At 44.4% G+C, this 1,153,433-nt stretch overlaps 3 protein-coding genes, 1 long non-coding RNA gene and 1 other non-coding gene across 15 annotated transcripts in view; 1 reads left to right on the top strand and 4 right to left on the bottom strand.

The window, feature by feature from the left end:
• Nucleotides 1-92,519: 92,519 nt before the first annotated feature.
• Nucleotides 92,520-121,146, bottom strand: LOC115098080. The gene is made up of 4 exons (XR_003858413.1): nucleotides 121,011-121,146; nucleotides 120,722-120,907; nucleotides 109,829-109,864; nucleotides 92,520-92,938 (listed from the first exon to the last, which is right to left on the bottom strand). It is a non-coding gene; the product is annotated as an uncharacterized LOC115098080 (long non-coding RNA).
• Nucleotides 121,147-215,070: 93,924 nt separating this feature from the next.
• On the top strand, nucleotides 215,071-587,009 carry SULF2 (sulfatase 2). 6 transcript variants are annotated; one of them, XM_029611055.1, is made up of 24 exons: nucleotides 215,071-215,222; nucleotides 300,952-301,000; nucleotides 382,667-382,736; nucleotides 402,732-402,868; nucleotides 455,867-456,122; nucleotides 465,694-465,933; nucleotides 473,889-474,040; nucleotides 500,124-500,293; nucleotides 516,367-516,517; nucleotides 520,459-520,634; nucleotides 522,475-522,603; nucleotides 526,120-526,176; nucleotides 527,198-527,327; nucleotides 543,660-543,858; nucleotides 552,610-552,853; nucleotides 554,164-554,260; nucleotides 555,748-555,842; nucleotides 568,673-568,729; nucleotides 569,841-570,010; nucleotides 572,731-572,873; nucleotides 574,752-574,875; nucleotides 576,556-576,589; nucleotides 585,008-585,061; nucleotides 585,742-587,009. In XM_029611055.1, the coding sequence occupies exons 5-24, from the start codon at nucleotides 455,909-455,911 to the stop codon at nucleotides 585,770-585,772; spliced, it is 2,667 nt and encodes an 888-aa protein (XP_029466915.1). In that variant the 5' UTR covers nucleotides 215,071-215,222; nucleotides 300,952-301,000; nucleotides 382,667-382,736; nucleotides 402,732-402,868; nucleotides 455,867-455,908; the 3' UTR covers nucleotides 585,773-587,009. The 6 variants fall into 6 exon arrangements, with proteins under 6 accessions (XP_029466915.1, XP_029466914.1, XP_029466919.1 ...); XM_029611054.1 differs by lacking the exon at nucleotides 402,732-402,868; XM_029611059.1 differs by lacking the exons at nucleotides 402,732-402,868; nucleotides 585,008-585,061.
• Nucleotides 264,047-264,128, bottom strand: TRNAL-UAG. The gene has a single exon. It is a non-coding gene; the product is annotated as a tRNA-Leu (tRNA).
• Nucleotides 587,010-594,952: 7,943 nt separating the features above from the next.
• On the bottom strand, nucleotides 594,953-928,119 carry NCOA3 (nuclear receptor coactivator 3). Of its 6 annotated transcripts, XM_029613912.1 has the most exons (24): nucleotides 876,686-876,895; nucleotides 812,469-812,556; nucleotides 691,750-691,885; nucleotides 671,322-671,430; nucleotides 669,400-669,572; nucleotides 668,969-669,069; nucleotides 668,310-668,484; nucleotides 657,865-658,053; nucleotides 657,028-657,129; nucleotides 653,765-653,905; nucleotides 652,227-652,374; nucleotides 650,332-650,717; nucleotides 649,122-649,984; nucleotides 647,710-647,845; nucleotides 646,027-646,218; nucleotides 644,327-644,566; nucleotides 634,445-634,571; nucleotides 632,773-632,944; nucleotides 630,924-631,223; nucleotides 617,778-617,882; nucleotides 615,721-615,940; nucleotides 614,233-614,407; nucleotides 605,653-605,794; nucleotides 594,953-598,626 (listed from the first exon to the last, which is right to left on the bottom strand). In XM_029613912.1, exons 4-24 carry the CDS (start codon nucleotides 671,408-671,410, stop codon nucleotides 598,615-598,617), a joined length of 4,188 nt encoding a protein of 1,395 aa, XP_029469772.1. In that variant the 5' UTR covers nucleotides 671,411-671,430; nucleotides 691,750-691,885; nucleotides 812,469-812,556; nucleotides 876,686-876,895; the 3' UTR covers nucleotides 594,953-598,614. The 6 variants fall into 6 exon arrangements, with proteins under 6 accessions (XP_029469772.1, XP_029469771.1, XP_029469776.1 ...); XM_029613911.1 differs by lacking the exons at nucleotides 812,469-812,556; nucleotides 876,686-876,895 and adding an exon at nucleotides 927,833-928,119; XM_029613916.1 differs by lacking the exon at nucleotides 812,469-812,556 and having other exon boundaries at nucleotides 615,721-615,934; nucleotides 876,686-876,896.
• A 74,364-nt stretch (nucleotides 928,120-1,002,483) lies between these two features.
• The window catches only part of LOC115097484 (translocating chain-associated membrane protein 1-like), a 233,511-nt gene continuing 82,561 nt past the window's right edge, over nucleotides 1,002,484-1,153,433 (bottom strand). The window contains exons 3-11 of the mRNA XM_029613374.1: nucleotides 1,124,245-1,124,363; nucleotides 1,075,199-1,075,315; nucleotides 1,075,037-1,075,095; nucleotides 1,025,390-1,025,474; nucleotides 1,016,449-1,016,519; nucleotides 1,016,260-1,016,364; nucleotides 1,014,358-1,014,501; nucleotides 1,004,501-1,004,661; nucleotides 1,002,484-1,003,317 (exon numbers count right to left, since the gene is read on the bottom strand). Coding sequence (XP_029469234.1) covers nucleotides 1,003,244-1,003,317; nucleotides 1,004,501-1,004,661; nucleotides 1,014,358-1,014,501; nucleotides 1,016,260-1,016,364; nucleotides 1,016,449-1,016,519; nucleotides 1,025,390-1,025,474; nucleotides 1,075,037-1,075,095; nucleotides 1,075,199-1,075,315; nucleotides 1,124,245-1,124,363 — 935 coding nt within the window. The 3' untranslated portion in view covers nucleotides 1,002,484-1,003,243. The remainder of the gene's footprint in view (nucleotides 1,003,318-1,004,500; nucleotides 1,004,662-1,014,357; nucleotides 1,014,502-1,016,259; nucleotides 1,016,365-1,016,448; nucleotides 1,016,520-1,025,389; nucleotides 1,025,475-1,075,036; nucleotides 1,075,096-1,075,198; nucleotides 1,075,316-1,124,244; nucleotides 1,124,364-1,153,433) is intronic.

The following is a 1,153,433-nucleotide window of genomic DNA, read 5'->3' on the forward strand; positions in this document are numbered from 1 at the left end:
CCATTGTGAGTAGCATCGATAAAGCTGTAAACTCCCTTGGATCTATGGACTCTATACGGCGATTAATGCAGAACATATACGTCACAAATAATGCACTGTCATAAAACTGCCAGGCACAATAGAAGTGTTTTAGTGGCTGCCGTAGGCTCGTTAATGACTTTCTTGATGGGTGTGTAACTATTTCAGAGGCTAATGAAAAAAATGAGAATTCACAAAAACTAACCACTTAGGTGAAAAAACTAATTTCAGATCAGCAAGTGTGGAGAATTAAGGACCATCACACAGAAAGCACGAAACCATTTATCTTACGTTATATTCAAGCTTTTGTGCAAGTTATAATCATCGGTCCAAAACTGGCCTTTTCCTTTTAATTTCCTACCATGCATTAAAAATCCCTCTTCTTAGCCAAATGCACTTCTTCTCAGAAACATAACATGGCAATAGTATAATTAATATAATTGTAGAACAGGATACATTTCCATTTGCATGAACTGAATGAAAAATTCTTTCTGTAGAAGACCTTGGAACCAGGTTTTAAAATGAGAAGCTTCTTAAACAGCAAATACAGCTTAACACATAAACAGAAGATGAATCCAAATATAGAAGTCCGACACAGTCCCACGTTCTGAGATTAACTTATCTCTGCATCAGGAAGACATTGCTGCATGCATCAGGATGCAAACGGTTCAAAGCTGGTTCATTGCTGCTCTAAAGGGACCTCATCTTCAAACATATAATGAAGAAACTTTCAACAAACGCTGCCAGGACATGCCCTGTTACATGGGTGAAGGTAAGTCACAGAATTTGAAATTAGGTGCTTTGCACTGTTTTTCAGCACTTGGCTCTTAACAAGGTGGCTGAAATATTAATCTGTGGCAGTTTATACAAATGCCACATTAAAGAAATGCTATGATGTGAAATCATGCAAAGCAGGTCATTAATATGGTATTTTGTGAAAAAAAAGTATGCGAGAAAGCTTAATGGGCTTGTTTTTGCAGAAAAGAAGAAATAACTACACATTAAGAAGATGCAGGGTTTTTTTTTGTCCAGGCCTAGAAATTGGCGATTTGTATGAACTGCAGCAGGGATTTAAAGGGGTCTTGTGGCCTGTGTGAGCAACTCTCTACACCCTCCCCAAGTGTAAGTGAAAGTGGAACCTCCACTCCTACCCCCAAAGCCCCTCGTGGACCTTAAATGTAAAGGTAGGACCCAATAGGGAAGCCCTGTCCCTTCTTCCCCAAATTTAATTAAAATCTCCATTAGGATGTAGTGCAGTGCCTCTATTTCCCCCCTTAAACCTGTGTAGCTTCCACTTTAATTCCCCTAAAAAGAGAGAGCTCTGTGGGCGGGGCCCAGCAGGGGAGGAATAAGAGTTGGGACCCGGGTGGGTTAGTTAGTCAGACCAGGTCCGGGTCTCCAGGAGGAAGACAGCTCCTGCAGAATAATGCTGTCAAGCACTGAGCTCTAATGAAGCTGTGAGAACTGAGGGAAGCGGCGCTAAACTGCGAGTAATGAGAATACACTGTTCTGAACATAAGACAGGCTACTAATGTTTGCTTGCTGTAATTACCCAAATAAAGATAGAAGTTCCTTTATTCAGGCTGGAATAAGATTAAGTTTGTGCCTCCAGGCCTGAGGGATCACCATTCGGTCCCACATTTAGGGGTAGATTTTCAAAGGGTTATGCATGTAACTTACACACGTAACCCCGAAAACCTGCCCCTGTGCGCGCTGAGCCCTGGGATGTGCGTATGTACCGGGGCTTTGAAAAAGGGGTGGGAAGGGGGCGGGGTCGTGGGCATGGTGCCGATCTGGGAGCGGTCTAGGGGGGGGACCGAGGCCTCCGGCACAGCGGCTGTGCCGGGGGGTTGGCTCGCTGGCAGCCGGCTGGTGTGCGCAAGATATGCCTGCCAGAGGCAGGCGTAAATAAGCAAAACAAGGAGGGGGGGAATTTAGGTAGGGCTGGGGAGTGGGTTAGATAGGGGAAGGGAGGGGAAGGTGGGGGGAGCAGAAGAAAAGTTTGGAGCAGCCTTGGGAACGGGGAAAGCCATCGGGGCTCCCCTTGGGCTCGGCGTGCACAAGTGCGCAGGCCGACCCCAGATTTTATAACATGTGTGTGGCAGCGCGCGCTTGTTATAAAATTGGGTGTACATTTGTGCGCGCCAGGTAAAGCGCACAAATGCACCCCACACGCACTTCTTTAAGATCTACCCCATAGTGTCATGCATGAGATTTTTTTTCTTTTTTTCTTTTCTATTTATTCATTTTACAAACTTTATCAAGTATTAATTTGAAAGGAAATACATGCATTTTGCAACATTGTCAACATATAAAAAGGAAAAATTACACTTCCAGATGGAAACTGATATAGGTAAATATCCTTACCCACCTAAAGAGGTTATAGTCAAAATTACAAAGTTACAAATCATGCATCAAGCCCACAATAGAGATCCAAGATTTACCCAACCCAAAGAATTGATACATTACTAAGGTAAATTGGCTACAAATGGGATACAGCATAATATAATAAAGATCTTTAGTTACAGCTTATGGAGTTTCTAAGCTAGCAGATGATGAAGAGCTAAACGGAGTTTTCTTTTTATCAAAAAGAAATTATATTAACTGAGTAGTCTGATAGAACAAGTATGAAACCCCCTGATGTTAAATCAAACACTTGCACGGAGATTTTAGTAGAAATAATAAACCCAAATCAATCATTTTAGGCTTCAACATAAGGAATTGTTGTCTTCTTTTCTGGGTTTGCCTTGCTAAATCAGGAAAAATTTGTATCCTATGATTCAGAAACAACTCTGTTCGATGCTGAAAGTATCGTCTGAAAACCCATTCCCTATCAGCTTCAAGTAGGAATGTAACCACCAATGTTGATGATACCTCTAAGTTCTCATCAGGCTGATGAGAAACTGTGGAAATGTCCAATTTAGGAGATTCTCTCAAAGTTAATACCTGGAAATTATTAGTTTCCATTTGACCTTTCATCATAGGGGGAATATAATATGCCCTTGAAATTATTGGTAGCATTGCTTCTGTAATTTTTTTTATATCTCGATTATATGTCTTCTCCAGATATCTTTAGGTGCAGTATAAGGTAGTTTTGGAGAAGGGATTTTTTTTTCTAAAGCATTGAACAGAGAAAAAAACAAACCCCAAAGCCTCCAGAAAGAAGGAAGAAAAATGTTGTATGTGTGTGTAGCCTACTAAATGTTTGGAAACTAGGCAGCCTGCAGAAGAGAGATAGGAACAGTGTCTATGTGAATTACAGAGACCTCTGAAGAGGACCTGTGGTTCTAAAACAAGGTATAGAACCTAGGGGGCCTGTGGCTCTAAAATCAAGTATAGAGCACAGGAGTTTAATGAGCATAGAGGCCTGTGAAAGGGTATGGCTCAGAAAGTGGTAGTGAAGAGAAAAAAAAACACAGTCTAAAGGTTCCAATAGAGAGGAAACCAATTCATGGGTCTGGATGCAGGGTCAACTAGAAAGTGGTAGGTTTAAACTGGCTAAAGACAGAAGCTCTGCTGGAGATAGTGAGGGAATAAACAGTGAGCAAGTTAATGCTGGTTAATGCAGGCTTTTTAATTACTTTTTTGTCTTGGAAAAAGAAAAGGGAATGAAATAGTGGTGCACCAAGGCTGTGCTGAGCAGGGTGTGGCCCTAAAAAAGCTACCAGAGTGGGCTGTGAGTGCTGAAAATGGGAATAGCACAGGGCCCTCTTCCCGCAAGCAATCTAGTTTGCAGTTCAAGGAGTGCAATCACAGGAAAACCTGGAATAGAGCAGTCGGTACTGCAGCAACAGGTGAAGCAAAAGTAGCCAGAGGGCTGGAAGGAAGGAAGAACCATGTATTTCTGTGTAGTGGGAATTCCCCAGACCCAAGAGCCCGGTCAGATGGAGAACCTGAGGCTTGAGGTTGGCAGCTGGAAAGGCCAGTCAGAGTAATGGAGCAAGGGAACCCACTCCCATGAGTCCAGGCCAGGCAAGAGAATACCTAGACTGGCTGGAAAAGGAGTGCCACCAATTCCTGGAGGAACTGGATTAGTTGCTTGCAGAGATATCCCTTGGGGTTACTGAATGGTGGCAACAGCCTAAGATTGGCACTACAGGAAGTCCTGACAAAGTCCCTGGGTGCCCAAACATTACAGGGAGTCCAAAAACTGCTCCCGTGAGAAGCCAAGAGAAGGGGACTGTGAAGAACCCTGACAGAGGGGTCACAGAGAGCCCTGGGGAGGGCAAAACAGACTGCTCAGAAGGAGGCAGTATTGAGAAGTCTAGAGTTTCTTGGCTCCCAGTAGTGTTTGGGCACCCTGTAGGGTGCCCAAACACTACCGGGAGCCAAGAAACAATTCCCATGAGAAGCCCAGAGAGAGAGGGCATGGAAACTCAAGAAAGAGATGCCATAGAGTGCCCAGTGAAAGGCACCATTAAGATTCTGAAGAGAGGTGCGGCAAAGAGCCCAGACGGTGATGCTGCAGAAACCCCAGCGAAAGAGGCTGTGGAGGAACCAGTGACCAGTGTAGGTGAGTGGCCAGAGAATGCCATGAGGATATCAGAGAAACCATCAATGGAGGCACCATAGCCAGTCTAAAAGGTTCTGCTGGGGTGGAATTCAAACCCGGAGCCAGCAAGGGACTTGGTTAAAGGACTGGGGGTACACACTGCACAGTAAGTGGTAACTATAGTGCGGTCTAGGGTAACCCTGGTAGGTGGGGTTGAGTTTAACCTTAGGACCCCCAACCTCAAGCCTTACTGGCAAGAGGCCAGTTAAGAGGGAGTGGGGAGATGAGGCACTTCCCTGGATGGGATCCAGGGGGGAGTGAAAACACTCAGATCAATGGGTCCAAGCTGTGGGGGGGTATGTGACACAGTGCCCCTATTTTTCCCCTTAAACCTGTGCAAGACCAGGCTGGATGCCTGGTCAACCTTAATTCTCCTAAACAGAGAGAGCTCTGTGGGCGGGCCCATGAGCGGAGAAATAAGAGTTGGGATCCAGGTGGGTTGGTCAGACCAGGCCTGGGTTCCCAGGAGGAAGGCAGCTCCTGCAGAATAATGCTGCCCAAACATTAAGCTCTAACGAAGCTGTGAGTACTGAGAGAAGCGGAACTAAGTTGTAGGGGTGTGCATTCGTATTGAACATAATGTAAAACGCTACTTTTTTTTTTTTTTTTTAACTTAAAAAAGTGATAAGACATAAACGATCGGATTTCCAACTTATTCAACATAGCTATGTTGAATAAGTTGGAAATCGCGATTGTTGATCCAAAATAAAAATTTAAACCCCTCACCTTCCTTAATCCCCCCCCAAAGACTTACCACAACTCCCTGGTGATCCAGCGAGGAGTGAGGACGCCATTTCTGAAAGCCTTTCCGAGGAGCACGTGACGTCGGCGTCATGTGATTCCCCGCGGGTTCGCGCCGGCACCCTCGTTCGGCCCAAAAGGAACTTTTGGCCAGCTTGGGGGTGTCAGGAGGCCCCCCCAAGCTGGCCAAAAGTTCCTTTTGGGCCGAACGAGCGTTCCGGCGCGAACCCGCGGGGAATCACGTGACGCCGCGTCACTCCGACGTGATGCCGACGTCACGTGCTCCTTGCAAAGTTGGTCAGAAATGGCGTCCTGACCCCGCTGGACCACCAGGGAGTTGTGGTAAGTCTTGGGGGGGGGGGGATTAAGGAGTGTGAGGGGTTTAAATTTTATTTGCACATATGGACATAGACTCAACTCATTGAATTCTGTTTATGTCCATATTGACCGCAAATGGGACCCCCTTTGGACATATGGACATATGAACTTAAACTTTTGCTCTGCACATCCCTACTAAGTTGTACGTAATGACAGGATGCTGTTCTGAAGATAAGACAGTCTACTAATGTTTGTTTTCTGTAATTACCCACATAAAGATAGAAATGATTTTAAACAGGCTGGAGTCAGACTAAGTTTGTGCCTCCAGGCTTGAGGGATCACTGCTCGGTCCCACATAGGGGCTGACCCCCATCATCCTCCATATCGCTTCTGCCCCTAAAAGCTTATCGCATTGAAGGGGTGAGCTTCTTGGGGGCAGGAGCCAACAAGGACAAGGCCTGGTTTCAAAATGGCGTTGGTTGACCTCAGGAGCTCCTTTGTACTTGTTCAAGGAGCTTCTACAGTCAGCGCCATTTTCAACCCTGCTGGTGGCAGGGAACTAGCCCCTGGGGTGGGTGTGGGGGTGTGGGTGGGACTCGATCCTTGGCTTCTTTCTTTTATAGTTTGATATGATGCAACAAAATCTGTCAAAAGAATGCTGATATTATTCAAGAAGTCCCATCTAGTTCACCAATAAAAATAATTACTTTTTTAAGAAAAAAAAAATCCCTCTGTCCGGGATAGACTACATGAAGAATTTCAAAATAGAAGTTCATTTTTCAAAAATGAAAATGGAAAATCAATGTTGCAGCCTTGCTAAGAGCAAATGTTCCAGTTTCATAAGCAATTATTGGCACATTCCTCCATCATTTAGGACTTTTAAATGCATGGCCATGGTAATTCACCGCAAACCAGCTGATATTTCACTAGACAATGGCAGTTACTATTGTGAAATCCAATGAATTTCAAATTAGTGTATTAATAGATAAAATATAAATCACAGTTGCCTATAACTCATGGAAGAATGGATATAGATTTTTTTTTTTAAATGAGATGTATAAGGAAGATAGTCTCACGGATTGTTAACAGAACTGGGGAAAATAGTCTTACAGGATGCAATAGGAATATCTGGGGGGGGGGGGGAGGGGTGTGCTGCTTCACAAAATGTTCAGTTAATAATTTATTTCAGTGTTTTTATACAGCACTGTACAAAAAATGTGAAATCCCTGCCCCAAAGTATTCATGCTCAAAGTGGGAAGCTGAGACCCTGAGAAATACTGTAAATCTTGCTGCTCCCATCAGGGGGAGAAGGAAGATCTGAACCTTCTTGGACCTTAGTCCTTTGCTCTAACTGGGGTGCAAATTCTTAGCAAGAGAGCCTCTATGATACTTTTCTTATAATAAACCCTTACAAATTGGCTCCAGTACATTGCTGATGGGGCACAGGTTGACCATCACAGTACGTCTCGTGTGCTCTGAATGGTACCGAATACTGACGAGTGCCAGAAGTATGCACATAAGCACCAGACTGGGTCAGACCAGTGGTCTGCATCTCCAAGAATGGCCAGTCAGGGTTGCTTGGAAGATGTACCGAGCAGATACCAATGGGGAGATCCATTCCCTTCCCTTCACGCTCGCTGCGTGCAAGTTAAGAGGCAGCAGTGTTGCCCAAGTTTACCTGGCTAACGGCGGTTAATAAAACTGTCATCGAGAAACTTGCTTAAATCTCTTTTTAAACACAGCTATAACCACTGGCCTTGACCACATTCTTCTGCAACAAATTCCACCACTTAATTGCATGTTGCCTGAAAAAAAACAAACAGTTTTCAAAATTTGCTTTACATCTGTAACCAGTTAGTTTCAAAAATGTCCCCTAGTCTGAGCACTGTTTTAAAGCATAAATAATCGCTTCCTATTTCCTTGTTCCACCCCACTCATGATTTTATAAACTTCTATCCTACCTCCCCTTCTCTGCACCTTTTCTAGCTCCGTTACATATTTTTTGCGATGGGCAACTGAACTCCACATAATACTCAAAGTGAGATCACACCGTGGATCAGCACAGAGGCATTATGATATTCTCAGTTTTATTCTCTCTTCCTTTCTGAATAATTCCTACTATGGAGTGGATGAGTAGCCTAGTGGTTAGAGCAGTCAGCTACAACCCAATAAACCAGTGTTTGAGTCCCACCGTTGCTCCTTGGGCAAATCCATTGCCTCCTGTACAAAAACTTAGATTATAAGCCCTTTGGGGATAGGGAAATACCTATAGTACCTGCCTGTAATCTGCTTTGAAGCACTGAAAAAAAGCAGAATATAAATTTAAAAAAAACATTCTTTTTGATTTTTTGACCACGGCTGCACACTGAGCTGAGGATTTAAATATTTTGCATCCAATGACAGTAACTTCCAAACTGGCATGTAGGCGCCCATTTCCGCATTTAAGACGGCCCGCACCCCTGGGGATGTGGCCATTTCATAACATATGTGCGCCCGCTATAAAACAGTCTGGCCGTGCGCACATATGTGCCAGGTTTTAAGTGGGTGCGTGCACGAGTGCACAAATCCCACTACGGGGCGTGTGCCAATGCCATTCCCAGCATTACTAGTTCATCCTCAAAAAGATAGGTCCTCCAAGCCTCCCTAGTTTAATCGCCTTCACTCCCCCCGTCAGTCCCGACCCTTAAAACCCTGCCGATCTGCCTAGTTTACCTTATTTTAGAACTTACGCCTCCTCCACAGCAGAGGTAAATTTATGCGGAAGGGAACCTCGGCGTGCACCGGGGTGCGTAAGTTCTTATGCGCACATCTCTGGTCCGTGCGCTGAAGTGCCCATGCTCCACCCAGACCATGCCCACACCTCGCCCCTTTTCGAAAGCTTTTTGAGATATGTGCGCTGCGGGAGATATGCGCGTATCCAAGCACTTTTTGAAATCTGCTCGGCGCACGAGCCTGGCTTATTCGTGCATCCCCTAATTAATCCCCAGGCCGGGCCGTTAAAATTCACATTCATGACTTCAAGGTTCTTTTCCTGAGTGGTGACTCCCATTTTTGGAATCTAACATTCTGTTCGTATACTTGAGATAACTTTTCCCCATGTGCATCCCGTTGCACTTGTCATTAAGTTTCATCTGCTAGTTAAATGCCCAGTTCCCCAGCCTTGCAAAGTCCTCCTACAGTCCTTCATCACCTGCTCTTCTTTTAACTACTTTTTATAACTTTGTATCAACTGCATATTTCTTTACCTCTCTCTTTACTTCATTTTTCAGATTAATGAATAAATGTAGCACTTTTTTTTTTTTAAATTGGAGCTACATTGGATGCCCTCCAGTCTTCAGGTACCCTGGCAGATTTTAAGGATAGGCTACAGATTGCCAGTAACAGGTCTGCAATTCATATTTGAGTTCCTTCAGAGCTCTGAGATGAATGCTGTCTGCGCCTGGTAATTTGATAGAATTTAGTTTGTCAATTTGCTCTAGCATCTCTTCCAGCTTCACATTGATTCGTGTCACTTCCTCCAAGTCATCATGTATAACATATAGTTCTGGTACGGCGATGACCCTAGCATCCTCTGCAGGGAAGGCGAAGGACACATTTTGTTTTCAAACATGAGCTGTTTCATTGCACGTCATTTGAAGACAACAGGAGACAAATCGCCAACAAAATTTCATTTTAGTTTTGCTTAAGTTTTGTTTTCATTTTTTTTTAAGAGAAGAGAGGAAGCACGGGCCGCCGAAAGCCCCGTTATGCCAGTAGCCAAAGAGGAGATAAAGAAGGTCCAGGCTGCTGGTGGACTCCTTTCTGCCGGCAGCCAAAAGAGAAGGAGAGAGTTCCAGGCCACGGGCAGATCCCATCCCTCCGGCAGCCTAGGCCACTGCTGGAGGCCATCCCCATCTCACCAGTGGCCGAAGAGGAAGGGAGATGGCCTGGGCCACTAGCAGAAGCCTTGCTGCCCAGCAGCCGAAAGCAGGGCAGAGACGGTCTGGGCGAGTGATGGAGCCCATCCCTCCAGTGGCCAAAGAGAAAGAAAGGGGCCCCGAACTGCCATGGTGGAGGGCTGGAGGAGATAGAAAGGGATGCGGTTGGTGGCAGGTCAGCAGCCGTGGCACAAGCTCCAGTGGTAGGGGACAAATGCTGGGGAGGGAGGTATCCCTTTGTTTCTGTTACAGTCGTAGAGGAGGGAGATGCTTATTGACTGTAATAGAAACGAAATGGCTGAAACATTTTGAACAATACCACTTAAATTAAAAAAAAAAAAATAGAAAGGGAAACAAAAGAATGAAGGAAATAATTCATTTCATTTTTCTGTGCTGATCTTATACTCCCTGAGTGCCTTTTTATCACCAGGTAATTATTGTCCAAGCAAATTACCTGGAGTACCTTAATACTAATTCCAAAAGGAGGAAGTCATTTGCTTGAGGTTATTTGGAGCGGAACATTTTTAATTCACATTATCTAACTTGTACCTGAGGCAAGAGAGGGAAAGTAACTACCCGAGGTCACAAGGAACATCTGTTGAAGAAGGAGGGGTTCATTCTTCATTCCCGTGGTTCTCAGCCTACTGCCCTAACCTATAGGCGACTCTTCCACTTAACGATGCAGGAGGCACGAGGAGCATCCCTTACCAGATTCTTACAGCCTTGCGCTAGCTTGCTCTGTGTAGCTCACTTCTGAGATATAAAGCAGCTCATCCTAGAAGGGGTGGTGAGGAGAACAAAGTTTCGGGCTGATACAGTAAAGTCCGCGGGAGAGCGGACAAACGCCCGCTCTCCCGGCGAGCGCACCGGCCCCTCGCCGGTGCGCTCGATTCACTATGCAAATTAGGCGGCACGGTAGAAATGGGGAAAAGGAGGCGCTAGGGACACTATCGCATCCCTAGCGCCTCCTTTTTGACAGGAGCGGTGGCTGTCAGCGGGTTTGACAGCCGACGCTCAATTTTGCCGGCGTCGGTTCTCGAGCCCGCTGACAGCCACGGGCTCGGAAACCGGATGCCAGCAAAATTGAGCATCCGGTTTTCGGCCCGACAGCCGCGGGCTGAATTCAAATTTTTTTATTTTTTTTTTTACTCTTCTGGACCTCCGACTTAATATCGCCATGATATTAAGTCGGAGGGTGCATAGAAAAGCAGTTTTTACTGCTTTTCTGTGCACTTTCCCGGTGCCGGAAGAAATTAGCGCTGACCTTTGGGTCGGCGCTAATTTCTGAAAGTAAAATGTGCGGCTTGGCTGCACATTTTACTTTCTGTATCCCGCGCGCATACCTAATAGGGCCATCAACATGCATTTCCATGTTGAGGGCGTTATTAGGTGCCGCGGGTTGGACGCGCGTTTTCCTCCCCTTACTGAATAAGGGGTAAGGGAAAATGTGCGTCCAATAGCAGGCTAACAGTGCGCTCCGACGGAGCGCACTGTACTGTATCGGCCTGTTTGCAAGTAGCACAAATCTGCCACATTGACACTGTTGAGGCCAGGAGGGCACAGGGAAGTGGATTAAGAGGATGAGTCATTGATTTTTTTTGTGTGTGTCTGGTTTTTGCATGTATATTCAGTCTTTCCTAACTGCTGTATTGCAAACTTTTACTTCTTTCTAATTATGATCATTTTTTTTTCTACCAAGAAAGGCAGAGTTCAATTTTTGTTATTCCTTCTTCTGTTGTTTCCCCATTGATTCCTGTGGAGTTGGGCCGTTTAAGTATTTTTGATGATACTTATGTATCCCCTGCTCTGGGAGGGTGCTTGACTCTGATGGGGCCATAAAAGAATTTAAGTCTCTGGGGCTAGATACACACACACAATTAACTCTTGTCACAAGACTCTCTTCCCAGGGCCAGGATTTGTTGCTGGATGGGGAGAAAGAATATTTCATCCAAGGCCCTAGATGGCAGGGGTGGCACTGTCTCTTTTCCCTGGGAGAGGTGTACTTTTTCTTTCTCCGCTGTGAATGCTGAGTGCCAATAAACCACGTAGGAGACTCTGGGTGGGTGTCCAAAATTAAACTTCACTGATGATAACTCTTGTTTGTGAAATGGCACAAACAAATCCTCAGTTCCACAGATTATCTTTTTGTTCTTTACAGTCTGAGCAAGGGTTTCTCTCTCTCTCTCTCTCTCTCTCCCTCTCTTCTCCTTTCTTAGGCAAGGGTAACACTCACCATCCAGGGTTTGGATAACTTAGGTTCCCAGGTGGGTAGGGGTATCCTTGTTGGGATGGAAAACTCCCCCTTCAAACTGGATGGAAAAATCTATATCGCAGATTCCAAAATCCCTTTCTCCCAGGGGGTGATGACTCCAAGTGGGTGACCTGAATAGATCTAAATTTGGTCTTACAGTTTTTTCAATGTCTCTCTCGATCTCTTTAAGTTTTTTGAATCCCAAGTTGGAAAGAGATCCCCCTAGAACACACAGCTCTTGCTGCTCTTTTGTCAGGGCAGGAAGAAGGTGTTGCGATCCCCCCTGCTGCTGCGCTACAGGAGGTCTCTTACCTTCCTCCAGAGGCCGCTCTGAAGCCAGGGCCTCGCCTACGTTCCATCCAGGACTTGCTCCAGGGCCTGAGAGGCCTAGCTGTGCCTGTGGCTTGCATGCCTCTGCGTTTGGACTTCCTGGTTTCCAGCCACGCCCATTTCCCTAGGGGCTGGCCCGCAGCTCTCTACCCCAGTTATAGGACCAGCGGTGGGCGGTCCTGGCAAGCTCCTCCCAGGGAGTTGCCTTCTACCTCCAGTATTTAAGGACTTTCTGTTCACTTGCAACGGGCCTGCGGATCAAGCTCTACAGTTGTCTGTAACCGTGCCTGATCCAGGTCTACCGTGGTCTGTCTTGCTTAGATGGTACCTTGTCTCAATGTCTGTTTCTGACCTTGCCTAAATGTTTGTTCCTGTTCCTGCCAGCCGTAAGGACTTCGGATGTCAGTATCCCAGCATCAGAGTTCCTGTTCGCCTGGGTCTTCCCCGCACCCTCCTTTCCTCAGCTTGGTCCGCGACCAGCCTTCCTGGGCTGTGTAGGGCACGTCTGGGATGGGGTGGTCCGTGACCAGTCTAGCTGTGCTGGCTGAGTAGGGCGCCCTGATGGACAGTGCCATGTTTCCGTCCAGCCTTGTCTACAGTGTCTTGCTTCAGCCCTTGCCTGCATGTCTTCGTGTCTCTGCCTTGACCTTTGTCCTCATCCGGTTCCTGAGCCTTCTGTCCTGTTGGGCCCTGGAGTGGCCAACAGGAGGGATTCGTCCCACGGGCTCTTGAGCTTCTGCCAGCCGAAGGGGCTTCGGATGTGAGTATCCCAGCATCGGAGTTCCTGCTCGCCTGGACCTTTCCTTCTTGCTTCAGCCCTTGCCCTGATGTCTTCAGTGTCTTGCTTCAGCCTGTCTTGGGTGTCTGCTTCAGCCCCCGTCTGACGTCTTCTGTATAAGGACTCTGTCTGCCCTCGCCTCTGTCCGGCCTGCTGCCCATTGCCGTTCCCTGCGGCGGGTCTGAAAGGGCCGGGAACAGTCGGAGGACCGTTCATTAGTCAACTTCCCCGTGTTGGCTACCATGGGCATGCAGGTCCGGCTGAGGGTCGGACTCCCTGCTTCTGTTCCTGCCTGCCTGGCTCACCATGCCTGCTCAGCTCACCTCCCACGGTGTGGCTTGGGGCTCCTCCTTGAGTCCTGCCGTGGCCCAAGGGCTCACCACCAGCTCGAGACGACCGCGCCCGCGCGCGCTCGTAACAGAAGGGGCAGAAATACTCTTCCTCCCAGTCTTCTTACAAAAGTGCCTTTTTCCCAAGAACTGATCCAAACCCCAGAGGGAATCTGCTGCGGGTCACCACCATTCCTCTGTCCTCATAGAGGGTGCAGTGAGGCAGGTCTTCCTTATCCTGGGCACCCCAGGGAGAGGGTTCCCCAATGCTCTCACCCCAAGCAACACCCAGGAGTCTCATTGGCGTCATACAAAGAAAATATTCAAAAATCACAAAAAAAAGAACCCAACATGCCAACCCAAGCAGCCAAGCCACGACCTTGCCCAGAAACTACAGGCAGGATGGTGCCTGAGTCAAAGGGTAGGCCAAAACCAAGTGAGGCAAAACTCCAACACCTCTTCTAATTTACAGAACTAAACTGCACTGCACCCAGAGCTTTCAGGAGGGAGCTGTTTTTATTAACCACCAGGGGGACAGCCATCACAGTTCTCTCAAAGGGAGGGGCTGCACATAAATGGTGCCTCCCCCTAATTACTAGACTGTCACTCTCTATCCTTAGGTAAATGGAGTAAACCCCAGGGCACTACTGGTAATGAACCCAAAGGGTCCATTATAGATAGCTTAAGGAGCATTGGCATTGCAGTGTAGGCAAACACTTTTGGCTTCTTGGTGTGAGATCACAGTAAAAACCAGCTTGGTGCAACTCCTCCACTCAAATGTTGATGGCATCAGGAAGGCAGTTCTGCAGAGTAGGAAAGAGATAACGAGTCATACTGAAGTGAAAATGATGATGTGTTACGCAGTTTTGTGTAGAAGATGGTCTAAAATCTGAATATCAGGGGGTCTGTATAGTTTATTACAGGTTTACAGGGTCTCTGAACTGCTTTTTCTAATGGAGGATTTGAATATTTGTATTCATCTTAATCAACAAGTTTGTAAGTCCCAAATTTGATCAAAGTGAACCCAGAGGCTTCTGTGGTTTTCGTAAGGTATATTACTTTGTGAGCTGCTTAAATATTACTGTGCAGTATTTTTCCAGAGACCGTAACATAGCCAGCCATGTGATTTGTCTAACCGTAACTCTCTCTGGTGCCAGAAAACTGCCCAAGAAGCTTGAGCAGTGACATTATAGCACATCACATGAGTTTTCAGTTACTAGGCACAATCTACTCTCATGTTCTTGCCTATTCCCCAAAGTGCCTGCCGTTCTTTCCTGAAAAATACTGTGCAGATCAAAGGAACCCATCTGTGGAACATGCTTTTAATAACATCGTATAAAGTTATGTAGGTCAAATACCTGGAGACATGAGAGAAAGCAACGGGGTTCTCCTTGGAGGACATTGCAATAGAGACCAATGTAAGGCATCTGCTATGAGCTAAGGGGCTGATTTACTAAGCCATAATACATTATTAACGGGCCGATTTTATCGCACCTTCCGTTAAATCTCAGTGGAGTCTATGTAATAACAACATGCATTACTGGGCGTTAGCCCCTTAATGCCCTATTGTAGGTGAGCCCTTTAACCAACTATCCTCTGAGATAATTCAGCATGGAACAAAAATACATCTTCCCTTGAGGATTAATAATTAAAGTCATAATATGTCTACTGCTAAGTAATTTTTAAAGCCAGTTCCAGGGGTAAAACCGTGCTTATTCCCAGTGCGCAGGTGAGGTTCCATGCATAGCGCCACCACACGCACAACTTTACTCACACTGTGAACAGGCGTTCCAGGAGGGAGAGGGGGTTACTGTTATGCATGCATTTTGTTTCTTAAAAATTGAAAATTAGCAGGTATAAATGTGTACGGGCAGTTTTCCTGGGATAATTTTCAAAGTGAAAGTACATGCGTAAAAGATGCTTACAGACTTTGCATCACTGCAGGCCATTATAAAATTACCCTTTAGTAATTACCTTATTAAAGTCTGGATTTTCTAAGGTCACATCTTAGAGAATCCAGTGGTAACAGGGGGCAGCGAAACGGGGGGCGGATCTGCGAAAGCGTTGGCGATGACACCACCGCGGTGTAATCACTGCCGGTTTTCGCACCCAATAGTGCCACAGTGAAAGGCGGTGCTATTGGGCACGCTACTGGCGGCGATAAGGGGGTCTTAATTTTTTCACCACCAGCGAAGTTTCTGCCATGTCCGCCCCGACAACGCCCCGACTCCTCCTCTTCCGGGGCCGACTCCGCCCCAATCTAGCTACGCTACACATAGAAAATGACCCCCTTAGAGAATATTATTTTACGCACTTTGGGACAGATTTTCAAAGGGTTACGCGCCAAGCTGCCCCTGCGCGCGTATGTCCCGGGGCTTCGAAAAATGGACTGTCCGGGGGTGGGGCCATGGGTGGGGCTGTGGTCCGGGGGCGGTCCGGGGGCGTGGCTGGGGGCGTAACGGCGGTGCAGGGGCGGGGACAAGCACTCCAACACAGTGGCCTGTGCCGGGGCATGGTGGGCTGGCAGCAGGTGTAACTTTTGGAACAAAGGTAAGGTGGGGGGTTTAGGTAGGGCTGGGGGGAGGGTTAGGTAGGGGAGGGGAAGGTGGGGGAGGCAGAGGGAATGGAGGAAGGCTGCGCGGCCTAGCATGCGCAAGTTGCACAATTGTGCACCCCCTTGCACGCGCCGACCCTGGATTTTATAACATGCGTGTGGATTTTATAACATGCGTGTGGCTGTGCATGCATGTTATAAAATCGGGCGTAGATTTGTTTGCGCCGGGTTGCATGAACAAATCTACACCCGATCGCAGGTTTTAAGATCTGCCCCTTTGTCTTTTTTAAATTCAATTTTGGAAGGTTTAAATAATTTGATTTAAAATTATGATCCTATAAATCCCAACCACAGGTAAACACCCAAGTTAATGTCTGGACTTAAGATCTGCTTGCAATTTTTTGGTCCCATTTATAATAGGTAGAGAAATATCTGAAAATTCTTTTCAACATTTCAAATGTGAAATGTTGCAAATTATTAATGAAAAATACAATTTTCCCAAGCTTTTCATGTAGCTAAAGTTATAAAAATATTTTATAAATGCCCTATTGTTTTAAATGACTTTTTTCAAGAAATTCCCATACTTCTCCAGTTCTTCATTTGCTGGGAAATTATACAAATGTTTTTCTGCAGTTTCAAGAAAACGTTTGCTGAATATTGACTGAGTGAAGGTTCTGCATAAAATACAAAGCTGAAAGTTTTCAGAAAAAAGGAGAAAAATAATCAAATCATTGCGAAACCTAGTGACAATTGCAAGACACTTATTTTTCACACGTTCTTAGACCTTACTCGATTTGTGACGCAGTGTCAAATGAGTGTATCAAACTGTGGTCACCTTTCCTTGCAGACACTCAGGCCATGAGTCCGGTAAATCAATGTTTACATTTAATCACTTGGAGGCTCCATTACTGTTGAACAAGGAAGTGCAAGTCAGCTGGGATCCAGAACCCATTCACTTGGTCTTAATCAATTTAGCTTGTTGAACTTCAGCTGAATTAGATAGCGGGGATGCAATGTGACTCTGACTTGCTTATGACATTAGTTATGACAATTACCAAGAAGAGAGTAGTTGCCATGGCAACTGTCACATCAGGGAGTGCTGTTATTACTTCTGTGATAAAAGCTCCTTTTTAACTAAATAGCCATGTATCAGGGGAAACGTTTGAAATGTGCACCACGAGAAACAAACAACTGGACTTCTCAAGGCTGAGACATTTTTAAAGATTGCAAAGCACGCATTTTTATGGTCTCAAAACTCTTGTCGCAAGTAGGAGTGGTGACACATGGGGAGCATTTTTCAAACCTATCCGGGAAGGTGCAAAGTCAGTGGGTGCCTTTCCCCATGAAATTTGTACCAGTTTTCAGAGGGAAACTGCAAGGGGTGTGTCGCCACAAAATTGTTGTTTTGTTTGGTTTTCTATTTGTTGCTTTGTTTCCATGTTTTAGTGCGTACCAAAACCATTTAGCATATTTTAAATGGGTTAGGGAATGCTGAATGGTTTCAAAATGAGGGAATGACACGAAACAGACATTTTTTGGCTTTATTAGTTGCAAAATTACATGAAACTCAACATATGTCATTAATGCTTTCCTGTCCATTTCAAGTAACTGCACATCCCTAATAACTGCACGAGTCTCCAAGCTGATATCGTGAAATTATTCAAATGTGGCCTGCATACAGTCTGGAAACCTAAAATTGGTAGCATAAATTGGCAAATACTATGGAAAGGAAGAAGACTGGCACTGTGGATTTTCATCATACCAGAATTTCAGCTTCCACTCTCCATTTTTATACTTGCAGGTATCCAAAACCTTGAGCTTAATTTTTTCATTAGAGCAGAGATAGACTTTGAAGTCATGTTGCAGGCATTTGGCAGCTTTATAAAAGATCATCTCAGTGCCACAGTACTTAATGCAAAAGTGGGACATTCAAGGTTATGGTCCCAGCAGTACAGACATTAGGCAGTAGAAAGCAAAGAGCCTTTTCAAATCCACAGGCCAAGGGGTAGCTAAGTTGGAACCAGCAGGCTACGACTCCACAAGAAGCAACCAGCTGAATGCACCATGCAGCAAGCCAATGGGACTTAGGCAGCTGAATGTTTAGGCAACCGTCTCATTAGGTTTTGGTAGCTGTTTAGATTGCTACTAAAATTTGTGGTAAAAGACATGGTGGGGAGGGGAGGCTGGATGGTGGATTAAATATTGCAACTTGTATGGTCATCTGCCCAGGATGGCAGAGAATCAAAGAAGAAGACAAAAACCCCCCAAAACAAAACCCAGATTTGGACAAGGAGTGATAAATGGTCACGCTTCTACAATTGGCAGCTAAGACATATCCTTAGTGGGATTTGCACAGATATGTTTTTCATTTGTTTGCTTTTTCCTTTTTTTTTTTTATATTGTTTGTTGTTTGTTTTATTTCTTTAAAAGTAAAAAAAATTAAAAAAACAAACCAAACAAAAAAGCAAAAGTAAGAAAAAGTTGTCAACGCCACTAAAAAAACCAAAAACAAACTCCCACTCCCAGGTCCTTCACCAGTTCTCCTCAATCTCCATTCCCCTGAACCTTTTTACTGAAAAATTTCTTCCAGGGGGAGGAGCGATTCCTGGTTGTTCCTCAGGACTGTATGTTAGTATTGAAATGTCTAAAGTTTTAGGAGTTATGCTTGGTGTTTTGGCATTCCTCCCTGGGTAGAGCTTTGAAGTTTTTCTGTAATTATTCCCTGCTGATTGGGTATGAGGTATTGCCATGGATGGGACTGAGCCCTCCTACCCTGAATCAATTAAGCCTGATACTTCACTTGGAATACTTATCCAGCGCAGCTGAGCTCACTGCTTCAATGGCAGGGGGAATAAAGAAAAGAGGATTTATATTCAGACAACAACCAACAAGGACTGAATTGCACGGGCTGGGTAAACAAATAAGTGTGGGAGTAGCTTGCTTATTGCAGCAGTTACTACCCCTAACCAATTAATACTTCACTTAGATGCAGCTCCAGCATTGCTCTCTACATTAATGGCGGGGGTGGAAGGTAACTAGAACCAAAAAGTTACTAATAAGGGCCAAGAGTAACAGATAAGTATGAGAAAAAAAAAGTGTGAAAGCTTGCTGGGCAGACAGGATGGGCCATTTGGCCTTCTTCTGTCGTCATTTCTATGTTTCTATAATCCTTGGTGCTCCCTGTATTAGGTCAGTGGAAGGGAATTGAGAGCCTATTGTTCTCCACTCTTTTGGGTAGAAGAGGCCAATGGTGCCTGATTTGGGTGAGGTTATCCCCAAGGAGACCTGGTTTAGGTGCTTCTGATAGAAAATACGTTTTTGAAAATTTCTCGGCAGTCACTGCTGCCATGCTGTAGTATTTAAATGTTTTGGGATGGCAATGTGGTAAATGTCTTGAGAAATGTTGTCTATTGTATGTGATGTAATGTGTAAAATTGAGTCTAAAGTCTATGCAGATCACAGGCTTCACTGGGGTTAGTGGACCTGCATGTGGTTAGACCAATGTGTGGTAACATCAGTTGTTATTGTTCTAAGTATTGTACCTTTCTGTCTGAAATATCTGTGGACGTCTCTCATCCCCATATTTTTTTTGGGGGGGGGGAGGGGGGAGTGTAGGGACCCCCTTGGCTCTCCACTTCATGGCCCTAGCTCCCAGCCCTTGGGTTAGCTAGCAGTAGAGGGGTGAACCTTTCTAAACAGCACCTCCTCAGAGCCTTGCTGGACTGCAGAGCTCCTGCTGCACAAGGGCAGAGAAGAGTGTGGCAGTCTGGAGTTTTAGTTCTGAGAGTCAGTTTTAGGTCCCAGCCTGGATCAGGAGGGGAGAGGCATTGTCTTGCCAACTCCTTGTTTAGGGCTGGGAGGGAAGCTGAGAGAGGAAGAGGGGTTTTTTTTGTCTCTTTTTTCTGAGTTTGGTTGTTTTTCTGGTGAAGACCTGTGCCTTTCTGGAAGGTTGTTCCTCTGCACAGGGAGGCTAGCAGGGAGCTGTATACTTCTTTGTCCCATCCAAGAGAGGGTTACAGTGACCATAAAGATGAAGAGAGATTTTCCTGTTTTGTCAACCTGAATTTGGGAAGGAAGTTTTTTTTTCCTGCCACCCTTCCTTTCCCTATTACCAACTGACTTCCAGAGAAGGTTTTTCCTCAGGAGAGGCCACCTACTAAAGAGAGTTTGGAGAGGACACTTGAAGGATGGGGGAAGACAGCTGGAGACCCCCAATGGAGTTTCCATCCCGGGGCAGGACGCTGCTGGCCTGGAGATCAGGAGTTACCTTGGACCTCAGGTACTGTGGGAAAGGGATTCATCCATACCTAGGACACCCCAGACAAATTGGGACCATTAGCATTCCACCCCATGGAGGTTAAGCAATTCCCAAGCCCCTATGCTGAGTGACATCTCCACAGAGTAGAGCGACTTTAGATCTGTACTTCTATACAGCAGAAGAACCTGGATGTAACTGGACACTTTATTATTTATTCATCTTAATTCCTTGGAAAACAATCATAGTAAACTTTTATTTGAACATCCATCCAGTGAGTCCAGTGTGTTTTGTTGGTGTACTTGCCCAGAAGAGCCATAATGAGACACACAGAAGGGAGTTCCACCCATACCCTAGGCCTTGAAGGAGTACCTTCCCCCCAAGAGATAAGGAACCCATACCCCAGGGCGAAAGGAACATGGACTGTAATATTGGGGCTTAGCCCTGGGATTTTTATGGCCCTGTCAAAATTCAGCCCATCCACTGAACTGGAGTTACACTGTTCCTGTAGTATAAAGGTTTATCCTTACACATGCTTTTTTCACTGGAACAATATTCTGCTCTTCTGGGAAAAAATAGGGAAGATAATAATTAACAGCTATTTTACAGCTTGAATACAACTTACCTTTTCATATTGTAACATTGAAGTTGTGTGTATATAGAAACCAATTAGCATATAACCATTGTATTCTGATAGATGCATTATTATATAATGCAATTAAAATGATTCTTTAATAGAGATGTGAATCGTGTGCCAGATCGTCTTAATGATCAGATTCGGCTGGGGGGGGGGGGGGGGAATCTGATCGTTAAGATATGTGAATTGGAATCGTTTCCGATTCCAGTTCACATCGCTAATTTTTTTTTTAGGGAGGCCCGCGCCGCTAAAAAAAAACAACCCCACCTGACCCTTTAAATCGACCCCACCCTCCCGACCCCCCCAAAACCTTTAAAAATTACCTGGTGGTCCAGGGGGGCCTCGGGGGGCCTCAGGGAGAGATCCAGGGGGGCGTCGGGGAGAGGAGAGATCCAGGGGGGCCTCGGGGCCTCGGCGCCATCCAGTGCTCCTACCATGTGACAGGGGCCGGCCAATGGCACGGATACCCTGTCACATGGTAAGGGCAAAAGGGCATCGGCACCATTTTTTTTTAGAACAGCTGATGCCTGGGAACGGGAAATCTCTCCCCGAGGCCCCCCTGGACCACCAGGTAATTTTAAAAGGTTTTGGGGGGGGGGGTCAATTTAAAGGGTCGGGTGGGTTTTTTTTTTTAGCAGCGCGGGCCTCCCTAAAAAAAAAAGGGTCGGGAGGGTGGGGGAGGCTAAGGGGGGTCGATTTAAAGGGTCGGGTGGGGTTTTTTTTATCGGGCCATCGGCGCCATTTTAATTAGTGGCAGCCAAAATGGCGCCGATGGCCCGAGAGCGGGAGATCGCGCCGGGACCCCTCCCACTGGACCACCAGGTAATTTAACATTTTGGGGGGGGTTTGGGAGGGTGGGGGAGGGTAAGGAATTGGTTATAAAGGGTCGGGGTGGGTTTAGGGGTTGTTTTGGTGTGCCGGTTTTCCCGCCCTCCCCCAAATAATTCCCGTGCCCTATTTAACGATACAATACAAATGCCCCTGACGATAAATCGGGGGCATTTGTATTGTATCGTGCACTCTAACGATTTAGGACGATTTTAAAATTATCTGACGATAATTTTAATCGTTCAAAAACGATTCACATCCCTATTCTTTAATAGCCTCATAAGAATTAGGGTTGGATGAGGGTTGTTGGATGAGCGGTTGTTTGTTTGTTTTTTTCTGTGTTAAGCTGTTTGTTATACATTGAAGTGCATTTTATTTGTATTGCTGTTAAGAACATAAGAACATAAGAAAATGCCATGCTGGGTCAGACCAAGGGTCCATCAAGCCCAGCATCCTGTTTCCAACAATGGCCAATCCAGGCCATAAGAACCTGGCAAGTACCCAAAAACTAAGTCTATTCCATGTAACCATTGCTAATGGCAGTGGCTATTCTCTAAGTCAACTTAATTAATAGCAGGTAATGGACTTCTCCTCCAAGAACTTATCCAATCCTTTTTTAAACACAGCTATACTAACTGCACTAACCACATTCTCTGGCAACAAATTCCAGAGTTTAATTGTGCGTTGAGTAAAAAAGAACTTTCTCCGATTAGTTTTAAATGTGCCCCATGCTAACTTCATGGAGTGCCCCCTAGTCTTTCTATTATCTGAAAGAGTAAATAACCGATTCACATCTACCCGTTCTAGACCTCTCATGATTTTAAACACCTCTATCATATCCCCCCTCAACCATCTCTTCTCCAAGCTGAAAAGTCCTAACCTCTTTAGTCTTTCCTCATAGGGGAGCTGTTCCATTCCCTTTATCATTTTGGTCGACCTTCTCTGTACCTTCTCCATCGTAATTATATCTTTTTTGAGATGCGGCGACCAGAATTGTACACAGTATTCAAGGTGCAGTCTCACCATGGAGCGATACAGAGGCATTATGATTTTTTCCGTTTTATTCACCATTCCCTTTTTATCCCTAAATACCTTTCACCACCTTGAGCAGATTATATTCTGATAAGGTGGTATATAAATATGAAATGAAATGAAGGATAATAATCTGTTGGATGAAAACTTTTGCTGAAATGTAACAGAACAGCTTGACTGCATAAAATATGGAAACCAGAAGTTCTGAATTTTGGATTACAAGGAATGCTTTTTATACAGTTTTGATTCAGCCTTTTTCTTGTAACCTTAATTTTAATATTTCCTGAACTAGTATGCTGTTTTCTTTTTGGTTATTGTTATGCTTTTGCTCAATGAAAAGGCTTGAATTAGCACTCCAGGCTTAAAATAAATTCATATATTGCATGATGTGCTGGTATCTGATTGGTCCATATGGTACACATGAAGCCATTTTTGACATCACAGGCAATGATGTAAAGTCTGATTTATCAGGTCCAGTGCAATTTGCAACATTGTTCAAAACCTGATCGCTCCCAGGGCTTCAAATGAAATAACATTCCAGCTGATAGCATCAGTAATTTTAATAAATAAGAATATCTGAATCAGAATTATTACTTAATTGTCCACTAAATGAAAGAGGTCTGTGCACAGTGCTGGACCTCGAGCGTGGCAATCCTTTTTGGTTTCCCAGGTAAACACGCTCCATAAATTAACTTGGTTCTCATTCCAAATTATATGCAAACATGCCAGTGGAATATTTATTGTGGATATGCTGAAAATAAGGCCTGTTTTCAGCCATTGAGGACTTGGGTTGTGTATCTCTGATATTAAGAATCAACTATTTTTATCCCTTTAATGAAAGTTCCTAAGCATAGAGAAAAAAGTATAATCAGTGCTGCCCCCTACTGTGCACAGGTAGTTATTCCCTTTCTTACATCCTGTTTGCCTAGAAAAACTGACATTTCCTCTTAAAGTAGAAGCTGTTCTCTCTCTCTCTCTGCAAACCACAGCTGCTGCTCAGAGGAGATTCACAGCAAGATCTCCCGCTCCCTCCATGGTTCACAGCTGTCACTTGAAAATAACTTCCTAGATTACAATCATTGATGGAAATCAGTTGCCAATGAAAGGTATTTAAGTATAGAGATCAAATATTCTTTTTAATTTGTGTCCCCCGCCTTTGGAATGTCCATCCTGAGCAGGTTGTACCTGCTCTTGCAGCCTTTCCGGTGTCACTCCTGTTCCTGGGCATAGAAAGGGACCCTGTTCTCACTCAGAAAGCTGCACTCTAATTTCCTTTTAGTCTCTCTTGATGTGGACTTGCACTTAATTATTCAGATTTTGATGCATATTAATTCATAGGTTTTAACTTATAACTTAGTATTGCTTTCTTATCCATTTGAATGTAAATGGCATAATTAATAAACATGTAACTGAAAAAAAAATAAAAAGAAAGAAAGCTGCATTCTCCAAGAGGAATGTGACTTCTCTTCTTCGTTCCAAGGTGGACCCCAATTTAGTTCACGGAAGATTGAGCTCTCAGCCCGAAGCTTGACAGAATATTGCATATTATGGATGAACCCCAAGCACAATAGAGGAGCAAGGCACTACACACCAACTATTTTGTCCAAACATCAAGGGAATGCAGAAGTATTAAATCAGTCCCATACTTCAGATTGCATAAAGACACATCTTTATTTCATCATCACGGCATACTCCATTGCTTAAAGAGGCACAAATTTCAAACACAAGGGGTCCCCCGACACGGACCCGTGTTTCGCCAAACGCGGCTGTGTCGGGAGGGACAATAGATTTTTGCGGTATTCAAAAGCTTTAAACTTTAACGTCTTAATGTAGTTTTTGTGCAAGGAGAGCCTCTCCTTGGCGAAACACGGGTCCGTGTCGGGGGACCCCTTGTGTTTGAAATTTGTGCCTCTTTAAGCAATGGAGTATGCCGTGATGATGAAATAAAGATTTGTCTTTATGCAATCTGAAGTATGGGACTGATTTAATACTTCTGCATTCCCTTGATGTTTGGGCATATTATGGATGGACATTGTAATATGGAATCCTAGAGCAACTCAGAAGAAGCTTATTTATATTTTAAGAAAAAAAAAAAAAGACATTCAAAGCGCTCAGATTCGTTACTAATGGCGATGCCGATTCATCAAAAAAGTGCCCTCTTCCTCCACTGCCATCTACCGATTCCTTGCCTTCCGCCTCACTGTGTGTGTCACTCCCTTCCTGGCCGCATTCAAATCCAGTCTAAAAACTCATATTTTTGAGGCTGCTTGTAAATCCTAACCACTTCTGTACCATAAATTTGCTTCCCATAGACTCTTGTTTGCTGTGTACGTTTGTCTTGACTTGATTGTAAGCTCCATGGAGCAGAGACTGCTGTGCATGTACAGCAGCACTGTGGAGTGATAAATCACAGCAGTAAGCCGAAGACTCAACTCACACATCTCTGTCGCATCTGGTAGGAAGATCAGATCAGCCCTCTCTCCTGCCTAAAATATTTTGGTGCTGGAAAGAATTCCAGAAGGGCCACAGCAGAGAAATGCAGGAAAACTGTTGTTTAATGATTTTATATATAGTCGGTAAATCAGTAAAGCCCTTAGAGTCAGCTGAGACATTTCATTATCTTTTGCTGGCAGTCACTCTGAATGTGTTAAAAAAAATTTCTACAGCATACAGATTGTAAATGAAATGCTTAAACATTTTGATGGGTGAACTCTATTCTGAGAACAAGAAGAACTGCCAGCTCTTATCACTAAGGGGATGTTTTGTGGCTCTGTCAAACACACTCTCTCCAGAAGCTTCCATAACTCAGTGAAATATATGCTTATGCAGAGATCTAGGTCTTGGATATAAGATCAAGGATAATGTAGTAGAAACAAAAACATCTTTCCCTGCTCCATGAGCATTTATTAAGGGAATCCGTGACCAAATGTAGCCACAACATCCATTTAACTATATAAGACCACAGAGCAGAACCAATATCAAATTCCAGGATAAGCACTGAATAATAGGGAAGTGAATCGGGCTTCGGATGATTGAAAATATCGGAAGATATTTTCAAAATCGTCAAAAATCGGGGGCTCCCCCAAAATGATAGGAAAACCCCACAATATTGATCGTGGGGGTTCTCTTATTGTTTTGGGGGAGGGCGGGAAAAACAACACACAAAAATAACCCCTAAACCCACCCCAACCCTTTAAAACTAATCACTTAGTTTCCCCACCCTCCTGACCTCCCAAAAAACTTTTTACAGGTACCTGGTGGTCCAGTGGGGATCCTTGGAGCGATCTCCCGCTCCCGGGCCATCGGCTGCCACTAATCAAAATGGCGCTGATGGCCCTTTGCCCTTACCATGTGACAGGGTATCCGTGCCATTGGCCGGACCCTGTCACATGGTAGGAGCACTGGATGGCGTGTGCCATCTTGTGCTCCTACCATGTGACAGGGGCTGACCAATGGCACCGGTAGCCCCTGTGGCATAGTAAGGGCAAAGGCTATCGGTGCCATTTTGAATACTGGCAGCTGACGATCCGAGTGCAGGAGGTCACTCCCGGACCCCTGCTGGACTTTTGGCAAGTCTTGTGGGGGTCAGGAGGCTCCCCCAAGACTTGCCAAAAGCCCCTGATGGTCCAGCAGGGGTCTGGGAGCGATCTCCTGCACTCGGGCCATCGGCAGCCAGTAATCAAAATGGCGCTGATAGCCTTTGCCCTTACTATGTCACAGGGGCTACCGGTGCCATTGGTCAGCCCCTGTCACATGGTAGGATTACAAGATGGTGCGGGCCATCCAGTGCTCCTACCATGTGACAGGGTCTGGCCAATGGCACGGATACCCTGTCACATGGCAAGGGCAAAGGGCCATCGGCGCCATTTTGATTAGTGGCAGCCGACGGCCCGGGAGCGGGAGATCGCTCCAGGGACCCCCACTGGACCACCAGGTACCTGTAAAAAGTTTTTTGGGGGGTTGGGAGGGTGGGGGAAGCTAAGCTATTAGTTTTAAAGGGTCGGGGTGGGTTTTTTGTTTATCGGCTTGGGCACAGCCGATAAACAAAACCGCGATCGGGCCCGATGAAAAAAAACCACATGTGAATCGGAACCGGAATCCGAACCGATTCCGGTTCCGATTCACATCTCTACTGAATAATATTCCTTAGGCAACCCCACCTAAGATCTAGGTTTAGAAACTTTATTACATTTTAATAAATAAATACTGACAGGTTTATGGGTAGTACAATGATTTGCCCCCATTTTTATTGTTTTGTTAGTTTTTCAAATCATTTTACATGTATCTGATTGTTTACAGCAGTCATATTAGTTGTCTATATTTTTGTCAGCATTTTTATGAATGTATCATTGGAACTGATTTAAAGAGAGAAAAGTGAGAGTAGGGCTAAATGGTCAATCTTTTCAATGGAGAAAGATGAATAGTGGAGTGCCCTAGGGATCTGTACTGGAACCGCTGCTTTTTAGCATTTAGAAATGACCTAGAGATGGGAACAGCGGAAGAGGTGATCAAGTTTCTGACGATACAAAATTATTCAAACTTGTTAAATCATACAAGGATCATGAGAAATTTCAAGAGGACCTTGTGATACTGGGAGATTCGGCAACCGAATGGCAGATGATATTTATTTACTGTGGACAAGTGCAAAGCGATACCTGCAGGGAAGAGTGACCCAAATTATAGCCACACAGTCACCACCCAGAAGAAGGATCTAGGTATCATTGTGGATAATATTTGAACTCTTTTGGCTCAGTGTGCGGTGGTGAACAAGAAAGCAAATAGAATGCGAGGGATTATTAGGAAAGGAATGGAGGATAAAATAGAGACTATGATAAGGCCTCTGTATCGCTCCATTGTGTGAAGTTCTTATCACCGCATCTCATAAAAGAGGTTAGGGCTCTTCAGCTTGGAGAAGAGATGGCTGAGGAGAGATAAGATAGAGGTCTATAAAATAATGAGTGGAGTGGAACAGGTAAACGCTTGTTTAATCTTTCAAATAGTCAGACTAGGAGATACGCAATGAAGTTACTAGGTAATATATTTAAGACAAATGGAAGAAAATATTTTTTTACTCAATGTATAATGCAAATTTGGAATTTATTGCAGGAGGATATAATAAAAGCTATTAGTGTAGCTGGGTTTAAAAAAAGGTTTGGACATGTTTCTGGAGGAAAAATCCACAAACCTTTATTAAGGTGGAGTTGCAGAAATTCACTGCTTATCCTTGGGCTAAGCAGCTTTGGAATCTATCTATGCCTTGGGATCCTGCTGGGTACTTGTGACATGGCTTGGCCACTGTTGGAAACAGGATGCTGGACTTGATGGACCTTTGGTCTGACCCAGTGTGGCATGTTCTTATGTTCTTATGAATATGCGATGAACAGTTTTTTATAAATAATAATAATAAATAAATCAAGGAACAGCAACAAAGTGTAACATTTGTACAATTGCCAGGATCAATTGGCCAGTCTGAATTCCTCTGTTGTCTTCCTATCAAGCGCAGTGTGTGTGTGTGTGTGTGGTGGGGGGGGGGGGGGGGGGGTAGGGGCAATGATTGAGTTGTATTTACATGGTTCATGCTTTATGTATCCCCCACCATCTACGGGATCACTCTCCCCCACTTCAGGTCACAGGGCAAACTACTCAGATTCTCCTTTGATCTCGCAGGTTAATCATTCTTCCTTGTGGCGTGTCAAACTTATGGAGCCTGCTGCAGATGAGGGTATGGGCCAGTGTTTGCTAACTAAAAACATCATGGATATCCAAGAATCTGGCTTTGCTCCATTGTCCAGCCTGCAGATTATTTGCACAGTTTTTACATTGTTCTTGGGATGAGATTATAGTAGCCTGCTTGCTGCATTTCATCTTCATATGCACCACAGAGACCACAACAGAATCCCACCATTGCAACTAAAAGAAAGCCATTAGCCGCTGAGGCTCATGGCAACTCATGAGACAGGCCAAAACATCGCATAAGATGGACATTCCTGTTGCGCTGGAGGTGGACCCTTGGCCTGGTGCAGGATTGGTACGGCCCTCTGGTCGGTCCCAGAGAACGCCTGCCATCAGGAGGCGGAGCACACGAGGAGACAGAGACTAGCTGGAGCTTCGCCAATAACAGTCCGGGGTTTCCTCAGGTTGAGCCCTTGGGTACCCGGACTGCCTGGACTTAGGTGGGCCTCGGATGGTCTCCTGGAGAGGTAGCGGAGAGGTGTGCCCACTACGAGCAAGGGTGCGCGGCTGATGTAGAGGTGATGGACCAGACCCGAACTGGAAGCTCCGGAGACCTCAGGGAGGTAGCAGTTCAGGAAGGTTCTCCAGGCGAGGCAGGCAGTGCCTGCGGGTCTAGTCAGGTGAAGGCCGTGGGTGGATTCCAAGCAGATTGGTCTGGTATCCTCAGTAGGCCAGAAGAGAGTGTTTGAGTGAAGCGCAAGGGTCAGAGCCAGAGCATCAGTCCAGAAGTGGTCAGCCAAAGCAGGGGTCAAATACCAAGGTCAGTCTGAGCGTAGTCAAGGCAAGCAAGGGTTGGTTCCAGGCAGCAAAGAGAATGGTCAGGCAGGCAGTGGTCAGTTCCAGGCAGCAGACAAGAGAGTAGTGAGACAGGACGAGGTCAGTACCAGAGATCAGTCCAAGTTGGTACTACCTGAGTAAGGATACAGGAACACACAGAGACTCAGGAACAAGGAGACGCTGGAACAAGGAGACGCTGGAACAAGGAGACGCTGGAACAAGAAGACACTTGGAACGCAGGGTTAGGCAAGCTTACTACACCACGGTGTCAACCCGATTGCCAAGGCAAGGTCCTGGGGACAGGGCATCACTATTTATAGTCAGGTTAAGTGATGTCATCACTTCATGTCCAGATCGGGTTTCCCGCGCTTGGCCCTTTAAATAGCAAGACGTTGGCCGCACAGTGAGGCCTGTAGTGAGGAGGAGGCCGGAGAGGGCCGTGGTGAGCGACGGGGATGGAGGGAGCTGGCACTAGCAGCGAGACTGGAGCTAGTCGAGGGCAGCGCGAGGTGAGCAGGCCTGGTCGCGGCACCTACGCAGCCGGGATGCACAACAATTCCCAGGAGACTAGAAACTAAATGGTCAACTGAGATCACCATCCCACAATAAACAATAAATGAAAATCAAAGCAAAATAAATAAAAATGTTGCTTTAATGAAAGCACAAAAAATAAACATAAAGATACACATCAAAGCATGTCTTTAATTCTAACATACACACGACACTACCGGATAGGTATTGGGGTAGATTTTTTAAAAATATGCGCGCGCGCTTCCTGGTGCACACACATGGACGTGCGATTTTATAACATGCGCGCGCCGGCGCACACATGTTATAAAATTCTGGGTCAGCGCGCGCAAGGGGGGGATATACTTTAGCAAATTTGCACGGCGATGCCTCGGGGCCTTCCCCAGTTCCCTCCCAGTCCGCTACAATTAAGGAGCAGACTGGGAGGGAACTTCCCAACCCACTACCCTTCCCTTTTCCCTATCCTACCCTCCCCTATCCCTATCCTGGCTACCCCTATTTTTATTATTTTACCTTTAGTTGCATGCGCCGGTACAGCGGCAAATGGCCACTGTATTGGGCGCCTCTAGCCCTGCCCTGCCCAGAAAACGCCTCCCGGCCTGCCCCTTTCAGGAAGGCCCGCACTTATGCACGTGCCGGCCTTTACGAAAATAGGCTCGTCACGTGCTAGGCCCGGCCACGCACATAAAGGCCAGATTTTACGCATGTGGCCTTTTTAAAATCCTCCCCTAAATGCGTTAAATTATTTAGCTGTTTTCATTATGCATTTTTTTTATTTGACTTAATGTATACCAATAGCAATGATACACTGTATATTTTCGTGTACATGGGAAGGCTTGCACAATAGGCAATTTGTAAAATTTGGCAACTTTTTGTTGCAATGCCAGAATTTTAGACACTTTGTCACGCACAAAGAGAAACTGCTTGAAGTCTGAAACTCGCCAGCAGTAGCGGCGACAGTCAGACCTCAGGCTGAACGCTTGATGATTTGTTTTCCTGCTGCTGGGGTTTCAGACTTCTGCCACATCATTCTTTTTTTTTTTTTCTGTGAGGTCTTCAAGATGGAATTTCTAGGACCTGATTCAGATCCCTCCCCCCTCCCCCCCCCTTTTTTTTTTTGAAAATTATCTCGTGCCTTTTTCCTTGGTGGCTCAAGGCAAGTTACATTCGTATTCGGTAAGTATTTCCCTGACCCCAGAGGGCTCTCAATCTAATTGCCCCGATGTAATAATCTCAGCGCACTGTTCTTATTTTAACCTACGCAGCAGGAAAAAAAAAAAAATAGAACTCCTGATGCAGTAAGCAAATGTTACGCGAATGCATCGGGATTTTTAAAAGTACCGAAATTTGAATGGTGCCGGGCTCATGCCGGCACCATATTGAACAGCAAAGATGAACAATGGCACCTCCCTCAGTCTGCCAACGCCATTTCCAGCAGCAGCAGCAACGCAGGCGCGACAGGGGATAATGCCTGCCCCATGAAGAAATTTCCAACTGCGGGTTTAGAGACTAGGAAGGCCTTGGAGTAGGGATAACCTTTGCAGCGGCGACAGTGTTAAGTTGCTTTAAAAAAAACAAAACAAAAAAACAAAAGAAAGCAAACATTTCTTTTTGTTTCATTTTAAAAAACTAATTGAAATGAAGCAAATTCACATCCCTACCAATCACTAATCTACTCCTTCACTGGTAGGCATCGTATTTCTAATGCATTTTTATTTTATATAGTGGAGCGTTCTTGTAAGCCATAGGGGTCCTGGAGAAAACTGGAGGCCAATATTCGAGAGGCCATTTATGTGGACAAGTTATCCGGCTACATGTAGCCAGATAACTTGTCCCATATAGAGAACGGGATAAACGTCCTGCTAAATATACTTGCTTAAAGTTATCCAGCTACATGTAGCCAGCTAACATAAAAACCTAAACAGCTGTGTTTGAATATATATCTACCTTATAAATGGCCTGTGACCGACGGCCCGCAAATGCGCAGTAGAGCGCAGCTCTACTGCGCATGTGCGGGCAAGGATGTCGATCAGAAAAAAAAAATGGCGGTGGGGCCGCAGGAGCGGGAGGAGAAGCAGCGGCGCCGCGCGCGCGCGCGGTGCCGCTGCTTCTCCTCCCCAGATCTGCCGGCAGATCTCGGGGGGGGTCACTCCCGCGCCCCCCCCCCGAGATCTGCCGGCAGGAGCGGGAGGAGAAGTAGCGGCACCGCGCGCGCGCGGTGCCGCTACTTCTCCTCCCCAGATCTGCCGGCAGATCTCGGGGGGGTCACTGCCGCGCGCGCGGGAGTGACCCCCCCCGAGATCTGCCGGCAGGAGCGGGAGGAGTTAATGAAGCCGGGTGAGGGTTGCGGGAAGTCGCGCTTACGGCGCCGGGAGGAAATGGAGGTGGGTGAAGGGAGGGAGGGAGAGGGGGACTGAGTGAGTGGGAGGGAGAGGGGGACTGAGTGAGTGGGAGGGAGGGAGAGGGGGGACTGAGTGGGAGGGAGTGAGGGAGAGGGGGGACTGAGTGAGAGGAGAGGGAGGGTGGAGAGGAGTGGGTGGGGGAGGGGGGTGGTGAAGAGTGAGGGGAGAGAGAATGAGGGGGAGGTGAGAGACAGAGGGATGTAGCCCGTTTTAACGGGCTTTACGGCTTGTATACATATATAACGTTTAAGTTATCCGGCCTTGTGTGGCTTGATTCCCTCTCTCCCCCACCCCATTAAAGATGGCAAACGCAGACAAACAGTCACCTTCCTAAGAGCAACTGAGGCCTTCTAGTGCTGCAGGTGTAAATAGTGGGTGGGTGGGGGGGAGAAGGTCAGGGGAGCAGAAGGGGGCACGTTTATATTGCAGGTGGGGGGATGGGTGGGCCTGGACTTTGTCGGGGGCGGGGAAGGACGGGACGGCAGCAGCAATCCCAGAACATTTTTATATTTATGTGCTGGGGGGGGGGGGGGGGGGGGGGAATGCAAGGCCTGATAGGGCGCCTTTAATGGTTTGCGGGAGAGAGGAAATCAGGCCATAGGCTTCTTTCTTTATTTATTTATTTTGTATAAGAAAATTAAGATATCCAGATAAGTAGCTAGCTATCCGGCCACACAAGGCTGGATAATATAGCCGGATACATGCGATATTGGCAAAGTTAGCCGGATAGCTCAACTCCTCCCAGGAAGGCCTCTGTAATGCCCCGTTTTTTATCCGGCTAAATTATAGCCAGGCAAGTGACTGAATATCCCTATTTTGCCATTTAGATGGATAGCTTTTGAGTTACCCATCTAAACGGCTTTTGAATATGGACCTCTTGGAGACTTTGCAGTATGGGCCGGATTTTAAAAGGGTTACGTAACCCTTTTAAATCCCCCCTGCGCGCGCTGAGCCTATTTTGCATAGGCTCGGCGGCGCGCGCAAGCCCCGGGACGCGCGTAAGTCCCGGGGCTTGCAAAAAGGGGCAGTCAGGGGCGTGGCAAGGGGATGTGGTTTAGGATTGGGGGCGTGTTCGAGGGCATGTGGGCGGTCTGGGGGCGTGGCCGAGTGCCCCGACACAGCGGCTTGTGTCGGGGCCTGCTGCGCCGGCACGCGCAAGTTACTACTGCCCGGAGGCAGTAGTGAGGGGGTTTAGATAGGGCCGGGGGGGTGGGTTAGGTAGGGGAAGGGAGGGAAAGGTGCGGGGGGGGGGGGGGTGAATGGAAAGTTCCCTCCGAGTCCGCTCCGATTTCAGAGCGGCCTCGGAGGGAACGGGCAGCGTGCGCAGGGCTCGGCGCGCACAAGGTGCACAAATGTGCACCCCCTTGCGCGCGCTGACCCAGGATTTTATAAGATACACGCGGCTACATGCGTATCTTATAAAATCCCGCGTACGTTTGTTCGCGCCTGGTGCGAGAGTGAGAGAGAGTGAGAGAGAGAGCATGTGTGTAATTGTGTGACTGAGAGTCTATGTAAGTGAGAGAGAGAGCATGTGTGTAATTGTGTGACTGAGAGCCTATGTAAGTGAGAGAGCTTGTGTGTAATTGTGTGACTGAGAGCCTATGTAAGAGAGAGAGCATGTGTGTAATTGTGTGACTGAGAGCCTATGTAAGTGAGAGAGAGAACATGTGTGTAATTGTGTGACTGAGAGTCTATGTAAGTGAGAGAGAGAGCATGTGTGTAATTGTGTGACTGAGAGCCTATGTAAGTGAGAGAGAGAGCATGTGTGTAATTGTGTGACTGAGAGCCTATGTAAGTGAGAGAGAGAGCATGTGTGTAATTGTGTGACTGAGAGCCTATGTAAGTGAGAGAGAGAGCATGTGTGTGATTGTGTGACTGAGAGCCTATGTAAGTGAGAGAGAGAGCATGTGTGTGATTGTGTGACTGAGAGCCTATGTGAGAGAGAGCATGTGTGTGACTGAAAGGAGAAATTTGCAAACAACCCCCCAGCCCCCCCCCCCCCCCCCCCCTCCTACTTCACAACAATCTCCAGTCATCTGGAAATCGAATGTTTCCAGGTATGGAGAGCAGAGCATTTTTTATCCTTATTGTTTTTAATTACTGTGTCTTTGTGTCTGCTGTTTTGAAATATTTTATGTGTCTAGAAATTTTTTATATGATTTTTTAAATTATTGGATATTCCATTCATCAGCTGTTTTAAAATAATCTGTTCTTTTTATTAGTATGGTTCCACAGCTATTGATTTTATATTTCTTGCTTTATTTCATGAGGACTGGTTATTTCTCTTTTTTCCTTTGTTGCACTTCATATAGAGACTTTGGCTTGTTGTGGTTTCCAGTTCAGTTTTTGTCTGCATGTTTCTGTTTATGCTTTATGGTCTCTTTATTCCTTGTTAGGTGAGGGTCAGCACATGTGATTTAGGTGAGGTTTTCTGCTGGTGTGTAGTTTCTGTGTAGGGCTCAGTCTAAAGCAGCCTGGCTTGTCCCATTTTCCTAATAGGAGAAGCACTGGGGTTTTAAGGCCTGGTGTAATATTTTCAGTGTTGCCTTTTCTTAGGTAAGATGGTTACCATTTGAGTGCTGGAAGTTGGTATGGGAGTTTTACTATTTATATAATTTATTTTCAGAGAGAGTACTCTTATCTTTCCCTTGTGTCATTCTTAACAATAAAAGTAATACGGGGCCTTTTCTTTTTTATTTCCGCCGTAGATTGTAATGAGCAGTGAGTCACGCATGTAAGAACCATCTGGCAGGTGTGTTCCGACTGAAAAGAGGTTGAGAGAACCACTGCTCCAGATGCATCAGGGAACACTGCCCTGTATTCTTAACGGGAAATATATCAGGGCAAAGCCAGAATTAATTCTGCACTGGGGCAAAATTTTTAATAGACCTGTTCCATAAAACAGAAAATGCATCACTATTTTTAATCAGTGACAAAATGCATCCCAAAGGCAATGATCACCTGTAAAAAATTATATTGCAGGAAACTAACTAATACATAAACAGCATCAGGATTCATGTATTGTATCCCTCGAGGTCCAGTGCATCGTTCTTTGCCCGGAAATTCATTTCCTCTACTTTATCTGCCTTGTTTCTTTCCAAGTAAAACTTGTAACAATGCCTCTCTAGGGCAATTTTTTTTTGTCAGTTTGTTGAAATAAGCTATTGATTTTTTTTTTTTGCACAGTAATTTAAGGTCGCAATACAATTCCTATTTGATAACTGCCAGCTTAATGTGCTCTGGGTAAACTTAATTTTATTATTTCAAATTTGTTATTTTTTTGTCATCTGGGATTTTATGAAGGAGAAGTTCACAATGAAGAGCAAAAAAAAAAAATAGTTATTTTATGAGTATTTGATATTTCTATTTATATGAAGAAGATATCTTAAAGCTATCTGGAGTTTAAAGATTTCCCTTGCAATGTAAGACCTTTTTATTCATATTGCACTGCAGCTCACATTTTCCAGTAATTTCCAGTGGAAGATTTGCCCTTACAATGTCTCCTGCCAGAATTTCACCCACTTGGAAATGACCATGTAATGTTCAGTGTTTGTGTGGGTGGGGACATTGGTTAAAGACTATTTTGGAAAGCAAAAAGTAGCATTAATAATTGTAAAATGTCTTACAGAAAACCCGAATAATTAGTGAATTCTAACATTATCTACTGTGGTGTTGTAAGATATGCATGGTGTTGGGATGCTCAACTAGGCAGACTGGATGGGTCATTTTGATCCTTATCTGCTGTCATTTACTGGTTTACTATGTTAAGCTAGACGCAGTGATGGCAAACTCCAGTACTCAAGTGCCACAAACAGGCCAGATTTTCAGGTATTTCCACAATGAATATGCATGAGATAGATTTGCAAACAATGGAGGGAGTGCGTGCAAATATCTCTCATGCATATTCACTGTAGATGGCCTAGCCTGTTTGTGGTACTCAAAGACTGGAGTTCACCATCACTGAGCAAGATACTGATTTCTGGAGAAACTGGTGAGGAGCTCCAGGTAGAGCAAAGGCATTTCATGCCAGTGCACATAGATAGCTCTCAAAGACCTGGATCTTCTTCAGGGTTTTCGGGGCAGATGGTTTTCCTAGCTATATAAAAATAAAGGTCAACAAGTTGAAGGTAATACATTTTGATTGGACTTACTCAGGGAAAGACAACTCCAGTCATTGACTGCAGCAAACAGGTCTGGTTTTCAGAATATCCACAATGAATATGTACAAGATAGATTTGCATGCACTGCCTCCATTGTAGGCACATTTATTTCATGCATATTCCTTATGGATATCCTGAAAACCTGGCCTATTTGTGGCTCTCAAGGACTGGAGTTGGCCATTTTGGATTAACTTAATGTAGGGGTGCTCAAACCGGTCCTACGGGCCCCCCTCCCACCCAATCAGGTTTTCAGGATATCCCTAATGAATATGCCTGAGATTATTTGCATGCACTACCTCCTATGGAAGCACTGAGAGGAGAGGATCACCTTGCTGGTGGCTGAAAAGAATCGGTAAGTACTGCTTGGTGAAATTTTTAACACTTAAAAGTATTGGGGAGAAGTAAACTATTGGGGTATATTAATTAGTGTGTTTTGTATTAAACTGGTAGTCAGAAAGGCAGGCAAAAAACAGAAGTTTGTGTGTTTTGTATTAAATAGGTAATCAGAAAGGCAGCTAAAAATCAGAAGTTTGTGTGTTTTGTATTAAATAGGTAGTCAGAAAGGCAGCTAAAAAAACAGAAGTTTGTGTGTTTTGTTTTAAATAGGTAGACTGGCAGGCAAAAAACAGAAGTTTGTGTGTTTTGTATTAAATAAGTAGTCAGAAATGAAGGCAAAAAACAGAAGTTTGTATGTGGTGAAAATGACAGTAAAATGCTAAGAGAAATTAGGGAAGCTAACCAAATTTGTAGTGCAGTAATAATGGGAGATTTCAGTTACCCCAATAATGAGTGGGTAAGTGAAACATCAGGACATGAGAGAGAGATAAAGTTCCTGGATGGAATAAATGACAGTTTTATGGAGCAATTGAAACATTGAAACATAGAAACGGCGGCAGAAAAGGACCAAATGGTCCATCCAATCTGTCCAGCAAGCTTATGGTAGCATCAGCCATACCATACAGGTCTCCCCTATAATGGTAGCATCAGGGGTCGCCATACAAGTTACCCCATACTTAGTTTCCCAAACCATTCAAGTCAAGGGCCCTTGTTGGTTGAGTCCAATTCCCTGTTACTTCTTGCAATTGAAGCAGAGATCAATGTTAAGTTGCATCACAAGTATAAGGCTTATTGCTTAAGGGTAGTAACAGCCGCATCAGCAAATTACCCCCATGCTTATTTGTTTTCCCACACCATAAAATTCAATGTCTTGTTGGTTTCTATCTGAAACAAATTCCCCCTGCCATTAAAGCAAAGAGTAATAATGGATTTGATCAACAGTATGAAGGCTTATTGGTTAAGGGTAGTAACTGCCACACCAGCAAGTTTGCCCCCGTGTGCTCTTTTCTTCAAGAATGATGAGAGAGGGAGCAATTTTAGATCTAATTCTCAGTGGAGTATAAGATTTGGTGAGAGAGGTAACGGTGGTGGGGCTACTTGGCTATAGTGATCATAATATGATCACATTTGGGGACAGTAAATAAATCCATGGTTCTAGCACTAAACATTCAAAAGGGAAACTTTGATAAAATGAGAAAAATAGTTTTAAAAAATTGAAAAGTGCAGCTACACAGGTTAAAAAGTGTGCAACAGGCATGGACATTGTTAAAAAATACCATCTTCCCATAGCAACCTAAAACTTAACTAGGAACTGATCAAAATTGAGATGAAGGCAGCAGTCCAGCAGCAAGAGGGGGGCTTCCCAGTCTTTTGCATCGAGTGTCACATGTGTGATATTTTACCCACCGTTGAGAAGTTGTACATGTGCATGCGATGCAAAGAGCTCCTGGCTCTCAGAGAACGAGTCTGATCTCTGGAGGCTAGAGTGGCAGTCCTGGAGGAGCTGAGGCATACAGAGAGGTATATAGATGAGACCTTCAGGGACATAGTAGCCAAGTCCCAACTTCAGACTGGCAGCCCTGGTGCTGCCTTGGAGGAAGAAGGTCTCATGATTGGAGAGCATCAACCGGGTGCAGCAGGAAAGGATCTTATAGCAAGGACCTGCTCTCCAGGTGATGCATTGTCCTTTCGCTCTGAGGATATCTACCCAAGGCCTACTGCCCAGGAGGGAAGGGTTAGGTTGGCCGTCATAGTTGATGATTCGATTATTAGGAATGTAGATAGTTGGGTGGCTGGTGGGCGTGAGGATCGCCTGGTAACATGCCTACCTGGTGCGAAGGTGGCAGACCTCATGCATCACCTAGATAGGATTTTAGACAGTGCTGGGGAAGAGCCGGCTGTCATGGTACATGTGGACACCAACGACAGGAAAATGTGGGAGGGAGGTTCTGGAAGCCAAATTTAGGCTCTTAGGTAGAAAGCTTAAATCCAGAACCTCTAGGGTAGCATTCTCTGAAATGCTCCCTGTTCCACACGCAGGTCACCAGAGGCAGGCAGAGCTCCAGAGTCTCAATGTGTGGATGAGATGATGGTGCAAAGAGGGATTCAGTTTTGTTAGGAACTGGGGAACCTTTTGGGGAAGGGGGAGTCTTTTCCAAAGGGTGGGCTCCACTTCACCAGGGTGGAACCAGACTGCTGACGCTAATCTTTAAAAAGGAGATACAGCAGTTTTTAAACTAGAACAAAGGGGAAAGCCGACAGTCGCTCAGCAGCGCATGGTTCGGAGAGAGGTATCTTCAAAGGATACTAATGATGCATTAGAATTAGGGCATCCCGACAGTGAGGTTCCAATAATAAGAAAAGTAGTCCAAGTGCCTGTAACTAAAAACTCACCTGAGCTAAAAAATTCTAACTTATCCCTATCAACTAAAAAGCAGAATGAAAATACAAACAAAAAACAAACTTTGAAATGTTTGTATGCTAATGCCAGAAATCTAAAAAGTAAGATGGGAGAATTAGAATGTATAGCATTGAATGATATACCAACCTATTATCAATAGGCACCAATACAATTTAAGAAGGATCCTTACAATACTATGAAAACCTCAAAACAAATCCTTCATGATACTTCTATAACTGTTCTCTGTTCAACTCCCAGATCCTCATGTAAGAGTGCAAAAGATTAACTATTAACAAAACAATTTAACAAAAAAAATTTTTGTAGGAAGGAGCGGAACGTTTCATATGCATTATCATAAATCCCCACCAGGGGTAATATGACTGTTAATTGTAATCATAAACGTCCCACCTCCGACCATTATATGTGATGAATGTGCAAAATGTGCTACAATCCACAAGCTTTTTGTTAGATCATTTTTTATCTATTACTATAAAACATTATGCATAATTAATTACTGTGAAATAAATCACTTCAATTTTAAGTGCTGTCAATTTTAAGTGCAGTCTTGTGTACTAATCCCAACGAAGGGTAAAAAATCTCCACAGCCGCTGATGACACAACCTAGAACGGCTTAATCGGCAGTCTCTTATGGCTTAGAAATAAGCTCATACAACACCCCGACTTATCTGGTGGTTGAGCGGGTCACCGACGTAGCCACGTTTCAGGTCCACATTGAGACCTTTCATCAGGGAGTTTGTCCTCTTGCGATGTGTCGTCGGTCAGTGTTGAGCCATGCCTGCTAGGTTCCTGGCGTGAGTCTGTAGACTCTATCCAAGGCTGACAACGCTCTGGGCTAACGGAAGCGTCAATTTAAACTCCCGGTTAGGCTAGCTGAGCAACCAATCTCCATCAAGCTCTGAACAGATGACGTATACGGCTATGTACCCAATCAAAAGGGCAAACACTCACTCCATTCAATGTGCGGTGGAATGAAAATCATGAAATTGAATTCCAGTCTAAAAGATTTCAGTGGTGAATTTCTTAACCTGGCCTACTATCAATAACATCAAGTCAAGCGCACATTTATTAAGAATGGCTGTCCATGTCTGCATAAATGATTTGTCATCGGTGAATAATAAGGGTTCCTTCTGAACTCGTAACCCACGGGGAATGAGTTGATGTTTTATATATTCTACTAGAGTGGTGCCGTGCAATTCAGCACGGATGCTCTTCTTGCTCAATCGAAGAAACTCATCCCATGATGTATTGATAACGTGTTCATCTGTATCAGAGAGCAATGATGGAAACGTTTTAACATCAGCTAACTGTGCTTCAGAAAAGCTGAATACTTGCTTCCACGTTTCCATATGGAATGGTATGTAAACTGGGTGCCAAAATCTGTGAAATACCAACCTATTATCAATAGGCACCAATACAATTTAAGAAGGATCCTTACAATACTATGAAAACCTCAAAACAAATCCTTCATGATACTTCTATAACTGTTCTCTGTTCAACTCCCAGATCCTCATGTAAGAGTGCAAAAGATTAACTATTAACAAAACAATTTAACAAAAAAAATGTTTGTAGGAACATCAGCTAACTGAAGCACAGTTAGCTGATGTTAAAACGTTTCCATCATTGCTCTCTGATACAGATGAACACGTTATCAATACATCATGGGATGAGTTTCTTCGATTGAGCAAGAAGAGCATCCGTGCTGAATTGCACGGCACCACTCTAGTAGAATATATAAAACATCAACTCATTCCCCGTGGGTTACGAGTTCAGAAGGAACCCTTATTATTCACCGATGACAAATCATTTATGCAGACATGGACAGCCATTCTTAATAAATGTGCGCTTGACTTGATGTTATTGATAGTAGGCCAGGTTAAGAAATTCACCACTGAAATCTTTTAGACTGGAATTCAATTTCATGATTTTCATTCCACCGCACATTGAATGGAGTGAGTGTTTGCCCTTTTGATTGGGTAAATCGCCGTATACGTCATCTGTTCAGAGCTTGATGGAGATTGGTTGCTCAGCTAGCCTAACCGGGAGTTTAAATTGACGCTTCCGTTAGCCCAGAGCGTTGTCAGCCTTGGATAGAGTCTACAGACTCATGCCAGGAACCTAGCAGGCATGGCTCAACACTGACCGACGACACATCGCAAGAGGACAAACTCCCTGATGAAAGGTCTCAATGTGGACCTGAAACGTGGCTACGTCGGTGACCCGCTCAACCACCAGATAAGTCGGGGTGTTGTATGAGCTTATTTCTAAGCCATAAGAGACTGCCGATTAAGCCGTTCTAGGTTGTGTCATCAGCGGCTGTGGAGATTTTTTACCCTTCGTTGGGATTAGTACACAAGGCTGCGAGGAGCGTTTGACAGCACTTAAAATTGAAGTGATTTATTTCACCGTAATTAATTATGCATAATGTTTTATAGTAATAGATAAAAAATGATCTAACAAAAAGCTTGTGGATTGTAGCACATTTTGCACATTCATCACATATAATGGTCGGAGGTGGGACGTTTATGATTACAATTAACAGTCATATTACCCCTGGTGGGGATTTATGATAATGCATATGAAACGTTCCGCTCCTTCCTACAAAAATTTTTTTTGTTAAATTGTTTTGTTAATAGTTAATCTTTTGCACTCTTACATGAGGATCTGGGAGTTGAACAGAGAACAGTTATAGAAGTAGCATTGAATGATGACATAGACTTAATTGGCATCTCAGAGACATGGTGGAAGGAGGATAACCAATGGGACAGTGCTATACCGGGGTACAAATTATATCGCAATGACAGAGAGGAGCACCCGGGTGGCGATGTGGCGCTTTATGTCCGGGATGGCATAGAGTCCAACAGGATAAACATCCTGCATAAGACTAAATGCAAAATTGAATCTTTATGGGTAGAAATCCCTTGTGTGTCGGGGAAGACTATAGTGATAGGAATATACTACCGTCCACCTGGTCAAGATGGTGAGAAGGACAGTGAAATGCTAAGAGAAATTAGGGAAGCTAACCAAATTGGTAGTGCGGTAATAATGGGAGACTTCAATTACCCCAATATTGACTGGGTAAATGTAGCATCAGGACATGCTAGAGAGATACAGTTCCTGGATGGAATAAATGATAGCTTTATGGAGCAATTGGTTCAGGAACCGACGAGAGAGGGAGCAATTTTAGATCTAATTCTCAGTGGAGCACAAAAATTGGAAAAAGGATCCATCAGAAGAAAATAGGATAAAGCATAAACATTGGCAAGTTAAATATAAGACATTGATAAGACAGTCTAAGAGAGAATTTGAAAAGAAGTTGGCCACAGAGGCAAAAACTCACAATAAAAACTTTTTAAAATATATCCGAAGCAGAAAGCCTGCGAGGGAGTTGGTTGGACTGTTAGACAATTGAGGGGTTAAAGGGGCACTTAGGGAAGATAAAATGATTTCTTTGCTTCGGTGTTTACTGAAGAGGATGTTGGGGAGATACCCATTCCAGAAACGGTTTTCAAAGGTAATGATTCAGATGAACTGAACCAAATCACAGTGAACCTGGAAGATGTGGTAGGCCTGATTGACAAATTGAAGAGTAGTAAATCACCTGGACCTGTTGGTATACACCCCAGAGTTCTGAAAGAACTAAAAAATTAAATTTCAGACCAATTTCAACTAATTTGTAACCTATCATTCATTGTACCTAAAGACTGTAAGATGGCCAATGTAACCCCGATATTTAAAAAGGGCTCCAGGGGTGATCCAGGAAGCTATAGACTGGTGAGCCTGACTTCAGTGCCAGGAAAAATCATGGAAACTGTTATAAAGAATAAATTCACAAAACATTTAGATAGACATGATTTAATGGGACACAGACAGCATGGATTTACCTAAGGGAAGTATTGCCTCACAGATATCCTACATTTATTGAAGGGGTGAGTAAACATGTGGACAAAGGTGAACCGATAGATGTGGAGTATTTGGATTTTCAGATAGCGTTCAACAAAGTCCCGCATGAGAAGCTTCTAAGAAAACTGAAAAGTCATGGGATAGGAGACGATGTTCTTTTGTGGATTGCAAGCTGGTTAAAAGACAGGAAACAGAGAGTAGGATTAAATAGTCTGTTTTCACAGAGGCAAAAGGTAAACAGTGGAGTGCCTCAGGGATCTGTACTTGGACCAGTGCTTTTTAATATTGAAACCCCCCTCCCAAGGGAGAGAGGGGTAAAAAGAATGCTACTATTTCAGTGAACTGCACAGAGAAAAAAAAGAGGCAATGCAGCTATGTAACATGAGCCGCCAGCCCAGGAAATACAGAATGAGATTGAAAAGGTTCCCAGATCATTACTGTGAAGGTGTTTAAATGACCACTGAATAGATGAGTCAGAGGTTTGAGTAGGGAAATTTGCATATCACAGCCCCCTGGACTACTGCTTGTAACTTGGCAGTGAAATATCACTTTAAATCATACAAAGCTGTGACTGGAAAAGTCCTACATTGGAGAATTTTAAATGAGAGAGGGATTTATGAGAGAAATGTACAAAACAACAGTCCTAGAAACCAGACAGATTCTTACCCTGACTAACAAGGGGAATCAGACACTTTGGAAACCCAGTTCTCAGACAACTGAGAAAAAAAAAGCCAGACAGAATGGAAGTGTATGCATACATTCTCTTTTCACAGTCCTGCCTGGGACTTGGCCTTTTGGCAGAGAGAAGGTGACCCATTCAGGATCTGACAATAGAGAAAGAAATAGCCAGGTAGGATGGAAAAGAGTGTACATATGCTTTTTCCATGGTCCTGCCTGGGTCTTGGCCTTTTGGCTGAGAGAAGGTAACCCATCCAGGCTGGGTAACAATGAATGACTGGCCATGAGTTTAACGGAGCTAAAATCACTGAAAGCTGAGATTGTGGAGGGCCTCACTGAGCTATAAGCCCAAGTCAGGAAAAGGCCTCCTACCAAGGGAGAGGAACAAAAGGTCAGCAGCGGAGGTGGAGTGGTCCATCAAGAGGGCAGCGTCCCCAGTGGCAGATTGCGAGATGAATCTGGGTCCCCCTTGAGCAAAGGGATCCCAGTGGCAGATCGAGCGGTTCCCCAGGTGGTAGGGGACCCCAGCAGCAAATCAGGAGATGACCCTGAGTAGATTGAGCAGTCCCCAACAGGGCACGGACTCCAGTGGCAGATCAAGCGGTCACGCAAGAGGGCGTGGACTCCAGCGGCAGATTAAGATGTCCCCAAGAAGGCGTGGACTCCAGCAGGAGATCTAGCAGTCCCCCAGAGGGTGCGGACCCGAGCAGCTTTCCAGGAGGCGGAGGCGGTTCACCAGGAAGGTGTGGACCCCAGCGACAGACCAGGAGGTGGAGTCAGGTTCCCAGGAGGGCGTGGACCCCAGCATTATCATGGACATTTATGCGGATCAGAAGCAGCGTCGAGGAGATGGCAGCAGTTTAGGTAGAAAGGACCACCCCCAGGCCAACACTGCTCACCAGCCCAGTTGCATCTTTACACATAGGTGAGACTTTGTAAAAAAAAAAAAAAAAAGGGGGAGGATAATAATAACACTTGATTAAGCAGGAACTCAAGAGGTCTCTTCTATTCTATATGGTGGTGTACTGTTGGGGCCAACAACCCCAAATTGCCAAACATATAGGGGTAGATTTTAAAAAGCCCAAGTGGGCGTCCATATGCATGCAGTTTGTGGCATGCACACATGGCCGTGGCTATTTTATAAAATGCATGCATCGGCGAGCGCATGTTATAAAATGCTTTTCCTTCACACATATGCACGCCGGATTCTAATGTCCACTTGCGCATGTGTGGGTGGGTGGCCTCCTCCGCACACGGGGGGGGGGGGGATTTTAAAAGAATTGTGCGACGATGCAATCAGGCCTTTGCCCAGTTCCTTCCCAGTCTGCTCCAATAAAGTAGTGGTCTGGGAGGGAACTTCCCTAACCCTAACCCTATCCTTCCTCCCTCTTTCCCTCTCCTCCCCGACCCCTAAACCTACCTTAGTTATCCCCTATATTTTTGTTTTTATACTTACAGTTCCTCCGGAGCAGAAGCAAACTCTGTGTGTCAGCTGGCTGCCAGCGCATGCTTTCCCAGGTCAGCATCTAATGGTGCTGTCCCGGCCCACCCTCCCCCACCCTGACCCCACCCCCTGGCCCTCCCCTTTCTTCATGCCGTGCACTTCTGTTCATATGGGGAGTGGCGAGCCATTTTTAGAATGCGCTCAGCGTCCACAGGACAGAGCCACGTGCTTAACCACCGAATTTTACAAATGCAGGGCTTTTAAAATTCGGGCTTAAATGTTCTTGATATCTTTTAGAAATGTATCTAGTTGTGTGGCCTGAGACTATTAACCACAAGTAGATTAGTGTGCTGTTTGACATCCTAATAGCGATGTACATAGTCATGTAGAAATCTATATACTTATATAGTCTAATAAACTTGTATATATTTCTACATTCTGCCAGCCTTGTTCACAGTCCCATTTGTTTTCCTTGGGTGAAGGGAGGGAAATCCCACCCACTAACACCTTTTTCCCCAGGTGGAGGCACCAGGTACCAAGAATGTGAGGACCAACAGAGTCTGCCCTAGGGGGGGCTCCTGCAAGGTTGGTCCCGGATCCAGGAACGCCGCACGAGGTAAGTGGTCAAGGGGGCATTACAATATATTTATAAATGATCTGGAAAGGGATATGAAGAGTAAGGTGATCAAATTTGTGGATGACATAAAATTATGCAGAGAGGTAAAATCTCAAGCAGATTCTGATAAATTGCAGGAGGGCCTTGCGAGACTGGAAGATTGGGCTTCCAAATGGCAGAGGAAAGTTAACATGGATAAGTGCAAAGTAATGCATATAGGGAAAAATAACCCTTGCTGTAGTTACACAATATTAGGTTCTATCTTAGGAGTTACCACCCAGGAAAGAGATCTAGGAGTCATAGTGGATAACACATTGAATTTGGCGGCTCAGTGCGCTGTGGCAATAAAAAAAGCAAACACAATGTTAGGTATTATTAGGAAGGGAATGGCAAATAAAACAATGGATTTCATAATGCCTCTGTATTGCTCTATGGTGAGACCACACCTGGAATACTGTGTGCAGTTCTGATCACCGCATCTCAAAAAAGATATAATTGCACTGGAGAAAGTGCAGAGAAGGGCGACCAAACTGATAAGTGGCATGGAACAGCTGCCCTATGAGGAAAGGCTAAGGAAGTTAGGGCTTTTCAGTTTGGAGAAGAGATGATTGAGGGGGGATATGACGGAAGTCTACAAAATCATGAAAGGACTTGAATATGTAAATCGGTTATTTACTCTCAGATACTAGAAGGACTAGGGAGCACTCCATGAAGTTAGCAAGTGGCTCATTTAAAACAAATTGAAGAAAATTATTTTTCACTCAGCACATAGTTAAGCTCTGGAATTCATTGCCATAGGATGTGGTTACAGCAGTTTGTGTAACTGGGTTTAAAAAAAAGTTTAGATAAATTCCTAGAGGATACTGGACTTGATGGACCCTTGATCTGACCCAGTAAGGCATAACTTATTTTCTTATGTTCTTATGACTCTGGTTCAAATCCCCACTGGCAACTTTGAGCTCGGCTTATTCAGCATTCTATAAAGCGAGAGCTCCAATGTAAACTGTTGATGCAGAGCCACCCCCCATCTCACATCCCAACCCCTTCTCACAGTCCCCAATCACAGCCCCCACCTAGTCTCAAGCCCCTTAATCCCTTCTTGTTACGATTCCTGCCCGCGGAGCTACTCTCCGCAAGCAGGCCTGTCACCTTCCATGTGGCTGGGACCTCCGCGGCAGGCCACTGCCGCTGCCATCTTCATGCGGCATGGAGGCCACACAAGCCAGCTCTTCTTCCGGCAGGGAAGCCGCAAACTTTCCTGCTCATCGCGGCTTAGGCGCCGCCGCAGACACCACCCACGCGCAGCCTAGGAGGGGCTGCATAGGCCGCGTCCATCTTCGGCCCTGCATGGCAGGGCTGAACACCCGGGAGCCTCCCCTCGCGACCGATGCCGCTCCTGCTCCCCGACGCTCCTCCTGGGGTCCTCAGATGGCAAGGAGCCGTCCTTGCTGCAGCCGGGGTCTTCGACCGGCAGGGAGGCTGTCCCTGCCGGTGCCTGCAGCCAGCCTGCCTTCCCTGCGTCAGTCTCAGCGTGCAGAGGATGCCGCTGACCATGGTCCTGCTTCTCTTCTTGCTTCAGCCTCCTTAGGCACCGGCATGCACCTCTTCTCTCTATTTAAAGGGCCAGCCACAGGACGTGCTCCTGGCTCCTCCTGATGATGACTTCCTGCTTCAGCCCTATAAAAGGGATTCTTCTTCAGTTTCTTGTTGCCTTCGGATTGAGTCTCACAGTTGTCTGTGCTCCTTCATCGGTCCAGGTCCTCCGTGGTCCTCTTCTGTCTTGATGGCTTCGTCTTCATGTCTCTGATGTCTTTCGTCCAGGTCTTCAGTTGTCTCCATGTTCCAGATGTCCTTCGTCCAGGTCTTCAGTCGTCTTCATGTTCCAGATGTCCATTGTCCAGATGTCTTCAGGTTCCTGACGGCCTCTGTCCCTGTTGTCCAGATGTCTCTGTGTCCCCGGTGCCTGATGTCCTGCTCTTCCGTTGTCCCGATGTTCCTGATGTCTTTACCTTCGTCTCTTCCTCCACGCCTTGGTTCCTTGATGTCCACTTTCCTGGCGTACCGTTGTCGTGGTCCGTGACCAGTCCCGCGGGTGGACTGTGTAGGGCACCTCACGGTACAAGGCCATCCTCATCTCCGCAGTGCAACCCTCTGGAAGACCTCTAGCTTCAGTCCGTTGTTTTGAGAATCGAATCCTGCTTCAGTCTTGTCCCGGTCTTCAGAGCCTATTGCAACCTGCGTGATGTCCATGTTAAGTCTCTGTTTGAACTTGCCCTGAGTCTGGCGTGGTCCGCGAGCAGTCTTGCGGGGGGTTGTGTAGGGTGCGCCCCAGTGCAGGTCTCTGCAATTGCTTAGTCATGTTCCGGTATCAGCTTCCACTATTCCTCCTGGAGTACTGCCTCAAGTCCAGCATGGTCCGCGACCAGTCCCACGGGTAGACTGTGTAGGGCGCGCTGCATCGCAGACTCGTCCCAGCTCTTGATCTTGCTTCAGCCCTCATCTACAGTGTCTCACTTCAGCCCTCATTTATGCTCGCTTCAGCCCTCGTCCATGATGTCTCCGCTCCATCCCTCGTCTATGTTGTCTTTCTTCAGTCCTCGTCTAGGATCTCTTCCTCCAGCCTTCGTCTACAGTGTCTTCACCTCAGTCCTTGTCTACAGTGTCTTCGCTTCAGCCCTAGTCCAATGTCTTCTGTGTTCCAAGGACTCCATCTACCCTTGTCCTCTGTCCGGCCTGCCGCCCTTTGCTGTACCCAGCGGCAGGTCTGAAAGGGCTTGGAACGGTCGGAGGACTGTTCATCAATTAACATTGTGTTGTTGGTTATCCTGGGGCGTGCAGGTCCGGTTCAGGGTCAGACCTTATACCCTAGTCTTTGCTTCAGCCTTGTCCTGCTTTCGCTACCCATGCTCGCACCAGCTCACCTCCCGCAGTATGGCTTGGGACTCCTCCCTGGGTCATGCCGTGGTCCAAGGGCTCACATCTCCAGCTATAGAGATGACCGCGCCTCCGTGCCTCGGAGTGTAACAGCTGCTGGTGGTCGTACTCCTAACAGGACCCGTAGGCCGCCATGCCCGTGGGTCATAATGGGATTCGAAGACCCCAAGCCCTCGGTACCTACATCTGCCGGAGGTCTCACTCGTAACACTTCTCTTCCCACCCTACAAGGGGGGCTCTCTTCCTCAGTTTCCTTACCATCCTGGCTGGCAGGAAAGTGGTGCCAGCAGCCTGGCACATCTAACTTACTGCTCCAGTTGCTAATGTCTTTTTCTACAGCACAGTACACACATAGGTTTGAACTGTGTGGCGCTTGGTAGTGATTCAAGCTGCTGATTATGAGCTGCATGAGAGAGAAAGGTGCTGTTGGCAGGAGGAATAGATTAGAAGTTCCAGGCCACTGGCATTGCTGTCTTACTAGTTGGGGGCTGGCCAAGACATGAGAGATGTCTTGGGAGACATGAGGGATTTTGAGCTGGGAGACATGAGGGATTTTGGTAGAGCAAGGTACCTTTTGGTCATTTTGTATGTGCCGTGCAGCAGAGGCTGAGGTGCAGGGTTTACCTGTAGCCAGGGCTAGGCCCCTGATCCAATACCACCAGGTGCGGCAAAGGGGCCAGTAAAGAGTAAAGGGTTAGGAATGCATTTTGCACTGTGCTGGGACTCCAGAGCACCCACTGATCCAAAATCCACGTGCAGTTCTATTTCCGGGAATCTCACCTCCCTGCACTGAACTAGACAATTGTGAGTACCTGGACCCTTGGCTCAGAAGGAAGGATGCCATCGTCCTCTGAATGGTTGCCACCACCACCACCACCACTATAAATCGCCTACCTCTAGTATGACCCTCACCCTGGGGCACCCCTGGATCTCCAGTAGGCCCAATCTGTTTCTGCACCACAGTAACTGCTATATATGTATGTACATCTTGCTTAAATTCCTTTCATAAGCTCTAAAATCTTCACCAAATATTGTTGGTTTAGAAGAGAAGGGGGAAAGTATTTCCATAATTGTGGATGCCAGATCTGTTTTATCTGTGATTTCTCATGCTGTGATTGGTTGCAATGAAAATGCACATTCTATCAGTCCTTCAGTACAGCCCAGCCCCGTCCCACGCTTTCCACTTCTACTGCTTCCCTGCCGCTTTCATTTTACGTCCTGCATGCCAAAGGTTGATGCCGAATTATCTTTCTGTACAAAATTCACCCAAAGAATTTCTTCTACAGGGAAACATAAAAAATAAGAACATGGCACTTCTTGTGTCCTTATGTTCCTCCATAGAAAAAATTGTTAAGGCACATTGGTGCAGAAACATCTGCACCAAACTTTGGCATTGCATGGCAAGAAAGGAAGTTTACTAACCAAAGCACAGCAAGGCAAATAGCCTAATGCAAGGTTAGGCAACTCCAGTGCTCAAGAGTGGCAAATAGGGATGGTTTTCAGGAAACTAAACAACAAAATGCAAATTAACCAAGCTCTTTGAACAAAAGCATGCACATTTGCCTGATGAATATTTTGGATGGATAGTATGGAATATTCCAAAATCTAGACTTGTTTGCAGCCCCCAAAGACCAGCACAGCCTACCAGCAGAACAGTAACATTCATATATCATCATTGCACAATTACAAGCACTGGGCTTTAAGCACTGAAATATGTGACAGCTGTATAGTAGCTTTTCCTGTCATCTGAATCTGTGTAACCATAAAATCAGGAAATTGCAGGTTGCATGTTAGAAATAGATGCCCAACCGTGTACAGTGCACCAAAAAGAATAATCTATGTTCAACTATACAAAATAGAGCTGTAATTTTGTCATAAAACTCGGGTAATATGCTAACACCATAATAACAATCATCAAGCAGATCAAATTGTGGCATGAAATTGCTACACTGCATTCCATTTTTATTGCTAGGATTGTATAGAGGAGACTTAAGTTTGTTCAAGCAATAATCTCAGATGAAAAGGACATGGACTGAAAGTTAATGATCTCTCTAAAGAAGCATAGCTTATGATCTATAATGCCCAGAAATCCTTACTAATGTCCTGAAGATATCAAAACTCTTTTAGGAATCTAGCCTCCGAAGACTGTGGACTCCAGTTGAGCACTTGTTTATTAATTTAATTTTTGTTCTATAGAAAAGAAACTTGGGGCTCCACAGTTACTATCTGGTTTTCCTGGCCAGGTGAAACCAACCATCTGCTGGAGGCACGAGATGAGCAGCAGCCTTTTGCATGCAGGTCCCCACCAGCATGAGAAAAAGAGAGAATTCTTGCTGTCCCAGAAGTTGCTTTTCTATGCAAAATGGACCAGCTACAAACACTCCTGCTCATGCCAGCCTTGCTTTAATCCTTTGCCCTTCTGTTCAGTTGACAAAAAATGTCATGTTGTATCTGTTCCGACAGCTGATTATAGCAGTATTACTATTTCCCAACCAAGTCTTGGAAGCACAACAAACTGGTCAGGTTTTATAGTATTTGTAATGCCTATGCATGAGATACATTTGCATACATTGAAGACCCTCATGATTCAAGTATATCATGGGCATATTCATTGTTGGTATCCTGAAAACTAGACCAGTTAGATATGCTTTCAGGACTGAATTGGGAAACACTGGTTTAAAGATCTGTTGTATATGGCGGGGGGGGGGGGGGGCGCAATATTAAAGGTATTTGCCCAGGTTAATAGACCTTCACCCAGATAACATGGCCTGACTGAAAATTACTTTCCTCAAATGCAGTGCTCATTCATTCTGCAGCATGCATGTTTTTATCCACATTAAAAGGAACCATTTGGGAAACTGGTTAATTCTAGAGAACAAATTGGTAAAGTTTTTAATGATTTTTATAGTACTTTAAACTCTCAAGGGTGTATTGATCATGAAGCAATGTACACCCATTTACAAAAACCTCATCATCATGAAATCACAGGGTCACAAGTGGATGCATTATATATGCCTATATCACTCCAGGAAATTAAAACAGGAATTAATTAGCAAACTTATATAAGGTACCAGGGCCTGATGGGTTTAGTGTAGAGTTCTACAAGGTTCTACAGCAGGGCTGTGGGGTCCCCAGGATAGGTTTGGGAAGCCCTGTTCTACAGACTCATTTCCTACTATCATTGCGGGGGTATGTATGATCTGGTGATCGAACGAGAAGTATTTCCTTATGCGTCCTACAGAGGCTTAATAACAGTATTCCCAAAAGTGGGAAAGACACTTTGAAGCCCTACAATTCTTCTTGTTCCTGTTGTAAATACTTTCAACTGTCTATTCACATCCATCCAATAGAAGTTGGTTGGCAATTATCAATATAGTTCACTACTCTGCCTACACCTCTTTGATAGCAAGATAATTACTATTATCATTCTTAGTCTCGTAACAACTCAGATTCAAAACAAGTTAAGAAAAGTTTCTTTTCTGCACAATCTTCATTTTTTTGTGCATTTTTATATTCTGCTGTTTGGCAATTCAAGATGGATTATTTACAGGTACTGTAGGTATTGCCCTATCCCCAGAGGGCTCAACAGAGTAAACTGATTTGTCTCAGGTGACAAGGAGTGGTAGTAGGATTTGAATCCTACTCTCCCTTGCTTGTAGCCTGCTGCTCTAACCACTAGGCTAGTCCTACTTCCAACTCAAAGCTTTAGACCAAGTGGTTGATCCTTACCTGGCCACACTGAGTACTTTTGGCTTTTCGCGCCTCCCACACAGATCAGGAATGCAGGTTCTAAGCTGGAAGATACTCAGAGATTCCACATCCTGGTATTCTCAGTACTTCATTTACAAGTGACTCTTTTTTCTCCTTTATATTCTACAGGGGATACTATAGCTCCTATTATTCCTCTTTCCAGAGGGAGAATTTCTCTAGCCCCTAACTCTTCTAACAGGGCTGGAGTTACCATTTTTTTGCTGCCCTGTGCAAATAATTACAGTGCTGTCTTGCCCCCTCTTTGTTCTGGTTTTTTATATTACAAATCTTTTTATTAACTTTTCCATACTTAATAATAATACAAACAGTATATAAGAAAAGCAAGCGGGTACTCTGTTTTTATTTTTTAATGCTTAGGGGTAGATTTTTAAAGAAGGGCGCACGTGTCCATGTGCACATGCTACCCGGCGCGCACACATGGATGCACTGATTTTATAACATGTGCACACCAGCACACGCATGTTATAAAATCAGTGGGCTGCGTGCACATGTGTGCTGGATTTTGTAATCCACGCACATATGTGCAGGCATAGCACGCAAGGGGGGGTAGATTTTAGCAAATTTTGCACAGCGATGAGAACGAGCCTCTCCCAGTTCCCTCCCAGTCTGCTGCAATTAAGGAGCGGACTGGGAGGGAACTTCCCTATCCCCCTGCCCATACTCCCTCCCTCTTCCCCTATCCTTCCCACCCTCTAAACCCTTTACCCTACCTTTTTTAAATTTTATTTCGTTGCTTACTGCTCCATTGGAGCAGTAGCAACTTGTGCTTGCCGGCAGTCCCTTCCCCGGTACAGCGGTAAATGGCTGCTGTACCGGCCGCCTCCAGCCCCTCCCCTCCCCACCCCCTGGACCACCCCTTTATCTGGGCCCAGCACTTCAGCACGTAACTGGGGTTATGCGCATGGCTGGGCCTTGACCGCACCGCACGCATCTTCAAAGGGGCCCGGCCACGCACGTAACCCCCATTTTTTACGAACATGGGGGATTAAAAATCAGGCCGTTAATGTGTATGGTTTTTCCACTCAGGGCCAGTGCAAGGATGTTAGGCACCCTACATGAACCTTACAGCTTTGTGCCCTGTCCTCCTCTCACCCACAGCCCTCTCCATACACAATTAAAAATTATGCTTTTATAATGAAAGAATTTACATGTAAAAGGGCATGCGAAGTAAAGTCATTTTATGTAAAATTATCACAACAGCATGTATATTATATTTACATGCACTGTTGTGCACTGTCAACCAGAAAAGATGCTTGGAACATGTATGGTATTAGCTGTATTATAATGCATTTTGAGAGTGGGCTTGGTTCTCAGAAAGCCATGAATAGACTGAACTATAATTACAATATAGTAAACCTCCCATTCCAAAACAGCACTAGCTGCCGGCACAAACAGTAATTACCCTACCTATGAAAAGGTGACACTGCAAATATTACACCAAGTCCTAAATCAGGGGTGGACAACTCTGGTCCTCAAGAGCCTCACAGGCCTGTTTTTTAGAATATCCACCATGAATATGCATGAGATATATTTCCATACAAAGGAGGCGGTGCATTCAAATCTACCTCTTGCATATTAATTATGAATATCCTGAAAAACCTGCCTGTTTGTGGCTCTTGAGGACTGGAGCTGGCTACACTGCCCTAAATCAATGTGCCTTCTATTAGAAAAACAGACCAAGCCAGGCTGCTATAGATCCCTACCCAGAAACTACATGCTAGCAGAATACCTCATCTTGGTCACAGATGCAAAAAACAAACAGACCCTCACCAAATACAGTATAAAAGCACCATAGAATATAAATAGAAATGTGCAGAGAAAAACTGAACTGACTGATGAATAGAACATCCAATAATTAAAAACTCATATAATTTGGGGAGCAAGATGGCCGCACTATGAGGTAGATGCGAAAGAGGTGCTCTCTGCACGATTACCTTTCTTTATATTTCTACTGCCAGTTGAGGCATTAAAATGCCACATACGAAGCGTAAAGCAAAAGTAAGGGAGATAATCGACATTATCTTCCTTACCGGAGAATTCTCAGATGCGGATTTCTACTTTTGTTGCGCCAATGTCTGGGAACTCGCCGGAGGAGAAGGCCGCTGATGGTGCCGGCCCAGAGCGGGAGTCAGTGTCCTTGGCCGAAATATCTTTGAGCCCCGGCGCTCCGGGTACCGCTCCCCCGCCTCAACACTTGATTTCCTCGGGCCGTGAGAGAACCAAAGACGGCAGAAAAGAGGAAGGTACACCTGACGTTTCGAGTGAAAATGCTCAAAAAGAAGTCAATGTTACAACTCAGGTGAGGCCTCCTTTACCAGCAATAACCGGGGACTCTATTGAAGTAGGAATGCCGGTGGAAGGGAGGAGGGGAGGAGGGGACAATTCCAGGCTGCAGCGGGTGAGGCTGAATCTGAGTCTGCAAGGAGCAGTTTAATTTCTTCCTGCAGTGATATCGTTGGAATTGTTATGGACTGCCATAAAATCGCAAGAGGTAGCGATACTCAGTTTGACTAAAGTAACAGTAGATTCCAATCAGCGTTTTTTGAACATTGAATCTTCTATTTCAGTAAATAATGTTAAACTGGAACAATTGGAAAATCGTATGGGAAATTTGGAAATGTGGCAACAAAGATTTGCCCGTGCAGATATTCTCAATGAGAAAAAATTTGAAGCAGTTGAGAACTCTTTGAAATATTCTAATCTTAGAATTCTTAATTTCCCAAAGATAGACATACTATCACCATAGGATATGCTTAAAGAATACTTCTTACAGATTCTAAAAATTCTTCAACAAGCAATTCCAGTTGTTTCTAAAATGTATTACCTCCCCTCAAAAGTAAATGCTGTAACTGGGAGTAATCCTGCGGAGGAATTAATGAATCTGACAGATATAATTGAATCTACATCTGAAACTGTAATATCAAATAGAGCTACGCTGCATGTTACCTTCTCCTTTACTTCGAATCAGGACACAGTACTCCATCTGTTTATGAGATATCGAACTGAGTTATTTCATGGAGAGGATATTTGGGTTTACCCTGACTTATCCAGAACAACTCAGGAAAGGAGAAGAACATTTTTGGGCCTGAGATCTGAGGGAGAAATTAAGGGAGGGAAAATGCTTCTAAAATTTCCATGCAAATGTGAGGTAACCTATTTAAATCAAAAATATGTTTTCTTTGATACATCGCAGCTCGGAACATTCCTAGAGTCACATATCCAAGAGGCTACAGCATTAGGTCCAGAGGTAGTTTGAAATGTACCAGATGATTATCCCTCATATTTTTAAGTGTGTATAAGGGGGAAGTAGATCCTCCTTGTTTTTCCTCTGTTATCCGCTTTTCTTTACATCTACTCTCCAAGTATTACCTTTAGGCTGCAGATAAACATTTATGTTGATTTGTATTTCATGAAAATTTAAGATAATCTGCATTTTTTAACTGTAACTGGATTGTATTTGGGAAATGCATAAATAAAAAAAACAACCCTCATATAGGGGTGGATTTTAAAAGGGTTACGCACATAACCCTTTAAAACCCCTCCTGCACGCGCCGAGCCTATTTTGCATAGGCCCAGCGACACGCGCATAGGCCCGGGACATTTTCCGTTTTATTCGCCATTCCCTTTCTAATAATTCCTAACATTCTGTTTGCTTTTTTGACTGCTGCAGCACACTGAGCCGACGATTTCACTGTGTTATCCACTATGACACCTAGATCTCTTTCTTGGGTGGTAGCTCCTAATATGGAACCTTATAGCATGGGTTATTTTTCTCTATATACATCACCTTGCACTTATCCACCTCATACACTTAATGCATTTTTCTTTGCTACTAATGAGTGTTGCTTGAAGCTATACAGTGAAACATTACCTTAAATAAAACTTGCTTAGACTAATTTTAGCCTGAACCTATACAATAAAACATTACCTCAAATAAAAGCTTGCTGAAAAAGATATGCCTTGACTAGCTTGCTAAATTAAATTTTAACAGAGAACCCTCATCTTTGATCTTTTTTGGGCAACATATTACATAAGAAAGTTCCTTGTACATAAAAAAGACATTCTTGGAACTCATCTAGTCTTGTTTTTCTAAATGATGGAACAGATAAAAATCTCTGAGATGCAGACCTAAGATTTCTCGTTGGTCAATAAAATTTAAGGGCAGTCTTAAAATTTGGAGAGACTAGACCATTAATACCTTTAAAAACAAGCAGCAACACTTTAAATGTAATGCACCAGATAACTGGCAACCACTGCAGTTCTAACAATACCAGTGTGATATATTCTTGTATAGATTTTCCAGAAACAAAACGAGCACTCTGTATATATTGAAGTGCACTGTGAAGGTAGCGAGTATGCGAGCCCTTGGTACTGTGGAGTAGTTGATGCAGTCTCAAGGGCAAACACTGGAGCCTCACTTACCAGCCGCTTCCCATGCAGGTTCAGCTCTTAGGTTCTGACAGCTGACAGGACTTAGATGGGTCCCTAGGTTGGTAAAACAATAGAAGTCCAAGAGCACACCAGGGTCAGAGCAGGCAGTAGACTAACAGAGTCAGAGACAGCCAGAATCAGGGGAGGCAGCTAGCAAGAATGATCAGATCCAGGCGGCAGGCAATTGTGGTCAAATCCAGGCAAGGGGGTCAAGTCTAGGTGGCAGGCAATCGTGGTTGGGTCCAAGTAAGCAGTCAAGATCTGAAGATTCAGGCCAAGGGTGGATGAAGACACGCTGAAAACACTGGACAAGATGCATAGGAGAAAATGAGGCTGGACAAGGCAAAGTTGGAAGACAAGGCTGGCTGAGGCACAGGATTGCAAGAAACAGGAACGCTAAGCAACACACATTGCAAGGAAGAAGACTCATTGCTGAACCAAGATAGTGCTGCAGGGCCCTTGCTTAATTATTCCATTTGGGCTGTCATCATCAAGAGGCACCACTCAGTGTTTCCCACTGTGGGGCTTCTATTATGCATGTGCAATGGCATGTACCAAAGGGAAAGCAGTGATCTGGCAGTACCAACAGCAGTGAGCAGCGACGGTGGCATTCTGCCACAACAGGAGCCCCTTGGCGGGGGGGGGGGGGGAAGAGAGAGGGGGGGGGGGGGGGGGGAGGGAGAGAGAGAGAGAGAGAGCGAGAGAGAGACTAGCTATAAGGCCCTCATACTAAGTAGGTAGTTATACCTGTATATGAGGCCCACCTAGTTATTCGAGGTGAGGTTTAGCTAGGAATGTAGGGCTTAGGGGCATCTTTGACATTCAAAGTGAGATGTACGAACAGAACAGTGCTCTCTTGTGAAATCCAATTGGCCTTCAGTGCTTCATCTACTCTTGCATCTATTATCTTTTTGATCTCTTTTGTAGGGTCTTCATTGAGTCTTTGATAGTATTCACTATCATTCAATTGACGTTCCACTTCATTGATATATGCTGACCTGTCCTGTACCACTACTGAGCCACCTTTATCTGCTGGTTTTACTATTATTTCTGAATTTTCCCGGATTTCCTTAAGTGCCTGTGCTTCTACTAATGTAAGATTGTGTTTGCGTGATGGATAATGGATCACTCTGTTAAAACTTTCTTTGCGTACCACCTCTGTGAACGTGTAGATCACTGGATCAATGGGTCCAGGAGGCACCCATGTGGAACGGGGTGCCAGTTCATCCTTTTGTTGTATTTGGTCAGCAGATAAAGGTGGCTCAGTAGTGGTACAGGACAGGTCAGATAATAGATGCAAGAGTAGATGAAGCACTGAAGGCCAATTGGATTTCAGAAAAAGAAGCATGGTTCCTCACAGTGAAACATCCAATCTGCCCGGTCTTTTACACAGTACCAAAGATCCATAAATCTCTACAGCAGCCACCTGGACGACCCATAGTATCTTCAAAGGGATCACTTTTAGAACCTCTCTCACAGTTTGTGGATCACTCATTACGCCAATTCATACCACACATAACTTCTTACATACGTGATTCAGCACATCTTATGACAATTTTACAAGAACACAATCCAAATCCAGCATCGACATTGTTGGTTACTGTAGATGTTACAGCATTGTACACCTCGATATCACAAACTGAAGCCATAGAGGTGATCATGAACACCCTTACAACAGCACAGACACCACAAAAAATTCCAAATGCTTTCGTCACAGAACTGGCTAGTATAGCATTGCAAGAAAATTATTTTATGTTCCTAGGGAACTATTATAAACAAATCAAGGGAACAGCAATGGGGGCCACTATGGCCCCCGATTTGGCAAATTTATACATGTCAGCATTTGAACAGAAGTGGGTGTATCAAAGCCCATATTACACTCACATAGAGGTGTGGAAGAGGTTCATCGACGACATATTTTTTATTTGGCAAGGTGGAGAAGAACTGAATGAATTCATCAGATGGTTGAACAGCTGTAACCCACATCTGCGGTTCACGAGTCAACATGATCCGCACAGTATTGCGTTCTTGGACATTCAGATTTCATTAACAGATGAAGGTTTCCGTTTCACCATTTTCCGAAAACCAACAGACCGCAATCATTGTTACATTATTCCTCATTCCATCCCAATCACCTTAGAGACAATTTACCAGTAGGTCAATTCCTGCGATTAAGAAGACTATGTTCTACAACGGCAGAATTCAAGACTCAGTCAGAGGATATGACCAATACATAGGTTCCTACAGAGAGGATACCCGGCCCCTGTAGTGAGGAAAGCATACAAAAGGGCAAGATGGGCCAACAGAGATCTACTCCTAAAACCTAAGATTAAACAGAAAAATGAGAGGATGGTCTGTGTTCTCCCGTATACACCGCAAACACAGATGCTAAAAAGGAGTATTTTAAAACACTGGTCCATCTTGCAAATTCACCCCGGTTTTCGGGAGAAACCAATGTTTGCTTTAACAAAGGCCAAAAATTTGAAGGATTTAACGGTCCACTCTAATTTGTTACCTTCAAAAGTAGGACAAGACAATCAACAAGGAAGTCAAAAGAAATGTGGGAAATGCAGTGCATGCTGTTATTTGTATGAAGGTACATCATTAAACATACCAGGAAGAAGGATGTTTTACTTCAAGCATGAATATACCTGTGATTCAACAAAGGTAATATATGCATGATGGTGCCCCTGCTACAAAATGTATATAGGCAAGACCATGAGAAAGTTCAAAAATAGAATACAGGAACATGTGAGCCGTCTAAGACATCAAGTAGAAGGGGCGCCTCTCACTGACCATTGGCGAGAAGTGGGTCACTCACCGGAAGACTTTCAAGCAGCGGTTATCTTCCAGTTACAAGAACATCCGAGAGGTGGAGATTTGAATTTAAAGCTGACACAAATGGAACAGAAATTCATTTACACCTGGGACACTATAGCCCCCAATGAGCTAATCTGTGAAATTGATTGGACAGTATTTTTATAATCGGAGGTACACATAGCAGAAGTCTATAATTCACAAGCTACGTTTACACCTGATTACAGCGTTTGAAAAAATATCATTTATTATTATAGGCAGGACATATAGGCAGTATATAACAAAGAAAGCATACACACGCACACACACCAACAGTAAAAAGTATAAATCATATAATTACGGTAATCGAGGGGAGGGAGTACTACCGGGCAGTGGAGCCACATATTCACATAACATAAAATTTTTAAGAGCTTCGGCACCAAAGAGAACGCGGGGCTTTACCCAAAAAAGATAATACCAAGAAAACTTAGAATTAGAACCTCATGGGCACTCAGTATTTACTGAGACAAGAAGATCATTTGGTATCTGGACATATAGGCTTCTGCTGGGTCCGCTCCCCGGACAGTCAGTCCATTTTCACATACTATTTTCAAGACTGCAAGCGGACGTGGGAGTGCTCAGTCTCCCATCAGGTCCACACCACAATAGAATAGGGAAAGAACCCATTAATTAATAGGCTAAGTTCACATCTATTTACAGAGTTCGGCGAAACTTGGTGAAAAAGTAATTAATAGGGTCAAAACTCATGCGGTCAGGGTATACAGTAATAACTAAGAATAAGTGCCTTTTGACACGATTACAAATACACACACACCTCACAAAAGTAATATACAGGCATAGGATTATCTTCATTAAGTGCACCGGAGATAGCCTCGGTTTGGAGAAGGCAGGGGGTGGGAACCTGCGGTAAGTATAAAAACAGACAGAATAGGCATAGGCGCCCCAGACATGGAGGTAAGGCGTCGTCCACGCGCAGACATAGAACGGCAAAAGTAAGTGTTATTAACTTGAAAGTGGTATATTACTAATAAGCTTTTTAAATTGCAATTAGGCACAAGTAAATTCTTTTTGATTTTACATAGCTGAAGATACATCGATACTAGAGGTGTGAATCGTGTGCCCTATCATCTCAACGATCGAAATCGTCTGGCAGGAGAAGAAAATCGTGTTTGGCACGATTTTGTAGTTAAAAAATCATTTTTTCCGATTAGTGCGCACTAACAGGAGTTAGTGCGCACTAACCATTGTTAGTGCGCACTAACCTACCCTGATACCAGTGCCCTATCCCTGGTATCAGGGATAGGGCACTGCATGCAGGAAGATCACAACACCCCTGGTATCAGGGATAGGGCACTGTGTGCAGGAAGATCACAACACCCCTGATATCAGGGTTAGGGCACTGTGTGCAGGAAGATCACAACACCCCTGGTATCAGGGTAGGGCACTGTGTGCAGGAAGATCACATCACCCCTGGTATCAGGGTTAGGGCACTGTGTGCAGGAAGATCACAACACTCCTGGTATTAATAGGGATAGGGCACTGCATGCAGGAAGATCACAACACCCCTGGTATCAGGGATAGGGCACTGTGTGCAGGAAGATCACAACACTCCTGGTATTAGGGTTAGGGCACTGTGTGCAGGAAGATCACAACACCCCTGGTATCAGGGATAGGGCACTGAGTGCAGGAAGATCACAACACCCCTGGTATCAGGAATAGGGCACAAGTTCTAGTCACATTGACTGATCACATTACTTTTTTTGTCAACTACCAACAGTTTCCATTTCCCATCCCCCCAACCATCACCTCAGTGGGAACCTTGGTAACATCAATAGATAAGGGGGCAGCCAGCCAATAGGAATACATACATATTCATTCCTAACTGACCTTTACTGACCTGGAAAGTGTCAATTTGTATCATTTTCTGTTAGTGCGCACTAACACGATTTAACGATTTTTAACGATAAATCGTTAGAATTTCTATTGTATTGTGTTCTTTAACGATTTAAGACGATATTAAAATTATCAGACGATAATTTTAATCGTTGAAAAACGATTCACATCCCTAATGTGTACCTGGTTCGGACACAGTAGATTTCTCTCCCGTAGCCCCTGAAGCAGGCACTCAGTGCCGAAACATGGCCCATGTCAGGCAGGCAGATCCGACCCCGTGAGAAGGAATAGAGACGGCAGCCTTGATAAGTATTTATTTACAAGAACACACAAACGGGTCGGATTAGCAAACAGGGAGGTGGGATTTTATGAAGCACAAAATACACGATTAAAAATTTGAAAAATAAAAAAATATTGACAATAAAGAGTAATACACGGGGCGAATGAAAGGACAGCCACAAATTGGTTGTCCTTGAACAGAGCCACCGTACAGAAGAAACACCACAGCACAAGTATTCCCTTGTATTGGTGAATGTTGGAGAATTACTATTGGAAGGGAAGAGGTTGGCTGTTGCATAGTGAACACTGATGCAATTAATAGCAGTGGCTATTCCCTAAGTATAATTGATTAACAGCCGTTAATGGACTTCTCCTCCAATAACTTATCCAAACCTTTTTTGAATCCAGCTACACTAACTGCACTAACCACATCCTCTCGCAACAAATTCCAGAGCTTTATTGTTCGTTGGGTGACAAAGAATTTTCTCTGATTAGTCTTAAATGTGCTACTTGCTAACTTCATGGAATGCCCCTAGTCCTTCTATTATTCGAAAGTGTGAATAACCGATTCACATCTACTCGTTCAAGACCTCTCATGATCTTAAAGACCTCTATCATATCCCGCCTCAGCCGTCTCTTCTCCAAGCTGAACAGCCCTAACCTCTTCAGCCTTTCCTCATAGGGGAGCTGCTCCATCCCCTTTATCATTTTGGTTGCCCTTCTCTGTACCTTCTCCATCGCAACTATATCTTTTTTGAGATGCGGCGACCAGAATTGTACACAGTATTCAAGGTGTGGTCTCACCATGAAGCGATATAGAGGCATTATGATATTTTCTGTTTTATTAACCATTCCCTTCCTAATAATTCCTAACATTTTGTTTGCTTTTTTGACTGCTGCTGGGACTGGGATGTTTTACCACAGGTCTGTGAGGGGAGAGGTGGGGAATGACATCCCCCATGCTAGCTGACTCTTTAACTTTGGGCTTGTTGGCACAAGGCAGGTAATAACTTTCAGGGTGGGCATGCATGAAATAGCAGATGGAGGAGAGCATAACATTCTCATTTGAGTGTACCTCATTTGTAACCGATGCTGCCCAATTTAAATGCAGGTGCATGGTGAATTTCGCACATACCTATGGCCTTGCTAAGCCATTAGTGACTAGCATGCTATTTTTTTATGCATGCCCCTTAGGGTGCACATTAACATTTAGACTCCATATTCAGAGGCATTTAGCCCAATAACTCACAAGTTATCTTACTAAATACCATCTTTTGAATCAATATTTTGGGCACTTCTCTGGCTAAACCTGAGCCTGATATTTCGTTATCCAGCTAAAATTTAGATGGATAACATAGGGGCATTCTGTGCACACTTCTAGGAGGAATTAGATTAGCCCAATAAGTTATCCAGCTAACTCTGATATTCATAGTTAACCAGGTAATATTTCCAGCTAACTCTGGTCGTGCCGTGAAACAGTCCTAGAGTTAGCTGGCTATATTCATTCAATAGTGTGGCTGAACCACGAAATATAAGTTTGCCTGGCTACCTTTGCAATCTGGCCAATGACTGAATATGAACCTCTTAGTGCTTAGGACCCTTAAGCATCATTTTTGCACAAGGGCTGGGTCCTCTTTCCTCACAGAAGCTGTGAAGTCACTGCCTCCTCAGCAGCCCCAGCCTATCAGGGAGGAGGGATATGTATTCCTTTAAAACAAATCTGTATTCCAAGCTGAATGAGACCGTTTTCATTTAGTTTCATTATATCTGAAACAAATCAAAAATACCTCTGAAGGTTTGGGGGTTTTTTTCGTTCTTTTTTTCGTTTTCATTTTGGCAAATAGCAGATACTATTTGCAAAATGAAAACTCCAAATAAAACATATCAACAACCCCTCCCCCCCTCCTGAAAACATTTTGCCTGTGTATTCCTCTCAGGGGAGGGAGAGTGTAACCTGAGAATGAAACCCATGTTCTCTGCATAGTAGTAGTAGATTCCACCACCTTTGAACAATCAGGCCAGCCCAGAATAATAGCGTCCACCCACCCAGCCTGTCCTTGAAGACTGTTAAGTAAACAATGCATTATTCATGAATAACTGATCAAATCATGAATATATCTGTTTGCACAGATTTTTTTTTTCCCCACATTTTGTTAAAACCGCTATCCTTTTAAAGTCTACATCCAAAACAAAAGCTCTTTAAGGGCTGGTAATAATAGAAGTCTCGGTTCACACATTTCTTTATCCCCTCGTAATGGCTGGATTTTAACAATGTTTAGCAGCCTTTCAAAAGTGAGCAAAACATTTGTTTTGAAAATTATGTTAGCCCTGCAGAACAGAATCGCACTTTTGTGAAAATAAACTACCTCTTCATATCAGTTTATTTCAGCACTAAATTAGTGAGTAACTTGTTACATGATTTCATGATGATACCCTTTTTTATATAGTTTTCCTCTAGAATACCATTCTCTGTTAATATATTGTACCTTTAGGATTACAAAAAGTTGGTGTTTATTTTCTGTGTGCTAAGTCCTTTGCTATATATTTTTAAATATTGAAAAACTTGAGAACCTTCAAAATCAATGGCACAAAAACTGGATGCCCAGAAAAATAATCAGAATCTCTAAAAATAGAACAACATAGCAAAGAGTCTTAAAATGAGCATCATCAGGGGGAAGAGTCAAGATGGCCGAGGTTTGAGGACGCCAAGTCTAACTGCTCCACTCTCCGTTTTTCTTGATTTTGTATTGCATGTAAAGTTTTTCTCAGAATGCCTCATAAGTGGAAAGGCAAGGTGAGAGTTTACACACCAGACTCACCCGGCCCTGTGGGACAGCGTTACATCACTGACTTTGCGACTCCTGGCTCTGTTGTGGGGGCATTGAGCGCTACTGCGGAAGTACCGAGAGGAGCGGTTCTCTCGCCTGACGAGATCACCTTAATCCCGCCAGACCCCCAAGGACCGCTGTGCAGCTCTCCACTCCGCATTCTCGATGGAGTTGGACTTCCCGACGCAATAGCAGTTGGGCAAGCGCAGCATGGTGGTTCCATCAACCAGGTAGTAGCTGGAACAGCCCCGCCACTCCCGATAGCTGGTCGAGAAACTCCAGCGAGAGGGATTTTTGGAGCAGGAGTTGAATCTCTAGGAACAACGAGTGAAAGACCACGACAGGAAGAGGTAGGAGAAAACATCTTTGATCCCTTGGAGTTTGAGAAACCGGCGTGGATTACATTAGAATCCATTTGGGATCTAATGGCGGTCATGGCCCGTACCCTTAAAGTCCAGTCTCAACAATTGGGCAACTTTGAAAAGAAACTGGATTCAGTGGATAAAGAGCACACACACACAGAAATTGCAAGACCATGCAAACCTTATACAAGATATATCTGGTAAATTAAATCAGACTCAAGCGCTTAATACAACCCTGATGAAGGATTGCATAACATCACAAAGGAGACTTGAGTCTATAGAAAATTATCTTCGACATTTGAACGTTAGGATGGTTAATTTTCCTAAAGTACTAGGAGAACCAGTTCTGGTGACTTTCAAGCGATATGTGACTGAGACCCTAAAGATACCAACAGAGATGGTGCCACCTGTAAAGAAAATACTCTTTCTGCCACCTGGAAAGAACAACCCCCAGATAACATCGGGGGGAAACTTAACACAATATTTGGAAAATTCAGACAGGGAAGTCTCAGAAAGGGCGACCCTTTTTATTTCTTTTTTCACAGAATCGGAAATGGGGCAGTTGATGAAAGCTTATTTCAAAAATATTAATAATGTCTTTATGGGTGGGGTGGTGAGGGTCTTTCCGGACCTTTCGAGGTCCGCCCAACAACGAAGAAAAATGTTTCTCACTATGCGCCCAGAGGTCTTGGCCAAGGGAGTGAGCTTTCTATTACGTTTTCCTTGTAAATGTTTTGTAAAATCAGCTGGAAATACATATATTTTCTGTATGCCAGAACAATTGAAACAGTTCTTAGATGGGGGGACATAGACCATGTTTAATCAGGGTAAATAACAGAATGCAGAGTGTTAAAAAGCCATAATAGTTGTAATTGTGTTGCCTTAAAAATTCTCCTTTGTTATTTCTTCTTTCTCCTCTCCCCTCAAATTTCCAATGAAAAACTATAGAAAAGTTTCAAAAAGTATTATATACATGAGTGTATGCATGTATAATTTCCTAGATATTTCTGTTTCTGTATTTCCATGCAAGGTTCTTCCTTGTCATGTATTTGGAAAAACTTGATAAATAAAGAATTAAAAAAAAAAATGAGCATCATAATATTTAAGGCAAAGCACCAAAGCCAGAATGGATGCATGAATGAAGAGCCGGGATGGAAAAGAGTACACGTGTCCTCTGTCGTGCCGTGATTTGCTGCGCCCATCAAATTATCCACATCAGTTGAGGTCATTGAGGTCGTTGAGGGCTCAGTTTCCAAAGATCCATTGAGCAGCAAATATAAACGGATTACTTTTGGCAAGTTAGTTTCAGGAGTATTTTCAGCTGAGCCTAAACAGCTTGGTTTGCAGCTGAAAATTCCCCTAAATCCAGCTGGTCCAAATGTAATTAGTTGATTTAAGCCTGCAATTCATTCACCTGATTTACTAAGGCTTTTCTCCCATTCTATGTCTATGGGAAAATTGTTTAGTAAAATGAGATCCCTAAGTGAGTTGTTGAGCGCTGAAAATGCACACTAACCAGCTAACTTCTTAACTGCAACCTAACCACACCCATTTTTTAAAAAAAAGTTGTATTTCATTGGCATGAAACACAAACAGAGTTAAAATCAAAAATGCATTATAAAACTTACAAAGATAACAAGCTTGTTGCAACAATACTAAAAAGCAGGAGAGTAATGTGCACAAATTAGAGACCTTACTTAAGGCCATTTGCATAATCCCAGTACTTACTCCATATTTTGTCATATTTGTCCAATTTCATTTTTAATACATATGTCATTTTTTAAATGTGAGATATTTCAAATAACTGTTTCCTCCAATGAAGTAGGCAGGCGGCCTCTTGCCAAAACAAGGCCACCCTAGGGTGCATATTCAGCCACTGAGCAATCGGATACACTTATCTGGCTAATTTAAGCGGGATATTCAGCGGTGCGGTTGTGCCATTCAATAATACCTGTCTATGTTAAGGTTAACCGGATATGGATATCCAGCCAATTTTAGACCAGCCCAATGGCGTGGACAGAGTTACTTAGGTTAACTAGCTAAATCCAAATATCGGTGTAAGCCGATTAATCTATCCAGCTAACTCCGCTCCTCCCTGGATCACCCCCAACTTATCCAGCTAAATTCTAGCCAGATAACTCCTTATTTGTCTAAGCCATTTAAATGCCATTTAAATTATAATGTCTAAGCCATTTAAATGCATAACTTTTCAGTTAATGCTAAATTTATAAACCCAAACAATATAACATGAAAAAATTATGAATTCAAAAAAAGACCTGTTATATGGATGTCAATAATCTGAGTGTACCTTCATACGATGCTGTAAAAAAATACAGCTATCGTAACTGTGAAGCCTATGTGTAGGCTTTAAAAATCATTAGGTACCCCAGTGTTGGAATGCAAACTTTTGTAGTGCTCACTGTCCACTGTGCAATTGTTGCTAAAATGATCACGTGGATACTGTTGCAATATTCACTTATCTCAAAATTGTAGTCGGTCTTGCCTCAGCCGACATCCTGATGTTTCGGAGGCTGGCTCCTTCTTCAAGGGCTGGATATGCGCAAGAGAGACCGGTATTCCAGTGAAACATTAGATGTTGTGACAGTGAATCTGGTGGAACACAGGTAAAGTGTGCAAAAAAAAGACATCTTTTAGTTATTGAAAAAACAATTAACTTAGGCTGAAATGTAGAGAGATACATACTTGATTACTGTGCCAGCAATGTTCAACTTGTTAAGTTTGTTTAGCGGTCTGTGAAGTTTGCATTCCAACACTGGGGTACCTAATGATTTTTAAAGCCTACACATAGGCTTCACAGTTACGATAGCCGTATTTTTTTACAGCATCGTATGAAGGTACACTCAGATTATTGACATCCATATAACTTTTCAGTTATCCATCTAAATGACTTTTGAATATCTGCCTCCATATGTCTTGCTGCATCCATGCACCAGGTTACAAGAGCCTTATTCAAAGAAACTGACTAAATGTATGTGCCTTATGTATTTAGGGGATTAAATTTAGCTGACCAAAGATGCTGGGGAGGGGAAGCTCAAATAAAATAGTTTAATCAGCTGATTCTTGTTTTTAGCCAGTTAAATCATTTGAAATGTCCCCCTATTTGTGATGCACCTTTTGACTATCATGCAGTTCCTTATCAGAAAGATAAATTTAGTGTTCACTGAGAGTTGTACAATCCAGAAGAAAGACTTCAAAATGAACATTAACACCTGTAGAAGTGATAAAGGTTGGAATTTATGCTTCAGAAGGGCCATTATTATAGCACGTTTATTAACCCAAAGGGCAAAAGCAGAAATTGAAATAATCACCAACCAGAGCTTCATACATCTGTAGTCCTCTCAATGGTGTGACCTTAAATCAGTTTCCAAGAAAACCTTTACTCTAACATCCTGCAGTAAATCAAACGGATTGCTACCTGGTGAAAGAGAGCTATTCATCCTAATATTCAGAGTGTGGATTATAGATGATTCAATATCCTCTTTTAACATCTATGGAAGCTTTCCATAAAATGTTTTACACTTAACACTTGCATCCATTTCTTAAGTTCATATCACAGCAAAATGACTCGTCCAGTCTGTCCAATTGAAATTCATCTGCTTTGGGTAGAAGATCGTATAAATTCCCATGTGCACCCCCAACCCCAGCTCCCCCTGCCTCCTTCCGTATTATTCACGGTTTTACAAATCAAACCAACTCAAAGTTCCAGAGAGAAGAGTGAAAACAGGGGATCAAGTTTTGTGCTGAAGGTTTCACGAAGGGCGACGGCCTGGACCTCTGCCAAGAATATGCATTTGCTCACATCATCACTGAATTCTAAAGAGGAAGTTATAATGTTTTCCATTCGTCACAGTTTCTGCCTTCTACCTACTCAAGATGCTTCAGCAAAGACCAACATGCGCAAATCGTTCCCATTTTCCGGCTGCTTTCCATCCACTAGTTATAATGTGAAAGACACTTATTCCATTGAGCAGCTCTCTGTGCTTTAATTCAATTGGCATATTGGATTAGCTCTTTTTGTGTGGGTAACATTAGTCCGCCCTAACATTTTCCTCCTCTACATTAAGTATTATATCCTCTAGCTCTCCTAAAATTGGATCGTGCATTTTTTTAGCTTATCTCTACGAAATTAATCTATGCTTTTTCTGTCGTTTGACAAACTGCTCTGATAATTCATATTCTCCTTTTGTTAACACATTTCTTAGTTATGGCGACTTGTATCTGCAGAAAAATCCGTATGCGTTACCAAACGCCCTTTTTAAAATAATTGCACCATCAGTTTGAAGAGAAATGAAGACTTGCTTTCAACTGACTTACACTGGCGCTAAAGCAATAGCTGCAGCACCAAAACTGAAGTTGTATTTACAAGCCCGTGCTAACAGAGCACTTTACATGAGGTTTAATTTAGAGGAGGCTGCAAACAGCAACTCATGTGCAGGCCTCACAGGTGGTTCCCCCCCGCTCCTTTGGCCTTCCAGCTCAGTTGGAACCAGCAACCACCTGGGGATCTTTTAAACTATTTTTTATCTAACCCGTCATACCTACTCTAATCAGTGCAGTGATAGTCTGGGCCAGGAGCCATTGCAGGGACAGTCTCGGGCCCCGTGGAACCCTGCAATCATGGCCCCTGAATCCGACGCTTCAGCAATGACCACCACACCCCCCTCCCCCCCATCCCCTGGGGACTGTGCACGTATGTTAAAATCAAGATGGACTGAGCAGGCTGGCTGCATAATGCAATTTACTAAAAAGAAACAAAGGGCCTCATTTTCCAATATCGCATGCGATACCAAAAAGGGGTGTACCTTATGCTAATAAGCATGTGTATCACAAATTGCAATTTCTGGACAGGCCTGTTTCAGTATGCTGCAGGAGAGAGAGAGAGAGAGAGAGAGAGAGAGAGAGAGAGAGAGAGAGAGAGAGAGAGAGAGAGAGAGAGAGAGAGAGAGCACATTGCTATAGCTCTTACTCCCTAGACAGGTATTTGTATCCCTATGGGAGGCCCACCTAGTAACTCGAGCTGAGGCTTAAGTATTAGTGTAGGGGGGTAGGGGCCACTTTGACATTCAACGTGAGACGTACGAACAGAACAGTGGTCTCTTGTGAAGATTTGCTGGCCTTCGGAGTGAGGAAACTCACTCCAAGATGTGATTTGGGCAATGTTCTCTCCACCTAGCTTGATGGACTCTCTATCTGGGTAACAACAAGCTAGGTGGAGAGAACATTGCCCAAATCTCATCTTGGAGTGAGTTTCCTCACTCCGAAGGCCAGCAAATCTTCACAAGAGACCACTGTTCTGTTCGTACGTCTCACGTTGAATGTCAAAGTGGCCCCTACCCCCCTACACTAATACTTAACCCTCACCTTGAGTTACTAGGTGGGCCTCCCATAGGGATACAAATACCTGTCTAGGGAGGAAGAACTATAGCAAGGTTCTCTCTCTCTCTCTCTCTCTCTCTCTCTCTCTCTCTCTCTCTCTCTCTCTCTCTCTCTCTCTCTCTCTCTCTCTCTCTCTCTCTCTCTCTCTCTCTCTCTCACAGCATACTGAAACAGGCCTGTCCAGAAACATCATGAACTACAATAAACCTTTACTGGCCTCTAGCACACAAATGAAAGAGGTGTAGTTATTGGCCACTCTAACACTGTGGCTGTTTCATGGCACACTATAAATCCTCCCTACTTTACATTTACTCCACCCCCTGAATACACAAATCACGTAAACGGCTGTTAGCGCGATTTGTGGAATTATCACCCGCGGTAACTCCTTGGAAAATGAGGCCCAAAGTCTTTCTCGTTGCTGTCTTGTGTTCCATGTTTACTGCTGCTAAAAAGCAGGAACAAACTTGGTCACAATTTTTCAACAAAAAAAAAAAATCCTCGACTTCAAAAATGTTTTTTTTCTCATCGTTTGAAGGTTGCTATATAAAAGTTTTTATAGTAAGATAATAACTGATGGTGGTCCATCCAGTCTGTCCAGTTGAGATTTTTCAATTTGGGGGTAGATGAGCATATCAAGAACCAAACACCAACTTCCCCCATCCCTCTCAAGACTTGGTGGGGCAGAAGTGACTGTGGATTACTCTTGCCCTTTTCTACTTCACAGATCACAGAAGATATTAAAACACTTCTGGATAAGGGGGGAGGGGCCTATGGGGAAAGAACCTGGAAGGGGTTAATTTTGCTGTTTTGGCACTGGGGGTGGGGCAGTTTCCTTTCATTTTTTGCTTTTGTGAGATTTTCTTTTTTAATAGGGAAGTCAATTTTCAACCAGCCCAGGTAACGGTAAAGTTTGCATATACATTACACTAGCCTATTGGGATTAGCGTCAGTAATTGATTATACTAAATATCGATAAGTGTTGGCACAGTTTTTGAAGCATTTCATTACCAATTCTTGTCATTGAAAATACCTCTGAATCCTGCCTTTGTTATATATTAAGTTCTGTCTAGCTTAATTCTGTCCCAGAACACTCCTGGAATGCCTCTGTCTTTTCTGGCTAACTTTTATCTGGCTAAACAGTTACCTCCAATATCAATAGCTTGTAATCTCCTAAGAAAACACTCATGGTCTACTTTATCAAACACAGCCGACAGATGCAAAAGAACAAGTAAAATATTCCTACCCCTGTCCGCCTCCATTTGAATAGCATTGATGACAGACAGCATTGACAATTTAGTTCCATGTCTCTTTCGAAACCCCAGTTGCTGTGAATGGAGAATCAGCCAATAGTCCACAAAACCTCAAGTTTTGTATTCCCTTTTTGAGCTATTGGAAGAGAAGTTTATAAATGTGAAATTACATTTAAAAATTAAATTAAGCAGCATTTGAAAATTGGACAGCTTACCCTAGAATCTTTGGCAGGCCAATGGAAAAATGTGTCCACTTTGGGATCACTTTCCAAAGGGTTTAGTTTCCTAACTTTGAAGACTTTGAAAACTCATTATGTTTGAACTCTTAAATTTAGGCACATATTTAGTGGGTGGCTATGGGAGAGAAGGGGAAAAGGATTAGGTGCTTAGCACTGATTTTCAGCACTAGGTCTAAATTTAGCCTCTAAATGTAGGCAAATGAATTGCAGGCCTAAATTTAGGGAACATTTCAGTTGAAAACTTAGGTTCCTAAGGGGGTCATTCCCTAACGCTATCGCACGCGAAAAGTCCCTTTTCGCATTCGATAGCTAGCTCGGGGCGGAGTCGGGGTGGAGTCGGCCCCGGAAGAGGAGGAGTCAGGACGGCACTGGGGCCGTCGCTGCAGACACATCGCTGGCGGCGAAAGGTAAGATTCCTTATCGCCGCCAGTTTCGCGCCGAATATTTCCACGGAGGTGCGATCGCTGCCGGCTATCGCAGGACCGCCGCCTCCCCCCTCCCGCTTAGCGCTCCCACCCCCATTACCTCTGGATTCTCTAAGGTCTACAACCTTAGAGAATCCAGGCCTAAATCTGGCTGAAAATCTCCCTAAATTTAGGTGCTTAAAACTTAGGGCCCTAGTTTGGGCATGGAGCAGTTATCGAAAATTGACCTCCAGAGCATCGGTGTTTTTTGTGGCGAGTAACACATGCAGATAGCACACATTTCCCATGGAACATCTGTGATTAAAATAGCTCCAGTATGGGGTATCAGCCAAGAAAGCCTCATCTGGTAAGTTCTCCACGCCTGTGATCTGGTGCATGGGCAATGAGGCTAATGAAGAAAACAATTCTTGAACTTAATTTGCCTCCGTATGGAGGACATGGCATTTGTGGGCTTTGAATGTCTTAATTTTTTAAATATGCCAGAAGAAATAAAGGTTAACAAATTAGTTGCAGGTGATACCTTTTTATTGCGACTAGCTTTCGAGAGCTGTGCTCCCCTTGTCAGGTCAATGCAAAACAAGCTAAGCTAAATATTTTTGTATTCCTCCCCCTACTCATGCACCATACACTAAATGAAATTTATTGGATGGATTTATTGTTGCTACAATAAAGGCCTCTGTGGCTGCCAGGTTTTTTATCTCATTTGTTTGCCCAATAAATCAGTGGTTAGTCATAAACAGTGGTCACTCTTAATAACAGCCTTCAGTTCATTATGTGTGTTTTAGGATAAGAATCTGTTCTTTGAAGACAAAAAAAAAATTCAAGTTAAGGGGATATGTGGTGGAAATGAGATAGTTCTAAACAAAAGGCAAATTTGTCATTTGGGGTCAAGTCATGGAATGGAATGGCCAGATTACCTGGAATACAGTTGTGTTGGAAGCCTGGCTCCTTGTTATTGTGTTATCCCGGTCCCAGATTCCGTAAGATTAATCATACAATGGAGGCAACTATAAAGCTCTAAATGGTACACAGTGTAGTATCTGAAAGCATACAATGTACTCATTACTAATAATGATTTTCAATGAAGCCTTCTCAAACGCATTCCATTCCTCTGCAATAATAAACTATTCTTTTATTTTCCTTTTGAAGCAGCCCTTCAGGAAAAGGTGTAGCAGAGGATCAGAGAGGAGCACACTCCTTGACTCATGCTAGCTAGCTTCCATATTATGAGGGAAAGTGATTTCTATTTAAATATTTATTTTTACTTGCATTGCTACATGGAACTTGACTACAGCATTGTCTTCCACAATGTTTGTTAGAGAGAAGTAGTTTATTTTGACAACTGAAATCAGAAAAAAAAATGGGCATTTTCCAGGCTGCAGAAAACCAATAAAACTCAACTCAACTCAACTCAACCCAACCCAACAAAACTTTTCCAGAAGTAGAATATAAGATCAATTCAGCAAACACCAAACTGTTACTATTACGGAGCTCAGACGCATGCATTAATGACGGAGTCAGAGTCATAGCATATTATTATCACTCACCCATGCATTGTCACATATCATTAAGATCAGATTTGACAAACATCTATCTGGGACAATACAGGTACAATGCATCCTGCCTAGAGGGATTTATGCCCCTTTCAGCTCTTTTTATCCATTATTCTACGGCCTAAGTAATGTTATATATATGTGTAACCACTTTTGCCTGTCACTAATACTTTTCCTTACAGTTTCCATCCAAAGAGGGGTTTTGCAATTTTGAAGCCCTCCCCTTGCTTTATCCCCACCTTTTTGTGGGCAGTGTCCCAGGGATATAAATCCCCCCCCCCCCCCCCACAGCATATGCAAAGGGTCATTGCCTGTCCCCAGGAGGACTGATCAAGAAGCGGTCTCTGCTGCTTGACTGTGAACTGACTAAGAATTGGAGGGGAGAAGAGCTTGGAGATTTTTGGACAACTTTTTATTTTGGACCAAATATCTGAAAGAAGGTATCTCAAAGGGCTGGCTTCTGGATCTTTTGCATTTGAGACCATCTACAGCAGAGGCTGAAGACTGAGAATATTGGAATTTTTCAGACTTTGAGATTTTTTTTATAGACTGTTGGAGTTATCTAGTTTTTTGGGTTTTTTTTAAGAGCTATTTTTGAACAAGGGGTTTTGTCACCTTTTTACTGCCCTCATTTCACTCTCCAAGGTGAGAGGGATGCTAGAAGTGGGCGTCGTGAGAGAAAGACGCGGCCGGATGGTCTCCTGACTCGTTAGTATTTTTTCTGCTGAAATATGCCGCATACAAAAAGAAAAGGTAAGGTGAGGGAAGGTACCTCGACCTCCCTGACACCTACCTTACAACAAACGAGAATTAAGGAGTTCTTCGCCACTGCAAGAAATGCTCCGGGAGAGCCGGCTGCAGCGTTAGAAGGGGAGCAGGCTCAAACACTGCTCGGCGAAATATCTCTCAGCGCCGGCAACTACCTCACCTCCTGTCCATTCCAGCCCAGTGGGACAGGCCTTGAACCACGGACGGATTCCGTTTGATGGGAAAGTGGCCATCGAGGGGGCCCCAGCCGTTTGTCTGATGGAGTAGCCCCAGGGCAGAGCTGTTTTAACTGCCCTGTGTGAGGCTAACATCGGAGGATTAAGTAGCGCTGGTGGAAGCTTTCCAGCGTGGTCTGTACAAGGAGGGAGTCCGACGGAACACCCCAAAGATCCCACGGAACAACAAGAAGGTTTGCCTTTAAAATTACTTGAAAAGCCTTCGGTAGTGACTTTGGAAACAGTGTGGAGTGCTTTAACTTTACTTGAAAATGCGATTATATCTTTAACCACTGTGATTAAAGACTCACAAACTCAACTAAACGCTGTAAATCTGGTGGTATTAAACCATTCAAATAAGATTCAAGAAATGGATTTGCAGATTCAGCAAATCAAGACTGTTCAAACTAATCTACGGTAATTCAAGGAGATTTAAGAATTGAAAAGTGGATGGAGAATTTGGAAAATAGTGTACACTATAACAACTTACGTATACTTAATTTTCTGAAATGCAAGTTGATTTCTCTTCAAGAGCAATTTAAAAAGTATCTACAGGATGTTCTGCTTGGCCTATTGGAGAATTACCAAAAATTATGAAAATGTATTTCCTCAGTGATCAAAGACTAGGCAGTATGAATGTGAATACTCAAGTGGAATTACCACAGACGGATTCCCCATTAAGAGATCTATGTGGTTTCCTCAAAACTACACAAGAAGAACAAGTAGAAAGAAGAGGGACTTTAATAGTCAGATTTATGACACCTACAGAGAGAGACAGTGTATTAAGATTGTTTCTTAGAAATCGCAATAAAACGTATTTGGGCGAAAAAATTTGGGTCTATCCCGACATAGTGAGATCCACCCAAATATGTCGTAAAAGGTTTTTGGCATTGTGTTCCTGAGCTCGCCAGTTGGGAGCTTTAATAACTATAAGATTTCCTTGTAAGTGTATTATGAAAATGAATGATGTACGGTATGCCTTCATGGATCCTCTTCAGTTAGAGATATTCTTAAACTCACGTGGGAATATTGGGGAGGAATCCATTAGAAATGCCCATGTGTAATAAGCACTGCAATTTCTCTCTCTCCTGATTTAATAGATATTTTTAGTTTGATTGCTCCAGTTCCCTTTTGTTCTCCCTTATTTGCATAGTAACTACAGGGATAGACTAAATACATATATATATATATTGCTTTTGTTAGTTAAAGATGTTCTTTATTGGAGAAAATATTTGTAATGACCTTCCCTGGAAATTCCATAACATGTTTATACTGCCTTTAAATATTATAAAACTTAATAAAGATTAAATAGAAAAATAGAAAAAAAGAAGTGGTTCAACTGGGAGAAGAACAACTTGGGGGGATTTAGCATGGACAAAGAGACTACAGTGTTTTTTTTTTTTCGATTCCGCTGAAGCTGTTTCCAATTTTTTTCTGTACGGGCTTGGATTCTTATTTTCAAAATCCAGTAAACTTTTATTTTGAATACCATCACTGGACTCTTGTTTTACCCCAAGTGGAAAGAGGGTTGTGCCCTCCCCCACTCCCCCAGGAGGACTCCCCTGAGCAGTGAGAGTGAAGCTGAGAGAGAGAAGAATTTCCCCACGACTGCACCAAGGGCCCAGGAGGTTATCCCTCCCCCTGACGGATGAACCCCGGCATTGGAACTCCCCAGTATGAGCCAGCAAGCCAGCCGGGGGCCCCGCTAGATAATGATATGTGTTTTTGTGGTAACATTATATTGTAGGGGCACAGGAAAAAAAATCTGAAAACTAGAATTCATGCCTTCATAAACTCAAAGCAAATTCTTCCAACCTGCTTTGTTAGTGTTTTTTCCTATCCTCATCTCTACCCATTGCTGGGTGTTCAGTGATCATGGTCTCATCACACAGTGTCTGTAACCTTTTCTTGGCAGACTATCATTGACTTCTACTGCCTAGAGCACCTGGTCCTCCGTGGTGGCCAAGTAGCTGCTGCCTCAGGAGCGGGTTTAAAAGGGTTACACGCGTAACCCTTTTAAACCCGCTCCTGCGCGCGCCGAGCCTATTTTGCATAGGCCTGGCAATGCAAGCAAGCCCCGGGACGCGCGTATATGTCCCGGGGCTTGAAAAAAGGGGCAGGGAGCGGGTGGGGAGGTCTGGGGGCGGGGCAGGGGCGGGACTGAGGCCTCCGGCACAGCGGTCGTGCCGGGGGATCGTGCGCTGGCACTCGGCCGACGCCCACAACCTACACCTGCCCACAGGCAGGCGTAAATAAAAAAATAAAGGTAGGGGGGTGATTTAGGTAGGGCTGGGGGGCGGGTTAGATAGGGGAAGGGAGGGGAAAGTGGGGGGCGGAAGGAAAGTTCCCCTCAAGGCCGCTCCGATTTTGGAGCGGCCTCGGAGGGAACGGGGAAAGCCATCGGGGCTCCCCTAGGGCTCGGCGCTCGCAAGGTGCACTATTGTGCACCCCCTTGCGCGCGCCGACCCTGGATTTTATAACATGCGTGCGCAGCTGCGCACGCATGTTATAAAATTGGGCGTAGATTTCTGCGTGCCGGGTTGTGTGCACAAATCTACGCCTGCGCGTAGGTACGAAAATCTGGCCCTTAGCTTTTAAGATGCATATTCAGGTTCTCCCAGGCCAGTGTTCTCAGTGTCTAAGTCACTTAAAGCCTTCAAAGAGAAATAAATCTACTAAAAATATAAAAATGTAGTTACATCTACCTTGGATAGAATGCGTAAGTGGCATTCTCTCCCGCTTTCTCTTGGGGGTCGTATACACTTATTTAAGATGGTCATACTGCCCCAGTGGTTGTATGTTTTCCAGAATTTGGTACTGCGTCTTAAATTCAAGGACTGCAACCGTCTGGAGAAGGGGATGCGATGTTTCTTTTGGAAGGGGAAGAAACCCCGCATAGCATTAGGCCGGGTACAGGGCAGGTGGGGCACAGGGGGTTTGAGCGTCCCGGACTTACGCCTTTACAACTTAAGCCAGTAATTGCAGATTGGTAAGGGAATGGCTGCTGGGAGAGGGGCATTATTTCCACTTAGAGGCTGAGCGCACTGTTTTGGGGGATAGTGCTCTGAGTTGGGTCCTTCAAGCGGATGGGCCTAAACTGGGTTTGCCAGGGCTCCTGATGAACTTAGTATCTCCGGTGAGGAATGCCTGGGCCCGGCTCCGACAGTTGTTACAGCTACCATACGGCTGTGCCTTCTTCCTACCTTTACAAGGTAACTTAGATTTTACGCCGGGCTCCACCTCCAGGGTGTTTAGGGACTGGGCGAGACAGGGGATCACTCACATAGGCCACGTCTTTGATGATACCGGTCAACTTTTTACCCCGCAGCAGCTGTCCCAACAATATGGCTTGCGCAATCCCTCGGTGTTTGCATATCTTCAGCTTTCCCATTATATCAAATCCCTGCCGAAGGAGAGTCTCACGACCAGTGGCCTACAGGGGGTGGTTGATTTTTTTCATTTAGCTCAGAGGGGAGTGCCATCGCTTTCCCAGTATTATCAGCAATTGCGGGCGGCCACTTTTCAGACTCCCTGTTTGGACTTAGCCGACCGCTGGACTAGTGAGGGGGCATTCAGGATTACGGCAGAGCACTTGCGGAACGCTTTCCGGCGCATTGCCCAGGTGTCCTCGAACTCTTACTATAGGGAAATGCAGTACAAATTTCTTTGGAGGGCTTATGTCTCTCCCCAGGTGGCATTCCGCTCTATGTTACTGCCAGCGGCTACTTGTGGGAAGTGTAGCATGGCGATTGGCACACTATCTCATATGTTTTGGAGCTGTCCGATTATTCAAAGGTTTTGGGAGCGTGTCATGTTATACCTAGGTCGTATCTTGGGGATTTCATTGCCTGTCTCCCCCCTACTGATACTTTTTGAATGTATTCCTATATTGCGCATCCGGGAGGTGGGCCCCCGTCGTTTATTTATGAAAGCTTGTTTTGTGGGGAAGAAATTGATTCTCTTACAGTGGAAGGAAGCGGCGGGCCCTTCTTTTTGGGCCTGGAGGAACCACTTTCACCTACTGATGCAGATGGAGCGAATGTCGGCTCAAACCTCACCCAAGTCACATCGCATCTTCCTACAAGTTTGGGATTCGTACATACAGACACTACCTCATAAAGTTCATAGAAACATAGAAACATAGAAACATAGAAATGACGGCAGAAGAAGACCAAATGGCCCATCTAGTCTGCCCAGCAAGCTTCACACATTTTTTTCTCTCATACTTATCTTTTTCTCTTAACTCTTGGTTCTATTTCCCTTCCACCCCCACCATTAATGTAGAGAGCAGTGATGGAGCTGCATCCAAGTGAAATACCTAGCTTGATTAGTTAGGGGTAGTAGGGGTAGTAACCGCTGCAATAAGCAAGCTACACCCATGTTTATTCCCTTTACCCAGACTATGTCATACAGCCCCTATTGGTTGTTTTTCTTCTCTCCTGCCGTTGAAGCGGAGAGCCATGCTGGTTATGCATTGAAAGTGAAGTATCAGGCCCTTTTGGTTTAGGGTAGTAACCGCCGTAACAAGCCAGCTACTCCCTGCTTTGTGAGTGCGAATCTTTTTTTTTTTTTTTTCTTCTCCCCTGCAGTTGAAGCTATTCTGGATATGCGTGAAGCCTCAGCTTTTCTTATTCCCCTGCTGTTGAAGCAGAGAGCTATGCTGGAAATGCTTGATGTATCAGCCTTTCTCCCATGCCATGAAGCAGAGAGCCATGCTGGATATGCATCGAAAGCGAAGTATCAGGCACATTTGGTTTGGAGTAGTAACCGCCGTAATAAGCCAGCTACTCCCCGCTATGTGAGTGCGAACCCTCTTTTCTTCTCCCCTGCCGTTGAAGCAGAGAACTATGCTGTATATGCTTGGAAAGTGAAGTATTAGGCTTATTTGGTTTGGGGTAGTAACCGCCGTAACAAGCCAGCTACTCCCCTCTTTGTGATTGCAAATCCTTTTTTCCACATTTCCTCTTGCCGTTGAAGCTTAGAGCGATGTTGGAGTCACAGTAAGCATCTGTATGTTTATTTAATAAGGGTATTGTCTCCGGGCAGTAGCCATCGTTCTGGTGAGCCACCCACTCTACATTGGCGGTCTCTTGACTTTATGGATCCACAGTGTTTATCCCACGCCCCTTTGAAGTCCCTCACAGTTCTGGTCTTCACCACTTCCTCCGGAAGGGCATTCCAGGCATCCACCACCCTCTCCGTGAAGAAATACTTCCTGACATTGGTTCTGAATCTTCCTCCCTGGAGCTTCAAATCGTGACCCCTGGTTCTGCTGATTTTCTTCCTACGGAAAAGGTTTGTCGTTGTCTTTGGATCATTAAAACCTTTCAAGTATCTGAAAGTCTGTATCATATCACCTCTGCTCCTCCTCTCCTCCAGGGTGTACATATTTAGATTCTTCAATCTCTCCTCGTACGTCATCCGATGAAGATCCTCCACCTTCCTGGTTGCCCTTCTCTGTACCGCTTCCATCTTGTCTTTGTCTTTTTGAAGATACGGTCTCCAGAACTGAACACAGTACTCCAGGTGAGGCCTCACCAAGGACCTGTACAGGGGAATAATCACTTCCCTTTTCTTACTCGATATTCCTCTCTCTATGCATCCCAGCATTCTTCTGGCTTTTGCTATCGCCTTGTCGCATTGTTTCACAGACTTCATATCATTAGATACTATCACCCCAAGGTCCCTCTCCTGCTCCGTGCACATCAGCCTTCCCCCCCCCCCATCGAATACATTTCATTCGGATTTCCACTCCCCATATGCATGACTTTGCATTTCTTTGCATTGAATCTCAGCTGCCATGTCTTCGACCACTCTTCCAGTTTCCTTAGATCCCGTCTCATTCTCTCCACTCCTTCCGGCGTGTCCACTCTGTTGCAGATCTTAGTGTCATCCGCAAAAAGACAAACCTTACCTTCAATCCCGTCCGCAATGTCGCTCACAAAGATATTGAACAGGACCGGTCCCAACACCGATCCTTGCGGTACACCACTTATAACCGCTCTCTCCTCAGAGAAGGTTCCATTTACCATCACACATTGTCTTCTGTCCGTCAACCAATTTGCAATCCAGGTCACCACATCGGCACTCACTCCCAAGCTTCTCGTTTTATTCACCAGTCTCCTGTGCGGAACCGTATCAAAAGCTTTGCTGAAATCCAAGTATATGATATCGAGTGCTCTTCCTTGATCCAATTCCTTGGTTACCCAGTCAAAAAAGTCAATCAGATTTGTCTGACAGGATCTTCCCCTGGTGAATCCATGTTGCCTCTGGTCCATCGATTCTCCGGACTGTAGATTGTTCACTATTCTCTCTTCAGCAGTGACTCCATTACTTTTCCCACCACCGAAGTGAGGCTAACTGGTCTGTAGTTTCCAGCCTCCTCCCTGTTGCCACTCTTGTGAAGCGGGACCACCACCGCTCTTCTCCAATCACTCGATACTGTTACCTGCAGATTTTAAATGATTGACACCTACTTCGGTCTTCGAGCGTGGGATTCCCCCTTGCTGAAGTGAATCGGAACCCATATCACGGACTTACTTAGTTGATGTCTTTAGGGTCGGGGGAGGGGGGGAGAAGAGGGGGTGGGGGGAGGGGAAGGGGTGGTCAACAGACAGCTTCTGGTTACTATAGGTTTTGTTCAGTGGGGTGGAGTGCAGAAGGAACACTGTATTCTCCCTGTTGTTTGTACTATGTTGTGTTTTACTGGGAAAGCAATAAAAATTGTTTCAAACTAAAAATATAAAAATGTTTGCAAGGACAACAGTTGTTGAACAGCAAGGTTTTTGTTTGAGTTGTTGGCTTCATTTGCTAACCATGTATTAAGAAAGAAGCCACAATAGCTAGGCGGAGGGTAATTTAAAAAGCAGTTTGCTGTATGCAGGTAACAGTATCTATTTATTTATTTATTTTAAAATGTTTGTATACCTCTTTTACAACTTACATCAGTAAAAACGGTTTACAGGTTAAAATAACATACATAATTTAAAAACATAAAAAAGCGCTAAAGGACATAAAAGCATATAAACAAAAATAACAGTAACATTAAAATAGAGTCATTGTGCCATAATATCCGAGAATAGTCAGTATGGATGTGGGTTAGTGCTGTTTAAGTAAGCACGTATGCCCCATGGACTTTGCACTTATGTAGACAGTCTTAAAATTGCCCTCATATTGGCTGCTTTCCAGTTGATTGACAGTACTGCTCTCTGTGGTTCAAGCAATGAAACATGGAGAGGAACCTGCATGTTCTATTATTTTTCATGGCTTATTTTCTAGGTTTAATATCTAACAAGTATTAATTGAAAAAAAAATCAAACAAACATTGCACAGTTACTGACCGTTCAAGACTAAACCGGGGGTTTTCACTTCTAGTCCCCAGGGGGCTGTAACTGATGTCTGGTTTTCAGTGTAACTGTAACATGCAGATGAATCCAGTTCTTGAGTCAGGACAGGTGCGTGCAAACAGATCTGAGGAACATTCACTGTGGATATCCAGAAAACCAGACCAGTTAGATGTGCCTCCAGGACTGGGCTGGGAAAGAATGAGTTAACCTCAGGCCTGGATTTCCCACTAGGCAGAGCAGGCAGCTTCCTAGGGGCACCAAATTGAATATGCATGAGAGATATGCATGAGAGATACAGCTTCAATTGTATGCACATCTGCATCGTGCATATTTATTAGGGATATCCTGAAAATCTGAGCAGATTGGTAGCCACGGAGCTGAATTTCATGGGCGGGACTGTACATCAAAATGCAGGACAATAGGTGTGATTATATAGGGGCAGATTTTAAAAGCTGCGCATGCGCGTCCATGTGCGCGCGCTTCCTGGCACGCACACATGGACGCACCGATTTTATAACATGGCTTGCACATGTTATAAAATTGGTGGGTCGCACGCACATGTGCGGGTGGTGCAATCAGGGGGCCTAATTTTAAAAACGTACGCGTGACGACGAGTCAGGGCCTCTCCCAGTTCCCTCCGAGCCGCACCAATTAAGGAGCGGACTGGGAAGGAACTTTCCAACCCACCTACCTAACCTCCCTTCCCTTTCCCCTCTCCGCCCCGCCCCATCCCTATCCTATATAACCCCCGATTTGTTATTTTACCTTTCGCTCCTCTTCTGGAGTAGTAGTAACTTGCGCGCGCCGGCGGGCTGCCGGCGCGCGCTTCCCCGGCACAGTGGCAAATGACCATTGTACCGGCCACCTCCAGCCCCGCCCCCTAGACCTCCCTTTTCTCTGGGTCTGGCACTTTGGCGCGTAATGGGGATTACACGTGTGGCCGGGCCCCTTTGAAAATGCACGCAGCGCGCGCAAGGCCCGGCCACGCACGTAACCCCCCCCCCCCCCCCCGTTTTTTTACGCCCGTGGCCCATTTAAAATTCACCCGATATTTATTAATCATAATTAGAAACTGGGCCTGGACGAGAATCCCAGGATGGATCCTATCAGGGCTACAGTTTGATTTGTCACAGGCAAACTCCGCATCCGTCAGCGTCTACAAAAGACCTAATTGGTGGGGTTTCCCATGAAAAGCCAACGAGATGGAGCTGAGAAGGTCAGAGGCAGGGCTGGTGCAAGAGCATTTGGTGCCCTGAACAAATCCTTGGCCGTGCATCCCCAAGCCCTACCGGCGGCCGCTCCAGCACAACGCTTCCTGCTGATTTTCTATTTGAAGTCTGGCCTTTGTGACACTTCAAAATCAGATCTCCCCAGTGGGCTCACTACCAGCAGCAGTGGCTCCAGCACAGCGCTTCCTTCTTTTGCGGTTTTGGCTCGGGGCCCAGCACCCCTTTGGACCTCGCCCTGACAAAATGTTGCTGCCTCCCAAAAACTTTGGAGCTCTCTAGGCAGCCGCCCAGTTTGCCTAATGGAAGCACCAGCCCTAATCAGAGGGGCGGATTTTCAGGGTCCTGCTCACCTAAATCCGCCCAAAACCGGGCGGATTTAGGCGAGCAGGGCCCTGCGCGCCGGTGAGCCTACATTCAAAGAGGCCTACCGGCGCGTGCAGACCCCGGGACTCGCGTAAGTCCCGGGGTTCTCGGAGGGGGGCATGTCGGGGGCGGGCCTGGTCATCATGGCGTTTCGGGGGCGTGTCGGCAGCGTTTTGGGGGCGGGTACAGGGGCGTGGCTATGGCCTGGGGCGGTCCGGGGGCGTGGCCGCGCCCTCCGTACCCGCCCCCAGGTCGCGTCCCGGCGCGCAGCAGGCCCGCTGGCGCGCGGGGATTTACTTCTCCCTCCGGGAGGCGTAAATCCCCGGAGAAAGGTAAGGGGGGGGTGTAGACAGGGCCGGGCGGGTGGGTTAGGTAGAGAAAGGGAGGGGATGGTGAGGGGAGGGCGTTAGAGGATTCCCTCCGAGGCCGCTCCGATTTCGGAGCGGCCTTGGAGGGAACGGGGGTAGGCTGCGCGGCTCGGCGCGCGCCGGCTATACAAAATCAATAGCCTTGCGCGCGCCGATCCAGGTTTTTAGCAGATACGCGCGGCTCCGCGCGTATCTACTAAAATCCAGCGTACTTTTGCTTGAGTCTGATGCGCAAGCAAAAGTAGGCCAAATCGCGCTGTTTAAAAATCTACCCCAGAGGAAATAGATTTTTAAACAGATCTCTCTCTTCAGGTTTTTTGGGGGTTTTTTTTTTGCTGGTTTTATACTTTTAAAAACACATTGAGCAGAGCAAGTTTTCCTTGCTCTCTGTGCAGCACCTGTCAGGTGCTTTAGCTGCTCAAAGTTTCAAAGCCATAACAGCACTCAGAGATAATTCTTAATGGGTTGGGGGGTTTTTTTTGTTTGTTTTACTCTTTTTGTTGCCCTCTGGATTATTGTGTCTGAAAGCGAGCGAGTTTGCACTGCTGAATTTTTCAAGAGAGGTTTTGGATTATTTACTTCCCAGTAGTAAACCGACTTGCAAGGCTTGAGGGCGAGGCAGGATTTAACCTCAGATAACAGCAAGCTAGCGGGGGAAACAGTCACCTAGGAGAATAACAAATTTTATATGCTGCACGTATCACGCACACCACAAAGATTCTTCCAGTGCCTGTGACAGTTTATTACAGATCCATGTCGCTCTGCCACAGCACTTCACATTCATTATAATTTTATTTTTTAAGCCCATGAATGAAAGAAATCGTTTCGTGAACATCCTCTTTTGGCAAGGGTTTCCTCGCTGCTTGCATGAGTTAGCTGTGCCGTTTCTTCAAACCGGGTGCGGGCACAAATGGGATCTCCCTCTTTTCATACCATCCCTTAGCTTTTATAGCATAATATCCTGTGTTCTTTGTGCAGACTGGTGTTAAAAAAAAAAAAAAGAAAGCCATTTATTTAAAATACGTAACCCGCTTTACGTTAAGTCTCAGCAGTGTTGTAGCGGGAGAATGTAGTGCCCTGTGCTGAAACAACCACCTCGCCCCCCTCCCTTTTGGACTAGTGGGTAGAGGACCGATAATAGGCGTGCCAGTGCGTGCCATCTTTACTCAGTCTACAGCCATATCAAAGATGGGCCTTGTGCCGCTTCCCGGGGAAGTATCCCTTTTCCACCGCACCCACCCAAGGCCCTGAGTCCTTGAGTAAATGCTTTGAGGGATTTGGAATGGTGGTTAGAGTAGCAGGCTGTGAGCGCAGGGTTCAAATCCCACCGCTGCTCCTTGTGACCTTGGCCAAGTCACTTTACTCTCCATTGTCCCAGGTACAGACTTAGGGTGTGAGCCCTCTGGGGACAGGGAAATACCTACAGTACCTGAATGTAATCCACCTTGACGTGTCCGAAAGGCAGAATGTGAAGTAATATTTAAATTGTAGGACATGCTGTAAAGTAACAAATACCAAAAAAAAAAATAAAAAAAATCAATAACCTTTTGATTACATCTCCAAGGTCCTGAATTTCCTGTTTCACTTGTGAATTCCTGCCTCCAGCTACTCCTGCTGCTCTCCCAGTTTACCTGCTCTCTTTTGAACGGATCTCTCATTTTACTGACTTTAGCCGGGCTTCTGGCCTTCCTTTGGACTGTGGACTGCTGATAGATACTGACCCTGTTTTTCCTAACTCTTCTATTGAAGCTGCTCGTGTCTTGGCTGAACATAATGAGTGCAATTCTCAAACAGTCAATAAAAGGAAAGGAGAGACAGGAAAATGATTTTTATATAGAACTTCTTGAACAAAACATATCACAAAGCAATTTGTGGACCACGGAGGCGGAAAGCGAAATGTGAAAAGGCAGTAAGAGGAACATGCAACCACTAGGTAGTTAGGTGACTTGTGAAAGTCATTAATTAAGAAAGAGGTGGGAATGGGATTCACAATTAAGTCTTGACCTTTTTCCTATATTTGATAATCTTAGCTTAAGGCTTCCCTGTTGGTCTCAGATGTCAGTGGATCTCAAAGAGCTTGGAGCTCCTGCCACGTGTCCTTCCGGGCTGACATCAAAGCTGCAAGGAGATGGAGGTCTCGGTTGGAACTAGTACCAATCACCTGGTTTATTTATTTCTAAAATGTAAAATATTTCATTTTCTGGCCCACGCTATCTTGAATCCTAGGCGGGTGGAGGCAGCAGATCTGTGGCAGACAGCGGATGGTAATGGAGCACAGGGTAACCTGCAGGCAGTAGCAGATCAGGTCCATAACAGCAGTGGTACGACTGCTTTGTGCTTCCAGAAATGCACTGGGACAACCTGCACAGAACTGCAGGTTCTGAATGGGGATTGGTCTAGTCACTGAATGCAGTGAATACATGAATACTTAAGTGCTGGGAGTTGTCTGAATGGGGATTGGTCTAGTCACTGAATGCAGTGAATACATGAATACGTAAGTGCTGGGAGTTGTCTGAATGGGGATTGGTCTAGTCACTGAATGCAGTGAATACATGAATACGTAAGTGCTGGGAGTTGTCTGAATGGGGATTGGTCTAGTCACTGAATGCAGTGAATACATGAATACTTAAGTGCAGGGAGTTGTCTGAATGGGGATTGGTCTAGTCACTGAATACAGTGAATACATGAATACGTAAGTGCTGGGAGTTGTCTGAATGGGGATTGGTCTAGTCACTGAATGCAGTGAATACATGAATACTTAAGTGCTGGGAGTTGTCTGAATGGGGATTGGTCTAGTCACTGAATGCAGTGAATACATGAATACTTAAGTGCTGGGAGTTGTCTGAATGGGGATTGGTCTAGTCACTGAATGCAGTGAATACATGAATACTTAAGTGCAGGGAGTTGTCTGAATGGGGATTGGTCTAGTCACTGAATACAGTGAAATCATGAATACTTAAGTGCAGGGAGTTGTCTGAATGGGGATTGGTCTAGTCACTGAATGCAGTGAATACATGAATACTTAAGTACTGGGAGTTGTCTGAATGGGGATTGGTCTAGTCACTGAATGCAGTGAATACATGAATACGTAAGTGCTGGGAGTTGTCTGAATGGGGATTGGTCTAGTCACTGAATGCAGTGAATACATGAATACTTACGTACTGGGAGTTGTCTGAATGGGGATTGGTCTAGTCAATGAATGCAGTGAATACATGAATACGTAAGTGCTGGGAGTTGCCAGAGCTACACCCATAGCCTTCAGCTGAGGCAGAAGGAGCTGAGGGCCTCTCCTTCTCCTGGTTCATCTTGTGGAAGACAAAAAGGTGCCAGGGGATGCCAGTGAGGGTATCCTCCAGTACATACTTTTTTGTATCGCTGGAGACAAGGGGACGATGGCAGCCAGATTTAGGCCTTCTCTGGCAGTGCCTAGATTTGGCTGCCCAACTTAGGTGCCTGGTAATGAAAATCAGAGCTCGGTGTCTGACTTCCTCCTCCTGACCTGTCCTCATACTTAGCGATGCTCACAGGCCTAGATTTGCCAGTAGGCGCCATAGCGTGTGCATAGGGCAGCAAAAATCGCGGTGGGGCAGTAGGGCCAGTTAAGGATTTGCTGCCGCCCAGCTGGCTTTCTATTTTCTGCTCCAGCCTTCCCCCTCCCAGAGCAGAGAGCTCTGCTCCCTATTTTGATCCCTCTTGTCCTGTCATTCAGGGACAAGTGAGCCTAGAGCAAACAGAGCAGAGCAAACAGAGCAGAGCAAAGAAGGCTGTGGCTTAAACCTTCTGCTCTGTCGTCCCTTGTCCGGGGGAGAGGTGGACAGAGGGGGGCAACAATGTCAACAGTGCCTAGGGGTGGCAAACTCCCTAAATCTGTCACTGCGTGCACACTTTTCAGGAACCTAAATTTAGGCGCTCAGCCCAGGAACATTTTTAAAGAGCCGGATCTTGTTCCTGTCTCTTAAATGGGCCAATAGAGTAAAGTGCGCTCAGGCCGAGTGCACCGTTAGCCCCCATTTGGACGCGCGTTTTCCACGCACTATTTTTTTCCTTATACAGTAAGGAGTAATACCACGTGGAACAGGCGTGGCCAACCTCCCCGAAATTAATAGTGACCATAACATGCAAATGCATGTTGATGGGCCTATTAGTCATTCCCACGCGATACAGAAAGTAAAATGTGCAGCGAAGCCGCACATTTTACTCTCAGAAATTAATGCCTGCCAAAGTAAAGGCAGGCGTTAATTTCGGCCAGCACTGGGAAAGTGTTCAGAAAAGCAGAAAAAACTGCTTTTCTGTACACCCTCCGACTTAATATCATAGCAATATTAAGTCGGAGGCCCCAAAAATAAAAAAAATAAAAATTCTTTAAAAATAATCTGCCCGCGGCCCAAGAGTTGGAAGATGGATGCTCAATTTTGCCAGCGTCCGTTATCCGAAACCGTAGCTGTCAGCGGGTTCGACAATCAATGCCGGTAAAATTAAGCGTCAGCTGTCAAACCCGCTGACACCCACCGCTTCTGTCAATAAGGAGGCGCTAGGGACGCGCTAGTGTCCCTAACGTCTCCTTTTTACCGCGGGCCCTCATTTGCATGCTCTTGCTTACTGAATCGCGCGCCCAGGAGAGTGGCCTGGGCGCGAGTCAGGAGAGCGGGTGCTCGCCGGCACTCCCTCTCGTTTTACTGTATCGGGCCGAAAGTTAGGTGCCTAGATCTTCTGAATATTGAGCTCTGTTTTACTATAATGATCCAAATGGATGTCCTCTAACTGGTCAACAGCTACAAGTTCTCTTATTTTTCTCTTTCTTCAGCATCTGGTCTTATGCTATCTCTCACTAGTAGAGGGAAATGCACAGATGCTAAAGGTATGAGGTCAGAGAGAGTGGGAGTGGGAGTGCTCCCTGACATTCTCTAGTGGGAGTATGTGTTTAATAAAACTCATATGCCCACATTAACTCCTGTTCTGGTCCTTCAGTCTTCAGTCCTGAGAGGGTGGATGGGATCTACATATGGGATTCCCAGACCCTAGGACTTGGGAGATTTTCCTTGGGTCAGAGGAGGATCTTAAGAGTGAAAAGGACCGAGAGGTAATCCAAAGGAAGAGGAGAGTTATTCCTATATTCCTTATACCCCATGGAAGATTACCTAAGAAGATTTCTAGTTTGAGTCAGCTTGAGGACTGCCAGATTGAAAAAATGTACTTGCGGAGTTGCTGTTGAAGGAAATTGTCAACAGAGACTCAACTTAGATTGTATGAGGAGTCTCCTACTGGGAAGGAGTCTACATCCAGTCTGCAGGAACCATACAGGGAAGTGCCAAGGAGGATCCCTTGTCAAGTGCACTTGCTGCCGGGGAGTGCAGGGTTACCAGTGACTATCTGATTTCTTGGATTTTTCATTCCATATTGAAGTGCAGTATTCCAAAGTGTACATGCTGTGAATCTGCAATCAACAAACTAGTACAAGGATTTAATTTTTGAACAACCCCCAACTCGGAAGGTTGTGTCTGGGTTTTTGGGTTTTTTTTTACTGAGACTTGGCAGAAGACCTCCAGACAGCCTAAGGGCTTTGAAACACTTTACCTTTCCACCCCTGTTGGTAAAAGTACCCAGGATCACGGGTCAGAACATGTCCCCAGCACTCCCAGGCAAGCAGACTCTGAGGGTGAAACAGGGCTACATACAAGTTATACATGAATAACAACATAGCAATGGAGCTTATTACCAGAATATGTATTTTAAAAAAATGATAGCGTGGCCTGCCACTATTCTGAAAGAATCTATAGATATAAAGATCTTGGCATTAAACTTCAATGAAATATGTAAAGAAAATTTTTGTAGGCCCGTCAATATTAAACAATGTATATTTTATGTATAATGTATAACTTAAGGTCCACTTTTATTTAATTTTTGAAGTACATTTTTTGAATGTATATAAAAAATATTCCTCATCGTTCATAATTCCAAGCAAGTAAAGAGAACTAGTAATGTCATTACTGCTAACATGAACGAACCGCAATGCCATTACTTATCTCAATGTGTAATCAAACCCCGACATGAATTCATGTTTCAGACTGTACGTATGTATCATACACTGTATAACCTTAAGTTATACGGTGGATGATACATAAAATACACATTGTTTAATACTGACAGTTCTACAAACATTTTCTTGACATATTTCATTGACGTTTAAGACCAAGATCTTTCTATCTCCATCACTACATTAATGGTGGGGGTGGAAGGGAAATAGAACCAAGAGCTAAGAGAAACAGATAAGTATGAGAGAAAAAAATGTGTGAAGCTTGCCGGGCAGACTGGATGGGCCGTTTGGTCTTCTTCTGCCGTCATTTCTATGATAATTGTGGATCTTGGAATACAATTGTTGGCATCAGGCTTTTTCTTGGGATACCGTCACTATTCTGGCCATTTGAGCATGGCTTATATCTTGCCATCGTGTGCTGTCTATGTAAGAGGTTTGCTCTTCATTCAAAGAGTCAAGCTGTCAGTTTCAATCAGCCAGTCAGTGATCCCAATTAGATCAAAGAAATTATTTTATCTAGAGATTAGGGGCCAGGGAGAAGCATTTAACAATGCTAATGTCATGAAATCTGACAGTCTTCTGCTAGAAAAGGGATATTAAAGGAAAGTCCCTGCTACATTTCAATAGTACAAAGAAATTCATCATTAATGGTTATCTAGTTCATGTTATATATTTTTTTTCAAATTTCTCTTCCAGAAGTGTATAGAAATAGTGTTACAGCTTTTCACAAAATATTTTCCCAAGATGAACATGCCTGTTAATTAACTGTGTGCTATTTCTGTAAGTTGGTTTGCAGTTTGGACCATGGGAAGCCATAATTAGAACAATTGTTGTCATCATTTTTGTCATCACTGGAGCTAAAATACTATTGCTTTTAATACTGTTTTCAATTCTTGATGCTTTTCTGAAAAGGAAATTTAAAACATTAGAGGGAAAACCCCTATAGAACATCATAATTATAATAATGTTCATTTCATGACCGGATTAATATTAAATACATCTAACGAACAAAAGGAACATTTCATAGGTTCAGCAGTGGGCAAAAATATTAAGGCAGGAGTGTAACAGAAACAGGGGCGGATTGGCCTATCGGGGGATCGGGCATCCCCCGGTGGGCCGGTCGCGCTAGTCTCGTGGTCTGCCGAGCGCGGCCATGACAGAGAGTGTATTATGCATCCAGAAATGTTTTTATTTCATCAAGCCGTTGCATTATACCTTTATTCTTAAACTCCGCAAGCAGTATGTGTTTAAGAATAAAGGTAGGGACCACACAGGACACTATTTTGTTCATTTCTCCTGACCCCTTGACTCACGGATTGATTTAATGCCAGCTCCAGTGCTGGAGTTAAATTTTCCACGTTAAAAAGTGCATGTTAGGTGCATAGCAATTTTCTGCGACGGGGTAATAGCTAATAGCCTCATCGATATGGAATTTAGATGTGATGAGCGCCAACAGCTATGCATTTGTTTGGGCGCGCATTTTGGATGTGATAATCTCCTTATTGCATTGGGTGCTAGTCTAGCACGCCCAAAATGCGCGTCCAACCACACGTAAACCTGTGCGCTAGGCTGAGTGCACTTTATTGCATCAGCCTGTCTGTCTCTAGCATTTCCTAACCATTTCCTTAAGGTATCCTGAAACTAATGTAATTAGTTACAGTGCAAGAAAATTTACACTTTCAAAATGAAGATAGAGGGCCAACTACCCCAGCAATGCTATCTCAGTCCAAAAGCGTCACGGGTCTAAACAAACCAGATGCCCCTTCCTGCTTCACCCATCCCCCTGTAATCCCCATATTTCAGCAGATGTTTTAAATATTTATTTATTTATTTATTTATTTATTTTATTATTTTCTATACCGGCTTTCATGACCAGAGGTTGCATCAAGTCGGTTTACATTTAACAAGTTGTGCATTGAACATAGAACTAGAGGTATTGAACTGGTGCGGAAAATAATAGTTACAATGAACGGGGAAGTTAACAACTGGGATAGGAGGAAAAGAGAGAGGGACAGGAATATTTACATAGTAAAAATGCATTTACAGTTAATATTTACATAGTAAATATTATTTACATAGTATTTACATCCCCTCCTTCCTCTTAACAATACGTAGGCGGTGTCAGCTACATTCAAGCAAATTTTCGGGTTAGATTTTGCAATGTCTAGAATTCAAGGACAGATATGTTAGTATAATTTAGGCAAGTCTTGCATAATATCTTACTATATGTTGCACGTGTTAAACACGTGACAGGCGTTTAGGACATTTGTTGTGCATTGTATATTGGGTAAAAAAAAAAAAAAAGATAATTAATTCTTATAAGTTTGTTAATTGAGGGTCCACATTCTTTGGCACCGTCGCAGATTTTTGAGTGCTGAAGAAAACCGTCAAGTGCTTTATTATGTGAAGCATATCTAGAGCTGACTGGCAGGACAATCATTAATAAGAGTAATATTAATTTATAGAGTTATTTCCTGGCTAGCAAAGTTGTGGGCTTTTGATGTAATAGGTCTAATGCATTCCTGTAGTTCCTTGCACAGCTTAAAGCGGCGGTGCCATTCACAGATGTGGCAACTCTGTCTCATCTAGGATTGTCTTTTAATTAATTTGTACCATCCAAAGCTATGTTCCTACACTCTTGAGGATATTTTCCCACAGTACCAGTTTCCTTGTTGTTCCTCTCTCCTGCACATTACAGCACAGTTTTATCGTCCTCAGTTTTGAAGGTGCTGAGTTCATTCCGTATGGCTTAAAACCCAGTATACCTGTAGTATCACTGGATACTTTCCAAATTGTGATGTCTTTCATTGGGCTAGCACAAAGATTACCCGGAGACGTTGTGCACGATCGTTCAAGACCACAGAGCTTCCTTCTTTAGACTTACTATTGCCTTGTCCTACCTACATTAAAAGAAATGTAGCTATTAGCATAATTCATAAAGGAGGATTTTCTCATCTCATTAATATTAAATACATCTAACAAACAAAAGGAACATTTCATAGGTTCAGCAATATGAACCTATGAAATGTATGATGCACACAGTATGAACACAGAAACAAAGATGGAAATATAGAGCTGGAGGTAGCGTCATCCTACAGAAAGTCATGCCACCCCATCAACATTTCTGCCAGAGTACAATAATTTCCTTCGTATTCTTAATGCTCATTAGAAGACTGCTTCTGATTTACGGATACTAAACTGGTACATCACTCCTGGGTCACTGGCTACCCGAAAATGTTCAGACATGCTTTAACTCCTTTTGCTCCTGACAATTTCTGAAATCACTGTGACACAGATTGTTGTTAAAATTATCCCCCCGAAGCAGCCGGACTGGCCAAACACGGGTCCGTGTTGGGGACTGTGGTTCACTGGAAGGAGTTACCGTGGTGGAATAAAAAAAAACTTATAATGCAACCCTTGACCAAGTAAAGGTTTATTTGCGCTTTTGGTGTATTCAGCAGATGTGTTAAGTGCATCTTTGCTCCTGTGCGATATTGGACAGACCTGCTTTAACTAAAATAACTACGAGCAAGAGGAGCTCATTCTGTACTGTATCTCAAATGGTCGGTGCTTGGGGAACAGAAAACCTAATAGGAATGGCAGCTAAGAGTTTTGGGGAATCTTTCTTTGTCGGTTGTAATATCTGTCAAAGGAGACCAACAAGACGGGCATTGGGCATGAGCGTTCCCCACCTCGCAGGCCTCTTCTTTAACTAGCTGTCACATCTGAAGGAGAGGCCTACAAAACTTCTCCAAGGCTCTTAGCAGTCATTCTCGTTACATCTTCCATTATCTCTCTATGCTACTGAGAAGCTCTCATATTACATTTTCCCCAAAGTAATGGTGACTATATTATTATGTAACCTAGAAACATAGAAATGATGGCAGAAAAGGTCCGATGGTCCATCCAGTCTGCCCAGCAAGCTTCCCATGGTTGTATCTGCAGCACTGTGCAGGTTACCCCTATGACAACAACCCCCTCGCAAATAATGCTAGCACCCCATTAGCAAACCAGGTCAGAGATCTTGGGGCCACCCTTGACTCTAGAATGAATTTCAAAAAATTCATTAACGCCACAACCAAAGAATGCTTCTTCAAGCTACAGGTCCTGAAGCAACTTAGACCGCTCTTACACTTCAAGGATTTCCGTTCGGTGCTTCAAGCCATACTGTTTTCAAAGATCGACTATTGTAACGCTCTATTACTTGGTCTCCCCGCTTCGTCCACCAAACCTCTTCAGATGCTGCAAAACGCAGCGGCTAGGATCCTTACAAACACTCGTCGCAAGGACCATATCACACCAATCCTAAAAATCCTACACTGGCTGCCCATCCAATATAGAATACTTTTCAAGGCTCTCACCATCATCCACAAATCCGTCTACCAGCAATCCACTCTCCAACTCACCTTCCCACTCGAATTACATACTTCAGCAAGACCGATCAGAACTGCCTACAAAGGTTCGCTCAAGGCCCCCCCCAACAAATCATCTGTCCACAACTCTATTCACAAGCGTGCTCTTTCAACAGCAGGTCCACTACATTGGAATTCACTTCCCCAAGACTTACGCCAAGAACAATGCCATTCAACATTCAGAAAGAAATTGAAAACCTGGCTGTTCGCAGAAGCCTACCGCTGAAGGATCTCCTCAACCATCACTGTCTCTCATTCTCCCACCCCTCCTTAATCCCTACCCCCCCCCTCTTTTCCCTCTCCCCTTCCCCCCCACCCAACCTCACCCTTTCCTTCTCCCACTGGACATACCATGCTAATAACTGCCTAGGATAAATCTATGTTTACGTATCTTATAGTTTTTGTTGATTATATATATATATTTATCTCTCTCTAATTGTTTCTTAGTTTAAATTCTGTACTGTCTTCCATTGCCCAGGTTTTACGCTCCCTGTTTAATGTAACTTTACTTTCTACCTTGATGTTAATTGGTTTCCCCTCAGTTACATTGTAAACCGGTACGATAAGACCTAGTCTTGAGCATCGGTATAGTAAAAGAAATTAAATAAATAAATAAATAAATAAATAAATAATGTATCAGTCAGTGCTGCTTTACGTGCTTTACTCATGGACTTGGCCGGATAAACAGGCCTGGATTTTTTCCTTATTGTCTGCACATCATGCACCAGACTGTAAAAAAGTCATGGCTCGTGTTGGCTCATGTTGATTCTCTCTGAATCCAAACTCCTCTTTCCCTCCAACCCCCACCTCCTCCTATGAAGCAGAAAGCAATGTTGCACTTGCATCAAAAGCATCAGGGCCTATTGGTTAAGGGTAGTAAAGCCTTGCCTTCTGTTAAAGGTAGTAATTGTTGCTCTACGCAGGTTACCCCCATGCTTATTATTTCCCCAAACCATAAAAGTCAGGGCCCCCATTGGCTGCAGTCTGAATCCAATTCCCCCTTACCTCTTGCCATTGAAGCAGAGAGCAATGTTGGAGTTGCATCAAAAGTATCAAGGTTTCTTTGGTTAAGGGTAGTAACCCATGCCCCAGCAAGTTACCCCCCATGCATTTTTTTCTTCGTTTCCTTTTGGACTTGGCCATAGAAGCAGTCCTGTGCTTTTTCCCTTATGTCCGTGTAACAGTATCCCAGACCATGGAAGTCGGGGCCCTCAGTTGTCGTCTGAATCCAATTCCTCTTATCTCCCTGCAGTGTAAGCAGGGAGCAATGTTGCAGTTGCATTAAAAGCATCAAAGCATATTGGTTAAGGGTAGTAATCTCCATGCCTTCTGCTAAGGGTAGTAACCGCCATACCAGCAAGTTACCCCCCTGCAGGCTTATCTCATTTCTGTCTTCTAGCCTTTAGAGATCCATAGTGTGTATCTCATGCCCCTTTGAGTCCTTCGACTGTTTTCATTTTCACCACCTCCTCTGGAAGGGCATTCCAGGCCTCCACCACCCCCTTCGTGAAGAAATATTTCCTGACGTAACCATATGGTTGAGGATGGAGGAGAGGGGAGCAGGGTGTCCTGAGTGGTTTGAGGGTTTTTTTAGTCTGAGGTCAGTCAGATGTTGTAGTGGAGTATGGGTGAAAGCACTCAGCATCAGGGATGACCACTCCTCTCTGTGGCAGCACACTTTCTCTTGTTCAGAACCTGGAATAATTGCAGACAGCTCCTAGCATGGGTTTCTATGATAGGCAGAATATAAATTGTTTTAAATAAATAAACAAAGCTGTGCTTTCAAAACTGGTCTGACTTTATTTACACAGGAAATGGAAAACTAGTTATACGCTTTGTGCACAGACACAAAATGAATGTACGTGCTTCTTACTTAGCTGTGCTGAGCATATAGACTTAACATTCACAGAAGCCACTGGGATCCCTGGGTTTACTGAATGCATCACCACATTTCTTCTAATAGAAATGATCCAAGGATCTTAAAGGTGTGCTGCCTGCTCTTGGCATTCTTTGAGAGCTTTGGATCCCTTTCCTCCTCTTACCTTAGGGTCCATGACTCTCACAAGAGAATTACAATGTTCTGCACCATTGGAAGGGGGACTCTGACTACTCAGGGTGCAGTTTAGTTCAGCAATTGTCCTGCCCCCAAGTAGACTTTCTTGTTAGACCTTTAAGAGCTATTCCAACCTTCAAAGATTCAAGTTTTCTCCTGGACCAATACAGCTACTAGTACCTTGCAGTAAGCAGGCCAGGCACCACCGGGTGTGCAAACCGTGCAGTTGCACAGGAGGGCACACCCAGTGGGGCAGCATCGGGAGCAGGGAGAGGCCCATGGTGCCATTGGTGGACCCAATCCCACCAGCGGCAGAAGAAGCAGAAGGCCACCGTAGAAGAAGAAACCCGTCCAGCAACTGCTCCTCACGTGCTGACCCCGCAGTTTTCAATGCTAATGGTGCTAGCACTTCCTGTATTCTCATCTCGCGATGCATGGGAGGGGAATATAGCACTGCGAATGTTGAATTACCTCAGAGCCAGCACATGAAGAGGAGCTGCAGAATTGTTGAGGATTTGCTAGGGAGTTAGCAATCTGTTGGAAATCTGATGCTTGATGGGAGGAGCAGTCAGATAGGAGGAGCAATCTGTAGAGAGAGCTCTATATAGCGGGCTCCTGGAGAGGGAGGAGTCAGCAATCTTGTAGTGTCTCAGATATCGTCTTGCTAAGGAGTAGCAATCTGTAATGAATCTGATATAGTTGTGGGTGGATCCCTGGGCCGATGGCAGATGACTATGCCCTCGGGAGGATACCCTGAGAGGGACCCTGAGAGGCTAGAGTATGGAGACAGACACACATTAGTTCTTTTATTAAACAGGCTATTAGAAACCACCAGAGGTGGCAGTAGTGAGCTGATATGCCCGGCAGGGCTGTACTCCCTCAGGTACTGGAACAATGATCCCAGGATGGCTGAGCTGTTGAGAAACTGTAGAAAGTAAGTAGGCAGAGTAATCAGAGTTCATGAACAGAACTAGATGACAAAACTCACGAAAGGTCTCAAGTAAGCTCGGAAGCTGGAAAGGATTAGGCCCTCGAGGAGCGAGTACCTGGTTCCAGGGAAAGCTCTGAGAGAGCGATGGTAACTCACAATTGTTTGTAGCAGTGATAGCTTCCAGGCAGTAGAGAATCTTCAGAGTGTCCAGGAACATGGGCCCTAGAGGAGCGAGTACTGGTTCCTATCTGTAATCTGAAAGTAAAGAAAAGAGCGAGGCCCCCGAGGAGCGGGTACCTCTGGTAAGTCCAAGGAGGCAGAGTAGCTTGGGAGTAAAGCCGAAACAATCCCCCTGTTAACTCAGTTTGTTAACGTTTTCAAAGACCTTTAAATATTGGAAGCAGATGATGTCATCTCAGGGGGACGCACAGATGATGTCATCTCAGGGGGACGCCCCTGAGGTTCATGCCCTTGCTGGTACAAGAGTCGGGACGCGCACGCCCTAGGCAACAGGACAAGATGGCGGAGATGCAGCGTTGAACTGGTCCGGGGACACCAGAGGGAGGCGGCATGGAGATGCAGTGGCAGCCAGCCGTCCATCAGACCCGGAGGGAGTCACCACAGAGGTAAAGAGGGTGGTGTGAGGGCGTCGAGCAGCGACGGTCGCAACAAGAATGGCTACTCTCCACAAAGAAGAAGGTACAGGCTGGCAGCAGCAGCGGAGGAGGATTAACCAGAGAACCCTCATTGCCTGGTGTGTGTGTGTGTGTGTGTGTGTGTGTGTGTGTGTGTGAATGGAAGCCCGCCTGGGATGAGTGGATGTATGAATGGGAGCTTGACTGGGTTCATATGTATATATGTGTGTGAACTGGAGCCTGCCTAGGATGGGTGTGTGTGTGTGTGTGTGTGTATGTGTGTGCATACATATGCATGCATGGGAGCCTTCCTGGGATGGGCAGGGGGTATGTATATGAGTATGGGTGCCTGCCAGTGATTTGGGTGGATGTGAATGGGAGCTTGCCTGGGGTGTGTGTGTGTGTGTGTGAGAGAGACAGAGAGAGACAGAGAAAGAATGGGAGCTGCCTGGGTTGTGTGTGTGTGTGTGTGAGAGAGAGAATGGGGGCTGCAGGTGGATCCCAACCTGCCAGCAGCTGAAATGAAGATGAGGGCCTGACGCTGCTGGTAGATCCCAATCAAAGAAGAGCTGGAGACGCCTGGGGGTTTGTCTGAGAGGGAGCGTATGTGCGTATGAGCTTGTGTGTGTGTATGTATAAGAAAGAGAGGAGAAAGTTTGTGCATCCCACTCACAGTAAGCCACGATAATCTCAGGGTGACTGGAAATCAAAAATTGCCAGGCATGGAGAGTGGGAATTTTTTAAAATCCTATTTAGTTTTATTTTTCAGGCATTATTTGCTGTGTCTCCTGTTTTGAAATATTTTATTGGTGTTTGGGACATTTAAAAACAACTTGTATATGAGTTTTTAATTATTTGATCTTTTATTCATCAGCTTTTTAAAAAATAATATTATCAGTATGTTTTTAGTATTGGGGTAGATTTTAAAAACAGCGCGCAGCCGTCCATGTGCGCGCGGTTCCCGGAGCCCGCATGTAATAAAATCTGATGGCCACACGCACATACGTGCCGGATTCTAAAGACTGCACACGCATGTGCGGGCGGTGCACGGGGGGGGAGGGATGCAATTGGGCCTCCCCCAGTTCCCTCTCAATTCGCTCCAATTAAGGAGCGGACTGGGGGGGAACTTCCCTACCCCCCTACCTAACCTTCCTCCCTCTTCCCCTCTCCTCTCCTCCCCACCCTTAACCCCTTCCTATCTATTAACTTTTTTTTTTTGTTTCATTACTTACTGCTCCTCTGGAGCAAAAGTAATCTGCATGCGCCGGCCGGCTGCCAGCGCGTGCTTCCCCGGGACAGCGTAGAATGGCGCTGCCCCGGCCCCCACCCACACCCACACCCCGCTCCCCCTGGCCCGCCCCTTTGGAGAGGCCCGGCACTTGTGCGTGTACCGGGGTTTATATGCATGGCCCATTTTAAAATGCGCGTAGTGTACGCAAGGCCCAGCCACGTGTGTAAACCCTGGTTTTTAGTCGTGCTGCCTTTGAAAATCCAGGCTGTTATGTTTATGTATTTAATTTATTTCTTGATTTTATTGATTGATGTTTGAGGAATGGTGATAGTTATGCTTTTTCATTGTTGCACTGCATAAAGAGTCTGGCTTTTTGTGGTTTCCAGTTCAATTTTTGTCTGCGTGTTTGTATTTCTACTTTATGGTTGCTCTATTCTGTATTTGGTGAGGGTCTGTTTATGTTCTCCATGTGTGACTGAGGTGAGGCATTCTCCTAACAGGAAGTGTATTCGGGCTTTCAGAGGGTGAAGCCCACACCCAACACACATCACAATAGGCCTAATACCATAGGGGTTCCAAGTGTCTTTTTTGCAGGGATTTCTGGTTGGCGTCACAGCAGTGCATGTAAATATAATGTAAGTGATATTTTTACCTCAGAATTCTGTACTTTGATATTTTTCATGTAAAATATAAATGCACAACTCTTAACAGTGTGTGGAATAGGGCGGGAGGGGACGCATTGTGCAAGGCTATAAGGTTCGCCTGGGGCACCTAATACCCTTGCACCAGCTTTGGTTTCGGGGGGGGGGGGGAGGGTGGTGGTGTCAGTTTTAAAAGTTTGTATCACTGAAGGGAGCTGGGCATTTTTTTTAGTGGACCTGGGACAGAGAATGAATGAAACGGGGGGGGGGGGGGGGGGGGGGGAGAGAGAGAACAGTAATTATTCGCACAGGACAGCAAAAAAAAAAAAACCTAGCACCAGCCCCGGCAGTAAATTTAGGGAAAATACCACACAAGAAAAAAAAAAAAAACAGCGTATAAATGGCAAATGCTGGATCTCCCTATGATCCATCAGAGTACAAGAATATCTAGCACATTACCAGGAGAGTTTGATGGACGTGAGATAGACCTTGTCATCTTATCCTTATCACATTTCTTTCTCTCTCTTCAGGATAACATAATGCATGGATTTCGTGCCGTTAGCATCAACAACTGAAGGCATTGCACCCAAAAGCCAATCTAATCCTGACAGATTTTCTCCCTTTTGTTTGTTCTTCTTTGTTCTTTTCAAAGACTGGCAATCTTTCAGCAAAACGTTTTTTTTTTATAATACCTTTTGCGCTACACTTGTTGCATTCGTAAGGTAGCTCCCCAGTCACACTTAATTCTGATGCTTGCTTGGCTTATTTTAAAGTAAAAGTGTCATGCCTATCTGTAAAGCTAATCTCAGTTTTTCCTACCTTTGGACTGTATGCCAATGCATAATTTATTGTAACAATTATGGGGAGAGGGGAAAGAGCTGCATCAGATAATCCATACCCTTACTGAAAGCAAATAAATTCCTGTATTAGGATAGAAACCAAATTGCGTGTTGGAATATATGTGTTTATGGGCTTCTGGTACATCAAATTTACATATCAGCACATATAGTCAGAGTCTCTGGTGGCAAAATTAGCTAACCTAGTTTTGGAGAGCATTGCAGAGAGGGCAAGAGGGGTAGAAGAGGACGATGTTTAAAAATGGTCACGATCAGGAAAAGACAGGAGAAACAGAGAGGGAAACCCAGCACAGAGAGGACTGGTGCACCTTTGATGGAAGATGATGATGATGACTGAAGATGAAAGATCTCACCATCGTCATGTTTTATTTTTCATTGCTCTGCGTTTCAAGTCCGCTGATTCAAACCAATTTGGTTGATGCATTTCACTCATGCAGAAAGAGGAGATTTTATGCTCAAAAAAGCTGAATCAGATCTCCAGGTTCACAGATCCATTAGCCACTAGCTATCACCCCATCCTGCTGGGCCAGCACGGCAGCCGGCTGGGAGTCTGATTGGTGTGGCAGCCACCCATGAAGCACCTATGGAAATCGGCAACTTTTTTCATTCTACCTTTACTGTTAGACAACACACAGGGCAACTTCAAGAGCATTTAAACTTGACATTCACAGACGCCACTGGGATCCCTGGGTTTAATGAATGCATCACCACTTTTCTTCTCCAAGGATCTTAAAAAGTATGCCGCTGCCTGCTCTTGGCATTCTTTGAGAGGTCTGGTTCCCATTCATCCTCTTACCTTGGGATTCAAGGTATCAAATTTACATATCAGCACATGAAGTCAGAGACTGGTGGCAAAAATTATCTAACCTAGTATTGGAGGGAGGGCATTGTGGAAGGCAAGAGAGAGAGAGAGAGAGGAAAGCAGCGAACAATCTGGGGTGATGACGTTTAAAAATGGTAAATTAGCCTGGTTGAAAACTGCTCTCCTCTATCCAGTTAAAAATATATAGGGCTTCTATTGCCCACCTACTTTCAGCCAAGTTTTAAAAAAGGCATTCGGGGGGTCACATTTTTAAACAGCCCACAGGGTTTGCTGACTGGAAAGTGCATTCTACCCACGTGAATACAAGTTTGTTTTCAAAGAAACTCCCAACACAGTTTCCCTTTGAAAATGTAGGCCAGTAGGGGAATGTGGGGACTTTGCATCTGTGACTTTGCACCTGCTTTGAAAATATGTATGAGAAGGTGCACTCAGGAATTTAGAAATGAAAACCCCATGCATATTTTTCCCTCCCCCTGATCTAATCCCACCCCTTTTTATTTGGCAGATAAAAGTAAACTTGCTGTTAAATAAAAATATCACACACACACACTTTGCAATTATGTGGGCTACTCAAAATTTACTCTATAATATGAGGGCCTGCACTAATAAGGAGGCGCTAGGGACACTAGCGCATCCCTAGCGCCTCCTTATTGGCGAAAGCGGTGGCTGTCAGCAGGTTTGACAGCTGACGATTAATTTTACCAGCATCGGTTGTCAAACCCGCTGACAGCCACAGGTTCGGAAAATAGACGTCGGCAAAATTGAGCATCCGTTTTCCAACCTGAGGGCCGCGGGCAGATTTTTTTTTTTTTTTTGCGGGGGGCCTCTGACTTAATATTGCTATGATATTAAGTCGGAGGGTGTACAGAAAAGCATTTTTTTCTGCTTTTCTGTACACTTTTCCGGTGCTGGCTGAAATTAAATCCTGCCTTTGGCAGGAGTTAATTTCTGAAAGTAAAATGTGCGGCTTGGCTGCACATTTTACTTTCTGTATCGCGCAGGACTAATAGGCTCATCAACATGCATTTGCATGTTCAGCAAGCTATTAGTTTCCGGGGGGGGGGGGGGGGTTGGACGCGCGTTTTCCACGTGCTATTACCCCTTATTGTATAAGGGGTAATAATAGCGCATGGAAAACGCACGTCCAAACGGGGGCTAACAGTGCACTCGGCCTGAGCTCACCATACTGAATTTATTTTTATTTATTTATTTAAAAACTTTTCTATACCGTCGCTAAGTTATATACCATCGCAACGGTTTACAAATAGGCACATAGACTAAGGTAAGTAAATGTAGGATATCGTACATTCTAACAGGTGCCAATAAAGTTCAGTTACAATTTCATAAATAAAATCATTATTTGAGTAATGTTGGTCAAGTCCAGGTATATTATTGAGTTACTATCGCTTTGAAATATTACTTCTTAAATGTAGAATTGGCCTGATATTGCATTCTGCAGAGGTTCTCTCTCTCTCTCTCTCTCTCTGTCTCCTGCCCCCTGCATTTGTGATTAAAAAAAACGTTTCTTTTTTTATCGCAGGTGCTATTTCCACTATATTTATAGCATTTTGATAAATCTAGGTCAAAGTATGGCGGGCTAAAGAGCTATCCTAAATTTAGCTAGCTATTGAAGAAAATACTGCTAAATATATATTTTTAAAAATCTAATTTGTTGGTAAGGAAATGGGTCAGGCAAGTGAGATGTGAGCTAATAGAAGAACCTTTGGAAAAAAAAGTCAACACATCTACATCAATAATTGTGTGATTCTCATTGAAATGCATTTTTCTCTGCTACGAGAGTCACACAAAGGGGGTTGAATTAGCACTAATCTGAAACTTGCGAGCAGTAGTGCCACTCATCAAGGGATCAACCCAACTCTACCTACTGTTGAAGCCTTGATGATTTCTGCTACTGCTCACAAGTTTGAAATTTGGTCTGTTTCATTCATTTGTTTTGTCTGTTGTCATGTGTTCAATATATGAAATGCAAAATACATTTGCATGAAGATCCCTTTTGAAATGCAGCGGGCATTGTATTATTTCATTGTAGCAAAATGAGACAAACATAAAAACAGAGTGCCTGTGGATATTTAATTTATTTACAGCCAAGTGGCAGCTTCCTTTTTATACAGTATGCAAACTGAATTTAGTTCTTGCCACGCAAAAACTTTAATGCAGATTAAGTGTTGTAGCTACTTAAAAAGTGTTTGAATTACAGTACTTTACCACAGTCTGAGAGAGCTGAAGCCTTGACAATTGGTAGAACTGCTCACAAGTTGCAAACTTCTACAAATTCAACCTCTTTATGCATAATGCCAGAATTCTCTGAAATCTAATTTGAGAAGCTGGCTATAGGATATTTGATCAAAGACTCCCAATAGGATAGCAACAAGCCTGCCTTTCTTATTGGAATTACCATAACTTTTTAAATTGTAGCCATTTCTTTCAATGCATGAACTAATTAGACCATGATTTCCACAGATCAGAACACAAATTGGTTTATAAACATCCCCAGAGGATTTCTATTTCATACTTAAATACATTCCAGCCTCATAGAAGACAGATAACTACTGTGCTGGTCTTGAAGAACATAGCTGAGACAGATAACTGAATAGATTTTCTAAAAGTGGCGCCGATCAGGAATATGATTCTGCATTGTCTGCAAAGTAGTGATCGTGCCTTTTACTTTGCTTATCTGTTGGTCTGCGGGTTCCTGGATGAACCATGCACATTGAACCATGGATTACTTCTATAAGGATACAAACTGGGTCAAACCATGCACGCCACACTGAAGATCCTAAAATTATGCTACCAGGACATGAGAAGAGTTTCTTTGTTTATCAAGATACGTGAAGTTATCCAAGTGTCGACATCCTAATCTAAAAGTGTTTTTAAAGTCTTCTCATAAATGTATTCTTTAGCTGTTGATCTCACTTATTGTATAGCTTGGAAAAACAAGCTATCACTAATAACTAAGGTCCTGATGCATATAGAGATTTCCCTAATGACACTGCGTGGGAGAACATCATTGCAGACTAGACTTCTGAATTAGAACTAAGCGAGCTATTGCATAATTGCTTTGAATTTTTTCAAACAGTAACCTTTACTTAGGAATGATGTTTGTCTTGATTATATAGAAATTTTTTTTTTAAATTGTTCATATGCTTTTAACAAATTAATCTCAATCAGCCTTCATATGCTCATAAAATCAGCCACAAACAGAACCGTAAGAAAAGGTGATTCTTGATTACATGCTTGCAGTGCTGAAATGTAAATCTTTGTATATATTTAAGTAACGATTGTCATGAAATGGCAACTTTTTGTTGCACTGGAGGTGGATGCTTGGCCTGGCGCAGGATTGGTACGGCCCTCAGGCAGATCCCAGAGGGTGCCTGCCACCAAGAGGCGGAGCACACAATGAGACAGAGGCAGTCCGGGGGTTCCGCAGCTTGAGCCCTTGGATACCCAGACCACCTGGGCTTAGGTGGGCCTCAGAGAGTCTCCCGGAGAGGTAGCGGAGAGGTGTGCCCACCAAGAGCAAGGGTGTGCGGCTAGTGGGGAACAGTTGAGCTAGACCGGAACAGAGTGTACCGGAGACCACTGGAAGGGAGCAGGAACTGAAGGTCCTCTGGGCAGGATAGGTAGCGCCTAGTGGTCTAGCTTGTAGAAAGCCGCGGACAGCATCAGAGCAGGCAGACCTGCTGGTCACAGGAGAAGCGAAGAGAGTGTCCAAGTGAAGTGCAAGGGTCAGTTCCAGGTACAAGTCCAAGCGTAGTCAGTGGCAAGCAGAGGTCAGTTCCAGGCAGCGGTCCAAACGTGGTCAGTGGCGAGCAGAGGTCAATACCAGGTATCAGTCCAAACATGGTCAGAGGCAAGTAGAGGTCAATACCGGGTATCAGTTGAAAAATGGTCTGAGACAAGCCAAGGTCAGTACCGTGAATCAGTCCGAGAAGGTACAACCTGGGAAGCGGAGCAGGAATCAGGGACAGACGCTGGCACACAGGGAGGAACACAGGAATGCAGGAGCACTGGAACAAGCACAGGATCAAGGAAGCAGGAACACAGGACGGCAACTAGCTTCTCACGAATGAGACGACCCGTTTGCCTTTTATGCAGGGCTCAGGTGACGTCATCGTCGTGCGCCGCGGAGGAGTTTCCCCGCACTTGGCCCTTTAAAGGGCTGGGCGATCCACGCGCGTTTGGCTAGGGGCGGACCCAACCCCGAACCCCGACGTGATGAGCTGCGCGAAGTGGAAGGCCCCAAAGGGTCTGGGGACGCCGTGGGATGCCACAGACGCAGGGGGCCGGCTGCGGCTGCGAGGGAGGACGGCCTGGGCCTCGAGAAGCGGAGCCCAAGGTAAGCAGGCCTGGCCATGGCACCAGCGCGGCCGGGACGCGCAACACTTTTTTTGATGGAGGCTCATTTCCTATGTATCGTTTTAGATTTGCTCTTATACACCCTAGTTAATTACCCCCTGATTAAATTGCACACTATGCCTTATAGTTTGTAAGATGGAATGGTGTTGACTACAGGAGGCCTGCTGCACTTACAAAGAGAAACCTTCCATCTAGTAAAACCAACTATCCCTAAATTCAAAATTATTATATTTCCCTTGTGCTGGCAGCCATTTCAGTCCATCTCAAACCCATTCCAAAGTGTACAGGCCTCATGCCAAACTTACTTAGGGTCTCGCTCAGTTAACAGAGCCTCCTGTCAGTACCAACAATAAGATCTGCCCGCCTAAGCAAAGTGAGAGATCGCTCTATTTCAAAAGCAGGACCGAAACTCTGGAATCGACTGCCACCAGAATTGAGACTTCAATCCAATAAGAAAAGGTTTAGGAAAGAATTAAAAACATGGCTTTTCCAACAGGCATATTCGATTGACAACTAGCCCCAAGCAGAAACCTATATTCTTTTATGATTTCTACTTTTTATCTTTTTAATTAATTAATGGAGTTTTTTAGTTAGTTCTAGTTTATCTTGCTTTTGATAATGTATATTGGATAATTTTGTGAACAGTATGTATTTTATCTATTCTTCTTTTAATATAATTTATTGTAAACCGTTGAGATAGAATTTTTCTGTGCAACAGTATAGAAAACTGTATAAATAAATAAATAAAAATTACTATATAATATACAAATAAATATAGAGAACACTCATGTAGTAAGATATCCAAGTGAAACTCTACTAAATATTTTTTTTATTTTTTAATCAGTCTAATAAACATTTATTCATAAAATTTTATAGAATTGCTGATCAACAATTAAATGTACAAATCCAATACATCTAAAAGCCATTAATGGATGAAACAGGGGCCTTGGTCAAGGAATGAATGGCCCTTGCAGTGCAACTTTCTTGACCCCATTTTGGGTGACCTGCCTTCCGATTCCCAAAGGAACTGATTTATTCCTCAGCATAGAAGTCATTTGGGATGTGAATCGTTTTTTGACGATTTAAAATATCGTCCGATATATTTTAAATCGTCAAAAATCGTTAGAGGCGATATTTAATAGGAATTCCCCCGATTTATCGTCAAAAATCGTAAATCGGGGGAAGGGGGAGGGGAATGGGGAGGGCGGGAAAACCGGCACACTAAAACAACCCTAAAACCCACCCCGACCCTTTAAAATAAATCCCCCACCCTCCCGAACCCCCCCAAAATGCCTTAAATTACCTGGGGTCCAGTGGGGGGGTCCAGGTGTGATCTTTTACTCTCGGCCCTCCGGTGCGTTGTAGAAATGGCGCTGGCGCTACCTTTGCCCTGTCATATGACAGGGCAAACGTATGGCCGGCGTCATTTTGTACGGCAAAACGATTCGAGTGCAAGAGGTCGCTCCCGGACCCCCGCTGGACTTTTGGCAAGTCTTGTGGGGGTCAGGAGGCCCCCCCAAGCTGGCCAACAGTCCCTGGGGGTCCAGCGGGGGTCCGGGAGCGATCTCCTACGCTCCTGACATCGGGGCTGTTAGCGCGATTTGCGGAATTATCTCCTGTGGTAACTCCTTGGAAAATGACCCCCATGGTAACACCCCTTTTTGGTATCGCATGCGATACCGTGCGATATTGGAAAATGAGGCCCTAAGTCACAAGTACCTGGCAAGTACCCAAACATTAAGGGATAGATTTTATAAATCTACGCACGAGCGTACTTTTGTTCGCGTACCAGGCACAAACAAAATCCGGGGTTGGCGCGTGCAAGGGGGTGCACATTTGTGCACCTTGCGCACGCCGAGCCCTGCGCGCACTGCCCGTTCCCTCCACCCCCCGCACTTTCCCCTCCCTTCCCCTACCTAACCCCCCCCCCCCCCAGCCCTTTCTAAAAACCCCCCTACCTTTATTCGAAATGTTACGCCTGCCTCCGGGCAGTAGTAACTTACGCGCACTGGCTGTCTGCTGGCAAGGCAGGCCCCGACACAGTGGCTGTGGCGGGGCACTCGGCCACGCCCCCGGACCGCCCACACACCCCCAAACATGCCCCCAACTGCCCCTTTTTGCAAAATAGGCTCGGCGCACGCAGGGGCGTTTTAAAAGGGTTACACGCGTACCTTATGCACGTAACCCTTTTAAAATCCGGCCCTAAATGAATACATCCCAAGCTACTAATCCTTATTGATTAATAGCAGTTTATGGACTTCTGCTCTAGAAACTTATCCAAACCTTTTTTAAACCCAGCTTCACTAACTGCCATAATCAAATCCCCTGGCAATGAATTCCAGAGCTTAATTATGCATTGAGTGAATGCCTCTGAAAGAGAAATTCTAGCTAAAATTAATGGCATCAACAATTTTTAATCTTTGATAGCATTTATGGCAGAGAGATACTAGTGAGTTCAGAATATCATAAATATAACTTTAGAGTACTTCTTAGGCACTATTTTTTTCAGATGACATCACTAGTGCAAGGATATCTTTGTAACAGATATGTTGTCTGTCAGTTTTAGAATTATTGCGAGAGAGACGGTGTGATAGCAGTGCTTATCTATAGTGCTGTCATCAGATTCTGCCTTGGAGGCAGAAATAGTGTGAAAAACACTTTAGAAACTGAAGGAACATTGTTAGGCACCCAGAAATGAGTGATACTTGTGTGAGTGGAAGTGTTTAAATATTTTTTAAAAGTTGTAAAGATGGAAAAAAGTAAGCAGCAGAGTAGTCTTAAATATAATCATTATAGCTGGTCTGCAGAAAATAGTTGCCAGCTTTTACAGAGAAGTGTTAAATGGTTGAAAGTCTAAAAAGAAGAATAAATTGTTGTGCAGCTTATTATTTCCAGTTACAAACCAGAACCATACTAACTTATTTTATTGAAAGAAAAAGATTTCCTCATAAAAGGGAACGTTTTTGTTTCATTTTAAGATTCCTCTCAGAATGTGTCAGACTTATTGTTAACAACCTGTTTGCACAGTCAGTATCAGCTTGTTGGCTTATCTAATATAAATGACTAAAGAAAATTAAGTTCAGAAGGCATACATTCCAACAGTAAATTTTAAAAGGAGCACTGAAGAGGATGACATAGAGAATCCAGGACACAATACAAAGGAAAGGAGAATCCATTTTCATCTTGAACACTCACACATAATCTTCAAAAAACATTCTCAACTGCATACTGAATGGTGTGAGAAAGACAGAGAGAGAGAGAGAGAGAGAAAGTGTGAGATACATTACAGGAAAATTGTTCCTTCAATGTTGAAAATTAGGGACACCTAATTTAACTTTTATTTGAATTAGTTAGAACCACAATTCCAACAAGACTTCAGGACAATAATAAGGGAACATTTAGAGGTGTAAAGATCTACCATACCAGAGTAGATGGTATCTCTCCTATTATGTTAATTAAAGTACAGGATAATAGATCATAAGAATTAGAGAGGGAGAAAGAGTCAGGATGAACATCACATTTGGGAGATTGGAAGGAGAGGTGATGGTGGTCCTCAGCCACTCAAGCAGCACATACCAGCAGCAAAACACCAGCTATACACACTAACAGCAGTGAGGAGGTGAGCCAGCACTCACTCGCTACACTCACCAGCCACGAACGCAAGCTCCATGTTCATTAAAACAACAGCTAAGTACACAGAAACTAGTGAAAGACAGAAGAGAGAAATACAGATTCAGAGACAGAGAAAGAGGAAACTGAGAGGAAAATGGACTAAAACAAACACAAAAGAAAAGGATAAAGACAGAGATAGACAATAACATAACACATACTTATCTTCTATTCCTTTCAGCAAAATCCAGTAATATCTACAAAAGAAAGTTTACAGAAAGAATCAAATTATTTTACAACTTTTAGCAGGTTACATTATTGTAATTGCACAGACCTAGTAAAAAAAAAAAAAAGATAAAACAAAAACTATATTTATTTATTTATTTATTTATTTTGAATTCTTATATACCGACATTCCTGTAAAGTATACAGATCATACCGGTTTACAGTGTAACAGAACTGTCGCGGCGGGGCGATTACAAGGAACATAAAACATTAGCAAATCTATCTATCTGATAGCTCATTCTTCCAGGTTGAAGAACCAGTTCTGAGTAAATTCTAAGACTTATAAGAAAGTAAAGTCCTCAAAAACTCATGCTTCAATAAATTGGTTAGTCTATCAGGTGCCTTCCACCTCTTGTTATAAGAAAGTAAAGAGTTCTTTATCAATTTAAAATTGTCTCCTTGATATTATAAATACATGCTATTTATTTACTAACAGTTGTCTGTGTTTATCACATTTGGTTGAGGAAATACTTTTTTTTTTGCAGTTGTAACAATCTACCTTGATTTTATCTGATTTATTGAATCCATGCCTTCTTTCTTAACCCCAGGGAGACTTTTCAGGAGACTTGGTAGGAAGGAGAACATTTTGTAACTGCCACCCTTGTGCATAACATCTAGTGAGCAGTGACTCGACCTATATAACATTAGAAACCCTACTTGCCATCCTTAGCCACTGTTAGCAGGCGGGTCACTGCCCACAGAGGAGTCAGGTTAGACATAGTTTAATTGTGAAGCCGAAATCCATGGAAGTAAAGACAAACTCAATATAAAATTTGAATACCAAACTCGGGTCTCCATGTATTACTGAATTAGTATTACATAATCAGATCTCAGGATGCACTGCAGATAGGTTACAGATGCATTAAGGCTTAGGTATGGATTTTAGTCTTATTTATTACTTACTGCAGCAGGATGGAAGATTTTCAGAGTCTGAGCCTTCCAATGCTAAAGATCCTGCTTATCATTCAGATGCATTCTTCTTTCCCTGCTTTTGCTGCTTCCATTGTTATATATGAGCCAGCACTTAACATGATCCGAGCAGCATTTCAAAAGTTCACATGGCAATTACTAGTATCCCATCATGTCTACATTGTGCTTCTCTCCTGTAAGCTTTTTTTTTTTTCTCAGAGTAATTAATAGCCCGTGCAGCTTCATGGAAGAGCTGGAGTCACCCGAGCAGAACTATGACGATGCCACTTGTGACACTGTGCTGTGGTTTCAGCCTTGCTAATTATAAAGTGGTTCCCTGCATGTGGACTCAAAATCTTTCTTGCCCAAAATAGCTCCCACTAAATGACAATAATTACAAAAGTTTGGAAGCCAATTAAAACATCCACAGTCAAGCAGGGAGCCACTTAACTATCTAACACACAAAGTCCTTGTGCAGCATGTGTCACAAACTGACATCACATTTGTGACAGGAGGGTTGCTCCTGGGGGGCAAATGGAAAAACTTTGAAAAGTGGAGCCTGGAAAACATTTCTTTTCACTTTATACCTGGTGAGTAAAGTACTGTTGTACCTTAACACATATTTCAAATTGTTGGCAGAGCACTCTTCTACAGCTGAAGCTGTGGGATATACCATATAAAAGCACTTCTGAAATCATAGTCTGTGAGTAATCAAAGCTCCTTCTAGAACCTTTTGTCTAAAGACTGATTGAGCAAGGGTCTATAAACTAGTGAATTATTTCCTGCTTGGGATGGGTTTATAATAGGGGCAAATTTTCTGCCTCCACAGAGCGGTAAACCAACAAGCTACATTATGGCTGGATCGATTGGAGTGAATTTCAGACACAATCTAGGCTACCTATTGCTGAATATCCTGTTGAATCTAGCCTGTGATATCATCATGCCTAGGAACTTATGAGTTGTCACTCTGAGATTGCTGTTAATTAACAAGGGGGGTAAATTATATGTTTCAGCTTTCTCTCTTCCACCACCACCCTGAGAGGTGAGGATCATCTTGCTGGTGGCTGAAAGGAATCAGTAAGTTTTTGCTTGGGAAATTTTCTTTTTTAAAAGTATTGGGGCGAAGTTAATTATCTGGGAATATTATTTAGTGTGTTTGTGCTTTTAATAGTCAGTAAGGCAGCGAATCAACAGAAATTAGACTGTATTTTTAAATAGTCAGTAAGGCAGCTAATAAGCAGTAGTTAGTGTGTTTATTTTTAATAGTCTGTAAGGCAGCTAATAAGCAGAAGTTAGAGTGTTTGTATATCGGTTTATCATGTTTGTATATTGGTTTGTATATTGGTTTACATTCAACATGCACCACTCATGTTGAATGTAAACTGATGTAATATGTAAAATCGAACACCAGTATAGAAAAAAAAACAGATAAATAAATAAATAAATAAATTAAAATGAAACAAAAAAAAAATAGTCAGTCAGTAAGGCAGCTAATAAGCAGAAGTTAGAGTGTTTGTATATCGGTTTATCATGTTTGTATATCGGTTTGTATATTGGTTTACATTCAACATGCACCACTCATGTTGAATGTAAACTGATGTAATATGTAAAATCGAACACCAGTATAGAAAAAAAACCCAAATAAATAAATTAATTAATTAATTAAAATGAAACAAAAAAAAATAGTCAGTCAGTAAGGCAGCTAATAAGCAGAAGTTAGAGTGTTTGTATATCGGTTTATCATGTTTGTATATCGGTTTGTATATTGGTTTACATTCAACATGCACCACTCATGTTGAATGTAAACTGATGTAATATGTAAAATCGAACACCAGTATAGAAAAAAAAACAAATAAATAAATAAATAAATAAATTAAAATGAAACAAAAAAAAATAGCCAGAAGCTAGAAATAAGCTAGGAGCAGTGTATACCTAAGTAAAAAGGTTGAAATGTTCAGTGCAGTTACTCACCTTGGAAAAGTGTTAAGGTAGTGTGATTTGGTTTGATTAGGTACCAACATTTGTTAATCAAGAGAGTAGTGAGTCACTCTGGCTGACTAACTGTATTCCACACATTAAGAAAGGTGGAAAGAAGGCAAAATGATTACTGGCATGGTTAAAAGGGGAGGTGAAAGAAACTATTTTAGCCAAAAGATCTTCATTCAAAAATTGGAAGAAGGATCCGAAAGAAGAAAATAGGATAATGCATAAGCGTTGGCAAGTTAAATATAAGACATTGATAACACAGGCTAAGAGAGAATTTGAAAACAAGTTGGCCGAGGGGTTAAAGGGTCACTTAGAGAAGATAAAGTCTTCGCAGAAAGATTAAATGATTTCTTTGCTTTGGTGTTTACTGAAGAGGATGTTGGGGAGGTAATGATTCAAATGGACTGAACCAAATCACGGTGAACCTAGAAGATGTGGTAGGCCTGATTGACCAGCTGAAGAGTAGTAAATCACCTGAACCAGATGGTATACACCCCAGGGTTCTGAAGGAACTAAAAAATGAAATTTCAGACCTATTAATAAAAATTTGTAACCTATCATTAAAATCATCCATTGTACCTGAAGACTGGAGGGTGGCTAATGTAACCCCAATATTTAAAAAGGGCTCCAGGGGCGATCCGGGAAACTACAGACCATTTAGCCTGACTTCAGTGACAGGAAAAATAGTTGAAAGTGTTCTAAATATCAAAATCACAGAACATATAGAAAGACATGGTTTAATGGAACAAAGTCAGCATGGCTTTACCCAAGGCAAGTTTTGCCTCACAAATCTGCTTCACTTTTTTGAAGGAGTTAAACATGTAGATAAATTTGAACCAGTAGATGTAGTGTATTTGGATTTTTAGAAGGTGTTTGACAAAGTTCCTCATGAGAGGCTTCTAGGAAAAGTAAAAAGTCATGGGTTAGGTACTTTTCAATATATTTATAAATGATCTGGAAAGAAATACGACGAGTGAGATAATCAAATTTGCAGATGATACAAAATTGTTCAGAGTAGTTAAATCACAAGCAGATTGTGATAAATTGCAGGAAGATCTTGTGAGACTGGAAAATTGGGCATCCAAATGGCAGATGAAATTTAATGTGGATAAGTGCAAGGTGATGCATATAGGAAAAAATAACCCATGCTATAGTTACACAATGAGCCTCATTTTCCATCCGGATCGCACGCAATAAGGGACGTTTCGCACGTGAAAAGTCCCTTATCGCATGCGATACCAAAATGGGGGCGGGGTCGGCCCCGGAAGAGGAGGAGTTGAGGTGTCACCGGGGCCGACTCCGCGAAGACGCCGCGGACGATGAAAAGGTAAGGCCCTTTTCACGTCCGAGTTCATGCCCAATAGCTACACCTTCTATGGTGGTGCTATTGGGTGCGAAACCGGCAGCGATCGCACTGTGACGGTGCGATCGCTACCGGCTAGTGCAGGCCCGCTCCCCGTTTCGGCCCCCCGCCCCTCATTCCCTAAAGTATCGCAGGCCTGCAATACTTTAGAAAATGAGGCCCAATGTTAGGTTCCATATTAGGAGCTACCAGCCAAGAAAGAGATGTAGGCGTCATAGTGGATAACACATTGAAATCATCGGTTCAGTGTGCTGCGGCAGTCAAAAAAGCAAACAGAATGTTGGGAATTATTAGAAAGGAATGGTGAATAAAACGGAAAATGTCATAATGCCTCTGTATCGTTCCATGGTGAGTACCTTGAATAGTGTGTACAATTCTGGTCACCACATCTCAAAAAAGATAAAGCTGCAATGGAGAAGGTACAGAGAAGGGCGACCAAAATGATCAAGGGAATGTAACAACTCCCCTATGAGGAACGACTAAAGAGGTTAGGACTTTTCAGCTTGGAGAAGAGACGGCTGAGGGGGAATATAATAGAGGTGTTTAAAATCATGAGAGGTCTAGAACGGGTAAATGTGAATCGGTTATTTACTCTTTCGGATAGTAGAAGGACTAGGGGGCACTCCATGAAGTTAGCATGTGGCATATTTAAAACTAATCAGCGAAAGTTCATTTTCACTCAACGCACAATTAAGCTCTGGAATTTGTTGCCGGAGGATGTGTTTAGTGCAGTTAGTGTATTTGTGTTTAAAAAAGGATTGGATAAGTTCTTGGAGGAGAAGTCCATTACCTGTTATTAATTAAGTTGACTTGGAAAATGGCCACTGCTATTACTAGCAACAGTAACATGGAATATACTTAGCTTTTGGGTACTTGCCAGGTTCTTATGGCCTGGATTGGCCACTGTTGGAAACAGGATGCTGGGCTTGATGGACCCTTGGTCTGACCCAGTATGGCATGTTCTTATGTTCTCCCACAGCCACCACTTTTCCCCCCTAGGCATAATCCCAGCATTCTCTTCCTTTCTTCCTCCCAGAACCCCTGCCCTTTTTCTCCCACTCCCTTTAAGTCACAGCTCTTTGACATTGCTCCTTCATTCTAGCTGTTACGATTCTGCTTGCGGGCCTAGCCACAAGCAGCCTCTCACCTTTCCAGTCACTTGCCTGCTTCCCGAGGCCATTGTCCTGCGGCTTGGGCTGCCATCTTCCCCTCGCGGCCTGGAGGCCGCTACCATCACCACCGCTGTCTGCTGCAGGGAGCCTTGCCACCGTGCCTCCTTGCGGCCCGGAGGCTGCGGACGTTCTCCTTCTACTCGTGCGGCCTGGAGGCCACCGACACCATTTTTCTGCCTCTGCGGCATGGAGCTGCTCTCGCCTGGGCCCTCCCGTGGCAGGGAGTGCCGCCTCCAGCTTTTCCTTTTGCGGCAAGGAGTGCCACCATTGTTGCTCCTCTTCACGGCCCGGAGGCCACCGACGCCATCTCCTCCCCTGTAGGGGAAGTCTCTGCGTCCTGTCTTCCTTCTTCGTGGCAGGAGCCGCCTTCATCGCCTCAGGCCTGCTTCCCTGCTGCACAGCATGGCTGCTGTTCCTGGTCCTGCCTCCTTAGGTGCGGGGACATGCCTCTTCTCAGGATTTAAAGGGCCAGTCCTCCTGGCTCCTCCTCATGATGTCATCTTGGGAGTTCCTCCTCAGACCTACAAAAGGGCTCAGTCTTCAGTTCCTCTTCGCCTTTGCAAGGAGTCAGTTCTGGAGTTGGACTGCTCCTGGATCCTCCTTTCCAGCTCTTAGGTCCAGGAGTCTCCGATAATGTCCTCCTCCGCTTCTTCAAGACACTGTTCTTCGTGGCAATTCCTTTGTCTTCCTTTGTGGTTCCTGATCCTTTGTCTCATCTTCATTCCATGTTTGGTCTCTCGCTGGATCCTAAGTCCTTGTCTTCAGATGTCTTTGTCGTCTGACCCTCCTGATGTCTTCACCTTCAGATCTTCCTGAAGTCCTCATCTTCTGATATCCTGTCCTTCCAGAAGTCCGTCATCCTGTTGTTCTGCCTCTCGGAGCCTCCTTGCTGCTCTTGGCTGGGTGACCTGGGTGTCCAAAGTCCAGATGTCCAGATGTCTCAGATGTCTTGTTCTTCAGTTCACTCGACACCTTCCGGAATGCTCTTGACTGAGTATCTTAGGGGTTGAAGCCCAGATATCCTGATGTGCCTGATGTCATTGTGTCAAGTTGTCTTCGTTTTCAGAATCCTTTGACGTTTCAGACTTCAGTCCTTTTCACTGTCAAGCGTTCAGACCCTTTTGGCTCCTACGTTTAAGAAGCCTTCTGACTCTTTGGCACCCTCATCAGGGTAGCCTCCTTCTCGGATGTCATGGTTCTGGAGCTACCTCCTAGTAGCCATCCTCTGATGTGTCCTCCACGCCGGGTCAGAAGTTTCATCTTCCTTCGATTGACCTGTCAGGTGCGTCAAAGCTCAGTCTAGGATGGATGCTGCTATGAGTCATGGCCAGATACCTTCATTCTGAGTTTTAACTCTTCTGTTGTCTTTCCACTCAGCAAGTGTCTTCATCAGTGTCCCTGATGTTCTTCTCTTCAGCCTTGCCTCATCCTTATCAAGTCCTTGTCGGATCCTTGTCTTCAAGTCCTCGTCTGATCCTCGTCTTCAAGTATCGTCTGATCGTCTTCAGTCTTCGTCTCAACTTGTTCCAGTTCCATCATCTGCCCTCGACCTCTGTCCATTCTGGCGCATTTGCCATTCCCGTAAGGTGGGTATGAAAGGGCTAACAAGTGGCCGGAAGGCTACCCCAGAGACCAGCATTGCATTGTTGGATCTCTATTGATGCGTCAGGTTCGGCGAAGGTGTGAGTCCCTGGTCTTCTGCCTGTCTGCTTATGCTGGAATACGTCTCACCTGCCTCGGCACTTCTAAGGAGCTCCTCTCTGTAGTCGTGTCGTGGTCCAAAGGCATACCACTCTCCCCGAAAGTAGGATTTCTCCCTAGCGCTCCTGCAACACTAGCCTCAGCTAAGTGAGTCCCAAGTCCTGGAATCATAGCTGTTGACTTGCATTTTGTGTGTTGCAGCTCCTCTCCAGTTTCTCCCTGCATTCTGCCTGCAGTATCTGCTCCAAGCTCACCCCACTTCTCCTGTACCCTACAGGCTTACTAAGGAAGGGGAGTGGCTGGAGCTATAAATAGAGAGGCCTGGAGTATTTCAGTGTTTTCCCCGGAGACCCCGCAATTGATGCAAATTCCTTGAGTCTCCAGGCAAAATCTGGAGAGGTATGGTTATCCTAGCCAGGTGGATTGTGACTTTTATCCACGCGGACAGGACAGCCATGGGACTTAGCTAGTGAGTGCAGATTTTTGCCCCTTTCCATCTCTCCTCCCACCCCTTTGACTTAGCTCTGCCCAGTTGTGATCTGTTAAATATAACTGCTTGTTGAGTGATGGAACATTTTCAAGACAGAGATCTGGCTGCCTAAATTACTGGTTAAGTGGGTAGAACCCCTTTTGAAAACTGCCCTGTAAACTCAGCTGTAGCCTTGTTAAGAAATACCATGTGGGCATACCTGGGAACTTTTGGCTTCCAGTCACCCTGAGATTACCATGGATTAGCGGGGAGGGAACAGGGGGAGGGCAACTGCACAGTGGGACCAGATGCTCACAAATTTGCTCTCATAAACACTCTTACATGTTCACTAGAGATGTGAATTGTGTGATCGATCGTCTTAACGATCGATTTTAGCTGGGGGGGGGGGGGAATCTGATCGTCGCGGTTTTGTTTTTTTAAAAATCGTTTAAATCGGGGGAGGGCGGGAAAACCAGCACACTAAAACAACCCTAAAACCCACCCCGACCCTTTAAAATAAATCCCCCACCCTCCCGAACCCCCCCAAAATGTTTTAAATTACCTGGAGTCCAGTGGGGGGTTCCCGGTGTGATCTTCCACTCTCGGGCCACGGCTGCGTTAATAGAAATGGCGCCGGCACTACCTTTGCCCTGTCATATAACAGGGCAAAGGTAGCGCCGGCGCCATTTTGGTTCCTGTCCCCTGATGTCACGAGCGCAGGAGATCGCTCCCGGACCCCCGCTGGACCCCCAGGGACTTTTGGCCAGCTTGGGGGGGCCTCCTGACCCCCACAAGACTTGCCAAAAGTCCAGCGGGGGTCCGGGAGCGACCTCCTGCACTCGTTGCCATATTGCAAAATGGCGCCGGCCGTATGGCCGTATTGCCGTATTGCAAAATGGCGCCTGCCATACGGCCATATGGCTGGCGCCATTTTGCAATATGGCAATACGGCCATACGGCCGGCGCCATTTTGCAATACAGCAACGAGTGCAGGAGGTCGCTCCCGGACCACCGCTGGACTTTTGGCAAGTCTTGTGGGGGTCAGGAGGCCCCCCCAAGCTGGCCAAAAGTCCCTGGGGGCAGGAGCGATCTCCTGCACTCGTGACGTCGGGGGACAGGAACCAAAATGGCACCAGCGCTACCTTTGCCCTGTCATATGACAGGGCAAAAGTAGCGCCGGCGCCATTTCTATTAACGCAGCCGTCTCTCCCGCTTCATACCCACTCACTTTCACACCCATGCTCACTTGCACTCAGCTCTCTCCTACTCACCTACGTACACTCTCAGATCTCTTCCTATACAAATACATACTCACTCACTCTCACAGACATGCTCATTCATTCTCTTTCCCCCCTCCCCTTTCAAAACACACTAGCAACAGCAGACTCTAACTTGGGCTCCTGGAGCAGCAGCAGCCTCTTCCTTCTCCTCCTATGCTGCAGAAGTGGACATTGTCTGTTTCTTACTCCTCATTTGATGCACGGGCAGGAAATCGCAATGTCAATTGGCCGAGGCAAACAGGATGGGGCGGGCAAGTGGCTGGATACAGGAAACAGGCTGTGCAGGAGCAGGTGGTGTCATGAGGAAGCAAAATTAAGAGTTAAAAAGCTCCGGAGATGGTAGAAATCACTGTCGAGTTTCTCCTTTTTCAGCGCGCAAGACCAATGACGTTCCTTTCTTCTTTCCGGGTCCAAGCAGATTGGTTTTGCTGCAGCACCCAGAGATTTCCAGTATTGGCCCGGAGACCCAGTAATTCTTTTAGAATTCCAGAGTTTCCAGGCCAAATCCGGAGAGTTCCCAGATATGCATTTGGGCCACAACTCTATAGCTCATTGTATGGCACATATGAGCAAATAATTCAAAAAACATTCACTCAAGAGAAAGAAAAACGCATGCATGAGTTAAGGATTTCTAAATCGCAGCATCAAACAGAACATTTGCTTAAAAGCTGCTCAGAAGCTATTTTCAGACGTTAGATAGGATCTATCCATACCTGTTAGCAGGGCCAGATTACCCATCAAGTATAGTAGGCACATGCCTAGCAGGTGCTCCTTTGCTCAGGGGGTCTCAGCTCAGGCTGGGCAGCCCACTGTCAGATGGAGTGCTAAGGCTCAGCTGACTAAACGTTGCATCAGAGAGAAGGCCGTCTGAACAGAGGCACCCTTTCATTATGACAGAGAAAGAGAGAGAGCGTACCCATATGATATGTAAATCTGGCCCCTGCCTATTAAGAAAACAAATTCACCAGAGAAAATTAACATACTGGAGTACAAGAGAGAATTAAATAGATATGAATTTTACATTTTTTTATTTTTTTTTACCAGTGGACAAAGATGGTCACTCTTCTACTGTAGCTGCAGGTGCACAGGTGAGTGGTTATTGCGGCATAAACATATGCTGCCCTGTGTTAGGCTTTACAATGCATACAGTATATGTGTCCAGTGGTAATCTTCTAATAAATAAATAAAAAATAATGGGTCGGGGTCAGCAGCAGCCTTCACTTCCTACTCTAACTGCAATGGGAAAAGGCAGCAAGATTAAAAAGGTTCCAGGTCAGTGAGCTGGCCAGACGTGGCAGAATGGTTACTGTTGCAAGAATGTTCTTGTTTTCTAGGTAATGGAATACACAGGTACTATAATATGTCAGATGATTAAGTATTACAAATTTAGTTAATGCCTGCTTGGAATGCTTTGTGGAAATGGAAGCTGGTCTAAAACACTAATTTGACATACTTTAACGACTCTAAAGTGTTTTGTATTTAACTTCACTGCTCTGTTGTCTTGAGGCACGAAGGTGCGTCACTTCGCTGCTAGAAGATTGGATTGGCGCCATGGTCCAATGAAATTCTGAAGAAGTTCCCTTGAAGCAGGCAATCATGTTACCAAAACACTGGCCCTGGACTCATCTGTTTCTGGACTCATCAAGTTCTTGTTGCTGTGCCCAAATTGGGTCAGTGCGTGTTCATGACAATTTGTTTTCCCTAGTTTTGGATTGAAATGTTGGTTTCGATTAGACTTGGGGTTGGACTATGAGTGATCTTATTAAACGTTAACCATTTTTTGAGGTGAATGATCATACTTTCTGCATTAATGCTCGTTCAGTGCAGTGCAAGTCGGTACTTCTGTGCAAGCCTTCTTTCTCTTTCTAGATATTTTTAACATTTTTTTGCTGATATACTTTAAAGCCTGCCATTTCATTTCAGAAAAGATTGTCTATATAGGCAAATACCTTATGGCAATGTCTGTTTAATGCACATAATTTTCCTCTGTCAGAAAAACATGATGCTTGTAGGTTGAAGACATGGAGGGAACTTGCACGGTCTTTTTCATTTTGCGGCTGACATTGAAGATGGCGAATAGGCCTTCTCTCCCGCAAAGCAGCCCATTTTCCCTGCTGCTGCTTCCCCTTTCTCCCCTGGGGAAAAAATAAGTTTATGGGTGGTAGTAAGATTGAAGAGAAGAGAGAGAGAGCAGCTTCGTCAGTTTCACACCACAAACACAAAAAGCCTCCTTCTTACCAAAGAACCACTCCGCAGCTCGTGCTTCTTTGCCAGAGGCACAAACTCGTGGATTTGGGAAATTTTCACTCGATGAAAAAGAATGCCTCTGGAAATTTTGCGGAGAACGCCTTTTCACTCTTGTTCTCGTTACCTTGCAGATCCTGACGCCTTTTGCTGAAGCAACTGAAAAGTTAGTGCAAGCTTCATGCCAAGCTATTCTCACTCTGCGCTGTTTGAACATTGTTTTCTGTTTAAATATTTATATCATTTTAATGATTGGCAACATTTTTGGGACACTGACTAAAAAGTTAATGTGAGAGCATGCTGTAAAGTATAAGCCATGCCTTCAAAACTGGGAGGTCCTTGACACATGGCGATTAAAATGTCTTCTTTCACTACCATTGATATCCTTAAAACATCACCTCATCATGCCATCAGCCTCTTCTTTGGGCCTCTGCTGTGATTAGACTGACCTCCCAGGCTGAAGTGCACTGCACTGTACATCTAATTGGACTGCAGTTACAAGGGCCTGTCAGTTCAGCTTCTTGAATCTCCTCCAGAAGGTTGCCGCTCAAGCAATACAAACAAGCAACATGTTCGCCTGCAAGCAGCACAGCAGGGCAACATGCAAATGTTTTCTTTCTGCCAAAAATGATTTTGTAGACAATCTGCCACAGCATTGAACAGTAGAAATGTGGTACAATAGAACCGGATTGTAATGAATGTCTTGACCTACAGCTGTGATTTTTTTTTTTCCTAAAACCAGTTTTGGACTATTCAAAGGACCAAACACCCTGTTCGAATGTATTCATTGCAATTTATTCTAAAGTGAACAATTGCAGACTAATACAAGTTATCTTAAAGGAAATATGACTTTTAATTGAGCTTCCATATCTATTCTGAAGTCAAATTATTTATAGTTTGCATTGCAGCACGGAAGAAGAAATATGTAAATCATTACAAACTAGGTTTAAATCTGATCCCAGAAAGCTGTGGAAAATCCTACAAGTTCGTCATATGGATCCAACATGCTTTTATGAGAAAAAAATATCCAAGGCAGGTCACCGCAACCTCGGCCTAAGCTCTATGCAAGGCTGCGTTTTGGAGGCCTGGACCCGATGCCTTGGCTTAGGCTAGATGACAGGGCTCTGCCTCGGCTTAAGCCAGGGTCCGGTCCAGAGACCAGGTCCCGATGCCTAGTCCTTGGCCTAAGCCCAGGCCCAAAGCCGAGACCCAGCCTGGAGGCCGGATCCTGATGCCTGTGTCTCTAACTAAACAAGAGCCCAGATCCAGGCCCATCGCCAGGGCCCAGTCTGGAAGCCGGGTCCTGGCACCTGGGCCTTGGCTTAAGTCAGAGCCCAGGCTCAGTCCCAATGCCGGCATTAGCCCAGATGCCGGGTCCCATTGCCTGAGCCTTGGCCCAGGTCCAGGCCCAACACCGGAACCCAGCCAGGAGGACGGGACCTGATGCCGGAGCCTCAGTCCAGGGTCAGGCCCAGGCCCAGAAGCTGGAGCCCAGACCTTATAGGAGTCTTCTTTCTTTTGACTTCTTCAAATGACACTATCTATCTAGTGGGGATGCGATGGAGTAAATTAACTCCGGTGCATGCTCCTCAGCGGAGGGCACCATTTTGCTGTACGGCAGTTAATTGAACTACTGTACAACAAAATGGCACCCTCTGCTGAGGAGGATGCACCGGAGTTAATTTATTCTGGTGCATCCCCAGCAGACGGAATCATTTGAAAAAAGAAAGTAGATAGAAGAAAGAAGACTCCTACGAGGTCTGGGCTCTGGACTCTGGGCCTGGTTCTGACTCTGGGCTGAGGCCCCGGTGTTGGGTCCCATGTGTTTGCACCCAGTCTCCATAAGGGTCATGGCATCAGGTCTGGACCCAGGCTTTGGCCCAAGTTGAGGCCCTGACATTGGACCTGGCCACAGCCCAGGCATTGGGCATGGTCTTTGGAATGGGTTCTGGTATCAGGTCCTAAGCCTGGGCGCTGGCCTAGGTTGAGGTCCAGGTGTTAGGATGCAGCCTTTGGGCTGGATCTTGGTGTTGGGCATCAGGACTCAGGCTTCAGACTGGGCCCCATATTGGTGGGTGCCACTTAGCAGGATAAGTATTTATCTGCTCCCTCAATTGCAGGATAAGTATTTATCTGCTCCCTCGATCGCTGCAAGGTAGGCCTGCGCAGTCGGCGCCCCAGACCCGCCAGGGTAAGGCTACCTTTTCTGCACACCTCCCCCAGCGGGGCTGCCGCCGACCACGAGCCCACAGCTCCGATCAAGCCACTCACCTCGGAGACGCTCGCAGGCAATTCAGCCGGCCTCCGGGAGCCAGCCAATCGCGGCAGCTCCCCCAGCCAGCCAATCAGGAGCAACACAGAGGGGTTTTAAATTTCTTCTCTCTCCGGCACCATTTCCTTTGTGCTCCCTCGATCGCTGCAAGGTAGGCCTGCGCAGTCGGCGCCCCAGACCCGCCGGGGTAAGGCTACCTTTTCTGCACACCTCCCCCAGCGGGGCTGCCGCCGATCACGAGCCCACAGCTCCAATCAAGCCACTCACTCACCTCGGAGACGCTCGCAGGCAATTCAGCCGGCCTCCGGGAGCCAGCCAATCGCGGCAGCTCCCCCAGCCAGCCAATCAGGAGCAACACAGAGGGGTTTTAAATTTCTTCTCTCTCAGGCGCCGCGCGCCGAGCATCGCGCGCCGAAGGAGCACAACAAAGGGGCTGGCCCCTTTGTGCGCCCCTTAGTGCAGCCCTGCAGGGCAGCCCCTAAGCTAGATATCTCATCCTGAATGGTCTCTAGAGTTAGGCCCAGCAGAGCATTTAGCTGCCTATTTAACCAGAGCCCGGATCTCCGGCCGCTATCATTGACCCATAGGCCCATCAACATATCTTCCACACTCTGCAGGCCTACACACTTGACTCCAGTTCCCCACAGGGTTAGGCCCGCGCCGAGACCTCCACGTCCATCAGGATACCGACAACCAAGAGACTCCACCTATTCCTCACTGCCATCTGGCTATCTGCCATCTCTACCTACTACCATGCACTCTCTCACAATTCCCATCATCCACAACCACATGTGGAGAGCACCTAAGCCCCCCACTCCCCCTCACAACCGCCAACAGAGGCTCAGGCCCATACTGCTGACACCCGTCACCCAGCTACTCGGCCTGGCCCTCTTCTTACTCACTCTCGTCAATGCACAATCCATCTCCAAGAAAACTCATATACTCAACGACTTCCTATCCGATGCAAAACCTGACATCTGTGCCATCACAGAAACCTGGTTAAAACCTACCGACACAGTCCTAATAAATCAGCTTCCCATCCAGGCCTACGATATCCTCTCGATTCCCAGACTCAAAAAAAGAGGAGGAGGGCTACTCCTGGCAGCCAAAAAAGGGCTAGGTCTGACATTACAGGCCTCCAATAACCTAGCAAATATCGAATTTGCTCTATTTAACTCTAAACACCTGGCAATCGGATTAATTTACGCTCCTCCTGGACTTCTGAAAGCAGACCCATCCCCAATCATTGAACTAACAGCAAAACATCTAAATTCCGGAAAACCAGCCATCCTGATGGGAGACTTCAATCTTCACGTGGATGTCCAACCTCATTCTTCCAACTGCAAAACCTTTCTCTCCTCTCTTAGCCATATGGGCTTTAGACAAATTGTGAAAGAACCCACCCACAAAGCAGGTCATACATTAGACCTTATCTTCATTAACGAAGGAATTTCACCCTACACCAGCCCAACCTGCCTTCCAGTACCATGGACAGACCACCGAATCATTTCCTCCGTGTTAGAGATCAAGGAGCTTCCTCCACAATCAACACAATCAATTACAATATCCGTCAGGAAACAGTGCTCAGGAGATCGCCTCAGCGAACAGCTGGCCAAGGAACTAGTGCATCTGGACCTCTCTGATGCCAACTCAGCCACGTCATCATGGATCAACATCACCAACAAGGTTGCAGATCAAACGTGCCCCATGACAACAAAATCTCTTAACCCAGACAAAGACAACAGGAAACCTTGGTTCACCCCGGAGCTGAAATCACGTAAACAGGAGCTTAGATGTAAGGAGCACAAATGGCGAAAAAGCCCATCTACAACAACCCTCCTCACCTACAAATCGTGCCTCAACTCATATAGAAACGACATCAACAAAACCAAGAAAGAATTTTTCTCCAAAAAGATACACCATTTCATATTTGACTCAAGAGCCCTATTCTCTTATGTATCAGCCCTCACTAAACCACCCGCACCCGTCATACCAGATGAACAAGCTCTCACCAAAGCTAATGAACTGGCAGACTTCTTTGATAATAAAATCACCACACTCGTAGCCCCCCTCAAGGGGCCATCTCCGCACCCAAACGACTCAATCATCCACAGTTCTCAATCTGTGCACACAACCATTCAACAACCCAACACAACCCCAGCAGCGCTTGACACCTTTGAGCCCACGTCCACCTTAGAAATTGAGAACATCCTTAGGAAGATAAAACCATCCTCCCATCCTTTAGATCACATTCCATCCAATCTGCTGAGATCAATTCCTAGCATCATTGCCAAACCCGTTGCTGACATCATTAACTGCTCTCTCGCCCAAGGCCAAGTCCCTAACCAACTCAAGTTGGCAATGCTCAAGCCGCTCCTCAAAAAACCCAACCTTCCCACCTCAGACCCAGCTAACTTCAGACCCATAGCAAACCTTCCTATGATTTCCAAAATTATGGAGAAAGTTGTTAACAGACAACTTTCAGAATTCCTTGATGAAAACAACATCCTCACCACAAACTAATATGGTTTCCGGAAGACCAGGAACACCGAATCGCTATTAGCCTCATTATCAGACAATATTATCTTTAATCTGGAAAAAGGCCAACCTTGCCTCCTCGCACTTCTGGATCTCTCATCAGCGTTCGACACTGTGAACCACTCGTGCCTCCTTCAGCGTCTAACTGACATCGGCATCACAGGAGCAGCACTCAACTGGTTCAAATCGTTTCTCGAGAACAGATCTTACAAGGTCAAGATAAACAACAAAGAGTCTCACCCCATTGAATCCAAGATGGGGGTACCGCAAGGATCATCTCTTTCACCCACTCTTTTCAATATATATCTTCTCCCACTCTGTCATTTACTTACCAACCTCAAGCTAACACACTTCCTATATGCGGATGACATACAAATTCTCATCCCTATAGCGGATTCTCTACACAAAGCTATGTCATTCTGGAATAATTGCCTCTCAGCAATCAACAACCTACTCGCCAACCTCAACCTGGTGTTAAACACAAACAAGACCGAAATCCTCCTCATAGCTCCTGAAAATTATGCCCCACCCACCTCTCCCACCGCTAGCCAGTGTCCGGATACCTCCATGAACCTCACTTCGCCTTATGTAAGAGACCTGGGTGTACTTCTAGACAACAGACACAGCCTCAACAAATTCATAAATAACACCACAAAAGAATGTTTCTTTAAATTACAAGTATTAAAGAAATTAAAACCACTTCTAGTCTACAGAGACTTCCGCATGGTGCTACAATCCATCATACTCCCGAAACTGGACTACTGCAATTCTCTCCTTCTGGGCCTTCCCGCTTGCACCACCAAACCACTTCAAATGGTCCTGAACGCTACGGCAAGAATTCTCACAAACGCCAAAAAAAGGGATCATATCACCCCTATCCTCCAGCATCTCCATTGGCTACCGGTTAAATACAGGATTCAGTTTAAAACCATAATGATGATACACAAGGCCCTACATAACATCTCTCCTCTCAACTTAACTTTTCAACTCCAGCTACACACCTCCAAGAAATCGACTAGAAGTGCGTACCAGAACAGGCTAATCACCCAGCCGGCAAAATCCTCCCTGAGGAAACGTGCACTATCCACAGCGGGCCCTTCACTCTGGAACTCGCTACCTCCAGACCTTCGCCTTGAACCCTGTCATAATACTTTCAAAAAGAAACTTAAGACTTGGTATTTCACACAAGCATTCCCTGAGAGCTAGGAGCAGGAAGAAGGACAATACAAGCATAGTCGTTATCCCCCAGTTCCCCTTGTACACGAGTTCCACAAGAGTTCATTATTGAAATGTAAATAATCATGTTCTTTTTGTTCTATATAAGTTACACTAAGTTTCCTCCTTGCATCTTCATGTTCTTGTTAATTGTTCAGCAAATAATCGTTAACTGTTAACTGTTTCAATGTAAACCGCCAACGAGGCGACAGTTTTTTTTCCTTGTAAACCGGTGTGATATGTATATTATACAGGAACATTCGGTATATAAAAACCAAAAATAAATAAATAAATAAGTAGATATCTTGGGGGCGAGTAATGGATGAATGAGGCTGGGGCTTCTTATCTAGTTACTTTAACTGGATAAGAGCTGATATTCGGACTTATCCGGTTAAGATAACTGAATAAGTTAGACATGCTTAACAGCAGGTCTGAAGTTAGCCAAATATAACTTACCTGGCTAACTAGAACTTATCCTTATCAGTCATGCTGCTGAATATCCCTTCTAAGTTAGCCAGATAAGTTATATTCGGCTAACTTAGTAGCCAAACACCTTTGAATATTGGGCCCTAAGTGTTTTAGATCAAGTATTGCTAACTCATAGTTCTTTGAAATGGCCCATTGTATACCCTGACCTTTTAAATGGTTCACTCCTGCCTGACTCTTCTCTCTAGTACCAGTAGTGGAGACAAGAAAGATTCCATTTCTCCCAACATAAGTTGCTTTCTTTATAAGATGATGTCCATGTACTGAGTGCTATACTCTTGGCCATCATCTGCCCCCCCCCCCCCCCCCCCCGATGAAGTCTAGCAAAAAGCTGCTTACAGAACAGTTTTTGATACAATATACCCAGCAAAGGGAAGAGAATAAAATGTATCGTGATATATATATTAGTCCCCAAATTATGGGAAAATAACTTATCTTCTCAAAAAGTTTTTTGTGAAAAAACACAGAGAATTTAACATGTTTTTGTATTTATGCTTCCTGCTAAAAACTCAGATTCTTCAGTGGGGAAGGAACGACATAATGAATTAACTCAGTTTATGGGACATAGATAGAAAGATCTGAGGGGGAATGGGATAGTGCTTATTAACTTCAGCAAGGAATGCTGTGCTTTTGATGGATGTAGAAAACAATGCTTCTAAATTTATCATTATCGTTCACTTGGCTCATAACATTGGCAAGCACCAGTGGCAGTCAAGGCTACCATATATCCAGGTCCTGCTCTGACAGAAACACTTCCGAGGGAACAATTAAGGAAAACAGATGGGTACACCAGCGTGTGGAGCAAAGCAAAAGGATCGAAACTCACCCCCTGCAAACATAAAATATTCTCTCTGAGGAATATTGCACAAATTATCTCTATTGATATGTCAACTTCACCCAGAAAGAACAAGGATGCAGTTCCCTCATTTTAACAGAGGCTCTTCTGCATGCGGCTTTCATTCCTACAAAGATCATATAAAAGAGCCAACAGTTTGAGGATTTTGTTTTATACATAGCCCTTTCAAATGAAAACAAACAATGTTGGTCGGAGAGAGAACTGGCTGCCCCTTTAGCCCGTTGACATATCTTTAATGTCACCTTTTGGAATTTATATAAAACGAATGGGAGCAGCTGTCTTTGGCTTTTTAAATGCTCCTTTGCCAGGGAGGTGAGGGTGACCTGCTAAGCTTTGCACAAGGAACAGCTTAACATCCTTTTGCAGCCAGAGGATCAAATAAAACCAAGAGCTCAGCCTGGAAGGTTTCTACCAGCAGATCTTTGTATAGTAGGAAGTAATTAACCCTTTTGAATAACTTCATAGGTTATGATGAAAGACAAGGAACATTATTAAAAATCTGCCATGTTGCATACTGCAGAACATTTTTAAAAAATAGCTTTATTAAATTTCTGCTATATAATGTATTCATGCATTCATTCTTGGATTCACAAGCCTTCCTGAATTAGCTAAGTGAACTTTTACTGATTGTTTCATATATATATCATTATCTACCTTATAAATGGGCTCTGACCGACGGCCCGCAAATGCGCAGTAGAGAGCAGCTCTACCGCGCATGTGCGGGCGAGCACGTCGGTCAGAGCCGTGAGTGCCCGAAAAAAAATAAATGGCGGTGGGGCCGCAGGAGCGGCGGTGAAGGTGAAAAGCTGGAGCGGCGGCGGCCGCGAAGCAGGAGGAGCAGTAGCGAAGACGAGCGGGAGGAGAAGCAGCGGCGCCGCGCGCGCGGGAGTGACAGCCCCCCCCCCCCCCCGATATCTGCCGGCAGGAGCGGGAGGAGAAGTAGCGGCGCCGCGCACGCGGGAGGGACACCCCCCCCCCCCCGAGATCTGCTGGTTGTGGATGATCAGAGAGGGGAGGGGATTGAGAGAGGGGGAGTGACTGAGGAGAGGGAGGGGGAAAGGTGAGAGAGAGAGAGAGGAGGAGAGAGAGGGAGGTTGTGAGAGAGAGGGGGAGGGAGGTGTGAGAGAGGGAGGTGAGAGAGAGGGGGAGGGAGGTGAGAGAGGGGGAGGGAGGTGTGAGAGAGGGAGGTGAGAGAGAGGGGGAGGGAGGTGTGAGAGAGGGGGGAGGGGTGAGAGAGGGAGGGAAGGTGAGAGAGAGAGAGAGGGAGGTGTGAGAGAGGGGGAGGGAGGTGTGAGAGAGAGGGGGAGGGAGGTGTGAGAGAGGGAGGTGAGAGAGAGGGGGAGGGAGGTGTGAGAGAGAGAGAGGGGGGAGGGGGTGAGAGAGAGAGAGGGGGGAGGGGTGAGAGAGAGGGGGTAGGGGGTGAGAGGGAGGGAGGGGGAAGGTGAGAGGGAGGGAGGTGAGAGGGAGGGGGGAGAGAGTGAAGGAGGAGGGAGAATGAGGGGGAGGGAGTGGGAAAGAAACGGACCGAGCCCGTTGTTACGGGCTTAACGGCTAGTATATATATATTTGAGCCTAGTATAGGAGTGGTATATAATTGCATAATTGTGTGCCTTGGTTTTTAGGACGGGGCAGATTTTAACTGAAACCTAAAAGTGTGCAATCCAGACTGCTTTTCTGGGTCTGAGAAAAAAATAAATAAACCCTTTACTTCTAGCCACTGTTTAGGTTGGGGTCGTGTATGGAGCAGTGAAAGACTTTATGGTAGAGAATGTCCTACATTTGTCTGTAGCAGGAAGGAGGATGATAAGTGAGAAATTCAGATCATATATTATCAGACATTTAAACTAGAGAATGAGGGTGGCAGGAGATGGCCAATGATCATGACATGTCACCCCCAAGCAATACAGGAAGTGGGAGGAGAAAATAAAATCAATCAGCTCAAAAAAGCAGAAAAGGTTTCTAGAAAGTGCAACAAATCAAGGGCTAGATTCATTAAGGCTTCTCTCTCATTTTGTGAATCAAGTATCAAGAGAGAAAAATTGGAAAGCTATGACTACAAATGCTAGTACTTTGGGCAATAAAATCCCAGACCTGCAGGCTCTAATGGTGGAGGCAGACTTGGACATTGTTGCTGTCATGGAGACGTGGTTCACAGATTCTCACGCTTGGGATACGGCCATACCGGACTATAACTTGTTAAGGAAGGACAGAGAGGTCAGAAAAGGGGGAGGAGAAGCTCTTTATGTCAAAAACAACATCCAAGCAACTGAACTACAAGAAATGTGTGGTAGAAAAGAAGCATTATGGGCTGTCCTAAAAAAAGATGATGTTGCATCCATTTTTACTGGAGTGGTTTACAGGCCTCTGACTCAAATGGAAGAATTAGACAGCGATCTGGTTGAAGACATCCAAAAGGAGAGAAAGAAGGGAGAAGTGTTGATTGTTGGAGATTTTAATCTACTGGACGTAGACTGGAGAATCCCTTCTGTGGAATCTACCAGAAATAGAAAGATAGTGGATGCCCTGCAAGGGGCTCTGTTCAAACAAATGGTAATGGAACCCATGAGGGAGGGAGCTATACTCGACCTATTGCTCACTAATGGGGATAATGTCTCTAATGTCCAGGTGGGTACCCACCTCAGCACCATGATCCTCAAACGATATGGTTTGATATCGCAAATAGGATACAGAGAAGTCACATGAAGTCCCGGGTTTTGAATTTCAAAAATACAGACTTTGTCAAAATGGGGACCTGTTACGGTTCTGGCAGCGAGCGCCACGACCAGACCCTTACCTCCGTGCTCCTGGACCTGTTCCCGCTTCTGGAGGCCTGGTTTGCGGCCTGTTCGGCGGCATCCCCGCAGGGGCCGCACCACCGGGGAGCCTCCCATGAATGCCCTGCTTCTAGGCGCACGCGCGCGCCACTTGGGCGCTTTTCTAGGCCGTTTCCCACCAGAGGTGACTCCGCCCAGTTCCTGATGTCAGACGCCGCGGCCTTGATAAGCCGGCCATGGACACTCAGTCTTTGCCTTGCAACGGGTTTACCTCCTGGTTCCCTGTTGCTTCGTGCCCCAGAGTGAACTGCCTTGGTACTCACTCCGTTCCTGCTTGCCTGCTACAGTGCATGCTTGGTTCCTGCTTGCCTGCTGCAGTACCTGCTTGGTTCCTGCTTGCCTGCTACAGTTCCTGCCTGGTTCCAGTACCCGAGTCCTACTACAGTTCCTGCCTGGTTCCAGTACCCGAGTCTTGCTACAGTTCCTGTCTACTGTTCTAGTCTGGTTCCAGTTCTCAGTCCTGATCATCAACCCGCCTAAGTCCCAGTGTCCGGGCCCCTACGGGCTCCTCCCGGGGGGGGGCTTCGGCTTCCAAGGATGAAGCCGCCTAAGTCCCAGCGGCTGGGCTCCTACGGGCTCCTCCCGGGGGAGCGACAGCTTCCAGGGTGAAGAGCACCTCTACGTCCTGCCTGAACATCTGCCTCCCGGCCTGCCACGTACTAGAGACATTGAACATCTATCCTAGTCTCCTGCAGGTCAGCCCAAGGGTCCACTAAATTGAGACTCCATAACAGGGACGTACCTGGAGGTAGAACTAGAAGACTGGGAGAAAATGAGAGAGGTGGAACAACAGTGGGCCAAACTAAAAGGAGAAATTACTAAGCCAACAAATCTATATGTGAGAAAAGTAAACAAAAGTAAAAGAAATAAGAAACCGATCTGGTTCTCAAAGGAGGTGGCTGATAAAATAAAAGCCAAAAGCACAGAGTTCAAGAAATATAAAAGATCCCAAAATGAGGAACACAGGGAAGAATATCTGGTGAAACTGAGGGAGATGAAGAAAGAAATCAAGCAAGCTAAAAGTCAGGTGGAAGAAAGGATTGCCAAAGAAGTAAAGAGAGGTGAGAAAACATTTTTCAGATATATCAGAGAAAGGAGAAAGGTCCGATGTGGTATAATGAAACGGAAAGCTGAAAAAGATCAATGTGTGGAGAGAGACGAAGAAATGGCTGAAATATTAAACAAATTCTTCAATTCGGTGTTCACTAAAGAAGACCCTGGAGAAGAGCCGCTGCTAATTAACAAGACTGTGGGTGGGGGTGGAGTAGACGAAGAAGAGAATGTATGGGACGAGCTAAGAAAACTGAAAGTGGACAAGGCCGTGCGGCCAAATGAGGTACATCCCAGGATAGTGAGGGAGCTCAGAGATGTACTGGTGGCACCGCTGAAGGACCTGTTCAATAGATCCCTGGAAACGGGAGTGGTGCTGCAAGATTGGAGAAAAGCGGTAGTGGTCTCGCTTCACAAAAGTGGGAGCAGAGAGGAATCTGAGCCTCACCTCAGTGGTGGGAAAATTAATGGAGACTCTGCTGAAGGAAAGGATAGTGACTTACCTACAATCCAGTGAGTTGCTCGATCCGAGGCAGCATGGATTCACCAGGGGAAGGTCCTGTCAGACAAATCTGATTGATTTATTGATTGGGTGGCTAGAGAATTGGATCAGGGAAGAGCGCTCAATGTGATTTACTTGGATTTTAGTAAAGCTTTTGATATGGTCCCACATCGAAGACTCCTGAACAGAATGAGAAGCTTGGGAGTGGGAGCTAAGATAGTAGCATGGATTGCAAACTGGTTGACTGACAGGAGACAACGTGTAATGGTAAATGGAACCTACTCCAAAGAAAGAACGGTGTTAAATGGAGCGCCACGGGGATTGGTTTTGGGACTGGTTCTGTTCAATATCTCTATGAGCGACCTGGTGGAAGGGATAGAAGGTAAAGTGTATTCATTTGCAGACGATACTAAGATCTGCAACACAGTGGACACATCTGAAAAAGTAGAGAAAATGATAAGTGATTTAAGGAAACTTGAAGTGTTGTCAAAGATTTGGCAGCTGGGATTCAATGCCAAGAAGTGCAGTGTCTTGCATCTGGGGAGCAGCAATCCAAAAGAACTTTACATGATGGGCGGTGAAAGACTAATGCACACAGATTGTAATAGGGACTTTGGGGTGATATTATCTGATTTATTTATTTATTTATTTATTTATTGAGTTTTATATACCGTCATTCGGTAGAGCCATCATAACGGTTACAGATTATGTATTTATCTTAGCAGTTGTGTAACAGTAAAACAATGTGAACATTTTCAGATGATCTGAAGATGGTGAAGTTATGTGACAAGGCGATAACTAAAGCCAGAAGAATGTTGGGCTGCACAGAGAGAGGAATAACCAGTAAGAAAAAAGAGGTAATAATGCCTTTTACAGGTCCTTGGTGAGGCCTCACCTGGAGTACTGCGTTCAATATTGGTGCCCATATCTCAAAAAGGATAAAGACAGGTGGTCCAAAGAAGAGCGATTAAAATGGTGAGAGGTCAGTATTGGAAGTCTTATGAGGAAAGGCTGAAGGATTTGAATATGTATACCCTGGAAGAAAGAAGGAGAAGGGGAGATATGATACAGACCTTCACGTATCTGAAAGGTTTGAATGATGCACAATCATCAAACCTTTTCCGTTGGAAAGAAATCAATAGAATTAGGGGTCATGAAATGAAACTCCAGGGAGGACATCTCAGAATCAACGTCAGGAAATATTTCATCGCGGAGAGGGTGGTGAATGCCTGGAATGTCCTTCCAGAAGAGGTGGTGAAGACAATAACAGTCAAGGAATTCAAAGGGGCATAGGATAAACACTGTGGATCCCTAAAGGCTAGAGGTTAGAAATAAAGAAAAGAGTGCATGGGGGTAACAGGGAGTAACTTGCTGGTGTGGCAGTTGCTACTCTTAACATATAACAGTATCAAGGCTTAATGCAACTCCTAGGGATGTGCAGAGGGACTGCATACATTGCATTCGGTATTCGTATTCATGGGGGGGCAGATACATTGCATTCGGCAAGGGGGGCCCCCCGATACATCTTGCGTTCATTCTTATTCGTTTCCTGGCTAAAATTTAATTAACTACAACCCCCACCCTCCTGACCCCCCCCCCCAAGACTTGCCAAAACTCCCTGGTGGTCCAGCAGGGGGTCCAGGAGCCATCTCCTGCACTCACACCATCGGCTGCTGGTATTCAAAATGGCGCCGATAGCCTTTGACCTTACTGTGTCACGGGGCTACCGGTGCCATTGGCCGGCCCCTGTCACATGCTGGGAGTAATGGACGGCCGGAGCCATCTTGTGCTCCTACCATGTGACAGAGGCTGACCAATGGCACCAGTAGCCCCTGTGACATAGTAAGGGCAAAGGCTATCGGCGCCATTTTGAATACTGGCAGCCGACGGCCCGAGTGCAGGAGGTCGCTCCCGGATCCACGCTGGACCACCAGGGACTTTTGGCAAGCCTTGTGGGGGGTCAGGAGGGTGGGGAGTTTGTTTAAATTCGCTCCTTTAGACGGCCGAATAATTTGGTGAAGATTCGTTGTATTCATGGGGAATGGCGATACTTTTCGCTTCCCCATGAATACAACGAATATGGCCCTATACGTTGCAGATGAGATTACCAATACGTTGCAAACAAATGCACACCCCTAGCAACTCCATCATTGCTCTCTGCTTTAATGGCAATGAGTGAGAAAAGGGGCATTGGATTCAGACAGCAACCAACAAAGGTCCCGACTTTTATGGTTTGGGGAACAAATAAGCATGGGGGTAACTTGCTGATGCGGCGCTTACTACCTTTAATCAATAAGCCTGATACTTTTGATGCAATTCCAACATTGCTCTCTGCTTTCAAGGCAATGATTAAGGGAATTGGATTCAAACAGCATCCGAGGGCCCTGACTTTTACGGTCTGGTAAACTGATAAGCACGGGGGTAACCTGCACAGTCCAGCAGATACTGGCATAAGCTTGCTGGGAAGACCTGGTGGCTCATTTAGTCCTTTTCTCCTGTCATTTCTATGTTTATGTTTATTTATTTCATGTTGCTCTTTCAACAAAGTCCAGAGCGGGTTACAATAAAAAACTAAAAGATATTCCAAACTTACAAAAATAGCAGTCTTTGTTCTACAATATATTTTATAATAATAGCAAAAGCTAAACTGTTTTGTTTTTTTTTACTAAACTTTCATCACTAATACTTAATGCTACTATAGAATCTTTTGAAATTAGGGACCTAGTTTTCCAAGCACTACAAATCTGTGAATGTTTGCATCTGAGCTGGGTGAATTTGGAGAATCATGTTGAACCAAGAACAATCCAGAGTTATGCAAATCGAGCCGGGACTGGCTTGAACATATCCTAACTGATCCACAAACTGTCTGGTACCGCTCTGACTGTCTAATCCTCCAGGGTTTAGATTCATTCTGAATTACTTCACCAGTTCCTATATAAAATGCAGGACCATGCTCTCAGTGTCAGGACAGAGGACTACTCTCTAAGTCCTGTTTTAGCAAACCTTCTCCTCTCTTGTGCATTGATACAAAGGGGGGGGATGAAGGGCGAAATACAGACATTCATGGTCACTGGGATGCGTTTTCAAATAGCCTGCTTCATTGCAAACTACACAGATGATTTCAGCACACATACTTCATGCACAAGCTTCAAAAAGAACCGACAGGTGTTTGCTTCTGCTGGAAATGTAGCCAGTGCGAAGTACTTTATCGGCAGTGGAGGGAGGGAGCACAACAATAGCCTGCACGTTTGAAAACTGAATGCACATGCTGGTTTTCTCCTCCTCCCTAAACATGCTCACAGGAAATCATCTTTTTCCAAGGGGATAAACATATGCACCCTATGGAACTCACACATGCTTTTAGCCACATTCAAGGAGAAGAATTTTCTATCAGATTCTTTTGCCCAAGTTAAATGCCTTTGAAAAGTGCCCTCTTTATCTGTTACGGTTACCTCCTAGCTATTTTTGGATGTTGAATATGGAGAGTCCAATAGGGAACTGAGCAGAGATGTTCTCTGATTTTAAGCAAGGCAATCAGCAATTCTTCAGGACATATGGAACTCTGACCTTTTATTCCATTCCTTAGAACAAGCTGAAAGCAACATTCAGGTAACTATAAATAATTAGCAGGATCTCTACCTGTTCAATCAGATGCCCCCACGGCTGCATGCAGGAAGCAGTTTTATTCTTGTAACAGTGCCTCTCCCAATCTACAGCGATGAGCACATCATCAAGTGCTTTTGGCGCTCAACCTTGCACAGTCCAGCACAGAGGCACTGAATCTACTACTAATACTATTTAACATTTCCATATGCAGTACTACAAGATGTATGTAGCACTGCACAGAGACATAAAATAGAGACGGTCTCTGCTCCATTGAGCTTACAATCTAGTTGAGTCACACAGACAAAGCAAACAATTTTCTGGTAATCACGTAACTATTACAATAAAACAATTTTAATGTGAAAGGGCCAAAGCCAGAAAGAGTTGGGGGGGGGGGGGAGGGATTTAAAAGGAATCTCAAAGAGCTGGGTCTCACTCTGTAAAGCGAAATTTGAATACAGCTGGAGATGGAAAAGGATGCACCAACTCAGGAAGGCTCTTCCAGGCACACAGGGCCACAAGACAGAAAAAGTAGTTCTGGAGTTAGCATGAAGGAGAAGGGCACAGATCGGAGCATCTTACCTGACAAATGGAGGTCACAAGGAGGGATATAGGGGGAGAGGAGAGGAGAAGAGCGTGGAATGCTGCAGAGTTTGTAGATAAGAAGTGGTAGTTTGAACCCAGTCTGTCGGATTTATGATGATGCATGTGATGGATGGGCAGTGCATGTGAATCTAGAAGCATTTTTTGGTAGAGACCCTTTGGGTCTCCATTAGATGGCCCTAGTTCCACCCTGCCGTTAGAGAGCTTAGGGAAGGGAGTGTACTATTCATAAAAGCATCTCCAGTGATGAGGTCTGGAGTGGGTAGCCCCTGTAACATAGGGGAGGAGGAGTTTAGGTACTAGTGTGGTAGATTATGGTTTCTTTTGGAAGGATCAGGAGCATTGTGTGTTTCCTCTCCAAGTTTAGGCCCCCACCTAGATCAGAAAGGGAGAGGCACTGCCCTGCCAGTTCCTTTACAGGACTGTAGGGAAGAGTTGAGAGTGAGAACTTTTTTTCCCTGAGTTTATCCTGCCTAAGATCTGTGCCTTTATGGGAGGCTGAGTCCCCTGCCTAGGAAGGCCAGCAGGGTCCTGCATATCTCATCACCCAGATCAAGAGGGGGCAGCAGTGACCTCAAGGTGAAAAGAGAGAGACCAAGAATATTTTTCACAAGTCTTTGCTTTTATCTGAGTTTCGGGAAGGAAGTTTCTTTTCTGCCACCTTTCCTTGCCCTACAGCTGGAAAGATTTAAGAACCATCTTTACCTTGTAGAGGTCTTTCCTCCAGGAAGATCTTCTACAATTTATTTTTGGAAGAGAAGATCAAGAGAGAAAAGAGGAGCTGTGACATCTTCTAGAGACACCCAAAGGAGCTTTCACCCAGGGACACAGGATACTTGACAGTTTTTGACGAATTGAGGCTATATTTAAAAATAAAAAGCTACTTAGTGTGCACCTTTAGTTTGAAAGAAAAGTTCTCCTCATGGCTTTTAATGCAAACCAAGCACAGGAGTCCCTCTTGTAGTTCTTGCTAGGTTTAATCATTACCTTCTTCCAGTCTGCCTATTCCCCAATGCTCAAGAACGCCCAGAGCAGTTACATTTCAGAAGAGAGGAATCAATCAAGGAGGTGCCCTTGTCACCTGGCCAGTGAAGTCTCATAAGTGTTAGCAAATGACCTCACAATCAAATTCATAGGCGTGGCCTAGGAGAGCAGCGGGCTGCAAGCCAGGGCTCAACTGCCGATGCTCCATGCAATCTTGGGCAAGTCACTTCCCCCCTCCCTTGCCTCAGGTACTAGCTTAAGACCTGATTCACTAAGGCTCTTCTCCCATTCTGTGTCTATGGGAAAAATGCTTAGTAAATGAGGCCCTTAGATTGTAAGTCCTCTGGGGATTGGTACCTAAAGATAATCTGCTCTGAAATGGCACAAAAGGTGGAGTATTAAAATTATATATATAAATTCTCAATTTCATGCTTTCTGAAAAATCTGAGTGTTTGCTGTTTTCCCCCTTCTAATAGGTTGGTAGGGGAATGAACGCGATCTCTTCTGCTGTTGAGATATATATCACCTCTCACGTTGTCATGGTATCTCAACTACTCAGGTTTGCTTTGTTTGATTCTGTGCTCTTTTCACTGTGAGCGTGCACATGGCATCGTCTCTCATCAGCATTCAAGACAACTTCGGTGCACCTAAAGGCAGCTTCTCTGCATTGCATACCAAGAACTAAATATTCTTAGACTCATTTTAAAGGATGATTCATAATAAGTTGAAAGGAATGCTTGCTGGAAATGCCATTAGACTATGGTGTATGCATATGTAAATATGTATCACAAGAAATATCTCCTCTTAATAACCTAAAACTTTACACTTATACTCCTGCACACTATAGGACCTTCATTCTTGTGGCGTGTTTTATGCCAATGAGCTTTCAGTGATGCTTCAACCTTGTTTTGCCCTTGTAGCTATCACAGATCCATTATATTTTATACATTTGTATCTTGCGACTAAAAGCAAAATTTAATGTCCAAACTTAACTGTAGCTGTTAATAGATGTAACTCTGACATGGCTCATGTTTTCCGAATTCAGAAGACTTCCTGCAACAGGGGAGCTTGCTTCCATTCATAGAACTAGCTTTGCTTTTTGCAGAGAGGCTGAAACAGATGCTATGGTTATTTAAAAATTGCATCATTCCAGCCAACACAAATCTGTGACACATGATTATAATCCAGGCAATGTTGTACCATGGGTGTTTTTTATCTTACTTGTCGCGAGACAACTTCGATGTTCATGTAATCTCACTCTGATTGGTCTCTTATAGATTAAGTCACATGGGCAGATAACTGCATAGGCTGCCCATGCGGTAGTGCAATCCGTATGATGTTATAACTCAATATACTCCGTGAAAAATTCACTGGTGCCCATTCCAAACCTCTAATCGTCTGACTACAATGTGAACATCTGCCACATGGAAAATGCCCCCTAATTTGTGCTATATCTTCTTGCCTTCTAGACAACAGTGCTTGAGTGACATACTCCCTGAAGGTTTTACAGGTGCAGGCGAAACATGGCATATCCTTGAACACACAGTGCTATGCCAATATATTCCAATGCTTTCTAATAACGGTCATAATAGTTTGTGATTTTTCAGGATGTCTCAAAACACATTTTAATCTTGTGTCCACTTCCTTTGATGAATATTTAAGTAAAAGGTCTCTATTTGCATATTTTGCCCCCTTCTAAGCCTGTTTGACCACGTTTTGTGGGTAGCCTCTGTTTAGTGGTGTTGCACCTTATATTTTTACTGATGCACACATTGAAACATATTAGCATGTGTTTTAGCGCACAGGGCCCATAATCAATTAGATGTACATCATTTTCTAGTAGTGTGTGTTTCTGATTTCTTTGTTATTCCTATTCCTCACAGCAATTATGACCAGGTACTATGCATTCCACTCCAGTTTGACTTCTTTCCTAGCCAAGTAGATAATGACTGAAGAATCAAGCAGAACAGAGCCCCAGCTGCATCTGCAGTTGGAGAGATGACCTTGTAACTTAATCAAACATTAGGAAAAGGAAGGGAGAGCACGAAGATCTGAGAAGAAGGGGCAGACAATGGAGATGGGAAAAGTAATAAACTGTGGACAGCTGATAAATAGAAAAGGAAAGACATATTTGTTGATCTACAGTACAAGAAATGGGTATATATTGAAAAGTATATTAAAAAAAAAAAAAAAAGCTTACAATGTCTTTCCATCATAGTAGTGGCTTTGAGAAATGAGACCCTTGAGTTTCGTATAATGGTGCCACATATGGAAATGTGTTGAAACGTAGAAATCGCAGGCAGCCCTACTAAAACTGATGGTTCTGTCCATGCCAGTGCCTGCTCACCTCATTTGAGGCAGGTGGCACTGCGCAATGCAGATAGTCCATGTTGAATTTGCTTGTTTGTTTTTTTTTATTAAGAATTATTGTTTTGTCCCATTAGTCACAGCTCAGCCATTGAAGATTGCTCAGCTCATGTGTTCTCCTTAGACCCATCCTACATTTGCCACTCCCCCTGTGAGATGATGTCATGAGCAGTGCTACCGCACTCTGTAGTTGACTCAGAAGGTGGCCGTTCATTTGATAGCGGGCATGCTGCTTCAGGAACATATATCACCCATACTGCAGTCACTGCAATGGCTTCCCGTTATCTGGCATATTAAAGTTAAGGTCGTGTTGATGATTTTTAAAGCCTTGCTTGTGCTTGGCAAGATGCTACCATCTATTACCTTGACTTTAAATTATATGTTACCATCTGCCAGCTTCGATCACAGGGTTGAAAATTACTGGAGATCCTGTCATTTCACCACATTGGATTGTGCAAAACGAGAGAGTGACTTTTTGCTGTTGCCGGCCCCGCATTCTGGAATTCTCTGTCTGAAGACTTAAGGGCTGAGGTTTGTATAAAGACATAGAGGAAAAGACTGATTGAATAGGCATATAGAGAATGTTAATTTTAATTGCATCAGATCAGCATTCTAATCACAAGTCAGTGAATCCCATCATGTTTTATTTTGTGTTTGGCCAGTGTTAGTCATATTGTGTTTTGTTGATTGTATGTCTGATTTTATATGATTATGTATATTTTATTGTAACCCACCTAAAACAATAGATAGGTAGGATAGAAATATTTGAAAATAAATAAATAAATAAAATGTGACAGACCTCCAAACTGGGCCCTGTGACACTATATGTGGCCCTGAGAAAGAGTCCAGGTGAAGGAATTCCTTGACTTCTTTTCTGGGGTTTTGCAAATGACTGACAATGTTTCTGAATGTCTGAATGAAATCTTTGGCTTCCTGGGAAAGGATTGTTGCAAACAGTTACCCTCTGAACAGCCACCAGCTGCCATTATATGGCAGAAGAAAATTCTGCATGTTAACTAATAGGAAGTTTATGAATGGAATTTGTATTGAGTGTTCTACAGGTGTCTCTTTAAGTGCCTACAGGAGAAGGTTTCATGAGAGGGAGATTTCTGAGAACCATATAAACCTGAAGTCAAATTGTGGTGGAAGAGATTGAAGGGACCCACAAGAAGAGCTAGATTGCCCAGGGTGCCTCTCCTCAAGGAGAGGACTCTGCAGAGACTTTCCTTCTCACGGTCAAAGGCCCGATGCTGGAGGAGTGTTTCTCCTCAAACGGAAAACAACAGAGGAAACAGAATATGATCCTGAAGACTGAGGAGTGATCAGACATCTCACCATGTGGGGAAGACCAAAGAAATGCAGTGTTTCTTCATGGGTATAAGCTCAGGATGCCAGAGAATCCCTTGCAAATGTGCTGAGAAGGAATCCAGAGTCTGTCTGGGCAGGAAAGTAGGTTGCAGCATGTGGCGACACAAGTTATATGACCAACTGGGAGAGTAACGAAGTGTTTATAGGTGACGTGAGCAATGAGAGAAATATGGATAATCTCGTCTACCGAAGAGAAGAGTTGGAAAGTACTGTCAGAGCTTTCCTATACAGGATAAGAGGTATACAGTTGGTAAGAGACATTCTGTTTATGTTTATAGTTTGTGGCCTTGTTATAGAAACCCGTGAACCCTGATCAAATCAGTGTCCTTTAAATAGTTTATCATCTCTAACTGCTAGAAACCCCGGAAATAACATTTTTGTTTGTTTGACAATATGTCTTCTCACATGAGACACTCCTTTATCCCAAGGTATGGGTTTTGGCAGAGACTGCTCTGAGTGTTGAAGGAACGTGGAGAGCATGTCAGAGGGGCATCAGGAATGTTTGGGTTTCCCTTTTCAGCACGGTGAATATTGCCCGTGCCTCATCCATGGCTCCGCTTGTTTGGCCATTTTTTAAGTGAATCCATAGAGAGACTGGTGCTCAGCTCATAAACAGGCACCAGACACTTCTCACATTGTTATGTGCCCTGGTAGGCGGTTACAGATAATAAGAGGATCATGGACTAGTTACAGAAGAAAGGCATAACTTTGGAACCCAAATATATTTTCATAAAGTGACTTTTATCAGTGTGCAGACAGTTGAAATAATCAACCATTGTAAGTACAGTATTTCAGCAATTAGGACTATTGTTAGGCTAAATGGTGCCTCAGGCAATTGAGGGAAGATGAAGGGTTCCCTTCCCCACGTCTCAACCAGCCCAGGATGCAGGGGTGGGGATGGGGATCCCCTCCAATGGTGCAGCCATCTGGTCAGTCCTTTTCCAATGAAGAAGCTGTGAGGGTGCTTACTGCTCACTTCCACTACTAGATTGACTGGTGGCATAGCACACTGGCTCCCGCCTGGGCAGGTGCCCATCTTGCCCACTTTTCCCAGTGGCCCTGACAATTTCAAAACCATCCTCTACCAAATATGCCGTTCAATTTTTGTGCCCTGTATTTTTGCCATGATTTGGAGGAAAAACAGTGTTTTTGTTTCTGTAAAGATTTAGAGGCAAACATTAGAAGCAGAACATTGACAAATATCAGCTGTCAGATGACTAGAGTGTTTTCCATTTCTTGCACCTGTATTTCGGCAAGTGTTGTCGCTCACACAGTATGCAGGAGCTGGAACACTCTGCCAGCTTTGAAAAGTGCAAACCTATTAAACTCTATGGGATGTGAGATGGTTGCAAAAGGTTTCAGTTCAATCAAAATTCTGAATCTAGCTTCAGTTCCATTTCAATTTACTAACACATTTCGAGTCCAATGCAGGCACTTGCAGCCAGTTTCCAAATATGAATAATAGTTTTTGTCCTTTGTTTATAAATAGAAATTGAGAATTAAATAAAGCCATAATCACAATTCACATTTCTTATATTCTTTTTAAGAGCTGTTGTTCAACACCTGGCATCATTGTGTGCATGGTCGTTTAAGCCAATTGCATTGTATGTATACAAAAATATGGACATTTCCAATCCCAGAATGCATAAAAGTTTCATAGGAGTCATAAAAATCCCTCTAGAAGAATAAAATCTCTCATTTATATCACAATATCATGATCACAATAGAGAAGGCATACAGATAAACATTTAACATAGTGCTTAATGTTTCTGCCCTCTGATCACTGAGTTCCTATAACATGTTGCGGTCATTTGTTTTTCAGCCATGGCATTAACATTCACTATCTTTATTTTCAAGCAGCATGCATGTAGCACTTGATTGTTTTGATTGAGTGCAAATTAAAGTGGCTATAGAAAGTCTACACCCCCTTGAATATTTTCACATTTTGTTGTAGCTATGCATAAGACCTGTATACACTTAAATAAGGATTTTTTTTTTCCAGGCATCAGCACACTATATGCCACACATTTCATGGCAAAAATGTTCTATTGGGGAACAAAGCATATAAGAACATAAGAACATCAGACTTGCCATACTGGCTCAGACAATAGGTCCAACAAGCCCAGTATCCTGTTTCCAACAGCAGCCAATCCAGGTTGCATGTAATTGACAGGATCCCAAGGGGTAGATAGATTCCATGCTGCTTATCCCAAGAATAAGCAATGGATTTCTGCAACTCTACGTTAATAATGATTAATGGACTTTTCCTCCAGAAACTTGTCCAAACTTTTTTTAACCCAGCTACGATCATAGCTTTCACCACATCCTCTGGCAACAAATTCCAGAGCTTAATTATGCGGTGAGTAAAAAAAAAATTCTCTTTTTAGTTTTCAAGTATCACCTAGTAACTTCATTTAGGATTCCAGAAAACAAAACTGAAATCTAATTGATAAGTCTCCAACTCCCTTGAGTCAATAATTGGTGGAGGCACCTTTAGCAGCACTTATAGCTGTGAGTCTGTTGGGATAACTTTGTACACCTAGATTTTATTTATTTATTTTATTTATTTTTTTATCGAGTTTATACCGTCGTTCAGTTTCACCATCACAACGGTTTACAAAGTTTCAATGTTTAACAGAGTGTTCAAAATTCATATGCTATAAACATAGGCCTGGATTTATCAAAATGCGGTAAGTATCGCATGCGATAGCAAAAGGGGCATGGTTTATGCAAACAATCATGTTATCGCAATTTGCGGTAGTTACCTATGCGAAGAGCTAAGTTAGTGCAAATTTCGATAACATTATCAGACTTTGCGATAGGAGCCAAACCTGTTGTTTTTCCCACATATAACCACGAGAGAGAGAGAGTCCATCAAGCTAGGTTGAGAGAACATTGCCCAAATCTCATCTTGGAGTGAGTTTCCTCACTCCGAGGGTCATGAAATGTTCACAAGAGACCACTGTTCTGTTCGTACATCTAACATTGAATGTCAAAGGGGCCCCTAACCCCCTACACTGATACCTAACCCTCACCTCGAGTTACTAGGTGGGCCTACCATAGGGATACAAATGCTTATCTAGGGAGAGGACATTATGGCCTGGTTCTCCCTCCCTCTCTCCCTCTCTCTCTCTCTCAGTTCATCAAAATAGGCCTTGCAGGAGGCAAGGCAACAAAACCTTACCACCCAGTCAAAAGCTGCTGTTGTTAAATCTGTGCAACAGCTCTTCACAGACAGGCAAACCCTGCACCTAACACCTCCTATTTGCATCACACCATACAATATGGTGTTAACAGGGCTTTTCACATGTGCTAAGCCCTTAACACATGCAAAAAAGCCTTAGCACATTTTGATAAATGACCCCCCCATAGTTTGGTTGTAACTTGTACAGGTTAATTTACGTGTTTTGGTTTGGATCTGCATGTTTATATGGGCCGATAGGGGGGAAGTTGTAGCATATAGGATGTTATGGTAGGCTTTATCCAAATTTTTAGTTCTTTTTTGAAGGTTTTTAGATTTTCTTGTGTTCTCAGTTCAGTTGGGAGGGAGTTCCATAGTTCGGGGCTTCCTAGGGATATGACTGTCTTCCAAATTGAGGTAAGTTTGTGACGAGCAGGTGGAATTTTTAATAGACCTTTGTTAGCTGATCAGAGATTTCGGTTTGGTGAGTGGAATTTTATGGATGCACTTAGCCAATTTGGTTTTTTTCATATATTATTTTGTGTATTATGGATAGTATTTTGTATTCAATCCTGAATTTTATTGGGAGTCAGTGTAGTGAAATGAGGGTTGGAGTGACGTGATCATATTTTTTCATTCCTGTGAGTATTCTGGCAGCTGTGTTTTCAAGGATTTGGAGCGGTCGGATGGTGGTGAGAGGTAAGTTGAAGAGCAGGGAGTTGCAGTAATCTAGGTTGGAGAAGATGAGTAGTTGGAGGACTGTTCTGAAGTCATTGAGGGAAAGGAAAGGTTTTAGGTGTCATAGGGTTAGGAGTTTGTGATATCCATCTTTAATTTTTGTGGAGATGTGGTTCTTAAAGGATAGTTCCTTGTCTCTTATTACTCCTACATTGTGGGCATGGGTGACAGGGGAGATTGCCGACTTTTGATTCGTTATGTTGAGTGGTGGTATGTGCATAGGGTTCTTCTTTCTATCCAGCATGATTTTATTTCTGTCTTATCAATGTTTAGGATAAGTCTCATGTGGGTTAGATTTGTCAATATTAGACAATTCTTCTCTGCAAAACTTCCCAGGCTTTGTCAAGCACTTGGGGCATGTTCAAAGACAGTCATTTTCAAGCCATGCCACAGACCTGTGATTGGATTGGGGTAAGGGGTCTGACTGGGCCACTCAGAACATTTACATTTTTGTTCCTTAGCCACTCTAGTGTAGTTTTGGCTATGTGCTTCATGTCATTGTCATGTCAAAGGTCAACTTCTTTCCAAATTTCAACATTTTTTTTTTTTGCTGAGGGAAGCAGGTTTTCCATAAGATCGTTTCTGTACTTTTTTCCATTCATTGTCCTTTCTATCCTGACAAGTGCTCCAGTCCCTGCCAACAAGAAACATCTCCATAACATGATGCTGCCACCACTGTGTTTCACAGTATCGATGGTGTTCTCTGTGCAATGTGCTATGTTGCGTTTGCACCAAAATGTAAAGCTTTGCATTCTATTTTAGTTTCATCATACCACTAAACCTTTTGTCATACGGCTACTTGTATGTTTCTTTCAAACAGGATTCCTTCTTGCCTCCCTACCTTACAGGCCAGATTTGGGGAGTGCTTGGGATACTGCTGACGCATGCACACTTCGACCAGTCTTGGTAATGGAAGCCTATGTCTCTTTCAAAGTTACCATGAGCCTCTGGGTTTCCTCCCTGAAACATGGAGTGGTCTAGGCAGGGTCTTGGTGGTGCCATACATCTTCCACATTTTAATAATGACCTTGACCGTGCTCTGAGGAATATTCAAGGACTTTTCAGTTCTTTTATATCCATCTCCAGAACTGTGCCCTTCTGCAACTATTTATATCCTGGAGCACCAAAAATGCTCCTCATTCTGATCTTTCACACAGCAGTGCAATGCACAAGTAAGTCACATGACAAAATGATTTCTCCACCTTCTGAGCCAGTGATACTCTCCTTTAGTCACTCAGAAAATCTCATTAACAATGAGTTGAGTCTCAGATAGTCACATTCATTGGTCCTCTTACTTTTTAACGTTAAATGCAGACATTGGTTCCACTTCCAATTCTGTGGTATAGACCAGCCTTAATAAAGATCCTTAAGGGCCACTAGTGGGTCTCAAGCCATTGAGTACAGCCTCTCTGGGCATTGTGCTCTTTCAGGTACACAGTCTGCATAGGTGATACATTACGTGTTTGACATCTCTGGATTATTAGGCAATCATGTGTGAACTTTGAACAACAAACTAATCCTCAGAGCATTCTTGGTAATCAATGCAAAAATTGCCTGAGGCTAGATATAAAACTGAACAAGAAAAGCAAATAGCTTTCATATTTATTTAATCCATGTTTTATGAATGCATGTTTTAGATTTAGGTTCTGTATTTGAGTCATTAAAGTGTGTTACTTTTTGAGAATCTTAACTATTTGATAAGATTTGTGCAATTACACAAGCAAATTTGCAACTGCAATTTCAACTCATAACATCTTGATGGAGAATTGAGTTTGCTGATTAGTTTTGCTTTGAAAAATGCTGATGTGTCACAGTGTGAGCTCTCTCTCTCTGAATAGCTGCTTGTTTTGAAAAGAGAACTATTTCTCAGTCATCTTTTCCTGAAACAGTATTCTGCACTAGCCATGATTACCCATAAATAACCAAAACTACCGCTCTACATAAAATATTGTTCTTTGTGCCCCTGCAGATACAGCATTTTAGGCATAAAACTCTATTTCCTGGGGGAGGAGGGGGGAGGGCCTGCCTCACGGCCTAGACCAGTCTTTCCCAACCTCTTCAAGTCCAAGGCACACCCTACGTTAACAAAAATGTTGTGTGGCATATCAACCTTCACAGAGCAGACAATGCGGACGTGGAGAGGACTATTATGGCCAAAAGAAGAGATACGGAAGCATTGAAAGCCCCACTAGTCTTTTCAAAATGTTAACACAAACAGGTCGATCCAGTAAAGTGTGCTCCGTCGGAGCGCACTGTCACCCTGCTCTGGACGCGTGTTTTCCCTTACCCCTTATTCAGTAAGGGGAGGAAAACACGCGGCCCACCCGCGGCACCTAATAGCGCCCTCAACATGCAAATGCATGTTGATGGCCCTATTAGGTATTCCCGAGCGATTCAGTAAGTAAAATGTGCAGCCAAGCCGCACATTTTACTCTAAGAAATTAGCGCCGCCCAAAGGTCGGCGCTAATTTCTTCCGGCGCCAGGGAAGTGCACAGAAAAGCAGTAAAAACTGCTTTTCTGTGCACCCTCCGACTTAATATCATAGCGATATTAAATCGGAGGTCCCCAAAAGTAAAAAAAAGTAAAAAAAAAAAAAAAAAAAAATTTGAATTCGGCCCGCGGCTGTCGGGCTGAAAACCGGACACTCAATTTTGCCGGCGTCCGGTTTCCGAGCCCGTGGCTGTCAGCGGGCTCGAGAACCGACGCCAGCAAAATTGAGCGTCGGCTGTCAAACCCGCTGACAGCCGCCGCTCCAGGCCAAAAGGAGGCGCTAGGGACGCGCTAGTGTCCCTAGCGCCTCCTTTTCCTCGTTTGCACCGCGTCGCCTAATTTAAATACTGGATCGCTCGCACCGGCGAGGGGCCGGTGCGCGCGCCGGGAGAGCGGGCGTTAGTCCGCTCTCCCACGGACTTTACTGGATCGGGCTGTAAGAGAGGGAGGGATGGAAACTCACATAGGTTCACCACAGTGGACCAGCTCCCTCTCTCTATATATAAGTTCAGGAGAAGGGAGAAGTCAAGGTGGTGCAGGCAGCTGGCTTGGTCGGCTGCCTTGCCTGCCAGAGCTCTTCTGCTGCTGCTAACACTCAAAGTGAGTCACTTCCAGTGATCACCACATCTACCTCAATTTGGGGATAAGACAGCAGCTGGAAGAACCCAAAGGAGGAGAAAGGTGAGGAGGTGCTGTGTGCAATGTGTGTGCTGCACAATTGGGGTCCCAGCTATCCAGACCCTGCAAGCTGCCCATTAATTACCACAATCCAGGGCTCTTGCTGAAGCTATGAGGAAGAGGCACATGTGTCTACACAGATTCAGAAAAAGGAGCTGCTACACATTTAAGGGCCACTGCTGGTGTCTCTTCTCCCTGTGAAGTACTTAGAGCAGAGCCAGGTGCTGGCCTGGATCTGACTTTTCCGTGGCACACCCGGTCAGGTCCGAAGGCACACTGGCTGGGAAACACTGGCCTAGACCACAATGCCATGAACTGCAGCACAGGAGATCTGGGTTTGGATCGCTTGTCCCAGGGAGCCGGTCAGGCCTGGGTGTGGTACACTGTGGGCCAGATATTAAGAGTTACGCGCGGATGTAGATTTGTGCGCGTTACCCGGCGAGCCCAAATCTACACCTGATTTTATAACATGCGTGTGCAGCCGCGCGCATGTTATATAATCCAGGGTCGGCGCGCGAAAGGAGGTGCACAATTGTGCAACTTGCGCTCGCCGAGCCGCACAGCCTTCCTCTGTTCCCTCTGCCCCCCAACTTCCCCTCCCTTCCCCTACCTAACCCATCCCCCAGCCCTACCTAAACCCCTCCCTTACCTTTAACTTAGAAGTTGTGCCTGCCTCTGGGCAGGCGTAGGTTGCGTGCGCCAGCCAACGGCCGGCCCGCGATCCCGGGCACAGCAGCAAATGGCCGCTCTGCCTGGAGGCTCCAGTCCCGCCCCTGCCCCCAGACTGCCCCACCCATTCCATGCCCCCTTTTTCAAGCCCTGGGACATACGCGCGTATGAGCTGCCCCCAGTGCATGCTGTCTGGAGAAGAGGAGGAGTTTGCAGATACTGTACTATTAAGGAAGAAAAAGATGGGAAATATAGAAACTCAATGGCAAAATATATCCATTATAGCCTATCTAGTCTACCTATCTAAACTAACTATTCAGCTTTACAATCCCTGCCATTCCCCCAGTGATTCTCTGTATTTATCTCAGTTGGCTTGCTGGTTGAAACCGGGGAGCCACAATGCCAGAGTACATCTGGCAAGGGGGTAGGCTTAACCTTCTGGACCCTTGGCGTTGTCCTCATTAAATCCCAATCCATTGGTTTGGTCAATGGGCAGGAGAGTCCTTAAGGAGAAAGAGAGGGTACAATTATACTTACACTCTCCACTCAAGCCTCAGTGTCCTCTGGAGAAGGAATCACAGAGTTCAGCAATCGTATTCAACAAAAAGGTTTACTTGAGTTTGAAAATCAAGATCCAAGCCAGAATAGAAAAAATGAGAAGCAGCATCAGAAAAATCAAAGTTATCTTTGTCTCTTTATCTATAACACTCCTCCTAGATGTTCCACTTGCTCCTGCACCAGAATCACTTCCCCTGGGAGGGTAGGGTAGTCTCTTTGTAACTCCAGTGTAGACAAGAGCTGGAAAAAAGGTGACAAAATCCTTTGTTCAGAAAACACTAGCCTTCAGAGCAGATGAATCTAAAAACGTTCTCAGCAATGTTACAAATCTCAAGAAATCTTCACACTCTTTACCCTTTCTGTTGACCAAAGCAAAGGCAAAAAGAAATAGAACCCAGCCTTTCCAGATCCTGGGGGGGGTTCCCTTTTCTTTAGGAACTGGTTCAACTCAAAAGTACAACAATCCTCCAATCTTCAAAACTCCTCTCTTGGTCAGTCTACACTACTAGCAGCAAAGGCCACATCCTGATCACTCCTCTTGGGGACAGGCAATGACCATCAGCACAGCAACTCCTTGCTCCTTCCAATTCTTCTCAAGTCCTCCTTCCCTCTAACATACGACCGTGTTCCAGGGAACATTTATATTCCCTAGATACATCCCACAAAAAGGTGGGGATAGAGCAATGAGAGGATTCAAAAATACAAAACCTCTCTCTAAAAATGTACAGGGAGCTAGGTAAAGCCAGATCATACCATGCTGTCTCTCATTCAGATGTTGCCAGCACCATTGTCAGTAGCAACAGGAATCAAACCTATAGGCCCAGGAGTTCAAGTTCAACGTATCATGCAGTGGAACCACAGTGACTCCAACTCAGGAACAATCCGGGAGAAACCATGAAGCTAAAATAGCATTAGAGAGTAGGGATGTGAATCGTTTTTGAACGATTAAAATTATCGTCAGATAATTTTAAAATCGTCCAAAATCGTCAGAGTGCACGATACAATACAAATGCCCCCGATTTATCGTCATAAATCATCCTAAATCGTTAAATAGGGCACGGGAATTATTTTGGGGAAGGCGGGAAAACCGGCACACCAAAACAACCCCTAAACCCACCCCGACCCTTTAAAACCAATTCCTTACCCTCCCCCACCCTCCCGAACCCCCCAAAATGTTAAATTACCTGGTGGTCCAATGGGGGGGGGGGGTCCCGGAGCGATCTCCCGCTCTCGGGCCATCGGCGCCATTTTGGCTGCCACTAATTAAAATGGCGCCGATGGCCCGATAAAAAAAACAAAACACCCGACCCTTTAAATCGACCGTTCCCAGGCATCAGCTGCGCTAAAATAAAATGGCGCCGATGCCCCTTTGCCCTTACCATGTGACAGGGTATCCGTGCCATTGGCCGGCCCCTGTCACATGGTAGGAGCACTGGATGGCCGGCGCCATCTTTAAAGATGGCGCGGCCTCTTTACTCATCAGCCCCTATTTATTTATTTACTGGAAAGTGTAAATAACCGATTCACATCTATTCTTTCAAGACCTCTTATGATTTTAAAGACCTCTATCATATCCCCCCTCAGCCATCTCTTCTCCAAGCTGAACAGCCCTGACTTTTTCAGCCTTTCCTTATAGGGGAGCTGTTCCATCCCTTTTATCATTTTGGTTGCCCTTCTCTGTACCTTCTCATTCACAACTATATCTTTTTTTGAGATGCGCTGATCAGAATTGTACACAGTATTCCAGGTGCGGTCTCACCATGGAGCGATACAGAGGCATTATGACATTTTCCGTTTTATTAACCATTCCCTTTCTAATAATTCCTAACATTCTGTTTTCTTTTTTGACTGCTGCAGCACACTGAACCGACAATTTCAAAGTATTATCCACTATGATGCCTAGATCTTTTTCCTGGGTGGTAGCTCCTAATATGGAACCTAACATCCTGCAACTACAGCAAGGGTTATTTTTCCCTATATGCAGCACCTTGCAATTGTCTACATTAAATTTCATCTGCCATTCGGATGCCCAATCTTCCAGTCTTACAAGGTCCTCCTGTAATGTATCACAATCCACTTGTGATTTAACTACTCTGAATAATTTTGGATCATCTGCAAATTTGATAACCTCACTCGTCGTATTCCTTTCCAGATCATTTATAAGTATATTAAAAAGCACCGTCCAAGTACAGATCCCTGAGGCACTCCACTGTTTACCCTTTTCCACTGAGAAAATTGACCATTTAATCCTACTCTTTGTTTCCTGTCTTTTAACCAGTTTGTAATCCATGAAAGGACATCGCCTCCTATCCCATGACTTTTTAGTTTTCTTAGAAGTCTCTCATGAGGGACTTTGTCAAACACCTTCTGAAAATTGAAATACACTATATATACCGGTTCGCCTTTATCCACGTGTTCTTTAACCCCTTCAAAAAAATGAAATAGATTTGTTAGGAAAGACTTCCCTTGGGTGAATCCATGTTGACTGTGTTCCATTAAACCAGGTCTTTCTATATGCTCTATGATTTTGATCTTTAGAATAGTTTTCCACTATTTTTCCTGGCACTGAAGTCAGGCTCACTGGTCTATAGTTTCCCGGAACGCCCCTGGAGCTGTGGAAAATGAAGAGGCCTTGTCCTAATACACTAAAGGATACCTTATCAGCTGTGCCTGTTTGTCAGTTCTGTGCAAAAATAAAGCAAACAGTGAGGTAATGACTTAAGATCCTAAGCAAGTGTCAGAGTCAGCCAGGAAAGCAAAGGTCAGAAAGCCCCTCAACCTTAGAGGGAGGGGCAGCCTGAGATGGAGAAAACACTCTGACACACAGCTTGGCATACAGACGTGGCAGTTCTCCCCCCAAAGGAATCGGAGGAGGAAAAAGGATCTGCAATGTGGCAGGACCCCTCCCGAAGTAATGGGGAGGGGGGAAAAGACCTGCAATGCTGCAAAAGACCCTCAACCCACCACGAGGTTAGGCATGAGCTTATGCATATTTATCAGCTGGGAAGTATAAGACAGGGAGGACAAGGAAGGAAGAAGAAACCCTCTGGGGGAGAGGCGCAGCCCTGATAGAAAAAAAGGAAAGAACAGGACCCCTGGGAGAGCGACCCTGAAACCAAAGAAGGATAAGGGAAGAATGGACCCCCAGAAGAAGAGGAGGCACAAACCCTGAACGCAAACCTGGGGAGAAAACCCAGAGAGTGAGAACCTGTGCTGAGATGTCCCTGGAAGCGAAAGGGGGGCCAGAGGCAAACCAACCCTCCCAGCTATCAAGAAGGGAGAAGACCCAAGGTGATCAGAGAAAGAGAGGAGACCCCGGCTCAGGTGTGGAGAATGACACAGAGTCATAGACGAACTTTTGGCCAGCTTGGGGGGGCCTCCTGACCCCCCCAAGCTGGCCAAAAGTTCCGTTTGGGTCCAACGAGGGTCCGGGAGCGGACGCGCGGGGAATCACGTGACATCGCGTCACTCCGACATGACGCCGACGTCACGTGGTCCACCGCGGTTCTGCTCCCGGACCCCTCATTGGACCCAAACGGAACTTTTGGCCAGCTTGGGGAGTTTTGGTAAGTCTTGGGGGGGATTAAGGAGGGTGAGGGGTTTAAATTTTTATTTAGGATCAACAATCACGATTTCCAACGTATTCAACATAGCTATGTTGAATAAGTTGGAAATCCGATCGTTTTCGCCTCATCACTTTTTTAAGTTAAAAAAAAAATTACGTTGCGTTTTACATATGCGTTGAAAATGAATGCACACCCCTATGGTTCTCCTCCTATCTCGATAACAGGCAATTCACTGTGAAGATAGGCAATGCTGAGTCCACTTACTACGCTCTCTCCCAGGGAGTCCCCCAGGGCTTCTCCTTATCTTCGACTCTCTTTAATATCTACCTCGCCCCTCTTTGCCAACTCCTTTCAGAACTCAACCTCAAATTTTTTCTTTATGCTGATGACGTGCAAATCGTCATACCTATCCAAAGCTCTCTATCCAACGTTCTTGAATTCTGGGGAAGTTGTCTTGCAGCCATCAATACCCTACTCACCAACCTTCAACTGGCTTTAAACACTTCCAAAACAGAACTGCTCCTCATATCCCAACATCTTCCTATTAAACCCTCACTCGCAAATGACCCCGCCTACATGACCCTTCACGCGCAGCACTGCACTAGAAACCTTGGGGTTCAGATTGACCAGCAATTGAACCTCAAAAAACACATCAATGCTATCCTTAAAGAGGGTTTCTACAAACTAAATGTCATGAAAAAACTGAAACCGCTACTTCATGCCAGTGATTTCCACACTGTCATCCAGGCCACTCTGGCGTACAAAATGGATTACTGCAATTCCCTCTTCCTAGGCTTACCCTACACCTCCATAAAACCCCTCCAAATGCTGCAGAATGCAGTAGCCAAAACTATCTCCAACGCACATAAATATGATCGCATCTCCCCTATCCTCAAGGACCTGCACTGGCTCCCCATCCCATCTCGTATCCTCTATAAAACCCTCACCACTATTCACAAAGCCTTATATGCACACAATTCCAATTGGCTTGACAAGCCCTTCCGCCTCACATGCCCTAATCAACCTACCAGGACCTCTAACAAAGGGTCCCTCCATGTGCCCTCATTAAAGAAAGTTCACCTCACATCCACGAGGGAACGGGTGCTCTCCATTGCTGGCCCCATGCACTGGAACTCACTCCCGACCTACCTCAGGCTAGAACCATGCATCATAAAATTCAGATCCCAACTAAAGACTTGGCTTTTCAAACAAGCCTTCCCCCAAAACCCCTAACAGCCCCTCCCCTGCAACCCCCTCCGTGTTGTATAATGTTATAATGTTTGAATTGCCATTGTACTTGTTTTCAATGTTTCTAATCTGCCTGTTGTTTTTGCCCCTCCACATTCCATTCTTTCCTATTGGTTTAATTTGTATCCCCTCCCCTTTCCCCTGTTTTTTGTAACTTTCCACTCTTTAGTTCAATGTAAACCGAAATGATGCTTTTACTAATATCGGTATAGAAGATGCTTTAAATAAATAAATAAACAAACAAATAAATAAATAAATACTAGTGTAAGGGGGAGGTTACTATTCAAATGCAGCCCCTCCCTTTGAGGGGTCTGGAATGGCGTCCCCCTGAGAGAGTCTATATTGCAGCTCTGTACAGAGAGCTCGGGAGGCAGTCCCTTTAGATTTGCCGAGAGGTAGGAGGTAGAGAGGATTTTTTTACTTAAGTTGTTTTTCTGGCCCAGTCAGAGGAGCCAGGCAAACCCTGCCTTATGCAGTCCACTCCCTGGCTGGTTAGGATTTTCCCTCTGGGCGTATTTTTCAGGTTTAAGCTTTTAAGTGGTAGGAGCCCTGTGGGAGCCTGCACACCACCTGGGCTCAGGGCACGGGGAACCCTGGGTCTGGGGCTGTGCAGGTTAGGGAAGACCTTCCCTCCATACCCTCCATGAGGAAGGAGGTGTTGGAGATCTCTGCAAGGAGCAACTCCGGTGCTAACTTCAGTTGAAGGGGAAGACTTTGATTTCAAGATCCAGGAGGAAGTTTTGGCTGCCCCTTCCTTCCTGTTTGAAACAAAAGAGAGCTGCTTGCTTCAAGAGGATCCCTCCCATCAGGGATCCAGAAAGAAGAAATAAAGAGACTGTGCAAGAACCAAAGAGCTCCGGAAGATCTGCTACCCTATGAGTAAGGGAAATCACAAATCACTGGGGACACCCATCCGGAGTTTCCTCTACCCTAGGGAGAGAGAGAAGAGTTACTCTTTGTGTCCTACACTCTTTGCCATTTTTACCAGATTGGGAGGGTTTTTTTGACCAAGCTAAAGAGACCCTGCCCGTCTGGGAGCCCCACTTAACCAAGCCCTAGAGGGTGGGATGTTTCCCTGGCCCTGGTATGCGAGTCCTGCATAGACAGAGGGATAGAGACTGAAAGACAAGGAAGCAAGAGAATTCTGTGGTGCTGCAGTTTGAGTTATTGTGCCTTTCATCATCACTGTTTGACCACCAGTAACGACTTTAATTTTGGACAGTAATTCAGTGACTCCTTTTGTACTCACTGCATCCACCATGAGGCAAGTCCTCTCTCCCAAGGGAACACAAAGGAAAAGGGAATGTATATCAAGGACACCCCATCACATTGGGCCCTGGAAGTACATTATCCATCCCCCCCCCCCCCCCCTCCCCTCACCCCGCACCTACAAAGGATCCAGCCCTGGGAGTAAGAGAGCTTGTGAGATAGATAGCTGGTGAGAGGTTCCAGCCTCGAAGAGAAATAACATTTTATGGCCTTACCCAGGCAGGATAGGCACACCAGGATGGGAGTTACATGCATTATTTTTCAAAGCACTTGGTTAGGTTTTGTTAATAATTTTACATTATTTTTTTCCAGGAGGATTCAGCGGATTTCTCTTTATTTTTCACAAAAACACACCATAATCTGTCTTGTCCCAATTTTTCCTATTGTAATCATGGGTTTTCACTTTTCTGTACAAGCTGCCATGGACTCATTTTTGGAGTATTCTTATGTTGGTCCAGTATAACAGCACATAAAGAATCCTCAATGCAGTAATACCATGCTAGTGGTTCACATAAGCCTTAGAAGGTAACAAATACTGCCTGGGATCAGAACCGCTCATTGCAGATTTCAGCCACCATCATTCATGAGCATGCTGTAGTTCAAATCATCATCTTTGATGATCCTCACTGAAAAAAACAATTTCTGCTAAGTGTGTACATTTTTGCATGGAGTTAAATATAACAGAATTGGTGCCGGAGCTATACTGCACCGAGAAATTTGGTGAATTATTTCCCTGGCCCCAGTATTTATTTTATTTTTTATTATTTATTTATTTATTTTATTGTTTTATTTACAGATTCTTTTTTTTAATACCGTCTATATGGGAGAACCATACTAAGTGGTTTAAGAGAAAATAAAAAAAAATCACAAGCAGGGGTTAATGTGAAGAGTATCTTTGCCCTTAAAGCTATGTCCTGCCGCTGTATTTCATGGCAGTAAAGCTGTCTGTGCCCTAGACGATTGGACAGCTAATTGAAAATCCTTGAGTGGTCAGCTACAGACCGTTTCAAGGACCTTATGCTTTGTGCTGCTGGCTTCGTAAAACAAAGAACTCTATTTATTCTAAGTGTAGCACAGGCTCTAATTCAATGATCTCCTAATAAGACAGGGCTTCTAAAATTAGAGGAAGTTCCTATTTTGGCCTTCCACTTGCTTTATGAGTTTTCCATTTCATGTCTTTGACAGACCGTTAATGGTTACCACTGGTACCAAATATTGATTTACTGTTTGTTATAAGTCACCGATTGTGATCTAGAAATTGGGTCACGCTGACCTTCATTTTCCTAAGAATTTTGTCTCCGGGGCCATGAATAATTGCATCCTGAAATGTTTCCCCTTGCTGTGCGCCACCCAAAAAAAAAAATCACATTCCGGTGCAGCTAGAGGGCAGCCGGTAAATCTGGAACATAGAGGTCCATATTCTAAAGAAGTCTGTCCGGTCAAATTCAGAACTAGCCCGACAAACCTCCGAGTTTTGAATTTCCCACCCTGAACAGGGTTAAATAATTACCCCGCTAGAACTTGCCCAGTATAAAAAAAAGGGTGGTGCAGGGGCATTCTGGGAGCTGGGCTTAACTTTAGCTGGGTAGCACCGATATTCAGCATTACCCAGCTACGCTTTTCTGAATAAGTTCGGTCATGGTCGAGAGCAAGGTCTAAAATTATTGGAGCCGAACATTCCCAAATAACATTAAACTTCCCCAGAAATATTCAAACAGAAGCAGCAACGGCTGTCTGAGGAAGTCCAGCAGGGCAACTTGTCACCTGTCTCCCCGCTTACTAACCTCTTAGTACTTACCCTCTACGAACGACAGATGGGGTGGACTGGGGAAACCCTTGCATATTTCCTTGAGTGCAACGTAAAAGGAACTCACGCCTGAACTTAATAAGCTACGCTAATGTTATCTATCTAGGAGCGCAAGACGATAATATTTTTAATGCTTGTGCTCAGATCAAATCCAGTTAATAATACACTAGTTCTTCTGTCTGTGGTAAGGGGCTGAAATGTGAGATGGGATCAGGGCCAGTGCTAGCTTTTTTTGCTGCCCTGTGCGAACAATTTTACTGTGCTGTACCCCCCCCTCCCCCCTTCATTTAGTCTCTGTCCCAGGCCCATCCAAAATAGCCCAGCTCCCTCCTGCAATCTATATTTTTTTTAAACTGACATCCCTCCCCCCCCCCAGAACCAATGGATAAGAAAGTGTATTAGGTACCCAGGCAAAACATATAGCCTTGCATACACGCCACTCCCCAACACACACACACAATTAAATTATGCTTTTATAATAAATTTTACATGAAAAAGAGCATTCAAAAGCACAGCCTTCTGAGGCAAAAATAACACAGCATGCAGATTATATTTACATGCACTCCTGTAGTGCCAACCAGAAAACTGCAAAAAAGACTTGGAACTCCTATGGAATTAGACTTTTTGTAATGAGTGTTGGGTGTGGGCTTAGGGTTGTCAGCTGGCTCTAGATTTTCAGGTCAGCTTGATCCAGCCAAGGTTTTACCCCATTGCATGCTGGGACTTATTCTGATTTCCCTATTGCATTCCTAAGAAAAGCAAGACTTATAAGTACCTGCATGCTGAGGAGTAAAACCAGGACTGGATCAACCTGTCCTGAAAATCTGGAGCCAGTTGACAACCCTGTGTGTTCTTGGCCCTCAGAAAGTCATGAATAAACAGAATTCCCCATACAATATAGTAAACCTCCCATAACAAAACAACCCTAACAACCTTACCTATGAAAAGACAACACTGCACACATTATACCAGGCCCTAGAACACCAATAAAATTTTTATTGTGAAATCAGCCTGCTATAGATCCCTATACAGAAAGTACATGCCAGCAAAATACTTCACCTCGGTCACAAATGCAGAACACAAAGAGAACCTGACCAAATACACAATAAAGAGATCAGAAAGTATCAACAGAAACGTGCTGACAAGAACTGAACTGGAAGCCACAACAAGCCAGCCTCTATATGCAGAGCACCAATGGAAAAACAGGCTCATTGTCATTCTTCATAAAACATTAAATAATAAAATCAAGAAATAAAAAACATCAACCATAATTGTAAAATCATATTCATAAAGCCAGAAGGATGCTGAGCTGATTAGAGAGAGGAAAAACCAGTAAGAAAAAAAATGTGATAATGCCCTTATACAGATCCTTCGTGAGACACCACCTGGAGTACTGTGCGGATGTCTGGATTGCTCGCCTGGAAACAGTAAATTAATTAAAAAAGACTTGGGAATCCTAGAGGTTGGAAATGAAGAAAAGGAGCATGGTGTTAACCGAAGGCTTGGGGGTAACCTGCACGGAGCAGCAGTTTCTACTCTTAGATATTTATTTATTTGATTCTTTTTTATACCGATATTCATGACAGGTCATATCACATCGGTTTACATCAAACATTAGAAGATAAGGAAATTACATTTAACAGGGAATAATAACTTGGCCGGAAACACGGAGGAGTACCCTGCTGAGGGCAGCCTAGAGTTGAATTACCTCGCACGGGGAGGTGCCAAGTAACCAACTAGGGTAGAAGAGAGAATGAGAATAAACCAGAACAACTTATATCTAATGTTACTCATGCTATGGTATCAACTGGGGGTAAGGGAGAAAGGGGGGCAGGGAGGGTAGGGAAGGGTAGGGGGAGGAGTAACCACAGGGTAACATGGGAGCAGTCAAGTCCGTGAAAGCCTGCAGTTTTTTTAAGAAAACGCTTGTTTAAAGAGCCAAGTCTTAAGCTTTTTCTTAAAGGTCAGCGGGCATTGTTCTTGGCGTAGATCTGGGGGTAAAGCGTTCCATTGAGAGGGTCCAGCTGTGGAAAAGGCACGTTTCCTAATGGTAGCTTGTAGGGAGGACTTGGTGGGAGGAACGTGAAGGGTGTCTTTGTACGCTGCTCTAACCGGTCTGGTGGAGGTGTGGAGGAGAAGAGGAATAGCGACTTGGCAATAACCATAAGCCGCTTGCTGGGCAGTCTGGATGGACCATTTGGTCTTTATCTGCTGTTATTACTATGGTACTATATATATAAAAAGAATAAATACTTCAAACCAGTTAATGAATAGAATATCCAAAATTTCCCAAACATCAATAAAATATTTTCACTGATGAATAAAAAATCCAATATTTAAAAATGTTCTATTTCCTCCTGATAAATTAAATAATTCAAAAGAGCAGAAACATCAAATTACACACAATAATTAAAACTAATAAAATTTTAAAAATCTCCTGCTCTCTCCATACCTGGGATCTTTTGATTTCCAATAACCCTGAGATTGTTGTGGATTGGGAAAGGTAGGACAGCTCAAACTTCATCTTGTCTCTGACACACACACACAATAACACATTCATTCTCTCACACACTCTCTCTCTCATATACATGCTTATGCTCTCACACACACTCCCTCTTTCATATACACAAGCTCCCTTTCCCAAATAGATACATTATGGGCAGGATTTTTAAAAGGTTACGCACATAAATCCAGCTTTACACGCCGGGCCTATTTTAAAAAGGCCCACGATGCGCGTAAAGCCCCGGGATGCGTGTAAGTCCCGGGGCTTGCAAAAAGGGGCGGGGCGGGGTGGGGCGTGAGTAGTCCGAGTTGGTCCGGGGCGGGGGCGGGGCCAGTGGCTCCTGGCACAGCGGCCATTTGCCACTGTGCCGAGGATCATGTGCCGGTAGTTGGCCGGCGCGCACAACCTTCGCCTACCCAGAGACAGGCGCAAAAGGTAAGACAAAAGTCAGGGGGGGTTAGAGTAGGGCTAGGGGGGGGGGGAAGTTTAGGGGAAGGGGTGGGAAGGTCAGGCTAGGGGGGAGGGAATGGGGGAAAGCAGCGTGGCTTGGGCGGTCAAGGTGCACAATTGTGCACCCACTTGCACGTGCCGACCCCTGATTTTATAACATGCACGCACCTGCACGCGCATGTTATAAAATTGGGCGTACATGTGCCCGCGCTGGGTAGTGTGTGCTCTTTTTAAAATCTACCCCTATGTGTGTGTGTGTGCCTGTGAGAACCTATATGTGACACATATGTGTGACACATATATGGCAGATTTTCAAATGGTTACACATGTAACTTAAGCGTGTAACCCCGAAAACCCGCTCCTGCACGCGCCAATCCTATTTTGCATAGGCTCGGCGACACGCGCAAGCCCCGGGACGCACGTATGTCCCGGGGCTTTGAAAAAGGGGCGGGAATGGGGCGGGGCCATGGGCAGAGCGCCGGTCCGGGGGTGGTCCAAGGGTGGTCCGGGGCAGTCCCGAGGCTTCCGGCACAGCGGCCATGCCAGGGGATGGCGCATCGGTAGTCGCCTGGCATGTGCAAGTTACACCTGCCAGAGGCAGGCATAAATCATGAAATAAAGGTAGGGGGGGATTTAGGTATGGCTGGGGGGTGGGTTAGATAGGAGAAGGGAGGGGAAGGTGGGGGGGAGTAGAAGGAAAGTTCCCTCCGAGGCCGCTCCGATTTCGGAGCGGCCTCGGAGGGAACGGGGAAAGCCATCGGGGCTCCCCTAGGGCTCGGTGCGCGCAAGGTGCACAAGTGTGCACCCCCTTGCGCACGCCGACCCTGGATTTTATAACATGTGCGCGGCAGCGCACGCATGTTATAAAATCGGCTATACATTTGTTCGCGCCGGGTAGCGCATACAAATGTACCCCATGCACGTAGATTATAAAATCTGCCCCATAGGCTCTCACAAGCACACAAATATACACAAACACACACAAGCACAAAGGCACACAGACACATCCACAGGCACACAGGCTCTCACAGATACACTGTTGTCTTTGGGCCATGGTAGGATGAATTCCACCACTGCCCACCGGCCTTCCTGTTTGGAGAGGGGAGAGGAAGCTATGTGCGCTCATGGGAAAAGTTGTGTGCGGGCACATGCACTTGCACACAAATAAAAGGTAGCATGGGCTCTCATTTTTAGCCGCGGTGGGTTCAGCTCCGCCAGCAGACAGCGGCCTCTCTCCTTCTTCAGCCGCCAGCAACCCTGCAGCCTCTCCTGCTGCTGCCGGCCCACACCCCCCTCCCCCCAGGTGTGCCACCCCAAGCAAATGCACGGCATGCACACCTGCTCGCGCTGGACTTGGATGGGATCCAGGAATCCTCGAAGCCTGTTTCACTAGGCAATGATAGTAATTCCAATTTTCATACTAAGTTTGTTTCAAATTCATAGACGCACATTATATTAAAATGATCATCTAATTTTGCATTATTTTTGAAAGCACTTGTGACATTTTGATAATAATTTCACATTCTGTTTCCTGGAGAATTCAGAGAGGATTCCTCTTTATTTTTCCCCAAAACACATCATACTCTGTATCGTCCGGGATTTTCCTTTTGTAAACCATGGTTTCCACCTTTCTGTACAAACTATCACCAGATTTTGACTTTTCATACTGCATATAGATTCACAAAGTGATAAAAACAGACAGCTGACACAATTATTCAAAAAGTAAGAGGTCCATATTCAGAGGCATTTAGTCGGATAACTCACAAATAAGTGTCGAATTTTGAAAATTTGGGGCTTTCCAGCTAAACTCATTATCTAGCTAAAATTTAGCCGAATAACATAGGAACCCCAGGGGCATTCCAGGTGTGTTTCTAAGAGGAGTCAGCTGAGCCAGACAAGTTATCTGTCTAACTGATATTCAGAATTAGCCGGATAACATTTCTGCTGACTCTGGTCATACCACAGGGCAGCCCTAAAGTTAGCCAGATAAACATAACCAGTTATCTTTAAGATAGCCGGCTGTATTCAATGGTGCAGATACGCGATTGAGCATCCCTATAAAGTAAGGTGGATAAGTTTGACCAGCTAACTTTGTAATCCAACAGTGAGTGAACAAGAAATTAAATTTTTATTCATTGTTAGTTTCTAATAATGGATACGCAAGAGGCACAATCAAGTCCATTAGCTCAGTACTTTGTAGTCAGAGCAGCAGAAACTGCTTTATTTAGGCTCTGATTTACTAAGGCTTTGCTCCCATTCTGTATCGATGGGAAAAAAAAGGTTAATAAATCAGGCACTTAATGTTCTTTCTGCTACATATATTATGACATTTACTAGACCTCTCCTAGGAAAATAATTCCTTCCATAACACACATAGTAGGCAGCTGTGCCTAACTTTTTATTTAATATTCTGGTCTGGTAGATCTCGCCTCCTCTTTCGGTCTTCCCGCTCAATTGGAACCAGCCTCTTCCACGCCTATTGCACCATGAGCCCGTATGCAAAGCTATCTGAGGTTTCCACCCATTTTTAACCCACTTCCATCTAGCCCAGCCACATCAGTGTTATTGTAATGTTTGTAAGGTTTTGGGTGGACCCTTGGACACTGTGGCTGCTGACCACGCCCACGGGGGGAAGTCCCGAGAGGGGCCACAGGTCAGGCTCAGCTTTAGGACACACAACACAGATAGATCTTTTATTAACAGTATTGAGGATCCACCAGAGGTGGCGGTAGTGAGCAGAGATGAAGCCCGGCTGGGCTTGCAGTCCCTCAGGGCTCTGGAACAGCAATCCCACAATGGCTGTGCTGTAGTGAAGAGAAACTGAGATAGTGAGTACAATGAAGTATACACAGGGTTCTGGAATAGAGCCTCGTTGGTTGAGTACTCACACAGCGGTTTCTCTCGGTAGGAATCACAGGAGCTGGAGTAAAGGCAGGCCCTCGAGGAGCAAGTACCTGGTTCCAGGGAACAGCTGTAAGAGAAGTAGATTGTAACTCACTGATGCTGTAGGCAGCGGTATCTTCCAGGCAGAAGTGAAGTCCAGGCAGCGAGTCCAGGAACATGGGCCCTCGAGGAGCAAGAACCAGTTCCAGACAGCGACCTGAAAGAGAAGAGAGAGGCCCCCGAGGAGCGGGTACCACAAATAGAGTAGGTCCAATAATGGAGGGGCAGAGTAGCTAGGTATGGAGAGCGAATCCCATCCGTAAGGAGTTCACCAGTATGAATACCTGTTGCTGACTCGATTAGCTAGCAGTAGCGTAGGCTTTTTGTATCTGGGATGTGTGACGTCATCACAGGGGGACGCCCCTGAGATTCGCGCCAAAGAAAGTATTTGAAGCAGGGCCACGCGGCGTGTGTGCCCTAAGGCAGCTGGACAGCATGGCGGGAGGCAGCGCCCAAGCCAGACCGGGTCGCCGGAGAGGATGGCAGGCAGACGCCGCGGGAGCCAAATGTCCGTCAACCGCGGGAGGAGTCGCCAGAGAGGTAAGGAGGGCTGAGTGGAGTCGTCGGGCAGCGACAGTCGTAACAAAATGAGCTCTTAGCCAGAAGATGTTGCTGTTGCATGACGTCTGGGAAACCATCCTCCTTGGGGGCTGTGAAAGTGGCCTCCTGAGCATCACCAGCCCCCTGCTAGCCTGAGGTGCACAAGCTGGGCTTGGGAATTGAACCTGGATTCTCTGCACCATATTGCCACTAAGCATTGGACCAGCCCTAGTGCCTAACATGTATTGTAAGAGAACAGATGATAGCTATTAGCTACTACTGAAAAAGGCTCCTTTTTATAAGCAACAGGTCCAGCACAATGCATTGAGACCAAACCATGAATCTGGGGATGGATGACAGGTTATCAGGGAAAGGCAAACTAAAGCAGAGGCTAAGCAACTAATTGAACAACATTGAAACCCCATTAGGACTGGGTTCTCAATATGCACTGATAAAAATGATTCATTTACTATCTAGAACCCAAAGTGGAAATGAAGAATCGGAACCATCAAACACACACATCAATGGGATAAAGCAGACAGTGTAGGATAGTGGTTCCCAAACCAATATTACTGACCTCCACTGCCAGTCAGGTTTTCAGGGCATGCAATGCAAATAGGCATGAGATCAATGTGCAATATGCAAACTAGCTGTAGGAACAATCAATAGGATAGTTTTGGGAATCGCTGGTCTAGAACAAAACTGGAACAGCTGAGAGAGCTGGAGAAGTAGAGGGGAAGGCCTTGAATGCAAAGTGAATCCTGAATGTTCTGATCTCTTAACAGCGCCCATAAGTATGAGACTCACTGAGGGAAGAGGCCCAGAGGGAGAGAAGCGCCATGAGCTCTAATCATTCAAAGCATCCCTTCTTATGAATGTTATATTATGTTTTCATCTAGAGAGAGACTGCCCTCCTTCATCGCAAAAGAACAATCAAAGTGGTATACAACAAATAAATAAATAAAAGTACATCATGATAGCACATTACATAACGATAAATTAATCATATACACGCCCGGCACCACCAGTGTGCAAACCGTGCAATTGCACAGGGCAGCACACCCAGAGGGCAGCATCAGGAGCATGGACAGACCTGTGTAGCTGCCAGTGGACCCGATCCCACTGGTAGCAGAAGAAACTGAAGACCCAAGTGGCCGCCAGTAGACTCCCTTCCCACCAGTGGCCGAAGAATCAGGAAGACCATACTCCCCTTCCCATAGTAGAAGAGGAAGCCCATCCTGCAGCTCCTCATGCACCGGCTCTATAGTATTCAACACTTGCGGTCATGATGCTAGCACCTTTTCTATACTCACCTCACGATGCATGAGAAGAGCATAGAGGAAGTGCTAGTACCACGAGTGTTGAATACCGCGGGGCTGACACGCAGGAGAAGCCACAGAATGGCTGCTTTCCCCAACGAAAGAAAAGCATCGCCATGCAGCAGCAAGAGTGGAGGAAGAATAGGAGGTCCTGCGGACTCTGCCTGCCCAAGGAAAAGGATCAAGATGAGTTTTCTTGGGGGTTTATTTGGTCCCATTTGTGAGACTGACATTGTTCTCAATGATGCAGAAACAAGGAAAATGGCAAAAATCGAAATTAAGGATGGGAAAGTAGAAAATCATTTTTTATTTTATGATGGAGAATCATCAGTTGCAGGAAAAGTTGCAAGAAAAGGTCAAAAGGATGCATATGTGTACCTGGGATGGGTGAGTGTGTGTGAATGGGTGCCTGTCTGTGATTTCGGTGGATGTGAATGGGAATTTTCCTGCAATTTGGGTGGGTGGGTGTGAATGGGAACCTGCCTGGATTGTGTGTGTGTGAGAGAGAGAGAATGGGAGCTTGTCTCGGTTGTGTGTATGTGTTTGAGAAAAAATGGGAGCCTGCCTGGGTTGTGTGTGAGAGAGAGAATGGGGTGGCAGGTGGATCCCAACCTGCCAGCAACTGAAATGAAGATGAGGGCCTGACGCTGCTGGCAGATCCCAACCAAAGAAGAGCTGGAGACGCTTGGGTATGTGTGAGAGAGGAAGCCTGTGTGTGTGAGCTTGTGTGTGTGTATAAATAATCCACGACAATCTCAGGGTGAATCAAAATCAACAGTCATGGAGAGTGTGAATTTTTAAAATCCTTTTTAGTTTTAGTTTTTTGGTGTTAGTTAATGTGTCTGCTGTTTTGAAATATTTTGTTGGTGTTTGGGACACCAAAAAATTGAATATGAGTTTTTAATAATTCGATATTTTGTCAACTGTTTTTGAAATATTATTAGTTTGTTTTTAGTATTATGATTATGTATTTATTTTATTTCTTGATTTTATTGTTTGATGTTTGAGGAATGGTGATGGTTCTGTTTTTTCATTGTTGCACTGCATAGAGAGTCTGGCTTATTGGGGTTTCCAATTCAGTTCTTGTCTGCGTGCTTGTATTTCTACTTTATAGTTGCTCTATTCTGTATTTGGTGAGGGTCTGTTTATGTTCTAGGGATGTGAATCGTTTTTTGACGATTTAAAATATCGTCCGATAAGGCACAACTTAGAAGTTAAAGGTAAGGGGGGGGTTTAGGTAGGGCTGGGAGGCGGGGAAGGGAGGGGAAGGTGGGGGGAGGCGGAAGGAAAGTTCCCTCTGAGGCCGAACGGAGGAAGGCTGCGCGGCTCGGCGTGCACAAGTTGCACAATTGTGCACCCCTTGCGTGCGCCGACCCTGGATTTTATAACATGCGCGCGGCTGCACGCGCATGTTATAAAATCGGGCGTAGATTTGTGCGCGCTGGGTTGCACGCACAAATCTACGCCCGAGCATAATTCTGAAAATCCAGCCCTAAATGAATTCTTTGCCTTTGTCTTCACTGAGAAGGACGTCTGGTGTCACCCACATCGGAAACATTTTTTGATGGTGATGACTCTGAGTAACTAGATGAAATCACTGTGAAACTGGAGGACTTAATAACTCAGACTAACAGACTAAAGAATAAAAAAAATCACCAGGACCAGATAGTATTCACCTCAGACTTCAGAAAGATTTCAAACATAAAATTAAAGACCTGTTTCTGGTGATTTGCAACTTGTCATTTAAAACAGCAGTGGTTCAGAAGATTGGAGAGTGGCCAATGTGATGCCAATTTTTAAAAAGGGCCCCAGAGATGATCTGGGAAACAAAAGACTGGCGAGCTTGACATTAGTGCAAGGCAGAATGGTTGAAGCTTTTGTTAAAGACAAAATTATTGACCACATAAATAGACATGGTTTAACAGGGGAGAGTCAACATGGTTTTTGTCTTATCAATTTACTAAATTTTTTGGAGGGGGTAAACTGTATTTGGATTTTCAGAAGGCATTTGACAATGTCCCTTATAAAAGACTCCTCAAGAAACTGGGAGGTAATGGGATCAAAGGCAGTGTCCCATTGTGAATTGATAACTGCATAAAAGACAGGAAACAGAGGGTAGGATTAAATGCTCAGTTTTCCAAATGGAGAAAACTGCAAAGTGGAGTGTCCTAAGGGACCTGTGCTATTTAGCATATTCATAAATGATCTGGAGAAAGGAAGGATGAATGAGGTGACCAAATTTGCAGATGACACAAAAAATGTTTTCAGTTGTTAAAACGGCAGCAGATTGTGAAGAACTGCAGAAGGACCTTGTGACACTAGGAGACTGTGGGGTAGATTTTCAAAGGGTTACGCGCGTAAGATACGCGCGCAACCCCCGAAAACCTACCCCTGCGCGCGCCAAGCCTATTTTGCATAGGCTCGGCGGCGCGCGCAAGCCCCGGGACGCGCGTATGTCCCGGGGCTTCGAAAAAGGGGCGGGGCTGGGGGCGGGGCCAGAGGCAGGCGTAACTTGACAAAATAAGGTAGGGGGGGATTTAGGTAGGGCTGGGGGGTGGGTTAGATAGGGGAAGGGAAGGAAAGTTGGGGGGGGACCAAAAACAAAATTCCCTCCAAATCGGAGCGGCCTTGGAGGGAATGGGGAAAGCCATCAGGCCTCCCCTAGGGCTCGGCACGCGCAAGGGGGTGCACAAGTGTGCACCCCCTTGCGCACGCCGACTCTGGATTTTATAACATGCGCGCGGCAGCTCGCGCATGTTATAAAAGTGGGTGTACATCTGTGCGCCGGGTGGCGAGCACAAATGTACCCCGCGCTCGTAACTTTTAAAATCGGCCCCTGTGTTTCTTATTGGCTGATAAAATGTAATGTGGACAGGTGAAAATAAGGCACAAAGGGAAAAATAATTCCAACTGCATGTACACAACGCTGGGTTAGGAGTTAGGAGTCACCACCCAGGAAAAGGCACTAGGAGCTCATGTGGTCAGTACCTTGATCTCTTTGGCTCCGTGTGTGCTGGTGGCCATAAAGGCAAATAGAATGTTAGGAATCATTCGGAAAGGACTAGAAAATGAAGTTAAGACTATCATAATGCCCTTGTGTAGATCCATGGTGCGACTGTATCATGAGTACTGTATGCATGTCCACTCGCCTCACTCAAAAAAGGCACAGCAGGCAGAGAAAGGGTAAGAAAAATGGAAAAGGGGATGGAAAGGCTCCCTTATGGAGAAAGGCTAAACAGATTATTTATTGACTGATTGATTTAATATTTTTTTACAATTTTCATCTACCGCAATCTACAATAATGCACAAAGCTGTTCACAAAATACATACATAACAATTAAAACATTGAAATCGCCAACAAATACACTTATTCTCAACAATGCAAAGAACAACTACCTAAAAATAGTCAATTCCTATCTGTGCCTTCCTGACACATGCAGCACAGCTATGTGTTGTGAGGTCATTCGCAGTTCACCATGACAAACTTGCGGATAATGAATTACTAAGCGCCTGTTTGAATAATTAGGTCTTAAGATCACTTTTAAATATCTTCACATCTGTAATGTTTCATAGACTTTCTGGTACTCAGGTAGTGATTTCTACAGCTTGGGTGCAGCCACTGAAAAAGCTTGATTCCTTGTCACACTAAGGCTCTTAGGGCCTGATTTTCAGGGACGGTAACTTTCAAAGCTCCACGCGGGCGCACGTGTGCACACATTTGCCGGTGCGCGCACATCGACGCACCGATTTTATAACATGCGCACGTTTATGCATGCATGTTATAAAATTGGCAACCCATCTGCACATGTGAGCACAATTCAACATCGATGTGCACATGTGCGCACAAATCCCCTCTTGATCATGTAAGGGGTGAAGTTTAGTTGGTATGAGCGGTGACGCGATAGGCCAGTTTCCCCGTTCCCTCCCAGTTCGCCCCTGTGAAGGAACGAACTTCGTAAACCCTCTACCTAACCTATCTCTCTTTTACCCTACCATCCCCAACCCATAAAATCCCGCTGACTTCCCTAGATTTTTTTGTTTTAATACTTACCCACAACCTATAGCAGCAGCAGGTTACGCGGTCGTCCAAACCTGGTGCACGCTTCTTCGCGAAACTGACTCGCTGGTGCTGTCCCAGTTTTCCCATGCCCGCCCATGCCCTGCCCACAACCTGCCCATGACACACCCAAATCCCACCCACCCCTTTTCCCCAAAAGCTTCATTATTCGCCTACCAGGAGATACACGTGTGGTTATGGGCCTCTGAAAACCCTTGCGGCCCAGTCACTTGCGTATCTCCTGGATTGGCCACTCGTAGGGCTTTTAAATTTCGGCCTTAAGGTTTTTTTCCCATTCTGTGTCTATGGAAAAATAACTTAGTGAATCAGGCCCTTAACCTGGAGAAGAGATAACTGAGAGGAGATATGAGTGAAATTTATATAATCATGAATGGGTGGAATGGGTAAATAAGGAATGGTTTTACCCTTTCAATCAACACTAGGACTAAGGGACAATGCATGAAACTAGCAACAAGCAGATTAAAACAAATCATAGGAAGTATTTTTTCACTCAGTGCACAATCAAGCTATGGAATCCGTTGCTGGAGGATGTGGTTAAGGCAACTAACACAGTGGGGTTCAAAAGAGGATTGGACAAGTTCCTGAAGGAAAAATCCATAAATGGTTATTAGCCAGGCAGATAGACATCAGAAATCCAGAGCTTTACTCTGGGAGTGCGATACAAGAAATAGATCAATTAATAGGAGTCTGATGGATACTTGACCCGGGCTGACCATTGTCGAAGACAGAATGCAGGGCTGGATGGACCTTTGGTCTGAGCTAGCATGGCACTTCTTATGTTCGTATGTCGAAGACAGAATGCAGGGCTGGATGGACCTTTGGTCTGAGCTAGCATGGCACTTCTTATGTTCTTATGTCGGAACATTATGCCATGCAGTATCCAAATGGTTGCCAAGCAAATTAGGTCAGAATGGATCTTTTTTTTTTTCAAGCTATAAAACACTGAAACTGGAAAATTCTCTGGACAGTTTGAGTTGCCTCCACGTGATTTACATGCTAACCTACCTCTTACGCTGTAAAATATGCTCCCTGCTTACCTTTCCTCTCCCTCCCTCCCCCGCATGCACACACACTGAACTGTTTTGCATTTTACAGTTCAGGTTATAAAGGAGATTGATGAGTTGTTCCACAGTAATTCACTAGAGCAGCAACGGCAAAACTGTAAAATATGCTATAGCTACCCAATCCCACACTATTAGCAAAGCAGCTCCACTCAGCACATTTCTTAAAGAGATAAGAGAGAAAGCACAAATAGCAAGTGCTCACAGATTTGTGGTGGCAAACTTTCAAAACTTTCCGAATCCGGTTACATTGCCACCTTAGTTGCATCCAAATTAACAATATATATATGTTGCATTCGGCAGTCCACGGGGCTGCCCCCGCAAACTGCCGTCCTTACCTCCAGGGCCAGGCCGGCCATGCTGCTCCCAGGGCGCGGTGAGACGCCACCAGCACATCACGTGGCAGGGACGCCTACGGCCTCAATGTGCTGTGCCCTTCCATACGTGTGCGCGCTCACGGCATCTCCTCATTTAAGGGGAGCGCGGCGGGAAAGTCCCTAAAACCCCTAGTAATGACATCACCAGCGCTGTCCCTATATAAGTGCAGCTCCCCAGAAGCAACTCGCTCCCAGCCTGTTCCAGTCCTCATCTGCCCAACCTCTTCCTCCCATGCCTGATTGCCTCTGCCCTGTCTGCCCCGTTTCCTCTCCTTCGGACAGATACGCACCTTGACCTTTGCCTGGACTCTGGATATGCCTGACCACTGCCTGCCTTGACCCTTGCCTGGACCTTCATCATGCCTGAACGCTGCCAGCCTACGGCTGTAACCTGGTCTTGGACCACATCCCCAGTCATTAGCAGAGACCCTCTCCTAAGCCCTGCTGGCTCCTCCCTGCAGGTAGCGCCAGTCTTGCCTCAGCCAAGAGTCTACGAACACAATGTAATGCAATCATTTTGTCAAGGTCCCAGGGACGCTTTGAGGATTTTTTTCACGCCATACAACAAGGCTAGCAGCAGTACGCAACACCTGGCTCCTTTTTGCATGGAACTGAGCTCTGGTGATGATGTGGCAGTCTTAATTAAAATATGCAACCATTAGTGAGGCAAGGCAATAATACTCCCTCGTGGTTTGTACTTCACTTAAACATTTGTAAGCATATGCTTGTGCTAAAATATTTGAAATAAATAAATGAATAGATATGTGGGGGGGGGGGGGGGGGGAGGCATAACGTTTCTCCTCTAAACACCCCGTTCATTAATACATCAGTTGTAGTGTAATGGTAGACATATGTAGCAGCTCGTTCTGCATGTTCTGGTCGAGAGATTCGTTTTAGCACTGTTTTTCCAGATTAATGAAAAGCTTGTCCCCTTTTAACAGATAGGAAATGCTGTGTCTGACAATTGTCTTTCCACTCAACCTTTTTCCTTTTTCTTATTTTGGGTACTGTAAATGCATAGTTGCTAAGAAGGAGTCCTGTGTCTACCAGCAGCGGCTTCGTCCTTTATCCTAAGCACGGTAAACAATGGAACTTGCAGGAAAAGATGAGCCATCAGAATGGGTATTATGCCTGGCAGGACTATGCATGAAGGGGTTGGTGAGTGAATTAAGTAATTACTTTCACAGAACTGTGGAAGGTCCCCTTGGTCATAATGCAGACATAACCGAGACAAATTGCAATCGGCAAGGCAACGAGAGCAAAGCAGATCTATTATTTTGAGTTCACTAGAGCAGGAAAAAAAAGGCTAACAGTAAAGAGTCATTTTCCAGATCCAGGAACACTGCATTTAAAGAAATGAAAAGCAACAATTATGAAGCAGGTCAAGAGAAAACATTTGGTGGATTTAAGTGCACAGCGGAAATGTTTGGGGTTTTTTTTTTTTTTTAATGATAAGTCAGGCCTGGATTTCGGCACAGGAAACAAATGGCAACCACCTAAGGTGCCAAATTTGGAAGGCACAAAGAAAGGAGCCTGCTTCTGCTTCCTTTAGGACCACGTGCCGGCACGGCTTCAAAGAAGTGTTGCTGTGGCATTCTGCCTATGGGCACCAAAATCTTAAATCCAGCCCTGTGGCAAGTCCAAATGGTTTGGTATCCCGCAGTGGGACTGAGTGACAGGGAATAAAATTCACCTTTCCCCCTCTTCCCATTTTATAAAGGTTCTTAGTCTCAGGCATGGACTGTCCTCCACTGATGAGTCAGACCTTCGACGTGACGGTAGCCAAAAACGAAGCCACGACTGCAAAGAAGAGCTTTGCCCCAGGTGCCTCCTTTCTGAACGTCTGTATCCTGACAGATAGGCTGTATCTGAACCAGCAAGAGGCCAACATCCAAAAACATCAACTTTTATATAAAGTTACAAGTACGGAAGTGATGATCTTTAAAAAAAAAAAAAAAAAAAGAGGCTTTCGTACGCCTTTCAATGATTCTGCAAACAATTCTTCAGGTTAGCTAAATCAGTTTGATAGAAATTAAAAAAAAAAAATCATGCACTCTTGCAGCACAATCTGCTTCTGCTCTATGGCACATCTGAAGCAGGCTCAAGGAAAACCAGAGTGGAATCTAATAAAAAAGGTATCAGCTACAGCGTGTTTGTTGACCCTTAATTCTACTTAAATAATAAAATAGAAGTTGCAGATACTGCCACATGCATTATTGCATCAACAAAGCACATACTTTGAATCTAATTAAATATCTAGTTTAAGCTAGCCGAAAATCCCCATTGGGCCTTGTACTTATCAAATAACAGCAACTTAAGCTTTAAACCCCCTTCATCAGGAAAATCGCTTGGAATCGACTTTCCTGTTCCAGAAAATGAGCCAAGCAGCAGTTCAAGCAGAGATATGATGGAATTACACTTTCATAGACACAGGAATGAGCAAAGCGGTTTCATGCCTGCCAGAGTATATCATGGCATGCCATGTCTTGTGATTTTGACCAGTGCTAAATTAACTCAGCTCTGCAATCAGCAGATGTCTCCAACAAAGCACAAAATGCTATTGAGGTTTTTTTTTTTCCCCTCAGGCTGAGACTTGTTGAGCGGTGAATTGGTTCTTGATAAGACAGTTTTTTTTATTATATGGATATTAGTCATTTTGATATATTTACCTTTCATGTTCCCTTTTTTTGTGCTTAGGATAACCAGTTGTCTCCATGTTTTTACGGGCTAATCCAGTCCTGCTTTTACCCCACCATCATAAGAACATCCAAACTACAAATTCATTTATGCAATGGGATGAAATCAAGATTGTCTCAGCCTATCCTCAGAAAATGGAGCCAGCGTGGAGCCCTAGGTGTGTTTGATTTAATTACTAGATGAGTGCAGATGGTGTCTTTTTCATTGATTTTGAAATTCCAAGTTGATTTCCCTAGAAATGCAGCAGTCGCTCTAAATTCTGTAATCATCCGGTTCAGGTTTTCTTGAGTTTTTCTAGCATTGCTTTTTTTTTTTCTTTTCAGTAACTTTAATTTTCAACAAACGTTCCTTGAAATGTACAAGAACTAGAGAAAATGAGCAGATGAAACAAAATGGCATCTCACTGTGGGGGAAGGCATCTCATGACGCAATTCTCAAGACACGAAAGGCTGTTCAGCACAGATTACATGATAACATTCATAAATACAGTCACACATAAATGCATTAAAACTGTAACCAAATACAAACATAACCATCATTAAAACATAATACTGTTAAAATAATGTGTCCTATTGATTAAAAGCTTCCATAAAATAATGAGCCTTAACCCTTTTTCTGAAAGTTTGTAATTCCTTCTTCTGCTGCCGCAATCCAATCGGTAATGCGTTCCGTAATGACGGTCCAGTATGTGAGAAACCACAGGTGTGAGCCTATGGGGCTTAAATTCCAGTCACGAGGGAGTAGCTACCAAGAGAGCACTCCCTGACCTCAAAGTTCTAGGTGGCTGGTACACTTTTACCTTTTCTTTCAAATTACACGCATAATCCACATACACTAACTTATGAGCAATAATCAATAACTTAAAATGAGAGCGCCATCACATTGATATCCAATGAACTGACGATAGCACAGGCGAAATATGCTGCATGCGCTTAAACCCAGTGAGCATTCTAGCAGCCAAGTTTTGGATCATTTGCAATACCGGGCAGTGGATAGTTGGTAGGCCAGCATACGAGCCATTACAACAGTCGACTTGTCCAAAACAATAATGACTTACAGGTCCTATCTACTCAGTTTAATAAAATCCACATTTTATGTAAATGCACAGATACACACATTTAGTTACTGCAGAGTAAAATGCATTAGGAAACAGGATGATTCTTTTAAGAACTGATATCATCAGACAATGCCGACCTTCTGTTTGATGGTGTCAACTACTGAAATTATCTTCCTGACCTATGCACTCTACTACTGGCACTTTTATCAGTAATTGCTTCAAAAAGAAAGCTAGCTTCTCAGCACCAGCATCTTGCATCCATTGAACTGAAAATTTTAAGTCTTCTTTGATTTCTCCCCTTTTTTATTGCTAGATAAATCTTCTTGATGAATAAGCATTAAAACCAGACTGGCAGGGCTTTGGGGGGGATGCGGATTGTGCGATGACAGAATACATCTCTGTGAGGGGCATCGACTGAGCTGTCGGAGATGGCACGCCGCCGTGGTAGAACACTTACAGCCACCAAACTGGCGGAAGGGGGGCGCTTCCTGTTGTTTCAGCGGCCACTGCTAAATTCTCTATGGCACCACCACCTAGCAATTCACTTCCCATCTCCACTGCTCACTCTTTGAGAATGAACATGCCGCTCAGTCTCTCTGTGCTTGCACCTGGATTCTAAGCTCTTAATGGGATTCTTAAAATAATGTGAGGTATTTTTACCCAGTACAGAATATCATCAGGGTATAGAGCAAACAACAGACGAAATGCAAAGTAAGGCTTTGTGCTGCAGGAGGAAAATGGGGGGCTTTTTCCAAATGTCAATAGCAGAGCAGAAGAAGAGCCCAAAATCTGAGATGGCCAATCAGACTGAGCAGTTTGAGTTGAATGCGAATATTTCACTCTGCCTGGCTCAGAAACTGTCTGGACCTGTCTCTCACTGAATAGGGCAAAGCGAAGAGGACAGAGAAAATGACAAAGGAAAGCAGGTTCTCATTTGCTCTCAGCGGAAATGTTTTCCCTTAAAAATGTTTCTCAACATTTTCATTATTTTTCTGCTCCTATTTTTCATGGGTTGTCAGCTAGTGGTTGCCTCTGCCTCTGGGCATGCACTTTCCTGACAACACACCAACAGATCAAGGAGCCATCTTTGAGGCTCACTGAAATGACAAAAGACAAATGACTGCTCCTGCTTCTCAGGCCTTTTTACTCTTCATCTCCGTTTCCAACGCCTGCATCACGCGTCCATTCAAATAGCACATTTGAGAGCTGATGCTTATAGGGCAGTTTGCCATCAAAAGCAAAAATTTAAGCCTTTTTCCTTAGCTGATCATTCTTTCTTTGCTCTATAGAATATTCTACAATTTTTGTCTTTTGGACATTATTGAAATCCTTACAAATCACACCACAGATACAAACATTTCCAACCACAGTGAAGTTATCAAGCAATTAGATGCTTTCATCACCAAACCAGTGTATGATGTCACAAAGGCATTCCAAGAAAGAAAAACAAAACACAATTATTTCAGATTTTTAGAGAAACAATGACTGGCCTTCACCCTGTGCATAATGAATCAAACAGGAGGCAATTTTCAAAACAGCCCGCCCAGGTGTGTACTAGCATTTGCTGACTTTGTACAAATTTTTAAAAGGAAAAGTCAGTGCGAACTTTGCTTTTGAAAATACTTGAGGACTTTGTACCCGCTTTCTGCGCAGGCTAAATTGATCTGGGAAACATGTAATGCTTGACGTTTTGAAAATGCAATGTGAGCACGCTGTTTCCTAACCCTGTCCAGTCCATGCCTCCCGCGAACTCCCCCTTAACCCTACTACGAGCACGCATGCTGTGGAACCCGGCGTGTGCTTTTACCCAGGGTAGGCAGTTTACCCAGGCTTTTGAAATCTCACTCCCATAAAGTTGGGCTCTCACTCCAGTTGGTGATCCCACTCGCTGTCTTCCGACTGGCGGCCGCTCAACCATACAAGGCTTTTGCTTTACTTCCCAACATCAAAATGAGCCCTTGTGCCCAGCAGAATGCAAGACCGTCATGCTCTTGACTGTTTAACAAGGAATCTTTTTTTCTGTCTCCTGATATCCAGAGGGCAGTCGGTTTATTGCTGTGATAATGGCTTTGTATATGGTAACTGGATGGTCAGAGAATGCAGCGTGTCCTTCTGCTCGTGGGCCTACAGAATTCATGCTGGCAAGAGAAAAAGATTTTAAATTGCAGTTAGCTCTGGCATTTTTTTTTTTATGTATAGCATTATGCTTCCAGATATCACAAACTAACATGCTGTAGCCAAAGTATCTCTACGCATGGATGGCACAGAATAACCTGGCTGCCCGTCTTTATCAGTGCAAATGTATATGCAGTATAGTGAGCTTGCTCAACGGTTTGATTATTCACTGTGGTTTCTTTTGTACGGGGGGAGGGGGGGCAGGGAGAGTAGAAAAATGAGAAGTTCTCTGTGATAAATGTATTGTTCCATTTTCATCAACAGAACATCTCGGCACTTGAGCTGTGAGTAAACACACACAAATTCATGGAAGCATACTGCAGTCTTCAGAAACCAAAAATAAGGAAGAATCAGAGGATGCAAATTCAGGGAAACCGGCCAAGCGCTTTGGTTTTGAGGGGGTCTTGTCTTATATAATAAATTCCATCAAGCTATTTGAGAATACAGAAGTAGAATCCAAGCACTGTAGTACAATAATATTGAAATTACGTACTTAGCTTCCACTTTTTCTTGGCTAAAATGCTCTCTAAGGGAGGGTTGTTTTTTTTTAGTCTGCTTGACAGTTATCCAAATTTGTGCCAGTAAATAACAAGGAACCCATTTTCCTGGGCTCAACAACTTTGTGTCCCCTTTGCAAAAGTGCAGTGACCCAGCTAATGCTGATGTAGATGTGATTGGCAAGTCCTCAAATGTACACTGTAGTGTTATTACGAGCACACATGCTCTTATTGTCCTTCTCTCCCCAAAATGAGTCTCTGTGACCTGTTTCATCCCTTCCTGGTCCTCTTATATTTCCAAGTATTGTTTAAGAGGTGAACTGAAGGAAATGGCTCTCTTTCTTAATCTGAACCAATAAAAACCCAAAATGCAAGAAGCACCATCCCAAATGTCCAAGAATTAGCCATAAATAGCATCAGAGTTGGAACACGCCATTCAGTATCTTCAGGGGGCTTTGTGCTTCCTCTATCAAGATTACTGCCCTTGAGCTGGATCCTCCCCCCCATCAGTCCATGGAGCAGCTGATTCGTAGTTCTGGTCTTCAAATACTGCCACCCCTTGTCAAGGAAGATACAAACATAAGATGTGCCATACTGAATCAGACCAAGGATCCATCAAGCCCAGTATACTGTCTCCAACAATGGCCAATCCAAGTCCAAGTACCTGGCAAGTACCCAAACATTAAAAAGATCCTATGCTACTAATACCAGCAACAAGCAGTGGCTATTCTCTATTGATTTATAGCAGTTTATGGACTTTCCTCCAGGAATTTATCCAAACTTTTTCTAAACCTAGCTAAGCTAGCTGCTATTAAGTTCACTTAGGGGCGGATTTTAAGAGCCCTGCTCGCCGGTAAGCCTATTTTACATAGGCCTACCGGCGCGCGCAGAGCCCCGGGACTCGCGTAAGTCCCGGGGTTTTCGGAGGGGGCGTGTCGGGGGCGGGCCCGAACCGCGCGGCGTTTTCGGGGCGTGTCGGGGCGGGCCCGGGGGTGTGGCTACGGCCCGGGGCGGCCCGGGGGCGTGGCCGCACCCTCCGGACCTGCCCCCAGATCGCGTCCCGGCGCGCTAGCGGCCCGCTGGCGCACGAGGATTTACTTCTCCCTCCGGGAGGCGTAAATCCCCCAACAAAGGTAAGGGGGGCGTTTAGACAGGGCCGGGCGGGTGGGTTAGGTAGGGGAAGGGAGGGGAAGGTGAGGGGAGGGCAAAAGAAAGTTCCCTCCGAGGCCGCTCCGATTTCGGAGCTGCCTCGGAGGGAACGGGGGTAGGCTGCGCGGCTCGGCGCGCGCCGGCTATACGAAATCGATAGCCTTGCGTGCGCCAATCCCGGATTTCAGCGGATACGCGCGTATCTACTGAAATCCAGCATACTTTTGTTGGCGCCTGGAGCGCCAACAAAAGTACGCCTATTCGCGGTTTTTGAAAATCTACCCCTTAGAGAATAGCCACTGCCATTAGCAATGGTTACATGGAATAGACTTAGTTTTTGGGTACTTGCCAGGTTCTTATGGCCTGGATTGGCCACTGTTGGAAACAGGATGCTGGGCTTGATGGACCCTTGGTCTGACCCAGTATGGCATTTTCTTATGTTCTTATGTTCTTATCCTCTGACAATGAATTCCAGAGCTCAATTGTGCATTGAGTGAAAAAGAATTTTTACTGATTTGTTTTAAATGTGCTACTTGTTAACTTCATGGAGTGCCCCTAGTTCTTATATTACCCAAAAGAGTAAATAACCATTTCACATTTACCCATTCAAGTTTTTTCATGATTTTGTAGATCTCTATCATATCCCCCCTCAGCCATCTCTTCTCCAAGTTGAACAGCCCTAACCTCTTTAGCCTTTCCTCATAGGGGAGCTGTTTGATGCCCTTTTCATTTTGGTCACCCTCCTCTGTACTTTCTCCAGTGCAACTATATCTTTTTTCAGAATTGCACACAGTATTCAAGGTGTGCTCTAACCACTGAACGATGCAGAGGCATTATGACATCCTCCGTTTTTATTTACCATTCCGTTCCTAATAATTCCTAACATTTTTTGACCACCACAGCACACTTAGTTGTCTACCACATCACACTGAGCCAATGATTTCAAAGTAATATCAGCTATGATGGCCCACATCATTTTCCTGGGTGATAGCACCTAAAATGGAACCTAACATTGTGTAGCTACAGCAAGGGTTATTTTTCTCTATATGCATCACCTTGCACTTGTCCACATTATATTTCATCTGCCATATGGATGCCCAATCTTCCAGTCTCGCAAGATCCTCCTGCAATTTATCACAATCCTCTTGTGATTTAACTACTCTGAATAATTTTGTGTCATCTGCAAATTTGATCACCTCACATTTTGTACTTTTTTCCAGATCATTTATAAATATATTGAAAAGCAGTGGTTCAAGTACAGATCCCTGAGGAACTCCACTGCTTACCTTTTTCCAGTGTGAAAACAAACCTTTTAACCATATTCTCCGTTTCCTGTCTTTTAACCAGTTTGCAATCCACAAAAGGGTATCTCCTCCTATCTTACGACATTTTAGTTTTCTTAGAAGCCTCTCATGAGGGTCATCTGAAAATCCAAATACAGCATATCCATTGGTTCACCTTTATCCACATGCTTACACGCCTCTTCAAAAAATGTAGCAGATTTGTGAGGCAAGACTTCCCTTGGGTCCCATTTAATTATGTCTTTCTATATGTTCTGTGATTTTATTCTTTATAATAGTTTCCACAATTTTTCCCAGCATTGAAGTCGGGCTCACTGGTCTATAATTTCTTGGATTACTTCTGGAGCCATTTTTATATATCACGGTTACATTGGCCACTTTCCAGTCCATTTTAATGATAGGTTACAAATTACTTATAATAGGTCTGTAATTTCATTTTTGAATTCTTTCAGCCCCTGGGATGTATACCATCCGGTCCAGGTGATTTGCTATTCTTCAGGTTGTCAATCTGGCTTACTACATTTTATAGGTTCACCATGATTTGGGTCAGTTCAATTGACTTGTCACCCTTGAAAACCATCTCTGGAATGGGTATTTCCCCAACATCCTCCTCAGTAAACACTGAAGCAAAGAATTAATTTCATCTTTCCATGATGGCCTTATCTTCCCTAAGTGCCCCATTTTACTCCTCGATCATCTAACGGTCCAACTCCCTTGAAGGCTTCCTGCTTCTGATATATTTTTTAAAGTTTTTATTATGAGTTTTTGCCTCTGTGGCCAACTTCTTTTCAAATTCTCTTTTATCCTGTCTTATTGTTAATATTTAGGAGAGTTGTGGGTGGATCCTTGGACCGGTGGCAGATGACCACGCCCCCAGGGGAAGATCCTGAGAGGGACCACCGGTCAGGCTCAGAGTTAGGAGACAGACACACACTAGTTCTTTGATTAGACAGTATACTGAACCACCAGAGGTGGCAATAGTGAGCTGGAATGCCCGGCTGGGCTGTAGGCTCTCGGATACTGGAACAGCGATCCCTGGAGGCTGAGCTGTAGAGAAACTGAAATAAGGTGAGTAGGCAGGGTATGCAGAGTTCATGGACAGAACCTGATGGTAACACTCACACAATGTCTCATAGAAGCCCAGGAGCTGGAATGAAGTAGGCCCTCGAGGAGCGAGTACCTGGTTCCAGGGAAAGCTCTGAGAGAGCGATGGTAATTCACAGATGTAATAGGCAGCAATGACTTCCAGGCAGAAGTGAATTCGAAGAAGTCCGGGAACGAGGCCCTCGAGGAGCGAGTACCGGTTCCAGACTGCAATCTATAAAGTAAGAGAGAACGAGGCCCCCGAGGAGCGGGTACCCCTGGTTTGTCCGAGGAGGCAGAGTAGCGTGGATAGAACAAATCCATATCCGTTAACCTTATCCGTATCCTTGCTAACTCGAGTTGTTAGCAATTCAGAGACCTTTAAATATCTGAAGCAGATGACGTCATCTCAGGGGGACGCCCCTGAGGTTCGCACCACTTCTGGTACTTGAGACGGGGCCGCGCCGCGTGCTCGCCCCTAGGCATCAAGTCAACATGGTGGATTGCAGCGTCGGGCCGGTCCGGGGATGCCGGACGAGGACGGCTGAAAGACGCCGCAGCAGTCAGCCTTCCATCAACCCCAGAGGGACTCGCCAATGCGGTAAGGTGGGCGGAGTGGAGACGTCAGGCAGCGATGGTCGCAACACTTAGCAATGTTTTACATTTAACTTGCCAATGCTTATGCTTTTTCCTATTTTCTTCAGATGGATCCTTCTTCCAATTCTTGAAGGAAGATCTTTTGGCTAAAATAGCCTCTTTCACCTTACCTTTTAACCATTCCAGTAATCCTTTGGCCTAACTTCCTTCTTTCTTAATGTATGGAATACATCTGGATTGCACATCTAAGATGGCATTTTTTAACAATGTCCATGCTGTTGCGCTCGGGGGTGGACCCTTGTCCTCGAGCAGTAGAGAACGGCTCCCTGGTAGGGACCAGGAAGCACCTGCCCCCAGGGGGCAGAGCACTGGAGGAGACAGAGGCTAGGATGAGCTTCATCACTGGAAGCCCGCGGTCCCCCTGGGTGGAGCCCGTAGGGACCCGGGCCGCTTGGGCTTAGGTGGGCCTCGCAGGGTCTCCTGGAGAGATGGTAGACAGGTGTGCCCACAGACAGGAGAGGAGCACGATTGGGTTCAAGACTGGAGGTCAGATGGAGCAAGGAAGACCAGAACAGCGAAGGCGATGACAAGGCAAGGGACAGAGCCAGAATCAGAAGACGTGGTCAATCAGGCAGAGGTCAAATCCGAAGGTCAGTCCGAGGAGAGGTCAATCAGGCAGAGGTCAGGTTCCGGAGGTCAGACAAGGTCACAGGCAGGCCAAGGTCAGAAGGCAGGCAGCAGGCAGAGGAGTCAAGGATCAGAGGAGTCAAGGATCAGGTCAAGGTCAGTACCCGAGAGACAGTCCGAGGGTACTACCTGGGGAGACGGACAGATGAACACTGGAACAGAAAATGCTGGAACAGTAGGATGCAGGAACAAGGCTGGAACAGTAGGATCCTGGAACAAGGCTGGAATGAGACTGGAACAAGACTGGAACAAAGCTTAGCCGCAGTAACAATCTAGCAACAAGCCGACCCGATTGCCAAGGCAAGGAAGTGCAGGCAGGAATTTCCTTAAGTAGTTCCTTCAATCAGGGTGCGCCACAGAACTGGGACCTGCACCTGACCCTACAAGAGGCTGGGCGGTCTGCGCACGCTTGTAGGGGCATGGACAACGCCACGGAAGGTGCCGAACTCCGGCATGAGGCCTGGTGCGCAGTGGAAGGCCCAGCGACTGCCGCCGTGGGATGCCGAGGCCTGGAGGAGCTCGCGGCCGCCTCCAGGGATGCCGACCCTGGACCTGCAGTAGAGCCAGAGAGGTGAGCAGGCCTGTGCAAGGGCCGGACGCAAACGGGGCGTGCAACACATGCCTGTTGTACTCTTAACCTTTGTAGCTGCACCTTTCAGTTTTTTCTATTTTTCTCATTTTCTCAAAGTTTCTCTTTTTAAAATTTAGTGGTAGAGCCATGGATTTACTTATTCTCCCCATTCCAATCATTAATTCAAATCTGAACATGTTATGATCACAATTGCCAAGCGGCCCCACCACCATTATCTCTCACCTAATCCTGCACTCCACTAAGAATTAGATCTAAAATAGTTCCCTCTCTCATTGGTTCCTGAACCGATAGCTCCATAAATCTGTCATTTATTCCATCTAGTAACTTTATCTCTCTAGCATGTCCTGATGTTACATTTACCAGTCAATATTGGGATAATTGAAATCTCCCATTTTACTACACTACCAATTTGGTTAGGTTTCCTAATTTCTCTTAGCATTTCATTGACTGTCTTATCATTTTGGCCAGATAGATGCTAGTATACTCCTATCGCTATACTCTAGAGATGTGAATCGTATGATCGATCGTCTTAATGATCGATTTCGGCTGGGGGGGGGAGGGAATCGGATCGTCACGGTTTTGTTTTTGTAAATATCGTGTAAATCGTAAATCGGGGGAGGGCGGGAAAACCGGCACACTAAAACATCCCTAAAACCCACCCCGACCCTTTAAAATAAATCCCCCACCCTCCCGAACCCCCCCAAAATGCCTTAAATTACCTGGGGTCCAGAGCGGGGGTCCCGGTGTGATCTTTTACTCTCGGGCCTGCGGTGCGTTGTAGAAATGGCGCCGGCGCTACCTTTGCCCTGTCAGGGCAAAGGTAGCGCCGGCGCCATTTTGTTTTTTGTCCCCCGACGTCAGGAGCATAGGAGATCGCTCCCCGGACCCCCGCTGGACCCCCAGGGACTTTTGGCCAGCTTGGGGGGGCCTCCTGACCCCCACAAGACTTGCCAAAAGTCCAGCGGGGGTCCGGGAGCGACCTGCACTCGAATCGTTTTGCCGTAAGGCCGGCGCCATTTTGTGCAAACTAATACGTTAAATTTCAATTGTGCTAAAAGTTCAAAATTCAATGTTCAACCCCAGCGTTGCTCAGTATATGAAAAATCAGCTCTTGCATAAAGTAGTTGCAAGTATCATCCGGATACGATAACGATTGAACTTATCTGAATGCTGAATATAATAACGCTAAGGTAATGCCGGATGTATGCTCAGTCCATTCTTTTTCTTTAAGCCGACATCAGCTGATGTTTCACTGTAACCTTTTGAAAATCTGGCCCTTGGTGCACACTAAATCATTTTGGCGCATTCTAAATGACCAAAACAAAGTAAAGTTTCACTTTTTGTGTTGTTTCATTTCAGAAATAACACAAAGCAAAACCCCCAATGTCATTATTTTTGTGTCATTTATAAATGACAACCCATCCCTATTTGCAACTTTATTTATTAATATTTGATTTCCCACTTTTCGTCAAACATCAAGGCACTTAAAAAGCAAAGCAATCCCTCTCAAATGCAACTCCTGTTCTCTTATCACCTTTACTTCTTGGAAGGCCCTTTCTTTTGAATTTCAAAAAAACGTCTCCAAAGTATAGTCAAAGTTGCAGCGGTGATCAAAAAAAGCAAATATAATGTTAGAAATGATCTAAAAAGGAATGGAAAATAAAAGGGAGAATATTTCATTGCCTCTGTATCAATCCATGGTGCGACTGCACCTTGAGTATCGTGTGCACTTCTGGACACCCCATCTCAAAAAAGAGATAGCAGGACTAGAAAAGGCGCAGAGGAAGGCGACAAAAATGATAAATGGGATAGAACGGCTCCTCCATGAGGAAAGGCTATGCAGGTTAGGGCTCTTCAGTTTGGAAGAGAGATGGCTGAGAAGGGGCACGATAGAAATTTATAAAATCATGAGTGGGGTGGAACGGGCAAATAAAGTACGGTTATTTACCTTATCAAATAATACTAAAACAAGGGGACGTGCCATGATGCTAACAACCAGCAGATTCAAAACAAATTGTAGAAAATGCCTTTTCACTCAGTGCACAATCAAGCTGTGGATTCCGTTGCCAGAGAACACGTGAAGGTGACTAGCACAGTGGGGTTTTGAACAAGTTCCTTAAAGAAAAGTCCATAAAATATTATTAGCCAGCTAGGCGTGGGAAAGTTATTGCTATCCCTAGCATAAGTAACCAGAAATGGATCTAATTTTTGGAATCTGCCAGTACCTGTGACCCGGATCGGCCACTGTTGGAGACAGGATGCCGGTTGGGTGAGTGGACCTGGGTCTGACCCAGCATGGCACTTCTTATGTCCTAAGGTCCCTTTTCTTTTCTTTGTCTCCAGTTTCTTTCACCCATGCTTCCTTTGCGGTGATAAAGGATTATGCTAGACTGCTAAAGCCACTTGAATTATGCTTTCACTTACAGGGAACTGGGAACAGTAAGGATTTATTACACGAACTTTATCAGCAAGTCTGCATTATGACTGCAATAAGTACTAGCATCCCTTGTTTTTCCAAGGATGCTCTTTTCTAGAGAATTTCAATTTTGTTATTGCTGTGTAATGACAAATAGATCCTGAACGTTTTGTAATTAATTACATTACATGTGTAGTATAGATGACTTTGCTCATTTATTGTACGTTGTAAAGAAAAAAAAGTCAACATCCAGCGAGACCAGAGGTAGAAAAAGCAATAGCATTGTTACCAATAACAGCAAATCAAGACAATAGATTACCCTCATTCCTCCACAAGCACTTGCAGATCAGACTCCCTCATAGCTGCTGTTCATGCTAACCCTTGAAAGCTATTAACAGGGGAGATCTGGTGAGAAGATATCTTTAATATTGTGGTCAGAGGGACTGGGGGAAGATAAGAGCATTGTTAGAAGTGAAACAGTGGGAAAACGGAAACATTGCTGATCTAAGAGACTGCATCAAATCAACCCATGATCAAGTTCCTGGAGGAGAAGTCGATTACCTGCTATTAATCAAGTTGACTTAGAAAATAGCCACTGCTATTACTAGCATCAGTAGCATGGGATCTACTTTAGTTTTTGGGTACTTGCCAGGTACTTGTAGCCTGGATTGGCCACTGTTGGAAACAGGATGCTAGGTTTGATGGACCCTTGGTCTGACCCAGTATGGCAATTTCTTATGTTCTTAACTAGAAGAATCAGACAATAGCTACAATTCCCAATCTTGGAATTCTTTGTCCAAACTGCATAGAACCTGGAAGATGGAAACCTCTTTTTATAGTTCTATAATTTCAGACTATATATTATAAAAATTCACCTTTTATCCTCTAAAACTTCTCCAGATCTTAGCACTCTGCAATATGTTGCCAGCTCAAGAGACACAACACCAGTCCAGCAGTGTAAAAGCCCTTCTGCACCATCTGCTCCAAGGTCCATTGCAAGAATGGTGATGAAGGCCTCTAACCCATTTAAGATGTTCAACAACCTTATTAAAGTAAAGTTGCAATTGCCCTCAGAATGAAAGTTTAATAGGAAGAATTGTAGACATGCATTGGCAGAAACTGATACACTGACTAACTGGCACACTTCCAAATAATGCCTTCAGCCCATAATGCATTGCCAGTATCACAGCTTGGTTACCAGTTTATGGGTACTGAACACGTTCTGGAACAGCGATATCACTGCTAGTGCAGTAGGCCAAATAGTGAAGAAGCCTAAATTATTCTAACAGTGCTTCAGCATTTGGCCTACAGCAAAGGGGCCAGCATCAGATCTGGAAAGTGACGGCTGAAAGGATGCACATGTTTTGGATTGTTTTTTGTACAATCTCAAGAATGTGATTTACAAATTGTTCTCTTGCAGTGGGTGGGGCTTAGGATCTCAGTCTAATACCAACTTTTGAAAATTCCTAAGAGGGAGACTTGAAGCAGAAAGGTTTTCATTTTCCCAATAATATGGATTAACCTGAGATTATTTTTAGAAGGGAAACTGGGGGGGGGGGGGGGGGGGAGGTATGTTTTATGCAAAATAATGACTCAATGCAAACTAGATAGCATTAGAAAACATCAATAATATTGCAGGGTCTATCCTACCCCTCCTATCCATCCCCTTCCTCTGCAAAGTTGATGCTAGGCCATCTAATAAAGCCAATTCTATATAAATTTCCTATTTCGAAACTTGCTGCCCCAGAATACAAAATGATTAAGCTGTCAGGGAAAAATATTGCTTGATCATGTGCCAGTTTTGCTGCTAGATAAGTGGAAAGCAAGACTCAGGGGCCAGTAGAACTCCCTGACCTTTCTCTATTGACCTTCTCCCATGATCAAGATTTGTCCCAGTGCAAACTGCCTCTCTGCTGATGGCAGATCTCATCCAGCTATGCTTGTTGCAAATGGAAATGCAGTAGGACCTATGTTTTCTATCCAAATTTATGACCCGCTCTTGATCATCTGGAGTAATGTGTAAATAAACATGAAAGGGGACTTTAAAAAACTGGAAGAATGATCAAAAGTTTGGAAAAATTAGATTTGGTGCAAATATATATATATAAAACCATGCACCTGGGATGCAGAAGTATGTTAGCCACATATCAATTAGAAGAACAAGGATTGGAAATTGTCAAACAAGTAGGAGGGGGAAGTGGAGATAGACTGTGACAGAATTCAAGAAACATAAGAACATAAGAAATTTCCATACTGGGTTAGACCAAGGGTCCATCATGCCCAGCATCCTGTTTCCAACAGTGGCCAATCCAGGCCATAAGAACCTGAAAAGTACCCAAAAACTAAGTCTATTCCATGTTACTGTTGCTAGTAATAGCAGTGGCTATTTTCTAAGTCAACTTAATTAATAGCCAGTAATGGACTTCTCCTCCATGTTGGGGAGATACCGGCTCCAGAGATAGTCCTCAAGGGTGATGACTCAGAAGAACCAAACAAAATCACTGCGAACCTGGAAGACGCAGTAGGCCAGACCAACAAGCCAAAGAGCAGCTTAGGATTAGCACAGAACATTCCTTGTTATAAAGAAATGAGAAAGTGGCATTGCAGCAGGAATGGAGTTGGGTAAACTAGATGGACTTTGAGGTTCTTATCTGATGCCATATTCCAGTGTTTCTCAAGCCAGTCCTAGAGTAATTCCCTAGCCTGTCTGTGTCTTAGGATATTCTCAGGGTACATCCGGTTGCTAATGAGTGGTATGTTAGGAAGAGGCTGGATAGTTCCATGCAGGTTGAAGCCAAGCAAACAAAAATAATCAATGAAGAATCCAACAAGGAAGGACAACAAAATTATTAATGGCCTTTAAAACTTAAAATATTTTTATTGTATGTCAGGCAAATGTGTCAGTGTACCAACGAAGCTTCACGGTCCCCCGACACTGGCGGCGGCAAATCCTGTTAGCGTTTTCCCACATTCCTGATGAGATTAGTGCTGATTTATCTTGAATTAAAATTCTAAAGAGTTGGTGAAGCTGATGGATTAACAAGTATTCTTTTACATTTTTAATCCTTGCCTGATTTTGAGGATTTTCAGCCTCAACATAATTTGTCTCCTAAACACTTTTTGATCCCTGTTGATTATCCTGGGTTCCCTCCCGATGCAGTTTTTCAAAATATGGCCCATGTTAGGGGACCGTGAAGCTTCTGTTAACTACGTTGGTATGCTGACATATTTGCCTGAAATACAATAAAAATATTTTAAGTTACAAATTTGAACTAATGACAGGAAGGGGGACAGTAAGTAAATCTAAGTCTCTAGCGCTAAACTTTCAAAAGGGAAACTGATAAAATGAGAAAAATAGTTTGAAAAGAGCTGAAAGGAGCAGCTACAAAGGTAAAAAGTGTGCAAGAGGTGTAGACATTGTTAAAAAAAAAATACCATCCTAGAAGCACAGTCCAGATGTATTCCACACATTAAGAAAGATGGAAGGAAGGCAAAACGATTACCGGCATGGTTAAAAAGTGAGGTGAAAGAGGCTGTTTTAGCCAAAAGATCTTCATTCAAAAATTGGAAGAAGGATCCAACAGAAGAAAATAGGATAAAGCATAAACATTGGCAAGTTAAATGTAAGACATTGATAAGACAGGCTAAGAGAGAATTTGAAAAGAAGTTGGCCGTAGAGGCAAAACTCACAGTAAAAACTTTTTTAAATATATCCGAAGCAGAAAGCCTGCAAGGGAGTCATTTGGACCATTAGATGATCGTGGGGTTAAAGGGACACTTAGAGAAGATAAGGCCATCGCGGAAAGATTAAATGATTTCTTTGCTTTGGTATTTACTGAGGAGGATGTTGGGGAGATACCTGTTCTGGAGAAGGTTTTCATAGGTAATGATTCAGATGAACTGAACCAAATCACAGTGAACCTAGAAGATGTGGTAGGCCTGAATGACAAACTGAAGAATAGCAAATCACCTGGACTGGATGGTATACACCCCAGGGTTCTGAAGAACTAAAAAATGAAATTTCAGATCTATTAGTAAAAATTTGTAACCTATCATTAAAATCATCCATTGTACCTGAAGACTGGAGGATAGCTAATAGAAACATAGAAATGACAGCAGAAGAAGACCAATTTTTGAGTAGCCACTGCTACTCAATAATGTAACCCCAATATTTAAAAAGGGCTCCAGGGGTGATCCAGTAAACTACAGACCAGTTAACCTGACTTCAGTACCAGGAAAAATAGTGGAAAGTGTTCTAAAGATCAAAATCACAGAACATATAGAAAGATATAGTGTAATGGAACAAAGTCAGCATGGCTTTACCCAAGGCAAGTCTTGCCTCACAAATCTCCTTCACTTTTTTGAAGGGGTTAATAAACATGTAGATGTAGGTGAACTGGTGGATTTAATGTATTTGGATTTTCAGAAGGCATTTGACAAAGTTCCTCATGAGAGGCTTCTAAGAAAAGTAAAAAGTCATGGGATAGGTGGCGATGTCCTTTCATGGATTACAAACTGGTTAAAAGACAGGAAACAGAGAATAGGATTAAATGGACAATTTTCTCAGTGAAAAGGGTAAACAGTGGAGTGCCTCAAGGATCTGTACTAGGACCCATGCTTTTCAATATATATATAAATGATCTGGAAAGGAATACGACAAGTGAGGTAATCACATTTGCAGATGATACAAAATTATTCAGAGTAATTAAATCACTATTTTTATATATTGCAGGAGGACCTTGTGAGACTGGAAAACTGGGCATCCAATGGCAGATGAAATTTAATATGAATAAGTGCAAGGTGATGCATATAGGGAAAAATAGTCCATGCTGTAGTTACACGATGTTAGGTTCCAATTAGGAGCTACCGCCCAGGAAAGGGATCTAGCTGTCATAGTAGATAATACTTTGACATTGTCAGCTCAGTGTACAGTTAGGAATTATTAGAAAGGGAATGGTGAATAAAACGGAGGATGTCATAATGCCTCTGTATCGCTCCATGGTGAGACCACACCTTGAATACTGTGTACAATTCTGGTCGCTGCAACTCAAAAAAGATATAGTTGTGATGGAGAAGGTACAGAGAAGGGCTACCAAAATGATAAGGGGAATGGAACAGCTTCCCTATGAGGAAAGACTAAAGAGGTTAGGGCTTTTCAGCTTGGAGAAGAGACGGCTGAGGAGGGATATGATTGTTGCAACCGTCCCTTCCCAACGGCTTCACTCTACCTACCTTTCTCTCTTTGCACCTCCTCTCGCTATGGATGGACGTCTGGCTGCCGCGGCGTCTGCCTGCCGTCCTCTCCGGTGTCCCCGGACCGGCTTGGGCGCTGCCTCCCACCATGCTCTGCTGGTACCTTAGGGCGTGCGCGCCACGCGGCCCTCACTCTTATTTCCTACTTGGCGTGAACCTCAGGGGCGTCCCCCTGTGATGACATCACACTGCCTGGATATTTAAAGCCTACGATGTTTGCTAGCCTTTGAGTTAGCAAGGGGGAATCTTACGGATGAGATTCGCTCTCCATACCCAGCTATTCTGCCTCTCCAATCTTCCATTGGACTCTTAATGCTAACAGGGTACCCGCTCCTCGGGGGCCTCACTTGCTTTTCAGGTCGCTATCAGGAAACTGGTACTCGCTCCTCAAGGGCCCATGTTCCCTGACTCGCTGCCTGTTCCTACCTTCTCTTCTGCCTGGAAGGATTCACTATCTTCAACACCAGTGAGTACTACCATCTTCACCTCAAAGCTGTTCCCTGGAACCTGGTAATTGCTCCTCGAGGGCCTGCCTCCGTTCCAGCCCTAGTGCCATCTCCTACGTGGAACCGCTGTGTGAGCTCATTACCTTCAAGCCTCTCAGCACTCAGGGATCAGGTACTCGCTCCTCAAGGGCCTGCTGTCCCTATCCTGGGGTTCTCCATACTGGGGCTTTGTGCATATTCCACTGTACTCATTATTCTCAGTTCTTTCCACTACAGCACTGCTACCAGAGGAGTCGCTGTTCCAGCGCCTGAGGGATACTAGCCCAGCCGGGCTACTTCTGCTGCTCACTACTGCCACCTCTGGTGGCTTCATCACATTGTCTAATAAAAGATCAATCTCTGTGTTTGTGTGTCCTGAGCTGAGCCTGACCTGTGGCCCCTCACAGGACTTCCCCCCATGGACGTGGTCAGCTGCCACAGTGTTCAAGGGTCCACCCAAACCTCACTAATTATAACAGATTGCTAACACCATGGATCCGGCACAGCTCAATGCCTTTCAGGCCATTCCAGGCCTGGCCCTACACACTGCTGAACTGCAAGACACATTGGAGAAACTCACTTCAGTGTTTCATCAGCTACAAGCACAGAAGACGCAAGGCGCTACTTCCAGTAATGAAGGTCAGTTACCTGAAGTAACTATAAAGACTATGGTACCTCTGGCTGCTCCAGTTTGTTTCTCTGGAGAGATTCAAAGAACTAGAGGGCTCCTAAACCAATGCTGCATGCATTTCGCATTGCAGCCTGCACACTTCCCCACAGCCTATGCCAAGACTACTTATATTCTATCTTATCTTGATGGAAGGGCCTTGTCTTGGGCTTCAACGCAGTGGGAACGTAAGGATCCAATCCTGAAGGATATTGATGGATTTCTAGAATTATTTAAATCCGTTTTTGATGATCCTGCTCGAGTGACTGTTGCTGGTTCTGACCTGGTGGACCTGAAGCAAGGCAACCGACCACTGGCTGATTTTGCAATAGAGTTCAAGACTCTTGCTACAGAATTATGCTGGGAACCTAGATGCCTGAAAACTCTCTTCTTCAGAGGTCTGAATACCCGCTTGAAGGACGAGCTTGCCGCTCGTGAGACACCTGACTCGCTGGATGAACTAGTGGCTTTGGCTACTAGAATTGATCACCGGCTTTGTGATAAGGTGAAAGAACTCAAGCCTACTAAAGGACCACTTCAGAAGGAGACTTGTGCTAAACTTGCACTTCGAATGGTCGCAGTCATTTGACGTCAAAAGACAGAAGACTTCAGAAGAGGCATGGCTTATGTATGTACTGTGGACAAGCTGGTCACGATGTCCCAACATGCCCTATTCATCTGGAAAATGGACGGGTCTAAGTCATGCAGGAGGACTATTCTTAGGCCTTACCATGCCTTCTCCTCCGCTCTCTCTACCAGTCTCCCTGACTTGTGGACCATCTACAATCCAAACTCTTGCCCTTGTGGATTTGGGGGCAGGAGGCAACTTTATACTTCGACACCTAGTGGAACATTTGAGGATTCCCCTTGTTACCTTAGAAGCTCCACTACTCTTGTCCTCTATCCATGGAGAGCCTTTGCCCGGTGATGTGACTTGTCGCACTGAACCAGTGACTCTTCGCACCGGAGCCCTCCATACAGAGACAATTCCCTTCTTTGTGTTAGAGAAGGCCATGCACCCTATTGTTCTGGGGTTACCCTGGTTGCAGTTGCAACCAGGGTAACACAAAGAAGTAGGGAACCAGGGTAACACAAAGAAGTAGGCAACCAGGGTAACACAAAGAAGTAGGGAACTCCTGGCTATTAACCCTTGGAACTCTCCCACTGGGACCCAGATTGTCATGGCAGTTGCCTCAAGGAAGTTTCTCCTATTCTCTGCATGCCTACAATTCCAGTGATGGCAGGACTTCCGCCTCAATACGCATCATTCAGTGATGTGTTTTCCAAAGAAGCTGCTGACATCCTCCCACCACACAGATCTTATGACGTGCCATTCAGCTGAAACCAAACACTGAACCTCCTAAAGGACGTGTCTATCCACTCTCTGTAATAGAGAATAAGACTATGTCTGAGTACATTGAGGAGAATTTACAAAAAGAGTTCATTAGACCTTCAAATTCGCCAGCCGGCGCAGGATTCTTCTTTTTGGGGAAGAAGGACGGAACCTTACGTCCTTGCATCGACTATCGAGGTCTGAACGAGATTACGAGTACAGACCGTTACCCCCTACCTTTAATCTCAGAGCTGTTTGACCAGCTTCAGGGGGCCAAGATATTTTTGAAACTTGATCTGAAGGGGGCCTACAACTTAGTCCGGATTCACAGTGGTGACGATTGGAAAACGGCTTTCAACACTCGAGTCGGTCATTTTGAGTACTTAGTAATGCCCTTCGACCTGTGCAGCGCACCTGCTGTGTTCCAGAACATAATGAATGACATTCTGCGGGATTTGTTGTACAAGAGTGTCGTAGTGTACCTAGATGACATTCTGATATATTCTCAGAATCTGTCTACTCATCTAGAAGACGTCAAGCAAGTTCTACTAAGACTCTGAGAATACCGACTCTATGCCAAGCTATCCAAGTGCGAATTCCATAAAGACTCCGTGCCTTTTCTTGGCTATATTGTGTCTAAAGATGGCTTCCAGATGGATCCCCAAAAATTAGAAAGTATCAAGAATTGGTCCCAACCTACTAGCCTGAAGGCCCTGAGACGATTTTTGGGGTTCACCAATTACTATAGAAGCTTTATAAAGAACTATTCTTCTTTAACTGTGCCCTTGACTGCTATGACCCAGAAAGGGGCCAATGCTTCTAAATAGTCTGCGGAGGCCATTTCCGCATTCGAAAATTTAAAGACTGCCTTTTCCACGGAACCATGCCTACATCATCCGGACCCAAACAAGCCATTCATCGTAGAGGTCAACGCCTCTGACATCGGTGTGGGGGCTGTTCTGAGCCAGACTGGAGATTCCAAGTCCTTACGTCCCTGCTCTTTCTTCTCACGATGTTTCTCTCCAGCAGAGAAGAATTATGGGATCAGTGACAAACAGCTCCTGGCTATTAAGTTGGCATTCGAGGAATGGCGGCCTTGGCTCGAAGGTGCTCAACATCAAATTACCATGTTTACGGACCATAAGAATCTAGAGTATCTCCGTCATGCGCAACGTCTTAACCATAGACAAGCTAGATGGTCCTTATTTTTCAACCACTTTGACTTTGTGCTCAAATATTGCCCCGGAGACAAGAATACCAGAGCTGATGCCCTATCACACTCCTTTCTCTCGAAGGATATTCCAGAAGAGCCGCAGCACATAATCGACTCGAAGAAAGTCATCTTAGCGGCTACTCATTCTGTGCCCGCTGGTAAAACCATCGTGCCAAAGCATCTCAGAAAGAAAGTGCTCTATTGGGCGCACAATTCCAAGCTGGCTGGCCATCCTGGTCAACGCCGTACCCTGCTGAAGCTACAGAAGTATTATTGGTGGCCAACTATCAAGGAAGATACACTCTCCTATGTGGCATCTTGTGCCAACTGTGCCAAGCACAAACCTACTTCTGGCCAACCGTGGGGATTGCTGCAACCGCTTCCAGCTCCGGAACAGCCCTGGATGCATATTGCTACTGATTTTGTAGTTGATCTACCCTTTCTGGAGGTATGAATACCATCTAGGTCACAGTCGACCGCTTTAGCAAGATGGCCCACGCAACTCGCCACTTATAAAAAAATGATTCTGAACACTAAACGTGACTACTATAATCAAAAGATCAAAAACTCCACCAACAACACCAAATCTCTTGTTGCGGTCCCAGTCGCGGCAGCCGCAACTAAGCCCTTACCTCCTTGGTCCTGGCCCGCTCCGAGGGTCTGCGACCTGTTTCGTGGCATCCCCGCGGGGGGGACGCCGCCGAGAAGCCCTGCCTGGATGCCTTCTCCCTAGGCGCGCGCGCGCAAGCTGCGCTTATGAAGGCCGTTTCCCGCCACTGAAGGCTCCGCCCTATCCGCAACGTCAGACGCCGCAGCCTATGTAAGGCCACCACGGAGCCCAGGACTTTGCCTTGCAATGGGGTTCCTTGCGGTTCTCTGTTGTGCCATGCCCCGGAGTGTGCTATTGCATTAGCAACTCCGTTCCTGCCTGAGACTTGTTTCACTCCGTGCCCAAGTCTTGCTTCTGTCTGGCTTGTTTGCAGTAACCTGTTCTGCTTCAGTTCCAGCTTGGTTCCAGTAGCCAGTCCTGCTTCAGCTCCTGTCTGGTTCTAGTAGCCAGTCCTGCTTCAGCTCCTGTCTGTTTCTTGTGGCCAGTCCTGCTTCAGCTCCTGTCTGGCTCCAGTGGCCAGTCCTGCTTCAGCTCCTGTCTAGTTCCAGTAGCCAGTTCTGCTTCAGTTCCTGCTTGCTTCGGTCCCAGCCTGCTTCAGTCCCTGCCTGCCCGCTCCAGTTCCAGCTTCCGTGATCTCCTAAGTCCTAGCGGCCGGGCTCCTACAGGCTCCTCCCGGGGGAGTACCGGCTTCCAGGGTGAATCACCTAAGTCCCAGCGACTGGGCTCCTACGGGCTCCTCCCGGGCGAGTACCGGCTTCCAGGGTGAAGCTCTTGTCCAGCTCCTGCCTGGTACCCGCCTCCCAACCTGTCATGCACTAGAGACTATAGTACACCTCTCCCCAGTCTCTCACAGGTCGGCCCAAGGGTCCACTAAACAGCTGACTCACAACATCTCTATTCAACATCGTAAACAACCTCATATCTGAAAACAACAACTCCCCCACAACCGAAACCAAAATTTTAAGCCAAGACCTTGCCATGTTTTTCAAAAACAAAATAAGCAAAATAACTTGTGCCATGAACAAATCCTCAAGCACAGAAGATCAAATATTCACAACAAATATAATACATGGTCTAATTTGAACCAGTCTCAACCACTGAAACAGAAAAAATGCTAAGAAAAATAAACGCAGCTCGCTATGATCTAGACATAATCCCAACACGAGAGCTAAAGGAAATAGCTCATACCATAGCCCCAACCATAGCAGCTATTATAAATAAATCTCTCAAAGAAGGCGAGCTACAGTCAAATTAAAAACCGCAACGATCAAACCAATAATAAAGAGGAAGAACCTAGACCCAAACGATCTGAACAACTACCGTCCAATCTCAAACCTACCCCTACTTGCAAAACTGACAGAAAAAGCAGCCTTGAAACAGCTCAATGAACACCTCGAAATCAACAACATCCTACATCCCACCCAACACGGTTTCAGGACAAACCACAGTACTGAAACCCTGCTACTCAACTTATAAAACAATATATTAAGAGGTTTCAATAACAAACTAAGCCATTTACTAATCCTACTTGACCTCTCTGCCGCATTCGACATGGTAGACCACAAAAGCCTTATATCAAGACTAGCAAACATAGGTCTCTCAGGCAAAACCCTAGACTGGTTGACATCATTCCTCAAAGACAGATATTTCAAAGTCAACCTCAACAACATCTCATCTGAAGCAATACCCCTTGAAACAGGAGTGCCACAAGGGTCCGCGCTCTCGGCCACACTCTTTAATATTTACCTACTCCCACTCTGCAATTTCATCTCAGGTCTAGGCGTTACATACTATATGTACGCCGACGATATACAACTCCTCATACCAATAACTTCCACCATCGAAGATGCACTGAGACAAGCAGCCTCTCACCTTGAATCAATCAGAAACATGCTAAACCACCTAAAGCTATGACTCAACATGAACAAAACAGAATGCATTCTGATAGAAAGAAAAAATGCAGGATCAAAAACCAACCATTCCATTCAAATAGACAACATATGTATCCAACTAAAGGACAACGTAAAAGACCTCGGTATCTGGATTGACAATGAACTCAACTACAAGAAGCACATAGCAACGAAAATCAAGGAAGGCTTTCATAAACTTCAAATACTTAAACATCTGAAACCGCTGCTTCACCACCAAGACTTCAGAACCGTCTTACAATCTCTTATATTCACTAGCCTCGACTACTGCAACTCACTCTTGATAGGACTCCCAAAAACGACCTTAAAACCACTACAATTACTACAGAATGCTGCTGCTAGAGTACTATCCGGCAAAAAAAAAATCAGACCACATCACCCCCATACTCAACAGCCTGCACTGGCTACCGGTAGATAAAAGAATAGAATTCAAAATACTGACAATCTTACTCAATGCAATATACAAAGCAGATAACACTGCCCTCAATAACGTCATACAAATACACAGATCACAACGCACGACAAGAACTGCAAGTAAAATGCATCTAGTCATACCATCACTTCCATTAGCTAAGCTATCCAATACAAGAAACAGAGCCATCTCCCTTGCTGGACCGAAATTATGGAACTCGCTACCGGATTACCTGAGCTCTCAAAGCAACATAAAAACTTTTAAAAAAGAGCTCAAAACATGGATCTTCAGTCAAACTTTCAAAGATGGTATCGGTTAACCACACATAACCCATTCAACACATAACCATCTTCGGTTATGCAAGAACAATCCCAAGACTATTATAGAGATCGTTTAAGCTTGACAGCTCAATGACAAGAATGATTACTATATATTTATCCACAGACCTTTAAATTTTAGTTTCTCCTAGGTAAATCGAGCATTGACATCCACCTTTCCCCGGTTCACGTTCATTTCTCCCTTCAGTGTTAACATAATTCGAATGATGTAAATTAACCCACCCCTAAAGCTGATATTAATTACATAAGTTCAACCAATTTGATGATCATTACCCGGTTTGATTCCAGTTATACCCTGTTTGTATCAATTGTTGACAAAATGTACTAAGTTGTTATATCTGTAAACCGGAGTGAAGGCAGCTAGCTAAACGTCGGTATAAAAAAGCATTTAAATAAATTAAATAAATAAATAGCCATTGCTATTATTAGCATCAGTAGTGTGGAATATACTTAGTTTTTGGGTACTTGCCAGATACTTGTAACCTGGATTGGCCACTGTTGGAAACAGGATGCAGGGCTTGATGGACCCTTAGTCTGACCCAGTATGGTAAAGTTCTTATGTTCTTAAAGGACATTAATAATTTTGTTGTCCTTCCTTGTTGGATTGTCCATGCAGGTGGAACTAAGGCCAGTAAAACCAGGCCTAGCTTTATCTCGGCATCCAGCTGTAATACTAGAGCAGGCTCAGGATCAGGAACCCAGAAGATAGGTGGAGCAGAAATACTAGAGCAGGACTGGATGTAGAGAAGGAACACTGAAGTAGCCTGCAGACCCGAATGAAGCACAGGAACAAGGTCAGACAAGCAGAAGTTCCAGAAGATGTATCCTAGGAGTCTGTTGGTTTGTAGATGTTTCCCTATTGCTTTCCTTATATACTGTTATGAAACAGGGCTAGGCTGAACCAATGGAACCTTCCAAGTGAATGTCTATCTGGCAACCAGAGGGTAAATATCACCTGGCCTTTCCCTGACTCTGATCTCCCATGACTTCTTTGCAACTTCCTGGCCACTATCCGTCTACGGTTGCCGGTTCAAGCCCCTGTCAAACCTGACAGATATAATATGCATGAAATAGATTTCCATGCAGTGCCACCATTGGATGCAAATCTATCTTATGTATATGCATTGTGGATATCATGAAAGCCAATTTGGGTAGGGGGTATTCCAGGACTGGCTTGAGAAATACTGCCAGAGTCTTTCTGAGATCTAGGAGTAATCATCCCAAATGACCTCAAGGTAGCCATTCAAGGTAAAAAAAAAAAACAACAATAAGGAAAGCTATCAATATGCTTGCTTGCATAAGTAGAGGTATATCATCAATAGAAAAAGAAAGATAATATTGTCTTAGTATAGGTCCCTAGTGAGACCCCGCCTCAAATATTGTGTTTAGTTCGGGAGGCCATTGAAAGGATGGAAGGAACTACCTCAGAAATGGGCTACTACAGAAGCAAAGCCTGCAATATAAACTCTGCAAGAGAAGCTTGAGACACTCAAAATGTACTCAATGGAAAAAAGAAGGGAGAGAGGAAGGTGGTTGATGGACAAGAAATAATCTCTGAATGTAAAAAAAACTGAGATAATAATATTAGCCAGAAAGATGCTGCCAGACATCCCAAAGGAGAAGTTATCGCTCTATCCTCCCAAGTTCATGGTCTAGGAGTGATTTCAGATCCTGCTCTATCATATCAGATTAAAGCTGTGGTCAAGAAGCCATGTTACAAGCTGCACTTATTGCGAAGGATCAAGTCTTTTTTTTTTCAGCTAAAGGATTTTTGTGCTTTTTGGTAAGCCATGACTTTGAGCAGGTTGAATTACTGCCATGCATTATGTCTGGAAATACTCATGGTGACTTTGAGGGCAATCCAGATCATCCAAAATGCGACGGCAAGGGTGCTGACTGAGGTAGGACTGAAAGACTCTATTACACCCATTTTGTTTTCACTGCATTGGTTGCCCGTTTATTTATGGGTTAGGTTTAAAATTCTCACCATGATCTGCAAAGCTTCGAGCCAAGATATTTCCATCATACATAAGCAGAGCATTAAGAATTTATAAGCCTTCTCACTCTTTGAGGTCCTCAGGTCAGAATCTTATGGATGTTCCACCCATGGTGGAATTCCATGAAAAGATGCTAGCAGAGGTGACCTTGTGACCTGGAATCTGCTTCCTGTCACACTGAGGCAAGAGCCTTGTCTCAGTTCCTTTTGGAAGCAGTCAAAATCTGTTTTGTCTAAACAGGATTTCAAGGGGCTAGATCAGAAGTAATTGGGAAGTCCTGTGTTAAGCAGCTAATAAGTCCAGCAAGCAAGCTGGACACTGGCACCAGGAGAAGGAGTAACTGTTTTAAGTTGCGTCAGTAGAGGGTTAATGTACGTTGGATGAGTTTATATTGTTAGTTTTATGCATTTTATGGATGTTTCAATTGCAGTCCACTTAGAACCAAGGATAATGCAAAATATCAATTTTATCAACCTAATAAATGAAGCTTGACCGACGTGCCACAAATGCGCAGTAGAGAGCAGCTCTACTGCGCATGTGCGGGCAAGCACGTCGGTCTCAGCGAGCGTCAGCTGAATATATCAATATGGCGGCGTCGAGCGGCAGCGGCGGTGACGAGGAGCAGCGGCAGCAGCGGCGGCGTCGTCGAGCGGCAGCGGTGGCATTGGCGTTGAGCGGCAGCAGCGGCAGCCAGTAGTGAGGGAGGAGAGAGTGAGAGGGAGGGAGGGAGGAGAGAGTGAGAGGGAGGGAGGGACTGAGTGAGAGGGAGGGAGGAGAGAGTGAGAGGGAGGGACTGAGTGAGAGTGAGAGGGAGGGAGGAGAGAGTGTGTGGGAGGGAGGGAGGAGTGGGTGAGTGTGTGGGAGGGAGGGAGGGAGGTAGGGGGTGGGAGAGGTGGGGAAGAGTGAGGGGAGATGGAGAATGAGGGAGAATGAGGGAGAATGAGGGGGAGGTGAGAGACAGAGTGAGTAAGTGGAAGGGTAAGAAGTTGTGGAGCAGAGAAAAAGGGAGTGTAGGAGGGCTGAGGGAGAGGGGATGGGATTGAGAGAGGGTGGGGAGTGACTGAGGGAAGGGGAGGGAGGTGAGAGTGAGGGGCAGGAGGCAGTGGGAGACAGAGGGTGAGTTAGACTGAGTGGAGGGAAGGGGTGAGTGAACGAGGGGAAGGGGGAGTGAGGGAGAAAAAGTGTAGAAGGGTGCTGTGTTCGAAAATGGACTGAAAAAAAAAATGTAATGTAGCGCTTAACGGCTTGTAAGTAAATAAATAAAGACAGAAACATTCTGTTAGTTGACAAGCTTGAATATAGTATGGGAAAAAGAAGCACAACTGAAATAGAAACTGGGAGTGCTGTTAGTCTGCTTTCACTGTGTGACACCCTCGCACCCTACCCCTCTACCCACCCACCCCTAGGTTTGTGTTTCTAATATAACCTTCCTAAATTCATAAATGGCAACAAGGTAAATTAGTATTTCCCTAATTGCTATCCATCAGACAAATTACCAAAATGAGGTCTATCCAATGCAACTGCTGTGGAGCCTTTATATTGAGGGTAATCATATGGAAGCCTAAGGCTTGCCCCATTTGTTCACAACTCTCTACCTTGGAAAAGGAACTGGCTGAAGTTAAAGCTGAATTAGATTCAATAAAGAAAGTCTCAGCCACTGTACATTATTCAGAAATTAATTTCCCATTACCACTGAATAACCAAACGTCAAGGAAAAAGAGATTTACTGTGGGCTCAGGTAGGATAAGACTGGTGACCCACAGACACCCATTATTGACAGCTGTGCAGCCCACAACTCTACCCCCCCCCCCCCCCACCCACTCACACAGGGCATTGAGAAGTTTAAAAAACAATATTACAGTGGGCTCTGGTAGAATTAGACCTGTGATCTGGAGACACACACTGTATCAAGTGCAACAAGTACAAAATGCCTTCTCTGTATTAAATACTGAAGAAGTTCTTGAGAAAAAGATTGAAATGTTATCTGAAAAGAGAGAAGAAACCCAATGCATACAGAAATTCCAGATCAGAAACCAAAGAAAAAGGCTCACTGTGATGGATGACTCTGCCATCAGAGGCACTAATCCTTTCTCTTGCACAAATGCAAAGGGAAAAGTGGATAACAAAACTCAACTAAAGAGGTCACAAAAGGAGTCCAGAAACAGCAGTAACCTGAATGAAGAAAGCTGGAAAGCTATGAGCACAAATGCTCATAGTTTGGGCAATAAAATCCCAGATCTGCAAGCCCTAATGCTGGAGGCAGACTTGGACGTTGTTGCTGTCACGGAAACGTGGTTTATGGAATCTCATGACTGGGATACGGCAATACCAGGCTATAACTTGTTAAGGAAAGACAGAGAGGACAGGAAAGGGGGAGGAGTGGCTCTTTATGTCAGAAACAATATCCAAGCATCGGAGCTGCAAGGAAGATGGGGCAATGAAGAAGCACTATGGGCCAACCTAAAAAAAGATGGGACATCCATTTATATTGGAGTGGTTTACAGGCCTCCAAACCAAAAAAAAGAGCTGGACAGAGATCTGGTTGAAGACATCCACAGGATAGGAAAGAAGGGAGAAGTGGTGATCGTTGGAGACTTTAATATGCCAGATGTAGACTGGAGAATCCCATCTGCAGAATCTAATAATAGTAGAGAAATAGTGGATACCCTGCAAGTAGCTTTGTTCAAACAAATGGTTACGGAACCCACGAGAGAAGGAGCTATACTTGACTTAGTGCTCACTAATGGAGGTAACATCTCTGATGTCCAGGTGGGCGCCCACCTCAGCACCAGTGATCATCAAACGGTATGGTTTAATATCACAAAAAAGATACGGAAAAGAAGCACAAAAACCCAAGTTTTGCAGTTCAGAAACACAAACTTTGATGAAATGGGGAAGTACCTGGAGGAAGAACTAAAAGGCTGGGAGAATCTGAAAGATGTGGATCAACAGTGGACCAATCTAAAAGGAGCAATTGCCAAGTCAACTAATAGGGATGTGAATCGTTTTAGGACGATTAAAATTATCGTCCGATAATTTTAATATCGTCTTAAACCGTTATGGAACACAATACAATTGAGATTCTAACGATTTATCGTTATAAATCGTTAGAATCGTGAGCCGGCACACTAAAACCCCCTAAAACCCACCCCCGACCCTTTAAATTAAATCCCCCACCCTCCCGAACCCCCCCCAAATGAGTTAAATAACCTGCGGGTCCAGCGGCGGTCCGGAACGGCAGCGGTCCGGAACGGGCTCCTGCTCCTGAATCTTGTTGTCTTCAGCCGGCGCCATTTTCCAAAATGGCGCCGAAAAATGGCGGCGGCCATAGACGAACACGATTGGACGGCAGGAGGTCCTTCCGGACCCCCGCTGGACTTTTGGCAAGTCTCGTGGGGGTCAGGAGGCCCCCCACAAGCTGGCCAAAAGTTCCTGGAGGTCCAGCGGGGGTCAGGGAGCGATTTCCCGCCGCGAATCGTTTTCGTACGGAAAATGGCGCTGGCAGGAGATCGACTGCAGGAGGTCGTTCAGCGAGGGTTCCGGCGCCTCGCTGAACGACCGGCGCCTCGCTGAACGACCTCCTGCAGTCGATCTCCTGCCGGCGCCATTTTCCGTACGAAAACGATTCGCGGCGGGAAATCGCTCCCTGACCCCCGCTGGACCTCCAGGAACTTTTGGCCAGCTTGTGGGGGGCCTCCTGACCCCCACGAGACTTGCCAAAAGTCCAGCGGGGGTCCGGAAGGACCTCCTGCCGTCCAATCGTGTTCGTCTATGGCCGCCGCCATTTTTCGGCGCCATTTTGGAAAATGGCGCCGGCTGAAGACAACAAGATTCAGGAGCAGGAGCCCGTTCCAGACCGCTGCCGTTCCGGACCGCCGCTGGACCCGCAGGTTATTTAACTCATTTGGGGGGGGTTCGGGAGGGTGGGGGATTTAATTTAAAGGGTCGGGGGTGGGTTTTAGGGGGTTTTAATGTGCCGGTTTTGCGATTTTTAGATTTTTAGATTTTTCACGATTTTTCACGATTTTTCACGATATTTTACCCCCCCAAACGGCAACAATACGATTCCCTCCCCCTCCCAGCCGAAATCGATCGTTAAGACGATCGAGGACACGATTCACATCCCTATCAACTAATCTATATGTTAGAAAAGTAAAGAAAAGCAAAAGAAAAATGAAACCTATCTGGTTCTCAAAGGAGGTGGCTGACAAAATAAAGGCTAAAAGAACAGCGTTCAAGAAATACAAAAGATCCCAAAGGGAGGAGCACAAAGAAGAATATCTGGTAGAACTGAGGGAGACGAAGAAGTTAATCAAGAGAGCAAAAAGTCAAGCAGAAGAGAGGATTGCCAAGGAAGAAAAGAGAGGTGACCAAACATTTTTCAGATACATCAGTGAAAAGAGAAAAGTTCAAAGTAGTATAGTGAAATTGAAAGGTGGAAAGGATCAATGTGTGGAGAGAGACGAAGAAATGGCAGAAATATTAAACAAATACTTCTGTTCTGTGTTCACTAAGGAGGACCCTGGAGAAGGACCATCCCTAGTTAACAAGATACTGGAGGGGAGTGGAGTAGATGTAACTCCATTTACAGTAGAAAATGTATGGGAAGAGCTGGAGAAACTGAAAGTGGACAAAGCCATGGGGCCTGATGAGGTTCATCCCAGGATACTGAGGGAGCTCAGAGATGTGCTGGCGGGTCCACTGTGTGACCTGTTCAATAGATCCCTAGAAACGGGAGTGGTGCCGAGTGATTGGAGAAGAGCGGTGGTGGTCCCGCTTCACAAGAGTGGGTACAGAGAAGAGACTGGTAACTACAGACCGGTTAGCCTCACTTCGGTGGTGGGAAAAGTAATGGAGTCACTGTTGAAAGAGAGAATAGTGAACTATCTACAGTCGGGAGAATTGATGGACCAGAGGCAGCATGGATTCACCAGGGGAAGATCCTGTCAGACAAATCTGATTGACTTTTTTGACTGGGTAACCAAGGAATTGGATCAAGGAAGAGCACTTGATGTCATCTACTTGGATTTCAGCAAAGCTTTTGATATGGTCCCGCACAGGAGACTGGTGAATAAAATGAGAAGCTTAAGAGTGAGTGCCGAGGTGGTGGCCTGGATTGCAAACTGGTTGACGGACAGAAGACAATGTGTGATGGTAAATGGAGCTCTCTCTGAAGAGAGGGAGGTTTTAAGCGGTGTACCACAAGGATCGGTGTTGGGACCGGTGCTGTTCAATATATTTGTGAGCAACATTGCGGACGGGATAGAAGGTAAGGTTTGTCTTTTTGCGGATGACACTAAGATCTGCAACAGAGTGGACACGCCGGAAGGAGTGGAAAGAATGAGACAGGATTTAAGGAAGCTGGAAGAGTGGTCGAAGATATGGCAGCTGAGATTCAATGCCAAGAAGTGCAGAGTCATGCATATGGGGAGTGGAAATCCAAATGAACTGTATTCAATGGGGGGAGAAGGGCTGATGTGCACGGAGCAGGAGAGAGACCTTGGGGTGATAGTGTATAATGATCTGAAGTTGGCGAAACAATGTGACAAGGCGATAGCTAAAGCCAGAAGAATGCTGGGCTGCATAGAGAGAGGAATATCGAGTAAGAAAAGGGAAGTGATTATCCCCTTGTACAGGTCCTTGGTGAGGCCTCACCTGGAATACTGTGTTCAGTTCTGGAGACCATATATCCGAAGAGACAGAGACAAGATGGAGGCGGTCCAGAGAAGGCTGACCAAAAAGGTGGAAGGTCTTCATCGAATGACTTATGAGGAGAGACTGAAGAATCTAAATATGTACACCCTGGAGGAAAGGAGGAGCAGAGGTGATATGATACAGACTTTCAGATACTTGAAAGGTTTTAATGATCCAAAGACATCGACAAACCTTTTCCGTCGGAAACAAATCAGCAGAACAAGGGGTCACGATTTGAAGCTCCAGGGAGGAAGACTCAGAACCAATGTCAGGAAGTATTTCTTCACGGAGAGGGTGGTGGATGCCTGGAATGCCCTTCCAGAGGAAGTGGTGAAGACCAGAAGTGTGAAAGACTTCAAAGGGGCGCAGGATAAACACTGTGGATCCATAAAGTCTAGAGGACGTAAATGAATGTGGGGAAAAAAGGGAAAGGGATTTGCATTCACAGAAAAGCAGGGAGTAGCTTGCTTTTTATGCAGTTACTACCCCAAATCAAATAAGCCTGATACTTCACTTTCAATGCATATCCAGCATAGCTCTCTGCTTCAACAGCAGGGGAGAAAGTCTGATACTTCAAGCATATCCAGCATAGCTCTCTGCTTCAACGGCAGGGGAGAATGTCTGATACTTCAAGCATATCCAGCATAGCTCTCTGCTTCAACGGCAGGGGAGAATGTCGGACACTTCAAGCATATCCAGCATAGCTCTCTGCTTCAACGGCAGGGGAGAAAGTCTGATACTTCAAGCATATCCAGCATAGCTCTCTGCTTCAACGGCAGGGGAGAAAGTCTGATATTTCAAGCATATCCAGCATAGCTCTCTGCTTCAACGGCAGGGGAGAATGTCGGACACTTCAAGCATATCCAGCAGAGCTCTCTGCTTCAACGGCAGGGGAGAATGTCGGACACTTCAAGCATATCCAGCATAGCTCTCTGCTTCAACGGCAGGGGAGAAAGTCTGATACTTCAAGCATATCCAGCATAGCTCTCTGCTTCAACGGCAGGGGAGGAAGTCTGATACTTCAAGCATATCCAGCATAGCTCTCTGCTTCAACGGCAGGGGAAGAAGTCTGATGCTTCAAGCATATCCAGCATAGCTCTCTGCTTCAACAGCAGGGGAGAAAGTCTTCAAGCATATCCAGCATAGCTCTCTGCTTCAATGGCAGGGGAGGAAGTCTGATACTTCAAGCATATTCAGCATAGCTCTCTGCTTCAACGGCAGGGGAGGAAGTCTTCAAGCATATCCAGCATGGCTCTCTGCTTCAATGGCAGGGGAGGAAGTCTGATACTTCAAGCATATTCAGCATAGCTCTCTGCTTCAACGGCAGGGGAGGAAGTCTTCAAGCATATCCAGCATAGCTCTCTGCTTCAACGGCAGGGGAGAAAGTCTTCAAGCATATCCAGCATAGCTCTCTGCTTCAACGGTGGGGGGAATGAGGAAAAGTAGATCTATATACAGACAACTAACAAGGATTGAATTACATAGTCTGGGTAAACAAATGAGCATGGGTGTGGCTTGCTTGTTGCGGCGGTTGCTGCCCCTAGTTAATTGAGCTAGATATTTCACTTAGATGCAGCTCTAGCACTGCTCTCTGCATTAATGGTGGGGGTGGAGGGGTAATAGAACCAAAAGGTTACTAAGAGCCAAAAGAAACAGACAAGTATGAAAAAAAAAAAGTGTGAAGCTTGCTGGGCAGACTGGATGGGCCGTTTGGTCTTCTTCTGTCGTCATTTCATCATTTCTATGGAAATTGACCTTTTTTTAAATTGTATTTATTTCTTTAAATATTTTATATTCCATTTTGGGGGTCATTCTCTAACGCTATCGCTCGCAAAAAGTCCCTTTTCATATGCGATAGCTAGCTCGGGGCGGAGTCAGCCCCGGAAGAGGAGGAGTCGGGATGGCACTAGGGGCCAATGCTGTGGACACATCGCTGGCGGCGAAAGGTAAGATTCCTTATTGCCGCCAGTTTCGCGCCGAATAACTACACCTATTAGTATTCAGCGCAAAAGCCGGCAGCGATTGCACCGCAGAGGTGCGATCACTGCCGGCTATCGCAGGATTGCCCCCCGCTTTGCCCCCCCCCCCCCCGCCCCCTGTTACCGCCGGATTCTCTGCGACCTTAGAGAATTCAGGCCTATAATGTACTCAGGAATAGCATATACTGTTCAATATCTCCAAAAAGGATGCATTTTTTAATTCAGCCAAATGTTCAGAGGAAAAGCTAAAAAGAACCTCTCTACCTGTCAGGCTGAAAAGCAAAAGCGAAAAGGAAATCTTTAAGCTTCTTTCTAAATGTCAAATATTCATGTTCCTCCCAGAGTTCCAGGAGTAAAGCCTTCCATGAAGCACTCCCGCAGTAGATATAGATAATGCTCTTGTTCATGTCTCTGCTAAACGAAATTTGTTAAATGGCAGTAGCGCTAATGCTTTCCCTGAGAATCGTAAAGATCGAGCAGCAGAATACGGTGAGAAAAAAGATTCACCAAATAACTGGGCACTTAGTCTGTGTATGTACAGCCTTAAAAGCCAAAGGTAGGACCTCAGCCTTAATCCTAAGGCCCACTGGGAGCCAATGCAAGACTCGCAGTACTGGTGTAACGTGCGCCAGTCTGGGGGGTGGGGGTCCCTGACACCCATCGTGCGGCAGAATTTTTTACAAGTTAAAGCACTAGGTATACCTCTGCATTTAAAGTATGAAAGGTAAAGGCATACCTAGGTAAAATGAATTTACAATAATCCATACCATTTAGTACTAACACCTGAAGCACGGTGCAGAAATCAGCAGGCTGCTGGAGACAGTGCAGGTACTGCAAAAGATGCAGCTCACGGAAACTTTGGCAGTCTTGCAACTGCCCGTGCCTGTGCACGAAGCATAAGATCAGAGGCTAACGCATCCCCAGTTCTGAGCTTTCTCCAGGCATCAGACAGAGCCAACCGGCCAAGCCATACCACCTCTGTTTTGCTCAGATTCAGTGTCGATCCGTTGCCAATTTTCCATAGAAAAGGAAATTCAAAAACAAGAGGACATGAGATAAAGCTGCAGGGAGAAAAGTACAAAAGAAGCGCATGAAAATACAGGGGTTTTTCGAAAAGATGGGACCCGATTTTGAAATATACTGCTTTGAAATTGGGGCCATCATTTTGAAACCTCCTGTACCTCTTTACTGAGAGGGCAGTAGATGCTAGGAATATGCATTTCTTTGCAAGTGAAAAGAAACAAATACAAGAAAACACTTAACAAACACAACAAAAAAAATATCCTGCTGAAATTCCAAAATATTTTTTTTTTTGTTTCAGGAAAGTGTGCATTATTTGGAAATAGCACACACTATATCTGAACAGCAAGCAGTATTTCCAGAAGTAAATAAAAGAAAAAAAACCAATAGAAACTGCCCCCCTCCCTAATAAAATGAAGTTCAGCTGGAAAACCCCTGAAATGAAACAAAATGAAAGAGTTTGTCCTGCACGCCTCTAGCAGAGGACTGGGATGACCTGCCAGGAAAGGTTGGGGTAGCTAAAGCCATGACAGAATCTAAACATGCTGGAGACAAGCACAGACACTGCTGGTTTGCTTAGAGGGTCAAATAGAGGAGACTACCAGCTGAAGGGCAGAGGGCGGTGGTGCAGATCCATTAGGCACGGTGAGGCTAGGGTTATTACCCCTAATATCAGAATGATAGTTGCATTCGTTTTCCAAGAAGGCCAGGGTTACTTGCATAGAGTGGCACTGGTTATTATCCTGACATCAATGAGGAAGAGGTGGTTGCAAGTTTCTGAATTATTACAAAGTTTGGTGGTAACATGGGGAGGGTGCTTGAGTGTTGCATTAAATACAGAACTTGTACAGGAGCAGGATTAGTCTCTTGGGGTTCAGGTGTCCCCTGGTGGACCGATCAGACGGTGGTGGGCCTGCCCCATTAAAGGTGCAGGCTAGCTGCCAGAAGAGAAGCGGTTGCTGGAGTGCATTGGGAGGAGGAGGAGGAGGAGGAGGACGTCTGCGTTTCATTGCAGATGCAGCTGGCACATCCCTGAAAGGAACCTCCTCTTGATTCCCACATTCGGCAGCTCCCAGACTGCTTATTTGGCTACAGTCCTCCCCCTGCACTAAGGTGACAAGGCCTGGTGGAAGGAAGCCTGCACTGTAACAAATATTAACTTACTTGGAACAGTAACCGGGTCAACCATGACAGGTCCATGCCTCACCATCACAATTCAATCAATCGTGAATACCCAGAGACAGAATCTGAGTGGAGATCAAATAAGGCCACAGCTTTATTGAATAATAAATACTCTTGCAAAAAAAAAGTCTAAACTGTGTCTTAAACCTTGTAATAACAGACTAAACTAAGACTATGTGGGGGTAGAATGACCTGACCCACTCATCCCACCCTGGCCCACCCCAGGTAAGCAAGGCATGGGTTGCTGTAGTGAATATGTAGGGTTGGGCAATCCAGTCAGCCTGCCCCATGCTAGAAAGGCTGTTGGCTCTTCAGGCCTGCAACTTGATTAGAATAAGAGTCACTGCCCTGCCACCAAACTGTTTTCTATCTTCCAGGTAGAAGATGACTCCGGCCAGTCTAGTGGGTCTTACATTGAAAACACTCCCCAACCATAAATATTCCTTCTTGGCCCCACTCTCAAGTTTGGGTATCCACCCAACTGTGGCAACAGCATTAAAATAAATTAAACATTGAACAAGCTCTACATGCTGTGAGAACATATTTGAAGTTAGCAAGTAGCTCATTTAAAACAAATTGGAGAAATTCTTTTTCACTCAATCCATAATTAAGCTCTGGAATTCATTGCCCGAGGATGTGGTTATGGCAGTTAGTGTAACTGGATTTAAAAAAGGTTTGACTAAGTTCCTAGAAGAGAAGTCCATAAATTGCTATTAATCAATAAGGAATAGAAGCTTGGGATCTATTTAATGTTTTTGTACTTGCCAGGTACTTGTGACCTGGATTGGCCACTGTTGGAAACAGGATGCTGGGCTTGATGGACCCTTAGTCTGACCCAGTATGGCATGTTCTTATGTTCCATAATTGTTTAGTGTCTTCCTGGGCTGGAAGGCTGGCTGATGCAATCAGATGCCCTGATGATGCCCCTGCCACTGTGGAATACCCAGAGCTGGATGAGCTACTGCTGTCAGAGGAAGACCCTGGGGCTAGCCAACAGGCAGTGAGATGAAAGCCAGAGCTGCAGGTAGAGTGCAGGAGGAAGATCACTGGACACCCAGAAGCTTTTGCTGCTGATAAAATAAAACAAATAAATTATTATTTGTTTTAATGCTGTGCCAATCCTGAAAGCCAGATGAAAAGAGAAAGATTTGTATTTTTTGTTTTTTAAGAGCATGTGGGCAGCACTGTGCCTGCACTGAGCAGCAGCCTTGCCTGATCCCTGGGAGGAAGGAGTTAAAAACTGGGCTAGCCACTGCCCCTGCCTTTTATCCTCCCTTCTGGACCCCTGCCCCCAGATGAAAGCCCACCATAAGGTTTCCACACTCCCTCAGAGTGAGGGGGAACCCCGGCTTGCAATTCCATGGGGTTTTAATGAAATCACCCACGATGCCCAAGAGAGGATCGGCCCCGGCATGAACAGGCTGCATGTGCAGTGAAGGGATCTCCCCTCACAGTCAGGGCAGCCCATTGTGCAAGCCGTGCATTTGCACAGGGTGCTGGCCTAGAGGGGGCAAGGGGATGGGAGCCACAGACAAGTGGAGCCAAAGGCCACCTGTTGATCCCAGCCAACTCGGCAGCCCAGAAAAAGTGGTGGCTATGGGCCGCAAAGAAGACAAATCTGAGAGCCCAGCCGGTGAACCCCAACCCGCTGGGCATCTGAGATAAAGAGAAGGCCACCAGCCACAAAGATGATGAAGACTCAAATTCGCCTGCAGACCACAGCACGCAGTTGGCCAACATGAGAGGAGGTTGTGGCTGCGTGGTGGAGGCCACAGGCCATCCTGCGGATTCAAACCCGTCGGGCTACCAGGAAGAAGATTGGGCCAACCAGTGGATCCCAACCCGCTGGACAGCAGAGGTAAAGGTGATGCTGTTTGGGATAGTTGTGGGTGGATCCTTGGGCCAGTGGCAGATGACCACGCCCCCGGGGAAGATCCCGAGAGGGACCACCGGTCAGGCTCAGAGTTAGGAGACAGACACACACTAGTTCTTTTATTAGACAGTATACTGAACCACCAGAGGTGGCAGCAGTGAGCTGGAATGCCCGGCTGGGCTGTAGTCTCTCAGTTACTGGAACAGCGATCCCTGGAGGCTGAGCTGTACAGAAACTGAAATATAGTGAGTAGGCAGGGTATGCAGAGTTCATGTACTGAACCAGATGGTAACACTCACACACTGTCTCACAGAAGGCCAGGAGCTGGAAGGTGTAGGCCCTCGAGGAGCGAGTACCTGTTCCAGGGAAAGCTCAGAGAGAGCGATGGTAACTCACTGAAGTAGTTAAGCAGTGAAGACTTCCAGGCAGAAGGGAATTCAGCAACAAGTCCGGGAACAAAGGCTCTCGAGGAGCGAGTACCGGTTCCAGACTGACCTGAAAAACAAGAAGAGAGCGAGGCCCCCGAGGAGCAGGTACTCCTGGTAAGTCCGAGGAGGCAGAGTAGCTCAGATAGAACAAATCCTTATCCTTGCTAACTCGATGTGTTAGCAAATACTGAGACCTTAAATATCCGTCGCGGGTGACTTCATCTTCGGGGGACGCCCCCGAGGTTCGCACCATTGCCGGTACTTCTGTCGGGGCCGCGCCATGCATGCGCCCCTAGGCCTCTCAGGAACATGGCGGTTTGCAGCGTGGAGCCGATCCGGGGACGCCGGAGGACCTCGGCAAGAGGACGCCGCGGCAGCCAATCTTCCCGCGGGCGAAGAGGGAGGCGCCAACGAGGTGAGGAGGGCGGAGAGATACCTCGGGCACCGATGGACACAACAAAAGGAGAGGCCATGGAGAAGACGATCACAATTAAAAAAGAGCTGGAGGGGCCAGGTATCTGTGTGTCTGTGTGTGAGACAGCATGTGTGTGAGAGAGGAATCGTGTGTGAGAGAGGGAGTCTGCATGTGTGTGTGTGTGTGTGTATATAAGCATGAGACAGCATGTGTGTGAGAGAGGGATCATGTGTGACAGCATGTGTGTGAAAGAGGGAGTGTGCATGTGCAGGGTCCTAGGCAATGACATCACTGCATCACATGGTTGTCACTTGGTTGTTGACTATTAAATCTCTCTCTCATCACGACATGCTCACAACAGACACAAACCGAAAATAAAAGGCCACATTTTTTTATATAGAGGGATTGTTTAATTAATTTTTTATATGCCATTAGCTGTTTCAATAATACACAGAGGTCCAACTTTAATCCAAACCAATTTAAGTTTATTTAATAAGAGAGAGCATCCCAAATACCTACCATACATGCTGCAGCTGCAAACCTCTGCACGTCTCTGCATTTAAAAACTCTGTCCTCTCCTTCTCCTGCGCCTCTGCCGCTTCCGGCAACGTAAGTGATTGCCTAGTTCGCCTAATCCACCCACCGGCCCTGTGTGTGTGTGTGAGTGTTTGTGTGTGTGTGTGTGTGTGTGCATGAAAAGGAGCATGTGTGTGTGCATGTATGTGAGAACAGGAGTATGTGTGTGTGTGTGTGTGTGTAAGGGAGCATGTGTATATGTGAAAGCATGTGTGTGAATGAGGGAGTGCATGTGGGTGTGTGTGTATTTGTGTGTGTGTATATGAGCATGTGTGTGAACAAGGGAATGTATGTGTGTGTCTGTGTGAGAGCATGTATGGGAGCGAGACAGCATGTGTGCAAGCATGTGTGTGTGTGTGTGTGCACTCTAATCCCACTAATCCACAACAAGGTGACTGGAAATCAAAAGTTCCCAGGTATGGAGAGTGTGAATTTTTGTATCCTTATTAGTTTTATTTTTTGGGTGTTGTTTGTTGTGTCTGCTGCTTTGAAATATTTTATTAGTGTTTGGGAAATTTTTTTTAAATTGTATACCAGTTTTTAATTATTGGATCTTCTATTCATCAGCTGTTTGAAAATTATTCTTTTTATTGGTATGTTTTTGCTATTATAATTATATATTTATTATATTTCTTGATTTTATTGATTGATGTTTGAAGAATGGTGATGGTTCTGTTTTTCCATTGTTGCATTGCATAAAGAATCTGGCATCTTGTGGTTTCCAGTTTAATTTTTGCTTGTACATTTCTGTTTATGGTTGCTCTGTGTTATATTTGATGATGGTCTGTTTGTGTTCTGCATGTGTGACTGATGTGCGGTATTCTCTTAATTGGAGTTGTACTGGTGTTTTAGGGCCTGATATAATATTTGAAGTGCTGCCTTTTCATAACTGGGGTTACATAGAAACATAGAAATGATGGCAGAAAAGGACCAAATGGTCCATCCAATCTGCCCAGCAAGCTTATGGTAGTATCTGAATGCAGGCAATTGATGCTATTTTGGTATGGGAGATGTATTATGTTGTAATTGTAATTAACTTTACTCATGGCTTTCTGAGGGTCAACATGCATTACAACAGGCCTAATACCATATGGGTTCCTACAGAAGTGCATGTAAATATAATATAATAGCGATATTTTTACCTCAGAAGACTGAACTTTATTCTTTTTCATGTAAAATCTATCATAAATACATAATTCTCAGCGATGCATGTGGCGAGGGCCAAGGGTGTGTGTGTGTGTGTGTCTGTGTGTCTGTGTGTGTGTGTGTGCACCCAAGGCTATAAGGTTTGCCTATGGCACCCTAGGAGTTCTGGGGAGGGGGGGCAGGGGGTGTCGGTTTTTAAAGTTTACATTGCTGGAGAAAGCTGGATTTTTTTTTTCTAGTGGCCCGGGAGAAAGATTGAATAAATGGGGCGGGGAGGGGTAGGGTCAGCACAGTAATTGTTTGCAGAGGGCAGCAAAAAAAAAGCTAGCACCTGCCTTGCAAGCCACAACAGGTGACGGGGATGGGCCGGCCACTGCGCAGGCACCCAGGTTAGACTCAGCACCACGCACATAAAGAGAACAGCGATAAGAACTGGGTTGAGAGGTTGGGTAAAAGTCACGAACAGAGGAGCTGCTGTTGCTTTAAGTAATGGCAATTTCTATGTTCAATTACCCCCAAATAGAGAACCAGAGAGGAAAGGCAACCGGGCAGAGAAGCCAATTGATCCTTATGGGCTGTCATCTCATGGACAGGCTTAGTAGACCCGGTGGTCCTTCTCTGCAGATATTTTCTCTCTGTCTGTCTACTATGTGACATATTGCATGCCAGTGAATTCCTTATAACAGGGGACTGTAGATTCCCAGCTTGCCTGGATCATAAAACAACCCCATTATATGTACAATGTAGGCTTCATGGGAAATGATCGAGCAAGTGTATTTCTTGTCACTTCTCTTCTCGTGGTTTGTCAGTATTAATGCTGGACCGTGCCGTGCAGAGCAGGCAAGAGAACGTAAAACAGATGAAAATACTTCGTGAATGGGATCCGTCCACCCTACTAGGATTTGCTGCCCTGGTGGAATTATTATCCTCCTAGCAAGTCCTCTCGGCCCTCTGTGCGCTGTGTCAGGATATTCGTTATAGCGGGGCTCCCGCTGTACCGGAGACAGGAGTGTGCCCAGGAGTAAAGGGAAAAAAAAAAAAAAAAGAAGGGAAGGGAAGGGGAGGGACGAAGGGAAGGGAGGAGTGAGGCTCAGCCTAGGCAGGAAAACAGATGGTTGCAGCCGGCCGCGTTCAGTCGGGCAGCGGAGAGGAGCCGGGACCGGAGCTTTGCAGACTTTGGCGGCCGTGCGGGCGCTGCAGCTGCCCTCGCATCCGAGCCCAGCTGATCTCGCCGCGGGGCACCGGCCCAAGGTACAGTGACGGTTGCCTTTCTTTAACCACTTATTCTCGCCTCACTTTTTGCTTGGGGGGGGTGTTCACTGCTGTGCCGTGCATCGGGACGGGGAATCTGGTTGCCCTTTTTTTTACAGTAAAGGGTGATGATTATTCTGGTGCCGAAAGAAGCCGCTCTTGAACGCGAAACCTGCGGTGCGGGGGCTGCGGTAAACAAGACCGGAGCATCCCGCTCTTCCCCCAGGGAGGATCTCGCTTCTCGGGAAGGCGACGGCTGTAGTGCAGAACCCTCCATAAAGAAACGGGGAGGCTCTGGAGTTTTTTCGCTACTCGAGTCCAGAGTCCATGTGCTTTTGCTGGAATAGAGAGGAGGCGATGTAGGTTTTTTTTGTTTTTTTTTTATTTTACTCGCATCCTGAACGCAGACCGGAGGCAGGCAGGGACCTTGCTTCCGACCGCTCCGCCAAGCAGCCCCGTGCCCTGCCGGGAGCTGAAGGCGTCCCGACGGAAGTAGCCCGGCTCCCCGGGAGATGCCGCCGCTGCACCTGAGGGACAGGTGCGCAGCAGCTGCCGAAGACGGGCAACTCGTGCTGGCCTGTGAACCGCGAGCCCCGAAACCTCTGCTGCTGCCTGCACTGCTGGCTCGGGGTTCGAATCCAGACACAACTTTTCCACCAGTCTCGAGCCGATCGTTATAAGCCAAGGCTGGAAACAGCCATCTGCTATTTTTCTATTACAAGATCCTGCGGGTTTTTTTATTGGGGGGGGGGGGGGCGTCTGTATTTTGCTTCAGCTGGCAGTGATTTGTGTTTCTATAAGGCTGCCCTCCCTATAGAATTTAACAGATTTTTATTTTTTTTTTTTAAATCTTACTCAAACACTAGCCCCGATTCTAAACACGAAACCTGTCAAGGAACTTTTCGGGGGAAGTAGAGTGACAGTCTCTCTCTATCTCTGCACCTGCCTTTGCCGCCATCCACTTGCTCCACTCCTGGCCCGGGCAGAGTTGCTGGCGGACCCGGCTGACGCTTGGGGCTTTGGGGAGTCCGTGAAGCTGTGCTGCCTGCTTTCTTGTCCTTACCCGCCTCGGTTTACACACAAACCCCGTGTCTTCGGCGCAGCATTTGGCATCCAGTATGATCGGGGAAAGCGTTCTCCAGCCCAGCACTTAAAGCTGCCTAGGGATCAGTTGGCTGAGGGAGTGGGGAGGGGGTTTAGTGATGTAGGGACTCATCATCCCCTTTCCCCCTGGCAGTGTCTGAATGGCACAGATTTGGCTGTGACCCTCTGTAGATCTACAGCAGGATATCCACTTTAGAACCTCAGTTTGGATTCCCCTCCATACAGAGCTGTTGACTTAGCTTTTTAAATAACTTTAAAAAAAATGTGGCGACATCTTCTTTTGGGACTATTATGAGTTGTGCCAATTGACTGAATCTGCCAACTGATAAGTGCACTTAAAGAACAGATAATGCTGGTGGCCAGATGTTTTATGTCTTTTTCTCAGCCACAAAAGGCAGAAATCCCTAACCAAAAACTGGCTCCAGATGTCTTAAATAAGTGTCAATTAACATAAATTGCAGAGTAATAGTTGAGACTTTGGGTTTAAGTGGGTGGTATATGTGAGAAGAATGTGTTCCGTTAGATATGGATGCAGTGAAGATTTTCATGCCTTAGTGTATGTGTATGTATGTATATGTGTATATATATTTATGTATTTATTATTTATTTATAGTTTTTATATACCGACAACCATTTGCACATATATATATATATATATATATATATATATATATATATATACACATACATACATGTGTGTGTATACACATACATATGTATGTGTGTGTGTGTATATATATATATATATATATATATATATATATATATATATATAAAACAAACCCCTGACTTTAAATATCCCAGTAGAAAAATGATTCACTATGATTCACCCTGAAATGTTTCATTTAACCACCTTCTCTCCCCTGTCTTGTAAAAGCCTCCATCTTCCTATAGTTTAGTTTATTTTTGCATTAATGCACATCTGACAAAGTGGACTGTTCTCAAAAGCTCATACCTCAATAAACTGGTTAGTCTATAAGGTGCCACCCACCTCGTGTCATTCTTGCTACACCAGTCTAAATAGTAATCCGGCTAGCCCTTTGCATAGCTGCGCAAGTTAAGTTTCCTAATGTAAGTCCTGCCATTCACAGCTCAAGTTTCAGCCTCCATGTGCAGCTGGTACACACCTCAGCACATATATTGCAGTTCTGAACCACAAATCTCAAAAACTGGTCTGCAAGTTATGTTAATCAACATTTCATTAAGAAATCTGGAACAAGATTCACTTAGAGATTTCTCCCTTTTATGCCTGGGAAAAGACATAGAACATCTGGCCACCTGAATTACGTGTGTGTGTGTGTGTGTGTGTGTGTGTGTGTGTGTCTGCCTAATTTAGTTGGAGGAATTATTACACTGGGAGCCAGAGCCCCCTATGCCCTGCAGTCTGTTACTTGCTCTCTCCTATCAGATGGATGATTCTTAGACTTTAGCAAGCATGGTACATCTAGATGAGGAATTACTTATCGGACTTATCTAATAAATAGACCAAACCTCATAATTTTTTTTCTTTTATGAACAGAAGTAGATCAACGCTTTTTTATATTCTGTTGTCTTGCATTTATTTAGAATGCAATAAAAACAAAGGTAGTGGATTATAAACTTGCTGAGTATTTTTGGGGAAATGGATAAATGAGATTGATTCATTCATTTTGTTGCTAGAAAGCTTTCAGTAAAATAGCTATTCAGATATGCTGGTGAATAAACATGTTTATTGTTCAAAGATGGAGCAGGGGCTATACGGGAGGCCAAATATGGGCAAAAAAATAGGGTTTAATGAAGCATTTCAGATGTGCCCAGCTCCAAGCTGTGACATGCATTCACTGCCTTGCTTTCCTGTGCCATCTTCTCTTTATTCTTTTTTAGACAGGCAGTCTAACGTCACCTATAGAAAAAGGCAGAGAGATCACAGTGAGCATGTTCGATTCACATTATTATCACAATCTTAAGATTCAGAAGCAAAAAAACACCTGCCCACTCTTCTATGTCTTCTAGACTGCCTTATTTACATAAACTCTGAAACACTTGCCCATGCTCCATAGGAATGAATGGGGGAAAAAAACACTAGTCCTATGCAAAAAAAAAAAAAAGTGTAATCAGATAACTGCCATTGCCTTAGTAAGTTACAGGGTATTAGGAATTGTTGGCATGCAGGGCCAGCATGTGTGCAAATGTAATAATAAAACCCCAACTTGTTTCTGTATACACAATCTTTATTCTGCATCCTTTACTCACTGCTGTCCTCTCCATGAAGAGAGAGCATTTACAGGACAATAGCCACACCCACACTTTCTCTTACACACTCTGGGGCCGATGCAATACAGTGCAGTCAGCTGAGCGCACTGTATAACTAACTCGTAGTCGGAGGCGGGATAAATAGGCACTAATCCCCCTAATGCAATAGGGGGGATCAGCGCCTATTTAATGCGCGTCGGATGCAGAGTGAATGAGAGAGCGCTCATCACATGCAAATGCACGTGAAATGAGCCTATTACTCATTCACTCCGCATGCTAAAAGATAAATGTGCGTCTCAGATGCACATCATTTATCGCTCATCTATTAATGCCTGCCTGGAGCAGGCGTTAATAGCTGAGCGCAGGTAAAAGAAGTACAGAAAAGCAGAAAAAGCTGCTTTTCTGTACTTCTTTTTTTAAAGTAAAACAAATAAAATAAAATAACTTGGCAGACCAGCGCCAGTAAACTCAGTGCGAACATTATTGCATCGGCCCCTCTGTGCCACCCTAGGGCCTGCATTGCATTCGTGGCTTCACAATTACCCAGCATCTTTCTACAGAGGTAGTAAGGCTATAGGCACTGTTTACTGGAGCATTATTTGTCACACACAGGGGCTCCATTAGTATATCATGTACCTTGTATCCCCAGCAGTCATATAGAATAGAAGAAAGGCTACTTTCATTCATTCCACAGCCACAAGCACCCTGTCACCTTCTACAACACCGCCATCTTACCTATAGCCTGGTGTCATCATGCTTTGAAGACCAGGATGCCCTGCACACCTCCCTCATATAGTGCTAAACAAGGATGCATGTGTATTCAGAGGTAGGGATGTGCTGGCCTTGACATTTCCTATTTAGTTTCATTTTCAAAACAAAATGAGAAAATCAAACTAAATTACATGTTTTCCTATTATTTCATTTTGAAGTTCAGCTTGGAGAAGAGACGGCTGAGGGGGGATATGATAGAGGTCTTTAAGATCATGAGAGGTCTTGAACGAGTAGATGTGACTCGGTTATTTACACTTTCGAATAATAGAAGGACTAGGGGGCATTCCATGAAGTTAGCAAGTAGCACATTTAAGACTAATCGGAGAAAATTCTTTTTCACTCAACGCACAATAAAGCTCTGGAATTTGTTGCCAGAGGATGTGGTTAGTGCAGTTAGTGTAGCTGGGTTCAAAAAAGGTTTGGATAAGTTCTTGGAGAAGTCTATTAATGGCTATTAATCAATTATACTTAGGGAATAGCCACTGCTATTAATTGCATCAGTAGCATGGGATCTTCTTAGTGTTTGGGTAATTGCCAGGTTCTTGTGGCCTGGTTTTGGCCTCTGTTGGAAACAGGATGCTGGGCTTGATGGACCCTTGGTCTGACCCAGCATGGCAAGTTCTTATGTTCTTATGATGTCCCCACTGCTGCCATATTACAAGAAAAATAAAGCCCATCTGGTGCAGGTCCAGGTGTCTCCTTCAACCCACCAAAGTCACTGAAATCAAAGGCCTCCAGGGCTACCTACAACTTCCTAAAACATCCCTCCCCCTCCAACCCAGTTCTTTCCCCTATCTGTGGATCTTCTAGGGCCAGAAGTGATCACCGGTCGCTCCTGCCCCACAGCTCCAGTTTTCAAAATGGCCACCGGTCAACCTGAGGCAGATTCCGCCCTAAAACACGACGGCACTGGTCTCGGTCTCAAAGTCTGGAGCTGTGGGGCAGGACTGTAACTGGGAAACCGTTCCTGCCCTTAGATGACCCACCAACGGGGGAAGAACTGGAGGGGGCCTTTGAGTTAATTGGGTTGGGGGAGGGGAGCGTTTGTCATTTTGTTTTGTTTTTCATTATGTTCGGGATATTTCATCGTTTCATTTTGAATAAAGAAAACAAAACGAAATAGAGAAAAACAAAAACAAAATATTTTCACGTACACACCCTTACTCGGAGGTGCCGGCCAATAGACCAATAAGGCATGGAAGCCAAAGAGACTATTGCCACTCTTTTTTTTTTTTTTGCCTTTTCTCTCAAACCACTTTTAGACTCATCAAAGAACATGGGTGCCTAGGCAGCACCGAAAGCCCTGACTCCTTCAAATGTTGAACATACATTACCCTAGCAGAAGCACTAGGTGCAATATACAAAGCCATTCATCATGCACATAGGCTTATTGCCTGGCCAAAAACGGAGATAGTATCATAGTAATGATGGCAGAAAAAGACCAAAATGGTCCATCCAGTCTGCCCAGCAAGCTTCCCAAGGTAGTCACTGCTGCTTCGTGCAGGTTACCCCCATGTTTCTCTTAAGGGAATGTTATGGTTTAGCGGTGTTTGGGTGGATCATTGGGAACTGTGGCAGATGACCACGCCCATGGGGAGGAGCCCCGTGGGGAGCCACAGTACTAGGCTAGACTCGGGATGCACAAACACTGAGTTAGATCTTTTATTATACAGCTTGTAGTATACCACCAGAGGTGGCAGTAGTGAGGTGATCCAGAGATAGCAGTCCAGGGACCCTCGGCAGAGGGTCCCTGGACTGCTATCTCTGGATCACCATCTCTGCATCCACCACCCTTCTCAGTAAAGAAATATTTCCTGATGTTGGTTCTGAGTCTTCCTCCCTGGAGTTTCAAATCGTGACCCCTTAGTTCTACTGAATTGTTTCCAATGGATGAGCAGGCACACCTGATATTCGGCTGTCATTTGCCTCCTGGAGGCCAAAACAGCCAAGGGTGAATCATTCCCTTCAATTCTGCATAGTGCATGACTTCTTTATTTTTTTCAGGAGCTGAGAATATCCTGGGCACTATAGTAAATACAACAGGCCCTGTCTTCAAAGGTTTCAAAGTTAAGCACATTTATTTATGGCGTCTTCATTATTTTTTTCCTGTCCGCTTTCGTTCTTTTCACAAGCTGCTTCTTAATTTTTGGGCCCGTGGTTTCAAGTCTAATTTAATCTAATCTGAATGTTTTGACTAGCCGTAATGAGGTGACGGTGGTGTCCGTAAGCACAGACACCCTCCAAAGGTTTAATGGAATTCCCAAGGCAATGCAAGCAACATGACAAACAGCCAGTGGCCTGGGAGAGCCCAGGTGGTCTAGTGTTTCAGATAATGAGCTGGGACCCTGGAGATCTGCCTACAAATTGTGCTTCTGCCACTGACATTTGTTGTGACTTTGGACAAATCGCTTTATCCACATCCCCTCTGGTACCCATTTAGCATGCAAGCTCTCTGGAGCAGGGCGTTCATTGTGCTTGCATAGGTTATTAGAAGTGCTGAAATGTTGGAAGGCTATCTTTCAGTTGGCCCCAGTGATGTAAAGTCAAATTATCTTTTCTATAAAAACATTAGTTCTCTCTTCTTACTTGCCTTTGGATGAATTTGTTCTTCCGAGGTGGTGGTATAGGAAAAGAAGGCACGCTGTTGTCCATGGGGAACTGCAAGTTATCCAACGCCTGGAACTCTATCCAGACTCATTACACACACTCTTATTGATTTCATGGATATTTATTTTGACATTTCTGTGGCACCACATCTTTTATGCCCATTCAGTTTAGACTTCCTGGTTTATGACGCTTGATCGCAGCTGGCCTAGCCCTGCATTAAAATTAAGAATATGATATTCTTTCTTTGGTGCCAAAGTTAAAAGTGAAAATCTATTAATAAAATAAAAAATAATTCCAGCCTGGATCAGAGTACATTCCTGTGAAAGGAATCTGAGCTAGGGATACTTTTTTATTATTTATTTATTAAATTTCCAAAGATAAGCCAAGAAAACACTTGTAACGGAAAAATCATTGAGACTTGGTAAAACAGAAAAAAATATATAAGTAACACTAAGTAGGTTATAAACAGCAATAAACCATTTTTATCAAAACCAGAGTCTCAATAAATTTAAAAGGGGGAAAAATGGAGGGTACAAGATGAAAAGAAGCGGTTACACAAAGCATTACATTAAAAAAAAAAAAAAACCCAAGCAGAGGCATTAAACACTGAAAATAAAAATGTAAAGCTGATCACAAAGGTAAGGAAGTCAGACAGGGAGGGCATCCAGATATGATCTCAGCTGCGCAGGATCAAAATATACAAACTTCGAACTCAAATGAGTAAAAACACATTTGCAAGGGTATGGAAGAATAAAGTGAGCTCCGAGTAATAACCTCTTGGCGCATCACAATACGTTTTTTTTTTTCTTTCTTTCTTTTCTGCGTAGCACACGCAGGGTTGCCAACCGGCTCCGGATTTTCAGGACAGGTTGATCCAGTCCTGGTTTTACTCCCCTGCACACAGGCACTTATAGAGGTAGATCTTTAAAAAGTACGCGCGCGCGTACTTTTGTTCGTGCAACCGGCGCGAACAAAAGCACGCCGGATTTTATAAGATACGCGTGTGGATATCATAAAAACCTGACTGGCTGTGGGGTGCACCAGGAGGGGCTTGGGAAGCCCAGCTTTAGAATCTCAACAAACTTAAAAGCCCAGTTACCCTGGTAACCACACACCCCCTCAGTAGCTTAACCAATATTATTTTTAAAAATGTGTACTTTGTGGTTAGAATCTTATTAATCAGCAAGATCCTCCATATAATATCCACCCTGAACAGTAAGTACATTTTTTTACCTTTTGAATGTGTTTAAAACACCTTTCCTTTAAAATGACTTGTTTTTCTGTCCAGAATCCTTGTCCTTAAACGATCATTTGTAAAGTGCCATCAAGACACAGCACTGTTTGTTAAGCCTTCTTCCTTGATGTTTTAAGAAATTGAAATAAACTGAGATATAGCATGGCCACAGATTTGGTTGTAAATCTGGCAGTGCAGTTTTGTTAAATCAGCAACATTAACTAATTTCCTGATTGGGACTGTGGCATTTGCTGGGTAAAAGGATCATTAAACATATAGAGACATTCCATGTGTACTACATGGTCTTTGGGCCTTGACAAATGACAAAATTACAGGTTGCGGGAGAATGTAAATATCATTCTTTGCAAATCTGTCCCTTGGCAGGAAAGAAATGTTCTCCTCAAAGCAATGAGGCATTCATTATATTCTTTTCACATCAAGGAAGAATGCCGGAGACTGCTTTACATACTTGTACATATCTTGATGTTCCTTGCATTGCTGTGGTGCTAAGATTCGCACTAGTTTTGTGGAACGAGTACCCCACCAGTGCATTGCAAAAAAATGAAAAAGGAAATGCTATTGTTGCGATTAAGTCCTCCCGTACTCTGGCATGGAAGATTAGGCCCCTCTCCCTGTGGTTCGCTTATTAGCGGGCTGGCCGTTAGTCAACCTGCGCACATTTAGATAAAGAATCTTACCACATTATAAAGGAACAGCTTCAGTTTTTTGACACTGAGACACATAAATTATTTCAACCCTTGATTTCCCAGCCTGCTTACCTGGGTGGGGAAGGATGAGTTTCAGGGAGGAAGAAACAGGGTACCATTCGCTCTAGAAGGAGAGTTTCTGGGGCCTTTGGCCTAGCTCAGGGATGTATTCAAAGCTATAAATAGGCAGAACTTTTTCTGAGGAAAAAAAATAGTGTTTTAGTAATGGAAGAAATCAGCGAATAGGGAAAATTATGCATGAGTCAAACAGTCAGTATTTAGCATGGTAGCTGAAATGGCCAACTATTTTGTAGAATACATAGGTAAGGTGACTGTTTTTTCTGAAGGAGTCCTGAGTTAAGGAAACCAGCGTTACATCCCACTGCTGATCCTTGTGACCCTGGGCAAGTCATTTTTCCCTCTGTTGCCTCAATACAAACTTAATTGTAAGCCCTCTAGGGCTAGGAAAATGGCTACAGTACCTGAGTGTAATCTGCTTTGAAGGGCCTGGAAGCAGAATAAAAAAAATAAATAAAGCATAGAAATAAAGGCAAATAGGTAGTCGGAGTAATGCTTTGTGTAACCGCTCCTTTTCATCTTGTACCCCCGTCCATTGGTGTCTCTCACAGCGGGATGTGCTGCTGCGCACTCACACAGGCATCCCAGTATCTACCAACAGACAGATGCCACTTTGTGGCCCTGAGAGCGAATCATCACACGACGCAACAGCCACACTTAGTGCCAGACCCAAAACGCGCGTTTATTGGATTTCAGCAAGAGCCAGGAGTGGGAGAGGCTTAAGGAAGGGAGTTGACCCATGGATAATTGCAAATGGATCTTCTCCACGCTGCAGTCCAATAAAGGTTGCTGGTGCCGGCTGGGGCTGGAAGCCCCAAAGCAGCAAGAGGAAAACAGCTGAGCAGAAAATATATATATTTTTACAACTCTGGAAAATTGTTCCTTTGCTCCATACGACCCTTGAGCGCACGGATGTGACAGGTGTCTGTGATATAACTCTTCCATTTTGATCGGACTGTGCAAAACTACAGTAGTGAAGACATCAGACTGGTGGGCCCGCAGCCACACATTGCAAAACAATGGAAAGAAGGAAGAAATGTTCTTTAACTTTGAAATGTTTTTCCTTTCCAAACAGTAATGATTTAACCCAGGCCAGGCACGGAGAATTAATCCCCACTGAAGAGGGCTTTACAAAATGAGGCTGGAAGCTGCCTTGCTTTTGCCCGCAAAAACCCATGAAGGCACTGAGCCCACAACAAAAGGTTTTTCTTCTGGGATTAAAATGCAACTGAGCCATTTTTCTTCAGCAACTCGATTCTGGCTGGGGTCTAGAGAAGGACAATGACTTTCCGTTGCCATTTTGGCATGGTGCTGCCAGAAGTGACTTGTGGTTTTCTGTGTGAATCGGTAGCTCTAGCTCTGACATTTTGCACGATTGCACACGTTATTAAAACTAGACAGGGAACCAAAATGTTGGTCCTGTGATCCTGGCTAATGGGTTTCTGGAATAATTATCCTGGTGCAGCATGCCTGCATCCTGCTGTTTGTGGTATGGCTGTTCTGAGAAATCCAGGATTTAATTTTACCAGGTAAAAGAATGCAGTGTGCAAGTTATGTCCTAATGACGTGTTTATGCCTTGCATTATTTCTGTTTTTTTAATTTAAAAACCCCTTGAAATGGCAGTCTATTTTGTGGGATTTTAATACAATTTCTGAATATCTACTAATTTTAAAGAGACTCTTAAATGGTTAGCTAAACAGGGAAGTGTTTCTGGTACCGTTTCGTTCACACAAATATAATTTGTGACCGACTGGCAACGTACCACCAAATATGCAACATCTATTTAAGAAGTCAACTACGATCTTTCAGAGTGTGAGCACCAAACCATCGCATGTGGAATGAGGTGACAAAGGAACAAGAGAAAAAAAAATAAACAATGACTACAGTGACCAAGGATCACCTTTATTAGGATCTTGCTGTTTTGGTCATAGGAAGATAACAATACTTGACCTGCACGTGAGAGGAAAGTGGGAGAAATACTGAAAGTGCTGCAGGATTGTTTTCTCAGGAAGAAGTAAAGAGAGACACTCTGGCAGGAGGCAGAATACTAGGGCTACTGCCACTTAGCACTTCTATAGTGCTCCTTGATGTGTGTGTATAAGAGAAAGTCCTTGCTGAGAATAAAAGGCCCGAGTTTCCACTCTTCCAGAGTCTGGTGTGATATTACCTCTATTTTTTTTTTTCTGCAGTCTGTGTGTGTGAAGTGATTTGTGTTTGGGTGCAGATGTTGTTGAGATTTACTTATTTGTTTGTTTTTATATATCGACATTCACCGACATCACCCTGGGTATCACATCGGTTTACATGATGTATGTGAGATAGTGTGATTAAAGGCCACACTATTTTATAATACAAAACATGGAGAAATTACATCGAGGTGAGGTTTTGTTACCAATACATACATATAATGTACATACATAGAATATACATTTAGTGTGCTTATAGGTCTCACTATTTTATAGAGTAATTACAGTGAGGTACAGTATCGTTACATATATATAATACTGATAAAGCGAGCTAGAGACAAACTATTGTTTATCTTGACTATTACATTGAGAGGTTTAAAGGATAACGATGTTTAGAGAACGTTATATCATTTGGGGTTTTAAAAAGATTGTAAAAATAATAAGGTGGACTAACTAGAATAGGCTAACTAATGAAAGCGTTATAAGCTTTATATTATATAAACAATATATATAGGTATTCAACATACTTAAACTAATGTAAGCATTATAAACAGCAATATAGAGTGAGCTAGAATGCTGTAAGCGTTAATTCATTTGGATCGTCGGCTGTTTTTTAGAAGATTAATGAGGATTGGCTGATCGGTTTTTGTGGCAGTTGTAGTGGGGGTCATGGTGTTGGTTGTCGGTTGGGTAGACTTTTTTTGAATAGCTGTGTTTTTAGTGATTTCTTGAAGTGCTGTGGTGAAGGTTCTGTTCTGAGATCTTCTGGTAGTTTGTTCCATAAAGTGGGGCCGGCTATTGAGATCGCTCGTTCTCGGGTTGAGACGAGGTGGGCCATTTTGTTGGATGGTATGGAGAGTAATCCGGTGTTACTGGAGCGCAGGTTTCATTGGGAGGTGTACGGGTGATGGGTGTCTTTTAGCCAGTCTGTATACAGTCAGACTGGCTAAAAGCAGTCTGACTCATTTGAAAGGAGGGACTATCTCTGATGGTGAGAGGGCAATTAGGGGGAAACTGTGCCAACCAGCAGCAAACTGTAATTTTCCTTCAAGTGATGTGGATACCCGCTCACTGGGAGCTGAATTTGCATCACCAATTTGCTTTGCACAGGCCACCAAATGGTTTTGAGATGGCAGAAACGTTTTACCACTACTGGCCTGAATCAGAGTTGAGCCAGTAACCTGGAAGCAAAAGGTTTTACTGTCCCGTGTCAGTCACCTGCGACATTCAGTTCGTTTTGCAGCATCATTTGCACTCTCTCTCCTATTTCCCTATATAACACCTTCCCTCTGTCCTCTCCTCCTTCCCTCCATCTTTTCCTCCCTTCCTTCCCCCTGCGTCTTTTCCCTTCGGTGAGGTTTTCATAGTGGGAGAACACTAAAGGCTCAGGCTGGTAGCATGGGAAATGCAGAAAAAACTCAGTGTGCAACAGCACTCCGAAAATACAGACATTCTTGCCTTGATAGCTTTTCTCTGGTTTTCTCATAATGAAAATAGATTCTTCTTTAAGGGAGGATTGGTCTTTAGTTTTTCCATTTGTGGAAGCTCTCTGAATGGATATTCACCATTTTACGTGGTAGAGCTCCACTGAGATGTTTAGTTGATGAAAACGAAACATCTCTTAAAACTGAAGAAGTTCATTCTTCAATCCGAAGGCAATGAACTTCTCTATTATGTTTATGACCTTAGCAATCTGATTTGTTACCCACTTTGGTTCAGTATTGTGAAAAGGTGGGGTATCAGTGCAATAAACAAAATAATTCTGATTTAAGGAACTTTTTGCCCCTTCAAATTAAGCCAAGCCACTCGATTTAAAGATCACTATTGGATGCATATTAATCAGAACTTGGAAAGTGCGGAGAGAATGAACTCCCAACTGAAAACTCCCTTAAGATCTTGTGACCTGAATCTTTCATCTTTATGGCAAAACTAAATGAGGGAACCTAAAATTAAATTCTTCAGTGGAAATGGGCAAGTAGGGTATTGCTCAGAATATAAAATTACTTTGAGAGAGGTATTTTTCAGTGGCTGTATAATCTCAGCAACATTAACTAACAAATGAATGCATTGCATGAGGCTGAAATTCCATCAAGGTGTTATGGTGTTTTGCTGACACATCCTTTTCATTAAATTACCCCTAGGTGTGATAGACCCAGGTTCTTCTAAAAAAAAACAAGTTTGTGATTACAGTCCATTACATTTGATGCAATGATACGGCTATAAAGTCTACATGGTATTACACTAAGTTAAAATTATGGACATCAGCTTTATATGTACTTAAAATGATAATAGCAAAAGATCATCTGTCTCGATGAGTCTGCCCAGTTATTCTAACCACACTGCTAAAGATACATCTCAGTTGCCAGTCAGAGTGTGGGCACCTACAAGATTTCTCCTGATCCAAGCCTGTCTGTTTTTTTGTTTTCTCCTTTGTACACCAGCATCTGGAGTAGAGGCTTGGAGATCTAGCACAGTAGTTTTGGAGTGGAGTACCTTAGTGATTATGGCAGTGGTGGAGTAGCATAGTAGTTATGGCAGTAAAAGAGTAGCCTGGTGGTTATGGCAGTGATATAATGGTTATTTGTGGTGGTGGAGCAGCATATTAGTTAGGGCAGTGGAATAGCGTAGTTTTATGCCATAGTAGCGTAGTGGTTATGGCAATGGAGGAGTAGCATAATGGTTATGGAAGTGTAGAAGCATAGTGGTTTTGCCAGGGGAGGAGTAGCATAGTGGCTATGCAGCGTGGTGTAGTAACATAGTGATTGTCAGTGGAGGAGTAATATAGTGGTTATGGAAGTGATGCAGTAGCATAGTGGTTATGGCAGTAGAAGAGTTAACATAGTGGTTATGGCAGTAAAGTAGTGTAGTTGTTATTGCAATGGACATCATAGTAGTTATAGCAGAGGAGTAACTTGGTAGTTTTGGCAGTGGAGGAACATACTGGCTATGGCAATGAAGGATTAGCAAAGTGGCAGTGGAGAAGTAGCATAGTAGTTATGGTAGTTGAGGAATAGCATGCTGGTTAAGACAGTGGTGGAGTAACATAGTGGTTAAGGCAGTGGTGGAGTAACATAGTGGTTAAGGCAGTGGAGGAGTAGCATAGTGGTAATGGCAGTGGACTAATGCACAGTAGTTATGGCAGTGGAGGAGTAGCATGGTGTTTACGGCAGTGGAAGAGTGTATAGGTTATAGCAGTGGTGTAGTAGTATAGTGGTTATAGCGGTAGTGGAGCAGCATAGTGTTTATGGAAGTGTAGTAGCGTAGTGGTTATGGCAGTGGAGGAATAGCATAATGGTTTTGGTAGTGGAATAGCATAGTGGTTATAGCGGTAGTGGAGCAGCATAGTGGTTATGGAAATGTAGTAGCGTAGTGGTTAAGGCAGTGGAGGAGTGTATGAGTTATGGCAGTGGTGTAGTAGCATAGTGGTTATAGCGGCAGTGGAATAGCATAGTGGTTATGCCAGAGGAGGAGGAGCGTAGTGGTTATGTCAGCGGAGGAGTAATATAATGGTTATGGAAGTGGTGGAGCAGCGTAGTGGTTATGCAGCATGTTGGTTATGGCAGTGGAGGAGTAGCAGAGTGTTTATGGCATTGGGCTTAACTTTTGCTGCTTTTATTGCTCTCCTGAAAATGTATCTTCTTGCCTGCTTTCTTCCTGTTTTGGCCTTGGCCATTTCCCCAGCATATTTTTTTTTTTTTTTGCCATGTGTATGCCACATTTTCTGTATTATGATATTTCATTGCTTTTACAGACTGCACCCTGGGTGAAAGTTTCATATATAAAAGTCTAATAATAAACCAAACAGAAATGCTTGAGTAGTTTGTGTCAACAAAACCTTGAATTGGGTGAACTATCAACCTTGGGTATTGTTTGGGGGCGGGTTGTGTTGCATAAAGCTGCAAGTCTTTGTTTTCTTTCAGATTTGTATTAGATTTAACAGATACTTTGAAAAGAATGCAAAATTTACAAGTGAACATAAAGAAAGAGAAAATAAATGCAGTTCAAAGAGTGAAGAGGCATTGGATCGTCATGTACTTCTATCAGTCAGCATAACATTGAGTAGAACAATGCTAACACAACCATTTAAACAACTCAAGGAAAGCTTTTTTTGTTTCCATACGCTCTTACAGGTCAAGATAAAAGGCTTTTATTACCTAGCTTTCACCAACTGCAATCAATACTATTAACAGTCCAAGTCCACCGTATCTTTCTTCCTACTTGTCCTTCACTTCTTCCCATGTGTTTCTTGGAGTGGGGGGGATACCTGTCTCCTTCTGTCACCTAGGACTAACTTCTCAGAGCTACTGTAATCTTCTTTCATTAAGTCGAGAGGAACTGAGAGTGTTCCTAGATACAAAACACGTTGTTTATTCCGATTGCATGCAATACATTGAGTGGCAGTGTCCGGAGGTCAAAGTAGGGTGCAGAGAGAAGACATTATGGAGTTTCCAAAAAAAAAATTGTTGACTTCACTCTTGTTTAAGAAAGCAATAGTAGATATATTATTTAAAATACTAACCTGCCTTATTTTTTTTATTTTTGCTCTGTTCTTTACTCCTCTTTATCTACTATCCAAATGAGCTTTTTTATCCTAATATATTTTATTTCATTAGCTTATACTGAGGTTTAGAATACATTACATTTTAATATAAATCTACATATAATATAGACATTTAAATATCTTTTGTTAGGTTCATGGACCTCCCTTTTTAAAAAGTGTCTTGAGTTCACGTATCCATACTTAATATGGATCAGTGTGATGCCTCTCCGGGCTTTATATAAGTCTGCATAACAGTGCCCATATTTAATGTGGCTCATATTGGTAAATACTGTATGTGTAAATAGGAAAAGCTTTTCACAGTTATCTCTCCTCAAAAGTGAAATAACATTTACAATGAGCAAAACGTTACTTAGTGATTGTGATGTGTGGACTGGCACCTGAATTATTTAAAAAATATATTAAAGTTGCTTTAAGATACTAAAGCCTTTTATTGACTTTAATGGGCAACAGGCAAGGTGCTGAACAAAAAGAGGCAGCAGCATGAAGTTATGAAAGGGGAAAACTGTTAAGAATACGCAATTGATAAGGAAAGAGGAAAGGAATACATTTAATCAATCATTAGTCCCTTCTGCCTTGGACTCAGCTCAACTGGTGCACACTTTTTTTTTTTTAATGGGATGTCCCACATATCTGTCATCTGTCATCACATGCTGCCAGTTGCCACACTATGATTGCTTAGCCCTGGAAATTGATGTTTCTAATGAGAATTTAATTGTTTTTGGTAATGTCTGTTAATGTCCCTGCTTTCTGTATAAATGATCATTTTTCAACAAACTTCAGAGGCTCCTTTTCAAGATGCATCTAAATAGTAAAGGGGCACATAGAAAAAAAAAATTGGTTCAGTTTGTTATTTCTGTTTGGTTGCCATTTATTTATTGAATTTGGAAACCGAAACAAATTAATTCTTTGTGGGGTTTTTTCATTTGTTTCCATTAAAAACAATGGGGAATCATTGCATCCTATTTTTGACTCTAATATTAGGGTTCCCAATCCAGGTTTAATTAAACTTGCAGTCAGGCATCAGTAGCAGAGGGAACAGTGCTCCAAGAGGCAAAGAGTGGGGAAAAGTGGCATGAAGAGCCCAGCGCACCTAAAGTATCACAAGTGGCATGAAGAGCCCAGTGCACCTAAAGTATCACAATGGCAGCGAAAGAAGTCCATGGCAGTCCATGGCAGTGAAAGAAGTCCATGGCATCAACAGTACTAGTAGTAGTAGTAGTAGTAGTACTAGTACTAGTACTACTACTACTACTACTACTACTACTACTAGTGCTTTTTATTACTTCTATAGCACTACTTGATGTGTGCAGCACTGTACAAAACCATGTAAGAGACAGTAAGCTCTACTGAGAAGGTACTATCTAATCAAGACAAACAAACATACAAGGCAAAAAAGACTCTAGGAATTAGAGATGTGATTCGGCCGAACCTTTCAGTTCAGCCTTCGTAAGCGGCCCGTCGCGGGAAATTTTGTTTCCCGCGGTTTGGGCCAATTTTTAATCCGCTGTCCTGAACCGTAAAAAAAAAAAAAAAACCCAACCCTTCAGATTTAATTAATTACAATCCCCCCCCAAAAAACCTTGCCAAAAGTCCCTGTTGGTCCAGCAGGGGTCCCGGGAGCGATCTCCCTCTCTCAAAATGGCACCAATGGCCCTTTGCCCTTACCATGTGACAGGGGCTATCGGTGCCATTGGCCGGTCCCTGTCACATGGTAGGAGCAATGGATGGCCTGCGCCATTTTTTAAGATGCTCCCGGGACCCCCGCTGGACCACCAGGGACTTTAGGCAAGTTTTGGTGGGGTTGGGAGGGTAGGGGATTGTAATTAATTAAATCTGAAGGGTTGGGGTGGGTTTGGGTTTTTTTGGGTTTTTTTTAATTACAATCCCCTTCACATGCGCCAGAATTTAAGTGGGCATGTGTATGTGCATGCAAATCCTGCTTCTACCGCATAAGTCAGGGAATTTTAAAAGTGGTGCGTGTCGACGCCATTGCCAGTTAAAGCAGCTCATCCCAGTTCACCCAGTTAAGGGGTAGGTCTTCCAGTTAAGGGGGTAGGTCTTCCAAACACCCTAGTTTAATAGCCATCACTCCCCCCCAGTTAGCCCTGACAGTACCCCATAGATCTGCCTATTTTCGTTTATTTTATAACTTACACCTCTTTCGTAGCAGAAGTAAACTTACATGGCAGGGGATTTGTGTGCACGCCCAGGCACATAAATATTTACACACACATCTCTGGTTTATGCTATGAAATGCCCACACCCTACCCCTTTTTGAAAACTTTGGAGATGTGTGTACTGTGCGAGATAGGCCCATATCCGGGCGGCTTTTAAAATTTGCTCGGCGCACACAAGCCCAATTTATTTGTGCATCCCCTAATTAATGCATGCACCAGGCTTTTAAAATTCACCTTTAAGATTTGAAGCAGGGAGCTTCAGACTCTCTGTGATCCAGCAGAGAAATGACGGAGAACAAAATAGTAAGTGCATTTTGAGCAGAGACTATTACTTTCCAAAAAAAATGAGGAAATCATGGCATGCAGCTGCTAGCTGGGATATCTGCTAATTGGAAAAATGCCGAATCATAATTGATCCTTCCTTGTCCCATCCCCAGCTGACTCTGCTCTGACAGCATTGGAGTATTAAAAATGCATTGCTTTGATTCATCCGTAGACTTTAATGGGACCAAACAGAATGAGCCAAAAAAGATTCAATTTTTCAGGGGACCAAGCCATTCACTTCAACCTAAACTGAACCAAATATCCCCTCATTCATCATGTTTTTCCATTTGGATAAAAACAAATGCACATCCCTACCAAATAGTTTATTAAATCAGATGATGGTGTTAGGGGAAATATAGAGATGGATTTCTGTTCTGCAAATTGTGGTGGTGTATAAAATTCAGACACAGGGTAAATCTCTGTGGGACAAAGCTAAATATCTCCCAAGCTGGCCCAAATATCTTGTCTTTTTTTTTTTAACCACATAAGCATTAGTGTAGAGTTCCAGTGACCATCTTAGCCCTGGGGAAATCTGGAACCTTTAGTAGGTTATGGTACCTTTTCTTTATTGAGCCCATGTACAAAGATGTTTGCAGTGCATGAACTTTCGAGACCATATTTATTTATCTTAAAACATTTTATAGCCCAAAACTATCCAAAGTTCTAGGCGGGACACAGGAAGACATTCATAATTAAAACAAGGCCGACTGACTTTAAACCTGATGCATGACCAAAAAAGGAACCATATGGCAGTGTAGCATGCTGGCAGTGAAGAGGAAGGGCTGAGGCAAAATATCGGCTGAAATGATGGCAGTGTAGCATGCTGGCAGTGACAGGAAGGGCTGAGGCAAAATATCGGCTGAAATGCTGGCAGTGACAGGAAGGGCTGAGGCAAAATATCGGCTGAAATGCTGGCAGTGACAGGAAGGGCTGAGGCAAAATATCGGCTGAAATGCTGGCAGTGACAGGAAGGGCTGAGGCAAAATATCGGCTGAAATGATGGCAGTGTAGCATGCTGGCAGTGACAGGAAGGGCTGAGGCAAAATATCGGCTGAAATGATGGTAGTGTAGCATGCTGGCAGTGACAGGAAGGGCTGAGGCAAAATATCGGCTGAAACGATGGCAGTGTAGCATGCTGGCAGTGACAGGAAGGGCTGAGGCAAAATATCGGCTGAAACGATGGCAGTGTAGCATGCTGGCAGTGACAGGAAGGGCTGAGGCAAAATATCGGCTGAAATGATGGCAGTGTAGCATGCTGGCAGTGACAGGAAGGGCTGAGGCAAAATATCGGCTGAAATGATGGCAGTGTAGCATGCTGGCAGTGACAGGAAGGGCTGAGGCAAAATATCGGATGAAATGATGGCAGTGTAGCATGCTGGCAGTGACAGGAAGGGCTGAGGCAAAATATCAGCTGAAATGATGGCAGTGTAGCATGCTGGCAGTGACAGGAAGGGCTGAGGCAAAATATCGGATGAAATGATGGCAGTGTAGCATGCTGGCAGTGACAGGAAGGGCTGAGGCAAAATATCGGCTGAAATGATGGCAGTGTAGCATGCTGGCAGTGACAGGAAGGGCTGAGGCAAAATATTGGCTGAAATGATGGCAGTGTAGCATGCTGGCAGTGACAGGAAGGGCTGAGGCAAAATATCGGCTGAAATGATGGCAGTGTAGCATGCTGGCAGTGACAGGAAGGGCTGAGGCAAAATATTGGCTGAAATGATGGCAGTGTAGCATGCTGGCAGTGACAGGAAGGGCTGAGGCAAAATATCGACTGAAATGCTGGCAGTGACAGGAAGGGCTGAGGCAAAATATCGGCTGAAATGATGGCAGTGTAGCATGCTGGCAGTGACAGGAAGGGCTGAGGCAAAATATCGGCTGAAATGATGGCAGTGTAGCATGCTGGCAGTGACAGGAAGGGCTGAGGCAAAATATCGGCTGAAATGATGGCAGTGTAGCATGCTGGCAGTGACAGGAAGGGCTGAGGCAAAATATTGGCTGAAATGATGGCAGTGTAGCATGCTGGCAGTGACAGGAAGGGCTGAGGCAAAATATCGGCTGAAATGCTGGCAGTGACAGGAAGGGCTGAGGCAAAATATCGGCTGAAATGATGGCAGTGTAGCATGCTGGCAGTGACAGGAAGGGCTGAGGTAAAATATCGGCTGAAATGATGGCAGTGTAGCATGCTGGCAGTGACAGGAAGGGCTGAGGCAAAATATCGGCTGAAATGATGGCAGTGTAGCATGCTGGCAGTGACAGGAAGGGCTGAGGCAAAATATCGGCTGAAATGATGGCAGTGTAGCATGCTGGCAGTGACAGGAAGGGCTGAGGCAAAATATCGGCTGAAATGATGGCAGTGTAGCATGCTGGCAGTGACAGGAAGGGCTGAGGCAAAATATCGGTTGAAATGATGGCAGTGTAGCATGCTGGCAGTGACAGGAAGGGCTGAGGCAAAATATCGGTTGAAATGATGGCAGTGTAGCATGCTGGCAGTGACAGGAAGGGCTGAGGCAAAATATCGGCTGAAATGCTGGCAGTGACAGGAAGGGCTGAGGCAAAATATCGGCTGAAATGATGGCAGTGTAGCATGCTGGCAGTGACAGGAAGGGCTGAGGTAAAATATCGGCTGAAATGATGGCAGTGTAGCATGCTGGCAGTGACAGGAAGGGCTGAGGCAAAATATCGGCTGAAATGATGGCAGTGTAGCATGCTGGCAGTGACAGGAAGGGCTGAGGCAAAATATCGGCTGAAATGATGGCAGTGTAGCATGCTGGCAGTGACAGGAAGGGCTGAGGCAAAATATCGGTTGAAATGATGGCAGTGTAGCATGCTGGCAGTGACAGGAAGGGCTGAGGCAAAATATCGGTTGAAATGATGGCAGTGTAGCATGCTGGCAGTGACAGGAAGGGCTGAGGCAAAATATCGGCTGAAATGCTGGCAGTGACAGGAAGGGCTGAGGCAAAATATCGGTTGAAATGATGGCAGTGTAGCATGCTGGCAGTGACAGGAAGGGCTGAGGCAAAATATCGGCTGAAATAATGGCAGTGTAGCATGCTGGCAGTGACAGGAAGGGCTGAGGCAAAATATCGGCTGAAATGATGGCAGTGTAGCATGCTGGCAGTGACAGGAAGGGCTGAGGCAAAATATCGGCAGAAACGATGGCAGTGTAGCATGCTGGCAGTGACAGGAAGGGCTGAGGCAAAATATTGGCTGAAATGCTGGGGGTTCTTTGTGCCCCATAATGCAAGGAGTATGTCTTATTGCAATTGATAACCCTGACCCTTGTAAGCTCCACTTGGGGTGTATACTCAAGTGCTGAGATTCATGGTTTTGCTCACTGCGCCCATCTCTCCATAGAATGCAAGGAATCCATACAAGAAAAAACCAATGGTTTAAAAATCTAATTTCTGGTAAAGTGAAACATGTGTATGGACTTAGAACATGGTATTTGAATGTCATCAGCAGGCTTCACATCCTTGCCTTAAAGTCACCGCAGGAAATCTACTCGGGGGAGGGGGGGAGACGCAGTGCTTTGCCTTCCTTCCATTGTGCTGCGGAGGGCCCTCTGCATATTTTTTCCTCCTCCCCCTTGTTAACGTTCAGTTGATCAGCAGAGAAACGTCTTACACACACAGGGTACGGCGACGGGCCATGTCTCAGTCTACAACTCCCCCCCCCCCCCCCCCCCATAGTTTCAGAAGACCGTCCTTCTCCAGCTTCAAGTTTTCTTTTCACTTTAATCTCTTCTGTTATCAAAATATTTTACCCATTGCTGCGGACTGCATGCTTCAAAAGAGCCGTGCGGTTTCTGGCACCTGGAGCCATCATCCCGATTCTCATCTAAGCAGTGCCAGGACTGGTCTCGCATTCCCTAGCTTGCCTTCCATTCCTCTGCTGCTGAATATGACATTTCTGTTATTTATATTCGACAGCAAAAGAAGAAACTATTGGCTGAAAACAACTGTGCCCTCCCACATAGGTGGTCTTCAGATGACACATGAAGGATGTTAATCTGAGTGAAGATGACCCCAGCAACTATTCCTCTGACTATTCACTTTCAGGCCGATACAGTACAGTGTTAACCTGCTCTTGGATGCACCTGCTCTTGGATGCACCCTCTGACTTAATATCATGGCGATATTAAGTCAGAGGTCCCCAAAGGGTAAAAAAAAGTATTAAAAAAAAATTTTTAAATGGGCCAGCGGCTGTCAGGTCGAAATCCGGACGCTCAATTTTGCCGGCATCCGGTTTCCGAGCCCGTGGCTGTCAGCGAGTTTGAGAACCGACGCCGGCAAAATTGAGCGTCTGCTCTCAAACCCCTTGACAGCCACCGCTCCGGGTCAAAAGGAGGTGCTAGGGACGCACTAGTGTCCCTAGCGCCTCCTTTTGCCTGTTTCTACCGCACCACCTAATTTAAATACTGAATCGCGCGCACAGGCGAGTGGCCTGTGCGCGCGCCGGGAGAGCGGGCGTTCGTCCGCTCTCCCACGGACTTTACTGAATCGGCCTGTTTGACATTTTATTCCTTTATCATTTTTCTAAAACAAAAAGATTGAATTAGCATAAGTTTGGAACTTGTGAAACTACTCATCAAGGTGTCAGCCCTGGCTACTGTCCATTCATGCATCTTTCATATACAATCATAGTTTGATTATATTTCCCACGTTAATGACTTTTTTTTTTTTTTTGCTTACCTCATGCTTGCTTCAGAAATGGCTGGGAATTTAGGCTGCAATGCAGCTTCCTTGGGATATCTAAATATCAGTAAGGGATGAAGTTTACTAGGTGGATGTGATTGTTCTAGTAAGTTTTAGGATTACGACTCCACATTGAAATCACTTCATGAACAAGTCTGTTTGGCAACTCCAGAACATGCATGCACTCTAGGCAGGGCACTGAAATGTTAGTGAAATTCCCCTTCGCTGGCTTCCCAGTGAGTCTGGAAGCATCACTTCTAGGGGTGAATGTCTCCTTCCATTCAGACCTTGGTCTTCCTGCTGACGCTGCCAAATAAGAGTGCCAATTGAAATGGTGGTTTCTTAGTGACAGCATTCTTCAGTGTTGTAGGCACCTGCCCCCTGGCAACTAGACTGAGGCCACCAGCTTATTTCACAGAGGTTGCACAGTGGCATTCACATGGTAATGACTTTCAGTCACTACCAAGCACAGCTGGAACTGAACCATTGACCCAGATATCAAAAGCTCGTTATTCTTGCATCAATGTATAATGTATCTTTCATTTCAGAAATGGAAAGGTAAAACAGAGTAGAACAGCTTACGAAGTTGAAGGCAAAGACGAATCATTGTGCCACAGAAAAATAGGGGTCAGTTTTCAAAAACTGCTTAGTGTTTCAATTAGGTGCCTAACTTTATAGGTGGATTTTCAGCTGAACTTAGGAACCTCTGATTTCAGCTGAAAATTCTCCTAAATTTAGAGTTCTAAAACTTAGGGGGTCGTTTTTCAAATCACGGTGGGCGGTTATTACGACGTTAGCATTTAAATGAGGCGAAGGGGCGGGGTTTGGGTGGGGTTTTAGGAGGGGTGAAAAAAATGTTACGCTGATACCGCTGCTGTCGATAATGTTTTACACAATTGTCGCCGGCAGCTTCACGGGAAATAACACCACCTTTTTGCAGTGGCGCTATGGGGGGGGGGCGATAGTGTGCAGCGTGCCCGCAACCACAGCAGGTGAAAACGCACCACCAAAACGATGCAGCAGGCTGCACATTATCGGCCCCCCCTGCCACTTTTCTCCCCGCAGCTCATCATTCCACGATATTTGTAGCGGAATCATAAATCCTACGGCCAGGCTGCTAAATTTAGGACCACAATTAAGTTTCCTAGATTTAGAGATTGAACCTAGTGCTAAAAATCACTGCCAAGTGCCTAATGTTTCTTCCTTTCCTGACATAGCAGGAAGCTATGGGGGCTAAATTTATGCATCTTCCCAAAATATGTCCCTAAATTTAGGTGCTCAGTCCTGGTCAATTTTTAAAGGGGCCAGTTTAGGGATTTAAGTCCCTAAGGGCCTCGTTTACTGAAGCTTTTTCCCAAGTTTAGGGCCAGATTTTCTAAACTCCCGCGGCTTCCTGAATCCTGGCGCTGATGGGAGGCGGGGGGGGTGAAGCGGGGGGGGGGGGGGCGGGCCTGCGAAAGCCGGCAGCGATGGCACCTCCGCGGTGCCATCGCTGCCGGTTATCGCACCCAATAGCGCCATCGTAAAAGGTGGTGCTATTGGGCGCGCTACCGGCGGCGATAAGGGGGCCTTACCTTTTCGCCACCAGCGAAGTTTCCGTGGCGTCCGCCCCGACGCCACACAGACTCCTCCTCCTTCTGGTGCTGACGCCGCCCCAACTCCGTCCCGATCTAGGTATCGCACGCGAGAAGTCCCTTTTCGCGTGCGATATCAATAGAAAAATGACCCCCTTAGTCACTTAAACCCTTTGAAAACTGAGCCCATGGAACATGATGGCAGGTAAAGATTGTAAGGCCTGTCCAGTCTGCCCTGCTTCCATCCATTGGCATTGCCATCAACCACAGTGATCTCTGGCTTTCCCATCACTTCTTTGCAATTTGGGGTTAATCGCTCACCTTCTGCACCTGAACGGTTACTTGCCTGAGCTCAGATTTGGGAAGGTGTTTCCGTGCCCCAGAGGGTATTTTTATTTATTTATTTATTTAAAAACTTTTCTATACCGTCATTAAGTTAGATAACCGTCACAACGGTTTACAGCAAGGCACGGTAATGAAAATGTGAGTGGTATAGATTACGAATTAATCATGTGCCATCATAGTGCGGTAACAATTCATTTCAATAAACTATGGGGTAGATTTTATAAATTTACGCGCGCGCGTACTTTTGTTCGTGCACCAGGCATGAACAAAAGTACGCTGGATCTTGTAAGATACGCGCGTATCTTATAAAATCTGGGGTCGGCGCGCGCAAGGGGGTGCACAATTGTGCAACCTGCGCGCGCCGAGCCCGGCGCGCTCTGCCTGTTCCCTCCGAGGCCGCTCCGAAATCAGAGCGGCCTCGGAGGGAACTTTCCTTCCACCTCCCCTCACCTTCCCCTCCCTTCCCCTACCTAACCAACCCCCCCCCCCGGCCCTATCTAAACCCCCCCTACCTTTGTTGGCAGATTTACGCCTGCCAAAAGCAGGCGTAAATCTGCGCGCGCCAGCGGGCTGCTGGCGCGCAATCACCCGACCCGGGGGCTGGTCCGGAGGCCTCGACCACGCCCCCAGGCCGGCGTTACGCCCCCTTTGCAAAGCCCCGGGACTTACACGCGTCCCGGGGGTTGCGTATGCCGCCGAGCCTATGCAAAATAGTCTTGGCGAGCGCAGGGGGGGGTTTGGGGTAGGTTTTCGGGGGGTACGCGCGTATCTTACGCGCGTACCCCTTTGAAAATCTACCCCTTAGTGTGTAAATTAAGCTTGTCTGTTGGGAACATATTAGGCGGATTGAATTTAACATTAATGTGCATTTCTAGCTTACAAGTAACAACTTCTAGTTTGCTGCGTCCTTATCAATCTACTGCTTTTAAAAGGAGTTACACGTGTAAATGTTTATTACTGAGAAACATGTTTAAATTTGCAACTATTTGTTTAATTGTAAGTTTTGTTTTTGTTGCATTGGTATTGTTAATGTATCTTTTTGTTAAACTGTAATCCGCTTAGCATAAAAATATCAATATAGGTGAAATATAAATATTTTGAAATAAAATAATAAGTGTAACCTACTATCATAGCAATTTTAAAAGCACTTGCATCTGAATATCCCATGGACAATTCAATGGCATATATTGTAGCAATTTTCAAAAGCCCTTTTAACATGTGTAAAACCCAATTTTAAGTATGTAAATGCTTTTTATAATCAGGCTTTGAATTTGTACCTGAGGTGAAAGTTATCTTGCCAAAGTTGCCCCAGGGCTTGAATGCTGGACTCCTAACATCACTGCCAGCTGCTCTAACCGCTAGGCCAATCCTCCACGCCATGCAGCTGTGCCCCATAAGGCAAGGAAATGGAGACAGATTTGTGTTGGGTTTTGTGTGCTCTGTTTGACTACAGTGCCTACTAGAGAGAGAGGAATCATTCTGGGCTGGAAATATTTCTTGGAACTTGAGGGGTGGGCTGTAGCACAAAGCTGACTCGGTGAAAAATCAAAGCAGTCTTAAAAACAAGAATGTAGTGCATGGCAATACTCTTCAGCAACACCTCTGTGGGGACTTGTATATCATATTCACCAAAGTTAAGTAAGCCTTGGAGAAGTTATTTTAACCTTTTGATACAGACTGTTTAAAATAGCATTCATTAATGGACATATTTTTGAAGGCAAGCATCGTTTTAAGCTGACAACTTGAATTAGATAATATTTACTGGAGGGGTGTGTTCAGACTTTTTATTAATTTGTTTTTCTTTTTTCCTTTTTTTTTCAAGTTTTTATTTAAAATGAAAAATTGAAACAAACTAAATACGTTTTTTTTTTTTAAAAAAAAAAAGGAAAAAAATGATTTGTCGAAGAAAGAAAAAATTAAAAATAAAACCCCCTCTCTCTTGCCATTTTTTTCTTTCCATGGGGCACAACTGATCCCGAGGTGCTTCTGCCCTGCCAGTGTAGTGCTGGCAGATTGAGGCCAGCACCATTGTTGGTTTATGCCATACAAAGTGGTGCCAGCCACGCCCACATTTGCATGTATGCTGCCTCAGCTGTATGCAGATCTGTCTCATGCATATTTATTAAGGAAATCCTGAAAACCCGACTGGAAGTTCCCCAGACTCTTGGCCTACACCATCAAGTTGGAAAGGCAGAGGTGCTCCAGGGGATGCTCACCTCAGTTAGCTTCATGTATTTATTCAGCAAATGGAAGTAAGGGGCATAATTTCCATGGCAGACATTTTGGCCTGCCAAAACCCTCCACCTTTCTTACACAAATTTATTTATGGGCAGAGAAGCGATTGGCTGGATATAGCGTCGTTGATGATAATCATTTGGCAGGGTCTTCCTCCTTTGGAGAAGGAAGCATTTCACCTTTTAATTACTTTTCTTTTATTAAATGCTGCCAACTGTAAAATAATATGCAGGAGCACAGCTTTCTGCGCCACTCCAAGCTATCAGAGCATCTAACAGATTTAAAGGCACCCTAAGTAACTGAGTGCACCGTGGGCTGTGACTCATTGCAAATTTACCCAAAAAAAAAGCAGCCTTTTCTTTTTTAATATGTCCTGAGACAGTCCATATGTTCAGTATGGAACAGCAGCAATTCTGCTTTCAGATTTCTTGCACTTGCAAAAAAAAAATGCGAACATCAATGCAAAGAAATAGTGCATTACAGTAATGAGTTCATCACTGAACCATCAAGGACCATAACCCCCGAGTCAGCACTATGTATGATTGATAAGTTTGTACTCTCTTGGCCTCTGTGTTTGGGGGGGGGGGGGGTTCCAGTTGAAATGTCTTATATCAGTCAGCAAAGTTACTTATTGAGAATATAACTCAGTGGCAACTCGTGCGTAGGAGCATTGGTGACACTACATAAGAAATTGTCATGCTGGGTCAGACGAAAGGTCCATCAAGCCCAGCATCCTTTATCTACCAGAGGCCAAACCAGACCACAAGAACCTGGCAAGTACTCAACACTAAGTAGATCCCATGCTACTGATGCCAGTAATAGCAGAGGCCATTCCCTAAGTCAACTTGATTAATAGCAGTTAATGGACTTCTCCTCCAAGAACTTATCCAAACCTTTTTTAAACCTAACTCTGGCAACAAATTCCAGAGCTTAATTGTCCGTTGAGTGGAAAACATTTTCTCCAATTAGTCTTAATTGTGCTACTTGCTAACTTCATGGAGTGCCCTCTAGTCCTTGTATTATCCGAATGTGTAAATAACGATTCATATCTACTCATTCAAGAGCTCTCATTATTTTAAAGACCTCTATCATATCCCCCCTCAGCCATCTCTTCTTCAAGCTGAACAGCCATAACCTCTTCAGCCTTTCCTCATAGGGGAGCTGTTTCAACCCCTTTATCATTTTGGTTGCCCTTCTCTGTACCTTCTCCATCGCAACTATATCTTTTTTGAGATGCGGCGACCAGAATTGTACACAGTATTCAAGGTGCGGTCTCCCCATGGAGCGATTCAGAGGCATTATGACGTTTTTCCATTTTGTTAAAAATTCCCTTCTTAATAATTCCTGAAATTATGTTTGCTTTTTTGACTGCTGCTGCTTTTTTGACTGCTGCACCACCAATGATAAATGAATAGACCAGAAAAAAACACAAAAATGTAATGCAGAAGGATTTTGGTAGGAGATAATAGAAGGAAAGGTGAAAGGGTCCAGGGTGGTTGAGGAGGGCAAAAGGAATGGGAAGAGGGGAGGAAAATGACAGTGCTCATTGCAGCAATTGCTTTTGACCACCCGCCACCACTGATATAACTTTAGTACCTTCCATTCTTTTCTTTTTTTTTTTTTGTTCATGCCAGTTGCAGAAGCAGATTCATAGGGGAGTCTGACATAAAAGCTCTAGCAGGATTTAATTTTGCAATACAGTAAAACAGTGTCAAAAGCCAACTATGCTGTAGGTTTTACATGAGTCTTAAAGCACCCCTATATACTAGCAAATTCTGTATTGGAAATTAGCATTTATTGATATCAGGGTCTTTTAACAATTGCATTTTCATTTTGCAAGAGCCTCATAGTCTCAGACTTTGCATGTCTGTCAAGGTCTTGTTGGAATGTTGCGTGACTGCAGAGTGCATTGCACATTTTGTATCCGGTGGTGTGTTGCCCTTGACTTCATTATTTCTCCATGGCTGGGTTACTGTGAGTCAGAAGTCACAGTTAATTAGCATGCCCATTGCTTTATTTAATGAACATAACACTGCTGGAGAGGGACACTCTAGCACAGTGACTTAAACACATGCATGTGTGAGCCTCTAGCGCAGTAACTCCATTGATCAAAATATAACATAATAAAACTGTAAAAATCTGAGCTAAAAGTGGAAGTGGATGTCATATGGCACATGATGATTCTCCAGATGTGAGCACCACAAGAATGTGAGATCTGGAAGTAAAACGAGTGAGGTTTTGCAGGAGGATTGGATCATTTTTATAGTTCACGCAAAGATGGTGGCTGATATTGTAGTATATAGTCTAAAGCAGTGGTTCTCAACCTTTCATGACTATTGTACCCTTTTCAAGAGTTTGGGATATCTTGTGTACCCCCTGGTATGCAAAAATTATATAGCAAATCCTGTATTTTTTTTCCTCTACTTTAATTGTAAGCGATTTTCTCTTTTTCTTCTCTATTTTCATCTTGTCTGTTTTCTGTTTCCTGGTTCTCCTTTCCAATCTCCCTGTCCTTCTATATCTCCTTTCTTCAACCAGCTCTCACCTGCTCATATCTTTCTGTCTTTACTCTCACTTCTCTCAGTCTTTCTTTTCCAACCATCCCTTTCTGCTTTACCTCTCTCCTCCTTCTCTCTCTTTATTTCCTATCTTTACATTTCCCTGCTCTTCTCTTGACCTCTCTGAGCCCACCACCTCTTCTTTCCTGGCTCTCAGCCATCTCTCTCTCCCCATTTCTTGCTCTCCATCTTCCTCTCCCTGACATTCCCTCCTCCCCCCCCCCCCCCAATTCATCCCAACCTTCTACCTTTCTGGCTTCTCCCAGACCTCCAGCATCCATTCTCCCATGATTTAATCTCTCCCTACCAACTAGCCTTCAACATCCTTTCTTTTCATCTCTCCCCCACCTCTCCCCATTTGCTCTCTTCATCTCCTAGCCTCCATCTCCAGTTTTTGTTATTGACAGCTTGCCACCTCCTAATCATGGCATTTTCTCCTGTGGTAACTGAAAAGCAATAGCAGATCAACACCTACAAGTATGGGAGAAGCAGCTAGCTGCAAGATTCAAGCACAGGCAGCAGCCAAGCTGGAGGACAGTTAAAGTCCCTGCATTTCCTGTCCCCACAAATATCTCACCTTCCTACTATGCCTGTAGAGGCTTCAGTTCCAATCAGGAAGCCCATGTGCTAGGGGATATGAGAAAGAGGAGACAACTCTAGGAACAGGAAACCACTGGTCTAAATAAACCCCGATAAAACCTAATATTCTATGATGACTGGAATAGTAGTGAGTCCTTAGTGCTATGGCGTAGCTGATGCAGACACAAAGGTGAACCCACGAGGCCTACCCCAACAGCAGGTGAACGCGCCCTGAAGCAGGACAGAATGGAAATTAACCTATATTAGCTGCCTCCCCCATAGGTTGAGCCCTTGGGTTCTGGTGGCCAGCAGGACTATAGCAGGTCCCTGGGGCAGGAGCAGGAGCAAGAGACAAAGGGTACACGGGGGTCAGGACAGGCAGCAGATTGGAGATATCTGGAACAGGCCAAGGGTCTGGGCAGGTGGCAAGCAGCATACAGATCGATACTCTAAGGCCGCGGTAGAAACAGTGCGGCAGTGTCAGGCGCACCCTCGTTCCCCGCACGCACAGTTCTCTTCACCTACCGCTCGTTACTCTCTTCAAATTGCATGCAAATGCATGCCGCGGCTGCGAAGCCTTAGGCAAGCGTTAGGCCCGCGCAACCCATTTTACTGTATAGAGCGCCTATACAGTATCCTGGGTTCGCGGGCCTAACGCTTCACGGCCGCGCTGGTATCTGTCATTTCAAATGTCATTTCAAATGACATTTGAAATGGCAGGTACGAGGAAGTGGACAGTTATGTTCCCCGATGCTCGGCAAACTATCCCCCAGCCCCCGCTCACCTGCCCTGGCCCCGTCCGGTCTCCGGTGCAGCCCCAGTCCTGTCCCCTCCTCCCGAAGCAAAAAAAAAAAACTGAAAAAGTAGCAAGGCTCGGGCCTGCTACGATAGTCCCTTCTCCCTTCTCCTCTCCTCCCGATTTCGGCGCTCAAGGCATGAGCGCCGAAATCGCACGGGCATTCATTCACTGCCGGCGGGGGCCGTGCATTCATCCAGGCAGAGGGAGCCGGAGGCCGCTTTCGCCGCCGGCTCCCTCTGCCTGGATGAATGCACGCCCACCCGGCTGCCTTGAGCGCCGAAATCGGGAGGAGAAGAGAAGGGAGAAGGGACTACCGTAGCAGGCCCGAGCCTTGCTACTTTTTCAGTTTTTTTTTTTTTGCTTCGGGAGGAGGGGACAGGACTGGGGCTGCACCGGAGACCGGACGGGGCCTTGAGCGCCGAAATCGCCCCCATTTTTTACACTTTATTCCCATTTTAATTTTCGAACACCACACTAACACCAAGTAGAGGGTAGGCGGTAAACTAACAGGTTAAGGCCGCGGCAAAATAGCGGGTTACAAAGGAGATAATCTGAGCGCGCGTCACAGTATCAGAGGGGAATAGCTAATTCCTTCATTATACAGCTAATTCGTTCATTTACATATCATATACATGCGTGCGGAAAGGGTTATGCGTCTGTTTTAAGAAGCGCTAAGGACACGTGAAACTGGAGACTGTATCGCTGGATCGCCTTACGCGTCTGAATTGTGCGCTCCCAGCACGTTACAGACGGGAAATCTTCAACCGCACGTTTCAATATCGACCTGATAGTCGGGTACAAGGCAAGAAGTCAGTACCAGGAGATCAGGCTGTAGAGTAGGACAAGAGAGGAAACACTGGACTGGGCAAGGCACGGTTGGACAATGCAGGAATACAGGAACAGCTGGAACACAGGAACAACATGCAGTGCACAAGGCAAGAGGACCCATTGCTGAAGCGTCAGCTACTCTACAGAGGGAGCCTTACATAGTGGAGAGCAGTGATGTCAAAGGGCATTGGGATTACTTTCCCACTATGGGCCCTTTAAGTAGTAGGCAGTCGGGTTTGTGCGTACCTAGGGGGAGCCCAGAAGAGAACAGCACAGCGGCGTCCCATGCTGCTGTTGGCGGTGGTCAGCATTGGGCAGCAAGCAGGCCACGAAGAGATGCCAGTAATGTCAGGGTGAGTGCGGTGGCTTGTGGGACCATCCCGTGAGCCACCAAACATAACATTCAGAATATATACATATATATAGACCTGGTCACAAAAACCCATATTCATAAAAGACCCTTTGGAATCTCCATTAGGTGGCCATAACTTAGGATACAGGTTAGGTGATTGGTAGACTCTTCTTCTCCTTTCTTAACAGCACCTCCTGTGTGAATACTGGAGTGGTGAGCTTCTTTCTGCATAACTGCAGGCAGGGATAGAGAACGATGTGGCATTTTTTTGTTGACTTTTGAAGGAGCAGGGCCTGTTTATTTTGGTATTCCCCTTTATCTATTTCTAGGCCAGAGACATAGTAAAAGGGTAGAGGCATATAACTTTCCAGTATACAACCTACTAGGTAGGGCTTGCTCAGGTTTTTGCTGTAAGTGATTTATTCATCTAGAACTTCATTTTTGAGGTGTTTTTTCTTTTGTGAATCTTTGGTCCTGGGTCAGGTAGGGAAGAGCCCTGCCTTGGGAAGGATGGGGTAGAGAAGTCCTGCTGCTCCCATCTCACCACCCATGGAGGGACAGCAGTGAGTCGGCACACGAGAACCCTGGTTTTGGTGTTTTGGAGAAGATTTTTCCTTTTGAGTTCGAAGTGTTTGCCACTGCTCTTCCTGCCCAGTAGCTGTGGAAAAGCAAAAAGCTGACTCTTTCCTTGCTAGAAGACCTTTCAGCCTGGAAGATCTAACTTTGCTTTTTTGAGAGGACAACCTGAAGTCAGAAGTGTTGTCATCTGGACACTACCAGAGTCTTCTCCCTGGGAGAAAAGCCGGAGAGTGATATATTGGAAACCTAAAAGTACATCTGGATCTCAAATACTGTTGGGGAAGAGATCCACACCTAGGATATCCTCACCCACATGGGAGTCTTTTTATTCCAAGACCTGGAGGATCAGAATATTTCAGGACCCCATACTGAGGGGAACATTCACAAATAGAGGAGCAGCTTGAGGGAAGTGTTTTGAACATAAATGTAATCAGAATCAAGCGTGTCTGGTGACAATTACTTTGGAAGATTTTCTGTAAAGAGTGAGTTTGGAACAGCCAGCCAGAGTATCCAGCTTGTTTATTCAACACGCACACACACTTATAGTAAAACATCCCCAGAGAAAAGGTTCTGCCTTGCACCTGGGGCCCTGCTCCTCTTTCAGAGAATCCACAGCCCAGAAATGTAAATAGCTGGGTAGCCATTGGACATGTGGATCGCTAGGTAACTTGCCTGCCTGGTGAGAAGGTGGCAGATCTCACGAGTCACATAGATAGGATTTTAGATAGTGCACCAGTGGTACACGTGAGCACCACGTGTACCACTGGTGCCCACGTGGTACATGTGGGCACCAGTGACATAGGGAGGTGCAGGAGGGAGGTCCTGGAAGCCAACTTTAGGCTTTTAAGTAGAAAGTTGAAATCCAGAACCCCCAGGATAGCATTCCAGAAATGCTCCTTATTCCACACATAGGACCAGTCTCAATGCATAGATAAGATGATGGTGCAGGGAAGAGGGTTTTAAGTTTGTTAGGAATTGACAACATTTTCAGGATGTTTTGTTCTGGTATGGTTGTGGACCCTGGATCGTAGTGAAAGCTGACTCCACCTACAGGGAGGAGCCCTGTGGGGACTCACCACAATAGGTGTGGCCTCTGCTGAGACGGACACAGTTAGTAACGAGACATTATTAGACTGGAATGTAGATGAAGTACCCACTGAGTGGGAAGAAAGACACAGTCCAGAGTTGTAATGTGACTCTGATAATATCCCCGGTAGTGGCCCACAGAGCGGGGTACGCCAGGGAGCTCCTCTTCCAATGAACACTTCTTAGGGGTAGATCCGGTAGTGGCCCGCAGCACAGGGTATGCCGAGAATCAGCACTGATGTTTGGTAAGAGAAGTGTAGGAGGTCAGCAGAGCAGAATAGATGAGGTTACTCACTCTGAAGTGTAGAAGCAGGTATGCTGAGGTGAACACGGTAGTGGCCTGAGGCACAGGGTACACCAGAGGTTCCGTCAGCAAGACAGAAGCAAATAAGTAGCATACTCACAAGACTGAACAAGGCTGGGTCCCAATATGAGTAGATGGATTCTCAGGCAGGAAGGCCCTCCGAGGAGCAGATAGCCAGAATGTGTCAAGGCCCCCGAGGAGCGGGTACCTAAAGCGTTCAAGGCCCGGAGTGTGGGAACGAGTTCAGAGTAGTGAATAGCGAAGCATCTCCAAATGGCGTGGAATTCAGCAGGAAGGAAGTCCTTGCTAACTCGTAGGAAGCAAAGTCCGAATAGCTTAAATACACTGGCAGGTGACGTCATGCAGAGGGGATGCCCTCGAAGTTCCCACTATGATGTGTTTAAGAGAGGGCCTGGCACGCGTGGGCCCTAGGGAATCCCCGATTCAAGATGATGGACAGGATTGCCCATCCCGACCCAGGGACGCTGGGGAAGGCAGCGTTTGCAGGTGGAGACTGCCAATCTTCCAAGAATTGCTGGTGCAGGGAAAAAAGAGGTGAGCATCAGAGGTCGCAGCCGTCTGCGACCAGACGCAACAATACCCCCCTACCCCCCCCCCCCTTCTTAGGGCCCCTCCCAGGGTGTTTTGGCTTCCTTGCATGAATTAAATGAAATTGACTAATCAAATCCTTGTCAAGGATGTTATTTGCAGGGTCCCAACTATTTTCTTCTGGCCCATATCCTTCCCAGGATATGAAGTACTCCCATTGCTTTCCACATTTATGTACCTCAAGAATGTCATCCACTTGGTATGTGATGTCCTCTTTGGCAATAAGAGGTAGCGGGTCTGGAGTCTTTTTTGAAAACTCGGAGAGGATGAGTGGCTTCAAGAGAGATATGTGGAAGGCATTGTGTGTCTTCATGGAAGTAGGTAGTTGTAATCTGTAAGTTACTGGTCCCAGGCGGTGGAGAATGGAAAAAGGCCCAATGTAGCGTGGAGCGAATCGAACAGATGGCAGCTTGAGACGGATGAACTTGGTACTGAGCCATATCTTGTCTCCTGGTTGGAATTCGGGTGCTGCTCTATGATGAGTCATAACATTTCTTGGCCCGTTGTCCTGCCTTTTGGAAAAGGCCTTTGGATTGTTCCCAAAGCTGATGGAGTTCTTCAGCCGAAGCCTGGGCTGCAGGGGATGAAACTGACAAGGGTATTGGTAATGGAGGTAATGGCTGACTGCCATTCACTATTTGGAAAGGTGTTGATCTAGTAGCGGCTGATGGGTGTGAATTCAGGGCGAACTCGGCCCAGGGAAGCAACTCTGCCCAGTCAGTTTGTCTGGAGTTGACGTAGGATCATAGGAACTGTTTAAGTGTACGGTTCATTCTTTCAGTTTATTTATTTTAACATTTTATATACTGGCGGTCGTTGGGACCATTTGATTGTGGATGGTATGCTGACGTCAGGTCTAAAGAAATATTGAATTTTTTTTACAAAGGGCTCTCCAGAATTTAGCCTTTGGCATGCCGTGCAGGTGAAATATATGCCGTATAAACAGCTTTCAATATAAATTCCAAACACTGAACCTCGTATGTAATTCTCATAAATTTCACAGCAAAATTCTTTTAAAATTATATAAAGTGAAAGGTGATGGTTTCATATATTCTTGCAGCAGGAACCATCAAGTTTATACCAGCCTTTTGATTTAATCATTTATTTATTTGTTTTTATGTACCGACATTCATTGGGGTACATCACATCGGTTTACATGCTAGTGAGGAGAAATAGTAGGAAAAACGTATCCTATTATTTTTACTTGGAACGGAGGCACATCAACCGTTAATACAGTTACATTTTAGCAGCGGTGAACATTGAAAGAGAATTGATTCAAACAGCTCAACAGGGTGATTTGATAAACCAGCCTATCACCTCTTTTTTTTTTTTTAAGTATATGAAATGCTGTGAAATTTATAAATTATCAGAGTGCACTTATAAAGTGACGTGATTATTCTTTCAATTTAAAATGTGTCCTAATCGGAAGCAAAGTCCGAATAGCTTAAATACACTGGCGGGTGATGTCATGCGGAGCAGACGCCCCAGAGGTGACCGCCATGATGTGTTTAAGAGAGGGCCTGGCACTCACGCGCGTGCCCTAGGTAATCCCCGATTCAAGATGGCGGACAGGATCGCCCGTGCCTTCCCGGGGATGCCGGGGAAGGCGGTGTTTGCAGGCAGAGACTGCCAATCTTGCAAAAATCGCTGGTGCAGGGAAAAAAAAGAGGTGAGCATCAGAGGTCGCAGCCGTCTGCGACCGGGCACAACAGAGGAAAGGGGGGGGCCTTTTCAGAAAGGATGGGCTCCACCTTAGCTAGGATGGGAACCAGGCTGCTGGCACTAATTTTAAAAAGGAGCTACAGCAGCTTTTAAACTAGATGACGAGAGAAAGCCAAGTCACTCAGGTGCGGAATGATGTATCTTTGAAGGATACTAACAAAAAAGGGTAGTTAGGGCTTTCCAATGGAGAGGTGCAGGTGTATTTAAGTAATGAGCAGACAGAGTTGAAAGATTCCAAATGACCCCTCTCAACTGATAAGCAGGTTGTTAAACCAAGCGAAAAACATACTAAATGGGAGAGTTGGAGTGTATAGCACTGGATGATCAGGTAATTAGCATGTCAGAGACCTGTTGGAAGGAGGGTAACCAATGGGACATTGTGGATCAAACTGGGGAGGGGGTGGCTCTATAAATTAAGGAGGGCATTGGGATAAGTGTTGTAGGAAACAAAAAGCACTGTAGAATCCTTCTGGATAGAAAATCCATGTGAAAAGGGGGAGAAAATCGTATTGGGAGTGTATTACCTGGCCAGAATGAACAGACAGACAGTGAAATGCTAAGAGCAATTAGGGAAGCTAACAAAATTAGCAGCACACTAATAATGAGTGACTTCAATTAACCGAGTATTGACTGAGTAAATGTCACATCAGGAAATGCTAAGGAGGTGAAGATAATAGATGAAATAAATGACTGCTTCCTGAAGCAGCTGGTACAAGAACAAGAGGAGAGCTATTTTAGACCCGGCTGTTTGGTGTGAGAGGTAATGGTTTTGAGGCCACTTGGCATGATCAGACTTGACTTAATAAATGGAGCGAAGACACTCAAGAAATCTACTGTGATATCATTTAACTTTGAAAAGAAAGATTATGATTAAAATGAGGAAAATGGTTAGGAAAAACTGAAAGGAGCAGCTGCCAAGATGGACCTTGTTTGAATATATGATATTGGAAGCTCAGACCATACGTTTTCCATGCATTACAAAAGGTGAAAAGAAGGCTAAATGACTACTGGCATGGTTAATAGGTGAGGTGAGAGAGGTTATTGCTGAAAGAGCATCTTTAAAACAATGGAAAAGGGATCTGAATGAAGTGAACAGGAAAAGGCATAAGCACTGGCAAGCTAGATGCAAAGCATTCATAAGGAAGGCAAAGAGAGCATTTGAAAAGAAGCTCGCCATGGAAGCAAAACTTCATAATAAAACCTTTCTCATTTGAAGGAAAAAAAACCTGTGAAGAAGTCAGCTGGACCATTAGATGATCAAGGGGCACTTAGGAAAGAGTAAGACAGGGTCATAGCAGAGAGAGTGAATTCTTTGTTTCAGTTTTTATTGAGAAATATTTAAGGGAGATACCCATACAGGGAATGATGTTTAAAGGTGACAATTCAGAGGAACTGAAAAAAATATCAGTTATTCTGGAAGATGTAATAAGACAAATTAACAAACTAAAGAGTAGCAAATCACCTTGACCAGATGGTATACAATCCAAAATGTTGAAAGAACTGAAAAATAAAATTGCAGACATACTATTAGTAATTTGTAAACTATCTATAGAATCAGTAGTCAGCTTTGAAGTGCTGAAAAGCAGAATCAAATAAATAAAATTTAAAAAAATCTAAAGCAGTGTTTCTTAATCCTCTCCTGGAGGCACACTTAGCCAGTTGGGTTTTAAGGATTTCCACAATTAATATGCATGAGAGAGATTTGCATACCCTGAGTCTCCAATGTATGCAAACCCATCTCATGCATATTCATTATGGGAATCCTGAAAACCTGACTGGTTAGGTATGCCTCCAAGAGAGGGTTGGGAAGCACTGATCTATGGTACCTGAAGACTGAAGGGTTGCTCCCAGTGGAGGTGATGGAGATGAAAGTGGTATCTGAATTCAAGAAAGCATGGGAAAAAGGGGATCTCTGAGGGAGTGATGGACGTTGTAAGGGCTACATAAATTGAACGGATAGGGAGAATAGATTCGCCAATTTTTAAAAAGGGTTCCAGGGGTGAGCCAGGAAACTACAGACCAGTGAACTTGACAGAATGGTAGAAACTTATCACATAGAACAAAACTTCTGAACATATAGATAGTTTTGTCCCATTAAATTATGACTAACATGGATTTAGGAAAGGGAAGTCCTGCCTCAGCAATCTGCTACAATTTTTGAAGGCATTAATAAACATGAGGCTGATATGTAGTGCTACCCAACCAGATAAATAGGGACTTATCCAGCTAAGTGACAGCCACTGAATATCCGGCTATGTTCAGTGGCCACCACTAGATAGTCAGATATCTTGGAGGTGGGCAATTGATGGATCGAGGCAAGGCAACTTATCCGGTTATCTTAACCAGATAAGTGCCTATATTCAGTCTTACCTGGTTAAGTTAATCGAATACATTAGACCTGCTCAATAGCAGCTCTAAGGTTATCTGGATATAATTTATCTGGCTAACTAGAACTTATCCAGTTATATTCAGCAGCATGGCTATGCTTCTAAGTTATCAGATAAGATATATCTGGATAACTTAGATAACTGGAGATCTTTGAATATTGGGCCCTATGTGGATAAAAGTGAGCCAGTTGATATAGTGTATCCGGATTTCCAGATAGCGACTGACACATTTCCTCATGAGAGACTTCTGAGAAAATTAAAAAGTAATGGGATAAGAAGCAATGTGGATTGGGAACTAGTTTAAAAAGGTAGAAAACACTACAGTAAGTATGGCTAAATAGTCATTTGTCTTCATGGAGAAAGATGAATAGTGAAGTATCCCAGGGATCTGTTCTGGGACTACTGCTTTGTAACATATTTATAAATGACTTGGAAATGGGATCAAATTTGCAGATACAAAATTATCCAAAGTTGTTAAATTGCAAGAGGACTGTGAGAAATTGCAGGAGGACCTTGCAAGATTGGGAGACGGTCCATGCAAATGGCAATGACATTAAATGTGGATAAGTGCAAAGTGATGCACTTAGGGGAGAGCAATCTAAATTTTAGCTACACAATACAAGGGTCCACATTAGGAGTCGCCACTCAGGGAAAAAGGATCTAGGTGTCCTCATGTGTTACGGCAGCTGAGAGAGAAAATAGAATGCTAGGGATTATTAGGAAAGGAATGGAGAATAAACAGAGAATATCATAACGCCTCTGTATTGCTCCATAGTGTGACCTCATCTTGAGTATTGTGTTCACTTCTGGTCACCACATCTCAAGAAAGATATAGCAGAATTAGAAAAGATACAGGGAAGGGCGACAAAAATGAAAAAAGGGATGGAACAATTCCCCTATGAGGAAAGGCTAAAAGGTTGACGCTCTTCATCTTTGAGAAGGGACGGCTTAGGGGTGATATGATAGAGGTCTATAAAACCAAATCAATTGTTTACCCTTTTTCAAAAAGTACAAAGTCTAGGGGACAAAGTGCAAAGACTAAATAGTACATTTAAAACAAATAGGAGAAAATGGTTTTTTACTCAACGCATAATTAAACTCTGGAATTTGTTGCCAGAAGATGTGGTAAAAGCTGTTAGTGTAACTGGGGTTAAAAAAGGTTTGGATAAGTTCCTAGAGGAAAAGTCTATTAACCATTATTAAGGTGGAGTTGCAGAAATCCCCTGCTTATCTCTGAGATATGTAGCATGGAATCTCTCTACGCCTTGGGATCCTGCCAGGTCCCTGTGACCTGGCTTGGCCTCTGTTGGAAACAGGATGCTGGGCTCGATGGACCTTTTGGTCTGATCCAGGATGGCAAGACTTATGTTCTTAGGGCTTTATGGGCTTTGTGACTGTGTGCAGGGATTTAGCCCCAGGACTGGGTGTGACCCTGCCTTCTTGGCTAAAACCAGAAGAGGGGCTATACTATGATGGGGAACTGATTCAAAGTGTGGAGGTCTTCCTGGAGGCTGACTCTCCTTTCCTTTCATAAAGAAAGCACACCATTTTTATTTATTTACTTACTTACTTATCAGGCTGATACAGAACGGTGAGCTCAGGCCGAGTGCACTGTTAGCCCCCGTTTGAACGTGCGTTTTTGACGCGCTATTATTACCCCTTATACAGTAAGGGGTAGTAATAGCGCGTGGAAAATGCGCAGCCAAACCCCCCCCCCCCCCCCCGAAACTAATAGCGCGCTCAACATGCAATTGCATGTTGATGAGCCTCTTAGTTAGTCACACTTGATAAAGAAAGTAAAATGTGCGGCCAAGCCGCACATTTTACTCTCAGAAATTAACTCCTGCCAAAGGAGTTAATTTCTGAGAGTAAAATGCTAGAGAGTAAACACTCTACCAAACTCCCCTGGTGGGAAAGATTGCACACAATTAGGCCTCTTAGGTGCTAAAAGTATTTGAATACCGCAGTAGTAGATTGTGCTTTGAAGTTTCAGCTTCCCAGTGAGTCACTCTTACAGGAAGAGGCATGATTGGGAAATGCTTAATCTGAGATCTTGTTTTTATGTTTGATTACATTAACTATCACAAAGAAATATTCCAAAAATTGCACTGGCTTTCTGGTAAGTCTAATTAATAATACAACTGTTTCTGGTGCAAAATAAAGATTCCAGTTGAAGTAAAGACTTTTCCTCGTCAACCCATTCGAGCAGCATGGTCATCCCTTGCCTAAATCATGATGTAGTTTATTGTATCATCGTATTGCCATCAGTGTTGGAAGTTAGCATTTTATGGACCATGTTGAAGAGGACAGGATATATCTGAATTGCTCTATTTTATTGCCCTTCCCTGCTTGCTGCCTGTTGAGTAGGTACCTGGGAGATGCTTGGCAGACAGAGAGAGAGATTCCAGTCCATGCTTGGAATGCACAAGTAGAAGCTGCTTTGTTTCTTAAATTTTTAATAATGTTTTCATCTGTGGATGGGAAAATACCCACATAACCTTCCCCCAATGTAATGTTTCTCTTAATGCAGACCTAGAACAGTAGAGTCGCGTATAAATCAGGTTGGGTTTTTAGCTTTTTAGCATTTTCAGAATGGGTTGTTAGATTTTGAGACAATTTTCTAATTATTTAACCTGGGGAAAACTGCTGGCTGATTATTGCCCTGCCGCCTGTGAATTTTCAGAAAGAAGCTTCCTATACTCGAAAATGTGGTGGCAGGCACTAAGGGGGCTTCTGACCTGTGGAAGACAGATGCCAAATCACCACCCTGAAAGGAGTTTAAAAATCAAATCCCTGTGCATTGCTTGCCACCCTCGGCCCCCACTCTTTTGTGGCACAGACTTGCATCGTTTTTTTACTTTTACCCATGAGGGTAGGGGGTGAGGGAGCAATTTTCAGCTGCAGATTTTTACCCTGATAACTACTAGCTAAAAATTTTTTTTTTTTAATTGTCCTTTCCATTCCAAGTGCTTTTTATACCTAAATGTGGTCAGTGTTTTGTTTACGTTGACTCCCTATTTACACTTCTGGCCCACAGCCTAAATCAGGCCCCTGCCACCTGAACTGCACCTTTTTACATTGCTTTGCAATCATTCACATAGCCTCTGCCCTGGGGTTACTTGTGGTGTGAACTGTTGCAGAGGTTTATGATGGAGATTTGTCCCGCTCTTTCAGGAAGTGCTCAGGAAAAGGCCTCTGGGTGTGCTGGGTTCAATGTAAGCTGGTGCTCGCGATTAGCGGGAGTAGAGCCAGAGAGGGGAAAATCTTTCTCCTCCTCCTGCAGCCCACTTCGGAGGTGGATCAGCAAGGCCGTGTCTCCACTTTGCTTCTGCTAAGACTCTGGGCAGTGCCACTTGTTCATCTAGAGGGGAACCGCAGAGACCACGTGCATCCTGAGGCCTCCCGCCTAGAGCACTTACCCAGGAGAATTCTGTTAGGGGATGTAAGTATTGAATATCATCTTCTGAGGAAGTAACTAAGCTTCTACAATGTACACCAGACAGAGGGACATCCTGGAGCTCTAACAGAGGAAAAGAAACCTTGAAGTGTGTTTTTGTTTTCGCGGTGTTGCTTATCTCTGCAGTGAAAATCCCATGAAGTCATCTATTGTTGTGGTGGTTTTATTTCTTTTTTCCTATTGACTGGAATTCCAGGAAGGGAAATAGCAGTTCCTATTGTGTTTGAAGCTACCCTTTTGAGTGGGACTGCTCTCTTAATCCCAGGGGAAGGGTTGGTATGAGTCTGTTAGTCAAAGGAAGTGGAGAATGAAAGACTTGATGGCTATTGAGGTGTGGTCAGATGATTCACAGAGGGGAAAGAGAGTACCCATTGCTTTCTCTGTCCACAAGAGACCACTGCACTATCTGCTTGATCATTTCGGTAACTTTGAGCCCAGAGACTGGCAGGAGGCTCCAAAGCCTAACTTGGAGACTCTTATTGTATGTGCCCCAGGCTGGGGTTAGCCACTCCTTTCCTTGGTTTATGGCATCGTTCAGATTAACAGAGTTGATTGGTTTAATTAATATTTGTAAGGGTTTGTTTCTCCATGGTTTAACAAGGTATTTAAGAGCAGATGTAATAGCTGGCTGAATTTGGGGGGGGGGGGGGGTGGTGTTAATGAATATTCTGTGTATTGTCAATATTTTTGCATTGACAATTCTGTATTTGCTCCAGATTTAGAAATGAATGCCTCTTTTTTTTTTATATTGCATTTGGACAATGGGCCATTAGATTTTATTTAATGCAATGAAGAAAATAAGAAACAGGATTGGTTACGACAGCTCCAGAGTCTGACAGCATCCATTGCTGCTAACGTCACCAAACAGAATATAACTGGATATGCATTCAGTAGGACCGAGCATCTCGTAACTGAATTCTGCATTTTTCTTTTTCATGTGCTTTGTGTTTCTTTTCATTCCAATCCGTCACACCTCCTTTTTTCGTACTCCTTCCTTACCAAATCTACAGAAATCCATGAGGCAAAAGCCCCTCCAGTAGCTTCTCTTTTCCGCATATGCTCCTCTGTAACATAGGTAAACTGACCCAGATGCTTGCATGTCATGAGGGGCTGACTGAGTCCGTCCTGCTTTTTAACCCGCCTGGCATCTACAGCTTTCCAGTGCCCGTTACTCTCAGAAAAGGAAAACAGGTCTATAAGTGCCCTGGGGTACAAGCAGGATTTGTTCAGCTTGCCCCCCTGTGAAATGGAGCTTATCCCATCCTCTTCCATATAAAGACCGCATCCTGTGGTGACAGCTGGAGCTGAGACCAGAATGCAGCTTTCCTTCTAATTCTGCCCCCTTGCCTGACAGCTGAGCACCCCTAGAAGGGCAACGCTTGGCCTCTCCTTGCCCTCCGCAGCGGGACTCTGAGCTGGAAACGAGAAGCAGCTCGCCTGCTTGGCACCAGCTCCCAGGCCTTTGTTATGAATATCGCGCTGTGCCTCAAGTGAGGCCTGTGGCAGGAGGCCAAGGGTTGAGTACCTTCAGCCACCCAAGAAGTGAGGGTATTCCTGAAAAGACACTGCCTGGGGCGGCTTGTCCTTTCATAGGAAGAATTTGTGAAACCGTTATGAATAAACTTTGGCAAACTTTCTCTTTAGAAGACTAACAGTGCAAGGATTTTTTTTTTTTTTTTTGTGCCGTGGTTTTTAGGATGTCTAGCTCAGGATATCGTACGTGTACTCAATACTGATTAACGTCATTACTTTCCATCACTCTTAGAAATCCAGTATACCTTAGGAAAAGAGCATTCTGTATGCTGCTGCTGCTATAATCTTGTAGAAGAGCTAGACTAAAGTACTATGAATTACTTTCCAGGCAGAATATAAAAATGTCATCTAATTTTTATTTTTTTTTTTTGTTTCAGGGTTGTTCAGAGAAATTGTGATTCACCCCATTTATCAGTCTACTCTCACCACTAAAGAGCCCAATTCAGTAAGCGAGTAATTTTCACCCAGCCTCTGAGCACTAAGATCACCACCTAAAACGTAACCTGTGATCTTACCCTAATTTTTACCTAAATGTAGGCAGTGTGGCCAGCTACACTCAGTCCTGTCTCCTATGTGCTGCGAGCCAGCGGCTAAACCTGGCCTCTTAGTAATGAAATCAACCTGGAAACACCTCAGGGGCCATAACTTTTGCCAGCATTTTTTCTTGGTTGACAGTTATTTGTACTTAGGCGCCCGGGATTTGCAGATGTACATTACTGTCTTTCACATTGTTCAAACTATAGTGCGGTAGCTGTAGCTTATGTTCCTGCCTCTACACCTGAAGGTGGAATACTCCCTTTCAGGAGGTGATGCTTAATAATCTGAATATTGTGAGCATAGTGAGGGGAGGGGTGTTGGGGTTATTTGTGCAACTAAAACTTGAATTAGCCTGAGTGTTAAACTTTCAAGCAGTAGCGCAAGTCGGCAAGATTTCGACCTTCACTGCTGAACAGAGACGTGGCTTTCATAAGCATTTCAGAATTCAGTTAGCTTTCTACAACAAAAAAAAAAAAATCCTTTATTCACTGATATGGCTACAAAAAGAGGTTGGATTTGCAAAAAAGATCAGTGAGTGCTAGCTCTGGGGTTTGAAAGACTACTAACTCTGGGGTTTGAAAGACTACTCTAGGGATTTTAAATATCGGTAGGTAAATGCCCTTTTCATATATATTTTTCATTTTCTAGGGTAGCCGTTAGGGAAATAAACAAAGGTGATGATTTTTTTTTTTTTTTTGTGGGACCAGCTTGTTACATTTCTTGTCTAGCTTTCTGGAGGTAACGCTACTTCCTTAGGTCCAAAAGGCGTGATCCAGTCAGCGTAGTGGCGAGTAGTTTTAAAACCACAGGGCCAGATTTTAGTAGCTATGCGTGGGCGTAGATTTGTGCGCACAAATCTACGCCAGATTTTATAACTTGCGCGCACAGCCACTCACATGTTATAAAATCCCGGGTCGGCGCGCACAAGGGGGTGCACACTTGTGCAGAATGCACGCGCCGAGCCCTAGGGGAGCCCTGATGGCTTTCCCTGTTCCCTCCGAGACCGCTCCAAAATCGGAGTGGCCTCGGAGGGAACTTTCCTTCCGCCCTTCCCCTACCTAACCCGCCCCCAGCCCTACCTATACCCACCCTAACCTTTATTGCAGAAGTTGCGCCTGCCTCCGGGCAGGCATAGGTTGCGCATGCCGGCCATGTGCTGGCGCGCGATCCCCGGGCCCAGCAGCAGTGGAGAGGCCTGTGGCCACGCCCCACCCCGCTCACGCCTCGCCCATGTTTTTTCAAGCCCCAGGACTTACACGTGTCCCGGGGCCTGTGCCCGTCACCGGGCATAGGCTTTGAAAATCTGCCCCACAGAGCTGGCATTAGGTGATCCTTTTGTAAACCCAAACTCTGGTTTAAACATGATGAGCGAATTCAGTAATTTGTTTGTTTTGTTTTAGAAAAGGTGTTTGAAATCTGGAATGTTTATGAAAACTAGATGAACAAAGGTTGAAGCCTTGGCCGTTGGCGCTAGTGCTCACAAGTCTCGAGCTTATGCTGATTCAGCCTTTGCATGTGTCCAGTACATGCATGGGTACATTTTTTGAAAAGATGTAAAAATCAAGTTTGCACAGGAGTCAGTTTGCCTTTTTTTTTTTTTTCTTAATTTGCTGTTGATTATTTAGGCGTTTGTTTTGTTTTAGCTGTGCTAGAGACTGGCAGAAGCAGGCAAAGCCTTTTCTTTTAAGGGAAGTCGAGTAAAGCACAAATCCTGAAAACTTGTAAAACTCTAGCTGAATTTGCAGACCTTCCCTGGAGCAATAAGCAAATTTCTCAGATTTAAAGTGGGCGCACGCTGTTCAGAGCTGATTTGTATATAAAGTTTGGCACTTCCCTAGGTTTATGGGCCTCTTATTTGGTAACATTTCATTTTACATTTTTTTGGTAGGGATGTGCATTCATTCTATTTATGTTTTGTGTGTGTAAAACTTTATGTGCATAAAACTTTAAGGGTGGATTTTCAAAAGGCCACGCGCGTAAAATCCGGCCTCTATGCGCATGGCCGGCCTATTTTCAAAAAGACCCGGCTATGGACGTAAAGGCCGGTACACGCATAAGCGCGGGCCTTCCTGAAAGGAGCAGGCCGGGGCGTTTTCTGGGCGGGGTGGGGCGGTCTGGGGGGGGGTCAGGGCAGGGCTAGAGGCGCACGGTATAGTGGCCATTTGCCGCTGTGCTGGGGGATCGCGCGCCGGCAGGGTGTCGGTGCGCGCAACTTGCTCCTGCTCCTTAGCAGGAGCAAAAGGTAAAATACAAAAATTAGGGGTAATTAGGATAGGGATAGGGGGAGGGTAGAATAGGGGGTTGGGAAGTTCCCTCCCAGTCTGCTCTTTAATTGGAGCAGACTGGGAGGGAACTGGGGAAGGCCCCACTGCGTCGCCGTGCATCTTTGCAAAAATATACCCCCACCCTTGCGCGTGCTGACCTGAAATTTTATAACATGCACGCGCATGTTATAAAATTGCACGTCCATGTGCGTGTGCCGGGTAGGTGCGCATATGGACGTGCCCATGTACTTTTTAAAAATCTACCCCTTAATTTTTGTAAGCAAGTACAACTTCTAGGGTGAATTTTCAAAGACACAAATAAAATTTAACATAGATGCATGTGAGTAGCACCTACTCCTGCCATGCTGTTCAGTATTTTTCAAACATACGTGCGTATTTTTGCTTTCACACACACATATATGCACGTATAAAGGGGCCCGGCTGGGGCATTCTGGGATGGGGCTAACGCATGCATAAGTTGCTATTTTTAAAAGATACTTTCACAATTAAATTTGCCAACTTGCTCTGGTAATTTTATACCTACTGTGTACTATTGGCCAGGTGGAGGATTTGGGTGAACTGGGCAAGTTCGGGCTGTAAAACCAGGAGGATCTCAATGACTTGTACGAAGACAGGGTGAACTGGTGGACTAATTGGTAAAACTGGTAATTTTGCTTATGCGCATGTTTTAACATAGACTGACTTTTATGCTCATAAGTCCTGATTTTTTTTTCACAAGTGAGTCCTACTTTATTTTTGCACATATAATATGTGAACAGATACTTTTCCTACTTATTTTTAAAATATGTGCATTTGATGCATTGAAATATTCGCTTTCAATGTATTGCATGTATTTGCAAGTAAGCATACTTATGCTCATATGTTACAGGGTAAAAATATGTGTATTTTAGAATAGCACATATGTGATATGCATGGTTATAAAATACTATGGCAAAACTACACATGCATATATATATGCTATCTTCTGCACTTGCTTGAAAGTTATCCTCTATGTATATAAAATTCAGTTTTATGCATGCAAAACAGCAATCTTATATCTTCCACAATGCATGGGCATCTTCTCAACCCATTTGTGTTACATGTTCTGACCGAATCTTACATCAGCTCTTCTTCTTTTGCTGTCTAGTTCATCGCGTCTTACCCAGTTCTGGTCTTTAACATTTCACCCTCTTTTTAATTAAGTGTTTCCAAGATACATTTGCAGATACTGTGTGTGTTAGTTATCCATCTACAATTTTTGCCTTAGAAAGGAATCAGCTGATTAGGAACAAGTTTTGCAAGCTTCTATTGCTCATTCCCTGCAGCAGACCTCAGGGTCGTAATTTGCAATCTAAACCCTCTACCCCACTCACCCCCTACATGCATGCTATATGCAACCTAGGCACATGCTGCATGATTTAAAAACTTACGATAACGTATGGGTGCGTTTCTGGAGATGCTGCCTCAGCTAGCATTAAAAAACACCTCTTTCATAATGTCCCTCGAGTATAAGCTGTGTAAAAGGATGAATATCTAGAGGTACTTGACTGCTGTTTGTTTTTTGTTTTTTTAATATTGGGTTCATTCACTGGATAGTTCTCTCTGCCCTGTGGAGATTTATTCTTTTGCATATTCTGAATTCCAGAAACTGGAGGCCACTCTAACACAAAGGTGCATGTATTTACTCCACAATGCAAAGCTAAAGTGCATGCACTCCAACGAGTAGGGATGGAAAATTTTTTGTTTGATTCATTTTCTGTTCAAACGAATGTTTCCCAAATTTGTTCCATTCGTTTTCTGAAGTTTATGCAAATAAAGAACTTAAAAAAAATTCCAGTAAAACATCATAGATAACCTTCCTGCATTTATAAATAGAATAGATTTGTTGATCCAGTGTTTTGATTTAAGTTCAGATGATGTTTCTCTTCAGTTTTATATATTTGGTAACATTTTGTAGCAGGAAGGCTTAACCACTAGATTCGGTGTGTGTGTTGCCAAAACTAGGAGTTTACTAAATATTGGCTGTTCTGAGAACTGTATTTACTCCATTCTAATCATTATTCAAATAGAAAACTGTTCACGGAGGCTGACCTGACACCGGTTAACATAATTACAGTATAACAGCCTCTTTTTGCATGTTCATAATTGGCTTCTGAATGTCTGGGGTAATTCTGATTACTGGCGTAAAAGATGGAATGTGTCCAGTATATCCCACAGAAGACATACTTCACATTTCCATGCCTCCTTTGAGATTTGCAAAGCTGGACATAACATAAGAAATTGCCATGCTGGGTCAGACCAATGGTCCATCAAGCCCAGCATCCTGTTTCCAACAGAGGCCAAACCAGGTTTCAAGAACCTGGCAATTACCCAAACACCAAGAAATAATAAGAGAGACATTGGTAGCAGTGGGATTCAAACCCATGCCCGCAAAGAGACTGGAGTCTAAATCCAGTGCTTTAGACCACTCGGCTATGCTACCCAAGTTGTAGTTATCACCTTCGCTTTGCATAACTACACTTCTTCCTTTTGCGAGGTGAATCTTAGAATAAATATTTCTGCTTGTGTTCACTATTCTTATCTTCTTCTAAATAGCAAACTTGCATAAGAGAGAAAGCATGAGCCAGCCAGGACTTGAACCTAGAGTCTTCTGATCCATAGTCGGATGCATTATCCATTGCGCCACTGGCCATTATCTGTTGCACCACTGGCCATATATGTTAAATCTATGGGGCACTGGGACTTTTGAAGTGCACATTGGAAGCTGCTATTAGGTTCTGAAACATTTCATTGTCTTTGATTCTGCTGCAGAGTCGGATGGGCATTTCAAGCCCCCCCCCCCCCCCCAGGGAAGAGCATCATGGTTGCTGGGTAGGGGTGACACCTGGTGGTGAGATTCAGGGTCCAAGATTGCAGGGTTCTGGAAGGAGCCTTTATGCATGGTCTGCGGCCCGGAACCACCATTGCTATGACCAGATTGGGTATGGCAGGGATAAAGGGATATAAAATAAAGTGAAAATTCCCAAGTAGTTGAGTATGAAGGTTCATGGTGCCAAATTCCAGCCATGGTTTCGATTGAGCTGGAAGTGCAAAGGACCTAGGAGGAAAGTACCAGGTTTAAAAAAAAAAAAAAAAAAAAAGGAATTAAACCCAGAATTAAAGCAGCCTGTTTTATGGGATGCACATGTCCATGGATCTGGGAAAACCAAAAACAGAACATCTCCTTGTTTCATGTCGGGGGAAAAAGGTTTTCCCCAGTCTTGAACCAGGATTTGCTTGATTTGGGATTGGGGCATTATGTATAGAACCGAAAGAGTAAATAACCGATGTGAATCGGGTATTTACTCTTTCAGATAGTAGAAAGACTAGGGGGCACTCCATGAAGTTAGCATGGGGCACATTTAAAACTAATCGGAGAAAGTTCTTTTTTACTCAACGCACAATTAAACTCTGGAATTTGTTGCCAGAGGATGTGGTTAGTGCAGTTAGTGTAGCGGTGTTTAAAAAAGGATTGGATAAGTTCTTGGAGGAGAAGTCCATTACCTGCTATTAAGTTCACTTAGAGAATAGCCACTGCCATTAAGCAATGGTAACATGGAATAGACTTAGTTTTTGGGTACTTACCAGGTTCTTATGGCCTGGATTGGCCACTGTTGGAAACAGGATGCTGGGCTTGATGGACCCTTGGTCTGACCCAGTATGGCATTTTCTTATGTTCTTATGTACAGACTGGCTTAAGCAGACTTAAAATCAGATGTCAGATAGCCTGCTGTATGGTCCCACCCCTGAGGATCCAGATTCATCCTCAAGGAATTCAAAAGGTGTTCCCAGCATTTAGATGGCACGGAGGCTAAACAGAGGTGTGGAATTCTGGTGGAGAGTTGAGTTCTTGCCTTTCCGTGTTTTGATGTTTTGCTGTGCTACTACGTTTGGAAGTCTGTACCTTGTCTATAACCAGAAGTCTTGTCTTCATTAGTTCTGTGAGTTGTTAACTAAGAGAATTTACAGTGAAAAGACCTGAGCTGATTACCTGGACTGGAAGTAAGCCTTTAATTGTGAGTTACCTCTTAAGCTTTGCCTGTAATGCATAAGTCAGGAACTGTTATGTTTTGATTTCTAATAAAATCACTATTGCAACATTAATTCCTGTGTTAGTGTGCCGCAGAGATCTTCAGCCTGACAACACAGAGAAACGTAGGAATCCCATAAATACTAATAAATGTAAACTCATTCTTCTGCAATTTAATTGTTTTTGTTTCCAAGTGGTGTCCATGGTACAGTTTGATTATAAGCTCAGCACTTTGCATTCTTGCATTTAACCCTCATATTTTTAAAGGGTTAGGAATTATCCAAAGGGCAGAATTCATGCTGAGACAACTTGTGGAGCGATGGCATATCTTTGAGAGGAAAGAATGTATTTTTAACACCCCTTGGGTACTTTGGGAAGAAAAACAAAAGGGAAAGCCAGGAAGGCTGTGCATTCTGATACCACTCAAAAATTAAAATTATGACTTGAGCTCCAGTGCCTTAAGTTTGTAGATACCAGTGCAAACTAGTTATCTGTGGAATGCAGAAGAAAAGAGGACCCAGCCGAAGCTGCCAGCTCCAGGCATTAGAGTGTATGATTTCCAAAAGTGAGCCACCTTCTTTTTTTTTTTTTTTTTTGCAGCTTTTGTACACCTCTCAGTCCCTCGTGTTACAGAGCGCACATATCTTGTGAGTTCATGGCGTGCTGTGTCCTTGCAAATGCAGTTCCTCTAGTCACTGAATAATGGCTTTCTTTTACCAAAGTTTAGGCTTGCGATAATGCCTCATTGATCCAAGATTCCTCCTTCTTTTGTGCAGAGACAATGATTTTTCTCTGTCTCTGAACTGTACAAACTAATCACAAACTTATTTATCAACATGAATAATTTAGGTTGCCTAGATAAAAGAAGAATGTGAAAGCCACCAAATAGAGCTGAATTTATCTGGTAGGTGCCCCTAGACACAGGAGCGGAGGAGGCATCCTCCATCTGAAGATACGGGAGCCGGGAGAGGGGATGTCTCTCTCTCTCTCTCTCTCGCTCTCTCTCAAGATGTGATGTAATGAAAGGGATGCCGTCTTCTGCGTCTGGGCGCGCCCTCAACATTCAACGGGCATGACAGCATCCCATCGCACCTGCCCACTTCAAGGTGCACAGATAGGCTGGCAGTGCTCTGGATGCCGCTAACCCATGAGCCCCTGCATCTTTGAGAATTCGGGTCCAACAGGATGACAATGTTCAGGCTGAGTAGTACTTGGGAGAAAGTGTTGATAGGGTGCGTCTAGGCAGCTGCCCAATGGGGACAATTCAGGCCTGCCCCAAAGTAATTTCTGACGCGGATGTGCTGGAGAGGGGGCTCCCGAAGGCTCTCTGGAGTTCTCGTTGCATCGTTTTATGAAAACGAAGTAGTGCGTCTCATCCCATGAAGCAGAGCTAGCAAGAGCCTCTGGGTAAAAGGATTGGCAGTACCTCACCGAGCAGTGTCGGTCTTTCCATGTTTCTGTCTCTTCCTAGCTCCCTTGGGGGCAGAATTTCCTTACTTCTCGCACGGGGTATGGGGCAGATCCTTTCAATCAGACAGAAATGGGAAAAAAAAAAATCTCATGAGCAGAAGGACTTCTCTGCCCCCTGTGTTTTCGCGCTGCAATTTGAAGACATCGGAGGAAAAAGCCCATCTGGGAAAGTCAGAATGACCTATTTGAGATATGTTCCATCCCATAGAAACATGGGAACATAGAAGATGACGGCAGAAAAGGACACAATTGCCCATCTCGTCTGCCCAGCAAGCTCACATCTTATATGATAGGGATGTGAATCGTTTTTATAATGAATTGAAATATCGTACGATATTTCTTAATTCATTATATATCTGTTAAATCGCGAAACAAACACTTTTTTTCCCCCAAATTTTCTTGAAAATCATTTTTCGGGTTAGCGTGCACTAACAAAAAAAATGTTTTTTTGATATTTTTTGTTAGTGCGCGCTAACTCCCGTTAGCGTGCACTAAGCCGAAAAACAATTTTTTTTACTAAAAAAAAAAAAAAATGCCGATCTGCGGGTAAACTAGATTTTCCCACGGCCAGATGAACCCGAAAGTGCAAACGTTCAGGCACCCGATGCACATCCCTAATGATTCACAGACCATTGGGGTCTGGGCCTTGTAGGTTACTTGTCTGAGTTGTCATGGTTAATTGGTTATGGGTAATATGTGTCTCATCTGTAAATCCCCCCCCCCTCTTGATTATTTGCTACCTCGACTGCCTCTTGTGCTGTTTGATTTACACTGGTAGGTCACCCCTGTTTGCTTGTCTTCCCAGACTACCCTCCCCTTTTTTTCCCCAGACTACATAGTTCCTGTCTTAGTTTTCTGCTGTCAGATGTTTTAACTGTATGAAGGGATCCTGCCTCTAACATGCCTCTTTCCTCATTTCACTTCTCTCGTCTCAAGGGATCCGCAGTGTTTATCCCTGCCTCTAACATGCCTCTTTCCTCATTTTTTTTTTTAAAACAAAATCCTATTCACATGGAAAAAGAAGTAGAAATGGGGAGGGGAGGCACTGTTTATAACTGTGCCATACACCATTTGACGTGTATTCTTCATCTCTGCCCCATCCATCCAAAGTAGGAAGAGATCATCTTCCTTCATGCATTGGTCTAATGCTTTTGTTGAGTTCCTTTGAGGAAGTGTACTTAACCCTCTCAAAGATTTCACTCTTTAAGGATACAAAATAACGTTTCTCGGGTTTCTGATGAAAGTTAAGTGCTGTTATTTATTTATGTATTGCTACTAGACCTCCACAGTGCTGTACAGAAACACAGGGTTGGTATAAGGGTATTAGGTGACCTGGGAGAGGCCCCCGTGTTGCATACCTATTGGCGGCAGATCCAGCACAGCGCTCCCTTCTTTGAAAGCATTGGTCCTGAGCTTCTCCTCTAACTTTGGATCTACTGGTAGCCCTGGGCCCCCTCTGTCTCTTTAGGCCACTGACAGGATGGGTGCCTCCAGTGGCTGGTAGGATTTTGCCATCCCCCAAGGTTTGGCTCTCAGGTGACCGCCTAGTTCGCCTAAGGGTAGCACCAGCTTTGAAGATACATGTGAGAGAAAGTTCTCTGCTGTGCATGTATATTACATATAAAGTTGCATATACACAAAAAGGGTTGAATTAGCACAAGTTTGAAGCTTGCAAGCACCAACGCCAATCATCCAAGCTTCTACCCTACCTACTGCTTTCTTCGTGCATCGGCCTACGTTTTTTAAAATACAGTTGATTTCTGAACAGACCCACAATAAACTGTATCCTTTTCAGCTTACAGTTTGCAGATCCAGTGCTGGGGTCTCTGGAGGGAGAGGTGTCATTTAAATTTAAAAAAAAAAAAAAGTGTACTGCTGATATTGATAAAACCAGAAAAGTTGAATACCAAAAGGGTTATTGCAGCACACTGGAATAAGCCTAGCAAACTCTTTCATCAGGCTTGCATTCATTTGTTATGGGGCACGTGTATGCTTTAAAACAGTTGACACTAGCAAAAAGTGCCCTAATGGAGCTGAAATTTGGGAGCTGTTCCTAACCTGAGGTGGTCACACTCAGGGATCCAGGCATACGTCCTTCAGATTTGATCTACGTGGGTATGGCATAGGTATTCTTTTTCATTATTTTCTTTCTCGTTGTTGTAGGGGAATGTAGAATTGGGGCCTGTGTGTGACATTTTTAATCTTATTGTGTACTGTCACCTGTAAAGATTTGCATATCTGTTATTCTATTTGAGATATAATAAAGTTTGTTTAAAATTTAAAAAAAAAATCATTCACTGTCCTTGCAGATGGAAATTCAGAGCCCATTCTTGAAAGCTAAGGATAATAATGTTCCTTTATGGGTCACTGGTAAAGGAGCGCAGGAGGAAATTTAGACTTAGTACTTTTCTCTCAGAGGAGCACTCTCTCTTCCTAGTCTAGTCCCAGGATCAAATTACCTTCAATAGGGAAACAATTTGCTATTCATTTTTCGACAAGAGCAAATCAATTTCAGGGCAGAATAGATTAGAAGACTACTTGAGCTGTGCTTCTACAAGGCAAGCATGTTTTAAAAGTCAGAATCGACCCTCCCACATTAAAAGCCCAAATTTAAAAGGGCCGCGTGCGTAAATAACGGGGGTTATGCGCGTGGCCGGTCCTCGGGCTCGCTGCGCGCATTTTCGGAAGGGCCCAGCCACGCATGTAACCCCCGTTACAAGCTGAAGTGCCGGGCCTCTCCAAACGGGCGAGTGGAGAGGGGTGGGGCGGGGACGGGCCGGGACAGCTGCCATTCGAGGCTGTCCTGGGGCAAGCAGGTGTGGCAGCAGGCAGGCGCACATAACTTACTTCTGCTCATCGGAGCAGGTAAGTTACAGAACAAAAAAATAGGGTAGGTATGTAGGGGTTAGGGATCAGGGTGGAGATGAGAAAGGTTAGGTAGGGGGGGGTCAGGGAACTGGAATAAAGGCAGATCGCGTTGCCGTGCGTAATTTGAACATTTCTTCCCCGCCCCGCATACGCGAGTCACAGGCCGCCTGCACGTGCGTGCGCGGATATTAAAATCTGGCCTGCATATGCCCACAGACATCTGATTTTATAATGTGTGCAGAGGTGCGCGCATGTTATAAAATCAGCGCGTCCATGTGCGCACACCAGGACCCGTGCGCGGGTCTTAAATTCTACCCCTAAGGCAGCATACAGCTGATTTATTTAAGGCATTTTTTTGCTCACTTATATCAACCTACCTACAAATGAGTAAGTTTTCAAAGTTTTCGCGGAAAGGGAGTATATGCATGTGTAAGTAGCTTGTATTTTCATACAGGCTATTTTATAAACATCAAAAGTACCCCAGTATTTTTCGGTTTCGTGTGCAAATTTACCTAAGCAAGAAAGGGACGAGGAGGTACTCACGGGTGCTGCTATTTTATAAGAGATTTGCGTGAATACATTAGAAAACCTAGTCATGCAATTTTATACCTGATAATAAACTAGCGCAATTGATATCAGACTCATTTGTTGTCTGCTATTTTTGGATGGGTGGCCTGAGGGCAGTTCAAGGTCAAGTACTAGAAGGTTCTCTGTGAACTAGACAGGCTGGGTGAACTGGTGGAGGTATCGGCAAACTGGTGATTTGAAGTAAGTGCGCATAGTTTAAAATATACCTGCCTCCGCATATAAATCAGGGTGTTATGCATATATGTTATGTTTTCTGTCAGGGGCGGGTCAAGGCAACCTGTTGCCTGGGGTGAGGAACAGCAGACACATCAAACAACACTAAATAATGAAAAATAAGGCTTTTAAAAATCCCCTTCTCTCCATATCAGGTAGCTTTTCATTTCCACTCACCCTGAGATTGTCTTAGATTAGTGGATTCGCACAAACCCAGCCACCCATGCACTCTTTCTCCCTCATGCGCACACCCATGCTCTCTCTCTCTCTCTCTCTCTCTCACTCTCACGCGCACACCCATGCACTCTCTCTCTCTCTCACGCGCATACCCATGCACTCTCTCTCTCTCTCTCACGCGCACACCCTTTCTCTCTCTCTCTCTCTCACGCGCACACCCATGCACTCTTTCTCTCTCTCTCTCTCTCTCACGCGCACACCCATGCACTCTTTCTCTCTCTCTCTCTCTCTCACGCGCACACCCATGCACTCTTTCTCTCTCTCACGCGCACACCCATGCACTCTCTCGCTGATACAAACTCAGTCCACGCTCGCCTTTTCTTTGGGTCGCTGGCAGGATGGGATCCATTGTGCTCTGAGGAGCCTTTCTATTTCTTCTAGCCGATAGCCCTGCCGGCAGGATTGGGAGCGCCGACGGGGCTGTCCTTTGTTTTGAGTTGATGCACTTGTAGGGCCTCCGGGCCTTTCCTCTTCTTCGGGTCATCAGTGAGATGGGAGGCCACCGACGGCTCTCTAAGGGCTCTTTTCTTCTTTGGGCCACCGACGGCTCTCTGAGGGCTCTTTTCTTCTTTGGGCCACCGACGGCTCTCTGAGGGCTCTTTTCTTCTTTGGGCCACCGACGGCTCTCTGAGGGCTCTTTTCTTCTTTGGGCCACCGACGGCTCTCTGAGGGCTCTTTTCTTCTTTGGGCCACCGACCGCTCTCTGAGGGCTCTTTTCTTCTTTGGGCCACCGACGGCTCTCTGAGGGCTCTTTTCTTCTTTGGGCCACCGACGGCTCTCTGAGGGCTCTTTTCTTCTTTGGGCCACCGACGGCTCTCTGAGGGCTCTTTTCTTCTTCTTTGAGCTGCTGATGGTCCCGTGGGGCTGCTTCTTCTTTTCTTTAGGCCTTCCCAGACTGTTTATTTATTTTTGCTCTGTTTGGCACAGAGGGGCCCCCCTTCCTTTTCCTTTGGCAGTTGGAGGTGCGCGGGGAGCCGGCCTATGCCACCGCGGTGCTGCTTGGGGAGGTGCGCGGGGGAACAGGACAATACCGACGCATTGCTGCTTGGGGGGAAAAGAGCAGGAAGCCGTCACCTCCTCAGCAGACCACGGAGAACCTCGGGGGAAGCTCCAACTCTGCAGGGCTGGTGTTGGTCGCAGCGGCTCCACGAGCACAGGGCCGCTGTGACCAACAAATACTGACCCACGTGACTGGCCGGACCGCCCTCATCTCAGAATACCTGAGGTCCCGATAGGCCAATCTTCCCCTGCCCCCCCTCCCCCCCCCCCCCCCCCCAGTCCCAACCCAATGTGAAGCTCCGGCAGTTGGGAACCCTAGGCATGTTGCTTAAGGTGCAAAGGTGAGGCAGATGAGGCAGACGCTGCAGGGGCATTTTTCTTTGGGGGGGGGGCATTGTTTGCCGCCTCAAAATTTTGCCGCCTGAAGCGGCCGCCTCACCCTGCCTCTTTATAGAACTGCCCCTGTTTTCTGTTACTCTACAGCAAAGCTGGAAACATTACTGACCATTAAAGACAGAAGTCATTGCAAAAACCTAAAGTTGAGAGAAGTCTCACATATGCTGGTTGTAATGTAAACCGAAGTGATAATTAATTCTGTTAATTGAACCTCGGTATATAAAAGTTATAAATAAATAAATAAATGTGACTGTTACAGTTCAGTGCATGTTCTGCTGAATCATTTAATGCTTGCCTTCAAATAGCATCCTCTGCATGCCCGCACTAATTATATTATCCCATGCAATAATTTTCATCAAGAACACGGTGCATATAAGAAAAGAATCCCTCAGCATAGCAGAGTTTCTGGAACATGCAAGGGAGCCTGCTTCTCACCATTTTAAGTTAATGTTTTCATTTCATCGTGAGAGGCTATTCTGTCTTACCCTGGAGTTGGTGCATTGGCCCATATTCCTATTCCTGTACAACTGTCATTTCTCCAAACCTGGGGTTTGAAGGTTTTACACCTTTAGGTATAGCCTGGGTGTTCAGCAGGAACTATTGATTTTGTAAGTATAGGATGCATTTTATTGTGACAGCCAAGGATTTTTTCCCTGGTGGATGATACCTCACATAAAGGATAACTTTCAGTCCGTGAAGATCTACTAGTATCTTATAACCTGGGCATATGAGTCCTCACAGAATATAAAATGTGCATACATCCACCTCCCAACATACTCACTTATGTTTCAGTCCACGTGAATATTTTGCAGTGCAACGAAAACGCAGACTTTATTTTAAAATGTGTGCAAAAAAACAAAAAACTGAAATCATTATTTCAGAAACCCATATCCTATCTATAAAGTGTAGAACCTCACCAACCTAAAGGTTGTCAATTAAGTGATCCCTCCTTCTAGTCTCATGCAGGTTCTTAAACCATAGCCTTGGTCACTGAATGATCCACTACTTATCACTTTGTAAATTTATGGGTGATCTGTGAAGTGTTCTGGTTTTATTATAATCTGCTGGTCTTGCTGTTTTTATTTTAAAATGTAATTGTTTGATTATGTATGTGAACTGTAACCCATACTGAACATGTCAAGGACTCATGAAATACAAGACTGATAAATAAATAATTAAAATATAAAAAATTTGATCACTGGTTGGCTGCTTCTTGCTTTTTTGTTGCATAAATGTAGATGCACTACATTTTTTCGTTATACCTTTTTTTTTTTTTTTATAATACCATTTTAATTCTGAAATATTATTTGACTGCTTTGATGGCAATGGAATACTACTGTTGTATTTCGGACATTGAAGCGTGGGCCCTTGGTCGCAGTAAGAGATGGCACCTCCCATAGGGCGGGGCCCTGTCAGCAATAGGCTAGCTCAAGGCAGAGATGGACACAGAGAATTAGCTTTATTGTATTGCAACGTAAATGGTGACCCGAGGAACAGGTGATGATTCCAGCCAGGAGATGAGGAACCAGATGGCAATGTTCCTGTCTGTAGGTTGCAGGGTGGAAAAGGCAGTTCCTCAGTCTCACCAGGTCCCAAGAGGGAGATGGGTCCGGTGGTGGTCCGCGAAGGGGGGTAGGCCAAGAACTCAAGCTTAGATGGAGAAGCCAATAGATCTGGTAGTGGTCCGCGGTGCAGGGTAGGCAGAGGATCTATGGAGAGAGAGATGAGACAGAACTGGAGTGGCAGTACTCACTCTGATGCTGGTAGTTGTAGTAGAAGGGAACCCCCAAGGAGCGGAGGTCCCTGATGAAGAAGGCCCCCGAGGAGCAGGTACCGTAGGCGTCCAGGTAATGTGTAGGCAACCCCGAAGGGAAGGTAGGAGCATGGCAAGGCCCCCGAGGAACGGGTAACCTAAGTCGTCCTGGAGCGAGAGGACCCAGAGCGGGAGCGTCTGGTAACGTGGAGAGATCAGCATGGAGGATTTCTTGCTAACTCGTAAAAGGAATCGTGAGCGGAGATTAAATACCAGAGCTAGTGATGTCATGCGGTGGGGATGCCCCCGAGGTTCCCGCCATGACGCACGTAAAGGACGGGGCTGCACGCTCGCACATGCCCTAGGTGACGCCTGGAGAAAGATGGCAAACACAATCGCCCATGCCGGACCGGGGACGCCGGAGGATGCGGTGAGGAGAAGCAGAGGCAGCCATCTTTCCAAAATTAACTGAGTCAGGCAGAAAAAAATGTGAGCAATAGAGGGCGCAGCCATTTACAACTGGGCGCAACAACTACATCTCATGTACATAATTCTTGATTTCAGAGAGTAAGTGAAGATTCACAGGGGTCAAACACAAGATCTCGGGGTTAAATCACCATCACAGTCACAATCTACTCTCTTCAGCCTCGTTCAGTGGATTCTTTCTTGGGGGTGTGGGGGAAGAGGATATCCTCCAACATCCAAGATGTTAAAGGTGAAATCATCAAGTGTATTTGAAAGAACCAGAGGTACACTTGACCAGAGTTTCAATAGAGGAATAGTAACTTTAAAAAGGGCCTGCAGACACCCACATATATGTGTATATGGGCACGTGACCAGATATACAACACAGCAATTTTGTACCGTGCATGCGAGTATGCGCGCGTGTTATAAAATAACCTTGCATGTGTATGTGTGCGCTTAATTTTAAACGTGTAGGCGTACAGCGGAGTAAGTCGGCTTTGAGATGCGCAAGTGAGGGAAGTTTATAACAGGCGCGTATCCTGCCCAAGACTAGTTTCACCATTTGCCCAATCTACAGCTGGGTCCTCCAGACCCCCCCTGGTTCTTTAGCCTGCATTCCCCCCAGTTAATCCAGTCCCTCCAGTCAGATCATATGTGGCTACAAATGGTTTTATTCTGATTTACACTTCATTTAGAGCAGAAGTAAGGTTGCGCTGAAATGGACTTGGGATGCGCGCCCTTGTGCGAGCATAAATACGCGCACATCTTTTGGAGACGCCCTAGAACACCCATGTATGGCCACATTCTGCCTCTTTGTTTTTTTTACTGATGTGTGAGATTCGCGTACCAGTACTTGTGTGTGCTTGTGGGCAGCTTATAAAATCGGGTGGACACGCTATTGCTAGATGCGCACCCATCTCCTGATTTTGGGGTGTGTGCAGCTTTTAAAATTCACCTTAAAGACGTTACTGAAGCAATCAGAACCATAGCATGCCTATGGCCAATAGGCGCTGCTACCCAAAGGGTTACCATAGTGTTGCAATGTTACTGCTGCTACCAGGAGCAGTGCAGCCTCACCGGAATTTGCAGCATAGCTGGTGCCCGGTAGAATCTGAATACAAAGGAAGAACGCGACAGCCACGCCAGAATCAGCAACATGGCTGACAGGGTCTGAGTAGGAATAGTATCGGCATGACCCTGCTGGCATCATTAACGGGGCCTTAGGAGTGGTGCAGACTGCTCTACAGGAAGGAGCATTAGGCCAGAATTGGGTCAGGCCTCATGGACCTCGGAAGTCTTCCCATTGACCTCAGGGTTGAAGAAGGAGAACTGCTGCTGCTGCTTCATACCTCTGCCCAGAACCAGCTAAACTACCCAAATACAGAAGGCCATAAATGCAGCCGGTCAAAAAATGAGGCATGGCTGGATTGGGAAAAGGAAGCCAGTCAGCAAATGATTGTGGGTTTAAATCTAACTCGTCAGTTTGACCAGCTAGACTTAGGTGAATTTTCGGCTAAAAGCCTAGCCGGTTAGGGCCGGCTGAAAATACATCTAAAGAAAACTGGTTAAAATTAACTGTTATCTTCGCTGCTCAGCAGTTCTTTGATAATTGACCTCTTTAGTCTTCCATATTAAATAGGATGGATTTAATACATTTTGCAAAGATAGTAAACATAATACTGAGAGGAGAACGTTTCAATCGTAATTAAATAAACCCTCTCAAGGCAAAAATGAAGTCATCTAGTAAAGCTTATACATTATTTTTTATTTTAGCTCTTACTTATAGGCAATTTATTTTTCAATTTAAAAATTGTGCCCTTAACAAAACCTAAATGTGCAAATGATGAATTTCCCAAGCACTGCTATTGTCTAACACAGAAGAAAACCTTGAGTACATCTGGTCTGTGGCATGTTAGCCCACTACAAGGTATCACATACATTTTTTTTGTCGGATACATTTGCAAGGCTCTCTGAAATATCCTTCATCGGTTTTTGTTTGCCTTTTAAATAAGAAACTAAGAAGCAGACACATAACCCCATACCAGACAACATTTATTTATTTATTCAATTTTATGATCCACCTTTTCCATGAAAGTGCACAGAACAGGGTCCAACAATATAAAAGAAACAACAAAATTAAAAACATTAAATCAAATAGCAGGGAAACAAAATAATGAATCAAGCGAACAGCACAACCAGGGGAAATCTATTCAAACATTACAAAGCCTGTAATTTGGTTGAACTGGCTATAACAGACACTGATAGCCAAGGGCTAATTTTGGTAGATTGTTTCCCCGTCTCTTGCCACAGATGGGAAGGCTAAAAATATATTTACTGCAATGCCGAAAGGTCAGTAGACTTGCTAGGGATCCACCAAGAAATCATAACCGGAGCAAACTGGAGACAAGTGCCTTCTAATGCAGGTCTTCAGGAAACTCAACCAGGTCTGGTTTTCAGGATATCCTCCATGAATATTCATAAGGGTCCATTTGCATACATTGATTAGTCGCCACGCCCATTTCGAGTCAAGGTGACAACCCCATAAAATCCAGGGTTGACTATAGATGCCCCAGCAGGAGCCTTCATGTGGCAGATGCTTGTCAACTTAAAAAAAAAACTGTGAATCCTGCTAAACACCTCGTTCCATTTTCAAGTAGTAGCATTTCCAAGTCTTGACAAAATGTAATTTTCCTGCAAATAAGAACACATGTAATTTTTATTTATTTATTTATTTTTTAAAATTGGGAGCTAAAAATTTATACTGGGTCCTGAGTTTCTCCCTTCCTTCCTGATTAAATGTTTGTTGTACTAGTCCCAGGATAAAATTTAGTTCCTTTGTAATTTATGCAAGATCTCTGAAGAACCAATCTAAAATCAAAATACATCCTTGATATGTGCCCAGAGTAAGAGAATAGTGAAAAAAGGATATCTGACTTTCTTTTTCTGTCTCATTTTGATTTGGGTCCTGGCTTTTGCATGAGTAAAACCTATGTTTAATGCATGTCATGCTCAGAGACCTCTTCATTCCTCTGACTATCACAATGGAGGCAATTTTCAATAAGCCACCTTGAGGCAAGGGATGCAGGTACTGTACTTTTGTACCGAGATAACGTGCTACTGGATCATGAAAGGTTAAACTACCTACCCATGTACCTGGCACTTCTAACTTCTGTAGCTGACACAAGTGGAGGAAACTACACGTGTGCCTTTGAAAATTCCATTACATGCATGTTGTCTTCTTCTCCCGACCCAAGTTATGTGCCCAGGGATGCCTACTTTAAGGACAGTTTATTTTCCCTAGGTTTAGCCATTCTGCAGGGTGCAACTTTCAAGCCAGAGGATCTTGCCGGCTAACTCTGGAGTTTGCCTATCAGATCTCTCTGAAATTTTGCCCTCACCATGGGGCGGATTTTCAGAGCCCTGCTCGCCGGTGAGCCTATTTTACATAGGCCTACCGGCGCGCGCAGAGCCCCGGGACTCGCGTAAGTCCCGGGGTTCTCCGAGGGGGGCGTGTTGGGGGGCGGGCTTGGTCGTCGCGGCGTTTAGGGGGCGTGTTGGCAGCGTTTTGGGGGTGGGTACGGGGGCGTGGCTACGGCCCGGGGCGGTCCGGGGGCGTGGCTGCGCCCTCCGTACCCGCCCCCAGGTCGCATCCCGGCGCGCAACAGGCCCGCTGGCGCGCGGGGATTTACTTCTCCCTCCGGGAGGCGTAAATCCCCGGAGAAAGGTAAGGGGGGGGTGTAGACAGGGCCGGGCGGGTGGGTTAGATAGAGGAAGGGAGGGGAAGGTGAGGGGAGGGCGTTAGAGGATTCTCTCCAAGGCCGCTCCGATTTCGGAGCGGCCTTGGAGGGAATGGGGGTAGGCTGTGCGGCTCGGCGCGCGCCGGCTATACAGAATTCATAGCCTTGCGCGCGCCGATCCAGGATTTTAGTGGATACACGCGGCTCCGCGCGTATCTACTAAAATCCAGCGTACTTTTGCTTGCGCCTGATGCGCCAGCAAAAGTACGCCTATTCGTGTTTTTTGAAAATCTACCCCAAAGTGTAAAGTCCTGTTTGTTGAAACAGTGATTGTAAGTTCATAGTTAGTCTTAACAAACCCCAGCCCTCACAGATCTTAGTGCATATGTCTCGAGGGGATTAGAATGAGAGGATAACTTTCAAACAATTCTGTGTGGCCACGTATATGCATGCATATGGCCATGTGGAGATCTACAGTCGTATTTTATAACCAGTGCCCATTAGATATATGCATGTTATAAAATACACTCGTCTACCCCACAACATACACACATATATATATACTTACATGCAATGCTTTGAAAGTGAGTACTTTTCCTACCAATTTAAAAAACATGCACTTGCATATATTCCATGCAAAAAAAAGTAGGTCTTGCTCGCGTAAAACACGATTATACGCATGGGGGTACATTTTAAAAGACAGCGCGCGCGCGTACTTTTGTTCGCGCATCAGGCGCGAACAAAAGTACGCTGGATTTTATAAGATACGAGCGTAGCCGCGCGTATCTTATAAAATCTGGGGTCGGCGCGCGCAAGGGGGTGCACATTTGTGCAACTTGCGCGTGCCGAGCCCTGCGCGCGCTGCCTGTTCCCTCCGAGGCCGCTCCGAAATCGGAGCGGCCTCGGAGGGAACTTTCCTTCCACCCCCCGGCCCTATCTAGACCCCCCCCCCACCTTTATCTGAAAAGTTACTACTGCCTCCAGGCAGTAGTAACTTACGCGTGCCGGCGCGGCAGGCCCCAACACAGGCCGCTGTGTTGGGGCACTCGGCCACGCCCCCGGCCGCCTCTTTTTGCAAGCCCCGGGACTTACGCGCGTCCCGGGGCTTGCGCGTGCCGCCGAGCCTATGCAAAATAGGCTCGGCGTGTGCAGGGGGGGTTTTAAAAGGGTTACGCGCGTACCTTATGGAGTTCAGTATATTTTAGAACATGCATGCATGATTTGAAATTACTACTTTTCTTTGCCCAGTCCTTTCCCAAGACATTGAGATCTTCCTGATTCTTCAGCATGAACTCCCCCCTCACCCCCCACCCCACCCCGCCAACAGGACGCAACAAACAAGTTGTACATCAATTATGCAAGATAATTAGCAAGTGTAAAATTGCGTAAGTTGTCAAATATACATGCGTAGGAACATGTGTGCGTAACTGTAGGCCCTACCCTAGAACACCCCTAGACCACCCCTTTTATTCATTCGTATATGTGTAAGAAACCTAAAGTATGCACATAATTTTGATGTTTACAAAATCATGATTATGCGAGTGCATGCCACTTCCGCATTCATATGCTGATTTTTACGCATGCATCCATACTGCTCTTCTTTCTGTGTTGTCGTTCCACAAGGGCCATGAAAACCTCTGCATCAATGGCAAACTGTTCCAGCTCATTATACTTGAAATGTATTTTAATTTCTGCCTTGCACTCCGGGGAGCAGCCATGTTCAGCAAACAGTCATGGATTGGGATCTGATTACTAAATCCAGCATGCAATGTCGCTTACGGTATCATAGCCGTCAGACCCAATCTGTGTGAGGACATTTCTGACTCTGCTCCCAGTATGACTGCTTCCAGGGTTGCTCCAAGTTGCTTTTAATTATAAAAAAAAAAGAATAATGCTTTTATAGTGAAAGTTTCATTTTCTGCAAGAATGGGTATTGATCTTTGCCTTGTGTGCTGTTTGAAGTACTGTACAGTATGCAGGGGGATCATCCTACTCTTAAACCAACGAAGCCCCAAGTCATCAAATAAGGTGGTAAGAAAATAGTAAGCTTCTGCTTATTCCTGTTTCTTCCATGCAAATGTACAGCCCAGTCTGAAATTATACATTAGCAGCCTACAGGGAGCATCCCGTTAACTCAGCCCCGCTGCCTTCTTTAAAATGGGCAGGGTCTGATTTTCAAGATATTGGCTTAGAGCTCTATTCACGGCCACAAGAAAGCTTTGGATGGCTTCTACCATTTGTTTGCCCCATTAATTATTTATCCATCAATGTGTCTGCAATACATTATTCATCTCTAATCTCAGAAATTCTTGGACTGTGCATCACAGCAGATCTCCACTATGCGGAAAGAAGGAACTGCAGAAGGCACAAATTACTTTTCATCTTATTTTGTAAACAGGGTTGTCCAAACAAACCGAAAAAGATGAAGATCAAATGGTCTGGTTCATTTGTACACAAGAGTGCTCCTCTGAACCACACCTAAGGAAAACAACTGGAATACTTTTCTTAATTTTGCATGTCGGGGAAACCTGGATTTGTGATTGCATGTGCCTACAGAGCAAGTTCATATTCCCAGGTTCCCTCTGCTGAGCAAGTCACCTTGAACAGAGTGTCGGGCATTTTAATTCTTGCAGGCCAATGCAATAAAGATACGCTAAAAATGTGCATCCAAACTGGATGCACTTTTTTTCTTTTTTTTTTTAACGAATGCACAATCGCCTCTACTGGGCGCTGGATGCAATAGGCAAATGAGTTAGGGATAAATTGTGCGTCCCTAGTGTGTCCATGGCATCGGGCGCCCAGGAGAAGTGACTGTGAGTGGGTTAGTAGGAAAACAGACGCTCAATTTTATGTAAATGTTTGAGGGTAAAAATGTGCACATTTATTTTTTTACGTAAGGGGGTACAAGCTAATAGCCTCATCAACATGGCATTTACATGTGATGAGCGCTATTAGCTATGTGCCTGTTTGGCCATTCGATTTGGACACACTAACCCCCTTATTGCATAAGGGGTCTATGCACCAGCCTGAGCGTACGGCATTGCATCAGCCTGTTTATGGGATGTGTTCTTAGCCCATAGGGTGATAATTTTTCCACTATAGCCAGTCTGTCTATGCAATAGATCACTAGTCCATACATGCAGAAATGTGCCCGGTTTCTCAGTAACCACTTGTTAAAAGTTTATTTATCCCTGTGCTTGATTCATTGGTCCCACCACAACCAAATACTTTAACAGATGGCTCTGGATTTCATTCCCCTTTATCAGCAACATCTTTTAAGTAATGCTAAGCATTAATTTTTGTGAATGCATTAAATGCATGCATTAAAGATGATTGTTGGAAATAATGTCAAAATGAGCCCAGATGCCCAGCCCTGATATCAGCTGTTTTAGGAGAGCCACGTCACACGTTGTTTTGTTCGGTTTTTGTATTTATAATTGTACCTGCGCTACAAAGTGTGGTAATGCTCTTTACCCCTTTGAAGTTTATTTGCATATCAGCAGAAGGCTTTTTAAAATTCCTCCATATCCTGACGCCCTGCCCTGGTCCTCCTGGTTTAATTCTGCTCAAGGGATTTAAAATAGTTTCAGAGTTGAAGGACATTGTTATACATCAAGGCAGTTTAAACCTGAGTGGTTTGTCAATGTCACCCTGAGCTGGGATTTATAGCCTAGGTACTGTGTGCACAGAGTTGACCAGTGCTTCCCTTTTCTTTTGTATAGCAATAGAGGTCTCCCTTCCCCCCACCCTTTTCCCTTTCTATCTCCATACCACATTTCTTCCTGGCCTTTCACACATATCCTCTCTCCCCTTTCCCCCTCTTACTTTAATGTCCTGGAACAGTACTTCTTCCTTTCTCACTCATCCCCCCCCCCCCCCCCCAACTAACCTCATGATGGCAGCCACTAACCCTCCTGCCCTGCAGTCAGTCAGCATTTACAAGCTCAATGCTGGAACACCTATAAGGCTTGACTTAAACAAGCATTTGCATGCTTAAACTTGGTTTTACATATGTAAATGCTCTTTACCTGTGTAAGTGGGCATTTGAAAATTGCTCCGCTATGCCATCGAATTCTCACTGGGTTATACCTGTGTTATGTGCACTTAATGCGGGTAAATAGCTTTTGAAAATTGCTACAATAGTATGTCATGTTTGACAGTTTACCTAATAATTTTTTATTGTATATATATTTTTGTAAGTATGATAAATATAAAATTTAAAAAGTGGGATGCTGAAATGCAAGCCCTCAGATCTATTGCTTGATTTGCAAGTGGTGGCGTCATCCTTGGCTCTTTGCAGGGACCCTTTAAGTATACGAGCTGCCAGTCACAGTGAGTTTCGCTGGTTTGCATTATTTTCGGTTTTGGTCATGTGTAGCACTTGGAGTTATTAATGCAAAAGGCATTTACGTGATCGCAGTTTTAGGATGTGACCACTTTTGTCACAGTAGAAGATACTAAATTGTAATATGGTATTGTCTTCATATATCAGTCCAAGCAAACTGAGCTGGAGAGAAAGGTAAATTGCTGAAGACATTTCACAAATAGACACTGGCTCTTCTTATATTGGATGTGTAGCAATGAGTACTATCACATGCCCAGAAAAGGTGTCTTTGACATTGTAAAATCATTCACCAATCATGCAAAACAGTTCGCTCAGCCAAGCGCACCATTTAACCCATGATTGGACTTGCGTTTTGGAGGCGTGTCCACAGCCCCTTATGCTATGAGGGGGATTAGCGTGACCATAACACACATCCAACATGCTGCGAAACATAGCACCCACATGCAAATGCATGACAATGAGACTATTAGTTATTTATATTTACCCCACATGCATAAAAAAAAAAAGGTGCTGAACCCGCACATTTTTACACTTAGAAACTAATACCTGCCCAGAGCAGGCGTTAATTTATGATTACCCCATAAGAAAATGCCATACTGGATCAGACCAAGGGTCCATCAAGCCCAGCATCCTGTTTCCATCCTCTGACTTAATATCGTAGCGATATAAAGTCAGGGGAAACCAAAAGTTTAAAAAAAAAAGGCCAGTTAGGGAAATGGATGCTCCATTAACAAGTGTCTGTTTTCCTAACCCATGACTGCACTGGTTAGGAAAACGGACGCCCGTAAAATTGAGCATCTGCTTTCCTAACCCGTGGACAGCTGACCTCTCCTGTGTGCCTGATGCCGAGGAGGCGCTAGGGGCACGCAACGACCCTAGTGCCTCCTTGGCAGTGCGACCCTTAATTTAAATATTGCGTGGCACCCCCAGGAGAGGGACGTGGGCGCTCAACACTGAGCGCCCGCTTTCAGTCCACCTTTTATTGCATCTGCCCCTTAATTGCTTACAGAAGATCCTCTCACCCACACATACACTCTCTCTCCGCCCAGGCACAAAAAAACGTAGAGGACAGGCAGCAGCAGTGCAAGCTTTTCACACAATGCGCGCGCACAAGGATATCGAGGTTGGAGTCGGGCGAAGGGGGAGACTTAGGCTGGGGTGGCTGCTGAGGGGAGGGAATTGGGGGAGTTGACCCATTCTGCGGGAGGGGGGGGTCGTGATTGAGACTGGGGGCTGGAGCACAAGTAAGGCTGAAGGGGGTTGTTGTTGGGGGGCACTGAGGGGAATGCCTGAGGCATGGAAGGGGGGCAGTAAGGGAGAGGAGAGAAAAAGACACAGGATTGAACGGGGGGAGGGGGGGGGGACAAGAAAGTGGTAGGAATCGAGTGTGTGTGCGTGCAAAGCAATCACATCTGTGAAAAAGAGCAGTGCCCTTGCCTGGCGCACACCCTCCCAGTCCCGAGAGGGCGCCTGCGTTTACTGCCCCGGGGCATTTGTAAGCCCTAACTCCTTCTCCCACGAGGGCTGAGAGCAGGGCCCCGGGCTGCGTGTGTGCGGAAAACGCAGCGGCTTGGCCTGCTCTTCCCAAGGATGAATATGCAGAAGTTGGCAGGAGCCAGCGTGGGGCTGTCTGGTATCCCAGAGACCTTAGCCTGCTGATAAGTTACTTGTTTCCCTGCTGTGAGAACTGGTTGCTCTGTTTGATTCTTTGCAGGAATCGGAATCGAATTAAATCTGCAGTGACCCGTATTGTGCTCTTGCTAATGACCCAGTTAACCTCTGGTTAATTTTCTGTCTCCTGGTGTCCTGGGAACAGCAGCTTGTTTATTTCACTTGTGACGAACCTTTAGAAACGGGCTACTGGCGTTTTTTTATTATTCCGGAGCTGTGTGTTGTAATAGAAATTAGCTAATGGGCCATGGGGGTCTGCAGAAGTCGCAGAATTTGAATGAGAGGATTCCCCCCCCCCCCCCGCCCTGATTTGCATGACTAAGCATTTGCCTTTCTGTTCCCTGATTATTGATCTCTTCCCTGTGGAAGAATCGTGTGTTCACTGTGCAGCACAATAACCCTGTTTACACGGCGCCCCTGAAGTAACTTGCTCTGTTTATTTATTTATTTATCTATCGGCTTTTCACGTTCCGCTTTTTTTTCCCAAAAATGGCCTCGAGGCGGATTGCAACGAATGCCACCATTTTTTCTCAATTTTGGGTTTTCAGGGATGAAATTATAGAGAAACCCAGTGTGGAGCTGAGAAAACTGATGCCGAAGGGGTTTTTTTTCCTTTTTTTTTTTTTATGGAAACTGGAAACTAAACTTGCCAGCGGGGAGCCATTGTAACGCTATTCTGTCAGATTCATGCAATGAGAGCCTGGTAGATGAGGGCAGATAAAGACTGGAAGGAGCATCTGGTTGGCTCATTTTCCTTGCAATGCTACAGGCTCATATTGATCTCCGGCTTTTCCAACACCCTAAAGTCCTCACTGATAATTTAAATAATACTGATAATTTTAGTAGTTCCAAATATTTCCCAAGAAGGCTTATTGCATTATTAGTAGTTCAGGGTACAATAGGGCCCTTTCCTGAAGAGCTAATAATCTAAGTGGGTACCTGACAAATCAGGAGATATGATATGCTCAAGGTCACCAGCAATGTCAGTGGGATTTGAACCCTGGGATCCCTGGTTTAGTCCATTGCTTTAACCATTAGGTGACTCCTAAACAAAGGTAACCCTCTTGTAATATGTTGAAGCTCCAGCGCCCTCGCCTGTTAGGCTTTAATTTTGAAAGATTACAGGAAAGAAAATGCTGTATAACATAAACATAAATTTGCATTGCATGATGACTATGACCCCCCCTTTCCTGGGGGGGGGGGCTGCAAATGCCTCCCTCTGCAACATCCCTAGGCCCGACCAGCCCGGGAAGCAGAAGACCCAAGCAAGGACTGGAGCTGAGCCCAGTTTCTCTCCACACTGCAATGCACGTTACTGCCAGTGAACCACCAGACTGGCCCCAAGGTGCACAGCTCTAATCGGCAAAAACAATTGGTTCAAGGCTCGAAGACAAACAAGATAAAGAAAGCTGCCTATAAAAGGGGATGAAATTCACCTTATATGTTGTGTAATAGGCCAGCAAGGTAATGCCACTGGGTAATTAGGCTGGAGTGATATAGGTAAGACACAATGAAAGCGAATGAAAAAATATACTTAATGGTACATCTTGTTGGACATTACAAAAAATTAGAAAATTGCCAGGAATGCCCATTGACAAATGTACAGAGAAGGAAGAGGTATTTCACAACTCTACAAGGAACAACTAGATACACGCCTTCTGAACTGTGGCGAGGGTATCTAACATATACTAAACATGAACCAATAACAATGGGGGTCTGGGCTCATACCAGCACTTTATGGGGATTTACCCAGGTTCAGACTCCTGCATAGTCATTGGAAAAAGGTTCCAGTCTGGTATCCCCAGACTCAGTCTGGACTTCTAAGAAATGGCTATTAGAGGAGAGAGGGGGAGGGGGTGTGGGAACCCTTTCAATATAGCAAATGTATATTGCAACTGAATGCGGAGAGGAATGAAACCAACAACACTTGCAAACACACAAGCCACTGTGTGTAGTTTGATTTTCATCCATGCCGCTAAAGTTTGCTTTTTCATAACACACGGTCAGGAAACCAAAAAAGAAAAAAAAAACCACCTGACTAGATGAAACTGCCTGACTGATGTAACATAAAACGTGGGAATGCGGCAGAGCTCTGCATGCACTGGTAGATAAGTGCATAGATCAATATCATGGATACATTTAGAAGGTGAAAGCTAATTTCAAACAACAATATAAACCTCCTAGCAATAGGCAAGCACCCACATAACCCATCATCTTCCTGATTGAAATGGGAAAAGTCATTGTGTACAAACGTAATAATAGATGAGAGCAGTAAAAGGCCAACGGGTCCATCCATTGTGCCCCGTTATTCCTGTCCATACTGCCAGGGGCACGTTCCAGCTGCCACCCATCCAGGCCGATGCAATACTGGGCGCTCAGGTCAGCGTGCTGCTAACCTTGGACGCGCTAGACTTATGCCTGATGCAATACTGGGATCAGCGCATCCAAACTGGCGCGTAGCTAATAGCGCTCATCACATGTCAATTCCATGTAGTTGAGGCTATTAGCTATTACCCCCTGATGCCAAAAATTGCCACGCGGCCAAGGCGCCCATTTTAACACGGCAAATTTAACGCCTGCCCGGGAGCTGGCGTTAAAGCATGAGGTACTTAAGGTCTCACCAAAAAACCCCAAAAATCCTGCTTTCTGTGATTCCTCCAACTACTACTGACGCAATACTAAGTAGGAGGAACCACAGAAAGCAGAAGCACGCCGTGCTCAGGGGCTAAAAATAAAATCCTGCTTTCTATGGTTCCTTATAGGGGGAACCACAGAAAGCAGCATCCCCAAGTCTGGCCCAATTAGAACCCCTGCCGGCAGTAAGTGAAGGAGTGAAAATAAATTAATATTCCTTCACTTACTGCCGATTGGTCCATTCACTGTCATATGTTAGTGAAAAGGACCAATCGGGAACAGCCCCGCTGAGTGTGGGCGGGAGCTCCGGCCTAGCCATGACTCCTGGGTGCCCCATGCAGAGCACTAGAGACGCACAAATCACCCATTGTTCACACCTTTCAGCGCGGCAGCTCATTTGCCTATTGCATCGAGCGCCCAGGAGAGGTGGATGTGCACGCATTCAAAAAAAATGTGCACCTGGTTTGGACGCACGTCTCTTTACGTGATGATATTGCATCGGCCTGATCGAGTTTAAGAGCATAAGATCTGCCATGATAAGTCAGACCCAAAGTCTAACAAGCCCAGTATCCTGCCTCCAACAGTGGCCAATCAGGGTCATTAGTGCTCAATCCCAAAGAGTAGATCCATTTCCTTGTGGCTCATTTCCAGAGGTAAGCAGTGAGTTTCCTGGAGTACACATGGCTAATAATCATTTCCTCCAGTAACTTGTCCCAAACCTCTCTTAAACTTCGCTATGCTGGATGCCTTGACCTCATCCTCTAGCAACAAATTCCACGGCTACATTGTGCGTAGAGTGAAAAATACTTTCTCCAATTTGCTTGAAATCTGCTATTTGTTAGTTTCGAGGAGCGTCCCCTCGTGCTAGCACTATTTGAAAGGGTGGATAACCATCCCCTATTTACCTGTTCCACCCCACTCATGATTTTGTAAACCTTTATTACATCCTCTGTAGGCAGGAGTGGACTGACCATTCGCACAATAGGGCACAATAGGTCCATAGCACCCTCCTCTAGCCTTGGATGGGTGGTTAGGGGCCAGTGACCCTTATTGTCTGCCAGTCTGTCCCTGCCTCTGTCATCTCTTCTCCAAGCTGAAGAGTCCTAACCTCTTTTAGCCTTTCTTCATAAGATGATTGTTCCATCCCCTTTATCGGTTTTGTTGCCCTTCTGTACCTTGTCCAGTTCTGTGATTATATTTTTTGATTATGGGATGAATAGAACTGCACACACTATTCAAGGTGCAATCCAACCCTGGATCAATACAGAGGCATTATGATAGTCTCCTTTTTATTTTCCGTTTCTTTCTGAATAACTAACATTTCTATTTTTTTATTTTTTTTTAAATGCTGCCACACGCTGCTGAAAATTTCGATTTGTTGTCTACAGTGATTGCAAGATCCTTCTTCTGGGTGGTGACTCCTAAAACGCGTTCTAGTTAGGATATTTTGGCCTATGCATCTCCACTTTGCACTCGCCCACATTACATTTCATCTGCCGTTTGGATGCCCGGTTCCCCAGTCTCGCTGTGTTCTCCTGCAGTTCCTCTCAAGTCTGCTCGTGTTCTAACAACTTTGAATAGTTTTGTATCTTCTGCAAACCTGATCACCATGCTCGCTCGTTGCTACCTCTTCCAGATGATTTATGAATATGTTAAATAGCACCAGTCCCAGTGCAGAGCCCCGGGGCATCCCACTATTTGCCATTCCCCATTCTCATGAATATTGATGGTGGATATCTTGAAAACCCGACCCGTTTGCAGCACTCAAGGACTGGCATTGTCTACACCTGACCTAGAGTATATCATTCCTTATCCAAATCAGTTACAGTATGCGATCTTTCTCTATTGTGCACCACTGGGTGTGCAAAGGGATTTTATTTTCATTTTGTTTTTTACTTAGTTGGGAGGGTTCATTCCATTTTTCTTTAAAAATGTTCATTTTAGATGATATTAAAAAGAAAAGGCAGTAACTGCCGGGCCAGGGACCCCCACGCCTCTGCCACAAAAATCACGATTCTAAAATCTAGAACAAAGTCCTTCTTTTCCCCCCATCCCTCTGCTCATCCAGCCCCTCCTCCCCCAAGCTTACCTGCAATTGTAAGTGCTTTTACAGGGCAGGTGCAATCTCCCAATACTCCTGCCTCACCAGTGCTCTGTACTAGGAGTTTAGGGGGCACTGAGGCATCAGATCCCAACACTTTTGTTTTGTGCTGCGGCACACCTGGCATATGGTTCACTTTTATTGTGACTCACTACCACCTTCAGCATCATCACTTTCTTTCCTTTTCTCTCTACCACCACTCTGTTGGCATCATCATCACCTTCCCATTCACCCCTCCACCACCCCCCCCCCCCCAGCATCACAATCACCTTCCCTTCCATCTCCTCTGGCATCAACACCATCCACTCCTGGCATCCCATTCCCTCCCTCCAATTCCCTCTCCCCCCACTTCTCCTTCCATCATAATCATCCCTTTCTCTCTCTCTTTCCCTGGCATCACTAGCATCCCTTCCCTTTCCTTCCACTGCCATTGGAATCATTAACATCCCATTCACTCTTCCCCCCCCCCCTCCCCCCCCCGGTATCATCATATTAACTTTCCTTCGCCCCCTCATCCCTTGGCAAATTCAGCTGTCCCTTCTCTCCCCTCCACCCCTTGTCCTGAAACCAGCAGAAGTCCTAAGCCACACTTATCAAATGCTGCATTTTCCTCCAGTGTTACCTTCCTCCCTCTGCAATCTGAACTGCATGGGGCCAGCAGGTCTGGCAAGACTACAGGGCCGGTGCAGTTCCTATTGCAGATGAAAACCAGCAGAGGGAGAAGCAGGAGCAGCAGCAGATAAGTGCTGCTCTTTGCTTCCCCCTGCTGGTGGGAGGATATCCTGCGGGCTAGGAAAGAAAAAAAAATGAAGCTTGCAACTGCAACACAGCTCACTGGATGGGAAAAGCTGGGTTGGATGATGGAGAAAAGGCACAGCAGAACCTTGTGTTATGTTTATAGAATTGTGATTTTTGCAGGGGAAAAGGAGCCTCCAGGGCTAGCTGCAGCTTTTTTTTTTTTGGGGGGGGGGGGGGGGATTGAAAAACAAATTAAACTTTCTTCCTCCATTTTGTTTCCAAAACAAAATGAAACAGGAAATCTCATTTCAAACGAGAGCACACTCCTATACTCCACCCCTATTGGACAGCTCAGCAGGCGAGATCCCCCTTTTCCATTCATATTCAACACCGCTCTCCTCCTGTGCACCGGCCAGAAGGCCTTGCGATTACCCAGCCAGCCCCCAACTCCAGCACCACTGCTATTAGCAGAGCATTCAGCTTCCCAGGTTCCTGCGCCATTGCAAAAGAAAACTTCAGAGTCCCACAGCTAAGTCCCTGGACATGCCTGTTTTACGAGCTTATTCGGTCAGGCTCTGTTAGCTTTGCTATTGTTCAAGCTTTAACAGGATTTCAGATGTGGTGGTCTCCCTGGTCTTTTCACTGTTCTCCTGACTGGAGGGGGGGGGGGGGGGAGAAGCAGTTGTGACTGAGCGGATTGGCATTACGTTACATAACGTATAGTTCCCTTTCACATTAACTAAGGCATTAGCTTCTCTGCTGGGTGCTGTTCCTGCAGCAGAAAAGGACGATTCAGAACCAATATCTGGAAAGATTTCTTCACGGAGAGGGTAGTGGATGTCTGGAATTCTGCTGGAAGAAATGGTGAAGATGAAAATAGTAAATTAATTTAAAAAAAAAGGCATGGGATAAGCACTGTGGATCCCGAAAGGCTGGAGGTGGAATGAGGAAAAGGGGACAAGGGGGTAACCTGCAAGGAGCGGCAGCTACTGCCCCTAACAGAAGGCATGGGGGGGGGGGGTTACTACCCTTAACCAATTAGCTTACATGATTTTGACACAACTGCAACATCGTTCTCCACTTCGGCAGGGGGATGGGGGAGCGGGAAGTGAATTGGATTCAGGGGACGGCCAACGCTGGGCCCTGAATTTTATGGTTCGAGGTATTGAATCGCAGAGATTAGGGAAAAAAACACAGGATTGCTCCTCACCCAACTCAGACTCTGGGCTACTGTCTGACCCCTCCGGGCTACTGTCTGACCCCTCTTTCCAGTCTCCTGGCCACACATAGCATTCTTCCTCTTCAATAGCAGGAGTTACTGGGGCAGCTTTGGGTTTTCTCTGGTTCTCCTTATTTGCTCCCCATCTTATACTTTCCATCTGATAAATATGCATAAGCTTGTGCATAATCATATGGTGGATGGAGGGTCTTTGCTGCATTGCAGGTCTTTTCTCCCCCTCCTGTTTTCTTTGGGAAGGGGGGGGGTTCCTGCCACGTCTGTATGCCAAGCTTATAACAGTGTCAGCATTTTCTCTAATTTAGAATGCTCCCCCTTCATCCAAGGGTGGGGGTCCCGCTGACCTCTGGACTTCCCTTGGCTGGTCCGGGACTTCTGCTTATGAGCTTAAATTGCTGCATTGTCCCTCTGCTTTGGTTTTAGTTACACAGGAACTTACAAAACAGGCAGATCTTGATAAATATCCTTCAGTTCTGGTTTAAAGTTCTCATCTGGGCAGTTTCTTTTCTTTAGCTGTGACAGTGTTTTTGGGACTGTCAGCATATTTGTCTGCATCCCTCTTTGGTTATTATGATTCATATTTGGTGCTTTCAGTGGTTAAACATGGGTTATCTCCCTACAGCTCTCTTCAGGGGACCAAAGACCTGTGAGCCTACTCTACTCCCTAGGCAGGCGAGCACCAGTGATGGATCCTGCTGCCAGAGACAGTGAGGGCAGAGAAGATATCCTGATTAAGATTTAAAGCATTTTTTGGAACACTAAGAGTAGTGGGGAGGTTTCTGGATCCCCCCTTCCCCACTGGGATTTCAGCGCAGGATTAATAGCCTGGTCCCCAGACTTTTCCACAAGAGAAGTCACTTGAGGTAACAGCTGAGGAATGAAGAACATAACAAAAAGAAGAAAGTACAAAGGAAGGATTCAGGACAGGCTGGGTGTCCACGGGAATGGAGATCTCCAAAGGTAGGATTTTTGCAGTTAAAAGGGAACCCTCACTAGGATTCCACGAGACAGCAGCTGGGAGAGTACACGCATTTAAAATCACCATGGGCTCTTTCCAGAGGTTTGTGATAAGGACACCTACCTACACAGACAGAATCCCTGTAACTACAGTCAGATGTGTAACATAGAAATGATGGCAAAAAAGGACCAGATGGTTTATCCAGTCTGCCCAGCAAGCTTATGGTAGCATCAGCCACGCCATACAAGTCACCCCCATATTTGGTTTCCAAAACCATCAAAGTCAGGGCCCTTGTTGGCGTCTGTCTTGAGTCCAATTCCCCGTTACCGCTTGCCGTTGAAGCAGAAAGCAATGTTGGAGTTGCATCACAAGTATAAGGCTTATTGGTTAAGGGTAGTAACAGCCACATCAGCAAGTTACCCCCATGCTTGTTTGTTTTCCCAGACCATAACATTCAATGTCTTTGTTGGCTGCTGTCTGAAATTAATTCCCCCTTTCCTCTTTTTCCCCCTGCTGTTAAAGCAGAGAGTAGTAATGGAGTTGCATCACAAGTATAAGGCTTATTGGTTAAAGGTAGTAACCGCCACACCAGCAAGTTACCCTCATGTACACTCATCATTTTGGACAAATGGACTTTTATTTACATTTTTTAATCAGCAAACTTTATTTTAACACCCAGACCTGGTCCTGTGTGAGTTCCTATAGCCTCTCACCTCATGGGAAGCACTTAAAGTATATCACACAGCCCGATGACCTTCTATCATCGTCTGGGCCATAAGCGAGAGCTTCCCCCCATAAAAAGGAATTTCCCCAGGAATTAAGAGTCAGCGTGGGAGTGAATTGTTATCCGGAGCAGCTCCAAAGATATAAATTATATTGTGTGCCCTTAGGACTTAACACACCCCAAGAAAGGGTTACACAAATTAGTCACATAATAAAATATGAGAAAAGAAAGCCTTTAATATTAAAAGATGTTGTTGTTACCTATTGAGACTTCTATGTAGAATTAGTCATGCTGCCTTTAGAGGGCACTAGTCTGTCTGAGAGGTCAATAGCTTCCTGACTGGCAGCCCGAAACATTCCTAACAGTGTGGACTGGCAGATAGGAATGGCCAGTTGGTCTTTATTTGCCATTATCTACTGTATTCTGATGCTCCTCTTCTGAGATTCTTACTCTATTTTGGTTTATGGAACTTCTTGAAAACAAAATGAGAACATGAACGTAGGTGTCATGTAAGGTTCGTCTTAATGCATTTTAACTGACAAGCCAATTATAATAGCTTCAGAGGAAAAATTTTGTCAACGTGCTAGCTTGGCTCATTTATGTGTTTGGCAAGCTGTGTCAGCACCTGAATACAGCATCCCATGGTCGACACCCTGGATCCCAGGGCTGCCATGACACATAATAGCACTGTGGTTTACCAGAACCTTGGAGAACAATGTTTTATAGTTATTGACTATTGTTTTTCCCTTAGGTCTTGATTCAAAATTTTCAAACCCATCCATGTTCATGCTGTCTGTGAGTTAACCATAGTGCTCTCTTCTCATTGGTATCTCCACTGTGAAGATTCATGTATCTGTTCACCACTTGATAAGACCACCACTTCATTTTTCCATCACCAAACTAGTTCCTTCCAGACATTTGGGACTTTTTTTTATATGAGCTTTGCTTGGCTCCCTTTTATGAGGTCTCTGACAGTTGGTTTCTGGGATGAGGAATGTATTAGTCTAGGGAAGGGGGGGGGGGGGTCTCCTCTGGTCCAATGCAATTATGGAATGGGAAAAATTCAACTGGTGGAACCACAGCAAAGAAAGAGAAAAGAATGTTCCTTGTATTGAAAGTATCTGACTTATTCAAATATAATATATACTATACATACTATTCATTTAAATAGTTTGAATTACTCTAAATGGCACAATATCTGCTTTCAATTGCAAGCATCTGTTTTTTAAATCTTTATTTGAAGAAAAGCAGGAATAGTATTTTCCACATAGCAATCCTTTCTCCCTGACCCAAAAACAAAATAATGGTGTTTCATAGCCACCACGCAGGGTAACTTTCCTCAGAGTATGGGGCTCTTTCAGACTTTGGTGTGTCAGTTGTGGAAGTGGACCTTGGGCGGTGGTTCACTGTTAAGGAAGCATTCCTCCACTTCCCAGTGCAGGATGCCAAATAAGAATAAGTTCCAAATCGGTCTTTTATTGTCCATAAACGATTACACAGGTTTCTTCCACAGGTACGACAAATTTAAAGTTCGCACCATTTTTGTGTAGCAATTGAATTATATACGTTTAACAAGGAAACTTCCAGGGCACTAGTCCAGCATCCAACTTTTTTCATTGGGACCTGGATTTCAGATGACATTACTGCTTCTCTAGTCGGAGAGACCTTATGCTACTCACACTTCTGAGGCACATATTTCATCCTATGAACTTCAGGAAAAAAAGGCTTTCTTTGGTACAATGCAATTGTTAAGATGAGCGTTAGCAATAAATTAGAAAGATTGAGATTATATCCAATGTACCCTGGCTTACGTGTGAAGTTCATTCTTGTCATGGTATTCACAAAACAAATCTATTTGGAGACATTACTCCTGAGACACTTGTTTGCAGTGAGTCTCTGTTGTGGAGAATCTACCTGGATATATTGCATGTACCTGCCCAGGTCTCTCTCTCCTGCCCCTTTCTGCCTCTTGCTCGAGCTCCACCCAACACAAAGTTTGGCCTCTGTTGGAAACAGGATGCTGGGCTTGATGGACCCTTGGTCTGACCCAGCATGGCAATTTCTTATGTTCTTATGTTCTTAAGTCTGGAACCCTGCTAGCAGGCTACTCCATTCTCTCGCTCTCTGTAATTCAACCATGAAGAGACTGTGTGGAGGCAATTCTAGTCATTCTTTTTTTGTAGTATGAATTTTGTGATGTTATCCTAGCTGATAGAATGGACAGCAAACATTTCTATTCTGGGAATTAAAACTTGTGAAAGGTGTTGCAGAAGTGGACCTTTGGACTGAGGTGAGGTTGGCACTACCCACAGGGAGGAGCCCTGCAGGACCTCACCATCTGCAAGTGGAGCTGGCCTGAGCAAGGGCCCAACAGGACCTTCACCAATACCAGCCCTTGTTCCCCTTAGGTTGAGTCCTCTGGTGCCAGGGCCGGCTGGACTTAGGGACGGGTCCCTGTGCAGAGATGAATCTGTCATAGAAGAGACAGTTGGCCAGTGGGAAGGAAACGGTCAGTCCAAGCAGAGCTCAGGGCAGGCAGAGGCCCACGAGGTCAAGAAAAGGTCCAAAGTCAAGCCAGGAATCCAACCAAAGACTAAGCCAAGGGTTTGAGCAGAGATGAAGCTGAGAAGTCAATCCAAGGGAAGGAAGGCAAGGTTGGAACAGCAGGAAGACAGAAGAGGGACCAAGAGACAAGAGCTCAGACATAGGAACACTAAGGTAAGGCACTGGAACAGAAGTAGAATCAGAAACGTCGTGGAAAACAGCAACTTCGAGGAGACTGACCTATTGCTGAGGCGTTTGAGGCAGGGAAGAACAGGCCTTATATAGTGAAAGGCCTGTGATGTCATCCCAGGGCACCATGGAGGATTTCCTGCTGCGAGCCCTTTAAATGTGCCCAAGCCCTGTGCATACCCAGGGATGCCCTGCTCAGCAGCAGCGTTTGGCAGGCCCCCTGCAACCTGGAGCAGGAGGTAAGAGAGCAGCCGGTCGTGGGACAGACGCCAACGGGCCAAATGCAAAAAAAGGCAGAGTGACAAGGAAGAATTTAATTTCTTCTTATAATTTTTATTTTTGGATATTTTATTGGATTTTGTGGAATACAAGCATTTTAAATTAAGTAGGAGTAGGAAGGGCAATTTTCAAAGGCATTTCCATGAGTAAACATGTGTCTTATCTGCGGAAATGCCTGTCCAATTTATGCATATTAAATCCTTGGCACATATTGCCTTTTGGAGCATAAGCTTACCCAGACTGAACGGAAGTAGTCCCCAGTGGTAGAATGGGGGGGAAGGAGTTTGGATTTATGCACATAATCAGCTTTTTCAAAAGTATGTGCATGAATTTTCCCTCAAAATTTGCCCACATAGAAGATACTTTTCAAAGTTACAAGTGTAAATGTAACATTCTATCAAAGCAATTTTCAAAGCCCATTTATGTGCTTAAAGGTGAATTTTAAAAGCCTGGCACACCCCAAAACCAGGAGATATAGACACAAGTTTGGCCAGCGCGTGCCACGCGGATTTTAAAAGGCACCCACGTACTTGCATGCTCTTGCCACTAAGCACACAAATACATTTTCCTGAAAAAGGGGCATAGCATGGGCATTCCTCGATTTCACAATGAAACTAGCACATTAATAATTACGCACACAAGTATTTGCCAGGGACCCCTACCACGTAACTTTTCCCTCTGGTATGGATAGCGTGTAAGTCAGAAAACAAACAAAAATAGAGATTAAGCAAGTTTTTGAAGGTCAGGTTTAACAGGGTAAAAAGGAGGCTATTTAACTAGGGGGTTTTGGAAGTCCTATTACTTACATGAGCGAACTGGGAAAACTGGTAATTGTGTCGGCGTGCGTGGCTTATTTTATTTAAAATTGTTTATATAACGCATTTACAATTGGGGTAGGTCAATATTCTTACTTTTGCAGTTACAGCTAAGGGCATAATATCCTATTCTTTGTCAAGTTCTCACCCTCCTTTTATAGCTCACTGGAGAATGTCAAAGCAAGTAATTACATTAAAACACATGCGCCACAGCTTATCTAAAAGAGGGCTGGCGCTTCCATTAGGCAAACTAGATGGTCAACCAGAGTGCCAACACTTAGGTGGCAGCAAAATCGCCAGCATGAGCTTCTCTGGCTACCGGTTGAAGATAGAAAGAGGACACTGGTGGAGCCCATCCTGCCAGCAACCAAAGACAGCATCGCAATGGAGCCCATCCCGCCTGCGGCAAACATTTAGAAGGAGAGAGGCCCAATATCAGCCTCAGCTAAAGGAGAGATTCCTCTTTCTCTCATCATTCCAGCTGCAGCCGAAGACCAGAAAGAAAGCGGCCCAGGAAGGCTACAGGCAGAGCTCAATCCACTCGTGGCCAAATGCACAAAAAAAAGAGGCCTAGGAGGATCACAGGCAGAGAACATCCAGTCTGCTGCCAAAGGCAGAAGAGAGCTCTGGAGGGACACAGGCAGAGCACATCCCACCCACAGCCAAAGACAGGTCCGGGGATGGAGCCCATCCCAACTGCAGCTGAAGATATGAAAGAGAGAGGACTGGGAGAGCTGCAAGCGGAGCTCACCCTGTCCAAAGCCAAAGAAGATGAAAGACCCAAAGTGAGAGGGCAAGGGAGCCTGTATGTATAGAGAGGAAACCTAGGGTATGTGTGTGTGAGAACAGGGCCAGATTTAAGATTATGGTGCCCATAGGCATAGTATCATGGATAGGGAGGGGGATTAACCACTGGAAATCAGAGAGCAGCATGGGGAATCCTAGATCTTGGGTGCCTCCAGAACTTGGCACCCTAGGCATGTGCTATGTTGCTTATGCCTAAATATGTGAATGTGAGAAAGAGGAAGCCTGGGTATGTGTGTGTGTCTGAGAGGAAGCCTGGATATGTGTGTGGGTGTGTGAGAGTGGGAGCCTGGGGATGTGTGTGGGTGTGTGAGAGTGGGAGCCTGGGGATGTGTTTGCAGTGTGACACAGAGAAAGAGAGGAAGCCTGAGTGTGTAAAAGAGAGCAGGTCTGGGTGTGTGCATGTGTGTATTGAGTATATGTCTGAGAGAGAGGAAGCCCGGGTGGGTGGGTATGTCTGAACTTGAGAGAGAAGAACCCTAGTTATATGTATTTGAGTGTGTGTATATGAGAAAGAGAGAGAGAGCCTGGATGGGTGTATATGTGTCTGAGAGAGAGGAAGTATCTGAGTGTGTGAGAGAGGAAGCCTGGGAGAGTGGTTTGTGAGAGAGGAAGACTGTGTGTACATGAGGGAGAGAAAACTTTGGGGTGGATTTTAAAAGGGTTACGCGCATAAGTTATGTGTGTAACCCTTAACCCCCCCCCCCCCCCTGCGCACACCGAGCCTATTTTGCATAGGCTCAGCTGCACGCACAAGCCCCGGGATGCGCGTAAGTCCCGGGGCTTTGCTAGGAGGGCGTCTCGGGGGCAGCGTGACATTCGGGGTGTTCCGAGGGGCGTGGTGCCAGCCCAGGGGCATTCCAGGGGAGTGGCCCGGCCCAGGCCTCTGGACCAGCCCCTGGGTCGGGTGATGGTGTACCAGCGGGCCACTGGCGTGCGCGAGTTACGCCTGCTTCAGGCAGGCATAACTTTTGCGATAAAGGTAGGGGGGTTTAGATAGGACTGGGGGGGTGGGGAAGGGAGGGGAAGGCGGAGGGAACAGGCAGCGCACACAGGGCTTGGCGCGCACAAGTTGCACAAATGTGCACCCCCCTTGCGCACGCAGACCCCGGTGTGCTTTTGTTTGTGCCTGGTGCGTGAATAAAAGTACGCGCTCGCGCTTTTTTTTAAAATGCACCCCTTTGTGTGAAAGAGAGCAGAAGCCTGTGTGTGTGGGTCTGAATGTTTGTGAGAGGAAGCCTGTGAGGGATGTATATGTGTGTTTGTATATGCGAGAGAGAGGAAGCCTGGTGTGTGTGTTTCTGTGTGGGTGCAAGAGAGCGGAAGCTTGGGTGTGTGAGAGAGAGGAAGCCTGGATCTGTGTGTGTCTGAGATGAAGGAAGCCTGGGGGTGGGTGAATATGAGTGAATGTGTGCAAGAGTGAGAAGAAGCCTTGATAAGTATATATGTGTGTATGTGAGAGAGAGAGAGCCTATGTGTATGGAAGAGTGATGATGTGTGAGTACCAGAGGAAGTGTTAGGATGAGTAAGAGAGGAAACCTGTGTGGGTATTTGTGTGTGCGTGAGTGAGAGAGAGGGAGACTGTGTGAGAGAGGAAATGTGTAATTGAGAAGACGTGTGTATATCTGTGTGTTTAAGAGAGGGGAAAGTTTGTTCACAACAACCCCCCCTTACACAGACACACACACACACACACACACACACCATTTGCTAATCCAAATGTATGTCAGGATATCTGGAAATCAAAAGTTCCCAGGTGATTTTTTTTATCATTGTTAGGGTTAACTATTGTGTGGTATTTGTGCTGCTGTTTTGAAATATTTTTTGGTATTTGGAACTTTTTTTAAATTTTTATATGAGTTAATTTTTAAATGTTCTATTTGTCAATGGTTTTGAAATATTGTTTTATTAATATGATTTTACTATTATTGCTGTTTTATTTTTCTTGATTTTATTATTTGATATTTTATGTGAAATGGTAATGGTTTCTGTTTTTTTCACTGCACTGCATACAGAGTCTGGCTGGTTGAGGTTTCCAGTTCAGTGTTTGTACTTTTTTTTTTATACTTTATGGTCTTTTTATATTAGGTTTGTCTATGTACTGCATGTGTGGATTTGATGAGGTATTCTGCTAACCTATAGCTTCTGTTTAGGGATCTATAGCAGCTTGGCTTGTTCTGTTGGCCTAACAGGAGGTGTATTATTAGGGTTTTATGATCTGGTGTATATTTGCAGTGTTACCTTATCATAGGTAGGGTTGTTTCTTTTTAAATGCCAATACTTAATGCTGTTTTGCTTGGGGGGTTTAATATTTTGGAATTATAATTCAGTTTACTAATGGCTTTCAGAATGCCAAGCCCACAGCCAAGTGTTACAATAGGCCTAATATACGAATATCAGTATAAAAAAGCTGTTAAATAAAAAAAATAAAAATAAATAATACCAAGCGTCTTTTTTTTTTTTTTTTTGCAGGGTTTTCTAGTTGGCACAGAGCAGTGCCTGTAAATGTAATATACATGGTAAAAATGATATTTTTACCCTAGAACATTGAATTTTGAATGTCCTTTTCTTGTAAAATCTGTTATTATAAATGCATAATTTTTAATTGGGGGGAGGGGGTAAGGCTGCAAAGTTTGCCTAGGATGCCTAATACCCTTGCATCAGCTTTAAATGAAAAGGTTTTAAACTCTCTCTTTTGCAAAAATACCGAAAAACATAAGCCCTTGTGAAGATCTGTATGCAATGAGGAAGGCATTTGGTTTTCAGTTTTGGGACATGGTAAGAACCAAGTACTGAGAAATTCAAGGCGGGGAAGGGGTGATTGTCAGTGAACTGTGCACTGCTAAATACTAATAAGCCTGTCAAAAGACCTAGTAAAATACTGGAGGAAATTGGAGAGCGTGGCGGCATGGTTAAGCATGGGATGGATAAGTGACCATCAATCAGGGCCCATGTGGTGAATGATGATGGGGTTACAACCAGATTCTCCGGGCTTCATATTCTGTAGTCACTTAGGCTATGCGTTAACAAGCAGCCATTCTCGTTGCAGGAGCAGGAGTAGCATCTAGAAGTTCAGTAGAAATTCTGTTCTGCTTTTTTTTTTTTTTTTTTTTCAGGTCTTTTTTAAAAATTTGAAAAATTAATTTTCTCGCATTTTAAAGAGCCACCGTCGGTGCTTCCTGTGCCCGCTTTGAGAGTATTTTCTGCAAAGCTGTAAATCTAACGGAAATGAATAAATAAGCTTTTCTGTCCAAAAGAATTGATTTTTCTCAGAGCTGCAAACCTCCATTGCAGTAAATTAGATTTGAAATGGAATCCTGGCCACTTCTTACCTGTGAATACTGTCTGGCAGGCTTCTGAAACCAGGGGTCACGGGAGTAAAATATGCAGGGGGAAAAAATCAAGTATCGCAAAGGCTGGCCACTTAATAATCCCTGTCTTATTTTTATTTTTTTCATTTTTCCTTTGCAGTTGTCATCCCTAAATCTCTCCATCTTCTGTGCTGTTGGGAAAACGTACGGTAAGTGCAAACGCGATTCCCTTTTTTTGTGTGTTTTCAAAAGACGTAGCGATGGAATCTTTAGAGCTTGGAGCTTGCACAGAACAGAAAGCAGGCCCAGCCTGCCTGTGCACAGAGTATTAGAAATACATCAGTAGCCACAGAGAGCTAAGTGTTGAATATAAATGCAAAGGAGCTGGAGACACTTCTGATTTATCCCTTGACTTGCATGAATAACTAGAGCAGCCTGCAAATAAGAGAATCTGGCCAAGGAAAGAAAACCAAAAGTGGCAAATGCTATGCAATAGCACCGCTCTCAGATTGAGTTTGGGAGATCGTTCTTCAGTCAGTAATTTCACCCTCCAGGGACGTAACTGGAAATCTCTCATTGCGTGCAAATCTCATTTAAATAATGGGCTCCTCAGACTTCAACATTTTTTTTTCTTTTTTTAATATTAGCAAAGAAAGTTTAGCAGTTGTTAGGTGTCCTTCTGGTCTTTTGTTTTCCAAGATTAGATGGGTCCGTGCAGGTGTTCTGTTTATTTTCACAAAGAAGTCAATATTCAAAGTTCCACTGAATGGTCAAGATATGGCAAGCTATTTCCAGTCAGTTATCTGTGGGTGAATATTTAGTTGAACCTAGGTTTTTCAGCTGAATATTCACCTAAATCTCGCTTGTCAAAATGTGACCGGCTGGTTGAGTGTAGCTGGGTTCCTTGGTTTAAACTTGGCCAGTTAGTGTTGAAAATCAGGCACTAACCAGCTAAGTGCTTTGAAAAAAAAAAAAACACACCGTAAGCACCGGTCATCCTTCCCTCCTGCGAGACCTTTATTATATCTAAAATAAAGGGGCCAAGGTCCACCTCCTTCTCCCCATCTCTCTATAACAAAAACCCTGGGCCCTCTTCCCCCCAATCTCCCCTCCCTCCCCTATTTGTGGGGCAGGAACGATCCCTTGGTCATTCCTGCCACACCCGTGCAGCGATTACAAATGGCACCGGAAGACCAAAAACAGAGCCATTTTTAATTTCATTCCATACAATAATTCACTAGCCAGTCCCAGACCCAAGCCAGCGCCATTTGTTACCGCATCACCGGTGGGGCAGGAGCCATGGGGGATAGCTCCTGCCCTGTGAAGTTCTTCAATAGAGTTAGGGGGGGGGGTGCTTATGGAGCTGGGCCCAGGAGTGTGGGTTTATCATCTCCTCTGACGGGGCTGATGTTCTTTTCAAGCAAAATTGTGTCCTCTTTTTTTTTTCTTTTTGTTTTAAAAGTGAATTGAAATGAAATGGAAAACTTTTTTATTAAAATTTCCTTTTCATTCCAAATGACTTTACATCCTTATTTAGCAGCTGATCACTTGGCTTTGTGTGACCTGTGAGTCGGGAATAATTGCGCTGGGGTGGGGGATGGACGGTCCTGTCAGAGTTTGTGAGTAAATCCACAGAAATTTCTCAAAAGCCGTAGGCTGGGCCAGATTTAAGGGTTGAGCCAACAGGCGAGGAGTCGTGGGCACCAACCAATAGGACACTGAAACTTCACTGGGGGGGGGGGGGGGGAGGTGCCAAATTAAATAAACGTAAAAAACGTAAAATCTTTTTAAAAAGAACTTAAAGCCTGGCTACTCTCACAGCCCTGCAATGTTTGCTCACCCAATGACAGCAGAACATAAATCTTTGATTTCATCCTCTGCGCGTTCCATTTTACGTGAGCCATCCCCCTCCTACGACAACTGCCCTGACTCACAGAAACCTTTCTCGCTTTTGTTACGGTATCAACCGTCCCCCTACAAGATTTTTATACAGTCATATTTCTAATATTTAATGTATTTATTGACCATTACTAAGTTATTGTTCTGATTCCATTTTTTTACTGTTATGGATTTAAATGTAACTGGTTTGTTATAATGTAAACTGGAGTGAAGGCAATGTCTGCTATACCTCGGTATATAAACGAATGCTAAATAAATAAATAAATAAATAAATTACTAGACTGCCATGGGCACCAAATCCATCTCTGTCCATACATCACGCATTTTACGCACAAACTAATTCATGCCGCTATTTGCTGCAAAATTCACAGTATATTTTATTTTAAATTGTATATTCTGCCTCATTCACAGGACTGTTGTTCTGTGGCATTTTAAGGAACACGCGTGACTGGGAGGATTGCCTCCTACTCTGGCAAATATGCAAGATTTCTGTAGAAGAGAACCAAGCTAAAATTTGACTGGTTCACGTGAATTTAGTTGTCCATCTCTAATCAGGAGGGACTTTTTTTTTTTTAATAACTTTTTATTTCACGACTCTTTCCAGCGTACCAACAGTTTCGTATGTCTAAAATTCAATAAATATATATCAACAAGAATAACATACATAAGAAAAATATCAGCAATTAGGTTCGCTTACAGTATTCAATGTATGGGCCCCAAGTTTGTACATATTTAAAATGCTCATTTTGTAAGTCGTAGTGCAGCTGTTCAGTATCAGCAGTGTCACGTCCTTGCTTATGCCAGTAGTCTATTGTAGGACTTGATTTGCACAACAGTTGCCCCGCCAGTTTTCTGTGCTTCTCGGGTATCGGGGAACCTCTCCGTCTGCCTAGCAAGCCCACTTCCAGCCCCACGAAAACCGGTTACCCCAGGACATCAGCAATGCGCTGAGTTACCCGGGACCGACGGAAGCAACACTCTGGCAGTCCCCACCCCCATGGGCTTAACAGTTCCCACTTCTTTCCCCACAGCCCCTCCCACAGATATTATCAGCATTTGGGGAAATGTTTCCGTAATACACTGGGATTCGGCATGTTCTGTGTAACAAGCGCATGATCAAAGCAACCCACTTAGCACAGACAGACACAGGATGAGCAGATTTCCAAGTCCCCATCCAGTGGAATGGCTAAGCCTTCATTTCAAACATCAATGAGTTTGTCTCTCGAATTTATCTTCGGGGAGACCTCGGTAACATTGCAATACCGTGAGCACGCACAGCAGGATCACTTGTGAATTTTTCAAAGCCGTTTAGCCGATGTAACGGACGCGTAAAGCAAAACCCGCTTGTTAGAGAAGGGACCGCTTTTGATACGAGGGAGTAGTTTGTAAAATCTTTCTTTAATCTGAAGCGTATTTTAAATCCAAGCTTTTGTTTCGCTGTTGCCATAGAAACAGAATATGACCACAGATAAAGGGACCATAAAGCCCAGTGGTCTGTCCAATTTACTTCCTGTTACGATGCCATAGACCACAATTCAGCTCTGGCTGTGTGCTATAGTGCAGAAGTATTTTATTTAACCTAAACAATATTATGTACTGGAGTAGAGTGCAAGGGGGTGGGTTTTCTCACAGCATTTCTATCTACTTAAGTATATACTTAAGCCTGAAGAAGTCGGCTGAGGGAAGATAGGATAGAGTGGAATGAGTAAATGTTAATTGGTTGTTTACTCTTTCAAAGAATTTAAAGACTAGGGGACATACAATGTAGTTACTGGGTAATATATTTAAAACTAATAAGAGAAAATATTTTTTTATTGAATGCATAATTAAGCTCTGGAACTCATTGCCAGAGGATGTGATGAAAGCTATTAGTGCAGCTGTGTTTAAAAAAAGGTTTAGACAAGTTTCTGGAGGAAAAGTCCATTAATCATTATTAAGGTAGAGTTGCAGAAATCCACTGCTTATTCTTGGGTTAAACAGCTAGAAATCTATCTATGCCTTGCGATCCTGCCAGGTACTTGTGATCTGGCTTGGGCACTGTTGGAAACAGGATACTGGGCTTGATGGACCTTTGGTCTGATCCAGTATGACAAATCTTAAAGTACTGTACTGTACAGTAGCAGTATCACCTGCTGATTAAACTCAGTTTCCTATTAAAACTCTTGGCTAATAAATTCAAATGGTTTTCATTCTGGTCACTTGTAAAGAAAGCCCTTAGAGTCCCTCCATTATTCAGAATTCTGTATAAAACTATTTTATTGCTTTCTGTTGAGACTGCCTCATTGCCAAGTGTCCATATCACAAAAAGCACCTTCACAATTCATGCTAATTAGTGCCCACGATCCATCTCAGAAGAGACCAAGGATTAAGTAAGTTCGAAACTGAGCTGCTGTCTCAGCTCTCGAGTGGTTCCCAGTTAAACAGTTGCTGCCCTTTTGCAGTATATTGACTATGGTAAGCATGGTAACCTCATTAGTCCACTTGAATGCACGGAAATAAAGAAAAAAAAAAAAAGGTGATACCAAGTTTTTATTGGACTAACTTAAAAACATTTTTGGATGAGCCTTTGGGAGCTGACACGCCCTTCCTAGCAGGTCAGAGCAAAACATTATGTTGCTAGAAAGCAGAAGAGAATTGTAGATTACATTACAATGGTAGGATAAAGGGGAAGGAGAAAGGATGGGAGGTTTCATGTGCTACTGATGAGATGGTGACAGAAGGACTGTAGAATTCTCTTTTGCAAGGAGTTAAAAATCCAAGTCTCTGCCAAGTCCTTTTATGCTGGCATTGGAAAGTTTAACCATTCTAACTTCAAATCTCATGTGTTCCTGGATCGTTCCGAATTCCCATTTCAGTGTCCTGACCGAAAGGTCTTTGGTGCAGGGGTCTGGTCCTGAGACATGTGTCCTGCTCTTTTTTGTGTGTCTGTGTGGGTTTACTCTTGTCTTTGACTTCTGGTCCATTCCACCTGTAGAGCATCCCTTTTCTCATGTTAAAGAAGGAGCGTGCATAGGGATCCCCTTATGGGCCACGTGCATAACTATGGCGACCTGTGATAGGCGATGGCATCATTTGCAATGCGGTGACTTGCAGGATTTTGTGTCATGGTCTCCTTTCAGAATTTGCTTGAAGCATCTTTCTCACTGGTACCTTTTTCAGGACTAACACCGACTTTGGTCTCTGAGCTCACTACCAGACAAAAACCTGCTGACCCTCTGTCACCTTATCATTCTAACACATCATGCCTCCCCCTCTCCTTCCTTTTCCCCTTCACACTACCATTGTAATGTAATCTGTCATTCATTTGTATTTTCTAGCAACTTCCATCTTTTGCTCTGACCTACTTGGTCTTTGTGGACCTGAGGAAATGTATCATTAGCCCAATAAAAAGGTGTCATCTTGCATAACTGTTTTTGCTTATTGACCATTAATTCTGCATCTGCATTGCACACCCGTTTCCAGAACATGAGTTAGTTACTTCTCTGATGCAGCAGTGTTTTCAGTACCGAGAAGTTCATTAAGAAGATGCATTAAGGGCACAGTTCATCAAGGTCTTTTCCCCATGGACAAAGAATGGGAGAAGTTTTAGTGAATCAGGCCCTAAGTAGATTACCTAGTCAAGTAGGTGCCAGTTATCAAACCCCATGGGAAGTGTGCTGGTCTGCAAGCTCATTTTCAAAGGGAAACTGCCTATGAAGTATTCCTTTGAAAATCTGGAGCCGGAGGATGATGACATTAGTTGCAAAGAGCGTATGGCAGTGTATGCTCAGGATTGCAAAATGAAATCTTCGCACATATTTTATATTCCCTTCCATTCTCCTGCCCCCAGCTCTGCCCATTTATGCCGTGACCAAAGGTAGCACATGTATACTTTTGCCCACTGAAGGAAATTTTCAACCTGGGGAATTTATCTGGGTAACTATTTAGTTACCTGGGCAAGTGCCTCTGAAAACTGCCCTTGGATTGATTAGCTGTAATCAGTTTTGGGTTTTTTTTGTTATTCATTATAAACTTATTAGGGTAAGGATGATTAACGATACAGAGAAGGATGAGCAAAAAATGATAAAAGTGATGGAATAAAGGCTAAACAGGTTAGGACCTGTCAGCTAGGAGAGGAGATATGATAGACTTTTATAAAATCATGAGTGAGGTGAAACCGTTTAACCAGGGAACGGTTGTTTGCCCTTCAGACAGGACTAGGGAACACTCTCTAGGAAACTAGCAGGTAGCAGATTTCAAACAAATTGGAGAAAATAATTTTTCATTCGGTGCACAATTAAGCTGAGGAATTTGTTGCTGGAAGATGTGGTCAAGGCATCTAGCATAGCTAGCTTTCAAAGAAATTTGAATAATTTCCTGGAGGAAAACTTCATTAATGCTTATTAGCCGGATGGACTTGAGGAAACCCACCACTTATCTCTGGGGATGAGCAATAAGTAATTGGGAATCTTTTGGGACCTGGCAGGTATTTCCCAATGACACAGATTGGCTACTGTTGGACACAGGATGCTGAGCCCAATGGACGTTTGATCTGACCTAGCATGACACAATTTGCTATGACTTTTAGCATTAATGGGTAGCTTAACCTTTCTGAGAAGCAACACATGTCATGTAGGTTTCAGGGAACTATTTCCGCATTGAAGTCTTAATATAGTATTTTGGGAAAGAAGTTAGTTATCAGATGAACATGAGAAAATATGGATCTGTCCTAGTAGGGGGATTAGAAAAGGTGTGAGATATGTCATGGAAAGTCAATCAAGCTAGTTATCTATCTTTTGCTCCAATGGAGAAACGGCTCCTAGAAAAATCTAGAACCTGAGAAAACATATAAGACTAGGCATATAGGGGTGAACTTTCAAAACATTACACACATAACAATTAGTATACATAGACACAAGTAGCCTCTACTCAATTATTCTGTATTTTCTAAAAGTAAAAATACACATATTTTACTTTTGCGCGTACATATACACGTGTGAAAACGAGGCGGTCTAGGAGCGTTCCAAGATGGGGGCTAACACTCACATATGTAAGTTGCTTTTTTAAAAGGCACTTACGCGCATACATTTGCTAACTTGTGTATTTTTACACCTGCTAATTATCTGGTGGAAGTAATATTAAGCATGTTTGTTATGTAGCACTGACTGGATGGGAGGTCTGGGTAAACTGAGGGGAGTTCAGACTGAAGAACTAGGAAGATCTCGATAACCTGGAGAAGGATGGGGAGAACTGGTAAACTAATTGGAATAACTGGTTAATTTAATTTACGGGCACATGCTTTAAAATTGGCTGACTTACGCACGTAAATCAGGACATACACAAATAAGTCCTATTGTACTTTTGGGTGTAAAATATACTTGCATATAGTTTTAAAATAGGTAGGAAAATGCACACATTTACCGTTTTAATATGCTTGGTTTCAATGCATTGCATGTATCTGCATGTAAGCTTACATGTGTGCATATGTTACGGGATAGAGATGTGCATATTTTATAAAGTGCATGTATATCATATGTGCGGGTTGTAAAATACTTGCATAGATCTGCTCACAGCCATGTACGTGCATATATGCTGCCCTGCACATTGGTTTGAAAGTTATCCTCATAGCATTCAAATCTCCTTTAAGACTTTATTTTATGTTTCGATGTTTGAGATTCAATAAAGAATTTATAATCCAAAACAAAATATCATTAGGTCTATTTGTACTTCTAATACACAATTATTACATCACAATAGTTGCTAATTATTATGCCATTACCAGGCACACACAGTGCTTTACAGACGTGCATAACAAATAGTCCTTGCTCTTTGGAGCTTATAAATTGATAAGACAAAATACAGAATTACTACAGTATTTTACAACCATTCTAATGTGCAAATCTTTCAAAAAATATCTAATGCATGTGATTGGTACTGCATGCAAAAAAAAGCACATGGTTGCGACCATGGCAAATGAAGCAAAAATGGAACTGAAGAAGTTTGAAGCAATTGGTAGTGTCCTAGGTAAAAAGAATACAAACAAAGCTTTAACTAGCAGAAGTTTGAAACTTGTGTGCAATAGCACCAATGATCAGTGCTTCAATCCTTGGTTAAAGAAGACACTGGCCTTTATCATTTTGTTTTTGAAATTTACCAGCTGCTCTCTCACATTATGAAAAATGAGTCCATATAGGAAAAGTGTATATTTTTTATTAAAAAAAAACAAAAACAAAAATGATGAGGAATAATCCCTTCAGCCTAAAATGAGTCACACTTGCTGTTCCACCATTCTGCTCTTTCATGACACCCTGAGCTTCCTCTAGAGAAAAAGCAAAATTTTATCAGTGGCTTCGGTATATGAAGGTCTTTAACCTGCACAGATTGGACGCACGCTATTCCTGGTATGCATCACAGTAAGGTCCCTGTAATAAGATCCCTCTCGGAAATGAATTTCTCAAGAGCAGCGTTCTGTCTGCCAGCCCTGTGCGGTAGCCGCGCTCAGCCCTATTAGTGGTTACTGGGAGTATTGCTTGTAAGTCCTGAATTGATGACATCCTAAGGTTTTTCTCGCATTCTGTGCCTATGGTGAGGAGGAGGGGAGGGGGGGGGTGAGATTTAGTGAGTTAGGGCCCCTTATTTGTTAGCTCTTAAAAAGAGAAAAGTATGGCAATGAACTAGATGCTATAACTACACACAGCTTATCAAACTGGAAGTGAATATTTCTATTAAATAATATAGGGAGCAAGGAAAAGATTCTTTACTTCATATGTTTTCAGTCTGTCCATTTCATTTTCAACTTTAAAATGAACACACAAGTTTACAAAAAAAAAAAAAAAACTGTACCGAATTATACTTAATCATTGTACAGTCAAAATTTAGTGAATGCGATGGCAACGACCTATCGGGCCGATTCTGTAAAGTGTGCTCGGCCGTGCGCACTGTATAACACGCGGTTGGCCGCAATGTTTTCGACACGTGTCTATTGCCCCTTATACTGTAAGGAGTTTAGCGCATCGAAAACGCACAGCCAAACCCCCCTGGAAGCTAATAGCGCTCATCCACATGCAACTGCATGTTGATGAGGCAAATTAGTTAATCACCCAGAATACTGAAAGTAAAATGTGTGGCCAATCCGCGTTAATTTACGAGAAGCCCGAAAAAGTGTACAGAAAAGCAGAAAATACTGCTTTTCTGTACACCCTCCGACTTAATAGCCTAGCGATACTAAGATGGAGGAACGAAAAATGTTAAAATACATTTTAAAAAAAATGTGCCAGCCAGTCCAGTTAGGAGAATGGACGCTCAATTTTAGCGGCGTCCGTTTTCCTAAAATTGAGCGTCTGTTTCCTGAACCCCCTGACAGGGCCATCTCTCCTGGGCTAAGGAGGCACTAGGGGCGCGTAATCGTCCCTAGTGCCTCCTTTTAGCGTGACCCCTCATTTAAATAAAGGATTGCGCGCCTTGGGAGAGCAGGCGCGCAACTTGGAGTGCCCATTCTCCCCGCGCTGCTTACTGAATCGGCCTGTGTGACTCTTCAAAGATTGAGGAAGTGAGGTTCGCTTACGGTTGCTTTGGCTAGATTTATGCTGAGCACACGTTGATTATGTTTATAGGATGATTCAGGTATTCTTGCTGTCTGAGATCTTGCAGGGAAGCCGCTTTCATGGCTGAACACTTCACTGCTGCTTTCCAATCTACAAATGTTACACATCTAATGGATATCGTACTCCCTCCTGGGAGATGTGCATCGGGTGCCTGATCATTTCCGCTTTCGGTTTCGTGTAACCGCGGGAAAAGTTCGTATTCCCGCGGATCAGCATTTTTTTTTTTCGTATAGAATCATTTTCGGATTATTTACAATCCCCCACCCTCCCGGCCCCTCCCCCCAAACTTGCCTGGGGTCCCGGGAGCAATGTCCCCCCTCTCAGGCCGTCGGCTGCCACAAATCAAAACGGTGCCGATGGCCCTTTGCCCTTACCATGTGACAGAGGCTATCGGTGCCATTGGCCGGCCCCTTTTACTTGGTAGGAGCAATGGATGGCCCGCGCCATTTTTTAAGATGGTGCCTGCCGTCCATTGCTCCTACCATGTGACAGGGACCAGCCAATGGCACTGTGGTAGCCCCTGTCACATGGTAAGGGCAAAGGGCCACTGGTGCCATTTTGTTTACTGGCAGCCGACGGCCTGAGAGCGGGAGATTACGCCCAGGATCCTCACTGGACCACCAGGGACTTTAGGCAAGTTTTGGGGGGTCAGGAGGGTGGGGGATTGTAAATAATCCGAAAATGATTCTATACGGAAACAAAATGCCGATCCGTGAGAATATGAACTTTTCCAGCAGCTACACGAAACCGAAAGCGGAAACTATCAGGCACCTGATGCACATCTCCAGTAGCAAGGATATCAGTCAAGGGAAGCAAGTGGAGCATCCAACAAATGCTGGTATGCAACGTCACCTGCAGAAGTAGCATCTGCTAGCATTGGTATCAGGGGAGAGTAGCAGTACTAACCTGGGGAACCCTTATGCCACTGAAAATAAAAGCCAGAGGAAAGGGATTGAAAAGGGGAAGTCTTTTTCCCAAGCCCACCCTACAGACCCTTTCACCAGTCAGGTGGCAGGTCCAAAGCCCCCTGCCATGCAACCCTAATGGCAACCCACCATAGAGGAAATGGGGTGGTGTTAAATATCACTGTCCTGGGGTAAAAGACAGACAGCATCTAAAGTAGTAACGAGGCGCATCAGGGAAACAATTGCCCTGGATGATCAGCTCCTACAGGTTGTGGAGAGTCTGCTGCATATGTTAGCCCCCAATTACTAAGGGCACTCCAGCACTATATTTAATAGGCAAGTTATCCCCACCCTGTACAACCAGTGGAGTAATCACATATAGGAGCAGCTGGTTAAGGTAGCAAAAGCTGGACCAGTTTGCTTACCTCTCCCTGAGGGCACTCGGTTGGGACCTAACCAAGGCAAGGGCCGGCAGCAGTAGTGGGCATCAAGGATTAGGGTGCAGTTGGGTTGTGCTGCACACCCAGGTGTTAGATAGCCCTCATACTTCATGCAATTTTCTGTCAACCATAAGAAAGATGGGGAGTGTTAGCAGCTACACCAGAGAAGAGGAAATCTTCAAGCAGCAATAGATAATGGCGGCTTTCGGGGTCTCTATTGCTTTACACACTTACTACACCTGGCAGTGAGGGATGCCTTAGGGCTGGAGCCCAAGGACGACAGGAATCTATTCCTGAAGGACCTGATAGAGAGTTGCAGGAAAATAATGGGGCATTTCCATCAAAGCGTGAAGGGGGGTCAAATTCTCTGTAAGAAGAAGAATTTGAGTTGCCTCGTAAGCATCTGATTCAAGATGGCCCCCACTGGAATTCCACCTATATGATACTGCAGAAGTTAGTGGAGCAGTATGATCTGTATCTGGAAACAGAGATAAGTAAAAATTGCCCCCTGGGACATTATGATTGGATAGTGATGAGGCAGCTGATAGAAATCCTGAAACCCTTCAAGGATGCCACAGAAGAACTGAGTTCCAGAAGTGCCATCCTGCATGAGGTCATCCTATATAGTAAATATTGTAAAGGAAGTCGTACAAGCTTTCCATGAGCAACAGGTGCAAGAAAGATTGATACCTCTGTTCATTAGGGATGTGCATTTGTTTACAATGAATGTGCAATCCGCAATGCATAAGTCCCTGTTCGTTTGATTCGTGGGTTCGCGAAATGCATGGCAATCCCCCACGAATAAAACATATTATATATTAGTTTCATTCTTTTGGTTCACAGTCATTTCTTAGTGGCTGTTTGAAACATGAGAAGGCCATGTGGGAGTATCCATAAGAAAAACCAGCCCTTTCCTGTGAGTCATAAGGGACCTCACAGCCCTGTCATAGAGTGCGTCAGACAGGTTGGCAAGGAGACGAGAATGCAACCTATCAGAGCTAAGCATTTTTCTAATGCAGCCAATTACCACTCTCACTCAATGCTCTGTGACGCTGTTCCTGATGATGCTATACTATATTTATACCTTAAGCATGCGGTGTGCCACGCTCTTTCTTTGCAGGGGTGGTCCAGGGAGGTAGCTTTACTCAGAGCTAGTCTGAGTGTCTCAAATCTGTATTCAATAGCTAGCTACTTTGATAGAATTTTCCATTGAAAAAGATATTTGTTCGATTTTGCTGCAGTGCCAGCCAGCCAGGCTTTTTTTGACCGTACTTTTTTTTTTATTGATCTTAGACGGTCTCTCTGTCTCTCCCACTGAGACAAGCTGCTAGCAGTGGCATTTTGCTGCTTATCTTACCCCCCTGGGGTAGGTAGTTGCAGGCACAGGCAGGGTGTGGGTGGGAGATAGTATGAGTTGGTATTTTCAAACAAGAAGCAGCATCACTAGGAATTGTGCACACAGAGCAGTCTCAGTTGTAGTGTACATCAAGGCACTGCACTGTCTGTCTGTGGGCAGATTTGCAGACTCACATATATTGGGACAGTGGTGCTCTTTGAAGCCAAATCCTCAGTAGGCCTCTTTTGGAAATAATTCTTTTAATTGAAATCCCTAGTAAGCAGTGACATTAAATCCATGATATCAGGGAAAGCTAGAAGTGGTCGAGTGATTGGGACTGGCAGAGGAGGCACTTCAAAAGGCAGTGCCAGTCCCCCATTAAAATGAAAAAGGGAGCTGTTCCAATCTAAAATCTCTGGAGGGGCAGGCAGTTCCATCTGGAAAAAAATGAAATTTAAAGATGCATCGCCACCACTTGTTTCTAACCCTGTAGTTTTGGAGGTGAGAGAAGGGGAGGCTGAGCCATGCAAGACATAAGGGCAAGACCCAAAAGCAGCAATGTGACAGCAGACGCGACTTAGAGCTGACAATGTAGCGCAGGCACTGTTTGCTTCTGATTCCGACGAAAAATCATCTTGTGTGAGATTCTCATCATCAGAAATGGAAGAAGTAATAGCTGAAGAAGGTTTAGGAGGATTAGTTAGTTCTGTCTTAGCCTCCACTTCAGTGCTGCAGGGGAGAGATGAAACTGATGATGAGAAGGAAGAGCAGTCAGCACAGGCACAGAGTGTGACTGCCCCTGGCATTGCTTCTCATTTTGCACCCACTACTTCAGCTCCAGTGCCAGCATCCACCCCGAAGGCTATAGAGAAGGGATCACGAAAGAAATCTGCGATCTGGAGCCACTTTAAAGTGACAGAGGACCCGCGTTTTGCTCAGTGTAATTACTGTGCCAGGGCTATTAGCAGAGGTAAGCAAATGGGACATCTAACTACTTTTGGCATGATGCATCATATGCAGAAGCAACATACAACAGTACTGCCATCTGGGGATGGTGGCAGTAGCAGTCAAAGGACCCCTTCGCCTGGTGCGAGAACAAATGTACGCATGCACGCTGTTTCTTAAAATGTACCCCAAAGCCCACCTGCCATGACCCAGATCTACCACCTTGGGGGTTTTGCTGCTACTATGCTTACTTGCCAAGCCTATGATGTACCACCATGGGAGTTTTGGTGCCTCTGTGTTTGCTGTTTGAATCTGTCTAGTTCTCCCACCCTATTTCTTTCTTTGATATACTGGGGTGTTTTGTTCCCACCTCTTGTCTAACTTTTCATCTTGCTGTCTAGGCCTTTTTGTTTGCAATTGACTACACTCTATGCCTTGGAGATTGATACCTTTGTGCTGTTTGTGATTGACCACACTCTAAGCCTTCAGGGTTATGACCCTTTTGTACTGTTTGTGATTCCCCACATTATATGCCTTAGGGGTTTTAAAGTATTTGTGCTGTTTGTGATTCCCCACACATCTTGGGGATCAGCACTCGTCAGCATGTAATAGCTCTTCAATTACCACAGGTATCCAAATAACAGATGGAGCCATAACTGATTTAATGAGCCAGTCATAAATTCACTGTACCGTTCATGTGTACTTAAGATCTGCATACTGTAGCTTAATCATTGACAGAAGCATATGCTGCTGTTAGGATCAACCAGGATGCCTGTCCCAGCCATGTCTGTCCAAGCTATGCCTCTGACTGGGACAGGCACCTTCACTATGGCTGTTTTTTGAAGTTCTTTTGAAACCCCCTTCCCTTGTGTACTTGCCAGCTTTTGTTCTTGTCCTAGCCATCTGTTGCTTTGCATGCTTGCTGCATTACTCCTTGGGCCCTTCATGCCACTCCTGGTACTTTTTTTGCCCCTCCTGGTGCCTTGGGCTTTTGATTCCATTTTTCCTTCTGCCTCAGCCCTCGAGGTACACCTTAGGGAAGTTTCAGTCACTCTTGCTGTTTTGCTCAGCTCCTACCATTTATTTTTTTTAATCACCAGCACCACTGCTGCCACCACTGCTCCAAGCCAGTCTTAGTACCTTAGGGTTTCCTCCTCTGCTCCGGTTGTCTTGGTTCTTTCCAAATCCCCTTCCCCTCTGATACTTTCCAACTGGCCATCCAATGCTTTACAAAAGCCTTATCCTCAGTTACCTTTAATGTTTTCATGCCCTCTTGGACATTTTCTTCAAATTCTATTCTGTTATGGTTCTTGCGATTATTGGTCTCATCTGGTATTTAACCTTCAATGGATTATACCAAGGCACAATATAAGGGCTGCAGAAGTACAGCACCCAGAACAAGGATCATGCTCTTCCTTGATTAATGCTTTTTAGGTAATGGAGGTAGTATTTGCAAAACCTGATTCAGAAGAAAAAATGTGACCTGGATTCCCTGAATCACAGGATATTAAACAGCTAATGGCTAAAGAGCATTGGTGCTTCTAGTCAGTAGCACCTTAGCCTCCAGTGAAGACTAACTCCAAGCCAAACAGCCAAATCCTTCACTTAATGATGCCATATGGAAATGACATCAGGCCTCTTCTAGGGATTTCCTCTGGCTTCTCCCTGCCTAGAGCTTTGTACTAATTTGATTTGTGTCCTTTGCACCTTATTTGGAGTCTTTTGGTATTCTTGCCACTTTGGGTGGCTGCTTTGCACCTTTCATGATGCTTTGGGGCCGTCATGCCACTCTTTCAGTTGCTTTGACCCTCTATCACTGCTTGGGGTTTTCTACCTCTTTTGGTGCTTTGTTCCCACTTCATTGAGCTATTCATGCCAAACTTGGTGCCACTTTGTCCCTCTTGTGGTTTTATAAACTCTAATTCTAGATTTGTAAATTTAAAAAAAGATATCAAGAATTTCTGCCAACATAAGCAAAGCAATGTTTGTTATGTTGTATTTCATTGCTCATGAACAAGTGGTTTGTGGTTACAGCTTTGTATCATCTGCACTGGCAATGTTGATAGGTGAATAAACTATTCTGTTTGATAATGACAGATGGGTTTTCCCACATAGCAGAAGCTGCTAGGTTTACCATTGGCTCCTGAACAGATTATTTGTTTTATGGGATTAAAACACTGAAACGCAACCATGACTGGGGATGCCACAGAGGCAGCGATTCCAATTCCACTGGTGATGGGGAGGGGAGTCCCAGTCATCATATAACAGTAGTAGTTACCGGCTAGGTAAAAAATGCACCTGTGCTGAGCCCTGTGCAAGAATTGCCATCTGTAGCTCTGTCAGATAGGGGATCAAAAATGGAAAAAATCCCTGAGTCATTGCACATGAAAGCTTATGATGGTGCAGCTTCAATACTAGAAGCTCAGTAGAAGCAAGAACTCCTGGGTCCAAAATTTTTTATATTGAAGTTCTATAACTCTCATTATGCTGTTCAACCTTCAAGATGCTCATTACCACAATTACAAATGCACCATCCATAGCAGCACTAAGGATTATACTTTGCATTTTGGCTAACTATATCACTGATCTATTTTGCATGACAAAAATCATTAAAGCCTGACATAAGTAACTGTGTGTGTTTAAACCAAAAATCCGAAGTATTTTAGATTCATGATTACTTGCAATGTAGTTATATGCCACATGGCTCTATAGATATGTGGAAGGTAATTCTTAAAGCCATTTACTCGGGTGAACCAGCTGTCTGAAAATATGGCTAAAAGAATGCACAGAGTTTTGTACCACGTGCTGCACTTTTAGCCAAACTGAGTGGGTGTTCCAGAAGGATCAGAAAATAACCTGTGTGGATTGTATTTTCAAATCTAAGTGCATTATTTTCCATAGATAGTTTAGTTGCAAATAAATCAGGTGCAAAAGTCTGCAGGTACTTTATATCCATGGCAATTAAGGCACAAGGTCCATGGATAGAAATCACCTGCAGACTCTACCTATGCAGACAGTTTGAAAATTGACCCAGTAAAATATTGGGACTTATCGCTAGAGAAACTTCAATTTATTTTTGTTTCCAACTGCAAAGAAATAATCAATGAAGATAATGTTTCCTTTTACATTAACAATTAAAAGCCTAAACAAATTGTATCTGTGAATTTTCAAAGCATCAATCTAACTAAAATTAAATTTTTTGCATCTGTCTGAATGATGTACCTGCATAATCTGCTAACCATTACTGCTGAAGACCACTTATGGCAGACGTATTTCAGTTCCCAGCTGATTCTTCGCGTCAGGATCAAGAACTGAGCACTAGGGCCAGAAGCACAAAGGTCTCTCTCTGTTGGAGAAGGGGAGACAAAGAATAACTGAAATAGGGTGGATTCCCCAACAGATTTTGCAATCCATAGAGGTTATGAGAAAGTACAGACTGGCACAGAGCACCCCAATTGCTGAAGACTTTTTCTGATTTTCACCCCACCATCACCATCACGTACCTGGGCAAGTCTAAGCAAAGGATATGAGTGGCCACCTACCTGGACTAAGCTGAATGGGACTGGGTTTTCGATGATCCTGGATCACAATAGTCGGTTACATGGGACCTATTTCCTCTGACTCAATGCAGCCCGACCTAAGGGGTCCATAGCAAACCTGAACTGGTTACCCCTTTCCTGATGTTGTACCTGCTATACTACAGATACAACTTTGGATCCATGGTTAATGTCTATATCCACTAATACTTCCCAAAGCATAAACATGCAGTGTAAGAACATTGGGATTCTATAATGATTTCCTCCTTGTCGTTCTACTTAAAAGTACACTATTTATTTACTAGGATCATTCTTGCAAACAGCACTTAAATTGGCTTTAGCATTTAAGTCATGGCTTAATAAATAGCTCTCAATCACGTGGTAGCAATTAAGCAATGCACAGCTGGGAAAAAACTAATGAGGGGTGCAACATGAACATGTTAAGTTGAGAGCAGTTAGGTATTGTAAGGACAGAATTTTATGCTTAGTCATTTTCAGTTTTTAATTCATCAAATATACATTATAACACTTGCCTTTTCTGAATTAGTGATACAGTATTTTTGCTAATAGCTTTGAGAACACAATCTCACTTTAATAACTCATATTTTCCAACTTGCCTAACCAAAGAGTTGTGCTGTTTTGCATGGCATCATGTTATGTTGCTGTGGGAATGTAGAAAAATATAGAAGATATTGGCAAACCAGGATCCCTTGGACCACCCGTTCTGCTCACTTTGGGGCAGATTTTAAAAAGTTGCGCGAGCGCGTACTTGCAGCAGGCGCGAACAAAAGTACGCCTGATTTTATAAGATAAGCACGTAGCCGCGCGTATCTTATAAAATCTGGGGTCGGCGCGCGCAGGCTGCCGATTTTGCACAGCCTTGCGCAGCCTGCCTCCGTTCCCTCCAAGGCCGCTCCGATTTCGGAGCGGCCTCGGAGGGAACTTTCCTTCGCCCTCCCTGCACCTTCCCCTCCCTTCCCCTACCTAACCCACCCCCCGGCCCTATCTAAACCCCCCCCCCTTACCTTTGTCGGCAAAGTTACGCCTGCTGGAAGCAGGCGTAACTTTGCGCGCGTTGGCCGGCAGCCCCGCTCCGTCCTCCGGTCCCGGGGGCTGGTCCAGAGGCCTCGACCATGCCCCCGGGCCGGCGCCACGCCCCCGGGCCCGCCCCCAAAACGCCGCGTCAGTAGGCCCCGCCCCCGACACGCCCCCTTACAAAAGCCCCGGGACTTACACGTGTCCCGGGGCTTTACGCGCGCCGGTGGCCTATGCAAAATAGGCGCGCGCGGGCCTTTGAAAATCCGTCCCTTTACTGCCACAGGCCTCTCCCAATGTGGGATATTCTTTCTCTCTCTCTCTCTCTCTCTCTCTCTCTCACTAAAGATCTCTTGTGTGCCTGTCCCAGGCATACTTGAATTCTGCTACAGTTTTTGGTTCCCGTGACTTATGTAGAATTCTTTTTCACATATCCACGCTGCTCTTTCGGAGACACAGAGGCATGAAGCATGTTCGTGAAATGCAAAGTGTTAGCTTATCTCGTGAGGGTCAAAAATATCTGGGCCCATTAACGTTTCGGTGAAGGGCATGTGATGAGCTTCACGTGTCACAGGATTTTGAAAACATGGCCATCTAATGCTGTCCGGCCAATAGCGCCTGCTTATGGTGTCCTTGACATTCCCTAGGTGTACTCTTTAATACAGATTTCCTGTTCCTTTTTATTGCTTGCTGTATGCCAGAGGTTCCCAAACCTGTCCTGGGGGGGCCCCCAGCCAGTTAGGTTTTCAGAATATCCACAATAAATATGCATGACAGAAAATTTGCATGCAGTGGAGGCAATGCTTGCAAATAAGTTTATCTCATGCATATTCATTGTGGATATCTTGTAAACCCGACTGGCTGGGGGTCCCTCAGGACAGGTTTGGGAGCCTCTACATGAACGTAATGTCATAACTAAAATGACCATCCCATAGAACAATTTTTCATGCTGAGTCCAGAATTATTTTCCTCGCTTGCAAACTTATCCTTGCCACTGCCACCTTTTGAAGACTTCTGCTAGCTTCTTTTCAATTTCTAATATTCCATTTGAGCTCCTCCTTCGCTTCCAATGCTCTGCATCCCCCCCTTTCCTCCCTTGGTACTAAATGCATGTATTTTGTGGTGGGGAGGGAGTAAAAAATGTGGATAAGTGTAGAAAAGGAATTATTCCTTCAGAGAACAATGACTCCTACTAAATTCAACATGGTATGTGACAAAATACTGCATGATTGTGAAACGATCAACCCCAGGAGTGAATAGATGTAAATACAGTTCCAATAGTAAATTCCCTATCAAACACTAGGCAAAAATATCATATTCATCCAACCAGGAAATAAGTTAGCCAGACTTGAATGTATGACCCTCCTATAAAGAGCCGCTGACTTCACCCTGTATCTTGAGTGTAATAAGGTCTCAGTGAGACCGAGTCTTGGAATATAATCATCAGTCATACAGTTTCTGTTTTTGTTGAAAGGATTTTTTGAGAATGCAAGCAAAATCACTTATCTTGGAGTGAATGTTTATCTTAGCAACTTGCCTGCCAGACACTACATCAGTGTTTTGTCGTCTGCATCAGGGGCAAAAGAAGACAAATGTAACTATATTGGAGCTAAAGGCAATCTTAAAATCAATATGGAAAATGACTAGAAATATTACAATTTGTAGTAAAGGTCAAGAACTACTGTACAAGTTACTGCATAGAATGTATTTATTATTTCAAAAGAAACAAGAGAACATTACTGTTCTGCTCACCAGTTTTATCAATCCATACACATTATCATATTGATTAAATAATTTTATTTCAGAAATTCTAAATTCACAATGTTTTTTCATTTATTTAAATAAAACATTCACACCTCATTCACACTACCACCATCCCACTCAAAATATACTAGTATTTTTTTTAAAAACCCCACACTTAGGGGTAGATTTTTTTAAAAAGCGCGATTGCATACTTTTGTTTGCGCAGCAGGCGCAAACAAAAGTATGCAGGAATTTATAAGATACGCGCATAGCCGCGCGTATCTTATAAAATCCTGGATCGGCGCGCGCAAGGCTACCGATTTTGGGCAGCCTGCGCGCGCCGAGCCGCGCAGCCTGCCTCCGTTCCCTCCGAGGCCGCTCCGAAATCGGAGCGGCCTCGGAGGGAACTTTCTTTCGCCCTCCCCTCACCTTCCCCTCCCTAGCCCCCCCCCCCCGGCCCTATCTAAACCCACCCCCCTTACCTTTGTCCCTAGATTTACGCCTGCGAGAAGCAGACGTAAATCTACGCGCACCAGCGGACTGCTGGCGCGCCGTCATCCGACCCGGGGACTGGTCCAGAGGCCTGGACCACGCCCCCGGGGCCGACACCACGCCCCCGGTCCCACCCCCGAAATGCCACGTCCCGCTCCCGAAATGCTGTGTCGCTCAGCCCCGCCCCCGACACGCCCCCTTCAAAAAACCCCGGGACTTACGCACATCCCGGGGCTCTGCGCATGCCCGTTATTTCATAACCACAAATGTGCAGAGTCCCATATAGGTCCAACCTTCTTCTTATAAATGAGTGGTGACTTCTTATCAACGTTTGAATCTTTTTTTCACAAAATGGATCCTCAATGGTTCAAAATTTAGTTCCCAATGATTGAAACAATATTTTGATATTTCTAAAACCCAGCTCAATTTATGAAAACTGTTATTTCAACAGCCCTTATTTCAAAGGCCAGCTCAATTCCCAATGGTGGAAGATGTAAAAATGTTGTTTCAAAAGCCCGATGCCATGGCGTTTCGGCGGCGTCCCGCCTGCATCAGGAGCACTTCACAAAGATGTTAGCACATTCAAATCCACCGAGATGATTTTTTTAGCCTCTGTATCGAGCTCTTTGTATTAAAAATCACTTTTATCAGGGCTACCATTAGATATTGAAGACCCGAACATTACATCCCATGTTTAACAACGGCCACCATTTTCTTTCTCATTCCGAGCTGTTTGTTCAATGTTCTACTTCCACTGCCGCACCGCTGTGCGTGCAACTTTGTATCCACTGCTTTTATCACAGTTGCACTCAAGACTCTCCTTCAAAACCCCATCCGCTGAAAATGGTTAACAACTTATTCACTTTCTTTCAATATTAGAAGCCCCTCCAAGTCCCATCTGGATCATCTGTGAAATATACAATATGGTACTGGATAGAATGTACCATACTCCGGTTTTTCTTGCTAAATTTAAGTATGTAAGTAAATTTAGCTGGTGAGGGTGTGGGCAGATCAGGGCTTGCATACACATGTAATAGGGCTGTAGAGAGAAGGAAATCTTCTGGACAGAAGTGACTGATGATCTCTCTCAGATATGTGGCCAACAGCTAGAGGAGACTGTGGAGCTGTTTCTTTTGGGTCAGGGGCCCAGTAGATGGTCAATTGTATCATCACAGGAAGCTGGTTGGTCATCTATTGCGTGCCACACGATTGACATTTGCACACCGATGGAAGGGAGGATGAGAGACCAAGATAGCTGAGATTGCCATCATGTCTTATGAAAAAATTAACAAAATATATTTTCAAAAAAAAGTTTTCCTGCTTGAAAAATTAATTAGCAGTGTGTTAGTAAGAAAGTGGTGGTGTCACGCAAATGAAGAAAGGTTACCCTATGATTGGAATCATATGGGCAGTTACACTGATATCTGTGAACAAAAGTTAAAACGCTTTTAAGCGGAAGTGTACTTTGGCCCGTTTTATGAGGGTATACCTTATTCAAGAATTTGCATTATATGTGACCTTTTTTGAATTATTTTAAAATCCACGGCATGTGTACAAATGTTTCCTGTGCGTATTTACACCTGCTAGTTGTCTTGTGCAAATGAGAATAAAATTCTTTATAACTAAATAATGACTGGGTGAGGTGTCTGGGTACTTGGGGGAGTTAATGTCCTAGAGATACACTTCCAGTTTTACAAGTTTGCCCAGTTTCAAACACAAATACTTGAGTAGAGATTTGCATGCCTTATCTGAATTAATTTTGACTTCTCCGGATAAGTGGTGGCTTTGCTGCAACCAAGCCCGATAAGTCTTAGACACCATTACTTATCTGACTAACCCCTGGATGCACGGTAGGGGGTCCCACTGTCATGGGGAGGGGGTGACACCGCGATAGAGGGGGGTCCCTCTCCCGAACATGTATCACAGCTTTATGGCACATTCTTTTGTCTCGTGGTCAAACACCGTGGGACAAAAGGGAGTGTAAAGTGACCCTTTAACGTGATGGCAGCCCCAACCTCTCAGGACTGCTATATCTGTAAAGGGCCGCTGGCCCCCCCCAAAAATAAAAAAAATTATGGGCAAACAATGTTGAGCAGGGGTCAGTGCTGACCAGGGGTCGCCAGTTGAGGTAGTCCAACTCCACCAAAATGTAAATAAAAAAAAAAAAAAATAGAAGCACATAGCAACAGCCCCAGCTGACCTTCCCCCTCCCCCTCCCCAAAGCTAAAACATAAAATGTAGCCCTGGGCCCCTGCTGCCACACTCTCCACCCCCTAAGTGACACAGACCCCCTCCCCACACCCCCAAATAACAGAGATCCCCTGCTAATCAAACATCCAATCCCCCCCCCCCCAAGTGACATGAATGGCTCCCGACAGCCCATACTCCCCACTATCCTGCACCCGCCCCCAAGGGACAGTGATGGCCCTCACCCCCTAAGTGACAGTGACACCCCCCTGATTTAAAAAAAAAAATCCAGGGGCCCCCCACCCACTGAATCTAAAAACAGATCTAATTTCATGGTCGGGTGCACCATTGCACCTCACCCAGTCTGCGACCTTTTGCAAAAAAGAAATTGGTGTCTACCTGACCTTGCTCCAGCCATGAGACTGGGATAAGGTCCAGGGATAGGACCCAGGCTATGTGGCTGAGGGGTGAGAGGTACATCCGGCCCCAATTCGGGGGGGGGGGGGGTGCAGGAGAGGGGATCAGGGGATGGGGGAGAGAAGGTAGAAAAAGTGGGTTGGAGCTGACACACTACTTTTTTTGTTTTCCTCTCAGGGGAGGGTGGGAAGAGGGCTGGGGTGGGAACCATGAACTTTGTTGTTTTTTTTTTTCAAATTAGGGACCAATCACTGACACTTGGGGTGGTGGGAGAGGGGGCGGTCGATGTCACTTGGAGTGTGGAGGGATCAGGGGCTGGGGCCACTCTTCTATGCTTTAGGGAGGGGGAAAGGGGTGGCTGGGGCAGTCGCCACACGGGTCAATTTTTTTTTTATTTATTTTTTTACATTTTGAGGGTCTCGGGGGGGCCAGCACTGATTTTCCCCCCTCCCCCCTCATCCTCCTCATTTGCCGTCACTTTTTGTTTTTTTCTTGCTGCTTTAAATGTGCAGCGGAAGCCTCAGGACCTGTATTAGAGTCCCAGGCCTCCCGCCTCACATCTAACGCATTTCAGATAGGTGGTGGTCAGCGGTGGATTCCAGATGAAGACCGGCCCGGGGATTTGCTCCCCAGGCCGGCCCAGGAGATATCACGTGGTCGTAGGCAATGAAAACAAGTAGGTGGATCGGAGTAAAAGAAAATTTATTCAAACATGCCCGACTCTGGCCGAGTTTCGCTCGGAGAGCTGCCTCAGGGGCTAAAAAACATATAAAAGACACACATACATATAAAATTGTAACCACATATAAAATGTATTTCTACCCTCAACAAATTATATTTAAAACAAATAAATAAATAAACAGTTAGAGAAACATACTAAAATTCTAACAGAATATGTCTAGGTGTTAAATATAATTATAGAAATATTTAAAAAAAAATTTTTTTTTGTAGTGTCACAATAAAGCTTAAATAAATAGAATAAAATGAGTAATACTGTATATCATGACCTAATTATACAAAAAAATATACATATGTGTGTATTTTCAAAGGCAAACACTTGAGATGGAGATAAGATCTAAACAGTGTGAACGTATAAAAGGGATAGGTAATAAAAGAAATAAAAAAACGTAAAAGTAGGAAATGTAAAATAAAAATATTAATGTAAATGGTTTTAATGCAATAAAAATGAATATGAATATGAAATGGGTACCTTGTGAGTCACATCGGTTGGCTTAGAACATCACAGATAAGATCAAGTTGAAATGGCTCGAAGAGCTTCTTAAGTTTTAGAGCAAGCTCTGAAAATACTGGTATTGCGTACCTTAATATAAGATAAGTATTTATTTGAATGTTCAATCGAAAAAAGCATAGATGCAGGTAAAGAAAATAATAAAACTGTGAGAGACATGAATTTAATAATTTACATAATTTGCATAATTTTAATATAGTCCTGCCCTTAAAGATGAAAAAAATAATAATTGTAATAATTGTCAATTGTATCTCTAAAACCAAAAATATTTTTGCACTGAATATCGGCATATTATAAAATGACAAACTCATTAGTAGTGATGAGTTTGTCATTTTATAATATGCCGATATTCAGTGCAAAAAATATTTTTGGTTTTAGAGATACAATTGACAATTATTACAATTATTATTTTTTTCATCTTTAAGGGCAGGACTATATTAAAATTATGCAAATTATGTAAATTATTAAATTCATGTCTCTCACAGTTTTATTATTTTCTTTACCTGCATCTATGCTTTTTTCGATTGAACATTCAAATAAATACTTATCTTATATTAAGGTACGCAATACCAGTATTTTCAGAGCTTGCTCTAAAACTTAAGAAGCTCTTCGAGCCATTTCAACTTGATCTTATCTGTGATGTTCTAAGCCAACCGATGTGACTCACAAGGTACCCATTTCATATTCATATTCATTTTTATTGCATTAAAACCATTTACATTAATATTTTTATTTTACATTTCCTACTTTCACGTTTTTTTATTTCTTTTATTACCTATCCCTTTTATACGTACACACTGTTTAGATCTTATCTCCATCTCAAGTGTTTGCCTTTGAAAATACACACATATGTATATTTTTTTGTATAATTAGGTCATGATATACAGTATTACTCATTTTATTCTATTTATTTAAGCTTTATTGTGACACTACAAAAAAATTTTTTTTAAATATTTCTATAATTATATTTAACACCTAGACATATTCTGTTAGAATTTTAGTATGTTTCTCTAACTGTTTATTTATTTATTTGTTTTAAATATAATTTATTGAGGGTAGAAATACATTTTATATGTGGTTACAATTTTATATGTATGTGTGTCTTTTATATGTTTTTTAGCCCCTGAGGCAGCTCTCTGAGCGAAACCCGGCCAGAGTCGGGCATGTTTGAATAAATTTTCTTTTACTCCGATCCACCTACTTGTTTTTATTGCCTACCGCCATCTTGGATCGGCTACCGGTTTGTTTTCTTGGATATCACATGGTCTACCGAGCGCGGCTCTGTCATGGCCGTGCTCGGCAGACCACGTAACTAGCGTGACTGGCCCACCGGGGGATGCCCGATCCCATGATAGGCCAATCTGCCCCTGGTGGTGGTGGTGGTGTTTTATCGCAGCTGACCATCTTCTGGGTTGGCCGTGATAAAATATTTACATCAAATTGACTAGTAATGACCTTCTTTGCATGCATTCCATTATTCATACATGCAAATAGCATGCAAAGAAGGTCACTGTAATAGGGGAGGGTATCTGGGTGGGGAGATGCAAAATATCGTGCATATTGCGCGATATCACCACAATAGTGCTCTAACGCATTAATGCGGCATGATTTTTATTTATTTATTTAAAGTTGTTTCTATACCACTTTTTCAATAACTATCATTCAAAACGGTTTACATATTAAAAACATACATAATATAACTAGGTAATATAGTGATAAAACAAACTTTAAAATATACAATATAGGTAAATAATAGTAAACAAGTAGTGATGCATCACCCCCCTAAATAAGATAGCCGGATAAGTGTTAAAATGCTACTTATCCAGCTATGTTGAAAATACATGCTGCATATCTTTTAGATGTGCAAGCATGTTGGTGGGTAGATTTAAGTGTATTTTATATGGTGTATGCACATTTGCATGCATGACTTAAAGTACATGAGCATAAGCGCGCGTACACAGGCAAGCAAGCGGATGTTTTAAAGTTATCCTCCCTAAGTGCACTTGCCTGGGGGTAAATCCTATGGATAATGTAATAGCATATAATGTAGCAATTTTCAAAAGCCCACTTATTTATTAATTTACAAATTTATATTCCACAGATCCAAAAACCTCGGTGGATTACAAAAATACAGACATAAAAATGACAAACGTAGCAGACTACATCTGTACAATCAACAGTAAAAAGATAAAGCAACCAGGTCATTTGAAAGTAATGCAATATTCAAAAGTTATAGTTCTTTTTATTTCCAACCTCGTCCAATTCTATCATTGCTAATTGCAGTTTTATCCTGTGTCAGGGGCCAGAATATTGCATTCTGGGATGCAGCAGGTAAAGAACAGGGTGCACAGTATTAATAACCTTATCATGAAAGGAATATTCTGATTTGTGATCCCGAATTATTCAGAAGGTGAGACAGGCACACTGTTAGAATTTCTGCTGGACCCAGTTTTAAGTATGTAAATGCTTTTGAAAATCAGGCCCTGTGTGTGTGACTATCAAGCAAACTTCTACCGGCAAAGCAAGCCAAGTGCAAGCGACTGCATGTAATTTATACCTGTGGGTTACAAAGTGAAAGTCCTCACAGATGTTCCCTCTCAAAACTGGTGCACAGCCCTTGGGTAAAAAGTAGGCAGCTGAGGGCAATTTTCAACATGTTTAATGTCTGTAAGCTCGTATTTATAAGAGAAATCTTTGAAAATTGCCCACCTTCAGTGCTGATAAAAGTGCACTCACTGTGAAAAAGCATGCGTGATTTTACCCGTGGAGAAAAGGGAGTTTCCAGAGGCAGGAGGAGATCGTGGGGGATTTGATTTTTCAAATGCCTGTGCATGCTTTTCCCCTGGGAGTCCAGGTTTCTGGGTGCAAGCTATCCAGGATGAGCCTGCAGCCTTCGCAAGGAAGCAGAAAATTGCCCCTTTGTCTTAAGTATACAAAATCTGTGAGTTACAAAAAGAGTGTCATGAAAAGCCGACAAACCACCAATGCTTTTAACCAAAGCAGTAACGTAGTCCCTAATTGCCCGTGGACAGTGTAATTGGCATGCAAAGCATATGCTTGACAAGCAGAGCTGGCATTTCAACCTGGCTTTAACTTTTAATCACGTCGGTCTGTGCATTCTGCGCGCTCCAGTGTTAATGGCAATGCTGCTGCATCCCTTCAAGAAAAATGATTTCTTCCTGCTGCTTCCTGGCTCCCGTCTTGCCTTCTTCACCCTGCAACTCTTGCACCACAGCAGGTTTGGCGTTCCTCTGTTTACACAATGCAAAATATTCATTGCATTGCCTAGAGCATGGCATGAGCATTAAAAAAAAACAAAACCTGCTTCAGGTCACTTACAACTTAAGCACCTCTTTCCCTTCTGTGATTTATTTGGTTGTCCTCTCATAAGGTTGTCAAGGGCCCTGCCGCGAAAAAAAGATCCTAATTTGTCAGTGCGGGAGAACGAAGGGGCGGGGAGGGAGAGCTGTTGTTCGTGGTCGGTAAGGAAAGGGAAATGCTTCATTTTGTGCCTCTGACATGCTGGTTCCCCCTAGATGTGCTGCTGAGAGAAGGATGGCTTTCAGCCATGCATTCCTGATTAGAGATGGGAGGAAGATAGAGAGGATGGATGGCTGGATGTGGGAGGCTGTAGGAAGACGACAAAAGCTGGGAGGGCCAGCACATTTCTAGCTACAGCCAGGGAAAGCAAAGGGAGAGGTTCTGCATGTGTCGGTGCAGAGATGCCTTTATCTGCAGGGAAATGCTTTCAGCGTCTTCATTTATTCACTGGCAATAGTTGACACAAAACAGGCATTTTTTTAATTTTTTTTTTAGGTGGAACATGTTTTTCTATTTACATTGGCCATCCATAAAAGTAAGAATTTAGATTCAGGCGAAGCTGCAGTCGCACTGAGGTGGCTAGGATGTGGAGTAACTTAGGCAATTCGTATTGCATAGTATGAGAGGCTCGTGGCATCCTTGTCCATTCTCTTCCTCCTGCCGTGCCATCTCCCCGAGCTTCGCTTTAAAAGGTGGCAGACGGGAAAGGGGAGAGGGTTGTTGGAAGGGGGTAGATAGGCGAGAGCCTTCAACCCTTTTGTGTTCTGAGCTCTCAAAATGTGACTGGGGAGAGGGACAAGGAGTTTTGGACAAGTTAGGGTAAGGAGATGGAAGCACAAGGTTGCACCAGCAACACTGTCAAGCCGGCCAGATAGTTTGTCCACCACGCACCTGAGTTTCTGCTATTCCACGGGGAAGGTACAGGAACAGGCACGGTGGCCTCCGCTTGCATTTTCCTTGCAAGGAACTGAAATGTCCAAGTTTGTAATCTGCTGTAAGTTAATTCTTTCTAATTGGCCACGTCCTTGTCCTGCCGTATTGTCGCTAAGGTTCTGTTGCAGACTTTCCATGCATTTGTCTGCATCAGCTTCAAAGCAGGCTTCCACTTACAGGCTTTTAATACAATTGCCATCTCAATTTCTTTTCTAGATTTTTTTTTTTTCAAGAATCATATTTTTGAGTTTGAAAATGTCAGACTGTATCAAATGTGCCAATTGCATATACAGTCCCCCGGCCAAAATTTCTGGGGCTCTGATTCGCTAAGTCTATTTTCCGGTTCTGTCTATGGCGGGGGGAAAAAAGCTTAGTAAATCAGGTCCTTAGTCTATAGACCATAAATACTAAACATATCTTTAATAAAGTTTATTCTTATAACAGGCAAATAACCGGACCGAAAAGAAAACCATACAGCTCTGAGGCCATGTGCATTCATCCATTTGTTATGGTTCCCAAATAGAATGTGTGAGGATTCCCAACGCACCAACAGGAATCGAGAGTGGCAAAGAAGGACGGAAAGGTTTAGGCAACTTAAATCTTGCTGACTAATCACAATTCAGTCACAAAGGAAAGGAGGGTTGGGGGGAGTGAGGAACAGAGAAACCCCCTCCTGAAGATTCAGAATGGAGGAAGCCTGTGCAGACAGCAGTGGTGCCCTCAGAGCATCAGCTGAACAGATGGAAAGGCTGGATCTGGAGGCAGGAAGGAGAGGAGAGAGCCATTGGGGGAGGGGGGAGGGGAAGGAACTGCCAAATAATTTACTTTCTAATGCATATCAGGATATAGGAGCTGGCGAGGGAGCTGCCTGCTCTCTTCCTTTCTCAGCTGCTCTCTGTGTATCGGATCATCCCGTTGGGGTACTAAGGGTGTGATCATGGAGCAATGATGCCCTCAAGAAAAGAATGCTCTTCACCTATAAAATCTGGACTGGGCGAGAGTTTGCTTCCAGATGGAAGACACTGTGCGCAGTTCGGCATAGGTTTCTTTTCAAAAATCAATCTGTTGCATTCTCGATACAGGTTAGTGCAGTTAGTGTAGCTGGTTTCAAAAAAGGTTTGGATAAGTTCTTGGAGGAGAAGTCCATTAACGGCTATTAATCAAGTTTACTTAGGGAATAACCACTAGGGATGTGAATCGGGCTTCGGACGATTGAAAATATACGATATTTTCAAAATCGTCAGAAATCGGGGGCTCCCCCAAAACAATAGGAAAACCCCATGAAATTGTTCGTGGGGGTTCTCTTATCGTTTTGGGGGAGGGTGGGAAAAATGGCACACAAAACAAATAAAAGAAAAAAGGTATTTGGAACCCATATGGTATTAAGCCTATGGTAACACATGTTAGCTGTAGGCTTGGCCCACAGAAAGCCACGAGTAAACAGAATTACAATTACAACATAGAAAACCACCCATTACCAAAACAGCACTAACTGCCAGCACTCAAACAGTAACTACCCTACCTACGAAATGGTAACACCATAAATATTACACCAGGCCCTAAAACACCTCCTATTAAGAAAACAGAATAACCCAGGTTGCTATAGATCCCTTCACAGAAATGACATGCTAACAGAACACCTCACCTTGTTCACATATGCAGAACACAGAAAGACACTCTGGGGTAGATTTTCAGAGCCCTGCTCGCCTAAATCCGCCCAAAACCGGGCGGATTTAGGCGATCAGGGCCCTGCGTGCCGGTAAGCCTATTTTACATAGGCCTACCGGCGCGCGCAGACCCCGGGACTCGCGTACGTCCCGGGGTTTTCGGAGGGGGGCGTGTCGGGGGCGTGTCGGCCGCGTTTTGGGGGCGGGTACGGGGCGTGGCCGCGCCCTCCGTACCCGCCCCCAGGTCGCGGCCCGGCGCGCAGCAGGCCCGCTGGCGCGCGGGGATTTACGTCTCCCTCCGGGAGGCGTAAATCCCCCGACAACGGTAAGGGGGGGGGTGTAGACAGGGCTGGGTGGGTGGGTTAGGTAGGGGAAGGGAGGGTAAGGTGAGGGGAGGGCAAAGGAAAGTTCCCTCCGAGGCCGCTCCGATTTCGGAGCGGCCTTGGAGGGAACGGGGGGAGGCAGGGCGGCTCAGCGCGCGCAGGCTATACAAAATCGATAGCCTTGCGCGCGCCGATCCAGGATTTTAGTGGATACGCGCGGCTCCGCGCGTATCTACTAAAATCCAGCGTACTTTTGCTTGAGTCTGATGCGCAAGCAAAAGTAGGCTGTTCGCACGCCTCTTAAAATCTACCCCTCTCCGAATACTGAATGGAGAGACTATGAAGTGTAAATAGATACATGCAGACAAAAACTGAACTGGAAACTACAACAAGCCATTTTTTGTATGCAGTGCAACAATGGAAAAATAGAAACAACCATTCCTCATAAAACATCAAAATAGTAAAATCAAGAAATATATCACACAATAGTAAAACCATACTAATAAAAATTTGAAATATTTCAAAACAACTGATGAATAATACATCCAATAATTAAAAACTAATATGAAACTTTCCAAACTGCAATAAAATATTTAAAAACAGCTGATACATCAAACACCCAATAATAGAAACTAATAAGAATAAAATCAAAAATCCCCTTCTTTCCATATCTGGGAAACTTTGATTTCCAGATAACTTGAGATTGTCATGGATTAGCAGGGAGAGGGGAGAGACAGTGTCAAGTGACAATGTCTACCAAAATTTCACGCTGCAAATTAAGTTCAAGTATTTATTTGCACAGAGAAAAGATATATTTTAAAAAATGAGTTGGAATATACATATATTTATTTATTTATTTATTTTTGGTTTTTATATACCGGAAGTTCCTGTATAAAATACATATCACTCCGGTTCACAGGTAACTGAAATAACTACCGCCGTGTGGCGGTTTACATGGAACATATCAAACGATTTACATAGAACATATCAAACGATTGCTTTATAATAAGTAGAAAAAAAAATATATATATATATATTGAGGGTTGCCAGAGGATGTGGTGAAAGTTATGACGGCAGCTTCTATAGCGGTGTGAGGGAGCACATGTTGCTTGCATTCGTTGGCCCACGCCCCGGAACACGGCCATTTTCTAACATACACATGTATATGCGAGCATGTTATAAGTTAGCCTGACCGCGCGCACATGTCAGCCTAATTTTAAGTGAACATGCACCCATGTGCGCAGATGCCGCTCCGACCGCGTAAGTAGGGGGATTTTAAAAGACACGCGTGCCGACACCATTGCCATTGTTGCCAGTTTGTTCCCAGTTCACCCAGTTAAGGGACAGAATTTCCAAACCCTTCTAGTTTAATAGCCTCCTTTCCACCTATTAGACCCGCCCCTTAAAACCCCGCAGCTCTGCCTAGATTGTTTTTGTTTTATATGTTGCACGTCATCTATAGCAGAAATAAAGTTACGTGGCAGGGGATCCCAGTGCACTCCAGCTCCCGTAAGTATTTGTGCACAAATTTCAACTTTTATTTATTTATTTTTTACTTTTATATACCGACGTTCCTGTAAGAGCTACAAATCACACCGGTTTACAGTGAACAAAAAACTTCGCCTAAGAGCGTTACATGGAACAATGTGAGAGAGAAGTAAAAGTATAGGAAAACCAGGGCTGCGAACTTGCCCATTGCAAAACATAACATTACTCAACATAGTTAATAATAATACATAGACACTTCCGAACGGGAATTGACAAATACTTAATAAATCTAAATACCAATATTTAGGATGAGAATTGGTCAGACTAGTCTGAGATAAGCAGAAGTCATCATTCTAGGAATGCTAGTTTGAAGAGCCATGTTTTGAGTTTTTTCTTGAATGACAGAGGACATGGTTCTTGTCGGAGGTCTGGGGGGAGAGCTGGGGAATCCAGGAATGCCCATGCCACGCTCCAGCTCCTCCCCTTCTTGAACTTTTCATTTGTGCACGCACCAGCAAGTACGCGCATATCCAGGCGGCTTTTAAAATCCGCCTGGATATGCGGATAGAGCATTCTCTAATTTCAGCGCACATTGGGCTTTTAAAATTCATCTTTATTATAGCTGTGTTTAGAAAAGGTTTGGACAAGTTCCTGGAAGAAAAGTCAATTAATCATTATTAGGGTAGAGTTGCAGAAATCCACTGCTTATTCTTGGGATAAGCAGCTTGGAATCTATCTATGCCTTGGGATCCTGCCAGGTACTTGTGATCTGGGTTGGCCACTGTTGGAAACAGGATGCTGGGCTTGATGGACCTTTGGGCTGACTCAGTATGGCAAGTCTTATGTCCTTATGCTCTTGATGATATCATAGCACCATCGTCAGTGCAAGAGCAAGCTTTGGTAGCCATTTTTATGAGTACTTACCTCACATGCACGTACTTGTTTATAACTTCAGATTCAAGGTTGGTCACGTTCCAAGCTTTTACAACATCAAGATGGCGGAAAGAAATGCAAGGCATTCATTCCTCGATGGGTAAAGAAAACAAAACAAATGCTGGGATAACAAGATTTTCGCATTTCCAATTTCTAAACTTAATAGTAATCCCTTCCGTTGGGTGGGCACTGATATCCATAAGGTCACACATTTTCTGTAACCCTTGGGTTACCTTCAGATCAATTTTCACAAACTCACCCAACCAGAAACAGGGAGTTTGACCTAGTTACCTTTAATCGGACATTCAGCCTCAACTATCTGGCTAGATTTGTGACTGGAAATCTTCCCTAATATAACCAGACAAAATTCAGGGCAGTTATTGGGTATGAAGTCGAATTTAGCCATTTCGCACTCAAAGCCCACGCTAACCGGTCAAATCAAAACCCCACGCCGAGAGCACCTCGGGCCATGCCCTCTTTTGCCTGTTAAATTTGTGTACTTTTGTGATTTAAGGCACACACATTTAGCATGACAGAGGAGCAAATGTTTACCTAGTTAGATTTACCTGGCTAACTTCCAAGGTTAGCTAGAAAAATATTTTGAAAATCCACCTCATTGTATTTTGTAACTGACAGAAAATGTTGGCTCATTTCACGAGAAAATCTTACTTCTTCAGAGCATTCATTTCTTTATATAGTAACCCTGCATTATCTTATGCATTCGTTTTGAATGTCTTAATTACCAAGAATGCGTTAATTCTTTAATTACATTCCTACCAGTCAGTCAGGCGTTCCTGATTTTGGCTTAATTCAGTAACTTCTTTTTTTTTTTTTATTGTGGGTCCTGAAATGTTTATCCCATGAAAGAATAAAAATGTCTTGAGTAGTAGCTGGAAAGAACTGACACGAAATTGCACAACTTCTTCTGATAATCTCTGTTTTGTAACTCGGCCAAAACAGTTTAGCTGCTGGATTCCCATTTAAACATTTGTCCGTAAGACAAAAGAAGTAGAGGTAGCGTGGAGGAATAAGGGAAAAAAAAAAACAAAAACCCCACAATGCCACATTGCTGAATAATTTTCCTTGTCGGATCAACGTGACCTTATGCTGTTAAGGCCGGCGCCAGAGTTAGATAATCCTAAGCCATGGGAAACACCGCACGGAAAGGTCAGCCTTCTGGTTAGTCAAGAGGTTTGAGCTGTTGTGATACTGAGCACGAAAGCCTGCTTTAGAACTGGCTAGTCTAAACGGCAAGATTACTCAACCTAGGGGAAACTTCCCAAAACCTAATAACATCGATATGAATCGGCTGTTCCAGAAAATCAGTATCCCACATGCCAGGCCAAAGCCCTGATGGGCTGCTCTCACACCACCACCCCCAGTGTCAAGTGTTACGTTGCCTAGAAGCAGCAGACTCTCTGTCCCCCTTTGATTTCACCCCAGCAGGTTACTCGGACTTTCTTATCATTTGCTGACTACGGATATTTAAAATGTGCTTTGCCAGAAGTGCTGTGCGCACGCAGGAACATTTTTTTTCCCCAATCGTTTTACCTAGGTAATATCCGCTGCTGAAAACTGCCCTCGACCCTCTGCGGGGTAAGGGGGCCAGAAAGCCGCAAGCAGGGCTTGGCTGCTTGACGGGATGGGCTTTGCACCAGATCCAAAGTAGGTGCGACGTCCTGGGGGGCGTCTGCCCTGCCGTTCACCAGTGCGGTGTATGAGATGAGCCAACACAGATTTCTTGAGTAACAATCTCAGAGCCTAATGTTTAGCTTTTCCTTGCCTCTTTCGTTCCCTTTATGATTTATTGGTGTTTGGTGAGAGGGTGAGGTTGGGCGGTGGGGGGGGGGGGGAAGGAGTTTGAAAGAGAAGAGAGAACCTTACACCAAGGATGATACAAAGAGCGCTGTTTATCCGAAGAGCCCTTAGTGATAAAGTCTCCATGATCTGGAACCTCCGTTACCTGTAACGTCCATGATCTAGAATGGCCCAGGACTAACCATGCCGGATAAACTCTGCTTTGCTGCACTGAGATCCTAGAAGAGAAATTCTCTGTTTAAGGATATCCTTGCTGCCAGGTTCTGTCTCCGCTGGACTGGGTGGCAAGATCTTCCGTGGATCAGGGAGAGGAAGACGGTCTCCATTGCACTCAGGGGATATGGGGGGAGGGGGGAATGGTAGATCTTGCAGGCATTGGGAGAGAGGGAGAAGAGCTCTCCTGCACGGGGGGAGGGGGGCACATGATCTCCCAGTAAGAAAGATATGGTAGAAGTAAGTTTATCCCGTTCCATGCACCCATAAAGCAAATATTTCCCAGGCAGAAACTTATTTTCTCTCTCATCGCATCTTTAATGTGATCTGTGCACCTCTAAGATTAGGGGTTCACCTGTAATTTTGTCACCACATATGTAACTATCAGGCCTGTTCAACAAAAACATCATATTAAGGACGGACCCGGGTAGGCGGCTGCACAGCGTTGTGCAAATAAATGTCCCAAGCCCAGCTTTTGCTCCTCGGGCGGCCAGGATTGCTGCGGCAGTGGACAAGATGCAGGTATTAGTAGTGTCAGATTCTGGAGGGAAACCCATCCACGCCTCTCAGCAAGAGGAGCACTGCTACTGCTGCAGGGATCGGGCTAGTACTTGGGGGTGTGGAGGGGGACGGGGAACTATGAATGAAAGCCATTTGTACCCTGGCCTCGATGGGGGCCAGTTCCAATTAAGAGCGGCAGGGGAGATGCCGGGCCACAAAAAGAAAAAAAAAAAGAAAAAAACCCACATGTCCAGATGTGTAAAGGTAAACAGACTTCATCACTGCCTTTCTCTGTCAACAAGTGAGAATACAGAAGGTGATAGAAGACCGCACCATCTTGCGTATGCCTGGTGACTTACTCACAAGAAGTAATAATACTCACCCTTTGTAGGTTTAAAATGAGTGACTTAAGCCGTACGAGTTTTATTTATTTAGCCTGCAACTTCCCCATAGCTCCCAGGAGCAGCCACCTCCCTTGCAATTGCGTTGTGCGAGAGATCCACTATAAAACCCAGGAGATCCAGAAAGTCATTTGCTGCGAAACAGATGCACGGGTGTTGCTGCTTGCGCATTCTCGGGGCCAATGCAGCAACAGCGTGTAAAACACGTGCATCCAAACTGGGCGCACGTTTTGTGAACCCGCACACATCCGCCTCTCCTGGGCGCTCGACGCACTAGACAAATGAGCTGCCACGCTAAAAGGGGCACGCACTGGGTAATTTGTACGTCCCTAGCGCCCTGCTGCTGGCGCCCAGGAGAAGTGGCTGTGCATCCACAACAGTCTGGCTGGAGCTCCCTCCCCACCCCCGGCAGGCCCGTTCCCAATTGGTCCTTTTCACTGAAAAGTGTCAGTGAATGGACCAATCCCCTTTCAGGACAACCTTCTGAAAGAGGATTGGTCCTTTCACTGACATGTGACAGTGGGTGGACCAATTGGCAGGAAGTGAAGGAGTGAACAAATGAATATCAAATGCCCGACATTAATATTAATTTGTTCACTCCTTCACTTACTGCTGGAAGGGGTTCCAATTGGGGCAGACCTTGGGGATGCTGCTTTCTGTGGTCCCCCCCCATGAGGAAACACAGAAAGCAGGATTTTTTTTTTTAGTTAAGTCCTTGAGTGGGACATAATTCTGCTTTCTGTGGTACCTCCTATCTATCACAACATTACTAATAAGAGGAATCACAGAAAGCAGGATCTTTTGTTTTTTATCATCAGCCCTTAAGCGCGGCATGCTTTAACGTCTGCTTCCGGGAAGACGTTAAATTTGTTGCGTTAAAATGGGTGCCATGGCCGCGTGGCAATTTTTTGGCATTGGAATTTGTATGTGATGAGCGCTATTAGCTATGCATTCGATTGGATCCACATGTTGGATGTGCCAATCTCGGTATTGCATCGGGGGGTTATTTTAATGCATCCAGAATGTGCGTCCAACCACGTGTTAAGAGGCGGCACTGACCTGAGCACCCGATATCGCATCGGCCTGACTGTTTGCAACAATTCAGAGTGCACGGGGCCTCGAAATATGAATTCTTTTTTTTTCTCACCGCTCTTTTTAGTTAAATATTTTTTTTTATTTTTTTTTGTCAAGTAAATTATTCTGTCGCCTTGGTAATCTGCCTGCTCGCGATGTTCATGGCTATAAATGTTACTGGGGGACATTTCATTTAAGGGCAGTAATAGAGCCGGTTTCAGTCCTTAATTACTGTGTACTCCGTGTCTTCAAGCTCAAACATTGTACATCTTTAATGCAGTTTCTGCTTTTGGAGGGACGAGGAGCACATCAACTGTATCCCATAAAATATGGAAGCAAATATTTGGGTTTGTGTGCCTGCAGATGACAGATTCATGATCTTGTTCTCTTTACTTGTTTGTTTTCATATGCGTTAGTAAGTCTATGAGCCTGGTGTGTAGTTTTGCAATACCTGGTAACAAGCCAGAGATGCACACTACCGATTTCCGGTAGATAATCATTCGGGGGGGGTTTTCTGTTCTGCAAATTCAGTCCCGCCCCCCCCCCCCCCCCCCATCCACATATACCATACCATACCACCTCACTTTCACCTTTCCCCATGGCTGTCCAGGCTGACTCATCAAGCCAATTATAATACATTAGCAAATCCCTCCAAGTCTTAAACTCAGAGCAAGAAAGGTAGCTAGACCAGTGTGATACAGAAGTATCTGTTTAATACGTCATCCTGAATATGCCTCTGAAACATCTGAGACCAGTAGCAGTCAGAGAAGGCCATCCTTGCTGCTTGCAATGAAATGACACCGCTGCCCAACGCAAGGCGATCAGTAAGTGGAAGAAGCAGAATTCTGGTCAGAACCTCTGAGCTGGAAAGCCTTGTACTGAGTGTTTTCTCTTCTCCCTGCCTTCTGATCCACCTGTGAACTTCAGTCCGGGTGTCGACGTGGACGGCAAACTTCACAGCAAGCTAGCTATGCTTAAAACGGATTTAACATGCTCAGATTTCCTGGATGAATGCGTGTGCCCGTTTTCACAGCATGCGTGTAGTTAGCAGGTGTTCCTCTGGGCGTGTTTTAGGTCAGGTGGAGGGGGGCGTAGCCTGCGCACTTGATAATTTCAGAAGTATGCTCTGCTTTTTTTTTTATCCTCATTGTTCGCCTGCACAAAAAAGCTGAATGCATAGCACGTGGGCACTTTTAGCACGCAAACGTTACACCGGTATTCAAAGAGAAACTACACCAGTCATATGCCTTTGAAAATCGGTGTCCAGTAGATTGTGCTAAAAGTGTCCACATATTTTACAAGTGTGTGGGCTACAGCCAGACAACGCTGGTCCTGGAGTGGCACAAACGAGTCCGGTTTACATAAGGTATAAACTGCCTCCCTTGTATGCAAACATGTCTCATGCATATTCATTGCGAATCTCCTGAAGAGCAGGCCTGTTTGTGGCCCTCCAGGGACCAGACTTGATATGGGCTACTTGATATTTGATCCACAAGCCTGGATTTTCAAAGGCCCGTGCGCGTGAAAACCGGGGTTTTACGCGTATGGCCGGTTCTCGCGCGTTTTAAAACGGGCCTGGCCACGCGCGTAAACTCCGGTACGCGTACACGTGCCGGGCCTCTCCAAAGGGGCGGGGTCTGGGCGGGGCGGGAGACGGACCGGGACAGCGCCATTCTATGCTGTCCTGGGGAAGTGCCTGCCAGCAGAAGGCCGGCACACGCAGATTACTTCTGTTCCAGAGGAGCAGGAAGTAATGAAACAAAAAAAGGGTAAGTAGATAGGAAGGGGTTAGGGGTCAGGGAGAAGAGGAGAGGGGAAGAGGGAGGAAGTTTAGGTGGGGGGGGGTAGGGAAGTTCCCTCCCAGTCCGCTCCTTAACTGGGGGTGGCCAGATTGCGTCGCTGCACATATTAATCGAAAATTCGCCCCCAGCGTGCGCCACCCACATATAAACGTGCGGATTTTAAAATCTGCCACACATGTGCACGCGCATGTTGTATTTTATAAACACGTGCCGTCGTACGTAAAATAGCCGCGACTGTGCGCACATGCCGGGAACTGCGCGCACCTTTGAATATCGACCCCCCCCACAATGTGCAGTTATTTCGATAAGTCATGGAGCACTCGTAAGAGCTCGATATACAATAAATTAGCGTTGCAGAGCAGGCTGATCTCTCGCACTCGCGGGCCTCCTTTTTCTTAAGGAAATCTTGTCCATGCAATGCAATGGGGATAAAACCACTACTGGATCAACTTGTCCCAGAAAAAAGGAGCCAGCTCACCATCCTGTAGACAGCTTAATTTTATGGTCCTTTTTTTATCCCAAAATAGTTTAGAAAATATTGTGGGTTTCTGACATAAGTAATGCACAGCAATGAAACTGTGGATTTCCTGGTGGCAGCAAATTCTGGGAGAATTAGGAAGGAAAGGGAAAGGACGTTTTAATCCTTTATTTTCAGTTTTGAGTTCTAAAGAAGCAACTTGTCTCCATGACCATCCAGGTCTGGTGAACGTATTAGAATTAAGCTTGATGAGCTGAAACAGCACCTCCCGCTCACCCCTGCTCCCGCGTTAATCGGGAGGTTTACAGCGGCTGCACTTAACCTGCGTTTCTGATCCGCCAGGCGTTCTGTGTGATACGACCTGGGACTTTTATGAACTTTACTGTCACTTTTCCATATCTCTTCCATGCAATCCAAGATCACCCATCCAGAAGTCCGGTTCATCTTGAAAGAGCCTGGATTTTGGGCGGGGTTTGTGACTTTGCCTGGCAATCCCTAGTTTGAAACTGCTTGGAGTCCAAACTCGTTGGCTGAGAAAGTTAAATGAAAGGCCCTACTGTAGTTTTTAGAGGTGCAGGGATAGTGCTGGTCATGCAGAAGGGAGTTTAGCCTGTAAATCAGGGGTGCTCAAACCGGTCCTATGCCCCCCCCCCCCCCCACCCACACACACACACACACACACACACAGCCAGTCGGGTTTCCAGGATATCCCTTATGAATATGCATGAGATTTATTTCCATGCACTATCTCCTGTGAGTGCAAAATATTTCTCGTGCATATTCATTAAGGGTAGTCTGAAAAGCCGACTGGGTGGGGGAGGGTACTCTAGGACCGGTTTGAGCACCCCCTGCTGTAAATGATGGGCTGGAAAAGCTTGATCATTTTCATGTATTTTAATGTGGAATTAAATAAGAAAGACATACAGGCCGGGATATTAAGAACAGTATCCATTTCTGTGCTTATGACAGTAACCTTTCTTGAGTAGAGCAAGTAAAGTCTTTTTTACAGCAGGGATCCCACAATGGGTTTTCAAGATATCCACAATTAATGTGCACAAGATAAATTAGCATATGCTGAGTTTCCAGTGCATGCACATTTTATCTCATCATATGGCCTGAAAACTCCCAGCTGGCTGTGGGATTTCCACGACAGGTTTGGGATACATTTCCTGATGTTGTTCTGAGTCTTTCCTTCTCCAGGTCCGGGGAGCAAGCAGAGCCATTCCTGGTTTTATGCCACTGCAGGCAGGGAGAAGTGCTGTGGTTCTGATTTTCCTATTGAGGGGCTGATGCAATATCGTGCATGAAAAAACATGCGTCCAAACGCATGCACATCTACCTCTCCTGGGTGACCAATGCGCAATGCTCAAATGAGCCGCCACGCTAAAAAGGACATGCTAGGGATAAATTGTGCAATGTGCATCCCTAGTGCATCCTTGGCATTGGATGCCCAGGAGACGTGTGCTGAATTTGGGTCACAAAAATGGACGCTCAGTATGAGCGTCCGTTTATCCCGCAACAGCTAATTTACCAGCAGAATACACACGCACAATGTACATGGCCTGTAGTGTGAATATTGTGGGTGTATATTGTGCACCCCAAAAATTTTTTTTTCCATCAAGCCTTTTTATTTTTTCATGATGCCACTTTCTGTGGTTCCTCCTACTTAGTATTGCAATGGTACTAAGCAGGAGGAACCACAGAAAAGCAATAATTTTGTTTTTTTCAGTTGAGCCCTTGACGCGCGGCAAGTCTTAATGCCAGCTCCAGGACTGGCATTAAATTTTCCGTGTTAAAACGCGTGTGTTGGGCACAGCAATTTTTTTTTTCATCAGGACTAATAGCTTCATCTACATGACATTTACATGTGATGAGCGCTACTAGCTACGCGTTTTGAACACGCTAATCCCATTACTGCATCGGGAGTTATTCTAGCGCATCCAAAACGCGCGTCCACCCACGCGTCAAGCTGTGCACTAGGCTGCGCGCACTATATTGCATCGGCCCCAGAGTTCTTTAAGCAGGAACTACATCTCCCTACATGCAGTGGGATAAAATCAGGACTGGCTTAGTTTGTCCCTCTGGCCACGGAGCTTTATGTCTATAGAACTGCTGCAAAACTTGTAGAAATAAAGTAAGGCTAGAAAAAGCCACGTCCACAAAGTTTTTACCCTAATTATCCAAGCACTTGGTAGATGAGTTGTGGCAGTGCTTTTTTTTTTTCTTTTATGTTGACTCAGTTTCATACTTTTATTAATGTGGGTGTATGAGGTGATGAACACTTGATCTGTACATATTAAAGCACGATAGCTCATAAGCCCCCGAGCCTTCTGACATGCAAGCAGATATTGAGCCGGGTTTCCATGGCGAGAATGTGGAGCCGTGCCAGTATTCACCCTGAGGCTGTTCAGTGCTCCTCTGATTAGCAGGATTAAACAGGTCTCGGCTTTTAAGGCAGAGGTGCTGACCACCCTGCTGCTTTGCCAGTCTGGTATTTTAATGATGTCTGCTGTCTGTATTTTGAGCAAAACTTTCCCCATCCACCCCACCTCGCCCCCACACCATACGCACGCACTAATTACAAAATCTATTCTACCTCAATTTTTGCTTCTTTCTGTGTAATACAAAGACTCATTAGAATATATTAGCATTTTTTTAAACTCTATACTACTATGTGCTTTACAGTTAAGGTCAGTTTTTAATTAGTTTAGGTGCCTCATTTTGAGACTTAGGCACCTAAATTAGCACCTTTTGAAAACTGCCTAGGGCTGAGTGCCTAAATTTAGGTGCCTATTTTCATTAAAATTGGACAGTGGCAGGGGAAGGTCGCAGGAAGAAAGGTGCGCTAGTCCGCATCACTTAGGTGCCTTAAAGTTGGTGAGATCAACAGGTCTAAATTCAGGGAGCTAAAATGGAGGCGCTCAAAAATGAGAACATTTTCAATCCAAAACTTAAATTCACCAGACTTCAGCCTAGGTTTACCAACTGGTTCCAGATTTTCAGAGATGATCCTGTAGTTTTGCTTTTTTTGAGGCTTACACAGGTAAGTCATGACCTGAAGAGATGCTGGAGGTATTCATGGCTTCTTGTGGAGATACAGAGCCAGGGAATTCTGATGGTGCGCAGAGCAGCTTCACTTTGCACACCTGCTCAGATGTAATTCCTCCAGCTTTCTATTTTCCCAGTCCATCTTACATTTTTTTTTCATCCCCTGTATTCTTCCCCCGATCCCAGCACCCCGAGTTTTATTTTATTTCTACGCACCCCCTTTGCAGGCATTGTCTTCGCCTGGACACAGTCATCTTTCTCTCCTGCTCCCTCTGTTACTGGATCGGGTCTGGTCAGGGAATATTCCTCTCGGCTCCTGTTGGCCGTGCATGTGCTGCTTCCATGGTGCCCAGCTGAGGGAATAAACTCTTCATCCTGGCAGCAGCCAGGTCATCCCTCTTATTACAATGATTACTATCTATCTTAACCTTGTTTCTTGCATAGCACTAACTCGTGCGGTGTAGCACAATACAGGGATACAATGAAAGAGCGAGCAATGGGAGTCAGAAAAATAAAAGTGTAAACTGGAAGAGAATTCCCTACACCAAAGAACTTATGTAACTTGTCAGAAGCGATATAATGTTTTGGGGTGGCACACCACAGCCCGGGCGGTGGATTCCTTGGAGATTAACAATAAAACGCCTCTATTCTCAGCTCATCTTTGCAATGGGGGAAAAGTGCAGCGGCCTTTGTGGCTCCTTTCCTTGCCCTGTCTCCTCCTCCAGAAGGAGAACATATATAGGAACTATTTGACTATATAATCACGTTATCTTGCCCTGACATCACCAATGTAATAAACTGTTCAGGACTGTGAATGTAGTGAATTACAATAACTATTTTATCTTTCTATTCGACGAGTAGTACATCCAGTCCTTGTATATGGTAAACAAGTTCCTGGATGCAAGGATTCGGTTTATATAGCACAGGTTACACAGGGGCTCTCCGTCCTGGATAATTTACTGTCTCTAAATAAGGCTGCAGTCCTTACTGACCCTATGGAGATCTCAGCTACAATATCTCTCAATCGTACGCACGCTCAATAGGGCCTTATAAGTGTCCGTGATGAAGTTGCCTTGTTTCACTCTTTCAGGTGATATCATTAACCATGAAATTACAGGTTGAATGCTTTTGTCCATTATAGAATTAACAGCATTATTGTACTGGGCTCCTGTTTATGTTCAATAAGATCCCTAATATATGCCTTACACCTTCTTCTTCTTCCTGTTTTATTTCCCTTTTGGTAATGCGGTTCCCACCCACTGTTCTCACAGAATTTATCCTCAGTCTCTCATTCCAAACATTCAGAAAGTCTAATTAGTTTGAGTTCTCTAAATGACTGAATTTCAAATTCTCATAATGTAAGCAGGGTTTGAGTCCAGGTTTTATCATTTTTCAGTGCACGCTTCGCCGCTTATAATTGTTCAGAGCTTACATCAGCACTAGACAACTGCAGCATGAGCCTGACTGTTAAACTCCTGAGGTTAGCCACAAAATTGTTGTTCATATATTATAAGAAACTAAATTAAAATTAATTGAAGCTTGTAAATCTCACTTTTATGACGTTTCAACATTTAGTGTAAACAGCCTTGTATGCTCTTGTGGTTAAGCCCACCTATTGATCACGTTTATTGCATACATTGCTTTTGAGCTATGATTGAAGAAGGCAATCAATAAATCTAAAACTAACTAAATAAAATGTTCCACTTTGTCAATATCACCTAAATAAGACTTATGTGGTCTCAATAGTTTATATGTAACATCATTTTACAATTATCCAATAAAAAGTATCGCAGTTGATCTACAAATGAGGCCAAGCTTGTATGGCTGACAGCTGAGAGATATTCTTGGCTAGAATAGTGTAGGCGTGGGCAACTGGGCAAACTGGGTAGTTCAAAAGATTCTTACACAATGATCTCTACTCTGTATGTTACTATGGAAATAATTTAAAAGGTATAAAATAAGATACTTCTCTTAATCGGGGGCGGTTCTATAATGAGGCAGGGTGAGGCGGCCGCTTCAGGTGGCAAGATTTTGGGGCGGCAGAATTGCCCCCTGAAATCTTCCTGTCACAGCCGCCTCACTCTTCATGCAGGCAAACTCTGACGGCAGGACTGGTGGCGTGGAGCAGCGACATACTGGTGGGGTTTCCACTCCCCGCCAGCAAAAGATAGGTCCCAGCGTCCCGCAGTGGCGTGGAATTTTGATGTGCTGGTCTCCCTGCCAGCACAAAATAGGTCCCAGCTTTCCGCGGCAGTGCAACTTTGTGACGTGCTGACAGGGGTTTCTCCCTGCTAGCAAAAGAAAGGTCCCGCAGCTGTGCTGATGTAGAGTGCAGCATGGTGGAGAGAGAGCGGTAAAGCAGCCCAGAGTCCGGGGATCGAGGTGGGGTGTGTGTGTGTATGTATGAGAGGGTTTTGAAGGAGAGGTGTGTGTGTGTGTGTGTGTGTGTGTGTACCTGTATACTCAGTCCTTCTGAGATTGTCGTAGATTGGAGGATGGTACACAAACTTTAACTTCTCTCACACACACACATACACACCCCTACCATATAAATGGGCTTAGACCGATGTGCCACAAATGCGCAGTAGAGAGCAGCGGGGGTGGAGTGTGGGCATGGCCAGAGGCCTCTCCACAGCTGCTAGGCCCGGGGATCTACGCCTGCCCTCATCACCAAGCATTGGGCGGGCCAGCAACGAGCCCAGTGGAGAGGCGCACGCGAGAGAGAGACCCCCGGAGACCTCCCATGGAGCAGCGGCGGCGGTATCTAAGCGTCGGGCAGGCCAGCAACGAGCCCGGTGGTGAAGCGCGCATTCTGGATAAGAGAAGGAGAGGGAGTGGAGGAGGGCTGAGGGAGAGGGACGGGGTTGTGGAGGAGGTGGGAGGGGAAGGAAAGGGAAGATGAGAAGGGATGGAAGGAAGAGGATGTAAGTGGGAAGGGTAAAGTGGAGTAGAGAAAAAGAGGGAGTGGAGGAGGGCTGAGGGAGAGGGGAGAAGTGGAAGGAAAGGGAAGGTGAGAGAGGGGAAGGAAAAGGGAAGAAGATATGACTGAACAAGTGGGAATGGTAAGAAGTTCTGGAGGAGGGCTGGGAGAGGGAAGGGGTTGTAGATGAGGTGAGAGGGGAAGGAAAGGAAAGATGAGAGGGGATGGAAGGAAAAGGGAAGTTGTGGAGAACAGAGCGGCTCTAACCGTGCCGGTCTGACCGATGGAATCGAGCCCGTTTTAACGGGCTTAACGGCTAGTGTATATATATATATATATAATGCTGCCTCACACAAGTGCGCACACACATACAAGCTGCCTGTCTCTCACACGGGGCCTCTCTCTGTTCTTCAGCCGCCACTATCCTGAGCTCCGGCTGCAGCCCCAGCCTCTCTGTTCTTTTTCAGCCCAGTGGCTTAACCAGAACTGAATTTTTGGAAGGGCCCAAGATTAACATGGGTGGGCAGTAGACCTACAGTTCTAGGCCCTACTAACTGTACTCTTTATTGATAAATAATGCCTTAGCACGCACCCTACAATGGACTTCTGAGTAGTTTGCAACAGCCATCAAGAATGAGTGACATTTTAAAATATTTTAATTGTATTACTTCATGCACTTACCAACATTAAAAATGCCTTATTTATATTAACATATTTATTGTAGTTTATAAATACACAATATCACGTAAAAAATAAACAAAGAGCATTTTAGAAACATCCAATTCAAGCACATAATAAAACAAATATCAATATATTCTTTTATGAATCTTTTTTTCCAAAAATGCATAAAACTACAATAAAACCAATAACCATAATAATTATCATAAAAAGATTTGCAACAGGTGCAGAACAGGACATACAAAAAAAAATTCTAATTCCAGTGTCATCTCATTGACAGCAAAACACATTCCCTTCACTGCCAAATACTTTGGGGCGGATTTTAAAAGGGTTACGCGTGTGTATTATGCGTGTAGCCCCGAAAACCCGCTCCTGCACGCGCTGAGCCTATTTTGCATAGGCCCGGCGACACGCGCAAGCCGCAGGACGTGTGTGAGTCCCGGGGTTTGAAAAAAGGGGTGGGGGTGTGGGCATGGCCAGAGGCCTCTCCACAGCTGCTAGGCCTGGGGATCGCGTGCGCAACCTACACCTGCCCAGAGGCAGGCGTAAATTTAAAAAAAAAAATAAAGGTGGGGGGATTTAGGTAGGAATGGCGAGGAAGGTGGGTGGGCGGAAGGAAAGTTCCCTCCGAGGCCGTTCCGATTTCGGAGCAGCCTCAGAGGGAATGGGGAAAGCCATCAGGGAACCCCTAGGGCTCGGCGCGCGCAAGGTGCACAAGTGTGCACCTTGCGCGCGCCGACCCTGGATTTTATAACCGCGTGCAAGTTATAAAATCAGGCGTAGATTTGTGCGCGCCGGGTTACGCACACAAATCTACGCCTGCACGTAGGTACGAATATCTGGCCCTTTGTGAAGTAACACACAGCCTACAAATAAATAAATAGAATTTTACCATCCCATAACAGCCGTAATTCTTTCTCAGGACTCAAACAGCACAGCCTTATCTATGAAAAGGCAGCAAGGAAAACATTACACCAGGCCCTAGAACACTGATTTATTTATTTAATTTATTTATTTGTTTTTGTATACCGACATTCAACAATAGTCATCACATCGGTTCACACCACTAATACACCACCTAATGGGCAAACAGAACAAAGCAGACTGCTACAAATCCCTCCAGATGCTAGCCAAAATACTGCATCTTTGTTACCCTTACCTAATGCAGAATAAGAGACTACAAATTAGAAATGAACATGCAGACAAAACTATAATGGAAAGCCTGAGAAACCAGATTCTGAACACTGGAATACCGAAGAAAAAGCAAAAAAAACAAATATATAAGAAAGTCGCATTCCCAAAGATGGCATATTCCATCACTGAAAGGCAATTTTTTTTTTTTTTTAACCTTTGTTGTCTGATCTTATTTTTCTAACCGGTTGGTCCCAGTCTCTTGTTCCCCCTTGTCTGTCTTTTCCTTTTCCAGGGTCTCTTTTGTTCTGTCTTCTTTCCTTCCTCCTTCATACACACACAGACTCTCTCTCACATGTTCTCTCTCTCACACACACACACGCTTTTTCTCACACAGGATCCCACTCTTCCATGCTCTCTCTCACATACGTACAGGTTTCCACTCCCACAAATAAGCAGTGTTCAAAACTCGTGCAGCTAGCACTCCTGTGTGCTGATGTGGCGATGCATGGGATCAGCATAGAGAACTTACTGACCGCACGGGGTTTGAATGAGCAGGGCCAGCAGAAGAACAGACGCCTTCCCATGAGGTTGACCACCAGCGTCGCAGGCCTCCTCCTCTTCTCGACGGCACTGCAGGCCACTTCCTCTTCTCAGCGGTGTGGTGGGCCTCTTCCTCTTCTTCCCCGGCATGTCCACTGTGGTCCTGTGATGGCCTCTCTTCTTGGGCTGCCGGGCAATGCCGGTTGGGTGAGCCATGGCCCAGCTGTGGCTACGCCGCTGCTTTAGCCGCCTCCAGCCTGAGCTCCAGCAGGGGCCCCAGCCTCTCTCCGTTCTTCCCAGCCACCGCTGGCCTGAGCTAAGGCAGGGGCAGGCAGGATGAGGCGGATGCCACAGCGGCATTCTGAGAGGGACATGTTTTGCCACATCAAAATTCTGCCGCCTGAAGCAGCCGCCTCACCCTGCCTCATTACAGAACCGTCCCTGTGTGTCACACACACACACACACACACACAGACTCCCACCATTCACCAACCTCTCACACCCCCAGGGGGCACATCCTGGAGAAGGGTGGGAGGCGGGCAATAGGGAATGGAGGAGTTCTATTTTTTAGACCCATTGAACATTTCTCCGGCGCCCCCTAGTGCAGACGCCGAAGACTGGGAACGAAAAAAGTAACAGGCTCTAAAACTGAGTGGTTAGAGCAGCGGGCTACAAACAAGGGAAGCCAGGGTTCAAATCCTATTGCCATTCCTTGTGACCTTGGGCAAGTTGCTTCACCCTCCATTGCCTTCCCCCTCTCCTGGCCCTCGGTGATTTCACCTGCACCGAGCCATGGTGGGGGGAGGGGGGCGCCATTTCATCCTTCGCCTCGGACAGCAGATTGCCTTGAGCCGGCCCCTGCTCTTGATAAATAGGATGTGGAAGCGCAGGTAGCTCCGTAAGCTTCTTGGAATTGCAGTATAAATCCATTCAGAAAGTTGTCATTACTGTTGATTGTAGAGTAGGTTGCATGGCCTCCACCACTCACACAGACTGTGATGTGGCCAGAGATGGTAAAGAATTATTCCATCCTTAGGTTGCAGGAGACTTCTCCTGAGTAAAAATCAGTCCTCTATTTATTTTCTAATCCTCCGAGGTGTCCCGATACTCTTGGTTTCAGTTGTCCAGCTGACCTAGGTAGTGTCCCGTGATTATGTGCAGATGAACAGAGCGCTGCTGTTTTACAAGCACACTGGTGAGAACTGAGAAAACATTATGTACCACAGTAAACCATCACAAGTCATGCCCTTGGACTTTTTTTTTTTTTCTTATAAAGCTCCCAGGGCTTGGCTGAAGATTGGTTTCACAGTATCAAAAGTACACATCTGGAATCTCTCTAACGCTGAGATCTTGTTTATAAGGGTTCTCGTGTAGTGCGAAGTGTTTTAGCAAATTATTGAGCACAGAATATGCTTGCTAGTGTCGTGATGTCCCAGAAAAGAGGGCACAGTCGGGTTACAGAGATTTGATAGTATGAGAAAACAAAATGCCGTTTTATGGGATTAGGTCAGACTTGAAATTGTAAATCTAATGCACAAAATGTACACGCCAGTGACCCTAAGTGAAGATAAGATTTCACGGTGGTTCAAATCCTTGGCACTTATTTACAAATTCAGAAATAGCTTAGGAAAAATTATTGGAGGGAAAAGGGGGGGGATTGGATTCTGACAGCAACCAAAGAAGGCCCTGACTTTTATGATCTGGGAAACTGATAAGTAAGGGGGTTACCTGTACGACACGGCAGATACTAGCATGAGCTTGCTGAGCAGATTGGAGGGACCATTTGGTTCTTTTCTGCCGTCAAGTCTGTTTCTGTTGTTTTTTTAAACCTGGCTGAACAAAACATATCTGGACCCATTTTAATAAGAATTGCCTTGCAAGCAAATACCCCCCTCCCCCCATATCCCCTCCCCCCCAAATATTGTTTTGAATGCGAGGTTCTGAGACATGAAGTTGCCGAGATAGATAAACACACAATATTAATGAATAGTTCTCAGTTCAGTTCAGCTGTCTCTGCTAAGCAAATAAGGCAGTTTATAAACCCACATGTGATAGCTGTGGTAAACATGCTGTCTTCCTGAATACCAGCTGAAAAAAGGTCATCTGACCAAGCTCATTTACGATATTGTCAGAGCAGTCAAATGTACACCAGGCTAGAACAAACACATTAGCCTTCGTGTTTTTCTGAATTCCCTTTTTCACCAGAATGCCAAACTGTTGTCGTTTTTATCCACTTGTGTTTTATGACAGGGGTGGCCACCTCCAGCCCTGAAGAGCCACAAAGAGGCCTGGTTTTCAGGATAGATTTGCATGCACTGTCTCTGTCGCATGCAGATACATCTCATATATATTATTCATTGTGAATGTCCTGAAAACCAGGCCTGTCTGTAGCTCTTCAGGACCAGAGTTGGGCACCCCCACCCTGTTTTATGAGATATTGCCAAGGAAAACTCCTCAAAAGCCTCTACTTTGTTTTCTCTATGCTGTAGTATAGCACGGTTGACAGCTGTTCACTGTTTTGGTAGAAAGCGAGATGTGTGTGTGGACTTGAAACCTCATGGACAGCATTAATTCGTCTGTGGGTCCAATCAAAGGCATCACAGCTCTTTGGGAAGGCAATAGGCCTCTCCAGACCCGGAGTGCCACAAACAGGCCTGGTTTGCAGAGGATCCATAATAAACATTCAAGAGATTATATTTGGATGCATTGCCCCCACTGTGTGCAACCATCTCTCATACATATTCGTTGTCGTGGTCCCAAAACAGAGACCTGTTTGTGGCCCTCCAGGCTTGGATTTGCCTCCTCCTGCCTTAGAGAATCCAACTTTCTGGTTTGGATGTAGCATTAGCATCACTGTGTATCCAGGCCAGCGGTGCTATAGACAGGGAGTGCATGCAGTGCCAGCCATCAAATTATGTAGATTCTTCCTTTGTGAGCAAAGCGCAGGACTGCTGCATCAGTTCCACTGATTTCTAAGGGGGTCCTTCCTTTGTGGGCTTCTCATTGACAGCTATAGAAGCGCATGGCAGGTTCCGTAGCAAGCTTCTGTTATTCTGAGGGAAAAGAGAGGCTTACAGTAGATGATTTAGGGGCTCAAATCACTATGGTTGTTGGGTTTTTTTTTCCACATAAGCACAGAAATAGGAGAGCAGCCTTAGTTAGTCAGTCTCTTAGTGTAATGACCATGTGGGTCTGCCTGTAATATATGGATAACTAATACATATGCACTATTTGCAAGGAACATATATGAAGCGAACATGTATTTGACAAGGGTAATTTAGCTAACAGCATACACTATACACACAGGGTTTTCTTTTGTGAATATAGATATATACAGTTCCCATGTAACATCATTGCAATGGTTGAAGAACATTTTTTTTATTGAAGTCCAGCCTGAAACCGATTTCCAAACTCATTGGATAGAAAGTAGGTTTCGCCATTTTGTTTGATCAAATCTAAAGTCATTTGAGGTGCGTTGCGCAATCACCGCACTTGTTGAGTAAAACAATCCTGGCCGGCTTTAGTCCATCTTTTTGTAATTATTAGCAGCATCTATGTTGGCATAAAATTGGTTCCAACTATGAGCATAAGACTCATCGAGCTTCTAGGAAAACAGTTTCCTTCAATTTAGTCAAAGCAATAAAATCATGGGGACTATTGGTCAAGCCTGAATACTATATTTAAATATATATAATGTTGTAAAAGACATAACGGTCTTTTGAAGCTTTTGAAGGGATGAAACAGTGCTAATTAATTTGTATATATTTTCTGGGACATGCTATGAAAAATTTATGCAAAAATACAGCCTTGTAGTTTCTTCTATAGTTCATTCATTCTGAGAAATCCCCCTGAAGAAGCTGCTTTTTGTTTTTGTTTTTTGGTTTTTTTTTTAGCAAAAAGGGGGCCTCTGTTGGGAGTCACTGTATACATTGATTTGGGGTTATGAATGAGGTGTGATTGGTATGTGTGTGATCTGTTTTTTTGTGTGAGTGAGAGTCTGGGCAATTTTAACTAAGGCATGGTTTGCATTGGAATGTCCTATAGGTTATTTGATTTGGTGTGTTGTGGAATTTTTTGATTGTTTATAATAAAATTGTGAAATTTGTTACGCCCTCCTTTTTTTTTTTTTTTATTTTGTGATTGTTGTTATTGCACAGATTGCTTTTTTTTTTTTTGTACCTGCTGTCTTTTTTAGAAAATAGGCAGAACACTCTGTCTGCGGTGACCTTCTCTGACCTCTGATGTGATTTTAAAAATGAGAGCTGCTGGGCTGATCCAGTGGCCCAGAGGCAGTGTTGGATAATACCATCACGCAGGAGCACAGGGTTCAGCTTCCAGGCAGAGCACCTGCTCGTTGGGTCAGTGGGGGGGCGGGGAGAGAGGGTGGGCGGGATTGGTTGGTTTGGTCGGTTGTTCATTAGCTTCAGGAGGGTGGGAGTCCCCCATTATCACGGAACAGCACCATCTGCTGGCCAGGCTTAGCATGTGCGCAGTACAGATTCCAAAGGGGGATCTTTAGCCTGGGGCCTCATGGCTGCCATGTCAATGGCTCGGTTATAGAGTGAGAAGGTATTAAAATGAGAAAGCCCTCTGAGATGAAAAATAAATAGCTAACCTATAAACAGCATATTTCAAAATGACAAGCAGCATTTGTTTTCCATAAAATACATACTATGATGTGTAGGCCTCTTTATTTTTGTTGTCAGTTCTTACCAACAAGGATAACGAAACTGAAAGAGCATAAATAGTCAAGATAATGAGGAGGAAGAGGTCTGGTATTGATTTGGTACATAAAGAAGGTGATGGTGTGGAACATTTTGGAGGATGTGCAGTAAAAGAGGAGATGCAGCCTCCTGTTTCCGAAAGCGTAAAGGTTGAGTATGGCAACGATTCTGCCACTTCGGTTAACGGTCCTTTTGAGAAAGCAATGCGTTCGAATAATGTACTCCCTCACCTGCCGACTGTAAAAGCAGCTCAGCCTTTCGAGTACGTTAAAGTTGTGAAGCTCCTCGCCTATGGGATGACCAAGGATGCCAGCCTAGGCTCCAAATCTAGACCTGATTTGCAAGATAGGGAGGGGGGGGGGGGGGGACGCTCAACATAGTAACACTGTAGGCAGAAGAAGACCTTAACTGGTCCTTCAAGTCTGCCATGCTATTCCTGTCCACACTGCTAAGGATATCTCCCAGCTGCCAGCCTTAGAGCGTGACCACTTGTAGGATATTGCCCCCTTATTCAAGAGAATTTGCTATCCTCCTCCACTCTGCACGCCAGTCTCCTGGATAGCTAAACATACTCCTCTTCAAACTGTAACCAATTTGTGATACTTTTGGGAGGTGCATCTTACTGTGTAAGAGTATTCCCTCATTCGGCTGCCTTTCCTGGATGCAAGCTGACTGCTGTTGCCATCTAACTGTTGTCAAAAAGAAATAAGAGAGGGCAAATTATAACATGTTGAGAAAGAGCTCTTCTGGCATCCAACCAGATGGATTAACTCCTGAAGAAACAGCATCTTGAGTGATTAAGGCTGGGGGCGGATTCAAATCTCCCTGAATCGACAGGAGAGCTCATGACACCTCTCCTCTGCAAATAGAACCAGTTACTATTTCAGCACTGCAGAGGCAGACCCATGTCACAGTGTTAGACCTCTTGATATTTTTATGAACATTCCTGGGAACTTTTGATTTCCAGTCATGCAGAGAATGTTGTAGATTAGCAGGTGGAGGGAGTGGCTTAGTATGCACGCAAACTTTCTCCTCTCTCACATACCCATGCACACACACACACACACACACACACACTCTTTCTCTCTACTATGCTCACAAGTTCATTCTCATGCTCTTTCTCTTGCATATATACATACTCTTTCTCACACACATGTGCACTCACTCCTCTCTTTCTCCCACATGCATACTCATGCTCTCTTTCACTTCTCTCCCTCATCCACACATACATTCACATGCCCACACACCCACTCACATGCCACACACACTGTCTCGTATCCATGCCCATTCAGAGCTCACACACACACACTTACTTCTCTCTCTCACACCTATGCTCACTCACACTCTCAATTCTCATACTCTTACTCTCACACAAATGCTACTCATGCTGTCTCTCTCCACTCTAAACCTGCCAGTGGCAGCTGCTGCCTCCTTCCGACCACGGGGCCTGTGCTGCCCTTTTTCCCTTAAGGCCCACGCGCCTCATTCTTCTCACCCGCATGAGCCCGGGTGATCTCTTCTTCCAGGGTCTGCATCAGCCAACACTTCCCCTGCTCCTTCTGGCCATTCTCCTCCAAGTTCTTCCTGTGCAGGCCCAGGAGATTTTCTCTTCTGGGGCCCTCGCGAGTCGACTCGCCCCTTCATCCTCACTCCTTCTTCCAGCTGCACATCCGTTGTTCCCTGCTGCTTCTTACAACAGACACTCCTTCAAGTTCCTCATGCCCGTGCGGGCCTGGTGATTTCCTCTTCTGGAGCCCACATAAATGCGAACCGCTCCAGCAGCAGCATTTAAAGTTTTCCTGTGCTTGCCTGGAGGCCTGGCAATTCCAGAGTCTCTAGGGTCAAATTTAAAGAATTCCTAGGTGAGTTTATGAATCGTCTGGCTGCAGGGGCGCAGCTGCAGTACAAAGTGCAGGGATCACATGCATGACTCCTAAGCCCTTGTAAATGATATTTCTTATTAACCGGACAACTGCTGTGAAACAACGCACGATGACATTGGTAAGAGCCTAGTTTAAAGCAGGACTTTTCTTACTTTATTAATGTGACACACAGCAGAACTAATTGTCTTTTATACTTAAACATTGTCTAGCACTTATTAACCCATTATGTCCCAGTGTCTTATTTAGAGGACAGCCTCTTAAAAGATTTGGGACAAAATGGGTAAAGTCTGCAATTCTTCTTTTCAAATATTTATTATGTAGATAGGCAGCTGACAACCCCCTTACTATTGTAACTCCTTGATACTGTGCACCACAGTGAAGCAGAGATTCAGCTATCACACCTGCTCTTTTATTTTTAATTTAATATTCTTATAGACCACATAAAGTGAATTAATCATACTAAGTGGTGTACATAGTAACCTAGACCATATAAGACAAACCAAAAAAGAAAAAGAAAAAAGTGACTCATTTAAACCTGAAATAGTAAATGATATTACAGACATTTTAAAAAACTGAGATAAGGGTGAAAATTATCTTCTTTTTTTTTTTTGCATTTATTATTGACAGATTACAGTGATTAAACCAATTTAAATAAACAATGCAAGTTTATAGCCCAGTTTCCTATGGAACAGAGATGCAAAAAAATAAAAATCTGCAGAGAACGGCAGAGAAATACAAATGCGTGTATTGAACACATGGCAACATCACGCAAAGAGGCTAATTTTACACAAGTCTCAGTACAGAAAAAAAAATAATGAAAAAATGACTATGAATGCAAGTATGTCTGCTGTGTGATTAAATGGGAAAGCAAATTGTTTTTGTACAAACTTGTAAAAAGAATCCCAGCGGGCATTCTGTAATGACCAGGCCAGGAACAGGGAGAGGTAGGGCCTATTCAGACAGGGGAAAATCCCATGGTAGTTGTGAAGGAAAGCTCAGAGTGCCAGAATCCCAGTGCTGGTTCCGATCGAGCCAGAAGAAAATGGAGAAAGTAAATGCCGGTCAAAAGAAAAATTCCCTTTATATTTCTTTTTTCTCTTTCTTTGTTAGCTGGAGAAACACTGCAGAGTTTGCAAGGAAATTCTTCCATCAAACTGTTACTTTGCAAATTTGCAAAAATATGTATCTTGAACTCTCTACACATACTTGCCAAGGAGCTGCTGTATGATGCAATATTATTTAGTTGGCTCGATCGTATGTGCAGACATAAATGACTTCTCCTTCTCGGTTGCCCACGGCCTCCTGGCCTTCCAAGGTTATTAACCCGTGCTCCTGACGTCAAAACAATAGGGCTCGCAAGATCTGTTTGCAGAATGCCTTGAAGCAGTGTCAAAACTGCCATGTGGAAACTTGCAAGGGCTGTGTCCAGCTGGGACTGACTCACTCCGGTTCATTTACAGTAAGTCGATAAGCAATAACAGATACGAAATCATTTGCATGGGAACTGGATCTCTGCCCCAGGGTGATGATCGCGAAGACAATTTAACATTCCTTCTCATGTTCCATAATGTAACTGGAGGCTCTCGGTCAATTGCTGCCTTACTCATAATGGTTTCCCATTTATGTTCTAATATTGTTAATTATATCACCTTGCAAGAATGTTCAGCAAACATATCACATTACCTCTGGCTTTTTCCGTCTCTGTTTGTCCATAGTTTAGTAATTATGACATGGGTAATACTTTAATTTAAGGACCGATGTGGTGACTTAGGTGATTAGAAGGACGTTACGTTGCTGTTTTTTTTTAACTTAGTCTCAGTAGTGCTGGGTTCTCTCCCTTTCTTCTCAGCTTCAGCCCTCCTTTTAAGCACATACAGAGGTGCTTCCCAGAGGTGGCTTGTATGAATGCTCCCAAAGCAAGGTATTTAGAAAGCATGTTGAGATCAGTACGAACGAAAAAAAAAAATACATAAAATGCAAACAGTTATTTAACAACATATTATGGCATCCTTTGAAAGGGCAAATAAAATATACATCTAAAGTACATTATTCAAACTTTGTTTTAAGGAACCATTTTACTACCAAGTGGAGTCTCAAAAAGTTGGAAATAATTGTCCCCTTGATTCTAACCTTCAGATTTGACTACTAGCTACACAATTCTGTGCCATGGAGCGGTAGAAGAGTGACCTGAAAAGCCACATGTGGTCCCTAAATGTCACTAGCCACAGGTTCTCACTGATCCACAGGACTTTGCAATTTGCTTTCAGTGTTGGCCTGTGAAGACAAGTCCCAGCTTTCTAGAAGGTCGCCAGTTCTATCCACACATCAGCAGAAAAGGCGTCCAGAAAATTAAGCTGGCCTTCTTGGCCACTGAAATTAAATTAACATCATATCAGTATCTCAAGCATTAAGGTAAAACAAGGCTAAAAAAAAGTGAACAATCAACTAGAGGTGACAGTCACAGGAGCAATAGAGTTTCTAAGAAGCAAAAACAAGACAGACCAAGATAGAAAATCTGTGCTTATTCTAAGCATTGGATCTGGATAATTTTGATTTTCTCTTGATTATTTTAGGTTTAATTACTCACCAAAACTGCTCAAAGCAAGTTACAGTTGGATGCATTAGGTAAATCCCTGCCTCAGATAGCTTACAATCTGAATTAATATTAAAAGGAGTTACACACACAAAATTATCCTATGCACACCTGAGGGGTCAATATTCAAAATGTAGCTGGCTGGCTAAGTACTGTTTCAATATTGGCCTCCTTAGTAGCTTGTACTTGTATATGCTATTTTATAAACATCAAAAGTACACATATATTTTCAGTTTAACACACAGAACTGGAGGTCTGAGTGAACTGGGCAGCGTTCAGGGTGAAACACTAGAGGGTCTCAATGAAATGGAGATGGACTGGGTGAACTATTGGAGGTATCTGCAAACTGGTGATTTCAAGTTCTTGCGCATATTAAAAATATACCTACTTCCGCATATAAAACAGGCTTTTACCAATCAAGGTATATTTTTTTTTCACACATAAAATATACAAGCATATGTTTATAAAATAGGTGGACGTTTGCACTTTCAATGCATTGCTAATATTCGTGCTGAAACATACCCATGTATTTGGGGTGGGGTGGACATGGTATTTTATAATCTGAGTGGACCAAATACGTGCAGATTATAAAATACTAGAGTAGATCTCCGGCTTGCCCATATACATGCGTATATGTGGCCACGCAGAGTTCCTTGAAGGTTATCCTCTACGTTGTACCTGAAGCAATGGAGAGAGAAGTGGTTTGCCCAAGATCACCAAAGAGTCCTAGTGGCTGTCGTCTAGTGGTGCAGTGGGAAGTGGCGTGGCGAAGCCTAGGGGTTAGAGAAGAGTGCTGAGAGCCTGGGAAGCCAGTGTTCAAATCCCTCTTCTACCACTTTCATTCCTTATGACCTTGGGCAAATCGTGTCACCCTCCATTGCTTCAGGTACAAACTTACAGGGTCATTCATCAAAATGTGTCATGGTGTTATGGCCCTAATCCATGTGCCATTTATTGCCTCGCAAGATGTGTATGCAAAGGGGAGGAGTTTGGGCAGGGTTTATGAAAATGAGAGATTTAATGTTGTGTGTGTGATAGCGTAATGCATGTTATCATGCTGGAAATAACCACACCTTTTATCCTGGCATTAAGCTGTGCGATATGCCCAAAAGGGGATTTGTGATATTTATTGCAAATCCTGTTTTGGACAGGAGAGGGGAATGGAGTGGGGAGGGGGAAAGGGAGAGAGAGTCTTTGGGGTGTCATACATATTAGGCAACTATTTATACCACTATAGAAGGGTCCACTAGTAACTCGAGGTGAGGTTTTGGTGGTGGTCTAGGGTTTTTTGGCCAGTATTACATGCACAGTCAGATGTACGAACAGCACAGTACACATCGATGAAGATCTGATGTGATTTGGAATGAAGAAAGCTACACAAAGATGAGATTTCTACGGTGTACTCTCGCCCTAGCTTGATAGCACCCAGGTAAAGCGTGCATCAAGCTAGGGCGAGAGTACATTGCAGAAATCTCAACTTTGTGTAGCTTTCCTCATTCCAAATCACATCAGATCTTCATCGATGTGTACTGTGCTGTTCGTACGTCTAACTGTGCATGAAAAACTGGCCCCAAAGCCTTAGACCACCATCAAAACCTCACCTCTCCTCTCTTTCCCTCTCTCTGATAGATTTAACACACATTGCAGTAAAATACCGATACAAAGTGCTAAAATAGTGCATGTTGCAGTAACTCACAAATTACCCTAACCGCACCCCTTTTCCTTATCGCAGGTATTATTCATGCAAAATGTATAGCATTTTGATAAATCTAGGGGTTAGTTTGTGAGCCCTCTGGAGGGTGGGAAATTACGACAGTACCTGATTATAATTTAACTTGAACTATCAATGGATAAAGCTGTGAGGTAAATCTAAATGAATACAGTGCATTTCTGTGAACTGTCATGCAGAAGACCTGGGTTCAATTCCCAGGCTTGACTTCTATTTCCCAGGCCCGGCCGGGTGCTGAGGATGCTGCCGAGGCAGTGTTCAAAGCTCCTGGGGGAGAGGGAGCCTCAGCCACTGTTAAACGGCAACATCTAAGTGACCAGACACAGGGTCCGCGTGAGTCGGGATGCGGAGGGAGACGTGGTCTGCAGCTCCTGGCCCAGGACTGCCAACGCAAAGGCGTGCCAGAGTCAGATGCAGGATGTAAAGCGCACAGGGAAAATCCTCAGGCTGTAGCCCAGTATCGGCCAATTCAGGTTGGAGCCAGAGGAAACTGCCAGACCTATTAAAAAAAAAAAAGAAAAAAAAAGAGAGAGAGAAATGGAACATATACAGGTCAAGAGAAAAGCTTACAATAGATACAGCACAATGGCCATTGCAAAAGCAGTTACATGCTGTCTTCAGGAGGGCCGAATTGTTACAATGGTAAGGTCCCAGGGAGCTCAGCAGACTCTTTTTGCCATTTGTAATTGTAATGTTATTGCACTGAACTACTCATGAAATTATTAGTAATTCTGCATTGAATGTTTTAGCGTAATGCTGTCTTTTGTTATCCGTTTTCAGAAACAGCCTAGTTGTCAATGATTCTAAAATACAGAATGCCATCGGCAGCCCTCTGACTGCGGTTAAATGACAATTTTTCACATTGAGGGCTTCCTTTGCGGTTATCATTTCTGGTTCATGAAATTATTCAGTATTGTATTTTTTTTATTTTTTCGATTTAGTAAAATTCATCCAGTTGATGTTTCCTTTTCAGAGTTTAGCACTGTAATGCAGTACAGAGACGTGCACCGATCAGTATGCTCCACCACAATAGTCCAAAAGTGTCACCATTGCCTTTCTGACCTCAACAAAGGGTAGCAGGCCAATGCAATACCGTGCGTCGAGGCCAGCTCACAGTTCAACACACGATTGGATGCACGTCCATAATCCCCGATGCAAAACGGGGATTAGCGTGCCCAAACGCGCGTCCAGTTGAGCAGGTAGCTAATAGTGCTCGTCACATGTAAATTCATGTTGATGAGGATATTAGCTTTTACCCCGATGCAAAAAAAAAAAAAAAAGTGTGCCTGTTGCGCACATTTTTACCTTCAAAAATTAACAGCTGCCCCGGAGCAGGAATTAATTCTTCTTTCCTGTAATTCTTCTGACTTAATATCTGGCAATATTAAGTTGGAGGAACCGAAAAAAGAGAACTGTAAAATAAAATAATAAAAATAAAAATAAGTGTGCCAGCAGTCAGGTTAGGAAAACAAATGTTCAATTAACGAGCATCCATTTTCCTAACACGCTGATAGCCGACCTCTCCTGGGCATCCGCTGCTGAGGAGGCACTAGGAGAGCAAAGTTTTCCTTAGTGCCTCCTTTTTACCATGACAGCCCATTTAAATATTAAATCGGGCGCCCAGGAGAGGTGAATCGGCGAGTGTTAGCAGAGCAAGCGCTCAATCATGAATGCCCATTTAATGTGTGCCAATATTGCATCGGCTTGCAGATTGCCTCGAAGGACTTCAGAGAGACAAAATTAGACCCAGGTTCAATTACATTGCATATTGATGCACAAGCACATTATGGATCTGCTTGACTAAGGCGTTTCTCCCATTCTGTGTCTACGGGAAAAGACCTTGATGAATGAGGCTCTTAATATGAATCAAGAGCATAGTATTTTGGAAAGTTTTCTGAGGAAACCTGGTGCTGCTAAAACTGCCACTTCATAGGGTAGCATCGGGGTCTGAACAGACCCTGCACGAGGTGGGTGATGTCAGAGGTGGGAGGTGTCGTGGGTTTAACAGGTTCTTTGGGGCACTCATCAGGAGGACAGGACTGCCAGTCCTGCTTCCAAGTAGGCGGCTGGGGGTTCAAGGTTGGGGTGCCCAGACCTTGAGGATTGGGGAGGTTGGAGTCTTGGGTTTCCAGAGTGATTTCTAAGATTCTTGACCAGAATTTCCAAGGTTTCCTGAAGATCCATGTCAGAAGGATTGCTTCAGGGAGTGGCCTTTGTGTGAGCTGGGAGGGAAAACCGCCTAATGAGGAAAGGTCTTGGGAGTTACGGACTGATAACAAGAAATCAGCCAGAGACTTATCACTTTTGTCTACTGGCAGAGAGAGAGAGAATTAAGGAGAAATGGAAAGTAGAGCTGCACCCATAGAAGCAGCTACATGGGGAACTGCCTTGAAAGAAGGGGGGTGCCTGACTCAGAGAGCTTACCTCCCCATATGTGCTGCTGTTTAAGACTGTGGTGGTGTTTTTGTGCTACCAGACCTTTCCTGATTGTGCGCACACAGCTATGGTGGATTTAGTTTTCCTGCGATCAGTGACCAGTAAAGGATTTTTTTTTTTTTTTTTTAACAATTATAGTTTAGAGTATGTTTACTGGATTCAGAGGAGCTCCAGTTGAGGAAAACCCTCAAGGGTCCTGAAACACTGACTCTTTCCACCCCTGCCTGTGCAGGAAGAAACCACAAGCACGGGGACCCCCAGTGAGCCTCTGCATTCCAGGAGAAGTTGGGGGCAGGGACTGCACCTTGTTTTCTGTGCATTGCAGACTTTCAGTTAAAGAAATATAGCCAGGTAGCTTTTCTTCCTACATGACTTGCTGCACACTCATAAAATATTGTTTGCTGCATGGGCACTGTCGGAAATCTCTAGTTTTATCCAATCTTTTTCCAGGTTGTAATATAAAAAATCCATTGGCTTGGTTTTATGAAAGGCTTGACTCTAATCAACTTTTATCATCATACATGTGCATGACGAGGTGCAGTATTAACATACAGATAGCACGGGTAAGGCTTTCTCCCGCATATTCTTTTCTTTGTCATTCTAACTTGTCTTTCGATTTTGACTTGGAGAAATTGACAGTCTAAAAATAAGATGTCGCTTTAATTATGCTTCCAAGTACTGTGTGTGTCTCTGCTATTTCTTCATTGAGTCCCATCCCATAGATACAGAAAGCTATGGGATATTTAATGGACAATGCAGCAGCCTTGTTGCTTTTAATGTCGTATATTGCTTTCTCCCTGAATTCCCTTCTACGCTCTGCATTTTCCAAACCATCAGAAGCGTTTATCGACTCTTCCACTGTTGGGTCCTGATGAACTGGAATGCGCCTCAGTCTGGAGCCCACGTGCTCAGGGACAAGCCCTGAGTTGTAATGCAGTGATTTGTCTGTGCTGCACAGGTGTGACACTGACAGGGCCGCACTCATTTAACCTGCAGCACTCTGTTTTATCTCGATGAACAAGTCATTCACTTCAGAGATCAGGCTCCAGTTTAGAGCCCCGGTGGCAGATTTTCTGCTGTTTTAACTTGTTTCCTCTACTATCTGTCCTGTGTTGATAAGCTTAAAATGATAATATCGTCTGCAGCCCAGAGTCAACACTTTTATTTTTCCTTGGGGTATCCGTGACTGGTGTAGACAGTGACAGATTTAGGATTTTGCCGCCCCTAGGCACTGATGGTGCTGCCGTGCCCCGCTCACCATTCCCCAGTAAGGTCAGACAGTGGGGAGAGTCGGCAGGCACAGCCCCAGAGGATACTGCTGCGGCTCGGGGGTAGATTCTGTAGCAAAAACGTGAAAATTCCGAAGTACATTGACAAATGTTTCCATCTTTTATATTACATTAGAAACATTGCCTGTGTCTGTATAACTTGTTTTTTCTTTTATTGGGTGAGGAAAAGGGATCTCCAGTCTCTGGACAGGGAGAAGATCTCAGAGATGGGGAGAAGAGGAGGGTGAGAGGCCTGGGGATAGGAAGGGAAGGGAAGAGGACCAGGAGTGGGGCGAGGAGGAGAGAAGACTGGATATAGAGAAGATTGGGAGAGCGGAGAATCAGGAATCTGTGATGGGAGAAGAGGGAGGGGAGAGGTAGGGAAGTTTTGGGATTGAGGAAGGAGAGTAGGAAGTATCAAGGGGTAAGTTGCAGGACCTGGGGAGAAGGGAAGGATAAGGAGGTTCCTGGATCTGGAGGATAGAGTCCCAGATCAAAAGCGAGAGGACGTGAATTGCAGTGGAAAAAGTGATGAGGAGAGCTCTGATCCTGATCTTCCTTGCATCTCCTCCCTCACTTCTTACCCAATCTGGAAGAGACACCCACACATCCAACACCAATTCCCTTCTCTCTCTCTCACAATTACAAAATCACCCCCTCCCTCCCCTCCCTCCCCCATTTCCCCCTCTCTCTCACACACAGATGCACACCTTCTAGCTGATCCCCTGTCACCCCCCACCCCCACTCAGTCCCTCTGAACTTCCTCAAAATGATCCACTTTGCTCTGTCTGCTCCAGGCTCACCCCTTCCTCTCCTGTTTCCTGCAAGATGCCTGGAAGGGACTGAATAAGGAAGTGGCGAGCTGTTCTCTGCTAACGAGCCGATACAGTAAAAATCATGGGAGAGCAGGTGAGCCCTAGAATACTAATACCCAACCTAGTGGACAAACACAAAAAGCCAAACTGCTACAAATCCCTACAGAGAAACTACATGCTAGCCAAAATACTGTACCTTCATTCATATACACAGTACAGACAGAACCCTACCCAATACAAAATTAAGTGACTACAAATTAGAAACAAACATGCAGACAAAACTGAAAAGAAAATCCTGAGAAACCAGACTCTGAAGAAATACAAATATATAAGAAATGCATTCCCAAAGATGGCATTTCATTCACTGAAAGTCAAAATATATATATATATATATATTTTAACCTCTGTCTGATCTTATTTTCTAATCCATTGGTCCCAGTGTCTTTGTTCCCCTTACCTGTCTTTTCCTAATTCCTTTTTCAGGGTCTTTTATTCTTTCTGTTTCTTCTCTCTTCTTGTCTTCTTTCCTTCCTCCTACATAACATACAAAGAAACTCTCACATACATGCTTTCTCACACAGGCTCCTACTCTTGCATGCTCTCTCTCACATACATACAGGCTCCCACTCTCATAGGCCCTCTCACATATGCAGGTTCCCACTCCCCCACATGCACAGGCTCTTGCTCTCACCCTCACATGCTGTCTTTCACATGCAGGCTCCCATTCCCCCTCACAGACACACATAAGCTCTCGTTCTTACATTCTATCTCACACATAGGTTTGCATTCCCACACAAACACACAGGCTCTCTCACATGCAGGCTCACACAAACAATAGGGTCTCACTCTCACAAGCAGACTGCCACTTTAACAAACGTATGCTTCCTCACATACACAGGGTCTCACTCACAAATGCTCTCTCTTTCAAACATACATGCTCTTGTTCTCTCTTATACACAGGCTCTCACATCCACATGCTCTCTCTCTCCCTCACACACACACACACACACACACACCCCTTCTCCACTCCCACTTGTCTCTCATACACACAAACATAACCCCCCCCCCCCCCCCAGGCAGGCTTCCCTCACACCTCCCCCTCAGGAAACCTCCCATTTTCATAACCCCACCCCATGCTTCTATTTACACCACACACACTCACACAAACACACACACACAGGTAGGCTCCCATTCACACCAAACCCCCACCACCACCACCAGACAGGCTCCCATTCATACCCCTAACTCACACCATGTCAGGCTCCCATTCACACCAACACCCCTCCCCAGCCAAGCTTCCATTCATGCATACGCGCGCGCGCACACACACACACACACACACACACACACACACAAGGTTTCAATTCACACAAACACCCAGGCAGTCTCCCCATTGGAAGCAGAAGGGGAAGCCCATTCTACTCCTCCTCCTTGTGTGCCGGCCTCTGCACTATACAAAAATCTCGCAGCTAGCACTTCCTCCATGCTGATCTTGTGCATTGTGAAATCAGCATAGAGCACGCATTACACGCAAGAATGTTGAATTCCGTAGGGCTGGGCACACATGGTGGAGTAGGTGTGGTATTCTCTTCTCAGCTGCTGGTGGAAAGGGGTCCACCAGCAGCCTCTCAGGCCTTTTTTCCATCCCGGACACCAGTAGGGTGGAAGCCACCAGCAGCCTCGCGGGCCACCTTCTCTCGTAGGTTGCCAGTGGGGAAAGGGTCCACCGGCGGCCTTCCAGGCTGTCTCCCCTCTTTGGCTGCTGCTTTGCTGGCTGTCCGGCAGCACCGGGCCTGCTCATGAGGGCCCTGAGACAGGGCCTCTCTTCTTGGGCCGCCGGGCAACAATAAGTGAGTGGGCCATGGCCCACCCAGGCCCACTCGTGGCATCAAGTGAAAAATAAAAGGGAATCACTGTATCTCACTCTATAACAAATTCTTTATTAAACATAATATATTTCTATTTTTTTCTAAAAGGACTTCATTTTAGTAAATACTCTGCCCAAACATTATTTATACAGCAAATGTATACATTAAAAATCAAAAATCACCTTTCATACCTACAAGCATTCATACAATGAAATGAAGACTATACAATTGTCTGTGAAAATACAATTGCAAAATATGGTTGCACTGTGTGTATTGATACAATGTCTGCAATAAGATACCTCAACAGAGGCCACTGTTTCACCAAGACAGCTAAATCAGGGGGACTTGTAGCATGCGCTTGTTACAATGTATCACTTGAGCACTTCATACGGGATGATAGGGCCAGAGGTGTTCTTTTAGCACTTTTTTGCTTGCAGATCCACTCAAAAGGGTAAAACTGTTTTAATATCCAAAAAGCATTCAAAATGGAAGAGCACCTATCTATACTTTTTCGATGACATGTAGTAAAACTGAAGGAATATTTGGAAAAGATATTTCAAGCACAATCATTTCAAATGATAGTGCAATCCAAAAATGGCTCTAAAATGTACTTTAAAGAATATATATGTATATATGTGAAACGATTGTATAGAGAGTACCAACGGCATTTCAAACCGGAAGTGGCTACGCCACTGCTTACAATAGGATATATTACATAGTTCTACACCTAAGAGGGCTTAACATCCAAGAGTCTAGCTTTCCAACCTACAGCATTTGCGTGCAAGGATTATCACTAGTATTTCATAAACTAATACTGCAGAAATTAATGCTAGCATTTTATGAACTCTGTGGTGCAAGTTTCACGGTTTATAAAATACTGGGTATTTCTGCACCAAAAGTATGTGCATATATTTCCAATGCAAGAAAACGCTTAGTTTCTTTACTTATTTTATAAAGAAATGTGCATATATTTTATGCTGAAATAATGACAACACTGCGCGACTAAACACACAGCATTACAGACGGAGGCAGGTATTTTATAAGTATATGCGTACACTGTTTTGAAAATACTTGCTCACATACTTGGAATCACCAGTTCTCCCATACTTCCACCAGTTCACCCAGTCCTTCTCCAGTTCACTTAGACCCTCTAGCACTTCACCCAGACCTCCCACACCCAAAATCTGCAGACAACAGACAAGTCTTATTTCACTTGTGCGAGTCAATCAGAAGCTGTAAAGGATACAAATACGTTTGGTAATGTACACGTCTATATCTTTTACAAAATAGCAAAATTGCTGCACATGTCCCTGAATGCCCCTAGACAATTCCTCTTTTTCTCTGGTAAAATATACATGCAAAGCTGAGAATAGGCAGGTACTCTTGGTATTTATAAAACAACATATACATGCGTACATGTGACTTATGCATGTATGTGTTATTTTTACTCACGGAACCCCTTTCAAAATTCACCTTGAAGTTTGTACCTGAGGCAATGGTGTGTGAAGTGACTCGTCCAAGGTCACAAGGTCAGTGGTACTCTGGTAGTTTTTGCTTCAGTTGTGCTCAAGGCCAGCACTAGTATTTTTGCTGCTCTGTGCAAACAATTACTGTGCTTCCTTCTTTTTTTTTCTTTTTTCTTTTTTTTTTTAAACACAGAATACCCCACCTCATTTAAACATGCAAAACAGTCAGTCTCACCCTCACCAAATACAGAATAAAGAGTTTGATAAAGTATAAATGAAACTGAACTGGAAACTGCAACAAGCCAGACTCTGTATGCAATGCAGCAATGGAGAAACAGAAACATTGCCAGTCCTAATAAATCATTCATCAAACAATAAAATCAAGAATATAAATCGATCCTATTAGTAAAATCATACTTATAAAAAGAATATTTTCAGCAATCTAAGGAATAGAATAACATCCAAATTTTAAAAATTTCCCAAACAGATTTCAAAATGGCAGACACAGAACCCAATAATTAAAATTAATAAGAATGTAAAACTCACTGCTCTCCATACCTGAAAATTTTTCATTTCCAGTCATCCTGAGTATGGTATGGATTAGCGGGGCAGCACAAACTTTCTTCACACACACACACACACACAGGCTCCCATTCACACCCACACACACACCGGCTCCCATTCACACCCACACACACACCAGACAGGTTCCCATTCATTCACACATATCCCAATCAGATTCACATTCACACACACACCTCAGTCAGGTTCCCATTCACACCTACACCCCAGGCAGGCTCCCATTTTCATCCATTTTGCTGCTCCTCATGTGCCGGCCCCTGTGCTAATCCAATCTCATGAGGCTAGCACTTCCTCTATGCTGATCTCATACAGCGTGAAATCAGCACAGAGCAGGTGATAGCTTCAGATGTTTTGGATCTCGCATGCTGGCACTGTGAAGGAGCAGGAGAATGGGCTCCCTCTTCTTTCTTCAGCTGCCAGTGAGAGGGGGGTTTCACCGGCGGCCTCATGGGCCTCTTCCTTTTCTTGCTATTGATGTGATGGGGCCCACTGGTGGCCTTGCGGGCGTTTTCCACTTCTGAGCTGCTGATAGGAGTGGGTCGCCTCTTTTTCTGTCGTCGTCCCCCCCCCCCCCCCTGGGTGTGCCACCCTGTGCAATTACACAGTGTGCACACCCGGTAGCTCTGGGCCTGATTGTGCTTCAGTTTCCCTTGGGCAATAAAAATGTGCGCCTGCTTTCTCCTCTTGGAATTTTTCAGCAGAAAATAATGTGCAACAGGGATGTGCACATACAATTTTTTCATTTTTGGTTCATCCATTTGTTTTTTTGGAAGGGGAATTTTTTTTATTTTGGCAATTTTATTTTGTTTTTCAATTTTTGAGTTTACTCCTTTTCAGCAAATAGTGTGCACTATTTCCAGATAGTACATGCTATTTGCCAAAAATGAAAAAACGCAAACATTTTCGTGTTTTTCCGTGCCTTTTCAGTTTCTTTCAAACAAAATGAAAACAGGTTCATTTGTCCCGTTTTACCTGTTTCTTTCAAACAAATGTGGATCCCTAACATGCTTTGGGCCTCGTTTTCTAAAGTATCGCAGGCCTGTGATACTTTAGAAGATGAGGGGCGGGGGGCCGAAACGGGGGGAGGGCCTGTGCTAGCCGGCAGCGATCGCACCACGGCGGTGCGATCGCTGCCGGTTTCGCATCCAATAGCGCCACCATAGGAGGTGTAGCTATTGGGAGCGAAAGCTGCCGCGAAAAGGCACCTACCTTTTCGCTGTCCGCAGCATCGGCGCAGAGTCGGCCCCGGTGACGCCCCGACTCCTCCTCTTCCGGGGCCGACTCTGCCCCGACTCCACCCCCATCCTGGTATCGCACGCGATAAGGGACTTTTCGCGTGCGAAAGGTCCCTTATCGCGTGCAAGCGGCGTGGAAAATGAGGCCCTTAGTTTTGGATAAACACAATTGCTCCTGTTGTTCAATCTCCCACCCTCTCCCTGACCCTGGGACCACCTCAGCCATCTACGGGTGAAAGCATGCGTGCTGTCCAGCCGCACCTCTGCTTTTGCCCTCAGACAGGTTGGGCAGTTTTTAAAGCCCCACTCTTCCATGGCTAAAATGCCTTTTTTTTTTTTTTTTTTTACCCACGGAAAGAGCTTTGATTATTGCCCTGAAAAGGTGCAGCACATGAAAACTATTCCAACAGTCCTAAAACAATCCAATTCCCATTTCAGCTTGTTCTTCTGTACATTAGCTTTTGGTTTTTTTGAAGTCACATTACAGGAAACCTCATCTAATTATCAGGCCAATACAGTAAAGTGCGGCCGCGGTTACCCTGCTTCTAACCCGCTTTCTACTCACAATTTGGCCGTGTTAGTCCAACCTGCGATTCACTATCCCTTTTAACCCATCCTTATCGCCTCTTGAAATCAACGGGTAACCCTTTCCGCCCGCGGCATGTATATGAGATGTAAACAATCGGATTAGCTATTCCCTCCCATACAGTAATGCGCACCCCGATTATCGCTTTTTAAACCTGCAGTTTTGCCGCGCGTTTAACCTGCTAATTTACCGCCTACCCCTACACCTGTGTTAGTGTGGAGCATCAGGCAAGCCGAGATGAAATTTCACGGGCCACGGAGAAGCCCCAGCCAGCCCCGCTTCACTGCCTGACCCCCTAAATCCCCGGGACAAGACCGAAGTGAATCGGGCAAACTTTCCGCCAGCCCCCGCTCACCTGCCCTGGCCGCGTCCATCTCCCGCGCTGACAGCTCCGGAGCAGCCCCAGTCCTCTCTCCCCTCCTCCCGGGGACAGCCGGCGGTGAGAGCAGCTTCAGCAGCCCGGGGCGGATTGGGCACTCCCCATGGCTCCCTATTCTCTAAAAGGTAATGAGTGCACTCCGTGACCTCGGACGTCGCTCGCCGTGACCTGAGCGGGGGCTGGCAGAAAGTTTGGGGGCAGTTAGGGGGTCAGTTAGGGGGTCAGTCAGCCCTTCTCCTGTATCCACTTCCTGGTACCTGTCATTTCAAATGTCATTTGAAATGACAGGTACCAGCGCACCCAGGATACTGTATAGCGCCTATACAGTAAAATGGATTGCGCTTCATGGACGCGCGTTGGACACGGCTTCCATTTGCATGCCATTGAAATACAGTATCGAGCAGTATGTGATCCAGACTGTGCGTGCGGCAAATGCGGGTGCACCCGGCACTAACGCACCTCTTTCTACCGCACCTTACTGTATCGGCCCGTATGTTAGTTTTATGGCACGGGGAACGAATTGGCCATTAAGTGTGATTTTCATGATGTGAAAGCCCAGGATGTTTGTTTCTTTTGTCCAGAAACAGTGCTGCAATAGCAGCATGAGAAGCTCTCCAAAGCTGGCCAGTTCTGCTATGATTTATTTTTTTTCTGTTTCCTGTAACCATAGACATGTGAAAATAGCTGCACCCGAGACGCGTCCTTTGATGATTCATCATAATGTTCCTGTTTTGGTAAATTCGCCTTTGTCCAAGTGCAGTTGCCAGAACTTGCTGTGAGCATCCTCTGCCAGAGGCTTCGTGTAGACAGTGGATTAGCGATCCCACTGCATGGGGTGCCTGTCTGCACATGGGCTGCCCGTGTCATTAACCTTCTCCCATGCATCCTCTTGTTGGTTCTCTCGCAAAGGCATGGTATAGAATACTTTTCAGAGAAGAAATGATATTTTTCAGTTGGTCTCTTAGAAAGACAATAGAGCCTGCCCCGAGATTAGTTTTTGGGTACTTGCCAGGTTCTTATGGCCTGGATTGGCCACTGTTGGAAACAGGATGCTGGGCTTGATGGACCCTTGGTCTGACCCAGTATGGCATGTTCTTATGTTCTTCTGTTCTTACTCAGGGCTTCCTCCCATTTAGTGTCTGTCGGGGGAAAATGCTTAGCATGTCTGACCCTGAAGCAGCTTTCCACAGATGACAAAGAAAGCTCATTGCAGGGCAGAAGCTAAAATGTCATTTCCGATGCAGTAAAAACATTGCTGCGTCCAGTCCCCACCCTTCCTCTCCACACTGTGTTGGGGGGGGGGGGAATGGAAAAGGTGTGTAGTTAAGGGATGTGCAGGTGGTGGGGCTTTCTCCCGTGTAGGCTCCACTTCCTCCCCCTCCTCTCACATTCTGCACGCCCTCCCCCTCCCCTGTTGTGGTGTGGGGGGGGGGGGATGGGCTTGGAGAGATGAGTGTGTATGTGTGTCTGGGGATGGGCAGGATGTGTGTGTGTGTGTGAATGTCTCTAGGCATATGTGCCAAAATACTCATCCAGAGCCCTAGTGATTTATAATACAGATAGATATAGGAAGCGCAATGCAGGATATTTTCTTTCTGCAGGGGATGGCAGGGTAGTGATTTTCTGTCTGAGGTGACCTAATCTTAGGATTCTGACAGGCGATACAGTCCGCACTGTTAGCCAGCATTTGGACGCACGTTTTGGAGGCGCTAGCTTTACTCCTTATTCAGTAAGGGGTAATAGCGCATCCAAAATGCGCGTCCAACCCCCCTCCCCCCCCCGAACCTAATAGTGCCCGCAATATGCAAATGCATGTTGATGGCCCTATTAGTTATTCCCACGCGATTCAGAAAGCAAAATGTGCAGCCAAGCCGCACATTTTGCTTTCAGAAATTAGCGCCTACCCAAAGGTAGGTGCTAATTTCTCCAGGCACCAGGAAAGTGCACAGAAAAGCAGTAAAAACTGCTTTTCTGTGCACCCTCCAACTTAATATCATGGCGATATTACGATAAGTTTAAAAAAGTTAAAAAAAAAAATTTAAAATGTGCCCGCGGCTCGCGGGTCGAAAACCGGACGCTCAATTTTGCCAGCATCCGGGTTCCGAACCCGTGGCTGTCAGCGGGCTCGAGAACCGATGCCAGCAAAATTGAGCATTGGCTGTCAAACTCGCTGACAGACGCCGCTTCCGTCAAAAAAGAGGTGCTGGGCCTAATTTTAATACATTAAAATACTGAATCACGTGCACAGGAGAGTGGCCTCTGCTCGTCCGCATTTTTACTGTAGCTGCCCATGAGATAGATACTCCCCCAGTCTTGCATTGTGCAGGAATAAGTGTATGCAAATAGATATTCCCCTCCTCAGATGTCATATATATATATATATATATATATATATATATATTTGTTAGAATGCTAGACACCTTACAGGTCATACTATTGCCCCCTTGTTCAGTTGAAATACAATGTAAAATATTATAAAGTTTCAATGTATAATAAGTAGCACCAGTCTTCTTAAAAACCCTAGTTACACTGTAAACCGATGTGATATTCCAGATCGAACAAATAATAAATACACACACAGACACACACACGCGCAGAGTGATGTTTCCCTGTTTTTGAGTTTTTTCTGTGTGCACTATCATGCACTCATTACTGTGTACAGTGTTAATATCAGGGGGGTCGGGGGGGGGGGGAGTCTACATCTGGATCTTCAGATTGTTAGTCAACCCCCATCAGACAACCTCTGTCCTGTCCTTTTCTGACATCTCCTGCAGAGAGAGCAGGCCCTGGGCTTCATCTTCCATTTTCTTTATCAGTAGTGATTTTAAAGTAAGGTGGCCGAGCAGCCGCGGCTGGCGTGGGCTTTAGGCTCCCTGTCGCCCAGTGATAGATTTATTTATTACCAGAGCAGAACTTAAAAACGATTCCCGCAGTAGCGCTACATAAACGAGAATGGGTTAATGTTAGGTACAAAAGTGCACTTAGTTGAATTCTGAGGGGGGGAAAAAGGGAGGAATGTGCCCTAAACGTCTTTTAATTTCTCTTTCTCCGGTTTTGGAACTTATTTTTCAAAGATCACGGTTCATATTGCCCCCGTGCTGGAAGATGTTGCTACCCAGTGTACGGATTATCCGAAATCGTGTAGGTGAGATTTTGTTGTCAGTCGTACCGAGGGCATCCCCGTCTCTTGCACTTAGCACTCTTACCCCGGTAAGCGCAAACATCATTTGCTTTTAAAGAGGGCAATTTTGAAAATCTGTAGGCCTGCGAGCGCATTTTCAAAGGGACACCCCCCTAGAACTTCCCTTTGGAAATGTGGACAGTGCGCACCCAGTGGAAACGCATTCGCCTCTGCATTGGGACAGGGGCAAGGCAGGAGTCAGAAAGCAGGCGATTTGCAATGCCATCGCCATCGCCGCACATATTTCCCCTCCCCTGACCTTATTTTGCCCCCTTTTATATGCAGGGGGAGGCTGTTTTCAAACACATATTGCTCCCAATATTATTTATCATCGTGTTTTAATTGTTGCGAAATACTTTTTTTTTTTTTTTAAACCGCACTTTTTCTCTCCCCCTTTCCCGTCGGACTGGAAAAGATCCCCTAATTCACTCTGGGCTTGCTAAGAGCTTTGCACTTCTCAGAACGAAGCCGATTTATGACTTTATGCAGGTCTGAGGTGGTTTAATTACTATGTCAGCCTTCAATTTCTATGGGACGTGTGCTATTTTGGGGATACTCACGCTGACTGAATCCCCCCGTGGATTAAATCATTTAATACTTGAAATGGAAAAAAAAAAGTCCTTCTAATCTTCCTTCTGAATGAGCCGTGAAATAGGATCTGAGAGAAGTACCTGAAGTGTGAAGAGGGAGAGAGAGAGCATGGAGCTCGGAGGATGTCAGATTAGGGAGGAAGGAGTGATCCTAGCTCCGCAATATCAGTGCAAGGGACCTGCTTCCTGCCTGGTCACTAACCATCGGATGCTAATGCATTTTAACAAGTGCAGCCAGCAAGCTTCAGCGCAAATAAGATGGCTTGAGAGCTGTAGGAAGAAAAGGAAAATCATTGCGGGCAACTTCATTCCTTTCCACTGTGGCCTCTCTACCGACACTGAAAGGAAGCAGGCGTGGCTGGCTCAGAACAGAAGGTAAACGCATCCCATTCCTTCAATGCAACTAAGTCTCTAAAATCAAGCTTGGAAGTATCCAATGTGCACCTTACTCAGGCAGATTATTTTCCTTTAAGGAAAGATTTTTTTAATTTTTTTTTTTTTTAATCCAGTGTTAGTGGACATAGAGGATAATTTTAAAGGAACTTTTTTTTGCTGGAAAAACAGACTTTTTTTGCCCATGGAAATGACCTGTTATAAAACTGTCCATCCGTTAGGCGGGTACATTATGGGTGCATGGCCTGTGTGCGTGTCAGTTTATCGGGATTTAGCAGAGGCAATCCCAGAGGCGGGGAATGCATAGATTTTAAGGAAACTAGCGGCCTACTTTATGCCAATTATCAAAGGGAAGATCCCAGAGGCGGGGAATGCATAGATTTTAAGGAAACTAGCGGCCTACTTTATGCCAATTATCAAAGGGAAGATACATGCAAATGATTCCACCAAAACTGCCCACACACAGTTACACCTGCTAGTTTTGTATAACAGAATTTTTATGGAAAATTTAGGTGCATGTTTTCAAAATGCAAAATTGTGCACCTAAGCACAAACCCTCCTCCCAAACACCTCCTCTCAGTCCTGGTAAACATGCACACATATAGGTAGGAAGTAGGGTGATAAAGTGGGTTGCTGCGTTTTTGCAGGATAGGAAACAGGTTATAGCCTATCAGGGAGTTATTTCTTCTTGGAAGGCATTGGAACAAGACTCACCTCAAGGGTTCCCCTTAGCTCTCATGTTTAATATTTTTCTGGCCCCTTTGGGCAATTTGTCTGTTCATTTGGGTTTAGGCTCTTTACCTATGCTGCTGATTATTCAGCTGATTGCTCCTTTAGGGGATAAGGAAAACGAAGCTTTGGAATGACTAAATACTTGCTTATGTGCAATATCGGGAATGGCTTAGTTCTAAATCCTAGCGAGTCCGAACTGCTAAGGTTGGGTGAAAGGGAGGTAATATCTACCCCTCTAGTTGAAGATACCAAATTGATGGTGGCAGAAGTGATTAAATCATTGGACTCCTCATTAAGGATGGAGAAACAGATTCTTTCAGTGGCTGTTAGCATTCTACAGGTTGAAGTGGCTAGACAACCGAGACCTTTTCTAGAAACAGAATTTTAAAAGGTGACTTATGCCCTGGTGTTAACGCAGTTTGATCATTGCAACACTCTTTATCTAGGGTTTCCCAAAAAAATTGCTCAGAAGACTGCAGGTAGTTCAAAATGCGATGGCACGGTTATTAATGGGAAGTGGCCTTCGCATGCCAGCTCGCCCCTTATTTTTAAGGTTATATTAGCTGTTGATATCTCAGTGTTGCAAATTTAAATGTTTAATATTGGCCTTTAAGGTATTGAAGGGTGTGTGCTCTCCTCATTTTAGGGGACGTATTCAATGGCACCATAGCGGACGTGAGCGCAGGGCGCATCTTCTAGCACAATGAATTTTACCTTCTGTGAAGGAGTTTAAACACCTACGCCTACAAAACTGAGCCTTTTCTGTTGCAGTTCCCAAAACTCTGGAATGAATTACTAATGGTGTTAAAAGAAATTGATTTGATGAAATTCCAGAAGGGGGTAAAAACATGGTTAATGAAGAGAGGATATTAAAATCTCATTTATGGGGCTGAACTGAGGTTTAAACAACTGATTTATAAGCATACAATGCAAGAGGATCAAATGTTTTAATTGTCTCATGTATTGATCTATTTTTTCAATTTTAGGGGGTCAGTTATCAAAGGCTTATCACATGCGTAAAGGGCCTTTTTGATTTCGATATCATGCAAATTAGGGGAAGGGGAAGAGTCAGGGTGGTGAGGGGGCGGAGTCGGTGGTGTCTTCACTGCCGGCGATAATGTTACTAACATTATCGTCAGCAGTAGCACGATGAATAGCAAGCACCACCTTTCATTCGATGCGAAAGCCGGCACACCGCCGTGGTGCGAAGGCTGCGGGCTTTCGCAGGCCTGCCCCCCATTTTCACAGGATTCATCATTCTGCGAAGAATGATAAATCCTGGCCTTAGTGTTATATGTTTATTGTATTATATATAATTTCTGTAAATCGCTTTGAGCGATTTTTTTAAATCTGGAAAGGGTGATTCATAACAAATTGTAAATATATTTATTTTATTTCTTTACTTACAAAATTATTGATCGCTTATCTACAGTAATTCGACTCCTGCTGTCGCTGCTTGTGACCTTGGGCAAGTCACTTTAATTATTTGTTTATTATTTTTTATATACCGACATTCTATCTGAGATACCACATCGGTTTACATTCAGGTCCTCTAGGTAGTTCTCTATCCCTCCATTGCCCTCAGGTACAAACTTAGATTGTAAGCCCTCTGGAGATAGGGAAATACCTACAGTACCTGAATTTATTTTATTTCTTTACTTCAAAATTATTGATCGCTTATCTACAGTAATTCGAGTCCTGCTGTTGCTCCTTGTGACCTTGGGCAAGTCACTTTGAAGCGCTGGAAAAAAGTGCGAAAAGTGGAATATAAATCATAATAAATAAATAAAATATACAGTCCTCAGCGATTTACACAGTGCCTCATTCACAATTTAAAATAACATAATAAAACAATAAAACAAATTAACAGAAAATACAATAAATCATAATAGAGGTTTTACTTATACCTTGCTGGCTACATATGTATTAGGGGGGCAATCATTTATTATGTCTTGTAGGCTTATGTTAACAGATAAACTTTCAACAACTTCCTAAATGTTGTCAAATATCAGCTGGGCAATCTTTTAGAAGGCCATTACCCTGGTTAAGCATTGTTTTACCCATGGGAACAGCTTTGATGATTACTCTCTAAGGCGCTGCATGGAGACAGCTGGCTACCTTCCTCGTCGTAATGGTAGTTGCACCCATGTTACTGCTGCCATCTGGATACTTCCACACAAGCAACGGTGGGGAAACCACAACTAGAGTTTCATTTGGACATTCATTTGGACATGGGAAAATGTTAGCACTGTATCCAATTCCTTTTGTCATTCCTTGTTTGTTGTCTTGCTCTTTTGTTTTTTGTCATGAAACAAGGCCTTTTCATGTTTACTGTATAACCTCGGATAGCAGTTTTCCTGTTACAAAGCAGAAATAAAGATCAACAAACAAGTAACATGGACTAACTTTGTATGTTTCTGATTAGCTTTCAAGTGTTATGCTGCCTTCATCAGGCCAGGTAAATGTATAAGGACATTGCAGATGGTGTGTTTTTAAAGCAGTTATACAGTGGATCCAGAAGAAAGAGTGGTATAGTAGGGGTGTGAAAGAAATACATTTTTTTGTTTTGGTTTTTCATTTCGGGTATGTATTTTTTATTCTTTTTTTTTTTTTCCATTTTGTTTTGATTACTAAACTGAAATAAAAATTCAATTTAAAGAAAAAAATCCATAAAAAAGAGAAACTGCCTTGGTACCAAAGCAGCCTAAATGAACCCCCCTCCCCCCCAATCCCCACTCTCGTCAGAGGACTCATACACACTTTCTAGAGTCTGCTAAGTAGAAAGGGGCAGGAGCAATGCCAAATTGCTGCCACCCTGCTGGGTCCAGGTTTGAAAATGGCGCCAGCCGATCCTAATCCTGGCACCATTTTCAAATTGAGACCTGGTGCGGAAGCAGCACCTGAGGGATCATTTCTTCCCCTTTCTAATTTGCAGACCTCAGGAAGGGGGTAAGAGACCTTTGGAGAGAGGTTGAGGGGCCTATGGAAAAAGCCGGATGGAAGGGATAATTTTCCTGTTTTGGTTGCTCTCTCTCTCTTTTGTGTGTGTGTGTGTGTGTGTGTGTGTTGGCCTTCTGAAAGTAAAAGTCAACAGAAAAAATGTAATTTCATATGGGTTTATTTTCCGTTTTGTTTAAAAACAAAGCATGGAGGTTCCATCATATTTTTCAATTTGTTTAACAATGAACGTGCATCCCTGGTATGCTGTGCTTTCCAATGATGTAAGCATGCAAATGCTCCTCTAAGTAGCACTGAGGTGCCACCATCCAGACAGATGGGCAATTTAAATACCATAAGCTAGCAATGAATGGCCATATGAGCCTACACCATGATTATACTAGTACTTGTCTGCTTAGTTTAAATATTCTAGGGCCCAAAATAGCACCAAATGTTTGTTGGAGCTTTATTATACCCTGCAGGTCTGGATCATCCTTCTAGTCAGCCATATGGCCAACACAAGGATGGCTTTATGGCAGAGCAAATCATTCATTTTCAATGTCTCTACTGCATAAAAACTTAATAAGGACCTCAAATGAACTGGGAGGATTTTTCTGTGTTTCTCTTCCTAGCAGACCTGACTATTTGTTTGCTTAATAAATCCAACATATTTCTTCTGATAAAAGTACTTAAACTGAATTATAGCTTCCAAGAATATTTTTTTTTTCAGTCAAGATATTTTATTGACCAAGAAAGATGAACAGGGAAATGAACCATTCTTGAATTGTATTATGGAAAAAATATAGACAAAAGTTTGATACAAAATAACTGCAGGGTTCTTTCCCTAAGAAAACAGATTAAGATGAGCTTTCATGCTATTTTCCAATCAACTAAGCATGAATCTTTCTGTATTTCAGCAGCCTGAAGATTTTACGAGGAAAGGAATGTCATTGCATGACAGAGGTCAAACTAAGATGCCATCTGGCTGTCAAAATATCAGGAGTAGCAAAGGGTTAGGCGGTAGTTAAACAAACAAGAAGCAAAACAGATAGCTGAGGAATGAGCCAAGTTGCACATTTTGTTTTTTTATTTAAATTCAAGATTTGGATGCGAATTTTGGATGCAATTACAAGCCTTACCAAACCTGTGCTCAAGGTACATTACAAATTCAGGTACAGTAGGTCTTATCCAGGAAACCTGAGGGTTTCAGATCTAACAAGTCTCCCACAATCAGCGGCAGACGCCTGCTTTGGTATGTGTCGTGTCTAAGCACACAACTATCCCCATAAAGGGAGAAGCGGCCTTGAAGGATGTACATGATAGGAGGATTGAGGCTATCCTTAAGAAAGCCTTTGAGGCAGTGGCGATGACTTTACAGATTGCCTCCTGTTGTGCCCTAGTGGCGAGATCTTGTCTGCTTCTCTCTCAGAGGTTGATGAGTCTGGAGGGAATTCCAGAGCGGTTATGGAGCCTGCTGCTGCCTTAATAGCAGATGCAGGCTGTGATTTGGTCCAGACCTCAGCCAGAGGAGTGGCTTCGGTGGCAGCGGCCAGGTGTCAACTCTGGTTGTGAAACTGGTCAGCTGACGCAGCTTCCAAAGCCAATCTTACCAAGATGCTCTTTAAAGGCTCGCTCTTGTTTGGAAGAGAGTTGGAGAAACTGGCCAGTAAGTGGGGCAAGTCTCCAGTGCCTCGGTTGCCAGAGGATAAGAAACAGTTACAGCGCCCCTTTGGTATGAGGGGTCATTTCTGGGGTTCCAGGCATTTTCATCCCTACAGAGGGATGACCTTTCAGTGGACTCAGCCTTTCGGTAGGTTTCAGTCCTTTCGTCCCTGGCAGCCCAAGAGAGGACTTGGGTGGTGGACCTTCCCGAGCTACCCAATAAAAATTTGCTGACTCACCCTCCAGAACAGGATACAGAGGGGCGTCTCTCTCTCTTTTATCAGAGGTGGGTCAAATCACATCGGACCAGTGGGTCCTTGTGGTGATATGTGAAGGGTATGCACTGGAAGTTTGCAGTGTTCCTCGGGACATGTTCATGGTATCCCCTTGCCACTCCCAACAGAAGAAGCAGGCAGTGGAGTTCACGCTTCAAAGGCTCCTCAGACTGAGGGCTATGGTTCTGGTGCCCAGGTCTCAAAGTATGGGGTGATATTCCATTTATTTTGTTGTGCCCAAGAAGGAGGACTCCTTTTGTCCCATCTTGAATCTCAATGGGGTCAACCATCATTTGAAGATGACTCATTTTTTAATGGAAACCTTACGCTCTGTAATAATGGTAGTGCAGTTGGGGGAATTTCTGACCTTTGATCTGTCAGAGGCTTACCTTCATATTCCCATCCAATTGGAACACCAATGCTTTCTATGCCTTGCGGTGTTGGGATGCCATTATCAGTTTCAGGAATTGCCTTTTGGTCTTGCCACCATTCCTAGAACATTTTCCAAGATTATAGTGGTGGTAGCAGTGGCCTTGCCTTGGTGCACCTGTATTTGGATGACTGTCTCATTTGAGCCAAGTCTCAGAAAGAGAATCGCCTGGTGACACACAAGGTGATCTACTTATTGCAGGAGCTCGGTTGGGTGGTGAACCTGACCAAGAGCAATCTTCAACCATTTCAGTCGTTGGAGTATCTGGGGGTCTGGTTTGACACAGGACAGGACTGAATTTTCCTACTGGAAGTTCGGATCCAGAGATTGATGTCTCAAATGTATCAGTTGATGAACACCATTCGCCCGATAGCATGGTCCTACCTACAGGTACTAGGTTTGATGGCAGCTACCCTGGAAGTGGTGCCCATGGGCAAGGGCACATATACGTCCTCTTCAGCACTCTCTGCTATCTCGTTGGAACCTGCAGTCTCAGGATTATGTGTTTCAGCTCCACTTGCCAATGGAAATTTGCTCCTGCTTCCAGTGGTGGTTTCAGGAGGATCATCTGAGAAAGGGAGTTCCCTTGTCCTTTCCAGCCTGGTTGGTACTCACAACAGATGTGAGTCTCCATGGCTGGGGGCTCACTGTCTGGAGTTAACTGCCCAGGGGCACTGGAATGCTGAAAAGTCTTGCTGGAACATCAATCGCCTGGAGGCCCAGGCGGTACGGCTGGCATGCTTACAGTTCAGCCACAGGCTATGGAATAGAGCGGTTTGTGTAATGTCAGACAGCACAACAACGGTGGCCTATATCAATCACCAGGGAGGAACCAAGAGCCAGCAAATGTCGCAGGAAATAGACCAGATGATGGAATGAGCGTAAGGTCATCTGCAGATGATCTCGCCTCTCACATTGCAGGAAAAGACAACGTAAAAGCAGACTTTCTCAACAAGGAGATTCTGGACCCAGGATAGTGGGTATTGTCAGCTGAGGTGTTTCAGCTGATTGTGGATTGCTGGGACCTTCCATTCCTACACCTGTTAGCAACTTCTCGAAATGCGAAGGTTCCTCACTTCTACAATCACAGGAGAGATCTGTGATCCCTGGGAATAGACACTCTCGTACAGGATTGGCTGGAAGACAGATTGCTTTATGCCTTTCCTCCGTGGCCCTTGCTGGGCAGGATAATTCACAAGATCGAAGGCCACAGGGGGCTAGTACTCCTAGTGGCACTGGACTGGCCCCGGCATTTGTGGTATGTGGATTTCTGACGACTCCTGGTGGAGGCCCCCCCCCCCCCTTTGTCTTCCATCGCCCAAGGATCTGCTTCAGCAGGGACCAATTCTTCACGAGGATCTGACTCGATTCTGTCTTACGGTTTGGCCCTTGAGAGGCTCGCCTTCTAAAGAATGGTTGTTCCTCTGTGGTGATTGCCACTTTACTACACGTTCACAAGTTCTCCACTTCATTGGCTTATGCGTGGGTTTGGAGAGTTTTTGAGGCCTGGCGTGAGGAGCAGGGTGTTCTTCCTTGTTCAGTTAAGATCCCTCTCATTCAGAGGATACATATTCAGATCCTTCATAAGTCTCTCCTCATAAGTCTTCCGATACAGATCCCACACCATTTTGGTTCCCTTCTCTGGACTGTCTCTGTCCTGTCTCTGTCCTTTTTGAGATACGGACTCCAGAACTGAACACAGTATTCCAGGTGAGGCCTCACCAAGGACCTGTACAAGGGCATCATCACCTCTTTCTTTCTTACTGGTTATTCCTCTCTCTATGCAGCCCAGCATTCTTCTGGCTTTAGCTATCGCCTTGTCACATTGCTTCACCATCTTCAGATCACCAGACACTATCACATCAAGGTCCATCGCCCAGTCCATGCACATTAGTCTTTCACCGCCCATCACATACAGCTCTTTTGGATTAACCCACCCCAGACTCTGCACTTCTTGGCATTGAATCCCAGCTGCCAAATCTTCAACCACAGGTTTTCTTAAATCACATTTCATATTCTCTACTCCTTCAGGTGTGTCCACTTTGTTGCAGATCTTAGTATTATCCAAAAATAGACAAACGTTACCTTTTATCCATTCCACAATGTTGCTCACAAAGATATTGAACAGAACCGGTCCCAAAACCGATCCCTCTGGCACTCCACTTAGCCCGAATCTCTAGTCTCTTCAGAGTTGGTTCCATTTACCATTACCCGCTCTCTCCTATAGACAAGTTTTCTCTCTGCCTTCAATCTGAGAAAAGAGCTTTGAATGTTTTTTGTAAGTTTCTCATCATCATTTTTTCCTTTACAATTGGTCTTTCCTTTTTTTTTTTTTGTTTTTTTTTTTTATTGATGATGAAGATGATTTGGGTTTTTAGCCCACCTTTCCAAATGATGCTTGAGGCAGTTTACAGCATTATTAATAATTCAGGGTAGAGTAAGTCCTTGTCCAAAAGATCTTAGTCTAAGAGATGACCTGAGATCCTAAGTCAAGAGCAGTATCGGTGAGGGAAGCGGGATTTAAATCCTGGTTTTCCTGGTTCTCATCCCACTGCTCAAACCACTAGATCAGTCCTTCACCATTTACGTCAAAACCACCAGCAAGAAATTACAAGACAACTAACAAAAACAGGGTATTAACTGATGATAAATGCCCCATTCAGAGGAGCTTACTCATAGAAGCTAAAATGTGTTTATTTCCTGATGTTGCTGTTCTTTAATAGTCTGACTTTCAAACCTATCTGTGGCACAGCATTTACACGTGAGAGTGGGTGCATAGCGATAAATGCGTCTTTTATGAACTGTGCGGCGGGGAGCTGCACAGTTTATGTAATAGCACATAGTTCTACTCTAAAAGTATACGCCTGCGTATCAATGCATGAAAATGCATACTTTCTCTATATATTTTAGGTGCATAAAAATATATAAACTGTACATGTAATAGCCCCAATCTGTAGGTGGAGGTAGGTGGTTTATAAAACATGCGCATATATCATTTTGATGAGCTATGTGTTTTTTTTTAAATGCAGAATAACAAATAAACTAAAATAATTCTAATTTAATATTTTACAGCTTGTCATGTTGAAAATCTCAGAGACAGAATTCTTTGACATTTGCCTGCAGATGACTGGATGCTGACCCTGTGAGTGTAAAATCATTTAATCACTGAGTTTGCATAACGCATAGAAATATTCAAGTCCTTACTGGAATAGCCCTGAGAAGAGGGGAACCTTTTTTTCCTGTCTGACAAAGATTAGTAACTGGCTTGTCGGTAGGGGGTGTAGTACCAGAATACGATGATCTGTTCTCATTGGTGGAGAGAATATCTTTTTTTTTAAGGAAGGCATTTTCTCCTTACTTCTGCGAGTGGCCATGGGACAGATGCTCTGTGTGGTCACTCCTGCCAGGCCTCACCGTGTCCTCCCATAAGATCAGATGGAGCTTAGAGAGCAGCCATGAAGGTGGCAATTCCTCTCCTCCAGAGCTTGCACATCTGTTTCAAGGATGTTAAAAGGGTGAGGGGTGGCAGATTGAGGAGAAGTCTGCAGGGGCTTTTATGGGCGCGGACTTTGCACCAATTTCCAAAGATTATGTGTACGCTTTCTCTTTGGACGTCTACCTTGTCATGCAAAATAATGCACGTGGATCTGAAAATACCTAAACATCGCCCTGAGAATGCCTCCTCCGAATGCTGCTAAAATTCATGGTGCACGTGCTCTTAGCCACACTAGTGAGGGCGCAGTGCTGCTGCTAGTAGCCGTTGTGGGCCCCTCTGCTGGAGAGCCAGGTGTTCCTTGTTCCCAGTCCTCCCCCTTTTTTTTTTTTTTTTTCATCTTGAGAGATTAGCGTCCCTATCCCACTTCTCCCTCCCTACCCCCTAAGTGATGTTAACATGGTGAGCCTTAAGAGGCAGCCATCCAAAGATGCTAGGTGAGCGTCCTTCCATAGGGGCAGCATGGGCAGGGAAGGACTGTGCGGCGGCTAGCCCTCCCCCCCGTCGTGTTCCTGGTCTCCCTTTTTTCCATCTTGGGAGTCCGGCATCTGTATCTCTGTACTCCTCATCCCCCTCCCTCTCCCCCCCACCAAGTGACATCAGCGAGGTGAGCTTTAAGTCTCAGGGGTCAGAGGGCGTGCTCTTGGACTGCTCGGTTGAGTTCCCTTTCCAAGAGCAGGGGAGGTTTCTTCAGATATCCTTGGGGTATTAACTGGTTTAGTGATGGTGGGGAGGATTGAACCCTTTTGTTAATTTGGAGGCAGGGAATGGATTGTGGAAAGGATGAGAGTGGAGTTTAGTAGATCGGTGACTTGTTCCTCCCTAGTGAAAGTGGCTTAGTCTTCTAGGTTACAGTTTTAAATTGTTATGAATGTATTGCATGTACTGATGTATTCATGTGCTGGGAACGATTTTTAGATTTTTAAGATTGCGTAGCGTTATGATACTATGTCGGGGAAAAAATGAATTGAAGCAACATCTTTTTTTTTTTTGCATGAGCATATCCCTGTTCTGGAGTTTCTGATGGGGCTCAGTGGGATACCCAGGACTGTTTCTGTACTGTATTCCAGTCCTGATATTAATGAAGAAAAAAAACATTTTAGTTAAGAGCAACATAAGCACTAAGCTGGGTCAGTCCAGTGGTCCATCAAGCCCAGCATCCCGTCGGCCTCGTTGGTCAGCCTGGGCCACTTGGATGTGCCCTGCAGATCCCAGTTAGAACGAACAGCGGCTGTGGATCGTACCAGAGGCTTTCAGGTTAGGGAAGGAAAGCCTTTCCGGACCCTTACTGATGCTCTTCCACCAAATACAGCAAGACTGATTATCACCCATTAAACTGATACAGACATTACCAACCACTGCAAAGTTTTTCTTCTTGTTAAACTTCTATCATCCTCTTCTTCTACTCCCAGTTAGAATCATCCCTGTTTTATTGTAATTTCTATTTCTGCGCACTTGTTATAATTTGTAATGCATACGCTCTTGTTATAGTTATGTACGTTATAATGTATTGCTCACCCCTTGTTTTATGTAAACCGACATGATGCGAACTTCCGTGAATGCCGGTATAGAAAAACTCAAATAAATAAATAAAAAAATAAATAAGTAGATGGTTTGCTTGAAAACACAAGTCTGTGTAATGTATATCTCCCGAACCTTCAGAAAGCCAGGGGCAGCAGTTGTTTTTTTTTTTTGTCTGCCTCTGCGTGGCTTGGTTTGCTGTGAAGGGAGGGAACGGGAGAGTCCGGATGAAGCATGGCATTGCATTTAGCAGCGCAGTTTGACATAATGACGAGGAGAGCCAGGACCAGAAAAATGGAAAACCCCAGCAGATCAGCCCTATTGGTTTATCTCTTTAGTTTCATTACAAGACATTTCAAGGACAGGAATGGAGGAGATTGTTTTAGAAATACAACCGTCTAATCAATTGTATGTACGATGTATTTTATGTCATTTAAAAAAAATTGGTTCAGAAACGATCTAATATTCTATCGTCAAGTGACATAATCAATTACCTAAAGTGGTCTGCGAGACCGCATCTCTGTGGAAAGAGAATCTGATATGGACGCGTTTTTGACTTGTACGGCTTCTTAGTACTGTCCTAATGGATTTTAAATGTTTTAAGATGCATTACTAAAGAAGCTTGAGCCGTTACCATTGCTGTTCATTTTCTCGACGGGAAATAAACTGGCAACTGAATTATGGGCAAGGATATTGTGTTCACCAAATTAAGATTATTTGGGGGTTTCTAAATACCTTTGCACGTTGAAATGCACTCAGCTACTGTTGTTATAACATCTACAGATGTCATGGTTTGTCCACATCATTAATTTAATTGTAATTCTCTCTTGTGGGGGCCCCATTACCTTTCATTCAATAGGAATGTGTATTTTTTCTTTAGTACATTTCTTTATTGCACCTTTGAAAGGTACAGGATGACATTTGCTATAAATTCTAACTGCTGTTGGTTTATTTTAAATAACACAAGGTGACAATGTTATTCAACTTCTTTCTCCCAAGGAAGCTTTCTGCGAAGCTTGTGTTGGGATCATTTTAATGAAAATGTTTCCTGTATGATATATATATATATATTTTATTTTTTTGTCCACACGGTTTTAACTGCAATGAATTCTGAGCTTCGCATTCTGTATCTGTGACATCATTGACTGATGCCAACTTTATAATAATTGATACATACAATGCTGAAGGTCAGTGCTCAACTCATTGTGTGCTACAGCACAGAAAACATTAAGTTTGCATCTCCGATCCGACAGGGTCAGAGCTCTGGCCTATTGCGGAGCTGACGCGCTCAAGCTCTGAGGAGGGAAGGCAGGCAGGAAGCTGCAGCTACCATTGCAGACCCCCCCTCCCCCCCCCCCCCCCCCCCCCCCTGGCAGAGGAGCCCTGCTGAGAGGTTTATTCTCCAAAAAGGCTTCCCCTCCAGGCCTCAGCCAGCCAGCGTAACTTGTTCCCTTGCCACCCTGGAGCAAGAGCAGGGCCGGTGCTGGGTTTTTTTGCTGCCCTGTGCAAATAATTACTGTGCTCCCCCCCCCCCCCCCCGTGCTTTCATTCTCTGTCCTGGGCCCACCAAAAAAATGCCCAGCTCCCTTCAGTGATAAAAATGATGCCCCCCCCCCCCCCCCCATCAATGGCTGGTGCAAAGGTGTTAGGTGCCCCAGGCGATCCTTATAACCTTGCACAACACACACCACCACCACCACCACCACCACCCCCCAACACCATTCCACCCACACAGTTAAGAGTTGTGCATTTATATTTTACACGAAAAATACCAAAGTACAGTATTCTGAGGTAAAAATATCCCTTACATTATATTTACATGCACTGCTGTGACGCCAACCAGAAATCCCCGCAAAAAAGACACTTGGAACCCCTGTGGTATTAGGCCTATTGTGATGTGTGTTGGGCGAGGACTTGACCCTTCGAAATCCCCAAAACACTTCCTATTAGGAGAATGCCTCACCTCAGACACACATGGAGATCATAAACAGACCCTCACCAAATACAGAACAGAGCAACCATGAAGTAGAAATACAAACACGCAGACAAAAACTGAACTGGAGACCCCCAAGAAGCCAGCATCTCGTGAGAATACGGGAAGTTCAGGAGGAGCTGAAGGACGGCGTTTCCTCTGCTGTGGCCTCCTTCTTCAGCTGCTGGAGGAATCAGGTCCACCAGCGGCACCACGGGCGGCCTCCTTCCACCACCGGTGGCATTGGGTCCACCGGCGGCAACAGGCCTCCTCTTCTGCAGCCACCGGCGGGATCGGGTCCACCGGCGGCAGCACGGGCCTCCCCCTGCTCCTGACGCTGCCCCACCGGTTGTGCCGCCCTCTGCAACTGCACAGTTTGCACACCCGGTGGCACAAGTCCTGGGCAGGAGGAGGTTTACAAGTGAGACAATCAGGAGAAAATAGGGCAGTACTCCTCAGTACTCTTGCAAGGATACCTGTGCAGCATTCACCTCCCGCCAGCAGGGGCCCTGAGAGGGCCAGGTTACCTGTTGATTTGGAGATCCTGCTGGCAGTCATTTTCTTAGCATTGTCTCTGCATATAAGCCTGTCCCACACTGAGCCCTTTGCCTCAGCATTGCCTCTGCATACTGTCCCACACTGAGCCCTTTGCCCACACTTTTCTTAGCATTGCCTCTGCATACTGTCCCACACTGAGCCCTTTGCCCACACTTTTCTCAGCATTGCCTCTGCATACTGTCCCACACTGAGCCCTTTGCCTCAGCTTGGTCTGTTGTGCTCTTTGTATCTTATACCATAGCCTGAGTGCTTGCCTTGCCTGTGGCTCTGTTTAGTGGCCTTCTCTTAAAGTCCTGTGTGTTTAATCTGCTTGGTCTTGCCTGAATCCTGCTGAACCCCAGACAAAAAAACCCAACGGAACCAGCCTTCTGGTTCCGTTGGGTTTTTTTTGTCTGTCCCGTCTTGGTTTTGTTCTTTTGTCTGGTTTTGAGGCGTATTTTCCATTCTGTGCTGTTGGTGGGCACCCATTTCTTTCTTGTTTATTCCAGCAGCCTGCCCTGCCCTTGTGGGTGCCTGTTATGTACTTCCTGCAGCCAGCTCAACTCAAGGGGGAGGTGACTGGTCAGGCAGAAAATCCTGCACAGCCAGCTGTTCCCGGGTCCAGCCTGCTCCTGCTCTGGGGGTGACCCCTAACTAGCACCTCATGCCCTAACATCAAGCTGAGGCCCCAGAAGCCCTTAGGAGAGGCAAAATGCACCTCAGCAAGTCAGGATCACATTTTTCAGGCCTTGAAATACACCAAGTAGGGCATGCGCCTTCTCTAAGTTTTGCTCCTGATTCATAAAAACCTTTTACCCAGGATTCTGGCCTTTCTATGTCATTTTGGAATTGTAAGAAGTATCCAGTAACAAACCCAGACAGTGCTATATAAAGTGTGTTGTGCCTACCAGCAGCAACTGTGTCCTAGTGATTCATCAAAGTCTGCAACTCAGGTTTTTGGCCTGGAAAAGCCATTCTGGGACTATAAACGATGCCTAGTAAGGAATCTAGGATCTGCAAGGAACTGTGTAGCTTGCAGTACCTTGAAGCCAGTCTTGGTGGCACATGCCCTGGCTCCAAGTAATCCAGCACCTGCTTCGCCTGACCTGCTAGCCTGTGCTGAAACAATTTCAAGGCAGGATTCCTTTGAGGTGCCAGGGACTGGGAAGCAAGTAATGGGAACTATACAGAAAATCCAGACTTTTTTTAAGAAGATGGGTGTTAGGAGCTCTCATAGAGAAGCCTGTTTGTGTTCCAGCTCCAAAATCTGGGCCAAACCCAGTTCTTCATCTTAATCTCCACTCAGTACCTGCTTTGAATATCATGTCAGACCTTGCTTTTGATCCTGCCAAGCTAGATTCTGCTCTGTCTGGCAAACCAAACCCTGTTTGAGATTCCAGGCCAGGCTCTGCTCTAGTCTCTTTAATAGAAGAATCTGTTTCTGCTGGGGTCCTTCTGTCAGTGCTCCAGAAGCTGCATCTCTCCTTATTGAATTAGGCATTTCCACTCTGCAGCCTTCATTCCAGCCAGCTGATTCCACTCCTGCTGTGCAGACTCTAGCTCAGCCAGCTGCTTCAGACCTAGCGGCCCTGCAGTCGCCAGTCCACTCACCAGCTGTTTCACAGCCTGCTCCAGACCCTATACCAGCACCAGCAGCAGCTGTCACAGCCCACTCTGCATCCTCCACCTGCAGCAGCTTTTTCACAGCCCACTCTGCATCCTCCACCAGCAGCAGCTGTTTCACAGCCCACTCTGCATCCTCCACCAGCAGGAGCTTTTTCACAGCCCACTCTGCATCCTCCACCAGTAATAGCTGTTTCACAGCCCACTCTGAATCTAGTACCAGCACCAGCAGCAGCTGTTTCACAGCCTACTCCACATCCTCCACCAGCAGCAGCTGTTTCACAGCCCACTCTGGATCTAGTACCAGCATCAGCAGCAGCTGTTTCACAGCTTACTCTGAATCTTCCACCAGCAGTAGATGTTTCGCAGCGGTGCTCCACATCCTATACCAGCACTGATAGCAGCTGTTTCATAGCACGCTCTGCATCCAGCACCAGCCGCAGCTGTTTCACGGCCCACTCTGCATCCAGCACCAGCAGCAGCTGTTTCATGGCCCGCTCTGCATCCAGCACCAGCCGCAGCTGTTTCATGGCCCGCTCTGCATCCAGCACCAGCGGCAGCTGTTTTGCAGCCTGCTCTTCATCCTGTACCAGCACCAGCAGCAGCTGTTTCATGGCCCGCTCTGCATCCAGCACCAGTGGCAGCTGTTTTGCAGCCTGCTCTTCATCCTGTACCAGCGGCAGTAGCAGCTGTTTTGCAGCCTGCTCTTCATCCTGTAGCAGCTGTTACACAGTTTGTCCTACAAAATCCCACCCAGAGGGACTTTGCTGCAGGCCATGCTCTGTTCCAATCTGGCTTGTACTCTGTTCCGGTCTTGAATCTGAACTGGCTAGATTCTGTTCCAGACGCAATTCCAGATGCCATGGACCCCCATGTTCAACTGGGATTCGGGGGGGGAGGAGAGCTCCCTATGGGGGTGTGGAATCTGCCCTTTTTAGGAGGGGCAGTGTGAGGCCAGCAGGTGCCCTCAGTGGGTCAGGTTACCTGCTGCTCAGTCATCCAAGTCCTAATGCCTGGAGGTCCTGCTGTGGCCATGTTCTTGGAACTGACCCTGTAAATAAGCCAGTCCCATCCCAAGCCCTCGTCTCAGCTTGAAGTCTGTTGCACTCTGTATTGTGGCCTTTGTATCTTGTACCTTAGTTTTAGTTCTTGCCTCGACTGTGGCCTAGCTTAGTGGTCTCCTGTTCTGTTAAGTACTGTTTGTTTAGTTTGCTTGGTCATGCCTGTATCCTGTAGGCCCTAGTTTAGTGGCCTTCTGGATTTCTTGCTTTGTTTGTCTATTCTATCTGTGTTTGTTCTTTTGCCCTGTTTTGTGGGGCACGTGCTGTTTGTGGGCACTCTTTTTTTTTTTTTTTTTGTTTCTTGTTTATTCCAGCAGCCTGTCCTGCACATCTGAGGGCCTTTTTGTTCCTGTGTGCAACTCCTGCCAAGTCCCGCTGGCCACCAAAACCCTGAGAGCTCAACTCAAGGGGGAGGTGGCTGATCAGGCAGAAGACTCTGCATAGCCACAGTCCCTGGGTCCAGTCTGCTCCTGCTCTGGGGGTTAACCAGACAGCCTTTGTGGATCAGCAGGGTCCAAGCATGATGTTGTTTTCTCTGGCCCCAATATACCAGAGCAATAATGGACCACAGTACTGTGGAATGGGAAGAGGAGTGAGTATGGTGGGAAGGAGACGCTAAATTAATGTTTGTTTGTCTTTTTCATTAGTTTTTGAATGTTTTGTTGTAACTCACCTAGAATGTTAGAGTGAGTGATAAATATTTAAATTAAATTAAAACTAATGTAAGGTTGTACTTAGATGTAGCTCAGCTTAGATAAATGGACTTGGATTTTTAACTTTCGTATGTTGAATGGCAGTTAAGTAGTAAAGGCTATTTATTTATTTATTTATATTTGTTTACATGGCCTCACTATTAAACCTAGTATGAGTTGCAACCTCATGTCCCACCCCCAACAGCAAGATGTGATTCCACAATAAATACAGTGCAATGAAATAATAATTTAAAAAAATAGGGATCTGTATTTGTTTTAAAATGAATGCTAATCTGAAACAAAATGGACATTTTTATTTTGGTTCACTTTACCTTAAAACGAATGTGCAATCCCTCTGAAAATCCCCCCTAATTTTCAGGTTCATTTGTTTTGGAAAACAGTGCACTATTTTCCAATACAAATAAAAAATTAAAAAACATGTTTAAAAAGATCCAAAAATTGAAAAAAATGAACCGAAACAAAAACATTTTCTTGCACATCCCTAATCAAAATTCCAATAAAATATGACTGACTTTTGCCCTTTGCCTCTAGGAAATTCTGTATGGCCCAAATTAGAAACATCTTGGTTGTTTCTAACATCCTACCAGGAGATCATCAGATGTGTGACCAAAAATCATATCAGAAATCAGGCCACTAGAATTTTTGCCAATCATTTTATCCAGAAATGAATTCTAGTAATTGAGTTCAAAGCAGTGTAGGACAAGTGTGGATGAATGAAATTTCAAACCTTTTCCATTGGAAAGGAAAGAGTACAGCTAGGGGTCATGGTTTCAAACTCCAGGGGGGAGGAATAAGAACCAATCTCAGGAAATATTTCTTCACAGAGAGGGTGGTGGATGCCTGGAATGCCCTTCCAGAAGAGGTGGTGAAGAAGAGAACAGTCCATGAAGTCAAAAGAACATGGGACAAACATTATAGATCCCTAAAGGCATAAAGAAAGGGACGGTGTAACATTTCTGCATGGAGGTAACCTGCACGGAACAGCAATTGCCACCCTTAACAGAATCATGGGGGTAACCTGCATGGAGCAGCAGTTACTACCCTTAACAGAACACATGGAGGGTAACCTGCACGGAACGGCAATTGCCACCCTTAACAGAACACATGGAGGATAACCTGCATGGAGTGGCAGTTACTACCCTTAACAGAACACATGGGGGGTAACCTGCACGGAGCGGCAGTTACTACCCTTAACAGAACACATGGAGGTAACCTGCACAGAACGGCAGTTACTACTCTTAACAGAACACATGGAGGGTAACCTGCACAGAACAGCAGTTACTACCCTTAACAGAACACATGGGGGTAACCTGCACGGAGTGGCAGTTACTACCCATAACAGAACACATGGAGGTAACCTGCACAGAACGGCAGTTACTAACCTTAACAGAACACATGGAGGGTAACCTGCACAGAACGGCAGTTACTACCCTTAACAGAACACATGGAGGTAACCTGCACAGAACGGCAGTTACTACCCTTAACAGAACACATGGAGGTAACCTGCACAGAACGGCAGTTACTACCCTTAACAGAACACATGGAGGTAACCTGCACAGAACGGCAGTTACTACCCTTAACAGAACACATGGAGGTAACCTGCACAGAACGGCAGTTACTACTCTTAACAGAACACATGGAGGGTAACCTGCACAGAACGGCAGTTACTACCCTTAACAGAACACATGGGGGTAACCTGCACGGAGTGGCAGTTACTACCCATAACAGAACACATGGAGGTAACCTGCACAGAACGGCAGTTACTACCCTTAACAGAACACATGGAGGTAACCTGCACAGAATGGCAGTTACTACCCTTAACAGAACACATGGAGGTAACCTGCACAGAATGGCAGTTACTACCCTTAACAGAACACATGGAGGGTAACCTGCACAGAGTGGCAGTTACTACCCTTAACAGAACACATGGGGGGTAACCTGCAGGGATCGGCAGTTTCTACCATAAGCAAATTGCTGGGCAGACTAATGGACCATTTGGTCTTTTTCTGCCATCATTATACTATGAAACTATGTTACAAATAAATTAAAACAGAAGCGATCAGTGGTGAGAGCCTAAATATTGCAGCTGCCCTACAAAAGAGTCTTTGGCACTTCCTGTTGTAGCTGAGTAACATTTGACTTTGCTCTTGTCATGTTCAGGTTCAGAATGAAACTGATATGCATTACTGCACAAAATGAAATGAATCCGGAGTGGTTTCCCTGGTGGAGGGAGCATGCTGCTGAACTAACTCAAATGAAAACACACTGCCTAATGGTGCACCATTGTTTTGACAGTAAGCTCATATGGATTTGATTAGAAATGACAGAAATGCATTTTTCTACTGACCTTCCTTGTAGCTATTAGTGGGACAATTCTTTCTCCCCCCGACCCCCACGCCCTTACTATAATCTCTTCATCAGGTCCATTAGAAGCACCTAAACCTTTTTCTTTGCGCATTCACAGTCAGGCCGATGCAATATAGTGCGCTCAGGCCAGCACTCTGGGTAGCACTCTATTGGATGTGCTTTTTTGGACGCGCTAAAAGAACCCCCGATGCAATACGGGAATGAGAGCATCCAAAACGCGCATCTAATCGAGTGCATAGCAAACAGCCCTCATCACGTGCAAATTCCATGTAGATGAGGCTATTAGCTATTGCCTAACGATGCCAAAAATTGCTTCGCGGCCAGGGTGCCCATTTTAACATGGCAAATTTAACGTCTGCCTGGGAGCAGGCGTTAAACCATGCTGCGCTCTAGGGCTGACGGAAAAAAAACAAAAAAATCCTGCTTTCTTTGATTCCTCATATTAGTATCGTCGCGATACTAAGTAGGAGGAGCCACAGAAAGCAGAATCATGCAACGCTCAAGAGTTCAACAAAAAAAAATCTGCTTTCTGTGGTTCCTCATAGGGGGAACCACAGAAAGTAGGCTCCCCAAGGTCTGGCCCAATCGGAACCCCTGCCAGCCCGACACATGTCAGTGAAAGGACCAATCCCCTTTCAGAAGGCTGTCCTGAAAGGGGATTGGTCCTTTCACTGACAAATGAAATTACCCATTGCGCATCTCTTTCAGCACGGCAGCTCATTTGCCTGTTGCATCAGGTGACCAGGAGAGGTGGGTGTGCATGTGTTCAAAAACCTTTGCCCAGTTTGGACACGTTTTTTACGCAATGATATTGCATCAGCCTGATCATAACCACTGACATGCAGGAACTTGTTTGCCGTGTTTCCTCTAACTGGCCATAGTTTCAACTTTATATGCAGTCCGATGTCAGTTCGGGCCATAGAAAGAGGTTAGTTACAATATATTTTGGAAGCAAAAGAAAATCTCACGTGGAGCTAGCCCAGTGGCAATGCTGTGCCATGACAGGAATCCTGGATTTTATCCCTGGTCCAGGCTTCTTCTTCCTGTGTGAGTTAGGGTGGGATGCTGCAGAGGCAGTGTTTACAGCTCCTGAGGGAGAGGGAGTCTATGGCATTGTGCAATGGTGACACCTAGTGGCCAGACTCAGGATCCATATCACTGCATTCCAGAGGAAGCCATAGTCTGTTTCCCTTGGCTAAGGATTGTCTCTGCAATGGCCGAGCTAAGTGAGTTGGGAGGGGCTCATAAACTGGTGGATTATCTCCCTGGTAGTTGTGAATGAAGGCTGTATGGCACCATAGCCCAACAGAAGCTGGTTCTGATTGAACTGGAAGCTCAGAAGGGAGTGGAAGGAAGCTTCCAAGCCAATTTTAAAAATTCCATGTATCTGACTCATGGAAACATTCTTATGCTTGTATAATAACATGATGTTTTATTTAAAAACATAAAAAGGATAATATTTGAAAGGTTTTAGAAACCAGCACAACTCTGAGAATGGATACATTTCAGAGGAGCAATAGAATAAAGTGGACAACCAGTGTCCTATTTCAGGGGTGAGCAAAAACTGGGGTGCTTGAAAATTCCTGAAGGGGGGGGGGCCACTGACTGCCCAGTCAGGGAAGAAAAAATGGCTTATGCTGTCAAGTCTCAGTGCCATGGAGGGAGGAAGCAGCCGGAACGTAACGATATCACTGTAAGCATGCCAGGGCTTAGCTATGCGTCTCTTTCGGTGGGCCCAAGTGAGGAGCCGTTTCCTCCGAGGCAGAAGTGCAGACGGGAGCAGCCACTGTGCTCTTACACAGCCCTGGAAGAGTTCCTGCTGCCACTGACCCCCTGACCCAGGGAGAAAGATCACCGCTGTCGCCCACCTGGGCGAAATGAAGTGGTGAAGTCAGGGAGGGGAACGGGCAAAGAGGCCAGAGAATGAAGAGGTGGAGAGGAGAGAGGGAGAAAGTGGGGAGGGAAGAATAAAGGCAAAAAGTGTAAATTAAAAAAAAAAGTTAAATAAGAAAATGAAAACATGAGAAAATGAAAAAAAAATGAGCAAACTAAGAAACATACAAAAATAGAGTGGAAAAATAGGAAAGATGAGTGAAAACAGGAAAAAAGAAAAGGGAAAATAATTGGACAGGGTGGAATGGAGTTTTTCTCAGCTCCTAAAAAATGTTGGCACCTAGGTTTTTTGAAAACCTTTCCATCCCTTTCCTTTGTGACCTGTGTGCCTGGGAGTGGTATGGAGTGTGTTTCTCTGCTTGTCTGATGTGCTTTGGTCTGTCTGCCTTTGCCTCTCTGGGTATGGGTATGGTGTGTCTATGCCTTTCTGTATGTCTGAGAGAGGCATAGGCACTCCACACCCAGACAGAGAGAATAGTTTTTTTCATTAGTGCGGCATTAACACGAATAGCGGGGCTATAATTCAAATGCTCATCTCTTGGGGCAGCCCATGTTTGATTGAGTAGGTGATTAATAAGTACTTAAAAAATAATGTTTTTAAAACAAAGCTCATTGATATGCAAAAGTATGCTAATGAGCTCATTGGTGGGGAAGCGTGGCTTCCATAAAGCCGCATTAATCCTGCCAATGAGCAAAACTTAACTCCAGCTCAAGAGGCACGTGCTGATCCTTAGCCCAGCCACGGTTAGTAAAACTGCAGCTAGCCCAAAGTTTGTCCCTCACCCCTCCTCCTGGTACACACACACACTCTCATACACTCACACACACACACACACCCTCCCCCCCCCCCAGCAGAGTTAAAGAACCCCAATGTAACAGCCTCCTCCCTTCCACCCTCTTATAACACCCCTTCCCTTCATATATCCATAAGTATTGTCGATATGTACGTTCTGTTCTGTCGGAGCTGAAAGTTATGCATCACTGCAAAGGGTTGACCTTCCTTTTAGGGAGGGGAAAGGTGGTGCTCACACAGAGTCTGCCGGACGGTTTTAGGAGGTGATACAAGGGAAGGGGTGAGGGATCGCTCACTGTGGACCAGTTAGCCATGTGCCCCGGCTGTGCAGCGTGATTAGCAGGTGCTTGGAGGACTTCCCGATGATAGACGCATTGTAACCCACTCTATATGCATTCATTTTCCCTCCAGTTCTGTTCCTTTAGAGCGCAACCCTGTGCAGACCTTTGTAAAATAAACTGATTTCACAGAAGAATTGCAATGCATTGAGGCTGATTACTAAGTTGAGTGAGGGTTTTCCCCCCCCCCCCCCCTTTCTTTTGTTAGTTATCAGCCTTGCTATTGCTGAAAAATGAAAAGAGCAAAATAAATGATCAAAAGGTTCTTTGTGATTACAAAGGCGGGTAAATATGTAATATCTGGTGTTAGTAGTCAAATGCATACGCTGTGTGTATTCCCACCTATTTTGTTTCTCCTAACATACAGACAAACAAACAAAATATTTTTTTTCAATTGATTTATTAGTGAAGTTTCAGAGAATATTTAACATGCTGTATTCATTTAAAAATAATGAAATAGGGCTAGGCTAATGGCCTGTAGGATACCGGTAGGGAATCCTGACCATGGCTCTACAGCAGCACCTGTGAGCAGGGCCTGGATGGAGAAAAATCCCTGGTGGCCATAATGAAAGCTCCTGGTGCAAATAGGGTTAGCGTATGTTTCAACTAGACAGAGAAAAGCAAACAAGTCTAGGGGGAAAAAAAAGTTGAAGAAATGTATGCTTCCAGCCCAACACAAAGGAGGGCATGTTTATGAAATTGTCTTGAGTTTTGAATGCCGGTTCCCACCCGCTTCTGCAAATTCAGGATTGGGCCTGTTCCCCCCAGCATATCCGCCCTGTTCTGTCTCCCTGGACGGATCGGGCTGAAAAGTGGCAGGCATACTGGAACCTGTCTACAAACCTCCTCTACCGAACTTCAGCCAGTCCATCCAGGGAGAAGACCCCCTGATACTGACAGACGGCCAGACGTGGCCACAGCGAAAGGCACTTTGCACTAACAAAACACGGCTGAAAAGAGAGAAATGAAAAGCTGTGAAACCGAAGTACGTGGACCACAATAAATCCAGTCTGCCGAATATCCATCAGAAATCAAATTGGGAGATGTTATATGAATCAGTTTGTTTATAACCTGCACTGTTGAATTGGATGAGCTGGTACACATGGTAATTTTGGACCAAGATACAGGGAGCATCAAGTTTACATTACCCATTAATGAGTTGATTTTCAAAGGAGTTGCACATGTGAAAATTAGCATGAATGCGTGCAAGTAGCTTGTACTTGGGTGCATGCTATTTTGTAAACATCAAACGTCTGTGTGTATTTGTGGTTTCGCGTGCACATATAGCACTGCAAAAATAGGGGCAGTCTAGGGGTGTTCTGGGGCAGAGCCAAGAGGTACGCACGTAAGCTGCTAAAAAGATTTACGGGAACACATTAGGGACTTAGCTGCACAATTTTACACCTGATAATTATCTAACACAATTGATCTCAGACTCGTCTTGGTGAACGGTGAGGGGGGGGAGTTCAAGGTGAAATAATAAGAGGGTCTCAATGAACTGGAGATAGAGTGGGTGAACTGGTGCAGGTATTTACACACTGGTGATTTCAAGTACTTGCACATATTTAAAAATATATCTGCCTCCGCGTATAAATCAGGGCTTTACGTGAACAAGTTATATATATTTTTTTTTTGTGCGTGAAATATACACGTACATGTTCATAAAATCGGTAGAAAAAGAGAGAGGACATAGGCATATTTTATAATGTGCAGGTATTAAAATGCTATACTAGATCTCCGTGCACGCGTGTGTATGGGGCCCGAGGAGTTCTTTGAGAGCTACCCTCTAAAAGAATCATTTTAAAAGCCATTTTTACAAGTAAAACAGTGCTTTACCCATGGAAACAGGCTTCTTCAAAATGTCCGGCAAATAAATGGTTCAACATCAGAGCTGATGCAAGCTTTTTGGCTGCCCTGTGTGAACAATTACTGTGTGCCCCCTCCTGGTTTATTTTGTTTTTTAATGCTTACATTTTATTGTTTTTCTGATAGCCTGTTTCTATTGTGTGTTGCTTATGTCTCTCTCACACTCTGTCTTACTTTCGCTCAGTCTTGCAGTCTATCTCTCACACTCTGTCCCTTGCTCAGTCTCTGTCCTGGGCTCTCCTTTCTCCACCCAAAAAAGCTCAGTTCCCCGCGGGTCATCCAAGCTTTAACTATTGACATTACAACAAGCCAGACTCTTGTTTTGCAGTGCAACAATGGAAAAATAGAAAAATCACCATTCCTTATAAAACATTAAACAAGAAATATAAAACATTAGTTCTAAAAGTAAAACCATAGTAACAAAAAGAATAAATATTCACATATATGCTATCTTATAAACCTCAAAATACACATAAGCAAGGGTCCGTGAGTAAATTTGTGCACGTCAAAAGGGGGTGGGACTGAGGCATTCTGGGGCAGGGACAACATTTTACTCATGTAAGTTGCTATTTTATATTCCTCTGTCTTACTTATCAGAATAAGTAGCTCTGTTTGAGACTTATCTGACTTAGCCAGATAAGTAGTGTTTTAAGACTTATATGGCTAAGTAGTGGCTTTGCAGCTACCTAGACAGATAAATTGAAACTTATCTGGATAAGTGCAATATGTATTTGCACGTTACTTTTACAGGTGCATTTGTGTGGCAGGGTACATTTACACATTTTATCTACGCAAAGGTTCTAAAATATGGGAGTAGATTTTCGCACATCCATATACACATGTATATGTGCGTGCCCACAGCTATATGGAAGATATTCTCCCTGTGTTTAAACGTTTCTGTACCGGTAGTTTTGTTGGGATAATTTGAAATTGCTGCAGAATATGTAGGTAATTGAATTCAATTTTAAGTGGGCGGTTACAAAATTACCCCAGAAGAGCAGACTTTTCAATACCTTTTCCATGAGTGAAAATAACATTTTACCCATGGGAATAAGGGCTTTTGAAAACTGCCCACACCTAATGAGGGGCAAAATAGCCTGGATACTTTGAGCACATTCTTTGGAGGCATTCCCAGGAACAGGGAAAGGGCGGGCTGTGCAGCTAAATGCGTAGCTTCCAATGGAAAAATTCCCCAAAGAGAAAGCAGGCTCCAATCTCTATGGGTAATAATCAAAGCAAAACTACCTCCATAATTTAGCTTTGACTATTGTTGCAAATCCCATGAGTACCAGGGTCCCAAGGGGTTTGCACAAATATGTGGTTTGAATATTGCCCCCTAAGCTTTCTACTTGAGAAGAAGGTATGTAAATGAGATTTTTTTTTCTTGATTATATTTTACATTTTCATCTTTCCAAATGTAAACTTTGCTCTCTTGTGCTAGTAATTGGCTTCCAGTAAAGGAGAATAAACCAAAAAAGGGACCATTTAGTCTTTTGGCTTCAAAGTAAAGACTTTTTTTTTAAATGATGATTTTTTTATAGCTGGCAAAATTTCCGTATTGTTTTAATCTTGATATCCACACGGCACTGCCAAAGACACTGGGTGAGCTTGCACTAAAGGAATAGGGAAAATCGAACTGGGGTAGAAAATGCTCATGAAACAGCAGCCCTAGTCTTTTAATAAAGAGACACAGCTCTACTTTTCGCTCCTCCCAGACTACCAACACTCTCTCTTTTATGGCCCGTCTGCTTTATTTTTTGTTTTTTTGGGAAAGCGAGTAATAAGTACACATAAAAGAAAAAGTTGGAGGGTCTCTTCTTTGGTAATAAAGTATTGTGGTAACCTCGTTAGTTCGTTAAGAAATGTGGAAAGAAAGGGCAACAAACAAGATGAAGGGTGAGACCTTTTTATTGGACTAACTTAATCAAATGTTATGTGGGTGAACCCTCGTCATGCACGCCGGATGGAATCCGGAAGAGTTGGAAACGAGCTTGCTGTAACATAGTACATGGTGGCAGATAAAGACCCACACGGTCCATCCAGTCTGCCCAATAACTTGTGTAGGGTAATATCTGCCGTTCTGTGCAGGTATCTCCATGCCAAAATGTTATACTTAGGGTCGGTAACTTTCAAACCGGTGCGCGTGCACATATTTGTGCGCAGATATCGGAATGCGCCCAAATAGGCGGCCATTTTATAACTTATGGGTGCACATGCGCTCATGTTTGTTTATTTATTTATTTATTGTTTTTATATACCGACATTCGATCGAGATATCACATCGGTTTATATATAACTAAAACAAATAAGACATAACCTGCTTATTGTACATTGTAACATGATAACAGTTTGTAACATGGTAACAGGTAGGAACGAACAATTGACTATACATGGTAACTGATGAGAACGAACAATTGACTGTACATATGGCTAACTAAATAGCCTGATCTGCTTGTTTACATTGTAGGAAGGTAACTGTGAACAACGAGGAAGAGAGATATTTATAGGAATGTTCTAAAATTGCACTGCGGATATGCTATGAAGAATACTAACGAAGGGAGTCTTTGGGAAAAAAAGATGTGTAGAGGTTCTTGAGGTTGGGAGAGGAGAGTAGGGCGAGGAGGGAGGAGGTGGGTAGGAGGGTAGGAGGGTGAGGCAGAGTGAGGGGCGGGGCTGTGGGTGGCTGTGGGAGGGGAGTTGTTTCAAGGGAGGGTTGTGTGCAGGGGGTTGTGTGCAGGTTGGGGGTTGTGTGCAGGTTATAAAATAGCCTGGCTTGAGCACACATGTGCACCAAATTTTAAGTGGGTGCATGCATGTGTGCACAAATCCCACTTCTACTGCGTAAATAGGGGGGATTTTAAAAGGGACACGCCGTTCCCAGTTTTACCAGTTCATCCCCAGTTCACCCAGTTAAGAGAGAGATCCTCCAACTGCCTGGTTTGATAGCCTCCCGCCCCTGCCCCCAGTTAGCCCTGACTCTTAAAACCCCGTAGATCTTCCTAGTTTTCTTTAAATTTTAACTTACATGGCATCAATAGCAGAAGTAAAGTTACTCGGTAGTCACATCAGTATTTACGTGCACATCTTAGGTTCATGCCCCATGCCCCACTCCTTTTTGGAAACTTTCGAGATGTGTGCACCGCAGTAGATAATGCGCGTATGTTGACGACTTTTAAAATCCGCTCGGCGTGCGTGAGCCTGAATTCTTGGCGCATCCCCTAATTAATGCGCACATCAGGCTTTTAAAATTCATCTCAGAGTTAACATAGGTGATCTTCTTTTTTCCATTTCTATCCTCTAGTCTCTAGAGATCCCCATTACTGTTCTCATCTTCACCACCTCCTTTGGGAGCATATTTCATGCATCCACAAAGAAATACTTCCTGACATTGTTTCTGAGTCTGCCCTTTTGGAGTTTCATATCATTACCCCTAGGTCTACAGCTTTCTTTCCATTGGAAAAGGTTTCATTCTTTCAGGTATATAAAAGTCAGTATTATGTATCCCCTGTTTCCACATATTTAGATTCCTTCAGCCTCTGCTCGTAAGTCATTTGGTGCAGACCCCACACTATTTTGGTCACCTTTCTCTGGACCACTTCCATCCTGACTCTAATCTTTCTGAGATAAGGGCTCCAGAACTGAACAATGTACTCCAGGTGAGGCCTCACCAGGGACCTGTACAAGGGGTCTTTATTGCCTCCTTTTTCCTGCTGGTCATGCATTTCTCACCTATATCTTGTTTGCTGAAGTCTATTTCTACGTGTTCATTTTAATAATATTTTTCATGGTTATATTTAGGGAACAGAGCAGGTATTGCAAAGAAAAAAAGATAATCTGAGGAGGGCAGTAATGTGGGGGGAGGGGTTTATTGGAGGGAGGTTTTTGTTTTGTAGTTTTATGTTGATTTTATCTGCATTATTATGTGGGGTTTTTTTTTTTTTAATGGATGTTGTATTTTTGTTTTGTGCACTGCTCTGGCCAGATCTGGTATATGTTCAGCAGTATAGAAGAATTAATACTAAATAAATAAATCACATTCAGACAGTATTCTAAAGATGATAGAGTGATCTTTAATATATTGTAGATGAATGAAAAGTTTGAAAAATCAAACTCTCTAGAAATCAGTATCCATTCAGGTAAATAGATCTAATTCCAGAAATCAAAATTGTAGAATAAGCAGTTGAGGATTGCTCTTAAATTAACTGTTTGCTGGGTTCAGAAGAATGCTGACTCATCACTCTATGTGCGGGTTTGAAACTCTGCCCCGTTTGGAAACTGAGGCTGTGCTTGCTCCTTGTGATTCCCTGCCTTGCTTCCTGCAAGTTAGGTGACTGTAATTGATGTCAACTGCGAATGATGTCCGTGAACTTGAAACTCTGTTGTTTATCTACAAGAGACCTTGAGCGTGTGATCTGCTAGCACAGCCATGGCGGTATGCATTACGGTCGTAGTGTGCGGGTATCACCAGGGGACATAAATTGGACCCATTAGAATTAGCTGGAGAAGAGAGAGTGATGCATTATTAATTGGCGCGGTCATTAAAAGGCTGTAAAGAACCTAAAAGAGATACAAAGTCAATATTCAGGCAGCAGAAATGATGGGCAAAAATGCGTGCAAAGACCAATGAACGCGCTCTGCGCCGGAGGTCATTAAGCCCTGGGCAATTATACGGAGTTTTATGACTCTGTGGGTGTAGTTAAACTCGTTCTGACATTGTAACAATATGTTCAGATGGAAATTTTATGATTTCTGCAGCAGCAATCATTTTCAGATGACTGCCCAAAGACCAAAATAGCTTAATAGATTACCTACAGAAGAGCTTCCAGCTCTTTGTCCTAAGTAGATGTGAAAGTGGCTATTTTTGCCAAGTAAATGTTAAAAGAACCTGTTAATAATCTGAGAGCCCATAGCATGAAGGACTGGAGAATGAACATTTAATTAAGAGTTGCTTTTTTACCAGAGAAACAGTCCTGCTGAGATGTGTGTCACGGTGAAGAATGGAAGAGCTCAGACACTGCGAGCACACATCGCCAATTAATGACTCAAGAGCTGTCTCCCCGGTGAAGTTTAAATACATCGCCCCTTTCTTGCTGGCAGGTTTTTTTTTTTTGTCTTACTTTTACTTTGTCTCTAAAATGGCTTAATAAACCGAGTCCTTCTTCATGCCGTACTCCTGTTTAAAATACCGGGCAGGAATCCCGGTGGCTACTGTGATACCCGGGCTTCTGAAAAGAGAATCGATATTATTTTTACACAGCGGTGGAGAAGTCTAGTTCCAAATTTCCAGAACAAAAAGATTGTTTTCTTTAACATTGTTTTTTTTCTTCTATATTAAACTTTCCATAGTATGCGCAACAATGAGCTAGCGTTTGATTTTTATGTTTGGGGAAATTGAGCTGTGAAGAATTTTGGAACGGAGTTTGGTATCAAGATTCGAAGAGTCAAAACCAAAAACAAAACCAACCCAAAGACATTTGTGAAGAGTTGGATAAAGATCGTCTTAGCATCACCTACCATTGTGAACAGAAAACGAACAGATTTCTGGAATTCTTGTTTACCAATAAAATCCTTATATTATTAATAATGCAGTTCCTCCTCATACAGAACAGCAATTTAAGTCACAGGATGGCATTTGATCCTAGTACCAGCAGACATCAGAGGATGAGAGATTATATCCAGGGACATCTGAAGGGACAGCATTGGTAAATTAAGGTGAAGCACAGATAGAATATGGGTCATCTTGTCTGCCCTATGTCTTGCCTGTTATCTTTGCTGTATGCCCTCAGTTGATTTCTGTCTTACTCTTCACAACTAACAGCCAAGTAAATGACGGCATATAAAAACTGAAATGTCACACCCAGTCTGCCCAGTAACAATTTGCCCGCTTTGGCTAGATGCCCGCGCACATTTCCATATGGAACCCAACAACCGCTTCCTCATCACCCAACCTCTCAGTGCCCCTCTGTGCAACTCACCCCAGTGCTTCCTCATAGATCCAATGGAATCCCACCACTGCTTTTTAGGATTTAACCACCATGCCATGACTTCTTGAAAGCGCAATAGTCTTATCACTGCTGTTTTGGGTTGTCACTGCAGGTTACCCCAGTTCTTCTTTGCCATACACACTCTAGGTATCCTGAGCTTATCCCATGCTTTTTTGAGTTTCATTATCATTTTTGTCTCCACCGCCTCCTCAAGAAGAGAATTCCAGGCATCCATCACCCTTTCCATGAAAAATATTTCCTGGCATGGTTCCAGTGTCTACTGCCTTGAATCTTCATATTGTGACCCCTAGTTCTAAAATGTCCTTTCACTTGAGCGAGGTTTGTTTCTTGTGCATTATTAATGCTGTTCATATATTTAAATGTCTCTTTTTTTTGTATCCATCCCAGGCCTTCTTGATTTCTGTCCAGCATCTCCCATGGGGAGGATATTGCATGCTACAGCCCTGACTTTTTTATTCCATTGCATGCATGGAAGTAAAATTTTGATTTTGCAAATAAAAGCAAGTCTTGCATGCAATGCAGGTAAAAGCATCCTGACTCCACCTGTGACCCAGCAGGATCCCAAAGAAGAGATCCAGTCCTTCTTACTCATAACCAGGGATAAGCAGTGGCTTTTCCCGAGTCTGCCTGGCTAATAATGGCTTCTGGGCTTTTCCTCCAGGAAACTCGTCTCGACCCGCTACACATCTCATGTGGTCACAGCCGCCACTCCTCTTTCTCCGATATGCTCCTCGGTTGTTCTTGCTGTACCCACCCTTCACATGTGCCAGCGTGATACCTGTATGTAGTTCTGATAAGGAACAGCACAGCAGCCCCTTTTTCTCCCTTCCCTTCCACTCCCCACAATTCACCAAGATCCGTACTGGTGCAAGTGATTAAGTAGGTGGAAAACTTTAAATATCTCCTTAGAAATAAAATAAAAATTAGAATGAAAAAAGGAGATCTACATTATTATTATTACAATTTGTATTTATTGTGTTTAACTTTTTATCCAAAGGAAGAGAGAGAGAGAGAGCAACTCGTACTTATCTGAAGCTCAGTTTGACAAGACTCTTTAGTGCTGTCTGTTGTTAAAGAGGAATTGATAGATTTTTCTCCGTGTAGTCCGACTCCTAAACAACTGTTTACAAACAAGAACAAGGTGGAGAAGTTTCCTCGATATAGATCATGCCTCTTAGATCTCAAACATAGGTGATGCATTAGAGGGAAAAAAAAAGAGAAAGGTAATGAACTGATACAGTCCAGGTTTAAGATGCAAACCAATTAAATTTATTAGGGGGTGTGTAATGCTGTCTAACCAGCTGGAACAAAATGAGTGGTTACCTCTGGTCATGTCAAGACTGCACGCTCATCACCTGAACATTTGTTTTCCAGTTCCTTTTTTTATTATTATTATTATTTTTAGCTCCTAGGCTAAAGCATTTTTAAAAACAAAACAGAACTACAAATCCCAGCATGCTGTTCAAAACCAACCCACTGTTTTTGGCATCATGTTTACCATGCTGACATAGGATAGAGCAGTTGCTCAGGAGAGATCAAGGTGCCAAAGTACCTTCCCCTAACTACCAGCCAGCCTTTTGTGAACCAATTTGTTGCAGGTAGCTAGCGTCTGGTCTAGATGTAGCAGCTCTACGAGCGGTGAGTCAAAGCAAGCCCCTCTTACTGGCCAAACAATAGAAACTCAATTATTTTCCCCCACTTAAAGAGGGTGCTTTACAGCCCTTAGTACTGCTTTGTCTTCATTGCTGTGGAATTTAATATATAATAATGCATTTCGTTCATCAGTGTGCTGGAAGCAGCTCCCAGGAGCCTCTGTTCTATAAAAACAGAGAGAGTCTGGCCAAGTGAGGCAGAGCTTCCTAGAGTCATTTGATCTGGCGAGAACTCTTTGATAAGAAATTGGAAAAAATATCACAGATTTGATTTTATTTTCCTACTTAGCTGACATCTGAAATAGATGAGAATTACATGCGAATTACTTTAAAGAGGGCTTCTTGCTGCAAGAAATAAGGGGTCGATTTTCAAAGCAGTGTGCGGCTCCCGGCGCGCGCACATGGGTGCGCCGATTTTATAATATACGCGTGCACGTTATAAAATCAGATGGCCGCGCGTGCAAGCACACCAGATTTTAAAATCCATACGCACATGTGCAGATGGCACTTGCTGGGGGAAGGGGGGAGCGAATTTTCCATTAATACTCGTGGTGATGCAATCAGGCCTCCCCAAGTTCCCTCCCATTCCACCCCAATTAAGGAGCGGACTAGGAGGGATATTCTCTACCCCCGTGCCTAACCTTCCTTCCCTTTCTCCTTTCTCCTGACCCCCTAACCTCCTACCTATCTACTTACTGCTGCTCCGGAGCAGAAGTATTTTCCGCGTGCCGGCTGGCTGCAGGCGTGCTTCCCTGGGACAGCAGCTAATGGCCACTGTCCCGGCCAGCTTCAATCCAGCCCCATCCTTCCCCTCCCCACCAGACCACACCTCCTGGCCCACCCCTTTAGAGAGGCTCGGCACTTCTGCGCGTAACAGGGGTTCTGCACGGCCGGACCTGTTCTAAAATGCACGCGGTGCACGCAAGGCCCGGCCTTGGGCGTAACCCCTGTTTTTTTTTACACACGCGGGCCTTTGAAAATGTGGATTTAATTAGGGGGGTTCCCACTTCCTCAACCCCCTACCTAACCTTCCTCCCTTTTCCCCTCTCCACCCGACCCCTAAACCCCCCCCTAACTAACCTAATTTTTTAAATTTTTGAACTTACTTGCTCTCGCAAGCAGCAGTAAATTCCGTGCACCGGGGTTTAAAAATTAGCCCATTTATGCAGACAGTTTGAAAATTGCCCCAATGGAGACTTCCCATTTTGCTGGTGGTCTCCTGCAAAACATGCGCATTTAAACCCAAATTCTCAAAGGCCTGCCGCGTGTGAAGAAAAACAGAGGTTATGCGCAAGGCCGGGCCTTCGCCACGCACATTTTAGAATAGGCCTGTGCGCGCCCATGTCGGCGCGCACATTTTATAAAATCAGCGCGTCTATGCGCGCAAATGGACAACTATGCACTGTTTTGAAAATCGGCCCCTTATTTCTTGCAGAAAGCAGCCCTCTTTAAAGCAATCACATGTAATTCTCATCTATTTCAGATGTCAGCTAAGTAGGAAAAGAAAATAAAGTCTGTGATATTTTCCAATTTCTTATCAAAGCGTTCTCGCCAGATCAAATGATTCTAACAAGCTCTGCCTCACTTGGTCAGACTCGCGCATGCTATGGAATCGGAGCATCCATGTGCGCACGCCAGGAACCTCACGGTTCCTGGCGTGCGCACATGGACGCCCGCACACCACTTTTAAATTTTACCCTTAAAGTAGAGACCATGTATGTATATGTGTGTGTATGTATATGTATGTATGTATATTATGTGTATATGTGTGTGTGTATATATGTATATTTTTTTTACATATATATATGTATGTATGTGTGTGTATATATATATATATATATATATATATATATTTTATTTTTTTATTTTTTTTTTACCCAGGGGGGTTTGCTCCAGTTTTCATAAAAAAAGTGTACGTGTTGCATCTGCAAAGTACATGTGGCCACCTTCTCCTTGTGCAGGTGGGACATTTTACTGGAAACGAACACGCACAGGTTTTGAGAATGCTGCCTATGCAGCATATGTTTCCTCCTCCGACCTAAGTGCACACCCCCCCCCCCCCCCCCCCCCAGAAATCTCCCCTCTCTGTGCGGCTAAAATTCACTCGTGTTGTCGAACAATGAACAGGCTTTTCGTGACATTGAGGGTGAGCAATTTTCAGACAGGCAATTTTACGCAGGGAAAACACCCACAGAAATCGCTTTGAAAATTGTCTCATCTGTTGCTGAAGCTAATCAGTCTTCTATCTACAAATCCCTTCCAAATGTCACTGCGTATCTGGATTAATGCATAATTTTCTCTTTCGTCTGTTAGATTGTATCACTGTTAACGTGTTTAACGTGAACAATAGCATGTGACACATTTTCCCTGTAATCCACCTAGAATGATGTATGTTGCTATAGGCAGAATATTAAAATGTCTAAATAAATGAAGATTCTTACTTTACTTCCCAGTACGAGAGGCACAGGCAACACCGTTCATCATAAATCAGCCTGGTTTTCACTTTTGGGGTAACCAAATTAGAGGGGTTGAGAAACCGTAATTGTGATGCAAAATCCATCTGGATGCTAGCCATCTGACAGGGTTTAGTGCCATGGTTTTTAATCTGGTCCTCTGGATCCGCCCTGCTCATCCAGTTTTCAGGAGATCCAAAAGGCATATGTGCGAGATATTTTTGCATGCATTATCTCCATTGTACACAAATGTATCTCATGCATATTCATGGTTATCTTCAGGCTGGCAAGGTGGATCCCCAGGGACTGTCTTGAGAACCGCTGATTTTAGTCATTTGTGATCCAACATCTGAATAAAGTAGGTCGATTAAAATTGGAGGATGGGGCTGATGTTATAATTAGTGAGGTTTGGGTGGACCCTTGGACACTGTGGCAGCTGACTACGCCCACGGGGGAAGTCCCGTGAGGGGCCACAGGTCAGGCTCAGCTTAGGACACACAAACAACGATTGATCTTTTATTAAACAATGTGATGAAGCCACCAGAGGTGGCAGTAGTGAGCAGCAGAAGTAGCCCGGCTGGGCTAGTATCTCTCAGGCGCTGGAACAGCGACTCCTCCGGTAGCAGTGCTGTAGTGGAAAGAACTGAGAATAATGAGTACAGTGGAATAAGCACAAAGCCCCAGTATGGAGAACCCCAGGTTAGGGAGGGCAGGCCCTCGAGGAGCGAGTACCTGATCCCTGAGAGCTGAGAGGCTTGAAGGTAATGAACTCACACAGCGGTTCCATGTAGGAGATGGCACTAGGGCTGGAACGGAGGCAGGCCCTCGAGGAGCGAGTACCTGGTTCCAGGGAACAGCTCTGAGGTGAAGATGGTAGTACTCACTGGTGTTGAAGATAGCGAATCCTTCCAGGCAGAAGAGAAGGTAGGAGCAGGCAGCGAGTCAGGGAACATGGGCCCTCGAGGAGCGAGTACCGGTTTCCTGATAGTGACCTGAAAAGCAAGTGAGACCCCCGAGGAGCGGGTACCCCGTTAGCGTTAAGAGTCCAATGGAAAATTGGAGAGGCAGAGTAGCTGGGTACAGAGAGCGAATCCCATCTGTAAGATTCCCCCTTGCTAACTCAAAGGCTAGCAAACATCGTAGGCTTTAAATATCCGGGCAGCGTGATGTCATCACAGGGGGACGCTCCTGAGGTTCGTGCCAAGTAAGAAATAAGAGTGAGGGGCGCGCGGCGCACGCCCTAAGATACCAGCGGAGCATGGCGGGAGGCAGTGCCCAAGCCGGTCCGGGGACGCCGGAGAGGACGGCAGGCAGACACCGCGGCAGCCAGACGTCCATCCATAGCGAGAGGAGGTGCAAGAGAGAAAGGTAGGTGGAGTGAAGCTGTCGGGGAAGGGACGGTAGCAAAAGCTGATCTTATCAGATCACTTTAATCCGATCTTGTTTCGAGATCTGATAATTCTCCCTGCATGAAATACTGAGATTATAGGCAGAATTATAGATCAGCATTTTTCAGAAGTGCCTACCAAATTTTACAAATTAACCCCGAGTTTTAAGAAAGTGGCCATCGCATATACTTCAAGAAGGCAATACGAATTGCAGACATTCAGAAAAACAGACCCCGTTGGGAGCTACCTGGAGAGAACATTTTATTTATTTATTTAGAGATTTTTATATACCGCGGCACGTAAGAAGATACATCACGTATCCCAGCCATTTTATAGCAATCATGTGTTCAAACTCTGGGCCTTAATCACTGCCTTTTTTTTTTATCCTATTCTGTGCCTAAGGGAGAAAAAAAGCTTAGTAAGTCAGGCCTTATATCCTCTGAATAAAATGAAAAGCTTATATTTCAAAGCTTATATTTGTACCTTTTATTCCAAATTGTATTATTATAAAGTATACTAATATCTTATGTAGTATATTACACAAAGTAAAAATACATGTTAACACAGGATATCATGCAGGTTTTGCCAGGTCACTCAGGCAGAACAGGCAAGGCAAGGGTTGCCCTTACCACAAACCCGATTAGAGCCCGATTCCTTAGGGTTTTTTTCTATAGACATAGACTGGGGAAGAAAAGCCTTAAAGGTGAATTTTAAAAGCCTGACATGCGCATTAATTAGGAAATGCGCGAAAATGTTGGGCTCGCGCACGCCGGGCAGATTTTAAAGGCCGGCCAGATACTCATGCAAAGGCCACAGTGCGCACATCTCAGAAGTTTTCAAAGAGGGGGGTGGGGGGGAGAGTGTGGCTGCGGGTCTGGGCAGCCCATGGGCACCCCGGGGCATGAACCAGAGGTGTGCGCAGAAATTCCTACTTGCCTGGGCACGTGCCCGGATCCCCTGCCGCATAACTGTGTTTCTGCTATGGAGGAAGCGTAAGTTATCAAATAGATATAAATAGGCAGATCGGTGGGGGTTTTAAGGGGATAACTGGGGAGAATGAAGGCTATTAAATCGGGGGAGGGGTGGGTTTTGGAAGACCTCTCAACTCCATGAACTGAGGACAAACTGGTAAAACTGGAAATGGCACTGGCGCACGCCCCTTTCAAAATCCCCGGCATTTGTGTGCACTTGCACACGCCCGCTTAAAGTCTGGCGCACATGCGCTCAGCCAGGCTGTTTTATAGCACGCACGCACGCACACACGTGTGCAAGTAATAAAACAGCCGCATCCCTGGGTGCGGGCTGATAAACGCACGCGCATGTGCGCCAGTTTGAAAGCTACCGCCTCGGGGCCGGATTTTCAAAGGGTTACGCGCGTCGCCGGGCCTATTTTCAAAAGGCCCGGCGACGCGCGTAAAGCCCCTGGATGCGTGCAAGTCCCGGGGATTTACTAAAGGGGCAAGAAAGGGGGCGTGGGCGGGGTCAGAGGCTCCCGGCACAGCGACCATTTGCTGCTGTGCGGGGGGATCGTGCGCCAGCAGTCTGCCGGCGCGCTGAAGTAAGTTTTAAAACAAAAAAACAAAAAAGAAAAAGGTAGGGGGGAAAGGGCGGGGGAGGTAGGGGAAGGGAATGTGGGGTGGGGAGTGTAGGGAACGGGGGAAGGCAGCGCAGCTCGGCACACGCAAGGTGCACAGTTGCAACGCGCTGACCCCCGATTTAATAACTTCCACACGCAAGTTATAAAATCGGACAATCGCGTGTCCGCGCCGGGTAGCGCGTGCGCATGCCACGCACCTTTTAAAATCTACCCCTTAGTGAATTGGGCCCTTGGTCTCTAAATAGGGAAGGATTCGTATCACGCATTTGCAAGGTTTCTTCTTTGAATTGGGATTAGCTTACTTTACTACAATTGTTTGACAAATACCATAAATCCTAAAGCACGAGAAAGCAAATACTGACGCTGATTCTTTTGGTAACTGTATTTATTTATTTCATTCTGAAAATTCTTCTTTTCCATTTAGAATTTTGTATTTTATTCAGTCTCCTAAAAACCCCCAAAACCCAGCATCCGTATGGCCTCTGAAATTGTACCTTATTAAAGTCGTAGTTTCAGTAAGTACCGTAAATGAGATTAATAGCCCAAGATTACTTTCTGTTCATCCCCAAATGTACTTGAGTGCTTTTAAAGTCAAGATTAAAGGTTTTTTTCCCTTCCATCTTACTTTAAAGAAGACATCAGAGCTGGTTTTCATGGAGGCTGCATCACTCAGTGCTCAGAGCAGAGGGGGGAGAGCAGAGTGTGCCATGGCTCGCCCGGGACTGAACCTGCATGACCTGTGATAGCAGAGAAATCAAAGCATAAGCTGCTTGTGTGAAAGCTGTAATAAATATCAGAGAATCCCTCCGCCTTAAAAGCAGAGATCTTACCAAAATGGAATCTAAATGCAGCTCGGCATGAGAATCTTCAAAAAAAATGTCAGAGAAACTAAAGTTATTAAGGAGGAAGGCAAATACTTTAAAACGATGCCAGATAATGCATAGCTACCTACGTAGGTTAGATACATGATTGGGATGAAAGCAGACCAAAGGGCTATGGAGCTCAGCTCTCTTCCTACCCAGCGCTGGGCTGGAAGGGACTTCCTGAGGCTCTCAGGAGCCCTTTGTTTCATTGCTGTAGGACTGCATCGAATGTCTCTCATTAACCGGAGCAGAGCGGGTGGGAGCTCCTAGATAAAAGCCCTCCTAACCATCCCCTCAGTAAAAACTGCAAAACTAACTCAAGTCAGAGAAAGAGCACTATCATTGGCCGGACCGTTACTATGGGACACCATGCCCATAGAGATAAGACTACAGAGAGATTTCAAGACTTTCAAAAAGAGCTTAAGACATGGCTCTTTAGAGAAGCCTTTCCATAAAGAGAGCAAGAAAGAGAAAAACGCTGAAAGCTGTACACATAAAATCTTCATACAGCACTAGCACATTATATGTATGTATGTCATGGTCTGTCTATTGCACCTTTTAAATTAAATGTATAATTTAACAGTCTTTATCTTAAGTCACAGGTCAGATTAATCATCACTAAACTCTTAGGGGCGGATTTTCAGAGCCCTGCTCGCCTAAATCCGCCCAAAACCGGGCGGATTTAGGCGAGCAGGGCCCTGCGCGCCGGTGAGCCTATTTTACATAGGCCTACCGGCGCACGCAGAGCCCCGGGACTCGCGTAAGTCCCGGGGTTCTCCGACGGGGGCGTGTCAGGGGCGTGTCGGGGGGGCGGGCCCGGTCGTCGCGGTGTTTCGGGGGCGTGTCGGCAGCGTTTTGGGGGCGGGTACGGGGGCGTGGGTACGGTCCGGGGGCGTGGCCGCGCCCTCCGTACCCGCCCCCAGGTCGCGGCCCGGCGCGCAGGAGGCCCGCTGGCGCGCGGGGATTTACGTCTCCCTCCGGGAGGCGTAAATCCCCCAACAAAGGTAAGGGGGGGTTTAGACAGGGCCGGGCGGGTGGGTTAGATAGAGGAAGGGAGGGGAAGGTGAGGGGAGGGCGTTAGAGGATTCCCTCCAAGGCCGCTCCGATTTCGGAGCGGCCTTGGAGGGAACGGGGGTAGGCTGCGCGGCTCGGCGCGCGCCGGCTATACAGAATTCATAGCCTTGCGCGCGCCGATCCAGGATTTTAGTGGATACGCACGGCTCCGCGCGTATCCACTAAAATCCAGCGTACTTTTGCTTGCGCCTGATGCGCCAGCAAAAGTACGCCTATTCGCGTTTTTTGAAAATCTACCCCTTAGCCATTACTATCAAACGATGTTACCGAGATCATCAGGCACCTCCATTACTAATAATAGGAACAGTTGCATATACAGTGTACTATATGTGCCTATATGTGAACCGTTGTGACGGTATTCTACTAAATGACGGTATAGAAAAGATTTTAAATAAATAAATAAAATAAATAAATAGATAAAACTCAACAGTGGCCAGGAGCCTCTTCATAACGAAATTAGCAGCTCTTTTGCTGCTTCTGGTTGCCACCGACTAACAGCTTTCTCTAGATGATGCTCTAGCAGAAAACCGTCTTTGCGCCTGCAGCCGGTTCTGCAGCAAGCCTTTCTTTTTTTTTGAAATTTGCAATTTATTGTATTATTGAGTTCAGCTATTACCCTATGCAATATACAATTGGTTAATTTTGCAGCAAGCCTTTCTGATCCCAGATATGCTCATCAGTTTAGGTCCCAGAATCAATATGTCTTCCCTTCTCCCCTCCGGGGGAGAGAAAAAAAAAAGTCTTGGTCAATTTTCCTTTGAAATTATGAAAGGTTCCATGTTTTCACCATCCCTTCCCTCAGGATTACAAAGCTCGCCTGAAAGATCCTTGCAAAATCCATTAATGCATTTGTACAGTGCAATTCCCTCCTCTCGGATGTCTTTTTCTGAGAAAAATACCCAGCTGAGACATTCTTATAGTAAGTAAGCCCCTCCCATCTCTTTTATTAGCTTAGAGGTCCTTTTCAGTATTTGCCTATCCTCTGAGTACGGGCGCCTAAAACTAAGCTCATAATTCAAATGTAGTCTAATGAGGGTATTTTGCAATCAAATAAGAGATCTTTCTTTGTCCCTTCCTTGCCCAGATGCACTTTCCCTTCCACACCCATGCAATCGCTCCCTTCTTACACCCAGCTTTTGCTGCTGTGTGCTCTTCAGAAAAGACAGCAGCACGTTATACTGCGTATTTAGGATATCAGATGAGGCTGCCTAGGATCTAGGAAGACATCTGTGGAGTTCAAAAACATTTTTAAAAAATGACCCGTTCAGCTGGGCTGAGCCACTGGTTCATGGTTCTGAGGCAGACCCAGCTTTGGTTCCCGGTTCTCTGCTTGCTCCATGCATTTCCTCACTCCCATCTGATAACTCTTCACCTGTCACGGCTTAAAGCAGCTGGGTATCTGTTGTTCCCTGCCCTAATTCCATGCTCATAGCCACCCACTTTTTAGGTTTCTAGTGAAAATAGGCACCTAAATCTTGGTTGTCAAAGAGGCTGCTTTAGATGCCTAAACTCTTTGAACCCTGACCCCAAGATACTTTAACACAGAACCGGGGGCGGTGCCGGAAAGGGGGCTGAAGGTTTGCTGGACATTAGCCGTCTAAATGCAATGGTGAAATGTCTAACCTCCATGCATATTTTTGGAAACGTACCTCTAATCCTTGCGGCTTTATATACCAAACCTCCCTCGGTCTGCAGTTCAGCCGCGTTCTCGTACAAATAAAACCTTATTCTTCTCCACAGTCTGATTATGGCTAATGCTGGGGCTTCTTCAGTTCTCTCCCTCCCCCTCCGCCTGTTAAGCTTCAGGTTATCGCATCGCTGCCAAACCTTCGAATCTGGCATTAACCTCAAGAGTGGGGCTTTGCCAAAAAATGTGTGCACTGCGAGGTGATGTTCCGCTGCGATCTGCCAAGATTTTTATTTGAACCATCAGTCAGAACCAGCAAGGGAGGGTGCTCGGAGTCTACATTCATTCCTGCCGTTCCCCGCCGAGAGCAAACCCAGGTAGATAATGAATTTGGGCATGACACACGGATACCAAAGTGGTCTGTTAGCCTTAAATGGGGCACTCAGCCCCTCGTCAGTTACCCAGATCATTTTTAGTTTTTACACCCCTGTATTGTTGCAGTTATGCACGAAAGTTTTTGAGGCAAACTGAAAGAATTCACAGCAGAGGAGGACGTCTGGGCACCAAAATCGTTCACACTTCGCACTGCACATTTCAAGCGCCATTGGCTCCACCTCGGGCCCTCGGTTCATCTCATTCAACACTGGGCCACACCCTCGCTGTTTGCCGCTATTACTTATTAATCTTCCGGGAGCAAGCAAGGCTTGCAGCATTCATCCGGGCAAGCAGCCCTGTTCATGAGGTAATCCGCACGGTCGTTGTCATCAGACGCACTGAGACCAAGGAGTGATGCTGAACTAATATAATACTCTTCGCCAAGGCAGAAAAGTGGTACCTGATGTCAAATTATGACTGCGATTTTTCTTTTTCCTTTTTTTTTTTAATTCAAGAGCAAAAAAAAAAAAAATGTTTCTCTTGAATTAGCATAAAATGAATTTGCTTATCAAAATGTGCATAGCATGCGTTCCCTAAATTAGTGAAATAAGATTTACAAGTCATGTACTTGAATGGGAAATGAAATCCCCTGTCTGGAAGAAATTAATTGTAGACATGCAAATTCTTAATACCTGACACTTCTGGCAAGAATGCCTTTTTTTTTTGTTCAGGCTTGAATCTGGGAAACTGAATATTCTCATCGGCCAAAGAGACCTTCCAGCTAGACAGATTTGCCTTATGTTCTGTAATCTCGAGGGGCACCCTCTTTAACTTTCACATTACTAAAATGGATTTCTTTTCTGACTTATACGGAGTTTTCACTTCATCATAATCTGGGCCCTCATTTTGCTGACATTTTGAAAAGGTCTGCGGCTTCCCTTGTTCGAAGCAATGTCACTTTAGATGTAGCACTCGCAAAGCCCCCTTGCCCAGCTCATAAAGGATAAAGGTACAAAATCGATATGCTGCCATCCTTTCCCCACTGCAGCATCAGTCAGAAATAGTAGAATGAATAACCGTGTAATGGAAGACGCAGAGTAGGGGGGGAAAGTGCTCACGTTACCCTAAATGCAAAGGTTTTATTGCTGAGTTCTACGAATGATGGGCCTCATCAATATTCCCAGGCCCGGACGAGGCATCTGCAGGAAGTTTCAAAAGGAGTAGGATCAACTCTTACCTCGGCGCCCTTGACAATTATAGCTCAGATACAGTCCCGCTGCATCACCCTTTCCATAAGTACTCTGTTTATAAAACCAGATATGAGCCGGGAATTCAGAAGATCTAGGTACCTGGATCTGCCTTAAATAAAATTCCCCAAGCCCCTTCCCCCTGCTACTCACTAAAAAGTGAATCTTAAAAGCCCAGCGCACGCCAAAACTGGGCCAGCGCACGCAGAGTGGATTTTAAAAGCCGCCCAAGTGCGCGCGTATCTGCCGCAGCGCGCTCAAATGAAAAGTCCCAAAAAGGGGGCGTAAATACATGCACAGGTGCATGCCAAGGTCCCCTGCGGCATAAGTTTACTTCTGCTAGGGAGAATTTGTAAGTAATAAAATAAAGATAAATAGGCAGATCGGTGGGGTTTTAAGGGTCAAGGCTAACAGGGGAGAAGGGAGGCTATAAAACTAGGGGGATTTGGAAGTCCTGTCCCTTATCTGGATGAACTGGGAATGAACAGGGAAAACTGGTAATGGCGTTGGCACCTTGTGTGTTTTAAAATCCCCCCACTTAGGCGGTAGAAGCGGAATTTGCGTGCACAGGCACACGCCCGCTTAAAATTGCACGCACATGTGCGCGTGTTCAGGGCACATGTGCGCCTTCCTTTGCTTAAAAGTTACTGTCCCAGCAACTAAATCAGGGGTGGCCAACTCCAGTCCTCAAAAGCCACAAAGAGGCCTGGTTTTCAGGGTATCCAGAATGAATATGCATGAGACAGATTTGCATACACTGCCTCCACTGAATGCAGATCTCCCTCTCTCATGCATATTCATTGTGGCTATCCTGAAAACTGGGCCTATTTGTGATTCTTGACGACTGGAGTTGGCCACCCCTGGCCTAAATTTACAAGATTTCTAAATGTAGATAAGCAGGGTGAGCTTAAAGGCATGAAGTTAGGCACTCAATGCTGATTGTCGGCGCTGGGCACCTGAACATAGACAAGGCCATACATTGCCTAAATTTAGTTAGGCATTTATATTCAGCTGAAAATTAAGGCATCTTAAATCATTTGAATATAGGCCTTTATTGAAGTACTCAGCATGCTTTAAATGCCTATATTTTATACGGCACTGGTAGAGTATGTGTATTGTGCAAGATTAAAGGAACTTACTAATTAGCACAACACACAGAGAGTGAGGTGGGGTTTCAGAGTCAAGGCGATCCATCCCAATCAGTGAAATTTACTGCCCCTATGAGGGAGATTTTTCAGGCAGTTTGTCTTGGGTACAATTCTGAACTCTGGTGGGGACCTTCTGTGGGCTGCTCCCTGTACCATAGGAAGCAGATGGTGTTTTCCCTGTCACAGGACAGTAAACACAATCAGACTCGGCTAGGCTCATCTCCCAGCAACCAGTCTCCTGTTGCCGTGGTTTCCTCTCTTTTTTCCTGTGTGTGGTTCTGGGTGCTGCTGTGAGGGCAGATTTTTAAAGCCCTGCGTGCGTAAATCCCGGCCTCTACGCGCACCAGGCGAATCCTCCAAGAGGCCCGGCCACGCGCGTAAAGGCTGGGACGCACTCAAGTGCTGGGCCTCTTGGAAGGGGCGGAGGGCATGTTTTGGGCAGGGGGAGGCCAGGTGGGGGGCGGTCTGGGGACAGCGCCATTGTTCGCTGTCCCGGAGCCTTGCGCGCCGGCCGGCTGCCGGAGCGCGCAAGTTACTTCAGGTCAGGCCCTGAAGTAACTTGGAAAAAAAAAAGTTAAACTTTTTTAATGCTTTTTAGAGGGTGGGGAGGAGAGGGGAAAGGGGGTTAGGGTAAGGGGCAGGAAACTGGGAAAGGCCCGGATGCGTTGCCGCACGAATGTAGAGAAAATCGACATCCCCCCCCCCTTGCGTGCACCGCCGCAGAGTTTATAACATGCGTGCACTGGCGCGCAAATGTTATAAAATTGCGCGTCCATGTGTGCGTGCCGGGTAGCGTGCGCACATGGACCCGCACGCATATCTTTTGTAAAATCTACCCCGTGGTCTCCCCTTTCTCTCCATGTACACTGTCTGTATGTGGATCTGGACCAGGGTGGGTGCAAGGTTATTAGGCCAACCATACAGCCTTGCTCCCTCCCTTTCCTACCGCTCTCTTCGCACACAATTGAAAATTATCAGGCTAATTTAAAAATGAATGCCTGTGTATCGGCACTCGAGTAAAGATATGCTGGAATTTTAAATTGGGCGCACTCTTGCATGCGTATGCTTTAAAATACACCACCGTGCGCGAGTATGCTCCTAATTTTTAAGAGGTTACTTGAGCACAGCTAGCGCACGCGTCTTCCTTTGGACTTTGTCATATTTTATGCGCGTATGTATGCTCACGCAAGGGACAGTCCCAGTTTTTCCAATTAGTCTACTGGCTTGCCCAGCTAATATCGAGGTCTTCCAGACCGCTCTGGTTCTTTATGCTGCACGACCCCCAGTTGACCCGGACCCCTCACCCCGTCCTGTAAGCTGTAAAACTGGAGATCTACAGACGTTCTCCTCATCTGGCGCAGCAGTGGAGTTACGCGGATAACAATCCCATGCGCGCCGCGGTCTCCGGTTTTAAAATACGGAGTTACATGCGTAACTGTTGGCCCCACTCTGGAATGCCCATACTCCGCTCACGCCCGGCCCATTTTCTGCCCTCTTATTGTTTTAAGCACGCGTTGGTACATATGCATGTATTTCATGGCTTTTTAAAGTCTGCGTTGCTTGTGCGCTGCCCACATATGTGCATATGTGGCCATTTTTGTGTGAGCAATGCTTTTAAAATTTATAGCAGGTTTTACATGAAAAGGGACATATATTATATTTACATGCACTGCTGTGGAACCTTGCAAATAGCAAAAGCATAATCCTATTGTACCGCATCTTGGGTATGGACTTGGCCCTCAAAGCCATGAATAAACAATTTCAATTACAATATAATAAAGCTCCAATACCAAAACAATGCTAACTGCCAGCACTCAACCAGTAACAATCCTACCTATGAAAAGACAACACTGCAAGTATTATTTCGGGCTCTAAAATACCAATACATCTTCTGTTAGAAAAACAGAACAAGCCAAGCTGCTATGGATCCCTACACAGAAACTACATGCTAGCAAAATACCTCACCTCAATCACACCTGCAGAACACAGACACACCCTCACAAAATACAGAATAAAAATATAAATAGAAAGGTGCAGAGAAAAAGTGAACTGAAAATGACAACAAGTCAGACACTGCATGTAATAGAACAATGGAAAAACATCAATCTATCAAACGTGAAAACACACAAAAAAAGAATATTTCAAAACAGCTGACAAATAGAACATTCAATAATTAAACTAATATAAACATTTTTTAAAAAGTTACCAAAAATCAATAAAAATATTTCAAAAGAGCAGCCCCATCAAATAACATCAATAATTAAAACTAATAAGGATTAAAGAAATTCCTCGCTCTCCATACCTGGGAACTTTTCATTTCCAGTCATAGAATAGAGCAAGTTGCAGTAGCAGCTGCCAGTGCTACTTCTTTCCTCTCAGGCGGATGCTGCTCCTGCTTTTTTCTCTGGCCACATCGGCCATCGCTGCTTCTGCTCCTTCCTTCTCACCTACCCCTTTTCCCTTTCCCCGTTCCCTCTCACTCACTCACCCACACCTCTTCCCTTTCCTTCCCTTCCCTTCCCTCCCCTCTCCTCTCATTCACGCCTCCTCTTTTCCCTTTCCTTCCCTCCCATCTCACTCCTATCTCCTCCCTTCCACTCACTGGCCCCTTCCCTTCCCTTTTACTCACACCTCCCCTCACTCACAACCGCTTCCTTTCCTTTTCACTTGCTTAGCTCCTCTTTCCTCTTTCCCTTCTTAGGGGCCGATGCGGGTTAAATAGGCGCTATAGGGGGATTATAGGTGCAATAGGGGGATTAGCGCCTATTTAACCCACGTGGGATGCGAGGTGAATGCAATAGCGCTCATCACATGCAAATGCATGAGAATGAGGTTATTACTCATTCACTCCGCAAGCAAAAAAAAAAAAGTGTGCGTCTCAGATGCACATTTATCGCTCAGCTATTAACGCCTACCTGGAGCAGGCGTTAATAGCTGAGCGCAGGTAAAAGAAGTACAGAAAAGCAGAAAAAACTGTTTTTCTGTACTTTTCTTAAGTAAAAAAAAAAAAAAAGAAACTCTGCAGACCAAGTTATGAAGACCTACGCAGGTAAACTCGGCAAGTTTATCGGCGGCCATTTTTCTTACTGGCAGATGGCCGGTTATGAAAGTTGTCGCCGAGTTTACCAGTGTCTGTCTTCATAACCGGAGGCCACGGCGGGATCACGACCCCCCTAATTTGGGTATTGCATGGTGCCCCCCCTTGCGGGTGTCATGCGTGCATTAGGAAAGCGGGTGCTGACTTTTCAGTGCCTGCTTTCCGTGCTTTTTATTGCATCGGCCCCACAGTGAGAAGGAGGGGGAAGAGGAGCTGAGCAACTGAGATGGGTAGGGGAGAGGAGGCGGGGAGAGAGGAGTCCTCACTTCCCTTTCACTGCCTGCCTTGCCTTAAGCTCTTCTAGCCAGCCAGGAATGATCTTTGGTGCTGCCATGGTTTGTTTCGTCCGCCCGTGGGAATGGGAGTTGTGGCTAACTTTAGCCAGATAACTTGCCTACTAAAAGTCCCTACTGAATATGGACTCTTATTTATTTAAAAAATGCATAACATGTATTACTCTCAAGTTCAGAGTCAAGATACAATTGAACTTGCTTAAAATCACATTTACAAACTTCAGACATAACCTGGAAAACAAGACAAACTAGACAGTCTCCTCTTGGATGGAGCTATTCTTGACGTGGATAGACCTGCTAACTCGCACATTTGATGGAAAAGCTTGCTGGAACAGAGAAGTTTGTGGCTCTTTCCTAATGATTTAATACATGGTGCTGCTCGTAGCTGCTCTGGTAAGCAACTGAGAAGGCCCTGTTCCTTGTTTCAGCAAGATAGGCTACCTGGAGAGAGAGAATATGCAAACGTCTGACGGCGACGATCTACCTGTCTGCACTGGAGTGTAGATGCGGATCATTGAGCTGACCCAAGGAGAGAGATTCAGATTCAACAACTTATGGATAATCATTGCTATTTTGTACTGAACACGGAATTATACTGGTAACCAATGTCAACTGTACAAGACGTGTAATATGGGCATGCAAGCCAATGCCCAACACAATCCTTGCAGCTGCATTCTGCACCACTTGGAGTGATCTTAAATGCTGATAGGAGCACCAGTGTTCAAAGATTTCCAATGCTCAGGGAGAACAAAGGTTGCTCACATATGAGGAGCATTTCTAATGTCCGGCTTTAGAAGTAGCAGTAAACCTAGCATCTAACACTCTACCAAACATCATTTTAAACCACTGTATTGGAAGAGGAGACTCATCCAGTCAGATGTCCCCATTGACCGCCATTCTCCCTCCCCAACCCCTACTGGCTTTCCAATATTAACATTGCTACATGCAAAATAAAGCAATTGCATAGTCCCACTTCATGCTGAAGGTGTCATTTTTTTTTTTTTTTTTTTTACTATTTATTCTTAAATGTTAAAACGTAACATAATAAAATGCTTACAAATGTGATCTGTGTAAAAGATCTTGTAGTATAAATGAACATGCTTTGCGCTAAGGACCCAGAGGAGGTGTGATGAAGATGAAAACAGTGACAGAATTCAAAAGGGTGTAGGATAAAGGCAAAGGATCCCTAGTGACAAGAGGATTAAAATAAAGCACTGAGATAACCTGTTGCAATTTTTCTCCATGGAAGAAACCTGCACAGAGTGGCAATTACAACCCTAAACCTCTTGGTGGGCAGACTGGATGGCCCATTTGGGGTTTCATTTGCCATTACTTACTTTTGTAAGGAGTCCCAAAACTGTTCCTTACTATTATGCAGCAGGGTCTCTGCAGACGTTGAATAAGGTGTAAGAGTAGGGTAGAAGAGGTAGAGGAGGTCTGACATTCCCCAGCTTGGAAGCACCATGAGTTTGCCAAAACTCCTGTGCCCTCATGGTTCAGGGATCGTCTGGTCCTCTCCATCCAAGGCAACAGGTTCTTCGGATGTACCATTCCCAAGAGAGAGGTGCTGGGGGCTTCTTCCTATCCTGGAGAGGTGGCTGGGGCCCAGGATAAAGGTTCCCAGGCCTTCAAGCCTAGGGAGGCTTTGTCTTGGATGTCTGTTATGTGCTGAAGATAAAAGGAAGAGGTGGCTAAGAAGATGGGAGTTAAGCTCCCCCATACTCCTTATTCTAAGATGGATTTCTTCAGGGAATTGGAGAAAGAGGATTTTTCTTTTGGGGGGGGGGGGGGGGTCAGACTGAAGACTGCCTAACAAGGGAAAGGTTCCAAGACTCGCTGTCCGAAAAAAGCGATCGCCCACAGATTCATCGTGTTTTTTGTTTATTGGAGGGCGAGTACGACAGGGCTGCATCCAGAGAAACAGATTCCAGGGGAGGTGCCCAGGGAGGGGGTTCTGACCCCGGAGTACCTACCCGCCAGGGTGTGCAGCCTTGCTATTGACCAAGACTGTGATGTTTAATGGACTTTATATTTCTGTACGCATTGTACACGAAACCATTGTGTTCCTGCAGCTCATGTTCACCAGTAAAGCTGGAATGTGGAGCTCCAGGTGGGAGAAACCCTTAAGGGGTCTTGAAAGCCTGATTCTTACTCCCCTTGTGAGAAAAACATGAGAGCTTGGGTACAGTGCAGCCCTGACCTCGTGTCCTCCCCCATGAGCCCCTGCGGATCAGAAGAAGTTGGGGGGACAGGGGCTACACTATGTATAAGGACTATCTGATGGACGTTTCTACGATGGGACCATAAGACACAATCGTTTGTAACATAAGGTGGGGGGATTTTACTTTCAGTGCTAACATTAGTAAAGATCAAATTAATACACATGCCACAGCACTATTTAGGATGAAAGAAAACAGGAATGCCATTCTCCTTTCTATTGCCTGTTATCTTTTCTTTCTTAGCACGGTGATGAGACATTGCTAACGGCGTCGATTGCCCACAGCTCATGCTAGACTGACGTTCAGTTCAATTATTTGTCTTCAGCTCAGTGGTGGGAAAAATGTTCTGTATCTTACATTATGTTGAGGTATTTCAGGCAGTGCTACGGAGGGCTTAAATAAGTAATGCAACTAATTTTAACACAGACTCATCAACTTTTCTACCATTACCAAGCGATTTGAAATAAATCAATAATTAAGAGGCTGCAATACCTTTTACAGTGAAGAGCCCATTTGATCAACATAGTGTTAAAGCAGCAGCAGCTAGTTTCTGGCTTTGATAGTAGGTCCAAGAAATGCAAATGTGGCAATTTAGAACTTGAACTGAGAGAAACTATGAGCACATTTCAAAGGATCCACTTGGGCTTCTGGGATGTGGAATGCCTGAGAGAGAACCAGATGAGAGGCCTTTGTGTGATATACTTCTCCGAATCGGGAATGAGGGCGAAAACAAAGCCAGAGACTTCAAAAATTAGTTTCTAGCATGCTGTATAAAAGCAGAGTTTTGATTACCAAGTATTGTTGCACTGCAACAAACTTCTGCATCCCACCTCCGCCTCCGAATCTCCCACTGTTTTTTAAATGTCTTAGGCAGAAAGACCAGATCCCCTCTTATGCCTGTAACCAGTTTTCATTGGGGGTGTTGTTGCGATCCCCCCTGCTGCTGCGCTGCAGGAGGTCTCTTACCTTCCTCTGGAGGCCGCTCTGAAGCCAGGGCCTCGCCTGCGCATCATCCAGGACTTGCTCCAGGGCCTGAGAGGCCTAGCTGCTCCTGAGGCATGCCTGTGGCTTGCAAGCCTCAGCGTTTGGACTTCCTGTTGGGCGACGCCCTTCCCTAGGGGCTGGCCCGCAGCTCTCTACCCTAGTTATAGGACCAGCGGTGGGCGGTCCTGGCAAGCTCCTCCCAGGGAGTTGCCTTCTACCTCCAGTATTTAAGGACTTTCTGTTCACTGTGTCTTGGCCTTGGATCTGAGCATTACAGTCGCCTGTAACCTAGCTGATCAAGGTCCTCCATGTTTGATGGCGCCTTGTCCTGTCTCTGCTTGCTGTTCCTGATGTCCAGTGTCTCTGCCTTGATGTCTGTCTCTGACCCTGCCTAGATGTTTGTTCCTGTGCCTGCCAGCCGTAAGGGCTTCGGATGTGAGTTTCCCAGCATCGGAGTCCTGTTTGCCTGGGTCTTCCCCGTGCCCTCCTTCTCAGCGTGGTCCGTGACCAGCCTCTCAGGGCTGTGTAGGGCGTGTCTGGGACAGGGTGGTCCGCGACTCAGTCCCACGGGTGGGCTGAGTAGGGCGCCCTGATGGACAGTGCAATGTTCCCGTCCAGCCTTGTCTACAGTGTCTGCTTCAGCCCGTACCCTGATGTCTTCCTCTGCCAGCCGAGGGGGCTTCGGATGTGAGTATCCCAGCATTGGAGTTCCTACTCGCCTGGATCCTTCTAGTGTCTCGCTTCAGCCCTTGTCCTGATGTCTCCGTCTGCTTCAGCCTGCTTCTGCCCTGTCTGATGTTGTCTGTTTAAGGACTCTGTCTGCCCTCGCTTCTGTCCGGCCTGCTGCCCATTGCCGTTCCCTGCGGCGGGTCCGAAAGGGCCGGGAACAGTCGGAGGACCGTTCACTAGTCAACTTCCCCGTGTTGGCTACCATGGGCATGCAGGTCCGGCTGAGGGCCGGACTCCCTGTTTCTGTTCCTGCCTGCCTGGCTCACCATGCCTGCTCAGCTCACCTCCCACGGTGTGGCCTTGGGCTCCTCCTGGGGTCCTGCCGTGGCCCAAGGGCTCACCACCCGCCCGAGACGACCGCGCCCGCGTGCGCTCGTAACAGGTGTTGCCTAGATCAGCTGTAGGTTTCTTTTTCCATTCAGTTGTCTAAACAACGGAATAAGGTTTACTCGTTCCACTCCACTCATTATTTTTATAGATCTCTGTCATATCCCCCCTCAGCTGTCTCTTCTCCAGGCTGAACAGTCCTAACCTCCTTTAGCCTTTCCTCATAGGGGAATTGTTCCATCCCCTTTATCATTTTGGTCGCCCTTTTCTGTGCCTTTTCTATTTCTTCTATATCTTTTTTTTGAGACGTAGTCACCAGAACTGCACACAATATTCAAGATGAGCTCGCACCATGGAGCGATACAGAGCCATTATGATATTCTCTGTTTTATTCTCCATTTTTTTCCTAATAATCCCTAGCATTGTTTGCTTTCTTGGCTGCTGCTGCTGCAAACTGAGCAGAAAATTTCAACGTATTATCAATGATGACACCTAGATCCTTTTCCTGAGTGGTGACTCCTAATGACGAACCTTGCATTTTGTAACTATAATTTGGGTTACTATTCCTTAAGTGCATCACTTTGCACTTGTGTACATTAAATTTAATTTGCCTTTTCCATGCCCAGTCTCCCAATTTTGCAATGTCCTCTTGCAATTTCTCACAATTCTCTTATGAAATAATTTTGGTTCATTTCCATTTCCCAGGTTATTTATAAATATTAGGGATGTTAATCGGTTTTTGACGATTTAAAATATCGTCCGATATATTTTAAATCATCAAAAATCGTTAGAGCCGCGATACAATAACAATTCCCCCGATTTATCGTCAAAAAATCGTAAATCGGGGGAAGGGGGAGGGCGAAAAAACCAGCACACTAAAAAAACCCTAAAACCCACCCCGACCCTTTAAAATAAATCCCCCACCCTCCCGAACCCCCCCAAAATGCCTTAAATTACCTGGGGTCCAGAGGAAGGGTCCCACTGTGATCTTTCACTCTCGGACCTCTGGTGCTTGTAGAAATGGTGCCGGCGCTACCTTTGGTTTTTCCGTACGGAAAATGGCCGCCATTTTGCGCAAAATGGCGCCGGCCGTAGACAACACGATTCGACTGCAGGAGGTCGTTCCGGACCCCCGCTGGACTTTTGGCAAGTCTTGTGGGGGTCAGGAGGCCCCCCAAGCTGGCCAAAAGTCCCTGGGGGTCCAGCGGGGGTCCGGGAGCGATCTCCTACGCTCCTGACCTCGGGGGACAAAAAACAAAATGGCGCCGGCGCTACCTTTGACCTGTCATATGACAAGGCAAAGGTAGCGCCGGCGCCATTTCTACAAGCACCGGAGGTCCGAGAGTAAAAGATCACACCGGGACCCTTCCTCTGGACCCCAGGTAATTTAAGGCATTTTGGGGGGGTTCGGGAGGGTGGGGGATTTATTTTAAAGGGTCGGGGTGGGTTTTAGGGATGTTTTAGTGTGCCGGTTTTCGATTTTCACGATTTTCACGATTTTTAAAAAACCCAAACGGCAATGATCTGATTCCCTCCCCCTCCCAGCCGAAATCGATCGTTAAGACGATCGATCACACGATTCACATCTCTAATAAATATATTAAAAAGCAGTGGTCACAGAACATATTGACATCATTATCAAAATTCTTTAAAAGGTTTAATACACTGAGCACTATTTTAGATACTTTTAAAAAAACAAACAAAAAAAACATTTTTTGGCAAGTGATGACAAGGGGTGGAGTGTTTCTCTTTTAAACATTGGGGTGAAGCTCCATGTTTGATGCATTCCTTACATTTTAAAAAAGTTGTGTTTGTTCCTGTCTGACATGTTGACATTTTTCCTACATTTATTACTTTACTTACTTTGTACTCTGTCTCCTACAGGGACAACTGAGTAGAAAAATAGTCTTGAATATAGTGTAACCTGAAAATAATTTTAAAATACTAAATTGTGAATGCAGGGTATATGTGGAAAAAAAAGGTTTGGAATTTCAGCAGTTGCTTCTGTAATTAATTCAGTATTTCAACAATCAAAAAGCATGGGCTGCTGTATAATGAGGCAAGATGGGTTTCACTATTGAACATGCTGAATTGTTAAATTGATAAGAACTAATAATGTGACTCTCCAAGCTTAGAGACAGCAGATCCTAAGATACTGCTTCAATCTGAGCACTGTTCCAGCCCCAGCATGAAACTTATTAAGGTTGCCATGAGTTCAGAGTATCTGGAAGTCTGTACAATGAGGCCAACAAAACCCTAGTAGTACACTGGGAAGTATTTTCAGAACTCTGATACCATCTACAATTAATTCTCATGGAGCGATCCAAGTGCAACAGAGCTATCAGGAGTAAGGGGATTAAAAATTAAATATAAAACATTGGGATCTAGCACTTGAGACTTGCCCTGACTATAAAGCTTAAGTAGGAGACAGCTTGCTGGCTCCCTGCTGTGCACCGCCATTCGAAAAGCCTGGGTTCAGTTCCTGAAACCCAATTTCTGCTTCCTGGGCCACCTAGGGTTTTTGCAGAGGCAGCACTCAACCCTAGGAAGGGGGGAATGTAGTGCCCACCAGTCACAAAATGGTGACATCTAGTGGCCACTTTCAAGGTTTCTGTGTTCCAGGTCCCAGAAGGAGACTCAGTCATGGGACCTTGGCCAAGGATTGGACTAGATGGGGGAGGGGGGGGGGGGGAGTTTGGCTAAAAATGGGGTGGACCTAGATAGCTGCAAATGAAGGCTTATGATGCCATAGAACAGCTGACTTGAACTGGAAACACAAAGAAACATGAGGAAAGTGTGTGTGGGGGGGGGGGGGGGGGGGAATTTAAAAAAATTAAACTAAGTAGAAACACTGATGGGAAAAGTGCTTTTTTTTCTAATTCACAATACTCAGCTGATATCTCAGATCACAGATGGCATCCAGAATATCACTCACTCAGATTTAAAACATGTATATTTTTAGCTCATTTATAAGTTGGTTTTTTTTTTTCTTAAGAAGGAATTCCATGATCAAAATTAAAAGTAGCTTATTGTCCAGAGAGAGAGCACCACAGGGATCGGTACTGGGACCTGTGCTGTTTTAACATGTTCATAAATGATCTGGAAGAGGGAATGACAAGTGAGGTGATCAGGTATGCAAATCACACAGAATTATTCAAAGTTGTTAAAACAGCAGCAGATTATGAGGAACTGCAGAAGGACCTTGCAAAATTGGGCATCTAAATGGCAGATTAAATTTAATGTGGGAAAGTGCAAATGATGCACACAGAGAAAAATAATTCCAGCTACAGGTACATGATGTTGGGGGTCTGTATTGGGAGTCACCATCAAGGAAAAGGACCTTGAATACATTGAAATCCTCAGCTCAGTGCACAGTGGCAGTTGAAAGAATGTTAGGAATGATGGATAAAAGAAGACGTATCATGATGCCTCTGTGTTGAGCCATGCTGTAGCCAAATCTTGAGTATTGTGTGCAGTTCTGGTCACCCCATCTTAAAGAAGTAGTGGGACAAGAAAACAGGAAACAAAAAAAAAAATGATAAAGGTGATGAAATGGCTCCACTATCAAGAGAAGCCTAAACAGGTTAGGGCTCTTTAGCTTTGAAAAGAAATGGCTAAGAGGGGACATGATAGCAGTTTATAAAATCATGAGTGGGGTGGAATGGGTAAATAAAGAATGGACCCTTTCAGATAATACTAAAAGAAGGGATCATGCCATGAAACCAACAACCAGCAGATTTAAAACAAATCACAGAAGTACTTCTTAACGCACGATCAAGCTGTGGAATCTATTGCCAGAGGAGGAGGCCAAGCACATCCGGGTTTAAAAGAGGTTTGGGCAAGTTTCTGCAGGATACTGGGCTTGGGTCTGTGGGATGGATCTCACCAGGGGAGTTTCCGGGGGGATACTAGCCTGTGTCTTCCTACACCCATACAGAGTGAACCTGTAACAACTCGGTTAAAAGGGAACTTAGTCAAGATGAATTGACCTTGCAAACTAAACCAACGTGTAGTGTTCACACCACATAGCAGCAGAAAATCATTCCAGTAATACATTTCTGTCAATGTCCATATTGAAGGTGACAGCAGCTTTGAAAACATTTTAAATCATATCAGATTGTTTTAACAAGCTCAAATGTGGACCCAGTCAAAATGTCCCGGAGGAGTATTGTGCAAAACTAGTTCATCGACCCACTTTACGGGAGATTCCTCCCACCTTCTGACCATGGTGCCATGACTCATAATGTATTAATACCAGCCTTCATTTTTCCCTTCCCCAAGGGATTATTGTTTTCAGGCTAACCCCTTTGCACAACGTATTGTGACCCAGAGCTCTACAGGAAAGTGCTGTGACATCAGTGATCAGACTAATGGACGATGCAGACAGTGCCTGCAGCCTCTGGAGTACAATGGAGCTGCACATTACATCTCTAGCATTCAAGTCTAGTGCACAGTTACAAACCAGTGAACCCTGCTTTTATAGCAAGTTTCTGATCCTTAAAAAAAAAAAAAAAAGAGAGATTACCTGAGACCAGATAGGTATGTCTGAGATATATATTTTTGTTCTAGAATCCAGTGGTTTGTTGATGTCTCTTGCACAAGAGTTTCACCACGAACACATCAAAATGAAGCTGAAACAAGCTCCTCATACTCATCATAAGCAGGGGTGATCAAACTGATCCTATGGGCCCTCCCCCCCCAGCCAGTCGGGTTTTCAGGATATCCCTAATGAATATGCATGAGACTATTTGCATGTACTAACTCCTGTGTATGCAAATATTTATCATGCATATGCATTAAGGATATCCTGAAAACCCGAATGTCTGGGGGGGGGCCTGTGGGATTGGTTTCAGTGCCCCTACCATAAGCAATTGTGTTAAAAAGATCATGTCGCCACTTTTGACAGAGATTCTAAAATAGTCAACTGTGAGGGTTAATTGAGGCAAATTCAGTGGAGGTATCAAGTAGGGAAGCTACCCCCCCCCCCCCCACCCTTACAGACCTCTTTACTCCTTCCCATCATGCAACAGCTTTTTCTGCTTCCTCCCCGCCCCTCCCCCGACTCCCATGGACATTTTCACTCCTCTATTCCTAGACCTCTCTGTTCCTGAAGTGTGGAGAAGCTGTTGGGATAGGCCAGAGCCCATCAGTGGCAGTGCCAGCTGGAAGTGAATGGGGACCAAACCCTCATGTGCTCACAGGCCCTGCATCCTACATGCAAGCTAGAAGGGCTACAGGGCCTACGAGCACACACTGCTTCAGTCACCTCACCCACTCTACTGCTTTCAAACCTGGGATTGACCCAAGCAGCTTCCCTGTGATGCAGAAGTGTTATACTTGAACTTGGTTAGTGGGCCCTTGGGTCATGGAGAGAGCTGACTCCACCCACAGGGAGGAGCCCTATGGCGACTCTCCACAACAGACGGGGTCTCAGCAGTGATGGACACAGGAGTCAGAGATATATTTATTATACAGCAAAGAGAAACCCGAGGAGCGGGTTTGCAAACTCAGTCCTGGAGTAGGAAGACCTGAGATGGATTCTCCGGTAGTGGTCCGCAGAGCGGGGTAACCCGGGAAATACTTGCTTCTTGGTAGTTCTTGTGCGAGGTAGCTCTGATAGTGGTCTGCAGCACGGGGTAGGCCGGAGATAGATGTTGGCATCAGGCACAAGGCAGCGTGGATCCGGTAGTGGTCCGCAGAGCGGGATAACCCGAGGATCCGCACAGCAAGAGAGAAGCAGAGTTGTTGATCAGATCTAGTGCTGACTCCGTAGAGTTGTAGTGGAGATATCGTTGTAGCAGCAACAGAGACCCGGAGCAGGAACACTGGAGGGTCGTCCGTGGAAGTAGCGAGAGGTACTCACAGAACTGGTGAAGGTGAGACTCGCAGAGAAGGCTCTCCGAGGAGCGGATAGCCCTGAGTGCAGCAAGGCCCCCGAGGAGCCTGAGTCACCCAGTCTGTGGAACGCAGGAACAGCGAGGCGAAGCGTCTCAGAGAAAAGGAATTGAGCAAGATGGAATCCTTGCTACCTCGTTGGTAGGAAGGTCCGGTAGGCTTAAGTACGCGTGGGCAGTGACATCATGCGGAGGGGACGCCCCCCGAGGTTCCTGCCATGATGTGGATAAGATGGAGGCAGGCGCATGCCCTAAGTTACACCAGATTCAAGATGGCGACCGGGATGGCCCACGCCGTCCCAGGAATGCCAGGGAGGTCAGCGTGCAGAGGCAGTGGTGGCCACCTTTGCCAGAATCGGAGCTACAGGGCAAAATGAGGTGAGCAGCAAAGGTCGCAGCCGTCTGTGACCGGGCGCAACAAGAAGTCACGAGGTCCATGAGGGGAGGGTAGCAAAGAGGTCTACTATTTCTTTTATTAAAAAATCGGGAGGAACTTGTAAAAGTGCCAGTGCTGTCTGCTCTTTTCTTTTCCTCATTATGTCTTGATTACTTTTTTTGTTTTTTAAAGATGTAACTGATTCAGATTAAATGGAATGCATCAGGCTTCAGATAGGGCTCAAAGCTCTGAGGGCAGACTTCCACCCCTCTCAGTTCTGAGGACTTAATGTTAGAGAATATTATGTTAATCTTGGAATATTGTTTCCTAAAATGTATTTTGATGTATTCTCTGTATTTTTCCTACAAGAAGAAACTTGTAATTTTTGTTTAAGATGCATAAAGGAAAAAAAAAAAATCATGCAACCTCTCGGAAAGGCGCATTCATCACCCAAGCACCTATGGTTACTGGAAATCCAAGATGGAACTTTTCTTTAATTATGCATCCTGAATGCATTACCTATAGTAACCTAGCAGGAATTGAAATAATTTTGTTGTATAAAATTCCCCTTTTTTTTTTCTTTAATTTTTCTTTGCATTTCTTTTCTTTAACATGAAATTCAGATATGCCACAGCAGGATGAAAAGAAGAAGGAGGAAGTTAGGTCTTAGAGTAATAGGCCATTATATTCAGAAGCTCCCTTTAAATAATGTTTACCTAAGTTACCATAGTTAGAAAAAAAAGTGAAGGAGAGATTAATAGTCAAACTAAGATGTAGAAGATGGGAGTAATTGTATGTCATGTAAGGAACATTAAAAGATGATGTTTCTTAGCAAATTAATTGGCCAGTGGCACACAACACTTCCGTAGATAGATATATTTTTTGGGGGGGGGGGGGGGTTGACAATTTCCTCTTGCTCCAGGATGTGGCACCAGGAGCCTTCATTTGCAACTACCTGGGGATTTTTTTTTCCTTCCTATTTCACATTCCCTTCCCATCTCGCCCAGGCCAGTCTTTGCAGTGACCGTTCTTGGTCAGGGGGCCACACACCAGGGCTCCTCCTGGAACCATGGTCCCCACTCCTAAATCCAGCCGTTAAGCATTAACATTGCACCATGATTGGGACCAAGTCTCTTTCCACCCTACCCTACTCCCAGGGGCTGAGAGCATGAGCACTACCTTGACCGCATGCCCAGTCAGCCCTGGAAGCAGAACACCTGACCCAGGAATCAAACCCAAATCCTCCACGTGGCAGGGTGCAGCTCTGTTTCTGAGCTACCAAATCAATTTTCACAAATGTCCACTTTTCAGTGTTTGATTTTAATATTGATGAGTTTAGCATTACGAGGACAATAATAATCAGACATTTCTGTGGGTACCAAGCCTTTACCTGCCTCACATGGGCTCTTTGATTATTGTACCCACTTATTGTCAGCAACAGAGTTTGGTTGGGGGCCAGGAGGTGCTTAAACGAGTAGTTTTGAATAAGCAAGACCACCCGCCTAATTTTGCCTTCACAAAGGAGCAGATTTTCAAAGGGTTATGCTCGTAACTCTGAAAACCTGCTCCTGCGCGTGCCGAGCCTATTTTGCATGGGCTCGGTGAAGCACGCGTGTCCCTGGGCTTTGAAACAGGGGCAAGAAAGGGCGGGGCCATGGGCGTGGTGCCAGTCCGGGGGTGGGACCGAGGCCTCCGGCACATGGGCTATGCCGGGGATGGCGTGCCGGCAGCTGGCCGGCACGTGCAAGTTACGCCCGCCAGAGGCAGGCGTAAATCCTGAAATAAAAATAGGGGGGGATTTAGGTAGGGCTGGGGGGTGGGTTAGATAGGGGAAGGGAGGGGAAGGTGGGGGGAGTGGAGGGAATGGGGAAAGCCATCGGGGCTCCCCTAGGGTTCGGCACACAAGGTGCACAAGTGGTCGCCGCATCTCAAAAAAGATATAATTGCGATGGAGAAGGTACAGAGAAGGGCAACCAAAATGATAAGGGGAATGGAACAGCTCCCCTATGAGGAAAGACTAAAGAGGTTAGGACTTTTCAGCTTGGAGAAGAGACGACTGAGGGGGGATATGATAGAGGTGTTTAAAATCATGAGAGGTCTAGAACGGGTAGATGTGAATCGGTTATTTACTCTTTCGGATAGTAGAAAGACTAGGGGGCACTCCATGAAGTTAGCATGGGGCACATTTAAAACTAATCGGAGAAAGTTCTTTTTTACTCAACGCACAATTAAACTCTGGAATTTGTTGCCAGAGGATGTGGTTAGTGCAGTTAGTATAGCTGTGTTTAAAAAAGGATTGGATAAGTTCTTGGAGGAGAAGTCCATTACCTGCTATTAAGTTGACTTAGAGAATAGCCACTGCCATTAGCAATGGTTACATGGAATAGACTTAGTTTTTGGGTACTTGCCAGGTTCTTATGGCCTGGATTGGCCACTGTTGGAAACAGGATGCTGGGCTTGATGGACCCTTGGTCTGACCCAGTATGGCATTTTCTTATGTTCTTATGTTCTTATGTGCACCCTCTTGCACGCGCTGACCCCGGAGTTTATGACATGCACGAGGCAGCGCGCGCATGTTATAAAAGTGGGTGTACATTTGTCATGCGTGTGCAGATTATAAAATCTGCCCGAAAACCAGGTGCAAATTTTGTGCAGGTACATTTCCACGGGGCAATATGCAAAGTGAAACTACCCGTACTTCCATTATTCCATCAATCCCTGTGGGTGAAAAACCATCCATGGGCTTTGATTATTTCCTCGATGTCCCTCATTCAGTTCTTTAAGGAAATCTTCCTTGTTTTCTAGCATTCTAGCCAGAAAACCAACTGTATTCTCATTGTAAAGCTAAAAAAGCTTATATTTAGATGCATTAAAATACAGAAAGTATAAGGAGATTGCAGAACGTCTAAATTTAACCTCAAAATGATTTCTGCACTACCTTGAATGTCTGAAGAAATTACGTCTATGGTCTTAAGCTTGTGTACTGCCAGGTCATGCTTGGATAATTCTTGCATTGGTCCAATGAAAGGTATCATGACCTGAAAAGAATACTTTAACCCTATGAAACTGAGTTCACATTTCTTTGTGTCTGACTTCTTTTCATAGACGATTGGACGAACTGGCAGCACATTTGACATTTTAAAAAAAACCAGTTTCTATATTTCTAAATTCACCTTCTATAGAGCAGTGTTGGGCTGACATTTTGTGACTCTAAATCCCTACACATTATCTGGCAGAGGACGTTTGTGGAGGCGGCTGACTTTTTTTTGCTTGGATTGTGACCCAGCATTGGGGAAAGGGAAGAAAGAAACAGTCCAGAAGATTTTCTTTTCTTGGATTAATCCAGTCCCAGACTGTGATTTTCGTTGGAATGGAAATCTGCTAAAATGGATTACGAGTCCTTCATTATTAAAAATCCATTCATTCTCTAAAAATTTTTAAAACGCGAGAGAAGGAACAGATTATTCGGAAGAGAAATGTCTTAAAAATTAGGGACGTGAGAGAAGAAAAGTGCTCATTTTAGCAAGACAAATGAATCCCTAATTTTGACTTTCGGTTATCAGTCTTGGTCACAAACATACCACGGTTCAAAGCAATCATCAAGGATGCACAAAGGGTAACTTGCAGGGGAAGCTAGGAAAACGATGGTAGAGTTTTCAGAATGGCAAGAATAAATAGCATTCGAGATTCCACCAGGACTCTGTGTCATCGGAGATAAACTCTTGCATGCAGATGCAAATCCGTAAGAGAAAAACAACCCAGGCCTCTTCTCGGGAGCACAACAGGCAAATATGCATTAGGTTTAAGGTTAATAAAGATTTTTACAGCCTGCCTCTCAAGAACAGTTTAAAACTTGAGATGGCAATTTAGAGCTAGCACAAAAGGAGTCCAGCAGGAATAAATATGGTGATCTTTTTTTTATCCTTTTAGAATAGATTGTTGTTAAATCAAAAGACCCAAGTGCTTAACTGTCTTTTCTTGCTTTCGATCTAAATTGTACTCTTGGACGTGATTGCTTTAGAGACTCCTAGCGGCTAGCCAGGCAGTTTATCAAAACGCTCAGCTGCTCATCTGCATCTTTAGTTGCTGGTTTCTGAATTCATGCACTCTCCTCTCCCTTTTCAGTTGTACTGCAGCTCTTATCATTTAGAATTGATTGGCTAAATATTAAAGATGTTTTTATTTGGATTATATTTTAAATTGCAGCACTTCTGAAGGGTGTATATGGAAAAGCGGGTAAGGCGTGTTACTTCCAGATTCCTCCACATTGTCCAGGCGATGTGCCTGAATCCTATGTGCAAGAAGCACATCTAGAAATTCATGCGTTAGTTCGTTGTCCATACCATTCCCCCTTCAATCTCTCTACCGAGGTGATTCCCAATCTGTCCCTCAAACAGGTCTGGTTCTCAATTTGTCTTCAATAATTATTTGTTGAATAGATCTGCATGCATTCAGCTGAAGGACAGTTTGTGTCTTTGGTGTAGCTGGGCAACGAGACCTCTTTGAAGTGCTCAAGGACTGGATTTGGGAAGCTTTGCTCTAAGAAGACTCACTGAATGTAAAGGGGCCTGTTCTGATTGGACTTCTAATGGCATGGCCACCCTCACCATTAGAAACTGGATTGAGCATATCAAGTCATTTCAGATATGACACCCAACAACTTTTAGCAAGTAACAACTTTTGGTCATGACTGTACCAGGTTGGATAGTTTTTTTTGGCCCAACAATTTCCTCTTGCTTCTTTAGTCTTCCAGCTCAAGCAGAGCCAGCCTCCTCGGGGAGGAGCCTTCATTCATAATGACCTGAGCTTTTTTCCCCTTTTTAACCCTCTTTTCCCTCCCATCTAGCTCACCTTTTTGAGGATGCTTTTAATGCCTAGCCACTTCTTCCATAAAACACAACTCAGTGGTAGTAAAAATAAGAACATAAGAACATGCCATACTGGGTCAGACCAAGGATCCATCAAGCCCAGCATCCTGTTTCCAACAGTGGCCAATCCAGGCCATAACAACTTGGCAAGTACCCAAAAACTAAGGGCCGGATTTTAAGAGGTACGCCCGATTTTATAACATGCGCGCGCAGCCGCGTGCATATTATAAAATCCAGGGTCGGCGCGCGCAAGGGGGTGCACAATTGTGCAACTTGCACGTGCGTGCAGCCTTCCTCCATTCCCTCCTGCCCCCCCCACCTTCCCCTCCCTTCCCCTACCTAACCCGCCCCCCAGCCCTACCTAAACCCCCCCCTTACCTTTATCTTATAAGTTGCGCCTGCCTCTGGGCAGGTGTAGGTTGCGCGCACCGGCCGATGGCCGGCCCGTGATCCCAGGCACAGCAGCAAATGGCCGCTGTGCCTGGAGGCTCCTTCCCCACCCCTTTTCAAGCCATAGGACATACGCACGTCCCAGGGCTTGCACGCATCGCCGGGCCTATGCAAAATAGGCTCTGCGCGTGCAGGAGAGGGTTTTTGCAGTTACGCGCGTAACCCTTTTAAAATCCGCCCCTAAGTCTATTCCATGCTACTATTGCTAGTAATAGCAGTGGCTATTTTCTAAGTCATCTTAATTAATGGCAGGTAATGGACTTCTCCTCCAAGAATTTATCCAATCCTTTTTTAAACCCAGCTACACTAACTGCACTAACCACATCCTCTGGCAACAAATTCCAGAGTTTGTGTGTTGAGTGAAAAAGAACTTTCTCCGATTGGTTTTAAATGTTTCACATGCTAACTTAATGGAGTGCCCCCTAGTCTTTCTATTATCCGAAAGAGTAAATAACTGATTCACATTAAAATCATGAGAGGTCTAGAACAGGTTAAACACCTCTACCATATCCCCCCTCAGCCATCTCTTCTCCAAGCTGAACAGCCCTAACCTCTTTAGTCTTTCCTCATAGGGAAGCTGTTCCATTTCCTTTATCATTTTGGTTGCCCTTCTCTGTACCTTCTCCATCGCAACTATATCTTTTTTTGAGATGTGGCGACCAGAATTGTACACAGTATTCAAGGTGTAGTCTCACCATGGAGCAATACAGAGGCATTATGACATTTTCCGTTTTATACACCATTCCCTTTATGCACTTAAACCTAGACTTATCAACTGCGTAACTAGTTTGAGAAATGCGACCTAGCTACTGTTGTACACACGGTGATCGCCAACCGCATCAACCCCTGCAATTCTCTGTTCCATGGAATTGTACAATACGATTTCAAATGCCTACAATTTTGACAGAGTGCAGCAGCTGGATTTTGGTAGGGGCCCAAATCCATTGACCGTTTTTATTCCAATTTTGTGTCAGCTACACTGCCTCCTGGTTGAAAGAAGGATAAAATTTAAAACACTTTGCTTCGTCTTCAAATGCATGAACCAACTGGCCCCTGAATATCTTTCCCAATGTCTACACCCCCAACAGGTCCTCCTATTCTCCCCTCCTCTGGATTAAGGTAGACTAATATGCACAGGACTTTGCACATTCAGCTGCTCTGCCCCTAAAATATGGAACAAGTTACCTGCACCGCCGTGCCAGGAAACTTGCCACCTCAGCTTCTGGAAAAACGTCACCAGGTAACAGTTTAAGCAAGTCTTTCCTAGACTGCAAAACAGAGACTCAGCTTAGTCCACTGGAAGTCTTCCTGACCGTGAATCCCCAAAGGTTTGTCTGCTTCCTGGCTAAACTCTTTCCAACTGATGCTTAAGATCTATCACACCACTGATGTTTAACTTACTTCTTAACTACATATATGCAATTTATCCCTAATGCACCCCTTTTCTTATTCCTACCTAATGTACCTACCTCTGTATTTCCTTTTATCTCATACATTTATGTATCCATTACTTATGTACTCAGTGCAGGGGCGGATTGGCCTATCGGGGGATCGGGCATCCCCCGGAGGGCCGGTCGCTCTAGTCATGTGGTCTGCCGAGCACGGCCGTGACAGAGTCACGCTCAGCAGACCACGTGGTATCTCCTGGGCCGGCCTGGGCAGCGAATCCCCGGGCCAGTCTTCATCCGGAATCCGCCCCTGACTCAGTGCCTTGTTGTTTTATGTAATCTGCCTTAGGCCTACTTTTACAAAAGACAGAATATCAAATGCTTTGAAATAAAGAAATACAATTCCCATTGTTTGCCTTGACTTGATGGTAAGCTCTATGGAGAAGGGACTGTCTCTTATGTGTGTCTGTATAGTGCTGCGTATAGTGGCGCTTTAGAAGTGGCAAATAGTAATAGTCTAGCCCAGCTAATGCAATGATAAATAATCCTTGGCCAGGGGTCAGACTGCAGCATCTTCTGGAAGCCAATACGCATGCACCCTGACTCTGGCCAACTGGTATCACTGTTGCATGATGCCCTCCCCCCCTCCCCACAGAGGCCACAAGTGCAGTCTTTGCAGCAGCCCCGCCCTCTCCAGCCCAAGGAGAAATAGATGGGTTCCTCAATTAAACTCAGGCCTCTCACCCAAGCCCAATTTTAATTGCACTCAGTGTTTTTATGCCTTCCAGTCCTCCCTTCACCCTATTGCACAGTTATTGCATATTACAAGTTTCAGAACTGCAGAAAGATGCAAACGCATATGAAAGAATCCAAAGGCGAAGCATGATCAAGCAGCGTTATCCGAATTATCAAGAAGGTTGCTCACCCTGTATAAATGTTGTTAACAGTAATTTTGTTATGGGTTTGATGGTTGCTTGATTTTGGTTGAAAATATTACTACTCTTAACATAAGACTTGGGGGTAACCTGCACGGAGCGGCAGTTACTACCCTTAACAGAAGGCATGGAGGTAACCTGCATGGAGTGGCAGTTACTACCCTTAACAGAAGGTATGTGGGTAACCTGCATGGAGTGGCAGTTACTACCCTTAACAGAAGGTATGTGGGTAACCTGCATGGAGTGGCAGTTACTACCCTTAACAGAAGGCATGGAGGTAACCTGCATGGAGCGGTAGTTACTACCCTTAACAGAAGGTATGTGGGTAACCTGCATGGAGCGGTAGTTACTACCCTTAACAGAAGGTATGTGGGTAACCTGCATGGAGTGGCAGTTACTACCCTTAACAGAAGGTATGTGGGTAACCTGCATGGAGTGGCAGTTACTACCCTTAACAGAAGGCATGGAGGTAACCTGCATGGAGCGGTAGTTACTACCCTTAACAGAAGGTATGTGGGTAACCTGCATGGAGCGGTAGTTACTACCCTTAACAGAAGGTATGTGGGTAACCTGCATGGAGCGGCAGTTACTACCCTTAACAGAAGGCATGGAGGTAACCTGCATGGAGTGGCAGTTACTACCCTTAACAGAAGGTATGTGGGTAACCTGCATGGAGTGGCAGTTACTACCCTTAACAGAAGGCATGGAGGTAACCTGCATGGAGTGGCAGTTACTGCCCTTAACAGTAACATGGGGGTAACCTGCATGGAGTGGCAGTTACTGCCCTTAACAGTAACATGGGGGTAACCTGCAGGAAGCGGCAGTTACTACCATAAGAAACTTGCTGGGCAGACTGGATGGACCATTTGGTCTATTTCTGCCATCATTACTATGTTTCTATAATTGGCCCGCAAGCACTTTGGCACTGCACATACTGCATTTTTGTCTCAATACAGTGATCTACAGTTAGTGAAGAGGGGACCGTTTAGTACAGCAACCAAATGAAAAGTCAATTGAAACTGATTTTCAGTAGCCACATATTACATTATTAGCACATGCTAACCAGTCCCTCTGGCTGCATGCAGTTATCCTGTTTACCATATACTCCTTTCAGATAAGGGCAGTAAAGAGAAGAAAACATTACTGCAGACAGATTTAACATTTTGGGTCATGCCCCATTATCAAGAATTTGTGGAGATGTGTGCATTCAGTTTGACAGTAAATTAGTTTGCTTATTGGAAAGGAGCACTTTGTGCAAACATTCAGAAAAAAGTCAGCTCTAATTTTTGTATTTTGGGGTTTGCATATCACCCCCTTTTCTTTCTCAAATAATTTCTGCAGGGTTCCCTTTGTACGCAGCTCAGGCATGGCAGACTTGCGTTCTGTGTCACAGTAGCACAGATTAACGCAATGCAGGTACAATCGTGTCGGTTACTGCTGTAACAGTTTCCTCACATTCTACGTCTGTGGAGGAAATTCATGATATCTTGTAAAACTATTATGGAACATGGCATGAAAGCAGCAGTGGTCCTCATTGTATTCTGCTCAGAACATTGAACGTGCAAACACCTGATTTGGGGTGAGACATTCCCTACTGAAGTGAGATTAATTTCTGACATTTTATTCTGTGTTTAGCTTAAATAATTGCACAAAGTGGATCTTATACTTGGACAAAAATTTTCTTTAAATACAGATGTATGAGTGTTTGTGTATGTGTGTGTTCGAAAGGTCTGTCGGGACCTTCCAAAGTTGTATCTTTGAAAATGTATTGGAGGTGGATGGAGTACCTTTCCCTAATCCATCTCCCCTAAGTGAGAGCTCAGTGAATCTTTAAACGTGCTCCGTCACTAGATGGAGCTGAATTGGATTTCAGGACCTGAAATGTTTATTCTGCAGCATGATGAAACATACCATGCATGGAATATCTCCTCATATTCGGCTATTTATGTGACGAGAGCTTTGCAGAACTGAGGACAAAGGCTGCATATAATTTCAAAGCCAATATTTTTACAAAGCAAAATGCCAAGTCATCTCCTGCGTGTGTTCCCCACTCGTGTGGCATCCACAGTCTTTGCGTGCTGTGCCTTGCTGCCCAGTCAAGCACAGTTCTCTTGTTTAGGACTCGAAATCTTGGTGAACGGTATTGATCTATTCGTTTTTTTGGTCATCCCCTGGGCCTTCTGCCTTCCGTCTGTGTTTCCTGTGCCTTCCTGCTGATGTACCTGTTAGAAACATCAACTCCTAAAGTGTAAAAGGGAGGCAAAGCTCTTATGTAGGTTAGTGTGTAGTGATCTAAAGCACAGTCATGTAAAATAAGGGAAGGTTAAAATGTTTCCTTCTTTCTCTGTTCAGTACTTACTGCTTGTGATTGGGGACATGGGGGTTGAGCTGAAGGTGCAAGACACACCTTGTCTCTCTCTCTCTCTCTCTCTCTCTCGGGCCGATACAGTACAGTGCACTCTGACGGAGCGCACTGTTAACCCGCCATTGGATGCGCGTTTTCGACGCGTTAGCGTTACCCCTTATTCAGTAAGGGGCCAAAAACGCGCATCCAATCCCCCGAACCTAATAGCGCCCGCAACATGAAATTGCATGTTGATGGCCCTATTAGGTATTCCCGCGCGATTCAGAAAACAAAATGTGCAGCCAAGCCACACATTTTGCTTTCAGAAATTAGCGCCTACCCAAAGGTCGGCGCTAATTTCTTCGGGCACCAGGAAAGTGCACAGAAAAGCAGTAAAAACTGCTTTTCTGTGCACCCTCTGTCTTAATATCATGGCGATATTAAGTCGGAGGTCCCAAAGGGTAAAAAAAAGTAAAAGAAAAAAAAAATTTGAAGTTGGCCAGCTGCTGTTGGGTCGAAAACCGGACGCTCAATTTTGCCGGCATCCGGTTTCCGAGCCTGTGGCTGTCAGCGGGCTCGAGAACCGACGCCGTCCCGCTAGGGACGCGCTAATGTCCCTAGCGCCTCCTTTTGCCTGTTTTTACCACCAGGCCTCATTTAAATAGAGAATCGCGCGCACAGGAGAGTGGCCTGGGCGTTCGCCCGCTCTCCCGCGGATTTTACTGTATCGGCCCGTCTGTTTGCTGCTTTCAGGTTTCACTTCTGATCTGCCCTGTAACTGTACTGCAGCTTCTAAACAGAGTAGGCTTTCTTGTTTTACATAGTTATTTTGTTTCTCAAATAAATACCAAACTGTTTTTTGGAACTTAACCATTTAGGGGCGTGTGTGTGCTTTCTGGCGGACTACTTTCTTTGAACTCTGAGGTTAAACCACAGCCTCCAACAATGCCCACAGGCTTGCAAGCTGATTTTCAAAGGGAAAGTCCGTCCCCCCCCCAGAGTTTTCCTATGAAAATCCTGTAGCAACTGGCAGATTTCTTTATTTTTTTTTACCCTTCGTACTTTTCACGTGAAACTCTGTGGGGTCAAGAAGTGTACCGTATGCTCTGGAATTTTGAAATCCTTGTGCCCACTTCCTAGGGTGGGGGTGGGGGAAGTGTAATTTCCATAGGGGCATTCCCTACAGAAAAATCCCTTTTGAAAACGGACACCCCCCCCCCCCCCCCTTACCATCAACGCTGTCTTCGTCCTGCTGATCTTCATTGAATAAAATGTCAAGTGTGACATATAGACAGCAGTACGTCTTTCCCTTCTGGTGAAAACCAGCTACCCTTCTAATCTTTCGATTAGATAAGTAACACCTTTTCGTGATTTTTCTGCCACATTTTACAGATGTGGCTCCTAATAAACGACTTATTGATTTTTACCGCAAAAAAAAAAAAACAAAACTCCTGATTGTTATATAAGAGGCCTTCAAAATGTTATCGGCAAAAGTGCGAACTTTATAAGCAGCATTTATATTCTTTCTTTTAAAACAAATGGCCCTTCTCTGGCTGAAGCTTGCTAGACCACCAAAGCTTCATTACAGCCTATATTCTCCGTATGAATTTTTCAGCTGAGCCTCCCGGAGTCCCATTCATCATCTCTGCACTCAATTACATGTGTATTAATCTTGCCAGTGTGCCCCTCTTCCATTACAGTAATAAAATTTTACATATTAATCTTTTGTGTCTTCTGTTTGAGGAAAAGATTTATTGCTGGGTTAAATGGCTCGGTGGATTTACCATTACACAGCACTTTTTCTTTGCTGCTATAAAATGGTAGATAGCGCATGTGCCTTCGTGGACCCCATGGCATATGCATGAGATTAATTCTTCATTATTCTTATTTAAATCCGCGCACTGTACATGGTAAGTGTAGGCAGTCTGTGTGCACAGAGCAAAGTGGTTGATGGTCTCATCTTATAAGAAGATGCCGATTGCCTGGGATTGTACGAAGCTGACAACTCTCTCTCTCATCTTGGGAGGGCAGTCTCGCTGGTTTTCGTTCCCCCACCTTCTCCCACTTAAAACTCCATCAGGCCAATATATTTCATGGGAGATTAATGAAGGGGGGCATAGCCTGTCAAAGCCAGGCGCAGATTTATTAAATTAGAGCACCAAAATGTCACCAATAACTTGTTTGTTTTGGCTTTTATTTCTAGGTACTGGGAGATTAAGATTCTTTCTTACTGTTTTTCTCCAAGTCTTCCTCTCTCTCTGGTCCTTTCACATCCTCTCTGGCCTTTCTCTGGACCATTTACAGGAGAATAGGAAACTGGCAGAAGGCAACCCGTGGCGCTGGGTTGGCTCAGCCGATTGCTGTAAGAGTAGAATGAATGCTGCCCCCGATCTGTGGCTCTGTTGGGTGCTGGCATTTCCCTGGGGGGGGGTGCACTGCTGCCCAGCGGAAACGCAAGTGCCCCTATGCCCACCTGCCCCCACCCCTCACCCTGGAGCCACTCAACAAAGTGCAGATAGGCAGAGCTGGGCATGCACTGCAGCTCTTCCTGTGGCGAGGCCTGACATCCGCTCCTCTAACTTTCACCCCCCCACACACACACACACTTCCTCTATTGCTAGGGGGGTGGGGGGAGTGAGGTCTGTCAATAGGGCTTGGCTGCACAGAACCTGACATCTTTTTAGCATCTCAGCCATGACTGCGACTCTTTCATAGAGGCAGGAATGCCCCTCCGGTTTCTGAAGTGATAGCACCAGCAAGCTGTCCTCTCATTCTTACCGTAAGTGATTTATTAGCCAGCTTCTGTCCTGTCTCTTTCTTGCTAAATTCCCAGGTAATGTATCCACGCTCCGATTTACAGCATGTGATCGATGCTGGCCTTTTCTCTCCCTTCCCATGGAATTTTTGGGAAAGGCCATCAGTGATCGCTGCTCTTATCAAAGGCACAAATGATGCCAAATTGTTCAAGCAGCTGATAAATGTTTTCACGTTAGGGCACTTTTTTTTTTTTTTTCAGGAATAAGTGGACTAGAAGTTGCTTTCTGGTCACTTAAATTCATCTATGCTAGGGGATGATGTATGCCCTGTCTCTGCCATAATTTTCTGTTAGTCAGCATCAGCAATCCCACGCAATTCAGGGCATCTACGTGCTAACGTCTGTCAGTACAGTCGGGACGTTTCATGCCTGCCATCGCACTAAGGCAGTACAGAGCGCCAACCTCCAAGTTCTTTTATCTTTTGTTGTTGCGGTGGTTATGGTTCAGTCTGAATTCCCTGAAGATTTCCTGTGCTCGTGAGAGAACGGCCATCAGAGTTTAGTCAGTGTAGGGAGCTCGTGCGTGCATGAAACTAATAAGGCGGTTATTTCAGTTCAGCTTTTCTGGACAACAGTACAACCAGAAAAAAAATCCCCAGGGGTATTCAACAATAATTCTGTTCTTCGAGATCATGAAATCAGAACTGATATGGTAGGCTATGTAAGTCAACTGGAGTGACATCTGGTTGGAATACCTGAATCAGATTTACGTTACATTGAAGAAATACCACCGTGCTGGGCCTTGATGGGATTCTCTTCCCATGGGATGATTTGCCCTGTAAGTTTCTTTTTTTTTTTTTTAACAAGGTCTGTTGCTGATGGCCTAGGAAGATGTTTTTGCCCAAGTCGATCTTGTGCTAACTGAAGGAAAGGGATAGATTTCTATCGCTGCAGACAACTCTCAAATTCCTTTGTTCACACAGCACCAGTGGGGCTTCCACACTGTGGGAAAATATAACGCAGGGTTTCCCTAATGTTTAGCCAACGTGACCCCCGTTTTAGCACTTGAAAATTCCCATGACCCCCCCCCCCCCCAGAGGATGACTAAATCAAATTAGCAGGGGTGTGGTCCTTCTCCAGCAATCACTTACTCTTACCCTCCCCACATGCCAGTTGATATCCCCTCTCTAGTCAATCTTTTCTCTCAACCTCCACCTCCTTCCTCACCCTCCACTCCTCTAGAAGATCTCCTCTTTTAATCTCCTCCCTCTCCAGCGGACACTTCTATCAACATATACCCCTTCAGATGATACCCTCTTACATTCCCCAAACTCCTCACCCCTCCCCAGCCCCCCTCTGACTCTCTCAGCCTCTTCAGCCCTTCTCACATCTCCCCACTTGATCTTCTCACCTCCAAGCCCTTCATATAACTCCAGACTTATCCTTTGTCATTCCCTCCCTCTCATCCAATTTCTCATTCCCTCCTCACTCTCATCCCTTCCCCTCCAGTTCTTCTCTCAAACACCCCCAGCAGATCCCCTCTCATCCCCAGCTCCTCTCTTATATACCCCGTTCAACCTTTCTCACCCTCCACAGCTAATCCCTCTCCACCTGATCCAACCCTCAAACCCTTCCTGTATCGGATCCCTCCTTTCAAATAGCCCCTTCTCCAAACATCCCCCTACCCAGCGTCAGTGGCAATATTTGAGCTAAAGGGGGATGACAACTGAAGAGAATAGAGGGTAGGCTGATAACAGAGGCAACATATTTTCTCTTGAGTAGATTGAAGGGATAGGTGAGGAGAAAGGGTGGCAATCTCCACTCTTAGCCTTCCCTTCCACTCCACTCCACTCATGGGAGCCCGACAGTGATCTGCAAGTGGCGGCAGCAGCATTAGCAATGAAAGTCAGTGCAGGGCCTGTGAACCAGAGCGAGCTCGCAGGCCCTGCAGCAACCCCAATCCCTCCTCACCCAGGGCTTCCCGTCACCACGGAAACCCAAACAAGGCCACGGCTGCTGCTGCTGCAGGGCCTGTGAGTGTGTGCCGGCTCTCAGGCCCTCACGCTAATTTCCTCTCCTGGTGCTGCTGCTGCTGCCTCTGGCACCTGAACCATGCTGCCATTTGAGGCATTTGTGACTCTAGCTGAAGGTTTTGTAACCCCCATTTGAGGTTTGGAGTCATAGTTTGGGAAGCCCTGATATAATAAAACGCTGTATCATCTCAACTCCTTCAGTTCCCATAAGCTTCTTTCACTAAGACAATCCTGATTCACTTTAAAAAAAAAAAAAATGCATACATCCTTAAATTGTGTGTATTTTTAAGCAAATAAAATCAGAACCAGAGGGGTGCTGTGAGGGGGTGATTGTACAAGGCTAAGGGTGCTCCAGTGCAGGGGATTCAATCAGTGACTTGTTAAAACCCCAGCTATGAAAAATGTTCCCAAGTCAGAAGGGAGACCTCTGCTGCCTGTGCATCTGCCTGGGGCACGGCGGTAAGTCTTAGGGTAATATAGACGCCAGCCATTTCCTGACCAGCGCCCCCTCTCATTCAGTGGTGGTAACTACTATAAAGTGCTTCAGACAGAAACCCTTTACCTGAAGATGCAAAATATTTCTGAATCAATGTGTGTTGGGGTTTCTCTCTTCTATCACACAGCTGAGATCCAGCAGAAGTTATCAAAATTGCAGAAGGAGTTACTTTCCGATTTCCTCAGCCCCGTGATTCCCCCCCCTCCCCCTCCCCCCCGGCAAGGCACGACTTGTACACATTCCATGAAAATTCAGCATTGAGGGCAATAGAAGGACAATCAGGAGCCGCTAATGCACGTACGATCTCGGTTATAAATATTTTGCCAAAAGCGATTCCTCAGCAAGTTAAGAACATAAGAACATAAGAACATGCCATACTGGGTCAGACCAAGGGTCCATCAAGCCCAACAGTGGCCAGTCCAGGCCATAAAAACCTGGCAAGTACCCAAAAACTAAGTCTATTCCATGTAACCATTACTAATGGCAGTGGCTATTCTGTAAGTGAACTTAATAGCAGGTAATGGACTTCTCCTCCAAGAACTTATCCAATCCTTTTTTAAACACAGCTATACTAACTGCACTAACCACATCCTCTGGCAACAAATTCCTGTTCACACAGCACCTGTGGGGCTTCCACACTGTGGGAAAATATAACGCAGAATTTCCCTAAAGTTGGCGGTAAAGTGTGCGTAGGAGTCCTACGTGTCCAATTTCTGGATACGATAAGCAACCGAAAGCGTGACAGCAGGGACCCCCTGACCACCTAAAGAGATGCCCCCCTTCTGGAAACAACATTTCTCTCTTACCCTGCCTAAGAGCTGAGGGTCTGATCTTTAAAACTCTCACTCTGTGAGAAAAGAGTTTACAATAAAAGCCGTGATTTTTGAAGTTCACTCTTTTTTCCACAGGTCTGGTTGGATGGATGTAGACTAAATCTTCCCGGCACAAGCATAACATGAAATTTTATATTTGGATGATAAAAACACAAAACGGGGCATTAAACAAAAATTACTGCTACCTGCAAGCGCATATAGACTAAGGCAAAATGTTCACTAAAGCAAGGATTTACTGCTAATGAGCACATTGTGAGCAGAAGGGAGATTAATGTTATATTTGCAACTTACAGACAGCAGTAATAACTATTATTCCACTGATGATGTACTGTGTGTATTTAAGCCACAGTCTTTTGAGAAGACAAGCATAGATATATATATATAGAGAGAGAGACAGAGACATAGGTTTAATTTTTCTGGCTTTTTATTCTGCAAGTCTCTCTGAGCTTGATGGGGTCTGCGAGCTGCCAGCAGTGCCGGTGTTTTGCAGCCATCGGTGGTTGCGACACGGCTGTTTTCTGATTCACCCTGTTTTTTCTGATTCACCCTGTTTTCTGATTCACCCTGTTTTTATTCTGTTTTCTGATTCACCCTGTTTTCTGATTCACCCTGTTTTTTTTCTGTTTTCTGATTCACCCTGTTTTCTGATTCACCCTGTTTTTTCTGATTCACCCTGTTTTTTTTGTGTTTTCTGATTCACCCTGTTTTTTTTGTAATTCACCCGGTTACCGACAGCAGCAGAAAGATGGAGCATCTGGCACTTTCAAACCTTCTGTAGTTCCAAGGCTGCAAATACGATTACGCCCTGCCAGCAAAGAAAATCACTGTAAGCAGGGGGGCTCCACGTTTTTCTCTCTGAGGTCCAGCTTCAGGCACCGAGTCACCAAAGCCGATCATTTTTCTGTCACATGTTATAAAAAGAGCTTTGAGGATAATTTTTAAAGGCAGTGTTTGTGTTAGATAGAAGCCAGTTCAGTTCATTTACTGAAAACAAGTTACCACACTTTACAGATCGGATGCAGTTGATGGTGGGTGATTGAGATTGTAGTGGTGGTGAGGCAGAGTGGGGAAAGTGGTGCTGAGCTATCTCTCAGGACAACCTTCTAGTTGGCTCCCTTATCAGAAATCATCACCCCCCTCACCCCCTCCTGCACTTCTCCCATATTTGAATATCATAGACTTTATTAATGGGTATCATTCAAATGTACACCAGAATGTCTTCCTTGTAACTACTGAAAGTCCAGAAATATTTTTTAATGAATCAGCAAGTCAAGAGGGTATGAGCATTCACCAAGCACAAGGGGGAACCGCTGCCCCCTTCCTTCTGCATACAGACATAAGACTTATCATACTGGATCAGACCAAGGGTCCATCAAGCCCAGTATCCTGTTTCCAACAGTGGCCATTCTAGGGCACAGGTACCTGGCAGGATCCAACAGGGTAGATAGATTCCAAGCTGCAGGTAGGAGACTCAGGAATGCTGTGCAGGAAGAGGAAGGCTTCTCTCTATAGTGAATAGAAGCTTCTCTCCATGGTGAGAAGAGAAGGATCAGCCTGCTGGGAAGAGGAAGTGGTTTCTGCTGGACAGGAAATGAGGGAGATTGAAGGGGATGCTGGGGTGGGGGGGGGGGGTGGAGAGCAAGCAATAGAGAGGTCTCTGGACTCTGTGGACAGGGGGTAAAAGCAGGGTAGGGCAGAAGGGATATGCTGAGCAGAGGGTAGGGAGGAGGAGAAATGTGTATATAGTGCTGGAGCCACCACCACTGCTGAAGGAGGGAGAACTGTGCTGGAGCTGCTAAGGGGGTGCCAACTTCAGTTATTATACAGGGTGCTAGTTAGCTTAGAGTCTGCCCTGGGTGTAAGAAGATACCCATACTAAACCAGTTTTTCTGGATGATGACTCAGAAGAACTGAAACAAATCAGTATGAATCTGGAAGAAGTGCTAAAACAAACTGACAAACTAAATAATAGCAAATCACCAGGACCTGGTGGTATTCACCCCAGAATTGTAAAGGAACTCAAATATGAAATTGCATACCTATTGCTGATAATCTGTAACCTTTCATTCAAATCTGCCTCGAAACCTGAGGGCTGGAGACAGAGTAGCAAATGTAACACCAGTTTCAAAAAGGGCATCAGGGGTGACCCAAGTAACTACAGACTGGTGAGCCTGATATATGTGCTTGGTGAAATGGTGAAAGCTAACATTAAGAACATAATTACCGGTCATATGGATAGATATAACTTAATGGGGAAGAGCCAGCATGGATTTGGCAAAGGGAAATTTTGCCTTACTAATCTATTAGAATTTTTTGAAGGTGTAAATAAGCTTGTGGATAAAGGTGAGCCTAATGCCAGACGATAAAGTATATTTAGATTTTCAGAAAGTGTTCCAGAGAAAACTAAAAAGTCCTGGGATAGGAAGCATTGTCTAACTGTGTACTGGTAACTGTTTAAAAGAATCAGACTAAATGATCAATTTTCCCATGGAGAAAAATGAATAATGGAGTGCAGGAATGTGTATTTGAAACTAGTGTTTAACATTCTTAAATGATCAGAAAAGGTAGCAACAAATGAAGTGATCAAATGTGCAGATGACACAAAAGCAGGCAATGTAGTTAACATTTAGGCGGCAGACTGTGTGGAACTGCAGAAGGGCCTTGCAAGACTGGGGAACCAGGCTTCTAAATGGCAGATGATTTAATGTGGACAAGTAAAGTGATGCACATAGGGAAAGATATCCTGACTATAGGTACACAACGCTCGGTTACACACTACAGATGACAAGCAAACAGAATCCTAGGAATTATTCAGAAAGGAATGGAGAATAAAATTGAGAATATCATAATGCCTCTGTATAGATATGTGGTGTGGTCACACCTGGAGCGTGGTGTGCACTTCTAGTCACCCCATCTCATAAAAAATATAGTGGAATTAGAAAAGGTACAGGGTAGGGCAACCAAAATGATAAGGTGATGGCACAGCTCCCTTATAAAGTAATGCTAAACAGGATAGGGAAGAGCAGATTGAAGGGATACGACAGCGGTTTATAAAATAATGAGTGGGATGGGAGCAGATGAATCGGCAATGGTTATTTATCCTTTCAAATAGGACTAGGGGATGCTCCTTGCAATTAGCAGCCAGCACATTTAAAACAAATTAGAGGAAAGTATTATTTTTTTCACTCAATGTTCAAGTATAGTGTGGAATTTGTTGTCAGATTATGTAGTTACAGCAACTGGTATAGTGGGATTTAAAAAGGGTTTGGACAAGTTCCTGGAGGAAAAGTCCATAAACGGTTATTAACCAGGTGACTCTAGGAAAGCCACCACTTATCTTTAGGAATGGGCAACAAGAAATTGGGTTTGGCTACTGTCTGAGACAGGACGCTGGCTCGATGGACCTTCGGACTGACCCGGCTTGGAACTTCTTATGTTCTTATGATCATGAGATTTTTATATCATTCATGATCAGTTGTGGACACAAGGCAAAGCCATGGTAGTGTCTCACACCAGCACTATATTCCTAAATACCGTATTGCTAATATGCAATAGCATTGTATTGTAATAATTTAATTGTTGTTGATAGTTATTATTTGTGGTCTCGCAGATTAGAACCAGAGTTTTAACTGGTCGACAAAAATGGAAAAAGGGATGGAAGTGGATAGAAAAAGAGGCAATGAGGAAGAAGAAAAGGGGGTAATAAGAATTGATTTCCTATAAAACAGTTTTGCAAATCTTTTTGTTTTATTAATTTTGCAAATGCTGGTGATGTAATGCATCAGTTTTTACCCGTGCAGTGTCATGGGGCTGAACCTCAAACGACAAACTGGATAACGATATTGTGGATCGATCCTGTGGTTCAGGCTGCAGGGCTGCTGCACATTGTCACAAGGGGACTCCAAGTTTCCTGTCCAGTGCAGGGGCCAACAGGGGTCAGGTGCCGAGGTAGCAAATTTGATCCCAAGAAAGAGATGACTCAAAGGAGACGTCTCTTCCCACTCCTTGCCTTTAGAATACGTGTTGCCCTATGTATGCCATCATAAAAGAAAATTGGAAAAGTGGTAATCTTTAAGCCTCTTTTAGTACATTACCCTGCTAGGACAAAAAGGTAGACAAAAGCTAATTGGGAGGAGTTGAAGTGCCGTGGAACCTTTGTGGAGCCAGGTCACCATTCTACATTATATGACCTTGCATGCTGATGGCTGAACATTGAGCGGCTGAGAGAGCCACTGAAAAGTGTCAAATAGGGTATAGGAACCTATTCCTCCAGGTTTCACATGTCTGTGCTCTTACCATAAAGCTACATTATTTATTCAGAAGAATTCAAGATGAGGGAGAGAAACTGTACATACAGTGATTCAGGTCAAGCTTCTCCTGAAAACTAAAAAAAAAAACGATTTTTCTTCCTACCCACAGAGCACAGCATGAGAGGTTGTGGGAAAATGAGATGTTTGTTCTTCATTGTTCTGTCATTGAAATTAATCCTAAAGGGACCACCTTATTTAAGAGTCCAAATGAATTCTCTTATCATGCAGGCTTTAAAATCTTCTGACTTTTGTGGGGGCTGAGAGGCAGGTTCTGGGTTTATGGTTAGAACCTGCCATAACAAAATATACTTAAAACTCCTAGGAATAAAAAGCAAGCCTTGTATGCATTGAGATATGTAGTGGTATCTAGTTGACTCAAAGCCATGTACAGTTTAGATAGTGTTTTTTCTGTTCTATGCACAGCAAACACAGTGCGTTGTTTACTGCATCCCAATCCCTTCCTTTGATTCTTTCAGCCTCCTTTCTGTGCATTTATAAGTGCCAAGTGAATGCTCACAAGCACAACCAAGAGGAGGCTGCTGGTCTCTTAGAACCAAACTTTCTCGTGTTGGAAAGATCCTACTTAACTGTCATAGTGGGTTTCCAGAATGCTTCTCGGTTTAGTATTGGTTTCCAAGCTGATTAATTATGAGCTTTGCAAAACGTTTTTTTCCGTGTCATAACAGTTAGATTCTTGCTGAAACCCAAGCATAGGCTGAGCATCTGCAAATGGTGAAAAAGAGGCTGAGAGATGACTATTTGTAAGTGAATCCTGTAGTGTTAATGCTTGGCAATCTGAGCTCAAAATGTCTTTTTGTATTTATTTGAGAGTGTTTCAAGGGAAGATTTTCATGGCAGTACTGATAAAGTATGCATTTGCCTATGGATAAAGTGTATATGTCTATACATTACATTGACTGCCCTGCTTCCTGCTGTGTAATCCTGACCACTTGCAGGTTTTCATTCTCTGGTCACTTTCGGTTGATATTCTATGGTTAGTGTTTGTGGTAGAGAGTATAATTATTGTTACATGCTTGGTCAGGGATAGAAAATAAAAACATAGTTCTGAGGATGTGAGGCAGATTTTTAAGTTGTTTTCTCTTTGACTGGGTATGTTGTGCCATAAAAGTGCCTTATACCGATACTGAAACATTTCAGCGTATCGGACTTTACGGTTGACTAACTCAAAATGTTTCTTTAAAACAGGCATTCTGTCCAGATGGCTGTGCTGGTGGTATTATTGCCTAAAAACCTAAGGAGTCAGAATTTCACAGGACTTGTTCTCGCCATTACACAGAGCTGAAATGGAGTAACATCATCCTATGAGCGGGATGCTGTGACTGTCCTTCAGGGCTCTTGATGGGAATCCATAGAGAGGATACATGGGAGCATGCGCTAGAAGCTGACCCATAAAGAAGGAAATCCTCCTGGGGACGTCAGGTTTACTATAAATAAGGAGGTTTTCCAATGCAACAGGACTTGACTCTTGTGATGAATAACTTACAGTAATTATTACAGTGAGGGCCCCACCCGAAGAAGGTTTGGACCAAGCCAGAATGTTACAAAGCGGTGTCGTGCTGTCGTTCCCCACTGGTTTTGTAATAAATAAACAACCAGAGCCACCTTTCTGTACTAACATGAAGGCCTTTTCAGGGAAAATGCATCTTTTCTTGAGAAATTTCTACCACTGTCAGAGGAAATCGAATCTTTAGGTAAAGTGCCGGCAGTCGTATTGGTACAGAGGAATGTGGTAACAAGATTTAGCAATCGCTTTCCGAACAAAAAAACAAAATTACAGCTTTCTTGTTCATCCTTGCCTAGACCTTCATCAAAAGCAAGCCGTGCCGTTTTCCCTCCTCCCCTCTCCCCAATACATACACATCACCACGACATACTTCTACGTATTAAGCATTTCTAGAGCACCGCCAAATGCACCCAACACCGTGCAGAGACACGGAAGAGACAGTCTCCTCTCCGTGGCGCTTACAGTCTAGCCAAGACCGACGCGACAAGTAAGAGGTTTCTGGTTGAAGTCAACAAGGCCATGATATCATAAGTTAATTAATAATTTCCTCCTCCTTGCCAGAATGCCGTGGTGGTGGTGGTCTTAAGGAGAAAAAAATGCCAGCATGCAGGGAATTAGTCATTGGTGAATTGATCTACTGAAATAATTAGCATCTGTTATTTCTCACTAATACTTAAACTCTAATTAGTGAGAGAACTCCCCATGGTATAAAGAAATACCAACTGGCAGTAACCTTTAATAAATGTCAAGTATCTTAATTTTTGCTTTCAAGCTGTAGCTACAGAAGATGCATTAGTGACAGTAAAACCAATAGACCAGCTGGCACCAATGGTTTTTTCTTTTAGCTTTACATATAGATATATATATATATGCATAGACCTCCCCCTTCCTCTCGACAGCTCTTGTTAGAGTCACTTTTGCTGATAGCTTCCAAATCCCCTAATTCCTGATTACAAAATCACTTCTTAAAACGAAACCAGGATGCAGCATAGAATCACTTCTCAGCCTGTTTTTGGCTAAGATCCAAGTGCTGAGGAACGTCCTTCTTGCCCCTTTTGGCTGAGTACAATAGGAAGGGGGAGGGGTGGGTTATTAACATCCCGCTGCCATCCTCTTTGGGGACCTGATAATGTTATCATCATCATCAAAGCAAGAGGATGAAGCCTCTTGCTAGAGGAAAGAAAGAAAGAAATGCTGTTGATTCTCACAATGGGGCCGATGCAATAAAGGCACGAAGAAAGCGGGCGCTGAACAGTCAGCGCCTGCTCTCTTAACGCGCGCATGGTGCCCTAAAGGGGAGGAGCCATGCAATATTTAAATTAGGGGGTCACGCTAGGAAGGAGCCGCCTTAGCGCCTCCTTCCTAGCGTAACCCGCAGCACTGCCTGTCTGCCAGTAATGAAAACGGCCCCCGAGTTTATCGGTGGCCATTTTTATTACTGGCAGATGGCCAGTTATGAAAACAGACGCCAAGTTTACCGGTATTGGTCTTCATAACTCGGTCTGCCGAGTTTGTTTGTTTTTTTGTTTTACTTTAAAAAAAGTACAGAAAAGCAGTTTCTTCTGCTTTTCTGTACTTCTTCTTTTCAATGTGCTTAGCTATTAACGCCTGCTCCAGGTAGGCTTTAATATCTGAGCGATAAATGTGCGTCTGAGACCCACATTTATCTTTTTGCGTTGGGAGTGTATGAGTAATAGGCTCATTCACATGCATTTGCATGTGCTGAGCACTATCTCATTCACTCCACATTAAACGCGGGTTAAATAGGCGCTAATCCCTCCATTGCATTAGGGGGTGGATTAGCGCCTATTTATCCCGCATCCGAGTGCTGGTTAACAGTGCGCTCGGCTGAGTGCGTTGTATTGCATTGGCCCCATTAATTTTGGATTTTAAGCCGTCTTTCCTAATGTTGATCAAGATGGCTTTCAACATTTGTAATTCAGGTGTTGGGACCTGGGCCTTGGTGATGCAGTTTATAATTTTACAAGTGAAAGTATGATTTTATATCTTTTGCACTAGAAAAGAGAAATATGTTTTGTCAAAAAAAAAAAATTAAAGATACTGGCAGATTTTAAAAGCACAACGTGCGCTAAAGCCTGAAGCTACGCACTTGGCTTGGCCCGGCGTGCACCGCATTGATTTAAAAACTGCACAAGTACACGCATGTCTCCTGGGGAGTGGGAGGAGTCTGGGTGGGGCATGGGCAGGGCATGGATGAACCGAATCTGTAACCTGAAGGCTGCGCATAAGTATTTACGCGCACAAGTGCGTGCCAGGATCTCCTACTGCGTAACTTTACTTTTGCTTTGCACGGCGTGTAAGTAATAAAATAAAAGCTAGACTAGTCAGCGGGGTTTTAAGGGTCCAGGGTAAAAGGGAGGCAAGTTAGCTAGGGGATTTAGGACGTCCTGTCCTTTACTGGCCCATACTGGAAACAAACTGGGGAAACAGGTAATTGCATCAGTGCAGGCATCTAATAAAATTCCCCCACTTAACGTGCTTCAGGTGGCATTTGTGCACAAATGTGTGCGTCAGTATAAAGTTGTGTGCACATGAATACACGTACAGCCGATTTTATAATACACATATAACATACGCGTACATATGCATATTCACGCGTATGTTATAAAATTGCCACATCCGTGTGCGCAAGCCAGAAAACGCACACGGGCCTTAAAATTCTGCTCCTAGCTTTCTTTTGCAAACACTTGGCATGCTATCATTTCTTAAAGAGAATACGCTACATTGTTGATGTTATGCTTTTTACTTTGCAGATGCAAGCCTTACATTTTGTACCTCTTGATCTTTAGGGTTGCACGTGAAGAGGAGAAGGCAGACATACCACACAGCTAATGCACCATTCCTTAAAGAGGATGCACAATCAGCAGGTTATGAGGTGGCACAACATTATCTTGGCACTGCTTGTTATGATTGCTTTGCCCCTGATTGATGGAAGCTCTACATTCCTGCCAAATCTACGCCTAAAGGGACGAGTTCAGAGAGACCGCAGAAACATCCGTCCAAACATCATTCTCGTTCTTACCGATGACCAGGATGTAGAACTTGGTGAGTAGGATGTGGGAGAGCCAAAAAAAACTGTATCCATGGTAGGAATAGCGTGATGGCATAAATTGTGTTCAATCACTTCAACAACCTCGGACCTTGAAGTAGTCTATCAGGATGGACTGTTGGTAAACAATTACTAACTATAAGGAAGGTACCAATGTGCCCAGTGTAATTATCATTTACTCAAGAACCTGTAATATTATGGCCTTCATAATAGGCTTCATCGTATAGTATTGAATTCCACTTTCACACTCCACCTTATATATAATCATCGGTCATGAAAAGTACATTTTTTGTTTGTTTTTTACTTTGCAACTTAACCCTTGTTGTGCAGCTTATATACTGTGATCCATAAATTTGTGAAGATTTTTTACTGCATTACTTATCTTAGTGGTGTAACGTAGACAGAAGCCAACCACTCCAAGATAAACTCTGCCCGGTAGTTCTGCCCAACACGAGACCGTGTTTCAGATTTCAACGATCCTTTTTCAAGGGCTTCAATAAAAAGGTTCCATATATAAAAATTACAGTGGGATTTTTAAGGTAAATAGATGCTGGCAAACATGAACATTATAACTCTAGCATTCAAAAAATCTTATCACAGCACTTACTGTTGCAGACAGTTTTCAAACATGGCGCTGTGGCATGATGGCATTCAATTTCCAGTATCAGCAGAAAGACTGCCATTTTTTGGCTTTTTAAAGGGCTCAGATGTCAGTCATTGTAGCTGACATGATAGAGAGCCACTTGAAGTACTATTCTATGAACTAACAAAATGATCCGACTAAATTGAAAACCGAAGTCGGCCATTTTTAGCCTAACACTGTCGGAGCCATTTATGTGTCTAAAATTATTACTGATAATGACACTTATTAGAGACTCTTTGTGAATTTGAAAAGAATATTTGAATTCTTAGTGAATTTAAGGTTGTTTAAGTTTATTTAAGTTTTTTTAGAAAACTTAAAAAGATTGCCCACCTCCCTCCTCTCAATGCTTAAAGATTTTATGGAACCATTAAATACACGAGTACCACTCCACTGCTGCATTTAAGCCTCTGGGATGTGAAGTGTTTAGGTGAAAGATCCATCATTGTTCTTTTAAGTTTAAAGTTGTCTTCGGATCTCCTCCTCTTGGGTTAGGTTGCACCACTTCAATGACTCGCCATTTTAAATCAGCGAAACTATGTTGCTGTTGAATACAGTGTGCCACAATCGGAGCTTGCATTTTAGCCGTCCTTAGACAGCTGCGATGTTCAATAAGTCGGGTTTTTATAGTACATTTTGTACGTCCCATGTGTACTGTAAGTTACATGGACAAACAATTAAATACACCACATTGGTGGAAGAACAATCCGAGTATTGGCGTGCTTGATGCATTCTTCCAGTGTAATCCATCCAGCTAGGTCCTGTGATAGCTTGTTTACAAAACTCACAATTTTGGCATGACCAGGGTGTTGGCACCACCATGCTGCTGTCTGGGTCTGCCCCTGTCATGGCAGCAATTTTCCTGCAGAGCGGCCCAGGCCATGCAACAGCAGCAACTTCCTGGCAACAAACGCCTCATGGGACCTGGGAGCCAATGGCGCCTAGCCTCTCGCAATGCTTTGCTCAGTAAGGGGGAAACCCATGCGAGAGCAGTGGGCGGGACTGCTGCAGGGCGTGTCAGCTTGAGACAGCTCCTAAGGGGAAGTGTGTAAGTTTTACACCCTGCTGTAGGAGCTAAAGATTCTTGTGTCTCTCCTTTTTAGTCTATTTTTGGATGGAAAGAAGGCTTATCACCATGGGTCTGTGTGGTCTCTCCACAAAACCTTTTACGTTTGGCGTCCTATCCATAGCAAATTTTCAGAACATTTCGGAGAGGAAGGGGAGACCCAAAGGATCTTGATGGGGGTATTTTTTTTTTTTTTTTATAGAGAGGGAGTCATGTACACTGAGTGCACACGTGTATCTTGGGAAGTAGGCTCCGTTATCCTGCATGGAAGGTCTTGTTCAGCTTGCAGCAGAAATCCTGGATGGACAAAACCTTATTTTGGAAAGCCAGTTTGCATATGCAGTTAAGACGTGTACACATATAGTAGACACTGTTTTTGGCAAACCACAACTAATGTGATAACCGGATGCACATATGATAGGTGCGTGTCTGAAAGCCGAGAACGAAGACATTTCATATGCATTTCATATACTTCGTTTTTAAGGTAGTGGCACACATCGCACAATGAGAGGGCACTAGTGGCGCAGAGCCGCAGCCCTGACTCCTCCAGACTTCATTCCTTCCCAGGAGAGACTCGTTTACAGTCATTAACAACCCCATGTGAGATTTTTGTAGAATGCATGGCATAAAGTTTTAAGTTTCCCTGACTCCATGCTCTATAGCAGAGTGGAATGTGAGGCCAAAATCTAAATAAAAGAAATGGTAAAGCAGCATAATCTGCAGCTCTGTACAGAAGATTATCTAAATCGTGCTTGAGTACAGGGCGGGCTTAGCACAAAGGGAGGTCCGATCGCATTACAAGAGGCGCAGTACATGAAATGCATGAGAATATTCGTTCTGAGATTCCCTTCACTTCCTTCCTTCATTCCAAAGGTGACCGAGGCATTTCTTAATTAAAATTAGACAAAGAAAGGGAATGGGAAAAAAATGAAGGTGTTCCAAAGCTGTGGGGTTTGTTTTTTTTTTAAGGAGAGGGAGAATGAGGCTTGGGTGGTCTTTTTTTACATCACTAGACAGGCCGGTTTCAATAAAAGGCATTGAGATATGCTGAACACATTCACTCTCCTTCTCGTGCCACTGAGAGCCAGAGGGTAGACTTAAATATTTATCACTTTCTATTTTCCTCCACTAATGCATTTGCAAAGATCCTCTGGTTCGTTTCCCAGATAATCTAGGGACTCTTTCTTATTTCAAGTATCTTGGGCTTATGTCAGACACAAGCTACAATAGGATCTGAGGCCAGACTAACTGATCAGCCTGAGATTAGTCGCGTACCGCACATCATCACAAAACCATATGTTTCTTTGGGGGTATCTCTGTTTGTTAGCTATTTGTTGCCGAGTCGTCCACCCAGGCACTGGATGGATTTTAAACGGTAGCCCATTCACTGATTAAAGAACCGGGTTCATGGTGCACACCTGTATCTACTTCTGAAGGACTGAATTCAGAGTGGATTGAAAGGTTCATTTGCAATTGCAGTGACTTACAAGCACAGAAAATGCTACATAAGGGTCAATATTGAGAGATTAGCCAGCCAGCTAACTGCCTGGTACTCCCATTCTCTCATCATACCTTGATGAATCAGACCCTAAGTTAGCTGGACGAGCTTATCCAGTTAAGTTAGCCAGGATATTCAGCGGCACAGCCGTGCTCGGGCCCAGGCAGGGGTGGAAGGAGAGTGCTCCAGAGGCACTGCAAGGCTGCAGTCTCACTCTTCCTCCTCCTCCTCCTCCTGTTTTGCAGTGATAGGAGCCGATAGGGAGTGAGTGAAGCAGGGATCACGGTGGTGGGAAAAGTGAGCAAATCAAATGGAGATCCCGAGGGGGACGGGTGGAGTGTGTGAACCATTGGGGGGGGGGGGTAGTAAGGGAATGTTCTGGGGATGGGGGAGTGAAACTGGGCAAGTGAGGGGTTTGTGGGGGGGGGGGGAGAGTGAACCATGATGAGTGAGGGGGTTTTAGGGATGGGAGGAAGTAAACTAGGATGAGCAAGGGGATCATAGAGGGAGGGAGTGAACCAGGGAGACGGAGGGGATCAAAGAGGCCTTGGAAGGCAGGATAAGGGAAAGAGTGGAAGCTGTGACGTCCTTCCTGCTCCACCCCATCCCAATCTTCACCCCCATCCCCAATACTCCCGTTCTTCCCACCTCCCCACGCCGATCCTTCTGCCTCCTCCCTTCTTCCCTCCACTCCCTCCTCTCATTCCCTTTCCCCATCCCTATCCTTCCTGAATACCCCATCCTCTCCTCTCCTCCCTCTCCCTCCGTCCTCCTCCATCCTTTATCTCTCTACCCCTCCTGCCTGAATCCTTCATTTCCTTTCTCTGCAATCTCCTCTCTTCCCATCCCCAGATCCCTTTCCCTCCTTTCTCCCCAAACCCAATCACTAAGATCCCTTTTCATCTAATAAAGAGCCAAATAAATGAATTGGACGCAGAATGTCAGAAAACAACTTTATTTGTATAAAGTAAAAGAAATACTTTATTTAATTGCAAAATTATGCTAATTTGCTACATAATTACCATAAAATTTGGAAAAATCTGCCACAGGAAACTTAGATTATAGATAATAATAGCGTTCTGTTTTCAATAAACCCTTCCCCTCCCCAAAAAATATTTACTATCTTACGGTATTGTGTTGTGCACAGGGTGAGGGTGCACATTTTCACTTCACCGTAGGTGCCAAATTGCCTCACTGTGGCTTTGAGCAGATTACAAAATGAAATGTAAATGTACAAAATAAAAAACTCCGTAAAAGAGAACTGAAGTACATGGGTAGATGTTGAAAAGTTAGATGGTATCTCCGTTGGCCAGATAGAGATATCCAGCTGACTTAGATGGGATATTCAGCAGCACAGCAATGCTGCTGATTAATATCCTCATAGAGATTGCAGCTTAGACAGATAAGTCTTATCCCTCTAAGTTTAACCTGCTATTGAGTAGGTCTGACTTAGCCGAATAAGTTATCTGTCCAAGGCTGAAGGTCCCCACGTAGCTGGATAACTTATCCAGCTAAGTAGTGCCTCCCTGATCCGCCCAGTTTTTCTCTAGGTAAAAGATAGCCAGATAAGTGACTTACAAGTTTGACTTATATGGTTATCGAGCACTGAACACACTTTGAATATTGGGCTCAAAATATATGCATACATAATAAACAGCTAAAAGCAAACCAACAAAACCAGGCAGTAAAAGAATTTAGTAAAAGTCAAACAGTTACACAAAGATCATATAAATGACATTACCACCACTGCCTGAGCTTTGCAGAATTACAAATTAAATCTAAATATTTTCTTCCTTAGATTCAAGGGATGGATTCACTGGTACCAGTCGCATAATGATAATTAGAAATATATTGTAGGAGAACCATGTAATGAGTTTTGTATGGCTCCTGAGATTGGTCATAATTGAAGTGCAGGAATTTTTATCCCTCTTTTACATGCAAGACAGCTCTGCTTACTCTACCTCAAACTGGAGAGATATTACATACATCAATATGGAACATCCAAATCTATCTAAGATATCATTTCAGCTTTACCTTGGGACACAGAACTGCAAAGTGTATCTATCAGTTTGTGGCAAATTAATATTCAGAAATATATTTCAGGAAAAGCCTAGCTTTCATTGAATGGATGGCCCACGCCATTTTTTAAGATGGCGCCAGCCGTCCATTGCTCCTACCATGTGACAGAGGCCGGCCAATGGCACTGACAGTCCCTGTCACATGGTAAGGGCAAAGGGCCACCTGCGCCATTTTGTTTACTGGCAGCCAGTGGCCCGAGAGTGGGAGATCACTCCCGGGACCCCACTGGACCACCAGGGACTTTAGGCAAGTTTTGGGGGCATCGGGAGGGTGAGGGATTGTAATTAATTAAATCTTAAGGGTTGGGGTGGGGGGGTTGTTTTGTTTTTTTTCACGAAATAGCACGATAAAAGTTTTCCGATCCAGGGAATGGACCGAAATGCCCCCCCCCCCTCCCCAGACCCGAAAATGAAACGGGGACGAAAAAAAATTGTATGCACACTCCCTAGTATTTAGAAGATAACAACACGTCTCTAACATCCTTGCTACTGAGCACCAGTTTACACTACAGAAAGTTCTGTACCATGGATGGTTTAAAACTTGCCATAAACCTTAGCCTGCCTAATATATTAATACTTATGGCTAACTTACTAACCCTGGCCCCAACTTTAGGCAAATTCCCTCTGTTTACCTCTGAAGCAGGTTCTGGCTGGAGGTCTGGAAAATGTGGGCAGAGGAAGAGGTTTGCTTCATGATCTGGTCCCGGCTAAGCTGCCGGGCCTCTCTCTCTGCTCCTGGCTGTCTCAGATTCTGTGCCACTATCAGATTCCAGGCTGCATGTTTCCTCTTTCTGGTCTCCTGGCCACACCTAATCTTCTCCCCCCTCAATAGCAGAGGGTGCTGGGACTGCTTTGGGTCTGCTCTCTTCTTTTCTCCCCTGTCTTATACTTTCCAGCTGATAAATATGCATAAGATCGAGTATAGTCATGTAGTGGGTGGAGGGTCTTTGCCGTATTGCAGGTCTCTTCTCCTCTTCCCTTTTCCTCGTTGGGGGGGGGGGCGGGATCCTGCCTGTGTGGAGAGCTGTCAGTCATGTCAACATTTTCTCCATTTGAGAGTGCTTCCTTTTTGTCTATGGGTGGGGGCACCTCCGCCCTATGGACTTCCCTTGGCCAGACAATGACTTCTGCCTTTTGAGCTAAAGTTGCTGCATTGTCCCTGTGCCTTAGTTTATTTATACATAAGAACATAAGATATGCCATCCTGGGTCAGACCAAGGGTCCATCAAGCCCAGTATCTTGTTTCCAACCGTGGCCAATCCAAGTCATAAGTACCTGGCAAGCACCGAAACATTAAATACGTTTCAAGCTACTATTGCTTATTAATTAGTAGCAGTTTATGGATTTTACCTCTAGGAACTTATCCAAACCTTTTTTAAACCCAGTTATACAAATTGCTGTAACCACATCCTCTGGCAATGAATTCCAGTTCTTAACTATGCACTGAGTGAAAAAGAATTTTCTTTGATTTGTTTTAAATAAGCAACATGCTAACTTTATGGAGTGCCCCCTAGTCCTTCTGTTGTCTGAGATTAAATAATCAATTTATATTAACTTTTTCAAGCCCTTTCATGATTTTGTAGACCTCTATCATATCCCCCTTCAGTTGACTCTTCTCCAAACTGAACAGCCCTAACTTCCTTAGCCTTACTTCATAGAGCAGCCGTTCTATGACACTTATCATTTTGGTCGCCCTTCTCTGCACTTTCTCCAGTGCAACTATATCTTTGAGATATGGGGACCAGAATTGCACACAGTATTCATGATGCGGTCTCACTATGGAGCAATACAGAGGCATTATGACATTCATCATTTTATTTGCCATTCCCTTCTTAATTCCTAACATTCTGTTGGCTTTTTTTTTTATCACCACAGGACACTGAGCCAATAATTTCAATGTATTATGTATTCTATCTTAGGGGTTACCACCCAGGAAATAGACACCTAGGTCTATTTCCTGGGTGGTAACCCCTAAGATAGAACCTAACATTGTGTAACAACAGCAAGGGTTATTTTTCCCCATGTGCATCACTTTGCACTTGTCCACGTTAAATTTCATCTGCCATTTGGAAGCCCAGTCTTCCAGTCTTGCAAGGTCCTCCTGTAATTTATCACAATCCACTTGAGATTTAACTACTCCACATAATCTGCAAATTTGATCACCTCACTCGTCATATCCCTTTCCAGATCATTTATAAATATATTAAAAAGCACTGGTCCAAGTACAGATCCCTAAAGCACTCCACTGTTTACCTTTTTCCACTGTGAAAACAGACCATTTACTCCTCCTCTCTGTTTCCTGTCTTTTAACCAGCACAGGAGTTTACAAATAAGCAGATCTTGATAAGTATCCTTCAGTTCTGTTTAAAGTTCTCATCTGGGCAAAGTTTCTTTTCTTTAGCTGAGATAGTATTTTTGGTCTGTCAGCATACTTGTCTGCATCCCTCTTTGGCTATTATGATTCATATTGGGTACTTTCAGTGGTTCAACATGGGATATCTCCCTATAGTCCTCCATATTTCTCCCAAGATTGCCCGAAATCTATGACAGTGATGGCCTCTACTGCTAGGCCTTGCCCGCTTTCCCCCTTTACCTTTGATTCTTATAAAACCAATACATAAGCCCCCCTCCTATGTCTTATTAGTATGATAGTTATTTTAAAAATTGCACTTTAATCAGCATGGAAGAGCATAGGAATCACATCACTATGGTTGGCACCAGATCTTTAAAAAAACATAGACACCAGAAACAACCACATAAAGAATTGTTCCCTCCTAATACCGCATAAGCAAAATACAGACTTTCAGAACTACAACCATCCAATAAGTGTTTGTTCTGGCTTTATTTGCTAAGCAGCTGAACACATCACGCAAGCAAAATCCAAGGAGTTCTTTACTACATGCCAGAATCTCTGAATTATTTATGGATTTAAATATTTATTTTATTTATTTATTTAACACTTTTTTATACCGACCTTCATAGTAATAACCATATCGGATCGGTTTACATAGAACAAGGGTATAACTGAAGCAATAAATAAAAGTAATTATCACACCTTTTTAAAATTAATGTGATAATTTTCATATAACACTTGCAATAAGGAAAAGGGGCATGGCTGAGAGAGAGAGAATCTCTTTATAAGGCTTTCATTGCAGTCAACTATTTCTATCACTATAGGAGGGTCCGCTAATAACTCAAGGTAAGAATTTGGTGGTGGTGTAGGGTTTTGGGCCACTTTTCATGCAGAGTGAGACGTACGATCAGTACTGTAGACCTTGGTGAAGATTTGACATGATTTGAGGTGAGTAAAGTCAGACAAAGATACTTCAGTGTTCTCTCACCCTAGCTTGATAGAACCCTGGTAGAGAGTCCATCAAGCTAGGGCGAGAGAACTATGTAGAAATCTCATCTTTGTGGGACTTTCCTCACTCCAAATCATGCCAAATCTTCACTGAGGGCTACTGTGCTGTTCATACGTCTCACTCTGCATGTAAAATTGGCCCCAAAACCCTATACCACCACCAAATCCTCACCTTGAATTACAAGTTATGCGGCGGGGGACCCCAGCATACACACCTGTGCGCGTAAGTATTTATGCGCAAATTCCAAGTTAAAATCCAGGAATGCCCATGCCCTGCCCAGATCACGCCATGCCCCTTTTTTGAGCTCTTCATTTGTACGTGTAGCAGCAAATACGTGTATATCCACATGGCTTTTTAAAATCTGCTCGGCGCACGCCGGACCAGCTTGCGCACCTATCTCCTGGTTTTGGCATGCACCTGATTTTTCAAATTCACCTTTTAGAGTTTAAGCTTTATGGGGTAGGTACTTATCATACATGAAAAAAATGTTGCAAACTGCCTTGAGCTAAAATTGGAAAGATGGTCTAGAAATACAAAACATTATTACTATATGTAAGGAGTATAGAAACTCACCAACCAAATGTTTGTTTTTAAGAACCAAGTCACAGGCTTCTGATGTTTGGTTTTCTTCTTGAGGTCTTTATCATCTGTGCATAGTGTGAAAATGTGGTTGTCTGGTCTAATAATATTGTATTACATTGTGTTAACCAGAAGACATTGTTCTTAGACGAGACCGATAATCCTGAGACTTCTAGACAATCTTTGAAAAGAATTTCAAGCCTGATTCACTATGGCATTTTTTCCATTGCATGTTTATGGGGGGCCTTAGTCTGTCTTCCAGTATGATACTTTTGTTTGTAATTGGCTTTGGGAATAGGTAAGAACCTTAATGAAGGATTTCTGTAATTTTGGATTTATTTCAGGTTCTATGCAAGTAATGAACAAGACGAGGAGGATCATGGAACAAGGGGGTGCTCACTTCATCAATGCCTTTGTCACAACGCCTATGTGCTGCCCATCCCGCTCCTCCATTCTTACTGGGAAATATGTCCACAACCATAACACCTACACCAATAACGAGAATTGCTCCTCTCCATCCTGGCAAGCGCAACATGAAATACGCACATTTGCAGTGTACCTCAATAATACAGGATACAGAACAGGTAAGAGCTATTCCCTTCTCTTAGGACTAAGAAACGAAATCATTGAAAGTATAGTAACAGATATGAAAAAAGATAGAATATAATGACAGGTCCCTTCCAAGGTCCTTTCAAGTCCGCTGATTTTCCCCATCTACTGCTAATACCATATGTTATACTTAGGTCTTTGGCTTTAAGATGGCTTCCTTAAAGCTAAGGTTCCTCTATGCTTGTCCCATGATTTCTGGAATTGTGTTATTAATTTTTCCCTACTAGCTTCACTGGGAAAATTCATGAATCCACCAGTAGGGCTGTGTTGTCATTTTAATAAATGACATGAAAACATTAACGTGTATTCCTGTTCCATTTTGTGTAATTTCTCATCTGAAATGAGACAAATGAAATATTTTTTTGTTTGCCATTTAAGAGGCCAATATTGAAACATTACTTAGTCAGATAAGTAGTGATGCTACGGCTACTGTATATCCAGCTATGTTCAGCGGCTTCCACTTAGCTGGATAAATTCAGGGCAGAGCACGTTTATCCGGCTAAGGACCCAGTTTACTAAGGCTTTTCTTCCATTCTGTGTTTATGGGAAAAATGAGGCCCTAAGTTAGCTGGCCAATCCCAATTTTCAGCGTTATCCGGCTAAAGTAAGCTTGAAAACGTTAGGACAGCTGAATCCAGTACTGAAGAGCACTCCTAAAATTAGCAGATAAACGTATCTGGCTAACTTTAAGATAGCTGGGTATACTGAGCAGCTCATCGAGTCTGAAAGGCTTCAGATCATAGATTTTGCTGTTCTTGATTTTAGGCAGTCAGGAAGCAGAATCCACAAAGACAAAGTACAACTATATTTGTATTATCATTTCTGTCAAATCGCTCACAATGACACTTATTACCAGTAGCTCTGATGGATTTGTTGTAATGTTCGTTAAGCATAGCAAAACAAAACAAAAAAATTACTGCAGAAAGCATATACGTCAACAGTTTTGTCAGTACTTCCCTGGTTTCTTCCTTGCAACTTGAACTGTGTGAATGCAAGCAAAGCAGGATGTACAAACCCAGACCTGAGCTAAGCTTTCCTTCTGAAGAAATGAAAGCCTGTTTAGCTCTTGCATTTGATTATTAGATTTATTGCTCAATTTGTATTTAAGTGCGTATGTGAAAACTGCTTTAGTAAACCGTTTGCACAGAGAAGAGAACCCAGAAAATGTTTGCGCAATACCCTTCAGGCTTAGAGCCGTGGAGAGGGCAGTTTTCAAAGCCATTTAGGTAAATAACAATTTGCACACATAAATTGGCTGTCCAAGACCTGGTGGAAGAAGGATAACCAATGAGATGCTGTGATACCAGGGTATAAATTATATTGCCATGACAGGGCAGATCAAATTGATGGAAGGGAGGTGGCACTATGTGTTCAGGATCAGGATGGCATAGAGTCCAGCAGGATAAAAGTCCTGCAGAAAACAAAATGCATTAGGAACAATATAGTAGTGGGTGTATACTATCATCTTTGCTTTGCAAAAGGTAAGCTCTCCCAAGACCACCACCAGTTTTGTGTTCTGTAGAAGAAAGTAATCTTCGTTTTTAACAAAATAGACAATGGCAATGAAATTGCCTATTTCGTCTTGTTTCGGGAGCGCCACGAAACCAAAAACAAAAGACAAAATTTCAGAAAAATTAGCATTTCATGTTAGTGCGCACTAACTCTGAAATTAGGGAAACTCAAAATAAACATTTCCTGAACCCTTTTAAAAACGAAGTCAAACAGATAACGAACCGAAAAAAAAACGACACGAAAAAAAAAAATCAGTGCGCATCCCTAGTGATCTCATTCAGAAGATCTGAAATGCTAAATCTTTCAGTGCTTCTCTGCAGAAAATGGAAGTTAGGGGCAGCCATATTGCTAAACTGCCTTAAAACTGGGCATCCTTCAAAGAGCCTGGCATGGTGAACACACAGCGATGCATGTTCTCAAAAAGAGCCCGGAAAGCGCGATTACGGTTTCACTCCAAACTCAGCCTTCTGCAGTTACCTTGCTGTTATCTATAGCCTGGTGCTGCCTTTGCACAGCTGCTCCCCAGTCCTTTCAGTGGAAGCTTTTTACAAAGAAACTGGTAAACCAGAAGCCATTCTCCTCCCCCCCCCCCCCCCCCCCTCGAAAAGTGGAAGTGTGAAATTGGATTCTGGAAAAAAGAGCACATTGCAGCCTAAGGATTTCTGAGGCCGATGAGACAGATTGGGAAGGCAAAGACGGCTTTTGACTGCTTGGCTCATAGCTGTCACTACATGACAGCAGTCAATATCCTAATCCATTATCCACTGAATCTAAGCCAAAAAAAAAAAATGTACGGCAATCTTTACTTACATATTGTGAGGGTTTGCATTTCACATCCTCGTTCTTGAATGGTACTAAGAAAAATGTTACCTGAGAAAGCATGCGATAGGCTCATCTATTACAGTTCAGTGAGTTTCTCTGTTCATTGTCATTAGCTCATTTTGTAATCATCTGAGTGACGTCTCCGTAGAATTGATTAGGTGTCCAGTCACTGAATCTTCCGACTTGTCGTGCCATGCCTCGGGCTGCAGTTTGAAAGTAGCAGCTCCTTCTACAATATCCTGTAGCCTCATGGATTCCAGTAAAGACTTCATATTAAAAAAAAAAAAAAAAATCTTAATACCCATGTAGAAAATTGCTATAAAACTGGCAAATGGAAGATCATTAGGAACTTTTGTCTTTCTTTCTATCCCTCATGGAAAAATAAACAAATCTAGTGTTTACAACCCCCCCACCACCACCACCACCACCACCACTAACAACAGCTTTTTTCTTATTTGCCTGCAAATGAAATGTGTGGGCAAATATTCATGGCAAAAGTGAAAGTGAAGTTTCTGGCCTTCGCAGAAAAATCCTATTAAAAACAAAAGTCTTGCTTATGAAAATTATTTTGTCATACAATTTAGTGAGAAACGTTTGTGACAAAAATTGCCTTTTTGTTGTATTCTCAAACCTTTATTTTTTTTTTTTCCCCCCCAAGTAAAAAAGTTGCAGACCTGCTTTTGTGCAAATAGTCTCCATTAAAGTCTAAGGAGAATAATATTGCAAACATTTTAAATATAGCAAAATATTCATAAAAATAATCTCAAAATGAAAATTGTTCCTTTCTCTCCATCCTTAACTTATTACAATGCTATATTTTTTAGCACACTGTATTGCGGTGTTACAGTTTTGATGTTAGTTCCTCCACAGATAGTCTTAGCATTCCACAAAAATTAGGATTTTTTTTTTCCTTTGATAAATGAACTCTGCATGGAAAAAGTCCCAAATTTTCAGTGTAGTTCAAAACCTGGTTATGCATTTTCTTCATTTGTTCTGTGCCCTGTCCACAGTTCTGTCATAGAGATTTTGAAAAATAAATGCTGGCAATTCAAAACTCTCTTCGATGTGAACATAATTTCCTTTTTCCTGTCCCAAAAGAGAATCTCTGGAACAAAGAACAGTCTCGAATAACCTTTCGTATCTTTCCACTTTCTTCAGTGATGTCACAACCTAGGGTTTGTGACATCAACGTCTCAATCCTACTTTACCCTAGACATGCCCGCGTACCCCAATAAGTCTCCCATGTACAAACCTCCCCATGTAAATAACTTCAGATTGAGCTGATCTAATCAAACCACCCCATTGAACATTTTGAATTAATTCTCCTCAATGTTCAACACTGCAAAATGTAACTGTATTAACTGTTGATGTGCCTCCACTCCATGTAAAACAGTAGGACACATTCGTCCTACTATTTCTCCATGCCAACATGTAAACCGATGTGATGTACCTCAACGAATGTCGGTATACAAAAGCAAATAAATAAAATAAAAATCACAATTCACTGCCTTGGAAACAGTTGTGGTCTGATGTAACTTAGAGTATTGGGTTGGGAAAACAAATAAGTTAACCGCCAGTGCCAGGAAAGAACGCGGAGAAAAAAAAGGATGACTGAAAGAGGGTTGACAAAATATAGTTGTTTTTTTGACGTTTCTTGTGGCATGATGGTGGCTGAGTAGATATTCTAGATGTTCTAGCATAAGAGTAATGTTACTGCAGGTATAGTATGAATGGGAATATTTTCTCTGTTGCTGTGAAAATTCTTTACTACATCATTTCATACTGTCGGGGGTAGATTTTATAAAAGTTCGCCCATGCGTACTTTTGTTCGCCCAACAGGCGCAAACAAAAGTACGCCGTATTTTAATAGATACGCGCATAGCCGCACGTATCCTTTAAAATCCGGGGTAGGCGCGTGTAAGGCTGCCCAAAATCGGCAGCCTGCATGTGCCGAGCCACGCAGCCTGCCTCCGTTCCCTCCGAGGCCGCGCCAAAATCAGAGCGGCCTCGGAGGGAACTTTCCTTCCACCCTCCCTTCCCTTATCTAACCCACCCCCCAGCCCTATCTAAACCCCCCCTACCTTTGTTAGAAAAGTTACGCCTGCCTGCCTGCGATTCCCTGGCCCAGGAGCATTGTCGGAGGCCTCGGCCACACCTCTGAAAAGCCCCCAGGCCAGAACCACGCCCACAGCCCCGCCCCCAAATGACGCGCTGCCACGACACACCCCCCGACACACCCCCTAGCTAAGTCCCGGGGCTTGCACACGCCGCCGAGCCTATTCAACATAGGCTTGGCGCGCGCAGGGGGAGGTTGGGGCAAGTTTTCGGGGGCGTACTCCTTTGAAAATCTGCCCCTCGGCCTCTAAAATGTTCTTTTGCTAAACAATCTAGAAACAGGTTAGATGATGTTATGAAATTATTTTAATTCATCTTCAATTTTTGCATTTTTTTTTGTTGCATTTTCATTTTAAGGTAAAAGTTGCTTCTCTTTTTTTTTTCTCACTGATTTACGTTTTCGTGTCAGTGATTGAAGAAACAGGGACAGCAGCTTTAATACCGGCGCATAGGCGCACATGTACACACGTATGCCGACTCGCATCCAGAAATGCAGCCATTTTATAACACATGCGCACTTGTTATAGAACAGGCTGGACGCATGTACGTATGTGCACAATTTTATATGGACGCACACACGTGCGTGCAAATGCCGCCTCTACCTTGTAAGTGAGAGGACTTTAATAGAAACGCGCGCCAACACAATTAGCAGTTAAACCACTTCATTCCCAGTTTGTTCAGGTAAGGGATGGGACTTTCTCACCCCCTATTTAAATTGCCTTCCTTTTCCCCCTCTTTATCCCAACCTTTAAAACCCAGTTGACTTGCCTGTTTTTTGTTTTAGGGTGCACACACCATTCTTAGCCGAAGTAAAGTTACACGGCAGGGGACCCTGGCGTGGGCTTGCTAAATGCCCATGTCCCACCTTTGCCCCACCCGGACCATGTCCGTCCAAGGACGCTCTGATTTCGGAGTGGCCTTGGATGGACTGGGGAAAGCCATCGGGGCTCCCCTAGGGCTCAGCGCACGCAAGGTGCACAAGTGCGCCGACCCCGGATTTTATAACATGCGCCGGGTAGCGCGCACAAATGTACCCCGCGCATGTAGGATTAGGTATAGTTTTGCTGCCTTTGTCTTTCACCGGGTTTAGGGCTGTAATAGCTTATGACGCGTGACCCTGTGACCTTTTATAAAGATACTTTCATTAAATCTCCAAAAGTTTATGTGCCGCGTTGTTGAAATGTCTTTTAAAGGATATTGGTACAACTAGAAATTCAATTTAAAATCATAGGTGTTTGGGGGATTTGGGTTGTTACCGATTTTACAGAGAGTTTCCCCTTCTGTGTAATTATTACATTTTGATGGATAAAATCACCTTTTTTCCTTAACTTTCCTGCACATGTGCAGTCAGAGGTCTGATGTTTACCAATGTGTTTAATTAATGACTATCACTTAGTTAATTAGGCAGCTGGTTGACAGATAAATATGGTCTAAATTAAATAAAATCAATATATGTGATGCATAGATTTTATTTTGAATTTTTTTCCCACCAATCCGAATAGCTTGTTCTTGGTGGAACCCATTGGAGTAGATTTTATAAAGAGCGCACGGGCGTCCGTGTGCGCATGCTACCCGGCACACACACACGGACGCACCGATTTTATTGCATGCGCGCAAGGGGGGGAGAAATTGTGCAATTTCCGCGTGGCGACGCATTTGGGCCATCCCCAGTTCCCTCCCAGTCCACTCCGATTAAGGAGCGGACTGGGAGTGAACTTCCCTGCCCCCCCCTACATAAACTCCCTTCCTCTTCCCCCTCTCCTCCCCACCCCCTAAAACAAGGCTTCCCAAACCTGTCCTGGGGACCCCACAGTCAGGTTTTCAGGATATCCACAATGAATATGCTTGAGATAAGTTTGCATATCTTGGAGACTCAGTATATACAAATTTAACTCATGCATATTCATTGTGGATATCCTGAAAACCCGACTGGCTGTGAGGTCCCTAGGACAGGTTTGGGAAGCTCTGCCCTAAACCCTACCTTTTTTTTTGTTTCTTTGTTTCTTTCTTTTTTTCGCAACTTACTTCAGTCCCCGAGCTGAAGTAAGTTGTGCGCGCTGGCCGGCTGCTGGCGAGTGAGTCCTTGGGACAGCCAACAATGGCGCTCTTCTGGCCCGCCCACCCCTTCAAAGAGGCCCGGCACTCATTCGCGCTCCAGGCTTTACGCGCTTGGCCGGGCCTCTTCCAAAAATCGCCCGGCGCGCACAAGGCCCGGCCACGCACATAAAGGCCAGAATTTGCAGGTGTAGGGCTTTAAAAATCCAGCCGATTTGTTGTAATTTGTTTGTAATTGTATTTTATTATTGATATAGAAAGAGGGCAGAAGAAATTCCCATTCAGTCTTGCTCCGGTTCATAAATGGTAGCGCGGTCCCGAGGCTGATGCCATTTTGTTGGATGGCCGTACAGCCAAATGACCAGCTGGTGCCATTTGTAAACCAGGACCTAGCAGGGCTTGAGTGACCGGGGATCACTCCTGCCCCTTTCTCCATCCAAAATCCCCCGTGAAAGGGGAAAGTTTGGTACATTTTGTTGGTTTTCTTTTTTCATTGACTTTCTCAAACAAAAGTCAACAGCCACAAAAAAAAAGTGGGGGAGGCATTGTTTTGTTTTTAAATGAAACACAAATGTTTCACATTGTTAATTTTCTTTAAAAACAATGCACGCCTCTTTTTATTATATCTCAAATGAGAATCTGGTGCAATCCACTGTAGCAGTACCGACTTGGCTGAAGGGAAGGGGGTTTTGATAACAAGGACATGCTTGAGATTCTACAGTCTCTCCCACTCAGGGAACGTTAAAAATGTAGATGCATTTTGTATGCGAAACAGACATGTAAAAACATGGTCTGATTATTTTTGGCTCATGATTGGCAATTGAATAAAAACATTTTAAGATGTCATGCTGAGAAGACAGGAACACATGCTATCTTGGGTAGATTGTCTCATTTATTTATTCATAAATTGCTTTATGTTATGCATTTTGGTAGCTTTTTATGGTAAATGGATGACAGCTGATAATTTATTTGGGGTTTTTTTTATCTGAAGTTTGGCTGCATGGGGTATACTTCACTTTGCGAGTCGCCATATTTTGCATAACATTCATTCCATCGTAGCTCATGAGCACACTTCCTCTATCTAAAGTGTTAAAAATATGTAAAATTAGCTTTGATTAATTTGGAGGCAAGGGTTTTCTTTTTTCACCTTGCAGGGCCTACCACCCAAGTGCTGTGTCTGTCAGCTCATGAGATGGGACTAGGAGTATTTAGATGTGGGTCTATCTACCATTAAGTGTAGCTACAGGATGAGCAAACGAGCTTCAGATGACCTAGTGTAGCAGTTGACTTCAATTTAAATAAACTGCATTAGTCCTAGGGAGGTTTTAATAGATTATCTTGAGTGACAGATGGATTGAATGTCCTGGTGTGTAGAATGTTGTGATTAAATGTCCCCTGCTCGTTATTTTATTTTTTTCATCTCCAGCTTTCTTTGGAAAGTATCTTAATGAATACAATGGCTCCTACGTACCTCCCGGTTGGAAGCAATGGGTTGGATTAGTTAAAAATTCTCGATTTTACAACTATACACTTTGTCGAAATGGAGTAAAGGAGAAACATGGATTTGACTACTCTAAGGTATGCCCATTATATTTGCTCTCTTCCTGACCACTGCTGCAAAAAGATTAAGACACCCTCATGGCTGAAAACTCTAATCAAAGTATCTTTTTCATGTTGTACTTCTCCTCTAGTAAAATCAATACCAAAATCTATAAAACAGCTACATGCTGCAAAGGTATCGGACTATGCATTATCTTTTCATTGCAGGAGGGGGAATAATGTTTTAAACACGCTTAACAGCAGGGATATAATCTATAGATCCTGAGACTTTAATGGCCCCTGTGTCTTGCAAGCTAAAAAAAAAAAACAGATTTAATGCAGTATGGATGTCATTCTAGGGTTACGTGTTTCAATTAAGACATATCTGGTATTTGTTTTATAAACAAGTGCAACGTTTTTTCCCTAGTGTCGCATTTCACAGTCAGACTGTAATGACTTATGAAAATCCCAGTGCATCAGTTTACAGCCATAAATACGGTACTCATGTACTCCACACTTGGAAAGCTAGTGAAGAAAAATGCAGTAACCGTGTTATAATATATAGTGTCATCACAACGTGACCTGTAAGGATGCATCAAGGACTGTCACTTGGAAAATCCTTTGATATCATTATTTAATGAACTTCCACATATCCCTTCTAGGATATTGTGTCAATGTGTCACATTTCCTTCAGGAAGGTGAAGGTCACCTCTTTTAGGACTAAAGGAGCATATCAGCTATTAGGAGGAAGCTCCTGTTCTCTGTGCCAGCCTCTGACCTGAAAACCTCCCTAGTCCATGTCTGACCAAGCTGGGCATCAACGCGCAAAATCTGATTATAGCCAGTAAAGGTGTCTTCAGTGAGGTAAAGCTTAAAAAATAATTCAGATGCTTCTTGCAACATCACCTGGTGTTTGTGTCTCTGCGCCGGACCAAACATTGTCCTCAGCGATACTATAAGGAAGGGATGATCAGTTGGATAGCGATTGGAATCTCCCTCCTTCAAAATAGGTATATATGTTCCTTCCCAATGCACTTAAGCTCCATACTAAATGGTAATTTAAAAAAAAAACCAACCCAATGTTTATTAAAATACAGTGTTTGCAGTTGCTCAAAGCAGGCAGCAAATGATTCACAGAATCCTATTTATTGAGCTGTTAAGGAAACGTCTGTTTGCCATGCAAGGAAGCATCTTTCTAAAGGCTCCCCTGGAGAGTAGCACAGGCCAGACATTTTACTTTGGATTTATTATTTGTGAAATAGATTTTAAGCAGCGTTATGTTCCCCTGGGAGCTGTCATAGGGGCAACAACATGTCAAGTGACATCATGTATTCTGGGAATGGGCAGATAAAGAACATGAGATGTCACTCGTAACACTCATAACTCAGAACAAACATGCTTGTAAATTTCTTAATGGTTCCCAGCAGTTGGGAGCATTGCAGGGAAGCTGTTTAACAACTCAAAAAAAAAATCTTATATGTGAACTTTTTCACTGTCATATACAAAGAGTACATACAGTCACTGTGTGATATTTGCATTAGTCATTTTTATTGTATACACAAATGACAGACTTATGTTTGAGGCAAATTTAAGGATATTAGGAATGTTCATTTGTTTGAAACGAATAGGTAAAATACAGCAAATGAGTCCACATTAGTTCATTCATGGACCACCAAAACAAATGGAGGGGTTCCATGAATGAAACAAAAAATATTCATCTGATTCATTTACATTTCCTTTTCAAGTCTATAGTCCATTCAGTCATGGCTCTGCTCTAAGTAAATAAACAGGTACAGCTAACTTAACAACCAATTGTTATGTGGGTAACTTCAAAGCCTTGTCAGAGCTGAATCAGGACAAGTTGACAAGGAAACCACACAGAAGACAAATCACAGTGAATCATCTTTGTAACTAGCCTATAGCTGCTATCTGCCTCAGGTGATGATGATATGTACAAGAAGCAGTATGCATTTTCTCTCTAGCTATTGGTAGAGAAGGACATGTTAGTAGAAGCTCTCACAGTTTTAAAAAAGCTTATAGATGTTTGGATTTAGCACTGGAAAAGGGCTGCTTTTGATTTTCTCTGTGCTACAGTGATCTCATTCACTGTGCCAGAAAGAGAGGTAGTGTACTGCTGCTGATTGTAATTTTCTGTTTATTGGAGGAGAGTCAGGGTGAGAGACAGTATGGAGATTACAGTTGCAGCAGAGCTATAGATTTTTCTTTTTGATTGTCTGGATACCATTGAGGTGACCAGTGCACACAGTGACTGAAGAGAAGAGTCTTACCAGGCTGCCAGTTTTTTTGGTTCTGCTGATGTTTAACAACTGTTTTGTGTGGAGAGTCAATCAGCACTATTACACACAGCACAGCAATCATACACTGTGTGTGTGTGTGTGTGTGTGTGTATGTATATATATATATATGTGTGTGTGTGTGTGTGACAGACAGTAATATATACAGTAAGTGATACTATGAGTGGGGTATATTTACAGTATCAATAAATGTATTTATAATATCTAAATGCCCTGTAGGCAGTGCACTTCAACAAATTCTATCAAGTCAGGAAACGTGAGAGGATGGAATGTTGGCAGAATTGGTAGAGGTTTAGGATTTGATGCAGAGACAGCCCAGCATAGAAGCAGTGATGATAAAGGCATTCAAACCCCCAAATTAAAGAGAGACACTTGTAGCCAGAGTGCCAGGAGTGCAAGTCAGCTGAATGCAGAAGAAACTGAAATTTAGAGAGCATGCACCACTGTCACCTGTTCCTCTCCCTCTTGTTTTAGAGCATAGGAAAAAGGTGGGAAAGTAATCCAAGACTGGCAGTAGCAGAACAAGGGTACAGACAGAAGCAGGAAAAGAGCAACAGCTTAAACCAGTAACCTACTCCTGTGTGGTTTCTGCTTCTTAGGCAGAGAAAGAACTATTTTTATCAGCTGGTTTAGAGGAAGAAACTTGTCTGAGATTCTCTGAATCAAAAGATAGCAGAAGAGAGTTTGGAAAGTTTATTCAATAGCTGCTTAGCCTCCAGTGAGATATGGAAGAGAGATGATACTGACGATATTGAGATCAACTCCATGGAAGATTAGGCAGCATAGGTAGAAACACAGAAACATGATGGCAGAAAAAAAAACATATGGTCCATCTAATCTGCATCCGTCCAGTTTATGAGATACTTACAATTCTCATCACTCTCTCAGAAATCCCCTGTATTTATCCCATGCTTTCTTGAATTCAAATACCATTTTCATTTCCACCACTTCCACTGGGAGTGTGTTCCATGCATCCACTGCTCTCTATGTGAAGAAATATTTCTTAAGATTACGCCTGAGTCTACCCCTTTTCACTCTCATCCCAATGACCCTTTGGACTAGAGCCTCCTTTCTGTTGAAAGAGGCTCGCCACCTGTGAATGGAAAACTGAGATATTTAAATGTCTCTATCAAAGCTCCCCTATGTTGCCTTTCCTCTAGGATATACATGTTTAGATCTTTAAGTCTGTCCACGCATGCTTTAGAACAAAGACCACTGATCATTTTAGTAGCCACTCTCTGGACCAACTCCAGCAGGTTTATATCCTTTAGAAGGTGCCGTCTCCAGAATTGTACACAATATCACAGCTGCTTGCATGCGTGGCTGGTGCACAGCTCCGCACAGCTTTTATCTCCCAGTACAGGGATTAGATCAGGCAGGGATATACCAAAGCCCTGCCCAATCCAATCAGTGGCATCACACCTCCTCCTGGGCAGAAGGAGCTGTGTTTATCCAAACGTCATCTCCTGCTGCCATGGGGCCAATCTTGCAGCTCTCACTGAGAGATCAACCCCGTGGCAGCAGGAGATGACGTTCAGATAAACGTGACTCCTGCTGCTGCCCACCCCTCAACTTGGGAGGTCACCACAGAGCCTGTCCCAGAGCGATTGAAAAGAGAGGATGCAGTGGCTGCCAATGGACTTCCATCCTGCTGGTGGCCGAAAAGAGGAAGAGGATGTGATGGCCACCAGCAGATCGCATTCCACTGGCGGCCAAAAAGAGGAAGAGCAAGCAGAGGCCACCAGGGAACCCCAACCCACTGGTGCTGAAAAGAGGAACAGGAAGTGGAGGCCACCAGCAGAACCCATCCCACTGGTGGCTGAAGACAAGGCCCAGTCTGTGTGTGTGTGTGTGTGTGTGTGTGTATGTGTGTGTGGCTGAGTAAGAGCCTGTGTGGTAGGGTAGTGACTGCTTGGGTTTGTGGGTGACAACATGTGTGAGCGTGTATGGGTGGGTAGATAAGTACCTGGGTGTGGGTGTGAGAGCCAGGCTGTGGGGGGGGGGGGGGGGGCTGCCTGTATGTGGGTGTAGATGACTACCTGGGTGAGTGAGATCCTGTGTATGTGTGGTTGAAAGGCTGTGTCGGTGTGAGTGTGAGACAGAGGCTGTTTGTATGGGGGAGTGTGGATGAAAGTCTGTAAGTGTGTGTGTGTGTGTGACTAGGTGAGATCCTGTGGATGGGGGTGTATGTGTGACTACCTGTATGTGGGTATCTATCTGTGTGGGGGGGAGGGAGGGTAAGAGCCTGTGTGTGGCTGAGAGGCTGGGTGTAAGTTTGTGGGTGGGTGAGAGGCTGTGTGTATGTGGAAGTGGGATTTAAGAGCCTATGAATGTGTTGGTGTGTGTGGCTGGGTGGGAGCCTGTGTGTGTGACTACCAGTGTGTGGGTGTGGATGGAGGGGAGAAGGGAAGAAGACAGATGGAGAAAGATAAAACAGAAAGAAAGAAAGAGACGGTAAAAGGAATTGGGAAAAGACCAAGAAAGGAAACATGAGGGGAAAAAAGCCTGGAACCAACTGATTAGAAAAATAAGATCAGGCAACAAAGGTAAAAAATATATATATATATTTTGAATTAGTAGTGATTGGCATATGTTATCTTTGGAAATGTGCATTACATATTTATATTTTGTTCTTTCTTCAGTACTCCACTGTTCAGATTCTGTTTCTTGGGCTTTCCATTTTATTTTCATCTGCATGTTTCTGTTTTCTAATTTGTCTGTCTGTGTCCCTCATGTTTAACAGAGATGTAGTATTTCTGCTGGCATGTAGTTTTTCCATCGGGCTTTGTTCTGTTAACCCCAGTAGGTGGTGTATTAGTGTTCTAGGGCTTGTTATAATACTTGCATTGCTGCCATGTCACAGATAAGGCTGCTGAGGGGTCTGTGTTACTTCTCAAAGTGTTTGGCAGTAAAGGGTTTGCAGTTATTGAGATGTGTATGTGGAAGAGGAGGAGAATTGAGTGAGTGAGTGAGTGTGTATGTGCGTGAGAGTCTGGGGAGTTGAATGTGTGTGTATGTATGTGTGTGTGTAAGAATGAGCATGTATGCATGAGAGAGTGAATATGCAAGTGTATTAATGTGTGGGTGTATGTGAGAAAGTTTGTGCGCATGCTGCTCCAATGTTCTCGCTAAGGATTGGGTTGCTGTGAGCATAAAACTGACAGGCTTTTGGCATCAAAGAAAATAGTGCTTCACAGGGCAATGAAAACAAAACGTTTTGCTCAGGAGCAAAACCATTGACACCCAGCAACCCAATCCTTCAAAGATTCCAAATGAGGTCTTACCAGGGATCTATACAAGGGCAATATTGCCTCTTTTGTTTCTGCTGATCATTCCTCTCTCTATGCAGCCAAGCATCTTTCTGGCTTTTATTGTTGCTGTGAAAGCTTGCTGGGCAGACTGGATGGGCCGTTTGGTCTTCTTCTACCGTCATTTCTATGTTTCTATGTTTATCCACTTGTTTAGCCACCTTAAGATCATCAGATACAATTACCCCCAGATCCTGCTCTTCCTTTGTGCTTAGAAGAATTTCAGCTCCTATACTGTACTTTTCCCTTGGGTTTTTGTACCCTAAATGCACATACCTGGGAACTTTTGACTTCCAGTCACCCTGAGATTACCATGGATTAGCGGGGAGGGGGGGGGAGCAACTGCACAGTGGGACCGGATGCCAACAAATTTGCTCTCATAAACACTTTTACATGTTCACACTTACTTTCACTGCTCATTCTCTCACATGTCCATTTACACCTTTATTTCTGTCATTCTCTCACCAATACACACACACTCACTCACTCATGTATCTCCTTCTTCCATACGGTTAGAAAACCCGCTGCGATTTGCCGCAGCTGGGCCTTCCTACCTGCTCCGGCGGGTCTGCGCGGTCTATTTTTGGCCTCGGGGATCGGCCACACCGCTCGCTGAGGGCTGCGGGCCAATCATGGGCCCGAATTGATGTTTTTGGGAGCGTCGGGGCATGCCTCCCTCCGGGATGCGCACGTGCGCATCAGTGACATCATCAGATGTCTTAAAGCGGCGGCAGCTGAGGAAACAGGTTCGAGGCATAGAACTTGCATTGGAGCCTATTTTAAAGTGTAACCGTCAGCTGTTCCTTTGTCCTGGCAACAGTCTTGGGTGAGTGAGGTCTGCCAGGCTGCTCCAGCTTCATTTTTGAGGCCTATCAGCTTGTTCCAGCTTCGTCCAGATCCAGCGACAGCTTGTTCCAGCTTCGTCCAGATCCACCGTCGGCTTGTTCCAGCTTCGTCCAGATCCAGTGTCTGCTTGTTCCCGCTTCATCCATATGAACGTAGACTGGTAGGAACTAATTTGGTTTAAATTTGTCTGGATGTACTGTCTGTAACCGTGGAACATTTGGCTAACTGGCTAGATCCTACTCCCATGCAGACAACTCCAATAACACCTTCAGTGGCTTCACTCTCTCAAGTTGCTCCAATTCCAACAATACCTCCAGTTGTTTCTTCTTCTCAAGTTGCTCCAGTTCATTTGTCTGCTCCACCATACTCCAGAGATCCTAAGCAGTGTTGTGGCTTTTAAACCACTGCTTTATGCACTTCTCAATACAATCTGCTCAATTCTCCACGGATCAGATTAAGATCACCTTCATTTTGTCATTGTTAGATGAGAAGGCTCTTGCGTGGGCCTTGCCCCTGTGGGAACGTGGAGATTCTCTCCTTACAGATTTGGCTTCTTTTATACAAAATTTCAGACAAGTTTTTGATGAGCCGGGTCGACAGTCTACAGCGTCCTCAGATCTTTTGCACCTTCGACAGGGTTCCCGATATTTAATGGAGTATGCGGTGGAATTCCGTATTTTGGCTTCGGAGCTTGGCTGGCGTGAAGACAGTTTATGCAGCATTTTCTTGGAGGGGTTATCATCAAGAATAAAAGATGAACTTGCTGCCCGAGAACTGACTTTGGAACTAGAATCTCTTATTGATTTGGCAGGACGAATTGATCATCGTATACAACAACGCCTCCGAGAGGTTAAACCAAATCGCAAACCAGTTCTTCTAACACCGACTTTCTCTCGACCAATAGTCACACCTTCTAGCACTGAATCAGCCTCTAACCATACTGAAGAATCTAGGCTGCTGGGACGTAGTCGCCTTACGCCAGAGGAGAGACAACGTCGTCATTCCCAAGGTTTGTGCCTTTACTGCGGAGGCAAAGGTCATATTTTGGTCCATTGTCCCGAGAGGCCGGAAAACTCTCGAGCCTAGGAGTCACTGGGGAGATGACCCTAGGTTGCACTAATCCTACTCCCCAGTGCATGGTTCCAGTGACTCTTTTTTATCAGAAAGATTCATTTACAACACAAGCCTTTATAGATTCTGGGGCAGGTGGAAATTTCATTTTGGCTAGCCTTGTTAAGCAATTAGGACTTTCAGTTATTCCCAAGATGCCACTACTCCTTATTATCCTCCATCCGAGGGGAATCGTTACCTGGTCAAGTAACTCATGTAACCATCCCTGTGAGGTTTCGTACTGGGATTTTGCATGAAGAAGAAATTTCTTTCTTTTTATTAGAAAAGGCTATACATCCAATAGTCTTAGGCCTTCCGTGGCTTCAAAAACATTCACCATATATTGATTGGGAGACTTTACAATTAGCGGCTTGGGGTCCAGCCTGTCATACATCTTGACTTCATAATGTACCTCAACCATTGCTCATGCTTGCTATGACTTTTACTGGTCTACCTTCTCAATATGAAGATTTCATAGATGTTTTCTCAAAAGAAAAAGCGGAGACTCTTCCCAAGCATTGACCGTTCGACTGTGCTATTAATCTCCTTCCAGGTAGCACTCCACCTAGAGGTCGGGTATACCCATTATCTTTACCTGAAACTCAAGCTATGTCACATTATATCCAAGAAAATCTCCAACATGGATTTATTAGTCCCTCTAACTCACCGGCAGGAGCTGGATTTTTCTTTATGGCAAAAAAAGATGGGACATTAAGACCTTGTATAGATTACAGACGTCTTAACGCCATTACTTTGAAAGATAGATATCTACTTCCTCTCAATCCAGAGTTATTGGATCGTCTCCAGGGAGCTAAGATCTTTACGAAACGTAATCTGAGGAGCATATAATCTAGTGCAAATTAGATCCGGAGATGAGTGGAAGACTGCATTTAAAACACGCGACGGACACTACGAATATTTGGTGATGCCTTTTGGACTGTATAATGCTCCAGCAGTCTTCCAAAATCTAATGAATGAAATATTTCGAGATCTCCTTAATACTAGTGTGATTGTGTATCTCGATGATGTACTTATCTATTCCAAGGATCTAAAAACTCATCGTACTGCAGTTAGACACATTCTACAACGTCTGCGAAACCACCATCTTTATGCAAAATTAGAAAAGTGCTTGTTTGAGCAAACCTCATTACCGTTTTTGGGATTTATAGTTTCTACTGAAGGTTTTTGCATGGATCCAGATAAAGTGGCTTGTATTCAAGGCTGGCCCCAACCCCAAGGACTTCGAGCTCTTCAACGGTTCCTTGGGTTTTCCAATTTTTACAGAAACTTTATTCCTAATTATTCTCATTGTGTGGCTCCTCTCACAGCTTTAACCTAGAAGGGAGCTGATGCACGGAACTGGTCATCTGAGGCAAAGGAGGCCTTTAAAAAATTAAAGCAAGCATTTCTTCAAAAACCCTGTCTTAGGCATCCAGATCCAACACGACCTTTTGTGGTTGAGGTAGATGCTTCTAATGTCACTGTAGGAGCAGTTCTCAGCCAACATTCTAATACTGGAATGCTTTTACCTTGCTCCTATTTTTCTAGAAAATTTTTACCAGCTGAGAAAAATTATGGTATTGGAGATAAAGAATTGTTGGCAGTCAAGATGGCATTGGAAGAATGGTGACAATGGCTTGAGGGGGCGTTACATCCAATAACTATCTTCACAGACCATAAAAATTTAGAATATCTCGGTAAGGCCCAACATTTGAATCCTCATCAAGCTCGGTGTGCGTTATTTTTTAGTCATTTCAATTTCACCTTAAGATATCATCCAGCTATAAAAAAAACATCAGGGCTGATGTACTTTCAAGAGTTTATGAAACAGATGATACTCCGACTTCTCTACAATATATTGTGGATCCAGCATGAATAATCTTTGCAGCAACACAAACAGTGCCAGTAGGGAAGACTGTAGTTCCCCTTTGTCTTAGACAAAAAGTACTAGCCTGGGCTCATGATTCTTTAACAGCTGGACATCCTGGCAGACTACGCACTCTTAAATTATTAAGTCAATACTACTGGTGGCCAACCATAGAAAAAGAGACACGATCCTATGTAGATTCTTGCCCAATTTGTGCACAGCAAAAACCTTTACCGGGATGCCCTTGGTGTCTTTTGCAAACTTTGCCAGTACCAAAAGCACCCTGGACTCATATATCTACAGATTTTATTGTAGAGTTGCCTCCATCCATTGGTAACCAAGTGATTTGGGTGGTAGTAGATAGATTTTCAAAGATGGATCACTTCATTCCTCTTCCTAAGTTACCCACAGCTCCAAAGCTTGCACATTTGTTCACACAACATATATTTCGTTTACATGGATTGCCTCAACATATTACTTCCGATCGAGGATCCCAATTCACAAGCAAATACTGGCAAGCTCTTTGTAAAACATTTTGGAGTACAGTTAGATTTTACCACGGCATATCATCCCCAATGTAATGGACAAACTGAGCAAGTCAATCGGCCTCTAAAGACGTTCCTTCACTCTTTTGTCAACTCTAAGCAAGATAACTGGGCATCGTTATTACCATGGACAGAATTCTCTCACAATATGCACGTTAATTCAGCTACTAAAAAATCTCCTTTTCAAGTAATTTTTGGTCGACAACCTATTCCACCACTGCCAAAGCAACTCATCGTCTCTTCTCCAGCTGCCCAGCTTACATCTCAGCAGCTCCATGTATTATGGAAAGACATTCAAACAAACATTACAAAGGCTAATGATGCTGCTAAAAGAACCACAGACAAACATTGACGTCCAACTCCTCATTTCTGCACTGGAGATAGAGTATGGTTAAGTATACGTCATATTCGCCTTAGAGTACCTTCTATGCGATTGGCATCTAAGTACATTGGACCGTACAAGATTACTGATCGTTTAGGTCCAGTAACTTATCGTTTACAATTACCTTCTACACTTCAAATACATAATTAATTTCATGTATCCTTACTTAAACCACTAATACTTTCTTGGCCGCATCGTAAGACGCCAAAAACTCCTAAAGTGGTATCCAAAGAAGATCAAATCTATCAAGTTAAAGAAATTCTAAACGTGCGCTGTCGTCTCCGGCACTGGGAGTATCTAATAGCTTGGGAAGGCTACGGACCAGAAGAAAATACCTGGGAACCAGCTTCGCACATTCTAGATAAATCATTTCTCCAGCAATTCCATCAAGAACATCCACACAAGCCTAAGCCTTTTTTGAGGGGGCGTAAGAGGAGAAGTACTGTTAGAAAACCCGGCCGCGATTTGCCGCAGCCGGGCCTTCCTACCTGCTCCGGCGGGTCTGCGTGGTCTATTTTTGGTCTCGGGGATCAGCCGGGCCGCTCGCTGAGCGCTGCGGGCTGATCACGGGCCCGAATTGATGTTTTTGGGAGCGTCAGGGCACGCCTCCCTCCGGGACGCGCGCACGCGGGCAACAGTGACATCATCAGACATCTTAAAGAGGCGGCAACTGAGGAAACAGGCTCGAGGCATAGAGCTTGCATTGGAGCCTATTTTAAAGTGTAACCTTCAGCTGTTCCTTTGTCCTAGCAGCAGTCTTGGGAGAGTGAGGTCTGCCAGGCTGCTCCAGCTTCATTTTTTAGGCCTATCAGCTTGTTCCAGCTTCATCCAGATCCAGCATCAGCTTGTTCCAGCTTCGTCCAGATCCAGCGTCAGCTTGTTTCCACTTCATCCAGAGGAACGTAGACTGGTAGGAACTAATTTGGTTTTCTTGCTTGCACCGCCTTCCGCTGACAATTTCTCAGGGGCTCCACCTTTGAGACTTTCTTCATAATGTCAAGGAGAAAGGGTCCACAATCTCAACACATACACATATGCCCACTCACTTTCACGCCCATGCTCACTTGCACTCAACTCTCTCCTACTCACCTATATACACTCTCAGATCTCTTCTTCCTACATAAATACACACTCACTCACTCTCACAGACATACTCATTCATTCTCTCTCTTCCCCCCCCCCCCCCTTTCAAAACACACTAGCAACAGCAGACTCTAACTTGGGCTCCTGGAGCAGCAGCAGCCTCTTCCTTCTCCTCCTGTGCTGCGGAAGTGGACGCTGCCTGTTTCTTACTCCTCGTTTAATGCACGGGCAGGAAATCGCAATGTCGATTGGCCAAGGCAAATAGGAGGGGCGGACAAGTGGCTGGATACAGGAAACAGGCTGTGCAGGAGCAGGTGGTGTCACGAGGAAGTGAAGTTAAGACTTAAAAAGGTCCAGAGATGGTAAAAATCACTGTCGAGTTCCTCCTTTTTCAGCCGAACATGACCAATGATGTTCCTTTCTTCTTTCCGGGTCCAAGCAGATTGGGTTTGCTGCAGCACCCGGAGATTTCCAGTATTGGCCTGGAGACCCAGTAATTCTTTTAGAATTCCGGAGTCTCCAGGCCAAATCCGGAGAGTTCCCAGGTATGTAAATACATTACTGTAAATAAGTGGAAAAAAATACATTCTCTTGCATTCTCTATGTCTGGTTGAAAGAACTCCCAGAAATGCTGCAGAGGTTACAAACATGGAAAGACAGCCTGAGAGAGCCAGCCTGTGTTTTTATCTCCTCCATGCCTGATTACCTACTATGGTTCTGAAAGGACAGCAAAAAGCAGGCTCCAGCCATGTCAGAAGTCGGAACAGAAAGGATTCAGCACTTGTTATTAGGGATGTGAATCGTGTGATCGATCGTCTTAACGATTGATTTTGGCTGAGGGGGGGAGGAAATCTGATCGTCTTAGTTTTTTTGGTTAAAATATCGTTTTATCGGGGGAGGGGGGAGGGCGGGAAAACTGGCACACCAAAACAGCCCTAAAACCCACCCGACCCTTTAAAATAAATCCCTCACCCTCCCGAACCTCCCCAAAATGTTTTAAATTACCTGGGGTCCAGTGGGGGGTCCCGGCGCGATCTCCCGCTCTCTGGCCACGGCTGCGTCGAGAGAAATGGCGCCAGTGGCCCTTTACCCTTATCATATGACAGGGCAAAGGTAGCGCCGGCGCCATTTTGGTTCCTGGCTCCCGACGTCACGCGTGCAGGAGATCGCTCCCGGACCCCCGCTGGACCCCCAGAGACTTTTGGCCAGCTTGGGGGGGCCTCCTGACCCCCACAAGACTTGCCAAAAGTCCAGCGAGGTTCCGGGAGCGATCTCCTGCACACTGGACCCCAGGTAATTTAAAACATTTTGGGGGGGTTCGGGAGGGTGGGGGATTTATTTTAAAGGATCGGGGTGGGTTTTAGGGTTGTTTTGGTGTGCCGGTTTTCCCGCCCTCCCCCCTCCCCTGATTTACGATTTTTTGACGATAAATCGGGGGAATTGCTATTGTATCGCGACTCTAACGATTTTTGACGATTTAAAATATATCTGACGATTGTTTTAAATCATCAAAAAACGATTCACATCCCTACTTGTTATTACAGAGGAAGCAGGACTCACAGAATAAAAAACAAACAACAACAAAGAGAGTACAATGAGGAAGTTGCAGTTGTACCTTTTGAATCAACCGGGTCTGCAGGGAAGGGAAAAAGGAAGTGACATCAGCACAGATCTCCAGTAATATAAATCACTCTGAGAAAACCAGAAGAAAAGTATTGAAACCAGTGCCAGCCTAGATGTGAGCAAGCATTGAGCAATCCCTTCATATAATTTGTATTTCAAAACAAAGCTTTAAAAAAGATTTAGAAGATAAAGTTGGATGGTGTTTCACAGGAAGCAGTTGGAGTCAATACAAATCTATGGGAGGTCAAGGAGCTGCACCATTCAGCTGGCACCACAAGGACCTGCGTGTCAATAATTCCCATGACAGGCTAATTTTCATGGACACTGACATTAGCTGCAAGAAAGCCTCGTGCTTGGTGTTTTTTTATAAAAAGGCTGTGGAAGAATCAAGGAGCTGTGAGTTGACTGCGTTTCATAAAAGTTTAGTATTGTGTTTAACAAAAGTTCTAATTGGATGATATTAATTGTCAGACTTCTGCCATCTTAAGGAGGTTATAAAGGAGTCCAGTAAGAAGTGTTTAGGGATATATTAGCACTATCAGGCCCGCTCTCCCGGCGCACGCACAGGCCACTTGCCTGTGCACGCGATACAGTATTCAAATGAGGCCCGGCGGTAGAAACGGGCAAAAAGGAGGTGCTAGGGACACTAGCGCGTCCCTAGCGCCTCCTTTTTGACAGGAGCGGCGGCTGTCAGCAGGTTTGACAGGCAACGCTCAATTTTGCCGGCGTCTGTTCTCGAGCCCGCTGACAGCCACAGGCTCGGAAACCGGATGCCGGCAAAATTGAGCATCTGGTTTTTGACCCGACAGCCGCCGGCCGATTTCAAATTTTTTTTTTATTTTTTTTTTTTAAACTTTTTTATACTCTTTGGGACCTCCGACTTAATATCACCATGATATTAAGTCGGAGGGTGCACAGAAAAGCAGTTTTTACTGCTTTTCTGTGCATTTCCCGGTGCCGGAAGAAATTAGCATCTAGCTTCGGGTAGGCGCTAACTTCTGAAAGTAAAATGTGCGGCTTGGCTGCACATTTTACTTTCTGAATCGCGCACAAATACCTAATAGGACCTTCAACATGCATTTGCATGTTGAGGGTGCTATTAGGTTTGGCGGGTTGGACACGCATTTTCCTCCCCTTGCTGAATAAGGGGTATGGAAAAACGCATGTCCAATAGCAGGCTAACAGTGCGCTCCGTCGGAGTGCACTGTACTGTATCGGCCTGTATGTGAGGAACTATTTTCGGTTTTGTGACCTCTCCCAGAGCAGTAATCCTCCTTGTGGGAAAAAAAAAGTCATGTGCAGAAAAGATACTGGTCTTGTGCAGAGGCAGGAGCTTACAGCTGGAGCTCTGCCTGGGAATCAAGGAAAAAGGCAGACTTCAAATTTTTTTTTTTTTCTTTTTTTTTAACTTTTTTATACTCTTTGGGACCTCCGACTTAATATCACCATGATATTAAGTCGGAGGGTGCACAGAAAAGCAGTTTTTACTGCTTTTCTGTGCATTTCCCGGTGCCGGAAGAAATTAGCACCTAGCTTCGGGTAGGCGCTAACTTCTGAAAGTAAAATGTGCGGCTTGGCTGCACATTTTACTTTCTGAATCGCGCACAAATACCTAATAGGACCTTCAACATGCATTTGCATGTTGAGGGTGCTATTAGGTTCGGCGGGTTGGACACGCATTTTCCTCCCCTTGCTGATTAAGGGGTAAGGAAAAACGCATGTCCAATAGCAGGCTAACAGTGCGCTCCGTCGGAGTGCACTGTACTGTATCGGCCTGTATGTGAGGAACTATTTTCGGTTTTGTGACCTCTCCCAGAGCAGTAATCCTCCTTGTGGGAAAAAAAAAGCCATGTGCAGAAAAGATACTGGTCTTGTACAGAGGCAGGAGCTTACAGCTGGAGCTCTGCCTGGGAATCAAGGAAAAAGGAGAAAACCCTGTTTGTCTAAGACAGAAATCTTGGGAACAGAAAAGAGAGAAAATCTATCATTGTTAAAGCACAAGCAAGTCAAAGAGTGGAGGAGATTGGAAAATAAGAAAATCCACTGGCAAGGTAAGGAAGAAATACAGAGTTAAAAAAATAATTAAATGAACAAGGACATGGAATTTACCAGACCTATGCAGGAGTGATTTACCAGTTAAAATGTTACTGGGAAAATTGTAAAGTCACGATTTCAAGAAGAAGGGGAGAATGAAGTACATGATTGTGGCTTATCTCTGAATCCAGTTAGTCCCAGAGTGAAACATTTCTACCAGAGGGGACAAAGGGGAAAAAACTGGACTGAACCAATGAGAAGTGATTTTACCCCATTTTGCCTTCTATTTACTGAGATGTAATTCCACTGAAGGAAAATCAATGTTTTGAGGCCGTGTTACTGTTTGGTGAACAGTCAAAAGATATTAAGTGGGACAATTAAACTGTTTGTTTGTTTTTTTTACTAATCCAGGCAAAAAGCCAGACTTCTAAAGGAGATTCCAAATTCAGTCAAACTCCTCTTTGCACAAGGAAGGAGTGAGACATTTTGGAAGAATGACTGGAAAAATAATTTAAATTTTCTGTTCCCACAGGAAGAGAAAGGACCAGTAGTTAAGGACAATTGCTTATCCTTTTATTTTATTAGTTAGAATTTCAGAACATGGTAGGTTCCTGTTGTACACATAATAGGGCCACATTGTTAGATTGCCAGAAGATATACGGTAAGAGGCAGATAGTTTCTTTTTTTAATTTTCTAAAAGTCAGGTCAATAGGTTGTTCCTACTGTTCCTGGAAGGCGACCAATGAGAAGAGGACTAGAGCCACAAAACCAGGAGTTCTTCACTCTCAATCAACACCACAAGCACCTATTTGGAGCATCAGAGCACTCTTACAACGCCTATGTCTGGCCAGACCCTAGTGACATTCACTCAAAAACAAAAGAAATACATAACAGAATTACAGGTAGAAAATTATACTTTCATAAGAGAAAATGTTCTCTTATGTAAGTTAGAGAACAGTACAAAGCATGTACAAAATATTCTCTTATGCAAGTTAGAGAACAGTACAAAACATCAATTTCAGAGAATACATTGGTGTTAAGTAAAATACAGTACAAAGAACAAGAGTGGACAATATTATGACTTGCCTGAATAACTGTTTTGAATGTATCTTGCTTCTTTTGAGAGAGGTTAGAAGAAAATGCTGATTACCATATTGACTTAGTTGGTAAAGATTGTTCTGATAACTGTTCTGATATCTCAATTGCAAAAGATTGAAAGTAATTGCATTTACTGTTAGTACACAATAGCTGTTGAACCTGGTTTTAACATTTTGCCAGCTGGTTAAATTTTAGTTATTATTTGTATTTCATAACTATTACCATAATAAAGCTTTTGTTAATTTTAAATGATTCTTTCCTCATAATATCTTTCTTACTCCCTGCTTCCCCTCCTAACCTCCAGGAGCTCCATTGGCTGGGCGGGACTTCCCATTTCTTCTAAATTTCCTAGGCAGGAAGAGGGCAGTGTGTGGAACCCTTTAGCTGCAACACAACTCCAGTACCATCGACCTACCCCACTGCCACATAGAAACTCGAACCCCCATAGCCGAAGAGAGTCACCATTTCCACCAGTTGCAACTAGGGGTGCTACATTAATCTGCATTTTTTAGTATTAAAACTTAACTGCCAATCTTTAGACCATTCCTTGAGCTTTGCTACATCCCTCCTCATGTTTCCACACCTTCCTGACTATCTACCCTGTTGCAGATTTTGCTTTATCGGCAAAAAGACAAACCTTCCCGACAACCATTCCATTATGTCCCCTCATGAAAATTCTGAAAACAAAACCAGTCCTGGGATGATCCCTGAGGCACACTGCTAGTAATGTCCCCTTCCTCTGAGTAAACTCCTTTTAGTACTACCCTTTGTCACCTCACACTCCACCAGTTTTTAATCCAGTCAGTCACTCTTGGTTCCATACAAAGGTTGCTCAATTTATTTATAAATCTCCTGTGCAGAACCTTGTCAGAGGCCTTACTGAATCTAGCACCCTTCCTTAATCCAACTCTCTGATCACCCAGTCAAAGAAATTGACCAGATTTGTCAGACAAGATTTACCTCTAGTAAATCCATGCTGCCTCAGATCATGCAATCTATTAGATTCCAGAAACGACACTATGCTCTGTTTTAGCAGTGATTCCATTAAGTTGCTCACCACAGATTCCAGCCACATCTTTGCTTCCACTTTCATGAATAGGAACCACATCTGTCCCTCTTCAGTCCTTAGGTAATAATGGTGGAAGCAAATGCCAGACTCAAGTAGCACAGGGATTCCGGCAGAACAAGAGGGGCGAGTTTAAAGGTAACCGGGTGGTTGGGAAGGTGCCTGGCTGGGAGGGGATTGAGTAGATGTTTGGGAGGGGCAGAAGGGATAAAGATTTTTTTAGGTGAAGGGGGCTGAAGGCCCTGGCTGGCAGTGCTCATCTTTTGAAAATGTACATTATTTATTTAAGATTTGTTAAGCTTACTCTATGCTTATGGCCAGGGACACAAGAACACTTAGACTCAGTAAAAAGTATAATGTATTTTTATTAGTCAATATGGGGCGGATTTTAAGAGCCCTGCTCGCCTAAATCCGCCCAAAACCGGGCGGATTTAGGCGAGCAGGGCCCTGCGCGCCGGGAAGCCTATTTTACATAGGCCTACCGGCGCGCGCAGAGCCCCGGGACTCGCGTAAGTCCCGGGGTTCTCCGAAGGGGGTGTGTCGGGGGGGCGGTCCCGGTCGTCGCGGCGTTTTCGGGGCGTGTCAGCAGCGTTTTGGGGGCAGGTACGGGGGCGTGGCTACGGCCCGGGGCGGTCCGGGGGCGTGGCCGCTCCCTCCGTACCCTCCCCCAGGTCACGGCCCGGCGCGCAGGAGGCCCGCTGGCGTGCGGGGATTTACGCCTCCCAGAGGGAGGCGTAAATCCCCCAACAAAGGTAATGGGGGGGTGTAGACAGGGCCGGGCGGGTGGGTTAGGTAGAGGAAGGGAGGGGAAGGTGAGGGGAGGGCGTTAGAGGATTCCCTCCGAGGCCGCTCCGATTTCGGACCGGCCTTGGAGGGAACGGGGGTAGGCTGCGCGGCTCGGTGCGCGCCGGCTATACAAAATCCATAGCCTTGCGCGCGCCGATCCAGGTTTTTAGCAGATACGCGCGGCTCCGCGCATATCTACTAAAATCCAGCGTACTTTTGTTTGCGCCTGGAGCGCAAACAAAAGTAGGCTATTCGCGCTCCTTTTAAAATCCGCCCCTATAAGTGTTCTCGGGAGATGCTGGGTACTGGGTGCCCTTAGTCATGCTGGTTCACATAGAACAGGGGTGCATAGTAAACATAACTATAACAATGGTGCTGAAAAGGCAGTTACATATAACGGTGATAAGAACTTGGCTGAGAAGGAAGAGAAAGGACAGGTTATTAATTCACACAGGTAAACGATAGAAGATATGGTTAATCAAGGTGTAGTTGGAGATTAGTTGACCATGTTGGCGTCCGGGAAAGCTTGTATGAATATCCATGTCTTTATTCTTTTTTTGAAGGTTGAGATGCATGGTTCTGTTCTGAGATTTGAGGGGATGGAGTTCCATAACGGTGGAATGGCTGTAGAGAAAGCCCGGTCTCTTAGTGTGCAGTGTCTAGTAGATTTGGACGGTGGTACCTGTAGCGATCCCTTGTATGCATCTCTTGTCGGTCTTGATGAATTGTGTAGTCGGAGAGGGATCTGTAGGTCAATGGGAGCCAGTTAGTGGATGATTTTGTATGTGGTAAGAATGGCCTTGTATATTATTCTAAAGTGTATAGGTAGCCAATGGAGGCTCTTTAGAATCGGGGTTATGTGGACCCTTCTCCTGGTATTTGTCAGAATTCGTGCAGCTGCATTTTGCACCATCTGAAGCGGTTTGGTGTATGAAGCGGGAAGGCCGAGTAGGATGGTGTTACAATAGTCTAATTTTGAAAAAATGATTGCTTGTAAAATGGTTCTGAAATCTTGGGCATAGAAAAGAGGTCTAATTCTTTTCAGCACTTGTAGTTGGTAGAAACAGTCTTTGGTGGTTTTGTTAATGGTGGCTTTGAAATTCAGGCGATTATCAATTAGGACTCCTAGGTCTCTCACTTGTGTGATTGTTGGCGTGGCTTGTTGTGCAGAGGTGATGGTGCTATTTTCTGAGGCGATGAGCAGGAGTTCAGTTTTGCCGGAATTTAATACCAGGTTTAGGCTGGTGAGGAGGAGTTTAATTTTTGAAGGCATGTATCCCAGTAAGCCAGAGTTTTTGCGAAGGAATCCTTAATGGGTATCAGGACCTGGATATCGTCCGCGTAAAGGAAGTGTTTGAGGTTGAGGTCGGTGAGAAGTTGGCATAACGGTATAAGGTAAATGTTAAATAAAGTAGGAGACAGGGAGGACCCCTGTGGGACTCCTACTGACGACGGTTGTTGAGAGGATTCTTTGTTCTGTATCTTGACCTTGTATCCTCTATTGCTGAGAAATGATATGAGCCAAGATAGTGCTGTGCCTGAGATACCTATGGAGGCTAACTGGTTAATGAGTAAGGAATGATTGACGGTGTCAAAGGCTGAAGAAAGGTCCAGTAGGATCAGTAAGAAGGCTTGACCTTTATCGAGGCCCAGGATGAGGTGATCTGTTAAGGAAATGAGGAGGGACTCCGTGCTTAGTGTTTTGCGGAAACCGTATTGTGATGGGAATAGGAGGTTGTTTTCTTCAATGTAGTTTGAGAGTCGGGTGTTCACCAGTTTCTCCATAATCTTAGCTATGAAGGGGAGGTTGGCGATCGGTCGGTAGTTGTTTGGGTCATTAGGATCTAGATTAGGTTTCTTGAGTAATGGTTTGAGAGAGGCCAATTTTAGGTCATCTGGGTAAGATCCTTGTGTTATTGAGCAATTTATGATGTCTGACAGGGATTTGGAGATGGAGTCAGGAATTGATAGAAGCAATTTCAAGGGGATGTGGTCCGAAGGGTGAGAAGATGGTTTCATTTTCCTTAGAATACCTTGGATCTCAATGGAAGAAGTGAGTTCCAGTTCTTCTAAGCGGGTATTTTTGAAGGCGGTCTGAGGTGGTGTTGAAGTAGATGCGGTGTTAGGGGGCAGCTGAGTTAGAAGTTTGCTGATTTTGTTATTGAAAAATAGCGCTAGTTCTTCCGCTTTAGATTTGGCTTGGTTGAGAGCGATTTCTGATGGGTTTAATTGAGTGAGGTTAGAGACGTAGCTAAAGAGGGCTTTAGCGTCGAAGATTAGGTGGTGGATCTTGGATGCGTAGTAGTTCCTCTTGGATCTTAATGTATTCGATTTGTATTGGTGAAGAGTAGATTTATAGGTAGATAGAGTGATGGTGCATGGGTTTTTACGCCATTTAACCTCATTTTGTCTTAGCAATAGTTTGAGCTTTCTTAGCTCTAGGGTAAACCATGGTTGTCTTTTGGACGAGTTGGGGTGAGGTTTTTTTGTTGTTAGGGGGCATAGCTTGTTGGCTATCGATTCCGTGATGTTGTTCCAAGATCGAAGCGCTGAGTTCGGATTGGTGAAGTCTACTTGGGTGAGATGTGATAATAAGTGATTGCTAAGATCTTCTGTGGTGCATGTTTTCCTGTAAGTGAAGCAATGTGAGGGTATGCGAGGTGGACTGGTATCTTTTATTGAGAATGAGGAAGTTATGAGGGAGTGATCTGACCATGGTAGCTTCGTGCAGGTGGGGTGCTGGACCAGTTTGATTGCTGTATTGACGAAGATAAGGTCTAACGTGTGTCTGGCTTTGTGTGTGGGTTTGTTAACTAGTTGAGTGAAACCTAAAGCAGAGTATGCTGTGAGTAAGGCTTCGCAGTTGGGTGATAATGTGGAGTTGTCGACGTGCAGGTTGAAGTCACCTAAGATTATCGCTGGGGCATCTAGATTGATAAGGGAAGTAGTTAGTTCGACCAGAGGAGATGCGTCTGTTTCCAGTAAACCTGGAGGAGCGTAGAGAAGTAAAATTTGGAGTTTGTCTGACGAGAAGAAGCCAAATTCGAGTTTCGAGTCGGTATTGGAGGAGTGTTGAGTGAATCTGAGGTCCTTTTTTGTAGCTAGGAGGATTCCTCCTCCTTTTTTTTTTCCCTGACGTGGGATGGAGAAGAAGTTGTATGTCTCTGTGGGTAATTGGTTGATTATTGCAGTGTCTGAAGGTTTGAGCCATGTCTCAGTAATTGCGCATATGTCCGGTTTCACATCGATGAGATAGTCGTTTAGTATTACTGATTTCTTAGTTAGGGATTGTGCATTGAATAGTGTTAACGTAAATAGTGTGAGGCCTAGCAGTTGGGTAATGGGAGTGATCACGATTGGAGAGAGGGATTTAAGGTTATGGTAATGGGCATGTCGAGTTGAATGTCCTTTGGTAGGTGGACAGTGTGGGAGGATTGGGATTGGAAAGGATGGAGACATTCTTCTTAGATTGCTGGAGTGGAAGCTGGAGCGGCTGGACTGGATGCGGCTGGACTGGATGCTGGATGCTGGAGAGGCTGGACTGGATGCTGGAAGCTGGAGTAGCTGGACTGGATGCTGGAGTGGCTGGACTGGATGCTAGAGTGGCTAGACTGGAAGTTGGAAGCTGAAGTGGCTGGGCTGGATGCTGGAGTGGCTGGACTGGATGCTGGAAGCTGGAGTGGCTGGACTGGATGCTGGAGTGGCTGGACTGGATGCTGGAGTGGTTGGACTGGATGCTGGAAGCTGGAGTGGCTGGACTGGATGTTGGAAGCTGGAGTGGCTGGACTGGAAGCTGGAGTGGCTGGACTGGATGCTGGAAGCTGGAGTGGTTGGGCTGGATGCTGGAGTGGTTGGACTGGAAGCTATGTGAACCAGCATGATGTGACTGCTGTCTCGAATGCCGGTATATAAAAATCTGAAATAAATAAATAAATAAAAATAAATCTCCCTGTATACAGTAAGTGATCCTTGTTTTATAGGTAACATTCAAATAGAGGAAAAGGATAGAAGGTTCTAGGGACTTGCATGACTGCCCAAAGAATCATTTATATAAGTTGTGATGTCAAATGCATGATTAAATCATCCCTAACTATCCCTGATTGGCTTCCCAGGATGTGTAGTCCATTTCCCATGGCTCTCTTTGTTCTGTTAAACTCTTACTGGTCAAGACAATCAACACATCTGTAACTGTGTGGATTACAAACTCCTGAGAATAGTGCCTGAAGCTCCCCTGTGGTGACTCTATGAATAGACATCACCTGTCTGGTACCAGCTTGCCTCCACAGATATCCAGGGACATTCTGTAAGTAACTCAGAGTCCATTCAGCCCAGGCAGGCCAAAGACATGCAGAGGCCTCTGGGAATTTCCTTCTCCATTTTGCTTTTCTGTTCAGGCATACTTCTCAGATTGGGGCCCATTTTTGGGGTGAGCAGGGGAGGGGGGGATTGAGACATTTATTTATTTTTTTATTTATTTACATATATTGATATTCCACAATTCATTATCAAAAAATGTTTGAAATGGATCACAAAATTCTTGTACATAACAATCTTATAATCTTGTAATTAATAATAAACATACATTTAAATGAATCTCAACATCTATAACATCAATTAAAAGCCATATTAAAAGGTTTTCAATTTTTTCCCTAAAATTTTGATAATCAGAAACCAGTCCTATCTCTAGAGGAACACATGCAAATGGTATCCATTCTAGGTTTTGTTTTGTTTTCTTTTTTAACATTAACTAGTGAATCATTCTGATTCATCCATTGTAAAACAGTATTCACAGGGACAGTAACCTCTTGCATATGGTTGGTCGTCTAAACTTCCAGTCACAGTAAATCATCTGCATAAATGATGAAAGAAAACCTTCATCTCCTGTAATAATGTGAATAATGGTAGAAGGCAGATGTTGAACAACATTGCTGACAAAAGTGATCCTTGTGGAACAACCCAACGCAATGGCAACCAGTCTGACATTTCCTGGTCCACTCTTAATTGTGGTGTTGGGGTGGACATTGGGAGGCCCGTGAATTAGTGCTTTTTTTTTTTAAGCTGTTCTCCTTACCCAGATATCTCTGAAGATATCTGAGTAAATAGTTATTTGGCCACACAAGTCCAGATAACTTTAGATCTAACCAGTCGTATTCAACTAATGGCCAGTTAGTTAGTTATCCGGCTCTATCTATATTCAGTGGAACGTTTATCCCACTGAATATTAGGGGCAAGTTATCCAGCTACCTTTAGCCGGATAACTTATCCACTAAACAGCCTACTGAATATAGACCCCAGTATCTTCAGTGATATGACACATAACAAGTCTTCATGGACAAAACGTAGATTTCTTGTCTAAGCTAAAATTTCTACCAGTTTGGGATTTAACAGGAAGACTGATCATATGGCTCCATATTAAAAAGGGATTGAGTAGGTCACTACTGGTTATGCTCCCTTGCAAATATGAGGATTTTAAAAAAATGTTAAAAGGAGGTTTAATTCTCCGTTTTGACTGTAATGACAAAGTATGCCCTTAGCATTGCTGGGTGCAGGATATTAATCCCTCATATTGAACAGGTGATAAAATCTCAGCCAAAAGGTCAAGAAATCATTCATGCATCACAGCTCAGACCCTACACTTGAATCTGGCCATAAAACCAAGAAGTGGTCATGATTTCCTACCATATAAGTGTAACAATAAGGATGAAGATCTGATTTTCTTATGAAGAGCAGGTTTATAGCTCCTTGCATTTCCAGGTGGTAAAACTGAAACTGGCTCATCCTGTCTTTGTGTATCACGCAAATAAATTTGTTAGCATAGGAAAGATTAGAGGTCCTCAAACCAGTCCTTGGGACACACTCAGCAAGTCTACTTTTCAGGATATCTGTAATGAATATATATGAGTGAAATTTGTGAGTGCCTTCTCCATTGTGTTTAAATCTCTCATGCATATTCATTTAGGTCGATACAGTAAAAAACATGGGAGAGCAGGCGAGCACCCGCTCTCCTGTGCGCGCGATACAGTAAAAAAATGTATTTAAATTAGGCCCGGTGGTAAAAAGAGGCACTAGGGACACTAGCGCGTCCCTAGCACCTCTTGTTTGGTTTGACAGCCGACGCTCAATTTTGCCGGCGTCTGTTCTCGAGCCCGCTGACAGCCACGGGTTCGGAAACCAGACGCTGGCAAAATTGCGCATCCGGTTTTCAAGCCTCGGGCCTATTTCAAATTTTTTTAATTTTTTTTTTTTACTTTTTTAAACTTTCGGGACCTCCGACTTAATATCGCCATGATATTAAGTCGGAGGGTGCACAGAAAAGCAGTTTTTACTGCTTTTCTGTGCACTTTCCCGGTCCCCGGAGAAATTAGCGCCTACCTTTGGGTAGGCGCTAATTTCTGAAAGTAAAATGTGCGGCTTGGCTGCACATTTTACTTACTGAATCATGCAGGAATACCTAATAGGGCCATCAACATGCATTTGCATGTTGCGGGCGCTATTAGGTTCGGGGGGCTTGGACGCGCGTTTTGGACGCGCTATTACCCCTTACTAAATAAGGGGTAAAGCTGTACTGTATCGGCCTGATTGTGAATATCCTGAAAACCTGACTGGCCGGGTGTCGGGTATTCCCAGGATGGAGTTGAGAACTTGAGTAACTTGTAATATCATTAGCATTAACACTTTCTTTGACAGCCTTGTTATCATCTCCTCTACTCCCTCCTCTTGTGAGCTTATCAGTGCTTTATCATTATCGTTTGAATCTACTCAATTGGTTCCACAAACAGAAGCCTCCAAGAGCTGTGCAGGAAGAAACTAACAACAAGAGATGCATGGTAATAAGAGTGGCAATTGGAGACAAATTCTATGGCGCAAGAGACTCACTGCAGGGGAGAAGAGCAAGGGAAACGTGGGCTGGTTTCATGATCATTTGGAGGGAATAAAACCAGGCAAAAGAGCATAGTAAAGTGATACATTCTTCCAGAAGCAATGGATCAAACACAACTTATCTTCTTGCCTAGCTTTATTTAATATGAATGATCATGAAACAGGTGTTAATTTACTTTGTCCTAATATGATAAGTCAATAACCCCGCTGTCTTTTCAGTCTTCATGCTGTCTTACTGTTGTTTAAAATTGTTATTTTACAGTGAGATGTGATTTCAAATGCAGTAATATTACTTTGAAAATGCATTGGCTTTGAATTTTATTTTAGTCTGAGATATCTTGGTTCCAGTATGCCTCTAGCAGAACTAATCCGTATCAGCACAAGCTCTAATGTTGTCTGGGAGCCACTGAGCTGTTTGTCGTAAGATGATAGCATCTGAGATCCAGATGGCACTGCTTAACCCATGATAGAATACTCTCACTTAAACATGGTTTTCCAGATGTATTCTTTACACCACTGTCAGGTGTAAGAGCCTCTAGGTCCTTCAGTGATTAACACTGAGTGTTTTATTTGTGACATCTACCGACTGACTAATCACCTCAATGAAATGGAATAATGACTTCTGAACACAGCATGGCACATTTTTAATTGGTGAAGTTGGCCTGAAATTCCAAAACAACATTATAGTGCGCACACATACTGTCACTGTACGTAGCAGGACATATACGTGCTACTACTCTACACTCATCCGCATGTGTGTGTGTACTGTATAGACATGTATATGTGTGTATGTGTAGATAGATAATTTATTGCATATCAAATCCATTCCACGTGTATATCTGGTGTAATGCAGTCTTTTTCTCAGGTGAGTTTGAAATATTTTCTATTTGGGTTTCCAACATATTTGAGATAAAGGTAAGAAAATGGAAGGCCATATGGATTGGTTTACATTGAACTTGATAATTCATTTCATTTTTTCTGGGTAAATATTGTTGTCTGTTAACTTTCATGAGGCTTTGAGTTTTATTTGGTCACCTTCACTGTTGCAAGAAAAAATGAAGTTTGGGGGTGCAGTTACGGGGAAGGGTCAGGATCTCCTCTTTCATGCTGACCCCAGGCCCCAGAATGGTCTGTAAGTAATCTTTTGGTAAAACTGTTCATGTTATTTATTTTTTTTAAGGATTACTTGACTGACCTGATCACCAATGACAGTATTAGTTTCTTCCGAACGTCAAAGAAGGTGTATCCTCATCGGCCCGTTCTGATGGTCATCAGCCATGCGGCTCCTCACGGACCTGAAGACTCCGCCCCCCAGTACTCGGAATACTTCGCCAATGCCTCGCAGCACATGTAAGTCTAATAAGTTACGCGTACACCTCCGTAAGACCCTTCTCACGCAGAATGTCCTTCGTTGACAGACTTAACTGCAGTGCTATAGCCCAAGGGAAATCCTATGGGCACGCTTTCAGTTCAAGCACCTTTCTGAGTGGGATCAACACCCGTTTCCTTGGGCATAAGGCCCTTCCTTCTTGGTGTTGAGGATGATTTTTTTTTTTTTTTTTTTTACAGAAAAATTGCAGGTTTTTATATTTTAACCACTGATTTTTTTATTTTTTTTTTTACCAAAATCCCCAGCCTGATTTCGAAACCTGTCCTTCCTTGAGAGGCGTCTGCTGTTTGCGACTGAGCAGCAGATATGGACATTAGAAATTCAGCCCTGCTAATTGCAGACAGCAGCGCGGTCTCATCTGCTCACAAAGGAGAGCGTAGGTCCCTTGTGAAGCAGTTTTTATAGCAGACATCATGTCTGCCTCAGCTTGCTGGGGATTTACCTCCAACTCATCAGGAATCCCAAATTCTGCAATTCTATTTTGCTTATACCAAACAGCATTCTTTTTTTTATTAGAGTTTTAAAAATATTACATTTAAACAAAACAAAGAATATCATGTGAATTACCCATTCCAATTCAAAAGAAAGATACTCAGAGTAAGAAATAACCTTCATACAATCATGATACAGTCCTCTTATCAAATTAGAAGGGAGATTATTCCAAGTAAATAAAAATAAGTAAAAAAAAATTAAACAAAATAGAGACACTAATTTTAATCCAGCCTAGATTGCAATTAATCATACAAAAACACTTAAGCCCGGATTTTCAACACCCTGGGGTACATTTTCAAAAACAGCGTGCGCGCGTACTTCTGTTCGCGCACCACGCGTGAACAAAAGTACGCTGGATTTTATAAGATACGGGCGTAGCCGCGGGTATCTTATAAAATCCGGGGTCGGCGCGCGCAAGGGGGTGCACATTTGTGCAACCTGCGCGCCCCGAGCCCGGCGCGCGCTGCCTGTTCCCTCCGAGGCCGCTCTGAAATCGGAGCGGCCTCGGAGGGAACTTTCCTTCCGCCTCCCCACACCTTCCCCTCCCTTTCCCTACCTAACCCACCCCCCTGGTCCTATCTAAACCACCCCCTACCTTTGTCAGCAAATTTACACCTACCCGAGGCAGGTGTAAATCTGCGTGCGCCAGCGGGCTGCTGGCGCACCATCACCCGACCCAGGGGCTGGTCCGGAGGCCTCGGCCATGCCCCAGGACACGCCTCGAACCGCCCCCTGACCCTGGACACGCCCCCTCCCACCACTTGTACGAAGCCCCGGGACTTGCACGCGCCGGCAGCCTGTGCAAAATAAGCGCACCGGCGCGCGAGTGCCCTGCGCGTGTAAATCCAGCTGAATTTACGCGCGCAGGGCTTTTAAAATCCGGCCCCCTGCGCGCATAAAATCTGGGCTTTACATGTGTGGCCGGGCCTTGCGCACGCCGATCCAATTTTCAAAGGGGCCCAGCCACGCACATTAACCCCAATACACGCACAAGTGCCGGGCTTCTTCAAAGGGGTGGGCCAGGGGGGCGGGGAGGGGCAGTGCGGCCGGGACAGCGCCATTGTTCTCTGTCCCAGAGACCCAGCTGCCGGCACGCGCAACCTACTTCAGCTCCCGAGCTGAAGTAGGTTGTTCAACAAAGAAAAAACAGAAAAAGGTACGGTTTAGTGGGTGGGGAGGAGAGGGGAAGGGAGGTTAGGTAGGGGGGTAGGGAAGTTCTGGGGAAGGCCGGAATGAGTCGCCTTGCAGAGGTTTAATAATTTCTCCCGCCCTTGCGCTCACCACTCGCACATACGCGCGCGGAATATAAACTCCGGCGCGCATGTGCACGTGGCCCACGTATTTTATAAGATTATTCACTCGTGTTATAAAATCAGCGCGTCCATGTGTGTGCGTGCACACACGTTATACAATCTACCCCTTAGTTTTTCAGGATCCTTTACTCTTAGGAGCTCAGATTGCCTAAGTTTGCTCGTTTGTCTGGTTAATAGAATATTTTTGTAATCAGACAATGCTGATAGCATTTTTCCTTGTTTTCATCTGGATTTTTAAATTTTCAAATGACATAAGTAAGTGACTAAAATAAGCAAATACAAATTTAAAACTGAAGAGTATTGATTTTTATAAACTGAAAAAATAAATATTTGAAATGTTTTCATGTACATTCACCCAAAGAGAAAAGTTAGCTAAGTGTTTTTTTTAAGATATTATAAACACCTCGTAATGAGATCGTTTTTTCAAAACAGGTTAGGCACCTTTTATGGTGAAAAAATGTGGATATTTCCAGATTTAATAAAGATCACTCAGATACGGAGGAAAAACTTTTTACAGTATAGGGGGAAAGTTTTGGAGAAAGGCGGTTATTTCAATTTGAAATATCCATGCAGATGTATCGTAAAACTGAACGGTAATAACTATTCGTTTACTGATCCGGAAGGTTTAAAGGATCTTCTTGCAATGTAAAGTCCGGAATAGAGAAATATTAAGGGATTGAATGCATAAATTTCATTTGTTTTTGTTTGTTTCCTTAAGACCGTTCGATTGAAAAGAAAAGACACTTCTATTACCTTTAATATTAGTTTTATGAATGTCGGGTAAATGTTTTCCTTTTGTGTTGAACAAAAAAAATTACCTGTGTAAATCATTGTATTATCTGACTCTTAAGACTTTATTCTCAGTTGTATGTCAATATGTTTTCTAAATTTTTTTTTATGAAAACAATAAACAGAGAATTCAAAAAAAAAAAAAAAAAAAGATATTATAAACAGAGAGCAAGCTTTCTCCCTTCCCCTTTACAAAAATGTTTCAACGCTGCAAATGTGGAAAGAACTTGGAAGAAGGCGGCATAACTATTGAAAATGAATGGAATTTATTTTGGCTCACAGAGCGATTGAAATGGAACCTGAGCAAGCAATACTTGCGTCTATGATACTTAGATTTTCCTTGTTGGCAAGTATTCAAGAAATGGTTCCATTTTTGCCTAGTTTGGCTGGAGAAGGATGACCAGTAAGAGGGAGCTATCCCAGGACTAAAAAAGGCGTATTTAGAGCAGAATCCAGCAGGACCAGATATAATTTGGACACGTCAGCTAGACTTAGAGCCGGAAGTGTCCAGCTGCCTCCCCATTCTGTGTCTATGGGAAAGCTTTGCTGAGTACATCGGACTGCCTTACTGCTGCCTGCTCTTATCAAAGAGAATGTAATTCTGCAACCCCACACATAAAGCTAACATCTCCTAATTTTCAAAGTGGTTTTATGCACCTAATTGATTCCACCTTGCAAAATCAAGAACGTTGTACTCCGGTTGGAACAGGTGGAACTTTCTGCCTTCAGATTTCCATGCATAGTTTTGAACATCCATCCCTGGGAATGCCTCTTGTGAGTGCAGGTAAGAGCAGAGTTTTATGCATACTTTTACCCGTCAGCCTCCCCCAAAACACTCACAATGGATTTTCAAACCTTTATGTAGAAAAATCATGCATGTCAAAGATAGCAAACAATAAGATCATTTTGACATCTAGGGGAACATTTTTCATAGCCCAGGTTGTTATTTTAGCCTGCCCACCTTGCACTGATTCTCAAAGGGGAAAAAAAAAATCTCAGATGCATTAAAAGTGGCCTTCGACTCTGCACCTGCTATTAGTGCAAGTGGCCAAGAAAGGGGGCAAAGCCACGCCGACCTTTGGAAATCCCAAAAGGGTGTGTGAATTTCCTCCCCTTGACTGCCCCCCCCCCCCCCCCCCCCATCTAAACCTGCCTGCAGGAATGCCTCCTTTAAACGTGGCTAAAACTGTGCACACTATGGAAACCCCACATGCTTTTAGCCATGTTGGAGGAGCAAGCTTTTCATTCAGGCCGCTTTGAAAACTGCCCTGCCTGTGCAGATTTCATTTGGGACGTGCTCAGTTTATTAGTCCACACTGTTTATCTACATTATTGTACTTGCCGTAGTTTTATTTTTTTAGGGAGATGGCATCTCATCTTTGGATTTGGATTATTTTTGGCTGCTGATGCAAATTTCGTTTTCTTATACTTGAAGTATATGGTTTAATTTATTTGTAAAAACAAAAAAGACAGCAATCCACGCCTGCTATGGGTTCTCAAGTTTTCTTTTTGCTTGTTCTCCATTCTAAGTCAGAGGAAACGCAGACTGCCACATCTTCATCTTTTCTCCTTGGGGGATCAGGCACGCGTTGCACTAACATAAAATTTACTCTAGGATTTGAGCCCCTGTAAAGTTGCCAGAAAGATTCCAGATTTTTCCTGTTAGACAGTGCAGACACCGTAAAACCCTGTAATCGAAGCTAATTGAGCACTCGGAGCTCCATGAAACCCTGAAGATAATTTCAGCTTTGTAGGGGGGACAGCACGCTGGGGCGTGGGGAGTTTCTCCATGTTTTTTGCATGCTCCCCTGTTCCTGAGTAAGGGGGTGCGCCAAAGATGTTTCACGCTCTTGAGCTGCCGCCGCCATCACCGCAGTAAATCAGACCAGAAGCTGTAATTCAGTGGAAACTTTGACATCCCGTACGCATTGCTCTTTTCTTTAAAATAGTGAACACTGGAGAAATGGCAAGATAGCAGCCCCTTTATCTGCTCTCCTGTGCTCAGCCTTACAAAGAATGTTTTGAGAAGGATATATCCGTTTCTCTAAGGGTTACCAAGTCACACATGGAGGTCTCCGTTTTCAGCTACAAATGAAGATTTATAGTTCTGCTTTTCGTAGGGAAATCGGCTACTGTACTGGCCTCTGCATGCAATGGGATAAAACCAGGAACGGCTCTTCCTGTATTTAATGATCTAAAGCCATCTGGTAACCTTCAGGTTACCTCCAAGATGCAAGTCATCCCCAGAACAATGCTTCTATGAGAGATGAAAATGTTTATGGAGGAGACGCATAAATTTGCTTCTCTGAAAGCCTGGGCTTGTCATATGTCTATCTTCATCTTAATGATAAAAAATGGACTATTAGAAGCAACAGATGGTATCATCGGTAGTCATATAGCGAAGGAAACAATGATGTGACATAGTAACACAGTGAATGACAGCAGATAAAGACCAAAATGGTCCATCTAGTCTGCCCAGCAAGTTTTTTAAGGCAGTAGCAACTGTCGTTCTGTGCACGCTACCCCCAAGCCTTCTGTTAAGGATAACAACAAATGCCGCTCTGTGCATGGTTACCCCAAGCCTTCTGTTAAGGGTAATAGCAACTGCCGCTCTGTGCAGGTTACTCCAGGCCTTCTGGTAAGGGTAATAGCCACTGCCGCTCTGTGCAGGCTACCTCCAAGCAGAAATGAAAACTTTGGGCGTAATATCAAAGTTACCCCATTTCCCTATTACTCTAATGATGTCATCAATAGGTGGTAGGTTGTGCCATTTTACAATTTATTATCACAATTAAATTGGGTTTACACATTGCCTCGTGAAGGGACCTGGGTTTGATACCTGGCTCAGATTTTCCATCCCTTGGGATGCTACAAAGGGAATATTCACAGCCCCAGGGGTGGAGGTAGTCCTTCGTTGCATAATGGTGATACTTAGTGGCCATATTTAGGGTGCCAAGGTTTGCAGGATTCTGGAAAAAGCTCTAGTGTGTGGTCTCCAGCTGAGGGCTGTCACCGCAATGAAAGGACCAAAGTTAGTTGGGAGGGGATACAAAACAGAGGGGAAAATGATAGTAAAATGATATTGATGAATGTTCTCCATGCTCTCCCTTGACATTTGGGAGGGGTCATATCATTCCCATTGCTGGCCAAAAGCCCTGGAAGTCTCCTTCCAGGCTGAACCTTTCAGGGCTGTCTCTGTGCCAGCAGGTGTCACCCCCTGCACTGGGAGGTCTCTTGTCCTCTCTCTAGAAGCCCATCGACTCGGCAATTCACCTAATTTCCCAACAGGAAACTGGAGACTACGCATGGTTCGTGTCCTCTTGAATCGCCCGGCAGAAGTGCGATCTGATGAACTGCAACAGCTGGCAAGTTCCACAGTTTCCATCGATAAACCAACTGCAACAAATGCATATGAGATTATTATTATTATTATTGTTACTGAGTAAATTTTCAAAGGGCTCTGGCTGGAACAATAGTTTATGCATGCGTAAGTAGCATGTATTTGCATATATGCAGCGCTAGTAGATACGTATTTTCTGTTTCACACGCAGATTTTACCAGCTCAAAAAAGGGGTAGTCTAGGGGTTTTCCAGAGCAGAGTCAAGAAGTATACACAGTAGTTGTTGTTTTATTATAGATATATACATAGAAATTATCAAACTTATTCGTAAAGTTGACACCTGCTAATTGACTCACACAAGTGAAATCAGGCTTGTCTGTTGTCTGCAATTTTTGGATGGGAAGCTTGGGTGAATGGGCAGGGTTTCAGAGTGAAGTAACAGAGGGTACAGGTGAACTGGAGATGGACTGTGTGAACTGGCAGAGTTAAGATACTCACGCAAGTATTTTCCAAATGGTATGGGGCGGATTTTCAGAGCCCTGCTCGCTTAAATCCGCCTAAATCCGGGCGGATTTAGGCGAGCAGGGCCCTGCGCGCTGGTGCGCCTATGTTCAATAGGCCTACCGGCGTGCGCAGACCCCGGGACTCGTGTAAGTCCCGGGGTTTTCAGAGGGGGGCGTGTCGGGGGTGTGTCGGGGGCGGGCCCGATCCGCGTGGCGTTTTCAGGGCATGTTGGGAGCGTTTTGGGGGCGGGCGGGGGGCGTGGTTACGGCCCGGGGCGGACCGGGGGCGTGGCCGCGCCCTCCGTACCCGCCCCCAGGTCGTGTCCCGGCGCGCTAGCGGCCCGCTGGCGCATGGGGATTTACGTCTCCCTCCAGGAGGCGTAAATCCCCCGACAAAGGTAAGGGGGGGGGGTTTAGACAGGGCCGGGCGGGTGGGTTAGGTAGGGGAAGGGAGGGGAAGGTGAGGGGAGGGCAAAAGAAAGTTCCCTCCGAGGCCGCTCCGATTTCGGAGCGGCCTCGGAGGGAACGGGGGTAGGCTGCGTGGCTCGGCGCACGCCGGCTATACAGAATCGATAGCCTTGCGCGCGCCGATCCAGGATTTTAGCGGCTACGCACGTATCTACTAAAATCCCGCGTACTTTTGCTTGCGCCTGATGCGCCAGCAAAGTACGCCAATTCGCGCGGTTTGAAAATCTACCCCTATGTGCGCAAACTTTATAAAATCCCTGCCTCTGCATATACAGTACTAGTACTTGGTATTTTATAGCACTAGTCGACATATGCACCACAGTACAAACCTCACATAAGACCAATCCCTGCTCAATAGAGCTTACAATTTAATCAAGACAAACATACAGGTCAAGAGAGTTTGAGAGTTTCATATAGTAAGACATTGGTTAAAATTAGTTAATGAGGCTGAAGGCAAACAATGAGACTTAAGATTTAAAAGCAGCCTTAAAAAGGTGAGTTTTTGGACGGGATTTAAATAAGGTGAGAGAGGAGGCATGACGCACCAACTCAGGATGTCTATTCCAAGCACATGTTGCAGCCAGGTGGAAAGTATGGAGTCGGTGGTAGAGGAGAAAGGCCCAGATAGGAGGGACTTGTCTGATAAGCAGAGTGCACGAGGAGGCAGTTGTGGAGAGAGCTAAGAGAGGAAAGGTAGTGAGGAGCTGCAGAGTGAAGGCACTTGTAGGTGAGTAAGAGGAGCTTGAACTGTGTGCAGGAATGGATAAGGAGCCAATGCAGTGACTTCAGGAGAGGGATTATTTGAGTGTTGCACCTTTGGCAAAAGATAAGTCACACAGCTGAATTTAGGGCAGATTGCAGTGGAGAGAGAGGGCTCGCCAGGAGACCTGTGAGAAGCAGGTTTCAATGGTCTAAGCGGAAGGAGATGAGAAACTGGACAAGGGATCTGGTAGTGAGTTCAGAAAGGAAGGGACATATTTTGGCAATGTTATATAGAAAGTAGATTTTTGGATAGAGAAGGCGACTCGTAGGTTATGGGTTGAGGGTCCTGGGAGGATGACCATGTTATCCACAGAAATAGAGAAAGGGGAAAGAGGGGAGGTGGGCTTGTGGGGGGAAATAAGAAGCTCTGTCTTTGCTATGTTGAGTTTAAGGTGGCGGTGGACATTCAGGCAGCAATGTCAGGCAAGCAGGCTGAGATCTGGGACTGGATTTCTGATTAAATTTCTGGTGTGGAGAGGTAAATCTGGGCGTCATCAGCACAAAAATGGTATTGAAAGCCATGAGAGGAAATCAGAGTGCCAAGAAAATTAGTAGGGAGAATAGTAGAGGGCCTAGGACAGAACCCTGAAGCACACCAATTGATAATGAGGATGAGGATCTGCCAGAGGGAACACTAAAAGTGCGATGAGAGAGGTAAGAAAAGAACCAGGTCGGGACAGAGTCCCGAAATTCAAGTGAGGACAGAGTATCAAGGAGTAGGTGGTGGTCAACAGCAGTCAAAAGCAGCGGACAGGTCAAGGAGGATAAGGATGGAGTCCAGACGGCAGAAGCAAGTTAAAAACAAGGCCTGGATTATCTCCTCCTCTCTGATCACTTCTGCTAAAGACAGAGAAAGACAACACACAGCTGTACCACTGCTTTTTGCAGACCTCAGCTAGGCTGATGAGCACTGCCTGTGGCTTTTTACTTACAAATTCTGAGCCCTAAACTATTCAGGGGAAAGGCCAGCACCCAGGTCTCACGCTGATTGGGCAGTCAGACTCCTAGTGTTTCAGTTCCCAACTGAGCAGACCCAGGGTTATTATGCATATGTGTTATATTTTTTTTTTCACACCTAAATTATAAAATAGGTAGATAGGCACTTTCTTTCATAGTTTATAAAATACTAGAATAAATCTCCACGCATTCAATTACACGTGCCAGTGCTGGGAATAGATTTGAAAGTTGGGTTGTATTAGGTGAATTTTAAAAGGCCTGCAGGCGCCTAAACTGGGAGATACGTGCACAGGTTGGATCGGCGCCCGACTAGCGGAACTTTAAAGTCTCCCAAGACGGTATCTCGATGTCGCGCGCACAAGCCAAACGTTTCTGGAAGGGGACGGAGCATGGGCATGTCGGGGGAAGGCCAAAAGATGAGCATGTAAATATGCACAAAGGCACGAGCCAGGGTCCTCTGCCATGTAATTTTACTACTGCAAAGGGTGGCGTGCGAGTTCTAAGACAAAACAAAAAAATAGGAAGATCAGCGGGGTCTTAAGGGTTGGGACTAACAGGGGAGAAGGAAGGCCATTTAACTAGGGGAATTAGGAAGTCCTCTCCCTTACCTGGGCGAACTGGGAACGAACTGGGAAAACAACCTAGGGTGTTGGCGCGCGTCCCTTGGAAAATTCTCCCACTTACGTGGTAGACATGGGATTTGCCCGCACATGTGTGCATTCATTTAAAATTTTGCAGACATGTACGTGCAATCAAGCCTAATTTATAACTGGTGCTCGTATATGCGCATATGTTATCAAATGGAAGCATCTCTGCACGCGAACCGGCAAACGCTCGCACGAGGGCGCGCACACGCCTGTTTAAAAGTTACCGTCTATTCGTATAGCATTGCCAAGTGTACCCAGCAGTTTGCAGATGTACAGCAGTCAGATATACACCAAAGTCAAATACTGAGATTAACAGAACAACTGGGTATTCTTTAAAAGTATTTATTTTGTCTGAATTCTAGGAACACTGGATTTGATGTATTTATAGACAATGGACAAATCTGTTAAGCATAAAAGGATTACATCTGTAGTAATCAAAGAAAATCAAGGGTTTGTGCTGGATTAAGCAATGGGGAATTTCAAATTAGCCAGGAAGTTGCAGAGAAAAGCAAAGAAGAGTTTGCCAAGCATTTCGATTCATTCTTAGGCACCACATAGCAACAGGTTCCATGGCTGTCAGCATTTTAAAAGCCGCAATGTTATTATTTCAGCCACAATAACACCGTGAACTTCAAGGGACCATTAACAATTCATAGTGGACAAGCAGCGCTGTTCCTTAGTGGAAGAGCCTTCCCTGACTAATCTTCCAAAGGCACTTCTTGAGCGCTATTCAGGATGCAATCTTTTCACCTCAAAGGACATTTGAACTAAGCATTGTGGTCAAATTCATGTCAGGGGAAAATGAAACTTCGAGAACACCCAGTTCTGGTGCTAAGAACAGAGGTTCCTGGAACAGAAATCATCACCGCGGAATTTACAGCAACACGGAGCACTTGAATAAACTTCCTTTTTAATTAAAAGAAAAAGGTTGAGGTATTGTAAGTGTGCTTAGCATATATGCTTTGGCATTAAGAAGTCATTTTTAAGATTTTTCTCATTTTTTGCATATGAAAAGTACTTGAGTCTTTAGAGCTGGCTACAATGCATTTATTTAGTTTTATCTTTTCTCTTTAGGTCTGTTATGAAGTTTATAGGGGTGTGCATGGGGAAAAAGCTTTGTTTGTTTTTTTTTTTGCTTTCCATTTACTTTTTTTTTTTTTTTTTTGCGGGGGGAGGGGATGATTGTTTCAGTTATTCGTTTCAGCATGCGCTCAAACCATTCAGCACAATAAAATGCAAAACCGAAACAAAATGAAATGCAGGTTTTGCATCATTTTGGATGGGAAGTAACACAAAACAGATCCACAAATGTCCTGATTTCCCTGGCATTTTAAAAACAGCAGTTCCCTAAAACGTAGCCCCTCGCCAGCCACTCAAAAGCTCGAGGGAGGGAAGCTTCGGCTCGCATTCCGTGACCCTATTGAAGAATTGAGATGGAAGGGTCTCAGCTTCTTGGAAAGATTTCATTTTTCAGATGTATCTTTCAGAAAGTACATGCCACACGTAATTAGCACTTGTTAGGAAGAAAAAATAAGCCAACACATCCTGGTGCTTTGATTTAAAGATCTTAATTGGAAGTGAGAGCTTTGCCTAATTTCCATATTGTTTCCGCTTGCCCACATGATCTATAGTGTTAGTATCTTGTACACCGTATTTTCCAATTGCTATCAGTTCTAGCTGCTTTGCACAATAGCCCCACTTTCACCCCTCTGTGGTACGTCACAGCCAAAATTTGTCAATTTTCCTTGTCCTCCCCTGCTGCTAATCTGTTTCTTTTTGGTCTGTGCTGTACTCATCCTCTCAGTGTGGCTCATACTTACTCCTGTATTTGAGGAGAGCAACTTTCAGACGGCCAGTTGACACTTTTGCCTGCGTAAATTACTTTGAAAATTGTCCTCCCCAAGACTGAAAAAAAAAAAAATTATAGGGAATAATGATTAGGTTACTCGGTGCAGACGCACCATGAATGAGCATCTGGTTTGTGAATGCCCCAGAGATTTTAGTTGTATGGCATCAATCTTTGGTTCGCTTTTGTGGAGTGTGGTATTCAGCTGGCCTTGAAGCTTGAGATTAAGGATAAAATCCTACTAGAGACAGAGTTATAATTAGCTTATAGGCAAAGCTGGAAAAGGGTTCTGCAGCCATGCCCGAGGTATTGTTCAAGCAAGCAAGCTTGTCGATTTTTTTTACTCTGTTGCTTCAGTTTTATTCCTGGATCGCTTTTCATTTTATACTCTTGTTTTCTTTCTTCTATTTCTTACACTTAAAAAAAAAAAACTGCACCTTTTATTATGGAATCTCCTCCTCAGCAACCCCATTTTAGTTTGCATTGTAAAGATTCTGTACGTGCAACGGTGCAATACGTCTGGGGGGGTTCTGGGATCGTAAAGGAACAGAGCGGCAGCAGAATTAATCCTTCATAATGGTGGGAATAGGAACGTAGGTGGATCTTCCAGAAAGTTCAAAGACAAATGTTTCCTTGGGAAATAAATGCAAATCACATCATAAAAGAAGATCCCAATAATTGTATTTGTTCAACTGTTGAATAAATCTAAAAAGGCTTTCTTATCAGGGATGTGTGGGAGGGAACTTTTCATTTCAGTTCATTTATTCATTTAAGGGAGGGGGAGTTATTAGGGTTTCAATTGGTTTAATGTGTATTTCAGCTCCTGCTCCTCCTGCAAATAAGCCAGGTCCATCCTGAGCACTCCCAACACATCCAGAACTGTAAGACATGGGAGTCTTCAACAAAGAAAGAATAAGGAGCAGTCCCTAATTGTTCCCGACTGTTGGCTCTGCTTTAAAAATGGTGCCAGTCTCGGGGAGATCAGTGCCATTTTTAAAGGGAAGCCAGCAGGGCAGGAGTGACTAGGGATTACACCTTCACCGATGACCCTCATGGAAGGGCTAAGTAGGGACTGGGGATACCCCAGACCTGGTTTATTGGCAGGGGACAGAACGACCCTGTCAGCTTGGTAGCAGCTGGAGAGCCCTGGGAGACATCAGCTTATTTGCCAGGGGGAGGGGGGGGGTCATCGTGGAAGTGGAGGGGCCAGTAGCAGCAGGAGCCAGGGAAGCACCCTTTTTTTGTTTGTGATGTTTAGTAAGAAACTGAAAAATCCAAAATAGTTTAGATATTTTTAGGTATGTTGATTTTTGGTTCGTTCCATTTGGAAACGAACCAAAAAGCAACTTTTGTGTTACAAAAAAGGCATTTGTGTTAAATGCGCACCCCCCCCCCCCCCCCCGTTTCTTATTAGCACTCCCCTGCTTCAGCTGTGGGAGTGCTAATGAGAAAGTCTTCAGCAAACAAGATGCAGACGTTTGGATATACATTCTGGAGACACTGGCATTTCCCCACAGCTTGATGGCTGTTGACAGCCCAAGTAGCAGAACCTCAAGAAGACAGAGGAATGCCCCACTGAAAATAACAATATCATCTTCCATGCTCCCCCTGGGCAGTTGCTGCCACTTATGAAAGAACGACAAGGTGTAACCGTTGAACCCATTGCATGAACTAACATGTTCAGAACTTACTATGAAATGCTCAGCCACTTTCACCACTAAGGAACAGATTGAGTAGAGGGGGACTCAGTAGGAGCCCAGCAGTCAGGATCATGTGCAGATAATTAAAAAAAACAAGCTGGCAGGAAAGAGGTTTATTTACTGTACAATAAGGTTCCTCAAACATGTTAATGGAAATCGATGGACCAGGGAGGACATTAGGTAAATGCTAATCAGCACAAAGACAATTAATGTGAAAGCTTTCAGGGGGAAAAGAGGACAGCCCAAACAGATTTTGTGGTTGCTCAGAGTGTTATCTCTCTCAAAGTGGTCTGGTTGAGGTGTTACTCAACAAACAAGTTGTAGACCAGACCTTTTTTCTTGGGCCAACTTAATGCATTGCGTTTATCTGTTGAAGGGAGTATAACTCTAAAAAGTAAAAATTAAAATGTATTAATAACAGGACTCAGATAGCCCAGCCTAGATGGTAATTGTGATAGTCATTAATAGGAAGAGAACATGATTTGTAGTTAACTTCTCTTTTCAAGGCTACAGGTTGCTAAGTTATTCCAGTGTCCAGACCTATTGAATTCTGCTTCCTTACGGAATGACATAAAGACAGAATATAAATGAAAAGAAATATTATTATTATTATAGCACAATCCTTTAAGCTATTAATTGTCACTGGTAAGAACTATAAATGAACTGTCGCAGACTATCCCTACAGTTATGCCATCAATTCTAGGCACAGTCGAGTATATTAAAGATATTATTTATATGGTGTATCATTATCTCGTGGCATTCATTTTATTATGAATGTCTGTGTTTCTTCATTAGCACGTGCCTGCTTCTTTGCCATTGATATGTGCATCAGTTTTTTTTTTCAGTTGACGCCTCTTTTCCTTAAAGCGACAAACCCGAAGGTGATCTGCTGGTACCAATTATTAAGAGCAGGAAAGACATGGCCACATCATCTCCATTCCTCGGCCTTAACGCTGCTCTCTGTTATCTGTCTGGAATGTGCATGAATTCTGACGCTGCTTTGGTTACTGCTGTAATGTTAACGGACTGTGTGGTTGGGAAAAACATATTCAATCAAAATGTAACGGACTGCTTAGATGAATACTATGTTAGTCACTCTTTTGTTACAGATACGTGAAAAAAGAAAAGCAAACCATACAAGAAAGAGGGGATGTGAATTGTTCCTTCCCTCCCTCATTTTCATGTATCTAAGTCTCTACATGTCTACCTCTAAGATTAGCCCATCACGTAACAGCTGATTGAAGTCCCTGTGCATCATCAGATGGATAAATGAATGCAATGGGCGATAGTCTTTAATACATCTCCAAAAATGTCTTAGTGCAGGTATTATGGGAAGAGCATTGGTGGGTTTCTGCAGAACAAGACCATTAAGATCTTCCTTTAGTTTGAATTTGTTTTTATGGGGCGCTATATACTTGTGTTTGTATTTCTAGAATGGGAATGGGGTGGCAGGGCTGATTGGGGGCTTTGGAGTTGTGTTCTGTAGATGTTTTAGGGACATGTGTATGTTGGTGCATCATTATGTCAGGCTTGCTTGCTTGCTGCTGTTGTGTATTGTATGCTGCTTATGTATTCCACCTGGATCATACCGTTGTATTCAATAAGCAATTTATAAATGCAGATAAATACATTTCATTCTTGAGATGTTAGTGTTGTAATACATTTTTGAATGCTCCCACTGCTAGGAGTCGAAGAACATTAAGGCGAGGGGTAGCTTGTCCGACCTCTGTGCCAACAATAACCCCCCTGAAAACAGAGTGTACTGGATCAATTTTCAAACAGTCCGCAAAAGGGAAAGGTTTGCGGGTCCTTGTAGCCTGTGAGCTTTGCAACAGTTTGCAAAGCCAACGGTAGATGCCCTTCTTTCTTCTTTGAAATTGCCTTATGGGGCACTTTAACTCACTTTTTTCATGCAGGTAGAATTCAGCTGGAGAAATATGCAGTATGGCAACTTCTTATGTTCTTGTGCTCTCGTATATTGCCTACTGCAATGCAATATTTCAGGGGCTTCCTTTAAAATCCACGTGGAAATTGCAGGTGATACAAAACATGACTGCGAGTCTAGTTAGGGGGAGCCTCCGGAGGACTCCAGCAGGGCCATTGCTGCTGCAACGCCATTGGCTTCCAGTCACTGCGAGTTGTAAAACAATGGCCTTTTAAGATTTTATGAGGCATTGGGGCAAAACAGCTGGAAAATCGTTTGCAATGGCAGGAATCAGGCAGAAATTGTCATTCATCAAGCAAACAGCTCTTACAAATTCCTGCAGTCAAGGCCTCGTGACACGTGTGCTTATGGAATAGATCTTTTTCTTTATCTGTTCCAAAATTAGGGAATGATCTCCCATTAAATTTAAGGGAAGAAAGAGAACCAAAATTTTGAAAAATGTTAAAAAAAAAAAACATGGTTAATGGGAAACATGTCTGTCTGAGATGGAAATGCATTATGCAGTTAAGTAATTATGTAATTTTGTAAAAATGGTTGAGATATTGTTTTATAATATGTTGTACATCACCTAAAAAGATTTTTTATCAGGCAGGCGATTAATAAATACATTAAAATAAATAAATAAAAACATTTTTTTTGTGTGCATACTTATATGCACGCCAAAGAGAGTCATCCCAGGTACACTTGGGATTTTATAAAGTATGCACATAGATTAATCCGCACACGTAATACGCTGCAGGGTTTAGTTTTATGCGGGCAAGATCGTTTTCAAAGTGAACTCATGCGCGTAACTTTCCTTTGTAAATTGGCGGAACTGATGTGCTTTGGCAGTATATACAGTAAGAAGGGTGTTAAAAATGAGACTCGAGGTCTGCCATTGACTCAGTGGAGACACAATTAGGAATGCCTTGGTTCAAATAAAGCAGAGAGCCCTGGCAATGCTACAATTCCATGCTGATAAAACCTGTGCATTTAATCTTTCTTTTCAGCAAGACTCATTATTTACTGGGCTACTTTCACAATCCTAGATTTTGTGCGCGAGATGAATAATGTCCTTTTCTTTTTTTTCTCAAATGGCAATATTGGAGACAGACCACTAGCTCTTCCATCTTCTCCCCGGAGAATCATAGAAAAAGAGAACTCCCTGGCAGTAACATTAAAACTGAATTTGATTGTTCAGCGTTTGAGTCCATGAGCTGTACTAAATTCTTTATTTTAATTTCAGTGTGGTAAATTTTTATCTATGTATTTTTTTTTTTATTACACTACAGCACACCAAGTTATAATTATGCTCCAAACCCAGACAAGCACTGGATAATGAGATACACAGGCCCCATGAAGCCTATTCATATGGAATTTACTAACATGTTACAAAGAAAACGTCTTCAGACACTCATGTCAGTAGATGAATCGATGGAGACGGTATGTAGGCCAGGATTTTTCCAAAGCAAATTGGCCATGTTTGAGGTTGACAGTGAAATGTTGTTGGTTTTGTTTATTATTTACTTAAAAATTAAAGATTTGTTTGCCACTTATCATAATTTCTAGGTGGTTTCCATTTTCTGCTACTCACATGTTACAACCAGCAGTCTTGCAACTTTATTTGTGAGATTATTGACCTAAGTATAGAGACAAGGTAGTGACCTAAAGACAGTGGGCCAGATTTTATAACATGTGCGCGGGTGTAGATTTGTTCGTGCAACCCGGCGCGAACAAATCTACGCCCGATTTTATAACATGCGTGCGCTGCCGCACGCATGTTACAAAATCCAGGGTCGGCACGCGCAGGGGGGGTGCACAATTGTGCAACCTGCATGCGCCGAGCAGCCTCAGAGGGAACATTCCTTCCGCCCCCCCCGCACCTTCCCCTCCCTTCCCCTATCTAACCCGCCCCCCAGCCCTAATCAAACCCCCCCCCCCGACCTTTATTGAAGAAGTTACGCCTGCCGGCTCTCCATCCCTCGGCCCAGTGGCTGTTCCGGAGGCCTCGGTCCCGCCCCCAGAACCCCATATTTTCAAGCCCCTGGACTTACGCGCGTCCCGGGGCTTGTGCACACCGCTGAGCCTATGCAAGGCTGAACCCTTTGGAAACCACAAGGAATTGTTTTATTCATTTTCTTTCTTTTTTTTTTCCATTTATTTATTTATTTAACGCTTTTCTATACCGACCTTCATGGTTGGGACCATATCAGATCGGTTTACATCGAAGGGGGGAACTGTAACCAGTGTACTTATAATCTGCCTTTCATGGCACAGAGGGCTTGCAATCTAAAGGGGAAATTTATCAAGCCGTAATATTTTATCATAGGAGGAGTAAATATCGTGGGAGGGATGGTCCCACGATATTTTGCTCCTCCCCGATAAAATATTGTGAGGATATCAGCATATTCTTTTTTTTTATCGTGGAAAAACTCTGCGAGAAAAAAAGAATACAGCAGAGGCTGCAAACATGCATGATGGTGGCCTGCTTCGCACAGATCCACCATTGTTTTAAAAGCCCTCCCTGAAGGTGACAAACCCCCCTGGGATTCTAGCAAGATCCCCTCTAGAGGGTGACAGGTATGTAGCATGGGAGATTTTAAAAATCCTTATTAGTTAATTACTGGGTGTTATTTTATGTCTGCTGTTTTGAAATATTTTATCGATGTTTAGGAAATTTTTAAAAATTTGTACAGGAGCTTCTAATTATTGAATATTTTTCTATTTGCCAGCCGTTTTGAAATGGATATTTTTTAGTATGGTTTTACTATTCTGATTTATATTTGTTGATTGTATTGTTTGAGGAATAGTGAATTTCTGCTTTTCCATTGTTGCACTGCATACAGAATCTGACTTGTGGTTTCCAGTTCAGTTTTTGTCTGCATGTGTGCATATGTGCATGTGAGAGAGATAGAGGAAGCGTGTGTGTGTGTGTTTGTGTGATAGAGAAAGTGTGTGTGTCTCTCACCAAGCATGTATCTGTGTGTGAGAGAGAGAGAGTGTGTGTGTACGCGAAACAATCTTAGGATGACGGATATGGAGAGGAGGAGATTTTTAAAATCCTTATTAGTTTTAATTATTGAGTGTTATTTGATGTGTCTGCTGTTTTGAAATATTATATCAATGTTTAGGAAATTTTGAAATTATATGTTTGGGGAGTACCAAATACTCTAAGGGGCGGATTTTCAGAGCCCTGCTCGCGTAAATCCGCCCAAAACCGGGCGGATTTACGCGAGCAGGGCCCTGCGCGCCGGGAAGCCTATTTTACATAGGCCTCCCGGCGCGCGCAGAGCCCCGGGACTCGCGTAAGTCCCGGGGTTCTCCGAGGGGGGCGTGTCGGGGGCGTGTCGGTGGGCGGGCCCGGTCGTCGCGGCGTTTCGGGGGCGTATCGGCAGCGTTTTGGGGGCGGGTACGGGGGCGTGGCTACGGCCCGGGGCAGTCCGGGGGCGTGGCCGCGCCCTCCATACCCGCCCCCAGGTCGCGGCCCGGCGCGCAGGAGGCCCGCTGGCGCGCGGGGATTTACGCCTCCCAGAGGGAGGCGTAAATCCCCTGACAAAGTTAAGGGGGGGGTTTAGACAGGGCCGGGCAGGTGGGTTAGGTAGGGGAAGGGAGGGGAAGGTGAGGGGAGGGCAAAGGAAAGTTCCCTCCGAGGCCGCTCCGATTTCGGAGCGGCCTTGGAGGGAACGGGGGTAGGCTGCGCGGCTCGGCGCGCGCCAGCTATACAAAATCCATAGCCTTGCGCGCGCCGATCCAGGTTTTTAGCAGATACACGCGGCTCCGCGCGTATCTACTAAAATCCAGCGTACTTTTGTTTGCGCCTGGAGCGCAAACAAAAGTAGGCTATTCGCGCGCCTTTTAAAATCCGCCCCTAAGTAATTAGCTGCTTTGTATGCATTAGTTAATTTTATGCATGCATATGCATCAAAGCGGGTAATTTCCATAGGAGTGGATTATTTTTTAAAGAATTCACAGAATTGCCATGATACGGCAAAATATCAGGCGATTAAACAGAATTTAATACACGTTAAATGCTGTTTATCGCCCATTATCGCCATATTGCGACTTAGGTTAAATCTAGGGATGGACTTAATTTAATGTAATATGTCTATTCAGCTTTCATGGCAGGTCAGCCACTTCAAAATGGATTAGAGTGTGGTGAATTAGCTCCCATTGCAGGGGTGTTGCATTGCAGTGGCTTGTGTTGCTGCGAGGTACATTACCGTGAGATAGGGTACAGCAAGGTATATGACAAGGAGATGTTTTAGATCAAGGTTGTGGGTGTTACATTACATGCATTAAATCAAGGTCACTGATTACATCAACTTCTGTGTAAGGATCTGGACCAAATCATTGCTTTCCTTAGGAGTTTACATAAGATGGTGCCTAAATTATTACTACAAAAGGACATAACAGCTAAAGCTAGAACATCATCAGGGACCAAGCAGCTTCCCACGGCATCAGGGAGGTCATTTTACTGTCATTACACTTTATTTTGCTGCCTGATAAAAGGCACAATGAATAAGAAAACTACAGGCAGAAAATGTAACTTTGCCAAGCTCATAAGCTACGTGGGTCCAATTTATCAGCAGCTGATGCATTTTGCTTTTCTTGCTGTTGTGCCTCTGGGAAATTTCTTGTGCTGGGACCAGTTCTTTATAACTGCAGAAATTGGCTGGGGGCCTCAGGGGCTCCTCAGGGAATTCCTGAAGCTTTCTTCTCTAGGTCACCAAGACACATCTAGCTCAAGTTGGTGGGGGCCAGGTGTCATTACCATCTGAAAGTCATTCAGTGGTCGGTCTGTTCCCAGCAGGTTGGTGCCCATTTTACTTGTTAAAATAAACCCAAAACATGATCACCCTTATCGATTCATGGTTGTTATAATTTCTGCATGCTCTTCCTAACTTAATTCTCCTGATCTTTAAACCATCTTAATTTACATATGGGGGTTTCATATTCAGCCGCTGTGCTGCTTGGCTATTTAGCTGGTTAAAATTATCCACCCAATTTAGCCTGCATATTCAGCGGTGCAGGTGCACTGCTGAAAATATTCAGCCATCCTACATTTAGGGCAGGTCTACGGGCCAACCAGACTTAGCCGGATAAGTTATCTAGCTCTGAAGATCAAAGTTACTTGGATAATGTATTGGGCTAACTCAGCTCCTCCCATGTATGTCCCCGGAATGTCCCTGACTTATCCGGCCAAATTACAGTCGGTTGATAAGTTATCCAGCTAGAATTTAGCTGGATAAGTACCCAAATATTCATTTAGCAAGTTAACTTCTGAGCTACCCAGCTAAGTGCTTCTAAATATTGACCTCCTGATGTTTTATAAATGTCAAACTACTACAACTTTGCACATTTTATATTGGGTTTTTCTTTTTCAGATTTATAACACATTAGTAGAAACTGGTGAACTGGACAATACCTACATCATATACACAGCAGACCATGGATACCATATAGGACAATTTGGATTGGTGAAAGGCAAATCCATGCCTTACGAGTTTGATATTCGAGTTCCCTTCTATGTGCGGGGTCCAACAGTGGAGGCAGGGTCCTTGTAAGTTCAATCACATCTCCTCTCTTATTGATCGTGGCTTAACTGATAAAACAGAGAGATGCACGCTGCAGGTACCCAATCTCTTCAACCTTTCCACCTTTGGGGGGAATGATGTGATTTTTCCAGACAATTATAGTCTGTATTTACATTTCTCCACAATTCTTTTCATACTGATTTCGATTCTTTTTTTTACTTTTTCATATTTATTTTATTGTAGCTTTATGGAAAAGAAGTAGATAGAAATAATTCAGTAAAATTTTATATATAATAGAAGTACTTATAAATTCATAAATGGGGGAATAAGATTGTAGGGTCAAACTTGCTCAGAGCTTTTCTGACTTACAGGTCAACCACACCTCCTCAGTTAAAGGGGTTTTGTGATTTTCAGCCATGTAAGTGGATGACCTGACATGCACACATGCTTCCAAAGAGGATCCAGGCGTGGGTCACACATGCATACTTCCAAAGAGGATCCAGGCGTGGGTCACGCACGCATACGTCCAAGGAGGATCCAGGCGTGGGTCACGCACACATACTTCCAAGGAGGATCCAGGCGTGGGTCACGCACGCATACTTCCAAGGAGGATCCAGGCGTGGGTCACGCATGCATACGTCCAAGGAGGATCCAGGCGTAGGTCACGCATGCTTCCAAGGAGGATCCAGGCGTGGGTCACGCACACATACTTCCAAGGAGGATCCAGGCATGGGTCACGCATGCATACGTCCAAGGAGGATCCAGGCGTGGGTCACGCATGCTTCCAAGGAGCAGCCAGGCATGGGTCATGCACGCATACGTCCAAGGAGGATCCAGGCGTGGGTCACGCACGCATACTTCCAAGGAGGATCCAGGTGTGGGTCACGCATGCATACGTCCAAGGAGGATCCAGGCGTGGGTCACGCATGCTTCCAAGGAGGATCCAGGCATGGGTCACGCACACATACGTCCAAGGAGGATCCAGGCGTGGGTCACGCACGCATACTTCCAAGGAGGATCCAGGCATGGGTCACGCAAGCATACTTCCAAGGAGGATCCAGGCGTGGGTCATGCATGCATACGTCCAAGGAGGATCCAGGCGTGGGTCACGCAAGCATACTTCCAAGGAGGATCCAGGCGTGGGTCACGCACGCATGCTTCCAAGGAGGAGCCAGGCGTGGGTCACGCACGCATGCTTCCAAGGAGGAGCCAGGCGTGGGTCACGCGCGCATGCTTCCAAGGAGGAGCCAGGCGTGGGTCACGCGCGCATGCTTCCAAGGAGGAGCCAGGCGTGGGTCACACACGCATGCTTCCAAGGAGGATCCAGGCGTGGGTCACGCGCGCATACTTCATTAAGGAGCCAGGCGTTGGTCATGTCTGCTTTCCTTCCCTTTCCTCTAATGCGCTTTGCTTCAACCTACATAGCTCTGCCTCCATTCAGTTTAAACATTTCAGCTCTATCGGTCTAAATGTGCAATGCTGAACTTATTCCTGATTTAGGTTTCACAAATGGATTATCCTCCTTGGGTAGAGTTTAAGAAAGGAATAGGCTTTGGACTATGTGAATAATTCCTGTAGCATTTCAGTATAATTTGTCCATCACCTTTAAAAACATCCACAATCGCAGTCCAGCAGCACTGGTCACTGAATTTTTCCAGGATTTGGTGGCAACCTATGAGCAGTTCCCTGTAAAATATTAGATTTCCGACAGGCCCTTGCAGCATGGGGCACAGATACTTTCAGTTTTTTTTTGTGATCTACCTCTGTGTGCTAAACCTACCTGTGTTGGGGGGGGAATGGGGGCAAAGAAGAAAAATGAGTTGGCAGATAGTCTCTGAGGTGTCCTGTGTTTTTCTTCTCTTATAGGAATCCTCACCTCGTACTGAACATTGATCTTGCTCCAACCATCCTAGACATTGCAGGCTTGGACATCCCACCTGACATGGACGGCAAATCCATTCTAAAGCTGCTGGACACAGAGAGACCCGCCAACCGGTAAGGAAGAGCTAGCAAGCTCTGTTACCCTTGGGCAGTTTTCATCTGATTTGCAAATCTGCTTATCGAGTGCAGAGGAAGTTATATCAGGCTGGCCTCAGGAGAGTTGTGCAGACAGTACTGTTCTGTGCTGAGTCACAAAGGTTCTGCCATGTTTACAGAGGTGGCACGACCTGGGTGGTTTAGCTTTTCCCTTTAAGAATTGAAAGTATTTGTCTACAGATGTATTTTTAATGGAAAATCTTGGCAGGTTTCATTGTTACAGAAAGGTTTTGGGGTTTTTTCCCTGGCTTGATTATTATACCAAAGCTCTTCCTGCCATGTGTTATAGACGTTCATCGCTGTACTGGAATAGCGTGGCCATTTTAGCATGGCCTTTCTTATTCTATAGATAACAGAGTGGTTCTGGCCAATGGTGTGCCTTACTGCTGGTGTGGCACTGCACAACCTTGATTTTTGTGGTCACTTCATAGCTTTCAGGATGGACCATGTATTCACCTTCATATTTAGCACTCCATTTATGGCCACCAGTAATGGTTCTGGATGCATAGATTAGCCTCCCAATGGAAGAAGCAGAGGCAAAACCAGGAGCAGAAACTAAATTGAAATAAAATGTGATTAAACACAGAGGATCCCCTAGAAGTGAAAGGAAAGCCAAAGATAAAATAAGGTCAATGGCGTCACACCAGAAGTAAATTTAGCACACTAGGTGGGTCTTCTGCTGTCAGATTACATCTTGCAATATTTAGGGTCTGATTTTCAAAAGCCATGTACATGAATAAACCTGGGTTTTATGTACTTAAATGGCAGCTAAGCAATGCGACAAGGCGATAGCTAAAGCCAGAAGGATGCCGGGCTGCATAGAGAAAGGAATAACCAGAAAGAATAAGGAAGTGATAATGCACTTGGTGAGGCCTCACCTGGAGTATTGTGTTCAGTTTTGGAGACCGTATCTCAAAAGGGATAAGGCAGGGCAGACGGGGTCCAGTGAAGGGCAAAGAAAATGGTATGTGGGACCTGTATCGTAAGACTTCTGAAGAGAGGCTGAAGGATCTAAATATGTATAAGCGGGAGGAAAGGAGGTGCAGGGGAGATATGATACAGGCCTTCTGATACCTGAAAGGATTTAATGATGCACAAACTTTAACCTTTTCCATCAGAAAGGAAACTGTAGAACTAGGGGTCATGACATGAAACTCCAGAGCCAACATCAGAAATATTTCTTCACAGAGATTGGTGGATGTGTGGAATGCTGTTCTGGAAGAAGTGGTGAAGATAAAAACAGTAAATGAATTTAAAAGGGCATGGGATAAACACTGTGGACCCTAAAGGTTAGAGGTTCAAAATGAAGAAGAGGGTGCATGGAAATAACCTGTATGGAGCGGCAGTTACTACCCTTAATAGTAACATGGGGATAACCTGTACGGAACGGCAGTTACTACCCTTAATAGTAACATGGGGATAACCTGTATGGAGCGGCAGTTACTACCCTTAACAGAAGCATGAGGGTAACCTGTATGGAGCGGCAGTTACTACCCTTAATAGTAACATGGGGATAACCTGTACGGAGCGGCAGTTACTACCCTTAATAGTAACATGGGGATAACCTGTATGGAGCGGCAGTTACTACCCTTAACAGAAGCATGAGGGTAACCTGTATGGAGCGGCAGTTACTACCCTTAATAGTAACATGGGGATAACCTGTATGGAGCGGCAGTTACTACCCTTAATAGTAACATGGGGATAACCTGTACGGAGCGGCAGTTACTACCCTTAATAGTAACATGGGGATAACCTGTACGGAGCGGCAGTTACTACCCTTAATAGTAACATGGGGATAACCTGTACGGAGCGGCAGTTACTACCCTTAATAGTAACATGGGGATAACCTGTACGGAGCGGCAGTTACTACCCTTAATAGTAACATGGGGATAACCTGTACGGAGCGGCAGTTACTACCCTTAATAGTAACATGGGGATAACCTGTACGGAGCGGCAGTTACTACCCTTAACAGAAGCATGAGGGTAACCTGTACGGAGCGGCAGTTACTACCCTTAATAGTAACATGGGGATAACCTGTACAGAGCGGCAGTTACCACCCTTAATAGTAACATGGGGATAATCTGTACAGAGCAGCAGTTACTACCCTTAACAGAAGCATGAGGGTAACCTGCACAGAGCAGCAGTTACCACCCTTAATAGTAACATGGGGATAATCTGTATGGAGCGGCAGTTACTATCATAAGAAACTTGCCGGGCAGACTGGATGGACCATTTGCTCTTTTTCTACCATTAGTACTATGTTACTACATGAACACAAAGTTATGCCTTTATTTTATAAAGTGTCTAGACGGAGCCACACAGATTGTAAAATATCACATACACATATATTTCAGTACATGCACATAATTTTACTGCAGGCAGCTACATACTTTCTATACATATTTCATAAAAGTACCCGAGCATATTTTGCATGCGAAACAATTGTAACATGCACGCGTACTTACCACAGTTTGTGCACGGAGGCAGGTATTTTATAAAGTATGCATGAACTTCGCTGCTGAAAATACCTGTGCATGTACTTTTTAATTATCATCACCTCCATCAATTCACCCACACTTCCACCAGTTCACCTAGACCCCTCCCACCCAAAAATTGCAGACAAGTGCAATTTCAGTTCCACAACTGAATTAGGAGGTGTAAATATGTGCTTATAAATCTAGTAATGTATGCATGTATACTACTTACAAAAGAACTACCAAACCCCACCTCGGAATGCTCCAAATCACCCCTTTTCTTGGAGTGCAAATGTGGTGCTATCTGTGCACACACTTGCTATTTGCACAAGAAAATTCCACTTTTATGTGTTGAACTCCCCTTCCCCCCAATATATTTTCTAGTTTTTGCTCACAAAGAGCGTGCAGATAATTCAAGTTGGTGCATACTTTTATGTGTGCAAAAGAAAGACATTCCAGGTCATGGAGTTTAGATTACACCCTAGGCATTTAGTTTTGTTTGAAAATCAGTGGAAAGTCTGCAGTTAAAAAAAAAACTATTCAGAGGTTCCAGTCTTTGAAAATTACCCTCTTAAAGAGGTTCTAGCAGTATTGGCCAAGTATTACTACATTGCTGGGTTGTAATTGTGAGCTTTGAAAAGTACTTCTCATGCCACTTAATTGCATTCTTAACTAGCATTTAACACAGATACATAAAGTTCTGAGGAGGCAGCTCGTGTCGCCTAATTGTACACAGATGTCCACAGCAAAGACTTTGGACTCCTTATGCAGGAAATCTTCAGTGGCTTTTATTAAGTCCAACTTCATCACCCACAGCCCAAACCACTCCAGAATAGATAAATCATTCCAATACTGCTTTTTGCCTGACATTGATAAACTGTTTGGTATTTTCTAAAATAAATATTGCACTGCAGTTCAATTCATAGATTTCATACACTGAACATTTCTGTGGATGATTTCAATTTTATGAGAAAACCTTTTTTCTTTTTTTTTTTTTAGGCTCCATATTCAGAAGAAGGCGAAGGTCTGGCGAGAGTCATTCCTTGTGGAAAGAGGGTGAGAAAACAGAGTCTAAGCGCCTGTAATGTCTCCATTTCATGCCAAGAGTCTATCATCCTGGAGATGTTTGTAAGGTGCAGTCAGCAGCAAACCAATTCCCTTTTTTTTTTTATTTTAATCTCTTCAAAGCCAAATATGACTCAAGCCCTTAAACCGTAGGGTCACGTTTATGCAAAAGTCCCAGGAGGGAAAGTGTTTAGTGGACGAACCAGAATATTTTTTTTTAAACGTCACTCTCCTTCCTTTCCCTCCCTCTGCCACATGAGGTCAGGAGGAGATGCTCAGATCTATATTCAGTCGCTGTTTGGCTCGGCTAATGAGCCGGATAAACTTACCTGCTAACGGCCCATCTCTTCAGTGGCCCGGCCGCACCACTTAATATATCCAGCTTTCTTAAAGTTAGCTGCATAGGTTGATCCGGCTAAATTTAGGGCAGCCTTGTGGGCCGTCCAGACTTAGCCGGATAAGTCATTCCCTTCGCCCTGTCTGCCATAGACAGCCAATTAGACAGATAACTAATTGTCCGGATCAGTGGCCGCCGTTCAGCAGGAGCCAGAAATTCAACTGCTGCTAGTTAGCTGGCTGCATCCTAACTTAATCTGTCTACGTAGCATTGAATATTGCCCTCGCAGAGTGTTCTCTGACAGTTTGGGACTGTGAATACCTTTTTTTGCTGCCCCTTCACTGACGATAAGTTTGGAATTTTCAGGAATCCTTCAGGAATGCATTCAGTGTCAGCCGTTCCGTGCTTTCATCTCCTCCTTTACTTTTTTTTTTTTCTCGGGTTATATCCTCACCACCTCGTTTACTGAGGAACTACACATCTTCTGGGGGGGAGAGGGGGGACGACTCTCAAATCCATTTTCACCAGCAGTCCCAGTTTGACCAGGAGTGAAACTCTGGTGGGAGAAGGGAGGTTTGGGTTCAGGGAACCCCACCAGATATTATAACTTTGATTGAGTTTTGCAATTGTTCGATTCTGATCTGATGGGAGCCCCTTAAATGCTTGCTTTTGTAGTAAATTGCTGCACAAGAGGGAGAATGAGAAAGTAAACACGCAGGAAGAGAACTTTCTGCCTAAATACCAACGTGTCAAAGACCTGTGTCAGCGAGCCGAGTACCAGACAGCCTGTGAACAACTTGGACAGGTAAGACTACAGTACACAGTCCAAACATCAGCACGTGCAGACTGCGATAACCTCCTCCACCTGAGCGTCAAAACAAGCTGCCAAGGCAAGTGACTCATTCTGAGATCATTGCTCCAACTTTTCCTGCAGCTTTTATCAGACTCGGCTGGCTAGTAAAGAAGCTGCTGATTCCTGCTGTTCCTCCGTCCCTACAGACTCTCTTATGGAAATGTTTGCAGTGTTCAGGCATAGGATAAGGTGGTTTTATTTATATATACCACCTTCCTGATAAACATCTGATGATAATCTGGCAGGAGCTCGTTTGCTGGCCTTTATTTTCACATATCTAGAGGGTTAACATGGCAACCACGTATTTTAGGAGTAATGAGTGAACGCATTAGAAGCTGTAAACTCATACAGGACTAAAGTTTCCTGACTGAGAAACTGACAGGGTGTGGTTTACAGGGTTTTTCTGTGTGCCTTGGGTGTTTCATGGGACATGAAGCCAAAGGTCAGAATTACGCTGCATTAAAAAAAAAATGCACTGAGATTCTTTAACCCTCATCCTGGACTGTAAGCGTCAATCAAATGATCTGGGTTCAAATACCCTCTCCTTCCACCCAGAAACACCCCCCCCCCCCCCAAAGAATTTCCACCTAGAGCTGAAGGAGCCTACTTTCTGGAACACACTTGTTCATATCCAGAGACAGCGCATATCTATGAATCCAAAAAAGCACCGCCCCTATCAGAGTCCTCATGTCCCCATCCCCCCCAGACTTGACCTGAAAATCTGGTGTCAATAGGGCACAAAACAGAAAAGATATTGAGGGGAAAACACACACACACACACACCCCCAGACGGATCTCATAAGCCTTCATCCCCCTCGGAAACTTAAGCTAAAAAAAGAAAAATAAAAAAACTTTTAATCGTTTGTTTTGTTTTATATACTAATGGCCTGTGTTGAAGTTTAAGTAATATTAGAGTATATTGTCATACCATAAACTTTTCTGAAAGATGCCTTCATATTGATGAAGATCTCATGTGTTGACGTTACATCAAAGGAGTTTAGTCAGTCAATCACAATCTCTCATTTTTCTCAGCTATCTTACAATATATAACATAGGAACATGCCATACTGGGTCAGACTAAGGGCCCATCAAGCCCAGTATCCTGTTTCCAACAGTGGCCAATCCAGGCTACAAGAACCTTGCAAGATCCCAAAAACTAAGTCTATTCCATGTTGCTGTTGCTAGTAATAGCAGTGGCTGTTTTCTAGGTCAACTTAATTAATAGCAGGTAATGGACTTCTCCTCCAAGAACTTATTCAATCCTTTTTTAAACACAGCTACACTAACTGCACTAACCACATCCTCTGGCAACAAATTCCAGAGCTTAATTGTGCGTTGCGTGAAAAATAACTTTCTCCGATTAGTTCTAAATGTGCCACATGCTAACTTCATGGAGTGCCCCCTAATCCTTCCATTATCTGAAAGAGTAAATAACCGATTCACTTTTACCCGTTCTAGATCTCTCATGATTTTAAACATCTCTATCATATCCCACCTCAGCCGTCTCTTCTCCAAGCTGAAAAGTCCTAACCTCTTTAGACTTTCCTCAAAGGGGAGCAGTTCCATCCCCTTTATCATTTTGGCCGCCCTTCTCTGTGTTGAAGTTAAGTGTCCTATAAAGTATTTAAAATACATATACTTCCCTGTGGAAACAGTTCCCATGATGAGAGGAGAATCTTTTTTAATATATCACTCGGTACCTGACTTGTCTGAGAACTATTGTATGCCACATAATATTTCCTGTGGGTGCTATAATACTGTTTTAGCACAGAAGGGGCTAATAATTTCTTTGCCTGGTGCTCAAAGAGCTACTTTTCTTTGGATTCAGAAGTAAATTCATCATTAGCTAGCAGAATGTTTTCACTTTGCTAACAACAAAAAGTCACCTTATTGAAGCATAGACAAATATCTGATATATTCAAGATCTATACGACATCAGAGTCTTTGTTCATATCCATACTTTATGTGGACTAAAACTCAATTATCAGACTATGTCTGTGTTATCATCATGATGTCATCAAAACATTTTTCAAGATTTAAATGCACATAAAAATCTTGAACTTAACTTCAATTCTTTGTTCCAATAGCCACCTGACACTGCCAGCAGTGAATCAGTGTTTCGATTGTAAAGTCTGAAGATTGGTCACTTATCAAAAGCTGAGCATGATTGTTAACACAGACAGCGTTTGTGTCTGAAACAGTCTGACAATGGAATTTTAGTCCACATAAAGTGTGTTATGTGAATAAAGACTCTGACATTCTCAGATGATGGTCGTATAGATCTTGAGTACATCAGATATTTGTCTATGTTTCAATAAGGTGAATTTTTGTTTTCATGTCACATTTGGTTCTTTCACCTCTGGGTTCCTTTGACTTAATGCTCTTTGCTAACAGCAACTTTGTATGTTTGAACACTATTGATACACCAGATATTCCTATTTCTCAACCTATGAGACATTAAAGTGAGAATATTTTTATCTATTCTATCAAACCCTGAATTTTTTCATATAACCTAATTAAAGGACCAGAATGTCCTTATTAATTATATCCTTTAAGGAAATGCCCATTAGAACTCATGCACAGGGCAGTCAGACATGTTTTAGAACGCTAGTATTAGCGTTAATAGCCACCTCTTACAATGTTATTTACACATATATATAACTATCTGATCTTCATTTCCCTTCTCATTCCAAGTTATTGTTTTCCTTGTTATATGTAACTGCTTTTCTGCACTATTGTTTAAATGGTAAAGTTTATTATAATTACACCCCTGTTTCTTGTGAACCAGCATGATGGGACCACCGTCTTGAATGTTGGTATATAAAAAAGTTAAATAAATAAATAAATAAATAAATAAGAACATGCCATACTGGGTCAGACCAAGGGTCCATCAAGCCCAGTATCCTGTATCCAACAGTGGCCAATCCAACTCACATGTACCTGGCAAGTACCCAAACATTAGATAGATCACAAGCTATTATTGCTTATTAATTACCTTAATAGCAGTTTATGGATTTAACCTCTAGGAACTTATCCAAACCTTTTTTAAACCCAGTAACACTAACTGCTGAAACCACATCCCCTGGTAATGAATTCCAGAGTTTATCTATGCACTGAGTGAAAAAGAATTTTCTTCGATTTGTTTTTCATGAGCTACTTGCTAACTTCATGGAGTGTCCCCTGGTCCTTTTGTTCTCTGAGAGAGTAAATAACTGATTTACATTAACTTGTTCAAGTCCTTTCATGATTTTGTAGGCCTCTATCACATCCCCCCTTCAGTCGTCTCGTCTCCAAACTGAACAGCCCTAACCTTTTTAGCCTTTCCTCATAAGGCAGCAGTTCCATGCCCCTTATCATTTCTCTGCATTTTCTCCAGTGCAGCTATATCGTTTTTGAGATGCGATGACCAGAACTGCGCACAGTATTCAAGGTGGGGTCTCACCATGGAGCGATACAGAGGCATTACGACATTTTCCGTTTTATTCACCATTCCCTTTCTAATAATTCCCAACATTCTGTTTGCTTTTTTGATTGCCGCAGCACACTGAGCCCAGTAAGATCCTTTAGTATTCCAAATGGCAATGAAAAAGAAATATGAAATGTGGCACTGTTCAAGTTAAAATAAGGTTTTAGTAAAACAAAAAGTTGGCATTTAACAACCAGTTTGTTACATTTTAAGTTTGTTCAGTTGTGAAATATTACAACACACCATGCCTTCCATGAAAACGTTGTTTGTGGACATGTCTGAACTTTTTAAATATTTTCACAAAACTAGTTCAATTAACCTGTAAGTTTATGGGCTTGTAAAATCACTTCCTCCAATATACTTTAATTCCACTACGAACCCCCTTTCAAATCCACCAGTCTCTATCAGAGTTGGAGTAGATTCACCTAATTTAATTCAGTGCTGGTTCCTGCAAATCAATGGCTTTACAGGGAATCTAGTTGAATTTTTCCCCAGATTTGCCAGGGAAATGTCAACAAATTTCCCAGTGAAAATAATGGGCAAAATCCAAAAAGTCCATTAAAAAACCACCTTGAAAAATGGGTCTGGCTCGAATTCAGCCTCAAAATTTTCACCCCCTTCCTGTTGCCTACTGCTGCTCATAAGATGAAGAGGGGTCGATCCCATACATTTCTTTATCAGTCTTATGGAATAAGTTGGCGAAAATGCTAACCATAAGCTACTACAACCGTACAGTAAATCAACTTTAAAAATGAAAAAGTTGTATTCCTGTCCAACAATCTGCCCTTCAGGGGTATGCACAGTATTCGGGATGCACATGGCTTAGACAGTGTAATCCTTGAACAAGAGAAAACTTTTCCCAAGCTGCTGCTTGGCAAATGATTTCCTTATCTGTGACCAAATGAGCCACTCATGTTCCTAGATCTCTGTATAATTGTGCAATCACAGCAGCCTGCAAATAGCTCATCAAGATGGAACGTCAAGGTAATCCAGTAAAAGCAATGAGAGACAACTGCAGCCATTGCAATCATGTAACGCAATTAGTTTCCTGACAGTTGTAAAAAAAAAAAAAAAAAAAATTGTAATTAGGCAAAGTGATGCATAAATAAAGATAGGCTGAGTGTTGACACATTGAGAAACCTTTGCTTTACTTCAGCATTATCAATTCGGCACAAGGAACTGTGCTCTGTCCACAGACAATTGGGAGCTGTTAGTTGTGAAGGGGTGAAACAGAAAGAGAAGCCATCTGGTCCTCACACAGGCCGCACTGTTAACCAGCGATTGGATGCGTGTTTGACGCGCTAGCTTTACCCCTTATTCAGTAAGGGGTAATAGTGCATCGAAAACGCGCATCCAATCCCCCCGAACCTAATAGCGCCTGCAACATGCAAATGCATGTTGATGGCCCTATTAGGTATTCCCGCACGATTCAGTAAGTAAAATGTGCAGCCAAGCCGCACATTTTACTTTAAGAAATTAGCGCCTACCCAAAGGTAGGCGTTAGTTTCTGCTGGCGCCTGGGAACTGCACAGAAAAGCAGTAAAAACTGCTTTTCTATGCACCATCCGACTTAATATCATGGCGATATTAAGTCGGCGGTCCCGAAAGTTAAAAAAAAGTAAAAAAAAAAAAATTGAAATAGGCCTGCGGCTCGCGGGTTGAAAACTGGATGCTCAATTTTGCGGGCGTCCAGTTTCCAAACCCGTGGCTGTCAGCGAGCTTGAGAACTGACGCCGGCAAAATTGAGCGTCAGCTGTCAAACCCGCTGACAGCCGCCACTCCTGTCCGAAAAGAGGCGCTAGGGACGCGCTAGTGTCCCTAGCGCCACTTTTAACCACCGGCCCTAATTTAAATAAATTAAATTACTGTATTGCGCGCACAGGAGAGTGTCCTGTGCGTGCGCTGGGAGAGCGGGCGCTCGCCCGCTCTCTTGCGATTTTTACTGTATCAGCCCGATAAAAATTCAAGGGCAGTTTTTTTTTAATAATTTGTTGGTTCTTCAGTCTCATCCAGTCTTCCTGTCACTGTAATGCTTGATGCCTGTAATTCTAAGGTTGGTCCAAAGCATTGCAGTCTGCTGAGAATCCATGTCTCTTCCGTAACAATAGGCCAGTCAGAACTCCACACTAAAAAATATCGGTGGTTCCCTTTGAAATCAACAGGCATGAAGCAAGATAGATAGAAGGATGCCTCACGATTATCTGAAAGTGATTGCTGGATAGAAGAGGAAGTTTAGAACACAGACCATATAAAAAGAAATCGAAGCATTGAAAGCTAAGGGGGATCATTTTCCAAAGGTATAGCATGCGAAAAGTCCCTTTTCGCGTGCGACATCTAAATCGGGGCAGAGTCCGCACCGGAAGAGGAGGAGTCGGGGCGGACTCCGCGATGACTTCCCTGACGGCGAAAGGTAAGAATCCTTATTGCCGCCAGTATCACGCCCAATAGCGCCACCATGAAAGGTGCGATCGCTGGTCGGCTTTCGCAAGCCCGCCCCCTCCCCCCCCCTTCCCCAGTACCGTGCAATTCAGGAAGCCGGGCGAAGATAGAAAATCTAGGCCTAAGTTTTCAAAAGCGAGTGCAGTGTTCCAACATTGAAAGTTGCATTCAAGGAATGCAAAGGAATCCGTCACATGCCTGATAAATTTGCAAGGGCATGAGCTACATGTGCAATTGAAGATGTTAAACTGCATATCCATAGATATGGTCACATTAGAGGGATGGCCTCGCACCAGGCATGCTGAGCTATTTTTCAGCACATTTATGCATTAAGAAAGTTTACATGTAGGTGTGTGATCCTGTGCCAAGCCTTTAGACATCTAACTAGGTACCCCCTTAGGCTTTAGACCTCTAATATTTCATCTCTGCCCCATTTTCTGTAGCATGATCTTATAAACATAAAATCCCATTTAGATATGCGCTGGCAGAAGTCACTAGTGAGATCCCACCAGGATTCGGCGTTCGGTTCTGGAGGCTCTACCTTCACAAGGGCATTGAGAGGATGGAAGTGGTTCAAAGACGGGCTACCAAAATGGTATAAGAACTGCAACAGCTTTTACTGGGCAGGCTTCAGTAAATCGCAGGAAGGAGACATTTTCATAGAAAAGGAATTTCAAGGACAAGGGATCATGGTATGGAACTGGAGAGAGGAAGGTTCAAGGAAAACACCAGAAAATACTACTTGATTCATTTCGATTTCCTAATCTCTCTCTCAACCGTGGCCCGAAGCAAGATAATAAAATATAAAATCATTACAATAGATGCATTAAAATAAAATTATAAAATAAAAATAAATCATTCTAGCATTGTCAATCATTGATTCAGCCAAAAACAGCAACATGTAAGACTTGATTTCCAAAGTGCATTACCCTCATAAAATTCTTTTTTTTATGCGTCTAAATCACACTTTGAAAATCAACCCTAGGGTTCTGCATGTAAAAGTGTGCACGTCGCCTGATTTTTAGATGCAGTTTTACCCACGTCTGAAATAGGCATTCCAAGGGGAGGGGGGCAGAGTTGGAGCAGGGAAAGGATGTACTTGCATACTTTTGATTTTTGAAAGAATGTGCATTAATCCATATGCACAAAGTTACACCTCCTAGGAAGTACCCAGCATGGACTTGTGCGCTATGTGGATAGGTAGAAAATTATCCTCCCTATGGATAAAATCAAACTAAAACATACATAACAGCACAACACAGCATTATACCGTCATAGGAGCAACATCCTCTCGTTATAACAGCAATAGGCAATATACAATAAATCATAGGCATCAGAAAGACAAGGGCATCCCAGGACCTGGGCCTACCAAATTTTGGGCTGCCCTGGAAGCCGTACTGCCATGTTTTCCTTACATGTTTTGGCGCTGGTCTCCCAAGACATACAGATTAGTGCCAGTGCCTGTATTCTGAGACTGAGCTGCATGTTTCCTGAGACCAACATGAGACATGCGAGAAAATATGTGGTGACACTAGCAGAAGAGAGAGCGAGCAACAGAGAAAGCATTGTGGGAGTGCAAATAGGTAAGGGATGAGGAAGGTAGGAGGGGGGCTTGCTGGCTGTGAGAGTGTGGAGGGGGCTTGTGCTGCAGTTAGTGTAGTTGTGTTTAAAAAAGGATTGGATAAGTTCTTGGAGGAGAAGTTCATTACCTGCTATTAATTAAGTTGACTTCGATAATAACCACCGCTATTACTAGCAACAGTAACATGGAATAGACTTAGGTTTTGGGTACTTGCCAGGTTCTTATGGCCTGGATTGGCCACTGTTGGAAACAGGATGCTAGGCTTGTTGGACCCTTGGTCTGACCCAGTATGGCAACTTCTTATGTGCTTATGTTCTTATGGAAGGATTCCTGCTGGGATGGGGTTGTCAGCCAAGGCTGAAGGCCGAATGCTGGATGGCTTGGATGGGGAGGAATCATCCAAGACTAGAGGCAGGGGGCTGAGGGTTACGCACAGAACCCCCTTTAGAAATTCACTCCTGTTTATGCAGATTGATCTCATGTATATTCATTGTGATTGTCCTGGCAATCCAACTGACTTGGTGGCCTGGAGCCTGGGTTGAGAACCCATTGGTTTAGATTATTCTAAAACTTCGTGGTAAGCTACGGTGGAGATGAGCGGGTGTTGGATTTAATGTGAGATCTTGAATATTCATCTATCTGGGATGCTAGAGAATGAAGAAGGAAGAAAAGAAAATGACTGGGATAAGGCATGATATCCTGCATATGGTCAAACCTCTACAGCTGGCAACTGGGATCTATCCTTATAGCATGGAGAGGAATTGCTGGGCAGACTGGATGGACTGCTTGATCTTTGTCTTCCGTCATCCACGATGAAGTAATACCTAAGTGGCTAGACTCAGGGCAAAAATGAAGGAGAAACCCATGTCGCCTCATAGCGCCAGTAGAGACCAATACTGATTCGAGCTGGAAACCCAAAAGAGCAGGAGGAAACTGCCAGACCAAAAATCACTAAAATGTGTGTCATTTCCTTCACCAGCCTGATACACCATTAAGGAATATGATGACATAAGGTTTAGCATTCAATCTTAATATTTTAGTTTTTGTTTCATGAGGGTGCACTTGTGGCAGGGCTTTCAGAATCTAGCAGAGGCCTCCCAAATTCTGCCAAAGTCTCTTTAAACGTTACATTGGCAACATCTAGTCCCTCTGTATCTTTCCTCTTACATTTGCACATTTCTGTTCTAATCTGCTGGATAAGAGGGCAAAGATCAAGTGGTGAATCACACAGTCCCAGGCAGAGTTACTCAGGATACCAAAGCATCACAAGATATGAAATCAGCAGCACAAGAAAAATATTCCCAGGCACAAAGGAGGAAGGACAAGAAGAGGAAAAGCACTCATAGCTAATTAACTGCATGCAGTGATTTTCCGGATTATCTGTAAGAGCTAATATTTAGCTTTGCAAATATAGTGTTTAACCATGACCGCATCATAAAATGAGACAATTTCTGGAGCGCTCTAGGAGATAACAGCACTCTAAAAGCAAGGATCACATGCTGAGGATGCGGTAAGCGGAGAAGTAGGAATCTTTCAGGTTTTCAAACTTGCTAGCGAGTCTCTGAATGGTATTGTCAGAGCTGTTGCAAATCACCATAAAATCCAAAATGGATCTGCTGGGTCTATGTGGACCCAGTGTACATTTTGTCATTTACAGTGCCGGTCCAATGGATTTTCCCAACAAACCCAACCCAACCCAAGCTGCAATGGGTCTGCTTTGAGCTCGGCCTTGGGTTATTTGCCCATCGCCAGTAGGACCTTGTGTTGCAGAACAGAGAGATCGTGGAGGAAACTGGATTCTTGCCGGACTGTGCTACATTCACTGGACCAAGCGAAGAATCGTCCAAAGACCCAAGTGCATGAGCTGCTGAGCCCACACAGGTCGCTTCTTCAGATCTCCGCATGCTTCATGGCTCGCGTTGTTCCAAATTGTATGTCCCCTAATACTTGGTTATCCATTTCTCACCTGTGAAGTTGCATTTTTTTATACTCTAGAGAGCTGGACCATTTTAAGTAATTTCAAATAATCTGGGACATGTAAAACAAACATTCATTGCAGTTTCTTTGTTTCTTTTCTGATTTTTTTATTTAATTCCTTGTACAAAACAACAATGTTAAGGTGTTCAGCTCTCTTCCCCTTTAGCCACTCCTAATGTTATAGATCTAAGTATCCTGGGTTTGTCATTTGAATCCTGCTGCATTGCAAACATCAAATAGCAAGAGTCAACGTGAAGAAAGAGGTACAACAAGGCAGCGATGGTGGACATTCAAAAAAGAAAAAGCATGGACAGTGTTCAGAGCTGCAAGTTCCAAGTAGTACGGTAGCAATAGATACAAAACATTTCTGAGAACAAAACAGAAAGGAGAACTTCTAAATAAGGAAGATGAAACAGATGCAAGAGTCAGAGAAGTGGATCATTTGGGGAATGAAGGTGGCAGTGCTGGGTTAACATTTTTTTGTTTTTAAGCGTTGAAACCCAGGCTGTGAAGTTCAACTACTGTCTTCAAAGATGTATTTAAGTAGAGTGAGAGTTTAAAATTAGCTTTTCTAGCATGGATAATGACGACTCCAAATAGGTTTGTTTTACGCCCACCATGACAAGAATGAACCTGCAATCCCTCAAAATGTATTGCTAGTGCTCACCTCAATGCTCGCAGCGTGGAAACAGTGCTTCCCCTTCTGGAGTTCGTAAGATGCAGGTGTGACTGTAGGGAGACGCTAAGATTGCCACGCTCTCCGGAGACAGGCGGACATTCACTCCTCCTCCATCCACTCCTCCTCCATCCACTCCCCCACCGCCACTGATCCCCAGTCCTGGAGAGCACTGCCTCATACCCGTGTCTGCCACCGCTGCAGGCCGCCTTTAGTCTGCCAGTTCGAACGGCGTGGTGCCCCGTGGTCTGATGGGACCTGTCGACACCGCGCAAGACTGCAGCTGGCAGGAAAAGGCGGCAGGCACAGATATGAAGCGCTGCTTTCTTCCTGCCAGGGGACAAGGAAGGCCCGGGGATCTCATGCAGGGGAAAACCAGAGATTGGGGGATCATCTGCAGGAAGAGGCTATTAAAAAAAAAAAAAAAAAATCAGCAGATGAAATTAATTTCCACCTGGACACACATGCCAAAAAAAAAAAAAAAAAATTGTCCAAGAGGCAAATATCTTAGGGCGAGCAACCCTTGCAGACATATTAGACTGGCATCAGGTATGATCCTTCTGCACCAATATAACCAATACCTACAGAGAAAGTGGTGCATTCATCGATTCATAAGAACATAAGAAATTGCCATGCTGGGTCAGACCAAGAGTCCATCAAGCCCAGCATCCTGTTTCCAACAGAGGCCAAACCAGGCCACAAGAACCTGGCAATTACCCAAACACTAAGAACATCCCATGCTACTGATGCAATTAATAGCAGTGGCTATTCCCTAAGTAAATTTGAACTTATCCAAACCTTTTTTGAACCCAGCTACACTAACTGCACTAACCACAACCTCTGGCAACAAATTTCAGAGCTTTATTGTGCATTGAGTGAAAAATAATTTTCTCCGATTAGTCTTAAATGTGCTACTTGCTAACTTCATGGAATGCCCCCTAGGCCTTCTATTATTTGAAAGTGTAAATAACCGAGTCACATCTACTCGTTCAAGACCTCTCATGATCTTAAAGACCTCTATCATATCTTTAATGAGTGATCTTAAATGACCTTTATCATATCTTTAATGAGTGTAGGGCGCATCCCTTGGGCTGGATCAGTGAATCCAGAAAGATCAGGCAGATTCCATTACTGCTTTGCTCTCGCCCCAGAAACATGAGACACAAGTAAAGGGGCAAACATGGGCTGGCAATGATTGCAGTGCAGTTTGGGGGTCCTGGTTGCACTCTCATCAGGCCTCTCTCTTTTGTTGTTCGGGTCAGATATGCCCTGCAAAAGGAGGGCAGCCATGCAATAAAGGGGGCAATTTTGTAACAAGCCGCTTATGTTCCCCATCAGCTTTCAAAGCAGACCCCCGGAGGTAGGGTCCCTTTGAAAATTGCCCCACCAAAACTACCTGCGTTGAATTACACCTGCTAAAATGTAGCAGAAAGGTTTCAGGAGAAACAAATTTATACCCGTGCTCTTCAAACCCCAAAGCTAGGGGGCGCAAGTGCACACTGCACCCCATCTCCATCCCTAGCAACGCCTCTCTGCTCCCTGCTGGTAAACTTAGATTGTCCATATGCATACAGGCCAGACGCACACAAGTTTACCCTCCTGGCAAGTGAGCAATTTTGTAACGAGCCATTTCCATGGGTAACACACTGTGGGAATAGCTGTAAAAATGACCCTTATTGGGGTCGATTTTAGGACCCGCGCACGCACATGGACGCATAATACGCGCATGTTATAAAATACAATATCCGCACGCACATGCGTGGGGGGGTCACCTCCTCCACGTGCGGGGGAGGGAGGGAAGTTTAAAAGGCAATGCGCAGCGACGCAAGTAGGGCTTCCCCAGTTCTCTTCCAGTCTGTTCCAGTTAAGGAGCGGACTGGGAGGGAACTTCCCTATACCCCTACCCAACCTTCCTACCCTTTCTCCTCTCCTCCCTAACCCCTTCCTAGCCACTCACATTTGGTATTTTTGTTCGATTACTTACTGCTCCTCAGGAGCAGAAGTGATCCCGGGGTGCCGGCCGGCTGCTGGCGCACGCTTCCCCGGGACACTGGCTAATGGCACTGTCCCACAGCCTGCTGCCAGTTGGCATCTGTCTCAGGGATGGCCGGCACCATATTTTGTTTTGTATGGCCATACAAGAAAATGGTGCCGGCCATCCACAAGATGGAAGCCAAAGTGATGTCGCTTTGGTGCCATCCTGTGGGCTGCCAGCACCATTTTTAAAAGGGCAGGAGTGGGTGGGCTTCTGTCTTGCTCTTTCCACCATTGGAGGTCCATGGCCCTGGGAAATGTTAATAGGCGGTGGGGTTTGGAGGGACTCAGGGAGGCTCCGGCTTGGCTCGGCTCTGGGCTAGATGTGTACTGGTGGAGTGGGAACAGGAGGCCCCAGTCGGGTAGGCCTGGCTCCAGGCTTCTCTTTGCCGGGCAGGGATGGGGGGGTGGGGGGGGGTGTTGTTGTTTTGTTTTTGTGTACGAAAACAAAAATACCTGAAGCTTTTTGGTTCATTCCCCAGGATTGCTGAGACACAGTTTGGTCAGTGCCTCCTTTATGTCAAGGTATCAGGAGCGTGCATTCATTTTTGGCTTGGGAACGAAACAAAAATGGCTTCATTCATCCCATTTAGTGCATTCGTTAAAAATGAATGCACGCTCCTGCTGCACTGAGATAAAGGGGGCACTAATCAAACTGCCTGCATGTCAGTGATCCCCATGGCTGGTTTTTATCCATGGGGTTTGCCAAAATAATCAAAGCAAAACTGGGTGGGTAGTTTGGATTTGCCCATTGCCCTGTGAAAAATATCTAAATTTGCGCCTGCTTTTGGTGCAGGTACATTCCAAAACTACCTCTGAAAATGCCACCCCCACCCCAGGGACGCCTCCGAAGACCCGCATAGGAACTTTTACCCATGTGGAGGGTGGGCAGTAATCATAAAACCCATTTACATGGGTAAAAATGTTTTCCCCATAGAAATGCCTTTGATGGATTATTGCCCTCAGAATACATTAAGCATTAAATACATAAGAACAGCAGGCAATTTGTTTTAGGGTCAGCACCGGCTCTTGATGTCGGGCACCAGCAGTGCTTCGGCAGTACTTTATAATATATATTAGGGAACAGCCAGCCCTTCAGGGGCCATTCCTCCCCTGCTCCCCACCTCGCCAAGACGTGCAGAAGGCCGGAGCCTCTGCTTCCTGTCCTGCTCAGACGGGTTTCCTGAGTTCAGCCAGCAGCCTCTGAAGTGCTCGGCCATCCGGCACAAAGCAAAATAAGTAAGCAGGTTTACTTATTGTGAGCCCTTCTGCCAGGGTGGGCACGATGTTTGTCCACAAAGTCGAGTTAACCTTTAAGAAAGGGGGGGGGATCTATTCTTCACTATAAGTGTGGGGTTGCATTCTCCGAAGAGCCTGGCGCACGCAGGAAAAGCAAAAAAAAAAAAAAAAAAAATATTCAGAAACAAATGGGGAAGCCTGTGTTGTGATTTCAGTAGAATAATTAAACGGTTTCGCTTTATAAAATTTTTTGTTTAATCTTTTGATCCATGAATAAAGTCATTGTAGCCTCGGACCCCAAATTTACATCCTTTTGTCCTTTTTTCTTTTTATCGGTCCAAAATCTCCTCCTGTCTATCACAAAGCACAAAACTTCTCATAAACTCCGTTCAAAATAGGTGGATTTTCTTTTTTTTTTTGTATTGAAATTTTTATTGAATGTACATAATGGCAACAGTGTACAGAGCTATAATGAACAATAACAAAGGCAACAGATCATCAACACAATGTAACATAGAGAGTTGTCATAGGTACATCGTGAGTTTATAGAACCGTCCTCCCCCCCCCCCCACCCCCCCACTTTCTTCCCTCCCCCCCACCCCCCATGTGTGATCAAAGCAGAATAAAAACAAGATACATAACCATGATAGTCAGTCTGGAAAAAACACCTGATTCAAGGACTCTTCATCTAGAAATAAGGTAAAGAGGGATTGGTGCATTACTTCTCCGGCTCATCCCCCGTCTTTCTCTGGTGCCACGTCCTGTAAGGGCCCCACAGATCCTGACGTTGCTTCCCATCCCGGGGGCCATGCCGTCCCATCTTTTCATGCAGGAGGAATAATTTATGTAGTCGAGAAGAGACCCGTCCCATAAATATAGGTCCTGCATTCCTCCACTCCAGAGCCACCTCGCATTTGGCAGCAGCTAGAATAAACCTGATCAGCTTCCCCTGTGCCACAGTCACATCGTAAGGCAGATTTAACAGGGTTTGTTCAGGAGTAAGGGTGACCTCTATCCCCATGATAGTCCTGATTAGCTGGGTGACCCCGGTCCATAGAAGTTGTAAGTAAGAGCATGACCACCACATATGTAAGAACGGACCCTCCATGCCACACCCCTTCCAACATCGGTCACTATATTGGGGATTAAATCTGTGTATTTTAGCCGGTGTGCAGTACCAGCGCAGCAGAATCTTATATCGGTTCTCAACCAGTTGCGAGTAAGGAAGCCCCCGTTTGGTAAAAAGAAAGACCTGATCCCAGGTGTCATCCTCTAAGGTTCGGCCCAGGTCCCTTTCCCAGGTCTTCATAAAAACTGGTTTTTGCTGTGGGTCCTTATTCAAATAATTATAAACCTGGGATATGGCTTTCCGCAGGGTGTCAGCCTGATCGCACCAGGCCTCCAATTGTGTTTTGCCCAGGGCCAGTTCCCGCCCCACCGATTCGGTCAGAAAGAAGTGACGGATTTGTAAATAAGGGTAGACATCCAGCCCCGTCAGGTCATATTTGGCTTGTAGTGTGGAGAAGGAGACGAAGCTATCCACATCCCATAATTGCCCGAAATGTATGATGCCCTTCCCACGTCATCGCTGAAAAGAGCCATGGGCGGTACCAGCTGGAAATAAACGGTTCGTCTGGAGGCCAGAGCTGTAATAGTATCGCCTGTCTCCCGTCAACTGTCTACCCCACTGTGACCACACCTGGAGAGTGGTCTGTGTCGAGAGCGCCAAGGTTCCCCAGGGAAGGAGTGTGTTCCTAGGTTGCCAGATTACCAAGCTGAGGGGGGTCCCACCATATATGGCCTGCTCAATGTGCACCAAAATAGGTGGATTTTCTAATGCCAATTCTTTTCGCAGCTCATTTGCCTTTTCTAAGTCTTTCATTTTCTAGAACTTGTTGCTGGGTCTTGATCCCTTTGTCTCCCGTTTGCCCGGGGGAGAGCTGGGAGATAAACCTGAGCCGATTAGCTTTAAGTCGGCCATTTTGTCATGGTAGTTTTTGGAGACTTAATCACAGAGAGACTGTCATGCTAATTATTAATAGGACTCTGCAGTGGCATGAAAGGGAATTTTACCATGATTGTTATTGCTAACTTATGGTTGACTTTTCAGATCTTCTGCCTCACTTTCACTTCTTAAGGCCCCAGGTACCCCCCCCCCCCCCCCCCCACACACACACACACACTCCCCAACCACCACCATCTCAGTCCAAGGCTGGCCACTCTTTTTCACCCGACCCTGTTTGACTCCGTGGAGTTAAGGACACATTTACATTCTGCATTAAGGACGCATCAACTCAGCGTCCTCAATACAGAACTGCAAACCATCCAGAATTTTGCTGTATTAAAAATGTTCTCCCATAGTTGTGTTGTTTTATAGATCTTTACACCCCTTCCAAGGATCAAACAAATAGGTTTGAAAGTAGTTACCTGGATTGTAATTTTCAATCTTTTTTTTTCCTGGGGTTCTGTGCTTCCAACTGACCTCTGACCTCCTTCAGGGCCCAATCAGCCATGGAAGGCACACTGCTGTTGTATGTTATGCCAACAATTACAGCAAATAGCTTTAAGCCATAATAATTTGTTCCTTGGAAGGTTGAATTTTGATGGAGCGCTGCTTTATCAGAATTAGTCACTGTAGTGAAAACACTTCACCTCCCTGTTTGAAAATCACAGCATCCTACGTAAAACAAATCAACCGTTACGCAGCCAGTTGCAGGCTTGAATATTGCTGTTTGTGTGATTTGTTCTTTTATATTATGGTTATCAGTCTTAGAAAACGCAACAAATGGGTTCTCGCCCCATGGGCGAATGATGACGCACAGTCCCATGCACGTGATCTGACATGACGTTTCTTTTTTTTTTTTTTTTAAGAAATGGCAGTGCATCGAAGATACCACAGGGAAACTCCGCCTTCATAAATGCAAAGGGATGTCCAACCTGGCAGAGGGTGCAAGGGACAAAGGGATGTCCAACCTTATGCCCAAGTACTACAGCAAGGAATGCCTGTGTGACGGCAACGACTACAAGTTCGGCTCTTTTGGTCGTCGGAAGAAGCTCTTCTCCAAGAAAAGTACGCTCTCTTTTCTCGCTTTAGAAACTTGCACTTTCTACCAGTGTCAGAAACGTCATGCTTTTGGGAGAATCGCCCCCAATGGGGAGGAATGACCTGGGGGTTAGAGCAGTGGGCTAGGAGCCAGGGTTCAAATCCCACTGCCGATCCTTGTGGGCAAGCCACTTCTCTCTCTCCAGTGCAGCCTTGGAACTGTAAGCCCTCTGGGGCTAGGGGAATACCTCCAGCCTCCTAATGTTATCTCCAAAGGGTCCGAAAGATGGGAAATAAATACATGCTTAGACTGATGATTTTCTAAATTGGTGTAAGGGGGGGGGGGGGACAGAGCTGTAATTTTAATCCCAGAGATGAGAATGCACAGAAGTAAGATGCTGGATAGAAAACAACATTTTCAGATTTGGCGGCCACATGGGGTGCCACGGGATTCACAGTGTGCTGTCCTGGCCTTCCTCCTTTCCCTTTGAAAAACAAGGCTCGTCAGAATTCAGCCCCGATCAATTTAAAAACGCCCAATCAAATCCAACCCAGCAAACCTGAGCCAGCTGTGATTCTGACTGGGTTAGGGAAGAGCCTAACAGTTAATGGAACCTGTTGCAAACTAAGAGTTTCACATTCCAGTCTCACATCTGACACTCGCCTTGACTTTGGTCAAGTCTCTTTATTTCCCACTTAGGTTCTCATTTAAATTACTTATAGATATGACAGATTCCTTCCATGAAGAGCTTGAGCCTGTTGCATGGAGCCTGGTTTTAGGATAATGTCCTGGAGTATTCCCTAGCTAGTCTGGTTTTCAGGATATTCACAATGAATATGCATGAGATAGATGTGCGTGTAATGGAGGCAGTGCATGCAGATCTATCTCATGCACATTCATTGTAGATATCCTGAAAACCAGACTGGCTAAGAGGTTACTCCAAAAGCAGCTTAATAAACACTAGCTTGGGATACCATGAGTTTATTTATTTAAAATGTTTGTATACCACTTTTACAATCGGGAGATTAATCAAAACGGTTAACAAAAATAAAACATACATAATCTAGAGATAAAAAACTTAAAAATTTAACAGTAAAAACAAATACAGTATTTTAAAACATAGTTCAAAAACATAAAATAAACAAAGATACAAGAATGCTAAACATAGTGCCTTCTAAAAATGTAATATGAGAGGAGAGTAGTTAAAGATGGATGGGTGTCAGTTGATTAATAGGGAAGAGAAAAACTTGGTTATGGTTGAGTGCTGATCAAGGGGTTAAATGCTTTCTGGAATAGGTGAGTTTTTAATGCTTTCTTAAATTGTTGAGATGAAGGTAGGAGACGTAAAGAATCAGGCAAAGGAGTTCAGTAGTTAGTCCAGCAAATTCTTATACTTAGGCCAGACAAACGGTGGGATTTAAAAGCCCATAGGTCTGACAACCCCAGACTTAGCCAGCTAACTTTGAGGGGGGCAGGGGTGTTTCAGGACAGGGTCAGTTTTCTGGCTATGTTAGATCAGCTTTACCCAGCTAACACAGCTGGAAATGTTTAGGACAGTAGAAGAGCAGTCCTAAAGTTAGCCAAATAAATTTATCTGGCTAACTTTCCTAGCCAGCCAGTGGCTGGATATGAATTTCCATATAAATGTTAACAATACAACTTGGCTATAGCCAGCTTGAAAAATTTGACAAAATTGGATCAGGATTAGCTTATCTGACGCAGCAGTCAGTCAGGAACTGTTGATCTTATTTTTCTCTAGTTTTAACTGAATTATCGCCCCCCTCCTTAACCCACCTGCACAATAAATGTCTTGAAACATCTGTTGCTTTGAAAGATGTTAACATTTAAACATTTTTTTTTTAAAAAACCCACCAAAACTGTTTGACATCTGCAGGAACTTCTTAAATTTCTTGCAGTGTCAGAATTTCAGTCGGGATCATCTTTAAAATTCCTCATATCCTCAAAGAGAAAAGCAGTGAGCATTTTTTCAGATCAATCAGAGTGGAGAGAGGAATTCAGAAATACGAATGCTCAAGTTACTACAGTGTTCTCCGGGAAAAAAATGCAAAATCCAGATGTCCATCTCTGGGCATTGCCAGTAGCAATAGGGTATCCTGCTCCCTGGAATGCGAGAGCTCTGTACAATTGTAAGCAATTTTTTGCATGTATTCATAAAATGATAAATCAGAGCATGAAAGGGAACATAGGCAATAGAGTAGCCAGATGTTACTTTCCAGTTGTGATTCGAAAGTATGTGGCATCGATGGAAGCCGTGGCTTTCTTTAATCAACAGTTGGCCATGGAGCAGAAAGCAGAATGTCCATAAATGGTTCTTTATGAAGCTGGGAAAACAGAGCCAGTGGATGTGCTACAGGAAGGGATGAATCCTAAAAGTCCCGACAGGCGTGGTGAACCTGTAGAAAAGTCCAGAACCCTGCCGACAAGCCACGGCAGGAAACATCACGCTCCGAGGTCGGGCGCGTGAAAGCGCACCACGGAGGCCTCGTTTTGAAGAGGGGCTGTTTAACCGCACCGGTGCCCACCAGTGATGTCGCAAAGCCGACCACCTCCCCAAAGAGGTGAAGACTTTGTGGAATTACCGTTCTGCTGCAGCTGGCACAGAATGGAGGTCCCCGGCAGCAACAGAGAGCCCCCTCTCTTCAAGGTAAGCGGCTTACAGTCTGCTGCAACAGCCACGGAGCTGCTTTCTCCCAGCTGGACAGTCGGCCAGCTGAATTTTGATCAGAATTCTCCCCCCCCCCCCAAAGGAAAAATGCCCAGTGCTTTCGAGGGCAAGAGAAGCTGTATTAAAGGAGATAGTCAGGCTTCCAAAAAACTGAATTGCTGGAGAGACACAATAGAAATCAGAGGTGGCCATCTTATCCCTACTGCAAGGGCTGTTGTGTTGATCCCAGAGATCTTTCTGTGTTAAACAGGACCCAGATATTCCAAACAGAGAGTGCCTGTCAGGTTTACTATTGCCTGCCCTGCACTTAAAGGGATGACAGAAGAGGCATCCAGGCTGGCAAGGTTGGTCCATGCCAATGATCCATTCTTCTCTTCAGCAAACTGTGAAATAAACACAAAAAGCCAATTTAAGCGCCCAGTTTTAAAATACGATTGGATGTACAGAAAAAAAAATTACCAAAAATGTCTTTTGAAGTGAGAACTGGAGAATATTATGGTAACGACCCACGGGATAGGTTCTTAGATGGAGAAGTGAGCAGGAAGCGATCCCAAGTACCATTTTCCCAGTTTTGGGATCTTTTTTCCGTTTGTATATGTAAGGCCCTATTGCCTTACTAACAGAGGTTAAAGCATTCTGTACTATCAAGTGTGAAGTGTCAGTATCCCACCCCTTCAGGTGGGTGAAGAAAAGAGCGCGTCTTCAACTTCCTAACACAGGAGCAGATGTTGCTGTTAGAGGAAGGAAGCAGAGAAGCAGCAACAAAGGAGCTGAGCTTGTAATTTTAAGGAGAAAGCATCCAGAGACGTGAGTGAGGGGAGTTAGTCCTGCGCCCGGGCAGGTCCTACTCCGAAGTGTGTCAAATGCTAAGAATGCCAGCAAGAAAGTGACTTTCAGGAGGAAGAGTCGTGGTAGATAAGGAGCCAGCAACTGCGATAACAAGCAAATTATTTCCAACATCCAAGGTCTCTTCCCAAGCCGTCCACTCGTCTCACACGGCCCAGTCTGATTGGAATACTCACGGTGTATAACATCAGGCCTGAAAGGCAGAGTCACGAGCAGCACTCCTAGTCGCGTCCTTCTCCAACTGAATGCCTAACAGAACCCAGGCAGATCTGAAATCTCAGCTCTCCCAGCTCTCGCACTGGCCAACCCCTCCCCGGTGCGCTCCATTGGCTCTTACTCATATATTCTGTAGGCCCACGAGACAGCTTGTTGAGAATGGCTGCAGAGCTCTAAGCAGCAGCAAGTTAACAGGGTCCTGGCTGCATTTTTGTGACGGACGTGGAGGTATAGTGTGACCGCACAAAGAACAAGGTAAGAGGGCACTATACTCAGGATTTGGCCTTACGGTTTTTCGGGGGGAGGCAGGGTTAGATCAATCCTCCACTGTCTTGACCGGCACTTAACCTAGAAACCAAGCCTCAGAATGAGCTGTTTCAACAGATCATCCGCACAGCTGACTCAAAAATGTTATTCATACATTTAAAAAAAGGGGGGAGGGCGGCTTCTTTTGTGGGTCTCCGTGTCTTATTGACCTTCAGTCCTCTGCAGGGCCTCTTAGGACAGCCTTCCCACTAAGAGGAGCCCTCAACAGAGCCCAGCATCACCTGGGGCAGAATTCAGAGTCCCTGGAGCATGCTACCCCATAATTGCAGGCAGAAACAGAATTACATACCCACATTTACATGTAGTTATTGTCCAGGGGGCTTTATAGCACTGCAATCCCACAGGGGGAACATTTGAACCCAGCTGCTGGCTGTGTTGCTCATTTGCTTACAAGACCATGGATCAGAAAGGGGAGGGAAAAAAAATCTTCTTTTCTTATCTGCTATTAGAGCACTCAGCAGCAAAACAGCCAAGTATGGCCATCAGTATTCTGCTGTTAGCCTGGCTAAGTCGAGCACCCTGTGCTCGGTTCTGTTTCTGTCCACTTATGGCGCCGAAGCTCTTCTCACGAGCACCTGGGGAGCATGGATTTAAAAGAGATGGAAAAAGAAGCTTCGCACCATTCGGATTAGTTGCGCGCCAGCAGGAGAATCCCAGCAATCTGCATTTGATTAAGGTGCCTGAGTCCAGACCTCCTCTTTAGCGCCCCATTAAACACACAGCAAGCTAGCGCAGCAGCCCCCTAGTGTAGGCGTGATGGCCCTGTTAAATCACAAGTATGACGGTGGTGGCTGAGCTTGATTAATGAGGTCGTGTTGAGAGGATGCACAGCTCGGTGCTGTCTGTTTTGGCTCAGATACTAAAGTTCACCCTTTACAATAAAATATTATGCCATTCCTTCATATATGAGTGAACAATTATTCCACCTGGAATGGTGCCACATCTCAGCACTGAATGTTGTATATCAGGCTCTGAATGTATTTGACAAATGTTGCTGCAGTAATAGGGTTGTCATTAAAGGGCCATGCCCGGTGCAATAATTCAGTCTCCACTTGGACCATTGTATAGCTAGTACCCAGCAGTGAACAGTGAGATGTGGGTGCGATTCCCACCTTAGATTTATGACTGTACTGTACTTTGAATAATTATAAAGGAATTTCGGAGCCATTTACAGTGCTTACGATAATACATAGTGACTGTTGCACAAACAGCATTGGAAACAACTCTGGAGGGAGCTGTGCCCTACTGCTTACATTAAGTTATGTGGGAGCAAAATAGGTCACACGAGCCCCAGTGAAACGAGAATTTGCTTTATTTATCTTCACAAGAATGTTGCATTGAGACCTTTTGCTCAATCTGCAGCTGTACCCCGGACAGCCACCACCTGGCAGATAAAAACCCAAATAGCCCATCCAACCCGCCCAGTTGAGAGTCATCCACTTTTAGGAGATGCTCATTTAAATATTCAAATGCAATGCAACACCAGCTCCCCGCGCCTTCTACCACTACCTCTGTTCTCAGCCTGCTCAAAATCTGTTTACTGATGGCCGACCCAGTGCTTTTCTTGGAAGCCTGATGTCCTTGTACCACTGCTGTTTAGGGTTGTAACTCCCCAAAGCTTCAGTTTAATGCGGGTGTCCACTGTCCCTCTGCCACTGTGTCCCTAATCTACAAGGAGTAAAGAGAGTGACGTTACATGACAAATTATTTGGCTAAATTTAAGTTCCCAAATATTCATTTAGCCGGATAATTGAGTTATCTGGCTGAATGACTGAAGTATGGGCTTGAAAACTGTAAAAACTGTGTACTGTATACTTTCAAACCTTTCCTAGAGCAAACAGATGCCTTCTCTCCTGCCTCTCATTGCATGGATCTCAGATGAGTCCTGCTCATTACCATCAGAAGGAGATGTGTGTATTCTTGTGAAGGGGGGAATGGACTTCCCAGCAGGGAATGTTGGAGACCGTGACTTCCTAACGAGAGAAAATCACACAAGGGTATCGGTAAACCAACCTAGCACCCACCCAACTATCCTTCCAGGCAGGAAGAGGCTGCTCTGGGCTGGAAAATGCTGCGAGTGAGTCATGATTCTGGGAATGCTGCTTCATACTGGAATTTTACGTAATGCAGCCTGCCGGGATCTTAGCAGTCGGCCTGTGGGAACAGTATGAAAAACCACCAACCGAGTGGAAAAAAAAAAAAGATCAAATAGACAGAAAACCAAACAAAAAAATTGAAGAAGTTTCTTTTTTAAAAGCAGATAGAATGGATAAAATATATTATTAAATTGGCAAGTTTCAGTTCAACTTGTTGTTAAACTGGAGATTCCTTTTTCAAGACTGCTTTATTCGCTGGGCATTATGCACCCAGCTGGAAACCTGCTGTCGCATCAGATCAGGTCCCGAAGGCAGAGCTGGAGCCAGGCAATTTGACACCATTGGCCAAGTGAAAAACTGCATAACGCGCCGCGACACCATGAGCTGGGGACCTCTGTTAAATGCTTGTTTGGGATTTTTACATCTAAAAGACAATTCTGTTATTATTTGTACTCTACAGTAGATGCAAGTGCGGGGCCTATGGATGCCATTAAATAAGCATTTGGGAGGGAGAAGGTTAACAATATCTGCCTTGTTGAACAGTAGGGGTTGAAAAAGAGAGCGCGTCATGTAAGCAACAACACTGGCCTCCAAGCACCATCTTGGGTACCACGAGTGGCGGAGATTTTACACTTAAACTTGCCTTCCCTTATGTTGAATAATTATGTGTGATTAAAAACATTTCATTTTAAAAGGATGGTAGTAGAAGTACACAAACATTTTAAAAGTTAGCCATTTCAAAAGTCAGTTAAAGAAGTGTTTTGTGGCATGTGATGATCGATGTCTTACAGTTCCCCTGCAAGCCTTTACCAAGGAGCATGCCTTTCTTACCTCCATTGAATTATAGAATATATTATATTAAACGAATTAGATTCTAGTTCTCATTATCAGCAAAACAAATTTCCTTCACTAGCAGGCACATTGTGATGCCCCACAAAACCATAAGAAAAGCCCATTCAGAATCTTTGTAGCCAACCTGCTGTAGCCGAATGGTGCTCAACATCCAGAAATCCCACAGCGCCAACCCTTCCCTATGAAAAGGCAGTGCTGCAACTGTAGTAACAGGCCCTAGATTACCAATACCCCTCCTACTGGGGAAACAGAACCAGCTGAACCACCCTCCCTATGCAGAAACTAAACACAAGCAAAATCCTTCACCTCTGTCACAGGCGCACAAGATCCTCACCAAACACAGAGCGAGGGCCCACAAATAAGAAACGGAAACCTGCACACAAAAAATGGACTAGAAACCCCAAGCAGCATACCTGGGAACCTTTAAGTTATGTGCACTCTGAGACTCCTGTAGTTTAGAGGGGGAAAGCCACAAGCAATGCCCCTTCCCACCCACCTCCCTAGGATGGACCCCATCGTTCTTCCTAGTCTCACTCGCCCAGGACAGACTCTTAGCACTTTTTCCTCCCCTGGATTGACTCCAACACTCTCCTCCTCCCCTCCCCTCAGAGGCAGCAGCAGTAGCGCCCTTCTCCTTAGTACCCTGCTCCCCGGCATCCTTCCCCATATAATCCCATCCCCATCACGGATCATGTCCCTCCATATTTCTTACCCCTTGCCTACACCACTTCTTCATTCCTCTCTCGTCTCCATCTGCCCTTGCCTGTTCCCAGACCATCAATTTATCTGAACTTTCCGCCAGTAATTGGCAGGTTCAGACCTTGGGGGTGGGTACTTCGTGATGCTAATCTTGTGCATCGCAAGATCAGCTCTAGGAAGTGCTGGCCGGTGAGGTTTGATTCTATGCTGGCACAGGGAGACGGCACCAAGAGCCAGTGACAGATGGGCTCCTGCACCTCCACTGATCTTCTGTGTACAGCAGCACTGCCGCCTCCAGGATCAGGCAGTGAGGACATTGCAGGGCTGTGTCCCTACCAGAGATAACTTGCTTGCAGCGAGCTAGCAGCCCAGCCCTGCCAGCACCCTTTGGGCAGTACTGCCTATTGCTGAAGCCGTATTGGGCATAGGCTAAGGCTGTACAGGAAGAATCTTCCAAAACCTTCCCCAGCACCTGCTGATCATGGCTAAGAAACGTAGATGTGCTAGTCCGTGATTAAAATTCAAGTGGCAGCATTCTGTATAGAGTGTTTCAAAGTGTGAATTTAGTATAAGCATTAAGATGCATCTCCAATCTCGTGAGACTACAATAAAAGCCCAAAGCTATGCTGTGAGAACAGCATGGTTTCCGAGCACATTCACCTGTTTTCTTTGTCAAAATTCAGAAGTGGTGTGGTGGTTTGCTAGCTTTTACTGCCATCTGGTGGCTGTTTGATAAATACGGATAAAAAGCACCTGATTTTTCGATACTATTGGGCAGCTACACTTGCATTCTGTGGATCTGGCTCTTAAACTTGAATTGGATGCACTGAAGGTTTTCTCCTAATTTGTGACTAAAGAAAAATGCTTAAGTTATAGATTGTGTCACCATGACTCTCGTCTCTTTTCTATAACCTGACAAACAAATGGATTGAGGCAGAGGCTATGAGGGGTCGGATTGAGTTTACTCACCGCCAAACCTACTCCTCATGAGGACAGCCATTTTGTTTCACAGAAGGAAAATGCTATCCAATTTCTCCTTTGTGATTTTTTCTTAGAATACAAATCAAGTTACTTGCGGAACCGCTCAATCCGCTCCGTGGCTGTTGAAGTAGATGGAGAAACGTACAGCTTGGGCTTGGAAGACGAATATCAACTGCTCCTATCTGGGAATGCCACCAAGAGGCACATGGCAGAGGGCGATGCGACAGAGGACGACGACAAGGACATGGAGGAGTACAGCGGCACGGGCAGCCTCACCAACGAGCTCACAGTGCCCAGCTCCATTAAGGTCACACACAGGTATGTACCCCTCAGACATCCTACCACACTGGCATAGTGTGGGCAGTACGTTTGGATGCCGCTGCCAGTGTGGAGCGTGTTATTACCAGCATATTTACCATAATATCCTTCCTACACTGCATCTTTTCTCACTAGTCTCCAAGGGATCATGGCTAGAATGCTTAGTACTGTTACAAACAATCCGATTAACTAGCCCCTGGAAGATGCAACACATTCAGCTTAAAGTCAACTTGTTTCGCAAATGAAATCCTTATCCTCGTGAAAGCACAAACTGCGACAGTTTGACCCCCATTGTGACCGTTAACCACAAGAAGTGTTACAGAGCCCAGGTTTGAAGTGGTGGACACTGTTGCAGTGCTCCTGCTTAAACACTTTGAGGTGGATGTTGAGCAACTCCAGGGTGGAATAAAGTTATCCGAATCGATGGATCCAGCTAACTTATTCCGGATATTCAGTGGCACTCCGCTGAATCTACCCGGCTATCAGAAAGTTAGCTGGAACGCCCCGGAGTAGGATAACTTGGACCCAGTGAAACTGGCAGGATTTTTGAAACCCCGTGGTTTGTCCGGCTAAGTGTCAACGTAACCGGACCAAGGCCTTTTCAGCGTGGACTTTGCAGTTTCTATCCTTCAGCTCCAGCAGCGATCCTGCCTTGTGCATTTACTCAGTGGCTCTGCCCTCCGTTAGGTTACAGTAAGCACAGTCTATCATCATAGGAACTGTATAGGTTGTGCTACCTGTCAAGGGACCAAGAGACAGATGAGCTTTCAGCAAAACACACAGGTCCCTCCTTTAGATGGACAAGCCCATGTAGTACGACGCCTTTTGCACCGGTTCAAGAAAAAGTCCAGTTTTCTGCATGACCAGTGTCTCTACTAGAAATCTGTCTGTGGAAATGGAGCAATTCCCAAATGTCCTTTTTCTCTTATTTATCATCATTTTTGATGGAGAGAACCTGTTTGAAATTAGCTGTCTGTATTTTTATCTGTTTTCCTCTTCTGCTACGGTCTTCCCTGGATGATCGTACGCAGACCGCTGGCCCCCCTCTTCCTAGCGGTGCTGCTGGGGAAGACTTTTCCCAGCCTTATGAGCAAGTGGGGTCAGAGTGCACCCTTCCCCCTCCCGCCCTCCAGGGGCTTCTACTCCACAATGGGCTCAGATAAGGCAGAGGGGGGACCCTGGCTCTTCGCTCAGCGACTCATCAATCCCTAGTGAGCCAGCCCCGAGCTTCCGGGGCTTAGCTAATGTGGGCGGATTGCATTGTTGTACATTCACCATGAACCCTGTTTGCTTTCTCTGCTGCTGCACAGGTGCTATATCCTGGCAAATGACACAGTACAGTGCGACATGGATCTGTACAAGTCTCTCCAGGCCTGGAAAGATCATAAACTTCATATTGACCATGAGGTTAGTGCTGTTGAGGTTGTAATCCTATTTTTGGGGTGGGGGGGGGGGGTGAGGACGGGAGGGAGTGGAGATATTTCTCTTCTTATGTTTTGGAATCATCTTAAAGCTACAATTCAAAAATGTTAAAAAAAACAAACAAGCAAAACCTCATGTACCTCAAACTGGCTGCTCTACAAAGAGCTCCCTGCGATTTAATAGGTCAACAGTGATACTTAATTTTATTTCTCACTTAGCATTTATAGAGTAACCTACCCAGCCTGTCTCACAATAATATACTAAACCTCACTCGGAGTTCTCTGGTGCTGAAATAAATGAATAAATAACATACCCCAGCAATAAAGTTAGCTGCTACTTAGCAAAACATTTTATGGCACTCTTTCTCCTAATATAAAATTGCACGCTGGGCCCAAGGATTAATCGTTTACCATAGTGTGGGCCGCACCAGGAAATGTACACGCCCTATTGAGCTAGATTCTGTATTAGCGAATGCCAAGGGACATCTTTGGCTGGCCTTAAAGTTTACGGTGTTAGCTCAGAAAATCATGCACAGAGTTTCTTGCTGTTCCCATATGGCCCAGCCCTGGCGAGAGGCTGCTATTGCAGCAGGAGTTTGGCTGAACGAGGTGTAGTCGGCGCACGCCCAGCCTCTTTCTCCGAGAACTGGGACTGATGAATTGCAGGAAGGGACACTACAAAGGGAGAGAGATGGTGGGTCAGAAACGCGGGAGAGAGACAATTTTCGCTTCCTCCAGCAAAGGCAGTGGGGGACTGGAAACTGCCCCTGCACAGCGTAATGAGGAGAGGGAGAACTGAAAACTGAGAGAGGAAGTCAGACAATCAATGGAAAACATGTTTGTATCAAAAAGTGCCCTTCCAACAATGAAAACCACGTTATATAAATTAAATCTTTGTGGTGCTGATGGGTGGCTGAAGAGAGTTTTATTTAATTCCCACACAAGGTGGAAGACAAAGCCGAGATTTAGTTCAGCTAAGAAAAGAGATGACCTGTAGTGAGCGAGCGTATTGTGTTTTAGGCACAGACAAGGGAAAACGACTTTATCCTGATAAAATGACAATATGTTTATTGTAAGAACAGTGGTTCCCAAACGTGTCCTGAGATCCCCCAGCCAGTTGGGTTTTCAGGATATCCACAATGAATATGCATGAGATACATCTGCATGCACGGTCTCCAGAGGAATTTGCTCGGCTAACTTTAGAGCTGCATTTTTTCAGACCAGGCTTACTGGCTAAGTTTTTAGCCAGGTACAGTTAAGATCTGTGTCACCTGGTTAAACACTTAAGCTCTGCCCTCTGTCTTTTTCCTGGGGGGAATATTCACATACATTTTCAGTTATTCAGTCAAACCCCTCTATAGTGCTAGAATCAAGGCAGAACAATTTTTTTTTTAGTCAAGCTAGAACGTATTATTTAAAAAAAAAAAAAACCATACTGGATAAAATGTCTCCCATCTCCTTATTGTCTGCTAGATTGAAACTCTGCAAAGTAAGATTAAAAACTTGCGAGAAGTCAGAGGACATCTGAAGAAGAAAAGACCGGAGGAGTGCGACTGTGACAAGTTCAGGTATCTGCAGGGGTTTCTCGTCTGGGGCCGCTGGGTCTTAATGTTCCCTCTACTGAGTCAGAGCTGATTGCCCAAATGTAGCTTCTGGCCTCCAGCCAGAGGAGGATGAAGTGTCCGTCCAAGGGCTGCGCATGCTGGCTGCCTGCAGAAACACTCTTCCACTTTGTGAAACCTAAATATTAGGGAGGTGCTGGCATTTTTACACCAACAATGATTCCTGTTCCATTTTGTGTCATTTCCCATCCAAAATGATGAAAAAAAGAACTAACAAACTTTCATTTTCCATTTCATCTCACTACACCAATCCAGTCCAAACAGGTGGCTTATGGCCCCCTACAGGAGGGGGTCGGCCGCGTGACGTCATAGCCACTGTGTGCAGGCGGTGCAGCAGAGCGAGAAGGCGGTGTACTCTGCCTCCAGCAGATGGTGGGGCTCACTGGCGGTGCGCAGCAGGATCCTTGAACAAGGCACTGAGATGATGTTACAGGCCAGGACACTAGTGCTCCAATAGTGCAAGCCCTGGGGTTGGAGGTTAGAAAGGAAGTTCCTACAGTTTGTTCCCGTGGGTAACAGAGAATCCTCCTGATTCCCCCTCCTGCCTCAGTTTACTAAATAAATAAATAAATCTTTACATTGACCTGTATCTATGTAATTAGTTTGTGATTATTGATGCTTGTTAACTTTTATTATATTATTGGTTGCTCCTGTTTTTGCTACCTATCGGCCTTTTCTTCGTTGTCCCATCCCTAGTACCTGTTTTATGTATTTTCCACATTTAGTTCGGATGTAAACCGGTTTGATGTAACCACGAATGCCGGTATTCAAAAGTATTAAATAAATAAAGGCTGTTTTGTTCAGCAGTACTGTCGGAGGAGCATCGCTAGCAATCTCCCTATGTTCTTGGATAAGTGACTGCTCTGGGGGTAATTGCTGGGCTTCAGTCTCACCGGAGCTGAGCCGGGGGGATTCAGATACGGCAGTGATGGAGGGCAAAGGTTGCTGCTGCTGTGGGGCTTGCAGCTACAGGACACCTGCACCAGCCACGGGGCAGCACCTGTCCCCTTGGGGCAGATGGTTTATGGCTCAGATTTCTCCCTTGAATTATTAAAATGTTTACATCAGGCATTCTCTGCATTCATAAACCTGATGGGGGGAGAAGTTTTTTCTGCGGGGCCGGATAGATCCTTTGTCGGGACCTCGGTTCTATGTAAACGTCCCAGAAGTCCCACAGAGCCACCTGTTTTGGACCTGGAGGCAGGTCTGGAGGACACAGAAAATCTGCCAGACTGTGCTAGCAGGGTGTCCCTGGAGGAAGGACAGATGTCCTCTGTGCGGTTGTCTGTCTCTTTAAGAGAGAGAGAGACGGTTGTAGCTCTAATTGATCAAGTGGCTCCTTGTCTCCAGATAGCAGAGGATAGGGTGGAGGAGACTTCTGTCTGGGACTCAATTGTTAAAGGTATCTGTAAGTCTTCAAAGGCTTTCCATTTACATTTTGTGGGTTTTGGCAGAGTGGGAGGATCCACAATCCGGCCTCAAGGGTATGGAATATCTTCTTAGATTGTATCCCCTTCCATCTGAGGTGGTTAAGTGATTGTTTCAGGTGCCACATGTGGATGCACTGGTAACAGGGGTCAATAAGTGTACAACTATTCTGGTAGAGGGTAGCACTAATCTTAAGGACCCTCAAGATAGGAATACTGAAGTTCTCTTGAAGCATTTATTTCGGCAGCCCTAGCACTTCAGATTTTTATTTGTGGGGATCTTGTGGTTTTGGTGTTCGTGCATTGGATTCAACAGCTCCAGGAAAGTGCAGAGACAGCTACAAAGGAGCCCGTTGCTGCTTTTCTGGCTGATGCCTAGTATGATCTTCTTCGTACTTCTCAGTTTGTGGCTTCAGTTGTGGCTGCCAGATGACTATTTTAGCTTTGGAATTGGTCTGCATTGGAGAAGATTTGGAGCACTTATTCAAGCATTTTGGAGATCTGCAGCCTCAGAGGATTCCGGAAGATAAGCCTTGCTCTTTCCCTCAGTTGGTGAGGGGCACAGTCAGTTCCATGGCTCTAGTCAATATGGACTGGGTAAGCAGTCTGCTTATTTCTTTCAGGGTTATCAGGTCTCGAAGGGCCACGATCAGTTCTTAAAGGGTTTCCAAAAACACAAACCTGATTTGGCCTCCTCCACAAAAGTTGGTTGGGCTTCTCAATGAAGCTTGGCGGGTCCACTTTTTGGTTCTTCCTGTAGGCAGTCGCCTGCAGCCTTTTTACAGGAGTGGACTCATATTACTCCAGATCAGTGGGTATTGTAGCTGATCTGTTTTGGCTACTCTCTGCAGCTCTGAGCTTCAATTCCAGACACCTTTTTTGAGCTCTCCATACGCATCTGCTGTCAAACAGCAAGCAATTGCAATAAACTGATGAGACGAGCTGTTACACATCATGGCCTTGGTTTCTTTCGTGGAGAGAGGGCACAGTCGCTACTTTACTTCGTGGTCACAAAGGATAACTGATCTTTCAGACCCATTCTATTCCTCAAGAGAGTAAACAACCTCAAGATTTCTTGCTTCCAGATAGAGATGCTTCATTCGGTACTCATGGCAGTTTGTCAGGGTGAGTATCTGTCTTCCCTGGATCTTTTGGAAGCCTATTTTCACATTCCCATTCAGGAGACAGACTAGAGATATTTGTGTTTTTGTGTCCTCCAGGAACATTTTCAGTTTTAGGTGCTTCCCTTCAGTTTGGTTACTGCTCCACAGGTCTTTACTACAATGATGGTTTCTGAAGCAGAAATGAGTTAGGGTTCATCCCTACCTGGATGATTGGTTGATCAAGGCCAATTCATACTAAAAAGGCACCTCCAACAGAGTAGTCCGAATTTTAGAAAGCTTGGGCTGGGTCATCAATTTTGCAAAGAGCAATCTGGCTCCTTCCCAATTGTTGGAATATCTGGGGATTCGTTTTGACATGTGGACAGGCCAGATTATTTTCTGATGATGGAAAGAGTAATCAAGATATTTCAGATGCACTATTTCCTTCTCAGTTATCCTTCAGAGCTTGGGATTACCTGCAGCAGATGGGCTCCAAGGCAGCGGCTCTGGACTTGGTACCCTGGGGCCAGGGCTGATATGAAATCTCTTCAGTGTTCTCTTCTCTCTGTGCTTTCTTCAGTCACAGAATTACGAAGTGCATCTGCCATTGGTGATTGAGGTTAAGCGAAGTCTCTTGTGGTGAACAATCCCTCAGAATCTTCTGTGAGGTTTCAGGCCGACCTTTATCCTGGATTCTGGTCATGACAAATGTGAGTCTTTCCAACTGGGGGGCTCATTGTCTGGATCAGGTGACACAATGGTCTTGGTGTCCAGAGGTCACCATAAACAGGTTGGAAACAAGGGCTTCTGTTTGCATCTGTTGTATTTTTTTCTTTAATACAAAACAAAGCAGTCCGGATGCTGTTCAACAATGTTATGGTGGTGGCATATGTGAAAAGGCAAGCCAACACTAGAACTATGGGGATATCAGAAGAGAAATCTTTTTCCCCTGGGCAAAAGAACATTTGCAGCTCTTGTTGGCAGCCCACATTTTGGGGTAGGAGTATTGTGTGAGCGGACTTTCTAAGCAGAAATCTTCTGGATCCCGGAGAGTATTCATCTAGGGCACATTTCATCGAATCATGCTCTGGTGGAGTTTCCCTCGCATGGATCTCATGGCCACTCTCAAAGATACCAAGGTTCCACAGTTCTTCAGCCATCACAGGGAGAGGGGTTCCCAGGGCAGAGATGCTTTGGTTCAACCCTGGCCAACAGGGGAGCTTCTCTATGCCTTCCTGTCCTTGGCAGGCTTCTATGTCTGATAGACATGGAGAGCAACCATGTAATTTTAGTGGCTTTGGATAGGATTCGAAATCCATGGTGTGTGAATCTCATGAGGCTTCAGGTTGCCTGCCCCTAGGTCTTCTAGATGCTAGGGACCTCCTGATTCAGGGTCAAATAGTAATGGATGACCCTTCTAAATTTTATCTTACGGTTTGGCTCTGGAAAGGCAGCACTTGAAGAAGGGCTTCTCTTCCTGTTATTTCCATGTTATTGAAGGCTCGTAAGACCTGTACTTCACTGGCTTACATTCGAGTGTGGTGCATCTTTGAGATTTTGCTGAGACCATTCTTCATCTCCTTGGTGCTCTGATATTCTGTGCTTTTTAGTTGTCTTTCAGAAGGGTTTGGCTTTGAATTGCATGAAGGTTCAGGTGGCTGCCATCCCATGTTACAGGGGAAAGATTCATAAACCTTCGATAGTTCATCCAGATTTGTTCCATTTTCTGTGGGTAGTGAAGAGATTTCAGCCTCTGTTTAGTCTCTTGATTCCTCAGTGGGATCTCAATTTAAGATGAACTTTAAAAGCCTGGTGCACGTATTAATTAAGAGATGTACGAACAAGTCGGGCTTATGCACGCAGACCATATTTTAAAAAGCATCCAGATAGAAGCGTAAAACCTGCTGCGCACACATCTGCAATGTTTCCAAAAAAGGGTGGGGTGTGGGCAGGGTTTGGGTGGGGCATGGGCGTTTTGGAGCCTGACCAATAGATGTGCGCATAAATACTTACGCTCCTTGACGCACGCCAAGGTTCTCTGCCACATAACTTTTTACTTCTGCTATGGAGGATGTTTAGGTAATAAAATAAAATGATTGCGCCATTTCTGAGGGGTTTAAAGAATCTGGGGTCACTGGGCAGAAGTGTAGGCTACCAAACTAGGGAGCGCTGGAGGACCTAGCTGTTAACTGGGCAAACTGGTGGATGAACTGGTAAAACTGGCAATGACGTGGACATGTGCTCCTTTTAAAATTCCCCAACTTAGAAGCAGGATTTGCACGCTCATACACGCGTCCACTTAAAATTTGGTGCACATGACCATGCTATTTTATAACAGGCGCGTATACATGTGCAAGTTATAAAATAACTGTGTGCCGATGCACATGCACTAGCTTTTACCCACATGCTGATTTGAAAGTTACTGTCAGTTCTCAGGGCGCTAATTGCTCCTCCCTTTGAGCCTCTGAAGTAGGTTTCTGTGAAGGATCTTACTTTATAAACAGTTTTTCTGGTGGCCATTTGCTTGGCTCAGCATATTTTAGAGATCCAGGTACTGTCATGTAGAGATCCTTTATCTTATTGAAGGGTCTGATTCTGTGTCTTTCTGTTCCATGCCCTCTTTTTTGCCTAAGGTCCTGTTGGTGTTGCCCTTGAATCAGTCAATTACTGTCCTGGCGTTTTCAAGGGCTGAGTGTCATGGCAAAAACATAAGTTTTCTGAGTATTTGTAGGGTGTTCATCCGATTATGTGGAGGCATCAAATTCTTTTCATAGAGTGGACAGGTTGTTTATTCCATTTGGAGGCCTATGCAAGGGAGAAGCAGCCTCGAGGAGAACCATTACAGAATGGATTAAGGACACTATCATTTTGGCATACTTCGTCAGGGGTAAGAGAGCTCCTGATTTTATCTGCGCTTCTTCTATGAGGACTCAGTCTATTTCTTGGGTAGAGGCCAACTCCATTACCCCTCAGGATTTCAGCAAGGCAGGTAACTTGGTCATCCTTACATTCCTTTGTCCAGCTTTATCACCATGACATTTCCACTTAAAAGGATGTAGTTTATGGAGCTAACATTCTCAAAGCAGCCCTTACCTTCCTCCCTCCCTATTTAGTGGGAACTTGGGTACTTCCCATCTGTTTGGACTGGACTGGTGAAGAAGGATGAAATGGAAGGAGAAATTATCTGTTCATTTTTCTTTCCATGAATCCTACTCCACCAATCCAGGACCCTCCCAGAAAGTTGAACCTCATGTGGTATGGTGTGCGCAATTCAGATATAGGTCTACAATATATTGTTTGCAATCATTAGTGTTTTTAGTCACATATTTCCATATCCTCCTATCCTGCTTTCTTTGGGCCTGATTTACTAAGGCTCTTCTCTCTGTTTGCTATGAGCAGGAGAGTGGAAATAGTAAGATTTTCCTTCTCTTTATTATAAATGGTAATGTTATCTCATGTGTTCATCAGTGTTTTTCAGTACTTGGGCATAAGTATACTGGGTTCTCACTGTGCTGCACCACCTATATACATAGTGGTGGTGTCGTCACTGGAGAAAGCAATGTACTCTGTCTCCATCTGTTGGTAGGGGGACATAACCTACCGTTTGGACTGGATTGGTGTAGCAGGACTCATGGAAAGAACATCAATAGGCAAAAATGTCTCTGTCATTTTAGTATCTTGCTAAACCAAATGAGTGCATGCTATTTGAAAAGGTTACATGCATTGTACAAAAAAAAAAGTGGATTGTAAAAAAATATGGCACACACTAAAACCAAAAGGAAATGAAACAATGATATAGAATGGAAAATAAAATATAAAGGATATAACAAAGCAGAAATATTTTTTTACCATGCACACTCTACTAAATATTAGCATAAAGAAAGCATATCCAGGCATTTTTCAAGGACAGGGATGAGACCACAAATTTAATTTCCAAAACATTGTAACTGCTAAGAGGTGTGGAGACCAGGCATAGACAGATGAAAGATGCCATCTTCAAAACATCAAATTGTTTGCTTCTTGACTCTCTTCATCCCCTTGTTAGCAATAATTTTGTTTTATTTTTACCTTATATTGGATTAGAAATTGTGGGGTAGATATTCAAAGTTGCCCTTGTAAATAACTTAGCTGCTTAGAACTTATCTGGATAAAGCAGAATTGTTTACCTGTAAGAGGTGTTCTCCTAGGACAGGATGTTAGTCCTCACACATGGGTGACATCATCAGTTGGAGCCCGTGCGGAAAACTTTTTTGTCAAAGTTTCTAGAACTTTGACTAGGCACACTGAGCATACCCAGCATGCCACTATCCATGCGGGGTCCCTCTTCAGTCTCAAAACATAGATTACGAAAAAATAAAATAATAAACATAACGAAACTCCACTCCACGGGCTGGCGGGCGGGTTTTGTGAGGACTAAACATCCTGCTGTTCTAGGAGAACACCTGTTACAGGTAAGCAACTCTGCTTTCTCCTAGGACAAGCAGGATGGTAGTCCTCACACATGTGTGAATCCCTAGCTACAGGCTGCTCCAAAACAGTATAGGACAAATAGCACTTTACCAGGTGCCAACTGGCACAACAACTTAGTGCTGTTGCAACAGGGGGAGACAGCCCTCCTCGGTGAGGAGTTGGATAAATACAGGCTCCGCCATGGCCCACACAAAATTGGCAAATGTCAAGTCCTCTGGCGGAGATAGACACCTCTCCTCCAGGGAGGACGGCTCAGAGGGCAGGTCCTTGGAATCCTCTGAAGAGGATAGGGATGCCTCATCCTCCAAGGGGTCATACGGAACATTCTCCTCACTCAGGCTGCCCAGGGACATCAGTGGAGGAGCCCTCGCTATGCCCTTAGGACGAGACCCACCAAGAGCCCCATGGGCATCGGAGACACTGCAGGCACCGAGGGAACTGAGGGCCCTGAGGGCAGTGGAGCCGAGGAACCCGACAGGGTCCCAGGCAACGCCAGCCATGGGGTCTTCCACAGAAGCAGAACCATCGGTCCCGACGGCTCTCCCACATCCGAGGAATCGGCCACCGGAATAGCCTCCAATGGAGGCAGCATCGATGCCCCCGGGGCATCGAGGGCACCCAGGATACTGGCAAGGGCTGCATTGGCAGCAGAGCAAGGGCAAGAACTTCAACAATGGTGCTAGCACTGATGGAACAGACTCTGGTGGCGGCCCCAACAGGGCCTGTGGCTCAATGTCTTGTAGGGCTCGGCCGACAGCCAACCATAATCTGCGCTCCAACTCCTCCTCAAGCGCTGATGAAAATACAGCTTGAGGCGGAAGAGGCGAGACCAGATCCCCTTCGGAGCCCCGAGGGGGACAGGTGCACATCACCAGAACTGGTGGGGACCACCTCGGACCCTCGGCCACGGTGGAAGGCAACACCTCCCCAGCCCGGGGTCATTTCGGGGGCATCTCAGCCGATGCAGGTGCTTTCCCAAGCTTGAACTCATGTGAGGACAGCAACTGATGACTGTGCTTCCTGGATTTCCCCCGATGCTCTGCCCAGTCTTTCCCCAGAGCCAAGGGAGATGGCAACGATCAAGAACTGGAACGAGAGGAAATAGAAAGAGGCCTGTCCCCAGTGCCTAATTTGACCTGGGAACCTGACGGTGGAGAAGATAACACGGGACCGGAAGCCACCGGGTCCTCCTTTCCCCAAGGTGTCGATGCCCCCAATGCAGAGGTCGAGAGCTCAGACTTCCTGGGGCCAAACAACTTCTCCATTTTAATCGAGGCACACGCAGCTACCCTTGGTCATCTGGCCACAGAATGCACACCCCCAGACATCATGTGATGCCCCCAGGCACAGAATACAGACGTCATGAGGGTCCATGATGGACATAGTCCGAGGGCACCAGGGGCATTGGTGCAAGCCTGAAGATGCCATAAGAAAAATTAACTGGCACGTGGCCGATGGCAGGCGGTCACTTGGGGATGGCAGCATCGAAAATCGACCGTGAGGAATGTATAAACTTACCATGATGCCCACTAGCTAAGGCCAGGGAAGACTGAAGGACCCAGAGCAATGAAACAAGAAACAGTACTCAACTGTGGCAGTTTTCTAATCCAAAAACAGCACCAGCTCCACATCCACGAGACAAAAGATCAGCAAAAAAAAATAAACTGAAGAGGGACCCCCAGTGGATGTATGGATAGTGGCATCCTGGGCATGCTCAGTGTGCCTCGGCAAAGTTCTAGAAACTTTGACAAAGGTTTTCTGTGCCGGGCTCCATCTGATGTCACCCATGTGTGAGGACTAACATCCTGCTTGTCCTAGAAGTTACAATGCATATTAAGCAGCACAGCGAAGCCTCCGAATATACGCGTGTATATATACACGCACTTAGCTGTATATTTTAGATCTGCTCTATGTCGCGTCTAAATTTACACAGATACTTATGCAGCTAACTCTGAATATTGGTAGTTAGCCATATAAATTTTACAGCTAACTCGCTCCCCCCCCCCCCCCCCCCCCCCCCAGTACACACCTCCTTTTTGTGCATGTAACCTTTAGCATTATAAGGGACTTGTACAGCTAAGTGGCAGCTTCTGAACGTAGGCGCAAATTCTACTTTTTTTACCTTTTCTTTTCGCTTGTTAATAATTTTAATTAGAAATGTTCTTTGTATTAGACTATGGAAATGTATTTCCTGCTAGTCTGTTTAATGTAAACCAGTATGATTTACATGAATGTCGGTATATAAAAATTAAAAATAAATAAATAAAATAAATAAGTCCCGTTTATCTGGCTAAATAGCGCTGAACGCGCTTTGAATATCAGGCCCTATAAGTTTCTTGCTATGGTCAAGCTTCTCTTTTTTTTTTTTAATTTTTTTAAAAAGTCTCCTCCCCTAGAATTACTTTTCAGAATCTTTTGACAGTTATTATTGGGGAAAAGCAAACCTGGAACACATAACCTGGTTCAAGTTTTAATTTCCACATCAAGTGATCGTTTGAGGCTTTTCTGCACGGAGTTGTTTTTCCCCCCCAGGCCACCTTCAGCAATTGCTGTCATTTAATGCTTTGAAATGAAATAAAAGCAAGTCAAAGCAGGTGGACAGAAGTACCCGAGAGCCGCAAAGCCATTTCCCTGTCCCCGAAGCAGCTGTGCAATGGCTGAGCTGCATGCCAAGGAGCCAGATGTTGCTGTGGAAGTGCTGCTGTTCCCTTCTGAGGTTCACTCCTCAGACTCCTGCAAAAGTCATCTGGCCTGTGACCGAGCGCTAAACCACAACTGCTTTTTTTTTTTTTTTTTTTTTTTAAATTAAATTTAACAAAACCCTTTCTGCCTCCACCCCCCTCTTTAGAAAAAGGATACAAAGGACACAAATGTCTTTTTCTTGTAACCAGTGAGAGAGAAAACCATCTCTGGAGGTCATTTTCACAGGAGTTAATGCTTTACCTTTTTGGCTGTGGTGTGTGTGTGTGTGTGTGTGTGTGTGGGATTGGTAAGCAGTCTGAACTGAAGTAGGGCCACCAGTTTTCTGATGGGAATTCCTAGCGTGAATTCTTGGGGTGGGGGAGCATTTTCATGCCACAGATTGCTGCATTTTAGTACGCGGCTTATTTAGTATGTGCTCAGTCACCGAGCCAAGCAATAGCCTTATCAGAGTGCAAAGGGAGTCCCTGAAGCCCTCTCTGTGCAGCTTAAGCAGAGGACCACAGTTTGATCTGCACCACTGCGACAGATGCAGACTACTTTTGCTGCAGTTCTTACTCCCACTACTATTTAGCATTTCTAAACCACCACCAGACATACAGACTACTGTACAGACAGATACACATAAGAAACAGTCCTCCTTCCTAGAGTCTGTGGGAAACCTATTTATTGTGGACAAGTACATAGGATTTAAAAGCAGCTTCAAAAAGGGTGATTTTTAAAAATTGGATTTGAATATGGCCAGAGTGGAAGCACGACGCACATAGCCGGGAAATCCATTCCATGTCTACAGTGCTGCGAGGTGGAAAGCGAGGCGTCATGAATTGGTGGTGGAGGAGAAGGGCCCGGATAAGAGCAATGGATGAATGGGGTTCATGAGGAAGGCTGTAGGGAGAGGGAAGACAGGTAATGAGGAGCTACAGAGTGAATGTATTTGCAGGCGTGTAAGACGAGCTTGAATTGTATGTGAAAGCAGACAGGGAGCCAGCGTAATGACTTTAAAAAGCGGAGTTGCATGCTCATAGTGACACTGAAGATAATAGTTTAAACTATTTCCAGGCTACGGTCAATCACGCCTGCTGGCAGTGAGCTTACCATGACTAAAATGCAATTCTCTCTGAGTTCTGGGTGACTCACTTATAAAACAATATTTTCACAGATATAACCATGACATAGTAGCAATATCTGGCATAGCATTACCGCATGCAGAGGGCTGTTAACGGAACAGTTTTATATTTGCAAAATTTTCTATAAAGGGAAAGTTGGCTAGGATACTGCACAAGTCTAAACTGGATTGACAAATCCAGCTGGTCGGATGGGTCAGTATCACCGCGCTCAGGTAACTCATCTGAGACCGGACAGCCCCGGAGCGGAATATCATCATCTCACTTAAGCAGTGGCAAAGCAGCTGTATAGCATTACTGTATCTCAAAACGAGAAACAAGTTTCTACTGTTGAGCCTGCCACACACCTGTGCTTAAATTGTTTAAAATTCATGGTGTAGAAACTAAGAAGTCTCCACTAGATGGCCCTAGATCCCTACCCTTTTAGTTATCAGCTAGGAGGGATATCCCATCCCTAAAGCACCTCCCTCTGAGGATTGCCTAGGTGCTAGAATCCCAATCTGGTTAGGGAGGGTTAGCTTAGGAGTTGGGAGGCAGTGTAGATTTGATTTTGAAGGAGGAGGAAGTGTTTTCAGTGTTCTCTCCAAATTTAGACCCCTGGCCTAGATAAGGAAGGGAGGGACACCACCCTGCGCCAGGCCTTGGTGATAGGACTGGAGGGAAGAGAGAGTCTGTTTTTGCCACTTTGCTCAGATTATTTAAAGTCTGCCTTCTGGGAGGCAGATGTCCCCTCTCCGGAGGTGCAGGAGGGATGTGCACATCCCTTCGCCCATCAAGAGGAGGCTGCAGTGATCTGTATTAGAAGATCCAGCACTGTTTTTGTCAAGATAGAAAGTGGGATGGAAGGATTTTCTGCCCCCTTCCTTACCCAGAACTGGACTATAGGAACTATTCCAGTAGAGACTTTTTCTCCAGAAGGGTCCTCAGTCTGACTCTTTGAAGAGATACCTAAGGGAGAAGAGGATTTGAAGTGCCTGTGGAGACCCCCAAGAGAGTTTCTACCCTGGGACACAGGAAGGTTGGAGTTCAGGAGTGTCCTCTGGCCATCAGGTACTGGAGGGAAGGGGGACATCCACGCACTGGTCAGGGGACATATACTCATTCCACACCTGGTTCCCATACCAGAGGGAGACATCGTAAACCATACTCCTTTATGGCTAAAGAATCTGGATGTACCTGGACACTTTATTATTTGCTCCTATTGATTATTTTACAATCAATCTCAGTTAATTTGAACACCCATCCAGTGAGTCCAGCCTATTTTGTCAAGGTACCTGTCCCGAAGAACTATGGTAAGACACCCACAGAACAAATTTCCAGTGCCTGGGCCCAGGTTAGGCTTCCCCCCACAGTGGAGACAGAAGAGTTGGGGAAAGGGCAGAGAAGATAGGCCCATTTAAGAAATTCTTTTATGGACCCGTAGGATACCTTGGCTATGTTAGAACAGTGCAGCATAAGATATTTTGGGGACAGGGCTGTCTGTGCGGTGGAGCCGCTCTCAGGAGGGGAGTAGTGGATTTGGTGGTACTACGTGCCCTAACCTCATAGGTACAGAAAAATGGGTAATACATATTTTGTATGCCCATTTCAAACCCTGATTCCCCATTTTATTGTCACTGGTGTTTCACAAATTCAGTTTAGCCCAGTTCTTCTAGTGTCTAATGCAATACTGAATATCACAGGGAGAAAACTACATTTTGAGTTTTGGATTGCTAGCTGTGCCTGCCTCGATGCTGCTTGATTTTATTTTATTTTATTTTTTTTTTTACTTGGAGGAAACAATATAGCAAAGATATAGAAACTGAGAACAAAGACCTTATAATAAGATGCATTGTGCTTACTTGGGTGTCTGGAAGTGAGCTAAGGTTTACGTGTTTGCTCGAGGAGGTTTGGGTTGTCATTTTCCTATCCTTGAAAACTCACAATCTGCTTTTTTTTCCCCCCACTGACAGTTACTTTAAACACAAAGGGAAGCTGAAGCACAAGGGATCTACAGCGCATCCTTTTAAGTAGGTGCAGAATTTGTTTATCAGTGCAAAAAAAATTGTGTTTTTAAAACTAATGAACTGCATAGAATATGAAAGAAAGAACTGAAAAAGAGAGGGATAAAATTGCAGTCTTCACAATGCAACCACTGAACCAAAAAGAGAGTCCCATGTGCATTAGTGAGCTTCAAATGAGGCGTGCAAATAGTGCACCTGACTTCCTCAATGAGAGCTGGATGTGCTACTGGAGGTTCATCCCTAACAATCATAAAACAGGTTTTTCGAAGGGTTTTTGATTTTCATCACTCATTGAATGTAGAAGAAAGATTAATTACATATACAAGAGACAGCAGATACTTCATTTAGCCACTCTCACCTGGTACAATTAAGTTCTGGAAACTTGAATGTCTTGAGGCATTAACCATGGCTAATAATTCACATAACCCTTGTGAATTATCTGGCTAAATGTCGACTTTGGAATAGTTTGGGCAATTATTTGGCTAAAATTTTAACTCTGGAATGGCATTGGAGTTAGCCAGATAATTTATCAGGTTAATTTGATAATCAGAGACTAACTCTGGTCATGCCCTGGAGTAGTCCTAAAAGAGGCGAATATTGCCCCCCACTGTGACCAGGTAGGTCTCACGCCTGCTGTGACACTGACTCCATAGTGCTCTTCCTGGGAGGTAGAGGGTGGAATCAATATTCCCTGTTTTGACACTTTCAGTGGGTCAGTAGGTAGCCATCCATGGTCAGTAGGTAGCCATCCACCCATGGGGAGGGAGCAGGAGTCCATATTCAATCTGTGACATTATATGCTATGAGGTATCAACTCTTCTGAGAGGATTCTAGTCAATACTATGACATTCAGCGAGTTGGTAGGTAGCTGTCAATACTCTGACTTGGTAGATTGCACTCTTACCTTGGAAGGACAGTATTCCCTGGCGAGAGTACCCCATACTGCAATGCTCCATGACTTACTGGGTAACACTCTTCCCGTGGGATGGTGTTCCTGGTTTTGAATGGGATGCACACACAGTGGTTGAACGGGTGCCACTGGAGAGTAAACCCTGCCAGGATGGAAGGGGCTGGAACAGATGGCACTCACCTTGACCCTTTTGCCTTGTGCACACAGAAAGGCCCTGCAGGAGAAGGACAAGGTGTGGCTCCTCCGAGAGCAGAGGCGCAAGAAGAAGCTGCGCAAGCTACTGAAGAGGCTGAAGAACAATGACACGTGCAGCATGCCAGGCCTCACCTGCTTCACGCACGACAACCAGCACTGGCAGACTGCCCCTTTCTGGACACGTAAGGCCAAAGCACCTTCATTCTGCATAGGGTTTACCAGCCGACCAACCACTGAGAAGGCACAGGAACATCATGAGTGCGTATGTGCAGACAAACTGGGTGATAGCTAAAATATGAAAGGTAAAAGAGACAAAACCGACAGAGCTACAGGCTGGGGCAGCAGCGACCTGCTAACATAGAGAAGGTGTAAGGAGCATGGTGCCATCAGAAGCTCTGACTTTAGGGTTAGCACAATCAGATCATCTCTCCAGGTCCACCCCCCCTTGTGCTTCTGTTGATTTACCCAAAATTGACTAATCAAAATAATCTCACACCCTCTGAACCAAAACTGCTCCCCAGTGGTGACGGTCCACACAGGCTCCTATAAGAGCAGACTGGGATCCTGCCTGGTTGGAAGGTGCTATGGCCATTACTGTGAGCTTTGTACTGCAGGAAGCAGCCGCGCCTCTCAGGGAAGACCACAGTTAAGCTGGAAATTAATGTGGTAGGCAAGGGATGGGAGACTCCCTGATAACATCAACTGTTGTTTTGAGCTACTGTTGACAAAGAGACTGTGGAAGAAGCTGAAGTCAATTTTCAAAGGGTTCCAGTGCTAGGCACATAAATTGGCCCTTTTGGAAATTTACTAGGGCTGAGTTCCAAAAATTTAGAGTCCTGAGTTTCACTAATAGATCCATACCGACTAAGCCAGGGAGCAGGAAAGCTACCCAGGGAACCTTTCCCCAGATACAATGGAATATACCTGACTAAAACGTTAGCCAGGTATCCAGTGCAGTGTTTCCTCTGACCACACCTACTCAGCTAGGGTTAAAACTTGGCACGAGCTGGATCCATTTTTGCCATGCCTCCTGAAAGCCCCCTGACCTGCCTCTTTATCTGACTACATTTTAGCAGGATAATGTATTTCTTGATTAAGATATATCTGTTCAGCAGGGTCGGAAGTTTAAAACTAGAGGTTTGTCAGGGCTACTGGTAAAGTTACCTGGCAAACCCTATGAATATCAACCTCTAGGCTCCTAATTTTAGGATTCTAAAAAGTGAGTTACTATGGAGGCGGAGAAAAAGTTATGGAAATTAGCACTAATTATCAGCACTGGACACCAAACTTAGGGGGTTATTTACCTAGGGCTCGCACGTGAAAAGGGCCTTTTCGCGTGCGATAGGATTTAAGTTTGCTGGAGGGGAGGAATTGGCCGCGGCACCACTGCCGGTGATAATGTGAGGAACATTATCGCCGGCAGTAGCACGGCGAATAGCTACACCTTTTTACGGTGTTGCTATTTGCTGTGAAAGGCTACAGCCGGCAGCACTGCGGCCGACGAAATCGCACCACCGCGGTGCAAACGGATGCGGCCTTTCGCAGGCCCGCCCCCTTTTTCATGAGATTCGTCATTCTGCGAGGACTGATGAATCCTGCCCTTAGGTTTCTAAATCTAGGCAAATGTATGGTTGCCCTAAAATTCAAGAGCTTAAGTTTTACATTAATAAATTTTGGAGAATTTTCAGCTGAAAACTTGGGGCCCTAAGTCTGACTGAAATTAAGAACCTAACTTAAGGGTATAAAATTTAGGCACTCAATATTTTTTTTCTTTTCTTTTTTAATAGCTTCCATTATTTATGTAAAAAAGGAAAAAACTGCATATTATTCCTCCATGTCATGTGGTGCATATACCGTTTCAGGTCCAGGGGGCTAGCAGGAGTTGGCTAAAATAAATCATAGAAAAATCAACTGGCCTAACTTAAAGAAAGACAGGGCTGTAGCTTTATTTCTTCATGAAAGAGAGACAAACTAGTGGCCTCACAAAGCCACATTTCTCTCTCATTTTCTGTTCTGGGTACAGTAGATATTGCCCTGTCCCCTAAGGGTTTATAATCTAAGATTTTACCTGAGACAGTGGAGGGAGGGTACAAGGTCACAAGGAGCAGGAGTAGGATTTGAACCCCGATCTCCCTGGTTTGCAGATAGCTGCTCCAACCACTAGAGATGTGAATCGTGTCATCGATTGTCTTAACGATCGATTTCGGCTGGGGGGGGGAGGGAATCGGATCGTCGCGGTTTTGTTATTTAAAATATCGTGTAAATCGTAAATCGGGGGAGGGCGGGAAAACCGGCACACTAAAACATCCCTAAAACCCACCCCGACCCTTTAAAATAAATCCCCCACCCTCCCGAACCCCCCCAAAATGCCTTAAATTACCTGGGGTCCAGAGGGAGTGTCCCGTGTGATCTTTTACTCTCGGGCCTCCGCTGCGCCGGTGCTACCTTTGCCCTGCTGTCATATGACAGCAGGGCAAAGGTAGCACCGGCGCCATTTTGTTTTTTTGTCCCCCGACGTCAGGAGCGTAGGAGATCGCTCCCGGACCCCCGCTGGACCCCCAGGGACTTTTGGCCAGCTTGGGGGGGCCTCCTGACCCCCACAAGACTTGCCAAAAGTCCAGCGGGGGTCCGGGAACAACCTCCTAAACTCGAATCGTTTTGCCGTACAGCAAAATGGCGCCCTCCCCCTTCCCCCCGATTTACGATTTTTTGACGATAAATCGGGGGAATTCCTATTGTATCGCGCTTCTAACGATTTTTGACGATTTAAAATATATCGGACGATATTTTAAATCGTCAAAAAACGATTCACATCCCTACTAACCTACTCTTCCGCTACACTTGTCTTTTTTTCCCCCGATAAGTTTTCAAGGACAGTAATCTTTAAACATTTCATTTTCAGTGGGTCCTTTCTGTGCCTGCACCAGTGCCAACAACAATACCTACTGGTGTATGAGGACAATTAATGAGACTCATAACTTCCTGTTTTGTGAATTTGCCACTGGATTCCTGGAGTATTTTGATCTCAACGCGGACCCATACCAGGTAAAGAAGACACATGCCATGGGAAATTACTCTCAGGCCGATACAGTACAGTCCCAGGTTTGGACGCACGTTTTCTACGTGCTAGCTGTACCCCTTATACAGGAAGGGGTAATAGCGTGTCAAACGCACGTCCAACCCTCCCAAAACTAGTAGCGCCCGCAACATGCAAATGCATGTTGATTTATTTATTTATTTAAAATTTTTATATACCAGCATTCGTGTTGCAAACACATCATGCCGGTTTACATATAACAGGGGTGTACAAAGAACAGTTGAATAACCTATTAGTGTGGAAGGAAGCAGTTACAAATAACAAGGTAATAGAACTGGGAGAAGAGAAGAGAAGGGAGAGGATAACATTAGATAGAGGTATTTACATTAGTAATAACATTTTTACATGTGGAAGTTGTAGATCTGGTTGAATAGAATTAATCTGGTTGAATTCTATTCTGGTTGAATAGAATTAATGTTGATGGCCCTATTAGTTATTCCTGCGTGATACAGAAAGTAAAATGTGCAGCCAAGTCGCACATTTTGCTTTCAGAAATTAGCGCCTGCCCAAAGGCTGGTGTTAATTTCTGCTGGTGCCGGGGAAGTGTACAGAAAAGCAGAAAAAGCTGCTTTTCTGTGCACCCTCCGTCTTAATATCATAGCGATACTAAGACGGAGGCCCCAAAAGTTAAAAAAAAAGTAAAAATCGGCCCAGCCGATGTCCGTTTTCCGAATCTGTGGCTGTCAGCGGGTTTGAGAACCGTCGCCGGCAAAATTGAGCGTTGGCTGTCAAATCCGCTGACAGCTGCTGCTCCTGTCAAAAAGGAGGCGCTAGGGACGCGCTAGTGTCCTTAGCGCCTCTTTTTACCGCCGGCCCTAATTTGCATAGGCCACTCTCCTGAATCGCGCGCCCAGGAGAGTGGCCTGTGCGCTCGCCAGCTCTTCCGCGCGTTTTTTTCTGTATTGGCCTGTCTGTGAGGTGCTAATTGGAGTGACACCTACTTGAGCCTTCCTTGCAGGGTTACCTTTGAGAAATTACAAGAAGTTCATAGATGCAAAGGCAGCAGAGTGTAGACTGTCTCTGCCTGAACTTGATTATCTAGAGTTATCTGGAAACTTCAGTTTATATTCCAGAACTCCCAAAAAAACATGTGACAATTGATGATACCCACCTTGTATCAATTACAAATGGTGTTTTTGAGGAATTCTTTCTGAACTATTTTGAGCGGCTTCACTGCAATACTCTTGAGCAGCACAAACTTAAGTAGCGTCATAGCTGACATCACCCACATACTGGGCTGTGATTGGAGTAGCTTTGTGGTATCATAATCAATCAGATTCAGAATGTGATAGAAACAGCTCTCACAAACATGGACTACTGCACTGTCAGCGATATGTAAAGGGAGGAGGGAGCTAAGGATGTGTACTCTAGAAAAAAAGGTGATTTTCCTAGTTTGGCTGCTCAGGTTCTCCCCCCCAGCTGATTTTCCCAAATGAAAAGCAATGAAAAAAAATCCCTGAAATTTCTGAAGGTTTTTTGTTTGTTTTAAATGGAACAAAAAAAGTGGGTGTTTTGTTACATTTTTGCATTTCTTTTAAAAATGAATGCACATCCCTACTGGATCCTGCTTGGAAGCAAAGGGATGGACGGATGGGCTCCTGAGATCCTCTCCAATCCTACCTTCCTATAATTCTATGCAAATGCCCCAGTATCATCTTTCATTGTCACATCTGAGCTGTATTTTTTTTCTTATAAAATAGGATAGGTGAGAACTTAACATTATTTACATGCACCAATGACGAATGCTGCATACTTCACAGCAGCTGCACTACAGCTGTTGTTATTGGTCCTGGAACTTGTGATGTAATAGCTTGTCTTTTCTTCAGCTTATCAATGCAGTGAACACACTGACTAGAGACGTCCTCAACCACTTGCACAGGCAGCTCATGGAACTGAGAAGCTGCAAAGGGTATAAGCAATGTAACCCAAGGCCCAGACACATGGAGCTGGGTAAGTTTTTTCAGCAGTTTCCATCAACTCCCAACAGAGAAAAACAAATGTCTTGTACCTGTTTCACCGCTATACGTTTTAAATATAAATTTTCAGTATGAGACATTCTAAATTTTTTTTCACAATTTCTTGCACACAATACTAGTGTGTGTTTGGGGGGGGGGGGGTGGTAGAGAGGTGGCTATAAGTAAATTTGCATTATCTTTTATGTTTGAATTGGTTTCACTGAGTCGGATCAGTATAAAACTAATTAGAATTTAATTCACACTATTGCACAGTACACCTGTTCTATGATATTGGCCCACGGAGATAAAGCCAAGTCAGCATTTTCAGGAACCTAACTCCTTTCAACCCAAGGTGATAAGTATAGATTTGATAGCTTGATTTGGGCGCTTGATGATATATAACAAGACTGACCCAAGTTAGAGAGCGGGCACTATCCTTAGCAGGACCTATACTATGGAACACCATGCCCTTTGAGATCAGATTACAGAGAAATGTCAAACTTTTTAAAAAAAAAAAGTTTAAAAACCTAGCTATTCAAACAAGCGTTTTACAAAGAGAACGTAGAAGAGAAAAAATAAAGCAGGCAGCAGAACATCAGCACACAGCACGAAATTCAATATGTGCGTATTTTATTTTATTATTTCACCGCTAACATTAGATAAAATATACAGTACAAAAGTTTTATACATGTAAAGTAAATCTTTTACACGTATAAATGGACAAAGATTTAGGACATTCAACAAATAGTCTTTATTTTGAAATTATGTAACCAGAACCTTATTGTATTACCCAATACAATGTTAACATTACTATACGTGCCTATCTGTAAACCGTTGTGATGGTATATAACTTAACAACGGTATAGAAAAGATTTTAAGTAAATAAATAACAGATTGAATGGCCGATACTGCAGAGCCAGTTCCGAGACAGCACTTGGGCAAGAAATAGGTGTGGTCAGAACTCTTGTACCCTGGCAGGGGATGTCTGCACATTTCTAGGTGAAGAGGTCACAAGCATTCTCCTCTGTAGACATTTATGGCAGCTTCTTTCCAGCTAGTTTTTAAATTAAAATTGAAAAGGAGATGCCATCCTCTTGCTTTTAAATCAAAGTTGGAGGCACTATGCTATATCTACCTTCAGTTCATTTCATGGTGGTTTGAAATAGAGATGTGCTTCGGGTTTCAATATCGTGACCGGCTTCATTTTGGGGGTCCCCCTGCGGGAATTTCATTTTTCCCTTGGTTCGGGGTTTTGGGGTTTTTTCCGGGGGGGGGGGGGCCCAATTTTCGGGTTAGCGTGCGAAAACAGGGAGTTAGTGCGCGCTAACCCGAAATTTCGGAGAAAATTAAATTGTTTTTCAGTTCTCCCGACCCATTCTGAATTAGGCAATTTCAACGAAATTGCCTAATTCATGGAAAAACGATTGCACATCCTTAGTTTGAAACATCTTGGAACCTCAGAGGATTACCAGAAATCTGAAGAGCCTTTTGGTATGCTACAGCAGGAATAATGTTATTTCTCCCTGTGCAACAAGTGAGATTAAGACCCCCAACCAGCTAGGATAAGAGTTTATTTTTGTTTTACTTATGTGTCTTTAAGACATTATCCCTGTAACAATGTTCCATTTCAGTTATTGTGAGCACCAGTTTTAATTGTTTCCTCTTTCCCGTTTAGGACTAAAAGATGGGGGAAGCTATGAGCAGTACAGGTACTACATTTATAAACAGATATTAGCTGGATTCATTGTGTCCGATAATGGTGTTAATGCTTACTGTAGTGGTAACTTTTTATGCTCCAAGATTATATTTGGTCATATCCTTCTCACTGATGAGAACACTCTCATCTCTGAACAGTTTCTTTAGCCACCTACATAAAAACAAGATAAAAAGTAAAACTGCTATAATTCACAAGTTGAAATTAGATCTCCTTATGCATCGTAAAGATGGCATTTAATGATGCATTAAATACCAAAGGACCCACATTAACTTTACAAATGTTATTGCTCTGTTCAGTAATAAGAAATACGGATAAAGAAAGTCAATTTTCAAGGAGCACAGGAGAATGTACCCCAATGGTTATTGAAAGCTGCCCAACCTATATCCTGGTGAAAGTGCACGCGCTGTAGAACGCGCATCGTTTTACCTGGCACTCCCAGGGCAGGGTTAGCGCGGCACCAAAGCACAGAGTTTTGCAGTTTCATAACTATTGAATACATTTTAAAAGGTGTTCTACGTGGAAAAAGTAGCATGTATGTGCGCATAAGTAGCCCGTATTTACATAAGGTTATTTTATAGACATTGAAAGCACGTGGGTATTTTTGGATGCGTGCATACATTTTACCAGTACCAAACGTAGGGGTGATCTAAGGGGATCTGGGGGCAGCATCAAGAAGCAGATGCAGTTGTTGCTATTTTATAAGAGATATGCATGTATACATTAGCCTACTTGTTCATCTGATTTTCCAGCCGCTAATTGACTCACAAAATGAAATCGGACTTGCCTGTTGTCTGCAGTTTTTGGGTTCAGGGTGAAGTGCTAGTGGGTCTAGGTGAACCATAGAAGGACTGAGTGAACTGGCAGAGGTATTTGAGAACTGGAGATTTCAAGCACATGCACAAGCATTTTCAACATGGTGTACACACACTTTTATAAAATACCCGCCTCTGTGTATAAATCGGGATTTATATACACACGTATGCTTATATTGGAAATACTCGTGTGTACTTTCAGAGCAGAAGCATGTGTGCAACTCTCACTGCACAGTTTGCTAAATACCAGGATAAATCTCTGTGCGGCCACTTGCACATGCAAAGCTAGCACCACAAATAGATTTAAAAGTTAGGCTCCCTGTGTATTGCTTTGCCAGGATAAAGTACACACAGAATAAGCAGGTGCTAATCTCTGCAGGTACTTTTTCCTTGGGCGGTATTCAAAGGGCAAGTATGCTTGAAATTTCCCTTTGAGAACTGGTGTACAATCTGCCCATGGACATCGCAGCAGCCCCCAGTTTTGAAAATTACCCCAAAAGTGAAGTAAATGGAACATGCTAGAACCATGGGAAGAAAATCCATTGCACAGCCTTTATCAGAGTAAAATATTTGCCATTAACCTCACTTCATTTTTCTCCTGTGAGAAGCCAAATTTACTCACCAGTCGTCCTAGAGGTTCTCAATATAGGGCAATACTATCCACCTCGGTACTGTATAATTGGTGTCCTGCTTTTGTGTATAATTTTTATGCAATGGAACCTAAAAATAAACATTAGGTAAGAGCAGGTCCAGGTTTTTATAGAGTATTTGTGCCCTGTGTATCAACTAATCAGGTTGGATTCAAACTGAAAATGTTAGATTTAACCTTTAATTAAGAAAGAAAGCGCAGTTGCTTACCTATAACAGGTGTTCTCTTAGGACAGCAGGATGTTAGTCCTCACAGATGGAGCCCGGCACGGAAAACATTTGTCAAAGTTTCTAGAACTTTGACTGGCACACTGAGCATGCCCAACATGCCACTAACCCTGTGGCCACACGGTGTCTCCCTTCAGTCTCGTAACAGAATTCACAAGCAAAAAAATAAAATAAAATGCATGAGGACCCAACTCCGTAGGGTGGCGGGCAGGTTTCCTGAGGACTAACAGCCTGCTGTCCTAGGAGAACACCTGTTACAGGTAAGCAACTGCACTTTCTCAGAGGACATGCAGGATGGTAGTCCTCACAGATGGCTGAATACCAAGCTACAGGCTGCTCCCAGCAACCACATGACCAACAGGCACCAAACCGAGTGCCAATGGGCACAACTGCAGAGCTGTTGGTTAGACAGGGAGATAGCCTGATCCCAACCAAAGGGCCTTAGGTAGGGAAGGTTGTGTTTAAGCTTGGAAGAGGTTGTGAAGGACGGATTGGCCGAGCTACTGTCATGTAGACCATCCTTATTCAGGAAGTCCCTTCCCTTTCTCCTCTTTTTCCTTTTTGAATCTTCCATTTTTCTACCTTTTTTTAAATTTTATCTTTCTATACTACCTTGTTCAGGCAGTAGTGGGCAGCAAATGTGTTTAGGGGACTCCACGTCGTCGCCTTGCAGATTTTGACGATGGGAACCGCCCATAAGTAGGCCACTGACACCGCCATAGCCCTCACAGAGTGAGCTTTGACTTGGCCTCCCAGCTGAAGGCCCGATTGTGCGTAGCAGAACGAGATGGGAGTCTGCTAGCCGATTGTTTTCCCACCGCAACTCCCAATCTATTTTTATCAAAAGAGATGAAGAGCTGAGTAGATTGCCTATGGCCTGTGCTGTGTATTCTAAATAGAATGCTAGGGCCCTCTTGCAATCCAATGTATGTACAGCCTGTTCCCGCTGGTGTGAATAGGGCCTTGGGAAAAAAGGGTGGGTAAAACAATGGATTGATTGATGTGAAAGTCAGCCCCTACCTTAGGTATGAACTTGGGATGTGTACACAGGACCACATGATCATGAAAGAATTTCTTTTAGGGTGGGTATGTAACCAAGTCCTGAAGCTCACTAACCCTACGAGCTGAAGTGATCACCATGAAGCATAGGACCTTCCATCTGAGGAACTTCAGATCGCAGGAGCATAAAGGAATAAAAGAAGGGTGCATGAGCCACGCTAACACAATGTTGAGGTCCCAGGACATAACAGGCGGCCAGGGGTGGAGGGTTTCAGCTGAAGCAGACCCCACATAAAGTGATCTACTATAGGCTAAACAGAGATGGGCGTGCCAGTGACGCCTCAATGGTAAGCACTGACCGCACTCAAATGGACCCTGACCAAGGTGGTTTTAAGCCTGGCCTCCGAGAGGTGCCACAAGTAGTCCAAGAACCTCGGAATGGGGCAAGACGAAGTGCTCAACATCCAGGCTGTCAAGGCTGACGCCCGGAGGTTTGGATAGCGCAGTGCGCTCTGATCCTGCTTTATCAGATTGGGCGCAGTCCCCAGACTGATGGGATCTCTGATCGACAAGTCTCAAAGGAGAGGGAAGCAGACTTGTCTGGGCCAGTACAGGGCTACGAGAATCATGGTCCTCATGATTAGCGGAAGAGAAGGATACGCATACAGGAGACCTGTGCCCCAATAAAGAGCAAAGGTGTCGGAGGCTGGATATTCATCCAGCAAAAGTTGCTCAACTTATAATTGCACAGGGAGGCAAAGATCCACATCCGGAATTCCCCACAGGTGGAAAATCTGGGCTGCCACTGCCGGATTCAGTGACCATTCATGTGGCTGAAAAGAATGGCTCAGGCAGTCTGCCAGCACATTCAGCATCCCAGCCAGATAAGTCGCTCGCAGAGACATGTCCTACAACAGAGCCCAAGACCAGATCTGCACCACCTCTTGCCAGAGGAGGAATGACCCCGTGCCTTCTTGTTTGTTGATGTACCACATTGCTGCTTGATTGTCCATCCGAATCAGGATTGTCTTGTGGGACATGAGGTCTCGAAACGCCCAAAGAGCCTAATGAATCACCTGAAGTTCTAGAAAGTTTATCTGGCACAAAGCTTCCTGAGCCGTCCACTGACCCTATATGGGGAGGTTGTCCACATGGGCCCTCCAACTGTGGGGGGAGGAGGCATTGGTGGTAAGCACTACTTGAGGCAGGGCAGCTTGAAAAAGAATCCCCTGCTCCAGATTGGAGAGATTTTCCCACCAAGACAGGAAGACCCTCAGAGGATGCGTGATGGAGACATGGGTCTCAAGGTCAGGGATGCCTGCCTCCACTGCGACCACAGCGCCATTGCACCCTGCACATGCAAAGGCGGGTCAGTGGGGTGACATGGACAGAGGCCACCATGTGGCCCAGCAGATGAAGCAGCAAACAGGAACTTGCTGACTGCTGCACACTAAGGTCACCAGCGATGACAGGGTGAGAGCCTGATCATGGGACAAAAACACCTTTGCCTGAGTCATGTCCAGTCTGATCCTATGAAGTCCGGATGGGTAAAGATGGGATTTTAGGTAGTGTATGACAAAAACCCCAGAGATTGCAGCACCTGTATGGTCAAGATCAAAGCATCCAGTGCTCCCTCCTGGGAGGCGCTTTTGACCAAGCAGTCGTCCATGTAGGGGAACATGTTTACCGCCTGACACCTGAGGTGTGCTCGCACCGCTGCCAGGAACTTGGTAAAGACTTGAGGGGCTGAGGCCAAGCCAAACAGCAGTACCCACTACTGGTAGTGAGCCTGTCCAACCACAGAGCGAAGATACTTCCTGTGGTTCGGGAGGATCACAATGTGGGCGAAGGCATCCTTAAGATCGAGGAAGCAGAGCCAGTCTCCTCCCTTGAGGAGTGGGATCAGAGTGCCCAGAGACCATTCTGAACTTTTCCCTTTGAAGGAATTTGTTCAAGGCCCTGAAATTGAGAATGGAACATAGGCCCTCAGTTCTCTTTGGTATCAGGAAATACCTCGAATAGAACCCCTAGCCTTGCTGGCGTTGGGGAACGGGAATGGCTCCTGCCATTAGAAGGGCAGAGAGCTCTGATAAAAGTATTTTCTGCAGAAAGCCGACGAACCCCACGATGGACATGGAGGAAAGTCCGCCGAGACTTCTCTGAAATTCAGTAAATACCCCTGGCAGATGATAGCGAGAACCCACCAGTGATGAGCGGCCAGCAGTGGGCGAAGCAAAGACGTCTGCCTCCTACCGGGGGGTGGTGGGCCAGGGATATGGCGTGCTGACCCATGCTCCTTCACCTCCAGTCAAAACCCCGTTGTGCGGGTCTGCTGAGGAGCTGGCTGGAATCTGCTGACGAGAGCGACCCCTGGAACCAGCACGGGATGTGCAAGCCCGGGAGGCAGGAGGATAATATTTCTGCTGCTGCTAAAAAGGATTTCCTGACAAAGGATGGCAGATCGGAAGTGCTAGCTCATCCCTGACCTTGCCCCAAAGAGATTCTCTCCTGTACAGGACAAGTCAGCCAGCTTCTTGGACCTCTGGTCAAAGGTCCAAGGTGTGGAGTCAGGCCATCCTACGGGCACAGATGCCCACGGCAGCAACTCTGGCCGCTGTCTCAAAAACATCATAGGTGGACCTCACCTTGTGTTTTCCTGCCTCCAGACCCTGTTGATCATCACAGAGAACAGCACCTGCTGCTGCAGGCATTCTGCGAGAAACTGGTTGTATTGGGTCATATATAATTGGTAGGAGGTGACATGAGTGATGAGCATCGCGCCCTGAAACACCTTTCTACCTAAGGCATCCAGCTCCCTGTTATCTCATCCCAGAGGGGCGGAGGCATGGCTGCGGGAACGTTTGGCCTTTTTGAGAGCTGACATCACTACCACCGATTGGTGAGGGAGATGGCATCTCTCAAAACCCAAAGTCTGTTGCACCAAATAGATGGTGTCTGCCTTCCTATTTACCGGAGGAACTGACACCAGATGTTCCCATATCCTAAGGTGAAGTTCCTTAAAGATATAGCAGACAGGAACGGCCACTATCTCCTTTGGGGCATCGACAAACTGGAGAACTTCCAGCATCTTATGTTGAGCGTTCTCCTCCATGAGGAGTTGAAAGGGAATGGCTTCAGCCATGGCCCTGACGAAGCTCGCAAAGGAGAGATTCTCTGGAGGAGACCTACGCCTTTCATCCGGTGGCAAAGGCTCCAAGAGAAGATCGCCAGAGTCCTCGGAAGAGGAATCTGAAGTATCATCTCCCCATGGATCATATGGACCCTCCTCCTTGCTGAGGTCCGGGGGGGGGGGGGGGGGAGACTGCACAGGTGAGCCCTGTCCCAAGCTCCTCAGCCTGGGCACTGAGGGCACTGGTGGCCTCTAAGGCAGCAAAGGTGCCGATGGCTGTGAGGATCTCAATGTCCCAGGAACAGGCAGGGGGAACTGTGGCCTCAGGACCAATGAACCTGGCAGTGCCGATGGCCATTGCACATCCTCCTCCTCAGAGGACCGGAGGATGGGAATCGCTCCGGAGGAGGGCATCGGTGGCCACTGGGGAACAAAGGGTCCCCTGGGCACCAGTTGCATCAGAAGTATACTGAGCAGGATGTCCAGGCGCTCAAGCAGGGGTGCCAAGAGAGACTGCGCAGGCTCTGGCATCTGTATGGGGGCCAGTGGTGGTTTTGAGGCCTCGCAGATCTTGGAGCACCACATTCTGCACCCTGTGGTCCAACTCTTCCTGAAAGTACGGAGAGGACAGGCGAGGCAACACTGGAGCCTCCTCGGAGCCTGGCACAGATATCAGTGGGAAACACCTGGGACTCCTGGGTCTGTCAGAGGATGGCGCCTCCTCACCATGGGCTCACGTTTGTGGTGGCATGGCGGCTGCTGGTGCCACACCGAACCAGAGCCATGATCCGACAGTGACCGATGTCTGTGTTTATGGGATTTCCCACGATGCTCAGCCCGGTGTTTCCCCATCACCGAGAAGGCTGAACGTCGACATAGGCCCTCCCCAATCCACCTGCTCCTCGCTCCCTGGAGCATATCCAGTGGTTCCCCTCGACCCCCGGAGGGTCAAAGACTCCAATGCTGGTGTGGATGGAGTAGACTTTTTGGGGTCAAAGAGCTTCTCCATTTTATCAAGCCGAGCACAACAGCCTTTGGGGGTCATCTGATCGCACAGCTGACACCTTCAGACCTCGTGCAATGCCCCCAGGCAGAGGATACAAACCTCATGCAGATCAGTGATGGACATGGTCCACATGCACTGGGGGCATCGACGAAAACCGTACGCCATGAAAAATAACCAGCGAGCAGTCGATGGCTGACGGACACCCAGGAGTAACATGCTGGGAATCAACCGCAGAGAGGGAGGAAAATAAACCTATCACGCCATAGGAGTGACACCGTCTGGTTAAGGAGTCCAGATGTTGAGACGGGAAAAAAATCTTTTATTTTAAGGTATAAAAAAACAAAAATGTACGTGTAGGGCATAGCTCCAAAACCACGAGGCAACTAACACCGTGGGGAAAAAAAAAAAAAGACTCTGAAGGGGGATCCAGCTTGGATGCGCAGATAGTGGCATGCTGGGCATGCTCAGTGTGCCAATCAAATTTCTAGATACTTTGACAAAGGTCTTCCATGCTGGGCTCCATCTGATGATGTCACCTGTCTGTGAAGGCTACCATCCTGCTTGTCCTAGGAGAATGAGTATTTCTTGGCAGTTAATTTATCTAAAGTGGGGATAACATTAAGGAAAAGAAATGTCGAACATGCAAGTTGATTGCTATCATAATTCGGTTATGGGGACGTTTAGATTAAAATTAAAAATTATTGGACTTTTCTTGGGTATTATCTGTGGCATAAAGGGCTCTGAAATTGTATTTAATTTATAAGTCATCTTTCCAGGCACTCAAAGTAGGATACAAAGTTACAAACAACTAAAGTACATTTGAAAAAGTAAATATATAAAAAAAAACATGCAAAAGGATAAAAGCCATGAATTGCAATCTAATAGTCAAATAAGATAAAATTCAGTAATAATTAAAAAAAAACCAAGCTACCCTGCATAAATCTAAGCAGAAGGCAGCAAAATTAAACTATTACCATAAAAGTAAATAAACTAAAGTTAACCCTTTAAAATCCTGAGCAGAGCCAGATCTTAACCATTCAATCTGAAGGTCAAAAAGTCTTCATAAAGACGAATCTCCCTGGAGAGAGAATGTACTTTTTTTTTTTTTTTGCAGACATTCAATCTAAATACTGAGTTTCAGCCAAGTGGGTTGCTGGTTTTGAATTCCACCATTCTAAGCCTTGCCCATGCATTTCTATAATTTTTAATTAAAATTCACATCTGCTGCCCTATAGTCTAAGACATAGAATTAATTCTTGGACTTAGCAAGTACAGTTTCCTTGTACAACAGTAGATGAAAAGCAAACAGATTCAATGACACATGGTGTAGTCACCTTTACAGACCAATGTCAGGGCAAGGAGATATTCCAGAACTGATGTGGGCTATTTATCATAGCTAAACAAGGATAGTAAATATTCATGCCTAACCTCTTGTACTTCTAATTTGATTTGTTACAAATAATCTCGCTTGTACTCTGTGGTACATGTTCTAGTTTTATGGATTCCTCAAGCCTTTATGCTATTTTCTTCTTGGTGACGGTTAACTTTTCTCTCCCCCCCCCCCCCCTTTTACCGCTTAATAATTAGGCAGTTTCAACGTCGGAAATGGCCAAAAATGAAGAGACCATCTTCCAAGTCCCTGTGAGTTGGGTGTCATTCCTTGGAATGTTCTAGCACTTACTAACTTCATTGTCATCTTTTTTTTTTTTTTTGCATGAAACACCTCCATCTTTTTTTCTTTATCAGTGTCCCACAGCTGTAGCTAATACATCATTTTTTCCTGCTTTGCTCAGTTAGGCGAAATATAGAGAACAGATAATTGGCTAAAGGAGGAAGTTTTACCAGCATGCATCCATATGCTCAGTTCTAAAGCAGCAATATGATACATATCCGTTAATAAATTAGCAATTTCTTGCCTCAGGGAGAAACAGTGTAGATGGGTAGGGGCTCCTACATTCTGAATGGTGGTTGCCAATGATGTTGAGTGGCATGGTACGAGCAAAATTGAATGTCTTTGCTCAAAATCCTTGTTCCCAGCTGTTGTACAGAATGGTTACTAAAGCTGGTGCTCATAATCTGAGAGTCAAGATAACTAATCTTCGTAATATTAAAATCTGATAAATAAACCCAACTATGATTTTGGGGCTCTCCCCCAAGCTGGAGACAAGTTAGAAACGACCGGTTTCTGATGGGCCTGGCATCTTTTACAGCAACTTCTCTTCTGTAGTAGCAAGAAAATCAGTACTAAATAGCATAATGCTAGTCTATTGCATGGAACAAATTCAAAAACTGCATTATTATTATTATTTATTTTTTTTTAGAGGCCAAATCTGGGAAGGATGGGAGGGCTAAGAGCCTGGAATTGCAGGACCTCACTGAGGATCTCAACTGGCTAGAACTTGAAGCTATGTACAGACTTGAGGAAAAGTTGTATGATTTCACAGAGTTGTAACATTAGCCTGGAGGACTGGATGAACTTTGTGGCTACACTAGCTAGACTGTTTGCACTGGTAAGTGATTTTAAATAGACAGTGAATTTCTATGGTCCACTTTGATGGGTAGAGGTCCCTCTTCGAAGTCCAGCGCTGTTACCAGCTTTTGTTTTGGATTATTGTGCACCTGCTTTACAAAGCTATTTTTTTTTTTGGCAAGATTACCACTAACACGCTTAGAGGAGCTTCTGGAAAACAGAATGAGGATGCTGCCTTTACAACAATTTGAATCAGGGCCACAGAAAGCAAAAAAAACAAAAAACTCAAGCAAAAATCCTTCCACTGAAACCCCTGTTTCAACTTCAAATACAGTTCCACAAAAAAAAACAAACCCCAAGCTCAATTCAAAAGCATAGCTTAAGAAAGATGAACAGTGCTACTTATGAAAAATTTTTGATCAAGCACGAACGACCATAGTGAAGAAAAATTAGGTGAGGTGGCAAGCCAGCTCAATACCATTGAAGCCTGGAAGATATGTATGACTGCAGGATAGACCATCAGATTCCTTGTGGGATTACAATTTTAATTCAGTGTACACATCTGTCCATTGACTTCAGTAGGGGGGAAAAAGGAGAAAATATCAACTCAAGGAAAAGCACCTGGTGAAGATGTCTTATAAATATTTTTGTTCCATTCAGAAAAATTCCTTGAACTTGTCAAGAATTTTGTTAATAAAATGTGGAATGCCCAAATCCATTTGTCTAAATAGTACCTCGTTCCTTGGTAGTGCACAAAAATAAATTTCATAAGTGATCCATTTCTGAAAGGACTGTACCACTGTACTTCATATGTATGTTTTCTGTTATAATGAAGTCAACATCTGTATGAATAGTCCATGTATTGAGATTGTATGTTGAAAGCCAAGCAATTCTCTTGCAAAACCATATGTTTGTTTGGTTTACTTTTTACTGTCTTGTGAACAATTTAAGGTCAAAACAATTACAGAAAACCGTAGCACAACAATTTATTTTTCAGACAGAGAAGCATAAACAAAATGAAATGACTTTAAAATGTCAGCACAATATTTTCACCTAAGTACCTGTAATTTTAGGTATGATGAGTTTTGTTTCTTGTGATAAAGGTATGTTTGAAATTGACAGCATGCCTGAACATCAGTGAGTTTGAGAGATGTTTTAAAGCATTTGCTTCCCTATGTGCAAGTATAATGGGCAACATCGCACACCTTTCTGTATAAATAGCTTGGTTATAACACAAAAAATGAAGAGGGCCCCCAGCCAGTGCAAACGGCATGGGGAGAAGGCTCAAATATATACAGAGAGCAAAGCTGGAGCAGGTTCTGCACAAAAAGAAATACATTTCCATTTCTAGTAGAGGTGGCTCAAAATACTGATTGATAAACAAGCTCCAGTGGTGCTTTCTTGTAAGGGATTCCCAGCAGATCATCATCTAGGGGTTATTTTTAAGCAGAAGGTCCTGAAATTGGGCCTTTGGCTCAAGGATCATGATTCATGAAGCTTACAATCCATTGCTGAACTTCTGTAGGTATTGGGTCACCTCATCGCCTCAGTTATTCCACAGCAGGTTGCTAGAAATTACTTTTAAAAGTTTTGGATTGAACAGCAAAAATGGAAAGTGTATTAACCTAACTCTTCAGGGTGGTCATCGAATTCCCTATTAGAATGCAAGCACACAAGAACCGGAGGCTGAGGAAACCAGCAGCAGGCTGGCACTGGGATTTAGAAAAACGTTGGCAAACTGGAGGTAGCTGCATGAAACAATATTCCACTTACTGAAGGCAATTTTCAACTTCATTTCTGCAGGCAAAAAGTCTCTTCTTGCAGAAATGGGGCTACTGAAAATTGTCCCCCACTATCAACAGCACAGATACCTTTACCTGTGGCAAAAGAGGGGTATCAATGGCGGGGGTGGACGGTAACTAGATCCAAAAAGTTACTAATAAGGGCCAAGAGTAACAGATAAGTATGAGGAAAAACTAAGTGTGAAAGCTTGCTGGGCAGACTGGATGGGCCGTTTGGTCGTCTTCTGCCATAATTTCTATGGGTTATTTGGGGGAATGGAAAGTACAAAGATATTTTGAGAGCTCTGCCTGTATATTTATAGCTATGAAGTAGGTATAAATATAGACAGTTACTAATTGCCCATTGTAGGCCATCAGCCAGATTTTGAAAATTGGCTTGCAGGGGCTACATGTGCAATGTACCCATGAACTTGCTACCAATGCAGCCATTCTAAAAACTGCCTCCACTGAGTGTGGGAGTCACATTAAGCAATAATATTTTTGGCCCACCTCTTCCCCTTTGCACTTGTAATTAGCAAAATATTGCAGCAGCCACAACAGGGCCTTCACAAAAAAAACATTTATTTTACCGCATGCCATGTTTCTATTGGTAGGAGAAAGCAGAGATGCTTACATGTAACAGGTGTTCTCCGAAGACAGCAGGATGTTAGTCCTCACACATGGGTGACATCATCAGATGGAGCCCCGATGTGGAAAACTTATGTCAAAGTTTCCCAGTATGCCCTATACCAGATGTTCACACAGGGTCCCTCTCCAGACTTGTAACAGAGAATTAAAATTAAAATAAAAAATAGGAGAAACCCAACTCCGCAGGGTGGCGGGCGGTTTTGTGAGGACTAACATCGTGCTGACCTCTGAGAACATCTGCTACAGATAAGCAACTCTGTTTTCTCTGAGGACAAGAAGGATGGTAGTCCTCACACATGGGTGAATCCCAGCTACAGGCTGCTCCCAACACAAAAGGGGACCAGCAGACACCCAACCAAGTGCCAATGGGCACAACAACAACAGTGCTATTGGTAATAGAGGGGGAGACAGCCTGAACCCAAACAATGGGCCCTTGGCAGGAAGAGTTGGGTTCTACATCTCCAACAGGTTCCGAAGGACAAACTGACCGAACCTACTGTCGCGGCAGCCATCCCTATCCAGACAACAGTGAGATGCGAATGTGTGGAGAGAACTCCATGTTGCAGTTTTGCAGATCTCCCCAACAGGAACTGCTCAGAAGTGGGCTACCGATGTTGCCATGGCTCTGACAGAATAAGCCTCAACATGACCCCCAAGATACAGTCCCGCCTGGGCATAACAGAAGGACATGCAATCTGCTAGCCAATTGGATAATGTCTGTTTGGGAACGGCACTGCCCAACCTATTCCTATCAAAAAAAATAAAAAGTTGGGTGGACTATATATGGGCTTCTGTCCGCTCATGTTGAAGGCTAAGGCTCGTTTGCAGTCCAAATTATGCAGTACTTGTTCGCCTTGGTGCCAATGGGGCCTGGGAAAGAATATTGGCAGGACGATGGACTGGTTAAGAAGGAAGTCCACACCACCTTAGGTAGGAACTTAGGTGCATACGCAAGGCCATAAGTCACTTAAGCCTGCAACTCGCTGACCCTACACACTGAAGTGACCGCCATCAAAAACATGACCTTCCAGGTCAGATACGTCAGGTCAAGGTTGTGCAGCGGCTCAAATGGAGCTTTCATCAACTGAACTAATACTATGTTGAGGTCCCAAGACACAGCAAGAGGCCTTAGGGGAGACTTCAGTTGAGCAGGCCCCACATGAATCGTACAATTAATGACTGTACAGAGATGGGCGTATCATCTACACCTTAGTGGTATTGCACTTAGATGAACTCTAATGGAGTTGGTCTTTAAAACGTAATCAAGCAGTTTTTGGCTGGGGAAGAGAGAATGGATCTAGGGCCTTCTGCTCACACCACACAGAAAACCTCCTCCATTTCAGTTTATAGGATTTTCTAGTGGAAGGCTTTCTAAAAGCCAACAGGACCTGAGAAACATCCTCTGAAAGATCAGGTGGCTGCAAGATTAACCTTTCAACATTCAGGCTATGAGAGACAGGGCCTAGAGGTTGGGATGCCGCAGCCTGCCTTGATCTTGCTTGGTGAGATCTGGGGAAGTCCCCAGTCTGATTGGTCTCTGGATGGACAACTCCCATAGGAGTGGAAACCAGACCTGTCTCGACTAATGAGGTATGAGAATCATAGTCCCTCCCCCCTTTCCTTGCAAAGCTTCAAGAGAGTCTTTGCAACTAAGGGAATCGGAGGATACACGTACAGAAGACCCTTGCCCCAATTGCGGGCAAGGGCATCCGAGGCTAGTTTGCCGTCTGACCTGTACAGGGCGCAGAATCAAGACACCTTCTTATTGCAGGGGGATGCAAACTGACCTATGTCCAGGCTCTATTAGAGGCAGAATATCAGATTCGCTATCCCCTGGTCCAGAGACCTGAGTCGAGTCTGAAGGCTCGACTCAGCCTATGCACTACCAAGTTTTCCATCCTGGCCAGGTACATGGCCCTGAGCACCATCCCGTGGGACAGGGCTCATAACCAGGATCTGGCTGCTTCCTGACACAGTAGGTACGATCCTGTGCTTCCCTGCTTGATGATATACCACATGGCTACCTGTTGTTGGTTTGGATTAGGACAACTTTGTTGGACATCCAATCTCTGAAAGTCCATAGCATGTAACTGATTGCCCGAAGCTCCATAAAGTTCATTTGTCAAGATTGTTCCTGAGTGCTGAGACCATCTACACATCAGCTCCCCACCAGGATGGACACATCCTTGGTTAGGACAATTTGGGTAGGGAGACTTCAAAGAGATCCCCCGTTCCAGATTTGAAAGTACCCACTACCAGGACAATGAGTCCCTGGAGAGACGGGGTGATTCAGATGCAATCCTGGAGGCTCTGAGTAGCCTGGCGCCACTGAAACCTCAGGATCCATTGGGCTCTGCGCATTTGTAAACATGCCAAGGGAGTAACATGGATGGTTGCGCCATACGGCTCTACAGCCTCAACATGTACCAAGCTGACACCTGCTGCCTCTGTTGAATCTCTGCTGCAATGGTCGTCAAGGTGACAGTCCTCTAGTGAAGCAGGAAGGCCCTAGTCTGAGCCATGTCTAGCAGGGCTCCTATGAAGTCCAATTGAAATGACGGACTGAGATAGTTCTCAACTATCCCAAGTCCTAACACTAGTGACTCCAAATCTCAGATGGTCAGACGCATGGACCTGGCGGCCCCTGCCTGAGACATGTTCCTGATCATCCAATCGTCCAGATAAGGGAAAACATGCAATCCCAGCCTGCGGAGGTGCGCCGCCACCACGGCCAGGCATTTTGGTGAAGACCCGTGGGGCTGATGCTAGCCCGAACGGCAACACTTGGTACTAGAAGTGCTTTTTTCCCCACCACAAATCAGAGATACTTCCTGCGACCAGGGAAGATCTTGATATGAGTGTATATGTGCTTTAAATTGAGGGAGCATAGCCAGTGCCCTTTTTGCAAAAGGGGGATCAAGGTGCCCAGGGAAACCATCTTGAACTTTTCATTTTTTAGAAACTTGTTCAAGGCCCTCAGGTCTAGGATGGGACGGAGTCATCCTGGTCTCTTTGGAATCAGGAAGTATATGCAGTTGAATCCCCACCCTCTTTGCCTGGTGGTAAAGGCTTGACCGTTCTGGCTGTCAAGAGGGAGGAGAGCTCCACTAATAGTATCTCCTGACATGCCACTGGCCCCCAAAATGGGCAAGGGGGCAATTTGGTGGGACACCCAATAGATTCAATTGATACCCTTGATGGACAGAACCCACTGGGCCAAGGTTATACTGGGCCACTGGTTCGCAAAAAAACCGCAGCCTGCCCCCGACAAAAGGGTCCAACATTCCAGGTACGGGCTGACTGGCCTACGCTACCTACGACCCAGTCAAAACACTGTTGGAGGCTGATGGCGTCAACTGAGGAGTCGGCTGGTGCCTGGGGCTCTCTGCTGCCTAAGAGGGCCATGGGAGCCCTGATGGTGTTGACGGGCACAGGATAGTACTTCCTTTGGTGAAATAAAGACTTCCTTGGCCCCTATCTCACCAATCTCCTAGAAGAGAATGGGTCTGGAGGGTTTCATGATGGCCCTATCTCCACAGAGAAGGGTGCCCAAAATGGTAAGGGGCATGGAACGGCTACCCTATGAGGTAAGGCTAAGGAAGTTAGGGCTGTTCAGTTTGGAGAAGAGACGACTGAGGAGGGATATGATAGAGATCTACAAAATCGTGGAAGGACTTGATCAAGTCAATGTAAATTGGTTATTTACTCTCTCTCAGATAATAGAAGGACTAGGGGGCACTCCATGAAGTTAACAAGTAGCTCATTTAAAACAAATCAAAGAAAATTCTTTTTCACTCAGCGCATAGTTAAGCTCTGGAATTCATTGCCAGAGGATGTGGTTACAGCAGTTAGTATAGCTGGGTTTAAAAAAGGTTTGGATAAGTTCCTAGAGGAAAAATCCATAAACTGCTATTAATTATTAAGCAATAGTTGCTTGAGATTTATTTAATATTTGGGTACTTGCCATGTATTTGTGACTTGGATTGGCCACTGTTGGAAACAGGATACTGGCCTTGATGGACTCTTGGTCTGACCCAGTATGGCAATTCTTATTTTCTTATGAGATTCTCCCCAGTACATGACATGTCAGCAAGTCGTTCCTATATCTCTGGTTGGAGATCCGAGGCCTGCGGCCATACCACTCTGCAGGCACAGATTCCCACTGCAGAGACTCTCGAAAACATCGTAGGTCGCACGGACCTCGTGTTTTCCGCACTCCAGGTCCTTATGCACCAGCAACATGAGGGTGTCCTGCTGTTGCTGGTAGGCAGCAATGCGGGCAATGAACATGACATGACGCCTTGAAACACCTTCCTCCCAATAGCATCCATCGCTCTAAGGTCCTTCCTGGGGATGCTGAGGAATGACTCAGAGCCCATGGTCCTCTTGAGAGCAAATTCGACCAACACAGACTGGTGGGGCACCTGACACTTATCAAATCTGGCAGCCTTCCAGATGAGGTAGACCCTGTCTAACTTATTAACGGGAGGCATTGTGAAGGGTGTTCTCATATGCTCAGCAGCAGCTCCTTAAAGATTTTGTGTACTGGGACTGCTGGGATCTCCTCAGGAGGCTCCACAAACTGAAGGATCCCAAGTATTGTGTGCCTGGCATCCTCCTCTGTTAATAACTGAAATGGGATGGATTCACCATCATCCTCACGAAAACCGGGAAAGTCAAGTCCTCAGGCAAAGACTTCCTTCGCTCCTCTATAGGAGAAGGGTCTGAAGGGAGACCTTTGGAGGAAATATCAACCCAGGGGTCATAGGGTTCCTCATCCTCACTATAAGTCACAGGAGATGGGTCCTTAGGTGCTTGGCCTTCGTCCAGAGGTTCAGGCACTGGTAAAACTGGATGGGGGGCTACAGGCCTTGGCAGCTCTGCCAGCCTCGGTGGAGCTTCCTCGGAGGAGAAACCGGTGACGACCTTCGCCCTGGTAGTGGGAGGCCTCTGTGCCCCATTAGGCACATATGCTGTCCCGGGAACAGATGCCAGCTGGGTCAGTAACACACTGATAAGCATGTTGAGCTTCTCCAGAAGCGGTACAAGGATGGGCAGCACTAGGTCCGGTGCCATAGAATCGAAGCCCTGCAGCACCTGCTCCACCGCAGCTGGATTCGGCACTCCAGTTCCTCCTCAAACATTGCCGATGCCAACACTGACTGGGAGGAAAGAAGATTCTTTTCAGACCCTCAAGGTGGATCGGTAACTGGCATCTGGACCAGTGGAGACTGTCGTAGACCCCCAGCACCGGAGAACTGGCATTCCTCGCCACAGCATTGTTTCAGGGGCATTGCAGCATAAGTCGGTGCAACCCCATGCCTGGCACCATGCATTGACACAGACCAGTACTGATGCTTCTTCAGCTTCCCTCAATGCTCAGCCCGGTCCTTCCCTGGTGCCGAGGTGATGACGAGGAACCAGACATCCTTGGCCTGGAGGAGATTGATGGTGGTCTGTCTCCGGCGCTATCTGCCGATGGCATGGATGGTCCCGCCGATATCGATAGCTTGGTGTCCGCATTGGTGCGGCTCCTTGGTCCTTTGATGCCAATGCCTTGGACTTCTTCGACCCGAAGAGCTGCTCCATCTGAGTTGAAACAGATGTCCCTTTGAGGTTATCTGAGCACATAAACGGCACCGCCAAACATCATGCAATACCCCCAGGCAGAGGACACATCTCATGTGGATCCGTGATGGACATGGTCCTTGGGCACCAGGGGCATTGCCGAAAACCGTACATGGCCTTGTCAGATGAAACAAAAGGGGCACAAACCAAAAACTAAGGTGACAGGGCGGCAACACACCACCACCACGGTGAATCAACCGCAAAAGGAAGCTTACCCAAATCGCCGAAAACCCAGAGTATGAGACACTATGGGAAGGCACCAAGAGAGACCTGGCAACGGGACAATGAGAAAAAACACATGAAAAATGTAAGAGGAAGATTTCCCACATGGCCAAAAAACAGCCAAAGTGAGCTCACTCACACTGCGAGGCTTACAGCTCTGCGGAAAGAGAGTGGAGAGAAACCCCACGTGGGCATGCTCAGAGTGCCTAGTCAAAGTTCTAGAAACTTTGACATAAGTTTTCCACATCAGGGGCTCCATCTGATGTCACCCATGTGTGAGAACTACCATCCTCTGAGCAAGTACAATACCCTGACCCTTTCTTTTCCCCCTACCAACCCCTTCAATAATACTTTACAGAGCAGAAGCGAACAAGCACCAGAATCTTTAGAATTCCCCTAACCTAGGCTTTTGGCACTGGTGTCAAAGTGGACCAGTAAGAGGAATTTATTTTAATTAGCCAAATAACTGTCTGTAGCTTGTGCCTTGTAATTTATAAATAGGGACATTTATTTTCAGCTTTTATTTCAATTTCCCCCAGAAATGTCAGTGTTTATTACAATAAGAACAAAAGCAGGAGGAATCCGTGGAAAATGACCAGTCATTTTTTGGGGTAAATATACATTTTGTTCGTCTTGTAATAAATACTGAGAAATTCCTGGGAAAAATAAAATAAGAACTGAAAATGAAAATCCCTATTTTTAATACTCTTCCCTCTGCTGTAGAACAAGCAAACAATTAAACCTTTTAAATAAATGTAAAAAAACAGCGACAATTCAAAAGAGTCTAATTTTAAATAGAAACCTTTATTTACATTAATATTAACATCACAAAACAAATCAGAGCAGAATAGCTTACAACCAGCAATTTTATAAATGGTCATGGAATCAGTTTGTCTTGCCATAGAAAAAAAGAAATACAGATATTTCACTCGACCCTTAAATGTAAACTAAATTGATTTCTCAATACTGTAAGCCTCCTGAGAATATTGTTTTAAATATTGCTACCTCAGAATTACGTGATTTCATAACTGCATCATTCTATATTTAAAAAAAAAAAAAATTCTGCACACTAAAACCTAACTTAAAAAAATCAGTACATGGAAAAGGTGCAACATTCAAATATGTTTGCAGTTTAGCCTGTAAAAATACTCTAGTTTTCCCCCTGCACAAAACAGGAGGATGGGGCTAAAAAGCACTTTGAAATAATTTAACACTTAATGGACTTTGCAACAATGCTGCAACTTCCCCAGACCAGAGTTAAACACAGCAGGTGGTCAGAGACGGCTCCAGTTCAGTCTGCAATCGTAGACTTCTAATCAGCAACATTCCAGACAGGACATTTAAAAAAATAGTTTTTGAGGGACAGGGCAGGGTGTAAATCTCCAGCAGGGCAATGTTCAAAACATTTAATTATATCTTCATTTGCTTTGCAGTGGGGCTGAGGGAGAAAAAATAAAGTCGTATAACTGCAAAGTTAACTATCTTAGGTGCCTACCAACTTATACACTTCAGAGGAGAATTAAATTAATTGCACACGCTGAAAAACAGTAACCTTACAGGAAAATGCAGCATGGGTTTGCCTTTATAAAAAGTAACAACATTAGAGAAACCCACAGACTCGAGCCCTGGGTAGTTATGTGCTGGTTTGTCCTTTTTTTTTTTAACATTTTTTTTAAATGATCATAAGTAATTTAACATCTCAGGCTGCAGTGCAGACTTGTCTCCTTGTCCAGCAAGGTTGAGGGGTGCCACGAAGGTGACACCCTCTGGTCCAGAGGAGAGAAGGAAGAATCAACAGATGCTGCTACTGTGCCAATGAAGCCACAGCACAGGTGATATCAGGGCAGGCAACTGGAGTCAGGGGTGGGAACTAAATTAAAAGGGGGGGGGGGGGCACCTTAAAATCAAAGACATTTAATATGTGCAGCTTACTGCCTTTCAAACACTAGCACAGCAATTTTCAAAGCCATTGGCATGGGTAATTTATCTGTCTAAAAACTGCCTTCTCTTCATCTAAAGTAGAAGTATAAATGTTGTTCACAACAAATGTACTTTTAGGCGCATTTTGATGGAGATTAGAAAGTAACCCATGTAAGTTATTTTCAAATCTACATATTCTTTCCCTTAAAATTTCTAACCACGCAAAAAGTGGTTCCAGAAGTCTGCAGGAACGGCGGACAGAAGACCATGCTCACAATGTGTGCACTTTCACTTTCAAACCGGATCCAAAATCCATAGCTACTTTGCACAAAGATGAGACCAGTCTGACAACTGCCTGCTAAAAGATTTTGGGGTGTGACCTACCAGAGCGTACATCCACGGCCAAAATAAAGGGCAAAAAAGCAACTCTAATGAGAGGTAAACTCCGTGCATGCCACTAAGTGAGCAGCCATGAACACCAAGCTGATTAAGAGAGGAGAAAGACATGGGCCTGGAATTCACCAGTTAGTGCATAACAAAGGTCTCGCCATCTGCACTGCCAGCAGAAAGTAGAGCAGGGCTTGGCAAACCTGTCCTGGGGAAACCCTGCAGCCAGTTGGGTTTTTGGGATGTCTGCACTGATGAGAAATCTACGCACACTACATTTCTAATGTATGCAGATTTATCTCCCACCCTGGCTGCGGGTTTAGGAAGTCCTAGACTAGAGGACACAAAGACTGGCAAACATTTTGAGCCATCCTGGGACAAAGGGATGCCCAGTGGCAGAATATATAAATCATGATCAGCAAAATTATGTTTTTAGACAAAGTTGGGAGAGGGATGGAGGCAGGATATCACAGCAAAATCATTTACTACCAAAGAAAGGCAGCCTTTTTATAGGGAAACAAACCACCAGCACCGCAACATTTATGAACAGCTTGAAAAACTAGAGAGATTATTTTTATACCTGTTAATTCTCCCCATACAGAGGGGAAAAAAAAGTTAAAACAAAGTGCTTACTAAGCTGGAAAAAGATGTTAATTGATTGCTAAAACCTAACGAAATGATCACTTAAACAGCTATGACTAGAAATGCAAATAAACTGAAAAAAAGAGAATAGTTTACAAAAAGGAGGGAAGGGAAGGAGAGAAAAGCAGCCTACCCCAGAGGTCAATTAAATTATTAATAATAAAAAAAAAGTCATATTCAGACATCACTAAGCCAAGAATTTAAAGAAATCAGTTAAATATTTAGCTTCACAAACTCTGCAAAAATGAGTTATTGTGACCTACAAAAGTCATATATATATTTATGTATATATAATACAATATCTTAAAGATCATATTTACAAAACTATTCACAAAAAAAAAAAAAAATCTACCAAATTCAAATTCATATTGCCATGCCTTGACCTTTCTAATAAAAGTTCCCAGAAGAAAGATTATTGTCCCAGTAACAAGCACAGAGGAAATGACCAATTATCCAAGTCTTTTGATGTTTTAATTATGGCGATTGGTTTGAATTTTTTAAGTGGTGAAATCCACCTTGTTTATCTATGGTATTATAAAGGCGGAATACAAATTTGCAAAATTAAATAAATTTAAATTGTTTCAATTTCCGATTCAAGGGTTGAACAAGGTATGTATTGAACATGTGCTGGCAGACAGGAATAAAAATAAGTGGCTGAATTAGCACAGGCTTAATGATTGAGAAATACCTGCCACTCCAAATAGTTTGGCCTTGTTGTATGTTACCATCCAAACTGGTTCCTTCTACAGTCATGAAGAAACTTGATCCTTCTCAGAACACTCATGGAGTCCATGTTTGGCAACAAAAAAACAAAAAACAGTTGGGGGGGGGGGGGGGGGGGGAGAGCCCAAAATAAAAAGGGGATACGCTCTTTCCTAACGTGCACGCATGACTGCACACTAAGAGACAAACACAAGCCACACAATGGGACAGGACATGCTTCCATATTCTTTTCCAACTGGTTGAGCCTAGGAATTACCCTACAATGGGGTGCTAATTTGTTTTGCATAAGCAAATTGGGCCAAGAAATACAAGAATTCTTGTTGTACTAACAAATCAGTAAACTAGTACACTAGTTTGGGGGGGTGCATGGAAAAAAGGGGGAGGAAGTGTCAAGACTTAAGATCTACAAGTCTAACATGGTTACAGACAGTATCTGAATTTTTCTCCGTTGGGATATTACTTCTTTCAGTGCTTTGGATAGTTATTGGTAGGCAGAATTGGTATGCCTACCACCATATTTACCAATAAACCATTTCCAAACCAACATCTTTAACGCCACGGAGCACCAAAATTATTTGTGTCCCCCATTTCTTTGTACAGCACATTTTTATGCACAGTTGCAGGTTTCTTCTACTCAACAGTCTTTTGGTAAGAAGCTGAGGCTGTCTTCGGGAAGTCTTCCCATAAGGCCACCGCTAGCTGCTGCTACCAGTGTGTCTGTCTTAACTGCATCTTATACTGACTGAAAACGCTTTCTTGCATCCTGTTAGCTGTCAGCAGTATTTCTGTTGAAGGAAAAAAAAATGTTTTTAATGCTTTGCTTTTAAAATGTGAAATACAGAGTTCAAGTAACCAGGTAGACTGTCACAATCACATTGTTTCCCCCATCCTAGTAGACATACTGCACCCCTCAAAAACAGAATTTTATCTGTTTACAATTATTAATAGCCCATCTTGAGAACCCTAAGCAATGGACAGCAAAAATTGGAATACGCTTAACTGACAAACATTAATACAAAAAGATTAAAGGAAAATTGGTTCTTACCTGTTAATTTTCATTCCTATAATACCACAGATCTGTCGCGACAAGTGAGTTTTGCCTCCTTACCAGCAGATGGAGTCAGAGAAACAAAACTTTGAGGCACTGCTACATAACAGAGTGCACCACCTGCAGTCCCTCAGTACTGACATGTACCCAAGCCAAGATGTAACCCCAAAACCCCTTTCTCAGGCTAACAGGGACAACTATAGGGTTGGAAACCCCCAAAAACAATCTGAAAAACCCAAACCATGATCAATTGCCCAAGTACCCTGAAATGCAAACCAACTTGAACCACCAGTTGCAAAAAACAGTCTTTTGGCAGTGACGGGATGGGTCTCATGACTGATCTGTGATATTACAGGAACGAAAATTAGCAGGTAAGAACCAATTTTCCTTTACTGAACATACCCGGATCAGTCCAGATAAGTGAGATGTACCAAAGCACCCCTAGACTGGGTGGGCACCCGAAAGACCCACACGCAGAACACTCTCACCAAAGAACACATCTTCCTGCGCCCTCACATCCATGCAGTCTGGTGAAAGTAGGCAACGAGGAAAGTGTGCAGCCCTACAAATCTCCTGAAGCGACAGCAACTGACATTCTGCCCAGGAAGTGGCTAGTGATGTTGTGGAGTGCACTTTCAGCCCCGCTGGAACTTGACAGCCCTTACAAATATAGACCATGCAAATAGCTGCTTTCAACCAATGGGAAATGGTAGCCTTAGAGGCCTTCTCTCCCTTCTTCCTGGCCCCATACAGGACAAAAAGGTGATCAGAGCGCCAAAATAGTCAACAGCTTCAAATAACGCAACAGAGTTCTCCTCACATCCAAAAGCTGCAGATCCCTGCCCTTAAGGGAATCCTTAGACCACGCCGGAAAAGCCGGAAGGTCTACCGATTAACAAGAAAGGACACCACCTTAGACCAAAAAGAGGGGACCGTCCGCAAGGAAACCCTCATCATGGGAAATCCGTAGAAAGGGAGTCTTGCAAGACAGAGCCTGTAACTCCGAAACCTGTCTGAAGGCAGTGTTCTGTGGCCCTCTGTTCGGCCAGAGTCAAAGCCTTCAGTGTCGCTCTCCTCAAAGGCTCAAAAGGAGCCCCACACAAAACTCGCAAGACCAAATTAAGGCTCCAAACTGGGCATAACTTCCAGACCATAAGTCACAAATGCTTGACCTTTTAAGAAATGAACCACATCCGGACGTGAGGCCAAGAACCTGCCTCGCCATTTGCCCCTAAGAGAGCCCAAAGCTGACACCTGAATGTAAATGGTACTATAGGCGAGACCCTTAGACAAGCCCTGTTGCACAAATTCAAGATGAGAGGAACCTCCACTGACAGGAGATGCACCTATCTCTGAAGTCACCAAGACTCAAACGCCCTCCAGACCTGAATATATGCCAAAGTAACAGGTCGACTAGCCTGGAGAAACATGGAGATAACCTGCTCTGAATAACCTTCCAGGCACAGCCGCCACCTCTCAAAATCCAAGCCGCGAGACAAATGTGATCCTCTCGATCTGGAAACATGGGCCCCTGACACAGCAACTTTGGTAGATGAACCAGCCAAAGGGATTGGACCACCGCCATATACACCAGATCTGCAAATCACGGACATTGTGGCCACTTGGACGCTACCAACACCTCTATACGCCTCAGAATTCGACCGACCAGAGGCCAAGGAGGAAACACATAGCAGGAACCCCGACGGCCAAAAGCACACTAGAGCATCCAGGCCCACCAAACTGACCTCTCTTCTACGACTGAGAAACCTCTCTGCCTTTGCATTGAACCGTGTCGCCATGAGGCTCTGCTGGGGAACACCACCAGGCACAAATGTGGTTCCAAGCCTTGTGGGACAACTCCCATTCCACCGGGTCCAATTGCTGGCTGCTGAGAAAGTCTGCCTGTACGTTTTCCGCACCTGTGTCATGTGAGGCCACTATGCCCTTGAGATGGTGCTCTGCCCACACGAACACAGTCCCTCCAGAGCTACCACCTGACTATTCATCACGCCTTGTCGGTTGATGTACACCACCATTGTCGCATTGTCCAATAACACGCGAAGCAGGTGTGTCACCTGTCCCTACAACCTCCTCACTCGGTCTTCCGACAAGAACACTCTGTCCTTTCTAGTATCGAATAGAGCCCCCAGATACTCCAAGGATTGGGTCGGAATCAGCTAGCTCTGACATATTTATGACCCAACCTAGTGATTGCAAGGCGTTCATCACCCGCTGAACTACCACTCGCACTCCTCCTCTGACTTTGCTCGAATGAGCCAATCGACAAGGTATGGATGAACCAGAACTCCTTCCTTGCTAAGGGCCGCAGCCACCACCACCATCATCTTGGTGAAGGTTCGTGGTGCCGTCGCCAGTCCGAAAGGAAGGGACCGAAACTGAAAATGCTGATCCAGCACTATGAAACGAAGAAACTTCTGATGGTCCATCCAAATCGGAATATAAAGATACGCCTCCATCAAGTCCAGAGACATCAGGAACTCTCCTTTGTAGACTGCCGCTACAACCGTGCACAGTGTTCCCATACGAAAATGCAGCATCCAAAGAGCCCTGTTCACCTTCTGCAGGTCGAAAATGGGACGGAAAGTACCCTCCTTCTTGGGAACCATGAAGTAAATGGGGTACCTGCCCTGCCCTTGTACCTCCCATGGCACAAGCACTATGGCATGTAGATCCAGTAACCTTTCCAGTGTCTACCACAGCCTCTCACTTGCTGCGAGAGACCACATGAGACTCGAGAAAGACCTCCCTAACAAGGCACAAAAATTCCAGAGTGTAGCCATCTCTTATGACCTCTAGCACCCAACGGTCCAAGATATCCTGGTCCACTCCACGTAAAAGCTGGACAAGCTGCCCTCTATGGCTTCTATGCAGGAGTGGGACACCCTAGCTTCCTTGTGTTGATTTTCCACCACTGGTCCCTTGACCGGCACCACCCCTAGAGCCTCTACGGCCCCCACAAAAGGATTGCTGGCGATTGCCCATTAGCTTCGCAGACACGTTGGAGGTGGTGCAACCAGACTGAAATCTCCTTGAATCCCTGAACTGGATTCGAGGCAGGAACACCTTCTTACTAGCATGCTTATCCTCAGACAGCCTGTTCCCCTCAGATTCCCCTAACATTTTCATCAGCTGATCCAAACTCTCCCCAAAGATAAGCTTCCCTTTGAAAGGGAGATTATACAGCTGAGCCTTTGACCACATGCCCACTGACCAATTGCACAGCCACAAAAGCCTGCAGGCTGCCACCCCAGCGACCATACTCCTGGCTGACGAGCGAACTAAATCATAGAATGCATTGGTTACTTAAGTCACTCCAGCCTGTAAATGAGCTGACTGCGGGGCACCATATCTCCTGTCTAAGTCGGATCCTGTGCTTTCTGCACCCCACACAGACAGGCCCTCTGCATCAAGATGGCACAAATGGCAGCCCAAAGACTCAGTGTGGGACCTCAAACATCTGCCTTAGGTGAATCTCCAACTTGCAGTCCTGCATATCCTTCAAAACCACAGTCCCCACCACTGGGATGGTTGTCTTAAGTGACCACAGACACCGCAGCATCCATCTTCGGTACCCACAGTATCTCCAAAGCCTCCTCCATCAGGGGATATAGCTCTCAACTTCCTGATCTTTTTAGATAAGGGAAAGGCATTCAGGGGGGCCCCTCAGCCCATCCAGGAACGGACTCCCCCCTTCGCTATCCGACTCCGCCTGAGTCACTTTAACCCCCAATTCCTCCAAGACCTATGGAATAAGAGGGCATAGCTCCACCTTCTTAAATAAATGGACAACTCGAGGATCATTCCCCTCCGATCTTTCATCCGGATCATCCTTAGCTATATCCGGGTCCACACCCGGTGCCAGTCACGTCAGCATCTGGAACCAACTCCTGGGTGGTCCAAAGGGAAATTCTGCAGATCATCCATGGAGTGTCCCCCTCCACCCCTGTGGTCAACCTCAGACTCCACCCAACGCAGTCCCAGACGATGCAGTAGGTCCCCAGACTCACCTGCTGCCCTCTTAGGTTTCTCCAGTGCAGATAGGGGAGGCCCGACTCTTGCCCGTTTCCCCCTTGGCCCCTTTTTCCTTGCCAGGAAGGCTTTATGCAACAAGGAAAAATTTCGGCAAAAATCCCTCAGGGCCATCGGTCCCCGTGCTCCGGGACGTCGGAGCACGGGGACCCCCCCCCATCAGAGTCCCCCTGAACCGGGGGAGAAAACAGGGGAGGGGTTGCCTAGTTAAAAAGGACTCCTGCCCGCAGCCTTCCTCAGACCCAGCCGCCTCGCAGGGGCCCCACTGGACCCCTCGACCGCCGATACCAACGTCCCCCCCCGAAGGGCGGGAAATCCACTTACTCCAGTGTGCACCCACTGAGGAACCCTCCTCTCCTGAAGTTCAACCAGGACAGAGGGAGCGAGAATTCAAGCGTGTAGACTGTGGCACACTTCTCTGCGTGGCTTGGGTGCCATACCACCTGCTCCTGCACCAACGGCTGCCCCCATGGCCTAAAAACACCGTTAGCCTCAATCAGCGCTCTGGCACGCGCTTTTTTTTTTTTTTAACCACGCTGTGCCATTTCCCCGTGACGTGGATAAATTAGGGAACCTCTGCGGAAAAGACCGCTGCTTTCTGGCCTCAGCACGGTCCAGAGACGCACAGGAAAACAAACATGGCTGCACCAACTGAAGCCGCACCTCCTCTGTTACAGGCCTGGGTCACTAATGCCGGGGCCCCCGGGACACATGCGGACTGGCACAGCAGTTACCTGTCTGCTGAGGCCTGCAGCCCTCGCTGCCTCATGGTCGCACCTTCCACCAACCAGCTGTTTGCCTTTCTGCTCCTTTTTCTTTTAACTTTAAATTCACAGATACAAAGGCAAAAAACACACACAGGGGTACTTCCCTGATTCCGGGGCCTTGCAGACAGAGGCCTCGGAGGCCCTGAGGGAACCAGTCCCCTGGCACAATGTGGGCAAGCATAAGGCAGGGGTTCCCAACCCCCCAGACCCCCAGCTCAACCTGAGGGATGGTCCACCAAGGAGCCTAACACCTCAGGGAGCTTCCTCCATAAATTCTCCTACTTCAGTTTCTCTCTTTCTTAATCTCAGACGGCAGGGTTGCATCTCTACCATCTGTTGGAGTCACAGAAATACTGAGGGATTGCAGGTGGCGCACTCTGTTATGTAGCAGTGGCTCAAAGTTTTGTTTCTCCGACTCCATCTGCTAGTAGGGAGGCAAACCCACTTGTCTGGACTGATCCGGGTATGTTCAGGAAACCAAAATTATACACACACATTAAATAGGAAAAACACAAAATAACTAAACTGAATATAAAAGAACCAAAACGCCAAACCTAAAACAGACTACCAAGTCACATTTCTCAAAAATCTAAATCAAAGCCCCCAAAATAGCTGATCATATAGGGCCTGATTTTAACAAGCATTTACTCGAGTAAAACTGGGTTTTACTCGAGTAAATGGGCTTTTGAAAATTGCTACAATATATGCCATTGAATTGTCCACAGGATTTACTTGCATAAGTGCGCTTTACTGGAGTAAACAGCTTTTAAAAATTGCTTCAATAGTAGTTACATTTACGCGCGTGACTCCTTTTGAAAATTACCCCCATAGGTTATTAGCACAATTTGAAACAGATGAGCCTTCAAACATAGTCTAAACCTTGCAGTTATTTTCTAGTCTCAATTCTTTCCACAAAGAGCTCCATACAACTGGAGGCCCAAACATAAAGGCCCAAGACCTGGTTTTAGCCCGTACAAACTTCCTAAAAGAAGGGTCAGAAATCAAAAAGTCATTCCCTAACTGTAAGTGCTGGACCTGCAAAATATTTAGAAAAAAAACACTTTACTGACAAATAGGGGCCAAACCACGAATAACCTCTAAGGTAAGGCAAGCAACCTTAAAGTGAATCCTAAAGAGTACGGGGCAGCAGTCAAGGCAAAACAAAACTAGTGCCATCTGGTCTCTCATGCTGAACCCTCAAGACCTTTGGGGTATGCAGATGACGTCCAACAAAGACCACTGTTTGTCAGACAAACAAGGCTGAAGAAAAAAACAAAACCCAGGAACCAAGCAAAGCATGTACAACAATTTTCTAAAACTTCTTGATTGTGATTTTTCATATTCAGATTAGAGTAAAAAATGACACCTAAGCTTTTCTGCCTGTATTTTCAGGGAGAGGGTAGACCCAGCCAAACAGATCATGCCTGCCTGCCCCCGCTTTGCCAACCACAAGCATGTCAGCATTCAGTGCCAATTTACTGTCTTTTTATCTATGCAGACGCTGCTTTCAGGCGGGTACAGTATCAATTCTCTGGACAGATTCGGCAGAGCCATTTGTTGGCCAGGAGCAGAACTTAACACACCTGGACTTCCAAAAAGTTGTTCGCATTCTTTATTAATTAAAAAAAAAAAAAAATCCAGGGTGTTTTTCATGTCTTTAAAAAAAAAAAAAAAAAAGGCCCCAAGGTGGTTGGCATGAAGATTTTTTTATTTTCAGAAATTGAAATGTATTTGAACCCTACATATGCCCTAAAATAGAAGCTGCAGAAACTTATTTTTTGTCAAATGCAGAGAATGCGGCAAGACTGCCCTCCCTCAGCACCTACATTTTTTTTGTACTCACAAGATATTTCTTAACTTGCTGGTTTTGGAGTGATCTTGCACTTTTAATAGCTTCTGAGCACCGTACTCTAACACTAAGCCCAGACTCCCATTCCCCTTCTTACCTGATCTGGACCCATAGGCATCCCAGTTATAGGCATGGAGGTCATGTTTACTTGTCCCATGTGTCCACCATTTCCATTCATGTGCATCATATTATAAGCTTCAGGACTTCCCTGATGGCCATACTGCTGCTGTGGAAAAGAACTAAGGTGCAAAAGGGAGGGGAAAAAAAAAACACAAGATAAATTCTGTTTTGTTCTTACAGTTCATGCACAGCAAGCAAACAGCACCAGCAGAGGCATGTCAAGCCACTTCTGAATCCATTTACAGGGCATGAGATTAAGGCTGTGGCCTAAGTTTTAACCCCAGAAGTGCTTGCAGCAAGTTTAATACAAAACAGGGTGAAAAAAAGTCAACCTCTTTTATATACCAATGTCTGGCAGCAGGGCACTAGCAGTGGCCAGCATACCCGAACAGGAACATTTATCAGAACTCAGAGATTTAAGTGACAGTGATTTGCCAGCTTGATTTATTTTGCTACCTAATAGGCACAAAACTTCTACTTGCAGCTGCCTAGAGCCAAACACACTATATTGACCACTATACAACGATTACATATGGTAACAAATTTGACACCTGGAGGTTTCTGGCATTTTGAAGAAAGTACTTTGGCACTGTTTTTTGACTCGCCAAATTTGTTTCTATTGGCAAATATGTCCAATTTTAACCATTCTTGCCTCACTATGACACTGTCAGCAGCTTCCAGCTGAACTATTGCCCTTGTGGATCTTTAAAAGTCAGTAACAAATGAACTGACTGGATATTTCATGCCATCCTATCAGGAGCAAACCCACAAGACATGATCGTTGAGATCCAGCTCTAGAGTTGTGAAACCCAGCGCTCAAGCTCAAATTTCAGCTCTTTGTGAGCGGAGTGCAATTGAGTTAGCAATGGCCCTCTCCTCTGGCAAACCTAGGAAGCAGGGGTAAGGTAGCTGAACCAGTAGGGCTGTGTTTTTCTAACAGGATTTCATTTTGGAGCGGAGGGAAGTCACTTGGTTGCAGCACTACTGATTGGCAAGCAGATTCAGGATGAGTGGGTCCTAGATCCTCCTTTCTCAGCCCCTTTCAAGCCTCTTCCCTCAGATAACTTTTATTGTTGGAAAGCTTAAAATAAAATCCACATTGTGTGGTCCCATGTACACTGAGCTTGCTATCAGTAACAGATATAAAAATGATTAAATGATAAAAAAATGCTTTAAGTAATGTGAAACTTGACAGCACAATGCTTCATCCAAATGTCCATTGTTGATGTTTAACTCTTTCAGTTCCATATATAAATTCTAAGCAGATTAGTTTCATGATCTCATCTGGAGCATATTCTGTACAGTTGTTCATACTGTTGAATAATACAGTGCCTTGTGAACAATTTTCACATCTTCAAACAATTTAATTAAAAGACATATTCCACACAATTTATAATAGAACACAAATCACATTCGCTAAAAAAAAAAAATAAAATACAAAGTCAGTAAAACTAACTCCTGCTTTAATGCAACATAACATGACTACTTTTTTATCATGAAAAACTTACAAAAATATTCCAAGAGTAATTAAAAATTTAAACAAAAAAAAAATAGTCCTGATTGCATAAGACTTCACACTCTTTCCAAGCAAACCTAAATTAATTCAGATTCAAAAAAGTTGCCTTAACAAGGCCATAATGGAGAAATTACTTACCTGATAATTTCGTTTTCCTTAGTGTAGACAAATGGACTCAGGACCAATGGGATGTACAAAAGCTATTCCCGATCAGGGCAGGAGGCTGCCTGCGGTCCGGTTAATACTTCACCCCTTTCAGAAAACGGGCCATGTCCGGATGACCCGACAGGGAGGTTCCGTTCACCTTTCCCCTGAAACAGGAGAGAGCCGCTACCTGCACCTTCAAGGAGTTAAAGGTCAAACCTTAATTCAAGCCGTCCTGCAAAAATTCCAGAATAAGTGGGATTTTGACTGCCCGAGGGGATACGCCGCATTCCTCGCACCAGTCCTCAAATACTCTCCAGACCCGCACACACACTAGGGACGTAGAGAACTTCCAAGTGCAGAGTAAGGTGGCAATTACCAATGCAGAATATCCTCGCTTCATCAGGCAAGCCCTCTCAAGGGCCAGACCATAAGGAAGAATCGAGTCAGATCCTTGTGAAGGGCCAGTCCCTGCTGTAGCAGGTCCCTGTGTGGTGGGAGGTACAGGGGGGTCTCCCCACCAGGAGTCTCCACATGTCAGCATACCATGGACGCCTGGGCCAATCTGGAGCTATTAACAGGACTAATCCCCTGTGGTGCTTGATTCTGCAAATGATCCTTCTTAGCAGGGGCCATAGAGGGAAGTAGCAACTCTTCTTCCGGCCAGTCTGAATGAGAGCGTCTTATCCCCAGGGACCACGGATTTCTTCTGCGACTGAAGAATCGGGGAACCTGCGCATTTTGAGATGTGGCCAGCAGGTCAAGGGTCAGGATGACCCAGCGATCTACTATCAGTTGAAAGGCTACAGCCCACAACTCCCACTCTCCTGGATGCAGACTCTCCCTGCTTAGAAAATCTGCTCTGATGTTGTCTTTTCCTGTGATGTGTGAGGCTGATATAGTCTGTAAATGTATTTCCACCCATTCCATTAAGGAGGTCTATCTCCTGAGACACCTGCTGGGTTCTTGGTTCCTCCCTGGCATTTGATATAGGCTACCGTCGTGTTTTCCGATATTATATGGACCGCTTGACCCTGGAGTTTGTGGCTGAACTGCAAGCACGGCAGCCTCACTGCCCGGGCTTCCAGGTGAATAATGTTCCAGAGGGCCTCTTCCTCCATCCCATGTCCCTGGGCCATGAGTTCCTGACAATGAGCTCCCCAGCCCCAGAGACTCACATCCATTTTAAGAACCAGTTCAGGAAGGACAGGGACAACCCCCTGGCTCAGATGAACCTCCTGCAACCACCATTTGAGGTGAGAGCAGACACTCATCGGTAAGTGGAGCCAAATTTAATAGTCTTGAGACTGCGGGTTCCAACGTGACAGCAGCGAGTGTTGAAATTGGCGCATGTGTGCTCTCGCCCACAGCACTACTTCCAAGGTTGCCGCCATCAAACCAAGAACTTGGAGATCGTTTCACACCTTTGGATGAATTGTGTTCATCAACTGACGCACCTGGGACATCAACTTCCATATCCATGTGGTCGGAAGGAAGAACTTTTTCTGCCTGTATCAAACCAGACTCCCAGATACTCCAGTGACTGGGAAGGCTTGAGACTGCTCTTGTCCAGGTTTACTACCCAACCGAGTTCCTGAAGCAAGGTGGTCACCCTGTTGGTCATCCAGCCATGGACTTGGCCCAGATCAACCAGTTGTCCAAGTATGGGTGTACCAGGATTCCTAGTCTTCTCAACACTGCTGCCATGACTACCATAATCTTGGAAAATATTCTTGGAGTGGTGGCTAGGCCAAAGGGTAGTGCCTGGAACTGATAATGGCAACTCAGTACTGCAAAGCGTAGAAAACTGTGTTCTTGACGGATTCAAATATGTGGGTAGGCCTCTGATAGGTCCAGGGAAGTTAGGAACTCTCCCGATTGTACGGCCATTATCACGGAGCATAAGATTTCCATGCAGAAATGACTCACTCGTCGGTGACAGCTGACACTCTCGAGGTCCAGGATGGAGTGAAAGGAACCTTCCTTCTTGCATACAATGAAATATATGGAATAATGCCCCATATTTTCCTGGGGCATAGGTACTGGGATTACAGTCCTCATCCTGAGAAGCCTTAAAAGAGTAATCTCCACTGCCTGCTTTTTGTGCTGGGAGTGGCAAGGAGACATCATGAATACATCCTGAGGAGTGCTGTGAAATCCTGTGCATATCCTTCTCGTATAACGTCCAGTTGTCCGAAGTGATGTCAACCCACCTTTGGTAAAAGAGAGAGAGTCAACCCCCTATCTCCTGGTTCAGAAGATGAGTCGGCAAAATTTAATTGGGAGGTTCGGGACGATCCTGAACCCAAACCTGCCCCTCTCTTGTGCTGTCGACTATGAAAGGACTGAGTTCTTCCAAAGGGCAGAGACCTCTGAAATGTCGAGTTTCTGTAGGGGCGGAAACATTGAGAGCCCTTGGACTGGCCCCTCATAGGCGAGGGACGCTGCAAATGCTTCCTCTTATCTTCCGGTAGCCAAGGACTGGAGATTTGCCCCATTTACTGGCCAGTTTTTCCAATTCGTTTCCGAATAGGAGTGATCCTTTTAAAGGGCATCTTTGTAAGGATCAGGTCATGCCAGGTCATGCCATCTTTGTAAGGATCAGGTCATGCCAGGATCAGGTCATCCTTCCAAAGTCGGTAGCCGTGGGTTAAAGATTCTGTAAGGCTTAAGATTACTTTAAAAGAACTAATGAGGTCTCTGGCTAAGACTGGGGAAACTGTTGACTATTCAACAATTTAAGATTATTCTGCAAACATGGTCTGTATGGAAGGGTGGTAAGAAGGAAGCCACCGTTAAAGAAAAGCCATATGATGTGCCACATCAGATAGTGGTTGCAGAGCAACACTTAGGGGACACTGCATGTATGTGGGAGAAGGTTTTGCGGTCAGAGACCAAAGTGGATATTTTTGGTCTCAATGCTAAGCGATGTGTGTGGCATGAAATCAACACAGCTCATCATCCCTACAGTAAAGCATGGTGGTGACAGCATTTTGTTGTGTAGATGCTTTATAGCAGCAGGGACAAGCAGGCTTGTGAAGATCAAGAGAAAGTTGAATGGTGCAAAGTACAAGCAGATCTTGGAGGAAAGCAGAGCTGCTTACCTGTAGCAGGAGTTCCCCCAGGTCAGCAGGATGTTAGTCCTCACAGAAGGGTGACATCATCAGATAGAGCCCAACACGGAAAACTTTTGTCAAAGTTTCTAGAACTGAGCATGCTCAGCATACCATTATCCATGCGGGTCCCTCTTCAGTCTCATATAGAATCCACGAGTGAAAAATTAAAGTAAAACGATTGAGAACCTAACTCCACGAGGTGGTGGGTAGATTTCCTGAAGACTAACATCCTGTCCTACGAGAACACCTGTTAAAGGTAAGCAACTCTGCTTTCTCCTAGGACAAGCAGGATGGTAGTCCTCACAGATGGGTTAATACCAAGCTATATGCTGCTGTCAGTAAGGCTTATGACCAACAGGCACCGAACCAGGTGCCAATGGGCACAAAAATAACTGCAGTGCTGTTGGTAACACAGGGAGACAGCATGAACCCAAACAATGGGCCCTAGGATGGGAGTTGGGTTTTTAAGCCTGGAAGAGATTACAAAAGACAGATTGACCAAAAAGTTATTGTCATGTCGACCATTCTTGTCCAAGCAGTAGTGAGCAGCAAACATATGTAGGGAACTCCACATTGCAGCTCTGCAGATTTTGGCAATGGGAATCGCTCAATGCCACCATGGCTCTCACCGAGTGAGCCTTAACACAGCCTCCAAGCTGAAGGTCCACCAGAAGGAGATGCAATCTGCCAGCCAGTTGGACAGAATTTGTTTACCCACTGTAACACCCATTCTGTTCTTGTAAAGGATATGAAGAGTTGCGTGGACTGCCTGTGGCCTGCAGTGTGTTCGAAATGGAAGGCCAAAGCCCTATTACAGTCAAACTGTGTAGAGCAGTTTGCCTTGGTGAGAATGAGGTCTCGGGAAAAAGGTGGGCAGAATGATAGACTAAGATGAAAAGCAGTCACCCCCTTAGGCAGAAACTTAGGGTGAGTACGCAGGACCAGCCTAACATGAAAGAACTTCATGTACAGCAGATATGTCACCAACGCCTGAAGTGCACTAACTCTGCAAGCCGAAGTGATCACCATGAGGAAGAGTACCTTCCAGGTTAGGTACCTCAGATCGCAGGAGCGTATAGGCGGACACAACAGGACACCGGCGCATGGGGGGCTTCATCTGAAGCAACCCCCGCATAAATCACCCTACTATAGGCTGCACAGAGATGGGCGTACCACCAATACCTTGATGGTAAGCCCTGATGGCACTAGGATGGACCCTGACCGAGTTGGTCTTCAGGCCAGCCTCCGAGAGGTGCACTACGGCAAAGGGTAAGCGAATGGATCCAAGCCATGACCCCCACACCAGATGGAGAACCTCCTCCACTTGAGCCTGTAAGACTTCCTGGTTGAAGGCTTTCTTGAAGCTACCAGTATCTGAGACACGTCAGACAGGTCGAGGGACTGCAGGATTAGCCTCTCAACATCCAGGCCATCAGAGCTAATTACCTGAGATTTGGATGGCGCAGCCTGCCCCAATCCTGCATGATCAGGTTGGACGAGATTCTGGAGGGCGCATCGGTAGTCACTGAGGAACCAGTGGTCCCCCGGGAACCAGCTGCATCGGAAGTATGCCCAGAAGGATGTCTAGATGCTCTAGCAGGGGCACCAAGAGAGATGGCGTAGGATCTGGCACCGGCATGGGGACCGATGCCAACGGTGGCTCAATACCCCCTCAGGGCTCAGAGCACCGCTTACTGAACCCTGCGGTCCAACTCCTCCTGAAAATCTGCTGTAGCTAAGACGGATGGAGGAGGCGGCGGCATCACCAGAGCCTCATCAGACCCTTGAGGAGGCTCAGTGCCCAGCACTGCAACCGGTGGGAAACCCCTTGGCCTCCTGGATCTGATATAGAGGACGGTGCCTCTTCCCCACGGGGTCACTTCAGTGGCAGCACGGCACCGCTGATGCCGCACCGGTCCTGGAGCCGTGCGCAGACGGCAACAAATGATGATGCTTGTGGGACTTCCCTTGGTGCTCAGCCCGGTCTTTCCCTTGAGTCAAGGAAGGTGAAGATCCTGATGTCCTTGAGTGCGACAACACAGGAGACAGCCTATCACTGGCGCTAGAGGGGTACAGAGGAACGGCATATCTAATGGCTCCCCTCGGTCTCTAGGTGTCGATGCCCCTGATGCCAGACCTTTTGGCAAAAAGCTTTCCCATTTTATCCAACCGGGCATGATGGCCTTTGGGGGTCATCTGGACGCACAGATGGCACCTTCGGACGTCATGCAATGCCCCCAGGCAGAGGATACAGTAATCGACATGGTCCGTAGGCATCAGCGAAAACCAGACATCGCCATGAAAAATAGCCGGCGAGTGGTCGATGGCCAGTCACCAAGAAGCAACTCGCTGGGAACTGACCGCATGAAGGGAAAATGTAAACACCTACTGCACACAGGATAGCACCGACTGAAGTAGAGGGATCCGGCGCAGAGAAAGTCAAAACCGACCAGGAAAATACTTTAAAAAGGATGCGCTAACAGCAGAGCTCCACTACTGCAAGGCAACTACTTTGCGGAAAAAAAAGAGACTGAAAAGGGACCTCACGTGGACGCGCAGATAGTGGCATGCTGGGCATGCTTGGTATGCCAAAGTTCTAGAAACTTTGACAAAGTTTTCTGTGCCGGGCTCCATCTGATGAGCTCCACTACTGCAAGGCAACTATTTCGTGGGAAAAAAAAGAGACTGAAAAGGGACCTCACGTGGACGCGCAGATAGTGGCATGCTGGGCATGCTTGGTATGCCAAAGTTCTAGAAACTTTGACAAAGGTTTTCTGTGCTGGGCTCCATCTGATGATGTCACCCATTTATGATGATTACCATCTTGCTTGTCCTAGGCAAAAACCTGTTCCAGTCTACCACAGACCGGGGATAGAGGAGAAGATTCACTTTTTAGCAGGACAATGATCTAAAGCAGAAGCAACAATATAAATAAAGACTATTCAAGAAGAAAGTGAATGTCCTTGAGTAGCCCAGTCAAAGCCCAGACCTGAATCCAATAGAAAATCTGTAGCAAGAAATGATGATTGCAGTCCACAGATGATTCCCCCAAGCCTTCTTGAATAACCTGAGCTCTTCTGTCAAGAAGAATGGGCAAAAAAACTGCACCATCCCACTGTGCAAGGTTAGCAGGCAGTTATCTCCTAAATGACTCATGACTGTTACTGCTTCAAAATGAGCTTCCACAAAGTACTGAGTCAAGGGGTGTGAAGATTTATGCAATCTATTTAAGGAAGTCGGCCTTTCCATGCCAGTGCGCCTATCTCATCAATTACTTTTGAAATATTTCTATAATTGCTTTATCACAACCAAAGTAGAATATAATGTGCAGATCAGTGAAACAAATTCCTATTCTAATGTATTTTGATTTTTTTTTAGATAGTAGAATGTGAAAGATGTACAAAAGGTGTTTACATGAATTTCTTGAGAAGAGACATGCCCTCATGAGCTCTTGAATTTGGTCTCTGGACTGCTGGTAAATCAACAAGTTATTTGAATATGAACATTATACTTTGCAAGAGCTGAGTGCAATGGCCCTTAAGCAAATGGCTGGCTTTCAGTTTTGATACAGGGTTATACCTAGGGGATCTTTTGCTACTGGTTTGTCTATGAGAAAACTACCACCTATGTTAAACCCAAGTGAAAGTATAAATTAAAAAGAAAAAAATCATACTATTCTTATTAGCTTGAAAGTAAACCATTTTCTCTTTGTAAGTATTATTTATACATGTATGTAAATTTACAGTAAAACTCAAAGTGTGTTCTTTCCTTCAGTGCTCACCTGCTCCTTGCCATGTTCCCTGAAGGCCAGGCTTTCATGTCAGGGGACTGATACATCGGTGCTGTTTGGGGATGCTGGATCATGGGATTCTGGGACGGGCCCATCCTTGAAGCCATCATTGGATTAGGAGGACTTGGAACTCTACCAAACGTTGGATCAGGTTGCTGGTTCATTCCTGAAGGTGGTGGAAGAAAAAAAAACCCCAAACATTTGAAAAAGATTATAATTTCACAGGAAGTAAATTAATCAATAATTCTACTATGCAAATTAAGAAAAAATACAGAGCTGACAATGATGCAGAACTGAAACTCATGTTACCCTTTTTTTAAGCTGTGGCTATCAGGTCTATAAACGCATATTTGGAGTTATTTTATTTTAAATAACTTTATTAAAACTTCAAACCAAATAGAGCAGAATTATTTACAGAAGATAGCACTGTAAAATTGTATTTACAAAATAAGAACATAAGAACATGCCAAACTGGTTCAGGCCATCAAACCCAGCATCCTGTTTCCAACAGAGGCCAAACCAGGCCATAAGAACCTGGCAAGTACCCAAAACCTAAGTCTATTCCATGTTATTGTTGCTAGTAATAGCAGTGGCTATTCTCTAAGTCAACTTAATAGCCGTTAATGGACTTCTCCTCCAAGAACTTATCCAAACCTTTTTTTAAACACAGCTATACTAACTGCACTAACCACATCCTCTGGCAACAAATTCCAGAGTTTAATTGTGCGTTGAGTGAAAAATTATATCCCAGAAGTTTCTAGTAAGTGCTGCATAATGCACATGCATCCTGCTAATCCTCACTAAATAGAAATTAATAAAGCATGACAGGAGCTGTGTCATAAATTCCCTTTTAGTCTCTCACACACAATAATTTGGGTATAATTACAACAGAACTGAAAATGGAGCTGCAAATTTCCGTCTTGAGGAGCACTGGGCCATTTCAGCATTCCCTCACCACATGTGCTACAGAATCGGTACATGGAAAAGGTGTGCAGAAAGTCCAGGGTCCCTTCCCCCGCCCCCAACCTCTTCCATAAGTTATGCAAGCTATTTAAAGCACAGCATGGAGGGTGCACTCTTGTTGCTGAACTCCACAGCATTTCAGGTGAGGGCTCTTTCGGTGGAATAAAGCGAGCAGCTCCCCTAGCTAAGCTGGTAGAAAAACCCTCCCTCTCCTTCAGCCTGGAGGCTGACATCGCTCCGCTCAACACACTATTCCATCACATGCAGTGATTCGGGGGACCAGCCACGTTTTTTCAGTTTTCAGCAAGATCCCTTGATTTTGAACATCCAATGGATCCATCCACAGCAGTTGGCAGATAGCCAAATATCAGAATTTGAGAAAAAAAAACCAAGAGAAACCCCCTTAATGTTCTTCAACTTTTACTCAGAGCTAAAAATGTTCTTTTACAATGATCGGTTAACCGTGCCTAATTTTAAGCATAAGGTAAACAGGAACTGAAGTGTGAATCCCACTACCATAGTTAGGTGGATACTGGAACTGCTGAGGAGGAGCTTGAGCCACGGGAGGGCCCATGGGACCATCCATGCTGGCTGTGGCGGTCACATTTGGGGGTGGACTGAAGGCCTGCGGCTGTTGCTGTTGAATCATCAGCGCCATCCTCTGTTGTCTGATGTGGTGACTTATTAGGTCTCTGTTCCGCTGGGCCATCATCTGGGCATTCAGAAAATTCTGTTGCTGGCAGAAACAACAAAAAAATACATCAGGCAGGCAACCCCCAAAAATCCCATTCAAGTTTATTGCTAGAAGTGTGAATGACCTCGAGATCACCCAGGAGTAGATGTCAAACCAAAAGAGGCACAAAGCAAGTGACAGCTTTACAGCATTTTTAAGATGCGAGCAGGTGAACACGTTCTAAACTTCTACTCCTCCCTCAACAGGTTATATCACTGAATCTGCAGAAAAACTATACTACCTTTGATGCGTTGCGACACAATCCATAAGCTAGGTGCAAAGGTTAATTAGCAACTCAAAACTGCCCATCACACATGAAGCCTTTATTTAACAAAGCAAGCTTGCACCTTTACCCCAAGGGGGCTATGTTCTAAACTGATAACTGTTTTATCTTGCTGTTGTTTCAAAAGTAACCTTAAAAAGAAAAATCAAAAATGCTAAATCATTTCAGAAAATGTTTTCCCAGAATCAGCACCAATGATATAAAAATTACTGCATCATAGAAGTTAAGAAAAAAAAAAAAAAAAACTATCTGCCCCTCTCATTCTGCAAGATTAATAGGGTAAACAGTCAAAAAAAAATTAGGTCACTTGGGACCAATGTAATAAGTTGTGCGTTAAACATGTGCTGACATGTAGCAGACAGTTTATGACAGGCAAAAAAATAAAAATGCATCAGGCATTAAAAAATGTGTGCATACAGCATGATTTACACACACAAATCATGTTTTGTGCACTAAAAAGACAAGTTGTGCACATAAAGCATGTTTTGATAGCAAAAGTCCTGGGGTCAATTTTCCTTTCCCTCTTCCCCTGCCCCCCCCCCCCCCCCCCGGGGACTGCTGCCTCCTTCTTTCCCTCCTTTAAATAATTCTGAAATGCCCCCTTTCCTTGTCCTTTCTTGGATGTGGGATGCCCCAGTCGCTGCCCTTGCTGGAAGGAAGCTGCCCCTGGCTAAGGGAGAGGAGGAGACTGCAGCCCCACAGGGACACTTTGAAACTGCTGGAGAGAGGGTCTGTGGGGATTCCGGCGGCTGCTACTGTAGGCTGGAGATGGCGTGGAGCCACAGTGATGGTTTTGTTCTGGAGGGGAAAGTAAGGGAGGAAGCAGGAGCCTGCTGTGGGGAAAGACTCGTGTGCATACAATTATGTTCAATGTATAAAATATTCTCTATGCAGAAACCATGACTGTGCACATAAACCATGCTTTCTGCACAGAAAATCTGCTTTATGTGCACAAATACCAAGTACAGGACCCCTGGCACCATATACTGCAGTATCAGCCCCAGAGGCTAAGAGTTGCCCAGAAAGTTTACTCCACCTCTAACAGTTCAATTTCCAGTGTTAAGAAAACATGAGTTAAGCCCACGCATTGGGAAGAAATAGCCAATGCATATGGGATTTGCATGGAGCTGTAGTAATGTGTGCGCACATATTAGCGAATGGTTGTGAGCACATTTTTTGTACATACAACTCCTCCTTACATTAGGAATAAAATCTGTGCACAAACAAAGTGCATAAAACCATTCTATCAGGTGCACACAGCATAGCGCACCTTAGTACAACAGCCTAGCAGGATGCAAGCTGAAGTCTCTGCACTGCTACTGAAACACATTGGTCCCTCCATCTCCTCAAGAAACTAGGACACAAGATCTGATACCAGGACAATGCCATCCTTGCATGCTTCTTTCTGAATTTTTAGCACTACCAAAGTGTAATAGGATTCTGGTTGGGTTAAACAATTTCACGACTTGCTCATAACATGCTCTCATTCTCTCTCTCGCTCTGCAATTTTGAAGTCTCAAAAACAGGTTATAAGGAGAAGTATATGAAGACTCTTACCTGTGATGCCATCGGTGTCTGCATTACTGGCCTCATCACTGCTGCACCTCCACTACTGGGAGCTTCAAGCTTCATCTCAAGCGCTTGTCGATTCTGGTTTAAAAACTTACAGAGAAACACATTAAAAATGCATTACTAAGCAGTTAAAAACTTTTATTGGATGGACTACTATTCAGCCACATGCTTCCACCTGCATTAAAAAATATATATATATTCATACTTAACGCAATACTTTTCTACATGCCTATAACAAAGCAGAACTAATGCAGCCTACTTCCCGGGACATGTATGTGCATCCACTTGTGTAAGGGGATCTCCTCCCCCGAAAAAAACCCCAAAATAGCCCAGTGAGTATCCTATTGGACCCCCTTAGCGACCCCCCCATCCCCACCCTGACACTTCCTGAAAATCTGGTGTGGATAGGACACTAAACTCAGAAGTTATTAGGAGGCGGTGAACACACATACAGACAGGCTGATCTTATAAGCCTACTCTCCTTTTTTTGGCATGCAGTCTAAAAACGTTTTCCATTTTGAGTATTAAAAAAAAAAAAAAAAAAAAAAAGGTCAAGTAGCAACTTGTGCAAGTGCAATAGTCCACATTTAGTGTCATTCATTTCTACTTGTATTCACTGACATGGGGGCAAGTTGTTTAAAACATGAATAGAGTTTTACTAGTGAATGTGCAGCAGCTAGAGCTGACGAAGCAGAGAAGGAAAAATGCAACTCTGAAATGATCTTAACTAGTTCAACAGACAAGGCAAGATCATATCCAACATTCCCTGTATGAAGGAGTGTCCCTGAAACCTCTTCTTAAATAGTGTTGGACCAGGCATCTGACCTGGTCCACCTTAAAAGCTCAAGAAACAGGTAGCTCTGTGGGCAGGTCCTCTGACAGCAGGAATAAAAGGCATAAGCCCACAGATCTCCAGGAGAAGGCAGCTCCTGAAACACTGTTGTCCTGAATAAATGAATATATGTATGCTGTACTGGGTTATGCTATTATTTCAGTTAAAGAAGAGAAGGATGGAGTCTTGTGTGGTTTGTCTCTCCAGCCTAAGACTGCTCGGCTATGCCAGACCCTGACTTTAGAGTGAGGTTCATTCCTGTCATGGTATGCCCAAGGCAAACCCACTTGGAGACACTAACCCTAAGACTCAAATTTAAAAATGCAACTTCTATCTGTATTAAAACGTTCATACCAATACCCCAATCTGTGTCATGTACTTGAAAAACACAAACGAAAGAAATTCTGGCACTATTTATACCTCAAAATCTAAATATAAACACACACACAAAAAACATGACACTAGATATATACTTCAAAATCTTGGGCATCTTGGTAAGCCAGGTATAGATGAAGTGGTCATACTGTAAGGGACTACAGCTGATTCATGCCACCATTAGGACCTAAATTAACTGTTCCACTGCATAAGTCTGAAATAAAGCAGAGTTGCCTACCTGTACCAGGTGCTCTCCTAGGACAGCAGGCTGCCAGTCCTCACACATGGGTGACATCATCAGATGGAGCCCGGCACAGAACTTTGATCTCAAAGAATCTAGAGCTTTCATGATGCTCTGCTGAGAGCATGTGCAGATGTAGTCACCACCCTGCCCCCGGGCAGAGTCCCTCACTCAGTCCATGATATAGCAAATACATGGAGAACCAACTCCCAGGGGAGGCAGGAGGGTATCATGAGGACCAACATCCTGCTGTCCTAGAAGATCACCTGTAACGGGTAAGCAACTCTGCTTTCTCCGAGGACAGCCTGATGCCCTAGCTAGAGACTGCTGAAAACAGGACAAAGCGGGAAAGCCCCAGTGCTGAAAGCACCACCTTTCTCCCATTTGCCTATGAAGTTGCAGGACCCAAAAACAGGTCTAGGTGGGAAAAGATTTGGGTTCTTCAAAAGAAAACCAAAGAATAGACAGACACAAAACCCCGATGCGTAGCAGAGGCAACCTATGGCAGGATTGGGATGTGAAGTTCAGTGAGAAGCATATTTTGCCTCATGGAAATATTACAGTCAAGGCTTCGGATCCGTGAATCTGGACAAGCAAAGTAGGTCTAAATCCTCCAGTATTCAGGAAAAAGCCTAGAAAATCAACCAAGAGAATAACTCTTGGACAAAGACTGCACAGTTTCCTTCAGTGTCACAAGACCTCTGAAAAATTCGGGGCCAGAGAGCCCTGCAGAAAAACTGTGGGCCACTAGCTTAAGGACAGAATGCATTTGCTGAAGTGCACCCAATGACTGGCCGCAAGCAGCAGCAACAGCGGCCAGGTCTGTGGCAGACCTTATCTGCCAAAATACCAGATAGATCTGACCACCCAAGTCAGGCGTTGAAAAGCAATTTCTGAACGGAATCACTAGCCCAAAAATCCCTGAGTAAGGAGTTAAGCTAGGCCTGAAACTCACCCACACTCCACCCTGTCCATAGGATAAGTTCAGGTGAGCAGGGAGGCACTTTGGTCAATCCAGCGAAGTATGAAAAGCTAAAGGCAGTACTGGCCAGGATACGGCAATAAAATAGGGAAAAGGTGGTGTACCGATCCCTGCAGGTATACACTAAGACAGCTTTTCAACCACTGTGCTGCAGCAGCAGTGGGGTGGCAGAGGGGCACCCAGAGTTAATGTTTCCTCCAAGCTGCGTGCAGGTTTTACCCCCAGGAAGACCCGTGTTGCCATGGTGGAGCTCATCCCTTCATGGCTGGAAGCAAAGTAGAGACCGGCGGCAGCATATTTGGGCTAACACCCCCCCCCCAAAGCTCCAAGTGCTCCTCCTCCTTCCTATGTATACGGCCCCGTAAGAAAGAAGTTGCCAGAACCACACAGACAGGATGGAGTAGCAGAGTCGGCCTATGTGCAGAAAAGGGGCAACTTCTGCATATTTATGTAACCGCAAGATACATCTGCACTAACCTCTCCCCCAACCCTTGAATGCTCTCCTCCTTCCTGCCCGCAGAACAAAAAAGCTGCTGGAGCCACGCAGGCAGGAAGGAGGAGCAGCATCAGCCCATGTGCTGAAGGTGTCAGCAACTACAGAAGAGGAGTGCCAGTAGCAGGGCAGCTATGGAGCCCATTTCACAGCTGCCTGAGGTGGCCCAGAGGCAAGAGGCAGCTGAGGCCATAGAGGGAGAGGAAGACAGAGGGAGAGAGAGTGTGTGTTGAGAGCCTGTGTGTGGACAGAAGGCATGTGCCATACGTTTTTTGAATTTATATCCCTTTGAGATCTTTCCTGTTTGAAGATTCCGCTGTTTCTGACCCCTTTGAGAGACAACATGAATGCCCGCTGGTCCCCCTGAAGCAGCCTTGGTGTGAAACACGGCCGTGTCGGGGCTACTATGAATATTTAAAAGTATTTGTGTCTTAAATGTTTCTTTTAATATACTGAACAGTGACTGACTGTGTGCCACACATCTTCCTACTTTTAGAAAATGACAGAACTCCTGAAAACCAGTTGGTGTGTACAGTACGATATTCAGAGAGAACATACAGAGGAGCCACAGTACTGCAAAAACACTGGCAGGTATTACAACTGCCAACATATCTGAAATGTATATGCATTTGGTGGAACAGTTTAATTATTGACCCTATTTGTGAGGTGTGCCAGCTTTGTAGAAGGAACTTCAAGGAGGCATTTATTAGCTGAGTGGAAAGCTCTTGAAACTATGAATATATCAGCAAAATGCTATTGATCCAAGTCAGAACAACACTTTTAAAAGTTTGTGTATAAGGGAAGGAATCTTATATTGAATACACCCTTGTATTGGCAACCAGTGCAGAGAAGATAACATGGGAGATATGTGATTGTGCATTTTACGTTCACTCATACTTTGCACATAGTTCCTTTCTGAGTTGATTAATATTGTTTGTGTATATATCAGATTGTCATACTCATTTTCTGTACTTTGTTGATTTGTTTAATTATATTTCTGCGGTAAACAGAATATCAGTATACAACACAAAAATAAATAAATGTGAGTGAGCGCCTCTGTGAGACAGCATGTGAAAGCGTGTCTGTGTGTGTGTCTGTGTGTGTAAAAGACAGCATGTAACAGTGAGAGCCTTTGTGTGTGTGACAGAAGACAGCATTTGAAAATGAGAGCCCTGTGTGTGAGAGTGGGGAGTATGTGTGTGTTTGACAGAGCATGCGAGAGACAGAGAGAGAGAAAGCATGTGAGACTAAGAGCCTGAGTGCGTATTTGAAGGAGGAAGGGAAGAAGCAGAGGCAGAGCAGATTATTTAGCACCTGGGCTGGATACAATTTTGGCACACCTCCCCCCTCTCAAATAATTTTAAAATTTCCTATACATTGATAAAATATTTCAAAACAGCAGACACATGTATATATCAGATTGTCATACTCATTTTCTGTACTTTGTTGATTTGTTTAATCACCCAATAATTAAAACTAATAAGGATTTTAAAAATCTCCCACTCTCTATATCTGTCATCTTAAGATTGTTGTAGACTGGGGGAACACATGCACGCACACACACAATATGATCCCTCTGTCTCTCACCAAGTGTGTATGTGTGTGAGAGACAGAGGGAGCTTGAGTGTGGGTGTGAGTGGAAGAAAGATACATGTTTCCTCTCTCTCTCTCTCACAAATACACACTTCCTCCTTCTCTCTCACACAGGATTCCTGTCTCACCCACCCTCATATACACACACACACACCTTGATACACCCCCCCCCCCCCACCCTCATACTCTGCCACTTACTCTCACAGGGCCAGTTTTTCCCTTCTTCGGCCTCTGATGGCACCGTTGGGTCTGTACTTCTGCTGCCAGCTCCCAGAACGCTGGTGGCAATGCTGGACCTGTTCTTTGCCACCGCACCAGCACCATCTGGCCCGAATGCCTCTCGATATGCCTAAACACTTGACCTATTAATGGTCATGGAGGGAACATGTATAGCAGGAACCTCGACTGCAACCTATCATCCGCAGCTGAAGAAACTTGCTGCCTTGACATTGCTCCTTGACTCCATCAGATTCAGATAGGGACTGCCTCAACAAGACTGGATAAGGTCGAAGACCTCCTTCAACAGCTCCCATTCCCCCAGGCCCAACTGTTATGTGCTGAGATAGTCTGCTTGTACATTGTCCAGTCCTGCAACATGTGAAGTGGCTATCCCCTGCAAATGTCCCTCTGCCCAAGCAAAAAGGTCCTATACTCCTTGGGCAACCATGCAACTCTTCGATTCTGCTTGCCAACTGATATAAGCTACCATTGTTGCATTATCCGAAAATACTCGGACCATTCGACCTTGGACTTGTGGAATTCCACCAACGCCCTGCACACTGCTTCTGTATCCAAGCAACTGATAGACCAGGATGTTTCCACTGGCAACCACGGTCCTTATATGCCAGCCGTTCTTGACAGATAGTCTCCCAACCCTCGAGGTTGGCATCTGTGATCCTTATAACCCAGTCCAGAACCTCCAGGCCCATCCCTTTCTCCAAACTGGGCTGACAAAGCCAACACGAGAGACTGGATCTGGAAGTACCCTGCAGCAGTAAAGGCTGATGAAACTCCTCTGGCATCAGATTCCAGCAAGACAGCAACACCTCCATAGAGAGCGGATTTGGGCAAAAGCCCATGGCACCAAATTCGATGTAGATGCCACTGAACCCAGGACCTGAAGATAATCCCAAGCCCTGGGCACTAGCATCCACAAAATCCACACCACCTGGGATTGTAACTTCCGAATCCTCTCCGAGGTGAGAAACACTCTGCCGAACTGAGTACCAAACTTTGCCCCCAAGTATTCAGCACCTGGGTAGGGCTCAGGTGACTTCAAATACACCACCCAGCTCAAGGACCCCAACATATCCATGACCGTGTGCACAGACTGCTGGCATACCTCCTTCGATTTCCGTCGGATAAGTCAGTCATCTGGATAAGTATGAACTAGGATCCCCTCCCAGTGGAGAGCTGCTGCCACCACCACCATCACACCTTTGTGAATGTGCGAGGTGCAGTTGCCAAATCATACGGGGCGGCCCAAAACTGGAAAGGTTATCCCAGAACCATTACAAGAAGAAACTTTGATGGTCTTCCTTCTTCCTGAATGAGTATGTCCAGATAGGCTTCCATCAAGTCCAGCAAGGTACGAAATACTCCATGAGACAAACTGCCGCTATCACCGTCTGAAATGTTTCCATATGGAAAAATGGGAAACTCACAGTATCACATTTTAACTTTTCAATATTGGGGGTGGGACAAAAGGCTCCTTTCTTTTTTGGCGCCACATAGTAAATCAGGTACTGCGCCACATAGTAAATCAGGTACTGCGACTGTGCTCCCTGGTCGTCAGTTACTATCATGCCAGCAACTGAATGTGACAATGTGTCCTGAATCGCTGCTTGCTTGCCTTGGACACTGCAATGAGATACCACAAAGGCTTCTGTGATGGGGCAAAAAGATTCTAAAGCATAGCCATCCCTTACCATCTCTAGGACCCATTGGTCTGAGATACTCCTGGGTCCACTCTTCATAAAACTGTGATAGACAGCCTTCCACCACCACCATCTTGAGAGAGTGGACCAGCCTGGCTTCATTGCAAAACCTTACTGCCGCTAGCCACCCCAGGTCAGAGCCCTCTCAGGGAAGTCTATGGGTGCCTTGAAAGGACTGCTGCCCACCGGAACTCTGGTTCTGCTACAAAGACAGTGCAGAACTCTTATTGGGACAAAAATGGCATCAACTCCCGAAATGTACAGCGAGGCGGAAAAGATTTCCTGACTGTCATCTTATCCCCTTTAGACTCCCCCAACATTCATCAATTGTTTCAGATCCTACCTGAACAACAATTTTCCTTCCCTTAAAGGGAATATTAGAGCTGAGACTTAGCTGACCAATTCTGTAACCACAGCAGATGTTGCACTGAGACCGCCACAGCCAGATTCCTGGCCAAAGTCCAGCTCAAGTCAAAGCATGTCAGCCTCATCTGTATGCTGGCCTCCACCTGAGTTGCCTGGCTATTAACACCACTGAAGACGTCGCCTGAAACTTCTGGACCCAGCCTAAACAGGCCCTCTGCATCAGACTTCCACAGATCGCTGCTCACAGGCTCAGTGCAAGACTTCAAACATCCTCTCCCGATGAATCTCTAGCTTACGGTCCTGCATGTCCTTTAACGCTGCCAAACCTACAACCAGAATGGCCGACTTGTTAGGGATCACAGAGACCGAAGCAATCACCTTCAAGCAATACCAGCAGCTACAGGATATCCTCCGTGAGGGGATACAATTTTGCTTTGGTTCTAGCCACCTTCGGGGCTTGCCTCTGGGAAGTCCCATTCCTGGTTCACCAGCTTCTTGATTCTTTTAGGAAGAGGAAAGGCTTTCGGTGGGCCCCGGAGTCCATACAACACAGGATACACCCCTTCATCGTCAGACTCTTCCTGGACCACCTTAATACCCAGTTCCTTCCGAACATGGGAATTAAGGGGCCTCATAGACCATTTGTGGGTTATCTCCCTCCGTTATCGGGACCTCTTCGGGATCAGTCTAATCAACATCCATCATGAGATCTGCTGGGTCATCCTGATCCACCCCGGGACCAACTCCAAGACCTCCTTCTGGGTAGCAGTGGAACCGGAAGCTCGATGTCCTGCAGGGCCCAGCCAACTGCACGCACCTCTCCAACTCCTCAAAAGCTGCCAAGGATAAGATAGCTTGAGGAGGAGGCAGCAGTAGAATTGCAGTGTTCCCCGAGTCACGGGGAGACACTGAACCCTCCACCGGTGCAGGCCGCCGAGGGTCCCTTCCCTCTGCACGAGATCACTTCAGGGGAGGCACCAATGTGGTCAATGCCTGCCCGTGGTCACCTCTGTCTTTACCTGGAACCGACGGCAAGGAGAAGAGCCTGACCTAGAACAGGAAGACATCGAATGCGCACGCGGTCCTCCGCCCCAACCTTGAGACCGAGGAGCAGCAGCGGGGGCAACCCCAAGGGGGTTGAGGCCGGTACTTCCTTCCTGAGCGGGGCAAAAGTCCCAGACACTGACAACGGATCCGAATGTTTAGGGCAGAACAGCTTCTCCATCTTGTCTAAGCATGCCCGATGGCCTCTGGAGATCACCTGGGCTCAGAGATCATAACCATGAACATCGTGTGAAGCGCCCAGGCAGAGGAAACAGACCTTGTTTTGGGGGGGGGGTCTGTGATGGAAATAGTCCAGGGGCACTGACGAAAGCCAAATGATGCCATAGTGAAAAGAATGCGGCACGCAGTTGATGGCCAGCAACCACCTGGGGGCGACACTGTCAGCAATCGACCTCAAGAACCCGAGAAACTTACCGAGACCATAGGGAAAAACCCTGAGAAATACAGTGGGACCAGACGCAACGTTGGAGATGAAAAAAAATGCAAAAAAGCAAAGAAACAAGCGCGAGGCTCCACGACCGTGAGGCGAAAATTTCGCGGAAAGGAAGAGACTGAAGAGGGCCCCCCCTGTGGATGCGTGGTTAGCAGCATGCTGGGCATGCTGCTAAAACAAAAGTTTTCTGTGACGGGCTCCATCTGATGTCACCCATGTGTGAGGACTACCATCTTGCTTGTCCTTGGAGAAACAATTTAACACTCCAAGACAGACACCATACAATTTCTTTTTATATAAAAATGTTGAAAGGATGCTCTAGTGAACATGTAAAGTTTGCAAGCTTCTCCAGAACAGGAAAAGGGTATATAAGTATTGAGAAAACAAAATACAATTGCACTGAACTTTTGCTACAGTATTTAATTTACTTATATTTCTCCATTTAGAGATAACAGAATGAAGTTTGATAGGTTACTGATATTCATTCGCTGGAAGGTGCAAAAATAAAGCAGGAATCTCAATATGAGTGATGTAGTTCACTGAAATAGATGCTTAGAGCCAACATCTGTGAAGAAAACTACTCTATTAAATGCTACAAAATAATAATGTCTTATTGAAAGAGATTGGCAGAGTGCTACGCAAAGCACCAATATGAAATTTCACTGATAATACATCATACAGAATTTTATAGTCTATTCTTTCCTATCCCTAAACTAGGTTACATAATTGTGACAGTTTCTATGATTGGCTTTCCACTATAAACAATTAATCTGAATGACCGTATGTTAATTAGCTCTCGCTCTCCATGTTAATTAATCCTCACTTTATATGTAAATGTTATCTAGGGGCTTGCTATTAGCTGCGGTGTCAGCATGGCCTTAGCCCATTGTAAATATGCTTCTGTAACCCTGTGGCCAGCTCTTCCCTCTTAATACAGCACTTTCTAGCCATCCTTTCACTGGGGGGGGGGGGGGAGGGAGGGGGGGTGTTTCAGGACGAACCTGAACCTGAACCCCTCTCTTGGGCTGTTGACTACAAAAAGACTAAGACCTCCCAAGGGGCTGAGACCTTTGAAATGTCGAGTTTCTGTAGGGGCAAAAGCATTGGGAGCCCCAGGATTGACCCCTCATAGGCAAAGGACGTTGTAACTGCTTTCTCTTACCTACTGCTAGCTGGGGAACTGGAGGTTCACCCCATTTACTGGCCAGCCTTTCCAATTCGCTTCCGAAAAGGAGGGATCCTTTAAAGGGCATCTTTGTAAGATTTGCTTTGGAGGTTGCATCTGCTGACCAATTCCGCAACTATAGCTGTCTTTTGGCTGCCACCACTGAGGCCACTCCTCTGGCTGAAGTTCGGACTAGATTCAAACCTGTGTCAGCTAAAAAGGCAGTGGCAGGTTCCATAGCCACTCTGGATTTCTCCCCCCCCCCCCCCCCCCCGAGTCATCCACCTCCTGAGAAAGGAGCAGGTACGAATGAGCTACCAGGGCTACTGCGTCAAAGGTCTGTTTAAGGAATGACTACATCCACATATCATGAGCATCCTTTAAGGCCCCTCCTCCCTCCACTGGGATAGTTGTTCACTTAAGAGACGGCACAGAGCAGTGCATCCACTTTAGGGAAATGCAAACGCTCTCTCACTGCCGTATCCAGTGGGTATAGAGCTTCTAACATTCACCCCCTTTTAAAACTTTGTTCTGGGGCACCCATTCCAGGACAATCAACCCCTGGATGGCTTCCAGTACTGGAAAGTAGCAAGACGCTTTGTGCAAGGAAATCAGAATGGGGTGGGGTTCTTTGGTTCCGCCAGAGAGTCCACCCCAGGAACTCTCAGCATCTTCAGGGTCTGGGAAACCAGGGCCGGCAATTCGTCTCTATGGAAAAACCGTAACATGGTCCAATACAGTTCTAAACCATGGGGAATTTCCCCATCTTCCAAGGAATCAGTATCCTCCCTCTTCGTCTGTGCCGTCCGGGTCCCTGCCAGGAATACCCTTGGTGAAGCGAGCATGTGAGGTCTGCCGATAGGATTGGGAGAGGGAGGGCTTATCGGCTGAGGATTCCATCCAAGAAAAGGTAGCTGGGTCCATCCCTAGCCCAGGAGGTACTGGGGTAGGTACCGCTAAATTTCTCTCTCCCATGGATGACCCAGACACCGGGGCACTCAGATCCTTGGTACTTCCAATTAAGACTGTGGCTAACCCATCCTCTGAATGGGAGGAGCTGGGCTTAGCAAAGTCAGAGGAGGCCAACTCTCCCCGGGCTTCCTCACAGTGCTGACATAAGTTAGAATCCAGGTCAGACTGTGAAGGCCTAATGTGACAAGCAGCACAGAGAGAAAGGCACTTGTGTTTCTTGGCTGCCGGAGTTTCTGTCTGCTTGTGCTTAAAAGTTTATGCGCCTAGATTTTGGGCGCCTAGGCAGGATGCGGCAAGGTGCATACACAGCCCATGCACCCAGCTTTACCTGTATGTGTGCGACTTTCTGTGCACAGACCCAACGCACTGCATGTACCGATGTTCTATGGAGGACACTACGGCACGCACAAAGACACGCGCAAGACGGTGCCGACGCAGCCTATCACACGGTGTGCCGACCAAGCCTAAAGCAGGGCCTAGCCCAGCGGGGGGGCCGCTCAAACCGCTTGGAAGACCGCTTTTCCTTACCCCAATGGGATCGGGAATGACTTCGGAACAGCACGCCGAGCAAGGAGACCAGAGGTCGTCTACCCAAAAACTCTGCCAAATGTCTCTGAATCAGGAGGTAAATCTTCCTTTTTTTTTTTTTTTTTTTTACTTACATGGGCTCAGCGGTATCCGGCTGCGGAGGGAGAGGGCTTTGGCAGTAAGCCGCAGCGCTCAGCTTCCTGCACCCGCTACTTTTCAGCTGTTTAAGCAGCAAAGTCCATGCCAGGAACAGTCTACTGGACCAAGGCACATCTCTGAGGGATCTCGGAAATCACCTAGCAATTCTCAACTGGGGGAGGGATCTTTAGATATCACCGTAGGAGAGCGGGGCTCAATTTTTTCCTCCAATTTAAATGTAGAATTTCTCCTTCCAAAAAGTACAGCAATCCCGATAGGGAGAGGTATGTCCATATGCTATAGATGGAGAAAACCTGAAGGGCTGAGGTCACTGCAGGGTGTATCTAGGGTGATGTCAGCTTTGAAATCTGACTGTCTGCATCTGCTGGCAGGTGAGCATAACTCTTTGTTCCTAAGTCCATCTGGCTACACGCTAGGAAAAAAAGATTTTGTGGTTAACCAAAATCCTTAGGTAAGCCACCCACAATCAAAGAGCCTTCACTTGAAGTACTCTCATTCTAAAGTGGCTGCAAATGAGGAATTAAATCCTCTGTTGCTTTATTTACTCCTTAGGGGTGATGGATGGCAAGAGAAGGAAAAAGTTTTTTTTCTTCCTTATATTAGGGACTCTCTCCAGGTAAATGTAAACCAAAAGCATTGCTCGTACTACTGCACAGCTATAGAGCTGTTCTCACAATTTCTTGGACAATTTGGAGATGTCATCATCTGGCACTACTCTCCTAACATACAGTAAATATAGCCACAGTTTATATCAGGCCTGGGGGGAGTGCTCTGAGGGCCACAGAAAGCTCAGGTTTTCAGGATGACCAAGCTATGCAAACTAGCTTTCTTCCTAGAAATTACGCACACAAAAGGCATCCATTGTGGACACCCTTGAGACCACCCTATTTGTGGGCCTCACTAAGAAGCCTGGTTTAAGACCTCCAGAATCAAAAGCGTATCAAACAGGAAGTCATAAATACTGTAATAGTATGCAGGTTTACCAAGCACAAGGAAGATATGATTTACCTCAGCTGCAGGTCTTATTTTGCAAGGATGGTCAACCCCAATCCTGAAAAGTTACACAGGTCTGGTTTCCAAGACAACCAAATGCACAAATTAATTAGGTTCCTGGACCAAATGAATATTTGATGCTACTTGAAAACCAGACTGATTTGCAGTCCTCAAAGGGCCTATTATTGGGTAGCCCCACACCCTCCAAAAAGAGCTTACAAATACACGTGTAACAACCCTATACATACAGAAGGGGCGGAGTAAAAGGCACACACATTTAATTAAATCACAGCAAAAGAATGTGCGGCAAACGATTAAACTGGACAATACCACTTTAACCAGGACACTAATATTTTAATTTGTGCACCGAACTTAAATTGTGGAGTACAAGACGGGTAATCATACAAAGCCCTGACAAGGCCGTGTTTCGCGTGTCCAGTTTAATCGTTTGCCGCACAACCCTATACATGCCATGACATTATTATTTGTTTTTAGGGAGGCAAACATTTAAATTTACACATTCCACCATTGAGAAGCAATTACATTCAAAATATTAGAATGAGTATAGTATTACCGCAAATAATTGAACAGGTGCTATAATTAGGTTGCTATTGCAAGAGAAAACCATTAACATCTTTGGGCTATCATTCCAGATTATACCAAAATAAAAATACACTTTAAAAAATGACCACACACGCTATGTATGGCCACTTGCTGGCTACACTGTCACAGAGAGTGACCGCCCTAAACTGTTATGGAATTCAAACAGCAGAGTGACTGAGGAATAATTCAACTGATTAATTCTACAGTTGCACTAAGACGTATTCTCTGTGTGACTGCGCTGAAAAGAAGATTGCCAGATACGGGCTGGCCTCTGAAACCAAATTCTGCCAAAATCCTGCCACTTTTGTGTAAGGTTTCAACCCCTCATGTTACGCCAACATTAGTAATAGTGCCTATGGCACCAGACTAAAGAAATACAAGCAGCCAAACTCACCTGCTGTCCCTGAAGCCTCTGCTGCAGTTGCATTCTTAGCTGTTTTGGTATATTTGTTCGAGGTCTCATGAGGTTTGCTCGGGGATGCATGCCTTGCAGTGGAAAGTTGCCTTGCTGCTGGCTTATTGGACTCATCATCGAGTTAAATGGAGGATGCTGCCCCTGAATGTTAGTAAAACCTCCTTGCATTGCTGCTCCCTGCACCTGGTACGGCTCTCCATAAAAAGGCGGCTTCTGGTCCACTGGAACTGCAGACTCCTGCCCTTGGAACGAGTCCGGCTGAGGTTCCAAAGCTTGACCCTTTCAGGAAAACAAAGTGATGGCAATGAAATGCAACATACAACTGGATGCAGCGTGACAGACAGGTTCGTACAGTCAAAGTTTAGCTGGATTTGCAAAGCAGCAGGTCAAAGTCCATCACAAAGTACACAGTACTCTCGCTAGGTATTGCATGTCGTCTAGGCATTATGAGTAAATTAACAAAAGCATACAGATAAAGAAATGGCACACTCTGTGAAGCAATTCAGCTAGAAATAATCAGATGACCTCAACTGTAGTCTATTTTATCATCTTCTAATGCCAACAATACTGGTCTTGGGGAGCCTGTACTTGTCACTTCAGAAGCTAAGCCAAGTCAGACCTGGCTAATTACTTGGATGGGGGACCACAGCCTGAGAACTGCAGAAGACAATCACAAACCTCTGCAGTTTCCTGCAAAGAATGTGTCACCTGGTGGGGACTGTGATCACCTAACCCAGACATGGATAGAACGAGGCTAGGAAAAACAAACCCTCTTCCATCACAATTAGTCCAAACATCATGAGCAAAGTTTAGTGCCCAGCAGAGATTCCACTATAAAACTATTGGCCTAACGCTCAGCTTACATATGGGCCGATATAGTAAAGTCTGCGGGAGAGCGGGCAAACGCCAGCTCTCCCGGCGCACGCACCGGCCACTCGCCGGGGCACGCGATTCAGTATTTAAATTAGGTCCAGCGGTAGATCCGGGTAAAAGGAGGCGCTAGGGACACTAGCGCGTCCCTAGCGCCTCCTTTTTGACAGGAGCAGCGGCTGTCAGCGGGTTTGATAGCCAACGCTCAATTCTGCCGGATCGGTTCTCGAGCCCGCTAACAACCATGGGCTCGGAAACCGGACGCCGGCAAAATTGAGCGTCCGGTTTTCGGCCCAACAGCCGCGGGCCGAATTCAAATTTTTTTATTTTTTTTTACACACACTTTTTTTTTTTTACTCTTCGGGACCTCCGACTTAATATCGCCATGACATTAAGTCGGAGGGTGCACAGAAAAGCAGTAAAAACTTTCACACTTTCCCGGTGCCGGAAGAAATTAGCGCCGACCCAAAGGTCGGCGCTAATTTCTGAAAGTAAAATGTGCGGCTTGGCTGCACATTTTACTTTCTGTATCCCGCGCGCATACCTAATAGGGCCATCAACATGCATTTGCATGTTGCGGATGCTATTAGGTGCCGCGGGTTGGACGCGCGTTTTCCTCCCCTTGCTGAATAAGGGGTAAGGGAAAACGCGCGTCAATAGCAGGCTAACAGTGCGCTCCGGAGCGCACTGTACTGTATCGGCCTGATAATGCTTTAACTCTAAAGTAGTGTGGTTGGTAAAAAGTTAGGGTAAAGCTGAAGGTTTCATACAAGAAGAAAGCATTTATAAATGTTTTACATTTCTGTTTGCAGGTGTGTATATCTATATTTTAATACACAATTACAAAGCATTAAGGAAAGAGGAAATCTCTATTTTTATTTTTTTATTTTTTTTAAATCTTCTCAATTCTAGTACAAAAAAGGGAGCATGATCAAGGACTTTTTTGTCCATCACTCACTTGGTTTACTAGGTCAGGAATTCCTAAGGCTCGGTCAATTTCTTCTAGTCCCGTGGCATCAGTTTCACTCAACAATGTATGTAACTGGTCCAGCAGAGCTCTCTCATCAGTCTGACCTTCCACAGTAGAGGGAGGACACAGGAGATCATCCAAGGAATTTCTAACTAACTGCCTGGAGGAAAAAAAAAAAAAAAAGACCAGTCCCTCACTTAATCATCTATTTCTGAAAAACTATGGTTTCTGCCTGCAAAATCACCACAGATGTCAAAACTACACCAAGTGAACCATTGTGAGAATTTAACACTAAATGTAAATAAAATAATGCAGACTATTTCAGAATCTACACTTGGATCAGCTACCGAACAGATAAAGCTACAATTTTGTATTTCAGCCGGTATCGGGTACTTCTGCTCATATACACATATGTTACAGTTTCTGGATATATTCTAGTCCTTGTCTGTATCCTCTAGAGCACAGCTTCCCAAACCTGTCCTGGGGACCCTACAGCCAGTTAAGTTTTCAGGATATCGACAACAGATACGCATCAGTTAAATCTGAATGCATTGAAGCCCCAGCATATACAAATCATATTCATAGTGGATATCCTGAAAACCCCAACTGGTTTTGGGGTCCCCCAGGATAGGTTCGGAAAGCCCTGCTCTAGGGTTGTACAACGTATGCAAACATGAATTTTATTGCCCCATGTATTAGGATGGCAAGATCAGTGGTTCTCAGCTTGGTCCTTGAGCTTCATCCAGCCAACCTGGTTATCAGAATACCTACAATTTAAAATGCATCATAGTTATTTGCATACATTGCCTCCATTGTATGCAAATATATCTCATGCATATTCATTTTGGATATCCTGAAAACCAGATACATATGAACATGCCATGCTGGGTCAGACCAAGGGTCCATCAAGCCCAGCATCCTGTTTCCAACAGTGGCCAATCCAGGCCATAAGAACCTGGCAAGTACCCAAAAACTAAGTCTATTCCATGTTACCGTTGCTAGTAAGAGCAGTGGCTGATTTCTAAGTCTACTTAATTAATAGCAGGTAATGGACTTCTCCTCCAAGAGTCTATCCAAACCTTTTTTAAACACAGCTACACTAACTGCACTAACCACATCCTCTAGCAACAAATTCCAGAGTTTAATTGTGCGTTGAGTGAAAAAGAACTTTCTCCGATTAGTTTTAAATGTGCCCGATGCTAACTTCATGGAGTGCCCCCTAGTCTTTCTATTATCTGAAGAGTAAATAACTGATTCACATCTACCTGTTCTAGACCTCTCATGATTTTAAACATCTCTATCATATCCCCCCTCAGTCGTCTCTTCTCCAAGCTGAAAAGTCCTAACCTCTTTAGCCTTTCCTCATAGGGGAGCTGTTCTATTCCCCTTATTTTGGTTACCCTGCTCTGTACCTTTCGCCATTGCAATTATATCTTTTTTGAGATGCGGCGACCAGAATTGTACACAGCAAATGGTCCTGGAAGAATGCATTAAGAGCCACTGGTCTTGAGCACTGCTCACATCACACGTCCTAGAGAAGGTCTGGCACAGGGAAAGTGACAAAACAAAGCGCATGTGAGGGGGAAAAACCCCTCACCACAGCTGTAAAATAAGCTCCCAGCCCATCTTTAAGCCCTGCCTTGGTTCATTTCAGCTCTACCTGGTTTGAGCCCCCCGTGGCCCCTGCTCCATTGGCATCATGCTCTCAGGCCACGATCCCGACTGGTTAGCTGGTCCCTGTGGTCCGTAAGGATTTGACCCCATACCCACAGCCATGTCACTGGGCCCTGCAAAGGAAATCACCAGAAAGACGTCATCGGCACTCTCTCCTTCAAAAGGAATGAAACCGATAACAAAAGAGCAAAGAGAGGAACTTTACATTTTCATCTATTCAAAGAGCAATCCGGGTTTAGGTTTTTTTTTAATCCTTTTCATCTATTTATCCTTTTCATCTATTTTTCTACATTAGTTTGTACACTGTAAATAATTTCTACTCAATGCCTATAATTTACATTTATTCCTTCTTTTTAGACAATCTGGAATGGATATTTGTACACTGTAGATTTGTTTATAGATTTTTAACTTGCATATCCTTTCAATCACTCTTTTTTTTTTTTTACTAGCACTCATCTTCATTTTATGCCTTAGGGGAAACAAAAACTTCAGGAGCTCTATTTACAAGTAGGATATATGCTGCAGCAACCAGCAGTTTCTGACTACAAAGTAATAAAAAAACCCCAAAAACCTCAAAGGACAGCAAAGGTGTGTGTCATGTGAGTTATGGGATTCACAACTTATAAAAGAAAACATTTCAGGTTATTTTCTCAGAGACATTGCAAAGATTCATGGTCTCCTACAAACACGGCATGGTAGTGGTAGGGTGAGGGGGAGAAAGCAGTAACTGCAGCGGTCACACAAGCATAAGAGCTATAGGTGGGATTTAAGAGGCAAGAGGACAGGACATAACGAAGACCTCCACCAATCCCGAGAAAAATAGCTTTGTGGTTAGAGCAGCAGGCTACAAAACCAGGGAGACCAGGGTTCAAATCCCACTGCTGCTCCTTGTGAGCTTGGGCAAGTCACACTTTACCCTCTGTTGCCTCAGGTACAAACTTACAGGGTCCTTAACACTAGCGATAACACCGTAACGCGCAGGGTAAATAGCACAATGTGCATTAGTATGCAAATTTTACATTTAGTATTCAAGTGGGAGGAGTTTGGGCGAAGTTAATGGTAATGAGCAGCTCCTAATGTCAAATGCGATAAGAGTAATTCACAGCAAAGCAGGTTTTAACGCCAGAAATAACTACATTTCTCTTCTGTGTGTTGTGCCCATGTTAGCCGTGGATTACTGACCAAAAAGGATTTATTGCAAATAGCGGCTCAGGAGAGAGGAGGTGGAGAGAGAGAGAGAGACTATAGGGACCAACATGTCACTCTACTATTTATAACCACTGTAAGAGGGGGCACTATTACCTTGGGGTGAGGTTAGGGGCGGTAGGGTAGGTTTTGGGGGGAGCAGTTTTACATACACAGACAGAAGCACAAACAGCAAAGGTGCCATCAGTGAAGGTTTTCTGTCATTTGGAGTGATGAAAGGTAAAAGAGGAATTGATTTGTACAATGTACTCTCTACCTAGCTGCAAGCAAGCAGGGTTGATAAGGAAGGAAAAACTTATTTTGAGTTCCACCAGACCAATCTAGAATCCTGCCCTGGATTTCTGAAGACTGTTCTTTTCTGTGTATATATATCTTTCAGAAGACTTGATTTGGCATCCATATTCCTCTCTTTGGAGGGGGGTTGCCATTTGGCTTTTTGGATTTACCAATGGTTCTTTCTACCTAAGTTTTTCCTTCTTCCTTATCGTCCCCTACTCCAACGATTCTCAAACGGTGTGCGCAACACACTAGCGTGTCGCCAAGCACATGCCGGTGTGTTGCCACACTTCCTGGTCCCCTGCTTGTCCAGCTGCTCCCCCTACCCCAGCGAGATACTCTTCTTCTGCTCGGGCCTGAAATGCTGACAGCCCGGGCGGAATGCCGCAGGAGAGCTGGAGTCAGCAGCACTCACACAACATGGTCTCTTCTTCCTGTCCCATGACCCAGAAGTGGTATGCAGCAGCCACATGCCCGGGAAGAGACCATGCTAGGTACAAGTGCTGCAGAACAGGCCCAAAGCAGAAGAGCAGCACAACCTGGAGCTATGTCAGCCCCCGCAGCCGATGGGACTCTTTTCTCGAGGCCGCAAGCTGTTCTTCAGTGGGGGGAGAGTAAATGAGCATTTGTGTTTGAGACCCTGTGTGAGGGTGTGTGAGACAGACAGCATGTAAATGCATGACTGAAAGCACGTGTGTATGTGTAACAGAGCACGTGTATGTTTGATTGAAAGCCTGTATGTGTAAGTGAGAGAGAGAGCATATGTATGCATGAGTAAGAGCTTATGTAGGTGAGAGAGAGCATGTGTTTGTGTGACTAAGAGCTTGTGTTTGATGGAGCACGTGTGTAAGTCTGTGATTGAGATCCTTTGTGTGAGACACACAGCATGTATGTAAGTATGTGATTGAGAGCCTGTATATGAGAGAGAGAGCATATTATGTATGATTAAGAACCTGTGTGTATAAGTGCGAGAGAGAGAAAGAATGTGTTTGTGATTGAAAGCCTGTGTGTGTAAGTGCGAGAAAGACAGAGTATGTGTGTAAACATGTGATTGAGAGCCTATGAACATTTTTTTTATCCTTATTTTTAATTATTGGGTCTTTGTCTCTGCTGCTTTGAAATATTTTATTGATGTCTGAAAAATTTTTATATGAGTTTTTAATTATTGGATATCCCATTCATCAGCTGTTTTAAAATAATCTGTTCTTTTTATTATTATGGTTTAATTGCTATTGATTTTATATTTCTTGATTTGTTTTAAGAAGGCTGGTGATGTTTCTCTGTTTCCTTTGTTGCACTGCATACAGTCTCTGGCTTGTTGCAGTTTCCAGTTCAGTTTTTGTCTGCATGTTTCTAGTTATACTTTATGGTCTCTCTATTCTTGGTTAGGTGAGGGTCTGCACATGTGACTGAGGTGAGGTATTCTGGTAGGGCTCAATAGCAGCCTGGCTTGTTCGGTTTTCCTAATAAGAGGTGTATTGGAGTTTTAAGGCCTGGTGTAATATTTTCAGTGTTGCCTTTTCTTAGGTAAGATGGTTACTGTTTGAGTGGTGGAAGCTGGTGCTGTTCTGGTATGGGAGGTATGCTATTTCTGTAATTTCTATTCAGAGGAAGTACTTATCTTTCCCTTGTGTCATTCTTAAACTCAATACTGGGCCCCCCCCCCCCTTTTTTTTTAACACACATTTCCACCTTGAATTGTAATGAGCAGTGTGTCACACATATGAGCATTGTCCTCCAAGTGTGTCACAATGGGAAAAAGGTTGAGAACCATTGCCCTGGACCAGTTTAGAAAAGTGGGATGTACCAAAGCTTCCCTAAACTGGGCAGGAATCTAAAAGATCTGCTTACAGCACACTCTCTCCAAACACTGTTGTGTCCAGAGCCCAAATATCCAGCCTATAAAGCTTGGCAAGGGTGCAAAGAATAACAAATCGCCACTTTGCAGATCTCCTGTGGCGACACCAATTAACATGCAGCCCAAGACACTGCTTGCACCTTAGTGGAATGAGATTGAAGTCCTACTAGAATCTGTAGCCTCTTTCAAACTTAGGCAGAAGATAATCGTCTCCTTAGTCACCTTCTCCCCTTTTCTGTGACCACTGATCATCGAAAAAGATGATCCAACTTGTAAAAACCTGTTTAGGACCTTGTGCACATCCAAAACATGCAGCTCTCTGGCATGCGCAGAAGAAGTTTCTAACTTCCTAAAAACAGGCAAGTCTACAGATTGACTCGAATGGAATGAAGAAACTACCTTCAGTAAAAAGGATGGTACTACTCTAATGGAAACTCCCACCTTCGGAAACAAAGAAAGGAATCTCTGCATGACAAAGCCTGCAACTCCAAAATGCTTCTTGCTGAGGAAGCAGCTACCAAAGTCAGTCTTCAGCGTAAAGTCCTTCAAAGATACTCTCCCCAAGGTTCAAAAAGGGGGCTTACACAAGTCCATCAAAACCAAATTAAGATTCCATGACAGAATCACCTGCCAAACTGGGGGACGCAAATGTTGTACTCCTTTGAGAAATCTCACTACATGTGGATGCTATGCCAGCAAAGTCTTATGCACTTTCCCTTAACAGGTCAACCCTGCAACCTGTACCTTAGGAGAGCTCGGGGCTAAACCTTCTGTAATCCTCTCAGCAAAAAAGGAAAGGATCCACAAAATTGAGGCAACCCTCACTTCCTGACACCAGGACTCAAACACCTTCCAAACCCACACGTACACCAGGCAAGTCGAGGCTTTCCTAGCTTGAAGCAAGGTCATAATTAGTTCTGCTGAATAACTCATAACCTTCTCCTCTCAAAAGCCTGGTCACAAGACAGAAGTGACCCACTTGTTCCAAGAAAACTGGACCCTGATGTAGCAGACCAGGAATGTGACAGTTAAAGGTCCCTCCAAGTTGAGATTCACCACGTCCATGAACTGGGCAACTCTGGAGCCACCAGCATCACCCTTCTCAATGTTTTTCTATGCTCCTGACCATCCTGTCTATAAGAGGACAAGGAGGAAAAATGTAAAGCAGAATTCCTTAAGGCCATGACTGGGAAAAAACATCTAGACCTTCTGACCCCATCTTATGTCTTCCACTGAAGAACCAGGGAGTTTTGGCATTCTGCTACATCACAGTCAAATCCAAGTGGCTTCGATGAGTAACACTGCTTCTGGCACCAACTCCCACTCTCTGGGATCCACTTATACATCCCAGCCACATGAGATGCTGACAAGACCCCTCAGATGTCGTTCTGCCCAACAGATCAATGTCCCACTTTCAAGGAAACTGTAGGGCTTTTGGTTCCCCCTATGTACACTACCACTGTCACACTGTCCAACAATACTCTCACTACCTGGTCTCAGACAAATGAAAGGAAGGATATTAAAGCTTTCCTGATCACCCTTGTTTCTAAATGATTGATGGATCATGAGACTTCTGACACCAGCCATAGGTTGTATGCCATCTGATCCTGAAAATGGCCTTCCCGCCTTGTACCTGTGGTCACTATGACCCAATCTGGAATCTCCAACTCCACTCATCTGGACAAACTATCTTGCAGGAGCCACCAGGAAAGACTCAATCTGATTTCCCCAGCCAGGAGCAACCCAATCTCAAAATCTTCTTACTGGGGACTCCATCACAAAAGAAGAGCTTCTGCAATGGTCTCATATGAGCAAAGATCCAAGGAATCAGGTCTAGTGTAGACGCTATGGAAACCAGGACATGAAGATAATCTCAGATCCTAGGACTCCTCAGGTGCAAAAAGCAACAGATTTACCCCTGAAGTTTCAGCACCCTCTGTAAGGATAGTAGCTTGTTCTTGGAAAAGTTTATGACCCAACCTAAGGTTGCAACAAGTGCACCACCTTGTGAACTGTACATTGGTAAATGTTTCTCAACTTCATCCAGATAAGTCAGTCACCCAAACAGGGTGCCTGGATGTCTCATCTGCGCCAAGGGGGCATTACTTTGGAAAATGTGAGAGAGGCTGTTGCCAACCCAAACGGACGTGCCTAAAACTGAAAATGCCCTCAGAGCACAACAAACCTGAGGAACTTTTGATGATCTTCCCAAACAGGAATATGAAGATAGGCCTCTCATAGATCCAAGGTCATTAAAATTCTCTTTTTCTGACTGCAGTGATCTCTGAGCAGAGTCTCTATCTGAAAGTGCGGCATCCATAAGGACATGTTCACCTTCTTGAAGTGCAGAATGAGTAGATACATACCTTCCTTCATTAGCACCACAACATAAATGGAGTATTTTTCTTAACCCCTTCTTCCTCTGGGACCGGAAACACTGAACCCAACAAAAGGCAGTGGTCCAAAGTGGATAATTACTGTGACTTTGTTCACCTTTAAAGTGCATGATGAGACCCTGAAATCCTCAACCACTGGCTGAGCAAATTCGAAGGCGCAGCCATATCTTACAACAGATAGGATCCACTGATATGTTATCTTGCTCCACCCTTCATAAAAGAGGGCCAACCACCCTCCTATGCGCACACATGGAGAGTGGACCACTTGAACTTTATTGTGCACTTGTAAGTCCTCCTGAACTTGGGGCCTGAATCCTCACAAGAGATCTTACAGTTCCTCTGAAAGGGCTGGGATTTGCCCATACACTTCCACCAAAAAGGGAAACCCTTCCCTGTATAATGCCTTGCCTTTCTGCCCACTGGGAAAGGTCTTCTGGCTTCCCTTGGGCTTATTTTCCAGCAGTGCTTAATCAGCTGTTCCATACCCTCTCCAAAAAGCAGCTTCTCTTTGAAGGAAAATTGCCCAATTGAGATTTGGATCACACAACAGCCAGAGATGCTGCCTGGCCGAAACAGACCATATTTCTAGCTGATGTACGAAGCAAATCATACAGTGCATCCTCTATAAAGGGCAATCAAGCTTCCAGGCTCTCTGCCTGCTCCCCCAAATTGCCCTGGGGAAAAATATGAACCTCAAGCCACAGGGGGCAAGTGAGAAGAATCAGCAGACCCCTCACCTGAGATCTGCTGCAGCACGGGAGAGGCCAAAATGGGCACAGTTCCTGTGTTGCTGGGATTTCCTGCATTGCCTGCCTCATCGTGAGTGCTGTTGCTTCCCCCCCCCCCCCAATGGCATAAATAGGGGCTCCAAAGTAGCCCTCTCCACCACCCACATAGTCCAGAGCCTTGCAATTTACTCCTGCGGTCCCCACAGGTTAAAAACCACTTCTTACGTTTAGTGGGATTGGCCATATCCTCAGTGAGGCACCAATGTAAAATGAGCAGACCTCTGTGGGATTTCCTGATCACCACTGGTGAAAAAATCTTGGACAGGACCTGCACAAACCTCTCCCACTGCCTGAATGAGAAGCTTGCGGCTGTGCACTTGGCCACTTTCCCCTCAGTCTTTTTTTTTTTTGTTTCTTTAAGAGATGGTGCCCCCTCCAAACAAACCAGTTAGAAAGAATAAGATTACTTTCCTGCTTGAAGTTTTCTTAGGAGGGCCAGAAAGCAGCAGCTAGCAAGAAAAAGATGAGGGCAGGGAATGAGAGAGTCAAGAGCCTCTGGCTTGCAAACATCCCTCCAGGTCAGGGCACCAGCTAAAACAAGGGCCATTAACACCTTGCTTGCTCTTACTCTAGCAGAGGGAACATCCCATCCCAGGACAGATTTAGAAAAACAAACCCAACTGCAAGTTAGAATCCTCCGCCCTCTGCTGGAGACAGAAAATACTGAGAGACTGCTGGTGGCATAGTATCTTATATACCAGGGGTCGGGAACCTTTTTGGCTGAGAGAGCCATGAACGCCACATATTTTAAAATGTAATTCCGTGAGAGCCATACAAGACCTACCAAATTAATTTACTACAACCCCCACCCTCCTGACCCCCCCAAGACCTGCCAAAAGTCCCTGGTGGTCCAGCGGGGGTCCAGGAGCGATCTCCTGGACTTGGGCTGTCTGCTGCCAGTAGTCAAAATGGCACCGATGGCCCTTTGCTCTCACTATGCCACTGGGGTCGACCAATGGCGGCGGTAGCCCCTGTGACATAGTGAGGGCAAAGGGCCGTCGACGCCATTTTGATTACTGGCAGCCGACGGCCCTTTGCCCTTACTATGTCACAGGGGCTACTGCTGCCATTGGTCGACCCCAGTGACATAGTGAGGGCAAAGGGCCGTCGGCGCCATTTTGACTACTGGCAGCCGACAGCCCAAGTCCAGGAGATCGCTCCCGGACCACTCCTGGACCCCCGCTGGAACTCCAGGGACTTTTGGCAGGTCTTGGGGGGGGGGGGGGGGGTGTCAGGAGGGTGGGGGGTTTTGTTAAGATTTTTACTTTTTTTTATTAAAGATTTGTCTGCGAGCCAGATGCAGTCATCAAAAGAGCCACATCTGGCTCGCGAGCCATAGGTTCCCTACCCCTGTTATATACCAACTGTACCGTCTGGACTGGTCTGGGGGACAGTAAGGAATGAGACATTCTGGGGGGAGGGGGGGAATATTCAAAATGGCCACCTAATAGGACTCTGATCTAGAAGCTCCTTAGTGTGTGTATAACATTTTTCCTTTTAAATTACAGTTTTGTCTCTGTAACGGGTCATAATGGGAAAGGGAACTCCTTTGTTTTACCTGGAGCTTCAACTCGGTAATTGATGGACAATCATGTCATTGCTCAGCTTCTTGTGAATGCAGTCCATGGAGAACAGAGTGGGGACACCTTTGTTTGCTATGGGGGTGTCTCTGTCTATATGCGAGTATCCTGCTGATGCCAATGTTGGGTGTCCGCACTCACCATCCTGGATCCTTCCTGGATTATGCATGCTATGATGCTTCTGAAGATCGGTTTTCAACTAGCAAGCCTGGATTGCAGGAGCTCCCAAATGCCTTTTTTTGGGAACAGATTTGCTGACCCGTGTGGGCTCTGTGAGGAGTTTGGTGGAGAGTGGGGGCCCCAGTGAACACTGCGAGGTATCCCAAGTACTGTGAGCAGACTTGGGAGTGGACTGAAGTGCAGGATTGAAGAATCTTCAAAGCAGGGCGTTGGATAACATGGAAGGACTGCTAGGGATTAGAGGTTCCTTGATACTAGCTGCTGCATATCCCTGGGGATTTGGGAGGAGGCTGTAAAGGGATCCCCGCAGTAACCACCTTCCGTGTCACCTTATTGGATATTTGTAAGATGATGATTCAGACCAAGAACACACTTCCCTGATTCTGTTGCTCGATTGTGTGATTTTTTTTCGAAAGGGACTGAATCTAAGCTGAGAGATGAAAAGAGGCTAGATGAAGTTGATGAGTTTGTTTTCCGGTTTAGGGGCCCAACTTTCTATTCTACAAGTCTCTGGCATTGTCCAAATAAAAGACACACTGGTCCTGCATAACAAGTTGGAATTACTGGAGAATGCGGCTAGTGTGAAAAACCTGCGTCTGCTCAATTTCCCAAGAACAAGGTAATATTTGGGCAGTCATTTAAATACACCAGAGATATATAAAAGATCTCCCAGGAAAAGGACATTTCTCTTTCAATGATGTATTACATCCCTCTGATGAAAAAAGCTGTAAATGAAGTACAAGGCGCAATACATACCATCATCAGATAGTACAGACCAATGTTACCCCTAAATTTTGAAAGACTGTGTGGGCAACTTTTTTTAAGCCAAGTTCAAATTTCTGCACTATGAGCCAGTGTATAATATCGGGACTTCTTGTGCACACTATATTTTGCTGTGAGCGTGGGGTTCACAGTCTCTGTGCACACGCGCAAGTGTACAGCTTAAGAGGAAACAGTGGTGCAGCCTTATCTGCTTTCCTGGAATCTTCACAGGATATTCCACTAGGACAAAGCTTTTAATCACCTTTTGCTCTGAAGCAGATAAGGCCTTGATTCTTAAGACAGTATTTTCAAGAATAAAGATATTTCCTTTCGTGGTCCAAGAATTCAAATATTCCCAGATGTTGCTCGGGTGACCTAACTTAGGAGGAAGTCTTTTCTCCAATTGAGACAGCAGGTTGTGGTATTGGGAGGTTTTTTTTTTGGTTTTTTTTTTTTAATTCTCATACAAATATTTTATATGTTATCAGGGGAGTAAGTTTATTTTCTTTGATCCCTTACATTTAGAGAGATTTCTCTCTGATAAAAATGTGGTTAAATAAATTTTCCTTTAATAATGGGTGTTAGGGATTGATATAGGTACTAAATAAGCAAACCGAAGTAAGGCTTGGCCGTTGTAGTATGCCTTATGTTCTATTTCTTTTCCTCCCCTTAAGATGTGGTCTTATTATATGTATTATAGTTTGTTTTTTTCTTTTTGAGTGATTTGCTTTGTTTTTCTTCTTTCCATATATATCTTTGTATCTATGTTCTTGTTCAAATGTTTTAAATGGTAATTAAAAAAAAAAAAAGAGCCATACTCACTCATCTGAATCATCTGCTGTTGCATCATGGGTCGTGTACCAGGCAAAGTATTCGACCTAGAGGGCAAAACTGGCATGGTGGCACCCATTGCAGGCCTAGGTAAGGGGTGAGCTGGGTTATAGTCTGGTCCTGGTCTTCCAACAGCAGCAGACCCTGAAGGCTCCATCTGATTGACCTTGGAGTTTGGCATCCCCCAATCACTTGCTGAGTGCTGATTTATATTTCTATTGGCTGCTCCAGCTACAACACAGAACAGGAAACACTGCATTAATAAATGTAGGTGCAGGTTTTATTTTAAATCTCATTTTTGTTTGCATACAAAAAAAGATGAGGGGGGGGGGGAAGGGGGGAGGAGGAGGTGGGACTATGTACTTGTCCCAAAGGAACATGGTGGTTACTTAGTGCCTAAATAAAACAGAGCGCCACAATTTAAAAAAAAAAATGTTAAAAAAGTATATGAATGAACAGGCATAATATTAAATTAATATCTTCTGGTTTATTTTAAACAATGAATATGGACCAATAGGATTTGGAGCGTGAAGTAAGTACAGCACCATTTTCAAAGATCCTACAGGAGGCTCAGCAATACCGCAGGGAAGCGACTTAAAGAAAATTTAAAAAAATATTGAAAACAATTTTAATTATAAAAGCACTTATTACTATCTGCCATATATAATTCTGAATGGATAGTACATGCTGAGTGCAGCTTTCTTTGAATACAAAAAATTCACCCATTGCTGATGGCGGAAATCACATTGCTAGCGTTAAGACAAACCATGGACTAAACCTAATACAATGTACTGTAGCATATGAGACCCCCCCCTCCCCCATCACACTGATCTCTCAGAGGTTTATTTGTATACAACCAAACATCATCCCCAAATTACAAGAAGTCACTGCAGCTTGTGTTTCAGTCAAAATTAGCTTGTGTAAACAATTTACTTTTAAAAGACATCAAATGCTATGTGCATCAAATCTCTGTCCTCTGAAGACTATGTTACATATCTAAAACCTCTCTCCCTGTCATACCTGTGGGTCTAACACGCACACATATAGATAGATCGATATACACACACAAACATACAAGAGGAAATCTGTCAATTTCTTTTTTATTGTTAACTTCCCAATCTAGTTATATCAGCGGAGAAAGTGGGCTTAATATAAACGTGGATTTTAAAAACAGAATTGCTGGCCAAATGCATTGTTCAGTTTCTTAAAATTCCAATAACTCTTAGAAACACAACAGGTGAAAAAGACCTCACAGCCTATTTATTCTGCCCATCCACACCAACTATTCATCTCTATACTCTGTACCACTCCCTCCAGAGATCCTTGCCTCCATCTCTATGGGGAAGCTGTTCCGTGGATCCACTACCCTTATTTCAACACATGGTAACAAAGTGCAGCTCTGCCTTATGTTAAGATTTCTTGATTTAATTTTTTAAAAACACCCACTCATGTAGTTATGGTTGCATCTAGCATCTCAAATATCAAACAAAACAAAAAAAAAATGAAAACCTCCCTTACCAAAAACCTACAAATCTGCAAAAATGCTTTTCTAGATTGTGTCTGTTGCATCTCGCTGCCCTAAATGATCTAAAACTTTCAAACATGAGATTTCTCCTGACTCTACGAAATTATCTATCCATTAAACTTCTGGAATCACAGAACAATGGCTCATATCAAGGGATGCAATATACCCATAGCTGCTGCGAAACCATCCTGGCCATCGATCATTCTTGGACTCCCCATCATGTTCTGCTTTGCCAGAACGGAGAACGTGTTGACACTTCTTACAGGAGGGCTGGAACTCACAGACATGGGACTGTCTAACGACAGAGCTCGATTAAAAGCAGGACGGGCAGAAGGGGCAATCTGTGGACTTCTCATCCCTGTTTTAAACAAAAGAAAGGAAGGTGGGGGAACATTTGAAAATTGTTTCTTTAAAACAAAAACTACAAAACAATAGATTTTTTTTTTTTTTGGCAAATGTACCCAATCAATCCCAAACCATCTAAACTCTAGAGATTTAGACAGAGTTCCAGTTGGCTTCTTTTAATCTCCCTGTATGCATGTCCATATAGGGGGCTTTATTTAGGGCCTAAGGTTTAGGCACCTTTGCAGCTGAATTTAGGGTGCTAAGATTTTGGCTGAAAAGCTTCCTAAATTTAGGACTGTACTTCATTTGCCTAGATTTAGGTTCCTAAGTTAAATGCATAATGCTGAAAATCAGTGCATAATTCCTAACACTTCGTCACCTAACTCCGCCCCCACAGTTGGCCACTTTTTGGGGTACCTAAATTTAGCTGCCTAGTGAAAACAAACTCCGTCCTAGTCAATTTTCAAAGGTGGCCAATTTAGGTTCCTGACTCCAAAAGTCCTGCTTCTAAACCTTTTGAAAATGGACTCATCCTTCTGGGTTTCCTTGGAAGGGGAGGAAGACAAGTCATTGTACACAGAGGAATGTGGAAAAACGCAGGATTAGTTTCAAATATTCAACAGAAAAAAGAAAGTCCTAATTATGCACAGCCATAAACAGTAATATCTGGTGCAAGCTGCACAACCTAGGAAAGCATGCACACTTCTAACAGTTACTGCATGCAGCAGGAACAAGCAATACCTCAGGCTTGCTGCCTTACAATGCGCTATACCATTTCCCGTCTGGCCCTTCACCAATAATGCATACAGCACCCACTGATATCCAGAAAAGCTAACTCCAGAGGAGCATGCTTCAGCAATACTGTGCTTTGCCCTCGTGAAATAAGATCCTTTTATTTTCCTATGAAAAAAGCTAGATTTCTCTAAGTGTGCAATAATTAGAGGTTGTTTAAAATGCATAAATAACCCTAAGTATGCTTACATTTGAAGTGCCACACCAGACCTGCAAGAGCTGGAGGATAGACAATCAGTAAGGTCCTAAAAGGGCTCTAATCATAAATAGAAACGAGTAGTAAACGTGTAGCATAACATAGGGACGATGGGTTTCAGCTCCTCCTGCTGTTTCTGGCTCTGCTTTCCCTGATCATCGCAAACTATTGCTGGGCCACTCTCCAGACACCTCAGGGGTCTTCCACGTGACAGATCTCAATGAAATTCAGCTTAATTAGCAAGATGGTGGCAAGACTCTCCAACCAAATTTCAGCAAAATTAGTCCACAGAAAAGGCCCCTGCAAAATGCGCATGGTCAGAGAGAAAGAAAGACACACCCTCGATAACAGGAGCTCTTACTCTAGCAAAAAGTGCTGAAAAACCAACCAATTTTATGACATCAATAAAGCACTCATTTCTGAGGCAATCCATATAAGGGAACAACTGTTCAATGATCCCCAAATACAATAGCAGAAAAACACAATTTTAACTAAGTCTTTTTCAAACGTTCGTACCCAATGGTGTATTTCCTTGGAACTGCGGCTGCTTAGTCCCCATGTTATTGCCATTCATAGACATGGTGTTCGTGTAAAAATCCGAACTGGTCAGATCACCCAGGATAGCATCCAAATTGTCAAAATCTCCATGGATCTTCAAAATAAATAAATAAATAAATAAAATGCATAAGCAGATCTTTTCACCTATTTTATAAAAGGTTATCAATTATCAATCGACACACAGACGTGTATATATATCTATATATATATCTCACACTGTTTTGCACATCAAACTAGGCAGTCCAGAGCAGTAACCACTACACCACTAGTATTCACCTGCATCATCCTATTTGCTCTTTTAACCCTTATCAAACCAAAAAGCAAGATATTTTTCACTTGCCTGTATAGATGGTGGCAGGGTCTGCAGTTGCTTTTGTAACCACATACCTCTAAGTTTTCAAAAGGGAAACAAATCAGAAATTTTCCATTTCAAAATCATCTACAAAATAGATGGGTACAAAAGTACCCAAGGACCTTGCATCTGCTATTTTTGTAGGGAAGATTCAGGCGTGTATATTCGAAAATCAAACCCATGTGTCAGTTGTCAGTAGGCTATACTATAATGCTATTAACACTCTCTCCACATCACGTCCTACCTAACCCAATGCCTTCTCTTTGTTTTGAATACATTTTATCCATCTCCTGTACATCACTTCATACATCTGATGAAGTGGACACTGTCCTTGAAATCCCATACTTCAATAAACTGGTTAGTCTATAATGTGTCACCCAGTTCCTGTCATTTTTTGCTACACCAGACTAACATGGCTATCCCTCTGAAGATTAAAAACCCATGTGTGTACTTTTCCCCTCCCCACAGGCCCAAATGAGGCCTTCCCTCAAATAACCGTAAAACCTGAACCCCTCTCCTAATTTTTACATCCTCCTCCTCAGTTCATCCCTGCCATAGCAATGACAGTCCTTGGCCTGGAGTCACAAACTACAGCCCTCCCCTCCCCCCCCCTCAGTACATGGCTAGCATAAGCTCTACATCCAGCCACTGGTGTCAGCTTTCTGCAATGACTGGGATTCCCCCAAGCCCCTTTTCCAGGGACTGTGAACATTGCCTTCACAGCATTCCCAGCCCTGATCAGTCCGGGCAGCAGAAGCCTGATCTGGGAGTCGGACCCAAGTTTTCTGTATGACAGTGTGCAGTCCTGCTACTTGAGACACTTAAAGCCAGACCTTACACACTCTTTTTAAACACTTTTTAGCAGCTGAATCAAATATAAAGATTAATCTTCTGCAAGAGACTGTAAATTCCTCACCTTGCAATTGAGGAGGGGGACACAGAAAACCCCTATTTTACATCACAAATGTCTAACACTCTACAATCATCTCAAAAACATGCCAAAATACAATAAGAATACCTCCTCTGTTGGCTCGGATTTTATTTTAAGCTCTTTCTCTTGACTTGAAGTAGGAATAGTGGAAGTGCTGCATTGCCCTATTTTATTATCCATTACTTCCATTTTAGGTTTAATATCTTTTGAAAGTTGATCCTTGGCATCATCCTTATCTAGCAGGTATCTAAGCAACGCATTGTTCTCTTTCTTCTTCGGACTCAACTGTTCTTGTTTCACCGTTCCAGCCGCAACACTAGAGTCCTGGAAAGTGTCTTTGCCAGTGGCTTCTGCTGTGATCTTGGCTACCTCGGCTGGGGAATTCCCATTCTGCAGCAGCTTATGCAGAATCCTGTGCTTTTCTTGCAAAAGTGACCCATGCAGGTTTGATGTTGAAGAAACCCCAGCAGACGTGGAGGAGGAGACCCCCGATGGACTGCTGACACTGGCCGAAGGCTCCTTGCAAGCAGAGTCCAGGGCAGAGCTTGACAAAGCAGCGTGCCCCCTTTCGTCTGAAGAGCAGGTCAGCAGCTGCAGGAGTTTTTTATGCCCCTTGCTTTCAGGTTGAGCCCTTTGACTTTCTGTGCCTTCCAGGATTCCTTCCTTGCTGTCTTTGTCACAGAGGAGATCCCGGCTGTTTGACTGGCACATAGAACTCTCTACTTGGCTTGGTTCACAGTACAAGCCAGAAGGGCTCCGACAGTCCTGACTGCCCATTTTATTCTGCTGGGCCATGTTTGGAGAGTTGTCCATTTTGGGACCTGGTGAAGACAGCGTTGACAGAAGGGAGGTTCCCACTCCCTTGCTGATGGCATCAAGAGCACTTAGGGAGCTGCTAGAAAAGCTGCCGCCACCTGTGCTGCCTGCGGCTCCCATTGGTGAGTGCATTCCTGTAATAATCCAAGGAAGAAAGTCCAAGTTACAGGACAAGGCAAAAATCACAAGCAGAATTCATTTTAAGGGCAGCTGAACACAGACATATTATGGGCAGAAACCACTTGTACAATGGAGAGGTTTGCAGTAATAAGATACATAAAAATTTGTATCTTTTACATTCTATTAACATCAAATATGCAAACATAAAACCATTTACTACTCGCATTAAAATAAATAAATGGAATTAGAAACTTCAGTAAATATATTCAAACCTTTAAAATAACGGTGAAATAAGTTGCATACCCAATATACAAATGCACCCAATTTTACACAAATAAACAGTACAAGAAAAATATTATACCTGCAACTGGTGAGAACTGATTTGAAGTCATCTTTGGACTCCCTCTGTTTCTAGGAGAAACCATTAGGTTCTGCTGGCTGGGAGCGAGCCCAGGACTGCCATGAGGCGGACTGCCCATGTTCATCCCGTAACTATTACTCTGATAAGGAGCCGACTGCATTCCTGGCGTGGGGTTCATTGGTCCCATATTGGTAGGAGCACCATACCTCATGCCAGCCATCTGCCCCATGGCAGTGGGGTCTCCCATGGCATAGCTCCTGCTCTGCACCGGCATGCCTTGATTTGGAGAGACATTCATAGCACCAACGGCACTGGGGTTTACAGCTGTAGGCATTCTTAGGCTTTGCACCAGTGGGTTAGGGTTTGGTCGATACCCATTCTGCTCTCTGAAAGTTATATCAAACAGAGGGTGAAAAACGTCAAAGACTACACAGCAGAGGATTCCACCCTCCCGCCCCCAACCAAAGAAAAAAAAAAAACCTTTAAAATATCCGCCAGTTTAAGACATCAGCAAGTACTAAGTACTAACCCCTCCTGTGGTGAAGAGCACATTAAGGGAAAAAAAAAAAGGGGAGAAAAATAAATTGTTTTATAAAGTGTGGAACCCTTTCCTGCACAACATGGAATAATCACCTGAAGCTGTACGGCCATATTTTGATCATTCTGGTTGACACTAGACTGAAATACACTATATTGTCAGGGTTCTAAAAATGTTTGCAAAACTTATGCACCAGTCAAAATTTTAAAGAGACAGGATGAAAAAAAAGTACCTTTACAACCTTTTTTTTTTTTTTTACTCCATGTTCTCTCCTTTTCTTTTTTCCCCCCACTCCTTTCTGCCTCTCTTTTCTCTCCCCTGCTCCCAGACTCTTCCTCCCCTCATTCCAAACTCTTCACTTGCCAGCATCCTCTCTTCTCGGTTGTGTGTCCGTGGCACCTGTTAGGCCCTGGGCAATCTCAAATATCACATTTTGGGTGCCCAAGTGACCTGGTGCCTCAGATTTTTTTCAACCCTGAACATATAGAGAGAATGTTTCCTTCGATAAAGTGCTGTAAGAATTGGGATTCTTTAATCCTTTCTAGTGTTTGGTTTGGAAAATACGAATCTGACATGACTAAGTACTCAGAGATGCTCATATGGTTCTCTAAAAGCACCCTCACGTATACACGACTCCTGAATAAGAAAAAATCCAATAGCAAATATTTACAAATTAAGATTTTTAAAGACTAAAAGGATGCAGCAATCCCAGAACGTTTACAAAAGAGAACACCAAGATAAAATCCCTCATTCCTTACTCTTTAATTTGTATTTGGGCCTGAGGCAATTTCTGTGCAGTTGCTGCAGGAGTGTTCACAGTTTGCTGGAAGAGCTTTGGCATGTGACTTAGGCCTAAGAATGGGAGCCCACAGGAAAATCTACCCCCACGCTCCAAAAAAAAAAAAAGAAATTTGAGGAGCTTTAAATAAAGAAAAAAATAAAACCTCAATCCTGGGCTGCCTTTTTAAAGAAAACAAACCGGGTAGCGAACAAAGGAAGTGGTGGAACTGTTAACACCCCAGTCTGTGGGAGCAAAAGAGCAGCAATACTGGTGGCAGGGGTATTATATTTAGCTACGCAGGAAGCAAGGAATAGCAGAAAAGGTGAATACGCTATCCCACACACTTCAATTTTAATCACATCTTGAGACCATTAAAAGCAAGGCTTCCCATCTCTGTCCTGGGGGTCCCATAGTCAGTCACATTTTCAGGACATCCACGAGCATGCATGAGATGAAGTTGTAATACATGGAAAACCCAGCATATGCAAATATACCCCATGCTTATTCACTGTCAATATCCTGAAAACGTGACTGGTTGGAGGATCCCCACTTTAAAGCAACAGATGAAAGCTTTACCTCTGTAAAAAATGAGTGGAAACGAATCCATGAGGGTCATTGGTTACCGGATTGCGGAAGAGTTTACTTTTGGTCTGTGCTGTCACTAGGGTGCCATCGGCCAGGGAGAATCGGTAGAGAGGCGTTTCTGCGTGGCTGTGCACATAAGCTACAGGGAAAATGTAAACAAAAACAAAAAAAAAGTTAGTTAAAAGCCCCATATTGTCCACAAAAAGCATGCTTTAAAATGTGCTTCTTTCTACCAACCTTCCTGCCTGCTGAAGCAGCACTGTGAGCACAAGAGGATGCAGTAAAGCATAATGCCAATCAGAAAAAACAGTCTTTATTCACAATGACATCTCATTGCGACGATGGCCCCGAAGGGAGGACAGCAGAAGGAATTCAAACAAGGATGACTTGAGATGGAAAACAATCTCACTTTATAAAAGCTGAGAAACATTGGTTGCTGCAGAAACTTTGCAAATGCTGCACATAGCATATAAAATATGGCAAACAGAACAATAGATATCTGGTTCTGCATATAGGAATTGCATCAAAACACCATCAGCAAACGGCTAAGGGCCTCAGGAGCAGGGTGATAGCCCCTGAGAATGTCGCTGCCTGGGTACACAAAGCCATCAACCTAATGCCAGAGAGCCAAGGGTCATGCTGGCTAGCACTTTCCACAGCTCTTAAGGAGAATCTGACACAGTTGCATTCTCCCCTTGAACCAAAAGTGGTTTCCTGCAGTACTTTAGCCATTAAGTGCAACAAAAGAGGGCTCTTGGGGGGGGAGGGGAAAGAAAGAGCTGCAATAATTCCGAAGGAACCCTTGAAAAGCGCAGGTCACGCTGCCTCTTCGAATACCATTGCTTTCCTACAGACTTCATGAAAAACTGCCAATGGTAAAAAAAAAAAAAAAAAAACCTTTAAGCAGTCATTAAGGAATACAACTCCCACAGTGTAACTGACTTCTTTTACTACAAGATTAGACAAAGGATCAGACTCACTGTCAGTCTTCCAAGGCTGCAAAGTTTGCTGAGCAGAGGATCAGGGGTGGGAGAATGTGGCAGTAGGATCAATACTACCAAGTTTTATCATTGGGGTACTAGGTAGGAGTGGATGTTATGTTGTCTTGCTATTAGGTTATTGTTTTATTCTTTATTCATGACTGTTTTTATGTTGGATTTCTTCTGTATAGTTGACTGGTGTTTGTTGTGGGACTACACTTATAGGTTTATTATTTATTTTATTGCACATCCCAAAAAGTGGCTTTGGGTCATTTAATTTAATAATATATTTAAGAAATCATAAGACAAAGATTTCCATTCACCCCATTTCTTTAAAGTGCATCACAAAAGGTTGTTTCCATCCTACTTGTACTGGTCTCGCCCCCTGACTCATGCCAGCCCCAACAGACATTCGCTCGCAGCTGTCCCTTTCAGTCACACAGCCAGACGTGTCAGGGGTTTAACTACTTCCCGCTTTGGTTACCTAAAGGCATTCTGCGCAAAGCTTTCTACATAAAGGATCTACAGAAAGCTGTGCTGGTCCATTACCTTCTTGGTAGTGGCGTTTGTATGTCCAGGGCTGTCCTTCGTTGTGACTCAAAAACCTCTGAATGCACCTCCGGATCGTATCTTCAAAGCCAGGTCTCATGGAAGAGCGTAAGGAGTTTGTATCAATGTTGACAACTTTGCCTGATAAAGAAAGCTCTCTTTAGTTCCTTTCCTGGCCCAACCAGGATATCAGAAGATAGCAAAGGGACCATGCTCTCTTTTGCAACCAAATACGTTCATCTTGACTGCTAGGTAAGAGGGTATCCTAGAAACTGTGCCTTCATAAATACTTGTTGCAAAATATAATAAACTGTGGCACCACAACAAAATCCAAATAAGTGGTTAAGGTGTAACAAAAATTATAAGAGGTATCATATAATAGCACCAGGCTGTGCCATATTGTAGAAGCGCTATAACACACAGAGCATAATCTGTATGAGATAGTGCTTCTATAATACAGCACACCTCCTCAGTATCCTCCTATGTACTCTATATCACTCAAAGTGATTGCCAAATTATTTGGGATAGCACAAATTTGAGCAAACAGCTAATCTAAAATAACTACACTTGTTTTTGGGTTTGTTTGTTTTTTTAACTAAACCCTAGACTGCAGATTTGCATCTCTACCATCTGCTGGAGTCAGAGAGATACTGAGGGACTGCAGGTGGCACTCTCTCTTATGTAGCAGTGTCCAAAGTTCTTTCTTGTTCTCCGACTCCATCTGCTGGTAGGGATGCACAACCCACTGGTCTGGAGTGATCTGAGTATGTACAGGAAATAAGGAGTGGGTCTATTTGGATAATCAAATGCCATAAAAGCCCCACTGTCAGTAGAACTACCGTGTTTCCCCGAAAGTAAGACAGCGTCTTACTTTCTTTTTACCCCAAAAAGTCCCACTATGTCTTACTTTCAGGGTATGTCTTATATTGGAAAAAACCTGTAAGACAACCCCCGAAAGTAAGACGTAGTGTTCAAAAAAAAATAAAATTTTTTAAATACCTGTTGGAGGGCCGCGTGGGTCCAGGCGGCCGGCGGCGGGAGCCGGGTGGTCGCGTGTTAAATCTAGGCCGTGGGCGGGTGGGCGCTTGTTCCCAGGGGGGGGGGGGGGGGGGGGGGGGGGGGGGGGGGGGGGGGGGGGGGCGGGTGGACGCGCGTTAGTTCGAGACGGCCGGCGGGCGGCGGGTGGTCGCGTGTTACATCTAGGCCGGGTCGCACAGGCGCGCATTCATTCACTGCCGGTGGGGGCTGCCTTGGCAGCCCCCCCCCGGCAGCCCCCACCGGCAGTGAATGAATGCGCGCACAGGCCCACAGCGCCTGTGCGACCCCTGCGATTCGGTGCTGGGGGCTGCTTTCGGCGCTCAAGGCAGTCACATGCTGTGACTGCCTTGAGCGCCGAAAGCAGCCCCCAGCGGCAGCCCCCACCGGCAGCCCCCAGCGCCGAATCGCAGGGGTCGCACAGGCGCTGTGGGCCTGTGCGCGCATTCATTCACTGCCGGGGGGGGCTGCCGAGGCAGCCCCCACCGGCAGTGAATGAATGCGCGCCTGTGCGACCCGGCCTAGATGTAACACGCGACCACCCGCCGCCCGCCGGCCGTCTCGAACTAACGCGCGTCCACCCGCCCCCCCCCCCCCCGGGAACAAGCGCCCACCCGCCCACGGCCTAGATTTAACACGCGACCACCCGGCTCCCGCCGCCGGCCGCCTGGACCCACGCGGCCCTCCAACAGGTATTTAAAAATAATTTTTTTTTGAACACTACGTCTTACTTTCGGGGGATGTCTTACATTAGCCGACCCCCCTAAAATTCCCACTACGTCTTACTATCAGGGGTGTCTTACTATCGGGGAAACACGGTAGTAAAGAGAGGTGTGGGGGGGGGGGGGGGAGGAATGATAGTCGGAAAAGTTGTGTAGGACAGGGCATGTGCAGGCCTGCACAGTTGCACAAGCTCAGATAATTGACATTACTGTGCAAAACAATAATTAGGATTATGTTAACATGTGAAATGAAAAAGTTGGAGCATAATACTCAATTGAATATGCAAAAAATTAGTGTGCATTTATTTTCTATTGCCACATCTGCAAAACATAAGACAAAAAATTCACAGAATGACTTAAAGACCAGCACATGTCAAAAGCAACAACTTATTAAACTTAGAATTCCAGTGAGCGCGCACACAAAAAAAAGCTTCAGTCTTTCATTTGGCTTAACTGACTCCATACAAGCCTTGAGACATCTTGGGAATGGCTGCAGAAACACCGATGTCAGATCAAGCTCAAAATGTGTGCATTTCAATCAATTTTCAGGCATAGAAAAGCAATGTTAACACTAAGAAACCAGGCAGTAATGGAAACTAACTTTTCACTGGTAAGAAATAAGCTTTGGTACGGTACATGTAACAACTTACCTAAGCTTACCCTCTGTCATCGTTGAAATCCCTAGAATTCAAAATTTGGTAGCACGTCTGATGACCAGGACACCACCCCCCCCCCCCTCCCTTTGTGATCATATTTCACAGGTCTTGGCCCGTTTACATTGGTTTCCTGTGGCCAATCACATCCAGGTTCATGTGTTATGCCTGGTTTATAAATCCTTTCAATGTATTGTTCTGCTATCCAGAAGTATCACCCTTTAGGGGCACTGCGCTCTGCATCCCAAAATCTCCTAGAGATACCATCTCTTTAAACAAACTCTTTGTGTCTTGTAACAATGTTCACTGTAGCTGCCCCTATCCTGTGGAATTATTTACCTGATGAGATCAGGGCTGAGTCTGATATACTTCATTTTATGAAGTTGTTGAAAACCCATCCGTTTTCTTCAGCTTTTATTAGATAGTCATATTTCCCCCTAATATTAGCCACTTCATGGATCCTCTGATTTTTTTCATGCTGTGCATTTTTTTTTTTAATTTATTTGAAGTATTGATGATTTCTCTTGAATGCAGTTATGTTTATGATGTTCTGTCTTTGCTGTGATTTTAATTATGAATGTGCTGGTGTAATCTGCCGAGAATTGTAGATCAGTAGAATAAAAGTTCAACAAATAAATAAATGAATAAATAAAGTTAAGCAATGGGTCAAGTGCGTGTGTCTCTGGTTGTAGGTGCACTGGAAGCTCTTAGCAGTTAATGTAAAATATCTGATCCAACATTTCTTCTTCTAATTTAGTGTGGTGCTTGGTCAGTGGGTTGTTTAATGAATATTTAAGACGTACTGATTACTGCAAACACCCCCCCCCCGTGTTGGCAGAAGCTAGCTCCTTACCAGAAAGGTCATGCCTTGTGATGAAGCTCTCTGGGTTTGATGGGAAGACCCGATCCATTGCTGTGATGCGTCGTGCCACACAAATCATACAAGACTGCAAGTCTGCAAAAAAAAAATAAAAATATCCACATGCACACAAAATCCACACAGCTGGATCATTTCTAGTTTTGTCCTGTAAACTTCAGATTACAATTCATCTTACATGAGTAGTGTGGGACTGAAATTTAAGAATCTGGTTGTGTCACTTAGTGTGGCTGGATAGGGGCAGACACAGGTTGGGCTTCATATGGGAGTGCAGCAAGAGTTAACACAATCTGGTTCCATACGTGCCAGACTTACATAAACATAAAGCTGCACTTACTGTTCTGATTTGAAAATCTCCATTCTAAGGGGAGGGGCTGCCTAGCGGTTACTGCAATGGGCTGAGAACTCAGGGAGCCAGGGATGAAACCCTGCTTCTGCTGCCGACGCACTTTGTGAACCGGGGCAAGGCACATCACCCTCCACTGCATCAGGTAAAAACTTAACTGCGAGCCCACTGCGGACAGGGAAATACCTATAACACCTGACTGCTTTGAGTACAGATTTGGAAAGGCGAGTAATTAAATCCAAAAATCCAAATCTAGACCTTATATACACTGTACATTTCAAATAAAAATCGTAACAGGACAAAAATATGAGCTCTGACAAGACAGGAGAAATAAACTACGAGCACAGTAGGGAACTGGGTCAAATTTTCATTTCTATTACTGGCAAGGCAAATGGAAAGATCCCCCCCACCCCCGGTTCAGGCTCTTTTGGGCACAAATATAAATAAATGGGAGCAGAAAATCTTACCCTCCCCTTCTTCCATCATGGCCCTTGGCTGCGAGAGTGCAAAACACTGCATGGTTTCGTATCTCTGGCGCGTATCGAGGGTGCCAGTGGTGTCTTCCAAAATATCATGGGCCGTCTTCACGAGCATGCGGCAATTGAACGTGTGGCTCTTCTGTCGAGGGGCTTCATTGCTCCAAGGAACCCCATTAACTTCAAAACAGATACAAACAGAGATACCATTCAGCCCACGTGGAATGGGGGAGCATGTATATCAGGTATGCATGTACCTGCACACAATCCCTATGTACACAGACACACACAGCGTGCATATAAAACATCTAGGGCTGACCAATGAAACAGTGGAGAGGAATATACAAAAGTTCTACAACTCCATGGAAGAGAATTATTTATGCCCCTCCTGCTCCTTTTAGTTATAGATCATTTGGAACCAGGGATGGGATTCTAACACCATGAGCCTTCATTTTCAACTCCCAGTTATCGCAGCGAAAGTCCTCAGCTGGGGACCAGGGCTCCTTCTGGAATCCTGCAATCACAGGCTTTAAATCCAGTCACTAGGCATCACCGTAGCATGACGACAACCATGCCTCCCTCCCCGACGTGGTCTGTGAATGCTGCCTGCACAGCGTCACCCAGCTGACCCAGGGAGCAGAAGATGTGTGCTGGAACATCAAACCCGGATCCTTCTGCATGGCAAAGCGCAGAACCCTGGGCCAGCCCTTTTTTTTTTTTTTTTTCTCCAGGATGGATTACAATGAGCAAGCTACTATTAATCATAAGCATTCTCAAGTTCAAAAAAAAAAAGGATTGCATACAACCTTTCCCACTTAAGTTTAAATTTTAAACCTACACATAAATACTTGTCTGTGGCCAGCAGATGGAGCCCGGAATAGTGCAAGGTGTACTGTGCAAAGATAATATGTTATGTCTTCAAACCCTGTCAGACTCCTACACAACACACAGGCTCTTCTCTTAATACATTAACTTTTCCACTTTTGTTTGGTTTTCAACATTTACATCAGTTGTAAACCAGACAATGCAAGGAAAAACTATGTACTTTGCTCTAATATGCTCTGTCTCAAAAGCACTGTCTCTCACGCTGCCAAACACTGCCACATAACTCGAGATGTCACCTGCAGTCCCTCAGTATTGAGAAGTACCCAAGCAAAATACCAGCTAACAACCATACATTAATATCACTCTGACCGAGCAGAAGGAAGTGGATCCTTATCTTAGGAACAATTAAAATTTGAGGAACTAAATAAGAAACCTGCGACACTCTTCAGACTAAGCACAATAACCTATCGAGTGGACTCTCCAAAATTTCCCATTTTAACTGGGCAGGACGGTGGTCTGATCTGTGGTACTATAGGAATGAAACTTAGCAGGAAAGAACTACTTTTCCTTTCCCTGTACATACCCAGATAAGTCCAGATTCCTGAAATGTACCCAAGCTGCCCTAAACAGGAAGAGACTGCGAGAGTCCAGCACAAAGCACACTTTTGCCAAAGTTCATGGCCTCTCAGACCTGGACATCCAAACGATAATGCCTGGTGAATGTGTGCAAGGACTTCCAAGTAGCCACCCGACAAATCTCGTGGCGATACCTGCTGACATTCAACCCAGGAGGCCGCCTGAGAACACGAAGAGTGCGTTTTTTAGGTTATAGCCGAACCTATAGCCCTTTTTATCCAACGCACAATCGTACATTTCAACACCTTGTGTTCTTTGCACCACTCCATAGAACAAAAAGATGGTCCGACAACCTGAAGCTATTAGTCACCTTAAGATAGTGCAACATCACCCACTTTACATCCAAAAGTCACAACTCTCTCGCGTGAGGCGCAGTTGCATCCAAATTTGGCAAGGCCGAGAGCTCCACCAATTTGCTTAAATGAAACGATACCACCTTTGGGAAGATGGAAGGAACCCTCAATGAGACTCCCAAATCCAAAATCTGCAAAAATGGGTCTCTACAGGACAAGGCCTGAAGTTCCAAGATCCTTCTCGCAGAGCAAATGCCACCGAGAAAACCACTATCTGGCTAATTCCATAACAGGTAGTGGAAGTTGAAATTGTTCTGGTAACAGAGACCAGCGGGAAAACAACGCCAACTGCAGAGACTGCATATGAGCAAATGCCCAAGGAACCAGCTCCAAAATGTACACCATGGAACAGAGAACTCTGGGCATCTGCTTCAACAATCCACGAACTTGCATCTGCAAGTTTGTAATGTGCTCCTCAGTGAGAAAAACCTTCCCAACCTTGGTATCAAAACATGCCCCCAGAAACTTCCAAGACCTGAGTAAGGGAAAGATGACTCTTGGACAGATTTACTCTCCACCCCTGCAAAGGACCTCTGACTTTGCCCGAATCAGCCAGTCGTCCAGATATGGGTAAACCAGGTTGCCCTCTCTCCGGAGGGCCGCCACACCACGCCCATTAACTTACCAGACAGAACGGATGGGCGCAAAATTGAACGGATGGGCGCAAAATTGACCATGAATCTTAGATATTGCTGATGATCGAGCGGATCCCTTTGTGCAAGTAAGCTTCGGTTAAATCCAGGGAAGCTAAGAACTCCCCTTTGTGCACTGCCACAATTACAAAGCGCAGGGCCTCCATCCTAAAACGAGTTTACTCTCTTCAGGTCCAAAATTGGGTGGATCGTTCTCCTTTTTGGAAATGATGAAATAAAAGGAATAGCGACCTGTCCCCCACTCCTTCAGGGGGACAGGAACAATGGTTCCCAACATCTGTAGGCAGCTGATGTTCTGCTGCACCCCCTGCCGTTTTAAAAACATAAGAACATAAGAAATTGCCATGCTGGGTCAGACCAAGGGTCCATCAAGCCCAGCATCCTGTTTCCAACAGAGGCCAAACCAGGCCACAAGAACCTGGCAATTAGCCAAACACTAAGAAGATCCCATGCTACTGATGCAATTAATAGCAGTGGCTATTCCCTAAGTAAACTTGATTAATAGCTGTTAATGGGCTTCTCCTCCAAGAACTTATCCAAACCTTTTTTGAACCCAGCTACACTAACTGCACTAACCACATCCTCTGGTAACAAATTCCAGAGCTTTATTGTGCGTTGAGTGAAAAAGAATTTTCTCCGATTAGTCTTAAATGTGCTACTTGCTAACTTCATGGAATGTCCCCTAGTCCTTCTATTATTTGAAAGTGAAAATAACAGAGTCACATCTACTCGTTCAAGACCTCATGATCTTAAAGACCTCTATCATATCCCCCCTCAGCAGTCTCTTCTCCAAGCTGAACAGCCCTAACCTCTTCAGCCTTTCCTCATAGGGAAGCTGTTCCATCCCCTTTATCATTTTGGTTGCCCTTCTCTGTACCTTCTCCATCGCAACTATATCTTTTTTGAGATGCGGCGACCAGAATTGTACACAGTATTCAAGGTGTGGTCTCACCATGGAGCGATATAGACTAACTGGGAGACTATGAATGGGTCTCTTAGCAGACGAGCAAATTCTAAAGTGTAACCTTGTCTTATGATGGCTTAAGACCCACTGGTCCAATGTGATCTTGGCCCATTCCTCGTAAGAGAGAGTTAACCAACCCCCTATTGCCGGAACCCAGGAGTGGGCCAGCCTCGCTTCATTGGGCAGATTTGGTTCCACTACCATCCTGGCCAGAGCCAGCTCTGTTCGGCTTCCACCCACGAAAAGACTACTTGCAGGATTGCTGCCTCCCCGAGGATTGCCACTGGACACCACTGGAAGCCCTATTCGGCTGAAACTGCCTAGCCCTTCTGAAATGAGGGCGTGAAGGAAAGGACCTTTTTTCCTCCTTTCGGTTTATTTATGCTCAGGCAATTCATGACCTTTATTCTCTCCCAGATGTTTGATCAGCTCCTCCAAGTCCTGTCCAAAGAGCAGCTTCCCTTTAAAAGGTGACACCCAACTGAGATTTGGAGGAAACATCCACCAACCAGTTTCTAAACCAGAAAAGCTTCCTGCTTCATACCACCAACATCGTTTTGGAAGATGACCTATTGAGGTCATATAGTGCATCAAAACCATAGGCAACCACAGCCTCCAGCTGCTCTGCCTGCTTTGCCTCTGAATCAGACATGGATGTGTCTGCCAGCAACTGATGCACCCATTGCTGTGCAAGCCCTCAGCATAAAACTGCTGCAGACCATGGCACGTATGTTAAGAACATGCCATACTGGGTCAGACCAATGGTCCATCAAGCCCAGCATCCTGTTTTCAACAGTGGCCAATCCAGGCCATAAGAACCTGGCAAGTACCCAAACATTAAGTCTATTCCATGCTACTGCTGCTAGTAATAACAGTGGCTATTTTCTAAGTCAACTTAATTAATAGCAGGTAATGGACTTCTCCTCCAAGAACTTATCCAATCCTTTTTTAAACACAGCTATACTAACTGCACTAATCACATCCTTTGGCAACAAATTCCAGAGTTTAATTGTGTGTTGAGTAAAAAAGAACTTTCTCCGATTAGTTTTAAATGTGCCACATGCTAACATGTTAACATTGTTTAATGTCATTTTGTTTTACTGTATCTCCCGCCTGAGTTCTTTGTAAACCGGCATGATGTGTTTCACGAATGTCGGTAAATAAAAGTTAATAAATAAATAAAATAAAATAAATAAATCATGGAGTGCCCCCTAGTCTATTATCCGAAAGAGTAAATAACCGATTCACATTAACCTGTTCTAGACCTCTCATGATCTTAAAGACCTCTATCATATCCCCCCTCAGCTGTCTCTTCTCCAAGCTGAAAAGTCCTAACCTCTTTAGTCTTTCCTCATAGGGGAGCTGTTCCATTCCCTTTATCATTTTGGTCGCCCTTCTCTGTACCTTCTCCATCACAACTATATCCTTTTTGAGATGCGGCGACCAGAATTGTACACAGTATTCAAGGTGTGGTCTCACCATGGAGCGATACAGAGGCATTATGACATTTTGTGTTTTATTCACCATTCCCTTTCTAATAATTCCCAACATTCTGTTTGCTTTTTTGACTGCCGCGGCACACTGAACCGATGATTTCAATGTGTTAGCCACTATGACGCCTAGATCTCTTTCTTGGGTGGTAGCTCCTAAAATGGAACCTAACATGTTGTAACTATAGCATGGGTTATTTTTCCCTATATGCATCACCTTGCACTTATCCACATTAAATTTCATCTGCCATTTCGATGCCCAATTTTCCAGTCTCACAAAGTCTTCCTGCAATTTATCACAATCTGCTTGTGATTTAACTACTCTGAACAATTTTGTATCATCTGCAAATTTGATTACCTCACTTGTATTTCTTTCCAGATCATTTATAAATATATTGGAAAGTATGGGTCCCAATACAGATCCCTGAGGCACTCCACTGCCCACTCCCTTCCACTGAGAAAATTGTCCATTTCATCCTATTCTGTTTCTTGTCTTTTAGCCAGTCTGTATTCCACGAAAGGACATCACCACCTATCCCATGACTTTTTACTTTTCCTAGAAGCCTCATGAGGAACTTTGTCAAACACCTTCTGAAAATCCAAATATACTACATCTACCGGTTCACCTTTATCTACATGTTTATTAACTTCTTCAAAAAAGTGAAGCAGATTTGTGAGGCAAGACTTGCCTTGGGTGAAGCAATGCTGACTTTGTTCCATTAAATTATGTCTTTCTATATGTTCTGTGATTCTGATATTTAGAACACTTTCCACTATTTTTCCTGGCAATGAAGTCAGGCTAACTGGTCTGTAGTTTTCCCGGATCACCCCTGGAGCCCTTTTTAAATATTGGGGTTACATTAGCCACCCTCCAGTCTTCAGGTACAATGGATGATTTTAATGATAGGTTATAAATTTTTACTAATAGGTCTGAAATTTCATTTTTTAGTTCCTTAAGAACCCTGGTGGGTGTACCATCTGGTCCAGGTGATTTACTACTCTTCAGTTTGTCAATCAGGCCTACCACATCTGCTAGGTTCACCGTGATTTGGTTCAGTCCATCTGAATCATTACCCATTAAAACCTTCTCTGATCTAGGTATCTCCCCAATATCCTTTTCAGTAAACACTGAAGCAAAAAATAATTTAATCTTCCCGCGATGACCTTATCTTCTCTAATTGCCCTTTTGACCCCTCCATCATCTAACTGTCCAACTGATTCCCTCATAGGCTTTCTGCTTCAGATATATTTTAAAAAGTTTTTACTGTGAGTTTTTGCCTCTACGGCCAACTTTTCAAATTCTCTCTTAGCCTGTCTTATCAATATCTTACATTTAACTTGCCAATGTTTATGCATTATCCTATTTTCTTCTGTTGGATCCTTCTTCCAATTTTTGAATGAAGATCTTTTGGCTAAAATAGCTTCTTTCACCTCCCCTTTTAACCATGCCGGTGATTGTTTTGGAATACATCTGGACTGTGCTTCTAGGATGGCATTTTTTTTTTATTATTATTATTATTATGACCACGCCTCTTGCACACTTTTTTACCTTTGTAGCTGCTCCTTATATTTTTTTTTCTATTTTTTGCATTTTATCAAAGTTTCCCTTTTGAAAGTTTAGAATGAGAGCCGTGGAGTTGCTTACTGTGCCCCTTCCAGTCATTAATTCAAATTTGATCATATTATGATCACTATTGCCAAGCGGCCCCACCATTACCTTTCTCACCAAATCCTGTGCTCCACTGAGAATTAGATCTAAAATTGCTCCCTCTCTTGTCTGTTCCTGAACCAATTACACCATAAAGCTGTCATTTATTCCATCCAGGAACTTTATCTCTCTAGCATGTCCTGATGATACATTTACCCAGTCAATATTGGGGTAATTGAAATCTGTAAACAAGGAGAGTCAATACAGTAACTCAATCGGTAAACTGTAGAAAGTAAGGGCAACTGAATTAAATTTAAATTATAGCCTAAGTGACGGAGTCATCAGCCAGACGTTGTGATTTTAACCCAAAACCCAACCGGTCTTCTAATCATTCACCATCACTGTAAAAATTATATTTATTAATTGAAAATATTTTTTTGTTTTTTATTATTAAATTAAAAGTCTGTCATGAACTTTCAAAATCAGTCTTTAGTAGACATTCATCTCCAATGACCATGTGAAGAAGAGTTAAGTAGCAGTCTCTCTGTACAAAATATAAACACAGCCCAACACGGCCGGTGTTTCTTGTGCGATGAAGAAGAACTTCTGAGACTTTGTGTCCATCTCGAACTGGCAAATACTCCTGTGTTAACATTACTTATATGCCCCTGAGGAAGCTTTTTTGCGAAACACCGGCCGTGATGGGCTGTGTTTATATTTTGTACAGAGACGGATCCACATCCTGGGGTCTGGTACCTGCGGATCCACATCTTCTGAAGCATTCAAGAAGTTATCTGCTATGTGAATTGGTGCGGGCATCTCTAGGACTTGCCGAAACCTCGTAGCCCCAGCAGCCTGTGAGGGTCTGGCACTCTTCCTAAGATGCAGACCTACAAATGCCCAGTGGTCTTCCAAATAAGCCCTGTGCGGCAACAGGAAAACTATCGGAGGAAAAAGTAGAGGAATAGTCAGAAGCCTCCCCCAGGAGGTCCTCTTTTCTCCCTGACTGAAGCCCATGAGCACCCCGGTCTTCCACGGGACTCGTGTCAGCCAGGGACAGTGGAGGAAGGAAATTTCCCCCCCCCCCCCCTCCCATGAATGTTGACAAAATGGCCGCCATTCCTGCACTAATGGGGAAGAGACCCGCTGCTTCCACCGATGCACTGGAGAGACTCCTAGGCCCACGCTGCTTTCCCGATGCTACTGCAACCGTCCCCGAGTTGCCCTCTCCTCCGGAGAGGCACAGAGATCATCCTTTGTGAGAAAGTCGCGCGCGCAGCACCACACACTGTGCAGCTGGAGCCACACATCATGCTGCCAGGGCCACAAATGCAGTCAGTTGCGTGAGGAGCACCAAAGAAAGCCGCTTCAATTTAAGCCCCCTGAGAGGCTGAAACACTGCTGCCAACCAAACAGGAAATCACACAAAAATGTTTTGGGTTTTTTTTAATCTTTATCAGATTAAAAAGGACAGAAAACACTTCCCTTTAAATTGAAGAGTGGCAGCAGGCTCTGTATGTATGTCCTCCTGAGGGTGAGAGAACTGGCTCCAGTAGCCTTCTGCCCCCGGCAGGACTGAGCACGAAAAGGGTCCCCAACCCCATTCTCATCCACCTTAAAAACCAGGGAGGATGGCCCCAACACAACCTAACAACCCCCTGGGAGGCAATTTCAGAGTCTAAATTTCTATTTTTTTTTTTTTTTAATTAGTCTACAGACTGCAGGTTTTGCATCTCCATCTGCTAGAGACAGAGAAATACTGAGAGACTGCAGGTGGCATCTTGGGTTATGTGGCAGTGACAGCAAAGCCTTCTTTGTTGCCATCTGCTGGAAGGGAGGGAAAACCCAGGCGTCTGGACTGATCTGGGTACATACAGGGAAAAAAAAAAATAAATAAAAAAAAAAAAATATATATATATATATATATACACACACACATATATACACACACACATATATATGCATATACATATACATAGTTATAAACAAATGGGCATTCACTATAATAGCAATAGTGTTCAATAATACTATTGACAAAGTAGAAAAAATGAAATATGGACACGACGAATTACAAAAAGATTTATCTATATTTTTTATCAAACACTTTTATGCTATAAAAATAATGCAATGTGTCTAAGTACAACACTATACATACATCATTCAAATTCTTAAAAACACTTTCTTGTAAATGTCCACGTGGTTCCCCAACATAAATAAACTTTATGGAACAGTATCAACGATGCAGTATCATAATCCTAATATCATATGTATCTTGAGTATCAGTAAGTCCATGTCCCACTGGAAGATCTTTCTCTTACACCATATGATAGAAATCAGTCTATTACTATGATTTATTGAAATCATGGAGAAGTTACCGCACTTTTTGTCACAATTCCAACCTCTTAAGCATGTGAAGCAGTTTAAACCGATTTTCAGAACAAAGCTTCCTTGACAAAGGTCCCTGGTTTCACCACGATACTGGCTTCCTCAGGAGGAAGTATCCACCACCACAATACCCCCGTATTTCAACACATTTAAACAAGTCCTCAAACCTCTCTGTGATAACTTGGGAAAAAATTCTTTAATCATTTCCTGCATTTTAAAACCATGACCTCTTTGAATACTTTATCTGTTATATGAAAAATGGACTCTGTGTAAGTGCATTATAAGTGTTCATATTTTGTTTTTTCTACTTTGTCAATATGTATTATTGAACACTTTATTGCTTAGATAGATAGATAGATAGATATACTGCATATACCCACAAAACATTTGCAGTGAAATGATCAGTAGTATAACTTGGGAACCACTGCTCCGTTTTTTTGTATTGCAGATGAAGTATTCAAAGAGAGGTCACAGTTTTAAAATGAAAGAAATATATAGTACACATACACAGAGCTGCACATACCCACAAAACACTTGCGGGGAAATGATCAGTAGTATACCCCGACTTACTGCTGCCCCATCTCTCTCCTCTGACCCATGTAGGCTGCTCTACCCATTGTACCAATTCTCCAGCATCTTCCAGTCACCCGAGTTGAAGGCTAATGCCTGAGCCTCCTGCCAGTTATGTGGGTGCATGCACACAATGCAAGCCCCAAAAGATAAGACACTTCTAGCGGGGTCCTAAGCATATTTAGAGAGAGATTTTAAGTCTGCTCCATAGTTATTTACCATGAATTTCTTATGCCTCAAATTCATAACAAACAGACAGATATTTATCAACCAGAAGCCACTACGCAATGTACTACCACCAAAATACTGTGAAAAATGATGCAAGGTGTGAATACTGGACAAATAGCTATGACTCTTAATATTTTTTTCTATTGCATCTAGATAAAGACTAAGATTATAATGGACATGTCTATTCAAAGGAGAGTTTCAAACCTAGCCATACCAGCAGCTGGTGCAAACCCCAAATTCGGAGGATGAACTGCCCTATGTCTTATCCTCATATATCCAGAGAAAACATGTCAAGTAGGCCAACCCTTTTATAGTCTACCTAGGCCAAGCCCGGATCATTGTAGTACCCCCCTTTAACATCACATCAATCAAAACCGATAGCACATTAGCAGCTACTGGAGATAGCACTAGATGGACATCCATGCATGGAGGTCATAGAAAGTGTTATGTCTCCCATTCAGTATTTTTTGAACTTCCTCTGGAGTTGGGTTTTGTCCCTTTTCCTATTCTCAAGCCACCACCTTACACAAGCCGGGGTACGTAACCCACAAATTGCACAGGAAGTTCAAAAGGGCCAAGAGATGCAATAGTAGACTTTATTGGCTGACTTCCTTATCAACGGCTAGTGCTGCACTACAGTTATCACTGCAATAATGTACGAGGACCAAGAGAAGGGGCTTTTACCTGCAGACTTGGGCAAGTTTTTCAGGAAGTCCTTTCGATCCTCCTCATGCAGTATACTGTAGACACTGGTGTTTACCAGATCCTCCTGCTTATACTGCAAATACTGTGCGACATTCTCTGACACAAACACAATGTTCCCGCCTCGACTGACCACAAACAGAAAACCATCCAAGGCCTAAAAGTGGATCATCACAAAAATATTTTTTTTTAAGATGACATGCCAATCCGGAAACTTACTGTATTATATACACACCACTGGTTAGTAAGCAGCACTAATTTTATATGCAGTTATGGGGAAAGAAAGTAATCTTCATGTTTTATCAGTTAAAAAAAAAAAAATCCCAAACTACTAGAACTATAGTAATTTGGTGTATCAAAGCTATACAGGCTAAGCTTGTGTTTCACTAGGTGAGAAAAAGCATTTAACTAAAAAGCTGAAATTAAGACAGACATATTGATGGTTTGTGGCATGCCAAGAATTGATCCTGTCGAGTTTGCCAGTGCCTTCCCTGCTTGCATGAGAGCTAGGCATTTACTTCCACATACCACTGCTTAAAATACATTTTAGAATTATTTCACTGTGTCAGGAGACCGTATTTAAGAAGCTAACTGCTTACAGAAATGAGTTATGAGAGGAATCTAATACACATAATACTAGCCTGTAGTAAGAGAGGTCCCAATGAGTCCTTATCAATAACCCCTTGGCCTGTAGAAGATACGTCTGCCTTTTGTACATCATCATCATTGGAAGATGCTTTTCCTGAAAGTGAAAGTTGTGTTTTTATTTATTTTAGTGGCCAGTCTTGCTAATTTACTGAAAAGCCTGCAATATTTAAAACAAAAAGCCATATGCTGCCCTGCTTATGCCCTAGTAGTCGTCATACCAACATAGGACAGAACGCTACAATCTAAACAGGAACACCTTTTCCTTTTTCTGTTAATAGCTAAGCAATAAAACATTAATTTTTACTTTTCTGAAATGGTTGCATTCTAAAGAAGGTTAACCATGACACAAAAATCAACAGAGCCCCATAATACACAATTATGCAAGCAACTGTCCCATCTGCACCCTAGGAGGATGAGGAGTTACCTTGCTCCTTTATTTGTCGGATCTGTCTGACAGTTTCTCTTAAGATTGCACATTTGTCTGGCTTGACATTGAAGTTGTCAATGTCGCTCAGGTTAGCAGAAATCAGCTCCGCCAGTTCCTCGATGTATTTGCTCTCCTGCTCGCGCCTGCGCTTTTCACCGCTACAGATCAAGCTAGGCGTGAGAAACATATTTGCGTCAATTTTAGCTTATGCAGAAGCACCACCAGCCCACAGATACCTCCCTTACATTCTCAGACTCCACACAGATGTCAGCATGGTTTTTGCAGTCATAAAGCTACAGCCGCAGCTCAGAGTCGGCACAAGTCTCCTCAGCTTCCATTTCCCCCAACTCTGACAAGACCTAGAGTGACATACTTCCCCCCCACACACACTTAAACAGTTATTTTAAACAAACAGCAGCGGGTCTCAAAAGGGAATCTTTTCAAAAGTTTGTAAGACAGGGTTAAAAAAAAAAAAAAAATCCCACAGCACGAGCTGCAACGTATAAGATGAGATATGCTGCTCCAGGGCTTCAGGAGGAAAACACTCTTCCCGTGTATCATAAGACGCTACCTCTGTCTCATCCACCTCACAAACTAGTATTTTAATGAATTGTGCAGTGGCAGCTGCACCGTTTATAAAATACTGCATAGTTCTGCTCCAAAATTAGGCGCATAATTTTCACAGCGTGCAAATATTTCCAAGGCAAGAAAACCCTTACTTTCTCTACCTATTTTATAAACATATGTGCGTCTATTTTAAGAGAATAAAAAGCATGTACATGTAATAATCTCAATTTATACATTAAGGCAGGTATTTTATAAAGTACATGCATATACCTTTTTGAAAACACTTGTGTGTCTATCACCAGTTTTCCAAATACCTCCTGTAACTTATTTTACCTCATTTTTGGCTGATAATTTTATGTTTTATTTATAAATTTAGTTTTATTACACTATATATGTAATTTTGTTCACCGCCTAGGCCTAATAGTGTTAGGCGGTCTATAAATTCAAATAAATGTAATTGTAAATGTAAGTTAAGAACATAAGAACATGCCATACTGGGTCAGACCAAGGGTCCATCAAGCCCAGCATCCTGTTTCCAACAGTGGCCAATCCAGGCCATAAGAACATGGCAAATAGGGGTTCATCCTGAACCCCTATAGTTCACCCAGACCTCCCACCCAAAAACTGCAGACAAGTCCAATTTCACTAGTGCAAGTCAATTTGTAGGTGTAAAATTGTACAAATAAGTTTGGTAACGTGTGCCTCTCTCTCACATCTCTGTCTTCTGACCCCCGGCCCCAGAATGCTTCGCCTGCCCTTTTCCCCGTGGTAAAACGTATGCATGAAATGGAAAATGTATACGTGCGACATTTATAAAATAGTATATACTTGAGAACATGCTACTTATGCATGTATATACTATTTGTACACGTGAAGCCCCTTTGAAAATCTGCTCTAGTGTGTCCTCTTTATAACACAATTATAAAAATGTGCCCGTTTTCTCTTTCTGAGAGATCTATCTAATGTTTGGGTACTTGCGACTTGGATTAGCGACTGTTGGAAACAGGATACTCAGCTTGATGGACCCTTGGGTCTGAATCAATTTGGTATATCCAATGTTCTTATGTTTGTATTCCAGGTTTGGGAAGGAGACCAAAGAACTAATCAACTTCAGATGAGAGGTCCTTGATCTTACCCAAGACAGCTCATAAAATCCCTTTATGAAGGGGGACCCTATGCACAGCATAGCAGAGTCAACTCAGCTACAGGTATTCAAATCATCACTAGCATGGAAGGGATACCTTGCTCAAAAAGTAGAAACATTCATATTTAGCCCTGGGTTGAACAGTATTTAAATAAATAAATGCCAAACAATTAAAACATTTTCTGCAGAAACAACAGAAGTCCCTCACCTGGGTCCTGGAGCATCACAGGAGGATGGCTTACGTTTTCTTGATTCGGTGGCCAAAGAGTCCAAGGAGGTTTCTCCTAAGCCACTCATTTTGAACACACATCCGAAAACTAAAGAAAAAAAAAAAAGCACATTATTTCAAAATGATTTATGTTTAAACAAACAAAAAAAAGGTTGACAGGGATTTATAGCCCACCATATTACCAAATCTTGTTCTTTTGCATGCAAACTACTATTCTTAGCAGCAGAGGATCTGGGTATGATTCCTGGTCAGCCGGGACTATGGATGCAGCACAAATGGTGTTCACAACGCCTGGGGCAGATGGAATCCTAATAATTGCAGAGTGATGGCACCTAGTGGCTGGATAGTGATTGCAGGGTTTCAGAAGGAGTTCTGGTGCAAGGTTCTTAGGCCATGGACTGTGGTTGCAATATCAGCACTAAGAGAAATGGGAGGTGATATAAAATTGGGAGAGGGGGTGCGGGGAAGGCTCAAGGTACTGTGGCCCAACATGTGGAAAACTGTCAGAGTCACACAAAAATAAAAAACAAACAGACAGAGGGGATCATCCCATTGGTGTGGATGCAGCACTACAGAACAGGAAACACTAGGTCAGCACCCCTGTCCGATGTGGTTCAGGTGTACTGTGCCTGCTCACCAGAGAGGGAAGACAGGCAGCTGATGCAAGTGCAGCACCAAGGTTATTTCCCCTATAGCTCTTTGCCTGTGTGTGAGATCCCGTATAACCCATGCACAGTATATCTTGGGTGGGAGGGTTAAGCATACACAGAGTGTCTCTCCAAATGGATTTTGCACATACCATAACGGGAATGAACCTCGCTCATAAGCCAAGGTATGTAGGATACAGTCCGAGTCTCACAAATTTACCACTAATGCTCATTTTAATATACTCAATTTATGTACTGAGTGCTGCCAATGGTCTGCCACACCCAAGATGACTACATGGACTGAATCAGGTATTAGATTTGTAAAAAAAATCCACAATATGGTTGTCATCACACTTGAAAAAACAAAACACATCCCTCAAGTCAATATATGCAATCTTTTCACTGCTGGACCAAAATAGTTTCATATACGAAGGGTTTTGTGATCATTCATTCATGTCAATAGGATTGTAACATGCTTGTTACAAACTCAGAGTTAATCCCTTCCTTATTCAATAATACTTACCCTTGAGTTCATACCATACATTTTCTCAAGGCAAAAATCAATTACAGTATTTAAATCTTATATAATTTCTAATGAATTTTGGATAAATTAGATTAATAACCATGGTTGTCCATACCACTTGGCTGGTAAAACAGCCCTTCTAAAACTAACCCTGCTAGGGACAATTTGTATTTACAGTGGATATTTCCACCTTTTTGATTTAATCACAAATATGTCTGCCTTTTTCAGTACATACACACATTCTACCCACGCAGACGTATTTGGGTGAGAAACGGGGAAGATGTACAAGGGTTTTGTATGTGTTTGTTTATCCTTTGGATCTTGATATTGTCTTTGGACTTTAAATTACTTGCTTTTCCCAAACTAGAACTCAAGGGTGAGTTGCACTCAGGTACTTAGGGGTTAAGTTTTCAGATATCCACGGCTTTTACATACATGAAAACAAGCATTAGCCTCTCTAAATCAGTCTGATCTGGCAAAGTGGATTTTTAGCCAGCTGAAAGTACACATGTATCTTCAAAACATGCACACTTTTAGCTGCTTGGAAGGGAAGGAGGGTTTCATAGACATGGCTGCAAACTATGAACATATGGGTTAGCATTTAGAAATGTATACAGAAGACTTAAAAATGCACTTTACACCATTACCGGCTTATCCTTTTACAAACTCCACCTACTCCGCCACCTCAAGCCCCTTCTCAAACACTCTGATTTCCAGTCGGTCTTTCAGTCTTTATTATTCTCCGGTATAAAACAACAGGTCTCCCACTATACACGATCTCTCCACTGCAGAGTATACAAAACTCGGTAGCAAGACTTAACTGGCACTCCCACTCATGAACACAGCACTCCTGTACACGATACAAGCTCGCCACGATCATATCCACCACTATTTACAATTTACACTCCCCCCCTGGATTTCCATACTCCCTCCCAAGCCCTCAGGTTGGCAAACCTAATGCTATTAGATGTCCCATCTCCAAAGCTTACCCACCTAGATGAAACCATCTAGGTGGGTAAGCTTGGGTAGGAGGACTTAGCTTTGCAGGCTGGGTAAATGTTTTTTTCATTCCTTTCTTTTGTTCTGTTTCTGGACTACTAGCTGGCGGGCCATTTGTACACCACCGGATTTTTGCTTTTATACTTGAGCTTTCCGCTGGGCCCTGCAGTGTGGAGGATCATCGGGACTTCAGTTATCTTTTTTCATTACCAAAGGAATTAAGATGCCTCCGGGAAAGAAGGTTCTTTTAAAAAGCACTAAAACTTCTTTCCTCTTCAAAAAAGCGTTTCCAGGAGAAAAGTCGTCAGGCTTCCAGTCATGCACTGAGTCAGCAAGGAGCCGTGTGAGTTAGCTCCCGCCGCAATTCGTTTTAATCCTGCTTAATTTTAGCTTCTGGGGCCACCAAGATCAACATGTCGCTTGGTAAAGAGGGGTCTAAGTGATCGATCCCCTATTTGTGTGCAGAGAAGGGTGGCAAGACCTCAAAACAAGGGAAAAAGTTGGAGGTCGCTGAGCAGCAAAACATGGCAGACAGCCTCAGATACCGAGAATCTGGAGGACATGGCTGGCTCTGGCGCTAAGCATTAGAGATGTGCATTCGTTTTTGCCAAATTGTAAAATTTCAAAGAAATTGTCCAAGTCGCCATGGGTCACAGGGCCCGAATCCCGAGACGGATTTTCCCCGAACTTTGGGGAAAATTTGTTTTTCGGGTTAGCACGGGGGGGAGGGGCACATTTATTTTTTTTAAAAACCCAAACCCACCCCAATCCTTCAAATTTACTTAATTACAAGCCCCCCACCATCCCCAATCCCCCCCAAAGACTTAATGAAAGCCCTGGTGGTCCAGCGGGGGTCCCAAGAGTGATCTTCCACTCTCGGGCCATCGAGCCTGCCAGGTAGGGGTCAAGGGCGCCATCTTAGAAAATGGCACGGGCCATCCATTGCTCCTTCCATGTGACGGGCCGACCAATGGCACTGATAGCCCCTGTCACATGGAAAGGGCAAAGGGCCACCGGCGCCATTTTGATTAGTGGCAGCCGACGGCCCGAGAGGGAGAGATCGCTTCCGGGACCCCGCTGGACCACCAGGGCTTTCATTAAGTCTTGGGGGAGGATCGGGATGGTGGGGGGCTTGTAATTAAGTAAATTTGAAAGGTTGGGGGTGGGTTTTTCTTTTCATAGACAATCGCAGGGGGAAAAAAAAAACGACCCACTGAAAAACGAGGTTTTCCAGGAAGCGCCCGACCCATAGCCCGATCCGAAATCTAAAAACGACGCACATCAGCATGACTATATTTACAGCTTGATGGAAAACTTTGCAGAGACTGTCTCTTGAAAACTTGATGCTTGTCTCAGGGTGATTGTGGCTAAAGTGGTGCAGGTGGTGGAGAACATGCAGGGAAATACGGCACATATCAGCGAGGTGGAGGAGCGAGTGAGTGGGCAACATGGAAGTAATAGTTACTTCCTTAAAGTGCCATGGTGGACAGGCTCGATCATCAACAGGCAGCAGTTAAAGATAAGCTAGACAACCTGGAGAATCGATAGAGGCGATGCAATATCCAGGTAATCGGTCTGCTAGAAAAGACTGAGGGGCAGAATGCGGTGGCTGCCCACCCGAGAGCCGTGATTATTAAATTGCATCATTTTCAAGGATAAACGGCCGATACTAACGGCAGCCAGGGAGGTTGGCACCGTTACTTTTGAGGGGCAAATTATGTTTTTTTTTCCTGACTTTTCTTCTGCATTGCAAAAAAAAAAAAAAAAAAAAAGGCAAGATTTTCTTAGAGTCAAAAAGGAGCTACAGAAGTTAAACATTCGTTATGCTATATCGCATGAGACTGCAGGTTGTGGTTGACAGGAAAGCCTCCATCTTGGACAACGTGAAAGCCGTGGAAAACCTGATTATGCAACTGCATCGTGAGCGCAGTGTGGAGTAATGACTCTGGGCACCATAATTATTTACTGGTGGCCTAAATTGGGTCGCAGTGGGCGGCCCGACTGAAGCGTGGCTGGGTGTTTTCTTTCTGAAGGAAGGTGAGAAAAGGGATTTTTTTCATGGGACACTGTTCTTTCCATCCCCCACACATGGTGCTTTTGTTTTGATCTCAACATCTTTGTATTACTTGCAGCAATGTATCTCATGTGATGGCCTTTGCCTTGGCCTGTGTGTGTGTGACTGTCATGTAATCCCAGTACCCCTACTCTCCACCGTGCCTTATTTTTGAGTTCTCCAGCGGAACCAAGAGCAGCTTGGGGAGGAGGACTTAGCTTTGCAGGCTGGGTAAATGTTTTTTTCATTCCTTTCTTTTGTTCTGTTTCTGGACTACTAGCTGGCGGGCCACTTGTACACCACCGGTTTTTTGCTTTTATACTTGAGCTTTCCGCTGGGCCTGCAGTGTGGAGGATCATCGGGACTTCAGTTACCTTTTTTCAATTTTTAGATCATTACAGGCCATCACTTTCACACATCACAGTTTTTCTGTTTGAGGTTACCCTACTGAAGTTGAACTTCGAGGCCTCGAGTGATGTTGTGCGACGGTCTGTGGAAGGGGGATGGGGGGTTAGAGCTTCTGTTCCTGGGTTGGGGGAGAACCCAATTACCCAGTCCAGATTTGAATCCCACCAGGTGGTTTTGTGGTTTGTCCTGGCTTTTGGATGTTGGGGAAATAGAGGCTCTGGTAGTCGAGTTTGTTCTCTTTTTGGAACAGGTATTTAATACTGTAGGAAATCGGGGTGGGGGCTGGGCAGTATGACTGATGCCCAGTTACCTTGCTCCACAAGAAGGGGAAAGATCCGCTAGTCTGCGGCTCTTATAGGTCCATTTCATTATTAAATTCAGATATAAAAATTTTAGCAAAAGTTTTACGGATAGAGCCTTTCATGCCTCAGCTCATTCACCCTGAACAAACTGGTTTCATTAAAGGAAGAGTATCAACGCATAACACTAGGCGGGTGTTTAACATTGTGCACAAGGCACAGCATCAAGGTCTTTCAAGTTTATTGATTTCCCTGAATGCTGAGAAGACCTTCATCAGGGTTTTGTGACCTTTTATGTTTACAACCCTGTGTGTTATGGGATTCCCTGATAAGGTTTTGGCTTGGATAGCTGCCATGCCTGCCTCGTTCTTAGAGTTTAACATTGTTTATATTGCCATCCAGCGGGGCCACTCATCAAGGTTGCCAACTTTCCTCTCTTCTATTTAATATAGTCATTCAGCCTTTGGTTGAATCCATCAGAACTGATCCTGATACCAGAGGTTTTAAAGTGGGTGACAGGGTCCGTAATTGGCCCTTTATGCGGATGACCTATTCATGCCTCTAAATTGGGGCTAGCCTTCCTTGAACTGGTGGCTCGCTATGGGGCTTTGTCTGGCTATAAACTGAATTATGATAAATCTGAGGTTTTCCCCCTTAACGGCTCAGCCAGAGTGCCTGACAGCTTCACTGGTATGCGCGCAAGGTTCAGGAGGGGTTTAAATATCTGGGGATTTTTATACCCAAGAACCACAAGGACCTATTTAAGACCAATTTAGGTCCATTATTTCTGATGTGAAACAACGCCTGAAAGGTTGGGAGGACATTCCGGTCTCTTGGGCAGGCCATATCAATTTAATAAATATGGTTATATTGCCAAAGTTTTCATACATTTTCCAACATGCTCTTTGCACGATCAAGCTTCATTGTTCCAGGACTTAACACAGTCAAAATGGGAAATTTATTTGAATATTTAAGCCAGCTAGAATAAAATTACATACATTATGGTTACCGAAGTGTCAGAGTGGTATGGCACTGCCTAACTTCCACCTCTACTATTGGGCAGCTCACCTGGTAGGTTTGGTTTACTGGTTTAGCGATAGGGGTCAGGGGTGGCTGGACCTGGAAAAGGAACAGGCTAGCAGGGTAAACCTATCAGTCCTTTTTTTTTTTGTCCTCCTCTCCAGTGGGTAGGTGGGCATGGCGCTCTAATCTGCTCATAGGCCACATTTTAAGTGTGGAGTCAGTTGGTTCAGTTTGTGGAGAGGTGTGATGGTCTTATTTCCTCTTTGTTCCCGATCTATATAAACTGATTTCTGGTTCTACATTTAACCCAGACTTTGTGTATTGGTGAAGACTGGGTTTGCGTTTTGTTGCTCAACTATTGCGGGGGGGGGGGGGGGGGGGGGGGGGGGGGGGAATGAAGGGATTCTTCTCTTCCAAGACTTGGTGGAGGAATTTGAGCTACCTGCCACCTCTCATGCCTCTTACTTACAGCTTGGATGGGCATTTGAGGGTAAACAATTTGCAACTCCCACTATGTCCTTTAGATAAAATGGAATCATATCTGTATGGATGGTGGAACGGTTAAGGGGGTGACATATCTACTGGGGGGCGAATACTCCCAGTTTGCTCATAGACAAGTGGAATGAAGACCTGGGTCTTCCAAGCTGTAACCTTAACGGGTACAGATTTGGGCTTCTGCCCATAAAATATCTGCTTGTAAGCGGGTTGAACTGGGGATACGATTGCTACACAGAACTTATTGTACTCCAGTCTACTATGCTAATTTATGTATTCCTGTTGGAGGGGTAGTGGGAAGCCTGGGAGCTACACTCATATGTGGTGGCACTGCCTCGGCTTGGATCTGGGGGGAATTGACTAAGGAGATTGCTGATATACTGAGCACTTGAGTTTCACCTCTTGCCTAAATTGGGCCTGCTGGGGATTTGGCAGGATTCGTTGGTATCTGTTAAATTTCAACCCCTGATGGGTCAGCTCCTTTTAGCTGCACGGTTTACCATTGGACAGCATGGAAACTGAACCCGGATTTGGGGCACTGGAAAGCTCAGGGGTATAATATAAGAACATAAGAAAATGCCATACTGGGTCAGACCAAGGGTCCATCAAGCCCAGCATCCTGTTTCCAACAGTGGACACTGAAAAGGTATGTGATGAGGTGATGAATAAAAGGTTTAAAATTTCACCAGATATGGGGCCCTTACTTTGTGCACTATGGTTTACTGATTTCCAGAGGTTGCATTGGTTGTACTGTTTCTGCTCCCACTGGCTGTAATGGTACACATACTACTCTGCTGTAATTCTTGATGTATTGTCACTGTCTTTTTGTTCTATTGTGCTTTCATTGACTGTGCCATGTATGCTTGAAAGTTGTTAAATAAAGAGTTAAAAAAAAAAATCAAGCGGATTCAAACTTGTGATAATGTATTATCCCCGACGTACCCCTCCTCAGGGAGTTCTATGTAGCTGATTACTGGCCCACTACTGGCTCCTCTGTTTTGACAGAGTTGCCTCCCATGTTTTAATATGTTATCTGCTGTACAAGGGCTCCCATATTAAAGAATTATGTAATGTGCTGTTTTATCTTGTCCATTTGATCGATGTATGTTCATATTGTACCCCGCCCAGAATGTAGGAAGGACGGGTAATAAATACTTTTAAATAAATAATTTTGAATGGTGCTGCATGTGCACTTGTACTTTTAGCAGCATACAGTGTTGATGTACAAATACAATGCATGCGGGTTCTTATTCTTCGAAAATCTGCTGGAAATTTTGCAGGCTACAAAATTAGGCCAAAAGTGGGAGCACTGAGAGGAGAAAATCATCTTGCTGGTGGTTGAAGAGGATCCGTAAATATTGCTTTGGGAAATTCTAGAATTTAAAAAGTTTTGGGGAGAGAGAAATTATTGGAGTATATCCTTTAGTGTGTGCGTGCTATAAAAAGCAAACCAAAAAGTAGGAAATAGCTTAGAGTTTGTGTATGTTAGCCTTCCCCTCCTACCCACACCTAGCTCATCCTTTGACTTATAGGCAAGAGACACTTTTACACTAAAAACCAATCAGCCTTTTATCTAAAACACAGGATTGCACCAGCCCTGACCCAAGAGTTTAATTATCCCATTGCAGGTCACTACCAATAAATTTAAAGGATTTTTATTTACACATTCCTATTCCCTTAGCAACCTAAACTTAACTAAAACTCAACAAAATTAAGATGAAGGCAGCAATCCAGCAGCATTCTCCCTCAAATGTCACATGTATAATTTTTTTTATCTGCTAGTGAGAGGTTGCATGTATGCACCCAGTGCAAAGAGTTCCTGTCTCCCAGAGAACAAGTATGATCTCTGGAGGCTAGATTGGCAGACAGAGGTATATAGGTGAGACCTTCAGAGACACTCCAGTCTGGAAGTCCTGGTGCTGCCTTGGAGGAGAAAGGTCTCCTGGTTGGAGAGCATCATCCTGGTATAGCAGGAAGTGATTCTGTAGCAAGGACCTGCGCTCTCCAGGTGATGCATTGCCCTCTCGTACAGAGGACGTGCTTCCCAGGGCTACTGCCCAGGAGGGAAGGGTTGGGTTGGTGGTCATAGTTGGTGATTCGATTATTAGCAATGTAGATAGCTGGGTAGTTGGTGGACATGAAGATCGCCTGGTAACATGCTTGTCTGGTATGGTGGTGGACCTCACACGTCAACTAGATAAGATTTTAGACAGTGTTGGGGAGGAGCCGGCTGTCGTGATACATGTGGGCACCAACAACATAGGAAAATGTGGAAGGGAGGTTCTGGAAGTTAAATGTAGGCTTTTAGGTAGAAAGCAGAAATACAGAACTTTCAGGGTAACATTCTCTGAAATGTTCCCTGCTCCATGCGCGGGTCCCCCAGAGGTAGGCAGAGTTCCAGTTTCAATGTGTGGATGAGACAATGTTGCAAGGAAGAGGGATTCAGTTTTGTAACAGGGCAACCTTTTGGGGAATGGGGGATCCTTTTCCAAAGGGACAGGCTCCACCTTAAACAGGAAAGAACCAGGCTGCTGGCGCTAACTTTTAAAAAGGAGATAGTTCTAGTTTAAATGCTGCTCTAAGGGGAAAACCAACAGTCGCTCAGCAGTGCATGGTTCAGAGGGAGGTATCTTCAAAGGATAATAATGTGCCTATAAGTAAAGAATCACCTGAGCTTAAAGATTCCAAATTACCCTTGTCAACTGAACAGCAGGTTGTTAATACAAACAAAAAACACACTTTGAAATGTCTGTATACCAATGTCAGAAGTCTAAGTAGTAACATGGGACAGTTAGAGTGTATAGCAATGAATGATGAGATAGAAAAATAGCATCTCAGAGACATGGTAGAAGAAGGATAACCAATGAGACACTGCTATACCAGGGTACAAATTATATCGCAATGATAATGAGAAGCAACTTTGTATGTATGTATAGAGATGGGAGTGGCGCTTCATTTCTGGGATGGCAGATTCCAGCAGGATAAACATCTTGGCAAGAGACTAAATGCACAACAAAACCTTTATGGGTAGAAATCCTATGAGTGTCAGGGAAGAATGTAGCAATAGGAGTATACTACCGTCCACCTGGCATATAGCTTCTCATCTTGATTTAAACAACGATATAGGTCTATAAGACCCTGGATTCACTGGGTCCTTGGTTTCTGCAATATTTTAATGGCTGCTGTCTGCGTCGAAGCAGGCATCACTTGTTTTTGTGAGTACACAAAAACTAACCGTGAGAACTGTCTGCAGTTATCATATAAGGTAATTCTGTTAAAATTCCTTTATTGAAATTCCGGTATACAAATTTTTGTCCTTTTTTCAAACTTTTTTTTATTTTTTAATTTATTATCAAGAGACACAAACCTCAGATCTGGCGAAAAAGAGGAGTTGACATATTCTCTTATTATCTAGCCAGTAGGATCAATCACCGGTCTGTAATGTCTCTTAAATTTTTTTAATTATTAAAATATTCTTAAATATTTGTTTCAACAATAGCTAAGTTTGCTTCAAGTTTGACTGCAATGTCTTTTTGTACAAATTAAATCAATTGTTCTGACCAGTGTCATGAACTGAGGTTTTTACTGCGATTTAAACTAATGCAGATATGGATTTTATCAAAGTTGCAATCGCGGTTTAAAGGTGGAAATTTCATATGCCTTTATTGTACAGCTTATTATGGGCTCATGATGTCTTCATGTTATTGTATAAGCTTCTCAAATTCAAGTATCACCTTGGTATTTAAACCGCGACCGCGGCTGCAGTAAGATTCATATCTATAGCAGGACATTTAAACCGCGATTGCAACTTTGATAAAATCCATATCTGCATTAGTTTAAATCGCAGTAAAAACCTCAGTTCATGACACTGGTCAGAACAATTGATTTAATTTGTACAAAAAGACATTGCAGTCAAACTTGAAGCAAACTTAGCTATTGTTGAAACAAATATTTAAGAATAATTTTAATAATTAAAAAAATTTAAGAGACATTACAGACCGGTGATTGATCCTACTGGCTAGATAATAAGAGAATATGTCAACTCCTCTTTTTCGCCAGATCTGAGGTTTGTGTCTCTTGATAATAAATTAAAAAATAAAAAAAAGTTTGAAAAAAGGACAAAAATTTGTATACCGGAATTTCAATAAAGGTATTTTAACAGAATTACCTTATATGATAACTGCAGACAGTTCTCACGGTTAGTTTTTGTGTACTCTCTGAATTGGAAACTAGCCATTCCCTTATTTCTTCGACATCACTTGTTTTTGTGCCACAAATCCAAAAACTCATAATGGGAGTAGCCACTGAATTTTGGAGTACTTTATATGTAAAAAAGTGATGGAGTCCATCGGGACCAGGTGACATAAAATTTTAACTCTAATTACTTGAAGGCTTTCTTATGCCATAATTTGTTTAATCTTTCAAGTGAGGGTTCTGTTGATGAGGAAGGTGTGTGACATAAAATCCCTTTTATTCTCTTCATTGATAGGCTCAGCTGTGTAGAGATGTTGGTAAAAAAACAAACAAAAACAAACTTCCCCAATTTCAATTGTGGACTTTGCCCATGCTCCTTTGTTATTTTTAATTCCATTTATAAATTTAGAATTCATCTGAGCTTTCACCAAATTGCAAGTATACATCCCGAGTTAAACAGTTTATGTTTAAATGCAAACCCTGCCCCTGTTGCTTTCTGATGTAAAATCATTTAGTAACCATTGTGCATTCCTAAATCTAATTTTCCATTCCTCCATAGTTGATCTTTTCATTTGAGTTGCACAATAGGTCAATCTCTTTACCAATTCTAAGATGCACTGGTTACATTCTCTCTTCTTGGCAGAGAAGCCTCCAAGTATGGCTTTTGCTGTTTCCCAAATTAGGATTGGGTTGTCTTTATATTTAGCATTATTAATTTCAAAGTTATGCTGTTTATCCTCCAAAAGACTTTTAAAATCGGGTTCATTACTTAACCAGGCAGGCATTCTCCAGCTAATCAAAAAACTGAACTCTTCTCCCCAATGTGCACTGCACTGGGCAGTGATCTGAAATCACTTGTGCACCAATTACTGCATTTTCAACACTGTTGAACAATTCCTCAGAGAGTAAAATATAGTCCATTCTGGATTTGGCTAAGTGTGCTCTAGCATAATGAGTGTAATCACACTCTTAAGAGTGAAGTACTCTCCAGACGTCTATTACATTTAGCATGTCACATAAGAATGGAACGCCTTTCCTTTACCCAAACTGCGAATGATAGAATCTGAACACCTAGCGTGACGTCTCTCATACAATGAAAATCACCACCCCTCAACTGAAAAACAAGTGACTAATTTAATAAAAAACGAATGATCATATTAATTTGGGGCATATATAGATGCTAAAGTAAGTGGTCTTCCAAGTGGCCACAACTAACCAGCTCTCCTCACCTGCACAGATTTTTTTCCAATGTAAAAGATACATGTCTGTGCAGTGAAATGGCCACTCCATTTCGTTTAGATGTTCCAGAAGTGAAAAAATTTGGTTACACCATTTTTTAAATTTTTTATGTTCCTCATCTGTCATATGGGTTTCTTGAAGAAATACCATCGTGCTCTTTATTCTATTAATATGCTTTTTCCTTTTTATAGGGAAGCCTAGTCCTGCAATATTCCATGTCATATTTCACTTAACTATTAAAAATAGCCATCCTTCATTTCATCAAATGTGCTACCCAATTTTTGCTCCAATTACATCCCTCCCACAAATTGGTTTTCATACATCTTCACGCCACAGCATTTATTTCTCCCAATACAACTTTCTATTTTGAATAAGGTTATGGATCTCTTATCTTTCCAGATATATTGCAAAATCCCTTCTTTCCCCTCCTCTTCCCATCCACCCCAAATATCTTTAATGGTAGTAACAGATTCTCTATACCAAGAGCTACAGTCACTAGCATGTGCGAGTTGGTGCCATCCCCCGACCTCCATTTAGAACCAGCACTTAAATCAAGGTTACTTATCCATAAAAGCAATGAACATTTCTAAATTGAAAATATTTAAACCACTCTTTTTTTTTTATCAAAGTAACAAAGTAAATAACACTTGCAGCCCGCTGGAAATCGAGCTACCTGATGCAGAGGTGCAGCAATATTGTGAAAATGAATAGCCACCCCACCCCTGCTCCTTCGTAAGAGATAGCAAATGTTGCTTACCTGTAACAGGTGTTCTCACAGGACAGCAGGATGTTAGTCCTCACATACAGGTGACATCACAGGATGGAGCCCAATCACGGAAAACCTCTGTCAAGGTTTCCAGAACTTTGACTGGCCCCTACTGGGCATGCCCAGCATAGCACTAACCCTGCTGCCAGCAGGAGTCCCCCTTCAGTCTTATTTAAAAGCTACAGGCAGTGCCAAAAAATAAAATAATAAAACATTACGAACCCTACACTGCGGGGCGGGGGCGGGTTTCGTGAGGACTAACATCCTGATGTCCTGTGAGAACACCTGTTACAGGTAAGCAACATTTTGTTTTCTCACAGGACAAGCAGGATGGTAGTCCTCACATATGGGTGAGTACCGAGCTGAGGATGTCCGAACATGCACCAAATGTACCCAAAGGCGTGCAACAGGCACAACAACTGGGGTGGAATTTGGTAGAGGGCATCCTGAACCCCACCGGGCAGGCAGAAGGGTGTTGGTACGTCACGTTGGAAATAGGTTACGCAGGACAGACTGGCCGAAGATGGAATCTTGTCTTCCGGCTTTGTCCAAGCAATAGTGGGCTGCAAAGATGTGGAGAGAACTCCAGGTGGCAGCCCTGCAAATGTCAGGAAGCGGCGCCGATGGTAGGTGTGCTACTGAAGTTGCCATGGCCCTCACAGAGTGTGCTTTAACACGGTCTTGAAATGGAATGCCCACTTGCTGATAGCAAAAGGATATGCAGTCCGCCAACCAGGAGGAGAGAGTCTGCTTACCCACAGGCTTCCCTAACTTGTTAGGGTGGAAAGAGACAAACAATTGAGTGCTTTCCCTGTGGGCAGCTGCACAGTCTAGGTAGAATGCTAGAGCCCCTTTACAGTCAAGGGTATGCAGAGCCTGTTCTCCTGGATTGGAATGGGGCCTGGGAAAGAAGGTAGGTAGTATAATGGATTGATTAATGTGAAACTCCGATACTACCTTAGGCAAGAACTTAGGGTGAGTGCGGAGTACCGCCCAGACCTGCAGAAGTTTAGTGTAAGGCGGATAGGTAACTAGGGCCTGAAATTCACTAACTCTGCGAGCTGAAGTGATTGCCAGAAGGAAAATCACTTTCCTTGTGAGACAGCGAAGATCACAGGAGTGAAGAGGCTCAAATGGTGATTTCATGAGCCTACCCAAACCAGGTTGAGGTCCCAAGAAGGGGCCGGAGGACGCAGTGGAGGCTTGAAGTGAAGCAAGCCTTTCAGAAAACGTGTTACAAGGGGTTGTACTGATATAGGAACATCCCCGATACCTTTATGAAAGGCGGCTACCGCACTGACATGCATTCTGATGGAAGACGTCTTAAGACCTGACTCTGACAAATGCCAGAGATAGTCCAAAAACTCCATGATTGGACAGGAAAAGGGGTCAAGGGACTGAGAAGAGCACTATGACGTGAACCGTTTCCATTTGTAAGAGTAAGCTTTTCTCGTGGAAGGCTTCCGTGAAGCAATCAAGACATGGGTAACTGGTTCAGAAAGGTTAAGTGGCTGAAGGATTAACCTTTCAACATCCATGCCGTCAGGGACAAGGCATGAAGATTGGGATGGTGGAGGCACCCGTCATTTTGCGTGATCAGAAGTGGGTCCTTTCCCAAGGGAATGCGCCTGCGAATGGAGAGATCCTGCAGTATTGGAAACCACACTTGGCGTGGCCAGTGAGGTGCTATCAGGATCATGGTTCCCTTGTCCTGACGTAACTTTACGAGAGTCTTCGAGAGAAGAGGAAGTGGAGGGAATGCGTAGAGTAGACCGGTTACCCACGAGAGGGAGAATGCGTCTCTGGGCTGAGAGTGTAGAATTTCTCTACTTTGCGGTTTTGAGGAGACGCAAAGAGGTCTATCTGAGGAAATCCCCATTGGTGGAAGATGGAGTTCGCCACAGAGGGGTTGAGAGACCACTCGTGTGGTTGAAAGATGCGACTCAGCTTGTCTGCCAACACATTGTCCACTCCCGGCAAGTAGGTGGCCCTGAGGTACATCGAAGGGGAGAGAGCTTTTGCCCAAATCTGTGCAGCTTCCTGACACAGAAGGAAGGAGCCTGTGCCTCCCTGTTTGTTGACAACCAGGTGGCACATGGCCACCTGGTTGTCCGTCTGGATCAGGATAACTTGATTTGAGAGGCAATCCTGAAATGCCCTGAGAGCATATCTGATTGCTCAAAGCTCTAGGAAATTTATTTGGTGTTTGGCTTCCTCTGGAGACCAAGAGCCTTGTGTCTGCAGATTGGCCACATGGGCTCCCATCCGAGGTTGGAAGCATTCGTGGTGAGAATTAATTGAGGGTTTGGAGTCTGAAAGGGCAAGCCTTGGAGGAGATTGATCTGATTCTTCCACCACGCTAGAGACTGACGGAGTGAGTGGGTTATGTGGACAATGGTCGACAGGGGCTGAATGCTTTGAGTCCATTGAGACCTTAGAGTCCACTGCAAGACTCGTGGCCAAACGGGCCATTGGTGTGACCTGAACTGAGGACGCCATGTGTTCCAGGAGGATGAGAAAGTGGTGTGCAGTCGAGGAGTGCTGAGACTGCAGCTGGTGTGCAAGAGACATGAAAGTGAGAGCTGTCGAGGCAGAAAAGCCTTTGCCTGGAAGGTGTCCAAGTCTGCCCCAATGAACGACAAGGTTTGAGATGGGACTAAGTAGGATTTGTCGTAGTTGACGAGAAATCCTAATAAATTAGAGTGTGTAAGGGTAGACTAAGGGACGACAGAGCAGCTTGCTGAGTGGGAGCCCTGATTAACCAGTCATCCAGATAGGGGTAGACATGAACACCTTGGGTCCTGAGGAAGGCTGCAACTACTATGAGGCATTTTGTGAAGACTCATGGCGCAGATGACAGGCTGAATGGAAACACTCTGTATTGATAGTGCTTGGGGCCTACTAGAAACCTCAGGTATTTGCGATGAGATGGGGTTATAGCAATATGAGTGTATGCGTCCTGGAGGTCCAGAGAGCAGAGCCAGCCTCCTCTTTGTAGAAGAGGAAGAAGCGAACTTAAGGTTACCATCTTGAACCTCTCTCGCTGGAGGTACTTGTTGAGGGCCCATAGGTCCAGAATAGAACGAACGCCTCCCGATTTTTGGGGGATTAGAAAGTACTGGGAATAGAACCCTAGGACGTGCTGAGAGTAGGGTACTGGTTCTATTGCCTTGGACTGGAGGAGGAGGGAGACCTCCTGTTCCAGAAGGATGGAGTGATTGGATGTTCCCCACGTCAGTAGAAGTGGGGAGTCCGGTGGAATGGAGAGAAAGTTCAGATGGTAACCCTGAGCAATGATCCCTAGTACCCATTGGTCTGAGGTGATTGAGTGCCATATGTTGTGGAAGTGGCACAATCGACCTCCCACTGGTATGTGAGGCAGTGGAATCTGCTGCTGCTCTCTAGGTGGAAGTCAAAAACCTGAAGCAGGCCCTGGTTGAGTAGCTGCTTGTGGTTTTTGTTTACGTGTTTGACGAGACTGTGCTTTTTGAAAAGGTCTCATGGCACGGGATCTGGTTGGTGGCGGGTAGGATTCTTCGGGCGGAAGAATGACTTTTTAGAGTCCTTTCTGAAGGGCTGTTTAGAAGAATAGTCAGAATGCATCAGAGAGAGCTGTCTTAGGGTCTCATGATGGTCCTTACATTCCGCCTCTGTCCGTTGAATCTGTTCCCCAAACAGATTATCTCCTATACAAGGTAGGTCAGATAACCTGTCTTGTACCTCAGGGCGAAGGTCAGAAGACTTGAGCCAGGCCCACCTTCTGGCAGAAATAGCAGCTGCAGATACCCTAGTGGCAGTATCAAAGATATAAGATGATCTGATCTCATGCTTGCCTGCCTCAAAACCCTTGTTTACTAGGGTTTGGAGCTGATCTTGAAATTGCTGAGGCAGGGAGTCCGTCAAATCTTGTATCTGCTTCAAAATGACCCTGTTATATTGGGTCATATAGAGCTGATAAGCGGCAATTCGGGAGATGAGCATTGATCCTTGGAAGACTAGGCGACCAATGGCATCTAAAAACTTCTGTTCCTTGCTAGGGGGAAAGGAAGTGTGAGGCTTTGACCTCTTTGCTCTCTTCTGTGCAGATTCTACCACTACAGACTGGTGATCCAATTGTGGGGTTTCTGAAAGCCCAGAGCCGACTGCACCAAATAGGTAGTGTCAGCTGTTCTGTGGGCTGCAGCAATGGAGCCAGGATGTTCCCAGTTCTTCTTCAGGAGATCCAGAAGAACCTGGTGGATAGGGATGGAGGTTATTACCTTGGGAGCATCCAGAAACTGGAGCAACTCCATCATCTGATGTCTATCATCCTGTTCAGTCTGTAATTGGAAGGGAACCAATTCAGACATTTCCTTCACAAAATTTATAAAGGAAATGTCCTCTGGAGGAGAACGCTTTCTACTTTCAGTGGGTGAAGGTGGTGAAGGCAAATCATCAGTGTCTGGGGAGGAATCATCAGTCCAGGTATCATAGGGATCAGCACCTGCACCTCTAGGATGTAGAGGGGGACGGGATGGTGGGATACCTGAAGGTCCTGGTCTAGGCTCCGAAGGAATAATCGGAGGCACCGATGAAGGCATCGAGGGCATCGATGGATGGCTCGGTGGCGCCGACAGGCATATTGGCACAGATGGTTGAATTGGTGGCGATGGACGTATCGGTATCGATGGCTGAGGCAGAACTCCCAAAGGAGGGATGCGAAATGGTGTTTCTCCTCCCGATGACAGAGTGAGTGGGGAGGGCACCGGCGTCATCGGTGACCCAGGGTTCATCGGTGGAAAAGCGGCTATGAGCGCTTCCATCTTGGAGAGCAGTGGTGCCAACGCTGCTGGAATTGGGTCGGTGATAGGTTCCGCAGTCTGTACCGGTGTCTGTGCCAGAGGAACCTGGAGTCGTTGCATCGCCTTGTCGATGGCCTCCTGAACCATCTGGTCCAGTTCTTCTCTGAGACCTGGAGCAAGCAGCCCCGGCTCTGGAACAGAAGAAGGAGGCAGAGGCAGAGGCAGAGGCGGAGGGACCACCGTTAAAGGCGGAGTCACGGCTCCCGATGCCCTATCAGGGGAGGGTTGCCTCTGTAACCCAGTCGCCGAAAAGGTCGGTGCCTTTTCTGGACAGGGTTTCTTCGACAGCGGCTCGGACCATGGCGAGGTCGATGATTTCGCTCCCTCAATGGTCCGAGACTTTGTATTCCAGTGGCGATGTTTGTCTCTACGATCCCCTCGGTCATGAGGGGGAGTAGAGGGTGTCGAAGGCCGAGATGTTGTCGATGCCGGACGGTCACTGGCCGGTAGACTATGCTGGCGCGAAGTTGACGTTGCCGGTTCCGACGACGTCGATGCAATGGACGGAGTCGGGGTTTGAGCACGGAAGAGAAGTTCCATCTTCTCCATTCTGGCCTTGCGACCTTTTGGTGTCATAAGGGCACATTTGGTGCAGGTGAAGAGATCGTGCTCTCGTCCAAGACACATTACACAGACTTTATGGGGGTCTGTGATGGACATGGTGCAATTACAGTTCGGGCACAGACGGAACCCCGATGCCATGGAAAAATTGAACTGCGGTACGGTCGACTGCCAGTAGGACGCGAGGGCCAAACTAGACGGTAATAGACGGAAAATGGGTAAAAACTTACCCGAGTACCACGGCTTGAAAAAGTTCGAGGAGGGACCCCTGTGGGGCAAATTAACTTTTAGTAATTAACTTTTATAGTAATTCCGTGAGGTTTCCTGACAGGAAAAACCTGTCAGGAAATCTCTGCAGAGCTCCTTAACCACGAGGCTACTGCTGCGTGGAAAAAAAAGACTGAAGGGGAACCCCTGCTGGCTGCAGGGTTAGTGCCATGCTGGGCCAGTCAAAGTTCTGGAAACTTTGACAGACGTTTTCTGAGATTGGGCTCCATCTGTGATGTCACCCATTTGTGAGGACTACCATCCTGCTTGCCCTGTGAGAACAGTGTTAACACTATCTGAAATTGCTTCGGTCCCTGAATATTTGGCAAATTCCAAATTTGACGCAGACAACACCACTGCAATGTACAGGCCCCTCCCTCAGCGTATCTCATGAAAGAAACCACTCACAAAACAGGCATCTACAGATCGATAACCCAGTCTAACTTAAAATCAAAATCTCTAAAGACATTATATACTGTTCCGCTTTTTCAAAATTTTCAAACACTTGTATTATCCCATCGTGCTAAATATGCAGCCTTGCTGGAAATCGGAATGCAAATCTGATCTGATTCGCTGCCAGGTATTGCATAATGGTACAAATTCTCTTTGTTGGTTTGATACCATTAAAAAGTAATCTTTAAAGATCTTTATGAAGCGATTTTGAAAATGCACCATTGATTTTTTTTCCTATATGCCCACAATATCTGTTTTTGAGCAAAATTCAACAACTTTGTAATCACTCTAGGCTGTTCTTTTTCTTTCCGCACGTTCAATGTGAAGGCGCACAAGTTCTGGAATTTAGAGCACTTCTAGAAGCCATGTAGCTATAATACCTGCCAGCTTATTTTCCTCTACAGACTCCTCAAAGCCTAGGAATCTCAAATTATTTCAATGTGATCTGGTCTCTAGTTCGACTATTTCACTTCATGCGCTGCTGTAATCTTTTCCGATTTTTACAGCTTACCTGCTGTCACCAGTGAGTCATCCTCCACTACAGTCACCTGGCTTTCAACCACATCCAATCTTGGTCCAAATTCTTGCAGCAAACTTTTTAAATCAGCAATCAGCTCAGAAATTGTACCCAGTCTGCCTGCAATCACCTCCGTGACTGCCGCTGTAATATTGCTTGCCGTCGTTCCGGTCAAAGTGTCTTACACATTTTTCGCTTTCCCAGTGGCCATTTTGTCCTCACTCAGTTTCACTTTCTTCTCTCCTCTTTGCTCACTTTTGCGTGCCTAATACTCAACGAGCACTGCATATATCTGTCAATGGACAGTCTCTTACCAGCAGGCTTGTTTCTGTATTCTCAGAGTCACTAATATTGTAAATGTGTTTAGATTCTCGGGTGTTGGCACCAGAGCTCTGCCACACACATCCGACTTCACTGCATTACGTGACTCTCACTTTTAGAAAAGCACAGTATGTGTATGTGCACAATTTTTTTCTTTAAAAATCTATTTGTTAAAGTTTGGATCCTGGTTTTAACTCTGGTCCCTTGAGGGCTAAGAACAGGTCTGGTTTCAAGATATCAACAATTTACTTTAATCAGATGTTTCTGCATGTATTTCATCTAATGGCCAAGTTAATTTGTATATTTTGACGATCCAGGAAAAACAAAACCCTGTGGGTAACCCTTGCGGAATGGAGCTGATCTGATTTAGACAGAGGTGTTTCAATCTCTTCACCCCTCAGCCTGGTTTTCCTACATGTTGGAAATCATACGATTTAAATCTGATTGGGGCAACCACTACCTGATTAAGTTCCCACAATCGCCATAACCAACATGCATAAGTTATATCTGCATACTTTGGAGACACTCCCCCCCCCCCATGTATACAAATTTCTATCATGCATATTCATTGTGGTTATCCTGAAAACCCATACCAGTTAGGTATGGCTCCAGGACTGTGTTGGGAGGCGCTAATGTTGAAATTTGAGAGAGAAAACCAGAAGCTGAAGATGTCAGTTGAGTTTCCAATGGACAAGTGTTCACATCACAAAATCTACCATCATAATTTGACACTATACAAAAATTTGCTTGCACAACTGCAGAGGGGCCAAAGATTGCACAAGCACAAAGAGACTGACTCACCGTCTCACCCACAGAGGTGGTTACTCCAGAGCAGGGCTGGGTGGTAGTGGGAGGAAACAGGCACTCCTGCTGCCTGTGCGTGTTCTGGTAGCAAGTGTCAGACTTCAGTTGGCACCTTCCACAAGTATTACACACACTGGAGAAAAAACAAACAAAAAGTTTTTGGGTTTTTGTTTTTTTTTAAACAGACTTTCTTCAGTTGCTCCCCATTCTTAAGTTTAAAAAAAAAACAACCACCCTGAATGCCTGTCACCTCCTCCAGAAAAACAGAGCAGAAAGCAGCTCCAGTATGTCTGGCTATTCTTATCCATACTATCAAGGATATATCCCAGCTGCCAGCCATAAAAAGCATCACTTTTTACTCATGACAGATTTTTGTCATCTACCTCCTTTGTATTCCACTTTCCTGGGTAGCTGAGCATAGAAGATCCTCTTATTTCACACCCAATAGTTCTTCCATGCACCACCACAAGATCAAACAATCATCTAACCAGCTACCAATGGTCAGCACAAGCTGTTATCTGAATATCTGGCCTTACAGGTCCCCATGGTCTTTCCAGATGGCTTCCTGCCATCATTGAACCAGTCAACACGAGGAGCACGTAAGCCTGCCAGGCAGACTCAGCAAATGTGAATGCCTTTGGTTCCAGTAGGACTTGTAGTTATTACTGTGCTTGCAGAAGAATTAATTAGCAACTGAGTCTATCATTTTTTTTCCAACTAAGGATACGCTGCACTTATCCCATGCCTTCTTGAAGCCTGTTGCCAATTCAACCTCTGCCACTCACTCCAGGAGGTGATCCCATGCATCTACTACCCTTTCTGTGAAAAATATTTCTTGGCATGGCTCAAGCGCTTTCGTCATCAGAGACTCATATGACCCCCTTGTCCTAGAACTTTTTCCACTGAATAAGTATTGGTTCTTGTGCACTACTACTCCTTTTAGGTATTTGAATGTCCTATTTATATGTGCCTCTCCCTCTAAGGCATACATATTTAGATCCTTAAGTCTCATGTCAGAGAATTTGGGGCATACCACACACCAATTTGGTGGCATCTCTCTGGACCACCTCCGCTCTGCCTATGTAATTCTTGATGTATTCCTCTAGAACTGGATACAACACTGTAGGTGAGGTCTCACCAGTAACCTGTGCAACAGCATAATCACTCTTTTTTTTTCTCTACCAGTTATGCCTCTCCCTAGTATCGTCTGACCACTCCCTTGTTGCACTGTTTTACTATCCTGATATATAATCACCTCAAGCTCTCTTTCCTGCTCCATGGACATTAGCAACTCACCTCTCCTCTTCTCCAACATGTACCACTCCCTACATTTTTTTGCAATGCTGAAACCTAACTGCTGAGTAGCTGACCTCTCCTCCAGCTTCCTTAGATCAATTCTTATACCATTACCTCCTTTAGATCTTATTGTCCACATGACACAAAAACTTTGCTTCCTAACCCATCTGCAATATCATTCAAAGATATTGAGAGGAACCAGCCCCAAGACCAATCCCAGAGGCTTTTCTCTCATCATATTTCTTTCTTCAGAATGAACTCCATTTACCACTATGTTCTTTCTAACCAGTTTCTTACCCAGTCTACCATCTTAGGTTTCACCCCTAGACTGCTCAGTTTTATTTATGAGCCTTCTATGTGGGATGGTATCAAAAGCTTTGCTAAAATCCAAGTACACCACATCCAGACTTACCCCTAGTCTAATTCTCTAGACACCAAATCAAAGAAATGGATCAGATTCATTTGACAAAATCTCCCTCTCATAAAGACCAAGATGCCTTGGATTCCACATCTTGCCAGATTCAAGATTCCTGATCATCCTTTCCTTCAAGAATATATCTATTAAATTTCCCACAACAGAGGGCAGACTAACTTCCCTGTAATTTCCAACCTTCTCCCTAGTACCACTTTTATAAGGAGGGCCAACATTTTCCCTTCTCCAGTCCTGCAGAACCCCTCCTTTCTCCAAAGACCTATTGAAGAGGTTGCTCAGAAGACGTGCCAGAACCTCCGAGCTCTCTTAGTATTTGAGGATGCCATCCTGCCCAACTCCATGGTTTTGTCCACTTTAAGGTTTTCCTAAATCTGCAGAGACACACTTTTGCAAATGATGTGGTCTCTACCCAACTACCATATGTATCATTTCCAACAATTAGCAGTCCTCCTCTAATTCCTTCTTCAGTCAGTACCAAACAGAGGTATCTGAACATTTCTGCCTTCTCTTCTCTCTGTTCTTCCTGCGTTTACTGACATACCTGAAAAAGTCATCACCTCATTTTACCTCAAAAAATTGTAAGCTGCTCCATTTCCACTAGATGGCAGAAGACTACAAGAGGAGGCACAACACTCTCTGCCACAGAGAAGGCTTGGAAGAGGACTAGACAGCACTGCCAACATAAGCAACATTTGGAAGGGAATGGAGGGAAGCGATGCTTTGAATTTTATATTTTAAAAAAAAACATGGCCTTGTAAAATCCCATGCAAAACAAAGAAAGGTTATGTTAACCTTGTGGACCTAGGAAAGAAGGCGTGCATCCATAAAGCAAGCCTCACCAGTCACTCTTCATTAGGGCACAGTGTATTGTGGAACCAAAATGTTCCTGCCCTACATGAACCTGCTCGCTCTCCTCCTAATTACTATAGGCTATTGCCAGGAACATAAAACAAAAGGTTATGAAAAAGTCTCACAGCAAAAAAAAAAAATCCTGCATTCCTTACCCTTACTGGACTCTGTGAAATTTGTGGGCTGTGGCATAGAACAGTGAACTAAGGCAGGAAACCTCTCGGAAAGCCACTGTGGTAGACCTATGCAGCACCTAGATAGGATTTCAGACCGTGCTGGGGAGGGGCCGGCTGTTGTAGTACATGTGGGTACCAATGACATAGAAAATGTGGGAGGGAGGTTCTGGAAGCCAAATGTAGGCTCTTAGGTAGAAAGCTAGAATCCAGAACCTCCGAGTCTCAATGCTTGGATGAGACAATAGTGCAAGGAAGAGGGATTCAGTTTTGTAAGGAACCGGGGGGACCTTTTCCGAAGGTACAGACTCCACTTTAACCAGGGTGGAACCAGGCTGCTGGCACCAACCTTTAAAAAGGAGATAGAGCAACTTTGAAACTAAATCAAAGGGGAAAGCAGACAGTCTTTCAGCAGCGCATGGTTCAGAGGGAGGTATCTTCGAAGGATACTAATGAAGCATTAGAGTCAGGGCATCCCAATCAGAGAGGTTCCAATAATAAGAAAAGTAGTCCAAGTGCCTATAATTAATTGAAAACTCACTTGAGCTAAAAGAACCCAATTTATCCCTGTCAACGAAAACGCAGAATGTTAATACAAACAAAAAACTCCCTTTGAAATGTTTGTATGCTCATGGCAGAAGTCTAAGAAGTGAGATGGGAGAATTAGAGTGTGTAGCAGCGAATGAGATAGACAGACAATTGGCATCTCAAGAGACATGGTGCCACCAATGGGACAGTGCTATACCGGGGTACAAATTGTATCTCAATGACAGACAGGAGCACCCAGGAGGCAGTGTGGTGCTTTATGTCCGAGATAGCAAAGAGTCCAACAGGATAAACATCCTGCATGAGACTAGATGCACAATCAAATCTTTATGGGTAAAAATCCCTTATGTGTTGGGGAAGACTATAATGATAGGAGAGTACTACCATCAACCTGGTCAAGATGGTGAGACTGATAGTGAAATGCTAAGAGAAATTAGGGAAGCTAACCAAATTGGTAATGCAGTAATAATGGGAGATTTCAATTACCACAAAATAAATGATGAGCAAGGACTGCACTTCAAACGAAATCGCAAAGTACAAATAGTGCAGGAGGATGTGTAATCCTGACAGAACTGATTCAAACAGTCTTATAAAACAAGATGTTTATTATTTTTTCAATATGGCAACTCCACAAAGTTAAACGAGCACCGGCTTAATGGCGTCCCCCGACACGGTCCCGTGTTTCGCCGCGGGCTGCATCGGGGGGGATCGCCACCGCTGGAATTCACACATAAGCTAGAACATAAACAAATTAACAAAGAGTCAGAATGAAAAAAGGGACTTACAACCGACCAAAATAAGTTTCACACAAGCATTACATACCTGACAGCAGCGTTTTGACAGTGACAGGGAGCGCAACGCCCTTCCAACTTGACAGGTATTTAAAGAGGCGCCAGGACTACAGGGAAGGGAACCACGTGAGTGAAAAAAATGAGTTCATTGGTTCCCGTTCCTGTAGTGCACCCAAACAGTAACTGAGCCTAACCTGCTAGGTAAATAAAAACCATTCAATCTCCCGATTTAAACCTTTTGGGGACACGGTATCTAACGTGAAGATCCAGCGTTGTTCAATCCTGCCCAAAATCTCGGCATAATTGCCACCCCGCGAAGGACGTGAAACAACTTCGATAACGCTAAAAAAGAGGTCAGAAAGGGAATGTGACTGTGATATCCAGTGATCAACCAGGGGTTCCTTCTCTCGCTGTAAACGAATATTGGAGCAATGCTCAATAATTCTGGTCTTCACCATCCGGGATGTTTTCCCAACATACATTAAAGAGCAGGGGACAAGTGATAATATAAATTACTCCAGAAGTGGTGCAATCTGAATGTGACCGTAGCTGAAACGTTTTACCCGTGGTGGGGTGTGTGAAACAAGTCATATCACTTGTATGGGAACAAACCGCACACCTGCCACAGGGCTGATGGCCAACATCAGTGACAGGATCACGCGGCACTGGAAGGTCAGAATGAATTAATTGATCACGTAGATTTTTGCCCCGACGAAAGGTAAACCGAAGGGGATCAGGGAACAATGTATTAAAGATAAGGCTTCCCAGTGTCGCCGGATCATGCCAGCAATGGGCCGACTCAGAGTGGAGAATGGTAATATGAAATTTGTCGCGGGGCGTTCGGGAGAACCTGAAGGCAAAAATAATAACTCCCGATTTATGTATAAAGCTCGTTTCATTGCTTTTTTGACTACTGACTTTGGGTACCCTCTTGACAGGAAGCGGGATGACATCTCATGGGCTTTAATCAGGTATTCACCAGTAGTGGTGCACAATCTGCGAAGCCTAAAAAACTGGCCAGTAGGGATGTTCTTACGCAGTGCACTCGGATGACAACTTTGAAAGGATAACAAGGTATTACGGTCTGTCTCTTTTCGGTAGATAGTGGTGGAAAAATGACCATCATTTACAGAAACAAGTACATCTAGAAAAGGTATCTGAGACCGATGAAAAACAAAGTTAAACTGCAGACTAGGGTCACTAGCATTGAGATGGTCAAAAAACATAAGGAATTGGACCTCAGTGCCGAGCCACAATAGGAAAATATCGTCAATGTAACGAAGCCATAGAGCAACCTTATCAAAACCTTCAGCGGGGTATACATACAAACGCTCGAATTCCGCCACATAAAGGCATGCAAGACTCGGGGCCATGGTGGCTCCCATGGCCGTCCCTTTGATCTGATGATAAAAAATATTATCAAAACGAAAAAAATTCTTGGTGAGGGCTAAAGTGGCTAGGGACATGAGAAATGAGGTGGGGATGCGCTGAGGGGCAGTCCTAGAATCTAAGACACGTTCAATGACCCGTAAAGCAGCCAATTGAGGGATGCTGGTATAAAGGGAAACAATGTCTAGGGTGACAAACAGGAAAGGTTCAGAGGGAACTGATGTTTGATTTAACAGTGTGATGAAATGGGACGAATCTCTAACAAAGGACCTAATCTTTGACACAAATGGTTTTAGAAATAAATCTACGAATTGAGACAGGGGTTCTAAAATAGAGCCGATACCTGCCACAATGGGGCGACCGGGTGGGTCCTGTAGGCTTTTATGGACTTTTGGTAAAGTATAAAAAACCGGGGTACAACAAAATGATGGTGTGAGAAATTTAGCCTCCCGTGATGTAAGAATGTGTCGGTCTACCGCCTCTTCCACAGTTTGTTTAATTTGTTGACATAAAAGCGGAGACGGATCATCTGCTAAAGGCAGATAAAAAGAGGTGTCGCTCAATTGCCGCTGTACTTCGGCTATATAACGAGATTTATCTTGGATCACAACACCACCGCCTTTATCCGCCGATTTAACAACTATGGAAGGGTCATTCCGCAGGGATAAGAGGGCCTGAAATTCAGATTGAGACAAGTTAAATTTAATGTATGAATGGCTGGAAGCTAGCATTGTAATATCTCGGTCCACCAACCGTTCAAAAGCTAAGATAAGGGGATCCACAGGGCCCGGTGGAACCCAACGAGACTTAGGGCGGACTAATGAATGATCTGAGGTAGAAGCAGTGTCTGAAAAAAACAGTTTGATTTTGAGTAAACGGACAAACCGATGCAAATGTACCTTTAAATCAAACAAGTTACATTTAACTGTAGGTACAAAGGAGAGCCCCTTACTAAGTACACTAAGTTCAGAAACAGAGAGAGAACGAGAAGACAAATTAAATATTACAGGTAAATCTACATCCAGGGGTCTGGGGTTGCATGAGTTGCTCTGGTGATCCGTGAAGACTGTTGCTGTTGAGACCGGCCGCGTGACCGAGTGAAACGAGGAGTCTTGGGCGGTGGCGCGGGATCTGGAGGACGTTGGCCGGAGTCTAAAAAAGATGCCGCAATGGATGCATAGCGTGATGAAGAAGAGGAACTGGATGAGGAAGCTGTAGCTGTAGACGGCTCTATTCTTGGGCGGATGGACTGAATTTCTTCGCCAGACGAGTCGCCAGATGAGTCGTGTGCAAAAGTCACTTTGCGACCGGGCTGAGGGCGAGATTTGGCCATCCATTTATAAACAAAGCCGGATTTGTAATCGGTCTCGTCACGGATGAATTTCTGATGCTTTAATGTTTTTAAATCAGTCCGAAATTTGGTGAGTTGAGTCTGGAATTCAGAATGTTCCTGATCAAAGGATTCAATAGCAACGGAGTGTTTAATGATATCCAAATGTTTATTCAGATCTTCCTGAAGTGAAGCTTGAAGAGTTTTTGTAGTTTCAATAATCAGCACCATTAAGTCTAGGGAGCATTTGTTTAGGATCTGGTTCCAACGAGTGATGAAAGTACTGTTATCTGTGTGTAGACGAGGCTCCTTTTGAACACGTAGCCCCCGCGGGATGCGGCGAACCCGACAGTATTCTATTAAAGTTGCAGCGTGAAGTTCTGCACGGGTAAGACGTTTCTGAATGTCTATAACGTCGGCCCAAGACACAGGGGGCGAGGACGCTGGGAGAGGATCATCGAAAAACAGCTGGTCAGACAGCACTGCATTGAGGTCTGCTTCCGAATAGCTGAAAGTATGGTCGTCGGCTGCCATTTAAAGCCCAAAGACCAACGGTAATCCAAGACCACAAAATAAATGATGAGCAAGGACTGCACTTCAAACGAAATCGCAAAGTACAAATAGTGCAGGAGGATGTGTAATCCTGACAGAACTGATTCAAACAGTCTTATAAAACAAGATGTTTATTATTTTTTCAATATGGCAACTCCACAAAGTTAAACGAGCACCGGCTTAATGGCGTCCCCCGACACGGTCCCGTGTTTCGCCGCGGGCTGCATCGGGGGGGATCGCCACCGCTGGAATTCACACATAAGCTAGAACATAAACAAATTAACAAAGAGTCAGAATGAAAAAAGGGACTTACAACCGACCAAAATAAGTTTCACACAAGCATTACATACCTGACAGCAGCGTTTTGACAGTGACAGGGAGCGCAACGCCCTTCCAACTTGACAGGTATTTAAAGAGGCGCCAGGACTACAGGGAAGGGAACCACGTGAGTGAAAAAAATGAGTTCATTGGTTCCCGTTCCTGTAGTGCACCCAAACAGTAACTGAGCCTAACCTGCTAGGTAAATAAAAACCATTCAATCTCCCGATTTAAACCTTTTGGGGACACGGTATCTAACGTGAAGATCCAGCGTTGTTCAATCCTGCCCAAAATCTCGGCATAATTGCCACCCCGCGAAGGACGTGAAACAACTTCGATAACGCTAAAAAAGAGGTCAGAAAGGGAATGTGACTGTGATATCCAGTGATCAACCAGGGGTTCCTTCTCTCGCTGTAAACGAATATTGGAGCAATGCTCAATAATTCTGGTCTTCACCATCCGGGATGTTTTCCCAACATACATTAAAGAGCAGGGACAAGTGATAATATAAATTACTCCAGAAGTGGTGCAATCTGAATGTGACCGTAGCTGAAACGTTTTACCCGTGGTGGGGTGTGTGAAACAAGTCATATCACTTGTATGGGAACAAACCGCACACCTGCCACAGGGCTGATGGCCAACATCAGTGACAGGATCACGCGGCACTGGAAGGTCAGAATGAATTAATTGATCACGTAGATTTTTGCCCCGACGAAAGGTAAACCGAAGGGGATCAGGGAACAATGTATTTAAAGATAAGGCTTCCCAGTGTCGCCGGATCATGCCAGCAATGGGCCGACTCAGAGTGGAGAATGGTAATATGAAATTTGTCGCGGGGCGTTCGGGAGAACCTGAAGGCAAAAATAATAACTCCCGATTTATGTATAAAGCTCGTTTCATTGCTTTTTTGACTACTGACTTTGGGTACCCTCTTGACAGGAAGCGGGATGACATCTCATGGGCTTTAATCAGGTATTCACCAGTAGTGGTGCACAATCTGCGAAGCCTAAAAAACTGGCCAGTAGGGATGTTCTTACGCAGTGCACTCGGATGACAACTTTGAAAGGATAACAAGGTATTACGGTCTGTCTCTTTTCGGTAGATAGTGGTGGAAAAATGACCATCATTTACAGAAACAAGTACTTCTAGAAAAGGTATCTGAGACCGATGAAAAACAAAGTTAAACTGCAGACTAGGGTCACTAGCATTGAGATGGTCAAAAAACATAAGGAATTGGACCTCAGTGCCGAGCCACAATAGGAAAATATCGTCAATGTAACGAAGCCATAGAGCAACCTTATCAAAACCTTCAGCGGGGTATACATACAAACGCTCGAATTCCGCCACATAAAGGCATGCAAGACTCGGGGCCATGGTGGCTCCCATGGCCGTCCCTTTGATCTGATGATAAAAAATATTATCAAAACGAAAAAAATTCTTGGTGAGGGCTAAAGTGGCTAGGGACATGAGAAATGAGGTGGGGATGCGCTGTAAATGATGGTCATTTTTCCACCACTATCTACCGAAAAGAGACAGACCGTAATACCTTGTTATCCTTTCAAAGTTGTCATCCGAGTGCACTGCGTAAGAACATCCCTACTGGCCAGTTTTTTAGGCTTCGCAGATTGTGCACCACTACTGGTGAATACCTGATTAAAGCCCATGAGATGTCATCCCGCTTCCTGTCAAGAGGGTACCCAAAGTCAGTAGTCAAAAAAGCAATGAAACGAGCTTTATACATAAATCGGGAGTTATTATTTTTGCCTTCAGGTTCTCCCGAACGCCCCGCGACAAATTTCATATTACCATTCTCCACTCTGAGTCGGCCCATTGCTGGCATGATCCGGCGACACTGGGAAGCCTTATCTTTAAATACATTGTTCCCTGATCCCCTTCGGTTTACCTTTCGTCGGGGCAAAAATCTACGTGATCAATTAATTCATTCTGACCTTCCAGTGCCGCGTGATCCTGTCACTGATGTTGGCCATCAGCCCTGTGGCAGGTGTGCGGTTTGTTCCCATACAAGTGATATGACTTGTTTCACACACCCCACCACGGGTAAAACGTTTCAGCTACGGTCACATTCAGATTGCACCACTTCTGGAGTAATTTATATTATCACTTGTCCCTGCTCTTTAATGTATGTTGGGAAAACATCCCGGATGGTGAAGACCAGAATTATTGAGCATTGCTCCAATATTCGTTTACAGCGAGAGAAGGAACCCCTGGTTGATCACTGGATATCACAGTCACATTCCCTTTCTGACCTCTTTTTTAGCGTTATCGAAGTTGTTTCACGTCCTTCGCGGGGTGGCAATTATGCCGAGATTTTGGGCAGGATTGAACAACGCTGGATCTTCACGTTAGATACCGTGTCCCCAAAAGGTTTAAATCGGGAGATTGAATGGTTTTTATTTACCTAGCAGGTTAGGCTCAGTTACTGTTTGGGTGCACTACAGGAACGGGAACCAATGAACTCATTTTTTTCACTCACGTGGTTCCCTTCCCTGTAGTCCTGGCGCCTCTTTAAATACCTGTCAAGTTGGAAGGGCGTTGCGCTCCCTGTCACTGTCAAAACGCTGCTGTCAGGTATGTAATGCTTGTGTGAAACTTATTTTGGTCGGTTGTAAGTCCCTTTTTTCATTCTGACTCTTTGTTAATTTGTTTATGTTCTAGCTTATGTGTGAATTCCAGCGGTGGCGATCCCCCCCGATGCAGCCCGCGGCGAAACACGGGACCGTGTCGGGGGACGCCATTAAGCCGGTGCTCGTTTAACTTTGTGGAGTTGCCATATTGAAAAAATAATAAACATCTTGTTTTATAAGACTGTTTGAATCAGTTCTGTCAGGATTACACATCCTCCTGCACTATTTGTACTTTGAGATTTCAATTACCCCAATATTGACTGGGTAAGTGAAACATCAGGACATGCTAGAGAGATAAGTTACTGGATGGAATAAATGACAGTTTTATGGCGCAACTGGTTCGGGAACATACGAGAAAGGGAGCAATTTTAGATCAAATTCTCAGTGAAGCGCAGGATTTGGTGAGAGAGGTAACTGTGGTGGGGCTGGTTGGCAATAGTGATCATAATATATCAAATTTGAATTAATGACTGGAAAGGGGACAGTAAGTAAATCCACTGCTTTGGCACCACACTTTCAAAAGGGAAACTGAGAAAATGAGAAAAATAGTTAAAACAAATAAAAAAGAAGCTGAAAGGTACAGCTACAAAGATAAAAAGTGTGCAACACGTGTGGACATTGTAAAAAAAAAAATAAAATAAAAAATTTATACCATCCTAGAAGCACAGTGCAGGTGTACTCCACGCATTAAGAAAGGTGGAAGAAAGGGCAAACGATTGCCAGCATGGCTAAAGTTAGGTGAGAGAGACTATTTTGCCAAAAAATCTTCATTCAAAAATTGGAAGAAGGATCAATCAGAAGAATGTAGGATAAAATATAAGCATTAGCAACTTAAATGTAAGACATTGATAAGACAGGCTAATAGAGAATTCGAAAAGAAGTTGGCTGTAGAGGCAAAAACTCACAGTAAAAACTTTAAAAAATATATCTGATAAAGAAAGCCTGCAAGGTTATCAGTTGGACCGTCAAATGATTGAGGTGTTAAAGGGGTACTTAGGGAAGATAAGGCCATTGTGGAAAGATTAAATGATTTCTTTGCTTCAGTGTTTACTGAAGAGGATGTTGGGGAGATACCAGTTCCAGAGACAGTTGAAGTGTGGCAATTCAGATGAACTGAACCAAATCACAGTGTACCTGCAAGATTTGGTAAGCCAGATTGACAAACTGAAGAGTAGTAAATCACCTGGACCGGATGGTATACACCCCAGGGCTCTGAAAGAACTAAAAAATGAAATTTCAGATCTATTAGTAAAAATTTGTAGCCTATCATTAAAATCATCCATTGTACCTCAAGACTGGAAGATGGCCAATATAACCCCGATATTTAAAAAAAGGGCTCCAGGGGGTGATCCGGGAAACTACAGACCGGTGAGAGCCTGACTTCAGTGCCAGGAAAAATTGTGGGAACTATTATAAAGAATAAAATCACAAAACATTTAGACAGACACTGTTTAATAGGACACAGGCAGCATGGATTTACCCAAGGGAAGTTTTGCCTCAAAAATCTATTTTTTTTTTTTTTGAAGGGGTGAATAAACATGTGGACAAATGTAAACCAGTAGATGTGGTGTATTTGGATTTTTCAGAAAGTGTTCGACAAAGTCCCGCATGAGAGGCTTCTAAGAAAACTAAAATGTCATGGGAAAGAGGCAATGTCCTTTCATGGATTGCATGATGGTTAAAAGACAGAAAACAGAGTAGGATTAAATGATCTGTTTTCACAGTGGAAAAAGATAAAACATTGGAGTGCCTCAGATATCTGTATTTGGACTTGTACTTTTTAATATTTAGATATTTTATATACTGTCGTCCCATATTAAGATCATATTTATAAATAATTTGGAAAGGGGTACGAGTGAGGTTATCAAATTTGCGGATGATACAAAATTATGCAGAGTAGTTAAATCTCAAGTGGACTGTGATAAATTGCAGGAGGACCTTGTGAGACTGGAAGATTGGGCTTCCAAATGGCAAAAGAAAGTTTAAGTACAAAGTGATACAAGGGAAAAATAACCCTTGCTGTAGCTACACAATGTTAGGTTGTATCTTAGGAGATACCACCCAGGAAAGAGATCTAGGAGTCATAGTAGATAATACATTGAAATAATCAGCTCAGTGTGCTGTGGCGATCAAAAAAGCAAACAATGTTAGAAATTATTAAGAAGGAAATGGCAAAACGACAGATGTCATAATGCCTCTATCCCTCCATGGTGAGACCACATCTTGAATACTGTGTGCAGTTCTGATCACCGCATCTCAGAAAAGATATAGTTGCACTGGAAAAAAGTGCAGAAAAGGGCAACCAAAACAATAAGGGGCACGGAACAGCTGCCCTATGAGGAAAGGCTAAGGAATTAGGGCTGTTCAGCTTGGAGAAGAGACGACTGAGGGGGGGGATATGATAGAGGTCTACAAAATAATGAAAGTACTTGAACAAGTTAATATAAATCTGTTATTTACTCTCTTGGATAATAGAAGGACTAGGGGGCTCTACATCAAGTTAGCAAGTAGCTCATTTAAAACAAATAGAAGAAAATTCTTTTTCACTCAGTTCAGCTCTGGAATTCATTGCTAGAGGATGTGGTTACAGCAGATAGTGTTACTGGGTTTAAAAAATGTTTGGATAAGTTCCTAGAGGAAAAATCCATAAATTGCTATTAATTAATAAGCAATAGTAGCTTGAGCTTTATTTAATGTTTGGGTACTTGCTAGGTACTTATGACTTGGTCTGAAAACAGGATAACTGGCCTTGATGGACCCTTGGTCTGACCCAGTACGGCACATCTTATGTTAGGTGTATTCCAACTGCAATTTCATAAATACATAGCTCCTCTTCAGCTTCTGTAAGCAGAAAATCAGCTGTCATACTATTCACTTCACAGCTGGTTGTGTGTTTGTGTCTTTGATATAGATGTGTGAATCTGAGAAAAACAAGTTCTTTGTGGACTGCGCTAGCTTTTGTGGGGCCAACATGAAGACATTTGATGGCGTTGGTGTAGGTGACTCCTGGCACCCACCCAGATCCTTTCTTCAGGAGTACATTAGTTTACTTCGTAGGTTCCATGACCTAACATCAAAAGACAGGAGCTGGGCAGCCACAGAGAGTCATATACTGCCAGATTTTACACATCATCACACTGAGCCCATAAAAGTCCCTTCCTCCTATGCCCATTTTCTAAAGTACCTCATTACAAAGCAGGTTTGAATCCCTTTGGTAGAAGGGGTCTACAAAAATCCAGACCTTTCCTAGCCCCTCCCCTAGAACTACATCTACCCTCATTAGGGCAAATTTCTCTAATTATATTTATATTCTGCTTTTTAATAAACATACCCGAAGGAGAGCACACGCAGTAAAAGCAAGCTAAATATACAAATTACCCGACTGACATAAAACCATATATAAAATTTAAAAAACACAAAAAAAAACCCCACTCCAGCACAATACAAAAATAGATTAAAATCCTACCAGGGATAAATACTATCAATTCCATGTAACATGACCTATATGGAAATCAACCAGCAATGATGCCCAAGTTAAGAGAAATACAAATAATCAAAGTAATTGCCCCTCTGCCAATACATCTGTGAAAACACACCTCTAAAACAGGGCTTAAGCCATCCCCCTCCAGCTGAAGCTCCCTTGGCAGAGAATTCCAGGGATCGGGTGCCAGATAAGCAAATGAGCGCCCCTGGATTTTTAACCAATCTAAACCTATCTCCTGGACTTGTAAGGCCAGATGCCAAAGTAGCCACACAGGGCGTTCAAGCTGCAGGCCAGTACTGGGCTCTCAGGAAAGATGCTGAAGTGACAAGATTACTGGGGGACGGGGTGAGAGATGAAAAAGGGTACAACACACCCATGACAGGGCTGTGGAAAAATGGCTTTAAAAAAGGCAAAGTAAACCACTGAAAAGAGATTAAGGAAGAAGACGTCGAAAAGCGTGTTTTGCATATCACTTGTCTCAAAATAATTTTTAGACTTGGCAAACGTCCTAACTAAACCACGTAATTCACACACACCCCCTGCCCCCTAAACACCACCAGGTATTTCTGGAAGCAATTCTTCACCTCAGGCTTTCTGTACTGCCTGTGATGTCGCGTGAAAGTCAGAGAGGTCATCCAGCTTGCTGCAGAGTCTGCGGACAGCACGCTGCACGGTGGTGAACGGTTTTTGCACACTCACAACTGCAAGACATGCTATCAGCAAGACAAGGGTACACTCTGCAGATCAATCAAGAACTATAAAAAGGAAAAATGTACCAATGAGCTTATTCTCGTACTGTTAGTCAGTCTTCAGAGACTGAAAAAATGTGTATACATACAAAGAAAACAATATGCTTAATTAGATCTTAAGAGGACCATTAGTAAAACTACAAAAATGCCGATAAAAGCTATAAGGAAATTATGGGGGATTATTCAGAAAACCACTTTTGCTTCAGGGATTACAAAAAAAAATTACAAATGGGGAAGGGGTGATCATCATGGTCTCTCTCTCATTCAACGTCAGGACAGAGAGATCCTGAAAGCTCATCGAAATCAGATGAAATTCCCTCTCCCTCAAGAAAAGCTATATTATATTATATTCAGACACACAAAAAAGGAACTAAGAAATCCAGAGAAACTAAAATAGTTACTTAAAAAAAAAAAACTTCACAAAAATACATACAATTCTGCTAATTGCAAAAAAAAAAAAAAAAAAAAGCCCAAATGCTCTTGCATTTTTTTCTTTTATTAAACAAGATAAATTTCAAGTGGCACTGCTAGTTAATAAACAGCTAAAGAGGTCTTGACTTCTAAATATTCTCTATGTACAATGCACACACATTACAAAAAAAAAAAAATCGCCATCTTGGAGCAGCCATGAAACAAGCAGCTTGGCAGAAGTCACGCCTTTGACAGAGCCACTGAAAAAAAGGAAAAAAAAGAAAAAAAAAAAAAAGTAGCACAAGGTCCACCCCACCCTCCGGAGTACTCCTCCCCACTCTCCAACTGGAGTGCAGCCAGCAGTCTGATGGTAAAGAAGTGCCTTCAAGTAAACACTCTCCTCAGTTCTGAGTCAGAGAACAGGAAGAATTAAAATGTTGAAACACTGCAGCAAAACTATCTATTGATTTTTCAATAAACACTCTTTAAAAAAAAGGGATAAGGAGCTTTTGAGGTGAGAGGGCAGTGGGAAGGGGAGCAGAGTGCTGTATCTGACAGTCAGCAAGAGATTTCTTTTTGACCTATGTTGAAAAAGATAAAGACAGTGAAACAGACTTTGCTGATATCCACTGAAGGAAAGATCAAATGATTTAATTAGCAGTGCCCTTGATTTATTTCCAATCTGGGAGAGATGGATGAAAGAAACACCATGAAGCTGCTCCACGCCATACAGGACGTGAGATATCACCAGAGTGACCATACTACTCCATATCCAGGACTACAAGAGAAGCTAGTAGGGATGTGCATTTATTTGTTTTTTTCTTTTAGTGCTGACTAATATGAAATGACCGGGGGGGGGGGGGGGGGGGGGGGAATCAAACAGAAAAATAGCAAAAAATGAAATGAAAATAAAAACAAATAATTTCAGGCTGCACATTCCTAGAAGTTAGTTTTGGTTTTACCCCACTGCATGCATGGTGACGATTTCCCAGTCAAGTTTCCTAAGAAGAGCAGGACTACATTTCCATGCATGCAGAGGACATCCTTAGCTCATTCCCCCAGGCATGGCTATATGGTCACCCCAGAAATAATCAACATTGTGCCTATATCCAGGGAATGGCTGGAAGCCATTTTGCATAATATAGCAGACAAACAACTCAGGTAATGCTCAAAGCGTGCAGAGCACTCCAGCAAACTTGCTATATGCAAAAACAGACTGTTCGGGGGATGAGCAGAACCTTGCATTTCTCCATCCAGTTTTCGGCACATATCACTTTAGTAATGGAGTTATACCAGGTGCATCAAAACTACAGTTCTGCTACAAACAGAAAAGTAAGGGCATGGAGAAGGCTGAACATTCCAGGGGTCAGGCACGGCAGACACGGATAGGACTCGAAAGGTCAAAATAAAAGCTAGGGAAGCACTGAAAGCCCAAGCTCTCTTCCAAATTTTATAACAAAGAGAGAGGGAATACAGACACACACTAACCCATCACGGTGGACCAATTCCCTTTATACACAAAAGTGCAGGAGAAGAGAAAAGCTGGTGTGCTGAGGGGCAGCCAGATTGCTTCATTACCTTGGCTGCTGCATGTCACTGCCAGATTTCCTCCACTGCTCCCAGCGTCTCATTCAACCCGCATACAAGACTCAAAGAAGAAGGATCCAGGAGAAGGAGGTGCTGTGGTAGACTGTACGTCTCACAAAGTGGGGCTTGGCTATGCATGTCCTGCATGCTGCCTATTAATTCTCAAATTCTGGCTCTCATGCTGCAGCTAAGGAGGAGCACCCGCATGGACGGTTTGAGAGCTATGCCATTGGTGTCTGCTGCAAGGTGCTGGTCTGGATTTGGGCATCAGGCAGTGGCACACTGGTTGAGAAACACTGCTCTAACTCCACAGGCAATTACAAGATACACCTCTACTGCCCAGTAATAAAGCTAATCCGCTCACTGCTAGTCAAGAACCTTAATAAAAAAAAAACAAAAAAAAAAAAAACAAGAAAATTATCAGCACAAAGGTTCTGGAGTTCTATCATACAACACAGCTTAATAAATGTATGATTGTTTTTCCCAAAACCATAGGGCACCTTGGCAACAAAGGTAATTAATCTCCAAGATATTAATAAGAAAAACACATCACTAATTAAAAATATAGCAGTAAAGATATTTATCCAAACGGGAAGGTCTAACAAAGTACAGGGATGTGGGGTTTGTGCAGGGAAACTATCTTTAGCACCCTCAGGGCCTCATTCCCTACAGGTCCTTGAGAGGGGCGCAAAACTGTCAACATCCTTCAGGTCTCGCAATAAATACCGCCATTAATCATTTATGTAGCACCACCAGATGTATGCAGCACAGTCCCTGGAGTTTATAATGTAACCATGAAACACAAACAGATAAAAGGCTTGTGGTAAATCAAGGCTGGGTGGGATTTCATTGAGAAAAGGGATCATTTTAGCGGAGGAAAGTTGAGAGAAGCGAGTAGTCTCCGCCCTGTACATGCCTTCAGAAGCAAACAGGAAGTGGGGTGGGTGGGACTCTAAACGAGACCCTTACTCACATAAGTGTGCTTTACATATACCAAACCTATGAATGGTTCCCTCTCACCCAAAGGTACTGGGTTGCCCACTATTACTGCTGGATCAGGCTTCCTGGCTTTTTTTTTTTTATTTTAATACATTCTCTCTTTTGTAACTACATTCACCAGAGCCATAATGAAGAATACTTAAGAATCTGTATATTTGTTCGACAGTTCCTTGGATAACTCCAAAGAAACAGTGCTTACAATGACCCTCACCAAAGAAAAGAACAGCTACAAGCTTTACAAATATCAAGCAAATTTTAAATACCACCTTGTCTGTTTCTTGGTTCTGTCTACGGTACCTCCTTCAGTCTTACGTCTCCTTTCCTTAAAATATATAATGTAAGGTGAAGGGAGGAGCGAGAGGACAGGAAAAATCGCTTTTCTTGTATTTGTAATTTTGTAGGGATGGGCATTCGTTTCAAAGTTACATGTGTAAAAAAAACGGATAGCATGCGCATAACTTGAGCTATTAAACGTACACGTTGTATGTGTACTATAAAGTACAGGAGTTACGCATGCAACTCCAGAACAAACAAAAGGAATGCACATCCCTGGTTTTGTGACATGAGCAGTCTGCACCTCATGACTTTTTTTTTTTTATTCTCTTTTCACAAATGTACCCTTAGTTCCACCTGCTATATTCACACTCTGCACACACACCAAATCCCTGCAGGACTTCTGATGAGGGCGGGCACTTTTCATGTCCCAGTTTATTGAAAAATTCACAACAGTAGCAGTAGTCAAGTGAACAGAGGACAGCGTACTGGGGTGCTTGACCAGTCCTGGATTTCCAATCAGGGAAGGAATCTGCTGAATCTCCGTGCCATGGAGGCACTGCAAGCTAATGAGGGAGGGAGCTGCCAGCGTCACCGCTGTAAGCATAAATACCACTAAGGAAGTGGGAAAAGGGCAAATCACACCAATCTGAAACCAGCAAAAGGCATGGGGTGTGCCGCTTAAATGTTCAGTGGTCTGAAGGTTCTTATAAACAAACGTTTACAGGTTATTCATCCAAACTTTAATGCCATGGCAGTGACAATTATTTGACTGTTTGCCGAAGGTTTCACAATTACTACCCTGCTGCCAAGCCACCATTCAAAACTACCCCAGACGCCTGAACAGATAATTTCAAGCGGACGCTCGCGCATATGAAATTATAAAAACCGCAATCGTAGTGCAGATTCCCTTATACATTCCTGGCAAGGGTCACCTGAACGCAGAAGTGACAACTCTCAAACTGTACACTGCAGCGTGAACTGCGTCTCCCGATGAAGCCACGGGGGGGGGGACAGAGGAATTGTGAAACCTTCTGCAAACAGTCAAATACCGTAATGGTCACTGCCACGGCATTTAAGTTTGGAAGAATAACCTGTAAACATCGTGGCAGTAACAATTCTTTATAAGAACCTTCAGATCACCGAGCATTTAGCAACACACCCCATCGCTGTAAGCATGCCACGGCTTATCCATGGCTCCTGCTGTGGCAAGGCCAAGTGGATGGCTGCTTACTGTGTGACAGAACTGGACATGGGAACAGTCACTGCAGTGTTCACCAACCCAGGAAGAGCCCGGGAGGAGCTCCTTACTCAGGGAGAGAGATCACAGATGTTTTTCCCCATCTGGGGGAAAAGAAATAGTGAGATTGAGAAGGGGAATGGGCAGAGACCAGAGAGAATGAGGAAGCAGAGGGGAAAGGAGGAGGAGATGGGGCAGGAAGAATAAGCGCAAAAAGTGTGAAAAAATAAGCAAATCAACAAAAAGATATGTGCAAACTAAGAAAAGAAAAATACAAAAATGGAGAGAAAAATAGGAAAAATTGTGAAAATACTAAAAAAGCAAAAACAAAAGATGGGCAGGGTGGGATGGAGTTTTTTTTCTTCATATCTTAAACATTTTTGTCTGACATCTTAAGTATTTTTGAAATATTTTCCATCCCATCCCATTGTGGTGTCTGGGCCTGTAACATGTATCTCTGTGTTTTGTCTGGTGTACTTTGATCTGTGTTTGTGGTCTGTGTTTGCAATGTGGTTTGCCTACCTATGTCTCTCTCTCTGACTGGGTATGGTGTGGCTGCCTGTGGGTGATTGTCTGGGTATATTGTGTCTATGCCTCAATCCGTGTCTGTCTGCACATAAGAACATAAGAAATTGCCATACTTGGTCAGACTAAGGGTCCATTAAGCCCAGCATCCTGTTTCCAACAGTGGCCAATCCAAGTCATAAGTACCTTGCTTGTACACAAACAAATAGATCTCAAGCTACTATTCCTTACTGATTAATAGTTCATGGACTTTTCCTCTAGGAACTTATCCAAATCTTTTTTTAAACCCAGTTTCACTAACTGCCATAACCACATCCTCTGGCAATGAATTCCAGAGTTTAACTATGCCTCAGTGAAAAAGAATTGTCTTTGATTTGTTTTAAATGAGCTACTTGCTAACTTCATGGCATGCCCCCTAGTCCTTTTATTGTCTGAGAGAGTAAATAAGCAATTTTTACATTTACCTATTCAAGTTCTTTCATGATTCTGCAGAACTTTATCATATCCCCCCCCCCCCCCCCAAAGCCATTTCTTCTCCAAATTGAACAGCCCTAACCTCTTTAACCTTTTCTCATTGTCTGTTTGCTGTTTGGGATGGTGTGTGTGTTTTTATGTCTAAGTGTGGTATGTCTGCCTCACTGTGCTTGCCTGGCTGTTGGATTGGTCTCTTTCCATCTGTTTGGGTATCTGTTTCTCTCTTTGCAGGTCTGGGGTGTCTGCGTTTGTTTGTGTATGAGATATATGTTTCTCCCCACGTTTGTCTGGGTGCAGGGTGTCTACCTCTGTGCTGGGTTCTTTGCTTACTCTTTTCAGCAACTTGAAGAGAAACAAAACGGGGCTTTTGCCACTGGCTGGCAGTATGGCTGTGAGTGTGTGCATGCTTGCTTGTACATTTATAATAATCCATCTTGGGGGTCCCAATCAATTGCATTAATGGAAAGGGGGGAGGGTCTGCAGCTCCAAATGTTTGCTCACCTCTGCCTTAGAGCACTAAGCACTGACCTCCAAATGGGATGGAACACAAAAATGAGGGGTCAGATATATATATTTTTTTGCTATAGTGATGAGCCACGTTACATATCTATCAGCCAAAGCACCAGGCTCGCCCCCCCGGTCCCGTGAAGACAGCTTACAGAAAACCAAAACACACTAGGACTTAACTGAACAGAAACCCCCTCAGCTAATAAGATCATATGATCTAAACTTCTCCATCTGTGGCGCCACACCCAAATCAGGGATCAAAATGGTTTATGCACTCCTGAAATCACATAGCTGATCCATTGCTTTCAAGCACAAAATGCACAGGGGTATTTATTTCTGATTCACACTCAAGAGACATCACAGAGGAACAGATTAATGAAAAAAAACCATTTTATGCACACTAAATACTAATTTAATCCACTCATTTCAGCAAACCTAAGTCCTAAAATTAGCTGAAATACTACAATGCTTGTAAGCAGAGATAAAATCCAGGTAACCATTAAACAGTGTATTTTATTGTGCGCCCCGGGTGTTACTGAGGAACTAGTTTCACAGATAAAACATTCAAAACCATAAAAAAAAAAAAAAGAGAGCCTCACACATTGAAGAGAACATGTAGTGTGAAAAGGATGTAGTGAGACACACAAATGCGCAGGCTTGTCACCAGCATAAAATCACGAAACAGACTCGCCTATCCTAAAATTATAACATAAGCTGTTTTTTTTCTTAAAATCTATCTTCATCGTTTACAAATGTGGATTAAATAAAATCCGGTCATGCACAATCCCACTTCCCTTTTCCAGGCTGAGGTCTGTTCTTCCAGCTCAATCAGAGCCAGGCTTCTACTGGGTTACATCGCCATCAGTCTTCATTCACAACCACCCCGCAGTTATTGCCTCTGTTTTGATCTCGCCCTTCCATTTAAAACTCAAGCATCATGGCGACAGTCCTTGGGCAGGGGCCAGGCGTCACCCAAAGCGTTGCCAAAGCTGTCACTGGCCAGGACCTGCTGACACTTCTTCTTCTTCATCGGGCTGCACTAAGAACTTCAGCTGAACTTAGTCAACATGTGCGCTCACAGACCCTGCGGCACCCCTGCCCCAGCACGGGCTTGCTGTCAGCATGGAAACCTGTGCAAGGGGCCACCATAAGGGCTGCAAGGGCACAGGCCCTGCGCCAATTTCAACTGTGGCGCAGCCCAAATAAAAAGGAAAGTGTCAGCAGGCCCAGAGGCAAAGTGAAAATCTGGGTAGAGGCCCAGCACCATCTGATTTCAGGAGAGGAGGGGAGGGAATGGTCTCCCTCCCCCCCCCCATTGGCACCTAAGTTTTAAATTCAGCCTTAACAGGAGCCACAAACTGCAGCTCCCTTTGGAACTCAGCCAAATCTAACTAACAGGCATCACTGAAGAGCAATGGCTGAGATTCCCACCCACACTCCAACCCAGGGGCTGTAAGCCCTGCCCCTCTGCAGCATCTCCAGCCCTGGCTGGCCCCGGGACCAGAAGCCTGGCACACATGGCAGTGCACAACACTACCTACCACTCAGCTCCTGGACTTTAATTCTTTCTGAAAAGTCCTACAGGATTACAACTGAGGAGGTAGGTGGTGAAAGCATTACACACCTCTGGCAGAAATCCTTACTTAACAGGATGCATGGGGGATACACAGCTCCCTCTAAAACTGAGTGCATCACTCACAGGTTTTACGTAGTCGCTCGTATTTTCTTTCTGCTATATACAGAAATGGCACTCAAAGATTACTGGTTTACAAAAATTCTTGCTGACATGGAAAAACATTTGCACACACCTAATCACTCCTTGAAGGGAACACTGGTGATAAAAATAACTACTATACACCAGATCTTGGATGTGCTTTAAAGGATTTCAATACATCCCAGAAGACTTAAAAATTTGCCATTGGATTAGAAATTGAACCTTCACCTATAATTAACACACAGAGAAGCCGATGCAATAATTATGCGCAGAAAGCGCTTTCTTAACGCGCCTCCACGCACCCCTCCTGGGGGCACCATGCAATATTTACATTAGGGGTCGCACCCCTAGTGCCTCCTTGCTAACGAGAACCCTATCGACGTTAGCAGTCTGCTGGTTAGGAAAACCAATGCCGAGTTTATCGGTGTCAGTTTTCCTAAACGCCACACAGCCAGGGGGATTCAGGAAATGGATGCTTGTCAGTTGAGCGTCTGTATATAGCACTCGTCCATTGTGACGAGTTCATGTGTGTCTCCCCGCTTTCTCTCTGTTTTAGAAGGCTTTCAGTGCTTCCCTAATTCTTCTTCTGGACAGACGCGTCCTTTCCATGTCCACACTGCCTGCTTGGGGGAGTTTGGTGAGCCACACATTTTTAACAATATACAGGGAAACACTAGTAATATACCAAAACAATCAAATTCACCCAGAAGCTCCTTGTTTGGAACAATTACAATCATTTTGATTAAAAACAGCTTTTGCAGGACTAGGTTTAAGCAATTTCTAGCTATCCATTTTACAGCACAAAGAAAAGGTTTGCCTGCTCAGTTTCACCAAGACACAACATAATTGACAGCACACAATGTGTTTATGAACCTCAACACACTGAAAACAGCAAAATGCTGCTCTCTTTCCATTATCCAAAGGTAGGTGTCATGTTGGATAACAATTACCTGCTGGAAGGAATGAGAACTGTAGGTTGTTTCTAGACAAGGTAGCTTTCAGGATTTAGGGAGTAGGAAAAGAGAAAGCAGAGTTGCTTACCTGTACCAGGTGCTCTCCTAGGACAGCAGGTTGCCAGTCCTCACACATGGGTGATGACATCGGATGGAGCCCGGCACAGAACTTTGATCTCAAAGAATCTAGAGCTTTCAGCATGCGCTACTGAGCATGTGCAGCTACAGTCACCACCCTGGGCGGAGTCTCTCAGTCCATGATCACTCCTGGGGGAATTCTGCACAAAACAATTTAAAATTCTGCAAACTTTATATTGGTCAAAATAACACAATTTACATGACAGTCTTTAAGTAACTACATTTTAAATTATTACAGAAAAAAGCTTTTAAAGTTGCAGAATTTTAAATATTTTGAGCAGTATTTCCCTAGAAATTCACTGTAAGTGTCCCTTCCACTCACTCTCCCTACTCCCCTGGCCAGTTTGCCCTCTCAGGCCCCAACTCCTCCACCTGCCAATATCTCTCCCCTTCACCTCTAGGCTCAACCCTTTCCATTCTATTGCCAGTCCCAGACTTTGACCCTGTTCTCAGTATTGCCCTTCAAACAGGCTCCCTCTCTCACACACATGCTCCCCCTCTATTACACAAACACACACCCTCATACAGGCTCACTTCACTTACACAATCCCTTCACACAGGCTAGCACCCTCACTTACACACAATCCCTTTTTCATACACACGAGCTCCCAATCTCTCACACACATACACACACTCCTTCACAATCTCCTCATATAGGCTCCCTCTCTCTGAAACCCACACTCAAGCATCCCCCCAGCCCCCCTCTTTATCTCCCATGCTCTCTCTCACCCTCCTGCTCTGTCACCCTCCCCTCACATAGGCTCCATCTCTGAAACCTACAAGCATCCCCCCACTCCCCCTCTTACCAACCAAGCTATCTCTCCCCCTCCCCCACACCCCCTCTCCTCTCACACCCACACATTCTCTCTCACCTCTCCTTCCCCTCATATAGGCTCCTTCTCTCTGAAACCCACACAAGCATCCCCCACCCACCCTCTCTTACCTCCCATGCTCTCTCACCTCCCCCACCCCCTCCTCTCACCAACCATGCTCTCTCTTACACCCTCCCCACCCCCTCCCCTCTCTCACACACACATTCTCTCTCACCGGCATGCCGCAGGTCACACTCCGTTCGCAGCATGCCAGGGTCTCCTCTGCTATTTTCTGCCGTGCTGAGATGCCCCCACTCTCGCGATGGCTGCTGTCCATGCACGTCCGATTTTGGAGGGAGGAAATCGGCGAGGCGACTGTGAAAATCTGCGGGAAGGGTGATGAGGGAGGAAATCTGCGGGAAGGGGGAATTCTGCGCAAATTCTTCATTAGCGCAGAATTCCCCCTGGAGAACATGATATAGCAAATATCATGGAGAACCAACTCCCAGAGGAGGCAGGAGGGTATCATGAAGGCTAACATCCTGCTTTACCGGGAGAACACCTGTTATGGGTAAGCAACTCTGCTTTCCCCTAGGACAAGCAGGATGGTAGTCCTCACACATGGGTGAATCTCTAGCTCCAGGCTGTCTGAGCAGGACAAGATGGGAAGCCACACATTGCTGAAGCTCTACCTCCCTCCTTTGCCTGAGAGGCAGCCGACCCACCAGGGGTGCAGGCTTGAGAAGAGTTGGATTCTACAAAGAAAGCCATAGAATAGATTAAGACACAAACCTTCATGCATAGCAGGGATGCCTGAGGCAGAGGAATAATGCGAGTGCAAGCTGAAGCAAACTCCGCAACATGGAAAACAGTACAAGCAGCGTTCCTGATAAGTAAACCCCGACAAAACTGTGGATCTAGATCCTCCTGGATACAGGAAGGACCCAGAGATGTAAACAAGAGAGGATCTTGGACAAAAACCGCAGTTTCCTTTGGTGTGAAAAAACAACCAAAAAACAAACTGGGGCCCCAACAGCCCCCCAGAAAGAAAGCAAAGTTGCTTACCTGTAACAGGTGTTCTCCTAAGACAGCAGAATGTTAGTCCTCACACATGGGTGACATCATCAGATGGAACATGACAGAAAACTTTTGTCAAAGTTTCTAGACCTTTGACTAGGCACAGTGAGCATGCCCAGCATGCCACTATCCACATGTCCATGCGGGGTTCCCACTTCAGTCTCGTAGAAAATAAATGGAGAAACCCAACTCCGCAGGGTGGTGGGCAGGTTTTGTGAGGACTAACATCCTGCTGTCCAAGAGAACACCTGTTACAGGTAAGCAACTTTGCTTTCTCCTGCGACAAGCAGGATTGTAGTCCTCACACATGGATGAATCCCTAGCTGCAGGTTGCTCCCGAACACCCATCAAAAAACACAAGCAGCACAGAAGTAGGTATCAACGGGCACAACAAGTGCTGTTGGTAACAAAGAGGTAGCCCGAACCCGAAAAAACAGGGACATAGGCTGGAAGAGATGGGTTTCATAGCTGAAAAAGATTTTGGAGGACAGACTGGCCGAAACTGCTGTCGCATCTGCCATCTTGTCCAGGCAGTAATGCGAAGCAAAGGTGTGGAGAGAACTCCATGTCACAGCTTTGCAGATCTCATCCACGGGGACTGCTCACAAGTGGACCACTGAAGTCGCCATGGCCCTAACAGAATGAGCCTTGACATGGCTCCCCAGCTGCAGTCCTGCTTCCGCATAGCAGTACAAGATGCAATCTGCCAGCCAGCTGGATAAGGTTTCTTAGTCATAGCAACTCCTGCACAGTTCCTGTCAAAAGAAAGTTTTGTGGATTGCCTATGCCCTGCCGTACACTCCAGGTAAAAGGCCAAGGCTCTCTTGCAATCCAGGCTATGAAGAACCTGTTCGCCCTGGTGTGAATAAGGTTTTGGAAAGAAGATGGGTACGACGATTGACTGGTTCAGATGGAAATCCGTCACCACCATCGGTAAGAACCTGGGATGTGTATGCAGAACCACCCTACCGTGGAAGAACTTTATGTAATGTGGGAATGACACCAAAGCTTGAAGTTCGCTGACTCTGCACGCCGAGGTGACCACCACTAGGAAGACTACCTTCCAGGTCAAGAACTTTACATCACAGGAGCACATAAGGTTCAAATGGCGCCTTCATAAGCTGACTCAGGACTAAGTTGAGGTCCCAGGACACCACGAGGTCCCATAGAGGAGGCTTCAGTTGAAGAAGGTCCCGGATGAAGTGCCCCACGATAGAATGCACTGAGATGGGTGCACTATCCACCTGTTGCACCCTCACTGAGTTGTTCTTTAGTCCGGACTCCGAAAGGTGTAGCAGGTAGTCTAGCAATTTTGGGGTGGAGCAGGAGAACAAGTCTAAACTGTGACTCTCACACCAAGCGGAAAACCACTTCCACTTTAGGCAGTAAGATTTCCTAGAAGACAGCCTCCAGGACTCCAGTAAAACCCAGGACACCTTGTCCGAGAGTTCCCAGGGCTGTAAAACCAATCTTTCAACATCCACGCCTCGGAGGTTGGGATGATGTAACCGGCCCCGATCCTGTGTGATGAGGTCTGGGGCAGTTCCCAGACTGATTGGTTCCCTCAGGGAGAGATCTTGCAGGAGAGGAAACCAGATTTGATGCGGCCAATAAGGGGCGATGAGAATCATGGTCCCATGATGCTACTGGATCTTCAGGAGGGTCTTTGACACTAGCAGAAACGGAGGGTATGCATACAGGAGGCCCCTGCCCAATGGTACGCAAAGGCATCCAATGCCTTCCTGCCGCCCTCCTGGAATAGGGAGCAGAATCGAACTACCTTCCTGTTGCAGGGGGAAGTGAACAGATCCATGTCTGGGATTCCCCAAAGATGGAAGATCCGATCCGCAACTTCCTGCTGCAAGGACCATTCGTGGGGTCGGAACAATCAATTCAGGCCATTTGCCACCATTATTCTCTGGTCCTGGGAGATACATGGCCTGGAGCAGGATGCCCTGGGAGAAAGCCCACAACCATATCTAGGCAGCTTCCTGGCAGAGGAAGGCATCTTGTGCCTCCCTGTTTGCTGAAGTACCACATTGCTACCTGGTGTCTGTCCGGATTAGGACCACCTTGTTGGCCACGTGATTTTGAAACGCCCAAATTGTGTACTGGATTGCCCAGAGCTCTAAGACGTTTATCTGATATCGTGCTTCCTGGGCGGACTACTGACCTTAGGTGTGGAGTTCTTTCACATGGCCACCTCACCTAAGATGGGAGGCATCCGTGGTAAGCACAGCCTGAGTTGGGGATGCCTGGAATGGTAGCCCTGCCTCCAAGTTGGACAGAGTCTCCCACCATGACAGAGAGAGCTGGAGTGGCTGAGTGATTCGAATGCACACAAAGATCCAGAGTGGCCTGATGTCACTGGGAATGGAGGGTATACAGAGATCTGCGCACACGTAAACGAGCGAAGGGAGTGACACGGACCATCACTGCCATGAACCCCAACAGCAACATGCAGTGTGCCAAGACCTGATGACTCTGGGAGATTGCTCTCGCCAGGGACATTAAGGTGAGCACCCAGTCTCAGGGCAAGAAAGCTCAAGCCTGCACAGTCTCAAACCTGGCTCCAATGAAGTCCAATTGCTGCAACGGAGTCAAGTGAGACTTCGGGTACATGATTAGAAAACCCAGAGTCTCCAAGACCCAAATGGTGGAGTGCAGAGACTGCAGTGCGCCCTCCTGGTCGGAACTCTTGATGAGCCAATCGTCCAGGTAGGGGAAGACCTGCACACTCAGTTTCTGCAAGTAAGTGCTCACCACTGCCAGGCACTTGGTGAAAACATGGGGTGCCGTCGCTAGGTCAAATGGCAACACTCTGTACTGGAAGTGCTGCCTGCCCACCACGAACTGCAGATACGTCCTGTGGGCACAGGAAATTTTGATGTGTGCGTTGGCGTCTTTCAAGTAGAGGGAGCAAAGTCAGTCTTCCCTCTGCAGGAGAGGTATCAGGAAGCTGAGAGAAACTCCCCTATGAGGAAAGACTAAAGAGGTTAGGACTTTTCAGCTTGGAGAAGAGACGACTGAGGTGGGGATATGATAGAGGTGTTTAAAATCATGAGAGGTCTAGAACGGGTAGATGTGAATCGGTTATTTACTTTTTCGGATAGTAGAAAGACTAGGGGGCACTCCATGAAGTTAGCATGGGGCACATTTAAAACTAATCGGAGAAAGTTTAATTACTCAATGCACAATTAAACTCTGGAATTTGTTGCCAGAGAATGCGGTTCGTGCGGTTAGTATAGCTGTGTTTAAAAAAGGATTGGATAAGTTCTTGGAGGAGAAGTCCATTACCTGCTATTAAGTTCACTTAGAGAATAGCCACTGCCATTAGCAATGATTACATGGAATAGACTTAGTTTTTGGGTACTTGCCAGGTTCTTATGGCCTGGATTGGCCACTGTTGGAAACAGGATGCTGGGCTTGATGGACCCTTGGTCTGACCCAGTATGGCATTTTCTTATGTTCTTATGTTAATATTATCACTGAAGTGGTTCTCCCTGGTACAGGGTAGGTCCGCAATGCTCTCCTGAACCTCTGGACGGAAGTGCGGAGTCACGCCATGCAGCGGGCACCGATGCGACCAGCCACCACTCTCGCTGATGTCTCGAAGACATCATAGGCGGAGCGGTCTTTGTGTTTGTCACGTTCCAACCTCTGCTGGACCACCTTCAGGAAATCCTCCTGCAATTGCTTGGGCAGGCACTCAACCAGATCCCGGACTTGCTGCCAGAGATTCCTGGAATACTGATTCATGTTTAGTTGATAGCAAGTAACACATCACCAGCAGGGACCCTTGGAAAACTTTCCTCCCCTGGGCGTCCAGAGATCTATGTTCTCGGCCTGGGGATGCTGAGGCGTGGGTCTGAGAAAGCTTCACCTTTTTGAGGCAGACTCCACCACCACAGACTGGTGTGCGAGCTGAAGTCTCTCAAACCTCTTGGTGGGCTGAACCAGGTACACCATTTCGGTCTTCCTGTTCACCGGGAACACAGAGATGGGGGTGTTCCCAGAGCCTGACAAAGATATCTTTAAAGATGTAATGGACTAGAACATCCCCCCCCCCCCTCTTTTTGGCGCATCTACAAATTGGAAAATCTCCAACATTTTCTGGTGAGAGTCCTCCTCCGACAGGAGCTAAAAAGGGATGGACTCCATCATGGCCCTCAAAAAAAAAGCCTGCAAATGTCAAGTCCTCTGGCAGGGACAGATGTCTCTCCTCCAGAGGCGACAGCTCAGATGCTAGATCCCCAGACGAGGACTCTGACGCATCATCCCCCCCACGGGTTGTTCAGGGCATCCACTTCACTTAGGATCCCCGGGGACACCAGTGTGGTGGCTAGACTATGTCTACAACGTGAGGCACAGATGGCACCCAGGGCATTGACGTCCCCAAGGGGCTCAGCAGAGACTTGGGCAATGCCGGCCACAGGAGCAGTGCCATCGGACCCAGTGGTCTGCCCTTATGCAAGGAATTGGTGACCGGGATCATTCTGCTGGAGGCTGCATCTATGCTCCCTGGGAGCATCAGCATCATCGGTAGGAGCGAGTCCAGGCGCTCTAATAATGGCACAAACACAGATGGCACAGACTCCAGCAGCAGTGGCAGCACCAATGCCTTGCAGGGCCTGGCCAACCACACTCTGCACTTTAACTCCTCATCAAATGCCACCAAAGAAAGGACAGCCAGAGGAGAAGAGGGAGGCGTAATCTGCACCCCCTTGGAACCTCGAGGGAGACCAGTGCCCAGCACTGAAACCGGTGGGGACTGCCTCGAACCACCGGTCTCAATGGAAGGCGATACTTCTGCGGGCCAAGGCCGCTTCAGGGGCACCTTGGACCGATCCAGTACCTTGCCGAGCCTGGTCTCATGCAAAGACGGAGACAGACGGTGCTTCTTCAATCTTCCATGATGCTCGGCCCGGTCTTTCCCCGGCACCGAGGGAGATGGAAACGATCCGAACCTGGAACAAGAGGAAATGTAAACAGGCTGGACCCCTGTACCCAATTCGACCAGGAGACCTGGTAGAGGAGCAGGCAGTAAGGAACCGCTGGCCACCATCCTGGGTTGAAACAGTTTTTCCATTTTATCGAGGCACGCACAATGACTCTTGGGGGTCATCTGGGTGCAAAAAGGGAAGCCCCTGACATCGTGCATTGCCCCCAGAAACAAGATATAGACCTCTTGAGTGTATGTAATGGACATGGTCCGTGGGCACCTGCAAAACCTTGATGATGCCATTCAAAAAAGTATACGTCCAGCGGTCGAAGGCCGGCATCCACCGGCCATCGGGAGACAGCACCATCGGAGATTGACCATACAGAATGTACCAAAGTGCATCATTCACCATGATGCCCCCTAAGGCCGGGTCAAAAGGCCTGACGCAGGAAGAGAACCAAGAAGGCTCGACCATGAACGTTTTCCAACAGAGTTCCACATCCACAAGACAACAACTCCGTGGAAAAGAAGAGACTGAAGAGGGACGCCACTTGGACAGTGGCATGCTCAGTGTGCCTAGTCAAAGTTCTAGAAACTTTGACAAAAGCTTTCCATGCCTGGCTCCATCTGAAGATAGCACCCATGTGTGAGGACTAACATCCTGCTTGTCCCACGAGAAACTGTCATCCACTGACATCCAAAGGATCAAATGTATCTGGAGTGTGTGCCCAGGTTTGGCTGGTAGGCTGAATGGGCAGAAGAAACCCAAGCAACGCTTGGAACCCGCCCATGGAGACTAGGTCCTTGAGATGTGGGGAAGATGAGCTCTCCCCACAACAGGAACGGCATGGTCCTTGATCCTTCCACTGTCTGAATCCATCGATACTGATCCATCAGTGATCATCCATGGAACTCCAGCTCAGGTAGAACTCAGGAGAGTCCCCAGGCTCAGCAGCCTACACAGATCACAGACTGCATAAGTCAATCCTGTCAGCACCGTGGAAAAAGAGAAAAAACAGACAGAGCAAGGAGAGAAACAGATACAAAAAAATTGGTACTGAAGCTTTTCTTTTTTAAAGTATCAGACTCTGCCAGGCTGCACAAGAGAAAGCCCACTATGCAGCTGGCAGACAGTTTGAAAGAAGAGGAAAAATAGAAGAATAAAACTACCTTAAAGAAAGCAGCCATAGCTCTAGAAAAAAATCACTTATAAAAACTGTGAGCATAGCTACATAACGTGAGCACACAGCTTCTGCGACCACATAGCTCCACAGAAAAAAAAAGAGACTGAGGAACTGCGGGCCCTGCCTAGGGGACGAGGTGATGACTACAGCTGCACATGCTCAGTAGCGCATGCTGAAAGCTCTAGATTCTTTGAAATCAAAGTTCTGTGCCGGGCTCCATCCGATGTCATCACCCATGTGTGAGGACTAACATCCTGCTGTCCTAGAAGAAAAGCAATAAACTTAAGGTTCTTTCAGTCTGGGGAAAGAGTACCACTGATAAAATGATTTGTGGTATAACAGACAGTTGCATACTTGGCTAGACTGAACTAAGATGATCAGAGGTCCATCATATTCCATATTCTGATGGACTAACAGTTCCAAGGGAAGGTGGGGAAAAAAAGATGCTGGTGGGCCAATTTTGCCTGAATGAAAAAAAATAAAATAAAATATACTCCTCCAGTTCCCAAAACTCAACACCAGGAATGTAGCTCTATCACCACCCCCAGCAATACCTTCTTTTCACTAAATAAAATCTTGAGTAATTTACTTTTGGATGGATAACAGAACAATAGTTACGTTGTACTAAATCCACATGCCAAGAACAACATTTATATATCAGCAATAGACCCTGGAAATCTTCCTGATCAAGATCCAAGCTGTCTATGCAACAGGCAGTGGAAAGTCAGTAAAACCTTTTCAGAGCAAAAAGAATTTCCTCCAAATTAAAAATAAAAATGTATAATAAACTTTCCATTTTTTCCTGTTTTTCTAAGATGTTCTGGGACTGATGAATTCATTTAACTCTGCATATTGTACGAGGCATGATTAAGTATGCTAATTAGTAGGCATTTCTGAGTGTCTATAGAGAATTACAGTAACTTAAGAAAAAGTTTCAAACAACAGCTGTGCATCTGAATTGATTTATTGAAAACTGCTTGAAGCACTACGTAAAGCAGGGGCTGCTCAAGCTAATTAGAAAAATAAATTGCTCTCGGGAAATATTTATGAAGCATTCACATGTAAAAGCACACTCTAGCCCAACCCGAAAATCAAGAGTACTAAAGCCGGTACTTGTGTGCATACTACTTAGAGGATAATCACTACCAGTCCGGAAAAGAGCTTCGCTCAAAACAAGCCTTTCTTTAAAAAAAAAAAAAACCCACACACACACACACACACCACAAACAAACCTCAATATTTCATACCTACTGGTGGGTCCAAGCATTACTGCAGTAATTCATGGAGATGATTTGGGTCAGTGAGAAGTACCTCCTAGCTTAAAATGTACTCATTAAAAACATGATTCAGGGAATATCCAGAACAAGGGCAACCCTGCAGCAGTCAATCTCCTGAGCTCAGTCTGCCCAAGATTTGCTTGTTTGCTTTCTTGGTCCCTGCTGAAGCTGTTTTCAATATGGTTATGTTTAAGTGGAAAATAAGGGATTCTGGCTTTTTAATCAGGCATTTTTGTTGCTGGCATAGGAGCAGGCGGGTGACCCACTAGCTAGATACTGACATCACTCTTAGACCAGATGACCGGGTGATCTCTCCTGCTCCAGGATGGCATCAACCACATTTTCAATAATTGGAGTGATAACTGCCATGCTGGATGCGGGAGAATATAGTTTTGGGGGGGGGGGGGGTCACAAAACCCACACTGAGAAGGTCGTCCCAAAAAGATGGAGCTGCCGGGAGTTTCCTTTACAGAAAGTGAATAAAGGAGCATCAACAGAGGATGGGTCCTCTTTCCCTCGAGTGTTTGCCCAGTGAAGCAGCATCCTTGAACAGCCATGAATTATTACACTGGAGACCACATTTTTATTTTTAAAAAAATACCTCTATACTGCCACTCACGGTAATATTGCAGCAGTTTACAATATAAAATCACCCACAAAATATTAAACAATACACTATTTCTGACCTGGACCCCAGCCTAAAATGGAATCAATGTCCCTTTTTTTTCTGGGATTTCTTAGAGATCTCTCTTTTTTTTTTTTAAAAAAACATTTCCTTCCAAACTTCCACTGAGACAACCACTTCTTAGAGATTTTTTTTTGAAAGGTAGTCATCTCACTCTGTATTCTTAGTTGCTCTGGCAAGGCACCATCTCTAATCTCACCCAAAACGTGCATACTTAAATCAATAGGATTTCCACCAAACTTATTTTGGGAGCAGAGAGATCTAGATGGAGTATAGACTGTACGCTGAACCCAACCATAAAAGATCTTTTGTTGTTGATCAATTTATGAATTGCCATTACTCCCCCTTCATATCTGCTCCCAAATGTCTGATGACCTTGAACAGCTGATCTTCAAAGCCCTCTCTCAGATAATGGTTCTCTGACATTAGCTGCTTTTTTTATATTTATCTATCCAAATACAGCTTAAAGTGGTTTACAATATTTTTCAACTGCTTTGGTGCAACAGTCCAGTACCTTTCAAGTTTTTCTCATCTGGCACCTTACTAGAGACAATTTGGTTACCTGAAGTTTTACAGCACCGGACCAAGCATTTCAGTTTGAGACTTTACTAGCTTTAGCAGACCTGTTGCTACTTCATCTGTGGGGCATGTTCAGGAAGTATCTCTTGGAAGCGGTCAGGTGACACCATACCTCCTACTATGAAGATACATTATTTACCAGCTAAGAAATGGAGCGCGTTACAAGGAAAAGATCCCAGGGAAGAACATATCTTTGGATAGTTTAAACCTTGCTCAAATCCTTGAAACACCACTGGAGAAGAAGCATGTGCCACTTGTCAAGTTCACCTTAGTGCCAGATATATAATTTCGTTACAGAGGTTTGCATGATTTTTGGGGGTTGACCTGTCTGAAACAACACAACCTAGAAGAAAAATGGTCTTTAGGTGCATTATTTTTCTTGCATTTTGTCTAAGTATTCTCAAAATTAATACATTTTTACAATCTCAAGTAAATCAGGCCTTTTCTTTAAGGCTAAGCATTTTCGCCAAATGCAGGTGGGTGGCACTCATGCTTAGGATTATGCCGCCTGGATATTTTGGGCCAATTTTGCCCATCCATGTTCTCTCTTGAATTAATGTGTAATTACTATTGGTTGGCATGTTCATTTTTAATTTTTTTGTATTTTAGTAGGTGTTTTGTTATCTAGTACTTATTTTCCAGCTGGATTCCCTTACTTGATGAAGTAGAAAGCATATTTTGTGATTCTCTCTCTTTCTCCTACGTTTCTGTTCCTTTCATGAATCCTTTAATTCAGTGCTTCCCAAACCTGCCCTGAACAGCCCACAGCCAATTGGGTTTTCAGGCTATCCACCATGAATATGAATGAAATACACAGGCTTACGCAGGGTCCGCCAAATTATGCAAATTTCATGGAGGACATTCTAAAAATCCATCTGGTTGTGGGGTCACCAGAACAGGTTTGGAAAGCCCTGCTTGTTGGTTCTTTATTTTTGTATTCTGTAAGGTTTTTATCTATTATTTAATTACAATTATTATTTGATTTTGTGTTACCTGATATTTTGATTACTAACCTTATTAGTTTACAAATCTGTAGGTTCGTAGGAAATATCAGTTAGTTCTGTATGTTTATTGCATTTTAATTCAAATATGATTTGAGCGGGTTCTGTTTATTGTACACTTTCAAATTTGTTTTTTTTTAATTGTTTTATGATGTATGTCACCTATTTGACATATCTTGATTTTAGTATATTGAAATTTTTTAAATGTAATAATTTTGTTTTTACTATGTGCATTGCTTTGATTTACATTGGTAAGTATTTGCAATTAAGAAACTAAACTCAAATTCAAATGATTCTATAAGGAAACTAAGTCTATACAAATAAAGTTTAAAAATAACTAAAATGATCAAAAAATACAAATGGAAAGTAGCAGTAGTAATCAAGTTGTTAAAAGAACCCCCCCCCCAAAAAAAAACAAGTTTTGATGGGCAAGATGCTTATATTGTAGAAAATATTATCATTCTACATACCTACCAACCATAAGTTTTCAAACACGGTCAGGGAACTGCCCCTTTTGAGGTTCATAATGACATCTTACCCAAAGTGGAACTTTGAGGGGGGGAAAAACCAAACCAAGAAGAGTTCATATCAACAAAATGCCTTTGCTTGGTGATTCCTTTTATACTACTTTTAAATGCAATCCTAGGGTCTCAAACCCTGATCTTTGCATGCCACAGTCTGGTCAAGTTTGCAGAGCATCCCCTGCCCCGAGGCCTACCTGGCTCCGAGAACCCCGAGAAACCCATCTGCCAGCAGGAAGTGCTGGGGGTGCGGCTGAGTGACGTCAGCCAGGGCCGTCCTCTCACCGACGATAAGAACAGTGGAAGTGCGGCGCACCGCAGCCGCCAGCGCGCGGCTTTGTCCGGCTTAGTCCCGAAGAGTCCGGAGTCCGGGGTTTTGACCTGCCCTTTAAGATCTTTGAACTATTCACTTTGATGGGTAGAAAAAGGAAGGCAAAAATCTTTACATCCTCACCTGTGCAGCAATATCGCACCGGACCCATGGACCATCATGTCATACGACAGATGGATAAGCCGAATGAGGACAGTTTGGGAGCTACGTCATTAGTTTCTCTAAGTCCTGGCGAGGGACCATCGTCTCCACCGCAGCCAAATTTGGAGCCATCAAGAGAAGCGGCAAGTAAACTGGTAGGAGCAGTTCAAGGGGACTCAAGTGTGTTGCAACAACCTGACTCTCCTAGGACTGAGGAAATAAGATCTTCCCCAATTTTAGAAGTATCTAAAGTTAAGCTCCCAGTTGATATACAATGTAACATTGATCCGGTAGCAATACCTGAAAATGTTACATTGGTAGATTTAGGGCGGATGATTTCGCGACTTGATAATAATGTTGTAATGATGAACAACTCATTGTCGACTGTGATTAATGCAGATAGGGTGTTAATAGATGAACATACTAGGAAAATTACTCAATGTGAGAAAGATATAGGCGTCTTGACTAATAAGGTTCAAATGATGCAAAGTTCAGGTGATGTATTTATTCTGGATAGTATAGTCATGCATAAAGAAATTGAATACATAGAAAATATGTTAAGAGCTAAGAATTTAAGAATTACAAATTTTCCATTTACGCGTTTATTATCTCCGGAAGAGATGTTTCAAAATTTTTTGAGAGAAGTATTATTTTATGATGATGATGCTATCCCTAAAATATCAAGAATATTTTACTTTCCTCAAAAAAGAGTAAAGAAGGATAATGATAATATGGTTTTAGAGGCCCCTTCTAGTATAGGGGTATCTACTTTCCTAGAAGAGTCTATAGACAATCAACAATAGAGCTACCCTTTTTATTTCCTTTTTGACAGAACAAGACAAGGAGAATGTATTCAAGAAGTTTTTCAGGTATAAGGATGTGCTTTTTTGTGGTCAAAAAATTCAAATTTTCCCTGATGTGGCACGTGCCACACAAGCAAAGAGAAAACATTTTTTAACTTTAAAAAATCAGGTGTTGGCATTAGGTGCCACCTTCTTTTTAAAATTTCCATGCTTGTGTTTTATAACATACCAAGGGAAAAAATGTGTTTTTGCTGACCCGGCACATTTAGAAATGTTTGTGTCAGATAAAAATCAAGTTGTGACCTCAGAGAATGATGTCCAGTAGTAAAAGAAAACTCCTCTCTCTGTTTCAATTGAATCAGGGCACCCAATAATTGAAAGGGAGCCCTAGGTTATGTATAATATATATAAGTAAATATATATTATTTTCTTGTCTCCCCCAATTATATGATATGTTAAATTAATGATATGTTTATTTTTATTATATGATATGGAATATTGAATGTATAACATTTTCCTGTTATTTCATGAAGATGTCTTTAATGAAAATAATAAAGTTTAAATTAAAAAAAAAAAGTTTGCAGAGCATCCACAATGAAGATTCATGAGACATTACTATGTATTTTGGTCTGTCGACATGATTAATGTGCAGATTATGGATACTTTAAAAAATAGACTCTGCAAGCCCTTCAGAACCAGAGTGTAAGGTTCCTTGTTCATGACCTTGTTAGCAGATTAGTAAATCATAGCACATTAATGTGGAAATTACTATATAATTGTAAATTTGCAGTAATGTTCATACTACTATAATAAGGCTGGGTTGAAAGAAAACCCACAATTCCATGACATTAAGAACTTGCTTTGGTTGTCTCTGGCCACCCTATATGAACAAACGGAGGACTCCACTCTCTGCATGTATGCAAATAAAGCCTTTAATTGATGCTTTAATATTTGCAGTAAGGATTTCAGCAGAGTGGTATACAAATCTATCTCATGCATATCCATAGTGGATATCCTGAAAACCTGACTAGTTAGGTGTGTCCCAAGAACTGGGCTGCAAAGCCCTGATCTATAGAAACTGAACTTGCAATGTTCTGGCTTCAATCCAAGGACTCAACCACACATCTAGAAGCAGCAGACCGCCCCCACTACAGAATCAAACAAAAGAATGTCTGCAGTGAATAAAGCTGGTAACATACAGAATTACTATGAAATTTAAAAAAATAAAATAAAAAGCATGTGTGCGCCATGCATACACAACTATATTTACGTTTAAAACCTATTTAAGAAGGCCTGACCATAAAATTAATTTGCAAGAAGTTGAGAAATTTACCAAAGTGCAAGGAGATAGTTTGCTGCTTCCTGATTCTTCACAAAGGATAGTGTGCGAGGAAACTAGGGACCAGACAGAGACATCAAATTGGCTCAATGAAAAATTTCCAACCTAATTAAAATGAATAACAACGTCATGCAGATTATAAAACTTTGAAACGTAAAAACAGACCCAGGTGAAACTTCAGTACATATGAGCATACAACACTGGAACCAGGTACAAAGAATATAAGAAATGGCATACTGGGCCAGAACAAGGTTAATCAAGCCCAATAGCCTGTCTTCGACAGTAGCCAGTTGAGTCTCATGAACCTGGCAGATCCAATAAAGTAGTTCTGTTTCCTGATATTCACTCTCAGGGTTAGCTATAGCTTTCTTTAGCCTACCTGGCTAATTATGTTTATTTATTTAAAAGCATTTATAGACTGCCTATATTAAAACTCTAAGCGGCATGCAAGAATAAATAAAATGGTAATGAACAACAATACAGATAAGTTCCTCCAAGAACTTGTCCAAATCTCTTTTAAACTCTATGTTAGTCGCCTTGACCACTTCCTCTGGTAACAGATTCCACAGCTTGATTATGCTCAGAGTGAAAAAGTACTTTATAAAAGCAGAGGAAAAATACTAGCTTCCAACAGATAAACAATTTATCATAATCCCGTGAATGATTTTTAAAGCCTGCACTAAGTCCTTATAAAATACACTTGCAGTTTCCATCAAATACCAATTTGCATGTATCAGACAGAAAAAGAACCTGAGATACCTTAAGAAGATTCTTCTATAATATGCAAACACAGAAATCTAGCTTATTGCCACCATGAGATGCTACCTCCAGTGCACAAATCCTGCATGCACAGCAGAAAAAAAATTCCCTTAAATTAATATCTTTTATAAGTAAGCAAAAAAATAATTCTTTTAAAGCAACTGAGTCATAAGATGTGGGAAAACCACACTGATGCAGTGAGGTGACAATGTGACAAAATATACAGAAACAGGTTTACAACACAATAATATAAAAGCTGGAACGAAGACCAAAAAGAAGAGAAAAGCCAAGAAGTTAGGTGAACATTCTGGTTGGAGAAATAACTTTGTCCTCCTGTCCTCCTCTGGTACACCAACATGGTCGAATAAGACACACTTCACAGAAACTAATTGCGATTTTGGACAGTATTTTTGTGCCAAGACTGACGCCCAACATGTCTGCGCGCAATGGGCACAAAATAAAGCGTCAATGACGCCATCAGCCATGTTCCACCACAAAGCTAAAAAAACAAAACGAGAAGACACTGCTCATCTCTCTACCTGCCGGTTACTTATGTTATCAAAACGCATTAATCAACTGCAAATGAAGATTAATCAACAAACTAATTTTAGGAGTTATACATTTATATTCAAATGCTGTGCTTCAAGCAGACATTTCTTATTTGGGAGGGACTACCACTTAATTTTTTATTCTTTAGGACAGGAACAGCCTCTACCTGTGTCAAAATTGTAAACACTCCCCTGAAGACAAGAGACCCAACTACAATAAATGCCAAGGGCAGATACAGGTTTCTTTTCTAAAACAGTATTTTACCTAAAAAAAAATCATGGCTCAGAGTACAGAAAACTGGTTGTGATATGAGAGGGAGAGACACAGAAAACATCAATTAAACAAAAGTAAAGGCCTGGTGGCAAAGGTTCCCGTTTCAATTCCCATTCAGGTCCTCCCTCTTCCCAGGATGCTGCAGAGGCAGCGATCACAGACCCCAGGGGAGGGAGTCATGACAGCTAGTGGCCTATGACTGCAGGGTTCTAGGAGCAGCCCTAGAGCCCAGAACCATCACTGCAATGACTAAACTAAATGTAAGGTAAAAAGCCATATAAAACAGGGGGGGGGGGGGGGGGGGGGGGGAATCCCTTTCAGCTAGAAGTCCAAAGGAGCAGGAGAAAACTGCCAGATCCAAAACACAATACAAAAGCACAATATAGCAGTTTCAGCCTATGCCATCAAATCCTCTGTCTCACTACTGATCTCTCCCCCCACCTTTCAGGTCAATTTTTCACTTTCAGCCTCACTCAATCCAAATTTGAGATCATCGTTGGTTTTGACATAGCACCCTGACCTTACAGAAATGAGACTACATAGTGCAAAACCGTATACTGTTACAGGAAAAACAAAAGGACAGAGAAGTAAAATTATTTACCTATTTACATGCACACAATTTCAAATGCATTTTTAAACCTTTACATTTCTTGTTGGCTGAACATATTGTTTAACAAGTAGAATTTAAGAAAAAAGAAAAAGCAACAGACAAAAAAATCATTTTGTTAAAGTATAACAATGTACTGGAGAGCCTCCTTAAACTAGAATTACAGCAGTGGTGCCTCCAAGGAAACAGCAATGTCACACAAGGTCGGCAGTCACATGACAGCAATGCTAGCACAAGTCTGCTAGGTGAGGTGGAGTGTTTTAAATGCATCTTCCTGCACTGATACAGCAGAGAGCAAAGAAAAAAAAAAAAAAACAAAGACACAAGCTAGCAGCCATGGCTACTTCAGGGATAGCAGGGAGGTTAATCTGAATAAAAAGGCAAGTTCCTAAAGAATACACAATCTTGTGTTTACAGAAAGAGAAAACTATATCTCCATTAAAACTTCTCAGCCATGTAAAGCAAAATATGCACAATTCACACTTTCGCAATCTTAGATTTGTGCAAACAATGGAGCCAATATAATAAGCAGTGCTAAAATTGCTTCAGGTTTCTGCGCACGGTTTTGCACGAGGTTTCCCATGCAAAGCCTATGAGTATGTAATGAGTTTTGCACCAAAAATATGCGTGTACAAACCCACTTACAGACCTGATGGCTGATTTTGCGCGAGTAGATGCAAATAACTCGTAAAGGATGAATTCATCTATTCACGGGCAATGCAGGGAGCCGCGCTAGCAGGGAGAAATACTAGAGCAGGTTTTTTTTTAATGCAGGGTTTGTTTTTTTTATCACCAGGGTTAGGGCACAAGTTAAGTGACAGCACCTACATTTTATTCCATAGCATGCATCGATGTGGTGTGGTTGTGTGTCTGTGCAGCTCTGCTGTGATTATGGATTACATGGATTGCGTTCATTTGTTCCTCTTGCTGTGGTATATCCTGTGGGTCCGCCAAAGGATTACAGCTGAAGTTGTTGTGGTAGGTAACAAGAGATTCTGGCAGGAGAGGGAGGGTCAGGAGGGACTGAGAGCAGGTTGTCCTGGCTGAAGCAGTCCACAGACTGGCTCGGAGGTAGCAGATATTCCATCTCAGGACCCCGCTGCTGGGGATGCCGGAGTCAGATGTGGTGAGGGTGTATAGACTGAGCTCCAAGGCTATCATGGGTCTGTACGAAGAGATTAGAGAGGACATAGATCCAACTCTCAGGTCATGGACATGCCATTCCAGGCCTGGTGAGGCTGCTTGCACCCCTTCATTTTCTGGCCACTAACTCCTTCCAGAACCCACGGGGGGAGTGGTAGCTGGCATGGAGCTGTCAACCTTCCCCAGGCATTTCAGTCAGGTACTGAGGACCATGCTAAAGAGGGTCAGGCAGTACATAAGATACCCACATCAGTGCTGGGAGTGGCAAGAGATGAAGGGAGCTTTTAGGATATTGCCGATACACCTAATGTGATGGGCGCTATTGATTGGACCCCACGTGGCTCTCACCCCTCCTCATGGCAGAGAAACGGCATACTGGAATCTCAAACATTAGCACTCTCTGAACATTCAAGTGGTGTGCAATGCTCACAAGATGATACTCAGGGTAGTATCGAAATGTCCTAGAAACCGTTATGACTCATTCATTCTAGCTCAGTCAACACTGTACAGAACGTCAAAGAAGGGAAATATGGTGAAGGCTGGTTGCTGGGTAACTGTGAAGTAAAAGCCAGTACCAGTACAAGAAAGCACTTACTGCCATGCCTTAGGTCCCCACCTCAGCACACTTACTTTTTAAGTTATGGGAGTGCTTTCTTGTACATGGGTGCCAAAGTGCTTATTAATCTGACTAACCTCCAAGTTTTATAGATTAGTTGCTATTTGGGGTTTAGGGGAGAAAGAGGTATATTGGGTTCATCTTTTTACTTTTGTTAAATGTGGAAAAGTAGGGGTTTACTCCGCAGTTTGCATTTATTCTATGTGAATGGAGTTAGTGGAGGGGGAGAAGATAAGCAGAGTTGCTTACCTGTAACAGGTGTTCTCAGAGAATAGCAGGATGTTAGTCCTCACCACTTGGGTGACATCAGATGGAGCCCTGGTCTGGAACTTTGATCTCAAATATTCTAGAACTTTCAAACATCCCCTTACTGAGCATGTGCAGCTGTAGTCATCACCCTACCTCCTAAGCAGACTCCCTCAGTCCATGATATAGCTAATACATGGAAAAACCAACTCTCAGGGGAGGCAGGTGGGTTTCATGAGGACCAACATCCTGCTGTCCTCAGAGAATACCTTTTAGAGGTAAGCAACTCTTATCTCAGAGGAGAAGCAGAATGGTAGTCCTCACACATGGGTGATTTCCAAGCTATATGCTGTTCAAGAAGGACAAAGAGGGAAGTCGCCCCATGCTGAAAGCACTTCTCCCCCTTTGGCCTGTGAGGCAGCCAACCCACAAAGGGGTCCCAGATGGGAGAAAACCCCTAATTTTCCCTGGGGAGCTACTCTGGATTGGCTTCCTCACAAAAACAGACCTGCTGTGCCTTAGGACGACCTAAGGAGAAAGCCACTGCTTGACCGGCTCTCTGAGCCTGCGAGGAACAGAGAGCAAATGCCAGTCAGAAGTAGTGAAATCCCTTCTCCAGGAAACAGAGAACAAGGGACACCTCTTGTAGGGGTGGATAACCAGAAATCCTGAGGGGAACCCATAAGGGTTGCCCTGAAACCCCACTAAATCTCCCCTTCCTGAAAGGACAAGAAAGCAATGGGAATCAGGGCTTCCCGATCCCGAAAAACTTTTCTACTCTCCAGATTAGAGTTGAATTACAAATCACTGAACGCTGAGGTTCAGAAGCGATCAATCTGCCATTGGCAGCTACCATCAGATGGGGTAGGCCACCATGGTAATTAACAGAGGGAGCCCAGCAAAAAATGATCCAATGACTGCCGCTGTTGTCTCCCGGTCCTGGTCTACAAGGAGAGGCATCGATTCAAAGAATCGAGGCTCCAGTTTGGTGATAACCTGCAAGGGACAGAGCTCCAGGGACTTCCCCACAAAGGGGATTTGTGACACAGGAGAGGTCAAAAGACATACTCTTCTGAGGAAGGTGAAGACTCCCGACTACCTTCCTGATGTCTACTCCCCCTAAGGGTTTGACCAGGAATGCAGTCCTAGGTATGTCCTGGGGCTGCGGCACACAACCTGTTGTGCTTGCCAGAAGGGAAGCAAGCACACACACACACACACACACACACACACCCCACATAAGAGTAGAGGGCTACTGAAGAATACAGCCTTCTACTGTAAAAGTACACTGACTAGTACTCATACAGTGGCATCCCATTCTACAGATGGCGGCAAACCTATGAATCCACTCGCCATGCTTGTGGGAAGAATCTCACAGCAAGGACTGAGCACCACCTGTTAAGAGTTATTGGCTGCATGCTGCCAAAAAGCAAACAGTGTGTGATGATGCCTTCCTCGCCAGTGCTTCCCAGCACTTTGCAGTGCAGGACTGATGAGGAGACTGATAACTTGATGCAACTATGGCTGAGTACTACACAGACAGGGAGAATGCCGCCTGCCACTGACCTTGTCGAAAGCGGCAACGAATGGTATCAGTGGACAACACGCCTGATGGCCTCCATGGTGACCCTACACCGTGACGGCATAGAAGGCAGCCACGCATGCACCTCGATGGGATTGAGGGCACCGATAGCATCGAAGACGCTGGGGGCATCCATGGCCCAGAGGGCATCAAAGGCGACGTTGATGGCATCGAAGGGGACCACAGCACTCAATGGCAGTCCTGGTCCCTGACACTAGAGGTCAGTGCTGCTACTCCTCCACATCAAGGCCCAAGGCGCTTGATGACTCCAGTGCATTGAGACAATGCCTATGGCACAGAAGGCCCTTACAGCATCAAGGGCAATCACGTACCTCGATGGCATAGAGAAGTGGTTCTCAACCTTTTTCCCATCGTGACACACCTGACAGGCCACGCTCACATCTGTGACACACTGCTCATCACAATTCACGGCGGAAATAAAAAGTAATGGTCCGGTAATTATTTTTATTGTTTAAAATGACAAGGAAAAGATACGTATTCTGCCTGAACAGAAACTGCATAAATAGTAAACATCCCACACCAAAACAGCACCAATTTCCAGCACTTAAACAGTAACCACCTTACCTAAGAAAAGGCAACACTGAAAATATGACACCAGGCCTTAAGACACCAATACATCTCCTATTAGGAAAATGGACCAAGTCAGGCTGCTATAGAGCCCTACACAGAAACTACACGCCAGCAGAAAACCTAACCTAAATCACATGTGCTGACCCTCACTTAAGGAATAAAGAGACCAAAACGCATAACTAGAAGCATGCAGAAAAAACTGAATTGGAAACTGCAACAAGCCAGAGTCTCTGTATACAGTGCAACAAAGGAAAAAAGAAACATCACCCATCCTTATAAAACAAATCAAGAAATATAAAATCAGTAGCAGTAAAACCATACTAACAAAAAGAACAGATTATTTCGAAACAGCTGATGAGTGGAATATCCAATAATTAAAAACTCATAAAACATTCTAGATACCAATAAAATATTTCAAAATAGCAGACACAAAGACCAAGTAATGAAAAATAAGGATACAACATTTTTTTTCCTCTACATACCTGGGAAAGTTTGATATCCAGGTGTCCTGAGATTGTTTTGAATTAGCAGGAGGAGGGGTGGTTTGCTTGGAACTTTCTCCTCTCTCTCAGTCACATACCAGCGCTCTCTCTCACACTGGCTCTCAATGACACACCTATACACACATGCTCTCAGTCACTCACATATACACATGCTTTTTCTCTCACTTATATAGGCTCTTAATTACACATTTACACACATGCTGGTTATCTTTTCACACACATACATGCTGTCTTTCTCTCACACACAGACTCTCATTCACATGCTTACAAACATGTCCTCTCTTTCTCTCATTTACACACAGGCTCTCAATCACATACTCACATGCTCCATCACCTAAACCAGCTCTCAATCACACACAGTCACACACGGTCTCTCTCTTACTTATACACACAGGCTCTTAATCATACATACACATGATTTCTCTCACACACAAAGGATCTCAATCATACACACATACTCTTTCACACAAACAGATTTTCAATCACAAACTTACACATACAGGTTCCCAATCGTAAACTTACATTCATGCTCTCTCTCTCACAGGCAGGCTCTCAATCACAGACATACTCTCTTTCACATATACAGGCTCTCACTCACACACACATAGGATCCCAAACACACATGCTTGCTTGCTCATTCATTCACACTCTCTCTCCCTCCCCCCGGAACTAGTGGCAGCAGCAGCCTCCTCCCAACCCTAACCTTCATTTTCAGCCCTTGCGGAGGAGTCCCATCGGCCGCAGGGGGTTGACGCTCTTCTTCATTTTCCTTTGAGCCGCACTGCACATTCTTCAGACCGCGCCTCTCTTCTGTTCTTCAGTCCGATTCTGACCACACCAGCAGGGTCTCTTCTTCCTGCGCACGCACCCGCTGCTCACCACTTCCTCTTCCGGGCCAGGGGGGGGGGGGGGGGGGACAGGAAGAAGAGACCATGCCGGTGCCGCTGACTCCAGCTGTTCTGCTGCGTTCCGCCCGGGCTGACAGCATTTTAAGCCCGGGCGGAGGAGGACCGGGGAGTAGCTGGGTCAGCGGGGGACTGGGAAGTGTGGCAACACACCTGCGTGCTCTTGGCGACACACCGGTTGAGAACCACTGGCATAGAGGGCGCTCTGGCATCTCGACAGTGTACAGTGTGACTATGGTGCTCAATGGCAGTCCCAGTCCCTGACATCGACACATCAGTTCAACGGTGCACTGGTCACTGTCATGCATGGGGAACCGTTACTGGGCATGGCACCAAAGGTGCGGCAGCAAGCTGCTTGCTCAGTCTTCTGTTCACCCTCTCTTTCTCAAGGAGACTACACTGCCATCAAAGGCAAGCAGGAGGGGAGGCTATGTTGTCCAGGGCTCCTGCCCGTGTTGACCAGTTCCTTTGCATGTGGGGAGGATGAGCTCTCCCCCCCCACAGGAACAGTGCAGTCCTCAATCTCTTCACTGTCTGAACCTCCATCAATGCTAATCGATTGGTGAAAAAGCATAGAACTCCGGCGAGTCCCCAGGCTCAGCGGCCTACACGGATTACCCCCAGATTGCAGTCAGTCCTGCCAGCACCTGACAAAGGTACAAAAACAGCAAGGAGAGGACACAGAAGCTAAACTGCAGGTGCAGTATTTATTTAATAAGGGATAGTAATAGACTGCTAGACTGCACAGAGACTAAGGAAACCATGCAGCTGGCAGACATTGAAAAGAGGAGGAAAAAGGAAAAGAAAATAAAACTACCATAAGGGAAAGGAAAGAAAAACAGCTACAGCTCTATAAAAACTCACTTACAAACTGAAGGGAGAGAGCAAAGCTGGATACTGTGACACACACGGCTCTGTGGAAATAAAGAGACCAAGGGACTCTGCCTAGGAGGCAGGGGAATGATTACAGCTGCACGTGCTCAGGAGGGTTTCTAGAACCTTTGAGATCAAATTCCCAGACTGGGGCTCCATCCCTTGATGTCACCCATGTATGGATGACCATCCTGCTATTCCTCAGAGAAATAATGTTGTACTTTGCGTTTTGTTTTGTTTTTTTGTTTTACTCGTCTTGAAGGGGTTGCCTTCATTGGTAACGCCATGTTGTGGAGGGTGGGTAAGGTAGTCCGCCATGATTCTCTTTTTTTTTTTTTTTTTTTTTTTAATGCTGGCCAATATGGCTTTTTAAGGTTATGGAAGCCCGTAGGTTGGCAATCAAATTGTAACGGCTTGGCCTCATTTTGCTGTCACACATAAACCAGACAGAAGGGCCAAATCGGCCTGTTGGCATTTAGAGAAAAGGCAGCATTGTACATGCTATCTGCTACATGGTTGCCAATATGTCTATTAATGTATAGCAACAGGGGCGAGTCCCAAAAACCAAAAAGTACTTGGGGGTTTCACTGTACAAAGAAATTGTTACAGATGTCAGCTTGCAGGGGCGGGTACTAAGGAAGGGAACCGAGAGGAATCTAGCTCACTAAGCCATTTGTATTTTTCCCTTCTCGGGTGATGCTGGATATGGAAGTAAGCCATAGCTGCTGACTCCACTTGCTGTGTCCCGACTGCTGCTGAAGGGAGGTGTCAAGAGGCACATGTCAGAACAAGGGGTATAACTGAAAGAGCTTTCGGCCTACTGAAGAGTGGGCTCCTCTGCCTGGATCAGATGCATGACATCCCTCTGCAGCATGGTATTCCACAAGACATTAATCCCGACCTGAAAGTAGAGCCCGAGATAAGCGCTCCTGGGTGATCTGAAGGGAGTAATACAGCGAGGGGGAATGGGATCAGGTGCAGGGGAAAAGAGAATGTTTTTGGAGACCAAGAAATATTCTCTATCGGTGTTGGATGCGGTCCTGGGTATGGATATTCTTTGGGGGTCACCAGTCTAGTGTCCAGGGTCCCCAGGCTTTCAAAGCAGGGGAGTCGTCATATATAATGCACAGCAACCTGCCTGCAGTTATTTTACCTCCACAGTGGGGTAGTAGTCTCGGGGCTCATGGACGCCAGTCCTCTGATGATAATATCCTGGGTCTGCAGATTTCCATGCTGTACTTTCCCATCCCCCCTTCCCAGCTAACTAGAAAAAGGGGGATGGAAAAAAGAAGGGGGAGAGGGGTTGGTAGTGGGGGAGGAGGTTGGGAACAACCTATGCTTGGGGTGGAGGAGTTCTGGTAGGGGGAGGGGTATAGAAATAAGAAGGGGGAGAGGGGGGGTTAGTGTTAAGGGAAGAGGATAGAGGTGTTTTCTACAAAGACAAGTTTTGCCCCTCTATTCCAGCCCAGCATGCATATCTATCACCTTCCCCATCCACCAACCAAAATCCTTTCCCCCCATTTCTCCTTCCCTCTTCCCCCCACTCCCATTGATGGGGGGGGCTATTGATGGTACATTCATGTACCATCAATAGCCCCCTCCATGTACGGCTTCCCCCTTCCTCATAGGATATGTGCTTAAACATGCGCATACATTATATGCGCAGAGAAGAGCGGTTGGAAGAGAGGAGAGGACGGGGGAGTTGGAGGGTGGAGATGTGAGGATACATTCTTGCATGGGAAAGGAGGGAGTAGAGAAGGCGGGGGGGAGAAGGGGGGTTGGGAGAGGAGAGGAAATACCTTATGAGAATGAAGTAACTAGAAAATGAGGGACAGACCCCTTAAAAAAAAAAGACAGGGTAGCTAGAGGGGAAGGGGAAGACAAAAGAAGAGGGTTGGGTAAGTGAGCGCCTAGTAAGGACTTCTGATTTGGGGGGGGGGATATGTCAGAGTCCTCCGTGAGAGGAGGTGAGGGGGAGGGGAATATGTAAGGATCATTGTTTGTTTTTTTGTTTGGTTTTTTTTGTGTGTTTTTTTTTTTTTTTATTTTTTTTTTTTTTTTTAGAGGGGGGGAAGGGGGGGAGAGTCCTTCTGGAAAGGGAAGGGGAGTGGGGAATGTGTCAGGATCAGTGCTCTCTTTCCCCTTTCTCATGCTCTGTTTCACCTGTCATTTTACCGCTCAGCATTTTTCGCAGCTGTTACTCTGTTTCTTTCCAACCCCTCCCCCAGCTTCTGGAAAAGGGGGAGAGGGGGAAGTGGAAATAGATGAGCGGCTAGAAGAGAAGTAGAACATGGGAGTGACAGGCGAGCCTGTGATTTTGGGGGGGTGGAGGGGGGAGAGAAGGGAAGAAATGTTATGTTCTTATCTGGGTCAGCGAGAACCAAGGTGATTATTAGGGATCCCGCACGCACATGTCCATTTACTAAGCAAGATGCGCGCGCTGTGTGCCAATGCTTGCACGCAGGTGTATGTGCCCCGCGGGTACACACGTGTGCTCAGATGCTTCCTGTGATTACTGTACACGTCAACAATCGCCTTCTTTGAAGATTGTGCCACTGTACACAACCAGTGAAACGGTCACGCTCTCCCCTTCACAGCCAATGCTGAATTTCTCGTGCTCGCAGGTGCTTTTCCCGCTCTTACAAAGGTCCACCATTACCGCTGCCATGTGGTGTGAATCATCACCCATTAATTAGAAAAATGTCTTCACATTCCAGGATGTTATTTAATTTATAAAAAGGGAGACAGCTGTCGACCTGAGACGTGCTCGCAACCATTTCCTTTTATGAGCAGAGTTTCGGCAGGGATGTAGCAGATTACACAGGGCTTTACTGCACATAGGTACGCGGGTTTCTTCTTTCATGCATGGATTTGGGCGCACAAATCATTTGCACGATTTTTTTTCCCTCCTGCGAAGGTGCTAGCTTTTGCCGCGTCAACTAGTGCCTGTTTCGCCACAGGTTTTATTATATCGGCCCAAATAACTAGTAATGGAGATTTAGAGTAGCAAAATATCAGAAGACAATTTTGTGTTAAAAAAATGGGAGGATGACGATGACACATAACAGAGCAAAAGCAGTTATTTGGAAGAAGCCGACACGTCAGCTTCATGATTCACAGTGCCAAATCTAGGAAAAGCCAAGAACTGTAATTGCTGCATCAGGGGGGCACGTGTTTATCTGCACCGCCCACGGCGTCCATGAAAAATAAAAGAATTTCATGAGTATGATTCTTTTGCAGTAGTACATCAATCTATACACACACAAGACTACAAAAACGATGCAGTTTTATACAGACTGCTTTGCAAAACTAATGCTATCACATGCATTTACTTAACCACACTTCACAATTACAGCACCACAGAAACACGTGCAACCAACTTGCGGGGTAGATAGCCAATGTTGGCGCCCAGAGGCAGAGTGCCACATGGTCCTGAAGCAAGAAACAGTAGGCTCCTCTTTGGCCTGGATATTTGATGCTTTCAAAATATGGCGCTGTAAGCCTAAATCTGGGTCTGGCTTTGCCCCCCCCCCCCCTCAATATTGTGGGTACTGGAGAGACTGGTCCAGGTGTCCTCTCCATCAGATCCTTTAAAACCAAGAGTGGGCAGCCCCAGTTTCCAGCTCTGCTCAATGGGTTATGGATGGCAGGGTGGCATGGGGGCTCTGAAGGGATTTGCAGCTAGCAAAAATATATATTGCTAAAAAGCCAAGTCAGGATCCAGGCATGACAACAGATGCCACATGGATCTCCCCAGACTTGAAAGGGGGATCAGAACCGGTGACTGGTGGAGATGCCACATTCCTGGTGCTCTGACCTGAGTGACTCTTGCACTACAGGCTGCTCCACAGGATAGATGAGAAAAGAGTTCTCCCGCTATGTACAAAGAAAATTATTTTCAAGTTACGTCTAATCCCCCATATGAGGGTGCAAGATAGTCTACCCCTCTGGGAAGGGAGAATTTCAACAGTCTGGTACTTATTTAGATTTTTTTTTTCTTGGTACTTGGCTAGTTATGTTAACGTGTTAGTTTGAGAAGGTTGTGAGACCCTGCAGTGTACTTCATCTTATAGCCGAAAAATGTTAAGATATATTACTGTCTCTCTAAGCCTGGCCTACCAACCTGCTGTATAACAAATATCTATGCATTTTGCCAGGTGCTTTTTCCCTCTACAATGCCTTAAAATTATTAAAATCAAGTAGTAAAAGTAATGATCTACTATCGATAGCCAAAGCTTAGATTAAAGCAGCAGTTACTATGCAGTTCAGAATTACAAAATTTAGGAAAGGAGTGGCCTAGTAGTTAACAGCAATTGGCAGAGAACCAGGGCTCAAATCTCATTTCCTTCACTACCACTCATTGTGACTTTGGACAAATCATTATCTGCCAATGCCTCTAGTACCCACTTAAGATTTTAAGCTTTCTAAGCAGAGACTTACTGTTTCCACGTTCTAATAACGTTGTAAGCTGCTTTGAGCATCATATGGAAAGGAAGGCTAAAAAAAAAAAATTAAATTAACCCTTTGGAACTGAATACCACATACAATTAACACTCTTGACCTTATTCCAGAATTCCTTCTCCTTGTATTTGCAAACTTTGTTTGAACAGGGCTCACCATAAGAACCACTTTTGCAAGTCTGGCATGTTTTCAGACTTAAAATAAATTACTATTTTTAAGAGACAAATTCAACACTGGAACTAGGCTTGCTCTCTAATATAGTGTCGCTTTCCGTGCCTTTGCTCACATGGCCTGTTGCACCAAAAAATGTTTCTAACCTAGTACAAATCTTTCTTCTTTGCATTTGTGTCCCTGCCTCCAAAAGTGAGAGAATACTAGGCAGATCCCATCAGATTTCATTTCCTAGATGTGTCAGTGTGGCATAACTGCAGGCATAGTCAACCAAGACAATTAGCCAAGGTCTCTCTCTCACTCATAAAATCAAGTTTGCAAACTACCATGGCTGAAAACAATTTTCAGAACCACCATCTTTGTACATACTATGTATACAAAAGAGTGACCACAGAGCTCCACGTTCAGGGGAATAAGTTGAGAGATGTATTTATGATTTCTGCACTAAGTTCTCTGAGAAAAGTAGGACTACATCTCCATGTGGTGGGGTAAAACCAGAATGGGGCTCAGCTTGTCCCCCTGGGCATGGAGCTCTATGTTCACCCTTTATACTGTAAATCTACATGTGTGCACTTAGATGGTAGTTCTGGGGGGGGAACACACCTGTATTCTAAGCCATGGTGCTTTATTGTCATGACAAGACTCCAGTGGAGGCTTGAACTGGTGTTGGCTCTGAAGTTCAGGATTGGAGTCAGCCTCTAGATCAGCCGGACACTTGCAACAAGCAGAAGAGAGGCCTGGCTCAGACAGCCCTGGAGCCCACTGCCCTTGCAACAGGTATTGGCTGGAATTCAGCTAAAAGGGTTTGCTGGAAAGCAGGAAGCTGTTCACAGCGACCTGAAATCTGTCTTGCCTTTTGTTACAGAACTTAGTACTTTTACAAGTACAACTTATTCTTGATTCCAACTCCTGGCCTGCAGGTCCAGCTTTTTATTCAAGCCTGCTTCACTGTAAGTCTGTTTCTGACTCCAGCTCCGGCCTACAAAGCCAGCTTCTGTGTGACCTGTTCCTGAATCTAGCTCTTGGCCAGCATTGCTTAAACCTTATATGCAACTACCGGACTCCTGACTGTCTACAGCCTGTCCTCGGCCCAGTCCTAGCACCCTCAGCCTTGCTCCATGTCTTTGAGTATCCAGAGGGTGGAGCCTGACATTTACAAACTTTATTTTATGAGCTACCATTGCCTGAATTGGTACACAGGAAAAGCAACTGAAAGGGATTCTGTAGCGGAAATGCAGAAGAGGAAACAGAGCATAAACCCCAACCAGGCAGTCCATCGAAACACCACTGGTGCTAGCTCAATACTGTCATCACATTTTCAGTCACCGGCTAACTGTCTTGGCCTCTTTTTTTTTTTTTAAGAAATTGAGAAAGACTTGATTTTGAATTAAAGGCTGGTTTTAAAGTAAATTATACTTTATGGGTACCACAGTGAAAAATATATAGAGCATGCAGCACATTCTTATAAAAAATACCAACTCATTTAATTGAATGAATTGCTCTAGGACAGAGGTTCCCAAATCTACATGTTCTGCAGGCAGTGCATGCAAATTTACCTCATGCATATTCATTGTGGATATCCTAAAAACCTGACTGGGAGTCCCGTCCCCCCCAGGACAGGTTTGGGAACCTCTGTAAAGTTTTTGAAAATTTCACATACCCACTCTCGTTGCAATAGACATACACCCCAAGCATATCCCCTATGCAATAGACAAGCACCCAGATTTTCATACCAAAGCCTCGAGGATTCATCAGCCTATCCTGTTAAACAGCTCCAAAGACAATTTTCAAAGTCATTTACCCAGTTAAAAGCTGACAGCTTAAAAACTGTCCTCCTCTGTCTGGCTAGAAGTACATGGATTTCCATAGTGCATGCACTTTTGGCTGGGTTAAAAGAAACTTTTTTAACAAAGATGTGTTCCTAGGAAAACATGCCTACACTGGGATTTCAAGCATACGCACGTTTTACCTCCAGCCTAGACATCCGAGCAAACAATGGGAGCAAAGTTATGCGGCCACGTCTAGTACAAGTTCTTTGCAGCTACTAATTTTTCAAAAGGTGAATGGCTTGGCCAATGTACATCGAAAACAGCGCAGGCTACTGAAGAAAATTGCCCGTTATTCCTTCTGCACTCACTCCACCACGCACCCACAAGATCACTGCCAACTTGGAAGCCAGCTGGACACCATTATCCGTGACGTAGATACAAGGTAAATTGCGCACTAGGCGAGAAAGAAGTCCAGGGGCTAAACATCACAATCTCTAAATCCAATGAATACTACACTTAAAGTGTATTCTTCCCAAGAACCAAGACCTAACCACAGACATGATTTGATCATGCTTTTACTGGCTCGTTGTCACCATTTGGGATGTTGGGTGTGAGGTTCCTTAGGGATCTTCTCTGTACCTATACTTTTTAATATCTATCTACATCCCTTAGGCAGACAAATTCATTCTTTTTGAGTTTATCACATATCTACGCTGATGTTGTCCAAATGTTGATACCCTCAAGAATGATATGGATTTGGTAATCATATAATCAAATGATTGTTTAAAAATGGTGGTAAAATTGTGGTTGGTTGATTGAAAGTTGGTTTTGAATTTTGCTATAACAGAATTGTTGAGGTTTGGGGGGCACTGACCCAATCTATTTTGCCAACTGAAGGTGTGTAGAAGTAAAATGTTCAGGTGTTATGTTAGATTTAGATATATCTTTGGAGGTGCAGATTAATTTGATAGCACAGAATGCCTATCTGAAATTAAGATTGGTGAGATAATTCTGCCCTTTTTTGAATTCTACAGGCTTTGAAAATAGTGATTCATATACATAGCCCCAATGGATTATTATAATGCATTATATTCGGGGCTGTCAGGGAAAATCATTTGAAAAATTCAAATTGATCAGAATATGGCAGCTAGGATTGTGACCTAGAAACATAGAAATGACAGCGAGAGAGGAATCTAAGATGACGACTACCATGGTAGTAGTGTGAGCATTCCTCCATTACCTTCGTTATTTTCCTCTTTTCTTATGCCGCATTCTGGGCGGAAGCAACAGGCCAGGGAAAGGGTTTGCCCCGAGCCCTCCTTGGACCTCCTGGTTCAGGGTCCTATGGAAGACCATGTGGTCAGAGGAGGTCCATCAGGTGAGCAGTCCATGGCAGGGAAAGCTGAACATGAGTGAGCCTCCCCACTGGGCATGTCCACCATGCTATCCCCGATAGCAAGGATGCTGCCTGTGAACCCAGCCGCTGCTAGGGACCTGGATGTGCTGATGGGGAGAGCGAGTGGCAATGATGCCATCGCTCTGTGACCCGTCGCAGGGAAAGCATTTTTCGGCGAAGCTGCTGCAGGGGCAAGTGAAGAACGGGCAAGTCTTGACAGTTGATTCATAAATGGAGGGCTTTTTCCAGCCTCAAAGAGAAGGGATTTCCTCTCCATGTGAAGAATCACCTAAATTTCACTTTATGTTGGTAAGACCCGAGTTTCTAACATTGGATACTATTTGGGATGATTTAGAAGCCCTTGGGGCTTCTGTTACATCTCAGTTAAAATTAACTGTGGATAAAGAACAGGACTGAAAATAGGTTGACTCTTTTGGAAGCTTTTAATTCATCTGTGCTACAAACTTTGGATACTACTAAATCTGAGATTCAAGGCTTAAAGAATACTCAGGAAATGTTATTAAAAGAAAACCTGAGTTTGTATTATAAAGTGGAAAATATAATTTGTGGAAAGAACTTTAGTAAATCTCATTTTCCAAAACTTCCACAATATACAGCTAAGGACATTTTAAGAAATATTTAATTGAAGTCCTAAAGTTTCCTGAGCAAGTAGTGCCGTCCATTTCAAAGTCCTATTTGCCTTCTACAAAAGAGTCAAAAAATATAGTGGGAGCACAGAGTGTGGATCATCTGGTTCCTTCTAACTTGAATTTATCTAAATTATTGGAAACATCAGATTCAGCTTTAATTCAACCAGCTACTATGCTTGTGTCATTTGTTTTAGAGCCTGACTGGGCCTGGGTATTGTTCATGAAATTTAAACATCGTTCAGTTTTTTTCACTTGAATGTTCGAATATTTCCAGCTGTGTCCAACCAACTCAAAAGAGAAGAAAACAGTTCCTACTCTTGAGACCCAGAGTTCTACAGATTGGGGCCTTATTCTTTTTAAAGTTCCCTTGCAAAAGCTTGGTTAAATTTAAAGGCCTCTCTTACGTTTTTCTTTATCCTTCAGTTATTATTTCTTAGTGATAACGTGACTTCTCAAACTGAAATGGCAGACCCTTCACCTTCTGATTTGCCTCCTTAGTCATTTGAGTAACTTTGCCATAAATATTCCTCTCTGATTTCCATTGATATTTTCTTTACATGTTTATTTCCTAAAATTGTGCACTTAGATCCCTCAAATTGAGGTCTACTGGATTTGTAAGATTTAAGAAATTTCCCTCTTTTTAATATTTTGTTTAAATTAAATCTTCTTTTCCTTTTCCATTCAAGTGTATGCTTATATGTTGTTAAAAATTACATAAATAACAAAATTTAAAAAATAAAAATAAAAGAAATGACAGCAGAAAAGGGCCAAATGGTCCATCCAGTCTGCCCAGCAATCTTATGGTAGCACCAGCCGTGCCATACAGGTCTCCCCATAAAGGTATCATCAGGGGTGACAGCTGCCTTGCAAGTTACTCCCCTACTTAGTTTCCCAAACTGTTAAAGTCAGGGCCCTTGTTGGTGTCTGAGTCCAATTCCCCTTTATCTCTTGGCATTGAAGCAGAAAGCAATGTTGGAGTTACATCACAAGTATAAGGCTTATTGGTTAAGGGTAGTAACTGCCACACCAGCAAGTTACCCCATGCACTCTTTTCCTAATTTCCATCCTCTAGCCTTTAGGGATCCAAGGTGTTTATCCCAAGCGCCTTTGAAATCTTTCACCGTTTTTGTCTTCACCACCTCCTCTAGAAGGGCATTCCAGGCACCCACCACCCTCTCCTCGTAAAGAAATATTTCCTGACGGTTCTGAGTTGTCCTCCCTGGAGTTTCATTTCATGATCCCTAGTTTTACTGATTTATTTCCAACACAGAAGGTATGTCATAATGTGTTTCATTAAAACCTTTCAGGTATCTGAAGGTCTGTATCATATCTCCTTTGCTCCTCCTCTCCTCCAGGGTATTCATATTTAGGCCCTTTAACCTCTCCTCATAAGTCATTTGATGGAGACCTCCCACCAATTTTGTCGCCCTTCTCTGGACCGCCTCCAACCTGTCTGTCCCTTTTGAGATACAGTCTCCAGAACTGAACACAATACTCCAGCTGTGGCCTCACCAATGATCTGTACAAGGGGATTATCACCTTTTTCTTATTAGTTATTTCTCTCTATGCAGCCCAGCATTCTTCTTGCTTTAGCTATCGCTTTGTCACATTGCTTCACCGACTTCAGATCGCTAGACACTATCACCCCAAGGTCCCTCTCTTGCTCCGTGCACAACAGCCCTTCCCCTTCACATACAGCTCTTTTGGTTTACCACACCCCAGACGCATGACTCTGTACTTCTTGGCACTGAATCCTAGCTGCTATATCTTCGACCACTGTTCAAGCTTCTTTAAATCCTTTTTCATTCTCTCCACTCCTTCCAGCATGTCCACTCTGTTGCACATCTTAGTCTCATCTGCAAAAAGACAAACTTTATTTTCTATCCCTTCCGCAATGTCGCTTACAAATGTGTTGAACAGGATCGGTCCCAACACTGATCCTTGCAGCACTCCGCTTAACACCGCTCTCTCTTCAGAATAGGTTCCTTTTACCATCGCACGCTGTCTTCAATCCGTCAACCAATCTGTAATTCGCGCCACCTTGGCAGTCACTCCCAAGCTTCTCATTTTATTCACAATCCTCCTATGCAGGACTGTACCAAAAGCTTTGCTGAAATCCAAGAGGTTCACATCGAGCACTCTTCCTCAATCCAATTCTTTAGTTGCCCAATCAAAAAAAAAAAAAAATCAGACAGGACTTTCCCCTGGTGAATCCATGCTGTCTGGGGTCGAGCAATCTTCCTGACTGTAGATAGTTCATCATCCTTTCCTTCAGCAGAGTCTCCATTACTTTTCCCCACCACCAAGGTGAGGCTTACCTGCCTGTAGTTTCCAGCCTCCTCTCTGCTCCCATTCTTGAGAAGCAGGACCACCACTGCTCTTCTCCAAACACTCTGCCCCCTCTCCCCCCCCCCCCCCCCCCAGTTTCTAGGGATTTATTGAACAGGTCTTGCAGCAACCCACCAGTACATCTCTGAGCTCCCTCAGTATCCTGGGATGAATCTCATCAGGCCCCATGGCTTTGTCCACTTTCAGATTTTCTAGTTCTTCCCATATATTCTCTTCCGTAAACAGAGTTTCGTCTATTCCACCCCCTCCAATGTCTTGTTAACTAGCGACTGTCCTTCTCCAGAGTCTTCTTTAGTGAACACAGAACTGAAGTATTTAATGTTGCCACACATTGATTCTAGACACCTTTTAATTTCAATAGGCCACTTTGTAGCTTTCTCCTTTCTCTGATGTATCTGAAAAATGTTTTGTCCCCTCTCTTTACCTCTTTGCAATCAGTTCTTCTGCCTTTTTGCTTTCTTCATCTCCCTCATTTTCACCAGATATTCTTCCTTGTTTTCCTCTTTTTGGGATCCTTTATATTTCTTGACCGCTGTTCTTTTTGCTTTTATCAGCCAACTCCTTTGAGAGCCAGATAGTGACAGATAGTTTATGACATGTGTTAGCTGCATCACTACTGCATGGATTACACTGGTTATCTATTTCAGCTAGATGTAAATGTAAAAAGCTTGGTTACGGCATTCTCTGTGTGCTCCAAGGAAAATGTCCACCCCATCTCAGCAATTATTTGAGGTGGTATTAGCCTCAGAGTTTCAGATCAAGTCAGGCACACTGCTTAAAAATTCCATCAGTAAAAATGATTGTTCTACAGTAGTTTGAGAAGAGGGCCTTTGACAAACTACTCCAAGATTATGGAATGCTATCCCATGCAATTTAAGATTGGAGAGGGATTACTATTTAGGAAAAATTAAGACGCAGCTGTTTCAAGAAGCGATAGTTGAGGAGGGAGATTTGGGGTAGGATATTCTGATGTTGGCAGCAGTTTTATAAAAGTAAGAGGAGGTTGGTCCATATTTATGTTGATTTGTGTTTTATGTTTTTATTACGATTTTTATTTTGTTATACTGAAGTTTTAATGGCGAACGGTTCACCACTTTGGCCAATTTTATCTGGAAGGAGACACATAAATATGGATAAATACAATAGTTCACTTCACAGTTTAGCACAGAACCTAAGAAAAGAGCAGTATTTCAACACACTTGATTAAAGCACTCAGTACAACACAGCCCCTAGAGGTAAATATTAATATGATGAATTCCAGCATTACTGCAGGTTGCATGAGCCAGTAACTGTTTCTTCTTTTTAACTCCCTTTTAGGTCTTATACTAGTGACAGTGGCCATGCACTATGGCTTTCACTTACCAGTCCTCACATGCATATCTGCTGTCTGTGTGATCAGAGCTGGTTAATGACTTCTGTATAGTGAAGCTTAACTTCAGTTTGAGTGTTTCATAAAGTTTATTCAGCACTGTAGCTGGGTTTAGGTAAGCGAAAAACAGTAATGCTACTATTCTAAACATAAGGAGATTAACTTGAAACACTTGCAAAATGACCTTTTAGACTGCCTTAATAACCACATTATTTATACAGTACTATGCAACACAGCTAAGAATCACAAAACAAAGTTTTAGCATTATAAAATATTTTTCTCAGCCGAGGGTTTGGATCCAAGGTCTGGGAATGCCAGTGAATACAGACACTAGAAGCAAGCATGCTTGATGCCTGACTGATACAAAGGCACCAGCTCTATTGGTTCGCTATTAGTTATGGAAATTCAAGAATGCTAAATCAAACTACAGTTTTAGCTACATATCAGAAATCACAGGAATTAAAAAAAAAAAGTAATCTGTTATTTTTGGTGCACTATTCAAGTTATACAAAAGGACAAGACAGTGCTATCCGATGACTCAGCTAGCTAATCTTGCCTAATACTGGGTTTTGTGCCACTTTAAGAAACTCTACCTCCCTGCATGATGGCAGCTATTTCCAACTCCTGGCTTAGCATCTCATGCACCACTGGCGTACACCAAGAGAAAAATAAGAAGATATCCTACTTTAGTATAATAAATTGTAACTTAGCATATTACTTTATAGTGACCTTGATCATTAGTTCAGCATTTTTAACAGATGTTCCTCCATGGGTACTGAAGGCTAAAACACCCTTCCAGGGAGTAACTAACTCTAGGATATAATCACCTACAGTGAGGGAATAAAGAATACAAGACACCTGCTAACCCAAAATATTCCAGCTTTTTGGTAGGTCACAATGGAATGAAATTTACAATGTACAGAATACACTCGGCAAATTTCATTATTTACAAAATTTAGATCATGTATAAATGTGATTCATGCTAATATTTTACAAAAGAAATGAGACTGCATCTTAAAACATGTATTAACTATTTGTGCAATATCTAAAAACATTAAGTTGATTTGGACTTCGCAACTAAGTATTTCATTAGGAAAAAAAAGGGTGACCTTGTGATTGACAGAGTGAGCAACAGGTGGAATATCACAAGATTAATCAAATTCTCTGGCATAAGTGACTTATTGGGACTCTCTGGAGGAAGAAGTCATTTATCATCAAGGTCACGAAGATCTGCTGGTCTGACTGTACTAGCTGAGGAACAGACCAAACAGGTAGGGAATAACTAGCCTAAAAAAAAACTGGCAATAGCAGCAGGCTGAGAACCAGGGAATCCCACTGATGCTCCTTGTGACCGGGCAATTCACGTTACCTTCCATTGCCTCAGGTACAACCTTAGAATTGTAAACTCACCTTGAGCTACTAACAAACCGTGTGAGCTAAATCTAAACAAACAGCATGTGTTAGATATAAACATGACCACTTACACAAATGATGCATATTTATTCAGAATTTTTAAGCTCTACAGAGCAGGGACTGTCTCGTGTATTTTTGTACAGTGCTGTATACATCTAGTAGCACTATATAAGTGATTAGTATTAGTAGAATCAGAAGAGAAGAGAGTTGGAAAGAACTTGAGTAATATCCCTCAACAGCATGAGGAGCAGTTAAAAGACTTAACCTTATTACATAAGCCCAAACCATCATGTCCATGTTGTATAAATTAAAAAAAAACAAACAAGCGAATAGCGTGGCGGTCGAAGAGTAGGATTGGGGAGAGGGGCAGGTCTGGAGGGGTGCATTCATTTTCCCCAATAACACACATTTACGATCAGAGTATGTATGAGATTACCAGGTTATTTGGAAAATGCAAAAAAAAAAAAAAAACCAAAAAAAAAAACATTGTAAACAAAAAAACTTGATTAAAGTAATCGGCATCCTTTCAGAAAGGGAACACAACTCCATGGATCTGCTGCGTGACATGGTTTTAAAACAATGTGAAACATTCATGAAAGGGCCACAAAGCTATTTCAGTGGGCAGCAGGATATTGCACCAGAGGCAGAGAGGTAACCAGCACACAGACATAAAACAGACTGTGCAGGAAAACAAAACAAAACAATTATTCACAGTAAATTGAAAACAAAAGCTGCCAGTGGCTCGACCAGATTAAATTTGGAAACAAGTCACCATTGAAATCTTGTATTTATGCTGCTTTGACATCCTGTGTCTTCTTTTGGCAACAGATGATGCATTTACACCTGTTATCAAAATCAGCAAGCCAAGGAGTTAACATTACACTCTTATAGCAGTTTTTGAAATTGAAAACAAAAAAAAAAAAAGGAACCAGATTCCCTTTCCTAAATTAACAAGGTTTTAACCCTTATGTATGCACTTCATTATTTAGAACGTGAGAAGACAGGAAAAATAATCCACAAAAAACACTGAAGGTGAATTTATTTCTTTTTTTTTTTTACTGCATGGAATGCGCATTAATTTACATGTGTGAACGTGATATAGAAACAGAATACAACAGCAGATAAAGACCATTGGCCACATTTGCTTCACCATATTCTCTCCATTTACTGCAATACCACAACACTGACTATACTGTCACATTCTCACTACCACTGATCCTCCTCTCCTGTGCTCTAAAAAGTGCAATGGTGCAAGCAAAAAACGTTCTTGGAATGAGAGACCCTTTAAAATGCATATCGCTTGCCAATTCAGCATCCATGATGATAGAGAAATTAGCCTATTGAGAGATCGGGCATCCCCTCTTGAATCGGTCGCTTCGATTATGTGCTCTCTCTCTCCTCGGCCGGAAGAAAAACTCAGTGGGGCCACAGCAGAGCCCATTCTGCCGTGGTCCGAAGAGAAGCCTGCAGGGCCACGGCAGAGCCAATCCTGCCACAGCCCAAAGAGTAACCTAACGGGGCCACAGCAGAGACTATTCTGCCTTGGGTCGGAAGAGAAGCCTGCGGAGCTGCAGCAGAGGCCATCCTGCAACAGCAAGAGGAGAGGCCTGTAGGGCCGCGCAGTCCCCCTCCCCCCCCCCCCCCAAAGGAGCATCAAGGTTGCTCTGGCTTCCACCCACTTCCCCTCCAGCAGTGCAGCTATCCTGCAGCAGCCTAAGACAAGAAGGCCTGAAAGCTGTGTGTGTATGTGTGTGAGAGAGAGCCTGTTTGTATGTATGAGATAGTCTCTGCATGTGTATATGAGAGGGGGAGCCTATTTCTCTATATGAGACAGCCTGTATGTGAGAGAGGGAGAGCGCCCACATGCGTGTATGAGAAAGCGAGAGCCTGCATTAGAGTGCGAGCCTGTATGTATGAAAGAGCAAGAAAACCTGCATGTGTCTATCAGAGAGCTTGTGTGTTTATGAGAGAACGAGAGTGAGTGTGTGTGTGTGTGTCAGCCTGTGTAAGTGACAGAGCTTGTGTGTGATAGCAGCCATGTCCCCCCAATTCACAACAATCTCCCAGATATGGAGAGCTGGAGATTTTTAATCCTATTTGATATTTTGGGGTGTTATTTCATGTATCTGCTATTTCGAAATATTTGGTGTTTGGGAAATATTAGAAAAAAATGCATGCGGGTTTTTGTAAATTATTGGATGTTCTTCAGCTGTTGCTTATTTGACATTTATTATTTTTATTAGTATGATTTTTAATATCATGAATCATGTTTTATATCTCTTGATGTTATTGCTTGGAGTTTTGTGAGGAATGTTTGTTTTTCCATTGTTGCACTGCTTAATTCAGTCAGGCTTGCTGTGGTTTCCAGAGCATGTGTGTAAATGAGAATGAACCAGTGAGCAACTAAGCCAGTCAACATGAGTGTGAGGGAGAGAGAACAAGCAAGCCAATGAGCATGTGTGAGCAAAAGGACTGATTAAAGCTAGTGAGCAATGTGTGTGAGTGAGAAAATATAAGGGAGTTTGTGCGAGAATGAACGTGTGTGTAAATATATGAGAGGAGAATATTTGTGCATACCCAGGCATGGAGCAGGGGATTTTTTTTAGCCTTAGTTTTAATTACTGAATGTTAATTATGTATCTGCTGTTTTGATATATTTTATTGATGTTTGGCAAATTTAAAAAAAGACAATGTTATATGTTTTTCATCATTGGATGTTCTATTCATTAGCTGCTTTGAAATATTTATTCTAAGTACGGTTTTACTATTATGATTGATGTGTTTATAGTTCTTGATTTTACTGTTTGATGTTTTATGAGGAATGGCAATATTTTTGTTTTAATCCCACAATAACAGAGGTCATAAACAGCCCACTAGATCATAAGATATTTATATGTAAAACTTAATACAAAATCTTTTAATTTAATACAATACCTTCCTTTTCATCTACTTTATTACAAAAAGTTAACACTTTTAAGGCACCCCACATACAAATATACATTACCATACCTGACTCTAATGCAACTTTAAAAAATCACAATCACACTTCACATAATACACATCCATACCCACATACATAATATTCTAAAATACTTGCAACAATGCAATCTCCCAATTACCATTCCCCACAATTAATTATTAAAAATAATTACTTAAGAAAATCAATTTCACCCACTATATACACTAGTATCAACTATTCCCCAACTACATATACTATTGTGGGGAGTCGTTAATTGGGAGGTTGAGATATTGTAACCTTGAATGTTTTTTTCATGTAAAATTTGTTACAATAAATGCATAATTTTTTAATTGTTTCTGGGGAGTATGGGTCACTTCTGGTTTCCCCCCCCCCTCCCCTGAAGTCGGTAGGCAGAGCAGAGCCTGAGAAACCCTAAAAGCAGCAGACTGTGTAGCCTGCAGTCAATGGGACTGCACTGGAGTGTGGGAGGGTGGCAGAGAAGTGGAGGCAAGCTACAGACACAGGAAGGAAAGGGGTTAGACAGGAGGAAGTGTCTGTGCAGGGTTGGGGAAGCTTCTGTCTGAAGTGACAGTACTGAGCTCTGAGAGAAGCAGCTGGCTGTGGAACCAGCGAGTCTCCTAGAGAGTGGGATCGGGAAAGGGAGGGGGGGGGGCTGCTGCAGAATGGGGAAGGGTCGACGGCAAATAAGGAGCAGTGGCAGTGCTGGGCTGGGGGCATACATTGTGTGAGCAGATAAGCAGCAGCACAACAGTAGCAGGTCTGAGAGAGTGTATATGTCTGTGTGAGAGAGAGAGAGAGACTGACCTATACACTCACTGTGTGTCTGAGTGAGAGTGTGGGTGTCTTTCACTCTGACTCAGAGAGAGTGTCTGTGAGAAAGCGAGTGTCTTTTTGTGTGTCTGTGTATCTGCCAATAAAGTTTCTGCAATCTAAAAACCTGTCCGGGTGACTGAGTGTGTGTGACTGAGTGGATGGCTCTTGAACCGGAATTCAGGATATATCACTATAAGAGATATAAGCAGACGTGTGCAGGGCCCAACCGATTTGCATGGATAGAATAGAGGCTGCAGCTCTGCTTGCCCCTGGTCTACAATGTGCTCAACTCGTTCATTTTAAGAGATATTTTGGTTCAATTTTACCAGGTTCCAGGGTTGACTTGGCATGCGTTTGGGGAGCTGTTGACACATGTGCTGCAGGGAGGGGAGCACAAGTGAATCAGATACCCCATGGGCCAGTTTTGAAAAAAAATCCCCGGGCTGCTATTGTCCCTGCAAGACAGATTTCATTTCAAATTCTGTTTGGGCGTAAAGTAGTATGGTTAGTCTCCTACCAGTCTGGACCATACAGGGCAAAGTCCCATCTGCTGGCTCAATGGAACAATGCCTTCTTTTAGGACAGTGCTCCCCTCACAGGACGCTCACTGCCACACGCTCCCTCGATTTGGTAATTATTAAAAAAAAAAAAAAAAAAAAGAGAGAGAGAGAGAAATGAGAAAAAACTGAGGAAAGAAAAAGTCAAGGCAGAATCTGATAAAAACCTCTCCTCCCACCAACTACTCTCACACAGGAACGCCGCACTCTCTCACATTTTGCACTTTCCAGAGTGGCTGAAAGGGAATTAAGCAAGGGAAATTCTTCACAAAACTTCCGAACCAAATTCCGGCTGGCGATTCTAAAAATTTTCTGCCGCTAACGCCTCAATACTCTCAGGCAGTGGAGTCGCTACAGTCTTTGTAGAGAGCATTTCAGAATCAGTAAGGATGAGAAGTCCTCTGGCTTTTTTTTTCTTTACCCATCAAGAAATGCATGGCTGTAATGCCAGGCTACCTGTATGTACCCAAAACAAATCAACTGCTCCAAACTTCAAACAGATCCTGAACTATACAAAAAGATGTGAAACCTCTCTCAACATCCAATGTGTGACGACATAGGCAATACAAGGTCCCAACTGAATGAAAGCCAGCATTCAACTTAAGCACAAAACTAGAAACCATTCTCAAAATTATATGGTCTGAAATAACTAAAAGATAAAGAAATAAAAACCTGCACTATAAACTGCCAACAGCAAAAACAATGGTTAAAAAAGTATAAATCCTGAAGCTAGAGGTTCAACAGGTAGCTTCTAACACCCAGAGGGTGGCGAGAAATGACTAACGTGTCCATCTATGTTTACCCAATTATTCTGGCCACACTGCTAACCTGATATAACCCATCTGCCAGTGTAGAAGCTTGAGAGCTTTTACCATATCAGGCCTCATCTAAATAAGTTTCTTTTTTATATTTAAGGGTTTTTATTGAACCAACAAGCATGTACATTCCAAACATTGAATGCAATTGTACACTGAGTATGCACTTGTAACTGGAATAAACAAAGCATGTACAGTCCAAACTTCAACAGTAATTGTAAACAGTGTATGCACTTGTAAAGTGAATAAACAAAGCATGTACATTCCAAGTGTTGTATGCAATTATTAACTGATTATGCATTTGTAAATTGAAGAAACAAAGGGAACAGCCGGGCCCGGATATGAGAAAGAGTAACACAGTTCTAAATAGTCCATACCGGCGTTCCCCACCCACAGACTACGCATGGTTCTTTTAACTATTATACCCAGCCCCCCCCCCCCCCACCCCCCAATGCTTCACATGTACACGAAGACAATTCGAAAGGAAATATACAAATGAGGCTTATGCCAAAAGAAGTAACGAAACCAGCTCAATAGGCCCTGGACAAACAGAACTAGAGGGGGACCATTCCTGGGTCAAAAGAATATTCAAGTCACCTGAGCCCCAGACACCTGGGTAAGCCAGTGTTGGTAGGGAAACCAAGTTCTCTTGAAGTGGGACACTTTCTTGTGTTTATACGCCGTAATATGGGATAATCTATAGATCCTCCGAACTTTACACTGAATGTCCTCTATTGTAGGGAGGCAAGGGGATTTCCACAAACGCGCTATCTCACAGCGGCTGGCTGTAAAGATATAATGTGCTAACTGATTAGAAGGCTGCGGCATTCCAGAAATCGCCCGACCCAGTAGCCCGTTGGCAGGAGTAAAAACAGGACTGCCAGGAAAGAGAGCACTGAGCCATTGATGTACCTGCCCCCAAACCACTTGAACGTGGGGACAAGCCCACCACATGTGGAAAAAAGTGCCCTCCTCCATACAGCCTCGCCAACAGGTATCTGGATATAGAGGCATATATTTATGCAATTGGGAAGGACACCTATACCAGCGATATAACAGCTTATAGGAATTTTCAATGAGAGAAGCCGCAATATACCCCTTACCCAGATTCTGAAATATCAAATTCCAAGTTTGAGGGGACCAACTAACCTGTAGGTCTTGTTCCCAAGCCCGTTGGAATGGGAAAACAGTGGTGTCCTGTAAACCTAACATGCGATACAATCGGGACAAGGTTCTAGTACAACCATGCGCCCTCTCACACAGTTGTTCAAAGTCTGACTCACCCTGGGCCAAATGGGTAGCAAGCAGGTTAGTCTTAGCAAAATGCACTAATTGAACATAGGAGTACCTGGCCGACTCCGGTAAGTCATAAACCCGCTGGAGATCAGCAAAAGGGCGCAAAGCGGAGGAGCCCCAAATATGACCCCATATCTTGATGCCCCGTCTCCTCCATTCGGAGAAGGCAGCACTCTCAAATCCCGGACAAAATTCTTTATTAAAGTAAATATGCGTACTGGTGTGATATGCCCTAGTGCCCACTAAGGAAGCACCATAACGGTGCCATAACTGGAACAACATGCGTGTAGAAGGGGGCAGAACAGAATCGAGGTCTACCAGCCATGTGTGTTTAGGTTGCCAAATAAAACTACTGAGTGGTATATCCCCGATAAGTTCCTGATTAAAAAGCACCCATTGCTTGGGACGTCTAGTCAGGTGCAAATCCACCAATTTTTTAAACTGAGCTGCTCTAAAGTAGCGGAGAAGATCCGGCACTCCCAGACCTCCTTTACATTTAGGCTGGTGAAGGATTCGCCGCGCCACCCGCGGCCGACGTCCCGCCCAAATAAAATGCATGCAACGCCGTTGCCACTGTTTTAACATTGATACCGAAACTGGGATAGGGAGCGTCTGGAAAAGATACAATAATTTTGGAAGAATATTCATCTTAAAAACAGCCATTCTTCCCAGCCACGAAATCTGGTATCTGTTCCATTCCTCCATATCCTTAGAAAGTTTATTCCATAGAGGAGTATAGTTAATGGAAAGCAAATCCTGAGTTGCACTTAATTGAATCCCTAAGTATTTAATTTGGGATTTGGCCCATTTGAAAGGAAACAACTCCTGGAGAAGATTAACGGATCTGGGATGTAAGTTAATGTTGAGGATCTCCGATTTGTCCCAGTTAACCGTGAAACCGGACACCCGCCCAAAAGCCTCCATCTCTTCAATTACACAGTCGAGGGAAGCGGCTGGGTCAGTAAGCGTGAACAAGATGTCATCAGCATACAACGCAATTTTTGTGGTAAAATCCCCCACAGTCACTCCAGAGATAGTGGCATTGCGACGGATGCGGATGGCAAAGGGCTCTAAAAAGATAGCAAAAAGGAGCGGGGAAAGTGGGCACCCCTGCCGAGTCCCCCTGCCCACCGTAGAGGGGGCGGAATAACCTCCATTAATCTTCAAACACGCCCGGGGGGCATTATAAAGCTGACCCAACCATTGCAGATATGAGGCGCCAAAACCCATAGTCTCCAAGGTGTGAAAAAGATAAGGCCAATGCACACGGTCAAAGGCCTTGTCCGCATCAATGGACAAAGCCACTGTTGGAATCCTATGTCTTTGGGCATACCATAGAATATCAATAATTTTGTGGACATTGTCTGCGGTAGTTCGACCGGGAATAAATCCTGCCTGGTCAACCCCTACCAATTGTGAAATAAAGCAATTTAATCTATTCGCCAAAATTTTTGCGAGAAGCTTCACATCAATGTTCAGCAGAGAAATGGGCCTATACGACCCACAAACAGAAGGGTCCCGGCCAGGTTTGGCTAGTAAAGTAATCCTAGCCGTATTAGTCTGGGCAGGCAAGGTAGCCCCAGCCCGCAAAGAATTAAAAAACTTCAATAAGGTGGGAGATAGGGCCGTTGCAAATCGTTTATAAAACCTGGGTGTGAACCCGTCTAGGCCGGGCGATTTTCCCACCTTCAGGGAATTAATAGCTTCTTCTAATTCAAGGGCCGTAATTTCTTTATCGAGAAATTGTCTCTGGGCGGAGGTCAGCTGGGGAAGAGGTATCCGAGAGAGGTAGTCCTCAACTGAGGCCGCCTGTACGTCGGTTGCCCCCTTATATAACGTCGAATAGAAGTTGTGAAAACAATGCCTAATGGCGGTGTTATCGGTGAGAAGTCCCCCCGATTCATCCTTAATTTTGGAAATGTGAGTCTGAGCCTGCTTCCTTTTAAGACTATGAGCTAAGTAACGGCCAGCTTTATTCCCACCCTCAAAAAATTGCTGTTGGGCCAATTCCAATTGATGGGCGAGCCGCGCGGAGTCTAAAGCCTCAATTTTACCCCGCAGCTCCTGCATCTGACCCCGCAGGGCTCAGGAATCCCCCCCCCCCCCCCCCGCATATGAGCCCGCTCCAACCCAGCCAGCTCCGTCAACAAAACCTGGCGCTCCCGCTCTCGTAGCCGCTTGATGTGGGCGGCCCGCGCTATACATGACCCACGTACAACACATTTCAAGCATTCCCATAGCGCCCCGTCCCCCACCTCTCCTGTATCATTGAGGCTAAGATAATCCTGGATTTCCTGAGATAACTGTTTCTGGAACAAATCATCCTCTAACAGAGAATCATTCAGCCGCCAAAAACGTTGGCCGGTATCTGACTGACCCACCGCTAGTTGGAACCAAATGGGAGCGTGGTCAGACCATACTTTAGGCTCAATCTCTACAGTGTGAACAGCATTAAGTTTAGTCTTATCAATCATAAACATGTCTAACCTTGAATAACTGTTGTGTGGGGGCGAAAAATACGTGTAACAGCGAGATGTGGGAAATCGGGAACGCCAAATATCCACCCCAGCTGTAAGAGTAAGAATCTTTTTTAAGGCTTTCCGTGCAAGGGCCGGGTCAGCGCTAGACCCAGTCGAGTTATCCAATCGAGGATTAAGCGTGAGATTAAAGTCCCCACCCAAAATAACACTACCTGATGCATGGGTTGCCAGCATTTGGTATAGCTGCATATAAAATGCTTCCTTCTGAGAAGTGGGACCATATACAGAGCATAAAGCATAAGGTTCCCCGCCCATCATGACATTAAGGAGCAAAAATCGCCCCTGCGAATCAGCAAAGGTATTCCGCACCTCAAATTGAATATCTCTGTGGAACAGAATACCTACTCCCAAATATTTAGAATCAGGGGTCGCTGCAGCCCAAAATTGCTTCGGGTATTTATCTGAACGCAGTAGGCCCTCATATCTCTTACGCAGGTGGGTTTCCTGCAAATAAATGATCCCGGCAGAGAGACGCTCTGCCTCCTGGTATAAGAATTTTCTCTTCCTGCCAGAGTTTAAACCCTTAACATTAAGGGAAAGAAAGGTAATCGTAGCCATAAGTTTCAGATCCTTTCACCGCTCACCACCAGCGGTGACCAGCAGTATACACCAGATGGACCTAGCTTCTCCCAGGATAGGGCCATAGAATTCCCCGATGCATGTGAGCCCAGGAGCACATCAAGCCCTAGCAACCTCATCACCCCGTTTGTAGTGTGTACCCTGGTGAAGCAAATACCCCCAACCCCCCACCCCCCACCCCCTGAGTACCCTGGATGGATTCCCACCCGCCAGGATAAAAGTAGGGAGGAAGTTACCATGCCGGAGAGCGGTGCCTCCCATCCCTCCAGAGCGCCCCGTCATGACCCTTTTAACATTATCTGAGAAAACTGAAACTGCGATCACCCAAACCAGTACCAAGTCCTACAGTCAAGGTAGGAAAAAGCTTTAGAAACGAAAGCCTGGTAAACCGGTCCATGAGGAACAAAACAAACTAGCCATCCAGAAAGTTCAGGTGCCTGCTGCCTCCACCCCGACTTCACTGGCATTCCTGCGGAGCCGACGGCCTCCCTTGTTGACACGTTGCCATCTCGGCGCAGCTGGTTTCACTTGAGAGGTTCCTATGGCTGTCGTCGTCGGTAAGTCCACCGGGAGTCCCAGTTCTTTTAGAACTTGTACCGCTGCATCCAAAGTACGGACTTTGTGGGACTTCCCTTCCACCTGAAACCACAGGCTAAACGGGAAAAGCCATCTGTAGCGTATGGATGCCGTGGTGAGGGCTGACGTGACCGGTCGGAAGGAAAGGCGCTTGCGGAGCGTGCTAGCTGCCAAATCGGCATACACAGAGATCTCGTTGCCTTCCCAAATCCAGACGCGTTGGCGCCTGGCGGCTGCCACAAGTTTCTCTTTATACACGAACGAGTGGAAACAGACCACAACATCGCGGGGCCGATTCCCAACCCTGGGACCCAGAGATCTATGCGCACGTTCAACTTGCGGATCAGTTGGGATGCTACCATCTTCAGTCGCCGAACCTTCGAGAATCAGAGAACAAATTTTTGGAATTATAAGGGCACAGTCCTGGTACTCCTCCTTCTCCGGGATTCCCTTGAAGCGGAGATTGCAGCGTCTGGACCTGTTCTCCAGGTCTTCAAGTTTGTCCGCGAGATCCATCTGCGCAGATTGCAATCCGGCCACCTCTGTCTGATGCAGCTGCCAGCGTTCCTCCTGGTCATCGAGCCTCGTGTCCGCCTCGTCTAGCCGCCGGCCTAGGGCCGCATGGTCCTCCCGCATCTCTTGCAGCGTTTCTGCAATCTCCGACTTAAATACTTTGATGTCTCTCCGCAGCTCCATAAACCAGGAGCGCATCTCCGAACGCAGAGGACGATCTGAGTCCAGGAGCTCCGGGGTGATCCCCTCAGTCTCTGAGTCCTCAGTCTCGGCTGCCGCCGCCATTTTAGATTCAGGGAGGTCCGGGGCGTCACTGCCTTTAGTATAAGAGTATTTTTTTAAAATCGACCGGTTTTTTCCTTTGTGCCATGCTCCTGCCGGTATCCGCTGCTGGAATCGCTAAAAAACGATGCGATTCGGGGGTTTTTTCTCATGTTTCGCTGCTTAAAACGCTCCGGGGGCAGAGAGCTCCGCTAAAACCCTCCCGGCATGGGAAGTGACGTCACTTCCTCCCTCATCTAAATAAGTTTCTGTTGTATTCCTCAATTCACCATCCTAGATGCCCATGCAAGATCCCATACTTAATCCACACCCAGCCCCCTCCCTTGTGTGTTGCCACAAACCCTGGTGTAAAGGGACCTTGGCAGGATACGAACTCTATTATGTTACCTCCTTTGATACTACTTAACACCCATCTGTCTTTTTATAAAATCCTAGGTGTCGTCAGTTATGGGCACACCGGTCTCATGCCTCGAGTCTCTGTTTGTGCCCAGACTCTCAGGCCTTCTCTTCACTCCTTCATGACCCAACCTGTTTCTAACCTTTCCCCAGCACTGACTCCTTTTCTTCTGCACCAGCACTGGTCAAACATCAAAACATTAAACCACCCCTATGCAGAAAAAAAAAGTAGTCAGCAGTGGGAAGGAGCAGCATTCAGGTGACAAGCAGAGCGGGGCACATGCTCCAGGCATCCTGAAAGCCACAGCTACAGGAGACAGAATCCAGCAGCAGGCCTATAGAGCAGCACTCACCGCGGCGCCCCACAGTGTCCTCACCCACCCTAGTCCCCCCATGGGTTTCTTTAGTAGCAGGAAGCCTGAGCAGTAGGAGGCAGCGGGGCCCGCTTACAGGCCATGCTGCTGGATTCTGTCTCCTATGGCTCTTCAGCTTGGTGGCTCCGGGTCCAAGGACCTGGCGTGAAGCAAAGAATGGAGATAAGAGCGACAGAGACCAGAGAGAAAAGGCTGGGAATTGCCGGACAGGGAGAGGGGGGTTCAAGAGAGAGGGAACAAACCTGGGCAGTGGGAGAGACCCAAGAAAGGACTCACATGCCGAGAGAAAAGGGATTACGGGCCTCTGCCCTGAATCTTTTATGTACCTAGCAATGCCACTGACTAAACTCTTCGGATTTTCTAATACCACGGAAGCCTCTCCCCTCCATACCCCATCCCTACCCTCAGGACCACCATCAGGGGGGACTGTTTGCAGGGAGCCTTCCAAGCTGCAGCTTACCTATCCTTTCCTTGTTTAAAGAAAGGGCCTTCACGTCTGAGAGTTCCTGTAAGGCTCGAAGTTAAATCGCTCCTGAAAGCACTCTTACAAGGTCAGATGGAAAAAAATTAAAATGTAAAAGGTTTGCATGTGTTTCTCTCTTAGAGGACCTTTTTATTCTCTGCTCCCTTGCAATTTCATGCACATTCATTATAGATGGCCATAAAAATCAGACTCACTGGAGGGTTTGGTGCCGCCCAAGGACTGGGCTAAGAACTATTATTTTACCCAATTTTCTTCATTACAATAATTTTGATTTCTTCTCATCAAACTAGAATCCCAATGCAGGTTCCAATTTAAAACTTCAAAAACTTGAATAAAGCCAGCAACAACTGGGATTAATAGCTTGGCATATTTCTGGGGTGAGGACTAGATGATAACTTCACAAAAAAAAAAAAAATGGTGAGAAAAAGCAATGGCATTCTTACTTACTGCTTTCATTACAACGGGAGGGGAAAAGTGGCACAAGGAGATAAAAGCGACTTGCCCTAAGGTCACTCACACACACACACAGAATCAGGGAGACTTGAACTCCAGGGCAAAAGGACCACTCCAGACTTGTAGTCCAACAAGAGTATCTAATACTTCTCCTATGTCTACTTAAAACAAGAAAATCACCACCACCGCGGGACAGAACGACTGTCTAATAATTGCTTCAAGACGGCAAGCTCAGGGGAATTATGAAGCACTGCCTTAGTCTCCCAAGCTTGCCATCTTCAAAACATGTACTAGTCTTATTTAAAAAAAAGAAGTGTCACCTCGATCAACTATTTTTTGTTGGTTCTCTTTACATTTAATGTTATTCTATTCTAAGCTAGTTTTACTTAGGAATCTCCTCCCTTCTGCCCGCAAGGGAGAAGACAAGTTGAGGGCCTGCTGCCCTTTCCCCTGCGGCTCATGGAGGCTGAAATATCACTGCTACTGCCCCCCCCCCCCCCCAAGATAGCAGTGCAGGGGACCCAGCACTTCTGAACTTTGCTTCCTGCCTCCGGCGCCTCTCCCCCGCACGAGAGAGATGCCAGGGGCAGAAAGCAACGTTTAGACGTGACGGGCCCTCGGCGCCACTCTCCTGTCAGTGGGGAGCAGTAGCAGGAAAAAAAAAAGAGCCGCTGCGAGGCAAATCTTTCACCCTGCAGGCAGAAGTGGCAGTAACACGTCTTCAGCCCCACGGGGATCAAAGCTCTTCTTCTGCCCTGTGGCCACATCAGGAGAGGGGGCGCTAGAGCCCCCTAGCGCTTAGTGACCTGTGGTACTGCACAGGTCACTCACACTGCCCCCCCCCCCCCCCCCCCAAAACCGGCTCTGACCCCATCTCCATTTTTTGGCTTAGAAAGTCAGCAATTTTGCACCTAATGTTCAGCAATGAACTCCCCCCTTCCCACCCCTTAATCCCTACAAAAAAAAAAGTAAATAAATCATTTGTACCAAAAAAATGAAAAGGGAGAGGGAGGGAGATCTCTCATCTTTCCCTGCTTCTCTCCCTAATGCTGAAGGACCTGCAGCAGGGCGCAAACAAAAAATGGACAAATGAAGGGGAGCCTGAGCCACTGCACCGCCCTGCCTTAATGAGATGGCCGCTGGAACACACCAGCGTTTTAAGTCATTTTATTCGTATAGTGCTATTTTTTTTTGGTTTAAACTGTCTAGCATCTTCCGCAGTTGTCTGGTGTGCTGGATAACTGCAAATGGTGTTTCAGATGACTTTTCCTCTTGAATTTAAAAAAAAAAAAATTCACTCTGGAAAAATGAATCATTCAGGTCCTATGTGAGCAGCTGCTGCTTAACATTCACCTCAGAGCTGTTCCGATTACTGGTTAAAATCTAATTTCCATCCCCTCCTCCCCTCTCGCAGCCTGTCACCCACTAGGTAAAAATGGAATAGGACACCCAGGCTGTGTTACAGCTGAACTCCAAGGACGCCCCCGAGACGTCGGTATCCCAGAAAGGTAAAGGAGGGTAAGGAGAAGGGGGAATGAGATGCTGACCAGTCAAAAATCAGCAGATCTGAGATGGCAGCCACTCAAAGTTTCAATTTTACACAAAGGGATGCTGAAATCATCAGGCACACAAATGTACTTATCGTCCCTTGCAACGTACGCTCCTCACAAATGAAGTGCAAAGGGCCCGATGTAATGAGGTGCACTGAAATCCAACTGCTTGGAAAAATAAAACCTAACTCCTGATACAGGAAGCAAATGGTACTGGAGTTCAGGCCCACAAACCAGAGTCAAAACATGTGCTCAGCCTTTTTGCATGGGTGGGGACCTTCCATTTTCAGTTTCTATTTTATTTTTCCTGGAAATTTATCAATGTTGATTGCAAAAAGAACAAAAACAAGAGATATTGGTGAGAAAAAGAATTTTTATAGGTAAATATTCTCGTTTTAACAAACCCTGATAAATTCCTGAGAAAAATAAAATAAAAACAGAAGGTGCCTATAAACAGGCTACGGGCCCCCGACTTCTATGGTCTGGGGAAACAAGTATGAGGGTAACTTGCTGATGAGGCGGTTACTACCCTAAACCAATAAGCCTTCATACTTGTTGATGCAATTCTAACATTGCTCTCTGCATCAACAGCAAGGCATAACGGGGAATTGGGATTCAAATGCAACCAATGAGGTCCTTGACTTTTATGGTCTGGGAAACAGATAAGCAGCAGCAGCAGATACTACCATAAGCTTACTGGGCAGACTGGATGGACCATTTGGTCCTTTTCTGCCGTCATTTCTGTGTTTCTATGTAACTTGGAAAAGGGAAAGGAGCAAGACACAGAACTGCAGGAAAAGAAAGTACTGGACAGGGGAAGAGCCACCCTTCCTCTTCCCTTTAACGCGCAGAATTTCTGCGCACAAAAAATGTGCTCAGTGCTGAAACTTTGCACAAAGCAGGTTTTCTGTGCATAAAGCCCAACTATAGGTCCCAGCATCAGAACTCCAGCTTCTGCTCATAAACTAACATTAGCCCTGGAAATGTTACTCCACCTCGGAGTTAAATTTCCAGTGCTGCTTAAAACACCAGCCGAGTTAAACCAGTGCACCTCTTTGCACTGGGGGTCAACAGCTAATGTCATCGAAACTCCTTGCTGCATGAGCAGTAAATTCTGAACACAAAAGAACGTACGCACGATTGCAGGTCAAAGCGCGCGCTCTGCCGAGTTGTACATTCAACCCAAAAAGACAAGTTCTGACAGCTCTTTTAAAGATGATACTGCAGAGCTCTTATCTGAATCCTGCTGCAGAGAACTGAGAGAAGAGGTAATTTGTGGGCTGGTAAATCAGAACTGGAGTTCTTAGCTTTGCTTAAAAAAAAAATAAAAATGAAATATCAGACCTAAAAATACACTTTTTATACAAGCATAAAAAAATAGTTTGCGATGTAGATGTGCTGAGGTTTACTTTAGGATCGAAGGTGGTGGGGCTGGTTATTTATTTAGGTTTTAGATATGTGGAGAGGGCAGCAAAGTGGAAAGATCTGCTATAAATTAAAAATATTAAAATACACAGAATCTAACTGATAAGTGACCCCAATATTTTATCGTGGACAAGGTATGTGCCCTTGATGACGGGTGTTGAGACATACAGAATAACCAAAGAGCAAGAGATGAACAGAACAAAAGTGTTCTACTCTGTCACAATAGAGAATTGAGCTCAGAATTCTAGTTAGAACACTGAACTGGTGAGGAATTCTGGCCAAGAAACTATTTCCCCCCCCAAAAAAACTGTGTCTCTTCCATTTGTGCTATGGTCTTATTTCAACTGCCTATAAAAGCATTTTTCTCTCATGCATTACACCTTTGTGCAGTCGGATGAATACACCATCTCTCGTGTCTCAAAAATATAACCTATCCTTTCCCATTTTGCCATTTAATAGCTGGAAAAACTAATCAGAATCTGTATTCTAATTCTTGGTAGAAATACTTCGAATTGCCCATCATAAGGCAACAGTTCACTTATCTAAGCCAATTTCAATGTTCATAGTAAATGAAGCAAGCAGAGCAAATATTATTGTTCAGTATTACTTTCCTTTACAAAACCATCCGTTCCAGTTCCTCATATTCGAGAAGCTGTTTCACAGACTGTGGGCATGCTAGCCTGGCAGACCCCACTAATGAGAGAGTTCTTACCTGGCTTTAGCCAATCGGCAAGAAGAATGCTGCTTGCTTAAAGAAAAGACAACCTGCCCAAAAAAAAAAAACCACCACACAGGCTGAATGCAAATTAGCCAGCAATAGCCTCTGCAACATCCTGCGGCAGCACAGTACCTACCATCTAACTTTCAAATAGAAACACGCATACAAGCACTCAAGTTCCTGTGAAAACAGGAAATGTAATTAATAAAAAAAAAAAAAAAAGAAAAACCCCTTAGACTGTTTTGCTAAGTCACATGATGTCCACACAGCAGCTGCTTCCTTTCCATGCCTAAAATCTCAAGAGACAGCAGGCCATATACACATCCCGAAGCCAATCCCTCCAGGGACCCAAGATTCCAAGAAGCTTTGATGTACTGCTTCAGGGACTCAGGACGACAGCAGATTATTCTGTACACCGCAGCATCGTTTGCCAACCTGTGGTCTGTACAGCCAAAATGCAGGAAAGAAGGTGGTTTGCACAAAAAAAAAAAAAAATAATAATAATCTTCATGAGGCTCCAGTCCAGAGGGAAACCCACCTGAACTGAGAGTTCAGCAGTGGCCCACACCAGTCCAAGGGGGAGGGATCATTAGGTAGTTGCAGCAATAAGGTACAGACATCTTGGGAAGAAAGTTTCATTCATAAAAAGTGCACATGGTGACGAGCTTTGGCGGGGGGGGGGGGGGGGGGGGGGGGGGGGGGGGAGCAACATAGAAGGCAATTCTAGAGGACTGCCTGTGTCCCTCTTGCTCATTCTGGTAAACAGGAGGAATAAATAGTTACAGCTTTTAAATGTAAAGCAAAAGATTGCTGAGCAAGATAGTTGTCTTGCCTTTGATCATGCTGCCAGTGATAGATAAAAATACCTTTTCCAGTACTAGTCATCCTGGAAGAAGCTGTTTTGTGACATACCACCAGGGCCCGTTCAAGAGAATCAGGTGCCCTAGGCAAACCTTACGGTCTTGCATCACCTCCCCTCCCACCATAGCCCTCTCCAGACACAATTAAAAAGTATGCATTTATAAAGGGTTTTATATGAAAAAGGGATATTCATGTACAGCTTTCTGAGCTAGAGAGATCACTTAGAACATCTACTTGCCAGCTTTCGTTGCATATAGTGTTAGAATATCTATAGTGCTTCCTTTTACAGAGTTCATTATTCTGCTCAAACCTCACCCTATATTCTCTCCCCCCCCGAAACTTTGAACATAATGTTTTTCTGTGGGTCTCTATGACAGATCACCTCTGACCAAAATTGTGACTGACCTATGTAATTAGGAGGATGAACTCAATGAGTATCCAATCTTTCAGTCAAGCTAAATAATTTGAAATGCAATAATCATGTAGAAAATAAATCAAGGGATTTTTTTTTTTTATTACTACTCATTAAAGCATGTTAAGTAAATCTGCCACCAAAATGTAAACAACATATTAAAAGTTTCTGTCTGGAACAATGTTAAGCATGCACCTTTAGTAGGCAGAGAATCACAGATTCTGTGGTGAAACTATGAAGTAGTCCTAGGAATCAAACAGCCTCCTGCCTTCCAAATGGATTAATTGCATGGGTGATCCAAGATAACTAGGTTCCTTCATTTTCAGTTTAAACCGAATTTCACCCATAAATTCCAGGATTTTTCCCCAAAGGTGGCATTCGGTTTAAACCGATATTCACCCTAATTTTAGGATGATTAAAAAGCTGCTCCACGGCTGCATTTCAAGGCCTCCTGCCACTGCTGGAAGTCAGTGAGGACCAAAGCGCCTGCTGTTTTTCCAAGTCCTGCCCCCCCCCCCCCCCCACCAATGAAAGCGCTCACCCTCCAGCGCCACCCATGCCCTGTTTCAAGCCCCACCTCCTCACCCCCCCAAGCAGCCAAAGCGCCTGCTGTCTGGTGCTGTGAATGCGTTTCAAGCAGGCCCTGCCCACCAGAAGCACTTCCAGGCAGGCTCCCTGACCCTGCATAAAGGCAGAAGCGCGCGGCTGCCTCAGCAAACATGCTGCCGAGGGAGAGAAGAGGAAGCCGGGAGCCCCCATCCTTAAGGATGAATGCTGTTGCAGTACATGTGTGGAGGGGAAATGGGCAGAGACGAAGTAGGGAGAGAGATTCTCAGTGGGGTGGGAGCATCTGATAAAATGTTTTATTACCCTGGCTTCTGTCCACCAAAACCTCCTATAATTACTCAGAAAAATGCCAAGTCATTTTCTTCAATCAATTTTCTCATGTTTTTGTTCTAATAAAATCAGATACATTTCCAGGAAAAATCAAGAACAATAAAAACCAAAATTGATGGTCCCTAAAGATAATGCAGAGGTGGTAGCCCTGAAGCTATTCCAACCAATGGTGAGGCTAATTTCATTTTAAAAAAAGGGATTTACCACCAAATCGGAGCATAGTGATTTGAAGTTATTACACACAGGGCTAAACCAGAAAGCAGGGTTTCAATTATGTTACGGTGCTGACTCACAAAAATCCTTTTATTAATTCAGAAGGTAAACCAGTAATAGAGATTCCACCATTTCAGGCCAGTTCTGCTAACCTTAACTCCAAACATCATTTCAAGGGATGGATACTTGGAAGTAAAACACGTATGCTTTCTAGCAGAAATGGGCACCGAAGCATTCAGAACATGCCACTGTTAAACACAAGTGTGGCCTCAAGTCACCCTCCTTGGTTATCAGGGAAGATCCTCCCTTCTAAGCTCTCACTATCCTGTTAACCGAATAAACAGTACAAGGAGTCCACTGTGGTTTTTTTTGGTTGTGTTTTTTTAGCAATACGGCTTCATTAGGGCTTCTCCCTTACATTGGTCAAAAGAATATGGATCCACGTGTGAGAACAATTCTGGTTTTGCTTACTTCTGTACAAAGTCCACTCCTACCTGTTTTTAAAAAATTCAAAAGATAGTAACATAGCAGATGACCGCAGGAAAACATCAACCAGCGCGCATCCAGTCTGCCCAGCTGCCAAGCACAGAATTTGACAGTTTGCAAGACATCCTGGAGAGATTTTGTACACTTAACATCTGGGCAGATGAGCATACAAGATCCCATTACCTAGTTCACCCAGGCACCCCTCCCTTCCCACTGTCTGTCTATAAAACCAATACTAGTATGGCTGCTGCCTCAAACATACAGCTACCTAGGTCCCCCCCTGTATAGTCTGCCAGACAGACCTGGCTATATGAGCTCCTGCATTTCCATTAGGTCTTCTAGTTATTACTGTACTTGCAGCCTGCCAGACAGACCCGGCTGCTAGCTAATTTTGTCAGTGCAGCATGCCAGATAGACTTGACTACATGGCTGGCTGCATTTCTGCTTGGACTTCTATCATTTCATGTTATCCATTTTGCCAACACATACCAGCTGCCCCAATACTAGCTGCTGAATTCACTCTTGGTGGAAATGTTATAAAAGCTGGATTAAAAATGGAATGTGTGCAAGAAAAATTCACAAAACAAAAAAGCTGACAAGAGGAGGTAACAAGTTAAGAAAAGGGGAACGATGAGGGACACAAACTGAATGTGTTGTAATCACATGGACTTAATGATGGCTGATTTGAGTACCTTCTTTTATGAAAGAAATGGGTTGGATACCCAGCTAAGTTCAATTGATTTTTTTTTTTATTTCTTAATTTTATACAATTATTTTTGCTGTTTTGATTTGCCTTTGGAATGGAACAGAAGTGGATTTACTGTCTTGAGATCACCTGATGACAAGTTCAATTGAGATATACACAGACTTAGGTTTGATGCCAATTGTCTCATGGTTATGATTAAAATTGCTTTTGATGAACTATTGCACAAATGAGCAACGTGCTCATTTTTTCTCTCTTACTTTTGAAGATCCACGAATTGATCATTGCACTTTTAATGTAGGCTGCCTTTTGGCCAACTAGCTTTCACCCAGTTTAAAAAAAAATAAAATCATAATATTAATTTTTTTGCTACTTTATACAACTGAAGATGTTAGCAATGATTTCTAGATTTTGAACAAAAAGTGAAATCCACTTTAAATTAACAAATCCAGGTCCCTAATCACCATCATCTAACAATACAGTGCATATCAGATAAGACACAGAACATCCTGCGAATCAACTGCAAATTCCATCCCAGTTACAGCTAAACATTTTCTTGAAGACACAAAATAGCATGCCCTGCCCCTTCTGCAATGGAACAGACAGTACTACTTGCAAGCTTAGAGCCGATGTAATAAGACCCACGTCAAATCTATGCTATTTTTGTTAACGCGTGCAGCAAAAGCAAGCGCCTCCATGGGATATAAGGGGACGGCCTGCAAATGAGATACATGCGAAAAAAACCCAAACCCATGGAATACCTAACACACACACACCAGTACCCACAAAAAAGCCCCAATGCAGAAAGCCACAGGAAAAACAGGCACTAAAATAGGCGCTAATGGGAAAATGTTGCAGACTTATTTCTAACTATTTCAAGTTACTACTATTAAAAAAAATAAATTGTTTCAGCTTCTACCACTTTGGCCCTTTAACTCCATTACTTGCATTAATGTGGTTGCATGTCTGTGCAGCCTTTTCCTTGGCGCACACTCTGGGCCCACTTGGCATGGATCAGCCCCGCCAGGAGAGAGCATGAACTGGGACAGACCAACCAGCGATCTCTGGGGGGCAGAGACTAGTGCTGACCCAGCCCGGAGTCACAGCATTACCGAACCGGGACTGAAAGCCAGCAAAGAGGTAGAAGCAATTGCAATCAGCAAGCTCCGGCCACCTCTAGCCGGGTGCTTTCACTTAACTCCTACCCTAACCCAGGCGCTAAATAAACCTGCTTAAGCACTACACTAACCATTCTCCCTGCTGGCGCGGTTCCTTGCATAGCACGTGAATGAATAATTGCCTTTTTTACATCCACTCGCGCTAAACCTGCTGGAAGTTATTTGGTATACGCATTTTTTACGTGCTGAATGTATTACATACACGCACAAGATCAGTGCGGGAAAACCAACGCAATCATGTGCACAAAAACCCGCAGAAGGTTTACATCGGCCCCATTTTAAGCAATGCTTTGACAGACAATTAGATCAGATGATTTACTGCTCAGTGCTGATCAATGGTAACCAATACAGGACATTAATATTTAAAGAAAAACTGCTCCACTATGGTGATTTTCATCCAGGTCATGCCGCATCATTAACCCAGGACCTTTTAGAACTTCAGCAAACTCAGGAACAGAGAACCTGCCCGTGTCTAAAGGACGTGGGGAAATCTCCAATGCCGCACACCAAAGGTGCTGTGAGAATTTTCAAAACTAGCTTGCTTGCACTTCAAGAAGTGCCTGCTCCCAGTCTGAAAAATGCTCAAGAAAAGTGCAATGATGAGCGAGGAGGAAGGTCTGCGACACAGCTACAGGGGAAGGTGGAGTTTGTTTCTTTGGGGAAGATTCAGCGCAGCCCTCACCTCCTCGCCTGCTAACTGTGCACTAATTTAGTTATTTTTTGTTTTAGAATGTCGCCTTTGCTACTTTGACAGATCTAAACACAAGTGCTTCCTTTAATCAGCTAGGTAATAGGTAGTTTTACTCGAGTACAGCAGAAGAGAACCACCACTCTGCAAGCAACCAATGTGCATGAATGACCTTGGCACTCAAACCCATTGCTGGTGATGTGGTTTTGGAGGACACAGAATGATGCCAGCTAACCAGAGACCACCTCTGACATGTTCGCGAACACTTAAAAAAAAAAAAATCCCACCTCCAACAAAAAAAACAATAAAATACTTTCACCCCATCAGGCTGTACCACTTTGAAAAATAGTGATAAACCCAACTATTAGCAGAAAGAGCATCAGAGATTTGTTGCGAGAAAGCAAAGCAACATGGAGAAATTGTCCAACAGTGCAGGAGTACAAATAAATCAGTTATCTTGGTCTTCCCACAAAAATCATTCCACAGAATGCTCCCAAACCCAATCTACTCTCTGCTTGAAACATTTGTTGGATATGCCCATTCAAAAAAACCTAGTTGACTTTACATTGTGATCTGTCATTGGACTCAAAGAAAATAAACTGGAAGATAGTTGGTCAAACCTCATAAGAACATAAGTCTTGCCATACTGGGTCAGACCAAGGGTCCATCAAGCCCAGCATCCTGTTTTCAACAGAGGCCAAGCCAGGATTCAAGTACCTGGCAGGATCCCAAGGCATAGATAGATTTCAAGCTGCTTAGCCCAAGAATAAACAGTGGATTTCTGCAACTCTATCTTAATAATGATTAATGGACTTCTCTTCCAGAAACTTGTCCAAACCTTTTTTTTTTAAAACACAGCTACACTAAAAGTTTCACCACATCCTCTGGCAATGAATTCCAGAGCTTAATTATACACAGAGTAAAAAAATATTTTCTCTTATTAGTTTTAAATGTATTACCTAATAACTTCATTGTGTGTTCCCTGGTCTTTGTACTTTTCGAAAGAGTAAACAACTGATTAATGAGTGGAATGGAACAAATAAATGTTATTTTATAGACCTCTATCATATCTCCCCTCAGCCATCTCTTCTCCAAGCTGAAGAGTCCTAACCTCTTTAGCCTTTCTTCATAAGATGATTGTTCCATCCCTTTTATCATCTTGATCGCCCTTCTCTATACCTTTTCTAATTCTGCTATATCTTTCTTGAGATGTGGTCACCAGAACTGCACACAATACACAAGATGAGGTTGCACCATGGAGCAATACAGAGGCGTTATGATATTCTCTGTTTTATTCTCCACTCCCTTCCTAATAATTCTAGCATTCTATTTATTTTCTTGGCGGCTGCTGCTGCACACTGAGCAGAAGATTTCAAAGTATGTTCAATGATGACACCTAGATCCTTTTCCTGAGTGGTGACTCCTAATGACGAACCTTGCATTTTGTAGCTATAATTTGGGTTACTATTCCTTAAGTGCATCACTTTGCACTTGTGCACATTAAATTTCGTTTGCCACTTGCATGCCCAGTCTCCCAGTTTTGCAATATCCTCTTGCAATCTCACAATCCTCTTGTGATTTGACAACTTTGAATAATTTTGTGTCATCAGCAAACTTGATCACCTCACTCGATGTTCCAATTTCCAGGTCATTTATAAATATATTAAAAAGGCCATACTGATTTCCACCCTTCACAGAAACAAATCTCACAAGCTACTCAGTTCCACCAATTCTGGCGATCCTTTTCTCGTCTACCTCCCATCCCCCCCACACCACCCTATATGTTCACCTTCTCATATTACTGGAATCAAGCTTCATTTGGCCCACAAACCTGTGGGAATAGGATTAATTTAAAGCCCCACCCTCCCTAGAGCATTATACCTGTCCAAGCAACCCTTGTTAGACCCACGTTCCACATATTTTCCTCGTTTCTAAGTTATCCATGTTACATGCTTGTTTTATGTGTTACCACGTTTGATTGTAAGAAATAAGAACCCCCCCGCTTATTTCATTCCCTGTAAACCAATGTGACATCACCGATCGAATGCTGGTATATAAAATGAATAAATAAATAAAAGAAATAATTTAGTTATTTAAAATAAACTCATTTAATCCCCAAGGACTGTTGAACTTGCTGTGCTATGGTTGGAAAAACAGATTAAACAAATGTTATTCTGTCTCACCTTCTACCGCCATATTAAGCATTGTTTTCCCCCTTCACCTTGTCTGAAAGTCATTCTTTGCTTTAAAAAAACAAAAAAATCCAAAACATGCTTATCAAACTAAAGCAGTAGACTGGGTGAACCTCGCCCTACTCAAAAGAAAAACTTCAGCTGACGGGTCTATCACAGTTATCAATATGAGAGATACCAATGATGAAGTATTTCAGTGAAGTTATTATGCAGCAACTACAATACTTTACTGCTGCAGCAGGGAAGACGTCAATCTCCTGACACCAGTACAAAACAGCTAAACCTAGGAGTCTGTCCCTCCAGCCAAGAGCAAAGGTAAAGTCAACCATGAATTGAAGATGGGCCCTTTTTTGGCGGAATCTGTACAATACAGGGACAAAGACTAACAACGCACTGCTCTGCAACCCCACCGCAGACACAAAGGCGCTTCAACCCTGTCCTACCCAGAAGGATTAAACCTTGCATAAAAAGGTTAAGGGCTTCAGGTGGAAGGAGAATTATTTGACTAATCAGATTTGAAGAAATATATGTGCATATATAGTGGGCACATACCAGGAGAAGTACAAATGGTATTACTTCTACTAAAAATATTCTGGTGTGCGAGTAGACCTGTATATGATATTTTACGTCTCCGTTATTAAAGATTTGAAAAAGACTTCCTTGTGGCATCCACCACTTTGTTGCTTCCTCACGGCTTTACTGGATCGCCTACCTTGTTGCTTTTTGGGTCCGTGCGAGTAGACCTGGCAGTGTCTGCCTTACCAACATAGAACTTGGCCACTGCAACTACTACTATACCAACTCAACTCGCACCAAACATCTTGTTTCGCCTGTGATAGCAAATCAGACAGGATCACCTCATAAGGCTTTTTTTTTTTTAAACTATACTTAGTATATGAATACCTTAAAAGGAATTGAATTAGCACAAGTTTGAGATTTTGTGAGCAGAAGAGCCAAATGTCAGAGTTCCAGCCTCTCCACTACCCGCTCATAAGCTTCACCCTTGTGCTACTTCAACCTCTTATTTAAAGCTATTAAAGTGAAGATTTTTACCTCATAGTACCTGTTAAAGCACTTAAAATCAAGAATTCAAGATCACACTTAAAAATACAAATAAGCATTGCACAACACCCAGCATACTAAAATATACACAACTATAAATCTTACGAACACAAAAAAAAATCCAAATAGTAAATCCATTAATTGAGAGGGAGTGGGCTGACCAGGATTCCTGCTGCATCCTGGGATTTCTTGCTCTGCTGTTAACCATAGCCAGAAAAGGACTGGAGTGGCTATACATCGATCTCCCAAGATCTGCAATAATCTTTACCTCGGCTTGCATGCAGATTGCTGAACACAGCTGCTTTCCAGACTCCATATTTAGAATACATACAAAAAAAACCCCCCAAAAAAACCCTCACAGCTCTGCATGAATGTTTTCATTCATCCTGAATGTAAGCGTCAGCAATAATGATGCTCCAACTGCATGTTTATACTTGCTCCTGTCTCTAACATCAAAATGATATTTTCTGTTCTAGCACAGAAATCAGGCAGCTGCGTCTCCTGTACTATACCAGACGTCTGCACGCCGTAGTAACGTCTTTCACTGGGGTAATGAGATCTGAAACAACCAAGGCTGAACTCAAGTCGAGGAGACAAAGAAACCATCCAGTGATCTGAAGCAGGGGGAGGGAAGGGCTGAGAAAGGAGAGTTGACTGACAGAGGGCTACCTAATTAGCAGATGTATGAAAAGCACAACTCTCATGGAGAATCCGAAGGTGCAAAGAGATGCACAATAGTTTTTCCCATTAGCAAAAAAACATTCTTCTAGGGAAGAAAGGAAGAGCCTAATAATTGTGAAGATAAACTATTTGGGAGGAGGAGCAGGGGAGAGAGTGAACAAAGAACAAATGGCTGGTTTATATATTTACAATAAAGGAAAGAAGTAAAAATTCAAGACTAAAACATTCATTTTGTTGACCTCTAGAACTCTGAAGAGCAGGAAAATCACAAAACCATTTGCGAAAAAAGGTAACAACTATTTATTTTTGGATATATATCACTACTTTAGTAAATATCAAAAACATCTAAGTCTGCAATACTATTTGTAAAATTATAGGTGACATTTTAAAATGAGCTAACCTGCACTCATTTTTTTTTAAATCAGGTTATTTCCAAGCAGACTAACGTGGCAACCATATTAATTTAAGCATCAGAATGTTTACAAGACCAGAAGAGAACCTTGCACACAGTAAACAAAGTAAAATTTAAATATCAAACACCATGCAGGAGAGGAAAATCAATGTCTCCTCCACACTGAACCATGTTTTCCTCTAGAGGCCCAAATGGAACTGTGGGTCACTCGTTCCCACCTCCCCATCCCAACTTCCGCCATCTTTACTGCTTTTGCACCGCTACTGCTATTTCTATCCCCAAAATCCCTCAGACTAATCACCCTTGCGACAACTCTGATTCTCTTTTCAACTTCTCCTCATCCTCCTCCATCTCCGGGAATGCATATTAGGGGTGCTTAGGGATAAAAAAAAATTTGTTTTTGGGAGGTTTTGTTAACAAATTTCGGTTCGTGGAATGTTTGATTCGTTTCATTCATCTGAAAACAATGAACCAAAAAACATTGGGGAAAAAAAAAACAAAACAAAACCCAAAAACCAAGAAAATAAAAATGAAGATGGAGCCTGCTGATACCACCACCCATCCCTCCCACCAACCCGGAAAAATGCCAAGGCCAGGATCTCCCACTTACACGGTGAGGCCTAGGTCAGAGCTTCAGACTTGCGGAGGCCGAGGCCGAAGCCTTGGCCTTGTGTAGTCTGAGGCAGGTTGCTGCGACCTTGGCTTCAGCCTAGGCTGGAACCTGGGACCAGGCCTGACGCTGAAGCCCAACGCCGCAACACGGACTGGAGGCCGGAGCAAGTCACCATGACACAGCCCAGACCCAATCATGACCTGGAGCCCGACGCCTGGGCCTAAGCCTCAGAGTTCCTCTTCTACGTCTTCTCTCTTCGACTCTTCTACCACTAACTGACACAGTCTGCTGGGGTCGTACTGGAGTTCCAAATATTTGACGGACCACATAAGTTCATTTTAATTTTTATGGGGTCTCGGCCAAGGCCCTGGCAGCAGCCTGGGCCTAGGCAGAGACCTTAGCACTGCGCTGGGGCCTAGGCTGCAGCCCCTGCTTTGGGCCTAGGCTGAAACACCTACATTGCACTCTGGCATAGGCCGTGGCACCCGTTTTGGGCCTCAATCTGTGCCCTAGGGGAGGCCCAGCCCGACAAACAAAAAGCAACGAATTGGCCTTTTTACTCACATTTTGTGCATATCCCTAATGTATATCTCAGTTTTATCTCAGATAGAAGTGGGGTAAATTTTCCATGCACACCATCTAAAGGAGTTCCTTGAATACTTTTGGTTGGTTGAATGTTTATGCTTCTATTTTGGATTAGTAGAGGATCTTGTGTATCTTTACAAAATAAGGTCGACTAGTAACATATAATCAAGAGTTGTCCTTAAACAGTAAAAGATACCAATATCATATTTGAGAATTGATATCTACAGTTTATTTGCATCCATAACCACCTACTTTAAATTCCTCTCAGTTATGACTATCTTATCTCAGATTTTTTTTTTTATATTTAATCGCTTTCTAGATCAAATCTTCCAAGGCGATTTACAACAAAATAAAACACAATCACATAAAATACAATCATACAATAATACAATCACAACTATTGGTTACTGGAATGCCATTGTCATGAGCCAAATTCTAGTTTCTTTTGGAACTTCAGAAAAGAAAGAAAATTCCATACTAACTTCATATACCATATATACTCTTATATAACTTGAAAAACGGGGTCACCTTATCCACGGGTCAATGGTCCATTCACCCCTTCCCTCCCCCCTCGTAGCTATCCCCCCAGTCTGAAAATACACCTGAAGCAGCTGGAAAAATGACAATAAGACAGCTTCTTCTCCCATAACCCTTCCTGATCCCTTAAGCACCCACTGTTAGCAGGATGATGACAGAGTCGGGCGCATCCTCCCTCCTCTCCTGCTAGGGCCTGACTGGCAAGCTTAGAACCAAGCGGTTCAGAGCGCGACCCTGGGACTCTGCAGAGAACTCACCTGAGCAGCCACAATGCCCTTTGTCATCCTTTTAGCAGCTGGTGAGTTAAAGGATCGGGAGGGTGTGCAGGGGAGAAGCTGTCTTCAGCCCATGGGTGAACAGACCACAGACAGCCCTGGGGAAGGGAGACAGGGAAGGAGTGAACAACTGGGGATAGCCATTAGAATATTTTTTACCTTTGACCTATCCACGGATCATAGCACATTTCTAAGTTTTTGGGCCCAAAAACTGCCCTTGACTTATCCATAAGAGCAACGTATACATGAATATATAAAGTAATCACTGCAAGCCACTATCATAAGCATGGTTTTTAAGTTCTTATGGAACTTCAAAATATCCTTTTCTTCCTTCAGATTTAAAGGGAGGGAGAGTTCTATAGGATAGGGATCCCTAATGAAAACGACCTGTTTTGTTATCACTTCTGGTGAAAAGCCTCGACATTTGATAGCTCAAGGAAGTGCATTTTTGTCGAGCGCAGATTCCTACCTGTCCCGTACCATTTTAATTTTCCTTTTAAATGAGGAGGACATGGGCCATGCAAGGAGTTAAATGCAAACAATAAAATTGTAAATTTACACTGCATATTCACCAGGAGCCAATGTAGGCCCAATAATAATGGCCTTACAGAAGATCTTCTAGGGCTCTCGATTATTATGCGCACAGTGACGTTTTAGATTACCTGTAGCTTGCTCAATGATTTTACTAGTCATCCGACAAAGCACAACACTCCACGTGAGATAATACAAGCGCATAAACTACAGGTTTCAAAGAATTCCAATCCAAAAATGGTCTAAGCCGTCTTACTATTTTTACTTTCAGATAATCACTGTGCGTCACATGCGTTTTGTGTTTTCTCAACACAGATCTGAATCCAAAATTATGGCCAAGGATATTTCTTCTTTTTTCATTATCAGATCATCATCATTCAATTTCAGTCCTTTTTGAACCTCCCCCATTCTTAACCAAAGCACCTCAGTTTTATTAGTATTCACAACCAAATTACTGCTTTTCAACCACTGAGTTCAGATTTATAGGTTAAAAAAAAAAAGTCTTCCTCAACAACTTTACCTACTGGTGCCAATATCTGCACATCATCAGCAAAGATTAATTTACTGAAACCTGCATCTTGAACTAACTGCCCCAACTGTACCAAAAATGTTAAATCGTAGTGGCAAGAGGGATGACCCTTGAGGTATACCTCATTTTACTTCCTTCACACTAGAGATTTCTCCCTGAAACACAACCATTTGTTTTCTAATTTGTAAAAAGCTCTCCACCCATTTTAATACTTTACATCATTATAACAATGAAGACTGGTCCACCAGATCAAATGCACTAGATAGATCCAAAAGGATCAAACTGCATTTCCCCCCTTATCTAACCTAGGGAATATTTCATCCATCAATGACACCATTAAGATTTCTGTGCTGCACCCTCTTCTGAAGCCAGCCTGAGCTGGATCCCATACTTACTCCTTTTCTAAGAAGGAAGAAATGTGTCTAGTCACCACCGCCTCCAAAACCTTGGCAGAAACTGGCAGATTAGAGACAGGGCACTAGTTACTGCATACCCTAGGATCCAGGCTGTCATTCTTTAAAAGAGGGACACCGCCGCTGTCTTACAATTCTGAGGAACCAATACTCATTTCTAAAGAACAGTTAATAACTTGCAGAAAAAAATCTCAAAGCACCATCGGAACAACCTCAAACAAGCCACGAGGGACAAGGGTCCTCAGGAAAATTAGAGGGGTTGATTTGAGACAAACTGTTTCAATTCTATCAAAGAAACAGGATCAAAATCTTTCATGATAGCTTGCAAACCCTTCCTTTTCAAAGATAAAACAATCCTTGTCATCTAAAATTTCTCAAACAAGCTGATTCTACATTCATCTTAACCTCAGAATCACCTTTATATTTCATCAATTCTCTTGACCCGCCTCGTTTCTCTTTTAAGCTGATTACCAACACTTCCACCTTTTTAAAAAAAAGAATGCCGCTAAGAGTTTCAGAATCAGGAACATCTTCATAATACAATGTCTTCCTGGGATTAACCCCAAGCACAGAAGTTACAATACCAAAAAGAATTTAGGAGTGGTTATTAGGAGATTGTACCAATCCCATAAAGTATTTTGTTTTTCATCAACACTGTTTTTCGTAAACACTACGTATTTGATTTTTATTTGTTTTTGTTGCGAGTCTTGTGTGTCCATCTTGAGTACATTGTAGGCTACATGGATTAGGGACTGCCTAATGGTGTGGGGGTCTGCGATGTACAAATAATTAAGCGTTCAAAACAAATACGACAATAACTGACAGGCCGATACAGTCTGGTGCGCTCCAGAGCGCACAGTTAGCCTGCTCTTGGATGCGCGTTTTCCCTTACCCCTTATTCAGTAAGGGGAGGAAAACGCGCATCCAACCCGTGGCACCTAATAGCGCCCTCAACATGCAAATGCATGTTGATGGCCCTATTAGGTATGCGCGCGGGATACAGTAAGTAAAAAATGCAGCCAAGCCACACATTTTACTTTCAGAAATTAGCGCCTACCCAAAGGTAGGCGCTAGTTTCTGCCGGCACCAGGAAAGTGCACAGAAAAGTCAGAGGTCCTGAAGAGTAAAAAAAAGAAGTTTAAAAAAAAAAATTTTGAATTCGGCCCACGGCTGTCGGGCCGAAAACCAGACACTCAATTTTGCCGGCGTCCAGTTTCCGAGCCCATGGCTGTCAGCGGGTTTGAGAACCGACGCCGGCAAAATTGAGCATCGGCTGTCAAACCTGCTGACAGCCGCCGCCTCCTTTTGCCCATTTTTACCGCCGGGCCTAATTTAAATACTGAATCGCGCGCACCAGCGAGTGGCCGGTGCGCGCACCGGGAGAGCGGGCATTTGCCCGCTCTCCCGCGGATTTTACTGTATTGGCCTGTGAGCTAGCAAGAGGAAGGGCGGGGGGGGGGGGGGGGTGTCCTAGTGGTACGTAAAATCCTGCCTGCCAAAGATTAAGGGCCGTGGCGCTTCACTCTTCATATACACCCCACACATTCTGGTCCTTTTCCTTAAATAGCAATATGAAGCGTTAGGACTGAAGGAGGCTTGACTAGTCCAAAATAAAGGAGTTATTTCAAAACAAAGCAAGGAAATGCACTTCCATTCTCAATTTGCACTCCACATGGCTGGCAGCACCTCGCCCTGCAGGCTTACAGCTCTCTCCAGGAGTTAAGATCTTGCCACAAAGCACAGGCCTGCGCAGCATCAAGCACAGCATGGCAATGTCGTCATTCTGTGCCAACATGCAGTACCCTCTCTCCCAAAATTATGCAGGCTGCGATGGCTGTCACGTACCACTAAATTGTAACAAAGAAAAAATTACCTTCAGATAAAAAAAAAAAAAAAAAAAAGGCAGGCAAGGAATCACACCTGCCAGAGCTTTCAGACACTTACATACACTCCCCTCTGAGCGAGTCTGTCACAATCCACTCACACACTACTGATTGCTCAGATGGCCCCTTCCTCGCCCATTTCAGAACTAACCCTCTTCTGGCAGATGTCAAAAAAAAAAGAAAAAGAAATATACCCTCCGCAGCCTCAACTCATAATTGCTTATTTTTATTTTTTTTTTAGCTACTTTCAAAAACTCGCAGTTTATACCTGACACCAGATAAAAAGCACTAGTAAAAAAAAGTTCTCAGATTTCTCATTGAAATTGTGAAAAAATATCAAATGTGTTCTTAGATATGTGACACCACGTACAATCCAGCAAAAGGGATTCTAGGAAATGAGTGGGTTAATATAAGACTAGGGGGACACATAAGAGACTTTGTAAATCTTACAATGAAACTGTACTGCAGACTTCTTCTAGGATGGTGTTGGCCCTGGAGGCTTTGTGATAAACTTTATGAGGACCAAATGAAAGATGACAACATTCACCTAAAGGAGGAGCTGAACTGTGGTCTCACAAGCCTAATGAACATCTCTGGATAACTATGTTGGGTCAACAAAAACCACTATATCCAGGATATACATGAAATGAATTGAAAGGTTACCTCCAGCCCTAGCCAAAACTCACACACAATGGGGAAGATTTTTAAAAAAGTGTCAAGTAGGAGGGAAATTCAAACATTTTAAAAAAGCAATGGTCTGATGTATGAAATATAAATCAGAATTGGGGGAAGGGGCAGGAGTTGACCCCATACAGCACAGTGTCGGGGAAAGATCTCTTCCACCACGAGGATTAGCAGCATCATGCCTGGGTCACCCAACATCCACTTCAATAAATGATTTTAAAGCAGCCAACCATCGTTTACAACAAAATTTTGCAAGTACTGCTACTTTCAAATTGCTCAAAAAAAAACCAAAACAAAACCCCACAGACGCAAGAAGGTAAAGGTTAGCAGACACTTCAAAAGCACCACCCTACTGCCCTCTTTTCCAACTCTCTGGTTTCTTGCACCTAAATATTTCCATGATGAAGTGCTATTGGGTAAACGTGATGCTCCTTAAAACAAGAAGATCTCACATAACTTCCAAATGTGAAAAAATAAATTCCTTGCCAGGTAATCTAAGCCATTCCCTATATCTACTTAAAAAAAAAATATACAATAAGGACATAGTAGATCCAGAACAACAGAAAACAGCTGCTCACAACACAGAATCCACCATATTTGTAAGGTAGGTACGGTTCCATATAATACACTTTGGGATTTGGTATTTAAAAAGGAATATGCCACCATCTAATCATCTTCCTTGGGTGTGACCAATTTCTCTCTATGCAAAATTCCTCCTGGGGTGCAAATTCTGCATCTTTTCTCATTTGCCTGCGATGCTCCTTCACTTCTCTAAGCTTTTCTCCGTTACCCAACTCAGAAATGTATTTTTCCATATAACATTTTTTCTTGTTTTCTGGCATTTTCTGTTCATCCATCTATATTGCAGATTTCTTTTTAAATCATTTTTTGGCTGGGGTGAAATTTGCTTTTTGTTTATTTTGAGATTTTATTTTTTTGTACGGTATGTTTTTTTTTTTTTTTTATTGCTTACTTGTTCTTTGTTTTCTCTCCCTATAACCGCTCTTCATCACAGGCAGGGGGCAGTCTCAGGCCACAGCATATCGTCTTCCTGGGCCCCAAGCCTGCTGAAACATCTAGGCCAAGCCCATCTCAGTGGAGGGTGCTCTCTTATATAGCCTGGGCCACCAGCGGGCACCATTCTATTTTTATTTTAAAAAGGCGCTTAGGAGTTTCCCAACCCTGATTTTAACAATTTTAAAGTCAAGCAAAAAGAGCCCACAATACCAGAAAAACAAGATTTTTATTCAACATCCTCAAATAAAAGCAAGAAAAAGGAGGGAAAAGTAATAGATGAAGCCAGAGAAGCAGCGTTATGGCAACACTTAAGTTCATTTTGTAACAAGGTAATAATTCTGGGTGACAGAACATTTCCCAACCAGTGCGCCATGGAGGACTGATGAGCCTTCCAACATGATCAGATGTGCCGCTGCCTGATGCTCAGATGCAGGCCAGCACCTGGGCTCTGCTTTCAGCACCTTGTAGCAAAGGCACCAGCGGTGACTCTTGAAGGTTCAAGAACTTCCTTCTGAAAACATCTAATCATGCGTGCCACGTCTTCCTAGCTACAGCATGAGCGCAAGTGCGATAATTAACGAGCAACTTGCAAGTCATGAGTAAATGGGCCCCCCCCCTGCTGTGTGCAGTACATACATTTCACACAGCACCTCTGGCAGCCTCTGTCTTATTCCCAGGCTGGGTGAGATAGCAATAGTGTGCACCAGGCGCTGGATGTGACTCACCGGGTGCTGGGAGCAACAACGGTGAAGGAGCTCGCACAGTCACATGCTGCCTGCACTTGTATATAGAGGAAGCCGGTCCACTGGGACGGAACCGTGTGTGTCTTTGCCTTTCCTCCCCGCAGCCCAACTTTTAAAGTTTAGAAGAGGGAGTGGTGGGGCTTTCATTGCTTCCCTAGCTCTTCCTTTGACCACGAGTCCTTTCCGTGTTTGTTAGAGATGTGCGTTAGTTTGTCACATTTTTTTAAATTCATTTAAAACCAGGACAATTCATTTCATTGGGGGGGGCGGGCTCAAAATGAATGGAGGACCCACCCGAATTAAGCCAATCGTATTCATTGCATTCATCTAAAAAGAATGCATCAGGCCTCGTTTAGGGCACAAGCCAAGGCCCAAAGCAAGGGTTGCAGCCTATGCCAGAGTGCAACGCCGGCACAAGCCTAGGCCCTAAGCCAGGACCCCAATCTAGGGCATACGCTAAGGCCTAAAGAAGGAGCCACAGTCTAGGCCCAAACGCAACACTGGGTCACAGCCTAGGCCCGGGCCGACACCAGGGCCTCGGGTCAAGAGCCAAGCCCACCAATTAGTCATTTACCTGGCTCTGGTGTCCAAGAGCCAGGCTGGATCCTGAAAGCTGGGGCCTTGGCCAGGACCCAGGGCAGACGCATTGCTATACACCAAAAGGACACCATCCGCTGGGATGAGTAAGGTGTGACTGCAGTGTGTGGTTATCAGTTTAAAGAAAAGGGACGGCACCGATAGAGATCTGAGACCTGGGCCTGACCCCTAGGCCGAGACCCAGGTATTGGGACCCAGCCTCCAAGACAGGCACCAGTGTCAGGTCTTAAATCCGGGCAGAGGCCCCAGCATCCAGGCTGGGCTGAGGCATCAGACTACAGCCTAGGATAAGGCCCAGGCCTCACTGGCAGATCCTCACCAGACCGGGTAAGTAGGAGCTAGGGGGGAATCCTGACCATGACATTCTTCCAGGTGGGTGGGAGTTTTTATTTTTTTACATTAATGAAATGAATCTAATATTCCATGAACCAAAATTTTTGTGTGTGTAAGGGGAGGGGGGGGGGGGGGGGGGGGGGGGGGGGGAGAGACTTCCCAAAAGCAAACCCTGCACACCCCTAATGCTAATGCTCATGCTGCTTGCTCAAGTGTGTGTGTGATGTGTCCCACATGTAGGTGTGCTTTGGGCATGAAAAGGTTGGGACTCACTGATACAGAATAATGTTAAACTCACGCAGACAGTTAAAATACCATTGTGGGGATTCACCCATCCCATCCCCGCAGTATTTTCTAGACATAAAAAGCTTCCTTCTCTCAACCTTGCAGTTGTCATCTTAAGGGAGGACCTATGCAGTCCCAACAGTTCCTTGAGGTTGATACTTTAAAAAATGTAATGAAGTCTGCAAACATACCATATTTCTCTATGAAGAAGAGCTTAAAAAACTGCATTACAGTAAAATAAAGCTAAATAAAAATGTGGCAACTGAGGGGAGTGGCGGGGACGATAACCCTTGGGACTAAAATGTGAGAGTGTGGGGAGGGGTAGTATTTTCTAAAAAAAAAAAACCAAAACACCACACCCACAAGAATGGCCTCTTTATTTCAGGGGTCAAAAACTCTGACAACCCTTGGATCAAGATCAGAGCGCTCTCTTTGGCTCTGCACTAAAACTATGAGACCACAAGAACTCGCTCTTAAATACAGGCAGCATTTGTCAAAAAGAAAGATGAAAAACTGCAGTTCTGCATTTTACATTCATGTTGATCCTTTGAGGTTAACATATTCATGTCAGCTGACAAAAACTTAAAAAAAAAAAAAAGTTATGAAGCTCAGAGTCTGCAGGCATTGGCTCTTTTTACCACCGATTCTAATGTACTTTGGGAAAGACAGCTACATGTTGCATATGTGAGAGCACAGGAAGTCTTCCAAAGCTTTTCCACAAATGTCAGAGTGGGTAAACCTCTGGTTACCCCTGAGAAGCATCAGCTACAGCGTGATGTGGCCCAATCCCCCCCCCCCCCCCCGCAAACCACAGCCACACACAAGGTAACCTGGACTCTGACATCTCTGTGCATAATCTATTATACACGGTAATATCAACCCAAGGTCAGGAGTTTACACATAGGTTTTTAAATTTTTAAAAGTGTAAATGGAGAAAGCTATATACAGTGTTAGATATCAGATCCTGGTTCATGCTAGGCTGAAAAGGAGACTGAATCTTAGTTTGCCAACGGTGCTGGAAACCAATTAAAAATGACTTTAGAGTGCCTTCATTAGTATACTTTTAAACTTATATGGCCAAGGTCAGACACTATTCTATCCCCACCCTCATCCTTTTTTCTTTTTAAACAAGCTATCAGCTATACCAGGGTGCCATGACATGCTATGTCATCAGCCCTGATCAGGTGTGCCACAGCAAAAACCACCCCTGCCTGATACCCAGGTACAGACCAGCTCCCGGACTCTGATCGCAGCAACCATGGCTTTAAACAGGCTCCTTTCTGAATATGTACGTCATGCATGCCTTTCCAACCTAGCCACAACATAAGCCCTGGCTTGTGGGAATAAATGGCCAGCATGCAGAACATATCACACACACACTGCACCCAGCACCCCCCTCCTCTAAGTCTTTCCAGCCTCTATTTTGTCCCCAGGCTAAGGGGCCGATGCAAAAAAGTTGCACTGAAAGCGGGTGCTGAGTGTTCAGCGCCCGCTTTCCTAACATGCCCATAGGGGCACCTCTCCTGGGGGTGCGATGCAATATTTAAAATTAGGGCTTGTGCTGTCGAGGCGGCGCTAGGGGTGATGGCACACCCCTAGCGCTTCCTTGAAACCGTGCGCCGGAGAGAGGTCCGCTGTCAGTGGCTGTCCACTGGTTAAGAAAAACAGACACTGAAGTTATCAGCGTCTCGTTTTCCTATCCAGCGCACATGCAGGGGTTAGGAAAATGGACGCTGACATTCAGCGTCCATTCTCCCAATCTAACGGCACCATGTATAAATCAATATTAAAGTGTTGTGCACTTAATATTAATTTATTCACTCCTTCACTTATTGCCAATTGGTCCCTTCACCGTTACGTCAGTGAAAGGACCAATCCCCTTTCAGAAGGCTGTCCTGAAAGGGGATTGGTCCTTTCACTAACAAATGTCAGTGAAAAGGACCAATGGGCAATAAGTGAAAGAGTGAATAAATTAATATTAAGTGCAGGACACTTTAATACTGACTTATACATGCCTTCTTCTGGTGCTGGTAGTCAGGTTGGGAGAATGGACGCTGAATTTATCAGGGTCCACTTTCCTAACCCGTGCATGTGCCAGGGGTTCAGGAAACAGACGCTTGTCAACTTAGCGTCTGCTTCCTGCACCCCACTGCCAGCGCTTTTTTCAAACTTTTTTTTTTTAATTTTTATTTTTTTTAAAGAGTTGTTCCTCCTACTTAATATCGCAATGATATTAAGTAGGAGGCAGTACAGAAAAGCAATTTTTTCTGCTTTTCTGTACTAGTTTTAGTAGCGCTCAGCAATTAACGCCTGCTCCAGGAAGGCGTTAAATTTCTGATCGCTAAAATGTGCATCCTAGATGCACATTTTTTTTTGCATGCGGCGTGAATAGCTAATAGCCTCATTCACATGCATTTGCATGTGATGAGCGCTAATAGTTTCACTCTGCGTTGGGCGTGTGTTGTAGAGACACTAATCCCCTTACTGCATAAGGGATTAGTTAGTGCCTATACAACCCTCGTCCAACGGCAGGCCAGTGCACTCAGCTGAGCACACTGTATTGCATCAGCCCCTAAGTGAGATGGGACAGCATGCACTGAGCACTGGATGGGACTCATCCCATCTACTGCTCCCTTTTCCTGCACTTGCAGAGGAAGATGGTCAGTTTTGTATTGGGTTCATGTGGGTCTCCATCCCTTCTCTCCCTTTTTAAAACAAATTTGGAAGCAAGACTGATGGGGCTTTCAGTGCTTACTAGCTTGTCTCTATTCCACCTATAATGGATCTCCATACTAAGCAGATTACAACAAGCTAAAAAAAATAAACCAAACAATAATTAAACTAATAAATACACAAATGTACCATTGCAACAATGTCACTTCCCGCAAAACAAAAAATTTTTTCAAATGCTTGCAATATTTATAGGAGTTCTCTCCGTGTCCACCCTGCCTGTGCCATGGAGGCTGATGTGCCACCCAACATTTTTGCTAATGTAGATGTGCCTAGGCTTGAAATGATTGGGAAACACTAGATTATACTGACAAGACAATCATTTCAATTAATGAATTATAGCATTAGTGTCTCCATAAAATCCCACTGGATAAAATGGCACTCAGAGAAATGCAGAGTGCCATGCATCCTATACGGTCATCAGTAAATATTCCCACTGTATACATATATAAAACAAACCCCTAAAGTACACTTTATGAAATATTGTAAAGCACCAAACAATGCTAATAGAAAATGTTCAATATCAAAGGCACAAGAATTTAATCATAGGTCCTCCTTATCAAACTTTTTTTTTTAATCTATGCACTTAAACATGGAATTAATATATCAAACCTCGAATATCTTTTGGGCTAGTGGTTGCTGGAAAGTAACAGAAAAACATAAGAATATGATAATGTATGTGATAAAAATATTTGATAGTGGAATGCTTCAAAGAGATTTATTAAGCCTAATATACTCCATGGCATTGAGAGAGACCTCAGGTAATTTGAAAGCAGCAAACAGCTAGAATTAGCAGCACAAGGACACTGCACATCTTTCACAAGGATCTGAGTGCCAGATGAACCAGCTTGAGCACCGCTTTGTGCACTCACTCCACGGGCTACTCTATATAGCTTTATATGTCAACAGTACAGTGACGATGCACACCACCAGCTATACCCTTTGGAGGCTAAATTTTTATCTGAAATAAAATGTTACCTTCTGTTTACAATGAGGCCTCTCTATAGGACCGAATACAGAAAGTGGAAGAGTGAATGCAAACCCTCCCTCCCACCCCCACCAAAAAAAAACCCAACACGCCCTCTTTTCCTTGCAAATAATTTATCCTCTTTTGGGTGGCCACTTAAAGGAGTTGGACAGATTCCACACTGTGCTTAATTCACTGGTGCCGTGGTGCTTTTCAAGATAAACACAAACATGAAAATGTACGCATCCCATTGTACCAATGGCATTTCATGCATATTCACAGTGGGTGTTCCTGTTAGAAGGGACAAGAGGACAAGAGTCAAGAGCCCAGGATTAAAACATTTCCTTACTCTTTTTTTTGTTTCTATTATGCTTGCATTTTATTTGGCTTTTTTTTTCCTTTATTATATCTTTCTTTTCTGAATTTTAGGCACAGTCAACCTGGCTTCCACTTTTTCAAACCCTATTAGCACCATTTATTAAATTTCACTTTGACCTGGATAACTACTACATAAGAAGAGTCATGCTGGGTCTGACCAGGTTGTCATATCCCATAAAGCAGATCTATTTCCTGTTACTTAATTCCAGGGATAGCAATAGCTTTCCTTAGTCTACCTGGCTCATAATGTGCTATGGACAAGTTTCTAGAAGAAAAGGCCAAATCTTTTTCGCACCCAGCTCTGCTAGTCACCTTCATCACATCCTCTAGCAATAGATTCCACAGCGTGAGTGTGCCGAGTGAAAAAGTACTTTCTATAATTTGTTTTAAACCTGCTGCTTGTTAGTTTCATGGAGCGTCCCCTTCTTTTGGTTTCTTTGAGACAGTAAATGACCATCATTTACTCATTCCACCCCACTCATGACTTTATAAGCTATCATCCTGTCTCCTTTCAGCCATCTCTTTTCCAAGCTGAAGAGCACGAGCCTGCAAGCCTATCGGAGGGGAGCCATTCCATTCCCTTTATCATGTCTGCTGCCCTCACCTGCACTTTTTCCTAGCTCCACTGTGTCTTTTTTTGAGATGGGGTGACCAGAATTGCACACAATTCTCCGGGTGTGGTCGCAGTATGGGCTCGACAGAAGGGCAATATGATATTTTTCCATTTTATTCTCCATTCTTCTTTGGATTATTCCTAACATTTTATTTGCTTTTCTGGAGCACCACGGCATATTTAGCAGAGAATTTTAATGTACCTTTTCCTGGATGGTGGACTCAATACAGAACTAGCACTGCTTACCTGCAGTTGGGATTATTTTTCCTATTACTTAATCACTGCTCTAACGCTACTTAACATACTCAACACTGTACAAACACATAGGAGTCGGTCCCTGCTCAGTACATCTTACAATCTATAAACATACAGGGCTAAAGAGACTTTGGGAATTTCAGTTAAGAAAATGGGTAAAATCAGTAAAGCTGAAAGCAGGAAAATTAGGGGTTAGGATTTAAGAGCAGCCTCAAAAAGGCCTGGACTTGAATAAGGCAAAAGGAGGAGCATGACGCACCAAGTCAGAAAAAACTATTCCAAGCATACATGGAGCTGGAGGGAAAGCACAGAATTGGGAGGAGAGGAGGACACAGGAGAGTTCACAAGGGAGGGAAGAGAGGAGAGGTAGTGAGGAGCTGCAGAGTGAAAGCTCTTGTAGGCGAGTAAGAGGAGGTTGACCTGTATGCGGAAATGGATAGGGAGCCAATACAGTGACCTGAGGAAAGATTATATGGATGTAGCGACTTTGGCAAAAGATATAAGAGTTTGGACAGATGATAGCGGAGAGAGATGGTTCACTGGGAGACTTGTGAGGAGCAGACTGCCTTTGTCTAAGTGAGAGGTGATGAGAAAAGAAAAGTATTCACATAGCGAGTTTAGAAGGGGATTTTAGTGATGTTATTGAGGGAAAAAAACAAAACAATATAATTTAGCTGTGTTTTGGATGTGTGTAGAAAAAGTTGTTGAAAAGAACCTCAAAATGATGGGGCTGAGGAAACTGGGAGAATGACAGCATTAGCCACAAAAATAAAGGGGGGAAGTGGGTTTAGGGGGGGAACAACAAGGAAGTCTGTGATAGCAATGCAGAGTTTAAGGTGGCAACCAGACTCAAATTTAGAACTGGATTTAGATATGAAATTTCTGGTGTTCAGAGGTAAATCTGGGCATCATCAGCATAGAAATGGTACTGAAAGCCAGAGCATATGTCAAAGAGTAGGTAGTGATCAACACTCACTGTAAGAAAGCAGGTAAAAAAATAAAATAAAGGGTACTTTGTCTAACAATTAGAAGTGGTTACACTTAAGCAGGAGCTCTAAGAAAATGCATAGAGACCTCCCTATCCTCTATTCCCCTCTTGCATGAAGCAGCTTTGCTTGTTTAAAGCACAAGTACACTTGACATGTGTATCAATATACTTTTATTAGCAAAATGGTGCGCATTACTAACTCCGTATTGTTTAACTGCCGTAGTCTTTTTTATTTTATCAATTTGTACGGTCTAATTATATAGAAGCAATAATGTAACAGCTTTTGACCAGAATGGGATGATGCCCGTCACAAAGAAGGAAAAAACCCCCCAAAAAAAGAGAACAGAGGAAATTCAGGCAGTGCCATATTATAGCACGGGCCCTTCCATGCAGTGAAAACCCACCAGAAATACAGAGCTCATAGCTAGGTCCTGGGGCAGAATGGCCACTACGGGGAGATCAAGATGTTTTGGGGAAGGGGGCACAGGGGAAGAAATCTGTTGTTTTCAAGCTACTCTGACATGCTTTCATGCCAAAATATGATTATCAACTGATAATGTGCAAAGCCACCAATGCTTAAGTAGGATAACTTTTGTAAAAAAAATAAATAAATATACATACAACTCAGGATGCTTAAATGTCCCGTCCCCCCCATCAGAGATGCTCACCTGACAACAACCAGAGAAAGAGCTTTTTCCATTGCCTACCCTAAAATTTGGAACTCCCTCCCAAAAGATCTGAGAACCCAACCTAACCTCAAAACTTTCAAAAAAGACCTAAAAACATGGCTGTTTCACAGAGTCTACATTAACACTCAAACCTCTCATCATCCTAACACCCAAAGGAACTTCCAACCAAATCCACAAAATAACTTGTCTCCAAACCAGCTCCAAACAAACCCTCCTCACTCAAAAATGATTCTCTTCTGGACTATAAATGGTTAATCTTTTAATATGCATCCTGTTATACTTTTTTGCACAATTGTTACGAGTATTATAATTTGAATCTTGTAAACCGTTATGATGGCTTCACCGAATGACGGTATATAAAACAACAAATAAATAAATACACACACACATATACTAATACAATAAAAAAACTTTCAATCTAGCGCAAGGCTGGGCAATTCTGGTCCTCGAAGGCCGTAAACCCATCAGGTTTTCAGGATATCCCTAACGAATATGCATGAAATAGACTTGCACACAACTGAGGCAGGATGCATCAAAATCTATCATGCACATATTAGGGATATCTTGAAAAGTCAATCTGTTTGCGGCACCCAAGGACTGGAGTTGCCACCCTTGACCTAGAGACGACTGCTTTTATCTCGGACCGATACAAGAACTAGGCAATAAACCTCTTTCACCTCACACTTCCTTATGCTGAAAGTCAGGTTGAGGCCACTGTAACAATTAGGGATGAGTCAGGCGGGGTTTTAAGGATAGTAACAGGGAATGCCCGTAGGAAGGACTTTCAGGTTTTTAGTATTGGATAATGTAAAGTAGGAAGGAGTGCTAGGAAAGGAGGGGGTGGGGAGCGAGGAGTTTTGGTAGTGGTTTAAGTTATTTATTGGGGGGGAATTCAAGGGTTAGGATTGGGAAGGTGGGAGGGGCTTTGCTGAGGAGAGTAAAAAGGCTGTTTTTATTGCTGCTTCCCATCTTTTCTTTTTCTCCTGGGCAGTTGTGGCACAGTTCACTGTTAATAAAATTAAATGGGAGTGAAAGGGGTTATTTTCTTTTACCTTGCGGCAGTGTTGTTGAAGTAGTTGGCATCTGCTGGGGTGGGACAGCTGCGAAGAGAGGGCGCCAAGGGGAATCTTGATAAGAATGTGAGCCCTAAGAAAAAAAAGGAGCCGCAACAGTCAATGCTGAGGACAGTAAGGCAATTGGAAAGGCGTGAAGTGTAAATCTGAGGCCAACGCAGGAGGAAGCAGGAGTCCAGATATCATGTTTGATAGAAGGGGTGGGAATTTCGTAAGGAGCTAGGAACTCGGGGGCAGTAATGAAAGGTATTGGCAAAAACGTTGCTACAGCATCTGCAGCAGTCGCTCTGAAATGGGCTAGTGTAAAAAAACGTGGGTGCTGTTATACAAAAGTAAACCAGGACGGGTAGGGCAGGTGGCTAATAGAGGAAAAGAGGGGACTGTTTTATTGAAGAGCGCTGAAGCAATGGTTAAAACCAAGGTTCCTGAGGGGTAAGAGATCTGTTATGAGGAGTACGAGTTTTCAAGACCTCAAATTAGTAGCATTGGAGTGATGAAGGAGGGATATGTGCACAGCAGGGCATTAGGTATATGGGAAGATTTAGTAGGGCATAATCTAATAGAGGTAGAGGGTTACAAGTCAGAGGACAATGATGTAAGGAAAATAATGGTGTAATAAATAGTAGCACTGGGGTTAGTAGAACAGGGAAGAGGACATTAGGATCAGAGTCTAGGGGTCGTAGTAGAGTTAGGGCGCAAGGTAAGGGTGTGAACACATATGACAACACAGCATTTGGGGAGGTGGACTATAGTGGTGAGTTGGTTTGTGAAATGAGGGTTGTATAAAATGAAACTCCAGGGAGGATGGCGCAGAATCAACGTCGTGAAGAAATAATTTCTGGAGAAGATGGTGGATGCCTGGAATGCCCTTCTGGAGGAGGTGGTGAAGACCAAAACAGTAAAAGATTTCAAGGAGCATGGGATAAACACTGTGGATCCCTTAAGGCTATAGGATGAGAATGAAGAAAAGAGTACATGGGGTAACTTGCTGGTGTGGTGGTTACTACCCTTAACCAATAAGCCTTTATGCTGTTGATGCAACAGAGGGAAAAGAGGAATTAGATTCAGACAGCAACCAAGGACACTGAATTGTACAGTCTGGGAAAACAAATAAGCACAGGGTAACTTGCTGATGCAGCGGTTACTACCTTTAACCAATAAGCCTGATATTTTTTATGCAATTTCAACATTGCTCTCTGCTTCAATAGCTAGAGGTAAGGGGGAATCAGACTCAAACAGCAACCAACAAGGACCCTGACTTTGACAGTCTGGGAAACTGATAATTATAAAAGATGACTTGTATGGTGCAGTAGTTACTACCATAAGCTTGCTGGGCAGACTAGATGGACCGTTTGGCCCTTTTCTGCATTTCTATGTTTCTAAGCACAGAACGGTTTGGGAGACTTGTGGATGGGTAGTGTTTGAGGTGAACATGGGTTAGAGGGTGGTCTGAATATTTTACCTGATGGTCAGAGATTGAAGGATTCATTTGGAACCAAGTGTGTCTGTGGGCCTAGTGATGGATCGGGAAATGCAAATTGGAAGTCACGCCAGAAATGAGGAAGCGAATAATCGTGTAAGAAATTCTTTGACAGCTGGTCGGATCATTGCTTCGATTATGAATGAGAGAATTTCGAAGCCTCTTGCAATGGGGATGCAGCTGTTCCAGGAGGTTCGGGTATGCTTCATGAGGGTATTCAGACTGAAAATGTAAATTAGTTGATTCAGATGGGTGGGGCTAAGAAGAAAGGAAAGAAAAGGAAGCACTGAAGAAGGAATAGCTCGGCCTCATCTAGTTCTGATTTCAGTTCTTCTTCTAGTGAAGACAGGCCAGTAATATCTAGCTAGTATAGTAAAGATAGAATGATTTCTGATAGGGAGGCCTCTACATTACTTAATTTAACTGAGTTATGGGAATCAGTGCCTATATCTTTGAGAAAGACGATGAGGAAGTATAAGTATAATCAATATATTTAAATCATTAGGTCATAAAAAGAGGAGAGAGGTAAGGAAGGAAAGGATGTTGATGTTAGGAAGGAAGTAATACCTCGTAACATCAACTGGACTAGATCATTTTGGCGTCTTGCCAATGGATATGGTAGACATTAAGCCCGGGCAATATGGTCCAATGTTAACTTATGCTGATGCAATTCTGGAAGCTTATCAAAAATTTGAAGGTTGGGCTTGGTTAAATTATGAGGAGAAATTTAGAGAAGTTGGAGGAGAATAGATATATGTCTTGAGGAACTCAGGACATTAATCTTTGGTTGTTGCATAGGACTCATAGGAGTCAAATGCAGACAGGTTAGATAGCTTTCAAGGGTCAGGGAGGTCTTACTCCTGTGTATAATAGGTCCTTTCAAAATGGGACAGCTGTGTTGATTGTGAAGAGGCAGCAAAATGGAGGATCGGAAATGTAACAGATTCGTGTGTCCCTTCTCGGATAGTACCGTATTTTTCGCACTATAAGACGCACCTGACCATAGGACGCACCTAGGATTTAGAGGAGGAAAATTAAGAAAAAAAAAATTCTGTCCCCATGATGGGCTCTGTACGGAGCTCCCCCCTGGTGGCCGTCCGTGGGATTTTTTTTTTTTGTTTTGTTTTTTTTTATAGTAAGGCAGAGAACATCCACACAGGTACTCACACTCACTGGTTTTCTGTCCCTCACATACATACATAGGCTCTTTCACATTCACTAGCTCTCTTCACATATACACAGACAATCACACACTCAGACTCTCCCTCATACACATCTCTCTCACACCAGTTATTTTAAACTTTCATGACTGCTCCAGAGTTCAATAATAAATAGTCAGGGCTATATTACATTGATTAGGAGAGCAATTGCTCCTAATATTTCAACAGGTAGTCACTTAATCAGCACAGGCAGTAAATTCTATTTGCTGGTCTGTGTCATGTGTCCTCCATCCTAGGCAGTATACCACCCCCATGACCCTCCAATACATCTAAACCACGAGTGAAGTTCTTACTTTGGACTGCAAGTGAGAGCCTCCGACGGCAGAGCCCGAGCTCCCCGCCGGTTCCGGGTGCATCTCACTGCAAGATCGGCGTGGCGCAGGTCAGTCATCACCTGTTTGAACCGCGTGGGCTACGGAGGCCCCTCCAGTTCAAACAGATCCCTGCCGGTCTGCTGTTCCCGCGGTGCATCTTGCTGCGAGGGTCGCCGCGTGGCGCAGGTCAGTCATCACCTGTTTGAACCGCGAGGGCTACGGAGGCCCCTCCAGTTCAAACAGATCCCTGCCGGTCTACTGTTCCCGCGGTGCATCTTGCTGCGAGGGTCGCCGCGGCGCAGGTCAGTCATCACCTGTTTGAACCGCGTGGGCTACGGAGGCCCCTCCAGTTCAAACAGATCCCTGCCGGTCTACTGTTCCCGCGGTGCATCTTGCTGCGAGGGTCGCCGCGGCGCAGGTCAAATGCCAGCCGTCTGAACTGGAAGGGCCTCCATAGCCCATGCAGGTCAAACAGGTGATGTCTGACCTGCGCCGCGGCGACCCTCGCAGCAAGATGCACCGCGGGAACAGCAGACCGGCAGGGAGCTCAAGTTCCGCCGGCAGAATACACACGCCTACACCACCATGCTGATTGGGCGGAGTTGGGAGGAGGCGGGGGACGGCGCGCGAGAGGGAGAGCTGCTACATTCGCTCCATAAGACGCACCCACATTTTCTCCCCATTTTTTGGGGAAAAAAGTGCGTCTTATGGAGCGAAAAATACGGTATATTCTGTCACATCTGTGCAAATTGCGCAGCTAATTACCCAGCCTTTAAATGTGCAAAGCCGGGACAGACATAGTTAGCAATCAGCTAAATAAAGATTTTTTTTCCAACATGTGCCCATAGTAATGAAAGTGGAAGCCATGAAACCTTGGTTGGAGAAGTACTTAAAAAAAAAAAAAAAAAGGAAGATGCCAAGTTGTTAGCGCAAGGATTTGAATTTAGTTTTGTTATTCCTTTTTGTGGGCATACTGTGAATAATGCAGTAGCTAATCCAGTATCTGCAAACAGATTAAAAGATGTGGTTTTAAGAAAACTAGATGCAGAGAGGACTTTAGGGAGGATTGCAGATTTTGAAAATAAACCGTTCCCTGAGATGTTTATTTCACCATTGGCTGTAATACCTAAGAAAGAGTCCGGGAAGTTTCAACTAATTTACAATTTCTCATATCCTACTGGGGCTTTGGTTAATGATTTTCTTCCTAGAGAACTTTGTACAGTTTAGTATGCTTCTTTTGATAGTGCTATTGCATTAGTGCAGCAGTATGACAAGGAAGCATGGATGGCAAAAGTAGATAACGAATCAGCCTTTAGGTTGTTACCAATCCACCCTTGTTTTCCATTGTTAGATTTTTTTCAGGTGTTTTATTATTTTGATAAGTGTTTACCTATGGGTTGCTCCATTTCATGTTATTTTGAGGCATTTAGTTCATTTGCACATTGGGTAACTTTGCAGGTATCAGGATTTGAGAACATTTACCTGAGGATAAGATTTTAAAATTGTGTAGGATGGTTGAGGAGACCTATGGTACGAAAACGATGACTTTGAGGAGTATATAATATCTAGGCTGTTTAAATTTTGCTTCTAGGGTTATTCCTATGGTTAGGACATTCTTAAGGAGATTGGCAGCATCTATGGCAGGTCCAAGTGTAAAATGGGTTCCACTAAGCCATTTGCTGTGTTTGCAGGCAGTAATGTTGAGATTACTTACCTGATAATCTCCTTTTCCTTAGTGTAGACAGTTGGACTCAGGACCAGTGGGTTATGCACCTCTACCAGCAGATGGAGACAGAGCAAACTGATGTCAGAGTATACATACTCCTGCAGTGACATCAGCCTGACAGTACTCTCTTCAAAAGCCAACTGTGGACAGACTAGCAAAAACTTGAATAAAAGATAACTATTCCTATACTCAAACAACAGGAAACAATGAACGCAGGCAAAGAATGTATGAACACTGATCTAGGGATTGGAAGAACACTTACCAGTAACCCCTGGAACACGTAACCACATAGGAGGACCATCTGTCTAGATCTGTCTCAACCTTTTTTCAGCCGGGACATACCTGCCAGATGGGTCTTACATGCATGACACTGAACATGTGCCATTATCCGTACAACTCAGCATACATAAAAGATATTCTGGTTCTGATGACATCTCAGTAAAAGCAAAACAAACTCCCTTTACTACCAGGCACAATAGCCTTCCTTATGAAAAGACAGTAATTTACCACTAATGCATATCCTATTGAGAAAACACAACAAATAAGATTAATACAAATGCCTACATGCTAGTAAAAAACCTCACCTCGGTCACACACCCAGAACTGACCAAGTGCAGAAAAACCACAAATTATAAAAATGGAGACAGAAACTGGAATGGAAAACCAAAAAAGCCACTCTGCATGCAGTGCAAGCCTGGAGAAATGGAAAGAGAAATATAGCACCTAACATAGTCCCAGGATCTGCAAAAATGCACACAAACTAAGCCGCACAAAGTTAAACCTGGATTATGGAACACACTCAAACAGTAACAACCCTAAGAAATACAAATATTAAAACAGGCCCTAAACTCTAATACACCTCCTACTAGGAAAACAGAACAAGCCAAGCTGTTATAAAACCCCACACAGAAATAATTGTAAAGATATACTAAAAACGTTACAAAACAGCTGATGAACATAACATCCAGCAATTAAAAACTCATAGAAATTATTAAAAATTGTCCAAATATCAAACTATTTCAAAACAGCAGACACATCAAATAATACCCAATAATTAAAATGGCAGTCAATCAAGAAAAATAAACTTAAAAAGCCACCTTTACTTATCCTCTCCAGCAACTCTCCTACTCCTTTCCCTTGCAGACCAATAGCACTCACCAGAAGCAACAGTGGCTGCTGAAGCTCTGTCCTCATGATCCTCTTCTTAGGGCCCACAACCAGTCACTCACACACAGTCTCTGTCTCATACACACCAGTCACCTCCCTGACCAGTCTCTCACAAAAACACATCACCTCTGACCAGACTCCCTCTCAATCACACACATGCTCTCTCACTTACATAAAAGCTTTCAATCACATACAAATGCTCTTGCTCCCATTCTACCACACACAAAGCTGCCACTCACACACATATACAAGCAAGTTTCCTCTCTCACATGGAGCTTCTTCTCATTGTTTGGCCCAATAAGCCTGGCCTCCGCTGTTCAGCCTCCACCTCCTGCATGCTGCGGCCTCTGGTAGCAGCATCACTCTGCTTTTCAGGCCCCGCAGGGTCTCTCCACTCTTCAGCCGCCTGCGACCTGGCCTCCAGCGGCGGCACACTGGGTCTCTCTGCTCTTCAGCCGCCTCCGGCGGCAGCACACAGCATATCTCTCCACTTTTCAGGCCCCACCAGTCTGGCCTCCGGTGGAGTCATGTAGCATTACTCTGCTATTATCTGCATCAGCCCACCAGGGGCTGATCGATCCCCTGATAGGCCATTCCGCCCCTGAGGAGAAGGGAAGCACACCTGGGGCAAGGGGACACCGGGTGCCGCAACACATCTGCCGGTGCTTGGTGACACACTGGTTGAGAATCACTGGTCTAGATTAAGGAAAATGAAATTATCAGGTAAGTAGTAATTTCTCATTTCCTAGCATCTAGACAGATGAATTCAGGACCAATGGGATGTATCCAAGCTATTCCCGAATAGGGAGGAAGGCTGCCCACGGACTAGTCAAATCCACACATGCAAAGGCTGCAGCCTCCTGGGTCTGCACATCTAGACGATAATACCTGGAAAAGGTGTATAAGGACCACCATGTCAACAGCTCGGCAAATGTTGACGGGAGACACTCTAACCTACGTCCATGACATTGCTGAGCCTAGTGGAATGAGCCCTAACTGAGTAGGCAATGGCTTTTCAGGAGCCACATAATCCAACAAGGTATTTTAGTTCCTGAAGCCAGCTCTCCCTGTTTACCTCTCCACCATGAAGGTAACCAGTGATCTATCTTTCAGAAAGGTTTAGATATCTCCAGATACCTCACATGTCTCTTGAAATCCAAGGGTCACAACAGGCAATATTCCTCTGCCTCTCTTTCCTTACCCAAAGACGGCAAGGAAATGGACTGATTCAAGTGAAAATCTGAGACCAATTTAGGCAAGAAGGAACATTATGTAGCTGTATTGCTCCTAGAGTCACCTGAAGGAATGGCTCCCAGCAAGATAAGGCCTGCAGCTCGGAAATTCAATGTATAGAACATATTGCCACCAGAAAAACCATTTTCAAGGTCAGTAACCGCAATGAAAGGTTACACAACGGTCAACAGGTAGGGCCCACCAAGAAATCCAACATCTAGCCCCTGAAATAGGCAAGAGCTGCTATCTGTACCTTCAAGGAATTAAGGGCCAACCCTTTATTCAACCCATCCTGCAAAAACTCCAAAATGAGCAGGATCCTAACTGAATGAGGAAGCAGGCCTCGATCTTCACACCAAGCCTCAAACACTCGCCAAACCCACACATAGGCTAAGGAAGTGGAGAACTTTCGAGCTCATAGCAAGTTGTCAATCACCGCAGAAGAATATCCATGCTTCAACAAGCGAGCCCTCTTAAGGGCCATACCGTAAGACAAAACCCAGTAAGGACAGGTCCGGGCTGCAACAGATTCCTGTGCACCGGAAGACAGAGGGGGGAGGATATCAGGAGTTTTTGTAGATCTGCATACTATGGTCCCCTAGGCCAATCCGGTGCCACCAAAAGGACCATCCCCCTGTGGCCTTCGACCCTCTGAACTATTCTGCTCATCATGGGCCAAAGAAGAAAGGCATACAGCAGCTTGTCCTCCAGCCACACCTGTACGAAAGCATCCATACCCAAGGACTTCGGATCTCTCCAACGACTGAAGAATCAAGGAACCTTCACATTGCAAGAAGTCGCCAGCAGGTCTAGAAATGGAAGACCCCAGTGATCCACTATCAGCTGAAACGCCTCATCCAACAATACCTATTTCTCCTGGATCCAGACTCACCCTGATGAGAAAGTCAGCTCTTACACTGTCTTTTCCTGCAATGTGTGAGGCAGAGATCTCCTGAAGATGCACTTCCACCCACTCCATAAGTTGGTCTATTTCCTGCGACATTGCTGGCTCTCGGTTCCTCCCTGCTAACTCATGTAAGCCACCGTCGTTTCATTGTCCCGACACTACTTGGACCACTCAAACCTGCAGCCTGCCACTGAAATGCAAGCACACCAACCGGACTGCCCGGGCTTCCAGCCGATTGATGTTCCAGAGAGACTTCGGTATTCTGGCGCCCTTGTGCCGTTAGTTCCTGACAGTGAGCTCCCCAACCCTGGAGGCTCACATCTGTCATGAGTACCAACTAGTCCAGCAATGTCAAGGAAACTTCCTGTCTCAGATGATCCACTAGTAACCACCACTGGAGGTGACAGCAGACTTCCATCAGCAGGTGGAGGCAAATCAAATAGTCCTGAGACTGCGGGTTCCAATGAGACAGCACGGAGCGCTGAAGAGGATGCATATGCACCTCCCCCCACGGCACCATGGCTGCCAGAGTACCTGTAGATAGAACCACACTGTCGGGTGTATAATGTTCACCAAGAGACACACCTCATCAATTTCTGAATATGAGCTTCTGGCAGGAAAACTTTGCCCTGCCTCATGTTGAACCAAACACCCAGATAGTCAGACTAAGATGGCTGAAGACTACTCTTGGCTAGGTTCACAACCCAACTGAGCCCCTGCACAGGGAGATCACCTTGTGAGTCTCCAGGCGGCTCTCTTCCAGAGACTTGGCACGAATCAGCCAGTTGTCCAAATACAGGTGTACTAGGATACCATCCTCTCTCAACTTTGCTGCTACTACCACCATAATCTTGGAAAACGTTCTGGGAGCGGTGGACAGTCCAAAAGGCAATGCCCGAAACTGATAATGGCATCCAACACCGTAAAACACAGAAAACATTGGTGCACCAATCGGATGGGAATATGGAGGTATACCTCGGACAGATCGAGAAAGGTCAGAAATTCCCCTGACTGCACGGCCATTATCACTGAGTGCAATGTTTCCATGTGAAAATCAGTCACCCGCAAATGACGGTTGACTCCTTTGAGATCCAGGATGGGTCGAAAGGAACCTTCCTTCTTGAGCATAACGAAATAAATGGAATATCGACCCATATTTTCCTGAGTCCACCCTCAGACTGAGAAGCCTTGACAGTGAATACTCCACTGCCCTCTTTTTCTGCAGGGAGACACCATGAACATCTATCAAGGAACACTGCGAAACTCCAGCGCATATCCTTCTCATATCACCTCCAGGACCATTGATCCGATCTCGACTCACTTCTGATAAAATAGGCACACACACACACCCCCCCCCCCCATCACCTGTTCCCAAGGGTGGGTCAGGAAACCTTCATTGGAAGGCTCAGGAGGTTCCAGTTCACGAGCCCATGCCCCGTTTGGCCTGTCTGGGACAAAATGACTGAGACCTGCCAAAAGGCCGAGTCCTCTGAAAGACCACCCCTCTGTAGGGACGAAACCACTTCGAACCCCTGAAATGACTCCTCTTACCAAAGGGGCACGGCAACTGCTTCTTATCCTCTGGCAACCAAGGAACGGGGGATTCACCTCACTTACTAGCCAGTTTCTCCAACTTGTTCCAAAACAAGAGCAAACCTTTAAAAGGCAAATTTCGTAAGATTAGCTTTGGAGGTCGCATTGCCGACCAATTTCACAGCCATAACTGATGCCCGGCCGCTATTACCGAAGTCACTTCTCTGGTCGAGGTACGGACCAAATCGCAGCCCATATCTGCTAAAAAAGCGGCGACAGGTTCCATAAATTCCGTGGGATTCACTCCAGAATCATCAACCGCCTGGGAGAGAAGCAAACAAGAGAAGCCACCAGGGAACAACAGGAAACTTATCTGCAATGTCATTGCCACTGCTTCAAATGCTTAAGGTTGTCCCTCAATCCTCCTATCATGCACATCCTTCAAAGCCACTCCTCCCTCCACAGGGATAGTCGTCCGTTTAGAGATGGCACAGACAAGCACATCCACTTTCGGAAACCGCAGATGCTCTCTCACCAATGGATCCAGGGGGTACAGGCCTTCCAAGGTCCGATCCTCTTTGAAATTTGCCTCCAGGGTGTCCCACTCAAGATCAATTAAATTCTTAAATAGCCTACATATCAAGGAAAAACAAGAGGCTTTACACAAAGAAACCAAAATGGGATTTTTCTTTGTCTCAGGCATGGAATGTGTCCCAAGTACTCCCAGCATCTTTAACGTATGGGAAATCAGGGACAGCAATATGAAAGAACCACGACATAGTCCTATACAGTTCCAGTCCCAGAGGAATTTCACCATCTTCCAGAGAGTCAGGATTGGCCTCATCATCAGTGCCATCCAGATTCCTGTCAGGAATACTTGCAGCTGAGGTGTACTTCGGCACTTAAACATAATACCGGAAGAGGGAGAGGTCTTTGCCTGAGGATTTGACCTGACAGGACTGGATGGGGCCGAGGACTGCGCCTGAAGAAAGGATTGAAATCCTTGAAAAATTTCTACCAAAGAAAATGCAGAATGATAAATGCCAAAACCAGAAGGCATTTGTGCAGCACCCACTGAGCTGCTTTCCCACGCTGAGCTCAACCTTCCTAGCCGAATACAGAGACTGTCTCCGGCTGCGGGGAGAGAGGGCATATATAGTCACCGCCTCACTCAGCTTCCTGCACCCACTGCCTTTCAGCTGCTTAATTCAGCTAAGTCCATACCGGCTGCAGAATCAGCTACTGCACCAAGGCACTCATCTGAGGGCCCACAGAAAACACCTCAGGAATTTTCAATTGAGGGAGGGACCATTAGGTATCACCACAGGAGAGCAGGGCATCTCCAATCTCCAATTAGTTTTCTCCTCTAAATTTTGAAGTAATCCTCAGTAGGGAAATGCACGTCCAAAATCTGCTCGAGACAGAGAAAACTGGTAGGCTGTCACTGCAGGAGTATATATACTGCGACGTCAGTTTGCTCCATCTCCATCTGCTGGTAGAGGTGCTTAACACACTGGTCCTGACTCCATCTGTCTAATATGCTAGGAAAACAATATCAGAGACCACATTAAAATTCCTTAATGTCAAACAATTCACTGTACAAATAACCTGAAATAAATGCAAAGCAGAGGAATGCATTTTTGATAGGGTCTCGTAAACAGCCTGTGCTAAAATTTGGTGGTGTACTACTTAGTTTTAAAATGTTTTAGTGCAAGTGATTTCATTTTTAGTGTATGCTAAAAGAAAAGACAAAAAAAACCAAAAAAACAACCCACTAACATGTTGCTCTGCATCTCCCTAATGAAAAAAGCCCATAAAACTTTAGATATCTGCTCCTACCCAACAGCCCCCAAAACAAACTGTTCACTAAAAACTAGGTATCTGCCTGCTGTACGTTTACAATAAGACTTTCAATACAAATCAACAAAAAGGACCTATCCACAAAGTTTTGCCAAAATTTCCCAAACTCCCACCTAAAAAATAAGCTCATACTTGACCATTTCAGAATGTATACACATACATATATAGATACAGATAGATATTTTGTTTTCCCAGAAAAATACTACTACTTCCTTTGGCAGAATGTAAAGTTGCAGGCCTCTACAGCTTTCTTTTTCCGGACATGTCTGTCACACTTCGCTTGAAGGGACGGGTCTAAAAACCACACTTCCCCTCCCCTTCTCAGAAATGCTTATGAGAGTCATAATGGGAAGGCTCAGCTAAATGTTCAAATACATATTAAAAAAAAAAAAAAAAAAAGAACCTGCATCATAGCTAAATTACCAGTAAGTTGGTTAAAAAATTTGTTGAATCTGGTGCACAGTACAGTAGGAAGACCAATTCAACTGTAGGCTTAGTGTATGCAATAACCTGCCAATCAACATACTGTGGATCTATACACACACACATATATATATATATATATATACATATGTGTGTGTATATATATATATATACATATACACACATACATACATATATATATATATATATATATATATATATATATATGTATACGTATATATATGTATGCGCGGTAGAGCTGCTCTCTACTGCGCATTTGCGGCACGTCGGTCAGGGCTCCCTTATCTAGTAGATATATATATAGATATATATACACACACACACACACACAGAGAAAGAGAGAGAGATACACAAAAGGTTATTCAGACAACCTGCAGAGGATAAATAATAGACAAATGCATAATAATCCTAAAAAGCATGCTTGTCTTTCAGCAACACCTGCAGCAGCCAGTTGCAGTTTATTTTAGATTGTTCAACCTCCAAAGCATGCAGAAATGGGGAAACCACTGTATTCACAGTGCTGCCAAGCTCTCCAATTGTAATGAGCCTACAACTGCACGTCAAATAAGCGTATATTTCAACAGGCTGACAACGCTGTGCCTCTGCAGCTACTAACAGACTGATTGACACATCAATTAAACAGGCTGCTCTACATCTGGTCATATGGGCAAGAGCAGTTCTAGGCAGCAGAGCCATTTTCTTTGTTATGCAGTAGAGTACTTTTGGCACATGATTTTAGCAGAATATGCCTTTAACTTTCTCCCCCTCTCCACCCCAAAGAAAAAGCTGCCTTCTGCACAGGTTCTTGCTACACAGAAGCAGCAGCAAAACTTATCAGGACAGCAGCACTGATTTTTCATCCCCCACCCCAAACCACTCGGGCCAAGTAGGATCAAGCAATCCCTAACTTATTAGTCGTTACCATACGTCTGATTTTCCTAATTTGAAAGCCTCAGTAGTACTGCTTTTTGGGCCAGACTAAGGAAAACATCTCTGGAGTATGACACATTTAGTCTCCTCCCCAGTAAAAGAACTATTTATTTATTTATTTAAAATATTTGTGATCCGCTTATAGTAAAGTGGAGAACATAAGCAACAAAGCAATAGAGGACAAACAAACAAACATTAAGATATATCGCATTAAAATACTAAATCAATTAAATGCTTTCTTAAATAAAACAGTTTTAAGCATGTTCCTTTAAAGTTTAACATCATGTAATGACCGCAAATCTTCTGGCAGCTCAATCCAGAATTTTGACCCGACACAGCCCAACTCCTATTCTCTTGCAAATGGGCTTCCCTTATTGCTGGAATTACCAGCAAATGCTGAGTGGAGGACTCCCAATGATCGAGAGGACAGACAAGGCAAAACTAGATTTGTAAAATAGCCCAACAGTTCATTTCTTAATGATTTTAAAACAAAAATATAAATTACTTTTACTCAGGTCACAGGTAGCCAAATGTGTTAATCTTCTCTTTTCATTCCCCGTCCCCGAGAGCTTCCTTTCATCTTATTTAATTTTGAACTAGTTATGGGCAGAAAAATGAACCCAAAACGGACATGAAGCACTTCTGCACTATGAATGTACCAATGCCATAAGTGCGTGAGAGAATGTAAGAGTGTGTCTGAATAGATCTCTTCAAAACTAACATTTTTTCATTTTACATTTTAAACAAGTGCAAAACTGCTGCCTAACTCACGCAGCCCCCGCCCGACTAGAACTCAGCTACAACTCTGCAATAAGCCTAAAGGTTTCCATGCCTCACCACTCACTGCTTCCCCCCATCACTCTCACACCCAAAGACAATATGCGCAGTCTCCTATTCTGAAACATTTCTTGAAAAGAAGCTTTGGTTTCATTTAGACCCAGACTCTTTCCTCCTGCTCCTTTGGGCTTCCAATGCAAAGGGATCCATCCTCAACAGAGCCACCATACTGGAACCACCATAAACCTTCATTCACAACTGCTCAGGCCATGTTCCCCTCCCAACCCTACCACTGCAGTGATGCCCTTCGCCTGGCGGGCGTCACCTTCCAGAACCCTTCGAGCTTGCCCACTAAGTGCCAACGCTGCATGGCTACCATAGCAATCCCCCCCCCCCCCAGGAACTGAACTCTGGTCTTCAGCAGCACTGCTAGCAAAGTACTGGGCTGATTCTAAAGCAGATATTTAGAGAGCGTGGGAGGGATGTGGCGAGGGGCAGAAGCATAAATGACTACTGAAGCCTTGCTCTCAGAGACACCAAAAGAAAGATTTTTTTTTCCCATTTTTGTAGGAGCCTGCGAAAATATTAGGTGAAAATAACATTCCAGGAAAAAAAAGTAATATGTGCTGTCTGCAAAATCCATCGTAGCAGAGATGTCTGTTTCATATTTAATTTTCTAAATGTTTGTTAAACATCCAGTTTAATAAAATCTCTAATATAAATGCATGTGTAACTTCTCCACCGGCTTATTGATAAGCCTTTGCTAATTCCCATTACCTTTCTATTTTCTTTATTTTTATTGCCTAATAACCTTAAAACAGTACTTCACACAAAGACAAGCTAAAAGTGAATTGAGCTGAAAGACTCTTTAATGCATGAACACTACTAAGCAGCGCAGCTCTGGGTAAAGAAATCCCCAACTCAGACCTGCTGGATTATTACAGTGCAGGCTGGTCCTGATAGTGCCTGGCTTCCACAGACCTTGCAATGCAATTCTCCAGTGTATTAACTGGAGGAACCGATTTACAGTGACCAAAAGAGTCAATTCAGTGTTCATGACTTTAAACCACAGCGGTACTGGTCCAGTACGTGGCAGTTAGTGGTGGTATACTATCATGTAATATAAATGAATACAAAAGGGGCAAATAAGACTGCACACCACACAAGCTGCTCACTGTGAAATTAAAAGCAAAGCAAAAAGAAATGTACAGCAAAATGCAAATGTTTATGCACGATTCAGAAGGGAAACAAATTACTCTTTTTTTTTTTTTTTTTACTATGATTATTTCCCGGACTGAGCACAAAAATAAACCAACTGCCCCTTTTTGTAGTTAAGCCTTATCTTTTTGTTATGAGAGATCACCAAATAATATCCTTGCGTATGATCAAAGTTGCTTTAATATACAAATACAGAAACCAAAAAGGTAAAAATATTACATAGGTATCAAAAGGTCATGGAAATAATTTGCTTGCATATAGGCAGAGACAGGGATAAAACAGAATCAAGTGAAGAATTATGCCATGATAGTGGGTATATGGGAACACTAGGACAATCATATAGCACAGCGAAAATCATTGTGTGCCTCCTTCTTGACCTGCTTCAAGGCAAGATGTGCGTGTGGTAGGAAAAGAGGGGAGGAATGGTTAAGAGAATCTATTAATCATATTAAAATCATTGTTTCTTTGTCCCCGGATGGAGGCGTTCCAGCATGCTCCCTTCTCCCTAGCAGACTACATCATGTGGGGAGGTGAGAAACCTGCTGTTCTGGGAAGCAGCAAAGCCCCTACCTAACAATCCATTAATGCATAAGGCTACCATGCTGGACCTGGTAAACGCGGATATGTTTAAAGAGGGCAAGGGAAAAAGTTCTGCCTCAGATCTATTAAGTACATCAGTTAGACCAGCTTAAAAGGTCTTCAAATGCAGTAACTATCCAGTCCCAAGATACTTTCTGCACATAATCCCTGCAACCTCCAAAAACGGGGGGGGGGGGGGGGGAATTAAATCAGCTGCGAATAATTCAAAATTCACTTTCAGAATATTAAAAAATATTCACATGCATTTTTGCTTCAGCTGAGTTGTCTGTCATTTAGCAGGGATTAAGAGGACCGCCAGGATTTAAAAAGTATTTGTTTAGGAACATTGCAGAGTTAGATTTTTGTTATTTCTTACAACACAGACTCTCTCTCTCTACTAGGGTATGTTACTGAGCTTGGGGATAGAGAAAGCAAAGCAGGGGCTGGGAGAAACAGGAGTTAGAGTGGCAGAGGAGGAGAAATAAGAAAAATAACTGTTGAGGAATAAAGAGGACGGTTCAAGGGTTGACAGAGAAACCAGCACTTCAAACCAAACAGCCAAATGTCTCCTATGATTTTGTGAAATCTTAAAACGTACGCTTTCTTACAATATGGAAACAGAACATGTCTGTTTCTAGCCTTATAGGAGCTTGAGAAGTGTATCAAAATGCTTAATGAGACTGGCTGCCTGCCCCTCCCCCAACTACACGAGTGAGACCTAGGTTGCAAACAACTTAACCAGGCAAGGGGCATGTTCAAGGTTTCTTGGGGCAGTAAAGTGCAGAAGGGTAGAGCGCCCTAGACACACATCAACACCTTCTAGGTTTGTAAGCAGCAGCTCCTGCTCACAAGGTACAACTGATGCAAACCTAGAACACTGCAAACATGTGTTAGCGCCCAAGCAGAGAGCTCAAAAAAAGCTTCTTAAAGCACTTGGACTGCTCAATAGTTCCAGGCCAACACACAAACATTTATTGTTCAGACTTAACATTCCCCGCCCCAAAAAATTCCTTTAAAAGAGCAAATTAGGATAATTGCAGGCAGCCAGCAGCCTCAGCTGAAAGGAATGCAGCTGGAGAGAGTAAGAATGGAAAAAACCTCAAGTAAAACCAACAGTGTCATTTACAAACTGCATTTCTAGAAGGCCCCTTTTCCCATCTATTTTCAGGGCAGCAGCTTCACTCTTGCCCAAACGTTTTAACATTAATCAGCTAGCTTCCAGAGAACAAAAGCACTCTCCTGAGCACAGAGATTGTATTACACGGTGTCTCAGCATATTCTACAATGTCAAAACTGCGATGAAGCAGAGTTAGCTACCCAATGTTCTAGTCAACATCAATGAGCCCCATTCAGAGAGTCAATCGCATAAACCTCAACACTACCAGGCACCTGGAAATTCTGACTTCTGCACAGCAGTTAAGAGCTTGCCTAGTTCCAGTCCTCACATGTCACAAATAGATCTGGGTTTTCAGGATATCCACAAATAAATATGCAGGAGACCTAGTCGCATACAGTGGAGAAGTTGCATGCAAATATACCTCATGCATATTTATTGTGCATACCCCTGAAAAGAAAACCAGGCCTGCAGCTGGCTCTTTTGGACCGGACTTGGCCAGCCCCCTCACCTTGCACATAAAAAAAAAAAAGTAACCAATCCTTCCCATTTACCTTTTTAAAATTCGAGAGTGATTAGCTTAAGTAGCTGGCAACCGACAGCGAGGTGAAGCTTCGCTTCAAGACGTTAGCTACTGGTGTAAAAAAGAAAAAAAAAAAGTGCAACCCGCCCAAGAGCTTGTTACTGGATTAAACCGCTCGCTCGCTCCCTCCCTCCCTCCCCTAGCAGAAAGTCTGCCGCGCTGCACGATCTCGCAGAAGAAACACAGGAAAGGAGGAAAAAACACACTCCGGGCTCCAGCAGCGGGAGGCGTTCCACAAGAACTGCTACAGGGTCAAAAGTTTACCCTGGTTTCAATTTCACCTTTCGGCAGCCAATCGCAAAGCGGAGGGCGTAGGCAGAAGCTGCCGAAACTTTAACTCGCCGAGTGCCAGACGAGCCCCCCGTAAGGCTGGGCCGTTTTCCTTTTTAGCATCCTGTATTTATTATTTGCTAGCGAGAAAACCCAAGATTTCTTCCCGCTTCCCCATCCCCCGCCCGCAGAGGAAACAAAGACCTGTATTTACCCAAAACTTGATGGTCGATTCACTAGAACCAGCTTTTTTTTTTTTTCTCAGCTGCGCTCAGCTTTTGAGTATGAAGTCTCTTTCCTTGCTGCAATTGGGGGAGGAGGAATAAAAAAAAAAAAAAGTGTTAGGAGTGCAAGAACCACCCGCCTCAGGTCGACTTTTTTTTTTTTTTAATAGAGCGAGAGATTGTTACCCCCTCTTCACAGCGATACTGCCAGCAGCGAAGCACCCGGCACCCCCATCTGCAAGCCGCCAGCCTTCTGCCTAGCAGCGCAGCTCACCTGCCCCGCCTGCTGAGAATTAATACCACGGATTCGTGCACAGACAAAAGCGCCCCCAAACATTTGTTCCAAAGGCAATGTGATTCCACCCCCCCCCCCCCCCCCCCCCCGAAAAAGGACACTTAAAACAGCTGTTCCCTTCGGCGCTCTGCTGAAGCGTATTAACGTGATAACGAAAAAAAAAAAAAAGTCAAAAAAGAGAAAAATACATAATCTGTGAAAGCGGTCACAGGTACAACAGGAGGCTTTGAAGTGCCAGAGATGCAAACTGCTCCCGGAAAAAAAAAATATTTCATGCCAATATATTTTCAGGAAGCTCCACCACTTCTACCCTCCCCCTTTCTTCATTTACTTATTTTGCTCTTGTCGAGGAGCAAGGTACATGCAGCACTGCCTGTTTACAATGCACAGGCTTGGCTACGAAAACGTCGTTTATTCCTAGGATTACGTCCAGTCACTTCTATTACGGTATCCTATACTAAGATATCTATTTAAAAAAATAATAGTATTGTTACTTTAAAGCAATCATTAGGAACGTGCCTTTTCATTCTCACTTAACCACCCAACAAGGCATTTTGGCCTTTAATGTCTGCTTTTTTTCCCCCCTATCTGCAGCTTCCTCCTGTTCCTTTTTAAGGCCGCTTGCTAAACTCCAACTACCTCCCCCTTGGGACTGACACCATGAGCCTTCAAAAATTCATGGTTACCCAAGGTTTTCAGTCATTTTTAAATGTTATTTTCTTCATTTCCTACTCTGTCTTTCCCCACCTCTCCAAACCTAACCCAACCACTACAGCAAGTGTTTTGGAGAAGAGGCAGGGACCCTCTGGAAGCCTGTGCAAGTGCACGATCTCACACCATCCCTTGAGCAACCCTAACACCGGCCCACCTCAGCATTTCATGCCTGGCCAAGCCACGGGAGCAGGGTCTAAGAACTTACTGCGGCTTTCCTGCTAGGCCATGGAAGCCAGATTTGAGAACCTTTTCTGGATTTTATGGTAACCCAGAGGGCACACAAAATAATTTCTCTTGGAGCTATCTCCTTTTGCCACTTCCCAAATTTACCAAGCCCCAAGGACTGGATTCTTTGTATGGGAGAAAGGCTCAACCCTCCTAGGTCCAAGCAGAGAACTGGAATCCTCCCTTAGGTGTGTTACCTTCCCCTTGGGTGATGTATAAACAGGCAGGACACGATGAGGGTGTTCAAAAAGAAATGTTACTTTGATGTCACAATATTAAAATAAATGCGTTACTTGTTTTACTTCACATCTGTGTTCGATCTGGATCATACAGAGGGAAATCTCTCTTTTTCACTCTGCAGGTGACCTTTTCACTACTCAGGAACAATTCACCCCCTTACTTGTCTGCAGGGCAAGGGTCCCAGTCGGGAAGGGGAAACCTATTGCAGGGCTCCCCTAAAGCCCCCAAAATATTGTACCTGCAGTCCAGAGTGCCAGATGTTCCCGGCCTGTGGTCCTGCTTTCCCCAGGGCGGAGAGCCGGTTAGGGTCTCCATTTCAATCGTGAAACTCTTCTTTTCTGAATTCGACCTCTTAAGGGGGAAGATACCAGCAGGGGCTTTTCCGGCCCAGCCACACAGTGAGGAGGAGGTGGTACCAAAACTAAAAATGCAACACAAATCCAAAAACTTCACCGCTGGGGGATGAGTCACTTAAGTCCTCTCACTGGAAAGCACATAACAGGTTTTCTCCCTCCTCGTCTGTGGTTGCCTCACCAGCAGAAACAAGATCCGCCCAGGCACAAATCTGAGGAAAGTTTCCTGTTAAGGTCCTCAGTCTTTACTCCAAAAGGATAGCTCCTACCAGGTAAGGGGTGCACTGAAACTGGGCAGTCTCCCAACCAGACAGAAGAGGAAAAAAAAACCTGCCCCTCCCAGCAAACACCAAACTCAATGGACCACAATGTCACAGGACCTGACCCCCCCCCCCCCTTTTTCTGGACAAGGGCTAGACCATTGGGGGAGGTGCTGCAAGGAATGGTCTGTCCCTCCTAGCTGTTTTCTACCAGGCAGGGATCTACAGTCATCTAGTGGGAGACCAAGCCTTCCCCACCTGTTTAAAAATTCAAAGCACTTGCTTCACCCCTCCCAATATTGCAAGTCCACATCAATAACTGTACAGCTGCTGTGCGGATTTTTAAGAAAACATGGGACAAGTATAAAAGACCTCTGGGGAACAGGATGTGGATGGGCAGACTGGATGAGTCGCCTGGTCTTTATCTGCTATCAGTTTCTATACTTCTATGCAGAAATAAACAGGTAAAGCTTTAGTACAGCCGAGGAGTGGATGCAGGAAAGCAGAATTATCATAACACTGTGTACAGCCGTATATCAAAATAGAAATATTATAATTCCTCCTGCCTTCCTTTCTTCCAGCTTCCCAAGTTTTTTACTCCTTGTTAAATGTAACTTTGCCTTATTCTCCTCTCTTGTTAATTACTATTTTATTTATTGCTTCAGTTATACCCTTGTTCTATGTAAACCGATCCGATATGGTTATTACTATGAAGGTCGGTATATAAAAAATGTTAAATAAATTAAAAAAATAAATAAAAATAAAATACCATTTTACTTCAAACAATGTGGGAAAACATCCATTTGGCTACACTAACCTTGTTAAAAACATAAGAGCAAAAACTCTAAACCAAAACCAAGAAGTTCCATCCAGAAGTAGAAAAACCTACTTTCCAGGAGTCTGAATATGCATAGATTCAGAAAATCCCCACCTTTATAAGAGTCCTCATGTCCTCCTAACATGTCCTGAAAACATTGCATGGATAGGACACCAAGCAAGTTTGCTTCCCTTAAAACAGAGTCCTCAGTAAACAGTAGGATGAATTAACCACAACATATGGGTGACATCATCTGACAGCACCAAACTAATTCTTCTCTCCTAGCTCAGTTTTTTTTTGCTCTACTGTGCAGGAGCAGGAGTTCCCACTCACGCGCTGCCCCGTGAGTCCTCTCAGTTGACCACAGAGCTTAGCTTTAGCTAGGTAGTTGACTCTCCAGTGAGGCAGGCAGGTATTAGACATAGCTAATTCATCCTGCTGCCGTTTAAAAAAAGAAGACTTATGTTCTCCATCATGATGTGATCTTATCATGAATGCCGGTATATAGAAAACCTAAATAAATAAATAAAATAAATATGCATAGTTGAATTAGCCATGATCCCAGAGGAGTCCCAAGCTGAGGATTGCATGGCAAAGCACTTACTGAATAAGCAATCCAGACCTCATGTGGAGCATGGACAGGTTGCCCAAAGTTACTGTTACTTTTGAAAAGATTGTTAAGATAGTAACGGGATGTAAAGGTGTGAACTGAAGATCAAGTCGCAGCTTTGCTAATGTTTTCAATGCACATGCAGGCCGATTCAGTAAGGTGCGCCAGCTCTCCCGCGCAGTTTACTGAATCGGCCTGATGGTTCTTAGGTGGGCCACTGAGGAAGCCATGGCTCTTACTTGATGAGCCTTGACAGTCTGATCTGGACACCAGCCAGAACATAGCAATGTGTGTTACAGTCTCCTAGCCAGCTGGACAATCTGTGCCTGGTGACCACTATTCCCAGTCTGTTAGGATCGTATGAGACAAAAAGTTGTAAAGCATGATGATGTGGTTGAGTTCTCTTAAATTAACAGGCCAAAGCCCTTTTACAGTTCATTAAATGGATGGCCTTCTCCCCCTTCTGTGCATAAGATCTTGGGAAAAACATGGGCAAGGCAATGGCCTAATTCAGATGAACCTGTCCCTCCCAAAGACTTTGGCAATGGGTTCTACTCCTACTATTTCCTTATGCCCAAGAAGTCAGGGGGGAACTGAGACCCAACCTGGATTTACAAAGACTAAATAAGAACCTGTTATAGGAGAAGTTCAAAATAAACTACTATGGAGTATGAGGGGCCTTCTGGTAGCAAAGAATACTCCTGTGACCAGGTAGGAGGTCTGAGGGAATCCCTGTAGATGCTTCCACAGAACAGAGGGGTGAAGGGACATTAACCCACACCCCATCGTGGCAGGGTCTTCTGTCATCTCAGAGGGAAATATTCCCTACAGCATGGCCTGACAATTGTGCCTGTGCTGCTTCCTCAGACTGGTTAGATTCCTCTGCAGAGAGGGATGGTTGAGGGCTAGATCCTGCCAGGGAACCTCTGGAGCACCCAAGGCACAAAAGTGAGAAGGCCTTCCCTTAAGGGAACAAATCCACCATTCTAGACAGGGGAGGTTGAAGGATGCCCTCCTTCTCACTGGCTGCTAATGAGAAAGAAGTTCTTCACTAATTCAGCTATCTTGTCTATGGGCCATTATGTCCTCTGACCCAGAGTTGGGGAAATCCACCTCTGATAATACAAGGACTAGGGGGCATTTCATGAAGTTAGCAAGTAGCTCATTTAAAACAAATTGAAAAACAATTCTCTCTCACTCAACATGCAATTAAGCTCTTGAATTTATTGCCAAAGGATGTGGTTAAGGTAGTTAGTGTAGCTGGATTTTAAAAAGGTTTGCATAAGTTCCTGGCAATAGTAGCATGGGATCTATTTAATGTTTGGGTACTTGTGATTTGGATAGGCAACTGTTGGAAAACAGGATACTGGGCTTGATGGACCTTCGGTCTGACCCAGTATGGCACATCTTATGTTCCAATCCCAGCATGGGGTGGTCATCCTGCGAAGCTCTTAGTGGACTCCATGAGGTAGCCCCTTCCTGGATTAACTGCAATGGCATTATATAGAGATCAAAGGCACAACGACGCTTATCAGATTCGGAGTCTCCAAAGTTCTCAATTGAGGAGGTGGGGCAGAGATAACTTGTCAACATGGAGGAAGGTAAGTGCAGTGAATCCCCTTCAGAGCCCCTCAATATCTAACTGCCTCCAGTACACTGAAGGGGCTGGGGACAAGTCTGCTGACTGCTTTAGGGTGCAGAGCAGCAATGGTTCCAAGGCTAGGTGCGTTAATATATATGAATAGCTACGTCGGCTGAATTAAGACCCAGTGCATCAACAGAGAAATAGGGACCCATGTGCCAACAGCACCGTACTGGCTTAAGCTTTGGCAGTGTTGACTGTGCTTCCAGCTTCAACACGTGGCATTTTTTTTTCCTGTTCACCGAGCCCCCATAGGGCATGCAAAGGGCTCGCTGACCCTTGTTCACGATGCTTTTGGGCCTTGTTTAACACCGGTACTGTGGCAGATCTAGGAGCAGATGCCGCAGAAGGAAGAGCTTTGCTTGACAAGCTTTTGCTCAGCTTGGCACAAAGGGAACATGAGGAGGCCCTGCTCTGAAAGGAACAGCTATTCCCAACTTTTTGACAACCTGCAAAGTTCCTCATTCCATATCCTGTTCCTTTGAAACCCCAGTGACATCTGGTCACAGTCAAAGCAGTTGGCTCTGTCATGATCTGACTCTAGGCATTTGTAACAAACGTTGTGACCCTTTGTTATAGATATCTTGCAGCCACACATACAACCACTGAAGCCACTAGATGTGGCCTTCTTGGGAGCTGGACATTTTTTTAATTTTTTTTCTTTTCGATAGCTTTTAAAAGTGCTGTTGAGGAGCTGCCAAGGAAGCGAGGCAACTCAAATGTGAGTTTGAAGGAAAAGAATTAGAAAATTACAAAGTCCCAAAACATATAGAAAGAGTACACATCCATGAGTAAGCTCAAAAAAAAAACCAAAAAAAACGAGGGGCTCACGAGGCAGTGCACACACAGGAAGTCTTGTGCATGCTCAATAGAGCCAAACTCTATGAGCCAGGAAGGACGTGTCAGTTCGGTGCCATTGAATGACGTCACCTAGTCCAACTCTGCTTGTCGACAGAAAACAAAAGTTATTAAAAGCAGGCAGGGGGAGCGGGGAGAAGAGAAAGACATACACAGTGATCTCATAAGCATTCTTTTTCTTCAGTCAAGACTGGGTCAAGCTGATATTTTTTACACTCCAGATGGCCCTGCCACTTTAAGACTGTTCCTCTGTTTTTATTAATTGAAAAAAAAAAAAAAAAAAAAAGAATCCATTATGGACTCAAGATTCATTTGCATTTCATGGGTGACTTTTTCAAAACATTTTTGCCTGGTATCTACAGCTCTGGTTTTCAACCTATTTTTCTGTTAAAGAACTCTTAAAAAAAAATAGTATATATATATATATTCTATCTATAGATATATATATATATGCAAAAATCCAACCCTTTCTCCCTCTGTTACATTACGCCGCAGTGCCACCCCTAATACCCACACAGGCTAACCCTGTGGCCATTTGCAGGGTCCTGCCAAGTACTGCCCAGGCCCACCTGCACCTGTGCTTCTACAATGGCAACCTCCCACCCGCCAACTGAGTTTCTGCTTGCCTCTGGGCAAGTTCCTCGCCCGCAAGCTATCCCCTGGTGGTTTCTAGGGAGACCCCTCACAACCAAAGGATCACACAGCTCCTAAAAATACACTCACAGACCAAATATACAAAATTCCAGGTTCATTATTCAGTCCAAGACAGGCAGAGCTAACAAACTAATAAATGTATTAAGAAAAAGTAGCAATAGTGAACGGATTAAAGATTTAAATTGCAAACAGAAACAGATAAAACGACAAGGATTATACTGCAAAAGTTACCCGAACACTTTTCACTATTTATCTATTGCCTGGGTAAGTCAGGAAAAAGCTGTCCACAGGAGCTGAATAGGGCCTCAGCATAGAGATCTGCTCCCTCTGTACTCCTAGACTCCTCAGGGCAAGCGGCCAAGGAGACGGAGAAATCAGAGCCACACAGTGTTAATAATAAGCTTTCTGGCCAATGACACTGCAGGGTGTTTCAGTGTCCCATGCACTCTGGGCTGCTGGGATACGTATGCTACTCCTGGGGGAATTCTGCACTATTGCAGAGCACAGAATGGGCGCAGATTTTTAAGCTGCCCGTCAGTCCACAAGCAGAGCCCATCCTGTTTACGGTCAAAGCAGAAGGTGGCCCCACTGGGCCGCGAGTGGAGCCCATCCTGCTTGCAGCCAAATGGAAGGAGGGCCTAGTGGACCGTGAGTGGTGTGCATCCCGGGAGGAAGCCTGTGTGAGGGGGAAGTGTATGTGCGAGAGAGAGAGAGCCTGTATGAAGACAAGGGAGATGTTGGTGGGCTGCGACCGGGTCGCGGCCAAGGAGCAGAAAACAGCTGACATCAACATGGCATGCGTGTGTGATCCGTATGACAGAGTGCGTGTGTGAGCATCTGTGTTTGTGTATGAGGGAGCCCGTGTGAAGGGATGTGTGTGAAAGCCTAAGGGCAGGGAGTGTATCAATGTACAAGAGAGAAGCCTGTGTGTGAGTGCACTTTTGCCAGAGAGAGATGGAGCCTGTGTTGGGGGGGGGAATAGAGGGAGTTTGTGTGTATGCAAGAGGACGGAGGGAGCGCGTGCATGTGTGTGTGTGTGACAGAGGAACCTGTTTGAGGGTGTGTGCTTGTGCAAGAGAGGGCATTTGTGTGAGGGTGTGACAAAGGGAGCCTAGTGGAGGGCTATGGGGTGGTGATAGTGAAAGGGAGGGGGACGGAAAAGATAGTGGAAACCGAAGAATTTAGAGCATGAGAGGGCAGAGTGAAAGGGGTCTGGGCCAAGGAGTAGTGAAAAAGGGTGGAAGAGACACTCCTACATTGTTCTTCTAGGCGAATTCTGCTCATATTTTTTAATTATTTATTTATTTATTTATTTATTATTTTTGTTATACCGAGTTTCATGATAGGGATCACATCAACCCGGTTTACAAATAACAATGTGTGCAAAGTATAGCGTAACGTAATAAATATTTCCAATACAAATTTGAACTTTAAATACAGAGAATCAATTAAAAGGTGTGAGAAAGTTACAATATAACAGGGAAAATTAACTTGGAACTGGAAGAGGGGAGAGGTTAAACAATGCAATATTTACATTTAACACAATTAAAGTGATAGTGCAGCAGAGTAAGTAAATAAGCCTATTTGCATGAATGTGACGGTACATAAATATGAGCGGTAATATAAACAATTAATTATAATTTTTCTGTATTACATTTTCAGTTAATTAGTCAAAGACTGTGATGGATAGTGTGTTATTTTGACCAATATAAAGTAAGCAGAATTGTAAAATTTTTTTGTGCAGAACTCCCCCAGGATTAGTATGCTGATCAAGCCACCTTCACTCAAGGGAGCATCCAAAGCCTTTGCTTGAACCTTAGAGCAGAGGTCAACCACCACCTGCAGGCCAGCACACAGGAAATGAGCTCTCAAGGGGAAAAAGTGTCCAGACAGAAAACTAAACTACAAAGCATGCAAAACCCATTTCACCATACCCTCTATATAGAAGATTGCTTGAAACGTTTTAGAGATGCTTGCAGAATCCAGATATAAAACACTGATCTACAGTATTAAATCATGAGTGGGCTGTGTTCATAGAATTTTTTAAAAATCTTAAACACATTTGCTTTATATGGAGTAATTTATTTTACCTTTTACACCTCAAGAAGGTGGAGGCGAGAGCCGAGAAACTGCTACGGCCAACTTTGTAACATATAGTGATAGCCTGCATATAGTCTCTGTGATATTTTAAAAACAAACAAACAAACTAAAGGAGTTTTCAATCAATGTGTGTAAACAAAAAAAAACCACACAACAGGAGGCAGGGAAGAGAAATTGAACAGATCCTAATTATGCCTACAGCAGTAACTTCTAGTTAAAAAAAAAAAAAAGTATCTACCTTGGGATGTATCCAGTAGTACAAAAAATTCATGTACAATAAACAAGTCAATCACCCTTTCTCCAAAGCAAATTTGGTGCCACAATCAACATACTCCATGCACACATTCAAATAAAAATCAAATTTATTTCTAAAGTGCTGTTAAGTCAAACTACTTTAGATACTAAATACAAATGGCTACCCATCAGGAGTTAGCAGCAGTACCAGTTCAGAGGTGTAAGCCAGAGTGAACTTAAATCTGAGGAATGAAGGGGCAGAAAAAGGAAAGCTTCCCAGTGGAAGTGATGGAGACAAAAAAAAAGCTGATTTCAAGAAAGCGTGGGATAAATACAGGGGATCTCTAAGGAAGTGATGAGAATTATAGTGCTAAATTAACTGGACGGATGGACAGAGTGGATGTGCCAAAGGGTCTTTTTCTGCCGTCATGTTTCTATAAAAAGGGTGTCTAACAAAAAGCTGCAATACAACAGCACAGAACAGTGAGCAAAACCACAGGCAGCACAGAGAGTGCAAGAGAATGAGACACTGTAGTTTAGGGAAGTTATAAACAAACTACATCCAAAGATATTACAGCCCTAAACTTTCACACAGTGCCACCAAATCAGACTTCCAGTCTGGGGTCCCTCCCTAAATTAATTTTCTTGGAAAGAAAAAAAAAGCATCTCCAAAGCAATAAAAAATAAAAATACCCCACTGTCATAAGTATGTTATATAGTACATAGTGATACACAAGCTGCTGAATAAATCATGGCATTTTACCATATCCACTGAAATACTAATAAAAACTAAATGTATCTCCATATTTTGTGTATAATGTGCATCACATCAGATCTGTAAAGGGCTGGCAAATAAGTATTATTGCTGAAATACGCTGACCCTGAAGGGAATCAAATGATCTGTGCATGGCCCAAAATCAAAGGCTTCTATGTAAGTTACTGACCTCTGAGGAGTGCAACAGTTCATTTTATGCTTGGTCATATAACCTTGTCTGAACTTGTATGAAGTACCAATACAAATTTAAAGTGTCACAGAAAAAAGGCAGACTCTGAAGACACCAGTAAGGAAAGAAGCCTGCATTTCCTGAAGTCAACAAGATAAGACAGCTTCTGAAGGTCACCGTACCCTCTAAAAGAGGCCAGTAACTTCCACTATGGGGTTACAGTTCTCCATTCTTTTATAAAATAATCCTCAAAAGAAAAAAAAAATCATCACCTGCTTCTAAAAAGGTCAACAGTTCATTCTGCCTCCAGTCACATGATCTCCAAACCCCACAACATTATAAAAGTGACGTTTAGTAAAAGCCAATGCATGTATTATATATTATAGAAAACTTACATATGCACATGGAGTCTCCCTTATAAACCAGACCTCCTTTAAAAAGAAAATGGATGCTGTAAAATTTTATATCCAGTCAGCATGTTACCAAATGAGCTTTCTGTGTGTTCTGAATTTGATGAACACTCACCAAGGTCACTTCCTGAAAGATGCCTACTGCTGCAGCTGCGAGCAGAGGCGGCTCCTCCAGCGTGCATGACCCAGGGGAAGGGGGAAGGCGGGGGAGGAGGAGGAAGACGAGAAAGGGTGTTGGCTGCTGCCGATGCACAGTGACACGGGCCCCGAACTGCATGCGATCCCAAGCTAACAGAGGCACCGAATATACTGTTAAAAAAGAGCCCTGCAGAAGCGAGCCAAGAAAAACGCACAGCAACAACATTAAGCATTGTCTAACTTTCCACAATTATCTTACCAGCTTATGAGATTATCAATTCTCTTTGTCTTATGTGAAGTGAAAGCAAGACCTCTTCAGACAGTGCTGAATAGATTTTAGCCTACTGTCTGAAGATAAGTGTGGGTGCGGGCGTGTTCCTAACAGGGCCGTATTTAAGCTTATGGCGCCCATAGGCAGAGGGCTGAAAGTGGGTGGTTTAACTCCTGGAAATCAGAAAGCAGTCCCAGTTTTTTGGGTGCCCTCAGAATCTGGCACCCTAGGCATGTGCCTCTATTACTTAATCCTAAATCCGGCTCTGGTCCCTCATACATTTGGTGTTTGCTGTCCTATCCATTCCACATTTTCAGAACATGTTGGGGGAGGGGAACATGAGGCTCCTTCCGGAAGCTGTTATAACGAGGATCCGCACAGATAGGTTACTGGGGTGGATAGGGATGCACATCCCAGAAAGTAAGCTCCGGTCTGCTTGGTTGGGGGGATGGGAGAACTTGTTAATTCTGCTTCCAGCAATGATTCCAACTGTTGAAGATACTAGTGCCCTATCCACACTTAACTTTTCAGGTTAGATCCTTCTCCTAAGCAGTTTTTTGCAAACAAGTTTAATTTTAGATAATTTACTTGGATTTATTAACCGCCTTCTTGAATAAAAAATTAACCGACGACGGGCTATAACATTAAAATATTAACGGAGAGCAAGAGTTGGAAACTACTGGATGGAGCAGTCTAACATTTTTAGACTGATGGAGAAGGATGAACAGGACTCAATTTGAAATCAACAACAGAACTAAACTTGAAAAAAATAAATAAATAAAACCACCCACTTCCGTAAAACAGTTAAGTTGTAGCAGCATATTCAAGACGAGGTCAGTAGAACTAAGTTTACAATAAACAAAATGCCTTAAAATTGATTTAAAAATGCTATAGTAAGGAAGCAGCCTCAGTCCAGGGTTCCTCAAACCTGTCCTGGGAGGGGGAGGGGGGGACGGGACCCTATAGGCAAACATGAAGATATCCACAATGAATGTAAGTTAGCCAGCTTATCCAATTTATCTTATGCATATTCATTATAGATATCCCGAAAACCCAACTGGCTGTGGGGGTGCTCAGGTCAGGGTTGGAAAAGCTCTACCCTAGACAGTATGTGCTATAATATAACTGTCCTTCAAATACACCATAATTTGTGGTACTGACTTTCATGGATACAGATAAACACAGACAGAAGAACAGAAGCTTCAAATTTCATCTGCATTTTTTGTACACAAAGAAATGGGAAATTTAATGTACATGAGAGCACTGCAGGAAGTGATGAGGGGAAGGCTGGCATGACCAGGTTAAAACTGAAAACAAAGGGAGAAAAAAAAAAAAAAAGCTCTGGTCTTAAGGAAGCACAAAGATCCACACTGTTACAGAAGAAAGAACATTTCAAAATGTGGAAAGTATTAGACTTGGGTCAAATTAATTTTAAGATTTAAAAACTTATGTCAAATATATCCAGAAAAAAACAAAGCTAAAAAGCATAAAACCAGGCATCCAAATCATAATACAGCTCAGAAACACCCTCGAACTAATACCAGGGGGCTCCCTCCCTGCTCCTACCATGAATTCCTTTCAAAGAAGGTTGTAACTGAATGCTTATAACAAAACTCAAAACTTTTTATTGGTGTGCATTTTATGGTTGCAGCATCTTCACTCCCATCTTATATGCATGCTGCACCTATGGTAAGATGGTGCTGATACAGGTTTAAAATCCCAATCCAACAGCCACACTCCCCCCCCCCCCCCCCCCCCAGTGGCTGTGGCCAAATAGGAGGGAAGTTCTGCAACAACTGGGCTACCTTGTTTTTCTTCCCAAAAGTACTCTCTCAAAGTAGTAAGTAAAAAGAAAAAAAAATGTATGCCTTCTAGATCAATTCATTCAACTTTGACCTCTGCAGTGCTACAGATTTATGCAGGAAACTCACCAAATTACCTAAGAAACGAGGAAGCCACAGTGAGGAAGTGCAGTGCTCTGCCCCAGCCCCGCATCCCTCTATAGGTAGTGCCAGAAAAGCACTGCTCGTCGTTCAGTGTGCGGCCGAATGACAGCACAGCATGCAGCACAGAAACAGTTTTCACACTGACTATCTCAAGAAATTAGGTTTAACACAAACTACTTCAATCATTAAATTGGACAGTCAGGATGTTCCCCTCCGCCACCCGGCTAAGCTCCCCCTCCAACCCGCCTATTTCAAACACCCGGCCTGAGAATAACACAGCAGATCCAATAAGAGACATAAGCCATCAAACACAGGATAAAAAGGCCGCAGCTTTAATGAACATAGAAGGTTACCAGCAGTACCCAAGCCGCTGTTTCATGTGCGGCATCACCCGCGCTGCCCACCAACCGCCGTCCACCATGCACAAGCAAGACGGCCATGATATATCTGGGCCCCCCCCCACCCGCTGTGTTCAAGCAAGGGGGCCCCTCCTTTCCAGGCTCCGCTGCACCGAATGCCACCCTGCCACCATCCTCAACAGGAACGTACTCCAGCGCTTGCCCCTGACAGCAAGTTCAGCATCACATCCCTCCCTGCCCTCCCATTAACCCCCCCCTAGCTGCGACGATACAACCAATACTATACACATGAACACATACTGAGCACTAACAAAAGAGATTCTAACTTGCACCGTGAATTATAACATCAATCACTTTATTCCCGAACCCGGCGCGACTGTTCGGGATTTAAATCCTGTGTCGTCATATTGCACCACGCTAGCGCCCAACTCCCTCCTGCACGGCCGTGCAAAATCTCGCCGGCTCTGTGCATGCGTGGGATTGTGCCACCGGCCCCCGATCGCACGCCCGGAGGACGCAATGCCAGATCCACTGCTGCCGGACTTGTGTCTGCACTCCAGACACCACCAGCACACCCAACCTAACAGGAGGGGGGGGGGGGGGGAGAGCGAGGGGCCTGGAGTTAAGTGAGGAAGCGGGGTGAGCGAGCACAGTGAGGTCACCCCCCGACCCCAGGTTATTTGCATGCTGAGCTAGGGGAAGGCTCAGCCCTTTAACATATCAACCAAAAATTGGCATAAACTAGTAGAACAGCCACAAGTTGCAGCTACAATGCCGAAAGCTGACCACTTAAAAACAAATCCCTATGTAAATAGTTTAGTAATTTATTTCTCACAAGGCTAAGTATAAAAGTTAAATGAAAAAACAAGAATGGTTGTGTTAATTGAGAAAGCTCAATTAAGGAAAATTTCTAGTTTTCAGCTAGGCCCCAGGGAGAAGCAAGTCCTGATTTACCAATGCCCCTCCAAAGTCCGTGGCTATGGGGGGGAAAAGCTTAGTAAAATCAAATCCACAGTAACTTGATCAAGGTCAAGCTGTCTGTGGCAGAGAAGCCTTTAACTTAAAACTCAGATCTGTTCTTGAATCACATGCCACAGTTTTAATTAGCTGAAATACTTTGTTACAATTGTTCATGTTTGATGGCACTGTTTTATTTCCAATAGAAATGTTATTGTTGATCCAATATGGCCGCCGAGGGAGAGGTCAGCGTTTTTTGAGCTCCTCGATGAAATCATTACTACTTCGGAAAAATGCCGCACACTAAACGGAAGGGCAAGGTGAGCGGGGATACCTCCTTGCCCTCTGCATCGACCCCTTCCCAGCCTCGTATCGAGGGGTTTTTCGCTCCGACTGTTTCCAGTCCCAGGACACTGCCTGCTGAGGTGAGGGCCTAGTCAAAGGACACGATTTGTCCCTCCTGGGCGACCAAATTTCGCTGAGCCCGAGACAACTAGAGAGTCCCTCCCCTCCTAATTGTGGCGCAAGTCCGGTTAGTTACACGCTTCCACGAGGTTTTCAATCCCAAGTGGGCGCGGTGTTGGAGGACTACTCGGAAAATTCTGCCAACGTTTTGTTACCTGCTAATAAGGCCAGAGCGGAGAAGGACGGAGAAACCTCTCTGAGCATGGCAGAGAACATCGAGCCGGGGCCGAGCAGTGAGTACACCCACCCACAGACGAACCCGAGAGGATTGCAGAGGTCTGTCAGAAAGGAAAGGTGAATCAGATTGTAACTGTATAGAAACTAGTTTGACCAAAAGTTACCATTCTTGTTTCAATTTGGAGTGCAATAGTAATGTTGGAGAAGACTATATCTACATTTGTGACTGCAGTGAATTCGGAAAATATTATAGTGAATTTGGAATCCTCTAAAAAAAAAAAGAACATGAAAAAAAGATATTGGAACTGTCTGAAAATGTTTCATCTGTTAAAGATGTTCAAGTAAAATTAATACAGAATGAAGAACTGACGAAAAGAAAAATTGAAAATTTAGAAAACGAATCGAGATATCTTAATTTGAGGGTCCTAAATTTTCCGAGTATTAAAATGATACCTCCAAAAGACCAGTTCAAGAAATATATGACAGAAATTCTACAAATTCCAAATGACGCTATACCTCCTATCGCAAATATATACTTTGCCACAACACCAAGAAAAAAGAATGAACAATTTCAAACAGGATCTGATCAAGCAGCTGGAGTTGATTTATCACTGTTTCTGGAAACATCAATGGAGGAACAAATTGAGTTCTATGGAACTTTGTTGGTAACCTTTATATTTACCTTGGACAGAGATAATGTTTTAAGAATGTTTCCACGTAACCATGAAAAGTTGTACTTAGGTCAGAAAGTTTGGATTTATCCAGACCTTACTAAAAAAACACAAAAGCGTAGAAAAGAATTTTTGAACATGAGCCAGGCAGTAAGAAATTTGGGGGGGTCAAATGATGGTAAGATACCCGTGTAAATGTAGATTGAGATTAGGTGAAAGTAAATATATCTTCTTTGACCCTTCTCATTTGAAACTGTTGGATAGCCGTGCAGTATCTACCTGAGGAACCTATCTCTAGTTTGAAAAGAATGGAAACTTATTTTCCTCCCTCTATTCTTCTGATTATGTTTTTGATTATGTAATTGAAATATGTCCTGTTTATAAATATTTGATCTCCCATTTTCCTTATGTATAATTGCAAGGGGAATATGATGATTCTTCAATATTTTGTTTCTTTTTACATATTCTGTAAACTAGAAATGCAAGATTTATTACCTGCTAAGAAGAATTGGAATATGTTGTCAATATGTCTTAAATATTCCTTTACTTGTAATAATTTATGAAAACGATAAATAAAGAATTAAAAAAAATGTTACTGTTGAAGAATGAGTGTCCATTTTTGAATCACTCTCCATTTATTTCTTCCATTTTGCTCTGGAAGCACTATATAGATGACGTGTTTATCATTTGGTCTGGCTCTATTTAAGAACGTAACCTTTTTCATCAGTGGATCAATCAATGTGATCCAAATCTCTTTCACTTTACAAAGGGACAGGATACAAACTGATTTTTTGTACATTTTAATTAGATGTACCATGATGGGTTTTGACACTACCATATAGGTATTTGTCATCCAACTTCTTTGAAGCAAACTTTCCCAAGTCAGTCAGGTTTTTTTTACCTCACAAGACTGTTCTTGTATGAATTAAGCATAAAGCTGCAAAAAAAGATACTCTAATAAGGCTGTCCCTAAAGACTAAGGGATCAATTTTGAAAAGACCATGCGCACATCCATTTGTGGGCAGTTCCTGGCATGCGCATGTTATAAAATCTGTTAGCCGCGCGCACATGCGTGCCGGATTTTGAAATCTGCATGCGCGTATGCAGACGGGGAATTTTCGAATATTACATGCGGTGATGCAATCAAGCCTCCCCCAGTTCCCTCCCTGTCCACTCCAGTTAAGGAGCGGACTGGGAGGGAACTTCCCTACCCCCTACCTACATTTCCTTCTTTCTCCTCTCCACCCTGACCCCTAATCTCTACCTAGCCACCACCAATTTTTTTTTTTTTTTCATCATCTTACCACTTACTACTCCTCCGAAGCAGAAGTAGATTCTGCGCCCTGGCTGGCTGCCAGCACATGCTTCCCCGGGACAGCGGTTAATAGCTGCTGACCTGGCCAGCCTCCATCCCACCCACCCACCCCGCCTCTTTTCCAGGGCCCAGCACTTGTGCGCATATCAGGGGCCACATGCATAACTGCCAGTATTTGCACTCATGGCCCTTTGAAAATTAGGGCTTAAGTGTAAGATTTGTGGCCCCTTGCTGCCGTGGCGATACTGGCTCAACCTTCGGGGAAGGCCCAGCAGAGGCCCTACAGGATTCTCACAGACAGCTGGAGGAGCTGAGCCGAGAAGAGACCGACTAGCAGCTTCACCTACACCAACCCCTTTCCCCCTAGGTTGAGTTCCAGGAGCTGGCAGGTCTTGAGCAAGAGTCTCTGTGGCTAAAGTTCAGGCACCAATCCAGGCCCAGACTAAGGTCAAGGGCAGGTGGGCAAGCAAGAATGGTCCCGTGTCCAGTCCAAGGAGAGACCAGGAGGCGAGGCAAGGTTGGAACACAGGAAACTGAAGCAGCAAGACAAACTACACCTAAAGTGCAGATGACCCATTGCTGAGGTGAAGAAGGGAAGCTCGGGAAGGCCCTAAACAGGGCTGAGGCAGAGACATCATCTGTGAGCACTGCAGGCATTTTCTTGCCATGGGTCCTTTTAACTAGTGTGTGGTCCGAACACGCACACCGAGGGAGGATCCAAGGAGCAGTGGTGATGGTGGCGTCCTACTGCGAGCGCATGGCGAGCCGGCTGGCTGGGTGTTGGGGTAAGTACAGCAGCTCATGGCAGGACGCCATCACCACCGCTCCTTGGATCCTCCCTAGGTGCACACTGGACCATGCACTAGTTAAATGGCCCGTGGTGGGAAAATGCCCCGTGGCACCCAGAGATAACGACAGTACAATAAGAGAGGTCTTCTCTCGGACAGTCTCACTTATTAGAACGTCATAACACCTCTAGCAAAGAACCAGGTAGATTGGCCTGTGTGCTCTCATTTATTTCCTATCCAAAAACTTATTTACCAACATTTTGTTATATTTTCCAGCTATATCCCTCAATAAAAGAGTTGCCTCGGGTGGCATATACCAGAGGACAAAATTTGAAAGATATGACAAGAGCCAATTTGACATTGATTGTTTCGCTATTCTCTGGATTGCTGAGCCATTGGGACATAATAAATGTTGAAGATATTAGATGTGTGAATTTATAAGGAAAATAAACACTTGTATTCATCCTGAATTGACATGAGGTGGGTGGCACCTTATAGACTAACCAGTTTGAGGCCAGAGTCCACTTCGACAGATGCATTCCGTTACATAATGAGGATACTTACTAAACCACATGACACATTATATAACCTTTCAAGATCAACAATGTGTTTTGGTTTTTTTTAATATGTTGGTAAAACCAAATGTATGGTTGAAATACATGTTGAAGAATATTGGGAGCTGTAATCTTCAACTGTGAAGATTACAGCTCCAATGGTAGCACAATTTATTAGCTTGCAACACTGTTTTGAGGATTTATTATAGTTCTTTTATCGATAAAGTCAGATATTGTAGAAAGGGTAGTTTGGTTAGATTAGCTGAAAGAGAGTTATGTTGGATTTCTGATTTGGACACAGTCAACCCTCATGGGCTAAATTTTGACATGGAATGAGAAGTGATTTTATAAGCCTTCATTACAAATTTCAATTATATGATGATATATTCTTGTTGGATTAAAACGCTCATGTGATTTAGAATACATCATTGTCACAAGCTTTAAATTCGGTGTATCCATCTTCCCACAAGAGATATTGCGACAGCTGAAGGGGCCCCAGAAGCAAGCATCTTCAAATATGCCGAAACACAGCTGTGTTGGAAGTTTGGGAGTCTGGAAGATAGTGTTCAGACTTCGGTGACTCAACTTTATTTTCTCAGAAGATAAGTAACCAACTTTTTATTGTATATGGTTTGGTTTTATGAAACCATCACTTACAATAAGCTGTTTCTCTAAGAAAGGAACTTTTGGGGGTTTTTTTTGGGAAAAATTATTTTTTTTGCTATTGGATTTTAAAGAGCTGCTGCTTTTTCAAGAAAAATCTTGAGAACTAACTTTCCTATTTTGAACATTAGTTTTGATAATGTACATCATTTTTATGGGCCGATTACATTCTACTTTGAATTTTTTTTTTTAGAATGTGCACGGTTTCTTGAATTATTACACTTAAAGTAACATTTAAAAATGTTCACATAGCTATGATATTATAGCGGTAAGAAATATTATAAGAGTTATTATACCCCAATTATCCATTGCAAATGTGACTGCCTCTTATAATTAGTCCACAAGACCTTTTTAATGTCTGTACCAGACTGAAAAAAAGGGACATTTATTTACTTTTCCATGGAATTTTTTTTTTTTTTGCGTTTTACACCATGCTTCTTCACTACAGCAATACATTTTTTTTTGGGGGGGGAGGAGTTTCAATGAATAAACAAAATATTACTGAGTTTCCCATTAAACAGAATGCATGGAAATAAAAGGTCAACAAAAATATAAGAACACTTTTACTGAACTTAATGCACTCCTAGCTTTTAGGAGATAGCTTCATGTTTTACTTGGTGAAGAGAATGTATCTGAATATACAAATGAATCACCAGTTATATTATAATGATGGTGTGAAGGAATCTTTTGCTTTGACATGCTCAAGGGAGTATAATTCCCAAAAGCTAGAAATATACTTAGTTAGGTCAATAAAAAAAAGTATCACCGTATACATTTTTGGTTGACTTTTATTCCCATACTTTTAAGTGGACTAAAAGTAACCATACTGCCCTAGTTATTAATGTTTATTGTATTTTTTTAATATATCTGGGTGATGCTTTGCGAATTATTTTGGATTGAATTATGTCTAAGGAAAGTGTTATGCAAATATAACGTGTTATCCATGAAACAGAAGTATCTCAGATTCAGTGTATTGGAGAAATTACTTACCTGATAATTTTGTTTTCCTTAGTGTAGACAGATGGACTCAGGACCAATGGGTATAGTGTACTCCTGATAGCAGTTGGAGACTGATCAGATTTCAATCTGACGTTAGCCCTAGTACATATACCCCTGCAGGAAGTGCAACTCTTCAGTATGCATGACTGAATAATTTGAATAACTTGGATAACTTGATTAACTTTATAACCTGGTTAACTTGATTAATTTGAACTGGTTGAATTGGTTATAGCTGGAGACCACCAGTGCCCTCAACCGAGAAACGTTGACACCCGGTAGGATGGGAGTCCTAGTTGGAGGAAAGCATGGCTTACCTGTGAATCACTCGCACTCAGGGACGTCACTCGAGAATTCCATGAATAACGGCAGCCATGGGAGGGATGCTGAGTCCATCTATCTACACTAAGGAAAACAAAATTATCAAGTAAGTAATTTCTCCATTTCCTAGCATGTAGCAGATGGACTCAGGACCACTGGGATGTATAAAAGCTACTCCCGAAGCGGGTGGGAGACTGCCCATGGTCCACTTAGTACTGCCCTTGCAAATGCTGTGTTCTCTCGAGCCTGAACATCCAGGCGGTAAAACCTGGAGAAGGTGTGGATGGAGGACCATGTTGCCACCCGACAGATCTTGGCAGGTGACAGCATCTTGGTTTCCGCCCAGGACACTGCCTGGGCTCTAGTGGAATGGGCCTTGACTTGTAAAGGCGGTGGCTTGTCTGCTTCCACGTAGGCCGCCTTAATAACTTCTTTGATCCAGTGGGCTATGATTGCTTGCGAGGCCGCTTCTTCCCCTTGCTTCTTCCCGCTATGAAGGACGAATAGATGGTCCGTCTCTCGTACAGATTCCGAACTTTCCAGGTATTGGACTAGAAGTCTGCAGACGTTGAGGTGGCGTAGACTGCGAGACTCTTCCGAATTCTTATGCTCATCTGGCGATGGTAGCGAGATTGTTTGGTTGAGATGGAAGTGAGAAACTACTTTGGGGAGGAAGGACGGGACCGTGCATAACTGAATGGTTCCCGGGGTGAGTCTGAGGAACGGCTCCCGGCAGGACAGGGCTTGTAGCTCGGAGATACGACGGGCCGAACAGACTACCACCAGGAAGGATGTCTTCAATGTTAATAATCGGAGAGACAGGCCGCGAAGAGGTCTGAAGGAGGCTCCTACTAAGAAATCTAGGACCAGGTTGAGGTTCCAAAGAGGCACCGGCCACTTTATGGGTGGTCGGATCTGCTTGACTCTTTCTGAAAGCGGGAGATATCCGGATGAGAGGCTAGGCTGCTGCTCTCACTCTTGGTTCCGTAGCATGACAATGCGCCACCTGTACCTTGATGGAGTTGAGACACAATCCCTTCTGTAGTCCGTTCTGCAGGAATTCCAAAAATCGCAGGAATTTTGACTGAGCGTGGAACGATGTCGCGGTCCTCACACCAGGCTTCGAATACTCTCCAAATCCTTATGTATGTTAGGGATGTGGAGAACTCGCGTGCTCGGAGCAGGGTGTCAATTACTGCCCCCGAGTATCCGCTCTTCCTCAGGAGAGTCCTCTCAATGGCCAGGCCGTAAGAAAGAATCAAGCTGGATCCTTGTGGAGGATCGGCCTTTGTTGGAAAAGGTCTCTGTGTGGCGGTAGCAGGAGGGGGCTCCCTGTCAGCAGCCTTCGCATGTCTGCGTACCACGGTCTTCTTGGCCAGTCCAGGGCCACTAGAAGTACTAGTCCCCTGTGGTGTTCTCTCTTGGGGATGATTGTGCCCAATAGGGGCCACGGTGGGAAGGCCAGGTCTGCACCAGTGCATCGATTCCCTGGGACTGAGGTTCCCGCCTGAGGCTGAAGAAGCTGGGCACTTGGGCATTGGACCCGTTTGCCAGGAGGTCCATGGTTGGTGCTCCCCAACGGTTTACTATCAATTGGAATGCTGTGGTCGACAGCCTCCATTCTCCTGGGTCTAGAATTTCTCTGCTGAGGTAAATCCACAGCGACGTTGTCTTTTCCCACGATGTGGACGGCCGAGATCTCTTGAAGGTTCACTTCTGCCCATGACATTAGGGGGTCTATTTCCAGAGACACCTGTTGGCTTCTGGTTCCTCCCTGATGGTTCTTGTAGGCCACTGTTGTGGCGTTGACCGACTTTACTCTGATTTGTCTCGGAGTCTGTGACCGAACCGTAGGCAGGCTAGTCTGACTGCCCGGGTTTCTAGGCGATTGATGTTCCATCCCGATTCTTCTTTGTTCCATTGCCCCTGGGCGGTTAGCTCCTGGCAGTGTGCTCCCCATCCTCATAGGCTGGCGTCCTTGGTGGAGCAGGATCCAGGCTGGTGAGGATAGTCTCACTCCCTGGCTCAGATGGCCTTCTTGTAGCCACCATCGTAGTTGGGTCCGAACTTTGTTCGGGAGCTGAAGACATACGGTGTAGTTCTGGGACAGCGGATTCCATCATGATAGTAGTGAGCGCTGTAGGGGTCTCATGTGAGCTCTTGCCCATGGCACTACTTCCAGTGTGGATGCCATGAGGCCGAGGACTTGGAGGTAGTCCCATGCCGTGGGACGAAGCTCGTTCAACAGGGTTCGCAACTGGGTCATCAGTTTTGATCTCCTTGTCGGTGTCAGGATGACCTTGTCTTGTTTGGTGTCGAACCAGACACCAAGAATTCTAGAGATTGGGAGAACTGCAGACAGCTCTTGTTTGTGTTGACCACCCACCCCGAAATCCCCAGAGGAAAGTCGCCTGGTGACTTTCCTCTGGGGATTTCGCCCTGATCATCCAATTGTCTAGATAAGGGTGTACGAGGATTCCTTCCTTCCTCAGTGTTGCTAGCACTACCACCATGATCTTGGTGAACGTCCAGGGTGCTGTGGCTAACCCGAACGGTAGTGCTCGGAACTGGTAGTGACTGCCCAGGATCGTGAAGCGTAGAAAACGCTGATGCTCTTGATGGATCGGAATGTGTAGGTAGGCTTCCGACAGATCCAGGACGTAAAGAACTCTCCCGGTTGTATTGCCCTTATTACCGAGCGTAGGGTTTCCATGCGGAAGTGAGGAATCTTCAGGTGGCGGTTGACAGACTTGAGGTCCAGGATGGGCCGGAATGTTCCTTCTTTCTTGGGAACGATAAAATAGATGGAATAATGTCCAGTATTTATTTGTTGTGCGGGCACCGGTCTTATAGCTTCTAAGACTAGCAATCTGGTCAGTGTAGCTTCCACTGCCATCCTCTTGGAAGGGTCGTGGCAGGGGGATTCCACAAACTTGTCCGGAGGGAGATGGTGGAAATCCAGGTAATATCCCTCTCGAATGATGGCTAGGACCCACTTGTCCAAAGTTATCTTGACCCATCTTTGGTAGAATAGGGCAAGTCTGCCCCCTATGGCTTCTTCCTTTGGACGGGTCGGCTGAAATTTCATTGTGGGGTGCGGCTGGAACCTGGGCCCGAGCCGGCTCCCCTTTTGTTGTGCTTGTTCCGAAAAGACTGGCTCCTGCCTGCGGGACGAGCTGCTTGATATGTGCTTAAGCGCTGTGATCCTCTGCCCCTGGAAGTTCAGGGGAAGAGTCGCTGGTTTCTCTTATTCCTGTCATCCTAGTGGCCGCGGCAGTGGGGATTTGCCCCGTTTGTTGGCTAGTTTCTCTAGTTCGCTTCTGAACAGGAGGGTTCCCTTGAAGGGCATCCTTGTGAGTCTCGTCTTGCAAGATGCGTCGGCCGACCAGCTTCAGAGCCAGAGATGTCTTCTGGCTGCCACGGCGGATGACACGCCTCTAGCTGCAGTGCGCACCAGATCAGAAGCGGCATCCATGAGGAATGATACTGCTGGTTCCAGGGCTTCCCCAGGAGCGTTGTTCCTGGTCTGTGATAAGCAGGCGCATGTCATCACGGCACAGCAGGCCACGATCTGTAGAGACATAGCGGAAACGTCAAAAGACTGTTTGAGGATGGATTCCAGACATCTGTCTTGGGCATCCTTGAGTGCTGCTCTTCCCTCAACTGGGATAGTAGTGCGCTTCGAGACCGCGCAGACCATGGCATCCACGATCCTAGGGATCGCGGAAAGCACCTCAGGAATTCTCAACTGGGGGAGGGACCCAATGGGTGTCACCACAGGAGAGCAGGGCTCATCTGTAGAGGTAAGATTTCTTCTTGTTTTGGTTTTCTTTGCTAAATTACTCTAACGCAGTGCTAGCATGCACAGAGTCCCAAACTGCTATGGAGACTGAAAATACTGAAGAGCTGCACTTCCTGCAGGGGTATATATACTAGGGGCTGACGTCAGATTGAAATCTGATCCGTCTACAACTGCTATCAGGAATATACTATACTCATTGAGTCCATCTGCTACACGCTAGGAAACGGAAATAATTTCCCTAACTCTGTAGAATTATGATAGCTCTCTGTCTGAGCTTTATTATGGCAGCAGTATTATAACCTAGGTGCACACTTCTGATTTTTTTTTTTTTTTGGCCTCTTAGTTCATTCTGACCCCTCTACAATTAAATGTGCATTTGGAGATCCTAATTTGTTTGAAGAAAAAAGTTAAAAAGACAAAAAAAATATCCAGCAGCCAGTTCAGATTCATTTCCTTTTGCTGGTCAGGTCTTCCGGGAAAAAAAGATTAATGAGAGGAAGCCAAAAAAAAGCAAAAACAAAAAAAAAACATAGCTTGCATATTTTTTTACCTGTTTTTCCATCTTTGAAAAGCAGCATCTTTCTAACAGAGCACTGTGCAGGAAAATGGGCTGGTTTCTTAACTTGTAGTAAAAGGTATTTAATTTGGAAGATAAACTAGCACAAGTGATGTTGTGCTATGTTGCAAACCATATGGATATTTACAGCACTTTGAGGACAGTGAGTGCAGGGCACAGAGGAGACCTCCAGGAAGTTAAAGAAGCAACCCAGAGAATAGAGAATCAACATCAGCGGAGATACTCCCAACCAGGAAGTTTACAATACTAGAGGCACTGGAATGAATCCAAGCGGAGTGTGCGCAGAACTATCAACTCCAGGAACAACACAGTGACTGACCACATATTAAAGCTCAAAGAGGTACAAAGGTCTCACTGCTATGCTACAAGTAAAGCAGAGTTGTTTACCTGTAACAGGTATTCTCTGAGTACAGCAGGATATTAGTCCTCACATGTGTGACATCATCAAATGGAGGCCAGCAAGGAAAACTTATGTCAAAGTTTCTAGAAAGTTAACAGCCTCTCTGAGCATGCATTATACCATTCATTCATGCAGGGTCCCCTTCTATAAAGCAAAATTGCTTACCTTGTAATAGGTGTTATCCCAGGACAGCAGGATGTAGTCCTCACATATGGGTGACATCGGTAATGGAGCCCTATGTACGGAAAAACTTCTTTAAAAGTTTCCATGAAACTTTTGACTGGCACCAGAGTGCCTACTGAGCATGCCATGATATTCCCTGCCACAGGGGTCTCCCTTCAGTCTTGTTTTGTAGCAATTAGCGTTAGCCAAAAATAAAATAATAAAACATATCGGACCCAACTCCGCGGGGTGGCGGGTGGGTGGGTTTCGTGAGGACTACATCCTGCTGTCCTGGGATAACACCTATTACAAGGTAAGCAATTTTGCTTTATCCCAGGACAAGCAGGATGCTAGTCCTCACATATGGGTGATTAGCAAGCTAGAGGCTGAGTCATTTTGTAGTGAAGCAACAGTGAAGTATTGTTGATGAAATGAATCAGCCGAAGATCACAGCAGGTTGGATGTAGAAGGAGTTGGGATTATACTGGAAACAAGTTCTTTAAGACGGATTGTCCATAGGCTGAATCTTGTCTTCCTTCTTTGTCTAAACAGTAGTGAGCTGCAAAAGTGTGAAGAGAACTCCATGTTGCTGCTTTACAAATGTCCAGAATAGGCACAGAGCGAAGGTGTGCTACTGAAGTTGACATTGCTCTGACTGAGTGTGCTTTTACTCGCCCTTAAAGAGTAAGGCCTGCATTTTCATAACAAAATTGTATGCAATCTGCTAGCCAGTTTGACAGAGTATGCTTACCCACTGCTTTACCTGGTTTGTTTGGATCATAGGATACAAACAGTTGACTGGATTTTCTCTGGGCTGTTGTGCGGTTTAAATAGAAGGATAACGCCCGCTTACAGTCCAAAGTGTGCAAGGCTCTTTCACCCTGATGGGAATGAGGCCTAGGAAAGAATGTTGGTAAAACTATTGATTGGTTCAAGTGAAATTCCGTGACAACCTTAGGAAGGAATTTTGGATGTGTACGGAGGACTACCCTGTCATGTAGGAACTTTGTAAAAGGTTCGTATGTGACTAGCGCTTGTAGTTCACTGACCCTTCTAGCTGATGTAATGGCTATGAGAAATACCGTTTTCCAAGTAAGGTATTTAAGGTCACAGGTATTTATGGGTTCAAATGGAGAACGCATAAGCCTAGTTAATACTACGTTCAGGTCCCATTGTATGCTTGGGGAATGAACTGGAGGTTTAATGTGAGTTAGGCCTCTCATGAATTTACTGACGAGAGGCTGTGTGGAGATAGGTGCGTCTCCCAGCTTGTTATGGTAAGCTGAGATTGCACTTAAGTGTACCCTTACAGATGACGACTTAAGACCAGAGTCTGAGAGATGGTAAAGGTAATCTAGTAGCGAGGTTGTGGGGCAAGTGAAAGGATCTAAATCTTTCTGAGTGCACCACAAAGTAAACCTTTTCCATTTGTAGGAATAATTCTTTCTAGTGGAAGGTTTACGTGATGCTATCAGCACTTGAGATATAGTGGTTGGAAGGTTGAGTGGTTGTAAGATCAAGCTTTCAACATCCATGCTGTCAGGGACAGGGATTGAAGGTTGGGATGGCGCAACTGACCCTGTTCCTGAGTTATGAGACTGGGAGCTACTCCCAGGCGAATTGGATCCCTGACTGAGAGATCCAGCAGTGTGGGGAACCATACTTGTCGAGGCCAATATGGGGCTATGAGTATCATAGTCCCCTTGTCCTGTTGTAGCTTCACTAGCGTTTTGGTTATGAGTGGTATCGGTGGATACGCGTATAACAGGCCTGAATTCCAATGGCGAGCAAAGGCGTCCGTTGGTAGGTTGCTCTCCTGTTGCAACAGGGAGCAGTAATTGTTCACTTTGTAGTTGAGATGGGATGCAAAGAGATCTATCGTCGGTTGACCCCAGTGTTGGAAGATCTTGGATGCTATTGCTGGATCCAAGGACCATTCGTGCGGTTGGAACTGATGACTGAGGCGATCTGCTACTATGTTGTGGATGCCTGCTAGGTAAGTGGCCCGAAGAAGAATTGAGTGTGTCAGGGCCCAGTCCCAAATTTGTGCTGCTTCTTGACAAAGGAGATAAGAACCTGTCCCCCCTTGTTTGTTGATGTACCACATGGCTACTGTGTTGTCCGTTTGGATCAGAACAGTCTTGTGTGATAGGCAGTCCTTGAACGCATGCAGCACATAGCGTATAGCTCGAAGCTCCAGGAAGTTTATTTGAAAAGAGGCTTCGAGCTTTGTCCACTTTCCCTGTGTCGTTAGATGACCAATGTGTGCTCCCCACCCTAAGGTGGATGCATCTGTAGTCAAAGTTACTTGTGGAACTGGTTGCTGGAAAGGTAGGCCTTTGAGCAGGTTGTTCATTGATGTCCACCAGATGAGTGCAGATTTGAGCTCTGGTGTGATATGAATGGGAGTGGACATTGATTGAGTGGCTTGTATCCACTGTGTCTTGAGTGTCCATTGCAGTAGTCGCATGGTCAATCTGGCCATGGGAGTTACGTGAACTGTGGAAGCCATGTGCCCTAGCAGAATGAGGCACTGGTGAGCTGTTACCTGGAATTGATTTCGAAGAGTGTGAGTCAAGAGGACAAGTGTTTGAGCACGGTCTCTTGGAAGAAAAGCTTTTGCTATTGCAGTATTTAGCTCTGCACCTATGAACTGTAAAAGATGAGTTGGTGACAGATGGGATTTCTGGTAGTTGATGAGAAATCCCAAGGAGTGAAGCACATGGATAGTGAGCTTGAGAGAAGTGAGAGCTCCTTCTTTTGTTTGACTCTTGATGAGCCAATCGTCCAGATAAGGGAACACGTGCACTCTCTGTTTGTGGAGGTGTGCCACTGCTACAGCCATGCACTTTGTGAATACTCGCGGGGCTGATGCAAGGCCGAATGGCAGCACTCTGTATTGAAAGTGTTGATCCTTTACCAGAAATCTTAGGTACTGTCGATGAGGGGGAAAGATGGGAATGTGAGCGTAAGCATCTTGAAGATCCAGAGAGCAGAGCCAATCTCCCCTTTGAAGAAGAGGTAGAATGGTGCCTAAGGACACCATCCTGAATTTTTCTTTGAGAAATTTGTTGAGATTTCTGAAGTCTAGAATGGGTCGAAGGCCTCCTGTTTTCTTTGAAATTAGGAAATAGCGGGAGTAGAATCCTCTGCCCTTTTGAGGTCCAGGAACTGGTTCTATGGCCCTGGCTCTCAGAAGGGTGGATAATTCTGTTTGAAGAATTATGGAATGCTGATTTACTGTCCAAGATGGAAGTGGTGGGTTTTCTTTTGGAACAGTAAGAAAATCTAGTCTGTAACCGTGAGCTGTGATGGATAACACCCACTGGTCGGTGGTGATGGAGGCCCAAATGCTTTGGAAGTATGTTATTCGACCCCCTACTGGTATATGTGGGAACGGGTTGAGAAGGCCGCTGCTCTCTGGATTGTTTCAAAAACCAGATGTAGTGGCAGTTTGTGGTGGTGGTTGTGCCCTTGCAGGCCTCTGCCTAGGTTGTTGGCGTTGAGGTGGGCGGGCTGCGCTGGGTCTACTTGCTGGGGGATAATACCTGCGTGGACTGTAGTAGGGACGTCTGGTATCACGCTTTGGAACTCTCCTTGTGGAAGGTTGAGTATCCTGAGGTATCAAGGATAATTGCTTTAGGGTTTCTGTGTGGTCTTTCATAGTCGCCACAGCTTCTTTTACCTTGTCCCCAAATAGGTTGTCCCCCAAGCAAGGAAGATCAGCCAAGCATTCTTGGACCTCTGGACAGAGATCAGAGGCCTTTAGCCATGCCCATCTGCGTGCAGCTATGCCTGAAGCAGAAAGTCTTGCTGCAGTCTCGAAGCAGTCATAAGTAGCTCTGACCTCGTGTTTTCCTGATTCGAGGCCTTTATGGACAACATTCTGGAATGGCTCTTGATACTGCTCAGGAAGAGAGAGAGCTAGGTCTTGAACCAGCTTCCAGAGGTTCCTTTGATACTGGTTCATATATAACTGGTATGATGTTATCTTGGATACCAGCATGGAACCCTGAAAAACCTTGCGTCCTAGGTTATCCAGAAATCTACTTTCCTTCCCAGGTGGTGTAGATGAATGGGATTTCAGTCGCTTCGCCTTCTTCTGAGCGGATTCTACGACGACTGATTGGTGGGGCAACTGAGATTTCTGAAAACCTGGGATAGGTTGTACCAAATAAGTTGCCTCTGACCTTTATTGACTGCTGAAACTGATCCTGGGTGTTCCCATATCCTGTATTGAAGGTCTTGAAAAACTTCATGAACAGGTACTGCCAACATTTCCTTAGGAGGATCTACAAATTGTAGCACCTCTAATGTTTTCTGTCTTGCATCCACCTCTGTTTGTAGTTGGAAGGGGATGGTATCAGCCATATCCCTTACAAAATTTGTAAAGGAAAGGTCCTCAGGAGGTGACTTCCTGTGGTCGTCAGGTGGAGAGGGTTCTGAAAATATATCTCCATCTGAAGAATACTCTGAACTGGTGTCAGTAGCCATATCCCGTGGAGTGTGGTGAGTGACTGGTATTATGGAAGGTTCTTTAGGCCTTGATGGCAGAAGAGGAGAATGAGGCCTTGAAGGTCTTGGTATTCCAGAGGGGCCTGGAATAGGCTCTTCTGGTGTTTTATTTGAAAGAATATCCAGTAGAGTGTCTAATTTGGTGATAAAAGGATGTAGCATCGAGACATCCTCCGTTGGCATCGGTGCAGTCACCGGTGAGGGTACCGGGGTAGGCATCGGGATCGGTTCCCGTGGCATCGGTGCCGGCGGCTTCAAAGGCGATGGTTCTCCCAGCATCGGAATCGGCATCGATGGAGGTGTCGATGGCTGTGGCGGAATCGCATCGCGCAGAGCCTGGTGCACCGCTTGACGTATATATGTGTCAAGTTCCGCTCTCATAGCTGGTGATACCAGAGCAGCTATGGAGGGAGGCGGTGATGGCGACGCCGATACCCCCTCAGAGCCCTGAGGGGGTACGGAACCCGGCACCGATATCGGTGGGGATCGCCCTGGATCAGTAGGCCTCGAAGCCTCCGCACTCGTCCGAGGTATTTTTGCGGGTGAGGCCTTACCTGTCGATGGGTCTTCGGTCATCGGTGCTGGTCGTCATCAATGCCGGTGACGGTGCTTGTCCTTCTGTTTTTCACTCCCAGAAGTGGACGCCTTCGATGATATTGACGGTGAAGGCGTAGAAGCGTCTCCCGCTTCCGGGCGACTTTTCTTCAGTAGTACCTGCCGGACGGATCCTGATGGCGATGACTGAACTGAAGTCGATGCCTTCGGAAGCAATTGTATATTAAACAATTGCTCCATTTTTTCAGCACGGAGACGACGGCCTTTTGAGGTCATCTCCGCACATAAAGTACACGATTTTATGTTGTGATCTTTGCCTAGGCAAAGAACACATTCCAAGTGCGGGTCGGTTATCGACATATTCCGCGCACAGTTCGGGCATTTTTTGAACCCGGAGGCCATTTTGCCAGACAGCCGTCGACGGCGATGGCCAAAAATTATCGGTACCGGCCGGAAACCGAATGGAAAAAAAGTTACCGCGGTGTAATTGAAGGGAAACCCTTGCGGTGGATATGTATTTTTTCCTGAAAAGTTAACTTTTCTAAAGTGGTGAATTCACCACAGGACTCCAATTAAGCCGCGATGCTGCTTGCTACGCGGAAAAAAGAAAACTGAAGGGAAACCCCTGTGGCAGGGAATATCATGGCATGCTGGGCATGCTCAGTAGGCACTCTGGTGCCAGTCAAAAGTTTCATGGAAACTTTTAAAGAAGTTTTTCCGTACATAGGGCTCCATTACTGATGTCACCCATATGTGAGGACTAGCATCCTGCTTGTCCTGGGATAACATAGAATTCAAAGATAAAAATAAAAAAGGTTATTTTTCCCTATATACATTACCTTGCACTTGTCCACATTAAATTTAATCTGCTATTTGGATGCCCAATCTTCCAGTCTCACAGGGTCCTCCTGCAATTTACCACAATCTGCTTGTGATTTTACTGCTCTGAATAATTTTGTATCTGCAAATTTGATTACCTCACTCATCGTATTCCTTTCCAGATCATTTATAAATATATTGAAAAGCACTGGTCCAAGTACAGATCCCTGAGGCACTCCACTGTCTACCCTTTTCCACTGAGAAAACAGGCCCTTTAATCCTACTCTCTGTTTCCTGTCTTTTAACCAGTTTGTAATCCATGAAAAGGACATCGCCTCCTATCCCATGACTTTTCAGTTTTCTTAGAAGCCTCTCATGAGGGGCTTTGTCAAACGCCTTTTGAAAAATCAAGCAACTGTCAAACCCATAACAAAATTACAGTTAGCAACTGTTTAAATAACTTATTTATTAACTGGAAAAGGATAAAATTAAGTGATCAAATTTGCAGATGAAAAAAACATTATTCAAAGTAGTTAATATACAAGACAATTAAGGAACTGCAGGAGGACCTTGCCAGACCAGGGAACTGGGCATCTAAACAGAAGATGAAATTTAATTAGGACAAGTGTGACATGATGTACACAGGGAAAAAAATGCTAGCCATATGTACACAGTGCTATGTTCCAGAATAGGAGTTACCAACCGGAAAAAGGACCTTGACGTCACTTTGAAATCCTCAGCTCACTATGCATTGGTCAAAAAAGCAATCAGAATATTAAGAGCTATTCAAAAAGAAATAGAGAATAAAACAGAGAATATCATAATGCCTCTGTATGGAGTTATGGGTTCTCCACACCTTGAGTACTGTGTCCAGCTTTGGCTTCCCAACCTCATAAGAAATACAGCAGTACTAGAAAAGGTACAGGGAAATGTTATAAAAATGAAAAAAGGACAGAATGGCTCCCTTGGGAAGGGAGGTTAAAGATTAGGACTCTTCAGCTTGGAGGGAATATGGCAGAGGTTTATAAAATTATGAGTGCTGTGGAACAACAGATTGATAAACGGATATTTACTCTTTCATATAATACTAGGACTAAAAGGTATTCTATGAAACTGTCTCATAACAGATTGAAAAACTAAAATTGCTTAAATTTTGTTTTAAGTCAATGCACAAGCTGTGAAATTTGCTGCCAGAGATGTGGTCAAGGTCAATAGTATAGATGGATTAAAAAAAAAATATATATAGGGGTAGGACAGGTCTTAGTTGTTTGACAAGCGAGGGAATCCCCACATCTTACTTCTGAGAATGAGCACCAGGAAATGTCACTCCATTAGGATCTGCCAAGTACTTCCAAGTGACCCAGATTTGGGAGAGAGGATGCTGGGCTCAATGGACCACTGGTCTGACCAAGCGTGTTAAGTCATCTTTTCAAAACTACCTGCCGTGTACTGAGTGTAGTCCTTGGATTAACTTCTCTGCTTGCACCACAGGAATTTATTGCATCTTTATCTGGTTGGAGCCCTTCTCAAGGTGGGGAAACTCCCTGGAACAGCATTGCAGAGGTCAAGTGGGGTTGGGGAGCAGTAAAATCCTTGCTCATCGAACAGAAATACAATAGTGGAATCCCAGCATATGATCAATACTAGCGCACTAATAGAAACACCCACTGGGCCGTGTTCTCAAAGGTGACGGACTAATCAAATATAGATTTACCGTCAGGGTTTCCCCCAAACCTGGCCATGGGAACCTTCAACTGAACCTGGTTGTCAAGATTACTTCAGTTAGTTAATCAACAGCTATATTTGGTGCAAGAATCCAGTTGCATTTGAATACTTGGATTATCCTGAAAACCAGACCTGGCTGAGGGTCCCATGAACCAAAGTTTGGGAAATCTGGGATGAAATCTACACCTTTCCAACATATCAGCATTGTATTTAGAAGTTCATGAGAAATGCATTCTAACCCACATGCAATGCTTCTCTGTACGCAGCAGCTCAGGAGGACACGGCATCCTCTGCATAAAACCATTCTAGACCCAGAAACTCAGGGTATTGCTGGATTACATTCCTTAAACAAAGACGAGTCAAATACTTGGAGCAAAGCATCAAGAAAGGAAGCAAGCATTACAGTTCCCTCCCAAATTCTGAATATGGCAACAGTAGACAGGACTTTGCTTTGATGCACGGTCAAATCTAAACTTGGCGCCCAAAACAACAAGCTGAAAAAAAATTAGAAAATTAATACTGACCATAACTCTCAAAAGAGAGAGGAACAGATGCAAGGCAGTTAAAGATGTTATCTGCAAACATTAAGGGAAGGTGAAGTCTGCAGGAGGGTTTCCTAGCAAACATAGGTCTTCTCGAACAAAAAAAAACCCACGAAATCCCCCCCCCCCCCCCCCCCCCACACACACACCTTGAAAGAACTGTTAAAATCAGGACGTTTAACGTCTCATCTTCCACTACAATGCCTTTATTTTATATAAGGAGTTTACAGTATGGCAACTAATTTGTAACATAGGAAAATGCATTCGGAAAAAAGCAAATGCAATTATTTGAGCACAGAAAATTAATATTAAACAAAAGGCAGAAATTTTAAATCATAGTAAAAAAAAAAAAAAGTGATTAATAAATCCCAGCCCACCTCAAATAATAAAAAGACAAAGGATTATTTTAATGGAGAAATAAATGCCAGGAACATCAGCATGGTTTACACACAGATTGGACTGGGGTGTTTTGGGAGTCTTCTGGCTCCTACAGCAATTGGTGGTTAGAGGGGGGCATACACTGAAGACCCAAAGCTCGTTGAAAGTCTAGAGAAGAGACAAGCCTTGCCTCATTTGGCTAAACACACTTTCAACATCTGTAAGCAGTTTGTGCACATGGTTTTCCCCTTTAATTCTGCTTCCTGAATCCACTTGTGCCAACCTCCTGCTAAATATCCCCCTCCCCTTCGCAGTGTTTTGTTCTGAAGCACTAGACTGAGCATTCCTTAGGCCGTCCTCCTCCTATCTCAACATGACTTTTTTTTTTTTTTTTTTTTTTTTTTTTTAAGATGAAGCAGCAGCATATCAAGCCTAACAGCAGGAGTGGAGAGGTAGCGCAGGGGTTAGAGCAGTCAGCTGTGAACCAGGAAAACCAGGGTTCAAATCCCTGCTGCCGCTCCTTGTGTCCTGGTGCATGTCACTTCGCCCTCCAGTGCCTCAAGTACAAACTTAAGACGGTAACTTTTAAACAGGCGCATGCGTTCGTCAGCCAGCGCCCGGGACGCAGCCACTGTATAACAAACACAGGTAATGTGTGCGCATGTTATAAAATAGCCTGCACATATGCACGCAATTTTAAATGGGCACGTGCCTATGCGCGCAAATGCTGCTCCTATCATGTAAATGGGGGGATTTTAAGAGATGCGTGCGCCGACGCCATTACCAGTTTCCCCAATTTGTTCCCAGTTCGCCCAGATAAAGGTTAGGACCTCCAAACCGCCCCCTATTTTAACAGATCCTCTTCTCCCCGCTAGCCAGTTTCTCAAAACCCTGTCGATCTATTTATCTTTATCACTTACACGTCCTCCATAGCAGAAGTAAAGTTACGTGCCAGGGGACCCTGGTGCACACCTGTGCACACGTATTTATGCGCTAATCTGAAGTTGAAATCCAGGAATGCCCAAGCCCCGGCCCCTTTTTTGGAGCTTTTCATTTGTGCGTGCAGCAGGAGATACGCGCGGGCTCGGAAGGCTTTTGAAATCCGCTCAGTGCACGCCAGCCCTGGTTTTGCGCTCGCTAGCCTTTTAAAATTCACCCATTAGATTGTAAGCCCTCTGGGGATTAGGACATACAGTAGGAATGGAGGAATATAAATCAAACAACAATAACGCATTTATACCCAAACTGAGAAAAGTCTCCTCAGTAAAACCAAGCAGCAAAAAACTGAAGGGAAAACAATTCTGATCCGTTTCATAAACGGACGCTCCATTATGTTTCAGGTTCTGCAAAGTCAATACCGCCCCCACCTTGATGCTTCTCCACCCCGAATAAAAAAAAAAAAAAAAGTGGGTCAAGTCGACTCACTTTTGCTACTGAAGTACAAGCTCCGTGCTATTAAAGTGACAAGACAGCAGTGTTTTAGCTTTGTATTTGCTCGCCATACTACCAGTAGCAGACAGAAGGCTGCAAGATTGTGCTGTGCTGGACTTTCAGGTGAAGACTGTGAGCTAGACCCCAAAAAAACCAAAACAAAAACAAGAAAAAATAAAACCACCACCAAAACACACACATCTGTATGCCTTCCAACAAAACATCTGCAGACTAACAAAACTGAATGAAAACCTATACACTGGGTAAGTACAACTCCGTTCCTGAGGCCACAAACAGGTCTGGGTTTTCAGGATAACCAACATTCACAAGCTACAGCTGGTTTATTTTTTTTTTTTTTTTTTAAATTGGCTTCATTATGCTGAAAACCAGGTCCCTTTGCAGCCCCCTCCAGCACCGAAGCTGTACACTCCCTCCTTTGTACAACTGTAAACCAAGAGGACCTTTGTAAAACTTTCCATATTATATCCCGTTTTGGCCTCTGCCATCACCATGGCGCCCTTCAGGAACAGCATGCTGATAGATTCAAAGGCTGCAAGGACCCCTTTCTCCAAGTCTCAATGCCACTGACGCATAAGTAGCCATCTTTCTTCCCTCCCCTGGGGATCTGAACCCCAACACTCTGCACTGCTGTTCATGGCACTGCAGCATGGGCCACAGGGTTGGCCCACCAGCTTCTGGTTCACAAGCATGAAACTGGAATTTCAGCAGGAGCACACTTCAAACCCCAATAGTTCCACCTTCAGCCTGAAGGCATCTTAATATCAATTAAGGCTGGACGAGTGCCAATTTAACACCACTTCAGATTCATGTGGAAACTTGCTGAGAAGAGAGAGGGCATTCACAATCACCGAGAGCGCACTTACCGACACGCATTTCATGTTTCCTCATGCCAAGATAGTTAAAATACTTCAGTTACGCTCTTAATTGCATGAAGTGCCTTTCCTTAACTTGTTAGCCATTAGTGTTTTGCATGCACTTGACACAGGGCAAGCCTCTGAAACCGGGAAACAACTGGGTCTGAAATAAAGCATCAGGAAGCAAAGCATTTAAACGAGAGCTGGGGCAGTTGGTTCCACACGCTGGGAGCTCCCACGTCGACTCCACTAACACTGGAGAAATCATGGTTTTAATTTCTCATGTTGCTGATTAAGTGTGGCAGGCTCGCTGTTGCAAGAGTAATTTACCAATCACAATCTGGCTGCCGAGAGAGAGGGAGAGAGAGAGGGGCGCGTTACGCTAATAGAAACACTAAAAAAAAAAAAAAAAAGCTTTTCACACTTTCTTTTTGTCTGCAACTTAAAAACGTGGGGGTTGGACTTGTACTGGCAGTGCAGACAGGGAAGCACCAGCCAATACCTCTACATGGTTTAGTGCATGGGCTGTTATATAAAAACCAACGATGATGTGGAAAAGAGATCTAACCCAATCACAAGAAGATGGGGGAGGGGAAAAAACACATCAAGTCAAATAATTGCAGAGCCCTTCATTTCTCTGAATCTCTTGAGTGAGATTTGAATACAGTTGAAACACTGCTATAAGCCAAGGGCATCTAGTCTCTGTCACTCAGGGAGTGAGTGTGGTCTTAGCACATTGAGGCTCCTTTATATTTTGCAAACTTAAAGTTCTGTACAGAAGAAGCGATACTGAGGGCTCTAAGCCACGGATTGCATAACACTATTGACAGGCACTGGCAGCAGGGATACAGCAAACATAGCATGCCATGGACACCGCCTAGAGTTCCTGTGGCAGTTCAGGGATACACTCTGCGGCAAGATCTAGAAATCTGTAACACTTGCATAGGTTTGCATACTATATTTTGCTTTACTTAATAAAAATGAAGTTTTCTGACTTCTTATGGGTCCGAATAATACAGGGTGGCCCATGGAAAAGTAGCCCGCCTCCAATACCAGTGCATTGGAGGCCACGCTGTATAATTTGTACTTTTCTTAAGCTTTTTGGGTGGAGGAAAAAGGATCTTAGTGATTGATGAAGGGAAGAAAGGGAGCGGGACGGATCAGTGTGGGATCTTGTGGACAGCAAGAGCAGATTCCCTCTCACACTACTGCTCTCCACTTAGTTTAGCTCCCCACTCACATACATAGCCACCCAACCCCCCCTGTGAATGATCCCCTCTCTCTCATACACACACACACACACACACACACACACACACATTCCTGGTACTAGTTCCACCTTGATGTTACATGCTTCTCCATACATTGATCCCCTCACTCTCTCAAACACAGGCTCCCTTACATGTGCCTTATCGCTTCCCTCATGCCTCTTCTCACCCTATATGTTCTTACCCTCCCCTTCCCCATCCTCCACAATGAATGGCCAGGAAGAGGGGGGGAGAGAAGGATAGCAGCAATGGTTGCCTCAGGTACAAAATTAGATTGCAAGCCCTGTGGGAATAGGGAAATAGCTGCCAAACAGTGGAATATAAAAATCTAAATAAATATATCCTCTCTTTCTGTGCTGCCCGGGACCTAACTCCGTGTACACCATGTAAGGCACCGTACTGCTACACAGTTCAAACTTTAAAAATCGCATCCCAGGGAGGAAAAACAAAAAAACCAAAACAGCACCATCTCATGCTCCTCCTTTTACTGCCCTGCACTAGAGGGGAAGGAGAGGTAAGGCAACTATTCATCCTCTTAAAAAGGATGGTACAATTTTCTGCTACTTTCAAAAGACACAGGATGTCTTTATATCCTCTTTTTTTCCTTGTGAGATATTCAACGTTAGTTTATAAGTCTTCACTGAAGAAACTTGTACATGAATCTATCCCAGCCCGATCACTTCGGTCAGCCAAGAAAACTTTCCTGGCTATTCCCTCATTTAAACTTATTTGGGCTTTTTCAGATGCTGCTCCATCTTTATGGAAGGCATTACTGTCACATTTAAAAAGGAAAATGTGATATATCACTCTTTAGAGGAAAAAAATGAAAACCCATCTTCTCTTTAGCTTCAGTAACTGCTGACTGAACTAAGATATTCAGACTCCGGTATTACTATTTGGTAATGTTCTAGTATTCTTTTATTCTTTAGCTACTGGGTTTGTTTTAGGAGCCTCCATTTATTTTAATATTATTTATATTTAAAATACAGAACACCATACAATAGTAGTTTATGGTTTATATTTTAATCCATCTCAAACAATGATGCAGATGGCAGCAAATAATGTTTTAATAAATTGGCTAATCTATTTATTTAAATTAATCCCATGTTTATATTGGACGTGTGAATGCCTTAAGATCCTGTTTGTCCTGCTTCCTGAAGACAGCATAGAACTGGAAGCCAGCAGCTCAGGGTTCTGTCAGAGGCACAGACACAAAGTCAAACTTAAAAAAAAAAAATCAGTCTAACACAAAATTAAACAAAGCCATGGGGAAAAACAGTACTTGGCAAGGCTATATTTGTACATTTACTGATGCGAAAACAAAGTAATTTAAAGCACCAATTTATTTCAGTTTATGTGGCTATCAGAACCTGTTTTGCTGCCTTCCAAAAGCTGCTGCCCTGTATCAATGCACTGAAGGTTGCATCAGTCCTGAAGTCACCCTTAAATTCAAAATCTAAATAAATATATAATTTTTTTTTTTGTTACTTCTTAGCAAGAATCCAAGCACTCCATTCCTGGCTATGACTGATAAGTGACCTTGAGGCAGCACTTGGAAGGCAGTTACCATAGCAACCCAACCACAAATATGGCTCAACCCTCAGCAAAAACACCAACCTGGTGCATGGTGCTGCTACAGAACCACAGCTAAGCTCAGCTGAAGCTCTCCTATGCATTTTGTACATCAATAAAACCTCAAATTAATTTAACTTGCTTGTAAATGACAATTACTTTCTCTTAGAGGACTCAGAGATGGGAATAGAGATCATCTGAACCACAAAATCATTTTTTTTCTCTTTTGAAACTTTTCTTGCAATAGAAGTAGCATTTGGTCCATTTTACCCCGCTTGATTACCAATTATTTGCATGAACTATATTGCATGCTTATAGGGAATCTGGTCAAGGAAAGGAGCAAGCAGTAATAGGTGTTTTCTGAGGACAATAGGATGTTAGTCCTCACACATGGGTGACACCACCAGATGGAGTCTCGAAGCAGAAAACTTAGGGCAGTTTCCAGAACTTTGACTAGGCACACTGAGCATGCCCAGCATGCCCTATATCACGTGTCCATGTGGGGGCCCTCTCCAGTCTCAACACAGAATTACGATTAAAATAAAAAATAGGAGAAACCCAACTCCATGGGTGGTGGGTGGGTTTCGTGAAGACTAACATCCTGCTGTCCTCGGAGAACATCCATTACAGATACGCAATTCTGCTTTCCCCCCCGAGGATTGTAGTCCTCATACATGGGTGAATCCCTAGCTACAGGCTGTCCCCCAACATAATATATAACCAACAGAACACCCAAAATAGGTGCCAACAGGCACAGCAACAAGGATTGTTGGTAACAAGAGGGAGAGACTGCCTGAACCCAAACAATAGGCCCTAGGTTAGAAGAGTTGGGTTCTACACCTCAACAGGTCCCGAAGGACAGACTGGCCAACCCTACTGTCGCATCGTCTGGATAGCGATGGCCAAGTAACGGGATGTGAATGTATAGAGAGAACTCCATGTCACAGCCTTGCAGACCTATTCCACAGGTACTGTTTGCAAGTGGGCCATAGAAGCTGCCATGGGTCTCACAGAATGAGTCTTGACATGGCCCCCAAGATGCAGTCCCAACTGGGCATAACAGAAGGAGATGCAATCTACTAGCCGACTGGATAGTTTCTGTCTGGCAATGGCAACACCCAACTTATTCTTATCAAAAGAAACAAAAAGTTGAATGGACTGTCAATGGACTTCTGTCTACTCCAGATAGAAGGCTAAGGCTCGCTTGAAGACCAACCCGTGCAGTGCTCATTTGCCTTTGTGTGAATAGGGCCTTGGAAAGGATATTAGCAGGACAACTGACTGCTTAAGATAGAAATCCATCAACACTTTAGGCAGGAACTTAGGGTGCTTATACAAGACAACCCTGTTGTGATAATTAGTATAAGATGGATAAGCCACTAAGACTTGGAGCTTGCTGACACTGTGTGCTGAAGCAACCCACCAGGTCACAGGTGCACAGCGGCTCAAAAGGAGCTTTCAACAGCTGAGCTAACATCACATTAAGGTCCCATGACACAGTAGGAGGGCTTAGGGGAAGTTTTAACTGAAGCAGTCCCACATGAAACATACAACTATAGGCTATACATAGATGGGCTTCGTATCTACACCATGGTGGTATGCACCAATTGCACTCAGATGAACTCTAACAGAGTTGGTTTTCAAACCAACCTCCAATAGGTGTAGAAGGTATTCAAGCAGTTTTTATGTGGGGCAGGAGAATAAATCTAGGGCCTTCTGCTCACATCACAGGGAAAAACTCCTCCACTTCAGTCCAGAGGACTTTCTACTAGAAGGCTTTTTAGAAGCCACTAGGACCTGACACACATCTTCTGAAATATCAAGCGGCTGCAGAATCAACCTCTCAACATCCAGGCTGTGAGCATCAGGGCGAGGAAGTCAGGATGCTGCAGCCTGCTCTGATCTTGCATGATGAAATCTGGGGGAAGTCCCCAGACTGATCAGTTTACAGATGGACAACTCCAGCGAGAGTGGAAACCACACTTGTCTCAGCCAATGAGCATCAAGAGAGTCTTCGCCACTAAGGGAATCAGAGGATACACATACAGAAGACCCTTGCTCCTATGACGGGCAAGGGCATCAGAGGCTGGTTTGCCGTCTGACCTGTACAGGGAGCAGAACAGGGGCATCTTCTTCTTGCAGGGGGTTGCAAACAGATCTATGTCTGGGCTCCCCCAGAGGCAGAATATACGATTTGCTACCCCCTGGGTCCAGGGACTGCTCATGGGGTCTGAAGGCTCAACTCAGCCTGTCCACTACCATGTTCTCAGCCAGGTACATGGCCCTGAGCACCACTCGTGGGACAGGGCCCATTACCAGATCTGGACAGCTTCCTGACACAGGAGGTACAATCCCATGCCTCCCTGACTTGTTGACATACACATAGCTACCTGGCTGTCGGTCTGGATCAGAAAAACTTTGTTGGACAGCAGATCTCTGAAAGCCCATAGTGCGTACCTGATCGCCCAAAGCTCCAGGCATTGATTTGACAAGAACGTTCCTGAGTGGACCAAAGACTCTGGGTACCAAGCCCATCTACATTAGCTCCCCACCCCAGGGTTGATGCATCTGTGGTTAGGACAATTTGAGTGGGGAGACTCCGAGTTAAGACCCAGTGTTCCAGATTGGAAAGTACCCACCTCTAGGATGAGTCCCAGAGAGATGGGGTGACTTGGATGCAATCCTGGAGATTCTGATTGGCCTAGCCCACTGTGACCTCAGGATCCATTGGGCTCTGTGCATGTGTAAACATGCCAAGGGATCACATGGACGGTTGCAGCCACTTAAGCTACTTAAACATCCCCACCATCAAAGATGCACATCTAGCAACAAGAGAGCCTTCTCCATCGCCTCCCCCAAACTTTGGAACACACTACCTGAAGACCTGAGAACCCAGCACAATATAAAAACTCTATTGTTTCGCAAATTCTACACGGACCCCCATTCATCTGACCATACCAACTCTCAAATGAACTCTCAGCTATAATCTACAACCTAACATGCTTACCCTCCTCATCCAACCTTATATTACCTCCTAGACTTGATATGTTTATTTCTGTAAATGCTCACATTGTTATGTTTCAAAATTACTATAAAAATTGTTCACTCTGTAAACCGTTATGATGGCTCTACCGAATAACAGTATATAAAACTCATCAAATAAATAAATAAATATGGCCCAAACAGCCTCAATATGTGCCAGGCCACACCTGCTGGCTCTGTTAAATCTCTGCCACAATGTTTACCTTACTGACGGCTCTCTGGTGGGACAGAAGGGCCTTGGCTTGAGCTGTGTCTAGCAGGACTCCTATGAAGACCATTTGAGGTGACGGGCTGAGATGGGACTCTGGGTAGTTGGGGGGATGTCACTTCGTGGGCATCACGGCAAAAGTCAGTGCATCCCCGTGCCCGGCACCTTGCATCGACCAAGACCAGTGCTGATGCTTCTTAGGCTTCCCTCGATGCTCAGCCCAGTCTTCCCCCAGTGCTGAGGTCGAAGACGAAGAATCTGACGCCTATGGGAAGGCACCGAGAGGGATCCGGCGACAGAATCGAAAGAAAAACCGCGAAAACATGAAGAGCAAAAAAAGTTTCCACAAGGCTAAATACAGCTACAATGAGCTCAATCACGTCTTGAGGCTTACAGCTCCGCAGAAGAAACCGAAGAGGGACCTCACATGGACACATGGTATAGGGCGTGCCGAGCATGCTCATTGTGCCTAGTCAAAATTCTAGAAACTTTGACCTAAGTTTTCCACATCAGGGCTCCATCTGATGATCTCACCCATGTGTGAGGACTACGAACCCTACTTGTTCTCAGAGAAAAATACAATGCATTAAAGCATTTTTATTGTTGCAATACACTTTGATGCTTCCGAGAGGCTAAACATTAAATATATCTATAAATTATTACAAACAAAAATGAAGATAATCTAAATATTTTTCATTAGATAAGAATGCATCATTTTCTTTCCCTAAGGTATTGAATAAAAGTGCCAGGCACTGAATTTACTTGAAGGTTAGACATCATTATATACTAATCTGCACAACTTTGTACATAAATAAAAGAAAAAAAAATTCAGTCATGTGTGTCTAAAAAATTGTAGTTACAAGTGAACTGAAGCACAGAGGTTAAGTGACTTGCCCAGGGATATACAAGGAATTAATGACAGAAAGACCAACCCAGGTGCATACTCTACCTATTTACTCCTGGGGGAATTCTCTGCAAAAAAATTTAAAATTCTGCATACTTTATATTGGTCAAAATAACACAATTTACATGACAGTTTAAGTAATTAATTTAAAATGTAATAAAGAAAGAACTACTACTTTAAGATACAGATTTTTAAATATTTTGAGCAGAATTTTCCTAGAAGTTCACTGTAAGATTGTCGCTTCCACTCTCTCTCCCTACTCTCCTGGATAGTCTCCTTTCACTTTGAACTCTCAGGCCCCAACTCCTCCACCTGCCACTCTCTCCCCTCCCCCTCTAGGCTCAATCCATTCCACTGTAGCTCCACTCCCAGAGTCTGACTCCTCTCTCAGTACTGCTACTTACACAGACTCCCTCTGTCCCTCTCTCTCTCACACACACATATACATCCCTTCATACAGGCTCCCTCTCTAGTGCACACACACCCCCTCATAGAGGCTTCCTCTCTCTCTTGCACAATCACCCACACAGGCTCCATTTCTCTCTCATGCATACACCCTCACACAGGCTACTTATATTTCTCACACACCCCTGCACACTGGCTCCCTCTCTTGCTCACCCCACACACACATCCCTTCACACAGGCTCTCTCTCACAAGCTCACACACACAATCCCTTTTTCACACACCAGCTTCCACTCTCTCACACATGTACACACTCCTTCACAATCTCCTCACAAAGGCTCCCTCTCTCTGGCACTCAACTCATACACCCTCACACATGCTTTCTCTCTCACACCCCCCAGGCTCGCAGTCTACAAACACACACAGACTCACTCTCACCAGGGGCCTACTCCTTCACCATGAGCAGGATGGCCTCCACTTGCAGTGACGATGAAGCAGGCCCGGGTGTGCCGCAAGTGAAGGCTGCCCCGCTCGCAGCAAAGGAACAGGCGCCAGTGTGCTGCGAGCGGGATGGTCTCCACTCACAGCATGCCGGGGCCTGGCACGTTCTGCGCAGAATCAGCGCAGTTGCGGAGAGGAATTTTGCAGGCATTCTGCACTCCGCAGTAGCGCAGAATTCCCCCAGGACTACGTATTGTAACATCCCTCCTCAGGGCTGCCTGGCAATGGTCTGTTCTTCCATGGATCCCTAACAGCAGTACTAAATTATTCAATGTATCAAATTCTGGGCCTGATTTACTAAGGGTTTTCTCCCATTCTGTGTCCATAAAACAGTTATGACGCCTTGCATATCCACAGAGTAGACAAGAACACTATTTATTTTTTATTTATTTATTTTATTTAAAATTTTTATATACCGACATTCATCAATATCACATCACATCGGTTCACAGTGTAACGCAAACAGACGCCTGGGGTAGCGTTTTACATCAAACAAATATAACATGTTAACAAGAGAGTAATTGAGGGGGGGAGAATAATGGGGAGTATAGCATTAAATGTTATAAACAAGATTTGCAAGTATATACAATATATACATTAATAGGAGATAGCATAAAATAAATTTGGGCAGGATATGAAAAGGGAAGGGGGGTGAAAGGAGAGAGGAGTGGGGAGGGAAAGGAGGGGAGGGTCGCGCAGTGGAAAGGGAAAGGGGAAGTTAGGTGTACGCTTTAGTGAAAAGCCAGGTCTTAAGTTAGGCATTCTTTGAACATTGGCAATCATTGAACATTTCAATGATTTTCCACTGGAACACCGTGTGAAGGCATTAGGCTCAGTGATGTCTCGGAGTAAAGCGCACTACCTGAAGTGAACACAAATTTCACTTCCATCTGCACTGCATAGAAACATGACAGCAGAAAAAAAGACTACACGGCCTATCTAATCTGCTCGTACATACCAACTATTCAGCTTTACCATCCCTAGCACTCCTTCATAGATGTCCTAAGAACATAAGAAAATGCCATACTGGGTCAGACCAAGGGTCCATCAAGCCCAGCATCCTGTTTCCAACAATGGCCAATCCAGGCCATAAAAACCTGGCAAGAACCCAAAAACTAAGTCTATTCCATGTTACCACTGCTAATGGCAGTGGCTATTCTCTAAGTGAACTTAATAGCAGGTAATGGACTTCTCCTCCAAGAACTTATCCAATCCTTTTTTAAACACCGCTATACTAACTGCACTAACCACATCCTCTGGCAACAAATTCCAGAGTTTAATTGTGCGTTGAGTAAAAAAGAACTTTCTCCGATTAGTTTTAAATGTGCCCCATGCTAACTTCATGGAGTGCCCCCTAGTCTTTCTACTATCTGAAAGAGTAAATAACCGATTCACATCTACTCGTTCTAGACCTCTCATGATTTTAAACATCTCTATCATATCCCCCCTCAGCCGTCTCTTCTCCAAGCTGAAAAGTCCTAACCTCTTTAGTCTTTCCTCATAGGGGAGCTGTTCCATTCCCCTTATTTTGGTAGCTTATCCCGTGCGTTCTTAAATTCAGAGTTTGTACTTGTCTCCACCACTTCCAATGGGAAGGCTGGTCCATGAATCCATAACCCTCTCTAAAGAAATATTTCCTTAAAATACTCCCAGGTCCAACCTTTTCAGCCTTATCCCATGACCTCTTGTTCCAGTGTCTGCTTTCCATTGAAAGAGGCCCAACTCCTGTGCACTGATACCTTGCAGGTATTTAAAGGTCCCCGTTAACCATCCTATTCCGCCTTTACTGAAGGGTTTAGTTCAGATCTTTAAGACTGTCCACATATGCTTTACAATGAAGACCCCAGACCATTTTGGTAGCTGCACTAATCAATCTGGTTTATATTCTTTTGAAGATGGTGTTTCCAGAATTGTACACAGTATTCCAAATTAGATCTCACCAAGGATTTGTACAGGAGCAAAAATCACCTTTTTCTGCTGACCATTCCTCTTCCTATGCACTCTAGCATCTATCCTGGTTCTGCAGTCACCTTATCCATCTTGAGATCAGATATAATTACTCCAAATCCTGCTCATTTCATGCAGAGAATTATTTCACACACACATACCCCAATATCGTACTGATCCCTAGGGTTTTTGCAGTCAAAATATATAACCGTGCATTTTTTTTAGCATTAAATCTTAGCTACCAGACTCTAGCAAGCTTTGTTAGATCCCTGTGTGTTCTCCACATCCTCCTGGGTGTCAGCAAAATTGCTTACCTTGTAATAGGTGTTATCCCAGGACAGCAGGATGTAGTCCTCACATATGGGTGACATCGGTAATGGAGCCCTATGTACGGAAAACTTCTGTAAAAGTTTCTATGAAACTTTTGACTGGCACCAGAGTGCCTACTGAGCATGCCCAGCATGTCATGATATTCCCTGCCACAGGGGTCTCCCTTTAGTCTTTGTTTGTAGCAAATAGCGTTAGCCAAAAATAAAATAATAAAACGTATCGGACCCAACTCCGCGGGGTGGCGGGTGGGTTTCGTGAGGACTACATCCTGCTGTCCTGGGATAACACCTATTACAAGGTAAGCAATTTTGCTTTATCCCAGGACAAGCAGGATGCTAGTCCTCACATATGGGTGATTAGCAAGCTAGAGGCTGATTCATTTTGTGCTGAAATGACCGTAAGGTATTGTTATTGAAATGAATCAGTCGAAATCACAGCAGGTTGGATGTAGAAGGAGTTGGGATTAAACTGGAAACAAGTTCTTTAAGACGGATTGTCCATATGCTGAATCTTGTCTTCCCTCTTTGTCTAGACAGTAGTGAGCTGCAAAGGTGTGAAGAGAACTCCATGTTGCTGCTTTACAAATGTCCAGAATAGGTACAGAGCGAAGGTGTGCTACTGAAGTTGACATTGCTCTGACTGAATGTGCTTTTACTCGCCCTTGGAGAGTAAGGCCTGCTTTTTCATAACAAAATTGTATGCAATCTGCTAGCCAGTTTGACAGAGTATGCTTACCCACTGCCTTACCTGGTTTGTTTGGATCATAGGACACAAACAGTTGATTTGATTTTCTTTGGGCTGTAGTGCGGTTTAAATAGAAAGATAACGCACGTTTACAGTCCAAAGTGTGTAAGGCTCTCTCTCCCTGGTGAGAGTGAGGCCTAGGAAAGAATGTAGGTAAAACTATGGTTTGGTTCAAATGAAATTCCGTGACAACCTTAGGAAGGAATTTTGGATGTGTACGGAGGACTACTCTGTCATGAAGGAACTTCGTGAAGGGTTCGTAAGTTACTAGTGCTTGTAGTTCACTGACCCTTCTAGCTGATGTAATGGCTATGAGAAATACCGTTTTCCAAGTAAGGAATTTAAGGTCACAGGTATTTATGGGTTCAAATGGAGAACGCATAAGCTTGGTTAAAACTACGTTCAGGTCCCATTGAATGCTTGGGGAATGAACTGGAGGTTTAATGTGAGTTAGGCCTCTCATGAATTTACTGACGAGAGGCTGCGTGGAGATCAATGCATCTCCTAGCTTGTTATGATAAGCTGAGATTGCACTTAAGTGTACCCTTACCGATGACGTCTTAAGACCAGAGTCTGAGAGATGGTAAAGGTAATCTAGTAGCGAGGTAGTGGGGCAAGTGAAAGGATCTAAATCTTTCTGAGTGCACCATAAAGTAAACCTTTTCCATTTGTAGGAGTAATTCTTTCTAGTGGAGGGTTTACGTGCAGCTATTAGTACCTGAGATATACTAGTTGAAAGGTTGAATGGTTGTAAGATCAGGCTTTCAACATCCATGCTGTCAGGGACAGGGATTGAAGGTTGGGATGGCGCAACTGACCCTGTTCCTGAGTTATGAGAGTGGGAGCTACTCCCAGGCGAATTGGATCCCTGACTGAGAGATCTAGCAGTGTGGGGAACCATACTTGTCGAGGCCAATATGGGGCTATGAGTATCATGGACCCCTTGTCCTGTTGTAGCTTTACTAATGTTTTGGTTATGAGCGGTATTGGTGGATACGCGTATAACAGGCCTGAGTTCCAATGGCGGGCAAACGCGTCCTTTGGTAAGCTGTTCTGCCGGAAGAGGAGAGAGCAGTAATTGTTCACCTTGTAGTTCAGATGTGACGCAAAGAGATCTATTGTTGGTTGACCCCAGCGTTGAAATATCTTGATTGCTAACGCTGGGTCGAGGGACCACTCGTGTGGTTGAAAGTGACGGCTGAGGCGATCCGCTACTGTGTTGTGGATGCCTGCTAGGTAGGTGGCCCGTAGTAGGATTGAGTGTGCTAGGGCCCAGTCCCATATTTGAGCCGCTTCCTGGCAAAGGAGGTACGAGCCCGTACCACCCTGTTTGTTGATGTACCACATGGCTACTGTATTGTCCGTTTGGATCAGAACAGTCTTGTGTGAAAGGCAGTCCTTGAATGCATATAGAGCATAGCGTATAGCTCGAAGCTCCAGGAAATTTATCTGAAAGGAGGCTTCTTGCTTTGTCCACTTGCCCTGTGTTTTCAGATGAGCAATGTGCGCTCCCCATCCCAAGGTGGACGCATCTGTAGTTAAAGTCACTTGTGAAACTGGTTGTTGGAAAGGTAGGCCTTTGAGCAAGTTGATTGGTGATGTCCACCAGAGAAGGGAATACTTCAGCTCTGGTGTTATCTGGATGTGAGTGGACAGTGGTTGAATGGCTTGAATCCATTGAGATTTGAGTGTCCATTGCATTAGTCGCATGGTCAGTCTGGCCATGGGAGTGACGTGAACTGTTGAGGCCATGTGTCCGAGTAGGATGAGGCACTGATGAGCTGTGACTGTATATTGATTGCGAATAGAATGTACTAGGAGAACGAGCGATTGAGCCCGGTCTTTCGGAAGAAAAGCCTTTGCTGTGATGGTGTTGAGATCTGCACCTATGAACTGCAACTGGTGAGATGGTGTGAGCTGGGATTTGTCGTAATTGATGAGAAATCCCAAGGAGTGAAGCAATCTTATTGTGAGATGGAGAGAAGTGACAGCTCCGCTCTGTGTATGACTCTTGATGAGCCAATCGTCCAAGTAGGGGAACACATGTACTTGTTGCTTGTGAAGATGTGCCACCGCTACTGCTAGACACTTTGTGAACACTCGAGGTGCTGAGGCAAGGCCGAAAGGTAGCACCCTGTATTGGAAGTGTTGACCTTGTACCAGAAATCGGAGGAACTGTCGATGAGGTGGAAATATGGGAATGTGAGCGTAAGCGTCTTGAAGATCCAGAGAGCAGAGCCAATCTCCTTTTTGAAGAAGAGGTAGCATGGTGCCTAAGGACACCATCCTGAATTTTTCCTTCCTTAAAAATTTGTTGAGATTTCTTAGGTCCAGGATAGGACGTAGACCCCCGGATTTCTTTGGAATGAGGAAATATCGGGAGTAGAATCCTGTGCCCCACTGAGGCCTGGGAACTCTTTCGATGGCCCTGGCAGTCAGGAGGGTAGATAATTCTGCTTGCAGGATTGTGTAATGATGAGACACTGTCCAAGACGGCATAGGGGGATTGTCTTTTGGTACAGTGAGGAAGTCCAAGTGGTACCCCTGAGATATGATTGAGAGTACCCATTGGTCCGTAGTGATGGAGGTCCAAGTTTGAAGATGGTGAGCAACTCGGCCTCCAACCGGTACTTGTGGATAGGGATTTTGATAATGACTCATGCCCTCTGGTTGAACTTCAAAATCCGGAAGTGGACGCCGCAGGCGGAGGTTGTTGAGGCCTAGCAGGTCTTTGGCGAGGCTGAGACCGTTGAGCAGGTCTTTGTTGTCTGGGCCTGGCTACTGGTGGATAATACCGCCTAGGGCGGTAATATGGCTTTCTTTGTTCCCTTCTTGGAGGCCTCCTTGAAGGTTGATGTACCTCTTGTGGCAGCTGAGAAAGCTGTTTGAGGGTTTCTGTATGGTCCTTGAAGGTGGCTACTGCCTCCTTGACCTTATCGCCAAAGAGGTTCTCCCCTAAGCAGGGCAGGTCCGCCAAGCGCTCCTGTACCTCTGGTCTCAGCTCTGAAGATTTAAGCCAGGCCCATCTTCTCGCTGTTATTCCAGCTGCAGATAATCTGGAGGTTGTCTCGAATGAATCATACGTGGCCCGAACCTCGTGTTTCCCTGCCTCTAGGCCCTTATGTACTAGGTTTTGAAAACCTTCCTGAAGATGGTCAGGTAACTGCTGAGACAGGGATTCCACTTGCTTCCATAGGTCACGCTGGTACTGGTTCATAAAAAGCTGGTATGAATTTATTCTAGCTACCAGCATCGCAGCTTGGAAGATTTTCCGACCAAGATTGTCCAAGAACCTATTATCCTTTCCAGGAGGTATGGAGGCGTGTTGCTTTAATCTTTTGGCCTTCTTTTGGGCCGACTCGACCACCACTGACTGGTGCGGTAGTTGAGTTTTTTGGAACCCCGGGATGGGTTGTACTAGGTAAGTGGCATCCGCCCGCTTATTAACAGCTGCCACCGACCCAGGGTGTTCCCATATCCTGTACATAAGTTCTTGTAAAACTTCATGAACAGGAATAGCAAGAATTTCCTTGGGAGGGTCCACGAATTGAAGCACCTCCAAGGTTTTTTGCCTGCTGTCCACTTCAGAGATGAGAGAAAAGGGAATTGTTTGAGACATCTCCTTAATAAAGTTGGAGAAAGAGAGATCCTCCGGTGGTGACTTTCTTCTATCTTCTGGTGGAGAAGGCTCAGAAAGGAGGTCTTCATCCGAGGAGAAATCTTCGTCACTATCATCCAGAGGGAGCTCCAACGGCCTAGTAGGCTTAGTTGGCATTTCAGAAAGTGGAGTCTGAGGTCTGAGGGGTGGTGGGACACCCGAAGGACCTGGTATTGGCTCTTGACTGTCATCTACATCTATAGGTTGTGGTGGAGATGAGAAGCAATGTATTAGTGAGTCCAGCTTGTCCATTAAAGGTTGAAAAATGGACTCTTGAAAAGGCATCGAGGGTGCCATCGGGATCGATGGCCGTGGTGGAATCGATGGTACCCGGGGAATCGGCAATGCTGAATCCGGTGGCTGCGGCCTAGGTAGAACCGGTAATGGAATCGGCGCCATCGAGGAGAGCGGTGATTTCCTTGGCATCGGTAGTGAAGGAATCGGTGATGGAACCGGAGATCCTCCTATGACCGGTGTCGATGGCAGAACCGGAGTGGCAGGCCGTGGCATCGCCTCGATAAAGGCATCCTTAACCGCTTGACGTATGTAATTGTCAAGTTCCGCCCGCATGGATGATGTGAACAGAGCACCCATGGGGGGAGGCGGTGGCGGCGACAGTAGTACAACCTCAGGGCCCTGAGGAGGTACGATTCCTTCCGCCGGAATCGGCGAGGGTTGGTCTGTCGGTGGCTCGGAAGCCTTACTTTGGAGCCGGGCTTTCTTACTCGGTGCCCCGTCCTCCGCCGATGGCTCGCCGGGTATCGGAGCGATGGTTGCTGGTTGCGGCCTGCGATGCCGATGGCGATGTTTATCTTTTTCGCGCCCTTTTTCGCTACTCGATGTGGACGCTCTGGACGATGGTGAGGGGGAGGAAAAAGGAGCGTCTCCCGAGTCACCGGAGTGACGTTTCTTCAAGACCACTTTCCTAATCGCCCCAGCCGGAGACGATTGTGTGGAAGTAGACGGAGCAGTAATCAGTTGAATTTTGAATAATTGCTCCATCTTGTCCATCCGTAAACGTCGACCTTTCGAGGTCATCGTAGCGCATAAGGGACAATTTTTTACATCATGACCTTCACCAAGGCAAAGTACACAGTCTTGGTGAGGGTCTGTAATAGACATATTTCTCGCGCATTTCGGACATTTTTTAAAACCTGTAGCCATTTTGTGGCCGGGCAGCCGTCGACGGCCTAAGGCTCAGGTAAATTTTGTTTTTAACGAAAAAACGGCACGGAACCGCGAGAACGGGAAAAACTCACCGCGATGATCAAACTAAGGGAGACCCTCTGCGGTTGAAGTTTTTTAAAGCTTTCCGTAAGGAAAATATGTGGAGAATCCCACAGGACTCCTGATAACCGCGAGGCTAATTGCTTCGCGGAAAAAAGAAGACTAAAGGGAGACCCCTGTGGCAGGGAATATCATGACATGCTGGGCATGCTCAGTAGGCACTCTGGTGCCAGTCAAAAGTTTCATAGAAACTTTTACAGAAGTTTTCCGTACATAGGGCTCCATTACCGATGTCACCCATATGTGAGGACTAGCATCCTGCTTGTCCTGGGATAATACTCTGTTGCAGATTTTGGTATCATCCGCAGAGAGACAAACCATTCCCGATAGTCCTTCCATCATCATATATTGCCTTCATAAATGTTGAAAATTACCAGTCCAAGGACTGATCCTTACGGCACATGGCTAGCAATGCCCCTCAGACTGAATGCTATGCACCGCTAGCTTGTCACCTTCCACTCAAGTTTCTAACTCAGTTAGTCTTTTTGGGGCCCTTACCAAGGGCCCTCAGTTTAAAAGTCACCTATGTGGAACCATGCCAAAACTCTTACTGAAATCCATGCTCCCTTGCAGGTGCTGCATCCAAGTACAACCGCACCTAATTCCTGACAATGTCAAAAGTCTGAAGCCCAAGCACTATATAAGAAAAGGTGATTAACAAAAGCCAGCCTAATAGACTCTTTACCATTGTACCAAATTTAAACAGCAATTTTAATGTCATAAATTTTGACCTTCCAAGGGTTTTTTTTGGTTTGTTTTTTTTTAAACAGGTACTGTCAAGCACTGGCATGTAACAGGCATCAGCAAAGCTCATAAAACCATTGTTGCCCATCTTAAAATAGCACCTATTATCTGCCAAGTTAAAACCAAAAAGAACTTGGCAGACAAAGTGCCACCGGTCACTTTCCGTTCCAGAAAGTAAATAGTGTGTGTGTTTTACATACTGTAAGCGCAGCTCCCTCTAAGCTAAGTACATGAGGGATCACTCAAACATTTGGGAGTGCCGCTCAAATGGTCGCTCACAATTATGCAATAAATTTTTCTTTGTGCTATATACAGAAATGCATTGCTAATGCTGACGCTCAAAAATTGTTGGTTTAAAAAAAACAAAACCAAAACTGTGGCTCACACAAAAATAAATTTGCACACACCTAGTCACTCCTCAGAGAGAACACTGACTGTGAGGACTTCCAAGATACCTTTCAGAAGTTCTAAACCGGAATTTCAGTCATGTGAATCTACAGCTATTAACTTCTGTTTGCTGTTTTTACTAATCCCATGCCAAACTGGTTTTTTAACTTCAGTTATCAAAACAAATGTGTTTACCTCCCTCCCAAGTCTGATCTACCCTACACAAACACAAAAGTACTTTGAGAGATTGGTGAATGCAAATAGATACTCTCCCTACTTCATCTAAAGTTTTCGTCTCCACTTTATGCATACAGATACACTATAATAAACATTTTAAGAAAAAAAAATACAATCCTGCAAGAAAGCTACATTCAAAACATACTATTAGAGCATGGGTGGAAACGTATTTAGAAAAAAAAAAAATACATCAGCCAAAATTTTTAAAAGCCAAGAGGAATAAATATTTTCATCAATTTTTTTTATATACTTTTCTTTCCACTCAGTTCATCCTTTTCCCTGTGTCTTTCCCTCTCCTTCAGCTTGCCTCATCAATTCCCTCCTTCCTGCTCCGATAGCGGTTCCCTTTCCTCCAGGTCATTACACTTTCCAGCTCCGGATACTGCCGCTCATTCCCAGCCCGCACCAGGCTCCCAGGATCCCCAACCTCCCCACACCCAACAGAGGGTTTATGAAGATGCAATGGAAAAAGGTAAAGCGCTTGCCGAAGACAGGTTTGATGCAGCTGAAACTAAAAAGTGTCCCTTGCTCTAGGGCGAGCTCATCTTTACCCGGCTGGTTCAATTCATAGCAAAGTCCACTAGCTTGACACTTTTGCTAAAAAAAAAAAAAAAAAAACAAAAACCACAGCTCCCTGCCTTTTCTATTTTCATATGTTAAGCCTATAATTAAAGCTGCATGTACCCAAACGGTAACTACAAATTGCTGTGGAATTACTTTTAAAGTTCAAGTTCCGAAAATTAATTGTTTTCAGCAAATACAAGATAATGGTTATAGCTATGGAACCAGAAAGCCAATAGACACATGGTCACTCTGTGCTTAAGGCTCCTTTCCTCTTCAAGAGTACTTCAAATGACTAGATCTCACTGATGAATACTCAACCTACTCCAATACAGCCAGCAGACTAACCAATTTCCACTGTCTAGTCATAATCCAGAGAAATAGAGTTAATAACCCAAAGGATGCAAAAGGTACCTGGTCGCATCTTGCAAACTGCCAAGATTAATAAAATGCATACTTACACAAAGTATATCTCCCAGGAATTTACCAATGCATTTTACAATTTCTAAGTACATACATTGAGAAAAGACAGAAAGGGGGAAAAAATAGCCTTGGTTACACCGTACACTGAAAAGAAAAATTATACCCTATTATAGACACACTTGAAAGAAGTTCATTGGATGGACAGTAGCACTGGCTTCAATCTTTACCGATAGGATCCTGGAGTTTAAACTAAGAATATTGTTTCTCTCCCATCTACTTGCACATGCCATTAAAAGCCCTCCTTGGAAATCATGGTTTCACTGCATCTGGTAATCTTGCACTATGGAAAAATTCTATATACCCACTGGTGAGGAACCCTGCCCACTTTATTTGTAGAAAAGCATCCAGATAGCATTGTAAGAACATAAGAAATTGCCATGCTGGGTCAGACCAAGGATCCATCATGCCCAGCATCCTGTTTCCAACAGAGGCCAAACCAGGCCATAAGAACCTGGCAATTACCCAACCACTAAGAAGATCCCATGCTACTGATGCAATTAATAGCAGTGGCTATTCCCTAAGTAAACTTGATTAATAGCCATTAATGGACTTCTCCTCCAAGAACTTATCCAAACCTTTTTTGAACCCAGCTACACTAACCACATCCTCTGGCAACAAATTCCAGAGCTTTATTGTGGGTTGAGTGAAAAAGAATTTTCTCCAATTAGTCTTAAATGTGCTACTTGCTAACTTCATGGAATGCCCCCTAGTCCTTCTATTATTCGAAAGAGTAAATAACAGAGTCACATCTACTCGTTCAAGACCTCTCATGATCTTAAAGACCTCTATCATATCCCCCCCTCAGCCGTCTCTTCTCCAAGCTCAACCAAAATATCTGCACTCTTTCCCCACACTGTGAAATCTGACAATGGGAGACCAGAAAAATTATGGATATGAGTAAGCTTAATTTTCATTAATCACCCATACTGTATTTATTATTCATCATGCGTAATACTACTGCAAACTGACTTAGGATATGCACATGTCCTTATATATATAGTATGTACATTTAAATAAGACATAAAGGCTTAAAAAGTAGAAAAATTAGTTGAAACATACTTACAGAAGAGTCTATCTAAAAATAAAAAGCTGCAGTGTCTCTCCCAGGAAGCCGTATACCACCTTAATCTTGAATGTTTGAGGTCTTCTGGTTAATCAGCAGGACAAGCTGAAGAATCTCTGCTTTAAACAAACTCAGCTGACCCAATCAAATGTTTAGTTTCAAAACAGGGGCTCCTTTTTATCTTTAAAATTTACATTGAATAGCTACCCTCCCAGTACTTCAGTTGTCCTTCTCCTTTGTTTGAATATGGTGATTAAATCTTTTCATCTTAATTACACAAAAGAGCTTAGAAGTATACTTGGCTCAAAGCAGCACGGGGCACAGCCAGCCTGTGCCATCAGCAGAGGTTTTGCAGGTCTGTATAAAAAGGTGAAGGACAAAAAAAAAAAAAAGTTGAGCAAGGTGGCTCAGATATTGCCAGTCCTTTTACAAGTATCCAATACCGCGGACACCTTTACCAAAAAAAAAAACCAAAAACCCCAAACACACACCATTGTGCGTCAATTAAATCTAAAATACGTTAATGTACTGAATCTACATTTAAATTTGGATAATATGAAAAGCTGACCAGTTTGAAGCATTCAGTGTGTGTGGGGAAGAAAGAAGGAACAATATTACTTGATTTTATTAGCAGAATTAAAAGGAACATCCGATAGTGCGTGAAAGTGGGAGAAAACCTCAGCGTTGCCTGCACTCTTTCTGTCCCACACAATACAGCCAAAATGTTAACTACTGACCAGCAAGTCTCTGGTTCACAGCACTGATAAGCAAGCAGGTTGGATTCCTTGGACCTACTACCACCAGTAGTACTAAACATTTCTATGGTGCTACTAGACGTAAGCAGCACTGTATAGATACATAAAATAGAGACTGTAAACTCCATGGAGCAGGGACTCTCATTGAGACACGGAGAAAACAGAATTATTTTCAGTAATCACGTAGAATTATATTAAAAGTATGTTTTACATGAGAAGATCCATGATCAGGAAGAGTCAGGGGTTTCTGAATTTAAAAGAAATGTCAAGGAGGTAGGTCGTTACATGGGACTTGAACATGGCCAGAGATGGAGCAAGAACAGCCAACTCAGGAAGGCTGTTCCAAGCATACTGCACTGGCAAGACAGAAAACAGGATGTCTTGGGGGGGAAAAAAAAGACCATCTTTTTCCATGCATGTTAATTCTTGGAGTCAATTTATCAAGTATTCCATTGTCTGATGCTTTACTATTAAAACGAATAATGAAACTAATCAAAATTCTGAGTAGTTATTTGAACTATGATATACATTTTATACTTAAACCTTTTCTATCTCATATATTGCAGAACACTACCAAATTCCTTGCCAAATACCAATTTCCTAAAACCTCCTACAGTAGTTTCTTTGCTGCATCCTCAAAAAATGGTTTTCAGGTTTGCTTGTCAGGAAATTTTGTTCTTTTAAACCAAGCTAGGAGAAGTTCCCTTTAACATATAGGGGTAAAAATTCATTAAGACTGTAGGAATATGACCTCTGGAATTATGCACGTCCTTTTCCAAAAGGAAGCATGAAATCTTTACTAGAAAGGCATATGGAGGTGGGGGGGGGGGGGGGAGGAGAGGGCAGGAAAATAAACTTGTAAACTCTATTCGTGCTTAGTACTGTAGTATAAATTTGTTGAACACAAGATTTGCCATACTGGGTCAGACCAAAGGTCCATCAAGCCCAGTATCTTGTTTTCAGCAGTGGTCAATCCAAGTCACAAGTTCTGGGCAGGATCTCAAAAGATTGACAGATTCCTTGTTGGGATCTTTAAGCGGTACTGATCCAAACAGCAAGACCCAATCTACACAAAACAAATGTTCTGCCTTTGCTTTGGTGGGAAAGGGAGGGGGAACCATCTTAAAAGAATAGCTCTAGCAAACTTTTTACTAAGGACTTATCTGGCTATCTCTTAGCCAGCTAGATAGTGGGTGGGAAGTGGGGGGGGGGTGGGGGGGGGATCAGTGTGGCGCTACTTAGTGGGATAACTTATCCGGCTAAATTTAGCCTTAACCAGATAAGTTATACAGGTAATTTATACCTGCCAACAAGCAGGTTTAACTTAGCCGGACATAACTTATTTAAAAGGCCAGCTTTCAACTTTTAGGCTCCAAGCATTCTTCCCAGAGATACAAAACGGGAGAAAGTCTTTATTAAAATCAGGCCCATAAGCATTAAAAAAAAACCAAACCCCACAACAACCTTTGCCTATGTTTTTGCTCTTTGGTACTTACAAAAATATAATTTAAGGACAAATGAAATGAGGATACCGTAAGGAGGGCATCTGTTTCCATCAGCCTCCAATTCCCATGATGCACTCCAGGTCACTTCATGCTGTGCTGCTGGAATGTCACACACTGAAAGAGTATCGGAGGCACCGTTTCGGAAGCAGTAATTGAGATGGAGCATTTAAATCTCAGAAACTGTCAGTTCCCGCTGAGAAAGAAACGGTCCACGATGCTGGAGAAATATTGCGATAGTATTTCTTTCAATACTTGGAATGAATGACCCTCTACCCTAGGAAAGGACAGGTCTCCTGGCACCTCTGTAAGTAAGTGATCAGATTGCCATTAATGACCTGAGGCTTAGCAGGAGATCTGTCTGGAGATTACAGGTGTAAATCTCATTTAAACAGTTAAAAGTTTAAAATGAAATTTTAACTGGTTAACCATTTAAATGAAATGATAGCAACACTACCGCTGCAGGATGTGGGGGGGTAACGCAGCAGATCGGCAGGCTAACCTGAGCCAGTGGCTGGCTCCTGAAAGACGCATCTGGGAAATATTAAAAACGGTTGAAGGATTACATAGTAAAGTTTTATTTGCCATTTAATATTTTACATCACTGCTTGAGATGCACTAGAAGACAACATGGTCAACTTCTATCCTCTCCTCCCCTTCCAGAGCTTTTTTGGCTCTGGAGGGGGTGGAATTATTCTGTTTTAGTAGATTTACTGTGGTGCAGCTATTTTATTATATTATGCTTTGTACTTTTATGCTGTTTATATTTATCTTAAAGAAAGTGAGAGGGCATATTGCTGCACTGAGGACTGTTTACATTATTTTGTAGGTGTTATACTATGCTATCCTGATCTATTTTTATTTTATATGATGTAAACCACTTTGGGTCCCCTCGTGGGGAAATAAGGTGGTATATAGGATTAAGAACATAATCAAGGGATATTCAGATTTTGTTTGTCCTTAATACAGCACCCTTATCTTGTTATGGAGACTGAGGAATATAAAACATGCTAAATAAATACATTTTGTCAAATAGCAACTGTTGTAAAAGTGGGTATTTGAGAAACGTGGTGTGGTCAAGAAAGATACAATATTTGACTTAGCTCAGAAAAAGATCTTCAGGGCACGCTAGAGGCAGAGCCAGCAGACATCCCCTACTCTGCCAACAAACTGACCCATAAAGGGCCAGTCACCCAAACACCACTACGTGCTGGGCCCTCTCAACTCCATATTTACTCCTGCCCAAGGCTGACATATCTCTGGCCCGTTCCTCCTCTTAATAACCCATTCTAGTCATCAGGAGCAATTCTGTCACATTCTCTCTCCTGGCTGAAGCAGAAAACCTACTTAAAACAAGGCCTGCCATTTCACCCTAACAAAGATAAGGAGAGAGAAAGGCGACAACCTTCAGGTCTCTAAAAACACAAATCAAAAGACAGTGGCTACACTTTCAGGGCAAAAGCTACCTTTAAAAAGTAGATACTACTGCTTTTATCCACATCAAATGGAGATAGTCTTTGTTTTGTTTTTTTTGTTATTGTTAAACCTACTTCCTACACAACCAGACAAACTCATCTACCACATATGACTCTCTCTTCCAAAGCAGCAAAAAAAAAAAAAAAGAGGTGGAATTTCTCTATTTTCTTTTGGCACATGGTAATACATCAAAAATCTTCATCATTTGTGTTGTTTTGGACTACAAGCACAAAACTCGACATTATCCACAGGAGAGAGAGGGGCAGAGCTCAATTTCCATACACAGAGGGGCAGAGTTGAAGAGTGGGATAGAGCTCAATTTACATATTGGTAATGCTGCTGCTGGGCAACTTTCCTATTTATTATAGTTAGATGCTTTCCATTGTATTTATGATTATATATTATTTATACATTATATTTTTAGAAATTTGCCATAAAATGCTTTCTTTCAAAAAAATGCTACTCAAAGTGGTCTATAAAAAGTAAAAAGAACAAATATTTAGAAAACTTGGGCACAAGCAGTGGTTCCTCCCAGGCCTGGACAAACTGCAACAGCAATAGATCTTTTTGAGCTTGGGCCTCCCGTAGCTCCTCCTGGGCCAACGGCAGGTGCCAAGTTTTAGGAACCAGGAATTTTCTACCCTTCACAAGAGACATTATAGTGCAAAAAGAAAAACATAAGTTATAAAGAAATATGGCAATGGGGCCAGCCTGGAATCTCCAGCTGCAGGATTGGATCCCCCATCGGTCCGGCTCAGTTGGGCATGAACAAGGTGTGGAGGTGGGAAGAACATGAGCAATTTAAAGCTGCTGCTCAGAGAAAGCACTCCCCGAGTCCCACAGCATGCTACCTGGATTGTGGGGTAGTGGTAGGGATTATTCAAGGGGGGGAGAAAGGGAAAAAAAAAAAAAAGACAGGTGGTAACAGACATGACCATAAACAAACATTCGGGCCGATTCAGTAAAGTCCGTGGCTCCCGGCGCGCGCACAGGCCACTCGCCAGTGCACGCGATTCTGTATTTAAATGAGGCCCGGCGGTAGAAACAGGCAAAAGGAGGCGCTAAGGACACTAGCACGTCCCTAGCTCCTCCTTTTGGACCAGAGCGGCGGCTGTCAACGGGTTTGACAGCAGACGCTCAATTTTGCCAGCGTCTGTTCTCGAGCCTGCTGACAGCTACAGGCTCGGAAACCGGACGCCGGCAAAATTGAGCATCCGGTTTTCGACCCGACAGCCGCGGGCCCATTTTACATTTTTTTTACCCTTTGGGACCTCCGACTTAATATCGCCATGATATTAAGTCGGAGGGTGCACAGAAAAGCAGTTTTTACTGCTTTTCTGTGCACTTTCCCGGTGCCCTGAAAGTAAAATGTGCGGCTTGACTGCACATTTTACTTACTGAATCGCGCATGAATACCTAATAGGACCATCAACATGCATTTGCACGTTGCATGTTGAGGGCGCTTTTAGGTTCGGTGGGTTGGACGGCGTTTTCCTCCCCTTACTGAATAAGGGGTAAGGGAAAATGCGCGTCCAATGGCAGGTAAACAGTGCGCTCCGGAGCGCACTGTACTGTATCGGCCCGAATGTAAGCAAATGTCATAGCCATGGCAGGAATAATGCTCTGCACACAAACAAGCACAAACCACGGGCAAAAAACAGAATCAAAATTATGACAGCATACTTGGGAAAATATGGAGATCAATGGTGGGCAAAAAGTCTGTAAGATTAGGTAAAAGACAAAATGGGTGGGGACGGAATTGGCATTGAGTTTCATATAGGAAATATATATACACATCTACAGAAAGATGAAAAATCTCACTTAGGCAAACTGGGTGGGCCAATTTGGTCTTTATCTGCTGTTCTTTAGTATGTCGCCATGGGGGACGGGGGGGCACTGACACATAGTGAAGTTGAAAAAAAAAAGGACCCTTCAGGGGAAATAATGTATGCAAAAACTTATTTCTAAGGATAAGTTGGAGAAAAAGGGAGGGGGCTGGTGGTGGCATTAACACTGCCCCTGCTCTTTCCGGTTGTCATGTCTGCTTGCAGTCAGACATGATTCAACAATTTTCAAGTGTTCAGTGCATCCAAAAGGGTGGTTCTGCAAAATCATTAAAAGGGCCCATGTCTTTTAAAATTAAGTTAACACCCTAGCAACACATCCTGCCACATATTTTCCCAATAACAGAGCTGTCATGGGGCAGGAAGAGAGTGTTGAGTGGCAGCAGTCACTGTGCCAGCTATAGATGTGTCAGCTACATACTGCATGTCACGGTTGACTTCATGTCTTATGACATTCAGCATCCATATACTGCACACAAGCTGTGAGAGATGAGAAGGGCTGTTTTGTAGGTCACTTTTCTCCAATACAGATGATGTATCTTATGGCTAGATTTCCTGTGTCCTGCCAACCTCAGCACACAGGAAAGCAGAGAAACCCCTCCCCCGGTATGAATGCATTAGTGGGGACCAGTGCTTCTCAACTAGTCCTCAGTGCACACCTAGAGTCCAATCAGGTTTTCAGGATATCCACAATGAATATGCATGAGAGATTTGCATACAATGGAAGCAAGGGGTGCAAATGTCTCTTATGCATATTCATAGTGGATATCTTGAAAACCTGCCACAAGGTCTGGGTTGAGAAGCAGTGACTACACGAAATCCTACAGTATATGTGCTGCAAGATGAAGCACTTATGTGGACCTTAACAAGCTGTATTTCCCACTGTCCTTATCCTGCTCTAGTGTCAGATGTAAAGGGCTGACCAATGAGTAATTTGTATAAAGAAAAAAAGTGTTATCCAAGGAGCCAGGGTTATATCTTAATGGCCAGGACAGCTGACATTCAGTTAAGAAAAAGGTAAATTGCTCAGATACGAGAATTGGGTTTTTTTTTTTTTGTTTTCAGACACATAGCCTTCCCCAAGCATTCATCATTGTAAGTTATAAGACATTTTGCTTTAAAAAAAGGATGTCATTGCTATTTTCTCCCCCTTTGCTGCCTGTGGAGCTGGTTTCAGAACCTATTTAAATAAGGCCGAGAGGTTGACTTAAATGTGGTTTCTTGACCATACTTTGCACTGATCTCATGCAATGAGTGTGACCTGGGTCCTTCCTCCACCCTGTTCCAGATGTAGCTGAGAGGTAACAGAGCAACTTTGCATTTCCAAAAAAGGATAAATGTACCTCATTCAGACTGTAATAAGGCTGATATAGCATATAACATGTCAGAGTGGGGCATGACCCCAAAACTGGCTGAAAATGGGTTTATTCACTTTATACTTTCAGTAGCTTTTCTCAAAAAGGTAAAATTATTAAAGTTTACTCATCCAAGAAAAAGAAAAAAAAATCGGGCAAAAAAATAACCACTAGCAGGTGTTAATCAAAGTTACCTTGATAAGCATAAGGCAGTCACTGGCCAAAACAGCACTTGGTAGCAGGGCCACTGAAAGCAGCCTTTGCCCTCTTTCCTGCTGCTGTGCTTGTAGACTCACAGGACAATGTGGTACCTCTCCCTTCCCTTGGCTTGACACCCAGAGTGGTCACCCTGCTTGCCCACCCCTTGAGATAGCTCTGAGCATACATTTTGTAAACAAAAAATACAAAGCAGTTAAATAACAGAAAATGCCAACCAAAAGGAGGAGGGATATATTATAGACACCATCAAAGCCATACAAGAAAAAAAAGCATCCACTTTAAGAGGGATTTAAAATTTTGATTTGTTTTCAATGGAAATACTTTGGTAACTATACAACAAACTCACAAATTAACTGCTTCAAATATGGATATTGTATCTTGCCCTCCCCCCAATACCGAACTTCTCTCAGCAATTTCCTACAAACACTCAGACTTATTCCTTAGAAATCCTTCAGTCTGATCTACCTACAACTGATGTTTCTTTTTAAATGACTTTATCAACTCCACATTTAAATATTTAATGTATTACAAGTCCAGAATCTGGATGAGATACAAACATTCCATTCTACCTGGTTCTCTTTCTTGGGCTGTACGAAAGAAATTGCTACTTTTCTGGTAAGGACAGAAAATTGCTAGGTGACGTAATGAACTAACCAGTACACATTTATCTTTATCATAGCTGGTGCTTTTTATTTTCTGGAAATGAAGGTGCTAGTGTTCACATATGGGACCATCCTTTTGAGGGGAGAGGCAGCCTACAACTAGACAGAGACAGAGAAAGAGCCTAGGAAAAGACAGCACTGCAAATTGTACACCATCACTGGCAGCCCAACGCACGGCACTTATTGGGAAAACAAACACTTGGATTACTATAGATCCCTACACAGAAAATACACCCTAGCAGACTACATCACCTCAATCACAGACGTAGACCTTCACCTAAAATAAAGTGACTACATATTATGAACAAAAATATACAGACAGAAACAACTGGAAACGCCAAGAAGCCATTATCTGCAAACAAGGCAATACTGCTGAAAAAGAAACAAATGCATTTCCTCCTGTTCTGTGCAAAATAAAAAAAAGATGCTAAACATTAAAAGTCCCAAAGCTGACAGCTGAATCATTAAACTAAAAATAAAATGCTTTTACTCTCTGCCAGTGTAGTTTGGATATTCTGGCCCTAACTTAATGCCCCCACCCAGTCGAGGGCTCAGCAACCCCAACATAAAACTTCTCTCCTCCTTCAGTCGCCCCACTGTAATGCCTCCCTCTCCCCTCAGGTTTTATGCTAGGCCCCAAGGAAAGAGAAGGGGAACTCAGCTCCAGAATAAGAGGGTCCCTCATCTCCCGGGCTCAGCCTTAATCATTTTCTCTCCTCAAGCCTGCTTGTCCAGGTAGCAGTCCGTACCCACCCCCGCCCCGGGATCAGCACTCTCCCTCGGGAACGGAACTCCAAGTCCAGCTGTTTCAGCAGCAGTGGCAGAGACTTTTGGGAGCCAGCGCGCAGTCACAGCTCTATCCCTGCAGGACAGCTCTCGAGCCGGAGGCTTAGCAGCTGCATCCTCTCGGGAGGGGGTGGGGGGGGGGGGCAATCTGAGCAGATGGCGGACTAGGTGCCGGTTCTTAGTACCGGCGTGTACAACAGCTTGAAAAACAAAAAGCCCCGATCGTAACCACGTTTTCCCAACTTGCACTAATCCGCATTACTAAATGCCTTCCTCTGGTAATCTGCTGAATAAAAGGAAAAGTTTAGAAGAAAAAGGGGGGGATCCAAGATGGCCACTTAAAAGGCTGCCTCTGCTCCAAATTCCGGACTTCAGTGGCTTGCCTTCTTTAAAGTTGGGAGTCATAGCGCAGGATAAAGGCAAGATGGGGAAGGGGAGGCTTCTCCAGCGATCCCCACCCCCCCAGCTCAGCGACGGCAGAGTTTGAGGACGGAGCACTTGTTACACCAACCTGTTCCTGCGCCCCTGGGTTCCGTGGTCGGCATTGTGCGGGAGGCAGGCGGCCGCGCGGAGGTTTCGACGAGGCGAAACTCGGTCACTCCCCGACCGTTGCGGAGCTCTTCGGCAGCCTCACTGGAAGCGGGAGGCTCGGCGCTCCTCGAGCGAGGGAAGTCGCCGCCGCCGCTGCTCCCGCCAGGCCAGAGCAATCGACGGCAGAGAGAGAGAGAGAGAACGAGCGAGCAGGGAGGAACGTCGAAGCGGGGCGGGGGCGCTGCAGCTGCGGAGGGAATGCCCTCGAGGCGAGCTTAAGACTGCAGGGGGCGCGAGGCGCTCCTCGCTGGCAGCGGCTCACCACGGACATGCACGTCAGCGGGGAGCTCGGATCCACGGCTTCATCGGGGACTTCTGTGGAATAGGATGGTCGATTGAAGACGAAAATGTTACGCACCAAACACTTTGCAATCTTGCAGAGACCCTCAGCTGATATTTGAATTACCGTTTTTTAGCTTTTCCCAAAGTTCCACTAACTTCTCCCTTACGTAGATTTAAGAGGTATCTTCTGGGCCTCTTGGGCATACTAGTGATGTCAGTCCACCGCCATTGCCCCTGTATTTGTTTAACCTACCAACAAGAGGTCTCAGACCCATGGCCCACGACTGTCCAGGGATAGTTTGAACTTGCCCATATTAAACAAAGGGTCCTACAGGAAGGCAACGACCGTCATCATATGTTGGGTTTATTTAATATTCTCCCAAAACGGGGACAGTATGCTGTCCCTCGACTTCTGCAACAAGCATTTTTTTTGTTAGGGCAAACAATTTAGGTTTTCCCACACAGCTGTAAGGCGACACAGAAGGACAATAATACTACCAATACGTTAGGAGGTAGTCTCTCACGAAGGTAATTAGACGTTGTCTTTGTAAATATTTGATTAAATAGTCAGATGGGAAGGTTAAACGGCATCTAAGACTTTTTTTAAGATATTTATTTATTTATTTAATAGTTTTTTTATACCGACCTTCATAGTAAATAACCATATCGGATCGGTTTACAATTAACAAGAAAATAACTGGGGTAACAATTCAAGTACAGCAAAAAACAGTAGGTAGGAATGAGTCAAAAAGTTACAATCAACAGGGTAAGAGAACTTGGAAGCTTGCAACAAGCTGCAAAGAAGATAAGGCAGGAAATAAATATGAGGTGATACCATACGGCGTACGGGTTAAAGCATAATGGTGCTTTAACCTGGAGGTGTCAGAGTCCATTAGTGAGTGTAATCACCACTATAATTATATATAATATATATTAGTGAGTATAATATAATATATATTAGTGAATATAATATAATATATATTAGTGAGTGTAATCACCACTAAAAGATATGAAAAACCCAGCCATACCGGGGAAGAAGGGATGCAAGATCATGGGGTGATCCAGCATTATCACTTTTAGAACCATAAAAGCTCGTCAGGTTATAATAATAATCTTCTAGATGGTTAATAAGAATAAAAAATAGATATTATCCCTGCGTTCTTGAAGCTTTTTTTTTTTTTTATATAAGGAGACATGGGAAATAATAAATGACCTTGAGGAATCCGACCACAATTGTTAAGGGAGTGATTTTTTTTTTTCTTACTAAGATGTTTTCCATATCTAACATTTAAATGCAGATTAAAAAAAAAATAAAACAAACCAAAGTTTGAATAAAAAGGAAATCTAGGGAGCTTGTAGAATCTCAGGATTTTTGGTTCTCCACATAACCTACAAAATTTCTAGGATATCCAACACCGCTGTTAAGCATACACTCCACTCCCCTCATTAGCTAATTCATGTTCATTTGTTGCTTTGGTTAGTTTCCTTACCCCTATATTGCTACAGAATTTTTGGTTCTGGTTTTAAAAAAAAAAAAGCAGTAAGTAGAAAAATAGCACCAGTCCATCCATCAAACAGTTACTATGGCCTTGGGATTCTGCAAAAAAAAAATTGCAGGTACTACCACTAAGTGCTGAAATCTTTACAAAACAGATGCTTTTTTTTTAAACTGTTATGCAAGACAGATTCTGAAAAACAATTACCTCTGGAAAAAATATTTAATGCACTATATTAAATCTTCATCTGTCAAGCTAGCCAAGAATAAATCACAACACAAAAACTATATAAACACACCAAATGGAACTAGACACAGTTCTGAATTCCGCTGAGAAATTAACACATTTAAAGATTTATGCTAACAAAAAAAGATTTTTATATATAAAACATGATGGCAGAGAGACTCTACCCAGCCCATCCAGTCTGCCCATGCACATTTGCTCAGCTTCATACAATAGTCCTTCCCTCTCCTTCAGAGATACTCTGTGCTTGTCTCATGTTTTCTTGAACTCTGTCACTGCCCTAGTCTCCACAACAACCTCTACAGGGAGGTTCTTCCATGCATCCAGTACCCTTTCACCCTCACTCCAGAATCTTCCTTCTGTTGAAAGAGGCCTGGCTCCTGTGCCTTTCTTCTTTGGAAATATTTAACTGTTCCTCCTCATACTTCCCCTTTCGCGTATGCCTGTTTAGATCTGCCATATGCTTTCCGATGAAAACCACTGACTATTTTAATAGCTGGCCCCTGAACAGACCATTTGGTTTAGAGTGGCTTTGGGTGACTTATAAATGACACTTACACAGACCAGTATGCATTTAAAGTACATTTTCAAAGTCACAATTCATTATTTTTCTGTATTTTTTGTAAAATTAAAATAAACTGAAAAATGCTGCTTGTGTAAGTATTCAACCCCTTCAGGCTAGTACTTTGTAAAATCACCTTTTGCTGCAATAACAGCTTTAAATTTTTTTATTTTTTTTTTGGGGGGGGGGGGGGGAGATAAGTTTCTACCAGCTTTACATACTGGGAGTAATTTTTGCCCATTCTTCCTGCCAAATTTGCTCCAGATTGTTTAGGTTGGTTGGATGATGCTTATGAATTGTAATTTTCAAATAGTGCCACAGATTCTCAGTTGGATTAAGATCTGGATTTTGACTTGGCCATTGTAGAATAGGCACCTTTTTGTTGTTCAATCACTCCGGTGTTGCTTTCGCCTTGTGCTTGGAATCATTCTCCTGCTGAAAGCTGAACTTTCTCCCAAGTTTGGGGTGTTTTTTTTTAGCAGACTGAAGCAGGTTGTCTTGCAGAATCTCCCTGTATGTTTTACCATCCATTTGTCCTTCAGTTTTAACAAGATGCCCAATCCCTTCAGAGGAAAAGCATCCCCACATGATGCTGCCACCCCAATACTTCACTGTTGGGAGGGTGTTTGCTGAGGAATAGCAGTGTTGAAAATGCAGCTGGGCGCAAACCTATCTCATCTGACCATACAACCTTATCCCTCATTTTAGTTGGGTCACTCTGATGCGTTCGGGCAAACTCCAGCCATGCTTTGATGTGGTTTTTCTTCTGTAATGGCTTCTTTCTAGCCACCCTCCCATTCAGGCCAGTTGTATGCAGTGCTCTTGATAAGATTCATTGGTGCACCTCCACTCCAGCCTCAGCCACTGAACTCAATAGCTCCTTCAAAGCAATTTTTGGCCTCTCTCTGGCTTCTCTCAAGTCTTTCTTGCTCTGACACTGAGTTTTGAGGGTTGGCCTTGTCTAGGCAGTGTCTGGCTGGTATGATACAGATTCCATTTCCTCACAATTGATCCAGTAGTACTCACTGGGATATCCAAGCACTTGGATATTATTTTGTAGCCTTTTATTTATTTAACAGCTTTTCTATACCGACATTAGTAGGCACATCATATCAATTTACATCAAATAAAAGATGGAAAATACAATGAGCGGGGAAAGGTACAACAAAAGGCAACCGTAGTGCAACAATGGTGCTGCAACTATAGGAGGCAGTAAGGGGAGAAAGAGAACTGGAGTAGTAAAGCAAATGTTGCTTACCTGTAACAGGTATTCTCACAGGACAGCAGGATGTTAGTACTCACATATGGGTGACATCACAGGATGGAGCCCAATCACGGAAAACCTCTGTCAAAGTTTCCAGAACTTTGACTGGCCCCTACTGGGCATGCCCAGCATGGCACTAACCCTGCAGCCAGCAGGGGTCCCCCCCCCCTCAGTCTTATTTGATAGCTACAGGCAGTGCTGAAAAAATAAAACAACAAAACGTTACGAACCCAACACCGCAGGGTGGCGGGCGGATTTCGTGAGGACTAACATCCTGCTGTCCTGTGAGAACACCTGTTACAGGTAAGCAACATTTGCTTTCTCACAGGACAAGCAGGATGGTAGTCCTCACATATGGGTGAGTACCGAGCTGAGGATGTCCGAACATGCACCAAATGTACCCAACAGCGTGCAACAGGCACAACAACTGGGGTGGAATTTGGTAGAGGGCATCTTGAACCCCACCGGGCAGGCGGAAGGGTGTTGGTACGTCACATTGGAAATAGGTTACGCAGGACAGATTGGCCGAAGGTGAAATCTTGTCTTCCAGCTTTGTCCAAGCAATAGTTGGCTGCAAAGGTGTGTGGAGAGAACTCCAGGTGGCAGCCCTGCAAATGTCAGGAAGCGGCGCCGATCGCAGGTGTGCTACTGAAGTCACCATGGCCCTCACAGAGTGTGCTTTAACGTGGTCTTGGAAAGGAATGCCTGCTTGCTTGCTGATAGCAAAAAGATATGCAGTCCGCCAACCAGGAGGAGAGAGTCTGCTTACCCACAGGTTGCCCTAATTTGTTGGGATGGAAAGAGACGAATAACTGAGTGCTCTTCCTGTGGGCAACAGTACGGTCTAGGTAGAACACTAGAGCCCGTTTACAGTCGAGGGTATGCAGAGCCTGTTCCCCTGGGTTGGAGTGGGGCCTGGGAAAGAAGATAGGTAATATGATGGATTGATTAATGTGAAACTCCGAAACTACCTTAGGCAAAAACTTAGGGTGAGTGCGGAGTATCGCCCGGTCCTGCAGGAGTTTAGTGTAAGGCAGATAGGTAACTAGGGCCTGTAACTCACTAACCCTGCGAGCTGAAGTGATAGCCAAAAGGAAAATCACTTTCCATGTGAGATATTTTAGGTCACAGGAGTGAAGAGGTTCGAATGGTGGTTTCATGAGCCGCCCGAGAACCAGATTAAGGTCCCAAGAAGGGGCCGGAGGACGTAAAGGTGGCTCGATATGGAGCAAGCCTTTCAAAAAACGAGTTACGAGGGGTTGTACCGATATAGGGACATCCCCGACACCTTTATGGAAGGCGGCTACCGCACTGACATGCATTCTGATGGAAGAGGTCTTTAGACCTGATTCTGATAAATGCCAGAGATAGTCCAAAAACCTTGGGATTGGACAGGAAAAGGGATCAAGGGACTGCGAGGTGCACCATGATATGTACCTTTTCCATTTATAGGAATAAGATTTTCTTGTGGAAGGCTTTCTTGAAGCAATCAAGACACGAGAAACCGAATCTGAAAGGTTAAGTGGTTGAAGAATTAACCTTTCAACATCCATGCTGTCAGGGGCAAGGCCTGAAGATTGGGATGGCATAGACATCTGTCGTTCTGAGTGATCAGAAGTGGGTGCGTTCCCAAGGGAATGTGCCTGCGGATGGAGAGATCCTGGAGTATGGGAAACCACACTTGGCGTGGCCAGTAAGGTGCTATCAGGATCATGGTTCCCATGTCCTGACGGAGCTTCACGAGAGTCTTCGAGAGAAGAGGAAGTGGAGGGAATGCATAAAGCAGACTGGCTGCCCACCAGAGGGAGAATGCATCTCTGGGCTGAGAGCGCTCGCTCCAAATGAGGGAGCAGTAATTGTCCACTTTGTGGTTCTGAAGGGACGCAAAGAGATCTATTTGGAGATGACCCCATTGCTGGAAGAGAGAGGTCGCTACCGAGGGATTGAGAGACCACTCGTGCGGTTGGAAGACACGACTCAGTTTGTCTGCCAAGACATTGTGCACTCCCGGCAAATAGGTGGCCCTGAGGTACATCGAGTGGGAGAGCGCTTCCGCCCAAATCTGCGCAGCTTCCTGATACAGACGGAAGGAGCCTGTGCCTCCCTGCTTGTTGATGTACCACATGGCCACCTGGTTGTCCATCTGAATCAGGATGACGTGATTTGATAGGCAATCCTGAAAAGCTCTGAGAGCATATCGCATTGCTCGAAGCTCCAGGAAATTTATCTGGTGTTTGGCTTCCTCTGGAGACCAAAATCCTTGTGACTGTAGATCGTTCACATGAGCTCCCCACCAGAGGTTGGAAGCGTCGGTGGTGAGAATGAGTTGAGGATCTGGTAGGTGAAAAGGCAGTCCCTGGAGGAGATTGTTCTGATCTTTCCACCAGGCGAGAGACAGAGTGCGTCGGTGATGTGGACAATGGTTGACAGAGGCTGAGTTGCTTGAATCCATTGTGATCTCAGAGTCACATGCAAGACTCTCATGGCCAGGCGGGCCATTGGTGTGAGATGAACTGAGGATGCCATGTGTCCGAGAAGGACAAGGAATTGCTGAGCTGTTGCTGTATACTGAGACTGCAACTGATGAGCGAGGGACACGAGGGTTTTCACTCGTTGTTGAGGTAGAAAGGTTTTTGCCTGTAAGGTGTCCAAGTCTGCTCCAATGAACGACAAGGTTTGAGATGGGACTAAATAGGATTTCTCATAATTTACGAGAAATCCTAGAGAAATTAGAGTGTGTAGGGTCAAATTCAGGGACGATCAAGTGGCTTGCTGGGTTGGGGCCCTGATTAACCAGTCGTCTAGATAGGGGTAGACATGAACCCCTTCTTTCCTGAGAAAGGCTGCGACAACCACGAGACATTTGGTAAAGACTCGTGGTGCCGATGCTAGGCCGAATGGAAGCACCCGGTATTGATAGTGCCTTAGGCCTATTAAAAACCTGAGGTACTTGCGATAAGTGGAGCTATCGCAATGTGGGTGCAAGCGTCCTGGAGGTCCAGAGAGCAGAGCCAGTCTCCTCTTTGTAGAAGAGGTAGAAGCGAGCCCAAGGTTACTATCTTGAACTTTTCCCACTGGAGGTACTTGTTGAGGGCACGTAGGTCCAGAATTGGACGAAGCCCCCCGGATCTTTTGGGGATCAAAAAGTACTGGGAATAGAACCCTATGCCTTTTTGCGAGAGAGGAACGGATTCTATTGCCCTTAACTGGAGAAGAAGGGAAACCTCCTGCTCCAGAAGGACAGAGTGGTCGGTTACTCTCCACACTTGTAGAGGTGGTGATTCCGGTGGAAGAGCAAGAAAGTTCAGGTGGTAACCCTGAGCAATGATTGCTAGCACCCATTGGTCGGTTGTGATTGATTGCCACATGCCGTGAAAGTGGCACAATCAACTTCCCACTGGTATGCCTGGCAGAGGAATCAGGCTGCTACTCTCCAAGGGAAAGTCAAAAACCTGAAGCAGGCCCCGGCTGGGGAGCTGCTTGTGGCTTTTGCTTCCGGGGCTGGCGAGGCTGAGATTTTTGATAAGGCCTCGTAACTCGGGACCTTGTTGGTGGAGGATAGTACTTCCTTAGGCGGAAGAATGACTTTAGAGTCCTTCTTGAAGGGCTGTCTAGAAGGGAAGTCAGACGGTATCGATGAGAGCTGTTTGAGGGTCTCATGATGGTCCTTTAATTCAGCCACTATTTGCTGAATCTGTTCACCGAACAGATTATCTCCTATACAGGGCAGGTCAGAGAGCCTGTCTTGTACTTCTGGGCGAATGTTAGAAGACTTGAGCCAGGCCCAGCGTCTTGCCGAAATGGCAGTTGCAGACACTCTAGTGGAGGTGTCGAAGATATTGTAAGCTGTTCTTATCTCATGCTTTCCTGCCTCAAACCCCTTGTTGACAAGGATTTGAAGATGTTCTTGGAATTAGTCAGGCAGGGTTTCAGAGAAGTCCTGTATTTGCTTGAAAATGACCCTGTTGTATTGGGTCATGTACAGCTGGTAAGAAGCAATCCTGGAGATGAGCATGGCCCCTTGGAACACTCGTCGACCAATATTGTCTAGGAACTTGTGTTCCTTGACAGGAGGGGTAGAGGAGTGAGGCTTCGTCCTTTTTGCTTTCTTTTGAGCTGATTCTACCACAACTGAGTGGTGGTCAAGCTGAGATTTTTGAAAGCCAGGGGCTGACTGTACTAGATAGGTAGTGTCAGCCTTTCTGTGTACTGGGGCAATGGATCCAGGATTTTCCCAGTTCTTTTTGAGGAGGTCAAGAAGAACTTGATGAATGGGAATGGAAGTGATCACTTTAGGGGCATCCAGGAACTGGAGAAGCTCCATCATCTGGTGCCTATCATCTTGCTCTGTCTGAAGCTGAAAAGGGACCAATTCCGACATTTCTTTCACAAAATTAATGAAAGAAAGGTCCTCTGGAGGAGAACGCTTTCTACTTTCAGTAGGAGAGGGAGGTGAAGGTAAGTCATCAGTGTCTGTGGAAGTATCATCACCCCAGGTGTCATAAGGATCAGCAGGCTGACCTGTAGGATGAGAAGGGGGTTGGATACCCGAAGGGCCAGGCTGAGGCTCCGAGAAAATCGAAGGAAGCACCGGGGGCACCGTGGACGCCTTGGGGGGCATCGGTGCCGGCATCGATGGCGCCGATGTGCGTATCGCCCCCGATGAATGAATCTGTGGCGAGGGACGACATGGCATCGATGGCCGAGGCAATACCCCTGAAGGAGGAATGCGGAACTGTGTTTCTCCTCCCGATGAAGCTGTCATCGGGGAGCGCACCGGAGCCATCGGAGACCCAGGAATCACTGGTGGAAGGGCAGTCATGAGCGCCTCCATCTGGGATAGCAGCGGTGCCAGCGCTGCTGGAATTGGGTCGGTGACCGGTTCCACTCTCGGTGCCGGTGCCGGAGGACCCTGGAGTCATTGCATCGCCTTGTCGATGGCCTCCTGGACCAGCCAGTCCAGTTCTTCCCGGAGACCTGGGGCAATCAGCCCCGGCTCCATGACGGAAGAGGGAGGCTGAGGCACAGTCGGAGGGACTACCTTTACAGGCGGAATCCGACTCCCAAACCCCGATCGGGTGAGGGTGGCCTCGATGTCCCAGTCGCAGGAGTGGTCGGTGCCGTTCCTGGACGGGGCTTCTTTGATGGTGGCTCGGACGGTGGCGACGTCGATGATTTCGCTCCCTCGACAGTCTGAGACGTACGATGCCGATGGCGATGTTTCTCCCTACGAGCCCCTCGATCTTGAGAGGGAGAAACGGGAGTCGATGGCCGTGAAGACGTCGATGGCGGGCGGTCACCGGACGGTTGTCGATGCTAATGCGACTTCGACGGTGCCGGTTCCGATGACGTCGATGCGATGGACGGCGTCGGGGTGTGAGCATGGAAAAGGAGTCCCATCTTCTCCATTCTGGCTTTGCGACCTTTAGGTGTCATGAGGGCACATTTGGTGCAAGTCAGGACATCATGCTCACGGCCTAAACACATTATACAGACTCCATGAGGGTCTGTGATAGACATGGTGCGAGTGCAGTCCGGGCACAGACGAAACCCCGACGCCATGGCCATAGAAAAATCGAGCCACGGTACAGTCGACGGCCAGTAGGCCGTGAGGGCCAAACTCCACGGTAATCGACGAAAAACGGTGAAAAACTTACCGGAGTACCGCAGCCTGAGAAAAGTTAGAGGAGAGACCCCTGTGGGGCAATCTAATTTTAATTAACTCCGTGAGGAAAATTCCTGTCAGGAATCTCTTCAGAGCTCCTAAACCGCGAGGCTACTGCTGCGTGGAAAAAAAGAAGACTAAGGGGGGACCCCTGCTGGCTGCAGGGTTAGTGCCATGCTGGGCATGCCCAGTAGGGGCCAGTCAAGGTTCTGGAAACTTTGACAGAAGTTTTCCGGGTTTGGGCTCCATCCTGATGATGTCACCCATATGTGAGGACTACCATTCTGCTTGTCCTGTGAGAACATGTTAACGTAATAACTCAGAGGGAGAGAGGTTAACAGTTAGGTGATGAGGTGACGTGATGAAGGACGTGGCGTGACGAAGTACATGGAACTAGTCTGGATAAGCCTGGTGGAAAAGCCAGGTCTTTAGCATTTTCTTGAATTTGAAGGGACAGGGCTCAAGGCGGAGGTTTGTAGGTAGGGCATTCCAATGAGTGGGGCCAGCAATTGAAAGGGCGCAATCCCTAGTTGAGGTGGGCATTCTTGAAGGATGGGATGTGCAGGGTACCTTTGAGGTTAGCTCTGGTTGGGTGGGAAGAGTGTGTGTGTCGGAAAGGTTCATTGAGCCAGGTGGAGTTGTTTTTGTATATGGCTTTGTGGATGATGGTGAGGGTCTTGAATAAGATGCGTGATGGGATAGGGAGCCAGTGGAGGTCTTTTAGGAGAGGAGTTATGTGGTCTGATTTGCGTGCATTCATGATGGTTCTAGCGGTGGCGTTCTGTAGCATTTGGAGGGGTTTGATTGTGGAGTAAGGGAGGCCTAAGTATAAGGAGTTGCAGTAGTCCAGTTTGGACGAAAGGGTTGCTTGAATGACTGTTTTGAGATCGTGGATATGGAGTAAAGGTTTGAGGTTTTTTTTATAATATTAAGCTTATAGAAACCTTCTTTGTTATGTTTATATAAGACTGAGTTGATGTGTTTTTTGAGGTTTAAATGTTGATCAATTAGGACACCCAGGTTTCGTACTGGAGGCTGTGAGGCAAAGGAGATGGCAGCTGGGTCATTATTTGGTGGGAGCTTGAGTATTTGGTGGCTGTGGATAAGGAGCAGTTCAGTCTTAGAAGAGTTGAGGGCGAGGTGGAGGTTGGTGAGTAGGGAATTTATTTATTTATTTGTTAAGTTTTATATACCGTTATTCGGTTGAGCCATCATAACGGTTTACAAAAGTATACATTTATCTTGTAACTGAGCAGCAATATGAAAGTTAAACATATTCTTAGCAGTTGAGTAGCAGTAAAAACCATTTAAACCATTAATGGAAGTGAGGCATTTCTCCCAGAGTTTTAGTGTAGTGTATGGGCATAATGATTTGTACATCATCTGCATAGAGATAGAATTTGAGGCCCAGTTCAGATAGAAGCTGGCATACAGGCAGGAGGTAAATGTTAAATAGGGTGGAGGAGAGGGAGGAGCCTTGGGGGACTCCTTGGGTGAGGGAGAAATATGTGGATTCTGAATTGCCTAGTTTTACAGAGAATTTTCTATTAGAACCAGAGGAGGGCTGCGCTGGATATGCCAATATCGGTTATGCGGGAAAGGAGAAGATTGTGGCTTATCGTGTCAAAGGCTGATGAGATGTCAAGGAAGGCAATGATGAAGCTATGACCTTGGTCTAGGCCAGTGAGGAGGACGTCTGTGAGAGAGAGTAGGAGTGTTTCGGTGCTCAAGTTTTTACGAAAGCCAAATTGAGAGGGGGTGAAGGATGTTGTTGTCTTCTAGGTACTCAGTGAGTTGGGAGTTTATCACCTTTTCCATGATTTTGGCGATGAAGGGAAGGTTTGAGATTGGATGGTAGTTGACTGGGTCTTTAGGGTCTAGGGAGGGTTTTTTGAGGAGGGGTTTGACAACTGCGTGTTTTAAGGAGTCAGGAACTTCGCCACTGGAGAGGGAGCAGTTAATGATGTCTGCTAGGGGTTTGGCGATTGTAACAGGAATGTTTAGGAGGGTTTTAGTGGGGATGGTGTCTGAGGGGTGGGATGCGGGTTTAAGCTTTTTGAGAATGGACTCTATTTCCTTGGAGGAAGTGAGGTTGATGGAGTCTAGTGTGGCATTAGGGAAGGTGTGGTGGGTGCACGTCTATAACTTTATCTTTAATTTCCATAGAATGCTCTTTGGTCTTCATTTTCACAGCTTTCCTTCAGATTCACAGTCTGACCAATGGTATTGGAATTAAGGGGGGGGGGGGGTGTTATCCAGAAAAGCTGACCTTTGTTTAAATGATTCACAGGTAGAGGCCAATTGTAAGCCAATTGTTATGGCAATATCTTTCATTTGTATAAACCTGGAGCTTCCATAGCACTGGGGTTGAATACTTATACAAGCAGCATTTTTCATTTTTTAATTTTATTTAAAAAATGCAGAGAAATAATGAATTGTGACTTTGAAAATTTACTTTAAGAGCATACTGGTTTGCAATAAACATACTGTCTGGAACCATCTGTGTAAGCGTCATTTGTAATCCACATCAATCTGCTGATGTTTTTAGGGGGTCAAATACTTTTGCAAGGCACTGTATCTCCTTCTCCAGAATTGTCTGCAGAGCTTCAAATGAAGTCTCACTATCTCATAGCCCCCTTTGCCTGCTGGCAGTTCCTCTCCCTATTCACCCATGCATCCTTTTTGCTTTTGCTGTCACCTTATCAACCTGATTGTCTTTCTAGGTATTTGGATGAATGGCCAATGTCTAAATATACCTCCAAATTGCCTACAAACCATAAACTGAAAACAATAGCATTTTCTAGAGCTTTCAGACTTCCAGCCTAACAAGTTCTTTGGCACTATTGCTTACACTTGGGTTCTTGATCCTACTATCAGGGATGGAAAAAATCACCAACAGCTAGGTCACATGGGCAGTTAAAATTTAGATAAGGAAAATATATATATATATATATATATATATATATATATATATATATATATATAATCACACTACACTAAATAGACAACACAAAAGAAGAGAGCAACATAAGATAATAAAGCCATGCAAAAATTACACAAAAACCCCCCCAGGAAAAATATTTTCCACAGCTCCAAAAACATTTTGACCAGTATGTTTTCTAAATATATTTCTACCCCCTACAATGTATTTCTTCTTTGGACCAGCATATATTTACTATTTATAGTCATTTTCTATTGAAATTCAAAAAACGTATTTAGAATGGACACATTCCCAGTTTAAACAAATCAATACAAAGGTTCTGGCCCTAGTCCACACTTGCACTGTCGTGCTGCCTGCATGCATTACATGTGTCTGTGCGATGCTTGCAAGGGGTCTGGATTAAGATCTGCTCTTCAGGCTTCTGCACTTTACACGTATTGCTGGGAAGCCCAACACACCATGCTGAAAAGGATCTGAACAATACCTCTTCCAATTTACTTGCATTTATATTGGCCGACCTGGCAAAATAAAGTGTTAATCTCCCATATCTCTTCAGGAAATAAATATCATAAGATGGAAAAGGAGGCTTTTAATAATTAACTACCAACCAAACAAGTTTAAGAAAGTAAGTACTGGTTCTGTAAGATCTTAATCTGTTAAGCATCCTAGCTCACTCCTATTAGCATATGCACAGAGTCCAGAGTTGCAGGCAGATTGGGCTCTGAAGTAATTTATGAAGCAGAGCTCTGGTTTTAAATAAGCTCCCATCAAAAACTGCACAAAGACTTGGCTACATCTCTGACACACCTCTAGCTCTGTGAGGATAAGAACATAAAATATGAAATTCTGGGTCAGACCATCAAGCCCAGTATCTTGTCTCCAACAGTGGCCAGTCCACGACACAAGTACATGGAAAGCACCCAAACATTAAACAGATCCCATGCTACAAATGCCAGCAACAAGCAGTGGCTAATCCCTATTGTTTACTAACAGTTCATGGACTTCTCCTCTAGGAACTTATCCAAACCTTATTTTAAACCTAGATATACTAGATGCCTTAACCACATCCTCTGGCAATGAATTCTAGAGCTTAATTGTGTATTGAATGAAAAATAATTTTCTCCAGTTTGTTTTAAATGTGCTACTTGCTAACTTAATAGAGTGCCCTCTAGTCCATGTATTATCCGAAACAGTAAATAGCCTTTTCACATTTACCCTTCTAGTCCTTTCATGATTTTGTAGACCTCTGTCATATCCCCCCTCAGCCTTCTCTTCTCCAAGCTGAACAGCCCTAACCTCTTTACCTTTCTTCATAGGGAAGCCTTTATCATTTTGATGGCTCATCTCTGTATTTTCTCCAGTGCAACTATATCATTTTTGAGATGAGGCAACCAGAACTGCACACAGTATTCAAGGTGCGGCCTAACCATTGAGCGATACAGAGGCATGATATCCTGTTTTATTTGCCATTCCCTTGCTAATAATTTCTAACATTCTGTTTGCTTTTTGACTGCCACAGCACACTGAGCTGACGATTTCAATGTAATATCAGCTATGTCATCCATAGCTTTTTCCTGGGTGGTAACTTCTAAAATGGAACCTAACATCATGTAGCTACAGCAGGGGTGCTCAAATTGGACTCTGAAGTAATTAATGAAGCAGAGCTCTGGTTTTAAATGAGCTCCATCAATAACCCATTCTGTAGCTCAGGGGTCCTACGGCGACCCCCCCCCCAGCCAGTTGGGTTTTCAGGATATCCCTAATGAATATGCAATGAGACAAAAAAAAAAAGAGAAGTGATTATACCACTGGCACCAGGAGACCTGGCACTTGGCATTCTTCCAGTCTTGCTGGGTTGGGTGGCATTTAAAAAGGAAGCCAGCTTGGAAAAGTGTACTCCGTAGAGCACACACAATTTCCATTAATGTGGCTATCTATTTTGACAGGCATCGTTTGAAGGTATCACTTTTAATTCTTATTTGGGTATAACCCTCAACAGATTTCATCCAAATCCATTCACTGGCTTCTCTGCTGATACCGGATCACAGACTGACTGACTGACCAATACACACGACCTGGCCATGAGGTGATCCCCTCCCCCCTTTTTATAACACCTAAAAATAAAGAGGAAAGCAATTAAGGCATGCAGTAAAGTTTCTTTCAAGACGACAAAAATATCCATGCAGATTAAAGAAAAATGCACCTTGCATCTTATTTTTTATAACTATGTAAAGATTTATTCTGTATTAAAAATATTAAAAAAAAAATACACTAACCATAAGTGTCATCCACACAACCATCTCTGGAAAATGAGAGACTTTCTGCCTTACTCACTTTTAAAGCCCTGACTGGTTGTCATGTTAATGGTTGATGGAGTGGGGCTGAAATTCCACCCAGAGAGCAATTGCAAACTGAAACAGCAGCAGCAGCAGCAGCAGCATGCCAGCATGTCATTAAAGGAAATAGTGGAACATTTCCCAGGCCACCATCCAGATCGTCTGCGGTTCCCTTCCTGCAAAGCGGTCATTAGAGAAGCACCAATCTAACTCTCCAATGCTTGGAAATTTCCACTGGTCTAAAGAGACAGACGAGCACAAAAAAAGAGACTCTTAAAAAACAAATATATATATATTTATATATCTAAAACCCCTCTCGGTGAAACTGTAATCTGCTCATGGATGAGCTGACAATTTAAAAAGAAACTACATATTAAAATGCTCATAGTTTATCGTGTGTGTGTGTTGTGGGGCAGAGTGAAGAAAAGAAAAAACACTCTAGATTTTGACTTGGGATAAAGTATGGTGGTTCTTGTCTATGTCATCTTGGCAAAGACAAAATTTGACTCAAATTTTTGTTAAAATTAAAGTGCATACCACCAGCAGAATTTGCTATAATCCTCTTTACAGCAAACAAAATTTGTAGTCTCTGAAGTCCCTTCTTTATGGCGGATGAAACAAAGCCCAGCAGCCTAACGCCATATTCACCAAGCGTGCTCTGCTCTCTGCAAGAGAAGCGAATTCACTGGTTTCAAGCTCACTGTTAGAACAAAAGACCACCGTAACAGTTTTACTAGGCATGTTTTCAAATGTATAGAGGATAATGCACCATCACCCGACGAATATATGATCAGATAACGAAGGAAGTTGTTTGAAAATCCAGCTTATATTCAAGTTTTAAGATGGCATTTGCATGCACACGTGTGATCCAGGAATTTGTATGTTTAAATCTCATGCATCCTGGCCCCAAGGGAAATAACACACAAGGCGGAAAACTGGAAACTACAAAAACCTTTCACTGGACCACTCCAAGAATTATCCAGAAAGACTGTGCCCTACACGAGCTTTCTGGATCCCACGGGCCCCTTCGTCAGATGTACACCTGAAAAGGTTGTCACAGATCTGTTTTTGCATGGGTTAGGAAGAGAGGGGAGGGGAGCCATGCGACAGTTCATTTTTATTGGCATAAAAAAAAAACGGGCAAACACAGCAGACAAGGGCATTATCTCTTTCTCCACATATGTCTCCACATAATTCCTTCACCGTTATTCTAAAAATATAACTGCACAAAGCTTCACACCTACAACAGGCTGTCATGAAAACCTCCTCACCAATGTTTCCTCTGAGAGTTTCTGTTGTGTAGAGAAAATAAAATAAAGGCGGCGCACTAGCAGCCATGCAACAAGTACAATCAGGGCTGGAAAAATCCCAGGAGCCAGCTTTACTTGGGCATCTAATGCTCAAATAAGAAAAAAACACAACTGCAGGAAAAGAAACAAAAGTAGCATGAAAAAAAAAAGTCAAACAAAAAAATAGCAAGAAAAACGTAAGGAAAAAAATCCTCTTGGGCCTCGGTTTTCTAAATATATTTCCAACCCTGAGCACAAACAGCTATAGGGAATGCCCTATTCATTCAGAACTTAAATCGATCTCCCCCCTAAATGCATTGTGTGCTAGCCAGATCCTCCAACCAAAAAACCTGCAGATCACACACATGGGAAAATACAAGTAGGGCGGAAAAATTAGTTTTGTACTGCTAAATCATTTTAACATAAATAGCTGACCCCATCCATTTCAAAAGCAGCAATCAGTATGACAGCTAGAAAGCTATTAGCAGTCGGTATATAAGGTAAAAAGGAAATTTGAAAACATTAAAAGGAAGATCTGTATGCAAACTATTTCCTATTGGATTTAAGTCATATAAATTGCTAAAACTACTTCAAAATCCCAAGTAATAAATAGTAAATAAATGTGCTATCATAAGAAAAACTTATGTAATGCACAAATCATAATGAAGAGAATTTCACATTTTTTCATTGCAAGGAAACTTGGAGACGATTTAGATAATTAGCACAATACAGAGTGTGAATAAGTAAGATGCATGTCATCCCTGTCTTATGCATCCAACTGAGCTTCGCTGTGCATTACTAATAACAACCTCTAATATAGGGCATGGCCTTGCAATCAGGAGTAAAGGGCTGGAGAGGGGCTTCAAGGTCTGATTCTCCCACTGACTGAACTATAATCTCCCAGAGCCTCAGGTACCCACTTAGATTACAAGCTTTTGTGGTGTACATTTAGGGGGATGTTTTCAATGTGGCATGCGGGCGTCCATGTGCGCGCGGTTCCTGGCACGTGTACATGGAAGCGCCGATTTTATAACAAGCTCGCGTTGCCGTGTGCACACCTAATTTTATATTGGTGTGCAGGTACCGACTCGTGTGCATAAGGGGGGGAGATTTTGCAATACACGCGCGGCGACGAGATCGGGCCTTTGCCCATTTCCCTCCCAGTCCGCTCCAATAAAGGAGTGGACTGGGAGGGAACTTCCCTAACCCCCTCCCTATCGTTCCTCCCTTTTCCCCTCTCCTCCCTGACCCCTAAACCCACCCTAACTCAGCTAAATGTTTTTGTTTTTGAACTTACCTGCTCTAAGGAGCTGAAGTAAATTCCAGGTGCCAGCCGGCTCCCAGCATGCGCTTCACCGGGACAATGCCTAATGGCACTGTCCTGGCCGGCCCCCGCCCTGCCCCTTTTTAGACACCTAGCACTTCCGCAGGTATCAGGAGAAATGCGCGTGACTGGGCCGCTCTGAAAATGCGCTCAGTGCACTCGCGGCCAGGCTACGTGCATATCTACCGGTATTGGTGCGCGCCGTGGATTTAAAATTCCCCCGTAATTGTTCACAGCACCATACAAAATAGCAACAATACATGAAGAAAAAAAAGTTGCATAGAGCTTTTATCATTAAAAAAAAAAAAACTTCTAATATAATGTTATCAAGTTCAATAACAGCACTCCTTAAATTGAATATTTGACAAGTGGATGGCTAATTAAACGCGTTGAGAGGTCATTCTGGGAGGGAGAAACGGAAGAATAGGCTTGTTTCAATTTCATCTTATGTAGTGGTTTCTTTTTTGATTCTGTGAGTGTTTTGTATATATTGATTGATGGTATGTATTGTTTAATTATTGTACTGTACCATACTATTGTTTATGCACTAAATTGTTTGTTTCTGTAACATGCTTTGAGCACTCATGGCGTAGTAGGGCATCTAACAAAAATAAAAATTATTATTTTCTGTTCCAGCTGCACACTCGTCAGTCTCAAGGGACTGTAGGAGAATTTCCTTCCTCCCCAGCCATTCGTTTCTGAGGAGAGAATGACAACCGCGTGGAAAGACGAAGATGGAGCCTGTAACCCGCCCAGAACTGGTGATAGCGTGGGAAACCAATTTCATAAATAAACGTATGTCCAGCTGGACACACAATATTATTCTTCATATTATTATCCATATTGCTCACAAGGTGAGGTGTAAACAGTTTATACTATAGTGCCCTAGAAGCCTTAGAGAAGGAGCTTTTTCACTTCCTATGAGCCAAAGTGCACAGTTCTGGGGATATGGTGGCCAAGCGGATTTGCACGCTGGCCCAGTTCTGCAGCAGGACTTTCCCACCACTTACATTCCTGGTTGGTCTTGCCTGCCTGCCTGCCTCTACTCCCCACCTGTGACATCCGCCTCAGATGAACAAACCGAAAATCTGAGCACGTTTTGTATCATAAAACCTGCTAGAAAGGGGCGGGGGTGGATTAGCACAATGCCTTTTCTTCAATACAGGCACACATTTTTCTATTTATTGCATAAAAATGCGTACACGATTTTACCATGTATGAACCAAAATGTTTTCCAGTAAGTATTCCCAGCTACTTTAACATTTCTTAAATATTTACTGATCCTGGAACTTATTAAACGAGCATAAGCATAACATGACTTTGTATAAAATCAGGGGTGGAAAAACGCTTTAGAAAAAGTTAGGCTCCGGTCAAAATGTTTGGAAGCGTGGAGGGAGGGGGGAATTTTTTTTTTATGCAGCATCTTTGTATGTTTTTACTCCGTTTGGTTTTTTTTTTTTTTTCCCATCTCTTTAAAATTAGTTTTCTTCATTTGTTTTGCCCTTTTTCCCTCCCTCCTTGATCCCACTCTCTCCTCAGCAATGCCCCCAGCTGAGCCCTGGTGGCAGGCACCCAGGTTTTCTAGCCCAGCCCTGCGCCCCCATACCAAAGCCCATGCTTACGAATAACAAAGCAGAAGGCCTCCCATGCTCGCTCCGCCTGGTTCAGTTCACAAGCCGTCTCGTCCTGGGAAGTTACAAGCTTGACTTTACAGCACAATTCGGGAGTAAACACAGCTTTCCTTCAGTATCTGATCAAGGGGAATTAAAAGAGCACCGTGCTCTTCTGCCGACGTCACTACTCCCAACGGAGTTGGGAGTAGGGACATGTGGATAAAGGTGAACCGGTAGATATAGTATACTTGGATTTTCAGAAGGCGTTTGACAAAGTTCCTCATGAGAGGCTTCTAGGAAAAGTAAAAAGTCATGGGATAGGTGGCGATGTCCTTTCGTGGATTGCAAACTGGCTAAAAGACAGGAAATAGAGAGTAGGATTGAATGGGCAATTTTCTCAGTGGAAGGGAGTGGACAGTGGAGTGCCTCAGGGATCTGTATTGGGACCCTTACTGTTCAATATATTTATAAATGATCTGGAAAGAAATACGACGAGTGAGATAATCAAATTTGCAGATGACACAAAATTGTTCAGAGTAGTTAAATCACAAGCAGATTGTGATAAATTGCAGGAAGACCTTGTGAGACTGGAAAATTGGGCATCCAAATGGCAGATGAAATTTAATGTGGATAAGTGCAAGGTGATGCATATAGGGAAAAATAACCCATGCTATAATTACACAATGTTGGGTTCCATATTAGGTGCTACAACCCAAGAAAGAGATCTAGGTGTCATAGTGGATAACACATTGAAATCGTCGGTGCAGTGTGCTGCGGCAGTCAAAAAAGCAAACAGAATGTTGGGAATTATTAGAAAAGGAATGATGAATAAAACGGAAAATGTCATAATGCCTCTGTATCGCTCCATGGTGAGACCGCACCTTGAATACTGTGTACAATTCTGGTCGCCGCATCTCAAAAAAGATATAATTGCGATGGAGAAGGTACAGAGAAGGGCTACCAAAATAAGGGGAATGGAACAACTTCCCTATGAGGAAAGACTAAAGAGGTTAGGACTTTTCAGCTTGGAGAAGAGACGACTGAGGGGGGATATGATAGAGGTGTTTAAAATCATGAGAGGTCTAGAACGGGTAGATGTGAATCGGTTATTTACTCTTTCGGATAGTAGAAAGACTAGGGGACACTCCATGAAGTTAGCATGGGGCACATTTAAAACTAATCGGAGAAAGTTCTTTTTTACTCAACGCACAATTAAACTCTGGAATTTGTTGCCAGAGAATGTGGTTCGTACAGTTAGTATAGCTGTGTTTACAAAAGGATTGGATAAGTTCTTGGAGGAGAAGTCCATTACCTGCTACTAAGTTCACTTAGAGAATAGCCACTGCCATTAGCAATGGTTACATGGAATAGACTTAGTTTTTGGGTACTTGCCAGGTTCTTATGGCCTGGATTGGCCACTGTTGGAAACAGGATGCTGGGCTTGATGGACCCTTGGTCTGACCCAGTATGGCATTTTCTTATGTTCTAACGGTATATTTACGCTGCCGTTTTCTACTGTGGCGATTGAAAAAAACAAAATGTATGAAGCGTTAGGAAAACCTTTTGTGCTCACAGAGCAATGAGGCACTAAAGGAAGCAACATGTGACAGGCGACATATCCCAGCATGCTCAAGTTCAAGGGTCCCCAAACTTTAAGTGCAAGGCCACATGCAGCATTTCGCATGATAGGGGCAAAGGCCGGTCAGCGCTATGTGGAGAGACGGCATCAGCTGCCCTGCAGCCAAGGGCTTCTCCGGGCCCCTTTAGACACCAGAGATGTCTTTTCAAGATATGGGAGGGGAGAGACCCCCACCAGACATGGCGGACTACTTCTCATGTTGGGGGACGTAGGGGGAATATTTATTCAAAGAGAAAGGGGGTGTGGGAAGGGGCAGGGCATCACCACACAATTTTATTTTTTTTTTAATACTTTTTCTAAGTGTGGGCCCTGCGGTGCTCTCTCAACAGGCAACGGGGGGGGGGGGGGGGGGTGGATGATGATTTCACCAAACCCCCAGGAGATTCTGGCATGGGGGCTTATTTTTTCAGCGGCATGGCTCTGGGAAAAGTGGGAGGCTATCATGCGTTTTTTCCCCCATTTCCCGGCTATATATATTTTTTTTATCGTGGGCTTTTTCTGCGATAAAAATATCACAGGGAAACAGTTGCAATCTTTTATCAGGGTGAGGCCCGACATTGTGGGAACACCCACCCTGGCAATATTTCATCCCTCTCGCAGTATGGTAAATGTCCTCCTAACTTTGCACCTGAAGCGATGGAGGGTGACACAAGGAGTGTCAGTGGGATTGAACCCTGGCTTCTCTGGTTTCCAGACTGCTGCTCTAACCACTACGCTACTCTTCCAATCCAATTTATAAAGTTTGCACTCTTCCACCATCGTCACGCCGGAGCGCAGGGCCCGAGAAAGCCTATATGCGATCACCTACTTTCTCTCCCTCTCTCAACATGGATCTCCCAGTTCCTAATTCTAAGAATGCCTTGAATCTGTGGGCGAAATTTTTAAGAGAATGAAAATTTTTAAGCCAGTGGGAGTTTAACAGGTTTCTGTAATATTCTGAAAGATGTCCAGCAGACTCATTCTATGATTTAAAAAAGGGCAACAATAAAAGTTTGTATTCATTTATTACTTTAATGTGTAAGGGTTCTCAACTCCGGTCTACGAGAGCCACACAAACAGGTCCAATGACCAGTGTAATCAAGCTATGCCAATGAGCTCTGCCATACCATCCATATGTATGCTGATGCATCAGTTGAATAGTCATTGTGGCCACCCTGAATGCAGACTACACTCGGCCCATCCTAGGCTCTCAGAATGTTTCTCCCACAGAACACCGCTCAAAACAATATTTGAAAGGAAGACTGGAATTAATTATGTAAGTGTGCTGTGGCAGTCAAAAAAGCAAACAATGTTAGGAATTATTATTAAGGGAATGATGAATAAAATGGAAAAGGTCATAATGCCTCTGTATTGCTCCATGGTGAGACCACACCTTGAATACTGTGTACAATTCTGGTCACTGCATCTCAAAAAAGATATAGTTGCGATGGAGAAGGTACAGAGATGGGCAACCAAAATGATAAAGGGAATGGAACAGCTCCCCTATGAGGAAAGGCTGAAGAGGTTAGGGCTGTTCAGCTTGGAGAAGAGATGGCTGAAGGGGGAAATGATAGAGGTCTTTAAGATCATGAGAGGTCTTGAATAGTAGATGTGAATCGGTTATTTACACTTTCAAATACTAGAAGGACTAGGGGCATTCCATGAAGTTAGCAAGTAGCACATTTAAGCTAATCAGAGAAAATTCTTTCACTCAACGCACAATTAAGCTCTGGAATTTGTTGCCAGAGGATGTGGTTAGTGCAGTTAGTGTAGCTGGGTTAAAAAAAGGTTTGGATAAGTTCCTGGAGGAGAAGTCCATTAACGGCTATTAATCAAGTTTACTTAGGGAATAGCCACTGCTATTAATTGCATCAGTAGCATGGGTTCTTCTTAGTGTTTGGGTAATTGCCAGGTTCTTGTGGCCTGGTTTGGCCTCTGTTGGAAACAGGATCCTGGGCTTGATGGACCCTTGGTCTGACCCAGCATGGTATGTTCTTACGTTCTTATTGCTTAAAAAATTAACTGTTTAAACGGCTAACTTTTAATTGATTAACAACTTTAATGATGAAATGGAGGAAAGAGGCTTTTACTTTATCTTTTTTAAATCATAGAAATGACGGCAGAAAAGGTCCAAATGGTCCATCCACTCTGCCCAGCAAGCTTAAGGTAGTAACTGCCGCTCTGTGCAGTTATCCCCAAGCCTTATAACCCATAAAAATTGAAGCTAGCAACATTTCTTACTGGGTGATGAGCTTTCTTGAAAATTCAGACAGTGCTGCTTGACGTGCTTTGCATATGAACTTGGCGGTAGAAGCATTCATGTGCTTTTTCCCTTATGTCTGCATTTCAGTACCACAGACTGTAGAAGTGTGGGCTTTCTTGGTTATTGTCTACGTCCAATTCTCTTTTTCCCCTGCCATCTAAGCAGGGAGCAATCTTGCAGTTGCATTAAAAGCATCAAGGCATGTTGGTTAAGGATAGTAATCTCCATGCCTTCTGCTAAGGATAGTAACCACTGCACCAGCAACTTACCCCCTGCACACTTATCTCATTTCCGTCCTCTAGCCTTTAGGGATCCACAGTGTTTATCCCATGCCCCTTTGAATTCCATCTTCACCACCTCCTCTGGAAGGGCATTCCAGGCATTCATTACCCTCCCCGCTAAGAAATATTTCCTGACAATGGTTCTGAATTGTGCCTCCTAGAGTTTCATGTTATATTCCCTAGTTCTATTTTCTTTCCAATGGAAAAGTTTGTGCATCATTACAACCTTTTAGGTATCTGAAGGTCTGTATCATGTCTCCCCTGCACCTCCTCTCTTCCAGGGTGTGCATATTCAGATCCTTCAGCCTCATAGGTATTCTGATACAGATCTCAAAGCATTTTGGTCACCCTTCTCTGGACTACCTCCATCCTGTCTCTCCATCCATTCTGAGATATGGACTCCAGAAACAAATACAGTACTCAAGGTGAGGTCTCACCAAGGACCTGTAGAAGGGCATTATCACCTCCTTTTTCTTACTGGTTATTCCTCTCTCTATGCAGCCCAGCATTCTTCTGGCTTTAGCTATTGTCTTGTCACACTGCTTCGCTGTCTTCAAATCCCCAGACGCTATCACCCCAAGGTCCCTCTTCCAGTCTGTGCGCATTAGTCTTTCACTGCCCATCACATCTAGCTCTTTTGGGTTACTGTACCCCAAATGCATGACACTGCACTGCTTGGCACTGAATCCCAACTGCCAAATCTTCAACCACTCTTCAGACTTTCTTAAATCACTTTCCATTCTCTCTACTCCTTCAGGTGTGTCCACTCTGTTGCACATTTTAGTATCATCTGCAAATAGACAAACTTTACCTTCTATCCCTTCCGCAATATTGCTCACAAAGATACTGAACAGAATCAGTCCCAACACCGATCCCTGTGGCACTCCACATAACACTGATATCTCTTCAGAGCAGGTTCCATTTATCAATCAGCCAGTTTGTAATCCACACCATCACCTTGGCACTCATTCCCAAACTTCTCAATTTATTCACAAGCCTCCTGTGCAGGACTGTATCAAAAGAACTTAAGAACATAAGATATGCCATACTGGGTCAGAACAAGGGTCCATCAAGCCAAGTATCCTATTTCCAACAGTGGCCAATGAAAGTCACAAGTACCTGGCAAGTACCCAAACATTAAATAAAGCTCAAGCTACTATTGCTTATTAATTAATAGCAATTTATGGATTTTTCCTCCAGGAACTTATCCAAACTTTTTTAAAACCCAGTTACACTAACTACCGTAACCACATTATCTGGCAATGAATTCCAGAGCTTAACTATGAGCTGAGTGAAAAAGAATTTTCCTTGATTTGGAGTGCCCCCTTGTCCTTCTGGTATCTGACAGAGTAAATAACCGATTTACATTAGCTTGTTCAAATTCTTTCATAATTATGTAGACCTCTATCATATCCCTTCTAAGTCATTTCCTCTCCAAACTGAACAGTCCTAACTTCTTTAGCTTTCCTCATAGGGGAGCTGTTCCAAGCACCTTATCATTTTGATCACCTTTCTGTGCACTTTCTCCAGTGCAGCTATATCCTTTTGTGATGCAATGACTAGAACTGCACACAGTATTCAAGATGTGGTCTCACCATGGAGCGATACAGAGGCATTATGACATTTTCCGTTTTATTCACCATTCCCTTCCTAATAATTGCTAACATTATATTTGTTTTTTTGATCGCCACAGCACACTGGGCCAATGATTTCAATGTATTATCCACAATGACTCCTAGATCTCTTTCCTCGGTGATAACTCCTAAGACAGAACTACAGCAAGGGTAGTCCTGGGGGAATTTTGCGCTACTGTGGAGCACAGAATTTGCGTAGAATTCCCCCCCTGTGCAGAATTGCCAAATTCTGTGCAGAAAGTGGCAGAGGAGACCCCAGCATGCCGCAAATGAGCGAGGGAAGATGAAGGCCCTGGCGCTCCACTCACGGCGAAGATGAAGGCATTGTGCTGTGGGACGCGCTCTGCTCGCAGCGAAGATGAGGGCCCCGGCGAGCCACTAATGAGTGTGTGCCATTTGCAGTGAAGGCCCCCTTGTGCCATGGGATGCGCTCCGCTCATGGCGAAGATAAAGGCCCCGGTGATAGTGAATGTGAGTGTGTGTGTGAGAGAGGAGAGGGAGAGGGAGAGGGGTGGGAGAAAGGAGAGGGGTGTGTGAGAGCAGGGGGGAAGGTGAGAGAGAGCAGGGGGGGAGGGCAGTAGGGTGTGTGAGAGAGTGGGGGGGGGAGTTTGAGTGTGGGTGCCAGAGAGAGGGGGCGTATATGAGGAGATTGTGAAGGAGTGTGTGCATGTCTGTGAGAGATTGGGAGCTCGTGTTTATGAAAAAGGGATTGTGTGTGAGGGGCTAGCCTGTGTGAAGGGATTGTGTATGTGTGAGACAGAGCCTGTGTGAAAGGGTGCATGAGAGAGAGACATAGGTAGCCTGTGTGAGGATGTACGTGTGAAAGAGACAGGGAGCTTGTGTGGGTGGTATGCGAGAGAAAGGGACCCTGTATGAGGGGTAAATTGTGGTGTGTGAGCGAGAGAGTGAAGAGTCTATATGAGGGTGTGTGTATGTGTATTAGAGAGAGGGAGCATGTGTGTGAGAGAGGGAGGGACAGAGGGAGCCTGTGTGAGGGGCAGTACTGAGAACTGGGTCAAACTCTGGGACTGGCGATAAGAGTGGAAGGGTTAGAACTTAGAGGTGGAGGGGAGAGATACTGGCAGGTGGAAGAGTTGGGGCTAGAGAAGGCAAAGTGGCCAGGGGCGTAGGGAGAGCGCGTGGAAGGCATACTCTTACAGTGAATTTCTAGGGAAATTCTGCATCTCTAAGTAAAAACTTTTCTGTATTAATTTAAAATGTAATTGCTTAAAGACTGTCATGTAAATTGTGGTGTTTTGACCAATATAAAGTTTGCAGAATTTTAAGTTTTTGTGCGCAGAATTCCCCCAGGAGTAAGCAAGGGTTATTTTTCCCTGTATGCATCACCTTGCACTTGTCCACATTAAATTTCATTTGCCATTTGGAAGCCCAATCGTCCAGTCTTGCAAGGTCCTCCTGCATTTTATCACAATCCTCTTGTGATTTAACTACTCTGCATAACTTTGTCTCATCCGCAAATCTGATCACCTCCCTCGTCATACCCCTTTCCAGATATTGGCTAAAATAGCTTTGCTAATATCCAAGTAGATCACATCAAGCGCTCTTCCTCAATCCAGGTCTCCAGTCATCCAATCATAAAACAAAATCTGATGTGTCTGACAGGACCTTCCCCTGGTGAATCCCTGCTGCCTCAGGTCCAGCAACTCACCAGATTGCAGATAATTCACTATCCTTTCCTTCAGCAGAGTCTCCCCCACAGAGGTGAGGCTAACCTGCCTGTAGTTTCCAGCCTCCTCTCCATTACCATTTTTGACTCCTGGGGGAATTCTGGGCAAATAAATTTAAAATTCTGTACACAAAAACTTAACGTTCTGCAAACTTTATATTGGTCAAAATAACACAATATACATGACAGTTTTTAAGTAATTAATTAAAAATATAATACAGAAAAAAGTTATTAAAGATGGAGAGTTTAAAATATTTTGAGCAGAATTTCCCTAGAAGTTCACTGTAAGACTGTCCCTTCCACCCTCTCTCCCTACTCCCCTGGCCAATCTTCTTTCACTTTGCCCTCTCAGGCCCCAACTCCTCCATCTGCCACTCTCTCTCCCTTCCCCCTCTAGGCTCAACCCCTTCCACTCTATCTCCACGCCCAGAGTTTGACCCCTCTCTCAGTAGTGCCCCTCACACAGGCTCCCTCTGTCCCCTCTCTAGTGCACATACACATCCCCTCGTACAGGCTCCCTCTCTCTCTAGTGCACATACACATCCCTTCATACAGACTCCCTCTCTCTCTCTCTCTCTCACATACACACCCTCATACAGGCTCCCCCTCCTGCTCACCCCCCTACTCATAGGCTTCCTCTTGCACACACAGACATCCCTTCACACAGGCTCTCTTTCTTACACATAAACACACCCTCAGACTCCCTCTCTCACAAACAAGGAAGCACCCTCACATAAACACAATTCCTTTTTCACACACACACACAAACTCCTCCACAAATCTCCTCACATAGACTCCCTCTCTCTGGCACCTACACCCATGCACCCTCACACATTCTCTCTCTCACCCCCCAGGCTCTTAAACACACAGGCTCACTCTCCCCAGGGCCTGCTCCAACTTCGCTGCGAGCAGGATGGTCTCCACTTGCGGCACACCGGGGCTGTTCCATCTTCACCGCAAGCACGACAGCCTCCTCTCGCGGCATGCCAGGGCCTGCTCCTTCTTCGCCGTGAGTAGGATGGGCTCTGCTCGCAGCACACGAAGGCCTGCCAAATTCTGCGCAGCTGGGGAATTCTGCACAAGTTCTGTGCTCCGCAGTAGCACAGAACCCCCCCAGGACTAACTCTTGTGAAGCAGGAGTACCCTCACTCTTCACTACCCACATTTCTAGGAATCTATTGAACATGTCCTTCAGCAGACCTGCCAGCACATCTCTGAGCTTCCTCAGTATCCTGGGATGTATCTCATGGCCTGGGGTCCACTTTCAGTCTGCCTAGCTCCTTCCATATGTTTGTCTAATCCCATCCCCATTCTTCTCAACCAGCAATGGTCCTTCTCCAGGGTCTTCTTTAGTGAAGACTGAACTGAAGTATTAGTTTAATATTTCTGCCATTTCTTTGTTTCTCTCCACCATTTAGTTTCATGCTATCACTTCTGGCCTCCCTTCTTTCTCTGATATATCTGAAAATCATTCCCCAGGAGGAAGCCATGCAATGACATCAGAGATATCTAGACCAGATATGAGCAAACGCTGAGCCACAGCCCCCCTACCATTCATACAATTGATTCGGGCCCCCCAAGATTGGCCACTTCACTAAAAATATATATATGAAGGATATCCACCAGGCAGCCACACTGCCAGTCACAGGCTCAAAACCCCCATTTTGTTTCTCTCCAAGTTGCTGAAAGGAGTAAGCTCTCATTCACACACACACACAGGGAGGCAGACACTCCACTCCCAGAGAGAGACAGATACTCCATATCCAGACAGATACAGAGACACAGAAACCCCGATACCCGGAGAGGCACAGAGATAGACATAAGAACATGCCATGCTGGGTCAGACCAAGGGTCCATCAAGCCCAGTATCCTGTTTCCAACAGAGGCCAAACCAGGCCACAAGAACCTGACAATTACCCAAACACTAAAAAGATCCCATGCTACTGTTGCAATAGCAGTGACTATTAGCATACCATAGTTAGACAGAAAAACACAGACTAACCACTCCCAGAGAGAAGACGGACGCAGCACAGACAAAGTCAAAGCGTCACAGACACACCAGACAGACCCAGCACACCCAGACATACCACATCGCACAAACAGAAAGAGATCACACCCAGGGACCACAGCACACCAAACAAACAGCTGGAAAAGGTTTAAAACTAACTTAGGTGGCAGCCAAAATATTTTAAGAGCCGAGAAAAACTCCATCTCACCCTGCCCAACATTTTTTTTTTTGCTTTTCTACTGTTTTCACCAACTTTTCCTATTTCTCTTGTTTAGTATTTTTCTTAGTTTGCTTGTCTTTTCAATTTTCTCATGTTTTGATTTACTTATTTAGCTTCTTTTTTTTTTATATATTTGTGCCTTTATTCTCCCTTCCACCTCCTCATTCGCTCCGGCCTCTTTGCCCATTCCCCCTCTCTTACCCTCACCACTTTTCCCCAGCAGGCATCAGCTGTGATCTCCCTCCCTCCGACAGCAGGAACTCCCGGGCTGAGGCCTGAGGTGGCAGTTGTTCCCCGGGTTGTGGAACACCGCAGCGGCTACTCCCATGTCCAGTTCTGCCACAGAGCAAGTGGCTCCCCCACCCAGCTCCACCACGACAGAAGCAGCTCCTCTCCCTGGCCCGTGGAAAAAGAAGCATGGCAAAGCTGTGGCATTGCTTACAATGATGGCACTACGTTCTGGCAGCTCCAACCCCGCCCCCACAGCACTGACACTTCGACAGCACAGGCATTTTTTTTTTTTGGATCCTTGTTCGGGAAGCCAATGTGCCCCACTTCAGGATTATTCAGGTCCCATCCTCCCTCCTCCATCCCCAGTTGGCTCATCTCTGATCTAGATGAAGGCTAGGAATGCACAGCAGAAGGTGTCAAAACCAGCCCCAGTTTGACTTATTAGTAGGAGAGCACACAAAAAACCCCAATTCGTTTCGGCTAGCATTTTGTTTCATGAGCGTGCCCCCCCCATCATTTTTTTTTCCATTTTGTGTTTTTGGTTTATGAAAAAAAGTGCAAACTAATTGCAAATACCGGTAGTGTGCACATGCACAGGTTGCAAACAGTATGCACTATTTCACTAAACCAGAGACACCCCCCCCCCCAGGAGGCAGCAGATATCCCAATAAAATCCATATTTTATTTAAACAAACATAGGCTCCCCCCCCAAACCTTCCCATTTCCCCACCTGCCATAGCCCACCCTCCTGAGCTCACCTAAATGCCCCTGATTGTGTAAGTGGGGGCCTGGGAGCAACCCCCGCCTCCCAGGCCTTGTGGCCACCATTATTCAAAACAGCATGGGCTTCCCATTGCCCCACTATGTGACAGGGGCTTCCCAATGGCGGCAGTAGCCCCTGTCCCAAAATGGAGCAAAGGGTGGCCCATGGGAGAACTAGGACCAGCAGTGGGGAGAGCAGGAAGGCTGCTTCCGGACCTCCACTAGACCCACCAGGGACATTTTGGTGAATCCAAGGGGGAGGGTGGGTCAGCTGGTGATGAATATTTTAAATAATGGGGTAGTGTTGGGGTGGGACCTGTGAATATTTTTTTTTTTTTTTTAATAAAATATTGCTGTTTTGGGCACACCAAAAAAACAATAGAAAAAACATTAAATTTCATGTTTTTTTATATCATTAAAAAAAAAAATAGTAAATAAAATATTGTTGCCATTTCCTATTTAGTTTCAAATGAATGCATATCCCTAGTGATTAACCTGTCTTCTCAACAGAGATGACATTAAACAGGGCTAGGATCTGGCACAAAGAGGCTTCATTCATATCTACCTAGCATTTTTGTCCCCCATTTTATAACACCTCCCAACTTACTTTATTCCAGTCTTTGCAGCAAAAGTTCTCAACTGGGAGGGGGTGGGGGAGATTCATTCACTGGGGCTGTTTCCAGAATCCTTACATCTGGTTGCTGTGTGTTGCAGTTACACAATGGCAGACTCCCCCTTCCTGCCATGGGGTGCTAATCCAACCCTGCAGCAGCCTTTGCCCTAACCAGCTTTGGGGAGTGCAAAAATCAGAGCCAGATCTGAACTCAGATCCCTCAGCATGGCCGGGCCGAGCAGAGCCCCTCAGTTGACCCAGTTTGCATGCATGGAGTGGCTGCCTGAGCTGGTTTTCAGAAATAAAGGATACCCCAGTATTCCCTACACAGGTCATCTGCTGCCTTTGCCTATGCACAGCCCATCATAACACATTAGCATGGCCCAGATTTTGCTTTTGGATGTGTAATGGATTTCATGTTTATCTGGATTCCTTGATCCTACAATCACTAGTCATAGCATTGATGCAGATGATTTATGGGTAAACACTTAGCTGATATGCAGTCTTGGTTTTTCCGTATTCTATTTATATATTGGCTTTTGGATGTTTTGTACAATTCTGTGTATTTTTAGAAACTTCTTTACATATTTTGTTAGAATTGTGTATTTTATCGCTTAGACCTACAGGTTGTTTTTTTTAATGTGTGTATTTCACTGGTTGTATTTTAACACAGTTGCAGTCCACAGTCGTCTCTGAGGTGGTGGGGGAGGGGGGGGGGGAGATGGAATATAAATAAAATCATCAAATGATGATAGTTTACATCATTGTGAATTGTTTGTTTCTTAATTTGGAAGACTTGTCCTCAAGATGAAAAGGGGAAAACACAACTAACCAATCCAGCTGGTCCACGTAGCACAATGATGATTCCTGGATGAACAAATGCAGCTGAATTCTGAAAATGTAGTTGGGATGTACACGTGCTGCATTAGACAGGAAAATTTCAAACCATGCTCAGAATTTGAACACCTCCATTGACAGTGAGGGTAAAAGCAGATAAGCAGTTTTCTGAAAATAAATTCTTCGCTTGTAGATGAGTAAGCGTCATTCAAAGCATACAGCCATAGGGTTCAGATCAGTTTTATAGACTCGTGCTCATTTCTCTTACTGTTTCCCGTCTTGGCCACACTTCTCTAAGTAAGGGATGCAATGGTTTTAATATTAATTATAGCATTTTAATGTTTTGAATTTAGTTTTAATATTTTGTATTACTTTTTAAATTATTTATGCTATGTGAACCGTGGCGATGGAATTACTGTGCAACGATATACAAAAATTGTATAAATAAATGTGGCGGATCTAGTATGGAATAAAACACGGCTTTATGTTCCTGCTTTCTGATGTTTCTCTTTTTGTTCAATTCCAGCACTATACACCAGTCCTTAGGGCCGTGAATAAGGGGAACAGAGTCCCCACAGCCCTCCAGAGAGCCTGGGTACAGGAGGAACCCAGTTCACAACCCAACCCTACCGTGGGAAGCTAAGCTCACATTTTTGTGCCATTCCTTTTCTATACACAAAATGTTAAGCCTGGATGTTTCTTGTGGCTGTTATATTTATACACCACCTTCCTTAGACATAGTCCAACCAAAAACTATTCACAAAACACAAATATGCAATAAATAGCAATACATCATACAAATACATAAACACAACAATCTACATCAAAATATATCAAAAGTACAAATGCATCAAAATATAGGGGTAGATTTTCAAAAAACGCGAATAGGCGTACTTTTGCTGGCGCATCAGGCGCCAGCAAAAGTACGCTGGATTTTAGTAGATACGCGCGGAGCCGCGCGTATCCACTAAAATCCTGGATCGGCGTGCGCAAGGCTATGAATTCTGTATAGCCGGCGCGCGCCGAGCCGCACAGCCTACCCCCGTTCCCTCCGAGGCCGCTCCGAAATCGGAGCGGCCTCGGCGGGAACTTCCTTTTGCCCTCCCCTCACCTTCCCCTACCTAACCCACCCACCCGGCCCTGTCTAAGCCCCCCCCTTACCTTTGTCGGGGGATTTACGCCTCCCAGAGGGAGGCGTAAATCCCCCGACAAAGGTAAGGGGGATTTACGTAAGGAATTTGTTGCCGGGACGCGACCTGGGGGCGGGTCCGGAGGGCGCAGCCACGCCCCCGGACCGCCCCCGGAACGCTCCCGACATGCCCCGAAAACGCCGCACAGTTCGGGCCCGCCCCCCTCTGAAAACCCCGGGACTTACGCGAGTCCCGGGGCTCTGCGCGCGCCGGTAGGCCTATGTAAAATAGGCTCACCGGCGCGCAGGGCCCTGCTCACCTAAATCCGCCCGGTTTTGGGTGGATTTAGGCGAGCAGGGCTTTTAAAATCCGCCCCATAATGAACAGCTACAGCAGACGTGGCCAACTCCAGTCCTAAAGAGCCACAAAGAGATCTGTTTTTCAAGATATCCACAATAAAACAAGCCATACTGGGTCAGACCAAGGGTCCATTAAGCCCAGCATTCTGTTTCCAACAGTGGCCAATCCAGGCCATAAGAACCTGGCAAGTATCCAAAAACTAAGTCTATTCCATGTTATTGTTGCTAGCAATAGCAGTGGCTATTTTCTAAGTCAACTTAATTAATAGCAGGTAATGGACTTCTCCTCCAAGAACTTATCCAATCCTTTTTTAAACACGGCTACACTAACTGCACTAACCACATCCTCTGGCAACAAATTCCAGAGTTTAATTGTGCATTGAGTGAAAAAGAACTTTCTCCGATTAGTTTTAAATGTGCCACATGCTAACAGATTCACATCTACCTGTTCTACACCTCTCATGAACACCACCAACTTCCAGCACTCAAACTGTAACCACCTTACCTAAGAAAAGGCAATACTGAAAATATTACACCAGGCCTTAAAACTCCAATACTCCTTCTGTTAGGAAAACAGGACAAGCCAGGCTACTATACAGCCCTACACAGAAACTACACATTGCTGAAATACCTCACCTCAGTCACATGTGCAGACCTTAACCTAAGAAAGAAGAGAGAGACCATAAAGCATAACTAGAAACATGCAGACAAAAACTGAACTGGAAACCACAACAAGCCAGAGACAGTATGCAGTAATAGCAATGGCTATTTTCTAAGTCAAATTGATTAATAGCAGGTAATGGACTTCTCCTCCAAGAACTTATCCAAACCTTTTTTAAACACAGCTACACTAACTGCACTAACCACATCCTCTGGCAACAAATTGGTGCTGAAACTGTCAAATGAGGACACAAGTAAGTGGGGAGAGATGTAGAAGAAAGGGGAAAGTAGGGTTTGATAAGGGTGGAGATGCAGATAAGATGCCAGATCAAAAGACCTTTATAAAAAGGTGGATATCGTGATGCCCAGAAAGAAAATTGATGTCACTTTACCACACTTTATGCCTGGCAAATGTTAGATAATCTGTAACATTAGGCGAAGACTGCTAATGTTTTTCTGGTAGAGATGTCAGAGAAAAAGAAGATGTTTCTTCCCGTTTGTTTTCCTATTTTTTCCACAAACAGGCAAAAAAACGAAGATTGTCAAGTGGGAAAATTAACAAAGATGTTTCTGAAGGAAAGGATGGTGAACTATCTTCAATGTTGTGGGTTGCAGGATCCAAGGCAACAGTTACCAGAGAGAGGTCCTGTCAAACAAATCTGACTGACTTTTTTGATGGGGTGACTCAGTCAGGGGCTGTGTGTGCTTGAGCACCCCTAATATTGGCTCCTGTACTCCTGCAGATTGTGAGTTGAGAGCTCCATGCTAGCATGTAGGGATGTATGTGTGTGGGGGGGGGGGGAGGCAGTAAGGAAGCTTTTGTCTCCTTATTACTGAGCCCACCTCCCTTTGCAGCCTATTGGCTGGTTATGTAAAGTTTGACCAATGGGGCTGCAGGAGAACAGGCAAGACTCCCCTTGCAACCTATTGCCTGGCTTTGGATTGTGTGACCAGTGGGCTGCGGGGGAAGACAGGTACTGTACTTCTGGCTCCCACCTCCCCCTGCATCCTACTGTCTAATCAGTGAGCAGCAGGGGACCAAAGACTGATAGGTGTAAGACAGACAGGCATCCTGAGGTGGGGGGGAGGGGGGACTGGCAAAGGGAAAGAGGTACAAAAGAGCTATAGGGAGGGTGAAACAGGAGCTGAGAGAGAACTGCTGGGAGATGGTTTAAAAGGGGATACTGGCTGGGAGAGCGAGAATACTGCTGCAAGGATCTGGGGAGGAATTCTGGCTGGGAGAAGAAATGAGGAACTGTGAGGGGAAGACGGGCAGAGGATCTGTGGGAGAGGGGAGCTAGGAGAGCAGCAGAGAGGGGACAAGGTCTGTGAAAAGGGGAAGTAGCTGAGAGAAGGGAAAGGAGCTACAGGCTGGGAAGAGGACATGGGCTGTAATAAGGGGAGCAGAAATGAGGCGTTAGGGAAAGGAAACTTAAGAGGAAGAGAGGTGAACTGGAAAAGGAGCTGTGTGGATAGGAGGGAGGGGCTGATAGGGGAGAGAGGCTGTGAGAAGAGAGAAACATGAAGAGGAAATAAGAGAGAGCACCAAGGAGGTGAGAATAAGAGGAAGTGAGAGAATATGATGAGCTGTGGGGAGAGCACCAGTGGACAGGAAGAGAAATTCACATGGAGCAAAGATAAAAAACAAACAAAAATCAGAAGACCAGAAAATAAGATTTAAAACAAAAGGAAGAAAAGGAGGCAGAGAGGAAACAAAGAGAAAGACAGGAGCAAGCAGAGACAGAAGATAGCATCAAAGTACAGGCACAAAGGTTGGATAACTGTTTATTTGGAGTTTGCTGGAGGAGGTATCTGCCCTTTTCTTCCAGTCCTGCAGTCACCAGGGTAATTAAGGTATTTTACAGAAAAGAGGAGGTGACTTGCAATATCATTGGCTCAAAAATCGCTTTCTTAAAAAATTGTAACTCCAGTATTGGGAAGGGCTGCCATCAGGGCTTGAATGGAGGGGAAATTGAGGTAAACATGGTTCCCCTTCCTCACAAAAATAAAACAGTCCCCCGTTATATCCTGCAGGAGACAGCAGTTATCTCTGGGGGTTTCACATCAAGTGCAGGAAGCACCACATGCAGCTGTGGGGAATGCTGCCTGCTAGAGCTCAGGACCAGGAAGTGGAGGGCCTTATGTGGACTCTGCAGGAATGGAAGTGGCTCTGGTCTGGAATCAGTGTCCGGAGAAGTGCTGCAGGGGTTGGAAAGTCAGGAGCAGTTCCAGGAAGAAAGAAAAAGTGCCCGGGCCGAGGGCAGGCAGAGTAGGGAAGCGATCCAAGCCTGTGGGGAGAAGGGGGAGATCACAAACGGAAAGCTGAGCTGCCAATGAAGGGAAGCCTAACATGCTGATGACGGACAGGTGAAGCAAGCCTGCAGAGGAGGAACCTGTGGGGGGAGTGGAGGGATGGGATAGCAACTGGGAGAGGAACAGAGTGGGAAATGGGGGGGGGGGGGGGGCAGCACTGAGCAGGCCAAGGAGATGTAGCACATGGAGCTAAATATAAAATTCAAATTATGCCCAAGCAGGAAGGGGAGAGTTAGGAGTGAAGAGAAAAAGATGGGAGAGGAGGAGGAGATTAGGAGAATGAGAGAAGGGCAAGGGAGTTGAGAGAAAGTGATGGTGCCACATGATGGTGGGGGAAGAAGCTGTGGTACGGATGGGCTGTTGAGGGGGGAGGAGAGTGGGGGGGGGGGGGGAGAATGACTACTGGGTTTTCCCTAGTTTTTGTTTTGGGCACATGAGTCCTCCACAGGTCTACGTTTCCTGTTTCTCTTAGGACATAAGAACATGCCATACTGGGTCAGACCAAGGGCCCATCAAGCCCAGCATCCTGTTTCCAACAGTGGCCAATCCAGGCTTCAAGTTCCTGGCAAGTACCCAAACACTAAGTAGATCCCATACTACTGATGCCAGTAATAGCAGTGGCTATTTTCTAAGTCAACTTGATTAATAGCAGGACTTCTCCTCCAAGAACTTATCCAATTCTTTTTTAAACCCAGCTACATTAACTGCACTAACCACATCCTCTGGCAACAAATTCCAGAGCTTAATTGTGCATTGAGTAAAAAAGAACTTTCTCCGATTTGTCTTAAATGTGCTACATGCTAACTTCATGGAGTGCCCCCTAGTCTTTCTACTATCCGAAAGAGTAAATAACCGATTCACATTTACCCATGAGTACTACATAGGCTGGTCAGTAGCACTCACAACCTCCTGTGTTCTGGTTTTTCTTTTTCACTGGGGGAGCTGTAGTTTGTGTTGAGCTTTCTATTTTCAAATGTTGGCTCCTGTGGGATGACTAAAGAAATGGGTGAAGGATGAGCACTTGATATGATTGATCTGGACTGATACTGTCCCATGCAGGAGGCTCATGTACAAAATGAAAAGTGTGGGAGTGGGCCCTAAGTTGTTGGAATGGATTAGAATTTGGTTCAGTGTGACAGACCACAGCAAGTGGTGGTAAGTGGAGCCTCCTCTGAGGAGAGAAGGGTAACAAGTGGAGTGCCTCAAGGGTCGGTGCCAGGGCCAGTTCAGTTTGACATCTCTGTGAGCGATACTGTGGAAGGGTTAGAAGGAAAAGTTTGTTTTTTTTGCAGAGGACATCAAGATCTGCAATGGGGACACCTGAAGGAGAAGAGGGAATGAGAAGCAATCTAAGAAAGCCTGAGGAGTGGTTGAAGTTTTGGCAGCTGGGATTCAATTCCAAGAAATTCAGAATTAACATTTTGGGTGCAGAAATCCAAAGGAATTGTATGTGATTGGGTCAGGGGAGGGGGAGACTGATATGAATGGTCCGAGAGAGAGACCTCAGGGTAGCAATGTCTGATGATCTGAAGGTGGCAAAGCAAGGTGACAAAGCGCTGGCTAAAACCAGAGGGACTCTGGGCTGCATGGAGGCATAACTAACAGGAAAAAGGTGGTGATAATTGCCCCTGCCCAGGTCTCTCTTGAGGTCTCTGCTGGAGTACTGTGTTCAGTTCTGGATACCGTATCTCAAAGAGGACAAACTTGGGAAGGAAAGAAAGAGCCAACCATTACTCAATAAATGGCCCCTACCTGCTGGAGCTAGGGTGGCACGGGCACCAGGTTCCAGACAGAATCGCCATTCTGTGACTCTGCAATGCGGGGCAGGGCCAGGTTATACGTTTTAAAATAAAGGGGGGGGTTGGATACCTGGGTAGTTGCAAACGCAGGTTCATGGTGCTAGTGCCCAAAAGAGGCAGATTCTAACTGGGTTAGATTAAAAATAAATTTAAAAAAAATATATAGAAAGATCACTGGGCTGCCCAATAAATGCGAAGTGTTCATCTCATCCTTAGATGTGATGGGTTTCGCACAAATCATACACTCTCCGACCCACAAGGCCGGACATACCCTAGACCTGATCTTCACCAACTCCTCCATCAACACCATCCACTCCCCCTCATGCCCCCCTGTCCCCTGGTCTGACCACTCCATTATAAAAACTACCCTTGCACTTCAACTGCCATCCCCCTCCACTATATCTCAACTCAAACCCTTCCAGTTCCGTAAGACCTGCTCCTTAGACACGCTCACCACAGCTTGCTCAGACATCCCCAATCTTTTTGACTTAAAGTCAGCTGACAACGCTGTCTCTTCCTGGGCAGAGATTACCCTCAATATTGCAAACAAACTGTGCCCCATCTCACAAAAAACTGTTATACCAACCCATACAAACAAAAAACCTTGGTTCACCCACAAACTCAAGAACCAAAAAATCCACCTCAGATCAGCTGAAAGACGATGGCGAAATCACCCCTCTCCTGCTACTAAAACTATCTACTACCAACTCATGCATGCCTATAGAAATGCTATTCAAAAAACAAAAAAAGAATATTACGCCAAGAAAATTCACCACTTACAATATAACCCTAAGGCCCTTTTTACCTTAATTTCCAATCTCACTAAACCCAATTTGACACTACCTCAGGAACCCCCTACACAAATACGTTGCAATGAAATAGCTCTTTTCTTTAAGAATAAAGTGTCCAATATCACTGCTAAGTTCTCTCCGAACACTAATAATATAACACTCCCCATCATCCACACGTCCGCCTCACTTTCATCTTTCGAACTCTCCTCATCTCTTGAAATAGAGAACATCTTAAAAAAGATGAGACCATCCTCCCATCCCCTTGAAACCATTCCCACCAAATTCTTACTTTCTATTCCCAAAACCATAGCTACACCACTTTCCAAAATCGTTAACCGTTCCCTTAGAACAAGGCCTGGTCCCTAACCCTCTAAAACAAGCTGTTGTCAAGCCTATCCTAAAAAACCCTCTTTTGATCCCACCAACCTATCTAACCTCAGACCCATCTCCAATCTCCCTTTCCTTTCCAAAGTCCTGGAGAAACTGGTAAACTCCCGTCTTTGACTACCTAGAACAATACAATATCCTCCCACCAACACAATATGGTTTTCGCAAACACCTCAGCACGGAAACCTTACTCCTCTCCCTAACAGACACTCTAATCAAAGGATTGGACGCTGGCAACTCCTATCTCATCGCTATGCTTGATATTTCTGCCACTTTCGACACCAATCACAACATCCTTTTCAACACTCTCAACAGTATTGGGATCTCCGGAACAGCCCTATCATGGATTAAATCATACCTCCAAAATCGTAGTTACACAGTCATCACTGACAATATAGAATCCTTCCCTGTAAACCTAGACTGTGGTGTCCCCCAAGGCTCCTCCCTATCTTCTACCCTGTTTAACATTTATATGCTCCCTCTCACCAACCTTCTTTCTAAGCTTGGTTTCACGCATTTCATCTATGCAGATGATGTGCAAATCCTCATCCCTTTCACAAATTCCATTCTCACCGCTCTCCAAAATTGGGAAACCTGTCTTGCCTCCATTAACCAACTCCTCACTGATATGCACTTGTCTCTCAACCCCCAAAAAACTGAACTCCTTTTCATCTCCTCCAAACACTCATCAATACCTATACCCTCCACCCTCTCCTCTTCCACTTTCCCAACCTACACACGAAACCTGGGGGTCATACTTGATAACCAACTCACCTTCAAACCCTACATCAAATCTATCCTCAGCAACTGCTACTTCAAGCTGCAAACCCTTAAAAAACTCAAACCTCTACTTTACTTCTCCGATTTCCGTACTGTACTCCAGTCTATCATATTTTCTAAAATAGTTTACTGCAACGCTCTCCTCCTTGGCCTCCCTGCTTCTTCCATCAAACCTTTGCAACTACTTCAGAATGCTACTACACGTATCCTCACAAATGCCAATAAGAAGGACCACATCACTCCCACCCTGATTGATCTCCACTGGCTTCCTATACAATCACGTATCCTCTACAAAACTCTTATCCTCATTCACAAAAGCATCACCAATGAGCATTACTTCATCACCAATGAGCATTACAACTTCCTCATACTTCCACAAGACCAACTCGCCCCTCTCTCCGTGGAACCCTCTGCGCTCCCTCTATAAAATCAACTAGACTCATCTCTACAACAAACAGAGCCCTTTCACTTGCCGGCCCTACCCTCTGGAACTCCATGCCCCCAGACTTATGCACTGAAACCTCCACACCCAAATTAAAAAAAAAACTCAAGACATGGCTCTTCCTACAAGCCTACCCCTCTTTATCCTCTCATGCTAACTCTTCTCAGTCTGTGACCCACCGCTAAAAATCTCATTGCATTATATCAGGCCTCCCAAATTTTTCCCCTGTTCTTTCCCCCAAATAAGAATCAGCAATCTCAATGAACCCTGTACATAGCCTCTCTCATTGTTATTTTTGTTTATCCCCCTCTCCTAACTTAGTTGAATTTAACAACTAAATTTTTTGGTTGATTGTTGTATACTTGTTGATTGTTCTTTTGTTCTTTGTAAAGGCCATGCCTATTTATACTTTTGTTCTAAGTTATCTGTAAACCAATACAATGTGCAAATGGTTGTCGGTATATAAAATCTTTAAAATAAATAAATAAATAAATAAACAACATAGTTAAAAGAAACAGACTAGTTGAAAATGATTCCTTTATAAGGTTTAGGAGTGTTAAATGATGCAAGTTTGACTCCATTAAAGTTCCATCTCCAGGCAATGATCAACTGTGCAGCAGTGTCTCAGGAAAGCAACAAATTGCTTCTAAAAGTCTGCATCTATAAACTTCTAATAGCCATTAAAAGAGACCTCTAACCAATCACACCGTTTTCTTTCATAAAAAAAAAAAAAAAAAGCACATGGAGAGAGGGGTTTTGATTACTCAGTCATGCTAAAGAGGGGTTTCTGCCACTATCCAAGCTAAAAATGGCTTCCATCCAGTATCATGCCACGTAGATACACGCCTGGTGGTACACGCACAGAGACATTTCTATATGTACATACAGGCTTAGCAGGCATCGTTCAGAGCGATAATGGTGTGTATGTAAAAGGACTCGTAAAACAGGTTGCTAGAGATGGCTTTGCATAAAATCAATATTTGTTTGACAATTCCGGGTACTTGACATTTCACAGAACAGATGAGCACGCTGCCTGCCATGCAGCGTGCATATGTCCAGACAAGACCAAGGCAGGCACATTCTCACGGCAGGAGCTTCATTCATTCCTGTCGTAGCGTAGACTGAACCGCTCAGATTATGGGAGATTGAAAACTGGAGTCAGCTGGGGGTCTACAACATTGCAGCGGCGACAAAACTGGGCAGACCAGATGGGCCTCAGCTACTGACAGGCTACGTTTTTGGTTTTGGTTTTCTTCGCCGACACGCTGGAGCAAGTGGGAAGTGAGGATGGGGGGGAGCTGGACAGCCCCCCTCCCCCGCCTACTCCCTTCCAGCAGGCCGCAAACCCTTGCACCTTTAAGAGGGCAAAGTCCACCTCTGCCTGACTGCCCATCGCGGATGTCCGAACACCCGACAACTCGATCCACTCTAGTTTCTTTGTAAGTTACAGAACCACACACCAACAAAATGTAAGCAGCCCTGACGTATTCTAGAACTTCAAATCACAAAACATAGGGAATGCCAAGAACAGAAACAATCTTTACCCCCATATTACCTGAATCCTGCACAGACCTCAAATCATATCTGATTAATACTCAAAAGCTGCCCTGCCCACCTGTCTTAAATGCTCTCAATCACGGGCTTGCTTGTATTAACTCCAAACCTCTCGTTTTTCCTAGATTGTAAGCACCAAGGAGTAGGGACTAGCCATTATGGGTATCTCTACAGAGCTGTGCAGACTGGTATATGATAAATAAAATATATTTCTGCCTCTTTTTTTTTCCCTGTGGCTATTTGTGTTATGTTTATTGTAAACCGGTATGATTTGTAGTCTCTACAGGAATGTCTGTATATAAAAGTTCAAAATAAATAAATAAATAAATATTTCATGGCTGCTCTTCCAAGTTTTCTCTGAGCTTGGAAATATTAATATGAATGCCCCATAGTATCACTAATTTTCATTCTGGTTTTTATTCTCACAGTAGTTAAAATATCTGGTATTCATGCTTTTTTAAAGATCCTTTCAGGTTTTGCTTGTGGTTATTTTGTAAAAAAAAATAAAATTATATACTTAATTGCTAACCTGTAATACAATGCTCTAATTTGACCGACCTGCTCCAAAAGGCAGAATAAAAATGCAAAACTGAAGGCTAGATTCAGCTTGAAGATTCTGGTCTAAAGTTAAAACACGCACTCCAATTAACACCCCTTCTGCCAGCAGTATTACAACAGCCAAAACACGATCTCCTTACTTACAGGCCAATGCTATACCGTGCACTAGCTGCAACACAAGGCTCAACCCGCGATTGGATGCGTGTCCAGCGCGTCCAAAACGTGCTTAGGTAATAGCCTCATCAACATGCATTTGCTATTATCTATTCACACCCCTCATGTAAACAAAAAAAAAAGAAAAAAGTGTGCCCAAGGCGCACATTTTTACTTACCAAGATTAACCCCTGCCCAGATCAGGTGTTAATTTTGGAGGAGCCCAAAAAGTGTACAGATATTAAGTGGCAATATTAAGACGGAGGAACTACAAAAATTAGAAATGTCCCAAAAAAAAAAGTGTGCAGGCAGTCAGGTTAGGAAAACGGATACTGTAAAATTGAGCGTCCATTTTCCTAATCGACTGATAGCCCGACTGAGCGCCCGCTGCCAAGGAGGCACTAGGGGCACGCAATTTCCCTCAGTGTCTCCTTTTTACCGTGGCAGCCCATTTGCATTTTGCACTGCGTGCCGGGAGAGGTGGATCAGCGCGCGTTAAGGGAGCGGGCGCTCAAACACAAGTGCCCCTTTAACGCGCACCAATATTGCATCGGCCTGTATGGAAGTAAAGGCTGTGTTTCACGGAAAGCTTTCTTAATAAGCCCTGGAAACTCTGCTCTTCCTTCCCACAACAGAACGAATGCCCTGATAAAGCGATTCTCCTTACAGATAGTTCTGCAAAAAACATAAAAGCAGGCCAAATGAACTCACTACGGACGCTCCCCACCCCCATCAACACTGCCTCTTTTTTTGGAGGGGGGAGCTGGAAATTCCTCAGTGCCGGCAGTAAAGCCTGCAGCTCTTCTGGGAATAACAAGATAGGAGGCATCTGCTCATCGCCGGGTCCATAGCAACTCGATTATAGCTCAGGAAACGGCAGGCTCCTCCCCTCCAGCATCGCTCCCTGTCTGCACAGCTAAGAACAAAAAAGAAAAGTCCGAAACGAAAAGCGCCGCGCGCTCACAGCAGTCCCATTACAGATCGTTAAAGGGGCAGGATGGGGGACCTCGGAAACTACCCCCTCACGGGCCCGCGGCGTCCAACCGGCTTTCACGATTTAGAACAAGACTTGGAAGGGCAGGAAGGGAGGAGGAGGAGAGAGGAGGTCCGAGCTGGAGAGGAGCAAGCGCCGGGGCCACCAAGTCTTAAACAGCTTCTGAAGTTCCCAGCCCCTGCTAGGTCCGAGGAGCAAGACAGCAGCGCAGGGAAACGAAACAAACGGTCGCACCTCCGAGCAGGGGGGAGGACACCATTGTTAATTATGTTACAAGGGAAAGATAAGAGTACTCTTTTTTTTGGAGGGGGCAAGGGGGGGGGGGAATGAGGGATGAGGGAGAGCGCTTTACAAAGCACTCTCCCACATCCATAAAAGTCTGTTAAATGCTAATCTCAACTGGATAAACCCCCCCCTCCTCCCCCATACTTCTAACAGACCTACTCGCCCAGCCCTACAAGGAACCCTCTGTAATCAATCAAATCTATCAAACTCTCATCTACCATGAGCAGAGCATTTTCACTAGCTGGCCCCACTATATGGAACTCCTTGCCACCTGAATTACGCATTGAGACCTCTACTCCTAAATTCAAAAAACAACTTAAAACTTGGTTGTTCCAGCAAGCTTATCCCATTTCCCCCCCTCCCACGCATAAAAAGCTCCAACAGCAAGCGAGTAACAATTCGAATAGCTGACCTGTTACCTCCTCCGCCGAACATGATTAAGAATGCTGTAAAAATACTCTACTTTGTAGTTATTGTATTATAGTTGGCGTATTTATTTATTTATTAGTATGCCAATCAGTTTTCTCTATAGTTATTGTTTCTGTATTGTTTCTGTATTTGCATATGATACCCCTTATTTAGTTATTTTGTCATTAGCTAATTTTCTGCAACTGTTACTTGTAAGGGCCCTGCCCAAAAGTTATTTGTTGATGTAAACCGATACGATGTGCGAACGGCTATAGGTATAGAAGAGACTTTAAATAAATAAAATAAAAACTCTCTGAAAATAAATTATATACTATATAAAATAGTGAACCTCCCATACCAGAACATAAGAACATGCCATACTGGGTCAGACCAAGGGTCCATCAAGCCCAGCATCCTGTTTCCAACAGTGGCCAATCCAAGGCCATAAGAACCTGGCAAGTACCCAAAACCTAAGTCTATTCCATGTTATTGTTGCTAGTAATAGCAGTGGCCATTTTCTAAGTCAACTTAATTAATAGCAGGTAATGGACTTCTCCCTCCAAGAACTTATCCAATCCTTTGTTGAACCCAGCCACACTAACTGCACTAACCACATCCCCTGGCAACAAATTCCAGAGTTTAATTGTACGTTGAGTGAAAAAGGAATTTTCCAATTAGTTTTAAATGTGCCACATGCTAACTTCATGGAGTGCCCCCTAGTCCTCCTATTATCTGAAAGAGTAAACAACAGATTCACATTTACCTGTTCTACATCTCTCATGAATACCACCAACTTCCAACCACCTTACCTAGGAAAAGGCAATACTGAAAATATTACACCAGGCCTTAAAACTCCAATACTCCTCCTGTTAGGAAAACAGAACAAGCCAGGCTGCTATACAGCCCTACACAGAAACTACACACCGCTGAAATACCTCACCTAGGTCACATGTGCAGACCTTCACCTAAGAAAGAATAAAGAGACCATAAAGCATAACTAGAAACATGCAGACAAAAACTGAACTGGAAACCACAAGCCAGAGACTGTATGTAGAGTAACAAAGGAAAAAGAGAATCTTTACCAGTCCTCATAAAATAAAGCAAGAAATATAAAAATCAATAACAGTAAAGCCATACTAATAAAAAGAACAGATTTCAAAATAGCTGATGAATGGAATATCCAATAATTAAAAACTCTAGACACCAATAAAATATTTCAGAACAGCAGACACAAAGACCCAATAATTAAAAATAAGGATAAAAAAAATGCTCTGCTCTCCATAACTGGAAACATTCAATTTCCAGGTGCCCTTAGATTGTTGTGAATTAGGAGGAGGGTTGCTTACAACTTTCTCTCAGTCACACACAAGCGCTCTCTCATACACACAGGCTCTTAATCATACATACACATGCTCTCACACATACAAGTTCTCAATTACACACATTTATGTTGTCACACACACAGGCTCTCAATAACTCACATACTTGCTGTCTCATACACATACACAGTATCTCAAACATATGCTTGCTCTCAAATCTAAAATGCTCTGTTAGAATACCAGTTTGGTTAATGTAAACAACTAAAATAAGTGAAAAATAGGGAAGAAACATTCCAAATATTTGCATCAGCTTTGTCAAAGGCTGTTGGCTCTCAGATAGGTGTCGTTTTATTTTCAAGCAACAAGGGCAAGCAGTCCAACCAAAAATAATCAATAAGGAAGGACAACAAAATTATTAATGTCCTTTATAACTTAAAATATTTTTAATGTATGCCAGGGCAGGGACCATGAAGCTGTTAACTTCGTTGGAACGCTGACACATTTGCCTGACATACAATAAAAATATTTAAAGTTATAAAGGACATTAATAATTTTCTTGTCCTTCCTTGTTAGATTCTTCATTGTTTTATTTTCACACATGAATTAAAATGATATAAAAAGCCTTTTCGCAAAGTGATAACTTTCAGAAAAAAGTTTTTAAGTTCCTAATTCTGACAAAATAAAAACAGCGGCAGAATTCTAATGACTACAGCCCATGTTAATTCCTGCAGATTTGCGAGGGCTCAGGTTTATTTGAATTGCTTTTTAAAGGAAAAAGGAGCTTAGAAACCATAACAAGGGAATTGTACAATTCTATGCAGGAACAGAGCAGCCAATCTGCCAGTTATGAGGCTGGCTCCAAGGCAAATGGTACCCCTCCCCCACAATTGGTCCCCATATATCACATATTTCTATGGAATATGCACACTTTATTGTTTATAACACTGAGCAGAATAAACATTTTCAAAATAAAACCTTTATTTTGTCCACACTGCAGGAACAACCACCAAAGCGTGTTACAACATATCAAAATTAAACACCTCTATCCAACAAATAAGTTAATGCAATAAGATCATACACGTACCAGTTAACACACAAACATACAAGACAGACCCAATACAATATCAATACTTTTACATATAACAATCATAAGAAATACCTTAAAAACAGAATAAAACATTCTTAACAATGCATATCTAAATCATCAAGATTCGGATATCAATATTTAAAAAAACAAGAATTCAGAGAAATACTAGATAAATAGCAGTCTTGGTACACATATTATAATCAATATCCAAAAAAGTAAGAAAAAAGTTTACTTAAATCAAAAAATAAACTTAAAACTTGACTTTACGAGCTTTTCTCTCAGCAAACTGCGTCACACCAATTGAGAGATCATGGTTTTCGCAATGTCATTCTCCATGGATAGTTCAGCAAGTGAAGAGCGCCTTTCAGCTATCCTGGTAGATTGTAGGTACGTTTTAATTTTAAGAAGCCACACTGAGTAACTGTACCTGGAAGTGTCAGAAGGATTGGCAGCGCTGCTCCAACATTTGAAAAGACATTGCTCACATTCATAGCATGTATATACTGCAAAACATCTTTTCCAGGCAATAACATATCACGTAAATGGATCAGTTCATCGCAAAGTTCTACACCCATAGCTCCATGAAGAGCAGCACAGTGCGAGCGTGGATCCTTTTTTACTGGCAGTCTCTCTAAATTGTACAAAATTGCCCAGGTATTTCTATGAGCTTCAAGCTGTTCAAATCATTGTTCATCTGATAGGCGAGCTGTGTCAACAAGAGTAAAGGAGAAATCACATTTGAATGTGTTTTCTGGACTACCAAGCTCCTTGTCATGACGCTTGTATTCAAATTGCCTTTTCTTGCAGCATTTGTATGGAGACTCCTTGAAAGTTGTTTTGGCATCAAGAAATTCTGCCATCTCCTTGGCTGCAATAATTGCATCTGTAAAACCGTCGTCTCTATAGGAGGTGATAAACTCAAAGCATTTTTTCATGAGTATAGTAGCACTTACTATCCATATCACTGCTTTGTATAGCTTTACTTGTCATTAACCTGAAATAGTATGCCATACCATACTGCAACTGATATTAAAAACAATGTCGGTTTGCTAGACATTGTACTTGATGGTGAAGCTATTCACCTACATCCCACATCCACATCAAGGCATCATGGATTTCTTTAGTATGATATTGAATAACCTTCGCACTGCCAACCTGACTTTCCCAGAGACTGGTTAGTGACTTAACAGCAAAGTGGATACAAGTTTTGTCAACATTTTCCATCTTTGAAAGGAGACAGAAAAAAAAATGCTGTAACACCAAAAAAGAGGAATACACTGCTTTGACAATAAAGTTGCATCTGAAACCACTAAACTGAGAGAATGATAGCCACAAAGTGTAAATGAAGCTCATGTAGGAACCATTGACATAGCCTTCACCCCTTGCAGCCAGTAAATGTTCTATAAGACTTTCTCCAGTTGATTCATCAACTGTCTTAAATCCAAGAAATTTTCCTTTACCAGGATAATTCCTTTATCTTCGACTACGAATCTCACAACAAAACTCTTTTCAGAGGGACTTTTATCAGTAGTGCAATATCAGAGAAATATTTAGCATTTATTAATCTATTTTGTATGTTCTCCAATACTTTGCTTCCCATTAGAGTATCTTTACTGTAATAGCAATCAGTACAGTACACTCTTTCAAAGGACATGCGTCTCAAATGTTCCCACATCACATCGTTATATATTCTAGAACATTTCCATTGTTTTCTTTAAACAACCTGTCACTAGAGCCTCGAAAAGCCAGGTTGTGCCTCAACAAGAAGAGTGTTATGGCTATCAAACGCTCAAGTACGGCCCTCCAACACTGCAGATCTCGATTAATATGAAATTGGCAGGCTATGAATCTTGATTCCATGTCCATCCTTGCACAGTAGGCTTTAAAATTACCTTTTCGTGTTGCATACGAATATCAAGCATGTGTTTCCAGTCATTGTACTCCATACTCCCAAGTGAAGAACCTGCACCAACACGAAAATTTACAGCAGAAGCAGGCGGCTTTGGCGACACTTTCAGAATAGACAAGCCAGCACCTTCACAGCTTCTTGCCATTTTCCACATTTTTTCCAGCATAGGCTTTAGAAAAAATGCCACTTATTTTCATCCAGTGTAAAATCCATATTTTCTAATTCATTCTGACCTGGAGAAACAATTAATTTTAAAAATTTGGAATGCAATTATTCTGGCCATAATGCAAGATCTAAAATACTGATAAGTGGCATATCTGGAATTTTTCCTTCTTTCAGTCTTCCACTTGAAGTTTCTTCAGAGTTACCTTCATTATTAACTAAATCTTGATGTGAAGGAGAATTGTGAAGCAAGGAAGAATCTACATCAACACTGTACATCTAATTCTGCAGTTTCACATGTCAACTGCAAGAATTTCATCACAGCTCCAGCATTTTTGTGTAATTGCGTTTGTTGCTAAGCTTTCTGTTTCTTATTTTGTGCCCCAGAAAGTTTTTTGGGAGGTACTGCGATTGACAAAAGGCACCTTCTTATAAAACCCTCACTGCTACAAACCATCTTGCCAGACCTGAAACACAAACTCATCATATGGCCTCAAAAATACATTGCAGATCTCCACGCATGTTTGAGTTCCTCCGTTTGGGCTTTATTTACTTGTTTTTTTGAGTCCTTGATCATTGTGATACCAGGCCGCAAGTTTGCCCATGACATCACTATTAACTGGATCACAAGAAGAGTGCTTCTATCTGAACAGGAGGATTCACAGAAAAGGAGATATAGTCAGGGAGGGAGACACCCTAAATTGGTGCCCCTGCACAGCTTCAACATAAAGACATAACTGAAATCCTAAGGTTTATGAAACCTGCATTTATGATAAAGCAAAAAGTCCATACGTTTTGTTATTCAGAGCCATAAAACTCACTCTGACCCAATATGGCAAATTATGTTCTTAAACTCACATTCGTTTGCAGCATGACACCTTCCTCCAACAAGATCTTTAGACAGAATAAGAGATTTGGATTTAGAGAATTTCATCTGCTACCAGACACAAGTAAGTTTCCATCGAGTGCCAAGTCTGAAATCACATTTCCCATCTTTCTTTCCTGACTACTTTTGCAAATTTATACATAAACAAATATTATTAAAACACTCCTAGAAAATGACTAAGGCTGTGCCAAAGACCAGTTTGGCATAAGATTATTTATTTCAGGGCTTGATTTCTAGTGGAACAGTCTGGAACCTCCTTTTCCTGACTTTAAGCGGCAGAGCAGCAGGGGTGTTCTGCTTCAGCCCCTCCTCTCCAGGCAGCCTGCAGGAAGCAGACAGAGCAAATCAAAGACGAGCTCTCTGCTCCTTAATCCAGCCCCTCCCTTTCTGAAGCCGACACTGCAGAGTAAACAATAGATACAAAAAAAAAAAAAAAAAGGGGGGGGGTTGAAACACTACTTTGAGACTAGTGGAAACTGAGCTGAGAGGGGGATGCAAATCAGTTCCGTCTCCCTTATGGAAACGGGGCAGAGTTGACTGTGTAAATCAGTTCCGACTCCCCGGCGGAAATAGAGCAGAGCTAGTGGCAGCAAAGATCATTTCCTGCCCTGGTAATATCACAGCAGATTACCTGGATGGGTTGGGAAAATGTTCACCCTACAAGTGGAAGCTAGGCGTCTAAAAACAGGGCCGCTGAAAACCAGGAGAGAAAGTTACACTCACCCAAACCTGCTCTTGGCCCCCTTTAACTTTCTCCTGTCTCACTGCTGTAATTTTACAGCATGCAGGAAAACAGCATTTAAGGATTGTACAAGGGAAAGCGAGCCAAACCAAAAATCTTTTCACTCCTGATGCTGTACGACTGAAAGCTTGCGACACGGGCCTTTGTCTAGTAAACACCCTTCAACCCCACAATTCAATAAAAGCTAGTTAACTATTTTCCACATACTGTATTTCCTCTTTAAATTGTATTGAATTAAAAAAAAATAAAAACTGAAGAGCAGTTCTCAAACCCAGACTGAAAATCTGGGTCCTTAGTGCTGCATCTTTAAAAGGAATTCCTGTGGGCATGTTTAGATTGAGGCGGGTGGGGACAATCAGGCTTCAACTATGAGCCTATTTTGTCTACCTTCTACCACCTGCACAATTCTGCCGTGTGCCTGTCTTTACGAAAAAGCAGAATATCAAATGCTTGCAAATAAATAGATAAATAAAAGTAAAGTGGACATAGCACCCCCCATGGCAGTTGTTCTTTGCTAGGCTGTTCTCGACTCCTCTTTTTCAAAATGGCAACTCTTCACTGGCCTGGACTCTGCTCCTCTCACACCCACCTAATGGTGGCAGCATTTTGTCATCCCGTACCTGTCACCTATCCTCCTCCCCCCCCCCCCAGCTGGTTTCCTGAACGTAGGCACACCATTGACCAATTTTAAGCTGGGTGACCTGGCATCTGGGATCTAGCTCCCCCCCCCAATTCCCTTCTCTATGGTCAATCCTCGTCACCTCTCCCCCCACCTCCCCAAAGCAGCCCCATCTGCCTCCCTCAAATCCCCTTCCAATCACACAGTTCAGACTTACAGGGAACATTGTCACCCCCTCCTCAGCCCCAACTATTCACTTTTACCCCCAAAAGTCTTCAGTCCACAGTACTCACTTTCACAATGCTCCACCACTGTCAACCTCATCTCCAGCTGATCCCCCACCTCTAAACTATCCCTTCTCCCCCACTAGTCTTCGCCAGCCAAGCTTCCCGTTCTCAGGCGCCCCTACCCTGCCGATCCTCCTCTCTCAAAAGCACCCAGGCTATTTTCTCCTCAAGCAACCGCACCCAGCTTGTCTCCCTCCCCCTCCATCAACTCAGCCGTCCCATAAATAAGCAGTAGCTCTAGAAGACAAATTTTATTTTAAACTATATTACTCACAGCTGCAGCAGTTATGGTTGCACTTCCCCTTTAAGAGAGGCAGAAGCAATTAGCAGTCCTTTGTTCCGATGCTGTGCCTGTGCACTGCTAAACCTGCCATACAGTGCAGGCGGGAGAGGGGTGAGTTCTGGGCTGGGTCAGAGCAGGTCCGGTGTCCTCTCCTCCCACAATTTTTTTTTTTTTGCCACTGTTGAAGTTAGTTCATTTTCAGTGGCGGCAGATTTTCTCCCTTCTCCCAGCTTTCTGACTTCTGGGGGCTGCCTGCTTTTGATGTAATTTCCTTTTTTTGCTGGTGGCCGTGCTAGTCTCCTCCCCTCTCCTCTGAGCGCAGACGTCAACTTTTTGAGACCCTGCCCTTCTGACCGGGCTGGGACGTCAAACAAATGTGCCGGAAAGGGGAGGCTGGGCTAAGCTGCGGGAGCAGGGAATTGTGAAGTGCACGACGGGCGCCCCCTCCTCTCACAGCGCCCAGCTCGCTCTACCCAAAGACCAGCCTTTTGTGTCACATCGATGCAGCCAGCCCAAGTCGCCAATATTTGCTTCAAGGACACAAGACAGAGAATGTTTTACAGCCAGTGAACATTCCCTCAAAAAATGCTGAAAATATTATGTATAAGTTAAACGGGATAAACACAGAAGATACAGCTAACTGAATACGAACAAGAAGTAGTTTCAGGGGTAATGTCTTCTAAAACCTAACTTTAGACAGCGTAACAGTGTGAATATATACATTCTTCTACCTTTCCCTCCATCACACAGTTCTGGATGATTCCTTTGATGTCACCTTCTGGCATCTTTTTCCTCGTTCTGTTATTTTTACCTTTATGTCTCATTTCTCCATCTCTCTCTCCTGTAATTGCCTTTTTGTTACTCTCCCTTCTTTCATTTGCCTCGCTTATCCTTCTCCCCTCCCACTAGCGTTTACCCCCAAGAGCCCTTGTGGAGCAGGAGGCGGCGCACCCCCCCAAGCATCAAGGCAGGCTGCATGCACAATGAGGACATGAAACAGCAGCAGTCAGCGCTTCTCTTGGCTGGAGCCTTTGGTTAAGAAAGGAAGCTCACAGGCAGCGCTATGGACAGTGAGCACACACGTTTAGCCATCTCTATAGCACCTATTAGCCAGCTGCATTGAGAGATCTGCTATTACAGAGAAATCCACTGTATAATTATACTTTGGTAATTGATGTTTGCTAGTTACGGTTTATGATTCAGATTAAAAAAGCAGATAAACCGACTATGTTACACAGAAACTGGAAGGGAGGTAGGTTTCACATAGTTCTGATTAAACCATGTACTTATTGACTAGGCCAGTCTCTTGCTTTTTATCTAACGTTTCTTAGAGTAGCTAAAAACAGCAGCAAAGGAACAAATAGGGTAAATCAGATATATGGAACCGCAGCTTTATTTTACAAATGTGTACAGATTAGGCATCTAGATTTCAAGACATTTGGTGAACCAAAGAGTTGTCACTAATTATAGATATTTTTTTTCAGGATAAACTGAGCACAGATAAAACTGACTTTAAATTGTTTAAAACTAAAATCTACTAAACACTTAGAAACAGATTAAAAATCACATATCTTCATGTAAAACAAGACAGTTTTGGCCATGATTAAGAAGAAAACTACATTGTTTAGAGCAAGACGTATAATTGTATTACTCAATGGCATGACCCTACCATAGCGACAAAAGATAATGACTGGGTAAAGGTTGAGACATTTGCTGATAGCAATACTCAGTGTAACACTTCTGTTAGCTAAGTGTTGCTTATCCACTGCTTAATATAGCACATAAATTGTGGTTTGATCCAAGTTTACTGGAACCTGCCTAGGAAATCACCAACAGTAAGGTTGACAGAATATATACTGGGAAAATGAGAAACTATGGTGGAGAGTTGCAGTAAATTGGTTGTGGGAGAATGAAAAGGGGAACGGACTTCAAGTAAGTAAACATAGTAAGTTCATGACATAGGCAAGCTATTGTTGGCAGTCGTGCTTACAACTTTAACTTCTGTATGTCCAGAAAGTCATAACACTAACCTGCCCATATTTTTTTTTTAATTTCTCTACAGAGATGGGGAGGGAGGTTACCAAAATATGATAGGCCCAAATATATGAAATATTTTCCCTACAGATCTTCCTGTAGCATACAATGGTGTTACTGTTAAAGGTCCAAGCTGGCACCAATGTACCTGTGGTCTCAGTCCCCATAACATTTAGCAAGGCTTGTGACTAGTTCTAGTCTGGGAAAATTCCTAGCATCAATCAAAAGTGTAACCAGGGGAAGCATTTAAAAGACTATATGCAGCACAATGGCAAAAGTAAATATTAATAGATCACTTAGAAAGAAAATAGATTTTACAACCAAAGGCATGGTGCTGCATCCAAAAGGAAGACCTGCAAATTCATTTACCATCTACTGTGATTAACCCATCAAATTCACAATTGATTTCTATAATATTTTTTTTGTCCCTGGTTGTAGGGCAGTTCTAGTAGCAGTACTGGTTCTGGAAACAAACTGGAGACTTATGTAGGGTGAGATAAATTTTACTGGATCAATGTAAAAAATAAATAAATAAATCAGAGACAATGAGCTTTTGAGACTATGCAGGTTTCCTTCAGATAGTGCAGATGAAATCCAAGGATGGACCTATATTATCTCAGTAGCTCATGTATTATATCTTTTTTTGTTGGTCAATTTAAAGGTATCAGCATTGTAATAGTACTCCAATGCTTACCCCAGTTACTCTATTATGAAAACCTGCATGAAACCAAGTTTAACTAGTGAATCTCATAGGCAAAGATCACATGCTCACTCTGGAATATAGGGTACACCTTTGACAGATATTTAGAAGATATCACTTAAATGCCTATGAAATCTGAGTAAACCTAATATGACTAAAGATAAGTTTTACAAAAGAAAAAGGTTCAACAGTTGCCTCTATTACTTAATTACAAAACCAAAGAGTACAATAATTTTTACATCTAAACAAATACATAAATTCCCAGAATACAAATCAATATTTTTTAATCACCAATGCAAATGTAATCACAATTCCACAAAAGCACATCAGATGTACATTGCCAAAAAACAATACTTTTCAAAACAATTTCAACAAAATATTCATTAGTACATTTACAGAGCTTACACACACACAAAACCAAAGAAACATGAAACAGAAAACAAAGACCAAACAAAACCCTACACACACCACATTTATATTCAAATTCCCAAGCTCCTATGGAACAGCAGCATGTAGAGTCCCAAAGAGATCTCTAACCCATCTCACAACTATCGAGCAAGCCAGGATTTTATAGCCATAGCCATTCTAAAAGTTCTTCCCAATAATGTGTGTTGCATGCCTCTGAAGAATTTCAGAACCAACTCCCATCATCCAAACCGATTAATGTAATAAATAATAATAATGTGCACTCCAGAATCATTTGCAATGCAAACAATTTAATATTAGGTCAGGAATGGTCTCTGATATAAAACTGTGCTCTCTCTCTCATGCCCTCTTATGGCCCTTTCATGCATGCCACTCCCCATCTCGACATTGGTCCACTTCCCAGTGTCTTCCCTCCACATATGGATCCTTCCTGAGTACTCTCCCTCCTGCAGCCCCTTTTCTGATTTTGCTCCTCCTGCCTTCCTTCCTTCTGCTTGTCCTCAATTCATGGCCCCTTTTTTAATGCCTTCCCTTCTGTCCTCTTCCTGCTGTGTCCCCTTTCCTGGTTGTCTCCCCCAAGGCTGCTTCCCGAGTGCTTCCTCACCTGTACTTCATCCTTCCTCCTGCTCTTCCCTCCATGGTCTTTTTTTGTTTTGTTTTCAATCAGCAATTTTTATTGTATCTTAACAGAAATATAGAAATAGACAATGACAGCAGAAAAGGACCAATCGATCCATCCAGTTTGCCCAGCAAGCTTCTCGTAGCATCAGCCGTGCCACGGTCTCCCCCATAATGGTAGCTTCTGCTGCGCCATACAAGTCACTCCCATACTTAGTTTCCCAAACTGTCACAGTCAGGGCCCTTGTTGGTTACTCAGTCCATTTCTCTGCTCCTTCTTGCCGTTGAAACAGAGAGCAATGTTGGAGTTGCATCAGAAGGATTAGACTTATTGGTTAAGGGTAGTAACCGCCACACAAGATAGATACCCCCCATGCACTCTTTTCTTCGTTTCCATTCTCTAATCTTTAGGGATTCACAGTGTTTATCCCATGCCCCTTTGAAATCGTTCACTGATTATGTCTTCACCACCATCTCTAGAAGGGCATTTCAGGCATCCACCACCCTTCTCCATGAAGAAATATTTCCTGATGTTTGTGTAGTCCTCCCTGGAGCTTCATTTTGTGACCCACCTAGTTCTACTGTTTCCTTTCCAATGGAAAAGGTTTGACGTTCACGCATCATTAAAACCTTTCAGGTATCTGAAGGTCTGTATCATATCCCCCCTGCACCTCCTCTCCTCCAGTGTATAAATATTTAAGATCTTCAATCCCTCCTCATAAGTCAATTGATGGAGACCCCCATCATTTTTGTCACCCTTCTCTGGACCACCTCCATCCTGTCTGTCCCTTTTTAGATATGGTCTCCAGAACTGAACACAATACTCCAGGTGAGGCCTCACCAATGACCTGTATGAGGGGATTATCACCTTTTTCTTACTGGTTATTCCTCTCTATGCAGCACAGCATTCTTCTGGTTTTAGCTATTGATTTGTTACATTGCTTCACCATCTTCAGATCGCTGGATACTACCACCCCTCTCCTGCTTCATGCACAACAGCCCTTCACCCCCCATCACATACAGCTCTTTTGGATTACCACACCCTAGATGCATGACTCTGTACTTCTTGGCATTGAATCCCAGCTGCCATATCTTCGACCACTGTTCAAGCTTCCTTAAATCGCGTCTCATTCTCTCTACTACTTCCAGCATGTCCACTCTGTTGCAGATGTTAGTATCATCTGCAAATTGCCAAAGGCATAGAAGGTAAAGTTTGTCTATGTCGCTCACAAAGATACTGAACAGGACCGATCCTTGTGGCCCTCAACACCACTCTCTCTGCAGAGTAGATTCAATTTACCATCACATGCTTTCTTCTATCAACCAGTTTGTAATCCACAACACGACCTTGGCGCTCACTCCCAAGCTTCTCATTTTATTCACAAGCCTCCTATGCGAGACTGGATCAAAAGCTTTGCTGAAATCCAAGTAGATTACATTGAACGCTCTTCCTCAATCCAATTCTTTAGTCACCCAATCAAAAAAATCAGATTTGTCTAAGAGGACCTTCCCCTGGTGAATCTATGCTGCCTCGGGTCCAGCAATCCTTCTGACTAAATAGTTCACTAGCCTTTCCTTCAGAGTCTCCATTAATTTTCCTACCACTGAACTGAGGCTAACTGGCCGGTAGTTTCCAGCCTCCTCTCTGCTCCCACTTGTGAAGCAGGACCACCACCACTCTTCTCCAATCACTCAGCATCACTCCCGTTTCCAGTGATCTATTGACCAGGTCAGGCAGTGGACCTGCCAGCACATCTGAGGTTCCCTCAGTATCCTGGGATGAACCTCATTAGGAGCTATGGCTTTGTCCACTTTCAGTTTTCCTATCTTTTCCCATACATTCTCTTCTGTAAATTAAGTTTTATCTACTCCACCACCATCCACAGTATTGTTAACTAGCAATGGTCCTTTCTCCAGGGTCGTCTTTAGTGAACACCATCTGAAGTATTTGTTTAACATTTCTGCCACTTCTTCATCTCTCTCCACACACTGATGACTTGTCACCTTTCAGTTTCACTATACCACTTCGGACCTTTCGCTGATGTATCTGAAAAATGGTTTGTCACCTCGCTTTACCTCTTTGGCAATCCTTTCTTTATTACTTTCTTCGACTCCTTCAGTTTCTCCAGATATTCTTTCCTGTGGTTTTTTTTTGGGATCCTTTATATTGCTTAAATGCTGGTTTGTTTGTTTTTTTGCTTTTATTATGTCAGCCGCTTCCATTGAGAATCAGATCGGTTTCTAATTTCTCTTTCTTTTGTTTACTTTTCTAACAGATTTGTTACTTTTGTAATTGCTCCTTTTAGTTTGGCCGACTGTTCCACCTCTCCCATTTTCTCCCAGTCTTCTAGTTCTACTTCAAGGTATGTCCCCATTTCAACAAAGTCCATATTTTGAAATGCAAAACTTGGTCTTCGTGTGACTTCTCCATATCCTATTTGGAATGTCAAACCATACCGTTTGATGATCACTAGTGCTGAGGTGGGCACCCACCCAGACATTAGAGACACTATCTCCATTAGTGAGCATTAAGTAGAGTATCGCATCTTCCCTCATGTGTTCCATTACCATTTGTTTGAACTGAGCCATTATCTCTCTACTTCTGGTAGATTCCGCAGAAAGGATTCTCCAGTATATGTCAGGTAGATTAAAGTTTCCAACAATCAACACTTCTCCCTTCTTTCACAGCTTTTGGATGTCTTCAACCAGATCTCTGTCTAGTTCTTCCATATGAGTCTGAGGCCTGTAAACTAGGGATGTGAATCGTTTTTCTGATGGATGAAAATATCATACAATATTTTCTCATCAATCAGGAATCGGGGGGGGGGGGGGTTTCCCTGAAAGCGATAGGAAAACCCCATGAAATTTTCATGGGGGCCAAAAAGAAAGGGCTCACAAAAACAACCCCCCAAACCCACACCGACCCTTTAAATCTCATTATTTAGAATCCCCCACCCCCCCCTAAAACTTTTCTAAAGTACCTGGTGGTCCAGCGGAGGTCCCGGGAGCGATCTCCCGCTCTCGGGCCATCGGCTGCCAGTAAACAAAATGGTGCCGATGGCCCTTTGCCCTTACCATATGGCAGGGGCTATCGGTGCCGTTGGCCGGCCCAACACATGGTAGTAGCAATGGATGGCCTGTGCCATCTTTAAAAATGGCACAGGCCATCCATTGCTGCTACCATGTGTCGGGCCGGCCAACGGCACTGATAGCCCCTGTCACATGGTAAGGGCAAAGGGCCATCGGCACCATTTTGTTTACTGGCAGCAGACGGCCTGAGAGCGGGAGATCACTCCCAGGACCCCCGCTGGACCACCAGATACTTTAGAAAAGTTTTTTGGGGGGGAGGGGTCGGGAGGGTGGGGGATTCTAAATAATGATATTTAAAGGGTCAGAGTGGGGGTTTTTTTTCAGCTCGGGATAGCCAAAAAAAAAAAAAGCGGTCCCGCCGAAAATGAAGATTTCCCGCGGTTTTAGTACAAACACAATTCCAGAAACGATTCACATCTCTACTGTAAAACACTCCAGTAAAAATGGATGCACCATTTTTTTTTTTTTAGGACAGCCCAAAATGCTTCTCTCCCCAACATACACCCATTGACATTTCTCTATGCTATTTCCCCTAGACTGTAAATTTTGTCACCATATCTCTTGGACTGTAAATACTAGTTACACTGTATAACTATATATGCCTTGATTTTATTGACAAACTGGCACCCCTCACTGTCCTATATTACTTGATGTTAAAGTGTGAATTATATACCCCTGTTAGTCGATATTGCTAGTTTATAAGCTGTTGATACCCTGATTTTCTTGACAAGTCGTCACCCCTGACTGCTCAGATTTGCTATTTTTGAACCTGTTCATAATCCAGTTCATAGTGCTTAATCCAGTTTATAGTTCTATGTAAAGCCTGTTTGCTACTTTTAGTTCCATGTAAACAGATATGATGTTCCCCTACGAATGTCGGTCTATAAAAATGTTCAAATAAATAAATAAATTACTTGCAGTTCAGTTGCTTGCATATTGTTTTTAACATAAAGAGCTGCTGCTACTCCTTTTCTGTCCTCTCTATCCTTCCTTAAGTTATAGGCCGGTATGGCCGTATCCCAACCATGAGAATCCGTGAACCATGTTTCCTTGACAGCAACAATGTCCAAAGTCTGCCTCCACCATCAGGGCCTGCAGGTCTGGGATTTTATTGTCTAAACTACGAGCATTTGTGGTCATAGCTTTCCAATTTTTCTCCCTTGATTTGTTGCACTTTCTAGGCAACTTTTCTACTTTTTTTTAGCTGTTATTTTCTTCTCTCACTTCCTCTATTGCTTGGGGGTGACATGTCAATTTCATTGGCCATCTCCTACCACTCCCATTCTTCGGTAGTATAACTTTAGTAAGAGGCATACAAAATCCTGTCACTATCTTACAAATTTAAGATACAGAGTTTATATCCATATATGAAAAATATTCTCCATAGAAATCGCTAGACCGCACACCCTACTCCTCTCCCTCAGCTCATTACTCTACACCAGATACAATAAAAAGAAATAATTTTGCTTATACATCCTGGGGACTAGGAAATCACACTTAACCGAAGCTTAGCTTACATATTTGTAGGTAAACCCCTCAATAGTAATATCCCTTGATTATCCTCCTTCATGGATCGCCCAAGATAGATGCATAAGGTATTTAAAATTTTACAGACCCAAGGCCCTTCCACTCAGATATGTATCCCCCATTGTTTCTCTCCATGTCAAATATTTTCCCCAAATGGAATTACACTTTCACAAAGAACGGTGTTTGAAAGCTGTTATCTTGCACATTCTATAAACTTTGTCCAGTCTTAGCATAACTGCCTTCATCTGGGGTACATGTAATTATTTCAAACAATGCGCCACTTCACATCTTCAGCTATACATGTCTGCTGTATTAACATCTGTGTTGAAAATCCCAAATTCTCATCAAGTATATTCAACAATGCCATTTCTGGATTTAATATATTTGTTTCCTTAAGAATATCTGAAATCACAGAAGCCATATCATTCCAAAAGATTTGAATACTCAAACATTCCCACCAGATCTGTAAGAAATTGCCCACTAACATCCTGTCCAACATTTATCATCCACTCTCGGATAAATTTTATGCAGTTTTTCAGGCAGTAAGTACCACCTGTAAAGAAGTTTATAGCTATTTTCAGTGATCAAAGAGGAGATAGAAGATCTACTAATTCATGCAAATGCAATATGCCATTCTTCTTCAGAAAGATTGTGTCCCAAGTGACTCTCCCAGGCTTTTGTGTGTGAAGGTATACCTTTGTTATCTGAGTTCAACAAGCATATATTTTAGGTAGCACCCATTTTGCTTTACCCGCTGGTATACAAATACCCTCAAAAAGGGTTTTCCCACTAAATGTAGGTAGGTTTCAATAGCAAGCCACATATAAGATAGGAATTTGTCTTTAGGAAGCCGGTACCTGTCCTGGAGCTGTTCAAATGAGACTATCCCTCCAGACTCCCAAATATATTCCAACCGAGTCACCCCATCCAATTTCCAGTTATTAAAGGACCTTAATGGAAAACAAGGTGTAAAAAGAAGTGTTATGAAATAAAATCAGTTAGAAGTAGTCTCTTCCCACAATTTTATCCCTCCATAATTTCCAAATATTTAGAAGATTTTGGGTACTAGAAGCCATGTCAAAACTGATGCCAAATATGGCGAGGGTGCCATAAAGACACCTTGGGTGGCGTCTGACCCATCCAGAATTGTTCCATAAATACCCATTGCTTGTTAGTGTTGGAGTTCTAGAGAAAAAAAATCATGGAAAAAAAAACAACTTTAAAAAGTGCTGTGGACTCTTGCCCCAATCCTTAAAACTTTAGCACTTTTGGGCTCCAAGTTCCACAGCATTTTTTTTTGAACAGGCTGTTTTGGGGTTTTTTTTATATTGTTTCTTCTAAGGATCTTTTTCCCATCCAGAAGTATCTGGAAGTAAAATCCTTTTGTAAAAGATGCACTACTTCAAAACTACAAGCAAACTCAGTGGTGTTGGAATGGGGTGGGCCACCCAGATCCTGGCCCACCCAACTTTTCTTCCTTGTATTCCCTGGTTCTGCAGTCTTGTGCTGGTCTCACGAGACATGTAGAGGAGTACAAGAATGCAGGCAGATCTGCATGTCTCGTGAGAATGCAAAGAGCTGTAAGGTGTCTGCTCGCATCACCTCTTCCAGGACTGTGGATGCTGCATGATAGAGAATGCAGACTGGCTGAGGAGGGAGATGGGGGTCTTAGGCTGCATGCTGACCACTGGCTTGGTGGATGTCTGAAGATGAAGGCTGGCTGCTGGATGGGGAGTGGGGGGGGGGGGGGGGGGGCGGGGTTTGAGGCTGACAGACTGTAGGGGGTATCAAAGTTAACTAGGGGGTTCTGGCAAGACTTTAGGGATGGATGAGTAGGGAATTAGCTTGCAAGCTGGCTGGGAAGGAAACGGTTGGGGACAAGCTGACTTGAGGGGCAAGACTGGTTGGTAGGCATGACTGAAGGGGTCAGGCTTCCAAGCTGGGTACAGGGGTGGAACTGTGCATGACAAGCATGCAGGATTGGGGGTGAGAGAGGCTAGAGATGGGGTGGGTATGTAAAAGGGAGCAGGACCAAAGTTAGGGATAGGGATAACTCTCCCCCTTTCCTCCCCTGATTTTCTCCCATCCTTTGTTCTCTGGTATGAGGTGGGGGGAGAGAGGAGCCGAGAAACTAGAAGGTGGAAATGCTAAGCACAGGGGAAAGAGAAGTCCTGCTCCCCAGAAGTCCTCAGTGAGCATCTAACAAAGGAACTTCGCAACCTAGACGTCTCAGACCCCAACTTGGCTCTCCTCTCATGGCACAGTATCACAGAATCAATAGCGAACAAAGTATGCCCTCTTGCAGCCAAAAAACTCAGACACCTAATAGGAAACAACCATGGTTCTCCAATGAACTCAAAAAACTTCAACGAAACCTTAGACAAAGAAAAAACAAATGGCGTAAGACCCCATGCCCGAGCACACTAACCGCCTACAAATCAACCCTACACATTTACAGAAACGCCACTCTTCGAGCTAAAAAAGATTTCTACACTCACAGAATCCACGACCTCGTCTTTGACCCTAAGGATCTATTCTCCTATGTATCAGAGTTCACAAAAACCACCACCCCGTCCATCCCGGACGAACAGGCACAAGCAAAGGCAAACGAACTGGCAACCTTTTTCCAGAACAAAATATCTAACCTATTAACACGCCTGCCTCCCAACTCTACCTCCACTCGCATTTCCAACTCTCCCCCCTCAAACTCCGGACCATCACTGGAATCCTTTGAACCTACCTCAGCTCTTGAAATAATCTCTAATAAAGAAAATGAAACCCTCCTACCACCCCCTCGACCAAATCCCAACTAAACTTCTCCTATCGGTGCCAGACACCATCTCCAAGTACCTAGCAGACATCATAAACTGCTCTCTATCTCAAGGAATCTTCCCGGACGTCCTAAAAATCACCACCCTCAAACTCCTTCTCAAGAAACCAAATCTAGACCCTAAGGAACCCAACAACTTCCGCCCCATCTCCAACCTGCCTTTTTTGGCTAAGATCGTGGAAAAACTAGTCAATACCCAATTCTCAGACTACCTGGAAGACCACAACATTCTCCACCCAATGCAATATTGATTCCGCAAATCACTAAGCACCAAAACCTTCCTCATCTCCCTTACAGATCACCTCATCATGGGTATGGACTCTGGACACTCCTTCCTTCTAGTACTCCTTGACATCTCGGCCACATTCGACACGGGGAATCACTCCATTCTCCTCAAACGACTTTCAGACATTGGGATAACAGGTACGGCCTTCAAATGGTTCGACTCCTTTCTCAGGAACAGTGGCTACAAAGTAAAGATTAACAAGGAATCTCCTCTCATCAACTCCTCAAGAGGAGTACTGCAGGGCTCCTCTCTGTCTCCCACACTCTTCAACCTATACCTTCTTCCCCTCTGCCAGCTGCTTACGAATCTAAAACTTAAACACTAACTCTACGCCTACGACATACAAATCCTGATCCCAGTAATTGAATCCCTCTCAAAAACACTGATGTTCTGGGACAATTGTCTCCAAGATATCACCTACCTCTCCTTACTAACCTAAACCTTGTTCTGAACACATAAGAACATAAGAAAATGCCATACTGGGTCAGACCAAGGGTCCATCAAGCCCAGCATCCTGTTTCCAACAGTGGCCAATCCAGGCCATAAGAACCTGGCAAGTACCCAAAAACTAAGTCTATTCCATGTAACCATTGCTAATGGCAGTGGCTATTCTCTAAGTGAACTTAATAGCAGGTAATAGACTTCTCCTCCAAGAACTTATCCAATCCTTTTTTAAACACAGCTATACTAACTGCACTAACCACATTCTCTGGCAAAAAAATTCCAGAGTTTAATTGTGCGTTGAGTAAAACAGAACTTTCTCCAATTAGTTTTAAATGTCCCCATGCTAACTTCATGGAGTGCCCCCTAGTCTTTCTACTATCCGAAAGAGTAAATAACCGATTCACATCTACCCGTTCTAGACCTCTCATGATTTTAAACACCTCTATCATATCCCCCCTCAGTCGTCTCTTCTCCAAGCTGAAAAGTCCTAACCTCTTTAGTCTTTCCTCATAGGGGAGTTGTTCCATTCCCCTTATCATTTTGGTAGCCCTTCTCTGTACCTTCTCCATCGCAATTATATCTTTTTTGAGATGCGGCGACCAGAATTGTACACAGTATTCAAGGTGCGGTCTCACCATGGAGTGATAGAGGCATTATGACATTTTCCATTTTATTCACCATTCCTTTTCTAATAATTCCCAACATTCTGTTTGCTTTTTTGACTGCCGCAGCACACTGTACCGACAATTTCAATGTGTTATCCACTATGACACCTAGATCTCTTTCTTGGGTTGTAGCATCTAATATGGAACCCAACTGTGTAATTATAGCATGGGTTATTTTTCCCTATATGCATCACCTTGCACTTATCCACATTAAATTTCATCTGCCATTTGGATGCCCAATTTTCCAGTCTCACAAGGTCTTCCTGCAATTTATCACAATCTGCTTGTGATTTAACTACTCTGAACAATTTTGTGTCATCTGCAAATTTGATTATCTCACTCGTATTTCTTTCCAGATCATTTATAAATATATTGAACAATAAGGGTCCCAATACAGATCCCTGAGGCACTCCACTGTCCACTCCCTTCCACTGAGAAAATTGCCCATTTAATCCTACTCTGTTTCCTGTCTTTTAGCCAGTTTGCAATCCACGAAACGACATCGCCACCTATCCCATGACTTTTTACTTTTCCTAGAAGCCTCATGAGGAACTTTGTCAAACGCCTTCTGAAAATCCAAGTATACTATATCTACCGGTTCACCTTTATCCACATGTTTATTAACTCCTTCAAAAAAGTGAAGCAGATTTGTGAGGCAAGACTTGCCCTGGGTAAAGCCATGCTGACTTTGTTCCATTAAACCATGTCTTTCTATATGTTCTGTGATTTTGATGTTTAGAACACTTTCCACTATTTTTCCTGGCACTGAAGTGAGGCTAACCGGTCTGTAGTTTCCCGGATCACCCCTGGAGCCCTTTTTAAATATTGGGGTTACATTTGCTATCCTCCAGTCTTCAGGTAGAAAGGATGATTTTAATGATGTTACAAATTTTTACTAATAGGTCTGAAATTTCATTTTTTCGTTCCTTCAGAACTCTGGGGTGTATACCATCCGGTCCAGGTGATTTACTACTCTTCAGTTTGTCAATCAGGCCTACCACATCTTCTAGGTTCACCGTGATTTGATTCAGTCCATCTGAATCATTACCCATGAAAACCTTCTCCATTACGGGTACCTCCCCAACATCCTCTTCAGTAACACCGAAGCAAAGAAATCATTTAATCTTTCCGCGATGGCCTTATCTTCTCTAAGTGCCCCTTTAACCCCTCGATCATCTAACGGTCCAACTGACTCCCTCACAGGCTTTCTGCTTCGGATATATTTAAAAAAGTTTTTACTGTGAGTTTTTGCCTCTACAGCCAACTTCTTTTCAAATTCTCTCTTAGCCTGTCTTATCAATGTCTTACATTTAACTTGCCAATGTTTATGCTTTATCCTATTTTCTTCTGTTGGATCCTTCTTCCAATTTTTGAATGAAGATCTTTTGGCTAAAATAGCTTCTTTCACTTCCCCTTTTAACCATGCCGGTAATCGTTTTGCCTTCTTTCCACCTTTCTTAATGTGTGGAAAACATCTGGACTGTGCTTCTAGAATGGTATTTTTTAACAATGACCACGCCTCTTGGACATTTTTTACTTTTGTAGCTGCTTTCAGTTTTTTTTCTAACAATTTTTCTCATTTTATCAAAGTTTCCCTTTTGAAAGTTTAGCATGAGAGCCTTGGATTTGCACACTGTTCCTTTTCCAGTCATTAAATCAAATTTGATCATATTATGATCACTATTGCCAAGCGGCCCCACCACAGTTACCTCTCTCACCAAGTCCTGTGCTCCACTGAGAATTAGATCTAAAATTGCTCCCTCTCTCGTCGGTTCCTGAACCAATTGCTCCATAAAGCTATCATCTAAGACAGAAATGTTCCTTATATCGCCCAACCACAACGATAACCTTCAATCAACCCACACCAACACCCTAGTCAGCCAAGCAAGAGACCTCGGAGTTATAATTGATAACCAGTTAAATCTAAAAAAGTTCATCAACAACACAACCAAAGACTGCTTCTTCAAACTTCAGGTGCTAAAAAAGACTCAAACCGCTTCTCTACTTTCAGGACTTCATATCGGTACTCCAGGCCATTATATTTTCCAAATTAGACTACTGCAATTCCATTCTACTAGGCCTTCCCGCCTCCTCCACCAAACCGCTTCAGATGCTTCAAAACTCAGCTGCCAGAATTTTAACAAATTCCAGCAGAAGAGATCACATCACACCCAACCTAAAAAATCAGCACTGGGTCCCTGTAAACTTTAGAATCCTACACAAGTGTCTCACCATCATTCACAAAGCTATTTACAACAGGACACCCATCGATATCCACTACCCACTCTCGCTGCATATCTCTTCTAGACCCATCAGAGAAGCATACAAGGGCTCGCTACACCCTTCCCCAGCCAAATCCACACTCCACTCATCCACCAAAGATCGAGCCTTCTCGACAGCGGCGCCAACCATCTGGAACGCTATGCCCCCTTACCTTAGACAAGAACCCTGTCTACTGACGTTAGAAAAAAAACTCAAGACTTGGCTATTTCTACAAGCCTTCCCCTGATCTGTGACCTCCCCAACTACAGTAACACTCCAAGGTCCTCTAGTCGATGTACCCCAATTCTGACATTGTATATGACTTGATATTATTTAGTTCTGAGTTACTCATGCCTCTGGCTCTTCCTCCTCCCAGTTCGATTACCCCTGTTTTATTGTAACTTTTCGCTATATTTGTTTATGTTAACGTTATTGCCCCATTGTTCCTTATAAACCGATATGATATGTATCATGAATGTCAGTATAAAAAAACACTAAATAAATAAATAAATGATCTGAGTCTTCAAGATAATCTAAAAACATTCAGACTCCAATTGAAGTTCTTCCTTCTGCAGCAGACCTATGGCTAGCCCATGCTGATAGTGGTCTGATAAGGTAACTTTTGTCTATACGACAATTCTAAAGATTCACAGACTCCTTCTGAAGAACCCTCTATCGTACTATGCCCATGTTTATTCTGTGCTGTTGTCGGTTGGTCCTTACTTTGTCTTTTTATTGTGTATGTTTTGTCATCAATTTTAATTTTATGCTTGTTTTACTGTAAATTGCTTAGGCCTATTTTGTGTTAAGCGATTAATAAAACAATCTCCTCTGGTAAATAGTGTTCAGTCACAGTAACCATTCTGAAAAGCTGCCTCCTTTCAAATAGTAGCACAACTAAGATTTTCGACTGACAAAATATTCAAATCAATGTATTCCCTTTTTTCCCTCATCATCATTTCATTCTGGAGAGGATAGTGTCTCCTACTTAATCATGCATTTCATTAAAGATCAGTTTGCTGGTGTTCATCACCAGAAGCCCCAGGCTGCAACCCTCATCTACATTCAAAATATGAATTCAACTTATATTCCTATGAAGTTTCCTCAAGTGAGATTTTTCTAAATGCAATATAATCTCATCAAAAAATCTGAACACAAAGAAATGGAATAAAGACCAGGAATAAGACCAGCAGATAAAGCAGAAAAGTCAAGAAATAGTTTGCAGGTGTGGTACATACATGAAGTTCAGTGCTAGCTATGTAGCACACACAATGCAATTTTATTATTTGTAAGCCAATTGTGCCTCCAACGATTTTTGGTAATCACCTCTTAAGTTTACAAGCATGCTGCTTTCTATCATTACATTCAGAAAAAGGCTTTTAAAAAGCCCTCTGAAATGTCTCAGCAATTCTATATGGATTAAGACCATAAGAACATCATAAGAAATTGCCATACTGGGTCAGACCAAGGGTCCATCAAGCCCAGCATCCTGTTTGCAACAGGGGCCAATCCAGGCTACAAGTACCTGGCAAGTACCCAAAAACTAAGTATATCCCACACTAAGGATGCTAGTAATAGCAGTGGCTATTTTCTAAGTCAACTTGATTAATAGCAGGTAATGGACTTCTTCAATAACTTATCCAAACCTTTTTTAAATCCAGCAACATTAACTGCACTAACCACATCTTCTGGCAACAAATTCCAGAGCTTAATTGTGCACTGAGAGAAAAAGCAGAGTTGCTTACCTGTAACAGGTGTTCTCCCAGGACAACAGGATGTTAGTCCTCACAAATGGGTGACATCATCAGATGGAGCCCAGCATGCCACTAACCCCGCAGCCATGCGAGGTCCCCCTTCATTCTCGTATCAAAGCAGAAAGACGAGTGAAAAAAATAAGATAAACCACAGACGAACCTAACTCCACAGGGTGGTGGGCGGGTTTCCTGAGGACTAACATCCTGCTGTCCTGGGAGAACACTTGTTCTAGGTAAGCAACTTTGCTTTCTCCCAGGACAAGCAGGATGGTAGTCCTCACAGATGGGTGAATACCAAGCTGCAGCCTGTCCCTGGAATACACTGGGCCAACTGACACCCAATAAAGTGCGACAGGCACAACAACAGGGATTCTGTTGGCAACAACGGGGCAGCCTGATCCACAGAAGGGGCCCCCCCCCTAGGCAGGGAGAGCTGGGTTCTCACACTTGGAACAGCTTGCGGAGGATAGACTGGCCGAAGACACTAGCCTGTGGACCATCCTTGTCCAGACAGTAGTGGGCAGCGATTGTGTGGAGGGAACTCCATGTTGCGGCCTTGCAGATTTCAGCAATTGGAACTGCATGGAAGTGGGCTACGGATGCCACCATGGTCCTTATGGAGTGCGCTGTCACACGGCCTTCTAGTGTATGGCCCGCTTGCTCATAACAGAAAGCGATACAGTCCGCCAACCAATTGGACAGAGTCTGCTTGCCCACCGCAACCCCAAGTCTGTTTTTATCAAAGGAGATGAAGAGTTGGGTGGACCGCCTGTGGGCTGCAGTGTGCTCCAGATAAAAAGTGAGAGCAAGCTTACAGTCCAAGGTGTGCAGAGCCCGCTCACCTTGGTGGGAGGGTGGCTTTGGAAAGAAAGTGGGCAGCATGATGGACTGATTCAGCTGGAAATCAGTCACTACCTTTGGCAGGAACTTAGGATGAACGTGCAGTACCACTGTCATGGAAGAACCTCATGTAAGGCGGATAGATAACTAGGGCCTGCAGCTCACTGACCCTGCGAGTGGGCATAATTGCCACCATGAAGAGAACCTTCCAGTGAGATGTTTAAACTCGGAGCGCAGAGGCTCATTGGAGGCAGCAGAGCTGCGCTAGTACAATGTTGAGGTCCCAGACCACAACAGGAGGACGCAGTGGAGGCTTCAACTGAAGTAAGTCTCATGAAGCACCCCACTAAAGGCTGCACAGAGATCGGAATGTCACCCACTCCGTGGGGTTAGGCGCTGATGGCACTCAGGTCAACTCGGATCAAAGTAGTCTGTAATCCCGCAGAGATGCCACAGGTAATCCAAGAGCCAAGGCGTGGGGCAGGTGAAAGGGTCCAGACCCTGCTCCGCACACTAACCAAAAATCTCTTCCACTTCAACTGGGAGGACTTCCATGTGGAAGGCTTACAAGAAGATACCAGGACCTGTGAGACATGGTCCGAAAGGTCTAGGGACTGTAACACTAGCCTTTCAACCTCCAAGCCGTGAGGGCCAATGACCGGAAGTTCATGTGGCGCAGCCTGCCCTGGTCGTGTGTGATGAGGTCGGGAGAGTTGCCCAGCCGGATTGGCTCCTGGATCAATAGGTCAAGCAGGATCGGAAACCAGACCTGCCACGACCAATGCAACTATCAGGATCATGGAGCCTCCGTCCTGTTGGAGCTTCATGAGGGTCTTGCCTATGAGTAGAATCAGAGAATACGCGTTTAGGAGACCCACCCTCCAGGACTGGGTGAAGGAATCCACGGTCAGTTCCTGGTCCTCCCGGAACAGGGAGTAGAAGCGGCTTATCCTGTGGTTCTGAGGGTCGTGGAGATACATGTCCAGCAGACCCCACAAACAGAAGATCTTGTCCGCCACAGAGGGGTTGAGACACCACTCATGAGGGTGGAATGACCAACTGAGGTGGTCCACCACTACATTCTCCGTCCCCGCCAGGTATACCGCATGCAAGAGCATGGACCGTGATAGGGCCTAGGCCCAAATCTGCGCTGCCTATTGACAGAGGAGATAGGAACCAGTGCTCCTCTGTTTGTTCACGTACCACATGGCCACTTGGTTGTCTGTCTGTATTAAGAAGACCTTGTAGGACAGGCAGTCCTCGAACACGGAGGGCATACTGTATCGCCCGGAGTTCCAGGAAATTTATCTGGCATCTTGCCTCGGGCTTCGGCCACACTCCTTGAGTGCAGAGGCCATTGAGATGGGCACCCCAGTCGATGTTAGTGGCATCTGTGGTGAGGATCACCTGAGCAGGAGGGGGCTGAAAGGGAAGTTCCTTGCTCAGGATGGCTTCCTGTGACCACCAGGCGAGGGACAGCTGAAGCGTTTCGGTGATCCAGACTAGTGCAAAGAGTTCCCTGAGAGGCTTGGTGCCACTGGGACTGCAGGGTCCACTGCATTACCCTCATGGCCAGGCGGGCCACTGGGGTGATGTAAACTGATGACACGTGATCCAGCAACCTCAAAAGCAGGCAGGCTGAAGCCCTCTGCCTGTGGTGAACCACCCTGGCTAAACTTGCCAGGGTGGCCCTGCGATCGCTGGGGAGGAACACTCTAGCCACCGTGGTATACAAGGTCCACCCAGATGAAGCTGAGCTGCTGGGATGGTGTCAGCTGGGACTTTGGAAAGTTGATGAGAAACACCAGCAATTGGAGGACCCAGATTGTCGAGTTCAGGGACTTCAGGGCTCCCTCCCTCAAGGAACTCCTGATGAGCCAGTCGTCTACAGAGGGGAACACATGCACCTCTTTGCGGCGCAGGTGTGCTCCCACCACCCCAGGCACTTGGTGAAGACTCAGGGTGTGGAGGCAAGTCCGAAGGGAAGAACCCTGTACTGGAAATGCCGCTGGCCTATCAAGAAGTGCAGGTATTTCCGGATGAGGCAGAAATATGGCGATGTGTTTGTAGGTGTCCTGAAAATCAAGAGAGCGGAGCCAATCTCCCAGATGAAGAAGTGGGAGTAAGGTGCCCAATGAGACCATTTTGAACTGCTCCCACCAGAGTAACCTGTTTAGTGCCCGGAGGTTGAGGATGGGACAGAGGCCGCTTGTTATCTTTGGAATGAGAAAATTCCTGGAGTGGAACCCCCAGCCTTGCTGGGCACGGGGAACTGGTTCGATAGCTTTGGACCACAACAGGGTCGAGAGTTCTAACTCAAGGGTCGATGCGTGCTCCACGAGGCTCCACCCCTGAGAGAGTAGGATTCTGGTGGGATGCTGAGAAGATTCAGGCAGTAGCCCCATTTCTCGATGGTTAACATCCATCAGTCGGTGGTAATGGGAGACCAGTGGTCTGCGAATAAGCAGAGGTGGCCCCCAACTGGAAGGTCAGCAGCTGTGGGCACCGGGGTTAGGCAGCTGCTCTCTTTGTGCCAGTCACAAACCTGCCGCTGGGCTGAGGCGCAGGCTGGGGCAGAGGTGTCAGCTGTTGGCAGGTGCGGCCCTTCGGAGCTGCTCAAACCGGTTGAGAGCATGAGGCTGGAGGACAGTATCTCTGTTGCCTATAGAAAGACTTCCTGGGGTCTCTACGTGGCGCCCTGTGGGTCGCTGAGGAGGGGTCCGAGGTGGTAGCGGACAACTGAGACAGGGTTTCATGATGATCTTTTAACTGGGCCACCGCATCTCGGACCTTATCCCCAAACAGGTTTTCCCCTGTACAGGTGAGGTCGGCCATCTTTTCCTGGACTTCAAGGCGGAGGTCGGAGGCCTTAAGCCAGGCCCAGCGCCGGGCAGCAGTGCAGCCATCTCAAACATGTCATAGGTCGCTCGCACTTCATGCTTGCCGGCCTTGAACCCTTTTTGTACAATGGAAGAAATCCTAAAAACCCTTCAACTGCCTCTGTTTCAGACAGTAGGAACTTCTTCCTTTTTTTTAAAACTTACTGGAGCTCAGCACTTAGTGGCTGAATACAGAGACAGTTTCCAAGTGCAGGGGGAGAGGGCATCTACAGTCATCACCATGCTCGGCCTCCTGCACTCGCTGCCTTTAAGCTGTAAAATCAGCTAAGTCCATGCCGGGAAACCCAGCTACCGAACCAAGGCATACATCTGAGGGACCACAGAAATCATCTCAGGAATTCTTAATTGGGGGAGGGGCCACCTGGATTCACTGCAAAAGAGTGAGGCTTTTCCTCATGTAATTTAAAATTCTCCTTCTAAAATCTGAAGCAATCCCCATAGGGAAATGCCTGTCCGCCATCTGCTGGAGACGGAGAATACCGACAGGCTGGGGTCACTGCAGGAGTATATATACTGTGACATCAGCTTGCTCAGTCTCCATATGCTGGCAGGGGAGCATAACCCACTGGTCCTGAGAGTTCATCTGTCTACATGCTAGGAAAATCCCTTTTTAGAACTTACCCTACTCTTCAAGATGGGTCCCCTCATTCTATTACCAGTCACCTAGTTCCACACATCATTCACTTCTAAGGACATCTGTTAACACTGCAGTTTTAAAGGGCTGAGTTAATATTGCTTCATCTTTAGGCCTACAAAGGTAGCCTCAGGATTACAGTATCCTTTCTAACCCATGATTCTCTAATTTCCAAATTGTTTGGTCCATTTTCATAAATTCTTGACTAGAGTCCATTGTTTTGTTTACAAAGGAAAAACAGATACGAGAAGTAACAAGATTAGAGATTTCAAAATTATAGATGACAGCACTTGCCTGCTACTGAATTTTACAAATCAAAAAAAATTCAGAGTTAAATAGTAACTGATTTAAATTCGTAGTATGGAAGAAATCTGGATTTATATAGTAAAAACCAACACACCTAAAGTCTGAATGCCAGTAGCAAATTTTTCAATCACTTCCTATAGGAAAAAGTAGTAAAACTAATTCCTCCAGCTTAAGTGAAGGTGGAGAGAAAACAGCAAGACTGCAGTTGCTCTGACTGTTCACACGGATTTCAGTATTGCAAGAAAAAGCAAGTGTTTCATATTCTGGATCTGATGAGTTTAGTAAAGTTTATTTTATAGCTCCCCCTGCTGGATTTGATTTTTAGTACAGTTCTTGACAGATCCGTCCTTCTGACATCATGTCCATGGCAGCAGGAACTAGCTAAGGTGGACAGTGCACATTATATCCATATAATCATTTAATAATGAAAAATTGTTGGGCACGAGAATGTTTCATTTATGCTCTTACAGCTATGTATAAATGATTGTATTGCACTGATTTATTTTAAATATCTTTTATCTAACACCCCACTTTTTCGGTCTCTAGGATTATCCTTTATGTATGCTCAGGGGGCACTGATCATACCATTTAACTGCAAAACACTAAATTAGAATGTGCTGACCTGTCAACTTAAGGTTAAATTCCATTTTCCCTTTATATCTACTTCCCTTTTGCTTTTTTAAATTAATTAATTTTCCGAGTCTAGTTCTTTCCCTAGAAACAAAAGAATTTTTGCAGCACATGAAAATAGCCATTTTGTTGCTGAATTCTTTCAGCTTTTGTTGTGAGGCCTGAAACAAATAGATTGGAGGTAGATTAGCAGAGTTCTTTCCAAATCAGGGTGGAGTGCTTCCAGCTAAGTTTTTAACCTTTACATTTGCCCGTTTAACATGTATTTAGAGGATAGCTAGTTTAAGGATTAAAATTACTGTTTTTACTTTTGGCTCCAAGTGTTTGCTTTTTGGTGCCTTAGTCTGTATTTTAGGGCTGAGAGCTGGCTCATTGAGCATATTAAAGATCCAATTTAGAGTCCCACCTACTCTGTTGACTATTTTTCTTAAATAAAACAGGGGTGGCCAACTTCAGCCTCAAGAGCCACAAACAGGCCTGATTTTGAGGATATCCACATTGAATGTGCATGTAAGTTTTGCATATAGGGAAGACAGTGCATGCAAATCTGTCTCCACTGTTTGCAGATCTCTCTCATGCATATTCAGTATGGGTATCGTGAAAATTAGTCCTATTTGTGGTTCTTGAAAGCTGGAGTTGGCCACCACTGAGACTATTAAGAGACCTCACTTCATTCAGCTTTATTCAAAGTTGCCCTTAAATCATTAAATCTCACCTATAATCCAACTAATTCTTCCCAATCAAGGTCCCTACTCAAAGCCTCTTTTTTTTGTCTGTCATGACTAGACTGTAAACTCCAAGGAGTAGGGACTGTCCACTATGTGTCCTTACAGTACTTCATACAGTCAGTATGAGCTATACAAGGGGTAGACAACGCAAGTCCTCAAGTGTAACAAGACTGTTGGGTTTTCAAGATATCCATACTGAATATTCATGAGATGCATTTCCATGCGCCACCATCATTGCAAACAAATGCATCTCATGCATATTTATTGTAGATATCCTGAAAATCCGACCAGCTTGTCGCACTCAACCAGAGTTGCCTACCACTGCACTATATAAAAGTGATATGTACGGTGTGATATGTACGATGAACATCGGTACAGAAAAACAAATAGATAAATAATTATTGAAACTGCTCAATTCACATGTTTAGATCTACTCGAAGTACCTCAGGCACCCTCTGCCAAATTTCTTTCTGCAGAAAAAACTTCAGTTTTGAATAAGGAGAAATTTAAACTTAATTTCTTTCCTTTATTCCTGCTACGTTATGCCCTCCTTCCATTAGATGGAGGAAGAGTATGTGACACTGTGACATCATCACTACTTACATTTGGTGTAGTGGCAGTTGAAGCCAGTATTCCCAAGACAAAGCAGATTTTAAACTATATACATAATAACCTTAAAAGTTATAACAAATTACCAACTTAATTTTTTTTAAAGAGATTTAGATCCTTTTTAAAATTATTACAAGACTTAATATATTTTTAATCTTCTCATATACTGAAATATTTATATCTTCTTTCATGTTTTACCTTCCTGGGTGGGTTTCTGGATTGGTGCAGGAATAAAGGAAAGGAAATTAACAGGTAAGTTTAAATGTCCCCTTCCTTTTCATCCTGCTACACCAGTCCAGAACAATTGGGAAGTATCTAAGCCCAATTATTATGGGAGGGTGGATGTTAAACCAACTTGGAATATGCTTGCTGTGTCTTTTTACAAAAAAAGACAATCCATAATGCTTTGTAAAAGAATGCAAAATTGACCATGTGGCTGCTTTACAAATATATATAGGATGCACAGTCCCAGCCTCTGCCCATGTTGAAGATAGTGCTCTTGTGGAATGGGCTTTAATTATATCTGGAACCTTACTACTCCTCAATACATATGCTATAGAAATTGTTTTATCAACCTATCTTGTTCAGAGTAGCTGTAGATGCCATTTCACCTTTGCGTGGTCTTTTAAATACAAATCTGTTTTTCAAAAAAATGTGTTACAAAATATTCTTCTAGGAGATAAAGAGAAGTATCTCCACTCGAAAGACCTATGCTTTCCTTCACATTCTTCTTTTGAGAAAACTGGTAATGTAATTGTCTGATTTAAATGAAAACTAGAGATTACCTTTGGTATAAAGGAACTACAGGAATAGTTACCGTTTTTGATTTAAAGTTTAAAAAGATAATGCTTATATCTCAAATGTCTTGATGATGAAATAGCAACTAAAAAATAAAAAAGTGTTTAATGAAAGATCCTTAATTGTTGCTTTTTTTTTTTTTTTTTAAAGGTTTGCAGGGAGGTTTTACTAGAGCCTTTAATATTTAGGTTCCATTGAGGAACAATTGCTTTAAATGGTGGATGTAATCTTTACCCCATATAAAAATGGATATCTGGATGGGCGGAATATATGTCAGAGGATATGACATGAGATACAACTGCAACCCTACCCTGCTCCTATGGAGAAAGCAATTTTCCCCATGGATTTGCTAGAAAAATAGCATTTATAAAGCTTCTAAAATGTTTATGTACACAATCTTAAATTAGACCTAAATACATATCTTCTCAAAAGAGACATGGAAGGTCATTACTGTATGATGTAATTATGCCTTTTTGTACTCCACTAAGATCCATGTGGATTGGTGGAATATAAATTCTATTAATTAAAAATTTCTCCGACTTACATGTGTATTAAGAACAAAACCTGCCAATGTTGGTTTGGCTAAATGTAAACAAAATGCACTACAAAAGAAGTAACTGCCTCAAAGTCGTCAAGGACTTCTGGTAGATTTAGTTAAAATTTACTCTGGGAATGCACTACAAATAGAGGGGAGCCATCAGATTAAAGAGTGTCTCCACAAGGATTTTTTTTTAATGTATACAACAGGGAAAAACCCTTGATGAATCAGGGCCCTAATTAGAGAGCAGAGCTCCAAAACAGAAACAAATGGCAAACTACAGATTTGCATTTGCCCCAACAAGTCTTATGGCTGATTTCTGAAAGCTCAAATTATCAAGTCAACTACAGTAAAAATATTAAAAGGGAATTGTTTCACAACAGATGCCATTTCCAAGATCTCTAGCTTCTATTTTAAGTGCCTACACTGTTTGTAGACATACTTAAAAATTATATAAGTATGTAGCAATTCTGTTTTACTCTGTGTTTTAAGAGCGAGTTATTCTGTCTACATGTTGCTAATGATATATTTTAATATGTTAAAACAAAGAGAAAAAGAACAAAACCCATCTCCAATAAAAAAAACAAAACAGCTTGTTTGACGAAGCTTATTGCTGGAATTTGAGATTAAAGCTAGTAAAAACTACAGCAGATTTACATTTGACAAGCATCATTGTCTACCTAGGAGAACTCATTTGTCCCAAAATATTGGTCAAGTGTGTACAAGCATCACATCTCCAATCAGATTCTAAGACATCATTCTTTGATAAAGACCAAAACAGTCCATCTACTCTACCCAGCAAGTTACTTAGGATAACAAATGTGCAGATTACTCCCATGCTTTCTGTTAAGGGTAGTAACTGCTGCTCCATGCAGGTATTCCCATGCAGAAAGGTAAACTTTGGATTTCCATTCTGTAGGCACTAGGGATCCTCTGCGTTTGTCCTACACACTTCTGAATTCCATTAGTTATTTAACTTAATTTATCATCTTTTTTCAACACATCAAGGCAATTTACATGGGAATACTATGTGTCCACCATCTTTCACATGAGAAATATTTCCTGATATTGTTTTTCCCCTTGAAGTTTCATATCATGATCCCTAGTTCTACAGCTTCTTTTCCATCAGCAAAGGTTTGATTTTTTTGCACAAATTCTTTTGATGTATATGAAAGTCTGTATCATATCTCCAGTCTCTTCTCTCCTCCTGGGTATACATATTTAAGTCCTTCCGTCTCCTATTCCTATTTTCTTAGATCCTTTTTTCAAGTTTTGAAAGCAACTCTTTTGGATAAAATAGCCCCTTTCACCTCACTTTGGCCTTCCTTCTGCCTTTCCTAATGCATGGAATACATCTGGTCTGGACTTCCAAGATGGTATTTTTACACAATGAATTGGAGAGAAGCAAGCATCATACTAGCATTGTGGTCCTAAGAATAAACATCTTCAAAAGAATTATGTATTTATTATGAGACACTTCTACTGTCAAACTTAGTGAACTTTGAAAGCGTCCGAGTCCCCCAACACGGTCCCGTGTTTTGCCCAAAGGCTGCATCGGGAAGGATGGAGCATACAGTGACAAGTAAAAACATAAGAACATGCCATACTGGGTCAGACCAAGGGTCCATCAAGCCCAGCATCCTGTTTCCAACAGTGGCCAATCCAGGCCATAAGAACCTGGCAAGTACCCAAAACCTAAGTCTATTCCATGTTACCGTTGCTAGTAATAGCGGTGGTTATTATCTAAGTCAATTGTAAATGTAAATGTACCAGTCAATTGGGTGAGGGAGCTCTTTGAATGTTTGAATCACTGTATGCTCTATCCCTCCCGATACAGCCTTTAGGAGGAAACATGGGACTGTGTCAAGGGACACACACTGTCAAAGCTCACTAAGTTTGACAGTAGGAATTTTCATAATAAAATACAATCATCTCATGATGTGTTTCGTCTTCGTGAGGACTACAAACTCTGCAGCAAGTCTTAACTGGCACTCCCATCCATGAACACATCACCCCTGTCCTCGAAACATTGCACTGGCTCCCAATTGCATACCGTTTACAATTCAAGCTTGCCATGATCATACACACACCTATTTACAGCTTACACACCCACCCTGGATTTCCTTGATACTAAAAATCCACACTCCATCAAGGTCCCTCAGGTTGGCAAACCTAATGCTATTAAGATGTCTCATCTCCAAAGCTTACCCACCTTGATGAAACCAGAGAGTGTGCTTTCTTCTCTGCAGGTCCTCTCCTATGGAACAGCTTACCAAAGGAAGTAAGATGCCTCTGGGAAAGAACATTCTTTAAAAAAAATCACTAAAAACTTCCTTCAGAAAAGTATTCAGAAATTTAAGTGATAATAGGTAGCCCCTGGCATCTCTCTACCTCAGCGAATCCTCTATATCCTATTTTTGGCCGCCAATTAGCTCTTCTGTTTTGTTGAAAATAATACCAATGTTTTTAATATGTTGTCATATGATAGGCTTTGTTCCCTTATTCAAGAATTTGTAATGAGAAGAACAAGATCATATAACATCTATGTATGTTCATAATGTACCCTGCCCTGAACGTAGGAAGGGCGGATAATAAATGCTTTTTAAATAAATAAGCAGAGTTGCTTACCTGTAACAGGTGTTCTCACAGGACAGCAGGATGTTAGTCCTCACATATGGGTGACATCATCAGGATGGACCCCAATCACGGAACACTTTTGTCAAAGTTTCCAGAACTTTGACTGGCATCTATTTATTTATTTAACAGCTTTTATATACCAACGAATGTTGGGAACATCTCATTGGTTTACATATACCAGAATTAGCAACCAGCTTTACAGGGAACATATAACTGAGAAGGAGAATAATGTTAGAAGAGAGAACTTAGAAAACAAGAGCACTAAATAAACTTATTGGGAGGTCAAGGTAGGGGGAGAGGATGGAAGGGGGAGGGAGGGGAGAAGGGGATGGAGACGAGTTAGATTACATAAATCAACACAGAATTGCAAGGAGGAACTCATATCAAATTATATACAATTAATATAGACAATATGTACAGTTGTTAGCTCGCAGTTAGGTGTAAGAGTGCTTGAATAGCCAAGTCTTCAGGTTTTGTCTGAATATTTTGGACAGGTTTCTTGTCGGAGTGAGGTGGGTAGTTTGTTCCAGAGGTAGGGCCCTGCTAGGGAGAGGGCCCTTTCATTTGAGAATCGAAGCTTAGTTAGCTTGGGTGATGGGGTGTGAAGTGTAGCCAGATACTGTTTTCTAGTGGGTCTGTTCTTGTTGTGAAAGGTAAAATGCTCTTTAAACCAGTACATGTGTTCATTGTGAAGGGATTTTGTGTATTAGAGTAAGAGATTTGTAGGTAATTCCAGATGCTACGGGTAACCAATGCAGATGTTTGAGTACCGGGCTTATGTGGTCGTTTTTGTGGGTGTTGGTAAGTATACGGGTTGCTGCATTTTAGAGAAGTTGAAGAAGTTGGATGGTGCTTTTAGGTAAGCCCAGAAGCATAGAGTTACAGTAATCTATTTTCGATAGGATGAGGGCTTGTAGTATGGTACGAAAGTCATTGAGATGTAACAGGGGTTTGAGGTTTTTTAGCGTGTGTAATTTGAAGAAGCAGTCTTTCAGTGTGGTGTTAATACATTTTTTGCAGTTTAGGTGATTGTCAAGGGTGACGCCTAGGCTGCGCACATGAGGGGAGAAAGTGACATTAGTGGGGGGAGCCTGGACAGAGGGGTTAATGTTGGGGGGTGAGATGAGGATGAGTTCTGTTTTCGCCGTGTTGAGGGCTAGAAAATTTTTGGATAGTAAGCTGCTGATGTCAGAAAGGGCAGCTTTCCAGGTTTCCATAGCTTTGTGTATTGAGTCTGTGATCGGTATCAGTATCTGTACATCATCCGCATATATAAAGTGCGGAAGGCCTAGTTTGGCAAGGAGATGACAGAGGGGGAGGAGGTAAATATTGAACAGTGTAGAGGATAGGGATGAGCCTTGGGGTACTCCTTGTGCTAGTGCAAGGGGTTTGGAAATGCAGTTTCCAATTTGAATGCTGAATTGCCTCTCGTTCAGGTACGATTGGAACCATTGAAGGGCAGTGCCTGAGATGCCAATGCCATTGAGGCGGTCTAGGAGAATATGGTGGTTAACAGTATCAAATGCGGAGGATATATCAAGAAGAATTAGAATGTGTGAGAGCCCTCTATCGAGGCTTTTTAGGATGTGGTCGGTGATTGAGATGAGCAGGGTCTCAGTACTATGGTATTTGCGAAAACCATATTGTGAGGGAGAGAGGATCTTATGTTCGTCCATATAGTCTGAAAGCTGTCTGTTGATTGATTTTTCAAGGATTTTTGTGATCAGTGGCAGGTTGGAGATGGGTCAGAAGTTGGAAAGATCAGAGGGGTCCAGGGTGGGTTTCTTTAAGACAGGTTTTACAATGGCGTGTTTAAGGTTTTTGGGAATGCTGCCAAGTACAATGGATCTGTTTATGATGTTCGAGATGGGTTTAGCAATGCTCCCGGGGATGGAGAGGAGGGGTTTTAGTAGGGATGGTGTCTGATGGGTGCGTAGAGGGTCTGATTTTTTTTTTTTTTAAAAAGGATTCTATTTCAAGTGATGGTGGTGTCAAATGTGGAGAGTTTGGCAGTAGTTTGCCACTGCAGGTTTTTGTGGATGTTTGGGTAGAGGGGAAGCCTGACATGATGTTGCATATTTTATTGTGGAAAAAGGAGGCTAGGTTTTCACATTTGGCTTGGCTGTCTATGTCAGGTGTAGAAGGAGTATAGGATTTGGTTAAGTTGCTTACTAATTCAAATAAGGCTCTTGGATTGAATTGTAAGTGGTGGATACATTGTGAGTAGAAATCTCTTTTAGTATTGTCAATTGCTACTCGGTAAGTGTGAAGGTAAGATTTAAATTTGCTCAGTTGTGCGGGGGTGGGGTCTTTGCGCCATGTTCTTTCAAGCTTTCTAAGATTGTGTTTCATATTTTTTTTTAACTCTGGGGTATACCAGAGTTGATTGTGTTTATTAGATGCGTCAATGTGGCGTTTTTGCATGGGACAGGATCTTATCCGCAATCGCCCTGGTGATATGGTTCCAGGAGGTGAGTGCAGTATCTGCATCTGTTAGGTCGAGGGAGTTGATGTCCTTGGTTATGGCTGTTATTAATTCTTCTTGATTGCAACTGTGTCTAAAGTTTATGGTTTTTTTGGATTGCGTGGGGTATTAATCACTGAGCAAGTAGTGTGAATTCGATAGTGGTCGGACCAGGGGATGGGTGTGCATGTAGGGGGGATTGTGCGGATTTGGGAGTTGGTGAATAGGAGATCATGCGTGTGTCCTGCTTTGTGAGTGGGTTGTGAGATAGTCTGAGTGAAGCAGAGGGCATCGAGGGCGGAAAGCAGTGAGTCGCAGGAAGATGAAATGGGGATAGCATCCACATGAAGGTTGAAGTCCCCAAGGATAATTGCTGGAACATGTATGTTTACGTTTTTGGCGATGTATTCAATTAAAGGTGAGGGATTAACCTCTAGGAGACCTGGTGGGGCATACACTAAGCAGATTTGAAGGTTATGTGCGTGAAATAAGCTGATTTCAAGCCTGGGTGGTGTGGAAATGATTTTCCTAGTTAGTTTAAAGGCCTTTTTAGATGCCAGGAGGAGGCCGCCTCCTCTTTTTTTAGGTCAGGGAATGGAGAAAATGTCATATCTATCCAGTGGAAGTTGGTTAAGTAGTATGGCGTCCATTTCCTTTAGCCAAGTTTCTGTGATGGCTAGGATATCGGGTTGGTCATCTAGTAGGATGTCATTGATGAGTGCAGTTTTTTTGATGATAGATTGTGCATTGATTAATAGAATGGTGAAGGTTGTGAGGCCGAGTATTTGGGTGAGTGGGGTGGTCATGATGGGGAGGTTTCGATGGTATTCACTGGATGGTTTGGGAATCGGGGGTTGATGTGTGGGGGGATATTGCTTGATGGTGGGAATAGGGTAAGTAAGCATAGCTGTTCGCAAGGGGAGAGAGAAGTGGGGATAGGTTTTTGCTGGGTGAGGGGGAGGGTGCGGTGTTCCTAAGAAGATAGGCAAAGGGTACTGTGGTACTGCAGGTAGGGGGGGGAAATCGGTGGATAGTAGTAATGAGAATTTGCGTTGACAAGGGTGGTAGAAGGGGTTAACGAAGGGGGAGCACGAAGGGGCGCACTAAGGGGCAGGCCCCTTAGTCGTGCTCCTTCGTGCGCGTGACGCCCGGAATGCGGCGCCGCTGCAAAGAGCCATGATTTAAAGGGCTGTTCAGCCATCCTCCTGGGCGCAGCTCCCACCTGGATTGGTGTATCAGGAGCTCTGGGAGGGTACGTGGGCAGAGCATCGACAGCGGCAGGAAAGTTTGTACCTTCTTTTGATTTTTTATTCTCTCTCACTCGCGTGTATTCTCTCAGGCTGCGCTGCGGGGTGGCGGCGTCTCCTTCACTCTGAGGTGCCGGCGTTGCTCTCTCTCTCTCTCGCAGGCTCCGGTCGGCGTCGCTCTCTCACTCTCTCTCAGGCTCCGATTGGTGGGGCCTAGAAACGACCTCAGACTGATTGGAGGAGGCCTCAGGTCGTCCTCGTGGGGATCGGAGAAGCCCTCAATGCGGTGGTGGCAGAAAGCGAAGGACACAGGGGGGCAGCGGGCTCGATCCTGGTCAGCTTGGGCCGCAGAAAAAGAAACTACTACTGGTATGCCCAGCACAGTATCAACCCTGCAGCCAGCAGGGGTCCCCCTTCAGTCTCATCTTATAGTAAAAATACATGCGAAAAATAAAATAATAAATCATAAGCGAATCCAACTTCGCGGGGTGGCGGGTGGGTTTCGTGAGGACTAACATCCTGCTGTCCTGTGAGAACACCTGTTACAGGTAAGCAACTCTTCTTTCTCACAGAACAAGCAGGATGGTAGTCCTCATATATGGGTGAGTACCGAGCTGAGGATGCCTGAGCAATGCAATAAATGTACCCAAAGACGTACAACAGGCACAAGAACTGGGGTGGAATTTGGTAGAGGGCATCCTGAACCCTACCAGGTTGGCGGATGCTGGTACCTCAGTTCGCAAATAAGTTGCGTAGCACAGACTGGCCGAAGATGGAATCTTGTCTGCCAGCCTTGTCTAAACAATAATGGGCTGCGAAGGTGTGGAGAGCTCCAGGTCGCAGCCTTACAGATTGTCAGCAAGCAGCACAGAGCGTAGGTGCGCTACTGATGTTGCCATGGCCCTGACAGAGTGCGCTTTAACATGGTCTTGAAGCGGAATGCCTGCCTGTTGGTAACAAAAGGAAATACAGTCCGCTATCCAGGAGGAGAGAGTCTGCTTACCCACAGGTTTGCTCAATTTGATGGGATCAAAGGAAACAAACAATTGGGTGCCTTACCTGTGGGCAGCTGTACGGTCTAGATAAAATGCTAGAGCACGTTTACAGTCAAGGGTATGCAGAGCCCGTTCTCCTGGGTTTGAGTGGGGCCTGGGAAAGTAAGTGGGTAGTATAATGGATTGATTGATATGAAACTCCTATACTACCTTAGGCAAAAATTTAGGGTGAGTGCAGAGTACTACCGTCATGCAGAAGTTTAGTGTAAGGCGGGTAGGTGACTATGGGCTGTAACTCACTAACTCTGTGAGCCAATGTGATCGCCAAAAAAAAAAATCACTTTCCAAGTGAGAAAGCGGAGATCAAAGGATTGGAGAGGCTCAAACGGCGGTTTCATGGGCCTTCCCAAAACCATGTTGAGGTCCCAAAAAGGGGCCGGAGGGCGCAGTGGAGGTTTAAGGTGAAGCAAGCCCTTCAAAAAGCGTGTGACAAGGGGTTGTACTGAAATGGGTACATCCCCCACACCTTTATGGAAGGCAGCTACCGCACTGACATGTACTCTGATAGACGTTTTGAGGCCTGACTATCAGGTGACAGAGATAGTTCAGAAACTTCAGTGTGGGACAAGTGAAGGGATCGATGCGCATGGAAGTATGCCATCCCGTAAACCTGTTCCATTTATAACGATAAGACTGCCTCGTGGAAGGCTTTCGTGAAGCTACTAGGACACAGGAAACCGGCTCTGAAAGGTTGAGAGGCAACATCCAGGCAGTCAGGGAGAGGGCCTGAGGTTGGGGTGATGAAGAACATAAGAACATAAGAAAATGCCATACTGGGTTAGACCAAGGGTCCATCAAGCCCAGCATCCTGTTTCCAACAGTGGCCAATCCAGGCCATAAGAACCTGGCAAGTACCCAAAAACCAAGTCTATTCCATGTTACCATTGCTAATGGCAGTGGCTATTCTCTAAGTGAACTTAATAGCAGGTAATGGACTTCTCCTCCAAGAACTTATCCAATCCTTTTTTAAACACAGCTATACTAACTGCACGAACCACATTCTCTGGCAACAAATTCCAGAGTTGTTCTGAGTGATCAGAAACGGGTCCTTCCCTAGAGGAATGTGCCGGTGTATAGATAGGTCGTGGAGAATTGGAAACCAGACCTGGCGTGGCCAATGAGGAGCTATGAGAATCATTAGACCCCTGTCCCTTTGCAACTTCACGAGAGTCTTTGAAATGAGTGGAAGTGGAGGGTACACATAAAGGAGACCGCTGGCCCACAAGAGGGAGAAAGCATCTCTGGGCTGGCGGTGTTGGCTGCGAGTGAGAGAGCAGACGTTCCCTACTTTGAGGTTGTGAATTGACGCAAAGAGGTCTATGTGAGGGTAACCCCAAAGTTGGAATATTGAGTCCGCTACAGTGGGGTTGAGGGACCACTCGTGCGGTTGAAAAGTACAACTCAGCTTGTCCGCCAACACATTGTCCACTCCTGGCAAGTAGGTGGCCCTGAGGTACATCGAGTGGGAAAGGGGCTCCGCCCATATCTGTGCAGCTTCCTGACACAGGAGGTAGGAGCCCATTCCCCCTTGCTTGTTCATGTACCACATGGCCACCTGGTTGTCGGTTTGAATCATGTACCACATGGCCACCTGGTTGTCGGTTTGAATCACCTGGTTGGAGAGGTGATCCTGAAAAGCCCTGAGAGCATATCTGATTGCACAAAGCTCCAGGAAATTTATCTGGTGTTTGGCTTCCTCTGGAGACCATATGTCCTGAGTTTTCAGGTTTCCAACATGTGCTCCCCAGCCGAGGTTGGAGGCATCTGTTGTAAAGGTTATTTGAGTTCTGGAATCTGAAATGGGAGGCCTTGTACCAGATTGGATTGGTTTGCCCACCAAGCTAGCGATAGATGGAGCTGTTTGGTGATGCGGATTGTGGAGAACATTGGAAGACTGAGTCCACTGCGATCTTAGAGTCCACTGCATTACTCTCATGGCGAGGCGAACCATGGGAGTGACATGCACTGTGGAGGCCATATGACCCAATACTATCAGGAAATGATGTGCAGTTGAATGTTGTTGAGACTACAGTCGAAAAGCCAGAGAAACGAGAGTGAGAGCTCGATCCTGAGGTAGGAAAGCTTTCACTCTTAGTGTCCAAGTCGGCCCCTATGAACAATAGAATTTGTGAAGGAACTAATCTGGATTTTTGATAGTTTATGAGAAAACCCAGGGAGATCAGGGAATGCAAAGTGAGGCGAAGGTATGTCAGTGCACCTGGCCGAGAGGGAGCCCAGATAAACCAATCATCCAGATAGGGGTAGATGTGGACACTGACTCCTGAGGTAGGCCGCTACCACCACGAGGCACTTGGTGAAGATGCGTGGGGCAGATGCTAGGCCGAAAGGTAACACTCGATATTGGAAGTGTTTTGGGCCTACTAGGAATCGCAGGAATCTGCGATGTGACGGAGTGATTGAAAAGTGCATATAGGCGTCCTGAAGGTCTAGAGAGCAGAGCCAGTCTCCCCTTTGAAGAAGGGGAAGTAGAGGAGAAGTCCATTAACGGCTATTAATCAAATTTACTTAGGGAATAGCCACTGCTATTAATTGCATCAGTGGCATGGGATCTTCTTAGTGTTTGGGTAATTGCCAGGTTCTTGTGGCCTGGTTTGGCCTCTGTTGGAAACAGGATGCTGGGCTTGATGGACCCTTGGTTTGACCCAGCACGGCAATTTCTTATGTTTTTATGTTCTTAACCAGAGGTCACCATCTTGAACTTTTCTCTTTGTAGGTATTTGTTTAGAATGCGAAGATCCAATATTGGGCGCACCCCACCTGACTTTTTGATATCAGGAAATTCCTGGAATAGAACCCTTGCCCCTGTTCTGAGAGGGGCACTGGTTCTATTGCTCTGGATTGGAGGAGGAGGAGGGAGACCTCCTGCTCCAAGAGGGGTGAATGGTCGGATGTTCCCCACTTCAGCCAAAGCGGGGAATCTGGTGGGACAGAGAGAAAGTTGAGGTGGTAACCTTGGGATACTATTGCCAGTACCCACTGTGATCTGTGGTGACTATGTGCCATAGGCTGGAGAAGCGGCACAACCGACCGCCGACCGGAATAGTCGAAAGTGGCAGCTGGGTACTGCTCTCTAGAAGGGAGTCAAAAACCTGACACTGGACCTGGTTGAGGGGCTGGCTGTGATTTCTGCCCTCTAGGCTGCCTAGGTTAGCCTTTTTGGTAAGGCTTAGAAGGCTGACCCCTGGATGCTGGGGGATAGTATCTCCTCTGCCGGTAGAATTGCCTCTTGGAATCCCTCTTAAAGGATCTTTTGGACGAAGAAGAGGGATCAGAGGACAGTAAGGAGAGCTGGCGCAGAGTCTCTTGGTGGTCCTTGAGCTGCGCCACTGCTTCTTGAATCTTTTCACCGAAAAGATTATCCCCCGCACAGGGCAAGTCAGCCAATCTGTCTTGTACCTCTGGTCTCAGGTCTGAAGATTTCAGCCAGACCCATCTCCTTGCACTGATACTGGCTGCCAACACCCTGGAAGTGGTGTCAAAGATGTCATACGCTGCTCGTACTTCATGCCTCCCAGGATCTAAGCCCTTTTGGGCTAGGGCATGAAGTTGGTCCTGGAACTGCTGAGGTAAGCCTTAAGCAAAGTCTTGAATCTTCGTGAACAAGGTCCTATTGTATTGGGTCATATAGAGCTGGTAGGATGCAATGCGAGAAATGAGCATTGATCCATGGAATACCCGTCTTCCAAATGCATCCAGGAACTTCTGATCTTTCCCTGGAGGAATGGATGAGTGAGGTTTGGAGCGTCTGGCCCTCTTTTGGGCTGACACTCAATCACCTAGTGATGATCCAACTGAGTTCTTTGGAAGCCAGGGGCTGATTGAACTAGGTAGGTGGCATCTGCTTTTCGGTTAACAGGTGCCACCGAGCCAGAGTGCTCCCAGTTTCTCTTCAAAAGGTCCAAAATGTCATAAATAGGGATGGACATGATTTTCTTTGGAGCATCAAGAAATTGTAGAAGCTCTAGCATCTGATGTCTAGAATCTTCTTCTGTCTGAAGCTGGAACGGGACTGTTTCAGACATCTCCTTTACAAAATTAATACAGAATAGGTCCTCTGGAGGAGAACGCTTCCTTTCATCAGGAGGGGAGGGCTGTGAAGGTAGATCATAAGAATCCTGGGACAAAATAGTCAGTCCAAGGATTGTAAGGGTCATCACCAGCTCCCAAATGTTCTTCAGAAGGAAGTAACGAAGTTATTCCTGAAGGCCCTGGCCTGGGCATCGATGGTCCTGAAGGAGGAATCTAAGGCATCGCTGGCGGCATCGCTGGCATCGAGGGAGGCACCAATGGAATCTGTGACATTGCTGGATGTGTCAGTGGTGGTATGAAGAGCGGTGTTTCTTCATCTTCCTTAGATGACAAGGGAATTGGCGAGGAAGGAGTCGGGTCCCTTGGTTCCCTCGGATCCACTGGTGGAAGGGCACCGATTAACTTGTCCTTCTAGCCAATAGCGGTGCAAGCGCCAAAGGTATCGTGTCGGTGACCAAAGGAGGAACCGGTACCGATGGAAGTTGGAAGCCCTGGAGTGCTTTGCCGATAGCCTCTTGGATCATCCAATCCAATTCCTCACGGAAACCTGGGGCATGAATACCCGGTTCCGGAGTGGGAGGTAGCACTGGCATAGCCGGAGGGTCCACCGGTGAAGGTGGAATCGCGGATCCCGGTACCTGTCCAGGTCCAGGTGGGGGAACACCTCGGTGATCCAGAGACAGAAGAGGATGAAGCCTTTTCTGTTTGGGGCTTCTTTGTCGGAGGCTCAGACGACATCGATGTCTAGGGTTTACCGGTATCGATGGCCTGAGCTTTACAATGACTGTGTCATTATTTTGCTCGATGTTCACCCCGGTGTTTTTCTTGATGGGGTCGACACCCGTGGAGTAGCAGCGGATTCCTGGTGCTGGCGCGACGTAGACGGCAATGGTTCAGACGATGTCGAAGCTATCGATGGCGTCGGGGTTTTTGGCCAAAAGAAAAGACCCATCTTATCGAGCCGAGCCTTGCGACCCTTTGGTGTCATTTGGGCACATTTGGTGCAAGTAAGGAATTCGTGGCTGGACCCCAAGCACATCACATAGACCGTGTGAGGGTCAGTGATGGACATTGTTCGAATGCAGTCGGGGCACGAATGGAAACCCGACACCATGGCTTCGACAAAATTTAGTCACGGTGCGGTCGATGCCGGTAGGCCGCGAGGAAAAAACTCGATGGGAATCGACCGCAAACGGGCAAAAAACTTACCATTCAACCGCGGAGCAAAGAAATCGATAAGGGGACCCCTGTGGGGTAAAACGTTTTGAAATTTTTTTTTAACAAAATTCCATGAGGAAAATTCCTGGCAGGAATCTCTGAAGAGCTCCTTAACCCGCGTGGCTACTGCTGCGCGGAAAAAAGAAGACTGAAGGGGGACCCCTGCTGGCTGCAGGGTTGATGCTATGCTGGGCATGCCCAGTAGGTGCCAAAGTTCTGTAAACTTTGACAAAAGCGTTCCGTGATTGGGCTCCATCCTGATGATGTCACCCATACGTGAGGACTAACATCCTGCTTGTCCTGTGAGAAAAATAAATACAATGCTAGTATCACATTTTCCTCTCTCCAATTTATCATTTTTCAAGCATGGTCCCTTCTCCCCATTATTAGTTGTCGTCATTTTTAATGAATGTCCATACCTGATATAAACTATCTTTGTACCCAGGGCCGGATTTACATTTTGGGTGCCCATAGGCAGTAGGGGCATGTGTTCTCCTCACCCCCCCAACCCCCGAGATGTGGAGTAGAGGGTCCGCTCCCATCCCATCAAACTAATCAACACAGGGAGGGTTGGGGAGAGGAAAGGAAGAGGACCAAGGGACCCCAGATTGCCCTGGTCCAGATCCTCCCCTCATCTCCAGCTGCTTAGTTACCTAAAGCAGTAGGTGTCTGGATCTGGCAGCAGCAACAGCAACTTTGAAAAAGATATTCAGTGCAAGGCCTACAGCTGCCCATTGCAAGCTCAAATTCCTGTGGTGCCCCCACTCCCTCTTCCCTCATGGGCTTCCTGTTACTATGGAAACCCATTCAGCACTCTGACAGGGCTTTAAGCATGCCACAGGCAGCTGGAAGCCTGGTGCTTAATTTCTTTTTCAATGTTGCTACTGCTGCCAGCTAAGGCAGCTTCCACTCCAGGTAACAAGTGGCTGGGAGGCAGGCCCGAATAGAGACATGGCAGCAGGGGTAGTACTCCAGTGCCTATCAAAATTTGGTACTGGAGGCAGTTGCCTATACCTAAATCCAGGCCTGTTTGTAGCTGCACCTTTTAGTTTTTTTTTATTTTATTAAAGTCTCCATATTAAATGCTAAAGCAGTAGATCTACTTAATGTCCTGCAACTTGATCCCATTACGATCACTGTTGCTGAGGGGCCTCACTACTGTTATCTCTTGTACCAAATCCTGCGTTCCACTAAGAATTAGGTCTAAAATGGCTCCCCTTCATCTGTTCCCAAACCAGCTGTTCCATAAGGCAGTCATTTATTAGTTTACTCAACAATCTCACTCTCCCCCAAACTTTAGTCTCAATAATGTCTTTAAAGGCATATGAAACTGGATTAATTCAAACTTTATGCAATAAAAAGGCACTTCTTGCAGCCTAAAGTATCAACAAAAACTTTTCAACTAGAAATCCTATTTAACTATACAAGTGAAATTCAGACAACTGGCTATGGAACTAAAAGCAAGTCACGTACAACATTAATAAAATGCATTATTTAATGGCAACAAAAATTCTTGCAACAAAATTACAAATCTAGCATAAACAGACAACTATCAAAACTTACTAACAAAGATCTGCTTTTAGACATTTTAGCAATTAAAAAAAATCAAATTCACATAAATCACGTAAAGCAGTCATATGTGGCTATGTTTCATAACTTAAAAATGAAAAAAAAAAAACTTTACAGTGATCAAAAGGTAAGCAACTGGCAGTTTTTTTGTTTTGTTTTCTTTTTTGCAGCAAGGGGCTTCAAAAGGGCTTAACTCCAGCAAACTAATAAATTCCACAATGCTTCAAAGCAATAAGTCTGCCTTTAATTCATCATAAAACAGTTTACGCATTTCTGTTGTCTTACAATTTATCAGCCAGATAAGTCACTAAATAAATTCAAACAGTTAAATTAGCACATCTGTCTCATTAAGAAGATTCTATCTGCTGTTTATGAGCATTACAATGTGGCACAGTTTGCTGGTTTAGAATTAGATTTAACCCTCATAAGAATGTATTTTTTCTGGATAATTGCATTAATGTTTTAACATACTATTACAACTTGTAAACATTTTTTCTCTTATTTTCTGTACTCAAATCAATAAGCTTAGCATTGATAAATGAAGAAAAGCAAAACCTGGGTACAACTTGGGACAGACATTCAATTTCTTTTTTTCTAAGGATTCAACAGTTAACTAGATTTACAGACAAAATGGACCGCCCTCCTCGAAAGACAGTAAACCTCATCTGAATGCATAAAGTGAGTGGCACAAATGGCTTGCATTTGCTGTCTATGACATGACCAGCAAAAATCTATTACAAGTAAAGCACTGATAACATCTTACTCTTACTCTACTGACCTCATGTGCATAGTGCCTAGAAACACAACTTTCCGTCAGATTTGAAGTTAAAACCTCTCTCATTAGTGCTACAACAGGCTCCAAAGGGTTGATCAATACATATACAATGCTGGATCTGATAGACTGACATTATGATATCTGATGTCAAAATGCATCACATTTTTGAAGTGAGGTAGTGGGTTTTAGTCCAGTTCCAGTTTTGTCCATTAGTGGCCTAAGGCAGGAGTGGCCAACACCAATCTTCAAGAGCCACAAACAGGCCTGGTTTTAAGGACATCCACAATGAATATGCATGATATATATCTGCATACAGTGGATGCCATGAACACAAATTATCTCATGCATATTCATTGTAGATATCCTGAAAAGCCAGCCTATTTTTTTGGGTCTTAAACAGTGGAGTTGGTGACCTCTGACCTAAGGCTAAAATCATATCAGTTTAAGCACAGCTAAAATAATGAAGACTGCAGGCTGATAGTTGGGTTTTATTCTTTCGTCAAATACAGATTCAAAAATTCTTTTGGGCTTTTCAGTCCCATTTTAAAACACTGTTTAAACACACAAACCTTCAATTGAATGCTGTTGTCATAAGCAAGTCATTCTCCTACATCAGCGTTTCCCAAATCCCAACTGGAGGTACATCTAGCCAGTTGGATTTTCAGGATTGCCACAATGAATATACATGAGATACATCCGCTTATTGGAGACATGCATATTCATGTCTTGAAAAACAGATTGCTTCAGTGTGCTTCCAGGAGAGGGCTGGGAAACCCTGTTCTAAATAATATTTTATGTAAAAAGATAAGGTTCTATATTTTTACAATTACCTTAAATATATTTGTACTGGTTTTTTTGAATGGGGGTAAAATAATCAGATTTAGCCCTAAATATCAATATCAAAATTGAAAATATTTATCCAAACAAAGCTCAATGGTTAGTTTTACAACCCTTTGTTTTGATTATCTGAATACAATTGTTTTAGCACATTCACTCTTTACCTATGTGTTTGAACCTCAACCATACCAATTTACATGATTAATGTGTTTTCACCTCTTCAGAAAAAGTCAAATATGTGTAGAACAGATTTCTAACTGCACAAGAACACATACAAAGAAAACAAAATATGCTGAACATTTTATAGCAACATTTTCAGAAAGTACTTGGAAAATTTATAAATTACTGTTTCATACCCTCATAACCTGTTAACTAGAAATCTTTTGCTTGGGTAATACAAGTAGCTTTGACTGTGGTTAACTATTAGGGGAAACACTACAATGTCCTCACTGGGACTAAATGAAAACTTTATAAAATTGTAATTTGGCAGCAGAGCTTGAAGAAGGGAGAACAGGTATGGCATTTCCGCTATTTGTAACAGCAGGTCCCAAAGCAGGACCGCCATTGAATGATGAAACAGGAAAACGCCGTTTTGCTTGCTGTTTGGGAACTACATCGCGACTCGAATACTGAGGATTTAGAAGTTTACTACCCCTGAAGCAGGACCTGAGGATCCGAAACGTGATCACGTCGGGACTGCATTTTTCGAAGCTAAGTACTGCTATTATTTTGTTGCGAGTCTTGGATTTAAAATTAGCCTTTTGTGGCTTTGGTATTCCCCATGGCAATATTTTTTGAAATATGATTCGGGACTTGAAAGCTAGATTAAATAAAGTAATGTGACTTCTCCTATATTGGGTCTGATTGATTGGCAGATCCAGTCGGTAGTGGTCCTACATATATAAAAATTGTTCTACATAATATTTGGCGTTTATAAATTGTATGACTGATCTGGAAACCTATTTGTGTTGGTAGTGATAAAGTAAAACCACAAACTTTTTACTATCCTAAGACTCTCACTTTGCTTTTCTGGCTGGAGATTAAATTTAATCTAAGGGCTACTCTATGACCTGGCCTGTAGGAGGTGCTCTCTGTAAAAATATAGCACATCACTGAACCTTGAGTGGCATAGAAAAAAGTTCCACATTTGTTCACAAATGGGAATCAATTGCATTTTAATTATTGCTTTCCTGAGCGTATGCCAACTTTTGTATTTTTAATCTTTTCTACATAGACAGTATACAGAGTATCTGTAAAATCACCAAAAGCGCAATGTGAAACTACTACTTACCTGATAACTTCCTTTACTTTAGGACAGTCAGATGAATCCAGAACAAGTGGGTTATGCACCTCTACCAGCAGATGGAGAAAACTGACATAACAGTATCCATACCTCTGCAGTGACATCAGCATGCCAGTATTCTCCTCAAAAGTAACTGCGGAAACACTAGCAAAACTTGATTAAACAGATAACCATTTCAATACTCAGCCAACAGACAACACTGACCTCAGACAAGAATGTATTAACACTAGTCTAGGGACTGGATGAACACTTACCAGTAATCCCTATAACATGTAGCCATGGAGGAGGACCATAATATAACCATTCGGCAGCCAAGGAAGGGAAGCTGGTTTCACCTGACTTTCCTAAAGAAAAGTTAATTATCAGTTAAATAGTAATTTCTCATTTCTTAGCGTCCAGTCAGATGAATCCAGAACAAGTGGGTACCCAAGCTACTCCCGAATAAGGCGGGAGGCTGCCCACGGTCCAGTCAAAACTGCACATGCAAAGGCTGGGTCCTCCTGGGCTTGCAGATCCAGAAGATAATACCTGGAAAAAGTGTGTAACGAGGACCACGACGCAGCTCGTCAAATGTCGACAGGAGAAAATTTCACTTCTGCCCATGACACTGCCTGAGCCCTAGTGGAATAAGCCCTTTTCTAACTAGGTAACAGCTTCCCAGCATCCATGACTACCTCCTTAATCCAGGCTGACTCTCCCTGCCTAATACCGCCATGAAGGACAAACAGGCAATCCATCTTCCGTAAAGGCTTAGTAACCTCCAGATACCTGACAGTATGTCTCTTGACATCCAAGGGTCGCAACAGATGATACTCCTCTACATCTCTTTCTCGGTTCAGAGATAGCAGGGAAATGGACCAATTCACGTGAAAGTCAGTGACCACCTTCGGTAGAAAAGAAGGAACAGTTTGCAGCTGTACTGCCCCTGGAGCCTCCTGGAGGAATGGTTCCCAGCAAGACAAAACCTGCTGTTCAGAAACCCTACACGCAGAGCAAATTGACACAAGAAACAATGTTTTTAAGGTCAGTAACCACAAGGTCAGGTTGCACATTGGTCTAAACGTAGCGCCCGCTAAGAAATTCAATACCAAATTAAGACTCCATAAGGGTACCACAAACCGCAAAGGAGGACAAAGATGCTTCTCTCCTTTCAGGAAATGGGCTACATCAGGAGATCTCTGAAACAGGTGAGAGCCGCTACTTGTACCTTTACGGAATTAAGTGCCAAGCCTTTAGTCAAGCCATTCTGCAAAAATTCCAAAATGAGAAGGATCTTGACTGAACAAGAAAGAGCACCTCAATCCTCACACCATGCCTCAAACATTTGCCAAGCCTGCACATAGGCCAAGGATGTGGAGAACTTTCTAGCTCTTAGCAAGGTGGAAATCACTGCCACAGAGCTTCCACGTTTCAGCAAGCAAGCTCTTTCAAGGGCCATACCGTAAGACAAAATAGAGTCAAATATTTGTGAAGAATAGGACCCTGCCACAACAGACCCTTGTGTGCCGGAAGCAAAAGGGGAGATCCCGCCAGGAGCCACTGCAGATCTGCATACTACGGTCTCCTCGGCCAGTCTGGAGCAACCAAGAGCACCAACCCTCTGTTGCGCTTGATCCTTCTGATTAATCTGCTTAATATGGGACATGGAGGAAAGGCTACAGCAACTTGTCTTCCAGCCATTCCTGCACCAAGGCATAGATCCCTGACTTCGAATCTCTCCTGAGACTGAAGAATTGCATAACTTTCACACTGCAAGAAGTTGTTAGCAGGTCTAGAAATCGGAGACACCAGCAATCCAGAATCAACTGAAATTCCTCGTTTGATAGCGCCCATTCTCCTGGGTCCAGACATTCCCTGCTGAGAAAATCTGCTCTTACATTGTCTTTTCCTGCTATATGTGAGGCTGAGATCATCTAGAGATGTAGTTTGGCCCATTCCATAAGTTGATCTATCTCCTGCGACACTTGTTTGCTCTTGGTTCCTCCCTGACGATTTATGTAAACCACAGTCGTTGCACTGTCAGACATTATCCAGACCGCTCGAACCTGCAACCTGTCACCAACTGCAAACATGCCAGCCGGACTGCCCTGTCTTCCAAATAATTGATGTTCCAGAGAGACTCTTCTGCATTCCAGTGCCCTTGTGCTGTCACAGCCCCTGACCGTGAGCTCTCCAACATGGAAGCTCACTTCTGTCATCAGTACTAGCCAGTTCGGTGGTGCTAGGGAAATTCCCTTCCTTAGATGATCCAGCTGTAGCCACCACAACAGTCAGGAGGAGACCTCCATCGGTAGATAGAGCCAAATCGAATAGTCCAGAGACTGCAAATTCCACTGAGACAACAGGGAGTGCTGACGAGGACACATATGCGTCCAGGGTTGCTGCCATTAAACCAAGTACCTGCAAGCAGGACCACACAGTCTGGTGCAGTGTGTTTATCAATAGACGTAGCTGTGCCATCGACTTCGGAATACGAGCTTCCGGCAGGAAAACCTTGCCCTGCTACATGTTGATCCGAAACCCAAGGTATTCCAAAAACTGAGCAGGCTGAAGACTGTTCTTAGTCAGGTTCACCACCCAGCCAAGCTACTGCAACAGGGAGATCACCTTGTGGGTTACTGGGCGGCTATCTTCAAGCAACCTGGCTCAAATCAGTCAGTTGTTCAAATATGGGTGTACTAGGATCCCATCCCTTCTCAATTCTGCTGCAACTACCATCATCACCTTGGAAAAGGTCCTGGGAGTGGTGGCCAGACCAAAAGGCAGTGCCTGAAATTGATAATGGCATCCCAGAGAAAACATTGATGCTCTAGCCGAATGGGAATGTGAAGATATGCTTCGGACAGGTCCAAAGAGGTCAGAAGTTCCCCTGATTCCATGTGAAAATGCGTCACCCGATGACGGTCAACACCTTTGAGGTCCAGGATGGGACGAAAGGATCCCTTCTCTTGGGCACAACAAAATAAATGGAATATTGCCCCATATTTTCTTGAGACATGGGCACCAGAATCACAGCCCTCAGACTGAGGAGCCTTGACAATGTATCCTTCACTGCCTGTTTTTTCTGCGGGGAGTGGCAGAGAAAGACCATGAACACATCCCAAGGAATACTGCGAAACTCCAGCGCATATCCTTTTTATATCACCTCTAGGACAGATTGATCCAATGTGATCTCGACCCACCTCTGATAGAAGAGGTTCCTGGGGGTGGGTCGGCAAACCTTTAGTGGGAGGCTCAGGGGGATCCACCACCTGAGCCCATGCCCCTTCTGGGCTGTATGGAACAAAAGGACTAAAAGGTCTTCTGAAAGGCCACTCCCCTATAGGGTCAAAAATGCTTGGATCCCCTAGCACGTCCTCTCATGCTAAAGGAGCGTGACATCTGCTTCTTATCCTCTAGTAATCGAGGAACCGGTGATTCACCCCACTTACTGGCCAGTTTCTCCAACTCGCTCCCAAACAAGAGCGAGCCTTTAAAGGGCAATTTTTGTGAGGTCAGCTTTGAAGGTCATATCTGCCAACCAATATCTCAAAAATAACTGACACCTGACTGCTATTACCAAAGACTCCACTCTGGCTGAGGTGCGAACCAAATCGCAGCATGCATCTGCCAAGAAGGCAGCCCCTGGTTCCATAACTGCCCTGGAATTCACCCCAGAGTCATCAGCTTCTTGACAGAGAAGCAAACAAGAGCGAGCTACCAAGGAACAAGAGACTGCTTTTCAGTTATCATCATTATACCTTAATGTAATTAGACAACTTCTGAACCAACTAAAACTTTGTATCTTGTTGCAAAAACTGAAATAATCATGTTAGACAGGAAAACTTCTCTAAATACTACGAACTTATTATTCAACCATGAAAACCATCAAATTAAATTGGCATCTTCAATTAGAGATTTAGGAATACATCTTGACCAAGAGCTAAATTTTAAAATGCATATTGCAAAAAAAAAACAAAGGAAGGATATTTTAAGTTACTAGTATTGAGAAGACTGAAACCACTGTTAAAACCAAAAGATTTCTGAACTGTACTTCAGGCCTTGATCTTTCAATCCATAGACTACTGTAATTCACTACTTTTAGGTTTACCTCATACAACAATCAGGCCACTACAGATTATGCAGAATTCCGCTGCTAGGCTACTGACAGGTTCAAAGAAAAGGGAACATATTACACCAATTTTGCAACAACTTCACTGGCTGCCAATCGAGCAGCGGATACAGTTTAAACCTTATACATCCTCCACAAAGCAGTACATGGAGAAAATGTGGAATGGCTGAATGCTGCAATAAGGGTACATGCCCCCCCAAAGAGATTTAAGATCTGCCAATAAAGGCTTGCTGTCCATTCCCTCAATAATTTCTGCAAAGTTGACATCAGTAAGAGAAAGAGCATTGTCACTTAATACACCAAAACTCTGGAACTGCAAGTAGACATTCGGTTAGAATCAAATAGAATGATATTTCGAAAAAAAGTTAAAACGTGGCTTTTTCAACAAGCGTTTCATGATGGTGAAAACAATGTGTGAAAAAAAAAAAGAGCCAATAGCTGAAATGAAACATCATAGAGCTGGTCATTGTGTTAATGTTTAGTTTTCAGAGGTCTAATTATTAGGCCATTATTACAAGAATTGTATGAAGTCTAACCTATTAGAACTGTTATTTTACTAATTGTAAATGTTTGATGTTAACTTTATTTGTTTTTATGTAATTTTGTAAACCGATATGACTGTTTTCACCAAATACTGGTATAGAAATTTTAATAAATAAATAAATACATATTTGCAAAGTCATTGCCACTGCTTCAAACGCCTGCTTAACGGGAGGATTGATACTATCCTTGTGTACATCCTTCAAGGTCTCTACTTCCTCCATGGGGATAGTCATCTGTTTGGAGACTGCACATACAAGTGCATCCACCTTCAGAAAATATATATGCTCTCTAACCATCCAGAGGGTACAGGCCTTCCAAAACCTGATCTCCTTTGAAATTAGCCTCTGGTGTGCCTCACTCAATATCAATCAACTCTTGAATGGCCTCCGTCACAGGGAAAAAACAGAAGGCTTTACAGAGAGAATCCAAAATGGGATTTTTCTTTGGCTCAGACATGGAATCTGCCCCAGGTGCTTCCAGCATTTTCAAGGTCTGGAAAATCAGGCCTGGCAGATCATCTCTATGGAAGAACCGTTGCATAGTCCTATACAGTTCTAATCCTGGATGAATCTCACCATCCTCACAAGGAGTTCCTCAAGGCTCCTCACTATCCCCAACTCTATTCAACATATACCTTCTTCCCTTATGCCAACTATTAACCAACCTGCAACTAAAACATTTTTTATATGCTGATGACGTTCAAATTCTGATACCCATCAAAGAATCTCTCACAAAAACCCTCAAATACTGGGAAAACTGCCTACAAGAGATCAACGGACTCCTTGCAAACCTAAATCTGATTCTAAAGTCGGCCAAAACGGAACTCCTCCTCATCACATCCGAATACAGCAACTCCCCTCAAATTGCTCCAATTAACACCATTGTTACACAAGCAAGAGACCTAGGGGTAGTAATAGACAAACATTTGAATCTAAAAACATTTATTAACAATACAACCAAGAACTGCTTCTACAAGCTGCAGGTAATCAAAAGAATGAAACCACTACTACACTTTCATGACTTCAGAACAGTCCTACAATCAGTAATATTCTCCAAGATAGATTATTGCAACTCTATCTTACTAGGCCTCCCGTCCTCATCCATCAAACCACTTCAGATGCTCCAGAATGCGACAGCCAGAATCTTGACCAATTCCAGAAGAAGAGACACATCTCTCCCATTCTAATAAACCTACACTGGCTGCCAATACACTACAGAATCCTACACAAGTCCTTCACCATTATCCATAAATCCATCCACTCCCTAGCCCCCCTCAACCTCCAAATCCCCCTCAGACTTCATTCGTCATCAAGACCCATCAGAGAAGCATACAAAGGATCACTGACTGTTCCCCCTATTAAATCTACACACCATATTACACTCAGAGACCGGGCCTTCTCTACAGCGGGCCCCGCTCTTTGGAATTCTTTACCACCTGATCTCAGACTTGAACCTTGCCTGCTAACTTTCAGAAAAAGGCTTAAGACTTGGCTATTTAAACAAGCCTTTCCCGAATCTAATATCCAAGGAGAAACCCTACGGCAAGCGAGCCCTACAGAATCCACCATCCACTGAGAGACCTTCGGTACTATGTAAATAATTACCACAAAGAGATTACTGCAAAATGTAAATAATCTACCTCTGTAAAGTATATATTTATTCCTTTCTATTCTTGTCTCCTTCATCTCCCAGTTTCAACGACCTTGTTATATTGTAACTTTTTGCCTCTTCTGCACTGGTTAAAAAGAACAAAGTTATTACACACCCCTGTTATTTGTAAACCGGCATGATATGATTGTATCATGAATGCCGGTATAGAAAAGCCTTAAATAAATAATAAATAATCCTCAGATTCAGGATTGGAATCATCATCCATGCCATCTGGATCTCTATCGGGCAGTCCCGCTGCTGCTCTAGGAGTACTCCAGCACTTACCAGTAATTCCAGGCATGGTGTGCACCTGTGACTCTGCCCTGGGAGTATTGGATGGGGCTGAGGATGGCACCTGAAGAAAGGATTACAACCTCTGGAAAAATTCTACCCATGAAAATCTCTAAGTATCCAGACCAGCAGGTATTTGAGGCATACTCACTGAGCTACCTTCCATTGCTGAAGAACCAGTTAGGGGTATTCCAAATTAGGCGTCCCACTAGAAATGTCTTTACCAAGACCTACATCTGGCTGGGAAGAACCAAGCTTAGAGAAATCAGAGGAAGATCATTCTCCCTGAGCCTCCAAACAGCGCTGGCACAAGTCAGCGGCATTCCTGGTTGAGATGCCTGAATATGAAAGGCAGTGCAAAGAGAAAGGTGCTCAGGTTTCTTAGATATAGATGCCATTAGACCAGCAGTGCACTGATCGTTGGCCAGAGACGTGCATCTAGGTTTTTTGTTTTTTTTAGGTATCCAAAGAATTCTAGGCATCCAACCTAGTCATCCTTAGGATAGGCGCCATAAAAAATTAAGCACACAGCAACGCTCAACTTGTGCGCACAGGTAAGCGGACGGCCACTTAAGGCTCCGCTTAACTTGGATGCACAGACTACTAGGCCTGCCTAAGCATCCAAAAACTGGATGCACAACTTGGACACATAGCTAGACACACACACACCAAACAGACAATCCTGTAGAGGGCAGCCTAAAGAAAGCACGCGAAACGCCACTGTGGCCTACCACGCAGTGCACAGCAAAAAAAAGCCTCAGAGCCGGGCTTAGCCTACAGAGGCTGCTCAACCCGCCAGCTGCCCATGTCCCTCGACCTCCCACAGAACAGTATGAACATCAGAAAGGTGCACCAAGCACAGAGACTGGGGGAAGGAAGAAGCCCTGCAGCAACAAACCCTCTTTCTCTCTGTATTTATTTTATTTAATTTTTTTTTTTTAAACTTACCTGAGCTCAGTCTTACCTGGCTGAGTACAGAGACTGTCTTCAACTGTGGGGGGAAGGGCATATGCCATCACTGCCACGCCCAGCTTTTCTGCACCCGCTGCCTTTCAGCAGCTTAACAGCTAAGTCCACGCGGCTGAAAAACCAGCTACTGGACCAAGGCATTCATCTGAGGTACCATGGAAATCACCTCAGGAATTCTCAATTGGGGGAGGGACCATTTGGTATCACCACAGAAGAGCAGGGCAAATTTATTTTCCTTAATTCTTTTTTAAATCCAAGCAATCCCCAGTAGGGTGATGCATGTCCACCATCTGCTGGAGACAGAGAATACTGGCAGGCTGTCACTGCAGGGGTGTATATACTGTGTTGTCAGTTTGTTACGTCTCTATCTTCTGGTAGAGGTGCATAACCCACTTGCTCTAGATTCATTTGACTGGATGCTAAGAAAACAGCTATTTTTTTCGCTTTTGCTGCAAGCTCTTTTTAGCTCAATGATGTTTCTTTATTGTTCAGGAAAACCCTATAATTTCATGCATTTGACAACACACTATGATCATTCAGAAAGACTATGACCTAGCAGCATGTAAAACTGATATTTAGAGTAAAAATAAAATAGATCCTTCCTAGGCTTAGTATTAAAAATGCTTCATATTCCTAATTAACAAAGGTAACATGTCTGTGCATGGTAACACCTAAACAGACAATGCACTAGCAAAATATTTTAAAGGTCACTGGAAAAAATTATGAAAAGATTTTTAATGCCAAATATATTGGTTAAATAATTAGAAACAAAAGATATTCAACTGGCACCAAAACCAGAATTATAAGATGCCTTGGCTTCATTTTCATGGCTTCCATTTATTAGTTGGATAGGAATAGGGTGAAGTAACAAAAACAGAGGTCTTATTTTATGAATGAGCACAAAAGCAGCAATATTTTATGGTACAAAAATTATTTTCCCATACAAAAAGTATGAAATTTGTTTTTCATCCACACTTCATTTACTACCATACAAAGCACCCTGTGCTGGGCCATTAGTGAGGATGGTTTAGTACTGCAGTGATTTCCTCACAATGGGAAAAATTAAGGAGGAACAAGAAAATACTTTAACTTTCATTCAGGACTTGATGACAATTTTTAATTAAGCAAAATAATTGTCTTAATAAGTATCCTGTACAGTTGTGGATATTCACACCTTAATTTCCCTTCATTAACTCTAGATATGAAAATGTTAGCAAATGCCAGGAACATTCTCTCTAATCTTATTTATTCTAATTAAAATATAAGATTTGATATGCTTGCCTATGTATGCTGCAGTGAGTGTGTTTTCAGAATACCTGAAAAAGAAAAATCGCTTACCTTGTAAATAGGTGTTATCCCAGGACAGCAGGATGTAGCCCTCACATTTGGGTGACATCACTGGACGGAGCCCTATCACGGAAAACTGTCAAAGTTTCTAGAAACATTTGACTGGTACACTGAGCATGCCCAGCATGAAATGATCCCTCGAGCCACAGGGGTCATCCTTCAGTATAGCAATAAAGTTAGCAAAAATAAAATAATAAAACGTATCGGACCCAACTCCGCGGGGTGGTGGGTGGGTTTCGTGAGGACTACATCCTGCTTTCCTGGGATAACACCTATTACAAGGTAAGCAATTTTGCTTTATCCCAGGACAAGCAGGATGATAGTCCTCACATATGGGTGATTAGCAAGCTACAGGCTGAGTCATTTTTGTATTGGACCAACAGCAAACAACTTGTGCAATGGGCACAACTGCTGGTGTACTGTTGAAAAAAATTGAGGCAGCCTAAAATCACAGCAGGTTGGATGTAGAAGGAGTTGGGATTATGCTGGAAACAAGTTCTTTAAGACAGATTGTCCGTAGGCTGAATCTTGTTTTCCTTCTTTGTCCAAACAGTAATGAGTTGCAAAGGTGTGAAGAGAATTCCATGTTGCAGCTTTACATATGTCAGCTATTGGCACTGAACGATAGTGTGCTACTGAGGTTGACATTGCTCTTACTGAGTGCGCCTTTAGTTGCCTTTGGAGAGGAAGGCCTGCTTTTTCATAGCAGAACTCTATACAATCTGCAAGCCAGTTGGAGAGAGTTTGTTTGCCCACTGCTTTACCCGGTTTGTTTTTATCAAAAGAAACAGAGTTGAGTGGATTTCCTATGGACTGCAGTGTGATCTAGGTAATATGCAAGTGCACGTTTACAGTCCAAGGTGTGCAAACCTCTCTCACCCTAGTGAGAGTGAGGTCTTGGGAAGAATGTGGGCAAGACTATGGACTGATTCAAATGGAATTCCGTAACTACCTTGGGAAGGAATTTCGGGTGTGTACTAGGGATGTGCAGAGGGACGCCATACGATGAATTCAGGATTCGTATTCGTCGGGGGGCAGATACGTTGCATTTGGCAAGGGGGGCCCCCCGATACGTACATATGTTAATTCTTATTCGTTTCCCAGCTAAAATTGAAGTACAACCCCCCACCCTCCTGACCCCCCAAGACTCACCAAAACTCCCTGATGGTCCAGCTGGGGGTCTGGGAGCCATCTCCTGCACTCACACCCTCGGCTGCCGGTATTCAAAATGGCGCCGATAGCCTTTGACCTTCTATGTCACATGGACTACTGGTGCCATTGGTCAGCCCCTGTCGCATGGTAGGAGCAATGGATGGCCGGAGCCATCTTGTGCTCTTACCATGTGACAGGGGCTGACCAATGGCACACCCCCGCTGGACCACCAGGGACTTTTGGCAAGTCTTGTGGGGGTCAGGAGGGTCCCCCAAGACTTGCCAAAAGTCCCTGGTGGTCCAGTTGGGGTCCGGGTGTGATCTCCTGCACTCGGGCCGTCAGCTGCCAGTAATCAAAATGGTGCCGATAGCCTTTGCCCTCACTATGTCACAGGGGCTACCGGTGCCATTGGTCAGCCCAGTCACATGGTAGGAGCACAAGATGGCGCCGGCCACCCATTTCTCCTACCATGTGACAGGGGCTGACCAATGGCACCAGTAGTCCATGTGACATAGAAGGTCAAAGGCTATCGGCACCATTTTGAATACCGGCAGCCGAGGGTGTGAGTGCAGGAGATGGCTCCCGGGGCCGACAGTGACATAGTGAGGGCAAAGGCTATCGGCACCATTGTGAATACTGGCAGCAAATGGTCCGAGTGCAGATCGCTCCCGGACCCACCGCTGGACGTTTGGCAAGTCTTATGGGGGTCAGGAGGGTCCCCAAAGACTTGCCAAAAGTCCCTGGTGGCCCAGCGGGTGTCCGGGAGCGATCTCCTGCACTCAGGCCATTGGCTGCCAGTAATCAAAATGGTGCCGATAGCCTTTGCCCTTACTATGTCACAGGGGCTACCGGTGCCATTGGTCAGCCCCTGTCACATGGTAGGAGCACAAGATGGCGTCAGCCATCCATTGCTCCTACCATGTGACAGGGGCTGACCAATGGTACCGGTCAGCCCCTGTCACATGGGCCTGACAGGTGCCATACTTCTGTAATAGCTTCTAAGAAGAGAGATTTCCATGTAAAATTTAGTATCGTAGGAATCCATGGGTTCAAAAGGAGAATGCATGAGTCTTCTTAGTACTACATTAAGGTCCCATTCTGTGACTGGTGGCAGTAATGAGGGTTTAAGGTGAATTAAACCTCTCATAAATCTACTGACAAGGGGTTGCACTGATATTGGTGCATCCCTTATAAGATGGTAAGCAAAGATAGCACTTAGATGTACCCTTACTGACGAGGTCTGGAGACCAGAGTCTCAAAGATGCCAGTTAGTCTAACAAAGATGCTATGGGGCAGGAAAAAGGGTCAATACTTTTCTGTGCACACCACGTGGTGAATCTTTTCCACTTAGAATGATAGTTTTTTCATGTGGAAGGTTTACGTGAAGCTACAAGCACTTAAGACAGTTGAAAGATTGAGTGGTTGCAGGATCAAGCTTTCAACATCCAGGCTGTTAGAGATAGGGATTGAAGGTTGGGATGGCACACAACCTGCCCTGATCCTGAGTTATGAGAGTGGGAACAGTACCCAGGCGAATCGGTTCTCTGATCGAGAGGTCGAGAAGTATGGGGAACTACATTTGTCGAGACCAATATGGGGCTATGAGTATCATCGACCCTTTGTCCTGTTGTAGCTTCACTAGAGTTTTGGCTATTAGTGGTATCGAGGGATACGCGTATAGACCACCTGAATTCCAGGGGTGAGCAAAGGCGTCCCTGGCTAAGTGGTTTCTCTGTTTGTGCAGGAAGCAGAATCTGTCCACTTTGTGATTCAGCTCGGATGCAAAGAGGTCCACTGTTGGTTGACCCCAACGTTAAAATATCTTGGTCGCTACTAAAGGATCCAAGGACCACTCGTGAGGTTGGAACTGACGACTGAGGCGGTCTGCAACTACGTTGTGAATGCCTGCCAGATAAGTGACCCGGAGAAACATGGACTGTGTCAGGGCCCAGTCCCAAATCTGTGCTACTTCTTGACATAAGAGATACGAGCCTGTATCCCCCTGTTTGTTCAGGTTCCACATGGCTGTGTTGTCTGTTTGTATAAGAACTGTCTTGTGTGAAAGGCAGTCCTTGAACGCATGTAGAGCATAACATATAGCTCGAAGCTCCAGGGAATTTATTTAAATGTTGCTTCGAGTTTTGTCCAAGTACTTTGAGTTTGGAGATTGTCTGTGTGCTCCCCAACCTAAGGTGGATGCATCTGTAGTTAAAGTTACTTGCGGAACTGGTTGTTGGAAAGGTAGGCCTGTGCGCAAATTGTTCTTGCTCGCCCACCAGAGGAGAGATGAACGTAGTTGGTGGGTTATTTGAATTGGATATGACAGTCGTTGAATGGCTTGTATCCACTGTGATCTTAATGTCCATTGGGTTATTCTCATGGCCAATCTGGCCATAGGAGTGACATGAACTGTGGAAGCCATGTGGCTGAGCAGAGTTAGAAACTGATGTGCTGTCGCCTGTTTCTTTAAGCGCAGAGACTTCGCTAATGAGGAGTGTGTCTCCACACGGTCTTCTGGGAGGAAGGCTCTTGATATTATGGTGTTCAACTCTGCTCTGATGAATTGCAGTAGGCGAGATGGTATGAGGTGGGATTTCTGGTAGTTGATTAGAAATCCCAACGAGTGGAGCAGTTTGATTGTGAGTCAGAGAGGCGAGAGCTCCCTGCTTTGACTAGCTTCTGATGAGCAGATTGTCCAGGTAAGGAAAAACGTGTACACTTTCTTTGTGTAAATAAGCCGCTGCTACTGCTAGGCACTTTATGAATACTGGGGGTGCTGAGGCAAGTCCAAATGGCAGAACCCGGTAGTGGTAATGCTGATGACCCAACAGGAAACACAGAAACTTGCAATGAGGAGGGGATATTGGAATGTGAGCGTAAGCGTCTTGCAGATCCAGAGAACAGAGCCAGTCTCCTGCTTGAAGAAGGGGAAGCATGGTGCCTAAGGAGACCATTCTGAACTTCTCTTTCCGTAGATATTTTTTGAGATTTCGGAGGTCTAGGAAGGGACGCAGGCCTCCTGTTTTCTTTGGAATGAGGAAATAATGGGAGTAGAATCCTCTGCCCTGCTGAGGTCGGGGAACTGGTTCCAAGGCCCTGGCTCTCAGAAGGGTGGATAATTCGGCTTGCACAAGAGTGATGTGATCTTTGTGTATCCAAAGAGACTTTGGTGGAGAGTCTTTTGATACTGTGAGAAAATCCAGATGGTAAACTTGTGTTATAATTGATAGCACCCATTGATCTGTTGTAATGTTTGACCAATGGGGCTGAAAGAGAGAGACCCGACCTCCCACTGGTAACTCTGGGTTTGGGCTGGTGGAGTGGCTGCTGTCCTCTGGTAGGTTTTCAAAACCCTGATGCTGGGCCTGTCTGAGGAGGAGGCTGAGGCCTAGAAGTTCTCGGTTGTCTAGGCCGGGTCCTCTGCACTGGTCTGGATGCTCTACCATGGGGTGCTGGTGGATAGAACCTTTGTGGTCTATAGTAGGGCTTTCTGGTGTCCTTTCTCACTGCGACGTGTGGCAGATGAGGTATCTTGTGGGATAGCAGTTGACACAGAGTTTGAGTGTTCTTTTAGCTGAGCTACTGCGTCTTGAACCCTTGTTCCAAAAAGGTTATTACCAACACAAGGCAGATCTGCTAGCTTCTCTTGAACTTCAGGCCTGTGGTCAGAAGCTTTGAGCCAGGCACAGCGACGTGCACCGATTCCAGTTGCAGCTACCCTTGAAGAGGTCTCAAAACTGTCATAGGCAGTATGTATCTCATGCTCACCTGCCTCCAGACCTTTGTGTATGATGTCATTTACTGAGTCCTGGTATTGTTGAGGTAAAGACTCAGCAAGCTATTGCATTTGTTTCCAGAGGTTACGTTGATACTGCATCATATACAATTGATATGACGCTATCCTAGATACCAGCATTGAACCTTGGAAAACTTTTCTTCCTAGAGTGTCTAAGAGCTTTTGTTCTTTGCCAGGAGGAGCTGAGTGTGGGCATATTTGCTTTGACTTTTTCTGGGCGGATTCTACCACCTCAGATTGGTGTGGAAGTTGGGCCTCTGATAACCAGGGATGTGCTGCACCAAACAGGTGGTATCCATTCTTTAATTCACTGGTGGTACTGAACGTGGGTCTTCCCACAGCCTGTGTTGCAGGTCCACCAGAACTTCAGGTATTGGGATTGCTAGTACCTCCATAGGAGGGTCCACAAAGCAAAATTGCTTACCTTGTAATAGGTGTTATCCCAGGACAGCAGGATGTAGTCCTCACATATGGGTGACATCATCAGATGGAGCCCTGGTATGGAAAACTTGTCAAAAGTTTCTATAAACTTTTGGCTGGCACACTGAGCATGCCCAGCATGCCATGATATTCTCAGCCACAGGGGTCTCCCTTCAGTCTTGTTTGTAGCATTTGCGTAAGCCAAAAAAATAAAATAATAAAACGTGTCGGACCCAACTCCACGAGGTGGCGGGTGGGTTCTGTGAGGACTACATCCTGTCCTGGGATAACACCTATTACAAGGTAAGCAATTTTGCTTTATCCCAGGACAAGCAGGATGCTAGTCCTCACATATGGATGATTAGCAAGCTAGAGGCTGAGTCATTTTGTAGTGAAGCAATAGTTAAGTATTGTTGCTGAAATGAGGCAGCCGAAGATCACAGTGGATTGGACATAGAAGACGTTGGGATTAAACTGGAAACAAGTTCTTTAAGACAGATTGTCCGTAAGATGAATCTTGTTGTCCTTGTCGAAACAGTAATGAGCTGCAAAGGTGTGAAGAGAACTCCATGTTGCAGCTTTACATATGTCAAGAATGGGCACTGAACGATAGTATGCTACTTATTTAGATATAGCCCTTACTGAGTGTGCTTTTACTCACCCCTGGAGAGGAATGTTTGCTTTTTCATAACAGAATTCAATAAAGTCTGCTAGCCAGTCGGAGAGAGTCTGTTTTCTTACCGCAACTCCTGGTTTGGTTTTTGTTTGTTTCTTTTGAAAAAAAGAGTTGGGTGTATCAGGTAAAAGGCTAGCGCACGTTTACAGTCTAATGTGTGTAGGACTCTCTCTCCCTATTGAGAGTGAGGTCCTGGAAAGAAAGTAGGCAAGACTATTGACTGATTGATGTGAAAATCCATTACTAGTTTTGGTAGGAATTTTGGGTGAGTGCGAAGGACTACTCTGTCATGCAGGAACCTCGTACAGGGTGAGTATGTGACGAGAGTTTGCAACTCACTGATCCTCCTAGCCGATGTAATGGCTTCTAAGAAAATTACTTTCCATGTAAGAAATATTTTATCACAGGAATGTAGAGGCTCAAACGGTGACCGCATGAGTCTCGTCAGTACTATAGTTAGGTCTCAGTCAGTGACCGGTGGTCGAATGGGAGGCTTAAGGTGAAGTAAGCCTCTCATAAACCTACTTAGTAGGGGTTACGCTGTCATTGGCGCCTCCCCTATTCCCTTGTGGTATGCCGCTATGGCACTTAGGTATACCCTCACAGAGGATTGTCTGGAGACCAGAATCTGAAAGGTGGCATAGGTAATCTAGAAAAGAAGGAATGGGGCAAGAGAAAAGATCAAAACTTTTTTGTGTGCACCACTTGGTAAATCTAGTCCCTTTAAAGTGGTAAGATTTACATGTGGAAGGCTTTCGTGAAGCTACTAGAACTTTAGAGACTTGTGTTGAAAGATTAAATGGTTGCAGAATTTCAATATCCAAGTTGTCAGGGCAAGAGTTGTCAGGTTGGGATGACAACTTGCCCTGATTCTGAGTTAAGAGAGTGGGCGCTGTGCCCAGGCGAATTGGTCCTCTGTTGAGGAGTATGGAAAACCATACTTGTCGAGGCCAGTGCGGGGCTATGAGGATCATTGTTCCTCTGTCCTGTTGTAGTTTCATGAGAGTTTTGGCTATGAAGTATGGGAAGCATACTGGTGTCGGCCAGGACGTGGGTCTGAGGAACTGTAAACCCCGACCCGGTTCAGCAGTAGATGAGTGCTGGCTATGAGAGGCAGCGGAAGAAACACATTTAAGAGGCCCTTGATGGAAGAAAGGTGTCTATGGGAACACATTAGAAACGTGTAGGGAAAAGAATCTGTGTACCGTATGGTTTGATTCGGATGCAGAGGGCAAGGTCAGTTGATCTCAGCGCTAGAAGATTTCTCTCGCTACACATGTAGTCTGAGACCATTCGAGAGGATGGACACCTATATGGAGAAGGTCTGCTAGTGCGTTCAGTAAATGTCTTAGATAATTGGCCAGAGGATACATTGAGTGAGCAAGGGCCAAGGGTAGAGCTGCGCAGCTTCCTTCCCGAGCAGCTAAGATGTTGTGCGTGGTTGTGTGTTGGAAAACACATTGTCCCTATGCTGTCTGTCTGTATGCACAAGATTTGTTGCAGAGACAGTATTGGAAGGCATAAGGATATAACTCATGGCTACAAAACCCAGGAAGTTTATGTGAAACTGTGCCCGTAACGGAGTAGACACATATTGACGTACCAAACGTACCGTAACGGAGTAGACGTACCGTAACGGAGTAGACACATATTGACGTACCAAACGTAACGGAGTAGACACATATTGACATACCAAACACTACACGTTCTTATTCTTGTTAAATTTCTATTGTCTTATTCTTCTTCTTTTCCCAGTTAGAACCATCCTTGTTTTATTGTAACTGATTTTTTTGTGCGCACTGTTATAACTTGTTATAATTTGTAAATATATAAAATGTATACTCATGTTATATTTATACACGTTTATAATGTATTGATCACCCCTGTTTTATGTAAACCGACATGATACGAATCTCCGTGAATGCCGGTATAGAAAAACTCAAATAAAAAATAAATAAAATATTGGGTTGAGAAGTTTTTAGGTCAAACTTACAACCCTGAGTAAATGTGAGCATGAGCAGGATCAGACTAGGTTTTGGTTCTAGATCTGCAATATGGATGATGGACGAAAGCGATTGAACAGCTTAGACCTACTGATAATGGAATTTCACCGAATCTAACCCATAGCAGTTTTGGATCTATGAGGAAAAATGTATAGTAGAAAAACCCCATGGCCCGACAATGAAGAATTGAGGGGCGGAGGTTATGGGAAAAAAGCGCTTAGGGACATGTAAGAATTTATTAGAATGTCTGCACTTATGCTGGACAGGAAGGTCATTATGACTGTAGTGTCCAGAAGTTTTGTATAAGGGATTTATGACAGTGACAGCAAACCCAGTTAGTAAATGTATAGTGAGCATGAAGAAGTGAGAGCTCCTTGCGTGGAGTGACTGTGGTTATGCAGCTGTCTATGCAAGGAAAAACATGGAAATTAGAGGTAACGTACTTACTGCGATATGGAAGCATGGTAACTAGAGATACCATTTTACCTGTGCCTTCTGAAGAAAGTTGGTATTTCTGAGGTCCAGGATGGGCAAAGTGTAACTACTTTCTGTTGAAAGAAAGAATAGTGTAATTAAAACTCCCCAACCCCCCCTCCTTCCCCACTCTGCGCTTTGCAGCATCTGGGGAAGTGTACCGGAAACCTTGGTACAAGGTGGGGTGACTGCTCTGATATCGGGCCAGCTGGGAGACCAGGAGGTGTCCAACTGGAGGGGCTGATGTAATCTGGATATCATGTAACTTCCCATGGGAGTGTGAGTGGTAAAGTCTTACCCGCATTTCTGTGTGCTGTACAAGGAGACATCGAGGCCTGATGTCAGGCGTCGAGGTGGACTTGCACTTGAGGCAGTATTTGCTAGATCTCGTGTTTAGCAGATCAGCGAATGCACCTGGAGCTTTGGTTCTGAAGCAGGAACCAGAAGCCAGAGCATTAATCAGTAAAGAGCCTCGTTGCTGAAAAAGGGAGGAAGCTCTGATTCAATCCCAAAGAAATGATAGAGGTTCTCCTGGTATTGTGGATGACATAGCTAGCATAGCGATATGTGACACTAATACAGTTCTTGGACGGTACATGACCTAGAACGTTTCGAACCATGTGGCTCGAATTAGAGAACACATCTCAATGGGAATGCCGCAGAAGCGGGTACTTACCATCCGACGTGGATCACCGAAGGACAAGCCGGTGAAGATTGCTGGCTCCGTGGATTTCCAGAGTAGCCTGTGGACGTAAACGTCCTTCTCAACTCTGATACCTGGTATGGTGGCGCAGATATAGAGGAGACAGGCTGGGCGTGGGTGGCGTTTACACCATAATTAGCGGAGGACCACAATCCCACACCGATGACAGTGGGGCACGCCTGGGAACAGAGGAGCCGATTAAAGAGCTCGTGATCCCGATCCTCATCGCCGCGGTTCGATGTGTCGTGACACCAGTGCAGAATTCTTCGGACCTAGATCCAGTGTTTCTGGAGTAGCAAGGACTGCCAAAACGTGCGGAACAGTGCCGATGGCAGTGGTGATGTTGCTTGGACCGAGCATTGTCCAGCATGGAGAAGGATAGCACCGATGTGCTGGATGGTGTCGGCGGCAGACAGTCATCGTGTCTGTGACTATGCATGCCATGGTGCTCGGCCCGGTCTTTCCCCAGCGCCGAGATGGAAGCCCTCGCTGTCTTGGATGGCAATTGATGACGGACTGTCAGCATGCCTGCTCTGCTCCTGGTACTATATATTGTCATAGGCTAATATGGGGCTTTAATTAGAACCCAAAGCATGGAGCACTGTGTTCAGGCGAGGGCATTACGTGGTGGTGCTATGTCGGTATTGACGGTGTCGGCGGCCGAAGCGGCCTCGAGGGTATCATCAAAAATGTATATGAAAAAACGTCTGACTCGGCCAGAGCAATGATGACAGTGACGGAGCACTGATGGCATCTGCTTAGATATCTATGGGAACGATGTGGCATCAAATAGTCGAGAAACATAGTTGGTATCGAAAAATGATGCTGGCATCAACGGAGTTGATGACCACATTAATAGGAACATCGAAGACACCGATGGAACAGACGTGGGCAGCGACGGTATCGATTGGATCGACTCGGGCAGCAATGGTATGCATGGCAGCCGTGCCACCGAAGTGGGCGGCGACGGCCTGGGCATGGATGCCCATCGATGGAATAGACCTGGCATGGATGCCCATCGATGTCCATCGATGTAATAGACCTGGCGTGGATGCCCATAGATGGAAATGGCCTGAACATCGATGGAAAAGTCCTGGGCACCAATGGCATCCATAAAATAAAGGATGGCATCTATGAAATGACCCTGGCATCAATGGAAGTGCCCTGGACGACGGTGGCATCGACCCGAGTATGGATGGCAGCGATGAAACAAGGGTGTGCATCGAAGGCATCCATCCGGGCAGTGATGGCACAGATGGAACCCAAGAAAAAAAGTCAGTGCCATGGATGAAAACATGGACAGCACTGATAAAAACTATGGAAGGAGGATGGCATCAAGGTACCGCGGGGGGGGGGGGGGGGGGGGGGGTACCGATGGCATCTAGAATCCGGAGCGGTGTGAAGGGGGTACCGACGGTAGCGATGGGGCATCGACTGCGCGAGGGTATCGAGGAAATCGAAGGACCTGAATCTACAGGGGCCCTGGCGGCAACGGAAACCCTGTCCCACTAGTGCTAATAACCAAGCAGAGTGTCAGAGGGACACTTGCAGGCTATATGTAGCTAACTGAAAAATTAGGGAGAGGGAAGGCCGCAGTCGGTTGGCAGCCAGAAAGATGACAGGAACCGACTGAAAAAATAGGGCATAGTACTCATCGAACGAATAAACGCACGCGGAGGGAGACCCGTGCAGGGAAAAGTGTTTTTGAAGGAAAAGTTTAAATCTTTCCGTGAGGAAAAATGTTAAGATTTCTCACAGAGCTCCTAACCACTGTGCTTGCTGGCAGAGCAGAAAAAAGAAGACTGAAGGGAGACCCCTGTGGCTGAGAATATCATGGCATGCTGGGCATGCTCAGTGTGCCAGCCAAAAGTTTATAGAAACTTTTGACAGAAGTTTTCCGTTCCAGGGCTCCATCTGATGATGTCACCCGTATGTGAGGACTAGCATCCTACTTGTCCTGGGATAAACTGCAGAACCTCTAAGGTCTTCTGTCTGATATCTTCTTCTGATACTAGTTGAAAGTGAACAGTAGCAGCCATCTCCTTTACAAAATTGGTAAAAGAAGTCTTCTGGGGGTGACTTTTTCCTGTCTTCAGGTGGGGATGGCTCAGACAAGATGTCTTCTAAAGAAGTGTCTGTCATTCCAAGTGTCCCATGCAGGGCACTGTGGAGGAGAAGCATGAGGTATAAAAAGAGGCATCGATGGTTTGTGAGGAGGCATCGATGGAGGAAATAAAGGCATCAATGGAGATATTGGGATTCTCGGCCGAGAAAGTCCGGAGGGCTCTGGTATGGGTTCAGATGGCAGAGAAGTCCCCGAGGCATTGTTGTCACCGATGGGAATCGGAGTTTTAGGTGCCGATGGTTGTCCTGGAAAAGCTCCGATGAGGGCATCGAGCTTTGACAGAATTGGCTGAAAAACTGAGAGGTCCGGTATCGGTATCTGCGTTGGAACAGGAGCAGGCATCGGCACCAGTGGTGTCGATGGCCGAAGATCCCGGAGAGCTTCTTTCATTGCCTGGCAGATAAAACCGTCCAGTTCCTCCCTTATAGCTGATGAGGTCAGAGCAGCTATAGGTGGTGGCAGAGAAGGTGTAATCGGCACTTCCACAGGTCTCTGTGGTGGCTCGATACCCGGCACCTTTGCAGGCGGGGATTGCCTCTGAGTAGAAGGCCTCGATGGTTCTTGTAGACAAGACCTTTTCGGTGATGGCTCTCTTGGCAACAGTAAGGCCTCCAGCGTCGATGTCCGTCGATGCCAATGCTTTTCTTTATGTTCTGTGCTTTTCTTATTTATTTATTTAAACATTTTTATATACCGGCATTAGTTGTGGACATCATGCCGGTTTACATCAAAACTGGTAAAGTATGGAAGTTACATTTTAACAGGGAATTAGAAACTGGGAGGAGGGTAAATAATTAAATAGGATAGATGAGAAATAACATTAACATGGTTCCTCGGTGTGAACGAGGAGAGAGGATAACAACATATGGTTCCTCAGTATGAGGAAGATGGAACAGACGCAATGTGGTCTATTTTTTATTGGAGGAGGTGTGAGTTTTTATTCTGGGTAGGCATGTTTGAACAACCATGTTTTCAATTTCTTTTTGAAGTTGTTCATACATGGTTCAAGGCGTAGGTCAGGCGGCAGTGTGTTCCAGTGAGTGGGACCTGCTATGGAAAGAGCACGGTCACGTGTAGAGGTGAGATGGGCTGCTTTAAGGGAGGGCACAACTAGGGTGCCTTTATTGGTCGTTCTAGTCGGTCGATTGGACTGGGTGGTTGTGAAGGGTAGGTCTAACCAGTTGGAGTTGTGGGTGTAAATTGCTTTATGCATTATGGTGTTTTGTAGATAATACGAGAGGCTATGGGGAGCCAGTGTAGGTCTCTGAGTATAGGGGTGATGTGGTCGTATTTACGAGAGTTTGCAATGAGTCTCGCTGTGGCATGTTGTAACATTTGTAGAGGTTTGATGGAAGAGTAAGGGAGTCCTAGAAGAAGAGCATTACAGTAGTCTAATTTGGATGATATGGTGGCCTGTATGACTGTACGAAAGTCTTGGGTGTGAAGAAGGGGTCTGAGTTTTTTTTTAAGTACGTTGAGTTTGAAAAAACAGGCTTTGAGAATGGAGTTTATGTAGTTCTTCATGCTTAGTTGGTGGTCAAGGAGAACTCCAAGGTCTCTCACGGCTGGTTGTGTTGAGAGGAGGTGGAGTTTGGAGGTACCAGATGGCGGAGGTGCAGGGGCAGCGTGAGGTGAGATGAGTAGAAGTTCAGTTTTGTTCGTGTTGAGGGCGAGGTGTAGGTTGGTGAGCAGGGAGTTGATGGCTGTAAGGCATTTCTCCCAATGTTCTAGTGCGTCAGAGATAGAGTTCTGGATGCATCAGCGTAGAGGTAAAATTTGAGATGGAGATCAGAGAGGAGTTGGCAGAGGGGGGTGATGTAAATATTGAAAAGGGTGGATGAGAGAGATGAGCCTTGGGGGACTCCCTGTTGGAGGGGTTGTGGTGTGGATGTGGAGTTCCCGATTTTGACTGAGAACTTTCTGTTTGAGAGGAAGGATTTAAACCAGGAAAGGGCTAGGTCTGAGATGCCAATGAGTTCCAGGCGAGTTATTAGATGGTGGTGGCTGATAGTGTCGAAGGCTGATGAAATGTCGAGGAGGGCAAGGAGGTAGCTATGGCCTTGACCCATGCCTCTGAGGAGGTGGTCGGAAAGGGAGAGCAGAAGGGATTCAGTGTTGAAGTGTTTCCTAAAACCAAATTGTGCTGGGTGGAAGATCTGGTGGTCTTCTAGATAGTTCATGAGTTGGAAGTTAACCACTCTTTCCAAAAGCTTGGCAATGAAGGGGAGGTTGGATATTGGGCGGAAGTTAGCAGGGTCTTTGGAGTCGAGCGAAGGTTTTCTTAAGGAGGGGTTTGACCACTGCGTGTTTGAGTGCATCTGGAACAGATCCATGTGCAATCGAGCAGTTGATAATATCTGCTACGGCTTTAGCTATTGTATTGGGTATGGTTAGAAGTGCTTTGGAGGGTATAAGGTCTTCAGGGTGGTAAGAGGGTTTGAGTTTTTTGAAAATGGTTTGGATTTCTATGGTGGAGGTGAAGTCAAGGGTGGGCATTGAGGGTTGAGTTTCTATGGTGGAGGTAAAGTTAAGAGTAGGCATTAAGGGTTGGGAGGGGGAAGGGGGTTGGGAGGGGGAAGAGGGAATGGTCAGGGTAGGTGTGAGACTGTTCGAAGAAGGGGGGAATCTTTAGGAGCATTGCAATTTTGTTGAAGAACTTGGCTAGTTCCTCGCATTTGGCGGAGTCATCGAATTCAGGTGTAGTGGGAGGGATAGGAGTCGTGAGGCCAGAGACGTAGAAAAAGAGTGTTTTGGGGTTGAATCTGTAGTCATGGATTTTTTTAGCGTAATAATCTCGTTTGTGTTTTGGGTGGAGAGTCTGTAGCTGTGGAGAACTGATTTGTATGCTGCGGAGTTCTGCGGGGTTTGATCTTTACGCCATTGTCTTTCCTTTTGCCTAAGATTAGATTTTAGGGTTCTCAGTTCTGTGGTGTACCATGGGTTGGTGGGTTTTGGGGAGTTTCTTATAACTTTTTTGGAGACTGGACAGAGTTTATTGGCGATGTCTCGTGTGATGTTATTCCAGGATGCTAGGGCTTCTCGAGCACGGATGTCGATTTTACTGATGCCCCAGAGTCGGTGATAGTCTGTCTCCGGAGCCGTCAGTGCGACGTTTTCGAACAGCTAACCTTTTAGACGCTCCAGCCGGAGACGACTGAGTAGATGTCGACGGAATAAGTTGAATATGGAAGAGATGTTCCATCTTCTCTTGTCTGGCTCTCCTGCCCTTGGCAGTCATCTCCGTACATTGAGGGCAGGAAGAAACATCATGAGATTCTCCCAAGCACAGAACACACTCTACATGCGGGTCGGTGATAGACATTGTGTGAGGGCACTTCGGGCATTTTTTTAAGCCCGTTGTCATAATAAAGGCCGGACAGCTGTCGATGGCCTTCTGACAGAAAAATTCTTTTAACCCGGTCAAAACGGGAAAAAACTGTACTCACCGGCTGGTAGAGACAGGGAGACCCTTATCTAGGGGATGAAATGAGAGATTTTTTAAACTTTTTCTCTCAAATTAAATGTGAGGAATTCACACAGGGCTCCTTCACCGCGATACTAACTGCAGCGCGGAAAAACGAAGACTGAAGGGAGACCCCTGTGGCTCGAGGAATCATGGCATGCTGGGCATGCTCAGTGGGATCAGTGTGCCAGTCAAATGTTTCTAGAAACTTTGACAAAGTTTTCCGTGATAGGGCTCCGTCAGTGACGTCGCCCATATGTGAGGACTAGCATCCTGCTTGTCCTGGGATAAATATAGCTGCACCTTCAGTTGTCTGGCTGAAAACTCTACAGTACAAAATCTAATTCATGAATGTACCAGCACTGTATACAAAAGCAAGACTTATTTATTACTACTGGAATCCAGGCCTACAACCAGCTACATAGTTTGGATAATTAATTAGGGAAAATAGCTCTTATTAGAAATGTAAGAGTTTACTTAAAAAAAAAAGTTTGTGAAAATTAAGAGTTCAGCATTGTCGATATAAAAGAACCTAGACTTTCAAATCTTCTCTGTTCAGAAGCATTACTCCACCTTAGGCAGTTGAAAGTTCAGATAAATAACAGGAGACAATTTGGAGAATCGTACCTTAAAGAGGTGGGGGAGGGGAAGCCAGGTAAGGGTCAACACAACTCTAATAAAGTTATATTTCTCCTGTTGTAAGGAGGAACCCAGATTTTCAGATTTTATTCTTTTTCCTGGGAATTTCAGTTTATTACAAGATCAAAAATTATATTTACATGGCAAAATGTCATTTTTTTCACCAATTTCTCCCATTGCTCTTATTGTAATCAGCACCGATAATTTTCCAGGAAAACAGAAACAAAAACAAAGGTTGTACGCAGGGAAGCATGTCATCCTAGCTGACTTGAATAGGCTAAACTAAAGCACCCTTTCTATACATCACCTATTTAATGTATAGTAGTGATGGTTTCAAAGTATAGACATTGTTTTCCCCATGTCCAGACCTTCAGATAACTGGTTTGATTTACCCAAGGATTTCTTTCACTGGACAAATAACTTTGATAAATCAAGTATCATGTTGTATTTCTTGGCTGATGCCAAATCAGCAAGCAGCTTGTATTTCACTTTTGCAGCACAGTGAAATGAGTTTGGTTAAAAAATGTTTTAAAATTCTAGGTAATATAAATATTGGCAATCTGTAGTTCAATTTAACAGAAAGTGATTTAACACCAGATTAGGAGGTGATTTCAAAGTAAAATTTCAACTTGGTAAAGGTCCTGGTAAATATCTAGGACCCTTCATTTTCTATTTTATTTTGCCTGGAAATTTCAATGTTACAACAAAAAAGTCAGTGGAATAAAGAAGTGAAATAAATCAAAGAGGGGAAAAAAATCAGTGGAAAAAGTCATTTTTCCATCAATTTGTTTATTATTTATTTTTTAAAACTCGTGTATATCGCTGTTCCAAAAAGGAGATCAAAGCGGTTTACAACTAAACATATATAATAAAGTAACATAAAAACAGCTATCATAATATCATATCAAACAGATTAGAAACCAAGGAATTAAAAAAAAATAAAAAAATATAAAAAACTAAAACAAGAACAAAAAAAGAATAGATTCACACTAGGATATATAGTTGTGTCTTGAGAGTTTAACCATATTCTTCTTTAAACAGCCATGTTTTGAACCCTTTACTGAACAATTTTAAGTCAGTCATCAATCTTAGTCAGTCAGGAAGTGTGATTTCTTTGTTGTTCTAACAGAGAAATTTCCAGTCTAAATAAAAACTGAAAACAAAAGTATACATCTATCTCATATCTAGAGCCAAAAATGTTGACAATTTTTTGAAAGCTATTTCTGCTGCCAGAAAGCACACTGTGCAAACTAAAATGTTATACATTTACATGTAAGCATTACAACATAGGTAAATAGTTAACCGATGAGCAAAAGCTGGTTCACTTTTGGTAAAGCTATGGCACAACCTACATCCTTCAAAACATCAACTTGGCCATTCCTTGGTTCTGTTACTTTCAGCTTTCTAGTCTCAGTATATATTTTATACTGCTGCTTTCTGGAACAAAAAGATGTGCATCCTTAGAGCTAGGCTTCTCATTCCCCCAAATCCACATATTTATGCTTATGATGCAATAGTGTGGTGCCCACATGAGGCTCTGATAAAGGACAGAGTGTCATGACACTTATCCAAAATCATGAAATTGTCTAAGTAGTTTGAGCTGCCACAAACTTCAAACAGATGTATTTATTCAAGCATAAAATTAAAAGAACAAATCTTACTGATTAATTTCAGCTGACAACTAATTAGCTAAGAAAGTTTTCACTAGTTTTGCTATTATAAAATAGTCTTTCCTATGTATAATAGAATATTTCCAAAACAGTAAGAGTGTTTTCAACATTGGGGAATATATAAGGAGTTAGGCTTCAATATGATCAAATCTAAAAATTACCACCACTTACAAATTTACTGATTCAGAGGAATATTTTTTTATCCAAAGGGTAAGTCATACTCTCTGTAGCATTTCAAAAACACATACAACAAATAATATATCCTGCACTGTCGGATGGTATTGTTAAAACAGAAAATAATTTGTTTCAGCAAAAGATCTCTAGGCACATCACCATTTCTACCGTTTTAAAATACTATTTTAAAACATGAAAATAGTTACTGTTCCTTTTTGAAGGCAGAGACTAGGGTCTGGTGGTGCAAACCATTGTATACTGATAACTGTCCACGTTTTTATGAAGACCAATGCAGAAAAAACATTGTGATATCATTAGCTATAAATCACTTTGATCTAGAAATGGACCGAGAGATTAGAGGATCGCAATCTGATCCAGCAGATTATATCTACATGTTTTTACTGATCACTGATCCTAATTGCAATTGGGATCGTGATTCTAGGATTGAAATCCCCCCCCCCCCCCCCCCGCATTGATAGAAGGGGACTTCTTCAGTTTCAGGAAAAATAAATCTGATATTAAGATTGAGATTCAAATTAATGTGCATAGTTAGCAAAAAAAAACCCAAGTGGTATATCAGATCAGGACCTAGCTAGGTAAATATCCACAGTCAGTCCTTAATCTGATCTATTGCAGCAGTATGACAGTTCACTTTTAGTTTCTTTTTTTCACATTTTTAAGATATCCATACAATTTTCCTACATCCCTGGAAGTTGTCAGGTTAGCAGAAGTATCACAAGCTCCTGCTGATTGGTCCATAAAGACTTATCATATATGACATCACTTATACTGTGTGAACAAACCAAATCTCATAGCTCTGGATTTGGCTATTAAGGATGCAGGGAGAAGCTGAAAGAATTCTGAAAGTGACTATTTGGCAGTACAGTTAATTTACACATGATATTACTTTTCACTTCATATTTTCGATGTAATGGACAGAAGGGTACATTGTCAGAGATACCCACTATATTACTTGCAGGTGGATAGGAATATTTTTTTTGTGTGTGTACACACTTGACAGGAAAATTTTAAACATTGCTATCAAGTTCGTTTAACAGAAGTCTTTTGGATTGGATTGCTAGTTTAATCATTAAAAATGTAGTAAAGCCAAGTTATTCTCGGAATAACCTGAAATGAATATCATTTTAAAACTGATTTCTCAGATATTTTCTCCCATTCTGTGGCTACAGAAAAATTAAGTTGCTTACCTTTATCAGGTGTTCTCCAGAGACAGCAAGATAAAATCAGTCACTGAAATGGGTTGACGTTACCTGATAGTACAGAGACTGAAAAGCTATCTGGTCAGACATTTCTAAGCATTGCCCGCCACATCAATCTCCTCAGTATTAATGGCAAACTAATCTTCAACTCTAAAGGGGATGGGGGACAGATTTGAGTGGTTGATTTATCCTGCTACAGATAAGCACTTAGCTTTCTTTATGGACAAGCAGGATAAACTCAGCCACACAAGTGAGGATTTCATATGACTAGTTTGTTTTTGTATGTCACTTGTAGATCATTGCAACCCATCTGTATTGCTTGAAGATGAAGGGTAATTTATTAAATAAGCTTCAAAGAAATACATGTACATAGCTCGACAACTCAATCTCTAGGCAGTAATGAAAAGTGATGGTATAGATAGACCATGTAGCAGCTTTGTAGATATCTATAGAAATAGAGCGCAGATGCACTAAAGAAGTTGCTGTAGCCCTAACTTGATAGGCCTTTTCTTTACTTTGAAAATGTAGTCCTGTTTTACTGCAGCAGTAAATAATGCAATCAGAGATCCAAGTAGAAAGAATTCTTTCGAAACAAACATCCTGTTTGACTAAATGAAAAGAAAGGAACAGTTGTGAAGACTTTTTCTGTCTTGTTTGTAAACAGAAAAGTAAAGCTTTTCTACAGTTCACTGTACGAAGAGAACCTGCTCGCCTGTATGGGTGTGAGGTCTTGGAATGAATGTTGGCAACACAATGAAATTGATTTAAATGAAGTTGAAAAACCAATTTTGGAAGAAATTTTGGATAAGTTTTCAAAACTATTCTCATGAAAAATTTAATATGTGGAAATGAGACTACTGCCTGTAATTCATTTAAGAGGAAATTGTTAAAAGGATTTATGCACGTAAGTGGAATTTTGCATTTAAATGGACTTTTGAAAATTGCTTTTTCAGAAAGTTGAGTGTGCAGAAATGGGCTTTTGAAAACTGCTATGATATTTGCTTTTAGGCATGTAAATTCTTTTGAAAATTACCTATCAAAATCAACAATCTTTCCAAGAAAAGAATTTTAATTCTGCTGTTGTCAAGGGTTCAAAAATGGTGGTTTCATGATCCGAACAAGGAGTATATTCAGATCAAGGTACAGGAGTATCTTTTATTTGAGGTTTTAGATACGTGCAACCTTTTATAAATCTGGCATCTGTAAGTGGATGAAAAATAGGGACACCTTCCAAATTCTCATGGTATGCTAAGGTATGAAGTGAACTATGATAGAGTGTTTTCAAACCAGCGTTGAAAATGCTTAGTAGAAATTCAAGTAAGAAGAATAGAACATTAAAGTTTAAATTGAGGACCATATTGTAAATCTTTTCCACTTAAAGTTGTAAAACCTTCTGGTAGAATACATCTTTGAAGAAAGAAAAATGTCCTCTATTCTGGCAGGCAACTGTATGGATGAAATTAGTTGGCTTTCAACATCTGAACCGAAACAGTTAAGAGACTGCGGGATAGATGTAGAAGATTCCTATTAGATCGTGTAATGAGCAATGGGAATATCCACATCCTTATTGGTGGCTAAATAGCTAGTCGGAGCCAGGGAAGCCACAGTTGAGGCAAAAAGGGTGCAATCAATATCATTTGATCTCCTTCCTCCTTTCAATATTTGAAAAGTTCTTGAAATGAGAGAAATTGGGGGGAAACAGAGAAGTCCTGGGTTTCACTTAATTTTGAAAGCATCTGCTGCTAATCTGCTCTTTGCTAGTCTCCTGAAGCTTGTTAAGGCACATTGTAAAGAGTATTTGCAGAGTGCCCCAAAGTTGAAAAGGTTCCTGTGCTATGTGGTCGCGTAGCAGTCATTCATAGCTGACAATCTGCCAGCTATCCGATTTTGTTTCTCAGAAGATAAACAGCTAGGAGAAATATTCCTTGGGAAACTGCCCACTACAAAATCTTGGAGGTTCCCCTTAGTGATACAAAACCCTGAAACCTGATTTTCTGACTATCAATACTACCTTGTTCTTCAACACTCAAGAGCATTGAAGACTGCTCTCACTTCAAGGTGATTCATATGAAGGATTTCTTCTAAATAACCACATTGAGAAATTTCTCAGATAAGCTCCTCAATCTTGACTGGAAACATCTAGCCAGAATTTCTTGAAATTGGGGTTAGTGAAAGAACTGACCTTAAAAAAAAAAAAAGATTGCACAATCTAATCACATCAATGAATTGATAACATTGAATATTCTCACTTTAGCAACAGTTGGAGTTGTTGGTTCCACTGAAGCTTTAGCTTCCCTCACCTGGAGTGAAAGACTGTTGTTGCCATGTGACCTAACATTCATTAACAGGAAGACAAAGACATGTCTCTGGCCCCAATCTGTAGGATTATTTTTTTATATTTATCACTCTGTTGAAATAGATATTTTTCTCTGGGCTGTATCCAAATGGGCTATGAAGTTGGCTATATGAAATAGCTTCATGTAAAATTTTTGAAGAATGAACAGACATCCTAGGTGATTGAAGCATGCTCATTGTAATGAAATTGAATAGCATCTTTCTAAATAGACTGGCCAGATACAAGCCAATTATCCAGGTATGGGAACCCAAAATGTTTTTCCTTCAGTGAGCATCAACAGCTACAAGGCACTGTGTTTGAAAGCTATGGGTGCTGCAGGTGCCAAATGGGATAACTCAGTATTGATAGTGCTCCTCTGCTATGGTGAATCAGAAATTTTCTGGGGGTCCTGTGAACTAAGATGAGAGCTTAAACATCTTTTGGTCTACAGAGTAAAGCCAGCTGTTCTCTAAGAAGGGAAGAAAGGTACACAGAGTTCATCTTTAATTTAAGGTATTTGTTAAGATTAATCAGGTTTAAGATAGGTTAAAGAACACCCATCATCTTCAAAGTATTTTGAATAAAAGTCAGAGTTCTTTCCTTGCAATGATACAAACACTACTGCATTGGCTGGTAACAGATAAAAGCTCTTGTTGAAACATGAGGTTTTCCATATCTAAACCCTGCTTCATTGGAGAACTGTATGGGACAGCAGATTTCAGGTTCAGCTGGTATCCTTGGTGTATAATTTTTTAAACCTGGAAATGCTGAAGCATTTCCCCTACCAGAAGTTTTTCTAAAAATCATAGGAAAGATTTGATGAATTTGTAATAAAAATTTTGGATTGGCCTGAATTTGTTATAAAGGCTTAGGTTGCCTCCTTTTTGTAACACAGCCTGTTTCACTGCTGCTGCCTGAAACAAGTGCATGGATAGGGGTACTGCTGGTATCTTTCTTGGGAAGTAATACTGTATTCTATAATTATGAAGCTGAAGCTTTTTGAAAGTAGAAAGTTGCTGCACCACAGCACTATGATCTCTAACATCCACTGATTCCTCAAAGAGATCACTACCAATGCATGGAGCATCTGGGAACTAATAATGTACATTTCTCACTAAGGCCAGATGTATACAACAAAGCAACCTTCTAATTCCAATGGCTATAGCCAAAGCTCTAGAAGAAATATCACAGATGTGGTATGCTGATCTTGTTAGTTGTTTGCTGCGGTATTCCACCTCCTGAATGGCAGGTATAAAACAGTTTTTCTTATCTATCTGAAGTTCTTTTCCTAAGGTGTAATTTTTGGGGAAACAAATGCACATATATTGAATCATTTGCAACTGGAAGATAGTATAGCTTCTTGGAAGACCAATATGTTGTCTAGCATACTGACATCCTTTCCAGGAGGGTTGGAATGAGGCACTGAATGCTTTGCTTTTCTTAAGGTTTAATCTATTATTATAGAGGGATGAGGGATGAGGTTTTATCATGCCACGGAGATGGCAGAACTATTTTAGATCTAACTTCCTAGATATAGGGAGAATGGATACGGATGTTTACAACACTCTAGCATGAAGTAGCCTATTTACTAGAATGACCACAACGTGCCTATGTGCAGGAATAGTTTGCTTAAATACAAAGATAGCTTCTTTATGTCCTGATTCTTCCTGCAATTTAAAAGGAATTTCAATGGCCGTCTTCTGCACAAAGGTGGGGTAGGACATATCCTCAGTTGGCAGCTGAATGGAGGGATCAACCAGACATAAGACCTATGGATTATAAGTCTTCTGAACAAAAAGTGAGGCACTGGAAACTGAGCCTTCTTCTGAATCAGGTATTTCAATAGAAGGGCCTTCTGGACATGTTTTATCCTCAAGGAGAAGAAATCTGAATGGGTTTGTACCAATTCATCCCTGCATTGATATGGCAGAATTTAGATTATGTAACCAGCTTTAAAACCATAATGTCAAAAATAGGGGTCACTTTCTTTAAAAGAGGAGTGGGCAACTTCAGCATATCAGCAAAATATGTATTTACAAAGAGTATTCTCACATTCTCTCTAGAAAGGGATATCGGACCATTGGATGGGAAGAATTGTTGAAGAGGAACCACCCAATTCTATGACCTGAATTGGCATTTTCATTGGTGAAAACTGTGCTCTTGACATGTTTCATTAAAGTACTTCCACTCTCTTCAGCCTTAGTGCAGAAAGAAAAAATATTGGCACCAGCACTTATGCAAGTTGATGGCACTGGCTTGCTTTTAACTCTAAAGACAAACTGTTGATTGTGTCGACTCCCATGCTGATATTTGTTCTGTGCAATAAGCCTCAGAGGATTTCCTGTATTTTATTGTGCCAGTGACCTTGGCATTGGAGTGTTAAGAATTGCATCTCTTTCTCCATGCCAGTACTCTAGTGTGACTCACTCACTTTTTAGTGCAGGGGCATGCCACTTGTACCAAATAATGGCTCTAAGCACGACAGGACTCCACCCTCTTTACCTTGGCAAAAGTCCCTCTACAGATGTAGATTTTCTTCTTTTTCAGAAGAGTAAGGAGATTCTAAACTCGTGGAGCATGCAGTTCTTGGATCTACTGGCCCTGGAAAACATGTGCACATAATGGGCAGAGTTTGGCAAAGGCCCAAGGCATCTCACACATCGAACATGGAAGTCAGTCAAAGAATTTATCTTAGAGCAGGGATGGCGAACTCCAGTCCTCGAGGGCCACAAACAGGCCAGGATTTCAGGATATCCACAATGAGCACTCATGAGAAAGATTTGCATCCAGTGGAGGCAGTGCATACAGATATTTCTCATGCATATTCACTGTGGATATCCTGAAAACCTGGCCTGTTTGCAGCCCTCGAGGACTGGAGTTCGCCATCCCTGTTAGAGCATTTAGCACATCTTTTGAAGAATGGTTTTGATGCTGATATTTTGAAAAAACCTGAATTATCATCAAATTCAATCTTCAAAAAAAAAAAAAAAAGATTTTTTTGGCAGAATGCAAAAAAAAAAGTTTTGGGTTTTTTGTTTTTTTGGAGACTTGCTAAAAAAAAATTTGTAGTAAAGAAAATTAGTGGAAAAAGACAAGTGACTACAAAAAAACATGAACAATTTTATGTCCTTTCAGAGGAGCAGAAAGAAAAGATAAAATAACTTGTGTGGCAGGCAGCTACACAGAAAGGGCCACACATGCTCAGAAAGACCTTCTCAATCTTTCTGAGCTCAGAGAACTTTCTTGTCTTAGTGCCATTGGATGACGTCGCCCCAGTCGTGTGGCAGAGTTTATCCTGCTTGTTTGTCCACAGAAAAAAAGCCTTTCAATAAATCAAATACTAATAAATATATAACAGATCAAACAGAAAAAAATAGGAATATTTAAAACATTCAAGTCTTTCAGATGACATTTTAAATAGACTTTAAAACTAGCAATTAAGAGCTGTAATGGGATTTGGGGAAGCCATTCTTCAATAATCTCCATTTCCTCTCATCCTAAGAATTATGATTACCTTACCCCAAAGACCATATTTGCCAACATTATCACACATGGGAGTTCACTACCAGAACACAGTTTTACACAACTGGTAAATAAAAATAAATAATTTAAAATGCTTCAAGCAAATAAAACTTGTTCAGATGCTTTTTACATAATTTTTAAACATGCAAAATAATTTTATCAGAAGTACTCCTGTCTGGTTAAGGCAAATGTATTAAAAAAGCCATAAGTGTAGTTCATTGTGCAAAAGGCGATTTATAAAAAAATCTTTTAACAGTTAAGCCAAATAATAGTTTTCGGGTGTGAGCAAGAATAGGATTATAATCACAGTCTTCTTGTCAAAATGTATTCTTTTGTATTTCTGTTTCATAAAGCTTTTGATTTTCTTGCTCTGGGCGATGCTCCATCTTCTGATTTCACTGCTCCATTAATAATGTGAGCTGGAATTCAAAAAGGGAGATATTTTTAAACACAAGGAGAAAACATTAATAAAACTGCTTTGCCAATGCCCAATAATAGAGAATCCAGTTACATACAAAATAGCAGAATAGTGACCCTCACAATTAATCCTCTCATTCAGTAAGACAGAGCAATGAAAAAAGTTTTGGCTCACATCAGCTGGTGAAGATCATTTGGTGCACTGTTTACCCATTTGTGCTATTACACATCTCTCTCCCTGCCACTAAAGGCCCTGTTTGTATGCTCTAATTTCATCACTGTTTTGACTTCTACCACCTCCACTCTCAGTATATTCCAGGTAACCAACACCTTATTGGTGGAAAAAAAAAAAAGGTTTTCATTCCTTCTGAACCTCAGCTTCCATTCATGTCAATAGGTAGCAGATTTCTTTTAAACATGCACTGAACATCACATTTTCAGAAATATTACATAAAATTTTCAAAAACATATGTTAATATAAAAGGTTATTTGAGGGCAAATGCAAAGTACCATTTGTAATATGAGCATCATCAGTTCACCTACAATGCTTTTAACCTCAGCAAGTCAATATTAGGTAAAGAGAAAATGTAATTTTCCTTTTGGTTTTATCAATTGACATATATGAAATCTACTGTGCTATGGTAAAGTTGTATTTTTTCATTTAAACTCTTGTCAAATAGAAATTTCATATTGTAACATAGGTTGGATTCAAAATCTGGAATCAGGAGTTTCTGGGTTCTAGCACTACATGTGTATTGCTGTGGACAACTCTACTCATCATTCTGTGCATTACATATAAATGATTTGTAATACTTCAAAATCCATAGGTTAGACAAAAGATTATGCACAGGAGTAAATAGAGAAACAGCTGAATATCCCATAGCCTGGCTTAAATATCTTGTTCAGCATGAAAAATAAATTGCCGTAGGTTACATATCACCAGATCAAGAAACTTGCAGAATAGAGGCCACTGCAATTAAGATCTTAAAATGTAAAACCAACCCAATGGCCTACTAGTTTGGCTTATGGCTCTTGTGCAGGAGTGCACAGCACTGTGTCCTAACTCAGGTTTTTGTTACCAGTTTGATATATTAAGATGATGCAATGTTTTAGGAAATTATTATAGTGAAAACATTTATGATTGGTAAATAGTCTGGCCATAAAAAGAGCAATTTGTAAACAGACCTTTACTTGATTCCTTTTTAAATGGTTTACTTTTTGTGTTTGGTAATTTCTTCTTCGGAACCTGGTTCTGGATGTGCTCTCTCCACTTTTTTAGCTGGAAATTAATGAACTTCCACATCATCCAGGCTTGTGTTAGACAAATTGCAGCTAAACAGCTAATCCTAATATAGAAAAATAATTTTAGAATATTTTAGATTAAAAACAGTAAATTATACAAAGTATTATAGATACAAAGGGGTTGAATTTGCACAAGTTTCAAATCTATGAGCAGTAGTGCTAATCGTCACAGCCTCAACCCTACATACTGTCCATTCACTCACCTCATGCTTGAATCAGTAACAAAAGCTGAGCATACTGGCTCCAAGCACCTTGAGGGTTCTCATGAGAGTTTAAACATGAGTAGAAATTATGAGGGTTGTAATGTTTTGTCAATTTTTATTATGTGGACGGTTACATGGAAGTATTATAAAATGCTTTGTGCTATTATTGGAAAAGCAGGATAAATATCAACTAAAGTTTGCAGGGGAAAGCAATCTTACATTCCTCAGGTTGGCTAGGACCAGGGAGGCAGCATTCATAGCCTCCGAGAGGAGGCATCCCAGTTTTTCACAACAGGGACAGCTAGTGGCCCAATCTAGCACCCACAACCACAGGCTTCCAGAAGGAGCCTTGTTGCATTGTCCCCAGCTGAGAACTGCTGGTACAATGACTAGTGAGGCAAGTTGGAAGAGAATATAAAATAGTTGCAAATTAAGCTGGTGGTGCTGGATCCCAACCCCAATTCAGATTGAGCAGAAAGTTTAAAATAAGCTGGACAAAACAGACAAGTGAAAATGTTTTCAAAAAAGTAACTAGGAAGCTGGTGCGGGAAGTGAAGCAAGATTCACAAAAATATAAGAAGAAACATTTCTACAGATCCTCCCATGATATTTATCCAGTTCCTACATGCATGTCTAAAAGCTTGGCTGTTTAGTCTGCCCCTGCTTGATCCTACCTATCTGAAGTGCTACCTTTTGTGTTGCTATATTTTTGACTGGCTTCATTTCAACTGCAGGTGTGTTATGCGATTTCCCTGTACTGAGATCCCTGAAGCCATTCACAGCCTCTAAGCTCCACCCAGCTGGTGACATTAGGGCCCTCCCCTTTAAGTACACTGCAGCACAAGCCTGTCTGTGTGCACAAAGGAACACAACAAAGGAGCTCCAATTAAAAGATCAACCCTGCTAAATTGGAGGCAATTTGAATACGCCATTGTGATGTCATCCAGGCTACCACACTAGTTATGCTCAATACAACTATCCCAATCAAAGAAGTTGTAACAACCTTTGGTGTTCAGATTGATTAAAAACTGTCACTATGGCCTCTTACATTTCTGCTATTCAAAAATCATTTTCTTCTTGCAATATATTCATCAACTGCACTCTTTATTAGCAACCCAAAAATTTAAATTATTGGTTCATACTTTCATAAATTCTAGACTTTATTATTTCAATTCCCTTTTTTGAGGGTTGACAAACTATCAAATTAAACATTTGCACCTTTTGCAAAATACTGCAGCCAAAATTTATGGGTTAAAAAAAAACCATGATCATGTATCCCTGACTTTATAGCTCTACACTGGTTGCCCCATCAGTTGTCCGATTAAATTTAAAGTAATGTGTTTAACTTTTCAGTCCTTGCATTCTGGTTTTCCTATTTATTTGGCAAAGCATTTTGTTCCATAAACTCCATCACGCACGCTCAAAAATCTCCATCTTCTTCCCACCTCTGTAGTTAGGCTAGATATTACCAGAAAAAGCAGAGTTGCTTACCTGTAACAGGTATTCTCCTAAGAAAGCAGGATGTTAGTCCTCACATGTGGGAGACATTATCAGATGTAGCCCGGCACAGAAAACTTGTCAAAGTTTCCAGAACTTTGACTGGACATACTGAGCATGCCCCAATCAATGCGTCCAAGTGGAGTCCCTCTTCAGGCTTGTAAAATAGAATTACGATAAAAATAAAATCAAATCAGGAGAAACCCAACTCCACGGGGTGGCAGGCGGGTTTCATGACTAGCATCCTGCTGACCTAAGAGAACACCTGTTACAAGTAAACAACTCTGCTTTTTCCTAGGACAAGCAGGAAGGTAGTCCTCACACATGGGTGAATCCCTAACTACAGGCTGCTCCCCAACACAAAAGGAGACCAACCAGGTGCCAACCGGCAAAACAACCATAGTACTGTTGGAAACAGAGGGGGAGACAGCCTGAACCCAAACAATGGGCCCTAGGCAGGACAGAGTTGGGTTTAGTTACTAAAAAGGTTCTGCTTGACTGACTGACCGAAACTGCTGTCATGTCGGCTCTGTCTAAGCAGTAATGTGACAAAAAGGTGTGGAGGGAACTCCATGTTGCAGCTTTGCAAATCTCGTCCACAGGGAGTGCTTGCAAGTAAGCTACCGAGGCCGCCATGGCCCAGATGGAATGAGCTTTGACATGGCCTCTGAGCTGTAGGCCTGCCTGCATATAGCAGAAAGAGATGCAATCAGCCAGCCAGTAGGACAGTCTCTGCTTGATCACAGCAACCCCAAATCTGTTTTTATCAAAAAGAGATGAAGAGTTGTGTGTATTGTCTGTGGCCTGCCATTCGGTCCAGATAGAAGGCTAAGACCCTTTTGCATTCAAGGCTGAGGAGAGCCCGTTCACCCCAGTGTGAATGAGGCTTAGGGAAGAAGGTAGGCAGAACAAAAGATTGATTAAGGTGGAAGTTGGACACCACCTTTGGAAGAAACTTAGGGTGAGAGTACGTAGGACCACCCAATCACGGAAGAACTTTGTGTAGGGTGGATATGACACCAGAGCCAAAGTTTGCTGACTCTGCGTGCTGAAGTAACCACTAAGAAGAGAACCTTCCAGGTGAGGTACTTCAGCTCACAAGAGTGTATATGGGTTCGAAAGGAGCCTTCATCAGAGTGGACAAAACAATGTGAGGTCCCAGGATACCGCAGGGTGCCTCAGAGGTCTCAGCTGCAGCAGACCCCACATGAAACTGCCCACTAAAGGCTTTACTGAAATGGGCACACTATCCACTGCCTGGTGGTAGGGTCCCAAAGGCACTGAGGTGAACCCTGACCGAGGTGGTCCTCAGGCCAGTGTCCGAGAGGTGCAGGAGATATTCCAACAGCTTGGGAATGGAAAAAGAAAAAGGGTTCAACCTGCTGCTTCCACACCAAGTGGAAAATCTCTTCCACTTCAGGCTATAAGACTTCCTAGTAGAGGGTTTTCTGGACTCAAGTAAGACCTGAGACACGCCCTCCAAGAGATAATAGGAGCTGTAGGGTTGTCCTTCACGGCCTGGAGGTTGGGATGGTGCAGCCTGTCCCGATCCAGCGTTATTAGGTCCGGGGATATCCGCAGACAGAGCAGCTCCCTCAGGGAGCGATCTTGCAGGAGAGGAAACCAGATTTGCCAAGGCCAATAGGGTGTGATGAGGATCATCATTCCTTTGTCCTGCTGGAGTTTCAGGAGAGTCTTCGACACCAAGGGAAGTGAAAGATAGGCATAGAAGAGGCCCCCTGCCCCAGTAATGGGCAAAGGCATCCAATTTTGGTCTGCCGTTCACCCCAGTGCGGGAGCAGAACCATTCCACTTTCTTGTTGTCTGGAGAAGCAAAGATGTCTATGCCTGGGGTCCTCTAGAGATGGAAGATCCAGTCTGCTACCTCCTGCATCAGAGGCCACTCATGTGGGCGGAAAGACCGATTCAGGTTATCTGACAGCACATTCTCCTGTCCTGGCAGGTACATAGCTTGAAGATAGATGCCCTGGGACAGGGTCTACAACCATATCTGGACCGCCGCCTGATAGAGGAGGATCCTGTGCCTCCCTGTTTGTTCAGATACCACATTGCTACCTGATTGTCAGTGTGAATGAAGACCATCTTGTTGACCAGACGATCCAAAAACGTCCAAAGGGAATGCATCATCGCCAGTAGTTCCAAGAAGTTGATCTGACAGCATGCTTCCTATGACGATCAAACACCTTGGGTGCAAAAATCCCCCACACTGGCTCCCCAGCCCTGGTGGGAGGCATCCATGGTGAGTACAACCTGAGCAGGAGAAGACTGAAATGAACCCTCCCCACCCCACCTCACCTCCAAGTTGGATGGGGCCATCTACCACGAGAGGGAGGCTCAAAGTGGCACAGTGACTTGAATGTGTACCCAAAAACCCTGAATGGCCTGGTGCCACTGAGATCACAGGATCCAATGTGCTTTGCGCATGTGTAGGCGAGCAAACAAAGTGTCATGGACCATCTCAGCCATATGCCCCAAAAGGCGCAACATACTATGGGCCACAACCTGGAGACTCCAAGAGATTGTACCCGCAAACGAAGCTAAAGTGAGCTCTCATCCTGGGGCAAGAATGCCCAAGCCTGAGACATGTCGAACCTGGCACCGATGAACTCCAGCTGCTTTGTCAGGACAAACTGGGACTTCGGGTAGTTTATCAGAAACCCCAATGTCTCCAAGACATGAATGGTGGTTTTCATGTACTGCAGTGCTTCCTGTCTGGAGGAGCTCTTGATGAGCCAGTCGTCCAGTAGGGAAAGACCTGCACACGCATCCGCCTTAGATACGCCCCCACTACTGCCAGGCACTTGGTAACATGGTAACATAGTAATGACAGCAGAAAAAGACTAAAATGGTCCATCTAGTCTGCCCAGCAAGTTTCCCTAGGTAGTAACTGCCACTCCATGCAGGCTACCCCCCCGTTTTTAAGGATAGTAACTGCCGCTCCGTGCAGGTTACCCCCAAGCTTTTATTTATTTATTTACATCCTCTAGCCTTTAGGGATCCATAGTATTTATCCCATGTCCCTTTGAAATCCTTCACAGTTTTAGTCTTCACCACTTCCTCTGGAAGGGCATTCCAGGCATCCACCATCCTCTCCTGTGAATAAATATTTCCTGACATTGGTTCTAAGTCTTCCTCCCTGGAGTTTCAAATCGTGACCCCTAGTTCTACTAAACTGTTTCCAATGAAAAGGTTTGTTGACTACCATGGTTCAATAAAACCTTTCAAGTATCTGAAGGTCTGTATCATATCATTCCTGCTCCTCCTCTCCTCCAGGGTATACATAATTCAGGTTCTTCAACCTCTCCTCATAAGTCATTTGATGGAGACCACCCACCATTTTGGTCACCTTTCTCTGGACCGCCTCAATCCTGTCTGGCTCCTTTGAGATACCATCTCTAGAACTGAACACAATACTCCAGGTGAGGCCTCACCAAGGACCTGTACAAGGAGATTATTACTTCCCTTTTCTTACTAGATATTCCTCTCTCTATGCAGCCTAGCATTCTTCTGGCTTTGGCTATTGCCGTGTCACATTGCTTCGTCGACTTCAGGTCTTTAGACACAGGGAGCAGATACCAACCTGAAGGGTAGCAACCGGAAATGAAAATGCTTTCCAGCCACCACCAACTTGAGGTACTTTCTGTTTAAGACATAAGAGCATGCCATACTGGGTCAGACCAAGGGTCCATCAAGCCCAGCATTCTGTTTTCAACAGTGGCCAATCCAGGCCATAAGAACCTGGCAAGTCCCAAAAACTAAGTCTATTCCATGCTACTGTTGCTAGTAACAGCAGTGGCTATTTTTTAAGTCAACTTAATTAATAGCAGGTAATGGACTTCTCCTCCAAGAACTTATCCAATCCTTTTTTGAACACAGCTATACTAACTGCACTAACCACATCCCCTGGCAACAAATTCCAGAGTTGAATTGTGCATTGAGTGAAAAAGAACTTTCTCCAATTAATTTTAAATGTGCCACATGCTAACTTCATGGAGTGCCCCCTAGTCTTTCTTTTATCCAAAAGAGTAAATAACTGATTCACATCTACCTGTTCTAGACCTCTCATGATTTTAAACACCTCTATCATATCCCCCCCCTCAGCCGTCTCTTCTCCAAGCTGAAAAGTCTTAACCTCTTTAGTCTTTCCTCATAGGGGAGCTGTTCCATTCCCCTTATTTTGGTAGCCCTTCTCTGTACCTTCTTCATCGCAACTATATCTTTTTTGAGATGTGGCGACCAGAATTGTACACAATATTCAAGGTGCGGTCTCACCATGGAGCGATACAGAGACATTATGATATTTTCCATTTTGTTCACCATTCCCTTTCTAATAATTCCCAACATTCTGTTTGCTTTTTTTTACTGCCGCAGCACACTTAACCGATGATTTCAATGTGTTAAACACTGTAACGCCTAGATCTCTTTCTTGGGTGGTAGCTCCTAATACGGAACCTAACATTGTAACTATAGTATGAGTTATTTTTCCCTATGTGCATCACCTTGCACTTATCCACATTAAATTTCATCTGCCATTTGGATGCCCAATTTTCTAGCCTCAGAAAGTCTTCCTGCAATTTATCACAATCTGCTTGTGATTTAACTACTCTTAACAATTTTGTGTCATCTGCAAATTTGATTACCTCACTACTTGTATTTCTTTCCAGATCATTTATAAATATACTGAACAGTATGGGTCCCAATGCAGATCCCTGAGGCACTCCACTGCCTACTCCCTTCCACTGAGAAAATTGTCCATTTAATCCTACTCTGTTTCCTGTCTTTTAGCCAGTTTGTAATCCACGAAAGGACATGGCCACCTATCCCATGACTTTTGACTTTTCCTAGAAGCCTCTCATGAGGAACTTTGTCAAACGCCTTCTGAAAATCCAAATATACTACATCTACCGTTTCACCTTATCTATGTGTTTAACAACTCCTTTAAAAAAGTGAAGCAGATTTGTTAGGCAAGACTTGCCTTGGGTAAAGCCATGCCTTTCTATATGTTCTGTAATTTTGATATTTAGAACACTTTCCACTATTTCTCCTGGCACTGAAGTCAGGCTAACCGGTCTGTAGTTTCCTGGATCGCCCCTGGAGCCCTTTTTAAAACCCGATGCAGGGCCAGGTTGTGGAGCTGCTGCGGGCTTTTGTTTACGAGACTGGCGAGGCTGAGATTTATGATAAGGCCTCGCAGACCTAGACTTGGCTAGTGGGGGATAATACGTCCGTGGACGGAAGAATGACTTTTTTGGGTCCTCCTTAAACGGCTGTTTAGAAGGTAAGTCAGAAGGAATGGATGAGAGCTGTTTAGGTGTCTCATGATGATCCTTCAATTCAGCAACAATTTGCTGAATTTGCTCCCCAAACAAATTGTCCCCTAGACAGGGCAAGTCAGAGAGCCTGTCCTGAACTTCCGGGCGAAGGTCAGACGACTTAAGCCAAGCCCAGCGTCTGGCGGAGATGGCCGTAGCAGAAAGTCTAGTGGAAGCATCAAAAACATCATAAGCTGTTCTTATCTCATGCTTCCCAGCTTCAAACCCTTTATTTAGTAGGGATTGAAGTTGTGGCTGGAACTGTTCTGGTAAGGCATCTGAGTACTCCTGTATCTGTTTAAGGATGACCCTATTGTATTGGGTCATATATAGCTGATAAGAGGCTATTCTGGAAATCAGCATACTTTCCTACCTATACTATCTAGGAATTTATTTTCCTTAGTAGGAGGTATGGAAGAATGTGGCTTTATTCTTTTAGCTTTCTTTTGAGCTGATTCTACCACAACAGAGTGGTGGTCTAGCTGTGGTTTCTGAAAGCCAGGTGCTGACTGTACAAGATAGGTAGTCAGCTTTTTTGTTTACTGGAGCAACAGATCCAGGAGATTCCCAATTCTTTTTTAGAAGGTCCAGAAAAACCTGATGAATTGGAATAGAGGTGATGACTTTAGGGGCATCCAAGAATTGGAGCAACTCCATCATCTGGTGCCTGTCATCTTGCTCCGATTGAAGCTGAAAAGGGACCAACTCCGACATTTCCTTCACAAAATTTATGAAAGAGAGGTCCTCAGGGGGAGAACACTTTCTACTTTCCGCAGGAGAGGGTGGTGAAGGCAAATCATCGGTGTCTGTAGAGGTATCATCACCCCAGGTGTCATAGGGATCAGGTTGCTGACCTGTAGGACCATGAGGGGGCTGAATACCTGAAGGCCCCGGTTGAGGCTCCGAGAAACTCGAAGGAATTACCGGGGGCATCGAGAATGTCCTCGATGGAATCGGTGACGGCATCGGTACCCGTGCCGGCATCGAAGGAATCAGTGTCGGCATTGAAGGAATCGGTGCCGTCATCGGTGGAGCTGATGTGCGTATCGCCCCCGAGGAATGTATAGGTGGCGAGGGACGACATGGCACCGATGGAACTACTCCCGAAGGGGGAATTCGGTACGGTGTTTCTCCACCTGATGAGAAAGCTGTCGGTGACCCGGGTATTGCCGGAAGGGCAGTCATGAGCGCTTCCATCCGGGCAAGCAGCCGTGCCAGTGCCGCTGGAATCGGGTCGGTGACCGGTTCCACTCTCGGTGCCGGAGGAGTCTGGAACTGTAGCATCGCTTTGTCGATGGCCTCCTGGACCAGCTGGTCCAGTTCTACCCGGAAACCTGGGGTAACAAGACCCGGCTCAACGGGAGAGGGAGGCTGAGGCTGAGCCGGAGAGACCACCGTCGCCGGTGGAATCGCGGCTCCCAAACCCCGAAGGGGTGAGGGTTGCCTCAGTGTCTGCGAGACAGAAGTGGACGGTGCCACTTCTGGTCGAGACTTCTTCGGAGGAGGCTCGGACAGTACTGAGGTCGATGACTTCGATTCCTCGACGGTCCGAGACTTATGACGTCGATGGCGATGTTTCTCTTTCCGATCCCCTCGATCTTCGGGGGAAGGGACAGGAGTCGATGGCCATGAAGACGTCGATGGCGGACGGTCACCGGGAGGCTGTCGATGATGATGAGACTTCGACGGTGCCGGTTCCGATGACGTCGATGCAATCGATGGCGTCGGAGTGTGAGCATGGAAAAGGAGTCCCATCTTCTCCATTCTGGCTTTGCGACCTTTTGGTGTCATTAGGGCACATTTGGTGCAAGTCAGGACATCATGCTCACTCACTAAACACAAAACACAGACTCTATGTGGGTCTGTGATGGACATAGTACGTGTACAGTCCGGGCACCAACGGAACCCCGACGCCATGGCCGTATGCCAAAAATTTAGCCGCGGGATGGTCGACTGCCAACAGGCCTCGAGGGCCGAACTCGACGGTAGCCGACCAAAACTATGGCAAAAACTTACCGAAGTCCTGCGGAGGAAAATTTGAAGAAGGGAGACCCCTGAGGGGCAAATTTTTCTTCAAGAATTAGTTTAAAGAATTCCTGTCAGGAATGTGGTAAGAGCTCCTTAACCGCGTGGCAACTGCTACGCGGAAAAAAGAAGACTGAAGGGAGACCCCTGCTGGCTGCAGGGTTAGTACCGTGCTGGGCATGCCCAGTAGGGGCCAGTCAAAGTTCCTGAAACTTTGACAGAAGTTTTCCGTGGTTGGGCTCCATCCTCGATGTCACCCATTTGTGAGGACAACCATCCTGCTTGTCCTGTGAGAAAATCTTTTAAAACATTGTTTTAGGTCTATTGGTTGAGATGTGCCAAGCAGTTTCTCACATCTTATATTTATGGGAAAAATATTTAGTAGTACATCTGGCCCACGGTATATTCTTTACCTGGCAAATAAAAACCATCCTCTATTTCTCTTTAGATCAGTGATACAGTATGCACATTTATAGTTTTTATCATCAAGATACCTTTGACTTGGATTAATCCAAGTCCAGATTATTTCTGACTTGATTGAAGAAATATGTGTCCTAGTAATACACAATATTTTACAAAACTCAAAAGGGAACAAATATTCTTTTGTATGTTAATATCCAGCTAGACCCTTGTTCAAATAAATCACTTATATTTAAGTAAAATTTAAGAATTCACACATTACCTAACAGTGAGTACATTGAAATTTCCATCCACTATGGAAAGTCCTTGATTCTCTGCTCTGGCCAGGCCAAATCCAAATGTGAGGACAGATAAAGTAAGAGTTAAAAGCCGAGCCATTACAAACAACAGAGCCCAAAGAGTGAACCTGCAAAGAACAAAAGTGTTATAATCTTCTTAGTTTGGTAAGACATATTTGAAAATCATATGCCAGCACATAGAAATCTATTTTTTCAAATACAAATCAGCATAGCTAGACTTCTGTTTTAAGTTAAAATCCTGCACTGCTCTTTATCAGATTAAAATCTCAGTATCAGATCCTTCACTACTTAGATACCCTGAACATCAATTAAAAAACAAAACCCTCACAGGCTGGCTATGTGGCTCGGATGGATACTGCCTGCTAATAGCCTTGTTGATGTAAGGGGCTCTGGTGATTGGAGGGTGTAGAGCTATTATGTCTCCCTTCACTCTTGATCTGGGACACCCTGCATAGAGCAATGTCAGTAATTCGACATGATGCAATTGATCTTGGAAGGCCCCAAGGTCTGGGGCTCAAGGTTTCAAGTGTGCTGTAAATTTGTGCATTGGAGTCCAGGGTTTAATATTTGGTAGAGCCAATATTCAGTGCTTGATGCTTCCAGTGTGCAGGTACATTTGTCAATTGCACTGAGCTCATGCATGCTGATGGCATATGTGTAGACAGTGCTGTTGCGCCATACATCAATGCTCTGTGTCGGAGTGGACAAAGATGAGGCCCGGAGCTTCTTCGATTCTGATTGGTCCAATGGCTCTGTGAAGTGCAGTCACTTTTTCTTCAATGCAATACTATCTAAATTACTTCATTCAAAGTTTCAACCTGCCTTACCGAAGGGGGGGGGGGGGGTGTTTGAGGAGCTCCCGCTCAGCATTCTTCCCAGTGAGGAAGACAATGCTGTACTGCAGGAGGAGGACAGACTGCAATTTCTATGCAGTTGCTCAATTTTATAAGATCTGGCATGTCTATTCAAATTATAGCAGTTGGCCTGGGTGTTTGGTCCCATGCAACAGTAGCAGAGCTCATTATTCATCCATAATGGACGTTACTTTGCTGCAAATACAGTTCTTGAATCCACTTACTGTGGTCTTTTTCCCAGACATCTAGCAGAGGCAAGTACTTTAAAATTTTTTTGGTAGCACTGAAAAGTGCTGTTGGAGGTGCTGCTGTTGCAGCAAGCTAATTTTGAAGACAAAATGCTAAGGATTTACATAAAATTGAAGAAAAATAGAGATTAAATGTCCATGCTGTGCTTAGATTAAAAAAAAAAAAAGAAAGACTGAAGAGGCTCATGAGGCAACACCTGCACAGAAACTTTTGCACATGCTCAGTAAAGCTAAATGCTAAGCTAGCTAGCAGAAATGGGTCCATTCGGTGCCACTGGATGAGGTCACTTACATATCATGATTAATTCAGCCCTGCTTATTGACGGAAAAATACAATCTCATATAAAATTCTTCCTAGTATCTAGTTCAGTCTGAAACCTCATAACCTGAGTAGGTAATTCCAGTCTTGGCGTGCCACAAACAGGTCTGGTTTTCAGGATATCCACAATGAATATGCATGAGGTAAACTTGCATGCACTGCCTTCATTATACGCAAATATACCTCATTATGAATATCCTGAAAGCCAGTCCTGTTTGTGGCATTCCAGGATTGGAGTTCCCTACCCCTGCCTTATGCAGTGCTCTACTCTTGTCCATCATCATACTGACTAATTCAACTATATGACATGAAGGTCAAAGAAAGCAACCTGTCTTGATCACAAATTTTATTCAGACTTGGACTTCAAACACTCTTGCACAAACTTATTCTGTTAAAAAAAATAAAATAAAAAGACGAATAAAAAATGAAGCACAAATTGCTTACCCTTTCTGCTTGTTTTCATCACTGAAGTAGAAAAGGCGAGAAGCATGGAAAAGGAGTTCCACTAAATAATGAGGTACTAACAGAATCAGGCCCAAGCGGTGAAGACTGAAAAGACATTTTAAAAAGAAATAAGTAAAACTGCAGTTGCCCCCAAATCAATAAAACATCAAGGATGGTAAGATTACTTACTTTAGTACATAGGCACCAACTATGTGGGCAATATAAAGGCAGATGTAGTACAACTGTCTTGCAATATCTTCCTAAAAGAAAGAGAAAAAAAAGGTGGTGGGTGAGGGAGACAGTGATGTACAAACAAAAAATTAAGCATAGAGTGTCTAGAAATTGATTAAATTTAAAATTAGCACATCTGAAACCTTAAAGTAGAACATAAGAAAATGCCATACTGGGTCAGACCAAGGGTCCATCAAGCCCAGCATCCTGTTTCCAACAGTGGCCAATCCAGGCCATAAGAACCTGGCAAGTACCCAAAAATTAAGTCTATTCCATGTTACCATTGCTAATGGCAGTGGCTATTCTCTAAGTGAACTTAATAGCAGGTAATGGACTTCTCCTCCAAGAACTTATCCAATCCTTTTTTAAACACCGCTATACTAACTGCAGTAACCACATCCTCTGGCAACAAATTCCAGAGTTTAATTGTGCGTTGAGTAAAAAAGAACTTTCTCCAATTAGTTTTAAATGTGCCCCATGCTAACTTCATGGAGTGCCCCCTAGTCTTTCTACTATCCGAAAGAGTAAATAACCGATTCACATCTACCCGTTCTAGACCTCTCATGATTTTAAACACCTCTATCATATCCCCCCTCAGTCGTCTCTTCTCCAAGCTGAAAAGTCCTAACCACTTTAGTCTTTCCTCATAGGGGAGTTGTTCCATTCCCCTTATCATTTTGGTAGCCCTTCTCTGTACCTTCTCCATCGCAATTATATCTTTTTTGAGATGCGGCGACCAGAATTGTACACAGTATTCAAGGTGCGGTCTCACCATGGAGCGATACAGAGGCATTATGACATTTTCCGTTTTATTCACCATTCCTTTTCTAATAATTCCCAACATTCTGTTTGCTTTTTTGACTGCCGCAGCACACTGAACCGACAATTTCAATGTGTTATCCACTATGACACCTAGATCTCTTTCTTGGGTTGTAGCACCTAATATGGAACTCAACATTGTGTAATTATAGCATGGGTTATTTTTCCCTATATGCATCACCTTGAAATTTAATGTGGATAAGTGCATCTGCCATTTGGATGCCCAATTTTCCAGTCTCACAAGGTCTTCCTGCAATTTATCACAATCTGCTTGTGATTTAACTACTCTGAATAATTTTGTGTCATCTGCAAATTTGATTATCTCACTCGTCTTATTTCTTTCCAGATCATTTATAAATATATTGAAAAGTAAGGGTCCCAATACAGATCCCTGAGGCACTCCACTGTCCACTCCCTTCCACTGAGAAAATTGTCCATTTAATCCTACTCTCTGTTTCCTGTCTTTTAGCCAGTTTGTAATCCACGAAAGGACATCGCCACCTATCCCATGACTTTTTACTTTTCCTAGAAGCCTCTCATGAGGAACTTTGTCAAACGCCTTCTGAAAATCCAAGTATACTATTGCCTATTTAATGACAATTCTTTCTTGGTCTACCTGCTTAAAACAATCAATGGATGGCTTTTTGATGTCATAGGCAAAGCAAGTATAATTCCTTACCATTAATCTATCACAACTAAGATGTTAGGAGACTGATCAAAAATAGAAACACAAACAAAATCCCCCTGTTTTACAGATGTATCCCGTCAAAAATACCAAAATCTCAGTCTGGTAGTGTAGAACTACTTATGGTATTCCATATGCAATATTTTCACCAATGATAATTAACAAAAGTAGAAGGGAAGTCTGAGAACTAAAGACAGGTTAGTCTGCACTTGGTGGTGAGTAAATTAATGGAATTGCTGCTTAAAAAAAATAGTGCACTTTATGGAATCCAATGATTTACAAGAACCAAAGCAGCATGCTTTTAAGGTAGGTCTTGTCAGACTAATTTAAACGATTTCATTGACTGGGTAACTAGAGAGATCAGAGAAAAATGCTAGAAGTAATGTACTTGGATTTCAGCACAGCATTTGACACAGTTGTGCATTTTGCAACTTATAAACACACTAAGCATCCTAGGTATGGGTCTTAAAGTGACTGACTGGGTTAGAAACTGGTCGAGTAGGAGGCAACACTCAAGGATAGTGTTAAATTGACTTTACTACATGGAAAGGGGGGGTTTCCAGTGATGTGCTGCAGGGACCTGTCCTTGGACTGGTTCTGTTCAACATTTTCCATAGCAGAAAGGCTACTGGGAAAGGTTTCTCTTTTTGCAGATGATACTAAAATCTACAATAGGGAGATATCATGAACGGTAGGAATCTCTTCCCTCCTCCCCTGCTGGGGCCCAACCATCATGCTTTGAACCATGTGGTTCAAAGTGCACCATTCAGGCCCCAGCAGGGGAGGAGGGAGGATGCATTGGAGTTGCTGTGAGGCTGCCTTCTCTCTCATCCTGTTTCACAATCATAGGAGCTGGTGAGTAAGGGGATACTGGTGGGGACCACAGTGAACTGAAGATCACAGGAATGGGACGGGTAGATTGCACCATCCACTGTCATTAATGTTACTCTTCCGAGATAAGCAGGAGGGGGAAAATGCGCTGTCCACTGCAACAATGATTTTGTTTTGATAGGGTCCCCAGGTCTCCCATGGGAATTTGGCCAGGATTGGCCAATTCCATGGCAAGGGCCCAATTTTGCAAGAGATCAGTGGCCCTAACCAAACCTACTGTTATGTTGGAATACCTATCCTATCCATTTGAATTTGTGGATTGAACTTTATTTCTCAGCTCTGCAGATCTCTTCCATAGAAGCTGATCTTTGATGGGCCACCGATAATGCCATGATAGCACTATGAGCCTGGACACAGACTGCAACAGTCAAACCTGCCCAGGTGTAACAGAGATGCAAATCTGCTATCCAATTAGAGGGTTTATCTATGGCATTTTCAGGTCTATTAGGGTAAAAAAAAAAAAAAAAAACTGTGTTCAATTTCTAAGTGCTTCAAGTTGCTCTAGACAGAAGTCTAAAGCTCTGAAAGGACAAGTGACACTACCTTAGGAATGAACTTAGGATGCATGCACAAAACCACAATTAGGAAAAAAAATTGTATAAAGTAGGTAAGTCACTAGGCCTTGGAGTTCATGACACTGTTTGCCGAAGTGACTGCCATAAAAAATATGCCTTACTAGGTCAGGTACTTCAGCTCACAGAGGCCTAATGGCTCAAAGGGAACTTCCATAAGCTGGAAAAGCACCACATGGAGGTTCCAAGGCACACTTGGAGGTTTTAGGGAAGACTAATAAAAGCAAACCTTGCATGAATCTGATAAATTCTATATAGAGATGGATTTACCTTCTACCTGATGGTGTTCAGCACCTACTGCACTGAGGTGAATCTTGAGAGAACGTCTTGAAACCAAAGATGTAAAAGGTATTCAAGCAGTTATTATATGAAGCAGGAGAAAGGATCTAGGGCCTCTCTCTCTATCAAAAGGCAAACTCATCTACATAAAACACTATGACCTAGTAGAGTCTCTTCCAGAAGCAAGATCTCAAGTCCTATTGTTTGGCAGATTCAGGAAAACAAGTATTTCCCTCTCAGCATCCAAGCTGTAAAAGTTAGGGACCTAATGTTGGAATGGAGTAATGGTCCCTGATTTTGTATGTGTGGGATAATTCCCCAGCCAAACTGGATCCTGTTGGACAAGTCCTGAAGTGGGAACCAAACTTGTCTCATTCAATATAAAGCTTTGGAAACATTCCCCTGTCCTTTCTGAGTCCGAGGTGAGTTCATCACTAAAGGAAGACCCTGCTGCCAATTAAGGGGAAGGTACCCAAGGCTAGCTTGCCTTTTGACCCTCTTTTCTTGACCAATACTGAAGGACTTTCTTGCTCAGAGAAGATGTAAACAGATCCAAACTCAGAGATATTCTGCAACTAGAGGTTTGATACTCCCCTGTCAAAGAACCACTTGTGAGGTTACAAGTACCTGTTTAATTTGTCTGCTAAGACATTCTCCTTACCTGCCAGGAATGTGGCTCCAAGAATCATCCCTTGCGAGATGGCCCAGTGCCACATCCTTCTACTTCCGAACACAGAAGGTACAATCTTGATCCTCCCTGCTTGCTGAGGTAGAACATTAACTACTTGGCTATCTGTTAGAACTAGGATGACTGTTGGCTAAACAATCTTTGAAAGCATTTAGAACATTCAGAATTGCCCTTAGCTTCATGAAATTTATGTGATGAAGTTTCTCCTAAGCAGACCAAAAGCTTTGGGTGTTTAACTGCTGAACATGAGTTCCCAATCCAAGGCTGGATGCATCCCTAGTTAGGACAATTTGTAATGCAGGAACCTGGAAGGGAATTCCTTTTGTTAGGCTTGATTGGCTCAGCCACCAGGACAGTGACTTGGACCAAGAACCAAAATATTCAAATTAATCCATTTCCTTGACCAAATAAATAAAAATCTCATTCATGGCAAACATGCCCATCTGTGAAGCTCGAGTGCCAGATTTAAACAGATCTAGCCGAGTCCTAACAAGGGGACAGAATCTTGTAATCTAGCTTAGCGCTGCCTAAAAATAGGATATTAATGGTCCAAAAATGCCTGTTATCCATCTCTAATAAGAGACCAAGCCACCCTGCTGAGTAATAGTTTTTAAAAATAATTCTCTTATAAGAGGAGCTTCTCTGGCTAGCTAATTGTTAGTCTCTAGCCAGTCTATACTATATAGAGTACAGCATCACCTATTGGCTCATCTCTTTGGAATCTGCCAGGTACTTGTGAATTGGCCACTATTGGAGACAGATAGTGAGCTTTATGGACCTCTGGTCTGATTCAGCATGGCATATCTTCTGTTCTTATGGCTCAGCAGACCAAAAGAAGTGGAGACAGGGAAGAGATTAAGAACTACAGGTCGGCTGGTTTGATCTGTGGGAGTGCATTAATAGGCCAATAAAGAAAGGTGCGTTCAGCCGAATGTACCTTTCTGCCTGCACTTCAATGTGTATTTTCTGTGTGCAAAACTTCCTGCTGATGCAGGAACTTTTGCATGCAGAAAATGTGCCTTTCTAAACGAGGGTACTGCTTAACACTCTCACATGGAAATTCCATACAAATGATGGCATTAAGCAGTACTCCTCGATGAAAAGACTCCATCCACCCAGAGTGCCTTTTTTTAGTGCTGGAAACTTTACTCCAGGTCAGAGCTGGAGTTAAGTTTCCAATGTACTGTGCTGGCACTTAAAACTAAAAAAGGGAAAATGTTTAAAAAAAAAAAAAGTTTTAAAAAAGTGTATGGGTAAGTACTGACTTATCTAGCTAAGTACTGGCTAACACCACTTACCTGCAGAAGTAGACTTATCCTATCTGACAGTAGGTTACAGCTGCCAGATAAGTCAGTATTTATCTGGCTAAGAGACGGTGGTTACCATCACTTATGGCCTGTCAGGAATGCCTCCCTCCTTCCCGAGTTAAAATGTGTTTGACCAATGCCAAATGCACGTTTTACTTTTAAATGTGCTTTATTTTTAAACTCTCAGTGCATTTGATTAGCTTACTGCATCGGGAGTTTAAAAAAAATTTATCTGGGCATTAAAAACGTGTGCTAAAAACCAGCGCACAATTTCTTCATGAAATCAAATCACTGTTAAAACAGAGGATGGTGCAGTTTCTGGAATCTACTGGATTGTGGGATCTGAGAAAGCATGGTTTTGCGGGGCTGGGTCTTGTCAGATGAATCTAATTAGTTTCTTTGAATGGATAACCAGAGAATTGGATTTGGGAGAGAGCTAGATGTAGTATGCTTGGATTTTGGTGGGCCTTTGACAATTCTGCATGAGCAACTTATAAATTGAGCACGCTTTGCAGTGGGCCCTAGAGTGACTAATTTGGTTGGAGCTTGGTTAAATGAGAGGCGACAAAGGGTGGTGGTAAATGGAGTTTACTCTGAGGAGAGGAGTATTACTAGCAGTGTGCCATAGGGATAGGTCCTTTTCAATATTTTTGTAAGCGACATTGCAGGAGAAATAACAAAACAACTTTTTACACGTCTGGCCTGCTCTGAAACAGTTTCTTATAATGCCCAAGACTCACCAGTCTTAAGTATTGTGGATCGACTCTCTGAAAAATTCTTGAAGCCTTCCCCCTATCGGCATTATCAAAGAGCGGCTCTGTAAAGTTTCATTGGGCAGTGGGGGAGGCAGCTGAAGCTTTTGTTGTATCTATTCATGGCCTTCTTGCCCCCTGAGAGGACTGCATCTTTCCTTTACCTCTTACAGATTGGGATACAAACTACCTACCTGGAAGATACTTCCTAGCCTCTCTAAATTGACTATGTCCCCTGAATGGACGATAGCTAAACTTGAATCTATCTTCAGGTAATCTTTGTGGTCTAGACTCACCTAAATGCTTTACCAGCTTCTCAAGCTCTTTATCAAACAAATATCAACCTTTGAAAGGCAATCTACACAAACGTATCTTTGACCAAAGATCCACTGCCCAGTGGTGAAGCCATAATTGCATTCTCGCTCCTATCGAAAAAGCTAAACCTCTTGCAAATGCTCTTATCAGATTATATAGACCATCAGCTAAATAAACAGTTGCAGATTCTAACTTAGCCAGCTCCTCTCCTTCCAAGAACTGCTGTAACCATCACAACAAGGCTCTTGCTACATAGCTATTACAGATTGTCATCTAGGGTGGTGAATGCATGGAGCATCCTCTCCATGGAGGTGAAGGAAACAGGGATAGTGTCTAGGTTCAGGAGAGCCAGGGATAAACACAGAGAATCTCTGAGGGAGTGATAGGGATAGTAGGGTTGAATAGCTGGTGTGGATGGATGGATTATATGCACTGTACGATCTTTATTTGCCTCAGGGGATTACCATAATACACTATAAAAAGAAAAGAGAAATATAAGAACTGAATACTAGCTTATAGCACATACCATCCTTTTTGTCAGCGTTAAAGAGCAGCCATTTTGCTCAGTTCGATTCCTATCCCCAGAAGTTCTCGGTTGTTTTTTATGCCCAAGATTTTGTGTAGATCTTTTGGGATTATAACAGAACCAGTCAACCCAAAAGGTAAGTTGGGTCAATTATTTTATTTGCAAAGAAATAAAAAAAATGAAAACTGGACCTATAATTATATGAAAAGCAATGAAGGTCTGCAACCAGGAATGCTTAATATGTTGGTCCAACTAATTAATGAAAAAACCCAGATATAGCATGAAAATATCAAATAGCCACAATATTGAAATCTTGCTATAAAAACAATAAGGGACTTATCTTGTATAAAGTGACCATCATACAGCACCATAGGCTGCTTATGGCTTTTTTTTTTTTTTTTTTTTTTTAATAAGCCCTAGCGCTATTCAGGGCTTATTAAAAAAAAAAAAAAGCCATAAGCCCTGAATAGCGCTAGGGCTTATTCAAAAGCCAGAAGCAGCCTGTGGTGCTATATGATGGTCACTTTATACAAGTCCCTTATCGTTTTTATAGTAATATGTTGGTCCAGCTTTTGATTGTTGAATTAATTTGGTTAGATATTGAATAGACATTGGTTGTGCAGGCATTTATATATTTTTGATTGACTATCTGCCATCATGTTTCTTAGGAATAATTTCCATGTTGCTCCCACAATCCGAGTGCTTTTCCATTTCCCGAGTGCATTCCATTTCTCTTGGCATTTTCCCATAAAAATGCCAAGAGAAAAAAAAAAAGCCAGGCAAGCTATAAAATGAACATAAACATACATCATACCTATACCCTCTCACATATTTACCTTTACCTGGGTATGTTACTAACAGGCAAGAGAAATTCCTCTTCTGCTACATCTTTGCGAGTCTGTACCATATAAAAACTTACTTTAAGTATGTCCTACTACAGTGGGTTAAATATGGCTTTCAGATTTCCTCCTGTGCACCAATCCACTGTTGCCTACCTGTCTATGTTATGCTTGCAACCGCTTTGTGGGAGCAAAGAGCTTTTAACAAATTAAATGTAAGCTGTTACTTACCCCTGTGGCAATTACAGGACATCCTGTCACTATATATATGCATCTTCCTTCTCCCATAAGGTCCTTTCCCTCAGAGGAGCCTTATGATGACCTAACTAGCCTCAGTCGACAGCCCTCCAGCATTCCTAAATAGTTCTGCAATTGCATACAACTCAAGGATCAGAGTGGCTGTGGTCAGTCCCGGATGTGAAGGGCACAGTCCTGGGAGCCCTGTTAAGTTCTAAAGGTATTCCTGCTGTTAGGCAAATTTGTTGAGCAATTACTGCAGCTTTTAAACAGGCCACTGTGGGAGCAATCTGCACGCCTGTTTGTAGAATTCTCATACAACAGAGCTCTATTTCTGCATGCCAGTAGACCAATGCAAAGACTGAAAGACAAGCAGAAGCAGAAAGGATCCGAAGGAGGAAGCATTAGGGGAACTGTTCCTAAAAGTAGCATTAATTTGCAGATCCAGCAGATGTTGTACTTTATATAGGCCAATCTGGCAGAGACTTAGCAAAATATAGTACTAACTGATTTCTGGGTTGGGGGAACTAGGTTCATCACCACCATATCAGATTCAATACCAAGAGACATACTGTACCTGGGGCCCTCAATTCCTCCATCCCAGCATTCATTACCAAGAAATACTCTTTCCCAATCACTAGTACTTAAACATTCAAACTAAAATTGCATTTCCTTGCATTTTAATTATTAGCTGCATGCTAAAGCAATTAGCAGGTAAATAAGTTTTATTGGAAAAAAAATACAACCAACCTATTTTTAGACTATTTGATCTTCTCATTTGCTACCATTTTAAAACCATCTAGTGCTTCCAAATGCCATGAAACATAAGAAACACACTTAACTAAGCAACGAAAAGTATGCAAGCATACTATTTGTACAAAGCCAACTCTGGGACAGTAATATTAATTATCTGTAGTTCTTTAATAATGTTTACTAAATTAGACATTCTGAAATCAGTATTTAGATAAAAAAAAAAAATCTCATCGTACCTTCCGAACCTTTTGAAAGTATAATTCTGGTAACGCATGGAGCCAGTAGGCTATTTGGCAGATGTAGAAAAATTTTACCTGAAAACTAAACAATAATTAAAATTAGAAAGCAAAGGATGCCTCAAACCAAAATGACTTTCTCCTAAGCATAAATAAAACTAAAATATTATGATTCAGCCTATTACTGCTAGCCAAAGCTAGCTCATTGTGCACTTTGGCAATTAACTTTTTTGGCAATTAACATTTGGCAATTAACATTGTGCACTTTGGCAATTAACTTTGCAATTAAGGGATGCACTGCATCCCTTGATTGCAAAGTTCCATGATGAAAAACGTAATCCCATGCACTCACATTTCACTACACCCAGCTCTGGAGGTGGCTATGTTGAAGACTGCTGTAAGTATGTACCAAACTATTTGACATTGCCCAAGGAAGAGAACATAGCAGTGCTAAAAATAAATATTCATTAGTCTTATTTAAGGTATCATCTTTATCAAATTGCATTGTTGGTTTCTTTGAACAAATTTTATGTTGTTCCAATGATGCTGTCAGAAAAATCCATGGTGCTACATTGCAACTACTAAAATTTAGACTACCTTTCTACAATGTAAGATTGCTTTATAACTAAAGAAAATCAGCTAAGAAACATGATCAAAATGCTGTGGGGTATATCATCCAATTAAGACTACTGTATTTTATTTTAATTTATACTCTGCCTTTTGGTACTTCAAAAGGTTACATTCAGGTACAATAGGTATTTCTACTTGAAGAAATAACAATCAACACAAAATACCCATTTCCCATCATTATTCATAAGCAGCTTTAATAAGGAGGTTCTTTGACCATTTTTTTAAAATCATTTTACCATTTCTATTGGTAGTAACTTTTCTAACTATAGTCAAGTATTCAAGTGTAAAATCATTTACTGTCTTTATCATTTGTACTTATCCATACTAGTACAAAAAATATTACCCAGGAGCATAAAGAAAAATGTGCCTTTTTCCTTCTCAAATTATCCAGTTTAAAATACATTGTTTCTTTTTACCTGTATTCTTTAAGCAGATATGATACTAAAGTTTGCATAGCATTACATAATTCAAAAAAAGCAAAGGTGCATTCTCTTGCACATTCAGGTACTCCATCTTTGTCCTTTTGGAACTATGGCTAACAAGATTAGCTAACTGGGTTAAAAATTAACAACTACTTCTACAATACAAAAAAGAGAACATTTTTCTGTAAACGGAGTTTTCTGTAGATAGCAGGATAAATTAGACATGATCTGTGGGAGACATCACCAGAAGGCACTGGACATAACCTGTCTCTCCAAGCTAGTAGAGCTTTGAACTCTTCTGAGTAAGAGCAGGAGTTCCCATGCGATCGCTGCTTCTAGAATCTCCTCAATCTGTATCCAAGCTGATTACTATAGTCTGCTGTCCAGTGAGGAGGGCAGGAAGCTCATGTCTAATTCATCCTACCTCCTATGGAAAACACCATTTATGGTAAGCAAATTTGCTCTTTTCCCATCGATAAGCAGGGCTGAATTAAAAATGAACTGTGAGGAATCCCAAAGTGAGGGTTGCAGCAGAACTGTTATAAGTAACCCTGATTCCAGCATGGATAGCAGACTATTTGTGAATGAGATGGTGCAGTACTGCTTTCCCTGCTGCACTGTCTGTTGAGGCTATAGAGTCCAGACAGTAAATGTGAGGCAAAGGTATGCACTGATGATCAGGTGGCAGCCTTACAGATGTCCTCATTTGGAACATCTCTGAGGTGTGCAATGGAAGAGGCAGTTGCTCAAACCTAGTGAGCCTTGAATGCAGATTGTAATCCAACTGGAAAGAGTTCTTTTCATTATGCTCATTCCCAGCTGGTTGGAATTGTATGAGATGAAGAGCTGGGACTCTTTTCTGTGAGGTTGAATACTGTGTTTATACATAATATGCCAACACACTTATAGTCTAATGTGTGAAGCATCTTTTCTCCCTCATGTGCATGAGGTTTTTGATAAAACGTAGCAAGTATCATGGACTGGTTTAAATGTAAAGCAGAAGCCACTTTTGGCAGGAACTTCAGGTGAGTTCTTAGTACTACCTTATAATGAAAAATCTGCAAGGCGAGTAGTGAACTAGGGTTTTAACAGCCATTAAGAATGGAACCTTCCAGGTCATGTATTTCAGAGGAGCTAAGGCCAGTAGTTCAAAGGGAAGTTGAGTGAGAGTCATTAGCACTAAATTGTCACGAGGAATTAGTGGCTTCTTCACAGGGGGCTGCATATGAAGCAAACCCTTCATGAATCTGGATATGAGAGGATGCAAAGATTGGTTTGTCATTGGCCTATGTATGGTGGGCGGCGATAGTGCTGCGATGCACTTGAATTAATGCCGCCGCAAGACCAGATTGGGCTAGGCTGAACAGATAGGGTAATAAAAGTCTATGACCACAATTGAAGAGGTCATGCCAGGATTAGTAGCATTTCCATTTAAAGGTGTAGTTACATCTCTTGATGGTTTCCTAAACCAGTGGTTCTCAACCTTTTTTCTGTCGGGACACACCTGACAGATGGTTCTCACATGCATGACACACTGACCCATGATCGAAATGGGGCTAGATGTAAAAATACAGTTTGCATCCATGGGAACCCCCCTGACCCACAATAATGGATGTAAAGCAGAATTATTTATTTATTTATTTAGCGTTTTTCTATACCGGCATTCATGATTAGAAACCACATCATGCCGGTTTACATAAAACAAGGGGTGAGAACAAGAAACGAAAAACAAGTGCAAGGAGAACAAAAGTTACATTACAACAGGGTCTTAAAACTGGGAAGAGAAATTAGAATAAGAGAGACGAACGGAAGAGATTAAAATATTTACATTATTTACATTATGATATGAAATCTGTTGTATAGTTTGCTGTCTCTTGTAAAATTACTATCAATTAGATCGGGTCTGGGAAGGCTTGTTTAAATAGCCAAGTCTTAAGCCTTTTTCTAAAAGACGGTAGGCATGGTTCTTGTCTCAGCTCCGGAGGGATAGAGTTCCATAATGAAGGGCCGGCTGTGGAAAAGGCTCGGTCTCTGAAAGTTAGGTAGTGAGTGGTTTTGGTTTGGGGGACATGGAGTGATCCTTTGTAGGCTTCTCTGATGGGCCTGGTGGAAGTGTGTTGTCTGAGAGGAATTTGTAAATCGAGCGTTGTTTGGTGATGTATGGCCTTGTGGATAATAGTGATGGATTTGTGGATGATTCTGAAGTGTATAGGCAACCAGTGCAGGTTCTTGAGAATGGGTGAGATGTGATCTCTTCTCCTGGTGTTGGTCAGAATTCTCGCAGCTGTGTTCTGGAGCATCTGAAGGGGTTTGATGGAAGCAGAAGGAAGACCAAGTAAGATAGAGTTGCAGTAGTCTATCTTAGAAAAGATAACTGCTTGAAGTACCGTTCTGAAGTCTCTAACGTGCAGGAGCGGTTTGATTCTTTTAAGTACTTGGAGTTTGTAGAATCCATCTTTAGTAGTTTGTTTGATGAACGATTTTAAGTTGAGATGGTTGTCGATAATTATTCCTAAGTCCCTTGTTTGGGTGGTAGGTGGGTTGGTTGGAAGACTCAGAAGTGGGTTACTATTGTCAGGTGAGATGATCAGAAGTTCCGTCTTAGCCGAATTTAATATCAAGTTTAAATTCGATAAGAGGAGATTGATTTCTTTTAGACAGAGTTCCCAGAATTCAAGAGTTTTGGCAATGGTTTCATTGATAGGGATCAGGATCTGCACGTCGTCCGCGTATAGGAAGTGGATTAGTTTCAGGCGGGTTAGTAGTTGACAGAGCGGAAGGAGGTAAATATTAAAGAGTGTGGGTGAGAGGGAGGAGCCCTGAGGAACTCCTAAAGATGAGGAATGTCGGGAAGATTCCTTGTTGTGGATCTTTACCTTATATCCTCTGTTGCTGAGGAATGAGTTGAACCATGATAGGGCAGTTCCTGATATTCCTATGTTCGACAGTTGGTTGAGGAGGGTCGAATGGTTGACAGTATCAAACGCAGCCGAAAGGTCTAGAAGGATGAGTAAGAAGGATTGGCCTTTGTCTAGTCCCATGATGATGTTGTCAGTCAGGGATATGAGTAGAGTTTCCGTGCTTGATGCTTTACGGAATCCATATTGAGAGGGGTAAAGTATTTTGTGGTCTTCAATGTAGTTGGAGAGTTGAGTATTGACCAGCTTTTCCATTATCTTGGCAATAAAAGGAAGGTTTGAAATTGGGCGAAAGTTGTTGGGGTCTTTATGGTCAAGATTGGGTTTCTTTAAGAGTGGTTTTAGAGAAGCTAGTTTAAGTTCTTCTGGGAAAATTCCCTGGGATAATGAGCAGTTTATGATATCTGCCAGGGTTTTGGAGATTGTTTCCGGTATAAGAAGGAGGAGCTTTGTAGGTAAGTGATCGAAGGGGTGGGAGGAGGGTTTCATTTTCTTAAGTAACAGAAGGATGTCAGAGGCTGTGATGGGTTCGAAAGATTCCAAGGAGGTTCCTTTGTTTAGTATCTGTAGGTCAGCGGTGATAGGATTGTTATTAGGGGTCAATCGCTTTAGTAGGTTAGATATTTTATCTTGGAAGAAAGTAGCTAATTCTTCGGCTTTGGATTGAGCTAGGTCTATGACATTCCCCATACAATTATGACATTCCCCATACAACTCACCCTACAAAAAAAGATATTCTGGTTCTGGTGTCATCTCAGTAACAGCAACTCAAACTCCTACTTCCAGGCTCAATAGCCCTACTTATGAAAAGACAGCAGTTTACCACCAATGCATGTCATTTGTTGTGTTTTCTCAAGAGAAGACTGATACAAACGCTTACATGCTAGTAAAATATCTCATCTCAGTAACAGACACAGAACCGACCTAACATACTCCCAGGATCTGTAGTAATGCACATAAACTAATCTGCACACAGTTACACCTGTATTATGGAATACACTCAAACAGGAGCAACCCTATCTATGAAAAGGCAACACTACAAATATTAAATCAGGTCCTAAAAACCAATACACCTCTTATTAGGAAAACAGAACTATCAAGCAGCTATAGATCGCCACACAGAAATAATTGTAAAACTATACTAATAAGCAGAATAAATGTAACAAAACAGCTATGAACAGAATAACATCCAACAATTAAAAACTCATAAAAACTATTACAAATTCTCCAAACACCAATAAAATATTTCAAAAAAGCAGACATCACATAATATTAAATAATTTAAATAGCAGTCAATCAAGAAAAATAAACTTAAAAAACCACCTTTACTTACCCCCTCCAGCAGCTCTCCTACTCCTCTTCCATGCAGGCCGAGGCACACACCAGAAGCAGCAGTAGAGGCTAAGCTCTTTACTCATGGTCCTCTTCCTTAGGGCCCATGTCTCTCACACACACACCCCATATACCAGTCATGCCCCCATGCCCAGTTTCTGTGTCTCACACATCAATCATCTCCCAAACAGTCTTTGCACACACACACACACACACACCAGTCACCTTCCTGAACAGTTTCTCTCATGCCATACACACACACAGGCTTTCCCACTCCCGTGTTCTACTTACATATATGGGCTTCTCACTCTCATAATCACTTTCTCTGTCTCACACACACACACACACCAGTCTCTCACTCCCATGTTTGTTCTCTCCACATGCACAGGCTTCTCATTCCCATAATCACTTTCTTTCTCTCTCACACACACACAAACACACACCAGTCACCTGATCTCTGTCATGCACACACACAGAGGCTTCCCACTCCCATTTCTCTTTCAGATATACAGGCTTCTCACTCCCATGCTGTCTCGCACACACCCAGGTTTCTCACTCCCATGCTCACTCTCTTCACATGCAGAGGCTTCTCATTCCCATAATCACTTTCTCTCTGTTACACAGACACACACAAAAAAGCCCTCAAACACAATCCATGTAATCCAGTAACCTTAGTTGTAAACAATAAATCACAATGTATGGTTAAAACTGGTATCTTATTCATACAATCATATTCAAGCCATCAAACTTCAAAAGAATATATATTTATTTATTTATTTACGGGTTTTTTATATACCGAGGCACGTTTGCAAAACATCACCTCGGTTCACAATGTAACATAACTGAGCAACAAGCTTTACAATAATAACATTATTTAACAGGGAGGGGGTAAACAAGGACAGGAGTAGATAATACGAGAATTATATACATATGTACATGTTAGTTTTTACACGGGCGTTCATCAATGCAATCAGAATAATTAGCAGGGGAAAGTAATAGGGGAGGGGAATGGGGATTATATTATATATATATACAAATGGGGATTATATATATATATATATATATATATATATATATACAAATTTTGTAGGACCCTTACTCATAAAGTCAATGGAATGTACCAGACTCTTCTTGTGGTATCGGGTCCCTTTACTTTGTTTATATCATTTTTATCAATTTTCTATTTTTACTTTTTTTATATAAAGTCCCAAACTTGAAAAATGATGGAAACTCCAAAGTTTTTCAAAACATGAGCTTAACAGTTCTTTTATCCAGCTACACTGGTAAACACAGTCACAGTACAAGTAATAATGTCATCACTCATTCAATTGCAAATCACAAAATTAGAATGGTGATACTCATCCAAACTCAGTCCCGACACCATCGCGTTTCGGACCACTAAAAAAGGGTCCTGCCTCAGGGGAGTAAGCTCCTTCACGACTATTCATCCGTGACATCCAAAGAATCCATTAATGTTCAGTTCATATTAACCGACAGCTATTCCTTAATCCAATTCGCGGTCTACATTTAGACTCGTACCACAAGAAGAGTCTGGTACATTCCATTGACTCTATGAGTAAGGGTCCTACAAAATTTGTATATATATTCTTTTGAAGTTTGATGGCTTGAATATGATTGAATGAGATACCAGTTTTAACCACACATTGTGATTTATTGTTTACACAAACACACACCATTCTGTCTCTCTCATTTCCATGCTCGCTCTCCACGTGCACAGGCTTCTCATTCCCTGAATCACATTCTCTCTCTCACATTCACACACACCATCAGCTTACCAAACAGTCTCTCTCTCTCATGCATACACACACACACAGGCTTCCCACTCCCATGCTTTCTTTCACACACACACACACACCCCCCACAACACCAGGCTTCTTACGCCCATGCTCTCTCACATACACAGATTTCTCACTTCCATGCTTTTCTCACTCTCTCTCACACACACACCAGTCACCTCCCTAACCAATGTCTCACACTCTCATATACACAGTCATCTCCCTGAGAAGTCACTTTCACTGTCTCTCACATATACACACACATCAGCTCTCTGACCAGTTTCTCTCAATCACACACATGCTCTCACTTACAAACAGGCTGGCTGGCTGCTTTTCTCTCTCTCATTCACTTCCTTCCCCCCCTCCCCCCCCCCCCACTCCCGACCACAAATGGTAGCTGCAGCATCCTCATCCTCCAGCTCCCGCAGGCCAATAAAGAAGAATCCTATCGACCGCGGGAGGCTCATGCTGCTGTCTCCTTTCCCGATTACCAGCTGCTTCGATTACACGGGGGCTGATGCTGCTGCTGCTACTTGTCCATGCGGCACGGCTTTCTCCTTCCCACGCACCGCACTGTGTTTCACCTTCCTGTTCCGGGTCACGGGGGGAGGGGGGCAGGCGCGGGAAGAAGAAAAGGCCAGCCGTAGGTGCCACTGCATCTTCTTGCACCTCTGCCGTTCCCACTGGGCTTGAACGTGCTGATAGCCCGGTGGCAACGGCAGCAGGGAAGGAAGAGCAGCGGGAGAGACCGGGAGCACGCGACACACCTACCGGTGCTTGGCGACACACTGGTTGAGAAGCGCTGTCCTAAACAGTTTCCAAGAGGACCCTCTTCAAGACTGTGCATTCAACATTCATGCCATCAGATGAAGGGAAGGGAGAATGGGGTGCAAGAGCTTGCCTCTATCTTAGGAAAGCAGAGAGGGATCATCTTCTAGGGCAATCAGTGTTCGAGGTCAGCTGTATGAGAAATGCGTACTAAGGTGGTCTCAGCCACACTGGTGCTCCGAGAAATGATAATCATTGGTGATTGCTCTCTCAGTAGTTTCTAGATCGTTCAAGGTATTAGTGGTATCGGAAAAACATACATGAGGCCTGTGCCCAAGTAGTAGGAATGCATCTTGGGACTTGGTTGGATAGAGCAGAATTGATTTAATTTTCGATTGTGCTCTGTCACAAACAGGTAGATCCATGGCCATCTCCATATTTGAAATATGATTGGCTACTTCCTGGTAGGGGTGTGCATTCGTTTTCACTGTATTGGCGATCCACAACGTATATTGCACTATTCGTAGTATTCGTGGGGAAGCGAAACATATCGCGATTCCCCATGAATACACGAATCTTCCCCGAATTATACGGCCACCTAAATAAAAATTTAAACAAACCCCCCCACCCTCCTGAACCCCCCCAAGACTTACCAAAACTCCCTGGTGGTCCAGCAGGGGGTCCAGAAGCCATCCCCCTGCACTCATACCCTCAGTGCCAGTTTCATCATGGCGCCGATGGCCTTTGTCACAGGGGCTACCGGTGCCATTGGTCAGCCCCTGTCACATGGCCATCGGCACCATTTTGTGCTCCTACCATGTGACAGGGGCTGACCAATGGCACCGGTAGCCCCTGTGACATGGTATGGGCAAAGGCTATCGGCGCCATTTTGAGTACTGGCATCAGACGGCTGGAGTGCAGGTCGCCGCTCCGGGACCCTCAGGGACTTTTGGCCAGCTTGGGGGGGGCCTCCTGACCCCCACAAGACTTGCCAAAAGTCCAGCGGGGGTCCGGGAGCGACCTCTTGCACGCCGGCCGTCCGATGCCAGTACTCAAAATGGCGCCGATCGCCTTTGCACTCACTATGTCACAGGTACCGACGGTCGGCCCCTGTGACATAGTGAGGGCAAAGGCGATCGGCACCATTTTGAATACTGGCAGCAGATCGCCTTTGCCCTCACTATGTCACAGGGGCCGACCGTCGGTACCTGTGACATAGTGAGTGCAAAGGCGATTGGTGCCATTTTGAGTACTGGCATCGGACTGCCGGCGTGCAGGAGGTCGCTCCCGGACCCCTGCTGGACTTTTGGCAAGTCTTGTGGGGGTCAGGAGGCCCCCCCAAGCTGGCCAAAAGTCTCTGGGGGTCCAACGGGGGTCCCGGAGCGACCTCCTGCACTCCGGCTGTCCGATGCCAGTACTCAAAATGGCACCGATAGCCTTTGCCCATACTATGTCACAGGGGCTACCGGTGCCATTGGTCAGCCCCTGTCACATGGTAGGAGCACAAGATGGCGCCGATGACCATGTGACAGGGGCTGACCAATGGCACCGGTAGCCCCTGTGACAAAGGCTATCGGCGCCATGATGAAACCGGCACCGATGGTGGGAGAGTGCAAGGGATGGTTCTCGGACTCCCCGCTAGACCACCAGGGAGTTTTGGTAAGTCTTTGGGGGGGGGGGGGGGTGGCGGGGGGGGGGGGGGTTGTAAATTTTAATTTTAGCTGGGACACGAATAGAAATCGCCGTATTAACGCATCGGGGTGCCATACGGCCGAATGCAACATATCTACTGCCCGACGAATCCGAATCACGAATGCAACGTATGGCGTCCCTCTGCACATCCCTACTTCCTGGTGTAGCAACCATTCTTTCACCTGAAGATTCTGCTGAGTCTGCCTGCTATTGTATTGTGATACCTGGCAGGTAAGATGCTTGAAGGGTTGCTTAGTAGTAGGGTTGACCATTGCCACATGTGCAGGGCTTCTTGGCAGAAGGGCCATGACCCCACTCCCCCCTGCCGGTTGACGCAGAATATGGTGACTTGTCTGTATGCAATGTAAACCGATTTGATATGTTCTCATGAAACATCAGTATATAAAATTAATAAATAATTCATGCTTTTTCCCCTGAGAATATGGCGGCAAGCCCATAAGGCATAGTGTATCGTTTTGAGATCTAGAAGATTTATTTGTTACTCGCTCTTATCCAAAGTCTTATCCATTCAGTCTTATCCAAAGACCTTGCATCTTGCGGAGATCAGTGTGTGTCCCCCACTCCAGCATGGAGGCATCAGTAATCATGACTAGCTGATGCAGCATCAGAAGAAGGAAGGCTCATTTGCATATCCTACCCAGCAGCCCCAGAAGGATTCCAGAAGTCACTATGAGCAAATCCAGACTTGAGGCTCCACACACCCTTTGAGGCAGAAGAGGGCCAGAAGTGCGCACCTCACAACTCCTTACTGTAAATTTACTACAGGTTTTATTCAGTAGGAATTCAATAAGGTCTCATTTCTTTCTACAGGGTCATGGATGTGTGGAACAGTCTCCCAGTGGAAATGGGAGAGACAAAACAGTATCTGAATTCAAGAAAGCATGGGATAATTACAGGGTATCTCTAAGAAGTGATGAAAATTATAATGCTAAATTAATTGGATGGATGGGCAGACTGGATGTGCCATACAGTCTTTCTGCTATCGGGTTCCTATGTTTCTATTCTGGCTGGGCAGAACCAATGTATTTCCATTTGAGGGGTGATGGAGACCGTGGATGAAAGGGATTGTAGGAATTGGTTCCATTGTGATCTGAGATCCCCTCTGTAGATGTCTCACATGCAGATAGGTTAGAGGAACCACAGGAATTGTGCTGGCCAGATGGCCCACAAGGACCAGCACCTGCGTATCTGTGGAAACGCGGGTCCTAAGCAAGATCATCACCAGTCTGAAAAGATTTTGAGTACAGGACTGGAGGCAAAAAGGCCCATTTTTGCACCATGTCTATGATTGCACATATAAACTGTAGTTTCTGAGTAAGCTGAGGTACAGACTTTGGTACGTTCAGCATGAACCCCAAGTACTGTAGCATCTGGATAGAAAGACAGATAGAAAAACAGAGTTGCTTACCTGTAACAGATGTTTTCCCAAGGACAGCAAGATGTTAGTCCTCACACATGCGTGAGATCAGATGGAACTCCAACACAGAAAACTTATATCAAGTTTTCTAGAACTTTGACGTGGCATATAGAGCATGCCCTATACCAGTGGTTTTCAACCTTTTTCCCATCGTGACACACCGAACAGGCCATGCTCACATGTGTGACACACTGCTTATTACAATTCACGGCGAAAATAAAAAGTAAAGGTCCGGTAATTATTTTTATTGTTTAAAATGACACAAGGAAAAGATACGTATTCTGTCTGAACAGAAATTGCATAAATAGTAAACATCCCACACCAAAACAGCACCAATTTCCAGCACTTAAACAGTAACCACCTTACCTAAGGAAAGGCAACACTGAAATATTACACCAGGCCTTAAGATACCAATACATCTCCTATTAGGAAAACAGACCAAGTCAGGCTGCTATAGAGACCTACACAGAAACTACATGTCAGCAGAAAACCTCACCTGAGTCACATGTACTGACCCTCACCTAACAAAGAATAAAGAGACCAAAACGCATAACTAGAAGCATGCAGAAAAAACTGAATTGGAAACTGCAACAAGCCAGAGTATGCAGTGTAATAAAGGAAAAAAGAAACACCACCCAACCTTTTAAAACAGATCAAGAAATATAAAATCAGTAGCAGTAAAACCATACTAACAAAAAGAACAGATTATTTCGAAACAGCTGATGAGTGGAATATCCAATTAAAAATTCATAAAATATTTCTAAATACCAATAAAATATTTCAAAATAGCAGACACAAAGACCCAGTAATGAAAAATAATGATACAAAAATGTTTTTGCTCTGCATACCTGGAGATGTTTGATATCCAGGTATCCTGAGATTGTTTTGAATTAGCAGGAGGAGGGGTGGTTTGCTTGGAACTTTCTCCTCTCTCTCAGTCACATACCAGCGCTCTCTCTCACACTGGCTCTCAATTACACACCTATACACTCATGCTCTCAGTCACTCACATATACACATGCTTTTTCTCTCACTTATATAGGCCCTTAATTACACATTTACACACATGCTGTCTATCTTTTCACGCTTACACACGCAGGCAATCACACACATACATGCTGTCTTTTTCTCTCACACACAGACTCATTCACATGCTTACAAACATGCTCTCATATTTACACACAGGCTGTCAATCACATACTCACGGACTCCCTCACCTAAACCAGCTCTCAATCACACACACAAACACATGCTCTCTCTCTTACTTATACACACAAGCTCTTAATCATACATACACATGATCTCTCACACACACAAAGGATCTCAATCATACACACACACTCTTAAGAACATAAGAACATAAGAAAATGCCATACTGGGTCAGACCAAGGGTCCATCAAGCCCAGCATCCTGTTTCCAACAGTGGCCAATCCAGGCCATAAGAATCTGGCAAGTACCCAAAAACTAAGTCTATTCCATGTAACCATTGCTAATGGCAGTGGCTATTCTCTAAGTGAACTTAATAGCAGGTAATGGACTTCTCCTCCAAGAACTTATCCAATCCTTTTTTAAACACAGCTATACTAACTGCACGAACCACATTCTCTGGCAACAAATTCCAGAGTTTAATTGTGCGTTGAGTAAAAAAGAACTTTCTCCGATTAGTTTTAAATGTGCCCCATGCTAACTTCATGGAGTGTCCCCTAGTCCTTCTACTATCCGAAAGAGTAAATAACCGATTCACATCTACCCGTTCTAGACCTCTCATGATTTTAAACACCTCTATCATATCCCCCCTCAGTCGTCTCTTCTCCAAGCTGAAAAGTCCTAACCTCTTTAGTCTTTCCTCATAGGGGAGTTGTTCCATTCCCCTTATCATTTTGGTAGCCCTTCTCTGTACCTTCTCCATCGCAATTATATCTTTTTTGAGATGCGGCGACCAGAATTGTACACAGTATTCAAGGTGCGGTCTCACCATGGAGCGATACAGAGGCATTATGACATTTTCCGTTTTATTCATCATTCCTTTTCTAATAATTCCCAACATTCTGTTTGCTTTTTTGACTGCCGCAGCACACTGAACCGACGATTTCAATGTGTTATCCACTATGACACCTAGATCTCTTTCTTGGGTTGTAGCACCTAATATGGAACCCAACATCGTGTAATTATAGCATGGGTTATTTTTCCCTATATGCATCACCTTGCACTTATCCACATTAAATTTCATCTGCCATTTGGATGCCCAATTTTCCAGTCTCACAAGGTCTTCCTGCAATTTATCACAATCTGCTTGTGATTTAACTACTCTGCACAATTTGTGTCATCTGCAAATTTGATTATCTCACTCGTCGTATTTCTTTCCAGATCATTTATAAATATATTGAACAGTAAGGGTCCCAATACAGATCCCTGAGGCACTCCACTGTCCACTCCCTTCCACTGAGAAAATTGCCCATTTAATCCTACTCTCTGTTTCCTGTCTTTTAGCCAGTTTGCAATCCACGAAAGGACATCGCCACCTATCCCATGACTTTTTACTTTTCCTAGAAGCCTCTCATGAGGAACTTTGTCAAACGCCTTCTGAAAATCCAAGTATACTATATCTACTGGTTCACCTTTATCCACATGTTTATTAACTCCTTCAAAAAGTGAAGCAGATTTGTGAGGCAAGACTTGCCCTGGGTAAAGCCATGCTGACTTTGTTCCATTAAACCATGTCTTTCTATATGTTCTGTGATTTTGATGTTTAGAACACTTTCCACTATTTTTCCTGGCACTGAAGTCAGGCTAACCGGTCTGTAGTTTCCCGGATCGCCCCTGGAGCCCTTTTTAAATATTGGGGTTACATTTGCTATCCTCCAGTCTTCAGGTACAATGGATGATTTTAATGATAAGTTACAAATTTTTACTAATAGGTCTGAAATTTCATTTTTTAGTTCCTTCAGAACTCTGGGGTGTATACCATCCGGTCCAGGTGATTTACTACTCTTCAGTTTGTCAATCAGGCCTACCACATCTTCTAGGTTCACCGTGATTTGATTCAGTCCATCTGAATCATTACCCATGAAAACCTTCTCGATTACGGGTACCTCCCCAACATCCTCTTCAGTAAACACCGAAGCAAAGAAATCATTTAATCTTTCCGCGATGGCCTTATCTTCTCTAAGTGCCCCTTTAACCCCTCGATCATCTAACGGTCCAACTGACTCCCTCACAGGCTTCTGCTTCGGATATATTTAAAAAAGTTTTTACTGTGAGTTTTTGCCTCTACAGCCAACTTCTTTTCAAGTTCTCTCTTAGCCTGTCTTATCAATGTCTTACATTTAACTTGCCAATGTTTATGCTTTATCCTATTTTCTTCTGTTGGATCCTTCTTCCAATTTTTGAATGAAGATCTTTTGGCTAAAATAGCTTCTTTCACCTCCCCTTTTAACCATGCCGGTAATCGTTTTGCCTTCTTTCCACCTTTCTTAATGTGTGGAATACATCTGGACTGTGCTTCTAGAATGGTATTTTTAAACAATGACCACGCCTCTTGGACATTTTTTACTTTTGTCGCTGCTCCTTTGTTTTTTTCTAACAATTTTTCTCATTTTATCAAAGTTTCCCTTTTGAAAGTTTAGCACGAGAGCCTTGGATTTGCACACTGTTCCTTTTCCAGTCATTAAATCAAATTTGATCATATTATGATCACTATTGCCAAGTGGCCCCACCACCGTTACCTCTCTCACTAAGTCCTGTGCTCCACTGAGAATTAGATCTAAAATTGCTCCCTCTCTCGTCGGTTCCTGAACCAATTGCTCCATAAAGCTATCATTTATTCCATCCAGGAACGTTATCTCTCTAGCGTGACCCGATGATACATTTACCCAGTCTATATTGGGTCTCCCATTATTACTGCACTACCAATTTGGTTAGCTTCCCTAATTTCTCTTAGCATTTCACTGTCCATCTCACCATCTTGACCAGGTGGACGGTAGTATACCCCTATCACTGTAGTCTTCCCTGATACACAAGGGATTTCTACCCATAAAGATTCAATTTTGTATTTAGTCTCATGCAGGATGTTTATCCTGTTGGACTCTATGCCATCCCGGACATAAAGCGCCACACCTCCTCCCGACTGCTCCTCTCTGTCATTGCGATATAATTTGTACCCCGGTATAGCACTGTCCCATTGGTTATCCTCTTTCCACCATGTCTCTGAGATGCCAATTAAGTCTATGTCATCATTTACTGCTATACATTCTAATTCTCCCATCTTACTTCTTAGACTTCTGGCATTAGCATACAAACATTTCAAAGTTTGTTTTTTGATTGTATTTTTATTCTGCTTTTTAATTGATAGGGATAAGTTAGAATTTTTTAGCTCAGGTGAGTTTTTAGTTACAGGCACTTGGACTACTTTTCTAATTATTGGAACCTCACTGTCGGGATGCCCTAATTCTAATGCATCATTAGTATCCTTTAAAGATACATCTCTCCGAACCATGCGCTGCTGAGCGACTGTCGGCTTTCCCCTTTGTTCTAGTTTAAAAGCTGCTCTATCTCCTTTTTAAAGGTTAGCGCCAGCAGTCTGGTTCCACCCTGGTTAAGGTGGAGCCCATCCCTTCGGAAGAGACTCCCCCTTCCCCAAAAGGTTCCCCAGTTCCTAACAAAACTGAATCCCTCTTCCTTGCACCATCGTCTCATCCACGCATTGAGACTCCGGAGCTCTGCCTGCCTCTGGTGACCTGCGCGTGGAACAGGGAGCATTTCAGAGAATGCTACCCTGGAGGTTCTGGATTTAATCTTTCTACCTAAGAGCCTAAATTTGGCTTCCAGAACCTCCCTCCCACATTTTCCTATGTCGTTGGTGCCCACGTGTACCACGACAGCCGGCTCCTCCCCAGCACTGTCTAAAATCCTATCTAGGTGACGCGTGAGGTCCGCCACCTTCGCACCAGGTAGGCATGTTACCAGGCGATCCTCACGCCCACCCGCCACCCAGCTATCTACATTCCTAATAATCGAATCACCAACTCTTTCACACAAACAGGTTTTCAATCACAAACTTACACATATAGGTTCCCAATTGTAAACTTATATTCAAGCACTCTCTCTCACAGGCAGGCTCTCAATCACAGACATACCTGCTATCTCACTCCCACACATACACACATGCTTGCTTGATCATTCACTCTCTCCCCCTCCCCCCCGGAACTAGCGGCAGCAGCAGCCTCCTCCCAACCCTAACCTTCATTTTCAGCCCTCGCGGAAGAGGAGTACCATCGGCCGCGAGGGTTGACGTTCTTATTCCTTTTTCTCCGAGCCGCGCTGCTCATTCCTCCGGCTGTGCCTCTCTTCTCTTCTTCGGGCCGATGCCGACACTAGCATGGCCTCTTCTTCCCGCGCACGCACCCGCTGCTCACCACTTCCTCTTCCGGGCCGCCGGGGAGTGGAAAGGGGGGGGGGGGGGGGAGAAGAGACCATGCCGGTGCCGCTGACTCCAGCTGTCCTGCCACGTTCTGCCCAGGCTGACAGCATTTTAAGCCGGGGCGGAGGAGGACCGGGGAGCAACTAGGTCAGCGGGGGACCGGGAAGTGTGGCGACACACCTGCGTGTTCTTGGCGACACACTGGTATGTCACGACACACCGACCGGTTGAGAACCACTGCCCTATACCATGCATCCATGTGGGGTCACGCTCCAATCTTATAACACAGAATTATATCTAAATGAAAAAATAGGAGAAACCCAACACTGCAGGGTGACAGTTGGGTTTCATGAGGGCTAACATCCAGCAGTCCTAAGAGAACACCTGTTACAGGTAAGCAACTTGTTTCTCCAAGGACAAGCAGGATGGTAGTCCTCACACATGGGTGAATCCCTAGCTACAGGCTGTTCCCCAACATAAAAGGGGACCAAAAGACACTCGATCAGGTTCAACCTGCACAATAGTGTTGGTAACAAGAGTGGGAGACAACCTGAATCCAAACAATGGGCTCTAGGCGGCAGAGAGTTGGGTTCTATACCTCAAACAGATTCTGAAGAACAGATTGGCCAAACCTATCCAAGCAACAGTAAGATGCGAATGTATGGAGAGAACTCTGTTGCAGCCTTGCACATCTCCCATATGGTCTGAACCATGGCCACAGACGCTGCCATGGTTCAGAGAGAATGAGCCTTGACATGACTGCTAAGATGCAGTCCTGTCTGGGCATAACAGAAGGAGATACAATCTGCTAGCCAACTGAACAGTGTCTGTCAATGGCAACGCCTAACCTATTCTTGTCAAAAGAAATAAAAATCTGGATGGACTATGGGCTTCTGTCTGCTCCAGATAGAAGGCTAAGGCTCCCTTGCAATAAAAGCTGTGCAGGGTTTGTTCGCCTTTGTGCAAATGGGACCAGGGAAAGAATGTTGGCAGGACGAAGGACTGGATAAGATGGAAGTCCTTTACCACCTTAAGCAGGAACTTAGGATGCATACACAAAACCAACCTATCATGTTAAAACTTAGTATAAAGTGGATAAATCACTAAAGCCTGGAGCTTGTTAACCCTGCACGCTGAGGTGACCACCACCAAAAATATGACCTTCCATGTCAGGTACTTCAAGTCACAGGTGCACAGCAGCTCAAAAGGCGTTTTCATCAGCTGAGCTACCACCACAATGAGGTCCCAAGACACAGCGAGAGGCCTTAGGGGAGGCTTCAACTGAAGCAGACCTCGCATAACTCACACAACTATAAGCTGTGCAGAGATGGTCATACCATCTACACCAGGGTAGTATGTGCCAACTGCACTGAGATGAACTAACAGAGTTGGTTTTAAGCCAGCTTCCAACAGGTGTAGAAGGTAATTCAAGCAGTTTTTAGGTGGGCAGGAGAATGGATCTAGGGCCTTCTACTCACACCACATGGAAAACCTCTTCCATTTCAGTTCATGGGACTTTCCAGTGGAAGGCTTTCTAGAAGCCATGATGACCTGTAATATATCCTCTGAGAAATCGAGGGGTTGCAGAATTAACCTCTCAACATCCAGGCTGTGAACGACAGGACCTGGAGATTGGGATGTCGCAACCTGCCTTGATCTTGCGTGATGAGATCCTGGGAAGTCCCCAGACTGATCGATCTCCGGATGGACAACTCCCATAGGAGGGGAAACCAGACCTGTCTCGGCCAATAAAGGACTATGAGGATCATAGTCCCCTTGTCCTTACAAAGCATCACCACTAAGGGAATCAGAGGAAATGCGTACAGATGACCCATGCCTCAATGATGAGCAAGTACCTCCGAGGATGGTTTGCTGTCTGACCTGTGTAGAAAGCAGAACCAAAGCACCTTCTTGTTGCAAGGGGATGCAAACTGATGTCCAGGCTCCCCCAGAGACAGAATATCTGTTCACCACCCCCTGGGTCCAGGGACCACTTTTGGTGTCTGAAGGCATGACTCAGTCTGCTACCACATTCTCCATCCCAGCCAGATACATGGCCCTGAGCACCATCCTGTAGGACAGGGCCCACGGCCAGATCTGGACTGCTTCCTAACACAGGAAGTACGATCCCATACCTACCTGCTTGTTGACAAACCACATTGCTACCTGGCTGACGGTTTGGATCAGGAAAACTTTGTTGGACTTCTGATCTCTGAAAGCCCATATTACTTACCTGAATGCCCCCATACCTCGAGGAAGTTGATTTGACAACAGTTTTTCTGAGCAGACCAGGGACAATGGGTATTGAGCCCATCTACATGAGCTTCCCAGCCCAGGGTGGATGCATCAGTGGTTAGGACAAGTTGGGTAGGAGGACTTCGAAAAGAGATCCCCCCGTTCTAGATTTGAAAGTACCTACCACCAGGACAAGTCGACCCAGAGGGACGGGGTGACAGATACAATCCTGGAGGTTCTGAATGGCTTGGAGCCACTGCAAACTCAGGGCCCATTGGGCTCTGCAATGTGTAATCGTGCCAAGGGAGTGCGGGCGGTTGCTGCCATATGATCCAACAGCCTTAACATGTGCCAGGCTGCTGGCTCTGCTGAATCTCCTATAGTGTACCCTGAATTACCCTTCTTTATCTGCCTCATACTTGTAAAAATACTGCTCCGTAAATTCTCCCACCTTATTTTCATACCTCCGGACCTATGTAGATACCTCCGTAAATTTCCTCCCCCTCCATTATATTAATGCTGTACCCATGTAGCTATTCTCTCCATCTTACCTCCCTAATTACTTTACAAGTTAAACCCCCCCCCCCCCAAATTATTAACCCCCTTTTCTCATACATTACTGTATCCTTGTATATATTACTGTACCCTTGTATATATTGTATATACCTTATCCCACTAATTCTGTACAAGTTATCCCCCCCAAGTTCTTAACTCCCTGTTTATTGTACTTTCGCTGTTTAGTTCTATGTAAACCGATATGATGTTTCGATGAATACCAGTCTATAAAAGCATTTAAATAAATAAACAAATCTCTTCCGCGATGGTTGACAAAGTGATGGCCCTTTGATGAGGCAGGAAGGCCTTAGCCTGAGCTGTGTCTAGCAGGGCTCTTACAAAGTCCAACTGAGGTGATGGGCTGAGATGGGACGTCAGGTAGTTGATGACGTACCCTAGCGACTCCAACACTCGGATGGTCAAGGACCCTGCCTAAGATGTACTCTTGACCAGTCAATCGTCTAGATAAGGGAAAAATACACCCCAATCCTGAGGAGGTGTGCTGCTACCACAGCCAGGCATTTTGTGAAGACTCATGGGGCGGATGCTAGCCCGAATGGCAACACCCAGTATTGGAAGTGCTGTTTTCCCACCACAAAGCAGAGATACTTCTTGTGCCTGGGGAAGATCTCAATGTGAATATATGTGTCCTTTAGATTGAGGGAGCATAGCCAAATCCCCTTTTTGCAAAAGGGGGATCAAGGTGCCCAGTGAAACCATCTTGAACTTTTTTTTTTTTTTTTTTAGAAGTTTGTTGATCTAAGATGGGACAGTGTCATCCTGTTTTCTTTGGAATCAGGGAGTACCTGAAGTAAAATCCCTGCCCTCTTTGCCCTGGTGAGACAGGCTCGACCACTCTGGACGTTAAGAGGGAGAAGAACTCAGTTAGCAGTATCTGCTGATATGCTACTGGTCCCCAAAACGGGTTCGGAGGGCAATTTGGCAGGACACCCAATAGATTCAATTGGTACCCTTCACAGACAATGGAAAGAACCCACTGATCCGATAAGAACTGCAGCCTGCCCCCAACTGGAGGGTCCAACTTCCTGGGTACGGACATCTGGCCTACACTCCCTATGACCCAGTCAAAACCCCATCCATGGAGTTGACTAAAGCGCCAGCTGGGCTTGGAGACACTCTGCTGCCTGGGACAGCCACAGAAGCCCTGATGCTGTTGACTGGAGAAAAGGAGGGGGGGGTGGTGGAGAAGGACAGTTCTTCCTCTGGCAAAAGAAAGATTTCCTCTGCCCCAATCTCGCTGACCTCCTAGAGGACGACGACTGGTCTGGACTGCTGGTGGAGCAGGGCGGTCCCAGAGCCGGGCCACCACATCCCTCACACTATCTCAGACTAGATTCTCCCCAGTACACAAGTCAGCAAGTCGTTCCTGTACCTCCACAGTTGGAGATCTGAAGCCTGCAGCCATGCCATTCTATGGGCACCAATTCCTGCTGCAGAGACCCTCGATGCCATTTCAAAAACATCGTAGGTTGCTCGGACCTCGTGTTTTCCACATCTCAGGCCCTTATGCACCAATGATAAGAGGGTGTCCTGCTGTTGTCGAGGCAGCCGCTCGGCCACGTCCTGGCACCTGCTTCCAGATGTCCCGCAAGTACTGGCTCATATAGAGCTGATAAGAAGCTATGAGGGCAATGAGCATGGCCCCCTGACATATTTTCCTCTCAAGAGTGTGCATCACTCTGTGGTCTGTCCCGTGTGTGTGTGTGTGGGGGGGGGGGGGGTGCCTAGGAAAGGATCGTAGAACGCTTGGCTCTCGAGTGGATTCAACCATCTACAACTGGTGGGGCAACTGACACTTATTGAATCCTCCAGCCTTCTGGATGAGGAAGACCCCATGAGCCTTCTTGTTAATGGGAAGCACTGTGAGGGGGTGTTCCCATATCCTCAGCAGCAACTCCTTAAGGATATCGTGTACTGGGACCACCACAATCTCCCTAGGAGGCTCCATGAACTAGAGGATCTCAAGCACTTTTTGCTTGGCATCCTCCTCCATCAGTAATTGAAATGGGATGGCTTCTGCTATCAACCTCACAAACCCTGCGAAGATTAAGTCTTCGGGCAGAGACTTCCTTAGCTCTTCTGGAGAAGGGAGTGATGGGAGACCCTTGGAGGACGACTCTGTGGTGTCATTCCGGCAGCAGTCATAGGGACCCTCATCCTCACTCTAAAGAACAGGGAATGGGGCGCTTGGCCTTCGTCCAGAGGTTCAGGCACTGGCAAAGCTGGACAGGGGATTACAGACCTTGGCGTCTGTCAGCCTGGGCTTCTTCCTCCAAGGAACCTGCAATAACCACCATATCAGTTGGGAGAGGTTGTGGTGCCCTGACTGGCACTGACGCCATCCCAGAAACCAACATAGCTGTGTCAGTAACGCACAGATGAGTGCATTGAGCTTTTCCAGCAGCAGTTGCAGAACAGACTGTACCAGTTCTGTTGGTGCCAGAGGAACGATGCCCTACATCGCCCATTCCACCACTAGGACTCGCTGCTCCAGCTCTTCCTTGAACATTGCCATTGCCAACACCGACTGGGTGGAAGGAGGGGTGGCCAGATCCTCTTCATACCCACGAGATGGACTGATGATTGGCATCAGGAACTGTGAAGACTATCGCAGACCCCTGACACTGATGGAGGACTGGCCCTCTTCACCATGGGGTTGGCTTCAGGGCCATCACAGCATGTGCCAATGCATCCCCTTGCACGGTCCTGTGTATCGACAGGGACCAGTACTAATGTTTCTTTGACTTCCGTCAATGCTCGACCCAGTCCTTCCCTGTGCTGAGGCCAATGACTAGGAACATGATTTCCTCGGCCTGGAGGAGATCAACTGTGGTCGGTCTCCAGCGCCCTTATCTGTTGATGACACCGATGGAACAGACAGTCCCACAGATGTCAATGGCACTGTGTCAATCAGTGCGGCTCAGAGGTCCATCGATGCCAATGTCGCTGATGCCAATAGGTCGGTATTCCTTAACCCAAAGAGCTGATCCATCTTGTTACATTCAAGACAATGTCCCTTTGGAGTCATTTGTGCGCATAAGCAGCAACCCTGGATGTCATGTGATACCCCCAGGCTGTGAACATATCTCACGAGGGTTGGGAGAATTGACCGCAAAAGGATATTTACCAATAAACAACGAAAATCCTGACTAGAAAATTCAGGGATGGACCAAGAGAGACCTAGCGAACGTCAAGAAAAAAAAATCTGCAAAAAATGCGAAAAGATATGTTTTCCAAAACTAGGTCAAAAAGGCCCAAATTAAAGCCCATGAACCGCAATGCTGAAGCTCTGCAAAAAAAAAAAGGACTAGCGAGGAACCCCGCACAGATGCGTGGTATAGAGCCTACTGGTAATGCTCAGTGTGCTAAGTCAAAGTTCCAGAAGCTTTGATATAAGTTTTCTGTGTCAGGGCTCCATCTGATGAGCCCTGACACGGAAAGGGAAGGGTAGTCCTCACCCATGTGTGAGGACTACCCTTCCTGCTTGTCCTTGAAGAAAGGAACATGTCCTTAATAGGGGCAACCAACAGCTGGTCACCCGGGTATGGTAATATCCGGATGCCCTGGCTTCATAGGTGAGCTACCACACCACCGCAATGTATTTCATGATGATTCATGGGGCTGAAATGCATCCAAACAGAAGGACCAGAAGCCCTCACTGAAACAAAGGTAATGCCAATGGGAAGGATAAATGGGGACATAAGCATATGCATCCTTCAGGTCTAAGGAGTATATCCAGGCATCCTGTTGCATGAAAGCGAGCACCATGGCCAGAGGTCATCTTGAACTTCTCTTCTTGCAAATGGTAGTTGAGATTTCGAAGGTTCAGGGTCCGGCAGATTCCTCCTGTTCTCTTTGGAATAAAAGAAGTACAGGGAACAGAATCCCTGATTTTGTAGGGCAGAGGTTATTTCTTGATTTGTATTCTGAGAGGAGTTTGCTCATCTCTTGTTGTAGTTGTGGAAACAGATGGGTCAGGAGGAGGAATTGATGTGAGGAAGCACTGGGTGAGTTTTCAAGTGTAGACAGTAGCCCTTTTGAATGATCTGCAACACAGTGATCCTTTATGATCAGTTTCCATTTCTGAAGAAGCAACTAGATCTGTGCACATACTCTTGTGTGGGAAAAGGTACCAGGTAGGACCAAAAACTCTGCCCCAGTTTGGTAGATGGGTGCTGTGTTTGTGTTTTTGTTGCCTTTGTTCCCTTGGATGTCCCTGAGAGAGAACTTGTTGGACCAATTGTTGCGGTTGAAGCAGCAGGAAATGATACTGTTCATATGGTCAAAAAGGCATTCTGGGATAATACAATCTTTTGGAGGATATGTAAGATCTTCTGGGTGGTAGGTGTGGATCAGCTGAAATGGATAGAAATTGCATCGCAACATTTTGTTACTTTATCTGGGCAACTGTTTCCCTTAGTTTTTCACCTAACAAATTATCTCCCAGACAGGGAAGGTCAGTCAGTTTTTCATGAACATCCTCTCTGGTTAAAAGACAGGAAACAGAGAGTAGGATTAAATGGTCAATTTTCTCAGTGGAAAAGGATAAACAGTGGAGTGCCTCAGGGATCTGTACTTGGACCAATGCTTTTCAATATATTTATAAATGATCTGGAAAGGAATACGATGAGTGAAGTAATTAAATTTGCAGATGATACAAAATTATTCAGAGTCGTTAAATCACAAGTGGATTGGGATAAATTGCAGGAGGACCTTGTGAGACACGAAGATTGAGCATCCAAATGGCAGATGAAATTTAATGTGGACAAGTGCAAGGTGATGCCAATAAGGAAAACTAACCCATGCTGTAGTTACATAATGTTAGGCTCCATATTAGGAGCTACCACCCAGGAAAAAGATTTAGGCATCATAGTGGATCATACATTGAAATCATCGGCTCAGTGTGCTGCGGCAGTCAAAAAAGCAAACAATGTTAGGCATTATTAGGAAGGGAATGGTGAATAAAATGGAAAATGTCATAAAGCCTCTGTATCGCTCGATGGTGAGACCGCACCTTGAGTACTGTGCACAATTCTGGTCACCACATCTCAAAAGAGATATAATTCACTGGAGACGGTAAAGTGACCAAATTGATAGAGAGGATAGAACAGCTCCACTATGAAGAAAAACTAAAGAGATTAGGGCTGTTCAGCTTGGAGAAGCAACAGCTAAGGGGGGATATGATAGAAGTCTTTAAAATCATAAGAGGTCTAGAATGGGTAAAGGTGAATTGGTTATTTACTCTTTCAGATAATAGGAGGACTAGGGAGCACTCCATGAAGTTAGCAAGTAGCACATTTAAAACTTGAAGGAGAAGTCCATTACCTGCTATTAATCAAGTTGACTTAGAAAATAGCCACTGCTATTACTGGCATCAGTAGCATGGGATCTACTTAGTGTTTGGGTACTTGCCAGGAACTTAAAGCCTGGATTGGCTTTATTTGGAAACAGGATGCTGGGCTTGATGGGCCCTTGGTCTGACCCAGTATGGCATGTTCTTATGTCCTAAGAGAAACAGGAAACGTAGACCTGTGGAGGACTCATGTGCCCAAAACAAAAACTAGGGAAAGACCCAGTAGTCATTCTCCCCCACTCTCCTCCCCCCTCAACAGCCCATCCGTAATACAGCTTCTTCCCCCATCATCATCCGGCACCATCACTTTCTCTCAACCCCCTTGCCCTTCTCTCATTCTCCTAATCACCTCCTCCTCTCCCATCTTTTTCTCTTCTCTTTTCTACCTCTGCACTAACTCTACCCTTCCTGCTTGGGCATAATTTGAATTTTATATTTAGCTCCATGTGCTACATCCCCTTGGCGTTAGACTTCCCTTCATTGGCAGCTCAACTTTCCGTTTGTGATCTCCCCCTTCTCCACAGGCATGGATCGCTTCCCTACTCTGCATGCCCTCGGCCCAGGCACTTTTTTTTTCTTCCTGGAACTGCTCCTGACTTTCCAACCCCTGCAGCACTTCTCCAGACACTGATTCCAGACCAGAACCGCTTCCATTCCTGCAGAGTCCACATAAGACCCTCCACTTCCTGGTCCTGAGCTCTAGCAGGCAGCATACCCCACAGCTGCATGTGGTGCTTCCTGCACTTGATGTGAAACCCCCAGAGATAACTGCTGTCTCCTGCAGGATATAACGGGGGGCTGTTTTATTTTTGTGAGGAAGGGGAACCATGTTTACCTCAATTTCCCCTCCATTCAAGCCCTGATGGCAGCCCTTCCCAATACTGGAGTTACAATTTTTTAAGAAAGCGATTTTTGAGCCAATGATATTGCAAGTCACCTCCTCTTTTCTGTAAAATACCTTAATTACCCTGGTGACTGCAGGACTGGCAGAAAAGGGCAGATACCTCCTCCAGCAAACTCCAAATAAATAGTTATCCAACCTTTGTGCCTGTACTTTGATGCTATCTTCTGTCTCTGCTTGCTCCTGTCTTTCTCTTTGTTTCCTCTCTGCCTCCTTTTCTTCCTTTTGTTTTAAATCTTATTTTCTGGTCTTCTGATTTTTGTTTGTTTTTTATCTTTGCTCCATGTGAATTTCTCTTCCTGTCCACTGGTGCTCTCCCCACAGCTCATCATATTCTCTCACTTCCTCTTATTCTCACCTCCTTGGTGCTCTCTCTTATTTCCTCTTCATGTTTCTCTCTTCTCACAGCCTCTCTCCCCTATCAGCCCCTCCCTCCTATCCACACAGCTCCTTTTCCAGTTCACCTCTCTTCCTCTTAAGTTTCCTTTCCCTAACGCCTCATTTCTGCTCCCCTTATTACAGCCCATGTCCTCTTCCCAGCCTGTAGCTCCTTTCCCTTCTCTCAGCTACTTCCCCTTTTCACAGACCTTGTCCCCTCTCTGCTGCTCTCCTAGCTCCCCTCTCCCACAGATCCTCTGCCCGTCTTCCCCTCACAGTTCCTCATTTCTTCTCCCAGCCAGAATTCCTCCCCAGATCCTTGCAGCAGTATTCTCGCTCTCCCAGCCAGTATCCCCTTTTAAACCATCTCCCAGCAGTTCTCTCTCAGCTCCTGTTTCACCCTCCCTATAGCTCTTTTGTACCTCTTTCCCTTTGCCAGTCCCCCCTCCCCCCCACCTCAGGATGCCTGTCTGTCTTACACCTATCAGTCTTTGGTCCCCTGCTGCTCACTGATTAGACAGTAGGATGCAGGGGGAGGTGGGAGCCAGAAGTACAGTACCTGTCTTCCCCCGCAGCCCACTGGTCACACAATCCAAAGCCAGGCAATAGGTTGCAAGGGGAGTCTTGCCTGTTCTCCTGCAGCCCCATTGGTCAAACTTTACATAACCAGCCAATAGGCTGCAAAGGGAGGTGGGCTCAGTAATAAGGAGACAAAAGCTTCCTTACTGCCTTCTCGCCCCCCCACATCCCTACATGCTAGCAGTCTTCGCCTAATGTTACAGATTATCTAACATTTGCCAGGCATAAAGTGTGGTAAAGTGACATCAATTTTCTTTCTGGGCATCACGATATCCACCTTTTTATAAAGGTCTTCTGATCTGGCATCTTATCTGCATCTCCACCCTTATCAAACCCTACTTTCCCTTTCTTCTACATCTCTCCCCACATACTTGTGTCCTCATTTGACAGTTTCAGCACCTGAAACCAACTATGCATATCCTTGCCATAATGTTTTCACATAAAAGGACACCTGCAATCCTATCCCACAGGACATCTACATTAACAAGCTTGCCACGATGAAAACTAATAGCACTTGATAGCACTAGAAAAGTCATTTCTCTAGTGTATAACTTTTATTCACACCATCACAGCTGGTGCCACAATAGAAATATCTTATCTGCTATACATAGCAGCAGAGAACATATGGCACACACACACACAGGCGTATATTCCTCCTAAACTAGTGGCATTCAATCCCATCCCTCAAGGACCTCCAACAGGTCTGGTTTTCAGGATTGCCCTAATGAATGTGCATGAGAGATTTGCATGTAGCTGTCTCCACTGTATATAAATCTCCCATATATATTAGGGATATCCTGAAAACATAACCTGTTGGCGGTCCTCAAGGGCTGGGTGTGAATACTACTGACTTACATTCTACATAGGAGCCTTTTGGCGCGATCAGGGTGGTGGGGGTAGCTATTGGTTATGGAGGGTGGGTTAGTCAATATAAGAGAGACATTTTTTTAAATTAATGTTTGACTGGTTGAGAAAGCAGCTCTGACTTGCCTCAGGAAGCATGGGGTAGATTTGAGCTATGGTCCTAATTCAAGAGTGACCAAAACCAGAAGAGCCATAAACAGACCTGGTTTTATACATATCCATAATATGCATGAGATTTGTATGCAATAGAGAAAGTGTATGCACATCTATCGCATGCAGATGATACAAAATTGTTCAGAGTAGTTAAATCACAAGCAGATTGTGATAAATTGCAGGAATACCTTGTGAGACTGGAAAACTGGGCATCAAAATGGCAGATGAAATTTAATGTGGATAAGTGCAAGGTGATGCATATAGGGAAAAATAACCCATGCTATAGTTACACAATGTTAGGTTCCATATTAAGTGCTACCACCCAAGAAAGATCTAGGCATCATAGTGAATAATATACTGAAATTGTCGGTTCAGTGTGCTGCAGCAGTCAAAAAAAGCAAACAATTATTAGAAAGGGAATGGTGAATAAAACAGAAAATGTCAAAATGCCTCTGTATCGCTCCATGGTGAGGCCGCACCTTGAATACTGTGTACAATTCTGGTCGCAGCATCTCAAAAAAGATATAATTGCGATGGAGAAGGTACAGAGAAGGGCGACCAAAATGATAAAGGGGAATGGAACAGCTCCCCTATGAGGAATGACTAAAGAGGTTATTACTTTTCAGCTTGGAGAAGAGACGGCTGAGGGGGGATATGATAGAGGTGTTTAAAATTATGAGAGGTCTAGAACAGGTACATGTGAATTGGTTATTTACTCTTTCAGATAATAGAAAGAAAATAGCCACTGCTATTACTGCATACAGTCTCTGGCTTGTGGTTTCCAGTTCAGTTTTTGTCTGCATGTTTCTAGTTATGCTTTATGGTCTCTTTATTCTTTGTTAGGTAGGGTCTGCACATGTGATTGAGGTGAGGTATTTCAGCAGTGTGTAGTTTCTGTGTAGGGATGTATAGCAGCCTGGCTTGTCCTGTTTTCCTAACAGGAGTATTGGAGTTTTAAGGCCTGGTGTAATATTTTCAGTATTACCTTTTCTTAGGTAAAGTGGTTACAGTTTGAGTGCTGGAAGTTGGTGGTGTTCATGAGAGTTGTAGAACAGGTAAATGTGAATCTGTTAGCATGTGGCACATTTAAAACTAATCTGAGAAAGTTCTTTTTCACTCCATGCACAATTAAACTCTGGAATTTGTTGCCAGAGGATGTGGTTAGTGTAGTGTAGCAGTGTTTAAAAAAGGATTGGATACATTCTTGGAGGAGAAGTTCATTACCTGCTATTAATTAAGTTGACTAAGAAAATAGCTACTGCTATTGCTAGCAATAACAACATGGAATACCCTTAGTTTTTGGGTACTTGCCAGGTTCTTATGGCCTGGATTGGCCACCTTTGGAAACAGGATGATGGGCTTGATGGACCCTTGGTCTGACCCAGTATGGCATGTTCTTAAAGTATAGCCAAAGAGGTAACGTGGGGTGATAAAACATGTTTCAGATATATCAGAGAAAGAAGAAAGGTCTGAAATGATTTAGTGAAAATGAAAAGTGACAAGGAACAATGTGTTGATAAAGGTGATGAAATGGGAGAAATATTAAACAAATACTTCAGTTCGGTGTTCACTAAAGAAGACCCTGGAGAAAGACCATTTCTGGTAGACAAGATCATACATGGGGGTGGGGTAGACAAAACTCCATTTTCAGAACAATGTATGGGAAGAACTAAGCAAACAAAGTGAACAAGGCCAGGATACTGAGGGAGCTCAGAGATGTGTTAGGTCCGCTGAAGAACCTTTTCAATAGATCCCTGGAAACAGGAGTGGTGCCATGGGATTGAAGAAGAGCAGTGGTGGTCCCGCTTCACAAGAGTGGTAGCAAAGAGGAGGCCGGTTAGCCTCACATCAGTGGTGGGAAAATTAATGCAAATGCTGCTGAAGGAAAGGATAATGATCTATCTACAATGTGGTGGGGGTTCTAGACTAAAGGCAACATGAAGTCACCAGGGGAAGATCCTATTACACAAATCTGATTGAATTTTCTGATTGGGTGACTAGAGAATAGATCAAGGAAGAGCACGCGATGTGATCTACTTGGATTTCAGCAAAGCTTTTGATACGGTCCTGCATAGGCGGCTTGTGAATAAAATGAGAAGCTTGGGAGTGAGCACCAAGATGGTGGCATGAATTATAAACTGGTTGCCCGATAGGAGACAGCATGTAATACTAAATGGAACCTACTCTAAAGAGCTATGTTAAGTAGAGTGCCACAGGGATTGATGTTGGGACTGGTTCTGTTCAATTTCTTTGGGAGCGACACTGAGGAAGGGATAGAACGTAAAGTATGTCTATTTGCGGATGATACTAAGTTCTGCAACAGAGTGGACATGCCTGAAGAAGTAGAGAGAATGAAGCTTGAAGAGTGGTCGAAGATTTGGCAGCTGGGATTCAATGCCAAAAAGTGCAGAATCATGCATCTGGGATGTGATAATCCAAAAGAGCTGCATGTGATGGAGAAACCTCAAACACAAAATTTCAAACAACAAAACAAGAAATCAAAATGCACATAAGAGACAGTACACATTGGTCCACATTTGAGGAAATAACAGAACCTGAAGTTGAAACCATGTTAAAAAAGATAAACCCAGCCCCACATGTAATTGATACCATACCAACAAACTACATAAAAAAACTAGCCAACATAGTCGCCCCCACATTAACAAAAATCATAAACCTCTCCTTAGAGGAAGGATCCCTTCCAGATAACCTAAAAGGTGCAATAATTAAACCAATTATAAAGAAAAAAAAACAGTGACCCACTTACACTGAGTAACTACAGACCAGTATCAAATCTTCCACTAATAGCAAAATTAATAGAAAAAGTCATCCAGAAAAAAGTAGCTGAACACCTTGACAACAACAATATACTCTACCCTTCTCAGCACGGATTTCGCAAACATTACAGCACAGAAACCTTACTACTCTCATTGACTGATAGCATAATGAGAGGCTTTGACAGTGGGAAACATTACATCCTCCTAATACTCGACCTATCATCTGCCTTTGACACAGTAAATCATGACATACTGCTAAATAGACTCGATGAAATTGGATTAAAGGAAAAAACTAAAGCCTGGTTCAGATCATACCTAAGTAACAGATATTATCAAGTTCAAATAAAAAACGCATTGTCAGAGAAAATAAATCTAGTAACTGGCGTACCACAAGGATCAGCACTCTCAGCTACACTCTTTAATATCTACCTACTTCCACTGTGCCATCTCCTAGCTGGACTGGGTATCATACACTACATATATGCCGATGATATTCAGATTTTACTACCAATCGAAGACTTACTGGAAAAAACACTAAACCTAGCAATCATGTACCTTGACATTATTAAACAGCTACTAAACCAAATGGAGCTAGTCATCAACATAGAGAAAACTGAATTCCTCCATCTTGAACGAAAAAACATGACAATCATACAATCCCCGATCCTACTAAAAAACAATCAGAAAATTGGAATAGCCGAGAAAGTACGGAACCTTGGTGTAATAATAGACACAGAACTTAGCCTCAAACAACACATATCATTAAAAGTCAAAGGAGGATATGCCAAACTAATGGTCCTCAGGAAACTTAAACCGTTACTAAATCAAACTAACTTCTGAACTGTCTTACAAGCTTTAATATTTGCCAGCAGACTACTGTAATGCCTTACTATTAAGATTACCGTACATGACATTAAGACCACTCCAAATACTCCAAAACTCAGCCGCAAGAGTTTTGACAGGAAAAAGAAAAAGATCATATAACAAACACTAGCTGATCTACACTGGCTGCCAATTGAATACAGGGTAAAATATAAAACCCTTTGCACTATACATAAACTAATCCATGACGAAAAAGCTGAATGGCTAAACACAGCACTCCGCGTCCACATCCCTAACAGAAACCTGAGATCCGCCAACAAAGCCCTCCTAACCATCCCCTCAGTAAAAACTGCAAAACTAACTCAAGTCAGAGAAAGAGCACTATCATTGGCCGGACCGTTACTATGGAACACCATGCCCATAGAGATAAGACTACAGAGAGATTTCAAGACGTTCAAAAAGAGCTTAAAGACATGGCTCTTTAGAGAAGCCTTTCCATAAAGAGAGCAAGAAAGAGAAAAACGCTGAAAGCTGTACACATAAAATCTTCATAGAGCACTAGGACATTTTATGTATGTATGTCATGGTTTTGTCTATTGCACCTTTTAAATTAAATGTATAATTTAACAGTCTTTATCTTAAGTCACAAGTCAGATTAATCATCACTAAACTCTTAGCCATTATTATGAAACGATGTTACCGAGATCATCAGGCACCTCCATTACTAATAATAGGAACAGTTGCATGTACAATTTACTATATGTGCCTATATGTAAACCGTTGTGACGGTATTCTACTAAACAGTATAGAAAAGATTTTAAATAAATAAATGTACACAGACCAAGAAAGGGATCTTGGTATGATAGTGTTTGCTTCTCCATATTCAGATCCCCAATGTGATAAGGTGATAGCTAAAGCCAGAAGAATGCAGGGCTGCATAAAGAGAGGAATAATCAGTAAGTAAAAGGAGATGATAATGCCCATGTACAGGTAACCTGGAGTATTGTGTTCAGTTCTGGAGCTCGTATCTCAAAAAAAGAGAAACAGGATGGAGGCAGTCCAGAGACAGGCAACAAAAATGGTGTGGGGTCTGTATCATAAGACCTATGAGGAAAGGCTGAAGGATCTGAATATGTATATCCTGGAAGAGAGGAGTGCAGGGAAGATATGATCAAGGAAGGAAAAAAATTCACCTCTTCCAATATAACGCCAAGGCCCTCTTTTACCTTGATTTCTAACCTCACTAGACCCAATCCAACACTACCAAAATAACCCACTTCACAAAAACGATGCAATGAAATGGCTCTTTTCTTTAAGAATAAAGTGTCTTCTATCACTGCTCAATTCTCTCCAAACACTGACAATGTAACACTTCCCATCTCCAACATTTCTGCCTCACTCTCATCCTTTGAACTCTCCTCCTCCCTTGAAATAGAAAACATCCTAAAAAAGATAAGACCCTCCTCCCACCCCCTTGAAACTATACCCAAACTCTTACTTTCTATTCCCAAAACTATAGCTATACCTCTTTCTAAAATCCTGAACCGTTCCATAGAACAAGGCACAGTCCCCAACTCTCTAAAACAAGCTGTAGTCAAGCCCATCCTTAAAAAAACCCTCCCTTGATCCCGCTAACCTATCCAATCTCAGACCCATTTCCAATCTCCCTTTCCTTTCCAAAGTCCTTGAAAAACTTGTCAACTCTCGCCTATCCGACTATCTAGAACACCACAATATCCTTCCATCCACACAATATGGTTTTCGGAAACACCTCAGCACTGAAACCGTACTCCTCTCCCTAACAGACATCATAATCAAAGGAATGGACTCCGGCAATTCCTACCTCATTGCCATGCTTGATATCTCTGCAGCTTTCGATACTGTTAATCACAACATCCTTATCAACATTCTTATCAGTATTGGAATCTCTGGAACTGCTCTATCCTGGATAAAATCACACCTTCAAAATAGTCACTATACAGTCTTCACTGATAAGAAAGAATCCAACCCTGTCAGCCTTGATTGTGGTGTCCCCCAAGGCTCCTCTCTTCTACACCCTGTTTAACATTTATATGCTCCCTCTCACCACCCTCCTTACTAACCTTTGTATCAAACACTTCATCTACGCAGATGACGTGCAAATTCTTTTCCCTTTCACAGATTCCTTTCTGACCGCTCACCAAAAATGGGAAGCATCCCTTGCCTCTATCAACCAGCTTCTCACCAGCATGCACTTGGCTCTCAACCCTCAAAAAACTGAACTCCTTATCTCCTCTAAAACTCCCATCAACCCCTATTTCTCCCTCCTTCTCTTCCTCTACCTTCCCTACCCACACTCGAAACCTGGGTGTCCTACTCGACAACCAACTCACCTTTAAACCCTTTATCAAATCCGTCCTCAGCAACTGCTACTTTAAGCTACAAACTATTAAAAAACTCAGACCCCTGCTATATTTCTCTGACTTCTGTACAGTACTGCAGTCTATTATCTTTTCCAAAATAGACTATTGTAATGCTCTTCTACTTGGCCTCCCTGCTACCCACACTAAACCTCTACAACTCCTTCAGAATGCTGCAGCACGTATCCTCACAAACTCTAAAAAGAAGGATCACATTACACCAACCCTGATTGATCTACATTGGCTACCGATACAGTCGCATATCCTCTACAAAACTCTTACCCTCATTCACAAAAGCATTAACAAGCAGCACTCCCACTGGATCAACCCTCCGCTCCTTCCTCGTACATCCACAAGACCAACACGCTCCACCCTCCGAGGAACTCTCTGCATTCCCTTGATTAAATCTACCAGACTCATCTCCACAACAAACAGAGCTTTTTCTCTCGCTGGCCCCACCCTTTGGAACTCCATGCCCCCTGACCTATGCACTGAAACCTCTACTCCCAAATAAAAAAAAAAAACAACTTAAAACCTGGCTTTTCCTACAAGCCTTCCCTTCTATATCTACCCCCTCTGTGACCAATTGCTAAAAACCTCGCTGCATAATTTTAGATTACACCGAAAGGTTTTCCCGAAATTACAATCGCTCCGAATGTTTGGATAAATGTTTTATAAGCGAACCTTATGTAAATTCCTCAAAATTAATCAGTACCTCCTTAGTCTATGCATTCTACCCCTCTGTCCCCCTAAAAACTCATTGATTACAACAAACATGGTTTTGAAACTTGTACATAGCCTCTCTGTTCATAATTTTTATTCTTCTTGTCCCAATTAAGCTACACCCTTGTTTAATATTTAACCGTTTTCATGTATTTCTTGTTCTTTGTAAAGGCCATGCCTAAATGATACACAAGCTATCACTGTTCTAAGTTATATGTAAACTGATACGATGTGCAAACGGATGTCGGTATATAAAATCTTTAAATAAATATGACAGACTTTCAGATAACTAAAAGGTTTCAATATTGTATGGACTTCAAACCTTTTCCATGAAATGAAACTCGGGGGGGGGGGGGGAGGGGGGGTGACGGGACACGACTCAGAACCAACATCAAGAAATATTTCTTCACAAAGAGGGTGAGGGAGGCCTGGAATGCGCTTCCAGAGGTGGTGGTGGTGAAGAGAACAGTCAAAGAGTTCAAAGGGGCATGGCATAAATACTGTGGATCTCTAAAGGCTAGAGGACGGAAATAAGCATGAAGGGGGTACTTCCTGGTATGGCGGTTACTACCTTTAGCAGAAGGCATGGAGATTATTACCCTTTACCAATATGCTTTTTTTAAAATTCCTTATCAGTTTTTCAATTTTAAAAATCAAACAAAACGTTTGTAGCAGAAACATCAGGTAATTCCATGAAAATTTTAAATCAAAAACCAGAATCCAAATGACAAACATTACATTCCAAAAGAAATTATTATTTTTCACTTTTATAATACGAATTACCTTATACTAACAATTATTCTAAGTCAAGAGGCAGAATTAAGGGAGTTTTAACATATTTCACTTTCAAAAATAAGATGGTCAAGCATAGCAATACCTGGTTTTTCTTGATATCACAACACAGGGGTTGATGGGCTGAGTTTTTTTGAATCTATAAATATTTTTTTTTAACTGATCTGGACAGAAAAAGATAGCATTCATCTCTTTTTTTCACCATGCACTTGCATGGGAAACGTAACAAGAATGTAAAACCCAAATCAATCACTTCTTGGCGAAGAGTAAGAAATTTCTTTCATCTTAATTGGGTAACCAAAGCCAAATCAGGAAAGATTTTTATAGAGATATCCAAATATTTTACTGGGAATTTCCTGAAATATGTTTTTATTACTTTATTGACTTCATAAGTGGAAACTAGGCAGACCAAGAGCGTACCCTTATCCAGCACAACCATATCTGAATCCTCAAGAAAATTTGTTAAATTATTTTTTAACAGCTCATTGGTTTCTCTTTTCACATTTCTATATCTTCGTAAAAAACAACAAGTACTAATAACAGGAATCTTCTCATTTGCAAAACCCAGTCCTATGAAAAATCTTTTAAGAGTCACAAAGGGAATTTCCCCTATTACTCTTGGAAAATTTAAAACTCATATTCATATTTTTGGCATTATTTTCTAATATTTCTAGATGCTTGGCAAGCGTCTCTATCTTTTACTACTGCCGCTTTGAATTCCTGTGTCTTCTTGTCCTTTGTTTCCAATTCAAAAAGTCTATGCGTTATTTTTTTCACCTCCCGTTGGGTCTCACCCAACTCTTGCTGTTGTTTCAAAGATGTTTGATCTAATTTCACACTTAATAGTCTCACTTCAAGGGCTAACCCAGCCATCAAGTACCATAGGTTGTCTAAGGTCACGACAGACGGGCGAGTAAGGGGGGCCACAAGCTGGTTTTTGTACTTGCTGCGATTTGGGCTCTGGGTTCTTCAGCACTCCCTCCGGTGGAATGACTCGCATTTGATGATTTTCCTCCGTTCGCCACTAAAATTGCAGAAGCACTCTTGGATTGCTGTTCTACCAGGTGTTCCATGACTTGCGGCTTCTCCTCCGTTGGTCCTCCTCCTGCTCCGGCACTAAGGACGGAAGTGAAATCACTTCCTATTCCTTCCTTGGAGCTTTCCCCGCCTTCTCTCTGCGTTGGTGGCCTCCTAAGCTCAGGGCTCAGCGATACCTCCTCTGTCGGGTCAGGTGGTTCTCCCATGCCGCTTGGCACATCAGGATCCTTGGACGCCGGGGTTTTCCCAGGTTTAGACATCAATTTGGTGATTTCAAGTTGCTTTGGAAAGGGCAAAGTCCTGGAGGGATATACCCTCACTTTGCCCTTCCTTTTAGCCGGCATAATTCGTTTTTAGAGAATTTTTCAAAAAACCACCACCACGATCATGTTACGCTACTGCCGCCATCTTGGTCACGCCTCCAGATTCGATTCTGCTTTGATGCTTTTAATGCAACTGCAACATTGCTTTCCACTTAGACGGCAAGGGGAAGAAAGGAAATGGATTCAGATAACAACCAAGGGCCCTGACTTTCGTCGTCTGGGAGACATACGCAGACATAAGGGAAAAAGCATAGGCCTGTTTCTACAGCCAAGTCCTAAAGGAAACTAAGAAAGTGTGCAGAGAGATAACTTGTTGGTGTGGCGCTTGCTACCCTTAATCAATCAATTAGCTTTCATACTTTAGATGCAACTCCAACATTGCTCTCTACTTCAACAACAGGGGAAAAGGGGAAATGGATTCAGACCAAGAGGGCCCCATGATAAGCATGGGGGTAACCTGCACAGAGCAGCAGTTACTACCCTTAACAGAATGCATGGGATTATTACCCTTAACCAATAAGCCTTGATGCATTTCATGCAACTGCAATATCGCTCTCTGCTTCAAAGGAGGGGGAAGGGAGGCGTAGAGAAATGTGGAGATTACTTACCTGATAATCTCGTTTTCCTTAGTGTAGACAGATGGACTCAGAACAAGTGGGTATAGTGTGCTCGTGCTAGCAGTTGGAGACGGATCTGACGTCAGCACGGGTATATATACCCCCACAGGAAGTGAAGCTCTTCAGTAATCTTCCTTGCAAAAGCTGTTATGGATATATGTGTACTGACGATCAAAGAAAAATAGTGAAAACAGGATAGCCCTGACCGATTGATAGTAGCTGGAAACCGCCAGCATTCCCAACCGGAAGCCGTCGACACCTGGCAGAGTGGACGCACTCATGTAAGAAGTGATAAGGCTTACCTTGCATCGGTGAAACCAATGACTACAGGCAGCTGGGCGGGATGCTGAGTCCATCTGTCTACACTAAGGAAAACGAGATTATCAGGTAAGTAATCTCCACATTTCCTGTCGTGTAGCCAGATGGACTCAGAACAAGTGGGATGTACAAAAGCTTTACTCCCGGACTGGGCGGGAGGCTGCCTGAGGACCGTGTAAGACCGCCCTCGCAAATGCTGTATCCTCCCTGGCCTGGACATCCAGACGGTAAAACCTGGAGAAGATATGGAGGGAGGACCATGTCGCCGCTTTACATATTTCTGCAGGCGACAGCATCCTAGATTCTGCCCAAGATGCTGCTTGGGCTCTGGTAGAATGGGCCTTGACTTGTAGAGGCGGTGACTTCCCGGCCTCTACGTAGGCCGCTCTGATGACTTCTTTAATCCAGCGGGCGATGGTGTGCCGAGAGGCCACTTCTCCTTGTTTCTTCCCGCTGTGCAGGACGAACAGATGGTCAGTCTTTCGTACTGTTTCTGTCATTTCCAGATATCTGGGCAGCAATCAGCCAATGTCGAAATGGCGTAGCAAACGCCCTTCTGATTTCTTCAGACCTGCCGTAGTTGGCAAGGATATGGTCTGGTTGAGGTGAAATTGTGAGACTACCTTAGGCAAGAAGAATGGAACTGTGCGAAGATGGATAGCCTCAGGCGTGATTGTGAGAAAAGGATCACGGCAAGACAGTGCTTGTAGCTCCGAGATGCGGCGTGCTGAACATACAGCCAGCAAGAACACCATCTTCAAAGTGAGAGAACGGAGAGACAGGCCCCAAAGGGGTCTGAAGGTGGATCCCGCGAGGAAATCCAAAACTATGTTGAGGTTCCACAAAGGCACTGGCCACTTCAGTGGCGGACAAATGTGCTTGACTCCTTTCAGGAAGCGAGAAACATCTGGATGCGTGGCAATGGCCTTGCCATCCCTCCTGGGACCATAGCAAGACAGCGCAGCCACCTGAACCTTGATGGAGCTGAGGGAGACACCCTTCTGAAGTCCATCCTGCAGGAAATCCAAAACAATAGGGATAGTAGTCGCATGTGGATTGGTGCCATGAGTGTCGCACCAAGCTTCAAACACTCTCCAGATCCTTACGTAGGTGAGGGATGTGGAAAACTTGCGAGCTCGGAGGAGTGTATCTATCACTGGCTCCGAGTAACCTCTTTTCTTCAGCCTAGCCCTCTCAATGGCCAGACCGTAAGAGAGAATTGAGCCGGATCCTCGTGGAGGATGGGACCCCGACGTAGCAGGTCCCTGAGAGGCGGCAGGGGAAGGGGCTCCCCTGCCAGTAATCTTCGCATGTCCGCGTACCAGGGTCTTCTTGGCCAGTCTGGCGCCACTAGAACTAGGCCCCGGTACTTCTGAATCTTGTGGATAAGGGTGCCCAGCAGGGGCCATGGAGGAAAGGCGTATAGCAGGGCCCCTGGAGCCCATGGCTGAACCAGGGCGTCGATCCCTTGAAAGAACGGATCTCGCTTGCGGCTGAAGTATCTGGGTACTTGAGCACTGGACCTGTCCGCTAGTAGGTCCATGTCCGGAATCCCCCAGTGATCCCCAATCATCTGGAAGGCTGTGGGGAACAGCTGCCATTCCCCCGGATTTAGGCTTTCTCTGCTGAGGAAGTCTGCCGTGGTGTTGTCCCTTCCGGCGATGTGGATGGCGGAGATGTCCTGAAGATTCGCCTCTGCCCAAGCCATCAGCAGGGCTATCTCGAGGGACACCTGTTGGCTTCTGGTTCCGCCCTGTCGGTTGATGTAAGCCACCGTGGTGGCGTTGTCTGACATCACTCTGACTGCTCTGTTCCTCAGTCTGTGAGCAAATTGCAGGCAGGCTAACGGGACTGCCCGTGCCTCTAGTCGGTTGATGTTCCACCCCGACTCTTCCCTGCTCCACCACCCTTGTGCGGTGAGTTCTTCGCAGTGTGCTCCCCATCTGCTCAGTCTGGCATCTGTGGTGAGCAGAGTCCACGTGGGGGCGGACATCTTTGACCCCCTGCTCGTGTGGTTGGACTGCAACCACCACCATAGCTGAGTCCGCACTCTGGCCGGTAGAGGTAAATGCATGGAGTAATGCCGGAAGCTGGGGCTCCATCGAGAGAGCAGGGAGCGTTGTAGAGGTCTCATATGGGCCCTTGCCCAGGGTACCACTTCCAGGGTGGATGCCATGAGACCGAGAACCTGCAGGTAATCCCAAGCTGTGGGCCGACTGGCTCTCATCAAGGACCGAAGACGCGTCTGAAGTTTTAATCTTCTCTTGGTGGTGAGACTGACTGTGTCTGCCTGGGTGTCGAACTGGACTCCCAGATATTCCAGAGATTGGGAAGGCTGTAGGCAACTCTTGTTTAGGTTGACTACCCATCCCAGGCTTTCCAGGAGGGCGATCACTCTGTTGGTTGCCCGAGGGCTCTCCTCTCGCGACTTCGCCCTGATCAGCCAATCGTCTAGGAAGGGATGGACAAGGATTCCTTGCCGTCTGAGCGTCGCTGCTACCACCACAATCACTTTGGTGAAGGTCCGCGGCGACGTGGCCAGCCCGAAGGGCAACGCCCGGAACTGGAAGTGGCGTCCCAGCACCTTGAAGCGTAGGTAGCGCTGATGATCCTGGTAAATCGGGATATGCAGGTAGGCTTCTGGTAAATCCAAGGCCGTGAGGAATTCTCCTGGCTGTACTGCATTCTTGACTGAGCGCAGAGTTTCCATGCGAAACCTCGGGACCCGTAAGTATCGATTGACTGACTTGAGGTCCAATACGGGCCGGAAAGTGCCCTCTTTCTTGGGTACCATGAAATAAATGGAATAATGCCCAGAATTCATTTCCTGTGCAGGTACCGGGATTATGGCTTTCAAGGACAGGAGCCTCACCAAGGTAGCTTCCAATGCGGCCTTCTTGTGGATCGGACACAAAGATTCCACAAACCTGTCCGGAGGTAGATGATGGAAGTCCAGAAAGTAACCCTCTCGGATGATGGCGAGGACCCACTGGTCCGACGTAATCTCGACCCATCTGGGGTAGAAGAGGGTTAACCTGCCCCCTATGGCCCCGTCCCCCAGATGGATCGGCTGAATCTCATTGGGAGGCACGGCCGGGGGCCTGAACCCGAGCCGGCTCCCCTCTTCTGCTGCTTGGGCCGAAAGGACTGGTTCCTGGCCTGAGGTCGGGGTGCCTGATAGCGACCCCTATAGGGAATGAAGCGTTGGGAGCTTCTGCCTCTGGAAGGCCTAGGAAAGGCACGCTGGTTCCTTTTGAACCTGTTTTCCGGCAGTCAAGGTATAGGAGAGGCACCCCATGTGCTGACCAGTTTATCAAGGTCGCTGCCGAACAGGAAAGAACCCCTAAAGGGCATTCTGGTGAGGCGTGTCTTCGAAGGAGCATCCGCTGCCCAATTCCGTATCCAGAGCTGCCTCCTGGCAGCCACAGAAGATGAGATCCCCTTGGCTGTTGTACGGACAAGGTCGGATGCAGCATCCGTGAGGAACGAGAGCGCGAACTCCATGTCTGCCGCCGGAGCATTGTTCCTGACCTGTGACAAACAGGAACGCGTCACCACTGTGCAGCAGGGTGCAATTCGCAAAGACAGGGCTACCACCTCAAATGTCTGTTTCAGGATGGCGTCCAGTCACCGGTCGTGAGTTTCCTTGAGGGCCGCCCCCCCCCCTCAACTGGAATGGTAGTGCGCTTGACCACCGCGCTAACCAAGGCGTCCACCTGAGGGCATGCCAGCATCTCCTTGATAGCCGGATCCAGGGGGTACGTGCCTATCAGGCCCCGCCCCCCTTTGAATGAGGCCGCTGGTGCAGTACATTCCAGATCTATCAGTTGCTGTGCAGCTTGCAAGAAGGGAAAATGGCGGGCTGTAGGACGAAGACCTTCCAGCAGTGGTTTCTGTGTAGACGGCACCGTAGTGCTGGGCCCTGAAATATCCAACTCCGCCAGGCACTGAGATATTAGGTCGGAGAGATCTTCCTTGGGAAAGAACCGCCTCATGGTTCGATATGGCTCCATCCCCGAGGGAAGTTCCCCTTCCTCGGAGGGTTCTGATTCGGTCTCCGAGACATCAGGGTCCGCCTGAACCGGACTGCCCGGAGGCGGGTGTGCTCGCCCACGATAAGGGCGCGAAGGTCCAAGGGCAGGATCCGCTGGAGCAGCAACAGGAGCAGCAGCAACAGGAGCAGCAGCAACAGGAGCAGCAGGGCCTGGACGGGAAGCTGATTGCATCTGTACAAAGGCATGGATCCCCTTAAAGAGATCCACCCAGGAAATGGAGGTGGTCTCAAGCTGTCGGGGTACCAGATCCCCCGGGATTCCAGGTTGTTCGAGACTGCCTGCGAGATCCGGGGTGGCCCCTGGGGAACTGTCAACAAACCTCGGTTGAGACTGGTCCTGGCCCAAGGCTCCCACTGCCTCCTCACATTGGGCACAAAGGGAGTCTGGCTCCTCGCTGTGCGTGGCTCTGAGCTGGCATGCTGAGCAGAGGCCGAGAGCTTTCATGCCGGAATCAGGAGGCGCCGCCGTCGGGGACACCGGGGCATTCAATTGTTCCATTGCGCTAAATAATATGCGGCAGCAATATGCGCTTAATACAACAGGCGCTTACTATAATATGCGCTCAATATGCGCTCAACAATATGCGCACAATAATAAGCAGCAGCTATATACGCTTAATACAATATGCGCTTAATAATATGCGGTCAGCAATATACGCTAAACACAATATGCGCTCAATAATACGCGTCAGCAATATACGCTAAATACAATATGCACTCAATAATATGCGGTCAGCAATATACGCTAAACACAATGGGGCAGATTTTAAAACGAGCGCGAATAGCCTACTTTTGTTTGCGCTCCAGGCGCAAACAAAAGTACGCTGGATTTTAGTAGATACGCGCGGAGCCGCGCGTATCCGCTAAAATCCTGGATTGGCGCGCGCAAGGCTATCGATTTCGTATAGCCGGCGTGCGCCGAGCCGCGCAGCCTACCCCCGTTCCCTCCAAGGCCGCTCCGAAATCGGAGCGGCCTCGGAGGGAACTTTCCTTTGCCCTCCCCTCACCTTCCCCTCCCTTCCCCTACCTAACCCACCCACCCGGCCCTGTCTAAAACCCCCCCTTACCTTTGTCGGGGGATTTACGCCTCCCAGAGGGAGGCGTAAATCCCCGCGCGCGAGCGGGCCTCCTGTGCGCCGGGCCACGACCTGGGGGCGGGTACGGAGGGCGCGGCCACGCCCCCGGACCGCCCCGGGCCGTAGCCACGCCCCCATACCCGCCCCCAAAACGCTGCCGACACGCCCCCGAAACGCCGCGACGACCGGGCCCGCCCCCCGACACGCCCCCGACACGCCCCCTCGGAGAACCCTGGGACTTACGCGAGTCCCGGGGCTCTGCGCGCGCCGGGAGGCCTATGTAAAATAGGCTTCCCGGCGCGCAGGGCCCTGCTCGCGTAAATCCGCCCGGTTTTGGGCGGATTTACGCGAGCAGGGCTCTGAAAATCCGCCCCAATATGCGCTCAATAATATGCGGTCAGCAATACACGCTAAACACACGCTCAATACAGGTGCCTATCATGGGCGCTCAATACCTGAACAGGGCCAACAAAATGGCGACCTCCGCAGCGTGCCGCCTACAGGCAACGCCACCGATCCTCGAACTTCGGAGACCAAAGTAAATGTTGTGCGCCTTACCTGATCCTCGGCGCTTCCCGGCTGAAACCCGGGCAGTCTCCGGCTGTGGGGGGAGAGGGGAAATACCTTCACTGCCGTGCTTGAGGAATGCACCCGCTGCCTCCCAAGTCCACGCCGGGACAGAGGCGCCTCTTAGCTCAACCCAAGCCTTTCCTGCTCGGGGGCTTGGTCCCTGCCGCGATTCGGCCACCGGACCAAGGCCTAAACCTCCGAGGGATCACGAAAATCACCTCGGGAAACTCAACTGGGGGAGGGACCGATTGGTATCACTGCAGGAGTGCGGGGCTCGATGTTCTGTAGAAGTTAAGTAAGTAGAAGAAGAAAATAGAAAGTAGATTGGAAACACACTCAGCGAGCGTGCAGGCTCTCCAAACTGCTTTGGAGACGGAAATTACTGAAGAGCTTCACTTCCTGTGGGGGTATATGTACCCGTGCTGACGTCAGATCAGTCTCCAACTGCTAGCACGAGCACACTATACCCACTTGTTCTGAGTCCATCTGGCTACACGACAGGAAAGAGGAATTTGGATTCAGAGACAACCAACATGACCCATGATGGTTGTTAGGATGGTTGTTAGGTGGGTTGTTTTTTTTTGTTTTTAAACAGTCTGGGGTACTGCTGCACAGACATAAGGACAAACAAGACATTTTCTACAGCCAAGTACATAAGCAAAGCATGTCAAGCAGCACCGACTGATATATGGGAAGTTTGCTGGGCAGACTGGACTGACTATTGGTCCTTTTCTGCCCTCATTTCTATGTTTCTAAGTTCTGAATGCCTCAGTTAAAAACTCACTTAAAAATAATCCCCTCCTATGTTCTTTCAGTTAAAAGCTTCAGGTCTTGGTAAAATATATTTATTTCTGCTAACATTTTACACAATGAATTTCTCCAAGTTGCTATAACAAGAAAGGACCAAAACAGCAAAGAACACTGGATTTCAGGTAAAAAGGATTGTCCCAAAGAATAAGGGAAAAGCACAATTGCTTACCAGTAACAGGTGTTCTCCTAAGACAGCAGGATGTTAGTCCTCACATGTGGGTGACATCATCCGATGGAGCCCGGCACAGAAAACTTTTGTCAAAGTTTCTAGAAAGTTTGGTCAGCAGACTGAGCATGCCCAGCCTGCTACTATATGCGAATCCATGCGAGGTCCCCCTTCAGTCTCGTAATATACTAAAAAATACAAGCAAAAAATGAAAAACAAACCCAACATCGTGGGGCGGCGGGCAGGATTCCTGAGGACTAGCATCCTGCTGTCCTAGGAGAACACCTATTACAGGTAAGCAACTGCACTTTCTCCTAGGACAAGCAGGATGGTAGTCCTCACATGTGGGTGAGTACAGAGCTCCAGTACAGAGCTCCAGACTGCCCCATTCAACCAGAGACCAACAGCGGCCGAACAACGTGCCAACAGGCACAACACAACTGAGGCACTGTGGGAAAAACAGGGGGCGGTCTGGTCCCACAAGGAGCATGAGTAGAGAGAGTTGGGTTCAGGTCTGGAACAGGATGCGCAGGACGGACTGACCAAAGGCGCTGTCCTGATGGCTATTCCTGTCAAGGCAGTAGTGAGCTACGAACGTGTGGAGAAAACTCCAAGGTGCAGCCTGGCAAATCTCAGCCACAGATGCTGCTTTGGACCATACAGAGTAAGCCTTCATTCTGGCGGCTAGCCGAAGGCCTGCTTGCGCATAGCAGAAGGCAATGTAATCTGCCAGCTGGTTCGAAAGGGTTTGTTTACCCACTGCTGCACCTTGCGTGTTGGGATCAAAAGACACAAAGAGCTGGGTGGACCGTCTGTGGCTTGCCATGAGATCTAAGTAGAAGGCTAACACCCGTTTACAGTCCAGGGTGTGGAGAGCACGTTCCCCAGGGTGGGAATGTGGCCTCGGAAAGAAGGTGGGGAAAAACAAGTGGTTGATGTGGAAATCAGTCACCACCTTGGGCGGGAACTTAGGATACGTACGCAGGACCACATGGTCGTGGTAGAACTTCTTGTATGATGCATACGTAACCAAAGCCTGAAGCTCACTGACCCTGTGAGCGGAAGTGATCGCAACCAGGAATATGACTTTCCAGATGAGGAACCTCAGGTCACAGGACTGCAGAGGTTCAAAGGGAGGCCACATCAGTCTTGCCAGAACAACGTTAAGGACCCAGGAAGCTGCAGTGGCTGAAGAGGGGGCTTCAGTTGAAGGAGACCCCCACATGAAAATGGCCAACTAGGGGCCCTGGGCCCGTGACTGTGACCAGAGCCTCTAGATTTTAAGATGCCTGCTGCCACTGGGACCGCAAGGCCCACTGTGGGTTCCTCATACGGAGGAGGGCTAAGAGAGTCATATGGATGGAGGCCGCCATGTGGCCTAGCATGTGGCGCAGGAGACGGGCTGGCACCCGCTTTGCTGTTGCGGACAAGGGTGGCCAGCGAAGCAAGGGTAATTGCCAAGTCCCTGGAAAGGAAAGCTTTTGCTTGCACCATGTCCAACCTGGCACCTAGGAAGTCCAGCTGAGGGGTCGGAAAGAGGTGCGACTTGGGGAAGTTGATAAGGAAACCCACAGTCTGCAGGGTCTGAACCGTCAAGGCCAGAGCTTTCAAGACTCCGGAGCGTGAGTCGCTCCTGACCAGCCAGTCGTCCAGGTATGGGAATACATGGACCGAGCGATGCCTGAGGTAGGCAGCCACCACTCTAAGCATTTGGTGAAGACGCAGGGGGCCGATGCCAGACCAAAGGGCAGCACTCTGTATTGGAAACGTGCATTCCCCACCATGAAGCGGAGGTACTTCCTGCGGCTGGGGACAATCGCAATGTGTGCATATGCCTCCTTGAGGTTGAGGGAGCAAAGCCAGTTTCCTCTTCGGAGGAATGGAAGCAGTGTGCCCAGAGAGACCATTTTGAATTTTTCTCTTACGAGAAACCTGTTCAACGCCCTGAGGTCGAGAATGTGGCGCAGCTGCCATTCTTTTTTGGAATGAGGAAATACCTCTAGTAGAACCCTTGGCCCTGCTGATGACAAGGGACTAGTTTCACTGCGCTTCTGTAAGGAGGGTGGAGAATTCCGTCTGAAGAACGGCCAAATGGGCGGATGAACCGCAAGATGGACATGAAGGAGAGGTTTCTGGGAGCCGGCTGAAAGGCAGACGGTACCCATGGCAGACGATGGAGAGGACCCAGCGGTCCGATGTTATCTCTTCCCAGTGAAAGGCAAAGCAGAAGAGCCTGCCGCTAACTGGGGGCTCAGTCACCAGAGTAACTGCTAACTGACTTATGCTCCCTCGCTGCCAGTCAAAAGCCCGTGGCGGGGGAGCTGGTTGGAGTCTAGGGGCCCGCTGCTAGTGGGGACAATCCCTGGAACCGGTACGAGGTTGGCGAGTCTGAGCAGCCGGAGGGTAGCACTTCCACTGCCGATAGGTTTACGAGAACCTTGCCTGGAGGATTTCCTTGCTGAGGACGGCCCTTCTGAGGCACTAGTGGATAGCTGCTGGAGAATATCATGATGGTCCTTCAGCTGTGCCATCGCGTCTCAGACCTTATTCCTGAACAGATTCTTACCTGTACAGGGGAGGTCGGCGAGCCTAACCTGGACTTCTGGATGCGGTCAAAGGCCGGAAACCAAGCCATCCTTCTAGTGCTGATGCCCACAGTGGCTAAGCGGGCTGCAGTTTCAAGAACATAGTTGGCGGAATGCACCTCATTTTTTCCTTCATACAGGTCCAGTGAGGCAATGGCAGCAAGGGCTTCCTGTTGTTGCTGGGGGAAGGACTTCTGCAAAATCCTAGACTAACTTCCAGAGATTTTGGTTGTACTGAGTCATTTAGAGTTGGTAGGCCGCAATGCGGGCAACCAACATGGTGCCCTGAAAAATGTTTCTCCCTATGGCGTCCAACTTCCTACGCTCGCATCCTGGAGGGAAGGAGGCATGGGTATGGGAAGCTGCGCCTTAAGGCAGACTCCACGACCACCAACTGATAGGGAGCTGTCTTCTCTCAAATCCCAGGACCTGTTGCACCAACTAGGTGGCATCGGCCTTCCTGTTAACTGGGGAGACTGAGATGGGGTGTTCCTACATGCAGAAGAGGAGTTACTTGAAAATATCGTGGATCGGAACCGCCACAATTTCCTTAGGAGCGTCGATGAACTGGAGAACTTCCAGCATCTTGTGACGTGCATGTCATCTTCCATAAGAAGCTGAAAGGGGATGGCTTCGGCCATGGCCCGGACAAACCCCGCAAAAAGATAAGCCCTCGGGTGGCAACTGGCACTGCTCCTCGGGGGGGGGGGGGGGGGGGGGTGTTTCCAAAAGGGGGTCATCTGAATAGTCTGATGACAAGTCTGTGGACTCGTCACACCAGGAGTCATAAGGACCTTCTTCCTCACTTGGGCCAGGACACCAAGAGCGAGGGCCTTGTGGGGCATCGGCCCTGGGCTCTGAGGGCAGCGACGGCACCGATGGATCCCCCGGCATTGAGGGGAGTATCGGCCATAGCAAGCTGGAGGGGTCTTGCAACAATTCGGGGAACCTTGGGCGAGGGAATATGGTACCAGCCGTATCTTCCTCCTTGGAGGACCCGAGAACCGGGACCGCTCCAGTGGAAGGCATTGAGGGCCCCTTGGGCACCGGCTGCGTCAATAGGGCGCCAAGAAAGACGTCCAGATGCTCCAGCAGAGGGGCTAACATCGAGAATGGAGGTTTGGGCACCAGTATGGGGGCCGGTGGCACCAGCAGCTCAATGCTTTGCAGTGCTTTCAGCACCGCCGATTGCACCCTGTGGTCCAACTCCTTCTGGAATTCCTGGGTGGCCAAGACTGAAGATGGAGGGGGGATGAGGCATCGCCAGCTCATCCTCAGGTCCCCAAGGAGGCACAGCATCTTGCACCGGTATCAGTGGGGAACACTTCGGGCTACTGAGGCACCGAAGGATGGGGCCTCCGATGACCAGTGCCGCTTCGATGGCAACTAAGTGATCGATGTCATCCCACAACCATGTTTAGACAGTGACTGGTGCCAGTGCTGAAGGAACTGCTTCCGATGCTCGCCTCGGTTTTTCCCTGTTGCCAAGGAAGTCAATGACCCTGAGGTCCGGGAGAGTGGTGAGGCCATCGAGGGTCGATCTCCTTCTGCCCAGTCCTTGGAGGTGCTAGCCAAGGGGGTCGCGAGAGGGAATGATTCAGATGGCTCTCTGCGATCCTTGGGTATCTAAGAGACCGACAAAGGCGTGGAGGACGTAAGGTCCCGAAAAATGTCTCCATTTTGTCGAGGCGCACCCAACGCCCCGTGGGTTTCATCTGGTCGCACAGATGGCATCTGCGGACGTCGTGTGAGGCCCCCAGGAACAGGATGTAAACCTTGTGCAGATCCGTGATGGACATGGTCCGCTGGCACTGGGAGCACCGACGAAAACCGGTCAACGCCATAAAAAATACCTGACATGTGGTCTATGACTGACGGACACCGTGGGATGGGGAGTCGGGAATCAACTGCAAGTTGGAAAAAAATGCACCGAAAGGCTTACCATACCAAGGAGGAATGGACTGCGAAGGGGGCCAGACGAGGATCAGGAAAAAAAGCGAAAAAAATCGCCAAAAAAAAAATCGAAGAGTTGGAGCTCCACAGACCACGAGGCAACTGCACCACAGAAAAAAGACTGAAGGGGGACCTCGCGTGGACATGCAGTTTAGCAGGTTGGGCATGCTCCGTCTGCTGGCCAAAGTTTCTAGAAACTTTAACAAGAGTTTTCCGGGCCGGGCTCCATCAGGTGATGTCACCCACATGTGAGGACTACCATCCTGCTTGTCCTAGGAGAAACTCTATTGTTATCACTAAGTGACCCGAAGAAACTCAACCTGAAGGAACCCTGAATATGTTTGTGGATGCAACCTTTGTGATGTTATGGATTCATCTCCCAGAAAAATGCAGTCTTAAATTACTGGCACTGAAGATTTTGTCCTTTAAGTAAAGTTTTATTTTTTGTTGGAAACCCATTCTGTTTGTCCAGAGTGATTATTGAAAATTCAACATAAAGACCTACAGTCAAGGGCTCTGAAGTTAAGCTTCACTTGCCCCCACCAAGTTCAGAACAAACCCCTGGAATCTAGTGAGGGTGTTGGGCCTCAGGAACAGCAAGAGTGAATCCCCCTGTTCAGTAAGCACATGGGAGGGAATTAAACAAGCATTGGTGTTTCACTTTCACTGCATGTCATCAATGGCTACATCAGTTTTTACAAGTCTGAGAAAAAAAATTTTCCCCCATGTATAAGGCATGCATACTAGATATATTAGTTTTATTGGTGGTGAGCACTGGAGAATTTTTCACTCTCTCAATTCTACCTATTTTATGTGGATAGGAAATTTCCTTTTGCAATCATCAGATCAAAAAAATTAGGATATGCAGATTTTATTGCTTTGCTGTAAGGGCATATTGTAAGCAACATTAAAGAAAAGGTGTATATGTGCAGCTGCAATATTCGAGGTAAAAAAAAAACAAAAAAAAACAGACACCATGTAGTCCTCATCTTAGAAAAGGATTTAAAAGTAAAAACTGAAGCCAATTCTACTAAAGTACACAAGAGGAACATCAATCTGACCAAGCATTACACACTGCACAGTGAATCTGACCTAAAATTCTCACCTAGTATTGCCAGAATAAATAAAGATAGCCACACAATATAGCCAAGCGTTTTGGAAATTACTTACAACATGTGAATATGGGGATAGTCCTCCCACAAGAGGGTAGGGTTTGTTGAAAAAGGCTCCTGAAATGGAAAGGAAAAAAATATTCACATTTAAGAAATCATTTTTCTACTACATTTTCATTAAAATACAATACAAATACAACAAAAAAAGGAGTTTACTTACTGCAGTTAAAATGCTCGTTCCCCAAGCAAATGAGAATAGATAGAAAAAAGCTAGCTGCCCTGATTCATTAAACTTGCTGTGTTTTGTTTTTGACAAATGAAGACGTCTGTTAATTTTCTGAAGAAAAAGGGAAAATCAAAAACCATTAGATTTTTAATTAGATAAATATGAAGCAATCTGTCAATTAGTTTCATAAACATTTGTGATACCAATGTCCTTTACTCACTAGAAACATATGAATCAACTTTATTACAATGGCTAAAGGTGATGTTTAGTAGTATAACAAAGGAGCAACTGAAGGGGCTAGGCAGAACAGATAGGCCTTACAGTTCTTATCTGATATCAAGTTTTAATGCTAAGATAGCCTTCAGATCACCTTGCAATTTAACTTGTTTGTGCACTAATGTTGCCCTTCTGTTATTTATAAACCTGCCATTTATATTTTCTATCCTATTTGTACCTATACAGAAATTTCCTTTTCCTGAACCCTGCTAGAGCACTCCAGACACATTGGTTTATGAGACAAAGAACCACAAACTTTTCAATGACATTATCCCTCCTTATAAAGAGGTGCAGACTAGGCACTTGCCAGTATCCTTAAGTCAAAGTAATGGAGTAAGAAAAACCCACTATGAAACAACTATAAAAAAGAAACTTTGAAAAGAGGAGGAAACCCTTCCAAAACATAAGAAACATAAGAAAATGCCATACTGGGTCAGACCAAGGGTCCATCAAGCCCAGCATCCCGCTCCCAACAGTGGCCAATCCAGGCCATAAGATCCTGGCAAGTACCCAAAAACTAAGTCTATTCCATGTAACCACCGCCAATGGCAGTGGCCATTCTCCAAGTGAACTTAATAGCAGGCAATGGACCTCTCCTCCAAGAACTTATCCAATCCTATTTTAAACACAGCTATACTAACTGCACGAACCACATTCTCTGGCAACAAATTCCAGAGTTTAATTGTGCGTTGAGTAAAAAAGAACTTTCTCCGATTAGTTTTAAATGTGCCCCATGCTAACTTCATGGAGTGTCCCCTAGTCCTTCTACTATCCGAAAGAGTAAATAACCGATTCACATCTACCCGTTCTAGACCTATCATGATTTTAAACACCTCTATCATATCCCTCCTCAGTCGTCTCTTCTCCAAGCTGAAAAGTCCTAACCTCTTTAGTCTTTCCTCATAGGGGAGTTGTTCCATTCCCCTTATTTTGGTAGCCCTTCTCTGTACCTTCTCCATCGCAATTATATCTTTTTTGAGATGCGGCGACCAGAATTGTACACAGTATTCAAGGTGCGGTCTCACCATGGAGCGATACAGAGGCATTATGACATTTTCTGTTTTATTCATCATTCCTTTTCTAATAATTCCCAACATTCTGTTTGCTTTTTTGACTGCCGCAGCACACTGAACCGACGATTTCAATGTGTTATCCACTATGACACCTAGATCTCTTTCTTGGGTTGTAGCACCTAATATGGAACCCAACATCGTGTAATTATAGCATGGGTTATTTTTCCCTATATGCATCACCTTGCACTTATCCACATTAAATTTCATCTGCCATTTGGATGCCCAATTTTCCAGTCTCACAAGGTCTTCCTGCAATTTATCACAATCTGCTTGTGATTTCAACAGGAAATAGAAGGGAAGAAGATATAGAGATTTCTTAGGCTCCCTACAGAGAAAGAGCCAGAAAACTCACAGCCAGAAGCAAGAGAGAGAGAGCCAAAGTGTGCGCTGCATTTCAAGTCCCATCTCCCACCAGCGAAAGTGCTTGCTCTCTAGTGCCATCAATGTTTAATTTCAAGTTCTCCATCCTCCCAAGCAGGGGTCCATTACAAACACCACATCAGTGGCCTGCTACTGGGGCCGCTGATATGGTATTTCTAATGGACCCCTCACTCACTGGAAGTACTGCCTGGCAGATTCCCTGGCCCTGCACAAAAGCAGAAGTGCAGCGCTGCAGAGCATGGGAGACATCAGTTATGCTGCTGAAGGAAAGCAGAGTCTGGAGCCACTACTGATAAGGATGAATGCTATTGTGATGGGGAGAAGGGAGCAGGAAAGAAAGGGATATTTTTGATGGAGGCAGGGGTAGAAAGGGACATGCTAGAGAGGGGGATGCTGTCGAGTTAATGAGTGGAAGAATCTGTTTAATATTGTTTACAGTCTTGGTTTCTATCAACCAAAATAAATGATATTTTCCTGGAAAAATAGGTCATTTTTTCCCACAGATGTTCGTTTTTGTCATAATAAACCTTGATAAATTCCCAGGAAAAATAAAAACCCAAAACAAAGATCCCTACATATAGAATAGCTCAGTTTCTTTCCGCTCAATTACAGATTTTTAGTGCTTCCTGGCAGAGAGACCATGATTCTGTTCCTCCTTACTTGTTAACATAAAACATGGCAAACTGGTTATCAGTTTGAATCAGGATTTCTTTCCCTAGAGGAGATGCACTAATGTTGATAGAGCTTATCTGATTGCTATTAACTCTAGTAGATTTAAAGAGAGTTACTGTCAAATCAGAGTCCAGAAGCCCTGCGTTCAAACAATTCCAGTGTGCATTTCCCACCTTTTGGTAGAGGTGTCTGTCACCAGTAAGAGCAAGTTTGCTCTTACTGGTGACAGAAACCATAAACCATGTTTTCCGTAGATAACAGATGAATTTATTTATTTTATTTATTTAACATTTTTCTATACCGACCTTCAAGGTTGAATACCATATCAGGTCGGTTTACATCGAACAGGGGTAGATCAGTATAACATAACGTAACATAAGGAACAACTTTTTATAATTAGCGGAGACAAAAGCAGAGAAGCAAAAAGTTACATAATAACAAGGACCTTGAACTTGGAAGCTGATTCAGCTGGAAAAAGAGAAGCCTTAAGAGGGTATTAAATTAAATACATTGTGAAATGTCCGAGCCTGGTCTAGAGCTAGTTAACTTATTAGGGTAGCAAACTAGTAAATGAGGTGAATATTAAAGGGGCGAAGTTCCATATTCATAAGCTGAGTAGTTATCTAGTGAAAGTTTGATGGATCAGGGAAGGCTTGTAAGAAGAGCCAAGTTTTGAGTTTTTTTTTTAAATGTTGGTAGGCACGGTTCCATTCTGAGTTCTGCGGGGAGGTTGTTACAGATGGCTGGACCTGCTGTAGAAAAAGCTCGGTCCCTGGTAGAGATGAGTCGTGTGGCTTTAGATGGCAGGGCTTGTAGTGCTCCTTTGTAGGTTTCTCTCATTGGTCTGTTGGAAGTGTGGAGTTTGAGTGGGAATTCGAGGTCAAGATGGAGGAGGTTATGAATTGATTTGTGAATTAGAGTTAGAGATTTGTGTAGAGCCCTGTGACTGACTGGTAACCAGTGTAGATTACGGAGGATGGGCGTAATATGGTCTCTCTGGTTGGTGCTTGTCAAAATTCTCGCTGCGGAGTTCTGTATCATCTGTAAGGGCTTGGTTGTTGAGCTGGGTAGGCCGGTGAGGAGAGCGCTGCAGTAGTCAATTTTGGCAAATATTAGGGATTGCATGCTGTCTAGGATGTCCTCCGGTCCTGTAGGTGGGGCAGCTCTCAAAGTAAAGTTCCGAGTCTTGCTGTAGTGTGTGCCTGTTGGCACCTCCCCCGCTTCTCTGAGTCTCCTCAGTCCGTGATTAAGCAGATTAGATGGTACCAAGACTGTCTGGGGAGGCGGGAGGGTCAGCATGGCTAATTCATCTATCTACGGAAAACACCATTTACGGTAAGCAAACTTGCTCTTTTCCCATAGATAAGCAGCATGAATTAGCCATGCTATCTGGGAGTCCTCAGCTAGCGACTTGAGCGACATGTTTTGAGGTATGTGAAGAGTTTCTTCGTGCACTCAAGACATTGAAGCAGATCTGCAGACAGTCCTATGTTACATTCTTGAGTTAGGAGGTGCCCGCTTCCGGAATCTTCGTGCCCATGCTAGCGTCGGCTGCTGTGAGTTTGTCCAAGCGGTAATGAGTGGTTAAGGTATGCAGTGAGGACCAGGTTGCAGCTTTGCAAATGTCCAGAATGGGCACGTCACGCAGGTGAGCTATGGAAGCCGCCATAGCACGTACCTGGTAGCAAAATTGTATGCAGTTCGTGATCCAAGTTGATAGAGCCCTCTTGGAAACAGGTAGGCCTCGAGCATTTGTGTTAAACATGACAAAGAGTTGTAATCCTCTAGTATCTGAAGCTGTTCTTTGTTTTTAGTAAGCGAATGCATGCTTGCAATCCAGTGTGTGTAGCCTGTGTTCTGCATCATTGCTATGAGGCTTACGACAGAAGGTTGGAAAAATTATAGACTTGTTGAGGTGGAAAGATGAAACTACCTTAGGGAGGAAGGTAAGATGTGTGCGTAACGTGACTTTGTTGTGGTAGAACTCTAGATATGGAGGGTAGTGAACTACAGCTTGTAGCTCACTGACACATCTTGAAGTAAGTGCTACTAGAAAGAGTACTTTCCATGAAAGGAATTTGGGATGGCAAGTATCCAGAAGCTCGAAAGATGGTAACATAAGTTGTTCCAGTATAATGTTTAGTCCCAAGGAACAGGGGGTTTTCTGGATCAGTGGGCATAGTCATAAAACCCCTTTCATAAACCTCGAAATTAGAGGGTGAGAGGATATTGGTGCGTCACTGTGTAGAGAATGATTCGCTGCTATGGCACCCTTTTTGGTATAGTAGATGAAGATATCCTAATAGTTTTTCTGGAGGACAGGTGACTGGGTCCATACCGCTGTCCGAGCACCAAGAGGCATAAAAACATAAGAAAGCAAATGTTGCTTACCTGTAACAGGTGTTCTCACAGGACAGCAGGATGTTAGTCCTCACGTATGGGTGACAACACAGGATGGAGCCCAATCACAGAACACTTATCAGTTTCTAGAACTCTGACTGGTCCCTACTGGGCATGCCCAGCATGGCACTAACCCTGCAGCCAGCAGGGGTCCCTCTTCAGTCTTATTTAAAAGCTACAGGTACTGCCGAAAAATAAAATAATAGAACGACCCAACACTGCGGGGTGGCGGGTGGGTTTCGTGAGGACTAACATCCTGCTGTCCTGTGAGAACACCTGTTACAGGTAAGCAACACTTGCTTTCTCACAAGCAGGATGGTAGTCCTCACATATGGGTGAGTACCAAGCTGAGGATGTACGAACATGCACCAAATGTAGCCAAAAGCATGCAACAGGCACAACAATTGGGGCAGAATTTGGTAGAGGGCATCCTGAACTCCACCGGGAAGGCGGAAGGGTGTTGGTACGTCACGTCGTAAATAGGTTACGCAAGACAGACTGGCCAAAGATGGAATCTTGTCTTCCAGCTTTGTCTAAGCAATAGTGGGCTGTAAAGGTATGGAGAGAACTCCAAGTGGCAGCCCTGCAAATGTCAGGAAGCGGCACCATTCGTAGGTGTGCTACTGAAGTCGCCATGGCCCTCACAGAGTATGCTTTAACACGGTCTTGGAGTGGAATGCCCGCTTGCTAATAGCAAAAGGATATGCAGTCCGCTAGCCAGGAGGAGAGAGCCTGCTTACCCACAGGCTGCCCCAATTTGTTAGGATGGAAAGACATAAATAATTGAGTGCTGTTCCTGTGGGCAGCTGTACGATCTAGGTAGAACGCTAGAGCCCGTTTGCAGTCAAGGGTATGCAGAGCCTGCTCTCCTGGATTAGATTGGGGCCTGGGAAAGAAGGTAGGTAGTATAATGGATTGATTGAGATGAAGCTCTGATACTACCTTAGGTAAGAATTTACGGTGAGTGTGAAGTACCGCCCGGTCTTGCAGACGTTTAGTGAAAGGCGGATAGGTAACTAGGGCCTGTAACTCACTAACTCTGCGAGCCAAAGTGATTGCCAAAAGGAAAATCACTTTCCATGTGAGAAAACAAAGTTCACAGGATTAGAGAGGCTCAAATGGTGGTTTCATGAGCTGACCCAAAACCAGGTTCAGGTCCCAAGAAGGGGCTGGAAGAAGCAGTGGAGGCTTGAGGTGAAGCAAGCCTTTCAGAAATCATGTAACAAGGGGTTGTACTGAGATAGGGACATCCCCGATACCTTTATGGAAGGCAGCTACCACACTGACATGCATTCTAATGGAGGAAGTTTTAAGACCTGACTGTGACAAGTGCCAGAGGTAGTCTAGAAACTTCGGGATTGGACAGGTAAAGGGATCAAGGGCCTGTGAAGAGCACCATGACGTGAACCTGTTCCATTTGTAGAAATACGATTTTCTCGTGGAAGGCTTCCGTGAAGCAATTAAGACACAGGAGACTGAATCAGAAAGGTTAAGCGGCTGAAGGATTAACCTTTCAACATCCATGCTGTCAGGGACAGGGCCTGAAGATTGGGGTGGCAAAGGCACCCGTCGTTTAGAGTGATTAGAAGCGGGGTGTCTCCCAGGCTCTTTTCATTACTGAATCCAGCACCTCATGAGATGGAAGTGCAATAGGTTCTGCTGGGCTCTCAAAACCTTTTAAGAGGCCAAGAACATCCGCTCCTGGATCTGGAAGTCTCCTGGTTTCAATGTTTAGTTTTTGGCCCATTTTCTCAAGGAATTTAGCATAAGTGAAATCCTCAGGAGGCGAGACTGGTTCTGGCTGTTCTTCGGGGGGGGGGGGGGGGTTGGAAGGGTACCCGTTGAGGAGCCTGTGAACATGTCAGAGGTGAGTGGTCAGGAGGAGGAGGAGAAGGGGATGCAGGAGCAGGCCCCAGACTGGGGCTGTCCTGAGGCAACGTTGGAGCCTCTTGTGGTTGTTCTGGCAGGCATCCAACCTTGAGTCGCTACTGTTGCCAAGAATTGTGACAAAATTAAGGAAATCTGCGACATCGCTTGTGAGGCTAATGTTTCCTGAGGTGATGTATCAGGTAAGAGTGATGCACCTCGAGGTAGAGCTTGCAGTGGTAGATTGGGTGCTTCCCTCCCCGAGGACATGGTTCTAGAGACGGATGATGATTTTGCCTTTCTACGTAGAGGCTTATCATGGCCAGATGGTGGAGACGGCGAGAATGCATCAGAGGGAGAAGATAAAGGATCTTCATCCACAATTAACAGAGGCGATGGCTCTTTTTGCTTCTTGTGGCCAGATATGTGCTTCTTTGGTTGTTTATAGTGCTTTTGCGTCAATGGAGTTGATGGCATAAGTTGGAGGTGATGAGTCGGAGCTGATGTGCTTCGAAGTTTTATGGCCCTGCTTAAAGCCCAAAGCATGGCTTGACTTTCCAGCGCTGGATGCGTCTGTGCATCATTGGTGAATCGGAGCTTCGACGCCGATGCCGTCTTTGACGCAGTGAGTGCATCGCCCGCGCAGTGCGCTGGCACCAATAGCAACTTCTTTGCGGTCGATGTGGGAGGTCCCTCCGAAGCAGCCCATGGACGCACCGACGCTTTCAAAGCACGGGGAGGTCCCGGAGAGGATCGAGCTGACTCCTCAGAGGGAGCATAAGATCCTGAAGCAGCATCCTTTAACTCTGGCTGCCCCTTGTCTCTGTGCTCTTGGGGACATGCATCCGCAGTCCCTGCAGTTTAGCCTGGTTGTGGTGTGGACCCTGGCAAATGTAACAGACTGTCTGTAACAGATGTTTTCCCACACTGACAGAATCTGAAGCCTGGACGAGGCATTTTCTGTCATAAGTCAATCAAAATTTGAAGTAGTTAAGCCTAACGACAGAAACACTTTTTTTTCTTCACAAAAAAAAACTGAGAGAGGAGATCGGGAGCTCCGCGTGCTGTTAGGCTCGCGGAAAAAAACAGACTGAGAAGACTCAAAGAAGCGGGGGAGGTGCCAAGCAGGCACACACTACAGCAAGACTCAGAACTTTACTTTGAGAGCTCTGTCACCTACAGGACCGGAGGACATCCCAGACAGCATGGCTAATTCATGCTGCTTATCTATGGGAAAACACTTGATAGGGAAACTAACAAAGGTGGCTCCTTCCTGGAGAATTTGGGGACACAGTCACCATTCTAACTCCTGTTAGACAGTTGCTGTTACTGGCACTGGAGACGAAAGCTGTTTAGTTGATCTCACTGGTATTTAAACCTCACTGGAGGTAATGGGAAGATGGGTAAGCAGGACCACATAGATGGCAACTACCATGTGACCGAAGACTATGAAGACCCTTTTAGCTGACAAGCGTGGCAAAGACAGTAGCTTGCAGATGACCAACGTCATGGTGTTCGTTCTTTCGAGCAGCAGGAATGCTTTTTCCTGCAGCGAGTTTATTCAAGCCCTGTTGAACTTGATCCTCTGATTGGGCTCCATGCTTGATTGCTCGAAGTTGACCAGAAAACAAGCAGTGCAGACAACCTATCATTGTGCTCAGGGAGCAGAGCAATTCATATCATGATTTTGCTGCAATGAACCAATTGTCGAGGTACAGAACGACTTGTATTCTCGACTGAGGTAAGACGCCACTGCCACAAGGCATTTCATAAAGATCCTCAGAATGAAGTAAAAGGCAAATGCCCTCTTCCGCATCCAGGAGTAGAGGATAGTAGTTGCGTTACTCAGTGGCAGATAGGAAAGTCTTTAGGTTTTGTTTTTTTTAATGCAGTCATGCGTGGAGCAGCTGGCTATGAACCAGGAGACCAGGGTTCAAGTCCCTCTGTTGCTCCTTGTGACCTTGTGCAAGTCACTTTACCCTCCATTGCTTCAGGTACAAATTTAGATTGTAAACCCTCTGGGGATGGGGAAATATATACAATACCTGAATGCAATCCACTCTGAAGTGCTGGAAAAAGTGCAAAAAGCGGATTATAAAAATAAAATTAAAATCTAAAATCATATGCAGGGTTCTTCATTTTCAGTTTAAACTGATTGTCACTCAAAAATGTATTTACATAATGCTTTTCACAAGATGCCCAGAGCGGTTAAAGGAAAAATTACAATAAAATAGCATCACAATAGCAGACAAAACAAAAAAAAAAAATCAAGCATCAAACAGGAGCTCAGAATACAGAGAGCTCAAAATCATTAAGTTCAAAAACTTCAGGATATTAGGTGGTATTTATTAGATTTGATTAATTGCCATTTCTTACTACAGTAAAATCAAGGCAATTTACAATAAATGTTAAAATAAAACATGAGTCAATAAAACAAAAAACAGTATGTCATAGATAAAACCATAAAAGTAAATGGAGCATAAAAGTAAATCTCAACATAAAATAAAGAAACTAAAAATGAGATTAAAGAAACCCTTGACATGCATGTGCAAATAAAAAGCTTTTAAGGGATTCCTAAACTTCAAATAATTTCAAGCCATAAGCTTAATGGAAGAGAATTCCAGATGCTCAGTTATGTAAAACTCCTGTCAGAGAAAAGCCATCAGAAACAAAAAGGTTTTCAGTTGTTTCTTAAATTACTTTTAGTTTCAATAGTTTTTATTAGCAAAATGTAACAAATAAGTCTTCAGGATACAGGGTTTCTTTTGAACCCAAAAAGACACTTACTAGAACATGAACAAACAGTTATATCAATATCATCCCCAACCTCCTCCCCCTCCTACCCCCTCCAACTAAAAGTGTACATAACATTGTTAAGTGAACACAAAAGGAATAGATGCCGTTATCTTTTCCAAATACTTTATTGATGCAGAGACGTTCCAGATAAATTGCCCGACTCTGGCCGAGTTTCGCGGCCTTCTAGCCGCTGCCTCAGGGGCTACAAATAAACAATCAGTATTGAGCAAATGAATATCTCACAATAGATATTGAGCAAATAAATATCTCACAATAGATATATTATTAAGATCTTATAAATATTAAGAAGAAATTTATATAAATCAATAAACATCTTTTTTAAAAATTATAAAGATCTAAATTTAAAATCAGACTAATGAATTTCAATAAAAAAGTTAAAATACATAAATACACATAGAAATAAATACATAAATAAATAACAGTGACGTTAGACAATAACCTTTAGACAATACTTTACCTCCAAAATTCAAATCATTAATAATGTTTGATCCACTCAAATCAGATAATGTGCCAACGATGATAAAACAACTAGAAGAGAAATAACCACCATTGCAATATGTGTCAGTTTCACAAAAAACTTAATATATTTCAAACAACAAATTACCACATATGCATATCTGAAAATATGATATTAAAATAAACCAGCACACCAAATAGTAAGACTATTGTAAAAAATTAATTATATAAAAAAATCTGTAATACAAAAATCTATTATATAAAAATTATTATATAAAAATACAATAAAAATTCAGCTAGAGAGTGTTTCTAACATCAGAGGATGTTCTGACTAAAAACAGAATATATAACAGCGAACAGCTAATGATGTATAAGATACTCACTTAATGATAAGCTACCGCTAAAAATAAAAAACGTAATAAGCTATTAATTATAATAGAGGCTAACTATCAATGATACAAAAAACTTAGAAATATTGATGTTTAAAAATGTGTCTAAGCTCAATTTTGCATATGAACCACAGTCTTCGCTATTTAACTAGTATAAACCACGCTTTGGTAGCCATTTTCAAATGCTAATTTTGGCGCCAAAAATTCTTAACAATCTTGACAAACCAAAGCTAAGTAAGTTCTCAATTATATGGAAAAAACTCTATAGATAGTATGAATTTGAATTTAAAATAGCAAAGGAATAGTTAATATATCGATTTTTACACTTCACTAAAATTATGTACTGCGGTCTAAGGAATTAGTGTTATCGGAAAGCCTCTCTAGTGCGAACTAGTGATGGCTGTGTTTGTCGGCGTTGCGGTTGCAGAAACCATGTTCATGTTATCTTAGATCCAGAATTATATTCCAAAGTATGATCTCTGCTGTGCAACAATTGCAAGCCTTGTCTCAATAAATAATTTAAAGCACCAAATTCGAAGAATCAGATAGTGTCTAAACAACAAAATATATAATTAAAAACTACTGCTAGAGTCAATAGCTGTTAGTAATTGACTATCAATAATATATAAAACATCAAATATTGCAACATGTAGCATAAACTATTTTAAAATTACCTTCACAACGATGGGTCCAAACACAGATTTGTGTGTAAACCGCAGTCTCTGCTATGCAGCTAATGTGAGCTGTCTTTCGGTAGCCATTTTTAAAGTGTCACTTTTTGGCGCCGAAAAAATATCACAAAGGGGGCGTGGTTAGTATCTATTCGAAACATGTCAATCACAAAGGGGGCGTGGTTGGTGTCCCGATTCTTACACTTTTTTCGGACTGTGCACTGCGGTACATGAAAAACTTCTTCAATGAAATAAGCATATTAAACTAATCAGAGGCTGTTAATATACAAACGTTGCCTTTCATATATTAACGTTCACAAAATGGGCGTGATAGTTATCTAAATACTGATATTTCAATAAAATTGTAGAAACACTCTCCAGTGAAAAGAAAGTGGAACTTTAAATAACTACTGTTCACAACTTTCCTAACAAAAATCCAATCTATTGGTGTGGTGTGTATTTCAATAATATAAAAATCAAAAAAGATATAAAAAAGCATATGTAATAAATATTACCAAAAATTAATTTAAAATTTTTTGTAAAAATTCACATGTCTATAGTGGTTGTACTCATAAAATAACATAAATAAAATATATGGCACTAAAACAGTTGTAAAAGTGCTGGTGGCACAAAAAGCAAAGATCATAAAAAAACTGACAAATCAGACTCCATATTTAAACCATGTGGTACTACAGTATTAAATTCAAAAATATATTTTTGCTCAATTTGTAGTAGCAATTTATCCAAGTCACCACCTCTCCAGCTTAAATGTGGTTGTTGGATCACACAGAATTTGAAATCTTCAAATTTATGACCATTTTCAATGCAATGATCAACCAACGGTTTTGAGCTTATATTTCTTTTAATACTGCTCTTATGTTCTAGAATCCGTTTGTTAAATTCTCTGATAGTTTTACCAACGTACAATTTGTTACATGGACAGATAGCTATATATACCACTCCTTTGCTTTTGCAGTTTGTAAAGGAGAAAAGTTTAAAATCTGTATTACATCCAGGTATCTTTAAAGAATTAGTCTTCATATTTACTTTGCATACTATGCAGTTCCCACATGGGCGGTGACCTGGCGGTCTTTTATCATAAATGATTTTCCTGGGTAAAGCAGAAGGTGCCAAGATATCTTTGAGATTCTTATCTTTCTTGTTGGCTATCATGATCCCTTTATTCTTAAAAAATGGTAAAACTTGTACTATTGGCCAAAACTTCCTCAGAATGGTACTAATTTGATAAGACAAATGTGTAAACGTGATAGGACAAACAAAGCGATCTTTAGCTTTTTCAGATTTCTTTCCTACTTTCAATAAGGCTCGCCTATCTTGTTTTTTCGCCTTATTTAAACCATTTTGTACAAATTGTAACGGATAATCTTTTTCTAGAAATCTCCGTTTCATCTGTGTTGATCTTTCATCAAAAATTTCTTCAGTTGTGCATAAACGTCTAAGTCTCAAAAACTGTGAATAAGGGAGGTTTTTCAACAAGGATCTGCTGTGGCTGCTGGTGTAATGTAGCAATTTATTCGTATCGGTAGGTTTTCTGAATATATCAGTGACAAATTTACCATCTACCAAAGATATTTGTATGTCTAAGAATGAAATAGATGAATTACTATGATTCATAGTAAACCTGAGATTGTGATCCAATGAATTCAACCAGTTAAAAAACTCAATCAATCTCTCCATGCTTCCTTTCCACAATAAAAAAACATCGTCGATAAATCTTTTCCAAAGGAGTATGTTATCGTTAAATATATGTGATCTTAAATTGACCTTTTCAAATTGTGCCACATAAAGGTTTGCTACCGAGGGTGCCATCTTAGACCCCATTGCGACCCCTTTAATTTGTTGATAGATTTTCCTATCGAAACTGAAAAAAATTTTTGTCAATGCCAGTATTGCTATTTCATTCAAAAATTCACATGGAATCCGCTTATGTATTGTGCGAGACTGAAAAAATTGAGTCAAGATCTCTAATGCTGCAGCTTGGGGTATATTCGTATATAATGACTCTATGTCTAACGTTACCATAATAATGTCATTTGAATCATCGGAAATCTCCACTGATTCTAGTGTGAGAATAAAATCTGAAGAATCTCGGATATAGCTTGTTGTTTCTGAAACATATTTTTTAAGGAAAATATCTAAAAATGAAGAGAGTGGTTCTAATAGAGATCCTATTGCTGATACTATCGGTCTCCCAGGGGGATCTGTTAAAGATTTATGTACTTTGGGTAGAATATAAAGAGTGGGCATAATTGGATTATCCACTTTAAGATAGCTTATTTCCTTATTGGTGAGAAAACCTCTATCGTTTGCAATCTTTAACAAAGTATCTATTTCTCCTTTTATTGTACTTGTTGGATCTTTGTCAAGTTTGAGATAGAAAGTTTCATCTAATAATTGCCGTTCCACCTCTTTAATATAATTTACAGTATCCATAATGACTATGGAGCCTCCCTTATCTGCAGATTTGATCACGATGGAACTATCCTTCTTCAAATTATTCATGGCTTCTCTTTCTTTTTTAGTTATATTAAAAAATCTTTTGTTCAATGTCTTATTTTCCATCTTCTCAATCTCTTGTAAGATGAGACTCTCAAAGGTTTGTATCACAGGATTGGAGGTTCCAGGAGGTATCCAATTACTTGATTTTTTAATCACTGAAATATCAGTATATTCTGTTTCTTTGTTTGAAAAGAATTCTGCAATCTTAAGTTTACGAATAAATTTAAACAGTTCCACCCTGGTTCGAAATGAATTATAGGAGGGAGTGGGAATGAAGGATAGGCCTTTGTTTAGTATTTTGATCTCTTCTTCATCTAATGATCTGGAGGATAGATTAATCACTCTGTTTTCTTTTAATATTGGAACCTCCGATCTTGATATGTCTGAAATCGGTTGTTGTAACTGCCTCTTCTCCCCCTCCCTCTCCCTCTCCCTCTCCACTCCCCTCGCCCCCTGAAAAAAGAAGTCGAAGGTTTATTTACTAGGGGTGCCTCTAATTCTGAATCTTTTCCTTGATCTTTCACTGAGTCTTTCCTCCAGAATTTCCCAATTTCTTTAACTCTATTCGATGGTCCTTCTTTATTATTAGTGGTAAATAGGGATACAGAGGCATCTAGATCTGCATCCGTACTGCTTCTTACACGCTTGGCATTTCTGTCTAGATTCGGACTATCTTGTTGTCTCTTTTCTTTCCTTTCCTCTTTACTGTATATTCTGTTGTCATTATTAATACCATAATCTTGTTTGTTTTTATTATAATTTTGCTTATTTGAATATTGCCATGAATAAATTTTATTGCTTTTATAATCGTCCTCATCTCGTTTAAACTTATCATATTTCATTGTTTTCAAATCTTTAGTGAAATTATCAACATTTTTCTTATAATCCTCGTGTATAATTTCAAAACACAAGTCATGTTTTTTTAAATAATTCAATTGTTCATCTAGTTCTCCTTTTAGTTTAGTTCCACTTTCTTTTCACTGGAGAGTGTTTCTACAATTTTATTGAAATATCAATATTTAGATAACTATCACGCCCATTTTGTGAACGTTAATATATGAAAGGCAACGTTTGTATATTAACAGCCTCTGATTAGTTTAATATGCTTATTTCATTGAAGAAGTTTTTCATGTACCGCAGTGCACAGTCCGAAAAAAGTGTAAGAATCGGGACACCAACCACGCCCCCTTTGTGATTGACATGTTTCGAATAGATACTAACCACGCCCCCTTTGTGATATTTTTTCGGCGCCAAAAAGTGACACTTTAAAAATGGCTACCGAAAGACAGCTCACATTAGCTGCATAGCAGAGACTGCGGTTTACACACAAATCTGTGTTTGGACCCATCGTTGTGAAGGTAATTTTAAAATAGTTTATGCTACATGTTGCAATATTTGATGTTTTATATATTATTGATAGTCAATTACTAACAGCTATTGACTCTAGCAGTAGTTTTTAATTATATATTTTGTTGTTTAGACACTATCTGATTCTTCGAATTTGGTGCTTTAAATTATTTATTGAGACAAGGCTTGCAATTGTTGCACAGCAGAGATCATACTTTGGAATATAATTCTGGATCTAAGATAACATGAACATGGTTTCTGCAACCGCAACGCCGACAAACACAGCCATCACTAGTTCGCACTAGAGAGGCTTTCCGATAACACTAATTCCTTAGACCGCAGTACATAATTTTAGTGAAGTGTAAAAATCGATATATTAACTATTCCTTTGCTATTTTAAATTCAAATTCATACTATCTATAGAGTTTTTTCCATATAATTGAGAACTTACTTAGCTTTGGTTTGTCAAGATTGTTAAGAATTTTTGGCGCCAAAATTAGCATTTGAAAATGGCTACCAAAGCGTGGTTTATACTAGTTAAATAGCGAAGACTGTGGTTCATATGCAAAATTGAGCTTAGACACATTTTTAAACATCAATATTTCTAAGTTTTTTGTATCATTGATAGTTAGCCTCTATTATAATTAATAGCTTATTACGTTTTTTATTTTTAGCGGTAGCTTATCATTAAGTGAGTATCTTATACATCATTAGCTGTTCGCTGTTATATATTCTGTTTTTAGTCAGAACATCCTCTGATGTTAGAAACACTCTCTAGCTGAATTTTTATTGTATTTTTATATAATAATTTTTATATAATAGATTTTTGTATTACAGATTTTTATATAATTAATTTTTTACAATAGTCTTACTATTTGGTGTGCTGGTTTATTTTAATATCATATTTTCAGATATGCATATGTGGTAATTTGTTGTTTGAAATATATTAAGTTTTTTGTGAAACTGACACATATTGCAATGGTGGTTATTTCTCTTCTAGTTGTTTTATCATCGTTGGCACATTATCTGATTTGAGTGGATCAAACATTATTAATGATTTGAATTTTGGAGGTAAAGTATTGTCTAAAGGTTATTGTCTAACGTCACTGTTATTTATTTATGTATTTATTTCTATGTGTATTTATGTATTTTAACTTTTTTATTGAAATTCATTAGTCTGATTTTAAATTTAGATCTTTATAATTTTTAAAAAAGATGTTTATTGATTTATATAAATTTCTTCTTAATATTTATAAGATCTTAATAATATATCTATTGTGAGATATTTATTTGCTCAATATCTATTGTGAGATATTCATTTGCTCAATACTGATTGTTTATTTGTAGCCCCTGAGGCAGCGGCTAGAAGGCCGCGAAACTCGGCCAGAGTCAGGCAATTTATCTGGAACGTCTCTGCATCAATAAAGTATTTGGAAAAGATAACGGCATCTATTCCTTTTGTGTTCACCTGACGGTATCATAGATCGCCTACCTCTTTGTTTTCTTGACTCATAACATTGTTAAGACATACCCAACAGGTACACCTGGAGAAACGTATAGAAGCCTCACCTATTAGAAGAGGCTCTTACATCTATTGGAATAGAAGCAGTTTTAAGACATCTATCTAATCCCCATTGTGCCACTCAGTCCCCCTCAAAATAATTAAATTTCCCCAAATCCAAACACCACATTTCAACAACATGACCATGATGATCTCATCTGTCAAATAGTTATTTCCCCTTAAGGATAAAACCTCTGATCCTGGGCGACAATGTTTTGTATGTATTTCTCCCAAATAGCTAGAAAAGAATATTTGCGCTTAAACGTATTGGTGGAGGCTATGTTCTCCATCTGCATTATATTGTGTAATAAGTTTCACCATTGCCAAAAGGAAGGCATTGAGTCCCCTTTCCAATTCAAAAGAAGAATTCTCTTACCCAATACACATGCTTTCCGAACAAAATATTTCTCCCCCTGAGACTTAAAAAGAAAAGGGGAAAATTGTTCAAAAAGAGCAGCTTCTGGCATAACTGGGATCCTAAGTCCAAGAACTCCTGAAACATATCTAATTATCTTCAACCACAGCACCTGAACTACCAGGCAAAACCAGAACACATGAGAGCGTACCAGGTGCTGACCACATCAACTGTACACCACAGTATCGATAATGCCTGTTTTATGCGCTTGAACTTGTGAAACATACGCTCTCCTTAAAAATTTATATTAAATTTCCCTAAATCACATGTTGGGGGAAAGATTTTTAACCTGCCCAAAACATGCCTTCACACCACTCTGTGAGAATAAATCCACCAACCATAATCCATTAAGTCTTTGGAATTTCAAACCTAATTGACAGATATTTCTGGAGATCTTTACAAATTCTGGACATGGATATGGATATCTTAAAAAAATTCATTAAAAAAACTCAAAGCAGGTCACACCACCGACCGCATCTTTATCAATACTGAAGTCTGGCAATCAAATACTACTCAAACCACAGAAATACCTTGGTCTGAACACCACCTAATCCAAGCCAACTTATCTATCAACTTCAACCTTAAAGCACCTCAAATCATTCCAAACAAAATATCTTACCGTCCTCCATTCAACACTGAACTTCTTCAAAAAACTCTTCAAACCGAATTAAACATAAATCTATCTAACTCAGAGGATGCTAAAACATCATGGCTAAATATCATGAAAAATGGAGAAATTACTTACCTGATAATTTCGTTTTCCTTAGTGTAGACAGATGGACTCAGGACCAATGGGTATGTTGTACTCGTGCTAGCAGTTGGAGACTGATCAGATTTCAATCTGACGTCAGCACCTAGTACATATACCCCTGCAGGAAGTGCAGATTCTCAGTATTCTTCCTTGCAAAGCATTATGGATATATGTGTGACTGACCGATTGATTGACTTAATGCGTTTATTCTGATTGGATTGAATTGGTTGATCGATTATAGCTGGAGACCGCCAGTGTCCTCAACCGGAAAGCATCGACACCCGGCAGGGTGGATGCACTATGATGAGTAAAAGCACGGCTTACCTTGATATGATGAACGACCATGAGTAATGGCAGCCGAGGGTGGGCTTCTGAGTCCATCTGTCTACACTAAGGAAAACAAAATTATCAGGTAAGTAATTTCTCCATTTCCTAGCGTGTAGCAGATGGACTCAGGACCAATGGGATGTATAAAAGCTACTCCCGAACTGGGTGGGAGGCTGCCCATGGTCCAATAAGGATTGCCCTTGCAAATGCTGTGTCCTCCCGAGCCTGAACATCCAGACGGTAGAATCTGGAGAAGGTATGGATGGAGGACCACGTTGCCGCCCTGCAGATCTCGGCAGGTGACAGCATTCTAGTTTCTGCCCAGGAAACCGCCTGGGCTCTGGTGGAATGGGCCTTGACCTGTAGAGGTGGTGGTTTTCCCGCTTCTACGTAGGCCGCCTTGATGACTTCTTTGATCCAGCGGGCAATGGTTGCCCGTGAGGCCGCTTCCCCTTGCTTCTTCCCGCTGTGCAGGACGAACAGATGGTCCGTCTTTCGTACCGGTTCTGACATTTCCAGGTATCTGGATAGTAGTCTGCCGATGTCGAGATGGCGTAGAAACCGGCCTTCTTCAGACTTCTTCACACCTTCCATGGTTGGTAATGAAATGGTTTGGTTGAGGTGGAAGTGTGAGACCACTTTGGGTAGGAAGGATGGGACTGTGCGTAGATGGATGGTCCCCGGGGTGATTCTGAGAAATGGATCACGGCAGGACAGTGCTTGTAGCTCTGAAATGCGGCGGGCCGAGCATATGGCCAGCAAGACACCATTTTTAGGGTTAGTAGACGGAGAGACAGGCCTCAGAGGGGTCTGAAGGCGGGTCCCACTAGGAATTCCAGAACGTGGTTGAGGTTCCACAGGGGCACTGGCCACTTTAGTGGTGGGCGAATGTGTTTGACCCCTTTCAGGAATCTTGATATGTCTGGGTGCACGGCTATGCTGTCGCCCTTGTTCCTGGGGCCGTAGCATGACAGCGCTGCCACCTGTACCTTGATTGAGTTGAGGGACAGGCCCTTCTGGAGTCCATTCTGTAGGAATTCTAAGATTATTGGGAATTTAGAGGAGTGTGGTTCAATGTTGTGATCTTCGCACCAGGCCTCAAATACTCTCCAGATCCTTATATATGTTAGCGATGTGGAGAACTTGCGTGCTCGGAGGAGGGTATTTATTACTGCCCCCGAGTATCCCCTCTTCCTCAGTCGGGCCCTCTCAATGGCCAGACCGTAAGAGAGAATTGAGCTGGATCCTCGTGAAGGATGGGATCTTGTTGTAGTAGGTCCCTGTGTGGGGGCAGGGGCAGAGGGTCCCCTGCCAGTAGTCTTCTCATGTCTGCGTACCAGGGTCTTCTTGGCCAGTCCAGGGCCACCAGAAGAACTAGACCTCTGTGTCGCTGCGCCTTGTGAATGATTGCGCCCAGCAGGGGCCATGGGGGAAAGGCATATAGGAGGGTCCCCGGTGGCCAGGTCTGCAGCAGGGCGTCGATCCCTTGTGACTGCGGATCTCGCCTGCGACTGAAGTATCTGGGTACTTGGGCGTTGGATCTGTTTGCCAGAAGATCCATGTCTGGGGTCCCCCACCAATCCACTATCATCTTGAAGGCTGTGGATGATAGCTTCCATTATCCCGGGATTAGGCTTTCCCTGCTGAGGAAGTCTGCCGTGGTGTTGTCCTTCCCGGCGATGTCCTGGAGGTTTGCTTCCACCCAGGTCATCAGGGGGGCTCTCTCTAAGGATACCTGTTGGCTTCTGGTTCTGCCCTGCCTGTTGATGTAGGCCATCGTGGTGGCATGGTCAGACATCACTCTGACCGCTTTGTTTCGAAGTCTGTGGGCAAACCGCAGGCAGGCTAGCCGGACTGCCCGTGCCTCTAATCGGTTGATGTTCCATCCTGACTCGACTTCGTTCCACCGCCCTTGGGCGGTTAGCTCTTCGCAGTGTGCTCCCCATCCGTGTAGGCTGGCATCTGTGGTGAGCAGGGTCCAGGTCGGGGAGGATATTCTTGATCCCCAGCTCATGTGGTTGGGCTGCAGCCACCACCTTAGCTGGGTCCGAACTCTGGTCGGTAGAGGTAGATGCACGGTGTAGTTCTGGGATCGTGGACTCCACCGTGATAGGAGTGAGCGCTGCAGAGGTCTCATGTGGGCTCGTGCCCATGGTACCACTTCCAATGTGGATGCCATTAGACCGAGGACTTGAAGGAAATCCCATGCTGTGGGCCGGGTGGCGCTCAGCAGGGTCTGTAGTCGGACCCGCAGCTTTGATCTCCTTGTAGGGGTCAGGCTGACCTTGTCCTCCTTGATGTCGAATCGGACTCCTAGGTATTCCAGCTACTGCGATGGCTGTAGGGAGCTCTTCTTTGTATTGACTACCCATCCTAGGCTTTCCAGTAGAGTTATGACTCTGTTGTTTGCTTGGTGGCTCTCCTCCGGTGATTTTGCTCTGATCAGCCAGTCATCCAGGTAAGGGTGGACAAGGATTCCCTCCTTCCTGAGTGTCGCCGCTACCACTACTATTACCTTGGTGAAGGTCCACGGTGCAGTGGCTAACCCGAAGGGTAGTGCCCGGAATTGATAGTGGTGATTCAGGATCTTGAAGCGTAGGTAGCGTTGGTGTTCCTGATGGATTGGGATGTGCAAGTAGGCTTCTGACAGATCCAGGGATGTGAGGTATTCTCCTGGCTGTATTGCCCGTAAGACTGACCGCAGGGTTTCCATTCGAAATCTTGGGACCCTTAGGTGTCGGTTGACCGACTTGAGGTCCAGGATGGGTCTGAACGTACCCTCTTTCTTGGGCACGATGAAGTAAATGGAGTAATGCCCGGATTTTAATTCCCGTGCTGGAACCGGGGTTATGGCCTCTAGGGTCAGGAGTCTGGTCAGGGTAGCTTCCACTGCCGCCCTCTTGAAGGGGTCGTGGCAGGGAGATTCCACGAACTTGTCCGGAGGGGTTCGGAGGAAGTCCAGGTAGTATCCTTCTCTGATGATGGTTAGGACCCACTTGTCCGAAGTTATCTCGACCCATCTGCGGTAGAATAGGGTTAGTCTGCCCCCTATGGCTTCTTCCCTTGGATGGGTCAGCTGAATCTCATTGTGGGGTGTGGCTGGGGCCTGGACCCGAGCTGGTTCCCCTCTTGCTGTGTTTGTTCCGAAAGGACTGGTTCCTGCCTGTAGGGCGGGGCGCTTGGAAGTTGTTCCTGTAAGGGTTGAAGCGTTGAGAGCTTCTGCCTCTGGAAGGCCTGGGAAAGGAACGCTGGTTTCTCTTCGTCTTGTCTTCTGGTAGGCGAGGAACTGGAGAGTCGCCCCATTTGTTAGCCAGCTTCTCTAGTTCGCTGCCGAACAGGAGGGATCCCCTGAAGGACAGTCTTATGAGGCGTGTCTTGGAGGAGGCGTCGGCCGACCAATTTCGCAGCCAGAGTTGTCTCCTGGCTGCCACTGTGGATGACACTCCTCTGGCTGCCGTGCGTACTAGGTCGGAGGCAGAGTCAGTGAGGAACGAAAGTGCCGGTTCCATGTCTTCCCCCGGGGTGTTGTTCCTGGCTTGGGATAAACAGGAGCGTGTCACCACAGTACAGCAGGACGCAATTTGTAGGGACATGGCTGCTACCTCAAAGGCCTGTTTCAGTGTGGCTTCCAGGCGGTCGTGTGCATCCTTGAGGGCCGCTCCTCCTTCCACTGGTATGGTGGTGCGCTTAGTGACTGCGCAAACCATGGCGTCCACCTTGGGGCAAGCCAGAAGCTCCTTGGTTGCTGAGTCCAGGGGGTACATGGCAGATAGGGCTCGACCCCCCTTGAATGAGGATTCCGGCGCATTCCACTCCAGGTCAATTAGCTGTTGTGCCGCCTGTAAGAGGGAAAAATGGTGGGACGTCTGTCGAAGGCCCTCCAGCAGGGGGTTCATTCTAGGTTCCCCTGGGGTGCTTTGGCCCGGGATAGCGAGTTCTGACAGGCATTGAGATACCAGGTCCGGAAGCTCATCCTTTGAGAAGAAGCGTCTCATGGTTCGATGCGGCTCCATTCCAGAGGGGAGTTCTCCCTCCTCGAGGGGCTCAACTTCTTCCTCGGAGAAATCAGTGTCCCCGTAGGTGGGGCTTCTGGGTGGTGGGAGCCTGTGCCTAGGCCTCGAGGGTCCTGGGGCATGAGGGTATTCCGGAGCATATGGATAGCCGGCCTGGAGTTCAGTCTGCATCTTGACAAAGGCATGAATCCCTTTAAATAACTCCACCCAGGAGATCGATGTCGGGTCCAAGTTGAGGGGCGCCGGTTCCCTGGGGTTCCCCGTCTGAGGGATGGGATCACTGGGGCCAGCTAGATCCGGGGTGCCTCCCGAGGAGCTAGCACTGGGACCCGGGTGGGGTTGGCCCTGGCCTGGGTCTCCCAGGGCCTCCTCACAGTGTGCGCATAGGGCGTCCGCTTCCTCGCTCTGTGCAGCTCTGATGTGGCATGCAGGGCAAAGGCCTTGGGCTTTTATGCCTATTATTGGAGGTGCCGCTTCTGTGGACGCGTAAGCTCTTATGCGATCCATTGCGTCTGGTATATGCACGCCGGTTTTGCTCCGAGCCGTAGGTATGCGCCTTGCACTGTGTGCGAAGCTTATGCGCGGAGGATTTAAAGTGCGCCTAATAAGGTGCGCCCAAAAATTTTTGTGCGCCTATAATGCGCGCCCAACTATCGGCGCCTATCCAAAAATTGGCACCTATAATACGCGCCCAAGTATTGGGCGCCTAGCTTAAAATATGCGCCCAGCTAATTTCGGGTGCCTAAAGTATGCGCTTAGCTTAATTTGTGCGCTCGATCGGCGGCGGGCAGCAAAGAAGGCCAAGATGGCGACGGCGAGCGTGTGGGCAATATGGCGACCTCCTTAGAGGGTCTCCACGTGGGCAGACCCTGCTCCTCCTCGATCTTCGGAGACCATTTAAATAGAAGATGTACACCTTACCTTGTCTTCGGCGCTTCCCGGTTGCGACCCGGGCGGTCTCCGGCTGCGGGGGAGAGGGTAAATACCTTCACCGCCGCGCTCGAGGGGACACACCCGCTGCCTCTCAGCCATGCCTGAACTCCTCTCGCTCGGGAGCTAAGTCCTCGCCGCGATTCGGCTCCGGACCGAGGCTGCCTCTGTGCCGCGCCCGAACCCTTCTCGCTCGGGGGCTAGGTCCCTGCCGCGATTCGGCCACCGGACTAAGGCTCTTACCTCCAAGGGACCACGGAAATCACCTCGGGAAACTCAACTGGGGGAGGGACCCGAGGGTATCACCGCAGGAGTGCGGGGCTCGTCATCAGGATGTTTTTGTTCTTTAATTTTGTTCTAACGCTCGGCGAGTGTGAAGATAGCTCCTAACTGCTTTGGAGACTGAAAATACTGAGAATCTGCACTTCCTGCAGGGGTATATGTACTCAGTGCTGACGTCAGATTGAAATCTGATCCGTCTCCAACTGCTAGCACGAGTACACTATACCCATTGGTCCTGAGTCCATCTGCTACACGCTAGGAAATAAATTATCTAATACATTGGGTTGTATAGAAAGATTGCTCAATGGTACAACAGAAGGTCTGAAAGAAACAAAAAGTTTTAGTGATAGGTGGTATAGAATCACTTGGTACCTTAAGTACCTCCACATAAAATTTCCTAAGCATTTCAATAGGAGAGAGAGTATTAGACTTGGGAAAATTAAGAATTCTCAAATTCAGCCTCCTTGAATTATTTTCTAAGGCTTCTAACCTTCGTTGATTAAATTCTTGCTCTTTAATCAATGCAGTATCACATTTACTTAATGTTTCACATTGTATTTCTCATTTGGAAAAACAATCTAAATCTAAATTACACTGAAAATGAATGGAACCAACAACAGTAGAAATGTTCTCAATTTTAGACCGGCGACATTTCCAGTCCCTTGATAGCAGTCCATAGTGTTTCCATGATAATCTGTGCAGGTCTCTCAGGAAGATTAAAAGATTTATAAATTAAACACATTTCCTCAGTAAATAAAAAATCATTTTATAAATAACTCCTAAAACGTCTCCGCTCTTTACTTTTCCAACACGATTTTCACACTGTTCTTCAATCACCCATTTTCTCTGGTCTTGATTGCTGCAATGCTCTTTACTTAGGTCTGCCTGATAATACAACTCATCCACAGCAATTAGTTCAAAACACCGCAGCATGTATTTTATCTGGTGTCTCCCTCAGAAGTCATATCTCACCTATCTTGCAATCTTTTCACTGGTTACTCATAAAATTCAGAGTACAATATAAAGTTCTTACCATCATTCACTCTAATATACAATTCTTCTTCTACCTGGTTTTGCTCCACACTCTGTATCTATAAACCCGCCAGACATCTGAGATATTTAACACAAAACCTTTTAGATATCCCATCACCACCATTAGCAAGATTAGACATCACAAGGAGGGCTCTCTCAGTAGCAGGACCCTCCCTTTGGCATTCCCTGCCAAAACCACTCCGTTTATTATCAAATCCTATACATTTTTAAAAATCCCTAAAAACATATCTGTTTCAAATTGCCTTTAACATTTCGTCAAAAACATAGTAACATCTAATATTTTCTCCAGTCTTCTTCACCACCATTACTTATTCCCCCCTCCCCCCCGGGCTTTTTTATCATGGAAAAATACCAAGTTAACATTTCTCACCTATTCCCCTCCTCTACCCATTTTTTTAGGGCAATTGAATGGCACTTGATTATTTTTACTTTCTTTTGTAAATTTGTTACTTTGATCAGTTGTTCTACCTGTTTTTGTAATTGTATTCTTTTAATTTGATTTTTATTTTCATTATTTTGTTCTTGTGAACCATTTTGATAAAATTGTATTTGTAAAAACGGTATAGAAATACTTTTAAACAAAAATACTTAAAGACAATACCTCTGGAGTATTAGAAGCAACAGATCCAATGAGGATCCAATGAAGGATCCAATGAAGCAGGTTCCCCACAACAAGAGAAGCTTGTGGCGCACTTATAGGCTGAGAAAAGTTCTCCTGCAAACCTGATATAAGCAGAGTTCAATCCAGGTGGGTAAGCGGAGATCAGGGCTAAGGGAGGTAGAATTCCCCAACAAAGAAGCGGCAGGACCAGCCATGTCAAGCTGAGATAGCCCAGATGGAGTACTGGTATTCAAAGGCTGCAAAAAGCCATCAATGGTCTGCTGGGACATCAAAGGGGGAGGAGCAGTGGGTTGGGGGGGGGGGGGGGAACATGAAGAGTCCTCTTCCTCTTCTTCCCCATACAGCCAGACAGATGAATGCAAAAGAAGAAATAACAGAGAGGGAGAGGGGAACTTACTTGAGGGAGTCTTCAGAGTGGGAAACCATGAGAGATGTCCAAAGAATTCCACAGTCTGAGAAAGCAGCATGCAGATTCGGCCATGCGCCACCGCCAGCTGCGCATCACTGCGGGCCAGATTTTAAAGGCCCCTCCCAGCATCCAGCAGAGATGACGTCAGGATGCCTCAGGCTCACTAGAAACTGGAGCCCCAACAGAGCAAAGTGGAACAGCACTCCGGGCAAACACAAGGCAGCTCTCCCTCGATCAAGACCTCCTTACTTCTCTCTGGAGCCCCCTTCTTTGCCTTTTCATAGCAGTCTCAACCACTACAGACTGGAGAGGCAGCTGGATGATACCAAAGCCTGATTATTGCTGGACTTTGTATTTGAGATCCAGCTTTCAAGCTGAAGGAGTGACCAAAATGGTGACTGTAAAACATTGAGGATGTTGTAAACTGAAAGGGCCAATGATTCAGCTGGAGTATCCATTATGTGAAGGCAGCTAAGGAGCTCAGAACAGGGGTGGAGGGTTGCCTTTGTCTTTGCCAACAGGAATGGCCAGTGCTGTGCCCATTTTTCTACAAACACAATAGATGAGATCCTCTATTGGCAAGATGTGGTCTGGAGGATCTGCCGGTAGAGTCTTCATCTAAGCCTAAAGGTCTGGCTCACTTATCTAGGATTCCAATAACAAAGTGGGCAAAACGGGTAGGGCTTCTGTTGACTCAGAGGAGGAGCACCCTGGTCTAAAACCTCTGACCTACTAAAATCCACTGCAATAGACTATGTAGGACTTTAATGAGAAATGTAGAGATTACTTACCTGATAATCTCCTTTTCCTTAGTGTATGCAGATGGACTCAAAACAAGTGGGTATAGTGTGCTCGTGCTAGCAGTTGGAGACTGATCTGACTTCAGCACGGGTACATATACCCCCACAGGAAGTGTAGCAATTCAGTAATCTTCCTTGCAAAAGCTGTAGCTGACCGATCGTTTAAATGAACAGGATTACCCTGACCAATTGATGGTAGCTGGAGACCTCCAGTGTTCTCAACCGGAAGGCGTTGACACCCGGCAGGGTGGAAGCCCTATATAAGCAAACATGGCTTACCGTGAGTCGGCGAATCCCCATGTATACCGGCAACCAGGCGGAATGCTGAGTCCATCTGCATACACTAAGGAAAAGGAGATTATCAGGTAAGTAATCTCTACATTTCCTAGCGTGTAGCAGATGGACTCAAAACAAGTGGGATGTACAAAAGCTACTCCCGGACTGGGCGGGAGGCTGCCCGAGGTCCATTCAGGATAGCCCTCGTGAATGCTGTGTCCTCCCTGGCCTGGACATCCAGACGGTAGAATCTGGAGAAGGTATGGAGGGAGGACCACGTCGCTGCTTTACATATCTCTGCAGGTGACAGCATCCTAGTTTCTGCCCAGGAGGCCGATTGCGATCTGGTAGAATGAGCCTTGACCTGTAAAGGTGGTGGTTTTCCTGCCTCTACGTAGGCTGCCTTGATAACTTCTTTGATCCAGCGGGCGATGGTTGGCCGTGAGGCCGCTTCTCCTTGCTTCTTCCTGCTGTGAAGGACGAACAGGTGGTCAGTCTTTCGTACTGCTTCTGACATTTCCAAGTATCTGGACAGCAGTCTGCTGATGTCGAGATGACGCAGTATTCAGCCTTCTTCTGACTTCTTCAAACCTTCCGTGGTTGGCAAGGAAATGGTTTGGTTGAGGTGAAATTGTGAGACTACTTTGGGTAAGAAGGAAGGAACCGTGCGAAGATGGATAGCCTCTGGAGTGATCCTGAGAAACGGATCACGGCAGGACAGCGCTTGTAGCTCTGAGATGCGGCATGCTGAGCATACAGCTAACAGGAACACCATCTTCAAGGTCAACAAACTGAGAAACAGGCCTCGAAGGGGTCTGAAGGTGGATCCCGCGAGAAATTCCAACACTAGGTTGAGGGGCACTGGCCACTTCAGTGGCAGACGAATGTGTTTGACTCCTTTCAGGTAACGTGAGACGTCTAGGTGTTTGGCAATGGTATTGCCGTCACTCCTGGGACCGTAGCAAGACAGCGCTGCTACCTGAACCTTGATGGAGCTGAGGGACAGACCCTTCTGAAGTCCATCTTGCAGGAAGTCCAAAATGATAGGAATCTTAACGGCATGTGAATTGGTGCCGTGAGTTTCGCACCAGGCTTCAAATACTCTCCAGATCCTTATATATGTCAGTGATGTGGAGAACTTGCGTGCTTGGAGGAGCGTATCTATTACCGGCCCCGAGTATCCTCTTTTCTTCAGTCTAGCCCTCTCAAGGGCCAGACCATAAGAGAGAATTGAGCTGGATCCTCGTGGAGGATGGGACATTGCCGCAGCAGGTCCCTGTGTGGAGGCAGGGGAAGCGGATTCCCTGCCAGTAGTCTTCTCATGTCTGCGTACCAGGGTCTTCTTGGCCAGTCCGGTGCCACTAGAAGAACTAGGCCTCTGTGTCGCTGAATCTTGTGTATAATGGCGCCCAGCAGGGGCCATGGAGGAAAGGCATATAGCAGGATCCCCTGAGGCCATGGCTGTACCAGGGCATCCATCCCCTGAGATAGAGGATCCCGCCTGCGGCTGAAATATATGGGTACTTGAGCGTTGGATCTGTCCGCCAGTAGGTCCATGCCCGGCGTCCCCCACCGATCCACAATCTGGAAAGCTGTGGGCAACAGCTGCCATTCCCCTGGATTTAGGTTTTCTCTGCTGAGGAAGTCTGCCGTGGAGTTGTCCTTCCCAGCGATGTGGACGGCGGAGATGTCCTGAAGATTCGCTTCCGCCCAAGTTATCAGGGGGGCTATTTCTAGGCATACCTGTTGGCTTCTGGTTCCGCCCTGTCGGTTGATGTATGCCACCGTGGTGGCGTTGTCTGACATCGAAGTCTGTGGGCAAATCGCAGGCACGCTAGCCTGACCGCCCGTGCCTCTAGTCGGTTGATGTTCCATCCCGACTTTACTCTGTTCCACCGCCCTTGGGCGGTGAGTTCTTCGCAGTGTGCTCCCCATCCGTTCAGGCTGGCATCTGTCGTGAGCAGGGTCCAGGTTGGGGAGGACATTCTTGACACCCGGCTCATTTGGCCGGGCTGCAACCACCAACGTAGCTGATTCCGCACTCTGGCTGGTAGAGGTAGGTGTGTGGTGTAGTTCTGTGATCGTGGGTTCCACCGAGATAGGAGGGCGCGTTGTAATGGTCTCATATGAGCTCGCGCCCATGGTATCACCTCCAGAGTGGATGCCATAAGGCCAAGGACCTGTAAATAATCCCAAGCTGTGGACCGGGTGGCGCCCAGCAAGGCCTGCAGACGATTCCGTAGCTTTGATCTTCTCTTGGAGGTCAGGCTGACCTTGTCGTCCTGGGTGTCGAATCTGACTCCTAGGTATTCCAGCGACTGAGAAGGCTGTAGGGAACTCTTGTTTAAGTTTACAACCCATCCTAGGCTTTCCAGAAGAGCTATAACTCTGTTGGTTGCCTGGTGGCTCTCCTCTGGAGACTTCACCCGGATCAGCCAATCGTCCAGGTAGGGATGGACGAGGATTCCCTGCTTCCTGAGGAACGCTGCCACTACTACTATGACCTTGGTAAAGGTCCGCGGCGTGGTGGCTAACCCGAAGGGTAAAGCTCGGAACTGGAAGTGTTGGTCCAGGACCTTGAAGCGTAAATAGCGCTGATGATCCCGATGGATTGGGATATGCAGGTAGGCTTCCAACAGATCAAGGGATGTGAGAAACTCCCCTGGCTGCACTGAATTTTTGACAGACCGCAGAATTTCCATGCAAAAGCTGGGGACCCGTAGGTATCTGTTGACGGACTTGAGGTCCAGGATGGGCCGGAAAGTGCCCTCCTTCTTGGGCACGATGAAATAAATGGAATAATGCCCAGAATTCATCTCCCTTGCAGGCACTGGGATTATGGCCTTTAGGGACAGGAGCCTCCGCAAAGTAGCTTCTAGGGCCGTCCTCTTGATGGGCGAACAAGGAGATTCCACAAACCTGTCCGGCGGAAGTCGAAGAAAATCCAGGTAATACCCTTCTCGGAGGATGGCGAGGACCCACTGGTCCGGGGTAATCTCGACCCACCTGCTGTAGAAGAGGGATAGCCTGCCTCCTATGGCCGCTACCCCCGGATGGGTCGGCTGATTGTCATTGTGGGGTACAGCCGGGACCCGAACCCGAGCTGGTTCCCCTCTTGTTGTGCTTAGGTCGAAAGGACTGGTTCCTGGCCTGTGAACGAGGAACTTGGTAGCGAGTCCTGTAAGGGTTGAAGCACTGAGAGGTTCTACCTCTGGATGGTCTAGGAAAGGGGCTCTGGTTCCTCCTTCACCGGTCTTCTGGTAGACGGGGTAAGGGAGAGGCGCCCCACTTATTAGCCAGTTTCTCAAGGTCGCTGCCGAACAGGAGGGATCCCTCAAAGGGCATTCTCGTGAGGCGCGTCTTGGAGGAGTCGTCGGCCGACCAATTACGTAGCCAGAGCTGTCTCCTGGCTGCCACTGAGGATGACACTCCCTTGGCTGCCGTACGGACTAAGTCGGAGGCTGCATCAGTGAGGAACGAGAGAGCTGATTCCATTTCTTCTCCCGGGGTGTTGTTCCTAGCCTGTGATAAACAGGAACATGTCACCACGGTGCAGCAGGTCGCAATTCGTAGGGACATGGCTGCCACCTCAAAAGCTTGTTTCAGAATGGTGTCCATGCGCCGGTCATGTATATCCCTGAGGGCCTTCCCCCTTCCACCGGAATGGTGGTGCGCTTCACAATCGCGCTAACTATGGCGTCAACCTGGGGGCACGCCAGCTTCTCCTTGGTTGCCGGGTCTAAGGGGTACATGCCCGCCAAGGCCCGACCCCCCTTGAATGAGGCCTCCGGCGTACTCCATTCCAGACCGATTAGCTGCTGAGCTGCTTGTAGGAGGGGAAAATGGTGAGACGTGTGGCGCAGGCCCTCTAACAGGGGGTTCATTCTAGGTTCCCCTGGGGCGTCGTGGCCCGGGATAGCCAGCTCAGACAGGCACTGAGAGATCAGGCCTGGGAGATCCCCTTTCAGAAAGAAGCGCCTCATGGTCCGATATGGTTCAATCCCCGAAGGAAGTTCTCCCTCCTCGGTGGGACTCGTCATCTTCCTCGGGGTAATCAAAATCCCCATAAGTGGGGGTTCCGGGTGGCGAGTGGCCGTGCCTAGGCCTTGAGGGCCCCGTGGCCGGGTCATCCGGTACGTATGGACCCGCCCTGGGAGCAGCCTGCATTGTGACAAAGGCATGGATCCCCTTGAATAATTCCACCCATGAGAGCGAAGCAGGATCTGGTCTGAGGGGTACCATGTCTCTCGGGTTCCCCGGCTGCTCACTGCTGCCTGCTAGGTCCGAGGTGTTCCCTGAGGAACTGGCAAGTATGCTGGGCTGCGACCGGTCCTGGCCTGGAACTCCCAAGGCCTCTTCACATTGGGCACATAGGGAGTCTGTTTCCTCGCCCTGTGTGGCTCTGAGGTTGCATGCCGAGCAGAGGCTTACGCCCGATGCTGGAGGTGCCGGGTCCGATGCATGGTCCCTCTTACGCTCCATGTGCGCCTAGGAACGGACGCTTATCAGCAGGCGCTGAACTACGAGCGCCTAACAATGTGCGCCTAACAACAACGTGCGCCTAATGCACGGTGACGAACCAGGCAGGAAAATGGCGGCCTCTGTGGCGGCTCTGCGAATCCTCACTTCCTCGGAGACCAACAAGAAAAGATGTACGCCTTACCTTGTCTTCGGCGCTTCCCGGTTGCGACCCGGGCGGTCTCCGGCTGCGGGGGAAGAGGGTGAGTACCTTCACCGCCGCGCTCGAGGAAGTGCACCCGCTGCCTCTGGGCCGCACCCGAACTCGTCCGCTCGGGGGCCAAGCCGCGCCCGAGCCCTTCTCGCTCGGGGGCTGAGTCCCTGCCGCGATTCGGCCACCGGACTGAGGCACTTACCTCCGAGGGACCACAGAAATCACCTCGGGAAACTCAACTGGGGGAGGGACCGAGTGGTATCACCGCAGGAGTGCAGAGCTCGTCTTCAGGTAGGTTTCTTCTAAGAATTTAGTCTAGTAGAATTTGGAAACACGCTCAGCGAGCGTGAGGTAGCTCCGAATTGCTTTGGAGACGGAAATTACTGAATTGCTACACTTCCTGTGGGGGTATATGTACCCGTGCTGACGTCAGATCCGTCTCCAACTGCTAGCACGAGCACACTATACCCACTTGTTTTGAGTCCATCTGTTACACGCTAGGAAATTATTACTTACCTGATAATTTCCTTTTCTTTAAAATAGTCATATGAATCCATAACAAGTGGGTAATGTACCTCTACCAGCAGATGGAGACTGAACAAACTGGCATCACAGTATATATACCCTTGCAGTGACATCAGCCTGCCAGTATTTTCTTCAAAAGCAACTGTGGACAGACTAGCAAAAAGCTTGATTAAAAACAGATAACCATTTCAATACTCAGCCAACAGGCAACACTGAGCTCAGACAAGAATATAACACTAGTCTAAGGACTGGAGTATCACTTACCAGTTATCCCTGTAACAAGCAGTCACACGAGGATCATTATGCAATCATTCAGCAGCCAAGGGAAGGAAGCTGGATTCATCTGACTGTCCTAAAGAAAAGGAAATTTTAACTAAGTAGTAATTTTTCATTTCTTAGCATCCAGTCAGATGAATCCAGAAAAGTGGGATGTCCCCAAGCTACTCCCGAATGGGGTGGGAAGCTGCCCGTGGTCTAGACAAAACTGCACATGCAAAGGCCACATCCTCCTGGGCCTGAACAGCCAGACAATAACACAAGAACATAAGAAAATGCCATACTGGGTCAGACCAAGGGTCCATCAAGCCCAGCATCCTGTTTCCAACAGTGGCCAATCCAGGCCATAAGAACCTGGCAAGTACCCAAAAACTAAGTCTATTCCATGTTACCATTGCTAATGGCAGTGGCTATTCTCTAAGTGAACTTAATAGCAGGTAATAGACTTCTCCTCTAAGAACTTATCCAATCCTTTTTTAAATACAGCTATACTAACTGCACGAACCACATTCTCTGGCAACAAATTCCAGAGTTTAATTGTGCGTTGAGTAAAAAAGAACTTTCTCCGATTAGTTTTAAATGTGCCCCATGCTAACTTCATGGAGTGTCCCCTAGTCTTTCTACTATCCGAAAGAGTAAATAACCGATTCACATCTACCCGTTCTAGACCTCTCATGATTTTAAACACCTCTATCATATCCCCCCTCAGTCGTCTCTTCTCCAAGCTGAAAAGGTGTGTAAGGAGGACTATGTTGCAGCTTGGCAAATGTCGACGGGAGACAACAATCTAACTTCTGCTCATGACATTGCCTGACATTGCCTGAGCCCTAGTGGAATGAGCCCTAACCTGACTAGATAACCGCTTCCCAGTATCCACGCATGCAGCTGTGACTACCTCCTTAATCCAGCAAGGTAACGTAGTCTGCGAGGCTGGCTTTCCCTGTCTAGTATGAACGCCTTTTTGCCTGCTGATTTGGTACTGTGCACTAACTTGTATATAGTTTCTGTTATAGTTCAATCCCATAGCATATCCCCATAGCATTTACTCATTGATGTTTGTATTTCTTGTAAGGGCTCCTCCCAAATATTATTTATATGTTGCCTAGTTTACTATGTTATCTGTTATTTGTAAGGGCTCCGCCCAATGGTTTTTTGTTCACTGTAAACCGATGCGATGTGCGAACGGTCATCGGTATAAAAGAAACGTTAAATAAATAAATAAATAAATAGTACTGCCGTGAAGGACAAACAGGCAGACTTCCACAAAGGCTCAATAACCTCCAGATACCTGAGAATGTGTCTCCTGACATCCAAGGGTTGCAACAGACTATACTCAACTTCTCTCTCTGTCCAGAGATGGCAGGGAGATGGATTGATTCAAGTGAAACTCAGTGACCACCTTCGATAAAGAGGAAGGAACTATAGGTAGCTGTACTGCCCCTGGAATCACCTGGAGAAATGGCTCTGGCAAGGTAAGGCCTGCAGTTCGGAAACCCTACACATAGAACAAATTGCCATAAAGAGCACCATTTTCAAAGTCATCAACCGCAAAGGACAGAGTACGTAGCGGTCTAAACATAGGGCCTGCCAAAAAATCCAAAACCAAATTAAGACTCCATAGAGGCACCAGAAACCACAAAGGACGACAAAGATGTTTCACTCCTTTCAAAAAATGGGTCCTATCAGGATGAGCAGACAAGGATCCATTATTTTCCTGATCCCTGAAACAGACACTATTCTGCAAAAATTCCAAAATGAACAGAATTTTGACCAAGGAAGGAAGAGTACTTCGATCCTCACACCAGGCCTCAAACACTCTCCAAACCCGCACACAGGCCAAGGAAGTGCAACACTTTCTAGCTCTTAGCAAGATGGAAATCATTGCCGTAGTCTATCCACATTTCAGCAAGCGAGCCCTTTCAAGGGCCATACTGCAAGAAAAAATTGAGTTGGATCTTTGGGAAGAACAGGTCCCTGCTGCAACACATTCCTGTGCGCTGGAAGTCGAAGAGGTGAATCCACCAGGAGCTTCCGCAGATCTGAATACCACAGTCTTCTGGGCCAATCTGGAACAACCAAGAGCATTATCCCTCTGTGACATTTGATCCTTTGAATCAATATGCCCAACATGGGCCATTGAGGAAAGGCATACAGCAACTGGTCTTCCAGCCACTCCTGCACTAAGCCATCAATCCCCAATGACTTCAGATCTCTCCTGTGGCTGAAGAATCGTGGAACTTTTGCACTGCACAAGATCGCCAACAGGTCTAGGAATGGCAGATGCCAGCAATAATGGCAGATCCCAGCAATCCTGAATCAGCTGACATGCCTCTTCTGACAAAGCCCACTTTCCTGAGTCCAGACTCTCCCTGCTGAGAAGTCTGCTCTTTTATTGTCTTTGCCTGCAATATGCGAGACTGAGATCTGGAGATGCACCTCTGCCTATTCCATATGTTGATCTATTTCCTGCAACACTTGTTGGCTCTTGGTACCTCTCTGCCGATTTTGTGTAAGCCAGTCGTTGCATTGTCTGACATCATTCGGACCGACCGACCCTGCAGCCTGTCGCCGAACTGTAAACATGCCAACCGTACTGCTCTGCCTTCCAGCCGATTGATGTTCCAAAGAGATTCTTCTGCACTCCAGAACCCTTGCGTAGTCAGTACTAGCCAGTCCAATGGGGTTAGGGAAACTCCCTTCCATAGATGATCCGCCTGCAGCCACCACTGCTGGTGGGGAGACCATCATCAGGTTGAGCCGAATTGAATAGTCCCGAGACTGTGGGTTCCAGTGCCCGCAAGGAGCGCTGAAAAGGACGCATAATCGCCCTCGTCCAAGGTACCACTTTCAGGGTTGCTGCCTTTAAGGTTGGGTGCAGAGTATTCAACAACAGACGGAGCTGACATAGCAACTTCTGAATTCGAGCTTCCGGCAGGAACACCTTGCCCTGCTTCATATCGAACCAAACCCAGAGCTACTCCTGTGACTGAGTAGGCTAAAGACTGCTCTTGGATAGGTTCACCACCCAGCCGAGCACCTGCAACAGGGATATCATCTTGTGAGTCACCAGGCGGCTCTGTTCTGGCGAATTGGCTCAAATTAAAAAAAAGAACCTTGACCCACTAGTTCTCTAACTATAGACCAGTCTCTAACTTACCCTTACTAGCCAAACTAATTGAAAAAACAGTACAACAATTGTCAAACCATATTGAATGTAACAACATATTTTACCCAGCGCAACATGGGTTTCGCAAACACTACAGCACTGAAACTCTACTATTAGCTTTATCAGACAATATCTTAAGAGGATTTGATACTGGAACACACTACATTCTAGTTCTATTAGATCTCTCCGCAGCATTCGACAGTAAATCACAAAACACTACTCAATAGACTGAAAGAAATAGGTCTCACTAATAAAACAATAAAATGGTTTGAGTCATACCTTAAAAACAGATGTTTCCAAGTACAAATTAAAAATACACATTCGGACAAAGTCACACTGCTAACTGGTGTCCCACAGGGATCGGCCCCCACAGGGATCGGCCCCCACAGGGATCGGCAACCCTCTAACATTTATCTCCTCCCGGTATGTCACCTACTAGCAGGACTTGGAATCATACACTACTTATAAGCAGACGATATACAGCTACTGCTACCAATTGTAAACACCATTGAAGAAACAATGAAACTTGCTAATATGTATCTTGAGATAATTAAACAGCTCTTAAATCAGATGGAACTGGTAATAAACATCGACAAAACGGAATTCCTACACCTTGAACGTAAAAACATACACCACATCCAACCAACACTCACAACTAAAAATAACCAAACTGTTGAGCTAGCAATTAAAGTACGAAATCTAGGAGTAATAATTGACCCCGAGCTAAACATGAAACAACACATCTCCTTGAAAATAAAGGAAGGATATGCGAAACTAATTATCCTAAGATGACTTAAACCTCTACTAACACTAAACAATTTCCACACAGTTTTGCAGGCAATGATATTCGCAAGTACAGACTACTGCAACTCCCTACTTTTAGGACTACCACAATCTATAATTCGGCCACTACAAATATTACAAAATTCAGCCGCTAAAATTTTGACTGGAAAAAAAAAAGAATGACCACATTACAGAAACGCTCGCAGAGTTACACTGGCTCTCAATTGAACAAAGGATTCAATATAAGGCTTTATGCATAATACATAAACTAATCCATGATGAAAAAGCTGACTGGCTTAACACTGCTCTGCGCGTACATGTCCCACAAAGAAACCTAAGATCTGCTAATAAGGCTCTACTAACTGTTCCCTCTGTCAAAACAGCACGCCTCATGCGAGTTAGGGAGAGAGCACTATCACTGGCTGGCCCCGTGCTATGGACCACCATGCCACTCGAAATAAAGCTGCAGAGAAACTTCAAAATATTCAAATCCAATCTGAAAACCTGGCTATTTAAACAAGCTTTTTATAAAGATAAAGAGAAGGAAAAAAAACAGTTGATTGATTAGGATGCACCAAACTAGAAATTGTTATTTGTAACCTACAAATGCACATTAAGGTTAAATTCTTTCCGTCTAATATGCTCCCTACAGACAAACATAATGTACACACATGCGATGCAAAGAGCTCCTGGCTCTCAGAGAACGAGTCGGATCTCTGGAGGCTAGAGTGGCAGACCTGGAGGAGCTGAGGGAGACAGAGAGGTATATAGATGAGACCTTCAGGGACATAGTAGTCCAGTCCCAACTTCAGACTGGCAGCCCTGGTGCTGCCTTGGAGGAAGAAGGTCTCATAATGGGAAAGCACCAACCAGGTGTAGCAGGAAAGGATCCTGTAGCAAGGACCTGCTCTCTAGGTGATGCATTGTCCTTTCGCACTGAGGATATCCCCCAAGGCCTACTGCCCAGGAGGGAAGGGTTAGGTCGGCCGTCATAGTTGGTGATTCGATTATTAGGAATGTAGATAGCTGGGTGGCGGGTGGGCATGAGGATCGCCTGGTAACATGCCTACCTGGTGCGAAGGTGGCGGACCTCACGCGTCACCTAGATAGGATTTTAGACAGTGCTGGGGAGGAGCCGGCTGTCGTGGTACACGTGGGCACCAACGACATAGGAAAATGTGGGAGGGAGGTTCTGGAAGCCAAATTTAGGCTCTTAGGTAGAAAGATTAAATCCAGAACCTCCAGGGTAGCATTCTCTGAAATGCTCCCTGTTCCACACGCAGGTCACCAGAGGCAGGCAGAGCTCCGGAGTCTCAATGCGTGGATGAGACGATGGTGCAAGGAAGAGGGATTCAGTTTTGTTAGGAACTGGGGAACCTTTTGGGGAAGGGGGAGTCTCTTCCGAAGGGATGGGCTCCACCTTAACCAGGGTGGAACCAGACTGCTGGCGCTAACCTTTAAAAAGGAGATAGAGCAGCTTTTAAATTAGAACAAAGGGGAAAGCCGACAGTAGCTCAGCAGCGCATGGTTCGGAGAGATGTATCTTTAAAGGATACTAATGATGCATTAGAATTAGGGCATCCCGACAGTGAGGTTCCAATAATTAGAAAAGTAGTCCAAGTGCCTGTAACTAAAAACTCACCTGAGCTAAAAAATTCTAAGTTATCCCTATCAATTAAAAAGCAGAATAAAAATACAAACAAAAAACAAACTTTGAAATGTTTGTATGCTAATGCCAGAAGTCTAAGAAGTAAGATGGGAGAATTAGAATGTATAGCAGTAAATGATGACATAGACTTAATTGGCATCTCAGAGACATGGTGGAAAGAGGATAACCAATGGGACAGTGCTATACCGGGGTACAAATTATATCGCAATGACAGAGAGGAGCAGTCAGGAGGAGGTGTGGCGCTTTATGTCCGGGATGGCATAGAGTCCAACAGGATAAACATCCTGCATGAGACTAAATACAAAATTGAATCTTTATGGGTAGAAATCCCTTGTGTATCAGGGAAGACTACAGTGATAGGGGTATACTACCGTCCACCTGGTCAAGATGGTGAGATGGACAGTGAAATGCTAAGAGAAATTAGGGAAGCTAACCAAATTGGTAGTGCAGTAATAATGGGAGACTTCAATTACAAAATTATAACAAGGAGAGTCTACACAGTAACCCGAATAGGTAAACTGTAAACAGAAAGGGAAACTGTATCATTAAATTCAAATTGTTGCCTAAAGTGACGGTGTCAGCAAGCCTGACGTAATTCAAACCCGAATCCAACCGGACCTCTAATCATTCACCATCACTTCTAAAAAAAATCTTTAATTATTTTAATGTATAAACTTTCTTTTTATATGTTTTTTTCTTTTCCTTAAAAATTAGTCATCAAGACTTCAATTACCCCAATATAGACTGGGTAAATGTATCATCGGGTCACGCTAGAGAGATAACGTTCCTGGATGGAATAAATGATAGCTTTATGGAGCAATTGGTTCAGGAACCGACGAGAGAGGGAGCAATTTTAGATCTAATTCTCAGTGGAGCACAGGACTTGGTGAGAGAGGTAACGGTGGTGGGGCCGCTTGGCAATAGTGATCATAATATGATCAAATTTGATTTAATGACTGGAAAAGGAACAGTGTGCAAATCCAAGGCTCTCGTGCTAAACTTTCAAAAGGGAAACTTTGATAAAATGAGAAAAATTGTTAGAAAAAAACTGAAAGGAGCAGCTACAAAAGTAAAAAATGTCCAAGAGGCGAGGTCATTTTTAAAAAATACCATTCTAGAAGCACAGTCCAGATGTACTCCACACATTAAGAAAGGTGGAAAGAAGGCAAAACGATTACCGGCATGGTTAAAAGGGGAGGTGAAAGAAGCTATTTTAGCCAAAAGATCTTCATTCAAAAATTGGAAGAAGGATCCAACAGAAGAAAATAGGATAAAGCATAAACATTGGCAAGTTAAATGTAAGACATTGATAAGACAGGCTAAGAGAGAATTTGAAAAGAAGTTGGCTGTAGAGGCAAAAACTCACAGTAAAAACTTTTTTAAATATATCCGAAGCAGAAAGCCTGTGAGGGAGTCAGTTGGACCGTTAGATGATCGAGGGGTTAAAGGGGCACTTAGAGAAGATAAGGCCATCGCGGAAAGATTAAATGATTTCTTTGCTTCGGTGTTTACTGAAGAGGATGTTGGGGAGGTACCCGTAATGGAGAAGGTTTTCATGGGTAATGATTCAGATGGACTGAATCAAATCACGGTGAACCTAGAAGATGTGGTAGGCCTGATTGACAAACTGAAGAGTAGTAAATCACCTGGACCGGATGGTATACACCCCAGAGTTCTGAAGGAACTAAAAAATGAAATTTCAGACCTATTAGTAAAAATGTGTAACTTATCATTAAAATCATCCACTGTACCTGAAGACTGGAGGATAGCAAATGTAACCCCAATATTTAAAAAGGGCTCCAGGGGTGATCCGGGAAACTACAGACCGGTTAGCCTGACTTCAGTGCCAGGAAAAATAGTGGAAAGTGTTCTAAACATCAAAATCACAGAACATATAGAAAGACATGGTTTAATAGAACAAAGCCAGCATGGCTTTACCCAGGGCAAGTCTTGCCTCACAAATCTGCTTCCCTTTTTAAGGAGTTAATAAACATGTGGATAAAGGTGAACCGGTAGATATAGTATACTTGGATTTTCAGAAGGCGTTTGACAAAGTTCCTCATGAGAGGCTTCTAGGAAAAGTAAAAAGTCATGGGATAGGTGGCGAAGTCCTTTCGTGGATTGCAAACTGGCTAAAAGACAGGAAACAGAGAGTAGGATTAAATGGGCAATTTTCTCAGTGGAAGGGAGTGGACAGTGGAGTGCCTCAGGGATCTGTATTGGGACCCTTACTGTTCAATATATTTATAAATGATCTGGAAAGAAATACGACGAGTGAGATAATCAAATTTGCAGATGACACAAAATTGTTCAGAGTAGTTAAATCACAAGCAGATTGTGATAAATTGCAGGAAGACCTTGTGAGACTGGAAAATTGGACATCCAAATGGCAGATGAAATTTAATGTGGATAAGTGCAAGGTGATGCATATAGGGAAAAATAACCCATGCTATAATTACACGATGTTGGGTTCCATATTAGGTGCTACAACCCAAGAAAGAGATCTAGGTGTCATAGTGGATAACACATTGAAATCGTCGGTTCAGTGTGTTGCGGCAGTCAAAAAAGCAAACAGAATGTTGGGAATTATTAGAAAAGGAATGATGAATAAAACGGAAAATGTCATAATGCCTCTGTATCGCTCCATGGTGAGACCGCACCTTGAATACTGTGTACAATTCTGGTCGCCGCATCTCAAAAAAGATATAATTGCGATGGAGAAGGTACAGAGAAGGGCTACCAAAATGATAAGGGGAATGGAACAACTCCCCTATGAGGAAAGACTAAAAAGGTTAGGACTTTTCAGCTTGGAGAAGAGACGACTGAGGGGGGATATGATAGAGGTGTTTAAAATCATGAGAGGTCTAGAACGGGTAGATGTGAATCGGTTATTTACTCTTTCGGATAGTAGAAGGACTAGGGGACACTCCATGAAGTTAGCATGGGGCACATTTAAAACTAATCGGAGAAAGTTCTTTTTTACTCAACACACAATTAAAACTCTGGAATTTGTTGCCAGAGAATGTGGTTCGTGCAGTTAGTATAGCTGTGTTTAAAAAAGGATTGGATAAGTTCTTGGAGGAGAAGTCCATTACCTGCTATTAAGTTCACTTAGAGAATAGCCACTGCCATTAGCAATGGTTACATGGAATAGACTTAGTTTTTGGGTACTTGCCAGGTTCTTATGGCCTGGATTGGCCACTGTTGGAAACAGGATGCTGGGCTTGATGGACCCTTGGTCTGACCCAGTATGGCATTTTCTTATGTTCTTATGAAGTGAATTGTTACCGCACTATGATGGCACATGATTAATTGTATTCTATACCACTTACTTTATGCATTATCGTGCCTTGCTGTAAACTGTTGTGATGGTTATCTAACTTAACGACAGTATAGAAGAGCTTTTAAATAAATAAATCAGCCAGTCATCCAAATACGGGTGCACTAGGATTCCATCCTCTCTTAACTCTCCCGCAACTGCCACCATTACCTTTGAAAAGCTTCTGGGAGCAGTGGCCAGACCAACGGGCAGTGCCCAAAACAAAGTGGAGCCCCAAAATTGCAAACTGCAGAAAGCATTGATGTTCCAGTCAGATGGGAATGTGAAGAATCGCTTCAGATAGATCCAGGGGGTCAGAAATTCCCCCAACTGCATGCATGGCCATTATCACCAAGATCAAGGTTTCCATGTGAAAATGTTTTACCCGCAGATGACTGTTGAAAACTGAGGTCCAGGATGGGACGAAAGCAGCCCTCCTTCTTTGGTACGACAAAATAAATGGAATATCACCCCGTATCCATACTCCAAAACCCACACACTTTCACCCTGATAAAAAACTAATCTACAAAAGAAAACAGATTGACCTAGACCGATTTCGTAACCATTTTTCAGTACAAGTTGCTTTGCCACCCAACCCTGACACTCAGACATCGAAAGCAAATTCATAAAGTGGTTCAACACAGTGTAAAACTCCCATGACACTTTTTCCCCCAAAAAAACTTTGTCAAACTCGCTCACGTGACCACGCCCCCCCCCCCCCCCCCCCAGGTATACTACAGAATTATGCCACTTAAAGACAAAACTACGCCACCTTGAGCGGCAATGGCACAAGAATCCTATCCCAGAATGAAAAAAATGCTTATTATGCTTGTCTCAACCATTACAAAAAGCAAACAAACACCAGTAAGAAAACATATCATGCAAAAAGAATTTCTACTGCCAATGGCAGTACTACCCCTATCCTCCGTAACCTACACTGGCTGCCAATAAAATACAGAATTCAACATAAAGCACTCACCATAATACACAAAACCATTCACAAACAACTCACCCTAGACCTACAGGCTCCACTCAAACTCCATGCCTCAGACAGGCCCATCAGAGAGGCATATAAAGGAATGCTGCAAGTCCCACCTACCAAATCCACCCGGCTAACAACCACCAAAGAACGTTCCTTCTCTACAGCAGGACCAGTCCTCTGGAACAAACTACCGACTGATCTAAGACTGGAACCATGCCTCCACACCTTCCGAAGGAAACTTAAGACGTGGCTTTTCCTCCAAGCCTTCCCCTAACACAAATTAACTCGTCATACCCAGATCAAGGAACTTAATATCTATTAATTTCATAACATATTAATTGATAATTACCTAGTTAATCTCTATCGCTCTTACTCCTACTTCACTTATTCCTAGCTACACTAGCTCCCAAGTTCAATACCCCTGTTTATTGTAACTTTGAATTTTCGACCTTTCTTATTTATGTTTAGTCGGTTTTATTTTTACTTCTGGTTTCCCCTGTTCCATGTAAACCGGCCTGATATGAATCCCATTCATGAAGGCCGGTATAGAAATGTTTTAAATAAATATAAATAAAATGGTAACCTTTTATTTAACATCGTGAAATCCCTGATAGTGAAAAACGACCAATCGGATCACCTATCAAACTATTTTTTGCAACACTGCAAACCATTTTAAAGATAAAATTTCAACTTTTTCATCAAAATTTAACCATTTGCCAATCCCACACATCACCCAAGCTTCCCCTTCCTATTCCTGGACTGAATTCTCCACCATTTCGACAGATACAATAATTCAAATCCTTTCAAAAATAAAAATCTCAACAGTCCGTTCAACCCATGTCCCAGTAAATTACTACGTGACGTCCGTAAATCTTTAGCACTATCATTAAGTTATGGCTAACAACTGGAATCTTCCCGACTTTACTCAAAAACCTCAATTCTCCCCATTCCCAAGAAAAAAAACACCTGATGTTAACCTCCCAAGTAACTACCGCCCTATAGCATCCCTCACTACCCCTGCGAAATTAATCAAATCTGTCGTTCTACACCAACTAAATAAATACATCGAAGACAATAACATTTTACACCCAAAACACAGCTTTAGGAAAGGACACAGCACTGAAACCCTTTCATCCTTTGATTCCATAATTCGAGGTTTCAATTTCAACAGATTACATTCTCAACTCCGACATCGCCGCTGCTTTCGATACCCTAAACCACAAAATTCTTTGTAATAATCTTCAAAACATTGGTATTACTGGGTAAAGTGCTCGATTGGTTCAGATCCTTTCTACATCACCACCCACAACAAATCAATCTCAAACAATTCTGCTCTGACCTGTATTACACTGACTCTGGAGTACCTCAAGGATCCGCACTCTCCGCTATCCTGTTTAATATATATCTTCTCCCACTATGTCAACTTCTATCAAGTCTCAACATAAACTACAAAATCTATGCAAATCAACTCATCCTCCCTTATGACTCATCATGGAAACACACCTTCTCATTAGCCACAATCTACCTACAAACAATAAATACTTGGCTAATACACAATCATCTCACCCTCAATGCAGAAAAAACCGAAAACATACACCTGTCCACTATTCCAAAAACTCTATACTTGCATCTCCTGCTGAACTTGTCTTTAACAAATATCATATACCAATACGCAGTCATGCTTGCAACCTAGGTGTTCACATTGATTCCAAGCTATCCATGTCCACAAATAGTGCATCTATTACAAAATCATTTTACAAAATTCACTTACTCAAGAACCTCAAACCACTACTATTTCCTGCTGACTTTCGATATGTGCTTCAGTCTCTTATCCTGACAAGCCTTGACTATTGTAATTCATTATACATAAGCCTCCCTGACTTTGCACTACAACCGCTTCAACTAATTCAAAACTGTACTGCTAGACTCCTTACCCACACCCCCTGTAGAAACCACATAACCCCCATCCTCATGCAACTTCACTGGCTACCCATTCGCCAGCAAATCAAATATAAAATTTTAACGATAATCCATAATTTAACATTACTTCATCTATATGATTATGCTCCACTCTCTGAATTTATCAACCACCTGGTCATTTATGCTCTGCTGACAAAAATCTCTTTCAAATTCCCACAGTAAAAACTGCCAGACTGAATTTAACACGCAGCCGTGCCTTCTCAGTCGCCAGACTGAAAATATGGAACTCCCTACCCAATCACATTAGACAACTCACCACAAAACATGACTTCAAAAAAGCCTTAAAAACTTATTTATACTTACAAGCCTTTCCTAGCTTATAACATCAACCTAACAAGTTAAAAAGTGTCATTCACCTTTATTTATTCAGAATCTGTACTTCGTGTTTAGTATTCAATACTTTTATTTTTATACCTTATGTATGTTCCTTTTAATTGTAAACTGCCTAGTTCCACTTCATGTGTGTATATGCGATATATAAAAACCTTTAAAATAAATTAAATAAATAAATATTTTCTTGAGAGGGGGGCACTGGGGACCACAGCCCTCAGACTTTGGAGCCTCGCCAATGTACTCTCCAATGCCAAATTCTTCTGCGGGGAGTGGCAGGGAGAGTCCATGAACACATCCTGAGGAACACTGCGAAGTTCTCCCATTGATCCAATGTGATTTCGACCCACCTCTGGGGAGGGAGAGACAGAGAGAAAGAGAAAGAGAGAGAGAGAAAAAGAAAAAGAGAGAGAGAGAGGTGTCATCCTATCTCTTGTTCCCGGGGGAGGGGGTGAGTTGGCAAACCTTCATTGAGAGGCTCAGGAGGTGCCAACTACCTGAGCCTGCGCCCCTTCTGTGTTGTCTGGGATGGAAGGACTGAGACCTGCCGAAAGGTCAAGGCCTAGGAAAGGTTGCTCCTCTATAAGATTGAAAACGCCTAAACCCTCTAGCACGGCCTCATGTTAAAGGAGTGCTGCGCCTGCTTCTTACCCTTCGGCAAACGAGAAACCAGAGATTTGCCCCACTTACTGGCTTGTTTCTCCAACTTACTTCCAAATAAAAGAGAGCCCATTAAAGGGCAACTGGGTGAGGTTATCCTTGGAGGTCGCATTGGTCAACCAATTTCTCAACCATAACTGATGCCTGGCCGCAACTATAGAAGCCACCCTCCTGACTGAAGTGCGGACCAAATTACAGCCCACATCTGCCATGAAGGCAGCAGCTGGTTCCATAACTGCCCTGGAGCTTATCCCAGTCATCAACCTCCTGGAAGAGAAGTAAACAAGAGCGAGCCACCAAGAAACAACAAGACATGATCTGCAACGTCATTGCCACTGCTTTAAATGCTTGCTTAAGGACAGGCTCAGTTATCATGAGCATCCTTCAAGGCCGCTCCTCCTTCCACAGGAATAGTGGTCCCTCTTGGAGACTGCACCCACAAGTGCATCTACCTTCAGAAAAGGTAAGGGCATTCTTACCACTGGATCCAGAGGGTACAGACCTTCCAAAACCAGACCTCCAGGGCATCCCACTCAAGATCAATTAATTCTTGAATGGCTCTCCATCACAGGGAAAAACAAGACGCTTTATGCCAGAATCTGCCCCAGGAACTCCAAGCATTTCCAAGGTCTTGGAGATCAGAGCTGGCAATTCATCTCTATGAAAGAACTGTAGCATAGTTCTATATTGTTCTCGTCCTGAATGAATGTCACCATTATCAAGAGAGTCAGGATCAGCAGCGTCATCTGAGCCATCCAGTTCTGTCTTTATCAGGAGGTCCCACTGCCACTCTAGGAGTACTGTGGTGGTTAACAGAAGGTCCAGGCAAGGTTTCTCCCTACGCCTCTGCTCTGGAAGCATTGGACAGAGTTAAAGACTACACCTGAGGAAAAGATTGCAACCCCTGGAAAAATTCTACGCATGAAAAAGTAGAAGTATCCAAACTAGGAGGTACTGAGCTACCATCCCCTGCTGAGGAAACAGTTAGGGAGTTCCAAATTCAAGCACTCCTCCTGAGTCGTCTTTACCCAGACCTATATCTGGCTAGAAAGAACCAGGTTTAGTGAAATCAGAGGAAGATAATTCTCTGAGCGTCGAAACAGCACTGACAAGTTAGCAGGCACTCCTGGCTGAGATGCCCTAACATGACAGGCAGTGCAAAGAGAAATATTAGGGCATCTCAGCTAACTTGTCAGCACCGTTTGGACGCACTTCCAACTAAGGCACCCAAAAATTAGGCATCCAAGACTTAAGCATCCCAAAGATAAGCGCCCCAAAAAGCTTAAGAGCACAGTACTACATGTGCACCCTGGTAAGCGTGTTGTCACTACAGCGCCGGGTAACTTGGACACACAGACTATAAGGTCAGACTGTGCATCCAAAAATTGGCGCACAACCCGGACACACAGCTAGATGCACAGGCCAAATAGACAATCCTGTAGAGAGCAGCCTGAGAAAGTGTGCAAAATGCCGTTGTGGCCTACCATGCGGCATGCAGCGAAAACGTCTCAGAACAAGGCCTAGCCTAAGGAGTCCGCTCAACCCACCAAGCTGCCTAACGTCCCTCGACCTCCCGAGTGGGGTGAAAGTTGAAACGGCGCACCGACTACTGAGACCAGGGGAAGGAGGAAGCCCTATGCAACAAAAGCCTCCTAAGTCTCTGTATATTACTTTTTTTTCTTTGTTTGTTTTAAACTTACCAGAGCTCAGCCTTACCTGAGTACAGAGACAGTCTCTGGCTGCAGGGCGGAGAGGGCATGCGCCATCCTGCCACACTCAGCTTCCTGTACCTGCTGCCTTTCAGCTGCTTAAGCAGCTAAGTCCACGCTGGCTGAAAACCAGCTACCAGACCAGGCACTCATCTGAGGGATCACGGAAATCAACTCAGGAATTCTCAATTGTGGGGAGGGACATTTGGTATTACTGCAGGAGAGCGGGGCAAATTTAAATTCCTTAATTCTCCTTTCTCATAATGAAGGAATCCCCAGTAGGGAGATGCACGTCAGCCTTCTGCTGGAGACGGAGAATACTGGCAGGCTGCTGTCAATGCAGGGATATATATACTGTGACGTCAGTTTCCTCCGATTCCATATGTTGGTAGAGGTGCATAACCCACTTGTTCTGGATTCATCTGACTGGACGCTAAGAAATCAAGGGCTCTGATGCTCAGTTTATCCCTATAGGTGAGATCAGGCTTCCGGTCTGTGGTATCACTGCAGCAATCGTAAAAAAATAAGAGGCTGGAATGTTTCTTCCTTCTCCTTGGTCAGAGAGGTAAAGAAAATTCACCAAATCTGTTATTTTGATATGTCCTCTGGCCTGGCAAGGATGATAGTACATTCTCTTCCAAGACTAGGATAAGATCCTACTCAGGAATGGGCAGCCTGTTAGAAATAAGCAGTACTATAGAGGATATAGATTCTGCAGTCTCCAGGTGAAGTCCTTTTGCCACTTATCTCGGTGGGGTGAGTGCCCTGGTTGTTGGGAGGGGCCAGGGGCAACCTGATCCTTTCTCCTGCAAATCTAGGATGGGCTATGTAGAATTGTGTTTGCAAAGGAGCTTGATAAATTGAAGCCTTAAGTGGATGCATCGGTGGCTTCGCTTGCTGAGGAATTAGGTGCAGAATAACGATATTGTGCATTAGCTGCATCATGTGTCCTTGCACTGTGCATCATGAGATCTTGTGATATAGAATCCTGTGCACCATGTGACCAAAGAGAAAAAGCATTAGCGCACCATGCATCAAATGCTGATAGGCCATGTCCACTGTGCAGGTGCCAATGCGGCTTGCTTAGTGTATGCGAGCTTCATCGATGCAGGCTAAAATAGCTCCAGTGATTAATGCCACTTTGTCTTTGACACAAGGCAGCTGGTGGAACTCAAACTTATAGTTTCAGCTTCAGCAGATGAAAGTGTTTTAGAGGAACTCCTACTCAACTCTTTTCCCGATGAGCCAGGTGAGATTGCACTGTGGGAGGCCGACTTACTGTGCCTCTAGAAATATTTATGCAGTTCCTCGATGTGAAGTGCGGGAACAACCACAGACATAGCGCTTCTGGTCATGTTCTGGTCTGAGGCATTGGTAACAGTTCATGACTGTTGATGAGGGACAAGTTTTCCACAGATACAAATTTTAAATCTGCTCACTATTTTTGTCTATTTCTTCTGACTGGACATGATGGAAGAGAAGGCCACACTTTTTTGGTAGCACTGAAAAGTACTGTTGTGGGGCTGCAGAGGTAGCAAGCCAGCTAAATAAGGAAAGACTAAAGAAAAATTAAATTTAAAATGTTAAGGATTTTAGAGAAGAAAAATATTGTGCTCGGACAAAAAATGACTGTCTCATGGGGCAACGTCCACACGGGAACTCCTGCACATGCACAGTAGAGTTCAAAGCTTTACTAACTTGAAGAGCCAAGTCCATTCAGTACCACTGGATGTCATGACCCACATGTGCTTATCAATGGAAAATTCAGCCCTATACAGTGGTAAATACACTTGTGTTTTGAGGATTCCAGACGTAAATAAAAGGCATATATGTCTAAGTAGATAACCTTCTATGGACTGGTCCCCTGTGCACCACTGATTACCCCAAATGCCTTCCGATTATCCCCCTTTTAACACAGCTATCTAACAAAACCTGAAAATTCTGAGACAGTCACCTGACAGTTTAAAAAAAAAAAAGTAAACCAAGCTCATTATTTAGAAAGCCATCATTATAATGGAGGAGTCTGCATGCAAGAGGAGCGCCTCTGGAATTTTAAGTTCAATCTTAGAAAAGAGAAGACACTACTTAGAACTTAAGAAGTTGCCATACTGGGTCAGACCAAGGGTCCATCAAGCTCAGCATCCTCTTTCCAAAAGTAGCCAATCCAGATTACAATTACCTGGCAAGTACCCAAACATTAAATGGATCCCATGCTACTAATGTCAGTAATTTAATTGCACATGCCATAGAAAAACGTTCAACATTTATGAGTGCATATTTTTTGGATAGTTGCTTGTACAATTGCTATTTCAGCAGACATATCTTCCTTGATTTTGAAAATGATTATTTCCTGGAACATTTACAATTATCCAGAAATGTCTTACATTACCTCCAAAACAAATACACCCAAAGTTTACCTTCATTATGATATATGAATGTAATCCGCTTTGAAGCGCAGAAAAGCAGAACATAAATCAATCAGCAATTTGCATGTTTAAAAAAAAACATGAATATGTAAACTACTCAAGTAAGGGTATACGGTAAGAGCTTATAATGCAGACTCAATCTAAAGTCCTCATTTTAACAAAACTGATGGTTAGCATTTAAGGACCACCAACCTATATAACTTGTAAGAGATAAAGATAAAATCTCAAAAACTTACATCTAAAATATATTCCTGGATGACAGCATGAAGAATAATTGCTATAAGCATGTAGAAAAATACAGTAGCAACATCTTTGAGGCCATACTCATAGAAATGAAGAGATTCGTTCCGGTTATCTGAAAAAGAAAAAAATCACTTTTCAGCACAAAAATAATGATGAACTTATACAATGTTCAGAGTATTTGTTAAATGTATAAATAAGATAATAAATGAACATGCCAGCGCTGTGTAGAGCCATACAGATGGACATAAGTGATTCACATCTTAAGTTTTCTATTCCCTCAGCTTTGTGATAGTTGGGGATGAGGGAGTCCAATCATCACATAACAGCAACACTTAGTGGCCAGATTCAGGGCAGATAGTTGCCCCATGCTGAAAACAGCTGTTAAACTAAAATGAGAAGGAATATAAAGTATGGAAAAAAATACCTGGAAAAGTGTGCAATAATTAAATCTGATATTTTAGGTAATCAAACATCAGAGGACAGCAGAGTTGCTTACCTTAAAAGGTGTTCTCCTAGGACAGCAGGATGTTAGTCCTCACACATGGGTGACATCATTGGATGGAGCTTGGCACAGAAAACTTATGTCAAAGTTTCTAGGAGTTTGACTGGATATACTGAGCATGCCCAGCATACCCTAATCCAAGCATCCACACAGTGTACCCTCTTCAATCTCATAACATAGAATTACGATAAAAAATAAAAATCAGGAGAAAACCAACTATACGGGTTGGCGGGCAGGTTTCATGAGGACTAACATCCTGCTGTCCTAGGAGAACACCTGTTACAAGCAAGCAACTCGGCTTTTTTCTAGGACAAGCAAGATGGTAGTCCTCACACATGGGTGAATCCCTAACTACAGGCTGCTCCCCAACACAAAAGGAGACCAACCAGGTGCCAACAGGCACAACCACCATAGTGCTGTTGGTAACAGAGGTGAAGACAGCCTGAACCCAAACATTGGGCCCTAAGCAGGAGAGAGTTGGGTTCTACATCTCAAAGAGATTCCGGAGGGCAGACTGGCCGAATCTAGTCACGTCAGCCATCCCTATCCAGACACTAGTGTGATGCAATGTGTGGAGGGAACTCCACATCACAGCCTTGCTAATTTCCTCCACGAGAACTGCTCACAAGTGGGCCACCGACGTTGCCATGGCTGACAGAAAGAGCCTTGGCTTGACCCCCAAGATGCAGCCCCACCTGGGCATAAACAGAAGGAGATGCAATCTGCTAGCCAATTGGATAGAGTCTGTCTGTTTGGCAACAGCAACTCCCAATCTATTCCTGTCAAAAGAAATGAAAAGTTGGATGGACTGCCTATGCGTTTCTGTCTGCTTCAGATAGAAGGCTAAGGCTCTCCTGCAATCCAAACTGTGCAGAGCTTGTTCGCTTTGATGTAAATGGGGTCTGGGAAAGAATATTGGCAGGATGATTGACTGGTTAAGAAAGAAGTCCGTCACCACCTTAGGCAGGAACTGTTTACACACCCTATCATGATAACACTTGGTATAAGGTGGATAAGTCACTAAGGCCTGGAGCTCACTGACCGCCATCACAAATATGACCCTTCAGGTCAGGAGCACAGCATTTCAAAAGGAGCTTTCATCAGCTGAGCCAGCACCACATCGATGTCCCAAGACACAGCAGATAGCCTCAGAGGAGGCTTCAACTGAAGCAGGTCCCGCATAAACCGTACAACTATGGGTTGTGCAGAGATAGGCATACCATCTACACCATGGTTGTATGCGCCAATTGCACTCAGATGAACTCTAACGGAGTTGGATTATAGGCCAGTTTCTGAGAGGTGCAGAAGGTATTCAAACAGTTTTTGTGGGGGGCAAGAGAAAGCATCTAGGGCCTTCAGCTCACACCTCATGGAAAACCTCCTCCACTTTAGTATATAGGACTTTCTAGTGGAAGGCTTTTGAGAAGCTACCAGGACTCGAGAGACATTCTCAAAGATCAAGTAGCTTCAGGATTAACCTCTCAACATCCAGGCTGAGAGAGACAGGACCTGGAGGTTGGGATGCCACAGCCTGCCTTGATCCTAAGTGATAAGATCTGGCAAAGTGCCCAGATTGTTTGGTTCCCGGAAGGACAACTCTCAAAGGAGCAGGAACCAGACCTGTCTCGGTCCATGAGAGGCTATAAGGATCATAGTCCCTTGCTCCTGTTGCAGCTCAGAAGTCTGAGAATACGCATACAGAAGGACCTTGCCCCAATGGCAGGCAAAGGCATCTGAGGCTGGTTTGCCGTCTGACCTGTATAAGCAGCAGAACTGAATCACATTCCTGTTGCAGGGGGAGGGTCCAGACACCACTCTTGGGGCCTGAAGGCACAACTCAGTCTGTCCCCTACTACATTCTCCATACTGGCCAGATACATAGCTCAGAGCACCAACACCCTTGGCCAGGACCAGATCTGGACTGCTTCCTGACACAGGAGGAACGATAGTGTGCCTCATTGCCACTTGGCTGTCTGTCTGGATCAGGACACTTTTGTTGGCCAACCAATCTGTGAAAGCCCATAGAGCATTCCTAATCACCCTGAGCTCAAGGAAGTTGATCCTAACTATGCTTCCTGAGCGAACCATAGACCCTGGTTGCAGAACCTGCCCATATAGGCACCCTAACCCAGGTTGGACGCATCCGTCATAAGGACAATATGGGTAGGCGGTGTTTGGAAGGAGACTCCCTGTTCCAAATTCAAGAGAACAGGGAGAGACCAAGAGTCCTGGAGCAGCGGAGTGATCTGGATGCGAACCTGGAAGCCCTGAATGGCCTGCGCCACTGTGACCTCAAAGTCCATTGGGCTCTGTGCATGTGTAATCGTGCCAGGGGAGTAATATGGACAATTGCAGCCATGTGGCTCAACAGCCACAACAGGTGCCAAGCTGATAACTCCTGGCTCTGTTGAATCACTCCCGCAATGGATGCCAGCGTAAGAGCCCTGGTGTATGGCAGGAAGGCTTTCGCCTGAGCAGTGTCTAGCAGGGCTCTAATGAAGTCCAATTGAAGTGATGGGCTGAGATGAGACTTTGGGTAGTTAATAACTAACACTAGTGACGCCAACACCCAGATGGTCAAGCACAGGGATCACTCTGTCCCTGCCTGAGAATTGCTCTTCACCAGCCAATTGTCCAGATAGGGGAAAACTTGCACTCCCAGCCTGCAAAGGTGAGACACCATCATGGCCAGGTACTTTATGAAGACCTGTGGGGAGCACTGAGAGGAGAGGATCACCTTGCTGGTGGCTGAAAGGAATCAGTAAGTTTTTGCTTGGGACATTGTCTTTTTTTAAAAGTATTGGGGCAAAGTTAACTATTTGGGAATATTATTTAGTGGGTATGCGCTTTTAATAGTCAGTAAGGCAGTGAACAAACAAGTTAGACTGTTTGTATTTTTAAATAGTCAGTCAATAAGGCAGCTAGTATGCAGTAGGTAGTGTGTTTATTTTTAAAAGTCTGTAAGGCAGCTAGTAAGCAGAACTGAGTGTTTGTATTTAAAACAAAAACAACCCCCCCCCCCCCCAAAAAAAAAAAAAAAAAGTAGCCAGAAGCTAGAAGCAGTGTATACCTAAGTAAAAAGGTTGAAAAGTTCAGTTCAGTTACTCACCTTGGAAAGGTGTTGAGGTAGTATGATTTGGTTTGAATAGGTACCAACATCTGTTAATCAAGAGAGCAGCGAGTCACTCTGGCTGACTAACTGAAGTTAGACTATTTCCCAACCCTCCTACCCCTCGCCCACCCACCCCTAGCTCATCCTTTAATTTATAGGCAGGTGCCACTTCCACAAAAAAAAAAACAAAAAAAAACACTTTGAGAGTTTGATCAGACCCCTGTAGGCCACTACCAGACATATTGCAAATTTATTTATTTATAGCTTTTATATACCGACTTTGATACAAATCAAATCAACTGTTTACAGAAAACAAAGATCTTAATAACGGTAACAATTAACAAGAGGTAATAATTAGAGGAAGAGAAAAAAGTTACAATAAAACAAGGGAGTACAATGGGAGTTGGAAATGAGAGAGGGGGTATAAAACAATAGGTACTAATACCTAAATACGAGTGGGGATGCTTGTATAGTCTATCTCTGTACTATGGCATACTATGAGAATTTAGTGCTTGTTTAGGGGTTGAAGATGAAGTGTTGGATTAGATACTGAGTGGTAAAGCTGAATTTAAGCACAGAAAAAGGCTTGACTGAACAGCCACGTCTTGAGTTTCTTTTTAAAGGTTAGGAGACAGGTTTCAAGCCGAAGGTCTGGAGGAATGGCGTTCCAGATGGAGGGGGCTACCGTTGAGAATGCCCGATTTCTGATGGTTGATCGGCGCACTGTTTTGGTTGGGGGGCGTGTAAGGATCCCTTGTTGGCCTAGCCGTATAGTGTAGTTTTAGTGGGTGGAGAAGGTCGAGGGGGGTCTGATGGTGGATGCTTTTGTGAATGATAGTAAGTGATTTGTGAAGTATTCTAAAATTAACTGGGAGCCAATGTAGATCTTTTAGTATGGATGTAATATGTTCTCTCCGATTAGTATTTGTTAAGATTCTTGCCGCCGCATTTTGAAGCATCTGGAAGGGTCTTGTCGTAGATGCTGGGAGACCTTGTAGGATAGAATTACAGTAGTCAACCTTGGAGAATAGGATAGAGCTTGGAGAACCGATCTGAAATCGTGGTGGAATAGTAGAGGCTTGAGTTTTTGAGCACCTGTAATTTGTAGAAGCACTCCTTGGTCGTGTTGTTTATAAACTTCTTTAAGGTCAGGTGACTATCAATTATGACTCCAAGGTCTCTGGCTTGTGAAATTTGGATGATATTAGATGATTTTTGTTGGTGAAGACAGTCTTCTGGGGTGATAAGTAGTAATTCTGTCTTAGCGGTGTTAAGAACCAAGTTAAGGCCTGTAAGGTGAAGGTTGATTGTTTGCAGGTGAGTGTCCCATTGCTTGATTGCTATTGCCAATGAGTCAATTACGGGGATCAAAATTTGTACATCGTCGGCGTATATATAGAATTTCAGTTTTAGAGTAGTGAGCAGATGGCAGAGAGGGAGGAGGTAGATATTGAACAGGGAGATAGGGAGGAGCCCTGGGGGACTCTGAGTGGAGAGTTTGTGCGTGGTGATTCCTTGTTATTGATTTTAACCTTGTAGCCTCTGTTAAGGAATAAGTCAAACCATTTGAGAGCAGATCCCGTGATTCCTATATCTGATAGCCGATTTAATAAGGTGGAGTGATTTACTGTATCGAACGCTGCGGAGATATCAAGAAGTGCAAGCAGAAAGGAGTGTCCTTTGTCGAGGCCCAAGTAAATATGATCTAAGAGTGAAACGTGGAGGGTTTCAGTGCTGTGTGATTTCCAGAATCCGTATTGTGACGGATGGAGAATTTTGTGTTCTTCCAGATTGTTTGCTAATTGATTATTTACCACTTTCTCTTGGCTACAAAAGGTAGATTAGAAATAGGGTGATAATTGTTAGGGTCGTCCGGATCCAGGTTCGGTTTCTTAAGTATGGGTTTGAGAGTAGCCAGTTTGAGAGCATCCGGGTAGATTCCATATGAGAGTGAGCAGTTGCTAATATCTGCTAGATATTTAGAGATAGAATCCGGTATTAGAAGTAGTGATTTAGATGGTATTTGGTCTAGGGGGTGAGTGGAAAGTTTCATTCTTCTTAGGTTCGAAAGATTCCAACACCGCATCCGAGTTCGGGAGGAGTCAAGAGGTGGAGTATTAGGACTGGAAGGTAGTCTAGATAAAGTATTGGAGATTTTGTTCTGAAGAAGAGAGCTAGATCATTGGCTTTCGATTGGGCTTGGTCCTCCGGAATGGTGGAGGTGGCAGATTTAGTAAGTTCGGAAACGTAAGAAAAGAGATCCTTTGCGTCGAATATCAGATCATGGATTCGGAGGGCATAGAAGTCTCTTTTTGTTCATAGGGTAGCAGTTCTGTAGTAGAGGAGAGCAGCTTTATAAGAGGCTAGAGAGCTGGGGTTGGGGGTTTTCCTCCATTTCTTTTCTTTCTGTCTCAGGTCTTGTTTTAAAGAGTGGAGCTCCTTTGAGAACCACGGTTGTTTGTTTTTCTGGGACTGGTTGATAGTCTTTGTCGTATAAGGGCATAGATTGTTAGCTATGTCTTCTGTTATGTTTTGCCAAGATAGTATCGCTGCGTTAGGGTTTGATAAATCTAGGTTGGGAAGTTCTTTGATCAATGAGTTGCTGAGTATTTCTGAGGAGCAGGATTTCCTGTATTGTAGTGTGGTAAGTGGAGGGGGTGTAGGAGGTCTTCCTAAAATGGTCAGCCCATGGAACTGGGAGACATAAAGGAGGTGAATGCTGTGTGAGGCTGGAGTTAGTGAAGATGAGGTCGAGTGAGTGACCTGCTTTATGTGTAGGCTGGTTGATGATTTGTTTGAAGCCCATGTCTGTTAGTGCGGATAGGAAAGCTTCACAGTTGGATGAGAGAGGGTTGGCATCCATGTGTAAGTTAAAGTCCCCTAGGATGATGGCAGGGGTATCCGGAGTCAGGTGTTTAGCTATAATTTCCACCAGAGGTGAGGCATCTAGGTCTAGCAGACCCGGGGGGGGGGGGGGGGGGCATATGTGAGGAGGATTTGGAGTGATTTGGATTTGAACAGGCCTATCTCGAGTTTGGAACTAGTATTGATAGGGTGAAGGGTGAGGTTCATATCTTTTTTGGCCACTAAAAGGAGAACTCCCCCTCTTTTCTTTTGTCTAAGAATTGAGATGACATCATATAAATGGGTGGGAAGCTGATTTATTAAGACTGAGTCCGATTTAAGCCATGTCTCTGATCGCACAAATGTCTGGTTTGGAGTCCAGCAGGTAGTCGTGTAGAATGTGGGCTTTCTTGGTGATCGATTGAGTGTTGAAAAGTGTTAGTGTGAATAAGGCGAGGCCCAGGAGTTGGGTGAGGGGAGAGATCAGGATCGGAATGAGGGTTTGTTTTGGTGCTGCATAGGCGACGGCATCCTAGTGGAGGAGCTTTGGTATAGGATGGGTATCTTTGCATCTTGAGAGGAAGCAGTGAGAGTTTATGTCATCGAGAATTGTCACTGGTGTTTCTGTAGTCGAGTGGTGCCACGGGTAGATAGGTGGTCTTGAGGTCTTGGCATATCAGCGATGGCTCAATACTGGATGTTTTTCAATCGTATAAGGATGACTATTTTGGGATGCTGGGGGGGGGGGGCGGGGGGGGGTCTTGGCGGGAAGTACTGTAGGGTGCTAGTTCTGGCCCTGGGACTTAAGAGGTAAAGGACTGAGTGCCGAAAAGGGGTTCTGGTAAGGAGAGGGGAGTTGGCTCAGCTTGAGTGCTAGATGGATGCTGGGGTCAGCTTGGGAAGGGGTGGGGGTATGCGAGCTAGGCAGGGCGATGAAGGTAGTGCTGAGCAGCCGTTGGGTACGTATGTTGTCTGCCTGTCCGGAAGGTTAGAGGGAGGTAGTTGGTGTAGAAAGCCGGATCGGGAGCCTAAATGCTAGATTGTGTTGCAGTCAGGGGAGTTTAGGAGGCACTACGGTGCCGAACGAAAAAGTGCACAAATGGGCCTGCCCCTTTGTCGCGCTCCTTCGGCACACAATGCACGGCACGCGGCGCCTAGTGGCCGTGCAGGTTTAAAGGGGCCGTCGGGACTGTCCCCCAATTGGCTGCCTCGCGGCCTTAGTTGATTGGTTCGCTGCCAGCCCGGAGGAGGGCCGAATTAGACAACTTAGTTTCCGGCCGGGGAAGCAGTCTCGCGGTCGGCGAAGTGAGCGGCTGGGGTGAGAGTAAAGATGAGGCCTTGCGCCGGCTGCGCAGGCCTAGCACGCTCCCGGTCTGGTCCCAGCACAAGAAGAGGAAGAAGAAATCTCTAAAACATTTATAGGACGTTAGATACATTCCTACTCCCATAGCAACCTAAAACTTAACTAGGAACTGATCAAAATTGAGATGAAGGCAGCAGTCCAGCAGCAAGAGGGGGGGCTTCCCAGTCTTTTGCATCGAGTGTCACATGTATGATTTTTTTACCCACCGGTGAGAAGTTCTACATGTGCATGCCATGCAAAGAGCTCCTGGCTCTCAGAGAACGAGTCCGATCTCTGGAAGCTAGAGTGGCAGACCTGGAGGAGCTGAGGCAGACAGAGATGTATATAGATGAGACCTTCAGGGACATAGTAGCAAAGTCCCAACTTCAGACTGGCAGCCCTGGTGCAGCCTTGGAGGAAGATGGTCTCATGATTGGAGAGCATCAACCTGGTGTAGCAGTAAAGGATCCTGCAGCAAGGACCTGCTCTCCAGGTGATGCACTGTCCTTTCGAACCGAGGATATCTCCCCAAGGCCTACTCCCCAGGAGGGAAGGGTTAGGTCGGCCATCATAGTTGGTGATTCGATTATTAGGAATGTAGACAGCTGGGTGGCTGGTGGGCGTGAGGATCGCCTGGTAACATGCCTACCTGGTGCGAAGGTGGCAGACCTCACGCGTCACCTAGATAGGATTTTAGACAGTGCTGGGAAGGAGCCGGCTGTCGTGGTACATGTGGGCACCAACGACATAGGAAAATGTGGGAGGGATGTTCTAGAAGCCAAATTTAGGCTCTTAGATAGAAAACTTAAATCCAGAACCTCCAGGGTAGCATTCTCTGAAATGCTCCCTGTTCCACGCGCAGGTCACCAGAGGCAGGCAGAGCTCCGGAGTCTCAATGCGTGGATAAGACGATGGTGCAAGGAAGAGGGATTCAGTTTTGTTAGGAACTGGGGAACCTTTTGGGGAAGGGGGGAGTCTCTTCCGAAGGGATGGGCTCAACCTTAACCAGGGTGGAACCAGACTGCTGGCGCTAACCTTTAAAAAGGAGATAGAGCAGCTTTTAAATTAGAACAAAGGGGAAAGCAGACAGTCGCTCAGCAGCGCATGGTTCGGAAAGAGGTATCTTCAAAGGATACTAATGATGCATTAGAATTAGGGCATCCCACAGTGAGGTTCCAATAATAAGAAAAGTAGTCCAAGTGCCTGTAACTAAAAACTCACCTGAGCTAAAAAATTCTAACTTATCCCTATCAATTAAAAAGCAGAATGAAAATACAAACAAAAAAACAAACTTTGAAATGTTTGTATGCTAATGCCAGAAGTCTAAGTAGTAAGATGGGAGAATTAGAATGTATAGCAGTGAATGATGACATAGACCTAATTGGCATCTCAGAGACATGGTGAAAGGAGAACAACCAATGGTGAGATTACTTACCTGATAATCTCGATTTCCTTAGTGTAGACAGATGGACTCAGAACAAGTGGGTATAGTGTGCTCGTGCTAGCAGTTGGAGACAGATCTGATGTCAGCACGGGTACATATACCCCCACAGGAAGTGAAACAACTCAGTAATCTTCCTTGCAAAAGCTGTTATGGATATATGTGTACTGACGATCAATGAAATAGTGAAAACAGGATTCCCCTGACCGATTGATAGTAGCTGGAGACCGCCAGCATTCCCAACCGGAAGGCGTCGACACCTGGCAGAGTGGACACACTCATGTAAGAAGTGATAAGGCTTACCTTGAATCGGTAAAACCAATGTAGACAGGCAGCTGGGCGGGATGCTGAGTCCATCTGTCTACACTAAGGAAAACGAGATTATCAGGTAAGTAATCTCACCATTTCCTGTCGTGTAGCCAGATGGACTCAGAACAAGTGGGATGTACAAAAGCTTTACTTCCGGACTGGGCGGGAGGCTGCCTGAGGACCGTGTAAGACTGCCCTCGCAAATGCTGTGTCCTCCCTGGCCTGGATATCCAGACAGTAGAACCTGGAGAAGGTATGGAGGGAGGACCACGTCGCCGCTTTACATATTTCTGCAGGCAACTGCATCCTAGATTCTGCCCAAGATGCTGCTTGGGCTCTGGTAGAATGGGCCTTGACTTTTAGAGGCGGTGACTTCCCGGCCTCTACGTAGGCCGCTCTGATGACTTCTTTAATCCAGCAGGCGATGGTGGGCCGAGAAGCCGCTTCTCCTTGTCTCTTCCCGCTGTGCAGCACGAACAGATGGTCAGTCTTTCGTACTGTTTCTGTCATGTCCAGATATCTGGGCAGCAATCTGCCAATGTCGAGATGGCGTAGCAAACGCCCGTCTTCTGATTTCTTCAGACCTGCCGTAGTCGGCAAGGATATGGTCTGGTTGAGGTGAAATTGTGAGACTACCTTAGGCAAGAAGGATGGAACCATGCGAAGATGGATAGCCTCAGGAGTGATTCTGAGAAAGGGATCACGGCAGGACAGTGCTTGTAGCTCTGAGATGCGGCGTGCTGAACATACAGCCAGCAAAGTGAGAGAACGGAGAGACAGGCCCCGAAGGTGTCTGAAGGTGGATCCCACGAGGAAATCCAAAACAATGTTGAGGTTCCACAAAGGCACTGGCCACTTCAGTGGCGGACGAATGTGCTTAACTCTTTTCAGGAAGCGAGAAACATCTGGATGCGTGGCAATGATCTTGCCATCTCTCCTGGGACCATAGCAAGACAGCGCAGCCACCTGAACCTTGATGGAGCTTTGGGATAGACCCTTCTGAAGCCCATCCTGCAGGAAATCCAGAACAATAGGGATAGTAGTCGCATGTGGATTTGTGCCATGAGTGTCGCACCAGGCTTCAAACACTCTCCAAATCCTGACATAGGTGAGGGATGTGGAGAACTTGCACGCTCGGAGGAGTGTATCTATCACTGGCTCAGAGTAACCTCTTTTCTTCAGTCTAGCCCTCTCAATGGCCAGACCGTAAGAGAGAATTGAGCCGGATCCTCGTGAAGGATAGGACCTTGACGTAGCAGGTCCCGGAGCGGAGGCAGGAGAAGAGGCTCCCCTGCCAGTAGTCTTCTCATGTCCGCGTACCAGGGTCTTCTTGGCCAGTCTGGTGCCACTAGAAGAACTAGGCCCCGGTACTTCCGAATCTTGTGGATAAGGGTGCCCAGCAGGGGACACGGGGGAAAGGCATATAGCAGGGCCCCTGGGGGCCATGGCTGAACCAGGTCGTCGATCCCTTGAGAGAACGGATCTTGCTTGCGGCTGAAGTATCTGGGTACTTGAGCATTGGACCTGTCCGCTATTAGGTCCATGTCCGGAATCCCCCAGTGATCCACAATCATATGGAAGGCTGTGGGCAACAGCTACCATTCCCCCGGATTTAGGCTTTCTCTGCTGAGGAAGTCTGCCGTGGTGTTGTCCCTTCCGGCAATGTGGACGGCGGAGATGTCCTGAAGATTCGCCTCTGCCCAAGCCATCAGCAGGGCTATCTCGAGGGACACCTGTTGGCTTCTGGTTCCGCCCTGTCGGTTGATGTATGCCACCGTGGTGGCGTTGTCCGACATCACTCTGACTGCTCTGTTCCTCAGTCTGTGAGCAAATTGCAGGCAGGCTAACCGGACTGCCCGTGCCTCTAGTCGGTTGATGTTCCACCCCGACTCTTCCCTGCTCCACCGTCCTTGGGTGGTGAGTTCTTCGCAATGTGCTCCCCATCCGCTCAGGCTGGCATCTGTGGTGAGCAGAGTCCACGTGGGGGAGGACATCTTTGACCCCCTGCTCGTGTGGTTGGACTGCAACCACCACCGTAGCTGAGTCCGTACTCTGGCTGGTAGAGGTAGATGCATGGAGTAATTCCGGAAGCGGGGGCTCCATCGAGAGAGCAGGGAGCGTTGTAGAGGTCTCATATGGGCCCTTGCCCAGGGTACCACTTCCAGGGTGGATGCCATGAGACCGAGAACCTGCAGGTAATCCCAAGCTGTGGGCCGACTGGCTCCCATCAAGGACCGAAGACGCGTCTGAAGTTTTAATCTTCTCTTGGTGGTGAGACTGACTGTGTCTGCCTGGTTGTCGAACTGGACTCCCAGATATTCCAGAGATTGGGAAGGCTGTAGGCAACTCTTGTTTAGGTTGACTACCCATCCCAGGCTTTCCAGAAGGGCGATCACTCTGTTGGTAGCCCGATGGCTCTCCTCTTGCGATTTCACCCTGATCAGCCAATCGTCTAGGTAGGGATGGACAAGGATTCCTTCCCGTCTGAGCGCCGCTGCTACCACTACGATCACCTTGGTGAAGGTCCGCGGCGACGTGGCCAGCCCGAAGGGCAAAGCCCGGAACTGGAAGTGGCGTCCCAGCACCTTGAAGCGTAGGTAGCGCTGATGATCCTGGTGAATCGGGATATGCAGGTAGGCTTCTTATAAATCCAAGGCCGTGAGGAATTCTCCTGGCTGTACTGCGTTCTTGACTGAGCGCAGCATTTCCATGCGAAACCTCGGGACCCGTAAGTATCGATTGACTGACTTGAGGTCCAATACGGGCCAGAAAGTGCCTTCTTTCTTGGGTACCATGAAATAAATGGAATAATGCCCAGAATTCATTTCCCGTGCAGGTACCGGGATTATGGCTTTCAAGGACAGGAGCCTCGCCAAGGTAGCTTCCAATGCTGTCTTCTTGTGGATCAGACACGAAGATTCCACAAACCTGTCCGGAGGTAGATGATGGAAGTCCAGAAAATAACCCTCTCTGATGATAGCGATGACCCACTGGTCCGCCGTAATCTCGACCCATCTGGGGTAGAAGAGGGTTAACCTGCCCCCCATGGCCCCGTCCCCCAGATGGATCGGCTGAATCTCATTGGGAGGCGTGGCCGGGCCCTGAACCCAAGCTGGCTCCCCTCTTCTACTGCTTGGGCCGAAAGGACTGGTTCCTGGCCTGAGGTCAGGGTGCCTGATAGCGACCCCTATAGGGAATGAAGCGTTGGGAGCTTCTGCCTCTGGAAGGCCTTGGAAAGGCGCGCTGGTTCCTTTTGAACCTGTCTTCCGGCAGTCGAGGTATAGGAGAGGCACCCCATGTGCTGGCCAGTTTATCAAGGTCGCTTCGGAACAGGAAAGAACCCCTAAAGGGCATTCTGGTGAGGCGTGTCTTCGAAGGAGCATCGGCTGATCAGTTCCGTATCCAGAGCTGCCTCCTGGCAACTTCAGAAGATGAGATCCCCTTGGCTGTTGTACGGACTAGGTCGGATGCAGCATCCGTGAGGAACGAGAGAGCGGACTCCATGTCTGCCGCCGGAGCATTGTTCCTGACCTGTGACAAACAGGAACGTGTCACCACTGTGCAGCAGGTTGCGATTCGCAAAGACAGAGCTGCCACCTCAAATGTCTGTTTCTGGATGGCATCCAGTCACCGGTCATGAGGTTCCTTGAGGGCCGCCCCCCCCCCCCCCCCCCCCCCAACTGGAATGGTAGTGCGCTTGACCACCGCGCTAACCAAGGCGTCCACCTGAGGGCACGCCAGCATCTCCTTGATTGCCGGATCCAGGGGGTACGTGCCTATCAGGCCCCGACCCCCTTTGAATGAGGCCGCTGGTGCAGCCCATTCCAGATCTATCAGTTGCTGTGCGGCTTGCAAGAAGGGAAAATGGCGGGCTGTAGGACGAAGACCTTCCAGCAGAGGGTTCTGTGTAGATGGCACCGTAGTGCTGGGGCCTGTAATATCCAACTCCGCCAGGCACTGAGATACTAGGTCGGAGAGATCTTCCTTGGGAAAGAACCGCCTCATGGTTCGATATGGCTCCATCCCCGAGGGAAGTTCCCCCTCTTCGGAGGGTTCTGATTCAGTCTCCGAGACATCAGGGTCCACCTGAACCGGACTGCCCGGAAGCAGGTGTGCTTGCCCACGATAAGGACGCGAAGGTCCCGGGGCAGGATCCACTGGAGCAGCAACAGGAGCAGCAGCAACAGCAGGGCCTGGACGGGAAGCTGATTGCATCTGTACAAAGGCATGGATCCCCTTAAAGAGATCCACCCAGGAAATGGAGGTGGTCTCAAGTCGTCGGGGTACCAGGTCCCCCAGGATTCCAGGTTGTTCGAGACTGCCTGCGAGATCCGGGGTGGCCCCTGGGGAACTGTCAACAAACCTCGGTTGAGACTGGTCCTGGCCCGAGGGTCCCACTGCCTCCTCACATTGGGCACAAAGGGAGTCTGGTTCCTCGCTGTGCGTGGCTCTGAGCTGGCATGCTGAGCAGAGGCCGAGAGCTTTCACGCCGGAATCAGGAGGCGCCGCCGCCGGGGACACTGGGGCATTCGATTGTTCCATTGCGCGCTGAAGAATATGCGCTGAATAATATGCGGCAGCAATATGCGCTCAATACAATAAGCGCTCAATAATATGCGCTCAACAATAAGCGACAGCTATATACGCTTAATACAATATGCGCTCAATAATAAGCGGTCAGCAATATACGCTAAATACAATATGTGCTCAATAATATGCGGTCCGCAATATACGCTCAATATAATATATGCTCAACAATATGCAATATACGCTCAAATAAGAAGCGCTTAATACGATACAGGCGCCTATCATGGGCGCTCAATACCTGAACAGGGCCGACAAAATGGCAACCTCCACGGCGTGCCGCCTACAGGCAACGCCGCCGATCCTCGAACTTCGGAGACCAAAAGTAAAAGTTGTACACACCTTACCTGATCCTCGGCGCTTCCCGGCTGAAACCCGGGCGGTCTCCGGCTGCGGGGGGAGAGGGGAAATACCTTCACCGCCGCGCTTGAGGAATGCACCCGCTGCCTCCCAAGTCCACGCCGGGACTGAGGCGCCTCTTAGCCCGACCCAAGCCCTTCCTGCTCGGGGGCTTGGTCCCTGCCGAGGGATCACGGAAATCACCTCGGGAAACTCAACTGGGGGAGGGACCGAATGGTATCACCGCAGGAGTGCGGGGCTCGATGTTCCTGTAGAAATTTAGTAAGTAGAAAGTAGAAAATAGAAAGTAGATTGGAAACACGCTCAGCGAGCGTGCAGGCTCTCCAAACTGCTTTGGAGACGAAAATTACTGAGTTGCTTCACTTCCTGTGGGGGTATATGTACCCGTGCTGACGTCAGATCCGTCTCCAACTGCTAGCACGAGCACACTATACCCAGTTGTTCTGAGTCCATCTGGCTACACGACAGGAAATGGGACAGTGCTATACCGGGCTACAAACTATATCGCAATGACAGAGAGGAGCACCCAGGAGGCGATGTGGTACTTTATGTCCGGGATGCAAGAGTCCAACAGGATAAACATCCTGCACGAGACTAAATGCACAATTGAATCTTTATGGGTAGAAATCCCTTGTGTGTCGGGGAAGACTATAGTGATAGGAGTATACTACCGTCCACCTGGTCAAGATGGTGAGATGGACAGTGAAATGCTAAGAGAAATTAGGGAAGCTAACCAAATTGGTAGTGCGGTAATAATGGGAGACTTCAATTACCCCAATATTTATTATTATTTTTATATACTGACATTCGATCTGAGATATCACATCGGTTTACATTCAGGTACTGTAGGTATTTCCCTATCCCCAAAGGGCTTACAATGTAAGTTTTGTACCTGAGGCAATGGAGGGTAAAGTGACTTGCCCAAGGTCACAAGGAGCGACAACGGGACTCAAACCCTGGTCTCCTGGTTTGTAGCCCACTGCTCTAACCATTAGGCTATTCCTCCTCCCCCTGATGTGTCTCTCTAGTGTGTCCCGATGATACATTTACCCCCTGGGTAAAGAGATAAAGTTCCTGGATGGAATAAATGATAGCTTTATGGAGCAACTAGTTCAGGAACAGACGAGAGAGGGAGCAATTTTAGATCTAATTCTCAGTGGAGAACAGGATTTGGTGAGAGAGGTAACGGTGGTGGGGCCGCTTGGCAATAGTGATCACATCTTCTGGCAACAAATTGCAGAGTTTAATTGTGCGTTGAGTGAAAAAGAACTTTCTCCGATTAGTTTTAAATGTGCCACATGCTAACTTCATGGAGTGCCCCCTAGTCTTTCTATTATCCGAAAGAGTAAAAAACAGATTCACATCTACCCGTTCTAGACCTCTCATGTTGAGACTCCTCTGCTGACCAGGTTCCCTGAGTCTGTAGGTTGTTGACATGTGCTCCCCAACCTAGATTGGAAGCATCAGTCATCAAGATTATTTGAGGTTCTGGAGCTTGAAAGGGCAGACTTAAGTAGATAGGACTCCAGGATCCACCACGCCTGTGAGAGACGAAGTCACCTGGTGATGTGGACAATGTTGGACATTGGATGATGTGACTGCGATCACTGGGACTTTAACGTCCATTGATTTACTCGCATGGCTAGAGGTTACATTAGAGTTACATGGAACGAGGATGCCATATGCCCCAGCAAGACTAGTAGAGGACAAGCCATTGTTGTTTGACGAGAACTTATGTTCTGCGCCAACGACGCCAGTGTGTGAGCTCGGTCCCTGGGAAGAAAAGCTTTTGCTTGGATCATGTCGAGATCTGCTCTGATAAAGGAGAGGAACTGAGACTGAATCAAGTGAGATTTCTGATAATTGATTAGAAATCCCAATGAGAGTAGTAGTTGCACTGTAAGGTGGAGGGAGTGAAGAACTCCTTCCGATAACTGAGCTCTCAGCAACCAGTCGTCCAGGTAAGGATAGACATGAATGCCCAGTCTTAAGTATGCAGCTACTACTGCTAGGCACTTCGTGAACACCAGAGGGGCTGATGCTAGGCCGAATGGGACGACCTTGTATTGGAAATGTTGGTTCCCTACAAGGAAGCGGAGGTATTTTCTGTGAGACGGGGTAATTGCGATGTGCATGTACGCATCTTTTAGGTCGAGAGAGCAAAGCCAATCCCCCCCTGCTCGAGAAGTGGAAGCAAAGAGCCCAAGGTTACCACTCGAAATTTCTCTTTTCGAAGATGTTTAAGGCCCTTAGGTCTAATATCGGGCGAATTCCTCCCGTCTTTTTTGGGATTAAAAAGTATCGGGAGTAGAATCCGTGGTCCTCTTTGGGCAAGAGGAATGGGTTCTATAGCATTTGCTTGCAGCAGGGAGGATATCTCCTGCTGCAGTTGAAGACAGTGGTCGGTAGAGGTCCACCCAGGCCAAGGTGGAGTATCCGACAGAATGGAAAGGAAATTTAGATGGTAGCCTTGAGCGACAACTGCTTGCACCCAGCGGTCGGTGGTGATGGTTAGCCACTTGGTGGAGAAGTGGCATAAGCGGCCGCCCACAGGTAGATTGGGCAATGGAGGATGACCATTGCTCTGAAGTCGGGAGCCAAATCCCATTGTAGGAGCAGGTTGGGAAGGAGCTTGAGCTTTCTGAGCTCGAAGCTGGCGCGTCGTAGACTTCTGGAAAGGCCAGGACGGGTGACCTTGAGACGCCGATGGATAATAGTGGCCTGCAAGGGAAAGGAGTATGAGAGTTGCTGGAAAGGGTAAGTAAAGGTGGCTTTTTAAGTTTATTTTTCTTGATTGACTGCCATTGTAATTACTGGGAATTATGCAATGACTGCTGTTTTGAAATATTTTGATATTTGGACATGTTTTAATATTTTTATGAGTTTTTAATTGTTGGATGTTATTCTGTTCATCAGCTGTTTTGTAACATTTATTAGTATAGCTTTACAATTATTTTATGTGGGGATCTATAGCAGTTTGGCTTATTCTGTTTTCCTAATAGGAGGTGTATTAGTGTTTAGGGCCTGGTTTAATATTTATAGTATTGCCTTTTCATAGATAGGGTTGTTACTGTTTGCATGTGTTCCATAATATAGGTAACTTTGTGCGGATTAGTATGGGTGCATTATTGCAGATCCTGGGACTATGTTAGTTGCTATATTTCGCTTTCTCCAGGTTTGCACTGCATGCAGAGTGGCTTTTTTGGGTTTCCATTCCAGTTTCTGTCTCCATATTTATAAATTGTGGGTTTTCTGTACTTGAAGGTCAGTTCTGGGTGTGTGACCGAGATGAGGTATTTTACTAGCATGAGGCATTTGTATCAATCTTATTTGTCGTGTTTTCTCAATAGGATATGCATTAATGGTAAATTACTGTCTTTTTATAAGGAAGGCTATTATGCCTGGTAGTAAAGGGAGTTTGTTTTGCTTTTACTGGGATGTCATCAGAAGCAGAATATCTTTTTTTGTATGGTGAGTTGTACAGGGTTCTGCTCTGCACCCATTGCTGGCGGTCGAGAGGGTTATTATGGATGCAGAGTATATGTTTACATTTAGCCCCGTGAGTCACATGTTTAGTGTGTCATGCATGTTAGAACCATCTGTCAGGTATGTCCCAGCTGAAAAAAGGTTGAGAACCACTGATCTACACCATGGTGGTATGCAATTGCACTAAAATGAACTCTGACAGAGTTTGTTTTTAAGCCAACCATGTATCTGGCCGGAATGGAGAATGTGATAGCAGACAGACTGAATCTAGCTTTCAGACCACACGAGTGGTCCCTGGACCAGGGGCTAGCGAATCGGATTTTCTGCCTCTGAGGAAGCCCAGACGTAGGTCTGTACACATCCCCCTGCAACTGGAAGGTACCTCTGTTCTGCTCCCTGTCCAGGTCAGATGGCTAACCATTGTCATTGGGGCAAGGGTCTTCTGTATGCATATCCTCCGATTCCCTTAGCAGTGAAGACTCTCTTGAAGCTTCACAAGCACAGAGGTACTATGATACTCATAGCCCCTCACTGGCTGAGACAGGTCTGGTTTCCACTCTTGCGGGAGTTGTCCATCCGGAAACTTATCAGTCTGGGGACTTCCCCCTATCTCATCATGCAAGATCAAGGTAGACTACAGCATCCCAGACTCCAGGTCCTATCACTCACAGCCTGGATTGTTGAGAGGTTAATCCTGCAGCCACTTGATCTTTCTGAGGATGCATCTCGGGTCCTGGTGGCTTTCAGAAAGCCTTCCACTAAGAGGTTCTACGGGCTGAAGTGGAGTGGGATGTGAGTACAGGCCCTAGATCTGTTTTCCTGCCCCCCAAAAAACTGCTCGATTACCTTCTGCACCTTTCAGAGGCCAAGCTCCGACCCCAAGGTAGATGCATCCATAATAAGCACAATTTGAGTAGGGAGACTCCAAAAGGAAATACTCCATTCCAATTGGAAAAACCTGCCACCAGGACAAAGAGTCCCAGAGAGACAGGGTGACAAATGCAATCCTGCAAGCTCTGAGTGGCTACACGCCACTGTAACCTCGGGGTCCATTGGGCTCTGCGCAAGTGTAATCATGACAAGGGAGTAACATGGACTGTCGAGGCCATATGACCCAATAGCCTCAACATGTGCCAAGACGATGCCGGCTGGCTCTGTTGCAACTCTCCCACACTGGTCAAAGTGACGGCCCTAGCTTGAGCCGTGTCTAGCAGGGCTCCGATGAAGTCCAACTGAGGTGATGGACTGAGACTCTGGGTAGTTGAAAACGAACCCTAGTGACTAACACCCGAATGGTCAATTGCATGGACTGGATGGTCTCTGCCTGAGCCATGCACTTGACCAGCCAATTGCCCAGAAATGGGGAAGCATGCACTCTGAGTTTGCGGAGGTGCACCACAGCCAGGCATTTTGTGAAGACTTGTGGGGCACACACGAGCCCAAACGGCAATACCCAGTACTGGAAGTACCGTTTCCCCACCACAAATCGGAGATACTTCCTTTGACCGGGGAAGATCTCGATATGGGTGGGTGGGTGTGTACTTTAGGTCAAGGGAGCTTAGCTTTTGCAAAAGGGGGATCAAGGTGTCCAGGGAAAGCAGAGATGCTTACCAGTAACAGGTGTTCTCCCAGGACAGCAAAATGTAGTCCTCGCATATGGGTGACGTCACTGGACGGAGCCCCATCAGGGAAAACTTTTCTGTCAAAGTTTCAAGAACTTTTGACTGACACACTGGCCATAATCTCTGTAGCCACAGGGGTCTCCCTTCAGTCTTGTTTGTAGCAAAAGGTGCGAGTGAAAAAATAAAATAATAAAACGCGTCTGACCCAACTCTGTGGGGTGGCGGGTGGGTTTCATGAGGACTACATCCTGCTGTCCTGGGAGAACACCTGTTACAGGTAAGCAACTCTGCTTTCTCCCAGGACAAGCAGGATGGTAGTCCTCACATGTGGGTGATTAGCGACCTACAGGCTGATTCATATTTGTTTGGACCAATAGCGTACAACTTGTGCAACAGGCACAACTGGTGTACTGTTGGGGAAAATGAGGCAGCCTGAAAATCACAGCAGATTGGATGTGGAAGGAGTTGGGATTATACTGGAAATAAGTTCAAGACTGATTGGCCAAAGGCAGAGTCTTGATGTCCTTCCTTATCCAGGCAGTAATGTGCTGCAAATGTGTGGAGAGAGCTCCATGTTGCAGCTTTACAGATCTCAGCAATCGGTACTGAAATATAGTGTGCTACCAAGGTTGCCATGGGGCTCTTACTGAGTGCACCTTCACTCGTCCCTGGAGAGGAAGGCCTGCTTTGTCATAGCAGAATTCAATAGTCTGCTAGCCAATTGAAGAGAGTTTGCTTGCCCACTGCAACTCCCGGTTTGTTTTTATCGAAGGAAAGAGTTGGGTGGATTTCCTATGGACTGCAGTGCGGTCTAGATAAAATGCAAGTGCACGTTTATAGTCCAATGTGTGTGAAACCTTCTCACCCTGGAGAGAGTGGGGCCTTGGGGAAAATGTGGGTAAAACTATAGACTGATTTAAGTGGAAGTCAATAACCACCTTGGGAAGGAATTTAAGGTGAGTACAGAGGACCACTTGGTCATGTAGGAACCTTGTATAGGGCGAGTATGTGACAAGTGCTTGTAACTCACTAACCCTTCGAGCAGATGTAATGGCTACTAGGAAAAGGACTTTCAATGTAAGAAAATTAACATCGCAGGACTGCAAAGGCTCAAATGGGGAGCTCATGAGCCTTGTAAGCACTACATTCAGGTCCCACTCAGTGACTGGTGGCCGTAGAGGGGGCTTCAGTTGTAGTAGACCCCTCAAACCTACTCACAATGGGGTGCGCTGTTACCAGGGCATCCCCAACTCCTTTCTTGTACGCTGAGATGACACTTAGCTGTACCCTCACCGAAGAAGTCTGGAGACCAGAGTCTGAAAGGTGCCAGAGATAGGCTAATAGAGACGGAGTAGGGCAGGAAAAAGGGGTTGATACCTTTTTGCGTGCACCATATGGTAAATCTATTCCACTTACAACGATAGGATTTTCATGTGCAAGGCTTTCGTGAAGCTAGAAGCACTTGAGAGAGATCAGCTGAAAGGTTGAGCGGTTGCAGGATCAAGCTTTCAACATCCAGGCTGTGAGGGATAGGGTCTGAAGGTTCGGATGGCATAACATGCCTTGGTTCTGAGTTTTGAGAGTGGGTGCTACGCCCAGGCGAATGGGTTCTCTGATCGAGAGGTTAAGAAGCATGGGAAACCATACCTGTCGAGGCCAATACTGGGCTATGAGTATCATTGACCATTTTGTCCTATTGCAGCTTCACAAGAGTTTTGGCTATCAGCGGTATTGGGGGATATGCATATAGGAGACGTGTGATCTAGGGGCGAGCAAAGGCGTCCATGGCTAACTGGTTTGGTTGTCTGTGCAGGGAGCAGAATCTGTCCACTTTGTGATTCAGTTCGGATGGAAAGAGGTCTATTGTTGGTTGACCCCAGCGTTGGAAGATTCTGGTCATTACCACAGGATCCAGAGGCCACTCGTGGGGATGGAACTGTCGGCTGATGCTGCTACTACGTTCTGAATGCCTGCCAGGTAAGTGGCCCGGAGATACAAGGAGTGTGCAAGGGCCCAGGCCCATATCTGCGTGGCTTCTTGGTAGAAGAGATAAAAGCCTGTACCGCCCTGCTTGTTCAAGTACCACATTACAACTGTGTTGTCTGTTTGTATGAGAACAGTCTTGTGTGAAAGGCAGTCCTTGAATGCATATAGAGCATAACGTATAGCTCGAAGCTCTAGGAAGTTGATCTGAAACGTTGCTTCGAGCTGTATCCAAGTACCTTGAATTTGAAGATTGTTCACATGAGCTCCCCAACCCAAGTTGGATGCGTCTGTGGTTAAAGTTACTTGTGGAACTGGTTGCTGAAAGGGTAGACCTGTTAGCAAGTTGGCTTTGTTCGTCCACCAGAGAAGCGATAAACGTAACTGGTGGGTTACTTGAATCTGAGATTAAAGTGGTTGATTAGCTTGGAGCCACAGATTTCAAAGTCCATTGAGTTATTCTCATGGCAGCCTGGCCATAGGAGTGAAGTGGACTGAGGAAGCCATGTGGCCCAGTAACGTTAAGAATTGATGGGTTGAGGCTGTTTCCTTTGTGCGCAGAGATGTAGCTCTTCTGGTGAGTGTGTCTGCGCGGTCGAATCCCAACAAGTTTAGCAGATTGATAGTGAGCTTGAGAGCTCCTTGTTTGGACTGGCTCTTGATGAGCCAGTCGTCCAGGTAAGGAAAGACGTGTTTGTTTTTCTTGTGTAGATGGGCCGAAGCCACTGCTAGGCACTTTGTAAATACACGGGGTGCAGAGGCAAGTCCAAAAGGCAGGACTCAGTACTGAAAGTGTTGATGTCCCACTAGGAAACACAGGTACTTGCAGTGATGTGGGAATATTGCAATGTGAGCATAAGTGTCTTAAGGATCCAGAAAACAGAGCCAATCTCCTTTTTGGAGAAGGGGAAGCATGGTGCCCAATGACACCATCCTGAAATTTTCTTTTTGTAGAAATTTGTTGATATTGCGGAGGCCACCTCATTTCTTTGGAATGAGAAAATAGTGAGAGTAGAAACCTCTGCCCTGCTGTGCCTGGGGCACAGGTTCCACAGCCCTGGTGCCCAGAAGGGTGGACAGTTCTGACTCTAGAAGATTTGTGTGACCTTTGTGTATCCACAGTGGATTGGGTGGTGATTCCGGGGGTACCATGGAGGAAGTTTAGATGGTATCCCTGGGTTATAATGGATATCACCCATTGGTCTGTAGTAATGTTGAGCCAGTTGTTTATGAAATGGTGAATTTGACCTCCTACTGGCAAATGTGCATCTGGATTTGTGGAGCGGCTGCTGTTCTCTGGATAGGTTTCAAAATCCAGAGGCTTGACCTGTTTGCAGTGGTGGTTGAGGCCTGGATGTCTTGGGCTGTCGAGGATGTGCTCTGAGATGGCCTAGTTGGCCTCACATGAGATGCAGGTGGATAGTATCTGTGTGGGCGATAAAATGGTGTTCTAGGATCCCTTCTAGTGGATCTTCTTGCAGAAGGAGGGGCCTCGGTAGTCACTGTGATAATTGCCGCAGGGTCTCATTATGGTCTTTTAATTGAGCCACTGCATCTTGTCACCCAATATGTTTTCACCAGTACATGGCAAATCGGCAAGTTTTCCTTGGACTTCAGGTCTCAAGTCAGAGGCTTTTAGCCAGGCCCATCTCCTGGCGCTGATTCCTGTCGCTGACATGTGAGAAGCTGTTTCAAAGGAGTTGTAAGCAGCACAAACCTCATGTTTCTCAGCCTCAAGGCCTTTCTGTAGTATGGCGTTGAGACTATCTTGCTGTTGTCGGGGAAGAGAGTCGGCTATTTCCTGAACCTGCTTCCAGAGATTCCTTTGATACTGTGTCATGTAAAGTTGGTATGCAGCTATTCGTGACACTAGCATAGAACCTTGAAATATCTCGTGACCCAAGATATCAAGGAAGTTTTGGTCCTTGCCAGGAGGTGTTGAAGAGTGTGGTCGCAGTCTTCTGGCCTTCTTTTGGGCAGACTCAACTACAAACGACTGATGGGATAGTTGTGGTTTTTGGAATCCAGGAATATGATCAGATATGTTGCATCTGTCCTCTTATTTACTGGCTTAACAGCACAAGGATGCTCCCAGAGACGATGTTGCAGATCCACTAGCACTTTGTGTACAGGGATACCCCATGACTTCTTTTGGAGGATCAACAAATTGGAGAACCTCCGGTGTTTTATGATGTGTGTCCTCCTCTGTAATTAGATCAAAAAGGGAATTCTCGGACATCTCCCTAACAAAACTGGCAGAGGAGAGAACTTCTGGGGGAGATTTTCTCCTTTCTTCCGGAGGAGATGGTTCTGATAAGATGTCCTCCATGGATGTGTCTGTGTCAACATCTTCCCATGTGTCAGAAAAGGCCTCTAGTTGAGATCCTGAAGGAGGGAAGAAGGTTGATGCGGTAGGCCGTGCTGACACTGATGGATCCTTCGATGGAAGATGTGGTGGCACCGATGTGGGTTTCGGCAGCACCGGAGGCATCAATGGAAAATGGGCCTCTCTGTCCAGAGAGCCCTGATGGACCAGGCATCGGTTCCAGCATCGGTGAAAGGGGACTGGAATCCGTGCCTTCGTTGTCTGAGGACCCCGGAATGGGAATCAGGGCTTTCAGAGGCTTTGCAGGTTGCTTTGGAATCGGTGGCTCGGGTTGTGATGGAAGGGCACAGACGAGTGTATCCAGTCTGGTCAGCAAAGGTGCAAATATCGAAGGTTCCGGTGTCTGTGCCAGTATGGGGGCCTGCATCGACAGCTGTAGGTCTCTGAGAGCATCGAGAACTGCCTGGCAGATAAAACCGTCCAGTTCCTCCCTGAAAGCTGGTATAGATATCGCAGCTACAGGGGGTGGCAGGCTAGGTGCTCCTGGAACCTCCACAGGGACTTGTGGGGGGCTTAGTACCCAGCATCGATATCAGTGGAAATCGCCTTGGGTTTTCAGGTGGAGAGGGTGTTAAAGGCTCCTCTACCTGTGTCCTCTTCACAAGCGGCGCGATAGCCATCGAGGCCGATGCGGTGTCTGTGCCAGCACCAAGAGTCAACTCGTGTCAGTGCTGGTGTCTGTGCTCGGTCTGGTCTTTCTCCAGCACAGAGGTAGATGATGTAGATAAGAACATAAGAAAATGCCATACTGGGTCAGACCAAGGGTCCATCAAGCCCAGCATCCTGTTTCCAACAGTGGCCAATCCAGGCCATAAGAACCTGGCAAGTACCCAAAAACTAAGTCTATTCCATGTTACCATTGCTAATTTCAGTGGCTATTCTCTAAGTGAACTTAATAGCAGGTAATGGACTTCTCCTCCAAGAACTTATCCAATCCTTTTTTAAGCACAGCTATACTAACTGCACTGACCACATCCTCTGGTAACAAATTCCAGAGTTTAATTGTGCGTTGAGTAAAAAAGAACTTTCTCCGATTAGTTTTAAATGTGCCCCATGCTAACTTCATGGAGTGCCCCCTAGTCTTTCTACTATCCGAAAGAGTAAATAACCGATTCACATCTACCCGTTCTAGACCTCTCATGATTTTAAACACCTCTATCATATCCCCCCCTCAGTCGTCTCTTCTCCAAGCTGAAAAGTCCTAACCTCTTTAGTCTTTCCTCATAGGGAAGTTGTTCCATTCCCCTTATCATTTTGGTAGCCCTTCTCTGTACCTTCTCCATCGTAATTATATCTTTTTTGAGATGTGGCAACCAGAATTGTACACAGTATTCAAGGTGCGGTCTCACCATGGAGCAATACAGAGGCATTATGACATTTTCCGTTTTATTCACCATTCCCTTTCTAATAATTCCCAACATTGTTTGCTTTTTTGACTGCCGCAGCACACTGAACCAACGATTTCAATTTGTTATCCACTATGACACCTAGATCTCTTTCTTGGGTTGTAGCACCTAATACGGAACCCAACATTGTGTAATTATAGCATGGGTTATTTTTCCCTATATGCATCACCTTGCACTTATCCACATTAAATTTCATCTGCCATTTGGATGCCCAATTTTCCAGTCTCACAAGGTCTTCCTGCAATTTATCACAATCTGCTTGTGATTTAACTGCTCTGAACAATTTTGTGTCATCTGCAAATTTGATTATCTCACTCGTCGTATTTCTTTCCAGATCATTTATAAATATATTGAAAAGTAAGGGTCCCAATACAGATCCCTGAGGCACTCCACTGTCCACTCCCTTCCACTGAGAAAATTGTCCATTTAATCCTACTCTCTGTAGATGCCTTAGATGGAGTCTGTGACGGACGTCACCGCTACCCTGGTGCTCCCAGCGTGGTTTGATAACTAATTTCTGCAATGCTCATGACGGTGACAATTGGGTGGATGTCGATGGAGTCAACTTGATTTTAAACAGAGTCTCCATCTTGTCGAGGCGAGCCCACCTACCCTTCGAAGTCATCTGGGCACAACTTGGGCACTGAGACACGTCGTGTGATGAGCAGAGGCACAGCACACAGACATCATGTGGGTTGGTAATCGATATGGTTCAGGGACACTCCGGACATTTTCTGAAACCTGTAGTCATACTGGCAGAGGTTGAGGCCCAAAAACGGTCAATGGCCTGCGGACACCGAAAGAGGTGGGAGCGGGAACAGACCAGGGATAGTGAACTTTACTCACCGAGCGATGGGAAACACTATCATGATGGGAGACCCCTATGAGGGAATCTTTTTTGAAGTAAAATTTAAGTTTATTCCGTGAGGAAAATTGTGTGAGAAATTCTCAGAGAGGCAAACTGCAGCGCGGAAAAAAAGACTGAAGGGAGACCCCTGTGGTTGCAGGGATCATGGCATGCTGGGCATGCTCAGTGTGCCAGTCAAAAGTTCTAGAAACTTTGACAGAAAAGTTTTCTATGGTAGGGCTCCATCCAGTGACATCACCCACATGTGAGGACTACCATCCTGCTTATCCTGGGAGAAAGTGGCATCCTGGGCATGATCAGTATGCTAGTCAAAGATTCTAGAAACTTTGACAAAAGTTTTCCATGCCAGGCTCATTCTGATGTCACCCTTCTCTGAGGACTACCATCCTACTTGTTCTAGAGAATGCCTCAATTCAGTCACACACGCAAAACACTGTCTCCCACCAAATACAGAATAAAGACATTAAAATATAAACCGAAACATGCAAACAAAATCTGAATTGAAAACTGCAAGAAGCCAGAGTCTCTATGCAGTGCAACAGTGGAAAAATACCATCATGCTTCATAAGACAAATAAAATCAATGTAAAGCAACAATCATAACAATAAAAGCATACTAACAAAAATATCAAATGCTTTAAAACAGCTGAACATCCAATAATTAAAAACAAACAAAATTTAGAAAATGTCCTAAACAAAAAAGCAAGTTTGCTTACCGTAAACGGTGTTTCCGTAGATAACAGATTTAGCCATGCTGTATGGGAGCTCGTCGCGACCTTCGTAGGCGGAGCTTCCCTTAGTGAGTCACAGAGCTTGAACTCTGTGTATCTGCGCAGTGTGTTCCCACACGAATCAGCCATCTCTCCCTCAGTTTATTTGTAGCCAAGATAGAACGTAGTCGTTAAGTCCTCTCCTTTTTTTTTTTTTTTTTTTTAAACTGTCTAGGGAGGAGGGCAGGGACGCATGGCTAAATCATCTGCTATCTACAGAAACACCGTTTACGGTAAGCAAACTTGCTTTTTCCTGTCAATAACAGGCTGATTTAGCCATGCTGATGGGAGTCCCAAGCAATTGATGGTGTCTTGCTAGTGTCATTTGGAAAGATTAGGACATCCATCGGTCAGAGTAGACAGTCTTATCAGTGTTGGAGGTTTGACAAGACTGCTGAACCTAGTGCAGCATCCGAAGCAGATTGCTGTTGCAAACAGTAATGTAACATAAAGGTGTGTAAAAAAGACCAAGTTGCTGCTTTGCAAATGTCCAATAGGGGTAACTTGTTGAGGTGGGCTACAGATGTAGCTGTGGCTCTAATCTGATGCACTTTAGGTTTCGTATCTAGTTTTAAGGAACGTTTAGAGTACCAAAACTGAATGCACTGTAATAACCAGTTAGCTATCATTCTTTTTGAAACTGGTTGATCTGGCGTATTAGGATTAAAGGAAAGGAAAAGTTGAGACTGTCTAGTCTTAGAATCTGCTCTCCGTTTATAATAAGCTAGGGCCCGCTTGCAGTCCAGTGAGTGCAACTGACTGTCCCTGTCTAATTGATGCGGTTTTGGCTTGAAAATAAGTAGGGTGATTGTCTGATTCAGATGGAACGCAGATACCACCTTGGGCAAGAAGGTTGGATGAGGGCGCAGAGTTACTTTGTCATGGAAGAATTCAAGGTATGGGGGGCAGTGAACTAATGCTTGAAGTTCGCTAACTGCGTGCCGACAATCGCCACTAGGAAGACTGTTTTCCAGGTCAGGTATTTTATATGGGAAGTGTCCATGGTTTCAAAATGTTGATAACATTAATTGCTCTAAAACTACATTCAAGTCCCAAGGAATTGGTGGTCGCAAATGGAGCAACCCATGCATGAATCGTGAGATTAAAAGGTGCTGTGAAATTGGAACTCTGTTCGTGTCATGGAAAGCTGCAATAGCACCGATGTGGACACGAACAGATGTCGTAGCTAGACCCGACTGGTACAGGTGATGTAAGTAGTGAAGAATGTCCGTCACTTCTGCTGAAAAAGGGTTAAGGTTCCTGTGATGGCACCACTGAGAATACGTGTGCCACTTCCCCTTGTAATTATGTCTGGTGGAAGGCTTTCTAGAAGAAATAAGGACGTCCTTTATGTGGGTTGGAAGTGCAAGATGACTTAATATTTGCCTTTCAATCTCCACGCCGTTAGGTGAAGGGAATGATGCATGGGGGAGTAAAGCTCCTCCTTCCTGCATTAGGAGATCTGGGTCGGTTCCCTGAGGCTATGGATAGCCGGAGGAGATAGACATACCATATGGCTGTCGAGGACACACTCGAGCTATTAGAATCATATCTGCTACATCCTGTATACACTTCTGAAGTGTCCTTGAGATAAAAGGAATGGGAGGGTATGTGTATAGTAGGCCCTCCGCCCATGGAATGAGAAAAGCATCTGGAGCGTATCGAAGTTTGCTGGGATAAATGGAGCAAAAGCGAAGGACTTGTCGACTGTCCTCTGTTGCAAAGAGCTCTGTGTGTGGATAACCCCATTTGTTGAAGAGATCTGTTGCTACTTGTGGATTGAGCATCCATTCGTGTGGATGAAAACTTCTGCTGAGATGGTCCGCTGTGGTATTGTCGAGGCCTGGTAAGTAGGTAGCCTGCAGAGAGATGTTCATTGTCTCTGCCCAATGGAGAATGCGAAGGGCTTCCCGACAGAGTCCATGAACCAGACCCGCCTTCCTTGTTTATGTAGAACATGGCGACTTGGTTGTCCATGTAAATCATTAGTCGCTTCCCCGCCACGTGAGTGGAGAAGGTTTGGGGTGCATTCCAGATCGCTCGAGGTTAAAGTAGATTTATGTGGAGTTTGGACTCCTTGGGGGACCATAGACTGAGTTTTTAAATTGGTCAGATGTGCCCCCCAACCATTTCTGGAGGCATCTGAGAGTATCATCTGATAAGGAAGC

The sequence above is a fragment of the Rhinatrema bivittatum genome, chromosome 8, assembly GCF_901001135.1.
Source record: "Rhinatrema bivittatum chromosome 8, aRhiBiv1.1, whole genome shotgun sequence".
Classification (NCBI taxonomy): Eukaryota; Metazoa; Chordata; class Amphibia; order Gymnophiona; family Rhinatrematidae; genus Rhinatrema; species Rhinatrema bivittatum.

Coding starts and splice junctions, on each gene's coding strand:
- SULF2 (XM_029611055.1), top strand. CDS start 455,909: ATGCACCATTCCTTAAAGAGGATGCACAATCAGCAGGTTATGAGGTGG. Junction 456,123..465,693: donor TGACCAGGATGTAGAACTTG/GTGAGTAGGATG, acceptor GATTTATTTCAG/GTTCTATGCAAGTAATGAAC. Junction 522,604..526,119: donor ACAGAGAGACCCGCCAACCG/GTAAGGAAGAGC, acceptor TTTTTTTTTTAG/GCTCCATATTCAGAAGAAGG.
- NCOA3 (XM_029613911.1), bottom strand. CDS start 671,410: ATGAGTGGCTTAGGAGAAACCTCCTTGGACTCTTTGGCCACCGAATCA. Junction 657,130..657,864: donor CATGATGGAAGAAGGGGAGG/GTAAGATTTTCT, acceptor TTTTTTTTGCAG/ACTTGCAGTCTTGTATGATT. Junction 650,718..652,226: donor TCCACTCATTTTTTACAGAG/GTAAAGCTTTCA, acceptor TATAACTTTCAG/AGAGCAGAATGGGTATCGAC.